Source organism: Meles meles, chromosome 2 (genome assembly GCF_922984935.1).
Source record: "Meles meles chromosome 2, mMelMel3.1 paternal haplotype, whole genome shotgun sequence".
NCBI classification, from domain to species: domain Eukaryota; kingdom Metazoa; phylum Chordata; class Mammalia; order Carnivora; family Mustelidae; genus Meles; species Meles meles.
The window spans coordinates 117,924,129-119,077,561 of NC_060067.1; the positions used below are offsets into that span (position 1 = coordinate 117,924,129).

The 1,153,433-nt window shown below is 35.6% G+C and overlaps 3 protein-coding genes, 2 non-coding genes and 1 pseudogene across 8 annotated transcripts; 1 reads left to right on the forward strand and 5 right to left on the reverse strand.

Annotated features, from left to right (window-relative positions):
* Positions 1-3,555: 3,555 nt before the first annotated feature.
* On the reverse strand, positions 3,556-881,127 carry CCSER1 (coiled-coil serine rich protein 1). 4 transcript variants are annotated; one of them, XM_045997843.1, is made up of 11 exons: positions 880,865-881,127; positions 840,805-840,908; positions 735,132-736,496; positions 729,736-729,923; positions 643,117-643,210; positions 581,524-581,644; positions 414,219-414,426; positions 322,791-322,868; positions 221,187-221,270; positions 128,774-128,851; positions 105,221-106,320 (listed from the first exon to the last, which is right to left on the reverse strand). In XM_045997843.1, the coding sequence occupies exons 3-11, from the start codon at positions 736,453-736,455 to the stop codon at positions 106,261-106,263; spliced, it is 2,235 nt and encodes a 744-aa protein (XP_045853799.1). In that variant the 5' UTR covers positions 736,456-736,496; positions 840,805-840,908; positions 880,865-881,127; the 3' UTR covers positions 105,221-106,260. The 4 variants fall into 4 exon arrangements, with proteins under 4 accessions (XP_045853800.1, XP_045853799.1, XP_045853797.1 ...); XM_045997844.1 differs by lacking the exons at positions 105,221-106,320; positions 840,805-840,908 and adding an exon at positions 3,556-3,673; XM_045997841.1 differs by lacking the exon at positions 840,805-840,908.
* LOC123937185 (COMM domain-containing protein 7-like) lies at positions 226,184-227,366 on the reverse strand. The gene has a single exon (XM_045997846.1). The coding sequence runs from the start codon at positions 227,335-227,337 to the stop codon at positions 226,801-226,803; it is 537 nt and encodes a 178-aa protein (XP_045853802.1). The 5' UTR covers positions 227,338-227,366; the 3' UTR covers positions 226,184-226,800.
* On the reverse strand, positions 259,102-261,682 carry LOC123932516 (annotated as a pseudogene).
* LOC123937738 lies at positions 529,814-529,920 on the forward strand. The gene has a single exon (XR_006817537.1). It is a non-coding gene; the product is annotated as a U6 spliceosomal RNA (small nuclear RNA).
* Positions 881,128-1,045,743: 164,616 nt separating the features above from the next.
* MMRN1 (multimerin 1) lies at positions 1,045,744-1,105,027 on the reverse strand. Its single transcript, XM_045984417.1, has 8 exons — positions 1,104,370-1,105,027; positions 1,083,684-1,083,803; positions 1,080,792-1,080,898; positions 1,070,718-1,070,822; positions 1,069,112-1,069,285; positions 1,062,038-1,064,026; positions 1,048,856-1,049,008; positions 1,045,744-1,047,421 (listed from the first exon to the last, which is right to left on the reverse strand). The coding sequence occupies exons 1-8, from the start codon at positions 1,104,942-1,104,944 to the stop codon at positions 1,047,000-1,047,002; spliced, it is 3,645 nt and encodes a 1,214-aa protein (XP_045840373.1). The 5' UTR covers positions 1,104,945-1,105,027; the 3' UTR covers positions 1,045,744-1,046,999.
* Positions 1,105,028-1,135,350: 30,323 nt separating this feature from the next.
* LOC123937754 lies at positions 1,135,351-1,135,457 on the reverse strand. Its single transcript, XR_006817552.1, has one exon. It is a non-coding gene; the product is annotated as a U6 spliceosomal RNA (small nuclear RNA).
* Between the last annotated feature and the right edge of the window lie 17,976 nt (positions 1,135,458-1,153,433).

Below are 1,153,433 nucleotides of genomic sequence, written 5' to 3' on the forward strand. Positions count from 1 at the left end.
GTCTTTAAAATAAATAAATCAATCAAAAGCAAAATGGTTGACCTCACTGAGAAAGGCATGTAGAAAGTTGATATAAGCCAAAAGCTAGGCTTCTTGTGCCAAATAGCTAAGTTGTGAATGCAGAAGAAAAGTACTTGAAGGAAATTAAAAGTGGTATGATGGAGAATACATGTATGATAAGAAAGTGAAACAGCTTTATTGCTGATACAAAGTTAAAGTGGTCTGGATAGATGATCAAAGCAGTCACAACATTCCCTTAACCTAAACCCAAATCTAGAGCAAGACCCTAGATTTCTTTAGTTCTATGAATTCCGAAAGAGATGAGGAAGCTAGAGAAAAAAGTTTGATGCTAACAGAAATTGGTTTATGATGTTTAAGCAAAGAAGCTGACTCCATAACATCAAAGTCCACGGTGAAGCTGCACATCCTGATTCAGAAGCTGCAGCAAGTGACCTGAAGAACGAGCTAAAATGATTAACAAAGGTGGCTGTGCTAAACAATAGTTTCCAGTGTAGATGACATAGTTTTATATTCGAAGAAGATGCCATCTAGGACTTTCATAGCTAGAGCAGAAAGGTCACTGCCTGCCTTCAAAGCTTCAGAGGACAGTCTGACTCTCTTATTAGGGGCTAATACAGCTGATGACTTTAAGTTGAAGCCAATGTTCATTTACCACTCCAAAAATCCTATGGCTTTTAAGGCATTGGTAAATCTACTTTGCTTGTGCCCTATAAATGGAACAATAAAGCCTGGATGGCAGCACATCTGTTAACAACATGGTTTACTGGATATTTCAAGCCCACTGTTGAGAACTATGCCCTGGTGTTGGGGAGGGGGATCCCTTTCAAAATCTAACTGCTCATTGACAATGCCCTTGTCACCTAAGAGTTCTGATAGAAATGTACATGAAGAATAATGCTGCTTTCATGGCTGCTAACACAGCATCCCTTCTGTAAACCATGGATCAAGGAGCAATTTCAACTTTCAAGTCTTGTTATTTTAAAAAAATATATTTCATTGGGGTGCTTGGGTGGCTCAGTGGGTTAAGCCTCTGACTTTGGCTCAGGTCATGATCTCAGGGTCGTGGGATCGAGCCCCGCATCGGGCTCTCTGCTCAGTGGGGAGCCTGCTTCCTCCTCTCTCTCTGCCTGTCCCTCTGCCTACTTGTGATCTCTGTCTGTCAAATAAATAAATAATATAAAAACCTTAAAAAAATATATTTCATAAGGCTCTAGCTACCATAGACAGCTATATCTGTCTATGATAGACAGAGACAAATTCAATTGAAAACCTTCTGGCAAGGTTCATCATCCTAGAAGCCATTACAAGCATTAATTGTTCCAAAAAGAGGTAAAAATATCATCATTAACAGGAATTTGGAAGAAGTGGATTCTAACCCTCGTGGATTGAGGGATCCAGGACCTGCAGTAGAGGAAGCACCTGAGAAATAGCAAGAGAACTAGGGATAGAAGTGGAGCCTGAAAATGTAATTCAATTTGCTGTAATTTCATGATAGAACTAATGGATAAGGAAAAGAAAAGAAAGAAAGCAAAGAAAGCAGTTTCTTGAGGTGGGATTTACTCCTGGTGAAGATGCTGCGAAGATTGCTGACAACAAAGGTTTGGAATATCACATACATTTAGGTGATAAAGCAGCAGCAGGATTTGCGGGGACTGATTCTAATTCTGAAAGTTCCACTGTGGGTAAAATGTTATCAAACAGCACCACCTGCTCCAGAGAAGTCATTTGTGAAAGGAAGAGTCTATCGGTGCACCAAAATTCAATGACATCTTATTTTAAGAAATTGCTATAGACACCCAACCTTAAGCAACAACCATCCTGATCAGTCAGCTGCCATCAAAATCAAGGTAAAACCCCCCATCAGGAAAAAAATGTATATATACATATACACACATATATATGTACACATATATATGTATACATGTATATGTGCATATATGTACATATAATTTCACATATATATGAAATTTTATACACACACACATATACACACATATTACTCATTGTAAACTCAGATGATGGTTAGCATTTTCTAGGAAAAAAGTATTTTTAATTAAGGTATGTGCATTGTTTAGAGATAAATCTATTGCACACTTACTAGACTACAATATGATGTGAACCTAATTTTATATGCACTGGGAAACTAAAAAATCCATATTTTATTCTGATATTTGCTTTATTGCAAATAAAGGCCTGAAACTGAACTCATATCTTCAAGGTATATCCAGAGTGTCTTTACTGATCTTTGAGTAATTAGAGCAAAGAAGCATTTAAACATGCCCTTTTTAGGGTGCCTGGTTGGTTCAATGGGTTAAAGCCTCTGCCTCTGGCTCATGTCATGATCCCAGGGTCCTGGGATCAAGCCCCACATCAAGCCCCGCAGCGAGACCTGCAGCAAGCCCCACAGAGAGCCCCGCATCAGGCTCTCTGATCAGCAGGGAGCCTGCTTCCTCCTCTCTCTCTGTCTGCCTTTCTGCCTACTTGTGATCTCTTTCAAATAAATAAATAAAATCTTTAAAAAAACAAAAAATAAACGAGCCCTTTTTTCCCTGAATATGCATGACCTATGATGGTATCTTGGAGATAATTTCTATTTTCTTAATGAAGAGAGTTGAAAATTAACTAAGCTAATTAGCTAGGTTCACTAGTCCTTTTGTGATTATCTTCCTTTTTTCCTCATTTAGGGTTATGGGGTTTATCAAATAAAAATCAAGGACATCCAGTTAAATCTGAATTTAAGATAAATACTTTTTTAGTATAATGAAATTTCATGCAATACTTGGAACATACTTACACTAAAAATTATTTTTTGTTAATCTGAAATGCAGATTCAATGAGATGTCCTCTATTTTATTCTAATCTTAGCACAGTTTTACATGGACAATTACTACTAGCATTTGTTTAGATACTTATCTTCTAGAAATAAACTAAGAGAAAGTGAGCACTCATAATTTTGTTCTAGAAATTGACAAAGTAATACACTATTTTAAATTTTATTTAAAACTATAATTTGCCCACAGGCTTCATGCCAACCCTGGAAGGCCTTTAGTTTTCATCCTTAATCCTACTAATAAGCCATATCTTTTATTAATACATTTCAGCTAACGATGTGCAAAAACATGGCTTCTTCCTTTAAACAAGATTGTTTAAATCTGCTTAATAGCTTTTTAAACTTTATACTAAGCTATTAACTCAGGAAGTACTTACAAAGTAAGTGATAAAATGGTACATAGTGAAGTTTAATTGATGAATAATCAAATTGGTTCAATCTAGGATTCTGTGGGTGTAACACTAAAGATTTTATTTTCTTGTCATAGAAAAAAAAAGTCTTCAAGGATTTGGAACATCCCATGATTTCTCATTACATATTTCAAAGTTAGTTTACTACAATGATGAACCATGAGACCATAAATATCACCAGGACAAGAAAATAGTTTCAAAGAATGCTACAAATTTTACTAGCACAGTGACAAATGCAGTAAAGTTAATTTTTAAAATGACATAACACATGATTTTCAATTTAGGCAATTTTAAAGCTTTAATTCAGGTCAAATACTTGAGCTTACTTTTTCTTAAGACAGAAGAAACCACAGCAGGATACTGAACAATGGTCATGTCATGGTGCTGGGTCAGAGTTAGAGGTGAGAGGACTCTACAGGGAAATAGATAGACAAAGGAGCAATGGCAAAATTTCTGATGACCTGTAACTTAGTGTGAAGTATAAAGCAAATTGAGATGTCACATACATCCCATTTAGCAAATGATTCTCTAAGAAATGCTTACTTAATGTAAAAATTTCATAATCCGTCTAATCTCTAAATGCCCTAAAATGCAGAATGCATTTGGTCTTCCAAGACCAGTTAAGGAGCCTTAAAAAGTAAACCATTAAAAGTCAAAGCACAGACTTGGATTGAAATTGCCCCAGCAAAGGATCCTGTCACAGTTGTCATTCAGATTGTTCCTATCTCTTCCCCTAGCCTTACCATCAATGAAACCTCGCTGGGTTCCTAGAAAGACAAAAGCAGGCAAACAATCAAAACTAAACACACACACACACACACACACACACACACACACACACACACACACAGTAAAATTAAAAACTTGATTAAAAACTGCCAGCAGCAGAAAATATAGTTTGGGGTCCACTGTAGCAACAATATGACAGGCCTGCTGGAGAAAAAGACTGGTCATTTTTAAATAAGAGTACTGGGTGTTTCTATCGTAATAATCAAGTCTGGAAATACCCTGCTGTTTTTGGCACAGTGTCCTAGTTCTGGCAGAGGACAGAAGTTTCCAAGAGACTCAGCTTTGCCACAGAATGACCAGCCAGCCAGTACTGACAGGACATCTGCCTGGCATCAGTCCCAGGGCAGCAGCAATAATGGAAAAGATCTGCACCTTCACAGGAATTCCTAGCTGTCCAGGGTTTCTGAAGCCTCAGCATCTAACATCATTTCAAAGTGTCAGAGCTGAAACCCGAAAATGAATGAATGAAGTGTAAATGAAAAATACCACATGTATTTCTAAGCATATACGAGATTCTCTCAGAAATAAGAAGGTGACTTTAAAAAGCTACGGATTCCTTAAGAGTAACTGAGGAACACACAGAAGAATATTGTTTCTTCAACTATTATTCTTTCTAATTTTTTTAACTTCCAGACTGGACACCATAGAAAACACAAATTATGTGAGACAAACTAGTTCTAAAAAATATTTGTGTCTATTAGATCAAGGCTTTAAGATTTCAAGAATGCATGTGTTCCTGCAAAGGCATTTTATAAAACTGCAAATGTTGCTAGACAGCAACATTTCATCTTAAAATTTGTATATACTCTTTAATATATAAATATATAGAATATTTAATATACTTATATATTAATTTATTTCTTCATAAAATATTACACTAACAAAAACAACAATTGTGCTCTTCTAACATAAGCTTCCTTATGTGACTGTGTGGTGATTTAGATAAAACAGAACTACTAATAAATCCTATTTTCAACTGTCTACAAGTTTGTATTATGTCTCCAACTGTAAATAGAAATAAGAAGTACAACTCTTACTTCTGTTATTTTGGATAACAGAATTGAAATATGTCAGGTATCTCATTTCATTTTTACTCTTGAGGGTTATCACTGGACAATGTTTAAGAATTAAGAAACATCCTTTGTGCAAATTTTGACAGGGTTTAACAAACAAAGGATTTTAGTATTTACAGATTTTACTGAGTCCAACTAATGAATGACAAAACTTCCTTTATCTTCTCACTAGAGTCCTTGTTTACAACTTAAATAAATCTATGATTCTCAGATCGTCTATAGTAAAGAATAATTTTTCATAAAACCTCCATCTGTCACACATCAATGTTTTGGAAAACACAATATAAATCAATTCTAGAAATAAAATTAAAAATAACAAAATGCAGGGGTGCCTGGGTGGCTCAGTGGGTAAAGCCTCTGCCTTCGGCTCAAGGTCATGATCTCGGGGTCCTGGGATTGAGCCCCGTGTCGGGCTCTCTGCTCAGCACGGAGCCTGCTTCCCAACCCCCCTCACCTGCCTCTCTGCCTACTTGTGGACCCTCTCTCTCTCTTTAAAAAAAAATAAAATAACAAAATACAAATGGAAGCCCCTTTTTCTGTTAGATTCAACAGATATGATTACTCCATCAAATATCTGCAAATGTTTCTAAATACCTTACTTTCAATTTCTATACTTACTTTGTACTAGCAATATAGATTTTGTGGATCACACTTTAAGAAGCATTGGATTAAATGACCCAATATATACTGACTTTGAGAGTTCTCACAATTATAAGATATAGAGAAATTTAACCATTTGAAATATCCTTACTTCCATATATTGTATTTCTCTTTGAGTCTGTGTGTGTGCTCACACATATTAACAGAAACCAAATGAATCAGTCATTCATATGAGATCTTTAAAAACCCAGTCAACTTGGAAGTTTGCCTCATGGAGTACTAGTACTGCTCCCACAACTTGAGACATTTCATTATATTGAATTTGTAGGTATAGAAGAGAATTATTATACATCATTTGCTGCTGTGTCTTCTATAATATATAGGATATAACCTGATGATCAGGGGTGCCTGGGTGGCTCAGTGTGTTAAAAAGCCTCTGCCTTCAACTCAGGTCATGATCTCAGGGTCCTGGGATCGAGCCCTGTATCAGGCTCTCTACTCAGCGGGGAGCCTGCTTCCTCCTCTCTCTCTGCCTGCCTCTCTCTGCCTACTTGTGATCTCTGTCTGTCACATAAATAAATAAAATATTTAAAAAAAAATAACCTGATGATCAATATCTAAGTGTCGAGTAACTGAAATAATCCAAATAATATTCATTAAGAAAAGTCATTAAGGAAATTATAAATTTTCTCTATTGAAAAAGATGACACAAAGATTTTTTTTTTATATTTATTTTTATTTGTTTATTTACAGCATAACAGTGTTCATTGTTTTGGCATCACACCCAGTGCTCCATGCAGTACGTGCCCTCCCTATTACCCACCACCTGGTTCCTCAACCTCCCACCCCCCCCACCCCCCTGCCGCCCCTTCATAACCCTCTGGTTGTTTTTCAGAGTCCATAGTCTCTCATGGTTCATCTCCCCTTCCAGTTTCCCTCGACTCCCTCTCCTCTCCATCTCCCCATGTCCTCCATGTTATTTGTTATGCTCCACAAATAAGTGAGACCATATGATACTTGACTCTCTCTGCTTGACTTATTTCGCTCAGCATAATTTCTTCCAGTCCCGTCCATGTTGCTACAAAAGTTGGGTATTCGTCCTTTCTGATGGAGGCATAATACTCCATTGTGTATATGGACCACATCTTCCTTATCCATTCATCCGTTGAAGGGCATCTTGGTTCTTTCCACAGTTTGGCGACTGTAGCCATTGCTGCAATAAACATTGGGGTACAAATGGCCCTTCTTTTCACTACATCTGTATCTTTGGGGTAAATACCCAGCAGTGCAATTGCAGGGTCATAGGGAAGCTCTATTCTTAATTTCTTCAGGAATCTCCACACTGTTCTCCAAAGTGGCTGCACTAACTTGCATTCCCACCAACAGTGTAAGAGGGTTCCCCTTTCTCCACATCCTCTCCAACACACGTTGTTTCCTGTCTTGCTAACTTTGGCCATTCTAACTGGTGTTAGGTGGTATCTCAATGTTGTTTTAATTTGAATCTCCCTGATGGCTAGTGATGATGAACATTTTTTCATGTGTCTGATAGCCATTTGTATGTCTTCATTGGAGAAGTGTCTGTTCATATCTTCTGCCCATTTTTTGATATGATTATCTGTTTTGTGTGTGTTGAGTTTAAGAAGTTCTTTATAGATCCTGGATATCAACCTTTTGTCTGTACTGTCATTTGCAAATATCTTCTCCCATTCCGTGGGTTGCCTCTTTGTTTTGTTGACTGTTTCCTTTGCTGTGCAGAAGTTTTTGATCTTGATGAAGTCCCAAAAGTTCATTTTTGCTTTTGTTTCCTTGGCCTTTGGAGACATATCTTGAAAGAAGTTGCTGTGGCTGATATCGAAGAGGTTACTGCCTATGTTCTCCTCTAGGATTCTGATAGATTCCTGTCTCACGTTGAGGTCTTTTATCCATTTCGAGTTTATCTTTGTGTACGGTGTAAGAGAATGGTCGAGTTTCATTCTTCTACATATCGCTGTCCAGTTTTCCCAGCACCATTTATTGAAGAGACTGTCTTTTTTCATTGAATATTTTTTCCTGTTTTGTCGAAGATTATTTGACCATAGAGTTGAGGGTCCATCTCTGGGCTCTCCACTCTGTTCCACTGGTCTATGTGTCTGTTTTTATGCCAGTACCACGCTGTCTTGGTGATCACAGCTTTGTAGTAAAGCTTGAAATCGGGTAGCGTGATGCCGCCAGTTTTGTTTTTGTTTTTCAACATTTCCTTAGCAATTTGGGGTCTCTTCTGATTCCATACAAATTTTAGGATTATTTGCTCCAGCTCTTTGAAAAATATCGGTGGAATTTTGATCGGAATGGCATTAAAAGTATAGATTGCTCTAGGCAGTATAGACATTTTAACAATGTTTATTCTTCCAATCCAAGAGCATGGAACAGTCTTCCATCTTTTTGTGTCTTCTTCAATTTCTTTCATGAGTGTTCTGTAGTTCCTCGAGTACAGGTCCTTTACTTCTTTGGTTAGGTTTATGCCCAGGTATCTTATGGTTCTTGGTGCTATAGTAAATGGAATCGATTCTCTAATTTCCCTTTCTGTATTTTCATTGTTGGTGTATAAGAAAGCCACTGATTTCTGTACATTGACTTTGTATCCTGCCACGTTACTGAATTGCTGTATGAGTTCTAGTAGACAAAGATGTTTTTGAATAAAAACAGAAGACCCACCTTGTTTTTCACAAAAAAATTTGCACACTAAACAATTAGATTGCAAATATATACCCTGTCATTGCAAATTAGTAAATTATTTTTTATTTAGTTACTGTCTAAAGATCAGTTTGAAATGTTTATGAATTGTATAATCAGTCTAAGACTGGTGATTATATTTTATCTCATTTCTAATATTGTCTATATAAAAATAATATGTAGGAATTTTTTTTTTTGCTTTTAATCATATGTACTATCTCATGGAAAGTAGATTTTCATGCTTTTGCACAGTGTGTGCTGTGATTTCTCTTCTGACTTAGAAGTCACCGAGGAAGAAAGAAACAAAGGAAAAGAAAAAAGAAGAAAGCAAAAATAGAAGTTGCCATAAAATATGACAAGATATTTAAAAGTTGTCTTATAAGTTTAAAAATAAAACTTGCCAATTCTTCCTTGTTCATATATATATTTAGTTTCAAAAGTCAGTTGTTTCTCATTGGCACATTTCCTAATGGAAAGGTGTTCCCTGTAGGAACATTTCTTTAAGACATTAACTTCAAAATATTTGATTTTTTTAAACAAAAAAGGCTGTAGCAAGAAGTCTGGGTTACTTAACTGGTTTAATCTTTCCATATGAAATAATATATAATGGATGACTTTTTAATATTTATTCATTTGAGAGAGAGAGTGTGTGAAAGTGGGGAGAGGGGCAGAGAAAGAGGGAGGAGAAAATCTCAAGCAGACTTCCCATTGAGCCGGGAGCCCACAACAGGGCTCAATCTCATGACCCTGAGATCATAATCTGAGCCAAAATCAAGTTCAAATGCTTAACTCGCTGAGCCACCCAGGCACCACTAGATTACATTTCTATAAGCCTCAAGGTACTTGAGTTTCAGTTTCCAAGTAGAAAAAAGAAGAAAAAAAAAATAATAAGGCAAAACAGAAACAAAATATAAGCACCTTAGGTATTTTTTCCCTAATGACAAATTGGGAAATAGCTATGATCTAAAGTCGAATATATTTGGTTAAACATACAAACTCCAAATTTCCTAGTATTTTCTTGCTCTTGTAAAGTTGCCAAGGTATATACTTACAATGAGTGACACGTTTATTGATGTTACTTAGGAAAAAGTTATCAACGCCTATAAATCCTTCAAGAAATAAGTACTTACAACTTTGCAAGGCTTGTGGGTCTATACCAACATCCATGCTACTGAGGTGATACGACTTCTAGTTTTATATTCAAATTTAAATTTGAATTCCAAGTATAGATATAACTATCTTAAGTAAGCATTTATTTCCAAAGTGATTTTTTTCTGGAAAGTTTTCATCTTGACTTTCTTATTCCTTTTTTTGCCTCAAAGAGACTGTAGGTACATTATATTTTTCATCCTTGATAAATAGTAGTTCTGTGAACTTTTCTTCAGTGAAAACTGATGCACAATTCTACTTCCAAAAGCTATCATCAGTTTGAAATTATATATTCTTTGCTTTTTGAAAATAATTAGGTGAATGTACCATATTTGTTCAAAGTTGTCCATAATTGGAGAGCAAACTTAAAGAAATAGCAGCGTGTAATGACAAAGATTTACTTATTTACTTATGGGCAAAACCATTATGCTCTCTAAAGGAGTCTGCCATGTACTATGCTCTAAGGATCCCATTCATCAATGACTTCTGTGGCATTTCAGGGGGGATTTTCATGTAAATCACTTCTAAAGTCCATGTAATATCCCTCTTCTGAGTGAGTTACATAACATTACTATTCATCATTATTGATTATTCTCTCTGGCTGTAAGCAATAGATGCAAATCTGCTTATGAAAAAGAAGAAAGGCTAGGTGTGTACATGATTACACATGACTAGAGGCACACGTTTGCCTTATTTGTCCTTTAATCATGATGTGGACTTTCAAAAACCAGTACAAAGCTGATAATACTGCTTTTCCATTCTCTTGACATTATCAAATTTTGCAACCACTAAGGTAAACTCCAATGAGGAATTCTCATAAAGTAAGCTAATCTCATAAAGTAAGCTAAATCATTTGTGTTTTTAAACTCAATATGGCATGATTGTGTCTTTTGTAATGTAAAACTAAGTAGTAACAAAAATAAATCTAAACAGTTTTACATAAAATCCATGAATATTGTTTCAAATCTGAAAGTAGCCAATGTAGAGCATTTTAGATAAGAGATTCAGGTCAAACTCTATATTTTATAAATCAATTTATAAATCAATTTATTTATAGAGGCAAAAAGCAAGGACCTTGTCCTAAAAATGGAAATGAATATTAAAATGAAGCATCATAAAATGACATATTTCATAAACTGAAATTTTGATTTGTAAAAATAAAATATCCATCATCATATAATTTTTGACCTTACAGTATTCTAGTAATTTACTAATAGCCATTTACTGAGAGCTTCTGTCAAACATTGTATTACCTAAGGGAGATGAAAGAGTTAGACATGATCTACACAGAACAGCATAAAAGGGAAAAGTCAATTAAACAGTCAAATAAGTCATGGTCACAGTAACATGGGGTGAGCATAATCATGCTCATAAATCAATTTTAACTGAAGGGGTAGTATGTTATATGAACGCACAGTATGACATCCAGCAAAGTCTCAGCAATCAAGATCTCCTGAAGTAACATTGAAATTTACAACTATAGGGTAAGTATCGGCCCATACAAAGATAAAGGATAGAAGATAATTACCAGACAAAGGTAAGGGCAAAATAAGTCAGAGGGCTGAAATACTATGGTATTAAACTTACAGCAACAAACAAAAATGGCAGAGCAACAATTTAGTGTACTATAGAGGTATGGCAAGAAATGATGCCAAAGAAATGGGCATAAGCGAGATTATGAAGGGCTTGTTAACATTATTAAAGAGAAAGATTCTTATCCTAAGAATAATGGAAAGTCATTAAGGATTTTAAACTGGGAAATAATCTGACTAAATGTATGTTTTAGTAAGATGATTCCATTTGTCAAAGAGGCTGGAGAATGGCATCAAGATTGAAGATAAAGAGATAATTTAAGAGAGCAATAGTCCAAATGAGAGATGAAAATGATCTATGTATTTAGATATTAATTCAATAGGATTTGATAATTTATTTCAAACAGGGAATAATGAAAGAGAACAACAGCTTTCTGGCTTCACTGATACATTTATTAAGAAAGGAAATATTAGAGAAAGTACAGTTTTCTTTTGGGCAGGATCAGTATAGTTTAAGATATACCAAACATGAAAAAAAAAACAAATCTGAAGTACATGGTAGAGTGCCAAGTTAAAGAAATAGATGAGAAAATGGTGAGAAATATTCACTTGTAACTAAAACCATAGTTGTCAATGGGATTGCCCAGGGGAAAAACAGAGTTGTATGATAACTCTATATATTTTAGGTATTAGGATTTCCTAAATGATACTAGTTATTTTATCTCCTTCTCATCTAAATCGAAAATCCAATTACCACAATAATGGAAAATGGTTATGAATAATGGTTAAAATGTTCCAATAAAATACTATATAATTCCTCAATTCTTAGTGACCTAGAATCTTAGGAAACCATAGAATAAAATTTCTTTATGGCTACATGAATCTACCTACGATCAAAATAAATATTTAAAAGATAGAGAAGTTAATAAGTTAACGGAATTAATAAGGCAAGGATGTGGCAAAAGGGAAACACTTATGCACTATTCATAGGAATGTAAATTGGTGTAGGTACTATGGAAAACAGTATGGAACTTCTTCAAAGAGTTAAAAATAGAACTATAAGTGATATAGCAGTTCCACTAACTGGATTTTTATCCAACAAAAATGAAAACACTAACTCAAAAACATATATGCGCCCCAATGTTCACTGAAGCATTATTTATAATAGCCAAGATATTAACAAAAGAAATATATCCATCAATGGATGAATGTATTAGAAAACTGATGTACACACACACACACACACACACACACACACACACACACACAGGAATATTACTCAGCCATCAAAAAGAATGAAATCTTGCCATTTGCAACAACATGGATGGAGTTAGGGTGTATTATGCTAAGTGAAATAAATCAGTCTTAAGAAGACAAATACCATATAATTTCACTCATATGTGGAATTTAAGAAACAATACAGGTGAACATAGGGGAAAGAGAAAACAAGAGAAAGGGAGGCAAATCAAGAAATAAACTCTTAATGATAGAGAACAAACAGGATTAATAGAGGGAGGTATGCAAGATGGTGGGTATTAAGGAGGGCACTTGCGATGAGCACTGGGTGTTGTATATAAGTGATGAATTACTAAATTCTACTTCTGAAACTAATATTACACTATATATTAACTAACTAGAATTTAAATAAAAACTTGAAACAAACAAAAGATAGAAGAAACTGAAAGCCATATTAGTGAAAGACTGGAGTCTAATGCAAAATTTCTTTACCAGTGTTTTCTAATCCCTTCACATGTCCTCATTTTATTATCTTTTCCTTCATCTTCCATTGCTATTGTTACAGAACTTGTTAATTTTCCTCAGGCCTCTATTTCTTCCTCATTAGGAGACAGAGGGAAGGAGTTAGATGTCTTTAAGAGCTGAATGTAATTAAGTCTGCTTTCACTAAGAAAATCAGGGCCCTTAGGCATAAGCTCCCTCTCTACTGCCCTTCTACTACTGACCACTCTTTGCTCCAATAATCTTATCATTCTCTTTATTCTTCTTACCCCCACCTGAGGTGCCCTTGGGAGGCAGGTACTTTCAGACTTAGACCAGCTCCTCTGCTCTGAGCTTTATTCCTTCCTGTCTCTTATAGCCTTTCCTTATCACGTCTCCTTGTATCCAAACTCCTCCTCCTTACTCCTTCAGTACCTTAACACAAAAATGCTTGAACTACTCACAGTTTGAAAACGAAACTGACTAATGAACTAACTTAAAGCAAATAACAACAAAAACAGCAACAAAATATCTTTCTAAAACCATATCCTCCCACTGTATGCAAGCAGGGAGTTACATCATTAAGGATACACCATTTCTATCATGAGAACTATTAATACTGGTACGTAATTAGAATAGGCAGAGATTAATTTTATTAATTTTACTACTCCTAGAATGTGCAGTACCTATCATGGTCATAATCATTCCAGAGATGATAGTAAAAATGATAAGGATGATGATGCTATTGATGACGATAAATACTGATGGTTATTTGGGTGGCTCAGTGGGCTAAGCCGCTGCCTTCGGCTCGGGTCATGATCTCAGGGTCCTGGGATCGAGTCCCGCATCGGGCTCTCTGCTCAGCGGGGAGCCTGCTTCCCTCTCTCTCTCTCTCTCTCTGCCTGCTTGTGGTCTCTCTCTGTCAAATAAATAAATAAAATCTTTAAAAAAAAAAAAAAAAAAAAGTATGTCAAAAGTATATAATATATTTAAAATATGCAAGGAATAATTTTCTTCTCGTTAACTCAAGTCAGAAAAAATCATATATAATTGTATTAATTCTGCAACTATATTAAAAATTAATTTCAGGAGACTTTAAAGACATAAAACAGCATGGGGCAACTGGGTGGCTCAGTAGGTTAAGCATCTGCCTTTGGCTCAGATCATGATCTCATAGGTCATGGGAACAAGCCCCATACTGGGTTCCCCATGCAATGGGGAGTCTGCTTGAGATTCTCTCCCCCCCCTTCTTATGCCCCTTCCCCACTTGCATAATGCACTCTCTCAAATACATAAACCTAAAAAAAAGACATAAAACAGTATAAAACTATATGTCATTTCACTGAAATGTTTTAACATTTTTGAAGGAAAATAAAATGTACATGTTTAAAACTAAGAGCTATTTAATATCATCCAACTACAAATGAAAATGAAGACACATTAAAACTATACTTATTGTTAATATATTTTAATAAACTTTGCCTACTACTTAAAGCATACAACTTGTGTAAATTACAAGAATGTAGATGGAAGAATCTTGATCCAAATAAGAAATCTGTTTAACAATAAATGGGAAATGAACATCAGCTGTTTTAAATGAAATCTTCTTAATATATATTATCAAGTACCAAGCCTATACATATTTTTTTCATGTTTACAGAAATGCTATTAAACTTAATCCTTCACATTTTATATTTGACCAGATCTAAGGTTTTTATGGATATAGAATTCAAAATATTTCAATAGTACAAAGGAGAGCAAATATATGAACTGAATAAGAACTTTTTCAGACACTAAAATTGAAGTTTATTCTCTAGTTATTACTGAATAGTCTTTAATACATTTGGTCTAAAACTAAAGGAGTATTATGTTTTTGCATTCAGGAAAGCAATCTTTTACATAGTAAATTAACTACTAATATTTGCATGGACTTTAGAATAGGCGTATATTAATAGAGATTTAAATATTATAGTCTCTCAAACATAAAAATCAATTTGGGTAATATTAAAGCAACTATATTAAAATAACACCTGAGAAACATTAACTCCTACAACTTAGAAGCTTTATTTGTATTAAAGATTAATAAAACTATTAGAAGTTCATACTCCCCCAAGCATCTGGTTTATGGATTCTTTAGACCCTTTGTTAAAATTAATTCTTTCCTCTCTTCTTTAGCCCTTTCTTTTTCCCTTCTCTCCTTCCTTCCATTTATATACTTAGGACTCTCACATTCATTCCACGCAATGAACAAAGACAGCAGCTAATCATGGTAGCAGATTACTTAAATTGGTGAGAAAGAAATATTTGAAAATCAATCCATCCAATTAAAAATCTGAATTGGCACTAATTTTTTTGATATTACCTATTTTTAAAAATATAACAGCAGAGACAGAATGTCGCTGGTATATATCCCAGCTCCTTTGAATGTAACAGTATTTTTCTAAAATTATAAACTTATGAAATAAACTCATAAAATAGGTTTGTAGTGAAGATATAAATTTTATGTAATATTATTATATTCAACTTACCTACAGGTGAGGTGAGTTATTAAATAATTAAATAGATGTATAGGATAGATCATTTAATATAGGATAGAATAAGTACAGATTATTAATATTCCTAAAAACAACAACAACAAATTTATTTTGAGCCAGTGAGCTACTCAGTGTGATTGCATTTATACTACACTTTTTTTTGTAAAAGAAACACAAAGCTTTGGAAAGTAATTGATCCTTACACTATTCACTGAGATAAACTATGGATTCAATTTTCTCTAAACTTGAAATTTTCTCTGTCAAATGCTGTCCCCTTCCAGTGCTACATGGATAGATTTTAATTATCTCTGGTATGGCCATCCAAACTTTGCAGAACGAGAAAAAAACAAAGAAAAAGCAAACAAACGAAAACAAAGTAAGCCATCATAATCAATAATATATCTTTATAGTATTTTATATTTTTAGCCTAAATCAAGCTTATCAAACTTAATTCCTAATCTCTCATCTAGGATTATGTGTGAAGTGGGTACCTACTGGTATTTTTAAATATATGTTTACATATTTTCTGAACTTCTCAAGAAATAAAACCCTGACTTTGTTTAAAAAACAAAACAAAATAAGAATTTGTATATTACAATGAGTGAGTAAACTGCTTCAGGTAAGAGTACTGTAACATCCTCAGTTATTCAGTACTCAGAAGAATTAATTACATAAGAAAATGCTTAAGGTTTATAGAATAAAACTTTTATAGAATATAAGTTTTAAAGAACATAGCAGCTTTTATACCACAAGTAGTGATAGTGAAAGAGCTGGTGTGGAAAAGTGGAGGCAGAAGAAATGACCAGAGGTGGTATTTGGATATAAGCAACAGTAAGTCAGTTATGGGCGGCGGGGGGGGGGGGGGTATATCACTAGTGTTTTTTAATTAAACTTATCAGAATTACTTCTCTAAGGTTTTTTTTAATTATTGTTTTTATATGCCAATGCTTGGCAACTTTTATCTACATAAAAGACAGATATAGATTTCTTTTTTAATTTAAAATCCTTTTTTTTAAGGTTTAATTTATTTATTTGACAGACAGAGATCACAAGTAGGCAGAGAGGAAGGCAGGCAGAGAGAGGAGGAAGCAGGCTCCCCACGGAGCAGAGAGCCCGATGTGGGACTCCATCCCAGCACTCTGGGATCATGACCGGAGTCAAAGGCAGAGGCTTTAACCCACTGAGCCACCCAGGCACCCCAGATATAGATTTTGAGACTTTAGAAATAGGTAAGCAATACTAAATAATGGCAGCAAAATCTATCCGTGTGTCCAGCAGGTATAAGAGGTGAAGAAAGTCTCCAGAAAATTAAAAGCCTGCCAAAGAGTTTGTCTTAAGATCTCATTCTCCTAAGTAACAAATGACACCCTGGTTTATATATTCATGAAAGCTATAACATGATAGACTGTTATGTGCTTGGTTTTTAAACTGGCAGCATAGATTGCAGATTGGGGTCATGACCTCTTACTCACAAAATTGCCAGAAAAGAGTTGGAAAAATAAAGAAGGAAAATAAGGAATGCCACAGGATACATAGGAAGGCTTGGTGAAAGAAAATACTTGGAAATAACAAAGATCAGAGCAGAAATAAATGATATAGAGACAAAAAAAAAAAGAAAATAGAAAAGATCAGTGAAAAAAAGAGATGCTTCTTGATAAAGAAAACCAACAAGTCTTAAGCTATAACGAAGACTCAAATAAATAAAATCATAAATGAAAGAGGAGACATTACAACTGATACCACAAAAATACAAAAGATCGTAAGATTAATATGAATAATTATATACCCACAGATTTAACAATACAGAAATATACAAATACAGAACATAACAAATACAGAAATATACAACCTACCAAGAATTGAATCACTGATGAAACAGAAAATCTGAACAGACCAGTTATTAGTAAGAGGATTGAATCAGTAATCAAAAACCTCCTAACACACCAAAGTCCAGGACCAGAAACCCTCACTGGTGAATTCTACCAAATATTCAAAGAATTAATAACAATCCTTCTCCAACTCCTTCAGAAAATAGAAGAGAAAGTGCTTCAAAACTCATTTTACAAGGCCAGCATTACTCTGATACCAGTATCAGATAAGAATGCAACAAGAAAATAATATTATAGGCCAATACCCCTAGTGAATATAAATGCAAAAATTCTTAATTAATATTAGCAAAACAAATTCACAATACTTTAAAATTATCATTCACTGTGACTTAGGGGGATTTATTCCAGGGATGCAAGGATAATTTGACATCTGCAAAAGAATCAATGTGATATACATCAACAAAATGAAGGATACAAATCATGTGATTATCTCAATAGTTGTAGAAAAAGCATTTGACAAAATTCAATATCCATTTGTGATTAAAAAACAAAATAAAACAAAACTCTCAAAAAGTATTGTGTAGAGGCAATGTACCTCAAACATAATAAAGGCCATATATGACAAGCCATAGCTAACATCATACTCAATGGTGAAAAGCTGAAAACTTTTCCTCTAACATCAGGAACAGCACATGGATTCATACTCTTTCCACTTTTATTCAACATAATATTGTGAGTTCTACACAGAGAAATTAGGCAGGGAAAAAGAAAAGGCATACACATTGAAAAGAAAAAAGTGAAACTCACTATTTGCAGATGACATCACATTATACATAAAAAACCCTAAAGACACCAGCATTTAAAAAAAAAATTAGAACTAGTAAATTCAGTAAAGTTGCAGGATATAAAATGAATATACAAAAATCTGTTACATTTTTATACACTAATAACAAAGTAGCAGAAAGAGAAAACAGTCTCATTTACAATGCATTGTGTGGAATAAAATACTTAGGAATAAATTTAACCAAGAAAGTAAAAGACCTACACATTGAATATTATAAGACATTAATAAAAGAAATTGAACAAGACACAAATAAATGAAAATATATTCTGTGCTCATTAATTGGAAAAATTAATATTGTTAAAATTTTCATACTCCCCCATGTAATTTACAGACTCAATGCAATCCCTATCAAAATACTAATGGCATTTTTGCTGGGGGGAGGTGGGATTGGGAGAGGGGGAGCGGGCCATTTTTCACAGAAATAAAAGAAACACCCTAATATTTTTATTTCTGGCTATGATCAAAAAGACAACAAATAACATAATTCTGAATTTATAATCTAGCAATTCCATTTCTGGGTATTTATTCAAAGGTAGGGGGAAGACTGATTGGAAAAGGTATATATATGCCTATGTTCACTGTAGCATTATTTATAATAGGCAAGACATGGAAACAATCTAAGTGTCCATCAATGGCTGAATGGATAATATTTTTACACACTGGAATATTATTCAGCCACAGAAGGAAATTGTGTAATTTGCAACAACATGGATGGACTTTAAGTACATCATGGTAATGAAATAAGCCATTCATAGGAATGCAAATACTATATGATCCCACTTTATGTGGAATCGAAAAGAGCAAAACCAAAACTAAGATCATAAATATAGAGAACAGACTGATGGTTGCCAAAGAGGGGTGGTGAGAGGGTAGATGAAGTGGGTGAATGAAGTCAAAAGATACCAAACTTCCATTTATAAAATAAATAAGTCATGGGGATATAATGTACAGCATGGTGATACAGTTAATAATTCTGTATTACACATTTGAAAGTTGTTTAAAAAGTAAATTGTAAAAATTCACATCACAAGAAAAATATTGTAATGTACAGTGATGGACATTGACTAAATTTATTGTGGTGATCATTTCACAGAACACCAATATCAAATCATTATGTTGTATAGCTGAAGCTAATTATAATGTTGTATGTCAATTATACTCAATAAAACAAAAAAAAAAAGAAAAGACTTGGATCTAGAAAATCATGTTGGTGACTTTAAGTGGTTCTGGAGTGGAGTGAAAGTCTGTGAATGTCAGATAATGTTTTATATGGATTTTTAAAATTCTACTTAATGTGACTCCATTTCTCCCCAATCTGATGTACTTGTGTGACCTTGAACAATTTATTCTCTTTGAGATAAACTCTTTTTACCTTTCAATAAAGAGACATTCAGTGAACTATGAGCAATTTCTTTAATTTGCAGTATTATCTTCTTTTGAAAAGACCCCAGACTGCAGGAAATCCTAAGGTGTGCCTTGGGTGTGTAACAACCTGAAAGTTAATCCCCATCTCACAGAATTATGAAAAATCAATTTTGATAAGAGTGTGTGTGTGTGTGTGTGTAAAAATGCTTTGTAATATGTAAAAAACAATAAAATGGGAAGTGACCCTAATATGTTGTCACGGAACAGTATTTTTCACTGAAGACAATATAGCCAAAACAATTTCACACAGTAACACTATCAGTATTTTATTTTCTCATCTGACAGAAGGACCTGTCCTTAGCAGTACCAGGGTAATTATTTGGTGGAAGGAAATCCTGTATTAACTCTACTGTCACAAGTTGAGACAGAGTGGCTTTCAGAGCTATTTACTTGAAAGGTGGATAAGGTGGACAAGAAATTATTCCCTAGGGCAATTCCAGAGTTAAAACATATCAAGATATTAGATGTAAAATGTTCAGACTGGATATGCAAAGAGGTACCCAGAACAACACTCTCCCTATTCAGTAAATGCTTCTCTCCTGACATCCTTCTACTTGGTGAAGAACAATATAAATGTACTCCCATTCAGTTCCATCTATGCTAATTCAGGGCAAGAGGCTGAGGTCTTGGAGGCCAAGACCTGAAATGGTATCTCTGTGACCTTGTTTCATCAACCAGAATAAAGCTGTAAGAACTTAGAAATAATACTCATTATGGGATAAATAAATTACTCAGAAATACATGAAATGTTAATATCAAAGACAAAGCCTTTTTATTCATGAGCAAGTGAGGCAGTGGTGAAACATTAAACTGTGAAGAATAGGGAAGCTCTTTTAAGTAGAGGTTTTGAGGGTTTGAAAACTCCCATTTAAGTTATTTTCATTAAGATTAAATTTGTATAATACATGTAAGTAAACCAGGCAGCTCAGTGTTAAACAGAAAATGGCACATTCAGATGCCCTTTTTGTAAGATTCCTAAGTCGAATACAGTACTATTTTTAATTTGCCAAGGCACAGATCTCGAGAAAGTAATTGTACTAACCAAAAGAATTTTGTGCATACATACTTGATTTCATTATTACTTGCTAATTTTTACCTTTTTGCTAAAGGGTTATTTTTAAATGGTAGTATAAAGTCAGAGTTGCTATATCATCACGTTAAGGCTGTGAAATGACTCCTATATTTGCCAATGGCAGAATTGTGTCCATAAAAACATGATAGAAGCTTTATAAAAATCACAGATTAGTGAACATAAGTATTTCTGCAGCTATGTATTTTGATTTTTTTTTAAAAAAGCATATTCAGAAATTAGTATTTCTGAGACCATCAGAAGAGATTCCTGGCGTTTACAGTTAACTTGAGTGTCACATGTACACTCTCCAAACATTCTGACCTTCTGCTTTATGGAAAGAAAGGGGAAAGGATTTTTAGATAGAGTACATCATTCTTTTCACTGGAAATTTTAAGAAACTGAAAAGATGTAACTCTCTGGGGCGCCTGGGTGGCTCAGCGGGTTAAAGTCTCTGCCTTCAGCTCAGGTCATGATCCCGGGGTGCTGGGATCGAGCCCCGCATCGGGCTCTTTGCTTAGCTGGGAGCCTGCTTCCTCCTCTCTCTCTGCCTGCCTCTCTGCCTACTTGTAATCTCTATCTGTCAAATAAATAAATCTTTAAAAAAAAAAAAAAAAAGATGTAACTCTCTTTAAGTTGGGAAGTAAATTTAAACAGAACAAAATTAAAAACAAAAGGATGAGCCACGTATATATTACATGTTTGCATCTTTATCGCTACAAGAAGGAAATAACCAATGACACTCCTGAATTTCTACTAATAAAATATTACTACCATATATTTTAAATGGGATTTCAAAAAACACAATTATCTATATCATTCTGATTATTCTCAAGATGTGATCTATGTTTCACCTGATAGTGGCAAAAAAAACTATTCTCTATTAAATCACACCTACCCTAAGCCATTGTCATTACAGTAACTGTACTATTATAGTATAATATTATATAATATAGTGACTGATACTATTTTTGAGATAATTTTCTGAGGTTAAAAGTACAGTTCTCTAAACATGAAAACTGATCAGAATTCATAAAACTCGGGATCTTAATCTCAGTACTGGCAATTTTCTAAAATTTGCAATGGCTCAAGCTACATTTCTTACTCAATGCAATTCTTAGCAGGATTCATAATCTCTGTTTCCTCTGTATTATCATGGAAATCACAAGCATTGGCTATCAGACAACTCAGCAGTATCAAATGCAAACATTCCACAAGAATTATTTGTTTTAATTAAAATCAAAAGAAAAAAAAAGATAGGTTAAGAATTCTGATTATGGACGCCAACTTTGAGGACAAAAGCACAAGGGCCAGTTCTTACGATTCAGGTTACATTCTTTTTTAGGATTATTTCACTGTGCCAGTGACCACTGCCTACCATTAATGTGGGCATTGCATTTCTCTGAAGCAAATCTCCCTGGAGCTGTGCAGCACACCAGTGCCACCAAATGCAATAACTGTGGGTAACTCTGAAGATAGTACAATAAATTTATCTACTTTCTAAGTGCCTACATAATTGCATCTGGAACCAATATTAAGAGTGATGTGGATGGTATTTGATTTGGAGAGGTATAACTAGCTAAAACCCATGGAAAGAGATTGAAAGTGAAGAAAACAGTGTTCCAGGAAAGCATTATTCCCTTATCTTCCTTTAATCATGGTTTGTACTGCCATGAGAAAGCAAGAAGGAATTGTAACTGATGCTATATAAACATCTCCAAATTTACTAATAATGATGACAGCATCCTTCAAAGAATTGAAAAAATCTGTTCCACAATACCACATGGTAACAATGAGCCAATTAATACTTTGCTGCCTATTTTATATTTAGACAAGAAAATAACTAAAGGAAGTCAAATAGTTCAGGTTGTTGTTCAATTCCACACCATGTCCTCTGTGAGGTCTTGTTCCCTTAACAAAGCTTATGTGCCTGTTGCAGGATTTATGACTCCATGTCATAGTAATTTGAACAGGTGTCTATCTCCATGAACAGAATGCAAATTCTTTTAAGTCACAGATTGGCTGTTATTCATCCCAATATGCCTCTAGCTATACTTTTAAAGAAAATTTAGGAATAAAATAAATATCTGGAGAATTCATAAGACATAAACTATAGCTGAGATTTTAAAGGATTTTTTAAGCTTCTTTTATTTTTCAATTAATACCAATGATAGTTGTCCTAACCATTTTTATCAGTGATAATTTTATTCATGTATGTTTTCAACAAATATGTATTGCTTGTATCTATGAGCCAGTCTCTAGGTTTGAACCCTGAGCTAGAGAGTAGAAGAAAATATATTGAATACCTGCCACTACAGAGCTTAAATCATACATGTAGAACAGATATTAAATACATCAGTAAAATAATAATATTTTAAGTTCTGGGATATTGGTAGTACAGAACATATAGCAGGAAGAACTAGTCTACAGTGGGAAGGAATCACAGAAGTAGTTATTTAAAGGCAGAAATGCAGATAAGAAGTAAGAATTAAAAGAAAAAGAAAGAACAAAAGAAAGAAAGAGGAAAAAAGAAAGAGGAAGATTTGGTATGCAAAACTAAATTATCCTTGGAAGCAAATTTATGACAAGTTGCCTTAAGCTGTCAAAATACAATGTATAAATAATAATATTGTTCATAAAAATTTAGGTTATTTTCAAAGCACTTAAGAATAGATTTTTATGGATTATATACTAATCATTTGTATCTTTATAAATCAGACTAACTGATATAAAACAAAACATAAATCCCCTTAGAAAAGTATACAACAGGGGTACCTGGGTGGCTTATTCAATGAAACAACCAACACTTGATTTTGGCTCAGGTCATACAAGTATATAACAAAAGTATAAATATAGTTTCTCACTTTTTGCTGATGATTTAAAGTAACTATGGGAAATAAATTGGTGTAAAATGCTTTTGCTTAAAAGAGAAAATTTCATGAAAAACAGAGTAACTCTTCATTAAAATATCAATTTATGCTTTTGTTATTCAATATCCAAGATTCTGATTCTGGAATAAGTGACTAATCTGAGTAAGTGAAAATTTTGTTACCAAAAGAATACAATTCTTCTTAATTCATCAGAAATGGCAAACATTAATATGAGATCCAAATGCACTAATCTATATTAAATTGAATTTTTCCTCTATCATGAGAAATAAGGAAAAATAGACTAGGTTTCTCTTCTGAATTAAATTTGAGTATTTTCTTAGACTTGATCCTTTTATAATATTATAAAATGACTTATATATGTAGAATTTTTTTGGTTTAATAATAGAGATCATAATCATACTTCAAGAAGGTCCTTCTATTTTACAAGATTGACAGAATTAGAACAAAGCCAATTGGGTTAAACAGCAAACTAAGTGGTCAATATTTCCCTTACCGTATGTACTACAAGGAATTATATAGGAACCTTCTAAACTTCCTAATCTTTATCAAAGAAAACATTCTAAAACATATTTTTTAGTGTCAGGACTTTAAGAATAAAACAAAAATGAAATCACCTAAGTTAGAATACAACTCTCAACTTAAATGGAATTATTTAAGATTATCCTTAGTTTAGGGGTGCCTGGGTGGCTCAGTGGGTTAAAGCCTCTGCCTTCAGCTCAGGTCATGATCTCAGGGTCCTGGGATCGAGCCTCACATCGGGCTCCCTGCTCAGCAGGGAGCCTTCTTCCTCCTCTCTCTCTGCCTGCCTCTCTGCCTACTTGTGATCTCTGTCTGTCAAATAAATAAATAAGATCTTAAAAAAAATTACTTTCAGAAGTAGTTTCATGAAATAATGCTGATCTTCAAACACTTTAATGTTCAGTCCAAGACAATTAAATCTTATAACATTTATCTCCAATATGCATTAAGAATGATCCCCCCAGGGGTGCCTGGGTGGCTCAGTGGGTTAGGCCTCTGCCTTCAGCTCAGGTTATGATCTTGGGGTCCTGGAATCGAGCTCCACATTGGGCTCTCTGCTCAGTGGGGAGCCTGCTTCCGCCTCTCTCTCTGCCTACTTGCGATCTCTCTCTGTCAAATAAGTAAATAAAATCTTTTTAAAAAAGGAAAAAAAATGGATGCTTTTGTGTGTGTGTGTGTGTGTGTGTTTTGACAGAGAGAGAGACAACACAAGCTGGGGAAGATGGAAAGGGAGAAGCAGGCTTCCTTCTGAGCAGGGAGCCTGCTGCAGGCTCAATCTCAGGACCCTGGGATCATGACCTGAGTGGAAGGACTTATATATGTAGTCATATATGGCTCAATGACTGAGCCACCCAGGTGCTCCCAGAAATTGAGTGTTTAAATAGAAGATGAAAGCACTTTTCATCCTTTTCTTAAATATTTTATTTATTTATTTGAAAAAGAGAGAGTGGGAGAAAGCAGGGGCGAGGGAAGGGGCAGAGGAAGGAGAAACAGACTGCCCACTGAGCAGAAAGCTAGATGTAGGGCTGGGGCTAGATCCCAGGATTCCAGTACCATGACCTGAGCCTAAGGCAGATGCTTAACCGACTAAACCACCCAGGTGCCCCAGCACATTTTTGTCCTTAATAAAAAAATATTTAATTGGGAAAATTATGGTGAGGGTATTATTTTCACCTGAACACTAAGAACACATGAGCAGAAATGCCTTTTCAGAGTTAAACTTTAATATTATACCGTCAGCTTTCATCAGGCATCATTGTAAGAAATACTCAAAATGAAAAATCACCTCTGCGTTTATTATAAAACTATAACTTTTTTTTTTTTCCAGTGTACCCTTCATAAAATTTCCAAGGGAGAAATTTCCTTAAGCAGTTTAGCAAGAGGGAAATCTTTGTTTCTCTTCAGGAACACAAATGCTTACCTCATTTGGGTAAGAATTACATAAGTTATATATACATTCTTCACATACATTCACTAGTGTTTGAGTGTGCTTGTGTGTATGTGAGGTGAATTTCAGAAAGCTAAAAGTCACAAAAGATAAATAACTCAAATTAACCAACCTCATGGTCTTTCCAAAAGCTTTGCTTTCTATTTCCATTTCATTCACTTTATTGCATATGTTTTCTTTATTGCAAACCATTGGTATGTACTTGGAAAGGATTGAATACATAGTTATACTGTCACAGAAAAAGAAATATCAGGCCTATGATGTTCTTTTATCACATACTGCTATTTTTCAGAGGCTCTTACACCATAATTCACTTGTTTTCTAAAGTTAACTATAATTATTTGATTGGGAAGGAAAAATCTAAAGAAAATATGTACATAGCCCATATTTTTTAGAAACCTGATCAATTCCGCAGTAAATCAAAGTGTTGTTTTTTATTTAATAAGAGAAATTATGGGGTGCCTGGGTGGTTCAGTGGGTTAAAGCCTCTGCCTTTGGCTCAGGTCATGATCTTAGGGTCTTGGGATGGAGCCCCGCATTGGGCTCTCTGCTCAGCAGGGAGCCTGTTTCCCCCTCTTTCTCAGCCTGCCTCTCTGCCTACTGGTGATCTCTATCTGTCAAATAAATAAATAAAATCTTAAAAAAAAGAGAGAGAGAGAGAAATTACATGGTGCCTCTAATATGTGACAAAATTGCAGAAAAATCTAGCAGTATAGTGCATGTAACAATGCGCAAGCGTAAAGTGATTAATATGTGGGATCTTATTTATTTGAATGCAGCTATTTATGAATATGATTAGTCAATTATTCTATAATTCCTTTAATAGTTTTCCTAACTGGAATTTAAAAATAAAATAAAGTAAAATAAATAAGAAGTTTTCCTGAAAAATATAAAGGCTTTAAGAATTGGCAAGAATAATTTAGTAAGTCATAAGCTTTATGGCTCTTCAAAATAAATAACTTTTGCTTTGTGAGAGTCCATATGAAGAGGTAAGAAGACAAGCTACAAACTGGAATAAAAAATTTGCAAACCACATAGCTGCCTAAACACTACTACCTAGAATATATAAAGAATACTCAAAACTGAACCATATAAAACCCAAACAATCCAGTCGACACAGGCAAAGGAGTGAACAGACATTTTGCAAGATATGCCAAAGGCAAAGAAACACATGATAAGTTCAACAGTAATCATCAGGGAAATGTAAATTAAAACCACAAAGAGATATCACTCTTGGTGTAAGCAGTGAGTTAGGCTTTAAAAAGATGCTTGGAGACAAACAAAGTGGGGAGTCAAAACCCACCATCAGGAAAGTTAGCAATCTGTCCTGGCAGCATTCCACAAAGGAGGCCTCAAGAAACCAGTTCAAACCAGAAAGTCCCAAGACAAAGAAGGTTGGAGACCTCAACCAAGTTAAGGAAGAAAAAGCATGAAACCCTGCTCCCAAAGAAATCCCCTTCCCAAATAATAAACATCCTATCCTTTATTTAACAACTACCAATAAAAGACAGACCCATACTCTGGACACAGCTTTTCCTTGAGTTCTGCTGCTCTCACGTTTTGAGAGAATACTCTCTCTAATAAACTCTTAACTTGCACCACTAAACCACTGTCTGCTCTATCCTTGAATTCTTTACTTGGGATGAGACTTAGGTCCTCTGGCTACCTCCCTGGAGCCTAGCTGGGCTGGGCAGAAGGCTTCGGGCTAGGTCTCCCCAGTCCACCTGCAAACATCACCACACACATATCAGTTCTCATGAAAATGAACATGTACTTACCATGTATGGTGGGTGGAATAATGCCAACTTGTTCTCCCCCCAGTAAGAGTTATCTGTATCCCAAACCTCAGAACCTGTGAATATGTTATTTTACTTGGCAAAAAGCACTTTGACGATGGGAATAAATTAAGGATTTTAAGATGGGAAGAGTCAACTGGATTATTCAGGTGACTCCAATGAGTTCAAAAGGTCCTCATAAGGAAAAAAAGAAAAAAGAAAAAAAAATAGCATGACAATCAGACTCTTTGGCAGAATGGTGGCTGGGAGAAAGAGATTTGAAGATGCTGTGCTGTTGCCTTTGAAGATGGAGGAAGGGGCCATGATCAAGGGAAGTGGACAGCCTTGAATCTGGAAAAGCTGGGAAGCAGACTGTTCTGTAAAGCCTTCAAAAGGACACAGCTCTGCAAAAGCTGGGAAGCAGACTGTTCTGTAGAGCCTTCAAAAGGACACAGCTCTGCAGTCACCTTGATCTTAGGCCAGTGAGATTTCTAACCTCCACAACTGTAAGATAACAAATTTTTCACTGTTTAAGCCACTAAGCCTATGGTGGTTTGTTAGAGTAGCAGAAGGAAACTAATATTCCATACAACCCAGGGATTATATATTCTTGGGATCTATTCCAGGGGAAAGAAACCAGTGGACACAAAAATCTATACATGAATTTCACAGAAGTTTTACTTATACGTAAAAGCCAGAGACAGCCCAAATGTCCCTCAACAAGTGAATGGTTAAATAAACTGTGGCACATAATTACCATAGAATACTATTCTGTAAAAAAGGAATAAACTATTGATATGTACAATTTGGATTATTCTTCATGGGAGAGTGAAGGCGGGAAAAAAGCCAATTTCAAAAGAGTATATAATACATAATTCCAAGAATGTAATATTTTGAAATGACAGAATTTTAGCAAATAAATATGTTTGTGTTTTTACTGATGGTTTAGGATAGTAGAGGAAAGGAAGAAGGTTGTGTTAAATCTGGTGTTAAGGACTTTGGTAAATGAGTAAGAGGATTGCTACCGGTAGAATGATTGAAGTTTTAGTCTAACTGATGAAAGTCATATAATTCTGCCTTGGCTATTTAATTAGAATCCAAAATAGTTACACTGCCAGTTGTACTGATTAAATCTGTTTTTATTTTCTTCCTTGAGACAAGGTCCTCTGGTACATGCAAATAAGTGAAAAGCCTTCAGAAATAGGAAATAAATTGAAGTATCATCTACTCACCTAACTATTAATGGAGCAGCTGTCTTAGGAAGTTAACATTTAAATTGTATAACCCAGCAAATTTGTTAAGATATTCTGAAATGGTTGCAACCAATTCTCTGTAGGAGCTTGTGAAACATAAAGTTGAAGAACCCCTGATTAAAAGCATTATTCATTACAAAGATTTATATTTAATGCCTACCTTTCTAAGACACACATCTGCAAAACAGATTATTTCATATCACCAAGAACTCTTCTATTAATGCATATGCTCAGTGATTGAAATGACGCACGCAAATGAAAATAAAATGCTATTTAACCTTAAACAAATTCTCTTTCATATGTTAATTTTTTTTTCTTGTTTATAACATCCTTGGACTTCCTGAAAGATCATTTCAGTCAAAATGATTTTGATTATGCATCTAAATTCATATTTAGACCTAATAAAATCTCAAAATCTGAACAAATTATATGCAGAGGTAATGCATTACATATGTATATTGTTCTTCAATCACTTTTACATTTTAAAAAACTAAGAATAAAAAAAGAAGCAGGGGGCACCTTGGTGGCTCAGTGGGTTAAGCCTCTGCCTTCGGCTCAGGTCATGATCCCAGGGTCCTGGGATTGAGCCCCACATTGGGTTCTCTGCTCAGCAGGGAGCCTGCTTCCCTTCCTCTCTCTCTCTGCTTGCTTCTCTGCCTACTTGTGATCTCTGTCTGCCAAATAAATAAATAAAATCTTTTTAAAAAGCAGAAAAATGTATTTTTTTAAGAGCCAGATGTAAGAGGTTACAGATCAACTAAGAATCTTTTATTATGAGTCTCAAAATCTACCACTGGCGAAATGGAGGACATATAGTTTTAATTTGGTTATTTGAATGGCAACACACTCAAATAATATAGTTTTTCTTAATTATGTTATTATGCTATGCATTTTGGTTTGAGTTCATATTCATAAATAGTAATGTAACTTTAAACAATTTTGTAATAATAACTCTGATTATGTTCTAAATGTTGGCTGTGAGTAGAAAGTAATCTCAGCTTAATTAGCTAGTTACTTCTATATGCTAAATTAGAGCTATATTACAAAATAAAAACCTTTAAATTATATAGTGAAGAAATCTCCAAACATAATTACCAGGATCTCTACAGGAAGATATAATTACTGAGGGCTAAATTCTTTCTTCAGCTTCATTTTTGCATCTCTCACAGAAGCCAATAGACACAAACGGCATACATATCTAAGGGCTAAATAACTTCCTGTGAATTCTTCTGGGAAATGTCCAAAAACTAATGGAGGATATATCATGAAAGTTGAGAATACGTATTTCCAACAATGTGTAGTGAAGCCAACTTAAGACACCATCCATTCTTGTTAGAAGGAAGAATCTGGAATGTTCAATCCTAACCTTGATTTTCTAATCAAGTCACACTCTGCCCTTGAAGAACTTACTTAATTAGTCTATGTCTAACTTTATGTACCTGTAAAATGGAGATAATAAATATTCATTTACCTCATGGGATGTTTGGGGAATTCATGATTGTAAAATGCAAAGAGAGTTGTGGTTAAAAGTTGTGGATCAAAATGCAGAATGGGGAGCATGTCAGAAGGTATGCTTCTGTTCTATGTCTAGAATATTCTGGTAAGTAGTACGTATTGCTTGATAATAACTGCATTTAGAATAATCATGACAGTCAGAAAATGGAATATGTAAGGATACTGAGCAAAATGAAAAAAAAAAACCACAAATATATTCTGGTGGCAATAGATGATCTATCTGATTTCTAATCCTACTACAGTGGATTAATAAATTACCACAGACAACATACCCAAAGTGATAACAATTTGAGCAGTAACATGTACAGCTGAAAGCATGCATACAAGACCATGCATACATTGGTCAAAACCATGAGCTTTACAGTTATACAGACCTGGTTTTAATCTCAGTTTTATTTTATATGTGACCTTGAGTAAATAACTTTGCCACACTGAACTAAGGAAGAGTAACAGAATTGAAAATAGACTGATAAGAGATTTGTAAGGATTCATGAAATAATGTATATAAAGCACTTATCATAATACTGACCTATAATAAGTAGTGTTTATAAGTAACTTATTGAATACTTATTTTATGTCAAAAATTGTTTTATACACTTATATGTCTCATATTCAGCAACTAGAGGTTGAAGAGATATAGTGGATATATATACATATATAAGAGATATAGTAATGAAGTTTCAAGTTTACAGCCTAAGAGAGAGAGAGAAGAAGAAGGCAATAAAGAAGCATAATAATTTCTGATGGTGACGCACATTATGGAGCAGATGAGACAGTAACGCTATAGATCATTAGTTACCAATCAGAGCTGCAAATTGGAATTATGTGAGAAACTTCTTTAAAATACTGATATTCGGGTTCCACCCAGAACAAATCAGTCAGTCTCAGGTTTGTGATCCACATGCACTCTATGTAGGTAGGATGTGTCATCATCTAAGATGGCAAAAGGAGGCAAGAACAATTTGGAGAGAAAGGAAAAAGACCGGTATTGTTTTCAACTAGAAATTTCTACATTCACATAAAAAAAATATCTAAGGAAGGATCTGACTATGTGGTTTGAGATCGTGGGAGAAATATTTCGGGAGGGAATATAGATTTTGGAACAAACAATATATAGCTAGCAGTTTCAAGCCATATATGAAGGGGAGATTACCTAAGCACAGTATAAGTTAGAGTAGGAAGACTGAATGTGAGAAGACAGAAGACATACGAGGTGGCTCCATGAAGCTCACCTTCTGGTGTTCATGCCTATGTGGGTTCTCACTTCTTCAGTGTGAAAGGGATCTAGGACTTGCTTCTAAACAATGAATGGAATGAACGTAATTGTCTACATATGATTATGTGATTATATAAGATTATAGCACTCATCTTGCTGGAGTTCTTTCTCTCACTGCCTCTGAAAAAGCAAGTGGTCATGTTGGGGAACATCACACAATTACAAGTGATCTCCAAGGGTGCCTGGCCAGCTCCGTCAGAGGAGTACACAACTCTTAATCTCAGGGTCATGAGTTTGAGCCTCATGCTAGGTGTAGATATTACCTAACTATAAACTTAAAACAACACAAACAAACAGACAAAACAAAACACATGGTATTTTGGAAGGTGGCTTCCAGCTAACAGCCGACAAGGAACTGAGAACTTCAGCCATGAAACTGCAAGGAATTGAATTCTGCCAACAATCTGAATTTGTAAGTGGATCCTTCCTCAGTTGAGCCTCATATGGAAACACATTTTTGATTACCGCATTGATCACATCCTTGCAAGTCTTGAAGAAGACACAGCTGAGTCATACCTTGACTCCTGATCCACAAAAACTGTGAGATAATAAATGCATATTGTTTTAAGCTACTAAGATAGTTGTAATGCCATTACTCAGCAATACATAACTAATATAATGAGTAAAAGGGTCATTGAAGGAAAAGGGCATTATTCTTACATGTAGAAAGAAAACAAGGTTACAGTAACACTATAATGTATTTATTATTTAATTTTAAATAGTATTATATAGGCAGTGTAATATGATACACGAGATTATGCAAAGTAATGCAATTCTGCCTTTTGGTGCATCTGCTTCATGTAAACCTAACATGCAAAGTGGTTGTTGGAGCACTGAAAGGACAAAGAGCAGTACGTTTCCCTAGTGAATGGCACACATTTCAGGAATTGTTTTGTGCTAGTGTTTCTAGCACAAAATTAAAATAACCTGCATGTGTGGCATAATATTATCTAAGATTTACTTTTATTATAGCTTCCTTCATGGCTATATTGATCAACCGAAGTGAAATCAGAAGTTGTCTGTAACTTGGTTGATTTATGCTTATTCAAATAGCAGGAGCCTTGGGAAAAGAATGTTCAATACTCTGGAGTATAGAAAAGATGCCAAAACAAGAACTAACAAGTGCCCTTCAGATTTGTCAGTTAAGAGTTCAAAATTACTCCAGCAAACACAATTTCAGTGGGCTAGTGGGGTTCAAAGCCAGATTATTGGTGGTGACAAAGAAGTGCTACCAATGAGTATAGAGTATTTGTTCCAGAATCTTAGCTAAAGAAAGGAGAGAGATGAGGGAAAAACTAGATTGCAACATACAGTTTCATTATGGGTTGAATTATGTCTCCCAAGAGATGAGTTCAAGGCCAATACTCCTAACCTGATTACATCTGCAAAGATCTTATTCCCAAATAAGGTCACATGCATACGCATGTGATGCATGTGCATAGCTAGCTGTTGAAATCATATATGAAGGTGAGATTCATATGTGAGTGACCTTATTTGGGAATAAAATCTTTGCAGATGTAATCGAGTTATGATGAAGTCATACTATATTAGGGTGGGCCCTAGTCCAGAATGCCTGGAAACGCAGAAAAGAGAATACAGATGCACGGGAAAATGGAACACAGGAACAATGGGAACACAGAAAAGAGGACACCATGTAAAGACACAGATACATGTAGACATAAAGGGAAGACAAGACAGACATCTGAAGACTGAGACAGATTGGAATCATGCTGAAAACCAAAAGATGCATGAGGCTACCAGAAGCTGGAAGAGGCAAGGAAAAATACTTCCCTAGAGGCTCCAGAAGAAGCACAGCCTACCAGTGTCTTGGTTTCAGACTTCTAGGCTCTGGAACTGTGAGAAAATAAATTTCTATGATTTTAAGCTGCCCAGTTTGTAGGTAATTTGTTATGGCAACTCTTGGAAACTAATACAAGTTTAAAAGGAAATAATCTTATGAGGCAGGTTTCTTAAATGTATTCATACTGAGAAGAAGCCAAGGCAATAGAGAAGTTCTAGATTCAATTAGAAAGGGAAAACCTGAAAGGAAGAATATCCTGGAAGAGACAAGAGGACGGAATCAAGAGAAATGTTCAGTGTATAGATCACTTCCTCCAAAACCACCTGAGTGATTGTTTAAAAATGTAGATTCCTGGAACCTTCAAAAACGTAAAAAAAAAAAAATGTGATTGAGTGTGGAGTCTGAGATTCTGCAATTGTGATCTGATCACAGCAAAGTTTAAGAAACACTGATCTATTATTCACTTATATGTGGAATCTAAAAAAAAATTAAAAATTAAAAATAATCTCCCCAAGCTCATAGATACAGAGAATAGATTGGGAGCTGCCAGAAGTGGGGAGTGAAATCTGTGAAGGGATTCAGAAGAGGCAAACTTCTAGTTATAAAATAGATGTCATGGGGTATAAGGAACAGAATGGTTAACTATTGCTAGTATACTATATTTAACAACTAAAAGTTACTTAGAGAGTGCATAATAAAAGTTCTTATCACAAGTATTGAATAATGTGTAGGATTGTTGCATCACTATATTGTACACCTGAAACTAATATAACCCTCTTAACTATACTGGAATTAAAATAACAAAATTAATAAATGTGAAAAAGTTATAAGAAAAATTAAGTATGAAAACAAACAACTAGATTTATTGTGATTGTTTTTATATATACAACTATTGATTCATTAAGTCATACTTCTGAAACTAATATAATATTTAATGTCAATTATAACTCAATAAAAATAATTTGTTTAAAAAGAAACTGATCTATACTGTAGATAAACTGTGAAAATTTATGATTCAAATTTTTAAAATAAATAGCTCTTGAATATGGGAATGGGGACTAATCCTAGATTTGTATTAGATTTGCAAAACATTAGGAGCAAGATTGGGCCCATGAATTACTGGAAATAATTGTCTTTGATCCTGTCTTTCTGTAGTAGCACAAAACAGCTGCAGTGCAGTTGCTATCTTAAAATAGTTCCCTGCTCTTCAGTATGACTTTCTAGTACTTCTTCTTTTTCTTTTCTATATGTCATGATACCTGCTTTATATTTGTTTTCCAAAGTGGATTGTTCTGGATCTAAATAAAGCTTCTCAATTTGTTATTTCTTTTGTTCTTTCCCGCCACAGTCCTTGCATTAACTAGTCTCAGACTCAACTACAGGTCTGTCTTTAATTAATTTTCTTATTGTTCCCCATAAATGTCAAATTCATCTCAAATCTATATAGCTATAGGTGGTAATAGCCCTTCCTTCTTTTCCAGTGGAACACAATAACTACTCTGAAACACAATACATTAGAATGACCTAAGGAGTGTATAGCACTTGCATATATTGAGCCCTACCCTCCAAGATTCTAATGTAGTATCTGAGTCCAAGAGTCTGAACCTGCAGATCTCACCTGATGCTGAAGTAGGAGCAACCCGATGTGCTTTCCGGAAACAATCCCCAAGGGGTTAGAAGTGTTCACTGCAAGCTCAAAATGACTGCAGAGCCTGACAAAGTGGCCAGAAATGTTAATGAAATCTTTGGCAGCATTAAGAGCTATATAATATCCAGATCAAGAAAGTTATGTTTCTATTCCCTGCAATGACCAAACTGAGCTTGATATATTGTGTTTGGTTACACACATCATATTTCAATAAGAATATGTGTTAACAGTGTGGCTCATTTTGACCCAGTGAGTGCAATTCATATCATAGATGCCTACGGGGTACAGAGTTCAGGTCCTTGTCTGGGTGGTGTTCCTGTATCTTGTAGTTGCAGTTGTTTCCCAGAAACTTGGAAAATACTCCACTGCAAGTACTCTTTGATCTACACTGTAGAGCTACTTAATTTTTTAAAAAGGACTAATTAATACACTCAGTCTGCAACAGGAGTAGTATGACAACTAAGGATCCATTTCATAATGTCCCACAATCTTTTCTTTTTAGATTTACGGAGGTATAACTCACAAATAAAATCATAAAATAGTTCATGTGTACAATGTGGTGATTTTATGTATGTCTACACAGGAAAAGGATTCCACACATCCCGTTAATTAATACATCAATCACCTCACATATTTACCTTTTTGGGGGGTGAGGACATTTAAATTCTATTCTTCTAGTAAAGTTCAATTACACAATGCAGTGTTAACTATATCACCATGTTATACATTATGTCCTCAGACGTTATTCATCTTATAACTGAAAGTTTGTACTTTTTGCCACCTTCTCCCTAATTCTCCTCACCCTCTTATGCTAGAAAACACTTTTCTTCTTTTCTTCTCTCGGTTTCTATGAGGTCAGCTTCCGTTTTTTTGTTTGTTTGTTTTGATTCCACATATAAGTGAACTACACAGTATTTGCCTTTCTCTGTTTGGCTTATTTCACTTAGCATAATGCCCTCTTTCATTCATGTGGTCAGAGATGTCAGGATTTCCTTCTTCTCAATGCTGAATAATATCCCACTGTAGATAGATATCACATTTTCTTGATCCGTTCATTCATTGACACTTAGGTTGTTTCCATACTTTGGTTATTGTGAACAATTTAATGCAGTGAGCATGGGAACACAGATATCTCTTTGAGATGGTTTCATCTGTCCCACAATCTTAAAGCCACTTCATGCTTCGAGATTTCATATGGGTCTAAAAATCTCAGGGACAAGACTTTTTTTCTGGGCATTCCAAGCCTTTTAAAGTTCTGAGGAGTCAATAACCAACTGCTAGAACCATAAGATTTCTAATATGATTGCTTCATATATTTCCAGATTATCCCCCTCCCAACAACCTCTTTCTTGCTCCTATTCTTTGCTTTCTCTATCTCCCTATCTCTTGCTCTCTTTCCTGGAAAATGGAAGACCTATTTTTTCCAGTTTAGTAGTTTTCAATATAGCTAGAGATTAGAATCACCCAGGGAGCTTCTAACACTTCAAACATCTGAGACTCAACATAGAGATTAAAAACAATTGCCATAAATTTAAGATAGGGAAACATCTCCATTTTTAGTCTTACGCATCTGAAACTGCTAATCATTCTTCCTGCTTCATCTCAAAAGGAACCTCACTCATCTTACTCTAAGACATTATTTCTTCATTGAATTTTGTATTTATTTTACTTTTAGATCAGAAATCTACTTAATAGTTCACAATTCAAAGTGAAACTACAGTTTTCACAATCATCCAGATACTGTAGCTTCTCCACCTTTTCAAATGTTCTGTCAGAGATAGAGTGTGTGTATTTTTTTTAAAGATTTCATTTATTTATTTGACAAAGATCACTAGTGGGCAGAGAGGTAGGCAGAGAGAGAGAGAGGAGGAAGCAGGCTCCCTGAGAGCAGAGAGCCCAATGTGGGGCTTGATCCCAAGACCGTGAGGTCAGGACCTGAGCCGAAGGCAGAGGCTTTAAACCACTAAGCCACCCAGGCACCCCTAGAGTGCATTTTGAATGGGGATAAATGGATCTCTTTTTTTCCTTTAAAACATTATACCCCAGAGCACTTCATCATTTTGACGAAGAACACATAAGTGGCAAACATTCACAAATATCCATATTGACTATATTTCCAAGCAATTAAGCCTGTTCCATACTGAAGAGTTCTAGGTTTACTTTTGCTAAAATATTCAAGAGACCGGACAATAACTGTTAAAGAGTGTGTATGGGTCCACACACACACGTGTTAACACTGGTCATAGAGATGATTTCATATTCTCAGAAATGCAGGATCTGCCAACAAACAGTAAACCTAAAAGTGTTAAAAAAAAAAAAAAAAACCCTTAGCAAACTGTAGGAACTTTTGAGTTCTGACCTCATGGATTGCTAAATGGAAGCCTTAGCAAATTTATAAGATCTGAATTTCATATTTCATCCCAGTGTTCAATATTTCATTTTTTAACTTTGAGATGCTGCGTCTAGCCACAGCTGTTGCTTTATTTGCTTTCAAGAAAACAAAACAAAACCAAGCTGTTGACTTATGCCAAATTTAGGAGTAGAATCTCATTAAGTTACTTATTTGTTATTATGTCTTCTAATTTCCCATTCTTTTTGAAAGCTTAAAATTTATAGTTAAAATATCAGCCTCAAATGGAAATATGCAAGAGTTGCAATGGTGGAAATGAAACAAATCAAAGCTATCACATAATATTATAAATATTTACAGTTTATATTTCTTAAAAACAAATATTAAGTATAAATATCACTGGTATTCCTCCAATAATACAGTGACAATTTTAGAAATATCACTGTCATTTTCTTCTATGAGGAAATATGATGATATATCAGTAATAATTTGTTTATTATAACATAATCAAAATTTTCTTTGGCATTGCTGGAAGATAAAACTCCTGAGCAAGGTAAACTGGCAGGACAAAGAAAAAAAAATGTCAATGACATGTCATACTAGCTAATGAAAATGTCAAGACAAAGACCTCTAAGTTTGTACTTATTTATTCCAACCTACCAAAGTGTGTGTTTTAGCTCTGATTTCATGCCAGATACCCCTTGTCTAATATGTCAAATAAAATATTGACTTGGTCTATGAAAACTAGGAAACTATGAATATTTCAAACATTAAAAAATATTAAGCCTGGGGCGCCTGGGTGACTCAGTGGGTTAAGCCTCTGCCTTCGGCTCAGGTCATTGGGCTCTCTGCTCAACAGGGAGCCTGTTTCCCCTTCTCTCCCTCTGCCTGCCTCTCTGCCTACTTGTGATCTCTCTCTGCCAGATAAATAAATAAAATATTTTAAAAAAAATAAAGAATAAATTAGATTCTATTTATTAATAATGATTCTGCTATAGCAGTACTTATCAAACTTCCCCTCTAGAGTCCAATTAACAGCAAAAGAAAATGAATTTGCATCCCCAAAGATCTATGGAACAAAGCACACTACTATAATCTAAACAAACATAATTTTAAGTCTAGTTCCAAAGATTTAAAAAAATGATAATTTTATGCAATAACAAATATGTACTTGATTTTAAAATAATAATTAAATTATTTTTATCCTAAATTATCTAGCACTTTTAATAGTCTTGAATATTAGTACCTTGGTATAAGAAGCATATATTTAAGAATCTGCCCAATATTTGAAAATCTCAAAATACCGAGGGAAGTTACATTCCAGAGGATTTAATCAGAATTTATACAATTATGTATATATATTTTTTAATATTTTATATTTATTTGACAGAGAGAAACCACAACTAGGCAGAGAGGCAGGCAGAGAGAGAGGAGGAAGCAGGCTCCCCGCGGAGCAGAGAGCCCGACACGGGGCTCGATCCCAGGACCCCGGGATCACGACCCGAGCCGAAGGCAGAGGCTTTAACCCACTGAGCCACCAAGTGAGAAGAGTGCTTATAGTTAAAGTCTATGGGTAAAGGAAGTCTAGAACAGACAAGAGTCACTAAGCAACTGCAATGGGGAATATAATGATCTATAAACATTTTTCCAAAGAAGACCTACAAATATCTATCAAGTGCATGAAAAATCACTCAACATCACTAATCATCAGGGAAATGCAAATCAAAACCACAATGCAAAATCACCTGTTAGAATAGTTATCATCAAAAGAAATAAGTGTTGGTGAGGATATGGAGAAAAGGGAAACTTTTTACACTGTTGGTAGGAATGTAAATTGGTACCACTATGGAAAACAGTATGGAGGTCCCTTATAAAACTAAAAATAAAACTACCTAATGATCCAGCAATCCCACTTCTGAATATATATCCAAAAGAAATTAAAACAGAATCTTAAAGAGATATCTGCACTCAGATGTTCACTGTAGCATTATTCAAAATAGCAAGATACGGAAATAAGCTAAGTGTCTGTCAAGGGTGAATGGATAAAGCAGATGTGATGTGTGTGTGTGTGTGTGTGTGTACATATACACATACACATGAATACATACATATACACATAAAAAATGGTATATTATTCAACTACAAGAAATAAAAAAATCCTGCCACTTGCAACATGGGTGGACTTTAAAGATATAATGCTAAGTGAAACAAGTCAGAGAAAGATAGATACTATATGATATGACCATATGACCTATATATGGAATCAATAGCAGCCTAACTCATAGAGAGTAGGATGATGGTTACCAGAGGCTAGGGTATGGTGAAAATGGGAAGATATTGCTCCATGGATACAAATGTCTATAAGTCCTGTAGATCTCATGTACATGGTTATGGTTACTAATACTACATTATTAACTTGAAAGATGCTAAGAGAGTAGATCGTAATCATTTCCACCACAAAAAAAGAAATGATAATTATGTGACAGGACGGACATGTTAGCTAACCCTACAATAATAAATATTTTGCAATACATGTGTATGAAATCAGCACCTCATATACCTTAAATTTACACCATGTTATATGTCAATTATATCTCAGTAAAACTGGGGGTAAAATAACGTAATAATTTAGGTTGACTTTTAGGTGAACTATAAAATATTTAAATCAAGAGATTAAAAATCTAGCCTAAATGCTATGAAAGGGCTGCAGATAAAGAGTAAATTGAAAAGGGAAGGTACTATTCTGCATATCAGATGAGAAATGAAAGACAAAGCAAAAAATTCTACTATGATTTGCAATGTGGATAAACTGTACAAACCATGTCCTGACAGAAAAAGTATCAAAAGCCTAAGCTGTTTTTCTGTTTTTTTAATTTAAATTCAATTAGCCAACATACAGTGTATCATTAGTTCAAGATGTAGAGTTCAATAATTCATCAGTGCTCATCACATCATGTGCCCTCCCCAATGCCCATCACCTAATAACCCCACTTCCCTACCCACATCCTCACTAGCAACCCTTAATTTGTTTTCTATAGTTAAGAGTCTTTCATGGGGGGTGCCTGGGTGGCTCAGTGGGTTAAAGCCTCTGCCTTCAGCTCAGGTCATGATCCCAGGGTCATGGGATCGAGCCCCACATCGGGCTCTCTGTTCCGCAGCGAGCCTGCTTCCTCCTCTCTCTCTGCCTCTCTGCCTACTTGTGATCTCTCTCTGTCAAATAAATAAATAAAATCTTTAAAAAAAAAAAGAGTCTTTCATGGTTTTTCGACTTCTCTGATGACTTATTCAGTTTTCCCTCCCTTCCCCTATGAGCCTCTGTGCTGTTTCTTATATTCTACATATGTCTGAAACCATATAATAACTGTCTTAATCTGAATGATTTATTTGGCTCAGCATAATACCCTCCAGTTCTATCCATGTTGATGTAAATGGCATGTATTCTTTCTGATGGCTGAGTAATATTCCATTGTGTGTGTGTGTGTGTGTGTGTGTGAGAGAGAGAGAGAGAGAGAGAGAGAGAGATCACATATTCTTTATCCATTCATCTGGTGATAGACATCTAGGCTCTTTCCACAGTTTGGCTATTGTAAACATCACTGCTATGAGCATTGGGTGTAGGTGCCCCTTTGGATCACTACATCTTTATCCCTGGAGTAAATACCTAGTAGTGTAATTGCTAGGTCATAGGGTAGCTCTATTTTTAACTCCTTGAGGAACCTCCATACTGTTTTTCAGAGTGGCTATAGCACATTGCATTCCCACCAAGAGTGTAAGACGTTCCCTTTTCTCTGCATCCTAGCCAACATTTATTTCCTGTCTTGTGAATTTTAGCCATTCTGACTGATGTGAGGTATCTCATTGTAGTTTTTATTTATATTTCCCTGATACCAAGCAATGCAGAACACTTTTTCATGTGTCTGTTTGCCATTTATATGTATTTGGAGAAATGACTATTCATGTCTTTTTTCCATTTCCTGACTGGATTATTTGTTTTTTGGGGTATAAGTTTTGATAAGTTTTTTAGATCTTGGATACAGGCCTTTACTTGGTTTGGAAATAGCTTCTCCCATTCCAAAGATTGCCTTTTGGTTTGTTGACTGTTTCCTTTTCTGTAAAGAAGCTTTTTATCTTGATGAAGTTCTAATAGTTCATTTTTGCCTTTGTTTCTCTTGCCTCTGGAGACATGTCTAGGAAGAAGCTATTGCAGCTGAGATCGAAGAGGTTGCTGCCCGTGTTCTCCTCAAGGATGTTGACAGATTCCTATCTCAAATTTAGGGCTTTTTATCCATTTTGAGTTTATCTTTGTGTATGGTATATGAAAATGGTCCAGTTTTCTTTTACATTTGGCAGTCCAATTTTCCCAACACCATTTGTTGAAGAAGCTATCCTTTCTACACTGGATATTCTTTCCTGTTTTGCCAAAGATTAGTTGATCATAGAATTGAGGTTCATCTCTAGGTTCTCTAGTCTGTTCCATTGATCTACGTGTCCGTTTCTGTGCCAGTACCACACTGCTTTGATGATTATAGTTTTGTAATAGAGTTTGAAGTCCAGTATTGTAATACCAACAGCTTTAGTTTTCTTTTTCAACATTCCTTTGGCTATTCGGGGTCTTTTATGGCTCCACACAAATTTTAAGATTGTTTCTTCCAGTTCTGTGAAATATGTCAATGGTATTTTGATAGGGATTGTACTGAATGTGTAGATTGCTCTGGGTAGCAGAGACATTTTAGCAATATTTATTCTTCCAATCCATGAGCATGGAATGTTTCTCCGTTTTGTTGTGTCTTCCTCAATTTCTTTCATTAAGCATTCTGTAGATTTTAGAGAACAGATCCTTTATCTCTTTGGTTAGGTTTATTCCTATGTATGTTATAGTTTGGGGTGCAATTTTAATTTTAGATTTTGTCACATTGCTGAATACCTGTAGGAGTTCTAGTAACTTTAGTGTGGAGTCTTTTGGGTTATCCACATAAAGTATTGTCATCTGCAAAGAGTGAGAGTTTGATTTCTTTTTTTGCCAATTTGAATGCCTTTTATTTATTTTTGTTGTTGTTGTTGTCTGATGGCTGAGGCTAGCACTTCTAGTACTATGTTGAATGACAGTGGTGAGGCTGGACATCCCTGTTGTGCTCCTGACCTTAGGAGAAAAGCTCTCAGTGTTTCCCATTGAGAATGTGGGTTTTTCCAATATGGCTTTTATGATGTTCGGGGATGTTTCCTCTGTCCCCACAATGTGAAGAGTTTAATCAAGAAAGAATACTGTATTTTGTCAAATGCTTTTTCTGCATCAATCGAGAGGATTATGTGGTTCTTGTCCTTTTTGTTTGTTTGTTTGTTTTTTGTTAATGTGATATACCACATTGATTGACTTGTGAGTTTTGAACCATCCCTGTAGTCCAGGAATAAATCCCACTTGGTCTTGGTGAGTAATCCTTTTAATGTTGGATTAAAGAATACTGTTGGACTCTATTGACTAATATATTCGTGAGAATTTCGGCATCTATATTCATCAGGGATATTGGTTTGTAATTCTTCTTTTTGGTGGGTCTGTGTCTGGTTTTGGGATCAAGGTAATGCTGGCCTCATAAAATGAATTTGGGAAGTTTCCTTTCATTTCTATTTTTTGAAATAGCTTCAGAATAATAGGTATTAGTCTTCTTTAAATGTTTGGTAGAATTCCCCTGGGAAGCCACCCAGCCATGGACTCTTGTTTGTTGGGAGATTGTTCATTACTGCTTCAATTTCCTTGCTGGTTTGCGTCTGTTCAGGTTTTCTGTTTTTTTCCTGTTTCGGTTTTGGTACATTATACATCTCCAGGAATGCATTCATTTCTTCCAGATTCCCTAACTTGTTGGCATATAGTTTCTTGGCATATAGTTTAACAGGTTCTTAAAACTGTATTTCCTTGGTGTTGATTGTGATAGCTCCTCTTTCATTCACGGTTGTATTAATTTGGGCCCCTTCTCTTTTGTTTTTGATAAGTCTGGTTAGGGCATTATTGATCTTATTAATTCTCAAAGAACCAGCTTTCAGTTTCATTAATCTGTTCTATTCTTCTTTTGGTCTCTATTTCATTGATTTCTGCTCTCTTTTTTTATTTATTTCTCCTCTCCTTCTTGGTTTATGCTTTATTTGTTCTTTCTCCAGCTCCTTTAGGCTTAAGGTTAGCTTTTGTATTTGAGACTTTTCTAACTTTTTGAGAAAGTCTTGTATTCCTATGTACTTCCCTCTTAGGACTGTGTTTGCTGCATCCCAAAGGTTTTGAACAGTTATGTTTTCATTTTCATTTGCTTCCATGAATTTTTTGATTCTTCTTTAATTTCCTGGTTGACCCATTCATTCTTTAGCAGGATGCTCTTTAATCTCCAAATATTTGATTTCCTTCCAAATTTCTCTTGTGATTGAGTTGAAGTTTCAAAGCACCATAGTCTGAAAATAAGCAAGTAATAATCCCAATCTTGTGGTACCAATTGAGACCTGATTTTGACTCAGGATGTGATCTATTCTGGTGAATGCTCCATGTACACCCAAGAAGAATGTTTTCTGTTGCTTTAGGATGGAATGCTCTGAATATATCTGTCAAATCCATCAGGTCCAGTGTGTCATGCAAAGCTCTCATTTTCTTGTTCATCTTCTGCTTAGATGATCTGCCCATTGCTGTGAATGGAGTGTTAACGCCCCTTACTATTACTGTCCTATTATCAATGTGTTTCTTCAATTTTGCTATTAATTGGTTTATAAAATTGGCTGCTCCGCATTAGAAGCATAAAGTTGAAAGCAGGGAGCCAATGTGGGTCTCTGTCTCATGACCCTGAGATCATGATCTGAGCCAAAATCAAGAATCAGATTCTCAATGGACTGAGCCACCCAGTTGCCCAGGGCTTCTACCATTTTCTGTCACTGCTGCTTAGACAAATAATTCTTTTTTTTCTTTTTTGTACATTTTATTCTCAATTAGCATCTTTCTAAAATACAAATTGGTGGGAATTTGTTCCCAGAGGAAAAATTAGTTAGTGAATAATAATTTTATTATTTAAATAGAGATGAATAGCAGGATAGAGAGACATGTCATTCAGAATAAAGTTGTATTGTAAAAATAAAATATATTTATTTCTAGTACTGATAGTCCCCTGGATACTCTTTTGTTAGCAGGAGACTTTAGAAGCACTTTTGTGATGTCAGAATGCAGAGTTAAAGACAGTAATAAATATTTAAGGGAGGTCATGTAATATATTGGTGTTGGAGACAGACTTGATTTTGAATTGCAGTTTTGCCAGTATTAGCTACATGATCTTGGGAAAATGACATAAACCCTTTGAGTCCTTGTTTCCTTGGCTTTAAAGCGGACATACCTGACATAGAGGTTTCCTTTTATCTGTAATCTAGTATCCATTTCTATGTTCTTTAAGGAGTGTACTTTTATATTCCTGTCAAGCCACACCCCGACCCCTGACATATACACTTTGTCTACATGATTCCAACTCATCTGACATCACTCCACTCCAGGAGATACTGATTACCTGAAATCAGTAACATATTCCACACTATTTTTTTTAAAAAGGAGATTATTTATTTATTTGACAGAGACACAGCGACAGAGAGAACACAAGCAGGGGGAGTACGAGAGGGAGAAGCAGGTCTCCCGCTGAGCAGGGAGCCCAATGCAGGGCTCAATTCCAGGACCCTGGGATCATGACATGAGCCAAAGGCAGTGGCTCAATGACTGAGCCACCCAGGCGCTCCCTCCACACTATTGTTTATAGTGATTAATTTAGGGTAGGAACATAGCTCATCTGAAAAGATGTTTGGTGAGACTTCTTAGAATGAAGGCTTCATACATTTCCAATGTTTTGAAGGTGTGAAGTTGTTTTTTCTGTAACTATAATCATCTTGCAACCAGTGGAGAGAATCTAAAGCTACTCAAAGCCCCTATAAGAAGCCTATCTAGGTAAGACAAAGCTAGGAGACTTATCCTTGACCATATGGTCCCAGAATGAAGTTACGCCATAACCCCTTTGTTGTTTAAACCAATTTTATTTGACTTTTCTCTCAGTTAAAATAAAGGATTTATTACAAATTATTCCGTTAGGGTTATTGTGAGGACTAAGTGAGATGATATAAGAAGAGCACTTAATAGTACTTGCCACCTTGCACTTTCTCAATGATATATATCTAAGGATAAATGGTATGTAAATGGCTTAGGCAACAACAATGCTTTAATTGATTTCTACCAGCAGTGTCTTCTCCAGCATGCATTTTATTTTATTTTATTTATTTTTTAAAAGATTATTTATTTATTTGACAGAGAGAGATCACAAGTAGGCAGAGAGACAGGCAGAGGGTGGGGGGGAAGCAGGCTCCCTGCTGAGCAAAGAGCACAATGCGGGGCTCGATACCAGGACCCTGAGATCATGACCTGAGCCAAATGTAGAGGCTTAACCCACTGAGCCACCCAGGAGCCCTTAGCATGCATTTTATTTTAATTCAAATCAGTCAGTACTTACTTATTTACCCATTAACTCAACCAATATTAGGGAATTTACTATGAACAGACATTGTACCCAGAACTATTGGTTAAAATGAGAAGAATAATAATGGTTGAATATTGTAGCTGAAAAAAAAAAATGAAACAAACAGAGAAAGGGTACTTTAGCAAATTTAATTACCTGTAATCTCCCAAGGAGACAGGCATTTAGAGAATCATATAAACAGAGTGTGATTATGTGACAAACTGTGTCATATCTAGGCAAATAAGTACCACAAATGATCCACTAAGGAAAAAGAGCAATAAATTATAAGATGAAATACACACTGGAGAAAAATATATGGGTGTTAAATTTTATTTAACTAACATATTAAAGACTATGTGATAAAAGAATGTCTAATAGCTCAAATACACAACCTCTATTTCCTTCCCTTTAGTGCTTATTTTGTTTTGTGATATTTGTAAGTTATCTCTTACTTTAAATTCTTCTGGATTGTTAGTCTTGCTTGAATACACTAAAGCCTGTGATACTAGAGTCCCTAGGGCTCAGCACTATCAGTAAACAGTGTTAAAACAAGACATTTCAGGTATTTCTAATAATGAGCAATTCTGAAGAGAGTTCAAAAAAGATTTAGGCAGAGGATCAGAATATTTCTGTGACAGAGAGATGTTTGAGGTCATATACTCAGTTTTCTATTGAAATTACTTAAATAAAGTTCACAAAATAAAAGCATTATAAAAACAATTTTTGTAGTACATAATGAGGAAAAACTAAGATTAGACTATGGAAATTGGAGTTACAGAAACATGTTTTTAGACAAAGAAATTGGTATGTAAATTTTTTTCTAATGACATGAGATGTCCTCTATAAAAACCTGATACCTTAACTGATATTATCCAAGGGCTCAAAAAAAAATCTCTATTTCTTCCTTGCTTTCCTTCCTTGCTTCCCCACTATTAAAATGTTATGACAGTGATTCATGAAAGAATGTGCCTGGGTCCCTGTGCTGGAGACAGGTGTAGAATGAAGATGCATAACATAAGTTGTGCTGCTGGCTGGCAAATGAGAGAGACTGAGGACAGAGCAGTTGTTTGAGGTCATACGAGACCTGAGGAGATGCACTTAGGTGCACTTCTGTAAGTATGAATTGTTTTCCCAGCCTAAGGATGCAAGTGCGTATGAGTCCATTGGTCTGCTTCTAAGGACTCTGCCCAGTTTTTTGTTTTTCTGTTCTTGTTTGTTTTATTTTGGCTCTAAGGTCTCAAGCCTCAGGTACTTTTATGAAGTCTTATTAAAGAAGACCATTTCTTGCTCTTTTCAATATCTTAGGTTCAAAGGAATAACCCAGCTTTTCTCTTTTGTGGAAACACCTGTTAGTTGAATTTTCCTTCTGTCTTGATAATAGTTTGTTTACTTCAGGCACTTTAAGTATGCTATAATTTTTCATATTTTGCAGGACTTTTTATGTGTTACCATTTATTTGTTAAAATATGAGGAAGTGGGGAACAACCAGGAAGATGGCAGAGTAGGAAGATCCTAAGCTCACCCTGTCCCACAAATTCACTCAGATAACACCCACATTAGTATAAATAAACTAGAAAGTAACCCAAAGACTGGCAGAACAGACTCTCTACAGCTAAACATAAGGCATAAGGAAGAGGCCACAGTAAAAATGGTAGGAAGGGCAAAGGCAATGGTTGGAAACCAAATTGACCTGCAAGACTATCTAGGAGGGAGATGCTCCACAAGTGTGGAGAAGGGAGAAAGGCAGACCCTACACCAGGTACCACAGACATGAGGAGCCTTCACTGGGGAGACAAATCCCTACAAAATTTGGCTTTGAAAACCCAAGAGGCTTAACTTTGTGAGTTCTTAAAATAAGTGGGTATCACCACCTGGAACTTCAAAAATCAGCAGGCCCACCTCTGGGAAAGCTTGTGGACTGAGTTCTCACCCTTAAAGAGACAGAATAAAAAAAACCACCCCATTGGGATACAGCATAGAATCAATGGTTTGAAAAAGGCCTGGGGTAGGGGTACCTGGGTGGCTCAGTTTGTTGACTGTCTGACTTAATTTCAGTTCAGGTGATGATCTCAGGGTCATGGGATCAAGCCCCACATTGGAATTTGCCTGAGATGCTCTCTCTCTCCCTCTGCTGCCCCTCCCACCCGCACTCATACACACTCTCTCTCTCAAATAGATAAATAAATAAATATTAAAAAAAAAAGAAAGAAAGAAAAAAAAGAAGGAAAAGAAAAGAAAAAGGCCTGGGTATACAAGATTTATTTACCAGTCTCGGAACATGCACGGGATGGGCAGGGATCTTTAGGGACTTCACCAAAATAAAAGAGCTAGCAGATGACCTTTTCCCTCTATCCCCAGCCTAGATACAGGGAGACCTGCAGGAAACAGTGCCAACATTCTCTGCCTGTCTTGCTAACAGTACACTCTGCCCCTGCATTCTCCAGCAGACCTCCCTGCTCCAACCCTGTCTCAGCAGTTTTCCAAAGTGGGTATAAGTCTCTGCCACAGTGGACAAGTACAAACATTGTGAACACAGTAGGTCCACACCCATATTCTCCTGAAGACCAGCCCTATCCGCCCATCTTCAGCAGGAATCCATCCAAAGCAGCACCACAAGCATGGCATTATACAAGCAGACCTGACAAGGCCTAACACTACCCCAAAGTGACTCCTGCCTTAGGGAGAAGGGAAGATAATCACACACACACACACACCAGCTCCACTATGGGTCCAGAAGTAGCCTAGGGGCAGACATCTGATCTAACTGCATGCCCCACTCACTCATAAAAGCCACTCACGTAACAACACAGGGAGAGCACTCTGCAGTTCAGTGCAACCAAAGTCCAGGAAAATGCCTGCTCTGACCCAAATCAAGCTCAAAGCAGCCCTGGACTGGCCAACTAACAACACAGGGACCAAACCCTACCCATAACAGGCAAACAGAACCTTTGCAGATGACTATACCAAGGGAAACACAAGTCAACCAAAATAGTAGGGCACATGTAACATACATAGGAGACACTGCTAAAGTGCTAGGTTCTCATGAATAGGGGACACTGCACTGTAGGCAGTACAGAACCTCTTCATAAAGTCGCTACTTTCAAGAGCAGGAGGCATAGCTGACTTTCCTAACACATAGGAGCAAACACAGAGAGCTAGGCAAAATTAGGAGACAGAAGAATATGTCCCAAATGAAAGAACGGGACAAAATCACAGCAAGAGAGCTAAATAAAATGCAGCTAAGCAATATGCCTGACAGAGAATTTAAAATAATGGTCAGAAAGATACTTGCTAAACTTGAGAAAAGAGTTGAAAATCTCAGTGAGTCCCTCAACTAGGGAATGGAAAACAAAACAACAACAAAAACTAAGCAGAGAGAACAAACTCAATGACTGATATTAAAAAAACTCACTGGGGTAATAAATAGTAGACTAAAGGGAGTAGAAGAATGAAACAATGACTCGGAGGACAGAATAATGAGAAGCAATCAATCTGAACAGGTGAGAGAAAACAATTAATAAAAAATGAGAACAGATATAAAGTAATTCAGTGACACCATCACATGTAATAACATTTGCATTATAGGGATCCCTAAAGGAGAAGAGAGAATGGGGACAGAAAATTTATTTGAAGATGTAATAGTTGAAAATTTCCTGAATCTGGGAAAGGAAACAGAAATCCAGATCCAGGAGTCACAAACAGCCCCCAACAAAACCCAAAATGCTCCACATAAAGACACTTGGTGATTAAAATAGCAAAACGAAGTGACAGAGACTCTTCAAAAGCAGCAATAGAAAGGAATATAGTTACATATAGGGGAAACTTCATAAGGCTATCAGCTGATTTTTCAACAGAAACTTTGCAGAGCAATAGAAAGTAGTATGATATAATCAAAGTACTGAAAGAAAAAATATCTGCAGCTATGAATATTATATCTAACAAAGCGATCATTCAAAATAGGAGAGATCATTTCCCAGCCTAAAGAAAGAAAGAAAAAAAAAAAAATTAAGGGAATTCATCAATATTAAACCAGCCCTACAAGAAATAGTAAAGGGGAGTATTTGAGTGGAAAGGAATTAAGTAAGAATTAAGTAAAAATAAGAAAAGTAGATAGTACAAAAGCAGTAAATACATATCATAAAAATCAAAGGATATAAAGTATGAAACCATATATCTAAAACATGACAGGAAAGCAGTAATGAATGGGTTCAAACTTAAGTGACCATCAAGTTAATACAGAGTATTATAGGCAGAAAATGTTACATACAAACCTAATGGTAACCACAACTATTCAAAAAGTAAAGAGAAAGGAAGCCAAGTGTATCACTAAAGAAAGGCAACTAATAAAGAGAGAAAAAGGAAGAGAAAAAAGAAACAGAGAAGGGCTACAAAAACAAAAAACAAGAAACAAAGTGGCAATGAATGATCACCTATCAACAATTACTTTGAATAAAAGTGGAGTTAACACTCCAATCAAAACACATAAGGTGACAGAATGTATACAAAACCAATACCCATCTATATGCTACCTACAAGAGACTTATTTCAGACTTAAACACACAGCAGATTGAAAGTGAAGGGATGGAGAAACATTTATCATGCAAATGGATGCAAAGAGAAAGCCAGGGTAGCAATACGTACATTGGACAAAATTGACTTTGAAACAGACTGTAATAAGAGACAAAGAAGGACTCTATATAATCATAAAGAGGACACTCAAAGAAGAATATATAACAATTGGAAATATTTTCTTTTTTAAAAGATTTTATTTATTTGACAGACAGAGATCACAAGTAGGCAGAGAGGCAGGAAGAGAGAGAGAAGGAAGCAGGCTCTCCACTGAGCAGAGAGCCCAATGCAGGGCTCCATCCCAGGACCCTGGGATCATGACCTGAGCCGAAGGCAGAGGCTTTAACCCACTGAGCCACCCAGGCGCCCAACAATTGTAAATATTTATGCACCCAACATGGGAGCTCCCAAATACATGAAGCAGCTAATAATAAACATAAAGGAAGTAATGGATAGTAATACAATAATACTAGGGAACTTTAACACCCCACTTACATCAATGAATAGACCATTCAAACGGAAAATCAACAAGAAAACAGTGGTTTTCAATGACACATTAGACTGGATGTAATTAACACATATATTTAGAACATTCCATCCTAAAGCAGAACATTCACACTCAAGTGCATATGGAACATTCTCCACATAACAGGCCACAAAACAAGTCTCAACAAATTCAAAGAGATCAAAGTCATTCCGAGCATCTTTTCAGATCTAAATACGGTAAAACTAGAAATTAACCACAAGGAAAAAAAAAAAACTGGAAAACACACAAATGCATGAAGGTTAAATAGCATGGTACTAAACAATAAATGGACCAACAAAGAAATTAGAGAGGAAACTAAAAAGTACATGAAGAGAAATGAAAATGAAAATGCCATAGTCCAAAATCTTTGGGATGCAGCAAAAGCTGTTCTAAGAGGGAAGTTTAGAGAATAGAGGCCTATCTCAAGAAGCAAGAAGACATTCTCAAATAAACAACCTAATCGTACACTTAAAAGAGCTAGGAAAAGAAGAACCAAAAAAACCCTAAACCACTAGAAAGAAAGAAATAATAAAGATTAGGGCAGAAATAAGTAAAATTCAAACAACAACAACAAAAACAAATAAACTAAAAACAATAGAAGAGATCAATGAAACAAGGAGCTGGTTCTTTGAAAAGATCAACAAAATTGATAAACCTTCAGCCATACTCATTAAAAAGAGAGAGGGAGAGAGAAAGAGAGAATAACAAACCCAAACAAAATTTTAAAAAAAATAAAAGAGGAGAAATAACAACTGAACTACAGATATACAAAGAATTAAAAGAAAATATGACAAATTATATGTCAAAATATTGAACAACAGAGAATAAATCAATAAATTTCTAGAAACATATAATCTCCCAAAACTGAATCAGGAAGAAATAGAAAAAATTTTTTTAAAGATTTTATTTATTTATTTGACAGAGAGAGATCACAAGTAGGCAGAGAGGCAGGCAGAGAGAGTGAGAGAGAAGCAGGCTCCCTTCAGAGCAGAGAGCCGGATGTGGGACTCGATCCCAGGACCCTGAGATCATGACCTGAGCCGAAGGCAGCGGCTTAAACCACTGAGCCACCCAGGCGCCCCAGAAATAGAAAATTTGAACAGACCAATCACCAGCAATGAAATTGAATCAGTAATCAAAAAATTCCCAAAAAACAAAAGTCCAGGACCAGATGGCGTCAACAGAGGAATGCTACTAAACATTTAAAGAAGAGTTATTGGGGCGCCTGGGTGGCTCGGTGGGTTAAAGCCTCTGCCTTCCGTTCAGGTCATGATCCCAGGGTCCAGGGATCGAGCCCTGCCTCGGGCTCTCTGCTCAGCGTGGAGCCTGCTTCACCCCTCCCTGCCTGCCTTTTTGCCTACTTGTGATCTCTGCCAAATAAATAAATAAAAAGAAAGAAAGAGAAGAATTAATACCTCTTCTCAAATTATTTCAAAAAATAGAAGATGAAAGAAAGATACCATATTCATTTCACAAGGGCAGCATTACCGGGACACCAAGATCAGATAAAGACACCACACACACACACACACACACACACTCACACACACTCACTCACACACACTCACACACACCCCTAAAGCCACTATCACTGATGAACAAAGATGTGAAAAAATCCTCAAGAAAATATTAGCAAACCTAGTCCAACAATGCATTAAAAAAATCTCCCACCATGATCAAGTGGGATTTATTTCTTAGATGTAAGAGGGGTTTGATACATCCCATCAATAAGAAAAAGGATAAAAACACTCGATCATTTCACTACATGCTGAAAAGCATTTAACAAAGTACAATATCCATTCATGATAAAAACCCTCAACAAAGTAGTGATAAAAGGAACATAGCTCAACATAATAAAGATCAAATATGAAAAACCATATATGTAAAACCATGAACATCATACTCAATGGTGAAAAACTGAAAGCTTTTTTCCTAAGGTCAAGAACAAGATAAGAATGTCTACTCTTAGCATTTTTATTCAATATAGTACTGGAAGTCCTAGACAAAGCAATCATACAAGAAAAAGAAATAAAAGGCATCCAAACTGGCAAGGAAGAACTAAAACTTGCACTATCTGCAGATGACATGATACCATATATAGAAAACCCTAAAGACTCCACCAAAATACTACTAGAATTGATATATGAATTCAGTAAGGTCACAGGATACCAAATCAATATATAGAAATCTGTTGCCTTTCCATACATTAATAATGAAGTAACAGAAAGAGAAATTAAGAAAATAATCCCATTATAATTGAACCAAAAATAATAAAATACCCAGGAATAAACTTAACTAAAGAGGTGAAAGACCAATAACTCTGAAAACTATAAAATACTGATGTACGAAATTGGAGATGACACAAATGGAAAGATCTACTGTGCTTGTGAATTGGGAGAACAAATATTGCTAAAATGTCCATATTACCCAAAGCAATGTATAGACTTAGTAATACAATCCCTATCAAAATACCAACAGAATTTTTCACAGAAGTAGAACAAATAATCCTAAAATGTGTATGGAATCACAAAAGACCTGGAATAACCAAAGCAATCTTAAGAAAGAAGAACAAAGCTGGAGGTATCACAATCCCAAATTTCAAAATATACTATAAAGCTATAGCAATCAAAATCATATGGTACTGACACAAAAATAGACATAATAGAGAGCCCAGAAGTAAACCCACAATGATATGACAAATCAATCTATGCCAAATGAGGCAAGAATATGAAATGGGGAAGATAGTCTCTTCAATAAATGTTGTTAAGAAAACCAGACAGCTACATGCAAAAGAGGAAAACTGGACCATTTTCTGACCCCATACACAAAAACAAACGCATAATGAATTAGAGACCTAAATGTGAGACCTGAAACCATAAAAATCCTTGAAGACAGTACAAGCAGTAATTTCTCTGACATCAGCCATAGCAACATTTTTCTAGACATGTTCCTAAAGCAAGGGAAGCAAAAGCAAAAATAAATGAATAAATAAATTGAGACTTCATCAAAGTAAAAAGCTTTTGCCCAGCAAAGGAAATAATCGACAAAACAAAAAGGCAGCCTACTGAAAGGGAGACGACACTGCAAATGATATATTTGATAAAGGGTTAGTATTCAAAAATATAAAGTACTTAAAACACTCAACACCTAAATAAATAATTTAAATAAAAAATTGGTCAAAAGACATGAACAGACATTTCTCCAAAGAAGACATACAGATGGCCAACAGTCACATGGAAAGATGATCAACATCACTTATTATCAAAGAAATGTAAATCAAAACCACAGTGAAGTACTACCTCACACCTGTCAGAAAGGCTAAGATCAAAAACACAAGAAACAAGTGTTAGCAACGATACAGAGAAAACGGAACCCTCATGCATTATTGGTGGGAATGCAACCTGATGTAGTCAATGTGGAAAAATGTATGGAGGTTTCTCAAAAACTTAAAAACAGAACATCATATCATTTAGTAACTCCACTACTGGGTATTTACCCAAAAAATATGAAAACACTAACTCAAAAAGATATATTCATGCCTATATTTATTACAGTATTTACGATAACCAAAATATGGAAACAACCCAAGTGTCCATTGATAGATGAATGGATAAAGATACATACATATACATACAACAGAATATTACTCAGTTATGAAAAAAAATGAAATCTTGCCATTTGCAACAACATGGAGGGATGTAGAGGACATAATGCTAAATGACATTAAGCCAGTCAGAGAAAGACGCATCTATATGATTTCATGCATATATGGAATTTAAAAACAAAACACATGAATAAAAGAAAAAGAGACAAACAAAAAAACCCACCAGACTGTTAAATACAGAGAACAAACTGGTGATTACCAGAGGGGAGGTGGGTGCTGGGATGTGTGAAAAAGGCGATGGGGCTTAAGGGGATATTTATTGTGATAAGCACTGAGTAATATATGGAATTGTTGAATCACTCTATTATATACCTGAAACATAACACTTTATGTTAATTACATCAGAATCTTTTAAAAATAAGTTAAAAATAAGTTGAAATAAGTTAAAACATCAGAATCTTTTAAAGATAAGTTAAAATAAATAAAATAAAAAAGGAAAAAATGTGAAAAAGGAACCAGCCATCCTCCTTCCACTTCTGCATTGGATCCAATCTAGCATTTCATAATATATTTCTCTTTCTGGTTCCATATTAAGGCTTGATTAAAATACCCAATTATGTCTATGAAGTAATATTGACACTATCCTGTGAATTTATTCCAAATGCTATAGACTTTTTTATGCCCTCCCACAAATTTATATATTGAAGTCCTAATCCCAATATGGTATTTGGAGGTGGGGCCTTTTGGAGGTAATTAGGTTTAGATGAGATCATGAGGCCCCCAAGATGGAATAAGTACCATTATAAGAGGAGCAAAAGACAAGAGCTCTTCCTTTTTCCTCCATGTAAAGATATAGTAAGAAAGTACCACCTATAAACCAGAAAGAGGGCTCTTCCCGACCTCCAGAATCATGAGAAGTAAATGTTTGTTGTTTGAGCCATCCGGTTTATGATATTTTACATAGCAGCCAGAACTGACTAAGGCACACATTTTTAAAAGTCTCTGTTTTTAAAAAAAACATGATCTTATATCCAGTCTCTCTGGAGACTAAATGCCTAACGTTGGCCCATTTTCAAGAGGTATTCAAGATTATACTAAAGGTGAAGAGAGACAGGGACAAGTGTGAGCTTGAATCTAGTCTCATTTATCAATATTGGGATGGTGAATAAATTGTTTTACCTCTCTGAGTCTTAGTTAATGTTTCTTTAAAGTAATATCCATAAAATCAAACTGACTTGTATGTGCTATCCCACTGACTGCTGGGGTTACTTCTGCTCTCTTAAAAGTTCCTTTCTCCTTATAGCTCAGGTAAATACCCTTTGAATCTGAGTTCACCATCAAAGCAACAACCTTACCAGATGGAGGTGAATTACTATTAATTTAATTTTTCCTTGAAAATACTCATTGCGTGCTTATATGTGACTCATCAATAAAGAAAACAAACAAACAACAACATTGCCCTCATCACATTTCAGTTATTTTTAAATAGTTATGTCCTCTTCTATCTGCTAGTAACTACCATCTTATATGGTTTTTTTGAGGACTCAGTTTGACAGTCTTTGCAATAGTGTACCTATGAACCATCAATGTTGACTCACTCTTACAATGTAAAACCCACAGATTTTATTTTAGAAAATACTTAATAATTTTTTTTTCTATGTATGAACTGACTTAATTTGAGCTTTACTAGAGGCAGATCTTGAGAAAAGGATTTGAGCACAATTGTTTATTTTGGAAGCTGATGATAGGAAATAACATCAGGGAATGGAGAGGTGAGGCAGGCAAGAAAAGGAAACTTATAGAGAGCATAGGATCAAACATGTTATCAGTCTGGACAATCAGAGCTTGATTCCACCAGGCAACTCTAGGTGCTGATGATGAACCTGTACCTCAGGCTTATTCTGCTCAAAGGGTTAGGAAACTGAGTTATTTACCACCAGCTTCTGTAAGTAATTGTTTGAGAGCTTCCCCTACAGGGAATCAGTTCCCTGGCACTTTGCGTTTACCTGTGATGCTCACAGGCAAAGGTGCTGACTGGTAGTTGGAGCTACAAACACAGCAATGGTAACTCACCGAGGGAATATGGGCAGTGTATCAGCAGTCTGCACTACAAGACTCTTACATAACGCTCATTGTAAAGAAAGGAAAACTGAAAGAGCGTTAGCCCTGTAATACAGATCACAGTCACATCTGCTCTGGAATTCAGAATGAGATTTGACTTCTCATTCTATTTGTTCCAGACATTCATCCTGGCATTCCTTCCTCTAATGCATGTATCCAGGACTTCTCCCTAATTGCTCCTTAGAACCAATCCTTCCCTTCTTGTTTCTCCCTGTCCCTGCCATACTCGTTCCATCTCATAACCACAGTGTCTGAGTAAATCCTGCTGGCTTTATCTCTAAGCATTTGTATTTTGACACTCTGTGTTGCCTTTCTCACAACTATCCAGTACTGCAAAACCAACCTCACTGCTTTCCCTGCTCCCACTCTTGCTCCTGTAGTTTTAACTTTTTGTCAGAAATTTTTGATTTAGTTTAACTTTTTGTCAAAAATTCAAACTGATCTCATAAATCATAAGTCATCATATTCTTTTGTTCAAAATTTTCTTCTCTTATTTATTATCAAGGTCTACTGGGACTTATTTGATCTGCGTACTCACACAACCTTTCAATATTCACTCCTCTAAGTCTCCCCTTTGCTCAGTCCTCTGCAGGTATGTTGGGCTCTATGCTGTTCACACAGAGCACTCTCAGGCCTCAGAAACTCCACAGCTCATTGTTTCTCCAGACATTTACAAGAGCTACTGACTGGTGGGCTCTGGTGTTTACCACACAGTTTGGTTTTAGAACCCAGGGTCTCTGCCTTTCGCGACACATTTGCTAACGCCTCTTGCCCTCTAAGTGAAGGCTCTGATCAAGTATCTCCTCTTCAGAAAAGACTTTTCTGAGCATTTTAGCTAAAAGAGCATCTACTGCCATTCTTTATCTCCTTACTAAGTTTTATTTTTATTGTACTTTTCATAGTACGTATCAAGTTATCATTATTATTTTTATAACGCATTTTACTGCTTAAACATAATCTCCATGTAGGCAGGGATTTTATTTGCTTTGCTCATTATTATATCTCCAGCAGCTAGAATGATGCTGTATCAGTCAGCATATATCATGTCTCATCAACAAAAACAACCTTAACATTTCATGATCTAATGCAGTAAAAATACCTTTCCCTTCATTCTATAGGCAATGTAAACCTGGAGGGCAGCTCTACTCAACGTGGTCACCTAGTCACACGAACTAAATGGAGGTCCCATCTGCTAGGTCTTTCAGGATCACTTTGACTTTTAAATCTACTAAGAAGTGACAGAAGTCACAACTCCTAGTATTTGTTAGCCAAATAAGTCGCATGGCAGAGGGCAGAAAAGTATAATCTCAAGTGTTCTTGTGAATAGCCTTAGCAACTACCACAAATACTTAGCTCTTATTTGATAATCAATATTTGCAGAATGAACAAATAAATAAACATATTGAATAGGCCATCTATCAAATGAACAAATTTGGAGACATTTTTCTTAACATCTATGAAGGCAGATAGAGAAATACATTGCACTTAAAATATAAAATATGAAAAAGACACAAACCAAGAAACAAATTCTTAACTGTAGGGAACAAACTGATGGTTAACAGGGGGCGGGGGGGGGGGGCAGACAGGTGATGGGGATTAAAGAACACACTTATCACCATGAGCACTGTAATGTAAGAATTGCTGAGTCACTACATTGTATACCTAAAACTAATATAACACTCTATATTAATAATATTGGAATTAAAATCTAAAAAATTTTAAAAGATGCCCCATAAGAAAAAAAATATATATATATATAAAATATGTTAGTGGATATATAAGCATCAGGAGACTAGGATCTTATCTGTTCTATTCATACCTAGCATCTAGAATGCTCAATATGCAATAAATCCTCAATAAATCTTTGATGAATAAATAAATAAAACACAGCATCGTTTTGTAAATGTACAGGTGTCTAATTTGGCTGTTTTCATATTTATGTGTACACACACAAGTATATACACATATATAAATAAAGCAATTTACAATTACTAATTTCACATTAGGAGTATAACTTAGGAATATAGCAAGAAAGAATTTGTTTTAGAATATCTTTAAAAGTAGTTGCTTGCTGTTTTATTCTTTTATGAATACATTCATAATTCTACTTAACATTTAATGTAATCATAGAAACAACCTCGTCTTTGATGTTTTTATTTATAGATTTTTTTTGGGGGGGAGCATAAGAAGGGGAGAGGCAGAGGGAGAGAGAGAAGCAGGCTCCCCTCTGAGCAGGAAGTCCAACACAGGGCTCAAACCCACAGTCCTTAGATCAGGACCTGAGCCGAAGGCAGACACTTAACTGAATGAAACACCCAGGTGCACCTGTAATAGTTAAATCATATTTTCTGACAGCAAAATTTCCTTATAAAATGGGAAACAGGATTCAGAGAGTTGTTTTTGAAGTGAAAGCTTTTAAGGACTGAAGTTTATCATACAAGCTTTCTAAAGGCTATCACATAAACTACTTCCATCAGTGGCTTCTATATAAATCATGCATTTAAAATATGTAAACTTCACATTTCCCCAGGGAAAATCATCTAACAACATAAACAGAAAGAAAAAAAAATGAATTACAGTTTATAGATTCTCGCCATCCAGCTAACTTGGAGATCAAAATTACAATCTCACTCTGACTCATTTTTCTTTAGTCTAAGGAATTATTATTTTTCCCATTGGGAAGTCATGTTAAGAGATTCAGCATTAAATGCTGAATCTAAATTGGATTATTGTAGCATAAGAATATTAATTAATTGCAGATTTAATGAAGCGATGAAAATGGAAGAAAAAAAAAGAATAGATATCTGGAAAGACAAATCCCTGAAAGGTATTTTTAAAGTGGTAGATTAGGATCTAATTATGCACATTTACTGCAAACCATTATTTATAGATACTGAGAACCTCCTAAACGCCCAATGTTGTTCTAAGTGCTTAAATTCTCACACAAAAAAAATAAATAAATAAGGAAATGCTTTATTATCTTTCTACTTTCAATGAGGAGTCTAAGATATAAATAGTTTAGTGACTTGCTTAATTTAAAGTGATTTCACAAAGCTAGTAACTGATGGGGCTCAGGTCCACACCCATACAGTTTGGTTTCAGAACTTGTGTGCCAGGACATTTGCAACACTGTTGCTAGTGCATTCCTCAAAAAGGCATCCTTTGTAAATATTTGAAAATATTCTCTCATACTTTGACTCTAGATTCTACAACAGGGAACATCAGGTCTACTGCCTCAGTTTACGAGGTAGGTTGTAGGTTGTAGATATCAGAAACCCTAATATATATTGCATATGTTCGTAGTTAATGAATGACATCACTGAATGCCTGTTTTGTAGATAATAGCACATGAGCGCTGGAATGGAACTGAGGACATTATCTAATTAAAGAAATACAGTCAAAATGAAAATAAAGTGAAGCATTAAAATTTTGAAATCTAACTACCATTTAGTGCGTCATGGAGCTCCTGGGTAGCACAATTGGTTGGGTGACCAACTTTTGGTTTCAGCTCCAGTCGTGACCTCAGGGTCGTGGGATGGAGCCCATGGGGCTCTGTCCTCTGCACAGAGTCTGCTTGGGCCTGTCTCTCCCTTGTCCTCTATTCCTCCCCATATAAAAAAAAAAAAAATTTTTTTTAATTTAAAAAATAAAGTACGCATCATGATGATTGAGAAAATATCTCTGTCCATCACCAATTGATAATCAAAGGTAGTTGACATGGAAAGACACATACATACACAAATTATTACAAGTTCACACATGTTATAATAAAGGTATATCCAAGTTGTAAGAAAGCAGAATGAGGATACTTCCTAGAGGAAATAACTTAGAGGTAAATCTTAAAGAATGACTAAGAGTACACTAGACAGAGAATTATATATAGAAATACCTGCATATATATATGTAAATGAGTATGTTGAACAGAGAAAAAATGCATATATACATGTGTGTATGTATATACACACATAAGAGAAAGAACTTCATACACATATATACGTATGAGTACATTCATTCATATGTATGCATCTATCTAGCTCTTGCTCTGTTCAATATATTCCTATTCATTTATATCTGCACATATATACACATACCTATTGCAAATATATATTATTTATGTGCATGTAATTTGCAGTTATACAGAAATAGTACCATCATTGTAAATACATACAGTTATATGAGATAATTAATATATGTATTTATATATGTAGCACATACATAAATGTGTCAGGGATTGCTTTTACCTGCAAGTATCAGAAAATGTAAATAAACAATGGCTTAAACAAATTAGGGGTTTAATTTTTTCCTTAAGAAGTCTGGAGGTAGGTAGCTCAGGGCTGAAAGAGTCTCCAAAATGGTATCAGAAATTCAGATGCATTCTGTCTTTCTGCTAAGCCTCTCTTAGCATGAATTTTGGCTTCCTATTTGTGGTCTTGGGGCCACAAGTTTGTTTCATCTCCAGTATTTCATTTTCATTCCAGGCATGAAAGGGGGAAGGACAGAGAACAAACAGTGGCTCCCATAAAAGACTAACCCATTTCAGAGAAATTTCTTGGAACACTCACGTAATCTCTTCTGCTTCTATTAGGTACAACTGTCTCATGACATCCTTATCCTCAGGGCATGCTATAAATTTATTTTTAGCTGAGTATAATGTCTGTCTAAAAAACTTGGTGTTTTTAAAGAAGAAATGAAAAATAGTTTTGGATAGGAAATTGTGTATGCCACAATTTCGTCATAGACTCATCACAGAAAACTTGAAAACCTTTAAAAGGTTCTGGAGAAGAGAATCACTCATTTTTATTACCCACAACTACTGATAAAATAATTATATAAAGTCCCCAACAATATTTCCTTGGTGCCTCTGCTTCACTTTATTTACAAAATGACCATAACATATTCTATTTCAATATTCAATTATTAGTGTGTCCTTGGATTAAAGCTTGTTTTTACTATTACAGATAATGCTATAAAAATTAATTTTAAAGTGTTATACTATTTTGGTTTATATTTGAGATAGATTTCCAGAAAATACAGTTAGTGGATTGAAAGCTGTGAATACTTCTTTCCTGATTCTTACTGCCCAATTACTTAACAAATTATTGCTAATTACTCTTAAAATAGCAATAAATGTTATATGATCTACAAATAAATTAGATGGCATAATTTTAAACCCTTTTGAGTTTTGTGTACAAAAAATGAAACCTTGTTTTATTTGCATTATGGTGACTGAACATTTTTTTGTTTTCATTTTTTAAAAATTTATCAGTTGTTTATTCATTTATTTTTAAAGATTTATTTACTTGAAAGAGAGAGAGACAGCTTCTGCGAGCAGGAGGAGTGGTAGAGGGAAAGAATCTCAAACAGACTACAGACTCCCCAATGAGCACAAAGCCCATAGGGCTCTCACAACCCTGAGATCACCACCTGAGCCAAAATCAAGTCAGATGGATAGTTGACTGACATGCTCCTCATCAGTTGTATTTAAATGTTTTTCTTAAACTGTATAATCCCTTCACTTTTCCAATTTATTAATTTTATTATCAATACCTTTCTTAATAATGTCTGTTGTATTTTAATATAAGCTAAGATATTAAGTCTACCTGCCCAAACCGGTAGCAAATATCTTCCTCAGGTTAACTGCCTTTTATATACTTAAATTTGTAATACTAAAAATAGAAAATTTTAGAGCAAAATAAACCAATTTCAGAGATAAACTTCTGACTTTTTAAAATGAAGTTACCAATACATGGGGAATTAAAGGAGAAATTTAAGGTCATACAGTTAATAAATGGCCTACATGAACTCTTTATCAAAAAAAAAGGAGGAGGAAAGGAAGAAAAATAAAATATTTGACAGTACTTCCTAGGTTTCTGAATCCCTCCTGCATAGATATTTTATTTGAATCTCTCTATATATGGCAAGATCTTGTATTAGTTTGCTAATGCTGCCACAACAAAATACCAGAGACTGGCAGCTTACATGATAAAAATTTACTTTCCAACAGTTCTGGAGGCTAGAAATCCAAGATCAAGGTGTTGGTTAGTTTCATTTCCCCTGAGGCAACCCTCTTTGGCTTGCAAATGACCACCTTCCTGCTACGCCCTCAATAACCTTTTCTCCATTCACAAACATCCCTGGTGTTTCTCCCCCTTCTTATGAGGACAGCAGTCACAACAAAGTGGACTCACCCTTATTTAAGAGACTTTGTTTAACCTTAATTACCTCCCAATAGCATCATGTTCTAAGGTACTGGGAGTTAGGACTCCCAACATATGCATAGCTGGGGCGGGGGCCGCGGGGAAGGTCCATAACAGATACAAAATACTGTATCTGTCTATGTCTATATTTACCTTTCTATCATCCATATGCCAATTTCCATAATCACAGACTGAAAATTCTGGTACTTCAGAGACCTAGTTTCAGTGTTCTGTTTGATCATGTCCTCAGAGATTCAAGATGATATTTAAAAGATTTAACAGATCTTTAGGTCAAATTTATTTTATAATATTAAAGTCAATGTTAGTTTCTACAAATGTCTTCAAACAGAACGATTTATGAAAATATATCGGTAAGAGCTTTTCAATAAAACTATAAATATCAGATAATGTTACTTATAACAATACATACTTTAAATGAAAACTATCTGATTAGCAAAATATTAAAATCTAATATGATTTATCATTTTATAAAGAAAGTATTCAGATTTAGGAGATGATTTTCTTCTTCTAAATAGAATAATATATAATTACCTAAATTCATGTTATAATTTGTTCCTTTCATGCTACTCTGGTTGAATTATCATTAATGCTAACAAACTGCCTTCAGTGACTAGTGGAATTTTTTATTACCCAAAAGCAAATAAATGAATTTTAAAATAGCCTATAATAAAAGCATGCACAATCTGCTTACAGTAAATAAGAAAAAACAATACTGTTATGCCCATAATACCATCTAGAAATTGAAGATATCTTGCCTTTTGCCATTACTTATTATTTTGTCATCTGTAATGTAGATTATGATACATTGCTTAGCTGGACATATTTCAAACGCCTATTACAAAGCCCTACATTTATCCCAGATATAACGTGGTTATATTTAGTTAAAAGTGTTACCTATATGGCCCACTAACGTGCATTCTGAGAAGCAAGTTTAAGGGCATATAAATATTCATAATTTCAACATCTCCTTTATTTTACTGTCAAATTAAATTTAGATTAAAAATATCCTTATTTAAATAGTAAGGCAATGCAGTCAAAATAGTATTCTTTCATTGCTTTGTTTAAATAGCACATTAAATGCAGAAGGAATAAGTAATAAGTTCTTATTCAGGCTTTTGCCCATGATTTGGCAAAAGCTATTTTTCCAGCTTTATAGCAAAGAGAAATCAATAGTTTTACTGTCTCTCATGTCTCATACTCACTTATGTCTTACTACTTTTTTTTTAAATCTTTTATCACGGGAAGAGATCTTTTTACACTGGCATCATAAATGAGAGATGGATGGAATGTAAATGGTGCAGAACGCCCAGTGGTTTTGAGACTTGGGGCTTAATCCTGGGTCGACTACTTACTGTCTGTGTTACCATGGACAAGTTACTGAACCACTCTAAATCCCAGCTTCTTCTCAAATAGGGAGAAAGTCCTTCTCATAGGATTGTGAGAAGCGACTGAAAATTTGCATTAGCAAAGACAAGTACTCAATCAACAAGGACTTTAAACAATTTTTTTCCTTAAATTAGATTATCTAATCATCACGATCATTGAGTCTTTTCTGATCTTATTTATTTTTCCTGTTAGTGCCATCACGTTAATGAAGAAAAAAGATCAAATCAAATTAATTAATTTCAGGACTCAATTGTGTGCTTTCAATTCAGACAAATGAACTATTTAAAATAATTCTACATTATATTGATACTAAAGCCCATTATAAATATTCTAATCTTCTATAATTGCAATATTTTTCTACCACACTGAGCAATAATTCAATGAATGCTCATATTTGATTTTTATATTATGATGGTAAATATTATGACTTACAATTTAATGAAAAATTTAATAAATGTGATTTTGAAGTCAAATTTGTATCATCTATCAATGATCTCTAACCCATTCTTAAGTTATCAGTATTTAAGGTAGAAAGCCTTTTTATTAATATTCAAATACTCGGTTGAAACAGATATTTTTCATTTGGACACAGTTTTCCATTTTCTATAGTTTGATATATACTTATTAACACATTTAATATAAGGATACACATGTACCTATATCTTCCATATGTAAGGGGAAAAGCTGGAAGATACATCAGATGTCATAATGGTTGATTTTTCTTGGGCACTGAATTGAGCCACAGTCATTTATCTCATGATACTTAATGTTTAAGAACATAGATACAAGGAAGAGAAAGGAGCCAACTAGCAGGTTTATACTGGAATTACTCATTATCATCTAACACATACTAGAATCAGAATGCAGCTACTGAGAAAGTGAACTCCAAATAGTGAGAATGATGGTAGGAAGCAATCTGAACATCAGATGTTCAGGAACAGAGCAATAGAAATGAGATAAAGTAGACCTAGAGGCAAGTACTGTTGAGCAATCTCAGAGTTTCTCAACATGTAAACAGAGTTGATAGCGTGGAGGGTGGAAAGTCAACAATGAGACTCCATTTCCTGTGAGGTCACAGGTACTAGGGATAATGTTAGAACCTGGGGAGCTGATAATGAAGGCACAGTGGTAAGTGGAAGGTACAATTTGGGAAGCAGGCTAGATGGTGGTTAAGTGCATGGGCTCTGAGCTAGACTGCCTGGGTTTCTGTACGTCACTATCCCTTAGTTTCCTCACCTGTAAAATGGGGAGAACACTAACGCCCTCACAGTATTTGTAAAGCACTTACAGCAGTGGCTAAATTACGTTAAAGTGCTAACTAAGTATTTTGCAACTTTATGGAAACCTCTAGACCCAATCTTGTCTAATAATGAAGAAGAAAAACATAGTCTGGTTCTTGTATCAAGGTCAAGAGTCAGAATTCTAGGGGCACCTAGCTGGCTTACTCAGTAAAGCCTGTGACTCTTGATCTCAGGGTCTTAAGTATTAAGCCCTATGTTGGGCATGGAGCCTACTTAAAAAAAAAAAAAAAAAGGATTCTAAATACAACAGCTCTATTGCCAAAATCAAGTGGAGTTTTGACACTGAATCAAAATGAAAGCTCGCTGATTAGCAATGATGAATTAGTGCAGAGAAAGATGGCAAAGGAGGAAGACAATATTAATTCACCTAGACTAAAAGTAGGTGAGAGAGGTTCCGATCACACAAATCTATCTACTTGAGTCTAAAGTGTTTTGAGTTAAGATGCAATTATGGTTTCAGTAGAGGGTATCACTGATCCTAATGAAACTGAGTAGAACAGAAATGAAGCTACAAATACTGACCAACAGGATACCAGAATGGAGATGAGGGATCAAATGTCTGTATATGGGAAAAGGAGGCATGCAAAGGCTAGAAACAAGGTGTTTGATTTTTACTCTAGTTTTTTTTTTTTTTAATATTTTATTTATTTGACAGAGAGAAATCACAACTAGGCAGAGAGGCAGGCAGAGAGAGGAGGAAGCAGGCCCCCCGCCGAGCAGAGAGCAGGATGCGGGGCTGGATCCCAGGACCCCGGGACCATGACCCAAGCCAAAGGCAGAGGCCTTAACCCACTGAGCCACCCAGGCGCCCCTTACTCTAGTTTTGCTAGGAGTATAATTTTCTTAATAGGTGAATTCATTTCAGAGTAATATCTACTTTTCATTTCCGAATTCCTGAACTATGGCTTCTCTGTATTCTGCATATAAAAGCATTAAATTAATTTTTTTAAAAGAATGAATGATTCATGAAATAATGTGAATAGACATGTCCTGTGAAATACAATTTCAGGTACCTTTCCATTCTAACTCACAGCATTAAATGTCCAATTATTACAAAGGAAAGCTATTTTCTTATCTTCAAGGAATGGGATTTAGGCCCTTTTTGCTGAGCTATCATGCTGGAGCACAGTTCAGAGACAAGCATAGGCAAATCTGATGCTGAAGTAAAAGGTATGACCAACAGTCTCAACTAGGTTATTAATGTGAAGCAGACAAAGCCCAGTGGAAGTGAGGTCCAGAGTACAAAAGGTTGGTAAACCGCAAAGTTAAGGTAAAGAGCTCAAAGATCACAGGCAAGAAGAGAGTCACTCTGATTTAAGGTTATGATGTGGATTGAACGAGAAGGCAAACAAAACTGATTGCTGTCAGAAACCAAAAGAGAAGCCTGAGACAAGGGAATTGAGGTCTACTCTTTTATCTAATCATGGATTATATATTGAAATCCTGGAAAATGGTGTCTAATTTATCTTTGGGCATGCTATTCAACCCTATTAAGTCCAGTTTTCTGGGCTTCTTAACAAGAGGGGGGTCCTTGCTATTTTTAAAATAATTAAAAGGTGCAAGAACTAGAAGTCATTTAGCACAGTGCCTGGCTTGAGTAGGTTATACATAAAAAAGACAAGTCATGTCTGCCACTAACAAATGGTGTGAACTATCAACAACTTACCCTTCCTGAGCCTCCATTTCTTTATCTATAAAAATTTACTTGGTGGATTATTTTTAGCATCAGAAGAAATGGATCCCAATATTTGACCAAGTGCCCATCATGTAATAAGAGCTGAAGAAATAGAACAATCATTACTGTTAACATCTGTGTATCCACCCAAAGCCTTAAACGATTTTTCTTCTTTGGTGCAATGTTCACCTTAGGGGATGCTTATCTTAGCTGAGACACACTACCTAGGAATTGGTATACTGGGAATATATGCCTTATAAAATGCAGGTCTGTGATAGTTTGGATTTTTGTTAATGAAATATTAATTTCCCTCTGTTCCCACTGCGGGCAAAGTATACTTCCTGCTCCTTGGGTATTGGGGTTGCTCTGCAAATTGCTTTGGCTAAAGGGATGTTATCAAACTTGATGCAGTTTGGCATAGGTATGCCCTTTCATAATCTAGTCTAAGACTATATCCCAGATGGCTGCCAGTCCAAGGAAACTGAGGAAACATACAGTATCAGCCTAGAATCAAATCCAGTAAATCCCAGTAGAACACAACACAGCCACAGCCACAGCCAAACCACAGCCCCGTGAGTGAAGAAATAAACCCTTTGACATTGGGTTTAGGGGAAGTTTATTATTCAGCATTATTATGGCAAGGAGATGAATAAAAGGCTTAGCAAACAGACAAAGTATCCAAGTAAGGGCAGATGTGGTACACTATATCTCTCAGAATCTCTCTGAGAACCTACTGTGTATCTGATGGAGGCCATCAGGGTTGGCCCTTTGGGTCTGAGGTATGTATTTATTACTGTCAGAATTAGCAACAAGGATACCTAGGAGATACTATCAGGAAATAAGCAAAATAACAGTAACAAAGTGGAGTTAACTCTAAACAAAGAGCTAAAAATTTAACAGTCCATATTCCTCAAAAATAATTTTAGGGGGGCGCCTGGGTGGCTCAGCGGGTTAAGGCCTCTGCCTTCGGCTCAGGTCATGATCCCAGGATCCTGGGATCGAGCCCCGCATCGGGCTCTCTGCTTGGCTGGGAGCCTGCTTCCTCCTCTCTCTCTTTCTGCCTGCCTCTCTGCCTACTTGTAATCTCTATCTGTCAAATAAATAAATCTTTAAAAAAAATAATAATAATTTTAGGGAACTGTTTGAAGACATAGCTTCAGAAATACAATGTAAATGCTGGAAATAAGATTACTGGGTGTTCTTTCACTGTACTGCTATGATACAGCACGATACACTCACTTCCTGTTGGTGAGGCTATTCTATAATTCAGTAGAAACAGATGTTACCCTATACAATTTACAGTAGAGATACAAATTTCTGCCTGATGAACAGACAACCCCACAATATCTTATTCTAACATCTTTGTTGAAACTTTTTTTTTTTTTTTTTTTGAGAGAGAGATGGAGAAGGGCAGAGGGAGAATAGAGAAAATCTTAAGCAGGTCCCCCCACCCCAGCACAGAGCCTGACAGGGGCTTGTTCTCATGACCCTGAGATCATGCCTGAGCCAAAAATCAAGACTCAGTTGCTTAACTGACTCAGCCACCCAGGTGTCACTTTTGAAACCCTTTTACCATCTCATTGACTATGTAACTCATTACCATGTTGAAAAAAAATCTTTGATAGGTATGCATTTCATATTTGTGTAAGAATCATGTTTTTATCTCTTTGAAAAGCATACTTTAATTAATCAAAACACAAATTGGGACAGAAGAAGGACAGAGGCCTGCCTCTAAGGTTGGCAAGAAGGCCACAAACACCAGACTAAACTGTACTGCAGAATCCCCTCCCACACAACTTAAACCCTGCCCACATGCCAATGCAGGAAATAAACAAACAAACAAATAAAGTTTTTAAAATTTTTTGTGTCTTTTCATCAGAGAGCTGGTTATTATAAGTCTTAACATAACAAGCTGGTACGGCAGACACTGACAGTTACTTTAATGAGCAGTTACTTTGCCCATGACTATTTGGAGTTTAAAGAATAACAACTTTCAGCGGTGGGGGAGGGTGGGGGTGGATATTATTTCTAAATCAGAGAAAATTCAGAGGCTTAAATAGTAAATAAAACCTGATGCCAACCATAAACACATTTTCAAAATATCTCCAAAAGAATTATACAAAAACATCCAACAGGTGCTCTTAATTAGGTATTGCTGGAGATTACAGGTCCCCTAGCTAATTTAGAAGCTCTCTCAAGTAACTGAAAGTGCCTTTTCCTACTGTAATACATTATTCTCTATTTTTCCCAACTGAATGAATATGACTTTTCAAACTCCCTGCAGGTGCAAGTTTAAATTAATTCATTATCTTCAGGACCCAAGGCAGAGAGGTCCTAGGCCTTGATCATTTTGGCTGTCAATATGTAATGTTCTGTTAGGTTGGGTGCTACCTAAAAAAGGGACACAAATGAGGCTTCTCCACCAGGGGACATTGTTAATCAAAAAGCCTAAACCTTAACTTTTTGGTCAACTCTACCAATAATTGCTCTAGTTATTCCAAAATTTTTGTCATTCTCCATGTTCTCTCCTCTGTGTCTTTGCTATTTCATGTGCCTGCAATTAACTCTCTCTCTTTTGTTCATCAGGCAAACTGCTATTCTTTTTTTAGATTTGCCCTCAATTTGCCTTCATCAGATGGAGTTCTAAATTCATTCTTCCCAGGAAATGCATGCATAAACCAACAGCATGGCACTTCTTATAATGTATGTTACTTGCTTATTTACATGTTTCTCTCCATAAGAAACGTAATGAAGATTGGTACAAATTAGTTTCTCTATATTCTCTCAGCCAGCTGTGCTGGGAGCTAAGTCCACCCACCAACACTGTTGAAGCAGTTATAGCCAGACCCCTCAGCTCACCATGCTGGGGCCAGCCCTGTCTGCCAAGATGACCATAGTACTCTGAGCCAGTCACTCTAGACAACTGGGCTGGGGTCCAACGCCTCCCAACAAAGGCCAGTCACAATAGGAGAAAGTATGTAGCCCACACAGAGGTCACCCCTGAGTATCTGATTGCAGTGATCAGAAGTGCCACAGGGCCCCACAAGATACCTCCTATACCACTACTTTCAAGATCTGGAAACATAGCTAATCTATCTAATACATAAGACCAAACACAAAGAGACAGACAAAATAAGAAGAAAATATATTCCAAACAAAACAGTAAGTTAAAAACTCAGAAAAAGAACTAAATAATAGAAAGATAAGCAATGTACCTGATAAGGAGCTCAAAGAAATGGTCATAAAGATGCTACCCAGAGTTGAGAGAAAAGTAGATGAACTTAGTGAAAACTTCAACAAAGAGAAAGAAAATATAAAAAAAGAACTAATCAGACCTGAAGAATATAACCACTGAAATGAAAAATACACTAAAAGGAATTCATAGCAGATTAGAGAATGCAAAAGAATAGATAAGTGACCTGCGAGATATGGTAGTAAAAATCACCCAAACTAAACAGCAAAAAGGAAAAAAAAAAAAAAAAGTATTTTAAAAAATGAGGATAGATTAAGGGACTTTTGGGACAAGATCAAGCATGCTAGCATTCACATTATAGGTGTCCTAGAAGAAGAGAGAGAGAGACAAAGCGTAGAAAATTTATCTGAGGAAATAAAAGCTAAAAACTTCCCTAACCTAGGGAGGGAAACAGATATCCAGATCTAGGAATCACAGAGAACCACACTAACACACAAGATAAAAATCTCAAAATTTGGGGCTCCTGGGAGGCTCAGTCAGTTAAGCATCCAACTCCTGGTTTCAGCTTAGGTCATGATCTCATGGGTTGTAAGAGTGAGCCCCATGTCAGGCTCCATGCTCAGTGGAGAGTTGACTCAAGATTCTCTCCTCCACCCCTCCTGGTACACTCATACACATTCTCTCTCTAAAATAAATACATACTTTAAAAAAATTAAAAATGAAAGAGAATCTTAAAAGTAGCAAGAGAAAAGCAAAAAGTTAGTAATAAGGGAAATCCCATAAGGCTTTTAGCTAATATCTCACCAGAAACTTTAAAGGCCAGAGGAGAGTGGCATATTATATTCAAAGTGCTAAAGAGAAAAAACCTACAACCAAGAATATACTCTGAAACCAAGAGTTGGATGCTTAAGTAACTGAGACACTGGGGTGCCACAATACACATTCTTTTCAAATGCATATGGAACATTCCCCAGGATACATCACACCTTAGGCCGCAAAAGCAAGTCTCAGTAAATTTAAGAAGACTTAAAATCATATTAAGCATCTTTTCCAGTCACAACGATATGAAACTAGAAATTACAATAAAAAAGAAACTAGAAAAAATAAAAATACATGGAGACAAATGAAAATGGAAACAAATGGTTCAAAATCTTTGAGAAACACAGCAAAAGCAGTTCTAAAGGAGATGTTTATAAAAATAAAGACCTAGCTTAAAATGAAAGAAAAATCTCTATCCGACATTACACCTAAAGAAACTACCAAAAAAAAAAAAAAAAAGGAAAAGAAAGAAAGAAAAAAAAAGAAACTAGCAAAGCTCAAAGTCAATGAAGGGGGGAAAATCAAAGCAAAAATTAAATAAAATAGATAGTAGAAAAATAATAGAAAAGATCAATGAAACTAAGAGTTGGTCCTCCGAAAACATAAATAAAATTAATAAACCTTTAGACAGATTCATCAAGGAAATAAGAAAAAGGACAGAAATAAATAAACTCAGAAATGAAAGAGAAGTTACAACTAATGCTACAGGAATATAAAGGATCACAAGGGACGGCTACTACTAAAAATTATATGCTGACAAACTATAAGAACAGAGTACATTTTTAGAAATACAAAATATTCTAAAACTGAATCAGGAAGAAATAAGAAATCTGAACAGACTCATTACCAGTAACAATACTTAATTGGAAATTGAAAAATAACAACATACAAAAATCCAGGACCAGAATTCACAGGTGAATTCTATCAAATATTCAAATGAGAGTTAATACCTATTCTCATACTATTCCAAAAAAATGGAAGAGAAAGAAATGCTGCTAAGTTCATTTTATGAACTCAGAATTACCAACACCAAAAGCAAAGACTTCAAAAAAACAAACAAACAAACAAAAAATGCTGCTGGTCAATATCCCTGATCAACATAGATGGAATATAATAGTAAAATAATAGCAAACCAAATCCAAAAGGATTATTTACCATGAACAAGTAAGACTTATTCCAGGGATGCAAGGGTATATAATTCAATATCCATACATCAAACAATGTGATACACCACATTAACAAAATGAAGGATAAAAATCATATGTTCATCTCAAGAGATGTAGAAAAAGTTTTTGGTAAAATTTAACATTCATTTACAATAAAAATACTCAACAAACTAAGTTAAGAAGGAACATGCCCCAACAAAATAAAGGCCATATATGATGAACCCACAGCTAACATCCTACTCAATGGTGAAGAGCTGAAATCATTTTCTTTAAGATCGGGAACAGGACAAGGATACCCACTCTTGCCACTGTCTTTCAACATAGTATTGGAAGTCCTATCCACAGCCATCACAAGAAAACAAATAAAAGTCATTCAAACTGGTAAAGAAGTTAAACTTTCATTATTTGCAGATAACATTATACTATATATATATATACACATATATATATAGTGTGTTATATATATAGTCTATATATATAGACTATATTATATATATATAATTATATATTATATATATTATATATATTATATATTATACATATATTATATATTATTTATATATATATTTATTATATATAGTAAATTATATATTTACTTTTTTTATATTTTATATATATATATATATAGTAAAGACTCCACCAAAAATCCCTATTAGAATAAATGAACTCATTAAAGTTGCAGGATATAAAATTAATACATAGAAATTTGTCACATTTTTATACACTAATAGAGAATCAGCAGAAAGAGAAATTAAGAAAACAATCCCACTTACAATGGCATTAAAAAGAATAAAATACCTAGGAATAAATTTAACCATGAAAGTGAAAGACCATACTTTGTCAACTACAAGACACTGGTAAAATAAGTGAAAGATGTCACAAATAAATGAAAAGATACACTGTGCACATGGACTGGAAGAATATTGTTAAAACACCCATACTGCCCAAAGCAATCTACAGATTCAATGCAATCTCTATCAAAATACCAATAGCAGTTTTGACAGAACTCAAACACAAAATTGTAAAATTTGTATGGACCACAAAAGACCATGAATAGCCAAAGCAAACTTAAGAAGAAAGAACAAAGTTACAGGTATCACAAATCCAGATTTCAAACTACTTCAAAGATACAATAATCAAATTAGTATCATATTGGCACAAAAACAGATGAATGGAACAGGACAGAAAACCAGAAATAAACCCACACTTATATTGTCAATTAATCTATGACAAAGAAAGCAAGAATATACAATGGGGAAAAGACAATCTCTTCATCAAATGGTCTTGGAAAAACTAGACTAACCACATTCAAAAGAATAAAACTGCATTTTTTTAACACTTAGAATTACCATATGAACCATTAATTTCATTTCTGGGTATTTCCCAAAGAAAGAAAAACCACTAATTTAAAAAGATATATGCACCCCTGTGTTTACTGCAGCATTATTTACATAGCCAAGATATGGAAGTAACCTAAGTTTCTACTAATATATCAACAGAGATGACACATATATATACATATACATACAACGGAATATTATTTGGACATAAAAAGGAAAATATCTTGCCATCTATTACAACATGAAAGGACCTAACAGGTATGATTAGCTGTGAACTAACTCAGAGAAAGACAAATAACATAGGATTTCACTTACAAATAGAATCTAAAAAACAAATAAATAAAAAGAAAACAAAAGAAACAGTGAAATAGAAAAAACTGGTGATTGGCAGATGGAAAGAGGGCTGACGGGTAAAATAAGTGAAAGGGATTAAGATGTACAAATGTTCAATTTTAAAATAAATAATTCACAGGGATGGAAAGTATACCATAGGGAATATAATTAATAACACTAATAAATTTTTTAAGGCAACTGATGGTAACTATACTGTGTGAGCATCTCATAATGTGTATAATTGTTAAATTGTATGTTATATACCTGAAACCAATGTAATATTGTATGTCAGCTATACCTTAATAAAAAAATAAAAGTGAGGTCATAATGAGAGCAAGAAGAATAAGGTCTGCTTTTGAAGTCGGAAAGGCAATCAGGAGTCATAAATTATACAAAAGAGTAAGGATTTTAGATTTTATTATTCATTCATTCATTCATTCATGCTGGTTAACATATAGTGTAGTACTGGTTTCAGGAGTAAAATTTAGTGATTCATCACTTACATGTAACACCCAGTGTTCACCCTCAACAAGTGCCATCCGTGTTTCTTATGGTTTGTCTCCCTGTTTTTACCTTATTTTATTTTTCCTTCCCCTTCCCTATATTTATCTGTTTTGTTTCTTACATTGCACATAGAAATGAAATCATACAATATTTGTCTTTCCCTGACTTATTTTGCTTAGCATAATATATTCTAGTTCCATCCATGTTGCTGTAAATAGCAAGATTCCATTCTTTTTGATGGCTGAGTAATATTCCACTGTGTGTGTTGTGTGTGTGTGTGTGTGCGTTCGCAATATACATACTACATCTCATCTGTTCATCTGTTGATGGACATTTGGGCTCTTTCCGTAATTTGGCTATTATTTATAGAGGATTTAATATTTATACATTTATATTTTATGTTTTATACAGTGTGATGAGATACCAGTAGGGTATTATGTCTTGGGGCAGTATCTTCTGGCTACAAATAGCTTGGTCCATTAACCTCAATATGCTATTCAAATATTTACCACAACATGAAAAGATTAGGAATCATTGTGACAGAGTGTTTACCATTGAGACTTTGATTTAATGTCATTTGGAGTTGCAGGATGTCTATATTTTTTGGCTTAAAGATTTTTTTATATTTATTTGAAAATGAGAGTGAGTGAGAGAGAAAGAGTACACAAGCTGGGGGAGAAGTAGAGGGAGAGAGAGAAACAGGTTTCCTGAGAGCAGGTAGCCGGATGCAGGGCTCAATCCCACAACCCAGGGATCATGACCTGAGCTGAAGGCAGACGCTTAACCAACTGAGCCACCCAGCACCCCTAAATTTGTTGGATTTCCTTCTGTCAGTTTGCCTTATTCTGTGGGGTAATGCTTGTCTGCTGAAATCTCTTAGGAGTGATTTTCCAGATTCTGTACCATGGATTCAAACTAACACAGATGTGGGGTGCCTGGGTAGCTTAGTTGGTTAAGTGTCGAACTCTTGGTTTTGGCTCAGGTTATGATCTCACAATCATGGGATCAAGCCCCACACAGGGCTCTATACTCAGCAATAGAGTCTGTTTGTTCTTCTCCTTCTGCTCCTCCCCTATTCGCTCTCTCTCTCTCTCTCACAAGTAATAAAATCTTACAAAAAACCAAACCAAAACAAAACCAAAAACACACAATTGTGACACTCCTAAAAAGTGACATCAGCTTTGTGCTTGCCAGTCCTTGGCATCCCTTATACATAGGAGACTTAGTGAACGTCAGCTTGTGACCAGCTAGTCTTCTAAATTCAAGGGTATAGCAAGGCAGGAGAAAAAAAAAAAAAAGATTAAAATCCCTATCTTCTTTGAGTTTACATTCAAATGGAGAGAAGGGGAATAAATACTTAAAATACTAACATATTAGATGGGGACTAGTGGTGAGGAGAAAAAATTAAGCAAGAAAAGGAAATACAAAATATGACCTGGATAGTTTCAGATTTAGGCCATGAGAAACCCTTAAAGGGGAAGTACTGAGCATGAAGGTCTCTGGTGAAAGAAAATTCCAGATAGGGGGATAAGAGAAGCAAAATCCTTGGGTTGTAAATAGGTGCACAAGAGAGAAATGAAGGTAGGAATCATAAAGTGGGTATACGTATAGAAGGAAATCAAAGAGGTCAGAGAAGTGGATGGGGTGGGGGTGGGGGTGGCAGGTGGGTCAAACTCTCTTATAGGACTTCACATTTCACTCATTGTGAAACTGGACATCATTGGAGGGGTCCTGAGTAGCAGCCTTCTAGCTGACCTACTGAGAATAAAGGTGACTTTATATTATATTATTTATATTATTATATATTTCATTTATCTTTCCGGACCTTTCTCTGTCTCTCACCCTATCTACTCCCTGTGTGCGTGTGTGTGTGTGTGTGTGTATGTGTGTGTCCTTACTCTTAAGCCCATACTAAAACTTCCTTCAAAGAAATGTTTGTTCTGATTGATTTTGCCACTTTAGTCACTGGTCAACTCTACAAAATAGTAGTTTCAACAAAAATCAATGATTTTATGACTTAGTAATCATTCTTCCTTGTTTTTAAATAAATGGACTATCTTCATTTATCTATAGTAACTAATCATAATAAATTACAAATGTCTTCACATTTCATTAGGTGAAACTTGCTTTGCTAGGGTTTACAAATATTCACATAGAGATTGAGACTACCTGTGCATTTTTTGTTTTTCGTTCAGCCCTACACTGAGGAAAAGGTGGAACCACTAACATGGAATAATATTAAACTAACATTACCAATGTTATGAGATACTTGGGATGAGAATTATGTTAAGAATTCATTCAACTTCTTGTGTTGCACATCATCTTTCATAAGATAAATACTCAGTGAAATATTATATAAACTCAAAGTATAAATTTAAAATTGTATAAATTATAAAATTGGCTAACTTACTGTTGAAATTCAAATAAAATTAAAATGTTTACTAAAACGTCCTAATTATGATAAAATGTGGTTTTGAGAGAAAGAACAAATATAGAAATGTTATTATCAGTGCTCTAAAATCTCATTTTGAAGCATGCAAAGCACATTTTACACTATAAATACGAGATAAATATTTTGTTTCAGGCAGTCACATAGGAAATAAATAAATAAATAAATAAATAAGTAAAATATTGTAGGAAATACATACTTTCAAATGGAGTCTATAAAATGTATCACTAAAGGGAAGTGTTAGAAAATTCATGACAGTGGAAGGATTTATCAATAACATTAACAAACTTTTCATTAATTGGCTAACTTTATAGGGGGTACATATGACTTTTCTGAGAAGCAGCATAAAATGCAATTAAATAAAAAAATTAAGAACCTCCCATGTTATGACAATTCTACAGAACTCTCATATTGCTAAGGAGATTACTGGAAAAGTAAAAGTTCTATGGATTTAGAGATGATAAGCGTTTTTTTTTGTTGTTGTTTTTTAGGGATTTTCCTTTTTATTTGAAGGTTTGTAGGTCCAAATAATTCACTGAAACCTCTACTATGATTTATTCAGTGAAGAACCAAAAAAAAAGTGAGCCAATACAAATCTATCTTTATAGGCATTTACCTACCAAAAAACTGGCATACTTAAGTGTAAATATAATACCTATCCATAAAAGAAAAAAATATTGATTTGTAACCATATTAAACATATATATATATCTATATACACGTGTGTGTGTGTGTGAGAATGTGTGTGTGTGTGTGTGTGTGTCAAAATGGTTGCAGGTGAAATGCAGTCTATTCCTTTCCTTATTTTCATATCTGTTTAACTTCAATTATTATTTAAATATGAGTATATTCTGAAATATTTCTAGGGTGGATAATTTGCAGTGCCATGTCAATAAATGCTCAATGAATATTACTGAATGATTATTACTAGTAGAAAAAAATTCACCAAAAAGAATAATTTTATAAATCAATCTTTTAAAATATTTTATTTATTTATTTGATAGACAGAGATCACAAGTAGGCAGAGAGGCAGGCAGAGAGAGAGAGGAGGAAGCAGGCTCCCCGCTGAGCAGAGAGCCCGATGCGGGGCTTGATCTGAGCCAAAGGCAGAGGCTTTAACCCACTGAGCCACTCAGGTGCCCCATATAAATCCATTTTTTAATTTAAAAAAGTACTGAAACACTATTTTAAGTGAGAATTGCATTCCTAAAATTAAACTGGAAAAAATATTTTCCCTGATTTTGTAAGATGATTAATTTTATTTCAAGTGTTTTAATTTTCTGCTTTATATAAAAAATTTAGCACTAATACTAATTTTTTTTACTTTAACTGTAACAACAAGAGTTAACTAGATGATAAAAATAATATATAACACATATGGATATCAATATGCAATATGAAGTTACACATGAAAGCCCTTTATACAGAAAAATAACATATAAAACAATATACTAAGGGATAGCTCTAAGAAGGAAAATATTAAAATAATATCATTCAAATAATTTCTTTCTATGGTTCCTTGAAATTAGAGTTTTGAAAAAATATTCAAAACAGAATTCTTATTAGATATCTGTGTGCATCTCAAGGGTGTTTCTAGAATGCAATATGTATATTATATTCTGGAGCCTAAAAGTGGCAGGTAGAAGCATATGTAAAAATAGTCTGTAATCAAAATTTACTTCCCTAGGGACCTTAACTCAAACACTGTCCTGAGGAAGTGATGGGCCGAGAAGAGAACTGTTCAGAGGTAACCTGGAGAATACAGTTTACTTTGCTAAGAGCCCCTCAATTCTGAGTCAGTTTTAAGAAGGGAAACTAGAGAAATGAAATGTCTAGGAATATGACTCCCCAGGTAGAAAGTGACACTATGAGAGAGTAAACAAATCCCTTTGTTATCTTCCTGAAAAGTGTTATAAAACATCTTAGTTACCAATAGATTTCAGTGTTAATAACTCACTAGAGCAAGGTTTCTCAGCCTTGGTTCTATTGACATGTAGGGCTGGATAATTCTTTGCTGTGGGGAGCTCTCCTGTGCACTGAGGGAATATTAAACAGCATCCTTGGCCTCAACCCACTAGATTACAGTAGTATCTCCCAGTTGTGGCAATCAAAAAATAACCTCCAGACATTGCCCAGTGTCCCTGGGATGGGTAGGGAATGTGGTGAGTGGGAAATTGCTTCTAATTGAGTATCACCGCTCTAAATATGGTAATAAAAATTAATATGGGTTACCTAGAGGTTTCTTTTTCTGGCTCTCCTCTCTTAGTTTGACTTAGTATTTTCTCTTCATGTATTTGCTCTGCCACTTTTATAAACACTTAAAAAATGCCTTCATACAGAATCAACAAAAATGAAATGCCTTTAATCATCTCTGATTATCTATGCATCCATGAAAATTTCTTTTACCAGTGAATTTTTCTGAAATGTGACTTAAGTGGTAGTTTTTCTTAATATCCCATGAAAAGGGACAGTTATATTTTATCCTTACTTATAACAGTAAGGTGAGAGGAGAAAGGAGTGTGTGTGTGTGTGTGTGTGTGTGTGTGTGTGTGTGTGTGTGTAAAATTAACATCCAGAGAATCCCTAGAGAATTATTCTACTATGACTAGAAAAGTTAGCTTAAACATCAGAGCTTGTGTGTAATAATAACTTCAGTATTTCCTCTTCAGAAAATCTAACATACTTGCAATATTAAAAACCAAAGTAACAAATTTAGAAAGCCTTCATAATAAAAATTACAATTATCCATGCTCACTAAAAGCCTCTAAATGTGGCTATAGGAAGCCAGTTATCAAATTCTGTTTCTCTTTCAGGATATGCCAATATTTAATAAAATGTGGCTTTTTATAATATTTCTTCATTAATATTTATAAAATATATTTCTTACTTTTTAAAATTGTATTTGATTTCTAAAAAATCTTGTGAACCTTCTATAGAATATGTTGACAGTAGATTTTATGACAAGTTACAGAGAAGAACAATTTACCCCCACCTTCAGTATTCTATTTTGTAAAAGGAAGAAAAATAACTAAAAATATCCTTTACTTTCTAAAACTTTCTCTATTGGAAAAAGGAAAATGCTCTTCATAGCATTTGAAGAGCATGCTTTTGGCCAAAAGCTCTCTCTTCTCAAAGGAATTCCTTGACAAACTTTTTAAGTACTGAGTACTTTTTACAAAAGTAAATTTTAGGGTGCCTGAGTGGCTCAGTTGGTTAAGCACCCAACTCTTGATTTCAGCTCAGGTCATGATCTCGGGTGGTGGAAATGAGCCTTGAGTAGGGCTCTGTGTTCAGCTGGGAGTCTGCTTGTCCCCCTCCTCCTCCCCACTGCTGCTTTCTCTCTCTCAAATAAATAAATAAAACATTTTTTTTATTTTAAAAAGTAAATTTTATTACCTCTTCTTTGACAAGAGTGATAGACCAGAAGCTAAGTCGTAAGGTCACACTGTCATTTCCTTTTCTACTTTACTAAAACAACCCTAGAACTATTGAGAGATGACACATTAGTTCATTAACACTTTGAAGTTAGGTGGTAAGCCATTAGGATTCATGAAGTCAATGTTCCTAAGAAATCCTACTCAGGGACTTACTAGTAAGATGACATTTATAATTCATCCCATTGATCTATTATCATCCTGAGTAAAATTTCTGGTTTTATACTCCAACTCTGCTTAGAGAAGTGCCTATCTTAGGTGCAGAGGAGATACCCAATAAATGATTACTGAATGAAAGTCAATGATAATGAGAGACCTCATACTTGTTTGTGATGAACAAAGCTAACCACATTTATGAAACTTGGAAATGTAACATATGGCTTCCTAAAAGAGTAGGGTAGAAGAGATCAGCAGAGCAGCATGTCAGCTCTGTTTCAATAACGTGTAGGATAAACAGAGACTCCACAGTGCAATCATACTGCTTTCAAGAGTACCCTGGAGTGAGCCAGAAGTGGTTATCTCCACACACAAGAACCAGCCTAGGGGGCGCCTGGGTGGCTCAGTGGGTTAAGCCGCTGCCTTCGGCTCAGGTCATGATCTCAGGGTCCTGGGATCAAGTCCCGCGTCGGGCTCCCTGCTCAGCAGCGAGCCTGCTTCCCTCCCTCTCTCTCTGCCTGCCTCTCTGTCTACTTGTGATCTCTCTCTGTCAAATAAATAAATAAAATCTTTGGAAAAAAAAAAAAAAAGAACCAGCCTAGGCAGGAAGAAACCTCGCTGTTTTTAATTACCATGCATGCTTGTTAAAGGGCTATAAATATGCCCCTTGCTCTACGGTTTTACAAAGGCTTGTACAAAGAACAGAGATGACTTCTACCTTGCCTTTCTGAATCAGATGGCTAAAGCTGTGTTAACATCCTTTCTTTTTTTAAATTTCTAGATTTAATTAGTAGGTTATGATATTAGAATGCAGCTCCATATAATTCAGTTTTGTTCATTAGGGTTGTTACCAGTAGATGTAGTTGATCATAAAAATACATTTTAGTCTCCATCAAGTTAAGTTAATCTCAGGAAAAAAAAAAAAAAATATATATATATATATATATATATATAAAGCTCAATGTGATTTCTTGGAAATGTAGATGCACTATGATAAAAGGAAATTCAAACTAAATCAATCTTTAAGGCCTTAATCCAGAACATAATACAACAAAATGTTATCAAAAGGGTTTATTGTCTTTTGCCTTTTTCACTTTTTTTTTATTAAAATATAGTGTTAGTGGGGACTAGCAAATGGTCTCTCAGTGAAACAAAAGCATCATCCCTGCCTTTTAGCACTTTTTAGGTAATTACTCTTCCAACATTCTACCTGTTGGAAAGGTGTGGTGTGATGATAATGGGCTTCATCTCTACTGTCAGACTAATATAAGGGGCATTGAGTACTTATTGGAAATCAGGTCAGTTATTTATCTTCTCTAAACCTCCATGGTTGTGTCTGTAGAGTAGGAACAATGATAGAGCCTGCTACTTAGTTATTATGGCTACTAAATGAGTTGAAAATGCTATACAGTGGAAATCACAGTTGTTATGTTTACTGCGTAAGCCCAACACCTACACAGGCAATTGGCATAGAACATAACTCATTACGTATTTTGTCAAATAAACAAATGTATGAAATGCATGGCATTTACTTTACTGCACCGTACTGATTTGTTTTTCTGAATATATCACATGAGGACTAAACATGTAATGCAGGAAGATAATTTAACTATCATTTGGGTACTGATAGTGCTGCCTCTGACCCCCTGTCACAATACTCATGACCATATCCTTTTGCTATTTACCACAGTGTCTTCTGATTTTATAGTAGTTACCATATTTTGCCAGTCTGGGAATATGATATTCCTTCAAGTTAAATATTTACTTATTTGTGTATTTTTTACTCATTCAGTCCTATTTTATGATTGCTTTATTCTTATTAAACTTGAAGTCATTTTTAAATACTTGATGGGACTAAAAGGGGTTAAGCTGGGTTCCTATGCAGGATAGTTGCTCAAATAAACAGACATAAAATATGTTTCTTGCATATAGAAATAAAAGAATATAGGAAAGTAAACAAAACATATCAAAAAGCACTAAGTGTGCCTGTGCCTGGTACTCAGAGGTACTACGTAAGTTAGCATTCCTTCTCTTCCTCTACAAAAATCAGTAAAATAATCCTAAAAATTAATAAGCCGATAGAAGATCTCAAATTATCTGAAATGATCATATATCACATTGGACATTTTTGTTATGGTAATTATGATAACACCAAAAGGCATTGTAACTATACCTATGTATTCTGACAGTAGCTACTTATTTGTGATTGATTGGTGTGTGGTGTTATATGGTTTTTCATCAAACTTATACTCAATCCAATATTCTAAGTATTTCACCTAACTCTACGTTTGTTTTTTTGTTTGTTTGTTTGTTTTTCAGTTAAAATTAAATAAAATGGAAACTAGACTTGAGAACTCCTGGAGCGGACAAAACCATTTTAAGCCACACAACCAGAACTAAATCTATCTTACTTCATAAACATGAGTGAAATTTAACCTAGGTTATTCCTTGTAAATGCCTCAGACAATTATAAAAGAAATGTAAGTCACCTTCCGAAAAATGGTATGAAATATACCACCAATCCCCTGCCATCTGGAAACCGCTATTGTAATAACTAATCCTTGTAAAATGTAAACAATTTTCACTTTTAAGCCATCCTATAACTCTGTGCCACTGAGCTACACAGCAGTCTTTGAATTTTGAGGCTCTCAGTGTGCAAACTGTTCTTATATGCACAATAAACTTGCTGAATACCGTTTATTGATTTGGTGGTTTTATTTTTGCTTTTTTTTGAGATTTCCAATGCATAAAAATTTCTTATGAATATAAAAATCTATGTTTTAAAACTTGCAAAAATAATTGATGAATAATGAGAATTAATATATTTTTAATTGGTATAGTTAAAATCCTATTATAAGATTTGAAAATGTGACAGTAAAACAGAGGCTGAAAGTACTTCTAGTATTTACAAATTTTTTCACCCTGTATAAACATTTAAAAAGTATAAATGTGAATAAAATGTTGAGAACAAAAACTGTTTTTCTAACATTTTGATTAATACTTTTTTCCAACTTACATAATTATTTTCTATATCCTGATAGCAAATTTTTAAAATATCAGCCTAAAAACATGAGAATCCCAACTAAATATATATACATATATACTGTAATTATACTTAGACTAAAGTAAAAGTAAGTGACAGCTTTGGTAAAGCAAACTATCATACTGATGTAATGAATGTTGACCTGTTTTACTTATAAGGCAAATTGTTTGAATCAATTAGTATAGTAGAATCAGCAAATACTGACCGGAAGTAATCAATGCTAAGGAAGTCACTTTATACTCGAGTAAAAAAATAAAGAAAGAAAGAAAGGTAAAGCTTGATTTGCTTACAAATTAAAATACCAGTAGACAATTTTCTCATTAAATACAAAAATGTAAATTGTGTACTGTGGGAATTGAATGTGACCATATTTTTATATCATAAAGGTTGAAAATATAATACATGATTTAGGAGATAATATGGGAAGACTTTAACATTAAATTAGAAGGGAGAAAAACTTACATGAAATCTATTTGTTTTGGTTGGTGCAGATTATCTATTTCTGGATCAAGCGTAACATATTGTTTGGGTACAAGAAAGTCATTTTGTTCACAAATTTAAAATGTTATACTTGTCACTTAAAATCTCTAGAGGTATTTATAGAAGAAAAATGTGCCTAATGACAAGTTATAAGGAGGTAAATGGCTAAAAAATGTTAGAATAACACTGTCACCATGAATTTTTCTGACAAATACAATAATACTACTTAGAAATATACTGTCAAGTACCTTAAATAAAAACTCTATTATAGGTAAGGGTATGATCATTTATCTTAAAAAAAGTTGAAGTAAGCTGAAATAAGACTAAGATAACATCAGCAAATCCTGGGCAATTCAGTAGACTTGATTATGAGCAGAAATACTTTTATAAAAATAGAAATGTTTGAAAAACTAGTAGAGTGACTGAAACATATCTGAAGAATGATGTACTATGTTTATAGTATATGTTAAAAATTGAGATAGCAGGGGCGCCTGGGTGGCTCAGTGGATTAAGCCGCTGCCTTCGGCTCAGGTCATGATCTCAGGGTCCTGGGATCGAGCCCCACATCAGGCTCTCTGCCCTGCAGGGAGCCTGCTTACTCCTCTCTCTCTGCCTGCCTCTCTGCCTACTTGTGATTTCTCTGTCAAATAAATAAATAAAATCTTTAAAAAAAAATTGAGATAGCATTATGTACATGACATTTTAAAGAGAAGGTACTCATAGGCTTACAAACTTTTAGTTTTTTTCTCAAAAACTGATGGAATCAAAAGATTTTTATGCCAGCATATTTACCAAATGACAATTTTTAAATTTTAATTAAAAGCAGATTAATTCAGAAAAAAATATGATAACTGGCATTGGTGTTGTTTGTCAGTTTTTCGTGGTTTTCCCACTTCTGGGCATATGGCTGGTAGGCCCTCGCTACCCCCTTACCTAGGAGCATATGACTCATTTTGTTTTGACCAATAAAATGTGACAAATGTTATGGGTCACTTCTGAATGGAAATTTAAGATCTAATGTGCAATTTGTGACTTACGTTCTTTCCCTCAAAGGCTGCAACATAATCTAAAAAGATAAAGAATATTCCATCAACCTGAGTGTTACAGGGAGGGCAGATGGATACCTACTGGCCAGCAATATATGTATAGCATAAAGGAGCAATCCATCCATCAATAAATGATGTTAAAGTTACTAAAATTTGGGAACTCGTTTCTGCAGCATAACCATGGATTCAGTCTATTCCTATTTGGGGGACCATACAGTATAGTGATTAAGGGTATAAATTCTGGCATCAAGACGGCTTGGTTTCATATCCCAGCTTCGTCACCATGTATTCAATATCAATGTGAGAATTTTATGTCAACTTTATGCCTTAATTTCCTCCTCTGTAAAATGAGAACTATAGAATCTATCTTGTTTTTGTTTAACACTATATGAATCAACACGCACATAGCACTTAAAAGTTTACTTAGCATGTAGTAGCATCTAATAAATATTAGCCATTATTCGTGCCACCTAGAGGAACTATAGGACTTTGCATTTGTTTATAAATGTAACACTAGGATTATTCATAACTATAAAAATCTAATGCAAAATCTACCTTATTAGAATTTTAATAGTTTTTTTTAGAAACATCATACCCCAGAATGATGAATATGTGCTATCTCCCTATTAAACAGAGTATTTGATTTATAGTATTATTTCTTCTAATTTTTAAAAAAATATTTTATTATTCATTTGACAGAGAGAGCGAGAACATGAATGGGGGGAGCAACAGAGGGAAAAGCAGACTCCCTGCTAAGCAAGGACCCCAACTCCAGCTGGATCCTAGGAGCCTGGGATCATGACCCAAGCAGAAGGCAGATGATTAACCGACTGACCCACACAGTTCCCCTATTTCTTCTAATTTTGATAAAGAGGGAATATAATATGAAAGCCGTGATACCAATACCATTAACGCTCATCATTTAGAAAATAGTTATTTTACCTTGGTGTGAGTGTACAGCACATTCCCAATGAGAGTAGCTTATGTAGAATTGGCATGAGTAATAGAAAGTATTGTGGATAAGATTCTGAAGACTAATACTGCAGCTGGGAGGCAGCTTTGTCCCCTTCAGATTTCAATCCTTGATACGGTTTCCAACACTTCTGCTACCTTGAAATTTACTGGGTTAAAGCTTACTGATGTCCAGCTCTCAAAAGTCTAGATACTTGTTCAGCCTTACAGAACAAAGAATATAAATACAATTCTCTTTAGTATTCTGTCTTACGTCCATGAGAATTTATATTTCAATTCTGAATGTAGGCTGGCCTGCCTTTGCTCTGTTAAAACAAAGTAACATGAAGCCCAAAACAAAAACAGTACAAACAAAATAGCACTTCAGTCTATGCCCCAATAAATTTTCTGTCATGATGTTGGGCAAGTAAGTAAACCTTTTGAATCCATTACTGTTAAATTACTTCAATAAATCTGTAAAGCAAGGAGGTTGAATTAAATTACTTCTAACCACTCCCCACCCCTCCACCATCTTTAAAGAGAATTGATCAACCCTATACAACATGTTCTTAATTTTAAAGAGCTAATATCTCAGTTGGGGTGGTAAGAGTAGCACACATGAAATAACCACAGATAAATTCAAGTATTCCAAGAATTACCTGCAAGTTTACAGAGAAGTGTGCTTTAAAGCGCAGGCTCTGGGTCCAGAGGATCTATGCTTAAACGCAGCCTAGCAGCTTTCTAGTAGTGTGGTTTGGACAAGTTACTTAATTTCCTATATTTCAGTTTTCTTGCTTGCAAAAGGGTACAAGAGTAGCTAGCTCAGAGACTGCTGTGAGGATTAAAATATTTAAAATATGTAAAGCTGTTAGAACAGCACTTGACATATAGTAAGAGCCAAAAATGTTAGCCATTATTCAACTACAGAGTGCTTTAAAGAAGACGGAGTTCAATTATACTTAAAGAAGCCAGGTAATATGTTGGGGTGGAATGGGGAATATGAAACCTGTTTTCCTCATCGTAAGAACAGGCAAGAGAGAAGAAATAGCTCCACTGTAAAGGGACTTATGTGAGTAAAGGCACTGAGACTTGAGGGTAGTAATGACAGACTGTGAGATGGCAGGAGAACATACAAATCAGGCTGAAAATGTTAGATTCAGTTTTTCTTATATGTGTTTTCTCTTATGGGAATTTTTCTACTGTACTTTTGATGACACTAAGTGGAGGAAATGAAGTATAAAAAGAACAGACATTTTACAGAAATAAACCTACATCCAAAATATCTTAAGACCAGGTATTTTATATTCAGTAAAATATGTAATAAAGTATATACAGTGTAACTAGAAAAAAAAGAAAGAATATACTCTATTCTAATCATTGCTCTAGTATGAGTAATTTTATATAAATAGCAAATGGAACCAAACAATAAAACAAGCAAATATTTATAATTTTAAATATGATATGTAAAGTTAAATATCTGGCTCTTTTCTTATATAGTGTATTATACCATAAATCCAGAAAAATTTTTTCAAAGGTATTTTAGTTTTTGTTTTTTTAGTCTAGTTGACAATGTTATCTTTCTAAAGGGATTTTTTTTCCTTCAATCATGAAATTCTTGACTTTCAAAAATTGTAATTCCTGAAAATTTGCCCTAAGTGAAAAATAAAAGGAAACAGATAACCTTCAAGAAAAGCAAAGCAATCTTCTATCTCTTCCCTCAAACTGTATTTGGGAACATTCCAAACACTGAAGAAAAAACACAAATAACTGCAATCTCAAGCAGATAAACTTTTTCTTAAAAAGCATTTTTTTTTTAACAATTAATGAGAAATGAAAAATCTGGGAGACTGGGTTTACCAGTCCATTCCAATAGAGTATCCTTCTCAGTAATGGTGGAAATAGAACAGGTGAGAAGGAGGAATTCAAGAAACTGACTTTTCTCCAGGGAAGGGGAAGAAGGGAGGTAACTCTGTCTGAGCTTACGGACATAAAAACCAAATCCCTAAGAAAATAAAATAATAATGCTTTCTAGGAGAAGGGCCCTTAACTATGGAAATTTTAATAGCTGTCCCTGATTAAGGATTGATTTGAAAAATAAACTTAAAAATCTTTGGACTTAAGCAGAGATAGTCAAGTATCATATGGTTTCACTTATTTGTGGAGCATAACAAATGACATGGAGGACATTGGGAGATGGAGAGGAGAAGGAAGTTGAGGGAAATTGGAAGGGGAGGAGAACCATAAGAGACTATGGACTCTGAAAAACAACCTGAGGGTTTTGAAGGGGCGGGGGTGGGAGGTTGGGGGAACCAGGTGGTGGGTAATAGGGAGGGCACATATTGCATGGAGCACTGGGTGTTGTGCAAAAACAATGAATACTGTTACGCTGAAAAAAAATTAATTAATTAGAATAAAAAAAATCTTTGGACTTGAGGAGTCAAGATGGCAGATAAGTAGCAGGCTGAGATTACATCAGGTAGCAGGAGATCAGCTAGATAGCTTATCAATCCACTGCAAACACCTACAAATCCAATAGGAGACCGAAGAGAAGAGCAAAAATTCCAGAAACAGAAAATCGACCACTTTCTGAATGGTAGGATGGTGGAGAAGTGAATCCAAAGCGATGGGAAGATAGACCATAGGGGGTGGGGCTAGCTCCCGGCAAGCGGCGGAGCAATGGAGCACAAAACCAGGACTTTTAAAAGTCTGCTCCACTAGGGACACCGCTCCAGAGGCTAAATCGGGGTGAAGCCCATGCGGGATCAGCATGGCCCCAGGTCCCGCAGGGTCACAGAAGGATTGGGGGTGTCTGAATGTCATAGAGCTCACAGGTATTAGAGTGGGAAAGCCAGCTACAGAGACAGAGCTGAGGAGTGAGCTCTCAGCTCGGGGTTACCTTTAATTGGTCACAGGCTGCGTGAGCTTGGAGTGCAGCCACAGACCACAGAAACGGGAGTGATTGAGCACTTTTCTCTGAGGGCGCATTGAGGAGTGGGGCCCCAAATTCTTGGCTCGACTGGGCCAGAGACTGGGAGGCCGCCATTTTCATTCCCGTCTTCTGGAACTCTAGGGAAAGCATTCAGGGTACAAAAGCTCCCGAAAGCAAACCCGAGCAGATTACTTAGCCCAGCCCCTGGAAAGGGCAGCGCAATTCTGCCAGAGCAAAGACACTTGAGAATCACTAAAACAGGCCCCTCCCCCAGAAGATCAACAAGAAATCCAGCCAAGACCAAATTCACTTACCAAGGAGAACAGCGGAGTTCTAGAGGAGGCGAAAGCAAAGCATGGAATTCATGGTTTTCTCCCCATGATTCTTTAGTCTGGCAGTTAATTTAATTTGTTTTTTATTTTATTTTTGTTTTCTTCTGCTAAATTTTTTTCAACTTTTACCCTTTCCTTTTTAATGTTTTTTAACTAGTTTATCTTAACAATACCTTTCATAAAAAAAAATAATAATCTTTTTTGAACCTTCATTATTATAGGTTTTATCCTATATTTTATCCTTCATTGTATCTAACTTTATTTTTTCTATACACATAGGGTTTTTTCTACTAAAAAATTTGGGGTAGAACTTCTAATAGATCAAAATATACCCTAAATCTAGCTCCAGGCCTGTTATAGTCTCAGTCCGAGCAAAATCTCTCTACTTTCTTTTTCTTTATTCTCCCAACCAACTTACTTTATCAACTCCTTTTTTAGACATCAAAAATTTTTTTTTCATCTTTATAGGCATATTCCATCCCTTCATTGTGTTTACCCTTATATATGTTTTTCATTCTTTAAAATTTTGGGAGATAGTTTCTTCTAAGAGACCAAAATACTCCCCAAATTAAGTGGGTGACCCTGTTCTAGTCATCCGTCTAATGTATATATTTTTTTCTTTTTTATATTTTTTAAAATTTGTTTTCTTTTTTTTAATCTTTTTTTCCCTGAACTTTTTATCCCCTTTCTCCCACCCATGATTTGGGGTCTCTTCTGATTTGGTTAAGGTATCTTTGCCACCCTTTTAGTATTTTATTTGCTCCTTCATATATTCTTATCTGGACAAAATGACAAGGCAGAAAAACTCACCACAAAAAAAAAAAAAAAAAAAAAAGAACAAGACGCAATACCAAAGGCTAGGGACCTAATCAGTATGGACATTGGTAATATGTCAGACCTAGAGTTCAGAATGACAATTTTCAAGGTTCTAGCCAGGCTCGAAAAAGGCATGGAAGATATTAGAGAAATCCTCTCTGGAGAGATAAAAGCCCCTTCTGGAGAAATTAAAGAACTAAAATCTAACCAAGTTGAAATCAAAAAAGCTATTAATGAGATGCAATAAAAAATGGAGGCTCTTACTGCTAGGTTAAATGAGGCAGAAAAAGAATTAGTGACATAGAAGACCAAATGACAGAGAAAAAAGAAGCTGAGCAAAAGAGGGACAAACAGCTACTGGACCACAAGGGGAGAAATCGAGATAAGTGACACCATAAGACGAAACAACATTAGAATAATTGGGATTCCAGAAGAAGAAGAAAGAGAGAGGGGAGCAGAAGGTCTATTGGAGAGAATTTCCCTAATATGGCAAAGGGAACAAGCATCAAAATCCAGGAAGTACAGAGAACCCCCCTCAAAATCAGTAAGGATAGGTCCACACCCTGTCACCTAATAGTAAAATTTACAAGTCTTAGCGACAAAGAGAAAATCCTGAAAGCAGCCCGAGAAAAGAAGTCTGTAACATACAATGGTAAAAATATTAGACTGGCAGCAGACTTATCCACAGAGACCTGGCGGGCCAGAAAGAACTGGCATGATATATTCAGAGCATTGAACGAGAAAAACATGCAGCCAAGAATACTATATTCAGCTAGGCTATCACTGAAAATAGAAGGAGAGATAAAAAGCTTCCAGGACAAACAAAAACTGAAAGAATTTGCAAACACCAAACCGGGTCTACAGGAAATATTGAAAGGAGTCCTCTAAGCAAAGAGAGACCCTAAAGTAATAGATTAGAAAGGAACAGATAATATACAGGAACAGTCACCTTATAGACAATACAATGGCACTAAACTCATATCTCTCAATAGTTACCCTGAATGTTAATGGGCTAAATGCTCCAATCAAAAGACACAGGATATCAGAATGGATAAAAAAACAAAACCCATCAATATGCTGCCTACAAGAAACTCATTTTAGACCTGAAGACACCTCCAGATTTAAAGTGAGGGGGTGGAAAACAATTTACCATGCTAATGGACATCAGAAGAAGGCTGGGGTGGCAATCCTTATATCAGATCAATTAGACTTTAAGCCAAAGACCATAACAAGAGATGAGGAAGGGCACTATATCATACTCAAAGGGTCTGTCCAACAAGAAGATCTAACAATTTTAAATATCTATGCCCCTAACATGGGAGCAGCCAACTATATAAACCAATTAATAACAAAATCAAAGAAACACATCAATAATAATACAATAATAGTAGGGGACTTTAACATTCCTCACTGATATGGACAGATCATCCAAGCAAAAGATCAACAAGGAAATAAAAGCCTTAAGTGACACACTGGACCAGATGGACATCACAGATATATTCAGAACATTTCATCCCAAGCAACAGAATACACATTCTTCTCTAGTACACATGGAGCATTCTCCAGAATAGATCACATCCTGGGTCACAAATCAGGTCTCAACCAGTATCAATAGATTGGGATCATTCCCTGCATATTTTCAGACCACAACGCTCTGAAGCTAGAACTCAACCACAAGAGGAAATTTGGAAAGAACCCAAATACATGGAGACTAAACAGCATCCTTCTAAAGAATGAATGGGTCAACCAAGAAATTAAAGAAGAATTGAAAAAATTCATGGAAACAAATGATAATGAAAACACAATGGTTCAAAATCTGTGGGACACAGCAAAGGCAGTCCTGAGAGGAAAATATATAGTGGGACAAGCCTTTCTCCAGAAACAAGAAAGTCTCAAATACACAACCTAACCCTACACCTAAAGGAGCTGGAGAAAGAACAACAAAGAAAGCCTAAACCCAGCAGGAGAAGAGAAATGAGTAAGATCAGAGCAGAAATCAATGAAATAGAAACCAAAAAAAAAAAAAAAAAAAAAAAAAAAAAAGAACAAATCAATGATACTAGGAGCTGGTTCTTTGAAAGAATTAATAAGATTGATAAACCCCTGGCCATACTTATCAAAAAGAAAAGAGAAAGAACCCAAATAAATAAAATCATGAATGAAAGAGGAGAGATCACAACCAACACCAAAGAAATACAAAGAATTATAAGAACATATTATGAACAACTCTATGCAAATTTGACAATCTGGAAGAAATGGATACATTCCTAGAGACAAATAAACTACCACAACTGAACCAGGAAGAAATAGAAAACCTGAACAGACCTATAACCAGTAATGAGATTGAAACAGTCATCAAAAATCTCCAAACAAGGGATGCCTGGGTGGCTCAGTTGGTTGAGCTGCTGCCTTCAGCTCAGGTCATGATCCCAGTCCTGGGATAGAGTCTTGCATCTGGCTCCTTGCTCGGCAGGGAGCCTGCTTCTCTCTCCACCTCTACCGGCTTGTGCGCTTGCTCTCTCTCTCTCGTGCTTTCTCTCTCTCTCTGACAAATAAATAAATAAATAACATAATAAAAAAAAATCTCCACTGCTATTCAATATAGTACTAGAAGTCCTAGCCTCAGCAATCAGACAACAAAAAGAAATTAACAGCATCCAAATCAGCAAAGAAGAAGTCAAACTATCACTCTTTGCAGATGATATGATACTATGTGGAAAACCCAAAAGACTCCACTCCAAAACTGCTAGAACTTGTACAGGAATTTAGTAAAGTGTCAGGATATAAAACTCAATGCACAGAAATCAGCTGCATTTATCTACACCAACAAGAATAAAGGGAAATTAAGGAGTCAATCCCATTTACAACTGCACCCAAAACTATAAGATACCTAGGAATAAACCTAACCAAAGAGGCAAAGAATCTATACTTAGAAAACTATAAAGTACTCATGAAAGAAATTGAGGAAGACACAAGGAAATGGAAAAATGTTCCATGCTCCTGGATTGGAAGAACAAATATTGTGAAAATGTCTATGCTATGTAAAGCAATCTACACATTAAATGCAATCCCTATCAAAATACAATCCATTTTTTTCAAAGAAATGGAACAAATAATCCTAAAAATTATGGAACCAGAAAAGCCCTTGAATAGCCAAAGGAGTATTGAAAAAGAAAGCCAAAGTTGGTGGCATCACAATTCTGGACTTCAAGCTCTATTACAAAACTGTCATCATTAAGACAGTATGGTACTGGCACAAAAACAGACACATAGATCAATGGAACAGAATAGAGAGCCCAGAAATAGACCCTCAACTCTACCGTCAACTAATCTTCAACAAAGCAGGAAAGAATGTCCAATGGAAAAAAGGCAGTCTGTTCAACAAATGATGTTGGGAAAATTGGACAGCCACATGCAGAAAAATGCAACTGAACCATTTCCTTACACCACACACGAAAATAGACTCAAAAATGGATGAAGGACCTCAATGTGAGAAAGGAATCCATCAAAATCCTTGAGGAGAACACAGGCAGCAACTTCTTTGACCTCAGCCACAGCAACTTCTTCCTGGGAACATCGGCAAAGGCAAGGGAAGCAAGGGCAAAAATGAACTATTGTGGTTTCATCAAGAACAAAACTTTTGCACAGCAAAGGAAACAGTTAACAAAACCAAAAGACAACTGACAGAATGGGAGAACATATTTGCAAACGACATATCAGATAAAGGGCTAGTATCCAAAATCTATAAGGAACTTAGCAAACTCAACACCCAAAGAACAAATAATCCAATCAAGAAATGGGCAGAAGACATGAACAGACATTTCTGCAAAGAAGACATCCAGATGGCCAACAGACACCTGAAAAAGTCCTCCACAACACTCAGCATCAGGGAAATACAAATCAAAACCACAATGAGATATCACCTCACACCAGTCAGAATGGCTAAAATTAACAAGTCAGGAAATGACACATGCTGGTGGGGTTGCGGAGAAAGGGGAACCCTCCTACTCTGTTGGTGGGAATGCAAGCTGGTGCAACCACTCTGGAAAACAGCATGGAGGTTCCTCAAAATGTTGAAAATAGAACTACCCTATGACCCAGCAATTGCACTACTGGGTATTTACCCTAAAGATACAAACATTGTCATCCAAAGGGGCATGTGCACCTGAATGTTTATAGCAGCAATGTCCACAATAGCCAAACTATGGAAAGAACCTAGATGTCCATCAACAGATGAATGGATATAGAAGATGTGATACACACACACACACACACACACACACACACACACACACACACTGGAATACTATGCAGGCATCAAAGGAAATGAAATCTTGCCATTTGCGACGACGTGGATGGAACTAGAGGGTATTATGCTTAGCGAAATAAGTCAATTGGAGAGAGACAACTGTCATATGATCTCCCTGATATGAGGAAGTGGAGATGCAACGTGGGGGGTTTGGGGGGTTGGAAAAGAATAAATGAAACAAGATGGGATTGGGAGGGAGACAAACCATAAATGACTCTTAATCTCACAAAACAAACTGAGGGTTGCTGGGGCGAGGGGGGTCAGGAGGGGGCGTGGGGTTATGGACATTGGGGAGGGTATGTGCTATGGTGAGTGCTGTGAAGTGTGTAAACCTGGTGATTCACAGACTTGTATCCCTGGGGATAGAAATACATTATATGTTTATTAAAAAATAAAAAATAAAAAAATAGTCAATATTAAAAAAAAATCTTTGGACTTATGAACATGGCTCCCTTTGAAAAATGTTGTTGTTGGAATATAAAATGAAGATGTTTCATGGGTGAAACATTCTTTCTGCTGTGTAACTCCACAAAACCTCACTTGGATATCCGATCTATACTATTCTGGACCAGAGAGTAGGTATTCAGTGCAGGATAAAAGAGTTTGAAGAGCTGCCCTCAGTATCCCAGGCGTGTTCCTCTTTTATCCGCACTTGATTGCCAAAGCCTTTGAAATTATCAGTAAAGCTTGATATTAGGTAAGATCTATAATTTGTGTGAGTCTATCTAGAGAATCTGATACTTTGTAGTAGCTTATCAGATATCAAATATTCTTTTTCATTAAAAATCAATGAAAAGCTTTCTCATGTATGAAATCTACGTGACATTCTACTTGATGCTTTTTTAATAACAAATTAATTAAAAAATTTCTTGTGTTTTCTAAAGCTTACATTCTGGTAACAAAGCATTAGAAAAATAATATTTAATATTTGTTTACATATATATCAGTGTTTACTTGTGTTGTATTTACATTACTGAAATGGATGGAGTAGTTTTCAAGAGACTCATCATTAATTTTCAGGGTCCTATTCTTAAAATTCATGTAGCTACAAACAAATGGCAGTCAGATGATAGAGATCCCAAACAACATAAATCATAAAATTATATAAAAACTGTATTAAAATTTAAATTGAACCCTAGATCTACAATAGCACAGTAACGTCTTAAAACATATACAAACCATGAGGTAAAGAAAATTAAAAGTTGTGTAGAAAATTTATTGCTAAGTGAAGTTACTTGTTCTTTCAAGTTTACTCTGCTAACCTTAGTGGAAAGGGTAGAAATAAATCTCTTTCCAGGTCAGAATTCTTGCCAGCTCGATGAAGAACAAAGTTCCATGAAGAATGTGAGTAGAACCTGACACAATATTTATTCACTCTCAATGATCACTATACTGAAACTGGTTAGTACACAAACCTTCCAGACTGTTTATCAAAGTTTAAGTTATTGGCTATTTTTCTTTATGGGGGGAAGAGAAGATTTCTTTCATCCCCCGAATCTTGAAAGAAAGAAAGAAGGAGAGAGAGAAAGAAAAAAAAGAAAGAAAGAAAAAGAAAAAATGAAAACTTTAAAAAAATTCTTAGAGAAATGATTTTACAATGATTTTACTATTGTTACAACAATTGCTTTCTTCCATCAGTATCCACTTAGCATTCATTCATCATTGATGTTCCCTGGACTCAAGAAGCACTTCTTCCTCAGGAATGTTTATGCAACCTACGAATTGCCTTCATCTTGTCAAGTTCCTTTTTGGAAAAGGTAACTTTAAAATTAGAGATTCCTCATTTCATATATGCATGTGTATATAAATGAACCATGATGTTTATAAAATAAACATTCAGTGACTATCTTTCAGACACTAAAAACAGTCACCAGAAAATATCATTTGAGCCTCCTGTTTATCATTTCCTATATGTGCAACAACATATAGTATTCATAGAGGAAAACTGACAAGCAGAGAAAAGTGTTCACAAAATAGAAGAGAATAGCCAATAAATATACTCAGGATGTTTGGTTTGAGGTAAAAAATAAGGAAGATGCTTATACCTTGGTCTTTTCCCCTTATTTATGGCCTATCCTACTCTTCTTCAGTGCGATTAATGTTACAAACATATTATACTAATTCAGATATCTAACAGACATCACCTGGAAGGCTTAGAACATTCTAACAGTTCTTAAGGTTTACTGTTATAAGAGCTGCTATAAAAAATAACAGCTCTTCTCATTAGAGGATATATATGTCAATCTACCATTGTTTCACCAAAGCAAATGAATTTTCATATGTTTGAAAATATGAGTTAGTTTGCTATTGTTTTTTTTTGTTACCACTGTATCATAATGGTGATTACTATTACCAAAAAAAAAAAAAAAAAAAGCACCAAGACAGATTTATTATTTTAGAAACAGTAATCATACATAAGGTGTTAAGAAGTATAAGATGGCAACACAGGAGATCCTGAACTCACCTTGTCCACAGATACACCAAATCTAGGCCCATTTATTGAGCAATTTCTCCAGAAGAACTGAGGGTTGACTGAACAGCTTGTGCACAACAGAAGACCACATAGAGAATGGCAGGAGAAAGACAGACATGGTAAGTAAGGAAACTCCCACCCTCAACCCTCTGAAATGCAGTGGGGAGGGTATTACTGAGGGTATTGGAACAGATTTGTCTGTCCTGGGGCACAGAAAAAAAGGCCATAGTTTAGAAGAGCAACTAGTATATAAAATATGCAGGCTCAGAACTCCAGCAAATAGAGGGGGAGCTGCTGGAACATTATGGCTTACATTCCTCCTATACCTTGATAGTGCAGATGGGAGCAGGGTCCAGGCACCATACTCAGCTGCCAGGTAGCAAGAGTGAGGGCCCTAGCCCACTAGCCCCACATACCCTGGGGCGCAGAAAAACAAACAAACAAACAAACAAACCACACAGTGTTAAAAACAAAACAAACAAACAAACAAAAACAGCTAGAATATATAGAGAGGTACTAACTCCAAAACCATGCCAAATGGAGGGGGAACTGTTGGAACTCTCTCTGGTTTGGGAGAGCTGGTAGGCATCACGGTTTATGTTCCACCTTGACAGTATGGACAGGAGTATGGTCTGGGCACTCTAGCTGGCCTCCCACCTCCGTGAGCCCAGGCCCTGAGACCACACCAGCTCCAGCTGTCCCACCAAGGCAGCCCCTGTTGGCAGACACAGGGATACATTCAGCACTCACTCCAGCCATTACATCAAGGTGACCCAGTTGCAGAGCACTGTGAACCACTCCAGGCCTACACCACTTTAGATCCAGATCCAGACAGCTTGCTAGGGCTCCCCCAGCATAGAGTGCCCTAGGACCTCTTGGTTCACACCTACTTTGGCTCCAGATGCCTCACCAATGTGTCCCCTGCACTGAGCATCCTTGGACACCCCATCTTGGAAATACTTCTGCTTCAGCTATCCCACCAGGCTCCCACTAAACTGAGAACCCAGGGACCATTTTCGTCCATACTTACCTCAACTTTGGCAGTCCTCTCAGGATACTTTTTACACAGAGATCCTAGAGACTGTCCCATCTCATGCCCACATCAGCTCTGGCCATGGAACCAGGGCAGCCCCAGCACAGAGTGCCTTGGGACACCAGCCCATGTCAATCACAACTCTGGCAGTTAGCCAAAGTCTAAAAGGCATACATCATCTTCATAAGGGACAACTACACATGGCGCTTTAACATCTGACTTATATCAATGCATATATAATCCAGACAGAAACTCAAAAAGGAAACAGTGTCTCTGAATGATACATTAAACCAGATGGACTTAACAGATATGTACAGATCATTCCATCCCCTAAAGCAGAATACACATTCTTTTCAAGTGCACATAGAACATTCTCCAAACAGATTACATGTTAGGCCACATAAAAAGTCTCAATAAATTTAAGAAAATTAAAGTCACATCACCCACCTTTTCCAGCCACAATGAAGTGAAACAAGAAATCAATCAGAAGAAAAAAAATTGGAAAAAACACAAACAACATAATACTGAACAACATAATACTGAAGCTAAACAACATAATACTGAACAACCAAGAGGTCAACAAAGAAACCAGGAAGAAATAAAAAGAATACATAGGAAAATCCCTTTTACGAAGATGGCGCCGAAAGCTAAGAAGGAAGCCCCTGCCCCTCCCAAAGCCGAAGCCAAAGCAAAGGCTTTGAAGGCCAAGAAAGCGGTGCTGAAAGGCGTCCACAGTCACCAAAAAAAAGAAGATCCGCACATCACCTACGTTCCGACGACCCAAGACTCTGCATCTCCGAAGGGAGCCCAAATACCCTCGAAAAAGTGCCCCCGGGAGAAACAAGCTTGATCACTATGCCATAATCAAGTTCCCCCTGACTACTGAGTCAGCCATAAAGAAAAGAGAAGACAACAACACACTTGTGTTCATTCTGGATGTCAAGGCCAACAAGCACCAGATCAAACAGGCTGTGAAGAAGCTCTAGGACACTCAGGTAGCCAAGGTCAACACTTTAATCAGGCCTGATGGAGTGAAGAAGGCATACATTCGACTGTCCCCTGACATGATTCTTTGGATGTTGCCAATAAAATTGGGATCATCTAAACTGAGTCCAGCTGGCTAAATCTAAATACAGTTTTTTCATGATTAAAAAAAAAAAAAAGAATACATAGAAACAAATGAAAATAAAATTACAATGGTCCAAAATCTTTGGAATTTAGCAAAAGCAGTTCAAAGAGTGATATTTATAATAATAGAGGTCTTCCGCAAAGAATGAGAAAAATTTCATATAAGTGACATAATCTGAAGGAACTAGAAGGAAAAAAAAAAGCCCAAGAACAGTAGAAGGAAGGGAATAATAAAGATCAGAGCAGAAATGAATGAAACAGAAATGAATGAGTGAATGAATGATCAATAAAACTAAGTGCTGGTTCTTTGAACAGATAAACAAAACAAACATTTAGCCAGACCCATTAAGGGGGGAAAAAAAGAGTTCAAATAAATAAAATCAGAAATAAATGAGAAGTAACAACTGACACCACTAGAAATATAAAGGATTTTAAGAGAATACAGGGAAACTTACACACCACAAAACTAAACAAATTAGAAAAAAATGGAAAAATTACTAGAAACACACAATCTTCCAAACTATATCAGGAAGAAATAGAAAATCTGAACAGACCAATTATTAGTAATGGAATTGATGTGGTCATCAAAAAACTACCAACAAATAGAAATCTAAGACCAGATGGATCCACAGGTGAATTCTATACCACACACTTAGAGAAGAATCACTAACAATTTCTACTCAAACTGTTCCAAAAACTGGAAGAAGGAAAGCTTCCAAATACATTCTATGAGGTCAGCATCACCCTCACACAAAACCACAGATGCAAAAATCCTCAACAAAATATTGGCAAAACACATTCAACAATACATTTAAAAACTCATTCACCATAATCAAATAGGATTTATTCCAGAAATCCAAGGATGATTTAATATTTATAAATCAATTAACATGATTCACCACATCACCAGAATGAAGGTTAAAAATAATATGATCATCTCAGTAGATGCAGAAAAAGCATTAGACAAAATTCAACATCTAGTGATGATTAAAAATTGGATTTAGAGGGAACACATGTCAACATAATGAAAGCCATATGTAAAACACACACAGCTAATCTCATACTTATTGGTGAGAAGCTGAGAAATTTTTCTCTCTAATCAGAAACAAGACAAGGATGTCCACTCTTACCATCTTTTATTTACATAGTATTAGAAGTCCTAGCCACAGCAATTAGACAACCAAAAGAACTAAAAGACATCCACGTTTGGGGCACCTGGGTGGCTCGGTGGGTTAAGCCTCTGCCTTCAGCTCAGGTCATGATCCCAGGGTCCTGGGATCAAGCCCTAAACTGGGCTCTCTGCTCAGCAGGGAGCCTGCTTCCTCCTCTCTCCCTGCCTGCCTCTCTGCCTGCTTGTGATCTCTGTCTGTCAAATAAATAAATAAAATCTAAGAAAATAAAATAAAATAAAAATAAAACATCCATGTTGATAAGAAAAAGTTGAACTAATTGTAGATGACATGATACTATTCATACAAAACTCTAAAGACTACACAAAAAATCTACTAGAAATAATAAATGAAATCAGTAAAGTTGAAGGACACAAATACACAGATATCAGCTGCATTTCTATATACTAACAACAAAGTAAAAGATAGCGAAATTAAGAAACTTACGAAAACAATTCCATTTAGAATTGCACCAAAAAGAATAAATTACCTTGAATAAACCCAACCAAGAAGGTGAAAGATCTATACTCTGAAAATATAAATTACTGAAGAAAGCAACTGAAGATCACATAAAAACAAAATAAAAAGATATACCATTCTCACAGATTGGAGGGATTACTATTGTTAGGATATCGATACTAACCAAACCGATCTTACAGTTCAATGTAATCAAATACCAACAGAATTTTTCACAGAAATAGAATAATCCTAATATTTGTATGAAACCACAAAGGACCTTGAATAACCAAAGTGATCCTGAAAAAGAAGAACAAAACTGCAGACATCACAATTCCAGATTTCAAGATATACACAGCTGTAATAATCAAAACAGTATGCCACTGGCACAAAAACAGTCACATTAATCAACAGAACAGATCAGAGAGCCCAGAAATAAAACCATGCTTAGATGGCCAATTAGTCTGTAATAGAGGAGGAAACAACAGGAAAAAGACAGTCTTTAAATAAATGATGCTGAAAAAAAATGGACAGCTCCATGTATGAAGAAACTGGACTTTCTTACATCACATACAAAAATAAACTGCAAATGGGGTTGCATGTCTGGCTCAGTCAGTAGAGCATGCAACACTTGATCTCAGGGTTGTGAGTTACAGCCCGACATTGGGTGTGAATATTATTTAAAAATAAAATCTTAAAATAAATAAAATAAACTCAAATCAATTAAAGACCTAAAATATGAGATGTGAAAACATGAAACACCTAGAAGAAACATAGGCAATTGTTTCCTGGACATCAGCCATTCAAACATTTTTCTGGATATGTTTCCTTAAGTAAGAGAAACAAAAGCAAAAATGAACTACTGGGACTATATAAAATAAACAGTTTTTGCACAGCAAAAGAAACTATCAACAAAATGAAAATGTAGCTTACTTAATGGTAGAAGATTTTCATAAATAATATATCCAATAAGAGGTTAATATCCACACTATACAAAGAACTTAAACAGCTCAACACCAAAAAACTCCCCCAAATAATCCAATTTAAAAAGAGGACTTGACATTTTTTCAAAGGAAACATACAGATGGGCATCAGACAGGGGGAAACAATGTCCAACATCATTAATCATCATGAAAATGCAAATCAAAACCACACTGAGATGGTTTGGCTACAATCTGCCAGAATGGCTACAATCGAAAAGACAAGAAATACCAAGTGTTGGTGAGGATGTGGAGGAAAAGGAACCCTTATGCATGTTGGTGGGAATAAAAGTTGGTGCAGCCACTGTGGAAAACAGTATGGAGGTCTCTCAAAATATTAAAAATAGAAGTTTATACCTGAAACTACTGTAACAGTATGTTATCTGTGCTAAAAATAAGATAAAATTAATAAAATAAAATAATAAAATAAGAGAAATACCTTGTGATCCAGTAATTCCACTATTGGGTATTTAACCAAAGAAAAGAAAAACATTAATTCAAAGAGATATATGCAACCCTATGTTTACTGCAGCATTGTTTACCATATCCATGATATGGAAGCAAGCCGGTATTTGTCAATAGATGCATGAAGAAAGATGTGTCCCACCCCCCACACAGGACTATTACTCATACATAAAAAAGAATGGGATATTGCTATTTGTGACATCATAGACAGACCTGGAACATATTATGGTAAATGAAATAGGTCAGACAAAGAAAATCAAAGACCGGGGGGAGGTGGGATTGGGAGAGGGGGAGGGGGCTATGGACACTGGGGAGGGGAGGCGAACCATAAGAGACTATGGACTCTGAAAAACAACCTGAGGGTTTTGAAGGGTCAGGGGTGGGAGGTTGGGGGAACAGGTGGTGGGTAATGGGGAGGGCACGTTTTGCATGGAGCACTGGGTGTTGTGCAAAAACAATGAATACTGTTATGCTGAAAAAAATAAATAAAATGGGATAAAAAAAGAAAAAAAAGGAAAAAAAAAGAAAATCAAAGACCATATAATTTCATTTATATGTGGAATCTAAAAAAACAAAACAAATGAATACACAAACACAAAGCAGAAACAGACCCAGAAATACAGAGAACTGATGACTACCAGAGGGGAGGGGTGTGGGGGAAGGACAAAATGGGGAAAGGGCAGGGGGAGATACAGTCTTTCAGTTTTAGAATGAATATGTTATTGGAATAAGGAACAGTCAATGGTATTATAATAGCACTGTATGTTGATGGACCATGACTGATGGTAGCTATAGTTGTGGTGAGCATAGCATAACATACAGAGTTGCTAAATCACAAAGCTGTATACCTGAAACAAATGTAACATTGTATATCAACTATATTTGTTGTTATGTTAAGACAGCACAGAACTATATTTGGATTTCCTCTAATGGCAAAAAGGCACAAAATACAGTAATATTACAAACATCTTTCTGTTAAATTTGGACATTCCCACCAGCAGCAGCAAGTTATATATGGAAAATACAGTATATTTTGTTTTCTAAATAAATAGCCATTTAAAATATCAAATTGATCAAATTTAGGAAATTTCAAAAAATTATACCATTTCAAAAACTTTAGCAAGGAAGTTACATGTGTTATAACAAAATCTTATATGTATAATAACATACACTTATTTTAGGCTTTTTAAAATTTTTTTAAAAATATTTTATTTATTCATGAGAGACAGAGAAAGGCAGAGGGAGAAATTCTATGCAGGGAGCCTGATGAGGGAGGGACTTGATCCCAGGACTCAGGGACCATGACCTGAGCCAAATGCAGACACTTAACCATCTGAGCCACCCAGGTGCCCTATTTTAGGCTTCTCATTAAAAAATAAAAACAACTGGGGCGCCTGGGTGGCTCAGTGGGTTAAAGCCTCTGCCTTCGGCTCGGGTCATGATCCCAGGGTCCTGGGATTGAGCCCCACATCGGGCTCTCTGCTCAGCGGGGAGCCTGCTTCCTCCTCTCTCTCTCTGCCTGCCTCTCTGACTAGTTGCGATCTCTGTCTATCAAATAAATAAATAAAATCTTTTAAAAAAATAAATAAATAAAAACAACTATATGTCAAAAATCTAGCTGGGAATAAGCTGCCTATATTTTTCAATATGAATAAATAAAGACATTTAACATGTATATCCTACAGAGCATGACAAATTAAATTTTTATGATTTAAACCATAGACGTGTGTTAATAATCATTACAATATCCAGCAAAAGTGGCCATCATTTCCCTTCCAAGCCCTTCTCTGTATTTGAATAAATAATTCTATTATAAAATTATTTCCTTGGCTCATAGGTTATACATCTTAGAGAATTAGGTATTCACATAGTAAATCTTTATCATCGTAATTATCCCTAATCCATAATACAGATTTCCGAGAAATTCAACGTTTAAAAACATGCTATGTATATACAATATACAATTATCTATATATGTGTATAATCCAGATTATCATTTGTATTGAGTCTTGCCATTGTGCAACCACTCTCTAAAATCAGAAAAATAAAACAAAATCCTGACTTTGATGTGGAACACTGACCACAATCTAGGACGCTGATACTGTTATAAAAGATGAACCTAGGGGCGCCTGGGTGCTTCAGTGGGTTAAAGCCTCTGCCTTTGGCTCAGGTCATGATCCCAGGGTGCAGGGAGCCTGCTTCCTCCTCTCTCTCTGCCTCCCTCTCTACCTACTTGTGATCTCTAGCTCTGTCAAATAAATGAATAAAATCTTTAAAAAAAAAAAAAAAAGATGAACCTAAAAAGGGCACTTAACCTCTTCAAATCCCACTATCCTTATTAGGAAAATAAGTATTCTCTTATTTGAGTTAGTGACTGTTAGAGTATTTCAGAGAAACACAAAGGAATCATAGTAAAACATAATGCTTCCTTTCAGCAATAAACACTGAAGTTGCATTATTTGCAACTGCCAGATATACTCTGATGCCTCCTGTCAACTATCAACCTTGCTTTGTAACACCCCAGAATACAGTACAGTAATTACAATGGTTCTTGCACATTTTTCTAAAAGCAATGACAATACCTCCTTTAATTTTTTTTAAATTCACTTTCAATGTAATCAAATAAATACATTTTAATAGTAAAATGGTCAAATTATTTAATAACATGTGAGAAAATCTGAACACATTTCCTCATGAAAGAAAATTATTAAACTGAAACATGTTCATTGATATATATATTCTGCCCACGTTCCTTTAAAAAAAAGAGTGAGAGAGAATGGTTTCTAAGGAAGCAGCACTGAACTGTCTCACTGATGTTAAAAAACAATCATGAAATTGTACCATTTTGAGGTAAGTAGGCTTTTTTGGTCTGTACTGACAGTTTCTGTTACATTGCTTTTAAGGAAAAAAGTGCCTTTCTTTATGGACTTAGTCCAATTCATAATACAAGTTTTTTTTTTCTTTGCATCTTAGTCAAAATATTGTTAATTAAATTCCTTCTTCTTCTTTAAAGTGATATTGACCATTCACATTGATAAGAATCTTTACCAGGTTAGTGCCTTATTGTAGGTGATGGAGTGTCTTACCTTATCTACATTTAAAGATTTCAAATATAAAATAAGACCATAAAAAGAAAGAGATAAGAATAGAAATAAACTATAGAAAACTGTTAGAGAAACAAAAAAGTTTTCTATCTTAGGATAAAAGGATGCATTGAAGGGCAAAGTCAACAAGGACACATACAATGTTTTCATATAAATAAATAGATTTATAATTTTATTTTAACACCATGGTTTAAACCCAGCACTTGATCATTCATATTGTATTACATAATGACTTGAATAATTTAAGAAATTTTATAACATAAATCTGAATGTTACTACAATTACAATTATTTCATTGCCTGTTTGCAAAATATAGAGAACTCCATAAAACCTGCTTTCTTCTCCTTAGCCTGTGACTCTTCTCTTGCCTGTGCACCCTGCCCACAACACTGACCCACTTCTGGGCTGCACACACCCTTGTAATACACTACAATATTCAAGAGTGCCTGGTTGCCACCCAGCCATTTAATAATTAAAGGGAGCTATTACAGAAAGGCAACAAATAGGGACATACAGAAATCACGCAGCGATGCCAAGTCCAGGAGACAAGTGTTCTTTCATGATTCAGCTCAAGAAACTTCCTTTCATAGGAGGCCAGTCAGTAGCCAATACACTTTCTTTACATGTTTAGAGATATAAATATACTTTCTTGACTTTCTGTAGTTGGAAGAAGACTCTTCATTACATATTTCATTTGAAGACATACCGCTTTCATCTTTTGATCTCAATACAAGAAAAACAGACCAAATTTAGTTCTTCAGAAGGAACTGTCCCCCTCAGATAGGAGAAACTAGTACTGTCTTCAAACTTACCTAATGTGCACAGAATATGTGGCGAAATTAAATGAAGACTATTACCACAGAGACAAAGGAGATGGATGACAAGGTTGAACAAAAAATGTGCACTGCCAAGTGGAATGTTACATTCAGAAATAGCTTGCATATAGAGATAATTTTTAAATAAGTCTTTTTTTGTTGTCAGAATACAATAACAAAAACGTGGGAATATTTGAGTTCAACCTTCATCTATCATTTTTTTGTGCAATTGTGTACAAATTGTGTGCAAATTGTGTACAAATTGTGCAGAAAGTGTGAAATATTTGGAATGGAAACATTTCTGTATTACATACTCTGAGAAATAGCTAACATATGGAATGATGGAAAGTTGATTTTATTTAATATTAAATATGTCACAGATTGGTGATACATTGCTTATGGTCAAACAATTTCACCTAGGTTGAAATATGTACTGGTTTAAATAAACCTTCAGTGCATGTAGGATTCCACAGGGCCTTGAAAAGAAGAAAACAAAAGTAAATAAACGAATGACATCAAATCAATGAAATGAAATGAAATTTCATATGAAGATTTAAAACATATAAAACACTTAAAAAACACAGACCAAGAACTTTTAAATTTGTGATTTTCTAAGTCAAAATTCCTATTAAAACTTATTGATATTTATTAGTAATGCTTACAGGTTTCCAATTAAATACATTTTATATGAGGTAAAAGAGGGAAGATTAATTGGAAAAATGTTATGATTTCCTTGGGTTTCGTGAGTTAAAAAAAAAGTTTTACAACAACTTTTTCTTTTATGTATCTCTCAACTGAAATGAGTTAAAGAAAACTAGGTAATTAAGTAATAGGTAAATCTCACATGTTTCTCCTGATATATTTCTAAAGCATAGTCACCACCCAAAGTCCTAAACACAAAACTCCAACCATTTCAAGTGCAGCAATTACTAGTTTTAACTTCTATGCTTTATTATAGTTTTAAGGGATGGAAATTAAAACATCTCATAATCGTTCACCTTCAAAAAAGAAAAAAATAACTTATTGTGCAGATAATATGTATAAAAAATAATCCAAGAAATGTAGAATACACCTGCCCCTAAGGAATATAGAATTTAGTTAGATATAAATGAATATAAAAAAGATAAGCCATGCTGTAAGATCGATATATGACAATATAGGTTAGATGAGAATTTATATTAACAACTACAAGACAGTAAGTTATACAGCGTTGATAATTGCTGACATAATTCTACAGAAAGAGAAATCACCCCTGACGAGGGAGCAGAAGGCTAGCTGAAGACAAAGCATAAACTGACACCCTGCAACTCCCCCTACACCACTCTTGGGTGGGACATGTGTGACCTTCTTCCAGGAATCTCCCAACTAACTGTTAATACCTTGCTAGATGGAAAAACAACCTTAACTTGACAATGGCAAGGCCTCCAGTATTGTGTAATTCAGTCGTCTTTAACAGACGGAAGTTCTTTTGAAGCTTCCCTTTTCCTTATTTCCCTCAAGTCAAGAGTATAAAATCACCACTCCTCAAGATGCCAGTGCAGCAGCTCTTTCTGCCCACGGGGATAAGCCACCATATTGCACCAAAGACAACCCAAGAATTCTTTCTTGGTCATCCGCTCTGGACTTCACCCCACCAAACCTATGCTATATTTTAAAACCCCATCAACCCCTGGCTGGGTAGTTAAATTAAGGGTATGAAATTGGAGCAAGGCTGGAAAAGAGATATATTACAGGGGAAGGGGTATTCCAGATAAAATGGTTAAAAACAGAACTCTAAACAACAGAGGCAAGAAATAACAATTTGCGTCGGCAGAGTTTATATGTAATAAAATGTTTATGTTTGCAACATAAACAGGAAACAGTGTAATTTCAGCAGCTTTGGGTGCTGGCTTGAGAAAGGGGAATTTCATCTTTTAAGTCTTAGTGAGTCATTAAGAGAGAGTTTTAAAGTAGAAATATAACACAATGTAAGGGGTGTGTGTGTGTGGCTTTTGTTTTGCAGATTTATTTGTGATGTTATATACACTAGAATGTGTAGAGCATGTAAGTAGGAAGACAAGAAGAAAACCAAACTGAGGAAGTGTCAGACCAGCAAGCAGCATTGGAAGTCTGACTATTTTTCAAATTCTGATTCCCCCCTGTCAAGATGCTTGTTTCAGTCTGGTGAACAGCTGACCTTCACTCAGATTATAGCTCATAGACAACACATTCAGAAAGAAAGGTCTTCCCTGATGAGTCTTTTCCAAACATAAACTCTCCTCTTCACTTGATTCATTGCCTAATCCTGTCTTTGCTTATTTACATCATGACCTTCATCACTGTGTGAAATTCTCTTATTTCTATAATTTCTAACGTATTGTCTATCTTATCACTAGAATATGAGATTTATGAAGAAATTTAACAGGCCCCCAAATGGAGTCACATTTCTGAAGTTCCACTAGAATTTAATAGCTAACCCAATTTCACCTCTCTGGACAGTGGAATTTTCAAAAGATCACTCTGGAATGTCCTGATCAGATCACTCTGGAATGTCCTGATCTGCATTAGTGAGGTAGTCTGCAAGATAAGACCCCATTCTATTCCCCTAAAGGAAGGTGACCTTGCCCAATACATTCTTTCTTTTCTTTAGCTAAAACTTCCTTGTCCACCACTTTCGGTTCCTCCTATAAAAGCCTTCTAGGGGCGCCTGGGTGGCTCAGTGGGTTGAGCCGCTGCCTTCGGCTGGGTCGTGGTCTCAGGGTCCTGGGATCGAGTCCCGCGTGGGGCTCTCTGCTCAGCGGCGAGCCTGCTTCCCTCTCTCTCTCTCTCTCTGCCTGCCTCTCTGTCTACTTGTGATCTCTCTCTGTTAAATAAATAAATAAAATCTTTAAAAAAAAAAAAGCCTTCTACTATTAGTACAGCTCATCAGAATTCCATTCTCTTTGGTAGATGGGATACTGCTTGATTAATGAATTACTGAATAAAGCCAATTAGATCTTCAGATTTACTATACTGAATTTTGTTTTTTAACATTTGTCCATCTCCTGGTCACTGCTACAATCTCAGTGCCTGGGATACCGCTTTTTATTTTTTATTTTTTTAATAACAGTATAAATGATAAAGAGTGAAGTAACTTGAAATGAAGTATCACAGGACTGTAAGTACATGTTGAACACAGAAGTAGATCTTTATCTGCCATCCAAACATGTTTAAAAAAGAAAAAAAATTTGCAGAATCACTAAGACTAACAAACATTTTAGAACTTGTTCCCCAAATGCTAGTTGAATGAATGTGAAAAGACAGAGCGAATATACAGTTATATTTTCGTGTTTTATAAACCTGGAATTCTGTTTTCCAGTGTATTTTAAGCCTCCTAACATTCACATTTTTAATAAAATTCTAACCTAGATTTACCTTCCAATTTCTAAAAAAGTTAGTAAAATGAAAGGAAAAATATTTTAATAGGTTGAACATGTTCAGAGACATAAATGTTGCTAAAATATATGATACTAACATTTCGCTTGCCATTAAAGTTTACAATATTGTTGTTCTCATCACGTGGCGAGGACAAAAAGCCCTAGTTCTTCTCTGTCATTTTTTGCCACTAGAAAATGGAGAGGACTGCAAGGAAATACAAAAGCTCAACTAATGAGGATAAATGTTTCCCCATGACTACACTGTAAGAAGAAAAGGAACTTGAAAGATACAATTCTTTTTTATGATTAACTACCCTGGAGATAATTGTAAATTAAGACAATCATTTACAAAACAGATTACCATCTTAGGTTTTAAAATACAATGAATTCAATATGCTTTCAAATTTGAGGAAAAAACCCTCCAATATTCAGTATTTTTTAATAATTATATTTAAGAACAAAGTATCTTACTGCTTTGTTTCCTCAAAAATTCCAATTTATTGAAATTTTGATTTTTCAAAATTCCCCTTGATAAGAAATTGTTCCATGTGAAACTGCTGTTCCTTAAAAGGAAAAAAAGAATTAAAAAGAAATGTAGGGGTGCCTGGGTGGCTCAGTGGATTAAGCCGTTGCCTTCGGCTCAGGTCATGATCTCAGGGTCCTGGGATCGAGCCCCGCATCGGGCTCTCTGCTCCGCAGGGAGCCTGCTTCCTCCTCTATCTCTGCCTGCCTCTCTGCCTACTTGTGATCTCTGCCTGTCAAATAAATAAATAAAATCTTCAAAAAAAAAAAAAAGAAATGTAAAAAATTTTTAAAATGTTCCTATGATAGAATGATATCGAGTACTTAAATTAGTAAAAAACATTAATTTATGAAACTCCTTCAGGCCCCTGGGCCAACTTAGTCATATTTAAAACTTCAGCATATACCCTTAGTTCATATGATTAACTTACCACTCTTTGTATATCAATAGATCATGCATTCTTTCCTAGAAAGAGCAGAGCACTTCTGCAAAATAGAAACCAGACCCCTTTGCACAACCTCTGAGCACTGAGATAACCTCTATACAAGGCACCATTGAGTCTTCACATAATTGAGAAATACTACAGATCATCACATCCCCTTCACTGATTAATGGCCCTAAATCCTTTTAAAAATTCCTGGCCCAGGCAGAAACCTTGAAGTTGGCCCTTCCCTTTCGATAAGAGTGTAACTTCTCCCCAGATGGTCAGCCTCCTAAATAAAGCTCATATTCCTCTCCAATCACACTTTTGAGTTTTGGCCTTTCCAGAGATGATGCTGAACTTGGGTTTTGATGACAAATTTTGGTGAGCCAGCATCCCTGTGGCAGAATCCCTAGGAATCCCAAGGCAGAGTGGTTTGCTGTGGCAGTGCCAGGGCTCATCTGTCATTGGGTGGATGAAGTTGTTGGCCACAGCAGCATGCCAGGGTTTACTAGTTTGTTTGTGGAGCTAGTACCCTGGATGACATGGATTAGCAGCTCAGGGCTAGTTGGCCTTGGAAGGAAGCCAGAGGGAAAGGGCCCATAGCTTCTGAGATTATTTCTGTCTTGGGGAAACTCTGGGCTGATTCCCAACTGCAGCTAACTGCCAGTTTTGCTTTTTGGTTTGACTGAAGAGAAAAGGAGCATTTGGGACAAGCTGATGAGCTTCTGGACTAGGTAAGTCCATTGGAGTACACACTGTTGCAAGTTTCTCATTTGTGAAGCACCGTGTGCTTTTGTTTCGTTGCCTATGCTTTTCCCATTAGGAAGGCACGGCTTTGGAGAGAAACTAAAAGGGATTTAATAACCATGAGTTTATTTGGATTTTGAACAAATCTGTTTTGGTATATATGTGTGGGTTGTATTGTCCTAAATTTGTGTATAATGGGAATTTCTCACCAAAGAGCCCACTGGGCTGAATTCTCAGTAAGTGGAAGGAATACAGCCAGAAATCCATGATTAAAAGATGATTTTTATTGTAACACCACCTTGCCATGTATGTTAAGCTTAGAGGAATGACGGCCACCAAATGGCTCTCTCGGTTTTTTATCTCCAATTTGGTTGTCTCTAGATAGGGGGTTTTGCTGCCTTAGCTTATCTAGGAAGCCATTTGGTTCTGTGAGTGAAGCCCCCACCTTTTGGGGAGGAACAAATGCTATCATTTAGTCATAGTTTTGTTTCTCCTGTCATCTTTCTGAACTTTTGCCCAGGAAGATGGGAGAGACTCCTACCATTTCTAAAGAAAGTCTATTAAGACCATAGTTTTGATAAATGGCACAGAGAGCTAAAAAGCAATCAGAAAGAAAACAAAAACAAAAAACTGGTTTTACAGAGAGAGGCAAAGCCAAGGGAATATTAGTCCAAATTCTGAATCTGCCTCCAGCCTTTCAGGCAACATTCTCGGCCTCTGCCTCCACCTCCTCTGGCTTCTGCACCACCATGGAAGTGACTCACATGGCTGGCTCCTATACCATCCTTAACGCCTCAGGTGCCATTGACTTCTGTTTCCCCTACCCTCATTATCGAGGAACAAAGAGCCCCCCAAACTACAACCTTATGAGGTTCAAATTGGAGTACCTCCAAAATCAAAATGAAGGGATCCAGGGGCTTCCCTGGGCTTAAACCACCCACTTCAGATTTTGCCACAGGTAAAAATTCCCAGTGCAGAACAAATTGATTGACTTTTTAGTCAACACAGGTACAACATATTTGATATTAAGGCTAATTCAAAGTTACTGGTTTAATTAAAAGAGACAGGTTACTGAGGTTATCAACACTGAATATGGTACAGCTAATCAGCTTTGTTGTACCTGTATTTATTAAATTCATGTTGTATCTGGTGTAGCTTGTCAACAAAGAGAGGACTTAAAATTATGGTTAATTTTCCCTGTCTCATACAGTTTTCTTGGATAATTGTTAAGAACAAGTAGGCTGAATAAGGCTTATAGTTTTCAAAATCTTTAAACCTGAAACATCAAAGTTTTCCTAAACTAAATGATAAATTTGGTTAAGTTCAGTAGATAACGAAGTCTTTTCCAAATAAGAATAATAAAACACTCATTACTGAATGTAGGTTTGTCTGGTTTGGGCTTCTTATTCCAGAGAAACAGGATACTTGGGTCTATCACTAAACATGCTTTATTAGTGCAGGTTGTACTCCGGGGGAAAAAAAGACAGCAACCATATTTCTAAAAATCTGAAAGTCTGAAAATGTATTCATAAATTTCTAGTCTAAAGAATTCTGCTATAACAGTTCACAATTGGTTACTGCTTAGCTTTCACTGGAGACTAAAGTTCCTAAGAGTTAAAATTCTGATAAATGTAACTGAGATTGCTAGAAATGATAAGGTAAGCAACACTATAGGCAAGAAAAGTAAGATGTGTTTTTGGTAAGATGTAAGGAATGGGAATACATTTTTGTTCAGGGGGAAATAATAAAGTAATTTTGTCCTAAAATGAGACTGATTATTTAGAGAGAATAGGCTTAAGACACAATCTGAATGTAAAAAGAAAGTCATAAAAAGTTTGTGAAAGGAAATATTTGGAAAAAAATTTTAAGTGTGTTCAGGACTAGGATTGGAATTAATGAGTTTTAAAGTACACTAGTATAAGATTGAAATTCTGCTTTTCTTTTTGTTAAAAAGGAAATCTTCTTGGACTGTTGGTCTACTCTTGATAAGAAATTATAAACAAAGATTGTTTTCTTTCCTTTATCTGCCCAGAAAACCCAAATTCTAAGTTTTTTTCTTTATCATGTCTTTGATTACTTAAGAGAACTGAAACTTCTCAATATTAAAGGAACTGACTTTTGTTAGCAACTATATAATCTTCTGCAGAATCTTACAACCACCTTAGTTAATCAGATAATATTGAATTTTAAAATGATCTGTAATCTTTTTTAGGCATGTACTTTATAACTTTCTGAGGTTTTCAACAAACTTTCCAAGATTTGAATTCTAAATAATTAAATTTTTCTGACAAATTAGGCTTGCTAAGTTGGTATGTTAAGTTACCTGGGAAGCGTTGTCAAACAAATGATGGTTAAGTCCTAGGTTATACTGTATGGCTAAATGCTATAACTGTTCCAGAAAATACAAAAATTCCTAAAGTTTTAATATGTCCTCATGTAAGGTCATCACTTGACATTCTAATTATTGAAATGTTGCATGTCACAAAACTAACTGAATTTGTCAACTGCATTAAATGAACTCTCATCAGATCCTTAACCATGTCCATTTTTAATCTTTTGTCATTTATAGTTATTGTTCTGGTGCTCTTGAAGAATGTGTTTTGTCTTCAAGGAGATTAATGAAAAAGGACTTTCAAAAAATATACATTTCTGGTATCTTCGAGATCATAAAACTAAACTGGGTAAGAATTTCCAGAACCTAAGGAAAAGCTGCACTCAAACAGAACAAAATTAGTAACTTGGAATTAAATGAACTGAGGAAGATGATTACAGCTTTTATGACTTGTTTGAAGCATTAGTGGTTCTTTAATGTTTGTTCTTCTAGATTAAGGAAACTTTCTCTTAAGATATCTATGGTTTACAGAATATATTTTATTTTCTCCCTACCTGAGCTCTCCAGAAATCAGAAACTCCCCATGAAGTACTCTTTCTTTCATGGCAATTATAATTACTTACATAAGTTCAATAAGATTCTTATTGAATTCTTATTATAGGACACCATTGGAAACATTGGTTATATTACCAAGGCTTTGACTGTAATGTCACATTTGAGAGAGACAAACACAGACTCAGATATGACCAGACAGCTTTAAGGAACAAAGGCTGACTTTATGGAGCCAACCTGGAGTGTACTATATCCATGGAGTTAGCTACAGACTTGTGGAAATGGCAGATGATTCCAGTTTCCTCATGAATGGGTAGAGGATGCACTTGGCGATGCCTATATCCCCAAACAAGTCTTCTCCCACTTGCCAGTGATTCCTCATAATTAGGATATTGTTAAATCTAGACATTAGGAAAAGAGGGCTTCTTGATATATTTTCCCCCCTTGGCATATTTGTCCCAGTAGCCACCTCTATTTTAGCCAAGAATTTAACCAAACCCAGCATGCAGCAATCTATAGATCTGAAAAGTGGTCTGCCAAAACTGAAGAGCCCTAGATGTTTGACAGCAGATCAAAGAGGGACATGTGTTTTCAGTAAGACAAAATGTTGCATATTCACATTACTCAAAAAATGTATTTGAAGCCATAGAAGATTTAAATAACCAAATCACTGCTACAGATGCCCTAGTTCTAGATCCTTTTGGCAGCTAGCTAACTTCAATTCCTTCCGAATGGAAATATATCCTATTAAGCATTACTATATTTGTTACTTTCTTTCCCCTTGGTTGTTGTTTGACTTTTTGTATCTGTCAAGGAGGAAACTGCACTAGTCATACTGGCTTAGAGATGCCCTTACTATTTCCTTAGTGGAAACACCAGAAACAAGATTCTCCCACACTGTGAAAATTTTCCACTCCAAAATCCCTAAATTATCCCTCATCAGCAGGGAGAAGCTACAGAAGAAGGACCTTTGCTTCTAATCCCATAGATATGAAATGATAAAACTGACAGTGAGGAACAGAAGCCACCTTGGCCCCTCTGGCAAACCTAGTAGTCTTTCAACTTTAACAAACACCCTTAGTTTGTGTGATTGATTAACAAATCTTTCTTTGTATGTCTATAGATCACGAATTTTTTTGTAGAAAGAACAGAACACTTCACATCATGAAACAGAAACCAGGCCACCTTGCACATGTGCCAGGCACAAAGGAACCAGACCCCTTTCTATAGTCCCTGAGCAGTGAGATAATGTATATAGCTGACATCATGTGTCTGCACAGAATCAAGAAATATTATAGACCACTGCATCTCCTTTTACTGATTAACTGCCCTAAATGCCTTTAAATTCCTAGGCAGGCAGAAATCTTGGAGCTGGACTTTGGACAAGAGATCACTTTCTCCCCAGCTGGCCAGCCTTCTGAATAAAGCTCATATTCCTTTCCAATCAACACTCTTTTTGAGTTTTGGCCTTTCCAGCCACAACAGTAAGCTGAACTTGGGTTTCAGTAACTAGAGTAGGGTAACGTCCATTATATTTGAAATGCCAAAATATATATGTTTATGTACATGTGGTATATTGATAGGTAATATAGAGAATTTATAGATAATGGCTCAGTGTTCATGTATTTATTTTAACATACTAGAAAATCAAAATGGAGGAAAGTTTTTAAAAGAGTAGAAAATACGTATACTCACACCAACTAATTTTTGTATATTTTTGTGATTCACATTAAGTTCCTTATAGGTTCATATTTCTTACAGCTAATGATGAGTCATAACTGATGCTCCCTCAAAGAAGAAAAGGTAATCCTTTCAGACTCAGAGTTTGTAGCAACTTTCCCATAAGTTCAAAAAGACTCTTAAGAGGCACTTTTGGGACAATACTGAATGTTTTTTGTACTGTAAAAGGTTGAAAAACACTATTTCCAATTCTATATTAGTCTTTTCTTAAGCTTAAAAAATTGAACAATTTATCAGTTTTTAGGTTATACTTTATAATGCAAGAAAATACTGAACCTGTTTAGAGTATTTTTCTTTCTGAAAATTATTCTTAATATCAGACTGTATCTTAAGTAAATTTTCCTTTAATTTTATGGATTAAATCCAAATCCATAATGAATTTATAAGCACAGAATTCATAAAATCATGACAAATCTGAAGTAATTCTGATATGTAAGAAAACCATGACTTTTAAGTACACTGAATTGTAAATTACACTCTTTTGTATAAATTGTCTCCACAGTGATTCAGCTTTATACATTTAAAATTCCAATTACCATTTTAACAATGTAGCATCACATGAGAACAATTCCTGGTACTCTTACCTCACAGAGCATAAGGTTAATGTCACATGTGGCTCTCTTTTAGGAAACTTTCTGTAATGCAATAATATCCTGAAAATTCCTATGCTTTGCTTCTTTGGTACAAAGTCAAACATTTATGGAACTGTTTTCTTTAGTTCTCTGCACTATAATTTTTTTTTAATTTATGTCTTTATTTTGAAAACTAATAATCTAATAGTTTAATACCTTTTCTCTCTGAAATCATTACCTAGTTCTTTCACTACAAGAAAATAAAAGCTAGTGAAAAGGAGAATTTTCAACCCCAAAATATGCCTCTTTGGCTTAAGGATTATCTTGACCTGGTTATTTTTAATAAACTACAAACATAGGAAGCGTTCTTGAAAGTGAAGTAAAAGTTACCCTTTGTTAGAGACATTTACTTTTATAGGCAAAATCTCCATTTGTAAGGGTGTGTCCCTCTCTATACTACAAAGAGGAAGATGACCAAATGTCTGGAAACTCAGCAGTGGAGAAGGCACAGACCTAAACCTGCATAACAACTTTACCCTTGTTTTTACTGTGTTCTTCCTGTAATCTCTTATAACCTCCCATGAGCCCCAACATCCTTCTTTTGTCTTTAGCTGGGGATGGTATGTAAGGTGGTGGCCTGGGCATTTGGGGAAATTAATCCATTTTCCTGGGTATCTCACATGTATACGGGAATTGTGTTATAAAACTTGTTTTCCTCCCATTAATCTTTTACTATAGGGGTGGTATCAGGCAAGAACCTGGGAGGTTAGAGGAGAAATTATTTTTCCTCTACAATTTGGTGACCCCTATAGGGATCTGTTGAGGCACCATACTTGATCTGGAGTCTGCAGATAGGATCCTGGAAAAATGGCAGAAGTTGGCAAAGGGTAAGAATTCTCACAAGTCAGCTCTCCCAGGTATCTGTCTCTCTCTCTGTAGTGCCTGGTCAAGAGAGGAAGATTAAAAATTCTTACCCCTTCTTTTTCTAATTTGGATTAAAAGGAGAAAATATTTGTATGAACTAGTTCCTTGCATATAGCGTCTTTGGTAAAGATTCTTGTTATGAATAATCTTGATTTCTATTGATCCTCATTTCTTCCAGAGATGGCCATTGTTTTTGCTTGTTTGTTTTTGGTGTCTGTCTTTGTGTCATTTGTCATAAAAAGAACACAGCCTAGATGAGATTTTCCTTTTGTCTTGTTCTAGGTCGTAAGATTTTTTGGCTTCGTGACCGGTGAGAACATTTTTTGGTCTTTGTCAGCTGGAAAATGAATGTGTCCACAGGCATCTGGCATACAACCCAAGAGGCTATGGATCCCAGAAGCAGTATTCTCTTTGTCCAACTATGCCAGCTCTTAGGAGAGTTTGTCATAAAGGATCCTGGTCCATAGTGGCCTTTGTAGTCTCAACCTTCATTGTCTCATTCGTTCTAGAAAAGTCCCATTCCAGTATCATCATCTTGGTGTCACAGATTTAGAGAGTCTATGACTGGAGGCATCCCACATTCTCATTCTTACCACCTATGACAATAACACAAGTCTTTGCTTTCCAAGGCTAACTTTGAAAGTAAACTCTCTGGATCTCTTAAGAGCTTCATCTTTGCATCTTCCTTTGGGATGCCTCTTGAAATCATTGTTAAACCATAAAAAGCCTTTATTGGTTTGAGCTGCTATGGAGATTAATATAAGATCTACTTGTCAATGATCAAATGATGGATACTCTGAACTAAAAACAAGCAAAGAACACACCAAAAAAACTTCTGTATTTGAAAAAAAAAATTAGAAAGTTCTTTTTCTACCAAATTGTCTTATTGGTTCCTATGGAAAAAACAAATTGAAAGGAAGACAAAAGAAGTATAATGGTTTGTATTATGGACTCCCTTCATTGATTTGTTTTTGTTTTTGTTTTTTAACCTGTGCTTTCATGATATTACCAAATTTAGAGAACAGAAAAATCAAAGGACATTCACAACACTGCCTGGTGACTGAGATTCTTCCTTCCTGTGACTATACTATATTTCTCAGACAAGCTGAAGGAATGTCACCCTGCCCATTTCAAGGACATGTCAGTGGGCTGTAAGTAGAAAGGAAATTTAATTTTTCTTTTGCCTTTGTTTCCCACATCACTCTGACTAGAAAGCAAAGTTTATGTTTTACCAAAACAATTTCTGTACTTTATTTGTCTTTATCAGATCTTTGCTTAAGAAAACTGAATCTTCTTAGTATTAAAAAGAGCTAAGCTTTGCTCACAACTATGTATCCTTCTGTATTTACCTTTAAAAATGTTTGTCACTTTGGTTAAATATTGTTTCATAATGATCCATGATCCTATTTAGTCATTCACCCAAACTTTTTTATATTTTTGACAAATTTCCCCAAATCAAATTCTAAATGAAGTCCTCTTGACCTTTGAGATATTTTAGAAGGTCCTTGGAACATGTTAAAGAATCATTCTTTTTGGAAAAAGAGATCTTAAGCTAGTCTTATTTATACTATGTTAAGTTACATAGGAAGCATTGCCAAATTAATGATCCTAAACCTTCCTAGCTTCTATCTGAATGGATATATGTTGTTAATATTAGTGTTCTTGAAGTTCTATAAAATGTCTAGAAATTTGGTATGTTCTGGTATAAAGTTTTCATTTGTAATTACAGTTATTATCTTGAAAAGCATGTCATGGGAATAACCACATTTCTTCGTCAATTATGTTGCCATGAACTCTCATCAGAACTTAACCCATAGCTATTTTTAAGTGTTTCTGTCATTTACAGATAATTATTGTTTTATTCTAATGCTTTTACAAACGTGCTTAATTCTTAAGAATTAAGAATCCTCAATCCTTTTGAAGAAAAGGACTCTGACAGGGGTGCCTGGATGGCTCAGTTGGTTAAGCATCTGCCTTTGGCTCAGGTCATGATCCTGGAGTCCTGGGATGGAGCCCCATGTCTGAGGGGAGTCTGCTTCTCTCTCCGCCCTTCCTCCTGCTAGTGCTCTAACAAAAAAATAAAATCTTAAAAAAAAAAAAAAGAAGACTAGAAAAGAGAAGGACTCTAACAGGTACTCTAGAATATAGATTTCTGATCATTTCAAGACCATAAAACTGAACTGGGTAGAACCAACAGAAAACCAAGCAGAACGAGAATAACTTGGAGCTGAATAAACTCATGAAACTTAAAATACTTATGACTTTGTTTGAAACATTGTGATTCTTTAATGTTTTGCTTTTTCTAGATTTAGGGAAAATTTTATCTTTTCCATTAAGCTAAGTATGAATTACAGCAATTTGGTAAAGTATGCTTTTGTGAACAAAGATGAAACAATTACTCTTTCTCCCTATCTGATCCCTCTAGAATTTGAAACTCTTAGTGATTATTCTTACTTTCATGGCAATGTATTTATAGGCATAATTTTAAGCAGAATCTGTTCTAAGAATGTGCTTCTATGACTGGACACATCAGTTATATTAGTAGAGCTTTGACTGGAATGTCATATTTGAGAATATGCATAGAATTAAACATAACCAGACAGCTTCAAGCAACTAAGTTTCACTTTATAGAGCCAATAAAACTCCTTGGAAAAGGAGGTTGGTACCTTGCTTACAGGGATCCCAGCAGTCTTACCAAAAACCTTAGGTTATCTTTGGGACCTCAAGAAGTGAGAAATTAACCAAATTAACCAAAGTCTCTAAGTACTGCACGCAAGGTCTGATGGTAAGTCTTTGGTTTGGCTTCATAACCTCAAGGCAGGCTTTTTAAAAGTTCAATCTAAAATTCCCTACAAAAGTTCCAGCAAAGCAGACCTAAAAAGAACTAATATATTCAATCACTATTCTTCCCACACTTATGTAAATCATCAAGTCAAGTTTAGTAGGACTAAACTTATTTTGCAAACAAGTTAGTCCTACTGTGATTATCTTTGGCAAAAATGAGGGTGATTATTAGAGAAAATTATGTTTCAGTAGTACACCTTTGTGGATATTAGAGGATGGCCTGGTTTACTGTCTTAGGAATTTTGTTTTCTACCTGTAAACTGGACTGGATCCTGAATTCTAACAGTTTCCTCAAATATCTCACTATAACTCTTCAAACTATTTTCCAGTTTTCCCCCACCATTCTAACGTGAAATGACTGAGAAGAAAAACTGCCCTTCTCCCAAAGCTGTGCAAACTGAATGTAAACAACTTAAGAGAAATCACCACAACAGCTCAAATAGACAACCTCTGTCCCTGCTGATACGTCAGCCACTCAAAGTTCACCAACACCTGACAACATCACAGACACTCAAACTTTGAAAGATGATTTGAACCGGACATATAGTAATCTCCATCGGCTGCCCTGGTCTCACACACTGGGTTTTAGTGTGTGCTACCTGTTAAACCTGGTTAATCTTTTTTATAGAAATGCGTCTTATTAAATACCTGACTGCTAGCACAATACAGGACTAACTTTCGGAGCCCATCTACAAGACCACCTCCTAAAATGAGACAGAGCAGTTTAATTGAAGTGACCTATTCTCAGGACCCAGACGTGGGTTCAGTGGAATCATGGAACAATCTATCAACTCAGGTTCTAGACTGTAAAACTTCTTGGGGAAGTTTCAAGGTGAAATTGAAGGGAAGTACAATATGCTTTGGTATAACTTGAACTGGTAATTCTTAAGAGGCTGCAGACACAAGGATAGCTCTCAAGTAGAAGCAGAAGTTAGTTACCCTTTTGTAGAGGTCATTTATACTTATAAGGGAAATCCCCATTTGAGAGGGTGTCTCTCTTTCTGTGCTAGGAAAAGATGACCCAAATCTCTAGAAACTCTAATCAAGAGAGAAGGCATAGACTTAAATTTGCATAATATCTTCACTCTTATTCACTGTGTTCTTCTTGATAATCTTCCACAGCTGGCCTCTCCAACCCCCAACATCTTTCTTTCATCTCTACCTGGAGATGGTATTTAAGGTGATGACATGGGCCATTTCAGAAGTCAGCTTAGTTTTCCTAGGTATCTCCTGCATATATAGGAGGTATACATATTACTGAACTTCTGTTTTTCTTCTGTTAATCTCTCTTTTATCACAGAGGTGTCAGTCAGGAAATTAGAAGGATGGAGGAAAAATTACTCCCTCCCCCCATCTCCAGCTTCCCCCAACCCCAACATACACACTAGGTATTCTCAAGTCCCAAAGCATGAGTCAAGTGCTTGAGAAGCTTTCTGATGGAGCAAGACCATTATGACGGCTAATGATCTTTACAGATATTATTCTTTTGTGCTGCTAAATCAAGTACAAGTAGGAGGGTTGTCAGAGAATAGTAAATCACACAAGAAAACTAAAGGAAAAAATAAATTAAATCTGATAGCCTAATGACACAAAGTCTCAACTGTATGAAAAAACAGAGTAGCCATCAGGTGCTATAGTGAAAAAAACACCCCAAAACCCAACACTGTCATACCTATGGAATGGCAAAATCTGTCATTACTGTTTCAGTTTAGAATACATAGTTATATGATTTCCGCATATTGAAAAAGTAATGTTTCTAGATAATCAAAGTGATTTTTACTTTTAAAAGAAAATACCTTAATATTAATTTATCGTAATAAAAGTTAGGTAACAAATAGTTATAGAAATATGATTTGATATTAAAATGCAAATAACCATTTTAAACACTGTATTAGTGTACAGGATTTCTGTAAATTATTATATATACACACAAGGTTAATACATCTGCATCTATCTTAACTTCTATAATAAGTACAAATAGTCAATAAAAGTAGATTCTGTTTTGCACCTATATCGTGCATTTGTGTCTGTGTTCAGAGACTATGTGTTTTGACGGATGTCTGTGTATGTGTGCATGTGTGTATAGTTTCAATACATTTGCATATATTTAAATAGTAAATAGTAAATTTGCTTATCCAGACTTTTCTTGAATGTAGACCGCATTAAAGGAAAGCACTGCTTTCCTTAGACATGAATTAATATAAATCAACAAAGATATATGTTGACCAAGTACCTGAGCAAAGTTTTAGAACTTGATAAAAATTACATTATCAAATGATCTATCACAACCCCTAACTTAGGAAATAAAGTTGGGGCCGAACCTGTTAAACCTCTAGGGCCTGCCTGGGCCTGCTTAGCCAGAGTGACTCCATGTTGCCTAGGTAGTCATTTTGTTGCCTAGGTAGCCACTTTGTTGTTGCCAAATTGCCTAGGTAGCATCATCTTTTATCTTTAGCTGGAGGTTGTATTTAAGATCGTGATGTAGACCATTTCAGGGAGTTATTTAGTTTTCCTGAATATTTCCCATTTGTACAGGAGGTATACATGTCACTAAGCTTGTTTTTCTCCTGTTTATTTGTTTTTACAGATAGGTCTCATCCAAGAACCTAGAAGAGTAGAGGGAAAGTTATTTTTCCTCCCCACATAAGATATATAAAATTTGTATTTCTGTGTGTTCTTTCACTGTTTCATTTTGATGAATATTTTTACAATTACAAGCACTTTTTTTTAAATACCTATCCTTGCTATTTTTCCCAAAGGATTTCAACTATGAATTCTCTTAACAAAAGGGTTATCAGTTAAGTCATACTGATTCTATGCAGTCAGAGCTGAAATAAAGATCTAGAGGCATTCCAGGAATGATCTACCTCCCAGATAAAAATTCAGGATTGTAGAAGGAATCATTTAATGTAATATTATAAAGAAAACTGCATGTTGGAACTCATGTTTTAGAATTACTCGTTATCTTTGCTGATTTTCATTTAATGCTTTGTTCTAAAAGGCACAAAGGGGCCAATTTGAAACATTTCTTAGATGTAACAAAATGATACAGAATAATGTAGAATAAAAATATGCACTTCTGTATTTGTTAATAAAACAATGTATACTGATTTGTTATAGGTCTTTAGGATTATAAAAATAACATGAGAGTCCTTTAGCTAACCTATTCATTTATCTTCTCACCAAGTAACTATTGAGTGCTTTTTACATTTGTTGGCTTTAGTGGCACACCTCTGATAAATGGAATGTGCTGATATACAATGAAATCTAATTAGACATTTAAAGTATCTAAATTCAACTCCGCCTGAGCTGAGAGAAGAGTGGTACAGGGAGAGAAGAAGGTAGACAGAGCCTATGCAAAAAAAAAAAAAAAAAGAGAGAGAAGAAAAGTGAATACAATTTACATGGTGTGGCTGATAGGACCTAGCTTTCTTCTCAGTGCTTCTACTAAGTGGGTACGACAGGAGGAGCCTGAGTAGGCTGTTTCCACAGGTGGTCTGTGTTCCCCTAGTGTGAATCTCTTGATGTCTAGGGTATAATGGTACAGAATGCATTTTTTCATACTACATGGCCTACAACTGAAGCCAACTACTGTCACCCAGCACTGCTGCAAAGATAAAGCAATTTTTATTATTGACTGAGGGTCTTTGAGGGGGATTCAAGGAGCATATCACAGAAATATTTCTGACTAAATGTGATTTTTACCTTGCCACCTTCAAGCCTCAAATCTCACCTTCCGACCAGCCTAGAACACCCTGTTTAAATTTTTTTTTATCATATCCTTGATCCTCACCCCTACATTCACAATTACTTCCCTGTGCAATTTTTCCTTTTTATATTGCACCTAGAACTTTCTGACATATTATACGCTTTCCTTATATTTATTATTTATTATAAGTATGCTGTCAAAAAATGTAGGCTCCATTAGGAAATAGCTGTGGTTTGATTAAAGGATGTATCCTAAGTACCTAGGACAGAGCCTGGCTTCCATGAGGCACTAAGTATTTGTTGAATAAATGTATGTATGGATTTTCAAAAGTGATGCCCTTAAAACCTCCCCACAGGATACACTGTGATTCTTCCACTAAGTACTAATAAGCACTTGTGGCAGCTGATCATGTATCTTGTGTTTTTGTCTGAAACTTATCCTTAATGTAATATGAAAAACTGTAGTTCAAAAGAAAACTTGGACTATATCAGTTTTTAAATTTGATTTTTTAAAATTTATAAAAACAAACAAATACTTGGTATAAGTAAATATAAACAAATAAAGTATATGGGGAGAAGGCACTCATCTGCTAAACGCTGGGGCACACTGACATGATCAGAAGTACCGAGATTATGAAAAATAACAGCAACAAATGGCTCAAAAATAGATAGCTTTAACAAACTATGGATTATTAGTTACTGAACTAGAAAGCCTAATAGATAATTATTCAATTCTTACAATTAGCCTTAACCCATAGGCTGACATAATATAGTTGCATAGCACAATATACTCTCTTGCTCTATCTAACAGCTAATAAAACAATTATGGTAAAAACTAATCATTCTTGGGGCACCTGGGTGGCTCAGTCAGTTAAGCATCTGCCTTTGGTTCAGGTCATATATCCACGGTCCTGGGATCAAGCACCAAGTCAGGCTCCCTGCTCATTGGTGAGCCTGCTTCTCCCTCACCTCTCCACTTGTCCTCCTTCTCTCTCAAATAAATAAAATCTTTAAAACCAAACCAAACCAAAACTAATCATTCTTACTCCTTACATGATGAACTACTCTCATATTTGTTAGAATTCCTGTACACTATTAACTGTATTAGGAGGGCCTCCAAAATTAAATCTAAGTAGTACAGATTGAAAATATTGAGATACCTGCATTGAGTTTTTCTTTCAAAATATGTATCCATAATGCAACTAGTATTATTTTCCTAGCATATAAATAGAAAACTTCATTTATAAAGCAAATTCCATCATTTGGAAACTATGTTAAAATCTGTAAAAAGTATATAGTGGTATGATCATACTTTTTCTAAAGTGCTTCACTCACACATGACTCAGAAAAAATATATGTGTGATGCCACAACCCAGTTTTAAGTAGCCAAGTAAAACCATTAATGATATTAAGACTAATGTGCTTAATAATATTTGATAAAATAATAACATCAAAACTCTTAAAGAAATATGAACAAAAACTGCAAGTTCAATACTAATAAACACTTATTAAACATAAGTATAAAATATATGCTGATTAGAGGAAGACTCCTCCAGAGACTCTGATTGTTCTAAGTCAAGTTCAGGCACTAACTGAAAATTGGCACTTAATGTAAATCAACTACATTTAAAAAGATAATGTTCTGTAGAACATCAAAAAGAAGTTAAACAAAACAAAACAAACCTCTCCATAGAGATGCCCAGTTTAAAAAAAGTACCTGAATTTTTACCCTGTTAGAATATAAATCTTCACTGTATTTTGGTTTTTCATTCCAAATGAAAAATTTAATGTCATTAAACCAAAAATGTTATTTGCAGAAGTTCTAGCTCCTCCAAATATTTTGAACTATTACATTCAAAAAATAATCACAGATAGCTTATATTCTGTACTGAAGTATTTATTTATATAATTAATGTAATCAGAAAATATTTACCTCTTAGTGTAATCTTGCAATTGGCAACATTGTTACTTGAGTATATCTATTCATCTTTTATCCTGTTTTAATAACACAAGTGCACCTAAGAAATTATTTTTGATCTTTCAATAAACTAAGCCAGTGTAGATAGAGGAAGTGAAAGCGGTTGAATTGCCGTTGATTACAGAAGATACATTCATCACTTATTTAACAATGTCCCTCATCATCACAGGAACCATTGTGTTTACAGGCCTTTGCTGAGACACTCTGAATTTATTTTTAAATTATTTTTGTCCTATGCATTAGAAATCAAAGCATGCTATACACTAACATTAGTTTCAAGTCTCCTGATATGTCTATTACAGGAAAGAAGTAGTTTCTTATATGAATCTTTGAACTTATTCACTGTAGTGGATTTTCAGAAATTTCTTTTAATATTTTTCATTATAATTCATGTCTTTCAATATTTCTTATTTTAAGGAAATTTAAAAACATTTCCTATGTTAAGCAAAATGTATAGTAACAACTATCTTCCCAGGAAAATTATATTAACAGATACTGGTAGTCTCTTCTATTCTGACATTTGTATCATTGAAACATGATCCATATTGATCTCTAAGGAACAATTTGTGGCTATTATTGACAGCTTTAGAAAGCAAGCAAGAGAGTATAAGTATCCTTCATAATGTACAAGATTTCTACAAGATTTTTCATATTTTCTCTGACAAATACTATTGCAAATTGTTAAGTTAGCTATTGTACATGTGTGAATATATATGAAAAAACAAAATGTCAGACTATTTCCTGTGAAAAATGTGAGCAAATATTTTAAGTCAAAGGATAATCAATTATTCTTAGTGCATATGAGAAAGTGAAAAATTTATAGATACTGAAAAGTATAGAAACTATATCCCAGTCATAGAAAATAAAAATACATTGTTGATGAGTCATATATTCCCAACAGTCACACAATTTATCACATTTAAAATGCTTCACCTATTTATAATTTGTTTTTCTTTAAATATTTCATTCCCCAATGTTTTCCGTACAAATGCCCCAAAGTCTGTAACAGTTATATCCAGTTAGTGCTATGAGGTTCTATATGCATATCTTTGGTAATTCCGTTCTGATTCTGATGATTATATCTTAGAATCTATCACCAGGAAATGTAAAATATGAAACCTTTAGAACAGATTATTACTGTATGTTAATGACTACCTAAGTCCTACCAAACACCTATGCAAAGGGATCCTGAACAGATTCGTGATCAAAACTAAATAAATAAATAAAAAAGAAAGGACTCACTATCAAGAAATTATTCCTAGCCTTAATTCAACCCATTAAAATACATTAAATTCTCACTGTCAGATATAAGAAGAAGCTAGAACAATGAAGATTTAATAAGGATTATCTATGTTCATGGGTCTATTTTATAAATTTTTACTTAAATGTTTAGAGAACTATGTAATACTAATAAAAGAAACCTCACAGAAACAAGAACATAATGGGGCATCGAGAGGCAAATACACAAGACAGAGTTTAGTTATTTCCCCACAGGTACCACTCATCTCTTAGCAACTATTTCTCACGTGCAGTCACTAATAATGCTATAGATCTCACATTCTATCTTTATATTCAGTCCTTTAGAAATCTGGAACTGGGTCTTCCAACCATCATTTACTTATTGAGTAAAGTGGAATATTTGAGTCCCAATACATATGTATTTTCCTCTTTCCTTGTTGAAGAATACATTACTTTTAATAATTAGACTTGCACAAATGCCATGTAGTAGTGAACAAGTGACTTCACTTTTCTGGAATTCAGTTAACTTATAATTTTGTTATGTTGGAATATGATTTAATGGAAACTATTAATTTATTAGTCTTATTGGGCAACTGGCTTGCAGATTTAAAAAGATATAGGTTGTTATTTGTAAAATACAGACAGTCTATAACCTAGGTACTGATACACAAATAATATATAACAAAAGACTTTAAACAGGGAAATACCTCCTTCAAAAGAGATAAATATTAAAATACTTGTGGTAAATCCCCTTTGAACTTAGAAATCATTTCTATTTTAAAATATGAAACATTAATACCATTTAAGTCATATATATAATACTGGTATTCAAGAAAGTACTACTGTAGTCACAATATTCATGTCTAGAATATTTAGATGTCTATAATAAATATAAAATGAATGTAGCAGAAAAATTCAAAAGAAAAGCAAGCTTTTAATGTTGTTTTTTAAATTAAAAAATATATAAATAGCTGAAAACAATTTGTGCTAGAATTCAAAACTTTAGTTTACTTCCTAATAGAGACAAGTAGTTTTATGTCAAATACAGCAACATAATTTACAAGGAAACACAAAAGTAACATTTTTATCTGTGTTATTTAATTTAGTGAGGACCTGCAGATAAACTTACATTTTATTATTATACACCTTCATAAAACAACTTAAAATCATCTCTTCTAATCTTAATAAAGTGCTAAAAATAATATTAATGTCTTTAAATAGAAGAGGGAGTTCTGACAAACGTTAGATGTAGGATGAAGAAGGTAATTCCTTTGTGTTTTCATCAAAAGAAAGCTTAAAGTCCTCAACTTAGGCAAAGTGAAAATCTCATAGCTTCATTTAAAAAAGATAGGAATTTAAATCAGTTATCCAAAATCATCCAGTGTTACTAGAAGCAATCTTGTATCAATACATGTTTTACAATCCTATTTTGACAATTCAACAAGTATTTCACACTAAGAAAAAAAAATGCTAACTTTCAATTACTTTCTGCAGCTTGTACTGAGGCCCAAAAGCTAAAATAGTATTGTAAATTTCTCTGCACAGTTGTGTTTCCTTTTATGTATCAGAATGTAAAAATGATGTGCCTGGCCCTTGGTGATTGTGAACATAACCTGATTAAACTGTTAATAAATAAATTAGTACTTTCTTAAAAATAAATTGTTCTAGTATTCTAATATGTATCTTCCACATGTCTGCAAATAAAAAGACTATATGAGGAATGTTAGTTTTAAAAAAAAAAGTAATAAGACATTGGTATGCTAGTCGGTGCCTGTAATTATCTTTTTCAGTTCCAGAAGGTATTTGGGGATTATTTAAGAGCAAAAGATGAATGGCGAGCCACTAAATCCTATTAAATCAATGCATGGACACAGCAGCAACAGAGGTAAATAAGCTGCGGAGGTCTGAATACCAATAAAGAAGATAAAAATGGTTTTATATAGCTACTTACATCATAGCCTAGAAGTTCAGTCTGTGTGGATTTATCTACTCTTGAAGCAAAAGCCTTCTGTAAATGCTGGACTTTTTCCTGCAGAATGGGAAAAAGAAAAAAAAAAAAAAAGGAAACAACATGTTGTTGGTAAGTCATGTGCTTCTACAATAATGTCTCTGCTTATTAAAATTTGATTACTATACAATTCATGATTATCTATGTGTATACTTTGCTCTGTTGGTACTTTGCATATCAGCTTAAATATTCATAACTTTAATTTTCTAGTCATAAGGACTCCACCTTTGGCATCTGTTAGTACAGAAACCACTGAGATCCAACCACAGTTGAACATTAGAGAGACCCAGGATTGCTTAAATCCAAGACGAAATCCCTATACTGCATTTCTTGTTGGCTTTTTTTGGTCTCTTTGTTTCGTAAAATGAATTGATAGGATTTCATTGATCTAGTCTCAGAACATTTCCCTTTAAAATAAAAAAAATAAATAAAATACAGAACACAATACTACTTAGTTGATTCCATTTAATTTTTAATTTCATTTTTTCCTTTTTAATCCTCTCTTGAAATCTCCACATTTAGGAATCTATATGAGATCTGACACTAATCAAATTCTGTCATAACTAGGTAAGGGAAGTAATACCTGAAGGAAGTGTGGGATTTCGTATCTCAAATGCAAATGCATTTCTTCTGGTCTACTAATTTCACTGAGCTTCTGGTTGGAGACTTCTATTTCATTCCTAGATGTCACTTAAAAGAGGATCTCGAACTTAGTTATCATGCAGTATGTTTACTGTGTGCCTGGCACATCTCAAAGTACTGTACTTACATGATTGTACCTCATCTTGGGATTTTTACTACCATTATCACCATTTTTAAGAAGAATAATTTAATTTAGAAATCTTGACAAATTTCCAAGTAAGTTCATGTGATTCTACTAGATTCTGCTTTTACCTTAACTTGCTTTCTGAGGGTTGCTGGAGGGAAGGGGGTCGGGGGTGGGGTAACTGGGTGCTGGATATTAAGGAGGGCATGTGATGTAATGAGTACTGGGTAATATGTAAGACTGATGAATCACAGGCTTGTACCTCTGAAACCAATAATATATGTTAATTAACTGATTTAAATAAATGTTAAAAAAAATCATTACAAGAAATTCTACACATCAATACAAAAAGAGCACTAATATAACTTTTTTAAAAAGGCTAATTTCTTTTAAGTTTGAATGCTCAATAAAATAGCTGCATAATATGTTAATGATAAAAGCTGATTTAATTCATCTTTTTTCCAAGAATGAATGGTGGTCACCAAAATCCTCCTAAGAAGAACACTTTCCTACCTTCCCCTCCTCTACCTTCCCTCCTGCCTCCTTCCCCTGCCCATCCCTCTCTCTTGCCCTTAATTCTGCCTGAGATTTGCAAGTAATCAGACCTGTTTAACAAACTACATACATAATTTAGGCAAACATATTTATAGGGTTTATTGAAATACAGAAAAAAAAACCTGTTATGGACTATTAATGTCTCATACCTTCTAACTTCCCTATCACACAACTTCTATTGCTGCTATTCAGACCAAAATGAAATGGAGATTAGGTAATTCAGAAAGATGTCATGCAAGTGAGGTAAGATCTTAACTGTTTGAAAAGGATAAGTGAAAATGTGGCCACATTTTGCAAACTCAGTTTAAAATGAGAAGTACAAGTTGTGTTTATTTAGACTTATATGAGGCTGAGGAATAAGAGCAGGGAGAAGTAGTAATAAGCAAAGGAAGCAATAAAGTTTGCTATCATTGAAGGGCTGTTTAGAAAAATTTATTTGTTTTTGAAATAGGTTGGAGTAATAAGTATTGGAAAAGCAAGTTTTGTTATAAATCTCTAGATATACGAACATTTGCACATGAATTAGAGACTATGCACTAATGTAAAAAGCAAGGAGGAAAGACAGCAAATGCTTACAGTGTTCTATTTTCAAGGGCTCCCATCCTGAAGATAGGAGTGGGAAGGATTGCTACACTCTGGTTCATTGGTCTGAGTTATAAGGCTTAGATAATTCAATTTATGATAAACAAAAAAATTCAAACAGCTTCAATAACCAACAGCCTAATCAAGGCAAAACAAACAAACCCTACATCAAGAATACTTTTAGGAGTTATTTTTTAAAAAGGCATTTCTGATGGAATTCATTACGACTTCCATTTTCAGACATTCTCACAGCAACAAATATGTCATATTTGAATTATCTGTTCCTTGTGCACTTGTATGCTATATTCAAATGTGGAGAGTAAAATATAAGTTTCTAATAGACTTAGGTATATATATTTAAGGATTAAATATTTTGTTTAGTGTAACAGTAGGAAGAAAATAAATGAAAGTTTATGATAAATTTCTGTAACATACAATTAGAAGATTAAATAAAGTCTCTACAACTTCTGGAAGATAATTCTCCATGGGTCTTTCACATTTCTGTAAAACTGATGGCTATTTATGAATTGATAATTTTTAAAAAAGATTTTATTTGCTTATTTGAGAGAGAGAAAGAGAGTGAGCACAAGCAGAGGGAGCGGCAGGCAGAGGGAGAGGCAGAAGCAGACTCCCTGCTGAGCAGGGAGCCCCCTCTGGGGCTCCATCCCAGGACCCTGAGATAATGACCTGGGCCAAAGGCAGACTAACTGACTGAGCCACTCAGGCACCTAGGTACCCCTCTTTATGAATTGATAAATTTAACATGAGATAAAAAGAATACTATAATCAAATAGAGAATACACCACAAAAATAGCTATTACTAGATAGTGAACTTGCTAATAATTGTTATTTATATAAAAATGACTATGTATTAGGTATATAAATATATATGTCAGAAGAACAGAAATAAAGCATCATATATTTTTAATTTCACACTGATTTGATATAATGAAAGTTTTTATTTATATTATTGATTTCAGTATAGAGAAACAGACATTTCACTTTCATAATGAAAATATTTATATTTCTTAGTTCAACCATAATTTTTATTAAATACATATGATAGGTATTGCTCAGGGTACAGGGGACAAAAAGGGGGGAAAATGTATACCACTTCTGATGTATAAGTTTGTCAAATCACTAAGTTGTAAGCCTGAGACTAATGTAATATTGTGTATCAACTATACTAGAAAAAAAAGTCCTATCTCAACTAAAAAAAAAGGTATAGCTTCTTTTATAAAGAAACTTCTACTGTGAAAGGCAGAGATATTAAAAACAAATTTAATATATAAAGTAAAGAGACTACAGAGATGCCTGGAGAGGTGTGTGTGTGGGGGGGTGTACTCTTGAGTTGCAGAAGAAACATACAGGAGAGTTAAATAGCTGAAATGCAGAAGCTACTGACACCCTAGCTAAGACTAGAAAAATGAATTATTATAAGTCACCTTGGAGTGGAAGAGATGAGGGCCCTTTCTTAGACAAGAACATTTACAAATATTTAGAAGACGGAGAGACCCTGACAAAGATAAACACAGCTACTAGTTCAAACCTGCCTAATGGGAGACTTTGAAAGGGACAATAGGGAGGAATAAGACTACAGTGCTGAATTAAGTCTGTTCCGGAAAGTATAGAATTTACACATATGATTTGTTTTAATGTGTCTCTCTTTTGATATTTTTCTATATTAACAAACATTGTAATATCTTCTTCTAACCTCTCCCAGAGGGATAGTTGCCAATCAGAATACTTCCCAATCAGAAGTTGAAACAACTCAACTTCTGATAGATAAATTTTATAAATAAATATATGCCTCTGACAAAATATTTATTTGTTTTTACATTTTTCATTCCAAGCAATGGCAGTATCAATACTTAACAAAACACACCCCATTTTTTTTCTCATTAAAATGAATAAAACCTACAATGCTTAGAATAAACACAAAGAAAAAAGACTAGGAGATTTTGTAAAAAACAAACAACTATATGTATACATATATATGACCAAATTATGGGATGAGAAAGAAATTTCATTATTTATATTTGTTGTTATTTTACATCTCTGCCAGATCTTGGTCCTGAATATGTGGAGGTTTAAATATTACATAACACTGCCATATGAAAAATAAATATATATGATAGTTTTTCTCCACAAGTTTCCAAATAATTTTATCTGACATTGGAGTAATTCAATAACATCTGTATAATATGTTAGCTACCATAAATAAATGCATATAAACCAAAGATAATACATATAATTTACAAACTTACAAATAATACTTAATTATATTCACATTCTCTCTCATTCTGTAATCTTTACTACAACTATTACTAACAATAATAGATGACATTTATAGAACGTAGTTATACGCCATGCACCATACCATGTAATATAGATGAATGCTCTCAAGAACATACAATGTCTATGTCCCTTTTTGAAGCAGGAAATTGATACTTAGTAAACTGAAATCAGTTACTAGAGGTCACACAAACTAGTAAGTAGAACACCCAAGACGAAAACCCTCCTTGTCTCCAAACCCTGATGTCCTTCCTTTATTCTATAAAGATACTCTGACTCTGAAAAAACCTACAAGCAGTATTGCTGCTTACGTATTGCGTATTACATACCAAATTATGATAGCATAACTGTTCTTTATGTTCATCCTGTGTATATTCTGAAGACTCTATTAAGTCATTTTTCTTTGCTGTGAAAACAATTTGAGATTTCTTAGGAATCTTTATTTTCTGTAAAAGCTGAAATTCCATAGAATATCCATACTAGAAATATGCAATTCCAGCACTGCATTCTGAAATATAAGTTAGGAATAAGATGATAAAGTTACTATAAGGTTATAACACAAAATTGGAAACAAAATGTGCAAAAGCAAACGAATAAAAACTAAATGTTGAAGGGCATGAAATCCTTATGAAAGCAAGGATATCATCAGTCAGTTCAAGCAGAGTAATTAAAAATAATTCTGCTTAAGCTGTTAAAATGTTTTCTGGCGTGTGTGTTTGTGTTTTGTGCACTGAGTAGTCGTAGATTCTGCCTCCACAATATATGTTGTTCATACAAAATGATTAGTTCCTAATTTCTTAAATAATTCTTAAATTTAATTTTTAGCAATCAAGAACATATTTATTAAATGCTTGAACATAAGAAATTCAACAGTTACCACTGATATATGTAAATTCTTGCACTTTCATGTGTGCACAAGTAAAGCACCTGTCCTTTCAGGATGCACTGAAGAGGAGGAAATGTAAAAAAAAAGGGGGGGGAGGGGCAGGGAAAGAGAGTGACAAAACCCTAAGAAAGTTACTGACTAGCTTTGAAAATGAAACCTCAAGTGACTAGAAGAGTTACAGTAATGGCAGTTACTGATCCTAATTTTAGAATATGGTTGTATTTAGTTACATTATTAGATATTCTTGATTAATATAATTATAAATATTTTAACATCTAGCAGTTTATTAATCTATATAATTTATTTCTACCTTGATTATTTTCATCTATTAGAGCTGTTAAAAAATGCACACATGTAAAACTAAGTTCAGTAAAGGTGAAAATAAAATATTCAATAATCTCCAGAAAAAACTCCAATTTATATTAAACTATAAGTTTAATTACCTACACAGAATATTGTGAGCTCAAGATGAAAAGGAAATTAATTTAAAAAAAAATGAGGGCCTACATGCAGTTTTAGTACTCTTATTAATAAAATTAAGAGCTGAAATACAAAATATATGTAACAGTGATAACAGTACTACTATATGAACATATACCTTGAGGTTAAAGGAAAAAACACAAAAGCATCTGTACTATCCAAAATTCATGCATGTGTGTGCGTACACACACACACACACACAAGAAATAATTTCAATTAGAAAAAGGAGTATCTTAAAAATTAAAAAAAATAAAAGAACACAAAGACTGCCTAAAATAGTATAATCCTGAAATTAAATCCTAAGTCATGGATCTATGGGTTCAGTTTATGAAAAGAGAAATAGAACTGAAATGAAAAGAAAAGCTAATTTCACCCAATGTGGAGCTTAAACTCATGACCCCCAAATCAAGAGTCGCATGCAGTATTGACCGAGCCTGCCAGGACCCCTGAGAGAAACTAACTTTTAAAATTGAAAAGTAAGGGGGCACCTGGCTGGCTCAGTCAGAAGAATGCATGACTCTTGATCTCAGGGTCGTGAATCTGAGCCCCATGTTGGGTGTAGAGATTATTTAAATAAAAAATAAAATAAATAAAATAAAATAGAAAAGTAATGTAATTCAACACAAGAAAACTGACAAAGAGTTGAGTACAGTTTAAACCAGAAATTAGGCAGATCAAAAGAATTTCAAGGGCGCCTGGGTGGTTCAGTGGGTTAAAGCCTCTGCCTTCAGCTCTGGTCATGATTCCAGGGTCCTGGGATCAAGCCCTGCATCAGGCTCTCTGCTTGGCAGGGAGCCTGCTTCCTCCTCACTCTCTCTGCCTGCCTCTCTGCCTACTTGTGAGCTCTGTCTGTCAAATACATAAATAAAATCTTAAAAAAAAAAAGAATTTCATCATCTTACAATGGACTTCAATGTCAATAATAAAAGATGATTTTAAATACAACAAAAGCAAAAAACTAAAGGGAAAATCATTGGGATTGCTTAGTAATGTCAAATCCAAAGATGAGCTCAGAAAAGCAAAGGCTATCTAATAGAGATCACACTGATTACTTTAACCCACCTTTAATGAGAGCATATCACTGAAGGCATCAGTAGAATTAGAAACAAGCACAATAGTGACCAAGCAAATCAAACCTCCTCACACAGAACATACTGTTTCTTGGAGCTATCAAGAGGGCATTAACTTGTATTAATATTATTTTTTTACTTTCTGTTATGGAAAATTGCTAACATATAACAAAAAGGGAGAATAATACAGAGTCTCTATGTACTCATTACCCAATTTCACTAACAGATATTGAAATTAAAAAAAAAAGTAAGAGTATTAGCTATGTACTTAAATAGCTCTATTGGTCAATATTTCCCTTCAAATTAGGTAAGAGATGTTTGCATTAGAGTACTGCTCTGGCTGTTCTCTCACCATGTTACTGCCTGTGAGGAGGGTATTCTGTGGGGATAAGGGAAGTGACACCATCAAAGGCCATATTTCCCTTTCCACCACATTCCAGAACCCTGGAATTCACTGCCCAGTTCAGGACATGACCAGGTCCTCCTGAGGGTCACCCAAGGTGTGGCCATGATACAGCTATTTGGTGTCACTGGGTCAATCACACATATGCACATAAGGCCATGAGGGATAGAACCCAGGGTAGGAAGGTGCTGGGTTAAGCTGGAGTTAGGGCTGGCTTCACACTTTGCCATGGTGCTGCACAGGATGCTAAGGAGTCCAAAAAATTATAATTGGAACATGAGTTTCCAAGTCTTTAGAAAAGTCTACTTGTCAAGATAGGAGGACCGAACATATTTTATTCAACAGTTTTTAAATTTGGTTTTAGAATTTTAATATTTAGACTTAACATTCTGTGAGCCCCCACATTTATGTTCTTGCCCAGAATCCCACAACTGCTAGCAACTTTCTTGTTGGTTTTTTGATTCTTTGGTTTTTTGATCACCACACCTCAGGAAAAACAAGGTCTGAAAAAGTTGCAGAAAAGGGTAAAAGGACAGGGGAATTATTTTGTGTTTATATAATTTAATAAATGGGCCAAAAATATAAAGCCAAACAGAAGGAGAATATATCCAGTAACATTAAAACAAATACCTAAATAACATTCATATTTATTCAGTTTCATGATACCTAAACTAGGAAACTGTCTGACATCCTCCACAAGCCACTACTTTGAGACTGAGTTGGAAGTGATTTTTTTTTTCAATAAGATTACATATCATTACACAGCATATTTTATATTTATAGAGTTCATTACCCATGAGAGATTATACAAACTAGAAATACACCCAAATTTAAGAGTTTAGGTTACTTCATTTAAGAAGAAGATATATCAAAAATGTAAATTGGGCATTTATATTTTTGGAGATTGAAATCATTGGAAACACTTGGCACCCCGATAACTATACTTAATATCCCAAATACAAAGCATATGGATTTTTTTTCTGAATAAGAACTAAATGATGCTTTGTTTCAATTCTAACAATACTCTTACGGTTTTCATATTGTTTTTTTCAAGAAGCATTTGTACTATACATAAATGCCAGTATAGTTTAAGTAATGGGGGATTAAACAAATATATATTCAATTTCTTTAATGCATATGAGAGGCTACTTCACTTCTACTTTAATACTCTTCTCACTAAGGTGGAGCTAATTAAGAAAGTCCTCATAAAAAGGGACTTGAAGGAGAGATCTTTCAGTCAGATGCCTATAAAGCTAGGAAAACAAATTTCCTGGGTTAAAAATAGTAGGCATTTAATGAATTATCAGGAAAGTTATGAAAGAAGTTGTGATTGAGAAAGATCAGACAGATTGTTTGGGGTTGGCCTCTCCACATTCAAGACATCTGCTAATTACATTTCTGAAATCTATTTCACAATCACTTCTTCCTTTTCTAGCTATTATCACTACTCTGGATCCACTACCTAAGCACAAGCAGGGAAATGGAGCATAGATCTGTGCCCAGCATGCAAAAGTTACCACTTTTACTCCATTAGCCTCTCTACTGGGTTGACCAGTGTCTCCCAAAATTCATGTCTACCTGAAACTTGCAAATGTGACCTTATTTGGAAATATGATCTCTGCAGATACCATCCAGTCAAAATTAGGTTATACTGGATTAGGATGAGTCATAACTGCAACATGACTGGGTACCTGGGTGGCTCAGCTGGTTAATCGTCTGCGTTCAGGTCCCAGGATGGCATCCTGCGTCAGCTTCCCTGCTCAGTGAGCAGCTTTCTTCTCCCTCTGCCTCCCCTACCCCCAACCCGTAGTGCCCTCTTCTTTCTCTCTCAAATAATTAAACGAATATTTAAAAAAATATATAGTATGACTGGTGAGCCTTATAAGAAGAGGGATATCTGGACACAGTGACACAGATCTACAGAAGGCTCCATGAAGACCGAGCAGAGATTAGAGTGATGCATCTATAGGTCAAGCAACAAGGACTGCCAGCAACCACTAGGAGTTAGAAGGGGCAATGAAGGATCCTTCCCCAGAGCTTTCAGAGGGAACAGGGTCCTGCTAACACCTTGACTCTTGACTTCTAGTCTCCAAAACAGAAGAAAATAAATTTCTGTTGTTTTTAAGTCAGCCAGTCTATCACACCTTGTTACAGGAACCAAAGGAAACTAACTGAGCCTCTTAACTGGTATTCCTGTCTTCACCATACTTTCTCCACTCTAAAGTGACTTGCTAATGCAATTCAGATCACACAGTTCTCCTGCTTAAAACCTATTAATATCCCATTCCAATATGGTAGCTACCAGCCTCATGTGGCAAATGAGCACTTGAAATGTGGCTAGTCCAAACTGAGACGTGTGGTAAGTATAATACACACCAGATTTTGAAGACTTAAGTACAAAAAAAACCCAAAAAACAAAAAAACACATTAATATCTCAGAAATAACTTTATGTCTATTACATCTTAAATTATCCTATTTTAGATATATTAAATTACATAAAATGTATTTGAACTATTAAATTATATAAATGACTCCAATTTATTGTTTCGCATTTCTATCAAGTAGTTCTAGACTTTATAATAAAAAGTAAACCTTTATCATGATGCACAGCTCCTGCCCCTCATTTATTATGCTAATTTTATCTCATACCAGTGTTCCCCTGGCAAAAATGACTGCTACTCATCTTCATGCAGTTGCTTGAGTGGAGCAAGGGTCTTTGCACTTGAACTTTCAACATGCTATTTCCTCCATCTGGAATGTTCTTCATATTAAGATGTTACTACCTTAGAGATACCTTTGAAGTAGATTCCCAGCTCCAGGTGATTCTCTTTTAAACTTTTTACTGAATGTCTCTTATTTCAACTGTCAGGTATTTCTTTTGACTGCTTGGCTATATTTTGTCTGTCTTCTGCATTAGCATGTAAGTTCCTCACAGCAAGGATTATGTCTATTAAGAGCCATATTGACTCCACACAACCTAATGTAATTTTTGGCATGTCCTAGGTGTTTGATACTTTTTTGAATAAATGAAGTAGGAGAATGAGAGATGATACATGAGGTTTGAGAGGACTCATCAGAAACCAGCCGGAGAAGCTGACATACTGCAAAAGCACTTGCTGTAGGGAATTTAGTATTGGTGACATGACAAGTCCAGTAACATTTCTGACATGTATATGGTTTATAAATTTAAGTAGGGACAGCTTGGAAGTGATATATGAACTAAGGGATTATTCTAATAATTCTAGGCTGTACAAAAGAAAAGAAAGGAAGCAGAGACACAAAAGTGAGAATTAAAAGAGTTTGTACAAATCTAATATATGTCTGAGGATTTGATGCTAAAATACCAAGTGTGAAATATTTTCATAAATGGATTAGGATTTTTAAAAAAGATTTATATATTTGAGGGACGCCTGGGTGGCTCAGTGGGTTAAAGCCTCTGCCTTTGATCAGGTCATATTCCCCGCATCAGGCTCTCTGCTCAGCAGGGAGCCTGTTTCCCCCTCTCTCTCTGCCTGCCTCTCTGCCTACTTGTGATCTTTGCCTGTCAAATAAATAAATAAAATCTTTAAAAAAAAAGATTTATTTGAGAGAGAGAGCACACATGTGTGAGCGTGTACAAGTGGGGGGAAGGGCAGAAAGAAAGGGAGAGAAAATCTCAAGCAGACTCCCCACTCAGTGGGGAGCCCAATGTAGGGCTCAATCCCATGACCCATGGGATCATGAACTGAGTGGAAATCACAAGTTGGACACAACTGACTGAGTCACCCAGGTGCCCCAGGATTTTTTTTTTTTTTTTTTTTTTGTCAAGAAAATCTTATGTACTCCATCCTCATTCTTGTCTGAATTGTATATTTTGAGTGAGAAATTAGTAAGGTGATTCTTCCAGTGAAGATAATTAGGGGGGAAAATAATGAATGTAGAAGTGTCTTCAGTAGGAAATAGGACCCAGGAGAATTTTTTGATATATTCCCCATTAACAGCATCCTGGTCTGTAACACACACCTTCTTTTTGTCAGGAGACCCTCCATTCCCTTGGCCCATGTTTGTAGAAGGGAACTTCTAGAGGAAGCGAATTCTTACTCACTCCTCTTCATTTATTAACTGGTAGGTTGTCTTGGAAACAAATAAACATGGCATCTTACTGGCATCGCCTGTCCATAAGATGAAATCTCAGCTTGTCCAAACACTTGTCCTGCACAGTCATAGAATCTGTAATTTTCCCATTTGTGCCAGCAACTCCAGTGGGTCACTTAAGTTCAGATAAGAATATACTGGAAACTTGCATGGGTCCATTTCAATACAGGTTTAGATGACATTATAAGTCAATTTCTCTGAATCTTCTATTTTGCAATTAGTTCTTAATTAGGAGACAAAGAAGTATGTTCCTTGTTGCCATTTTTAAGCCTCCAACACAACGCGTGCGCACACGCACACACACACACACACACACAAAATTTGGAAAAATGTAGTTTCAATATAGTTATTGGGAATTTCTAACAGAATCACAGTAGTGTTACCCACAGAACCTTAATTCAACCTTGAAAATTGTTACTAAAAACAAAACAAACGCAAGACTTATATCGTGAAAAACAGGAACTGCCTTCAATATTAAGACTGACATCTTGAATGTATGGAAAAGACTTTTCTAGCTTTTTCTTGCTTGATATTTTTATTCAGGAAGGTCAGGATATAATACCCTGCCCACTGTGTCATTATGGTTTAAAAATAAGATTCCTATTTTGAAGAAAAGATTTGCTTCAGGGGACTGTGAGCATTTTATTTTATGATATTAATTTAATTTTAATGTATATAAATTTTTTAAACAGAGAAGTGACATGAAAGTGTTCTAGGCAGTTGTTCATTAACAACAATATGCTGATGACAGCACCCAGGAAACACAAGCATAAGGGAGACAAGAAGATCACTAGACTTGCAGAATCAGCACAGCATTACAGGTCGACAATCAGCTAGAAAACAATAGAGGTTATGAATCAAACTTCACCAGACAAATTGTAGACACAGATCACACTTTACTGGCAAACTCAAGAAACTATGAACACCAGAAAATGCATAATCCTTCAGATTTCCTTCAGCATACTTATAAGCAAAAGTAAAATACATACATACATACATACATATATACATACAACCCCACAGATGTGTATCTAAACTGCAAAATCTAATAAAACAGAACCTGGAGGAGTCAAGATGGCGGAGAAGTAGCAGGCTGAGACTACATCAGGTTAACAGGAGATCAGCTCGATAGCTTATCTAAACATAGCAAACACCTACAAATCCAACGGGAGAGCGAAGAGAAGAAGAACAGCAACTCTAGAAACAGAAAATCAACCACTTTCTGAAAGGTAGGACTGGCGGAGAAGTGAATCTAAAATGACGGGAAGATAGACCGCGGGGGGAGGGGCCGGCTCCCGGCAAGCGGGGAGGAACGGAGCACAAAATCAGGACTTTTAAAAGTCTGTTCCACTGAGGGACATTGCTCCAGAGGCTAAACCAGGGTGAAGCCCACGCGGGGCCAGCGTGGCCCCAGGCCCCGCAGGGTCACAGAAGGATCGGGGGTGTCGGAGTGTCGGAGAGCTCGCAGGTATTAGAACGGAGAAGCCGGCTGCAGAGACAGAGCCGAGGGCTGAACTCTCAGCTCGGGGTTACCTTGAACTGGTCGCGGGCTGGGTGAGCTCGGAGCGCGGCTAGAGGCTGGGGATACGGGAGTGATTGGGTGCTGTCCTCTGGGGGCGCACTGAGGAGTGGGGCCCCGGGCTCTCGGCTCCTCCGGGCCGGAGACTGGGAGGCCGCCATTTTCATTCCTGTCCTCCGGAACTCTACGGAAAGCGTTCAGGGAACAGAAGCTCCCAAATGCGAACCCGAGCGATTACTTAGTCCGGCCGCCGGTAAGGGCGGTGCAATCCCGCCTCGGGCAAAGACACTTGAGAGTCACTACAACAGGCCCCTCCCCCAGAAGATCAACAAAATATCCAGCCAGGACGAAGTTCATCTATCAAGGAGAAAGCAGGTTCAATTCCTAAGACAGCAGAGCAATTCCAGAGGAGGAGAAAGCAAAGCACGGAACTCATGGCTTTCTCCCCATGATTCTTTAGTCTTGCGGCTACTTCAATTTTTTTTTCTTTTTTCAATTTTTTATTTTTTTTTCTTTTTTCAATTTTTTTTCTTTTTTCTTTTTTCTTCTTCTGCTAAATTTTTTTTAAAAACTTTTACCCTTTTCTTTTTTAACGTTTTTTGACTAGTTCATCTAAATATATATATTTTTTCTTTCTTTTTTATATTTTTTTATTTGTTTTATTTTTTAAATTTTTTTCTTTTTTTTTTTTTTCTTTTTTTTCAGAACCTGTTTTTTATCCCCTTCCCCCCCCCCCACAATTTGGGGTCTCTTCTGATTTGGTTACAGCGCATTTTTCCGGGGTCTTTGCCACCCTATTAGTAGTTTATTTGCTCCTTCATATCCTCTTATCTGGACAAAATGACAAGGCGGAAAAAATCACCACAAACAAAAGAACAAGAGACAGTACCGAAGGCTAGGGACCTAATCAACACAGACATTGGTACTATGTCAGATCAAGAGTTCAGAACGACGATTCTGAACATTCTAGCCAGGCTCGAAAAAGGCATGGAAGATATTAGAGAAACCCTCTCTGGAGATATTAAAGCCCTTTCTGGAGAAATTAAAGAACTAAAGTCTAACCAAGTTGAAATCAAAAAAGCAATTAATGAGGTGCAATCAAAAATGGAGGCTCTCACTGCTAGGATCAATGAGGCAGAAGAAAGAATTAGTGATATAGAAGACCAAATGACAGAGAATAAGGAAGCCGAGCAAAAGAGGGACAAACAGCTACTGGACCATGAGGGGAGAATTCGAGAGATAAGTGACACCATAAGACGAAACAACATTAGAATAATTGGGATTCCAGAAGAAGAAGAAACAGAGAGGGAAGCAGAGGGTCTATTGGAGAGAATCATTGGAGAGAATTTCCCTAATATGGCAAAGGGAACAAGCATTAAAATCCAGGAGATGCAGAGAACCCCCCTCAAAGTCAACAAGAATAGGTCCACACCCCGTCACCTAATAGTAAAATTTACAAGTCTTAGTGACAAAGAGAAAATCCTGAAAGCAGCCCGAGAAAAGAAATCAGTAACATACAATGGTAAAAATATTAGATTGGCGGCAGACTTATCCACAGAGACCTGGCAGGCCAGGAAGAGCTGGCATGATATATTCAGAGCACTCAACGAGAAAAACATGCAGCCAAGAATACTCTATCCAGCTAGGCTATCATTGAAAATAGAAGGAGAGATAAAAAGCTTCCAGGACAAACAAAAACTGAAAGAATTTGCAAACACCAAACCAGCTCTCCAGGAAATATTGAAAGGGGTCCTCTAAGCAAAGAGAGAGCCTAAAAGTAGTAGATCAGAAAGGTACAGAGACAATATACAGTAACAGTCACCTTACAGGCTACTAATGGCACTAAATTCATATCTCTCAATAGTTACCCTGAATGTTAATGGGCTAAATGCCCCAATCAAAAGACACAGGGTATCAGAATGGATAAAAAAACAAAACCCATCAGTATGTTGCCTACAAGAAACTCATTTTAGACGCGAAGACACCTCCAGATTTAAAGTGAGGGGGTGGAAAACAATTTACCATGCTAATGGGCATCAGAAGAAAGCTGGGGTGGCAATCCTTATATCAGATCAAGTAGATTTTAAGCCAAAGACTATAATAAGAGATGAGGAAGGACACTATATCCTACTCAAAGGGTCTGTCCAACAAGAAGATCTAACAATTTTAAATATCTATGCCCCTAACGTGGGAACAGCCAACTATATCAACCAATTAATAACAAAATCAAAGAAACACATCAATAATAATACAATAATAGTAGGGGACTTTAACACTCCCCTCACTGAAATGGACAGATCATCCAAGCAAAAGATCAACAAGGAAATAAAGGCCTTAAATGACACACTGGACCAGATGGACATCACAGATATATTCAGAACATTTCATCCCAAAGCAACAGAATACACATTCTTCTCTAGTGCACATGGAACCTTCTCCAGAATAGATCACATCCTGGGTCACAAATCAGGTCTCAACCGGTATCAAAAGATTAGGATCATTCCCTGCATATTTTCAGACCACAATGCTCTGAAGCTAGAACTCAATCACAAGAGGAAAGCTGGAAAGAACCCAAATACATGGAGACTAAACAGCATCCTTCTAAAGAATGAATGGGTCAACCAGGAAATTAAAGAAGAATTGAAAAAATTCATCGAAACAAATGATAATGAAAACACAACAGTTCAAAATCTGTGGGACACAGCAAAGGCAGTCCTGAGAGGAAAATATATAGCGGTACAAGCCTTTCTCAAGAAACAAGAAAGGTCTCAAGTACACAACCTAACCCTACGCGTAAAGGAGCTGGAGAAAGAACAAGAAAGAAACCCTAAACCCAGCAGGAGAAGAGAAATCATAAAGATCAGAGCAGAAATCAATGAAATAGAAACCAAAAAAACAATAGAAAAAATCAATGAAACTAGGAGCTGGTTCTTTGAAAGAATCAATAGGATTGATAAACCCCTGGCCAGACTCATCAAAAAGAAAAGAGAAAGGACCCAAATCAATAAAATCATGAATGAAAGAGGAGAGATCACAACTAACACCAAAGAAATACAGACAATTATAAGAACATACTATGAGCAACTCTACGCCAACAAATTGGCCAATCTGGAAGAAATGGATGCATTCCTAGAGACATATAAACTACCACAACTGAACCAGGAAGAAATAGAAAACCTGAACAGGCCCATAACCAGTAAGGAGATTGAAACAGTCATCAAAAATCTCCAAACAAACAAAAGCCCAGGGCCAGACGGCTTCCCAGGGGAATTCTACCAAACATTTAAAGAAGAACTCATTCCTATTCTCCTGAAACTGTTCCAAAAAATAGAAATGGAAGGAAAACTTCCAAACTCATTCTATGAGGCCAGCATCACCTTGATCCCAAAACCAGACAAGGATCCCACCAAAAAAGAGAACTACAGACCAATATCCTTGATGAACACAGACGCAAAAATTCTCGCCAAAATACTAGCCAATAGGATTCAACAGTACATTAAAAGGATTATTCACCACGATCAAGTGGGATTTATTCCAGGGCTGCAAGGTTGGTTCAACATCCGCAAATCAATCAATGTGATAGAACACATTAATAAAAGAAAGAACAAGAACCATATGATACTCTCAATAGATGCTAAAAAAGCATTTGACAAAGTACAGCATCCCTTCCTGATCAAAACTCTTCAAAGTGTAGGGATAGAGGGCACATACCTCAATATTATCAAAGCCATCTATGAAAAACCCACCGCAAATATCATTCTCAATGGAGAAAAACTGAAAGCTTTTCCATTAAGGTCAGGAACACGGCAGGGATGTCCATTATCACCACTGCTATTCAACATAGTATTAGAAGTCCTAGCCTCAGCAATCAGACAACAAAAAGAAATTAAAGGCATCCAAATTGGTAAAGAAGAAGTCAAACTATCACTCTTCGCAGATGATATGATACTATATGTGGAAAACCCAAAAGACTCCACTCCAAAACTGCTAGAACTTGTACAGGAATTCAGTAAAGTGTCAGGATATAAAATCAATGCACAGAAATCAGTTGCATTTCTGTACACCACCAACAAGACTGAAGAAAGAGAAATTAAGGAGTCAATCCCATTCACAATTGTACCCAAAACTATAAGATACCTAGGAATAAACCTAACCAAAGAGACTAAGAATCTATACACAGAAAATTATACAGTACTCATGAAAGAAATTGAGGAAGACACAAAAAAATGGAAAAATGTTCCATGCTCCTGGATTGGAAGAATAAATATTGTGAAAATGTCTATGCTACCTAAAGCAATCTACACATTTAATGCAATCCCTATCAAAATACCATCCATTTTTTTCAAAGAAATGGAACAAATAATCCTAAAATTTATATGGAACCAGAAAAGACCTCGAATAGCCAAAGGAATATTGAAAAAGAAAGCCAAAGTTGGTGGCATCACAATTCCGGACTTCAAGCTCTATTACAAAGCTGTCATCATCAAGACAGCATGGTACTGGCACAAAAACAGACACATAGACCAGTGGAACAGAATAGAGAACCCAGAAATCGACCCTCAACTCTATGGTCAACTAATCTTCGACAAAGCAGGAAAGAATGTCCAATGGAAAAAAGACAGCCTCTTCAATAAATGGTGCTGGGAAAATTGGACAGCCACATGCAGAAAAATGAAATTGGACCACTTCCTTACACCACACACGAAAATAGACTCCAAATGGATGAAGGACCTCAATGTGAGAAAGGAATCCATCAAAATCCTTGAGGAGAACGCAGGCAGCAACCTCTTCGACCTCAGCCGCAGCAACATCTTCCTAGGAACATCGGCAAAGGCAAGGGAAGCAAGGGCGAAAATGAACTATTGGGATTTCATCAAGATCAAAAGCTTTTGCACAGCAAAGGAAACAGTTAACAAAACCAAAAGACAGCTGACAGAATGGGAGAAGATATTTGCAAACGACATATCAAATAAAGGGCTAGTATCCAAAATCTATAAGGAACTTAGCAAACTCAACACCCAAAGAACAAACAATCCAATCAAGAAATGGGCAGAGGACATGAACAGACATTTCTGCAAAGAAGACATCCAGATGGCCAACAGACACATGAAAAAGTGCTCCACATCACTCGGCATCAGGGAAATACAAATCAAAACCACAATGAGATATCACCTCACACCAGTCAGAATGGCTAAAATTAACAAGTCAGGAAATGACAGATGCTGGAGAGGATGTGGAGAAAGGGGAACCCTCCTACACTGTTGGTGGGAATGCAAGCTGGTCCAACCACTCTGGAAAACAGCATGGAGGTTCCTCAAAATGTTGAAAATAGAACTACCCTATGACCCAGCAATTGCACTACTGGGTATTTACCCTAAAGATACAAACATAGTGATCCGAAGGGGCACGTGTACCCGAATGTTTATAGCACCAATGTCTACAATAGCCAGACTATGGAAAGAACCTAGATGTCCATCAACAGATGAATGGATCAAGAAGATGTGGTATATATACACAATGGAATACTATGCAGCCATCAAAAGAAATGAAATCTTGCCATTTGCGACGACGTGGATGGAACTAGAGCGTATCATGCTTAGTGAAATAAGTCAATCGGAGAAAGACAACTATCATATGATCTCCCTGATATGAGGACATGGAGAAGCAACATGGGGGGGTAGGGGATAGGAGAAGAATAAATGAAACAAGATGGGATTGGGAGGGAGACAAACCATAAATGACTCTTAATCTCACAAAACAAACTGGGGGTTGCTGGGGGGAGGTGGGATTGGGAGAGGGGGAGCGGGCTATGGACATTGGGGAGGGGAGGCGAACCATAAGAGACTATGGACTCTGAAAAACAACCTGAGGGTTTTGAAGGGTCAGGGGTGGGAGGTTGGGGGAACAGGTGGTGGGTGATGGGGAGGGCACGTTTTGCATGGAGCACTGGGTGTTGTGCAAAAAGAATGAATACTGTTACACTGAAAAAATTAATAAAAAGGGAAAACAAACAAACAAACAAACAAACAAAAACAGAACCTGAAGGCATTACATGTTGACTAGAGGACTTATTTAGTAGCTTTGGATGTCTGTTTATTCATCTTTTAAAAAGAAATAATAGGCGGGACACCTGGGTGGCTCAGTTGTTAAGTGGCTGCCTTTGGCTCAGGTCATTATCCTAGTGTCCTGGGATTAAGCCCCTCATGAGCCCTACATGGAGCTTCACCCTCTCCCACCCCCCCTGATTGTATTTCCTCTCCTGCTGTCTCACTCTCTGTCAGTTAAATAAATAAAATATTTTTTTTAAATTGGCAAAGGCATTTAAAGCTGGACTTAACTGATTCCAAATATGTAATGGCTATCTATAATTTATTAATTCACCCACCAGTAATTATAGTGCCTTTAACCACACAAATCAAACTATGAACTCACTCTTTTTCTCTGTAATTATAAATAATACTATATTTTGTTTTATATTCATTATTTTGTATATTTTATACTCACCAATGGAACTATTTCTATGAAATTTCTTGCAAATTGTTCATTGTGAGCCATTTCTGAACATAACCGTTGAATAAGACACAACTGTGCTAACTGTGTAACAAAAGAGGACAGTCTCTCTTAAGAGAGTTGTGTATGTGGAGTGCTAAACACCATCCTTTCCTCACATAGGAAGTATTAAGCAAAAAACATTGTTTCCTTGCTGTCTCCCTATGTAGAGCTCTTAGGGGAGAAAGGTTTCCAATAAGGAAACATGCCAATAGGTATAAAGTTACAAATCTTGCTAAGTAATATAAACAGAAGCAAGGAGCTGTTAAGAGAAAATAACAGGAGGGGCGCCTGGGTGGCTCAGTGGGTTAAGCCTCTGCCTCCAGCTCAGGTCATGGTCTTCAGGGTCCTGGGATCAAACCATGCATCGGGCCCTCTACTCAGTGGGGAGCCTGCTTCCCCCTCTCTCTCTGCCTGCCTGTCTACTTGTGCTCCTTCTGTCAAATAAATAAGTAAAACAAAACAAAACAAAACAAAACAAAAAAAAAGAGAGAGAGAGACTGAGGAAATTTAACATCAGGTTAAATCTATGGGATAAGGACACGTCCGGGAGTGAGCAGAGGATTATCTCAGAAAGAGACTGGGAGAAGCTCAGGGAGTTGGCGACAATGGGGAAATGCAGACATTTGTTCAAGAAACTGAAAAAAGTACACTGTGACCAAAACTGAGTGAGTAAGAGGTCTATATATTGGCATCAAATGATTGTAGGTCAGTTAAGCATTGACTTTTATATTGAGTTCAGTGGAAACCACAGAAATTTTAAGTATGATTCCACTGTATGTATGTATGTATGTATGTATGTATGTATGTATGTATGTATTTTCCATTGTATTTGTAGCCAACATCATTCTGGCTGCTAAATGGAGAAGAAAATAGAGGTAACGATGGTATGGGAAGATGGTGATTTGAAGGTAATGAAGTCATCTAGTAGAAATGCTTTTGGCAAGAGCAATAAAGCCCTATGTATTTTCCAGACTCAAGTAAGAGGTAAATTTAAAAATGAGTAATTTATTTTATAGGTAAAGGAAAAGGGAAAGGTCAAGGATGTCTCCAAGTTTCTGTTCTGAGCAAAATGGGAGGATGGTGGTGGCATTTCTGATATGGGAAGACTGCAGGAGAAGCAGGTTTGATTGGAAATGGGAGTGAATGGGAGAAAAAGCAAAATGACTTGAGAATAAGGATGAATCCGACATACTGAGCATATTAGAAAGTAAGATAACGGAGAAGCATCCAAGCATGTATGTGGCAATAGGAGTCATATAAAAGCGGTTGCTGAATGCCATAAAAAGTGCCAATAAGTAGGCTACGAACACAAAGAATCTTTACATGAATGCATTGATCTTTCAGATGGTAGCAGATGTCAGTCTTTTCTAACTGGAATTCCTCATTTCTCCCCTGACACATCCATTCTTTCCTGGGAACCTCATTTTCCTCCACTTCAGTGCACGCCTACAGCCAGAGCTGCTGGGGAATGCACTACGATCAATCTGTCACAGTTCACTGCTTTATAGAGTGAACTGTGTTCCCTTTCTCAAGTTGGGTTAGATAAGTTAATCTTTCTTGGATCAAAAGTTGTAAAGTTTGAGAGGTAGCAGTAGTTAAGTTTACAGTGGTGGAGTCAAGAGAGAAAATAAAAGAACAGCAGAGATGAATACAGAGAATGGAAGTTACTATTACACGAATTCTTAATTATAGCTACTCCTGGGGCCAAGCCTTGGGCTTGTCTTTGGTTTCATGAGTCAGTCTTTTACTAAATTCCCGTTTGAGTTTGAGGTAGAACCAAACTATCTTTTGACATATATAATCCAGAGACCCAGTCAAAGAATAGAGAAAGCCAAAACCAAATGCAAGGAGAAAACTAATTCCGAAGAAAATGTCTGCTTTCCAGAAATTCAATAAATGTGGTAGGATCATAAGTAGCAGTCTAGTTCTGTTCAGTTTTTTTAATGTTTAAAATTTCAGTTTAAATAAATCAGGAATAAGGTATCAAAAATGAAATTTTAATAATAAAATATATTTTACCACATTCTGTGTATTTGTATTACTTTCAGATTGACTACTATGCATATCTGTTTTATTTATCATCAATCATAATGCCTGTTTTGTATATTATTTTGTACTCAGACTCTTCTATAATAAACATTTCAATATCAAATATTAATAGCAACTTTTGATAATTTTTAAAATACATTATAGACATTGGTTTCAAATGTATCCGCATGAACCATATAAAAGTGCATAAAATTAAAAGTGAAAATTTGCTCCTCTCACCTTGATCCTATTTACAAATTTAAATACTTACTGTTTTTTATCTTTTTGAGGTTACAATAATTAATAAGTACTATATTTTAAATTCATCATGTTTGGACACCATTGACACCTCAATAAAAATTATGAGAGATTAGCATGCTTTATCCTCCACTTTCTCTAAACTTTAAATTTCCATTGGCTATATAATTATTAATATTTAAATCCTTTTAATTATCAGTCTTTTTTTGTTTTTTCTTTCTTTTATTTATTAACATATAATGTATTATTTGTTTCAGGGGTACAGGTCTGTGATTCATCAGTCTTACAAAATTCACTCACCATAGCACAAACCCTCCCCAATGTCCATGACCCAGCCACCTCATCCCTATGACCCAATATTTTAAGTTATATGTTTAAACCTCTATCTCTTGACATGGCAGATACTATCTAGTAGCCCTCAATCATAAAACATTATCTCCTTAGTGTGCGTATTCCTTTTTGTACCTCCCATGGTATTTTCAATTTTTGTTTATTATTAATTTTTACCTTGTTGGATACAGCTGCATTGTTCTACAATTACAGTATGTTTTCCATTCTTATTTACAAGTTTAATATAAATCAAAATGTTTTTGATTTGATATGTAAATATTATTTAGGGTCCAAAACAAGAAGTATAACTAGTTAGTGAAAAAGGAAATGAGGGGCGCCTCGGTGGCTCAGTCAGTTAAGCATCTGCCTTCCCCTCAGGTCATGATCCTGGAGTCCTGGGATTGAGTCCTATATCCCCATATCGGTCACTCTGCTCAATGAGGAGCCTGTTTCTCCCTCTCCCTCTGCTGCTCCTCCTGCTTGTGTGTGCTCTGTGTCAAATAAATAAATGTCTTTAAAAAATTGAAATGAAATTAATTAACAATTTTATCCATTTAAAAAAAATTCTTAGATTCAAGATCTAATGAAACTTTTAAGTTCATCCTACCTTCCTTATATGTGAATCTCTAATGGACATATATCATTGCAGTTTGCTGATACTAGATTTTTTTTGTTAAATCCTGAGGACATTTAGACTAAGTTTAGAAGTATATTAAACATTTTTGTATATACCTCTATTTTTAAAAATTATTTTGAATTATTCCTTAGGATAAATTGTGAGGATAAAGTTTTTTTAAAGATCGATTTATTTTAGAGAGCATGCACATGCACACATGTGCAGGAACAGGGGAGAGGGACAGGGAGAGGGAGAGAGAAAATATCCAGCAGATTCCCGCCTGCGCTAGGGGCTGGATGTCAAGGCCCTGAGATCATGACCTGAGTTGAAATCAAGAGTCAGATGTTCAGCCAACTAAGCCACATCGGTGCCTCAAGAATAAAATCAATCAAATAGTATGGACATGTTTACAGATCATGGTACGTATTGCTAAAGTGTGTTCTACAAGATCATTAAAAAAAAAAAAAAACCACGAGAAATGTATGTACCAGTTTTTCAGCAATGCTTCCAGCACTGAATTTATATTAAAAAAATATTGGCTAAATTAATGAACATAATGTTATTTCAGTAACTATTTGCTTACTAATAAAGGAGACTAATACCTGACATATACACACTAACCTTCCATTTTCTGCTTTGTCTCATATTTACTTCCCTTCATACCTATTAATGAAACATACTTAATCTTGAGGATATTCCATAAACCCTAATGATTCCAGGTCTTAAGAACAGAAGTTGACTTGAATTAAAACTATTAATATAAACTATGATATAATCAATCAAAATTATGAAAGATAATATAATATGTACCTTTTGCATTAATTTTATTCATAAAATCCATGTAACTTATATGAGCAATGTCTATCCCATATGTCAAACTGCCTGCTAGACAGATCCACTTGAATATCCCTCATGTACCACAGTTTTAGTATTTTCTAAATAAAGCTTGTCATCTACCATTTCCTTTTTTCCTTTTTGGATTTGCTGTACAGTAAAAGTTATCATTATCAAAGAATCTCTCACTAAAGACCGTAGGAGTCACCCTGGATGCTTAGCATCCCAATTTCATCCATCATGATGCAACTAATTATCTTCCTAAATCGACTTCAAATGCATCTCTATTTTAACTGCCAGTGTTTACTATAGGATCTCATCATTTTTCTCCAGAACCACTTCAGTAACCTTTTAACAGTACTCCCTCGTCCAGTTTTGTTTCACTTATATGCTCCACATTGTTGCCAAGCCGATCTTTCTAAAGTAAAATCAGATTATGATTAATTGGTTTTCTATAAATCCAAGTTAAGTTTAAAACTCTTTAGTATGATTTATTTGGTTCTTCATGATCTGGACTCTGGAACTTTGTCTGGTCTACCACTGCGCACAACACTATAAACTCCAGGAAAAACAAAGCAACAACAACAACAAAAAAAACCCTTTTTATTCAGAGAATCTGTTAAGTTCTCTAAAGTTTTTTCTTTTTTAACCCAAAGCCTAAAGTATGTTTACTTCACCTTCACTTGGCACAAGATTCTTGTGATGTAAAATGTAAATAATGTTACACATTTTACTTCTTTTTGGATCTATAAAGTGAAACTAATTTGATTCCTACAATTATAATGCAAATGTTTTTACTACATTATTTTTATCCTTTTGAAAGAGCTGAGCAAAGCAAACCTTGCAACTTCATGTATTCTTAGAGAGACCTAGCTAGTTTGGTTTCAGTCCAATGTTATCAATCTCTTGTGAAACAATTTAATACAGAATTTAATAATTCAAAAAGATAATTTTCACCCCTAAATGTCACTATTGTGTATGGTAACATCTAGTGAGTTAACTATGAAGGACCATCTGGTTTTTGGTTGGTGTTCCAATGCCAAGGAAAGAATACAGACAGAATATTTAAAGAATAACAATTCATTAAACAAATTTATCAACAATTTTAGTATTACTCCATTTTCAGTTCTCTTTTAAATACTTATTCCTGCTATATTGTATATTGGCCTCATTTTTAGCAAAACATCTAAATCAACATAGGAATAAAGTATGCACAGAGAGACTATTTATTCCAAGTTATACACACAGCTCTAGAACTTTTAAATCTACATGTATTAATATAAATTCATTAGTTCATTAATTTTAACCTAATTTCAAAGTTGATAGAGCACAGTTTTAATGGAAGCACATACAGATTTCTATCACACCTGTCTTACGCTGTTCAGGCTGCTATCATAAAACTAAATACCATAGACTGGGTGGCTTAGAAACAATAGCAATTTATCTCTCACAGTTTTGGAGGCTGGGAAATCTAAGATCAAGAAACCAGGAGATATGGTGTTTGATGAAGGCCCGACAGACGGCACTTGCTTGCTGCATCCTCAGATGATGGGAGGGTGGAGAGACCTCTCAGGGATCTCTTCTATAAAGGTACTAATCCCACTTATAAGGGCTCTTCCTTCATGACCTAACCACCCCCCAAAGGCTCTACCTCTTAATACGATCACCTTGGGGGAGTTAGAATTCAATATTTAAATTGGGGAGGGGAGCACAAACATTCAGACCATAGCAGGATCTCAAGGACTATCAACTCTAATTTTTCATACCCTAAAAAGCTAAGCACAATGTCCAGCACACAGAAAGCATAAATAAAGAATAAATATAACTATCATTGGTACTTGTAAGTATGAGTGGGAGAAATGACCCACTACCACTTGATAATGAAGGAAGAAGAGGAAAAAAAAAAAAAGGGAGGGGAAAGTATCAGAAAGGGGAAGGGAGTAAATGGTGAAAGAAATGGCAAAAACAAGTAGGAGAAGGAGGTTAAGAAGGAAGAGAAAAAAGAGGAAGTGGGTGGAAAAAGGGGACAGGGAGAGATGGAGCCCATGGACAACACAGCCGTATCTCTGGGAACAAAGCAAGTTGCTTTCTGAGCGGGAGCAATGTGGGGAATCAATATAATGAGCCACAGTTTAAACACGTACTAATTGTCTTAGAGTATTTGCTGCCTTGGCATTTCCAACATAAGGCCATATATTCCTACTGACAACATATGCCAAGTTTTTTCTTTTGACGGGGTACTATTATAGTTTGAAAAGGACAAGTGGTTTAATCCATTCAAATAATGTGTGGAGATTATTTAGGCTATAAAAGAGGCAATATTTGCAGTATTCAATTTTACTCATAGAAGAATAAGATTTTGGATGAAATTTAAGGAGTCTCATCCCACGTTATCTATTTACTTTAGGTTTTATATTCATGAGTTATCAATGCATTTAAAAATTGCATATAAACAGAAATCCTCACAAAGATTTATTAACCAATGCTTGGCATTTTCACACTCCATTTAAGTATCCTTTTAAAGGAGTATTTATAAGGTCAGCTTTTAGAATACCTATTTTTGTTGTAAATGGAGATTTTCTCATTGTAATATAAACAGATTTTCAACTCTACAATAATATTGTCTAGCTATGAAGTCTATATATGTAAATTCATGAAATCAAATAAAAAATGAAAAATTTAAAAAAGCAAAGTGAGTTATAGGAGAAATTGTAAACCACTAAATAGAAAATCTTTATATAAATAACGCATACTGAATACAGATACAAATTCACCATCCATGCATACAAAAATTCATGTGTTCAACAAGATGTCCAACTTGCAGGAGTTGCTGGTTACCACTTCTAAAAATAACACTAAGGACATAATAGGGAGACACAGAATCCAAAATCTAAGAGCAGCAGCACCACCAACAAAAGCAGTATTTTAAATTATTCTGTGTGAGGAATGGGGGGCCCACAGCCTAGGGTGGACAGAAGCTGGAGGCAGCAATGGAAGAACAATTTAAATTCTGTTTGTCTCTCCTCTCCCCCAACCTCCCACTGCCTTCCCTTTGGACAATCATTGCCTGTCCCCTTTCCTCAAACCACTGCTCTGGGTATCTAAGTGGGCAAGAACCTTTCTGCATGAAGTGAATTAGACGGGGGCTGACAGTCTTAGGGGCTTCAGTTCCTTACTTTCCTGGATCCCATCTCCAGGGTCTGAAAAATATAATCTTGTAAAACTCCTTTAGAAGTTGGATTTAGGGATGAAATCTTGTTAGAGTTGTTTCTTGCTGGGTTGTTGCAAAATAGAATGGCAACTCCAGTTGGTGGCCCCTGAATGCCTCATGCCTACCCTTTATTCACACAAATCTTGAACTAGCCTAGACTGACAAAGACAATGGTCTGGCCTATGGAGCTTCTCCAAGACCAAAGGGCCCACAGGTAATGTAAGCTCACAGGCCGAATGAATTACTAGACTCCTGAGGATTGCCTATACCGTAAACAATGAACTACACAAAATGTTTTCTAAAGTATATATACATAATGAAATTATTTTAACTAAATATAATACATAAATGAATAATGAGAGAGAGAGAAGAGAAAGTTTACCTATATTACCAGAAGTAATATTCCATTTATTAGTAATACAAGGGGAGGTGGAGAGAACAAAAGCCATGGGGGTGCACTGATGTGTTTCTTTTGTAAGATGGAAGTATAGTCACTGATATCTTCAAGATTTAGAGTTATCGCATATGTTTCTCAAAGTTAAGAAAAACAATAAAATTAGTTTATATAACTTTCAAAACACCAGAAAACAATTTTATAGAAGTTAATTAAAAGAACATATAAAATACAGGTGAAAATACTAAATAAGATGTCAGAATTAAATCCTGGATAAAAAGTCAAACAAAAAGATATACTGAACTGGGGCACCTGGGTGGCTCAGTTGGTTAAGCCGCTGCCTTAGGCTCAGGTCGTGATCCTGGGGTCCTGGGATCAAGCCCCGCATCGGGCTCTCTGCTCAGCAGGGAGCCCGCTTCCTCCTCTCTCTCTGCCTGCCTCTCTGTCTACTTGTGATCTCTGTCTGTCAAATAAATAAATAAAATCTTTAAAAAAAAAAGATATACTGAACTTACCATATAAAAGACAAAGACCCACAAATCGAAGAAATGAAAATAAGATTCAACAATATGTCATATGCAAAACAAAAAGACACAGAAAGATTGAAATAAAAAGAAAGGGGAACCCTCTTACACTGTTGGTGGGAATCCAAGCTGGTGCAGCCACTTTGGAAAACAGTGTGGAGATTTGTTAAGAAGTTAAAAATAGAGCTATTGTATGACCCTGCAATTGCACTACTGGGTATTTACCCCAAAGATACAGATGTAGTGAAAAGAAAGGCCACCTATACCCCAGTGTTCATAGCAGCAATGGCCACAGTCACCAAACTGTGGAAAGAACCAAGATGCCTTTCCATGGACGAATGGATAAAGAAGATATGGTCCATATATACAATGGAGTATTATGCCTCCATCAGAAAGGATGAATACCCAACTTTTGTATCGACATGGAAGAGATTATGCTAAGTGAAATAAGTCAAGCAGAGAGAGTCAATTATTATATGGTTTCACTTACTTATGGAACATAAGGGATAACATGGAGGACATTGAGAGATGGAGAGAAGTGAGCTGGGGGAAATCAGAGGGAGATACACACCATGAGAGACTGTGTACTCTGAGAGATAAACTGGGTTTTTTTTTGGCGGGGGGATTAGCCTGGTGGTGGGTATTGTGGAGGGCACGTATTGCATGGAGCACTGGTGTGGTACATAAACAATGAATTTTGGAAAACTGAAAAAAAATTTTTTAAAAGATTAAAAACATCTAACTGAAAAATATAAATCCAGAGAAAGTAGGACAAGCAATCTTAATTTCGGATGAGCAAAGCAAATATACAAACAAAATCCTTCTTTGGATGGCTTAAAGCTTTCTGTGACTTTACAGTACTTTGTACACATAGTCCTGATATAGTGAAAGAAGGAGAAGAAGAAGAAATAGTACAAGAGGTGGTGAGTATATAAAGAAAACAAGATGAGAAATTTATAATTAAAATTCTTCCGCTAGTGAAAATATACTAGTGGGACACTCATGCTTTCTTAGCCTGATTATAAAGGAAACCCTATCCTATATCAGTTCTCATCTTCAGATTACATGAGGCCCATAATGAAAAACATTTTTAGGACATTTTATTTAAAATCTGGCTGTGTTTAATAAGAAAAAAAAAACCCAGAAATTTTCATTTCTCTTTGCTAGGTGGTACACGTTAATAAAACAGGTTATATGGGATCAAGTGAAGAAGAGAACAATTTGCTGTTACAAGAATGAAGTTTGTGTAGCAGTATAATATAGATCTTGGTAATATCGCATGTCTAGGTAGCATTTAAGCTCCTCAAGGATCTGTCAAAATGATATATGCCAAATTACTGATAAGCAAATAAGAGTGAATATGCTGCTAAATTTAAACTATTTTTTCCACCAACAAATAAAAGCCATACTCTCAGGTTGAATTCAAGGCACATAATTGTGAAATATAGAAAGCATTAGGTGCTGTGAGTTTCTTATTTTACCTGTTAGGAGAAAAAAACAGTATTTTGATGTATTAACATATATTTAAGATTAAAGATTAAAACAATAAAATTAACATTAACAGAAATATTTCAGTCTTCAAAAGAACATTTGTCATTCAACAATGTGATTAAAATCACAATTAGGTTGTATCAGAGGTAATTTCTTTTGTCATTAATTCAAGTACTTTCACACACCAGTATCTTTTGAAACTTTGTAAATAACTTTCAAAAATTATGTATATATTATGTATTACAAGTACTACAAAAATGGTATTTTTAAAGTATTTTGATTTTTAAAACAAATGTAAATATAAAACAGAATCAATCTGAGTTTATTTGACTGTGATATCATATATGCATGCTTGACTGATCATTTACTAATACCCTTTTCTAAAATAAACCTTAATATAACATACTGTGTTAATTCTACATTTTTAAATGCATATATAAGATTGCCCCATTCACTTGGTTTTTACTTATTTTCATTTTTGTCTGAATCTTTATTTACATTTTTTTTTTTTTTTTTTTTTTGCTTTTTCCATTTCACTCTCAAAATAGATTCCATTTTTTTGGTAAGCTTTTAAATATACTTGGGAAATATCTGATTTATAGGACTGTTACTGGTTCACAGATGACAAGGACACTCCCAAATCTCCATGTTGTCATTGATAATATCAATGGTATCCTTAGTTTATTATATAAAGGAATTACCTTATAGGTCTTATTTATAACGATCTTTATTCTGACTTGTTTGAGGCACAAGTTGTGGTATAGTAGTTCTTGCAATATTTTCCTGAGATGATCTGCATTATTTAATGCCAGACATTAGACAGTGTTCACATAAATCAATGTCAAACGCCCCAAAATGAATCAGAATATTGTTGCTTATAATGTTACATTTCTATTATATCTCAATTTTAAAAGATTATTATTGTTTGGAGTATCCACAAATGTACTCTGAGCTGATAATTCCTGTAAAATTGATTTGTTAGGAAATGCTCCAGGGAAAACAACAGGAGAGTGAGAAAGTTGCACAGGGAAGGAGTTCATCGGAAATTCCAATTTGAAAATCTGTTGGTGGCTTTGGCTCCATCCTACAGGAAAACCCTTGAGAGGTAAGTCTCATTTCAAAATTGTCCTTATCTAAGGGCAAAGGAGTGAGTGATGTGGAGTGGTCTATTAATCCTGCCACACAAATCAGTCATTGATTAGAAAAGTAGCCTTAGGGTCCCAAAGATAAGGATGGCTTACTGATAAGACTACCTGCTGGTGGTTGTTGAGGGTAAACATTGATCTGGATCCTGAGCCTGCCCGACCTTGTGGGGGCACGCACGCGCCCCCCCCACCCCACCCCCCCCACACAGGCACCCAAATGATAAAAGAATTTAAGAGGTATGAGCAGAGTAGTGGCAGCACTTGCTACAGTTTATCCTGAAAAGACTTTAGAGTCTAATTCTTGAAGTAAGGTTGGGTGTCTGAAGCTCAGAGAGATAAAATACATTTCCCAGAGTCAAAAACCTAGTAAGTAGCAAACAGAAGATCAGAATTCAGATTCTTAGTCCTTTATGCCAGGTCACTTTCATTGCCCACACTTTATATTAATAATCTAACCTAATTTTTTTAGCAGCTCTATTTTTGTAGATTACTTAGCAGCATTTCTCCAGAGAATACTGACAGCCAATTTTGACTTGTTTTTTTAATTCTGAAGAGATTAGAAGTTTGCTATTGAGTGAAAAGGAAAATATTGTAATGGGTTTCTTCATGTTTCAATGTTTACTCTTGAGAATCATTAATAAATTTGTTTATATGTCCCCTTTGAGCTAATGTACTTTATTATTTTATTTATGCTATCTCAACTTTGAGCTACTCATTTTAAATAAGGAAGAGCTAATTTTGAGGATTTTTAAAGAAAACAAATTGTATCTGCACAAACATATATACTTATATAGCTTATTTAAATGTATGACGCCATGTAAATCATATTTAAATTAAATATTTCTAATATTTTATGTATAAAATTACTAATCAAATAAAAATAAAAATACTTATAAATTGTGATAACTACTGGCCCTGAAAAGGGGCTATATAATTTATCATATATATGTAATATATATGTATATATTATATATAATATATATGTATATATTATATATAATATGTATGTAATATATACATTATTTTTATAATATATAATTTATATTATATGGGGTTATAAATATTTATTAATGCTATAATAATATCAAGAGACTTTAAAGGTACTGAATAAAAAATTGAGTATATCTGTGTTCTCCTTAAAAACCATTCATTTCAAAATGACATTTTTTTTCACTAGGGAATCTCAAACTCCTTTTTGAAGGACTTAAGTCAATTTCGAATGAAAAGATATATAGAAACATTAAACCGTTCCTCAAGATTACAAGTGATTTTTTTCTAATTTAAGTAGTTAAAATATAATCATTAAGTTTTATTTCACTAGTTTAATATAGTACCAGATATTAATGCTTGTGATAAGAAATACAGATCATTAATGGTAAAATATAGAACAAAACTCTAAGTCAGAACTAAGTCTCCACTGTGTTTTTAGAAAATAGAAAGATCTTTGCTCTGAATTTGTTTTTATTGTCTTATTTATTGCTTTTTCTACCCTTGTCCTTTCAAAGTATTATCTAAATCAGAACAGGCACTTGATATAAAGTTTAAAGGGTATAATCAGTAACAAAATAATGTGATGAATTAGGGATAAAAAATTGTTTTTCTCTTTCATTTTTAAATATCACACAAGTAATGTATAGATAGTGGTTTTCGTTGCCATTAGAACTGAACATTCTCAAGTCAACTCTAATATAATAAGTATTACTTAATACACAGTTGGATTAATTAATACACAGTTGAAATTCTTTTTAAGAGAACAGTAAAGAAAATTGTAAATAAGATTGCTGCATATTTACTATCATCAATATAATTATGTTTCCTCCAAGGCCTGTAACTATGACCTCAATTTACTCTTAATTTATCTTCTTATCTGGTTTTTACATTGGCTCTTTCCAATTTGTCCTCCACTGCCCACAATATATTTCTACTTTTCTTATCATTGTAAAATCCAAATATCCCTTAAGGCTGTGTTAGCCTCTTGTCATTGTTGATTTCTAACTGGTATGCCTTTTTTTTTCCCTTCCAGATTAGACTTGATATCTTTTATGCATATTGTGGAAATCTGGAATATTTTAAGAGGTTCCTGAATGCATGAATTTGAATATATATATATATATTCAAATATATATTTCATATATATATTCATATATTCATATGAAAATATGAATATGAATTTCATTCATATGAAAATATATATTCATATATATATATATATTCCCCCCCCCCAAATAAGAGAAATGGTACAAGAATGGACTTTAAGCTGGCCTGATCTCTGGCCACAAAATGCCCAAGAAGTTAACATTCAATTTACCCAGTTATAAGAACGCACTGAAGTCATTCTGCACAACTTCTTGCATATGGCGAGAAAGTGGGCAAGAAACCGGGAACTCCAGAACAGTCAGGCAGGGGATTCAGAAGGATATAATCTCCCTCTCTCTCTCTCTCACCCTCCCCCTTCCCCTCCCTCTCCTTCTTGAGAATGAAAAAGGTGAGTTTCTGTTCCTTGTAGAATCATTTTTGTTGGCAGTATCCTCAACGATTACCGTTCTTGGCCTGCACCTGGGAAGGCCTAGCTCCAGCTGGGAGCATCTGCACCTTATCCTGCACTGTGTAACTATTTTGTAAGTTTTATATCCCTCATTATTAACGGATATTTATATCTGTATGGAACACCCCATTTATTAACATCCTTATTTAAATATTTTGATTTAATAAGATTATTGGTTTCATTTCTTCTAAGTTGTTTCAATGTCAGTGATAACTTGTTGGAGATCTACAAGCAGAAGCAATAATTCAAATGGAGAATGCCTGGAAATTTCTGACCCCTGAGCAATACAATGAGTCAGTTTTTCGGTTTCAACTGATTTAGTCCTGATTTTCTCGGTTTCAACTGAGTAGGCATAGTAACCTTTTTTTTTTTTTTTTGAGTAGGCATAGTACTTTTAAGGAATACTATTTATAATACTATTAAGGAATACTATTTATAAAGGTAGCTTCATTATAAATAAGAAAGCTTTGCAGCACTTCCATCTTTGGGCAAGTTCATAAAACCTCAAATTTCTGTAAGTAAAATGAGAATAATCATATGTTGCATCATGTACAAGATTTGAGGATTGAATGAGAAGACAATCTGATACATGATGAATTTTTAATATTATCATTCTTGCTAATAATTAGTGGTTACTGCCAATCTAAAGACTATAATTTAGAGATAAAGATCTTCTTACAAATTAACGGAAATAGGCAATTGTCTGTATCATTTCCGAAATAGCTAAAGTTCTGCCAAAAAAAAATTTTCTCCCCCAATGATGTCTAAAATTCTTCATGGAAGCTGACAGGTATTTTGGGGTAGGAGGGAGTCATGTGAGACTGGTAATTACTGTATTTCGAGAACATGAGATGAATTTCTCCCACAATAGATTGCAGGGAGGCTTACTTGGAAAACTGACACCTGGAAGATGGAATTAAGAGAGATGGAAAACAGGAAGAGACAGGAAATTAAAAGGAGCCACATCTGCCAGCTGGGAGGTACCATGAGTTATTTTGGCTTAGGTTATAATTCTCTCAAGGATAACTCCAGCTTAGGCTCTAAAAGGTTAAGGGAACACCTACCCTTGGAATTTGAATCCCAGTGCTGTGAGTACAGCAGCCAGCACTTTTAAAAACCCATCACCTGCCTAGGAAGGCTGTCTAGCTCAGACGTGAGACCTTGGCTAATGTGGAGGGGCAGAGGTCTTTGGGGGACTGCAATGGAGAGCTAGGGTCAAGAGGTGAAAGGGATTTCCAGGCAGCTTGCCCAAAAGGGGGAACTGACTTCAAGATGCCTCTCTGTGATAGGATTGAGAAAAGAAAAGAAAAGGATCAGGGGGAAGACAGGAATGTAAAGAATAAGGAGCAACGGATCTGTGGTAATGGGATTAGCACTAATGGCAGCTGGATTGTCCCTCATTTGGCAGATTTACCCTAACTTGATGATGTGTTTTAGGCATTCAAAAAATTTGGCCTTTCCTTAAGAGACTCTCTGTCGCTCAGGAGATGATTATAATCCTATCTTTACCAGTGACCATGATTTTTCCCAAGTACTATCTCCTAGCCTTGTCATCCTTTCTTCAACTCCATTATTCAACTCTAACACACTAAATAGTGCCCTGATAGCAGAAAATACTCCTCAGGAAAAATATTCCATATCTCTCTACAGAACAATTGGAAAAACATCTCCAAATGCGGAATGAATTTGGCAAAATTAAAAGGTACTTGCAACTAAAATGCTGCAAATCCTAAAAAAAACTTCTAACACAGAATCACAGTAGATGTTATATAGGGAAGGACAAAGGCAATTTACTTTACCTGGAATATTAATTCTTTTTTTTTTTCAAGATTTTATTTATTTATTTGACAGAGAGAAATCACAAGAGAGGCAGGCAGAGAGAGAGGAAGGGAAGCAGGCTCTCTGCCGAGCAGAGAGCCCGATGCGGGACTCCATCCCAGGATCCTGAGATCATGACCTGAGCTGAAGGCAGCGCTTAACCCACTGAGCCACCCAGGCGCCCTGGAATATTAATTCTTAACGTCAGTAAGAAATTCTATATTATAATACCATCCCGTGATATTTCTATTAACTTCAATTATATTTTCAACATCCCTCTATGTTAAGAAAAATAAAATTATACTCTGGCTAACACATTTTTCTTCCCTTTTCCTTCAGCAAGTGCTCTTTTCCAGGTTGTTTTGGTGATGATACTGTATTAGCGAGAGGACTGCAACCATGTGATGATGCTTTAAAATATAAATGTGTTACAATTTGTGAAAGAGTCTCATGGTCACCAATTTCCTCTGAGGGGAAAAAAAAGATTATGTGACTGTCTAACTATAATTTCTTGAATGATGTCATCTAAGAAGTACAACATTATCCCCTTAGTTCTTTATTATAATGCAGAACTAGGCAAAATGAGTTTATGCTTTAGTACGTTAAGGCAAATATTAAAAATAAAAAAGTTCTCACTCTATTGTAATGGAATTTGAAGGACAAACATCACACTAGGTAATAAGAATTTTCTCATTTTTGATTTCACAACTATAACGTTGAGACACCCTCTATATTTCAAAAACTCCATTTCAAAACCTGTCCTTCTCTGTCTGTCCTTTTCTTCAGTCTATAAAATGCTGCAGTCTCTCCTGTTTTTTAAAAAAACCTCCCATCTTGAGGCTACTCTAACTCCCTCTCATCTTTTTACCTTCAAGCTTAAGTTTTACAAAGTGTAGTTCATGTTTACTGATTCTGTTCCACATTTTCTAGTGACTCTTTAATAAAGGTTATCAGCAAGTATTTCAAGGATACACAAATGTATTAAAAGTAGCATGTATTATAGATTTACTAAGCAGCTTTGTCAAATTTTAGTATGTTTTCCTGCTTATTTCTATTAATAAATAAAACTAAGAGATACTGCTGAAGTCTTCTGTACAGCTGTCCCGTTTGCCTATCTAGAATTGAGCACTAATGTAATCTGCTGCTTGCTTTCCCTAGATTCTTTTATAAATTTAGGACATATGTTTATAGCCACAGACAAATTTAAATAAATTATATATATATCACTACTGCTCCGTGAGTGCTTCCTCTTGCCCCTAAATGGTGCTATTCCTTGATGTTCTTTTCTTGACTCATCACACCTTGCTTTCCTTTTTCAATAAATAACTTTGGAGGACTTCTACATGCCAAATCCTCCTGATGTCCTTTGCAGGGTTTCAGTACCACCAAGAGTTTATAGCGCTCAAGTCCATTGTACTGACCTCTCCCCTCAGTTTACAGGCATCTGTTTCTATCCATATTTAGATAGCTACTGGAGAGCGTTTAGACACTTAAACATGATGAGCACTTCAGCTTCCCTTCCCTTATTGGCTCTGCCTTATAATTTCTTTTTTTAAAATATTTTTTATTTATTTATTTGATAGAGAGAGATCACAAGTAGGCAGAGAGAGAGGAAGAGGAAGCAGGCTCCCTACCAAGCAGAGAGCCTGATGCGGGACTCGATCCCAGGACCCTGAGATCATGACCTGAGCTGAAGGCAGAGGCTTAACCCACTGAGCCACCCAGGCGCCCTGCCTTCTAATTTCTGATTATCACCCACTCACCTTCTATAGTATAGAGGTCACCTTATTATAGTCCTTTGTAATTAGTCACTAATCTGATGGTTTGAACTCCAAATAATTCCTAAATGCATCTCCTTCTCTCCAATTGTCCTTTGAAGGCCCTTGCTAGCTTTCTGTACTATTTCAATCTCTTTATGTTTAACTGCACCCTATAGCCTTCAGGTATAACCCACCAGAAAGAGGAAATGGCTTCAAATAGTTTCCAGAGCATGAAGCCAAGGCACTTCACCATGACAGGATGACAGAAGACTCTCTGCTAACTGGCACCTGCCTCTTCTCCCAGCTTCATCTCTGCCACTCTCCACCTCATGCTTCTCTCCATTAACATGACTTATTTTTAGTTCCCCATATATGTCTGGCTATTTTAGAACTATGTACACTTGCTGTTCATTCTGCCTGAAAAGTCTCTCAGACTTCCTTCTCTTGTCTATCTCTTATTCTTCCTTTTGTGATCTTTTTTTCTTAGGGCAGGCAGAATTCCTTTCTCCATCTTATCATTCTCTATGCATCCCAAGTACACTATTCCTGGCATACGGTAGGTGCTCAAATCAGTATTAGTGGCAACTGAACTAAATTTAAATGCATTGTCTTTAGTGAACATACATAATTTGGAAATAAAGTTTTATAGGTTTTTTTTTCCCCTAATACAAAGTTTGTTGTTTGTCATTGCTGATAAATAATATCATCTCTACTGACATATGGAAACAATTTATAGTTGTCTCCTTTACCTTACAGCTGTCACTGATTATACTGATAGATTTACTAAAAAAAAAAAAAACAAAAAACAATTCACAACTATCCTTGACTCTAACTAACATGGTAAGAAAACAAGAATGGTACTTCTTAAGGCCATGAGCCCAGGGTCCAATTGCAACGTTTCTAACTTTACTACTTACTAGATTTATGTGATAGGAAGGTTAATTTACCTCTCAAGCATTTATACATGCTTCAAATAATTCCTAATAATTTTTATTAAGGAGTAACTGTTATGGGAAAGTTATTTTATCTCATGGCTTCAATTTTCTCATCAATTTGGTATGATAATGGAAACTACATTATGGCATTATATAAAAAATGATATTATGTAATAAATACTTGATAAACATTGATTATTATCTGTGTGATTCTTTTTAATTCAAGGATAGACTTTGTTTTCACATACTTCCCTGAAAAAGCATTCTTGGTTATGTCTGGAAGGAAATGAAATGTCCATTTCAATTATAAGAAAATGCCAATACTAGCAGAAATGCATATGGTATTCTAAATGCTTCACAAGTACTAATTCACTGAATTCTCACAATTATGTATTATTCTAATTTTCACATTAGAAACCATAGATACAGAGGACTTTAATATCTTACTCAAAATCTCAGAACTAGTAAGTGGCATAGCCGCGATTCAAACCCAGAATATCTGTCTCCAGAGTACACATGCCTCTTCATCGAGGAAAGACCAATATCTTAAGAGAATCCTTAATTTGTGCAAAGGCATGGGACTAAGGGACCCCAAAAAACTAAATGCAAAGTTAGGAACGTGACCACATTTGGGTTTCTCTATACATAAACCCCATTTCTTTTCAATTGATTATACTCTTTCAGGTAACAGGCAAGGTGAGGTGAGGGAGATTATGACTGCAGTTGAAATCAACTGAAGAAATAATGGTTCACATTAGAGTTTGAAAAAGACAAGAGATAAGGAAGTCAAGACAGGTTTTGTTTTTTTTGTTCCTAAAAGCAATGAGGGCTGCACTTAGCAACTCAAAACCTGTAGTTCTAAGCTCTGACTTGTATCAGTAATTTTAAGGAGAAGACACTTCTCACCACTTTGTCATAAGGCACCTATGTAGGGTGAGCCAAAAATGATCCTAGAAATAATACTATTTTATTTTGTTTAGAAAACACAGTCTCGGGAGCCTGGGTGGCTCAATGGGTTAAAGCCTCTGCCTTCGGCTCAGGTCCTGATCTCAGGGTCCTGGGATGGAGCCCCGCCTCCGGCTCTCTGCTCAGCAGGGAGCCTGCTCTACCCCTCCCCCCCACCGTCTCTGCCTGCCTCTCTGCCTCCTTGTGATCTCTGTCTGTCAAATAAATAAAATCTTAAAAAAAACACAAAAAACAGTCTCTGGGGTGCCTGGGTGGCTCAGTCAGTTAAGTGGCCAACTCTTGATTTTGGTTCTGGTCGTGATCTCAGGTTTGGGCTCTGAGCTTGGTGAGGAGTCTGCTTCTCCCTCTCTTTCTGCCTCTCCCTCTGCCTCTCTGCCCTGCTCACACAGTCTCTCTCCCCCCATTAAAATAAATAAGTAAATCTTAAAAAAAAAAGAAAACACAATCTCTGAAACTCAATTTCCTCCATTATATATACACATATGTACACATATATTGACACAGACAGAGATAGATACAAACTTTATCTATCTCTCTGTATGTGTTAGATTAGAATGATGTAATTCACCTCAGTGTACATTAACTGGGCACACAGAGGAATGGAGAACTGAAGAAGAGAGGAATGATACATAAACCAAAGGAGTCTTATTCTTGCTGTTAAAATAATTAATATGAGACTAAAAGAATCACATAACTTAAATTCCTTAATAACATTTTGTGGTTACACCAATAAAGATTTTTGGTTGAAAGGATTTAGGATAACTCTAGGAGGAGATAATTGAGCTATGTTGAAAGGAAGAGGATTATTTTAAATACTGACTAACACACACACACACACACACACACACAATGGCTGTATCAGAGTACATAACTGAGTACAGTTTAATGACATGTGGATGGGATGGGATTGGGCTCCAAATGTCAGAACAGGAGAGTTACACGTTAGGGACAACTAATGTTTCTGAACAGAGAGATGATGATTAGATAGATGTTGAGAACTGAGAGATTGTTTGGTTCTCATTCAGCTTTAAAATACTATAATTTTATGATTAATAAGGAAGTAACTCAGTTCTTTTTTTCAAATCATACCCTGAAACACCGTAGTATTAACCTACTAATTTCTTTCATGTTTATTGTGTTACTGATACATAATTTGGGAGACTATTTTCTGATCATAAGTGATGAAATTATTTTACCTTATGAATTGCTTTAACAATAATATTTAGGGTCAATTACTGTGGGCTATAGAACATACTTAGAATTACAGCAACCTTAAAACTGGGTTTATGTTATATTGAATGATAATCTTAATGATATTATTATCAATCCTCTTAGCCAAAGAGTTTTGGATTGCAAATGGAATGAGTGAAAAATAGCTTTTCTAGTTTTTTAAGGGAGGGGTTTACCTGGGTAGAGGAGAAGGGGGACATTCTGGTCTTCCCCCCCAATCCCTGCCAACTGCCTTCCTTTGCAGATTTAGTGATGTTTTAAGTTTGAGAAAAGCAGCAAGACCTTATGGTGGAATAGGTAAACACTAGTCTCAAAGCACAATATTCATTATGAGGAAAAAAAAAAAAGATGCTGTTATAAACACTGTCATGAGACTAAGAATTTATAGTATTGCTTTACTTAAGTAAAACACCATTGCAATAGTTACTGTTTTATTTTGTTCCGTTACATTCCATTAAGCTATATTCTACAGAATAGTTTTTAATATGCCCAGAGAAAATTTGAAAATGACTAGGCTTCATGTGCACTGACCTTCGCTCTTCTTTAGAATCTGCAGTATGGCTCATTTTAGTCAAGCTGTTGAAACATTTGTGGCATAATGCATCAAATTAAAGCAACCAGCTGTGATGTTTAAATTAACCACAAAGTTTATGATCTACAACTACATAATACCTTAGGGAATAACTGATATTGTATGTAACTGCACTACAGTGACATGCAAGACATGTTACAAAATGCCTATAAAATACCATATATTTTATCGTATTAGCCATTTGGACTTCAGGTTTAAAAAGAACAGCATCATTTATCCAAAAATGTATATCAGAGGATAAATGAAGAGACTTCCACATTATTCTCTAAATATAGATGAGATGTGAAGTAATTTATTCTTGTGTGTCAGGAGAGAGGTTCTCTGTTTTATCTTCCATTGTTTATAATGAAGTTAGTTCATTATTTACAGACATTCTAGACTTTGGAAATGTCATTAACCATGACGCTCAAGTCTGTTTATCAAATTTCTCATTGTATGAAAGTGAAAGTACTTAATAACTACCAAAACAAAAGGGTATTCATTTATCATTCCCCCTCTTCTTTGTTTGACATGATGCACAATACAGTTGTACAAGTGGCCCAGTTGGAACAGCTGAGGCTGTTCCATGCCATAGATCATTAAAGAGCTCAAGATGTTGAAAAAACACTCTATATATCTATAGATCTATTGATAGAGGGTTTTTTTTGTTTGTTTTCAGTTAGACATTGGGTTTAGTAAGTGGCTAAGCAGGATGAGCAAAAAAAAAAAGAAAGAGATAAGGTATTTATTTTGGAAAACAACGACCTATGAATACTACCCAAAGTCAGCTATAAGCATTTATTTACTGAATTTATTTTTATGGCATTTTTAGATAAAGATGGCAATAGGTACTTAATAAAATTAAGTGACTTTCTCAAAGTCTGGAGTTGGGGAGGGCCCTGGTGTAGTGGGGGAAATGGTAGCAGCTGGTAAGATCTAGATCATTTGATGACCTGGCCAAATGCCCCATTCATAAGACTAGTATCAAAAATAGAAAAACCATGGTGGGACTACTTTATATAGGGATACACTCCTTCTAGCGTTGAAAGACATAAAATATTTTTACAAGAATAAGGATAAAAAGAAACATTTTAAATAAGTTTAGAGGTTTGCTACACAGCCACTAGCTTTATATGCTTATTTAAAAAAAAAAACAAAACTTCAAATACAAATCCCAGAATGATTTGTGTTTGTAGATAAAGGATTTATGTAATCATATCATAAAAACTACTTTTGTAACTTAAAATATTACCCAAAGCTGTGCCTAGAGATAACTGGAAGTGTATGAGGCAAAAATAGAAAAAAAAATGCTTCAACAGCAATTTTAAGTAGAAGGAAACATTATTCACAACCTCTGACTAGGTACATAGTTAATTTTTAAGTTGAAAATGGAAGGAAAGCCGAACATGAAGTAATCATTCACTTTTCACTACACCAGCATTCTTTTTCTTTTTCACCTTGAAAATAGATTAAAGAAGAAAAGTTTGAAAACTAAATTAACATATACTTAGTAGCACAGTGCTATCCATAATTGTTTGACTGCATTTTTGAAAACAGAATAAAGTCCATTATTAAATAATGCTTCTTGGTAAGTCTGAACTATGAGAACAGCCCACTGAGACTCAGACCCATGCCATCTGTTACTAATGAGGGGCACAGAAAATAATAGAACCAGCTTAAGCAAGTCAAGACACTCTAATTGCTAGTTTAGTATTTGCTGTTTGTTCCCGAATGTTTGCTCTAACAATTCCATTTCCATTTGTTTCTTTAAAAATGTACTCACTTATAAGTATACATTTCAGCAGGTATGTTCATTTCGCTTGCCATTTTTAGCACTTAAGGTTACATATGCATATTCAACATGCTTGTTGGTCCAAGGGCATATTGTCATTCAGGACCTAATAAAATTTTTAAAGATAATGACCCAAACAACAGAATATGAATCATTTACTATTAGAGGTCTGCCTGGGATGTTAAAAGTAAATATTTTAAAGGCTTTGGTTTAGCTATTAACAAGAACTGAACACCAAAAATGAAAATCAGAGACATCAGTTGAATGACGGCCTTTAAGGAAATTGAGTTCTAGTTAAAATTTTGGAAATCACAGTAAATATTTAACAATAGTTACCATTTTATTTTATTTTATTTTATTATTATTTTTTTAAGATTTTATTTATTTATTTGACAGAGAGAGATCACAAGTAGGCAGAGCAGCAGGCAGAGAGAGTGAGAGGGAAGCAGGCTCCCTGCTGAGCAGAGAGCCCGATGCGGGACTCGATCCCAGGACCCTGAGATCATGACCTGAGCCAAAGGCAGTGGCTTAAACCACTAAGCCACCCAGGCGCCCCGTTACCATTTTATTTTTTTAAGATTTCATTTATTTACTTATTTGAGAGAGAGAGAGATCAGCACAGAGGAGGGGTAGACGGAGAAGCAGACTCTGCATGGCAGGGAGCCTGATGTGGGACTTGATCCCAGAGTCCTGGGATCATGACCTGAGCCAAAGGCAGATGCTTAATTGGTCAAAATTTTAAACATTACTAATTATATTGCATTGAAGAACCACAATAAAGGTCTAGCAGAGAAGTTCACACTCAAGTACTGTTGTTTATAATTTGAAATAATAAATTATTGAAAATCTACTATACAGAGGATTTATTTAAGACCTGTCAGAAAAACAAAAGAATAAGTATATAGTCTCTGTATTCTAGTGGTACGCAACCTGCTAAAAGGTAAAAATAAGATGTGATACAATAATTATTAGGATAGCTATAGGACCATAAAATTGTTGATAAATTACAGGAGATGTATCAATGGATACATCTTATCACTTCAGGTTCTACAGACACAGGATCATATTGATCAAGTTTTTCATCTACTGATAAAACATAAAACCAAAGCAACTGATAAATGGTAATTTGATTCTTTTTCTTAATGAAGGTAATTCTCAATATCCACCTGAAAGTATATGTATATACCACGTTAATGTAACACTTCAGCCATTTCCAAATGAAGTGACATGCTCAGTTAAGCGTCTTCACCCATCCTGTAGTATCATGAAAATCTAAATGTAAAAATTTGCTAGGTCTAACTTTTTATTCTTTGCTATTAATTTATCAAATGAAGTTTAATATTTTTATTTGCTCATGAAAATTCAAAACACAAACTTTACTTTCCAATAAAGATAAACATTCATCTCATTGCTATAGGTAGTCCAGCGTCAGTCCTGCCAAAAACACCTCGAGCTTAGAAAAGGCTGAAGGTTACGGTAATTTACATGTGCCTTGCAGCCTTTCATCTAGAAGACATGAAGAACCTACTTGTAGAAATACTGATATCAATGTATATTTTTATAACCTTAAGGCTATTTTAAGAAATATTGAAGAGAAAAGAAGAAATATTAAGGAGTTACTATGCTTTTTTATCATTTCTAAAGCAGATTAGTCTTAATTTCCTCAACTACAAAATGGTACCAGTAATAGTACATGCTTTATAGAATGGCTGTAAATATTACAATTTTATGTACATTATGGAATTTTAGGAATATGGTTGGTACATGGTAAAACCACAATAAATATTAGCTACTACAAATATTATTGCTATGATTTCTTCCAAAGTGACTGTTAGTTCCATTCTTAGGAATATTTATATATATTATAAATAATAAAATAATCATCAATAATAACTGACATATATTGGGAATTAACTACATGCATCAACTCAACCTTTGCAACACATGACATAGTACATATTATTAACACCATTTTCCACGCATGATTCAAGGAATTTAACGAATATCAGAGTTATCCTGCTAGTATGTCTACGCCATGACTCAAATTCAGATGTATTCGGACAGATCTATTTGGAAGCACTGCCGTTCACCACTATGGTAATCTTTGCTCTACATCCCACCCAAATTTTCCCAGAAAAGATCAACTGAAAAACAGCACCTTATTAAATAACTCAAATATGAACAAATAGACTAAAAATGTCTGCAAATTAAGTCTTTCAGAAATTGAATATAAAAATTAATTTTGGAAAATTTAAAGAATTACAATATATGAATAAAATATAAAATATTAATAAAAACAAAAATTTTTAGTTTTCAAAAATTAAGGTAAGTAACTTTAATTAGTCATTTAGAATACCAATTATTTTGCATTCCTATGGGTTATAGTAAGAAAAGCCACATTTAATAGGTTTATTAAAAGTTAAATATTTACAAGTCTTTTAAAGATTATTAACTGTATACTTAATTCAGCTTCTTTGTTCTCAATTGTCAAGCTGTTGTGTGAGCGCATAGGGGTGTGTGGTAGGAGTTAATACTGCTAAGATATTCTGAGGTTTGGTTATGAATGGCGTGTTAGGTCTCTCACATGTTGGTAATAGTAAGCCATCAAAAGTCTTCTGGATTGGGGTATAGGATACTGAATAGAATACAGTGGAAGAGGAATGGTATATGGGCACAAGGAATGCAGCTAATTAAATATTTTAGGTCACAAAAATGGGGAAGTGAGAGTGGTGTTTATCTGATGTAAATTGTGATTAGTTCTATGGCATCTTAAGAAATTGTATCCCCACAGCCTTTTTGTCTATTAGAAAATTTCTTTTGCTCTAGATTTAACCTATAGTCTAACATTTAAGTCTAAATTTGGTGAGTTACCTTAACAGGAAAATTAAAGGTATTTGAAAAGGTGGTAAGGGGTTGACAGTTAGATTGCAAATTGTGGGTGCAGATTTTGACTAATGCTTGTACAATCTCACTGCTCTTCTACGTTCATTTTCTTCCATATGCAGACACCCTGTTCTGGGATGTGACTATAAAGACCTTTCGTAAAATAAGATTAATGCTTCTTTGTTTTTGTTATTTGCTTCATTACTTCAGCTTCTAACTCATTTATAACATGCTCAAATATTTTCTCAAAGCAAATTAGTCACATTAGTGAGTAATTTCTAATTATCTGTAGTTTTATAAGGAGCAGTACCAGCCATTGGCACGGAGAAGGAGGAGGGCTAAAGGAGAATGAAGGGGAAAGTAATAACTTAAGTCATGTGGGGCAATGAGAAAATAAAGGAGAATGAGAAGATAAAGTTGCACTGTTGTTGTTGTTAATTGCCCCCTAGAAATTTAATTAACTATATGGCCTCCAGTGTCTTTCGTACTGAAATATTATGAGAGGTGTATAGAAAGGCAAAACAAAGAGGTGGGTATGGTGCTAGAAAAAGATAACATAAATCTCTGTATTACTAATGTACCATGTGTGTACTAGCTGCCTAGATAACTGAGTAAGACACTAAGTCTTCACAAGAGTGTTTCCATAACCAATGGCAAACTGCCAGGAAAGGTATCAGATGCATCAAAGTCTGAAGGGACACATTTTTTTTTATTTATTTTTTTTATGATTTTATTTATTTATTTGACAGATAGAGATCACAAGTAGGGAGAGAGGCAGGCAGAGAAAGAGAGAGAAAGGAGGAAGCAGGCTCCCTGCCAAGCAGAGAGCCCAATGCGGGGCTCGATCCCAGGACCCTGGGATCATGACCTGAGCGAAAGGCAGAGGCTTTAACCCACTGAGCCACCCAGGCACCCCAGAAGGGACACATTTTAAAATCCTCTCAGATATGTCATGTTTGCTCAGCTGTTGTAGTCACATGACTTCCTAACATCTAATTAGTATGAATTAATGTTTCAATTGGAGGTGAAATTCTCTTTTCACTGCTCAAAGGTCAGCTCTGACAAAATAAAACTATGTCAAATTGAAATAACCTTAAAGAAAATTATAAAGAGATTTTTAAAATATAATCTTCTCCTTTTCTATCCTCAATCATAACTACAGCAAAAGCAGTCAGTTTTTGAGAGAGCATCAGAAGACAAAATCTAGCTTGTTTCTGTCAGTATACTTCTATGTCTTTGGGCAACTGAGTTGTCTATATTACAGTTAGTATATCTATAAAGTAACATTTATTTTTCATGATTTCACAAAGAATATATTGGATTCATCAAAATGAAAAATTGTTGCTTAGATTAAAAATTAAAAAGAAGGTAAAAAACCCCCAAGAGTCTTATAACTTTGAAATGTTTTGAGGCACACGGAAAAATTTACCTCTTAATATTTAATAGCACAAATATTTACACTTTCTAGTCTAGGTCATACAAAAGTCATTAATTGCAAGTCTTCTTTAACACAGTCTATATTAAGATACTGGTAATACTTGTAGTCAACAAGAATGTTGGACATGCCATAAACACGTATTCCATCTGACCTCCTACAGACTAGGTCCAAACATTTATTGGGCCAGATATTGTGCCTTGGTTTTGAGGACACCAGTAATTAGGAAAGAAGTATCACTGCTCTCATAGATTTTCAGGAACTGGTACTGCATCTATAGATCTATTATTACTTGAAACGTGAAAAAATTAATAAAGGAAAACCGCACTACAGTGAAGTCAGGAGGCCAGAAGGGGGAGCTCTCACACTGCACCACTTGAAGTCAATTACCGGGAAGAACTGTCCATTTACAGACCAGGAAGAAGAATCACCAACAGGAAAGAATCATCGATTATGGGCCTCAACAAGACGTACACAGCATCCCTACAAGAAACTAACTACCCCAGCAACTCTGCCAATGACATATTGTCCATTACCCTGAACTCTTGCTTTTCTTCAATATACTTCCCTTCAAAACAACCCCTTCCAACTTCTTCAGTCTACTCCATAAAATTCTATTGTTCTCCATTTTTTGTTAGACTAGCCTCCATCTTTTTTTGCCATACCTTTTAGTGTTCCAAATTTCAATCTCTGCCATTCCTAAATAAACCCATTTCCACTGATAAAATAACTCATTTTTAATATCAGCAAACCGAAATCAAACTTTTTCTAACAAAAATTGCTGAATAATGAAATCTGTTTATAACCGAGGCGCACAGGACGTACTGAGCACTAAGGTCTGGAAACAGAAGGGCAGCACTAAGCAAGCACACTGAAATCAAAGCTAAGTAGTAAATGTGGCAAGAAAAGAGGAGCTTGTGAAAATATAGAAGGAGGCAAGGAAGCCTGTCAGAACATTAGTGGGGTGAAACAGAAGCAAGCTCACAAGAGGAAAATGGGAACTAAGACCCCTGATACAAGACAGTGCACCACAGCACAGATCATCGTGGTGGTGAAAAACTCATTAAAAGATGACATGCAGAAGTAGATAAGACAGGAAGTCTGGTCCGGGGGAGATTCTCTTGGTCATCTAAATGCTAGAGGGCATTCACTGGTGCTTTAATGACAAAGTACCATTCCACGCAAATACAATTCTGGTACCCAGAGAAAAAAATGTATGTATCAAGTTTCAGGAAATGAAGACTGAGAAGAGTATTTTTCTTCCCCTTCCTCCCTCCCTCCTTTTTCTTTTTCCTTTTTCATTCCTTCTTTCCTTTTTGCTGACCGGGTATGCTACAACTTTCAAATGAATAGCACTATTTGGTATAGTCACAACAGCTAACACCTAAAAAAATTACAATTATACTGAATTGTTAAGAATGAGGAAAAACTTAGTTTCTTGTGGAAAAATGAGGGAAAAGGAAGGAAAAGGGATATATAACAGGAAAATGTATGATCATTTTTTTTAAGATTTTATTAATTTCTTTGACAGATAGAGAGACCTCAAGAGAGGGAACACAAGCAGAGGGAGTGGGGGAGGGAGTATACTGCAAGTTTCCCAAGGAGCAGGAAGTTTGATGCAGGGCTCCCTCCCAGGATCCTGGGATCATGACCTGAGCCGAAGGCAGCCATTTAACGACTGAGCCATATTTATTCTTATATTAGCATGTAATAAGATGCAAAAGTATGCAACAGTATAATCTGATAGGAAAGTAATTATTGAGCTGGTGAGGTAGAAGGAAATAATGATTTCTGTGAATGATAGGAAGGAAGATTTCAGGTACATTTCACTGTACCTCACAAGAATGAAATGTTAGTCATTTCAAAGGACAATAATATGAGGGCAAGTGTTACATCCAGGTAGTTTCTAAAAGGCAAAAATACCCTTATTTCTGGAGTATTCTGTCAAGTTTCTATCTCCTAAATCTACAGTTTTATAGTAAATAAAAGGGAGAAAAGACACAGTGATGTGCCTCAATTCCAAAACCAGGCCAGTCTATTGAGAGCATCCATGTGTTGAGTAATAACTGTGTCTTCCTGGAGCCCAACTAGGTAAGAGAAGGCGGCAGAGGCTCATCTCCATCCTGCAACTTTAGTCATGGAACAACAGCTTTTGCGTCCTCATATTCCAACTGTCCAACTTCTATCTTGAAGGTAGAAAACTGGGGAAAGCCTGTATGGTTGGAGTGACGTACAAGTGCCATTATATCATTTTTAGATGGTAAGGGATGAGACCATGCTTGGTAGAATCAAGAGCACTGCACCGTGACATTCTGTTGTCTTACAAGGCATCACACTAAGGCATCACAGGGGGACACCAAAAACCAGGGCCATCATTAGATTGTTACTCTAAAAAGAAATGAATTCAAATTTATTTGGGAAACAGCCAAAATGCTTTACTGAAATGCTTCATTAGAAATAACTGACTTTCATTTGGGAAGAGGAACCATATGGTATGTTGTTTCTAACTTACATAATTATTAGTCTTGAAAACACCACAGTAGCCCAGACACTTTTTAAGTACATATGGTAACGTGATCTACTTAATAACATATTTTTATGCTGAGAGCCTCTTGAATCTATTATAATATCTAAATCCTACTTAACAGAAATTTTATAAGGTAATAGACTTAGAAGTTATATCTAATTCTTCAATTATTTGTATTTTTATTTCTTTGCTTGTTAGTTTCTGAACTACCTGCTCCCAGTCTTTTTATAAAATCATTATTGAGGACAATAAGTCTCCCATCACCCTGTACTTCTCTCATCCCACCGACACCACTGTTCCATCAATATTATTCCAACAGATTGGAAAATTGATGGAGCATATTTAGGATATCTGTGCTTTCCATTATGGCTTTATAGTAAACATCCAACTACATGATATTACATTTAATATCATTTTATCTGTTTCCTCAATGGTAAAAATTGAGGAATGATAGCTATACATCCTATCTCGCAGATTTTGTGAGGGTCAACTGAGGTAAGATATTAAAAGATGTGTTAGAAATTTTTAAAAACTATTCAAATTAAAGATGGTCACTGGAAATTATAAGTTAATTGAATTATAATACCTCAAAAATGTTTTATGTTTTCTCCTGACAGTTAAATAACTTGCTGTAACTTCTGACTTCAACCAAAATTTATCAGCAGTACTAAACAACCTATTTTACTACAATGGTGTGCTTCTGAAATATAAAAATTACAAAGCCTCTTAAGTGTGTACCTAATAAGATTATGTTTTAGCCTAAAGTATAACCTCCCTGTTATTTAAATGAGTAATTCTCACCTGCATGTCTGTAGTGCATATCTCCATGTGAACATTAATCATTATACATGATAGTATTGTGTTACTGCTTTTGAAACCTATGCATTAGAATCAGAAGCTACAAATCTTCAGGGACTGATTTAAATACACTACATCCCTCAGTGTTTAGCCTTTGGATATCTGGTTTAGTTCAAATTTTGTAATTTTTAATATCATTAGTAGACAATTCTGTATTCCATAATAAATCTGAAAGTTCAAAGATTTGCATTTTTTCTGGTTCTGAAAAAACGTAATTTATTTCTAAATAATACTCCCCCAATTATATTCTTTGTATACTGTTTGTTTCCTGAATCTCATGACACATATTCCAATTAAAACAATAATAATTTTTTCACTCTTTTAAGTTATAATTCATCTATTACAAAACTCACCCTTATGAGTATATAGTCCATTGTTCTTAGGTAATCAGAGTTGTGCAACCATTACCACTATGTAATTCCAAAATGTTTTCTCCACCAAAAGAACACTCTGAACCCACTAGCTGTCATTCTCCATGCCCACTCCCACATTCTCTGTCAAACACTCATCTTTCTGTCTATGTGAGTTTGCCTTGTCTGCATATTTCATATAAGTGGAATCATAGAATATATGCTGTCTTTTGTCTGCCTTCTTTCACTTAGCTGTTTTCAAGTTTCATCCATGTTGTAGCATGTATCAGTACTTCATTCCTTTTTATGGCAGAGTAACATTCCTCTTTTTTTTTTTTTTAAAGACTTTACCTATTTATTTGACAGACAGAGATCACAAGTAGGCAGAGGCAGGCAGAGAGAGAGAGGGAAGCAGGATTCCCGCTGAGCAGAGAGCCCAATGCGGGGCTCAATCCCAGGACCCCGAGATTATGGCCCGAGCCCAAGGCAGACACTCAACCACTGAGCCATCCAGGCGCCCCAGTAACATTCCTCTTATATGGATGAATAGAGAAAGGATGGGCCTTTAGGTGAGAGGGGTCCCAACTGGGCTCTGAGGACATTTCAAGTATATACACACTGAGACAGGACAAAAATAGAGATAAGGCAGAAAAACCAGACCCCTTATCCCAACTGGTAGGGTTAAAATGTTTTTCTAATAATTACACTGTAACCACAGAAAAGAGAAACTAAACCCCACCCCAAGAAATGATCAGTCCAAAAAAGGAGAAGTTAGCTATAAAGGTTAACCAGACCCTACAAAACGTATCTATAGACCACAGATGTCACAAGAAATAAATACTCACACAAGTGTATAGCGCCATGTCTAGTTCCAGACCAGTGACCTAACTGCAAGTATGTCTACTTCCAGACCAGCGACCTAACCACCAGTAAGTTTCCTGGAAAAGTCCTAATAAAAGGCCAAAGATGAAAAGCCTCATTGGCAACCCATCTGGCTGCCCTGAGAGCTTTTTTCTGTGTTTTTGCTTAATAAAACTTTATCGCTCTGCTCACTCCCCTTTGTCCATGAGATTCATTCTTTAACTCAGTGAGAATCTCGCTCTCCTGATTCATGGATACACCATATTCATGGATACACCACTCATCAGTTAATGGACACATGGGTTATTTCCTCTTCTGGCTATTGTGGATAACACAACAATTATGGATGCTATCAACATCTTGATGAACATATATTTTCAATTGTCTTGAGTATATACCTAAGAGTAGATTAGTGGCTCAAAAATTAACTTTGTATACCTAGCGTTCTGGGGAATTGCCAGTTTTCCCAAACAGTTGTGTCATTTTACAATTCTACCAGCAATGTATGAAGAAACTACTTTCTCTACAATCTTGTCGATATTTGTCATTGTTCATCTTTTTTATTACAGCCATTCTAGTGGGTATCAAGTGAAATCACTGTGGTTTTGATTTGCATTTCCTTAGTGACTAATGGTACTGAGCATTGTTTTCATGTACATACTAGTCGTTTGTGTATCTTTTAGTGAGAAATGTGTATTCAAATCCTCTACCCATTTTAAAATTGGGCTTTTATTACTGAATTCTGAGAATTCTTTACGCATTCTGGATACAAGTACTTTATCAAATGTATGATTTGCAAATATCCACTCCCATTCTCTATGTTGTCTTTTCCATGTTTTTGACAGTACTCTTTTAAGCATTAAACTTTTACTTTTGATGCAAAGTTTCACATTTTATTGCCTCAAGTCTGTGGTAGCATTATTCAAATTCAACCCTACTTCATTACAAATATATCACATTTTTAAATATTAGTTACCTTATGAGTGCTGTGAAGTAAGACTGATGATTCACAGAACTGTACTCCTGAAGCAAACAATACATTATATGTTAACAAAATTAAAAAAAAACTTACAAAAATATCAACTACCTTAGCAAAGTCTTACTTATTTAAGAGCTAAACTACATTTGAAATAAATCTGCACTGATAAGATACAATCACTCATTTCAATAAGGACAAAGAATCAAAGTTAATTCTTTGTGCTAATCTGATAACAAGTCTAACATTTGTATAAACCCTAAAAAGGCAAAATATTAAACTAATAAAAGATTTGCACTGCTGAATTTTAGATTAAATATATTTATATCACATGATATGGAAGGAAAAATGATTTGAGAACTGCTGCAAAGAACAGTTATATGAATCATGGTATGAAGAAATTTAGAACTGAAATTCAAATTTTATGAGAAATACTTTTCTTGGCATAGCAGGAAAACAATCATATAAACAAGTATCTCAAGGAAAATAATACAAATTTTGATTATTTACATCAATCAAAAATTCATGAATGTTATCTCAGTGTTTAATGAATGATACAGATTCATTAGAGGAAAGAGCATTTCCCCCCGTAAAGAAAGTGGTAAAGATAAGCAAACAATATGCATTTTGAAGTGTGTACTTATACTGTATGCTATAACATTTTCTTCAAAATGTGAAAAGTAAAAAATATATATGTATTTTAAAATGACTAATTATGTTTTCACACATTTTTCCAAGAGACTGAAATTATACCTGAGAAGATTAAGGAAAAGAGTAATTAAATAAATTCCACAGAATCACAAAAATAGTGTGCCAGGTTGAAGCTATCACAATTCCAGATTTCAAGCCATACTACAATGCTTGGGTAGTCAAAACAGTATGGTGTTGGCACAAAAATAGATACACATATCAATGGAATAGAAAGCCCAGGAATAAACCCGTGCTTATATGGTCAACTAATCTATGACAAAGGAGGCAAGAATATACAATGAGGAAAAGACAGTCTCTTCAATAAATGGAAAAACTGGACAGCCACATGCAAAGAAATGGAACTGGACCACTTTCTTACACTATGGACAAAAATATACTCAAAATGAAGAACTAAATATAAGTCCTGAAACCATAAAACCCCTAAAAAAAGTAAGAAATAATCTTTTGGACATTGTTCCCAGCAACATTTTTCTGATTATGTCTCCTCAGGCAAGGGAAACGAAAGCAAAATAAACTACTGGGCTACATCAAACTGAGAAGTTTTTGTACAGCACAGGAGACCACTGATTTTATAAAGCACAGGCAATCAACAACAGAATGAAAAAGCAACCTACTGAATGAGAGAAGTGTGAACAGAAAATCTGAAATGAAGTTAGGAACATCAAGGAGCCCTAAAATGGAGCCAGGAGGCCTTTGGGAAGGTTGGTCTTATGAACAACCACATATGAGTCGTACATGAACTTTAGGTCATGCCAACCACAAATTGCTATATCCTGTTACAATTTTCAGAATGAGGCTAAATTCACTGAATTTCGAACTGGCAACTAGCAAGTAATCCATCCTCTGCCGACCAATGTTAATTATTTTTGCATATGACAATCATGATTCTTTCAAAACAACTTACATAAGCCCGTGGTTTGCCTTTATAAACTCTCTCTTCCCCAGCTTGGAACACATTTCAAGTTACTCCTGAATCTGTGTCTCCCAAATTCAAATTCCTAAAAGCTCCAAACAAACTTTTGGTTTGCTGTGTAGCCTCAGTTCCTTCTTGTTCAACAGAAGACATTTGCAAATGTTACACCCAATAAGGGATTCATATCCAAAATATATAAAGAACTCATACAATTCAACACCAAAAAATAATCCCATTAAAAAGGGGCAGAGGACCTGAATAGACATGTTTTCTCCCAAAGAAGACATACAAATTGTGAACAGACATATAAAAAGATGGTCAACATAACTAATTATCAGGGAAATACAAATAAAAACCACAATGAGCTATCAGCTCACACCAGTCAGAGATATCAAGTGTTGCTGAGGATGTGGAGAAAAGGTAACCTTTTTGCACTGCTGGTGGGAATGCAAATTGGTGTAGCCACTACAGGCAAGTGTGGATATTCCTCAAAAAATTAAAAATAGAAATATCAGACTATCCAATAATTGCATCACTGGTATTTAGTTAAGAAAATGAAAACACTAATTTGAAAAGATATATGCACCCTTAAATTTACTGCAGCATTGTTTAAGGTAGCCAAGAAATGGAAGGAACCTAAATGTACATGGATAGACGAATGGTTAAAGGAGAAGTAGTGTGTGTACACACACACACACACACACTGAAATGTCACTCAGCCATAAAAAAAGGAATAAAATCTTGCCATTTACAACAAGACGGATGGATCCAGATGGTATTATGCTAAGTGAAATAATTCAAAGAAACACAGGTGCTTTATGATTTCACTCATATCTAGAGTCTAAAAAACAAGTGAATAAAACAAACACCACCCCCACCAAACAGAAATAGACTCATTAATAGAGAAAACGAACTGGTGGTTGCCAGAGGGAAAGGGGTAGGAAAATGAGTGAATTAGGTGAACAGGATTAAGAGATATAAACATAAACTTTGAGTTATAAAAATAAATAAGTCACAGGGATGAAAAGTACAGCAAAGGGAATATAGTCAGTATTGTAATATTTGGCAATAAAAAAAAACTGTCAGGGATGGTACTGGATCTAGTCCTATATTCTTTGTGGTATATTACAGGAATTTTTCCTGGCTATAGGTCATTTCTGCCACTTTAAACATGAGACTAGTAAAATTAGACACTTACTTTTTCTTTTAGTTTAAGGCATCAATGTCAAGTGGGTGCCACAACTTTGTGAAGATCATGAACACACTTGGAAATTTCTTTTGATCTTTCAGTTATTTCTCAAGAACTGTATGCAGTTGCCTTTTACTCACAGTCTGATATAGCCACTATTTCTTATAGCGCATCCTCCTTCCCTTCCTTTCTCCCTTCATTCTATAGCAGGAAAGAAGGATAAGAAAACGTATGGGGCAGAATCATTTCCTAAAAACATACATATAAATATATATGTATTTATATAGATGATGTTTTTACATATATAAAATGCATATATATATAATGTGTCAGCTACATAAATTCTGTAGAGTACTTACACAGATCAAATGCCATAATAAAATACTTCTAATTTATATAGTGATATCAAATTATACTTTCTTGCCCCTGTGACTATAGATGTGCTCAAAGTATGAAATGTAACTTTTATGCATTACTTTCCTTTACAGATACACTGTATCTGTCACTTCACTGCATGAACAATTATTTTATACAATAACTGAAATGCTACTAAAATAACATTTATAAATACTAAGTATTTAGCGTACTTAAATAATTTCACTTTGTAGAAAACACAGGTTGAAACTGCTTATCTTTTATATATTACCACTGGAGTTGAAAAGTCTGTATGTACAATTACTCAATTTAAATAGCCTTTAGAGTCTGTGTCTCTGTATCTGGGAAACTGAGAAAGCCTGTATGTTTTATTATTTTAGGCATCCATTTTTATTTTAAGCATTTGTGAAAGGCCTTTCCCGAGGTGAGTACTTTCTTCAAATTTGTTCAAATCATACCGTGGACAGCTATGTTCAAGGAGACAACAGCCCTGTGAAGCATGTTGATGTAACATTGTTCCCATTTCACAAATGGAAAATGAGAGAAAGTGAATTACCTAGTCACAAGTTAATAAATTATTATGAGTTAGAAATAGTTAGATCTTAACACTCTGTTCCTTGTCTAGAATTCTACCCTATACTGCATTTAGATCTACGACATGTTTCTACTTTTCATAATTATATTATGTTATGAAACCTACCCTAAATACCTCTAAATACCCTAGAGGAATGGATACACTTATCAAACATACTTTATTCTCCACACAATTCATCTTAATTGCCATACTCACTTTTGAAATTTCAAAATCATTTTATACGTTAAGTGAACCTATCCATGGATATAAGCTAAAGATTTTAACATTTAACCATAATTTTAAAAATTTAAAAATACATTATTTTCTAGTGTTAAATTATCTTGTAAAATAGTCTTGCGAAGTACTAACTGCATAGAAATTAATATTAGTTCATCCGAACAAAACATAATAAGGAAGCTACCAGACATGTTGAGGCCAAGCAGCAAGGAGCAACATTTTAGAATTAGCACTGGAGAAAAATTTAAAAAGTGAGTGAGAGAGAGAATAACCAAATTTAGTTGAATGTGTACTGAATTAATATTTTGCACAGGTTATGTACTTTAATTGGAGAAGGAGCCCTGTGACTATCTTAAATGTAGTCGTCATGTTTAGTTTTTCCTCTGCATCCACTGTTATTTAACAGTTCCTACATAAACCATTTGCTGAAAAAATGTTGAGTGAATAAACATATTATTCACATCAAAGAGGAAGACATGGAGGCAAAATGTAGATAAATATTTGAAATACCACAGCTAATAAATGCTGAAGCTTTCATAACTCCAAAACATCGCCTCCTCCTTATATAAATTCCTCCCAAGTAGTTATCATTTTAAGATCTAGAGTTAATAAATGGAGATCTAATTGAAAGTGAAGCCACAACATAAAGATATTAATCAGCTAATAAATAGCACATATTTCCAAGAAAAAAAATAATTGCTCTCTAACATTATAAGGGTAGAAACCTGGCAGAAAAAAATAATTTTTAAGTAAAAATTATTGCAGAACCCTATTTATAATGATTATACTATGTAAAATTGGGGAAAAAATCTTGACAATGGAAATCAGTTATGAGACAATACAATAACTAAACTTGTTTTTCAGACTTTTCCTTTGGCCTTAATTCTTGCTAAAGTAAAACATAAACAAAATATTTAATAGCTCCACATTTATCACAGAAGCTAGACTTAGATCTAAATATTAAAATTAAAAGAATAAATTGATTTGCCAGATTGTAGTGGAGTTCCCAAACTATGCTTTGTCTATTACCTTCGCTAAGGATACAGTGAGGGGTAGTTGTGATAAAAAAGGCAAAGTGGCTCTGTGAGAGCACGGGAAAGAAAGCAAAAGTAATCATCCTAGAGATGACAGGAACAGGCCCATAATGAACATCAGTAATTTTTAAGTTAAAGAAGTTGTGAATGTGCTTTTTTTGGCCAGCAAGGAGAGAGGCAAGGTAAAGGGGCTGTATTCACCTACATAACTGAGTGTGGAAGAGGAAGCATCCCCAGAGAGGGCGGGCTTAAAGAACAGCAGAACACGTCTTCGTTGGGCCATCTTTTGCCAAGAAAAGTCAGGGAAGTGTTCTAGGCTGAGGTATTATAGTTTCCTGGTAATAGACAGCACATGCTTTCCTAAAATAAAACAGCAATGTAAGCAATGACCTTATACACATAATGGATAATTGTTCATAAGACATGATCTGAGTGACAGCAAAGCAACGGCCCCTCGAAATATTCCCTTTTAGAGTTTGAGTGAAGCAACCTTTCCTTCTAGCTCACTACCTTTATTCAGGCTTTGCATTCCAAGCTCATGTACTTCAGATTCTCTAACTTCCCTTTAGAACATGTAAGTCAGACTATTAACCAAATAGGAATCTGAGAATCATGTAACGAAAGACTACCCTTCCTAATTAAATCACAACATATCCACAAAATACTTTATAACCATCTTATTTTAAGTCAACCATTTCTCTTGGAATTTGGATCACTATCATATTCATTCTTTGTATCTCTAGCTCTTAAAGAGTGACTGGAATATACTCAGGAGTTCGCTGCACATTTCTTAAATTGAAGTAAATAACACTTCAAATTCAGTGAGGTCAGCAGCTACAGTATATACTCTTCTGGTCTCCCCTTTTGGAAGATGGTGCAAATAGTGAATACAAAAAAAATACCTCCTAGATGGGTTTACTGATTTGTATAAGTGGACTGCATCCCTTCCTTGCCATGGTTTACTGTTATACTTTTCCTTGGATTTCATGAGTAAATACATTTTTCCTAAGCCAGTATGAATTTGTTTTACCTCAACAACTGTTAACAGTCATACTAATGTTGAAAATTAGGTTTGTGAAATGTGAAGTAAAATACAAAAGTAATATTAGGTATTATTCCTCAGAACTATCCAAAGTGTATAGAGGCATGCTCTAAACTTAACCATTATGGTCAATTCCAGTGGCTTTCATTTTAATACATAAAATCTTTAATGAAATATCTTTATAGGTACTAGCTTAAATAGCTGAAAATGTGTTTTTCAGATATAAAGGTTAAAACAAACCATAAAGAAAACTCAAGGTGGCCCTGTGAAATGGATCAATACCTTATTGATCAGAAATAATTCATTCTTAGCTTAAATGTTAAATTGGATTTTTATTTATGATTTGTTTACACTTACATCATGTCTAATTTTCTTGGACATATTAATAAAACAAATTATAGCAGCACTGCTTAGGTTCATTGTGTTTCTTTTCTTTTTCCTAAGATTTTTTTATTTTCCTATCTCAACAATGAAGGCTATTAAAAAAAATGACCATCAGTGAGAGGTATGGTATTTTAGGAGAGTCATCCATTCTACGCATGAGCTTTCATTCTCTGTTACATCCATCAAAAAGTTAACCTTACAGAGAAGCCAGTTAAAGCTAGAATATGAATAGAGGCAGGATCTCAGGTTTTTGTTTTTGTTTGGTATCTGTTGCAATTGTTTTGATTCTGTGTATGATGAAACCTTGGACTTTATTTCATACCTTCTATCCCATTATCTCCTGCCTAAAGCCATCCAGGAGTCATAGTACAACTGCAGGTGTTTGATCTTGAAACCAGCTGAGGTCTCTCAAATCACTAGCCTTGGGGCAAATAACTACATTTGCCAGAATCAGCAGAGTTTTAAACCATCCTATCTATGAACTTCTCTACATTATCGGTTTCTTTTTTTGTACATAAAGTCTTTGTGGATTATTCTGAAAATTTCATCTAACCAAATTAAAGCAAAAACACAATTACTTATTCGTGACAAGGATTTTGTGTCAGCTGTCAATTGTCTCTCAGCTCCAAGTTTACCTTTCAATGCCTGTTGTGCAAAAATGAACTGGGGCAGGGACGCCTGAGTGGCTCAGTTGGTTAAGCGGTTGCCTTAGGCTCAGGTCATGATCCCAGAGTCCTGGGATCAAGTCCCATATCGGGCTCCTCGCTCGGCAGGGAGCCTGCCTCTCCCTCTGCCTCTGCCTACCTCTCTGCCTACTTGTGATCTTTCTCTCTCTGTCTCTCTCTGACAAATAAATAAAAATAAAATCTTAAAAAAAAATGAACTGGGGCACAAAACATGTTTCTTTTGCCAGCTAGCATGACATTAAGCTTTATCTACAGATGGTGCTACAGTGTCATAGAAGAAAGGAATTTCCTTCCAGTTGGAACATGCTGTTTCAGCAGGCATTTGTAATGCAAGCAGCTTCTCTGTGGTAGGCTCCTGGAGTTCAGGGTGCTTCTGAAGCATCTAGAGTCTGTAGCACCATGACCTCTCCACTACCCAGTGCCTAGAGTGAGTGCATGATGGCCAGTTGCACCCAGTGGCCAGAAGCTCTCCCTCGCCACCTGCTTAGGTCATGTCATAGAAGAGGCTCCACCAAGGTACTCTCCATGAAGAACATTTGCCGGTACACTAGAGGGTGGACTTCCAGAGAGAACCAGAGGGCAGACTTCCAGTAAACTGTAACAGGGCAGCACCAAAATGACTTCCTTGTCATTCAGTAAGTGACAGCTGTGTTCTCTTCCACAAAGTCCAGATCTCAGCTTGGGGGTGGGTGTACTCTCTGTGGTCCCTTTTTCTCAGTCTTAGGAATAGTGGCTATAATTTATATCTGTATTTCTATAATTTAGAGTTTTCTCCCATATACTATCTATTACTGCATTACCTGAATCTACTAATACAGTTAACAATTCTTTACATGAACTTCTGCTCAATCACTATATGGTTTCTATCTATTGACAGGATCATCACTGATACATTCTTCCACAAAGGATTTAAGAAAGTTTTTTTTTTTTAATTAACGTTGAAGGAAAATAAATTTCTGAATGTTTCAGAGAAAGGCATGGATGACCAAATCAAAGAGGGAGGAATGGTATTAGTGAACAGAAAGGTTGCCACATGGTGATGTAGAAGTACTAGATGGGTTGTACATATAAATTAGCAATCAAAATTTAAAAAGAAATATTTTTAAGATTCACAGTTCTCTGAAGATGATCAGCAATTTATCTCAACTGGGTAAATGGCATTATTATAAATGTCAAATCAGAGGAAAACAGTTCCATAACTAGCCCAGACAATGCAGTACAAGTACACAGATTTTTATGGGCTGAATTGTAGGTAAAGGACTGGAGAGACTACTGTGTATCTCAGGTATAATTAACACAAGAATTGGCCAGAAAAAAAAAATAAAGAAGGTCTTGTAAGAACCTAGAATTCTGATTCTATATTTAAGTAGGGGCAGCATCTTGAGGGTTAAAATAGGGACTTATAGAGGTCCTTATGTTTCACCTTTGTTCCTTAGTCTGGAGTTTTCTCCTCTGAGATGTTTTCCAAACACTCACAAATCTGCAAAAGTATATGAAGGAAAAGCCATGCCTAAGACCATAAAATATCATGATCTATGAATCATTATTAGGTCTTCTGCTAGTAGTTAATTCACAGTAGTAAGAATAAGTTGTGAGTAAATCAAAATACTTTAAATAACCTTGCAAATTAACATAAATAGAACGTTGAGTACATTATTTTAGAATTTTGAAACATTGTCAAACTTCGAGAAAAGGGATTTAGTGCATTGTATCTTTATGTTGGGGGAAGAAAGAAATTCACTTATATGTTAGACTACCCTTTTGTACTTTTCAAATGTATCTTCAATGCTAAATCTATATTTTAGGATCATTTTCCGTCCTTAGCTTCCAGCTATAATTTAAATTAAAATGACTTAATGTTTAAGTGCCATTTTTACATGGAATCGATGTATGTTTGCTTCATTCTTGCTATGCACTCACCTTTTGAGCCATCAGTTCCTACTACCTAATACAGTATTTATGCTTAACAAATATGCAATTGTTATTAATTCTTGTGACTGTATAAGAAAAACTACAAATGCAGCAAGCATAAGGAATAATTCTTAACAATCTCTATTAGAAAAACCTGCCTCATTATAATCAAAATGACAAATGATAATCCTATCATAAGTAGATTAGATAATCATATACTAAATTTTTATATTGTTTTATGGAATTCTCTCTACTTTTCCCCTTTCATCCTTATTATATACATAAGTATTAATATTTAAAATATGTCAAAAGGAAACTAAAGGAAACACTGATAATAAAGATTGAATCTGGTGAAGCAAATATGTATTATTCTTTAGTAGATGGGCTACAGAAATTTTCCAATATAAAAGATAGAGAGTATTCAATAAGAAAAAAAAATGGAGGGGGGCGCCTGGGTGGCTCAGTGGGTTAAAGCCTCTGCCTTCAGCTCGGGTCATGATCCTGGGGTCCTGGGATCGAGCCCCGCATCGGGCTCTCTGCTCGGCAGGGAGCTTGCTTCCTCCTCTCTCTCTGCCTGCCTCTCTGCCTACTTGTGATCTCTGTCTGTCGAATAAATTAAAAAAAAAAAAAAGAAAAAGAAAAAAAATGGAGAATTAAGAGCTATAAATAAGGGGCGCCTGGGTGGCTCAGTGGCTTAAAGCCTCTGCCTTCAGCTCAGGTCATGATCTCCAGGTCCTGGGATTGAGCCCCACATGGGGCTCTCTGTTCAGTGGGGAGCCTGCTTACCCTTCTTTCTCTCTACCTGCCTCTCTGCCTGTTTGTGATCTCTGTCAAATAAATAAATAAAATCTTTTTAAAAAGAGCTGTAAATAATAAAATCATTAAAATTTTGGATTTATCACAGAAAATCTGACTAGTATTAAAGAGTGCTGTGAACAAATATTTTGAGATGAAGGAAGAACCTGTAGTAAGATGGGCAGCCACCATCCAGAGGTAGATTTCTGAGATGTTAAGTGACAAAGGTCAAGGTCTCCCTATCAGAAGCAAAGGGACACTGTCACAGACTGTTCTAGGTACTCCACTAATGGCTTGTCCATATAGTCTCTCTCTCTCTATATATATATATATTTTTTTTTTTTCTGCCAGCATTCCTCACACTGAATTGAAATAAGCACACACACACACACACACACACACACACTTCCCCACAAGACTACTGTATTAGATATAGAAATAATATCTTCTCTTGATTTCCAGGTCCTGACATAAAGTAAACATTCATAAGTACAGGTAAATAATAAATGATTAAATAAACGAATAAATAAAACATCTCTTATAGCAGCTAAGAAAATATTAATAATCAATTAAGTCATAGGTTACAAATGTGGGAAAAAGTTTCAAAATAAAGATACCTTCTCAGAGAAGATTAAGCCAAAATAAAACTCATTATACTAAATACATCTTGTTGGAATTTATTTAAATGTAAATATAATAAAAGCCACATTTTTTGTCAAAGCAAACTATCTAATTTAATATCATATTATTCATGATAAAAGACTCCCTCCTACAACTACCTAAGAAAACAGAGCTAATAAACATTTCTTTTGTTGCTGGGGTAGAAAATAAACAATTCCTTCATCTCAGGTCTGATCATATTGAATTACTTCTGAACATTTTACTTGGTATTTTTTACCTATTTCTTTTTTTTTTTTTAAAGATTTTATTTATTTGACAGACAGAGATCACAAGTAGACAGAGAGGCAGGCAGAGAGAGAAGAAGGGAAGCAGGCTCCCTGTTGAGCAGAGAGCCCGATGCGGGGCTCAATCCCAGGACCCTGAGATCATGACCTGAGCTGAAGGCAGAGGCTTTAACCCACTGAGCCACCCAGGTGCCCCTTTTTTACCTATTTCTAAAACTTAAAACTTAATAGCTTTAGCAGGTCAAAAATGTACATGCTTTGATCAAGTATTCTGGATGATCCTATGAAGGCGACTGACTAAATGTTAGTCTGCATCTTGACATAATCTAGATGCCAAATTAACTTCTCTAACTGGAAAATCCCACTAACAATGTTAAAACAGGCTTCCATTAAAAAAATAAGTAATTCGGGGTGCCTGGGTGGCTCAGTGGATTAAGCCGCTGCCTTCGGCTCAGGTCATGATCTCAGGGTCCTGGGATCGAGCCCCGCATCGGGCTCTCTGCTCTGCAGGGAGTCTGCTTCCTCCTTTCTCTCTGCCTGCCTCTCTGCCTACTTGTGATCTGTCAAATAAATAAATAAAATATTTAAAAAAATAAGTAATTCTATTCCAAAATAGCAAATAGATCCTGTGAGGATGGGGAATATACCTTAATATTTCACACCTCCCCTGGGTATAATTGATATTTTTCTTTAAGATAGACAAATTCACTCTTGTTCTGAAGGGTTTATACACAAATACACAAACCCTATTCAGAATGAACACATATCACCTTAAAGCTCGTGGACAATAAAAAAAAAAGTCTGCTGAAGGTTATCAGAAACAATGATCCAATGAATTTCAAAAGACATTTATATATGAGATGATGAACTAATTCTCTTTTTTTGTGTGACTGAGTCACCTTCCAGTATGTTGTAGAACAAACTCATGGTGTTCTACTAAGATCAGACAAAGCTACTGCCCTTCATTTTTTTCATGTTGAACACTTATGATCAATAACACTCATAAATAACACCTTTAAATAGACTTACAGAACTACGACACTAACAATTCTAAATTGTGTGTTGTTCCTGAGAAATGTACTGCAGGGTGAGGAAATAACAGCTGCAAGTCTACTGGCACGATTTTAAATTTATCTCTAATTCAAGAAATTGGAAACGATCAGGGCGCCCGGGTGGCTCAGCTGGTTAAGCTCTGACTGGGGATTTCAGTTCAGGTCATGATCTCAGTGTTGTGGGATAGCACCCTGCATGGGGCTCAGCACTTAGCAGGGGGTCTGCTTGAGATTCTCTCTCTCCCTCTCCCCCACCTTACCATAGACTCTCTTTCTCCCAAACAAATATTTAAAAAAAAAGAAAAAAAATAGGAAACTCTTGCTTACACCAGTGAAATAAGAATATTACACACTATAGAAATTACAACCTTGCAAAATGTCAAAGAAATAATTCTGTTGTTTAGGAATGATATTAAACAAAAACTTGTTAGGTTATTTATATTCACATTTTAAAGATGTTCAGTTTTAGTGCGTCAGAACAAATACTTATTCAACAAATACTTATTATGCACTTACTATGGTGCCTGACATTACCAACCAACCATAGCCAAATCTGGCCTTGAGTCTGTTTTGGTAAATATCATTTATTGTAACATAGCCACACCCATCATTTACATATTATCTAGAGCTATGTACAGGTCACAGTGTAGTTAAGAAACATTCTATATAGCCCTAAATATTTATTATCTGCCCTTTAAAAGTTCATCTCCCAGAAAAAGTTTTTTGACCCCTTACCTAGAAAGTAGGTAGACACAGGTGAATGAAATAAATCTCTCTTTCCTGGCGCTTCCATTTTGGCAGGGGTAGGCAGAAAGTTACTACAAACATATAAATAGGTAAACTTATTGAATATTAGAAGGTAATGATGCAGTGGAAAAAGAGCAGAGTAATGGGAACATACCCCCTATGATATGGGGGTCAGATTGCAATTTTTAATAGGATAGAGTAGGGTAATTTAAGAAAGTAACATTTGAGTAAATTTTTGAAGGATTGAAGGTAGTAACCATATGAATTGGGGGAAGAATGTTTGAATTTTGAACAGGCTGCTAAGGCCAATAACCCAAAAAAAGGAATATGCTTTGTGAGTTCAAGGAAGAATAAGGAGGCTGATATGGAAGAATAAGTAGAGGAAAGTAGTTCTAACAATGAGGATGGTTGGTCTTCAGTGATACTGACAGGTGTTCCAGCCAATGACTGCTGTGAAAGGGGAGTCCAATGCTCTAGGTTTAAAATGTATTTTTTAACATGCATGGTTAAGCATCCTTTGAGAACTCTGAAGTATAATGTTAGTTTAGTAAAATCCAGTTGCTACATCTGTCTCTCTCTCCAAATACATAATATACTGAAAGGAGATTGGGATGGTGACATGTTGTATAACAATATCCTAGAGGACATCTAATATATAATAATATATGAGGTCATAGGATGCTTAAAAATTCACAAAATCTTTAAAGGGTTGGCTAGGCTTAGGAGTACTAAACACATTAAAGAATATATTTTATACCATTACCTTTAAGCTTTAAGAAACCAGACAATGCTATTAGACTCATCATATAGTTAAGCTTTCCTGATGGACTACAATAATTATTATAAGATTAAAAAATTTAAAACATATTTCTAGAGAGATGGATATAATGTGTACTCTCCTGAAATAAATTCATATTGTCAAGAAGTCATACACACAACAAAGGGCATATGGAAAAACTAGCAAAAGATGAAAAATATAGGTAAGATTGGGAAAAAATGGTTTTATACTGGGTATAATGAGAGAAGTTCCACATTATAAAAATAGTCCTCTAGAAAATATTTTGATGCCATGACAAAAAGATCATTAAGAATGGATAAATCTTAAATTTTAAATCATGTTCTATAATATCAAAAGCAAAATGATATTTAGAAAACCCTCAAAATATGAATGCAGGTTAATAAACTCCACATCTGAAGTATGCTTTAGATAGTTTTTAGACAACACTGGTAATAAACAAGTCAGGCTTTTTACCAATTAATCTTTCAATGTTTGGACAAACTTTAATCCAGCAGATCAAAGAACACCTGAGAATCTGTAGATAGCAGATATCCTAGAACCAGAGGTGGATCACTTTGCAGAAAATAATCACATGGTTTAAGCACTTTTTTTTTTTTTTAACTTACGTAATCTGCACCACAACTATATGAAGTAGGTACCATTTTTACCTCTAGACCACAGATAAGAAACTGAGGAAATAAGAGGTTGTATCAAACATGATATGCCCAAGGTCATACAAATAATAAATAGTGGAGAACTGGAGTTAAACTGTCTGGTACCGCTCCAAAGGACTCACAATTATAAACCTGTGCTCACTTGTTAAGGGATGCCATCTCCTTGAATTTAGGAAGACCAAAAATAGTCTTTAGATATTCGCCCAACCTAAAATCTTATTCTTACTTCAGGATATCATTTTTTTTTTTTTGAAGACACAAGTAATTTCATAGCTTATTAGGCAGATGGTACCACATCCACATTTCTTGGGCATTATAAAAAATGAGCATATAAGTTATTATGAAAACTCTTACATTTTTGAACATGGAAAAGGGTAGTAATAATAAAGATGGAATAATGACTTTGTGATCAGGTCTGTTTTAGGTAAACCAGAATGTAGTCACACACTACACATGGGGTTTCTCTGAATGACCCATTTTCTTTGAGCACTAATCCCGTAAGAATCCTCACCCTGTCAGCAGGCAGGGCCCCTCCTGTCTGTCTCTTTCCTGTAGGGGCCATTTTCCCCTTCCTATTTCCTGCTTCATTTCCTGATGGTTCCCTTTAACATTCAGAAACCTTGGACCAATTCCCACAGTCTCTTTTCTCTGTACATCCAAAACACACTGCAGTCAGAAGCCCATGCTCCTCCTCTTCCCCTTTCAGACTCTAATGCTCACCTAAGATAAACTGGTTTCCTATCTAATAATAATCCAGATGTTGGTTCATCCCAGATGATGGGTCATCGTTTTTGTTCCTACTTTGATCCCATGTTCCTGATAGTTTGCTATTTATTCCTCTTGCAAAGACCAGTTGAATCCCAATAAGCAAAGAGATGGCTCCACTTAGCCAAAGAGCCAATGGAATCAAGAAATAAGAATTTTGCAAATTCTAACTTCTACTAATTAGAATTTGCTAATTCAAAACGCCCTATACCTCTTGTCTAACTTGTTCCTGGAAGAGAAAAATACCAAGAGTTTTAATGATGTTATTAATCTTTGCATCCTTTTTGATAAACAAGATAAAATTTGGCTTTTAAAATATAGTTTAAAGATGTTTTAAAGAAGCAGCTGGGGAGGGCGCCTGGGTGGCTCAGTGGGTTAAGCCTCTGTCTTCGGCTCAGGTCATGATCTCAGGGTCCTGGGATCGAGCCTCACCTCGGGCTCTCCGCTCAGCAGGGAGCCTGCTTCCCCCCCTCTCTCTCTCTGCTTGCCTCTCTGCCTGCTTGTGATCTCTGTCTGTCAAATAAATAAATAGAACCTTAAAAAAAAAAAAAAGCAGCAGCTGGGGAGAAAAAATAAACTGTATTGACTAACAAAAATTAGTCCAATGAAGGCTAGTGCAGTGGAGTAATTACCACTTACTGATCAGTCGCTCATGCCAAGGTTTACCTTTTAATGGGGGGAAAAGAGAAACTATTAAATAAGCCAACATTCTGGAGAGAGGAAATACAAAACAAAAACAAAAAATAGCAGTCCTGTAGGTTACATACAGGAAGTTCCCATTTGTGAGTCCTGCCCAAATTCTCACTCACTGGGGTAGTCATAGGAAGGACCACAGGAAGGCTATATAATAAACCATATTCTTTCTACTTCAGAGTTTTTGTTATTGTGAAGACACATGAAAGCCAGACATATTTCTAGAGTACCAGGACAGCCCTCAAAATAGGGATAATACAGTTATTACTTCTGTTATATTAAAACTCAATCCATCTTTTAAAATTCTAAGGAGTAGCCAGACAGCTGGGTAAAGAATAAAATTTAGATCGTAAGTAGTTCTAATACAAAATGCATCCTGACTCAGTCTATGTCAGGGAATACAGGGAGAAATAGGTTCTTTGTTAAGCATTGATTTTGAGGTTGGTTCCCACCCTTGCCCCCAACCACATTCCTGATTTATGGTCTTAGGAAGCAGTTAACTAAATCACAAACATATATAATAAAGGTTATTTTTGAGAAGGCACATGCCATTAGCTACAGAGGTTTTTAGACACTGATCTTATCTTCCACAGAGGATGAAATACATCATTTAGTGACAATGGACTCTAGCTGCTGAACTAATGTCTCTAGAATACATGTAAAATGCTCAAACAGGACAGAGCTGAGGCATGGTGTTTTAGAGCCGTACGGAATCAGGTAATCCAACTTATGTACCAATTACGTGGTGTTTTGGTACTATTTGTCCATTTTAAATGCTTTTTTTTAAAGGGGTTGATTTTTTTTTTCTTATTGATTCCATTACCATTTCATCAACTGAAAGAAGAATTTGCTCTCTGATGAGAAATGCCACAACTTCCATGGAAATTCAGTGTCTTGCAGAGAGGTTGTAATTACTTAAAAACAAAAAACTAAACAAAACAAAAAAGCAACCCTGTGAGAGGCTTTATGGTTCTCATGGATGAGGATGAGCCTTTCTACAATATATTGATGTCACTTTGTGGAACTGGTTCAAGTTGTACACGTAGGCACTATAGTCAGTGAAAACATAAAATATATTAACTATGAAACACTTGGAATATTGACATTTTATTTTTTAAATATTGACATTTTAAATTATTATTTTTAATACTCATAAAACCTTACTCCTGAGTTTGCTGAAATTCGGAGCAGCCTACTTCAGTTCATCAGATACTAAGTGGGAGGATAAAATCACAAAGCTAGAAAAATGTCAAACACTTCAGGCTAGACATGTTAGCCTAATCACAGAAAAGTTCTTCAAAGATCTGAGTGCACAGCACTTCATAAATAGAACTGCTACCAATTAATTTCTCTAAAATGAAGATTACAGATTTCCCATGGTGAAAGTAATGTTACAGAGTCAACCTCTTTTATAATTGAAAATGGTTATTTTGTCTCCTAATTCTAAATTAAGATAGAACCTTTTCTCCTCATTCTTCTCCACCCACACACATTTTAAATATTAGGTATTTGTGGGATGAATTTAAATTTTTTCTCTCTAGTAAAATCAAGGATTCTCTCCTCTAATAAATAAATGATGCTCATTTTAATAGCACATTTAATAGAATAATAAATCTCAAGGTACTAAAGCAGCAGAGATCAAAAGGATGCTTTATAGGTCACATTTTATATGTATTACATAATATATAGTATTGCTATACTTCTACAACTAGCTATATTGTATTATATAATTAATTTATTAAAATTAATTTTAATTCAAGGCACCAACTCAAAGACCACAGTATTGACTAGTGACTGTAAGACACAAGAATAGAGACAATTCTTATATCAGTCTTTTACATATACTTTCTTTCTCTTCTAGTATTCCTGTCTTAAAGTGTGAATTTTCAACCTTTTGGGAGAATGGGAGAAGAGTTTTGAGTGCTTGTTCCATCCTCCTTACCCACGCTTCAACAACAGAAAAGAAATGTCTTACCTAATCAGTGAGATTAGGCAAAGGATGAAATAGGGGATAGCTCAGCCCTTCCAACAGTCTCTCTTTTGAAATAATGCAATTTATCATGTAACTTTCTCCTCTTCTTCCTACTCTATGTAAAGTTACTTGGACTATGGCTTAGGGTCTGCTTTTTTATAATCAGTCATCTCTCTTTGTGGTCCCACTTTTGGGCCTTGTTCTGTATGATGCAGCAATGAGCTTGCAGCAAGTTTAGTGATGGTATGGGGAGGGTACTTGGGAGGTAATTAAGTCATGTAGGGGGAACCCTCATGAATGGGATTAGTGCCTTATAGATGGAGGCCAGAGAGCTAGTTTCCTCTCTTTCAGTCATGTGCTGACATGATTAGAAGTCGGCAATCTACAACCTCAAGATAGCTCTTACCCAAACTGTACCATACAGGCTCCCCAGCCTCAGACTTCCAGCCTCCAGAAGTGTGAGAAATATATGGCTGCTGCTTGTAAGCCACCCAGTCTATGGTCTTTGGTTATAGAAGTCCAAACAAGATCTAAGGTATATAGAGGGCACAGGTCCATGCCCTACCCCATGTTTGGATTTCAGTAGTTTCAGAACCTGTAGTTGGAAGCTATATGAAAAGCTCACTCACGTTTGTTTGTTATAAGATGTGTTATAAGCTTAACCAATAATTCTAATGTAGGTGATATTAATTGCTTATATTTGCATTTTTAGAATCATCATCTACATTACAGACTTCTTAAACAAAGATAGTAACATTTTTCAAAGCACTCAGAAAATACAGAAGATACACAAGATACTTGGTGATTAACAGGATGAAAATCATTAAGCAGTTATATAAACTATATTTGAATATGTATTTAAAAATAGAAAATAGCTCATTTAATTTATATATTTCAATAATTTAATTATTGGGCAACTGAAAATTTTAATTATATCAGAAAGTTTACAGCATTCTATTCTAATAATTAAAATATTCCATGAGACCTCATTAACTATAAAATTGCTCATATTCTTAAATTTAAAAAAATATATTAGCTGATATTATTTTCCTATGTGTATATGCATACCCTATATAACATTACTACGTTAAAATGTAGAAATCCTTATTTAAATTTTGACAGACTAAAAGGATTAGACTTTCTGCCAGGAAATCTAGGAGTAAGTCAGAGAGGGCCATGAAGGGAAGACGACCCACACAGCAGGGTTTTCGAGTTGATTAGGCTTAGTGGAATATGTCTGCTTAGAGTTACAAACAACTTTTTTGCAGTTTCTGACATTCAACTAATAATTCTCCATCAGGATGACAGACTCAAAGGTTAGCTTGATCTAAATTTCTGTTCTGTGCGCTTACTGATCATGTTTCTGTTCATCAGTATCATAAAGGTAAGGAAATGAGGGGTGTGGATAAGGATGGATGAAATTTCATTTGTCAACTTTATACTGACCTTCTACGCAATAGTACCATAAAATCTGCACATATAACAATATCAGTAATCTCACTCCAGGTCAGAACAGATGTTTAATGATCTCCAAATGTTGGAAACACAACCAAAATGGGAATATTTGCCCTGAATCCTATAATATCCTTAAGTCACATAGGAGAGTACCAGTTTTAAAAGGCAAAATCTCTATTATTGCATTCTAGGCTTAATTCAGTAAAGTGGAGTTACTAGAAAATTAGGAAACACGCACCATTATGTCCCAGACCTCGTGTTGCCTGTAATAAGGCAAACATTTCACAATGGCGTAGGATTCTCTAGACTCCAGCAAAATTCTCCCAGATGTCTTGCATACAATTAAAACAATCTAGTATAATCTGTTTCAACTTGGCAAAATTAAAACAATATTCTAGTTGGATAGGTCTCTCTGGGAAAATCCAGTTTTCCTAAGCTGTCATCGCTGATGAGAGTTCCAGGTGCTGCTGACAAAGCATTAGATGTTATCAATGATGTATGGAGAAAGAAAAGAAAATCTCTTGCAAACAGATTTAAATAAAATATGCTCAGGGGACAAGTTTCATGTATCAACACACAGGATTCTAAGCATATCACTGAGCTGAGATTACAGTCTTGTGGGTAGTCTCGTGACTCCAAGATAATAAATACTTCACACAATAAAAGAGGCCTTAAACGTGAAGTGGCAAATATGTCTAATACCATTGCATTTAGAAGTTCAAATACAAAGCTGTAATTGATTGCATTAGCTTGGAAAAATGTAAAATTAAAATACTAAGAATATATGTTGGTAGGTAGAAATAAAAATGGTATATATATGTTTAACAGATATACAGTTTTTAATTTGCACTGAAGATAAATGCCTAAAAGCAATTCACTGATACTTCCAGAATGGAATTAACTTTTCTCTGCACTGTAATTAACTTAAGGCTCTAACAGTAAAATAAAGATCATACTGAAACTATTAATTCAAATAGCATCTAACATCAACATGATATTTAGTATTCAGAATTCAGCTTACTGAGGTACTAATATTCAACTTATACTTTGAAAATCCTATATGAAAGTTTGAGGACTTCAACATGTTGATGGCTAACAAGAAATAAATTATTCACTTTCAAGTTTACTCTGATTATTAATAATCACCCTGTGAATATTAGGAAGGGAAATAGGTATGTGACTTCCATGAGGACTGACTTACATGGATCCTAGAGAGGATGTCCTTTAAATTATGCAAATACATTAAAATTTATTTAGAGTTGCATATATAGCTTATTGAATGATTTATTTCAACTGAGGAATTAGGACTCAGTTGAGGTATTTTGTCTGCTTAGAATAATATATTCATTTATTCATTTAAAATATTTGACCAGTTATAGCTCATGCACTACTTCATGTACTGGTTTTTAATACTGGGCAGTGGATGAAATGTCTTTATAGGGATATATGAATTCTTTATCATTTTTTCTTATTGCCAAAAAAAAGAGTCCCAAGAAGTAGGCATAATGAACGGGATATTAGTAGTCTCCATAACTTCAGAGACTATACTGTCCTTGTGCTAAAGAGAGGGGAATTAAACCCTTGGGTTATTGAAAAAGCACTGAATAAAGCATTTGTTGTCTTCAAGGCTACAATAAGCACATAACATTTTCTTGTTTCCTCAATGAGGTAGTATGGATAGAATGAGATAAATTTAGTTTTATTAGTAGGTAGAGACCTTCCCATTCATAAACAGAAACTGTCTTATTTATAGAAAGTAAATTTAATATATTATCTATGGAATAACACAATAAATAAGTTACAGTCCTTTGTTCTATAATATTTCGCTCAGTTACACACTATTTTGTTCTCAAAGGACAAATCTATAAAGCATTGGAAAAGACTGGCCTTATCAGTGTCCTTTGGGGTAAATTTTTAGTAGTTAAATGTTTGAGTAAAATTAAAATAATGAAAATGTTTGCAGATTCTGGAACTGACAAGAGGAATACTGTTCATTTGCCTAATGACAGATATGACATGTTTCAGAAAGTAATTTTGTTCTTTATAGATCTCTAAGACAGTGCCCTCTAGTAGCCATATTAGTATATGCACTAAGAGAAGAAACAGTGAAAAAAAGAACTCAAAGCAATGAACATGTTTAGGTGATGTAGTTTTCTTTTCTTTCTTTTTTTTTTTTTTAAAGATTTTATTTATTTGACAGATAGAGATCACAAGTAGGGAGAGAGGCAGGCAGAGAGAGAGAGAGAGGAGAAAGCAGGCTCCCTGCCAAGCAGAGAGCCCGATGCGGGGCTCGATCCCAGGACCCTGGGATCATGATCTGAGCTGAAGGCAGAGGCTTTAACCCACTGAGCCACCCAGGTGCCCCGTGATGTAGTTTTCTAAGAATCAAATTATTATACATGACTGAACAGTGAAGCTTCACTTTTAAGAAATAAAGTTTGTTCATGTACTATGGCTCAGAAAAAAATTATCACAATTTTTATTATCAAATGTTTATCCATATCTATAGCTTTAGCTGAATACATGTTACTAAAATGAAGGACATTCTAGTCATTTGCACATTTCCATTTCACCTATATTTAAAAAAGCAGAGGGAGAAACACATGAATATATCCAAAAGAATTATGTTGAGGTAGTGGAATAATGGGTAACAGTTTTTTCCTCTTCTGCCACTAGATAATTTTTATTTAAAAAAAAAAAAAAGATTTCAAAAAATTTAGTCTAAAGTAAAGTTTACCTAATATTTAGTCAAGATTATAATTTTATGTAAAAAGTACCTCTACTACATAGGCAAGTAATAAGACTTACTTAAAAAGCAGAATTTGCTGTGATATAATGGCAGTTGTGTTCATGAAGTTTCAAGGATAAATTGAGTGTTATTCACTCAGCTTTAAGTTCAATTACATCAGATGGATGGCATTAAACTTTCCAAGTGTCTGCCTTTTGCAACATACTGGAGACAACTCAAATTATGTAGCCAGTCTTAAGCAATATAACAGACACAGTGTCATCTTTTTAGCAGCTTGACTATTTGTGCTAAAACAAATATGCCTATTGTGACAAAGTTCATGATGGGGAAAAAAATATATAGACACTCATCCATGGAAATTTATATAATGATGCAGTTTCTTTAAATGATGGATTGTATATAACAAGGTAGGCTATGTAGTTCAAGACTTTAGTGTACAAAATGACAAACCTACGAAGAGTGCCTATTTTAATTGAAAAGGTCAGATTAGCTAGGAAGTAAAAATCAATAAGCAAATATATTTCGGTTGATTCTATCCAGCCTCCCTTCTTCCAAAATTTGGCATCTCTTTGCATGTCCAGCCTGAAGAAGTCAGTCGTAAGCAAAGGCAGGACCCAAAGCATCCCTCAGTCTCTCTTCTGCTACTCATTAGGTGATAGGAAAGTTCATTAATTCGTGCTAAACCTTAGTTTTCCTGTTTGCAGTGCACTGAGAATGACAATAAAACCTACATAATTCACAGAGTAGTTGGGAATTATAAATGTAATACAAGATGAATAAATGAATAAAAACTAAACTAAAACAGAACAATGAGAGGAGGAGCTTATGTGGATAAGACATTTATTATGTTGATGTTAGGTGTGTTCTGTGCTACTGTGTTTCTTATTAAAATTCCCATCATTTTAATAGTTATTTAGTGTCGGTTGCTACCAAACCAGTTTGCTCACAGATCAAGGACAATTGATAAAAATTATGCAATTGGAAGAAAAGGAAAAGAAAGGGTAGTTACACCAGCCTTAAACCCTGGGAGCCTCTAAATACTGAATTAAGTTACTTTTGGCCAGCTGCTGAATGAATAAACAAAGAGCTGCAGAATGCACTGGGAACTGGGAATTTAATAAAAGGAGAACTGCCTATTGTGTCTGGGGAATTATAAGAACTTTAAGGGGTTCCCATTCCAAAACAACCCAGTTCCATGAACTCCAATAGCTCAGAAAGCCCTGTAATCCCTGGCTTGACATGGTTTCTTCGTTGTTCCTCTCAGCCTGACATTCCACCAGCATATGCATGCCACAGTGAGAATCATCAGATTTAAGAACATTACAGTGGCGTACTTTTTGCTTCTCTGTAACAAATGTATTCAAGTTTAATTTGCATACACATAGATATTTTAAATGACATCTTATAGTTCTGTAACTTTGATCAAAGTATTTATCATATTTAAGCATCAGCTTCAATTATATAAATATTTTTTAAAAAAGATGTAACTGAGTGTGATGTGAGACACATAAGCAAATTACCTAGCATTAATAATGACACATGATATGGATGCTTATTTGCCTTATACTTCTCTGTCTTTAGTACTTTCACAAATATAGGTCATAAATATATTTGTCATTTTAAAATTTTCCTCTTCCATTTATACATAAGTTGGCTGCAGTTCTTTTTCCATTATCTTAATTTTCTACCCATACCTAGTTTCTTTTACTAATTGTTCACATTACGGACCATTTTTCTAAAAAAATTAGCTTAAGACAACCATCTAATTGTACTGTTTCATCAAAAGGTTTTCTAGTGAAAATGAGAAGCAGATTACTTAAGGATGCCCTAAACTTGTAGAAAATTTTTGTTTTGCTGAATGCTGATTTTTTTTGGTTTCTTTGATTTTTAGAATATCTTAATTTTCTTTAAAAGATTTTATTTATAAAAAAAGAATAAAAGATTTTATTTATTTATTTGGCAGACAGAGATCACAAGTAGGCAGAGAGGCAGGCAGAGAGAGGGGGAAGCAGGCTCCCCGCGGAGCAGAGAGCCCGATGCAAGGTTCGATCCCAGAACCCTAGGCTCATGACCCGAGCCGAAGGCAGAGGCTTTAACCCACTGAGCCACCCAGGCGCCCCTAAAATATCTTAATTTAAAAAAAAATGATTTATTTATGAATTCATTGGGGGGGGAATATGTGCATGGAAGCAGGGGCAGAGAGAGGGAGAAGCAGACTCCACACTAAGTGTGGAGCCCCACACCACCTATGACCCAACACCATGACCCAAGCCAAAACCAAGAGTCCACACTCACCCAACTGAGCCACCCAGGCACCCCTAGAATATTTTAGATTATAATTTTGACTTTGTCCTTTCCTTATGTTTCTATAATTTACTTCAGTTCCTAGTCTGCAGATACTTCAACGGTTCTATTTTCTTCTGCCGCTTTATCTTCATCGTTTACTGTGGCATCTATCTTGTATTTCAATTCCCTGTTTCATGTTTCCACCACTGGCTTATTTGCTCCCTAGAACTCCCTCCATTAAATTATACAATAAAACCCGACACTACTCCTTCCCTCTTTTATTTCATTCTTTCCTCTCCCAAATTATATAACTTCGTAATGTGACGTTATCTTGTTTTATTCTCTAAAGGTTTCCTTAACAAATGTTGTAGCAGGAACTAGGATATAAATTTTATTCATTTCTTTGAACATTTACTGAATGCCCACTTGGCTGCATGCTGAGCACAGAAGGATGACAAGGCCTCATCATTATGGTGCTCATCAATGAGAGAGCAAAATGTACCAAGACAAGGTAAAGCTACACTTGAACGGAATAGGGAAACACACAGGAAGTATACTTAGGCTCAAGCTTCTTGTTGGAATGATGACCGTTTTAATTTTGAATTGATGGAGTTCAAGGCAGGCAGCCCCAGAATGTGTCACTTTGGCATGTGGATTGTTTGAGGTGAAGGAAATCAAGGTCTAACAGTCATGTAGAGCTTTTTACCTCTTCTTTAACTATCTGAAAGAATCGAGATAGAAAGCCTCTACCAGGAAGAAACCCAGTACCAAAGATAATTACAGTTTATCTCTCTATATAATTTTATATAGACAACGAAAAACTTCTCCACATGACATGACAAACAATTGTTTACCTAACATTTGCTCTTGGGATGCCTGGGTGGCTCAGTCAGCTAAATGTCTGCCTTCAGTTCAGGTCATGAACTGAAGTTCATGGGGTAGAGGCCAGCATTAGCCTGCTGGCTCAGTAGAGAGTCTGCTTCTCCCTCTCCCTCTCCCCTTGGCTTGTGTTCTCTCTCTCACTCTTTCTCTGTTTCTCAAATAAATAAATAAAATCTTTTAAAAAATTTTGATCTTTCATTCCTGTGAATGGTTTTCCAACCCTTCAAAGCCCTGTATCCCTCCCACTTTTCATTAGCTCATCATGGCATGTAAGCCTTTATTGACGGCCTTTGAGCTTCTAGTGTCTATGTGAGGCTCCACAACACAGGAAATTACATTTGCTTCTTATTAATCTGTTTTATATCAATTATTATGCCAGCCAAAGAACCTAGAAGGAAGAAGGGAAATGTTTTTCTCCCCTACAGAACTCTCCTTTCCCTTATAAAACTTAAAAATAGTCCTAGTTATAGCTCAAATAGTTGGGAATTGAGATGTTGCTAAATTATTAAAAAACAATTCTAGCCCATGCATTCATGTTTTGTTCAAATGAGTAAAACTGTCAGATGATATCAGATAGTTGCTGATGTTTGTCTGGATTACTGGGTTTCCTCACTTTTGACAATTCCTTCAGACTGTATTTGACAGAATGTGGTAGATTTATTTGCAATATGAAATACACATGTGTTTATATAGAGATACTGTATTCACATGTGGAATGAAGACAGATATTTAAGATCATCAAAAAACAATTATTTTCTTAGGTTTTAGTAAAATAGATTTTTCTCTCTTAATCTCTTCATCGCTCTGATAATGTTAGATCATGATTTTACAAGTACTTTTTAAAAATGGACTTCGATAGTGTCCTCACTCAGCTTCAAGAGGTGTGACATTAAATGTGCCTGTGATGTCCCGAGCCCTGAGGAAAGCCACTGTACTCATCTCTAAGGCTGTGAGAAGTTGCTTGCAGGTGACTGCTCTAATCTCAGTTTAGATTGTATCATCCAATCCGCTGCCCTGATCACCCAAGCCTGACTGGTACCACCAGACTAATCAATCAATAAACAGGAGTTACTGTTTTTATTATGACACTGATCTATAGCAAGGGAAAACTAACCTCACTGCTTTGTAATTTATAAATTTTGATGTGTTATGAGAAAAATATATATATGTTCATGGAGTCAGGCTGACTTTGCTACAAATCCTAACTCTATCACTTACTATGCAGACTTGAACAAATCAGTTAATCCCTCCAAATATCTGCTTGATTATAGATGAACCAGAAGTAATATGTATTTCTTGATTTTATTATAAAAAGTAAAATCAGTAATAAATGAAAAGCATTCACCAGAGCACTTGCCAAAGAATAAGAGCTTAGTAAATAATGGCTGTTATTAAAATGAACTATTTATTCCCGTCTCCTCATATGAATGAATGTTGGCTCCTTAACAGAGACTATTCAACTTGTTAACCCTTGCTTCGAAGTCTCTAGCTCAGCCTGGCTTTCAAATATTTAAAGATAATCTACCACGAGGCAGAACATTATGTTATAATGTTTTATATTTATACACACATATAAATGTGTACACACATACAACATATGTAGTCCTTTACATGTTAACTCCCCCAGTAATCCACGAATTGTAACCCCCCAACCTCCACCCATGCCCCTCTAAATTCTAAGTCTTTTCCCTAATTCTAAGTCTTTGGGTATCTTTATGTCCTGTTGATTACTTAAATAGTTTTATTTGGTAGGTTATTTTACACCCTGACATCTTGATTGGTATGATAAAAGAAATAAGAATGCAGAGAAACCACTAAATTATATGACATACCATATAAATAAAAAAACACACAAAATACCCAACTTTAGAGATGAATTAATTTCTGCTACGTGCCTAATTTGGCCATAATATGGCTGCCTGCCACGTTTAAAGCATATTTATGTCTTAAAGGAATAAAACACCTTCATACTAGCATTTAAATTATAGCACAATTATTTCCTTATATCCATGCCATACTACAATATGACAACACTTCATGATAAAGACTTAAAATATGTACTTTTGCCAAAGCAAGTGCAGTAGAATATTAAAGATTGTATCTTTCTGTCAGCTCTTCACCAGGGTACTGGAGTGTGTAAGGAACTTGAGGCTAATCCCCATTATGTATCACAGGATATTGCCTCATTCGTACTGCACATCTGTCTCACAGACCTGTGGAAGAATGTAATTACTGCTGCGATAAGCCTTTTCTGGATATATACAATTAATTCACCTAAAAAAAAAAAAAGAAAAAAAGGAAAGTAGCCTGACACTTTAATAATGTTTAAGGATACCCAATCTATTTCTTTTCTGTTCTTAATGTTTCCTAAATATGGGAAAGAAAGAGGATTTGAAAGTACTTACAGCTGTCTGTTCTTATGCAAATCATCCACGGGCCTGTAATATTCTATCTTAAAATGACTAGTATGAAATAATACCCTGAGTTATAATAGAATGTAGAGCAAGTGGGGAATTACTTTTAAGATGGATTCAGGATATGATTTTCATGCAAAAAGAATGTTTCTCTTATCAAGCAGGAGTTATTCTGTTATTAAAGCTTCAAGGACATACAATTTTATTCAATTTGAATTCTGAATATGTTTTAAACCAAATCAAAATTATTCTCTTCAGATTCTTGATAAAGTGCTGTTTAGCTGTATGTATTTCTTAGAGTCTTATTTTTAGCTCCCCCTTTATTATGCAGAGTAACCTGATTATACATAATGCTTTACTTTCAGTTCTTCAATTGCCTTCAATTTTTCAAAATTCATCAGTTCTACAAGTGCCTTTTATGCAGCTCCATACTTCGCTATTCAAATATTAACAAATGAGCTGAGAGCTTGGTTTACATTTAAATAAAGTAAATGGGATTTTAAAAGGCCGGAGAAAAATGATTGTTTATATGTTTACTTGCATTCAAGTAACAGTTTTCAATATTTGCTTTCAGTGAGAAAAGAGGTTTAATAACACACAAAGATATATATATATATTTATTTTAACTAGTATGTTATCTGTTGTTCAAGTTAGTCTTTACATGGCAGGAGGAAGAAGTGTTCAAAGCTCAGTTATGTACCTACCATATAGCATATCTAGAACAGAGATCATTTGTAAAACCCCGTTTCTAGAAGAAAAGCCAACTTTAAATAATCATAACATAAAATGAGATTTAGTGATGGTTAGAAAAGGAACACCGCTAGTTAAGAGGTTATTATATTCATCTTTGCAAATGTGATCAAACCAAGAAGTCGTAAGTTTTAATAAACATAATATCTGTTTGTCAAGATTCTGCAAAAGGTATAATTTAGGTAACCATTAAATCATGCCTCAAAGCAAATTTTGTGAGTGCATTAGTTTTAAAACATTAAAATGAAACACACAATTTAAAATTAAGAGGTTCAGAATTAGCTATTAAATTCAGCAAAATAATGCATGAACTAAAATCTATGTATTCCTCCCTAAAATATTTATTTTGCAGTTCTTACTCTATATGCTTATATCTTAAATAAAAATACTGCCAATGTTTACATCAAATGACAAAACTGAAGTAACTCAAGGTTCATTCTTTTATCTTTATAGCTATGCTTTATTTCATATTTATATTTTGAATTTGCTGAATATGTTAATATGTAGAACTACAGGGGTTAGAAACACAAATTGAATTTAAAGCTTGCTAGATGTTTCTCAAATGTTAATCTCTGTACAGAGTTCTCCTCAACTGGAACTTCTCCCAATTAACCTTCATTTAAAAATACAATGTTTAAGAGACGAGTAATAATGTGCTAACTGAAGTTGTAAAATGTGTAAAATGTAAACATCTGAACCTGAAGTTACTAAATTAGGATTCAGACCCACAAGAAAACAAACAAAATGACACATTTTTCAGAAAGGAGTTTTGCAACTGACATTTTTAGAATTGTTGACTTATGGGAAATGCAGATGGCTTTTAGTCAGTTTTATTATTTTTTTTAAATGCTTCACAGTCAGTGCATTCCTTTACTCTTTAGCTTAGAAACTTGTGGTGACTAAGATAACAAACAGCATTCACTACATTCTGACAAGTATCAATGTCATGTGGTAAACAGAATATGAAGAAACACATTGTAAGTATTTTTATTTGGTCTTACTTTTCTTCATTTTAATGAGGGATGTTTTTAAAGTATATTTATTTGCAGACAGTTTGTAAACTTTTTGGCTGAAATCTTATTTTGGGGTTATTCATTTAAAATATGACCTTTTAAGTACAACTATGCTTTAAAAGAAATATAGTGTAAAAAGCTGTATCTCATGCTTTTTTACTCAGATCAGCTACAAAATGAATCAAAGTTCCAAAGGGAAGAGTAAAAGAGTAGAAATTATAAAGTTTAGAATCATAAATTACTGATAATTTACCTTTTCTAAAGTGATTATCCATACACATTCATGTTGGACAAAGTAACATGCATTAAAATTACTGGTAAAACACAATAGTAAATGCAAAGTATGGTGTACTGATCCTAATTAGGGCAATTACAGTTTAGTATTTACAGTCTTAGGTCCAAAAAAGTTATTTTTACTTTTCAGCTAACTTCAACTTTAAAACTATCCTGAATCAATATATTAATAAATACCAAACCCATTTTCTTCAATTTCTGAAATCATACAGGGCAAACTTTTCATCCATATTGTGAAACCATTTATAAAATTTCTGTAGCCATTTATGAGATTAATAATCATTTACCAGAAAATACCTGTATACCCCTTACCCCCTACGAAAACACAAGGCTACACACTTCACCACAAATGTTTATGATAAATCTCTCAGATTTATTTTCGGATCAAGAAGGCAATATTTATAATGTCCCTCAGTTTTATACTAGCAATAAAATTACACTACAGTCTTCAACATGACCTTCACTTAATAGCTGAGAAAAAGAATCAAACTCTCTCATAAGTGGGAAAAATATTTCTCTGCTTTATGTCACAAATAGCCTAATTTAAAGTTAAAAATAACTTACTTTAAGTAACTTTTATATTGATTCTGATTGAGCATTCTTACTTTAAGCCATTATGTTTAAATTTTTGGTCTAAATCTATACCAATGCATTAAATATCTTGAAGTAAATTCATGAAATCCCTACATCTTCATTCTGATGGAAGAGTTCTATTTCTAATACACAAAAAGTTAAATATATTCTACATACACAATAAACACAAACTTATATTTAAAAATATATATCCAGAGGAGGAGTCAAGATGGCAGAGAAGTAGCAGGCTGAGACTATATCAGGTAGCAGGAGATCAACTCGATAGCTTATCTAAACATTGCAAACACCTACAAATCCAACGGGAGATCGAAGAGAAGAAGAACAGCAATTCTAGAAACAGAAAATCAACCACTTTCTGAAAGGTAGGACTGGCAGAGAAGTGGAAGGCAGCTATGCTACCACTATACAACCAACGCAGACCAAGACTGGCGGAGAAGTGAATCTAAAACGATGGGAAGATAGACCGCGAGGGGAGGGGCCGGCTCCCGGCAAGCGGCAGAGCAACGGAGCACAAAATCAGGACTTTTAAAAGTCTGTTCCACTGAGGGACATTGCTCCAGAGGCTAAACCGGGGTGAAGCCCACGTGGGTCAGCATGGCCCCAGGTCCTGCACGGTCACAGAAGGATCGGGGGTGTCTGAGTGTCGCAGAGCTCACAGGTGTTTGAACGGAGAAGCTGGCTATAGAGACAGAGCTGAGGACTGAACTCTCAGCTTGGGGTTACCTTGAACCGGTTACGGGCTGGGTGAGCTCGGAGCGCAGCTGGAGGCTAGGGATACGGGAGATATTGGGCGCTGTCCTCTGGGGGCGCACTGAGGAGTGGGGCCCCGGGCTCTCGGCTCCTCCGGGCCGGAGACTGGGAGGCCGCCACTTTCATTCCCGTCCTCCGGAACTCTACGGAAAGCGTTCAGGGAACAGAAGCTCCCAAAAGCGAACCCGAGCCGATTACTTAGTCCAGCCCCCGGTAAGGGCGGTGCAATTCCGCCTCAGGCAAAGACACTTGAGAGTCACTACAACAGGCCCCTCCCCCAGAAGATCAACAAAATATCCAACCAGAATGAAGTTCGTCTATCAAGGAAAGCAGGTTCAATACCTAAGAAAGAAGCGGAATTCCAGAGGAGGAGAAAGCAAAGCATGGAACTCATGGCTTTCTCCCCATGATTCTTTAGTCTTGCGGTTAATTCAGTTTTTTTTTTTCAATTTTTTCTCCTTTCATTTTCCTTCTTCTGCTAAATTTTTAAAAACTTTTACCCTTTTCTTTTTTAATGGTTTTTGACTAGTTTTTCTAAAATATATATTTTTTCTTTCTTTTTTATATTTTTTTCATTATTTGTTTTATTTTTAACTTTTTTTCTGAACCTCTTTTTATGCCCTATCTCCCCCCCACAATTTGGGGTCTCTTCAGATTTGGTTACAGCGCATTTTTCTGGGGTCTTTGCCACCCTTTTAGTATTTTATTTGATCCTTCATATCCTCTTATCTGGACAAAATGACAAGGTGGAAAAAATCACCACAAACAAAAGAACAAGAGGCAGTACCAAAGGCTAGGGACCTAATCAACACAGACATTGGTAATATGTCAGATCAAGAGTTCGGAATGACGATTCTGAACGTTCTAGCGGGGCTCGAAAAAGGCATGGAAGATATTAGAGAAACCCTCTCTGGAGATATAAAAGCCCTTTCTGGAGAAATTAAAGAACTAAAATCTAACCAAGTTGAAATCAAAAAAGCTATTAATGAGGTGCAATCAAAAATGGAGGCTCTCACTGCTAGGATAAATGAGGCAGAAGAAAGAATTAGTGATATAGAAGACCAAATGACAGAGAATAAAGAAGCCGAGCAGAAGAGGGACAAACAGCTACTGGACCATGAGGGGAGAATTCGAGAGATAAGTGACACCATAAGACAAAACAACATTAGAATAATTGGGATTCCAGAAGAAGAAGAAACAGAGAGGGGAGCAGAAGGTCTATTGCAGGGAATTATTGGAGAGAATTTCCCTAATATGGCAAAGGGAACAAGCATCAAAATCCAGGAGGTTCAGAGAACCCCCCTCAAAGTCAAAAAGAATAGGTCCACACCCCGTCACCTAATAGTAAAATTTACAAGTCTTAGTGACAAAGAGAAAATCCTGAAAGCAGCCCGAGACAAGAAGTCTGTAACATACAATGGTAAAAATATTAGACTGGCAGCAGACTTATCCACAGAGACCTGGCAGGACTGAAAGAGCTGGCATGATATATTCAGAGCACTAAACGAGAAAAAAATGCAGCCAAGAATACTCTATCCAGCTAGGCTATTATTGAAAATAGAAGGAGAGATAAAAAGCTTCCAGGACAAACAAAAACTGAAAGAATTTGCAAACACCAAACCAACTCTGCAGGAAATATTGAAAGGTGTCCTCTAAGCAAAGAGAGAGCCTAAAAGTAATAGATCAGAAAGGTACAGAGACAATATACAGTAACAGTCACCTTACAGGCTAATAATGGCACTAAATTCATATCTCTCAATAGTTACCCTGAATGTTAATGGGCTAAATGCCCCAATCAAAAGACACAGGGTATCAGAATGGATAAAAAACCAAAACCCATCAATATGTTGCCTACAAGAAACTCATTTTAGACGCGAAGACACCTCCAGATTTAAAGTGAGGGGGTGGAAAACAATTTACCATGCTAATGGGCATCAGAAGAAAGCTGGGGTGGCAATCCTTATATCAGATCAATTAGATTTTAAGCCAAAGACTATCATAAGAGATGAGGAATGACACTATATTATACTCAAAGGGTCTGTCCAACAAGAAGATCTAACAATTTTAAATATCTATGCCCCTAACGTGGGAGCAGCCAACTATATAAACCAATTAATAACAAAATCAAAGAAACACATCAATAATAATACAATAATAGTAGGGGACTTGAACACTCCCCTCACTGAAATGGACAGATCATCCAAGCAAAAGATCAACAAGGAAATAAAGGCCTTAAATGACACACTGGACCAGATGGACATCACAGATATATTCAGAACATTTCATCCCAAAGCAACAGAATACATTCTTCTCCAGTGCACATGGAACATTCTCCAGAATAGATCACATCCTGGGTCACAAATCAGGTCTCAACCAGTATCAAAAGATTGGGATCATTCCCTGCATATTTTCAGACCACAATGCTCTGAAGCTAGAACTCAACCACAAGAGGAAAGCTGGAATGAACCCAAATACATGGAGACTAAACAGCATCCTTCTAAAGAATGAATGGGTCTACCAGGAAATTAAAGAAGAATTGAAAAAATTCATCGAAACAAATGATAATGAAAACACAACAGTTCAAAATCTGTGGGACACAGCAAAGGCAGTCCTGAGAGGAAAATATATAGCGGTACAAGCTTTTCTCAAGAAACAAGAAAGGTCTCAAGTACACAACCTAACACTACACGTAAAGGAGCTGGAGAAAGAACAAGAAAGAAACCCTAAACCCAGCAGGAGAAGAGAAATCATAAAGATCAGAGCAGAAATCAATGAAATAGAAACCAAAAAAAACCAATAGAAAATATCAATGAAACTAGGAGGTGGTTCTTTGAAAGAATTAATAAGATTGATAAACCCCTGGCCAGACTTATCAAAAAGAAAAGAGAAAGGACCCAAATCAATAAAATCATGAATGCAAGAGGAGAGATCACAACTAACACCAAAGAAATACAGACCATTATAAGAACATACGATGAGCAAGCCTACGCCAACAAATTTGACAATCTGGAAGAAATGGATGCATTCCTAGAGACATATAAACTACCACAACTGAACCAGGAAGAAATAGAAAACCTGAACAGACCCATAACCACTAAGGAGATTGAAACAGTCGTCAAAAATCTCCAAACAAACAAAAGCCCAGGGCCAGATGGCTTCCCAGGGGAATTCTACCAAACATTTAAAGAAGAACTAATTCCGATTCTCCTGAAACTGTTCCAAAAAACTGAAATGGAAGGAAAACTTCCAAACTCATTTTATGAGGCCAGCATCACCTTAATCCCAAAACCAGACAAGGATCCCACCAAAAAAGAGAACTACAGACCAATATCCTTGATGAACACAGATGCAAAAATTCTCACCAAAATACTAGCCAATAGGATTCAACAGTACATTAAAAGGATTATTCACCATGATCCAGTGGGATTTATTCCAGGGCTGCAGGGTTGGTTCAACATCTTCAAATCAATCAATGTGATAGAACACATTAATAAAAGAAAGAACAAGAACCATATGATACTCTCAATAGATGATGAAAAGGCATTTGACAAAGTACAGCATCCCTTCCTGATCAAAACTCTTCAAAGTGTAGGGATAGAGGGCACATACCTTAATATTATCAAAACCATCTATGAAGAACCCACCACAAATATCATTCTGAATGGAGAAAACCTGAAAGCTTTTCCGTTAAGGTCAGGAACATGGCAGGGATGTCCATTATCACCACTGCTATTCAACATAGTACTAGAAGTCCTAGCCTCAGCAATCAGACAACAAAAAGAAATTAAAGGCATCCAAATCGGAAAGAAGAAGTCAAACTATCACTCTTTGCAGATGATATGATACTATATGTGGAAAACCAAAAAGACTCCACTCCTAAACTGCTAGAACTTGTACAGGAATTCAGTAAAGTGTCAGGATATAAAATCAATGCACAGAAATCAGTTGCATTTCTCTACTCCAACAACAAGACAGAAGAAAGAGAAATTAAGGAGTCCATCCCATTTACAATCGCACCCAAAACTATAAGATACCTAGGAATAAACCTAACCAAAGAGGCTAAGAATCTATATGCAGAAAACTATAAAGTACTCATGAAAGAAATTGAGGAAGACACAAAGAAATGGAAAAATGTTCCATGCTCCTGGATTGGAAGAATAAATATTGTGAAAATGTCTATGCTACCTAAAGCAATCTACACATTTAATACAATCCCTATCAAAATACCATCCATTTTTTTCAAAGAAATGGAACAAATAATCCTCAAATTTATATGGAACCAGAAAAGACCTCAAATAGCCAAAGGAATATTGAAAAAGAAAGCCAAAGTGGGTGGCATCACAATTCTGGACTTGAAGCTCTATTACAAAGCTGTCATCATCAAGACAGCATGGTACTGGCACAAAAATAGACACATAGATCAATGGAACAGAATAGAGAGCCCAGAAATAGACCCTCAACTCTATTGTCAACTAATCTTCGACAAAGCAGGAAAGAATGTCCAATGGAAAAAAGACAGCCTCTTCAATAAATGGTGCTGGGAAAGTTGGACAGCCACATGCAGAAAATTGAAATTGGACCACTTCCTTGCACCACACACGAAAATAGACTCAAAATGGATGAAGGACGTCAATGTGAGAAAGGAATCCATCAAAATCCTTGAGGAGAACACAGGCAGCAACCTCTTCGACCTCAGCCGCAGCAACATCTTCCTAGGAACATCGGCAAAGGCAAGGGAAGCAAGGGCAAAAATGAACTATTGGGATTTCATCAAGATCAAAAGCTTTTGCACAGCAAAGGAAACAGTTAACAAAACCAAAAGACAACTGACAGAATGGGAGAAGATATTTGCAAATGACATATCAGATAAAGGGCTAGTATCCAAAATCTGTAAGGAACTTAGCAAACTCAACACCCAAAGAACAAATAATCCAATCAAGAAATGGACAGAGGACATGAACAGACATTTTTGCAAAGAAGACATCCAGATGGCCAACAGACACATGAAAAAAGTGCTCTACATCACTCGGCATCAGGGAAATACAAATCAAAACCACAATGAGATATCACCTCACACCAGTCAGAATGGCTAAAATTAACAAGTCAGGAAATGACAGATGCTGGCGAGGATGCGGAGAAAGGGGTACCCTCCTACACTGTTGGTGGGAATGAAAGCTGGTGCAACCACTTTTGAAAACAGCATGGAGGTTCCTCAAAATGTTGAAAATAGAACTACCCTATGACCCAGCAATTGCACTACTGGGTATTTACCCTAAAGATAAAAACGTAGTGATCCGAAGGGGCACGTGTACCCGAATGTTTATAGCAGCAATGTCTACAATAGCCAAACTATGGAAAGAACCCAGATGTCCATCAACAGAAGAATCGATAAAGAAGAGGTGGTATATATACACAATGGAATACTATGCAGCCATCAAAAGAAATGAAATCTTGCCATTTGCGACGATGTGGATGGAACTAGAGGGTATGGTGCTTAGTGAAATAAGTCAATCGGAGAAAGACAACTATCATATGAACTCCCTGATATGAGGACGTGGAGATGCAACATGGGGGGTTAGAGGGATAGCAGAAGAATAAATGAAACAAGATGGGATTGGGATGGAGACAAACCATAAGTGACTCTTAATCTCACAAAACAAACTGGGGGTTGCTGGGGGGAGGTGGGGTTGGGAGGGGGTAGGGGGTATGGACATTGGGGAGGGTATGTGCTATCATGAGTGCTGTGAAGTGTGTAAACCTGTCGATTCATAGGCCTGTACCCCTGGGGATAAAAATACATTATATGTTTATTAAAAAAAAAAAAAAGAAAGAAAGAAAGGATGAATCCCAACTTTTGTAGCAACATGGACAGGACTGGAAGTGATTATGCTGAGTGAAATAAGTCAAGCAGAGTCAAGTATCATATGGTTTCACTTATTTGTGGAGCATAACAAATGACATGGAGGACATTGGGAGATGGAGAGGAGAAGGAAGTTGAGGGAAATTGGAAGGGGAGGCGAACCATAAGAGACTATGGACTCTGAAAAACAACCGTTTTGAAGGGGCGGGGGTGGGAGGATGGGGGTACCAGGTGGTGGGTAATAGGGAGGGCACATATTGCATGGAGCACTGGGTGTTGTGCAAAAGCAATGAATACTGTTATGCTGAAAAAATAAATTAAAAAAATTTAAAAAAAAACTAGGGAAAAAAATCAATGGCTAAAGGAAGGATTAAAATAATTTTAATTCACTTTATTATCATAAATAAATATTTAAATGTATATATAAAAATATATATATATCCAAATATTATTTATTAATAAGAAAAGACTTCTGTCATTTCTGAAAGTTTTCTTTTCCATGCATTCAGCTAACATCCTTATTAACAAGATGTTAAATACTTCTCAGTGAAGTCCATGTCACAGTTTTTCATTTTATTTCCTACTCTGAACCAGTAACTCCTAGCATTCTTTAGCAATAATCTTGACTAGGTTTTTTGTTTGATTTTTACTCTCAGGTGTGACTTTTTGTTAATTAGAATCTTACAGAGAAATGTGATATGCCAAAACAGTAAAGTCATAACCTCCATCATTAAGGGGTTGTAGTGAAGGGGTACAATTCTGTAAGACCTCTGAAACTCTCACTTCCCTTACAGACTAAATGATTGTGTCCCTTCAAATTCACATTGAAATCCTAAACCCCATGTGATGATGGTATTTTGGGGGTGGGGATGTGGGGAGGTAATTAGGAAGAGATGAGGTCATAAATGTAGGGCTTTATGGTGGGATTAGTGCCCTTATAAGAAGAGTAAGGGACAACAGAACCCCCCTCCCACCATGGGGGTTGGGTCTTCCACGTACTAACTTTTGGGAGGACACAATTCAGTCCATAGAAATATCTTTAATATTTCAAGGTAAATGGTGTTTTGTATGGCAGCATAGCAGCCTAAAATATCAAGCAAAGAACTATTTCTTTAATAGACAATAAAGAAGACCATCTATTCTACAGAACTTTTGTTTTGTTTTGTTTTTTAACTTCATTCACACTGGCTATCAACACATAGACACTCATCCTATAACATACAATTTTATTGGGGACCATAATCTAATAACACTAAAGCAATGGTTCTCAACTGGGGGAAATTTTGTCCTTGTGTGTAACTGGCAATGTGTAGAAGGTACTACTGGAGAGAGAACAGAGGGCAGGGATACTGTTATATATCCTACAGTGCTCAGAACCTACAACAAACAATAATCTGGTACCAAATGTCAAGAGCGCTGCTGTTGGAAAACCCTGCTCTAAAGATAATAACTCCTAACTTGCATTTAAAAACCTCTCTTCTGGGGCACCTGCGTGGCTCAGTGGGTTAAGCCTCTGCCTCCACCTCAGGTCATGGTATCAGGGTCCTGGGATCGAACCCCACATTGCGCTCCCTGCTCAGCGGGGAGCCTGCTCCCCCCCCCCGTCTCTCTGCCTACTTGTGATCTCTCTCTCTCTCTGTCAAATAAATAAATATAATCTTAAAAAAACAAAAAACAAACAAACAAAAAACCACACCTCTTTTTTGCACCAACCCCACACTGCCCCAACTAACTTAATACTCCTGAAACTACCAAAATGAGGCTGAATAAGTAAATAATTATACAAAAAATAAGTTCATTATTAAGTTGGAAATAAATCTTTTCTTGATCTAATTATATCTAATTTTGATTTGTAAGGTTTACAAAATTCTTATTTAATAGCAGTGGTTAAAATGAAACCCAAGATAAACAATAGAGAACTACCTCCAAATTACAGATCTATTATAATGTATTATAATAGAGTACAGCTAAATTGGTTTCTAAAATGTTTTAAAATTTTCAAATTTAGTAGGTAATGTATAAAGGTGAAGCTTAATGTTCATCTTGTCAAAATGTCACAAGTTATTTGTTATATGGATCAAAAGTGTCACAACTTAATTTTTAATGGATCCAAGTGGGTTATGTTGCTTTTATGGGGTTGTACCCCTCCTGTATGCTGCAAATCCAGTTTTAATGATGGCTTTTTCTTTTTAGCAACGTCCCTTCTTCCTTAAATCCCCAAATCACTTTTTCTTTAGCTATAGTCTTCTTTAATAAAACCAACTTTGTTTTCACAAGTTAACATTTTCCTGTTTAAATATCCAAGATGGTAATGCAAAGTACATAGCACAAAAAAATGAAAAAAAAAAAAATACTTCGATTGTTACCTGGTAAATTTTAGAGGCTAATTAGTCATTTTGGGTCATTCAAGTTGAAAAGAAAAAAATGAAATCAAGAAAAAAATAGAAACAAAATGCTTGAATGCCATTTTACTAAATCAGCTAACAAAAACCTTTCTTTCTTGGAGGGAGGGGTACTGAATTGCTTTAAGACTAGAACTATGTAACACTGCCTTTCAAAGTAATCATTGTCTTTCTAATTTCATTCAACAAATGAAGGTCTGATGTCTTGTATGTGTTATGTTTTAAATCTGATAGAACTAATGTTCAGGGGGAGAGAAATGAATGCTTCTTTCTGAGTTAATCCTCCAAAAATAAGCATTCCTGGCAAAGTGAATGGTAGATTTTCTATTTTGTTAAAATTGGTGATTCTATGCATCTTTACTATTAATCTACATGACTTTTATTCAACTCAGGTTTTTTGTATCCCACATAAACAAAGCTTGATCACATAAAATATATCTATAGTGTTATATTAAATACAGAAATATTTTCCTACTGTAACAAATAAAATTTATAATAAATCAATTACTTATTTATAGAAAGTTATTCCCAGAAATGTAAGACATGTTCCTTTTATCTGTAGTACTATTGCTATTTTAAATACTGGTTTATAGGGGCGCCTGGGTAGCTCAGCGGTTTAAGCCTCTGCCTTCGGCTCACGTCATGATCTCAGGATCCTGGGATTGAGCCCCACATCGGGCTCTCTGCTCAGTGGGGAACTGTTTCTCCCTCTCTCTCTGCCTGCCTCTCTGCTTACTGTGACCTCTCTCTGTCAAATAAATAAATAAAATATTTTAATAAATAAATAAATACTGGTTTATGAGTTTTCTAAAGCAACAATAATATGCTCATGAAGCCAATAATCAGCATCAATGCAATCATACCACAGTCTAAATAAAGGTCAAATTTCAGTAAAAACACTGTCCATTGCCAAGAACAAATAGAATATGCCCTAAATTTGTCTGCTCTCTCACTAATATGTTAAGAACTTTCAGAAGCTTGATGGTCTATAAAATCTGTTTTGTCATTTAATTGTATCAGATAATTATGTAATATATCATTGTTAATGTAGTCAACTCTGACATCATAAAGAACCATTGACTAGGATTTGTTTTTTTTAATCTTGATAATGAGTCAGGCTCTCTTACTATGTAACATTTCCTCATTTTATTGGCATTGTTAAGAACTCTTTAAAATTCCTTTCTCATTCCTCTTTTTCATTCTTATCTTACAGATCATTTTTTATTAAACTCTGTGAATTTTATTGCAAAATATTGTTGATATACAAGTTGAAAACACATACTTAGAAAAGTAATGCACATTGCTCTTCTTGTTATCTACCAAATATGTTTTCAGATTATAAAAGTTTAAGACTTTTATGATGTCACATTTTAAAACACCCTGAAAACACCAACTATAAAGATTTAATACTTTGTGTAATTTTTATATAGTATAGATATTACATAAATTAAAAATCTCATTAAGTTAATACCTTTTTGGTAGCTTTGTGAAAATAAAAAGTAAAATCTGTTTTTTGTTTAAGATTTTTGAGTACTTTCCCTACTTTCCCTCATATTACAGGATTATATCTCTAGGTAGTGTAGTCTGAAGTTAAATCACATGGTTTACAAAATAAAATATGGCCTTAGTCTTTCCAATTTTTAATAAATACAACTAGAACATCTAGCCTTGATTTAGGGATCTGTTTCTGGAATTATACAAAGTTCAATATAGATTATAGACCATCCTATTTTTCAGATTTTCAAATCATCATTGCTATAGGACTATAAAATTGATAATGAATCTGATTTAAGCACTAACAGTTTCTAACGAAGAAGTTGTTGGACGGTTTACAGCAAATAACCTTGCAAGGAAAGTATACTTATGGGTCAAGTATTTTTATCACTTACCAGCTCTTCCTGAAGTTGGGAAATGAGTTCATCCCGCTCTTTCAGCTGCAGCTTCAGCAGTGAGCATTCATCTTTCATTATATCCTATAAAAACATCAAAGAGACAGCGTCATAGGCTTAGCCCTTTCACTTTGCTCTTGATAGGGAAAGTCAGCTTCACACAGTGGGAGATAATTGCATATGACTAATGAAACTGAAATTTTCTCTACAGTGTGATATTTTTCATAATATATTCTAAGTTGCAAAATAAACAAGCTAATGTATCTGAAGATATTATTCTATATAATACACACACACTTTTTAAAAAAAAATCAGTCTTTCTCTTTGATATTCATTTGTCCATTTTGTTGCCAACAACAGAAACTAGGGAATTATCCTAAGTTCTTTCTTCCCATTCTTGTGCATACATAGTGAGTAGAAAAAGGACTATCCTTTAAAAGAGATACTTTTATCTACCATTTGTTCCCCTGCTATAATGAAATATTAATTCCCAAACCAGTTACCATGTTATAGTCTTTGTCTTTAATGACATCTCTCTGATATTTGTCCCTTCCCCTAGAGCTCTATCTTTGGGCATTTAATCTTCTACTGGTCAAGTACACTCAGGCACAGCCTCTGTGTACACAATACATCCATATCTAGGGCCTATATTACTATATGCTGGTAACTCTCAGATAAAATTACTTAATCAAGACTCCTCTATCTTCCAAGTGCCAGTCCACAAACAAAACTACTTATTGAGCATATACCCACATTGTCCCATAGATATTCCAGGACAACTATCATCTCATCATTTCTCTCTACCTGAAAACTTCACTTCTACTTACTTCTCACACCTTCCTAGTGACTAAAAATACCCAGGAAGCCATCCTATACTCTCAGTTTTACTCACTCTGAACCAAATCTGATACCTCTCTCATCTCTATTTCTTTATTATGTCTTAGACTCACTAACTCTTCTCTAAACTCATTAACTTATTCTAGGTACTCATTGCTTCTTTTCCTGGCTTAATGCAGTAAGTTTCTAAACTGGTTTTCTATCACATTCCCGATCTGCCAGAGATACTTGCATTAATGGGGATAAATTACATTCCTTCTTATTTAACAGCTAATCACCTCCTTCAGGAAAATAAAGAAGGCAACACTCTTTAGCACAGCATATAGTGGCTTTCGTTATCTGCTACTGGCTTATTTCTGGAGCTTCAAAGTTTTCATTTCCAACTTTCTTAAGAACCTTCACTCATTCCTATAGAACTGAAACACAAGGTGTTTTATGTATTCTTGCTTTACACATACACAAGTCTGGACTATACAGTCTTCTACCCACAGCACCCCTCTCTTCCCCACAACTGTACTTTTAGAGGCATTTCAAACATTGCTCCTTATTCCACTAGAGAGGTTCCCCTTGTTGGCTGAGTAAGATGTCCCTTGGGAGTAAGGGCATGCTCCACAGCATCTAAATCATATGTCATTTCATGCAATATTAATACTTCACGTGCTGTTTGCTTATTCCCCAGCTTCTTTGGACCTTTTTCCCCCTCCAACTCAGCAAATAGACTATTTCATTACCACCAAACACTGTAACTAATGTGTATATGCTCAAAGCCACATTTCCTTCCCATAAAATCACCAAATAAGTAATATAAACATTAGAATTCCCACTTTTTCTGAATCTGTTAACTGAACTGACAAGGAAAACAACAGCTAATGACTTAAAAACAACAACAACAGAATACTGGTTTATTTTGGTGTTTATTCATGGTGTTAATAATTTCTACTTCCTCTAAACTAAGCAACACCAAACATATGATTTGGATTTACTAATTTCTTTCAGTTGTTTACAACCAGCTTGACTGGGAGAGGCTAATTAGCCTCCTTTTGCAGTAGGCCTATTTCTTCCCTAAATCATGTTTTCATAGAGTTTACACTCATTGTTTTTAATATTTATTTTTGTAGATTTTAAATATTAATGCAAAGAACACTTAGCCTGCTCCACAATATAAAGGAAAAAAAAATAGCAAACTTAAGAGGTAGCTAAAAGAATAATCCTGCTTCTTAGAATCTGAGATCTAGGATCAAATTGTTGGGCTTTCAATTAACTAGTCCTGTGGTTCTGCGCTAGTAACTTTTGTGTGGAGGTTGAAGATAACAGCAGACCATAAACTACCTGATGGCAAATACCGCACCATACTAATATTTATATTCCCAAAGGCTTGCATAATATCTCACTTAAGAAAAATTAATTATTCTCATAAAATAAAATGCCACAGGTGAGTTCTTCAGGAAACAAATATTGAGGTGGAGTTAAGGATGCAAATGGTTTATTAGAGATTAAACCCATGTAAAAAGAAAAGAAAATCAGACTTGGGTAGGGAGATAGCTGGACCCAGATTCATACCTGATGACTCCTCTGTCAGCGAAACAAAGAGATCCAGCGCCAAGAGCGCCTGTTAAAGGAATCACACGTTGAGGCAAAGTGGGCAGGCCCTTATATCACTCCATGTTCAGTCATTGACTAGGGGCTGTCTCAAGAGCTAGATCTCAGCTGCTGTTATTTATTCTTTGTTTCAGATCACCCACAGATGAGACTGACTTCAGCTAGAAAGAAGAGGCAGGCCCTTAGGGCATGAGCTAAGAGTAAGAGGCAATCAGCCAACCACAGGACTTGGAGCTGGGCAGTGAGTCCTTTACTGAAAGAAGATCTGGTCATCTGTCTAAATCTACTACAACTGTTTTTTATAGATTAATTATCAACAATATTTTTGTATGTTAATTATTTTGTTGATTAATTTAAAATGGAAGATTCACCTATATTGTGACTAACAGGAATCATAAAAAAAATTGTTTTTTCCAAAATACACTCACTTTATATAATTCTCTCATTTTGTTACTGGGGAACTTCTTCAAGAAATTCATAATCTCAGGTATGTCATTTACATTTACTTATGGAATAATGCATTAATTATTTATGTCATCAGAAGCCAATTTTTACAAAAACATTTATGATGACTATGCAATGAATCTTATTTAGAGTTTCATTTTTAGTTGTTATATATACATGTGTCAATATTCACAGAAGTATTTGTCTAATACATAAAATAAAATCCCTTGAACAACATTCTTAGCTTAAGACTAAGAACAATATCCCCTCAAAATTCTCACTATGTTTGCAAATTTCTAGGATGTATTTGGCAGGATAATCTACTGAGTTAGAAATCATATTAATGTGTAGAATTAAGTCGATTTTAACATTCCTGATTTTTCAAATAACCAGGTGCCTGGGTGGCTCAGTCAGTTAAGCATCTGCCTTTGTCCCAGGTCATGATCTCAGGGTCCTGGGATCCAGTCCCGCATCTGGCTCCTTGCTCAGTGGGGAGTTTACTCCTCCCTCACCCTCTGATCCTACCCCCTGCTCATGCCTGCTCTTTCTCTTAAATAAACAAAAGCTTAAAAAAAATTATTCCATTCACATTGAGAGTGATTATTGAGAGATAGGTTTTTATTGACATCGTGTTGCCTTTGAAGTCTTTCTGTCTGTAGATTGTTTCTATATTTCTGTTCAATGATATTCTTAGGATTTTTTCTCTTTTATAGGACCCCCCTTAATATTTCCTGCAGTGTCGGCTTGGTGGTTGCATAGTCTTTTAAGCCTTGCTGGTCTTGGAAACTCTTTATCTCTCCATCCATTTTAAATGTCAGTCTTGCTGGATAGAGTATTCTTGGCTGCATGTTCTTCTCATTTAGTACTCTGAATATATTTTGCCAGCCCTTCCTGGCTTGCCAGGTCTCTGTGGAAAGGTCTGACGTTATTCTAATGGGCTTTCCTCTGTATGTAAGGAGCTTCTTTGTCCTAGCTGCTTTTAAGAGGGTCTCTCTTGAAACATAATTCCTCATTCTAACTATAAGGTGTCGTGAGGACTTTCGAGAATCTAAAATCTTGGGAGGAAATCTCTCTGCCTCTAGTACATGAACGTTGTTTCCATTCATGAGATTGGGAAAATTTTCATAGACAACTTCTTCCACTATATCTTCTAGACTTCTTTCTTTTTCTTCCCCTTCAGGGATTCCAATAATTCTGACGTTGGAACGTTTCATGGCATCGTTTATTTCCCTGATTCTGTTTTCGTGGCTTCTGAGCTGTTTGTTCCAGGCTTCCTCCTGATCCTTTCTCTCTGTTTGTCCTCCAGATCACTAATTCTATCTTCTGTATCAGTTACCCTAGCTTTTAGAGAATTTAGATTAGATTGGAACTCATTGAGATCATTTTGAACATCATCCCTTTCAATTCTGTGGCTTTCAGTTCTGCCCTAACATTGTGAACATCATCCCTGGTGGCTTTCAGTTCTGCCCTAATCAATTCTGTTTGATCATCCATGGCTTTCTCCAACCTAGCTATTGCCTGGATAATTGTTAGTCTGAATTCCTTTTCTGACAGATTGTCTATGTCGATAGCCATTGGCTCTGTTGCAGAAGGCCCATCCTCTGTATTTTTCTTCTGTTGGGTATTCCTCCTCCTAGTCATTTGGTAAGAGATGACTGAACAGATGCAGCTGGACTTATTGATTGTGGTGTAGTCAATGTGCACCCTGGAATGCTTCTGTGCAATCAGGATTCCCCACCCAAATGAGAGAAAAAAGAAAAAAAGAAAAAGAAATAGAGAAGAAGAAAGAAAAAAAAAAGGGAAAAGAAAAAAGGAAAAAAAAAAAAAGAGAGAGAGATAGGAAAAAAAGGGAAGATAAAAGAGAAGGCTCAGCCCAAATGGGCTACAAGGTAAGATTTGTGAAGTATACAAACAAAAACAGACAAACAAAAAGACTGCCACTGGCGTCTTCTGCTCCTGTAGAGATCCAGACATGTATAATTCTGATCTCAGGCTGATTTCATGGGTGGTTGGAGTTCTTTGGTAGGTAATCAGCTCACTTTAGAGTACAGGTTGAAACGGTGCCTCCTCCTACTTCCCCGCCATCTTGACTCCCCCCCCCTTTTTTTTTAAGAAGCTTTTTTTATTCATTGTCTAACCAACAGAGAAGGTCAGCTTGAACCAAAACAAGCTAAAATAGCCTCATTACAACACAACAGGGCACAACCCAAAATGAGGACAGAGGTTGGCCTCAGTTCTTTTCAGAGCAGACCAAGCAAGTATTTATACACAGGTGCCCCATTAAAAACTGATTAGCAATGCACCACCACCCCACAAATGCAGACTGCGTAGAGCAATCGCTGGGGGCTCCTCACATGTGTCAGCCATAAATAAGCCCTTGCTTTTTTGAGGAAAGGGTGACCAGCATGCACCTTGAGTGATGGCACCATCTGTTTACTCTGGAACTCTGATGGGGAGGTAACCATTTATTTCCTCCCCTGAATCTGAGATGCAATAATAGCCTTTGTGAATACCTAAAAAGTGTCCTGCAAGACAGGTGCTGGAGGTTCCCTTAACAAAGAATTCAGAGTAATCGTATAGGGCTCTTCAGTACTTAATCCTGTTGTTTTCCAGAAAACTTTGCAAATGGGCTCCCAAGAAGCAAGCAGGGCCCTTATCAGCACCCCACAGGCCTGTGAGTGAGGTGCCTCTCAGAGCAGCCACCCATGGAAGAGAAGAGGGAAGGGGCCAGAAATCAGCTCAAACACTCCATGCTGCTTCTGACTCTCTCCATCTCATGCAGAAAGCTGTAGAATTGTAAAAAAATACTTCCCACTTTCTCCAGTTCACTGCTCCCAGATGTCACTCCAAATTTCGACTCCATATCTATAAGCTGGTTAATCATCAGAGTCTGTCCTATGGCCCATCGAGCAAGGGTGGGGGCACTCTGCTTCCACTTTTCAGAAAAGTAAGTGGCTTTCTCCTCACTAAGACGAAGAGTTATGAGATCAGCCCGGACCTGATCTGCTGTGAGACTCTTCTTCAACGCACCGTTTGGAACCAGAAGGAGGCTTTTCACAATGCTTCTGAGAGGGCCAAGACTGATCTGATTGGTGGTGGCAAACTCAGAGAGCTGAGCCAGAAACCTTTCCACCTCTTTTGGCTCAGTTAGGAAGTGGAAAAGCACTTCTGTCAAGGCTGAGAACTGCTGCGCGCCCAGCTGATTCAGTTGCTGCATGTCACCGCCCACGGCCTTGGGCACGGGGTCCTGCGTGCAGTGCAGCTGGCCCATGGCGTCCCCTTGGCCCTGCAGGGCCCGCCGCCTCCTAGCTTCCTTGTCGCTGCCGCCGACCTCGCCGCGCTTCCGCAGCCGCACTTTCGCCACGGCGGCCGAAGGGGTGCAGATTGGATAAAACGACTTCCATATGTTGTCTACAAGAGACCCATTTTGAACCTAAGGATACACCCAGACTGAAAGTGAAGGGATAGAGAAGCATCTTTCATGCCAATGGGCCTCAAAAGAAGGCCAGGGTAGCGATTCTCATATCAGATAAATTAGATTTTAAACTAAAGACTGTAGTCAGAGATACAGAAGGACACTACATAATTCTTAAAGGGACTATCCACCAGGATGATCTAACAATTGTGAATATCTATGCCCCCAATATGGGAGCACCCAATTACATAAGAAAACTATTAATCAAGATAAAGAGTCATATTGATATGAATACAATAGTAGTAGGAGATCTTAATAAGCCTCTCTCAGAAATAGACAGATCATTGAAGCAGAAAATTAATAAAGAAATAAGAGCATTGAATGAAACATTGGACCAGATGGACCTCATAGACATATACAGAACGTTCCACCCTAAAACAACAGAATACTCATTCTTCTCAAGTGCACATGGAACCTTCTCCAGAATAGACCACATACTGGGTCACAAAGCAGGACTCAATCGATACCAAAAGAGTGACATTATTCCCTGCATATTCTCAGATCACAATGCTTTGAAACTGGAACTCAATCACAAGGAAAAGTTCAGAAGGAACTCAACACATGGAAGCTAAAGACCACTTTGCTTAAGAATGCTTAGATCAACCAGGAGATCAAAGATAAACTTAAACAATTCATGGAAACCAATGAGAATGAAGACACTTCGGCCCAAAACCTATGGGATACAGCAAAGGCGGTTCTAAGGGGGAAATATATAGCCATTCAAGCCTCCCTCAAAAAAAATTGAAAAATCCAGAATACACCAGCTGTCTCTACACCTTAAAGAACTGGAGAATCAACAACAAATCAAACCAACTCCACACGCAGAAGGGAAATAATCAAGATTAGAGCAGAGATCAATGAGGTAGAAACGAGAGATACAGTGGAATGTATCAATGAAACTAGAAGCTGGTTTTTTGAAAGAATCAATAAGATCGATAAACCATTGGCCACACTAATCCAAAAGAAAAGAGAGACAGCCCAAATTAATAAAATTATGAATGAAAAGGGAGAGATCACAACTAACACCAAGGAAATAGAAACAATCATCAGAAATTATTACCAACAGTTATATGCCAATAAGCTAAGCAACCTAGATGAAATGGATGCATTCCTGGAAAGCTACAAGCTCCCAAAATTGAACCAGGAAGAAATTGACAACCTGAATAGACCGATATCTAGTAACGAGATTGAAACAGTGATCAAAAATCTCCCAAAAAACAAGAGCCCAGGACCTGACGGATTCCCTGGGGAATTCTACCAAACTTTCAAAGAAGAAATAACACCAATTCTCCTGAAGCTGTTCCAAAAAATTGAAGCAGAAGGAAAACTTCCAGACTCTTTTTATGAAGCCAGCATTACCCTGATCCCCAAACCAGGCAAAGACCCTACCAAAAAGGAGAATTTCAGACCAATATCACTGATGAATATGGATGCAAAGATTCTCAACAAGATCCTTGCAAACAGGATCCAGCAGCACATTAAAAAGATTATCCACCATGACCAGGTGGGATTCATCCCTGGGTTGCAAGGTTGGCTCAACATTCGCAAATCAATCAGTGTGATAGAACACATCAATAAGAGAAGAGAGAAGAACCACATGGTCCTCTCAATTGATGCAGAAAAAGCATTTGACAAAATCCAGCATCCGTTCCTGATGAGAAAACTTCAAAGTATAGGGATAGAGGGAACATGCCTGAACTTCATAAAATCTATCTATGAAAGACCCACAGCAAATATCATCCTCAATGGGAAAAAGCTTGCAGCCTTCCCGTTGAGATCAGGAACACGACAAGGATGCCCACTCTCACCACTCTTGTTCAACATAGTATTAGAAGTTCTAGCAATGGCAATCAGACAACAAAGAGAAATAAAAGGTATCCAAATTGGCAAGGAAGAAGTCAAACTCTCTCTCTTCGCAGATGACATGATTCTTTATATGGAAAACCCCAAAGAATCCACCCCCAAACTACTAGAACTCATACAGCAATTCAGTAACGTGGCAGGATACAAAGTCAATGTACAGAAATCAGTGACTTTCTTATACACTAACAATGAAAATACAGAAAGGCAAATTAGAGAATCGATTCCATTTACTATAGCACCAAGAACCATAAGATACCTGGGCATAAACCTAACCAAAGAAGTAAAGGACCTGTACTCGAGGAACTACAGAACACTCATGAAAGAAATTGAAGAAGACACAAAAAGATGGAAGACTGTTCCATGCTCTTGGATTGGAAGAATAAACATTGTTAAAATGTCTATACTGCCTAGAGCAATCTATACTTTTAATGCCATTCCGATCAAAATTCCACCGATATTTTTCAAAGAGCTGGAGCAAATAATCCTAAAATTTGTATGGAATCAGAAGAGACCCCAAATTGCTAAGGAAATGTTGAAAAACAAAAACAAAACTGGCGGCATCACGCTACCCGATTTCAAGCTTTACTACAAAGCTGTGATCACCAAGACAGCGTGGTACTGGCATAAAAACAGACACATAGACCAGTGGAATAGAGTGGAGAGCCCAGATATGGACCCTCAACTCTATGGTGAAATAATCTTTGACAAAACAGGAAAAAATAATCAATGGAAAAAAGACAGTCTCTTCAATCAATGGTGCTGGGAAAACTGGACAGCGATATGTAGAAGAATGAAACTCGACCATTCTCTTACACTGTACAGAAAGATAAACTCAAAATGGATAAAAGACCTCAACGTGAGACAGGAATCTATCAGAATCCTAGAGGAGAACATAGGCAGTAACCTCTTCGATATCAGCCACAGCAACTTCTTTCAAGATATGTCTCCAAAGGCCAAGGAAACAAAAGCAAAAATGAACTTTTGGGACTTCATCAAGATCAAAAGCTTCTGCACAGCAAAGGAAACAGTCAACAAAACAAAAAGGCAACCCACGGAATGGGAGAAGATATTTGCAAATGACAGTACAGACAAAAGGTTGATATCCAGGATCTATAAAGAACTTCTCAAACTCAACACACACAAAACAGATAATCATATCAAAAAATGGGCAGAAGATATGAACAGACACTTCTCCAACGAAGACATACAAATGGCTATCAGACACATGAAAAAATGTTCATCATCACTAGCCATCAGGGAGATTCAAATTAAAACCACATTGAGATACCACCTGACACCAGTTAGAATGGCCAAAATTAGCAAGACAGGAAACAACGTGTGTTGGAGAGGATGTGGAGAAAGGGGAACCCTCTTACACTGTTGGTGGGAATGCAAGTTAGTGCAGCCACTTTGGAGAACAGTGTGGAGATTCCTGAAGAAATTAAGAATAGAGCTTCCCTATGACCCTGCAATTGCACTACTGGGTATTTACCCCAAAGATACAGATGTAGTGAAAAGAAGGGCCATCTGTACCCCAATGTTTACTGCAGCAATGGCTACGGTCACCAAACTGTGGAAAGAACCAAGATGCCCTTCAACGGATGAATGGATAAGGAAGATGTGGTTCATATACACAATGGAGTATTATGCCTCCATCAGAAAGGATGAATACCCAACTTTTGTAGCAACATGGATGGGACTGGAAGAGATTATGCTGAGCGAAATAAGTCAAGGAGAGAGAGTCAAGTATCATATGGTCTCACTTATTTGTGGAGCATAACAAATAACATGGAGGACATGGGGAGATGGAGAGGAGAGGGAGTTGAGGGAAACTGGAAGGGGAGATGAACCATGAGAGACTATGGACTCTGAAAAACAACCAGAGGGTTTTGAAGGGGCGGGGGGGGGGGGTGGGAGGTTGAGGAACCAGGTGGTGGGTAATAGGGAGGGCACGTACTGCATGGAGCACTGGGTGTGATGCCAAAACAATGAACACTGTTATGCTGTAAATAAACAAATTTAAAAAAATGAAAAAAAAAAAGAAAAAAAAATAAAGACAAAAAAAAAATTAATCCATTAACCTGTAGGCTTATGTAACCAATTTAACCTTGTACTTATTTAAAGATTTATTTATTTATATGAGAGAGAAAGACAGAGTGCAGCAGGGAGGGGCAGAAGGAGAGGGAGAGAGAGTCTTAAGCACATGCCCCACTCACTATGGAGCCTGACACGGGGCTCAATTTCACAACCCTGAGATCATGACCTGAGCTGAAACCAAGAGTTGGACTAAATAAGCTTCTGCTTATTTAAATGTATATTATTCATTGATAGGAAACTGCAGATTTTAATAATTATGACATTTTCTCATTCAAGCACAATTAATTTTCAGGACTAAAATTCAATTCTATTTTTTTAAATTAAATTATATTATTTCTAAATTCATAATTATTTATAAATATAGAATTCACAGTGTGGTAGATTAAAGACAGCTACAAATATTTTGTTACTATTCCTACTGAAAGAGGGAGGCCAATGCTCTGTCCTTGGATCTAGGCTGGTTTTATTGTTTGACCATGAGGATATGATGGACTTAACTCTACATGAATTCCAGGACTAGATAAGAAAAAGACTTTCAGATTCCACAACTGATCTCCTACAATGCTCCTTTTTCAGATTATTCCCTTGAAGAAGGAAGCCAACACCCATGCCAAAAAGTAAAACCACATGCACTTCTGTTGACAGCCCCCTATGAGTTCTGAGAGGATACCCAGCTACAATTGCTAGCCCTGAGAATGAGCCATTTTGCACATCTAGCCAAGTGGAGCTTTCAAGTGACCAAAGCCCACACCACTTATCTGACCATAACTGCCTAAGCTGAATTATGCCCAAATTCCTGACCTGCAAACAGTGAACAAATAAAATTATAATTTTATACAATTAATTTGGGGGATGATTTGTTACAAACACCATAGCAAATGTGGACAAACTCCAAATTATTATAATTAGAATTATAGTAGTAAAAAAATGTATGCAGCTAGTTTTAAATAGAATTTTTTGTGATTTATGATTTTTGTGATTTAAGTTATAGTTTAAATAGTGCAATTGTCAAATAGCTCATTTTATGCATGAAAGGAAGATTTATGACCTCATTGCATAAGTTATTAGAGAAGCAGACATACAGATATAAAAGTAGTTTACAAAGTATCTTATTCATGTACTTTTATTTGATAAATTTGGGAAGTTAGAGCCAGATACACAGATATTCAGGTAATTTGTCCGAAATTCACTTAGCTGACTTCAATCCCATATATTCCATAATTTATTTTTGCCTAGGATTAGAACCAAATCATTGTGTCAGACTGTTATATAAACAGAAATCAAATGCCAAAAAAAAAAGGCAAGGAGAATCCATAAATCATTTTGAAAATGATCTTATGCTGAAATTAGAAACATAGGTTTAAAAAAATCACATAATTTCTAACTCACACACCTCCAGATAATTCTGCAGGTAAAATTATTAATGTAATTCTGGGCTACTACTTACAAACAAATGTCATAATTGGTGTTAAATCATCATGATTCCATTTATAGACCTCTGGAGGGCTTTACTTATGATTTACAAGTTATTTCCTCATTCTTGTAAACAAAAAGGTCAAAAGATTTTTAAAAAATAAAGGAAAGAGACAACTCTATCAGAGAAAAGAAGGATAGAATGTTATGAACAAGTAGGAAAAAAAAAGAAATAGGGATATGGTAGGAAAGGACAGCAGGGCAGAGGTTACAAAACACAAAAATGTATAATAATAGACAATGTATTTTGCAGCTCTACCTAACTAACTGGCGTTCTATAATTCTCATGTTAACTGAGTTTTAAAGTAGCATGCTATCTGCAATACCTGAGCAGCTAGAGGAATAAAGCAGTGTAGGCATATAGTCATCTAAACAGGAGCATAAGAGGAACTGCTTTTTGAATATTGAAAACAAAGTCAAAGTGCTTGGGTGGCTCACTTGGTTAAGTGTCTGCCTTTGGCTTAGGTCATGATCCTGTTGTCCCAGGATCAAGCCCCACATCAGGCTCACCACTCAATGGGGAGTCTGCTTCTCCCTCTGACCCTCCCTGTTCTCATGCTTTTGCTTTCTCTTTCTCTCAAATAAGTAAATAAATCTTTTAAAAAGTGAGTAAAAACACCACTCTAATTCTTTATTATTTAGTTTGAAATAATTATAAAAAATTTAAAACATTCAGTATTAATGCTACATCATGAAAAATTATCTTTTTATATTTAATTAAAAATATTCTGGATATGACTTTGTACATTCCCTTATGAGATGAGCTAACATTTCATTGATTTACAGTGTATTTCCTAAATATTTTTATAGAAATATAAAAATTAAAAAGGCATAATAGGTGTTCAAAGTGAGTACTTTAGAAATACATATTTTTAGCATATAGATCAAATCAGGAAACAGCATTATCCCTTGATACAATGGCATATTGGTTTTGATTTTCCAAAAATCAAAGATCAGCATGATCTTTTCATTTGCAAGTTTTACTCTTAGGAAATATTAAGACTTCTTACTGATCTTTATCAGTCAAAAGATAATGATGACGATATCTGATATGTGTATAGGATAGGGGCTTTATAATCTGTAAAACACTTTTATGTACAGAATTTCTTTTTACAATAGAATATCTCTTGACCAGTTATTGGGCAAAATGGTACATTTCTAGGATAAGTAAAGGCTTGAGGCATAAAAATGAAGCAAAAAGGCAATTTCAGCAAAGGTCAAACAAAAGGAAATAATTAATAATAATACTAAGACCCTTAGAATGTTTTCCTTAACCTCTCAAAAAATTTATTGTATTCCTACATTTTTTGGAATCATTAAAAACATTAGCCTGGGGGCACCTGAGTGGCTCAGTGGGTTAAGCCTCTGCCTTCGGCTCAAGTCATGATCCCGGGGTCATGGGATCGAGCCCCGCATCGGGCTCTCTGCTTGGTGGGAAGCCTGCTTCCCTTCCTCTCTCTCTCTGCCTGCCTCTCTGCCTGCTTGTGATCTCTGTCTGTCAAATAAATAAATAAAATTTTTAAAAAAATTAGCCTCCCTGAGAAATCTGCGAGGATGTTAAAACAGTTCCGTGAGACCACGGGCTTGTCATTTCTACATTGTTAGACTGCTCTTAGATTCACTTTCTTACATCAGTAAGAAAAAGTTGGGTTGCATAACTCTTTTAATGTACTTTACCTTATTTTTTTTCTACAAGTAAGTGATGAGAACATGTTAATCTAAGTCATGATCCTTATAAAAAATATTTACTCAAAGTTTTCACTATTTTATTATTTGTTTCATCCAGGATTTTTTTTGGGGGGGGGAGTGGTTAAAAGTAAAATTAAAAAAGACCCCAAACTTTCTCCAGCAAGAGGGTAAAGTAGGAGACCTAATATCGTCGGTCCCAGGAGTTCAGCTAGAAAGTTATCAAACCATTCTGAACACCTACAAACTCAAGAGAAGATTGAAGAGAAGAAAAGCAGCAACTCTAGGAAAAGAAGAGTGACCACTTTCTGGAAAGTAGGATGTGTGGAGAAGTGAATCCAAGGTGATATATGGGAAGATAGACCATGGGAGAGGGCAAGCAGTAGTGCAGGGGAGCACAAAATCAGAACTTTTTGAAGTCTGTTCCACAGAGGGACATCACTCCAGAGGCTAAGAAGGGGGTTGCTGAGACAGTGTGGCCTCAGAACCCACAGGGTCACAAAAACACCACGGGTGCCTGAGTGTGGCAGAGCCCCAGGTGTCAGAGTGGGTAGCTGGTTGCAGAGATGGATCTGAGGAGTGGGCTCTCAGGCCAAGATTACCTTAAACCATGATCTGAAACTCAGTGGGGCCACTGCTCTTTGAGCAGGGACCCACAAGTGGCAGATCCAGGGAGACCCCCTCCTTCCTCCTCCACGAGGAGAAGCACTGCAGTGCACTGCAGGAATTTGCTCCATTTGGAGACTCCAAAGGGGGCCATGTGCCAGAAACAGAAGCGCTCAGTTACAGGCTGGGTGAGCTCAGAGTGTGGCTGGAGACCAGAGAGACGGGGCTGATTGACTGCCTTTCTCTGAGGACAACTGAGGAGTGGTGCCCCAAGCTCTTACCTCCTATGGGGCTGGAGATTGGGAGGCCACCTTCTTCATTCCCATCTTCCAAAGCTGTATGGAAAGCTTGCAGGGAACAAAAGCTCCTGAGACCAAAACCAAGCTGATTATTTAGCCTGGCCCCTGGCAAGGGCAGTGCAATTCTACCTTGGGTAAAGACATTTGAGAATCACAGCAACACACCCCTCCCCAAGAAGATCAGTAAGAACATCCAGCCAAGATCAAGTTCACCAATGAATGAGAACTGCAAAACTTCAGAACTACCGGAATACAGCACATGAAATTCATGGCTTACTTTCAATTATTCTTTAGTCTTTCAAAGTTAAATTTTTTTATTTTTTTCTTATTGTATTTAAAAACAATTTTCCCCTTTCCTATTTTAATTTTTTAAACTATTTTATCTTATCAATATCTTTTTAAAAGTCTTTTTAAATTTTCACTATTATAGTCATATTCCATCCCTTCATTGTATTTAGCCTTATTATTTATATACAGATAGGTTTTACTTTCTTTAAAATTTTGGGATATAGTTTCTTCTAACAGATCAAAATATACCCTAAATAATGCATGGTTTTGTTCTAGTCTCTAGCCTGATCACATTCTTTCCATTATTTTTTTCCAACCAACTTCTTATCAATTCCTTTTTTAGAATCATTTTTTAAAAATTTTCATCTTACAGTCATATTCCATCCCTTCATTGTGTTTCCCTTATTTTTTAATATATGTAAGGTTTTCTTTCTTTAAAATTTTGGGAGACAGTTTCTTCTAACAGACCAAAATACAGCCCAAGTCAAGTGTGTGGCTCTGTTCTATTCACCAGTCTAATATATATATATTTTTTAATTTTTTTCTGCATTCTTCTCTATCACCCCCACCCCAGTTTCAGGTCTCTTTTGATTTGGTTAGTGTATATTTGTCTGGGGATGTTGCTACCCTTTTAGTATTCTGTTCTTTCATTCATCTGTTCTTACCTGGATAAAGCAACAAGGTGGAAAAACTCATCTCAAAAAAAAAAAAAAAAAAAGAGAAAGAGAGACAGTACTGATGGCCAGGGACCTAATCAATATGGACATTAGTAAGATGTTCAAGCTGGGCTTGAAAAAAGAATGGAGGATACTAGAGAATTCCTTTCTGGAGAAATAAAAGAACTAAAATCTAACCAAGTTGAAATTTAAAGAAGCTATTAATAAGGTGCAATAAAAATTGGAGGCTCTTACTGCTAGGATAAATGAGGCAGAAGAGAGAATTAGTGATACAGAAGACCAAATCATGGAGAATAAAATAAAATAAGTAAATAAATAATAAAATAAATAAATAAAATAAAAGCTGAGGAAAAGAGAGATAAACAACTATTGGACCACGAAGAGAGAATTCAAGATAAAACTGATACCATAAATGAAAAAATATTAGAATAATTGGGATCCCAGAAGAAGAAAAAAGAGAGAGGGGTGCGGAAGGTATACTGGAGCAATTTCCCTAATTTGGTGAAGGGAGGAGGCACAGAGAACCCCCCTTCAAATCAATAAAAATAGGTCCACATCCCATCATCGAATAGTAACACTTACGACTTTCAGTGACAAAGGGAAAATCCTGAAAGCAGCTTGGCACAAGAGGTCTGTAACATACAATGGTAGAAATATTAAACTGGTAGCAGACCTATACACAGAGACTTGGCAGGCCAGAAAGGACAGGCATGATATATTAAGAGCACTAAACAAGAAAAATATGCAGCCAAGAATACTATATCTACCTAGGCTATCATTGAAAATAAAATGAGAAATAAAAATATTCCAGAACAAACAAAAAAATAAAAGAATTTGTAAACAACAAACCATCCCTACAGGAAGTATAGAAAGGGGGCCTCGAAGCAAAGAGAGAGCCTAAAAGTAACATAGACCAGAAAGGAACAGAGACAATATACAGTAACAGTCACCTTATAGGCAATACAATGACAAAAAACTGCCCCAATCAAAAGACATAGAGTATCAGAATGGATAAAAAATACAAGACCCATTGATATGCTATCTGCAAGAAACATATTTTAGACTCAAAGACACCTCCAGATTTACAGTGAGGGGGGGGAAAACAATTTACCATGCTAATGGACATCAAAAGAAAGCTGGGGTGGCAATCCATATATCAGATAAATTAGATTTTAAGCCAAAGACTATAATAAGGGGCGCCTGGGTGGCTCAGTGGATTAAGCTGCTGCCTTCGGCTCAGGTCATGAGCTCAGGGTCCTGGGATTGAGCCCCGCATCGGGCTCTCTGCTCCGCAGGGAGCCTGCTTCCTCCTCTCTCTCTGCCTGCCGCTCTGCCTACTTGTGATCTCTCTCTCTGTCAAATAAATAAATAAAATCTTAAAAAAAAGACTATAATAAGAGATGATGAAGTACACTATATCATACTTAAAGGGTCTATCCAACAGGAAGATCTAACAATTTTAAATATCTATGCCCCTAACATGGGAGAAGTCAATTATATAAACCAGTTAATAACAAAATCAAAGAAACACATCAACAATAACACAATAATAGTAGGGGACTTTAACACCCCCCCACACTGCAAAGGACAGATCATACAAGCAAAAGATCAACAAGAAAATAAAGGCTCTAAATGACACACGGGACCAGATGAACATCTCAGATATATTCAGAACATTCCATCCCAATGCAACAGAATACATTCTTCTCTAGTGCACATGGAACATTCTCCAGAATAGATCACATCTTGGGTCACAAATCAGGTCTCAACTGGTACCAAAAGACTGGCATCATTCCCTGCATATTTTCAGACCACAATGCTTTGAAAATAGAACTCAACCACAAGAGGAAAGTTGGAAAGAACTCAAATACATGGAGGCTAAAGAGCATCCTACTAAAGAATGAATGGGCCAACCAGGAAATTAAAGAAGAATTGGAAAAAATTCAGGGAAACAAATGAAAATGAAAGCATAACTCTTCAAAATGAGAGGAAAGTATATACTGATACAAGCCTTTCTCAAGAAACAAGAAAGGTCTCAAGTATACAACATAACCTAAAGGAACTGGAGAAAGAACAGCAAAGAAAGTCTAAACTCAGCAGCAGAAAATATATAATAAAGATCAGGACAGAAATCAATGAAATAGGAACCAAAAGAACAATAGAGCAAATCAATAAAACTAGGAGCTGATTCTCTGAAAGAATTAATAATATTGATAAACCCCTGGCAAGACTTATCAAAAAGAAAAGAGAAAGAACCCAAATTAATAAAATCATGAAAGAAAGAGGAGAGAGCACAATCAACACCAAAAAATACAAAATTATGAGCAAATATATGCCAGCAAATTTTACGACCTGGGAGAAATAGATGCATTCCTAGAGACATATAAACTACCAAAATTAAGCCAGAAAGAAGTAGAAAACTTGAGCAGATCCATAACCAGTAAGGAGATTGAAGCAGTCATCAAAATCTACCAACAAACAAGAGCCCAGGGCCAGAATGCTTCCCAGGGGAATTCTACCAAATACGTAAAGAAGAATGAATACCTATTCTCCTGAAACTGTTCAAAAATGAAAGAAAGAAAGAAAGAGAAGGAAAATGTCCAAATTCATATTGTGAGGCCAGCGTTACCTTAATCCCCAAACCAGACAAAGACCCCATCAAAAAGGAGAACTACAGAACAATATCCTTGATGAACACGTACGTATGAGAAAATTCTCACCAAAATACTAGCCAATAGGACCAGATCTATAACCAGTAAGGAGATTGAAGCAGTCATCAAACATCTACCAAAAAACAAAACCCCAGGGACAGATGGCTTCCCAGGGGAATTCTACCAAACACTTAAAGAAGCATTAATACCTATCTCCTGAATCTGTTAAAAAAAAAAAAAGAAAGAAAGAAAAGAAAGAAATAAAGACAGACAGAAATGGAAGGAAAAGGTCCAAATTAATTTTGTGAGGCCAGCACTACCTTGATCCCAAAACCAGACAAAGACCGCATCAAAAAGAAGAATTACAGAACAATATCCTTGATGAACACGTACGTATGAGAAAATTCTCACCAAAATACTAGACAACAGGATCCAACAGTACATTAAAGGATTATTCACCACAACCGAGTGGGATTTATTCCTGGGCTGCAAGGTTGGTTCAACATCTGCAAATCAATGTGACACAATACACTAATAAAAGAAAGAAGAACCATATGGTACTCTCAATAGATGCTGAAAAAGCATTTGACAAAGTACAGCATCCTTTCTTGATCAAAACTGTTCAAAGTGTAGGCACAGAGGGTACATACTTCAATATCATCAAAGCCATCTACGAAAAACCCACAGTGAATATCATTCTCAATGGGGAAAAACTGAGAGCTTTCCCCCTAAGGTCAGGAACATGGCAGGGATGTCCACTATCGCCACCGTTATTCAGCACAGCACTAGAAGTCCTAGCCTCAGCAATCAGACAACAAAAGTAAAAGGCATCTGAATCAGCAAAGAGGAAGTCAAACTATCACTCGTTGCAGATGATATGATACTTTATGTGGAAAACCCAAAAGACTCCACACCAAAACTGCTAGAACTCATATAGGAATTCAGTAAAATGTCAGGATATGAAATCAATGCACTGAAATCAGTTGCATTTCTATACACCAACAGCAAGACAGAAGAAAGAGAAACTAAGGAGTCAATTCCATTTACAACTGCACCCCAAACCATAACATACCTAGGAATAAACCTAGCCAAAGAGGCAAAAAGTCTGTACTCAGAAAACTATAAAGTACTCATGAAAGAAATTGAGGAAGACACAAAGAAATGGAAAAACATTCCCTGCTCATGGATTGCAAGAAAAAATATTGTGAAAATGTCTATGCTACCTACAGCAATCTACACATTTAATGCAATGCCTATCAATATACCATCAATTTTATCTAAAGAAATGGAACAAATAATCCTAAAATTTATATGGAACCAGAAAAGACCCCAAACAGCCAAAGGAATGTTGAAAAAGAAAATCAAAGTGGGTGGCATCACAATTCCAGACTTCAAGCTCTATTGCAAAGCTGTCATCATCAAGACGGTATGGTCCTGGCATAAAAACAGACACATAAATCAATGGAACAGAATAGAGAGCCCAGAAACAGACCCTCAACTTTATGGTCAACTAATCTTCAACAAAGCAGGAAAGAATGTCCAAAGGAAAGAAGACAGTCCCTTCAACTAATGGTGTTGGGAAAACTGGACAGCAAAAGAATGAAACTGGACCATCTCCTTACACACCACTTAAAAATAGACTCAAAAGGGATGAAAGACCTCCATGTGAGAAAGGAATCTATCAAAATCCTTGAGGAAAACACAGGCAGCAACCTCTTTGACCTCAACCATAGCAACTTCTTCCTAGAAACATTGCCAATGGCAAGGGAAACAAGGGCAAAAATGAACTTCTGGGACTTCATCAAGATAAGAAACTTTTACACAGCAAAGGAAATAGTCAACAAAACCAAAAGACTACTGACAGAATGGGAGAAGATATTTGCAAATGACATATCAGATAAAGGGCTAGTATCCAAAATTTATAAAAAACGTATCAAACTCAACACCCAAAGAACAAATAATCCAATCAAGAAATGGACAGAGGACATGAACAGACAATTCTGCAAAGAAGACATCCAGATGGCCAATAGACACATGAACAAGTGCTCCACATCACTCGGCATCAGGGAAATACAAATCAAAACCACAATGAGATACCACCTCACACCAGTCAGAATGGCTATAATTAACCAGTCAGGAAATGACAGATGCTGGCGAGGATGCAGAAAAAGAGGAACCCACCTACACTGTTCCTGGGAATGCAAGGTGGTATAGCCACTATGGCAAACATTATGGAGGTTCCTCCAAAAGTTGAAAATAGAGCTACCCTATGACCCAGCAATCACACTACTGGGTATTTAGCCTAAAGATACAAATGTAGTAATCTGAAGGGGCACATGCACCCAAAGCTTATGACAGCAATGTCCAAACAGCCAAACTATGGAAAGAACTAGATGCACATCAAGACATGAGTGGATTGGGGCGTCTGGGTGGCTCAGTGGGTTAAAGCCTCTGCCTTTGGCTCAGGTCATGATCCCAGGGTCCTGGGATCGAGTCCCGCATCGGGCTCTCTGCTTGGCAGGGAGCCTGCTTCCTCCTCTCTCTCTGCCTGTCTCTCTCCCTACTTGTGATCTCTATCTGTCAAATAAATAAAATCTTAAAAAAAAAGAGATGAGTGGATAAAGAAGATGTGTATATATATACAATGGAATACTATGCAGCCATCAAAAGAAATGAAATCTTGCCATTTGCAACAGCGTGGTGGAACTAGAGGGTATTATGCTGGGTAAAATAAGTCAATCAGAGAAAAGACAATTATCATATGATCTCTCTGATATGAAGAATTTGAGAGGCAGGGCAGAGGGTTGTGGGAGTTAGGGAAGGGAAAAAATGAAACAAGATAGGACCAGAGAGGGAGACAAACAATAAGAGACTCTTTTTTTTTTTTTTAACTTTTATTTATTTATTTGACAGACAGAGATCACAAGTAGGCAGAGAGAGACGGAGAAGCAGGCTCCCTGCTGAGCAGAGAGCCCGATGCGGGACTCGATCCCAGGACCCTGGGATCATGACCTGAGCTGAAGGCAGAGGCTTTAACCCACTGAGCCACCCAGGCACCCCAATAAGAGACTCTTAATCTCAGGAAACAAACTGAGGGTGGCTGGGTGGGGGGGATGTCTAGGGGGAAAGGACAGGGTGCCTGGCTCATGGACATTGGGGAGGATATGTGCTACGGTGAGTGCTGTAAATTTTGTAAGACTGATCATTCACAGACCAGTACACTTGAGGCAAATAATATATTACGTTTAATTTTTAAAAATAAAAAAAATAAGAGAGACCACAAATATCTGTATTTCTTTTCCCATAGTCTCCTTAAAATGATTTTATTTTGTAGGCATAAAGATAAAAACAAGTTTCCAGCGTCATAAAATGAGTTAGTAAGCAAGGCAAATTAGTTTTCTGATCTCCTACACCCATGGGTTTCATCAAAATCAATTATGAACTCCACTTAAGATATAAATGTCTTATAAACTCATCAACGATGAGCTTCTCAACAAAGAAAGTCAACAAGTGATAAAGTGATATTAATTCATTTTGTCCCACTGAACTTGCTTGATATAAAATTCTTGGGGAAAATTATTCTTAGGAGATCTTAAGATTCTCTGATACCAATATTTTTTTTTTCCTCAGAGAGGACAGACATAACTGTCACATTATACCTGTATTTTTTAAATAAGGTAAGTGATTATGACTTTTCCCACAGTATAGATTTTATAAGAAATAAAAATGAAATGGTTAGAAATACCCTGTTAAACATTTCTTTCTGTTATGAAATCATGCTTTCTTGCTTTTCATTTTTTATTTTATTTTTAAAATTATGATTATTTTTTAAGTAGGTTCCATGCCCAGCATGGGGCTTAAACTCATGAACTTGAGGTCAAGAAATGCATGCTCTACCAACTGAGGCAGCCAGGTACCCCATGCTTTTCATACTTTAAATAAGAAACAGGGAACCTCTTATCCCTCAACATCCCAAATGAAGTAAGAGAATTACATTTGAACATGACTTCAAGTTTAGTTCCTGAGGAAAGGACAGCAAACATATCCCATTCCCCACCCAGAAGTGTGTAACATAGTTTTTTTTACTTTTGTTTAAAATGCTATATTGACCCAGTTTTGAGGCCGTGGTCAGAGGCCAGTTAGATCCTCTTCTTGAACACCAAATTAAGTCTACATTCCAAATACTTCCCTTATTGGGCACTAACACTTTAGGGCCATTATTATGTACCAGCCTTACCAAACCAGGTACTAGGCAACTAGGGATAGTCCCCTGTACTCCCCAGAGCTCCTGAAATTATTAAAGTTAGTCAATCTTTAGGGAGCCCGGGAAATCTAGCTAATCCTATGCTGTTTGCCATTACATAAATTACCCCTACAGTTGGAGTTTACTGTTAACTCTGTAGCCCGAGAGCAACTTCCTGCATGGTCCTGCTTGCCAGCCAGCCTTCTCTCATTGGGAGGTGTAAGTAACAGAAATGCAGATCTTAGTGTCAGTGTGTTGTCTCTACATCAAAAATAATAATAATAATAATCTCATAAAAAATAGTGCTGGCAGGTCTGACTGCTGGTAGTGGGTGCCCTCCTGCTGTTTACCTGGGGCAAGGGAGCTGAGCCAGCTCTTGGGCCCTGGACATTTACGCAACGCTCGGACAGAGAGGAAGGGCAATGTGAATGATATTGGACATTGCTTGGCAGCACATTTGCAATTTTTTGCATGATTAAAGGAGAAAAAAAGCTTCTAGTTTTATATTTTAATACAGCAAAAATCAGAGAGGAAAAAATCCTTAATATTAGCAGATCCTAAAAAATGGTATAGTATCCTGTTTAATGAAGAATACAGATTAAGTCATGCATTAGGGATGTTTTTCGAGGACACTAGCCTAATTGTAGAATTCTGGGGAGGAGAAAAAGCAGAAAGCTCAACATTGTGCTATACAGAAATCATGGATAATATAACTCAACGTAAGCAGTAGTTTCAGGCAGTCTGGGAGGTCACAAAGTTAAGCTGCAAAAAAGCAATGAATATCAGCTGACGCGACAGATCACAGCTACAAAACATAAACCAGTAGTAGACAGTAAGGAAAGGAAAAAAGGTCATGCTTTGTTCTTTTTAGAGCACTAATGGATAGCAACAGCATACATAGTGGTAAATTCAAATACTAATTGTAAGTACATTGTAAAACAGGAGTCTTTTAAGATGGCATATACATGAATTTAGAATAACTTTTTCAACTTATAATACAGACACACTTTTCAATAGTTGCTTATGTAGCAAATGCCTGAATATTCTGCCCAACTATATAATTAACGTCCACTTAAAGATTCTATAAATTTAAGAGGACTGAGAAGTTTTAGATAATCATTAAATAACACTAAACTATCCTAAAAAGTATTAGGTAGTGAAGGAAAAAAAGCCTACAAATCTAGCGATGTTTTTCACTGCTGTCTCTCCTTTGGGATAGAAAAGATCGCATCTGAGTATTTTGTCACAGTTCAGCTGTGTGACTGTATACAAATCAATTATTAATAATGACAGTACAATTTATTGAAATTCTGAAATAATACATATTTTGCATACATTGTCAGTGTATATTCACATTTTTTACCAGGAACATGTTATTAACCACATTTTCAATATTTTAATAATTTTCCTATACCATACAACTAAAATACAATAACTGAAATAAACCCAAGTCTGCATTAACACAAAACCATGTCTCTCAGTAGTAGTCTGAACTACTTTGGAGAATCTCCATTTCCCTTATAAAATGGAGATCATGTATGTATTTTTTCCCACAATGATTCACTAATGTACATATAAGGGAAACAACCACAATTAGGCATGGCAGATAGAATGTCTAAAACAGCAACCCCAAACTTGTCCTGCCCTCATCTTCTCCATGGAAGGATATGATCAGATTGAAGTTTATGCAGCTGACTGTAGTTCAGCATGGACAATGGGCTAGTTGGGATAAAGGTCAGAGATAGGAGGCTGGTTTAATGATCCAGGTAAGAAATTATTAGTATTTAAACTAAAATGGGGCAATGGGAGTGGATTTGAAAGGTATTTAGAAGCAACATGGGGGGTTAGGGGGATAGGAGAAGAATAAATGAAACAAGATGGGATTGGGAGGGAGACAAACCATAAATGACTCTTAATCTCACAAAACAAACTGGGGTTGCTGGGGGGAGGTGGGATTGGGAGAGGGGGAGGGGGCTATGGACATTGGGGAGGGTATGTGCTATCGTGAGTGCTGTGAAGTGTGTAAACCTGGCGATTCACAGACCTGTACCCCTGGAGATAAAAATACATTATATGTTTATTTAAAAAGAAAAAAAATTTGGAAGGGGAGGCGAACCATAAGAGACTATGGACTCTGAAAAACAACCTGAGGGTTTTGAAGGGTCAGCGGTGGGAGGTTGGGGGAACAGGTGGTGGGTAATAGGGAGGGCACGTTTTGCATGGAGCACTGGGTGTTGTGCAAAAACAATGAATACTGTTACGCTGAAAAAATAAATAAAATGGAAAAAAAAAAAAGAAAGGTATTTAGAAGGTGGGTTCTTCCAGATATGGGTGGCACAGGAAGGAAAAGAGAAGGGAAGAGTCAAGGATGAAATAGAGTGTCTGGCAGATGTATGGGGTGAATGCAAGTGTTGCTCACTCTTGTTGATAGCAAATCTAGTTAGAGGTGGAGGAATTTAAGATGAAGAAAATGCAATGAGTTTAATTTCTGACTCTCTTAACATCCAGCTGAAGAAATATAATATGGACTGTCAATGTAGGAATGCGCTCAGAAGAGAGACATCTGGTCAGGGAGTGGAGATTTGGGAATTATTAGAATATTGATGTAGTGAAAAATCAAAAGCTGAAAGATGAGAAGTGACTATGGAAAAACAAAACAAAACAAAGCAAAAAGTAATTGAAAATGAACAGATTGAGAACAAGGAAAGCATGGTGTCATGATAGTCAAGGCAGGAAATAACTTCAAGAGAGTAAGATCAATGATGTTAGAGGCAACAAAGATAAAGAAAAGTAAGGCCTTATCAAAAAGTAAGTCATTGTTGACTTTAACAAAGCAGTTCCAGGTGGCATGTTACAAGCAGAATCCAAATTACATTGGTTCAGAAATAAACTGTAAGATATGAGAGAAGTATGGAGTTACCAACTACATAATTATCAAAATATAAGCTCCTTTTAGGATTTGTTAGGATTGAAATGGTGTGGGTGTGTTAGATGGAAAACCCTGAACAGGTTTAAAGATTGGTAACAATGACTCGGTAAGGAGGAAAAAGTTATAAATACAAGGGAAAGAAGAAATAAGTGAGGAAAGGAAATCCTTCAAGTGTTAGGAGATGAGAACCTCTACATGGAAGAGGTATGAGCTTCCAGTAGGCAAAGAAGCATTCATGAACATAACATAAGGAAATGAAATGCTATTTCGTTGATAGTGCTTTAGTGAGAAAAGATCCTCTTTCTAAATAACTTTATGTAAGAGACTGCTAAGGATTGAATGGGTTCCCTCAAAATTCATATGCTAAAGTATAAGCCCCTAGAACCTTAGAGCATGACCTTGTTTGGAAATGGGGTCACTGCAGATGTAATTGATTAAAATGAAGACAGTACTAGAATAGGGTAAGCCCCTAGTCCAATATGTTGATGTCTATAAAAAGGAGAAATTTGGACACAGAGAGTATATAAGGAAAACACCATGTAAAGACTGGAGTTAATGTCACAGACCAAGGAACTAACAGAAGCTAGGAGAGAGACCTGGGACAGATTCTTCCCTAGCACCCCCAAAGGCAGCACAGTCTTACTGACACTTTGGTCTCAGAATTCTATCTTTCAGAACTGAGACAACACATTTCTGTTGTTTAATGTGTTAATGTAGATGGTACTTTGTTATTAGTACCCCTAGGAAATCAATACATAGACATAATATAATTTTCAACTGCTACACCTTCTTCTAGATTATGTATAAGTAACTGAGTTTATATATAATTTTCAATAGTAAAGGAGCAAATAGAAAGAAGTAGAAAAGGATGGAAAAAAGAGTACATAAACCATGACCTTACTCTACTATGTCTTTTACCTTCAAAGCTCTCCAAATGCTCATTCTTATTTCTCATATAGGGTAATATTAAATAAAATGGAGGAGCTGTTAGCATATTTAATATAACAGTAGTTCTTTATTCCTTCAGGTTATAAACATAAAGTACTTCTATCTTTGCATATTTAGTCACTACTTGAATTCTTGAACAAGTAAGAGATGTAGTGTCTACTTAAGTCTGTCTCTGTAGCAGTAGTTTTGCCTTTAGTCACATTCAATCATTCAAGTGAACACCAGAGTTTATTGTTGTGGACTTTTGTGCATAATGTGAGGGCAGCCATCACCACATTCTTATAACTTGACACTCATCAAAATGATCAAAAGGTTTTAGACAAGTTAGTCTCATCAAAGCAAAATTTGCTTTGACCACTAACCAGTACGTGAAGTTCATAGAGATACAATTGTTCACATTCCTCTTCATGTATAATAAAATGGGGTAAGAATAATGTCACCTTCAGGCGTGGGGGGGAAATGTAAATAAACGCTCTGATACTCATACCCATCCTCATTCCATCTGAGCACTGTTGGTTGAAAAGGAAAAAAAAAACAAAAGGAAAGAAAAGAAACAAAACCTCTGATGACTGAAAATCAGTGGACAGACCATAGATATCCATGATTATAACATCAAAATACTAAAGACAAGCATAAGTATGCAGTAATTTAAAAAACTGGTATTAAATGATGGTAAATCTATCCAATGAAATACATAACTTTGAGAAAGCCTGGTTACAGAGTCTATATAGTAACCTGAAAAATACACTTTTAAATTTAAACCTAATTTTAAATTAAACCTAGGGGCACCTGGGTGGCTCAATGGGTTAAGCCTCTGCCTTTGGCTCAGGTCATGATCTCAGGGTCCTGGGATCAACCCTGCATTGGCCTGCATCGGGCTCTCTGCCTGGCGGAGAACCGGCTCCCCCTGCCCACTGCCTCCCGCCTCTCTGCCTACTTGCGATCTCTCTCTCTGTCAAATAAATAAATAAAATCTTTAAAAAAAATAAATTAAACCTAAATATTTATTCAAGATATTTAGCAAACATGTGACCTGCTAAATCTATGGCAACATGGTGGTACAGTCTCAGAATGACAGTATAATCAAACAAAAGTATTTGGAACCGGGGCGCCTGGGTGGCTCAGTGGGTTAAAGCCTCTGCCTTCGGCTCAGGTCATGATCTCAGGGTCCTGGGATCGAGCCCCGCATCTGGCTCTCTGCTCAGCAGGGAGACTGCTTCCCTTCCTCTCTCTCTGCCTGCCTCTCTGCCTACTTGTGATCTCTGTCAAATAAATAAATAAAATCTTAAAAAAAAATATTTGGAACCAAAAAAGAAATTCAAAACAACCAGAGATCTTCATTTGCATATCTTGATCATTATTTCTAGAACATAGAGTTCACAACAATAATTTTTACTATTATACTATTCTCTTCTATCAGTTTCCCAGAGACACTTCAGTGGTTCTCCTAAGTGTCCTATAGCCCTTGCATAGGTACTAGGGATCTTTCTTCCAGCTCAACTTCCCTTCTGATTTGGAATCATAAGAACTCTTGAGAATGTGTTTGATAAGGAAGTCCTCCATCAGAGGGTAAAGTGGAAAAGAACTTAAATAAAAACCCAAATTATTATTATCTTAGATTTTTGTTTTAAATTTACTCATTTGAGAGAGAGAGAGAGAGAGAACACTCATGTGTGCTCAGGAGGATGAGGGAGGGGGAGAGGAAGAGAAGAAACAGACTCCCCACTGAGCAGGGAGCCCTACCCAGGCCTGGATCCCAGGACCATGAGATTGTGACCTAAGCCCAAGGTGGACACTTAACTCTCTGAGCCACCCAAGTGCCCCCCAGACGTGAATTATTTTTAATGAATAGAGAAAAGGCAACTTAAAAAATTTTACATAAATACCCTCCCCCAGCACCACAAAATTAAAACTATGTAAATATTTACTAGATACCAAAAACACGGAGTAAAAAGGCTAAATTATAAAAACCTGTAGGGAAAGAATGGTATTTTTGAATCCTTTTGATACTAAGTACTCTTTACACATAAGAAAGTAATAAGTGTTCTGTTAATTAAGCTTAAGAAAGTATACAAAAACTGTTCAAAAAGAGGTTAGTGTAAATCTATTAAAATGTTAAGATTGTAAGGAAAATAAATGACAACTTATGAAAGTGTACAACTTGAACATACAGTTTTAAACGACATTGGACTGACATTTAGAAAGCAATATTTTTAAAGATGACTGGTACCTTATTTCTGTCAATAATTGTCAAGTTATTTTGCTTGAACACAGAACTGTAGTTGTAATTCTTGAGGTCTTTATTCTGAACGTGTCACAGGGGATTTGCACTTTTCTCATATTATATTATCTTGAAAGTAATAGACCTTTCTATTCACTTTGACTATGAACTCAAATATGATTTCTGTTCAACTGCTACTTTAATTTTGTCTACTGTGCAATACCTAACACCGTAAGTAAAAAGCCAGTCAAGTCATAGGATTATTACACAATAAGAAGAAAAGAAAAGAAAAGGCACAGGAAGAAAAAACAAACAAACAAACCTGTATTTTAAAGAAAGCCAATAGCAAGTACATGAGTAGCAAACTAACAGGTAGTTTTCAACTGCATGGGAAGACTTTACCTAAATCATCTGGGAGTATTTAAAAGATTTACAGTCTCTTCCTCCCCCAACTGCTAGGTTTATGAGACTCAGCTGCAGGTGTGAGTTGGAATCTATCTTCTTTTCATTTCTCTAATCTCACCCTTTGCAACACAGTGCTGTTGAAAATCAGTTGAAAAGGGAATGATTATTAGGATACGTAAAACAAACATATGCATTTATGATAACAGGTATAATTTTGCTTCTTATAATCACAATGTGCCATAAATTGGCTTTATATAGCAAACACTTTCCATTATCCAAGATGGTGGAGGAAAGGCTAGGTTTTCCACCAATTACTTAGAGCTAGTTTTATATAAAATCGTGAGTAGTACGGAAAAGATTAAACACTTGTTCACTAATATTCACAATACTGGTTTGAGGGAGAAGCCCCTAAATTGTAGTAACTTTTAGCACAGATCTTCTCTATTAGTTGTTAGTCCTTTAACTGGATTAACTTCCTAACTTTCCTAAAACAAACATAACAACAAACAACAACAATACTTTGTCTTTCCTAACTTCTATCCCTGACTTTCTCTTCCTTTGATTAAGGTACTTCTTGGAAGAGCAACTACACTTACAGAATGCATACCCTCATTTGCAGCTTAGCCATGAATAAATAATTGTTCAATCTTTTTGCCTATGAAAACTGGTTTCCACTCCAGTCACTTAGTTAAAATTGCTCTCATCAGTGTTAAGTGAAAACATTTTTTTCAGTCTAAAGCTGATCTAAGCTTTAGACTTGGCAATACAAAAATCCCTTTTTAAAAATATCCCTTCCTTCTGGATTTCTGCACATTTTGTCCTCAGAAACTTTTCAAACTCCTTAATATTTTTTGTTTCACTCTGTTCTTTAAAAGTTAAAACTTGGGAAGCCTGGGTGGCTCAGTGGGTTGAGTGGCTGCCTTCTGCTCAGGTCATGATCCCGGCGTCCTGGGATCAAGTCCCACATCCGGCTCCTTGCTCAGCAGGGAGCCTGCTTCTGCCTCTGCCTGGCATTCTGTCTGCCTGTTCTCTCTCTCTCTCTCTCTCTCTACAAATAAATAGATAAAAAATCTTTAAAAATAAAATAAAAGTTAAAACTTTTCAGGTTTCTATCTGAATACGCCACCCATCTCCCCTTAAAATGTTCTACCTCCACAACTTACTGTATTAAGCATTACCTATAAACTAATAGTTCCAGATTTATTATCAATCCCCATTCCCTGCTCCCCAGTCTTCTGAAATCTTGTGCCAAATTTCTAACTGCTTCCTGGAGATTTGCCACTCGTTATGTTCCAGGTGTGTCAGACTCAAGTTTTCACATCTAAAATCTTCACCCTGTACGATTTCTCCTATAACATATGATTTCTCCATTTAACTCTGGTCTCAGTTAATTACATCACTTCTCCTCTAAGTTGATCAAGAAACCTGATTCATCCTTGACTTCCTTAGCACTTAAATATTTCACTGTATATCTTGCTGGTGTGGTTTCTGATGATGAGATGTCCATTGTTATTTTTGCTCTCTTTTCTCTCTAGAGGTAAAGATATTTTTCTTTCTCTGGATTCTTTCAAGATTTTCTTTGTCTTTGTCTTTCTGCAGCTTCAATATGCTATGTATAGGCTTAGAGTTTTTATACTTCTTGCTTGGAATTCTCTGAGTTCAATGAACCTGTGGTTTGATGTCTGCCATTTATTTTGAAAAGGTTTTGGTCACTACTTAAAGACCTTTCTGCTTCATTCACTCTCTTTTCTTACAGTACTCCAACTGTGTCCATGTTATACTCTGAAATTATCACAGAGTTCTAGGGTATTCTGTTATTTTGTTTCTGTTCCTTTCTCTTACTATATTTCATTTGACATATCTTTAAGCTCAGTGAGTCCTTTCTTGGCAGTGTCTAATCTACTACTGAGTCCATCAAAGGCATTTTTCATTTATGTCAATTTCTAGTGTATCATTTTGATTTTTGGAGTTTCCACTTCTCTGCTTACACTGCTCATTCGTTCTTGCATGCTGTTTATTGTTTTCCATTAATGTCCTTCACATGATAATTAGAATTATTTTAAATTCCCTGTGTGATAATTTCAAAATCTGTGTTTATATGAATTTAGTTCTGCTGCTTATTTTGTTTCTTCTTCTTTTTCCCTGCCTTTTAGCATGCCTTGTAATTTTTTTTAAAGAAAGCTGGAGGTGATGTATTGAGTAATAACGGAAGTTAAATAGTGTGAGTTTTTATGTTAATCTTGCTAAAACTTGGCCTGTGTTTAATATTTGTTGTAACTGTAATTCCCAAAGGCCTCAAATTCCTTGACTGTCCTTGCTTTTGTCTCCTCTGCTGTCTCTTCTAAGAGCTACTCTAAGAACAGCTTCTAACAGAGTCTGTGCCTTGCACTTCTTTCAGCTATAATTCACTGTATACTGGAACACTGCTAATGTAATTGTAAGGATTTTTTGGGGGGTATTCTATAATCTTATGATTATCAGTCTTGTAGCAGGCCTGTGTTTCTGGGATGATTGTGACCTTCAGAAGTCTTCCTTAACTTTATTCTCCCTCCTCAGGTGAGACAGGAAGTGTAGAGAGGGCTGGAATTGGTTAAGTGCCTTTCCCACTTCCAGGTGACATTAAACTTTTGCCTAGAGAGCAGGCCTTCATTATGGAAAATGCCCTGGGCATATTTCAAAGAGTTATTTTTCTGCTTCTCAACAAAACACAAGGAGACTTTATTTGGGTTCTTTACCATGAGAACCTGGTGGGATTTCAGATGTAAGATTCATTTAAGTGTAGGTTCCCCCTTAAGAATATGGCCCCCAGGAGTTTCATACTGTCAAGCTAGTCTACACATAGGTTCCAGTAATTCATCAAAATTACAGTTTAAGTGTTCCTACCAGTGTATAGCTTTCGTGGCCTCTGTTCCATGTAGATTGATTTTGGCAGTGATTATCTATATTTGCCTGTGGTATTGATTTGCTCTGTGGCCTGATTTCTTTGATAAGCCCAAGAAAAGTTGTTGATATTCAGTATGTTCAGCTTTTGTTGTTGTAAAAAACAGAAGTGATGACTTCCAAGTTCCTTACCTACTGGAGTTGAAACCGTAAGTCCCTACCACAATTTATCTTTTCACATTCTAAAACCAACTGACAAACAATCCCTTTTCTGATTTCAAAATTCCCTTTACTCATTCCCTTTCTCCAATTCCCATCACCATTGCCTTAATGCAGGCCTTTCTATCTGGTTAGAATTCTTCATATGTCTTAGACTTGCTCTTCTTGCCTTTGTTGCAACACTAAGGAAGAGAACCTTAATTGAGTTATTTATATGTATTTCCCTAATACATGTAAGCTCTTTGAGGATAGAAACCACATTTTATCTTTGCACATCACAAATCATGTAGTCCAGTAGCTTTCACAGAGGAGTTCAGTAAATATCGATGAAATGAATGGATGGAGGGCAAATCATCTAGTATCCTATGCATGTTAGTACTTTAGTAGAAAAAGATTAAGTTGAAACTTGAAGTTAAAATTGATTTTGATTTCCTCAGAATTGTCCAGAAATTCTTTAAGAAAAGGTATTTTGCCCACAAATATATTCCATTAATGATGCCAGTAGCTGCCTCCGACAGGAAATGTGCTGTATCATCAGTACTCAGCAGATATATACATATATATATATACATATATATATGTGTGTGTATATATATATATATATTTTTTTTTTTTTAAATCCTGGACAACTCATGTCTTAATGCTCAAGAAAGTATTTATCAGGAAACAATTTTACTGCCTTTCACAGTATTAAAGTCATCTAGGAGAATGCTCTATAATAGAAATATTCTTTCTCTTATTCTTGTTGTCATATCTGGCATTTAACACACTGCTTTTGTTTTCATCATTGTCTCAATATGATTTTAAGTTTTTTGTAATGTACATCACAATCATTATTCTATCTTTCATAAGTAAATTGAAATAGAAAATAGAAATAGAAAAGATAAGTGACTTGCTCAAGGCAAACACAAGAGTCATCAAAAGAGCTAAAACAAAACACTGTCAAATATTTCAATAACAAAACCCATGATTTCATACTTACAGACAACAGCTATAGAAAACTGAGAAAAGCACAAGTCATTTTTATTTTTCCTGAGCGCTAAAGCCAAAATTGCCTAATACGTGTAAAGATAGTTCTTAATGAACACAGAATACTTTTTTACAAAATCTTTTATTGTTTTTAGCTTTATAAGGAAATCAAACAGTTTAACTAATTTTAATATTCCATATTTTATCCAGAAAAAATCTTCCAAGTTTAAAGGGAAGAGTGCCTACTTAGTTCCATGGGCATTATATCCATAATTTCATGAGATGTGATTTTACAGAAACCCTATGAATTAGGTGGTTATTACTGAGATTTTATAGAAGAGCAGAGTGGCTCAAGAGAAATCCCAGTAGCCAACATTCCACAGTCACACATACATTAAAAGGAGGTTTATAGACAGCATGTTTGCTGAATGACTAATTTGAGTTGAGGTCAATGTCTGGTTCTATATATAATAAACAGTGTTATAAGAAATACTCTTTCTATTCTAGATTCCAAGAGCCCAAGATTTCTTGAAGATCACACACATTTAGAAATGTATTACTTCAGTGAATTCAGGTTATCTTTACAAGTATATTAATGGTAAAAAGGGTGTATTCCTGGGGGAGGAACCTTCCTGATCATTAGTCTTGCTTATAGAGTAGTAGGCAAGGTAGGCTTCCCAACCCCAACAGGTGACAATTATTAACTACATAAGAGGGACTCAGGGCATCTTTATCAATTAAGGTGCTTTTGAGAATAAGAAAGATAGTCATCTAAAAGCTTCAACTTTTGTATCAACGTGGACGGGACTGGAGAAGATTATGCTGAGTGAAATAAGTCAAGCAGAGAGAGTCAATTATATGGTTTCGCTTATTTATGGAGCATAAGGCATAACACGGAGGGCATGGGGAGATGGAGAGGAGAAGGGAGTTGTGGGAAATCGGAGGGTGAAACAAACCGTCAGAGTCTGTGGACACTGAGAAACAAACTGAGGGTTTTGGAAGGGAGGAGTGTGGGGGTTTAGGTGAGCCTGGTGGTGGGTATTAAGAGGACACGTATTGCATGGAGCAGTGGGTGAGGTGCATAAACAATGCATTTTGGAACACACACAAAAAAGTAAAAATAAATTAAATTTAAAAAACAAAAGTACCTTAAACAGAAAAGATATTTATTACCTCATAAACAAGATTACCAGGGATAGGTGGTTCCAGACTCACTTAATTCAGCAGCATAAAAACATAATCAAAGACCATGATATTTCTATGTTAGTTTCACTCATTCTCAAAGGTTAGGCATTAGTTCTTGGGTTTGACCCTTTGTAGTTGTAGGCAGGGAAACACAAATCCAAAAAGCATGCTCTCAATCAACTGGATTTAATACTAAGAAGTACAGTTCTTCCTTTCACAAGTATTATTTTCATCAAAGGTGTACTTTTTCCTCTGGTCCACTGGCCAAGATTGGGCTACACAACCAAGACCCCAAGCTTCAAGGAAGTCATTACGCCTTTTTTTTTTTTTTTTCTTAAGCTGGCAGTTTCTGTATCAAGAAAGACTGTCTTCATGGGGAGAAGATCAGTGAAGTAAGAATCTGACATTGTAAAGCTATATACATAACCTGTAGGGAAAGTCTAGCATTAGTTTGCACTCTTAAACCTCATTACTTTCAATATCTTTCATTCAGTAGGGTATTTAGAAATAAGTGAGTATTAAATGTTTGCAATCGGACAAAGGTCTAAGAATATAGCAGCAAACAAGATGGAAAAAGAAAGCTTACACTCTTTAGTGCAAAAAACAGAATTCTAAGGTATGATGATGTTATGGAAGAGAATTACTAGGTTCTAGAGAAACCCACTCCAGTCATTTCCGATTAAGTAATGTTTAAACTGAGATCTGGGAAAGATGATTATAATTTTGCTGTGGGAAAAGAAAAATAAAATACAACTTGACTAAGATAAAAGGTAGCACAGAAAGTTCAACGAAATAAAAGATACCTAGTATAGATGAAGTATGAAACACAGAAGGACAGAATGACACTTGACTATGCTGTAAAATCAGCCATACCATGCATACTTCTTAGACTTTGGATTAAAAACAAGGGGAATGAAGGTTTTTAGATTTTATTTCAAGGACAAGGGACTTTATTAGGGATATGACATATCTGCATAAAGCTGGAAGAATGGGGAGTAAGGGGTAGAAGATAAAGTTATAAGAGGGGGAAGTGAGAATGCCAATTAGGTTATTACAATGCTAGAGGGAAGAGATAATAGCATTTCTGAGTTCCTGGTAGTGGACCTGAATTATAAATTTTGTCCCAAGTCTTCTAAGAAAATGCTCAACTACAGTCTGAAATAGCTTTACCAGGTATTATTGCATTTGATTTAAATATACATACATAATTGTAAATTAATTCACTGTGGTTTAATAAAGAGTTTTCAAAAGTTAACCAGGAACTTCTTTTTTTTTTTTCTCATTTTATTTATTTTTTCAGCGTAACAGTATTCATTCTTTTTGCACAACACCCAGTGCTCCATGCAAAACGTGCCCTCTCCATTACCCACCACCTGTTCCCCCAACCTCCCACCCCTGACCCTTCAAAACCCTCAGGTTGTTTTTCAGAGTCCATAGTGTACCCGAATGTTTATAGCAGCAATGTCTACAATAGCCAGACTATGGAAAGAACCTAGATGTCCATCAACAGATGAATGGATAAAGAAGATGTGGTATATATACACAATGGAATACTATGCAGCCATCAAAAGAAATGAAATCTTGCCATTTGCGACGACGTGGATGGAACTAGAGCGTATCATGCTTAGTGAAATAAGTCAATCGGAGAAAGACAACTATCATATGATCTCCCTGATATGAGGACATGGAGAAGCAACATGGGGGGGTAGGAGATAGGAGAAGAATAAATGAAACAAGATGGGATTGGGAGGGAGACAAACCATAAATGACTCTTAATCTCACAAAACAAACTGGGGGTTGCTGCGGGGAGGTGGGATTGGGGGAGGGGGAGCGGGCTATGGACATTGGGGAGGGGAAGCGAACCAGGAACTTCTAACCCCAGCTCTAAAGGAACTGGAATCTTGAGCAATGCAGGGGTCCCTATAGCTTATATGTGGTATCCCACATGAAGTTCACTGGTTTTAAAAAAAACCAGTGCAAAAAGCAAAAGAGTATTCCCTCCCCAAACTTAAGACAGAATATCGGAAACAATACATGATCTCTGGGGTGTTGGTTTTGTAAATAAAATAATTGGTTTATTTTTTTTTAATTTGTTTATGTGTTGGTTTGATTTCTTTTTTCTACAAGAATGTATTTCTAATAATATACTGTCCTTTAATGGAGAACTCGATTACAATAAATTCTGCTTCTTAGATATTTTTACAGCAAGGCTTATTTACAATCATCCAACAAGAGATACATACATCCATGCACTCATTCACATCCTACTTTCAAACTAATCTTCTCCAATGTATTTTTCAAATGCTTGAATTGTGTTTCTTTCTATTCAGGAACTTATGAATACAGAAATACAATATAAATCTTCTCCCTATCATAGTCATCCAATTGCCAGTGGTCTGTAAAATACAGACTCAACAAATTAACTTTTGTTAGACCTGAATTTTCTACTTCCCTACAATAGTAACTTTAAGCAGAATAGTGTTCAAGATAATATAATTTTGACTTATACTGTTATTAGGCAAAAATCAACGCTTATACTTTAGAGAAAACTATATGAAAATAGTCTAATAAATGTATTCAATCATCAGACAGTGTACTGTCTTCCTTTTTTCCCCCCAAGTTATTAAACCAACAGAATAAGAAAACATTTAAAGGAAAGGAGAATTATTACTAAAAGAAGCAGCTAATATTTATTTTGTTTTAATTGTATGCCAGGCACTCTGGCTACATTGTCTCATTTAATCCTTAAGATAATTCAGGATTAGGAACTTATATGTTGTGATTAACCATCAAACAATTAATGCTTTAAATATGTAAACAATGGACTCAACCTTCCAGAGCTACCCTGTAATAGTATTAGGTCTGTTTGGCTCCAATGTCTTGATATTTCAATATGATGCTATAAAACATCTACAACATGCCAAACTTTCCTAGGTGTTTCAAATACATTTAATTTAGTTAGAACAATATTTCTGATGAGTAGATATTAATATCTATGAAGAACAGATAAGAAAACTGAAACTCAGAGAGGCTTAAATAGATCTTTCAATGTCACACACTTAAGTTGTAGACAAAGATAAGTAATGCAGTTTTCATTTGAAGCTATACAAACTTTTTTTTTTAAAAAATGTATTTATTTGACAGAGAGAAAGCACAAGCAGAGGGAGCAGCAGAGGGAGAGGGAGAAGCAGGCTCCCCACTGAGCAGGAAGCCTGACACGGGGTTCTATCCCAGGACCCCTGGAACATGACCTGAGCTGAAGGCAGATGCTTAACCGACTGAACCACCCAGGCGCCCCCACAGCTGTACATTCTGATATAAGAGCAACTGTCCTGGTTCCAAATCACCCAAGATGAATAATAGAAATAGTGACAAATAATCAGGAGAAAACTCAGTAAGGGAGGGGGTAGGAAGTACTAGGAGTGAGGTCTTTGAGCCCAACAGGTTATGTGTAGAGACACTTTTTAAGTTGTCTATTATGGAAGAGATTTACTGATTAATTAATCCATTCACACATTTTTCAACAAATACTTTTTAAGTGCCTACCATGTGCCAGTCACTGGGAATATAGTGTTCAAAGAAATAAGCTTCCAGTTGAGAACTGAGAAGACCAAGTTAACTAAGTCTTACTGGGTGTGACATGAGGAAGAAAATAAAGAAACAGAAATACATGAAGTACAAAATTAAAAAACTTTACCATTTACTAGGTGTCTGACCTTTCTTTTTTTGTAATTTAATTACTTTGGATTTTTAATATTTCTACATAAGGTCTACATAATGACCTTTGACAATTTCTTGTTTTCTTTCTTTCCTGTTTGTCTCTCTAATAATGAATCAGAAACCATTAAAGTGGCCAAAACTGTTTTCCTAGCCCCTGGAAGACTCAGGGATGCTTCCACTTGCACTTTCCTTGAGGAATCATCAGCGTTTTGCAGCCATGAAGTTAGTATGTGGTTTCACAAGGGTAAACAGTGGAAAACCATGCTTGAAATTGGTCATGTTCTGAATCACTTCAGGTTGTGCTAAGGCTGGTGCTTGTGACAAATTTATTTATCACTTTGACATGGAAACTCTCCAACCACATGGTAAGAATACATTTCCCTGGCAAGAACATGAATGGATACCTTATGTCTCCTTGGGGAATCTATTGCCAACATTTCCTTGTAGAATTCGATGATATCATCCCTAGTAGGTGTGTTTAAATTACTCCTATATTATCTCTGTCAAGAGTATATTGCTGAAGATGATTTCCTCCAATATTTAGCACACTGTGCAGATAGTTTCTTTGGTTTGTCTAGTCAATGAATTGCTAATGCCTGATTGTGTTTTTGAAAAGCCTCTTCTGTCATGTCCTCTATGGACTTCTCCATGGTTAATAAGAAAGCTTGCACTCTAGTTTCTATTCTAGGTAGTGAGGTGGTTTTTCTGATTGGGTGATGAATTGCAAGCCCTGCATGCCAATGGCTTTACATGACCCACTGACGACGATAAGCCTAGCTGCTCCCTGGTGCATAGGTTGTTGAAGAAGCAAGGCTCACACCTGATCTAATAGAAGACCTCTAGAATATATTCTCTGAGACGCTCTGCATGTCTGTCTGGTGGTATATCTCGACGCCGCAGTTATTATGAACTTCATTCCTCTGCTGATAAACAAACCATCCTCTGTCAGGGAGCTGAACTTCTCCACACTGAACCAGCTGACTTGGAAGGAGAAGGTTCATATGAGTATGTTCAATAATGATGTCTTCAACCATCTACATAATTCCTAGTGCAGCCTGCTCTGTCATGTTTCCATGGAGAAGGGCTCCAGTGTGCAGCCATGGCAGGAGCTGAGATATGAAGGCCTTAAGGGTGACAATACCCAGAGCTGCTTTTAATTCATCTTTAGTCCAGGCCACTTCAGTCATCAGCAAGGTGTGGTGGTGAGTTGCTCAGCTTGGAAATTGTTAGGGGAGCACATATATGCCTCCTTGATAATTTCGAATCTTTTTACATCAATCTCAAAGGTAGCCATTTTTTCAATAATTTTCTTTCGCAAAATTGGCTGCTTGTCATCATCACTGTAACCTTTCACTGAGAAATACATCCCATAGATGGTATTTTGGATGTCAGAGCGCAAGCCTGTTAGCTCTGCTACATATGCATATTCACTGAGAGAGTCTTTGAGGATTTGAGGAACTCAAGGTACCAATACAAAGGGTCCACATAAGCAAATGGGCTGAAAAAGTCAAAGTTGAGACAAGCTTCCAGCATGAAAAACTTACCATCTTGTTTGAGCCAGAGTTTGCTTATAGCTGTATCCTTAATGAGAGAAGTATATGGTGCCATTTCCTTTTCTAATGATAAAAATCTCAAAATGTGTAGGAATAAATTCATTCCTAATTGGAAGTTTAAATTTCTCATTCAGGTCAGCATTTACCATTTCTTAATGACTTTATCCGGTACAGCTTACTTGTACTGGGTTCTATACTACTCTTCTGCACGATCAGTTTTTCCCCTCAAGGCTTGGAAACTATTGCAACCCACACATTTTCTGGTCTGAGTTTCTACAGATCCATCTATTTTAAGGCAGATCTAAATTCTTCCAGTAAATATTCAGCTGTGAGCACTTCTTCTAGGTGATAAGAATGCAATATTCCTGCAATCTAGCTTATGGTCTCTATATTTAAACCAAAAAAAAAAAACCCACCCAGCATTCAAGACTTTGCACTCTTGGAAAACCTACTCCTGAGGTCCTTCTGCACATAACTGAACCATGTGCAAAATTGTATCTTCAACATGTAATAATTCTTCCTCAGTCAAGTCCACATTAATGATAAAACTAAACAAAACAAAACATAAAACTGGAAGCTCTTTCCTTCTGCCCACCAACAAGAGTATTTACCCAGCTCTTTAAGATCTGATAACAGACTTCCAGGACCTTCATGCCCAATGAGATAACTAAGATTTGACCTGAAGGTCAGGTATGGGAAAAGTCACATAAAGATTCCTAAAATCCTTACTGGGTACTATTTTTTAAAGTTGTTTAAGATGTTCTTCTTGGAAAGGGTATTCAGGAAACGCTGGCAATGGTACATTTTTGTTCTCAACTTCAGGAAATAACTTTACCACCAAATTAGTCAAGTCATCTAAAGATTCACGCAGATAGCCATTACGTTGGATGAATAATAGGTAGAGTACAATTTCAGTAAGTTCTTGCCTTACATCAATGTCTTCTTGGTTTGGTTTAGTCTCTAAAATATATTTGTTACCTGTCCCAAATTTGCTGAAGGGATTCCCCGTAGCTTTTCCAAATGAAAGATTCTCCAGGCATCATTCATCACGGTCTTCTCATGTTTTGAATCAACTGCATTCATCTCTCTGTCTTTGCAATTCTCATCAAACAAGGGACACAGGAAAAATCGGGCAAACTAGACTACCAGTTTATTATAAAAGCCTCTAATTCAGGAACAGCCAGATGGAAAGGATGCACAGGGCAAGGCCACTCTTCCCAAACCTCCATGTTTTCACCAACCTGGTAGTTTTTGACATTTCTGAGATTCATTAATATCTAAGTACTTCAGTTTCCTCACACAAAAAATTAGAACAATATTGCTGCTTAATTTATATGGTTGTTGTAAACATTAAAATGAGTGATGAAGACTAATATGTGTTAGTACATGTAAATCATTTAGGACTGTCTGACTTCAAATCACTCCATAAATATTAGTATTAAGCATTTCATAAATGTTGGCTGTTATGATGATGAGTCATGTTTCCTATTAACATTAAAGCATATTACCAAAGTTTATTCAAGGTACAGCTAGCTCTTAACAGGTATTATTAATTAGATCTACTAACCGGAGCAAGTCTTTTTCAAACGGGTTTCTGTTCAAAACAAGGTCAACTGGAGCTCTCAAAATTTTCCTAACATTCTTATTTAATTTTCTGTTATCTTTGAGACAACTTTCAAGAAATCCACTTCTCTTAATAAGACTGACATGCTGCATTCTTCTGTTTAGCAGCATATCTCTTGTGTCTTAGAAACTACTAGGAGATCCACGAGTTCTGTCAAAAACATGAGTGCTAGAAAAATCCTAAGGACGTAGAGCAGAAAACTAATTTCTTGATTTCAGAATTGAACTGAAATTAAAAGGGGAAATTGTTTCACTTCATACAATATTTTAAATTATTATATTAAATTACTTGAGGAGCACCTAGGCGGCTCAGTCAGTCGTGTGACTGATTCCTGGCTTTGGCTCACACTGATCTCAGTGTGCTGAAATCAAGCCACAGGATCTCCGCCCTCAGTGTGGGGGCCCTGGCTCATGGGCTTTCACTCTCTGTCTCTCTCTAAAATAAGTAAATAAAGTCTTTTAAAAATTATTTGAAACACCACATTTACTATCAGTGGCACTTTTGACACTTCGGAATGCACTTCTCTAGCTTGCTCTTCATACCTTATACATGAATATACTTAACTAGATGATGTGTAAATTACTTTCTCAAGACCATACAGCTAGATAATGGAGGAATCTGTACCAAAAGCCCTTCTCCTGATTGTTGGTCAAGCATGGAACCAACTCATCATCACATATAGTGGCAACTGGCCACCACAGTTATAGCTGATGCCAGATTGGGAGACATTTTACTCAGGGACAGTTTCACTACACCTCTACCCACAAAGGTCAGACTTTAAAACATAAGTTTTATAAAAGAAAATCTTTGCACAGAATATCTAAAGTCATTTTCTCATAAAAATTCATGATATTTAAAATTCATAAATGAAAACAACAATTTTAAATGTTAATTCCATAAATTAAAATGTGCCTATTTGCAGCTAACCCACTACAAACATTCTGTATCAGTTTTAAGATGGACATGTTTATAATTACCTTCTTTAGGGAGAAATTCACATGTGTATCACAGTAGTAGTAAGCCTCAAGATGGAAACTGCTGCATTTTTAAAACACCAAATTATAATGAAGATAGAATAAATCCTACTATTTTGAAAAATGTATTTTCTTACTATTCACATTTGTAGTTCAGAAATTGTTTCTCCATTTGGAGAAATATTCTCCAATGATTCTCACATTTAACAACCTTATCTCCTTGACAGTAAAATTATCTCCAGAACAATAGTCTACATCACCAAACTATTTATAACAGAATGGAATAGTAATTCTTATGTTGTTTCATTGGGCACTCACAAATTTGAAGAAGTGTTGACCAAAAATAATTATTATAATGTTTTGACATTTTGAGCAGATACTCTAGCTCTCTCTGGAGAGAAAACAGGCTGTGTTTTTCACTTGATCTCAAGTACTCAATTCATCGTTCTCATATGATCTCCAAATAAAAATACAGAGTTGGTTCATTCAATTCTAGTCTTCAAGGTGCTGAAGAGTTATTATTATACAATGAATCATTTTTCTTTTATTAAATCAATTATAGGAGAACTCAAATAGAAAGAGATCCTGCCAATAAGTAATCTGGGCAGAGTTTAGAAGTTATACATTTCATTTAAAGCACTGATCAGCATAAATGAAGCAAATCGTACTTTTTAAAACTTAAATTCACAAAGTCCTCTTTGATTCTGTAACAGTTGTACATATATAAGGGTGAGGAATTTTACTCTTACATATAGGTCCTATCAATGGACTTTTTGGAACAAGAGTGGTTGAGATTAATGAGCTTATTATAATTCATTAGAAAGTGGTATGTGGATGACTGCCTACTTTAATTAGTTTTATTACTGTAGGAAATTGTTTCATATGCCAGGCTCATCACCAAGCACGCCTGGAAAACATTAGAGCAGTAATCAGACTTGATATGAGGTACCTTTCATTAGGCAGTATGGCTAATGGCACTTATAATGAACAAGGAGGGTATTAAAAAGACAGACATGACAGCATCCAGCAAAAAGGAATTTATCAGATCAACTATTTTTGTGAAACAGAATGCAAAGTACAGTACTTCAAAATACTGTTGTGGCATACAGGGTGCAAGATTCATAATTATGGAAAAAGACTTAAGTATCTCAGGTTCATCTAAAAATCTCAATACAAATTTTCTATGACTCATATGTTATTAGGAAATGTTAGCAATCAGATCTTTTAAAAAAGTAATCCTTCAAATGATATTTCTTTTTTTAATTTAATTTAATTTTTGCAGTGTTCCAACATTCATTGTTTATGCACCACACCCAGTGCTCCATACACTACGTGCCCTCCTTAATACCCACTACCAGGCTCACCCATTTCCCCCACCCTTCTCCCCTCCAAAACCCTCAGTTTGTTTCTCAGAGTCCACAGCCTCTCGTGCTTCGTCTCCCTTTCCAACTTCCCCCAATTCACTTTCCTTTCCTTCTCCTTATGTCCTCCATGTTGTTCCTTATGCTCCACAAGTAAATGAAATGTTATGATAATTGACTCTCTCTGCTTGACTTATTTCACTCAGCATAATCTCCTCCAGTCCCGCCCATGTTGATATAAAAGTTGAGTATACATCCTTTCTGATGGAGGCGTAATATTCCATTGTATATATGGACCATATCTTCTTAACCATCACCACCCCAAGAAATAATACACCTATGACTTTGATCAAATAAAAAAAAAGCAAGTCACAATCTGAAAGAACCAAATTCAATTATAAAACATTTCAGAATAGAGGTAAATGAGAAATTATTAACATATTCCCATAAGAACTGACTGGGTTCTTTTATAAGTTGAAAACATACAAATGGCTATCAGACACATGAAAAAATGTTCATCATCACTAGCCATCAGGGAGATTCACCTTACACCAGTTAGAATGGCCAAAATTAGCGATACAGGAAACGTGTGTTGGAGAGGATGTGGAGAAAGGCGAACCCTCTTACACTGTTGGTGGAAATGCAACTACTTTGGAGAACAGTGTGGAGATTCCTCAAGAAATTAAAAATAGAGCTTCCCTATGACCCTGCAATTGCACTACTGGGTATTTACTCCAAAGATACAGATGTAGTGAAAAGAAGGGCCATCCGTACCCCAATGTTTATAGCAGCAATGGCCACAGTCACCAAACTGTGGAAAGAACCAAGATGCCCTTCAGCGGACGAATGGATAAGGAAGATGTGGTCCATATACACGATGGAGTTTTATGCCTCCATCAGAAAGGATGAATACCCAACTTTTGTAGCAACATGGACGGGACTGGAAGAGATTATACTGAGCGAAATAAGTCAAGCAGAGAGTCAATTATCATATGGTTTCACTTATTTGCAGAGCATAATAACATGGAGGACATGGGGAGATGGAGAGGAGAAGGGAGTTGAGGGAAATTGGAGAGGGAGATGAACCATGAGAGACGATGGACTCTGAAAAACAACCTGAGGGTTTTGAAGGGGCGGAGGGTGGGAGGTTGTGGAACCAGGTGGTGGGTAATAGAGAGGGCACGTATTGCATGGAGCACTGGGTGTGGTGCAAAAACAATGAATACTGTTACGTTGAAAATAAAAAAAAATAAATAAAAATATTTTTAAATGTTCTTAATAATTTTAACCTACATTCAAAATTAAGCTTATAAACATTTCATATTTAATATCTTGGCCTTATATAAGTATTAGAAGTTACACCTCAAAAATTAAGTTGAAAATAAAGGAAATTCTATGTAACTCTGTCTCAGTCCCAAGACACAAATACCATCCATAACTTAGCAATTTTATTTTGCCATACCTTGTTAAGTACTGTTTAGGCAGCATAATTCTCATTTCACTGATCAAGAAATGAACATTATATTCTTTTTTACATATATTGAGAGCATGTTTCTGACTACCCAATCTAACCTTTACTTTTATGAGTACATTCTTCCAACATTTAGAATTATTCCTGAAAATATGTGAGCTATATACTCAAGACATTCTAATATATCTTCTCCTATTATAGAAAAGATGTTATCATAATTTCAGGCAGGTAACTGCAATTTCTGGCCCCTCTTCTACCATATTTTTTTTTTACTGGAAATATTCTAATTACAAAGCATTATAGTTCAATGAACTATCAATTAGCAATAAATGCAGAAATTATCAGAACTCCCTTTCCATTCAATACAGATATTATCTATGTCAGATAAAGTCTAACTTTAAAAACATTGTTAATAGGTGGAAAGGCATTTATCTGCATCCTTCTCTTCCTGAATAGTTTTGCTAAAATAACAACAAGCGGGGCGCCTGGGTGGCTCAGTGGGTTAAGCCTCTGCCTTTGGCACAGGTCATGATCTCAGGGTCTCAGGGTCCTGGGATCGAGCCCCGCATTGGGCTCTCTGCCCAGCGGGGAGCCTGCTTCCTCCTTTCTCTCTGCCTGCCTCTCTGCCTGCTTGTGATCTCTCTGTCAAATAAATAAATTTAAAACAACAACAACAAGCAAACCTAACCATCATCACTAATAATAACAGACACCACATACACCTCAGATCTAAATCTCAACAAGTACTTTTAGTATCCTAAAAAAAGTTGCTTGCCTATGGTTTACCAGTAGTTCTCAAAATTACAGTGTAAATATCCTGATTCCCTATACTGTGACAGATTCAGCATACAAGTCTGCCATCTATTGCTTTTACTAAAATCAAAAAGCATCATAAAATTAAACAACACATATGCTGCAAATTAAGATGACTGGTATTAGAAATGATGGCTGTTCTGTATTCATTTAAAAAAAAGATTACTCTTTTTGGATTTTGTTTGCAATACAGATTACTGATTAGTGAGTATAGTGAATATAAGAACTCAGGAGGAAAAAGAACATATTTCTTTTTGGGTCAAAAAAGAAAAGGATCTTCACAAGAAAAGACACTTAATAGATAAAATCATTTTTAACACAATAAGAAAAGCCTACTTTTCTTTAAGAGGAAATCAATTTTAACAGACAAGTCTCAGTAATTCTGCCAGGATGTTCCTGAGATTAGATTATGATTTGAGGCTTCATTTTATCTGCTACACCACAACTCAAAGGTTTGAAAACTACAATAACTTAAACCTAAGCATAGAAATATTTTTAAGTAAAAAAAAAAAAGCTGTCTGGTGATTGACTGATTGATCTCACACACACACACACACACACACACAGACACACAATTTGCTTCTCAATTTTCCAAAGACAGTGAAATATATTCATTTTGTTCCAGTAGTGAGTCTAGGTTATATCTGACATTTTATGTGAGAAATTTTGCTTTTTAGTATACATAAAAGTCATCAATAAATATTAAACAAGTATCTGGTGAGTCATCCATTGCCCATTAAAAACTGGTCTTAATTTTAATAATGAATAATAATTAACATGAAGTTTGCTATATGTTTACTCTCACATTTTTTTCTCTCACATTTTTATGAAACCACTGTGAACTTTAATAAATATATTGATTTGAAAACAAAACTCTAATAATAATCCTCATTTTCTCCCTAAAACAACATCTTTGAAAAATAAGGCTAGAAAATCTCTAAGAAATAATGGAATGTATTTGTAATTCGGTATTAATTATATGTTATATACTTTCTGAAGATAATTTTCTTTTTTTAATTACAAAAATGTTATCAACATTTTTGTTTTGAGACCAAATGTTCTGAGTGAAAAGACAATGTAAAATTACTGCTTATGAGCAGAAAAATTTAATTTTTTGTCTTAGTCTGATTGCACCTGGGATTTAGACAAATATCAAAACTTGGAGGTCCATATAGTCAAAATTTATACTGATTATATGTTTTAGCTCCTGTCAGCTGCCTGTGGTAATGACACCTAAGAATCACTTCATGATACTAATTCAAGTTATAACAATGTAGAAACAGGAAACCAGAGGATACATCAAACAAAGCTGTGTATAAAAAGAAAAACAAGTATTATCTGCTGAGGTTCCAAGGGAAATTCAATCCCATGCCAATATCAGGATCTACAAATTTGACACAATATTGAAAAACTTAAATTAAACCACCACATCCATTATGGCCCAACACAGCAGATTTGGAAGTTCCACATTTAAAATAGCACCTAAATTTTATGAAAAAGTCAATTTTATTCTACTTCTTTGTTTCCTTCTTTCCTTTCCTTTTTTTTTTTTTTTTGTTTTTCTTTGGGGGGGGTATAGTTGGCACACAATGTTACATCAGTTTCAGGTGTACAACACAGTGATTTCACGAGTTTATACATTATTCTATGTTCACCACAAGTGTAGATACCATCTAGCACCTACAACACTATTACAATATCATTGCCTATAGTCCTTATGCTGTGCCTTTTATTCCAGTAACTTATTCATCACATAACTGGAAAGCTGTGTGTCCCATGACTATTTAACCATATTGCCTATCTCCCTACCTCCCTCCCCTTTGACAACCATTAGTTTTCTGTATTCATGGTCTGATTATTTGTTTGTTTTTTAATTCCACATGAGTGAAATCATATGGTATTTATCTTTCTCAGTCTGTCTTATGTCACTTAGCATAATACACTCTAAGTCCATCCATGCTAACACAAATGGCAAGGTCTTATCCTTGTTTATGGCTACGTAACATTCTATTATATATACATATATATACACACATAGTGGAATACATATAGTGAATATATCCAATATTATATACATATCCAATATAGCCATATATATCCTATATATATATATGGCCATATATGTATCTCTCGTATCTTTATCCAACTGTCTATCGATAGATACTTAAGTTGCTTTCATATCTTGGCTACTGTAGATGATGCTGCAATAAACATAGGGGTTCATATATCTTTTCAAATTAGTGTCTTTGTTTCTTTGGATAAATAATAGCAGACAAAGGAGGGCATTACATAATGATAAAGGGATCAAGCCAACAAGACTAACAGCATAATCACAATGGTATGAATCTAGAAATAAATTACAAGAAAAAAAAAAAACAGGAAAAAGCACAAATATGTAGAGGCTAAACAACATGATGCAAAAAAAAAAAATCAATGGGTTAACAGAGCAATCAAAGAAGAAATAAAAAACAAACAAACATGGAGAAAATGAAAATGAAAACACAACCACCCAAAATCTTTGGGAACAAAGAAAGCAGTTCTAAGAGGGAGATATACAGTGATACAGGCCTATCTCAAGAAACAAGAAAAAGCTCAAATAAACATTTTAACCTTAGACCTAAAGGAACTAGAAAAGAACAAACAAAGCCCAAGGTGAGTAGAAGGAAGGAAATAATAAAGATCTGAGATGAAATAAATGAGATAGAGACTAAAAATCAATAGAAAAAAATCAATGATACCAAGGGCTGGTTCTTTGAAAAGATAAAGAAAATTGATAAACCCTTAGCCAGATTCATCAAGAAAAAAAAGAGAGAGAGAAGGAAAAAGCACCCAAATAAAATCAGAAACAAGAGAGAAGTAACAACTGACACCACAGAAATATAAAGGATCATAAGAGAATACTACAAAAAATTATATGTATAAATTGGACAACCTAGAACTAGAATAGATAAATTCCTAAAAACATACCATCTTCCAAAACTGAATTAAAAAGAAATAGGAAATCTAAAGAGACCAATTACTAGTAATAGAATTGAACTGGTCATCAAAAAACAACAAAAAAATTAAAGTCCAGAACCAGATGGATTCACAGGTGAATTCTACCATTTAAACAAGAGTTAATAATTATTCTCTACTTCTTTGGTTCTTATTGCTTGACATTTTCTAAAGACAATCATTTTATTTAGTAAAAAGGTGTTAACGCTCTCTCTCTAGTTAGGAGGAAAAGAATAGAATGAACAATTAATATATTTTAATTTCTACCAAATCAACTATAAATGTGTATGACATAAATGAGTTAATAAAGGTATTTTCATTTAAAAACACCCACTCCTGCATAAAATTTGTTCACTCAATGTTATTTGAAGGAAAATAAATGATTATCAAATCATTAGCAAGAAAAATAACAATTATATATAACAAATAATAAAAATTTTTTTTAATTCTTTGAACATTTGGATTATGTGCCTGGGTGGTTTAGTCAGTTAAGTGTCTGCCTTTGGCTCAGGTCACGATCCCAGGGTCCTGGGACAGAGTCCCACATCATGCTCCCTGCTTAGCGGGGAGTCTGCTTCTCCCCGCACCCGCCCCCCACTCATACTCTCTCCCTTGCATGCTCTATCTCCCTGAAATAAATAACTAAAATGTTACAAACAAAACAAAAACCCTTTTGGATTACAAATTTAATAAATCAAGCTAATAGTCTTACATATATTTTATAAACAAATATCATTTGAAATGAAGAATATCAAATGAATTGAAGAATAGCTCATACCTTAATTATAATTTGGAGATTTTACCTTAAAGATAAGAATGTTATGGTCCAGGGGCATCTGGGTATCTCAGTGGGTTAAGCCTCTGCCTTCAGCTCAGGTCATGATCTCAGGGTCCTGGGATCGAGCCCCACATCAGGCTCTCTCCTCAGTGGGGAGCCTGCTTCCCCCCTCTCTCTGTCTGCCTCTCTGCCTACTTGCAATCTCCCTCTCTCTGTCAAATAAATAAATACAATCTTAAAAAAAAAAAAAAAGAATGTTATGGTCCGAATGGTTGTATTCCCTCCACATTTACATGTTGAAGCCTTAATCACAAATGTGATGGTATTTGGAGGTGAAGCCATTGGGAGGTAATTAGTTAGATGAGATCATGAGGCTAGGGCTCTCATAATGACATTAGTGTCCTTCTAAGAAGCACCAGAAAAACCAACACACACACACAGAGACACACCCCACACACACATAGACTGCCTGGGTACACACAAGTGCTCATCATGCACGCTCTCTCTCCCTCCCTTACGCTCTCCCTTTCTCTCCCTCTGACCTGTGAGAATACAATGAGAAGGAGACATCTGCAAGCCAGGAAAAGACCCTCACAAGGAACCAGATTTGCTGGTACCTTGCTTGTGGACTTTCTAGCCTCCAAAACTGTGAGATATAGGTATCTGTTTGTTTAACCCATGCAGTTTGTGGTGTTTAGTTAAAGCAGCCAGAGCTAAGATAAAAAACAACGTGAGTAAATTAGGATAATTTATGTAAAAATTAGCAACATATAAATACTTAAAAATTATAGCTATATAAAAGGTTGAATAACCAATAATGCATTGAAAATTTCATTGCTATATTTATGATAGCAAAAGTAGTCCCACAAAAATAATTTCTGTATTTGCAGGATAATCATAAGCTTCTGGATTTTAAAAAAGGCAAACTCTTGCCTCTAGCATTTTTTTTTCTTTTGAAACAGATGAAAAACATCAAAACTGCTATCACCCTAACTCAAGTGGTAGATTTCATTTGCATTATTATTCAGATGACTTAATTCAGACTTTTAGTAAACTACTGAGCAAAACATTTCATTCCACTATGTCAAAACTCAATTTGTTTGTCACTGCATGTGGCTAATGCATTTTGAGTATGTGCATGTGTGAAAAAGAAAAAGCTTGTGAGAGAGAAAGAGTGAAACAATTGAGTAGGAGAGGAGAAGAGAAGGCACCAGTGAAAGAGATTTGGAGGAGAGGGGCTGTAGAGGAGGAGAGAATGAGAGAAAGAAAAAAGGAAGACAGTGGATGCTACAGTGGATGGTAACCACCCAGCACACTAAAGGATACACATAAATAATAGTTAATATAAGGAATGTAACTTGAATTGAGGTTTTCCCTTAATATTTGAGGGTAATAGTAAGACGCTGAAGATTCTGTTTGGTAAAGCATTCTTTGATAGATATCTTACTGTTGAAATATGGATCAAAATGACCCATGACCTAGTCTAAAAATGGTAATCCTTATGTGCCTTAATTTTTCTTTTTTTTTTAAATGCAGTTTTAAACTTTTCACTCCCATATTTAGTAGCAGACCTTTACTAAATGGCCTATAATTACCTGCAGCTGTGTAAAAAATTAAATGGAACAAATATCTGTCACCTCAGGAATCTGGGTGTTGCTCAGCTGGGTGTGGCTTAGGTCTCTTGAGGTTTAACGAATATGTAAGTCAGGGACTAGTCTTCTCCAGTAGAGACTGAAGGTAAGAGATCCTTTACCAAGCTCACTCATGTGGATGTCGTCATAGATCTGCCTCAGGACATGGAAGATTCTCCCTGCCCAAGTGATCCAAGGGGTCCAAGAAAGGTAAACCTGTATATGAATGATCTAATATATTATATAGCTTTATAAAAAGCATATTTTTTTACAGTAATGTAGTTAATCATATCCATTGAGACATTCACCAACTAGCAGCCTTTTGAGCTCACTAAGTTAGGACAATCATTTGGTTTAGTTCAGCATCAGAAAACTGGAAATCAACTGATTCCTAGGCAGGAAAGAGATCATAGATAATTTTCAAAGCAGAAGAACTCACTGTTCAAACCTATGGCATTACATAGATCAGCAAAGAAATGGCAAATTTAAAATTCACATACAATCATATCATGATGCCTTCCACCAGGCGGGTGGGGGGGAGGGGAAAGAAAAAAAGAAAGGAAGGAAGGAAGGGAGAGAGAGAGAGAGAAAGAAAGAACGAACCGAAAGATTTGTTCTGTATTTTTGCATTTTGCTTCTTCTGGATTGTGAATGATTCCACTATGGCTAAATTATTTTGAGATTAGTTTTTCATACTGATACACACACACACACACACACACACACACACACACACACACATGAAAAAGCAGAAAAGTCAATCTGTTGCATCACACCTTCCTCTAAATGTCCTTCTGTGGAATCAGTTCAGAAAGCTCTGTAGAGTAAATATGCTAATGTTAACATAATGACTATCATGTGCATTTTAAAAAATTTGAATGATGCCCAGAGCATCTATTAGGTAGCTGAACACCATTCTCTAGTCCTATGCACAGCATCAACTTGTTCAGTAGTACAGTTACATTTGACAGGTAATTTTTCTCCGGTTGAACTGAGTGCTAAGGTTGTGATAAATTGCTTTGACTCTCTTAAAGTACACAGGATAGATCACATCTCATATGAGCTCTAGTGTACAAAACTTAAGGGTACTAAGACCCCGTAAATGTTTTATGTCTTTAAACTGTCCCTATTTCTGTATCAGTGGAAAAGAAAATAAGTATGAGTTACTGTAAGAATTTGTGAACACAGAGAAGTAGTCCAGAAAAAAAAAAATCAACTCCATGAAAATATGTGTGTGTATAAAATTAAGTTTTAATACTAGGTGACATTTATCACATAGTGATAAGGCCATTTTGATTATGATTTGCTTCATATTCTTTGTATACCATTTATTATATATAAGTAATGTATTCAAATAAATAGATTAGTTTTTGTTTGAGCGTTGAGCTATTTCATTGCTCTTTACCTAGCTGTATCTAGTAATACTTAATGCCCATGATCCTAAAAATCTGAGTTGTAAATAAAAAATTTGCATAAAGAAAATTTTACATGTACTGAGAAAACCATGTAAACAAGACTTTTAGCGAATTATTTTCATAAATAGGTATCCATCTGCATTAGATTCATCTGCTATATTCAAATATGGGTAGACTGTTAGACTGAGATTGATGGATTTCATCTTTAGATTTTTGGCATACTACAAGGCCCCATTTTTTCCACAATTTTTATTCTAAAAGTTTCTGAATTATTTTATTAAAGTTTAATATATGTGTTCTCTTTTCTTCTTCCAGTGCTTTCAATGAACCTGTCTACCCCCTTGGCTTCAACCCCGCCTCTTAAAGGAAACCATACAGCTAACAGTCCTAATCTACCTACATGTCCTCAGACAGATCGTACTCCCCTCCAAATGTCAGCCTTCATTCTGCTCAGGACGGTCTTTCCCTACAGCACTACAGTCTGACTTATTCTTAAAAATTCCGCTCAGATACTCACTTATCTCTGGGAAATCTGGAATCTCTTGGTCTAAATAAGATACCCCATTTTTGTATTTTCTTAAAAATATATAGTAATCCTTATAAGTCTAGCTATAATTATAGTTTGGTTTTGTTTTTTCCTCCTCTATTCCTCATTAGACTGCAATTTTTGGGAGAAAAGAAACCATGGCATCCTTGAATTTGCAACTCTGACTATAGTGGAATGACTGACAAAGAGTAAATATTAGAGACCAAACCAAGCAAGCAAACAAAAATACTGTGTAAGTAGGAAAAAAGGAAAGAGGGGATAACGCTCCTTCAATCTCTGTATTCCAGATCCTAAGAGTACAGAGCAATCCTAAACAGGTCTTGCCAAAGTGCTGGAGTGAGAGATCCTTGGGTAAAATATCTCTATCAGGTGTTCATAGGTCAAGTATGGGTCAAAGGAAAATAATACTAGAATGCCCCTTAGGGAATGAGGTGAGAAATTTATCTCTCTCTCTGTTGAAAATCTGCATATGTATGCAATTGCTAATAGGTGTATTAGGATTTTATACAGTAATTAAATCCTTTAAGGAGACCAAAGGCTATTTAAGAAGCCATTTTTGTTAAAAACAGTTTTCCCAAAGGGCTTGTACAGGTTGTTAAATACTAAGCCAATTTAGCTTTGACATAGCAATGCCTCCAAGAACATAGAAGAGAGTTAATTAAGTGAGTGAGTGACCTGTTTGCTAAGAATTATGTTCCTGTTAGGAGGGAAACTTGGACAGAGGCATTTTATAGAAATTGTTGTAGCCACACTGAGTTGCCATGGTTTTTTTCCCCTCTTTTTTTCACTTGGGAAAAGAAAGGTGCATAGGCCACCAAAGGAGAATAAGAACAGTGAGATACTTTATGGAATAAAGAAAAATTATTTTGTATATACAAAATGGTTGGTTGGTTTATCAGGTAGTAAGGAATACATATTGGTTAACAGGACAATGTCTTCATTAAAGTATTTGGAAATGACACAGCCCAGCGGAAAAGAGACAATGAGCTGATACTAATATGCAAGTTATAAGTGACTTTGTAGGGAATCACAGGTTAGGGATTTTCAACTAATTCTCTACCTGAGAAAAAATTTTGCAAATGGCATAAATTACATTTTCTTTATCCTTCTTTTAAGTGACTTAATAATGGTTTCAGTTGTACAGTTAATATTAGAATATTTAAAATTTTAAACTTTCATTTTTATAAACAATTCTTAGAGAAAAAACATGGTCTGCTACTCTGCTTTGCTTTCTGTTAAAATAAGGCTTGCCATTATGCCCCCTACAGCCCATACTTTAGGTACTACCATCATTAAGTGAGAATTGATGTCTCTGTAGGCATAAGACACCTAAGAAAAATTAATTTTTTCATGTGTTCCATAAATGCAGCTTTATTAGTGATGATGATGTTTACAGTCAAAGACCAATACTGGTTCTTCTCCATAGCACATGAACAACTTTCTGGATTATAATTCTATTTATATTCTATTAATCGAAGTTAATCCTATTAAAAACAAACAAAGACATGCACCTTGTTTAGAGAGATTATCTCTTGAAATACTTCTCATTTGGCTATTAAATAAATGTGTATTAAGTTAAAGTCTGCTCTCATTGATTATTAGCATCTATCTGGAATGTTAGACTTCACACAAATCCTGGAAGTATGGTGGGTGCTCTGAAAAATAATGAGGTGGTAGAAGGAGCATATTATAGGAACACGTTATCTAGTGAGCTAGGATAAATTAATGCAATATTGAAATGACTGGTTTTTTTCTCCCTGCTGAGCAGAGAGCCCGATGCGGGACTCGATCCCAGGACCCTGAGATCATGACCTGAGCCGAAGGCAGCGGCTTAACCCACTGAGCCACCCAGGCACCCCACTCCTACTCTACTTCTAAGCAAGGAATTAGGCTTAATCTAAAGGAGAGTCTATGTGAAACAGAGGCTCTTTTTACTAAATCCTAAACATCCTGAAAGGATAATGCTAAGGATACTAGAAGGTACCAGGAAAGTGAGAAAACATCTGAGGAATCACAAGGAAGTGAAGGGAGATTCTGACAGTAGATAGAAAGAGAGTTATATTGGTCTCAGGAACAGGGGAGACTTAATTCTTATTTCTTGCACCCCTTGGGAAGGCAGCAAAGACTTAGGGAGGAAGGGCTATCCTGTTTAGTCTTAACCTAAGAGGATATGTTCTAGGTAAAGAAGTTCTTAATCTCTCCCAAGGTGCCACTGCTTTATCCCTGACTACCCATTAGACTGATACAACTTCAGATACCCAAGGAAAGTAACAATGCGACCTAGGGAACCCATTGTCAGAGAAAGGAATTAGAAGAGAAACAACCATAACTTGCAGCCTTTTGTCAAAATAAAACTGCTGGAGAAGTAGATGACAATTTGAACAACAGTAATAAAATTTAGCAGGCTGAGGCTCATCTACAATCTTTCTAGAACTAAATAAACATATTATAATGGAAAACCTTTTTTTTTCCCCCTGAGACTTGATTTAGTGACTAAAATATCAAGCAAAGGAAATAAGTCAAAGCACAGAAAGAAAAAAAAATAGAAATGAAAATCACTAGGGAAAAAAGATAAGAGATTTGGAAAATAAATCAAGGAGACATAACTAGCAAATAACAGAATTTCCATAATGAAGAAAAGGAAGAGATAGAAGAGAGAAAGTAACCATGGAATCACTTAAAAAAATAAGATGAAGAAAAAAACCCCTGTGCTGAAGAACGACTTAGGTCTGCAGATTGGAAGAGCTTGCTGAGTTCCAGATAGGGTTGATAAAATGGCACACATATCTAAGGATTCACACATCTAATGAAATTATGCATTAAGAGGCTTGCAACATTAATCACTAAATGTGTCAATAAATGTAGTTATATCAGAACAGAAATATTTTAGATTATTTGACTCCTCTTACTGGATGACATATATTACTCTATTTGTTTTACCAAAAAAAAAAAAAAAAAAAAAGTGTTTCCTAAGGCTACTGTCACAAATTAACTATAAACTTGATGGATTAAAACAGAAATTTATTCTTTCACAGTTCTGGAGTCCAGATGTCCCAAATCAGCATCACTGGTCTGAAAACAAGGTAGTGACAAGGCCATACTTTGTCTGGAGGCTCTAGGGAGAACCCATTGCTTGCTTCCTTCAGGTTCTAGTGGTTGCTGACATTACTTGGCTTATAGCTGATTCACCCCAATCTCTTCCTCTGTTGTCACACTGGCACTCTTTTGTTAGTGTCAAATCTTTTTCTGCCTCTCTCTCATAATTGTATTTGTAATTACACTTAGTATCCACCCAGATAAACTGGGATCATCTCCCCATCTCAAGAGCATTAATTTCATCACATCTGCAGAGAGTATTTTTTTCCAAATAAGATAACATTTAAAAGTTAGAATCAGGTTCCCTGGAGTCAAGATGGCGGGGAAGTAGGAGGAGGCACCATTTCAACCTGTACCCCAAAGTGAGCTGATTACCTACCAAAGAACTCCGACCACCCATGAAATCAGCCTGAGATCAGAATTATACACGTCTGGATCTCTACTGGAGCAGAAGACGCCAGTGGCAGGTAAAGCAGACTGGGAGCATCGGACTGATATCGGAAGATAAACAAAAGGGGGAGGGAGCCACCAGAGGTGACCGATTGGAAAGTAACACCCCAACACGAGAGTGCTCTACGTCTGGGGACCAGCATTAACTTGGAGTCTGGTTGAAAGCACTCAAAAAACAAACAGCAAAGGATCGCGGTGGGGGGTGGGGGTAATAGTGGGAACCTGGGCGGTTAGGGTCAGGGACCTAAGTCCCCGGACCCAGGACAGCCTCCCCTGGCGCGGAGCCAGAGAGAGTGCGGCGGAGAAATCAGGTCTCTGTCCCTGAGCCGCCAGTGCACCTGAATGCCAGCGCGCCCGAGAACGAGTGGGGTCTGGCTCCGGTGAGGGGCTGGGAACCTGGCCTGACGGCAATCCTGAAACGCGCGCGTCCCACACCCTCCCTTGGGATAGGTGCTCATAGGTGCTAGCCTGGAGCTCTGGCAGCTGGAAAAAACAGACATTCCCAGCCCCCCAGCCCGGGACAGCGGGAAAATCTCAGTGCGCGATCTCTGCTCCAAACCTCTCTGGCGGTCTGGAGCTGCCTAGACAGCCACCGCTGCCCTGGTTTTGGGCACAACGAGGAGCTCCTGCATCCCCAGGGACAGTGACTCAGAACCAACTCTGCCAGCAGCTTTTGCAAAACAGTCTGAGGCATCTCTTTGAGAGGGAGGTTGGGGTGCTGTTTGCTCTCCTCTAAACCTCCAAAAACCATCAAAAGCTGTCAAGGCGAGAGAAAGCAGATGAAAGAACATAAAAACCCCCAGAGAACAAAAGGCTGAAAAAAAAAACAGTTTCCTGAAAAAAAAAAGAGCTCACCCCCTTGAGGGGAGTGGGAGGACCTAACTCAGGGAACATCATTGAAAACCCAGGTGGCAGGCCCCTCCCCCAGAAAACCAACCAGGAAGGAAGGAAAAAAAAAAAAAAAAAAAGACTACAAGAGAACAACCACCACTACTTCATAAATACAACTTTTATTTTTAACTCTTTGCCAATATTCTGGTTCTTTTTTTTTTTTTATACATACACATAATTTTTTAACCTATTTACCATCACACTGAGATGTCCAGTACATCAAATTCTTTAATAACCTTCTAACCTGAACTTTTTGATACATACACCCGTGTTTTTCTTTTGTTTTTCTATTTTTTTAATTCTTTTTTAATTTTAACTTAGTTTAGTCTAGTTTATTCTTTTTTTAATTTTTATTTTCTACTATACATATAGAGTTAAACTTCAAGGTAATCCCCTTTCCCCAATCAATGCTACCCCTATAGGCAAACCAGTTTCTAATCCCCCTGTAACTTAGGAAAGTTGAGTCCCTTAACAAAAACATCAAGATACCTTCAGGAAGAATCAAAATAACCTTCCTCACCCACACTGAGAATCTATAACCATTCTCCCAATTTTTCCTTCTGTCAGTGTTTCTGTGAATTTGTGTCTGTCCTGAAAATATATAAATCTTATACTTGGGGTTCTTTCTGAGGAGGTTTTTCCCTTTTTTTTGCTTATATATACATATTTTTTTCTCTTGTCATATACTTTTATCACTCTTTTTGTCTGTCTGTTTTTGTTTGTATACTCCACAAATCTTACCTTGTGGCCCATTTGGGCTGAGCCTTCTCTTGTATCTTCCCTTTTTTTCCTATCTCTCTCTCTCTCTTTTTTTTTTTCCTTTTTTCTTTCCCCCTTTTTTTTCTTTCTTCTTCTCTATTTCTTTTTCTTTTCTTTTTTCTCTCATTTGGGTGGGGAATCCTGATTGCACAGAAGCGTTCCAGGGTGCACATTGACTGCACCACAATCGATAAGTCCAGTTGCATCTGTTTAGTCATCTCTTACCAAAATGACTAGGAGGAGGAATACCCAACAGAAGAAAAATACAGAGGATGGACCTTCTGCAACAGAACTAATGGCTATCGACATAGACAATATGTCAGAAAAGGAATTCAGACTAACAATTATCCAGGCAATAGCTAGGTTGGAGAAAGCCATGGATGACCAAACAGAATTGATTAGGGCAGAACTGAAAGCCACCAGGGATGATGTTCACAATGTTAGGACAGAACTGAAAGCCACCAGGGATGATGTTCAAAATGCTCTCAATGAGTTCCAATCCAATCTAAATTCTCTAAAAGCTAGGGTAACTGAGACAGAAGATAGAATTAGTGATCTGGAAGACAAACAGATAGAGAGAAAGGATCAGGAGGAAGCCTGGAACAAACAGCTCAGAAGCCACGAAAACAGAATCAGGGAAATAAATGATGCCATGAAACGTTCCAATGTCAGAATTATTGGAATCCCTGAAGGGGAAGAAAAAGAAAGAAGTCTAGAAGATATAGTGGAAGAAGTTGTCTATGAAAATTTTCCCAATCTCACGAATGGAAACAATGTTCATGTACTAGAGGCAGAAAGATTTCCTCCCAAGATTTTAGATTCTCGAAAGTCCTCACGACACCTTATAGTTACAATGAGGAATTATGTTTCAAGAGAGACCCTCTTAAAAGCAGCTAGGACAAAGAAGCTCCTTACATACAGAGGAAAGCCCATTAGAATGTCAGACCTTTCCACAGAGACCTGGCAAGCCAGGAAGGGCTGGCAAAATATATTCAGAGTACTAAATGAGAAGAACATGCAGCCAAGAATACTCTATCCAGCAAGACTGACATTTAAAATGGATGGAGAGATAAAGAGTTTCCAAGACCAGCAAGGCTTAAAAGACTATGCAACCACCAAGCCGACACTGCAGGAAATATTAAGGGGGGTCCTATAAAAGAGAAAAAATCCTAAGAATATCATTGAACAGAAATATAGAAACAATCCATAGACAGAAAGACTTCAAAGGCAACACGATGTCAATAAAAACCTATCTCTCAATAATCACTCTCAATGTGAATGGCCTAAATGCGCCCATAAAACGACACAGGGTTGCAGATTGGATAAAACGACAGGACCCATCCATATGTTGTCTACAAGAGACCCATTTTGAACCTAAGGATACACCCAGACTGAAAGTGAAGGGATGGAGAAGCATCTTTCATGCCAATGGGCCTCAAAAGAAGGCCGGAGTAGCAATTCTCATATCAGATAAATTAGATTTTAAACTAAAGACTGTAGTCAGAGATACAGAAGGACACTACATAATTCTTAAAGGTACTATCCACCAAGACGATCTAACAATTGTGAATATCTATGCCTCCAATATGGGAGCACCCAATTACGTAAGAAAACTATTAATCAAGATAAAGAGCCATATTGATATGAATACAATAATAGTAGGAGATCTTAATACGCCTCTCTCAGAAATAGACAGATCATCGAAGCAGAAAATTAATAAAGAAATAAGAGCATTGAATGAAACATTGGACCAGATGGACCTCATAGACATATACAGAACATTCCACCCTAAAACAACAGAATACTCATTCTTCTCAAGTGCACATGGAACCTTCTCCAGAATAGACCACATACTGGGTCACAAAGCAGGACTCAACCGATACCAAAAGACTGACATTATTCCCTGCATATTCTCCGATCACAATGCTTTGAAACTGGAGCTCAATCACAAGGAAAAGTTCAGAAGGAACTCAAACACCTGGAAGCTAAAGACCACCTTGCTTAAGAATGCTTGGATCAACCAGGAGATCAAAGATGAACTTAAACAATTCATGGAAACCAATGAGAATGAAGACACCTCGGTCCAAAATCTATGGGATACAGCAAAGGCGGTTCTAAGGGGGAAATACATAGCCATCCAAGCCTCCCTCAAAAACACTGAAAAATCCAGAATACACCAGCTGTCTCTACACCTTAAAGAACTGGAGAATCAACAACAAATCAAACCAACTCCACATGCAAGAAGGGAAATAATCAAGATTAGAGCAGAGATCAATGAGGTAGAAACGAGAGATACAGTAGAACATATCAATGAAACTAGAAGCTGGTTTTTTGAGAGAATCAATAAGATCGATAAACCATTGGCCACACTAATCCAAAAGAAAAGAGAGAAAGCCCAAATTAATAAAATTATGAATGAAAAGGGAGAGATCACAACGAACACCAAGGAAATAGAAACAATCATCAGAAATTATTACCAACAGTTATATGCCAATAAGCTAAGCAACCTAGATGAAATGGATGCATTCCTGGAAAGCTACAAACTCCCAAAATTGAACCAGGAAGAAATTGACAACCTGAATAGACCAATATCTAGTAATGAGATTGAAGCAGTGATCAAAAACCTCCCAAAAAACAAGAGCCCAGGACCTGACGGATTCCCTGGGGAATTCTACCAAACTTTCAAAGAAGAAATAACACCAATTCTCCTGAAGCTGTTCCAAAAAATTGAAGCAGAAGGAAAACTTCCAGACTCTTTTTATGAAGCCAGCATTACCCTGATCCCCAAACCAGGCAAAGACCCTACCAAAAAGGAGAATTTCAGACCAATATCACTGATGAATATGGATGCAAAGATTCTCAACAAGATCCTAGCAAACAGGATCCAGCAGCACATTAAAAAGATTATCCACCATGACCAGGTGGGATTCATCCCTGGGTTGCAAGGTTGGTTCAACATTCGCAAATCAATCAGTGTGATAGAACACATCAATAAGAGAAGAGAGAAGAACCACATGGTCCTCTCAATTGATGCAGAAAAAGCATTTGACAAAATCCAGCATCCGTTCCTGATGAGAAAACTTCAAAGTATAGGGATAGAGGGAACATGCCTGAACTTCATAAAATCTATCTATGAAAGACCCACAGCAAATATCATCCTCAATGGGAAAAAGCTTGCAGCCTTCCCGTTGAGATCAGGAACACGACAAGGATGCCCACTCTCACCACTCTTGTTCAACATAGTATTAGAAGTTCTAGCAATGGCAATCAGACAACAAAGAGAAATAAAAGGTATCCAAATTGGCAAGGAAGAAGTCAAACTCTCTCTCTTCGCAGATGACATGATTCTTTATATGGAAAACCCCAAAGACTCCACCCCCAAACTACTAGAACTCATACAGCAATTCAGTAACGTGGCAGGATACAAAGTCAATGTACAGAAATCAGTGGCTTTCTTATACACTAACAATGAAAATACAGAAAGGGAAATTAGAGAATCGATTCCATTTACTATAGCATCAAGAACCATAAGATACCTGGGCATAAACCTAACCAAAGAAGTAAAGGACCTGTACTCGAGGAACTACAGAACACTCATGAAAGAAATTGAAGAAGACACAAAAAGATGGAAGACTGTTCCATGCTCTTGGATTGGAAGAATAAACATTGTTAAAATGTCTATACTGCCTAGAGCAATCTATACTTTTAATGCCATTCCAATCAAAATTCCACCGGTATTTTTCAAAGAGCTGGAGCAAGTAATCCTAAAATTTGTATGGAGCCAGAAGAGACCCCGAATTGCTAAGGAAATGTTGAAAAACAAAAACAAAACTGGCGGCATCACGTTACCCGATTTCAAGCTTTACTACAAAGCTGTGATCACCAAGACAGCGTGGTACTGGCATAAAAACAGACACATAGACCAGTGGAATAGAGTGGAGAGCCCAGATATGGACCCTCAACTCTATTGTCAAATAATCTTCGACAAAACAGGAAAACATATTCAATGGAAAAAAGACAGTCTCTTCAATAAATGGTGCTGGGAAAACTGGACAGCGATATGTAGAAGAATGAAACTCGACCATTCTCTTACACCGTTCACAAAGATAAACTCGAAATGGATAAAAGACCTCAATGTGAGACAGGAATCTATCAGAATCCTAGAGGAGAACATAGGCAGTAACCTCTTCGATATCAGCCACAGCAATTTCTTTCAAGATATGTCTCCAAAGGCCAAGGAAACAAAAGCAAAAATGAACTTTTGGGACTTCATCAAGATCAAAAGCTTCTGCACAGCAAAGGAAACAGTCAACAAAACAAAGAGGCAACCCACAGAATGGGAGAAGATATTCGTAAATGACAGTACAGACAAAAGGTTGATATCCAGGATCTACAAAGAACTTCTCAAACTCAACACACACAAAACAGATAATCATATCAAAAAATGGGCAGAAGATATGAACAGACACTTCTCCAATGAAGACATACAAATGGCTATCAGACACATGAAAAAATGTTCATCATCACTAGCCATCAGGGAGATTCAAATTAAAACCACATTGAGATACCACCTGACACCAGTTAGAATGGCCAAATTAGCAAGACAGGAAACAACGTGTGTTGGAGAGGATGTGGAGAAAGGGGAACCCTCTTACACTGTTGGTGGGAATGCAAGTTAGTGCAGCCACTTTGGAGAACAGTGTGGAGATTCCTGAAGAAATTAAAAATAGAGCTTCCCTATGACCCTGCAATTGCACTGCTGGGTATTTACCCCAAAGATACAGATGTAGTGAAAAGAAGGGCCATTTGTACCCCAATGTTTATTGCAGCAATGGCTACGGTCGCCAAACTGTGGAAAGAACCAAGATGCCCTTCAACGGATGAATGGATAAGGAAGATGTGGTCCATATACACAATGGAGTATTATGCCTCCATCAGAAAGGACGAATACCCAACTTTTGTAGCAACATGGACAGGACTGGAAGAAATTATGCTGAGCGAAATAAGTCAAGCAGAGAGAGTCAAGTATCATATGGTCTCACTTATTTGTGGAGCATAACAAATAACATGGAGGACATGGGGAGATGGAGAGGAGAGGGAGTTGAGGGAAACTGGAAGGGGAGATGAACCATAAGAGACTATGGACTCTGAAAAACAACCAGAGGGTTATGAAGGGGCGGCAGGAGGGGGGTGGGTGGGAGGTTGAGGAACCAGGTGGTGGGTAATAGGGAGGGCATGTACTGCATGGAGCACTGGGTGTGATGCCAAAACAATGAACACTGTTATGCTGTAAATAAGCAAAAAAAAAAAAAAAAAAAAAAAAAAAAAGTTAGAATCAGGACTACGTGGGAGACATTTTTCAGCTTACTACAATATTTTTTACAATATAAAAAATGATATGGTAGGTTACTTTTAGTTTGAAATAACAGGATTTGGGTTTTTACATAGGCACTACTGTTAGATCCATTAAAATTGTTTACAAAGGTGAGAGACATAATAAAATTTTTATTTTTAAGTTATACCTATGGCCACATTGTAGTGAACTGTTTTTATTGGAAGTACACGTACAAGACTGTAATAGGTGGTCATGTAAGAGGCTACTGACTGCAGTCCTGGATGAGCAAAGAGAATGAGTCATACTGGGGAGAAACCACAAGTAAATTTCTCAAGTAATTAAAATTACCCCTTAAAACATTAAACATATGTAGGTAGTTTTTGAAATTACTCTTTATGTTTTTATATACCCTATCTGAAAGAGAACAGGGACTGGACTCAAGTTCCTTCAACCTTAACAGCAAAATACAGTGCTCCTTGATACATGAAACTCCATGCCTCTTGAGTAGCCAATCTTGTAGGAATGTGGAAACAAGGTGCTCACTGACCGGGAAGACCTCAGACGACTGAACCAAACCAGTTTGTGCCAAGGTGGACCCCAGTGTTGACCTTTCATTGACGTTTCCCTTCATTTTTCATACTAAAAACCATACCCAGGAGTGGAGATTTCACATGCTAATGAAACACGTGACACATGAAGAAGCATGCCCTCTAAGTGTACGGACACCAACAGATCCCAACTCTACATGCTTACATGTCACTCTCCCCCACTGCTTTTTTAAAGATTTTATTTATCCATTTGACAGACAGACAGAGATCACAAGCAGGCAGAGAGACAGGCATAGAGGGAGGGGGAAGCAGGCTCCCCACTGAGCAGAGAACCCTCATGTGGGGCTCAATCCCAGGACCCTGAGATCATTCCTGAGCTGAAGGCAGAGGCTTACCCACTGAGCCACCCAGGAGCCCCACTCCTCTTCCTCTTAAGTTTCTGTAAAGCACTCTATGACCTCTCCTTGGAGAGACAGCTGGAGGAATCTTTCCTTTGTGCTGTCTTCTCTGTGTTTGAACATAGATGCCTATAAAAGTCTTGCCTGGAATCCCCCTTTGGCCTCTAGTTTATTTCTATTGCTTAGAAAGCCCAAGAGCCCAGATCAGTAACATAGCCTTCTCGAAAAGTATTTGACTATAATTTGACCATTTCTTTTCCTTTCTTAAGTTAAATTTTGCTTCTTTGAATTGGCTTTATATATTTAGTTGCAGAGGATTTAAATTTTTACTATTTCTCTTCATAAAGAACATATGGTGTTTTCTATTCATATTTTTATCACATAATAGAGATTTTACATTTTTTTCTATAGAGGTCTTGTGCATTCTTTGCCAGGTTAATTCTTTTTTCCCCTTTTCTTAAAAACTGAAGTATAGATGACATATAATATGGTATTAGTTTCAGGTGTACAACATAGTGATTCAAGAATTGTATGTATTACTCATACATTCATTAATCATTATACCTTGGTAAGTGTAGTTACCATACACACTTATTACAGTATTATTGACTAAAAGAAATCAAACAAAAATGATATTGTTGACTATATTCACTATTCTGTAATTTTTTTTTAATCTCTATTGACTTGCTTACTTTATAACTGTAAGTTTGTACTTTTTAATCCCCGTCATCTATTTCACCACTCCCTCCTTTCCCTGGCAACTGTTCTTTGTACATATGAGTCTATTTCTGTTGGTTTGTTCATTTGTTGTGCTTGTTTTAGATTCCACATATAAGTGAAATCATATGGTATTTGTCCATTTCTTGATTGTTCTTGGTCATGTTGATCAGCCCTCTTACAAAATGGCTGATACGTTTGTGTCTTCTCTTGGTGCGAGCCATTTCTTCTCACTTTGTTTACAAGAGTGTAACGTTTACTTCCTCACTAATCTGATATTCTTACCAAGACCTGGAAGGAAAAATCAGTGAACCTGCAGTTTTAATTCTGCTATATAATGCTGCCCAAAGTCAAGGCACTGCTTTTAAGGATGCTCTGCATTAGACTCCTTCCAAATTCAGTTCCAATTTAGATAATGTTTATAGATACTGAGTCATAAAAATATCCTTCCTCAGATGCAACAGGCAAAAATCAGTGCATTATTGTCATCATTGTTTTAAATTATCTTTCTTGAAAGCACTGACATCTGGATAGTTGAATAATTAGTTGGAAATTATACATACTCATCTGATAACTACGGGGCCAGAAGACTGGAAGTAGTAGGTCATAATTATATTCATTCATCAGTTGATTCTTTTTCTAGTCATAAAATTTGACTTTCCCCTTGATGGCTAAAAGCTGGATTTTCTCCATTCATTTGTGTACTTACTTGTTAAAAAAATACTTATCAGGCATGTATTAAATCCTAAACAGTGTGATCAGATAAAGATACAAAGATGAGTAACATAAAATTGCTACTGACTTTATAATATTAATGTACAGACAATGATACCTAAACAGTAAAGGTGTAATTACCGAATTGCTGCTGTAGGTGAAATCATAGGATACTTTACAAGTGTGTACATGGAGAGTCTGAGCATGTACAGTCAGTAACAACAGCAGCACCTACCACTTATTCAACATCTACCATGTGACAGGGAATTGTGCTGGGAACTTTACATGTGTCATTTCAATTTATGTTACAGAATCTTATAAATTATGTATTATTATTTGTCATTTCATATATTCAGATCTATCCAGCTAATTTTCTTTTTCCTTCAAGTGTCAGCTTACACACCACTCTTTTTAGGCCTTTCTGATTTGGAAATGAGATTAAGCACCCACCACCCTTTACTTCTGTGGTTCTCTGTCCCTCTCTGCTGTCACACCATGAGTATTTGTTTACTGTTTGTATTAACCAAAAAAACAGAATGTTTCATGAGGGCAGAGTCCTTGTATGCCTTATTTAATTTTATAACTTCAGACATAGAACTCATTCACAAGTGAGTGAATACATAAACAAACTTACCCCCAGCCCATAACAAGAAACAGAACAAGGATTCAACCTAGATCTTCTTCTAAAACCTGTATTTTTAATCACCAGAATATTTTAATCCCTCATAGGTAGAATATTTCCATTTGTTTAGACTAAATATTTTTCATAAATTGAAAGGACACTAGTTTTTTTTTATGAGTTGGCTACTATCTATCAATAACTTGTTAATAACAAAGCAGACAAAATACATGCCCAATGTCTTAAATGAATTCAAAATAGTATTATCAAGTTAACTTTTTGCCATTCTTCAAATATGAATAGATAATAATATTTTAATTTTATAAATATGATAGTAAATGCTACAAAAGACCCAAAATGACAAGATAAAAATTCAAATTACTGAAGAGTGCACATTTTTTATGACAGGAAAACAGAAATGAGCTCATATCTGCCCCAACTAGATGTTAATGATAAGATCTTATTAATAGTAGCATTAATTCACATGTTAAAAAAGAATAAAATTATGTACAGTCACCATTCATATTGTAAGTGAACATAATATCTTAACTTGAATGTATTCTAAAACTAATTTATTGTTTGAAATTGTAGTTACTTTTCAACCCAGAGTGGCATATATTACCTCTTATGCTCATTTGTTCATTATACATCCTACATGGCTTATTCTAAGTAGCCAATAATGATTGTTAAAAGACTATTTGAAACTTGGAACTTTTTCTGTATAGGGAAACTAAAGAAATCCACATTTATAAAGTTTCTTAGTGAAAGATTTATACTCCATCTATAATCTTTTACAATACTAAAACATAATTTTAAAGAAAATTCATACCATATTTAAGTAATGTTATGACTATTTTAACTATGAGTGCACCTTTAAGTCAAACTTCTTATTTTTTTTTTAAAGATTTTTATTTATTTGACAGAGAGAGAAATCACAAGTAGGGAAGAGAGGCAGGCAGAGAGACAGGGGGAAGCAGGCTCCCCGCTGAGCAGAGAGCCCAATGCAGGGCTCGATCCCAGGACCCTGAGATCATGACCTGAGCCGAACTGAGCCACCCAGGCGCCCCAAACTTCTTATATTTTATAAATTTTATGAAATTAATAACTTTGCTCTTGATCTATTCATCATTGCTCTCTTTACTAATACACATTTGTGCTTATGTGTAGTGGTGGTAGGTAGACTTGAAATAATTAAATCTGTTTTCTATATACAGATATAGGTTTTCTATTTCTGAACAGATACAGGAATTCCTTTATACATATTTAATTCATTTATATATATGTAATACATATACACACTATTATATAAGATATATACACATTAAGAATATCAGTATTTAATGTTTAAAAATGCTTATATCTCATAGATGCACCTTCCTAAGGTGTTTCTAAAATCTATAAACTCAGGTTTTGTGTTTGACTTAAATTTAAAGGTAGTATCTAGACATTTTAGGAAAAAGCAACCACTAGTTATGATCATGAGATCGAGTTTACAGAAAAATTCTAATTTTTCTATAAAATTAGCTTATACCGACAGTATTTTGTGCATATGAAAACACTAACATCACAGGGATTTATAAATTGTGGCACATGCTCTCCTCTGTCCTGAGAAATCTATAGTCTACCCTATTGCCCTCTTTTCATAGGAAGCTATACACACAAAGCAAAACATCAGAGTACTTGCTACAGTTGTTAGTTGTTAGTTGTTGTATAGTCTATAGTTGTTTCTGAGAAATTTCTTATTTACAGGTTTTGTTTTATTGTGTCAGGTGATTCTGTGATGCTAGCCACAGCTGAATGTTGGTGGGTAGAAGAAACTTGGAGCCAAAGCTGACCTTGGGCAAAAACACGAGGAGAATCTGTTAATGGGGGCATTAACTCTGGCATGTTATACTAGACAGTAATTTGCCAAATCAATAAAAATTTCTCTGAACAGTTTGAATATCAACCATTCCAAATGTCTATAGAAGAGAAGTTAATACAGTGTATTATGTTTAAGTGAAATTAGTCAATCAGAGAAAAACAATTATCCTATGACCTTACTGACATGGAATTTGAGAAACAAGGCAGAGGATCACAGGGGAAGAGAGAAAAAATGAAAAGGGACAAAACCACAGAGAAAGACAAACCATAAGAGACTCTTAATCTCAGGAATCAAACTGGGGGTTGCTGGAGTGGAGGTGGGAAGGAGGGAAGGGATGGCTGGTTGATGGACACTGGGAGGGTATGTGCTATGGTGAATGCTGTGAATTGTGTAAGACTGATGAATCACAGACCTGTATCCCTGAAAAAAATAATATATTATATGTTAATAATTAAAAAAAAGAAATAAGATAATAGATATTAGATAGCAAAGAAGCACAGTGAACAGAAGACCTGACATGGTAGGAATTAATGTGACAACAAAAGCCCATCCTCAGTAGAAATTAGTGGCTAGAAACTAAGGAAAATTGGGAGAAATTAAGAAATAGCAGAGGAGAAAAGGCAGATCAAGAAAAACAGCACAGAAGAGGAGTAAGGAACATAGCAGACTAATCTGGTGGCTGTTCCACTATGTGACGATGAGAATCACAGCGAGTACTTAAAAAGGAGGATGATTTTCCATTTCACCATGAGTTCTCTGTTGGAGTTGTATTGTACCATTTTTTTTTTTAAGATTTTACTTATTTTATTTAACAGACAGAGATCACAAGTAGGCAGAGAGGCAGGCAGAGAGAGAGGAGGAAGCAGGCTCCCTGCTGAGCAGAGAGCCTGATGCGGGGCTCGATCCTAGGACCCTGGGACCATGACCCAAGCCGAAGGCAGAGGCTGTAACCACCTCTGAGCCACCCAGGCGCCCCGTATTGTACCATTTTCAAGAGCCGACTGTGCTCATCTTTTCCCAACTTCAAGCTCAGTGAATTGACTTGGTAGCTTGAAACTGGCATGCAGAATAATAATATCACAGAAATTGGCCAAAGCTACAAATCAGTTTTTTTTAAAGAGTTGATTATTACACACTTACTAGCATACCACTAATTCCAGTTATTTTGCTTCTGAAACTATTTCTTTTCCTCCTTGAACCCGTTTTATTTATAAAATAAACTCACTTTTGCTGAAGTAGCTTGAGTCATTTGTTTTTTCTCTTTCCCAACGCCCTGAAAAAACTGGATACAACTTTATAGTTATCCTTTCTATTCAGTGAGATTTATTGAAAGTCTGTTACTGATTAGACACTGTAGACAATGCATTATGCACAACTGATTCTGAGATAAATAAGACAACATACTTGCATCAGATCAATTACAGTCTAATGGAGAAATACATAAATTATTCTAATGAACTGTGGTAGGTACTATAATTAAGATTTTGAGAGGTCCTTTTGAAAGAATAAGCATGAAAGAAAGATACAGACCACTACTTAGGATTCCTCCTAAGTGTTGGTGTCTGGAAATATTACTAAGAGAATCTGATAGCTGGTCTTGGACTTAAAGGATGACTAAGCTTTGGTCATACAGATGGTTTAGGGAAAGGTAAAAGTTGTTTGAATATATATATTAAAAAAGATTTAAGAAAAAAGAGAGTAAGGGAAGATATATAATGGTAATAAGAGATCATGACAAAATGGGGAAAATTCAGATCCCATAGTCTGAAATATCATTAAGTTTCCATTCCCTCCAAGCATTAAGTATTCAATGTGATTCTCATGGTCACATAACCAAACAGCCACCAGATTAGTCTGTCTTGTTCCTTACTCCTCCTTACCATCACAATGAGACATGGGAACTACTCTCAATTCACTACCTTAGCATAAGCCAGTCTTTGGCCTATGTATCTGGAGTACCCCTTATAACTAGTTCCTTAATTAGCAACTTCATGTGGATTCTTTGCCAATTTTTAATCTGGTACTTCTTTGCCCCCTCGGTTCCATGGATCAAATGATCAAGATTCTGGAGCACAACCTCAGCTTTATTATTTCTTTCTCATCCCACTTTTTAAGAGTGAGAAAAAAATAGTAACAAACCATAGTAAATATTTTTATTAATGGAAGTGATTTTTTTAAATGATAGAGGAAAAAAGGTTACCCTCAATTTACTTAATTTTTAATCTGGGTTTGAATATGAACCTCTAAATTTATTTTTAGTTTAAATAATATATTAATATCAGTGGAAAAAACACATGTAAGCATCCTCTGTGTTCCTTATTTCAACATTTTAACCTAAGGTTCTGCTATACTTTCAAGAAGTACTTAATGAAATTTAAGTACTTTCATTCAGTAGGTACTTAATGAAAACCTAAAATATATAAGGCATTTTGCTAGGCATTTCAGAGGATGTTTTATGTATATTTCTTGTCCTTTACCAGTTCAAAATTTGATATGAGACCTGGGAACATACATAATTTTTGTATCTTTCTAATTCTTTTTTGTTGTAGTTGTTAAAGATTTATTTATTTATTTATTTATTTATTTGAGAGAGAGAGAGTATGGATGGGGTAGAGGGAGGAGCAGAGGGAGAAGGAGAGAGAGAATCCTCAAGCAGATTCCCCACTGATAGTGGAGTCCGATGCAGCCTAATACCAGGACCCTGAGATCATGACCTAAGTTGAAGTCAAGAGTAGACACTCAACTAACGGAGCCACCCAGGGACCCCATCTTTCCAATTTTTATAAAAAATTGTAAGAAAATTCATGTGAGTGTGTATCAGAAGAATCTCAAAATTTAAAATACTTGGCACACGACATAAAGCTATGAGTGATAGTTGGATAATATTACATAATGTCACAAAACAAATCTATCGAGTGCTCAGAAAATTAGACACTTAAAAATATCATATTAGCTGATACAGGAAACAGAGGCAAAATAAAAAAGTAAATTCTCTTACTACTTAGAGTCCACTGACAAGTCCTTGAGACAGGCAAAGTGACCTTCCTCTAAGAACTCAACTGCTTCAATGTTAATACTTTGCTAAAGGCAAAAGGCAATTTTAGTTTAACATTATCCTGAACTCCAGGGTTCTGTAAGTACTTAAACATACAAAAATTCCTTTGGAAACTTCCTTTATCTCTGCTCCCTTCGATATATAATAGCAGTGATCCTCCATGCCAACGGCCCACTGATAAACATCCGAAGGGTTTCACAACTAATAGACAATAATAAAGGACATTCTCCTAAGAGCAGCTAGCCCTCTCAAGGTCCTTGAAATCTCCCCTCCCAATTCCTTAGAGACTTAAGGTATCTCTAAACCCCTCCAACTTGAAAGGATATAATCAATCGCTCCTCACAAACTCAGTGCAGCAATTTCTGTCCATGGGTCCTGTCCTGTGGGTTCTGTCCCATGGGTCCTGTCCCCGTGCTTTAATAAAACCACCTTTTTTGCACTAAAGACATTGCAAGAATTCTTTTTTGGCCCTTTCCTCCAAACCTCAACATTTCCACATCATTAGCTAATTTCAATTAAGAAAATTTAAGTGGAAAAGCAAAACAAAACTCATGTTATTCTGATACATGTTATTTTTCAAGATTAATCCCTCAAAAACTGCTTGTTTTTTAACAAAAATAAAAATAAAATTTTTAAATAAGCTGCTTGTAGAGAAGTTGAACATAGAGACGAGTGCTCTGTTAATGATACCATTATGAAGTTATACAAACCATGGAGATGGCATTTGGCATTTGGAAAGAAAGGAAGCAATTTTATATTAAATATTACCTTAATGCATTTTAAAAGCTTGTTTTTAGGTAAAAGGAAAATATGTTCTGAATAAAATGTTAAATGTATTTTAGAAATGCAAATTTCACACTGCATAAGATTTAACCAAAAAACCAAATATTGTTGGATCTTCCCCCCCTGTGTTCACCTTCACTGAGGTAACTAATAGCTCTTTTATTTAAAAATTACTTTTGGAGGTTCAAGTTGTTGTTTGTTTTATTTCATACAAATCAGTTAATGGTGTTTACACTGCTAATACTTCTCTTCCAAAGTCTGTTGATATCTCAGTTGTGTTTTCTTTCAAATTTAAGTAGACAATTTGGCCATTTATGTGAGAACCCAGTACTAAACAGAATGTGTTCATTTTTCTTATTTTAAAGATATCTGTAGAAGTGCAGACAACATAAGAGACAAGGCTTCTCCGGCTTTTCCACATCTGCCAGAATAAGGTGCTAATGAAATCAAGCTAATAGGTTTGAGTCATGTGATCTATATTTAATAAGTATTTACTGACTAACTCTTGTGTAAAACACAGTGCTAGATGGGATGGCAAATTACTGAAAGAGCACAATAATGTGACATATGGGGGTGGGATTTATAAGGAAGATACGGAAAAATAAACATATGTCAATAACTGTAACAGTTCAGAACTGGGAAATACTTATACCCCAAGGCACAGCTGATTGCTAAAGATGGAATGGGTGTGGGGAAGTAATGAGAAGGATGAAGTATGGAATTCTATTCTTTTTCTTTCCTTTGTTTTCCTTGCCTCAACAATGAAGGAGTAAACAAAACTATTTATTGAAATTATGAAGGAAATACAGAGAACCAGAGAGGAATAGATTTAGCACAGTGACTTGGATAAAATGGTCTAAGAATAAAAAGTTCTGAATGGTTTTCTCTATATGGAGATCTGGATAGATATCAAAGTGGAGATAATCAGCAGGCATTTGTGTATATGAGTCTGGAACTCAGAGAGGTCTGCCATAGAGGTAAAATAATTTGGAAGCATTAGGTCAGATATGGTATGAAATCAATCAGGAGTGAGTGTCTAGAGCAAAGAAAGTCAGCAGGTGGGAGGACTGTGACCTAACACAATATAGTATTTCCATCCTCACATATTGGTGAATATCATTTGAGATCAATCTCTGAAGCTTTCTCGCTGAGGGTTAAAACTGCCCCTAATATCTGAAAAATGACTCCCTAGAAATTAGAGCATCTTTTTTTTTTAATTGTAACTATTACATATGCTGATCCAGATGTAGATTAACACATTACTTTAGGCACACATTTATCTGAACCCCTAAAGGCAATCTAGATAAAGTTAGAAGAAATAAACTCCTCTTCTGGGAATTCAGAAGATCTAGTTTCCTTAAATCCCAAGGTAAAATGAGTGATAAATTATTCCACAGAAACAGAGGAGTTAACTGCAGTTGAGAAAGAACTATAGGCTATCAGATGTATTTAAAAGTATTTTTCATAGTTTGTTAATAGAAATTATGATAACAAGCTCTTTTATGATACTGAATTATCTAGTCAAAACATCCCTTGAGTGGTCAGTCATAAAAGGTACTGTGATCTAGTCCCCATCTTCAGCCAATTAATATAGATGACAGACAACAGCATGTTCAGGGTACAATATTTAGTATAGCATAGTAGCTTCAAGCATGGGTTTTGAAATCAGTCTTGCTCTGCCATTTATTAGAGATGTATTAGAAATATGAAAGACTCTAGACTCAGTTTCTTCTTTTTTTTACATTTTAATAATATATAAATTTAATGCTTAAGTAAATTTATACAACTGCGTAACCATTACCACATTCTAGATTTAGAATTCTTCCATCACCCCAAAAATGTCTTCATATTAACTCTACAGTAGATCTCTAACTCTAAGCCCCAGGTAATCCCTATGTACATTTTACCTCTTTCGTCTTTTCTAAAATTTTTTTCATTTTAAATTTTTTTAAATTTTTTATTTTTTTATAAACATATAATGTATTATTAGCCCCAGGGGTACAGGTCTGTGAATCGCCAGATTTACACACTTCACAGCATTCCCATAGCACATACCCTCCCCAATGTCCATAACCCCACCACCCTCTCCCTCCCCCTCTCTCCTCCACCCCCCAGTAATTCTCAGTTTGTTTTGTGAGATTAAGATAGACTCAGTTTCTTCTTATAAAAAATGGACTAAAATGTCTAGGCTAATTTATGGAGTTTCTCCTGAGAAAAAATATGTAAGCATGTTAAAATCTGTTTAGCAGGGGTGCGTGGGTGACTCAGTGGGTTAAAGCCTCTGCCTTCTGCTCAGGTCATGATCCCAGGGTACTGGAATCGAGCCCTGTGTCAGGCTCTCTGCTCTCAGGGAGCCTGTTTCCTCCTCTCTCTCTCTGCCTACCTCTCTGCCTACTTGTGATCTCTGTCTGTCAAATAAATAAATAAAATCTTAAAAAAAAAATCTGTCTAGCACATTAAAGTACTCAAAAAATTAAAGTCTGTACTATAACTACCTTTCAGGTAAACCATGAGTTTAAAAGAGACTTTGTGGTTTAGCAGAACAACATTCTACACAGATAACTTCGGAGCAAACACTTGAGCATGCCCCATTTTTTTTTTTTTAATTTAATTTTATTTTTTCAGTGTTCCAAGATTCACTGTTTAGGCACCACACCCTTCTTGTGCTCCATGCACTATATGCCCTTCTTAATACCCACCACCAGGCTCACCCAACCACCCACCTCCCTCCCCTCCAAAACCCTCAGTTTGTTTCTCAGAGTCCACAGTCTCTCACGGTTTGTCTCACCCTCCACTTTCCCCTGACTCATTTCTCCTCTCCTTCTCCCAATGTCCTCCATGTTATTCCTTATGCTCTACAAGTAAGAGAAACCATATGATAATTGACTCTCTCTGCTTGACTTATTTTGCTCAGCATAATATCCTGCAGTCCCGTCCATGTTGATACAAAAGTTGGGTATTCATCCTTTCTGATAGAGGCATAATACTCCATTGTATATATGGACCATATCTTCTTTATCCATTCGTTTATTGAAGGGCATCTTGGCTCTTTCCACAGTTCAGCAACTGTGGCCATTGCTACTATGAATACTGGGGTACAGATGGCTCTTTTTTCACTATATCTGTATCTTTGGGGTAAATACCCAGTAGTGCAATTGAGCATGTCCCATTTTAAAATCACACCTAAATAACTAGGATTTTGACATGTTTATAACTTTCAATATTGTCCTAAACTTTATGTCTTATAATTTTTAATTAAAAAATATTGGGTTATCTGCCTCAAAAGTGTTGAACCCTAAAATATAAAAATAGACATAAAATAATAATAGACATAAATATAGACATAAATAATAAAATTCAGAAAGAGGAATACATGGCTTAAAATTCAACAACAGTAATAAAAAATATATATAACCTTAATTTAGAAAACATATTACTTGAAACGAATATATTATGTAAAAAATCAACACCTAGCAAAGAAATTGAAAATACAATCTCATAAGTCAATAATCCAATAAGACAAATTCAAACACTTTAACAACTATTTAATATCCTCCTAACTATCATTAATCTTTGTACATATTTTCATTGGTTCCTTGAATCGCTATTTATATTAATGTTTCTGTATTTTATTTTTCCCCTCAAGGAGCTCTTGAGAAGAATGTAAACACCATATGTTACACAGTGTTAGGACAAAATTATAATCACTTGCGCAAGTCAACAGGTAATTTAAATCTGAATAAGTGTAAAGTTATTTTAAAGGCAGCTGCTAACAGTTAAACTGTTTTTACCACATAAAAATATGTTAAATTATGAAGCTAATAACCTAATTATACAACATAAATACACAGAAAAACAGAATTTTGTGTACATTAATAAATCTCATTCTATATTTGTCACTAAAGCTTTAAAACTAACTTATTAGACTGCAAGTAATGATATTAAACCATGTGGCTTATGGAAATGTGTCTCACTTTTTTATATGTGTACTTTATACTCATCTCTCAGAGACAATTTTGAACAACATGTGAGTCCTTCTATATGCTTATCTGAGGTTATATACCCATATTTTTAAGAACTTCACTGAAGCTTTCATCAAATCTTTGCATGCACTAAATTAAGTAGTGCTAAAAACAAGTTAGTTCCAGAATATTTACCATTATATAGAAATGATTATTCATGAAGTTCCAATTCTTTCCTAATAGACTGCTTTATTAAGACATATTTCAAAGAAAAGACAATTCCAAATTTTTTTAGCTGGCTCTCCTAAGCATTAATGAATATAGTCTGTGTAAGATAGAAAGTTCAAACAAAATGCATAAAGCTAACTGCCATTTGGCCCCATCAAACTACATAAATATCAGCTCTTACCCTTTACCAATATTCACATAAAGTCAAATATTTATGATTTATTAGATTTTATAACCACACATATAGTATTCAGCTTGGCTTTAACACAGACTTCGAGTTCTTTTTTAAAAAATGAACATGAAAACTCTGTGTATGTTAATAAATATATATAACTAAATATATGTAACTCTCAATATTTTTTAAACAGAAAATAGAAAAAAATGTAAATTTTAAGGTAAGAAGTCCATTGTAAAACCCAAGCATATTGAGACAGGAAAGGGAAACTGGAAAGCAGACAAGAAACAAGAAATCTGAAACCTGAGCCAGTAGTGCCCAGTAGTGCCCATCCCCATCCCTAAACAATCCTTCTGTTATTGTGGGGCCATAGAAAAGCTATGTACCTGTAAAAATGGGAATGAAGACGGATCTGACAACCAGAGGATAGGCTGACAGTATTCTATGCAGCCAGGCAAATTCTCCTTCTCTCCCTAGCAAAAGGTACAAGTTTATTGTCTTCCAAAAGTATATTAGATGGATTAAAGTGACATCAGGTACAACTGCAGAAGGCAGCACCTTACTGAAAACAAGTAGATTAAAATGAATAGACGTTTTTCCAAAGAAGACATACAGATAACCAACAGGTTTGTGAAAAGATTTCACTATCAATAAGCATTAGGGATATGCAGCTCAAAACACAATGAGATATCACATCACATGTTAGAATGGCTATTATCAAAAAGTCAAAAAATAACAAGTGTTGATGAGAATGTAGGTAAAAGGGAGCCCTTGTACACTGTTGCTAGGTATGTAAATTGGTACAGTCACTGTGGAAAACAGCATGAAGCTTCCCTAACAAAATTAAAAACAGAGCTACCATTTGATCCAGCAATTCTACTTCTGGGTATTTATCCCCCAAATGAAAACACTAAGTCAAAAATATATACGCACTCCCATGTTCATTGCAGCACTATTTACAATAGCCAAGATAGAGAAATAACCAAAGTTCCTCAATGGATGAATGGATGAAAAAGATTTAATATTTATATGGATATAAATATATATACACATATGTTTGTATGTATACATGTCGTGGCCGGCGCGACAAATCTACCAGGAAATGTGAGGGTAAGAGGATGGTGAAAAGAAGGTAAAGAGACAAAGAGATGGGAGCAGAAGGAACACTGAGGAGGATGTCCAACAGTGCCGAGTTTATTAGGGGTATTATGGCCATATATATAGTAGTTTTACAATAAGAGAAGCAATACACCCGTGTCTAGTTAAACAACCACAAATTCCCGTAATCAGTTCCCCTAATCAGTCTTGTAAATGATCACACACAGACCTCACGACTCCAAAAGGCTGGAGCTAAGACATTGTTTCAAAATTGATTCAAGAAGTGACAACAATCTCGAGAGTAATCTACAAGTTTGTGCTGGGACAGCAAGGACCAGGTAAGGATTTACAACCCAGTCGGAATTGTATTCAAAGCTAACTGCATGTGGGAAGTCACGTGGGCGAGCGAGCGCACAACACATAGCACAGACCCTTTCTCAGTGCAACTCAACTCCATTATCTTCTGTCTTTAATCAGCCAGTTAGACAATAGAGGTGACACAAGTCAGGGCCTGGTTTGGTTCTCGTCTCCAGCCTTATCGCGGCCTCCCACATATACACACATATAATGGCGTATTATTCAGCCATAAAAAAGAATGAAATCTTTCATTTGTGACAACCGGGATGGACCCCAGGACCCCAAGGGTATTATGCTAAGTGAAAGAAGTCAGACAGAGAAAGGAAAATACTGTATTGTCTCTCTTGTATGTGGAATCTAAACAGACAAATAAAACAAAAGCAAAAACTCCAAAACTAAGCTCATAGATACAGAGGACAGATGGGTGGTTGCCAGATGCAGGAGATCATGGCTGAGAGGAATGGATAAAGGGGATCAAAAGGTTAAAAAAAATTAAAAATAAAAAAAAATAATGTATTCAATGTCAAAATTTTCTAAAAAAAATGTTTGGGAACACTAGAATAAACTTTGTCTTCATGATCTTATCTCACCCTTCTTGGATAACCTTGATCTCCCTAATGGTAAAATACCTCAAACCAAGCACACACTGCCAATACTCAAATTCTCATTTTCTTTCTCTTTCTTAAAAACAACAACAACAAAACAAAAAAAATGAAAACCAAAACAAACAAACAAACAAAAAAACCCACTACATATTAAATCCTGAAAACCCCATGTCCATTGTCTTTTCCTTTTCATGTTCTTGGTCTGGCAGCATACCCTATCCTTTCCAGAAAGGAATCTTTCCTGGCATTTTGTCTCTGTGTATACAAGAATAGTGTGCTGACCTTCCAAGGAATTTGAAAAAAATTATCAAATACCGTAAAATAAAATTCCTTCTGTTTAAATTATGTAAAGCAAATTATATTCCTGAATCTATGAAAACTGAAAAATATTCCATGTGGCGTTCAATCCAAAAGTAGTTCAAAATCATTTGGTCTATTAATAAAAGAAATATATACTCTTAGTAGGATTATAATTTCATTAGATGACAAACCTAAAGAATTGATGGATTCATTCTTACATCTTTTCTCCCTTCCATTCCGTTCCCTTTCTCTCTTCATTTTTCATCTTTCTCTCCTTTTCTCTGTATTTCTACCTCTATTTCTATTTTTTTTTAAGATTTTATTTATTTATTTGAGAGAGCCACAGAGAGAGGGCACAGAGGGACAGTGACAGGGAGAACTAGACTCCCAACACAGGGCTCCATCCCAGGACGCTAAGATCATGACCCAAGCCATGCGCCAAAGCTTAACTGACTAAGCCACCGAGGTGCCCCTCTAGTTCTATTTCTATTCCTCTTCGGTTATATAAAACCAATGAGCAATCAGAATCATGCTTAAAATAAAAGCACTGTAGACTTTCTGTAGTATAGTAGTTAAACCAGTCTTTAGAATTTCAAACAAACACACAAAACCTGAGTTAGAGTTCCAGCTGAGCTGTTTATCAACACTAGGTCCTCAAGTTAAGTTCTTAACTGCTCTAAGCTTCAACTTCTTTATCTGTAAGATGAGACGATGACCATGCTTACTGAGGATTAATACTCTAAAGAAGTAGACAGCATTCAAGATTTCCAATTTGGAGAAATTAATCTATACCTAAAATTTCCAGCATCTGGCCATGGAAAAATCTTGGGAAAAGTACTATTTAGAAATCCAAATAGGCAACTGGCAGGAATGCAGTTGCCTTTTACACACTGGCTATCAGATAAATACCAATCAGTGCAGAAGCCACATTTTTCAGAACACAAGATAAGAACCTAAATAACAAGGGCAATAGAATACTGAATTCTCTAGTACCAAGTTACTCTCACAAGGGATAATCTGTACCTAGGATTGGTCTAGCTATGCTTAGAGTTGTACGGAAAAAGAGGATAAGCTACTGAAAATTTAGTAGCCTGATGCTACATGTATAGCTTGATAGGCTTTGTTAGGTATTTCAGGTTATCAATGGTCAGTTTAATAAAATGATTAACTTATTTATTTTAACAGGATGAAAGACTTGAGAAGAAAATTTGGTCTTAATTAAAAGTTTGTGGGGTTTTTTTTACCATTCATTTAACAGTTCACTAATTTCATCTATTATTGTTTTATTATATACTAGTTCTACAGTAGGCACTGAAATAGGGAATATAAAGACTATAAATATGGTATCTGCATTTACAAACACCTTCTTCTATTGGAAAAGAGAGTAAATAAATTAGAGTGGTGCAGCATGAGAAAGATTTGACAGGCCATTGCTGGGTTTTAAGATGGAAGGAAGCAATGAGCCAAGAAATGCAGGCAAACTCTAGAATCTCAAATGAGCAAGTAAATGCCATCAGGCCCTAGAGCTTCTAGAAGAAACTCACATCTCTGACAACACTGACTTTAGTCCAGGGAGATCTAGTTCTGATTTCTGACTTTCAGAGCTATAACATACTAAATGTGAATTATTTTAAGCCATTAAATTTGTGGTAATTTGCTATAGCAGCAATAGGAAACTAACTACAACTTTTTAGGATACAACAATTAGATAAATGAATGGATCTCCTAGTATTTATTTTTGACAGCCTAGATCACCTGTAAACTCTATTATTTCAATATGAATATAAGTAATTTTCAACTTTTTAGGATACAACAATTAGATAAATGAATGGATCTCCTAGTATTTATTTTTGACAGCCTAGATCACCTGTAAACTCTATTATTTCAATATGAATATAAGTAATATGAATAATCAGGGCATGTATAGATGCACATAATCAGTGTACTGGATGATATGAAATTCTTATTTATTATAATTTATATTTGATTAGTACCAATTGATAGTCTAGGAATTGACAAATTTCAAATAAAGTTCAGAACCCATTCTTTGGAAATCCAGCTCAAGAAACACTATAGACATTATTTTGCATCTTACTATTTATTCAACTTGCTATGGTCTGATATTTGTTTCCCTCCAAACTTCATATATTGAAATCCTAACACACCAAATGTGACAGTAATAAGAGGTGGGATGTTTGGAAGATGATTAGGTCATGAGACCAGAGTCCTTGTGAATGCAAAGTATTTCCTGATAAAAGAGTTCTCAGAGAGATCACTTGTCATTTTTACCATGTAAGTTTATAGAGACATGGTAAATGAGACAAAAGATGGCTGCCTAAGAAGTGGGCCCTCATCAGACATTAAATCTGCTGGTGCTTTGATCTTTGACTTCCCGATCTCCAGAACTGTGAGAAATAAATTGTCATTTGTAAGTTTCCTAGTTTACAGTACATTATGACAGCAGCCCAAAAGACCAAGATACGACTCTTGCTTACTTCCTCTACCTCAGAGCCTACGGAATTAGTCTAAGTTCCTTATAAAGCACATACTATTCTTAACACCAAACAACTTAGTCACATGGGAAACACACAACTGAGTATTTACAATTTTAGACCCTCAGGGCCTAGCTTGGGACCCTGGTTCTTACTTCTCCTTTGGCTCAGATCTCATGACACTTCCCTTTCCTCAACTCCATCTTTACACTATTGAAATAATTCATACTTCTCCAAGCCACATCCCCAACAACCAGCATTATGATTTTCTGTAGCTTTTTATAGTCAGAGTAAAGTATTTCTGCTAATATACCTTTACATAAGCTTTTACATATAGCAGGAACTCAATGAATGTGAGTTAATTGTTCTGAATGACTCACCACATTCAATAATGTAACAAATAGTGATAGATGACAAAAATAGTGACAGATAATATCACCAAGTGACTAAGGCCCATCAGAAAGAACAAGAAAAGAGAAGGAGAGAAACGACTAATGTTAGTAAGAGGATAGACTACTGTCAGCTTTATTCCTGTGGGCATCATTGCCAGAAATTTTGACCAATCTCTCTTTATCATGGTGCAGCAACTGGCATAGCTCCATTTTTCTACTTGGCTTTGCTGCCGCAGGTTCTATTGCTTCACGGACAAGGGAGAAAAGTGAGCTTAATTCCTCTACCCCTAATTATGCCTTGACAATTCTGTTCAGCCTTTTGAAAACTTTCAGGCTCAAGCAATGCTGCCAAAGTCTCTGTTATTGAGCAGAACCTAACTACTCTAAATTAACCTTTGCTCTTAATAAGAAATACATGAATTAAAATTCTAATATAACAGGTTTAGCTGACTTCAAAAGTGTTTGTCACAACTCCTGACATGAAGTTTTCCTATCAGATTTACCACAGTAAAAGAGATTACCTGCAGAAAAGGACATGTCTAGTACAGACATAAGCTGACTATTGATAATATAATGCAGGAACTTAAAGGAAAGCAGACAATTTTCTTAGGTGAGACTCTGACATCAACAGTATTCAGAATATTCAAATTGCATCTATCTTCATAATTATTTGTATTAGGCTGTTAAGTAGAGTCTAATAGGGCGCCTGGGTGGCTCAGTGGTTTAAGCCGCTGCCTTCGGCTCAGGTCATGATCTCGGGGTCCTGGGATCGAGTCCCGCATCGGGCTCTCTGCTCTCTGCTCGGCAGGGAGCCTGCTTCCCTCTCACTCTCTCTGCCTGCCTCTCTGCCTACTTGTGATCTCTCTCTGTCAAATAAATAAATAAAATCTTTAAAAAAAAAAAAAAAAGTAGAGTCTAATATATCCATCTGGCAATTGTTTACCTTCTGACTTTCTGTTCTATGAGTCAGCCACTATTCAAGAGGATAAAAGTTTCTGTGCAAACACTTGCACCTTGCCTTACCTCTCTGGAATGCATTTAAAGTGATGTTCATTCATTTATCTACATTATTATCTTCACTATAGCAACAGTAAATAGAATTTTCTGATTTTTCATAATTATTATCCAACTTTAAATTTGTGCCACCAATATTTTTCCTGAACAATTGCTAGACATAATAGAATTTACGCAAAATTATTTATGTGTGGTATGAAAACTGCACTGAAGAAATGCTCAATTTGTGTTACAAAAAACTTCAGAACAGAGTATTTGCTTATTTTACTTATTTTATTTCATCTGTCAGCATGGCTATTTAATACTACATTATATGATTAAAGCAATGGATGACCAATATCTTTAAAAACATTTTAAGCCTAATATTTTCCAATCTCACATAGTTATCAAAGAAAATACAAAAATGTCTAAATTATCTGATATATGGTAAAATTCATTGTACTTAATTCTATGAACATTTTATTTTACAGTTGCAACTGCACATTGATATCATTCAACTTCTAAAACTGTTTGTTACAGAAGTAAGTAGATAATTCCAAGATAGACCAGATGAAAGTCACTGCCAGATAAACAAAATTCAGGTTGAGCCTACTTTCTAATAGCTTCTCATATTCATGGTCCATCTCAAATGGGAATATTAATAACAAATCATAGTCTTTGAACTGTACCTGGATTGCTAACTTCTTATTTAAAGAAAAATATGTTAGAGTACACGTTGCACTTACAGGTAAACTCTTAAGCAATGTTAGAGATTATATATATATTTTTAAAGATTTTATTTATTTATTTGACAGAGAGAGAGACCACAAGTAGGCAGAGAGGCAGGCAGAGAAAGAGGGAGAAGCAGGCTCCCTGCTGAGCAGAGAGCCCGATGCGGGGCTCGATCCCAGGACCCTGAGATCATGACCTGAGCTGAAGGCAGACGCTTAACCCACTGAGCCACCCAGGCGCCCCGAGATTATATTTAAAAACAACAAAAGTGGGTGTGTTTATGATCCAGAGTGTATATGAAACGGTAACACTTAAGAGTAAGAAATACACGCTGTATATGCTACATATGAGATCAGTTACCTAAATTATCATTGATAATGATGTCATTGTCTTAAATATAGTGTTTATTTTATGCCCATTCTGAGTCTGCTATCTGGAATAGATGTAAAAAGAGATCTTGTTAATACCGGTGTACACAGCAATGATTCCTACCTCTGCTATTATCCCATATCAAGATCTTCTACACATTCAGGACCAACAGTTGTTGAAGAACACAGCACCAACCACATGTTGACTTCAACTGCTTCTAAATAAAACTGTAATGGCACCTTGCTGGCAGATAGAATAAATGTTTCATCGATGCCAATCCACTCGGAGGTGGATCCCCAAACCAAAGTTGAAGTAATTAATGACTCAGCTTCTTAAAAGTTATTTTTTTGGTGGGAAATACAAAGTTGTTTTTATTTTTCAGATTTTCAAGGCTTTTATTGGCTTTAGGATTTTCTCACAGTAGTTCAACATCTTGTCTTTTATGTGCAAATGAACCCAGAAATATCTTCCCACTACAGGTATTCTGTACCTGAATTCTATCTATCCTTCCAAGTTCTGTACCTCTACTCTAAATTCAGGCTTTTCCTATACAATCCCTACTTTTGAAGATTATGAAAGACAATCCAAATCTGTGTATCTGGTAGTTTTCTGGGGTTCTGTTTAACTCAACCATAGAGAAAGTGGATCCCTGAGTTCAATTTTCCAAGGTCAAGTTTAACAAACGCTCATAAAACTTGTCCACTAAATATGTCATAGGGACTCTGACTACAGTAAGCAGACAGAGTATGACTCAATACTCTGAAGTAAGGCTGTAATAAGCCTTTTAACAAAGAGAGTCTTCTATCAGTTCCACTCGGAAAACTAAAAAAATCTAAGGTACCAACCTATGCAACAATAAAGAAACTCGGTGAGATTGAAATTCAAGAAATAAAATGGATATGTGAACTGGAGATGAGGTGGAAGGTATGACATAATTTTTAGCATGTATTAATATGGACAAGTTCTATATCTTGTACATGTCTTCCTGAAATCATCTGGGCAGTGTGTAAGAAGGATCTGGACAATAATATGAGGCTAGTATGCAACATAAAAGTATTTGCTTAATTTTCCCATTAAAATCTTTTCCCCTGAGGTTTAGTATGTCTAGCAGATAATGATTATCTTTTAACAGAAATTAGACCAAATTTGTCTTGGTTTTAATTTACATAAAATTATTTTATCAGAATATAAAATTACAATTTTTCTTAATATTAGACCATTCATCATATATCAATAATATGGTCTGCAAAAACCAAATGATAGGTATAGTAATCATTTAAAATGTATCCTGACAGAGCTAAAGGAAACTTTAAAATAATACGTGTTTAGTATATTTGTGTAACATAATATAGACAGCATTGTTTGGTAGTTGTTATTTCAATTTAAATTTTACTGTCAGTATTCATAATCAGGAATTTAGTAAGCTATTTTTTTAAAGCAGTAATTCTTTGATATCCTCAACCATAAGATTTTAAGGACTATAAGTTAATCCAAATACAGTGACATTTAAGTGAATTTGCCAAATTTAGTGGAAATTAAAACAGCATTGGAAAATACATTCAAGTAAGTACACTGATGAATATATATAAACATTTAAGGAAATCTATTTCCTTCTACATTCCCTCAAACCCAAACTCCTTACACCTGACTCAGAATTTGATAGAGCCTGAAACTGATTAATAAAAGACTACAACACATCATTTTTATTCAGTGTAGTTGATTAAAGATTGCTGCAAATTTTTATCATTCCCCCTCAAGAGATAGTTTATTTGTCTTTCACTTGAGTCAAGGTTGGCCTTATGTACAGAAGAGTTAACATAGCAGGCTTTAGTCTGTCTGTCTATTATGGCCTTAATTGTGTCCTTCCAAAATTCACATGTCATTTTTTTTTTTACATTTTTATTTATTTATTTGACAGAGAGAGAGAGAGAGCACACAAGCAGGGGGAGAGGCAGACAGAGGGAGAAGCAGGCTTCCCACTGAGCAGGGAGACCAACGGATGTGGGGCTTGATTCCAGGACCCTGTGATCATGACCTGAACCGAAGGCAGATGCTTAATCAACTGAGCCACCCCAGGCACCCTTCAAAGTTCATGTTAATGTTCCAATTCCTGATACCTCAGAATATAACCATATTTAGAAATAAGGTCTTTAAGGATGTGAATAAGTTAAAATGAGGCCATTTGGGTGAGACCTAGTTCAATATGATTAGTATCCCCATAAGAAAAGGAAGAGATAACAGGGAAGTGCATCCACAGACGAAAGCCATGTGAAAACAATGAGAAGGACATCTGCAAACCAAGGAGAGAGTTTCACTGGAAACCAATCCTACCAGTACTTTGAACTTAAAGTTCTAGCCTTTTACAACATCCCAAAACTAAATAATCCAAATAAAAATGGGCAGAAGACATGAACAGACAATTCTCCAAAGAAGATATGGATGGGTGCACCTGGGTGGCTCAGTGGGTTAAAGCCTCTGCCTTCAGCTCAGGTCATGATCTCGGGATCCTGGGATCAAGCCCCGCATCGGGCTCTCTGCTCTGTGGGGAGCCTGCTTCCTCCTCTCTCTCTGCCTGCCTCTCTGCCTACTTGTGATCTGTCTGTCAAATAAATAAATAAAATCTTTAAAAAAAAAAAAAAGATATGGATGGTCAAGAGACATGAAAAGATGTTCACTATCACTTACCATCAGGTAAGTCCAAATCAAAACTACAATGAAATATTACCTTACAACTGTCAGAATGACTAAAATCAATAAATACAAGAAACAACAGGTGTTGGCGAGGATGTGGAGAAAAAGGAACACTTGTGCACTATGGGACTGGTAACTAGTGGTGCAACCACTCTGGAAAACAGCACGGGGTTTCCTCTAGAAGTTAAAAAGAGAACTATCCTATGATCCAGCAAACACACTACTGGGTATTTACCCAAAGAATACAAAAACACTAATGCTATGTCTTTTCCATAATTGGCCTGGCAGTTTCCACATCTTGGAACGTTCACTATGTGTGAAGCCAGATGTCATGTAACAACCTTAACTACTCTAAAATACTGTGAGAAAATGCTGTTAGAAAACTCAAGGTAGTCTGTAAGGAGTTATCCTGTATCTACTCCAGTTGAGCCTTCAGATAACTCCATTCTCCACCCACTTGTAAGAACCCAAATAAGAACTGTCTAGATATGTTTACAACCTAGAGAATCATAAACAACAATAAGAAATTATTGTTTGGGCACCTGGAAGGCACAGTCGTTTGAGCACCCGACTCTTGGTTTTGGCTCAGGTCGTGGGTGATCTCAGGGTCATGAGATTGAGCCCTATGTAGGGCGCTCCATGCTCAGTGCAGAGTCTGCTTAAGATTTTCTCTCACTCTCCCTCTGCCCCTCCCAGCCATGCTCTCTCTCTTTCTCTCTCTAAAAAAAAACGAATAAATCTATAAATAGAAATTATTGTTTTAGGTTGCCAAGTTTTGAAATAGTTTATTACACAGAAACAATCATTTTATTTTTAATGTACACATTATTGATAATAGGTCCTTATTAAAATTTGTTGCCAATAGGAAAACATTTGGTGCCATTTTGTATTTAAAATTATTACCATATCATAAACACATTCCTTAAATATATAATCAAGTGTGGTAGAAAAAGAAACAAAAATAGGGGAATAAAAAGAGTATCAGAATCAGGAATAATCTTCAAACCTGATCTTTTTTGATATCCCATATATAATATATTAAAAAATCCTGCAGAGTCATATTTAAAATATATACAAAATCCCACCAACACTCACCCTACTCAACCTTTACCACTCCAATTTTGTCTGCGATCATGCTCACCTATAGGGGCCTTGATGTCCTCCTTCTACCATGTCTCCAAAGTCAGAGTAATAGTTTTAAAATAAAGTCTAACTTTCATAGAAACATCACCAAAGGCAAGGGAACAAGGGAAAAAATGAACTATTGGGACTTCATCAAGATCAAAATCTTTGGCACAGCAAAAGAAACAGTCAACAAAACCAAAACACAGCTGACAGAATGGGAGAAGATATTCGCAAATGACGTTATCAGATAAAGGGCTACTATCCAAAATCTATAAAAAAGTTATCAAACTCAACACCCAAAGAACAAATAATACAATCAAAAAAAGGGCAGAAGACATGAACAGACATTTCTGCAAAGAAGACATCCAAATGGCCAACAGACACATGAAAAAGTGCTCCACATCACTCGGCATCAGGGAAATAGAAATCAAAGCCGCAATGAGATACCACCTCATACCAGTGAGAATGGCTAAAATTAACAAGTCAGTAAATGACAGATGTTGGCAAGGATGCAGAGAAAGGGGAGCCCTCCTATACTGTTGGTGGGAATGCAAGCTGGTGCAGCCACTCTGGAAAACAGCATGGAGTTCCTCAAAACGGTGAAAATAGAGCTACCCTACAATCCAGCAATCACACTACTGGATATTTACCCTAAAGATACAAATGTATTGAGCTGAAGGGGCATGTGCACCCGAATGTTTATAGCAGCAATGTCCACAATACCGAAACTATGGAAAGAACCTAGATGTCCAACAACAGATGAACATCTTTATAACTGTCATGAACGTCTGGATAAAGAAGATGTGGTGTATATATATACAATGTAGTACTATGCAGCCATCAAAAGAAATTAAATCTTGCCATTTGCAACAACATGGTAGAGCTAAAGGGTATTACGCTGAGCAAAATAAGTCAATCAGAGAAAGACAATTATCATATGATCTCTTTATATGAGGAATTTGAGAGGCAGGGGGAAGGTTGGGGGGTAAGGAAGGAAAAAATGAAACAAGATGGGACTGGAGAGGGAGACAAACCTTAAGAGACTCTTAATCTCAGGAAACAAACTGAGGGTTTCTGGAGATTAGTGGGGGAAAACACAGGGTGGGTGGGTCATGGACATTGGGGAGGGTATGTGCTATGGTGAGTGCTATGAAATGTGTAAGTCTGATGATTCACAGACCTGTAATTCTGGGGCAAATAATACATTATATGTTAATAAAAAAGAATTATCTTAAAAAAAAAAAAGAATGATCTTCTCACCACCACCAAAAAAATAAACAAAAGTTGTATTTCATTTTTATCCCAGAAGGGTGAGCAGTCTTTATGAATATAAAAAGAGGATGCTTAAGTCATTTTTTCCTTAATAAAGAACTTTTATATAAAAAAAACAAAAGTCTACCTTCTTTTTCCCAAATACTCTAATGGTCTCACATCTCATGTAAAACAGGATCTCGAGCCTTTCTTTGGACTACAAGGCCCTTCATGACCTGGTTTCTCTCTGACCTGATATTACTTGCCCCCTCAGTCACTCTGCTCCAGCCACAGGGCAATCTATTGATCCTGAAAAGGCCTGGATGAGTGGCTTACTCCCTTTCTTCATTACCATCTCTGCTAAAATATCCCTTAATGAGAATGGCTTTCTTTGGCCATCTATTTGAACAATATCATACTTCAGAGTCACTTTCTGTCTTCCAAACCCCGCTTCATTCTACATCATAGCATTTACCATCCTTATCTGAGACATTATATATTTGTTTATTGACTCTCCCTTCTCACTAGAACCTAAATACCATGAAAGCAGGAATTTAGTCTGGGTTGTTTACACTGAAACACCAGGGCCTAGAATATTATCAAACACAACTCAGTAAGTTGATTCACTAAGATATGAATGAGCAAATGAATGAAAGAACATATGAATGAGTAAGTAGATGACACAGTAAAAATTACAGGACTATATATCACTTGGGGTTATTTTTGGGACATGAAAAAAGTGATTTCCAATAATAAGAGAGGCCATTAAATTCACTGAATGAGAAACAACAGCAATAAACACTCACACAAACTCCCACTCTCCTGGAGTCTCCAAATGTGCTCTTTTCTATTATATTGTCAGGCAAAATAAACTGACACTACTTAGTATGCTGACATTACAACATACAAAGAATAAACTATCAACAGTGCTTTGTTTACAATGTGAGTTTTTTCAGTATCTAATGTGATTGAACAATGTTGCTTCAGTGGAGCTTGCATTTAGGAGGTTATCAGGTTAATCTGTGGGGGAAGGTTTGGGAAATTAAAGAAAATATACAACAGTGTATTCCTGATAAAAAGATGCTATATGTCCTTATGCTTGCAGATCTATTAATTATGTATTTATTTTTCCAAGTAATGTTTTATTATATTCACCAGCTTTCCCTTAAGACAGATTCATTGTATTTACTCCTTCTACCTCATAATTAGTGAACATTTCCATTAATTATTTTTCATACAAGGAATCTGATATATGAGCTTATCTGAATACTCAGGGCAGGAAATAAATAGCATGCCTTCTAGAAATGAATATTAAATACTATTCTTCAGCAAAGTAAAGGATTTATGTTTAAAGTGAATTACTGCTCTCACATGTGGAAAGAAAGAACAAGGGATTAAGTGGAAATAATTCTGCTTCATGTTATTTATAACATACAGAACCTCTTGCCTTAAATTTAGAGATACTTGTTCTATGAAATCTAATAGTACATATACTGATACCATGTGCTATTTGAAGCACTTTCTATTTGTTAATTGTTTAATGTTATAAAAACCCAATGAACATATAGGAGTCAAGATGGTGGAGAAGTAGCAGGCTGAGACTACAGCAGGCAGCAGGAGATCAGCTCGATAGTTTATCTAAACATTGCAAACACCTACAAATCCAACGGGAGATCGAAGAGAAGAACAGCAATTCTAGAAACAGAAAATCAACCACTTTCTGAAAGGTAGGACTGGCGGAGAAGTAAATCTAAAACGACGGGAAGATAGACCGTGGGGGAAGGGGCCGGCTCACGGCAAGTGGCAGAGCAACGGAGCACATAATCAGGACTTTTAAAAGTCTGTTCCACTGAGGGACATTGCTCCAGAGGCTAAACCGGGGTGAAGCCCACGTGGGGTAGGCGTGGCCCCAGGTCCCGCAGGGTCACAGAAGGATCAGGGGTGTCTGAGTGTCGCAGAGCTCGCAGGTGTTAGAACGGAGAAGCCGGCTACAGAGACAGAGCCGAGGATGAGCTCTCAGCTCAGGGTTACCTTGAACTGGTCCCAGGCTGGGTGAGCTGGGAGTGCGGCTGGAGGCTGGGGATATGGGAGTGATTGGGTGCTGTCCTCTGGGGGCGCACTGAGGAGTGGGGCCCCAGGCTCTCGGCTCCTCCAGGCCAGAAACTAGGAGGCCGCCATTTTCATTCCCATCCTCCGGAACTCGACGGAAAGTGTTCAGGGAACAGAAACTCCCAAAAGCGAACCTGAGCGGATTACTCAGTCTGGCCCCCAGTAAGGGTGCGGCAATCCCGCCTCGGGCAAAGACACTTGAGAGTCACTACAACAGGCCCCTCCCCCAGAAGATCAACAAAATATCCAGCCAGGACGAAGTTCATCTATCAAGGAAAGCAGGTTCAATACCTAAGACAGCAGCAGAATTCCAGAGGAGGAGAAAGCAAAGCACGGAACTCATGGCTTTCTCCCCATGATTCCTTAGTCTTGCGGTTAATTCAATTTTTTTTTCAATGTTTTTTCTTTCTTTTTTCTTTTTCTGCTAAATTTTTTTAAAACTTTTACCCTTTTCTTTTTTAACGTTTTTTGACTAGTTTTTCTAAAATATATATTTTTTCTTTCTTTTTTATGTTTTTCTTCATTTGTTTTATTTTTTATTATTTTTTCTTTTTTTTCCTGAACCTCTTTTTATCCCCATTCTCCCCCCCACAATTTGGGGTCTCTTCTGATTTGGTTACAGCGCATTTTTCTGGGGTCTTTGCCACTCTTTTAGTATTTTATTTGACCCTTCATATCCTCTTATCTGGACAAAATGACAAGACGGAAAAAATCACCACAAGCAAAAGAACAAGAGGCAGTACCGAAGGCTAGGGACTTAATCAACACAGACATTGGTAGTATGTCAAATCAAGAGTTCAGAATGATGATTTTGAACGTTCTAGCCAGGCTCGAAAAAGGCATGGAAGATATTAGAGAAACCCTCTCTGGAGATATAAAAGCCCTATCTGGAGAAATTAAAGAACTAAAATCTAACCAAGTTGAAATCAAAAAAGCTATTAATGAGGTGCAATCAAAAATGGAGGCTCTCACTGCTAGGATAAATGAGGCAGAAGAAAGAATTAGTGATATAGAAGACCAAATGACAGAGAATAAAGAAGCCGAGCAAAAGAGGGAGAAACAGCTACTGGATCATGAGGGGAGAATTCGAGAGATAAGTGACAACATAAGACAAAACAACATTAGAATAATTGGGATTCCAGAAGAAGAAGAAAGAGAAAGGGGAGCAGAAGGTCTATTGGAGATAATTTCCCTAATATGGCAAAGAGAACAAGCATCAAAATCGAGGAGGTGCAGAGAACCCCCCTCAAAGTCAAAAAGAATAGGTCCACACCCCGTCACCTAATAGTAAAATTTACAAGTCTTAGTGACAAAGAGAAAATCCTGAAAGCAGCCCGGGACAAGAAGTCTGTAACATACAATGGTAAAAATATTAGATTGGCAGCAGACTTATCCACAGAGACCTGGCAGGCCAGAAAGAGCTGGCATGATATATTCAGAGCATTAAATGAGAAAAACATGCAGCCAAGAATACTCTATCCAGCTAGGCTATCATTGAAAATAGAAGGAGAGATAAAAAGCTTCCAGGACAAACAAAAACTGAAAGAATTTGCAAACACCAAACCAGCTCTACAGGAAATACTAAAAGGGTCCTCTAAGCAAAGAGAGAGCCTAAAAGTAGTAGATCAGAAAGGTACAGAGACAATATACAGTAACAGTCATCTTCCAGGCTAATAATGGCACTAAATTCATATCTCTCAATAGTTGAATATTAATGGGCTAAATGCCCCAATCAAAAGACACAGGATATCAGAATGGATAAAAAACCAAAACCCATCAATATGTTGCCTACAAGAAACTCATTTTAGACGCGAAGACACCTCCGGATTTAAAGTGAGGGGGTGGAAAACAATTACCATGCTAATGGGCATCAGAAGAAAGCTGGGGTGGCAATCCTTATATCAGATCAATTAGATTTTAAGCTAAAGACTATAATAAGAGATGAGGAAGGACACTATATCATATTCAAAGGGTCTGTCCAACAAGAAGATCTAACAATTTTAAGTATCTATGCCCCTAACGTGGGAGCAGCCAACTATATAAACCAATTAATAACAAAATCAAAGAAACACATCAATAATAATACAATAATAGTAGGGGACTTTAACTCTCCCCTCACTGAAATGGACAGATCATCCAAGCAAAAGATCAACAAGGAAATAAAGGCTTTAAATGACACACTGGACCAAATGGACATCACAGATATATTCTGAACATTTCATCCCAAAGCAACAGAATACACATTCCTCTCTAGTGTACATGGAACATTCTCCAGAATAGACCACATCCTGGGTCACAAATCAGGTCTCAACCGGTATCAAAAGATTGGGATCTCCCTTTCTGTATTTCATTGTTAGTGCATAAGAAAGCTACTGATTTCTGTACACTGACTTTGTATCCTGCCACGTTACTGAATTGCTGTATGAGTTCTAGTAGTTTGGGGGTGGAGTCTTTGGGGTTTTCCATATAAAGAATCATGTCATCTGCGAAGAGAGAGAGTTTGGCTTCTTCCTTGCCAATTTGGATACCTTTTATTTCTCTTGGTTGTCTGATTGCCTTTGAGAGAATCGATTCCATTTACTATAGCACCAAGAACCATAAGATACCTGGGAATAAACCTAACCAAAGAGGTAAAGGACCTGTACTCGAGGAACTACAGAACACTCATGAAAGAAATTGAAGAAGACACAAAAAGATGGAAGACTGTTCCATGCTCTTGGATTGGAAGAATAAACATTGTTAAAATGTCTATACTGCCTAGAGCAATCTATACTTTTAATGCCATTCCGATCAAAATTCCACCGGTATTCTTCAAAGAGCTGGGGCAAATAATCCTAAAATTTGTATGGAATCAGAAGAGACCCTGAATTGCTAAGGAAATGTTGAAAAACAAAAACAAAACTGGCGGCATCACGCTACCCGATTTCAAGCTTTACTACAAAGCTGTGATCACCAAGACAGCGTGGTACTGGCATAAAAACAGACACATAGACCAGTGGAATAGAGTGGAGAGCCCAGATATGGACCCTCAACTCTATTGTCAAATAATCTTTGACAAAGCAGGAAAAAATATTCAATGGAAAAGACAGTCTCTTCAATAAAAGGTGCTGGGAAAACTGGACAGCGATATGTAGAAGAATGAAACTCGACCGTTCTCTTACACCGTACACAAAGATAAACTCAAAATGGATAAAAGACCTCAACGTGAGACAGGAATCTATCAGAATCCTAGAGGAGAACATAGGCAGTAACCTCTTCGATATCAGCCACAGCAACTTCTTTCAAGATATGTCTCCAAAGGCAAAGGAAACAAAAGTGAAAATGAACTTTTGGGACTTCATCAAGATCAAAAGCTTCTGCACAGCAAAGGCAACAGTCAACAAAACAAAAAGGCAACCCACAGAATGGGAGAAGATATTTGCAAATGACAGTACAGACAAAAGGTTGATATCCAGGATCTACAAAGAACTTCTCAAACTCAACACACACAAAACAGATAATCATATCAAAAAATGGGCAGAAGATATGAACAGACACTTCTCCAATGAAGACATACAAATGGCTATCAGACACATGAAAAAATGTTCATCATCACTAGCCATCAGGGAGATTCAAATTAAAACCACATTGAGATACCACCTGACACCAGTTAGAATGGCCAAAATTAGCAAGACAGGAAACAACGTGTGTTGGAGAGATGTGGAGAAAGGGGAACCCTCTTACACTGTTGGTGGGAATGCAAGTTAGTGCAGCCACTTTGGAGAACAGTGTGGAGATTCCTGAAGAAATTAAGAATAGAGCTTCCCTATGACCCTGCAATTGCACTGCTGGGTATTTACCCCAAAGATACAGATGTAGTGAAAAGAAGGGCCATCTGTACCCCAATGTTTATTGCAGCAATGGCTACGGTCACCAAACTGTGGAAAGAACCAAGATGCCCTTCAACGGATGAATGGATAAGGAAGATGTGGTCCATATACCCAATGGAGTATTATGCCTCCATCAGAAAGGATGAATACCCAACTTTTGTAGCAACATGGACGGGACTGGAAGAGATTATGCTGAGCGAAATAAGTCAAGGAGAGAGAGTCAAGTATCATATGGTCTCACTTTTTTTGTGGAGCATAACACATAACATGGAGGACATGGGGAGATGGAGAGGAGAGGGAGTTGAGGGAAACTGGAAGGGGAGATGAACCATGAGAGACTATGGACTCTGAAAAACAACCAGAAGGTTTTGAAGGGGCGGGGGGGTGGGAGGTTGAGGAACCAGGTGGTGGGTAATAGGGAGGGCATGTACTGCATGGAGCACTGGGTGTGATGCCAAAACAATGAACACTGTTATGCTGTAAATAAACAAACAAACAAAAAAAAGATTGGGATCATTCCCTGCATATTTTCAGACCACAATGCTCTGAAGCTAGAACTCAATCACAAGAGGAAAGCTGGAAAGAACCCAAATACATGGAGACTAAACAGCATTCTTCTAAATAATGAATGGGTCAACCAGGAAATTTAAGAAGAATTGAAAAAATTCATGGAAACAAATGGTAATGAAAACACAATGGTTCAAAATCTGTGGGACACAGCAAAGGCAGTCCTGAGAGGAAAATATAAAGCGGTACAAGCCTTTCTCAAGAAACAAGAAAGGTCTCAAGTACACAACCTAACACTACACGTAAAGGAGCTGGAGAAAGAACAAGAAAGAAACCCTAAACCCAGCAGGAGAAGAGAAATAATAAAGATCAGAGCAGAAATCAATGAAATAGAAACCAAAAAAACAATAGAAAAAAATCAATGAAATAGGAGCTAGTTCTTTGAAAGAATCAATAAGATTGATAAACCCCTGGCCAGACTTATCAAAAAGAAAAGAGAAAGGACCCAAATCAATAAAATCATGAATGAAAGAGGAGAGATCACAACTAACACCAAAGAAATACAGACAATTATAAGAACATACTATGAGCAACCCTACGCCAACAAATTTGACAATCTGGAAGAAACGGATCCATTCCTAGAGACATATAAACTACCACAACTGAACCAGGAAGAAATAGAAAACCTGAACAGGCCCATAAGCAGTAAGGAGATTGAAACAGTCATCAAAAATCTCCAAACAGGGGCGCCTGGGTGGCTCAGTAGGTTAAAGCCTCTGCCTTCGGATCAGGTCATGATCCCAGGGTCCTGGGATCGAGCCCCGCATCGGGCTCTCTGCTCCGCAGGGAGCCTGCTTCCTCCTCTCTCTCTGCCTGCCTCTCTGCCTAGTTGTGATTTCTCTTTGTCAGATAAATAAAATATTAAAAAAAAAAATCTCCAAACAAACAAAAGCCCAGGGCCAGATGGTTTCCCAGGGGAATTCTACCAAACATTTAAAGAAGAACTAATTCTGATTCTCCTGAAACTGTTCCAAAAAATAGAAATGGAAGGAAAACTTCCAAACTCATTTTATGAGGCCAGCATCACCTTGATCCCAAAACCAGACAAGGATCCCACCAAAAAGAGAACTACAGACCAATATCCTTGATGAACACAGATGCAAAAATTCTCACCAAAATACTAGCCAATAGGATTCAACAGTACATTAAAAGGATTATTCACCACGATCAAGTGGGATTTATTCCAGGGCTGCAGGGTTGGTTCAACATCCACAAATCAATCAATGTGATACAACACATTAATAAAAGAAAGAAAAAGAACCATATGATACTCTCAATAGATGCTGAAAAAGTATTTGACAAAGTACAGCATCCCTTCCTGATCAAAACTCTTCAAAGTGTAGGGATAGAGGGCACATACCTCAATATTATCAAAGCCATCTATGAAAAACCCACCGCAAATATCATTCTCAATGGAGAAAAACTGAAAGCTTTTCCATTAAGGTCAGGAACACGGCAGGGGTGTATCACCACTGCTATTCAACATAGTAATGGAAGTCCTAGCCTCAGCAATCAGACAACAAAAAAAATTATAGGCATCCAAGTCGGCAAAGAAGAAGTCAAACTATCACTCTTCGTAGATGATATGATACTATATGTGGAAAACCCAAAAGACTCCACTCCAAAACTGCTAGAACTTGTACAGGAATTCAGTAAAGTGTCAGGATATAAAATCAATGCACAGAAATCAGTTGCATTTCTCTACTCCAACAACAAGACAGAAGAAAGAGAAATTAAGGAGTCCATCCCATTTACAATTGCACCCAAAACTATAAGATACCTAGGAATAAACCTAACCAAAGAGGCTAAGAATCTATATGCAGAAAACTATAAAGTACTCATGAAAGAAATTGAGGAAGACACAAAGAAATGGAAAAATGTTCCATGCTCCTGGATTGGAAGAATAAATATTGTGAAAATGTCTATGCTACCTAAAGCAATCTACACATTTAATGCAATCCCTATCAAAATACCATCCATTTTTTTCAAAGAAATGGAACAAATAATCCTAAAATTTATATGGAACCAGAAAAGACCTCGAATAGCCAAAGGAATATTGAAAAAGAAAGCCGAAGTTTGTGGCATCACAATTCCGGACTTGAAGCTCTATTACAAAGCTGTCATCATCAAGACAGCATGGTACTGGCACAAAAACAGACACATAGATCAATGGAACAGAATAGAGAGCCCAGAAATAGACCCTCAACTCTATGGTCAACTAATCTTCGACAAAGCAGGAAAGAATGTCCAATGGAAAAAAGACAGCCTCTTCAATAAATGGTGCTGGGAAATTGGACAGCCACATGCAGAAAAATGAAATTGGACTACTTCCTTGCACCACACATGAAAATAGACTCAAAATGGATGAAGGACGTCAATGTGAGAAAGGAATCCATCAAAATCCTTGAGGAGAACACAGGCAGCAACCTCTTCGACCTCAGCCGCAGCAACATCTTCCTAGGAACAACGGCAAAGGCAAGGGAAGCAAGGGCAAAAATGAACTATTGGGATTTCATCAAGATCAAAAGCTTTTGCAAAGCAAAGGAAACAGTTAACAAAACCAAAAGACAACTGACAGAATGGGAGAACATATTTGCAAACGACATGATCAGATAAAGGGCTAGTATCCTAAATCTGTAAGGAACTTAGCAAACTCAACACCCAAAGAACAAACAATCCAATCAAGAAATGGGCAGAGGACATGAACAGACATTTCTGCAAAGAAGACATCCAGATGGCCAACAGACACACGAAAAAGTGCTCCACATCACTCGGTATCAGGGAAATACAAATCAAAACCACAATGAGATATCACCTCACACCAGTCAGAATGGCTAAAATTAACAAGTCAGGAAATGACAGATGCTGGCGAGGATGCGGAGAAAGGGGAACCCTCCTACACTGTTGGTGGGAATGCAAGCTGGTGCAACCACTTTTGAAAACAGCATGGAGGTTCCTCAAAATGTTGAAAATAGAACTACCCTATGACCCAGCAATTGCACTACTGGGTATTTACCCTAAAGATACAAATGTAGTGATCCGAAGGGGCACGTGCACCTGAATGTTTATAGCAGCAATGTCTACAATAGCCAAACTATGGAAAGAACCCAGATGTCCATCAACAGAAGAATCGATAAAGAAGAGGTGGTATATATACACAATGGAATACTATGCAGCCATCAAAAGCCATTTGCGACGACGTGGATGGAACTAGAGGGTATCATGCTTAGTGAAATAAGTCAATCGGAGAAAGACAACTATCATATGATCTCCCTGATATGAGGATGTGGAGATGCAACATGGGGGTTTAGGGGGGTAGGAGAAGAATAAATGAAACAAGATGGGATTGGGAGGGAGACAAACCATAAATGACTCTTAATCTCACAAAACTGGCGGTTGCTGGGGGGAGGTGGGTTTGGGAGAGGGGGAGGGGGTTATGGACATTGGGGAGGGTATGTGCTATTGTGAGTGCTCTGAAGTGTGTAAACCTGGTGATTCATAGACCTGTACCCCTGGGGATAAAAATACATTATATGTTTATTAAAAGAAAAAAAAGGATGAATACCCAACTTTTGTAGCAACATGGACGAGATTAAAGTGATTATGCTGAGTGAAATAAGTCAAGCAGAGAGAGTCAAGTATCATATGGTTTCACTTATTTGTGGAGCATAACAAATGACATGGAGGACATTGGGAGATGGAGAGGAGAAGGAAGTTGAAGGAAATTGGAAGGGGAGGCGAACCATGAGAGACTATGGACTCTGAAAACAACCGTTTTGAAGGGGCGAGGGTGGGAGGTTGGTGGAACCAGGTGGTGGGTAATAGGGATGGCACGTATTGCATGGAGCACTGGGTGTTGTGCAAAAACAATGAATACTGTTACGCTGAAAAAATAAATAAAATGGAAAAAAAAACCTATTTTATAGATGGGAAAATTAAGATACCAAGTAACAAGTCAAGGTCATACAGATAGAAAGTGTCAGAATGGAAATTTGTCCTAGAAATCAGTGATCATTATAGAAACGATAGGCAAATTTATATCATTTATCCAAATAGTTAATGGTTGATAGGTATTATTTTCTGGGATTACTATTTTTTTCTACACACTATTTTTTGTAAGTGAGAGCAAACTATGTTTGCTACTAAATGCTGAGTTTGGATCTATGGCCAAGAGGAATTAGCATCATTTCTTTCTCTAATATTCCAGGAGTACATGACAAGATGAAATTTTGAGACATTAATTTATTTCCACCTCTTTATCCCTTGCTTTTAATAAGGTGGCACTGAGAAAAATCTTCAGACAGTTCAGACAATTCCTTTTCTCTATTCTGTTTCTAAAAAGTACATTGAGAAGATCCCCCCCCCACCCCCAGGTTCTGGTTGACTAAAGAAGAGAGGAATAATCTCCAAGGGAAATTAAAAAAAAAAAAAAAAAAGGAATTTCTTTAGTCTAGACTAAATGGTGATTTCTGGAGATGAGTAAAAGTAGTCTAAGAACTTTGGATTTCACAAGAAGAGAAAACTCTAGAAATATCCCTGGGTCTGGGTCAGCTCCTGGGGAAGGTAGCTGGGTCTCTAACAGGGTAGCTGCATTGTGAATTGTAGGCACTAGATGCCCAATTTCATTAGACACTCCACAAACCTATGTATCACAGAAAAGCAGCTGTCAATTAAGATCTTATTAAAGATATGATTTTTCATAAGATTTTGTCCCATATACCATAAGATGGAAACACTGAGTAACACTAAATTTTGAAATGTTACTATCTTCTTGTTATTGTAGAATAGATCAATAGATCAATGTTGTAGAATAGATCAATAGATCAATGTTGTAGAATAGATCAATAAATAATATAATCAGAATATTACTCAGTATTTAACAATTCTCTGATATAAAATAACCTTTTAACAATTATTATTGTCAATCATTTATTTCAGGATTTATTTATTTATTTGTGAGAGAGAGAGAGTGAGTGTGACAGGGGGAAGGGTTGAAGAAGAGGGAAAGAGCATCTCCAGCAGACTCCCTGCTGAGCATGGAGCTAGATTTAGGGCTCAGTCTCATGACCCTGAGATCATGACCTGAGCTGAAATCAAGAGTCAGCTGCTTACCTGACTGAGCCACCCAGTGCCCCTTGTCCACCATTAAGCAACAAAGCATCTTTAATTAGAAAACTAAAGACACACAATGTAATTCATAACTTTCTAATAACAATACAGCAAATACTGAGTACTTAGAAATCAATACCAGCCACTGTACTAGGTTTAAGCAGTATGAAGTTGAGTAGGTTATGCTCTTCATATAAAAAAGAAAAAAAACTCACAATAAAAACTAATTTTAGGATAAAATCTGAAAATCATGAAAACCATAATGAATCCCAAAATGCATAACTATCTGCCTTTAAACCAAATTACACTGAAATTATTGCATGTAAGTTAAGTGAGTCATCTCAACTTTCCAAGTTTTTTCTTCCCCCATGATCTCGAGGATTGCCTTTATTTACAACAATTTCAATGAAACTCAAACATCCCTGGTACAAATATAAAATAGCTGACCTCACGCTCTGGTTTAAAAAGATACATCTAATCTTAAACAGTAAAACAAGAAAATGACTTCTTACTTGTAATACATATAGTCTCCCAAGCTGAAGAAATCTACAAACCATACTCAATTCCTTATTTCCTTATTTCCTTAAATATTTTTAAGATATAATGTGTTTGGAGGAATGATTCCATATTTCAATTTTCATTATTTTATAAAGACCTCATAATCACTTAATTACAAGCTAGAGTCATCAATGAAAATTTAACCAACTAATGGAAATATAACCTACTCAATGAGGGCTAAATAATGGATCCTGAATTTATTACTTAAATTAAGATAAATAAGCGATTCAAAACCTCTAATTCATGTGAGATCAAACTATTGCAAAGAAATCACTGTTTCCTGCATGCAGGGCAAAACATGTAGTCTATAAAGTATTAACTTCTATTTCAAACCGTACTTTCATTTACCAACCAGAATGACAAGGAAATGACAAAGATTTTACCATTTGAAATTAGATCCTTACGTATTAAACCAGTTCACTTTACCATCTATATCATGCAATATTTTACTATAGCAAAGTAAGTATTTAAGTATCCTAAAAGTATCACAAGTAATTATTTTTTGTTTATTTTTTTACCTTGAAAGGCAATGGCTCTTCAGTAAGAGGACTAACAGGAAGTGAAGTGGTGCTACTTGCTGGGCTCATATCTGCACTCTGCAAGGAAAACATAACTGAATTAAACAGATATATTCTGGTAAAGATATATTCTGGTAGATATTTTTATTATTCCTAGTTTAGAATTAAATCCTTCTTTGTAATAAATAAATAACAAATGAAATATGGGTGTAAAAAAATTCACATTACGTTATATTCTGAATCATTCCTTATTTAGAAATAGTTAACTGAAAAATTTGCTTAATTATCACTTATTAATGTACATTTTAAGTGCATTTTATTAAATACCATGATTATCTTTGTGTCAGGACAGTATTTAAAATTTTATTTGCTTCCTTTAGATTTTTGTCCCCCTTTTTTTTGAAAGTTATACAGTATCTGCGACGATTTCCAATTCGCTTTCAGGCTGATTTTCAAACATATATTGAAAAGTTATTCACTTTTATTTAGTGAAAATTTAAGTAACTGTATCCAGTTTTCATTCATTATGAAAACTATGTTTGTCATCAATATGTAATTGGAAAATGAAGAAACATTAAAATTTTAAATTCCCATATCCATAGCCCCTAACACTTTATAATCTTTCTTACATTCTGCTAAACAAAACAAAACAAAAGTGTAAGAACAAAGGATTTACATAAAGAATTATTGGAATGTTTCTAATGCAGTTCTTCTAGTCCTGTAAAAATGTAATAAAGTAACACTTCTTAAAGAGATTAGCCTAAAAAAAAAAAAAAAGAAGAAGTATGGGTTAGAAGTTTACCATTACTTTTTCTAAAAGCAAGAAAAAAAATACTGATAGTAGGTAGCAACAAAAATTATGTTACTATATCCTTAATTCACTCTGTCAGAGTAATTCTTTCTTTTAAGTAGATAAGCAAATAAAACATTGAAAAGAATGAACAGCAACATATTCCAGCTTGGTTACCAACTGTGCATGCACTCAAATACAGAAAATTTTGCAATGAAGATTAAAGCAAAAGAATGGATTAATTTTGATTGTGATAAGGGAATAAGTAGGCAAGTTTGGCTGATTTAATGCCAAAAAAGAACACATTCAAAGAACAGATGCTACAACTGTTAAAATTCTTAGAGTCTCTTTCCATTCATGAGGTTATTTTCAATTCATTTGATTTAGGTGTACCGTAAATTGGACACATTTTAAATATCCATAAAGTGGGATTATTTCTGACACTATTTCAGCAACAATGCATAAGGACATATGCATAAGGACATAGTTTATACTCAGTATAATTTTTTTTACATTTTTTTTCCCATTTTATTTATTTTTTCAGCGTTAACAGTATTCATTCTTTTTGCACAACACCCAGTGCTCCATGCAAAACGTGCCCTCCCCATTACCCACCACCTGTATTTGCGACGATGTGGATGGAACTAGAGCGTATCATGCTTAGTGAAATAAGTCAATCGGAGAAAGACAACTCAGTATAATTTTTATATAACATGTACTGCACCTACTTCAGAAACTGATCTAAGACTGCACATTGACTTAAATTGTCTAAAAGAGGAAGTTAGGTAAAAACTGAACAGTAATTCTACTGAAGGAAGCAGAAAAATACATAATTGATAATTGAGTTGAATTAGCTACTGATGTAATTTCTTAATTTATTCAGAACTTCTTGTCCATTATTTGATCAAAATCAGGAAATATTCTGAACTGCTGCCTTTCACTATCTGATTATATGATATAATAGAAAAACAAAGGTCTTCTTAGGAATGAACTTACCACAGGATTCTAAAATTTTAAAAAATGGGTAAAACTTTTTTTTCCAGACTTGAAAAACAAGACTCCTGAGCTGTTTTTCTCATTGGATTTCTCATGAGAAATTAGGCAAATAATAGAATACAGTTCATATGTAGTTGAATTATCTGGTATTTTCCTTAAGAACTGATACTCTGCATAGCCTCGTAAAGTATCAGGCCCTTAAAAGTCATATGTTCAGAAGACAGAGATGACATCCAGTTATGAAAATTTAAAACCCTGTATCATATTCTCACAGATGAAGATTTTTGAACTTCCATAAGAACATGAACCAAAATCAAGTTTCATGGTTAACTTCTTTTAGGATTGAGGTCTCTCACAACTTCCCAGAAATAAATGTGTCATGCCTAAGCACTGTTAGAAAGCAGACTCCAAAACCTGCATCATCTAACCTTGATTCTTTGAATGTCATTCTTAGAGAAAACTGTGTTCCAGCTTTAACTTTCAAATCCATCTTATAGTATGACACTTTAATTCTACTGTTCCTAGTGAATCTTGAGAAAAATGTTTTTAAAAAACAAATCAATCTTATGTGACATCTGATACACTGCACTTAATTATCAAGTTGAAAAATACAAAGTAAAAATAGAAAAACTGTATCTTCATTTTTAGCTTATTGTTTTTCCATTTGCATTTCAGTGATCTGTAATTTAGGTGCCATTTCAATTTGCTTACACTTTTAGATATCTGATACTATAGAAAACTCTTCAGATATAAATCTTATCCATACTTCATACTTTAATTAGCTTACCCTTTCATTTAATGATAGCATTCCAATGCAGTTGCATATCTAAATACAAATTAACAAAGTACTTCATAACTTACATTTGAAGTTTTTAAAAGCTAAAAGTGTATATGTTCTTTCACGATATTCTTCCAAAAATATTTTGTTAGAATTATAGCTTCATCTGTTTTTGATATACTTCAGATACTTTGGAAATGGCCAGTTCTCAATAATGTAAAAGTGGCTGTCTTTGGGATACAGAATTATTCTGCAAAATAAGCAAATCATCTCAACAAAAGGAACCTCCTTAATTCTTATGTAACATACTTCAACTTTCTGACCCAACAGAGACTGCATAAATGTTCCTGACAGGTTAAGACTATCTTAATTACAACAGGTGTCCTAAAAACCTGATTTTCTGGTTCTAAGTCTAATAGATACCTGCTTTTTTTCCAACACTAGGGTGATTAAATAATATGAACAACATTTTCCCTATAGTTATGTTTTTTTCACCCAAATTGGTAGACTTTCCCCCTTCAATTTCTATTGCATATATGCTAAGTTCTCTTTTATTTTTCTCCAAATTGAGCTTAATGTTAAGCATGACCTTTAAGTTTAATAATAAAATCTAGACAGGTGCTTACTTTTTTTTAAAGATTTTATCCATTCACCTGACAGACAGAGATCACAAGCAGGCAGAGACAGGCAGAGAGAGAGAGAGGGAAGCAGGCTCCCCGCTGAGCAGAGAGCCTGATGAGGGGCTAGATGCAGGGCTCAATCCCAGGACGACCCGAGCCAAAAGCAGAGGCTTCAACCCACTGAGCCACCCAGGCGCCGCCCCGCAAGTACTTACTTTTGAACCTGTCAGAGATATTCTAGTGACTGTCACCTTCTTCTCATGCATATTGTTCTCCAGAATTCATTCCACTTATCTGTTTGAAGAAACTATTCATTTGTTGTTGCTGTTTCCATTACATAAATTTCCCTAAATTTACAAACTACCTCATGCCTCACCTCCAACCCATCCTCTTTAAATCAACTCTATTGAAGTATAATATACTATGCTAAAATGAGACTTTTAAAAGTATGTGGTTAGGTGCATTTCACCAATGTATACATGTGTAACTACCAACAAAATCAAAGTATAGAACAGTTTCATCGCCTCAAAATGTTCCCTCATGCTCCTCTGCATTCAAATGCCACCCCTTCCTGGTCCCAGGCAACAATGATATGCCATATTACTATAGGTTAGTTTTGCTCTCCCTAGAACTTCACGTAAATGGAAATATACTATATGAACTCTTTTGTACTCAGCTTGATTCATTTAACAAAATTATTTTGAAATTCATCATGTCATGTTGTGTTTTTCAAGATCCATCCTTCTAAATGTAGTGCAATATTTAAAGGCAAACTCAACTTGTTTATCTAATCACAATTTGTAATCTAATCCAGTCTGGGACTATTGCAAAGACACCCATGCTAAACGTTTGTGTATGTGTGTTGTTTGTTTTTTTTTTAAGATTTTATTTATTTATTTGACAGACAGAGATCACAAGTAGACAGAGCAGCAGGCAGAGAGAGAGAGGAGGAAGCAGGCTCCCCTCAGAGCAGAGAGCCCAATGCGGGGCTCGATCCCAGGACCCTGGGATCATGACCTGAACCGAATGCAGAGGCTTTAACCCACTGAGCTACCCAGGCGCCCCTTTGTATATGTTTTTGTGGACACATGTTTTCTTTTCTTTCTTTTTTTTTTTTTTTTTAAGAATTATTTCTCTGAGAGAGTGAGAGAGCACATGAGCAGGGCGAGGGGCAGAGGGAGAGAAAGTATCCTCAAGCAGATTCCCCACTGAGCATGGAGCCTCATGCTTGATCCCAGGACCCGGAGACCATGACTTGAGCCAAAATCAAGAGCTGGATGCTCAACTGACTGAGCCACCCAGGCACCCCTGTCTTCATTTTTCTTGGATTAATATCTCAGTGAAATTACCTGGGCCCTTGGTAAATCTGCATCCATTTTTATGCCAACTTCATAACAAACTGACAAAATGACAAAGGGGTTGTAATATATTGCACTTCAATTTGTATTGTATCTCAGCAATATTGGCATCATCTTTTTTCTTCTATTTTCTTTAATTTTAGCTATTCCAGGGATCTGTAATAGTAGCTCACTGTGGTTTTAACTTTAATTTCCATAGAAAACTAAGGATGTTGAGCATCTTTTCATGTGCCTGTTGACCATTAGTATAGCTTGTTTTGTAACGTGTCTGTTAAAATATTTTGCCTATTTTTCTTTCTGATGGGGTTATTTGGATATAAATCCTTTGTCATATATGTATATTATCAATGTTTTCACCCAGTTTGTGGTGTATTTGTTTCCTTAATACTGTCTTCAAAAGAATCAAAGCTTTCCACATTATTATTATTATTATTTATGGTTTATACTTTTGGTGATTGACCTAAGAACTCTTGTCCTACCTCAAGTTCACAAAGATTTTTTACTTATGTTTTCTGCTACCAACCTTTCAGCTCATACATCATGGCCAAAAAAACAGCATAGTTAGGTTTCTATTCTTTGAAAAAGCTTTGCAATTTTTTTGGTATAATACACACATTAAATAATACTAATATTTGTATTGTACACAATCTAGCATAAAATTTTCACAAAGATTAATTTGTATTTTAGCAAGTTACCTCAGATACTTTAGCCAGTCTCACTTATCTGATAGGAATCTGACAGTTACCAGTGACTTAACATACTTTAATTATAATAAACAAAAATGTGAAGATATTATCTGCTTGTGGGTTTGTCAAAGGAGGGGATGAAGTCTTTGCTATAATACTGAAAATTTTAAATTAATATAAGAGACTCTCATCAGACGGTGATTATGGAACTTCCTGGGCAGATGAATGGAAGAAGGAGAGAAAATTAAGTATTAGGTGGGAAGGAAAATAGAAATGGTAAGAAAAGCAATGTGTCTATCATCTTTTCTGTTGACTCATCTTTGAGAAAAAAAAGAGGGCAGAAGTAGAAATAGAAATAGCTATTTTAAATAAAATTCTATGAGATAAGATGATGAATATTACTCTCTTGTTCAAGTTTCTCAGTGGAATAAAAAAATGATTTAAGTACATAGAGAGGTTCTGCAAATACTATGCCACTGTGGCATATTAAGAGTGCCATATAAGAGGAAAACAGTGGCAGGAGGCTAAATAGAACTTTATTTGGCTCCTATGAGATGACTCCTAAAAATATATATGAATTATCAAGGATAACTTATCAAGAGGCTGGAAATAGCAAATAAACGACCTTGATGAAATCTTCAGACTCAAGTATTTGGTGGCAACTCTGACTACTAATCCAGTATCTACTTTGACTATCAACACTGATTGCTGAATCACTAGAAGTCATTCTTGATGAGAAAATAAATGTACAAAAATAAGTATATAAAATATAACTATATTAAAACAGCATTTCTATTAAAAAGAATCCAGAAAGTGAACAGTAGGATTTGCAAATCACAGTAGGTGTTCTTTCCCAAATAAATAATGAAAGAAACATTTTGTTGTAATAATAATCATGTTCTCCCAGGTTAAATTTCAGACCACAGTTTAGAGGAATGGTATATTATCTGTTATTATAAACAGTGTTCTAAAAGTCTGGCTAAAAAATCTAATCACTCTCAACCCACACTGCTCAACTGTTAACGAACAAAGTGTACAACTGAGGGATTTGACACTCAATATACTATCATTACAGAAATAGAGAAATTAAAGGGTAAGAGATGTCATTAATACTTGCTAAACCAGAACAGAATTTTGATACTTTGAATGACACATCTTCGCTAAGCTTCTACTATTTTTATTGTTCAAAAAATAAAACATGCATGCATTATAATAACCTTGACATAGTACTCTATTCTTTCTTTTGACATGAAGAAATCAACTCTTGACTGATTCACAATCTATACTTACTATAAATGGGTATAAATTGTCAAGGCAGCCATTTACATGATATAAAAATTAAAATTCAGTTTTGAAAGTCTTCATTAATTCATAAATTAGGGAGTAACTTTTTTTAGGAATGCATTCTATTTATTATTATTTTTTAAGTAATCTGTATACCCAACACGGGGTTCAAACTCATGCTGAAGAGTCATAGCTCTACCAACTGAACCAGCCAGGTACCCGAGGAGTTACTTTTTATCCATGAAAATGAGATAATTTTTAACATGTATTGATAATATTTTTATTATATAAGCCATATTGTATTTTTCTTCTGATTTGGGGAGGGAATGTGCTAATTTTATCAAATAAAATATTCTTTATTAATGCCCAATGCCTTTATACTCCTTTCTTCTTTTTTTAAATTTATTTTCAGCATAAAAGTATTCATTGTTTTTGCACCACACCCAGTGCTCCATGCAATACGTGCCCTCCGTATTACCCACCACCTGGTTCCACAACCTCCCACCCCCCGCCCCTTCAAAACCCTCAGGTTGTTTTTCAGAGTCCATCGTCTCTCATGGTTCATCTCCCCTTCCAATTTCCTACAACTCCCTTCTCCTCTCCATCTCCTCATGTCCTCCATGTTCTTTGTTATGCTCCACAAATAAGTGAAACCATATGATACTTGACTCTCTCTGCTTGACTTATTTCACTCAGCATAATCTCTTCCAGTCCCGTCCATGTTGCTACAAAAGTTGGGTATTCATTCTTTCTGATGGAGGCATAATACTCCATCGTGTATATGGACCATATCTTCCTTATCCATTTGTCCGTTGAAGGGCATCTTGGTTCTTTCCACAGTTTGGCGACCGTGGCCATTGCTGCTATAAACATTGGGGTACAAATGGCTCTTCTTTTCACTACATCTGTATCTTTGGAGTAAATACCCAGCAGTGCAATTACAGGGTCATAGGGAAGCTATACTCCTTTCTTCTAATAAAGGAACCATGGCTCCTTGGAGAAATCGTTGATCCCAGGGATGGGGCAAAGAATGTACTAGGTGATTCTAGACCATCTTGTTGTTCCAGAAAGTAAGAAAACGCTGAAAAGATGTAAGGATGGAGAATGCCAAAGAGATAAAGGAGCCAATGTGAAAGAGCTCCCAAATGCCAAAGTTGGAACAATTTGAGCAACAAAATAAATAACATCGTATTGGAGTTATAATTCAAAGGTTAAAACGAAATTTTAAAAATCATGAATTCATATATAAATAAGTAAGGAATGGAAGAAATAAATAATTGGAGAGAAAAGTCAAAGCTTTCTCACAGGAGAATTTCAAATAATTTATGCAGATACTCCCATTCTTCAAGATGTGGAATTTACACCCCACCCCACAACCAACTCCCAGACTGTGTTTAGTCAGTTAATTCCAAAGAGCAGAGTATGAAATGGAGAAAGGTAATATTACAGTGGAGAAACCCAGCAAATATTAACTTCATCAACATGATCAAGGTAAACACCATCTAGAGAGCATGACATAATATCATGAAGGATATTTCACCTTTGTGGTCTTTCTCCCACCTCAGTCTAATTATGAGAAAAATATCAGACAAACCCAAATTCTGGGCCGTTCTGCAGAAAATCTAACCAGTCAAAGTCAAGGTCATCAAGGACAAGGCAAGTCTAAGAACTATTACAGATCATGTCATTAGAGAGATGTGATGACTAAATGTAATGTGGCATCCTGGATAAAATAGCGCAGTAGCAAAAAGGATATTAGGGAAAACTGGTAACATTTTAATACACTGCTAAGTTTAGTTAATAGTACCTATATCAGTTCTCAGTTGTGACAAATGTACTCTGTTTAGGTTAAGATAATAACATTTGGGAAAACTGAATGGCGCGTGTATGGGAGCTCTCTGTATCACCTCTGCAAATTTCCTATGCAAATGAAACTTTTAAAATAAGAGGTTTATTTAAAAATATTCTTCATTTGCAATATAACCAGGCTTTTCAGGATTATAATACATGACTGTCACTGTACTCACAGCTTCTAAGCTTTCATTAGGGCTTTTTAAATTTTATAAAAATGAATTTTGACACACTATTTTATGGGGATGCGTAACAGCTCCACTAAAGAATCTTTAATCTTCTATGAAGAGCTCACTGAAAAGCTGATGCTAAATTGTTTTGCATGCTTTCATGTTCCGTACAGGTATGTTGAAGGAAAGCTTCAGCCATATGAAATGATCTATTTGTTTGGGTACTCTTAAGGTGCTTGGTAGAGTGAGTTTGCATTATTAATATTTACTGAATGCCATAATTCTATAGAACAGATCCATTAATTATACCTCCCCTGAAGAAATAATTAATGGATCTGCCCTATGGGATTAAAGTTTATTTATAAGAATTTCTTGAAGTGAAACATGATCAATTGGACTCAAATCTGTTGAGTACATAAACAGGTTTGAGCATAAGTGAAATGTTTTTTAAGCCATTAGGGTAAGTTGTATAAGGTAATTCTGGAGGCCTAGTAAAATTAAATGTTTACCTAAACATGTTAATTTGAACATTCATTCTTGTATTTCTAAAATTATTATTTATAAAATGTACCCCATGTTATAGTTTTTTGTTGTTTTAACAGTCAATAATGTTAAAATTATAATATAATATATATTATATATACATATATATAATATAATATAATAATATTGTATTGATAAAGCCCATAGGATAATTTAGATTTCTGTGGTATAAATAGGCTCCTTTTCTTGAAAATATTTTCCTCTTTCAGATGTGCCAAATTTCTGTGAAGATTCAGACATTTATTTGTTCAGCCATCCAATAAGTATTAAGGACACATTAGGCTTCCCTGACCATAGATTTTCATTTTTGCCATGACTCATCTCACTGCTAAGATGTGGTTGTCTCCAGGACTTAGTAAGAAAAGGAATGCAGAGTATCTAATTGTGGCACAGAAAGACAGTCTTCATATATTAGTGGACATAATCTGGAGAGTTAATCTGTGTCCCCAAGTATATCCTACAAATGGCAATGAGCTGACAGCTCTAAGCTCCTCCAGTCCAGGGTGCTGGCCACTGATTATCAGGCACACCTCTCTGAGGAACCAAGTCAGCCAGGGGAAGCTGATTCCACTCACTTCATTCTTAAAGTGATTATATATTCCTTATTTGTTTTTTTTTTTTTCATAGTAAGCCAAAATGAGAGCAATTAAATTCAATGTCCAAAACAGGACTAGCTCTTTGTACTTTGGCCAAGCTCACCAACCTTATCAATGTGAGTCTTTTATTGGTCTTATTTTCTCCAAATGAAAATGCAAGTTTTTTTCCCCTCCTTTGTAGTATCTTCTTAAGAGTAGGTGATATGTGAAGTTTTTTCCTTCCCAGCATCTAATCCATCTTACTGTGCTAACAACATTTTAATTTTTCTTTGGGGAAACTTTCAATCCATTTATTTTGAGTACTGCTGATTCAATATTCTTGAAATAGGAGTGAGCATATAACTAAGGCCTAGCCAAACTGTTCTATACAAAAAAGCAAGGCACATGAGCCAATTCATTTAAATGAGACTCAGATATGGGAATTATGTTGGAATTTTTAGAAAGAAATTCTCTCTTTCAGTTAATGTTGCTAAGGTCACAGAAAGTGTTTCTATATGAATTGCCAGAGGCCATCTAGTGGATGGTGTATTTCTAGGAAATGCAGGCAGAAAGCCTGTATCCAATACATGGAGAAAAAGCAATGGAGCCATAAGTACATAGCAAATATACTGATAATCCAGCTCTATGTGGCTAAATAATTTTCACAAAACTGTGTGTCAAACACTTAAGCATCCTTATTAAGTATTGTGGTTTGGAAGTTACATGCTATAGAATCTAAAATTTGGAACCAGCTGGTACAAGTGGTGTTGAGAATTAGGATACTACTCTATTCTAGGCTGGGAATTTAGCAATATTTATGTGATAGTAAAATAATTTATTTTTTTCCTAAATTTGGGGTGACTCAGAGCATGTATTTTTAAATTTGGAGCTTTGTAAGATTTAGTCAAAAAATGCCTATGTATAAATTCAGTGTGTGTGTGTGTGTGTGTGTGTGTGTGTAAAATTTACTTTTAACATGATGACCCATTTACATAGTCCAAATTTCAAATGGGGCAGCATCTTTTGCCAGGAAAAAGGTTTTATTCTACAGGTTTTATTCTACTCCCAGTCCTCAACCACCCAGAGGCCCCAAATTTTACCAATTTATTGCATAAAAAAACCTTCTACAGATGTTATATATAGAAATGTGACAGATGGATGGACAGACAGACAGGTAGATGATATATAGATAATAGGAACACACATAAGCATATATACATTATTCTTGACCCATAAACAACACAGGGGTTAGGGTGCTGACCTCTGTGCAGTCAAAAACCTGCACATGAATCTGCACATAACTTTGACACTGTCAAACCTTAATTACTAATAGACTGTTTTTGACTAGAAGCCTTATGGAATAGTTAACACATATTTCATGTATTACATGCATTATATACTTTATTCTTTAAATAATGTAAGCTAGAAAAAATATTTTATTAAAAGAATGATAAGAAAAATACATTTACAGTACTGTTCAGTAAAAAATCTACATACAAGTGGACCTGGGCACTTCAAACCCATGTTGCTCAAGGGTCAAATGCAAACACACACACAAACACAAACGCACAGAGATATCCAGTCATTCAGTTTTTTTTTCTTTTATATAAATAACATATTTTACAGAATAACATGTTTTACATACTGTTCTTCAACCTGCCTTTTTCAAATTACCATGTATCTGTATACAATGAGTATCCTCATTCTTTCACATAGCTGTATATTATTCCAATTTATGGGCCTCTCATAGTGTAGTTAAACACTGTTACATTCCTACCCTTCTAGTATATGTATTTTATCTATAAAATAATTTTTCAGATGTGGAATTACAAATCTAAAAGATACACTCAACTGTAATTTTTAATGATATTACCAAATTGACTTACATGGAGATGCTATCAGTTTCTATACCCACCTGAGGCTCACGAGTATTTTTCCACTGTCTCATGATGTGTATTCTCTGCTTCAAAGTGTTTTTAGTAAACACTTTGTGTTTAATAAGTGTTTAGTAAGTGAAAGCTCTGATTATAAGTTCACCTTCTTAAATTCACAGAGATTTTAAAAATCATGGCTTTTAAAAATATTCTTCTACATGGTATCAATAATCCAGGACAGTGGACAGAAACAATACCCTAACAGATGCCTGGCTATGTTCAGTTTGCTTTGCTCTTAGCTGCATTCTGATCTTGCAATCAACTCCAATTACTATAATCATTACTTTGTTGTTTTGTCACTAAATCAAAGTTATAACCAAACCCCCAATCCAAATTACTAGGATATAGCAAAAAAGTGAATCAAACATGGGAAATCAGGAACTATTTCTTAGTTTGGAAGGTCCAAAAATTAAATTATATTAACTCATGCAGGAATGAGTAGTGTTTGTGGGGATGATTCAGAATAACTAAGCGAATAAGAGACTATACCTTAGCAGATATTGGCCAAGATGTTAATTAATAATAAAAACTAAACTTGATATAAAAACAAAAGTGGTAACCTATTTGAGTTCTCATATTTCATTAAAAAGAACCACTCAAGAAAAGCAGAAGACTGTTTAGCATAAATTAGAAAAAATAGTAACTGTATGTTCTTAAAGAATGGGTCTGTTAAGCTATGGTAAACACATGAAGAAATACAAATCATTTAGAATCCAAGCACCTTTTTTCTTCTATCAACAGTGTTAGAGATTCACCACCTAAAAAACTTTGTGTTATCTCATTCATTAAAAAAAATTACAAATCAAATACGGAAAATACAATTACTTTATGCCAGACATACTGCAACATAACTGAGGAGAGAAATAGCTAATCTTATTAGCAGTATATTTTTAAACCAGCTTACTATTGTTGATGGTGGTATTGAGCTTTATAATTTTACTTTGCTTTTGGTTTGTTTCCATTTTAGAAAATTACAGTTTCTACTCTTATATCTAAATTCTGGGAGTGCATGGTATTTGAAATTTAAAGTTCCTACAGCATTCTCCCAAGTAATTGTACAGATAATATGAGACTGAATTCCTAGTTTAACCCACTATTTTTCACAGGGAGAGAAGTTCTGTTCCTGATCCCTAATCCATGAGGCTAGATGCCAACCAATTATTGCTGGCTATCCTTATGCCTTGGTCTATGACTTGAGTCTCTATTATCCCTCTCTCTGTTTATTTTCTTGAACATTCTTGTTATGTTCATCTGCTGCCAACTTCAAATTATGACCTCATTCTATCAGCATCATGTCAAAATAGTATTGAGAACCTATCACAAACAAAAAAAGATTTGTGATGTATGTTTAATAAAAAAGGTCCCTACCTGACTCCAATTATTTTAAGTTCATTAAGGCAGACAGGCAAGTGTTAAAAGTATAAGCTAAAAAAAAGGAATAACTAGACAGATAGATTAGACCAATAGAAAGATAGTACAATAAGATAGATAATCCAGGGGCACCTGGGTGGCTCAGTGGGTTAAAGCCTCTGCCTTTAGCTCAGGTCATGATCCCAGGGTCCTGGAATCGAGACCCAGGGAGCCTGCTTCCCTTCCTCTCTCTCTGCTCACCTCTCTGCCTACTTGTGATCTCTGTCTGTCAAATAAATAAAAATCTTTTTTTTTAAAAAAAGATACATGATCCAATCACCCAAAGACAATCACTGATAAAGCATCTATGTACTTTTCCTAGTCTTTTTCTGTGCAATGTAATTGATTGAAATTACTGCACATGATCCTAAACTCTGGATCCAAATTATATTCTTTTGATTCTTCTCACATCAAATATTTTCATTCAGGGAAGGAGGAAATAAGATGGCAGAGAAGTATGGCAGAGGAATAGGAGACTTAAATATCATTAGGTCCCAGGAATTCAGGTAGATAGCTATCAAACCATTCTAAACATCTACAAACTCAAGAGGAGATAGAAGAGAAGAAGAGCAGCAATTCTAGGAAGAGAAAATCAACCACTTTCAGGAAGGAAGGGTATGCGGAGAAGTGAATCCAAAGCAACAGGAAGCTAGACCGCAGGGGAAGGATCTGGCTCCCGGCAAGTGGTGGAGCAGCTGAGCAAAAAATCAGAACTTTTAGAAGTCTGCTCCACTGAGGGACATTGCTCCAGAGGCTAAGTGGAGGTGTAGCCCACACAGGGACAGTGTGGTCTCAGGACCCACTGGGCCCCAGAAAGACCAGGGGTGTCTGAGTGTGGCAGAGCTGCCAGGTATAGGAGTGGGGAAGACGGCTGCAGAGATGGAGCCAAGGAGTGAACTCTCAGCTCAGAGTAACATTAAACCATGATCCAAGGTGCATTTGGACCACTGCTCTTTGAGCAGGGACCCCACAAGTGGTAGATCTGGAGAGACCCCCCCCCCCCTTCCTTATCCAGCAGGAGTGGCGCGGGACCATGCAGCAGGAATCCAGTTTGGAGATTCCAAATGCGGCTGTGTGCCAGAGATAGAAATGCTTGGTCACAGGCTGGGTGAACACAGAGTGCAGCCGGAGACTGGGGAGAGAGGAGGGAATGACTGCTTTTCTCTGAGGGCACACTGGGGAGTGGAACCCCCGAGATCTCGGCACCTCCAAGACAGATATTGGGAGGCTGCCATTTTCATTCCTGTCCTCCAAAGCTCTGCAGAAAGCGTTCAGGGAACAAAGCTACCAAGAGTGAACCTGAGATTACTTAGCGGGGGTGCAATGTCGCCTTGGGCAAGGACATTTGAGAATCACTTCAACAGGCCCCTCCCCCAGAAGATCAGCAAGAACATCCAGCCAAGACAACGTTTATGGATCAACAAGAACTGCAGAACTCCAGAACTAGGGGAAAGCAATGCATAGAATGCCTGGCTTTCCACCCCGCCCCCCCATGATCCTTTAGTCTTGCAAAGTTAAATTTTTTTTATTTTATTTTTTCTTATTCTACCTTTTTAAACTTTTCTTCATTCTTCATTTAATGTTTTTTAAACTATTTTATCCTAACAGTACCTTTTTTAAAAATAATCTTTTAAAATTTTCATTGTTATAGTCATATATTATTCCTTCCTTGTATTCACCCTTATTTTTTGTACACAGGTAAGTTTTTTATTTTTTTCATTAAAATTTTGGTATACAATTTCATCTAATATATCAAAATACACCCTAAATCTAGAATATGGCTTTGTTCTAGTCTCCAACCTGATCATATTCTCTCTGCTTTTTTTCCCAACCAAATTACCAATTCCTTTTTTAGAAACTTTTTTAATATTCATCTTTACAGTCATATTTCATCCCTCCATCATGTTTACCCTTGTTTTTGTATATATATACTTTTTTCTTTAAAATTTTGGGAGGTAGTTTCTTCTTTTTTTTTTTTTTTAAAGATTTTTATTTTATTTATTTGACAGAGATCACAAGTAGGCAGAGAGGCAGGCAGAGAGAGAGGAGGAAGCAGGCTCTCTGCCAAGCAGAGAGCCCGATGCGGGGCTTGATCCCAGGACCCTGGGATCATGACCTGAGCGAAAGGCAGAGGCTTTAACCCACTGAGCCATCCAGGCGCCCCATGGGAGGTAGTTTCTTCTAAGAGACCAGAATACACCCAAAATCAAGTCAGTGTCTCTGTTCTATTCATCATTATAATATATATCTATATAATATATAAAGGAAATATCTATATAATATATATAATATATAAAGGAAATATCTATAAAATATATATAATATATAAAGGAAATAAAGGCTTTAAATGACAGGGTGGACCAAATGAACATCACAGATATATTCAGAACATTCCATCCCAATGTAACAGAATACATTCTTCTTTAGTGCACATGGAACATTCTCCAGAATAGATCACATCTTGGGTCACAAATCAGGCTCAACAGGTATCAAAAGATTGGGATCAATCCCTGCATATTTTCAGACCACAATGCTTCGAAAATAGAACTCAACCACAAGAGGAAAGTTGGAAAGAACTCAAATACATGGAGCTAAAGAGCATCCTACTAAAGAATGAATGGGTCAACCAGGAAATTAAAGAAGAATTGAAAAAATTCAGAGAAACAAATGAAAATGAAAGCATATCTGTTCAAAATCTTTGGGACATAGCAAAGGCAGTCCTGAGAGGAAAGTATACAGCAATATAAGCCTTTCTCAAGAAATAAGAAAGGTCTCAAGTATACAACCTAACTCAACACCTAAAGGAGCTAGAGAAAGAAAAGCAAAGAAAGTCTAAACCCAGTAGCAGAAGAGATATAATAAAGATCAGAGCAAAAATCAATGAATTGAAACCAAGAACAGTTGAACAAATCAATGAAACTAGGAGCTGGTTCTCTGAAGGAATTAATATGATTGATAAACCCCTGGCCACACTTACAAAAAGAAAAGAGAAAGGACCCAAATTAATAAAACCATGAACAAAAGAGGAGAGATCACAACCAACACCAAAAAATACAAAATTATGAGCAAATATATGCCAGCAAATTTTACAATCTGGGAGAAATGGATGCATTCCTAGAGACATATACACTACCAAAACTAAACCAGAAAGAAGCAGAAAACTTGACCAGATCCATAACCAGTAAGGAGATTGAAGCAGTCATCAAAAATCTACCAAAAACCAAAAGCCCAGGGCCAGATGGCTTCCCAGAGGAATTCTACCAAACACTTAAAGAAGAATTAATACCTATTCTCCTGAATCTGTTAAAAAAAAAAAGAAAGAAAGAAAGAAAAGAAAAGAAATAAAGGAAGAAAGACAGAAATGGAAGGAAAAGGTCCAAATTAATTTTGTGAGGCCAGCATTACCTTGATCCCAAAACCAGACAAAGACCGCATCAAAAAGAAGAATTACAGAACAATATCCTTGATGAACACGTACGTATGAGAAAATTCTCACCAAAATACTAGCCAATAGTATCCAACAGAACATTAAAAGGATTATTCACCACAACTGAATGGGATTTATTCCTGGGCTGCAAGGTTGGTTCAACATCTGCAAATCAATGTGACACAATACATTAAATAAAAGAAAGAAGAAGAACAATACGGTACTCTCAATAGATGCTGAAAAAGCATTTGACAAAGTACAGCATCCTTTCTTGATCAAAACTGTTCAAAGTGTAGGCACAGAGGGTACATACCTCAATATCATCAAAGCCATCTACGAAAAACCCACAGCGAATATCATTCTCAATGGGGAAAAACTGAGAGCTTTCCCCCTAAGGTCAGGAACATGGCAGGGATGTCCACTATCACCACTGTTATTCAGCACAGCACTAGAAGTCCTAGCCTCAGCAATCAGACAACAAAAGAAGTAAAAGGCATCCGAATCAGCAAAGAGGAAGTCAAACTATCAGTCGTTGCAGATGATATGATACTTTTATGTGGAAAACCCAAAAGACTCCACACCAAAACTGCTAGAACTCATACAGGAATTCAGTGAAATGTCAGGATATGAAATCAATGCACTGAAATCAGTTGCATTTCTATACACCAACAGCAAGACAGAAGAAAGAGAAACTAAGGAGTCAATTCCATTTACAACTGCACCCCAAACCATAACATACCTAGGAATAAACCTAGCCAAAGAGGCAAAAAGTCTGTACTCAGAAAACTATAAAATACTCATGAAAGAAATTGAGGAAGACACAAAGAAATGGAAAAACATTCCCTGCTCATGGATTGCAAGAAAAAATATTGTGAAAATGTCTATGCTACCTACAGCAATCTACACATTTAATGCAATGCCTATCAATATACCATCAATTTTATCCAAAGAAATGGAACAAATAATCCTAAAATTTATATGGAACCAGAAAAGACCCCAAACAGCCAAAGGAATGTTGAAAAAGAAAATCAAAGTGGGTGGCATCACAATTCCAGACTTCAAGCTCTATTGCAAAGCTGTCATCATCAAGACGGTATGGTCCTGGCATAAAATCAGACACATAAATCAATGGAACAGAATAGAGAGCCCAGAAATAGACCCTCAACTTTATGGTCAACTAATCTTTGACAAAGCAGGAAAGAATGTCCAAAGGAAAGAAGACAGTCCCTTCAATTAATGGTGTTGGGAAAACTGGACAGCAAAAGAATGAAACTGGACCATCTCCTTACACCCCACTTAAAAATAGACTCAAAAGGGATGAAAGACCTCCATGTGAGACAGGAATCTATCAAAATCCTTGAGGAGAATACAGGCTGCAACCTCTTAGACCTCAGCCATAGCAACTTCTTCCTAGAAACATTGCCAATGGCAAGGGAAGCAAGGGCAAAAATGAACTACTGGGACTTCATCAAGATAAGAAGCTTTTGCACAGCAAAGGAAATAGTCAACAAAACCAAAAGACAGCTTACAGAATGGGAGAAGATATTTGCAAGTGACATATCAGATAAAAAGGACTGGTATCCAAAATCTATAAAGAACTTAATCAAACTCAACACCCAAAGAACAAATAATCCATTCAAGAAATGGACAGAGGACATGAACAGACATTTCTGCAAAGAAGACATCCAGATGGCCAACAGACACATGAACAAGTGCTCCACATCACTTGGCATCAGGGAAATACAAATCAAAACCACAATGAGATACTACCTCACACCAGTCAGAATGGCTAAAATTAACCAGTCAAGAAATGACAGAGTTTGACGAGGATGCAGAGAAAGAGGAACCCTCCTATACTGTTGGTGGGGATGCAAGTTGGTACAGCTACTCTGGAAAACAGTATGGAGGTTCCTCCAAAAGTTGAAAATAGAGCTACCCTACAAGCCAGCAATTGCACTACTGGGTATTTACCCCAAAGATACAAATGTAGTGATCCGAAGGGCCACGTGTACCCAAAGTTTATAGCAGCAATGTCCACGATAGCCAAACCATGGAAAGAACTAGATGTCCATCAACAGATGAATGCATAAAGATGTGGAATATATATACAATGGAATATTATGCAGCCATCAAAAGAAGTGAAAATTTGCCATTTGCAACAACTTGGTGGAACTAGAGAGTATTATGGTGAGCGAAATAACTCAATCACAGAAAGACAACTATCATATGATCTCTCTGATATGAGAAATTTGAGAGGCAGGGCAGGGGGTCTTGGGGGTAGGGAAGGAAAAAATGAAATAAGGTAGGATCACGATGGAGACAAACCGTAAGAGACTCTTAATCTCACAAAACAAACTGAGGGTTGCTGAGGGGGATAGGGATAGGGTGGTTTGGTTATGGCCATTGGGAGGGTATGTGCTATGGTGAGTGCTGTGATTGTGTAAGCCTGATGATTCATGGACCTGTACTTCTGGGGCAAATAATACATTATATGTTAATAAAAATAATTATTAAAAATATTTTCTTTCAATGTACTTTATGAAGAAAGCATAACATTCCACCATCTAAGCATAACTTTATTCTTCTTGCTAGGCCTCTAATTTTAAATATTTCATATTGCCATTTTTTCTTTAAAATTAATGCTGTGATAAAATTCTCAAAACAGTTCTGTGATTATTTTTTTAAAAATTTATAGAATTATAAATTCTCAGTTAAAGGATATGCATGTATCCTTGGATATACTTTGTATTTACTATCAAATTTTCCTCCACAGATAATGTACTGGTTTTTACTTCTACTTCTTAGAAGGTGACTTCTAAATTTATTATACTTCCAATAGGCAAGGAAATATATCAGGTTATTTAATAGGTTGGAATTTACCAATTGGTTACTATTAGGGGAAAACATATGTCCTCAAATGTCATTCAAATAAACTCTAAATGGATTAAAGTATTAAATCATAGGGGGGAAAAAGGAAGTACTTAAAGACAATATAAGTAAACATTATCTACCAATTATCACAGAATGATGAGGGTTATTTAAATGTAATTAAATCATAAAATCAAAGACTGATATATGTGATTATTTTGAATTTTCTTAATAATAAAGAAAACAAAATAATAAAGCAAATAAAATATTTGAAAAAGTTAAAGTCTGAGGGAAACACTTGCTTCTCATTCCTGGTGTTTCTTTCTGGTGTTTCTTTTCATGTAGAAGGCATTCTGCTAGTGTTATACACTCAGCTTCTCTGACTACCAAAGAAAGGATTGCTTTTCTTGCTGATAAATTTGGATAGATGGACTCAGTGTGCTTGGCTCAGTTCATTCCTCTTTCTTTTGCTAGCAGGATCACATGCAGAGCACATGTGTTCTGTTCAATAGTTATGCAGTAGACTTTATATTGCTAAGTTTTAAGTAAGAGCTTAAGTCTCACATCATAAGGGTTTAAACTGAAAGGCTGTCTACAGCTTATGGAGGCCACAGGTAAGGAGTTATTTTTACATCCTTGTGAGTCTTAAGTGATGACCTGTGGGCTGAATGGGCCTTAGCAAAGCCACTGGATCCCAACAATCTCAGAAGGACAAGGTTATCTGTAGTCTTAGCCAAAACTCAAATGCAGGCCTCAGGAGTTGCATACTGATGCTAGTTGACATTAAACTATACAGAACAGCTTTTCATTACCAGATTAGTCTGGTCTAGTAGTGAACTGGAAGGAAAGAGCACCTTTCCTTTCTGGGACTTTTTAAGTGTTGGTAGGTATGACCCTGCTGGCAGCCTTTAAACTAAAAGACAGTTAAATTCTTTGTCTGCTACAAAGGGGTAGTGAGTTTCTGGCTTTAAATTCTAAGTACCAGGCTTAATACTTAAAATTGGATATGTTGGGGTACCTGGTGGCTTAGTGAGTAAAGCATCTGACTTCGGGTCAGGTCATGATCTCAGGTCCTGGGATCAAGCCCCATGATGGCTTCCATGCTCAGTGGGGAGAGTCTGCTTGTCCCTCTATGACCACCCCCGACTTGTGTTCTTTTGCTCTCTCTCAAAAAAAAAACAAATAAATAAAATCTTAAAAAAAAAAACACGCCAAAACTACATAAGTTGCCTGATACAGACACCTTCTAGAGTGGCCTCCAAAGATACCTGCTTTCTTGTATCTGAACTTTTGCATAAATCCCCTTCCTTTGAATTTGGACTGGTTTTGGTAACACTTAAAATGAATAAAATATAGCAAAAGCTAGGTTAACAGAGACTGCCAAATGGTAAGTGTGGAAAGTAAAAACCCCTTAGAAGGTGACTGTGATACGTTGAGTGATGACTGTGGTTTAAATAAGGTTTTTATCACTGGGTGGTGAAAACTGGCTGAAGAGTATATACATATTTTAAAGGTAGAATGATCGAATTCCCTGACTTTTTGGATATGGGCTACAAGACATACAGAGGAATCAGAGGTAACTTCTAAGGTTTTGCATGAGCAAACAAGAACTGAGTAGGAATTTATGGGCATAGAAAAAACCTGCATAAACACCATATGTGAGGTGAGGGGGAGCAGAATATGTGACCCTAAAATATGCCATGTTGGCATGTAGATTATTTTGAGCTGAAGGCAATCAAGACCCAGGAGACCTGCAAAAAATTTTTACCTCTCTCTGAACTACCTAAAATAATTGAGAAGGGGGCTAGCCCAAAAAGAGAGCTATTACTAGAGATAACTTTTTTCCTGAAAGACCTAACTGTATGGCAGGAAAAACATTTAATTATCAAACATCTGCTTTTCTTCTTGTCCTGTGAACTACCCATCTGTCCTTTGAAATCCAGGGTCTTACTACACTCCTTAACTCAGGATGGCATATAAGCCTCAAGTGACCTCCTTATTCTTGGGTCTCATCGTTAGGCTCTGATACATATAAAATTAAATTTGTGTTTTTGTTGTTAGTCTATCTGAGCTACTCAAAATGGATATGAAGTAACCACTAAAAAATCCCCTATCATTTAATAAAATTCTAATATTATAACCTATCACTGTACAGAATAAACTGCCTTCCCGCTATAAAAGTTCCTTGTACACCTGAGCTTCATTCCACATTCTGGTCTGAGTGGTCCTGGTTCACCAACTGTCTTTTTGGTGTATGTGCATAATAAACTTTCATTAATCACTACTTTGATAATTCAGTGGTTTTACTTCTGTTATTTCTGAACTTTTAACAGTATCAGCTCCTCTACCTATGCACACATCACAGCTACTAAGGGCAGCTTTAGGTTTTGATTCTTTTTTTCTTTCTTTTTTCTTCAAAAATTTAATGCAACACACTAATGAAGTCAGTTTTGAAGTGGGACATGTATAATTGTGTACAGGAACTACTTCACCAGGGCTTCTTACAGTCGATGGTGTTTTTTCTCTCTTCTTGAGAGGATTAACAGTCCACGAAGGTGATATAAATATTATTTTAAACTGGAGATTTCTAACAATCAGTTATCACAGAAAAACACATTACCTAAATGTGAGCAGAGTGTCCCCCCAAAAGAGCTGCCATTGATACCCCTCCCAGACAGCTCCTTGATCAAGAGAAAACTAATCCTTATTAGCAAAAGAAGTGCCAATCTAACTGTGGGCACCAAAAAGTCAATAAAACCTCCGATGCTTTTCCTTGGAAGCCCTAACCAGGGCTTCCTTTTCTGTTAACTTGGCACAGAAATCTTCACCTCTGACTATTCAGTAAGTTGTTCACAGCTGAATAGACCCGTGCATAATAAACTGTTGTTTATTGTCAATTTATTTGAAGGGAACAGGCCACCCAGTCCACAATTGGTAGAGGAAAAATCTTCCTCCAAAAACTTCCCAAATTCAAGTTCCATTACATCACAATCGGAGAGTTTGAAATTGGCCATGGAAGGATTATTTACACCACAGAAATGGGCAAATGGTAAAGATCAGGGCTTTTTTATTTGGAGAGCTGATTGTTAACCTGCACACCACTGGACACCTTTAATATACAGACATACATTACATACAATTAATTATACAAGAACCTGGAGGGGGCAAATGAAGCTTTAATTCCATTTACTTACTTATTACTTTATATTTTGAAGCAAATAATCACAAAATACATGAGAAAGATCAATTTCTAAATAGGCTTGTTTTGCAAACTCACTTCTCAAGTTTTCATCTCTATTATTGACTAAAGACCAGATTTAAAATATAATCCTTGTCTGTATCTTAAGGGTGCCCCAATTAGTCTCTCTCTCTGCAATTATTTCCACACTCATATCAGATTGATCTTTCTGAAACATGGTTCTCCACACTTCTCTCTTCCTCCTCCTCTTTCTCCTTCCCCTTCTGGTTTTGTTTGTTTCAAGTTTTTATTTAAATTCTATTTAGTTAACATATAGTGCGATATGAGTTTCAGGAGAGGAATTTAGCAATTCATCACTCACATATCAATACCTGGCTGTCATGCCTCTCTTTTGCTGAAACACTTTGAATATTTCACTTTGAATCATGAATGAATTCTACACTCTAAGCTGACATTTAGGCCCCTTAAATTGAGAACCTTCTCTTTTAATTATATTACCCTTACTTACTAAGTTTAGTCTAATTCTCATGACAAATTATCAGTTATTTTCCAACAATCTCTCATCCAACTTAACTTCTTTAAGTCACTTCTCCATCAAGACGTATGGAGATGTTCTTTTCTCTACTAACCCTAATATCAAAATCTCAACCATCATTTACAACCAAGCTCAACAGCCTACTCTTCCATGAAAACTTCCTTGATGACCAACAGAAAAGCAATACCGTAATTCTCTGAACTTCTATAGCACATTATATTGCATCTCTTTGTGGCTTTTATAAATTTTTTAACATATGGCAGTTTTTTGGTATATATCTTACTTCCTTTTCAGATTTCAAGCTCCCTGCAGGTAGTGAATTTATTTTACACCTGTATTCCACAAAGTACAGAGTAGAAAAACTTTCATACAGCAGATACTAGGGGAAAAAAAACAACTTATAAATAAACTGTTCTCTTTTCATACTCCTTTTATAAAAAGCTCCTTAGGCCATTCTTATTTGTCATGAAGACAGAATCATTAGGTTGAATGAATGAATAAATGAATGTTGAACTTGATTATCTCTTTTTAAATATTTATTTATGTATTTATTTGAGATACAGCAAGAGAGACAGCGAGAGAGAGAGAGAGAGAGAGAGAATAAGCACACAAGAGGGAGGGGCAGAGGGAAAGGGAGAGAGTCCCAAGCAGATTCCTCACTGAGCACTGAGCCCAACACAAGGCTCTGTCTCACCACCCTGAGATCGTGACCTGAGCCGTAACCAAGAGTAGGACACTTAACTGTGTCACCCAAGTGCCCTTCAGTCATGTCTTTTAAAAAAATTATTGAAGAGGGACAGATTTGTACAAGTAGCAAATAAATTAATTCTAGAAAAAGGGTGTGAAGGGCATGGGGGGAATTTGTATCTCAATAAAAGAGTAGGTAAGAATCAGTATTTTGAAAACTATGGAATGCTTACAAAAGAAATTGAAGAAGACATAAAGAAATGGAAAAACATTCCATGCTCTTGGATTAGAAGAACAAATATTGTTAAAATGACCATATTGCCCAAAGCAATCTATACATTCATGCAATCCCTATCAAATTACCAACAGTATTTTTCACAGAGCTAGAACAAACAATCCTAAAATTTATATGGAACCACCAAAGACCCCAAATAGCAAAAGTCATAATGAAAAAGAAAAGCAAACTTAGAGGCACCACAATTCCACACTTCAAGTTCTATTACAAAGCTATAATCATCAAGACAGTATGGTCATGCACAAAAATAGACACATAGATTGATGGAACAGAATAGACAACCTAGAATGGACCCACAACTGTATGGTCAACTAATCTTCAACAAAACAGGAAAGAATATCCAGTGGAAAAAAGACAGTGCCTTCGACAAATAATGTTGGGGAAAGTGGACAGTGACATGCAGGAGAATGAAACTGGGAAACTTTCTTACACCATACACAAAAATAAATTCAAAATGGGTAAGAGACCTAAATATAAGACAGGAAACCATCAAAATCTTGGAGGAAAACATAGGCAGCAAACTCTTTGATGTTGGCCACCGCAACTTCTTACTAGAAATGTCTTTGGAGGAAAGGGAAACAAAACAAAAGCAAAAATGAACTACTGGGACTTCGTCAAGATAAAAACTTCTGCACAATGAAGAAAATAGCCAATGAAACTAAAAGGCAACCAATGAAATGAGAGAAGATATTTGCAAATGATATATTTGATAAAGGGTTAGTATCCAAAATATGTAAAGAACTTATCAAACTCAAAACCTAAAAAACAAATAATCCAGTTAAGAAATGGGCAGAAGACATGAATAGACACTTTTCCAAAGAAGACATCCAAGTAGCTAGTATACACATGAAAAGATGCTCAACATCACTCATCAGGGAAATATAAATTAAAACCACAATGAGATACCACCTCATACCTGTCAGAATGGCTAAAATTAACAACACAGGAAACTCAGATGTTGGCGAGGATGCAGAGAAAGAGGAACCCTTTTGCACTGTTGGTGGGAATGCAGACGGGTGCAGCCACTCTGGAAAACAGTATGGAGCTTCCTCAAAAGTTAAAAATAGAACTACCCTTTGACCCAGCAACTGCACTACTAGATGTTTATCCAAAGAACACAAATATAGTTATCTGAACGGGTACTTCCACCCCAATGTTTACAGTAGCAATGTCCACAGGAGCCAAATTATGGAAAAAGCCAAATTATGGGGAAAAAAGTGTATATACACACATATATAGTATTCCATATACATGCTGCCATCAAAAAACAAAAATCTTGCCATTCTCAACAATGTGAATAAAACTAGAGGGTATTAGGCTAAGCAAAATAAGTCAATCAGAGAAGACAATTATCATATGGTCTCACTGATATGAGGAATTTGAGAAACAAGACCGAGGATCATAGGGGAAGGGAGGGAAAAATGAAACAAGATGAAAGCGGAGAGGGAGACAAACCATTAAGAAGCTCTCAATCTCAAGAAACAAGCTGAGGGTTGCTGGAGGGGAGGGGGTTGGGAAGGATGGGTGACTGGGTGATGGACACTGGGGAGGGTATGTGCTATGGGGAGTTTATTGTGTAAGAGTGATGAATCACAGATTTGTACCCCTGAAAAAATAATACATTATATGTTAATAAAAAAAGAAAAAAAAAAGATGTGAGATACAGATAGATATATAGATATATAGATATAATATACATATGGCCCTTATCTCCCTTATCTGGCTTAGTCTCCTCACACTTCTCATCTTGAACTTTACAGCCTTGTACAGGATTCTAGAAATTATTATACAGAACAGTTAATCATCTGACATGCTCTACTAAAATACTCTTTTTTGGTTCCACTGGAGAGATCTACGGTCTCATGCAGTAGCTCTATGACACACTCTGGGTATCTGTATATTCAATATGTATACAAGGATTTCTTTCTTCAGATGGTCTACAGACTCACCCTGGGAAATATGTTTGTGGTAACTGGAAACTGGAACCTGCTTTAGTTCCCCTCATACACTCACTGGTCTCCTAGCTTGTTGCCCTCACTAAATCTCTTTTCTTATCCCGGAAAACACTTTAAACGACAATCCCTCACCCTGACAACTTCCTTCTCCATCACTGTGCAGCCCTTAACTAGCACATTGTTTTTTATTTCTCAAGCTGTAACTCAGCATCATCTCTCTGCACAATTACAGCTCATGTATACCTCTTTTCTCTTGAGTGAGATTCAGGCTGCTTGGTTTCAATCTCAGCCCAGCAAGTTACTAATTATGTGACCTCAGGCAAGTTACATATGCTCTCTGGGCAGTGTTTTCTCTTCTGTAAAATGGAAATGGTAATAGAACCTACATTTAAGGGTCGTTGAGAGGAGTAAATGAGGTAAAACTAATAAAAGCAGGGCAGACACATATAAAGTGATAAATAAGTGCTGGGGTTTAACTATTATCAGGCCAAACTGAAATTACTTGTGTCTGTCTGCCAAAATGTGAGCTGCCTACAAGACAGGTTTATGCGTTTTTCATCTTTATATCACAGAAACTATCTTCACTATGCAATTAGGGTTTATTATAAGGTTTATTTTTATGAATTTAGATACTTAATAAAGTTCTGTAAATTTTAATATTTATAACATTATAAACAAAACAAAGTGTTTAAACTACTTTTGAAAACTCTTATTTTGGTAATAGGACCTGAGTAACTTTCTGCTCACAGCTTTAAAAAAAACTAGCAGTTTCTCAATTAAATTTAGCCACAATAAAATATGTATGTTACAATATCCATCTTTTTATCAAAACCGGTAAGTATATAACAAATACAATGAAGCATTTGTTGAATGTGGAACTGCAGGAGCTAAATTAGTTAATGCGAATATAAATAAATTCAGCCATAAAACATGGATACACGTATCTGTGAACATTATTTACTCTGACTGGCAGTACACTTTATTTTCAATTAAAATGAAATTTAAAAAATCAGTACAATGCCAATCCAACTTTAATGTTCACTGCCTATAAATTAAAATTGTTAGTTGCATATAAACTTTATATATTTGGAGAACATAGCTAATGAGTTTTTTAAAAGAGTAATTATTTCAATGAAGTATAGCATTTAATTAAAAATTCTAAACTGCATAAATTTAAGTAGCACTTAGCAATTTATGTACTGTCCTAGGTTATGTATATCTTTCATTTGATGTTTTTAAATAATCAATCAATACTATTTCATATAATACTAACAGTTCTTGCACTTAACAAAGTATGATGAAAATGCTACTAATATAATGAAAATTCTTTAAAAAAAAGAAATATCATTACCAGAAAAAATATAAATATTTGAATTAATAATATCACTAAATGAAGTAAAACAAGATACAATAATGTAAAGAGTACTTATTTTTCCATTTTTTCCTTCTCAAATTCATAAGCTATTGAGATTCAACTAAATAAGCTACTGAATGGTGTGTGAATACAAACAGATCTCACATGAACCTAGACAATCACAACTTGCTTTACCTTTACATTTTTTCCCATGTAAATAAGGGATTTTGTTCCATTCCTAAACTGCTTTCTAGATCTACTACTTTAAATGATATCTAACACACAGAATAAACTAATAAGGAGTAAATAATAAACTAGTAACAGTAAACTAATCCATTTTAATTTCAAGTTTTAAGATTCTCACATTGCAAGCATCCTATAATTGAAAATGTGCAGTAAAAGAGATGTTGTTACCCAATTTCTACAGGTTAGTAATTTAGTATGTAAATTAATTCCCTATAATATTTTCTTGAATTAGATGCATTTAAAAATTCTTTAGTCTCACAAGGAACAAAATTCCTTATTTACGTTAGATCGTTTATTTATAATTGATGACCTTATCAAGTTCACTTACCTGGTGCTTTGATTCAAAGAACTCTGTCCTTGAAGTTAAAATTTTAATTTCTTTTTTCAATTATGCCTCTTTTAGTTCCCTAATGGTTGTATATAAACAGTATATAAAGACCAAAAATTCCAGAGACCCCTTCCCCACCCAAAAAAAAGTGTTTTTCCAGTTTTGCCTTTCTTCCTGTGTTGCCCTCTGAAAGCAAAAGAAGGTAGCATTAATAATGAATGTATGCTATTGGTAAACTGTAGCTCACTGGCATTCAGATTTGGTAGTATTATAAATGATTTAAATTATTTCCAAACATTTTCTTCTTCTCTATAAAACTGAGGTTTATAGCCAGTTTTTTTAAGAATGCAGTGTTTAGTGCACACACACACACAGACCATGCCATGAGAAAGTGTTCAATATACAGGCTTAATGGAGCTTTTTATACTGAAGGGAGCATTTGGCAGAGGTTGCCACATTTAATAAGTGCTCTGACTCTTTGTAAGATTAAAACAAGATTTTAGAGTTAATCCCAGCTCTGGAAATTTACTTGAGGAAGTAAAAATCAAATATGAGGCTATTTTCCATGCCCCCCAAAGAACAGAACATTTTGAACCATTAGGTTTGTCTATGGCATAAAACATTCCACTGGCACCAAAAGCTAGTATGAACACAAAGGAACAATATTAAAACTTTCCTTCCTACTTTCTACTGAACTTTTCTCTCAATTAAGCAGGGGGAGCTAACCATCATACTGCATACTAAGTAAATAAGCAGTCTAGCCAACATTAAATGACTATTAACTTCTATAACTTCCTGAATATAAGAACTCATGAAAAAGCTCATGATATAAATAGAATTTTTCTACATGGAAAATCAGTAAGTTGTGCTTTTAATCACTAAAATCTGAAGGTTCCTACTTGGTACATGAGAGTTAAGGATAGTTAACATACATAAAGAAGTTAGCAAAATACCTTGTTTATGAGAGGTGCTCAATAATTACTATTTCCACTCAACAAGGACAGTATAGCAAAATAGGAATTTGTTTGAAATTTTCTGCATCCTGACCCAGAGTTCTTTACATACCACCATAGTTCTTACTCTCCTTCAGATCATTTATTATAGTAAACATAAATTTATAAATCACCATGGCACTTTCATTGCCATGAATGAACTGTTCACAGAGTTTTAAACATGTGTGTGCCTTTGTTCGGACAACTAAATTATAAACTGAAGAATAAGAATTTAACTTCCTTCCTCCCTTCCTCTGCCCTCTCTTCCTCCCTCCTCTCCTCTATTCTTTTTTCTATTCTTTTCTTTTCTTTCTTCCTTTGCTCCCCATAGTAGCTAGTATTGCTCAAGATACGCAAGACTTGGGAGAATGGACTGCCTTGATGTATCTTTGGTAACAAAACTTCAGAATATCACAATTACAGAACTTAGAAATCATTTAGACCTATATCTTATTTTTATAAGAAACTGAAGCTTGGAGTTTTCCAGAGCTCCACAATTAGTTGCAAAATATGACAAGAACAGATTCTTACACCTGCCTGTCAAATAAATGAACAGTGAAATATCACTAGGACACCTTTCCAAAGTCATGAAGCCTACCTCCCCTTTTCACCACTTGTTCAGTCTTCCTCTTATCAATTCAATGAAATTTTCTCTTGCCTGATTCCATTTTGTTAACAATTTTTTCCCCCAGATGAAACAAAAATAATTTTTTACAACTATTTTCCTTTCTTCACAACCTAGGAAATCCAACTCTAATTTGCAGCTGTGAAAGAGTAAATGGGAACATATGAATTTGGGGTGACAATTATCTTAAACCACTACTATAAGCCATTCCACATCTCTGAAATGGAAATAATAATTTTAACACTTGTTCTTACAGTTTTTGTAAAAATTAAATATTTTATACATATAAAGCACTTATCTTAGATCTGTAACTGCCACTAAGCAAACACTCATTAATGTTAGTTGTCTTTAATGAGAGAATTTGAAAACTCAGAAGTTTTGAGAAGTTGTGAGAAAACTCACAGCTTTGAGAAGCTGTGAAGCAGACTAAGATTCGATGAGCCCAACCTCATCATTAATCTCATCTTTTGAAGTCCAGCTGTATTGAGCTTTAACCCCAACATTATGAAACTATGTTCTTCCTTCTGGTATAGTACTGGTTTTTTTTTTTATATTAAAAAGATATTTATATATATTTTTTATATTTTATAGTTTCTTTAATTTCTTTCTACAAATAAAAAGACAAACATCTTTGAATCTTTGAAGAACATGCATATATAAGAAAAATACAGATATACTGTTGAGAGTCAGGAGACCATTTATTACATTTGAATGAGATTTTAGCAAAATAAATGATATAGTTTAATGCTGAGCTTAGTTTGATACTATTGTTTTTAATACTATTGTACCTTTGGTGATAAAGGGCTAAAAGAACAGAAAATAATATTGTGATTTATTATTGATAGTGTCAAAGACTGGACTTACCTATGGAAGGCCCTTTTCTAGTTACTTTAATGTGTTCATGGAACTAGAAATATTAGCTAGTAAGTAATGGTCCATTATAAAGTAGCAACCATACTTTTATTTTTTTTAAAGATTTTATTTATTTATTTGGCAGACAGAGAGAGATCACAAGTAGACAGAGAGGCAGGCAGAGAGAAAGGGGGAAGCAAGCTCCCTGCTGAGCAGAGAGCCTGATGCGGGGCTCAATTCCAGGACCCTGAGATCATGACCTGAGGTGAAGGCAGACGCTTAACCCACTGAGCCAACCAGGCACCCCACATCCATACTTTTAATTAACAAGTTATTTAACCAACATTATCAAATGAGGCATTTCACATTTTTCAAGATAAAAGATAACAGGGATTTTCACTTCAATGTCAAAATTTCCTTCAAATCTTCTGAGAGACAGATATTATCCTAAAATTCATTATATATACTCCTGCCTTACCAACTTGACTATTCTGAACCACAGTTCATTCTGCTGTATGATTTAGAAATATCATTATAAATATCAATTACTTTCCTGTGCTTTGTTATGCTGGGATGGCAGCTTGAATTACTGCCACTCCATCAAGTGCCCTTTCATGCTACTGCTGTCATTATGCCTCTAGCAAAACCCCTCCTAATTTGTTCCTCTTGATCCAGGGTTTTCCAAACTTATTTGACTATGTAACATTTTTTTATATTATAATGCATCAATAGAACATAATCAGGGGCGCCTGGGTGGCTCAGTCATTAAGCATCTGCCTTCGGTTCAGGTCATGATCCCAGGCTCCTGGGTTCGAGCCCCACATCAGGCTCCCTGCTCGGCAGGAAGCCTGCTTCTCCCTCTCCCACTCCCCCTGCTTGTGTTCCCTCTCTTGCTGTCTCTCAGTCAAATAAATAAATAAAATTTTAAAAAAAATTGTACATAATCAGCAAGTTAAGATAAAATATGCTCTGGGATTATAGTAGATGCAAAAATGTATGTCATCATTAGAAATGATCCGCATTTGATTATCATATTTAACATTTAGCAATATAACAAAGACATAAGATATAGTTTTAAGTTAAGGCATATAACACAGACCAGCTATTAGACAGACCAGCTATTTGTTTATTAATCAAAAAAATGTTAAACATAATTGTTTTATGCTTCATGTAACTTAGCTTTCAATTTTATGATAGGATTTGCAAATGAAAAATGCCTTCGTTTTAAAATTTTTATTGATTTTTATTTTTTTTTTCATTTTATTTATTTTTTCAGTGTAACAGTATTCATTCTTTTTGCACAACACCCAGTGCTCCATGCAAAACGTGCCCTCCCCATTACCCACCACCTGTTCCCCCAACCTCCCACCCCTGACCCTTCAAAACTCTCAGGTTGCCCCAACCTCCCACACCTGACCCTTCAAAACCCTCAGGTTGTTTTTCAGAGTCCATAGTCTCTTATGGTTCGCCTCCCCTCCCCATTCATTGTTTATGCACCACACCCAGTGCTCCATGCAATACGTGCTTTCCGTAATACCCACCACCAGGCTCACCAAACCTCCCAGCCCCCTCCCCTCCAAAAGAAAAATGCCTTCTTAAATCAGATTTTCCATAATTGCAAGAGCTCTATAAATGTGCTGGTATTTTTCACATATATCTTGAAAATAAATTATAAAACCATAATTATGCTAAATTAAAACCTGTTTAGTTATTTTATGGTGTATTCTCTCAGAACACCAGTTAACATTTCACTTATATAAGAGTTCTTTGGAACATGGCTTGAGAAATGTTAGTCTAATCTGTGATGGATTTCAGAATAAAATAACCAAGACTATTTAAATTGAAGGAGGCAAATGTATCTATTAGAGACTGAGAGACATATCTTTGAGTCAGACTTTCTGATAGAGAGATCTTCATAGAATAAAGATTTAATAGTAAGAGAAGTATTTCTACTTCATTGACAATTTTCAAGTAATATTCCTATATTATTGTTTTTATTTTTAATAGTTGTTATTATCTACTAAGGATCTATGATATCTCAGGCAATGTGCTGAGTATGTATTTAACACTCACAGCAAGTCTTGGAGATGTAGATGAGTATCACTACTATTTTCTAGATGAGGGGATTGAGACTTAGGAGATATATATATATATATATATATATATATATATATATATGATTTTATTTATGTATTTATTTTAGAGAGAGACAGCATAAGCTGGGGGAGGAACAGAGGAAGAGGGAGAGAGAGAGAATCTTTTATTTGACATAAAAGACACCAGGTTTCTGTAGAGGGAATTTTTAACAGGTCTTAAAGGACAATAATTAGTTCACACAGTGAGGCAATTTTGGATTTGAGAAGAGGACATGAGAAACTGCCTAAAACAAACCTTCTTTTTTTTTTTAAGATTATTTATTTATTTATTTGACAGAGAGAGAGAGAGAGAGATCACAAGGAGGCAGAGAGGCTGGCAGAGAGAGAGGGGGAAGCAGGCTCCCCCACTGAGCAGAGAGCCCGATGTGGGGCTTGATCCCAGGACCCTGAGATCATGACCTGAGGCGAAGGCAGAGGCTTTAACCCACTGAGCCACCCAGGTGCCCCTAAAACAAACCTTCCTTCTAAGGGTGGGTGAAAGATGATTAATTTTCCCAAAAAAACACTGATAATTAAACCATACTTACACTTTTAGATTTTATATATTCATTTACCAGAGAAAGAAAGAGAGAGGGAGAGAGTGCACAATCAGGGGGAGTGGCAGGCAGGAGGAGAAGGAGGCAGAGGGAGAGAAGGAGACTCCCTATGGAGCAGGAAGCCCAATGCTGGACTCAATCCCAGGACCCTAGGATCATGACATGAGTAAAAGGCAGATGCTTAGCCAACTGAGTCACCCAGGCATCTCCACATTTACACTTTTAATATTTAGTTTATAGTGACAAGCATATTAACATTTAGTTGTTCTCTTCGTCTTTCTCCTCAAGCATCCCTTGCTCATCCTTACCACCCCAAGACTTATCCAATCCCCTTCCGGAGTTATTACTTTGTTTTGAATGTCAATATATTATTGCATTATCATACTAATATTTTTAAGGATTAATACCTTTTCTAGAATATGAACTTCTGCTATTAAACATCATTTCTCGGGGCACCTGGAGGCTCAGTGGTTAAGCGTCTGCCTTCGGTTCAGGTCATGATCCCAGGGTTCTGAGATCGAGCCCCGCATCAGGCTCCCTGCTCTGCGGGAAGCCTGCTTCTCCCTCTCCCACTCCCTGTGCTTGTGTTCCCTCTTTCTCTCTCTCTCTCTGTCAAATAAATAAGTAAAATCTTAAAAAATAAATAAAAATTATTTCTGGTGCCCCACATATACTGCTTCCTATTCCATAAAACAGCTTTGGGCATGCTTGACAAGTTTTTGCGTGCTTTGTTTCCAAAGACTTATACCTGCAACCTTCAGAGAACTGTTTTAGTATATATCCTCACTTGTAGGAGTTGCTGGACATACCTGAAAGTTTTAAGTACTACTCGCATATTCCCAACACCTCCTACCCTAAGCAACAGGAGTATAAAGGCCCTACACCTTTACCTAAAGGCAGGGCAGTCTGAAGTGTAATTTAACCTCCAGATACTCTCATAGGATCAGGGTTGAGTCTAGAACTTCAACTGAAATATCTCTATATCCTGGCTTCTTTGTCTTCCCACCCAATTTTCCCCACTCCCTTGCTGTTTTCTCCTGGGAGTACTTCTCTTATATTAATCACTAATACCTGAACTTTAAGCTCAGGGCCTAATTATTAGAACATCCAACCTATGGAACTCCTTGAATCTAGGTAGCATGACTAATTATTTTTGACATACCAGCACCAAAGTCGGTCCCTGAAATTGAACAAAAACCTATAGTAAATACAGAAAAGCTAAAGAGAAAGGAATATAAACATACTTAAAAAAAGGCATCAAACCACAAAGAAGAGAACAAGACAAAGAGGAACTACAAAAATAGCCAGAAAACGATTAACAAAATGTCAATAGCCATACATTTATCAATAATTACTTTAAATAGAAATGGACTAAATTTCCCAATCAAAAGACACAGAGGGGCTAAATGAAAAGAAATAAACAAAACAAAAACCAAAAACCATCTATATGCTGCCTAGAAGAGACTTACTTTAAATGTAAGTGGTGTATAAACAATGAATCTTGGGACACTGAAAATATAAAGTTAAATTTAAAAAATAAATGTAAGAACACACACAGACTGAAGGAAAAGGGATGGAAAAAGATGATTCAGGCAGATAGAAATCAGAAGAAAGCTAAAGTAGCTATACTTATATCAGACAAAACCAAGACATAATAAAAGACAAAGAAGAGCATTATATGATGATAAAGAGCTCAATCTAACCAGAAGGCCGAACATTTGTAAATATTTATGCACCCAATACAGGAGCAAATCTAAGAGTCCACACACACAAACACAAACACACACACACAACACACACGTATGAAACATACATACCGATATATGGAGAATATATTAACAGATCTAAAGGGAGAAATAGACAGCAATATAGTAATAGAAGGGGAGCTTTAATACCCAATTGTATCAATTGGTAGATCACCCAGACAGAAAATCAATAAGAAAACACTGGCTTTAAGTGACACACATTAGGCCAGAAGGACTTAACAGATATTTACAGAACATTCCATCCCAAAGCAACAGGATACACAGTCTTCTCAAGTGCACATGGAACATCTTCCAAGATGGGTTATACGTTAGGCCCAAAACAAGTCTTAATAAATTTAAGAGGACTGAAATAATTTCAAGAATCCTTTCCAACCCCATTGGTATGAAACTAGAAATGAATTCCACAGAGAAAACTGGAAATTTCATAAATATGTGGAGATTAAACAACTGAACTGAACATCCAATGGGTAAAAGAAAAACTCAAAAGAGAAATAAAAAAATACATTGAGATAAACAAAAATGGAAAGGTAAGATACCTAAGTCTATATGATGCAGCAAAAGCAGTTCCAAAAGGAAAGTTCACGGCAATAAATGCCTACCTCGGAACCAACAGAAGTCTTAAAAAAACTAATTTCACACCTTATGGAACTAGGAAAAAAAAAAGCCCAAAGTTGGTAGAAGGAAGGAAATAACAAAGATCAGAGCAAAAATAAAATAGAGACTAAAATGATAGTAGAAAAAGTGAATAAAATTAAGAGGTAGTTCTCTGAAGAGGTAAACAAAATGGTCAAACCTTAAGCTAGACTCACCAAGGAAAGAACAGTGAGAATTCAAACAAATAAAATCAGAATGAAAGACGAGGTATTATAAATAATGCCACAGAAATACAAAGGATCATAAAAGAGTACTATTAGACAACCTAGAAGAAAAGGATAAATTCCTAGAAACACAAAACTTAACCAAAACTGAATCAAGTTGAAACAGAAAATATGTTTTTATCCTTCATTTTAAAATGAATATAATAAATATCCTTCATTTTTAATAATAATCTGTTTTTATATCCTTCACTTTAATAACTGTGTCTATAATCTAAGGTCTCTAAACAAACAAAAGTCCAGGATCAGACAGTTTCACTACGGAATTCTATCAAACTTTCAAAGAATTAATGCCTTCCTTCTCAAAGTCTTCCAAAACATGTAAGAGAAGGAAAGTCTTCCAAACTTATTTTGTAAGACCAGCATTACCCTAATACCAAAAACAGACAAGGATGACACTTTTAAGGAAAAATACAGGCCAATATCCCTGATGAGCATAGATGCAAAAAGTCCTCCACAATATATTAGCAAACCAAATTCAACACACAGCAAGAGGAACATACACCATGATCAAGTGGGATTTCTTTTGAGGATACAAAAATGGTTCAACCAATGCAAATCAGTCAATGTAATATACCATATTAAAATGAAGGATAATTGTCTTTCTCCGATTGACTTATTTCACTAAGCATGATATGCTCTAGAGCGTATCATGCTTAGTGAAATAAGTCAATCGGAGAAAGACAACTATCATATGATCTCCCTGATATGAGGACATGGAGAAGCAACATGGGGGGGTAGGGGGATAGGAGAAGAATAAATGAAACAAGATGGGATTGGGAGGGAGACAAACCATAAATGACTCTTAATCTCACAAAACAAACTGGGGGTTGCTGGGGGGAGGTGGGATTGGGAGACGGGGAGCGGGCTATGGACATTGGGGAGGGGAGGCGAACCATAAGAGACTATGGACTCTGAAAAACAACCTGAGGGTTTTGAAGGGTCAGGGGTGGGAGGTTGGGGGAACAGGTGGTGGGTAATGGGGAGGGCACGTTTTGCATGGAGCACTGGGTGTTGTGCAAAAAGAATGAATACTGTTACGCTGAAAAAATAAATAAAATGAAAAAAAATGAAGGATAAAAATTAATATGATCATCTCAATAGATGCAGAGGAAATCTGACCAAATTCAACATTCATTTATGATAAAAATTCTCACAAAGACTGCTGGAACAATCTTGAGAAAGAAAAACAAAGCTGGACAATAGATTGGCCAGTTGTCCCCTGATTTTGAACTGTATTACAAAGTTATGGTAATTAAAAGAATATGGTACTGACATAAAAACAGATCCATAGGCAAATGGAACAAAATAGAAAGTCCCAAATTAAACCCTTGCAAAAATGGTCAGTTTTAATTTACAGCAAAGGAGCCAAGAATATAAAATGAGGAAAGGATAATCTCTTCAATAAATGGTGTTGGGAAAAGTTGATAACCAATAGGAGAAAGAATGAAACTGGACCAGTATCTTATACCATACACACTAGAAATTAACTCAAAATGGCTTGAAGACTTAAAAACATAGAACTACTTAAGAGAAGACAGAGGAGGTAACTTCTTGCTAAAGGTCTTGGTAATGATTTTTTTAAAAATCTGAAACCAAAAACAAAAGCAATAAAAGAAAAGATAAACAAGTGGTACTACATCAAACTAAAAAGTTTTTTTTTTTTAATTTGTTTATTTACAGCATAACAGTGTTCATTGTTTTGGCATCACACCCAGTGCTCCATGCAGTACGTGCCCTCCCTATTGCCCACCACCTGGTTCCTCAACCTCCCACCCCCCCGCCCCTTCAAAACCCTCTGGTTGTTTTTCAGAGTCCATAGTCTCTCATGGTTCATCTCCCCTTCCAGTTTCCCTCAACTCCCTCTCCTCTCCATCTCCCCATGTCCTCCATGTTATTTGTTATGCTCCACAAATAAGTGAGACCATATGATACTTGACTCTCTCTGCTTGACTTATTTCGCTCAGCAAAATCTCTTCCAGTCCCGTCCATGTTGCTACAAAAGTTGGATATTCATCCTTTCTGATGGAGGCATAATACTCCATTGGGTATATGGACCACATCTTCCTTATCCATTCATCCGTTGAAGGGCATCTTGGTTCTTTCCACAGTTTGGCTACCGTAGCCATTGCTGCAATAAACATTGGGGTACAGATGGCCCTTCTTTTCACTACATCTGCATCTTTGGGGTAAATACCCAGCAGTGCAATTGCAGGGTCATAGGGAAGCTCTATTCTTAATTTCTTCAGGAATCTCCACACTGTTCTCCAAAGTGGCTGCACTAACTTGCATTCCCACCAACAGTGTAAGAGGGTTCCCCTTTCTCCACATCCTCTCCAACACACGTTGTTTCCTGTCTTGCTAATTTTGGCCATTCTAACTGGTGTCAGGTGGTATCTCAATGTGGTTTTAATTTGAATCTCCCTGATGGCTAAAATGTCTATACTGCCTAGAGCAATCTATACTTTTAATGCCATTCTGATCAAAATTCTGATTCCATACAAATTTTAGGATTATTTGCTCCAGCTCTTTATTTTTTCAAAGAGCTGGAGCAAATAATCCTAAAATTTGTATGGAATCAGAAGAGACCCTGAATTGCTAAGGAAATGTTGAAAAACAAAAACAAAACTGGCGGCATCACGTTACCCGATTTCAAGCTTTACTACAAAGCTGTGATCACCAAGACAGCATGGTACTGGCATAAAAACAGACACATAGACCAGTGGAACAGAGTGGAGAGCCCAGATATGGACCCTCAACTCTATTGTCAAATAATCTTTGACAAAACAGGAAAAAATATTCAATGGAAAAAAGACAGTCTCTTCAATCAATGGTGCTGGGAAAACTGGACAGCGATATGTAGAAGAATGAAACTCGACCATTCTCTTACACCGTACACAAAGATAAACTCGAAATGGATAAAAGACCTCAACGTGAGACAGGAATCTATCAGAATCCTAGAGGAGAACATAGGCAGTAACCTCTTCGATATCAGCCACAGCAACTTCTTTCAAGATATGTCTCCAAAGGCCAAGGAAACAAAAGAGAAAATGAACTTTTGGGACTTCATCAAGATCAAAAGCTTCTGCACAGCAAAGGAAACAGTCAACAAAACAAAAAGGCAACCCATGGAATGGGAGAAGATATTTGCAAATGACAGTACAGACAAAAGGTTGATATCCAGGATCTATAAAGAACTTCTCAAACTCAACACACACAAAACAGATAATCATATCAAAAAATGGGCAGAAGATATGAACAGACACTTCTCCAACGAAGACATACAAATGGCTATCAGACACATGAAAAAATTTTCCCAAACTACTAGAACTCATACAGCAATTCAGTAACGTGGCAGGATACAAAGTCAATGTACAGAAATCAGTGGCTTTCTTATACACTAACAATGAAAATACAGAAAGGGAAATTAGAGAATTGATTCCATTTACTATAGCACCAAGAACCATAAGATATCTGGGAATAAACCTAACCAAAGAGTTAAAGGACCTGTACTCGAGGAACTACAGAACACTCATGAAAGAAACTGAAGAAGACACAAAAAGATGGAAGACTGTTCCATGCTCTTGGATTGGAAACTAAAAAGTTTCTTAACAGCAAAGGAAACCGTCAAAATGAAAAGGCAGCCTACTGAATGGGAGAAAATATTCACAAATCGTATGTCTGATAAGGGGCTGGTACTCAAAATATAGAAAGATTTCATACACCTCAACAGCGAAACAAAAACAAAACAAAATCTGATTTTAAATGGGCAGAAAGATCCAGACATTTTTCTAAAGAAGATGTACAGATAACTAGTAGGTTCATGAAAATATGTTCTACATCTTTTTTTTTTAAGGATTTTATTTATTTATTTGACAGACAGAGATCACAAGTAGGCAGAGAAGCAAACAGAGAGAGAAAAGCAAGCAGGCTCCCTGCTGAGCAGAGAGCCCGATGTGGGACTTGATCCCAGAACCCTGGGATGATGACCTGAGCTGAAGGCAGAGGCTTTAACCCACTGAGCCACCCAAGTGCCCCCATGTTCTACACCATTAGTCAGGAAACTGAAAATCAAAACCACTGTGAGGTATCACCTCATACATGTTAGAGTGGCTATTCTCAAAATGACTAGGAATAACAAGTGCTGGCAAGGATAAGGAGAAAAGGGAACCCTTGTGCACTATTAGTGGGAATGTAAATTGGTGCAGCCACTATAGAAAAGTGGAGCTTCTTCAAAAAAATAAAAATATTGCTACCACATGATTCAGCAATTCCACTTTGGGGTATTTTTCTGAAGAAAACAAGAACATTAATTTGAAAAGATATATGCAACTCCATGTTCACTGCAGCATTATTTACAATAACCAAGATATGGAAACATCCGGATTATCAAATCTGTCACCAGAAATGAGCTGTCACAAGTAGCTGACTCTAAAAATGTTGAATTGATAAAAAGGTGATAAAGGAAGGGAAAGGATAATACATTTCACTCTTCAAAATTTAGTGGTTAAATGATCCTTCTTGTGTGAAACTGAAGCATTTGACTAAATGTTTGCTCCTCTGGGGAACTGACAGGAAATTCTCAGAATTTTGGTGTTCTGGCTTCTGGTGTTCTGAAACTTTTAGTTAAGTCCTCAAAAAAGAGTTATTTTTGGGCTAACATTTATGTATTGGTAAGCAGAGAAGGAATAAAATACAATTTTGCCTAAAGAGGTTCTTCATGTCTGTGGACCATAAATGACTTAGAGTCCAATAATGTGGAAGCTTGGGGAGTTTAAAAAGCCAAACTTTCTCCTCCAACCTGAAGTAAACAGAGAGTGGAATGAAGACTGAGTAGATCATTTGACTGGAGCAAAAGGCAAGCCTCTAGCCCCAGACTTCTAGTGAACACCTCCAGTTACACATTAGTCACCTAGTAAAGGAGACACACTCAAGTTTAAAATATAGATGAAAAGAACAAATTATGTATGGGATTTCCCACATCAGGCTATTCTTCTGAATTTCCTCACGGCAAAGGCCATTAAAGGATGATGATTGCAGATTTGGGGGAAGGGATGGAGGAGACTCGGATGTCTATGGCTGAGACTAGACTTCCTGGGGAAAATTCCTCGGTGAGCCAGCTTTCTGGCTAGATTGCCTGGCCATGGAAATGAATGCAAATGACTTAGAAGCCAATCGAACTGTTAAGAGAAATGCATTGCCAAAGTGACTGTAAACCTCACCAAGAGTGTATTCCCATAATTAAACCAATATTCTACTCACCAAACTCATTCAACAGGAAGTGGATTATTAAAGCTCTGTAGTTCCAAGGTAAGGCATTATTCCACATACCGACCCCCAAAATGCCCACAGTAGTTATGGACAAAGAAGTTGTCACTATCACCCCCTCTCCTAAACATGGAGCTGTCAGATTTGCATAACAAGGGATTTAGTCAACTTCCAGAATTGACTGTATTCACTCTTATTTTTAACAGAACATGAAGTAGCTATGAATCAGTACCACTGTTTTATTTTCCCCTTTTTTGAAAGAAGAGTTTTTATGTTAGAAGTATTTTCTATGCTCTGCTATCATAAGTTTTCAAACTTGAGCAGAGAATAAAGCATTTCTTTTCAGCTAGAGTATAAATTATTCGTTGGACTCTAACCTGGTGGAAAGGACTATACTTAACACGGAAATCCTGAATTTTAATTTGCTTTAGTAACTGTATGAGTCCTTGTGTTATCTTGTTTTGGGGGAAGGTATAAACGTTATTTCAGATAGGCATGGCCATTTCTGGAAGTGCCTATGCATGGGAAGAATGTGCATTTGTATGCAGGGTCGCTAAACATGTGGCTGTCAGTGATGTAACTGATTGTCATCCTGATATCCATTACATTCCTAAATGAGTGAAATTTTATTCCGCTTTCCAGTATGTTTTGTAGGAATGGGACAATACTGATCAATGGGGGATAACACTGATTTCTGGGGGAAAGCTTCTTCAATCTCAACAGTGAAACACAAAGAATAACAGATTTCTCTTATTAGGATGTGGCTGTGTCTGAAAGTATAATTTGGAAATGCTGCTGCCATCTTGGCATCAGCCTGAAGTTCATGCTATTACCAGTGACAAGGTAGAATGCTGGGAAGCACTCAGGAACTGAAGACATTACTGACCACTGCTTCTGAAGGTCATCCCACCTCTGATTACTGTTTATGAACACTGCCTGAACAGGCTCAAGATGAGGTTTTCTGTGATTTGCAGATCAAAAATTCTACACTACACAAAAGACTATCAGTGGGTACAACTGAATCCAAATTTCAAATACAACCATGAACACCTACTACTGTCTATAAAAGTAATAATATTAATGAATAAGTCTAGCCTGCCCATGTTATCGTTTTCCATTTTTCCTTGACTCCATAGTTCCAAACCAGGAAACATACATTTATCAAAACTAACAAAGAAACATAATTTAAGATATAAATTTTTTAAAAATAACCAGACTTTACATTTTTTTTCTAGCTCTAAGAATTTATAAACTTGAACACAGGCTAAAGCATTAAGAACAAAAATAATGGACAGAATGTTATATTTTTAAGTGGTATACCATCGTAGGCATCATGTCACTGACACCATTTGATCCTCAAAAGAGTTTATAATCTCATTCTGGAAACAAGAAAATTAAAGTTCAGTAAAGGGAAACAAATTTCAAGCCTTCTTTCCCAGACACAACACATTTTCTTGAAGAAAATGATTATATCCCAAAATAAAGAAAATGAAGCAACATAAATATAGTCCTGTGTTACACAAAATGGTAACTATGATCACTACTTTTCTAATCTGGCAATGTTGTAAGATTTTATTTTAAATTTTAGAAGATAATGTGAAGCTGTTAATTCAAAACATAATCACTGAATCAAGCAAACTCAGAGCATTCTTCTGAGTACAAACAAGACAAAACATGACAGGTTGGAAGGCTTTGGGAAAGCATCCTTTATATAACTGCTATCAACTACTGAAGGCTTAAAATATACCAGAGAAAAAGACTGAAAGAAGATAGCAATTATTTTGTTCTATCCACTTTTTCTGTCAAAGAAACATCCCTTATAAGACAATTTCCAACTTTTCAAACACATAATCTTTCATTAATTTATTACTTGAGACATTGTATTTTTAATTTTAGCAAGACCTAAAAAATTAGCATTATGTATATATTTTTAAATTTAGTTTCTCTAAGGATATGCTAAATTTTTCTTAGTTCAAATGGGTGTGCTATTTTCCTTTAGCAGCTTAAAAATAATTGACCATTATAATAGAAAATATTTTTAAATAAAAAGTGTTGATTCCAAAGAAATTTAATTAGATCTTATCTATTTTAAAACCATTTCCATTGCTAAAATTGTTACTTTTTCCTGCAAATTTTTTTCCATAATGAATTATTTAGGAACTGTCAGATTTTTAAAATTACAATTTAAAATCCAAACTGAAAGTCGACCAACATCTTTGCTATTTATTAAAAAACACTATGATGAATAGAGAATTGTGGAAAATGTGGATTACCTAAAGATAATATATATGATTGCCATTAGGCAATGCAGTCATTTATTGTGATCGAATATTCAAATATAACTTGAGAAGGATTATAATTGTCAAAGTATTAAAAAATGAAAATACATTCAAAATTTAATGATTAAAATTAATTCTGAATTTAGAAGTATTTAGTACTTAACAAAACAGGATTGTACATGAATACCCAGTATTACCAAGTTATGAGAATTTACACAAAGTGCTACATAGATTCAGGGCAAAATGACCCCTTAGTTGTCAGTAGACATTACTGGTGCTCACCAGGAACCACTTCTGCCTTACTTTCCTTGTTTAGGTGAGGCTTTGGGACAAGTTCCGGCTGGAAGGCTACAAACTGAAATTAAGTATGCCTCTTCTGGGATAAAGCACAAACTCACCATATATTCCCTTTTGCTGGTGTCATGACCAACAAGGTGCAGCTGCAAGATATATGGTGCCTTCCATAACCTGGGATCTTGAATGATTTTATGGAACAGAGCCTTGGATACATAACTGACAGGTAACAAAAGCAAGAAGTAAACCTCTGTGAGCTTAAATCACTGAAATTTTGTAATAATCTGTTACCAACACACAATTAGCTGATCCTAACTAACACAAATCTTTTGGAGAAAAAATTTTCTGCAATGTTAAGATATGGGAAAAGAAGAACACATTTAACAATCCATGTTATACATCTGGTTAAAAAAGCACCTGTTGTCATTCTAAACACAAAACAAAGTATTTTTTTTAATCTGAAAGGATCTAAGGATCTAATTAAGCTGATGATAAATTTTAAATCTAAAGACTGTCATTTTTAGCATAGGCACAATTTATGATAAAATCAATATAAACAGAATTATTAGCATTTAAAGTGTAAAGTAGATCTATTTCTAAAGCTATTCTGGGAAGCATTATATATATGTATAAATATATAATAATTCTATATATGCATATATACACACATATTTGTAGTCTCCAAGACTCTTTACCTACCCCCATGTGCTGAATTGGAGTAAGAATAGAATATCTGCAGGTCACCTAGTGCCTGTGTTGGGACGTCAGAAAGACACGGGAAAGCTTCCTTCACATTTGCTCAACAGTTTTTAGCACTGGTAGTTCAGGCAAATATAAAAATGTAAGAAATAATTTATTTTTATTCAGTCTAGTGTGAACAATATTGGACATGCAGACTTCTGCTTTCTTAAGGCAATACTTAAAAATCATGAACATTTTGACATTTCTTCCCTTTATTTTCCAACAGGATGACACCAGAAAAAAATTTCTAAAAATCCATTGTTTTCCTGAGTTCTGTGAAGTCTGTGCAGTTTTCATTTCTTAATTCAGTCCAAGGTTAATATGTGCTAACATGTGGGACAGAATATAAATATACATATTATAACATATCAGATTATATATATACTAACATGGAAGTCTTTAAACACATCATTAATATCAAAATGTGTGCACAAAAGCAGAAAAATTGGCTTAACTATATAATAAACACTAACATTCAAAATCAAAATTGAGTTCATGATAATTAAACTAAAAAGTACTGATATGATTTCTTGTTTGTGAGCTCCTTATTTTATTTATGCAAGTATAATTAACATACAGTTATTAAGTTTTAAGTATGCAATAAAATAATTCAAAAACTCTATGACTTCTCATATTTGGTGAATCTATAAAGTAAACCTGGCTACAATTAGCTGTATACTAAACACTGACAACGTATGATATTACATAACGTCTTATTTTTTCTTCTATATTAGAGAGCACACTCTCAACATGTGATTTAAAAATGTACTTTTGTTAGAAATTCTTCCAGAGGGACTCCTGGGTGGCTCAGATGATTAAGTAAATGATTCCCCTGGGGCCTAAGAACTTCACCATGAGCAGTGTAAGGACAAGTAAAAATTAAAAAGAAGTTTATCTCCCCCTACTGAAAATGACAGAAGGGATTTCTCTTCCTTCCATTTTCTTAGAGAATTTACTTTAGTAAACTTATAACTGTAAGCACTTTTTCCTGTTTCTGAAATCTACATAAATCTTTTTGTAACCTAGATAGGACTTTTGTCAGCTTTGAGACCCAGGGCCTTCTTTCTCAGAGACCTGGGAACCATCCCTTGAAGCGTAGACATCAAGGGAGATAGCACCCTATCCACTTTTTGGGCATCTTTCTCAAAGCTGTAAAACTACCTCATGCCATAAAAGATAGGAAAAGTTTGTTGCTCTCCTGGATAAAGCCAACTGATTAACATAGATGGTCACACCAATTACTGAGTAAATTCAGGATGAACCATGTGTGACAAATATGATGCTATCAAGTTTTCTTTACTGCAGGACTAGGTATGGCTTATTTTGAAAACATGTACATAATGGGTTGTACCCACTTGACTATAAAAAGAGTGAGATTTCTGTCTTTGTGCTTTGTGGATTGCCTATGATATGCTTCACATTCTGGTTTAATGCTTACTCAATAATAAAAGTGTTTTTCTTTCTCTGTTACCTCTGTAGAGAGGATCTCTGAGTTGGGAAAATATATATATTTTTTTTAGTATTTTGTTTTTAATTCTATTTTCCCAACAGCAGGGTATACGTGCTGAAGCCAGCAAGGCATTTTGTGCTCTTTAGTGGGACTCTCAGGAGTTCATGTGTTGTTTTCAAATAGTGATGATCCAGATTATGGTTTCATTATTTTAAGTTTGGAAATAAGTGGCAACTGGATAAATGAGATGTTACTACACATGTCATGTGATAGGCACAGCTATGCAGGCATATACAGTTTACATGGCATTTCATAGAAGTAAGATATTCCATACAGTTACATTTTCCAGAGAACTGAGGATTAAAGTTTTAAGTTAAAATTATTCATTTATTATTATTATTTGCTGAGTACACTTAAAAATATATAAATAACAAGTAGCAAGATTTGAGTCCTTCTTTGCCCTTCTATAATAGCTGAATATAGTACATTACTTTAACACATAACCTATTATATATAAATATGGATATACTTGACTACTGCCCCCAGAGATGTTGGTTCTTCTTGAAAAAGGAAGGAGTTTGTAGTTGTTCATGTGTTTTCTTTCTTTTTTTTAAACATATACCAGTTCAGTGTTCATCTTCAGTATTTAATAGGTACTTGCTAATTGTTTAATGACTAAATATTGTGTGTGTGTGTGTGTGATTGAATATAATAATAATGTATTCTGAACATTTTTGGTACTGTCTGCCCATACCCCTTTATTAGGTATAGCTACTGTAAGTGTTAGCTGAAAACGTTCATAGCTGCTTACTCCTCTACAGAGTTTCCATTAGCCTATGGGAAGCTGTTTTACTTATGAGATTACCAGCTCCCTACCCCAAAATCATAACTGATACATACAGGTACAAAACATTAGCCTCTGTGCCTGATGGTGGGAACAACTATATGGTAAAAGTACCCTACAGAGTGTCCTGCCCCCAACCAATCAGGCAGAATATAGACTCCAACAGATGCCCACTTTCATACTTACAGACGTCCTCCACCCTTCCTAATTGCCTTCACTCCCTTATCTTGAGGAAACAAAATATTCAGGATAAATAATGAACAATTTTGCTCTTAGACATTTTCCTCTAGTATTTTCTATTTGTATACATATATTTATAAAAAATTCCTTCTTAGAGTTTACTATATATGTGATTATATTATACATTCTATATCCTATTCTTCCACTTAGTATTTCTGTTGTCTATCTGCAATTTCAAAAGAGAGTTTTGGCTGGCAAATTTGTGATAACACCTCTCTCCTTATCCTCTATTCTGTTTTGCATTTCTGTATGGTCCTTACTATACCACACCTTTGACAATTGTTATGTATGCACATGGTTCACCCCTTCAGTTGTACTAGTACCTTAAGGCAGAAACTAAATCGAATACTTTTTACATCCTTTAAAATGGTTAATAAAGTGCCTTGTACACATCAATTTAAAAAAAAAACAACTGTGATACAATCAGAATATGTTGAAGTGAAGGCATTAATTTTATAGTTACGAACAGAAAAAGTTAATCTAAAAACACAATGACCAAAATCATGATTAACAATCAGTTGATATCTGACATCAATATTCTTTGGAAGTGTTTTACTCTACTGACATTATTTTAATCAACATGTATTTAAAAACACATTTCTTCTCACATTCACTCTAAATGATTTTTATATCCTTTTGAAATCACTTTTTTAAAAAATCAGATTGAGCACCTAATGCTCGAATGCATTTTAAATATTTTCTTTGTAAAATAATAAATTAGAATGAATTCTTAACATCCAACTCATGTGGCATAAAAATGGAGCATCTAAGAGGTTTCAAGTTGTCAGTTGTACAGTTGGAACTAATCCTAAATGGCAATAGGCTAGCATTTTAGAAAATGTCTCCTTATCTTAAAAACTTTTTACTCTGCTACAAATTGAGTTGTACAAGGGTAATTCTCCATGGAAGGGTGCTTGGAGGAGAAAGGTAGAAAAGAGATGGACAGTTTTCCAATAACAGAAGTGACAGCATATTTCTTCTGCTTCTATATAGGTGACAGTGGATATTTATTGTGACTACTATACCTAGAAAATCATTTGACCTCCTTTGTTTTTAATGACAAATACATTTCTCAAGAGTATTATGTCTAGAAGATCATGGTTCTTTTTATTAAAGAAAAAACAATCCTTCAGGCAACTTTACTTTACTTGGACTGGCATTTTTAAATCTACCAAAATCACTTAAAATGTAACCTAAAATAGGTTACAACTATCAACTATAATATCAACTATGTTGATACAGCTCCACCAAAACACACAAGCAGTAATACACGCTTCTTTAAGGTTAATATACTGTGTTTCTTAGGTAGCACAATTGAACCAAAATGACATAAAATTATTCAGTTTCGCATAGATCTGTAGTCTGAAATACAATTTATCTTGAATGCTCCATAATATTTAAATCTTATATAAGTAGGTTAAAAAAATTGTGTAAGTGGCCATTAAATAGCTATACCTAACAGCTACAAATGTGTACAATGGGTCATGTACTCATCTGATATTCAAAACTATCCAATTCCAACTGTTACTACTGTCTTCATTTCCACTTTGTGGATGAAATTCTTCCACTGAAGAATCTGAGGCACAAAGAGGGTAAGTACATGGGCAAGACTGAAACCCATACACAGCAGAGCCACAATTTGTATTCTTAACCTTATATACTGATTCTCGTAAGACATGACAAATAATGAGGGAAACAAATGACTGACTTGGATCATACATGCTCTAGACTTTGCAGTCCCTAAAATCTGCTTGGTACCAACTCTACCATCCACCATTGAAGACCATGAAGTTCTCAGCTACTGGACTTCCTTTGCTGGTCACTTAATAACTACCGAAAGAAATGTATCCCCTTTCAAGGGATCATTACATTTCTTATCTTCTTGGCAAATCTGCAGTCAACTCAATTCACTTTCCCTTCAGCCCTACTTTCTATTAATTCTCTCCAATGCTTCCATCCCCGTGATGAAATTCATGTTCTGTCTCCAGATCCATTCCCAATTGTGCTTCTCTCTCAAATTCTCTATTTTTTCCCTACAAACACTCTTCCATTGCATATGAACTCTTCACCATCATAAACTGTGAAAACACCCAGTTCAGTGTTTGACCTATCCGAAACCTGACTCTCTCCCAAGCACTTGGATTCTCCTGCAGCTCAGTTGGACCCTATCTCTCTTTTATCACTTGATAGGACACTCCAGTGCAACTTCCTGATTAACATCACTCCATAGTCTGCAACAATATTTCTCTAATCTGTGAGGCTTATGTTTCCCTCTACCCATCCTTGTGTCTATTAACTGCCAACCTCTAGGTTATCACTTTTCATTTACTGAGACTTTTGCATTTGACTTCAGTTTATCTCTCCACTATAAACCTGTCAACATTTGAGTGACTTCAAAGTCCAAATATATCTAAACAACAACCAAGCCACTAAGTTCTTTGATCTTTTTATCTGCCATGAAAGTCCCTTACCCTGCGGTAGGGAGAATTTTGACCCCCTAATCTATGCTTATGTGCCAAGCCTATGAAAGAGTACATCAAATGGCAAAGGGATTTGCCAATGCAATTAAAATTACTAACCAGAAAAAAAAAAAATTACTAATCAGTTGGTTTTAAGATAGAGAAATTTTCCTGAATAACCTCAGTAAACCCAATATAATCACACCGGCCTGGAAGAGCAGAGCTTTTTCCCAAATGAAAGCAGAAATGGAGATATGGCAGGAAGGAAGTCAGAAACTTAGAATGGATTAGAAAGACTCCTTGCACCGTTGGAGGCAGGATCTTTCAATATGACAAGGAATGCAGGAAGCCTTAAGCTAGCTGAGAATGGTTTCTGGCTGATAGCTGGCAAGGAAATGGGAACTTCAGCCCTGTAGCCACAAAAAAATGAATTCTTCCATCAACCTGAAGGAGCTTGGAAATGGATTTCTTTCCTCCATCCTCCTGACCCTCAGAACCTCCAGATAAGGGCCCCAGCTGCTGACACCTTGATTTTTGCTTTGTGAAACCTATACCAGAAGGACCCAAACACCTACCCCAGACTTCCGCCCTACAAAACTGTGACATAATAAATTTGTGTTCTTTTAAGATGCTGAGTTTATGGTAATTTGTTATAGCAGCAGCAGAAAATGAATATACCACTGCTTTCTAAACAACTTGCCTCAATGCCTTTAGAATGGTTTTTCCCTCATTCAGAAATACTCTTCTCTCACTGTTAAGTCTCAGCATGTTTCAGTCCTCAGAACCCCTCCCCCGGATTACTGCTAAATGTTCCAAAGCTCAGCAAATACACAACATACTTCATACTTACATGTATTTGTTTAATGTTTTTCTTCCCTGTATTTTGCTACTAGCCGTACTACAGATTGTAGCCATGCTATATGCCACCACCTAAAAGAGTACTTAAATTTAGTAGGCATTCAATAAAATCATATTGGATAATAATTTAATAAAAATATAAATGGAAAAATAAATTCACTGAACATGGACGTGAGATTTTACAAGATCTATTTTTAATGTAATAATCTCAGCAAAGATCTACTCTATCACAGCCTAAAATTCAGTAAAAGCAAGTTATTTTATGCAAAAAATGTAATTAATGTTTTAGTTTCTGAGGCAACTTTGTAAATAGACACTTATCAATCATCCAAGTGTATAAATTCATTGGATTATTTTATTGTTATAATAATAATGTAAATCACATGGTAGTATAAAAAGACATGAAACACAGTGCTAATAAATTCTATTAACAAAATTGCTTTAATGCTTTTAGCAAAAAAATTCCCTTTTCCATCTGTATATAATAAGAATGTATTCCATGTTTGTGCTGAGTGAGCATATTCCCAAATTAAAATATAACTATAATTGAAAGTTTAAAGGAAACACACTAATCACAAAATTACATTATTATATTAAATCCCATTTTGAATTCCTTCCATCTAGCTGGAAATTTGGAATTAAGTGAGAAATCATCATGTTATTTCATTAGTAAATAATGAAGTACATAGACAGCATTGTATTCATTTCATATTTCCTTTTTTTAAAATTATTTATTTATTTATTTGACAGAGAGAGAGATCACAAGTAGGCAGAGAGGCAGGCAGAGAGAGAGAGAGGGAAGCAGGCTCCCTGCCGAGCAGAGAGCCCGATGCGGGACTCGATCCCAGGACCCCGAGATCATGACCCGAGCCGATGGCAGCAGCTTAAACCACTGAGCCACCCAGGCGCCCCTCATTTCATATTTCTATTATATTCATAACATTGCTATTTTTAAAGTTAATTCTGTGATCCTATAAGTTAATCTCAAAAAGGAATGTCAGAAATCAGTTCTGTTCATAGAGTCCTTTATAAACTAAATTTTCATTTTTATTTATGTATACTTAATCTCTGAACCAGAAAACAAATTCCTATCTTTAAAATGGTAGTAGTGCAGGTCCCTGGGTGACTCAGTTAAGCATCTGCCTTGAGCTCAGGTCACAATCCCAGGATCGTGGGACTGAGTTCCACATCCGACTCCCTGCTTGGCAAGGAGTCTGCTTCTCCCTCTGCCTCTGCACCTCCCCCCTGCTTGCGTGCTCTCTCTCTCTCTAAATGAATAAATAGTTAAAAAATAAACAAAATAAGCAAAATAAAATGGTAGTAGTGCACAAGTAACATATTCTTAGGCATTAGTTTTGTTTTCAAACAACTAGAAAATAACATTAGAAATTTTGTAACAGAAATTAGAAATACTCATTCTTGACATTTGGATAAAAGTAATAATAACACACTATTATTTTATCTTCATCATACAAATATAACAGCTAAACATTTGCTCATCAACACTGTATTGCTATGGGGAATAAAATAATTGCAAGTTATGTTTTAGATTTGACTTATGTATCTTTAAAATGTTAAAATAAATATTTCAAAAAATTTTAAAAAATAGTAATTTTCAACTGATTCTGAACACTTAAATCATTGATATTTTAAAGGTTCACCAGGTGATTTTTATGCAGAGCCAGAATACCTATATGGTAGAAATATTTTGGCTTTGGAACCAAGCAGGCATGTTTTAATCCAGGATTTACCACCTATTGCCCAGGTATTTGGCTAAGACAATGAACTGGATTGGACCTCAATTTACTCATCTATAAAGTAAAGATAATGTGATCTACATTAAAAAAAAAAAAAAACTAAGGATTTTTAGAAAAAGTATACAAAGTTCCCAAGTATCTACTAAAACAGTATTTTTTTTTTCTTTCTCCTTTAGGTTTCAAATGGGGACACACTAATACACTAAAAAAGTACTGCATATGAAAAGGCACGGGGTATCTATTTCAGTTTCCTGGCAAAATTCAGAAAAATCAATGCACAATGATTATCCTAAATATCCTTTCTCAGGAACAAAAGAATGTCAAACTACTGCCAATTAGGAATCTCAATTTCTGAAATAAATACTCTATTCTTTAAGATATTAGAATATGATTTTGTTGCCTGGGAATTTCTGAATAATAATAATAATAATAATAATACTGCCAAAGAAAGAAACCATAATTCAAGAGACATCCTGGATCCTGAAATGCTACATCCTGAGTTAGATACAGTGATATCACTTCAATGCATAACTTGTAGCTTCAAGAGTACCAGGTACTCCTATACCTTTCTTATGCCAGGTAGGTATAAGAGAGTAATAGATTTAGTAAGACTACTACTGGCTGCCTTTAAAGTTCTTTTTCCTGGGGCACCTGCCTGATTCAGTACAAGATGTGACTCTTGATTTTGGGGTTGTGAGTTAGAGCCCAATGTTGTGGGTAGAGTTTACTTAAGAAAATTGTATTCCTAAAAATAGATTTTAATTATTTATAATTAATTCTCTTTCCTAGTTATATACACTAGCTACATGGAAATAAAATACAAATTTAGTTTGGATATTGTGCACTTTACAGGATTTTTCCAACTGAATAAATAATCCCATTGGAATGCATGTTAAACAATTTGGGAGAGTGCATTTAATATGCCTAATATAGTAGACTAAAAAACATTCATGCTTCTTTTTTTTAAATTTACTCACAGAATGATACAATTAGAAAATCTTGATCAATTAGAAAAATGAATAAGAAAGTCGATGCAAAAATAAAAATGACTTACCCAAGATAGCAGAGTCAGTAAGCAGCAGAGCCTTATACTGGAACATTAATGCTCTGACACCCACTTAAGCTATTTTGTTGTTGTTGTTTTTCCCATAAAAGGATAACTCAGGAGAAACAAATTAGCTCTTATAGCTGATCAACTGTTATTTAGGAAAGGCTATATATATATATATACATATATGTATGTATGTATATTTGCTTGGAATTGAAGCAAAGCTACCTTTTTCAGTTTACTCAACAAGGCAATATATTTCCTGATATATCCTGCATCGTGTTCAGTTAACATTTTTAAATTCCGTATTACTGAACTTACTTTATAAAGATCCTATTTATTTATTTTAGAGAGAGAGCTAGCACACGTGTGAGCAGGGGAAGAAGCAGTGGGAGAGGGAGGAAGAATCTCAAGCAGACTCCACACTGAGTGAGGAATCCAAAACGGCTCTCAATCTCAGGACCCTGAAATCATGACCTGAGCTAAAACCAAGGGTCAGATGCTTAACTGACGGAGCCACCCAAGTGTTCCAAAACCTATATTTTATAAAGAACAAAAAGCAGGCGCATAAAATTTCTGGGTTTTCATAATTTTCACTAAGACCAATCACAAAGATCACACAGGGACACACTGGTATTTTAGGAAATTCTTGAGTTAACACACAACCTTTCTCTAACCTTCGCCAGAATCTAATAACTATCATTTAGCACTGGGAAGGTCTCCATTATATCCAACATATTATCATAACATGCTATAGTTAGGTCCATTTCACTGAATATCATATTTCAACCTTCTTTCTTTTTGGTTAGACAATCTCTATTACTTCAATTTCTCCTCATAGGAAGCATTTCCATTGTGTCTTCTATTTTATTCTTCTATTACCTTTCTGGTAAATACCCACAAACATATTTTCTCATTCTCCCCTGGGAGCTGCTGCACAATAGCAACTGCATATTCTTGAAACACAGAAAGAAAAAAAAGAAGAAAAAAATAAGTTCTGCAAAACTGTTCCAACTGGGATTCTTGTGATTAAGAGGATAAAGGTATGACTGACTGCCAACTACTCTAAATGCTAAAGCAGCTTTAAAAACTCCCACAATAAAGGAACAAGGAAAAAAGATGAATAAACCATCAAAGTGCATTCTCTAGGTAAGTTACAATTTGTTTAGAATTAAGGAAAGGAAGTGATACAGGAATGAAAGCGGTCAGCACTCTATTTAAATAATATGAATAATTTTAAGAGATACAGTATATCAGAAATTAAGTGAATGTTGCTTCCTTCATTTTAATCATAGGAAGGGCTGTACTTATTTATTCCAAGGAAGTATCAACAATACCTGCTACCTTTATGGAACACTAACTGTCAAGTTTTTATATATAGTTATATTATTTACTCCCCATCTTAAACCTGAAGGCAATTATTAATACACTATTTTGCATCTAAAAGACTGGAAGGGTGTATTGTATGGATGGAGGTTTCGGTGTTCTGTCCTACAAGACCAACCACCCTGACCTGCATGTACCAGGCAGGCTAACGACTTGTGCTGCATATGCGACCTTGGGCAACTGAGTAGTTTACATTAGCTGGCCTCCAGGTCAGAACTGGTCCTTCTGCATAAATTTTGCCTTGCATCACCTCTGCCTCCAGACTGGGCTACCCCTGACTCCCCCAATGGAATCCAGGAGGGGAGGCAAGCACATATGGTCCAGGCTCCTTGAAGATGTAAAGACATGACAACACAGAAATGTAGTTTGCTCCAAGCTGCACGCAGACAAACAAATGTTTAACTTCAGACCCTGTCATTTGCCCTATAAATATGGCCCATATGGGGATGGTCAGCTGGAAGTCTCACCGCTTGCCCAGGCCTCTCAATTGGAATTCCAGTCAGGCTGTTTCAAGGGACTTCCCCAGATAATGAGGTTGGATGTTTTAAGTATCCAATTTGATGTAACTCTGTCATATTCTCCTTTACTGCTTACCATTGCCCTCATCTATATGTAGATTTCCCTTCTCTACTGTTTCTATTGGATTTTTGTAATATTAGCAAAGTGTTTTTTTTTCCCCCTTCAATACTGAGAGCATGGATGTTGTGAATCTTTTCTTCAGAACAAAGAGCTCTGAGATTACAGAGTCCTTTAAAAGGCTACACTGCACATCAGGTAGGATTGGACAGCAGCCCATTTGTACAGTGCAACAGGTTGCATCCATCATTTCTACTTCGGCTCAAAACTTTGGGGCTCTGTTTTGTAATTCATCTAAACTCCATTTTAGAAAGAAGTTAGAAATAACAAGTATTATTTTATCATAAATCCTATAAATTTATAACATAAATTCAAATTATAAATTTACTTATAAAATACAAATTTAGGTAAAAATATTAGCTAATGCTACCTTTATCTTCCTATTTTAATATGGCTAACAAAATTGGCATATATTATTTTATGACTTACATAGTTTGCATGACTTACATGACTACATGGTTATTAGATAAGACATAACCTACAGAATAGTATATATCAATTTGGTATGTTCCTATGGCATATTTTCCTTAGTATCTTCAGAAGTTTTATTATTTCTCCATTAAGGATGAAATTTTGATATGTTAAAATAGCCAATTTATTTTGTATAACTAAGGACTATTTGGATTCAAGCATGTTCAGTACATTTCCCCCAACAGTTTGTTATGAAAAATATAAAATATGAGTAAAAGGTAAAAGAATTATATGGTGAATACATACATATTTTCCCTAATTCTACAATTAAGATTCTGCTATAGCTGCTGCATGATACATAGAGAGTATGTATATGTATATATTCATCTCTCACTCTATTCAGCTATTAATCCATCTTTTCTGATATTATTTCTCAAAGTAAGTAATATATATTAGTACATGCTATATATCAGTATACTGAACTATTAAACACTTCAGAAGGCACATCATTAGAGTTCATTAACTGCTTACAATTTTTGAAGTTTACATGCAATGTCATATATGTGTCTTAAGTTGTACCAAGTGAACAGTTCTTTAACTATTCACTAAAAATCTGGACAGCAAGAATAAACAGTTAAAATTATGTTATTGGCAAAAATATACACTTAGAAAAGCAATTTTTTTAGAAGTTCAAATACTATATAAAGAGATAACGGGAACGTACTGACCATAGAAAAAAGGCTAGTTGCGTAATAAAATTCATTATACAGTGACAAAAAAAAATCCAGCTCACTACATGAATCATACTTATAGTTAAAATAATGAAAAAGTTATAACAATAATAATTTTTGAGCTCACAGTAAAAACTTTGGAAGCATTATAATACTGGTGGTGGTGATGATGGTCATAATGAAAAAAATCACAATTTTTTTCAGTGACTAATACATTCTTTGCATGTATCTCATTTAATTTGATCAAGTAGATACTATTCTAATCCACAGGGAGAAAGAAAAGTTACCTGCTCTGCATTACCCACTTTTTAACTGGTAGAAATGACATTCATATTTAGGGAGTCCCATCTAGAACTGAAACTCAACTGGCACTAGGAAGAGTATTTCATTTGCCTAATTATTTGTTGGCTTTTTCAGTGGACTGTGCTAACAAGGTAGAGTAAGAAGAGAATGCTCTTCCAGGAATTCATTACATTGGGTTCAGTTTAGAAACGTGCTGTGACTCAACCAGTCCAACCATAATGTTAATTCAGGAGTTGGGTCTTTACTATCACCTAAATTCTGAAAAAGGCCTATCATGTCTTTCATTATTTTGAGAGTCAAACTCACAACAGAAGGATTGTACATACTATCTTTTTCTCTATTACTGAAACTACATACAGAGGCAAGAACATAAGAAGGCAAATATCATGTTGATATTTGTATATATATACATATACACATACACATAAATATAATACACTAAGAACTTTTTAATATGGCTATTTGGTGTCTAATTACTTAAGACTATATAATTACAGATGGTACCACATATTCAAGATTTCTAATTTGTGAAGTGCTGTGAAGGATAAGATTTTGTAAAAAAAAAAAAAAAAAAAAAGGATAAGATTTTGTGGGGGCACTTGGGTGGCTCAAGTCATGATCCTTTGGCTCAGTTCATGATCCTGGCTCAGGTCCTGGGATCCAGCCCCCTGTCAGGCTCCCTGCTCAGCTGCTTGTACTCTCTCTCTCTTCTGTCAAATAAATAAATAAAATCTTTAAGAAAAAAAAAAAGATTTTGTGGTCCCATACTAAATTATATGCCTCATAAAGAAAATATCCACTGTCACTGCATTTAAATGTTTATTGCCTCTTTTAATGCACGGCTTTAATCTGAGTTGGCATGTCTTTTTTCAGTTATTCCTAGAGGGGAATTACAGAGAATTTACATAAATATGGTTGACAGTGGGAATAACCCGCTGCTAATTCAAGAATATTACTCCAAATTTCAGAAAGAGAAACACCAGTGGTTTGACAGTAATCTATGCACTAGTCAACTGAGGGTTCAAACAAATTCAGATAATGGCATGCCAGCTATTTAACTCTGTCCACATTTCTGTGACTTGGTTATAAGTTCTTGAAAAAAACTGGTTTTGCTTCGATTATATAAATAAGTAGTATAGTTTCAAGTTACAAGCAACATTTGTCTCCCGGCATTTCTTTCATTGCTAAACTATTCTCTGTTTTAAAATAATTTGCCCAAAATATGAAAAATAGATTTTGTCTGTAATAAACAAGAATATGATGGAATTTGGACAGTGGAAACAAAAACTACCACTAAATTTTGTTACATAAGAAAATAATTTATGTGTTTTTTTACAAAAAAAATTAAATCTAAGACAATGAGGCTATTTTCCCATAAGGAACAATATAAACAGATAAACATAAATAATTTTAGGTGTTTTTTTTTAATCTGGTTCTGTTGGACAAGAGCAGAAATTGGCAAGTTATATTCTGGAAAGGGTCAGGCAGTGAACACGTTAGGCTTTACAGGACATAAAATTTTTGTCACAACTATCCAACTCAGTCTCAAGTCGGTCTTTGTAGCAGGAAAGCAGCCATAAACAGTATGTAACCAATTCACTATGGCTGTGCTACAATAAAACTTTATTTATAAAAACAGATGACAGGATATATTTGACACACAGGTCATCATTCTCAAACCCCTGGATTAGATCAATACTTCTATTAAGAAAAACCAGAAAAGTCTGACCAAATAACAAATCTATTTGGAGACTTCACAAGGCTACTAAGGTAGCCTTGAAAATTCAACAACCTGAAAAGTCAAGATTCCAGGGAAACAAAGAAGCCCAGAGGAATTTAAAAAAGAAGACTTCAGGACCCAAATGCTGTCACTTAAATGGAGTTTCCATATTGGGGCTCAATACCCAAATCTAACTGAAGTTTCACAGACACTTAAGTACAAAGAATAAACTGATGGTTACCAGACGGGAGGTGGGCGGGGGAATGGGTTAAATAGGTAATAGGGAGCAAGGAGTGCACTTGTGATAAGCACTGGGTGTCTATGTTAATTGTTGAATCGCTAAATTGTACACCTGAAACTAGTATTATACTGTATATTAACCAAATGGAATTTAAATGAAAAAAATTTTAAAGATCACATTTTCAACCTGCCCAGAAAGGTGGCATTAACCTATCAGTCATGAATTTTTTCTTTCCATTAGCACCTATGAGTTTGTCAACTGGTTCCTCACCATCCTCCACAGAAAAATGAGGCAATCTGCAAGATAAGACACCTTGCTTTTTCCTTTAGCAAACAGCCTCTCTGGAACAATCCTTCTGTTCTGCTAATAACTTTCTTGTCCCTATTCCATCTATAAAAACCTTCCATTTTGTACAACTTCTCAGAGTGCCTTTCTACTTGTTAGACAGGGTGCTGATTCATGAATAATTTAATAAAGCCAATTAGATCTTCAAATTTGCTTAATTTAATTTTGCTATTTAACCAAAGTAAATGTGACCTTTGGTGCTACTTTTATCCTTGCAGTCTTTGACAATTTAATATATATTTGGTTTCTCTCCTGGTTTCCTGGAACTTGGCTCTTAAAACTCTTGAAATCTCCCAAGTGATAAGTAATTTTTTTGTATGCTAATAAAATGATTGGTGGTTGGGGACTTCTAGATAGCCTCAGTATGAAGGTTAGTTGCCAGTGGAGACAGCCAAGTGGAACTTCCACTCCTATACTCCAATCCTCAGGAAAGGAAATGTGGCTGGCAACTGACTTAATCACCAATCACTCCAATCACACCAATCACCAGTCACTCCTACTTAATTAAAAAAAAAAAAAAAAAAAGCTAAGGGGACTTGGAAACTTTCTAGGTTGGTGAACACATAGAGTGCTACGACGATGGCATGCCTGGAGCATTCCATACTCCTTCCCCTATGCATCTCTTTTGTCTGACTGTTCCTGAGCTATAACGTTCTATAATAAACCAACAATATTGTAAGTAAACCTTTTCATCAATTCTAAAAGCCATTCTAGCAAATTACCAAACACAAAGAGGAGGCTGTGGGAATCTCTAATTTATAGCTAGACAGAAAAATAGGGACTACCTGTACTTAAGACTGACATCTGAAATGCTCTAGTGAGACTCAGTTCTTAACCTATGAGATCTGACGCTAACTCCAGATACATTGTGTCAGAATCAAACTGAACTCTCAGTTGGTGTATGCAGAGAATTAGAGAACTGAAGAATTGGTAGGTCTGGAGAAAATCCCCATACCCCTGGTGCCATAAGTACTGGGTGTGGTGGTAGCAGAGAGCAGAGGAAGATATAAGAGTTTGTCCTTTCAGCATCACTTGCCAATTTGAAACCAAAATCTGAGAAGTTGAGTAGGAAGCAGTGTCTCAGAATAAGAGATCTTAAGTAGAGTCAACTAGAGTAAGAATGCATTAAGAAAATAACACTGGAATTCAGATTGTACAAAAGGTCGTGAGGAAACACCTGACTTCCCTTCCATTGGTAATCTCATTAAGTTCCCAAAGACTCACATTCTTCTTAGAATCACCCCAGCCCCTGACTGGATTGAAATTAAGTGCATTGATCTTAACTACCTGCAAAAGTAGAATCTTTCTGAAAGAAGTTAATAAAACCCAGGGCCTCAAACTACTCCTGTCATTTAATTAAACATTAACAACCAAGAGAGAACTAAAGAGGTAAGTAATAAGGAAAAAACCAGGTAAATAAACAGACCCAAAGGAGATCCAGATATAGACTTAAAACACATGAACTTTAACATAATTGTAATTAATATGTTCAAGAAATTACATGGCAAGATATAAAATTTCAGCAAAGAATTAAAGATTATGATACAAAATCAGTGGACTGAAAGGTATAGTAATTAAAATTTAATGTCACTAGATGAGCTCAACATTAGATTTAATAGAGAAGAGAAGATTAGTGATCTGGAATATGGGTCAGAAAAAATATTCAGAATAAAACACAGAGAGGATAAACAATGGCAATACAGACAAAAAGTATAAGAGACATACAGTATATGGTGAAGCATCAATATTTATATAATTGAAATCCTAAAATTAAAGAAAAAGAGAGAGATAGAGAAAAGAGAGGGAAGATACATATAAGCAATATTTAATCTAGCTGTAAGAACAAACAGAAAAAAAAAATACCATACAAAGATACTCAAACTACTAAAAGCCCAAGTAAAAGAAACAGAAAATGTGAACAGACCAATTACTAGTAAAGAAACTAAATTGGCAATCAAAAAATTAAAAACAAAAGTTCAGCAAGAAGTAGATTGATAAATGAATTCTACTAAACATTTAAAAAAGAGCTAACAGCTACCTTCTTCCAACTATGTTAAAAAACAGAAGTGGGGGCGCCTGGGTGGCTCAGTGGATTAAGCCGCTGTCTTCGGCTCAGGTCATGATCTTAGGGTCCTGGGATCGAGCCCCGCATCGGGCTCTCTGCTCAGCAGGGAGCCTGCTTCCTCCTCTCTCTCTGCCTGCCTCTCTGCCTACTTGTGATCTCTCTCTCTGTCAAATAAATAAATAAAATCTTTAAAAAAAAAAAAAAAAACAGAAGTGGAAGAAAAACTTCCAAATACATTCTATGAGGCCAGAATCACCCTGATACTAAAAATATCAAAAAAGTGGTTTAAGCTGCTGCCTTCGGCTCAGGTCATGATCTCAGGGTCCTGGGATCGAGTCCCACATCGGGCTCTCTGCTCCGCGGGGAGCCTGCTTCCCTCTCATTCTCTCTCTGCCTGCCTCTCTGCCTACTTGTGATCTCTGTCAAATAAATAAATAAATAAAATCTTTAAAAAAAAAAAAAAAGAGGAAAACTACAGACTAATATCCCTGATGAAAATATATGCAAAATCCTCAACCAAATATTAGCAAATCACATTCAAAAATACATTAAAAGGATCATTCACCACAATTAAGTGGTATTTATTCTGAGGATGCAAGGATACTAGAGTATTCTTAAATCAACCAGCATAAATAAATCAACCAACAAAATAAGGCAACTTACTGATGGGAAAAAAAAAATCTTTGCCCAAGTGATATATACAATAAAGTATTAATAACCAAAATATATAAAGAACGTATAGAACTCAATACAAAAAATAATAATAATCCAATTAAAAATGGGGCAGAGGACTGGAATAAATATTTTTCAAGAGAAGAAATTCAGATTTCCAACAGACACATGAAAAGATGCTCAACAGCATTAATTGTGAGGAAAATGCAAATCAAAACTGCAATGAAATATCACCTCCACCTGTCTGAATGGCTAGTATCAAAAACATTAGAAATAACACGTTGGAGAATGTTCCTGGAACTCTCATGCACTATTTTAGGACCATAAAGTGGTGTAGTCACTGCAGATAACAGTATAGAGTTTCGTGAAGAAGTGAAAATAGAAATATTTGATGATCCAGTAATTCTACTACTGGGTATTTACACAAAGACATTGAAAATGCTAACTAAAAAAGACAAACCATAAATGACTCTTAATCTCACAAAACAAACTGGGGGTTGCTGGGGGGAGGTGGGATTGGGAGAGGGGGAGGGGGCTATGGACATTGGGGAGGTGAGGCGAACCATAAGAGACTATGGACTCTGAAAAACAACCTGAGGGTTTTGAAGGGTCAGGGGTGGGAGGTTGGGGGAACAGGTGGTGGGTAATAGGGAGGGCACGTTTTGCATGGAGCACTGGGTGTTGTGCAAAAACAATGAATACTGTTATGCTGAAAAAAATAAATAAAATGGGGGGAAAAAAAAGGAAAAATCATTAAAAAAAAAGAAAGCAAAAAAAAAAAAAGATATATGCACCTCCATGTTTATTGGGGGCATTATTTACAATAGCCAAGATATGGAAGCAGCTTATATGTCCATTGATAGATATACAGATAAAGAATGTATAAAGGAATTATTACTCAGCCATAAAGAAAGAATAAGATCTTGCTATTTGCATGCAACAGCATGGACAGACATAGGAGATATTTTACTAAGTGAAATAAGTTAGACAGAGAGAGACAAATACCATATGATTCACTTATATGTGCAATCTAAACAAACCAACAAAAAGAAACAGACTCATAAATATAGAGGGTAAACTAATGGTTGACAGAGGACAGAGATGGGGGGGAATGGATAAAATGGTTGAAAGGTAGTGCGAATTCCAGGCTTCGTGTTATGGAATGAATAACATCACAGAGATGAAACATACAGCATAGGAAATATAATCAGTGGTACTGTAATAGCATTCTATGGTGGCAGATGATAGGTGTTTGCAGTGATCATAGCATAACATATAGAGTTTTCAAGTCACTATGCTGTATACCTGAAACCAATATAATGTTGTATGTTAACTACACTTTAATTAAAACAAAAAAGGGGAAAAAAAGAAAAGAAAAATAAAGTTCAAAAGACACTACAAGGGGCCTCTGAGTGGCTCAGTGGGTTAAAGCCTCTGCCTTCGGCTCAGGTTGTGATCACAGGGTCCTGGGATCAAGCCCGGCATCGGGCTCTCTGCTCGGTTGGGAGCCTGCTTCCCCCCCCCTGCCTGCCTCTCTGCCTACGTGTGATCTCTGTCTGTCAAGTAAATAAATAAAATGTTAAAAAAAAAAGACACTACAAAAAAAAAAGAGAATTAGAGGCCAATATCCCTGATGAACGTATATGCAAAAATCCTCAACAAAATATTTGCAAATTGAATCCAACAATACATTAAAAAAAAAATCATTCCCCATGATCAAGTGCAATTTATTCCCCACATGCATGCAAGGGTGGTTCAATACTAACAAATCGATCACTGCGATACATCACATCAATAAGACAAACAAAAAACATATGATCATTTCAACGGATGCAGAAAAAGCATTTGACAAAGTACAAGATGCATTTATGATAAAAACCCTCAACAAAGTAGCTCTGGAGAGAACATACCTCAACATAATAAAGGCCATAAATGAAAAACCCACAGCAAGCATCATACGTAATGGGGAAAAACTAAGAGCAGGGATGTAGACTCTTACTTCTTTCATTTAATACAGTGCTGGAAGTCCTAGCCACAGCAATGAGAAAAGAAAAAGGAATAAAAGCCATCGAAATTGGCAAGGAGGAAGTGAAACTTTCTCTATTTGCAGATGACATGACACTATATAAAGAAAACCCTAAGATTCCACCAAAAAACTACTAAAACCAGTAAGTGAATTCAGTAAGGTTGCAGGATAAAATATTAATATACAAAAATCCATTTCACTTTGATCCACTAGTAATGAGACAGCAGAAAGAGAAATAAACGGAACAGAATAGAGAGCCCAGAAATAAGCCCATGATGGGATGGTCAATTCATCTTTGACAAAGGAGGCAAGAATATGTAATGGAAAAAAAGTTATCTTCAAGAAATGGTGTTAGGAAAATTGAACAGCTACATGCAGAAGAATGGAACTGGACCACTTTCTTACACCTTACACAAAAATAAACTCAAAATGCATTAAGGACCTAACTGTGAGACTTGAAACCATAAAAATCCTAGAAGGTGGCACAGGTAGTAAATTCTGACATTAGCCTTAGCAACTTTTTTTCTAGATATGTCTCCTGAGATAAGAGAAGCAAAAGCAAACCTTAACTATTTTAACTACATCAAAATAAAAAAGCTTAGCAGCAAAGGAAATAACTAGCAAACTAAAAGACAACCTACTGAATGGGAGAAAATACTTGCAAATGACATAGCCATTACAGGGTTAGTATCCAGAATCTATAAAAAACTTATACAATGCAACACCAAAATAACAAAGAATTCAATTAAAAATGGCCAGAAGACATGGACAGACATTTCTCCAAAGACGACATACACATGCCAACAGTCACATGAAAAGATGCCCAACATCACTGTCAGGGAAATGCAAATCAAAACTACAATGAGGGGCGCCTGGGTGGCTCAGTGGTTTAAGCCGCTGCCTTAGGCTCAGGTCGTGATCTCGGGGTTTGGGATCGAGTCCCGCATCGGGCTCTCTGCTCGGCGGGGAGCCTGCTTCCCTCTCACTCTCTCTGCCTGCCTCTCTGCCTACTTGTGATCTCTCTCTGTCAAATAAATAAATAAAATCTTTAAAAAAAAAACTACAATGAGATATCCCCTTACGCCTGTCAGAATGGCTGAAATAAAAAACACAAGAAACAACAGGTGTTGGTGAAGATGTAAAGTCAAAGGAATCCTTCTGAACTGTTGATGGGAATGCAAACTGGTGCGGCTGCTGATGAAGACAGTATGGAGGTATCTCAAAATTTAAAAATAGACTACTCTATGATCCAGTAATTGTGCTACTGGGTATTTACTCAAAGAATACAAAAGCACCATTTCAAAAAGATATATGCACCCTTCTGTTTATTGCAGCATTACTTACAATAGCCAAATTATGGAAGCAACCCAAGGTCCATAGACTGAAAAATGGATAAAGATGATGTGGTATACATATACACATAAGAATATTACTCTGTCATAAATAAGAATGAAAGCTTGTCATTTGCAAAAACGTGGATGGAACTAGAGAGTATAATGCTAAGTGAAATAAGCCAGTCGGAGAAAGACAAGTACCATATGATTTCACTCATATGTGAAATTTAAGAAACAAAACAAATGAACAAAGGAGAAAAAAGAGAGAGAGAGGGAGAGAGAAACCAAGAAAGAGACTCTTAATATGGAGAATAAACAGTTATCAGAAGGGAGGTGGGTGGGGAGATGGGTTAAATAGGTGAAGGGGATTAAGAGTATACTTATTTTGATGAGCACTGGGAAATGCACAGAATTGTTCATCATTATATTGTGCACCTGAAATTAATATGACACTGTATGGTAACTACACTGAAATAAATTTTTTTAAAGTGCTTAATATCCTAACAATTAATATCCTAATAACTACAAAGAAAATTATACAGGTATTCATTTAAATCAAGTTTTCCTGAAGTCAAAGACATGTTGTAATCAGATGAGTTTTAAAACATTGTATAACTAGGGGGCCTGGGTGGCTCAGTGAGTTAAGCCGCTGCCTTTGGCTCAGGTCATGATCTCAGGGTCCTGGGATCGAGTCCCGCATTGGGCTCTCTGCTCAGCAGGGAGCCTGCTTCTCTCTCTCTCTCTCTGCCTACTTGTGATCTCTCTCTGCCAAATAAATAAATAAAATCTTTTAAAAAAATTGTGTAACTAAACTAACTAACAAAAAAGGAAATGGAACAATTTAAAAAACCCAAAGAGATATGAAAGCAAACACAGAACTGGGACCAATAGAAAAACAAATATTAAGATCATACATTTCAATTCAAATATTCAAGTAGTTACCTTAAAGGAAGAAAACACAAACTCAAATTAAAAGATAAGGATTTTTAAATCTGGAGTTTAGAAATAATAGCCAACTGTATATTGTTTACTAGGCATACATGTATAAGAATATGGAAATAATGAAAGTAAAGGAATGAAAAATACATACCAGGCAAAAGCTAACTAACCAAAACTCATACTGCAATGCTAATATTAGACTACATAGACCAAACACAGCTTTAATAGTGATAAAAATAAATATATTAAAATTACAAAAGGATTAATCTACCATTTAATATGGTTTCAAAACACAGAAAACAAAAACTGACAGAACAATAAAAGAAATCAGAAAAGGTTTTAACATAACACCCTCAGAAATTTATAGGAATATACAGAGGAAAACAACTGTCAAGGGCACAAAAATATTTTATTTGGGAGCATTTAGACATTCCAAGTAGTTTTTTTAAAAATCTGTATTGGATAAGAATAATTTAAAAACCCTTAAAATTAAGTATTTGAATACCAATATGTCAAACAACTGAATATCTTTTTTGGTAGTTAAAACAATTTGAGGGTATTGGAGAATGAAATATATTGAACCAAGTTTTTTCTAGATCTGATCATATTTATCCTTAGAGTTTCACATATATACTCCAAATACTAGAAAAAGAGAGAAATGTTTTGTCTACATAAGATGAACAAGAAAAACACAAACTTTGGAAAATGGAATGCTTTTCTTGAAGGTGAAAGAAAAGAGTAAAAAAACTTTCCAAAGTTCTTTTTCACTGTGTATCAAAATCCATGAAAACACTAGAGTGTCATTTTCATGCCCTAAAGTACATCACAAAATTGTGCTATAGAAATTTCTTCATAAAATGCATCTTTCACCTCATCAAACCAGGACTCTTTAGTTAAAAAGCAGCTGATACGAGAATCCTATTATAAAACTTTATTACGAATAACTATCCATAACTAAGATAAACAGAGAATCACTGTACTCTTTATTGAGTCAGCTAGATCTGACATGAGAAACACAAAACTAAAATTCATATAGTTATATTGTCACAAATCACCAGGCAAGAAGACCAAACACATTTTTTTCTGTAGTGTTATTAACGCCACCTATAGGCATAGAACAGAATGTATGAAATCTCTTATTTTAAAATGTAAGCAACTGCCAGAATAATATGTTTAAATACCCAAATTTATCAAATGATAAGATTTCATCATAAATATTGCTTTCTTTCCTTAAATTAATTGAAATTTCTGAAGACAAAAATCAATCTCAATTTTATCTTCCTCCTCTCCATCTGTACCAACCCCATAGAAATCTATGATGTGGCCAGCCCTGCATCCCTTCTAAATCTCTTTTTCTGGCAACAGCACCATTTACTTATTCTAGTAAGTATACACATATACTTATTCTTATACTTCATAGTATCATGTGGCAATAGATTCCCAAAGAAGTATAAGTTGCATGTGACCCCTTACAGCGATGTGACTAATAGATTTCAGGGAACTGAGACAGGTTCAGATATGTAATACTGGATAAATAAGTGGCCTTTGAATAAATGAATAAATGAATAGGAAAACTGTCTGGGAAGCTATCTTATATTAAAGAAAAGATATGTAAGCAGCAGATTTTTAAAAATTCACGATGCTGTACAAATGCCAATGCATATTTAGAAGCAATGCACATTTAGAATAGAAAATACGAACATGTTAATTTAAAATGTTTAATATTTATATATTCAAAATATGTAAAAATATAAGAAAAATCTAAAATAACCAAAAAATGTAAGAATTAGAAATAGCATATAAAATAATTTAAACTATAAAAAAATAAGTATTTAAGTATCTCAAGTAAATTCAAGGAAAAAGGATTCCCATGTTATAATATGGCTTATGAAAAATTAGTAAGTGCAAGTTATTTCACTGGATAAACTACTGTCAATATTAGCCTTTCCAAAATAAAATACTGTTAAATAGGTATCTCAAGGAATTAATATATCCTGATTTCAGTTTTATACCATAGCATAAATTTAACAGACCCCATAACTTTCATTATTCAAACTAATTTTTTTAAAATTACATATTTTCAAATAAATATAAAGTTATACCATCCTATACATTTTAAAATTAGAAAAAATTATTTGTGGAAAATGGAGCATTAAGATGCTTCAAGTTATATACAATACAAAACAGATACTGTGGTGGCTACATCATTGAGTGTGATGTTCATTTAGATGTTTCAATGTACCAGAAACATAAATGTCCAGAAGACAAGAATGCAATCCCTATCAAGATACCATCAACGTTTTTTAATGAAATGGAACAAATAATCCTAAAATTTGTATGGAACCAGGAAAGATCCCAAATAGCCAGAGGAACGTTGAAAAAGGAAAGCAAAGCTGGTGGCATCACAATTACAGACTTCAAGCTCTATTACAAAGCTGTAATCATCAAGATAGTGTGGTACAGGCCCAAAAACAGACACATAGATCAATGGAACAGAATAGAGAGCCCCAAAATAGACCCACAACTCTATGGTCAACTTCGACAAAGTTGGTTAATCTTGGACAAAGCAGGAAAGAATGTCCAATGAAAAAGAGATAGTCTCCTCAACAAATGGTGTTGGGAAAATTGGACAGCCACATGCAGAAGAATAAAACTGTACCATTTCCTTACACCACACTAAAATGTAGACTCAAAACAGATGAAAGACCTCAATGTGAGACAGAATTCCATCAAAATCCTTGAAGAGAATACAGGCAGCAACCTCTCTGACCTCAGCTGCACTCACTTCTTTATAGAAACATTGCCAATGGCAAGGGCAGCAAGGGCAAAAACGAACTACAGGAACTTGATCAAGATAAAAGGCTTTTGCATAGCAAAGGAAACAGTCACCAAAACCAAGACAACTGACAGAATGGGAGAAGATACTCACAAATGACATATCAGCTAAAAGGCTAGTATCCAAAATCTATAAAAATGTATCAAACTCAACATCCAAAGAACAAATAATCCAATCAAGAAATGGGCTGAAGGCATGAACAGACATTTCTGCAAAGAAGACATCCAGATGGCCAACAGACACATGAAAAAGTGCTCCACATCACTTGGCATCAGGAAAATACAAATCAAAACCACAATGAGATACCACACCAGTCAGAATGACTAAAATTAACCAGTCAGGAAATGACAGGTGTTGGCAAGGATGTGGAGAGAGGAGAAACTTTCTACACTGTTGGTGGGAATGCAAGTTGGTACAGCCACTCTGGAAAACAGTTTAGTAGTTCCCCAAAAAGTTTAAAATAGAGCTACCCTATTATCCATTAATTACACTGCTGGTATTTACCCTTAAGATACAAATGTAATGATCCAAAGGGACATGTGCACCCTAATGTTTATTGCAGTAATGCCCACAATAGCCAACTTATGGAAAGAGCCTAGATATCTATTGATTGATGATGAATGGATAAAGATGTAGTGTGTGTGTGTGTGTGTGTGTGTGTGTGTGTGTATACACAAAACAGTATTATGCAGCCATCAAAAAATGAAATCTTGCCATTTGTAACAACATGGATGGAACTAGAGGGTATTATGCTAAGTGAAATAAGCCAATCAGAGAAAGACAATTATCACATGATCTCCCTGATATATGGAATTTGAGAAACAAGGCAAAGGATCATCAGGGAAGGGAGGGAAAAATGAAATAGGATGAAACCAGAGAGGGAGACAAACCGTAAGAGCCACTCTTATTAATCACAGGAAAAAAAAAACTGAGGGTTGCTGGAATGGAGAGGGGTGGGAGGAATGGGGTGGCTGGGTGATGGACATTGGGGAGGGTATGTGCTATGGTGAGCGCTGTGAATTGTGAAAGACTGATGAATCACAGACCTATACTCTTGAAACAAATAATACACTGTATGCTAACAAAATTTAAAAAAAAATCAGAAACAAAAAACCCAAGTAGGTTGTTTAGTAAGAAATACGGCAGCTGAAAGACTTAGAATAGAATGCATGCAAAGATCACTAACTCTCTATCTTATTAGAAGTCATAACACACATTTTCATTGAAAAAGTCTTGAAGTTCATAGATGTGTTCTTTCAGTACAATTTCTACAATCATATGAAAAATTCTTATAAAGATGCTACAAAACTAGTGAGTCCTGATTCAAGTATTAACATGTGGCTACCCTGTTTACTACAGAAGTCATCCTGAAACATGGCAACTTCTTGAATTTGGTTTATTGGATTTGTTTGGTCAGGAAGTAAATTTACTTATACACTTAAAATTTTTAATTTCATTTATAAATTATTTCTAAAGGAAGAACCTTTTGTACACAAACTTTGAAAATAACTGTGGAGATGCCTGGGTGTTTCAGTCGGTTAAATGTCTGGCCCTTGGTTCAGTTCAGGTCATGATCTCAGAGTCCTGAGATCAAGCCCCCTTTTAGGCTTCTCAGTGTGGACTCAGCTTGTTCTCTCCCTACCCCTGCTTGTGCTCTCTTTTGTTCTCTCAAATAAATAAATAAAATCTTAAAAAAAAAAGAACTATGAAATTTTACTCAATAAATACAAGTAAATTATCATGCTGAAGTTTCACAGATACTTGCAGAAGACTTGAGACTCCTGGACCAGAGACACAGAGACTTTATTACTCAGGATACATCAGGCAGCTTGAACTTAATGTTTTTATCAGCTCCCCGTATCCACTCTGCCATCCAATATCCACTGAGGACTATGAGAAGCAACCTGGTGGGTGTGGCACGCACAATGTGTCACAACTAGAGAATCCCAAGCTTACGAGACTAGCATTTTCAAAGGTGCTGCTAGCAAACTGTCCAAACTTTGTCCTAGAGAGAGTCATTATCTCTTATTTTCATCTATGGGTTTCTCACTGAGTAGAATACATTAAGTTCAATTAGCATAATGGTTTGTATGAATGTTGGTTTAACCTACGTACATTTATATGTCAGTAAAACTCTTAAAGGCATAAAATTCAAAATTAATCTGGTATACCTTATCTAGTAAAATCTAGAAATCAGTAATCAATTTTATTTTTTTTTAAAGATTTATTTATTTATTTATTTGACAGAGAGAGATCACAAGTAGGCAGAGAGGCAGGCAGAGAGAGGAGGAAGCAGGCTCCCTGCGGAGCAGAGAGCCCGACGCGGGACTCGATCCCAGGACCCCGAGATCATGACCTGAGCCGAAGGCAGCGGCTTAATCCACTGAGCCACCCAGGCACCCCCAGTATTCAATTTTATATGGATCAACAAGAACTTAATAATTACCTGTGACATCTCCTCAGTTAAAATTTTTAAAAAAGAAGATTTAAGACATTTATTTAAACAATAAAGTTGTTTCCCTTCTCTTTGAAGTATTTGTATATTCTCTTAATACCCTGAAAAATGTCCAGTCAGTCCTCCTCTCTCCAACTGTGTTAGGTGCTCTGGGAAATACAAAGGAAACAAATATGTGGTCTTTAGCTGTACTGATCTTACCAACAACTAAATTATAGTGCAGGGTTGTGGATGATTAAATACACATATGAGGCAATAAGAACATCATGGAAGGTTTATTAAAGAGGTGAAATTTAAGGTTAAGAATTTGTACAGGCAAAGTAAGGAGAGAAGGGCATGCCAAGCCTTAGGGAATAAAATGTGCCAGAGTCTGCACTATGAAATCAGCATGGCATAGCTAGAGAATAATGAAAAGGGCATGTTGACTAGAGCAGAGCAGAGACATTAACTGGGAGATAAGGCTGGATAGCCAGGTTATGAAGAGCCTAGATAAAGGATGACGAGTTAGACTTTATTTTTTATGAACAGGGGACTGCTGGAATTTTCTGAAGAAAAATAGCATGATAAAATAGAAAATACTCTATTAGAGAAGAGAGAGGAGAATGATCTTTTCTCTCTCTCTTTTATGATATTGCAATAAATGTTACTTTTCTCACATATTATTTAAATCTTCATTCTACTGATGAGAAAACAAATTTGGAAACATTAAAGAACTTCCCCAAAGGTAACTAGTATGCAAATGTCAGAAATGGGATTTACTCCAAATTCTGTGCAACTTAATAGCTTATGCTTCTAAGCACTTTGCAATACTGCTTCTTGGTTATGAGACTAGTGTAACATTTCACACATTAAGGCAACCCATATTTGGACTAAAGCACTGGCTATAAAAATGAAGAGTAAATGAGGAGGTAGAGGGAAAAAAGGATTTTAGGGAGAGAAAAGGAATTTAGGCAGTTGTTTAGGCTAAGAAAAAATGCTGTGTCAAAGTGGGGGCCCTATTTTAGCTTTGGTATATTGGGAAAATGGTGGTGGAAATCACACATAGATATCTGGGGAAAGGGGACACTAATACTAAGAAGCACTATTCATGAGCATGCTCAGTGTGAACAGGGAGTAATGTATTAAGAAGAGAAATCAGCAGGGCGAAAGAGACTGTCCCAGACAGACAGTGTTTTCTTCTAATTCACCAATTATGTTCCCTCCATTTACTTTAAAATCAAGGTGCTTTGTTTCATTTTGTTTTAAGAATGATTTGTTTCTAATCATAACCTAACTTTTCTCATTCTAATCTTCATCCATTCTAGAAGTCTGGAATTCAATTTATCCTTCATTATCTTAATGTGTTCTTTTTTAAAATCAAAGACTTCGTTTTTAAAATAAGATTTTATTTATTTATTTATTTATTTACTTGCTCAAGAGAGTGGAAGTGCACAAGCAAGGGGAGAGACAAGCGGACTCTGTGCTGAACGTGGAGTCCGAGGTGGGGTTTGTTCTTACCACTCTTAAGATCATGACCTGAACATAAATCAAGAGCCGAACACTTAATGAACTGAGCCACCAGGAGCTCCTCTAGGACTTTATTTTTAATCTAGTCCCTCAAATTCTTTATCCTCCTTCTGCAAAACATTTGACTATGACAACCCTTTCCTTTTTCGTGTAGGAATATTTTCCTCTTTTTCCCATTCTTTTGGATTTCCCTTTATTTTCACCAAACCTACCTTTTTTGAGGGAGGGGGAGGAGACGCAGCATAAGATAATTATAAAAAGCGTGAATTCTGAAGCTAAGAGTGTCTTGGCTATTTAAACTCCTAGCTACAAAATACCTAACCACTCTGCAGCTCAGAGAACACGGTTATAATATAGCTGTTAGGAAGACTAAACGGGATAGTATTTAGAAATGATTATAATGCCTGGCACACTCTAAGCACTACATAAATGTTGGTTATTTTTTATTTTTTAATAATTCTGCTTCTTTGCGTACCTTGCCTTTGTTCTCTTCTTCAGACCCACTTGATTGTACTCTTCTCTCTTAACTTTCTCTAATCTTGCCCACTTCGCAAATCACAGTGATAATATAAATTATATCAACATTTAAGCATACCTAAGCAAATAAATTCACAATCATGTAACATTAAGCATGGCCTTTAATTCTAGCCTCTTCTGTATTGATGACTTATTCATCAAGTCATATGCTGAGCCCCTTGGACAAGCTACCACTACCTCAAATCCAACATAAATCAAATCAAGCTCATGATATTATTTCCAGAACTAGAATTTTGAACTTCCTTCTTAGTACTGGACTATCCCCACTTTTCCCACATCTCAGTTTTTTTTTTTTTTTAAGATAAAGATTTTATTTATTTATTTTACAGAGAGAGATCACAAGTAGGCAGAGAGGCAGGCAGAGAGAGGGGAAAGCCAGGCTCCCTGCTGAGCAGAGAGACCGATGCGGGGCTCAATCCCAGGACCCTGGGATCACAACCCGAGCTGAAGGCAGCCACTTAACGACTGAGCCACCCAGGCGCCCCCACATCTCAGTTTTTAATATCAGAACAATCTTCCATGTTTGTTTCCTCCTCAAACCCTATGCAAAATCATTATTCCCTTCATTTCAGTTTGATACGGCTTTGAGTTCCCTCTCTTTTCCTAAGTACCTATTAACACAGCTTTACTCCACACTCATTACCTCACACCTGGATCAGTCTAAGCTGAGTTTCATTCCCCCCAGCAATCTTTAATTTACTCCCATAAATCCTGCAAATTGCCACGAGATTAATTTCTGAACAGAACTGATGACCACAAAATGCTTCTGCACAAAATTAACATAAAATTAACTTAAACTGTTGGCCATTTTAACAGTGAAATCACAGAGAGCATTGCCCCTTTCTTATTACCAATAGAAAGCTGTCAAGGCTTCTTAACACATGCACAGATAAATGTATAAAAACAAGCAGCTGATTTCTGCTTTTTGATCAATATTTTAAGTCTGTGTCATTCCTTTGGTGGTCCTCTATGTACTAGTAAAACAGACAAAGTTCTCAGATTTCCTGTATAAAATCTGCTTGTGACTTGGTTTATCAGGGATGTTGACTTGTACATTAGTTTTCTAGAACTGCTATAACAAAATGGTGGTTTAAATTTCTTTTCTCATAGTCTGGATGCCAGAAGTCCAACACTAAGATGTTGAGAAGTTCAGTTTTTGCTGAGACCTCTGTCCTTGGCTTTCTAATGACCACTTTCCCTCTGTATTTTTACATGCTTTCTCACTATGCTGGTCTATGCCCCAATGCTCCATGTGGCTGTGTCTCTTAGTATAAGGACACCAGTCATATTGGATTAAGGCCCCATCTTTATGACCTCATTTAATTCCTTTAAGGTCCTATCTACAAATACAGTCACGATGGGGGCACCTGGGTGGCTCAGCGGTTTAAGCCTCTGCCTTCGGCTCAGGTCATGATCTCAGGGTCCTGGGATCGAGCCCCGCATCGGGCTCTCTGCTCGGGCTCTCTGCTTGGGCTCTCTGCTCGGGCTCTCTGCTCAGTGGGGAGCCTGTTTCTCCCTCTCTGCCTGCCTCTCTGCCTGCTTGTGATCTCTCTCTCTGTCAAATAAATAAATAAAATATTTTAAAAAAAAATACAGTCACGATGGAGGTTAGGGCTTCAGTATATCAATTTGTGGGGATCTATTTCTTGTACAATGCCCCACACAAATAGAAACTTTAGGCTTTAAACTTGACTTTATTTTCTAAATGTAAGAACTTTGTATTTCTCTTTCTTGAAAGCAAATACTGTCTTTCCTCTTTCCTTCTATCTTTCCTTTCTTCCTCTTCCATTCTTTCTTTTTGTGGCCTGAGAGACTGTTATGCAATGAATATCTGTGGAAAAACTAAACAGCAGAACATGAGTCTAAGTATAAACTGAATCATATAAGCTATAGTAAAGAGCCTATAAAATAAAATGCCACATAACCCAATATTAAACCTAAAAATAAACCACAAAGCTCAAGCAAAGAGTCAATTAAAAAAAAATAAATCACGAGAGAAATGGAGCAAAATTAAAATATATAAAATATCTTACTTTAAAAGTGGTTTACTGTGTCTAACTCTCTCCATTTAGCTTCTGCCTATAGGCATGACTGTGTCTTCTTTAGTGAAATAAGAAACATCAAAAGCCAAATAACAACAGTTATTGCTTATTGATTGATAAGAATATTTTTAAATCTACTATCTTGAATTTCTATAGTTCCTACCTAAACTCTTAGGACAAATGACTTCAGTCTATTTGAACTTATCCTTACCTAGTGTAAAGTAAACTATATCTGGATTTTCCTTTTCATCTGCCTATGCTGCATCCTACAATCAATGTTACTTTTTTTTTCATTTTATTTATTTTTTCAGCGTAACAGTATTCATTCTTTTTGCACAACACCCAGTGCTCCATGCAAAACGTGCCCTCCCCATTACCCACCACCTGTTCCCCCAACCTCCCACCCCTGACCCTTCAAAACCCTCAGGTTGTTTTTCAGAGTCCATAGTCTCTTATGGTTCGCCTCCCCTTCCAAATTTTTTTTTTTTTAATAAACATATAATGTATTTTTATCCCCAGGGATACAGGTCTGTGAATCGCCAGGTTTACACACTTCACAGCACTCACGATAGCACGTACCCTCCCCAATGTCCATAGCCCCCTCCCCCTCCCCAATCCCACCTCCCCCCAGCAACCCCCAGTTTGTTTTGTGAGATTAAGAGTCATTTATGGTTTGTCTCCCTCCCAATCCCATCTTGTTTCATTTATTCTTCTCCTATCCCCCTAACCCCCCATGTTGCTTCTCCATGTCCTCATATCAGGGAGATCATATGATAGTTGTCTTTCTCCGATTGACTTATTTCACTAAGCATGATACGCTCTAGTTCCATCCACGTCATCGCAAATGGCAAGATTTCATTTCTTTTGATGACTGCATAGTATTCCATTGTGTATATATACCACCTCTTCTTTATCCATTCACCTGTTGATGGACATCTAGTTTCTTTCCATAGTTTGGCTATTGTAGACATTGCTGCTATAAACATTCGGGTGCATGTGCCCCTTCGGATCACTAAGCTTGTACCTTTAGGGTAAATACCCAGTAGTGCAATGGCTGGGTCATCGGGTACTTCTATTTTCAACATTTTGAGGTACCTCCATGCTGTTTTCCAGAGTGGTTGCACCAGCTTGCATTCCCACCAACAGTGCAGGAGGGCTTCCCCTTTCTCTGCATCCTCTCCAGCATCTCTCATTTCCTGACTTGTTAATTTTAGCCATTCTGACTGGTGTGAGGTGATATCTCATTGTGGTTTTGATTTGTATTTTCAGATGCCCAGTGATGTGGAGCACTTGTTCGTGTGTCTGTTGGCCATCTGGAGTCTTCTTTGCAGAAATGTCTGTTCATGTCTTCTACCCATTTCTTGACTGGATTATTTGCTCTTTGGGTGTTCAGTTTGCTAAATTCCTTACAGATTTTGGATACTTGCCCTTTATCTGATAATGTCGTTTGCAAATATCTTCTCCCATTCTGTCAGTTGTCTTTTGGTTTTGTTAACTGTTTCCTTGGCTGTGCAAAAGCTTTTGATCTTGATGAAATCCCAATAGTTCATTTTTGCCCTTGCTTCCCTTGCCTTTGCTGATGTTCCTAGGAAGATGTTGCTGCGGCTGAGGTCGAAGAGGTTGCTGCCTGCGTTCTCCTCAAGGATTTTGATGGATTCCTTTCTCACATTCAGGTCCTTCATCCATTTGGAGTCTATTTTCGTGTGTGGTGTAAGGAAGTAGTCCAATTTCATTTTTCTGCATGTGGCTGTCCAATTTTCCCAGCACCATTTATTGAAGAGGCTGTCTTTTTTCCATTGGACATTCTTTCCTGCTTTGTCAAAGATTAGTTGACCGTAGAGTTGAGGGTCTATTTCTGGGCTCTCTATTCTGTTCCATTGATCTATGTGTCTGTTTTTCTGCCAGTACCATGCTGTCTTGATGATGAGAGCTTTGTAATAGAGCTTGAAGTCCGGAATTGTGATGCCGAGTTGTGGACTATCTTTCAACAATAAATTCTTATGTTTGCTGTATGCACAAAGAGGTAGGTGTTACCTATAGGATTTTTGCTCCCAAAATCAATGCCCACAGTTTTTTGACCTGTGGTCTACATAGTTATATGTATCCCTAACAATATTAAGTGCTTTTTTGACCGCTACTGCTTACCAAACTGTTTCCTTTTCTAAAGGTTTCTTGAAGAAAAAAAATATATATAGGGTTTTGGTAGGTATTAAGCAATTTGCCAGTAAGATAAATAGTCTTGGATGTCAACTTAATACAGAGAAATGTCCAGAAGAAACAATTCAAGAATACTTCCAGGTTGAAATTTTTTCTCCAGTACCAGTTAAATTTGACAAAGCCCCAGACAAGGAAATGTCTAAGGTTGCTAAATTTTCCCCCCCAAAACAGGTACAAAATGAGGAAGCTTTATAATATTAGAAAATCAGCCTTAGGTTTCAAAATAGCCTTAGGTTTGAAAAGCAACAAAGGTGTACTGGGACACAGAACTTTTAGCAGATACTGAATTAACGCACACCTTATCTACAACCATGAGTCCAAATCATGCTAGATATTCAAAGAGTTAAGTGAAACAAAACAATATGCTGACTGCAAACTTTTTGTAAAGCCCCAAATAAGAAATATTATACCATAATTTAATTCAGGTAACAGTGCATTAAAATTAAATTTCACCTTGGATTACCTAATTAAATGTTTTAAATCAGATGTGGTAAATCTAGACACAGTGCCACCTTCAGGGAAAGCAGAATTGTTGGGGGAAGATGAGGATGGAATTGCATGTTTGCTGAAACAGAAGCTAAGAATATCATTTCTGTAACAGAATTTCTTGCAAGAAAATGATTTAAAAGCAGACTTATATTTCAGCAAGCATTTATAAATATTTCTTAAAAACAAGATTTTTTTAAAAAACAGAATTTTTGAAAGATTTTAGAAAAAATAGGTACTATTTTTGGACATTATTTATCACTGACATCTGCTCAAAATTTACTATAAAATTGTTCAATTTGATCAGAGATTTAGAAAGGTGAACAAGCAGTATTTAGGACACTGTCTGCCACAAAAATGGGGCTCAAGGATTGTACTTCAGTTCTGGATCATGCGAGAAGTAGAAATACCAAAATCAAAGGCCAGTTCTAGAAGAAATAAGAATCATAAATGTGTTGCCAAACTGAGAATCAAAGCCCCATCTGGCTAACAAGTTTGAACTAGTGCTAGAGTAAGTTTTGTGTGTGTGTTTGTTTTTTTTTTAAGGAGGGTAGGAGAGGGGAGAGAAGGGAACTAACATTTACTTAGACCTCCTCACTGCCAGACAGAACTTAAATCTAAGCTTCATAATAAAATTTATATTAATTTTTATCCTTTTATTATATGTAAGAAAACCAAATGCTCCTCAAAACTGAATAAAATGGAACGAAATAATCTGTTAGATTATTATAAATCTAAGATTTGAATTCAAGGTTTCTCAATGGCAAATCCATGATCTTTATTTCAACAGTGGTCCTCAGACTTTGTAATGATAATAAAATGGAAACTAATACATACTGAGAATTTGCTATGTGTCCAATACTATTCCATGCATTTTAGAATAGAGGTTTGACTTATAGCCTCTTTTTTTTTTTTTTTTAGATTTTATTTATTTATTTGACAGAGAGAGACCACAAGTAGGCAGAGAGGCAGGCAGAGAGAGAGAGAGAGAGGGAAGCGGGCTCCCTGCCAAGCAGAGAGCCCGATGCGGGACTCAATCCCAGGTCCCTGAGATCATGACCTGAGCCAAAGGCAGCAGCTTAACCCACTGAGCCACCGAGGTGCCCCTATTCCATGCATTTTAAGCACATTAATGCACATTATATTCTCAAAAACCTAAGTGATACATTAACATTATCTCCAGGGTTTAACTTGCCTAGAAATATTCAGCTAGGGATGCCTGGGTGGCTCAGTGAGCATAGCATCACCTTTGGCTTAGGTCATGATCCCAGGGTCCTGGGATCAAGTCCTACATTAGGCTCCTTGCTGGGGCAGGGAGTGGGACAAGGAGCCTGCTTCTCCCTCAGCCTGTTGCTCTCCCTGCTTTTGTGCTCGCTCGCACTCTCTTTCTCTGACAAATAAATAAATAAAATCTTAGGGGGTAAAAAAAAAAAAAAAAAAAGAAAAGAAAGAAACATTCAGACAGTAAGCAGAGATGGGATTGAGACTCTATATTCTGGCTCCTAAAATGGAAGATCTTAACTACACACAATGCCTCCTCATGAAACTTCAATCATGTCTTTCTGAAGTAGTATAAAATGACAGGTTCAGGACAAAACCCAAATCTGCCTATTTTTGTAAATAAAGTTTTATAGGACTCCAGCTATGCTCATTTGTTATGTTTTATAGCTGCTTTCTTACTACTTCTAACTTGGTTGTATTGCAATGTAGACTTTATGGCCAGGACTTTACAAAAAAAAAAGTTAGCTGATCCCTAAGGAAGACCATGGATAACAAAACATTTGTATATTTTTGAGGGAAGTGAATCACATCTTTCTTAATAATTCATTTTTTTAAAATTCCTCTTCTCTTATTTACAAAGATGTCTAATAAAAGAGAAGACAAATAGATCTATTTGATCTCACACCTATTTGTCATAAAGATAATTTAAGTCATTTTGATTTTATTAACAGCTACTCCTCAAAGATGCAACAAAGATTCATCTATTTAAAACTATACATGAAGTAGGGGCGCCTGGGTGGCTCAGTGGGTTAAAGCCTCTGCCTTCAGCTCAGGTCATGATCCCAGGGTCCTGGGATCGAGCCCCGCATCAGGCTCTCTGCTGGACAGGGAGCCTGCTTCCCCCTCTTTCTCTGCCTGCTTCTCTGCCTACTTGTCATCTCCATCTATGAAATAAATAAATAAAATTAAAAAAAAAACTATACATGAAGTAGTAAACATCTGTATTTCTATTAGTAAATTTATACTAAGATACAGGCAATAGTTTTCTCAGGTTTTTATTTTCATTAAGGTTAAAATGAAATACTTAAGGAATAACTGCCCTCCATCTAAATGGGTCACTAGATGCTAAAACACTTTTGATCATCTGTAAAACTTTAAGGTTGGTATTTCTTCCAAGCGATTGCATTATGTTATCTAAATGTGTAACCCCATCTTTTATATACTCAGTGATTAAAAATAGGCATTTTCACTGTAATTAAATATGCCTTTGTTTCTGATTTTCAAACAGAAACAAAACACAATTTCAGTAAAAATGTGTCTCAGAGGAACACAATGGCAGGCTTTCCACAGTACCATTTGCTTAAGTGGCTCTCTGCTCTCTTCCCCCCGCCCCCAAGAAGTGTTGAACACTCTGAGCATCCCCTGGAGATTCTGGAGGGTGTTACCTGCTTGTGTATCTGCTATGTTGAAGCCTGAAATTCTTGATGCCAGATTTAGCCCATCAAATTACACAATAGTATGTGAGTTGTATTACAACTGAGACATTAATGCTGGATTCATGAAGAAAAAAGAAAGACATGCATAGCAAAACCGTATTAGTGGTTATTTGATTAATTACTCAATATGATTATAACACAACCACAGTGTTCAGGTATAATGAGGCTGGCATTTGTTGTTAAAACTGTGGGTTCCAACCTTTTGGGGTTTTGTTTGTTTTTAAATAAGCAACAAAATAGTACATATGATTAACAGATAATATAAGTACACATACCAGGAAAGAATTCCCTGGCTGGTGGGCTTTCTTGCCTTGATCCCACTTCATTTTGAAGCTGACATCAAATAAATATCACAAGATACACTGATCACAAAGAAGTAGCCAACATATTTCTGTAATTTTTACAGGCAGAGATATACATAGCTAAATAGTGTTGTAGAGGATGGGACTGGTGGACAGGGAGACATTCAGGGTATGAATAACTTGGAAAGACTGAGTTTTTTTAATGTAACATTAAATACATATAAGAAAATATTATGAATTTATAATGATTTCAAAAGAAACAATTAGGAAATATAGAGCTAATATAATGAATGATACCTACAAAGTCCTCTGTCATCCTCTCCTTAACTGTACACATTTACCCCTCTCCTACTCACTAACTCTACATAGGTAATCTATCTTGATTATGCTTAATATATCCATATTTCTTTTTGTGACTTTAGTATGTATTAGTATATTAGTATGATATATATACACACACACATATACATACACAAGTATAATGCATATATATGCATTCTTTAATAATATTTCACTTTGCATATTTTTGAACTCCATATTCTGCGTGAACTTATCTGTGATTTGTTTTTTGTGCTCAAAATACTCTTTGTGCAACATAATAATACATGAACATTAAGTATTTTATTACATGAATATATTATGCCCAGAGGGAGAGTAGTAATGTGCAAACATTCTGGAAAAAATGGTATTAAGGAGTGATTTTAAACATTCACTTACTTAGTAATTCCATTTTTGGAAAAGACCAGATTTTCACGAAGAGATTAGCATATTGCCCAAAGTCACACAAGAGAACCAATATTAAAATATGAGAAGTCTTTTCCTGTACAGACTAGTATACTGTCATCACTATGCTACACTGCCTCTGCAGTGTATTAACCTTAAGTAATATTGTAACTGTTTTTAAAAGAAAAATAATACCTCAATATGGAGAGTATTCAGGTAAAATAAAGTTTGTTTTGAATGGTTTATTGTTCACAAAAATGAACTGTTTATCATTCTTATTAGTCCAATAAAATTTACAATATCCTTCCAAAACTAAACATGCCTTACTTTTAAAAAATATATATATAGTTTAATAATATATATAATTATGGATCAACCTACATACTATCTATATCTATATATGTATCTATATATAGAGATCCATATACAGGGAGAAAGAGAGAGATTTTCAGGGTGGGTAGAGGTAGAGACAGAGAATCTTAAACAGGCTCTGTGCGCAGCATGGAGCCCAACCAGGGATTCCATCTCACAACCCTGAGATCATGACCTGAGCTGAAATCAAGAGTTGGATGCACAATCGACTGTGCTACCCAGGTTCCCCATTTTAAAATACATTTTGAAATTATCTCAGGACATGTATTATTCAAAGACCAATGCCTTGTAAATAAATGAACCAATAACTTAACAACTGAGACCCAGGTGGAAATGGTTACTATTTCTATTCTAGGTTGTTGTTTTATAAACGAACACTTTAAATAGGTCATTTTACATATCAAAATTATTAATGCTTATGTAATATGCTTTTGGAATTAATGGATTTCCAGAGTCCAATGATTGTTCATCTTTTCTTTTCTTATCATACTTACTTCTCAGCACCATTCCTCAGGCTGACATTCTTAAAGCCATGTTTTCTCTTGGCTTCTTGACATTACACTCTTAGTATTCTTTCCATCTTACTAGACACTCTTTTTCTTGATTCTTCTCATCATTAAATACTGGAGCACCATGCTCTGGTTTCAGTTACAAGTTCTCTTTTCAATAGTTTTAAACAGAATCTACGTAATCGTGAATATTCAATCTATACATGTCTAGCCCGAATCTTTCTGGGTTTGTAAATGTTAACTTGAATTTCTAGTTGACGCATGTCCTTGCCTGTCTAAATAAACATCTCAATCTTAACCTGGCCAAAACAGAACTCTTGTTTCCTTCCTTTTTCACACAGGTTACTCCTCTTCTACTAGTCCCAGTCTCAGAAGTGGCAAGAACAGGCCCATTACTCAAATTAAAACTGTCAGTTATCCTTGCTTTTCTCTTTCCGTCATCAACCAATTCCAATTCACAACAATTATTGTTGGCATTGCTTTCAGAACACATCACACACCTTTTCCCTTCTCACCACCTCAACTGCTACCACCAGGGTCTGTTACATCATTTCTTACTTGTAAAATCCTTTCTTATATATTGACCGAAAATAGGAAATTCAATTGACATGTGGTAGGTCTATTGCCAAAGAATATCAGTTCAAATGTACCACCTCAACTGAAAGACCAGAGAACCATAAATGACAATAATACTTCTACCTTTAGTTTCAGCAAGTATAACCTTTATTAAAACCAATTAATATTAAATTATTTTCAATAATGCAACACTTTGTCCTACTAAGAACATTCACCAGTACATTTCCAAGTGTTTAAGAAATCTTTCATATTTGTCACCTCATTTGACAGTCAATAATAATCACACAAGCAAAATAATTACAGTAGCTCTTGTTCATGGATACTTTCACTATACTCTGTGATAACCTATTAAATATATTTTATTGTTTAATTGTCCAAATAACCCTACGGGATGATTAGTTAAGTTACATGTGATGAAAGGGAGACTCAAAAACCTTAATCAACTTGTAGCAGCTATTAAGTGGCAGAAGTGAGAACAACCCCTAGATCTTCATGATTTCAGACAGCGGTGATTTTTACCAATCTAATATACTTTCTCCAGTGGGATTTTGTTAATGAAATGGAGCTGGGAATTAGGAAATAATTTTCCTTTCCCTACTCTAATCTCTCCTAAAGGGCTGTTGAAAGTTAAGGTTACTTAAATAACAGAAGAGCCATGAAATTATACTTTTTCCCCTTCTTATCTATTTTCCGTATCAGGTTTTATAGTCTCATTAAAAAGCCGGGCCTCACGAAAGCAGAACATTCTTATTCAGAAACCTATCCATTCTCAGTGAATCTAAGATATGCCATTATCTACGTTAGAGATTTCTTCAAGGAGTATAGAATGGATTCTTTGCTTTGTATGAATATTGTGTCATATCTTTTTTAATTTACATTACTCTAAAATGAGAAAATTAAGCTTTCATACAACTTGTAAGAATTGACACTAGTGCCCTAATTTCATCTTCATGATAAATGGTCACACCTCATTGACAGGTCTTGCAAAGGAAGGACAGAGATTGCACAAAATGGAACCACTGATGATGGAGTTATCGGTTATGTGATGACATTCCACATCTTGTCACAGTAAGTGTGTAATTTGATGAACTCTGAAACAAATATAAACCTATGCAACAACTATACCAATCCATATGTAAACAGTTTTTATTACTGTAGAAATTTATTTATTAGATGTAGAGCTATTCTGAAAGACAGAAAGGCAGTGCTGAAAAATACCCAGTTCAGCCAGACAAACAGTATCCTGTTGAAGGTTTTAGAGTATGTCTCACAGATCCTCTCAACCAAATAATTAAAATGTTAAAAGCTTAGAGGGGTTGTTCATCAACTACTTCAACTTAAAGAAGGGCTTATTTTGAAGATATCTGTAGATGTGGCTTTTGTCTAATGGAATGCCTAATGGAATGGATGAACCTCTAATAAGAACCACAAGAAATCTAAAAGTAATTTAAGAGAATTCTATTCATAGAAACACTCTGCGATTGGACATAAATGGACAGAAAGAGTGCAAAATGAAAAGAGGCCTCTGGAAATCTACATCTACAAGCACACATAAGAATAAGATAACTATTCAGAAGTAAACATGTGTTAACTTCATTTAAAAAAAAAAAGGGAAGAATGACTTGGAGGGAAGAACCAAGAGTACAAAAGACGAAACTAAAAGCTGTGAAGAACCATTTCCAGGCTTTAAGTCTGAAACAAGAAACTGCTAACCGATGCATTAGTTTACAGGTCTTTAAGCCGAGAACTGAACTTGGGTTGCTACACTTAAGCCTTATCTACAACTCTGCAAGCTTTACATGATGAGATTCTAATACTCTAACAGAATGATACTTTGGGTGGCCTTTGGAGGGGTAAGTGTACTTTTGCACTGTGAGGGATCCATCATTGGGGGGCCAAAAGGTATATTATGGTAGCTTGGATAGCAAAGGCCACAACATTTTTCACCTCCTGGTACCCAGACCTTTGTATAGTGCCTTCCCACACTAACAACAAGCCTATTATTTATTCCCAATAAATTTCAAAAAAGTGATGATATGTTACTTCAGAGACTAAGGTACAAAAGTCCTTGCTCAAAAAAAAAGGGGGGGGGCATTGCTCATTTTGTGTCATTCCCTTTATCTTGGATTGTACACTCCTGGGAAGCCATTTGCCATGTTGCCTACACAGTGAGAAACAGTCTCTGGCCACCAGCAGCGAAGAACTGAACCCTCTGAACAATAGGACACGAATGAGCTAGGAAGTGAATCCTCAAATACAGTCGAACTTCCATATGACTGCATCCATGGCTGACATTTTGAGTGCAACCTCATGACAGGCCTTCAGCCAGAAGGGGTAGATAAGCTGCCCTCAAAGTCCTGACCACAGAAACCATAACAAACCTTTGTTGTTTTCATGCACTATATAATTTTCTATGGAGCAACACATAATTTTATTGCAACCTTTTATTTTTGTATCCCTGAACCAGGCTAATCTCACATTTCATTATTCCTTCAAGGTTTATTACTAACTTCTTAATAGATTTCCTAGGGATGTAAATATAAACAACCATGTCATCTACTGGTAGAGGTAGTTTTACATTTTCTTTCTAATATTTAAGGTTTTTAATGCTTTTTCTTGCCTTATTTCTAGCTAGGGCTTTAACACAATGCTCATTAAAAGTGGTGAGAGTGGACATCTTACCTTGCTAATAATATCAGGGAGAAGTTTCACTTTGTACTATTTTTGTACTTCACTTCATACAATTAAATATGATTGTTAACTAGGAATAAAAGTTCCCTTCTATTACTAATGTACTTAGAATTTTATTTTTACCCATAAATTGGTGTTCAATGTTTTCCAAATGTGCTTTCTACATGTATTAATATAATCACATACTTTTTTCTTTTAGTTCATTAATATTGTGAACTACATTGATTAGTTTTAGAATGTTAAACCTTGTACTCCTGTAATAAAACCAACTAAGTCATTGTTTATTTATATGTTCCTCAATTTCATTTAATAATTTTTAAAATAATTGCACATCTATATTTATAAAGGGAATTTTTCTGTAATTTCCTTTTACTTGTAAAGATTTTGCCAGATTTTTGTAATGGGTTTATGCTGGCCATATCTAACATGCTGAGAAACATACTCTATTCCTGCATTTCTTCATTTTTTTTTTTTGGCATAACATTTTTCTTAAGATTTTCTTAAATATTTTATGGAATTCAGCACTGAAACTACCGGACTTAATTTTTTTTAAATAATAAAATATTTCTTTAATAGAAATTGGACTTTGCAGACTTTTACTTTCTTCTTATGTAACTTTGAAAAGCTAGATTTTTGCCAAGGAATTTGTGCTTTTCATCTATATTGTTACATTTATTGTCAAGCTGTTGTTAATAGTATTCCCTTGTCTTCTTTCAATGTCTTTAGAATTAGTACTGATTATTCCTGCCTCGATTCGTTGATGACATTAGAAATTTGTGTTTCTTATTTTTTTCTTTATTCTTCCTCAGCCTTTTTTTTAAAACTTCTCAAAAATAATTGGGTTTATAAATTTCCTATTTCTATTATCTCTTTTCAATTTTATTAAGTTTGTTCATGTTTCTTTCTATTTCTTCCTTTAGGTTTAATTTGCCCTTCAAGTTTCTTAAAGAAGAAACTTAAATTATCAATTATAGCACTTTCTTCCTTTAAGTATAACTTTTAAAACTATGAACTTCTTCTAAGCATGGTTTCAACTATATACCACAAATGTGTTATATTATCAAAATCATTATCATCTTACTTGAAACACTTTAAAATTCCTCTCAAGTTTTCAAATTGACCCATTAGGTATATAGTAATTTGTTGTTTAATTTTCAATATTTGATGTTTCTCTAGTTAGTTAATCATTTCTGACTCCTATTTAATTTCATTTTGCATATATTTATATATATATATGTATATAATCTACATTTCAAATTTATTGAGACTTTTTTATGACCTAGCATATACTCTGTCTTGGTGATGTTCCACATGGATTTGAAAAGATTGTATAATTCTATTATTAATTACAATAATCTATAAATCTCAGTGGGGTTAAAGAACTTGATGATGTTTAAATCTTCTGAAAATTTTCTGATTTTCATGTGTAGCTGTTTTATCAATTCTGAGAGAACACAGTTAAAATTATCTATGATGTGAATTTGTCTATTTCTTCATTTAGTTTTGTCAGATTTTTGTAACATATATTTATAAGCTACATAAATAGGCCATCCACATGTATAATTATATTTTCCTGATGAACTGACTCTTTCATCAATATGAAACACAGGCCTTTGATTCTGGTAATACATCTTATATTTATACCTATTTGACAGTGCTGCCATTCATTTTCTTGTGTTTGCAGTTTTAATGGCACATCTTTTTTCAATTTTTACTTTAAACACATTTTTTGAGCAAGCACAAATAAACATAAAGCAGACAGCAGAAACTTGTGATTTTGTTATTTTGAAAAAAATATAAAAAGAAGTCTAATTATTAGACTGCTATCTACATTTACATGGCTAACTGCTTGCTTTTGGTAAATATCCTTACTTTATGACTATTCACAGTTGCTTTCCTCCAATCTGTAATTGTCCATTGCTGGAGTTAGGATTCTATAGGCTTTTCATTTGCTCTTGATTTGTGCAGATAGAAAAAATGTCAGTTATAAAATCACTGAAATCATTTTACTGAAATGTGTCTTTTTAAAAAAAACTCTTGAATGTCCATTGAATAATGATGAATAGTGAAGTTCAAAATGCTCCATACTTCATCATATATTTGTGACTTATATTTAAAATTTAAAAAATTAGAAAAATACCTTTGAAAATTTTCCGTATTATTTTTGGAGATAATAAAATTCAATAGTATGAACTATTAGGTTGTTGTGACAAGAAAAAGGAAAATAGGTAAGAACTCTACCACCAATTACAAACCTAAATATTTATGGCTTCGTAAATTATATTGATTCTTAAATAAATGGTATTCTGATCTTCACTAATCTAGCTATATTATGAGAACAGACTCATCTCACAACATTAACTATTTTTTTTTTGTTATTTATCTAACTTTTTCCTTTTCTTTCTTTCTTTTTTTTAAAATGCCTTATAATTCAGGAAATTTGCTAGGGAATGTACCCAGTTCTTGTTTGTTAAATATAAACTAAAAAGGCATGGATAGTAGTGGGGGATTAAAAACAACCCTAGATAAATGTTCTTCTTAGCTGTTATCATTCTAGAAACTATACTACTCATCTTACCTGAAATCTCTTCCCAGTAGTCTTCTCAGTTAGTTACTACAGTATGAACAAACTTCATGAGAGAGTGACAAAAGAGAACAGAACAAACTAAAAGGAAAGAGAACAGAAACTTTCTCTGTAGACATTAGACATTCTCTTCTTACACTGTTAACAGAATTATGTGGAAAAAATAACAAAAAAGGAAGAAATAAAATGACATAGTTTTCCCCTTGCTACAGTGACTTTTATCACTAATGCTGAAGAATAAAGTGACAATAGAATTTCTAAGGGCCCAAAGTCATTTTTTTTTTTTTTTTTTTTTTTTTTCAAATAAAGAGTTAACGTTTTCGGAGCTGTTGGAAATATGCATATGCATTTTAATAATAGCAAATGATCTTCAAAAAGGGAGAACAAAATTAAAAGTATGAGATTCCACTCAAATTATCCACATTTAACCCACCTCAAAATTAAAATCTAATACAACAGAACACCACTGGGAAAAATCTTAAGTAGGAGAATCTTGTAATGTGATATATTAAACTCATTAATTCCTTTTCATTTTAAAAATCAAATAAATAATCAAATCCCAAAAACTGGGTCTTTCTTAAAGTTAAAAAATAATCTGTGTATAAAAGTGGGACTGCCATACAACATAAAAAAGTAACTGAGAAGTAAATTGAATTTGAAAATTCCTGGATTAGAGAACACTTTTTAATGTTTATTTATTTAAGTAATCTCTACATTTCACATGGAGCTCAAATCCCAACCCTGAGATCAAGAGTTGCATACTCCACTAACTGAGCCAGCCAGGTACCCCAAGAATATTTAAATAAGCAATTTTTTTAAAGGTATCTATTATAAAAACTAGAACAGTTGTCTATGCTAATCATATCATAATATAGCTTTTCTTGTTGACAATAAAGAATAAGACCCCCCACTCTCTGGATGGGCTTAGCAAACAAGTAATTATTACTCATTACACATCAGCTTTAAAAATCAATTGTCTTCAGATTCTTCAAATATTCTTTAATGAATAAAAACAGATGGAAGTATAAAAACAATCTCAATATATTCAGGACACGGACTCCATAGTGAATAACACTGAATATTTTTAAAATTATATTTAAATATTAAATATTTTTTAAATTAAGTACCCTAAGAAAGCCTTGACACTTCCTGTCTGTTCTTCCTACTTCCCTTTTACTTGTTGATTTTTAAATTAAAACTCAGAGCAAGGGAGCAGCTCTAGCTGACCAGTTGAACACTACAGACTTTGAGATTAGTATCTTTCAATATAACAGTTGTTATTAAGCTTGCTTTGTTCAAAGAGATTTGGGCTGCATGTTAAGCCAAAGGTCAGGGAGATTTGACAAGTGCAGCAAAACACTTACATTTCAGTATAGAATAGAAACCATATAGTCATAAATATAGTGCATTCTTAAATATTTAACAGGCTTACCAAAAGTTAAAGCCCTAATTTTGTAGTTTTTGTCAATTCCTATGGCATAAAACTCCTGTGTGGCTGATTTCAAGCTACCAAAATGACATATATGTATCTAAAATTGGAAAATTTACACAGCAGCCCTTATATAATATTTCCACATATAGATCCAATAGATGTAAATAGTTAATAGTAGAATACAGTAAAATAAATAGGACACAATGGGTTTTCAGTATTGACTACCCTTCTAAAAATATAATGTGTTTCATTATAAGTGTATATAATTTAGTTTTTATGTCTGACATAAAAACTATATAAAGACTACGTTAGTTTTATAACTGACAGCTAATAAAATTCCTGAAATTCTAACAGTGATCAAATATAAAAGCACTACTCCTGCATACCACTATTTAGATTCTAGACCCCAAACCACCCCAGCAATATAACTGGTATATAATGCAAATATCTCTTCCAGTTTTTACATTAACAGCTGATAAGAACACACGACTGAATGCTCCCAATAGTCTATGGTATATATTCTCTTAAATTCCCTTCTGTCTTCCTGACTCCATTCTGGCCTCTAGTGGTAGCTGCTAGCATTATTATTATTATCACTGAAGTGTTAGAAAAGCAAATTATTAGAGATCATCTTTGTAATGGAACCATAATACTACTCATTCTAAATATTTGTATTTTTCTGCTCTCACATTATTTATTATCATCTCCTATCAATTAACATGAATCAATTGAACAATAGTGGGATACAGTAAAAAGTCACTAACTTTGGAAGCAGAAATCCTAGGCTGTTGTCTTGAATTCACACAACTAGTAGAGGAAAGTCATTTAAAATTTCTGATCTCTCACTTTGTATGTTTGAAATAACATTAATATGTGCACTGCTTGTAGAAAACCCCAAAGAAAACAGTCGTAAATATAAAAATAAACTCACAGCACACTTAAATCCTAAAGAATGGCTGATTACTTGGCATAAAGAGGAAATAATCCATTCTGCATTCTCCTAACTCATCATCTGAGCACAGACTGTAGGAGGGCAGCTGTATTCAGTGGGCAAATCAGTCACTCACTCAGATTAGATCTCACTAGACTGATTGTTAACTGGGACAAAAATGAGAACACTACTTTTATGGTATCATATAAATAAAGGATCAATATCATTAAAATGAAATCCATTTAGGGTGGCTCAGTCAGCTGAGAATCAGAATCTTGATTTTTGGTTCCGGTCATAATCTCAGGGTCATGGGTCTGGGCCTGGCGCTGGGTGTGTTGACTGCTTAGGATGTTCTCTCTGCCTATTCCTGTGCCCCTCCTCCCTCCTCTCTCTCACTGTCTTTAAAAAAAAAAAGAAGAAAAAAGAAGTCCATTTAATACGTCTCTCAATAGCTTTGTACCAACATATAAAATAAACAAACATAGGTTAAAAGCTGATGCCCATTTCTCTTTAACCAACTTTGCCCAGATTTGGTGTCAATTTATTCTTTTTCAATTCCTTCACAGAATCTTGGAATTTTAGAGCTGAAGAGTACCTTATAAACTGGAGCTCCACATCCTTCATTTGACAAATGAGAAAATCTAAGCTGCAAGAGGATACTTGACCCCTGCCTAGTGCCATGCAGTTAATTATTAACAGAGGAGGGACTAACCAGTCTGAGGAATCCACTGTCTACCAGCACTGAAAGACATTAATCTTAGAGTAAACCATTACCTCTTGAAGAACTCTCTTCATCTTCAATAATAACGTCTTGACGGCTGTGCAGTCCTGTAACATCAGTCTGAAGGGCAAAGAATCGAGGCCTCCGTTTTCTTCCACACCCTGCAGGGGCCGGTCTGCAGATGGACTGCTGGGCATTCGGCTGATATGGGAGCACCTGACTTCCTGATCAATGTCTTTTGTTAATTTCAGGGAAAGATTCCTAACAAGAAAAGAAAATTACAATGTAGCATATTTAGAGAAGTATTTTCCAAACTGTTGCTCAATGCCAGGAGTGAGCTAGAAAAAATTCCTTGTGACTGGCATTTCCTCTTATTAGTCTTTGAAAATTCTGAGACTCTTTTGTCAAAATTATGAAATAAGTCAATTGTATTTTTAGTAGTAAGATTCAACGATAATCACTATTTTAGAATTTGATTTTCTTCCCTTTTAGGAATTTCATTTATACATGATAACAGTATGTTTATACTTTCTTAAATTAACTTTTTTAAAAATGTTGAAGTCAACAGAAATCACCAAAAGAGAAATTTCATATCTTTTCTAAAGATGTTTAAAAATTAATTGGAAATAAAGGATTAAGAAACCAAAAATTAAGATAAAATAATTTTGTTAATTATGTTAAATTACTAAGGCAATCAATAGCCATTTTTAGAGTTAAGAAAGACTTGTATACATAAGATTTTCTGTGAAAATAGTAAAATAAATGGAAGATGCATAACTTTATATGTAATAAGTCTGTTTATCAAACAATCATTAAATTTTTTAGCAGAGTAATGTGTGGAAAAACATACCCATATATTTACCCTGTTCTAGTTGATAATCAACAATTATTTGAAAATAATTGCATTTTGGAAATCCTCTAACATGGCTTATATTGATAATGTATGTAAAAGTAAAGATACTAAGGTTGACAGTTTTCCAAATGTGCAGATCAGGAATCGAAAAATAGTGCAAAAGAGGAGCTTATGGAAATAGTCTTTTTCATTGAGTTTTTCTGAATTTGTTTCCATTTCTTAAAGCCAAGGGGCCTATACAAGAAGACAATTAACATGATAGCATAGCTCAGGCTATTTATGAAAAAATAGTTTAGGACTTGTGCTCAATTTGAATAGCTTCTATGTGTATTATTTACTGAATTATATGACAAGGTCACTTAGCAACCTAAATTGAAAGGAAAAAAAAATAAAGTAGTCTTCTACCTTGCCACCAAGACTAAGAAAAGATACCAGTAAGAAATATACCCTCAGTTAGTTTTATTCAATTCTGATTATTCATAATAGATTCACTTTTTAAAGATTTTATTTATTTATTTGAGAGAGAGAGAGAGAGAGAGAGAATGTGTGAATAGTGGGGCATGGGTGGAGGGGCAGAGAATCCCATGGAGACTCTGTGCGGAGCCTGAGTCTGAGCTAGATATCCGGACCCATGAAATCATGGCATGACCAAAATTGCAAGTCTGATGCTTAACCAACTGAGTCACCCAGGTGCACCCACAACAGTATAATTAATTTTTAAAGTATCAGATAATTAGTAAGTAAAACACACTTCTTGATTACACTAAATTATTCACTTGATCTTCACAGATACATTCATTGATCACAACTGGGTAAGACAGTAATTACTGTCTTCATTTTTGTATTTATAATAAAATACTAAATAGTAATAGGGATGCTTGGGTGGCACAATCGGTTAAGCCACCGACTCTTGGTTTTGGCTCAGGTCATGATTTTAGGGTGGGAGACTGAGCCCTGCACTGGGCTCCATGCTCTGCTAAGAGTCCACTTCTTCTCTTCCTCTCCCTCCACACTCACTCATGCTCTCTCTCTAATATGAATGAATCAATCTTTAAAAAAACAGTAATAGCTAAAAATTTTTGAGGGCTGACTTATAGGCCAAATACTGTGTTAATCATTCCATGTGTGTAATTCACTGAAACTCTGCAAGTCCAAGAGGTGGATATAATAAATATCTTAATCTTACATGAGGAAACTGAGGTCCAGATAAGTAACTTATCTCAGAGTTTAAAAGCTAGTAAGAAGTAAACTTGGGATGAATCAATCTAGGCACTCTTGCAAAGCTTTTGTTTTCCTACTAAACACATTAATGAACCTATATATAATAACACTTAATTCATCTCAGGTGGTCTTATAAGGACTTTTACATGTTAAACCAGTTAATACAACTCTTTTAGGTAATATTATTATCATCCCCATTTCAAAGCTGAGAAAGTTTAACATGGAGAGGTTAAGTAACGTGCAGATGGTCATATAGCAAAGAAGGGACAGAGTTGAAATTTGAATACAGACAAGGCAAGCTCAAAGCCACTACATGAGTCTGTATGTCATGTGAAAAGAAACTAAAAACAAAAGGCCAAAAAGATAAAAACAAATGAAACACCCTACAATTACACAAAGAATCATTTATATTTTCACTTTTACAATGTATTTTATGTAATATGACACTCAGTTATGCACAACTTGTGAACTATGCAATCATTCATAAGGGTTTCCATTTTATTTTAGTGTCTTCTGTCCTATTTTCTCCAAGACTGATTAAGGATAAAATGGAATATAAAAATTAGATTTCACAGTATATGTAATAGTTTATTTAAGACAGAATTTTCAAAGATTTATCAGGTTTTAGTTCTGAACTACTATCAGGTTTTAGTTGTGTCTGGCTCATAATAGGTTGACTTGGTAAATTATACAACTGAAGTTGAAAAAATGAATATAATAATGAGTGAATGAATAAAACATTTTAATAATCAATGCACTATATCTCTCATTTGTATACATAAATTTTTATGCAAGGTAAATTGCTATGCATTGCAGGTCTGCTACCCACAGTTCAAAATTTCCTAGCACTCTTACAATAAAGTAATTAAGCTAATGTTTTTATAATTTCTTTTAGTTAGATTGCTACTTCTTTGGACCTGTTTGTCCAATCACAAATCTAAACATCAGTGAAGACTGACAAACGTTTCAGAAACCATAAAGGTGTGAAGTTCTATGACTAATTTCAGGGGTTTACTCAGGTTCTGTGGATTATAGTTTAACATTTACAAATCTAAGAAGCCCTGTAATTTTCAGATAGTTAAGAATGGACTATATACAGAAATGCTTGGAAGATAAATTAACCATTTGTTTTATAATTCAAAAAACTGAATGTATTTCTTAATTCCAACAAGGGAGAATGATGGCATGTTTTTCACAATTACAGAAAATATCCATACTGTATCCAGCAGAGGAATGGTGGCTGAAGTTGCCAAGCGCAAGAGGAAACAGTCACTGACCTCAAGAGGCTCACCACAGCTATTAACTTTTAATGAGTGGTACCAAAAAATATATTAGTTACAGTTGAACCTTGCACACCGTAGATTCGAACTCTGTGGATCCACTTATTTGTGGACTGTTTTCAATACTTACAGTACAATATATAAATGTTTTATCTCCTATGATTTTCTTCATAACATTTTCTTTTCCCCAACTTTATTATAAGAATACAGTATATAATATACATAACATACAAAGTATATATTAATTGACTGTTACTGGTAATGTTTCCATTCAATCTTAGGTAATTAGTAGTTAATTTTGGGGGGGAATCAAAAGTTATACACAGATTCTTGACTGTGCAGGGTGTCAGTGCCTGCAACTCCTGGGTTGTGTAAGGGTCAACTGTAACATTCTTTTGCACATGAAAAACGAATATTTTCACCTCAAAACATTTTATTTGTATGTGAAAAATAGTTATAAGACCACTGTAATCAAAACCATTCTTAATTAGGTTGAGGTAATTAGTGAAGTGGGCCATTAAAAAAGACTACTACTCAGTTGTGTAGGTTAGCACAGCCATCCTGCTGTATGTATGTGACCAATATATTTCGGACTGATAAGTCCCTGAGGCTTACAACTTTTAAATATTTTAAATATCAATCTTTTTAACAATAGACTTTCATTGGGCCAAAAATACCCAAGTGTCTCTGGGTAAATTCAACTTAAAAAAAAAAAAAAATCCCTGTAGTTGACAAAAAAAAAAAGAGAAAAATCTCTACTGTGAAGCCACAGTTTCCCCTCTCACAGGCCACTCATAAGGCCATGAGGAGAAAGCTAGGTTCAGGTACTCCCCTGTTCCTGCATCAGTAAGGATCACTAGACAATATAATCTATGCACTTTGGGACATATTCTCTGTCTGCCAATGCTCTGAATTATTTTAGTTTCAGAAAAGTGAGCAAATGGGCATTGTATCAAAAAAGTTAGACAGTTCCTTAACTTGGCCAAAAAAAACCGAGCAGAGGTTGGGGGTAGATACTGAGGCCGGATCCAGCGGTTCATTAATCACCATAACTAGTATAAACAAACAACAACATAGGAATCTCCACCAAACACACTTATTTACAGTTCACCCTGTCTGTGTCAACTTCATGAATCTTCAGTAGAACTCTCAGTAATTTTTACACATGCCTTGTTGCTCATGAATGTTGTTCATCTTTATAAATTAAAATTTAACACTCAGCTTTTCCACAGCAAAGGAAGCCATCAACAAAATGAAAGGCAATCTACTGAACAGGAGACTAGACTGCAAATGATATATCTAATAAGATATATCCTATCTAATAAGGAATTAATATCCAAAATAAAGAACTTAAAAAATTCAAGCCCCCAAAAAAATCCAATTAAAAAATGGGCAAAGGACCTAAATAGACATTTTTCTCCAAAAGACATACAGATGACAGACACATGAAAAAATACCCAATATCACACATCATCAGGGAAATGCAAATCAAAAGATGTCACCTTACACCTATCATAATGGCTAAAAGCAAAAAGACAAAAAATAACAAGTCTTGGCAAGATGCAGAGATAAAGGAGTGCTTATATATGGCTGTAAAGAATGTAAATTAGTGTAGCCACTGTAGGTAATAGTATGGTTGTGCCTCAAAATATCAGAAATAGAAATAGCATAGATGCAGTAATTCCACTACTGGATATTTACCCAAATAAAACAAAAACACTAATTCAAAAAGACATTTGTACTGTTATGTTTATTACAGCATTACTTACAATAGCCAAGACATGGAAGCAACCTAAGTGTCTATCAATAGATAAATGGATAAAAAAGATGTGGTATTTGTATATAATGGAATATTACCCAGGAATAAAAAAGAATGAAATCTTGTTATTTGTGACAACATGGATGGACCTAAAGGGTATTATGCTAAGTGAAAGAAGTCAGAAGGAGAAAGATAAATATCATGTGATTTCACTTACATGTGGAATTTTAAAAAATCAAACAAAACAAAAGAACATAAATAGCAGAAATAAATACTTAAATATAGAGAACTGGTGGTTTCCAGAGTAGGGGGATAATGGAGGAATGGGCAAAATGGGTGAAGGGGAATGGAAGATACAGGATCACAGTTACGGAATGAACAATGAGTAATGGGGATGAAATATACTACATTAGGAATATGGTCAGTGGTACTGTGATAGCATTGTAGGGTGAGAAGGTAGCTATACTTGTGGTGAGCACAGCATAATGCATAGAGTTGTCAAATTACTGTTGTACACCTGAAACTAATGTAGTATTGTGTGTCAACTATACTTCAATAATTAATCAGTTAATTAATTAATTTTTTAAAAATCACCTCAATAATAAAGCACTAGACTCTGTGTTCCAGACAAAATAAATAAAAAGAGAGAGGAAAAGAGAGAGAGAGAAATCAAATCATTTTATCAGCACAGGAATGAAAATTAAGCTATTCAGACAAAGAGAACATGGAATCATTCTGTATTTCTTACAACTGCACCAAATCTATAATCATCTCAAAATAAAAAGTTTATTTAAAAAATTACCAACATTTAGATAAAGTTGAAACTTATGGGCCTTTCTCAGTCTTGTAAGTACCAGGAAAATGAAGGTTTTGAGTAAGATTAACGGCACAGGTCATAAATGTTCTATTAAATGTATTCTTGAAAGTTTCAACTGGAGAAACTTGAGTTTCAACTGGCACTTTAAACATTGAACTAAAACTACTATAGAAATTCACTTTGTGGGGCGCCTGGGTGGCTCAGTGGGTTAAAGCCTCTGCCTTTCGCTTAGGTCATAATTCCAGGGTCCTGGGATCGAGCCCCGCATCGGGCTCTCTGCTTGGCAGGGAGCCTGCTTCCTCCTCTCTCTCTCTCTCTGCCTGCCTCTCTCCCTACTTGTGATCTCTATCTGTCAAATAAATAAATAAATAAAATCTTTAAAAAAAATTTTTTTAAATAAAAAAATAAAATAAAAAAGAAATTCACTTTGTACTTTTGTCACTGGAATTCTTTGTGTGAAAGGAATTTTCTATCAAGCTAGCTCAAAAGTTCTGTTGCAATTCTATTTTCACTATGACAGACAAGTTTAATAAGAAAATATATATCTTGACATAAACTTAAGTGTGATTAAAGGAGTTTTCTTCACCAGGGAGAGAAAATAAAAGATTATTTTCATGACTTTTTTTCTCATTTAGTTATAAGGAGCACTATCCGTTTGATAGTGAGAAATTTTACTTCCACCCACATTATTTGAAAACTTCCCAATATAATGTCCAAATGACTAACAAAATACAAAATCATGTCATTTGCAAAGAATTGATGCTCTTAGCTGTCATAGGAGCTATTCCTTATTTAGTGCACTGACACCCTTCATTATAGCAAATGTCTATGGCCATAAGGGATCTCAATGATTTACACTTTATAATGTGGCTGTGATTTCCATAGCCGATTTCCAAGGAATGGAAAATAAAAGTGATCTCTATTTGCCCACCATAATAAATAAGCATATGTATACATCTGCCTTCCAAATCTTCATTAAGTAGATCTGCAGAAAATAATACTTTCTAAAAACTTAACTTTTGGAAACTGATTTTTATTTAATTTGCATTTAAAAAACGGCTGGGTTATTTATGGTGAAATAAATTTCAGCTTGAATAATTCTAAGACAGGCACAAAGATACAAATCTACATTAACAGATTGGCATTTCAGAACTAAAAACTGTTTGAGAAACTAACTACGAAAGGGCTATTGCTGATAAATAAGCTATTCTTCTCAAATTTCCTTTCAAAATATATTGTTGATCTGAAAGTGTCATTTTAGGGGGGAAAAAACCTTGTATGTCAAGTTGTCTTATGGTTGGATATTTAGCTGTATTACTGGAAGGGATAGAACCAGCATCCATCCCTCCACAGGAGTAATAGTAAAGTGGTCATAATAACTTTTAATGCTTAACATTCAGATGTAAATTTACATTTGAGAAGGGCTTCACTACTACCTGAAATGATGGGTAGAAAAAAAGCAAGATATAGAAAAAGGCAAGCTAAAATACACATACCTTAACATGTCCTCCATAATGTAGCAACTGTCTGCCTCACCATACCTTATTTTATAACAACTTGTCTCCTTGTTTTTCAAGCTTCAATTACACTGGCCTTCATTTGGGCTCTGAAATGTGCCAGACTTCATCCTGCGTCAGAAACTTTGTATATGTTTTTCCATGGGCATGAAAGAGTGTTACTTATCCTTGTACCTTGAGATCTCCCTTTAACATTAACAGTTCTTAAGGAAACCACCTTTGCATCTCTCCAAATGGACACAGGTTCCTCGTCTCTATGCTAAGCCTTCTTTTGTAGCACTTACCACAATGCAGTTAAAACATTAACTTTAAGAGAACTCGGGAGAACACAGTAGATTGAGCTGAACTACACTCCACCTCTGTGTGAAATACGGAGATAGTGGATGAATTATGAGCACATTTATTTTTAAACATATTACAGTGCAGGAGGGAAAGACAGAAAAATTTCCAGATGCCAAAAGGGCAAAATTAAAACAGCAATAATTATATGAGTTACCACTGTAGTGGTTTCAGAAGGTTGAACTTGGATGCAGTCTGCAAAAACAGAAGCTGCAGTTTTGATGCTGGTGCAGATTTAAGGGAGTATCTGCCAGTAACAAAGAAGTCTTACAGTACTGGGAGACAAGAGAGTTCCAAACTTAAAAAAAAAAGAAGCACAAATATCAATCTGATCTACTTTAAAAATAACTCCCAGCTAGAACACTCTTCTTTCTTTAAAGGAAGATCATAAAATACAAATCCTCAGAAATAAGTAATCCATGATGTCTGGCAAATATTCAAATGAATAGACATGCAATGAAGAAAAACAGGAGACAAAAACAATTCACAGACATTATGAGATGACCCTTGGGTTACAGTTATCAGACATGGATTTTAAGCAGCGATGATCATACCTATGTTCAAAGCCTTTAAAGAAAAAGTTGACATAACAAATAAATACATGGTTGATCTCATCAGGGAAATGAAAACTATAAAAAAAGAATGAAAATGGAAATTCTAGAATCAACTGATGCAGTTTCTGAAAGGAAAAAAATTATTTTATGTATTTTATATATATTCTATATATTCATATATACATATGGCAGACATTGTAGGTTGTCTGCCCACTATTCATTCACACCTCCTTCCTTCTTTAAATTAGAAACAAGAAAAAAAAAAAAAACAACTCCCCAACTTATTTAAATGCTGGCTCTATTATGGCTTCAGGAAATGACAGAAAGACTGGTGGGGTGCTTCCTCTCTAGTAAAAAGAGACACAGGAAAATACAGCCTTCCTTCCTTTGGATATTATTTTGACTTGATCTACTTTTTAAAACTCCTGGTGGATTCTGCATAGGAAGAGACTCAACTGAAAAACTGAAGAGAAAAAATTGGGGGTAGACCTGGCTCCCTGATAATGTCATTGTTTCTTCAAATCAACCAACACTGAAGACTTGCTACCTGTAGATTTCTTGTTGGACAGGGTAACATATTTTTTGACTCTTTAATGAAACTGGAGTTAGGTTTTTCTTTTACTTGAAGCTGAAATCATTCTAACTAGTGTAACTATTAAAGGACAGATTGCTAAGAACATTAAACTTAGAAATAACAGTGAGATTACATAATCACTTGTGTAAGTTTCTGTTTAATGACTATAATTGGGGCTCACATGTTCCAAGGAAGTGGGAACAATACTTACCTTTCTCATTCTATCTACCAACTTTATTGTACAATTATATGTAATATTCATACCAAATAAATAATTACATCAATACTAGAAAAAGCATTATAGGACATCTAGTTTAACATTCACATTTAAGAAAGAAGTTCAAGCCTGAAGTAATTTTGTAAGTGCCACACATTGGAGGGTGGAGAACTTGGGTCTCCTGATTTCTAGTCCAGTGCTCTTTTCTTCATACAGCATCATATTTTTTTTTTATTTTTTAAGATTTTATTTATTTATTTGATAGACAGAGATTACAAGTAGTCAGAGAGGCAGGCAGAGAGAGAGGAGGAAGCAAGTTCCCCGCTGAGCAGAGAGCCCAATGTGAGGCTTGATCCCAGAACCCTGAGACCATGACCTGAGCCGAAGGCAGAGGCTTTAACCCACTGAGCCACCCAGACGCCCCTGCATCATCTTTTAATAGTATTAAAATTTCAGATATACCTACATTTATCTCTTCTAAGCTGTATTCTGGAATAGTGAAATACTAAGTTACAGTCTTAGGGAATGATATTAAATAGTAAAAACTCTACTTCCATAGAAAAATTTTCATTTCCTTCTCCAAAATTTTAGAGAAAGTAAATGTTTCATGAGTGCAAACCTGTTCATACAAAGTGTGAAAGTACATGTTTACAAAGAAAAGTCTGACTTGATTGTCTATGTTTAGTACCTTTCCTTCATGCCATTAATGTCATTCACACTTCTCCCTTTCATTATCTACTTGTTTTTACGTGTGATTTAAGATCCACCTTAAAAAGCATTTCACACTATTGAAAAAAATTTAATTAATGCATGTAAAGTAGAGACTTGCCTATTATGAGCTTCTTCCTTTTTAAAATAAACTTCTTTTCAACAATGAGTCATATTTTCAGTATGGTAGTATCAATAAGATGAGTATTATTTTTAGACATTGAAACCACATTATTGACAATAATTTAATTTCCAATGCTATTTGTTGCCTGCCCTATTTCCTTTAATATCAGGATAATAAGCCACAAAAATACAAAGTCTTGCTTCAGATCCATATCATGAAGGGATCTGATTAATCTTTTGGAACCAAACTAGCACCATAAAATGCATCTTATTTCATTATCACGGAAAACAGTTAGAACCTACTGTTATTGTTTTAAGAGCTTGTATTTTAAAATTCTCCATTTTTGACCATTTTAGGAGAGCATGTAATTCTTTTTTAAATATAGTTTAAAAGGAAATTTTAAAAATATGATATATTCGCTTTTGAAAATTTATGTCATATAAGAACTTCTTAAAAACAAAATTATAGAATGCCTCTAATTTATCTCTAGATACCTAAGCAACCTTTATAAAATGCAGTATTTTATAAATATAAGTAGCTGGGGTCGATTACAATGTATTAACATAGGCTATAAAGTTGTCTCTAAGTAAATTTTTATTGAATATCTAAAATTAATGATACGTTAAAAGTTATACAACCTACAGGCAACTATCTAGTTTTCAAAGATTGTTCTATGCCCTTCACCTTTTAAAAATGTTAGAGATCTGGCAATCTCAGTGTGATAAGTGACAGTCGTGAAAATATAATCTAGGAAGTCATGTTCTCAAACAGAAAATCAATTCTTGCTCTGTAGCTGGGCATAAAGGCAATACCTAAAATTACTGACATAAGACATACTGGTTAGGAAACTATAAAACTTCCAATACTTTCAAAGCTAACAGAGTCAGAGATAATGACTTTGAGTAAATTTTAGAGCCATAGAATGTTATCAATTTGAGAAAGATTAATAAAAACCTACACTAATCTTATCAGCTAAATTCTCCATATTCCATTCTTGAGGTAACAAAAGGCATTGTGATTATCTATACCCAATTTCAACTAGAAAAATAAGATTTCCTATATGATAAAAATCAAGTATTCTCAAATATCTTGACAGAACCACTCACACATACCCAGAAATCATGTGGTTACTTTTAAATACATTAATTCCAGGGATAAATCTCTAGCCCCCTGTTTCATAATCTCATTTTGCTGTGCCACCCATTTAGACTTTGCAAGACAAAACATGAAGCACAATAGCAGAATAAAAGTATCTTCTTATATTCACTGTCCATAATTTTTCCCAGTATATATATGACATTTGATATAGCAAGGCTAATTTATATCTCTCTTTTAATACTGGATTACGCCCACCCCTCTCCTAGAATGCCATCTTCAACCCTTCCTCCTACTTCAGGCTCTAGGGTTGCCTCTTTGCTAGTAACACTAAAGAAGGTGGAGACCCTCTTTTAGTAATCACTATTATTTCCAAATGCCTTGCGTCAAGCAGTGTCTCAATAGGCATTTGTTAAATTAACCAGTATTTGTTGAATGAATTAGTTAGTACATGGTCATCTTACATAAACTAAACACATGTACTAAGAATTCTACATTATTAACCCTAAGCAATAGGTTTATGCATCACAATTTCCCATGAAGTACTTTTCAGATTTATCTTTGGAACCTTCCCAAGGCAAACTGTTCAAGGTTGTAAAAATATTCTGGGCCAGTGGATTAGGGTTAGACAGAGACAGGAGAGATTAACATCAAGTAGAATGGAAACAGTAACAGTGAAGGAAGTACCACTACTAATAAAGAAAACTAGGATGGAATATGAGTACAGACCTCAAGTGGATGCACAAAGAGAAAGTGTAGGTGGGAACTGTCATGGCTTCTGGGTTTAAATCTAGCTCCTTCTGAGTTCTCAGTGTGAACTTTTTTGTGTTAAATAAAGTGGTAGTGGGGGCACAGTTGTTGGAGTGAGGATAACCTCATTTTGAATAATATAGAAAACAAGGTAGCTTCCCACTTATCTTGAAAATCTTTCCTACTAAACGAGAAGTGTATAATTTCACTCCAGCCAATAAGCTGTCCCCAAACTGTAATTCTAGATATGAAGTGGCTTTTGGAATCATGAGTATACTGGAATGAGTAATGACTTTCTGCCTGAAGTAAGATTCAGATAAATTAGAAGGCACCTGAAAAATCAAGAATAGGTTTATTTTCTTTAAATTTATTTTCTTTAAATATCAGTCCTAGTTGAATCTTAAATTATATCGATGTTTAAGATATTTTATTAGTTGGCTATGGTATCAGTAACACACTGTGAGCTGTAATTCAGTTAACCAAACCTACAGAAATCTTTCAATTTGGATTACAAATCTATAGTTCAATCTGTTGATGGCTGGCGCGAAGAGCAGTTGTATTATGTGAGAAATCGACATGACTGGGCCATCTGAAAACAGAGCTGGAGCAGTCACTGTAGTGAACTGCCTTGCCCATCTTTCTTTGAAGTGGTCCAAAACCTTTGGGCTGGGTAAAATGGCAATTGTTTTAAGCAACTGCTTGAGAAGTCAGTAGGAGAATGAATATCCTGATTATAAGAATTAGTAGTCGATCAATGTATAACCCATAGTAGCTTAGTTTATAATGGCCACAGAAAACTTAGTTTCTTTTCTTCAAATCATCTAATCCCCTTTCCTTTTTCCTCATGAAAGCCCTTGATTTCACCCTACAAGCAGGACATTATGAGTTTCAGCTTGAATCTCTGCTCCCCAAATCACAATTCTTTGATCCCAAATAAATGCAGATCCTAAATAAACACTGGCTTGTGTCTTTTTTTTTTTTTTTAAAGATTTTATTTATTTATTTGACAGAGAGAGAGATCACAAGTAGGCAGAGAGGCAGGCAGAAGAGAGGAGGAAGCAGGCCCCCCGCGGAGCAGAGAGCCCGATGCGGGGCTCGATCCCAGGACCCTGAGACCATGACCAGAGCTGAAGGCAGCAGCTTAATCCACTGAGCCACCCAGGCGCCCCTGGCTTGTGTCTTTTATTTTCAGGTTAACTCGTGGATAGTTTTTAGAATCTAACTTGCCCTGCAAACCCAACACTGTAATATAGATTGCTCCTAACAGAACACTCAGGTGTGGACTTGGAGAATAAAAATTCACAATTCTTTTATTTTTTAAAAAAATTAATGATTCAATATGTTTAAATCTTTAGGAATTCCTGGTGTAGCATTAACATGATAATAACTGAAAAATCCTGGCAAATAATCCTCTAACTTTGCTTAAACCTGTGTTTTCTAAGCTCAGTTGAATATTCATTCATTCATTCTTTCAATACATACTTATTAATAGTTGTTAATGTCCTAAGAAAGTAGGTATATAAAATATCATAATAAATAATTTCCTAGGAAGATGTCTGGATAGCTTCTTATAAAACTGCCACCAAAAAAGTGCTGAATTAATTTCAAATCTCAATGCTAGATGTATAATAATAAACAGTATGATTAGCAAAAAGATACTGGGAACACGAAGCATCACCAAATAGTGCTGATTCTAAAAATGTAGTTTTTGGTAGGGAGTAATAAATTTAACCATGGATGGGCAAAAAGATAAAGGATGTCAACCAAAATTTTTCCCTCTGAAATAGAGAAACTATTGGGCTTCATATTAATGACAGGTCAGATTATTGGTGTAAATGAAAAGCATATAACATGGTTTATACATAATTATACATCACAGAACTGTCAAAGTATAAATATCTGTTGCAAGGAACAAACAAAAAATCCTTGAGGCTAGTAAAAGAATATGAGCCCAGACCTTGAAAGGAATGACATGAAGTGAGAATGCCATTGCCAAAGTGATTTAAATGATTTAGTTTAAAGTAGCTGAATTACCTTTCCATTATTCATAGGAACAGCATCAGCACAGACAAATACTACAATCATACATATAAACATGATATGTGGCTATAAATCACAAGGTTAGATAAGTTAGAAGCTGCAAAATGTTTTAGGTTTCTGTTGATGAATCTTTTCCTAACCCCTGTCTTGAAGACACAGACACTTAGACTATCCGACTCTATCTTTGGCTCCAATATATTCCTCTTTGAATGTTATCTCAGATTCTTTCTCTCTATGCTGAAGTGTACTTGACATTTAAAACCAGATAACAGTGGTTGCTGGTGGTAGAGGATGGTTTCTCTTTTACACAAGCAGCAGAAACACAGATTGATATCAATGTCAGATTGCTTTTGAAACAGAGATGATGATGAAAAAGAAAACACACAGCCCTTTTATTTACGCAACTGAAGAACCACTGATAAAAGAACACCTCCATTTTACTCTTTCCTCTCCAGAGAAAACTATCCACTTAGAAAGGATAACAGGAAAACAAATTCCTCAGAAAGAAATGAAGTTCTATTCTAAAACACATCTTCCCAAAATGACAAGGTTAGGTTGATTGAATTACTTTTGGTGCCTAAAAAGAATAAAATTTGTTTGCTTTAATCATCAGCCCAAATTATACCTTAAATTATGTCACCTTTTAAGATATTTTAATAGTCTGGGTGCCTGCGTAGCTCAGCTAGTTGAGCAACTGCCTTCGGCTCAGGTCACAATCTGAGAATTCCAGGACCAAGTCTCACATCAGCTCCCTGCTCAGTGGGGAGTCGGCATCTTCCTCTGACCCTACAGCCTCTCATGCACTCTCTCTCTCACTCACTTTCTCTCTCTCAAATAAATAAAATCTTTTAAAAATATATTTTAATAGTCAATTATTGCATTAATAATTTACAGAGGAGGAATCTCAGGTACAGAGACTGGACAATGCAAATAGCAAAAGTGGTCTTTAAATCCAAAGATTCTGTTTCCACAGTCCATATCCTAACCCTCTGTTCCTTCTAGAGACAGCTTCTTGGAAAAAAATTCAAGGAACTCACTAAGTCAGATACTCAAAGTCATATATACATACTGATTGGAAAAATATAAGCTAATCTTACCTCAGAGTGATTTCTATGATTTTTTAAAATTTCCTTTGTCATCTAAAATATTTTTTCAACCCTATTCTTCAATAGTTTTAGGAAAGAGGAGATGATAGGCATTGCTATTGGGAAATTTAACTAAAACAATTTTGTTAAAAGAAAGACTCTTAGAATCATTGCAGTGAACAATTTGGGGATACTTAAAGCAGACTGTGTATGACCCATGGGAGGAGCTACTAGACAAGTGTTATAAATAAACTATTCATGTTCTTAGAGACAACCTCTTAGAAGCTGATAATCATAGTCTCAGAATTGATTCACTTTTTCTTCTTTCTTCTTATGTGAACATCTGTTTTGTTTTTTTTTCTTCCCCCTGAGCAGGAAGAAATTCTTCCCCTTTCTTTGATAATAATGCCTTTACTTCCCTTTACAAAAGTCCCCCCTCTCCTCACTGATTGCATGCTGTTTTGATGGGACTGCTTTGCAAAGTACCCGCCACCCCCAACCTTGTTCCATGTGGTATTGTGACTCAGACTTGGCCTACAAACTCTAGTTCTAGAAACAGGAATTTTGAGCAACACAGCACAGGGACAGAAAACCATTTTACAGTTAAAATTACTCACTCTAACAGTAGAGTCTTGAAGAGCTAATCTATTCATTCCCATAACTTTGGGCCAGATTCATGGCCTTGCATCCTGTCCAGTCACAGCATCTGGCTCTTAGAAGTGTCCTACCCTTGGTTTGATGGTCTGCTGTACCACCTTGAAATTCTCCACAATTTTTGAACAAGGAAACTTGCATTTTCATTTTTCACTGGCCCCTGCAAATTATATAGCTGCCGTGCTATATGACTTCCCTGAGATTACCATGTTTCTATTCTTTTTTTTTTAAGATTTTATTTATTTATTTGACAGACAGAGATCACAAGTAGTCAGAGAGGCAGGCAGAGAGAGAGGAGGAAGCAGGCTCCCTGCTGAGCAGAGAGCCCGATGCGGGGCCTGATCCCAGGACCCTGGGATCATGACCTGAGCGAAGGCTGGGGCTTTAACCCACTGAGCCACCCAGGCGTCCCTGTTTCTATTCTTCTTGAGGACTGTTTGGCTTTTCCTTAATTCTTCGAGGTACTGTATATCATATATATATATATGATATGATACATATATAATTATGCATATATTATTATATAATATTACATAAATATACATTTTTTCCTTAAATGAAAGTGAAAGAAGGTTTCTGGGGTTTGTATCAAAGATCCCTGTGTTTTACATTTGTCAGGCCCAAGACTAAACTGTAAAATGTGGTATAGTTTTTCCAATGCCCTCACACCCTTCGGTGCATTCCTGTCATGTCCCTTTTTGTGATCTTGAGGTTTGGTTTAGAGGATTACTGCTCCCTGGATACTGAGAATTCATTACTGGGATGCTGTAAGTCAGAGGCCATTTACTTTTTGTAACTCTTCTGTCAAACACACTGATGCTGTGTCCTGGCCCTCACCACCCTGACCCTTCTTAGGTAATTAATCCAGCATATGTGCTGATAGCTGATAAAGGACTAGTACAACATTTTTAACAGATCACTTCTTGTTCAGAAGGAATAACTCCACACACAGAAATTTAAGGCATACTGTCTGCTTAATACAGACATTTTGTGACTTTAGTTTTCTCAAATCTCACTAAGTAAGGAGCCACGTATTCTTCCAACTTCTCCTGCATTTAGGAGGGAAAATATATAAGTGGTTCTAAGACTAGTGTTTCCTGACCTTTCTCACCAAGGAAAATAAAGTGGCTAGAGGTTAGCACTAGAAATTATACAAGTTTGTTTTAATGTGGAATTTTCCTAAAATGAAGTTGCGTGTATTATAAATCTTTTAAGTTTTGTTACATGGCCTAAGTTTCTTTGCACTTGTTAACTTCAATAAATTGAACTTAACTCATCTTCCCTTTTTATTCATTAGAAAGGTAAAAATTGATGGTTGCTTTCTATGATTACCTTGTCTTTCAAATGATAGATAATCTCCTATTCTCCAAGTATATTGCCCAATTTAATTATCGACAGGAACTTTAGGATATGTTTCCAACCATTTTTTTAACATGATCTATTTGGTATGCCCCTCCCCCTTTTTTTTCTATATTCCTTCTAAAAACTTTCATATAAACTAAAATCTTACCTGGAGATAAATAAAAAAAATTATCAAATGCAATTATTTTTTTTGATTATTTTTTTTTTTATTTTTTATAAACATATAATGTATTTTTATCCCCATCAAGTGCAATTAATTTAAATTGCATTTTTATTGAGCTAGCAATAGAAATATCAGCCGTTGGTCTATATGTAACTATAATTGTTATCTAAAAAAAAAGAAAAGAAAAATTGACAAAGTGAAAGTAAAGAAGGAATATATCTAATCTAATACATATATAATATATACACATTATGTGTGTGTATATATATATATAGTGGGATTATATAAATATCCCTATCCCTATACACACACACGTAAGTGAAATATGCAAATGATACAAGAACTGAAATTATATTTTGGAAAATGTCTGTCTTTGGTTTTAAAACACCAGACAGACTAAGCATCGATCGGTGAGTGAGTATCTTCCACTCCCAGGATCATTTTGTTCTTTCTCTGCAACCAACTGAGATCTGAATAAATCCCACTGATCTTACAGGGATGTTAAAGCATCAAAGGGATAAAGCACTCTGCCTTCAACCTCTGGCTCATGTACTAAAAAAAAAATCTCCTGATTTACATCTCAGCTCCTTTAGGTCACAAGAAAGAAACTAGAAAACATTAGTCACCAAAATAGGGCAATCATTAAAGAAAGATGACATATCTTCATTTTTAAAAAATAACTTTATCATTATTGACTGTTTTTGTTTGTTAAAAATATTAATGGATGACATTATTTTGAGATAAAATTTTTCAGCTGCACAGAAATACAATTCAATCTATCATCTCTACTATACATGCTACTTTTATCCAGTTCATATTAATCAATATGATATTTGCCTGCATAAAGGGTGACCTCTTTCTTTAATCAACAACTAAAATGTTTAAAATAATTTATTTAAAGATTTATATATTTGAAAGAGACAGAGAACAGGGGGAGGATCTGAGGGAGAGAGAGAAATCCTCAAGCAGACTTCCTGCTGAGTATGAAGAGACTAAGGGCTGGATCCCAGGACCCTGAGATCATGACCTGAGCCAAATCAGGAGATGGACACTTAAATGACTGAGCTACCCAGGGGCTCCCACAATTTTGATAGACAAAGTTTATTGTTGTATTGTTTAGAGTAATTACTGGCTTGACATCTAGGTATTCTTACATTTTTAGAAGCAAATTATCCAAGAAGTACAATAAATAGGATAGAACTTGATCTGTTTTAGCAAATGAACTAGATCAATAGCATCACTATCAACTTGCTGGTCCTAAAGAACAAAAACACTTAAGTTGTTTGTATCATACTGCATTTATTAATTTATCTATACATGTACGATATGTATAAGCACAGGCTATAAAGTAGCTCTTTATACTTGTTTGGAAATATTCTTCCCAAATGTTTAAGATCCAATCATTAGACATGCCATCAGAAGAACAGCAAAATTTTTGACGCTCACAGACGGGTAGTTTCCTTGTAATCTTTTGTGATTAGTGTTTCTTGAAATCACATATTTAAATTGATATCTATATGTGTAAATATGACTTTTTCTTCTGTAAATAATACCGTTCCCAACCAAAACCACACGAGTCAATGTGAGTCATATGTGATACAAATGAGGACTAAAATAATTTGAAGAATAAGCTGAATATTTTAAAACCAATGACTCACTCTGTGCCCGTGGTTACTAAAGCACAAGTCCTACTGGACTGCATTTACCTAGGTTCGGTAGTCTCACCTACTTTTATTTGTAAATATTTTCTGAGTGTTCACCTATACAAAGTATTTCTAAGATAGCTACATAACTGGCTACCTAGGTATATATCTGTGTGTGTGTACACATAGATATATCTGATCTCTAATAGCTATCCTCATTGCACGATACATGAATGCTGTAAGGCATCAGATACCATATACTGATATAAAGTGCAGAAGTTATAAAATAGTTGTGCCAAGTGTCCCCTTTGCAATTTGAGGTTTGTTTTTAAATAGATTATTTATTTATTTTCCCAGAACATGTTCTCCTTTCTCTGTCAGGAGGAAAAGTATACAGAACTGCTCTTTTTTGGTGTGTCCCCTCCCTTTTTTTCTGACAAAGGAGCACCAGTATAGCCATCATATGACAGACTGGAAAATTTCACATTAGTATTTAAATATAACTAGCATATAATTCTTTTTAACAGCATGTCAAAATCATCTTAATTCTCTTATAGAGGAAATAAATAAACCAATCAGTATCCGTTACAGTGAAGAGAAAAATGAAACAATTTAACCTTTATTAATGCCTAGAGAAAGATTCATGGTCCCAATGCAGCCCGACTTCTATCCTCAATATTCTCATTAAATTAGCAAGGGAGGTGTTCGGAACACAATCTATGTGTAAATATATGGCAGAATAAGAAAAACTGATCACACTTCTACTATGACCAAGTACAGTACACATCCAAGATCCAGTTATTACAGGTAACTCCAGGAACTAGGATTCTGTCTTGGAAGCAGCAGCATTTGAGGCAGGTATAGGATGTCAGTATTATCAAAACAAATGGGGCAAAGTGGGGCAAGAATCCCATATAAGAGAGCACAAAATGAACAAAATCATGAAGTGAGGGTATGTGTATAGAGAGATAAGTTTAGAAAATTAAGACTGGAATGAAATCATGGCAGGCCATACATGCCCAGACAAAATTTGTTTGGTTTTAGAGCTAATGAAGCACTTTTTTAATTTTAGAAAAGAGGAGTTAGGGGTTTCAACTTTCTTTTAGGAAGATAAGTCTGGAGGTAATAAGAAGAAAGGCTTAGAGTGATGATGGTTATTTGTGAAAGATAATTTTTCAAATGTAACTGATGCAAAAACACTTTGAGATATATGAAGCACTTTCTAAATGTAAGGCAGTAAAAGTCAATAGAGAAATACATAACCCAATTTATGTCAAGGTTAACACCATTTCATATATTAAGGACACTCGTATCATTGCATCTAACTGATAGACCTATAGATAAGTGTTTTCCAAACTTACTTTCCAGCAAGAATCACCTGAGGTATTCGTTAAAAACATGAATATCAAAACCTACTGAAGCAGAGTCTTCTGGGTAGGCACCTGGTAAGCTGAATTTTTAACAAGTATTTCAAATGATTATTAACTAAGGAGAATAAGAGAAATACTGCCATCTAGGTTAGTGCTTCTCAACCTTGTCAAATGGAGATTCTGATGCAAAAGAATGTGTCATGGCCCTTCTGGGTTTCTAATAAACTCAGGTGATACAAATGCTGCTAATCACATAGCCCACACTTTGGGCAGCTAGGGACTACACTGTTATTTCTCTCTAAATGGGGAGCTTAAATGAGTTACTATCACTCACAGATAATCTAGCTCTGTCCAATAAGAATGCCTAGAAGTAATGATAAATAAAAAATAACAAACACATCTAACACCCAGATCTTGGTTTTCAAAACCATTTTCATACTCTCTGGAAAGTATTTCATGGCTCTTTGGAAAAGTGGTTGATTCTAGAATGGGACAGGGGAAGTACAGGATGAAGAATTCTGTGGGCCACAAAGTAAAGGAATGCTCAAAAATGGATGGTGATATGTCAAAAGGTAACAGAAGCTAACCTAAAAAAGTTCCCAGTGGCCAAACCTGAAATAATTTGAGCAACAAAAGAAACATCAAAATATTGGATTGTATCTACAAAATACAATAAATATCATGAACCCATACTAATAGAAATAATTGAGTAAATATGTAAATAGGGGAAAGGGACAGTCTCCCTTAAATTCCAATTTCCCCCATTTCCAATGAGGAAAATAGAAAATCACCAACAAAACACAATAAAACTATTGTGGGAGGAAAGGCCCACCCATGGATGCTAAAATAGTGGGGAAATTTGAAGAGAAATGGATATGCACATAGCTTAAAATATCTCTCCCAGGATATATAAGATTTAAAAAGACACAACAGTGATTTTATAATGGAGAAATCTGATAGACAACACCTTCACCAAATGATCAAGATTAAGATACCATTTACAGATGTAACAATATCATAGTTTATATTAGACTATTTTAATTCTTTTGCCAAAAATTAGTAACTTCAATATAATGAGAAAAAACATATAAGGCAATTTCAAACTAAGGAATGATTTATAAAATACCTGGCCAGTCCTTCTTAATAAGAGTATGAAGGCAAGGAAAGACTGAGAAATTGGCACAGAATGGAGAAGACTAAGAAGAATAGCAAAACTAAATGTGATGTGGGATCCTGGCTTGGATCATATAACAGAAAAAGAAAAAAACGGAGGTGATCCAAGTAAGGTCTGTGGTGTAATTCATATATTATGTCAATATTAATGTATTAATTTTGGTCACTTTACTATACAGTATGTAAGATGGTAACATTAAGTCAATCTGGATGAAGGATATATGAGAACACAAATACTCTTTTTTTTATAATTCTTCTACTTTTTTTCTTTTTATTAAAATATTTTTACAAAAATTATTTATTTATTTTAGAGAAGGAGTGTGTGTGCATGTTGGGGGAAGGGCAGAGGGAGAGAATCTGAGTGTGGAGTGCCATGAAGGGGCTCTATCTCAGGACCCATGAGATCACGACCTGAACTGAAACCAAGAGTGGGATGCTTCACCAACTAAACCCACCAGTGACCCCTAAGTACTTTTTTCTTTCAAAATAATGACATGGAGGACATTGGGAGATGGAGAGGAGGAGGAAGTTGAGGGAAATTGGAAGGGGAGGTGAACCATAAGAGACTATGGACTCTGAAAGACAACCTGAGGGTTTTGAAGGGGCGGGGGTGGGAGTTTGGGGGAACCAGGTGGTGGGTAGTAGGGAGGGCACGTATTGCATGGAGCACTGGGTGTTGTGCAAAAACAATGAATACTGTTACGCTGAATAAATAAATAAATAAATAAGTTTAAAAAAAAAAATGTTGCAAAGAGAGTTAAAAGTAATTAGTCATGTTATTAAACAAAGAAGTTCTCAAATGTCTTAGTTTTAAAGAATTCCTAAGAAACTGACTACTAATCAGTACAGTCAGGTTCATTTACTTCTTTCCCACACTTACACCTGATTATTATCAAAACTGTTAAGTCACTAAAGATGCTTAGAAGCATCTCTGAGTAAGTGAACCTCATACCATTTAAATTTGATCTGTGGAAAATTTTAGGCCTTCAATTAATGATGAAGAAGATTATTAGTGACATACATTTTCTTATTTGCTTCATAGGCATGTGAGAATTATTTCACACATTATAGTTATGTTTTCCTTTTCTTGTTATTTGGAAGATTTGTAAATGTGGATATGCTTTTAAAATGCAGTGAAAAGATAAACTTCTTTATAATAAAATTGATGTTTCTAAAGAAGGAGAAGGCTTATATTAAAAAACACTTCTGCAGGGGCACCTGGGTGGCTCAGTGGGTTAAAGCCTCTGCCTTTGGCTCAGGTCATGATCCCAGGGTCCTGGGATTGAGCCCCGAATCAGGTTCTCTGCTCAGCATTGAGCCTGCTTCCTCCTCTCTCTGTCTGCCTCTCTGCCTACTTGTGATCTCTGTCTGTCAAATAAATAAATAAAAATCTTTAAAAAAAAACCCTTCTACAAAGTAGAAAAATAGGGATCAAATAAAATAAAATAAAAAAGGAAATTGGAAAAGCTATATAGTGAGAACACATTTTTTATACCATAACTCTGTGCATATTAGGAGTTCAATGGGAATATGACATTTGTGTGGTTTTTAATTATATATCTCATTTTTATTATACTGACTATTAAAGTGTATATTTTATTGCTAACATATTTATTTGTTATCCTACTAGGCAGAACTCTTAGGTGGCCTCTAAGCTTCCATTTGCTGGTGTACATGCTCTGTATGTTCTCTTCCCTTTTGTGAGAAGAGTCTGTGAATATGATGGAATATCATGTGATCAGTTTGATAATGAGATGTCCCTCATACGATTATTAAAAAAACAAAAAAAACAAAAAACAAAAAAAAAAAACAGCTTATCCCGGTGGGCTTAACCTAATCAGAGGAACCTTTAATGGAAGACTTTAAAAGCATCAGTGACGTGGGCCCTTGCAGCCTTTGAAGTCAAAGTCACTACAAATTTTTCAGATACTGGGAAATCAGTTCTGCTAATGACCACCTGAGCTTGGAAGAGTAGCCTCAGATGAGACCCAAGCTGGCCAGCATCATGATTGCAGCCTTCTGAGTCCCTGAACAGTGGACCCAGCTAACCCCTGTCCAAACTCCTTACCCACAGGAACTGTGATCCTTCATCTGAATGTTTGGAAATAAAGTGTATGCCATGTAAATGTGATTCTTCCTATTAGTAATAGTAAGTAATGAAGCCTTTTGACTGTCCACATAAAATAAAAGCTTTTTTTTCCCCAGAATAAAGATGTGTCTTTCTGTCAATAATTCAAAAAGTCTTGGGGCTCCTAGTTGGCTCAGTCAGTTAAACAAGCAACTCTTTTTTTTTTTAATATTTTATTTATTTATTTGACAGAGAGAAATCAGAAGTAGGCAGAGAGGCAGGCAGAGAGAGAGAAAAGAGGAAGCAGGCTCCCTGCCGAGCAGAGAGCCCGATGCGGGACTCGATCCCAGGACCCTGAGATCATGACTTGAGCTGAAGGCAGAGGCTTTAACCCACTGAGCCACCCAAGCGCCCCAACAAGCAACTCTTGACCTTAGTTCAGGACTTGATCTCAGAGTCATGAGTTGAAGCCCAGGTTGGGTTCCACACTGGATGTGGAGACTACTTAAAAAAAAAAAAAAGTCTTCCTGTCATGATGCTCCATAATGAATTTAAGGAGTTTAGTATTTGTGTAACATACCACCATCTAGAATAGCACCTGCCTGGATTGAAAATGAACTTTCGTTACATGTTCTCTATTGTCTTAGAAAAAAAGTTAATATAACACAATAAAACAGGTACTTCTCTACCTGTGCCTATTTATTCATTTATCAAGTATTTGTTGAGTGCCTGAGTCCTGTTTGAACTGTCCTAGGTTTCACTATTAAATGTGTGAAAATTATCACAACAAATATGACTTTCTGAGTAAACATTCAGTGCTTGCTTCGGCAGCACATATACTGAGTAAACATTCATCTCTATAGTGAAAAAATTATATATATACATATATATACACACACATATATTATGTAATATAATGTATTACATATATATGTAAAAGTATTATTTTTCTCATAAAATTGTCATATGATATTAAAGAATTAAAATTGGGCTCAAGTTGTAATCTAATGTTTTAGATATAACTGATTCCAAATTTCAAGTTCAACAGTCATGGTACGAATTTTTTTTCTAGTACTGTAAACATTCTTAAAAGTGTGTTTTTATAAGTAAGTACATGACACAGATAATACAGTGGAAGTACATATTAGAATGTTAATAGAAATATATAGAAAAAAGATAAAGACTTTAAGTCTGTGCTGTCCAATATCACTAAACCATCACTAAACACAGGTGGCTACTTAAGTTTAAGTTAATTAAAATTAAATAAAATAAAAAATTTAGTTCCTCAGACACACTTGCCATATTTCAAGTAGTCTCTGTTTATAAGAAAAATGTCCCCCAAACTTTCCAAGTCAATTTCAGTTTCATATATATTTATATACAATCTCTCTATATGTATATTTCATATACATATTTGTAAACACAGCTGACTCTTGAACAACATGGACTTGAATTCCAGAGTCCATTTACACATGGATTTCTTTTTTCAATAAATACAGTAGCAGTACTGCAAATACATTTTTGTCCCTTATGATTTTCTTAACATTTTCTTTTCTTAGTTTATTTTACTGTAAGAATATAGTACATAATACATATAACATATAAAATGTATGTTAATTACTATTTTTGCTATTGGTACAGCTTCCATCCAGTAGTAGGTTAGAGTAGTTAACTTCTTGGGGAGTCAAGTAAAGCTCAAGATTTTTGACTATTCAGAGTATGTGTGTGTTGGTTTCTTCAACCCCCACATTGTTCAAGGATCACTGGAAATAACACACAAATATAGAACTTATTTTTCAGGTATTTTCTTTTGGAAAATGTTATGCTGGTATTACTTATTAAAATGTAAAAAACACTCCTGAAGATAAAAAAATCAAATTTTCAATGTTTGCAAAATATTTTATAAATAATATAGTAACAACTACCATTCTTTAATTCCTATTATGTGCTAGACCTTGTATTATTTACCTTTAATAAATATCTAATTTGATGATCTATATGTACTTCTAACTACCTAAAGAAGATCTTGATAATTTTGGACTCCTTGTATTTACAAAACATAGCTATTCACAGAAAAATGAATAATAAAAACTACAACCTTTAACCTGGAACAGTTCAGTAAGTAATCATGGCCTCAATATTTTAAACACATAAAACACACATTTAAAATAATATTTATTTTTAGGAGAGCAATTTAGAGCATGACTGTATAAACAAATCTCAGTTTTATTTTACTAAATGATGTCTCACTCAGATTTATTTGCTCTTTTAAAATGAAGAAAAGTAGAACTCTAAGACAATTTTTCCCCCAGAATACTTTATCCATGTCCTTAATGGTACAAATATAGAATCCATAGTAAAAGCTTAACTTCAATCTTCATGTTTTTACTTTATGAAATGAATATAAAACACCTAAACACTCACTTTATCCTTTGACATTAAATCTATCTGAGACGTGAGAAGTATAAAAGAAACACACTGTCTTTTCTTCTTGCAGGGAAACACAAAGAGTGATTCTTTATATTTTTCATGTATGTATTAATTAATTGGGATTATGTGTCAAAAGGAAAAGTCATGACAAGCACAGCAACATTTTAAATTTCAGTTGTAAGGACTATGACACTATTATGAATTATAAAAAAAAAGAAATAAGTAACAAAAAATGAAGTTAACATTCTTTGTTAAAAAAATGCAAGCCTTCAAAAAAATCACTCCCGTACTATGCAGCCATCAAAAGAAATGAAATCTTGCCATTTGCGACGACGTGGATGGAACTAGAGCGTATCATGCTTAGTGAAATAAGTCAATCGGAGAAAGACAACTATCATATGATCTCCCTGATATGAGGACATGGAGAAGCAACATGGGGGGGTAGGGGGATAGGAGAAGAATAAATGAAACAAGATGGGATTGGGAGGGAGACAAACCATAAATGACTCTTAATCTCACAAAACAAACTGGAGGTTGCTGGGGGGAGGTGGGATTGGGAGAGGGGGAGCGGGCTATGGACATTGGGGAGGGGAGGCGAACCATAAGAGACTATGGACTCTGAAAAACAACCTGAGGGTTTTGAAGGGTCAGGGGTGGGAGGTTGGGGGAACAGGTGGTGGGTGATGGGGAGGGCACGTTTTGCATGGAGCACTGGGTGTTGTGCAAAAAGAATGAATACTGTTACGCTGAAAAAAAAATAAATAAAAAGGGTAAAAAAAAAAAAAAATGCAAGCCTTCAGATTTGATCAAGAGTTCACGACTTTTTAAATTTAGGGGTCAAGTGAATAATATATTTTCAATTAAAAGACAGGTGTACATGTGGTATTGTAATAATTCTGTTTGGATATCCAATCAGGTTGAGTCCAAACATATTCATCATTCTGAACTTGAATATTAACAAAGAAAAGGAGAAATTAGGCCTTTTTTTTTTTTTTTTTCCACTTCAGACTTTCAAAGGGAGAAGGGAGAAAGGGAAAGCAGCCTAGACTGAATAATTGAAAATAAGATATTTTAGGCTTACTTCATTCATATTGAAAATCTTCAGAGGGCCCCTGGGTGGCTCAGTGGGTTAAAGCCTCTGCCTTCGCCCTAGGCCATGATCCCAGAATCCTGGGATTGAGGGCCTCATCAGGCTCTCTGCTTAGCCGGGAGCCTGCTTCCTCCTCTCTCTCTGCCTACTTGTGATCTCTGTCTGTCATATAAATAAATAAAATTTAAAAAAAAAAGAAAATCTTCAGATTTGCAGGGGAGCTGATAGGTCACTAAAGAGAGTCAGAAGAAAGAATCATTGAAAATTTGTCAGCAAACTGCATACAATGGGATATGAATACTAAAGCAGATGATCAGAGCTTTTCAATGAATTTATCAATTAAAATTTCTAATTTGGCTTAAACATTAAATAAATGGCCAATCAGACTGGCAAAAAATTCCACTTGTGTAGGGCCTTTCTTTGCTTAATCCTATCCTTACTTATTTTTGTTTCCCAAGATTCCAAAATAACATCAATTTGAAGAAAGTACTATGAAAAATAAACATGTTTAACAGCTTTAAAAGTACTTAAGAAACGTGGGGAGTCAACATTACTAAAAACAGCTTTGGAGTGAGCACTGGATATGGACTCTACCTTGACTTCAGAGTGCTCAAGTGTTCTTTTCTGTCTTGAAATTTGAAGGTTTTAAGTTCAGTCTTTCCTTCAAGTTCTGTCATGTTTTGAACTGACATTTAGTTCACAAGGAAGAAGAGATCAAGCTGAATTTCAAGATCCATCTTTAAGAAGGGGGTAATTACTAGTACTTAATATAATCTTAATTATGTTGAATTATTCCTCCTCAAAATTTATATTGAATTATTAATCTGCAGAACCTCAGACTATGACCTTATTCAGGAATTGGGTTTTTGCAAATGTTAAGATGAAGTCATAACAGAGTAGGGTGGGTTCCCATTCCAGTATAACTATTACTTTTACAAAAAGGGAAATTTGGATACGAACAGCACACAAGGAGAATGCCATGAAGACAGAGATCAGGCTGAAGCTTCTATAAGCCAAGGAAGGCCAAAGATTGCCTGCAAATCACCCAGAAGCTAGGGCAGAAGCTAGGACAGACTCTTCCTCACAGCCCTTAGAAGGAACCAACCCTGTTGACACATTAACCTTCAATTTTTTAGCATCCAAAACCGTGAGGTAATAAAATCTTACTTACACAACCCACTTTGTGGAACCTTGTTAGAGCAGCCTTAACAAATTAATGCATCCTCTTTCCCTAAGAGATTGTGATATTTATCATGTTTAAGAGTGACCAAATCTTATCACCAAGATTTAGTCTATTAAATATTAGGTACATACCAAAATATACACGAATGTCCAAAACATTCAACTATTTTCACACTGATTTTTAGATACCAAGTCAATTCTACTAGTGTGAAATATTCTAACCTTTTGGCTAAAGAGCAGTTATTTTTCAGAACATCAGAGGCACCCATAACTAAATGCATAACTAAAACTATATTTAACATCTTCCCTCCTTCCAAGATTGGGATCAATTATACTCCATACCCTTCCATTAGCATTGATTATTATGATTTACTAGAATCCTTTATTTCACCAACAACATATAAACAGAAAAGTCATGAAAATATCTTCAGGCCAAATTTTATCTATAACAGTATTTATCTGAAAAATAACTATCTGCTGTCTATAAATGCAAAAACTCAGCCTGAATCTGAATGCCAGTGCTAACATTTATACATTATGACCCGATTTATCTCTCTGAGTGTCACATTAACCCTCGTTGCTTGAGATGCCCCAATGTTATCTTAGAGCAGGACAGTACATACACCACTGAACATTATTACCTCTGAGAGACATAATAATTTCAGGAAATGAACCATTAAATTAGGTTTTTTTATCCATTTTGGCTGCATATCCATGCCATTGATTTTCTATGAAATGATGTATAGTTTAAGTAATAAAAAGTAATAAAAAGTTATTTATAGACATATAGAAAAATAGTTTGTTCATAATCATACAGTGAAAAAAGTGAGATACAAACTAGTCAGTGCAAGTAAAATAACTGGTAAAATATTACTTCTGGCAAAGCAGAGTTAAAGGTATAACTCATTGATAATAGGCTCTAAAAATATACATTTATTTTTCTATATTTGAAAAATTTAAAGAATTACATATTCATCAGGAAATTATACTTACTTCCTTTCAGTAACAAATTTCTAATGCAAAAAGAAATTCTGAGAAAATCATCTACATATTATAAGCTACAAAAATGTAGTACCCTTTTATAAGACTCCTTAGGATCCAGAAAATTATCAAAAGAAAAATGTATAAATGTAATTTAATCATTAAATTTAGCATAATATGTTAATTATAGTTGCATTCAGTTAAGTTTGAGTGCTATGAAACTAGAAATATATTGTTAAGATAAACTGTAGTAACCAAGTTAAATATTTTTCTTATCTCAATATTCTGAGAGAAAGAGAAAGAAAGAAACCCACAAAACTTGCACCAAAATTTTTGGCCAGTTTAAACACACTGGGTACTAATAAGTTTAGAAAATTCTACAAGTGCACTTACATTTTCAGCAAGCAGTCAAAGGTACACATTTTAATCTAATACCAATGCCACTAGCACATCACCAAGGTTTTCAAGGTGTTCCTGATTTCCTATCTCATCTGTATTAGGGCAAGACAGAGAAAGACATAATAAAGCACTACCAGCCAATTTTCCTTATTATAAAAGGAAAAAAGAATATAAATTAATTATATTTTAGACATAATTTGTAGCCTTGTATGCACACTCTATTATAGTCTATATATTTTTTTAAATTTTCAAATATTTTTCCATTTTTCTTCTCAGCTTGTATTGGTTTGCCAGGAGAGAAATATATTGGGTTTAATACACAGCTTTGAAGATTTAGAATTATCAACTCTAGTAGTCCATACTTGCACCACTGTATACATGGTTTACAGCAGCATGCACACTTTTGCGTCTGGTTGCACAATATCCAACATCTCCCTCTCGCCCCAAGATCACAGGCACACACAATTAATGCTCCTAAGCACCCTGCTTATGCTATCTCTAATCCTCACAACCACCTTGCCAGTTTTGCATGATTAGATCCGTTTTATAGATATTGGAACTAAACTTCAGAGAGCTCAAGTGAATTGCTCAAAAATCTAGCAGATAGTAAATGGTGGAGATGGGATTCAAAGTTTAATTTATATTCAAGTATTTGCACTGAACCCAGAGTCTTTCCAATACACACCGGCAGCCTTGAGAAGAGTAAAACAGCAGTAAAAACATAAAGCTCAAGGATGTTATCAGGAAGGAAAATGTCTGTGGCATACAGAAACAAACCAAAACAAACCAAAACAAAAAACAAAAAACAAAACACATAGGATTTGCAATCTTTCACAGCTGTTTTTGAATCTCATTCCTACCATTTTTAAATGGGTGATGAACACAAGTTATTTGGCTGTTAAGCCTCAATAGCTCATCAGGGGGGATGATGAGAATCATATACTTGTTCACAGAATTACAATGACAATTAAACTGAAAAGCCATGTGAAAGCTGCTGGCATAAATCTTATCAGAGAAGACACCCAATCATTTATTTCTTTTTTCCATCTCGATAGTTAAGGGATTGGTGTTAGATATTGGGTTTTTAATAAAGTGTCAAAGGGCCACAATACTTCCCTGTCATTGGCTCAGTTACCACCCAAAGGCACAGAATCAATGCCCAGGAAGGAGAGACCTGGGTACTAGCTTTTGCTCCTAAATCTTCCACAAACAGGCTTTTCCGTCCTCCATTCTCCTGTGGTTACTCCCTGGAAAGCAATTGCTTTTGGAGAGTAATTTAGTACCATCCATCAAAATGTAAGATAGGCACACACTGTGAGCCATTCCATTTCTAGGAATCAATCCAATGGAGATCCTTTTACATGTGCCAAAAGGGAGATGTACAAAATTATTTACTAACGTATTGTTTATAAGAGAAAAATGATCAGAATTTACATTAATAAAGACTTTGATGGATTATTTGCTGTCAATTCAGCATCACCTTCCCTCATCTAGACTCCCTCCTATCATACAGAGGAAGAGTCTAAGAGCTACCCTTCCCCAATTCCCAGAATGCAGGAAAGTTGTGCCAATGAAAATCACTTGAATGAGATTTGGGATGTGAAAGAGTAAGATAAGCCATTATTCTCTGGCGCTGTTGAGGACAGACACAAGGGCATTGGCAGCAGCAGGCTGAAGACTTGGGAGTTTTGCCAATAGCTTTCAGACATCCTCCTGAGAATTAAACACTTCTATCCTTTCCTACAGGAAAGAAGCACAGATCTATCTGCAGCATCAGGTCTCCTGCTCTGCTTGCACTTCTGATATCCTGATAGTGAATCTGGGGCCTCTCAAATATTTGCCGTCCTCGCACTTCTGATCATTGCATAAGCCTCTTATTTCTTACACTAAATCCTTTCTTACTTAAAATACTTAAAGTGCTTCCTATTTTTCTGACAGGACTCTGACTGATACATGTATATTTTAGTACATAATTCTCTGAGTCTCCATTTCTGCTTAACTTCTGAACAAAGAGCATTGACAACTTTGGTCAAGAATATTTGCAAAGCTACTCCAGGCCAGGAAATAAATTTGCATATGTTCCTCAGTAATAAAGCTAGAGTTTTTCTCCTACCCACAGGCATTCCAGGATAACAAAGTGAATGTCTCCCTCCAGACTAAAGGACAGGTTAGATTCCTGACCAGCGCAATACAGATATTTCTGAAGGTACTGTGCTAAGCTTGGGAAGATGGCAGAGAAGGAGGACCTTAAGCTATTTTTGTCCCATGTTTACAACTGGGTATCACTCACATCATGTAAATAAACCTGAGAGTGATCCCAAGACTGGCAGAACAAACTTCACGACTGAATAAATGAAGAGAAGAAGATGTATCTGAGAGGTTAGGAAGGGCAGAAATGAGGTTCGGAGCTGCCCACAGGAGGGAAAGAGCTGTGGGTACAAAGAGGGGAGAAAAACAGTTCCTTGCATGAGGGAAACCACACTGAGAAGACAAATCTCCATAATGTTTGGCTCTGAAAACCAGAGGAGCTGAATTCTGTGTTTGTATAAGCAGAGGAACCTGGAGCCTAAAGCTTTAAAAGTCAGTTGACTCAGCACTAGGCGAATGGGAAAAGTGAGTGAAAGCTGGGTTTCTACCCTTAAAGAGAACAGCACCCCATGGTAAGGCTACATTTCTATGGCAGTTTGCACAACATCCGGAGTAAACAAGATGGAGATCTATTTATATGAATTTCTGAGCCTGTTGGGGGACTTCTCTGGGAACAAAGAAGCTGGCAGGTGTCATTTTGCTCCCCTGCCCTCCAGCATAAACACAAGGCCACCTGTGGGAAGCAGCACTGTACAGGTACTTGCTACCTAACCTGCTAGCAGGGCTCCTTGCTTACAAGTCCTCCTGAGGACTCACTCATCCATTCCAAGCCTGCTGGCCTCAGCCCTGAGCTCAGGGAAAATAAAACGTCACATGTGTGCATTGTGCCCAGCCAGCACTTGCACAGCCACTTGGCACAATCAGTCACACCATGTGCTGTGCCCAGCTACCACCTTGAGCTGTACCCAGTCAGGGAGCTTTGAGATAGATCCAGCCTACGAACAATGGCTCAGCACAAATTTTGCTAACATCGCTGCCTTGCCCCAACTTCCCCTGGAGACATGTCGCCTGAGACCTGGCCTGCCTGGGTCCTGCAAACACCATAGAGGACTAGCACAGGCCCAAAACAGGCAGAGAGTCAGGGCAAAAGACTAGACTGAAAGGAAAAGCAAATCAGACACTACAGCAGGAAGCAAGCAACACACAGGACACTCCCTTGAAGTGCCAGGATCTGGTGACCAGGGACACTGCACTGCAGGGCACTACAGGACCTCTTCTTCATAAGGCCAGTACTTTCAAGAGCATAAGACATAGCTGACTTTCCTAACAAACAGAAACAGACATAGACAGATACACAAAATGAGGAGACAGAGGAATATGTCCCAAATGAAAGAACAGACCAAAATCACAGCAGGTTATCTGAGCAAAACAGAAATTAAGTAATATGCCTGCTGGAGGAATTAAAGCAATGATCATAAAGATACTCACTGGACTTGAAGAAAAGAGTGGAGGACAGCAGTGAGATCCTTAACAAAGAGATAAAAAAAATTACATATTGGAAATAAAGAAGTCAATGAATGAAATTAAAAATACAATAAAAGGAATACACAGTAGGCTAGAGGAAGCAAAGAAACGTATCACTGGCAGGATACAATAATGTAGGCTACAGTAGGGGAATACAGTGATGGGAAGCAATCAGGCTAAACAGGTGACAAGCAAATACTGCTCAATGAGAACAGACTTAGAACTCTGTAACACTGTCAAGCAGAATACATTTGCATTATAGGGATCAAAGACAGAGAAGAGAAAAAGGGGAGCAGAAAATGTAGTTGAAGAAATAATAGCTGAAACCTTACCAAATCTGGGGAGGGGAACAGAGATCCAGATTCTGGAAGCACAGAGATCTCCCAATAAATTCAACCCAAGGAGGCCCACATCAAGACATAAAATAAATTGGGGCACCTGGGTGGCTCAGTGGGTTAAGCCACTGCCTTCAGCTCAGGTCATGATCTCAGGGTCCTGGGATCGAGTCCCGCATCGGGCTCTCTGCTCAGCAGTGAGCCTGCTTCCCTCTCTCTCTCTCTGCCTGCCTCTCTGTCTACTTGTGATCTCTCTCTGTCAAATAAATAAATAAAATCTTTAAAGAAAAAAAAAAGACATAAAATAAATTAAAAATGGCAAAAATAGTGATAAAGAATTTTATAGATGACAACAGAAAGGAGATATGTAACTATCTATATGAAGATTCCTATTCCTATATGTAACTATAGGAAACCCCATAAGACTATCAGCTGATTTTTTAACATAAAGTTTGCAGGCCAGGAGAAAGTGGCTCAATATATTCAAAGTGCTGAAAGGGAAAAATCTACAGCCAAGAATACTCTATCCAGCAAGGGTATAACTGATAAAAGAAGGAGAGATAGTTTCCAGACAAACAAAAATTAAAAGAATTCATGAACATTAAACCAGCCCTTCAAGAAATGTTAAGGGGGATTCTGTAAATGGAAAGCAAAAACCGTAAGTAAGAGTAAGAAAAAGAGGAGGCACAAAAGCAAAATAAATAAATAAGTTTATCTGCAAAAATCAATCAAGAGAAACAAAAAATAAAATAAAAGGATGCTAAAACTGATACCAAATATCTGAAAAGTGGAGGGGAGTAAGGTAAAGAATGGGTTCAAAACTGAGCAACCATCAACTTAATATAGACTGCTATATGAAGATGTTATATATAAATCAATGGTAACCACAAATCAAAATAACAATAATAGATATTCAAAAAATAAACTCACTTAATCAAATATTATGCTAAGGAAAGCCAACTAATCATGATGGAAGGGACCAAGAGAAGAAAGGAAAGAGAGGAACTACAAGACAATCATAAAAGAAGTAAGAAATGGCAATAAATACACACATGTCAATAATTTCTCTGAATGTAAATGGAATAAACACTCCAACCAAAAGACACAGGGTGATAGAATCGATGAAAGACAAAAACAAAAAGAAAAACAAAAACAAAACACAGAAAACAAAAAACAGTTTTTAAAAAAGACCCATCTATACATCTATATGTTATCCACAGGAGACTTATTTTAGTATATGTGCTGCCGAAGCGAGCACAGGAGACTCATTTTAGACAGAAGACACATGCAGACTGGAAGTGAAGGGATGGGAAAACATTTATCATGCAAACAGATGTCAAAAGAAAGCCAGAGTAGCAATACTTACATTGGACAAAATAGAATTTAAAACAAAGGCGGTAAGAAGGAACAAATTAGGACACTATGTAATCATAAACAGTACAATCCAACAAGAAGATAATGATTGCAAATATTTATGTGCCCAACATGGGAATATCCAAATACACGAAGAAGGTAATAACAAACATAAAGGAAATAACCAATAGTAATACAGTAATAGTAGCGGACTTTAAAATCCTACTTAGACCAATGGACAGAAGAGAGCATTACCTGGATGATCTCATCCAACTAAAAAATGGACAAGGAAACAGTGACTTTGAATGACACACTGGGCCAATGAATCTAACAGATATATTGAGAACATTCCATTCTAAGACCCATTCTTTTCTTTTTTCTTTTTTTAAAGATTTTATTTATTTATTTGACAGAGATTACAAGTAGGCAGAGAGGCAGGCGAGGGGGGGGGTGCGGGGCAGAAGCAGACTTCCTGCTGAGCAGAGAACCTGATGTGGGACTCGATCCCAGGACCCCAATCTCATGACCCAAACCAAAGGCAGCAGCTTAACTGATTAAGCCACCCAGGTGCCCCTAAGACCCATTCTTTTCAAGTGCACATGGAACATTCTCCAGAACAGATTACATATTAGACCACAAAACAAATTTGAACAAATTTAAAAGGACTGAAGTCATACCATGCATCTTTTCTGACCACAATGCTATGAAACTAGGAATCAACCACAAGAAAACAACTGAAAAGCACACAAATAAATGGAGATTAAATAACATGCTACTTAACAATGAAAAGATCAACCAAGAGATCAAAGAAATAAAAAAAATACATGGAGACAAATGAAAATGGAAACACTACAATCCAAAATCTTTGGGATACAGCAAAAGCTGTTCTAAAAGGGAAGTTTATAGCAATACAGGCCTACCTTGAGAAGCAGGAAAAACTCCAAATTAGCAACCTTATCTTACATCTAAATGATCTAGAAAAATAACAGCAAACAAAAACCAAAAACAGTAGAAGGAAGTCATAAAGATTAGAGAAGGAAAAAAAAAAAGTAGAAACTAAAAAACAATAGAACAGATCAAAGAAAGTAGGAGCTAGTTCTTGGAAAAGATAAACAAAACCAAGAAAACTTCAGTCAGACTCATTAAAAAATAATAATAATAGAGAGAGGACACAAATAAATAAAATTAGAAATGAAAGGCAAAAACAAAACACAACAAAATGACTGACACCACAGAGATACAACATTGTAAGAGAATATTATGAAAAATTATATGCCAACAAACTGAACAACAAGGAAGAAATGGGCAAATTCTTATAAACATATAATCTTCCAAAACTGAATCAGGATGAAATAGAAAACTTGAACAGATTGATTATCAGCAATAAAACTGAATCAGTACAAAAATCCAGGGCTAGACAGTTCCTCAAGTAAATTCTACCAAACATTTAAAGAAGAATTAATATCCGTTCTTCTCAAACCATCCCCCAAAACAGAAGAGGTAGGAAAATTTCTTAATTTATTCTAAGAAGAGAGCATTATCTGGATAGCAAAACCAGATGAAGACACTGCAAAAAAAGAAAATATGGGCCCAAATATCTGATCAACATAGAGGCAAAATCCTCAACAAAATATTAGCAAACCAAATCCAATAATACATCAAAAAATCATTCATGGGGCGCCTGGGTGGCTCAGTGGGTTGAAGCCTCTGCCTTCGGCTCAGGTCACGGTCCCAGATTCCTGGGATCGAGCCCCGCATCGGGCTCTCTGCTCAGCGGGGAGCCTGCTTCCCTTCCTCTCTCTCTGCCTACCTGTGATATCTGTCTGTCAAATAAATAAATAAAATCTTAAAAAAAAATTATTCATTACAGTCAAGTGAGGTGTATCCCTGGGATGCAAGGATTATGCAATATTCACATGGCAATCAATGTGATACACCACATCAATAATAGAAGGGATAAAAACCGTATCATTTCAATAGTTGCAGTAAAAGGATTTGACAAAGTACCCTTACTAAAATAATAATAAAAACCTTTAATAAAGTATGATTAGAGAGAACATGCCTCAACATAATAAAGGCCAAATATAAAAACCCACAGCTAACATCATACTCAATAGTAGAAAACTGAGAGTGTTTCCCCCAAGGCCAGGAACAAGACAGGAATGACCATTCTCACCACTGTTGTTTAACACAGTACTGGAAGTTCTAACCAAAGCAATCAGACAAGAGGAAGGAATCAAATACATTTAAATTAGGGAAGAAATAAAACTTTCTCTATTTGCAGATGACAAGATATAATATACATAGAAAACCCTAGAAAATCCATTGAAAAAAATTACTAGAACTGATAAATTCAGTAAGGTTTCAAGATACAAAATCAAAATACAGAAATCTACTGCATTTTATATACCAATAATGAAGCAATAGAAAGAGAAATTAAGAAAGCAATCTCATTTACAATTGCACCAAAGATAATAAAATACCTAGGAATAAACGTAACCAAGGAGATAAAAGACTCATTCTCTGAAAACTATGAAACACTGATGAAAAGATAGTGAAGATGACACAAACAAGTAGAAAACATTTCATGCTCATGGATTATAAGAACACTGTTAAAATGTCTATAATATCCAAAGAAATGTACAGATTTGATGAAGTCCCTATCAAAATTCAAGTAACATTTTCACATAACTACAAGAAACAATATGAAAATTTGTATGGAACCACAGAAGACATTGAATAACCAAAGCAATATTGAAAAGGAAAAAGAAAAACAAAGCTAGAGGTACCACAATTACATATTTGCTACTTGGCAAAATAATAATCATGTATGCATTAAAATTAATAGAATCATATACTAAGAAACTGAGAAGCTAAGGTAGCCCAAATAAAATGCAGACATCAAACTGAATCAATCTGGAAGACTTAACTCTATACCACCTACAAAAACTAACTTCAAATATAAAAGCATAAATACACTTTAAAAGTGAAAAAAAAAAAAAGATGCTATGCCAACACTAGTGAAAAGAGAGGCTATCAGAGCAAAAAATATTACCACGTATAAAAAAGCATGTTTCCTATTCATAAAAGGAGCATTAGTTAAAAAGGAAAGAAAAATTCTAAATATTTTTGTATTAAAGAAAATTTCACAATATATAAAGCAAAAACTTACAATGAATATCCATAATTATAGTCAGAGATTTCAATCTCTCAATACTGACATAAAAAATAGACATGAGGGTGCCTGGGTGGCTCAGTGGGTTAAGCCGCTGCCTTCGGCTCAGGTCATGATCTCAGGGTCCTGGGATCGAGTCCCGCATCAGGCTCTCTACTCAGCAGCGAGCCTGCTTCCCTCTCTCTGCCTGCCTCTCTGTCTACTTGTGATCTCTGTCAAATAAATAAAATAAAATCTTTAAAAAAAAAAAAAACAGACACAAATTTAGTAACAATGTAGAAAACTGGAACAACATAATCAACCAAGTTGGCCCACTTGAAATTTATAGACCACTCCATCCAATAACAGCACAATACACATTATGTTCAAGTTCATACAGCAAACCAAGACAGACCATATTCAGGACTACAAAACAAATATTAATAACTTTAAAGGAATTCAGCTAATATAAAGTATGTCTCTGACCAAAATGGAATTAAAAAAGAAACTGTTAACTGAAAAATCCCCAAATGGTGGGAAAATAAATTGCACACTTTAAAATAACCTATGAGTCACATATGAAATTAAAAGAGAAATTAGAATTATTAGTTGAATTGGAATAAAAATGGACTATATAAAAATTTATTGGATTTTTCAAAAGTAATATTTAGTGGGAATTTAGAGCAATAAAGAACTATTTTGGAGAGTTAAAAAAAAATTCCAAATAAACATATCCAGCTTCCATTTTGTACTACTGAAAAAAGAAAAGCAAATAATACTCAATATAAGTGAAAGAAATAATGTAGAGAAAAATAAAAATAAATGTAATAAATAGCAGAGAACGATTAGAGAAAGTAAATATAACTAATGGAATGGAATATTACTCAGCCATAAAAAGAATAAGATCTTGCTATCTGTGGTAACATGGATGGATCTAGATAGTATTATGTTCACTGAGTAAGTGAAATAAGAAGGAGAAAGTCAAATACTATACGATTTCACTCGTATATGGTATCTAAAAACAAAACAATGCTGAAAAAAAAATAAATAAATAAAAAGGGAAAAAAAATAAAAAAATAAAAACAAAACAAATTAATAAACAGACAAAAAGCAGAATCATATATTTAAATATGAAGAAAAAACTGATGATTGCCAGAGGTGAGGGGCTTGGGGGATGGGCAAAATAAGTGAAGGAGAATGGGAGATAGCTTCCAGTTATTGATTGAATAAGTTATAGAAATAAAAAGTCAGAGCATAGGGAATATAGTCAGTGATATATTAATAGCATTGCATGGTGACTGATAGCAGGTAGCTTGTGGAAAAATTAGCATAATGTATAGAGATGTTGAAACAGTATGATGTACCTCTGAAACTAATGTAACATTGTGTGTCAACTATACTAAAAGAAGTGTATTTTTTAAATGGGCAATATTTAAATAGATACTCCAGCAAAGAAGATATATAGATAGGATAGCAGGGCACCTGGAAGGCTCACTCAGTTAAGCACATGACTCTTGGTTTTGGTTCAGGTCATGAACTCAGGCTTCTGAGATCAAGCCCTGCCTCGGAGTCTGTTTCTCTCTGTCTGCCCTGATCCCACCTCTCTTTCTCACTCTAAAATAAATAAATAAATCTTGCATGTAAAAGAAGATACACAGATGACAAATAAATGCAGAACAAAATGTTCAACAATAGGAAAATGCTAATGCAAACCACAATAAATATTTGTGTATGAAATATTTACATACTGATGAGAAAAGCTTGAATTAAAAAGACTGAGTGCATCGAGTATTAACTAAGTAATCTTATATATGCTGGTGGGAATTTAAACTGGGCAACCATTCTGAAAAACAGTTTAAGAGTTTCTTAAATATTTAAACTTACTCCTCTCATATAATTCCAGTCCTAAGTATTTATCCATACAATGGAACACTACTCAACACTGAAAATGAATCGACTAATGTATACACACTGCAGTATGGATGAACGTCAAAATAATCATGTTGAGTGAGAGTTATTCTATCTTTAGAAGACAGAATATACATTCTATAGAAATCATTTTATTTTTGAAAACTCCTGTGTTTGAAACTGATAAATTTCAAAGGGTGAAATTGTAGGTCAGTACTAACTCGTCATGTGAGTAAGAGTGATTGAATAAGTCATAAAATGCTGCAAACTTTTTAAGTTTTTAAGTGGCCTATGACAAATGACTTATTCTTTTCATTGTCTTTTGTTGATAATATCTGAGGTCCATTATTTAATGTTTGAGGATGTCACTTACACATTCTCTTACTTCAGTATCTTTGACGTATCTTAAAATCATGGTCTTTTCCAAAATTGTTATTTTCTCTGGAATAATCTTGTGATGGATTTTAATCATTTAATATGGTATATAAATTATTTTTCATACCAAGTCCATCTTTTTTAGTAGAGAAGAACATCTGGTTTAGCAATTACTTATATGGGGATATATTCTTGCACTTATCAGTAACCAGGGTTTTGAATCCCTTCTGTTATTTCTTCATATTGATTGTACTTGACTCTCACTAGGAACTCTTAAAGCAGTCAACTCTGTACTGAAGCTAGTTTATTAAACTGATACTTTGAATTTTCTAGGAAAAATCAAGTAGACTCATGGTCAGGGTGTGTTTTATAGCTATGTACTGTCAATACAGAAATTATCCTAAAATTATGTCAGTGTTGGTATTGATCCTATACTTAAGTCAGTGTATATAATATGTATATCCTTTATATTTCACCATAATATTAGAATTATATTATTCATATTACATATGAATAAACTGAAAAAATTTAATTACTGACAACTGAATGAGGGAAAATATTCTCTACTCTGTATAATTAATATAAATGCTTATATATATTTTTATATGTTTTTAACTTTTTATTTTTAATGTGCATATTTTAATTTGCTTCTTTTTAATTCTTGGAATTTGATTTCAAGAAGTTTTGCAAATTAGGTCTCCATACATACTATTCAAAAGATGCTCCATAGACCATCAGTATCACCTGAAAGTATGTCAAGAATGTAGAAGCTCAGGACCACATACCAAATCAGAACCCTTGGTCATGGGGTGCAATAATCAGTCAGTGATTTATCAAACTCTCTAGGTGACTTGTATGTTATTTATTTTCTTGATTAAAAAAGAAGACAAAACAAAACAAATAGAAACAGAAAACAAAACTTCAGACAATTAGCTTTCCATTTAGTCAACAAGCTGTCACGGGCAAATTGTATGGACACTAAAGTTTGTGAATATGTTCTATATGGCTGTTTAGAAGGTTTTTCTCTGTTTTCCTATAAAGTGTACTACATAATCTGTCCACAAATACATGGGAAATATGCATTGTCCAATATCACATGAGCAAGTAATAATGTCAAATTCCTTATTATTACTTATTTTTTGTGAAATGACTGTTTCAAAGAGAAAACACCTAGGTCCACGTGAAGGACACAAAGAAAATATATAGTATTAATACTCAAAACTGAAGTATATTGGTATATTTTACTACAGATGAAGGTCAGAACTAAGAAGGGCCTGGATTTCACAATCATAGTTACATTCTTAAGGCTGACATATGTTTACAGTTATTTTATTCTTTGGTGAAATTATCTGAATTATGTCTGAGAAGCCCAAAACAGGAATACTAACTTTTTTTTAAAGATTTTGTTTATTTATATGCGAGAGAGAGAACGGGAGCAGGGACAGGAGCAGAGGGAGAGGGAGAGGGAAAGAATCACAAGCAGACTCTGCTGCTCAGCACAGAGCCCAAAGTGGGGCTTGATCTCAGGACCCTGAGATCATGAACTGAGTCGAAACCAAAAGTCAGATGCTTAACGGACTGAGCCACCTAGATGCCCCTAGGAATACTAACTTTCTAAGGCCTATTAATTTCAAAGATACAAAATATATGATTAAGTTAACAGAAATCCTTCTAGTATTTAGAATAGGTATTTTATAAATGTGTTCAATCTTGTCTGAGTTGATATAACTATTAATACATAAATATTTCAAGAGACTATCATCATTTGCAAATACTAAGTGTTCCTTACTTCCATTTTACTTTTAGCATTAAAAAAGTCAGTTGTTGGGATGCCTGGGTGGCTCAGTTGGTTAAGCCGCTGCCTTTGGCTCAGGTCATGATCCCAGGGTCCTGGGATCGAGTCCCACATTGGATTCCTTGCTCAGTGGGGAGCCTGCTTCTCTCTCTGCGTCTGCCTGCCACTCTGCCTGCTTGTGCTCTCTCTATCTCTCTCTGACAAATAAATAAATAAAATCTAAAAAAAAAAAAAAAGTCAGTTGTTAAAATGACTGCTTGAACTGACTTTTTTTTTTTGGCCTTTACTTAAAAACCACTATAGGTTTTAATTTCATCTGACATCTGAAATATTTCAGCCAAGATATTCTATACTTCTGAAACTTCATTCTGAACTGAATTCTATCATATTAAAAATTACATGATCAGAATAAATGGATGGGATCAGGTTTAAGAATTTATAAGAAAAGGATAACATGGATAAAAGGTATAGTACATATGTCTTGTGAATAATTCTGTGATAAGTAACTAAATTGGTGCATCACTTTAAGGCATAAAATGCATTACTTATGATATTAAAATATAAGACATATGATGGGTACATAACCAATAAAATTGAGATTATCTAAAATCTAATGTTACCCTAAGAAAATAATTTCTTTTTTTTTTAAGGCATCTAATATGTAACTGTTACAGCTGCATATCTAATATATACTTAGACCAACATTTTAATTCTGGCAGGTCATTCGTCTCCTGTACGTTCAACCTTTGGACAGAAAAGTCATCTCATCCTATAGGATACCAGGCCCTAATTATTAAGCACCATTATTTTGATTCAATTCACCATTATTTGATTCAATGTTATATATTTTTACCAAATACTATAACATAAACAAAAGCAGATTACTTTGCTAAATTTTTACATAATCGAAACAATATTTCAAAAGAAAGATGAAATGCAAATAGCAATGGTGAACTTCATCCAGACTCTCCTGATGTTTTACTTGACATTTTCATTATTATTTTTTTTTAAAGATTTTTATTTATTTGACAGAGATCACAAGTAGGCAGAGAGGCAGGCAGAGAGAGAGGAGGAAGCAGGCTCTCTGCTGAGCAGAGAGCCCGATGTGGGGTAGATCGCAGGACCCTGAGATCATGACCTGAGCTGAAGACAGAGGCTTTAACCCACTGAGCCACCCAGGTTCCCCGACATTTTCATTATTTTTAAGCAGATTTCTAAAATGAAAAAATTTGCCATTCCATGTTCTGGTGGCAAAAGCCTATGTATTATCTCACAAGTTATAATGGCATAGATTAACACTACAGTGGAACACTTCTAATTAATTTCTTTGTTACATAAAGGCAAAATTAAGAAAGACAATGTGGGGGGGAAACACATTTTTCCTGTCTTTTCTGCCTTTCTTACAAAAATAACTCCTTTCTCAATTTATTTAGTCCTGTGAGACTGCCTGCCATAGTGATAGAATGTGATCAGAGTGTTTACTAACATTGCCCTATCCATACGTTTGATGTGGTAATTGGTCAAAGGATAGGCACTAGAATCAAACAGCTACTTAAATTCTTTCCTAAATATTTATATAAGTACCTTGGGAGAGAGGGCCAATCATCTAAATGAATTATGACTGAAAAGAAGCAAGTCTGGCTCTAAGAAAAGCCACAGTTTTCTCTTATGTGGAGAAAGCCTATCTAAGAACCCGAGCCAACACATGGAGAGAAATAGAGTAGACAAAGTCAGAGACAGAATCACATCACTTAAGCCATGTCATTCTCATTACTTGTTAGTTAAAAGAGTCAATAAAACACCTCTTTTTCTTAAGCTAGCTTGAGGTATTTTGCTTTTTGTTTTTTGTTTTGTTTTTTAAATGGAATCCTAGAAAAATTTGCCTACTGGATGGATGTCAATAGACACATTCCCAAAGAACAAGCTCCAAAGGTTTTATTTACATTTGCATTGTAAATATGTTTCTTCCTCTAAAGTAAAGCTATTTTAAAATAACAATTACATCTAATTGGGGTATAAATCTAAATTTATGTATATGACAATATATTACTAAGTCCCTACTATCGTGCTACACACTGAGCTAATCATTTTGGATTTATCAGTGAACAAGGTAGTATGATCCCTTCTCTCACAAAGCTTTTAGACTTGCAGACCAAATAATCAAGCACACACAAATATGAATACACTATAATATACAATATTATATATATATTATATTATATATATTATATTTTATATATTATATTGTATATTATAGTGTATTTATATATATATATATATATATATGTTGTTTTGGGACCACAGAAGAGAAGCATCTAAACTGAGTTTAAAAGTAAAGAAAGGGGGCGCCTGGGCGGCTCAATGGGTTAAGCCTCTGCCTTCAGCTCAGGTCATGATCCCAGGGTCCCGGAATAGATCCCCTCATCTGGCTCTCTGCTCAGCGGGGAGCCTGCTTCCCTTCCTCTCTCTCTGCCTGCCTCTCTGCCTGCTTGTGATCTCTGTCTGTCAAATAAATAAATAAAATCTTTAAAAAAAAATAAAAAATAAAATGTAAAAAAAAAAAAAGTAAAGAAAGGAGGGATGCCTGGGTGGCTCAGCATTTAAGCATCTGCCTTCAGGGTCCTGGGATCAAGTCCTAAATCTGGCTCTTTGCTCATCGGGGAGCCTGCTTCTCCTTCTGCTTGTGACTCCCCCTGCTTGTGCTCTCTTTGACAAATAAATAAATTAAATTAAATAATTTAAAAAGTAAAGAAAGGTGACATGAATAAAATACCCAGGGGGAATATAGAATAATATATACAATACAAAAGAATCAGTAATTTAGACAGAATTGAAAGAGCCTCTATAATTTAACTGGTGGCTCTAGATTCACAGGGCTTTATTTGTTTTCTATTTGTTTTTTAAGTTAGGACAACTAAATGTATTGAAAGCCCATTTAGTTATTCCGTGGTCTGATACAATACAATAAATCCAGAGTAAGTTTTATGGAGATAGCAACATTTTGCAAGCGCTAACAATATCTATATATTATTAGTTATTATACTCATTTAACATAAAAATTTTAATCTAATAATGAATTCTACAATATATATTGAAGCTCTTTGGAATTTATAAAATTATTTTTTGCAAATATTTTCATTTGATCTTAAGAGACTGCTATTGACCTTACCCTACCAACTTAATATTGTAGAAGAGGTAACTGGAGCTCAACAAGAATGAGATTTTTCCCATGTTCTGAGTTAACACAGAGAACCAGAATTTGAATTCAAATGTTCTGAACTTCAAACTACATTCCTTGATGATGTATCAAACAGCCCAGTATGCACATAATACTATATTGGGTACTTCAGAGAACTAAGATAAGCACTATAAGATATCATCATTTATAATAGCCAAGACAGATAAATAACCTAAGTGTCCACCAAAGGATGAAGAGATAAAGAAATGTTCACACACACACACACACACACACACACACACACTCCCTCTCTCTCGCGCTCTCTCTCTCTCACACACACAGAGGAATATTATTCAACTTAAAAAAGAACATGGATGGATCTTGAAGGCATTATGCTAAGTGAAGTAAGTCAAATCGAAAGGCAAATACTGCATGAGCTGTTTTATATACGGAAACTTAAAAAAACAAAACACAAATTTGCAGGTACAGAGAACAGGTTGCCCGAGACAGGGAATAGAGGGTGGGAAAATGTGTGAGGGGGATCAAAAGGTAAAACAAATAAATAAATAATCTATGAGGTTCAAGTTTTCATATTCTACTTTAATAGATGGGGGAAAATGGAAACTAAATAAAAATATAAACTATGGAAGCATGTGGAAAAAAGCATAATAATTAATCGTTATTGGTTATCTGTTAGAGAAGGAAAAGTACTGTAAGAGCTGGACAGCTAATTGTTGCTACTGGCTCTAAATAATAAGGTTAATAGAACAAATAAGTTTATGTATCATCAGAATATATCCTTCATTAATTACAAGGGAGGTAAGGTCACAAAATTAGACATAATTACTAGATGGTATTTCATATGCTCACCCACCCTCACACAAACGCACTGTAACAGTTTTTGTGTATCTTTATAAGCATTTTTGAACCTGTTAAATGAACACAGAAATACACAGAAAATAAATGAGTAAATACCATTTACTCAAATGACCCAAATTCTAATAACCCTCTTTAAGGTCTCTAATATAATCAAAGTTTCAAGCCTGCTATGCAGGAGACACAACGTGTGAGTTCAAATTCAATGTTTTCATCATAGAGTAAGAAATACTCTATAATACATGAAGTTCCAATAGGTCATATAATACAATTGACTAATACATAATAGAGCCATCCTCATAACCGGCTATATTTCAAATTAAGATAAATAAGAAAAAATCTAAACCATAGCCAGAAATCTACTCCATCCACTACACTTCCCTGATTCTTACAGGAACTTCTAGTCTAGATAGCGTATAATAATATATTTTAGAACACTGAAATAGGCTACACAACGTTATAAAAATAAAAAACTTTGACAAATTGTATTTCCTTATAGCTTGTCACTATTATTATTGGATACGTGGTGTAATGGGAAAAACTTGCCAGGGTTTTACATGATGAACTCGGGAATAGCAACATTGCAATTTTAAGTAATGTAAGAACAGATCAATATTTTCATCTTCATAATGTAATATATCTGAATGTTTTTGGAATTTAACAAATATGTCAATTTTTGCTATATTAGTGCTGTGCTTTAGATTTTTTATAAACTATTAAAATCTGTGTCTTCAAATAAAGTATCTGTCATATTTTAAATAATGTCTTAATTACCATCATTAACTTGTTCTTCATACATGGAACTGCTTTTCAATCTAACTCATCTATAGATTTAAAAAAAAAGAAGAAACAAACAAATACAATTTGATGACAGTAAAGCATATACTGTCTTTAAATTTTCAACATATGATAGAAAATATAGCAAAGAAACTTTTTTTAGAAGATTTTTATTTATTTATTTGAGAGAGAGAGATGGAGAGAGAGCATGAGCAGGTGGAAAGGCAGAGGGAGAAGCAGGCTTTCCATTGATCAGGTACCCTGACATGGGGCTCAATCCCAGGACTCCGGGGTCATGACTTGAGACAAAGGCAGATGCTTAACAGACTGAGCCACACAGGCACCCTATAGTAAAGAAACTCTTATGCAAATATAGGAATCCTGAAGATAAGTAAAGACTTAAACTGATTCTTTGAATTAATGTTTATTAAATACCTACAATGCGTAAGAAGCTACTTTAGTAGTAGGAATATATACACATATTGTAATCTTTCCCCTTTAGATATTACAACATAAAAAGATAAAAGATAAATGCTAGTGGCATTTGGGGATAATAGTAATTAGAGTGATTCAAAGCAATTACTTTTAGAAATTTAGAAAGAGCAATCACATTTGTTTTTTGTCTATGGATAGCAAAGGAGAATTAAATAAGAACACAGTACTTCATTCTGAACTTTGAGGACTCATTATTGACACCTAGAGAAAAATAGATTACAAAAAAATCCTCACTCAATTAAATATTAATACTCCATTCATTAGGGAGTTATTGAAATTTTGTGCTTAACAAAGCAATACAAATGAAGGTGTGTTCTAAGATGAGTAATCTGGCTGCGGAAAAGGGAATAAATATTTAAATCAAAGAATGCTAGTTAGGAGGCCATTGCAAGAGACCAGTTATGAGACTAAAGGGGGCTGACATTAGGCAGTATGAATGAATATGAAGGGATGAATGTGAAAGCCACTCTAAGAAGTGAATCAAAATCACCTGAATTGGAAAAATTCAGTCAGGTAAAATGATTCCCAAGTGTTGAGTCTGGATCAAAGATAAAAGAAGCTAGTTAAAACTAAATATGAAAAAGAGAGAACAGAAGTAATCGGGAAGGAAGATAACAAAGAACGGAGAAAAAGACAAGCCCAGAACTGGACAGCTTATTCTCAGCAAGAAAGATTTATCTTAGAGTTAGAAGCAAAGAATATGTGAAAAAGAAGCATGAAAAATGCAGAGTAAAGAAACATATTTGAAATGATGAGGAGAAAAATTTGGAACTACTTTCTGTTGGGTGACCTTGAAATTCGCACTAAAGCAGAAAATTAAGTCATTTTCTGCAGGTAGAGTACTATACTAGGATTATTCTCCTTAATCTTACCATCTATTCCTCCTCACTCACAAATTGCAACATATCCTTCAGACTTAATTGCCACTCTGACTTCTTTTCTAATTTTAATGAATGCTTTCTTTCCTAGTCTACTCAACTGAATAATTTCTCCCTGTGCTCTTGTACTTCTGTACATTCACTACTCTTTTGCACACTGTCCTTGTATTTTAGTTACTGGTATATTGGCCTTATTGCACCAATCCTTACTAGATTACAATCTACATCAAGGTTAAACTGTTCTAGTTCAACTGCTTTTAGAATACCATGATACAGATTCTGCTTTTCACAGACCAGTCATTTCTTTCTTACTAACGGTCAAACAGTGTACCCAGCTGCCTCCAACATCTCATTCTGAGTCTGACTGCAATCCAGAAAAGCATCATCATACTTCTTTATGAGTATTTTTCTTTACATTTATATGTATAGTGCTCGCTTCGGCAGCACATATACTTTACATTTATATGTATATGTATCAAAAAGTTTTATATTATCATTAACACTAAACCTTGCAAGTTGTTATTACACATGTTTATCCTTTGTTGATCTTTATTTTTTATAATAGACTACATATAAAAATAAGCATCTAAATATATATTTGATTTAATGTACTCAGAACTATTAATAAAAAAATTGCTAAAAATCAGAAAAAGGTCCCTTTTCATTTACTATATAATCCATGCATTTCAAAACATTTAATATTTACTATATATCAGCTAGTAAACTAGGAATAAAGGATGTCATCTTTCTTTTGAAGAACTTATATACCATGAGAAGAAAAAGAAAAAAAATATGATTTAGCGTTACAAATTAGCTCTTAATCCAGTTCAAGCTCACAAAGTCATGACCTTCAGGCAAGCTTTTATAAATTTCTTATCTTGATTTTCTGGAATTGATGTTCACATAGTTTTTTCTTTTTAATAAAAATTTCTAGTATTTTGCTAATTACACCATGTTTTAATATTATTTAGAGAATTATTAACAAATATACTCTAAAATAATTCAACTTTTAATTAAAGTAGTAGGTGGTGAAGAGAGGTTTTTTTAGGTACTTACTAGTTAAAAATGTGGTATTTTAGAATATCTAACACATTTGTGTATAAAATTCTAGAGCATGGTTTTAGTGTAAGAAAACAAAAAAATGTATAAATTTTATGTTTTCTTTAAAATCTATGCCATATTGTTCCAGATTGAAGGCTATGAAATTGAAAAAATAAAAATCCTTTTTCAAAGTAGAAAATTATTGGGAGAAAGAATCTTTAAAACATAAGGCACTAAAGTTCTCAGCCTCAGAATTTTATTTCAAAGTCTGAAACTAATTATTTTTTTTGAGAGAGAGAGAGAGAGACAAGGTGAGTGGGTGAGGAGGGACAGATGGAGAGGGAGAGAGAGAATCTTAGGCAGGCTCCACAGTCAGCACAGAGCCTAATGCAGGGCTCAGTCTCATCACTCTGAGATCATTATCTGAGCCTAAATCAAGAATTGGGGAGTGCCTGGGTGGCTTGGTTGTTAAGCATCTGCCTTCAGCTCAAGTCATAATCCCAGGGTCCTGGGATGGAGCCCTGCATTGGGCTCCCTGCTCAGCGGGAAGCCTGCTTCTCCCTCTCCAACGCCCCCTACTTGTGTTCCCTCTCTCACTGTCTTTGTCTCTGTCAAATGATAAATAAAATCTTAAAATAAAAAGGAGTTGGATGCTTAACTGACTAAGCCAGGCATTTCAAAATAGAATCTTTTTTTTTTTAAGGTTTTATTTATTTATTTGAGAGGAAGAGAATGAGACCAAGAGCAAGCACAAGACAAGGAAGTTCAGAAGGAGAAGCAGACTCCCTGCCAAGCAGGGAGCCCGATGTGGGATTCAATCCTGGGACTCCAGGATCATGACCTGAGCCCAAAGCAGTTGCCCAACCAACTGAGCCACTCAGGCACCCCCCAAAATAGAATTTTCTGATGTAGTAATTAAAACCCATCCTTGAAAATAGATGCATTATAGGATGGTAATAATGTCAATATCAGCATCATAAGCTTTCTACTTACAGTGATAAAAAGGAAACTCTAATTACAAAGCATTCTAAATAATTGTTTTTCTATTTTCTAAAAAATAAACAATGGACAATAATATTGACTACAAACCATTTGCTTACTAGAATGAAAGCCTAAGAATTTATGACCTTCTACATATTTGTATATGTTATTCTTCAGTAAAGAACAGTCTCGGGAAATAATTTAAAGAATACTATTATGACTACATAAGAAACTGAGAAACTTAATGGGTGAAACCACAGGTTGTGGGTGCAGGCCAAATGACCTTACAAAGGATCCATTACTTAGTAGCTGTGTGTCCTGAACAAGTTACATTTATTCAACCCTTGACTAGTTCATCTATTCAGTAAATAATTACTGAGCATGTACTCTTATGTTAGGAATTCCTATTAGTTTTCTATGGTTATTGTTAAATGACCACAAACTTAGTGACTTAAAATTATACAAACATATGATTTTAGAATTCTGGAATTCAAAGTGTTACATGGGTCTCACTGGGCTGAAATCAAGGTTTTAGCTGGGCTGTGTTCTTTTCTGGTGACAATGAGGAGAACACCTCGCCTTGCCTTTTCCAGCTTCGGGAAGCTCTCTGCATTTCACATTTCTTGGCTCATGGATCTTTCCATTTTCAAACCAGCAATGGAGGGCTGAGTCTTCCTCATACTGCTTCATTCTGGCACTGACTCTTCTTTTATGGCCCCATTCCATTTTTAAGAAACCTTTCAATTGCACCAGATAATTCAATAATACCAGATAATCTGGTATATCCATCCTAAATTCCTTAATCACATGTGCAAAAGTTCTTTTTGCTATATATGGTGACATAGTCATAGGTTCCAGGGATTAAGTCTGGACGTCATTGAGGGGACATTATTCTGCCTACCGAACCACTGTAGTAGCAATATTGATATGGTTCTAGGAAAGCTTCTTGATTCCATAAATTTATCCATAATTTATCCATAAATAACATGTGAAATTAACTGTGGAAAACTGTTAGCAAAACAAATGATTATTCTCTAAAAGCAATGTAAATTTTTACTGCATATAGCAACGTAAAGTAATGTTACCCATTATGGATATGATTTCTATCTCGTAGAAAGAATAATCCTAAAACTTACAGCTGTTGCATGCAGGATACTAAGTTGTTTTGCATCTATTAGGAAATTTATTTCAGTATTCCCTGGCTGATTACACAAATCCCTGTTCATCAAATTCTCCTATAAACCAGTTTCAGCATCTCCTGATTCTCTCATTAATTAACTAGTTGAATAAAATCACTGTTTATTTTATATTTATATGAGGGTCATGTTTCAACTTTTTGAAAATTATACCTTAGAAAACTGGAATAGAGTGTTAAAAATTATTATTTACAAATACTGATTTTCTGGACATTTATTTATTTTTATTTTTTTATTAACATATAATGTACTGTTCAGGGGTACAGGTCTGTGATTCATCAGTCTTACACAATTCATAGTGCTCACCATAGCATATACCCTCCCCAATGTCCATCACCCAGCCACCCTATCCCTACCTCTAAACCCCACAGCAACCCTCAGTTTGTTTCCTGAGATTAAGAGTCTCTTATGGATTATCTCCCTCTCTGGTTTCATCCTACTTCATTTTTCCCTCTCTTCCCCTATGATCCTCTGTCTTATTTCTCAAATTGCTCATATCAGTGAGATCATATGATAATTATCTTTCTCTGATTGACCTTATTTCACTTAGCATAATACCCTCTAGTTCCACCATGTCATTGCAAATGGAAAGATTTCATTTCTTTTGATGGCTGCATAGCACTCCATCGTATATAAATACCACATCTTCTTTATCCATTCATCTGTTTTTTTTAAATTAATTTATTTATTTTTTCAGCAAAACAGTATTCATTGTTTTTGCACAACACCCAGTGCTCCATGCAATACGTGCCCTCCCTACTACCCACCACCTGGTTCCCCCAACCTCCCACCCCCGTCCCTTCAAAACCCTCAGGTTGTTTTTCAGAGTTCATAGTCTCTTATGGTTTGCCTCCCCTTCCATTTCCCTCAACTTCCTTCTCCTCTCCATCTCCCAATGTCCTCCATGTCATTTGTTATGCTCCACAAATAAGTGAAACCATATGATACTTGACTCTCTCTGCTTGACTTATTTCACTCAGCATAATCACTTCCAGTCCCGTCCATGTTGCTACAAAAGTTGGGTATTCATCCTTTCTTTCTTTTTTTTTTTTTTTTTTTATAAACATATAATGTATTTTTATCCCCAGGGGTACAGGTCTGTGAATCACTAGGTTTACACACTTCACAGCACTCGCGATAGCACATACCTTCCCCAATGTCCATAACCCCCTCCCCCTCTCCCAACCCCACCTCCTCCCATCCATTCATCTGTTAATGGACATCTAGGTTCTTTCCACAGTTTGGCTATTGTGGACACTGCTGCAATAAACATTGGGGTGCATGTGCCCCTTCAGATCACTACATTTGTATCTTTGGGGTAAATACCCAGTAGCACGATTGCTGGGTCATAGGGTCACTCTATTTTCAACTCTTTAAGGAACCTCTATACTATTTTCCAGAGCTTGCATTCCCACCAACAGTGTAGGAGGGTTCCCGTTTCTCCTCATCCTCGCCAACAACTGTTATTTCCTGACTCGTTAATTTTAGTCATTCTGACTGGTGTGACATGGTATCTCATTGTGGTTTTGATTTGTACTTCCCTGATGCCGAGTGATGTGGAGTACTTTTTCACTTATCTGTTAACCATTTGGATGTCTTCTTTGCAGAAATTTCTGTTCATGTCTTCTGCCCATTTCCTGATTGAATGATTTGTTCTTTGGGTGTTGAGTTTGATACATTTTTATAGATTTTGTATACTAGCACTTTATCTGATATGTCATTTGTGAATATCTTCTCCCATTCTGTCAGTTGTCTTGGTTTTGGTGACTGTTTCCTTTGCTGTGCAAAAGCTTTTGATCTTGATGAAGTCCCAATTGTTCATTTTTGCCCTTGCTTCCCTTGCCTTTGGCGATGTGTCCAGGAAGAAGTTGCTGCAGCTGAGTTCAAAGCGACTGCTCATTGTGTTCTCTTCAGGATGTTGATGGACTTCTGTTTCACATTGAGGACTTTCATCCATTTTGAGTCTATTTTTAAGTGTGGTGTAAGGAAGTGGTCCAGTTTCATTCTTCTGTGTATGGCTGTCCAATTTTCCCAACACCGTTTGTTGAGGAGACTGTCTTTTTTCCATTGGACATTCTTTCCGCTTTGTCGAAGATTAGCTGACCACAGAGTTGACAACTCTCTATTCTGTTCCATTGATCTATGTGTCTGTTTTTGTGCCTGTACCACACTGTCTTGATGAGTACAGCTTTGTAATCATCATTTGTAATAGAGCTTGGAGTCTGGAATGGTGATGCCACCAGCTTTGCTTTCCTTTTGCAACATTTCTCTGGCTATTTGGGGTTTTCTCTGGTTCCATACAAATTTTAGGATTATTTGTTCCATTTCATTAAAAAAAAGTTGATGGTATTTTGATAGGGATTGCATTCCTATCTTCTGGACATTTATATTTTTGGTACATTGTAATATCGAAATGGACATCACATTCAATGAGTTTTTTAAATTTTTTTTTCTCTTTTGTAAAACGGGATAGTAAGAGAAAATAATTGACATGATTTTTTGTGAGACTGAAATAAGATAATGTATTTAGCACTGTGTCTGGCATGTAATGAAACTTAAATACATAAATGTTATTTTTATCATTAATATTAATACTCAGAATTACAGCTAGAAATTAATATGCTACTGGGATGTATGTAAACATAGCAATAGGGCTGAAGAACCATAGCTTTGACATTAATGTAATTAGTCAAACATCTTTACTGTTACTTTGACTACTATTTCTGAAACATATCTAAGCTTTATTAGTCAGCACTAAATGGAAGAAAAGTAATTCAATATAATAACAAAATTCTATATTGATAAGATATACTTTTTAAAATTCAAGTAATAGAGTTATGAAAGGCAGTTCTTAATATAACATTAACTTTTTAGGTTTACAAGAATCAAAAAGCATTGAAAGTATTGAAACATTTGTTTAAGTAAGTAATTAAAGAAACATACATGTTTTAAGAGTTTTTCTTGTCATTTTTGTTATTTTGGTTTTTACATCAAGGCAATCAATCCCACTCTGCATTTTACAGAAATAACTGATATATTAATCAAATTTCAATTATAATGCTGAACATATTATTAGGAGTTTTGCTACACAGAGGATTTTCTATTAGTTTAAAGAATCTTTTTGTAATCCATTTTATAATTTATATAAAAGTCAAACTAAAATATGGCTAAATACATATTTACTGCATTTAATTGCAATTAACTGGATGATTTTTAAGTTTTATATTGAAACCTATTATTAAATACTATGTTACATGGCATATTTCCTTGGATAAATTTACAGTAACTATATTAGCTTTCTAATACTGCAAACAAGTCACCACGAGTATAGGAACTTAAAACAACATTCATTTTTTTGGCAACAATTTCATTGGTTAAAAGTCTGTCATATACACTTGGCTTCTGCTCAGAATATCACAAAGCTGAAATTTAAGTGTTAGCTGGAAAAAAAAATCACTCCTAAGCATTGACACGCATATTCTGCAGCGAGAGAGAAATTCTTTGCGGTTGAAGTAACAAAGTCTTTATTTCCCTACTTACTCTCAATTGGAAATAGGCAATAGAGGCTACTGTCCATCATTCTCTCTCATAATGTCCCCCTTCTTCAAGCCAACAAAGGAAGGGCAAATCCTTCCCATGCGTGGTATCTCTGAGTTCATCCTTATCTAACCTTTAGACTAGAACTCAAAAGTCTCCCATGATTACATTAAAAAAAAAAAAAAAAAAAAACAAACCCTGGTGCCCTATTTAAATGTTAATAATTTAGAAGAGAGGAAGACAGCAGTGGAGTGGGAGGACCCTAGGCTTACCTGGTCCCAGGAACACAACTAGATAACTATTAAATCATTCTATATACCCCAGAAATAGATCTGAAGACTGACTGTGGTTCTCTTCACAACCAAAGGGAGAAAAGAGGCCACATTGAAGAAGATAGGAAGTACAGAGACGTGGTTTAGGGAAGAAACAGATTGTGGGTGCTGGGGAGGGGAGGGAATCATAGCTGCAGAAAAGGCGCATGGGAGAGAAAGAAAGAGAGAAAGAGAGAGAGAGAGGAGCATACAAGGAAATGGACAAGGAGAACGTTTCCGAAAGCCACTGGCATGGAAAATGAGAGGAGCTGAATTTTGTGAATTCTTGCAAACAGTGGAGCAAGAGTTCAAAGGTCTAGAGTTTAAAAAGCCTAGAGTTTAAAGGTCAGTGGGCTTGGCTGGGATAGATCCAAAAGGAACTGCATTGCTCTTGGAGAGAAGGCAGGCAATTGACCTGAGGTCAGACAGCATGTGAAACAGTGTGAAACAGCAATACAATGAGTGCCTGTGGCACACAATGGGGAGATTATTTGTTCTTTTCAGAGTGTATCCCTGAGAGGCAGCATTCATGAAGACAGCTCTTCAGGAACATCTCACTACTCCACTCCTGGGCATAACTCCTGGGAAACAGTTCAGCGTCTACACTGGCTGCCTAACTTGTATACACCAATCCTACCCTGATGTGATATCAGCATTATATACAATAGCCAAAATATGGAAACAGCCCAAATGTGCATCATTTGATGAATGGATAAGGAAGATATAGTGTATACACATGTGCGCACACACATCCACACACACACAATGGAACATTATTCACCCATAAAGAAGAATGAAATATTGCCATTTGCAAGAACGATAGAGCTAGAAAGTATTATGCTAAGCAAAATAAGTCAGTCAGGAAAGACAAATATGATATGATTTTACACACATGTGGAGTTTAAGAAACAAAACAAAGAAGCAAAGGGAAAAAAAATGAGAAAAATCCCATTAAGAAACAATCTCTTATTTATAGAAAACAAACTGATGACTACCAGAAGGGAGGTGGGTGGAGGATGGGGAAAATGGGTGATGGGGATTAAGGAGGAGGGTACTTGTGATGAGCACTGGGTGTTCATGAGCACTGGAACTGCTCAGTCACTATATAGTACATCTGAAAGTAATATTACACTGTATGTTAGCTAACTGGAATTTAAGTAAAAACTTAAAAAAGTCGACGACTTAGAATATTGATTACAAAATGCCTTTTTCCTTATGACTTACCCTTATCATACACAGTCCTAGGGATTTATAATGTATATATACAAGAAGTGAGAATCTTGGAGACCATTTTAGAATTCTGCATACCGGTAACATGTGGCTTAAATGGAATAATGAGAATATTGATACTTTTTTCTTTTCTGAAATTATATGTTTTGTATTATGGGGGCACTAATGATGAAAATAGTATGTTCCAATTAAAAGTAAATTGCTACATATTTCTAAGAGAACATGAGTTACATTTTATTTTAAAGATATTTTTATTCAATATTTGTAAGACTGTCCTTTGATAATTGAAAATCAAAATCTGACTTTTTCCTTGAATATTTTCATCCATGACTTACTTTTAATCTTTTGTATTTAGCTGAAACTAGAAACAGATGTGCTAGAAAACCATACATGCATGTGCACACCCGCACAGACACACCAAAGTGTTCTCATTTGAGAATTGTGACCTTTGAAATAGAGACAAGCTTAGCTGAAAATCAATACTCAGGATATTTCTCAACAAAAAACACAATTATTTAAAGGTTCAGTCTATCAGTAAAACATGGGTTAACATTTTACCACATTTGACAGAAAGTTTATTTTCCCTTTTTATAACAGCTATAAAAAAGTATTTTGTGCAAATAACATATTTGCAAATCTTAAAAATGTGAAAGAATGTAATATAATAAACTGAATAAAAAAATACTGAGTACAAGAGGTTTACTAGTTTGGGTTAATGTGAAGTACAAGAAAGAAAAATAAAATCTACTAACCATAATAGGAAATAAATCCATTACAAACAAAACAGTGTATTCAAGAACTAAAAAATGCAATTAATGATTCTTCAGAAGATTACTTATCAGCATATGAATCTAAGAAATTTCTTAAGAGTTAAAAGTAGTGAATTTGTAATATTAGTCAATTTTTCATAGACTATGCAGAAAGTTATAATTTGTCTCAAGCATGAATTAACCAGATAATTAGATCAATTTTCCACTTCACTCTTGATGTCTTAAAGTGTGAACTTTATCATCAACATAATAATACCTGAAAGAACTTATTTAAATAATACCTGAAAGAAAGTCTCCTAGGAACTATTGCCAAATTTTAATTACAGTTACTTGATCAGGTGGTCCATAGCTAAGAGAACAGAATGAGGGAAAATCCTGTCATTGAGAGTTTCCCTGACATATCTGATGGAAAGGTTCTTTGGTACAACATGTGTTCAATTGTATGTTCATATTAATCAACTGTAAATAACGGTAATTTTAAAATTACTTAACGTAAGTGTTTTTAGAGTCATAATCTAATTTGGCTTTTATATTAATCATGAAGAGTAGTAATTTTATTCTCATGTAACACATATTTTACCAACCACTGTGCTACCAACTAATACAGAAATACAGATGCAATGAATTTCTCCTCTTCCAAATTTTTAAGGTAATCTCTGGGACTCCTGTATACAGAAAAACAAAACACAACACGAAACAACAAAAAACTGCTCAGTGCAGGAAATTCATATACCAGCCCCTATATGGAAATATCCACCCAATTAGATAACTGCCAAAGTATGACCATACACATGCAGAATCACTGCCCCTTCTACCAAAACTTCACAAAGAATCACTAATTTCCCCCAAACACCAAGGCTTTACTGTCATGTGAAGCTTTTTTGCCTATTTTCATGAATGAGTTCTCATGTGTATCAATTAGTTCTCATGCAAATGTACTTTCTGTAGGCCTGCCTGCCCATTTGTCAGGAAGCAAAATATACCAAGGAATTTGTAAATTCCAAGATTGAATGCACTTTAGATCCAAGTCAGGGCATGACTTCCTCTACTTAAACTAAACTTCCTAAGGGCGACTGGGTGATTCACTTAAGCATCTGATTCTTGATGTCACTCACCTCAGGTCTTAATCTCAGGGTCTTGAGTTTGGGCCCTGCTTTTGGCTCCAGGCTGGGTGTGGAGCCTATTTAAACAAACAAACAAACAAACAAACAAACAAACAAAGCTTCCCAAACTCAACTCAAATTACAGATGAGGAAACTGAGGTCAAGAAGGAGGTAAATACTTTGATCAATGTCACACAGAAAGCAGGAAGCAGACATGGGACACATATTTTCTGTTACCAAAATCTAAGCCTTTTCCCTTAGTGGAACTTCCCCCAAAATAGTTCTTGACAATTATTTAGGTACTAATTATATGGAACCACATAACATATGTATTTCTCTCTCTCTCTCTCTCTCTCACACACACACACACACACACACACACAGTATGTTTGTCTTCCTTCTTAATAATACCTTTCCTTAATGAACTTAAGTCAAGTGGAACCAAATCAAACAGATCTGAACTGCGTCTTCACTCACTGTCTCACAATGATTCCCCATCTTCCAATTTTCCTTCAAATGTCCTAATTTTGCGGTGCCTGGGTGGCTCAGTGGGTTAAAACCTCTGCCTTCATCTCAGGTCATGATCCCAGTGTCCTGGGATCAAACCCCACATGGGGCTCTCTGCTCAGCAGGGAGCCTGCTTCCCTTCTCCTCTCTCTTCTTGCCTCTCTGCCTACTTGTGATCTCTGTCTGTCAAATAAATAAATAAAAATCTTTAAAAAAAAAAAGCCCTCATTTATTCCTTGAATGAAAGATTATAATTTATTTTCCACATGTGCTCCTACTAAATTGTTTAAAGAGTTGTTGTTTTTTTTTAAGATTTAATTTATTTATTTGACAGAGAGAGACACAGCAAGAGAGGGAACACAAGTGCGTGGGACAGGGAGAAGCAGGCCACTTTCTCTCTAGGTTAATGGTGATTCATCCATATATTCTATGATAGCAGGTGAGAGTGATTTTGAGGTGCTACAAATCTATAATACAGATTTACATATTAAGTTATATATGCTATATATATTCACTAATCCATTTTGTTTCATATTTTTCAGCTGTTTGAGTTAATCTTTATGGACAGAAAATATGGAATTTATTGTTAAAGATATTAAAGCAGATTTTTGCTAGTAAAAAATAATTCTAAAATATTTTAGAGTTCTTTTCAGTAAAGAGGTATGGTATAAATGAAAAGGTCTTTCTAGTTAACTCTTTGTAAATGAAGTATAGAATTAATAAGAACTTATTTTGGGATTCTGGATTTCAAGGATTCCACTAGGCAAAGTATCTTAGTTTTATTTGTTTGTTTTTGCTTTTGTTTTTTTGGTTGTTTTGTTTTAAGAGATAGATAGTGTGGCTGGGGAGGGAAGGGGCAGAGAGGGAGAGAGGGAATCTTAAGCAGGTTCCATGACCACTTTGGAGCCTAGGCAGGGCTCAATCTCATGACCCTGATGAGGTCATGATGTGAGAAGAAATCAGGAGTGAGACACTTAATGAATTGAACATCCCAGGTACCCCATTTTATGTTTTTCATTATTTTTTTTCAAGTTTTTATTTAAATTCTAGTTAGTTAACATTCACTGTAGTAGGTGAAGTTTCTTGTTTTAATCCTTAATTTCCTTTTTTAAATCAAATTCATTTTTCAAGTGAAAGAAATATACTTGGACAGTTTTCAACAGTAGAGGCTAAAATGTATTATATACAGTAATAGAAATTTAAATGTTTTTTACCCAGTATCTATGTCTTTGCTCTTGACTATTTTTGATAAAATTTTTAGCATAAAGAGTTGAAAAGTTTATTCAGGGGGTTTGTGAAGAAAAGTGTTAACTCAGCAAGTCTGTGTTCTTCAAACCCTGAACATTCCCCAAAAGAAGGCATATCATCAGGACTGGCACTTGGCCAGCCCCTCAGAGATGAATTCTGAGCCCTTAAAATATTCTGCCTGACAAGAGTATTTTTGTATGCCTGAAGTCTTGGGCTGCATAATACCAGTTTGGTCAGATATTTGAGCTAACAATGTCATTTATAGCAAATGCTTGTTTTGTGCTCCTGGCTGGGGTTTGGGGAGGGGTGTGGAGTCTGAGTAGCTGAAGTCAGTCACACAGGTGCTGCATAGTTAAGCATCAGACCTGCAATAAAAACTCTGGACATCAAGGTTTAGGTGATTTTTCTGGCTGACAACACTTCAACTTTTACACTTGAGGAAATCAAAGTGCATAAAGGTTAAATAATATCCCTCTGGTCACACAGTAAGCAAGAAAACCTGGAATTGACATGAATTGGTTCAGCTCCAGATAGAGTCCATTAACAACACAGATGATAGCATTTACAATATTCAGTGGCACAATTATGCATGTGTATTTATATTTATTTATATATTATGAAAAACAGTATAATTCCACATCCCCTGCATTCTAGCAAACAAGAAATGCAAGTGAGGCACAAACAAATCTGATTTTATTTGGTATGTAAAAATTATTTTTTTAAAAACTGCTGTGACTTTTTTCTTTGTTTTTATTCTCTATTACTATTAAATGTGCATTTTTGCTTTAGACTGACAAAAAGGGAAGAAGAAAGAAGATCTGTGTAATTCACTTTACAGAAACATGTAAGACTTAACCCATCTTTTTCTTTTAAATCTTTCATTCTTATGAATGAAGTTACCCTCCAGTCCCCACAAAAACTACTGATTTTCCAAATTGCCAAGAAGTTCAAGTATGGGAGGAAGTGAGTTGGGAAATGAATTATCTTAATACTATCCTTTAATATCTAAGTTTCAGCGATTTACAAAAAGATTTGCATGTAATTTTTCATTGCTGAAAGCCAATAACTTCCCCAGGTGCTATATATTAATATTTTATAACATCTAGTAATTATATATTGCTTTTAAAAATAGCTATGGGACATGAATGCAAGGAGGTATGGATAAGCCTTCTGAAAAATTATATATGAGCAGATGGATACCACATGAAGTAGATTAATATGTTAATTGTCTAAATGGAAAAGCCTGTCATGCAATTTTGAGCTATTAATGAGATCAAGAATCCCAACTCTGAAACAAAGAAGTGATTGTATGCTATTGGTAAGTAGATTTTTGCCCTTGCCACTCTGTCATTTTGTAGAATAATTGCTCCCATAGAAAAAAAATAAAATCGTTAGATCAGAAAACAGTAGAGCTGTTACCTCTGCATTGCTTAAAATGACCATGTTCATTGCAAGAATATTAGCAGACCGGCTAGGCCTGCATTAAACAAAGGCAAACTAAGCCCTTGAAAATATTATTTGAGTACCTCAGTTTCATTATTAAAAAGAGATAGTCTGAACAATGGTAAACTTTTAACTCTGCATGTGTAAAACAATTTTCTTTGCTAAAACTGAAAATAAGCATTACCAGTTTTTTCTTTACTTTTGGATTTTAAAAATATAGGTCATTTTTAGTAGTAAAGATGTTATTTTCTTTATAAGAAAACTTCAGTCAATTAGCTTTCTATTTAGTCAACAGTCATAGACAACATAATATTTATAACTTTTATAAGCACTTAATGTAAATAGAGAGGATGATGGTCTGCATTCCCCTATCACAAGCACCAGTGTCTTAAATCAATTTACAATCAGTATTGTACAGCTAGAGTAATACCTGCCTTGCCTACCTCCAGGATTCCTGTGAATTAGATAACATGAATATCTAGATAGCATATATGAAATTAGGATTTAATAAATATTTTGTTCAGTGACTAATAATAGATTCCACTTACTGATAGTCTATGTCAGGAATTTTCAGAGATACTTGCGGTCAGCAAACAATGCCCCCACCCCTCCAAAGATATCTATATCTTACCTAATACCTAGAACTTGGGAACACACTATGCTACAAAACAAAATAAATTTAAGGTTGTAGATGCAATTAAAGTTGGTAGTCAGCTGACCTTGAGATGGGAGATTAATCCTGGATTATCCAGATGGATCCTCTGTAATCCCATGAATTCTCAAATGTGGAGAAGGAACAAAGAAAAGACCAGGGTGGTATAACATGACAAGGACTCAATCCTGTTTGCTGGCTTTGAAGATGAAAGGAGAGGGCCATGAGCCAAAAAAATGTAGGTGGTCTCTAGAGGCTAGAAAAGGCCAGGAATGGATTTTTTCCCCTAAAGCCTCCAGGAAAGAGAACAACTCTGCTGACACCCTGATGTTAGCCAAGAGAGACCCATGTTGAAATTCTCACCCATAATAAATTTATATTGTTTTAAACCACTAACTTTGTGCTAATTCATTATAGAAGCAATAAAAAACAAACACAATAATATAAATATATTACCATTTAAGTCTTCAAAGTATTTTTCTTTTATTCATAAATTGTATTTAGTCTCAGATATTATGTTATTTGTAAAACTAACATTAAGTCTAACCTATATTTTGCCAAACTCAAAGTCAATTCTCTGTCTACCATACCACAGTACTTCCTTATTAAGTAAATATTAGATGAAAGAGTTTTGATAATACATGGCTTGACAGTAATAATATTTTTAGAGAAACAACCTCATTATATAACATGAAAGTATAAATCCTGAAATCTCAGATGTGCATCATAAAATGAAAGAAAAATTATTTGTTAAATAGTTAACACTTCTCATAATAGCATCAAGAAATCTCCACCAAATTGTCCTCAAACAAGTAGGATATTTTAGAAAAAATAAAACTCGATTTTTTAATCAAGTAGTCCTGGGAGATAAGACATTCCACTTTTTCTAAGATTTTTTTTTTTTTAATTTGACACAGAGAGAGAGAGAGCACAAGCAGGCAGAGAGGCAGGCAGAGAGGCAGGCAGAGAGAGTGGGAAGCAGGCTCCCTGTTGAGCAGAGAGCCTGATGTGGGGCTCGATCCCAGGACCCTGAGATAATGACCTGCGCCGAAGGCAGAGGCCCAACCCATGAGCCACGCAGGCACCCCGACATTCCTCTTTTTTGTGTGTGTGTGAAAATAGGTAACATCTTGCAGAGTTTCATTTTTGTTGTCTTCTCAATGAAAATATTGTCAATTAAAGCATAATTGGGACAAGTAAGTGAGATTATTGACAACTGAGTGAGTATAACGAGTTCTCTTAAAAGGCATAGATAAAGATGTCAATGACTAGAGGATATTATCATTGTCTTCAAAATTTACTCAAATCCATCCTACAGTATTTAAGTGACATAGAAAGGAGTTATGATAGGTGTGCCGATAATTTTAAAAAAACTAGCCTCTTTCTATTAAATAGGGAGCACTGACTAAATGCAAAACACCACTGAAATGATTGCAAAGACTAATAAAAAAAGATGTTAGCCATCAAGTTAAAAAGAAAGAAAAGAAATATAGGATAAAGAATTAAAAAGGAAAAACTGATGTAGGAGTGGGAACTGACAGCCTAGTAAAGAAAGTTATAAATCTATGGTCCTGCAGAACAGAATTACCACTAAGAATAGAGTGACATCAGCCTGCCCAATTCCCGGGAGGAGACTGGACAAGTCTCTCCAGAAAAATAATATTATATATCGTGCTGAACTATTCATTAAATGAGACAGTAGATGAAAGCATTTCTAAACATGTAACAATTAAGAATGAGAAGGAAAACAGTAGTGAATTCAAGAAGAGAGAATATTTGCATTATTATTTTAAGGTGAAACAGACAACAATAATTAGATAAAAAAGTCTTATGTAGCATTGAGGGTACATTTGGAGTTCAGATCAGGTATTTATTGCAATGATATAACCGCACATGTTAACAGAATGGGCTATCACTGACAACTGGTGGCTAAATTGAATCACAGATAGAATTTAGTAAGAGAGCAGGTCAAAAGTAAAAGAAGGAGAAACTGATGAACCGTGGAGCAGTAGATAGAGAAAAAGTTAAAGAAAGAAGATAGGTAACCATTTGGGAGAAAATGGTGCAATCAAGGATTTGAAATTCTAGATATAAAATATCTCAAAAGGTTACACGGAATACCTACAGTTCTTCTCTGTATGTTCCTGCATGAGAGGGAGGAAAACATTCATTAAACATTGCAAGTTTATGATATTAGGAGAGGGAAATTACATCATATTTTTATTTAAATAGTTATAGTTTGGGCAAATTAATTTGTTTAATATTATATCCTTGAAAACACTACAGATAGTATTCCTTTTTTTTTTTTTTTTCCATTTTTTTTGCGGGGGGAGAGGGAGAAAGAAAAAAGCAAGCACAAGCTGGGGTGGGACAGTGGTGGCGGTGGTGGTGGTGATGGTATGGGAAAGAGGTAGAGGGAGGAACAGAACCCTCAGCTAAGTGTGGAGCCTGATGCGGGCCTTCATCTCACAAACCTGAGATCAGGAACTGAGCCAAAATCAAGAGGAGGGCATTCAACGAACTGAATCAACTGGGCGCCCCAAGATGGTATTCTATTTTATTCAAAGATGCCTTACCATCAAGCTGTTTTTTTAACGTATTTAAGTGTTTATAATTCACATATTCATTGAGAATCTTTTGTGCATCACAAATTCTGCTAAATTCTAGTACATAGTAACGAACAAAACAGATATTCCTGTACTCACAGTGCTTCTAACACCTTACAGCTTTAGGAAAAATTTAACGTATTTCTCTGGTTTATATGATATCATATTAAACAATATTTATAGTTTATCATTTAAAAGTAGATTCAATCCATTTCCTGGCTTGTAATTTTGTATATTTATTATGGTATTATTAAAATTCATAGAGATAATGTTTCATATTAAGTCTCTAACACTAAATATATTAAGAACTCATCATAAACAAGCTAAATAACTGCAGCATTCATTTTAGACAAAAATCAAAATAAACAGACAATTTGCTTTAGAATGTATCAGTACGGATTTAAGGAATGAAACCATCAGGTTCTATGAAACTCTGTTCAGGTAATATTTCATTTTTGCTTTGTTAAACATATACTTCATTTTTCCATAGCCTTAAATGGTGTCAGCAAAAGGAAGATGCTTATTAAAAATCTTTATAATGAGGTAATTTCCAGGAGATACATGAAGACAAACAAACATGGAACAGAATTTGGTGTCTTTATGAACAATGAATTGATGTGGTATAAACTGTATTTTGGTGCCCAAAGAAATAAAAGCACCTGCTTTATTCTTTTGCTTGTTTATTAGGCGTAAGTTAATAATTTCTAACAAATATGAGAAATCACAAAATAACTATTAATGGAATATCTTTAAACATCACAACATACCCAAACTGATCAAGATTTTTTACAAATTGTAACACTTCAGAGAAAGTCAAAAAAGGGCATGGAGTTTAATGCTGGTCTTTACACTGTTAAATATGACTATCGTTTAAATACTATAAAAACTTCTCTTAGCCTTGCATTTTGTAGTAAATTTATCAATATCCCTTCAAACTTTAAAAATTACCTTTATGTCTTATTTCTTTAAAAAACGTGCATTTGGGGAGGAGGAGTCAAGATGCGGAGAAGTAGCAGGCTGAGACTACATCAGGTAGCAGGAGATCAGCTCGATAGCTTATCTAAACATTGCAAACACCTACAAATCCAACAGGAGATCGAAGAGAAGAAGAACAGCAATTCTAGAAACAGAAAATCAACCACTTTCTGAAAGGTAGGACTGGCGGAGAAGTGAATCTAAAACGACGGGAAGATAGACCCCCGGGGGAGGGGCCGGCTTCCAGCAAGCGGCGGAGCAACGGAGCACAAAATCAGGACTTTTAAAAGTCTGTTCCACTGAGGGATATTGCTCCAAAGGCTAAACGGGGGTGAAGCCCACGTGGGGTCAGCGTGGCCCCAGGTCCCGCAGGGTCACAGAAAGATCCGGGGTGTCAGAGTGTCGCAGAGCTCACAGGTGTTAGAATGGAGAAGCCGGCTACAGACACAGAGCTGAGGACTGAACTCTCAGCTCGGGGTTACCTTGAACAGGTAGCGGGCTGGGTGAGCTCGGAGCGCAGCTGGAGGCTGGGGATACGGGATTGATTGGGTGCTGTCCTCTGGGGGCACACTGAGGAGTGGGACCCCGGGCTCTCGGCTCCACCAGGCCGGAGACTAGGAGGCCGCCATTTTCATTCTCGTTCTCCGGAACTCTACGGAAAGCGTTCAGGGAACAGAAGCTTCGAAAAGCGAACCCGAGCAGATTACTTAATCCGGCCCCTGGTAATGGCAGTGCAATTCCGCCTCGGGCAAAGACAACAGGCCCCTCCCCCCAAAAGATCAACAAAATATCCAGCCAGGACGAAGTTCATCATTCAAGGAAAACAGGTTCAATACCTAAGACAGCAGCGGTATTCCAGAGGAAGAGAAAGCAAAGCACGGAACTCATGGCTTTCTCCCCATGATTCTTTAGTCTTGCAGTTAATTCAATGTTTTTTTAAATTTTTTTTCTTTTTTCTTCTTCTGCTAAATTTTTTAAAACTATTACCCTTTTCTTTTTTAACGTTTTTTGACTAGTTTATCTAAAATATATATTTTTCTTTCTTTTTTATATTTTTTCTTTATTTGTGTTATTTTTAAAATTTTTTTCTTTTTTTTTTCCTGAACCTCTTTTTATCCCTTCCCCCCCCCCCACAATTTGGGGTCTCTTCTGATTTGGTTACAGCTCACTTCTCTGGGGTCTTTGCCACCCTTTTAGTATTTTATTTGATACTTCATATCCTCTTATCTGGAAAAAATGACAAGGTGGAAAAAATCACCACAAACAAAAGAACAAGAGGCAGTACCGAAGTCTAGGGACCGAATCAACACAGACATTGGTAATATGTCAGATCAAGAGTTCGGAATGACAATTCTGAACATTCTAGCCGGGCTCGAAAAAGGCATGGAAGATATTAGAGAAACCCTCTCTGGAGATATAAAAGTCCTTTCTGGAGAAATTATAGAACTAAAATCTAACCAAGTTGAAATCAAAAAAGCTATTAATGAGGCGCAATCAAAAATGGAGGCTCTCACTGCTAGGATAAATGAGGCAGAAGAAAGAATTAGTGATATAGAAGACCAAATGACAGAGAATAAAGAAGCCGAGCACAAGAGGGACAAACAGCTACTGGATCACGAGGGGAGAATTCGAGAGATAAGAGACACCATAAGAAGAAACAACATTAGAATAATTGGGATTCCAGAAGAAGAAAGAGAGAGGGGAGCAGAAGGTCTATTGGAGAGAATTATTGGAGAGAATTTTCCTAATATGGCAAAGGGAACAAGCATCAAAATCCAGGAGGTGCAGAAAACCCCCCTCAAAGTCAACAAGAATAGGTCCACACCCGGTCACCTAATTGTAAAATTTAAAAGTCTTAGTGACAAAGAGAAAATCCTGAAAGCAGCCCGGGAAAAGAAGACTGTAACATACAATGGTAAAAATATTAGATTGACAGCAGACTTATCCACAGAGACCTGGCAGGCTAGAAAGAGCTGGCATGATATATTCAGAGCACTAAACGAGAAAAACATGCAACCAAGAATACTCTATCCAGCTAGGCTATCATTCAAAATAGAAGGAGAGATAAAAAGCTTCCAGGACAAACAAAAACGGAAAGAATTTGCAAACACCAAGCCAGCTCTATAGGAAATATTGAAAGGGGTCCTCTAATCAAAGAGAGAGCCTAAAAGTAGTAGATCAGAAAGGTACAGAGACAATATACAGTAACAGTCACCTTACAGGCTAATAATGGCACGAAATTCATATCTCTCAATAGTTACCCTGAATGTTAATGGGCTAAATGCCCCAATCAAAAGACACAGGGTATCAGAATGGATGAAAAAACAAAACCCATCAGTATGTTGCCTACAAGAAACTCATTTTAGAGGCGAAGACACCTCCGGATTTAAAGTGAGGTGGTGGAAAACAATTTACCATGCTAATGGGCATCAGAAGAAAGCTGGGGTGGCAATCCTTATATCAGATCAATTAGATTTTAAGCCAAAGACTATAATAAGAGATGAGGAAGGACACTATATCCTACTCAAAGGGTCTGTCCAACAAGAAGATCTAACAATTTTTAATATCTATGCCCCTAAGGTGGGAGCAGCCAACTATATAAACCAATTAATAACAAAATCAAAGAAACACATCAATAATAATACAATAATAGTAGGGGACTTGAACACTCCCCTCACTGAAATGCACAGATCATCCATGCAAAAGATCAACAAGGAAATAAAGGCCTTAAATGACATACTGGACCAGATGGACATCACAGATATATTCAGAACATTTCATCCCAAAGCAACAGAATACACATTCTTCTCTAGTGCACATGGAACCTTCTCCAGAATAGATCACATCCTGGGTTACAACTCAGGTCTCAAGTGGTATCAAAAGATTAGGATCATTCCCTGTATGTTTTCAGGCGACAACGCTCTGAAGCTAGAACTCAATCACAAGAGGAAAGCTGGAAAGAAGCCAAATACATGGAGACTAAACAGCATTCTTCTAAAGAATGAATGGGTCAACCAGGAAATTAAAGAAGAATTGAAAAAATTCATGGAAACAAACGATAATGAAAACACAACAGGTCAAAATCTGTGGGACACAGCAAAGGCAGTCCTGAGAGGAAAATATATAGTGGGACAAGCCTTTCTCCAGAAACAAGAAAGGTCTCAAGTACACAATCTAACCCTACACTTAAAGGAGCTGGAGAAAGAACAAGAAAGAAACCCTAAACCCAGCAGGAGAAGAGAAATCATAAAGATCAGAGCAGAAATCAATGAAATAGAAACTAAAAAAACAATAGAAAAAAATCAATGAAACTAGGAGCTAGTTCTTTGAAAGAATCAATAAGATTGATAAGCCCCTGGCCAGACTTATCAAAAAGAAAAGAGAAAGGACCCAAATCAATAAAATCATGAATGAAAGAGGAGAGATCACAACTAACACCAAAGAAATACAGACAATTATAAGAACATACTATGAGCAACCCTACGCCAACAAATTTGACAATCTGAAAGAAATGGATGCATTCCTAGAAACATATAAACTACCACAACTGAACCAGGAAGAAATAGAAAACATGAACAGGCCCATAACCAGTAAGGAGATTGAAACAATCATCAAAAATCTCCAGACAAACAAAAGCCCAGGGCCAGACGACTTCCCAGGGGAATTCTACCAAACATTTAAAGAAGAACTAATTCCTATTCTCCTGAAACTGCTCCAAAAAATAGAAATGGAAGGAAAACTTCCAAACTCATTTTATGAGGCCAGCATCACCTTGATCCCAAAACCAGACAAGGATCCCACCAAAAAAGAGAACTACAGACAATATCCTTGATGAAAACAGATGCAAAAATTCTCACCAAAATACTAGCCAATAGGATTCAACAGTACATTAAAAGGATTATTCACCACGATCAAGTGGGACTGGGCTACAAGGTTGGTTCAACATTCACAAATCAATCAATATGATAGAACACATTAATAAAAGAAAGAACAAGAACCATATGATACTCTCAATAGATGCTGAAAAAGCATTTGACAAAGTACAGCATCCCTTCCTGATCAAAACTCTTCAAAGTGTAGGGATAGAGGGCACATACCTCAATATTATCAAAGCCATCTATGAAAAACCCACTGCAAATATCATTCTCAATGGAGAAAAACTGAAAGCTTTTCTGCTAAGGTCAGGAACACGGCAGGGATGTCCATTATCACCACTGCTATTCAACATCGTACTAGAAGTCTTTGCCTCAGCAATCAGACAACAAAAAGAAATTAAAGGCATCCAAATCGGCAAAGAAGAAGTCAAACTATCAGTCTTCACAGATGATATGATACTATATGTGGAAAACCCAAAAGACTCCACTCCAAAACTGCTAGAACTTGTACAGGAATTCAGTAAAGTGTCAGGATATAAAATCAATGCACAGAAATCAGTTGCATTTCTGTACACCAACAAGACAGAAGGAAGAGAAAATAAGGAGTCAATCCCATTTACAATTGCACCCAAAACTATAAGATACCTAGGAATAAACCTAACCAAAGAGGCTAAGAATCTACATGCAGAAAACTATAAAGTACTCATGAAAGAAATTGAGGAAGACACAAAAAATGGGAAAATATTCCATGCGCCTGGATTGGAAGAATAAATATTGTGAAAATGTCGATGCTACCTAAAGCAATCTACACATTTAATGCAATCCCTATCAAAATATCATCCATTTTTTTCAAAGAAATGGAACAAATAATCCTCAAATTTATATGGAACCAGAAAAGACCTCGAATAGCCAAAGGAATATTGAAAAAGAAAGCCAACATTGGTGTCATCACAATTCCGGACTTCAAGCTCTATTAAAAAGCTGTCATCATCAAGACAGCATGGTACTGGCACAAAAACAGACACATAGATCAATGGAACAGAATAGAGATCCCAGAAATAGACCCTCAACTCTATGGTCAACTAATCTTTGACAAAGCAGGAAAGAATGTCCAATGGAAAAAAGACAGCCTCTTCAATAAATGGTGCTGGGAAAACTGGACAGCCACATGCAGAAAAATGAAATTGGACCACTTCCTTACACCACACACGAAAATAGACTCCAAATGGATGAAGGACCTCAATGTGAGAAAGGAATCCATCAAAATCCTTGAGGAGAACGCAGGCAGCAACCTCTTCGACCTCAGCTGCAGCAACATCTTCCTAGGAACATCGCCAAAGGCAAGGGAAGCAAGGGAAAAATGAACTATTGGGATTTCATCAAGATCAAAAGCTTTTGCAGAGCAAAGGAAACAGTTAACAAAACGAAGGACAACTGACAGAATGGGAGAAGATATTTGCAAATGACATATCAGATAAAGGGCTAGTATCCAAAATCTATAAGGAACTTAGTAAACTCAATACCCAAAAAACAAACAGTCCAATCAAGAAATGGGCAGAGGACATGAACAGACATTTCTGCAAAGAAGACATCCAGATGGCCAACAGACACATGAAAAAGTGCTCCACGTCACTCGGCATCAGGGAAATACAAATCAAAACCACAATGAGATATCACCTCACACCAGTCAGAATGGCTAAAATTAACAAGTCAGGAAATGACAGATGCTGGCGAGGATGCGGAGAAAGCGGAACCCTCCTACACTGTTGGTGGGAATGCAAGCTGGTGCATCCACTCTGGAAAACAGCATGGAGGTTCTTCAAAATGTTGAAAATAGAACTACTCTATGATCCAGCAATTGCACTACTGGGTATTTACCCTAAAGATACAAACATAGTGATCCGAAGGGGCACGTGTACCCGAATGTTTATAGCAGCAATGTCTACAATAGCCAAACTATGGAAAGAAACTAGATGTCCATCAACAGATGAATGGATAAAGAAGACGTGGTATATATACACAATGGAATACTATGCAGTCATCAAAAGAAATGAAATCTTGCCATTTGCGACGACGTGGATGGAACTAGAGGGTATCATGCTTAGTGAAATAAGTCAATCAGAGAAAGACAACTATCATATGGTCTCCCTGATATGAGGACGTGGAGATGCAACATGGGAGGTTAGGGGGATAGGAGAAGAATAAATGAAACAAGATGGGATTGGGAGGAGACAAACCATAAATGACTCTTAATCTCACAAAACAAACTGGGGGTTGCTGGGGGGAGGTGGGGTTTGGAGAGGGGGAGGGGGTTACAGACATTGGGGAGGGTATGTGCTATCATGAGTGCTGTGAAGTGTGTAAACCTGGTGATTCACAGACCTGTACCCCTGGGGATAAAAATACATTATTTGTTTATTAAAAAAGAAAAAAAACAAAAACAAAAAAAGTGCATTTGTCTTATTTTAACTTTCATTGTATTTTGAAAGTAAAGAAAGCATATGATGATTTTTAATGGAATTCGTAATATTAAAATATGCCTTACCAGGTGTTTTCCTTTTGATTTTTAATTCTGTTTAATATAAGGAACTTCAGAATGACTTCTGTTAAAGGAGGTAGATATTAGACCAGACCAAACTAATGAGTGAGAAGCAACTACAGAATGTGTCAGTCATTAGTAATTTTTTTTTAAAGATTTTATTTATTTATTTGACAGAGAGAGAGAGAGATCACAAGTAGGCAGAGAGGCAGGCAGGAAGAGAGAGAGAGGGACGTAGACTCCCTGCTGAGCGGAGAGCCCGACACAGGACTCGATCCCAGGACCCTGAGATCATGACCTGAGCCGAAGGCAAAGGCTTAACCCACTGAGCCACCCAGGTGCCCCAGTCATTAGTAATGTTAAACAGTAGGTCTTCAGCAAAAACCAGTGAAGACTATACCACATGTGATACATATTGTGATTCTGAATTCTTCACAGCAATCCCCACTCGCCATACATGGTGATCATTATCATTAATACTGGTTTTCAATCTTGGAATAATAAAGTAAAAATAAAGTCCCGTGATGAGTTGGATAAAATGGGTAAGTATTATTTATAAAGACAGATATATACTTAACTGCCCTCTTGTGGTCACAGAAGATTATTATTTTTTTTTTTAATTTTTTTTTTTTGTTGTTTATTTACAGCATAACAGTGTTCATTGTTTTGGCATCACAGATTATTTGATGAATTTACTTTAATGGCCACACCACTGAAAATAGCCAAGTAACCCAGAGAAGTCTAGATAGTTAAGATAATCTTTGTAAGAACAGGACTTGGCTCAAATAAGCCTACGGGGAAAAAATCAATTACTCTTTCATATTTTATAATCTGAGTATATAATTCAAAAATAAATTATTGGGCATAAATTATGATTGATATCTACTAGAAAAACATGTTTTAATCCCAACTTTGTGTTCAGTCAAGAGGGAGCTATTTGACTTTAAAATATTTTACACATCTTTCAGCTAAATTAAAGATACAAACATTAAAGCTAACACTTAGGACATCATTAAGATTTGTGATACTCTCCAGGGCATCATGCATCAACAAAAGCATCTGTAAATAAGCTTTTTCCTTCTTGGACTGAGTCTTGGTGAATGTCTTTTAAAATAATAATTTCAGAAGGCTACTAAGTGTTGTGTAGCATAGAAATTACAGAGGTGAAGTACGGGATAGAATGGATGTGAAAATAATGGGAATTGTTTTGTCTTCTTTCTGTTTCTGTTTTCATTGTATTTTATCTTGTGAAAATCCATTGCCAGGGATTTCTAAAGTAGACTTTCTGCTATTTTTATGTTAATGTGATAAAACTATAAATGAGAACAAATACCCAGTGAGGACAGATTAACACTAACTCAATTAACATGTTATGATAAAATGAACAACTAACCAATTCCTTATTACATGTTAAGTCACCCACCAAATGATTTAAGGTAAGAATCATTTCACTTTTCTTAAGGCTTTTTAAACAACCAGATATAAATTTAAACATCCAAAGACAAACTAAATTAACAACATATTCAGTCATTAAATAAGCTATAGTATTAAAGAGTCGTAAAAAGATTATCAATATATTTTTTAAATATTTAATTATGTATTTAAGAAAGAGAGAGCGAGATAGCATGTGCACACACTAGTGAGCAGGGGGAGGGGCAGAGGGGAAAAATTCTCAAGTAGACTCCTCACTAAGTGTGGAGCCAGATGCGGGGCTCAATCCCAGGACCCTGACCTAGCTGAAATCAAGAGTCAGATGCTTAACTGACTGAGCCCATCTAGGGGCCCCAAGGCTATCAACATGTTGATAAAGTAGCTAGAAATTTAGAATAGTGTTAATATTATTGTTCAAGATAAAGGTATTGAATAATTTAAAATCATATGAGAAAAGCATTTCTTATAATCAGGTGAATTCATGACAGATAATGTCTAATAAATCATACATTTAGAGTTTAAAATCCCTATAAAGTGCCTTTAGGGGTCCATGAAGATAACGTTCATGCAGATCAAGCACATCTTCTTTATAATGGGCACTGAGATAGCAATAACATGGAGAACAATTCCTATAAAACAAAATTTAAATATTAATAAACTGTGCACCTAGCCCATCAGCTTTCATCTTTGTCTAGACTGGGCAATTTAAAGCCACTTGGTCAAGTCATGAAGTCCAGCCTGATCACTGATTGGGCAAGTCCTATGTCTGGATGGCAATTTCAATACAGTGACTACAATTGCAGAAATCTCTGATTATTCATTATCCATTTCCCAGCCCAATCCAGGCTCTTTAGAGCTTTGAATTTAGAGAATATTTGGATTCAGAAATACACCTTGGTTTTCTGGCTTCTTGACAGAGGGTAGATTATTACTTTGTGCTTTTATGCTCTTGTGCGTTTTTTGTTCCCCCTCCTCTACACAAAACATCGCCAGTCCATTTGAGAATTACCAATTGTATTGTATCTCAAATCTCCTTAAGCTAGAAGTATGGAATTTACAGGCTTTTACTCTAACAGTGAATGTGCTTCAGCCAGCAGAAAACCTTCAGCTATCAGCCCTTTACAGAACCAGCTGAAGAGAGAGCCCCAGAGCAGCCAGATCCAACCACTGATCAATCCAAGTATATAAAGGCCCAAATCCCTCACCCCAGCTTGGGCCATCCTAGCTTCAGGCTAGCTGAAACCTTTGTTAAATGAAACTGCACCACAACTCAACTTGGCCCTCTGCCTACTCCTGCCTTCTTCCCTCCCATTCCAGAGATGGTGATGCCCAAATCACTCATTAATACATATCTTATGTATTATTCACTATCTTGGGGAGCAGAACCCATGAAAATATTGTTAAGTTAAGGAGTAATTAATCGAAGGGCAAGAGCTAACTTTGGACACATTCAGTTTGATTTTATTTAGAAATAATCTTATCTAGAAATGTTCAGCTGCCTAGAAATAGGAATTAGAAATCAGACAGTGGTGCTTACACAAGGTGGGAGCCCAGAAAGACAATCTGGATTAGAAGAAAGGAGAGCAGCAGACCCTGGCAGACCCGGGCTGGAATCGCTTTGCCACCTAATAGCTAGGGTACACCAAGGGTCTATAAAATTGCTCAGAGCAGACATTGAAAACTGCAACGTTGGGCTAAGTTTGGTTTTGTTTCACCCACAAGGCAGTCAAATACATGATCCAATTGCCAATATTAATATAGGACTATCTCAGATTCTCTTTTGCCTAGCCCCATGAATACATACATAACAATCACTGTAGCTAAACAGCAGCTGTCCCCTCCCCACTAAAGAAAAGTATGCTCTCACACTGACACCATGTCTTGTTTCACAGCTGTTTCCACCATTTATTTCACTTGACCAATTCTTCTGCATTTTGAGTTACATGAGGATCATGTTATTTAGCTTTTAGACAAAGATATTGGGAATAAAACACCCAGAACAGTTCCAGGTGTGTAGTGGATACTTGTTATGGCCCAAATTGTGCCCCTCTCACCCCAATTTACATACTAAAGCCTTAACCCCGGTGTAATAGCATTTGGAGATGGGTCCTTTGGGAGATAATTAGGCTTAGATGAGGTCATGAGGTAATGACCTCCTAAGAAGAGATACCAGAGAGACTAGGTTAGGTTTAAAAGTTAGGTAGGAAACAGGTGAGTCCAAGTAAGGCAATGTCCTGGAATTTATGAAAGATTAACGAATGAAACTCATATTCGGAAGAGGAAAATTTTTTTCAATGATTTCTATGGATTAAATGTTAATTTTATTACATGTTTACTTAATGTATCCATTACAAATTCAAGTTTAAATAATAAGAAGAACTGTTTTTTATAGAGAACATTTCAGAATCTCTGATTATTTTGATGATCATGATTCTTTCTCAGGCCAGAAAAAGGAACTGCTACCATATGGTAGCAACTACTCTAAATTGCTGGCAATTTTTTTTCCTGAAATAATCATTAGTCAATAGAAGATGTTCTTTGCCAATTCAAGCTTATCTCAGTGTCTGGGGAAAAACAGAAGTTACAACGTTCTTAGATGCATCCTTTGTCTGATATTTAATAGCAAATAAACTCTATATTACCATTGTTTTAAATAACACAATTGGAATTATGCTTGATAAGAAAAGAACTGTTTACAGAAATAAAGACATCTAAAATAATTTTTTTATTAAAATAAATTTTTAAAAAATACATATTTTAAATTAAAATCCACCCCTTCATACTTTCTCACACTCCATGACACAATAATCACATATTGAGAATATGGCAAAACTTTTAAAGTATTCACACTTGAAAATATGAGAAATGCTGCCAAGTCATGTCACATTAATACACTGCCACCTCTGTAGAAGTCCTTGCTGAGAAACATCTTCAGAGTTTGTTACAATATCTTTCCAAGAAAGAAAATAACGTCAAATTGATAATGCTACATAATGTTAGCTTTCTACCTATTCTTTTCTTCTTCATTGTTAATAGAATCCCATTTTGTCTGATTTTATACTGAGTGTCCAGTCCACACCTTGGGTCAAGAATCATGGTCAGTCTAGTCCACGTATAACCATTCTATGACCTGATTTTCTAGCTGCAGTTCTAAGTGGGGTTATCGTACGATTCTATTATTGTCAATAAAAACCCAAGTGTACGTAGTTGTAGTCAGTGATTTAAGGTACCTTGGAAAGCTTCCACCATCTCAATAAAGAGGATAGACGTAGCTGGTACAGTCCTTTTGCCTTTCCTCATCCTCTTGCTTTGATTTGGGTTATGATCTTTGCTGCTGAGGCAGTCTGCTGCCTAGTAAAACCAAATCATTCCAATTTTATAAAAATAACAGCCAATTCTTATAAACAACTTGGTATACATCGAACAGCATGCTATGTGCTTTATTTGCATTTTACCTTATGGAATCTCAATAACCCAAGCAGTAGATATAAATATTGCTTATTCTTGTATATAAGGACAGTGAAGCTCAGTGAGAAAAACATTGGTTTGCCTATGGTCACAAAGCTACTCAGTGGAAAAGCTGGGATGTGAACCCAAAATCATTTGATACTAATAAGATGATCTTATGCATCATCATGTCATGCTTCCTTGTATTTACACAGAAAATGCCCCCGCTCAAAAAACACATAAAGTCTCTGAATCATAAATAAATTAGTAGACTGCATTTCTGCTGGCAGCTTACATTCACTGTAATTTTGTATGAGTGACTAGCATCCTCATTAAGAATGACTAGTAAATCTAAACAGTTGTTTTCCTCTAGTTTGAGAAATTTCTGATGATCACCAGTTGCAGCCAATGCCCAAAATACATCCCAGAAACCAGGCCTTTTCTTGGGGATCAGTTTGGATTCCATTTTAAGTGTGGTTCTGGAAGAATGCAAGACCCCACATGACCTTAGGTACACCCCCCAAGGGCACCCTATTGAAATGCTTTGTTAATATGAGTTGAGAATTTTTCCTCAGTTAAGCCAGCAAAAACAGGGAATGTTTATCAGGAGGCATGAAAATGCACAGAAGTGGCCACAGCTATTACTGTTCCTATACTTTGTTTCCATCTGCCCTTCCAGATCCACCCCCACATTTCATAGTCATTCTCTGCCTTGATGGATGCACCTATATAGGCCATAGTATAAAGCTCCTTTTCCCACTGGAATCCTGTTATGTTTAACCAATGGGGATAGTCAACAGAAATGAGAAGGAAGGAAGACGCAAGGTTTTATTTCCCCGGCTCCTTTAACATGCATTGTCTCTGATTAGATACATACAGAACACTAAAATTCCTATCAAGTTCACTTTCTGTACAAGCCTTCCTTCTTCCTAATGAAGGTAATTTCTTCTCTTACTTGTCTATTCAGACCTAATAAGGGTAACAGCTCTAATATGGTCCAAAACCTTGTGATTCTCTTCATTTCACCCATACCTCTGAAATTAGTCTGTGTTAAACCCTTCTTGACTTATCAAAATTGTGTGGCTGCCCCCCCTTCCCCCACCGCAGGGTCTCTAATTGACACGGCTACTGACACTATATTCATAGTTCGAAAAGCAGAAAAGAAACAATTAAAGGATGCTGAGATGTTGAAGAATGAGTACCAAGAATAAATGTCAGTGTGTAAATGTGTCGCTTTCTTTCTTTCTTCCTTTTTTTTTTTTTAATATAATTGCAGCCATCAGAAAAGGGTTGGAACAGTTTACACATTTTGAATTACCTCAGTATTAGGAAAATATTAGAAGAAAAAGTCCGTAAAGATACTACAGAAAAATACAGTAGCATTTCTTTGTTGCATTTCATTTTGTATGCATGGACTCTGAAAAACAACCTGAGGGTTTTGAAGGGTCAGGGGTGGGAGGTTGGGGGAACAGGTGGTGGGTAATGGGGAGGGCACGTTTTGCATGGAGCACTGGGTGTTGTGCAAAATCAGTGAATACTATTACGCTGAAAAAATAAATAAAAAGGGAAAAAAAAAAGAAATTCCAATAAAATATTTTATATTAAATTAAATTATATTGTTGAAATGGAGGTATGATGTCTTCAGAAAATGTCTACATTTTCAGAAAACGTCCACAAAATTGTGCTATTTACAGCAGAGTAGATGCCTCTGACCCTACCTTCAACTATAATATCTACTAAAATAGGTATTTATTTAAAGTTAAACACTTAAAAATATTCTTTTGGGAGGCTATTGAGTATTAGTGATGACAAAATGCATTCATCAGTCTAATATTCTTAAACAACTTGCAAAAATAAAGATAAATAGGGCTAACTGTTCTACTAATAATATGACTGGTAGCAGACTATAATCATCCTTAGTATGATATATTTAGAAACTCAAAATTTTATAACTCTCCATTCTCTAAAACTTCCTGATAAATATAAAATTTTTGCTATATGCCTCAATTATTGTGCTTGTCAGATAATGATTAACAAGCAATTATGGGTGATGAATGAATACCAAATCTAAAATCGGTATTATTTACTGAGAATTGTTTCAATTTCAATTTCAATTTGCTATTCTAATTCAAACTCCAGGAATAATACAATAATAAGTAATAGTTTAGTAAAGTGGAATAATTTCATTAGCAGACTGAAAATATTAAATATAAATGACACTCAAATGCCTCCAGTAAACTCTAGAAGTCCTTGGTATAAAACAAGAATTTCACAATTAAGGAAATAAGAAATTTTATTTATGTAAGCTCATGTTTTAAAAAATGCATCTTTTATACATGTGATTTTCCAATTAAAACTTTATGCTCGGGGTGCCTGAGTGGCTCAGTGGGTTAAGCCTCTGCCTTTGGCTCAGGTATGATCTCAGGGTCCTGGGATCAAGCCCCGCATCAGGCTCTCTGTTCAGCAGGGAGCCTGCTTCCCCACTCTCTCTGCCTGCCTCTCTGCCTACTTGTGCTCTCTATCTCTCTGTCAAATAAATAACTAAAATATTTTTTTAAAAAAACCTGTATCCTAGAGTGCTGTTATCTACATATTTTCCCTATCACAGTTCATTATGTTATATACACATTAATACCTCTAGCACATAGCCTAAAACAACCTACAATAGGCATTATACAAACTTCTCTCATGATGACAGGTTTGCTTTCCTTACCCTGAATAGTCTTTTGTTTTGACTTATAATTAGTTCATCGAAATTCTTCAATATATATACATTTATATATGCATATATATACACTCATATAGATTTATCTTTACACACGCTAAACATGGTTTTTTGAATTATGTATCTTCAGTTATTTCTACAATTTATATTTGCATTGTACTTATTCTTCTACATATGTATTTAGTAAATATTTTATTTATCATGTATGAGCCAAAAAAGTTGTGTGAAAGTATAAACTCTCATTGGCTTTTTACTTAAGAAGTGAAAGCTGCCTTTTAGCTGGAATGGCCATCTCCCAATAATTGGCCAAAATGATTATCACAAAGGAAAGAGGAGAAGCACCTGCTGCTGTATGTTCTCTAGGCTTTTAGGAAACAAGGAGTCATTCTTTAGGCCACATATATGCAAATATACAAGAAAGATGATTTTGTAGACATCAGGGAATGGGCTCTAGTAAAAAAGAAATGCAAAACAAAAACAAACAAAACAACAAAAAAGAAAAAAAAATGCCCCCAAATATTACCATGGCAAAACTGGCAGAGTTTACCACTCAGCGTGTCACTAACATCGTTGTGAACAAACCAGTCAAGAACAAGATCCTTTAAGAACAAGAAAATTAATGTACATATTAAGCATAGTAAGCACTCCAAGAGAGGAGACAGTTTCCTGAAGCCTGTAAAGGAAACTGATCAGAAAAAAAAGGAAGAAGTCAAGAGAAATAAAAAAAATCTGCAGTTACAGAAATATAAGTTCTCCTCAAACACTAGAGAAAGGTACTTGAGTTCAATTGAACCACCATCCTGCCCCACCCAGAGAAGTACATTTTGTGAGAACCAAAGAAAAGGAACTTGAGCTGTTGAAACTATTCCCTAAAAATTCGTGGCATGATAGGGGTGTGTGGCGCGGGGGGAGAAGTTAACGTTTTCTTTCTATCATTTAGTTAAACTAGCTTATTTGGTGGTTTCACAGCATGTGGTTTTTCATCTGACCTTCAGAGGAGTACTTTACTAAATGTAGCAAAATACCTTTTTTTATTTCCTCCCTAAGAATGGCTTAATATGCTGGCACATTAGATGCTTTTAGTTATATTTTTCCTGTTTCTCTTTAATTGTATAGGTGATACTAAAAAGATCTTGAGCTCCCTACTGTGCACATTATAAATGCCAACTGGCAACATATTAGTAAATAAATTAAGATGTCTAATTTTATTATAATATATAATAATTTGCTGCCTTAAGTAAAATGCTGGTAAGCTATGTTCTCTGTTGTGAAATCTAAGATATGTGATATTCATGGCTTTGAACATAAATCATTTCCTTTTTACTGATCTGTATCAATACACTTTTAAAACAATATCTTGCCTAAGGAGTGACTATTATTATTATCAATTCAAGTATAAACGGAACACTAATTCGTAAATTAATGACTACAAATTTCTTTAGGCAAGAGTTAGCATTTACTACTTGCAAAAACAAAGATACACCATATCTATTTTTTTCTATGTATGCCCTTATTTTTTTTCTTATATTCAAATCATTCTGACATTTACAAAAGTGAAATTAAAACTGAACAGTTATTTGAAACTGGGAAGAGTACAATCTCATAACAAGCACATTCTCATGGGAAGTTAATCACAAATACCAAAAACTGCTGGTAAAAATAATGAGCTTTAAATACTCACTTGCAGACAATGAGGGAAGCAGATGCCTGTATATTTTAATATTCTAGAAATATTAACTAAATAAATAACAAATAAAAGTAACTAAATAATTTAATAGTGGATAAACAGAAGTCAATGGCTGCAAAAACATGTGTCTGAGTAACTTTATATTAGTCTGGAGTAAGCCTACATATTTTTGATGCTTTACCTACTATGTTATCTAAGATGAAAACCATCAGGATATGTCTTCTCATGGCAAGTCTCTGGGCTCTGTATCTGTATTATATCAAAAAGCCTTCCCATGTAAATGATACTATGTGAAGCTTTAAAAAATGCTTCATACATTTTTCACGTTTGTAAAAATGAAAAACTCAAGAGGGGGAAAATGGATTTTTTGGTTAGCATATTTTTGAGCAAAGAATAGATTTCAGCACATTTCCTACTGGGAAAACAGTAATTACTTAAGTTGGCAGCACACATCTGGCATAATAAAGATGGGAATATAAAAGTCCTTGATGTAACCCAAGTGTTTATCAGTTTTTAGAACATTCCTGTTCTTGTCAGACCCAAGGAAATATTTAATTAGGAATTGGCTCTCTTCTCATCTTCACCAACTCAAAGGGGCTGTCCTCTTTACCCTCCTGGGTGCTAAAGAGCTCAGTAGCATAAATAGCATCAAATTCTATTTCCCAAATATCTCCATTAGTAACTAGATAGGATGATAAGTCAAATCCTTTAGTTTTGGGATAAGAAAAATAAAATCTGCATTACAGAAATGTAAGTTCTCCTCAAATACTAGTGTGCTTTCAAGAATTTGGAAATTCTCCATAATGTTTTGGCTCCTGTCGTTTTGGGAGGGCTTTTAGCTGGCTGATACATAGCAATATAATAGCAATATAATTCCATATGGATCTGCCCCCCATACACAAACCAGGGAAACAATGCAGATCTCTAGATGTGCCCATATATTACTGATATCCCCAGATTATTATAGTGTTTTTAAGTTCATTAAATATATTTACTATTTAAGAGTGAATTGAATCTTTATTGCCAAAGTAATCCAATTTTATTATTTAAAAAATCCAAACAGTGCATACATGGAAAAAATTGAAACTCCTCCTGAAATACTCCCCACCCACTCTCAAGGAAGAGATAATTGTTACAACTGAAATTTAATTTTAATCTTCGCTTCAAAGCTTACAAGTCTACTTTTAATTGCACAATATGTCATGGACATCTTCCTACGGTAATAAATATAAATCCTCCTTATTTGTTTTAATGGAAACACACTACCACACTCTTTGGATGTATCTTAACTTATGTGAAAAATTATTTATTACTGATATTTGTTCTCTCCAATTTTCTGCTTTTACCTATAATGCTATGTTGAACTATTATGATATGCAGAAGAGAAGAAACGTATTTGGTAATAATACATAGCACACATTGAGCTCATTGGTTTTAAAATGTTTTAAATTATGTTATTTTATTTGATGAGTTGGTGTGTGGACCTCTTTTTGAGGCAGTAGTTTTATTATCTTACAGATGAGAAAATGCACTTCAGAGAGTATAAGCGAATTAAGTAATAGTAAGTTTCTAACTGGGAATCCGACCCTTCGCACTATAGGGTAACTTTCTCTTGACTAGATATTCCATTAACTGATAGGCAAAGTGAGCATCAAGTAAAGACACTGAAAAAATAAAGTGATAAAGGATTTTTTTTAATCTGTTCAAATGAATGAGTTAACCATTTCCCAGATTTATAAATAAATTGCTCTTCCTTCGTTAGTAAATGCAATTGAGTACTGGATTATTAGCAAGACACAGTCCCTGCCACTTTGTGTACTTTGTTAATAGTTCTAATGCAGGATAGCCATAATACATATTTTCTATTAAAAATGAGAACCAGGACTAGTTAAAAAAAATGAGAACCAGAAAACATATATAACAGGAAATAATAAGTAATTCCATCAAATTTGCACGTACCATTTTCTTCTTAAAGTTAATATTTATTTGCTTCTTTTGGTATTATAAGAATGTTTGAAATGTACAAATCTTTTGTGATTAGAAACACAATTCAATTAATATTTATAAAAAGAACTTTGTCATTTTTTAAAGGTTAATGTATTTGCTTGAGAAAAAGAGCATGTAGGAGTGGAGGGGGAGGGGCAGAGAGAGTCTTAAGCAGACTCCACCCTGAGCGCCCTACCTGAGGCAGGGCTCCATTTCTCTGGGCGGAGATCACAACCTGAGCCAAAACCAAGACTGGGATGCTTAACTGACTGGGCCACCCAGGCACCCCTCATAAAAAGAACTTTAGCACAAAGCTAATACAATATTTGATTAAAGCTATATTTGAAAAAAAAATGTGTTAACTTAAAGATCACTCAGGTATCACTGAGTTAATTAACACTCTGCTTCAGAGATTATTGCCCTTTAAATTAAATACAAAGAGAGCTCCTGTCAATTATCTCAATGTTAAAGGTGAAGGATAAGCTCAATAGTATACTTCGATATTATCAATAAATCAGAGGTCTCAGATAATTTCCACATGGCTAGCATGCAAAGAAGTATAAAAATGTAGTCATACAGCACAGTAAAAAACACACTGCTTGCTGAAAATCTGTTTAAAAGTTAATATTTAAATTAATATCTTAGTTTTATGCTTATTATTCTTTTTTTCTAAAGATTTTATTTCTTCATTTGATAGAGATCACAAGTAGGCAGAGAGAGAGAGAGAAGGAAGCAAGCTCCCGGCTGAGCAGAGAGCCCAATGTGGGGCTTGATCCCAGGAGGCTGGGATCTTGAGCCGAAGGCAGAGGCTCTAACCCACTGAGCCACCCAGGCACCCCTATGCTTATTATTCTTATATCTTAATCTTTATGAAATGTTTGTGTCGGGGTACAAACCTTCTATTTGCCATAGTAGCTAAGTATAATAAAATAATACACCAATCAATTCATTTAACATTCAGCATTTCACATGTACCTGCATTGTGCTTAGATGCTGACGGTGTGAGAGTGAATCAGATATAGTCATTATCTTTATAATGCTTAAAGTCTAATGATGATGAGATATAAGGAAATATGCAATTTATATATTACAAGTAGACATTGAAAGGAAGTACATGATATCCTGGGTGTCCAGGTGAGGAGAACCTAATACACTTCGGTGATATTCATAAAGCTCTCCAAGAGGAAGTGAAACCTGAAGGAAGCACTGGAGATTTGCTGAGGCAAAGAAATGCTTAGAGGAGAGAGACTGGGTAGAGAAGAAAGTACTGTGGCTAAAAGAAAAGTGAAAAAAGTCATCTTCAGGAAACAGAGGATCAGTAAAGCTGGAGTACAAAAAATGAATAGAAGTGAAAAATGATGCTTAAGTGGAAAGCTAAGACCAAATCTTCCTGGCTCTTGCAAGCCACGTAAAGTGCTTTGGACTTTGCAATGAGAATAAGAGCAAGACACTGATAAATATACCATGCGTTCCAGCATCACACCTCTTCGTGAGAAACCGCATTTCCAGAATTTGATATATATATATATATATATATATATATATATATATATATACACACACACACACACACACACACACACACACACATATATGTGGATATATATGTGGATATATGTATATATGTATATATATTTATGGCAGGTGTGTGTGTGTATATATATGTGTATATATATATATGGCAAGTGGTTAAAGTTGTATGCTATTAAATATTAAATGCCTATGTATATCTGATATATATAAAATATATATCACATATATTTTAATTATAAAATTTCATTTAATTAGTAACCAAAATAATGTAAAATATACTAAAACACCACATACACTTCCTAGAAGAACGATTCTACGTAGAATATAAGGAAATGGGATGACCTGCCTTACGATGATCACAAGATTACTACTCTCCATGAAAGAAATAAACCACATCTTTAAAAGCAAAAGTGAAAGTTTCCTAGAGAAGAGGATATTCTGCTTCAAGAACATAACACAGAAATCCTGCTTGAGTTTTCAGCCCGCCAGCAATGCCCTATGGATTATGACAGCCCCCAGTATTGTGTGAGCCAAATCCTTAAAACAGATAACAGAAATACCTATAAATACCTATAAATTTATATTTTATAAATAAATTATAAATACCTATATATAATAAATTATAAATACCTATAATAAATTATAAATACCTATACTTAATTAGTAGTTCTTAATTAGTAGCTCTTCCTGATGAATAAATAGTCCTTCCTCTCTTTAACTCCTCACTGGCTACTCCTCCCCTGGTATCCAACCTACATTTTTCAAATTAAAAACTGGAATGATTAAGCTCTAAAAAAAGGTAAAAGTAAAATACAAATACATACCAAGGATCTAGATCATTTTGTTAATGATATAGCAACTTTTGTTAAGTGTCCCCACTACTCTTCATCAGCAGCTCTGAAATTCTGGGGAGGGCTGCTAGCCCCCCTCCTCCGCCTGCCACGTCTGGGGAGTTGCCAAGATTTACTGAATCTACCTGTGTAAAGCCTCTTCATACTATTTTTCTTTTATTCTTCATTCAAATTTGGGTACATTTTTTCCTTATCTCAGTGGTCTCCAAACACCAATCTCCTTTTCAATCCTTTGCATACTTACCTGGAACATTATCTGAAGTATTGCCTCCATCCCTAACCCTTTCTTATGCAATGATTATTGTATTGTAACCTTACCGATACAATGATTATTTATCATGCAATAATTATTTATCAATGGTATTTGTCATTCAAATATTATTATATTATTATTCTCTCCCAGGTCTTTTACCTGGGCTGCCTTACCTGGTTCTCTTACTTTCTTTTCAATCATACTCTATGCAATATCCAAAATGGTTCTATAGACACATGCAGTACAGAGTCCTATGTGTATACCCTACACACTCCCATCACTTGCCAATGCTGCTTCTCCTAGCCTAGGTATATTAAATTCTCTGTTTCATGGCCTAACTTGAATTCAAATAGTTCGATGAATGCTTTCCTGAAACACCCCGTTTTTCATGTCTACCCCAAGCTGAAAGCAATCTCCTTTCAGGAAATTCCTTTTATTCTGATTTCTTTTACGGCACTTATTTCTGCATTGTATTGTGATCATTCCTGTATGTGACAATCTTCTGAGCAGACAAAGTTAGTGGAAGGAGAAGTTTCACTTCTGTTTTTTCCATATTACAGACATTTACTAAACATTTAGAGAATGAAGTGTTTTACTAAAATGCAGGTAGCTGGTCAGTAGAGACCATGTCTTGCTAAATCGCTGTCTGATTAATATTTATTGAAAGAAGCATTACAAGTGAAAATGCAGTGAAGGTGACACCAGTGTGTGGTCTGTGAAAAATGTCCATGGTATGCAACACATAACACACACTGTAGAACAGATATCCATAGGACTATGTATCCCAAAGTGTGCTGCAAAGGCTGTTGGAATTGGATCCAGTGTGGGCATTTATTTGGCAAACAAATTTTGGGTTTAAACCAGATAAATTAAATTTTGATTCAGAAGCCAAGAACATGGCTCAGAAAACGGCCCATTATAGATTCTTGCTCATTCTCCTCTCTCAAGAATTCTTCTGAACATTACAAGGGTAGCACTTATTGAAGGAGAACATACCAGTATATACCTTTAAATGATATTAAAGATTGTTAAAAAAGTATTACTATGACTGCATTTCTTTTCTAAATTTATTCTGTTTACCATGACAAAAACATTAATGGGGGTTTCCAAGCTCCCACTACTCACTAGAGGACAAGTCACATTAAGTTGTTACGCTAAAACCCAAGGACCTAGAGTCTCAGAATTTGTGGAACCATTTATAATACTTGGTATTCAGCTTGCTAGCTACTTACAGTCATCGGTCCCAGGGCTCCAACCTGTGCCAACTTCCATTCTCTGCCTGTCCTTCGAAATTGTTAGTGAAAATAACAGTTCTGTGTGTTTTTACCATGTGGGACACCTGTGTGTTTGTGCTGTTGTTGTATAGGTTCACAAATGACAGACATGTAGGCCGTGAAAAATGAGCGATGCACAGATAACAGCTGCTTTCAAGAGTTGACGGAGATAGACTATAGAGCCTGAGCGTGGAGTGGAGCGTTCAGCTGCTAATCGCACAAACTACCTTCCTTTGCCCTTAGCGGCAGGAGAGTCTTGTGCACTACCAGTTCTGTCCTATAGGAGATTCAGACTTAGGCTTCTTCAAAGTCTTCTTCATGACCATTATGAGATGCTTTCTAGCCTGCAAATGATAACCCAGAGTGACTATCCTTGTCTTTTCCTTATTTCCAGAAATATGGGAATGCACATCACATGCCAACTTGAGCCTTGTTCATTAGTTCATTTCAGCTTGGTCTTAGCTAAAACATAAATTATAAGTTTTCTAAGAAATGGCCTTATTTACTTGAAGATTCATTTAACAAAGAACAGTCAGTAAACGTATCCTTTTTTAAAAAAGATTTTATTTATTTATTTGACAGAGAGAGATCACAAGTAGGCAGAGAGGCAGGCAGAGAGAAAGAGAGGGGGAAGCAGGTTCCCCGCTGAGCAGAAAGCCCGATGTGGGGCTTAGTCTCAGGACCCTGAGATCATGACCTGAGCCAAAGGCAAAGGCTTAGCCCACTGAACCACCCAGGTGCCCCTACACAGATCTTTTTAAATAACATGCTAGTGAGGTACATTTTTGTCTGCTTAGAAATCAAATGGCACAGAGTGGACCTTTCACAAATCCTTTTTCCTCTGAATTAAGATCAATTTGTAAAGCCACATGGAATTTAGAATCAAATTATCTTATACCTAGAAGTCATCTTTAGTTTGGAATCATTCTCTAAATTAAGATCAGTGAGAGTATATCTGATAATGTTTATCAGATATGTACCTTAGAAAGAGAACTAAGATATTTTCCTTTCATTGACTTTATTTTCTGAATAGTTTTTCTATTCAGAATTCTAAGTTCTAGAGTTTTTATAAGTCTGGACACAAGTTTATGTTCATTTTTTCCCTATTTCTCACAAATGATACATGCTTGAGTTTCATTAGTTCATAAGACAATGCAAGTAGAAGAAACTGGACCAAGAGACTAGAAAAAATGTCATATGAACATGAAAGTGAAAAGGTAGGAACATGTTCAAGCAACATTATTTCTCTTTGGCAATGGCTAGTAAGAGTGCTGTCTTCTTTAATACAAATTATGATGAAATAAGCATTTTATTCTAAAATATAGAATAAACGATCCTATGAAGAACATTTCCAAAATAGTACACCAATAATTAAATAAACTTTATCAAACACACATCTATCTTTTGCTAATAAAATGGTGTCGTATAGTAGACCTCTACTAGCAATGCTGAACAACAGGAGTAGACAAATGTCACCCAAATAAGCCATAAATACCATGAAATTAATTTCTCTGAAACTTATATGAATTTATTTCCAAATGTATGTTTTATCTTTCTGACCTTTCAAGTATGAAATGTAGATCAAATGTTTTAATAATTCTTCCTGCAAATCTATTAAAGCTCATGCTCAATTCTGACACCCTTAACTAAGCGATATACATATAAGCATGGGGTTTATAAATTGGGTTTTAGGAAGCCTTTTGAAAATTAAATCCAGTGTGCTCCAGCTAAAAAAAGAGTAAAAAGTAGCTTCAAAAATTAATTAAAAATCAAAGTAAACCTGAACAAGAATGGCTATAATATAGTTGACACAAGGTAATATATTTACAAGCACCTTTAAGTCTCAGAAATTTCAGGTGCCTCAAGTAGATGACTCTTGTAGTTGGGGGATACTAGGCTCTCAAAGAAAGGACAAAATGCTGAAAAGTACTGTTTCCACTAAAAACAAACTATATTCTTTATAGGAAAATATATGCATATATACATATTTAATGTCATTCATTTACTAAGTAAAAATATGTAACAGATTTTGTAGGAAGTAAAGAATTAAAATGATTTTCCACTATATTCTCTTGCTTCAACATTAATTTTTTTTTTTACATATAACATTAATATACTAAGGCACAGCTAGCGATACTAAGGCATATCTAAAAAGGAAACAATTGATTTAGACATTATTCAGGGTAGAAAAATCCCCTGATCCTTGAGGTATACTTAGAAGCTGTATCTAAGAAATATTAATGAAATGAGAACTTTGATGTCTCCACCATCTCACCCCTGTTCTAATTATTATATTTTATGAAGAATTATAAAGGCATTGTGTTACATTGAATTTGGCATCCTTTTGAAATCAGTGAGCAAAATCACAGTCTGAGGATGGACTTACTCTTCCTTAATAAGCCCAATCATACCAGTATCTGAAGGAAAGGGTAAGAACTTAGAAAGTCTTAAGCAGGAGAGAAAATAAGCTCTGTGTGCTTCACTTTCTTACATCTGGATCTTAAGAAGGCAAACTAGTTCAGCCAATGCCCCAGGCGTTAAAGTTAAGATAGAAGTCTTCCACATGAAAAGCAGCCCTTGAAACTCAGATCCAATGTTATAGGGTGCAAATCATATCTTTTAAGAAAACATGTTGGTTGCATGCTGTACTCTGTATTTATTTACCTATTATTATTCTCCTGTCTAGATTTTGCTGCAGGATTTTGTTACAGCCATTTATGCATAATGTGTACTTTAAAATTCCCTAGAGGAAAATACTGTTTACAACACTTTCCAAATGTATTTGACAGTGAAATTCTTTTTTTAAGGGAGTCATGTTTCAGTAAAAATAGCTTGGAAAAAGCTGCCATAGCTTTGAGAAAATCTTCTTAATGTTCCAGTCCTTACTATGGAATATCAAGGAAAGGTATCCACGTTTGAACCAAATAAATAAAAAGGAGCAACAGATGTTTTCCCCTTTGGATCAGTGGGAGTATCTAAAGGGAAAATGAATTTTGTAGAGCAAGAGTCACAGCTGAAAATATAAGCATGTTCATAGGAATGGTGGGTAGTGGTTGACAGACACTGACATCTGAAGGCAAAGAGGAGTACTCATCATCCAGTACCCTACCGGATGGTGGGAGCAAAGAAGAGACTGTTATTTTAAGCAATGGGATAGCATTTTAAGGAACACATGAAATTAGCTCCTTAAATTCTAAATCATAAGTGTTTTGCTAATTCTATACCCACTGGTGAATTGCACTGTTTTTATGAGGGGAAAAAAAAGAAGAAACAAATCTCAACAACACCATCTCATAAAAAGTCCAATCACTATGACCTCCAGATAATCTGTGATTTATTTTCTCATTGAAAGCCTCAAAAAATCTGCTCAAGCTATGACTATGTCTAAACAATGTAAAAGGCTCTCCCAATGAAAGACTTCCTTTGTTATGAACCGCAGAATTTAAAGCTAAAGTAGAAGTTACTTTAACAGAAGTTAAAGTAGTCAGTTATTTTCTGCAGATCTAATGAACATAACAAGGAGAAAAGGACTGCAGCCCACATGAAGGGCAAGAAATCAGGGAATGGGAATCTGAAAAGACTGAGTTTTAGCAATGAAAAGCGAAATCTAGGCATTCAGACTATTCTCCATGACTACTGGGGTCTGGCAGACGATCCTACATATCTATGCAGCGATAGCCAATTTACTCCAGGACTAGTTTGTTAGAAATATTTGTATACTCAGACAGCTCTGGAAAGATGCAGATAAAGAAAACTTCTTCTACTAAGTGAAATTTCCTTCATTTCCAAAGTAAATAGTAAGGAATTGACCAATGCCTAAATTTAACTTTTCCTTTGGCTTCTGCAAGGTAATAGAAATGTTTTTGTTTGCCTAGGGTTCTTGGGTCACATTGGATAGTCTAACAATGGAATTTGGGTAGGAGCGGACCATACCAGATGTAATTTGTAGGAGCACTGGGTCACAGAATATCAACTTGCCCTCTGGAGAGGCTGGAAACAAAAGCTGGCCATGTGGGCAATTACCTTTAAGTAACTGAGTCAATTATGCTTAAGTAACTGAGCCTCAATAAAACTTTGGACACCAAGGCTCAAGCGTGTCTTCCTCGTTTGATAATTTTCTGCCCATATTGTCACGCAGAACTGCGGGGAAAAAAAAAACAATATCTACGACTCTGCTGTGAGAGGACAATTAGTAGCTCCATGCATGGAACTTTCCTAGACTCTGCCATATGCATCTCTTCTCTTGGCTGATATTAATTTGTATTTCTTCATCACAATAAACCATAGCCTGGAGAATAACAGCTTGCAGTGGGTTCTATGATTCCCTGCAGTGCAGTATCAAAACCAAAGGTGGTTTTGGTGGTACTCAGACTTATAATTGATGTCAGAAATAAGGGATGATCTTGTGGATTGCACCCTACTTTTGCAGAGGATAACTAAGAAAAAAAATTTTTTTTTTTCAGGACAGAAAATGAGTACTTTTACCAAAAGCTTCCATAAAAGACAGTGTTCTAAACACACAGTTCTTCTGAAATATATCCTTACTACATGTATGGCCCTTATCATGTTGACCTGTGAGAACTTCACACTCAGGGAACAATAGTTACTGCAGTGTTACTCTGGATGATACTTTGTCTCTGACCCAGAATGTCTCGTATCTGTCTGTCAATACCTAGTAAGCCATGACAGGTAAACTCATTAGTTCAGGATTAAATTTCAGACATTTTCACAACTTCGGACTTGATGATTGAATATTAGCTAACACATCTAACTTATTATCCGTCACCCACCTTCAGAAAGATTTATTAACAGACAAACAAACAAACAAACAAACAAAAAATACGTTCTAAGAGTGAGGTAGTGGCCAGTTTGGAAATGGTTTCAGTTACAGGAGATATTATTGTTAAAATGCAATGAAGAGTCCTACAGCTAGAATTAAGTAAGTATATATTAGACGGTCTTGTGAGACATAGAAATATTTCACTCCATGACTGATAAGCAAACTCATTTTGTAGAGTGAAGGTCTATAGCACTTTTAGCCATAGACTCTGTCATGGGGTTATCAGCTAATTTAAGGTGACAGCACATTTTTACTGTGTGACATCCTGTGCACTCTCTTCAGACTTAATTAAAGAACAACAACAAACCCATAATCACCATGAGGTTTTGAAATGCTTATCTCCACTAGTTGTTAAATTTTCCAAATCTAATTTCCATCTAGAAACATTTATGACTACAATCTAGCAGAGTAGGATGCTTTAGAAATTCAGACTTTAGTGCCCATCTACATATTTATAATCTCTTCCTATACAGGAAAGATCCATTCTCAAATTGCACCTAGCAGTGAAGACTGAAAACTTAGATACACATGGCTAATATTTTTATAGTAACTCAGTATGTTTTAGGCTGCTTTCTATTCTTTCAGCTCCCGGGAAGATCTCTATCTATACAGGCACTACAGTTTCTATTCAACAACCACAGAGGGGAGTATGAACAAATGACACAAAAATATGAAACACTGGTAATTGCATTTCAACTCCTAGTATGAAATCTATTTGGTTTCTAATTCTTCAGGCTGACAGACATGCATTACCAGCAAATGTAAACCAGGTAAACATAAGGGCCTCGTATGTCAATGTTTCCATGAAATTTTAAAATAAAAGCACTTTGAGGTAAATGTGATTATGTGCAAGGTGTAAACATAATTTTTTTTAAAATAGCAAATAATTTTAATAAATTCCTTTTTCTCCTCTCCAGACCAATGTTAATGCTACAAACAAAGGGGCAGAAAAAGAAAGCTATCTTCAGGGATTCATTTATACTTCCTGGAAAAAATATATTGCCCCCAACATGGTAACAAAAAAAGGTTCACCGACCTCATAATATATTTTAACAAAAACTTCATTTAGACTTCTGTGATACTGAAAACTGGCTTTAAAAAAATATTGGCAACAACATTCATACTTTATTATGGTAAATACGTTAACAGTCTTTTTTAGATACAGGAATAACCATTGAGCCTACTAAAAGATAAAATCTTACCCCCTCTCATATCTAGCATCTACACTTGCAATTCAGTTCTGATTTGATTTATAGAGCTTGTTACCACAGTTTGCCACAACTGAGAACCCTAAGCGACTAAGACTTATTTGCATCAAAACAACTTTATTATGGTGCATGCAGCTTAGTTTGATGGCTTTCTCATTACTGATGCCACTGTTATTCCATAGCAACAACAGAAAAAGAATAACATCTCTGAGCCTGAGTAGAATGAGTGCACTTCTCACTCTACTCCTGCTGAGTGAAAACTCTGTTTTCATCTAAACTACAGAATATATCAGTGAACCTAATGGGATTTGACAGTCTATCTTAAATAGTGTCATTAGGTAACAAAGAGAAATCTAAAGCTATATAACCCTTTGTCATTTTGATGACTGCTTCTTTTTTCTTTCAATTTGAACCCATAACTGGAACTCCCCATCAAAGGCTTTCTGCAATTTTGTGCTTTTTAATTTGGGTTTCTGTCTGGATAGTTCTTTTATGATAAATCAACCTTTTAGGTATAAATGCTTGCAAAATATGACTAGTGAGATACTGAGACATAGGAGAGTATCACTAATGAAGCACTATTTCCGTACTATTACTTGTAGATTTTGCAACCTAACAAAATCATACAAACCAAATAGTAAACGGAGAAATATATGATGCCCACATTTGCTTTAAACAAATGGTACTGGATGAAAAACTTATCTGCAAGTTTCAGAATATGCATATTAGATAAATAATGTTACTGTTGAATATATAATAAACCACTTACAGGAAAAAGATTTATGGTACTTGGAGAGCACTAGAACATTCATTTCTACCTAACGAAGTAAAGGGCAGGGCCAATTTTGAAAATAATTTGTATTTGTTTAACCGCACAGCATATATAAGCCAAATATATATATAATCCTTTGGAATTAGATACTACTATCACCATGTTACAGGCTGATAAATTTATGTTTGTCATTGTTAAGTAATTTGCTTCAGATCAGACAATTAATGGGGTTTGAGATAGGATTTGAAACTAAGCAATCTAAATTTTTACCTCGTGTTCTCCATAAGCTCTCAGTATCCTATGAAAAAAGCAAAGATAAGCTGACTTTAAGGATAAGAAAGCTGACTCAACCTAAGCTGTAATTTTAGTAAGTAGCAGCAAGAAGGCACTCTTCACTTCCACTCTCATTCTCAGATGTCCTTCCATTTCCTTGTTTTATGCTGTTCTCCAGTTTCCTGCTTTGATACTCAGCAGTTCTGAAGTCCCTTTCTTCAAGTTCATTCTGTTTCACCCTTTCCATTTCCCTCCTCACTTCCCTAACCAGAGGTTGATGAAAGAAGTGGATGGCCAATATCTGTACTTTCCATAGTTATAGCAGCAAAGAGATTTTTCTGACCCAATGAATCGATAAATAGTGGAATTTCAAGTAATAGGTTTGGTGAAAAACTGAAGTGCAGGATTTTAGAAAATATGGGAGGAAAGTGTTTCGTACCTAGATTCTCTATCATGATCATTATTTCTTAATCATGAAACAACACATTTATTGATTGCTAACTAAAATGTTGGCTATGTTGTTAGGTACCCATTATGTCCAGTAATTCTTACAACAATCCCATTATTGTCATTTCTGTTTTATGTTATGGAAACTAAGTCTGCAGATAATTATGCAACTTGTCCAAGGTTCAAGCACTGGGAAGCAGCAGAGCAGGTGTTGGGATCAGGTCTGTCTGAAAGTCCATACACTTTGAAAGCTTCTAAACTCCTTGGTATATGCTGTGTCATCTCATTTACATTTATGCTAGAGCCAGTAATTAACGCAAATACATCAATTTTAAAAAATATTTGGTGGTGGCATATAAGGGATTATAACCACACTGTGTTCTATTTGGGATGAAAAAATACTGATGCTCCCATAATAATACTGTCATATTGCATTCTTATGTATTCATTGCTTTCAAAGGATTTTAAGGAATATTTAAATATTGATTTCCTTCGTTTTGAGGGTCTGTAATATTGTAGATGTATGCCCATGAGGACAGTGAATGAAAAATAATAGCATTAACTAACGCTTGTGAAAATGTCTTTCTTTGGTTTTCTCACCATGGTGGTATCGTGACTTTAGCTACATAAAAATGAAATAATTTGCAAGCATGGCCTCTGTTGTTGTGTATTATGTCCCTTGAAATAATGGTATTGAATGGGTACACTGACCTTTCTTTGGAGATAAATTGAACATTAATCTCATTATCCACTCTGTATGAACAACAATGAGACCTTTCCTTCTAGAGGTTAAAAAAAAAAAAGAAAAGAAAAATCAGTCTTACCTATTTTATGTTCCTATGCCATTATAAAATTTGGGGGATATTTTGATTAGGAACCTTATGAAGCCAACTGCTTTGGGCTAAGACCAAGTAAACAATCTTAAGAATCTGCAAAATGTGTCTTATACGTATCAAGTAAACTATTTATTTTTTACATTAAGTTGGATCTTTCCATTGCTTACCTTTGAATATTTCACTGTTCAAAACTGTCAATGGAGCAGCACTGCCTACCAAATCAACATTAAATCTAAAACCTTATCTAGGATTCAGGTTTATTCTGAATATTGTCAAAAGCTATCCATATGAATGAATTCATTCCATCCTTATAGATAACCTATCGCTGATATCTGAAACTGCCCTATTTCTCACCACTTCCATGCTTTTTGTTGTCCTTCCCTTTTCCTAGAATACAAGAGTCTCTATCTATAAATGCCTCAGCTGTTTTACCTCTTCTCCAAAATTTAGGTAAATTACCACTCTTACATAAACCACATATGGACCTCTACACCAATACCTTTCTCATAACTGCTCCGGAACCTAAATATAATCTAATATTTCTGAGTCTTTGATTCAAATAAAATCTCAAATCCTAGTCGATAATCTATTGTAAGTCTTTTAGCCATTTAGTTTCCCCTGGGGAAAAAAATCACAGCACTGTATTTTTCTTCTAGTTACTTAATCTCACATCCTTGTAAATATTACATAAGATATCTTTAAACTTATTCTTTTGTCATATTTTCCTTTGTGTTCTTTTTTTTTTTAAGATTTTATTTATTTATTTGACAGAGAGAGATCACAAGTAGGCAGAGAGGCAGGCAAAGCAAGAGAGGAGGAAGCAGGCTTCCTGCTGAGCAGAGAGCCCGATGAGGGGCTCAATCCCAGGACCCTGAGATCATGACCTGAACCGAAGGCAGCGGCTTAACCCACTGAGCCACCCAGGCACCCCTCCTTTGTGTGTTCTTAAAGTATTTAGAAAATTTCTGAGATTTCAAATTTGATCTGGTTAATCTATTGGTATAGTTGGCATTACCTAGCAAGTTTGACTTACTATTACAATATTTAATTTGCAGAAATACTAAAAACTTATTAAGTATCAATATCCAAATAGAATCCAAATAGAATCCAAATCTGAGCTTATACTTTTCTGAAATTATTTAATGTATGAAATTAAGTGAAAAAAATAAAGCTACTATAGAAATTATGCTGCATTTTGTATTCTTTTATGGACTTTGTCAGATACAAATAAAACACTTGGCAACTTTGTGGACAGAACATTTTGTTCTGTTTTATTAATATTTACAAAAATATCAGAAGTCAAATAATTGATGTACTACAAAAACAGAAAAAGTTTAAAAATTAAAAATATTTTATACCTGAGTAATTCATTCCACAAGGCCCTCACCATATTTCACATTGTAATTACTCTATCATTTCACTATTTCTGATGAATAATGAACTACTCTACAGAGACACTTTAGAGACTTTGTAAGATAAATATTTCAAATATTTCAATTAGAGAACAAGTGAGTAATCCATCAATGAATGAATTTGTTTCACAAGCAGGCTAAAATATGATTTAAAATGAGCCAGTGGTTAAACTGTTACAAAACACAGTATATCATGCTGCAAAATATGCTCTCAATGCTAAAGTAGACAATGTTCTCCAGCTAGAGTTTATGAAAGAAGCAAATCTGAGCAAAAGCAAATCAAAACTGCCAAGCAGTCAAACAATGTAACTCTATTTCTATAATTACAAACTTTTATAGAAGACTTGCAGGGAAGCTGGGGACTATGATGGCAATGTAGCCATTCATCTTGTACAGCATTCCTCTCAAATAAGGAAAAATGAAAAGGTAAATTAAATTTTATGTAAAAAAAAAAAAAGTAGGGAAATTGAATTCTATGCAAATTCTTCAGGCATAACTTAAAGATAGAGAATGGCAAAACTGCATGTTTCTCATACTACAACCTACTTGCTGCTCATAAGCAAGCCAACATAGATTGAAAAAAAATTGTGGGAAACACAAAAGAGAGCATGCTTTGCAATAACCACTTGGAAAACAAATTGCACCCTTTATCTGAAAATGTCTGAAAAATCAGAACAGGACTATAGAGAAAGGTTATCAGAGTAGGTACAATTCAAAAGGTCAGAGGCCAGAGGCCGTTTAAAGGGATAGGCATAATTTAAAAGGCAGACATGATTTTTAAAGAGATAGATACAATTTAAAGCGGAACTCTTTGAAAAGCATAACCCACTGTAAAGAAAAATGACAGGGGCGCCTGGGTGGCTCAGTGGGTTAAAGCCTCTGCCTTCAGCTCAGGTCATGATCCCAGGGTCCTGGGATCGAGCCCCGCATCGGGCTCTCTGCCCAGCAGGGAGCCTGCTTCCTCCTCTCTCTCTCTCTGCCTGCCTCTCTGCCTACTTGAAATCTCTGTCAAATAAATAAATAAAATATTAAAAAAAAAGAAAAAGAAAAATGACAAAAAAAAATACTCTTCAGTAATTTGATGATGAAAAAAAAAGGAAGGGGTGCCTGAGTGGCTCAGTCAGTTAAGCCTTGTTAGGCATCTGCCTTCTACTTAGGTCAAGATCCCAGAGTCCTTCATCTGGAATCTCTGTTCAGTGAGACCCTGCTTCTCCCTCTCTAGCTCCTTCTGCTTGTGCTGTCTCTCTCCCTCCCCCCATCAAATAAAAAAAAAAAAAAATCTTTAAGAAAAAGAAAAGAGGGGTGCCTGGGTGGCTCTGTGGGTTAAGCCTCTGCCTTCCGCTCGGGTCATGATCTCAAGAGTCCTGGGATCAAGCCCCACATCAGGCTCTCTGCTCAGTGGGGAGCCTGCTTCTCCCTCTCTCTCTGCCTGCCTCTCTGTCGACTTGTGAAATCTCTCTCTGTGAAATAAATAAAATCTTTAAAAAAAAATAGAAAAGTAAAGAAAGAGCAAATTTAGGGTCATGCAAGACAGAAAGTGAAGAAATTGGAGGATTCATAAACTGCCCCCAACCAAGACAAACAAAAATCCTATAAAGTACCTGAATCTGCTGTACTAGAAGAGACAACTACTAAACTAGGGATATGGTACAAAATCCCTATACCATAAAGATGAATAAGAGAATGGTGAAGTCTTTCCAGAGCTACTGCAGAAAATCAGCAAAGTTCCACACATATTAACTGAAGAGAATTCCCTCATGCAGCATTAAATACACTCAAACAAGAGTTTGATGACATGTATTTAAAAAAAAAAAAAGCATCTTTAGTCAGAAATTCAGAATCTAAAAACAAAGTGTAAAAAATAAATGGCTGAATGGGGGGAAAAGTTGATTGATTTCCAGAAAGAAAAAGAAGAAAAAGACAAAACAACCTCTGAAATAGAGAATACATTACAAAATGCCCAAGGCAGGGAGAAAAATAAACAAATGAAAATTCACTAAAGTTCACTAAAGAAAAACAGGAAAATAACTAAAGGAATGAAAAGGTTGTAAGAAAAGTAAAAAGAGTCAGAAAGAATGTAGTGAAAATGGAAGACAGGCAATTTGGATTACCAACTTGATTGAAAACTTTTATAGAAAAAACACAATGGAACAGAGCTAATAATTAAAGCTACAAACCAAGAAAACTTTCCAGAGAAAGAAAAACATCTGAATCAGCACAGTAGAAAAGCTCAACTGGGAAAACTGACCCAGAATAATTTTGAAGAGAAAGACGAAGTCCTCAAGGCCTCCAAGGCAAAAGTGGCAAATAATTTATAAAGCAAAATAATTAGAGGAACACCAGACTTTTTGAAACTATTATGCAAAGGCAGGCAACAAACAAACAAGAAAATTCAATGAACATTGAGAACAGAGAAAAATAGTTTTCAACAGACAGAAACACGGCAACAGGGAATTCTACTCTCATTGGTTCTCCTTTAAGGATCCACTGTAAATGATTTTGACATAAATCTGATGATAGTGATAGTCATATAAAGGAAACAGTGGTAAGAAAGTTTAAAAGAGAAGACGAAATTCAAAGTAGTATCAGAAACAGAACTGGAAATTAACCTACATCTACAATTATCAGGTCAGTGTGCTTTCAATTCAGTCACTGCTTTCTCCTCATTCTAGATGCATCAAGGTCAAGCTAGAGACTCTAGACACACACTGGAGTTAGCAAATGCTACACAATCCAATACCTGGTTGCCTCCAGAGTGTGGTAATCAGAGAGGAAATAATTACAAGTAAGGGCAAGTTACAGGACATATAGTTAATCCTGCCAGTTCTGCTGCAAATAGGCACAGATATTTCTAACTATCAAACCCTTACTACTAAAAAGTGGGAAATGTAAAGCATTTCTAAAAAATGGAATATTAGTGTCAACATACAATAGCTCACATGCTGTGGTGTATTACTAGCATTATATATATTAAATATTCTAATCAAGACATTATAATCAAGACATATTATAGTCCAGGCAAATATAGTCAAGACATTTAACTGTAGCCTTCATCTCCTCATCCATGAAAATGTGATTAATGCCACTTATAGGATTCTTATAAAGAATAAATTAAATTCTCAAGTGAAGTCAAATGTCTAAATATTAAACATGTAATTTACCAAAAGTATTTTTCCCACTGATTTACTTTTGAAAATGTGTGCTGTCTTCCATTATCATCCTATAGTGTTATCTGTGACTCTGCACATTCACTAAGGTAAGTTTTTCAATATTTATGGAAATCCTACCATTTGCTTGGGTATTATTCCATATGTCCATGTATAAAGAGAAAACAGAGCTCTAGTCTTATGCTACTTACATTCTAGCTATGAGCCACTGTAAATGCAGATGTGGCAGAATGGTACACAGCCCCTTGGTACAGGACCTTATTTAGTATTGCTCTGTGCTAATTCATAATGAATAGTTTTTTAAAATTCTCATGAAAATAATCTTTGCTACCATTAAAGTTTATAAAATTATCTCTGCTACCATTAAAGTTTATTAAATGATCTCTAATGTTCAGACCTACTATAAACCCCTCCCAAAAAACCTGAACTAGCTGCTAATTATTAGACAGGCTTTTTAGATTTTTAAGTAAAAAATGTCATATATTTCATCTGTTCAAATACTATTTATAATTTAAAAATTACCCTTTAAGAAGTTATTCAGAATTTAGTAGTTAACATTATCTATCCCTTTCACAGACTCAGTAAATCTAAGAACATTAGAAAAGTGCTTCTCAAAACCTAATGCATAAGAATAACTTGGGGATCTTGTTAAAATGAAGATTCTGATTCAGTAGAGCCCAGATTCCCCATTTTTAGCTTCCAAGTGATGAGGAAACTGCTGGCCCTTAAACCACATTTTGAGTAGTAAGGCATTAGTAAACAATTAACACAGACCCTATATCAATGAGAAGAAATCTATGCAAGTTAAAATAAATGATAATTTTATTAGGTATTAAATATGATAAAAATGCTCTACAAAAATAATGACAGGTGATTTTATAAATGCAGAAATATGGGCTTTTCTTTAGGCATTTCTACATGTGTGCTCTTATAAAATAAGAGCTTATTATAAAATAAGAGCACACATGTAGAAATGCCTAAAGAAAAGCATATGTTTTGTATGAGCACACATGTAGAAATGCCTAAAGAAAAACCTATGATATTTCTATCTAGTTAATCTGGCCTAGACACAAAAGAAAATGATATACCTCACATGATCAGCTAAGCATAAAGTAATACAGTAATTATGTCTGTGTTAGAGAACAGTTAACATTTCTTCCTTGTCGTGAAACCTGACTTGAATTCCTATCTTGATGGCTTAAAAGGACTAATGCTAAAACAGTATTATGTCAACTATCTTTTTTTTTTAATATGTCTGTCTATGTCAGTGTAAACGTTACTATTTTTCTTCATTTTAGCCCTCCACTACCTCCTTAAATTCCTACTAAAACTAATAATGAAACCCTTTTTTTTAATACAAAGAACAACCAAATATGGTGATAAAAGCAGGCACATTATCCTATCTGCACAGCAGAGTGGCAACTATAAGCAGTAAACTATTGTTTAAACTGTGTATTTCATCCAAATGTACAATAAACTCAAAGAACCAGTACTGAAGCTATCTATAACCTTTAGTAACATAATTGCTCCCAGTGTCTTATACAGAAAATGAAAACTGTGTTGTTCTACAGGATAAATGGAGTATTAGTTCTTAAAGCATCCTACATATCTTGAACACTGTTTCCTGAATTATAAACATTTAGCCTAGTTCCTGAAATATAGTAGATACTCAACAAATGAATGCCATTTGTGAAAAAATAAAAGAATCAATCAATGAAAAAATTGATAAACAGTAATACCCTTAAATACTAGAACCCAGAACCCTAATTTGAAAAATAAATACATCAAATGAATTCTATGAGATTACTGGGAAACAGAGAAATGAAACAGTTTTCAAATCTTCCCAAGTCCTCCCCTAAAACAGGATGGCAAAACCAAAAATCTTTGGACATCTATGACAAATTCCAGTTATAAGCCATTCTATGAACTCCAAAACACTAATTTCTATTAGTGAAGCCCCGGTAGCTAAAAAATCTGTGTGGTATCAGTAATTGTGTAGAAGGAAGCATAGGTAAGGCATCCAATCTCCTCGTGGCCCTGAGAACCCAGCTCATTTACAGATAATTCAAAAGCACAATTAACCAATCAGAGAATAGTAGCTACAACAGGGAGAAAATACTGTTGACTCAATCTGCAGATGAATACTAAGGGACCATGGTAAGGTCAGAAAGGTAGTGGGGTAATCTGGATCATATGAAGCTTTAAAACTAAAATAAATAAAACAAAACAAAAACTAAAGAAACAAACCTAAGCTCCTTTCCGAGACAAAGTCTCACACTAGAAAGGAACTCCTGGGAATATAATTTAAATTGACCTGAACAGAAACAGTAGGGAAAAAATAGGGAAAGGTGAGACAGACACCAGGATGGGAGGGGGGAGATATAGAGGAGGTAGATAGTCAAAAGTACAGACTAATCTTCCTGATCATTTTGTGAAAATAACAAAACCAGAAGATCTATAGCTATCAGGCTGAAAAGTCATCTTAGCCATCTGTGAGAAGGAGAAGAGAATTTTGGTAAAATCTCCTAAGATTCTTTCCAGAAAAAGGAAATAGAAGCAAAGCAACATATCTAGAATCACAGCTTTGCTCAATCATATGCTGTACATAGTTGCTTTCAATCCAAGATGGCAAAGTTGAATAACTGTGACAGAAACCATATATTCCTCGAAGTCTGGAGGTATGTTCTGCATATTACTATTTGGCCCTTTACAGAAAAGTTTTTGCCTTCTCTGGACTAGAAGAAGTCTCTGGACTAGAAGCTCTAACTTTTAAAGACTGAGCAGAAAAGGCTAGCAGGGTAGAAATGAGTATAAAAGCAGACAGAAAAAGTAGGGGAAAAAGCAAGAAAAAGAGGAAAATACTATCATGGAAGAAAGAGATGTTTTAGGATAGCAGATAGGACTAATTGGTTCAAAACATGCCAAGTCTGTATAAAAGGAAGACTGAAATGTACCTGCTGGATTTAAAGATACGAAAATCAAATAGCTGTGGAAAAAAAAAATCCTGTGAGAAAATGGAAAGTGTGAATTCTAACAAAAAGTTTAGCTTTGAAGGATTTTAGATATACAGGGCAATAATTGGAGGGGTAAGCGGTCACATAAGACAAGTAAGCAAACTTTTGATTAATTGTTACATTCTCATAGGAATATGTTTTGTCTTTTCTTTAAGAAATATATATATATATATGTACATATATATACACACATCCTTTTTAAGGAATTTTCTTTTTTTTTTAAGATTTTATTTATTCATTTGACAGAGAGAGATCACAAGTAGACAGAGAGGCAGGCAGAGAGAGAGAGAGGGAAGCAGGCTCGCTGCTGAGCAGAGATCCCGATGCGGGATCCCTCGATCCCAGGACTCTGAGATCATGACCTGAGCCGAAGGCAGCAGCTTAACCCACTGAGCCACCCAGGCGCCCACACACATCCTTTTAAAAACAGATTCTAAGAAGTCAGTTTTTATGTCTTATTGTAAAGGCTTATACTGTCTTATTGTAACCATGACTTCAGTGTAATGTTTTCTGATTCCTATGATACACACTGTTGAAAGCATGCATTCATACTGGGCATGCTGACAGAGTCCTTATTTACTTATTTGAGTAAAATTTAATAAGAAAGAAACTAGACAGCTGATTGTTGAAAGACTCAACTAGAAAAATGATGTCCAGACTGGTTTTTCTTAGAATTTTCAGTGATACTATACAAATACATCATACATTTGAGTACAAAGTAGCTCTCTATTTTTAACTTATTCTCAGCTCCATACCCACAAAGACATCTGCACTATTCTATCTAAATGAATCAAGCATCTAATTATCCTTTAAATAAATTGACATTCAAAGGTACAATGGAAGGTATTTCCTCTCTTCTTACTGGTTAAAAAAGCTCAACAAGTCTGTTGAATGGACTTGTAAATTAAATATGTAGACTCAGAACCACGCAAACTAATAACAAGAAACCTGGTCAATAAGAGTTTCTAATCTCAAAATTAGAAAAGTTTACCAAAAAAAAAAGAAAAAAGAAAAAGAAAAAAGAAAAAAGAAAAAAGAAAAAAAAAAAGGAAGGAAGGAGGAAACCTGCAACCTGCCACATTTGAAACCTACTAAGGATTTTATTAAGTTCAATGAAGAAATCTCCAGGGAAATAAACTACAAGGCAAAACAATTAACAAATTAATAATGAATGTTTATGCGGGAAGACAAAAGGAGAAAATGGCATTTCCTTTGTAGATCTGTTTTTCATTTTCTACTACAACTCTTTGGAAGAAAGAAAAATAATAAAACATAAAACAAAAACTACATTTTTTGGTAGGAATGCAACTCACATAAGACTAATTCATAGAGTTAATCTTTTTAGCAGAATTACAGAGAATAGAAGGCTTGATTAAATTCCCTTCCCTGGGCACCAAGGTGGCTCAGTTGTTAAGCATCTGCCTTCAGCTCAGGTCCTGGGATCCAGCCCCAGAGAGGACTCCCTGCTCAGCAGGAAGCCTGCTTCTCCCTCTCCAACTCCCCTGCTAGTATTCCCTTTCTTGTTCTCTATGTCAAATAAATAAATTAAATCTTTTAAAAATAAATAAATAAATAAATTCCCTTCTCTATGTCCCTACTGTTATAGAGATAATTCTACACAGGAAATTCTAACTATGTATATGTGAGAGGCAAAGTTATAATATCTTATATATATCTATACAATATATGTATTTATTATACACACATATATATACATATATATACACATACATATACACATATATATATGAGAGAGAGTGTGTGTGTGTGTGTGTGTGTGTGTATATATATTTCCCCCCCGCCAAGTATGGCTCTGAGAGTTCCCTGCAGATGAAAACTCTTAAATGGATTAAGGAAAAATACCCTTTCCCTGTTCTGGATACAGCAATATTTCCTAAAAGAAAAAAATGGATCATCATATGGTAGCTTTTAGTATTTTGCTAGTATCGAAAGAACTGTCTTATCTCTACTGAGTCTTAGGGAAGTTTGATAACATAAAGTACAGCTAGCATGAATATTATGAGACCAGAACTCTTAGAAGAGCAGAAACATAACTGACATTTATGTCATATATAAGTCAAATAGCCCCAGAAACATAAACTACAGATACATATATTACAGCCTAAAATCTGGCATTTACTAGACTGTAAAATATTTAAAAGAAAAAAGTTTATATGTATTATGTCTGTTTTTCATCATACCTGAGAGTGACTTACACAAGGCACTTGCTACATATTAATCTACATGAAAAACTGATCACAGATTTAAGAATCAAATGTCTATCTATCAATCTAAATAATAAATAAAAATAAATGTCTATCTATTAAATGCTACAATGTCTATCTGTCCAGTACACAAATCATTATGTTGAGAACAAAAGTACAACACAAAAAGACTGAAAAATCCTTTCTCAACCATTAGCCAATATGAAACTAGGCATGATACATATACCAGTTTCTATTATTGACTGTAATATAAGTAAAATCTTGCCTAAATATTGAAAAAAATGTTATAAGAAATGCAAATTCGACATTTTAAAACACTGCAGAAGTATGCAGAAAAGGAGAGGTAGTTTAAATGCATTCAAAAATTTGGATGAGGACACCTGGATGGCTCAGTGGGTTAAGCCTCTGCCTTCTGAATATTTAGAGAAGGCATGCTGGAGCAGGAGTAAGCAAAGGAATCCATACGCTAGCACTAAGCTAGCACTTTTATGTAAGTTATCCCCTCTGATTATAATTACTTTATGAAGTATTATAATACTATGAATGGGGATCTGAAAATCAGATTAGTTGACTTGGTTATTTTTTTTCCTCTCTCTAAAACTAATGCTTTCCTATGACAAAGGGTGGTTGTTTCTAAGTAATAAATGCTTACTAAAATGAAGTCAGCATCTGTGTAGAAGTGATAGAAAAAAAGCGGTGGAAATATGAATGAGAGTCACTTTAAATGCATCTTAATTCATACATCACCTCTGTTATAATAAACTACCTTGTTTTCCCTGATGATATGGTTTTCAATCTTTTAAATGGGGCTAACCCATGCAACTAAAACCTTCTTTAAAATGGATTTTGTCATGCAGTTACCACAAATACGGTTTTACTACCTAATGGGAAGAAAATTAATTCAATCCCCAAACTACATCTATGAAGAGTTTTGGTAGTTATTTCCAACAACTCATTCCTTATAACAGAGCATTTAATTTATTAACAGAGACTAGAGAGTAGGTGTTTGAAATGTACAGTTGAAAACAAGCCTTGACATTTAAATCGCATCACATAAAAATATGAAATCCATTATTTTCTATTAGGATATTAACAATAGCACTTTAAACTTCTTTGGCAATGATTATACTTTCATAATCAGTCCATTAACCACAAGATAACTGTTATGAACTCAAATATGTGTCCATAATGACCTAGAAGTACTTCCATTGAGGCACCTGTCTATACTTGGGAGGAGGAAGTACCTTTCAATTTGTAATAACACCATGACTATAATAAGTCCTGAGTAGGAAATATTGATGAACACATAATTTTGTCATGATTTGAGGTGTTAGGATAGAAAACTCTGTAATCTTACCATTCCATAGTCTGCAAGCAGTTCTGGATACAGCATTTTTGCCATTTGAAAATCAATTATACATTCTTTTTTTTTTTTTTAAAGATTTTATTTATTTATTTATTTGACAGAAATCACAAGCAGGCAGAGAGGCAAGCAGAGAGAGAGGAAGGGAAGCAGGCTCCCCGCTGAGCAGAGAACCTGATGTGGGGCTCGATCCCAGGACCCTGAGATTATGACCTGAGCCGAAGGCAGAGGTTTAACCCACTGAGCCACCCAGGCACCCCTCAATTATACATTCTTAATACCATATTTACATTGTAAACTTATAAAGACTAAAAATGTATATTAAGAAATATAAGTAGGGTGTCTTTCTATTTGTCTGCATACTTTATGACATTAGGTCAGACACGTTTACATAGACAGTATTTGAATCATTTTTTACCATTAAATACCACATATACGTACTAAGGGAGGATAAGCAGTAGAATTATTTTTTGAAATATTTGCTCAGAGGCAAGGATAGAGTTTGTATTTTAGATTTGTGGTTAAACCACTTTAATCTACTCATTTTTAAGTTTATAATAGATTTTTTTCTTTCCTTTTTTTTTCCTTTTTTGATTGAAGTTACACTTCAGAAATAACTTTTAAATTCTCTATAGTCATTCTACTGTCTATGTGCCAGCCACTCTTCTAGATCTTGATGATAATAGCTTTAAAGAAAACAGTCTTCAATTTCATGATGCCTTACAGCAAATCAAGCATGGAATATAACACAAGTATATAAATACATTTTAAAATAGCTTTTTTGTTCTAATGTTGTTGTTAACAAAACTATTATCTAGGGGCACCTGAGTGGCTCAGTCAGTTAAACATCTGCCTTTAACTCAGGTCATGATCCCAGGGTTCTGGGATCGAGTCCTGCATCTGGCTCTCTGCTCGGTGGGGGTGTGCTTCTCCCTCTCCTTTCACCACTCCCCCCTGGCTTGTGCTCTCTCTTTCTCTTACTCACTCTCTCTCTCTCTCAAATAAATAAATAAAATCTTAAAAATATATAAACAAAACTGTTATCTAGCAAAAAATCCAAGATGGTATAGTTGATTAACAGTAAGTTAACAGTCTAATAATTTAGAACTTCTTAGAATTTGATCATGTTGATACAAGTTAAAACTTGACATTTATAATGTATTATCCCCAAAACAAGTATTACAGATGAAAGGATAAAATACAATATGATGTTTACAAAGTGGCATCAATTAATTAATGAGATATTTTCAAAGTGTTGTTAATACATTATACTCTGAAGTTTATTGCAAATTCTTAATTTCTAAATAAGCTTATTTTACCATATAACATTGAGTAAAATAATCTGACTCCACTAGTGATACTTGATGCTAGTTTTTGGCTTTGCCAGAATCAGACTTAAACATTAGTTTTGATAGTGTGATGCTTCTGATAGCACTTTTATAAACCATAGCATACATTGAGGAGTTACTACTCCTCAATTAATGCTTTAGGATTAATGCTTTAGGAGTAAAAGAAATTTACATTTCATTAATGTTAAATTATTTCAGAACATCTTTGTTCTGCCAATAATAGATCCAAGAAAGTTAAAATCATCCTAACTCAGCTGTTTAAAAACTAAATTTTCTTTGAAGTGAAGACTGTACATTGATTTGTTTTAAAATGTATGGTGCAGTGGTTATGGCATAAACTCTAAAATTATATCCTTTTTGGTATGAATTTCTGTTCAGGTTTGAGCATCTGAAAGCTCCATTTTCCTCTAATGTCAGATGAGATGTTAATACTGCTTATGTCATAGGTTAAGCTAATATTACATGAGAGAACCTATGGTAACCTTGTGATAACAGTGCTGGGCACAAAATTAGCCTTTAATAAATTCTATTATTTTTAAGTTGTTTTTTATTATCCTATAATATTAACATTAATATTTAGTTGTTTTAATTATATGATAATTATTTGAAAAAATATTGTGAAAATAGGTATCATTTTTCCATATGAAATTTACATAAATAAATCAGTTTCAGATTATATTATGCAGATAGCATGGAATCTTCTGTCGCCTAAAAGGGCTTATGTGTGTTAATGTCTTCATAACCTTAGTAGGTTCTCAGTTGGTTTTACTGATATTTTCATTGTATATTATATTTCCAGCTTCTGGCTCACTTCCTTACTAAACATCAAGATCCTTCAGGACCATGTCTTGTTTATGATAGAATTCCCAACACCTAGCATATTTCCTCTTACATATGAATGAATTAATAAGAGACTCCTCATTAAAACATTAAAAGAAAGCCTTTTTCCTTAATGGTGGATCAGATGTGTCATGGTCTTTTATGAAGGATACTGATCACTGTATCTTAACACTTGAGAACAAAAGAAGTAAGACACAAATGGTCTAAAGGTAATATTTATTAAAATAGGTGAGTAAAAATGTGTGATTTTTACCTTATGGGAAGAGGAATATGAAGCATGAAAGCTAGTTTTAGCATAATAATTTGTAATCATTGCCATCATTTAAAAATCTGAAAAGCACTATTTCATTTAATAGACTTAACTCAGGTGAAAAACAAAAGTTCAGTTTCCTCTCTGATTCTCTTTGCTTTTAAAAGAAAATAAATTGTTCTTCTGTAGTTTCCAATGTGTTGCTATCAATATCTAACATATATGAATGTATACTTGTATCAATAACAGACTTAAGAACCATCTTTACTGAAAAAAAAAAATGACCTATACTACTACTAATGAAAAAGGAAAGATTGATGAAAGGACCAGTTGAGAAGAATATGGTTATGATAATGCTTGTCTTTGCTAGTAAGAGCACTGAGGAATATTATGAGTTTACAAAATAAGCCTAGTGAAAAGGGAATTTGGCACAATTCGTGCGATGGGAAAGTACATACTTACCTTAATTTTCACTCTTGTTCACCACCCATAAACTTTTTGCCCTCAAGAACAGGATGAGCCCTCTGAAACATTAACTGTCTACTGGAGAGCACATGTATGAATAGCTTATTGCAGCAAGGGAAATGAAATGGTAACTATAAAACTAAATTGTAGTCATGAAAAGCAAGTAGATGGAAACTCATTCCTCTCTGCAGGTTAGAGATAGAAGCACTGCAGGATTCATTTTTTAGACCAAACAGTCTTTTCTTTCTTTGAGTACAGTGGGGGGAAACAAACAAACAAACAACTCATGGACTTATTTTCTGTATGTTCTCTTTTGCAAATATTATTTTTCTCTTCACATATGAATTTTGGCCTTTCTGAAACAGGAGTCGTTAACTTAAGCCTAAGAGAATGTTGGCCAAACAGTATTTGAAGTAGAAATCACTCCTTATTTCTTGAAATTTTCTTCTATTCAGAATATCAGGCCAACCTGATTGGTTACTCCTTTTCAGTCATTTTCATTGACCCCTTTTCTCGTTTCCTTCCTTCAGTGTTAATTCTCTATAATGGAACTTTATTTTTTTTTTTTTAACTCTACTTTCTGAATGTTCTTCCTGTTGACTCATCATTTTTCTTTTTTTTTTTTTTTAGTTTAAATCCTCTAGTGAAAACCCCAAATGGTTCCATTTTCTATCATTGATGATCAGAACCTTATTTCTAGTTTTCTACACATACAAACCTGCACTGATTTTTGCTTACTTTCTTACACTTCGTCTTGCTTCTATATTCCCAGTTGTGGTAAATAACATCATCATCTAACCAATCTCCCAAACTAAAAATTCTTGTTATGCAGGTCTCTTTGTTACTCCCACATCTTAGTCTATACATTACCAACTCCTGTAGATTCTAATACAGAATTTCCTTTCTAGTCAGAGCTTATGTGTCAGAGCTTCAGGTCATGCATTCATCATTTTCCTCCCATGTTATTGATCTGTCTCTTAACTGAGCTTTTTTCTCCACTAGTACAGATTTTGTTTTTCTCCACTAGTACAGATAATGAGTCCGGTATCAGTTATCTACTGAAATCCAGTTTGGTTCTGTTACTCTTTGCTACGCTCTCTCCACGTGGTTCTATTAACCATAGTCCTAAGTCTAAACCCCACCATACTTCTAAGTCTAGACCTGAACTTTGTCCCCAGCCTCAGTTATAACCGTTTCCCTCCAAGGATGCCATAGCCTATGCTTCTATATAGGAATTTCTCCCCCATTTTCTTAGCCTGCCATCTCAGTCTTTACCATTACTTTTTCTTCTGTATGAAATGTTTTTCTTTCTGAGATGCCTGGTAAACTCCTATACATTCTTTAAGACTCAGCATAAATATCACCCCTTTGTGAAGACTTTCCTCACTTCCCAATTCATGCTCCATTATAGAATGTAACACCATATTATATTTTTTGTTTATAAATATTCCCTTATAAGAAAATAACTTTTCTGATTATGGGAATTATATTTTTATGTTTTCTGTATATGATATAACACAGTGTAATATAATTTTAAAGTCGGCATCACTTAAATATGAATTGAGGGGTTATGTTCTATTACTACCTTAAACAAAGTCTGTTAGTTGGAGTGGGTTTACAATCTCTATGATATTATTGGCTGCCTGTTTTAATATACTCTAATTTTAAATCCTGTAATAAGTTAGCCCTCACCTTTAGCTTTATTCCTGCCCTATGCTTGATAGTCAACCTGTCGTTAGATTAGGAACATTATAAGGATCTCGGAGTCAAAATATATTGGTTTGGAGTTGACAATGGCAGACTCTAATAATTATTACTGCTATTGTAATCCAAGTACTTTATTAAATAGTTTAAGTATTTACCCAGTAATTCTTTAAATAGTACTATGAAATGACCAATATACTCATTTTATTAATTAAGAAAATGAGAATTGAATAAATGGTTTAAGTTTATGTGTTAGTAACTGACAGAGCTGGGAACCAGACTCATATATCACTCTGACAACAAATTCATCACCACTTTCAAACTGTTTCTGCTTCTGTTGTGACTCAATACATACTTAAATTAATGGGGCTCATGCTTTCTTTTTCTTTTCCAGTTTTATTATATTTTTAGTCATCCTCTTATAATTATAGTTGATTTGCTGTCCAATAAAGGATGATATTTTCACATCTCTGACATGCAATCAATGTTACAACATATATACAGTTGTTTGTGTGTGTGTGTATGTATGTGGATATATATATAAATTTAAGAAATAGTATAGGACTCAAGAATATTTTTATTGCTTTTATTTTTTGGATTTTTTTTGGATATTTATGTTTTGGATGTGTTTTGAATATTTATTTTTTGGATGATATTTAGAGGTAAAATAGGAAGATTACTGAATTCTGGGATTAAGGAACTTTAAGTTCCAGGTTTGGTTCTACTTCTGCTAGCAGTTTAACCTTGGACAAGTAAGTTTCATCATCTGGATGAAAGAGGACAATTTTCATAATTCCCCAAATCCTAAATTATAATGGATCAGCAAAGTCTAAAGGCCTTTCAAAATATTTGTAGAAGAATCAGGAAAAAAAGGGGGGTCAAGATGGCGGGGAAGTAGGAGGAGGCGCCGTTTCAACCTGTACCCTAAAGTGAGCTGATTACCTACCAAAGAACTCTGAGCACCCATGAAATCAGCCTGAGATCAGAATTATACACGTCTGGATCTCTACAGGAGCAAAAGACGCCAGTGGCAGGTAAAGCAGAGTGGGAACGACGGACTGATATTGGAAGATAAACAAAAGGGGGAGGGAGCCACCAGAGATGACCGATTGGAAAGTAATACCGCAATACGAGAGTGCCCTGTGTCTGGGGACCAGCATTAGCTTGGAGTCTGGTTGAAAGCACTCAAAAAAAAAAAAAAAAAAAAAGCGAAAGATCGAAGATCGTGGGGGGATATTGTGGGAATCAGGGCGGTTAGGGACAGGGGACCCAGAACAGCCTCCCCAGGTGCTGAGCCAGAGAGAGTGCGACGGAGAAACCAGGTCTTGGTCCCTGAGCCGCCAGTGCACCTGAGAATGCATGGGGTCCGGCTCCCGAGAGGGGCTGGGAGCCTGACCAGACGGCATTCCCGAAATGCGCATGTCCCACACCCTCTCCTGGGAGAGGTGCTCACAGGTGCTACCCTGGAGCTCTGGTATCCTGAAAAACCAGGCATTCCCAGCCTGGGCCAGCGGGAAAATCTCAGTGTGTGATCGCTGTCTGGAACCTCTCTGGTGGTCTGGAGCTGCCCACACAGCCGCCGCTGCCGTGGTTTTGGGTACAAGGAGGAGATCCTGCATCCCCAGGGACCGTGACTCAGAACCGACTCTGCCAGCAGCTCTGCAGAGCATTCTGAGGCTTCTCTCTGAGAGGAAGGTCTGGGTGCAGTTTGCTCTCCTCTAAACCTCCAAAAACCATCAAAAGCTGTCAAGATGAGAGAAAACAGATGCAAGAACATAAAAACCTCCAGAGAACAAAAGCCTGAAAAAATAAAATGGTTTCCTCAGAGCCCACCCCCTTGAGGGGGGCAGGAGGACCTAACTCAGGGAACATCATTGTCTGAAAACCCACGTGGCAGGCCCCTCCCCCAGAAAACCAACCAGGAAGGAAGGAAAAAAAAGAAAAAGATGACAAGAGAACAACCATCACTACTTCATAAACACAACTTTTATTTTTAACTCTTTACCAATATTTTGGTTCTTTTTTTTATACATATAATTTTTTTAACCTATTTACCATCACAGTGAGATGTCCAGTACATCAAATTCCTTAATAACCTTCTAACCTGAACTTTTTGTTACTACACCCATGTTTCTCTTTTGCTTTTCTATTTTTTTAATTTTTTTAAATCTTAATTTAGTTTAGTCTAGTTTATTCTTTTTTAATTTTTATTTTCTAATATACATATAGAGTTAAACTTCAAGGTAATCCCCTTTCCCCAATCAATGCTACCCCTATAGGTAAACCGATTTTTAATCCCCCTTTATCTTAGGAAAGTTGAGTCCCTTAACAAAGACATCAAGATACATCCAGGAAGAATCAAAATAACCTTCCTCGCCCACACTGAGGTTCTTCCTTTTTTATTTTACTTTTTTGCTTTTATATATATATATTTTTTTTCTCTTCTCATATACTTTTATCAGTCTTTTTGTTTGTCTGTTTTTGTTTGTATACTTCATAAATCTTATCTTGGGGCCCATTTGGGCTGAGCCTTCTCTTTTATCTTCCCTTTTTTTCCTGTCTCTCTCTCTCTCTCTTTTTTTTTTCTTTTTTCTTTTCTTTTCTTTCTTTCTTTTTTTTTTTTTTTGTCTCTTTCTTCTCTATTTTTTTTTTCTTTTCTTTTTTCTCTCATTTGGGTGGGGAATCCTGATTGCACAGAAGCGTTCCAGGGTGCACCTTGACTGCACCACAATGGATACATCCAGCTGCATCTGTTCAGTCATCTCTTACCAAAATGACTAGGAGGAGGAATGCCCAACAGAAGAAAAATACAGAGGATGGACCTTCTGCAACAGAGCTAATGGCTATCGACACAGACAATATGTCGGAAAAGGAATTCAGGCTAACAATTATCCAGGCAATAGTTAGGTTGGAGAAAGCCACGGATGACCAAACAGAATTGATTAGGGCAGAACTGAAAGCCACCAGGGATGATGTTCACAATGTTAGGGCAGAACTGAAAGCCACCAGGGATGATGTTCAAAATGCTCTCAATGAGTTCCAATCTAATCTAAATTCTCTCAAAGCTAGGGTAACTGAGACAGAAGATAGAATTAGTGATCTGGAGGACAAACAGATAGAGAGAAAGGATCAGGAGGAAGCCTGGAACAAACAGCTCAGAAGCCACGAAAACAGAATCAGGGAAATAAATGATGCCATGAAATGTTCCAACGTCAGAATTATTGGAATCCCTGAAGGGGAGGAAAAAGAAAGAAGTCTAGAAGATATAGTGGAACAAGTTGTCTATGAAAATTTTCCCAATCTCACGAATGGAAACAACGTTCATGTACTAGACGCAGAGCGGTTTCCTCACAAGATCTGAGATTCTCGAAAGTCCTCATGACACCTAATAGTTAGAATGAAGAATTATGCTTCTAGACAGACCCTCTTAAAAGCAGTTAGGACAAAGAGGCTCCTTACATACAGAGGAAAGCCCATTAGAATAACGTCAGACCTGTCCACAGAGACCTGGCAAGCCAGGAAGGGCTGGCAAAATATATTCAGAGTACTAAATGAGAAGAACATGCAGCCAAGAATACTTTATCCTGCAAGACTGATATTCAAAATGGATGGAGAGATAAAGAGTTTCCAAGACCGGCAAGGCTTAAAAGACTATGCAACCACCAAGCCTACACTGCAAGAAATATTAAGAGGGGCCCTATAAATGAGAAAAAAATCCTAAGAATATCATTGAACAGAAATATAGAGACAATCTACAGACAGAAAGACTTCAAAGGTAACAAGATGTCAATCACAACCTATCTATCAATAATCACTCTCAATGTGAACGGCCTAAATGCGCCCATAAAATGACACAGGGTTGCAGATTGGATAAAAAGACAGGACCCATCCATATATTGTCTACAAGAGACCCATTTTGAACCTAAGGATACACACAGACTGAAAGTGAAGGGATGGAGAAGCATCTTTCACGCCAATGGGCCTCAGAAGAAGGCCAGGGTAGCGATTCTCTTATCAGATAAATTAGATTTTAAACTAAAGACTGTAGTCAGAGATGCAGAAGGATACTACATAATTCTTAAAGGGACTATCCACCAAGTGCTCGCTTCGGCAGCACATATACTAAAATTGGAACGATACAGAGAAGATTAGCATGGCCCCTGCGCAAGGATGACATGCAAATTCATGAAGCGTTCCCTATTTTTCATGATCTCAGGGTCCTGGGATCAAGCCCTGTGTCAGGCTCTCTGCTCAGTGGAGCCTACTTGTGATCTCTATCTGTCGAATAAATAAAATCTTAAAAAAAAAAAAGGGACTATACACCAAGATGATCTAACAATTGTAAATATCTGTGCCCCCAATATGGGAGCAGCCAATTATATAAGAAAACTATTAATCAAGATAAGGAGTCACACTGATATGAATGCATTGATAGTAGGAGATCTTAATACGCCTCTCTCAGTAATAGACAGATCATCGAAGCAGAAAATTAATAAAGAAATAAGAGCATTGAATGAAACATTGGACCAGATGGACCTCATAGACATATACAGAACATTGCACCCTAAAACAACAGAATACTCATTCTTCTCAAGTGCACATGGAACCTTCTCCAGAATAGACCACATACTGGGTCACAAAGCAGGACTCAACCGATACCAAAAGACTGACATTATTCCCTGCATATTGTCAGATCAAAATGCTTTGAAACTGGAGCTCAATCACAAGGAAAAGTTCGGAAGGAACTCAAACACCTGGAAGGTAAAGACCGCCTTGCTTAAGAATGCTTGGATGAACCAGCAGATCAAAGAAGAACTTAAACAATTCATGGAAACCAATGAGAATGAAGACACTTTGGTCCAAAACCTATGGGATACAGCAAAGGTGTTTCTAAGGGGAAAATACATAGCCATCCAAGCCTCCCTCAAAAAAATTGAAAAATCCGGAATACACCAGCTGTCTCTACACCTTAAAGAACTGGAGAATCAACAATAAATCAAACCAACTCCACATGCAAGAAGGGAAATAGTCAAGATTAGAGCAGAGATCAATGAGGTAGACACCAGAGATACAGTAGAACGTATCAATGAAACTAGAAGCTAGTTTTCTGAAAGAATCAATAAGATCGATAAACCATTGGCCACACTAATCCAAAAGAAAAGAGGGACAGCCCAAATTAATAAAATTATGAATGAAAAGGGAGAGATCACAACTAACACCAAGGAAATAGAAACAATCATCAGAAATTATTACCAACAGTTAAATGCCAATAAACTAAGCAACCTAGATGAAATGGATGCATTCCTGGAAAACTATAAACTCCCAAAATTGAACCAGGAAGAAATTGACAACCTGAATAGACCGATATCTAGTAACGAGATTGAAGCAGTGATCAAAAACCTCCCAAAAAACAAGAGCCCAGGACCTGATGGATTCCCTGGGGAATTCTACCAAACTTTCAAAGAAGAAATAACACCAATTCTCCTGAAGCTGTTTCAAAAAAATTGAAGCAGAAGGAGAAGCCTGCATTACCCTGATCCCCAAACCAGGCAAAGACCCTACCAAAAAGGAGAATTTCAGACCAGTATGACTGATGAATATGGATGCTAAGATTCTCAACAAGATCCTAGCAAACAAGATCCAGCAACACATTAAAAAGATTATCCACCATGACCAGGTGGGATTCATCCCTGGGTTGCAAGGATGGTTCAACATTTGCAAATCAATCAATGTGATAGAACAAATCAATAAGAGAAGAGAGAAGAACCACATGGTACTCTCAATTGGTGCAGAAAAAGCATTTGACAACATCCAGGATCCGTTCCTGATTAAATCACTTCAAAGTATCGGTAGAGAGGGAACATTCCTGAACTTCGTAAAATCTATCTATGAAAGACCCACAGCAAATATCATCCTCAATGGGAAAAAGCTTGCAGCCTTCCCGTTGAGATCAGGAACACAAGGATGCCCACTCTCACCACTCTTGTTCAACAGAGTATTAGAAGTCCTAGCAACAGCAATCAGACAACAAAGAGAAATAAAAGGTATCCAAATTGGCAATGAAGAAGTCAAACTCTCTCTCTTCGCAGATGACATGATTCTTTATATGGAAAACCCCAAAGAATCCACCCCCAAACTACTAGGACTCATACAGCAATTCAGTAACGTGGCAGGATACAAAGTCAATGTACAGAAATAAGTGGCTTTCTTATACACTAACAATGAAAATACAGAAAGGCAAATTAGAGAATCGATTCCATTTACTATAGCACCAAGAACCATAAGATACCTGGGAATAAACCTAACCAAAGAGGTAAAGGATCCGTACTCGAGGAACTACAGAACACTCATGAAAGAAATTGAACAAGACACAAAAAGATGGAAGACCATTCCACGCTCTTGGATCAGAAGAATAAACATTGTTAAAATGTCTATACTGCCTAGAGCAATCTATTCTTTTAATGCCGTTCTGATCAAAATTCCACTGGTATTTTTCAAAGAGCTGGAGCAAATAATCCTAAAATTTGTATGGAATCAGAAGAGACCCCGAATTGCTAAGGAAATGTTGAAAAACAAAAACAAAACTAGCGGCATCACATCTGACTTCAAGCTTTACTACAAAGCTGTGATCACCAAGACAGCGTGGTACTGGCATAAAAGCAGACACATAGACCAGTGGAACAGAGTAGAGAGCCCAGATATGGACCCTCAACTATATGGTCAAATAACCTTCGATAAAACAGGAAAAAATATACAATGGAAAAAAGACAGTCTCTTCAATAAGTGGTGCTGGGAAAACTGAACAGCTATATGTAGAAGAATGAAACTCGACCATTCTCTTACACCGTACACAAAGATAAACTCAAAATGGATAAAAGACCTCAATGTGAGACAGGAATCCATCAGAATCCTAGAGGAGAACATAGGCAGTAACCTCTTCGATATTAGCCACAGCAACTTCTTTCAAGATATGTCCCCAAAGGCCAAGGAAACAAAAGCAAAAATGAACTTTTGGGACTTCATCAAGATCAAAAGCTTCTGCACAGCAAAGGAAATAGTCAACAAAACAAAAAGGCAACCCACGGAATGGGGGAAGATATTTGCAAATGACAGTACAGACAAAAGATTGATATCCAGGATCTATAAAGAACTTCTCAAACTCAACACACACAAAACAGATAATCATATCAAAAAATGGGCAGAAGATATGAACAGACACTTCTCCAATGAGGACATACAAATGGCTATCAGACACATGAAAAAATGCTCATCACCACTAGCCATCAGGGAGATTCAAATTAAAACCTCATTGAGATATCACCTTACACCAGTTAGAATGGCCAAAATTAGCAAGACAGGAAACAACGTGTGTTGGAGAGGTTGTGGAGAAAGGGGAACCCTCTTATACTGTTGGTGGGAATGCAAGTTAGTGCAGCCACTTTGGAGAACAGTGTGGAGATTCCTGAAGAAATTAAAAATAGAGCTTCCCTATGACCCTGCAATTGCACTGTTGGGTATTTACCCCAAAGATACAGATGTAGGGAAAAGAAGAGCCATCTGTACCCCAACGTTTACAGCAGCAATGGCCACAGTCACCAAACTATGGAAAGAACCAAGATGCCCTTCAACGGACGAATGGATAAGGAAGATGTGGTCCATATACACAATGGAGTATTATGCCTCCATCAGAAAGGATGAATAGCCAACTTTTGTAGCAATATGGACGGGACTGGAAGAGATTATGCTGAGCAAAATAAGTCAAGCCGAAAGAATCAAGTATCATATGGTTTTACTTATTTGTGGAGCATAACAAAGAATATGGAGGACACGGGGAAATGGAGAGGAGAAGGGAGTTGAGGGAAACTGGAAGGGGAGGTGAACCATGAGAGACTATGGACTCTGAAAAACAACATGAGGGTTTTGAAGGGGTGGGGGGTGAGAGGTTGGGGAACCAGGTGGAGGGTAATAGAGAGGGTACGTATTGCATGGAGCACTGGGTGTGTTGCAAAAACAATAATTACTGTTACGCTGAAAATAAATAAATAAATTTAATTAAAAAAAAGAAGAATCAGGAAAAAAAGGAAGTATCTCAAAAATCACTATAAAATGCTAGGGGTAATCATTACATACCTGTAATCACAAAATCATAATGTATACAGTGTTAAGCTAAAGCTGTCACTATCTGAATAGCATGGTCCATGCTTATGAAGCTGAAAATCTACCTGGAGGTATGGGACAGATTTTTAAGATATACTTAGGAATTTGAAACATTATATATAATGTTCCAAAAGATAAGAGCTCAACAGGACCAGATTAAAAAAAATTATTTATGAGAATAGAGGAAGAAAACTTCAGTCTGGGCCAAAGCTAGGAAAAAATTATGAAAATGAATAAACAAATTATTATCTTTTTCCCTAAAGTCTTTAAAAGTGGGACTCTTTCTTTATAAAGTGAGATATTTTAGGAACTTGATTAGAATTATGCTTCATTGAGGGAAACAGCAAATCTTTCAACTGATAAGGAAAACTTCAGGCCTTCTTACAGGAAGATAAGGCTTAATTCTCACCAGAGCAAGCTGCCCTGTTAGTGTCTAGTCTAGTGGTTAGCCTATGGGAAGACAGTTGGAGCAGAGCAAGCTGATAGAGTGGGGTGTAGTTTACAGAACACAAGCGCTTTGTGTCTCATTCTTCTGTTTTTTCATGTGAAGCTCAAATTTCTTACTACAGAAATCAGATGAATGAAATTCAGGTTCCTTTTTTGCCCTCATGTGTTCTTACTGTTCCTATAACTTTTTTTTTAATATTTTATTTATTTGACAGAGAGAAATCACAACTAGGCAGAGAGGCAGGCAGACAGAGAGGAGGAAGCAGGCTCCCTGCAGAGCAGAGAGCCGGACGTGGGGCTCGATCGGGATCATGACCTGAGCTGAATGTAGGGGCTTTAACCCACTGAGCCACCCAGGTGCCCCTCCTATAACTCTTTTATTCCTTAATTTTGTTGCTCTTCTTTTTTTAAAAAAAAGATGTTATTTATATATTTATTGGAGAAAGAGAACATGTGAGCAAAGAGAGGGGCAGGAGGGGAGGGAGAGGGAGAGAGTCTCAAGTAGATTCTGCACTGAGAGAGGAGCCAGATGAAGGGGCCTTATCTCATGATCCTAAGATCATGACCTGAGCAGAAATCAAGAGTTGGTACTTAATTAACTGAGTCACCCAGATTCTCCTTTTTACTCTTTTTTTTTTAATCTACCAAACTATAACATGAATATTAGACTATCTAACTGTAGTGACAGAAAGGAGATTTGAAAGAAAAAAAAAAAGATATTAAGTAGTGCAAAGGATTGAAAATTTCTACAATAATATTCCTATTTAAAATGCTGGACAGTTAAAACCTATGTTTTTAATGTTTTAACTTAATTTAAAAATTTGAGTATAGTTGACACAGTGTTTTATTACTTTCAGGTGTACAACATAAGGATTTAACAGCTGTAGACTCACTGCAAGTGTAGTTACCATCTGCTACCATACAGCACTACTGCAGTGCTTTATGGTATATCTTTGATCATATTCCCTATGCTGTGCCTTTTCTTCCTCTGACTTATTCAAGTCAGACTAAGAAGGACAGATACCGTATGGTATCACTCATATGTGGAATCTAAAAAAACGAATGAACAACCAAACAGTGGGCAGAATCAGATATATAAATACAGAGAACAAACTGATGGTTGCCAGAGGGAAGAGGGGGGTGAAGGGATGGACCCTGAAGGGATGGACAAAATAGATGAAGGGGAGTGCAGATACAGGCCTCCAGTTATGGAATGAAAAAGTCATGGGAATAAAAGGTAGAAGCGTAAGGAATACAATCAGTGGTATTGTGATAGCAGTGTAAATGCTACAAGTGGTAGCTACACTTGTGGTGAGCATAATGTATAAACTTGTCAAATCCCTGAGTTGTATACCTGAAACTAAATGAAAATGCTAATTCAAAAAGACATATAGCTCCTATGGAGCTATGTAAACTTGTGCATCCACTCGACACACTACATGAAACTAATGTAAACTTGTGTGTCCACTCGACAACAACAACAACAAAACAAAACTAAAAAAAAAAAAGTACAGGGTGAATCTGGGAAGTAGTCAAAGCAGGATATATAGCATTTTCTCCTTGTGTTAATGCAAATTATATTATGTGTACTTTCTCAGTATATAAAGGGATATTATACTTCTAATTATGGGCAGCTATCAGAAAACTTTAAAGAAGTGACAAAACTATAGCTATTAATCTGAAAACTGTTAAATGACTATTTTAAAATACTAACTAGGCATCTTAACTAAAATACTGAAAGTATTAAACTACATCTAATTATATTTGGCTATACGATAATATAGGTGCCATGAACATGAAAAGTAAATTTTATTTGATGGTGATTTAATCATTAAGAGACAAGAATAAAAGATTTGAAAATGATAGGCATGTAAAATTTGGAATGAAGACACAATTTAGATTGTTGCTAGAAAAACATACAAAACATTCACTTTAGTTAAAGACAGAAGTACAGCAAGATGATATATACTTTTTCTTTATCCATTTATCTATTGATGAATGTTTAAATTTCTGCTATATTTTGGCCATTGTAAATAATACTACAATAACCATAGGAGCTATATGTCTTTTTGAATTAGCATTTTCATTTTCCTTGGTAAATACCAGTAGTGAAATTACTGGTACATATGGCATTTCAATTTTAACTTGTCAAGGAAAATCCATACTGTTTTCCATCATGGAAGCAATGTACCAATTTACCTTCCCACCAGCAGTGCATAAGGGTCCCTTTTTCTCCATATCCTTGCCAATACATGTTATTTCTTGCCATTTTTATTTTAGCCATTCTAACTGGTATTGGATGATATCTTGTCATAACTTTCATTTCTCTGATGATTAGTGATGTTGAGTGTCTTTTCATATGTCTGTAGGCTTTCTGCATTTCTTCTCTGGAGAAATGTCTATTCAGATCCTCTGCCCATTTTTCAGTTGGATACCCCCTCTCCCCCGTGTTGAGTTGTATAAGTTCTTTATGTATTTTGGAAATTAACCCCTTACTAGAAATATTACTTGCAAATATCTTCTTTCATTCAGTAGGTTGTCTTTTTGTTTTGTTGATGGTTTCTTTTGCTCTGCAAAAGCTTTTTATTTTGATGTACTTTCAGTAGTTTATTTCTGCTTTTGTTTCCCTTGACTCAGGGGACATGTCCTAGAAAAATGTTGTTATGGCTGATGTCAAAAAAATTACTGCCTGTGCTTTCTTCTATTTTTTTTTTTTTATTGTTTCAGATGTCACATTTAGGTCTTTAATCCACTTTGTGTTTATTTTGAATATGGTGTTAGAAAATGATCCAGTTTCATACTTTTACATGTAGCTGTCCAATTTTCCCAATACCATTTATTGAAGAGACTGTCTTTTCCTCATTGTATATTCTTCCTTTCTTCATTGTAGATTAGTTAATCATATAATCTCCCTGATGAACATGGATGCAAAATCCTCAATAAAATATTAGCAAACTACATAGAACAAGACATTTCAAAGATCATTCACCACTAACAGGTGGGATTTACTCCAGGAATGCAAGGATGGTTTAATATTTGCAAATCAATCAACATCAGATATTATATTGATGAAGGATAAAAACCATATGACCATCTCATGGAGACAGAAAAAGCATTTGACAAGATTCCACATCCATTCATGATTAAAACTATCAATAAGGTTGATTTAGAGGGAACATACCTCAACATTATAAAGGCCATCTATGAAACACCCACAGCTACTCTCATATCAGTGGTGAAAAACTGAAAGCATTCCCTCTAAGGTCAGGTACAAGACAAGAATGTCCACTTTTCCACTTTTATTCAACATAATATTGAAAGTCCTAGTCACAGCAATCAGAAAAGAAAAAGAAATAAGAGCATCCATATTGGTAAAGAAGACATGATACTATATATCAAAAATTCGTTTTTTACTTTTAATTTATGCTCTGATCCTATTGTATTGGGTTTGGTTAGTCAAGCAAAATAGATGCCTTAACCCATTTTGGTGCATTATTTAGGATAAAAAAAACAATAATAAAGAAACCAAATGGGTTTTGAAGTAAACTGAATTTGAATCACAGCTCTCACTTAATAGCTCAAAGGCCTAAAGTGATTTTTCAACTGCCATATGCCTCAGTTTTTCCAATCATAATTTGTAAGTAACATTATAAGGCTCTTTCTGAGAATTAAATTAGACAATTAATCCAGAAATAGCATACCAATATACTTTATATATATAATTCTTATTAAATGTGAGGTGTTATCAATTATAATAATATTTGTCAATTGTTTTCATAAGTGGACAATTTCTTACCAGCACAGTTTTTCCCCATAGAAATAAGGACTCATTGGACTTTCAGTATAATAGAATTTATATTAGCTAAAATTAAATCACAGCTAGACTGATGAAAACAATTTCCAAAAAGTATATAATTTAAGCTAGTAACACAAAATATTTGAGAAAATTTTTTTATTTATATATTCTTGATATCTGATACATCCTAAATTCCAGTTTGCATAAAGTACTGAATTTTAAATTTTGTTTGATGGGTAATATTTTAATAAATCGATGGTATTATTTAAGTACATATATTGAAAGTCTATAATAGTTTTTAAAGCTTTTCATAAAATATACAAATCTTGGAAGGAATGCATACTATTTTCCATTTATTTCTTTATCACCATATTAAATCTCTTTGCTGACAGCATAGGGGAAATTATAATGATTTAAAGAGTGAATCTTTATCAGTATTTGGCAGAACAGTTATTTATAACAAAATTTAACTTGAAAGTGACAGTTGCTCAGTATTTGATTTATACATTCATTCCAGGCAGTAGAGCAGACCTCCACAGTCCATTGGATATCCTTTAAGTTGGCTTTTGATATATAAAAATATACATTTTGGGTGTAAAAGGACTATAGCAATGCTGATGAGGAAATAATTATGTCACCTTCTTCCTTCTGCCCTCACTTACTTGGAAGGTAGTCCATGATTTTCAGTATTGACTTACTAAATTGTAATTTGACCTTTTTGTATTCAGTAATTGACACCAACAGTTTCTCTTCTGCTCTACGTCCTACCAAAAGGGGAAAAAAGTCTACACTATTAGAAATCCAAATAAAACACAAACAAATATGATCCAGATACCCAAACAATAAAGAGAATTCTTGACTTTTTGTTGCCAGGCTTTGATGGAGTCAGTTTGTTTCATAACTTTGTCTTTAGCAGTACAGTATTAGAAATATTATTCTTTTCTTGGATATTTCTTGGATGGGGATTAATTTACTCCTAGTGAAACTGAAAGTAACTCATAATATCACTTCATTTATGTTCAATAAATCTACCTGAGATGCCTTGTAGTTCTGCTATATGCTATCCACTGTAAATGTTTTTGAACAAACCATTATGTTCTGTTGTTCATTGATTTTTTTTTTCAGTCACCTGAGAAAGTAAATTTGCTTGAAATTTCATCTATGCATCTAGACATGAAATGAAGTGAAATGAAGCTCACTTATTCTAAATATAGTGTAGGGGGAATTTTAAAGTTATATTATGTCACCTTGTCTCTGCAATTGTTTTTTATGTTATATTTCCCATTGCTTTGCTAAATGACTGGTGAAATGGGATTTTAACATATCCCTTGAAGAAGTACTTAAGGAAGTGAGAGATAAAATGAGTATAATTCTGTTTATAAGAGTAAAATCAAATATTCCTCTTTTGAAATTTAAATAATTACATCTAGTTACTCTGAAAGAGCTTACTACCAAAATAATTTGTTTTATATTTGCCTATCATCCAAATTTTTTTATTATCATTATTTTTTATTAACATATAATGTATTATTTGTTTCAGGGTACGGGTCTGTGATTCATTAATCTTAAACAATTCACAGTGCTCACCATACATAGCACATACCCTCCCCAGTGTCTATCACCCAGCCACCTATCCCTCTCACTCCCTTCCACTGCAGCAACCTTCAATTTGATATCATCCAAATTTTTTTTAAAGATTTTATTTATTTATTTGACAGAGAGAGATCACAAGTAGGCAGAGAGGCAGGTGGGGGGGAGGGCGGGGAGCAGGCTTCCCGCTGAGCGGAGAGCCCGATGCAGGGCTCAATCCCAGGACCCTGGGATCATGATCTGAGCCTAAGACAGAGGTTTAACCCACTGAGCTACCCAGGCATCCCGTAACTTTCAGTCTTAACACCCAACCTCCAGGGAGGGTAAGAGGCTGAAGATTGAGTTCAATGACCAATGGCAAATGGCTTAGCCAAGTGTGGCTATGTAGTATGCCTCCATAAAAAATCCTGAAGGACTGGGTTGGGAGAGCTTCCAGGTTGGTGAACATGTGGATATTTGGGGAGAGTGCTACATTCAGAGAGTGTATAGAGGCTCCACCTTCTTTCCCCATACCTCTCCCTAAGCAACTCTTTCATTTGGCTCTTCCTGATGTATATTCTAATAACAAACTGATGATCTAATAAGTAAAATGTTTCTCTAAGTTCTGTGAGCCACTCTGGCAAATTAATTGGACCCAACCCAGAAGTTCAATGTAACTTCTGATTTGCAGCTGTTTGGTCAGAAGCATAGATAACATCCTGGACTTGTAGCAGATATCTGACATGGAGGCAGGGACAGCCTTGTAGGATTGAGACCTTAACCTGTAGGATATGATGCAATCTATACAGGCAGACAGTGTCAGAATTGAGTTGAATTGCAGGACATCCAACTGGTACCCAACTGACTGATGTGGGGAAACCCCCCAGTCCCCACGTTGGAAACTGATGCCAGAATCTTTAACAACAATTTCTCTGGCACTCCATTTCAAAGCAAAAGCCATTTCAACAGCTCACAATTTTTCCTGAAATAAGAGACAAATTCATAACATGACCTAAATACATGGGTTGATCAAGTAGTTGCCAAAAAATCTAGTAGATATCCAGGTGCTCTCTCCTGCATCTTCACTGTGCTTTCTGCCTCCAGAGGCTTAACTGAATAGGAATAATCAGTGGACTCCCACATATTTCCCTTCGATAGTATGCAGACAATGGAGAGCCAGCCCCATTAGTAGTTTGGAAAGTCGGTGATAAAATGTTATCCACCATTTATTTTCCTTTCTCTTTTTCTTTGGGATTGCTCTGGCTGGCTGTATCACTTAACTGAAGATCACTGCTCTGACAAGGAGGTTCACCCTACATGATCCTCTCTTTCCCAATTCCAGCAAGCTGTTTCCCCCTTTTGGTCTTGGGATAGTAAAAGCTCCATTATTGCTTACTTCAAGTTCTGGCATCATTCTATAAGTAACCCCTAGTTCAGCCTACACCTTTCTAATCAGTCTCTTTATAAATAACCCACCACTGAAATAACCTAAGATTTAACATGCTGTTTCCTGTTTAGAACTAAGTGATACACAAAATAAAAGTACTTTCTTTCTTAGTTCCAGGAATCCTGGCCTTCTCATGTACTAGTTCTTCTACCTGGAACTCTCCCCCTCACTAATCACCCGGCTGGCTCCTCACTGTGATTCAAGCCTCAGCTTGACCCTATCTAGAGTCCAATTAAGAGCCCATCATAATACCTTTCTTTTTGTTCTTGGCATTTAAAATTCTGCAACCATAGGAGCAAATTATATTTGTATTTTTATCACTGGATTCTAGGCTCCATGAGGGGAGGAACCATTTAAGTTTTATTAACTGGAAACCAGAGTGCTTAGCACTATAGGCATTTATTAAATATTTGCTGAGAGAAAAAAATCAATAAATTGCTTTTTCTGTTACCACTGTTGATTACAAACTATCTATCAGCTCTGCACTTCATAGAGGCAGATTAGTATGTTATTAAAAGTATAGCTTCTGAAGCTTGACCATCTGGATTTGAATTCTAACTCTGCCGTATTTGGGGATCTGAACCAAGTTATTCAACGTCATTATGTCTCGGGGTTTTTTTCCCCATTTGTTAAAAAATAAAATAAAATAACAGAGCCCATCACATACACTTGTGAGAGGGGAAGTTAGTATCTGTAAAGTGTTTAGGTTTATGGTCTAGAATTGATACGTGTGGTATAAGTATTATTGCAATTGTATGAACAGTACAGAAGACAAAGGAGACACAATAAAAATGTAAGAGTTCTCAGTTGAGTGAGAGAAGAAAGGTATACATAAAAATAATTTTAATCACTGGCTCATCACTAGCCCAGTGGTGGTTTGGTAATGCATAAAAAATATAGGTATACAGAAGCCTTGAAAATATTCAAATGAAAATCTTCATGACTCATTGTATGAGGTGTGCAAAAATAACGAGGGATCACAAACCAGGCCAGACAAAATTTATATGACAGAAAATCTATGATCTCAGGGTCCTGGGATCGAGCCCCACATCTGGCTCTCTGCTCAGCAGGGAGCTTGCTTTGCCCTCTCTCTCTGCCTTCCTCTCTGCCTGCTTGTGATCTCTCTGTCAAATATTAAAAAAATAAAATATAAATAATAAAATAAATTTAAAAAAAGAAAATCTAAAACTACGGTATCACTAAATAATATAATCAACAAAGATTTATAAATATCACTGCATACACCTCAATTAAAAAAAAAATTACACTGGGGCACCTGGGTGGCTCAGTGGGTTAAGCCTCTGCTTTTGGCTTGGGTCATGATCTTGAGGTCCTGAGATCCAGCCCCACATCCAGCTCTCTGCTCAGTACGGAGCTTGCTTCCCACTATCTCTCTCTGCCTGCCTGTATGCCTACTTGTGATCTCTCTGTCAAATAAATAAATAAAATCTTTAAAAAAATTACACTATGTTCCTCTTTCTTGTATGGATATATAAATATCATTGCATAAACCTCAAATTTTTAAAAAAATGTACTTTTGTCTATATTCTCGTATGGATGTACTGATGACTACAGAAATTAACAATGAATTATATAGTAGTACAACTGTAATATATAATATTATCATATATTTGTGTATGTGTATGTATATATATTACACAAGTTTAAAGAGTTTTAAAAGATTTTTTGGATGTTTTGAAGATTTAGTTTCCCGATTTATTCAAATTCTCTTCTATGCCACTCTAGTTCTTTACCCATTATCCTTGAGCGATCTTTTTATCCACCCAATCTCAGTCATTCTTTCCTGTGGTTATGCACTTTACATTCCTCCATCCAACAATAATTTATTGTTTGGCTTATTTGAATCCATAAGGTAATGTTACAGGCACTAAGAGTAGAGTAGATGGGGAGAGAGCACCAATAAAATAAAATAATGAATTAAAAAAATAAAAAGTCCTGCCCTAATGGAGCCTGAGTTCTAGTGGGGAAAAAATAATATAAAATCATAACCTTGTCTTGGATAATAACTGCAATCCATCCAGTACTGCAATTTCAGACATTCCAATCTTCAAACACTCATTATATGAGAGTCCCAGATTGCAACAATTTTTCCACCCTGAAGAGACCTACCATCCTTTGACAAAATCAGTTTTTTCAGTATTCCCCACCCACTTCTATACTCCACAAAAACTCCACACTGTTCACTCATTATATCACTTTATTGCACGTATCTTCAAATCCTTGGTCAAACAGCCCTGGTAAAATACAGTGCTATTTCTATTCCATCTTGGTTCTCTATGGAATTGAATATGATGGGAAAACACACATACACAGGCACACATGCACGCACACATACACACACAATTGTGCAAAATCTTTAAAAAAGTTACTAAGGACTTTATTTTTATCTTACTCTATTGCTCAATATTTGACACAGTTGATTACTCTCTTATGCTAAGAACACCTTCCTGCATCACTTCCATAATGTCGCTCTCCTGGTTGTTCTTCTTCCTCATGGGCTACTCCTTCCCACTCTCTTTGCTGGTTTATCCTCATCTCTTTGACTTCTTCATGGCAGAATGCTTTAGGTTTTGGTCCTCAGACTCCAGCAGGTCCCAGCCTCCCCTCCCTGCATCAATTTCACGTTGCCTGTTAGGTCACTGCCGGTCTGGGCCAACATCCTGCTCCTGAGGGGGCCATGACTCATTGTCTATTCTCCTGCAGCAGCATCAGGACACAGATGGCCAAAAGGTGCATGAAAAGATGCTAAGTATTACTAATTGCCAGGGAAATGGAAATCAAATCTCCCAACTGCTAGAATGGCTATTATAAAGAGACAAGAAATATCAATACCAAAGAAACAAACACTGGAAAGGATGTGAAGAAAAGGGAGCCCCTGTGCACTGCTGATGGGAATGTAAATTGGTGCAGCCACAGTATGGAGCAAACAGTATGGAGGCTTTTCAAAAAATTGAAATAGAGCCATCATATAATCCAGCAATTCTACTTCTGGGTATCTATCCAAAGAAAACAAATAAACTAACTTGCAAAGATATATGTACCCCTATGATCACTGTAACATTATTTACAGTAGCCAAGATATGGAAATAAGTGTCCATCAACGGATGAATGGATAAAGAAATTCATATATATAATTCAGCCAAAAAGAGAGTAAAATCTTGATATTTGAGATTACCTGGGCTAGTGAAAAAAGCCATACAGAGATAGACAAATACCATATTATCGGTCTTACATGCATAATCTAAAACATAAATAAATGAATGAATAAGCTCATAAGGAGAACAGATTCATAGCTGTCAGAGGTGGAGGATGGGGAAGGGGAAAATGGATGAATTTTTGTTTGTTTTTTAGTTTAAATTTAATTTAAATAAATTGGTTAAAATAATTTCACCTTAGGGGAGCCTGGGTGGCTTAGTTGGTTAAACATTTGCCTTTGGTTCAGGTCATAATCCCAGGGTCCTGAGATTGAGTCCCACATTGGGCTCTCTGCTCAGCAAGGAGTCTGCTTCTCCCACTCTCTCTCTGCCACCCCCCTGCTCCCACTCTGTCTCTTCCTCTCAAATAAATAAATAAAATCTAAAAAAAAAAAATTTTTTTTTCACTTTAGAACTTTCATATATTTTGCCTACTTAAAGACTATTATTTTTACTGATCTTAACCTCATTTCAGGGAAGGCTAAATAGCAACAAATACCTAAGATAATGGAATAAGCATAAAGATGTAAAATGTATATTACTGGTAATGGAATATTTTGCTGCATATCCTAGGATATGTTTATTACATTTCATTTATTTTTGCCTGCATTTGTCCTTTAAGAACTCCTTCAAAATCATATTTTATGTTCCAGTGTGAATGAGCACATCTAAAGGAGAAATGTTTAAATTCTAGCACACTGTGAGATTAATAAACCATGAAAATCTTCGTTACTACAGATACAGGGCATTAATTGTCTTTAGATACAGATTTAATCTCTATGTCCCATAAAAATTTAGTTATGATTTTTAAGATGGTAAGACAGTTGGTAAGACAAAACTGTTTTTATACTCAACGTATATATCAAAGTCATAAAATTAATACTTACTTCTACAAAGCATTTATTTTAAATATGTAAGTATGTTAATCAATGTTAGGCTACCACATCAGCTTTCAGTAATGCAGGTATCATAACTGCCCCCATTACATCACTAGTCACCATCTTGCTGTAATTTAGGATAGAAATAGAAAGAATAAATGAAGAAAAAGAAAAATAATCAGGAGATAATTGTGGTAATGATGCTCAAGTACAATCAACAAGAAATCAGTTGCCAGGAAGAAGACAAAAATAAAAATGGTAATCTCTAAAATTGTTCTTAATCAAAGGCTTACTCTTTATGCTTAACAATGGTACTGGACTTGAGACAAATCAAGTTACACACAGTTATTAAAATAATAATAAAAAAAGCTTGCAGTTGTAGTTGGGGTAAAGATTATTCAATCTGTCATTTTACTCAGTGGAACTTTCTTATGTCTGGCTTATATAGATGAATGAGTTGGCAAACTTCAGACAGTTATTTTTAAAGAATATATAATAATGCATTATTCTCATTATAATCTGATGTTTACTCCTCCACTCAGCTGCTATAGGGACTTAAGTTCTCCTGGAATATTGTTAATTAACAGAAGAATCTCTGCCCTTCATATATCTAAATCTTCCACAGAGACAATGTGGAGCAAAATTCGACCTTTTGTTTACATGTTAGAGGAAACAACTAGCTGCTTTAGGTCACAACAAAAGTGTATCATTATTACACCTCTTTTCACACACACATGCACACTCACATATTCACGCACATACATATACACAAACACACAATGACAAAACTGTGTAACTGCCAAATTCATCTATAATTTGGATTCCTAGCCGAAGTTTAATCCTTTGAATTTAGTAAACACATATATGTACACACACATACTTGTGTATATATATGCACACATACATAAAAACACATATACATGATAAATCTTTTAAAATTAAACTTCCTTTAAAAAACAATATATTAAAATATATGCCAATAATGCTTTAATAACATTGTTCAGTATCATGAAATCATATACTTCAAAATTACTTATGGAATTTGACAGAAGACCATCAACTGTTACGATAAAAGTTATTTCTACAGTCAATAAACATGTGTTTAATTATGTTAAAATTCTCTGTTTTAAAAATATGATAATATTAATTATAATTAAGTTAGATCACCCAGCAATCAATAATGAAAGTGTGAAATTATCTCCATTACATCTGATACTATAGTGGAACTAATTCATGAGGGAAGCAATCAAGAAATAATTGACAACAGTATCCAATCACCATCCCTTAGAAGTCTCCCCAGTACATGGAAGCTCAGAATAAATAATTTTCAAAAGAAAATTATAAGGAATTATAAGAAATTATAAGGAAAATTATAAGGAATTATAAAGAAACATTCAGCATATGCACCTTTCTTAAACAAGGCTAGACCCAAGAATATATTGCAAAGAAAGTTGAGAGATTTCCTATGTAGAGAAAGCATCTAAATAATTCTGAATGTAAGGGAAAGGGAGCTAAAATGAGGAAGATGGCACAGTGAGTTTCATCCAGTGTTAAAAAAATATTGTGTGACATTTAAAGAAAAAGAAATTCAGAAAAAGAATTAACTTCAATTTTAATAAAAAAGATTGATGAATAACATTTATAAGGTATAGACTATAAGGCACAGATGAGAAAAGATGGATAGACAGATAGATAGATAGACAGATACACACAGATACACAGACCAAATCTTGTCCCTCCTATTCTAAATATTATCAGTCAACCTTTGGATAACTTCATTCTTATATTCATGGCTTGTTCTTTCCATGTATCATTACGATTGCTTTTTTGAGAGGCAATTTCAACGTCTTCCATTATAATAAATTTTCCTTAAATTTAAAAAATTCTTTTGTATCCATTAATTTCTTAGTCACCCAATCCAAAAAATTATATTAAACACTAATACTACAAAATGAAACTAAATTTATACATGAATTGACACATAAGCCCTAATTTGTTTCTATACAGACACACTATATTACCTATTCCACTTAACTCATTATTTATTTTCAAAGTTCTTTTTTATGTTTAAGCTTAAGAAAGTTATCTTATACCTGTATAAAATAAAACTGGGCACCTTTTTTTTTTTTTCTCAATGAGTTGTCCGTTTGTTTTTAAAAGGAGAAAGCATATTTTAAAAGTAGGTTTTCCTTGGAAGCAAAGTCAGCATAACTAAGGATAATCCAAATTAATCACTGAAACTTAGCCTTTAGATCAGCTCCTGGCTTCCACAGTTAGAGGACCTAAAGACAAGTGGCCAGATGGGGGAACAGTTATACTTTAATTAGGAAAAGATGGTAATAGATATGTACAAAAGTATGTCTTTTCTCACTTTCTCTTTTCTGTTTCCGGGGAACAGAAATATGTTGTGATTCTCCATTTAGGTGAAGTAAACTAAAACTCTCAGAGATTAGTTATCACAGCTTGAAATTAGGTAAAAAATCTTTCTTCAAATAATGTTTGAGCAATGTAAAGCCCTCTATCATTCTTAGTTGCCCATTTCTTTCCTTTATGTCTTTTATTCTTTCTTTTCTATCTTCAAGGAACAAATGAAGGAGTAAGGAATAACAGTACAATTTATAATATGTCTTGTTTTTTTCAGCTTTGTTCTAAGCCATTATGTTTTTATTGCTCTGTATAGAGAAAGAGATAATCCCTACTGTTTTAGCAGACAGCAATCAGTGTAAAGAACAAAACTAGCGTGTGCTTTCATGTCTAGATTTTATTTCGATGTTCAAATCCACATTCCTTCATGCTTCATTTAATTCTTCATTTTCCTTGTTAAATGTCAAAATTGTGCATAAAATATATGCATTAAGTCATAAAATAACTACTTGAAGATTTTACTTAAAAGAACTGAAAAGAGTGTTATCAACGAAACCTCTCCATCTACCTGTTAGGAACAAAATCAAATTGTTGGTATACAAGCTACAAAAGAATATCTGGAAGTCCAAAAGGAGGCAACTTGAGTGAAATACACAATGCAGACTATAAAGAGAATTTAACAGTGCTCATTATTTTTCAATGTTCTAATTTAAATGTTGAGCAATATTTAATTTACATGAATTAAAGAAAAAGTGGGTTAAAATGTAATCCAAGCACAACAATTCTTAATAAAGCTCTATAAACACAAATAAGAAAAACATAAATAGTTTTCATTTTACTTATGTTTTTTCACTGGAATTTTATGACATGAAAAAAAATATTTTCTAAATTCACTTTCTTCTAACCACAAAACAACTAACCAGAAGAATACTCTAACAAATGATATTTTCTAATGATCATTGGCTTGCTTTAGAATGGTGCTGTCTTTTTAGAAATAACCACTTTCTATGTACAGATAACCTGCTGACTCATAGAGAACACTAGAAAGTTTAGGACTTTGCTTTATGTATCCAGACACTAACTAAACAAACGTACTAAACAACTACATGTGCTTGGTCTGAGCAAGGCATAGAGTAGAAGCTGAAGGAAACAGCACTTTGTTCCTAAAGAGACACACAAGTAGAATTAATTACGCAACGAAGTTCTGAGTGTTATTAGGGAGATAAGATCAAAGTGCTAAGGAAAAACAGAAGGAAAGCAATCCTACCCAGAGAGTAAAGAAAGACTAAAAAACACGAACGGGAGTCTCAACAAAATAGTTTTTGAAAGTCTACCACTTGCACGAAACCCTCTGTCACCATTTTAGATAAATGAAACTGAGAGATGTTAAAGAATTTGTAAGGATTTCAATTCACTTCATCATTTCATGGTGATGAAAACAGCATATACCTTTGCAGTGTTACCATGAAGATTTTTAAAAGGCCTATAACTGCAAAAATAAATAAATAAACAAATACAAGGACATTTGGCAAACATTAATTACCATCTGTGTATCTTAATTATTCGTTATAGTCAATATTGGATGACTGCTGCACAGATTAAATTGACTATACTAGACTATAAAAGCTATAGAACGTGTTATGTTTTTTGTCCTTTTGCCACCTCCATATTTAAGAGCTATATGTCTATTATTATCTCTGTATATATCATCTTTATACACACATGTATATATACAACCTTCATTTTTAAAGATATATAGATATAAACTACCCTAATATACCACTGGGTATATGAATACATGAATGTACCATTCAATAATAATTCAATTAAAAATTTTCTAAGTAAAGGCTTGAAGCAAGTGAGATAGATAATGATAATAGTAGTGAGGGACACTTTATTTGATATAAATGATATAATTTTACAACAGATAAAGAAGAATAAAAATTTTAAAAATTAATGAGTACAAGAAGGGAAAATGCAAATTAAGGAAGCCTTGTCTAAAACTAGAAAACTCTCTCAACAATCTCATGGCAAACAGTAAAATGCCCATAGCTAAATTTGCAAAACTTAATCCACAGAAAACCAGAGACTCATTAAATTATGACATCAGTAGCAATTCAAAGAATTTAAAAAGAATCTTGAAATGTTTTCTAGTCACCCACACAGAGATACATGGCTATTATAAGAATATAGCCGGTTATGGGAGGTCTCCTTCAAAATGAACTGAAATATATTTGCATTAACAGGGACATGTATCATTTGACTATGACGACAAGATCAAAAAGCCTTTCATAGTGAAATATAAAAATTATATTATTTAATTTTACTATTTATAGAATTGAGAATTGATACAATTTAGAAAACAAATTTTTAAACTCTTGGAAGACATAAATACCAATTTCCAGAAGTATGTGAGAATTTTTTCCCTTATAACAAAGCTCCAAGATAAAGAATTCATGGGGGAGAAAAAAGAAAACACACATAAAAAAACTGATACTTTCAAAACACTAATCTCATATTGAACAGGCATTTAAATATAACTCTGCAATGTTTAAGCACAAAATAACATTTCATGGGAGTATTCTAAAAATGTTAGGCTTCATACTAATCTTAGAGTATTGACACAACTATGGAAGAGAATTAATTTTATAAAACAATAAAATCTAAATCAAACTTGGAAAGCTATGTACAGCTTGTATTTCCTATAGGCAATTACATTTTAATCTAAAAATTATTTGACAAAAAGAAATTTGAGGATGAAAATTATCATTTTTAAAAAACTTTTAGATCATTTTGTGCAGCGTTTAAGAATAAAAATTGAGGGTGCCTGGGTGGCTCAGTGGGTTAAAGCCTCTGCCTTCGGCTCAGGTCATGATCCGAGGGTCCTGGGATCGAGCCCCGCATCGGGCTCTCTGCTCAGCAGGGAGCCTGCTTCCCCCTCTCTCTCTGTCTGCCTCTGCCTACTTGTGATCTCTGTCTGTCAAATAAATAAATAAAATCTTAAAAAAAAAGAATAAAAATTGATGAGAACTATTGTTCTCTACATCGTCTGAGAACCAAGTAATTCAAATTAATTTCAGCAGAGTATTTATTCAGTTTCTAATATGTGAAGTGCTATGCTACTTAGAGAACACAGACTTTTAAAAGCTCTAAAATTATTAGTTTTTAGCTTTTTAAACAGCTCACTTTCTTTTATAATTTAATATGTTGTGAAGCATTCTGCTTAAAATACATGCTAGATTCTTCTTTCTGAGATTGTTCAAAATAACCTGAGAAATTTCCTAAGATAAATATGTAGTTCTTTCATTGGCTTCTACCAGTCATTATATTAATCTTTGGAAAGTTGATAAAATTTGGTAATTGTTTCACTTTATTTCTATAAAGTTATTTAAATTTTTTAAGTTTGCGGGGTGCCTGGTTGGCTTAATCTGTAGAGTGTGCAACTCTTGGTATATCATGAGTTCAAGCCTCACACTGGGCATAAAGATTACACAGAAAAAGTAAATAATCTATAAATAAAAATACTTTTTAATTAGTCTGTTTTTGAGTAAATTAGTAAAGTATTATTTTATAAACATAGACAAAAATATAACTGGAGGGCATCTATATCTCATTTAAAAGGACAACAATATATTTATAAAAAAGTATTCTTAATTGTGTTTCCTCTATTTGCTATGTTATTGAAAAAAAGGAAAAAAAAAACAGAAGAAGATTTGGAGCATTCCTAAAGAACACATTATAGCTTAGAAGCCTATGCCAAATAGGTGTGTACCTTGTATTTCTGAAATATTTGCATCTTCCAAAGTGATATTTAGAGCAATATTTTCCATTGGCATTTTCCCACTATAAACATAGAGAATAGTAGTTCAGCTGTCATAGAAAATATTAAAATGTCTCTAAAGGGCAACCTGGTAGCTATCAATAGTCCAAAGCAAAAAGGAAAGAGTGGAGACAAATGAGAAGCAGTTATTCTTAAGTGAAAGGATGCAATTTATTTGCTGAAACATAATCCTCTAAATGTGACAGTAACCCCTGATTTAAGTCTCATTTTATATCAACAGATATTACTATCATTAATTACCAAGATCTAGGATTTTTATGTCATTTTAAAGACCAAAATTTAAGTATGCAGTAACTATCTACTTAGCCGACATTCTATTATTATGAAATCTTTTAGCTTTCCAAATGAAACTTCTATGAATATCAAATGCACTTATCATCATTAAGAATAAAGTGTTTCAAAACTGAACTTTTTTTTTTTAAAGATTTTATTTATTTATTTGACAGAGAGAGATCACAAGTAGATAGAGAGGCAGGCAGAGAGAGAGAGAGGGAAGCAGGCTCCCTGCTGAGCCGAGAGCCCGACGTGGGACTCGATCCCAGGACTCTGCTATCATGACCTGAGCCGAAGGCAGCGGCTCAACCCACTGAGCCACCCAGGCGCCCCTCAAAACTGAACTTTTAACAAGGGTCAGAAAAGGTACAAAAAAGTAAATTTCCGCTCAATTTGTTTTTTTCTTTTTATATTAGTGTCTATGAGGAAAGAATTATTTTATCTATTAAAATTTTAAAAGGTGAAAACACTTCATAAAATTACATACTATACTTCTTTGTTCCATATATTCTTTTTTTAATTGGGCTATTAAATGACCTGTACCATTAGTGTACAACATAATGATTTGATATGTACACAAACTGTGAAAATGATCACCATAACAAGTCTAATTAACACCTATCATCATACATAGTTTCACACACATTCTTTTCTACTTCCCATATTCCACTACTAACATAATTTTTTATTTGTTTGCTATTTTTTTATTTTTGAATATTTTTTTTTATTTATTTGACAGAGAGAGAGATCACAAGTAGCTTGAGAGGCAGGCAGATAGAGGATGAAACAGGCTCCCTATTGAGCAGAGAGCCCAATGCGGGACTCGATCCCAGGACACTGGGATCATGACCTGAGCCGAAGGCAGAGGCTTTAACCCACTGAGCCACCCAGGCACCCTGTTTGTTTGCTCTTAGGAAGATTTTGATACCCTTTACCTTTGTTTCCCCATTGTTGTCATTATATATATTTACTTATAAATTCAAAAACCCTGAAATAATGCAGAATTGCTGTTAATGTACCACAATTAGTCTGATTTTAGAAGTCATAAACTCTCTTTAAAATGTTCTCTTATTTTAGGGAAGCAAGGGCAAAAATGAACTACTGGGATTTCATCAAGATCAAAAGCTTTTGCACAGCAAAGGAAACAGTTAACAAAACCAAAAGACAACTGACAGAATGGGAGAGGGTATTTGCAAACGACATATCAGATAAAGGCTAGTGTCCAAAATCTATAAAGAACTTAGCAAACTCAACACCCAAAGAACAATCCAATCAAGAAACGGGCAGAGGACATGAACAGACATTTCTGCAAAGAAGACATCCAGATGGCCAACAGACATATGAAAAAGTGCTCCACATCACTCGGCATCAGGGAAATACAAATCAAAACCACAATGAGGTACCACCTCACACCAGTCAGAATGGCTAAAATTAACAAGTCAGGAAATGACAGATGCTGGCAAGGATGCAGAGAAAGGGGAACCCTCCTACACTGTTGGTGGGAATGCAAGCTGGTGCAACCACTCTGGAAAACAGCATGGAGGTTCCTCAAAATGTTGAAAATAGACCTACCCTATGACCCAGCAATTGCACTACTGGGTATTTACCCTAAAGATACAAACGCAGTGACCCGAAGGGGCACATGTACCTGAATGTTTATAGCAGCAATGTCTATAATAGCCAAACTATGGAAAGAACCTAGATGTCCATCAACAGATGAATGGATAAAGAAGATGTGGTATATATACACAATGGAATACTATGCAGCTATCAAAAGAAATGAAATCTTCCCATTTGCGATGACGTGGATGGAACTAGAGGGTATCATGCTTAGTGAAATAAGTCTATGGGAGAAAGACAACTATCATATGATTTCCCTGATATGAGGATGTGGAGATGCAACATGGGGGGTTAGGGGGGTAGGAGAAGAATAAATGAAACAAGATGGGATTGGGAGGGAGCCAAACCATAAGTGACTCTTAATCTCACAAAACAAACTGAGGGTTGCTGGGAGGAGAGGGGTTGGGAGAGGGGGAGGGGGTTATGGCCATTGGGGAGGGTATGTGCTATGGTGAGTGCTGTGAAGTGTGTAAACCTGGCGATTCACAGACCTGTACCCTTGGTGTTAAAAATACATTATACGTTTATAAAAAATACAAAAAAAATTAAAAAATGTTTTCATATTTTATGATAAAAACATTGATTTATTTGTTTCCCTGCTTGCTTGTTTGGTTTCCTGGGGTTTTTTCCCCCTTAATCTGTATTTATCTGTGTTCTAACACTATTTCCAGGTAAACGGACACCAGCATTGATTACACCAAAAGTAATGGACAACTGCACAGACTTTTTTTTTACTCTATTTTCTCCTTAATATACAAATCATACATATGTGTCCATTTTAGAACATGTTGTAATAATTCAAACAAACCAACTATCTGGGACTTTAAAACAACACTAGACAGCAACAATTCAGAATTAATCTACCAGACAATGAAAGAGATGTTGTCTAGATGAATGAAAAGAGAGGGAAGACTAATGTGGCCTCTAAACACCTGTATCTTTGTTGATTACAAACTGAAAAAGGACAAAACAGTAAAGGAATAGAAGAAATATTAATAGTAAAGAAATGTTACATGCCGTACTTTTAAATTTCTTTATTTTTTTGTATTTTGTGACATTGCAATTTTAAATGTAATTGTTCTTACAAATGACACATCTGGTCCCTCCATGCTTCTGTTTTCTATGAAATAAACCTCTCCCTAGCTGCTTTCTGAATTAACCCCAAAGGAGGTACAACTGATTGCTTGGTCGTAGCAAAATAATCCAAATATTTCTTTTAGAGAATGCCCTAAGACATCAAGATATTATGGAACAAGAAAAGTCATAGTTTTATTAACCCTTTGCCTTGTTTATAGCTATCATTAAGATCTGACAAGAATGCTTCTGTTGTTGGACTTAGAATACCATTTTGTTTAGTTAGAAAAAGGACTGCAACAACTTCAGCAGGGGCGGTACTGGCTATCAAGACATCGAACTTGAATAAGCAGATGGTGTGAAAAAAATAAAGGCAAGACCACTGCATAATCAGCATATATCATTATGAATCCAGAGCCCTATTCAAAACCAAGAGATAAGCCAGTGAATGGAAATGAGGAGCTTGATGCAAGCACTGTTTACTGTATGTCCCACATTTCACCACACATGCCTGCTCGTTGCTAAGTAAACAAACATATTTAAATAGGGGGAAATAGGAGTAGTCTGAGCTGTAGGGAAGGCATCATTTCATGTTTAGAGATAGAAAGTAAATTCTCTTATAGTTCATGAGTAGGAAGCAGGTGCTTTTTCACTAGGGAATTCAGTGGACATACATTTAATATGTACCTTGCACACAGTGGGCACTTAACACACAGTATCAAATTAATGTTCCCTTTTTAGGATTTTATTTATTCATTTGAGAAAGAGAGAGCGAGAGAGCATGAGAGCTAAGAAGGTCAGAAGGAGAAGTAGACACCCCATGGAGCTGCGAGCCTGATGCAGGACTCGATCCCGGAACTCTGAGATCATGACCTGAGCCGAAGGCAGCCGCCCAACCAACTGAGCCACCCAGGTGCCCATCAAATTAATGTTCTGTAACAAGAGCACTGGTTCACACATGGGGTAATAAGAGGTCTTAAAATGTGACACCAACATACAAATTTCATAGGTAACTTTATTTTTAGAAAAATAGGATCTATATATTGACAAAGGAGTTCCTAATAAAAAATTGGTTCTCAGTTACAGAATCATTAATTCATCACTTGCTGAAAGGCTCTTTTTTTGAAAGACTCTTGAAAACTTATCATTACAGTTATATGAAATATAAAATGTAAACAATATTTTAAAAATAAAATTTTAGGAGAAAATGATGACTAATTTGAGTGCTTGTCTTGATTTGTGCCTCTATTTAATGAACTTAAATGACATGACTATTTAATGTGAACTACAAAACAAAATAAGACTGGTAAAATATTTAAAACATATACAGTCAATTTTTGTCTATTTGACTATTTTGTGATGTGAATATGAAGATTTCAGGAATATGAGGTATGGCATCATTGTTTTGTGGAAAACATTAATCCTTTGTTATAGAAAAGACTAAGAATTTATATCATCTAAAATTTACTGAACTTGTATACACTACTAAAATAATATTACACCAGATAACAGTTGGTGGAATAATCACATCAAGCCACTGATTTGAAATGAAGGCAGTAGGCTTCGTAATTTTTACTTCAAACCTATGCTATATATCAGGTTTTCTGAGTATCTTCCTAAAATAAACCTTATCAAAAATGTTAATACTCTGCATATAACAACTTTGTAAATGGCTGTGTTTCTGGTTTGTTGTTTGTTTCTACTTTTAGTATAATCAAAATACACATTAGGACTAAATTACAGCAAGTATATTAAAACCCATGGCCAGTGTATGTGCTAGCTTGTATCAATGGCTCACAGGCACTATCTCTTTTTTTTTTCTTCCCTCCCCAATTCTCTATCTGCAGCTTTCCCATGAATGGAGTATATTTTTTGACACAACTGGGTTTGCATTTATCCATGAGACATGCAGTAAGCAGTGGAACAAGGGTAGAGGTGCCAGAACGCTAATTTTCAATTAATCCTTTAAGACACAGTTCATCATTTTTTTAAAAGATTTTATTCATTTATTTGAGAGACAGAGAGAGAGATAGACTAAGCACACACAGAGGGAGAGTGAGAGGGAGAAGCAGACACCCTGCTGATCAGGGAACCTGATGTGGCACTCAATCCCACGACCCTGAGATCATAACCCCGGCTGAAAGCAGTCGCTTGACCAACTGAGCCATCAGGCACCCCACATTTCATCATTCTAACTCATCCTCTTATCTGACTGCACTCCACCTTAAGAAGAGAATTTCTGAGTAGCAGCTGATGCCAGAATGTGCAGATGGGTAAAGCACACCTGACCCGCACCCTTAGCCAAAGCCAAGTTAAGCTGCTTTTGCTGGTTTCAGAAAACGAGGGAGAATCACAGTCAATGAGCTCGGAGATGCACCATGCAGCTGTTTGTTCTGCAGCATTAGTGCAGAAAACCTACTATAGTCATTTATATTTCTCTACTTCATACTTACTTTATTTAAAATTATTGTAAAATTATACATGTTTATGCTGTAGTACTTTTAATCACTTGTGGAATGCAACAAAGTTAAAAAAATCAAACTACCTAATTAAGCACTGACTACATTTCATGATTAAACAATCTAGTGCCACAAAAATGCTACAAAAAGTTCTCCAAAATGTTTGTAAAAGAAAATTATTTAAGATAGCATCCGAAAAATTCTATTTCTAGCGTAGATTAGTAGTATGTTTTTATTCTTAGTTATGAGGAGAACATAGTAAGAAACAACTCTTCCTGTGTCATACCGATATATAGATCGATGACTATTTGCTTTGCTTTTGTAGTGTAATATAGGAACTGTCTCACAGTTAAATAAAAACAGTCCTGTCTGCATAGCACCATGTTAACTGAAATGGATAAACATACCAGAACCGTGGCCTCACTTCTGCACGGTTCTGTGGTAACTGAAATTTGATCAAAGCAAAGGCATGGTTCCAATATGCACAGATTTCAGCAACATGGTACCATGCAAAATGAGGAGTGCTGGCATTGTTGGGCATTGTTGAGCATTGTTCAGTTAGCAAAAAAAAAGTTTGCAGAATTACTTTTATTTTTAGCACTTTAATATTATTGCCTTAGAAATCATAATAAATGATTCATATTGGTCTTTCTTCCATTCTGTGTTATTTGATGACTTTTACTTTCTTCAGGATTTCTGTAGTTTCAATTTATTTCAAGGAAAATATTGGTTGAATTAATCATGGCTGACTAAACTTAGTAATGTTTGAATAAATGACCAATACATTCAATTTAAAGGTTAATCAGAGGATCTCATAAAAATTTGGAAAAATGGAAATTAGTTTCACCTCAGAACTGAGTACAAATCAATTACAAAAAAATAAACCTACTTGCCTTTTATAAATAGCAAAATGTAGGAACTCTATTGATAAATTTACTGCTTTCAATTCTATTTTAATCTGTGGGTCAGTGCTCCATATGTAATGCATTTGATTTAAATTTCAACTCGTCCATACAAATATTATTGAGTGAAATAATTTCAAGAATGAATTTTCTATTTACCACTTTTAAATAAATCTGTCAGAACTCATTTACTGAACAGAACACAATGATTCTTTGATGCTTTTCAAACTGTCCCTCACTAGCTCTGTAACTATCACCATAGAAACTGAGGCCATTCTTATAAAGCCTCTTTAATTGTTATGTCTTCAAGTAGAATCTGTCATACTTTCATTGAGTCACTCTGGACCTTTGTTATCTAAATTATGTTCCAGCAATATTGTTAAAGTTACATCATGAAATAGGTCCCACTTAATCTTTGAGAGGTTTCTGTTTATTTTTAAACTCTGAGCAGATACCACACAAAGACATTTTTACAAAATATATTAGAATGAACTCCTTTCCTGAGGAAAATAAAAACATGAATTGACCTTAATTAATTTTAATGTCAGACTGTTTTGCAGCAGTAAAAGAAAAAAAGGTTTGAATTGTCCTGTCTCCCCATTCTATTCCACTGCAGGGACCTGGTAACTATAGAAATATTTATTTATAATCTAGAACCCCACACTGAGTAACTGTAAAACTTTTACTTAATGTCTTGGATTCTCAACCTCTACATCTGTAAAATGATGATCTCTCCCTTTTATTTAGCACTGCCATTAAAAATAAATGATAATATGGAATAAGCTATAAATCATTATTCATTTATTATTATAATTGCATGCTGTTTCTGTTTACTTTTTAAAGTACCCATATAAAAATGAGTGGGCATCATCTAGCTCAAACATTATTAATTCTGTAGGGTATTATTTATTTGGGGAAATGATTTATATATTTTGCTGGCATTAAATACATTGTCATCTGCTATTTCAGGCTCTCAGTTGCCCTTAATAAAGTGAAGTAAGTGTCAATGAAGCTAAGCTGCAGTTACCTAGTAGACTGATAAATGTCCATTTCCAAAGTAAGTAGCCAAGGAGCACCTCAGTGGCTCAGTCAGTTAAATGTCTGTCTCTGGCTCAGATCATGATCTCAAGATCCTGGGATCTAGCCCCGCATCAGGCTTCCTGCTCAGTTGGGAGTAGGCTTCTCTCTCTCTCCTTCTGCCCCTCTGCACTGCTTGTCCCTCCCCACTCAAATAAATAAAATCATAAAAAACAAAAAACAAAATAAGTAGGCAAGTCTTAATAAGCTAATGGCAAAAGGAGCAAGTTTTAATAAGCTAACCAGTTTAGAAGATCAGCATCAAGTTGATATTTAAAGTGGTCATGAAGTCCTAGTCATATTCCTAACAATAGTAAGCCTTTGAAATGTTCCTTATAATTTTTAAAGCACTGTTATTTAATTATACAACCTTTGGTTAGATTACTGGATATTAACCATTTCAACAAGAGGTGACAAAGTGTCAAAACCTTAAGTGACTTTTCCAATGTAGAATCCAATTATCTAAAATTGGAGTAGAAGGTTATACACTACATGAGTGTACATAAAAACAGTTACTTCACAGCTTTGTAGTAAAGCTTGAAATCGGGTAACGTGATGCTGCCAGTTTTGTTTTTGTTTTTCAACATTTCCTTAGCAATTCGGGGTCTCTTCTGATTCCATACAAATTTTAGGATTATTTGCTCCAGCTCTTTGAAAAATATCGGTGGAATTTTGATTGGAATGGCATTAAAAGTATAGATTGCTCTAGGCAGTATAGACATTTTAACAATGTTTATTCTTCCAATCCAAGAGCATGGAACAGTCTTCCATCTTTGTGTGTCTTCTTCAATTTCTTTCATGAGTGTTCTGTAGTTCCTCAAGTACAGGTCCTTTACCTCTTTGGTTAGGTTTATTCCCAGGTATCTTATGGTTCTTGGTGCTATAGTAAATGGAATTGATTCTCTAATTTCCCTTTCTGTATTTTCATTGTTAGTGTGTAAGAAAGCCACTGATTTCTGTACATTGACTTTGTATCCTGCCACGTTACTGAATTGCTGTGTGAGTTCTAATAGTTTGCGGGTGGATTCTTTGGGGTTTTCCATATAAAGAATCATTTCATCTGTGAAGAGAGAGAGTTTGACTTCTTCCTTGCCAATTTGGATACCTTTTATTCCTCTTTGTTGTCTGAGTGCCGTTGCTAGAACTTCTAATACTATGTTGAACAAGAGTGGTGAGAGTGGGCATCCTTGTCGTGTTCCTGATCTCAACGGGAAGGCTGCAAGCTTTTTCCCATTGAGGATGATATTTGCTGTGGGTCTTTCATAGATAGATTTTACGAAGTTCAGGAATGTTCCCTCTATCCCTATACTTTGAAGCGTTTTCAGTGATCACCAAGACAGCATGGTACTGGCATAAAAACAGACACATAGACCAGTGGAACAGAGTGGAGAGCCCAGATATGGACCCTCAACTCTATGGTGAAATAATCTTCGACAAAACAGGAAAAAATATTCAATGGAAAAAAGACAGTCTCTTCAATAAATGGTGCTGGGAAAACTGGACAGCGATATGTAGAAGAATGAAACTCAACCATTCTCTTACACCGTACACAAAGATAAACTCGAAATGGATAAAAGACCTCAATGTGAGACAGGAAATCTATCAGAATCCTAGAGGAGAACATAGGCAGTAACCTCTTCGATATCAGCCACAGCAACTTCTTTCAAGATATGTCTCCAGGGGCGCCTGGGTGGCTCAGTGGGTTAAAGCCTCTGCCTTTTGCTCAGGTCATGATCCCAGGGTCCTGGGATCGAGCCCCGCATCGGGCTCTCTGCTTGGCAGGGAGCCTGCTTCCTCCTCTCTCTCTCTCTCTGCCTACCTCTCTCCCTACTTGTGATCTTTATCTGTCAAATAAATAAATAAAATCTTAAAAAAAAAAAAAAAGATATGTCTCCAAAGGCCAAGGAAACAAAAGCAAAAATGAACTTTTGGGACTTCATCAAGATCAAAAGCTTCTGCACAGCGAAGGAAACAGTCAACAAAACAAAAAGGCAACCCACGGAATGGGAGAAGATATTTGCAAATGACAGTACAGACAAAAGGTTGATATCCAGGATCTATAAAGAACTTCTCAAACTCAACACATACAAAACAGATAATCATATCAAAAAATGGGCAGAAGATATGAACAGACACTTCTCCAACGAAGACATACAAATGGCTATCAGACACATGAAAAAATGTTCATCATCACTAGCCATCAGGGAGATTCAAATTAAAACCACATTGAGATACCACCTGACACCAGTTAGAATGGCCAAAATTAGCAAGACAGGAAACAACGTGTGTTGGAGAAGATGTGGAGAAAGGGGAACCCTCTTATACTGTTGGTGGGAATGCAAGTTAGTGCAGCCACTTTGGAGAACAGTGTGGAGATTCCTGAAGAAATTAAGAATAGAGCTTCCCTATGACCCTGCAATTGCACGGCTAGGCATTTACCCCAAAGATACAGATGTAGTGAAAAGAAGGGCCATCTGTACCCCAATGTTTATTGCAGCAATGGCTACGGTCACCAAACTGTGGAAAAGAACCAAGATGCCCTTCAACGGATGAATGGATAAGGAAGATGTGGTCCATATACACAATGGAGTATTATGCCTCCATCAGAAAGGATGAATAGCCAACTTTTGTAGCAATATGGACGGGACTGGAAGAGATTATGCTGAGCGAAATAAGTCAAGCAGAGAGAGTCAAGTATCATATGGTCTCACTTATTTGTGGAGCATAACAAATAACATGGAGGACAAGGGGAGATAGAGAGGAGAGGGAGTTGAGGGAAACTGGAAGGGGAGATGAACCATGAGAGACTATGGACTCTGAAAAACAACCAGAGGGTTTTGAAGGGGTGGGGGGGGTGGGAGGTTGAGGAACCAGGTGGTGGGTAATAGGGAGGGCACGTACTGCATGGAGCACTGGGTGTGATGCCAAAACAATGAACACTGTTATGCTGTAAATAAACAAACAAACAAACAAATAAATAAATAAATTTTAAAAAAATAAATAAATAAAATCTTTTAAAAAAACAAAACAAAACAGTTACTTCAGATTACAACTGAACCGAGACTGTGAGAGTAGAGAAGAACCAAGTCATTTCAATGTTTAGATTTTTAGGCAGGTAATGCTGAAACCAGATTAATATCAGGAATTAGAAATTATGACAGCAACTGAAAAAAAAATGCCAAATGAGAACAAAGAGAATCTACAGAAATCAGGCACCCAAGCAAGGAATACCAGGGCCAGAAATCAGGTACCCAAGCAAGGAATACCAGGGCCAGAAATCAAGGTAAGGCATACAGGCAGCAACAATGCTGTACTAGGAGCTGGAAAATAATATTATTTTGAGTCAATGGTTATTTAACCCAGGAGACCCATTTTTTGTCTACGGCAAGAAGTATTCTAAAGTATGGTGGACGGTGAGTTGGGACCGTGAGTTTTAACGTATAGGGAGTTGATTAAATGGCAGAATTTTATTTTAATTGTTATCTGAGAAAAGCAGGTGTACTCAGAGAGGTTATGTAGTTGGCTCAAGGTGAGCAAACTTTCAAGACACAAAACAAGAATTTAGAAGTCCAAATTCCCAACAATTTCCCACTTCGCCCCAGATTTGTGAAATCTCAGTCGCTATTACAAGAATGTTGACTCTAAGACTGAGCTCTTTAACATTGCCCTGTGTATTTCCTAAGTAAGTCTTAAAAATTAGAAACCTTAAAATAGCATACTAGTTCTCTCTACCTCACAGGTCAAAATAAGAGGATTTTCACTTAAAATATTGAAATATAAGATACTGAGATCCATTTTTAACACTTGAGATCATATTCCATTTCTCCATGTAGAAATATTTTCTCTTCATCCTTCCTCAGTATACTGGTGTTAATGACCCTGTATAATATACTGAAACCTGAATCAAGAGAGTATGTTCTTTGAAAGAAATAAAAGTTGAAAAGTGGTTTTAGTTAACAGAGAAAACTTAATCATGGATTTGGAAAATTATCTACCCACATCATTAATTATTAATCCCAGAACTCCATAAAGTACAGGGCATTCTCATTATCCTAGTATTTATTACCCAAGTCCTCATATTTATGATTCTGTATAGAGAAGTAAAATCTGCCATACAGTAAAACATTCACAAGTGAGCTAACTACTTATAAAATGAATCCTCTTTAAAATACTCTCTTCCATTCCTGTCCCCATTCTCAATGCACTGTACTTGAAAGATGATTTTTACATTAATCTAAAAATTTAACAGGCTTTGGAAAGGTCAATATAATCCTGATGTTTTCTTGTGAGTGTGATACACTTCAACAGAATTATATACAATTGAAGTAAGTAATGTCATAGCTCAAAAGATATCATTCTATACCATCCTATATCACTCAAAATACATACCTTTCCCAAAGTTGTAATTATCAACTTAATGTTTTTTTTAAAGATTTTATTTATTTATTTGATAGACAGAGATCACAAGTAGGCAGCGAGGCAGGCAGAGAGAGAAGAGGAAGCAGGCTCCCCTCTGAGCAGAGAGCCCGATGTGTGGCTCGATCCCAGGACCCTGGGATCATGACCTGAGCCAAAGGCAGAGGCTTCAACCCACTGAGCCACCCAGGCGTTCTGATCACCTTAATGTTGTAAAATATTAGGTAAGCACATTATCTTCTTATTCTTTCAGTTCACAGCCACTTAAATCTTTTCCTGTTACTTCTTACAAAATTTCTGTCTCCATGTTTACTGGACTCACATTTATACACATTATATTTGGATAGTGCAACTTTCTTTACATATAGATCTTGGACTACATGGGGGGTTTAAATGATCCTGAAGTCTAATCACTCATCTTAAATTTCCTCACAAATGGTGGTTCAGGGACAGGAAATGTGTTGACATCTCAACTACAACCCATATCGACAAATATTCATTGTTTCAACCATTTATTATTAGGATTTAACCATGCTGTAGCTCAGACTCTGAATCTGGTGCTACGCTAACACCAAGTGCAATGGTGAGTAAGAGAAAGCCTCCCTGCGTTCACCAAATTACAAAAGAGAATTCATAAATACTCAGCAAACAAGTATATAATGTAAGAGAATATTCTTTTACATATATATGTATATACATATACTTCAAAAAGTACATACATACATATACATAATCTCCTAGGACAGTCTCATGGAATCTGTGTGTTTAACCATTACTTTAGTGAACACTATCAGCTTGGCAGTAATTTTTGATAGACGGCATTTGGGATCTGCCGTACCAACAAATAAACTGTATTTCTCAGAGTCTTCCACATTTGTGTCTGTGTGTGTATGTGTTAACATATATAAAATGTAAAATTTACAGTTTTAATCATATTAAAATATGTACTTGAGTGCATTATGTACAGTCACACTGTTGTACCACTATCACCATTATCCATCTCCAGAACTTTTTCATCTTCCCAAACTGAAGCTGCACACACATTAAACAGTAATTCCCCACTCTGTCTTCCCCAGCCCCTGGAAACCAGCTTCCACTCTCTGTCTCAATGAATTTGACTACTCAAAGCACTTCATAGAAGGAAAACCAGATAGCACTTGTCCATTGGAGACTGGCTTCTATCATTTAACATAATGTCTTCAAGGCCCACCCATGTTACAGCATGTGTCTGCATTTGCTCCCTTTTTAAGAATGAATCTTATTCCATTACAAGTATATATCACATTTTGTTTATCCACTCATCTGTCAGTGGACACCGAGGTTGCTTCAACCTATTGCTTCAACCTATTGGCTGTTGGAACAAATACTGCTATGAACACGGTGTACAAATATCTGTTGCAGTCCCTTTGTTCCATTACTTTGGGTGTACACACAGGAGTGGAATTGTTGGATCATACAGTTATTCTGTCTGATTTTGTGAGGAAACACTGTACTGTTTTTTACACCAGCTGCATCACTTTCCCATACTTTTAAAAAAGAATTTCAGATATCATTGCACACATAGTAAAATGTTGATGGGTTCTGGCGTGAAGTGGCAGTCTTGCAGCTGACCAACAAACCTCCCTTTAAAGACGGCCACTTCACGCCAGAACCCATCAACATTTTTATTATGTGTGCAATGATATCTGAAACTCTTTTTTAAAAAGTATTGGACACTCATTAGGCATCTGCCTTCGGCTCAGGTCGTGATCCCAGGGTCCTGAGATCAAGCCCTGCACTGGGCTCCCTGATGGACAGGAAGCCTGCTTCTTCCTCTCCCACTCCCTCGTTTGTGTTCCTTCTCTGACTGTGTTTCTTCCTATCAAATAAAAAAATAAATTAAAAAAAATAAAGTAAGGGTGTGAGCAGTACAGAAAACAGCACATCTGTGATCCACTTCTACTCATGACTTCCATGAGCTTTTATTTTAAAGACAGCGAAACCATAACCTATTCCACAAATTTTTGATGTATAAAACATAGACACGATTGTATGGTTTCACATGAATGATTAGTGTACGTTTGTTATTATTCTGTCATTTTAATGGCTCAGAAGTAATATTCTCACTTAATAAATTCGTGGTTTTGGATTAACTTACATATTTCATTGGGTGGTTTTGATATTGTTTTTAAAAAGTTGTACTGGGGCATCTGGGTGGCTCAGTCAGTTAAGCAACAGCCTTTGGCTCTGGTCATGATCCCAGCGTCCTGGCACCAAGCCCTAAATCCAGTTCCCTGCTCAGGGAGTCTGCTTTTCCCTCTCCCTCTCTGTATGCATAAGCTCTCTCCCCCTGTCTCTCTAATAAACAAACTTTAAAAAAAAGTTGTGCTATTGTATTATAAGGTAACAGTGCTACATGCCAAGAAGTAGGAATATTTATTTGTAACATAAAGCACAATAACATTTATAAATTTATTTTTATAAATTTGTGTATATTTATGTAAATTTATATTTTGTGAAATATTTTAATAATTTATAAATTTATTTTTATCATTATTGATATATAATTATGGGACTTTAATACAAAATTTTAATTGAGGTTTCTGATGATATTTTTATTTTGGGACAAGAGCAATGATCGATGCTTAACATCTATAAATTTAACAAACCCAGTAATATCTCTGAACCTAGAAATTGAAACAATGAGTTACTTTTGAGCCAAAAAAAACATTAGATTTACAAAGTATACGCAGTGGCTATTTTGACAACAGCATTCTTCCTATGAGCGCAAAATGATCATATAAATAAAATATGCACAGGAGAAAAATATGAAATAATTCCCCTGAAGAAACTTATATTCTAACTACCTGAGCCTCAATTTTTTTTTTTTTTTGCTTTTGTCTATAGGACCTTTTGAATTGAGTATCTCTCATTTATAATCTAAAGGAGTACTGATATATATCTATATCTGTATCTATATATAGATACAGATATAGATATAAATAAAAGTGCCTCTGTCCTCTTGAAACTTCAGCAATTTCTCCAGGCATTAGAGATCATCCACTTTGTTAACAGTGGGATGGAGAATCAGTAAAATTAGAACCAAACTTTGTCTTTACTGGTATAGACAAATTTCAATGAATTTGTCCTTTAACTAAACTAGATTGCTGAAGACAAATGGTGAGAAAGCAGTGTGTTCAATATCACCTGGCAATTCATTTTGTTTGCTTCTTAACTTCCATTTTGCTCTCAGCTCAGTTTGTATGGTACACCAAAAAGTAGATACAGATCTCCTTCCAGGGCCTCTGGGTCATCAGAGGACAACCTCAGGCCAAACATGTTAGCCTTGTTAAGAAGATAAAAACTATAAAAGATGTTGTAATATTGTTATAATATTACCAACCCCATCCCAGTGATGGGTGAAATACAATCATTTCCAATTTCTTTCTGGGCCTTATGTAGCCCCTAATAATTTATTTTCCCCTCCAGGTCAACGCCTGGTGTAGGAGAAAATGTGATCAATGATTAGGATAACACTATAGTATATTTAACAAGTCACTCCATGTTGTTGTTATTTTTTCTTTCTAAGGTAAAGAGAAAAACACTTCTTTGTGGCATATTAATCTTATAACCACGAAACTGAATCAAGTATTTAGTTTTAAATTCCAATGGTAGCCATTCACCCTGGGAAAAAAAAACCCAAACTGCCCAGTAATTAATGATGTGAAAGATATGGAAACTCTATTAAATTTAAATCATAAAACTATTGTCTTTAATATCAACCAGCTGCTTCCCATTATATTTTTTGACATTATCAATGTTCAGAGAGTAAACTTTCATTCATTTTAAAAATGCTTTCTAATTTGTTTCTTATTTCAATTAAATGATAAAGCAGTGCTCAGTTCAATTTAATGCAGTAATTTTCAGGTTTTTTGTTTTAACTGTGAGTATATTTCTCTTGAAAAATGTGAGTTTTAAATGGAAAAATAGAAAGAAAAAAGAGATTACTTCTCTAGCTTTACTATATTATCCCATTTCAAGTGGACAATCAAGCACTGGATTATTTTCATAGTTGTTTAAAACGAGACAGAAATAATACACTTAGGACAAAAAGTGTATAAGCCTACCATTCTGAGAATTTCATTGGTCTAATATTGGCTTTTGGCATTTATACACTTAACTTAGTCCTTGACATTATTCAGTCAATCAGCTCATGATGGGATAAAAGAAGAAAATTAGAACATACATTGATATTTTACTAAATTACCATCCTGAAAGTGACAGGTTTTAGGTTAGAAGTTTTATATATATATACACACACACACATATATATATATAGTTTATAGTTATAGTTTGATGTCAATGTAATGGACTAGTTTCTAAATGACAAAAATGTTTAAAAATAGAAATTATAAATTCACTAATTAGTTCTTACTGCTTATTTTAACTTTTTGAAATTACATAGTACACATGTTGTGATAAGCACGGATGTTATACACAAGTAATGAATTGCTGAATACTACATAAAAAACTAATGATGTACTTACTATATATGGCTAACTGAAAAGAAAGAAAGAGAAAGGAGGGAGGGAGGGAGGAAGGAAGTAAAAGAGAGAGAAAGAGAAGGGGAGGGAGGGAGGAAGAGGAAAGAAAGGAAAGGGAAGGGAAGGGAAGGGAAAGGAAGTGAATGGAAGGAAAGGAAAGAAAAGGAAGAGGAAGGGAGGGAAGGAGGGGGGGAGGAAGAAAAGAAGGAAAGAAAGAAAAAAAGGAAAGAAAGGTAGAAAGAAATTACATAGCACAAAGAAATGTTAAAATGGTAACTTAGAATGTCAGAGTAAGAGATTATAGGATCTTAGAAAATATTTATTTTAAATGCTTCATTGTAAAAAGGAGATAGGAACATAGAAATTTTAATATTTACTTAAGGTAAGACACTCAGGTTATGAGAGAACTGGGGTTATAATTTCACTTTGTATATTTTAGTATATTTTCTTTCTACTATATAGTATGGCTCTTTCTGTCAATTTTAAGATGTCAAATCCTTGACACTTTAGAACTTGGCTAACAACCCACATAAAAAGGGATTACAAATAAGTTCAATTTAATAAAGTGTAATGAACTACTAGTAAGAAGTACAACATGGCATTTTTCAGAACATGTTTTTAAAAATCTGCCACCATCTTAATTGTGCAGAAATCCCAAAAGTACAACAATAATTTTCAACCATCTCAATACAGATTAAAAACAAAATCAAATGAAATGAAAAATCTCCTTCCAATAAAAGTAGCAAAAAACAAAACAAACAGTTCTACAGTGAAATTTTAACTGCTATAGACTAATGAAACACAAAGAAAATATAAATAAAAAGAACTAATGTAAAAGCACCTTTTAAAAATCCCTTTTATACCTTAGTTTCGTTTAAAATATAACAATCACAGTCATGTAATTGACAAAGTTATGTTATGTCTTAATTGTTTCAAGCTAAGCATAACATTTTTAAATTAAAGAACTATAAAATACTTTGATTTTAATAATAATAGGAAAATGCAGCTGACATTGTTTGGAATGGATTCTCTAGACTGGATGAAATTTTAAAGATCACTGAGTCTCGTCAAATCTATAATGCTAAATCCACTTCCATCATTCATACCAGATAGTCACATAAAAATTTCAGTGGTAGGGGTGCCTGGGTGGCTCAGTGGGTTAAAGTCTCTGCCTTTGGCTCAGGTCATGATCCCAGGGTTCTGGGATCAAGCCCCACATCGGGCTCTCTGTTCAGTGTGGAGCCTGCTTCCTCCTCTTTCTCTCTCTGCCTGCCTCTCTGCCTACTTGCGATCTCTGTCTGTCAAATAAATAAATAAAATCTTAAAAAAAATTTTTCAGCGATAAGAAGTCAGTTACATCCATTGACTGTTATAAAACCCATCCTTCTAGCCTCATCTATTTTTATATATGTTTTCCTTGTAGGTCCTTCATTATGCCTTTTAGACCCAGGCAGAACCATTTAACATGACCTTATTTCTGGTCCCAATTACAGAGCAAATATTAAGCTGGCTTCTGTGAAAAAGTAAAAACCATTCAAAATTCAGTTTTTAAGAGTTTCTAAATGTATAAATTCTTTTAATAATATTTTGATGTGCTATATTATGTTTATCTCTTAAAGTGTGTGATACATTCAATGGATACACTGGTAGTCCACCGTATTCTATTTCTCTAAATCCATGTTACTCTTTACTCTTCGACAAAATATGGAATTTTAACCTTATTAATAGGAACTTAGTAAAAGTTATTTTTCCAAGGAAAGGGAAAAAAAAAGATGCTAACACAAAAAAGTGTTAACCAATAGCTAGTAAAATTAATGACACTCACTAAGTAGGACAGAAGCGTTAACAAAGTTTTCTTTTCTTCTTGGTTCATTTTCTTCTTGGTTCAGTGTATATGCACATGAAAAGGTACTGACTGTGTTAATAAGCAGTGAAAAATTTTGTTACTTAAGTTCTTCTGTTTATTCTGTTGATCTGCAAATGCTAATCTTTTGCATTAGTGGTTTATAATGACATCCATATTTTTTGGGTTGTAATAGCCTATACAAAGAACTGAATATGAAAAGAAAAAGAATAATGACTGCCTAGTTGTCAGGTTCAACACTGAGTAATTAAGGCAACTGAAAAGAAAGTATAATTTATTTCTTTTTTAAGGGGTCACCTTGGATAACTTACTTAATCTTCGTGTGCCTTGGTTTCCTCAGTTGTAACCTGGAGGTAATAATGGCACATGGGGGTGAATTAAATGAGTTAGTATTTCTACATCTATGAATAGTACAGGATCCTTAATACCTTAATATGAACTATACAAGTGCTATTAAATTAATACATACGTTATTTTAAACATTATATTTATAAATTCAACAAATAATATTCCAGTGCCTACCATGTATAAAAATTTGTGTTAAGAACAGGATACTGAAAAACAAAAACAAAACCAGAAAATATTGATAGAAAATATCTATCTTCAAAAAATACCAGTCTTTGAGAGACAGCACAAAATACAGGCAATTAAATTTTTGTCAACTAAGTACCACTAAACCGGTGTTCAAATATTACAGGAGTGCATGGGAAGTCTATTGTTCTACAAATACCTTGATGTTTCCATCAATTATAGGGATTCTTTAATTCAAAGAGATTTGAGAATATTCATGAATGTTTATTATAGACACCTCTAAAAAACAAAGAAGAAAACTAGGCTCCTTCACATTTTACAACATGGTTTCATAGAATTTTACTCCTAAAACTTCTCAGTGAAGTTTGCATTGCCAATGTTTGTTTTACAGAAAACTATGATTTAGAAATACCAACATCCTTTCCCTGTCCCAGACATGGGAGTCAGGTTTCCAGACTCATAGGTCAAAGATCTTTCTTTTCAATCTGTATGATAAAATTACATTGAATTTGAATTTCATGTGATATCTTCAAAAATTACCATTATTCAAATATTTACTATATTAATATTAACAGTGGCTATGCATTAATCAAACCTCACTGTATTTTCAATCTGACAGTGTCAAACAACTCCAATGGTTGGCTTTACATTCTAAATCAGACAATGTTTTTACCTCAAACACAAACAAAAATTTATCAAATTCTCCAGTATTTTTGAATACCTATTCTTAATATCCTACATATTACAGAAGATTTTAAAAAGGCATTATTTGTTGTAAGAGAGACTTAAATATAACCATGAAAAAGTGTATCACTTCCTTTAAAAAATAAGCAGATAATCAAGTTATGAGTTGGTAAACTTTAGGAAATCTTTAAAATCATAAATTCCATACAACATCAGGTATTTTTTATAGGCCCTCTGCCCTATTTTCATCCCCAACTTTTTCATACACGAGATGTTAGATTAGAGCTTTTTATTGTTTCTTCTTCTTTGTGCCCAGGATTATTACACTGAAATACTGAGTACTTAGAACAACCTTACAGAGCAGGTGCCACTACTGTGTTTATGTTTTCTGTGAGAACACTTGACTTCAATAAAATTAGTAACTTGCACTCTGTTATCTGGCTACTAAATAGAAATATGTTAGATTTCAAACCTTTTCATTTTTCTGCTAGCCTATCTCCCCTGGGAGGGGAAAAAATGGTAGATTAATACTGAATTGCTTATAGCATTATCAAGTAATTGATGCTCTCATCTACACTACAGAACAAATTCAAATGAAGTATTTCATTTATCTGAAAACTGAATGTTTCCATGGGGTGATGTTAGCAGGTGCAGTTGGAAGTTGTGGAAGGGGGAGTTGCACAACAATGGTGATGTGCCCGCCGTCTTTGCCAGCCATCTGATAAATTGTATTTACATTGCACGATGAGGACTACAATGGGACGGTTACCGCACTGGTGAACAGAAACACTTCAGTCATCTTATCAGGCTGTCCCTATTTATCTGAATAATAGCAATTGTGTGTTCAGTGTATAAAGGAGGATTGTCAAACCAGATGCCAATGTTATAATACGATTTCTTGACGTGACAAATTGTCTGCACAAGCGACCGGATATTATGGCTCACTAAGGAGCAATAAACAGCAGAAAAATGAAATAACAACACTCAGTTGGGGGGAGTGGTTTCTCTGGGGATTTTTATTTATTTACTTGGTATTAAAACCCATGGGTTCTTGACTAAGACATGAAATCTGAAAACAATCAACTTTCCTGAATCTTTTTTTAAATTTATTTCATAAACCAGTGACTGATGCAAGCACATCTTCCAATAAGGTAAACAGAGACTATGAAACACAGAAGTATCCTCTCACAGGTAGATCAATCAATACAGCTTAATTCATCAAACACCTAGCCTGCCCCTCCTTCCTTCCCACCTTGGGCTTCTGCCCGCATATTCAGGGTCTCACAGGCCAGAGAGAGAATGCCCCCTTACCACCTCTCCAAGCCCTGTCCACCACTGCCAGTAATCAGCTGCTACCTGCAGCCTCCCAGGCCATGGGTATTACACCCTTGAGGGGAGGACTCAGGGCTATTCGAGCAAGGAATTCTGAACATAGCGGGTGATGGAAGTACAGGCCCCTTGTGAGCGGCAACCCTGGGCTCTTAGGAACTTGTGCCTTACAGAAAGAGGCAGAGCCAGAGAAGGGACATAATCCTCTCAGGTGTAGAACCCAAGGCAAGTATCCTGACTGCCTCAATTGAAGAGCAATAGTACGAAGGGACAGATTCAGGTTTTGTGAGTCCTGGAGATTACAAAATCTGAAGGGGATCTATTTGGAAAATAACACATAAGAGGAAGAAGGGGGGGGATCTCAGGATCTCTTCTAGGGCTTTGTGAAGAGCCCCAGTGCAAGTGAGGCCCCTAAAGCATTAAGTTTCCTCAGCTGCACAGTGTCCTCCTGCCACCGAGTAAGAGGTGGAAAGGGGTACTCAATAGGCCAGAGGAGTTTTAAGGAGATTTTGCTTGGTTCCAGGGCCTAGTGATGGGCATACAAGTGGTCTCCTCAGAGGACTTCAGAGGTTTCTTCACAAGGAGTTTTGGGCCACTCTCCTACAGTTCCCTTACCCAGGATGGATGGGTGTCCTCTGCCTCTACTTCCTAGGTTAACCTGACACTCCAGACAAGTCACAAAAACCTGCGCTCCTGACCAGCTCTGGGATTTCAAGAAGGTGCTGCTTTCCCAGCGGCCCAGGCCATGTTCACCCTCCAGTAGATCTGGTCAAATGTCAGATTCCAGTCCACAGCTGGCGTCAGTTTTCTCAGGCATAAATCAGCCAACTGCCCTTTGTGTTTCGAACTGCAGAAAACATATGTCAAATTCTCTGAACAATTCTTCTGGAGACCCTTCATTAGGCTTGGGATTAGAAGGTTACTCCTCCCAACTCCAAATCCCCCAAAAGCTACAGGGGAGACTCACATTCAGGCAACAGCACTCTCCCTCAAAACTCTTTTCACTTATCTTTTCTAACAGCTATTTCTACCCTGGAACTGGCCAAAATCACAAAACTGGTGCCAAATCTTTTGAAAACCGCACAGGAAGAGGGCTGTTTTATATAGCATTCTGATACTTTTAAAAGTCTCAACTTAGAGGCACCTGAGCGGCTCAGTCAGATAAGAAGCTGCCTCCTGCTCAGGTCATGATCCCAGGATCCTGGGATCGAGTCCCACATGGGACTCCCTGCTAAGCGGGGAGCCTGCTTCTCCCTCTCCCTCTCCCTCTGCCTGCTGCTGTGCCTACTTGTGTTCTCTTTTCATCTCTCTAATAGATAAATAAAGTCTTAAAAAAAATAAAGTCACAACTTATTAAAAGACATCCCACAAACTGAAATAATGATCTGTAATGCATACAGCAATTCAACTTTGTAAATCATGCTATAAAAGAACTTCTCTAAATAAATACAAGAGAAATACAAATCCCCCCAATAAAAAAACGGACAAAAGACAGGCAATTTACAGGACACATAACACAAATGCCCAACAGATCCTTGAAAAGACGCTCAAGTTTGCAAGGGTCAATGTAAATAAATCAAGAAGTCAATAAGGACCTAAGTCAATGTAAATCAAAACCACATGAGATGCCAGTTCACACTCACAAGCCTTGTAAGGCTTTACACTTTTGCCTATCTAAGTGTGGGCAAGGATGTATATCACAGGGGCCACCTAGAGGATGATTTAGCACTGTCTCTGCCATCCTACTTCCAGAGAAAGTTCATACCAATTCCAAGAGCCCATCAATATTCATAGCAGAACAGTTATTAAGCAAACATTGTAAGCCAGATGTGTGTGTGTGTGTGTGTGTGTGTGTGTGTGTGTATGGATATAAAGGAGATATATATATATATATATATATATATATATATCCTTTAACAAAAGACTGGCTACATTTTGATATATTTATATAATGGAATATTATACACCAACAAAAAGAACTAAACTGCCCTATAAGTTAAACATTATCAGCACACTACTGAGTAGAGGTTTTGCCTTCTGGATCCCTAAGGCCTATGTTGGGGAGGAGGGAGTGGACTCTCAATGGTCCCAGGATGAGAACTAGGACCTCTGTATGAATGATTCAGGGAGGTAGATTTGAGATAAAAATGAAGAAGAGTTTTCTAACAGGCCAGGCTGGCCACGGACAGAAAAAGCTACCCTCTAAGGGAATGAGCTACCCGTCACTGGAAGTGTGCAAGCAGGGGTTGGGAAATATCTTCATGGGCAGTGAAACAAGCTCTGGATATGAGTAGTATAAGAGTGGGGCTGGATAAAGATGGTCATTATGATCCCCATATACATACCCAGAGGTCCTGCAGTTTCGTGATTCAGTGAATTTGCAAAGTGTGGTCAAAAGAAAACAGAGCTGGAAGTGCCTGGTGGCACAGTCAATTAAGCATCTGACTCTTGATTGCCACTCAGGTCGTGATCTCAGGGTGGTGAGTTCAAGCCCCGTGTGAGGCTCTGCAGTCATGGTAGTCTACTTAAGACTCTCTCTCCCTCTCTCTCTCAATAAATAAATCTTGAGAGAGAGAGAACAAAGCTTAATGAATATTCAGACTGTGCCACATGCATCCCATGCCAACACTGCTCACTAATAAAAGGGCACTGACCATGGCACCTGCAACAATGGGAATGAATCTCAAAAACATGCTGAATAACAGAGACCTGACACAAAAGACCACAAATTATGTGCTTTCATTTATACCATGCCTCGGTTTCTGGTTTTCTTTTTTGAAATCAGAGAGATTTAAGGAACCAAAATGGTAAATAAAAGCTAGAGAACAAACACAGGAGGAAAAGTATTACTAAGGAATCATACTATTTACATAAGGACCTAAGTGACACTTACTCATGTTTATGAGCATTTTCAGTGAGAATCAGTGAGAAGGAGTCACAAAAGAATTTTGTGCAAAACACATTTATACATACATGTTTCCCATTTATATAGTGCCATTGATAACACTCAATAGAAATTAAAAGAATATCCAAACTCCTCCTTGATTAAAGTATTACCAATTCAAAATAACATGGCAGGATTGTCACAATATTACATGATCATAATTACAATTAGCAGTACAGATATTTCTTCTTTATCCTTACTGGAAGTGATTAATAATACACTGTAAGTTTTAGTTTAATAATTTTATTAAATTTGCCTAGGTTCCAGGATATATATTGGCTCAGTTCTCTTTTCACATTTCACCATCCCAGTGCCAGCACCCTAGTCCAAGCTACCGTCAGCCATCACTATTAGCCTCCCTAACAGACTCTCAACCTGTTCTTGATGAGTGGTGTGCTAGTAAATAGTGAACCAACTCTCTGGGGACGGGAAAAGCCCTTTTTAGGTAGGCTTTGCCAATTACTAGGGTGTAAACACATCTGCTTTAGCTGATTTCAGCTTTCTAATATGAGACCACTGAGTCTGGAGCTGGGAAGAAACAAACTTGCTTCCCAAGCCAGCTCTATCACACCACTGTCCCCACAGTCTCTGCTTAAAAAAACAAACAGGTTTTTAGCTTGCTTTTATTCCATCTTCTTTCAAATCTTCCCTCTTCCCAGACATCAGACAATGTTTGAACAAGCTTTTCCCTCTGCTGGTAAAGTCCTTCTTTGCTTTCTCACTTATCGAACTAATATCCTTCAGATCTTAGCTTGGGTCACTTCCTCAGGGAAGTTTTCCCTGACCTTCTTGGCTAAGTTAAAGCTCATTACATGATACACCTCTACATTACAGCCATTGTCACACCACAGTCTTGAATTTCTTGTTGTAATTAATCAATTAACGTGCATCTCCCTGACTACACTCTAAATTTTCTAGAAAGATAGCACCTGCTTTTTAACCTAGAAACCCCAGCCCTCAGCATACTGTGAAGTTCAAAGCAAATATTCAAGAATTACCTATTTTTGCTGCATTAAATTAATGAACAAATGTCTCTACCTGAAAACATAAATAAATTTATCCCCCTGAAATTTGTAAAAGAAAGCTGGGGAGTAGCCAAAATCGGATTTTTTTGATGTTGTCTCTAGTACAACTACAGAGTTTGTGTAATAACCTTATAGATGACATCAGAGACTACTTAAATTTTTCCAAATTTAGCATATATATATTATTCATTCAGATAAAAGTAAATAAAAAGAGCTGATAAAACTTTAAATCTGTGTCAAGTACTCTCTGAGAATAAAATAGGTTAGCTTTAGCCATTCTTAAAAAAAACAACATGCTGTACTAAATGATAGCATCCGTGCCCTTTCAGAAGTAGCTCAAAGAACCTTCATCACATCAACGACATGAAGCATTATCACGAGGAAGCCTTGAAACTTTTAGTGAATGACAACATGTTTACATAATACTTCATTTTCACAAATTGAAACAATAAATCAAATATCTTAGGAAGTTTAGATTTCTCTATATAAAATAAAATAAAAACATGGAAATGAACAAAAAATAAGAGAATTATTTCTCCTCCTCCTTTATTGCTTTATTTCTCTCCTCTTTATTTCTAAATTTACAATGAGCATAAAATCTCTTCACTTCAGATACTGAGCCATGGTATGTACAAAGTACATGAATTTCAACATTTCTAATGCAAGGACAAAATAAAATGCATAACATATCATGAAAGCAGTACTCTTTTATTCTCTTCAGAATCTGAATTTTATATACAGCTCACAAAGTTGTGATTTGAGAAATATACAGGTTTGAGCAACATGCTCAGTGGCTAGATATGTGGATTTATCTTTAATATTTAATCTTTAATATTATCATTTTATTAATAAAGCTTCACACAGCTTTAATCTCAACACTACATTTATGATCAAATTATTTGAAAATTGTATAGACTCTTTTTGGATCATATAGATTTTTCTGTTTTTCTAGCAAAGTTATTCTTTCCATGGTATTTAGCTACCTATCAGACTAAACTAAAAAACAAAATCCATACCTTTATTTTCCAAATTAAGGCGAATTTTAGATATATCAATATGAGAAAAGCTCTGATTCTTTCCCACCACAGAGCTCAGAATATAGTTTTCTTCCCTTCCTAAAATATTAAATATTTTCTCCCTATCACTTGCTTTGCTGACAAATTAATACTGTATCTCTAATAGAAATTCCTAATTCTTATTTTTTCCTTGCTAAATGTGCCTAAAAACTGGTAAATACATAACAATTTTTAAAATATAAGTCTTTCAGTCATAAAATGTTTCTTACATTCTAAAGTGACATATCAATACAACGGCATAATTATGACCAATATTTTGGCTTTATTTTTTATGTTTATACTGATAAATCAATAAGCCTGACCTAACTTTAGACAATCACATGCCCAACCAAAATGTCTATCCATTGATAAAGAGCACCTACTGCTTTTATACTGAGTTTTATCTTTTCAGGTATGTTTTACCTCTTCACCTGGATTATAACAACCTCAAAAATACATTGTCATATATCTTATGTCTCCTGTGCAATCGTATGTGTTTTGAAGCCCATATATTAAGATTGTTACAGTTCTTCTTAGCAAGACATTTGCTGCTTCTGAATTACATGCCACTTCTGAGTCCTATGTTTCAAAAGATACAATAGTTTATGAATTTATCATGTGAAGCTTGTATAATTAGAGGGGAAATTTAACTTGTAGAAATCATTCCATCCTGAATTTAAAGAAAATACTAGGCATCTAAAGACAATGTCTCAATTTATAACATTCTAATATCTCAGTATTACACTGGTGGATTATTACATTTCCTAATGGGAAATCCAAAAACATAAAACTATTACCATACAGACCTTTGGTACCTTCATTTATAAAAATGTGATATAGTTATTTCCCAAATATATTTGTTTTAAACTTTTTTATTTTGGGGTGGGGGGGCACCTGGGTAGCTCAGTCATTAAGCATCTGCCTTCAGCTCAGGTCATTATCACAGGGTTCTGGGATGGAGCCCTGCCTTGGGCCCACTGCTCAGCGGGAAGCCTGCCTCTCCCTCTCTCACTCTCCCTGCTTGCGTTCCCTCTCTCACTGTCTCTGTCAAATAAATAAATAAAATCTTTTTTAAAAAGTATAAACTTTTTTTTATATCATTTCCTTTATATTGTGTTTCAGGCATTTCACTCTAAGTAGATAAAATAACTTCCACATTGAAAAGAAACAAAGTGTTGTCAAGGTCAGAAAGTTTCAAAAACAAATCTCCCCAAGGCCTGAATTCCTAACCACCAAGTTATAATCCCTCCCAATAGCACAGCTAGATCAGATAATATGAAGTAAAATTAAGTGAAAACATTTGAAACAAGAAATAAAGATATGCATAATTATACTTTAATGTCTATGGTTTGAATAGAATAAAGAATTCTGACTTTTAAAAAAAATAAAATAAAACTAATGGTGATAATATTACTGCCTATATTGGTCATCTGTTGTTTTGACTTCTTATCATCTACCCATGCCTTCTTTTATCAACATCAGCCATATGTCAAGTATAGACTCACCCTTCGCCTCTCACCTTCACACTCTGCTTCAGAATTTGCCCTGTAACCTAGTTCTAGTCAATCATATCATCATATACTCCTTTTCACACAGAAATTGCTTCAGCGTAGTCATGTCAAAGAAGCCAAGCCTGTCAAAGCCAGTGACAATCAGATCTCGGTTTTTGTTTTGTTTTGATTAAATCCACTGGATTTACTGAAAAAGTAAAAATCTGTACCAGTAGCTACAGAAGGCAGTAACAACACCTTTAGAGGCTCCTCCTGGAAAATGAAAACTACAGAGAGGAAAGGCGAGCAAAGAGAGGCAGATGGAAAGAATGAGCCAACATGACACCATTTGAGTACTAGACCCAACCATACTTGAGGAAATTTCTATCTCTATACTTGGTAATTACACGAACCAATAAGAACTGCTACCCTTGATTTTCTGAAACCAATTTACACTGTAGCTTCTCTCATTAGCAAATGGAAGTTTTGAATTAATCACTATGCCTTTGCATTTATATTGTATTCTTGCCATATATTTACATCTAACAATTAATCCTCAGAATAGTAGTGTAAGATACAAAGGGCATATGAAATCTCCATTTGATACAATGTCCATTATTTGAACAGTTTCATTAAGTTCACAGTTACTATTAGGAAATATTTAAAAATATTAGATGTGTTTGCCTTCAGATTGGCTGAAATGGTTAGAATATAATAGAGACCTTAATCAAGTAATCAATAAGTAACTGAATGTGAAATGTGAAAGAGAAAATTTATTGAGATTTTAAGAAAAGAAAAACAATGGTAGTTTTACAGGAATATAGAAGTCAGAAACAATCAATGTTTAAGGGGGCTACTGGAGTCATTAATTTGGTTTTAGGCAAACCTAGTATAAGATTCTGGTAGGATATCTAGTTAGACCAGTCAGACCAGCAACTTTAAATATTAGACTTGCATTCAGAAAAGCCTTCAGGAGAAGAATATATATCTGTAAGTCATTGCTAATATTGATAACTGAAGCTATGGAAGGCACAACATAACTAATACTTCTATAGATTCTTAGATTTCAGATCCTTTACCGATAACACTTCATTTAGTACAATGACTGTAAAAGGTGGTGATATCACCCCAATTAACAGATGAAGAAAGGAAAGCACAAAGAGCTTAAGTAAAAGGTCCCCAATTTCCGTGTGTGTGTGTGTGTGTGTGTGTGTGTGTGTGTGTGTGGTCAGAATTGGGATTTTAACCAAGGTCTCTCAGACTCAAAAACAAAACAAAACAAAACAAAAAACAAAAAAAAACCCTCTATGAATGAATGAGTGAGTGAATGATATTGTTAAGGAGAATGCTTAGTAAGAAAGTAGATTCAGAGAATACAGAGAAACAGAGTATATGTAGGGTAAGAGAAAAAAAAAAAAGAACAGTCCATTAATAGTCAGGTTTGATATACATCTCAGAATAAAGAAGAATGAGTATTTATGAAGTAGCTAAGAACTGAAAAAAAGTATTCTGTGCAAGAAAATAACACTGTTTCCAGTTTTAAGCAGAATCACTAAAAGATAATGAAAATAATTTAAGATCCTATTTATAAATATATAGGTAACTTATGTAAACTCATGCACGTACTGAAGAAAATGCATTTGAGTTTTCTAATATAATTCAATTGGCATATATGAGATGTAATTTTCCTCGTATTAGACAAAAAAATTGGAGCCTAAAAATTAAGACTATATTAAGAGCTGCTAAATTGTTTTCACTTTTAAATTGTATTAAAACTGAATTACAATCATTACTTTCTGAATTGGTTAGTACTTCTTTTCACTATATGAGAATATTAATACTATCTTCATGCTATCAAATATATACATTGCTCCATTTGAATTCAACATTATTGAATGTAACAATAAGGGATTTTCTAATTGATTTCACAAAGAGTATCAGGCACTATCATATTCCAGGAAACTCTGTCCTTGGGAGCTTAGCCGATAAAATACATTGGAAACAAACAAGTATGATACAGTGTAAACCAATGGGGAAAAGTACTATGTGCTTCAAGGTAACTACCACCTGGCTCAGATGGTGGTTAGCCAGCAATCATTGGCAACACCATACATCACTTAGCCTCCAATGTAAGACCTTAGAGTGGGAATGGCACTAACTTCACTGGAAAATATGAGTAAAGTTTCCCTTTGCCTTTATATAATGCATACCTAGAAATATCCTAATTATTTGATATTTCAGGTTCATGTAGCTTACATTTGTTACCATGAATTTCTTTGTAAGAAAAAAATCTATCATTTATTCAATGTAAGATCAAATCTAAATTTACATGAAACTTAATCTGTTTAAATAGCAAAAATACAGAAATATTAAATACTGTGAAGTTTTAATTAGAGTGATTTATTTAAAATAGTTACAAATAACAACTTTTATTCCTTGTAAAATGCAAGCCAACTTCAAGCTAAGAAGCTTATATTAAAAACATTATATTTTAGATGATTAAAGCTTATGACTATAAAATAAGCCATCCAAGAACAGTGCACCCACAATCAGTATTAAAGAAATAAAGTGCTTCGCGTCGCCAAGATAAGGTAACACAATGAAACTCGAATGGTATATAGTTCAAGCACATCAAGGTAGAAGGTGCAGAAGTTACTCACTGAGACGGTGAAGGACAGACTGATTTTCAAATACTGTACAAAATTATCTGTCCTTTTAATATACTAGTATTCACACATTCATTATAAATCATCATTTCTGAGCAATCTAATTCTGATCAGTTATCTAACTAGTTTACAAAGTTCTGAAATATCAGACAAATAACTTACTGTTTGGCAGGTTCAGGAAATTTTAGTTCTTCTCTTTTCTTCATTTCTATCGTTGGTTCCATAGGACTAAGAACCACAGCAGCACATGAAACTACGGAGTGGTATGAATCCTCCCGGCACACTGTTTTATTAAAAAAAATTAATTGTAAATGTCAAAATTACTTATTGACTAGCCTCACTTTCCCTTTTTCTCTTTTTTAAATTTTCAAACGAAAGAGATAATTCAGCTAAGACATTAATTACCATTAAATTATCCTTAATTATCAGTTTCCACTCTGTCTTTCCACTCGCTAGCTGAATGACCCTAGGCAATTTTTCTTTATTTAAGCCACACAGTGGAAAAGGTGTTGGCAATACTTTATAGTCCTTCATTTAAAAAAAGAGCTCTTCATTGAAGATATAAAGTGCATAAATCATATACAGTTAAATGAATCTTTGCAAAATGAACACACCTGTTTCATCAGCATTATGATCAATAAGCATTACCAGCACCCTAAAATTCCCTGTGGTACCCCTTCCCAATTACTTGTAGCCTCCAAACTTAACCATTATTATTACTTAAATAACCAAAGATTGGGTTGGATTATTTCTGACCTTTGTAGGAAGGAAATGATGCTCTCCTGTGTGTACACTGTTTTCTGTGTGGCTTACTTCATTCAATACACATTCGTAAGACTCCTTCATGTGCAGCAGCACTCTGTTCATTCTCAGAGCTGTGTAACAGTCCACTGAATAAATATACCACAATTTACTTGTCCATTTTATGGGTGCTGGACACAGACTGTGCTGGTCTGAGGCTATTTTGAAATATCTATGAACATATCTGTACATTTTTTTTTTGGTGTGTAAGTAAATTTGTACGGGAAAAATATCTAGGAACTGCTCTTATGTCCATATTTTTCACCTTCAGCTTTAGTAGATATTGCTAAATAGGTTTCTGAACTGATTGCATTAATTTGCATTTCCCAAAGCAAAAGAAGAGTTTCAGTTGTTCCACATCTGTAGCGACACTTAGTTTGGCCGGTTTTTAAAATTTCAGTATTATATGAATTTTTTATTACTGCATGACAAATTAACAGCACCCACATTGTGATCTCATAGTTCTATAGGTAAGAAGTCTAGTGAGCTCAGCTGAGTTCTCTAATTAGGGTCCCACAAGGCCAATGTCAGGTTAGCAGCCAGGCTGTGCTCTTATCTAGAGTCTCTGGGGTGGGGCGGGAGTGGGGGGAATCCACTTTTAAGCTCATTGAGGTTGCTAGCAAAATTTAGTTTCTTGGAGTAGTAGGAATCAGGTCTTCTTTTTTTCTTACTGGCTATTGGCCATTGATCACTCTGAGACTCGAAGCTCCTCACGGGTCAGTGGTCAATGGCCTCTCTATCTCAGCAATGAAGAATATCCTTCACAATGAAACCCTCTCATGCTTCAAATTTCATATTCTGATTTCTGCTGCTGCTAACAACAATGAAGTTAAGGCCCATCAGATGATCTCCTATTTGACTGGCTCAAAGTCAAGTGAATAGTAATCTTAACTACATCTACAGAGTCCCTTTTGCCACGGAGCATTACGTAATTACAGAAGCGATGTCCTATCTTCCCAGGGGAAGAAATTATACAATGGTTAGATTTGTGTGTCAGCTTAGAGTTCTGCCTACCACAGCTATTCCTGTAAGTGTATAGTGGTATCACATTGTGGCTTTAATATTTATCTTACTGGTATCTAATACAGTCACTGTAAATTCTTGTTTCACATGATTCTGATAAGCACAAATTTTAGTTACATGTTTAGTTCAATAATACAAGGAACTCCCAAAAATATGACTCACATTTCAATTCACATGGTACATCTACTATGTGTAATTATATAAATTATGTACTTCTCCAGTAGCCCTTCAGTCCACAAATCACTACACAAATAAGAAATGTGGATCATGATTAGTAACACAGACACATTGCTTCTTTCAAAGTCTGTCAGTGACTTGTCACCATGCATCTGCTACTGAGATTAAGAAGAGAACTCGAAGTATGTGGTCACATAACTTCCTTGTTTACCAGTGATAAACTCATGTGACATTTTACAAAAATAGACACTCTAAGGAAGGAATCTGAGAGTGGAAATGAAAATGTAGTGAAGAAATGAAAACTGCTAGTGATGTGATATATGAATTGATTATAAATTAAAGGTCGATCATTGCTCATCTGTGTACTCATTTCAAGAACTAAGAGGTGAACAATAAGTTAACACCCTCCCCAATACAGAAAGAGGCAAATACTAAAGATGGTAACCACATTAATGAAAGAAAAGGCATAAATACAATTAAGGTTATGCAAATCATCCGAGAAGTATAGGACTATGATCTCAAAGTGAAAGATGCGTAAGAAAAAATCTTAAGGTTCTTCACCTTTCCCCTAAAAATATTTGCTGCATTATTAATCTGCTCAGAGTCTGAGATCTAAAAGGTGACCACTAAAAACAGAGGTGAACTTAAAGCAATCAAGTGGCACTCAAGAGACAAACATTAGTGTCTAGTATGTGTCAAAGGTGACATGCTAGTTTCTTCTTTGTCTCTCCAATGCCATCAAATAGATTGTTTCCTCTTCCTCTTTCTCTTCCTCCCCCCCACTTCTTCTTCTTCTTCTTCTTCTTCTAAATTTAGTTTTCTCTACATTTTCTTAGAATGAACTGTGAGTCCACATCAAACAACTCCATCATAGTTGGGAGAAAAAACTGTATTACATTTTAAATTTCCACTGTTGCCTTAAATGCTGCTAATGAAGAGAGAGACTAAGAATAATATTATATTTCATTCCTCTGGGAAACCACTCACATATTTGACAAATATTTAGTGAACTAATTGGTATGTTCCAAGAAATATGTTTAAAGGTAGGATTCTACTGTGGGCAAGAAAGAAATAGCCTCTTCCTCCCATGTTTTAGCAAAGTTTCAATTTCTTCTCTAGGAAGTATTTCTCGTGTGTTAGTACATTAAGCTGCTTACTAGATTAAGTGAAAGAATTTATCTAGATCTCTGTGAGGGAAAATAGAGTTATCTTTTAAAAGGAAAAGAGAGAGTAAAAGGCTATATATTAAAAAGTAAAAGAGAGGAAAAAGGTTATAGGTGAATAAGAACAATTTTCAAAAATAGGAAGCATTTGCTTACTTAAGGTAATATTGCTATCAATAGTTAGTTTTTATTATCTAGAAGCTGGAACAAGTGGCACTGCTCTCAAAGATACTAACGTTAAAAAACAATGAATAAGTCAATAAAAATAAGCCTCATTAATTATTACAGAATGGAAAATAATAATACACTGATCTAAAAATACCTGGTTAAGAGCTTCATGTAAATGACAGAGCTCTTGGGGTGCCTGGGTGGCTCAGTGGGTAAAGCCTCTGCCTTCTGCTCAGGTCATGATCTCAGGGTCCTGGGATCGAGCCTCACATCAGGCTCTCTGCTCAGCAGGGAGCCTGCTTCCCTCTCTCTGCCTGCCTCTCTGCTCACTTGTGATCTCTCTCTGTTAAATAAATAAATAAAGTCTTTTTAAAAAATGACAGAGCTCTTATATTTAGCTGAAATTAAATTGCACTCAAGTTTTAGTATCTTTAAATTTCATAAAGAGTTAGTGTAATAAATGCAAGTTAGGCCAATAACTAATAGAGAAATTGTAACTTCAAAAAAAGTGAATGGAGAAGATATTTGAAAATGATAAATCCAGGGGCACCTGGGGGGCTCAGTGGGTTAAAGCCTCTGCCTTCGGCCCAGGTTATGATCTCAGAGTCCTGGGATCAAGCCCCGCATCGGGCTCTCTGCTCAGCAGGGAGCCTTCTTCCTCCCTTCTCTGCCTGCCTCTCTGCCTACTTGTGATCTCTGTCTATCAAATAAATAAATAAATAAATAAAATCTTAAAAAAAAAAAGAAAGAAAATGATATATCCAATAAGGAGTTAGTATCCAAAATACAGACAGAACTTATACAACTCAACACCGTAAAAACCCAATCCAATTTAAAAAATGGGCCAGAGGACCTAAATGGACATTTTTCCAAGGAAGACATACCAGATGGCCAACAGACACGTGAAAAGATGCTCCACATCACTATTCATCAGGGATATCACCTTACACCAGTCAGACTGACTAGTATCAAAAAGACAAGAAATAACAAGTGTTGGTGAGAATGTTGGGAAAACAGAATCCTCCTGTACTGCTGTTGGAAACATAAATTGTTGCAACCACTGTGGAAAACAGTATGGAGATTCTTGAAAAAAAAATCAAAATTGACACACTGTATGATCCAAAAAACTCTACTACTGGGTATTTATTCAAAGAAAGAAAGAGCAGTAATTCAAAAAGATAAATGCACACCTACTGCAGCATTATTTATTTTCTCAAAGATTTATTTATTTATTTTAGAGACAGAGACTGCACAAGCAGGGGGAGGACAATGGGAGAGGAAGAGAGAGAATCCCAAGCAGACTCTCAGCTGAGCAGGGAGCCTGATGTGGGACCGTACCTCATGACCCTGAAATCATGACCTAAGCCAAAATCAAGAGTTAAGACACTTAACTGAATGAGCCACCCAATTGCCCCTGCAGCATTATTTATGATAGCCAAGATATGGAATCAACTCAAGTATCAATCAGTAGATAAGTGGATAAAAAAAGATGGGAAATACACACACACACACACACACACACACACACACACACACACACACTGGTCTATTACTCAGCCATAAAAAAATGAGATTTTGCCATGTGGGAGAACACAGATGGAACTTGAGGGTATTATGCTAAATGAAATAAGTCAGGTAGAGAAAGATAAATACCATATGACTTCACTTATATCTGGAATCTAAAAAAACAAAACATATAACCAAACAAACAAAAACAAAAGAACAAACAAAAAGCAAAACAGTCTCATAGATAAAGAGAATAAACGTACTGCCAGAAGGGAGGTCGGTGGGGGATGGGGCAAAATAGATACAGGGAATTAAGAGGTACAAACTTCCAATTATAAAGTAAGTAAGTCCTAGAGATGAGAACTACAGCAGAAGGAATATGGTTAATAATATTGTGATAAAGTTCTATGGTGAAGGATGTTGTATAATGTGTGCTGAGAACTGAGTAAAGTACAGAATTGCTGAATCATTATGTTACCTGGCTGAAACTAATATAATATTGTATGTCAGTTACTTTCCAATACACTTTTTAAAAAATCAGCTAAGGTCTAAGAACAGTGAATGGAATAATAAAAGGGAAGTAAAGATTTCCCAAACAATGAATATGCCTCAGCTGTCCTTCATTCTGAGGCAGATAGGAAAAAAAAAAAAAAAAAAAAGGAAACCTTAGCATTAAGTCACAGAGAAGAGAAACAATTTCTGCAAATCAATAGAATAATGAATATTTATGTGATCATTATGTTCACACAAAAAATTTTCTTCAAAATTATGGTCTCTACTAAAAAGTAAATCAGAAACATATCACAATGGTCATGATCATAATGTGAACTACTCTGTATAATTATTTAGCTAGGATATAAGTTCCTGGATATTATTTTCATATTTTACTATGCCATGAATGCATAAATTAATTTTGAAGAATGATATGAATATAACTAACTAAAGGAGAAAACATTATATTTGCCTTTAAAATAAACCTGATGATACAAAATAAAAGGAAGTTTCAAATTTTAAAAAGACCTTCAAAGTTGTTGGGATTTTTTTTTTCATTTTATTTATTTTTTCAGTGTAACAGTATTCATTCTTTTTGCACAACACCCAGTGCTCCATGCAAAACGTGCCCTCCCCATTACCCACCACCTGTTCCCCCAACCTCCCACCCCTGACCCTTCAAAACCCTCAGGTTGCCCCAACCTCCCACCCCTGACCCTTCAAAACCCTCAGGTTGTTTTTCAGAGTACATAGTCTCTTATGGTTCGCCTCCCCTCCCCAATGTCCATAGCCCGTTCCCCCTCTCCCAATCCCACCTCCCCCCAGCAACCCCCAGTTTGTTTTGTGAGATTAAGAGTCATTTATGGTTTGTCTCCCTCCCAATCCCATCTTGTTTCATTTACTCTTCTCCTATCCCCCTAACCCCCCATGTTGCTTCTCCATGTCCTCATATCAGGGAGATCATATGATAGTTGTCTTTCTCCGATTGACTTATTTCACTAAGCATGATACGCTCTAGTTCCATCCACGTCGTCGCAAATGGCAAGATTTCATTTCTTTTGATGGCTGCATAGTATTCCATTGTGTATATATACCACGTCTTCTTTATCCATTCATCTGTTGATGGACATCTAGTTTCTTTCCATAGTTTGGCTATTGTAGACATTGCTGCTATAAACATTCGGGTACACGTGCCCCTTCGGATCACTATGTTTGTATCTTTAGGGTAAATACCCAGTAGTACAATTGCTGGGTCATAGGGTAGTTCTATTTTCAACATTTTGAGGAACCTCCATGCTGTTTTCCAGAGTGGTTGCACCAGCTTGCATTCCTACCAACAGTGGAGGAGGGTTCCCCTTTCTCCACATCCTCGCCAGCATCTGTCATTTCCTGACTTGTTAATTTTAGCCATTCTGACTGGTGTGAGGTGATATCTCATTGTGGTTTTGATTTGTATTTCCCTGATGCTGAGTGACGTGGAGCACTTTTTCATGTGTCTGTTGGCCATCTGGATGTCTTCTTTGCAGAAATGTCTGTTCATGTCCTCTGCCCATTTCTTGATTGGATTGTTTGTTCTTTGGGTGTTGAGTTTGCTAAGTTCCTTATAGATTTTGGATACTAGCCCTTTATCTGATATGTCGTTTGCAAATATCTTCTCCCATTCTGTCAGTTGTCTTTTGGTTTTGTTAACTGTTTCCTTTGCTGTGCAAAAGCTTTTGATCTTGATGAAATCCCAATAGTTCATTTTTGCCCTTGCTTCCCTTGCCTTTGCCGTTGTTCCTAGGAAGATGTTGCTACGGCTGAGGTCGAAGAGGTTGCTGCCTGCGTTCTCCTCAAGGATTTTGATGGATTCCTTTCTCACATTGAGGTCCTTCATCCATTTGGAGTCTATTTTCGTGTGTGGTGTAAGGAAGTGGTCCAATTTCATTTTTCTGCATGTGGCTGTCCAATTTTCCCAGCACCATTTATTGAAGAGGCTGTCTTTTTTCCATTGGACATTCTTTCCTGCTTTGTCGAAGATTAGTTGACCATAGAGTTGAGGGTCGATTTCTGGGCTCTCTATTCTGTTCCACTGATCTATGTGTCTGTTTTTGTGCCAGTACCATGCTGTCTTGATGATGACAGCTTTGTACGACAAGGATCCCACCAAAAAAGAGAACTACAGACCAATATCCTTGATGAACACAGATGCAAAAATTCTCGCCAAAATACTAGCCAATAGGATTCAACAGTACATTAAAAGGATTATTCACCACGATCAAGTGGGATTTATTCCAGGGCTGCAGGGTTGGTTCAACATCCGCAAATCAATCAATGTGATAGAACACATTAATAAAAGAAAGAACAAGAACCATATGATACTCTCAATAGATGCTGAAAAAGCATTTGACAAAGTACAGCATCCCTTCCTGATCAAAACTCTTCAAAGTGTGGGGATAGAGGGCACATACCTCAATATTATCAAAGCCATCTATGAAAAACCCACCGCAAATATCATTCTCAATGGAGAAAAACTGAAAGCTTTTCCGTTAAGGTCAGGAACACGGCAGGGATGTCCATTATCACCACTGCTATTCAACATAGTACTAGAAGTCCTAGCCTCAGCAATCAGACAACAAAAAGAAATTAAAGGCATCCAAATTGGTAAAGAAGTAGTCAAACTATCACTCTTCGCAGATGATATGATACTATATGTGGAAAACCCAAAAGACTCCACTCCAAAACTGCTAGAACTTGTACAGGAATTCAGTAAAGTATCAGGATATAAAATCAATGCACAGAAATCAGTTGCATTTCTGTACACCAACAACAAGACTGAAGAAAGAGAAATTAAGGAGTCAATCCCATTTACAACTGTACCCAAAACTATAAGATACCTAGGAATAAACCTAACCAAAGAGACTAAGAATCTATACACAGAAAATTATAAAGTACTCATGAAAGAAATTGAGGAAGACACAAAAAAATGGAAAAATGTTCCATGCTCCTGGATTGGAAGAATAAATATTGTGAAAATGTCCATGCTACCTAAAGCAATCTACACATTTAATGCAATCCCTATTAAAATACCATCCATTTTTTTCAAAGAAATGGAACAAATAATCCTAAAATTTATATGGAACCAGAAAAGACCTCGAATAGCCAAAGGAATATTGAAGAACAAAGCCAAAGTTGGTGGCATCACAATTCCGGACTTCAAGCTCTATTACAAAGTTGTTGGGATTTAAACATTTGTCTTTTTTAGGAAAACTCATAACTGTTTTATTGCCCTAAAACATTTTACAAAAGAATATGGGTATCAGGGAAAAGGGGGAAATCTATATTTTAAAATGACATTTATTTAATATATCTGATAAAACAGCTTACAAATTCCTATTTAGGTAAAAAAAACTTCAGATATTTCTGACACAAATGTTAAATTATTGCTGTGCTTTGAAAGGAAATTATACTGTAAGATCAATGTAAATAAAGTGAGAGTCATAATTGTTAGCCAACATAAGTCTCTACCACACTAGTTCATTAATAGGGTAATGAATACCTTTTTAAACATTTTAGAAATACAAGAACACAATACACACTTTTTATGGGACAACATAGTTCCTATTCACATTTGTAAGATTAAGTAGACAATTTTTTAAGTAATTAAAGTAAGTCATTGAATGTGGTTTGCTAATTATATTGATCTTTGTGAAATAAAAATGTAAGTTTTTCTCTTAATGGGCACAGAATGCTTACATACTATACCATAATTAAAGGTGAGTGTATAAAAATTACTATAGAAATTAAAGTTTGGGTTATTTGACAACAGGTAATTCCACTTTCTTCTTTCTGGTGTTTATTTATTTATTTTTTTTTAGTACTTCCCAAATTTCCTATAATGACACTCTTCTTAGTTTTAAAAACAGAAAAAATAAAACATTAAGATGTAGTCATGAAAAAAAAGATGTAGTCATGAAAATTGAGTAGATAAACAGATGTGTGGAATACTGATATGACTTCAAAACAATGGGATTTTTTGAAATTCCTTCAGGCAAACAATACATATGATTTAATCAGATTAAATTTAATTTCATTTTCTAAATGCTGCCCCTTTCCCCAAAGGAAAAACAAAAATCACTTTTTCAGAAGCTATTGTAAGTTGCTGATCCAGTAAATTGTTCTCAAATTGTTAAATGGATGATTCTCATTTCATGGATTCCCTTCAAATTAATGCATTTTCATACCACCAGAGGCTTTAATTTTTTTTTAAGATTTTATTTATTTATTTGACAGAGAGAGATACAAGTAGGCAGAGAGGCAGGCAGAGAGAGTGAGAGAGAAGCAGGCTCCCCGCCAAGCAGACAGCCCGATGCGGGACTCGATCCCAGGACCCTGAGATCATGACCCGAGCCGAAGGCAGCGGCTTAAACCACTGAGCCACCCAGGCGCCATTTAATCTAAGTAATTGAACCACTGTGACAAGTTTAGATACTACAAAACTGTAGGAATCCTGGTTTGAGGTAAGAATGATCTCTGTACTTCCCAAACTGCATCAAAAGCAAATGGTTCACTAACCAGGATGAACTCTCATATGGGGAAAAACTGGCTTTGCGAGAAAGCAGAGTGTGAAATGAACAAACTCCTAATTTTTTATTACTCACATTATGTAATTATACTTATAAAGACAGTTTTAATCAATGGAAAATATTATTTACTTCTAAATTTCAAAGAAAGTTAAATTTATGGAACAGCAGATAGTTATTTCATGATAGAACTTAAAAAACATGAGATATGACAAGGCATCACATCTTCAAGTAAGTTTCTAGCATCCATGAGTTGAAAAATTGATATGTTTTCCACTCTTACTTCCAACCATAGACACAGATAATAATTTGAGGCACCAACCTATAAATTTATATGCTGAATTTGTTCTTTTTTTTTTTAAGATTTTATTTATTTATCTGACAGAAAGAGATCACAAGTAGGCGGAGAGGGAGGAAGAGAGAGGGGGGAAGCAGGCTCCTTGCTGAGCAGAGAGCCCGATGTAGGGCTCCCTCCCAGGACCCTGAGATAATGACCTGAGCCAAATGCAGAGGCTTAACCCACTGAACCACCCAGGCGCCCTGAATTTGTTCTTTTGTGAAAAGAATCTTTGTTTAACTGTATTCCATGAATTGCAAAACATTCCATCATAGGCTTGTGTTGCTTGGAATTGTCAGAGCCAGGCTGACTAAAAAATTAAAGTCCCATTTCTTTCTAGACAGATGGAATCTTTTGATTAAGGTTAAGGTCACCAATCAGGGCATTCTGAGAGGGTCTCCTGGAAAGATGCAGTAACTGCATGAAGAAGTCAGTTGTACAACTACCGGTTAATATAAAAACAATGACTCAGACAGAAGAAACTGACATTTGATTATGAGTTATACCAATCGAAGTTTTAAAATGAGAGAAAGTGTTTGAAAGTCACAAGAACTACTTATGCTAAGATTTGGTTCTAAGCACTACTCTCATTTATTCCTGGGTAGTTAAAAGTATATGAACACCCAAAATGATCCACACTACTGGGACCTCTGCATCAGAAATCTGCAAATCTTAGGGCAGAGTGGAAATCATTTCTGGGTTTAAAATTGAGCAGTCTGACTATATCATGTAACCTTTTATTACACCAGAGAAAATACACTATTATACGAAATGATTCTTCATTTAACTATATTATATAAAGTGTTTCTTTCAGCCTCATAATAAACTGAGATCCACGACCTAAATATTGAAATTGTGTTACACTATTTTTTTCCAGCCTTATATATCAAAATTGTTTCATTTAGTTACTGAACTTCTATCTTTGTTTTGTCTTCTCTTTTATAAAATCAATATTAAAATGTTCATTAAAATGCCAAAGATTTATTAGGAAGACATTTTTCTCTTTCATGCAAAAGTAGAACATAAAAATTACTGATTATGCCTACAGCATAATTAACTTATAGGCATCATGCGTAACTACATTTGAAGTCACCACTCCAATTCACCAGAATATTTTACTATCAATGAGCAATTTGTTGGTGAGAAGAGAAGAATTTGTTTTTAACTTGAAAAGGTATTCACCTTCCCCTTTCCTGTCCAAACACCCAGGGTCCATGTATTTACCACAGAACAATCCACTGGTAAAGTTTAACCCCATAAAACAGTAACATTTACTTACAAAAGCTTGACTATCATTATGTAGCAGGTGTAAGTCTATGTACTAACTATGCATTTAGCATTATAGTATCATCCCTATCTCTCAGAAAAATTCTATGAGGTAAGTATTACCCCAATTCTACAGTGTTCGAGGTGAGGCAGCTTAGGAGTAGCAAAACCAGAATTTAATCCATTTGCCTGTACCCACTATGCTACTACCAATACTTCATGTTGACCCTTATTTACATATAATGCATCAAGTGTTCTGAAGAGTAAGTTTAAGAGTTTATCTTTTTCAGTTATATTTATATTCAGTAATATTCTTTTTTTTTAAGATTTATTTATTCACTTGACAGAGAGAGAGAGAGAGAGTGCACAAGTAGGCAGAGAGGCAGGCAGAGAGAGAGGGGGAAGCAGGCTCCCCATTGAATAGAGAGCCCGATGCGGGACTCGATCTGGACCCCGAGAGCATGACCAAGCTGAAGGCAGAGGCTTAACCCACTGAGCCACCCAGGCGCCCCGATTCAGTAATATTCTTATATCTAAATTATTTATCCTAGAAAAATTGTGTAATCATTAGGCAATTTACCCTGGAACACAGCACAGCTTTGACTCATTATACAGATGCTTTGAGTTCCAAGCTCAGTATTTCAAATTGATTTACAACTATTTTCTTATTGCTCCACAGAATGAGTGTCAAGTGCCAGGATTAAACCCATACATATATACGGTTGTCTATGGCAAAGGAAATTATATAATTTAGAAAAATATTATTTTTTTCAAATTTATCTGTAATCAATTGCTGTTGATCCATCTTGCCCAGCCCTATTATAGATGATTGAGATGTATCAGTGAATAAAAATGACAAAAATACATGTTTTGTGGAATGTATGTATCTTCTAATGGAATAGATTCTCAGATCAAATTTGCCTTTCTTCATAGTTTTTCTCATCAGTAAAACATGAATAATAATAACAATATCTTCTTGGGTTGTTTTGAGGATTAAGTGAATTACTGTATATGAAGTGCTTAGGATAATGCTGGAGAAATTATAAGAAGTTTTAAAACTTAACATTAAATTTTATTTAAAAAATAATAGTATTTATAACTAGTTTTGATATTTTTGATACATCAGATTCCAGTTATTCAATCAAATACTAATCTAAATGTGCTGTGAACATATTTTGTAGATATGATTATAGCTTATTACAGTTGACTTTAAGTAAAGGAACTGTCAATAGATAATCTAGGTGGGCCTGATTCAATCAGTTGAAAACCATTAAAAGTAGCTGGGGTTTCTTGATAAAGACAAAATTCTTCCCATGTGGAAGTTCTAGCCTGCCCTTCCTTACGTAGTTAGTGTCCATGATCACATAAAGTTCTCCTCTGCCAGTTGATAAATAATATCAGTCTGTTGGTATGAATGTGGAGAAAGGGGAACACTTACACTGTTAGTGGGAATGCAAACTGGTGCAGCCACTCTGGAGAACAGTGTGGAGATTCCTTAAAAAGCTAAATATAGAACTACCCTACCATCCAGCAACTGCACCACTAGGTATTTACCCAAAGGATAGAAAAATACTGATTTGAAGGGGCACACGCACTCCAGTGTTTACAGCAGCATTTTTAACAATAGCCAAACTATGGAAAGAGCCCCAAATGTCCAACAACTGATGAATCATGTGTACACACACACACACACACACACAAACCCCTTCTTTATCTACAGATAGATAGATAGATAGATAGAATATCAACCATAAAAAAGAATGGAATCTAGCCATTTGTAACCACGTGGATGGAGCTAGAGTGTATTATGCTAAGTGAAATAAGCTAGAACCATATGATTTCACTCATATCTGAAGGAACTGAAGAAACAAAACAAATGAACATAAGGTGGGGAGGGGGGAGAGAAACCATAAAATAGAGCCTTAACTATAGAGGACAATCTGAGGGTTGATAGAGGGAGGGTTGATGGAGAGCAGGTTGGTGGGGGGCTGGGCTAAATGGGTGATGGGTACTAAGAAGCACACTTGTGATGAGCACTGAGTGTTTTAAGTAAGTGATGAATCACTGAATTCTACTCCTGAAACTAATATACACTGTATATTACTAACTGGAACTTAAGTTAAAAACTTGGAACTAATATATGCTTTTGTGTGAGAGAGAGAGAGAGAGAGTGTGTGTGTGTGTGTGTGTATTAACAATGACATTTAGGTATTACTAGTTTTAGCGAATCTCTAAATACGTCTTTCAAATTAACATCCTTAATACGGTGCTTATAAAAGGCTCTTCTGATGAAACAGTGTTAGTCCAGAATTGAAAGAGGAACTGAAAATAAGCAGATAAAACACAAGCCATTGCATCCTAACTACAAATAAACACACACTGAGCAAAAGCAGGCACACATACTGACTCCATTAGTGGCCTTCACTGAACTATACCACATCTAGGTACTGTGACAGGTACTGGCCTGATGGAAATAAAAGACAAAGTACTTGCATGAATGTAACTTAGTGTAGCAAAGAAATAATACCATATAAAAAGTACTATCAAAGTACTTTCAAAAGTACTATCAAAGAAGTGGCCAGAAGAAGTAATTCACACAACTTGAAGAGCAGGAGCACGGCTCCCTTGTTCCCTCCCTGTTTCTTAGCACAGTGCCAGACACAAAAGAACTCCATAATCTTGGTCTAATGAATGAGAGGCTGAAGAAAAATTGAAGGGAGGCACTGAGGAAAAGTAGCCAAGCATAGGAAAGAATGTGCTAAAAGGCAATGCAATGTAAGAAAATGTCATATATCTTGAGAAATCCAAATAATTCAGCATGGCTGGGCCTAGAGTTGAAGAAAGGAGATACAGGTTTTATCAACACACCTTAAGTATCCTCTAAGCAAAGCTAAAACATTAGTATTTAATTTTGAAGTTCATGAGGATCTGCTATCAATCACTTAACTAAGAAGTGACATAATCAGCTTTGTATTTTCTGAACATAGCCTGGCAGCACTGACGTACAGGAATGAGATCCAAGAGGATCACCAGTGGCTCTGCGGCGATAAACGGAAGCTGGGAAATGGGGAGGGCTTCCTGTCACTGGGAGTGGCGGCGTCAGGAAAGGAGGGAACGAGGTAAGAGGGCAGAGCATTCGGAAATGTGAACACTTCAATTTCAAATACATACACTCTATGTTTACTTGCTTCCTTTATTAAAATGAAACACAATTCTCAGTACATTACAAAACAGCAAATAGAGTAAAAGAGAGAACTCAAAAGAAATCAACCCTACAGACACCTTGAACTTAAACTTCTAGCCTCCAGACTATGAAAAAATAAATTTTGTGGTACTTTGTTATGGCAGCCTGAGCAAATTAATACAATGGCTAGTTTAGGAAAAGGGCTAAAGAATTACTTTCATGAACACTAATAATTAAATAAATAAAAGGATCCTAGAGTTTCCGTCCAAACTCCAACCTAATGACTGAGACTATACTGCTATGACTATCCTCTTCCATTGACAGCTGTCTGCTTAGGCTATTCAGCCTCAGTAATTACCCTCAGTAATTCTAATTATGGGAAGTTTATTATACCTTGTCATTCTGGTTGCCTTCTTCCAAATGTGGTCTAGAATGTATAACATAATACCTTTATTATATGTGCATATATTATATATTATGTATACACATCATAGATGTAATACATATACTACGTATGTATATACATTTTACACACAGACCCAAATAACACAGAGAGAACACCAGGAGGAACAGAGTCATAAACAACTATTATTGCTTTCTGATAACTTAGTAATAAAAAGTGATCAGCATTTCTTCATGTGCACAGATACAATTTAGCATATAGGACCCTAGGTACATGTTTTCTAGGCTTCCACAGAAGGCTATATATAGGAACAATATTAGCACTACAGATCTGTAAAGTCTATCAATATTGGCATACATTCCAGATGTAATATTAGAATGACACCATCATTGGTGACATGACACCACTATTCTGAGTAGTTCAGGTAGAAGGTACATACTCTGTTCATGAAACTTTCCATGTTAAATTTTGCAGGACTGCTATTACCCATTGTGACACAATGTATTTTCCAAAGATGGCCACACCCAATATATATTCCATCCCGATTGTTTTTGGTATTTTGCTTGAGTGGTGGTATCTCAATTCCCTGACTCTGAAACTGTATGACTTTTGTGACTGCCTTGCCTAAAAGAATGTGGTGGTAGTGACACCATATAACTTTCAAGGCTAGGTCATAGAAGGCACCATGCCTTCTGTCTGGCTCTCTCGGGGTATTTGCTGCTGAAACCCAGCCACTGTGTTGTGAGGAAGCCAAGCCCACACACATAGTCTGGTTGAGAATCCCATCAAGTCCCTCAGTTGACAGCCATTAACAACCACTTGATGTGAGTAAAAGGATTTTGTATTCCAGCAAAGGCCTTAAATATCACAGCAAAAGAAAACTCTCTCACTACACTCTGTCTCAACTTCTGACCCACAAAAAATCTTGCATGATGAATAATTTTTGCCATTCTAAGCCATTATGTTTTAGGAAAATTTGTTACACTGCAATAGACTAAATATTCATAACCAGCATTTATGATTAATGTCAAAAATAGATGTTGATGCCTCCTGGACAGGTTTTCATTAAAATTGTTACCTAATGATAAAAGAAAAAAAAAATTCTTGACATAAGTGCCACAAAGATTTGCCAACATGTTATATGTGTCAGTCATATGAATGACAGTTGCAAGGGACTAATATTTAAAATTCTCATTCAGTAGTTGTCTACAGCACAGTACTATGGAAATAAAAAAATAATATAAACAGCAAAGTGTATATATATACATATGTATACACACACACACACACACATACACATACACATATGTATTCAATTCACCTAGAGAAAAAAAACCAGTCTGGTAAACATTCTGACCTTCCCACTTAGGGTTCTCATTTCAAACTTAGAAAGAGCCTTGGAGCTATCCTTGCAGAAAGGTTGCTATAGCAAGTACAGACAAATAAGTATCTGCTCCACCACTCAAAACAACACTTTATGAATTTTCCAAGAATAAGATCAAATCGTAGTTGTTATCCCCTCTAAGAAAATGTGCTCAACAAGGGAATCAATTTAAATAAAGCCTAACCTAAAATTTACGTAATCTGATATCACAGACTCTAATCCCAGAAAAAGAAATATTAAAGGGAGGAGAAAGAATGTGCTTGGTATGGCAGAATATAAAGAATTTGCAAAGCATTTCATATAGGCAATAGACAATATCCTAAGGGAAAGGGTAGTTAAACCAAAATGCATGCATTTTACTGTCATTCTTTCTAGATAACATTATAAATTGTTAGGAAACATATTCTACTTGGATTTGTCAAAGAACCAAGAATAATGCCACTAATAAGTTAACATTGTCATTTTTTTTTATAATTTTTTTAAGATTTTATTTATTTATTTGACAGAGAGAGATCACAAGTAGACGGAGAGGCAGACAGAGAGAGAGAGAGAGAGGGAAGCAGGCTCCCTGCTGAGCAGAGAGCCCGATGCGGGACTCGATCCCAGGACCCTAAGATCATGCCCTGAGCCGAAGGCAGAGGCCTAACCCACTGAGCCACCCAAGCACCCAACATTGTCATCTTTTAAAAGAAATATTTTAAAACTTGTGGCACAGGAAATATTCCATTAATTATGTATAAATAAAACCATGCTGAATATAATTTTCCTATAGATGTTGCCATTTATTAGACCAAAAAAAATCCAATTTACATGTGTGTCAGCTTTTATGATAACCTCACATTTCTTCTCTATCAGCCCAATCAAAGATGCTTTGCCTTGGGAACTTTGTCAGTTAGACGTCTGCTTATTTTTAATACTGATGATTATTACATACAAGACAATTATGAGTCAAGGCAAGTTTTAGTTTTAATCTCCATGGAATTATAATATAATACAAATTAAAAGAGTCATTGATTCACTAGTCACTTTGCATATTTATCCCACATGATTTACCTAAATCAACAATACATTAAAAAAAACAAACAACTTATTAAGTCCATACTTGGTCCAGCCATATTCTAGGTTCTGAAGATGTAATAGAGAACACAACAGATAAAAACTCTGTCCCTTTAGGGGATTATTGCCATTTGATTTCAACACTGTCAGACATATAGTAGTTGTACTACTTAGGTCCTAATTAGAAGAAATATTCTTGGTAACTTCTTTTTCTTTTCTTCTTGTCTTGTCTTTTTTTTTCTTTTTTTTCCCCTTCCTTTCCCCTTCACTTTCCCTTTTCCATTCCAGAAAGATCCCATTAAATTCTCTTTCACATCTCCTAGTCTTTAATTTTTGAACTAGGTTAAATATCATCAATTATTACACATATAATATCAACTAGTTATTGAATAAATACGCTTTTTGTCTAAATGTTATATCTTTCTATCTTTTCCTTATCTATCTCTTTTGACTTCAAGCATAATGTAGTCAGTGTTATATATAATGAATAAATCTCCCTCTCTCCTCGTTCACACCCTTCTTCCTCCTTCTCCAGGCCCTCCCTCCTCCTCTTCCTTTCCCCTCTCTTCTTCCCTTTTCTCTGCTCCTCTTTTGCAATACCTTTTTGGCTGACCAGAATGAAAGAACAAGTATCATATGAATCTTTGTTGAAAAAATTACATTAGATATATGAAGATATATGATATATGAAGACTCTCTCCCAGGTTACGAGACATAATTGATTAGTCTTTAGTTCTGTAGTAATGATGGTTATTTAATGGGCTTCACTTCGCAAAAGTATGAGAAGTAATATAATCTACATAATGTTCATCCCCACTTTTAAGAAGTTAAATAAATTATTCAATTATCTCCTTAAAAAAAACCCACTCTTCAGAATTTTACATATGAATTACAAATCACAAATGTGTAAAGGTATATAATTTCAATGGATGACTTAAATAACACAAAGAACTCAAATATACTACAGTTAATGGTTTTAGGCTGTTCACCTCTTGCTATCATTAGGACAGATTCTGAATTGCCGAGGTGAAAAAAAAAGTCTTCACTTTGCTTTCTTTTACTCTTCTTCATATGAATTATTTGTTTAATTTTAGGAACTATTTATTCTATATCTGAATTTCCATCTGGACAAGAAAGTGACATTATCAACTAATTTGAGTATGATTCAGTTAGATGAAAAGGAGGTGGGTAGTCCAAATCAGTAAACATATAGAAACCAGAAAAAGGACAGCCTTTGAAGAAATTAGCAGAGCTACAAACTACTGAGCTGGTGAAAGGGTCTAAGTAAAAATTGCATAGGGGCCAAGTTACACAAAGCCGTGAATATCAAGTGAAGTTGTGGTATTTCATCCACTAGGACCAAAGTTCTTGATTCATAAACAAATGTTAAATTTCCCCAGTAATGAATCTTGAATAATATACAGTTGACCCTTAAATAACACAGGTTTGAACTGTATAGGGCCACTTATATGCAGATTTTTTTACCAATAAATGCAGTATAGTTCTGGAAATGTAATTTCTCTTCCTTATGATTTTCGTAACATTTTATTTTCTCTGGCTTACTTTCTTGTAAAAATAAAGTGTATAATACATATAATATTAAAATGTGTTAACTGTTTATGTTATCAGTAAGGCTTCTAGTTATGTGTATGCTATTAGTAGTTAAGTTTCGAGGGAGTTAAATGTTATAATCAGATTTTCAATTTCAGTGGCCCTAATCTCTGTGTTATTTAAGGATCAACTGTATACTGCTAGTCCATTGAGTAAAATAAAAGGCTCTAGAAATACATAATCAAGTAAGGATCAAGGATATATAGCAACATTCTGTGCTTTTGACCAAATATGACAAGTTACTGTAACGGCCCAATATTCCCATAAGAGCACCAGGCATTTTAATAGGGAAGAGGAAGGAAACAACAACAGCAATATCAAACTTCTCTTAATTTCCTCTGGGTCTCTCCCTAAAGGATTAATTATGTGAAAGGATCTAACTTTTCCTAGCTTACCACCAACTCTTTCAGTTCTGAAGCATCACTTTCTTTGTTACAACATTAGCTTCAAGCCCCATTAGCCTTCCTGGATGAATGGAAGTCGTGTTTACATTTTATATGACTGGAATTGCCATAAATTATGTACATCTAAATAAGTTACAAGCAGATTCCAGGGCGAAATGAAGATTCCCAGTCTACAAGATCTTGAGATAACCACTGCTATCTCAAATTTCCCTTTAGATATTCACTGGTACACCATTTCTGAAAGGCTGCTGATCTCTGCACAGAGAAAGTATCACTCTGAAAAGCTTTTGAGTGTGACTGGTTAATAGTCAAGTCTTTTGACGTGAGAAATAATCTGTACAGATGTATGAATAATTTTTCATCCTTTTGATAGGGTATTTCTCAAACAGTATTTTTAAATTTAAGTTTTTAATAACCAACTTTATACATATATATGTATATATATTTTTTTCTTAAATTATCAGTGCTACATTTGTGATAGCATAAAATAAAGCATGACTACATTAGTATCAGAAAATGTCATGAATAATACTGACCCAATCTGCTGTCATAGACCATGATATCACAATAAGGGCAGTTTTGTCATTTACCACGGGGAGCACAAATATTAGCAAACAGAAGCAAAAATTAGTGTCTTTATTAAATAATGGATGATAAAGATGTTAAAGGAATTTGATAGATGTGACTTTTTTGATAAGCCGGCAAAAACCCAAAATAGCTATGAGGAACAAAATGCCAGCTTTGTAAAATTCTTAGAGAGGTAGCCCAGGGTCAATGTTTCAAACGGCTACACTTTAGCTTCACCCTCACTTATCTTCCCCTTTCTTTGTCATGCTGAAAAAGAACAAATGGCAGCTAGACACTATTAGAGCATGAAGAATGCTCTCTCTGACCATAGTACTAAATTCTGTCAGAGATTGATCCTGGCTTTTAGGGATCTTTTGATTATCTGATCAGATTTAAAAATTTATACTTGGTAGAAATCTGTCTTGTTACTAAAAATATTGCTGGTCTTCCTGACTGCTCTCATCTTTTTCTTTGGTGAGTATATAGAGGTTAAAACATAAGGCAGAGGACGGACATAAGTTCAACAGGACTGACATTTGAGGCAGCCCAAAGAACTAACAAATAAAATTTTTTGTTTATTCAACAGCTGAATAGGACAGACGTGGTTCCAGCATCTATCAGAAACATATGAGAACTTTCCTTGGCTTGTCTTGTTTTCTCCATGACAGCTTAGTTACAGATAGGTTTAATCTCCAAACACTCACCCGTCAGAGATTAAAGATTTCTTGTGTCTGCTATTAGACACAACCAGTTATTATGTTTGAGAATACAGTTACAAGGTACAAAAAAGGACCTAGATCTTCAGAGATCTCTTAAATGCATTCTCAAAGTAAGTCTAATTTGAATGCTATCTTTCTAAATGGAATGATTTTGACATAGGTCATTGCTATGAACCTATTGTGCCCCCTCTCCTCAATTCACATACTGAACCTCTAATCCCCAATGCGATTACTTTTGGAGACAGAATCTTTCAGAGGTAATTAAGTTCAGATGAGCTCATGAGTGTGGGGTTAGTGCCCTCATATATGTGATTAGTGCCCTGATAAGAAGAGACACCAGGTCTCTCTCTCCCCCACACCCTTTCCCTGTTCTTCTCCCCTACTCCCCTCCCCCTTTTCCTCCTTCCTTCCTCAGAGAACACAGCTGTCTACATGTCAGGCCAAGAGCTCTCACTAACAACTGATCATGCTAGCACCTTGATTTTGGAATTCTAGCTTTCAGAACAGTGAGAAAATACAGTTCTGTTGTTTAAACCACCCAATCTATGGTAGTGTGCTATGGCAGCCAGACCTAAGGCAATAATACAGGTGAACTGGGGAATTTGCAATATAAATAAAATTGCTTATATAAAAGAGGCCTTAAATCAAAAGAGAACAAAGTCCCAAATATTCAGTTGTCTGGGGTTTTGTTTGTGTTACCTTTTCCGGATTGAGGAAACAGCCAAAAGAAACTCAGATTGTGGCCCAAAATCACACTCTTAAAGGATTCCCTGGCTAAAGCGAAAAATTTGAAACCCGTTTAGTGCCTTGAAAACATAACTTGTACCTGACTGCCTTTATCCTATTGTTCTTTCTTCCTATGTTCCATTATTATCTTTTGTTGCTATTTTCCTAACTTACTGCCCTTTTCCTCTAGCCACAAGAAAACCCTCCAAGCTAAATTGCCTCTTAAAGTTAAAGCTCCTTGAGAATAGGTCAAGTCGCTTGTTTTAAGGGACTTAAATGATAAGCCCTGATCTCAGAATAAACTAAGAATACAGACATACCTCATTTTATTGTGCCTCGCAGATACTATGATTTTTACAAACTGAAGGTTAGTGGCAACCCTGGGTCAAGCAAGTCTACTGGCACCATTTTTCAACAGCATTTGCTCAACTTTGTGTCTCTGTGTCACATTTTGGTAATTCTCACAGTATTTTAACTTTTTCATTATTATTACATTTGTTATGGTGATCTGTGATCAGTCATCTTTGATGTTATTATTGTAATCATTTTGGGGCACCACAAAACATGCCCAAATCAGAAAGTGAACTTAATCAATAAATGTTGTGTATGCTCTAGCTATTCCAACAACTGGCCATTCCTCATCTCTCTCCTTCTCCTTGGGCCTCCCCATTCCTTGAGACACAACAATATTGAAATTAGGTGAAATTATAATCCTACCATAGCGTCTAAATATTCAAGTGAACAGAAGTTCTGTTTCTCACTTTAAATCAAAAGCTACAAATGATTAAAGCTTAGTGAGAAAGACATATTGAAAGTCAAGAAAGGTTAAAAGCTTAAACATCTTGTGCCAAACAGCTATTCAAGTTGTAAATGCAATGGAAAAGTTCTACTCTAGTAAAGAGACGAATGATAGAAAGCAAAACACTTTTACTGTTGTTACAGAGAAAGTTTTGGTGGTCTGGATAGAAGATTAAACCAGACACAACATTCCCTTAAGCCAAAGCCTGATCCAGAGCAAGGACCTAACTCTCTTTAATTCTATAAAGACTGAGAGAGATGAGGAGCTGTGGAAGAAAAGTTGGAAGCTATCAGAGCTTGGTTCATGTAAGGGAAGAAGTCATCTCCATAAGAGAAGTGCAAGGCCAACCAGCAAGTGTTGACACAGAAGCTACAGCAAGTTATCCAGAAGGTTTAGCTAAGATCATTAGTGAAGCTGGCTGCCATGAACAAAAACTTTTCAATGTAAATGAAACAACCTTCTACTGGAAGAAGATGTCCATCTAGGACCTTCATAGGTAGACAGAAGTCAGTGTCTGGCTTCAGCACTCCAAATGACAGGGGACTCTCTTGTTAGGGGCTAATGCAGCTGGTGACTTAAGGTAAAACCAATATTCATTTTCTACCGTTCTCAAAATCCTAGGGCCCTAATAATTATGCTAAATCTACTCTTCCTATATTCAATAAAGGAACAACAAAGATGACAGCACATGTTTACAACATGGCTTACTAAATATTTCAAGTCCACTGTAGAGAACTGATGCTTAGAAAAAAAGATTCCTTTCAAAATATGACAGACTGGGCAAAGAACATTCAAAATATACTGACTGGACAAAGAAACTGAAAACCTTCTGGAAAGGATTCATCCTTCTAAATGCTACTAAGAGCATTCATGACTCATGAGATGAGGTGAAAACATCAACATGGATAAGAGTACAGAAGGTGATTTCAACCCTCATGGATAACTTTGAAGGGTTCAAGAATTCAGTGGGGGAAAGAATGGCAGATGTGGTAGAAATAGTAAGAGAACTAAAATCAGAAATGGAACCTGAAGATGTGACTGGATTACTGCAACCTCATGATAAAGCTTGAATGGATAAGGAATTGCTTTTTAAGGATTAGAGGGGAAAAAAAGTGGTTTCTTCAGATGGAATTTACTGCTGGTGAAGATTGTTAAAATGACAACAAAGGATTCAGAATGTTGCATAAACGACTGATAAATGGTTAATAAAGTAGCAGCAGAGTTTGAGAAACTCCAATTTTGAGAAAGTTTTGTGAACCTCTACTATCAAACAGCATCACATGCTGCAGAGAAATCATTCATGACAGGAAGAGTCAGTTAGTGTGACAAAATTCACTGTTGTCTTATTTTAAGGAATTACCACAGTCACCTCAACCACCATCCTGGTTAGCAGGCAGCCAGCAACATCGAGGTAAGACCATCCACTAGCAAAAATATTTCAATTCCCTGAAAGTTCAGATGGTGCTTAGCATTTTTTAGCAATAAAGTATTTTTAAATTAAGGTATATACACTCTCTTGGACATAATACTATTACACACTTAATAGACTACAGTATAATGTAAACTTTTATATGCACTGGGAACCCAAAATTATTTTGACTTGCTTTACTGCAATATCTGCTTCATCGTGGTGATGTGTAACCAAACACACAATATCTCAGAGGTATGTCTGTAAATATTTAAAACTTTTCACAGCCTAGACAGAAGAGAAAGATATTCAGAGAGAAATTTAAAATAGTTCTATGAACATATAATCCAAGACTCCCAGGTCCCTATCAGTTGGTGCACAGGTTAGTAATTATCTCAGGAAAATAAAGAAGAATGGGAATAACAAAGAAAAAAGATTGAAGATGACACAAAACATCCCAAACTGTATGAAGAAAGAAAAAAAGAGAGCAAGAAGAAAGGGAGAAAGGAAGGAAGGGAGAGAAAGAGGGAGAGAGGAAGGGAGGGAGGGAGGGAGGGGAAAAAGAAAGGAAAAAGGGAGGGAGGAAGAAGGAAGATTTGGAAAATCTGTACTGTGGAACAAGATCTTTTGGAAACTATCCCTGAAGTCATTCTTCCAAACAGATTGCAGTCAAATCCAGTATAGCAATCAAAGAAAGGATAAGTTCAAGGCTTTAGGGATAGACACTATTTTAGACAGTATTCAGAAGGCGATCCTGAAGCTGAAGTCACCATAGATCTCCCTGCACTTTACTTAGTAAATGGCCTTAATCCAAAATTAGGAGATACAGAATAGTCTCTAAGAGGACATTTTGAAAGAGCCCTGGAACAGAGCAGATTAAGACTCGAAATCAATAGACGTCCCACTCGAATCAATAAGTATTAGGGGAGGGATATATTAGAAGTATATCCTTTCACAAATAAGTTAAAAGAATATGACAGTGTTTTAATTACTTCAGAAAGTATTTTCAAGTACATTCTTTTTAAAAGTTCTGTTATAATGATGAAAATCAAAATGATATGGAAATGAAATCAGAACTGCATGTTTTGCCATCACATCTTCTCAAAATTTTTAACATACTATTATCATGTTAAAATCATATTTTTCATAATCAAATATGCTTATATTGATTATTTCATTATCTATATTGTGTCAAGTAAGAAAATATAATTTTCACGTTGACTTAGGACCAGAGGGCAATCACCACTCTCTGACAGTAAAGTAGATAGGTGATAAAAGGTAGATGGTAGATAAGGAGACAGATACACAACAGACAAATGGATAGTGGAATCTGTAACTGTCTTCTTTAATGATAATATCAATCTTCATTAATGTCAAGGATGTTGATCTATCATAAGATTTCATGTTTTCCTTCAATAAATCTTTGTGCATCTATTTACTGAGTTATCTTCATAATTTTTTTATATTACACTTTACAACTTAGCCAGTAAAATAAACTAGTTTCACGAATATGTTATCCAGGTGCATGAAGTAGCCCTTCCTTTTCTTTTCTTACAATCACCTTTCATTATTGCTCTATTACAGTACTAATCAGTTTTTTCAGTGAATTACCTTAACAATGTTAGTGTCTAGAATTAATGTTTGGCAGCATAAGAACAAAAACGAAGCTATAAAATAATGGGTGGCTTAGACTTTAAAATGATCCTAACTAATCAAAATGTGATGATACTTAAAATAAATGACTCCATGTACTGTCTCCCCATCTTAATACCAATAGATCACTGGTTATGTATCCTTCTCCAAAAACATTGCTGCCTATCCTGTTACCATAAATTTAGCATTTTGAAATTGTGGGAAGATTAAGTTTGGTTTCTGAAGAAGATAAAAAAGTACCACTACATAAGTAATAACAATGATAATGACTACAATAATAGAGTAGCTAATACTGAGTTTTCCGTATCAAACACTGTAATAAGGTTTTTAAATGTGCAATTTCCTTTAATCTTCACAATAACTTTCCTGGTAAAGTTTTATTATAATTATATTTTTCTTACACAAATGTGTAGATGTAAATAGATTGTTCATATAGCTACAGCTAATTCATGGCTTTAACAAAGTCTCTCCAATTGCAAAGTCCATGTTTTTACTTTCATTGATAAAAATTCAAATCACAATTATCCAAATAAATAAAGATTAATGGACATTAAATCACAACTAGTTATTTGATTCCCAAGGATTATTTCGTGTATGCTAACATAAGAATTCCACTTCTGGTAATTATGTACCAAAGTGATCAGCAGTATCATATTTTTTGGATTTAAATCATGTTAGCATATTAGAAATACTATGCTGAGACATAAACAAAGAGTTCACTGGCCTCAATGTTCTGATGTGTGTCACAGTATAAATTGAACAACATGAAATGATACTGCTGACCACATTATATGCATTATCCCTAACCTTCCCTACAACCAGCAAATTTGGTTTCATTATCCCCATTTTACAGAAAAGAAAGCAAAATGGATTCAAGGATATTAACCAATTTTCCAAAGACAGCCATCAGTAAGTAAAAAGAGAAATTTTAATTTAAATGTTCTGCTTCCTATCTCTTTATTCCTATCTCATCATACTATCTCTGTCCATGATGAATGATGATTATCATTTAAGAGATGAATATATATATGTGTGTATATATACTTAAATACAAATGCACATAAAAATATATACATCTTCACATATATATGTGTATGTGTGCTGAATATAAATTATATTTCCAAATCTAACAGAATATAAAAATGAGAACTTCTCTTCCCGTTTCTGATTTTGTCTTTTCATTGTATAAATTGTATAACATTTTCCTTAATTATAAGGCTACTATATATTTGCTAGTATGTATATAGCTTATATATATATATATATATATACACACACACATATATATTACATAATTTTATAGGTATGTATGGTATGCCATAAGTGCCAGATGAATCAAATTTTTATGATATAAACATACTAAGTTAGAGTCAAGAAAATTTGATTATTATAAATAGATCTGATTCTAACTGTTTATATGACGTTAGGTCTCAATTTCTTCATTGAATGCACTGAAGACTAAAATTTAGATGACTTCTAATTTCCTTCTAGCTGTAAGCTCATATTCTGGCTCCTTTTTTTTGTTTCAAAACTTAAAATGTGCCTTGCATTCACAATAGTCACATCGTTACTAAGCTAATTGTGTTTTCTAGCTTGATCCATACTTAGTTTTCTGCTGAAGATTTATAGCAACAAATTTATTATTATCTGTATTTTATTTGGGATGTCATCTGTTAGACTCTCCTTAAAAGGAAACACAAATTAAGTTGCAGAAAAGGACATTTTTGTTTATTTACAATCAAAATGCCACTAATAAAGGCATGGCATCTCCTTTTATATAACTGACAGTGCTAGTATACATAGGTAAAAATATAATCCTGTTTGTAAGGACTGCTGTACATTTTTGGTTATGAGTTTCACCTGAATTAATCTTGATTTCTTTTTTTTTCCATTTTATTTATTTTTTCAGCGTAATAGTATTCACTGATTTTGCACAACACCCAGTGCTCCATGCAAAACGTGCCCTCCCCATTACCCACCACCTGTTCCCCCAACCTCCCACCCCGACCCTTCAAAACCCTCAGGTTGTTTTTCAGAGTCCATAGTCTCTTATGGTTCGCCTCCCCTTCCAAATTTTTTTTTTAATAAACATATAATGTATTTTTATCCCCAGGGGTACAGGTCTGTGAATCGCCAGGTTTACACACTTCACAGCACTCACGATAGCACATACCCTCCCCAATGTCCATAGCCCCCTCCCCCTCTCACAATCCCACCTCCCCCCAGCAACCCCCAGTTTGTTTTGTGAGATTAAGAGTCACTTATGGTTTGTCTAATCTTGATTTCTGTCAAGCGTATCTTAAATGTAAGTGAAAATGTGATTTTCTATTCATCTATGATATCACGGATATTGAAGTATATCTTTTTTCTTTGGTTTTGCATTTTGACTTAAGTTGGAAACCTTATAATCCATTTAAATTGAATGAAGCACTTAAAACTAAACAGATTAACAAATATTAACATAACCCTTGTATTTGACTAGTGGTATAGCTCCTAATATCTTACATAGCATGTATAGATTAAAAATAAAAATTTATGCTTTTTAAAAGATGGTATCAAGAGGGAATATTTTATATATACAATGAGTCTCCATCATTCACTGTCTAGGAGTCCAGGAGAAATATTTCATGTCGACTGAAATTTTAAGGAGCATTACCTACGGAAGCCATATACTACAGAGTTTAGGTGAAAAACAGTTAACAACTTAAAATATATCATACCAATGAAATACATAAATCAATACAAAACAGTTAATTTGCCATCGTTCAATGTTCCCCGCCCTTTCACAAAGATTCAGACATAATTACAAGCCAAAGGAATAATTTTTAATGGCCTAGTGGTAAATTAGAAGACTAGTGCAATCCTATTTTTCCATTATGCTTTTATTCAAGTGATAAACATTCCACATAATATGCCAACGAAGGAGCACTATATTGGTGTTAATTTGATTAATGTCTTCCTAACTGAATAACTGTCATGGGATATAAATTTTTAGAGGTGAGATCCCTCCACAAATACAGCTTTTCTAGGAGAAACACAGCTTCTGGTTCCTTTACCTTATATTTTCATTTCTCTAAGAAGTAAACTAATTTAGAATTGAATGCCTCAATATTAATATTAAATATTAATATATTTTTTAAATCTCCACTTAAGTTATTACTAAATGAGCAGAGGCCTACAAAAGTTGGCAGAAAATTATCTGACAAAAGTTTTCAGTAAATTTGGATTTCTTCCTGTTCTTTATGAAAATAAACTTGCTACTCTCCTTGCCTCTTTACAATAACGAACCTGCAGTTAGTGAAGTTGAGTAAGGCGCGCTACTGTTTGCTTGTTCAGACATTTTTTGTTGTTGTTCGGACATTTTTAATGCTGTTTTATTTTAGATTCAAATGTCAAAAATCATTTTTGTGTCTAGTGAAAGAACAAAATGAAAACAAAGAAGAGGAAGAAAAGAGAATGCTCATGATCCAGACATGAGACTAACAGACACTATTCACAATCACACAGAGGCCACTGTCAACCACACGGGTGTCTGATAAGGGAACAAGAATAAAAGAAGGAAGCAGGAGTTGGGAGGTTTCAGTGAAAAAGATAACCTAGTGGACTGAACTCCTTCAAAACACAACTTTGATCATAGTACTCCCTTGTACAGAAAAATCTTAACCAAATGCTCAAGTACCCAAGAAATAAAGCCTAAACTCCTAGGCCAGAATATGAGCTTCCTCAAATCAAGTGCCACGAGCTCATCTCCCATCCTCCTTACACATCCCAGCAGATGACTTGCTGCAGCTCTTTCGCATCGGCTCCTTCTTCCAAACTATTCTCTTGCCTTTAATGTGGTGCTTCTTTTCCTCTCCTTCTCACCCCAAAGTACTCCTCCTTATCCATTGATACTGATGTCAAATATTATATTTTTGAACTTCCTTTATTTGGCTGAGTTTTCGTAGTTGCCATGGTTCATAATGGAGTCACAACACACTCTGAAGACTTGGAGATTTTACATTCTAGTGGGGCTGTGAGCCTAGTAAATATCGTGTCCACATTTCCCAGTGCCTAAGTATACCTAGACATAGGAAATGGTTACAAATCCAGCTTGCAAGTAAAAATAGAGAAGTGCAGAATTATTTAAGTATGAGAAGCTAGTAGTAAATTATTTTACCATTGTCTCATTTAACCATCTATAATAATATTTTCATATAAAAATCAAATGTCAAACTTACTTTGCTTAATTTCTAAGAGCAAAATACAAGAACAGAAAGGTATGGGAAAGCTCGTGCATGATCTGAAATCCCTAGAGAACAAGTAAGTCTAGTAAGAATAACCTTACAGATAAAAAAGACAAATAAAACTCAAAAAAGAAAACATGAGACAAATGAAAGACTAAGAAGCTGATTCAACTACAGCTGCGAGTGAGAAGTTGTAAATTCAAGTAATATAAAACTTTGTAATTATTGAAATACCAAAAACTTGAAAATAGTTATAATCCTAAAGAAGAGATGATAAAATAGTTCCTCATAAATGGCTACTGACCTATAATTTTACCTAATTCTCTTGACATCGCTTCTCGGCCTTTTGGCTAAGATCAAGTCTCTTGACAGACAATTTGCCAGCATATATGAAAGAATCAAAATATGAACACTCTTTCATTCCCAAATTCCATTATCTGCCCTCTCCCATAAAATTAAGAGTGCATCTTTATGTAAAAGGGTACAAATTAAGACGTTATAAGAAGAAATAATAGAAAACTGTCAGAAGTCCAGCATTAAGCAAATGTCCCAGGAAATTATTGTGCTTATCTTTGAGACTATAAGCATTATGATGAAGAGCCTGGTTCTGGATATCAGGACACCTAACTTTCTATGTAGCCCACTAATTCTTTTCATTAGCTTTAACATATTCAGTAATATTTTAATAAATTACTCAACAAAACTTATTGCGTATACTGTGTGAGACACAATGCTAAGATTGGGTACTATTATTGTTATCATTCCACGGATAAGAAAATGTCAAAAATTTTAATGCCTTGGTGTTAATCTGAACATAGTTTTGACATCATGGATCCCAGAAAAGGTTTTGGGGGATATTTAAGAGTCCACTGACCTTAAGAATTGTTTGTCTAAGAAGGTAATAATGGGGGGCACCTGGTGGCTCAATCAGTTAAGCATCCAAATCTTGGTCTCCGCCCAGGTAATGATCTCAGGTCCTGATATCAAGCCCTGCATTGGGCTCTGCACTCAGCCGAGAATTTGCTTGAGGACTCTCTCTCTCTCTCTCTCTCACCTTCTGCCTCTCCCCTGAACTCTCTCTCTAAAATAAATAAATAAATCTAAAAAAAAAAAAAAAGGGAAGGTAATATGGGTCATGCCATCTCCTTGGTATATGAGCCAATGATGAGCAATTTCATCCCTGCTGCCAGGGCCTACAGGATTTATCAAGGGACTACATGTTTAAGATAGAGTGAGGAGAAAAGGGCAACAAGTTTTTAACCTTTGGCAAATGAAAGAATGGACTTAGTAGTTGCTGAGATGAATAAGCAAATTTTGGGAGGCTAAGGAGTAAAATAATCAGGAGATTTGTTTAAGACATATTTCAGCAGTCTAATAAATATCCAAGAGAAGATCTCAGGTAGATAATTAACCTATGTGCCTGGAGTAGAGGACAGATTTATGTGCTAGAGGTAGAAACCTGGGGTTTTTATAAAGCTAGGTGATTGGATGAAATAATCAAAGGTACAGGTATAAGCAGAAGTTTTTACAAGTCTGAGAATTGAGCCTAAGAACACACCAAATATTTAAATAATATGGAAATGAGAAGTATCCAGCAGAGAAGACTTCAAGGTAAACAGAAAAACAGACAAAAGAAACTACTTTCCTGAAAATCAAACAAAAAATTCAAGGAAAAAGAAGCAATAACTCACATTTACTGAATGCTAAATATTTTAATATTAATATTGTTTGTCATTAGAAATATGATTTAGACATATATTATGCTCATTTTACTGAATAACACAAAATTACACTGTGCTAGTTACTAACTAGTTAACTAGTAACTAGTTAAGTTCACTGAGTTTGTGTCAGAAGCAGGTTTCAAAAACAGCTGGCTGATTTCAGAATCTGAGCCTTCAATCCTAGACAGAAAACACTATGGGAGACTGTGCAGAATAAAAGCTAAGCCTCTCTCTCATTTATTAAAACCAAAAACATAATTTTCATAACAATCTCTGATTAAGACCTTATTATATTTAATAGTAAGATCCTTACCATAAATATTATATCATTATTTTAAAAGTTTAATGCCACAAACACTGGATAATTACACTATCATGTAACAATTCAGATATTATTCATTCATTTCTTTATTTTTTAAAGATTTTATTTATTTGTCAGAGAGAGAGAAAGCACAAGCAGGGGAACAGCAGACAGAGGGAGAACCAGACTCCCCACTGAGCAATAAGCCTGATGTGGGGCTTGACCCAGGACCCCGGAATCATGACCTGAGCCAAAGGCAGATATTTAACCGGCTGAGCCACCCTGGCATGCCTCATTCATTTCTTTAAAATACAATTTTTCAGGACATACTATGTGCCAGAACAAATTTGTTCTCCAGTAATATCCACAGTTGCCAGACTCCCAGGGAGCTCTGGGGGTTTCAGAATGAGAAAGTTGAACTGGCATGCAGAAGAACCATCAAGGATGCCAGGGGGTCCAACGTTAAGTGTTCATGGGCATAGGGTCTGCAGAGGGTCTACTGGGAAACCACATACATCCAGCTTCCTGAAGCCAGTAGTAGGATTCATAACATTCAGATTTTAGAGGGAGGAGAAGGGATTTATGAAAGCTTTCTTTGAGGAAAAAGCAAATGCTTTTTTTTTTTTTTTTTTTTTCAATTAAATCATCAAGGCTGAGACAGGGCACCCACTGACAAAACAACATTACCTAAACTAACCTGGAAGATGGGTAAAGAAGAGTAAATATGGGTATTCTGCTAATAAAAAGCAACAGACCACTATCATTTTAACTCCGGCATACTCTCTGGGTACAGAAAGAAGCATTTCTTAATTTCCATCTTCATCCAATTATCACTAACCTGGTGGGGGATTTAAAAACCTCAAAGAGGGGCACCTGGGTGGCTCAGTGGTTAAGCATGTGACTCTTGGTTTCAGCTCACTTCATGAGCTCTGGGTGGTGGGACTGCGTCACAGGTCCATCTCCAAGCTCAGCGTGGAGTGAGCCTGACCACACCCTTCCCACTCCTTACTCTCCCCCAATTCATGCACAATCTCTCTCTCTCTCTAAATAAATCTTTTAAGAAATACAAATAAGAACTTCAAACACCATGTCAGTGGGTAGGAAACTGACATAGGATTTCATTACTTTTTTACTTACTTATTTACTTATTTATTTTTGAGAGGAGAGGAGCAGAGAGAAAATTTCGAGCAGGCTCCATGCCCAGCATGGAGACCATCAGGGGGCTCGGTCTCACAACCCTGAGATCATAACCTGAGCCAAAATGAAGAGTCAGGATGCTTAACTGACTGGGCCACCAGGCACCTGCCCCATTACTTTATTACTTTATTATTTCTTGAGCTATCAGTAACAGGAGATCTTCCCCCACACTAAGACTCTCCACTGTAGCCATTCCTATAATAGCCAGGCACTTGGGGAGTTTTCCTAGAGATGGAGAGAATGCATTCTAAAGATGAGTCTCATGGCTTTGTTTTATGCATCCTTTTCAACCATATTAATCCTTTTACAGAGTTAGTAGGTACAGTAACTTTAATTTCAATTAACAGCTGAAATTTCAAGTGAAATATGACGTTTCTTCCCAAACTGAGGTGTTAGCAAACACCTGTTTTTATGTCACAGTGACAGGACTCTGTCACCACTGAGTTTAAGGTCCTGTCATCAGATTTCCATATGTGAACATAGAAGTAAGTTAACTTGAAAGGTTCCTGAAAGGAAGGGTTTAGTTTGTTGTTTGTTTGTTTGTTTTTATAAAATTCATCAAATGACTCGCTAACATCAAGTCATACAACACTTACTTGGGAGTGGCAATGCAGAGACTCACTATCTCACTTTTTTGGGCAATAATGCTTTGCTCATGACTTTCTTATGCTCTCCAGCTAGTTATATCTACTCATTTAGACATCTCAGATTCTTATCATTGCATTCCATTTTGTTTCTAGGTTTGTATATTTACTTCACTGGAGAGCAGACGGAGATATTCAAGTGAATTCAGATAATAAAGTGAGCACATTCTAGGAAATCATTACTTCCCTTGGGCTATGAAAAGATCTAAAAAGAAACAAACCATTCATCTCTGTAAGCTGAAACTCCTGTGAAATTAAAAACAAGGCATTAATTTTATCCTTAAAAAAAAAAAAAATTCAGTGTTTAACCTGAGAAAAATCAGCTCCAAGGGTTCTTTCTTTCAGCGTCACATTTCTTTATGTCAACCCTCCCTCTGTTACGCCCTCACAAAATTTAAGCTATTAAAATGTGAGCATTTAGGAAATCCTTCTTCCTTTAAACTAGCATTACAAAGATAAAATTCACGGTCCATCAGTGTAATTCCTTAATATTAAAACAAATTCCATGAGTTCTATTTTTTTAATTACTAGTTATAATTTTCTCTCAAAATGTTCTTCTCCCTTTTTTCTAGAAAAGATAATTTCTTTTAACAATTTACTTGACATAAATTTAGATTTATGCATGTAATAATGCATGAAAAATATTATTTCCATTTCTAATGTTTTATAATGCTCACGTGGATTACTGCTATCGGTGAAACTTGTTTTCATTATCACAGAGGTATTAAAAATATCTCCAAATCCTTTACAAGCTCAGGCAATACTGAAAATGTTGTCATAATAAAATTTCCTAAAACCAATGTGTCAACTACAAAAGATCATCTTGCTATTCACTCGTCAGTAATCACACACACACACACACACACAATTTATTATAGGGATAATTCAATCCTTTGAGGGAAAAAAATGGGGTGCGAATACATAAACACAGGAACCACATACTTACTGAAAAAAAAAAAAACTCGAAAAAAGTTTGCTGCATGGCTTTCACACCTGGTGAATTTTGCCATACTTCTGAAGAATGACATTCCTGAAAAGGAACCAGTAAGGCTGTTAAAATATTTAAATATTCAAATCCCTATGAAGCAGTAAGATCTGTCAATAAAATTGGAATTATCTATGTGATGTATTTCAATTTACATATGCTTTTAGAGTACTGAGATAATGTGGATTGATTTCCTTTTTGATGAATTTCACTCAGAGTTAGCATTAGAGGTTTGAATGCATACAGACTGCACTCACAAAGGCAGAAATCTCCTTGAAAATGAATTCTGACATTGTCACAAGTGATTTTTTAGCTCCTTCTTATACTTTTCATCTTTCTGTATGGCTGGGATCATTTTTTCCCCTAGTGAGAATACATCAGAAATAGAAATTCAAATGTTAGATATAACTTGATATGTAAATACTCATTTTCACAATTTATCAGAAATTCATTCAATGTATAAAATGAGTCCACATTGTAACTGCAATCTCATTAATTTTTACAAATAAGAAAGTACGAATTGAGGGGCACCTGGGTGGCTCAGTGGGTTAAAGCCTCTGCCTTCGGCCCAGGTCATGATCCCAGGGTCTTGGGATCGAGCCCCACATGGGGCTCTCTGCTCAGCGGCGAGCCTGCTTCCTCCTCTCTCTCTGCCTGCCTCTCTGCCTACTTGTGATCTCTCTGTCAAATAAATAAAATCTTTAAAAAAAAAAAAAAGTACGAACTGAAACCCTTTTTAGAAGTACACCAGGTAAAAAGTACAATTCAGTAACTACCACCAATATTTACATTTTTCCTACAATTTCTTGAGCATCGGTACTGTCTGGAAGACATCTGGCACAAACATCGCATCCGCCTTCTTGCCTCATGGATATCTCATTTGATTTTCCAGACTTGGTCCATAAAGACTGGAGATTTCTCTAATACTTCCCATTCCTGGACATTAGAATTGATCATTCCATCTTTATGCTTTCACACAATGTTGTTTGGCTTTCATTTAATGAATGATTCATTCTCCTCTCTTACCTATTGGGTCATTTTAAGAATTATGTATGAAAGTACAGATATTTGCTAAACACATAGTGTCTCTTAAAATGATGTGAAATATTAAGCAATAATTCTAACATAATACAGTTTATTACCTCCGACTCCTATGACCTTCATTCCAACTAAAGAATTAAAAATTGAAAATCAATTCACAAATTTGAAAATCACACATTTGCCAAGCATAAGCATAATCACATTGCTTAAATTGTGACAAGCCACATAACCTACATGAACATAAACATGTTGATGTTATTTTTATTGTAGGAATAATTTTCACCCTAAAGTTTTTGAGTTGTAAGTCACTATATGCTTTTGTCATTTAAAATATAGTCTGACATAATTCCTTTCTCTTAAATCAAGTCACCAAAAGCAGTCTGACACCATTTCCGCAGTCTTCTGACAATATTTTCCAAATCCCAGGTGTTACTTCAAACTCTGTTCATAAACATTGTTTTACAACCTTGGGAATAAAAGAAGTAAGATAAAATAGCATCATAATTCCCTGAATTATAAATAGACATACTCTTACTCCCTTTAATTATATACTATATATAATTATAAAGATTACATGGGAAAACTCACTTTTTATGCATACAGTTAGTTTACTAATGCAAATGCTTATCTTCTGACGGACTGCCAACAGACCTGTGCCATTAAAACAGCTCTTCATGTAAACCAATGATCTTTTGTCCTTACAATGTAAGCATTCCATAATGATAATGTGCTTCTATCTTTTTTCATCAACACTTTATTCTACCCATAATTCCTCTGAAAGTGAACACTAAACAAATAATTTTAAAGTAATATATTTTTTTAAAGATTATTTATTTATTTGACAGAGAAAGATCACAAGTAGGCAGAGAGGCAGGCAGAGAGAGGGGAAGGAAGCAGGCTCCCTGCTGAGCATAGAGCCCGATGCGGGGCTGGATCCCAGGACCCTGAGATCATGACCTGAGCGGAAGGCAGCGGCTTAACCACTGAGCCACCCAGGTGCCCCAGTAATATTTTCTTTTTGTTAATAGACACTTTTTAAAACAGTTTTAAACTTACAGAAAAATAAGCAGATAGTACAGAGTTCCTATATCCCCCCATACAAAATGTATACTATCACTAACATGTTATAATAGTACAATACATTTGTTACAAAATGAAATAATATGGTTACATTATAAATTGAATAATATGGTTTATGCAGCTTCCCTTAGTTTTTACCAATGTCCTTTTTCTGTTCCGAGATACCACATTACATTTAGCTGTCATGTTTCACATGGCTACTCTTAGCTGTGACAATATTGCAGAACTCCTTGTTTTGACGACTTTGTCAATTTTGAAGACTACTGTTCAGGTGTACTGTAGAAGTCTCCTTCACTGAAATTTCTCTGAAATTTTTGCCATATTAGCTTGGGGTTATGGCTTTCCAGGGAAGATTGTGGGGGTAAAGTACCACGCTCACAACATCATATCAACCACACAGTGTTTTTGGTTTTTTTTTTTTCCCACACTTAACCATACTGTGCTTTTTGGAAGGAAGGCATTATTCACAGCCCACACTTAAGGGATGGAAAGTTATGCTCCCTCCTTTTAGGTAGAGTATCTATATAACTTATTTGGATAAAATGGTAATTTTTAATAAAGACATTTACTTCCAATAAAAGAAAACAAGAATTTGCAGTCAACTTAATCCTGAATGTTGATTTATTCCATACCACTTACTCTATTTTCAATGTGACTTTTACTTCTCTAAAGCAACTGAGTAAATGAGCATGAGTACATTATTTTTCTTCATCCAAAAGCACTCTGACAAAATGATAATTCTCTAGAAAGTATCTAATAAATGAAATTTGCTTTGTAACAAACATGCATGGTTAAAGGGAAGCATATATATATATAGTTATAATTTGTTTTCCTCATAAAATGTACTTGAAATGCCTCAGGATCTAAAACTGTTCTCAGAGACTTCCAATCAACATTCCATGGGTCACTGAATGTATCTTCATCTTTTTATAAGGACAGTATTTTTTAAGGCTACCTCTTTTTTTTTTTTTTTTTTTATTTTTTCAGCGTAACAGTATTCATTCTTTTTGCACAACACCCAGTGCTCCATGCAAAACGTGCCCTCCCCATCACCCACCACCTGTTCCCCCAACCTCCCACCCCTGACCCTTCAAAACCCTCAGGTTGTTTTTCAGAGTCCATAGTCTCTTATGGTTCATCTTTTTTATCATTATATTTTCATAATGAGTTTACATGTTCATTTATTATTTAATCCCTTCTTTCTTTCTCCCCGTTTCTCCCGACTCCAAGATAAAACATACACACACACACACACTCTCTCTCTCTCTCTCTCTCACTCACTCACTCACTCAGCTCCTCCTATTGTAAACAAAAAAGCACAGAGCAGGTCTATAGGGATAGGGTATATGCCTTTTTCTTTACTACAGCTTATAAGTAGATTTTAAAACTATTCATTGAACTCAATGTACAAAACAAAATATTGACTTACAATAGAAACCAAACAGAGTTCAGTTTGACTTGTTTTAGTAACACACAAATTAACTTCACTGTAAATGTTTCTAAAAGATATTTACCTAGTTTTTAAAAAATTTTTCCATAGCCACAGAATTTTAAATGTATAATGTTTGTTACTAATTCTCTATCTGTCATGAAATAAGCAGTTTTCTGACAGCTTTAGTATTAGGAGAACACTTTAAATCACATTTAGCATCTGTTTAATTTTGGAAACACTAAGCTAAACAGCACCTACCATAGAATGAGCAGCATTACCATGCAGACAACCAAGCCTACACTTATTATTAATAAGCAATCAAATATATGAGAATAAATTCAAAGGCCTAAGGTAAGACCATCTAAGTGTGTAACAGACAAACGAGGTAAACAAGAAGGATCTCCTAAAGTAAATAATATGAGGCCTGTGTCATAAAGTATTTCCCCTAGAAGAGGGCATTCTCTGGCTGCAGACTTGGTTCACTATTACCAATGTGCTTCAAGTAAGGCATCACTTTGCCATTCTGATTTTCACATTTTTTTTACTTAATTTTTTATTACATGAAAAATAAATATATTTTCCCATAAAATTCTGTTACTAAATGTATCAAAGAATTTTGTCGTTTTTGTTGGAAAGAGAGAAAGACATGGGTCAGAGAAAGATGGTAATGAAGACAGGGGTGGGGGGAAGGACAGATTCAACTGTAAAATTCTGCATAATAAAACAAGTCTGCATTCCTCATTATAGGATAAAGCTTTTGTACTCTTAGAAAGTATACTCATCTCCTGAGAGGTATTGTAAATATAAAGCGAAAAGGAAAAATTAAAGTTAGATTAGCAAATCCATCTGTAACAGCTGTTTGACTTAAACCTATGGGCATCAAATCTGCAAATTGTGTCAGGCAGGACCAGTCAGTAGTAAAAGATCTAGCTAATAAAACAAAACCACAGGTATGCTTCTTACAGAAATGAGTTTCTGTTCCTGGTGGCTATAATAAAAGCTAGATTGCAAAATGGGGCTGATTAACACTGTATTCTAATCATTAAGAGTATAGTTTGCTTTATTCTAGAATAACAAAAATCTCATCATGCCTCTAAGCTCAAAATTAGCACACATAAATATATATTACCGAATATAATTAAAATCTAATTTAAACTACACTTGGAATTTCATATCTACATTTGGTTATGTGTCTGTACACTCAAGATCATAGCGTTGCTAAAGAAATGACCCTGCTTAAATTTTTTGTTCAAATTGTAGTCTTCTTTTCACTGGGTATTTAAAGATGTTTCATAAAAATAATCACTCCAGCTCTGAACTATAGCTGTCGGGGGGAAGTCAACCACAAGATTTTTTAGAGATTTGTTCATTTTTAGAGAGAGAATGAGAGAACGCCAAAGCCCGTGAGTGAGGCAAGGGGCAGAGGGAAAGGGAGAAGAAGAGAAATGGACTCCCCAAGAGCATGGAGCCCCACTCAGGGCTCAATCTCAGGACTCTGAAATCAGGACCTCAGCCAAAATCAAGAGTTGTGCATTTAACTAATTGAGGGACACAGGCACCCCTACAGTCAACCACAATTTTTAAAAGGTGTCATAAAAGGGCTTGCAGTACACTACCTAAACTCAGTCACTTAACAAAGCTTTCACTTATATTTTAATATATTCATTAATTTTATTAAAATGTATATCCAAAAATATAATTCAAATCCTTCCATCCTATATCCTTTTTTTTTTTTTGCAAGTTAGATAATACAAAGTCATGTTATTCATGGTTTGAATTTCCTCGTTTGTAAAGATTATTGGGATAGAACATATCTAAGCTCTCTTCCTTTCCTAAAATACGATCTTTTAAAAAAAATCTTTAATAATCTTTGTCCTAATTCCCAGTGTTAGAGAAGAGTGCTCAAAAAACTAAGCAACTGAACTAGAAAAAAAGTGCCTGTATTAGTTTCTACCAGGGTAAAAAATATGAATACAGATTTGGCTACTAGAAGCCCAAAATGGTCTTTCACATTAACAAGCTAGCTACTGCCTGGTTAGAAAGAAAGCTGCCTTTGATAACTACTTTTAAAGATTTCCCTTTAACGATTATTATTTTTCTGTAAATATATCACTTTCTTGTCCCATAAAACACATTTTAAAAGGTATTTTTTAGACATTTTCATAGAGAAGTTTGTTCAGAACGTGAAAGCCATTCTGCTAAAAATAGAAGTAAAGCATTATTTAGAAAAGTATTATTGCCAAGTCCCGAGTCATAGAACTATTATTCCTGGTTAATACCTTATGATGATTTTTTTTTCTTATGATGATTTTTATTGATATATATCAGCAGAGTCATAAAAAGAACAAGTTATCTTTTAATTCAAATATTTATACATTTACTATTCTATAGCAAATCAAAAACAAAGTCTTATTTTATTTTAGACTACTTAAAAACATGTGAGAAAAAAATAACAGGATTTAAAACTGCAGGTATAATACCCAAGTAATCTTTGCTTTTGGAAGGCTGGTTTAACCTTATTTTTTAGATATACTTAAATATTTATTTCTATAATCTCTTTATACTGATTCCTGCTTATGGAATGCCTCCCCATCCCAGCCTTTATTAAATTTTACTTAAGTACAGTTCAAGTACAACCTCTCCTAAAGCTTCTCCCACCTACAGCAGCCTGCATAAATATCCCTTCCCCTTGAATATAATATCTTAGATTTACTTAGCCCTTATCATCATTGCCTAGTATTACCTTTTTTTTTTTTTTATCATGAGCACATATTCACTCTTCCAATAAATCAGGAGTTTTCAGACTTTTTTTTTTTTTAGCAGTTGAACTTTGATAGTTAATAAGAGTATGTCAAGCAGCACTGAAACATCACCGAGGTGAGTGAGACTAGTGCATTTAAGTCACTCATCTAGCACGACTGTCTCCCATTCTGTCAATGCATGCTCCACTTCCGTGAAGTTCTCCGGTCTGTCACATAATCTGCTAAACCATTTCCCCCTACTTACTGCACCCAACACCTCGTCATCCTTCATGGGAAAACTTAAATGTAACCACCTCAGGAAATCGCCCCTCACCAATAAAACTGTTACATCCTTCCACTGCACACTGCTTTTTTTTCCTTAACAATCGTTTAAAAGACTTTTCAATTAGACAAAGGCTACATGGCCTGTTGGCTACCATAATCCTAAGTGGAAAGTACACCTTTAGTAAATATTTGCTGGGAGTCCATCTTAGTATGTTAAAAACAAAAACAAAAACAAAATCAACCGGTGAGAGTTGAAGCCTGGGCATCTGTAAGCTGGAATTTATAATGAAAGTAGTAGAGAATACTGAGAGATTTTTTTTTTTTAAAGATTTATTTATTTGACAGAGATTACAAGTAGGCAGAGAGGCAGGCAGAGAGAGAGAGAGGAGGAAGCAGGCTCCCAGCTAAGCAGAGAGCCCGATGCGGGGCTCAATCCCAGGACCCCAGGACCATGACCTGAGCTGAAGGCAGAGGCTTTAACCCGCTGAGCCACCCAGGCGCCCCTACTGAGAGATTTTTAAATATGTCAGTGATCAAGATCAGGTTGATGTGCTACACACCTTGTGGGCAATCAGAGGAGGTCAAACTTACAAGATACAATAGGAGACAAGCATTTGTAAGGAAACAGAGGAGATTAATCCTCTAGCCACAGTTCTGAGTATCCAGCTGGGAGAGAACCCTGCTTTATTTGGGAAAATGGTTTGCCAAAACATTTCTGAGAACCTTTGGGCCAACTGACTCCTGGGCCTGAGAGTTACCCTGATTATCTGCTTTGCCTGAGTTAAACGAAGGAAAAGAACTAATGGGTCAAAATTTGGAGAAGAATGTGGCCCTTGGAAAGAAATGGAGGAAACTCAGGAAGAGAGAGCAAACAGGACTCTCGAATACTCTATCCTCTTTCCCCTGGTGTACTTTAAATTGCGGTGCTCTCACCTGCAATAGATGATTATTCCCTGTGACTCCAAGATCTGAAATGAAGTCAACCTTCATCATGAAAGTTTTCATTTGATGGAAAATTTTTGTGAAGTGAGATAAGAAATGCAAAACTGAAAGAGACCCCGAGTGCTGAATCAAAGCTGGCACGGAAAGAAAAAAACATGGCACTAACGTATGCTGGAGACAGAGAAGAGAACTCAAAAACCAACTGTGTCACACAGAGTTGGGGGAAAATAATGCTGGCCTGAATTAAGGCTGAAATAGGAACTGTGGAGAGAAAGGTGTAGAATTTTAAATAGCTGAAAAGTACAATCAATTAATGCTAGTGACACTGGGTTTCAAATTTTGTAGTCTGCACGATTACTGTCATTCACCAAGAAAAAAAAAATAGGACAAGAACAAATCAAGAGGCAGGAAGAATAGGTTAATCTTGAATCTATTAAATATAAAGCATGTAACTGACATCAGATGAAACTGCTAGCAGACTGTTAAATACACGTATCTGTACATCGTGAAAGAGGCTTGAGCAGAAGGTAGAGACTTTGGAGTCAGTATTTCTAAGTGATGGTTGAAGTTGACCTCTCTTAGTTTCACAGTGTGATAAAAATGTAGAATATGATAGAAAAAAGTAATTCTTAGTAGCGGAAATCTCTTCTTCACAGGTAGTATATCTTATATGTAAGGATAATGAAGATCATAGTAAGTACGGGCAGAGAGAAACATGAACATGTAAATATATAAATAAGCACAAAACAATAAACTATGCTATATATTCCATGTACGCAGTAGATAAGTTTAAGTACTGCAGGTAGTAACACTATACTAAAGATAATAAATGCCTTTTCTGGGGCACCTGGGTGGCTCAGTGGGTTAAGCCTCTGCCTTCGGCTCAGGTCCCGATCCCAGGGTCTTGGGATCGAACCCTGCATTGGGCTCTCTGCTCATCAGGGAGCCTGCTTCCCTTCCTCTCTCTCTGCCTGCCTCTCTACCTACTGGTGATCTCTGTCTGTTAAATAAATAAATAAAATATTTTTAAAAATAAATGTTTCTTCTTTGCAAATAATAAGACAATGTAAAACCAAACATGATTCTGTTAAGTAGACCAATTGGAACTGGGAGCTATTCTGGGTCTTTTAAATAGAAGAGATCTGTCTGAAATCGTAGACATACAGGTTAATATTTCACCCCATGGGTCTCTTAGATTCCTACTTCTCTTATCTAACATATAGTTTTTAAAATCTAAGACACCGGGGCGCCTGGGTGGCTCAGTGGTTTAAGCCGCTGCCTTCGGCTCAGGTTATGATCTCAGGGTCCTGGGATCGAGTCCCACGTCCGGCTCTCTGCTCAGTGGGGAGCCTGCTTCCCTCTCACTCTCTCTGCCTGCCTCTGCCTGCTTGTGATCTCTCTCTGTCAAATAAATACATAAAATCTTAAAAAAAAAAAAAATCTAAGACACCATTGATGGCAAGACACATTTTATGTACCCCTTTAAAAGAAAAGCAAAGTTAGTGTCAATCTAAGACCTAATGGTAAAAATATCTTCATTATGAACACACCAGCAGAGATATTAAAATGTACAATAATGTGAATCTTCAAGTCAATGAAACATGTTACTAAGAAGAACCTCCATTTCTATTTTCCTTTGAATATTTTTTTTACTATGATTTTCCCCCTGATCTATGAAGACTATAATTGAGGGAGCAGACCCAAGTTACTCCTAATGCCAGATTTCCCCCTCAAAAAGCCCAGATCTTTCAGTTTCTATGAGCAATATTTAAGTAGCATACAAAATTTTACAGGAAGACAATAAAACAGTCTGTTCTGGTTTCTTAGTCTTCTTCATTTTTTTTTAAAGATTTTATTTATTTATTTGACAGAGATCACAAGTAAGTAGAGAGGCAGGCAGAGAGAGGAAGGGAAGCAGGCTCCCTGCTGAGCAGAGAGTTCAATGCAGGGTTCAATCCCAAGACCCTGGGATCATGGCCTGAATGGAAGGCAGAGGCTTTAACCTACTGAGCCACCAAGGCACCCCCTTAGTCTTCTTTAAATATGGACAAATTTATAACGATAAGCTGGTTTAATTGATCACTCAGATAAATGGTCTTATATATCCTTTTATTTTTAGGATGTTGAGACTAGGTCACACTTGTAAGAAAGTTTTAAAGTATTTTAGTTTGGGAAAGATTGCTCCTTCCTATCTAGTTGAGCCTTGGGCTGAAAACACCATTACCCAAAATATCCTGCCTAAAACAAAGGTATCAGAAAATTAGGTAGTTTGGTTAACAACCCCGTATCTGGTTCGGAGGGCAGTTCAGAATGGGGATGGAATCAATATTCTTGTTTAATCTGGGCACTCTTGACTCCTGGCTGAGAGTGGACAACAAACCCGTATCAGAATCTTTCTTCTTCTCTTTTGTGCTGCAGACTTCAGATGTGTCATCTCTAGAATCTTAAGTGATGATACACTCTGCTGCTCCATCAAATGATCCAGCAAAGAAAAGGTCACCCAGCGGGGAAAAAAAAGAAAAAAGGAAAATCTGACTTTCATGGATGATGAGATGATGACTTGATATGTGATTGTGACATCTCAAAACAATCATCAAAATCTGGATTGATCATGCCTCCGGTTAAAAATAGTCTGTCCTTCTGTTTCCCTCAGCGGGGAGACTGAAACCCCAAACAGGTGACTGCCTACCAGAACATCATTATACTATTTCTTTGTCTTTATTGGAATAACTTAACTATTCCAAATAATGTTATTGTTCATTATACGGATTTCCCAAAAGCCCCATCAATTCTTCAATAGAAAGCATCAACAGACATGAGGCCCTAAGAATCGTTAAACCTTTCACCTTAAAATCGTTGTCGTGCTGCTTCCACCAATTCTACACTAAGCTAGCATACCATGATTTTTACCCCATCCCGATCAAATCCCTAAATTGAAAGATTTGCCTTAAATCAATTTAAAAAACCTCAATAAATCCTCATCTGTTCATCCTCTTCCAAAAAACAAACAACGTTGAGTGGAGGTGCTACATTTTTCCCTCACCACAGTGAGGAATAAATTGAGTAAAGTCTTGTCAAATGACTAGGGAGGCAGCATGTGAAACGAGTATCACAGTATCACTCAAATCTACTAATTACTTAGATAAATCTTGGTCTTACTTAAATCATCCAAGCACACTAAGGTGTCTGGTTATAGAAAAGGTGGTTCTCGTAAGAATAAGAGTTCCCCAACTCCACTGTAATCTTGGAAATTTGATTAATAAGATGGGAATCAGAATATAAATAAAAGGAGTATGATGCAATAGAATACCTGATAAAATGATGCTATTAAAATTTTATATCCAACAAACAGAAACTCTGTAATTGTTTTTAGTGTGTACAATCACAATTTAATTTGTCGTAACAGTGTGAGTGTTCGTTATTTCTCTCTTTTCTGCCTCAGGCACTGTAGAAAATTATGTTTCATGTCAGTGGTTATTTTTCTTATTGGTGAACAATTCTAAATACATAAATATTCTACTTCTTCAGAAGAAAGACCAGCATTTGCTTTCTTAATTACTTGTTCGTTTTGACAGTGACAGCTGATGTTGTTGGCATTATTCAAGCAATTGTATGGAGATGTCACCACATAATTGTAAGAGGCCATGAAATTTTATATTGAGACACATATTTTCTTTCTAATTGCTACAGGAAAACCATGCTGAATGAAAGAAATATTTTCTTTTGACTGTATCCTCTAATGAACTTGGACCACTGAGTGCCCTTTTGCACTGCTGAAGACAGTTTATAACAGTATGAAACACTACAATAGCAGGTTACAACTAAATTCTATGACTTCATTAAAATTGTTGTCATTTAATATTAAATTAGGTCAGAATGTGTAAACATTTTACAGCTACAGTTGATTAGAGTTTGAAAACTGTTTCATCTGAAAGCTCTTAGTAGCCAAAGTAATCCGCCTGAAGTATAGGATAGTATGAAAGGCAAAACAGCCAGAGGCACTTTTAAATCCACAAATACAAATGATTTACTCTGTTGGCAGCTAGAATAAGAAATAAAATAATTAATTGCAATTGTGTGTATGGAGCTGGTCAACTGCTTAACAACAGACCTGTTTCTACTACAAACTAACTGAATGACCTTGAATAAGACCTTTACAACTCTGAACATTCATGGGAAGCAGAAGCAGGAGGAGCTCTACTTTTTAATAACTATTTTTACATAAAGATTTTATTTATTTATTTATTTATTTATTACAGAGAAAGAGAGTATGTGCCCATGCACACATCAAAGGGGGAACGGCAGAAGGAGAAGCAGAGTCCCTCTTGAGCACAGAGCCCAGTGCAGTACTCAATCCCAGGACTCTGAGATCATAACCTGAGCCAAAGGCAGACGCTTAACCGACTGAGCCACCCGGGTGTCCTCGATTGCATAATATCTGACATGCTCTTCTAGTTAGGACCATTCTTCTGCCATTTAAGTACCCCATTTAACATAGTAAACTGAATATGGGAAATAATGCACCAGGTGGATGTAGTATTTTGAATAAGTTGATATTTGAAAAATGGAATTGAAAACTATCCAATTAATGAATTAATCAATTGGTAGATTAATGAACTGATCAAAACAAGTAAACAAAAACTATTAAATTATTGAATAGCTGAACTAATAAAACTATTAAATAATAAAACTATTAAAATATTGAAATGTCTATCCTGAAAATAAGGGTTACTGTTAACTGAACAGTCTATGTTAATGTAATATCATGATCTCTATATCCTATTGACAGACCATAAATTATTACATTTTCAATGATGACAATTAACAAACCTTTTCATACAACTCTCTTTATATCTAGTTAGTCATTTACAAGAATTTGGGGAAGGAATACGGGGAAAATATAAAAATTACATAAGAAGTATTATAAAATATATTCAAAATTTTAGAATATTCAATCTTTATGAAATAGTATTTCCAGATAGTAAAAAGTTTATGAAGAACTGAGGAAATCTTCCTCTTAACATTTTAAAGGTTAGAAAGAAACAATTCAGGTAGATAAAATTCCAAAGTGAACTATATAGTTGTCCATCTTACCAGAGTATGCAGAATACACGTTTTTCTTGACTATTCAGGGCTAATGTTAATTTTTAAAAATGTAGTGAAGTAATAAGACTGTAATACAGTAATGCCTTATGACCTACTGAAACAGATGGAGATGTGTGTTCCTACATTAAACGGACCCACACTGTTATGTTTTACAACTGTCTACTTTTGAAAGCTCTTTGCCTCCTCTCTTGTTTTTTGGATAGCAGTCCTTATTTTTCACCACATTCAGCATGTTTGGTTGAAACAATACTCTTACTCCTCTTCTAAGATATTACTAAGATTTTCAGTGGCTTTGGAAAGTATGTAACTGAAAATACTGAAATTGTATGTAAAATTAGAAGCAGCGAAATCTAGGAAGATAGTGAAAAGAACCTGTCATTTAAGATTAAGATCTGGATTAATACTGGCTGCGTGAACTTCCGTAAGTTTTTAAGTACAGAGTATTTCCTTCTTCCACCGTACTTGGGATATATTAACACCTATTTCAGAGTGTTATTGTGATAATTTGATGAGATAACATATTTGAAATCCCTTGTAAACTGTAAAGCTGAATACAAATTGTATGACAGGGCTCCTATCATCATTATCAGAACAAGATTGCCATCTAATGGCCACTAAGCAGAAAACAGATACTTAACCTCTAAAGCGTGTATGTAAAGTGCAATAGCTCCAGCATATGAAACCCTGCGTGAAATAACAACTAATGTCAAAGTTGCATCCTTACTACAGTATTACCCCAACAGTGTATTCCGAGAAAACATTTAGCACCTTCGTTAGAACTTCTCTTTCTGAAAACTAAACAGCATTGAGAGCTTTGTAGAGTGAAAGTGTAGGAAGGCATCAAGTCACAACAGTGTAATTTAAACCCTAGTTCTGCCACTTACTCGTTCTCTAACCTTGGATCAAAAACAATACACTTTGGGAGGGAGACAAACCATAAATGACTCTTAATCTCACAAAACAAACTGGGGGTTGCTGGGGGGAGGTGGGGTTGGGAGAGGGGGAGGGGGTTATGGACATTGGGGAGGGTATGTGCTATGGTGAGTGCTGTGAAGTGTGTAAACCTGGCGATTCACAGACCTGTACCCCTGGGGATAAAAATACATTGTATGTTTATTAAAAAAAAAAAAATTGGAAGGGGAGGCGAACCATAAGAGACTATGGACTCTGAAAAACAACCTGAGGGTTTTGAAGGGTCAGGGGTGGGAGGTTGGGGGAAAAGGTGGTGGGTAATAGGGAGGGCACGTTTTGCATGGAGCACTGGTTGTTGTGCAAAAACAATGAATACTGTTACGCTGAAAAAAAAAATTAAAAAATTAAAAAAAAAAAAAACACAATACACTTCTGGGTCTCCGCTCCTTCATTTATTAAGTGAAAATGGTAATACTTTCCAGAGGATTGTTAGGATTGAAAGTGATAACCCAAAGAGTTTACAAATTAGAGCTTAAAAGCAGAGCAAAACAAGAAAACAGCTAAGTTCTCAACCAATGCTTGAAACAATGCCGCTTCCGTAAATAAATACAAGTTAATTTCGGTTTCTTGCGTGAAGTCAAAGTCAAATCTATACAAGTGGTGCTAACAACTAGAAAAGTTAACAAAAAGACAGCCAGTTTGTTTGTTTTTTATAAGATGGGGGAACACAGCAGGAGGAACTTAGGGTCATTTTGTCCCACTAACACAACTAGGTAACTATGAAATCATCCTAAATACCCAAGAAACCAATCTGAAGACAGACAGAACAAACTCCACAACTAAAGGGAGAAAAGAGGCCACACTGAGGAAGGTAGGAGTGCAGAGATGTGCTTCAGGGGAGAAAGAGAGTATGGGATGCTGCAGAGGGGAGGGAGCCATGGCCATGGACAAGGATGAGAGAAAGAGGCACACACAAGGGAATGCACAAGGAAAATATTCCCCCATGGCCATTGGCTTGGAAAATAAAAAAGGGCTGAATTTCATGAGTTCTTGCAACCATCAGGACTTAAAGTATGGAGCTTTAAAGGTCAGCAGGCTTGGCTGGAAGGCCGACAGAAAACCTGGGGCAGACACTGAAGTATTTCTGGAGCACACAGGTGGGAGATTATTCACTGAGATGCCTCTCTGGGAACAAAGGATTTGCCCAGCACTACTGTCCTCCCACACCCTTCAGCATGAACACAGAGCCACCTGAGGGGAGCAGTGCAGCACCAACAGTGAATGCCTGACTTACTTACACCAAGCCCCAACTATCTCTGCTCCCAAGGCACTGCCCTTCTCAGTCACGCTTGCATCAGTCCCAGTGTAATGGGCCCCCTCCCCCAGAAGACCAGCACAAACCTCTGTCTATACCTTGTCTCTGACCAGAGAGTTCTGCAGGGCATCAGTTCTGGTGGAATTGGCATCAGGTCTCATTGCACAAGCGTATCAGAGCACACATAATTTAAACTCACCATATTCAGGCCAGAGAACAAACACTGCTCACAGCAGGCAAGGAGAACCTCTACAGAAAACTAGCCCAAAGGACAGAGCAGCCAAAACACAACAGCACAGCACATGCAGCACACACTGGAGACACTCCCTGAAGTGCCAGACCCTGGGCATGACATGACCTCTTCTTCACAAGGCCACTACTTTCAGGGTCAGGGAATATAACCGGTTTTTCTTTTTTTTTTTTAAGATTTTTTTAATTTATGCATTTGACAGAGAGAGAGCACAAAAGCAAGGGGAGAAGCAAAGGGAAGAGGTAGAGCAGGCTCTGGGCTGAGCAGAGAGCCCAATGTGGAACTGGATCCCAGGACCCCAGGATCATGACCTGAGCCAAAGGCAGACGCTTGAATGACTGAGCCATCCGGGCACCCCATAACTGGCTTTTCTAACACACAGAGAAGGCTGAGACTTAGACAAAATGCCAAGGTGGAGGAATTCATCCCCAACAACAGAACAAAATAAGGCTACCGGCAGAGATCTAAGCAAGAGATATATAAGTAGCATGCCTGATGGAGAATTTAAAGCAACAATCATAAGGATACTCACTGGGCTTGAGAAAAGAAGACATCATGGAGACCCTTACCACAGAAATGAAAGAGTTAAAGAAGAATCAATCAAAGATGAAGAATGCAATGAATAAGACCAAAAAAGGCTTGATGCAAAAAACACAAGGCGAGAAGAAGCAGAGGAATGAATTTGTTGCCTACAAGACAAAATAATGGAAAATATTAAAGCTGAAGAACAGAGAGAAAGAAGAATTATGCAACATGAGAACAGAATTAGGGAACTCAGTGACTCCGTCATATGTAACAACATTCATATAATAGGAGTCCCAGAAGAAAAAGTAAGAGTAAAGAGGGCAGAAAAATTATGTGGAGAAGTAAGAGCTGAAAGAATCCCCTAATCTGGGGAAGGAAACAGACATCCAGACCCAGGTAGCACAGAGAACTACCATCAAAATCAACAAAAGCTGGCTAACACCAAGACATATTATAATTAAATTTGCAAAATATAGTGATAAAGAAAAAAAATCTTAAAAGCAGCAAGACAAAAGAAGTCCTTAACTTATAAGAAAAAAACCCACAAGTCTAGCTGGAGATTTCTCAACAGAAACTTGGCAAGCCAGAAGGGAGTTCCATGATATATATTCAGAATGCTGAATGGGAAAAATGGGCAGTCAAGAACACTCTATCCAGCAAGGCTACCACTCAGAAGAGGAGAGATAGAGTTTTCCAGAAAAACAAAAATTAAAGAAGTTCATGACCACCAAACGAGCCCTGCAAGAAATATTAAAGGGGACTCTCTGAGTGGAAAGGAGAGACCAAAAGTGACAAAGACAAGAAAGAATCAGAGAAAATTTTCAGAAACAATGACAGAACAGTAAAAACATGGCAATAAACACCTATCTATCAATAATTACTTTGAATGTAAATGTACTAAATGCTCCAATCAAAAGACAGAGGTGTCAGAATGGATAAAAAAAGAAGAAAAGACATTTATATACTACCTACAACAGACTCATTTCTGACCTAATGACATCTGCAGATTGAAAGTGAGAGGGTGGAGAAATCTTTATCATGCAAATAGATGTCAAAAAAAAAAAAAAAAAAACCAGACTGGCCAATACTTTATTGGACAAACTAGACTTTTTGTTCTTATATTCTTTTTATCCTGCTTTGGTATCAGGGTAATAAAAGCCTCACAGAATGATTTTGAATATGTTCCCTCCCTCTATTCCATTATTTGAACGGTTTTGATAAAAGACTGTCATTAATTATTTTTTAAAATGTTTGGTAGAATTCATCAATGAAATGATACAGTCTTGGGCTTTTCTGAGCTGGGAAATTTTTTTTTAAGATTTTATTTATTTATTTGACAGAGAGAGAGATCACAAGTAGGCCAAGAGGCAGGCAGAGAGAGAGGAAGGGAAGCAGGCTCCCTGCTGAGCAGAGAACCCAATGCAGGTCTGGATCCCAGGACCCTGAGATCATGACCTGAGCCAAAGCAGAGGCTTAACACACTGAGCCACTCAGGCACCCCAAGCTGGAGATTTTTAATTTCTAATTCAACTTGCATTCTTGTTATTGGTCTAAGAAGACTTCCTATCTCTTGGAATCAAGATTCATGATTGAATCTTAGTGACTTGTACATTTTTAGGAATTATCTGGTTATTATTTTCTATTTTATCTGATTTATTATATAATTGTTTATAGTGATCTGTTATCATACTATGTATTTCTATGGTCTCTGTTGCACTGTTTTCTCTTCCATTTCTCATTTTGGTTTTTGAGCCATTTAGTTTTTTTTTTTTCCTTAGTTACTGTAGTTAAACCATTGCCAATTTTATTTATTTATTATTTATTTATTTACTTTTTGAAAAACTTGGTCATTACTTTCAGTGTTATGTTATTATTTATTCTGGTCTCTATTTATTTATTTCTGATTTTTCTTTGTTATTTTCTTCCTCTACTAAGTTTCAGATAAATCTTTTTCTAGTTCCAGTGGTGTCACACTATTTAACTTTTCTTCTTAATACTTATAGCATAAATTTCACCATAAATTTCACGCTGCATCCTATAGGTTTAAGAATATTGAGTTTTCTCTTTTTATTGTTGTTTTGAGACATATTTTGATTTTTCATTTATTTGGCCCATTGCTTAGGTAGCAGTGCATTGTTCAAAATTTACATATTAAATATTTAATATTTACATTGCAGAAAGAGTGTGATATAACCACAAGATGAAATACTAATAAGATCATAAAGAAGGAATGAAGTACTGATACACACACACACACACACACACACACACACACACACAGGCTACATCATGAATAAGCCTTGAAAAACATTATGCTCAGCAAAGGAAACCCATCACAGAAGACCAATATTGTATGATTCTGTGGATATAAAATGTCCCAAAGAGACAAATCTTCCCAGACAGAAAGTGGCTTAGTGATTACCTGGAGTTAGAAGTATGTTGAGTGATGAGTCACTGCTAATGGGTACAGCTCCTTTTCAGCATAACGAAAATGTTCTAACCTTATATTGAGATGATAGAGGCACAACGCTGCAAATATATTAAAAGCCAGTGAACTGCATAAATGGTATGTTAACTACATCTCAATTTTTTTTTTTTATTTTCAAAAAGAACTGGTCAACTACAATGGGAAAGAAATGAAAAAATGTCAAATTAAATATTTTGGGGGAATACTAAAAAAAAAGAGAGCCAGTTTTAAACAAAAATTTGTGTACTTGTGTTTTTAAAACTGTGTATGAATTAACTTTATTAGTCAAAATTATTAACACAGGGGTCACATGGGTAGCTCAATCAGTTAAGCTTCTGCCTTCAGCTCAGGTAATGATCCCAGGGTTCCGGAATTGAGCACAACATCAGGCTCTTTGCTCAGCCAAGAGCCTGCCTCTGTCTCTCCCTCTGCCACTCCCTCTGCTTGTGCTCTTTCTCACTTGTGTTCTCTCTCAAATAAATAAATAAAATCTTTTTAAAAGATTATTAACACAGAGCAGTCAGTTACACAAACTTTGGGACCAGATGAGACATCTACTTGCCTGCAGTATTTTATTATTCAAAGCTTCAATTTTCTTCAATGTGGAAGAATTATTTACCTCACTGAACTGGCACACAAACTCAGTAAATATTATTTATTATTCTCTTATTTAATATGATTGTGTAAGTTTGGAAATACACGATAATCACAAAATCAACTGCATGTGGTGTGGCATTCTGCACTTAAAATCTGAGAAATACTTTACTTGAAAATATGGTTGAGAACTTCTACTAATAGAGACTGGAAAAAAAATAACCAAAATCAGCAAGCTTGGGTTTCTATTAATCCTCAGGAATATCTTGTTTTATCAAGCATACTGTAAAAAATAGTATTAGCTACAGTTATTAAAAAATATTATATGCCAGATGTGATACAGACATTCTACTACACTTTAATTTACTATTCCTCACAACAAACTTATGAGGTAGATACTTTTATTGCCCCATTTTAAGATGAAAAAAGCAAAACTGAGATTAAATAATTTGTTCAAGTTTAGACAGCCTGGTTGGTAGCTGAGATTTGCCTAACTCCAGAGTTTAGATTTGTAGTGACTATGTTATACTTCCAAAATTAAGTGTCTCTTATTTCTCAGCTTCATAAAATGACACTGAAGATAACTTACACATATTTTCTGACCCAGACATATCAAAGCTTGTAAAAACTTATAGTTAATTTTTATAATTTTCCCTGTGTGAATGTTGTTGCAATTTGTACATTACCATTCATATTAACAACGCCACTAGGGTTTCATCTCAGTTCTGCTGTGCTAGTATCCATTAAAAATTAATAACAAAAATTACCTCCTTAATTAATAGGCACAGGAGGAGTTCCTAACTCACTGCAGAATTTTATATTGCTTGTTCATCAAACTCAAAATAATTTAGCAACTACCTAATTAATTCCTAATTGATATCATTGGGCCATTACTTCTCCATTTGCATCTGGACATATACCAAGAGATACTGCCCTAGGTGTTTTTATATATAACGTCCAAAATAACCAGCAAAAACAAAATAAAATATCCTCACCTGATCATCCAAATGACCATTGCATTGTTTTTATCAAACAGTGATAAAATAAAGAAAATATATTTTCAACTGAGTAACTTATTTGCAAACTACAGAGACCAAATTTAATACAAAGTAACAACCTGGTTTTCTCTCTGAACATTACAGATTTGGGTTAATAAGTTTTAAAATATTTAACATAAGAAATTTATTATTTCTGTTAGAATTACTATTTGAAATATGTTGTGGTATTTTAGAAACATGACTACTGTCTGGGAATAAAATGTTCCCATGCACTTAAATGTATTGGTTTTAACACCAGGAAATGTACCACCTGTTTATAAGCAAAGTGCCTTAATTAATTTTTGAATAATTAGTACTAAGAAAACATCACTTATTTTTTAAAGATTTATTTTAGAAAGAGAGAGGGGGAGCATATGCATGAGCAGTGGGGGAGGAGCAGAGGGAGAGAGAGAAGGAAAGAGCCTCTTTAGCAGACTCCCTGCTAAGTGTGGAGCCTGAAGCAGGGCTTCATGTCAGGACCCTGAGATCATGATCTGGGTGAGATCAAGAGTCAAACGCTTAACTGACGGAGCCACCCAGGCATCCCTAACAAAACACCACTTAAAATGATACACAGAATTTAGATTATAAAAATTAAAATCACAAAGTATATGTTAAAACAATAGATAATCATGATGAAGCCTTAAGAAATTGAGGACTATAAAAAATACCAATGATTGGGAAAACTCTATGACGAGGAATTTAAGATGTCAGGAGGAATAACTAACTTCTACTGGGCTCCTATTTTATTCTAGGCAACTATGAAAGTCACTTTGCATATAAATATCGTCTCCTACTTAGGATGATATTTGAGATAGTTTTATTGTCATTTTACGAATTTAAAAAAATGCTTTAAAAAATCCGGTCATTTGCACAAGGTCACTGTGGTACAGCTGGAATGCTAACTTGGATATATGTCTGTCTCCTAAGTGCCTATTCTCTTTGATATTAATTTGTCATTTCTTTAATTAGAATGGATCTTTAAGATGCAATTTCCTCTCAGAGGGTTATTGTGAGCATTAACTTGAGACAGCTTAGGAAAAAAGCATAGCTCATTATAGGCCTTTAGTTTTCCTTTCCATCAACTTGGATACCCAGCTACTACTTGCTAAAACTGATGCACCGCCAACTTCTAGTAGCCAAGAAAAGAACTAGGAAAATGGCATTTTAATGAGTACGTTCCAAACAGGTAACACCAGAATGTGTTTTAACTTTAATTATGATGCTTCACTGTCAAATTAGTCAGGTGCATGTTTCGCATCATTTTTTGAAGATAATACTACAAACAGTCTAAACAGAAATATGACCTTGTTCTAGTTTACCATGGAAAAGAATAGCTAAAGATGAAATGTTCCGAAAGCAAAACTCAAATTCTTATTCTTATTTCTTTATCAAACACTATGCACTGTCCAATATTTAATTGGCATTATGGTAACAACTATTTGTAGGAAAGTTACCTTATTTAGTCACATAAGGGTAACATTTTGCCAACAGTTCATTTTGGTGGACTCATCAAGCAGTAACATTACTTAACATTAGATATTCTATTAGGTTTTATGACAATTACCTTAAAGTAAGATGGGGAAAATAATTGACAACATCTACTTCAACTATTTCCAATGTTAAAATTACCCAAAGAATGTTAATATGTACAAGGAACTGAATTTTATTTTTGGACAAAGCAAGATCCTCATAAAATTCCTAGTTTTTGTTACACTGTTATGTCAATATTTAGAACTGCTTCTACTGAATTGGTAGCCAGATGCCACCAGCTTGTACTAAAAGGAATTGCTGAAGAATTGTTCTTGATATCAATCATTTATACTTTATAAAAGATGTGAGCAAAATAACTTTCAGTTCTTAGTAACAAAAATTCTTTATTTAATAAAATGCATTGACTGGCTGACTGAATGATTGATGGCATATATTTTTAATCACGCAACTGGTTGAGTTTCCTTCTCACATATGTTAGGAGAGCACTCCAAGTAACACTTCCTAATCACTATAGTGATACTAGTGTATGTTTTGTGTGCCAACCTCACTGTAGTATCATCTTACTTTTCGTATGTTTTTTACCATTATTTTATTTTCCTTGAGTGATTAATACTGTGCAAGATGCTTAAATGAATAGAAAAAAAAAATCCTCCACACAAACATGTAAAACCACATAAAGAAAAATAAGGAAAAATACTACTGCTGGTATTTTTTGCCTCACAGAATGCACAGTTCATAGCACATATTTCACTGTAAGGAAATTTTTTTAGGATTTTTATTTATTTATTTGAGAGAGAGAGAGAGAGAGAGCACAAGTTGGGGGAGCACGGGCAAAGGGAGAAGGAGAAGCAGATTCCCCACTGAGCAGGAAGCCTGATGCAGGGCTCGATCCCAGAACTTGGGGATCATGACCAGAGCTGAAGGTAGACATTTAACTGATTGAATTACCCAGGTGACCCTGTAAGGAAAATTTTAAGGTCATTTATTTGAGTCTTTGAGATATTAAAAGCTAGTAAATTTTGTTTGTACTTTTTTTTCCCCCAAAAAATACTACTGAGGTATATCTAACTAACATCACTACTAAAATCTTAAGTGATTCAATTTGTGGCAAAAACAACACCATACCAATGAATAAGAGAGTGAAGAGAAATATAAAAAGTGAGAAGAGTCACAAATACATATTTTTAATTTATCAAGGTATTAAAAAATAGCATCTCATTTTTTTAATCAAAACTGTGTTTGATCATGTATGCATTATAAATGATTTACTAAGTAAAGAAGCAATAAATATAATATTTTACCACAGGGGAAATGAATGTCTAGCATTAAACAAATTGATAATCCTGTATTTGAAACATGATGCATATCAATTATTTATTAAAAATATTATCCAGAAAAGTAATTTAATCATTTATTCAAGAAAAACATGATTAAAGACACCGTAAGGGCTTATCCATAGGATTTTTAATCTAAAAGCTTTGCTTTTATATTAGAATTTACAAAGATAAAATTAGATAATGCCAAGATAAAAGTAAATTATTCAGAATAGTTGTTTTTATTTTCTTCTCCCTAAGGCAGAACTTTTTGAGAACTCACTTCGAATTCATAAAACTTTCCCTCATTGAAATTGTCCTTTCTTACTTTCAATAATAATAATAATAATAATATTCACTTACTGCACTATAAAACAGATAATCATCTGTACTATTATTTATACTACCTCTCCCTTTAGAAAAGGAGTGTGTTAATTTAGGATTCCATAGAAACATTTATATATTAAAAGGATTTGTGGAACTTTACTCAAATTGTCTACAGCACTGGTCAAGAACAAAGTTTAAAATCTATCTGTAAACTTACAATTCACTTTTAAAAGGAAATACAGATAGCAAAGAATGGAAAAAAAGCATATTAAAAGATGTCCACAATTATTGTGACCACACTAATGAATAGTCATCTTTACCAAGGTAGGTACAGTCATAAGTGTGTAATTTTCAACATGATGAAACACCTAGATACACATTTAATTGTGCAAGTATGTGGGCATTTCTATGACAAAGACCTTGAGTCACACAACTCAAATTCTATTTTTTTCTACTTTGTTTGTGCTATACTGATATTTTAATTCCCTAGTTGATATATTTTAGCTCATATCCCTTAACTGCAAGTAGCACTGACAATGATTCATACTATATGAATATTAACTATCTACACTTACTATGCATTCTATTTCCATTAGAATATCTTTTGTATGTTAAATCACTCAATATGAGCAATGTCCAATGTATACATTTGAAAGAAGTATCTTTTTATAAAAATCACCTTGGCCATTATATTAAGACTTTCTGTAAATTGCTATAAATCTTTGCCCTAACAAGACTCTAGAACCAAAAATTGAAAATGCTTTACCTAAAAAACTTTTTTAAACCCCCCACTGATTTTCAGTAATATAAGTAATAGAATTTAATGGTATCATTATTTCAGTTTTCAGACTTTAAAAAATAACTTTTATTTAAACCATCATTTAAAAATGGTTAGCATTAATGAGCTTTTTATCAATATCAATTATCAATGAGCTTCTTATATTTTGAGAAGACCTTTAATTATGTTGCTTAATAAAAATATAAATTGCATAAAACCTATTCAATCAGAAATTCTTTTTTTTTTTCCTAAGATTTTATTTATTTATTTATTTGACAGAGAGAGAGAGAGAGATCACAAGTAGGCAGAGAGGCAGGCAGAGAGAGGGGGGAAGGAATCAGGCTCCCTGCTAAGCAGAGAGCTCAATGCAAGGTTCGATCCCAGGACCCTGGGATCATGACCTGAGCTGAAGGCAGAGGCTTTAACCCACTGAGCCACCCAGGTGTCCAAGAAATTCTTCTTTCTGAGCTAACATGCATGAACAGATAGTTGTGGCTTTTTTCAAAACCCATAATGTGCTATCCACTGTGAAACAGGTTTTCAAAACACATTTTCTTAAGTAACATTAAAGAAACCAAAGTCACTCTAAGGAATATTTCATATATCAGAATTGTACTTCAGGTAGGCAAAGGGAGGTCATTTATCTAATGAAAAATTAAGTTAACTCAGTTGATTCAAGAGGTATTCCAGTTTGGGCTTCAACCAAGATACCTACATCCTGAAATAGACTTGGGAGATGTACAGTTTTTGGTATATCATATCATCTTTTTCCTTACAATAAACTAATGAAGTACATAGCACCCATTACTTTATAAAAAATGAAATTAAAGTTTAAAAATGCTTCCGTTTGCTCCCAAATAAATTGAACTAAGTCTCTGTATTTTTTTTTTAAATATTTTATTTATTTGACAGAGAGAAATCACAACTAGGCAGAGAGGCAGGCAGAGAGAGAGGAGGAAGCAGGCTCCCCGCAGAGCAGAGAGCCCGAGGCGGGGCTCGATCCCAGGACCCTGGGATCATGACCTGAGCCGAAGGCAGAGGCTTTAGCCACTGAGCCACCCCGGCGCCCCAAGTCTTTGTATTTTTAAGTCACCCTCTGCTCTTTATCATGAGTGCCTACCAAACATAACTGAGATTGCTACATCATCTGTAATTCTTTTAAATTAATACCTGGTTTTATTTTTTTTTTATTGTGAAAATCTTTAAAAATCTGAAAACAAGAAAATATTACAATTAATGCATGAACCTCTCACCCCGAACACCTACTGCTCAGCTTTGAAAATTTTCAACAACTTTCCAATTTTGTTTCATCTGTTCCCTCTTCCATACTTGTTGGTAAAGTAAATCTCATATACCATACTGTTTCAACCACATGCCTCTCTCTAAATTTTTCTTTAAAAAAACAAAACAAAAATATTCAATACCCAACAAAATAAATAATTCTGTAATAATTTAGTCATTTCTCAAATTTCTCTGACTGATCCAGAAATATATTTTTATAGTGTTTTAAGTTATTCAGGTGTGCCAACAAAGATGTCATACAGCATTTGCCTCTTTTAATCTACAATATCCCTCCCCATTTTATCATGCCATTTATTTCCTTAAGGAACCAGGCCATTATCCTGTAAAATTCCTCACATTCTATATTTGGTTGCCAGATTCCCTCTCTCCTCATCCAAATATTTCCTGTAAAATCACAATTTAGTCAAGAGAACTGAACAGATATAAGTACATGTAGGCAGGAGTGGCGGTGCTGTGTACTTCTCCAGGCACTGCATTGAGAGGGAAAAATGTCTAGCCGTTACAATTTTGGTGATGTTAGTGATCACTGGATTTAGGTATTGCCAGTCTAACCCAAAATTGCAAAGTTCTCCATCAACAACATACACTTACAGCCACGCCAGAGCACACAGAGACATCTTCTTATCCTTTTAATAGCTGCTTAGTATACCATTGTACATTCAACAAATGTCCGGTTGAAGAACATTTGAGTGTTTCCAATATTTTTAATTATAAATATCTTGCAATGAATAGATATTTGGATGCATTATTTTGTATATTTCCAGTGTTTTTGATTAAATTTCCAGAAGTTGGATAGTTGAATCTAAAGGTAAATGCATATATAGTCTTGTTAAATATTGACAAATTCCCTCAAAAAGTGTGTAAATCATCACTATATGTAATTCTTCTAAGATAAATACGCATGAATGACAAAACTGTATAATGTATCTGTACAAAAATGAGAAAAAAACTCCATTTCTAAAAGACTATCTGTCAAATCAAATACAGCAAGAGTGTTTTTAAAAATGATAATCCTAAATTTGTATTTAACTGGAAAAAAATTTAAAGTAACTTCTTTGGATATCAGCCTATAGTACAGAGTAATAAAATATAAACATTGTGAAATGTAAAATATAAACACTGGCTTCTTTTGACTATTCTTAATGTGATATTATCTATAACAGAAAAATACTGCATAAACAAAAAAATCATTATAAAATATTAGAACTGGAAATAACCTTAGAGATTGTCTAATTCTTAGAAGTTAATATTATATATATATATTATATAATATATATTGAATAATATATAAAATCCAGCAGGCTGATTTTCTCAAATATATGCAGGAAGGCCAAGATTTTAAAGTTTCAATTTAATATTTTTTGAGAGAGAGAGAGGAGAGACAGAGAGAGAGGCAGAGGAGGGGCAGAGAGAAAAGGAGAGAGAGAATCTAAAACGGGCTCCACACCCATCATGGAGACTGATGTGCAGCTTGACCCCACGACGCTGAGATCATGACAAGAGCCAAAATCAAGAGTCAGATACTTAACCAACTGAGACTTGTACGCACCCTAATATTATTTCTACTTCAATTTGAAAATGACTATGTTATTAAAAATGTTATAAGCAAAAAACAAAAAAGTAAACAAAAGCTTGTCCTGTACCCAAACATCCAACCATGAATAAACAATCCCTATCATCGACTTTAACAGGAGTAATTTTGGGATTTGGAGATATAACAATTTATACTTTACTATAGATTTACACTATTACAAATATAATGAGCTCCCTTCTTAATTCCTTCAACAATAATTTATTTATCTCACACTACAACTCAGTGTTTCTGTGTGTTTGTGGTCATTATTGACAGTTATTAATTATTAAAAATTAATTGAGTTATTAATTTTGCAACCTTCTTGCATCAGCATTAGCCTATGCAGTTATTACGGAAGCAGTTAAGATTCTGAAGAGTAAACCTTGATCTACAAAACCTCCATTTGGTTATATAAAATAAATAAATAATGGGATCATAACGGTTTTCTTCTTCCTTCAAAAAGAGAAATATTAAATTCTCCATTACGTATTAAATTGCAATTTCTTTCTTTGAAATGCCTTTGTATGTATTTTTTTCCTATTTTATAATGGTCTTCCACTGGATTTGTATTTCCATAATAGATTATAAGATCACCAGAATCATATGTCAATGGTACCTAGCATGTGCCTTGCACATATGATATACAAACTGGAAATGGAAAAGACTGAATGCATCCTAAACAATATAAAGTTTATCAATGAACTGATAAATGATTAGGATCAGAGTTGCATGAGCTCATGTATTTACTTAACACTTACCTGAAGGATGAAGATTCTGTTCCTCTAAAAATTCTAGATCAAGCATTAGGTCATCTTCATCCAGTTCACAAGATCCCAAATTATTCAAAACATCCTAAAGAAAAAGCACAATCAATAGTTAGAGACCAAACCACTGAGAAATTGAGGCAATAACCCACATACAGATGCCATGAACTTTAACATTATCTGCCCAATAAAATATTCCAAACATTATTATAAAAATCTTAACTTCCACTAAAACTGCTAAAGATTTAAAGGTTTTTTCAAATGTATAGAAGTCTGTAAACTGAAGCTTTATTTTTTTATATTTATCTTTATAATCTGGAAATTCTTCTGACACATTTAATGAATTATCAAACAAATTCTGTGTACAATCCCAACTGTGAGATATTAATTTAGACCATACTTGGAAGCAAAGATCCAGTTACCATTTGCCAATCATTTGCTTAAGATTAGGAAAGACGAGCAGAAGAAATAAACAATAATCAGATTAAAAATTAATTAATTGACTTTCATAATGCCATAAACATCAGAGCTAGATTATGTTTTTTTCCTTCTCCTCCCCTCCCTCACCTTCCCTTTCTTTAAGAGGGCAAACAGAAAAATAAACCAGAAGAGTATACTGAGAAGTCTTGAGGGGAAACAGTGATGTGCAGAGGTAGGAATTTTTGAGGGAGAAATAAGGACCTAATTTGTGTATACAGATAGGTGATGACTATATTAAGAAAAAGCACTAATTCAACAGTTAGAGACTACATTGAAGTAACAAAAGTACATCTTTTGTACTTTTGTACAAATGTACATGATGCTACATGTAGTAAATGACACTTATCTCAGACCACTTTTCCTATTGATGTGAACATTACCATAATTATTTATGTTTAAAGAACCAAATTTTCATTTTAAAAGGCTCAGTGATATTATCAAATGGAAGCTGAACACCTTAATTCTAGGGATTGAAAGTAAGGACACAGGGCAGAGGGGGAGTAAGGACGCTGACATTTAAATAAATTATTCTCACTTTAAAGAAAAAAAAGGAATTAAACATTATTGAACTTTAGAATCATGTGGTATCTGTGAATAGAACAGAAAGGTGAAAATACCCCCCAAATCTAAGGGATTATCTCTACCAATGAAAGCCACAGTAGTCCTTATCTTACTGTATTATATTGTATCTGTATTAATTACAAGGTAACTAGTACTTTATAAAAAAATCAACTGTTTGCTGGCAATTTTATGATATACTGTGGCAGGAAAAACCTACTGAGAATAAGATGTGTATTTATATAGTATCAAAAGATGTTATAAAATATAGGCAACAAAAGATAAGCTGCCATCCTCAAAAATGCAAGAAAAGAAGCATAATTCAAGTTGAACATGGAAAAGAAAGAGTTTAGAAAAGGGCAATTTGCTAAAGACACTATTATTGGTGTTTATTAAGCACTATCCAAATGAGAGAATCTTAATCTGGAGGTCAAGAATATTTTGGTAAAGAAAAAAATGTTTTATAGTGAAAATGTATACTTTATCCAGCTTCAAATTAGTCTAAGTAATTTTAATCTTATATTTAGAATTTCACTGACCAGTATTATATTCTTGTTTTCATCCAAAATTCATTATGTTGAAGTACTAACTCCCAGTACCTTAGAATGTAATGTGTCTGGAGAGAAGTCCTTTAAGGAACAAATAATATTTAAATAAAGTTGCAGGGGTGGATCCCAATCCAATATAACTAGTGTTTTTTTCTTTTGTTTTTGCTGTTGTTGTTTTTAAGAAGAGGATATTAGGACACTGACAGCAGGAACAGAGGGATAATGATGTGAGGACACAGCAAGCAGGCAGCCATTTGCAAGCCAAGGAGAGAGGATTCAGGAGAAATCAAACCTGCCTACACTGTAATCTTGGACTTCCAGCCTTTAGAACTATAAGAAATTAAATTTCTATTGTTTAAACCTCCCACTATGTGGTATTTTGTATGACAACCCAGAAAACTAATACAGTCAACAACATTTAGAAAGCAATGAAGGTTGGAACAAAAGAAGAATGGAAATAAATGAGTACCTGGAAAATGACTTTCACCTTTTTCTTTTGTTATGCCCACTAAGGACATCGTTTTCATTATAGGATTCTATGGTTTTCAACACAGCATTTCCCTCTTCTATTTGAAACCACCCTGCCCAATCCACGTCTCTACTCTACTGGAAAAACATGAGCCAAACCCCGTCTTGGTAGATGATCCAAGATGGGTATCTTAACCAAATTTGCTAATCACAACCTTCTGCACACATGAGACGAGTTTCTTTTTGGTGACAGATATTATAAGATATAAAATGCCATCATCACAGAGGCCTTGGATTTCATTATACAGTTAAGACAAGTCTAAGTCTACTTGAAAAATGAAATGTCAAAGTAGCAGATCTTCTGGTTCCTGGTTCTAACAATTCTAGAGGTCCAAAGGTTTCATAATCTTTTCAAGGTTGCATTTTTAATTTCTACATTAATACATCCAACAAAAGCTTGAAAAAATAAATTTAAAAAAAGATTAATTTTTAAGAAGAAAAAATTTTTTAAAACACTGCCACCAATATACCTACATTAAATTTAAATTAATTAAATTTAAGAAAATTACACCAAGAAAAAGAACAAATTAAATTTGGAAAACTTACCCCTGGCCAAACTTATCAAAAAGAAAAGAGAAGGGACGCCTGGGTGGCTCAGTGGGTTAAGCCGCTGCCTTCGGCTCAGGTCATGATCTTGGGGTCCTGGGATCGAGTCCCGCATCGGGCTCTCTGCTCAGCAGGGAACCTGCTTCCCTCTCTCTCTCTCTCTCTCTCTCTGCCTGCCTCTCTATCTACTTGTGATCTCTCTCTGTCAAATAAATAAATAAAATATTAAAAAAAAAAGAAAGAAAAGAGAAAGGACCCAAATAAATAAAATCATGAATGAAAGAGGAGAGATCACAACTAACACCAAGGAAATACAGACAATTATAAGAACATACTATGAGCAACACTACGCCAACAAATTTGACAATCTGGAAGAAATGGATGCATTCCTAGAGACATATAAACTACCACAACTGAACCAGGAAGAAATAGAAAACCTGAACAGGCCCATAACCAGTAAGGAGATTGAAACAGTCATCAAAAATCTCCAAACAAACAAAAGCCCAGGGCCAGACGGCTTCCCAGAGGAATTCTACCAAAACATTTAAAGAAGAACTAATTCCGATTCTCCTGAAACTGTTCCAAAAAATTGAAATGGAAGGACAACTTCCAAACTCATTTTATGAGGCCAGCATCACTTTGATCCCAAAACCAGACAAGGATCCCACCAAAAAAGAGAACTACAGACCAATATCCTTGATGAACACAGATGCAAAAATTCTCGCCAAAATACTAGCCAATAGGATTCAACAGTACATTAAAAGGATTATTCACCATGACCAAGTGGGATTTATTCCAGGGCTGCAGGGTTGGTTCAACATCCGCAAATCAATCAAGGTGATACAACACATTAATAAAAGAAAGAACAAGAACCGTATGATACTCTCCATAGATGCTGAAAAAGCATTTGACAAAGTACAGCATCCCTTCCTGATCAAAACTCTTCAAAGTGTAGGGATAGAGGGCACATACCTCAATATTATCAAAGCCATCTATGAAAAACCCACCACAAATATCATTCTCAATGGAGAAAAACTGAAAGCTTTTCTGCTAAAGTCAGGAACATGGCAGGGATGTCCATTATCACCACTGCTATTCAACATAGTACTAGAAGTCCTAGCCTCAGCAATCAGACAACAAAAAGAAATTAAAGGCATCCAAATCGGCAAAGAAGTCGTCAAACTATCACTCTTCGCAGATGATATGATACTATATGTGGAAAACCCAAAAGACTCCACTCCAAAACTGCTAGAACTTGTACAGGAATTCAGTAAAGTGTCAGGATATAAAATCAATGCACAGAAATCAGTTGCATTTCTGTACACCAACAACAAGACAGAAGGAAGAGAAATTAAGGAGTCAATCCCATTTACAATTGCACCCAAAACTATAAGATACCTAGGAATAAACCTAACCAAAGACGCTAAGAATCTATATGCAGAAAACTATAAAGTACTCATGAAAGAAATTGAGGTAGACACAAAGAAATGGAAAAATGTTCCATGCTCCTGGATTGGAAGAATAAATATTGTGAAAATGTCTATGCTACCTAAAGCAATCTACACATTTAATGCAATCCCTATCAAAATACCATCCATTTTTTTCAAAGAAATGGAACAAATAATCCTAAAATTTATATAGAACCAGAAAAGACCTCGAATAGCCGAAGGAATATTGAAAAAGAAAGACAAAGTTGGTGGCATCACAATTCTAGACTTGAAGCTCTATTACAAAGCTGTCATCATCAAGACAGCATGGTACTGGCACAAAAACAGACACATAGATCAATGGAACAGAATAGAGAGCCCAGAAATAGACCCTCAACTCTACAGTCAACTAATCTTCGACAAAGCAGGAAAGAATGTCCAATGGAAAAAAGACAGCCTCTTCAATAAATGGTGCTGGGAAAATTGGACAGCCACATGCAGAAAAATGAAATTGGACTACTTCCTTACACCACACACGAAAATAGACTCCAAATGGATGAAGGACGTCAATGTGAGAAAGGAATCCATCAAAATCCTTGAGGAGAACGCAGGCAGCAACCTCTTCGACCTCAGCCGCAGCAACATCTTCCTAGGAACATCAGCAAAGGCAAGGGAAGCAAGGGCAAAAATGAACTATTGGGACTTCATCAAGATCAAAAGCTTTTGCACAGCAAAGGAAACAGTTAACAAAACCAAAAGACAACTCACAGAATGGGAGAAGATATTTGCAAACGACATATCAGATAAAGGGCTAGTATCCAAAAATCTATAAGGAACTTAGCAAACTCAACACCCAAAGAACAAACAATCCAATCAAGAAATGGGCAGAGGACATGAACAGACATTTCTGCAAAGAAGACATCCAGATGGCCAACAGACACATGAAAAAGTGCTCCACATCACTCGGCATCAGGGAAATACAAATCAAAACCACAATGAGATATCACCTCACACCAGTCAGAATGGCTAAAATTAACAAGTCAGGAAATGACAGATGCTGGCGAGGATGCGAAAGGGGAACCCTCCTACACTGTTGATGGGAATGCAAGCTGGTGCAACCACTATGGAAAACAGCATGGAGGTTCCTCAAAATGTTGAAAATAGAACTATCCTATGACCCAGCAATTGCACTACTGGGTATTTACCCTAAAGATAAAAACATAGTGATCCGAAGGGGCACGTGTACCCGAATGTTTATAGCAGCAATGTCTACAACAGCCAAACTATGGAAAGAACCTAGATGTCCATCAACAGATGAATGGATAAAGAAGATGTAGTATATATACACAATGGAGTACTATGCAGCCATCAAAAGAAATGAAATCTTGCCATTTGCGACGACATGGATGGAACTAGAGGGTATCATGCTTAGTGAAATAAGTCAATCGGAGAAAGACAACTATCATATGATCTCCCTGATATGAGGACATGGAGATGCAACATGAGGGGTTAGGGGGGTAGGAGAAGAATAAATGAAACAAGAGGGGATTGGGAGGGAGACAAACCATAAGTGACTCTTAATCTCACAAAACAAACTGGGGGTTGCTGGGGGAGGTGGGCTTGGGAGAGGGGGAGGGGGTTATGGATCTTGGGGAGGGTATGTGCCATGGTGAATGCTGTGAAGTGTGTAAACCTGGCGATTCACAGACCTGTACCCCTGGGGATAAAAATACATTATATGTTTATTAAAAAAAAAAAAAAAAAAATGAAAAGAAAGGATGAACACCCAACTTTTGTAGCAACATGGACGGGACTGGAAGTGATTATGCTGAGTGAAATAAGTCAAGTAGAGAGAGTCAAGTATCATATGGTTTCACTTATTTGTGAGCATAACAAATGACATGGAGGACATTGGGAGATGGAGAGAAGGGAGTTGAAGGAAATTGGAAGGGGAGGCAAACCGTAAGAGACTATGGACTCTGAAAAACAACCTGAGGGTTTTGAAGGGGCAGGGGGTGGGAGGTTGGGGAACCAGGTGGTGGGTAATAGGGAGGGCACGTGTTGCATGGAGCACTGGGTGTTGTGCAAAAACAATGAATACTGTTATGCTGAGAAAATAAATAAATAAAAAATTTAAAAAAAATTTGGAAAACTTACTGCACTGCACAGCTTACATTTTGCAGGTTACCCTTGACATTTGGATTAGGATGGGTCCATTAACCACCAATCTAAATGAATTGCTCCTAAATCTACTAATTCTAATTGTTTTGATATCTTGCTTACAAAGCACTTTCCTGTCAGTGTAGTGGAGTCTTCAAATCTGGTAAAACCTCATAGTAAAAAGAGAGAAGATGCAGCAACATATGTTATAGAAGAAGATCAATACGAACCTAAAAATAGTTTACCTCTTCCACATCTCTCCTTAAAAGAGACCAATAGCAGTAACAATACTTTTGGCCTCAGCGAGCATGTATGGGCAATCCAGATACTTGCTGCCCAATATCCATCCACCAGCAAAAAACAAAAAACAGGGCTCCTTGGGGAAAGGGGAAAAATAACAAGAAAAAACAAACAAAGAAACAAACAAACAAGCACTGATTCTGTGTCATCCATTTGTTGCCAGAAAACAAGTTTCATCTTTAAAAAAAAAACAAAAAACTCAGAGGTGGTTTTGAAAAGCTAAGGAAACCCGAATGGCTTCACCCTGGCTAATCTCTGACATATGAACATGAAAAAGAAAAAGTATGGCTAGAGTAACAGCTTGAGTCTGTTGAAGGCTAAGAGTTCATAATACTCAAATAGAAATGCTGACATAAAGGATATAAGAGGTGCTCATACTGGGTGTCATACATAAGTGATGTATCACTAAATTCCACTACTGAAACTAGTATTACTGTATGTTAACTGGAATTTAAACAGAAACTTGAAACAAAAAAATAAAGAGGGGCTCATACACAAAAAAGCACATAAAGGGTAAAATTCCTTTAATTTCTATTGTTTTCCAATAATAGTGAATATATGGGTATTTTATTATTTTATTTTTCTATGTATATGTATGTATATAATATGACTTATATTTCTTTCCGTTTGTGTAAGGAGAGATCTGTAAACATCAAAGTAGCAGCATCAAAAGTAATTCTGTACCAGGAATAGAAAATATTGATCAGCTCTGATGGGTCACACATAATAACCAAATGGAAAAGGAGTCCAGCAGTTAATTAACACTAATGATCACACCATGTGTCTAACAGGGCACAACTATGTGTTTCACACATTTGATAAATTAGTGGAATTTCTAGAAGTGGTAACTAAGCAGAAATAGTCTCTCACCTCCTAGAAGATAAAAAGGTAGATAGCTCTACATTATAAAGATGTAATAATGAAAGTGCATGAATTTTTAATAATGTTCATACACCAGACCTATATATCATAGTAACAGGGAAACTGTTTTGTAACACAAACAATTTGGACTTAAAAAACAAATCATTTTGTAAGAAAACATCAGTATTTCACAAAATTAAAAGCTAGGCTTGAACTTAAATAAGTAAAGGCATAAAAGCATTTAACAATTAGATTTTAATTGTAAAAAGGAAGTCCGACCTGAAGGAGAGTATCCTCAATTTCAATTTTCTCTGAATGTATAGCAAATTCCAATGACTACACAAAAAATTTTCTAATTAAAAACCCAGAATGTGCAAGTATAAGAGATGACTTTCCTTTTCTTTTAATTCTAGCATGGTTATTAAATCTTAGGAAACTCTCAGAAAGCTTTGAAATAGTCTCAGATATCTTTGAATTCCTAGGGAAATATGAAAATCTCCATGTCAGCAAAGTGTAAGAAGAAAAAAGATAAAAAGAAAGTAAATTCCTAGTATCAGCATATTATTAACCAGTTTTAAGGTAAGCATATGATAGGCTTTCGGATTACTATATGCTTTTTCTTTAAAAGTGCCTAAAGCATTTAAGATAAATTGTCATGTTAGATTTGGTATTTTAATACTACCTTAGGAAGAATTTGATTATATAAAATTTGAATCAAGGTTTAAAGGCCATGGAAAATTTAATTTAATCCATATTCCTATTTATGGATATGTAACATTTGTATGGATATTTTGAAGAGTTGGTTAATTATAATGAAATGCTAATTATTTACTAAATTCATAATATTGATAAATTGGATATTAAATCAAGTACAATTACTACTAAGTATTCTCTAAATAGACATTTAAAAATCTATCAGTAACACTGATTACTCATGTAATCTCCCAAATGACTTAGACCCATTAAAAGTAAACTAAAAAGTTATTAATGTAGTAATTCCAAAATTAATCTTCTAAACCCTAGGGATATAACAATGAACCTAATAGAGCATGCTTTCTTCCTTCACAGATGTCACAGATAACTGTATTCTAATAAAGAAACAACATTTTTACAAATATATTATTTTTTTAAATAATCAATTGCCTGTATTTGGTTAAGTGCGAAGCAATTCTCCAGAGCCTGGTTGCTATTGGCTGAAATAATAAAAATGAATTTCTGAAGCTACTAAATTGAAAAAACAAATTCTGATCATTCCATTAATATGTAGTCATTCCATAAGACCCATTCTAAAATAATCCTTTAGCATTGCTTATTGCAATGAAGATAGTAATTATGATCCTGCTAAAAATAAAGCTGAGACATGTCATCATAAAAGGAAGCATTGTTTAAAAAAGAAAGAATTCCATCAAAGGATATTATTAAATTATTAAAACATTTTTTAATTGTGACATTATAAAGATGTTATTAATTGCATATTTATACTGCTCTATTTTAGTCAAAAGATTATCCACATAGGCTTACCTTATCTAAAAGGCAACATATGCCATCCTAATCTGGACTTACATATTTGTTTATGAAATATTTAATTGACATAGTGGGAATTCTATGATCATTACTTGATCTAAAAGTGAAGAACCAAAGGAAAAAAAGAAAAGTAAAGAGATGACTACTCAAATTAATAAGAGGTAGTCAATCTGGTCTGCATTCTTCTTTTAGTCATTCTACATAATCAGGGACTGCTAGGATATACAGATCATTCTCCAATATTCTTGGTTTTTTTTTTTTCTAATCATAGGTGTCTCCAAAGAATAACCCAAAATATTATTTTTGAAAATATTATTTATTATCAAAAATGCATGATGTAGCTATTATAGAAGACCTTTAGTCAAATTTTCCAGTGTGATCCTAAAAATACATTCTGAGATTTGCCTTACAATTAATTATACTTGCCTCTACTTGGTAAAAATGATTAGACCTGGCAAGAGTCTTAAAATAATTCGTATTACCCCAAAAAGATAAATCACAAATTATAAAAAAAAGAGAAGTATAAAAGTGGCAAGTTACATACATCATCCAAAGCAGGCATCAGAATAAGCTGGATACATATAATTATTGATGAGTTGAGTACCTATATATGCAGTGGAGAAAAAAAGGAAAACACACCAATACATGGATATATTTTTTAATGATATGATTTCACTGCTATTTTTTGGAAAGAGAAATTAACACAACAATATTTCATAACTACCGCTCTGAGGACAGTTATTTGATTTTGATTTCCTGATTGTGTAAAGAAAGCATACTCCATCATTCTGATAGAATTACCTTCACCTTTCAACATGGCAGCTGTGAAATATTTCCGAACACACCGTGCTCTTTGCTAGGTGCTGATTTACTGTATGGATTTATGTAGTGCAAAATATATTTTTAATAAATATTTTCAGAAATATGTCTTAATTCTATCACCACCTATTCATAAGACTTCCCACAAGTCCAAAAACATACATTTTGCAAATATGAATGGTGGTCTTATGTTGTTCATTAAAATAATATATTATCGTTATAAATATGTGCAAAGGAGAATACTGTAGTTTAATTATCATGTGTCTCCTGTTGGTGGGAATACAAGCTGGTGCAGCCTCTCTGGAAAACAGTTTGGAGGTTCTTCAAAAAGTTGAAAATAGAGCTACCCTACAACCTAGCAACTGCACTGCTGGTATTTACCTCAAAGATACAAATGTACAGATCTGAAGGGGCACCTGTACCCCAATGTTTATAGAAGCAATGTCCACAACAGCCAAACTATGGAAAGAGCCAAGCTGTCCATCAACAGATGAATGGATAAAGATGTGAAGATACATACATATATACGTACATACATACATATAATGGGATATTATGCAGCCATCAGAAAATTGAAATCTTACCATTTGCTATGACCTGGATGGAACTTAGAGGGCATTATGTAAGCAAAATAAGTCAATCAGAGAAAGAAAATTATCATATGATCTCACTCATATGTAGAATTTAAGAAATAAAACAGAGGATTACAGGGCAAGGGAGGGAAAAATAAAACAAGACGAAACCAGAGAGGGAGCTAAACTGTAAGAAACTCTTAATCATGGGGAACAAATGGAGGGTTGCTGGAGGGAAAGGGGTGAGGGGATGACATAAATGGGTGATGGACATTAAAGAAGGCACGTGATATAACGAGCACAGGGTATTATATAAGACTGACGAATGACTAAGCTCTAGCTCTGAAACTAATAATACATCATATATGTTAATTAACTGAATTTAAATTTTAAAATTATGTGTCTCCTTGTATTTAAATATGAAATATTCAGCAAAATGAAGTTCTGAAAGCTATGCCCAGAGCTGCTATTTTGTCCCTTTATACTAATAAAAGGTAAACAATTCTGTAAGTACTATAATAACAAAACAAGTATCATGCTATAATATTCTGTATTTCAATACTTTTTTTTAATATTTTATTTATTTGACAGAGAGAAATCACTAGGCAGAGAGGCAGGCAGAGAGAGAGGAGGAAGCAGGCTCCCTGCGGAGCAGAGAGCCCTATTTCAATACTTTTTAGGAAACCTAACATTTGTATGGATTCAACCAACCACAAATTTTATGGCTCTTAAACAAATATCTGAATTCACATAAAATTTAATATTAAATTCTAAACATTCTTATTTTATCTATGCAAGGAAATAAATTAATAATAAATAATAAATAATAATAAATAAATAAATAAATAAATAATAAATTAATTTTTTGTACTATTGGATCCTATTAGATAGGACCTTTATTTTTAATTTTTTATATTTTTTTATAAACATATAATGTATTATTAGCCCCAGGGGTACAGGTCTGTGAATCACTAGGTTTAAACAAAAAGTTATTTTTTTATTAAATAAACAGGAAACTAGGAAGTGTGACTATATTACATAACTAGCAAACTTCAGAAATAAAAATTAAAATATAATTGTTGTTAGTTTAAAAATGCATATTTTTGTAAAGAACAAGCTGATGGTTGCCAGAGGAAAGAGGGTAGGGGGATGGCTAAAATGGGTGAAGGACAGTGGGAGATAAAGGCTTCCCGTTATGGAAAGAGTAAGTCACAGAAATAAAAGGTACAGAATAGGGAATATAGTCAATGAATGACACTGTAATAGCATTGTATGGTGATAGGTAGTGGCTACACTTGTGGTGAGAGCAGCATAATGCATAGAGAATTTGAATCACTATGTTGTACACCTGAAACTAATGTAACATTGTGTACCAACTATACTTAATAGAAAAATTAAAAAATATTAAATTTAAAATGCTTACTTTTTCTTAGCATCATTTAAAATAAGAAGAAAAAATGGTATCAATCTATTTTCATGAACAAGCAGAACCAAATGTCACAGATGACATCTCTTTGATTCTAAACCTGACATCTCCTTGATTTCTATGCCACTGTCAATAAAGCAACACAAATTATTTTTGTCAAATAGTCTTATCTCCAATGAAAGCAACATTTGTTCAATAAAATCCTATAGTTACACTATGTGCAACTGGCTAGAGATGAACATGGTTATGTGAAAAAGAATGATCTAACAACTAGAATATTTGAAATTTTCTAATATTTTAAAATACATATTATAGAGAGAGATTATTATTTCTAGGATTCATTCTTATTTGTGTACTAGTAAGAACTCCAAAGTCACGACATGTACTCTATCATCTCCTAGTTGGTGTCCCTGTCAACTTTTTGCCAAGAATCATACTAATTCTTCAATTTTCTCTACACACTTTTTTAAGATTATTCTTATGAAAATATCGATTTGTATATATTCCTTCATTACCTAACACACAAAAAGCTATCAATAGTGTGTTTCTACAGAATAAATAGTAATTATTGTCATTCAAAAATCCTAAAATATGCTCTCCATCTATCTCTCCAAAATTGCTTCCTACAAATTACAACAACCAAACATATCCACTGGTTTCTGAAAATGCCATTTGCATTTCTTTCACTGCACTGGTATATCCCCCTGCCTCAAATGCTGAAAGAGAATATATAAGATAACATATTTATACTTTATTAAATCACAGACATTTTTTACAACATTACTTATAATAGTGCTAAAAAATGTTTCTTGATAGGAAAACAATGATAAAGTTTAAAAACCTTTCTTTAAATTTTCTTCCTTTATGTGCAATATGCACTGGTTCTCATGAACCATAAGACTACCAACTGCACCCACACTAAGCAGAATGCATTTGCCTAGGAAATCATACGGACTACTCATTGTACTTCTTGCTAGAGAAAAAATGTCTGACTGCCTCATTCTTTGTGCTACCTCTGAGCAGAGAGCGCCTGTACTCTCAGAATCTTTAGTGTTCAATCACTACAGAGAATAGAAAATAATGACTCCTTTACTTAATAATATCTTACTTATCATATTGTAATAACATCTCAGTTAATAAGAAGTATCTTATTGCCAAAATATTTTGATGAAGAATAATTGTGTCCTTTTTAGGACACCATTTTTTTAAACTATTAGATGTTTTAAGGAAAATACATTATCCAGAAAAGATATTCATGTATAATACAAAGGAATGTTTAAGGACTCTAAATTACTAGGCCTACACTAGTTTAGTAGTCTTAGAATTTCTAAGGGAGGGCGTGTGTGTGTGTATGTGTGTGTCTGTGTGTGTGTGTGTGTGGTGTCTTGGTAGTTTAAAGGAATTCCGCTCAAATACCAAGAACTAATTGTTTGTTTGTTTAAGGCTACTAGCATTTTACTAGATGTTTGGACACACTACATGTTTGGAAGTAAGTGAGCAAAAAGAGGTCTAGACTGGTTTCCTTAAAACTTCCCAAACAATTATGCTCCTATTTTTTTCTAACTTCTATGGTCTCTCAAACAGTTTAGCTAATCTCTTTGGGCTGCAATTCACACTTTCCCTTAAAATCAGAACAAATCATCCCTGATAATCTACTTTCTCTATCTGTAATTCCTTTCCCACACAAATAATCCTTCACTATGCTGTTTGAACATGTTAAAAAAAAAAAATCTGACCTTTCAAATTTTGCTTGACATTTTATTTCTTTTTCACAGTTACGAATTGAACCAAATGCCTTTTTTTGTTTACATTTTCACCAAGGTCACATCAATGTTCCATTCCCTTTTTAAAGATTCCCTCATCTTCATAATTTCTGTTAGCTAAAAAAATAACTAATATTAGAATGGGGATTAAGGAGTGTACTTGTGGTAAACACCAGGTGTTGTACAGAAGTGCTGAATAACTATTTTATACACCTGAAACTAACATTACACTGTATGTTATCTAACTGGAATTTAAATAAAAAATTAAAAAATTACTAACATTAATTTTTTCAATGTAGCTTATATTATTCTTACTTATATTGTTTTGAAAGTAAAGATGGTGTATTGTCCTCCCTTTGTAGCTCCTACAGCATGTAGCATATACATTAATAATTTAATTTAATCAATTAATATTTATTCAGAACTTTCTATATGTCAGGTTCTGGACAAATAACACACAGTCCTGAATTTTGAGCTTGTTGACTAAAACAGTATAAGATATAAATTAGAGAATTATTTGACTTGATGAGAAATCCATAGCTATATAATCTTTGTATTTCATTTGTTAAAAGTATCATATTGGAACTAGTTGGAAAGCAAAACAATCCCATTTACTGAAGTATTTTCATATTAATATACTTTGTATTAAAGTACAAAGAATACAATCTCACAAGCAGAAGTAGCATACCAGAAGCAATTGCAGAGTATCTTTTTTTCCCTCACAAAATTAGAACTTCCTATCTATTTGAAAGACTGAATTTATATTGCTTATAAAGGGAAAGGATTGTATTTCAATAACTAAAATAAAAATAGTGTTACATCATCCAAGAGAAAGACAAACAAACATTTCACCAACATTAATGTATGGACGTAACTAGTTTAGAGTGCTTTATCATCAGAGCAATGTCTTCAGTCCTTAAATATCTGTAGTGATCTATAAAGGTAGAAAGTCCGATTTCGTCTTGGAAGGATTAGTTTAAAACACACAATGTTGGGGTGCTTGGGTGGCTCAGTGGGTTAAAGCCTCTGCCTTCGGCTCAGGTCATGATCCCAGGGTCCTGGGATCGAGCCCCGCATCAGGCTCTCTGCTCAGCAGGGAGCCTGCTTCCTCCTCTCTCTCTCTCTGCCTACCTCTCTGCCTACTTGTGATGTCTGTCAAATAAATAAATAAAATCTTTAAAAAAAAAAAACACAGTGTTGACATATACTCTATAATAAAAATATGTGCACTCATAAAATAAACATTCATAAATATCACATACATGTCAATATTAGTTGCATCTAAAATGTAGAAGACAATATCATCAGGATGCATATCAGAGAAAACTGTCCTAGATGAGCATCACACCAAAATAGAATTGGTTCATTTCTTTAGTTTGGCATGTTTGCTAACTTATTTAGTTAATATAAGATTTTCAAATGAATTTACCCCTCTCCTTAGATCAATATAAAATTTAGATAAATATTTTTATTTTATCTAAATCACTTGTAAAGTTAAAGACAAAATTGGAATATTTTATCCTGTCCAACTATTGACATCAGTTTTTACTACATACAACTACTATTAAGAAATCTAATCAAGAACTGCCTAATTAACAGAAATCTAATTCAATACCTAAAACCCATCAATGCAAACCAATCAATTCAACTTATTAATATATAAATTAATGGAATTTATAGTATAATGACTAAGGATATATAAATAATGAAGATTAAAGAAAAATGTAGGTTTGGAGAAACATCAGTTAAACAAATTTTTATAAAATGTAATTATAGTTGTTTTGCAATATTACTATAAATCTTTTTTTTAGCTCTGGAAACTCACTTTTCTTTCATTCTTATAATTACAGATTAAGACTTATTTTTATGATCAAAAATAATTAATAATTTATTAATAATAAATAATTTTGTACCCCAAAATGCATTAAGCACATTTCCCCCTTCTTTTTTTGCTTCATAGAAACAGTATCATCACATTTGTGAAATAAAATAATTTTTTAAATTATTTATTTTTATTTATTTTATTTTTATATTTAAAATAAAATAAAGTTTGTGAAATAAAATAATCATTATTAATTCCCTGTACACGATGATATTTGTTGGTGTGAAAGTATTAAAAAGCAAACAAAAACTTGATACAGTTACATATTAATTTATTTGCATTTTATATATAATACACACATATATATAAAGCAAATAAAGATGAAATCAGGCCTTTTATTTTTATGAGGCTATTGTTTTTATCATTTTACTCTAAAATGCACCATTGTTTCTAAAAGACAGACTTTGCAAATGTGCTTCATAAATTTGAGGAAAATCTTGAAGAATAATGAAATAAAATACATTTTGTATCTTAAAATGATAACTCAAAATAATTCAGAATGTCAAAAATCCTACCTGGTTGTTCCCTTCTGTGCTAATTATCCCAAATACTAATTATCACATGGGTGTATAGTCGTGGCTGGATAAGACTGGTTTCCCAGATTTGCATTCCTGCTAGAGCTACTGTGCCCTCCTGTAATAATCCTTGACCACAGGAGGCATTGTTTTTTCATTTTTAGTTCCTCTGCTCCTGCTGCATTCTTTGAAGACTTTGGCCCTGGGCTGTCCAACAGTCCTGACTGCCACCAACATCCAACTGTCTGGGCTGAGCTAATCATCTTCCTTTGTGTTTTCACATCATTTAGACTTACTACTATTTTATCACTTTTTACTGCATCACCATCAGTTCCTGAATTATTTCTTGTGCCTACTGGACTTTAAACTTTTGGGGTGCATGAAGAGAGTGCACAATACCTCACATTTCTTGAATGAATTGGCTCTTTATTAAATACCTGTTCCTAAGAATGTCACGCCATCATAAATGAAACTATTTCTCACCTCGAAAATGGAGATTGAAAATGGTTGTCAACCAAAAGCTTTAAAGATAGGAACAATGACAACGTCTCATATGGCTAGATCCAGGTAACAGAAACTTAGAAGAGAGGCACCTGGGTGGCTTAGTCCGTTAAGTCTATCTTTGTTTCAGGTCATGATCCCAGGGTCCTGGGATGGAGTCCCACACCAGGCTCCCTGCTCAGTGGGGAGCTTGTTTCTCCCTCTCCCTTTGCCCTCTCTCTCTAATAAATAAAAAATATTTAAAAAAAACTTAGAATGAGTTGAAATATTTTCAGAAAATAGAACACATTTCTAAAGCAATTATAAAAATAAAACAGTAGAATAATCAAATTGAAAAATAATGAAAATCAAAGAATATAAAGGAACTCTGAGAGGCAAGACAATTACAATTGAAGTTAAAGGTGTCATCTTTATATTTATTATATACATATAATTTTATTATATACATATAATAAAAAAGCAAACATTCAAAAATTAATATTACTCTAGGTGAAGACACAAATAATAAAGTAATAATATATCAAATGTCTTGAACATAAAGGTCATTACCAACTTAATATAATTGTATGTAATGCAGTATTACTGTTTAAAATTTATCAAAATTAGTGCCAGAAGATTTATTTAATCTACATGCATTTTTATAAGAAGAATCCATTTTTATCATTTTCTTACTTCACCTTCATCATCCATTCACCCCATGAAGTATTTCTTTTTTGTTAACCACTTTCTGAGACATTCAGAATGCTTATCACAATGACTGGTGCTTTAATATAATTCTGAGAATCTCTCTCATTCTTAACCATGTAATACATACCCCAATTTCCATAAAAAGTTAAACTGCCATTTCTTTATTTCAAAGGTTTCCATCACACCATCTTAACTCTATTATCATCAGTCCTCCTCATCATATCAAGCAAATGGTTCCTCTGATACACTATTTCCCCCCTTCCCTAATAGTCAAAGCATTTTATCTACTTCATGACCACTAATCATGTGGGAAAACAGTTCAGTCACTGATGCCCAAGAGACTTGAACTTTACATGGTTATCTCACATTGAGGAAAGATTCTTTTTTGTTTCATAACTCCAGATTTTTAACTTTTTCTTGTAGATGGACATTAACCTACATATTAGAGTCCCTCGGAGTGATCTTAGAGCCATGTGACCAGGTTTTGACCATAAAACCATTTGACATAAACCTTCAACATTATCTCTCCCTTCCCAAATACTCCAGAAATTCATACATTAAGATGGCAATACAAAAAGAAGAAAGCTTCTGAGTCATAACACGAAGGAAAGCTCCTCTAGTGAGTTGCCAGACCCACAGTGGATTTTGTGTGAGCAAGGAACCAATTTGTATTGTATTTAAGCAATTAAGAGTTTTCTTTGTTAACTTTTTGGCACCACCTAGCCCAGTCTATCCTAACTAATAATTTCTCATTCTGTGTTTTTTACTCTTACTTCATATGCTCCTTATCCTTTAAATCCATTTAAATCCTGTGATCTCCTAATTGTCCTCTACCATAGACTTTAAATAGTCCTGTGTTCCTATCTTTTAGCAGGTCTCTATTTCTTTTTATCATTGGCATCACCAGCCCTCATATTGGGTATATATTTTGTATACAAGTTCCCTAAGGGAATTTTATAATGTGTTTCAAGTCTTATGGATTCTACTTTTTTTAATTTGCACATTTTAAATGATGTCCATAAACACTATGATATGTGGCAAGAAATGAGTTACTTTATATTTAAATTATATAATATATTACTCTTCCATGTAGAGAGACTTTAAGAATATAAATTCATTGCACAAGAATTTATGTCTTAATTGCATTACAATCAAATGTGTTCTGCAAATTTATGATGTGCTATTTTGGTAATAACAATAACTTAGACAACTATGTCTGAAAGCAGGTCCAAATTTGCCATACTAAAATATTAATTTGCCTTGCCATTCTAAGCTATAGAATCAAGGTACACTATCTTAAGCATATTCAGTATATGGAAGAGCCGAGAATTAAATGAGCTTATGTCCTCAATGATGTTTTACCCAGATCCAGTCTTAACTTTAATTTTCAAAAGCAATTTGATACATAAGGAACGATCCCATATTGCAATTAGATTTATTTTAACCCACTCTGTCATCTGCCAAAAATACATCAAGTATAGTGAGAGGACACACATTTTTGTAAATGAAACTATCTGACTGTGCAGCCTAGCTTTAGACCGCGTCCTCTTAAAGACTTAGTTTCTTTGTAAAATGGAAACAATCAGTCTTGCTTAAGTAGCTCACACTGGTTGTTAGGATAAAGTTGTGAAAGAATATGGTACAATGTTTTACAAATATTACTTATTAATTCTAGCTACCAAATCAAGTATATGTTTTAGTTCTACCAGACCTAAAATTAACTGGCCCATTCACAAACATTGTCTATTGTTAGGAAGAGGTCAGTTCAGTTCAGACCTGGGATTTTCTAGAAACATGAAATTATTAAATTCTAAGTAACACCATAAATACCTGAACAGTGTTGCTATGAATGACAGATGTCTATTAAATACCTGTCAAATGAATTAATGAGTGAATAACATAATTACAGTATATGTATATATTATATATAATATAATAACGTAATTTATTGATAGGGAAGAAGTAAGAGCTAAATGGCAAGGATAATTTAGAGATGAAGCAAAAAAGTGTGACAGAAAAAAGGTAATGTTATTTCTATTATTTACCCTATTTGAAAAATTTAGTTTTAAAAAATTACAAATGTTTTCTATGGAAATTTTCCATCCACAGTAAACTTACCTAATTATTATTTATTTCAAATCATATTTATCTGATCAGTAAAAACACTCATCTCAGTTACTATCATCTCTAAGGAAATGTTACACTGAGTTCCACTGGGTTTCCTACACCTAAGTAGAACATGATATTCACAAAATGTTTAATGTAAGTCCAAGCATTAAATTTTTAGCAAATACTTACTTCTTATGTATTTTCTAATTATTTGGTTTAATCTCATCTCTCAGATATTATTTTTTCCAACAAATTGACAGCTTTTGATGTGTTACTGGTATTTTCTTTGGAGACCATGGCTCTTTTCTATTTATATGTTGTTGATACAATCCATTTGTTATTAGAATGATTCAGGATTCTGCCACCCAGATTACATATAATTATCTAGCACTTTCACCTAATTATACCAGTGCTGTACAGTATTAATTTATAGTTTGGCACATGTTCAGATTTTGGATAGCAAAAGCATTTTATGGAACTAAATTTCAGTACAAGTGAGATTTTATTACCTAGTCATAAATGTTGGTGGAATATAACCCCCTCTCTGAAAATTAGCTTCAACAACACATTAATATTGTTTTATCACTTCAAATATAACATATCTATGAAGAAGTGTGTATGAAGTATCTATTTTACCCCATCTTCAAGCTTTAGCCTACCACAATTTTATGTTTGCTAAAAGAAGACACAGACTTTGAGTCAGGCACAAAGAACTTTATTACCCACACCAGTAACAATAGCGAGGGTCAGCATTTTCTGTGTGTGTGATAACTTCCTAAGTACCCATTCCCACAAGTCAACACAAAGAGAGCCATGTGATATGTGTACATGAACTTAGTAATATTACAGAAGATGAAGCTGGTTGGAGGGGTGCCAGTAATATGCAAATCTTTGATAATGTGCCTAAGTATACCTGCCATTTGTTTTAGAATAAGGCACTGTACCTTCCAAGTCTGTCCACAATTAAACATTCTTGAAAAATATTCTGGCATAAAGGCAGTGAGTGCTTCTGCTTACAGGAGGTACCAAAGTATGAGAGATACACAGAGAATATAGTGGGTTTTTTTGTTTAACAATACCCAACTCTTTTCTAGAGCATCTTAACTTTTGAAGAATTTCCCCATCATGTTAACACCCTTTTGGCTGCTCTGATTAATCTGAGTGGCAAAGGCTGGAATCCAATCCATCCAGTTCATCCTACAGAGCATTTAATTAGGCTAACAACAAGACTCTGAACAACAACATAAGCTGACTTGAACTCAACCAAGTCTCCCCCTGGGTCCCAGATCCAGATGGCTGAACAAATCCTGTAAGTCATTAAGGGACTGACTCTACAAAAACAAGTGGCTTTCTGTACTGACCTTTCCACACGACCCAAGATATTAACCAAGGTAAAGCAATAAGTATTAAACATTGCATAGACTCAGCCTTGGCAGACAAGGAAAAAGTCTAGAGCAAATCTATTACCCATGATGACCCTGGTCAGCGAGTTGAGGCTAACCTGAATGTGAATGCCTTCAAGAGCCAATGTCATATTGTTGATCACTGCATCTAAAGGCAGGAAGAAATATTGTACCATTTTTTTGAACTGGTTATTCCCATTGTTGGGATAACTACACACTGAATGCACATTAATAATGAGCCACTTATTCCTCTGCGAAAACCCACCAGTATCACAGACAACCTAGTTTTGAAGAGATCTCTACAGTCATCTGATAGCTATATGATCTACTGGCAGTATTTCCTTAAATACTTGAAGGTCAATACTTGATTGGTCAAATACTTGAAGGTCAATACTTGATTGGTCAAATACCTGAAAGACCACCTCAATAATGGATGTGTTTCAAAAAGGGAGGCAAGTTAATTCCTGGTTTTATACCAATAATATAGTATCAGGGCCATATATGGTGCTCTAGGGAACATAAGGGTTTTTAACAATTTTTACTCTTTCCCAAATGGGGAGCACAAATTGACAATGCCTCCAACATGGCACTTTCTTTGGCTGCCTTGGGCTTGGCTCTTACAGCAGCAAATATTCTACGGAGTCCATATTAATCCATATCACTTACTGCCCCACTGCCATAACATCTCTCAAGTTCTCACCTGGTTTCATCATAAGCACTAGGGAAGTTATCCTGGGTAGCAGAAATGAGAGCAAGAATTTATCTAAAATTTTGGGGGTTAGTGTCTCCTTCTCCAGTAGGTCACCTTCATCAGCATTATAAATCCAATCCATGGCAGTATGAGCCTGAATACTAGTCAATACATCATCTATAGTTTACCATGGCAGTTTATCTCAGAAATTTCACCAAGTCAAAGCTCCTTATAGCCTCTAGAACCCACTAAAAAAATTACTCTGAGACCTTCTACTGTCACGTCTGCATACATTTAAGGTTGGTAGACTGCAAGAGGGATTGGGCCATAAAACAACCAAGGGTTGCCATTATTCTGTAATAAGTGTTTTATTCCCAGGGCCCTCATTTCCCAAGTAAACCAGCCAGTGTTGTTATGATTTGCCTAGTTTCTGTCTATAGCAGTCACAAATTCTACCTTCACCTTCAGTGTTTGTGTGCAAGATTCTGTAACTGTTTTCTCAAAGGGGGTGAAATTCTGTCCATCTAGCAAAAATCTTGGTTCTAGTTGTTTTAGCCTGACAACCAGAATGGCTAGGAAATCCTCCTCCTCTCCCTGTGAAGAGGAAGGCCTGCAACAAACCCCGCACTGTCAAGATCTCTTTACATCTACTTCCTAGTATTCTATCTGCAACCACCATTTCAATACCTTCTTTTAAAAGGCAATGAAGTCAAGAACCACTTATTTCCTGGTTGACCATATACTCTGGTCAGCAGGTTTGCTACCAATTCCTGTAGACTTTCCTCAAATCCTGTTAATCAACCTTTATCCATCCTCTTTCAGAAATAAAATATCTGTCAGCATCTTAGCCTCATCACCAAAACTGTCAAATGAAAAGTCTAAGACTTTACCTTACATAGAAGCTGACAAATTCCCAAGCCCAGTTTCATGGATGCTAAAAGAAGCCATAAGACTCCTGGGTGAGAAACAAAGGACTTTATCACTCACAGCTATAGCCAAGTCTAGAGTATGAGCATTTTCTAATGCCATTTCTGAGCCTAAATTCCCACAGGGAAATGCAAAGGGAGACAGGTGACATCTGTACATGCAGTGGGTTGCATTACAGGAGAGAAGTGTAAACTTAAACACTCAAATATCTCACAATGGGTAGTAACCACACCTTCCCTTAGTTCCAAAGGGAGACACTATCTCTCTTAAGGCCATTCTCTATACAAATATTCTTGAAAATACAGTCTGTAACAAAGACAGTACCTTTGCTCACAGGACATGGAAAAATACTACAGACCCATGGAGAATTATCTTCCATTAAAGTGCTAGAATGAATGTTCTCAATAAAACACACTTCATTTGTACTGTTATTTCACATTTTTTTCTAATACAGACCTGATTACATTTCTTAAAGCCACTAATCACAAAATAAATGACCTAATTAAAAAGAAAAATAAGAGTTATATTTCTGATAGAATACTATGTGGAGCAGTATCTTGGTTGATTATACTTCTTAAGGAATAAACCTGTTTCCAATGTCATGACTTAAAATTTCACTGACTATGGACTTTATTCCAACCACATTGTACCATATGTAGTTTTCCAAATGTGCACTACTCTCCAGTATTGTATTTTGTACATGCTAATATTGCTGCTTCCAATATTTCTGTCAACCAGGGTGATTTTTTTTTTTTTTGTCCTTCAAGCATCATTTCTAGAAACTCCTTCCTAATGACAGTGAGTTATGGGTCTTTATTCCTAAACATAATTCTATCATAGAATTTATAGCATTATCTGATAATGTTCACCATACACTACCCATAACACATACACACTACACCAGTGAGTACTGTTTGATCTGGTATACTACTTATAAATCAGTAAATTTTCAACACATTATGTATTAAAAAAATAGATAGGTGAAAAAAATAGTGTATTTTAATAAAGATTGGGTCCTTATTATCTCATGTCTTAGCTAGTGTAATAGTTTGCTATCTCCTCTATTCTTTTATTTCTTTTTTGATTGACTTTTTCAAATTTATTTATATATTTGTTTCATTTAATTGTAATTGTGGTAAAATCCACAGAGCATAAAATTTACCATCTTAACCATTTTTAAGTGTTTAGTTCAGCACTATATTGACACTGTTACACAGTCATCACCATCATCCATTTGCAAAACCCTTTCCATCTTGCAAAACCAACACCCTGTTGCATTGAACAACTTCTCATTGATCCCTCTCCCTAGACTGTGTTCCCAATAACACTATTCTCAAAAGCCAAAGTTAGAAACAACTCAGTGTCCACCCCCAGATGAATGGATAAACCAAAAGTTGTGGGGGGGTGTGTATGCACACACACACACACACACTTATGTGTGTATATATAATGAAATATTATTCAGTCTTAAAGGTAAGGAAATTCTGACACATAAATGAACCTTAAAGACATTATGCCAAGTGAAATCACCCAGTCAAAAAGAGACAAATACTGTACGACTGCACTCATATGAGGTACTTAGGGTAGTCAAATTCATACAGACAGGAAGCATTCTTCCATTTCTTTAGTGAGCTTCACATACTATTATCAGATTAATGCATTTTAAACATCAGATTCATCATATCACTTCTTAATTCAAAAAAACTGTAATAACGGGTGCCTGGGTGGCTCAGTTAGTTAAGCCACTGCCTTCAGCTCAGGTCATGATCCCAGAGTCCTGAGATTGAGTCCTGCATTGGGCTCCCAGCTCTGTGGGAGCTCTTTGACCTTCTCCTCTCTCATGCTTTCTCTCACTCTCTCTCTCATATAAATAAATAAAATCTTTTTTTAAAACTGTAATGTCTTTTTTAAAATATGAAGAATTAATTCTGAGACTATTAATAGAATATTCACAATGCTATAAAATATAATCTTGAATAGCTTTTTATTAATGACTTATGAAACACATCCCAATATGCTCTATTATCACTTAGACATTTCCCTTCTGTATCCCCACTCATATCATCCTTCTCACAAGATAGCTTTCTTCTCCCATTACCCACTATATCATTGCTACTCAAATTTTAAACTTTTTCTTATTGCTCCATTCAAAGCAAGTTACACCATTTTCAAATTTTTATTGAACAAATTACATAGACTAGGACATAGAACTATGTGGTCATATAAGCCTCAGGTTGTGAAGTTTTTATTTTAGATTTAAGCACCTTTTTCTCAGGAAGACTTTCAGCTCCCTGATGGCAGAAACTAGGTCCTCTAGTCCTTTGTACCCCAAGAAAACAAATGGCAATTAAAGAGGGCAGGTGTATTCAAAGAGTTCAAGAATGACTGACTAACAGGGGCGCCTGGGTGGCTCAGTGGGTTAAAGCCTCTGCCTTCGGCTCAGGTCATGATCTCAGGGTCCTGGGATCAAGCCCCAAGTTGGGCTCTCTGCTCAGCAGGGAGCCTGCTTCCCCTCCTTTCTCTCTGCCTACTTGTGATCTCTGTCAAATGAATAAATAAAACCTTAAAAAAAAAAAAAAAGAATGACTAACAGTTGTACAAGATGTCAGCTTTCAGAGGCCTATTGTGTGGCTTTGTATGTCAAAGCATTCTTAGACTGATTTCTGTAGTTTATTTTTGTGTTTTGTTTCTTTAGATACATGCTTTAGGGTGAATAGTTCATTCATTAGTGTTCTAAATTAATTTGTCATGTTCATTTATTTCCTAGGTCATCCACAATTAGTTTACAGTAAATTAGCAGAAGTAATCATCTAAGAATGGTTTTTCACATGGTTCTCACCAAATTATTAGCGGCAAAAAAAATTCTTAGTATCATTTGACTTGTCATATAATGCTGATCCTAACACTGGTTTCAGTTTGTAGTACTATTAACTTAACTCCATCTGTTCATCCATAATAAAAACAGGTTGAACTAGAGGATCTTTAAGACCCCTTGTAGAGTACCTGGGTAGCTCAGCTGGTAATGTCTGCCTTTGCCTCAGGCCAAGATCCCTGTGTCCTGGGGTCAAGCACTGCCTCAGGTTCCCTGCTCATTGGGGAGTCTGCTTCTCCCTCTCCCTCTGCTCCTCTCCCCCAACACCCCCACCCACTCACGCTCTCTCGCTCTCTCTCTCTGAAATAAATAAGTCTTTAAAAAAAAGACCTCTTGTAACTCCAAATTATTCTCAATCATAATAATGAAAATAAAGACAACAGTATTTTTGCTGCGATGCTCCTTTTACAGGAACTTTTATATTTTCTTCTCTGGTTAATTACTACTCATTATTTGTTTTTAATTTTTTTTTATTTATTTATTTGACAGAGAGAAATCCCAAGAGAGGCAGGCAGAGAGAGAGGAAGGGAAGCAGGCTCCCCGCTGAGCAGAGAGCCCGATGTGGGACTCGATCCCAGGACCCTGAGACCACGACCCGAGCTGAAGGCAGCGGCTCAACCCACTGAGCCACCCAGGCGCCCTCGTTATTTGTTTTTAAATAGTTATCTCACTGTTAATGGCTAAGTAAAATGTATAAAACATCATGTGTTGTGTTAAGGCATACAAATTATTTATAAACAACTGTTATTTACATATTCAATTACTGATATTAAGATAATGGAGAAATATAAAATTTAAAGGGTTAATTACTGAAGGGCATATTATCTCTATACTTCACAATTTTGTGATTAAAAAAGACCATATAGGGATTAATTTCTGGTAGAGTAAAGGATTTCTTAGAGCAGGGATGTTTTAAGGAGATTAATTGAATTCATTTGCTCCTACCATCTCCCCAAAATACAGACAAGATGATCACATACCCTATAAAACTATATGCAGATGTACCTTATATGATGCTAGAAAATCAGATTAAAATTAGACAGTTATTTATAGGCAAGTTCTGGGTTTATTTCCTGCAATAGCTTGTAGCTGTTAATTCATCAAGCTTTGTACCATAAGAAATGTAGCTTTATGAGTTGCATTAGAAAATCTAAGAACCACTAAAGGAAAATGTTAAACCATTTAAACTAATGTTAATTTTAAAAAACAAATCTGAATAATTCATGGTCAAAATTAAATATTCCACCTCCTGCAATTTCACATGCTTCAAAGGGAAGAGAAATATATAATAAAAATAACAATAAAAAAAAAAACAGCAGGGGCTTTAAATTTGCAGAATCCTTTGCAACCATGATTAAAATGCTGTGTGCATAAGGTAAAGCTTTTGAGTGTCTTTCAAACAAGAAAAAAATCCGAAAAGCTTTTATCCTTTAAAAAGGATTGTTTAAAATGGGTTTTCTTAAAGGAATGTGTAATATGTTAGAAAATAAAATGCAAACTATGTGATTTTTATAAGTAAATTTCCCACAGAAGACATACAAAACATATTAAATTATGAATAATGTTCAAATTTACTCTGAGAAATCTAGATAGCTAAAAGCATATGAAGTATGTGAATGCTTTTATTTTTAATTCAAGATCATTTTACCCTCTTCTTGATGCTTTGGTTATACAATGTGAAAACAATCTACCACTGATAGTTAATATTTCCAGAAAAAAATGAAAATCAACATACTTTTTGGGCTCTGAGACCCAGAGCTCTAAAGAGCCACCTTTTTATTCCCATAACCTTAATTTAAAAACATCCCCCCCTTTATGTGGGAAGAGTGACATCTTAACAGAAAGTTAACAGAAACTGCAGATGTGGACAGATCAACTTGGAAGATGTGATGAAAGATGTAGGCACCTGTATGCCAGGCACAGGTGCCAAGACAACCTAGAGGTCCATGTGGTAGCAGATGTCTATGCCAGGTGAATCTAATAACCAACATGTTTCCTTGCATACTGTTTAAATTGGTTTTTTTTTTGGAAAATACACAAAAAATAAACAAGAACACAAACACCTGTGCTTCTCTGATTAAGGTTTTATAAATAATTCTGTGAGGTAAAATTCCTAAAATTAAGTTTAAAAATTAAGCAAAAAAATTAAATGATGTTGTTGTATTTCTTTTATTTGTATCAAATGTTTTATTATACGAGATTATCTTCAAGTTTTTAAAACACTGTGGTCATGTTAAGTTTAAACAGGCTACTAAGAAAATAAACACATACTTAGGTATTCCCAATATCTCAAAGAAATAACAACTAAATATTTCTAAATTGTAATGAATTTACAAATACACATGTATACATTTTTTTTTCCTGTAATATAAGGGGTTAGTAACTACAGCCAGATAAGAATTCTAAATACATTATTTGTCCAACTATTACTTTACTATAACCTTAAATTTTAAATGGCTCTGCTCCCCCATGATCCCAGACTGAGGGCTTTCAAAGATACCTCTGAAGTTGAGCCTTCACTGAAATCTCCATATTCTAAAACAACTCTTTCTCCTAACTGAATAATAATGAATGCACAAATTATTCAAATTTATCACAAAGGTATTAAGAGGAAAATTTATGGTTATATAGTAAAACAATTCATCCTAATAAATTAAATTCATCTATCATATATTTATAGTTTGAAAGTGGCAGCTTTGGAACAACGTCAAAGGCCAAGCAAGTGATAGCCAATGAGATACATATACTGTTCCTTTGCTCAAAAAATAACCCTCCATAAGCACAAAAAGCCTGAAATTACAACATTAGAGACTCATTTTCCTGTTACAGTTAAGGGAAAAGCTAAGACTTTCAACATTATCAGTTTTCAGAAAGGTAAGGCTAAAAGAATGGAGACAGACTTTGCCAACTCTAGAGAGTTTTGTTTAAAACTGGTATTTTCTTTCTTTCCTTTTTTTTTTTTTGCCTCCCACTGTAAAAATGGTACTTTTTCTTCTACGCAGGAAAATACTTCAGTAGCTTCTTATTCACTGAAATATATAATTCCTTGAGTCTTTTTTAAATTTTTATTTTTTTCCAGGTTTATGGAGGTATAATTGAAAATAAAAATTTTACCTACTTAAGGTACACAACATGTTTTAATATATGTTTACATTGTGCAATGACTACCATTCTCAAGCTAATTAATATATCATCACCTCACATATCTACCTTTTGTGTGTATGTGATAAGAACACTTAAAATCTACTGTCTTAGCAAATTTCAAATGTATAATACAGTATTATTACCTATAATCACCTTCAAGTCTTTTAAATCTTTGTCTTGGAAGAGAAAATTATGAAGGTTATTTTTTAATTCAATATTTAGGTGAGGGGACTACAGAACACAGTTAAAACACTCAAATAGCAATGTTTAGCTCATTGTTACTTCAGTTATCTTCCTTAAAATGATCATGTAATTAAGAAATGCACCTCAATATAATAAAAGCCATATGTAACAAGCCCACAGCTAACATTATACTCAACAATGAAAAGCTGAAAGCTTTTTACGTAAGATCATGAACAAAATAGGAGTACCCATTTTCACCATTTCTGTTTAACAGCACTAAAAGTCCTAGAGTAACGAATCAAGAAAAAGAAATAAAAGTCATCGAAATTGGAAAATAAGTAAAATTTTCTATTTGCTGAGACATGATCTTATACACAGAAAACTCCAACATTACTTAAAAACTATTAAAACAAATAAAAGAATTCAGTAAAGTACCAAGACACAAAATCAACATACAAAAATCAGCTGCATTGCTATACATTAACAGCAAGCTATCCGAAGAATTAAAGAAAGGACAATCCATTTACAATAGCATCAAAAACAAAAATGCTTAGGAATACAAGGAGGTGAATGATCTCTACTGAAAACTGTGAGTCATAATGAAAGAAACTGAAGAAGAAGACGTGCTTATGAACTGGAAGAAATAATACCGCTAAAATGTCCACAGTACCCGAAGTGATCAACAGATTCAATGCAACCTCTACCAAAATTCCAATGACATTTTTCACAGAAATAGAAATCAATCCTAAAGTTCATTGAACAACAAAAGACACTGAATAGCTAAAGCAATCTTCAGAAAGAAGAAAGCTGGAGTCATCACACTTCCCGATTTCAAACTATGTTACAAAGCAATAGTAATCAAAGCATTATGGCACTGGTATAATAACAGATACAAACTTCAAATTTTGATAGTGTATTTTTTTTTATTTTTCTGGTCCTTTAGAAATTTACATAATTCATGTTGTTATTTTTGAAATTTTATCAAATTTAAGTAGTATGTAATGACTTCAAACTACAAAAGATGAAAAAACAGTTTATTTATATCCCTTTTGGTTTCTCCCCCAACTCATAATTTTGAATTTATTATTATATTATTATTATTGCTCTTGTTATTGTTACATTGTGCAAGCTTATAACATTTGCCCTCTGTTTCACCTTCTGATAAAGTCCTGTCAATCATATATGAAGGGATAGGTTTTGTTTAAAAAAAAGTTTATCTATAAACATACACACACACCCCATATATATATTTAATCTGATCCACTCCCTTTTATTTATTTATTATTTTTAAGATTTTATTTATTTATTTGACAGAGAGAGAGAGAGAGATCACAAGTAGGCAAAGCAGCAGAGGGAGAAGGAGAAGCAGGCTTCCCGCTGAATAGAGAGCCCAATGTGGGGCTCGTTCCCAAGACCCTGGAATCATGACCTGAGCTGAAGGCAGCTGCTCAACCGAATGAGCCACCCAGGGGCCCCTCCACTCCCCCTTTTTAACAAAATCTTATTCATTCATATCCTGGTAGTCAGGATTTCATTTGGTTTTGGTTTCTCTCATAAGGTGTCATCTTAACTGAGCTTCTAACTGTCTCAACACTCTGACTTCCTCTAGTTGAGAGAAAACTATGTATAAACTCTCAGATTACACTTGTTCCTCAGAACTTTGTATCTATTAATTCATTATCTTATAGCATTAGATATTCTTCTGTAGAAGTCTGAGGACTGTTTCCCCTTCGAAAGGAATGTGAGCTTAATGTCTAAAAACTTACAAAATTCTTTATTTCTGAATTTCAGAAATTTTATAAGCAATCTCTGTTAATCAGCTTCTATCAAATTTCCTGAGATACTGTGTAACCTTTCTAACCCATACTATTGTTTTTTTTTTTAATTTCAGTAGTTTTCTTATTAGTAAGTACTTGAGGAATTTTTTTTCCCTATCCATTTCTGTTAACTTTTTACTTCACAGACCCCATCATGTTCCTTTGAAATGTTGTTGTCCACTGAGTTTGTCTTTTCCAAGTATTTTAATGGCAGATATTTCCCACTGTGTTCACTTGGATTATTTTCTGGAAGCTTCATCTCTGTTGCCAACTGAGTTGCAGCCATAACTTCCATATTCTTTGTTATGTTTAATAAATTAATCCTGTAAAGGTATTGGTGTTTTGTTCTGGTGTATTTTTGTTCTTGTTTTTTTGTTTTTGTTTTTGTTTTTGTTTTGCTCATTTTCTATTCTTAGCTCCACAAAATCCATTTTTTTTCATGTTGATATGCTATTTTATTTTTGATGCCTTATTTTTAAATTAATTTATCCACTGCATTTCTCTTCTAGTTCTTTCTTTCTTAAGCATTTCTAAAGACAAAATATGATTCACTAAAACTTAATAAGCACTGATGATCTTCCAGGCACTTTGTAACATGTTTCATTTTCCTACAGAAATCTTAGAGGAGGGGCGCCTGGATGGCTCAGTGGGTTAAAACCTCTGCCTTCAGCTCAGGTCATGATCCTGGAGTCCTGGGATCGAGCCCTGCATTGGGCTCTCTGCTCAGCGGGGAGCCTGCTTCCCCCTCTCTCTGATGCCTCTCTGCCTACTTGTGATCTTTCTCTGTGTCAAATAAATAAATAAAATCTTCAAAAAATAATTAAAAAAATAAAAATCTTAGAGGAAAATTTTATTATCATCCTCATATTAGACATGAGAAAAGTACAAAACAAAAATAATTAAGCGATTTGTCTAAGATCACACTGGAGTTGGCATTCATCTGTCTGGCTTATGAGGCCTGGATACTTATTCACTACACTTAAATGCATGGTACTGCTTGTGTGTAATTTTCCTCCACTTGTTACTATTGCCGTTGCTGGTATTTTCCAGAATGAAATACTTACCGTATTTCCAGAATGTATTTTTGGAAGCTCATTTGTTTATTCCATTCTTTGTCCCTTTCCTTCCTCTTTTTGCTTTGGCAGTAGTAGATAATTACTATTATTCTCATTTACTTTTTTATCACACAATTTTTTTAATGTTGACAATTATATCAACATTATATAATTGTTATAATGTAGTGTCCATGAGTTTTCATTGCCTTTTCCTAATAACTACTTGCCCTTCCCTAAGAGCTTCATTTTAAAGATACAGTTTTGTATGCTCATATGTTAACAAAATGTGTTGTTTTGATCTTACTGACTTGTACACACCTTTTTCAAATGTGTAGTAGAAGAATTCTGTGATCTCTCTTCCTTCAGCCATCTTAGCACAGAACATTCCTAGTTGTCTGTTTGTGGCTTCTAAGAATATCCATTTATTTTAGTACAGTTAGTAAAATTTTTACATATAGAATATAGAAACTACCCTGGATCATGTAAATTTGTTTCACACTGGGCAAAATAAAAACCTAACTAATTAAAACCTTACGTCATATGTATTGTTTAAAATGCACAATAATTGATTCCAAAGTGATTAAAAATACTGGCATCTTTATATTCAGTTGTATAAAGGAACCTGAATATAAAGTACCTTTTTCTTTTTAATTCGGAAATAGAATTCAATTTTATAAAAGAAATGGCCAATGACGTATAACAGAAACACTGTGAGTATAATGGCATGATAGATACACCACCGCCATCATTTTAAATCTTATGGTTACCACGACTATGAATACTGAACAGCTTCGCTGGTAACCAAGGTTTAAATCATTCTTTGATTATGCCTTTTACAGAAAAACTGGGCTTTATGGTTTTTTGCTTTGAAATTTAATTTTTAGCCAAGACTACTAAAGAAAAAAATTAAATAAAATTGCTGTAGTATGCAAGAAACTATTATCTACATACTGTCATAATAATAGCCTAAAAAGAGAACTAATGTAAAGATAATCTCACAGCAGTAATTGAGGATATCAAGGCCCTTGTACATGGCAGGCAGTTACTAACTTATCAGTTATGATTATCTAGCAAGAATATTTAAATATGTATTTAAACAATTAAAAATAAACAGATTTTTAAAACTTCGATCCTTAAGTCTGTATGTTCTTGACTAATTCAAGTAGAAAGTGAAAGATAAATGGAAGAAAATTAGTGAGAAATGTATACGTGCACATATATACACAAATACATACATAGTACATGCATAAACACACATACATATGTAAGATGCATGCACACGCATGCACGCACACACACACACACATATATTCCTTTGCTTAGAGCCAGGCTACTGGCCTCACCTGTGATCTGCATACTTAAGGTTATCTCTGGCGCGCAGAAGCCTTCAAAGAAATCTTTCCCCTGTCCTGCCCATCTAATACATTTCAGATGCAGCCACAGCAAACTAAACTTTGGGACAAGAGGCAAAAGCAATCTATCTGTTGTTAGTGTTTATTCTAATTATGTTTGTGTTCCAACGTCACCCTCATTTTAACACCAATCTTTTCTTATTTTGCTTGTTCTATCTTTTTACCTTTCTCTCTTCTTCCTCCAGTCTGCTTTCCAATTTCCCCTTTTAAAACCTATTTTAACACTATGCTTCATTTCCCATGAAAATGAAGAGAAAGGGAAATCATGAGCAAAATTTATATGTATATTTTTCTATGCGTGTATTTGTAAATACCTTAATCTTTTCCTTTTTTTTTAACCTTTTTGTTTGATATTTTCAAATTTTCATTCTGACCTTTAAAAAGGGTTTTTTTTTTCTGCAATGTCAACTTCAAGTTGGAGATTGTCTCCTTTTTAGCCATAATGCATTTTAAGATTCACATCCTCACACCAACTGTTTTCTATACAACAATCAATCTGATAGACACAAAATATTAATACCTACCAAACCATGAGGTAGGGCTTATTTGATAGGAGAAAAAAAAAAAAGTGCAATTAACATAGAATAGCTGGTCATTTTTAAACATAAAATATTGCTTAAATATAAAACTTTTTTTAATCAGATAATAAATTTGTTTATTTTTTCAGCGTAACAGTATTCATTGTTTTTGCACAACACCCAGTGCTCCATGCAACATGTGTCCTCCCTATTACCCACCACCTGGTTCCCCCAACCTCCCACCCCGCCCCTTCAAAACTCCCAGGTTGTTTCTCAGAGTCCATAGTCTCTCATGGTTCGCCTCCCCTTCCAATTTCCCCCAACTTCCTTCTCCTCTCCATCTCCCAATGTCCTCCATGTCATTTGTTATGCTCCACAAATAAGTGAAACCATATGATACTTGACTCTCTCTGCTTAACTTATTTCACTCAGCAGAATGATCTTTACTTTATAATCTCTGTATAAAGTTTGAGCCAATTTTTGGTAAAAACTTAATTTTACTCCATAGCTTGTATTTTCACCAAGAAGTCGTACGGCAAGTTTCACAAACTGCAATTCTCTTGTGTCTTTTAATACCAAAACAGCATCTATTTTAGTGGTCCTCAACCTTTCATTTCATACCATCTTCAAATCTCTCACTAAAGATAGTAAACTTCATCCTTAGTAATAAAGAGGACTGGGGTTTATGCGAAAAATGTGAACAGAGGGAGATACAGGATAACCTGAATTTAGAAGAAAACATAGATAATTTCAAAAGGCTTACATCTGCTACTCTCTATTACCCCCTTCTATCCCCAGGAGTCAATTTTATCATCTCTTTTTTTTTTTTTAATTTTATTCATTTATTTGAAAGACAGAAATTACAAGTAGGCAGAGAGAGAGAGGAGGAAGCAGGCTCCCTGCGGAGCAGAGAGCCCGATGCGGGGCTCTATCCCAGGACTCTGGGATCATGACCTGAGCCGAAGGCAGAGGCTTTAACCCACTGAGCCACCCAGGCGCCCCTCAATTTTATCATCTCTTAAAAGGTAAAAATGGGTGCACCTGGATGGCTCAGTAGGTTAAGCACCTGCCTTCAGCTCAGGTCTGATCCAGGGTTCTGAGATTAAGCTAGGTGTCTGGCTCTCTGCTCAGCGGAGAGCTTGCTTCTCCCTCTCCCTCTGCCATGCCCCCATGCTTGCTCTGTCTCTCTCTTGCTCTCTCTCAAATAAATAAAATCTTTTTTAAAAAGGTAAAAATGTAAGTGTCACAGAAAGATTATTTTTAATTTGATTATAAAGGTCTTGTCTCCCGTAAGAGAAAAAAAGGAGACTTTTATTAACCCAATTTACTCTAAAGCATGATCATTTTCTGTATTTGTTCTTTCATTTGCTTGCCAACATGGAAACAAACTTACAAAGAGCAAACTTTAAAATAACAAATACTAATTTTGAAAAAGTAACAAACCGAAGTGTATCCCTAGACAGTTTTTCCAAATGATACCATAACAGTAAAAATATGATGTGACACAGAAATTATCTTATATCAAAAAATATTACCCTATCTTATTGTAGAATAAAACATGTTTTTAAAAGAGAAGTCTTCCACATTCTAGCTGTTAACATTAGACCCCTGCAGAAAACCTCTAGTATAACAACATTGGTTGGGAAAACGGATTAGAAGTAATTACCAAAAATTCAAATCATAATATAATTTAAGTTTAAAATTGGATATTATATAAAAATATAGTAATTTTTTGAACCTTGTACTAAATAACCTTGAATTTTTTTCCTTCACTTAAAAAGTTGTATCTGTCAAATCACAATAGGTAAGCTAAGCATTTGACTAAGCAGTTTTTTTCTCTTGTTTTGTTTTATGTATTTGAATAAAACTCTAAAACACATGATCACACTGCTGGTCAGGGAAAGTAAATTAAGGAGAAATCCCATAAAAATCTGGTAAACCTTAGGAACTAAGGTGATATTGACTAATAAGAATTTTTGGAGCACCTATTATGTGCCAAAAAGTGGATCAATATCCCTTCAGGACTTGCAATGCAAAAATGAAACACACACAACTTAATATAGAAGTAAAAGATATTCCCACTCTCAGGGTGCTTACTGTCTACTGAGAGAGATAATAAAATCAAATGATTACAAAATACGGTGGTAATGCTTGATCAGAAACTGGCAAGGAGAGAAGTAATCTAAAATTTGTCAATCTAAACTTTAACAAGGACTAAGGCCATTTCAACTTTACATTCCTTGACTCATACTGAGTCCCAGCTTTGCCATAAATTAGCTGTGCAATTTGGGGCAAGCTATGTAGATTCTTATTGCCTCTGTTGTCTCATATGTAAAACAAGGATAACAGAATTACCACGGGGATTAATGAATCAATAGTTGTACACTGGGTCAACAGTCAGTGGAATATTAATTGAGAAGTAAATGAATATTTGAATTCCGCTCTCTTTAAGTGACAGTGTGTGCCAAATTTGCAATTTTACTAGGGCAAATCTGCAAATCCACTGACAAAATTAAATTACACAACTGAGAAGGCATTCCCTGTACACAACTATTGATGGCATATTGTATTTATTGGAAAGGAAAACAGGTGGTTCACCTCAATCAGACTAGAGCCCATGGAGTGATACTCTGCTTTATGCAAGCCCCTGGCAAGTTAAAGATGAGTTGATGGAGGACCAAAAACATAGAGGGATGCCTGTGGCTGTGGTACCTCCTTACAGAGTCAAGGCAGGAAAGAAGGTAACTGGGACTCCTCTAAATAATGTGGTCCCATTCTAATATGCTGAAGAAGAGATTTTATATAAAAACTAGAGAGTAGTATGTGATCATTTTCAATAATTGATAGCCTCTGGGATCTCCAAATCAAGCAATTAATGTACCAATTGATGCTTGGAAACCATTTTTATCATCATTTTCACATTTTTGGTGGTATCTGAAAAACACAAAATGTTTTCTTACTTTGTGGATATCTGAGCTGTTTTTCATTCACTCAATTCCCCCAATCCCTGTCAGAAACCGTGAAAGATCTGAGACTACTATATGCCCTGGTATTATCTGGCCAAAATTTGTTTCATTAATGTTGACATAAGACACATAAGGCTGTATCAGAAACAAAAGACTTTATTACTCATGGCAACAGTAGCAACCGAAAGTGTAGGCATCTGCATGTGTTCTGTGAGCACTAACTCTCAGGGAGCATCACAAACAGAGCCAGATGATAACTTGCACATGCAATGGGATATAGCCCCAGAAAGGAACACTGAGTTCAGGGAACCTGACTCTCTTAAAGAAGTCAGCTTGGGGCACCTGGGTGACTCAGTGGGTTAAAGCCTCTGCCTTTGGCTCAGGTTATGATCCCAAGGTCCTGGGATCGAGCCCCGTATCAGGATCTCTGCTCAGTGGGGAGCCTGCTTCCTCCTCTCTCTCTGCCTGCCTCTCCACCTACTTGAGATCTCTGTCAAATAAATAAATAAAATCTTTGGAAGAAGAAGACAGCTTGCCTAAACTCTGCCCCAGAGGGAAACATTATTATGGCGGAGAGTAAAAAAATCTGTTTTGTTCAGGAGAGATATGTTAAATATAGTCTTCCAAAACGAACTGTTCACTATACAAGTATCTCTGAAAAGGCTCTGAAATCAAAGGCAGATGAGTGATCCATGGAGAAGTGTCCCCCAGTATCCTCTGAGCTTACCATAATACTGATTAAGAATTTACACTAAATTGAGGCGCCTGGGTGGCTCAGCGGGTTAAAGCCTCTGCCTTCAGCTCAGGTCATGATCCCAGGGTCCTGGGATCGAGCCCCGCATTGGGCTCTCTGCTTGGCTGGGAGCCTGCTTCCTCCTCTCTCTCTCTGCCTGCCTCTCTGCCTACTTGTAATCTCTGTCAAATAAATAAATCTTAAAAAAAAAAAAAGAATTTACACTAAATTTATTATGAGGTATAAACTGTCTTTTCCTATCTGGAGGTAATCCAAAGTTCCCAGAGAAACAACCAAAGAAGCAAATAGAAGGAAAAGGTATAATTTATTTAAGATAGATACTAAAGAGCAAATAGAAAAAGAGAGGGACAGATGAAGCATAAGGAAATCATGGAGAATAATGGAACCCAACCAACTGACTATTGTTGTTCTTTTTTTTTTTTATTTAAGATTTTATTTATTTACTTGACAGAGAGAGACACCAGTAAGAGAGAAACACAAGCAGGGGGAGTGGGAGAGGGAGAAGCAGGCTCTCTTTTGAGCACGGAGCCTGATGCAGGGTTCCATCCTAGGACCCTAGAATCATGACCTGAGCCAAAGTCAGACACTTAAGGACGGAGCCACCCAGGCCCCCCCATCACTCACTACTGTTGTTAATAACCACTGAGTATTGTCTGCTGAGTCCTGAAGTACTATTAGAAGTATTGACAATTACTATCTCATTTAATCCATACAAGTATACACACATATTTTTTCACATACACATTTATGTCAGTTTTGCTTTGTGGATGAAGAAACTGACACTGTGGGTATATCACACAACTGTAAAACCAGAATTTAAAACCAAAAATTTAATACTTTATGTTTTAACTACTGTTATAAAATAGATCTCAACTATTATAGAAAACACTGGATATATTAGTAGAGTGTCTGTCTTTGAAAATGAAAGACTTAACATGTTTTAGAAAAACTTCATTTACGAAAACTTCATTTGATTTATTCTGAGAAACTCAGATTCCAAATATGTTGACATAAAGTCATTGCTATGTTCTTAAAAGATGTCATCTTCATAAAATGAAGTATGGATATACCAACATGTTAAAGTTATGTAAATTAATAGAGTAGAAATCATTCTATTTTGTTTTTCTTGATTATGATCTCAGAGTAAATGAAAATATTATGATGAAAGTAGAGCACTGTAAACAAACTTAATCAACTCTTAATGTTGAGTATGGCATTGAAAATGTACGTAATTTATATCCGAATGAACACACTCTTGCCTGAGTGGCAATTCACTTGCATTAAGTTGACCATTATTAGGCAGGTAAGTGATACTGACAGAAACATGGACAGGAAGAGCTCCTTTCTACTGAATGAACTCATGGACTACCCCAGTCAAAAGACCAAAAAAGAATGATGTACATTTCCAAGATCTGTGCTTTACAAACAAACACATCCTGTGTACGTGGGTGCTTTTTCACTTATGTAAGTGCAGATTATTGCTCTGCTACACAACTGAATTGATTAAAACACAATTTGCTGCCATAAAACTATAGTTGAAGCCTAATCCTAACCTACAAACCATCATATTTCCATATTCTCTCTGTTATGTGCTCAATAAACTACTGGTTCTAGGAAATAAGTAAGTACATAATTTTCTGCATAATTTAATGATGCTTTTTGAAAGTACACAGTGATAACTAATTTTACAGTGGCTTACAATTTTTAAAGATTCTTAGACATTATAATTGTACTCAAAATTGCTTTATTAGCATTACTCCCCCTTTCTGAGCATTGTAAACTAATGATTTCTTATTCTATTTCCTCGCCACAGATGGTCTTTTCTTTCTGTTATTCCTATTCAAATCTTACTCACCCCTCAAGGCTAAATTAAAATATAATCTCTTCCATTAATCATTTTCAGCGGTAGTCAGGCACACTATCTCTCCTCTCAATGCACAATCTATCTTGCCTTATCATGTTCATTTGGCAACTGAATATATGATGCCATGTGACACCAAATTTTAACCCTCTTTGCATGAATTTTAAAGAATATACTCCCCAACTGTTTTTTTAGTATCTTATGAAGTGATCATTTATAATTCCTAGCAAGTGCTATGATGATCTAGTTGGCTTGTAAAGTAATCAATAAATATTTGTTGATTATCATTTTTGATTAAGCACATATAACCTGCATCCCAACCAATAAAAAATAATAGGATAATGCCTCTTTAACTAGTTCTCAATTCATTAACTGAAATTATAGACATTTTCCTAAAATTTTATTTTTGCTATTATAAAACTCATGTAACTTTTCTTCCAAAATAAATTTCTCCATAAAATACCCTATATTTTAATAATATAATTCACAGCGGTGTCTGGGTGACTCAGTGGGCTAAGCCTCTGCCTTCGGCTTGGGTCATGGTCTCATGGTCTCGGTTTCCTGGGATTGAGCCCCACATCGGGCTCTCTGCTCAGTGGGAAGCCTGCTTCCTCCCCACCCCCGCCTGCCTCTCTGACTGCTTGTGATCTCTGTCTGTCAAATAAATAAATAAATTCTTTAAAAATAATAATATAATTCACAGAATGTAAATACGATGAAGTATGCAATAAAAATCAATGTAAAACACCAATTTTATCTTTTTTTATGCTAGAATTTAGGATATATTCTTATATGCAGTAGTCCACAAATAATTCCCAAGTATGGGACACCGTTAATTCTATTCAAATCATTATTAAGAAAGAAAAAATAACTAGCACTTATTGAAAACTGTTTGGTACCATTTACTTTTATGTAAGAACTTTCCATGTATCCAATAACACCAATAATTTCAAACTTCAGGGGATGAACTGTGGTTAAATCATCTGGCCAAAGTCATATAGCTAGTTAGTGGTGGTAGAGGGGGGCCTGACTCAGACAGAAATACTTTGAGTACACAGAATATGTCCCTTCATTTTTTAAAATCTGAAGTACTAAAGCCCAAGTTGAGGTAATATAAATGTTTACTGGATAAAAATATAATATTTGGGAGAAAATTACCATATTCAGGTGACTATTTGACATATTGTATTATTTATTCTGATTCTCAAAACATCTGTTGTCAAAATGTTCTCACTTTACAAAAAGTGTTTTGTTTTTTTTTTCTTTCTTATACTTAAGGTCCACCTAAGAATTGAGGTATCATACCAAGGTTCTGTAGACTAGGTTTTAAAATCAGATGATTCCCAAGGACTCCATTTTTTTTTTTTTTTTGGAATCATTTTATAGAAGGTTGATTTAATTGTTGGGATAATCTTTTTTTAACGGTAAAAAATGAGGTAATTTCTATCTCTGATTATTTTTTTCTACTTGTAATAAGCATCATTATTCAAGACTTACTTTCAATGGTTTTTTTAGAAGTTGAGAAGCAGGACGTGCCATTTTACTATTTATTGCTGGTGAGGGAGCTGATACCAAAGCAGAAACATCTTATCCTGCCATTTGTGGTCAGTTCTTATGGTGAAATATGCCATGATTCTCAAACGTTAAGCTTGTTAGTTGACTCTACACCACTAAACATATGTTTTTGTTTTGTTCTGTTTTGTTTTTTAATTCATCCCTAGTTACCTTTTCCTACAAGTGAAAATACTATTAAGAAAAAAAAAAAAAGAATGATGAACACTGACAATCTTTCAGAGCCATGGATTTTAAATTCTGGCAAAATTCAGTTTCTTCCTTTCTCAGGAGTACATCTTCTCTGACATGCAACAGTTTTACTCTGTTCAGTTTCTGAATTGTAACCACTCAGGTATTAGCAGAAAATAAGCCTCACATAATTTATGTTTTAATGGAAAGGCTTACTTTATACTATTACACAAGAAACCAAATATAAAAATCCCCCAGAATTGTGACTTTACCCAGTGTAATACTGCCATCAAGTGGACCACAGTAAGATTAGCTGTACAGAATACGGAAGCCAAATCCCTTCAATAGGTGCCCTATACCTGATATTGAGAACTGTAATAAGAATACATAAAATAACTTTTTAAAAAATCTCAGGTGATTAAGTAATATTTTACATGTTTTTAATATAGCACTGAAATTCTGCAAATGAATAAATTTATTCAGCAAATGAATGAAGCTGGATAATAAAAAGAAAAAAAATTAATCCTCCAGTCATTCACTATTAATTTAAAAAGCGGGAGACATCACCATTTTTATTAGATGCTGATAAAGTAGTTTTATGCTTGAAACTTGAATCTTCCAAATAGAACTGATTAATCAGAATGTATTCTGTAGGTCTATTTCTGTATGAACTTATTTAAACAAGCTCACTTTATTTCTGCCTTAGATTCCCTAAATTTTCAAACTCCCGTAATATAGAAAAGCTCTGAAAGTTACAGTGAAAGTATTATAGATTCTTTTTTTTTTTTTTTTTGGTCTGGCATATTAAATACTACTTGATTTCTCTTCTGAAACAGTACCAGAAATTATTAAAGAAATGAAAAAATATAGATTAAATGCATGGGTTTATATGGTATCCATATTGGATAAACAGATGCATTAATAATATTCAAATCCAACAAAAAATACCTAAAATTTATTTTCTCACTATGGGTTTTAAATTATCTCATTCAATTCTCACTTCAGGTCCATGAGGTTGGTATTATCATCCTCATTTTGTAGACTGAGAAACTGAGGCTTGGACATTTTAACTTAGATTTTCCAAAGTCATAAAGCTAACAAATCTCTTAATTCAGCGGAATTGTGCCCTCTCTAGGTTTACTGTGCAGACCCTTGCCTTTGTTTTGGGGTAGTACCAGTGACAATTTCATTTTCTGAGCCTTTTCAGTGTTATTGGGTCTTCTTGGTTTATTTGGTGCTGCTAATCGTTGTGACTGGTGCCTGAGAAGGCAATTAATTAACTAATTAATTAATAACATTTCCCATCACTGGGTGCCTCTTGGTGACAGGTTTCAGGCCAGCAGGCATGAAGAGGCTTCCTTGACCAAAACTTGTAGCAGAACTTCCCTGACTGTTTAGGACAGAAAGAACGTCACAGAATATGGGTGCCTCAGGTGTCCACTACTTGTCTGAGGTGGGGCAGGAGGTCTCAGGCCCATGATGTCTCTTTTGAGACTTCTCCCACCTACTGCTGGGAGAAGTCTCAAACCTCAGGGGCAAAGAGGCTTCTATGGTTGGGCTCCTGATGTGGTGCAGTCCTTCTGAGAGGTGTCATCCGGCTGCCCTGTACACATCTATTAGAGAAGAGAGTCTCAAGTGCTGTGGAGAAGAGTGCTTCCTCTGCAGTGGTGCAGACATGTCATGTGTTCTCAGAGGGACTCGGATCCAAAGGAGGCATGCACCTGCCAGGGTTGCCTTCTGTTGCTGGCCTGGGGTCAAGGGAAATTCAGGTCCAGATCACATCTTTCTGTTGGGTGAGGGGATATAAGATGCCGTCCTCTATGCTGCCTCTCCAGGTCTGGGATCTCGAATCAATTTTCTTTCTCCTTTTAATCTTTCAGAATTTTCCTTTGGTTGCCTCCTACATAATTTCCAGTGTTTATAAATGTACTTAGTAGGGAGGAGTAGAGAGAAATAGGTCCACGTCACCTTGTCCAAAATAACCATCTCTCTGAATGACTTTTAATGTCCAAACCTAACAATGTAGTTCTTTTTCAAAAGAACTTAATCTCTTTAAACTTAATCTCATCAGCACGGCATACAACAGTATGTGTGGTCCCATAATTTTTAAACCTCAATTCACACCACACTTCTGTATGCATGGATCAGTCCAGCCCGGTGCTGTGCTACTTGAAATCTCAGATTCCTGCAAGTCCCATTCCTCATTTCCTTTAAGATATACTCCAGCTTTAAGATACAGCTTCAGCTGTCCACTCCCCAGTGAAGTATCTCCTGAACTCCCATAACTAAATCAGGCACCCAATTCTATGCCCGTCTTCTTTACTTTCTCAACGCCCTCTCTGGTATCACCTACCAGGATGTCTGATGACAGTTAATATCTCCTCAGTTCCTAGAATAGGTCTGCATATTGTAGACTATCCGTAACTGTGAAACAATCACAGATGGTGTTAGCTAAGCATCAAAAATGGCTCTGCAGGAATGGTAAGCTGAACAGAAATCAAGTATTAGTAAAGAAATGCAAGGATGTTCAAAATTGTATACTAAGTATCTTACCAATACTGCTTTCCTTAATTCTCAAGGTATATAGTATTACCTCTTTACAGATTAAAAAAGTGATTCAATGGTCCTTTTCCGAGTTCATGCTGACTACTATTATCACCAAATTATTTAATTAAAAACTAGATTTAGAACTATAAGTCACCCCTTATTAACTAAAATATTGGGGAGACAGGGATATCTTGAAACTATTCTTAAAAAATTAGTAAATGGACTTTTTCTATTAAAAAAGACCAAATAAAAGCACAACGTATAAATGAAAACTATCCATCAATCAGATCTGTCACAAGGATACACACTGTTAACATTTGCATGTATTACAATTAAGTAGTCTCTATGCATTATTTCTTATGCAAACATAAAATACAAAGCATCTAACTCAGAATGTACAAAAGGACATATATATATATATATATACATGGAGACAGGAAGAGAAAAGATATTTCATTTCTCCTCTTGCCTCTAAACAACCCATTTTTTCCCTCCAGAGTCAACCTTTATTTCTCTAGATATTTGGATATATGGATACTGAATTTCTCTATATATTTGGATCTGTTAGTTTTTATCTTGTTTTATTGACCTGTCTGTACTTGCACCAGTAGCAAATTTTTACTTCTGTAGCTTTACAATATATTTTAATATCAGAGCAGCAGTTATTCCTTTTAATTACTGTACCTTTGTATATTTTAATATGTGATAGGACTAACACTCTCATATCATTCTTTTAAAAGTTACCTGACCTATCTTATTTGGTCATTTTCTCCTAAGTACTATATATCATATATTATAATTCTTTTCAAAATCCATTGATATTTATTAAAATTTAATTAATTTATAAATTAACTGGAGAAAACAACATTTTTATGAAACTGATTCTTCTTCCTTTTTTTTTAAGATTGTATGTATTTATTTATGTATTTTTCACAAGTAGGCAGAGAGGCAGGCAGGGAGAGGGAGGAAGCAAGCTCCCTGCAGAGAGCCTGATGTGGGGCTCATCCCAGGACCCTGAGATCATGACCTAAGCCAAAGGCAGAGCCTTTGAGCCACCCAGGTGCCCAAAACTGATTCTTCTTATCCAAGACTAAAGACTACCATTCCATTTCTTCATTTTTTTTTTTGCATACCACAAAATCTTGCAAAATTTTCTTTGAAATCAGCTTTTATATTTCATGTCGAGTTTAAGTATTTTATTATTCTTGATGCTATTTTAAACAGAATATTTACTTCCATTGTAACTTCCAAATAGTTTTTATTGGAATATAAGAAAGCAGTTAAATTATTTCTATATATTAATATTTTACATTGCCATAGTAATTTAATTCTTCTTTGTTTTTAAGATTTATTTATTTGAGAGAGACAAAGAACATGCACAAGTGTGAGTAGGGGGAGGCGCAAAGGGAGAGAATCTCCAGCAGACTCCCCAATGTGGAGCTTCCAGGACCCTGAGATCGTGACCTGAGCCAAAATCAAGAGTCAGACACTTAACCAACTAAGTCACCTATGCCCCTCTCTTTTGCTTTTTATTTTGTTGTTTTTCAAATACCTATCTTCAGTTTTCTATGTAAACAATTTGATCATTAGCAAATAATGATGATTTTACCTTTTCCTTTTAAAATTTTATCTTATTGAATTACATTGGCACCTATCTTTAGAACAATATTACTTAATAATCATGATCAAGATTATACTTGCCTTGTTCCTTATTGTTTTTTTTTTAAGATTTTATTTATTTATTTGACAGAGAGAGATCACAAGTAGGCAGAGAGGCAGGCAGAGAGAGAGGAAGGGAAGCAGGCTCCCTGCTGAGCAGAGAGCCCGATGTGGGGCTCGATCCCAGGACCCCAAGATCATGAACCGAGCCGAAGGCAGAGGCCTTAACCCCCTGAGCCACCCAGGCGCCCCAGCCTTGTTCCTTATTGTAATGGGGAAACTTTCTCAAGGGTTCCAAGAATTTGCCCTGATTCTATTATTACCATACCAGATAATCTGCTGGGTTTAGTCCTTCTTTTTCCATGCATGTATTTCAATGCTCAGTTTACTCTCATCTTCCCAATAAGCTTTCTTCAGTTCCTCCAACCTGCAAATTCACCCTGTAGTGATCATGTTAGCATATATTCTTTGATAAGTTACTTATTCATTAATTCAATATTGATTGATTATCTAATACATGGAGGACCCTGAATGAGTAGTTTAGTTTTAAAACTTGAAATAGCATAGTATCTGTCTTTGAGGGGCTAAAAGTAAAATAAGAGAAGGGAATTGCTTGCTTGTTATTTGTGTATTTTTGGAGAAAATATGGAATAGTGTTTGTGATTGTGGACTTTGAATTGAGACAGTTTAGGGCTTTTAATCTTTACCGTCTATGAAACCTTGACAAATTACTTAACCTCACTAAGCCTCATTCACCTCATGTAAAAATATGTGTTTCATAAAGGTTTTTATGGTTATATATGATGATGCTTGAATAGTTCTGAGCCCAGGACCAGAACACAGAGCTCAATGAATGTTAGTCATTGTTCTAACTATAAGCACTGTTGCAATTAACAGACTCCAAAGCTATTAGAGGTTCACACAATGTGTCACAGGACAAAAGAAGTCTTTCAGAAAGCACAGAGAAATGGTCTGAAACAAGAAAATGAGATTTTCTGACAGAAAAGGGTAGAATTTTAAGGAAAGAAGTGTAACAGAGGAAGAACAAGTATATATAAAGTGATTGGGGAGAAATAAGAGGATGGCATGTTGAGAAAGAAAAGGTTATCAGTAAAGTTCAAGAGACAGTGGGAAAGGGGTTCTCTGCAATCATACACTATAGTTTCTGTTATATTTCTTAAGCAATCCCATACACTTTTGTATAATTACTTAACTATTTCATTATTTCCAACACCTTCTGATTGCTAAGATTATATGATTAGATTTCTAAAAAGTCGATTTTCTATATTCTGCATTTACTTGGCCAAATATTTAGCTTAGCGCTTTGTATGTATTGATATCTACTGAAGAAATGAACATAGAGTATATAATTCAAAAGAATAATTTTACACCTACTAAATAAGTGATTATCTAAAACTAGAAAGTCACTTAAATTTCACCTTCCACTCCATCCCCCAAATTCATATAGACTGATTTTCTAACTCTTAGACATATACAAGGGAATTCTTCACAGCTTGTCCTCAATTTTATGTTAGAGGGAAAGCATGATGATTTTATGCAACTGCAGCGTATCCTTTAAAAGCCATTACCTCACATTCGCTAAACTTAAGATACAATACTGGCCATATAGATAAATGAAACATGGTTTCTACTTTGTATAAGCTTAGAGATTATTAGGGGGAAAAAAAGAGATTTTTTTTTTTAATTTTTTATTTATTTGACAGAGAGAGATCACAAGTAGACAGAGAGGCAGGCAGAGAGAGAGGGAGGGAAGCAGGCTCACTGCCGAGCAGAGAGCCCGATGCGGGACTCGATCCCAGGACCCTGAGATCATGACCTGAGCCGAAGGCAGCGGCTTAACCCACTGAGCCACCCAGGCGCCCCAAAAAAGAGATTTTTAAAAGATATGTATAAAGTCTTATTCCAGATAGTGAAAATGTAGCAGAATACTCTGATGAGCACAGTGGTTAGGAAGACTTGTATGGCAGTGATATGCACAGTTTGCAGAGAAAAAGACTTGAACAAAGGGACAAAGGCTAGAAAATTAATGCAATAATTTTAACATCCCTCTATGGGACACTAAAAAGCTCACTCTATTCTACCCATGAAGATATATTTAGAAAAAGATGTCTATACTTATCACTGCTATTTTTTTTAAATTGTACAGTATTCAGTCTCTCAAAAAAAAATTCTCCTAAGTTTGTAGCCTAATATGAAAAACTCTAGAAAAGTATGCTCTACAATTAATGCTTTTGCTTATTCCAATTATCCTTTTTAATGTTTCTATAAGGTGTTTAATCTTAAGTCAAAAAAATACTAAACAAATAAAAACTAAGTGATAAACACACAAACAAAATTAAATCCTTCCTTTACCTTAAAACAAGATCTTGAGAGAAAATAAAGAGCGTGGATATGGGGTAGGGAGGGGAAGAGGGAGAGAAAGAATCTTAAGCAGACTCACACCCAGAGCAAAGCTGGATGTGGGACTCGATCTCATGACCTGAGCTGAAATCAGGAGTTGGATGCTTAAACAACTGAGCTACCCAGGCACCCCAAAACAATATCTTTCGGAATTATCAGAGCTACAGTATTCTTGGAGGAAAAAAATTTTTTTTTCAACTACCTACAGAACAAAATAGCTTGATATTCACTTTTATAAGGCATACAAACATTCCTATAAAATCTGATAAATGTTAAAACATTTACTGTTCCTTTTTTTAAAGTAACTATATTGCACACTGTAGCCTGAATTAAAGGCTACTCAGAAAGAACTTAAGCAATTTTCTTCAGAGTTGCTACTCATATACATTATTGCTTTTTATAAATAAGATGCAATGCTATAAATATAAATATGAAAATTACAACATTCTTTGTATTTTCATTACCAGGTCAAGCCAGAGAGAAGATCAATATGCTTTCTAACATAACTTGTATTTAGATGCATGAAAGCATGATAATGCATTATTTATGAGGTATGCCACAAACACAGACACATACACACGCAACACACATTTTTGAGTAACACTAAGTCATGGTCATATCAATGCTTGCATATAAAATTTTATCAAGTACTTCAAAGCTCTTTTCAAATTTAGACAAATTAAAAATGAAACATTATTTGATAATGGCAGACATTTGATGTTAAAAAGCTTTCAGGTTTAGTATTCAAATTAAATCTTGATTTTAAGTGGAATTATGTTGAATGTAATCTAAGCTTTCACAGACACTTAACCTGACTACTATTGATATATCACATAATTATATAAAATGCCTCAAAACAAAATGAATATAAATTTTCGTAATTTTATCATTGTAGATAAAGAGGAGACATCTGCATCCTGATATGAAAGATAAAACTGACTAAACTGTATAAAATCTGGATTAAATTTTAGCCACATGCACATGGTTTTAAACATAATTTATGATCACATTGTGCTTATTTATATTTATGCATAAAATTCCTCTGTTAAAGCATAACATTTCTATAAATTTTATGGAGCATTCCTTATATAACATTCTATAACAATCGGTCTAAGCGGTGTTTGTTCTTTGGGCTGTTTTCAACCTCATTATGAGCATTTCATACAGAAAGAGCAGCATGTACAAAGTCTTACAGCAGAAGATAGTGGAATATTCAAAGAAATTAAGGAAGGAAGTGTGGTGAGACAACAGGAAGAAAGAAAGAGAGTAGTATGGCACAAGATGACAAAAACAAGGAGAGATTTTTTTTTTTAAGTGCCAAAGATTTTTTTTTTTAAGTGCCAAAAATTTTAAGGCAGAGAACATTTTTTTTTTTCCGTCTCCCCCTATCCCTTGCATCTTTGGCAAATATTCATACTATTTCAGGGGGGAATCATGGATTCTCTGACTGGAATTTGTCAAATGAATATTATGAGGAGACCAAATTTATAAATATTCAATATTTTATATACATAGTGAGAAAGTGTCTCATTGAATATAAACTCTTTAAAAATAAATCAGCATATCTAATACACACAAGTTCTCTTTTGAAGTTATTTTGTTCTTATTTGGTTATATCTATTAGAATGTTCATATATACATTCATTCACATATTTATTAAGTATTTATGAAGCACAAGTTACTGGGCTGGGATGAGGGCAAATAGAAAAATAAAATATAGTGTCTACATATATGCTATAGAGAGAACCATATTTAAAAAAAAGTTGTATAAATAAATGCAAATAAGCACCATAAGAATTATGAAAGGAACATGTACAGAACTCAATACCTTGGGAGAAGGCCCATGAGTTAAATCCTGAAATATGTTATAAAATGGACAAATTGTTTTTATGTAAGAATATTTTAGGCAGAAGAAGGTTAAATGAATACACAGCAAAATGGCTTCAAATAATTTGGCTGGGTATGATTTTCATACATGTTGTAAAAGGGCAAATAAATATTTAGAGGTGAGGACAGAGATGAACACAACCACCCTAAAGGGTCTAATAAACAATCTGAATTTTATCTTGAATGCCTTTAAATTGTAAAAAAGTAATTGACTTTTTGTTAAAAAAAAAATCTTCTTATGATAACAGTATGAGAATATACTAGAGCAGATCAAAACTAAAGAATAGTTGAAGGGCTACTACAGTTACTTAGATGATAAATAACGGGTAATAATTATTGCATTATCTGAAATTAGGTAATGATAGTGACAATGGAAAGAAGACAGTTTCAAGTGCTAATTAAGAACTGTATTAATAAAACCTCAAACAGTATGGAAAAATGACTTTGATAAGTGAACTAATAAGGGCCTCAAGAATATAGGAAAAGAGAAAGTCTGCAATAAAATGAAGGTGCTCCATTTTGAACATATTAAAAATGATATGTCTGTGGGTCATCCAGTTAAAGAAGCTAACCCGAAGACAGATATTTTATTGTCATCAACTAAGAGTTAATAGAGCACATCATTCAGGGGGAAATGCACTGAAAGAAAATAAATGCCCAGACTAATTATCCCAAGAACACCACTATTTAAGGAAAACGCATTAATAAATCATGGGGGGGGGGGGGGGGGGACTAGGGAAAGAAGAAAGAATACAATGGTCTAGAGCCCCTAAAGTGTGTTTTAAGAATAAGGAGATAATCAACAATATAAAATAACAAAAAAGAGGAGGAGGATGATGTCCACTGATGACAACAATGTGGAAATTTGGGGCATTCTTAGCAATAGCAGTTTTCACAAAGTTAAAGATTTCAGGGTCATTGGCTATGAAAGGAAAAGGAGAAGTAGAGTGACAGAGGGATATTCAATGCTGTGCTGTTCCATGGTGAACAACATTCTTAATTAATGAACTTTTCCTTTCAGGAGTGGAATGACATTGAATGTAACCACATATAGATTTATATATAGGAAGTAGTGTGGCAAATTGAATGAGCTGCACTCCCAGAGTCTCCATTTTTGGTGTGTGGAAAGAAAGATAGGCACGGTTACCTTGTGACAATAGAGGATGATGGGTGGGGTAAAGGGGGCAGTAATAATACATGCTGGAAATTTACAAGAAGGTATAGAGAGCAAGATGGTGGGAGATGGGACAACTAAGCCGGGTGGCAATAAGAAAAGGACAAGTATGGAGGCCTCATATATGCCGTGATATCAAGCCTCTCTGTTTGCACAAAAGTACTAGATTCCTGAATCACTTAAAATTGTTTAACCCATTCTCCACTCAATGTGAACCTTTCTTGGTCTAAAAAAACAGAAAACAAAATGTTCTTTCTGGTTAACCTCCTCTTTCACTCATCTGTTATCTTAAATTCAGATCTTACACTATCTGCATTTAAAAGAAAATAATTTGCTGTCTTACTTTGCTAGTCAATAATTCATCTTGGAACTAAAGATGAACCAGATTTTTTTATATTTTGAGGGGAGGTAATCATGAGAAGAACAGATCAGCACCAGCTCATTACAATTCTACCAAAACCTTGGGTTTTAAAATTATAGCTAGATAATTGATGTAGAAGTGTTTTTTATTGCTTTCTCTATGCATATAAGTTAGGCATTCTATAATAAAATATTCTGTAAGATACTCTATGCTTCTTTCATATCCATTAATTCTCAGTCTTATTTGATCTCCATGATTAAAGCATATTCAGGTCAAATAAATTATTCTCAAATGATAGAGTATTTGTTAACTTTATTTAGTATAATAATAAGTCCGTTTTAGCCTAAGAAAAAAGAAACTCAATTCTGTGTCTAAACATCCTGACAGTCATCATAAAATGAAAAGTTTTTTTACCCAGGCCATTAAATGCTAAAAGTTTACATGTGAAGAAACAGGTATTTCAGATGATCATTAAAATGAAGTGATCTCCTCCTCTTCTTCAAAAGGGCATAAAATTGTCAATCCTATATGACAGCAACAGTTCTCAAAATTATATTCTATTGGGAAATATGCAAAATTTCTCTTTTGATACATTGTAACTCTTTACAGTAAAAACCCATTACTGAGGGGAGCCTGGGTGGCTCAGCGGGTTAAAGCCTCTGCCTTCAGCTCCGGTCATGATCCCAGGGTCCTGGGATCGAGCCCCGCATCGGGCTCTCTGCTTAGCTGGGAGCCTGCTTCCTCCTCTCTCTCTGCCTGCCTCTCTGCCTACTTGTGATCTCTAGCTGTCAAATAAATAAATCTTTAAAGAAAAACAAAAAAACCCATTACTGATATGAGTATCAGCATTTTTTCAAGTCATATGCTAAAATGTGTATTAAACACATATTGTAAATTTGTTCAAAACTTCTTTAGCATTAAATATGTCCAATCATTTGGTTAAATTTTCAATGTTCCAAGATAAATCGAATGCTCATTTTTTTTTCCATTTTATTTATTTTTTCAGCGTAACAGTATTCATTCTTTTTGCACAACACCCAGTGCTCCATGCAAAACGTGCCCTCCCCATTACCCACCACCTGTTCCCCCAACCTCCCACCCCTGACCCTTCAAAACCCTCAGGTTGTTTTTCAGAGTCCATAGTCTCTTATGGTTCGCCTCCCCTCCGTGGGATTGGGAGAGGGGGAGCGGGCGAATGCTCATTTTGAGAAATGTCACTGGGCTGTAATGGATGAATACTACAGTTCATAATGAAATTTCAAATTAATGGAAAGTATACTCTGAATGATATTAGTATTTCCGAGACATCCATGAATCTTATGGGAATGGTTAGAAATAAAAAAGAAGAAACCTATTAAAGTGCTCGAAATTGCCAAGTTGTAAAGTACAGAAAAGTTGGCATGTTAAATTAGTTGAATTACTGGGAGTCCAAAATTACAAATTATGCAATACGCACCCGAGCCGATTTGACAGCTTTTAATTTTTTTCATTGCTTCATAACTGCCGTAATTATAATTTCCTCTGAATCTGTAAACTATGCCAAAACGTCTGATTTCTGAATGTTTTAAACTACCACAAATTCACAAATGAAATTCAATTTGACAGAAACAATTTGAGTAATAGCGCAGCTTTCTCTGAGGACCTTTTTTTTCTTTCCTTTTCTTTTTTTTAACAAAAGCCTCTTTTGTTACACAGGAAATTTACTAGGAAAGAATAAAGAAGTAAAATTCCCCTTGCTTTTTGAGTGCTTGAGGATGAATGTAAATGGACGTTTTAGAATAAGCAAATACAGTTGGAGCCTCACGTATTAGGATGTATATTTTGAACCACCTGCAGTAACTCTCCTTTTGTGTGGCCACCAGAGAAATTAATACTTAATTTGCTGATTCAGAAAAAGTCTATTTTAGCATATTCTTATTCTAGTGGCATAAAACCACTGAAAGGGGGAGGAGGAGTTACTACAAACTCATAAATCTTCATCTCCTCAATTATTCATTTCTTCTTTCTTCCATTAATTTAACACGTATTCCATGACTTCTTGGTCTTAGACTCCGTACTACTGCCTTAGAGATGTTTCATTTTAAAAAAAAAAAAAAAAAAAAAAAAGCAGTCCATGCCCTCAAGGGTATTTTATTTAAGTATGGGGTGAGGCCAACAATAAACAAGTAAACAAATACATAACATGTAAAATGGTAATAAATGATACAGAGAAAAAAAATTAAGCAGGGTAAAGAGGATCCAGAGGGTAAGAAAAGTGTTCTACACAGAACGGTCAGGGATGACCCAAGATAAGGTGATATTTGAGCAGAAATCCAAAAGAAATAATTAAGGAGGGTGATGGGCAAAAATCTGGAGCAAAGGTGTTCCAGGCAGCAGGAATTACAAGTACAAAAAAACTGAAATGAGAAATTCCTTGACAAGCTAGAGAAAAATCAGGGAGGCTAGAGTGGCTAGCAGAGTAAGTAAAAGGCACATTAGCAAAAAATAATTATAAAGTGAAAGCAAGGAACAGGGTCATTTAGGGAAACTTAGGCCATTGTAAGTCCTTGGCTTTTTCTTTAGGTAAGTGGGAAACCAGGAGAAAATGTTATGAATACACGTAACACAATTTAATTTAGTTACAGAGGATCACTCTAGCAACATGAAGAAAACAGACTACAGGTGAGCAAGAAGAGAACAGACAGAAGGAGAATGGTTGGGAGGTTATTGCAATAATCTAGCCAAAAAGGTGAGCTAGAAATGTGGTAGTGTTTCCAAACATGTAAATGACGAAAACTGGTCAGATTCTGGATGTCATATAAAAAATTTTAAAAAAGAATTTGTGAAGGAAATTTCTCACAAGAGGAATATGGACAAGGATGACTTCAAGATTTTTGTCATGGATAACAGGAGAAAAGTAGGCAATAGGGTATACTAGTCCGGAGCTCTAGAGAAGGAAAAAGATTCTTCTCTCCCAAAGGATTATGTTATAAACTATGTAAATATATAAATCATGTATTATGAAAAGTTACAACAAACATTTTTTTAAAGATTTATTTATTTTAGAAGAGAGAGAGAGTGTGCAGGGGGTAGGGGCAGAGGAGACAGAATTTCAAGCAGACTGAGCATGGAGCCTGATGCAGGGCTGTATCTCGTGACCCTGAGATCAATACCTGAACTGAAACCAAGAGTCTGGCGCTTAACTGACTACGCCACCCAGGAGCCCCAGCAAACATTTTAAATCTAGGAAGCACATGGGTGCACATGGTTTATTTATTCAATAGACACTGCTTTTACTCAGGACTCCTGCGGAAACTATACTACATACCAGGAATATATAGTCTACAAACTGAAAATCACGAAACTATCTTATTTTATTATTTTATGTGGTTAGACCTAAAGCATGTTATGATGTGAATACAATAGTAAGATGTATACCTCATGTGGAATATCTGCTTATCAACGAACATAGGTATAATAGAGCCTTTGCCACTGTCATAGTTCACTGTATTTCATTGTAAATGGAGTACAGAACTAGAAAGTAGTCAATTAAGTTAAATTCAACAAACATTCCTTGACTCAATACTATGCTTTAAAGATAAAACAATAAACAAGGATCAAGTCCTCAGAAGGTAACTGGAATGAAATATTTTTATTTCCTTACAAAAGATGGCATATTTTTATATTTTGCTTGCTTTTCCTGTGTAAGGTATAACAGAATGAAAAATAGAAAGTTGGTGTTTAAAACAAGACAGTAGTGGGGTATCTGGGTGGCTCAGTCAGTTGAGCGTCTGCCTTCAGCTTCGGTCATGATCCTGGGGTCAAGTCCTATACTGGGCTCCCTGCTCAGCGGGCAGTCTGCTTCTCCTCCCTCTGTCATTCCCCCAGCTCGTACTCACTCTCTCTCTGTCTCCTCAAGCAAATAAATTAATTAAAAAAACCAAGATGCTGGTACACTTGTAGACTTTTTAAAAGCAGGAAGAAAAGAACATAAGGTAGATAAAAAGCAATGAAAAGAAAAAAAAGAAAAAGCAATCAGAAAATAACTTGAAAAGCATAGGTAAAATCTTCTTAAATTGATTAGCTTACATTCCTGATAACTGGAAGCATACTCTGGCTTTTGCTATGTTCATTATTATAAGAACCTTGTATGATCTTATAAGAGTAGAGAAAACTCAATGCATCATAAACAAGGGTTAATGCTGAAAACTTCTAAAAATAGAGTGTAACAGCATCTCTATTAAGGAGTAAGTAGCATTTTTAAAAGAAAGTATACACATATTTTGAGATATTTTAATATGATGTTAAAAAGGAAAGCTAAAGGTTCCATTAAGACTAAGTTATTCAATCATTACATACTTGTTGAATATACCATAAATGCCAGGCACTATTATTCTTGCTGAGGACACAGTGGTGATCATGAAATGAAATCATTATTTTCACCAGGTCCAGTGTGGGAGAATACTGTCAATCAAATAATACCACTAATAAATGTATAATCATAAACTGAGATAAGGGTACTAAAGAAAAGGAATAAAGTTCTATAGAAGTCTGTCAGATAGTAATTACAAAATAAGATGATATAGCTTATAGCTAAAACCTAATGGAGAGTTTTCTTGTGTAACTGATTATCATGAGAAGGGTATGCTATTCAGAGTGAACCTTGGAGTTTTAATGCTTAAAATACCTGAAGAATTCTAAGTAATGCTTAATCAGCTAATCTAGATATACAGTATCAGTGAATAATCAGTGCTTTCGGAAGTTCACAGTGTCAGGTTTGAAAAGAATTCAACTACCAAAAACTCAACCTCTAAAATGAAGAGCATTCATTTCCTCTTCCTTTAAAATAGGGACTAAAAGCATGGACTCCAGTGGTGCCTGGGTGCCTCAGTCTGATAAGTACATGGCTCTTGACTTTGGCTCAGGTCATGATCTCTGGGTTGTGAGATGGAGCTCCAAGGCTGGCATCACGCTCAGCGGGGAGTCTGCTCTCTCTCCCCTAATGAAGGATAGTCAGAAGAAAGTAGGCAGGGACAAGAGACCCTGCCCAAAGAGGAAACCAAACTTAAAAGAATTCTACACCAACCTGAAAGGAGCCCTCCACCCTTCCTCATTGTATAGGTAGATGAGTTGGTGGACAAAAAATCCTGATTGGGTGTCAGGCCCATGGAGAGTTAATCAGATTAAAATGGCCTACCAACAAGCCAATAAAAACCCCTAGGTTTAGAAACTCTGGTGACAACTCTCCCAGGTGCCTTCCCTCTTTGGGACCTTTGTACTATTGCTCAATAAACTTTGCTTTGCTGCCCACCACACTTTGTCTGGTCTGCCTCTTCATTTTTCCAAGCAGCATGACCAAGACCACAGGCACTGAAGGAAATGAAATCCTACAGCACCTCTCTCTCTCCCCCTCCCCTTGCACCTAAGCTCTCTTTCTCTAAAATATATAAATAAATCTTTAAAAATAAACAGATACACAAACAAACAAATAAATTGCTAGCATGGACCCTGGAGTCAGGTTTTCCAGGCTCGTTCTTACAGTTACTACTTTATGACTTGTTACTTAATGTTACTCACTGTTTCTGTACTTCACTTCCATATTTGTAAAACTGTGAAGTTATTTTTACCAAATCTCATAGGATATGAGTAAATGAGCGATACAGCATAAACTACCAGTGTAATAGAAAATCAAAGTAGGAGTTTAAATCAGTAAAGGTTACAATGTCCAAAGAGAGTTTTACAAGGGAAAGAAGACTTAAATCAGACATGTATTAAGAAGTAAGAAGGACTTAAGTGAAGAGGAAGGTATCAGACACCTGTAAGGGAGGCTAACAAGATGGGCCAAATTCCAGAACTGGAAGTGAACATGACATGTTTGAAGAATAATGAGAGGAGAGGAGCTTCACAAAAGTTAAGTATGAATATCCGCAGAATCATTTATCTGGAGTATGGGAAGTTCACTGAGATTATTTCAGATACCACATCTAACTAAACCTTAAGGAAATACCCTTTTCCAGCCACTTGTCTCTGGGATGCTCACTGTACTTACAAAGCAAAATACTGTAATAGATCGGATGTAGATCTGTATCTCAGAGCCCACTGGGTTTCTATTAAACCAGACAATGCAGACATTTTGGAAAAATATAAGAACATGCCCCTGTCTTTGCTATTTTTTTTTTAATTTGGGGAAAAATAGTTATTTTTCATAAAATTATTTAACATATAATAGCTTTAATGCTATTATATTTTCAAATATCTGTTTCAATTACTAATAAAGTAAGTAATAACTGATACAATGCACAAAAACAAAAGCTCTTCCAGGTCCTTAACAATTTTTAAGAGATCCCCCCAGCTGCTGGGTTTGGGCAACAGACAGCTTTCAACTGAATCCCTCTTCAGAGCTTGGCCTCAACTCTCAGCCTTTGCTGCTTTGCCAAAGGGGGTCATAACCCCTTCTTAGAGCAGCCTGCATCAATCGGTCAATGTGAAAGTAGAGAGATTGCTTCCAATTGCATCAATTTCAGACAAATAGGAAGGACCACCTCAGCCTGAGAGGTCATTATAGGGTCAGCTAAGGCTCTGCTGTAGTGCATCACACTGCAACTTATCCTTACACCCTATCCTGCTTCCTTCATTCTGCACCCCTGTGTTGTATGAATGGAGATTTCTGTGATTTGTCCTGCAAACTGACCACCCCGACCTGCACATACCCGGCAGGCTAAAGAATGTTATTGGTGAGACTTGTCCTGCGTAAGTGGTCTTGGGAGCCTGATTAGGTGACACTGGCTGGCCTTCAAGTCAGAACTGGCCCTTCTGTTCTAGAGACCAAGAGCTATAAATCTTGCTTTCCATCCCCTCCAGCTCCAGGCTGGGCTGGCCCCCCAAAATGGAATCTGGGAGGGAAGGCACGCACACCTAACCCAGGCTCCTTGAAGGTGTAGACAAGGTAACATAATGTGGCTCACTCCAAACTGCACATAGGCAAACAAATGTTTAACTTCAGACCCCGTCATCTGCCCTATAAAGATGGCCCTTATGGGGATGGTCAGCTGGAAGTCTCAGCTGAAGGGAGGACACTCCATCCAGATCTCTCAGTAGGGACTCCAGCTGGGCTGTCTCCACGGGGCTTCCCCAGGTAATGAGGTTGGATGTTGTTAAGTATCTGATTTGACGTAACTTTTGTCTTTTGCTCCTTTAGTGCTTACCGCTGCCCTCATCTGTGTGCAGATTTCCCCCTTTCTTCTTTCTGTTTCTATTACATTTTTATAATATCAAAAAAGTAGTTTTTACCCCCTTCAAAACTGAGAGTATGGCTGCCATGAATCTCTTCTTCAGAATACCCCTCATAGGTACAATCCATGAGAGAGCCATTGGTAACTGGAATGATTAGAATGCTACAAACAAAATCAGTCAAGAGATGGGTTCCTTGTGAAAGCCAGACAAGACCATCTCAGTATCACAGTTCGAACTGAAAGACCACGTTTTCCAGGTATAGGGTCTTCTGGTAGGAAGAGTCTCAAGGAACCTCCTTGTTTTTAGTATTTCAACTTCACATCTTTCAGTTTAAAGCTCTGAACAACCAATGGGGTGATTTTATTACTATACTAGAAAACCCTGGCTCACAGTCTTGGCTGCTGGGTTGGCTTCTGGGAGGCCCACTGCTGCTCAAGGCTGCTGGCCTTGAATGTTTCTGCTAACAACGCTGATTTGAAGTGATGCTTTGAGATCTGGAAAGCGGCCTTCACTGTGATGGTCTTCCTCTCAAATTCACAAACACCAGAGCTTCATTTGGCAGGTAATGGTTTCTTGACAAATACCCCAACTTTCATTTAAACTCCATTTTAATTTTCACAACCACTCTGTGAAATAGGCACTAAAAGCGTAGGGTTTTAGCTTAGAGATGTCAAAATACAAGAGAGTAAGCATCCCCTAAATCCAGATCTTTTAATTCCAAGTTCTATTTTCTTTCCGCTTTCTCTCATTTCCTGAGCCAAGCATTACATGTCTAACATTTTACAACATTATATCAATAAACACTCTATAACTTGCTTACTTTTGATTTTAGCCTTGGAGCCGCAATAAATATCAGTTATAGCTGTTGATGATGAATACAAAGTTGGAATTATTATTGAGGGTATTTACAATAAATCTTTTACAAAAAAATAATAACCTCTAAATTCACTTGTTTTATCCATGTGTATTTCCACTCACTGGACCGACTTCAGCAAAGTGCACACAAACATATAATCAGAAATGACTACTTTCCTGACAATCTGAGCAAAGTAAACTCCTCTGCTCAATATCTCTGCTCAAAGACATGAATCTAGGGAACATATCCTCAAGGATAGGAACCAGAATGATGTCATTCTTCTTGCATAATGATACGGGCAATAAGAAATTTACGGATTTTTTTCAAAGTCTTTAACAGGCTATTGTAATTCTTACTTAAAACCAACTATTTAAAATTAACTCCAAGAACTGAGATAAACACTGGCTGAGATTAGCCATATTGTACCAATGAAAGCAGAATCGTTAGTTTAATTTGGTCGTAAGTGTTTTTAACTCATTTTATATTTTCTTATATGACACGCATGGAATCCTAAATTTGTAATCTGGAATATCACTCCCCGTATCAGTTATCGTAAGGAGAAATCTTTAACCAGATCTACACAACTAAAATAAATAATTTTACTTTTGACTCTCAGGCCCTCGAACTCAGTAACACCTCTCAGTGAAATTAATCAAGCCAACAGACAAAATAGTCATTTAGTGAAAGGTCTATGGTTGGAGCCAAAAATCTCTTAGAAGGAAACCAAATACGTAATTTTCAACTTAAAGAAATTCCAGAATCTAGTATCCAAGAATATATTAATATCACTCTACTCAGTGTGCAGATTATGTGTGATTTATGCCATTTGTCAGTGGGTATTTTCCCTAAAAAAGACTACAAATAGCATAGAGAAAATAGTAAGGGTTCTGCATATTGAAAGAACTTATAGGTTTTATGCCTCATTATTTTTTTAAATGCCATAAATACTTCTAAAAAGCTTTAAATGTCTGACAGACTAGAATTGTGTGTAGCATCAGAGAACTAGATATAAACTTGAAGAAGACAGAATTTAGTTCAATAAGGAAAAGCGAATTTTAAGGACAACAGCCGTTTAATAAAAGTGCAAATACTCTCTGGAAAACTTCTTGAGTTTCCTCAAGAAGTTAAAAATAGAACTACCCTAAGACATGGCAATTGCACTACCAAGTATTTACCCAAAGGATTCAGAAATACTGATTTGAAGGGATACATGCATTCCTATGTTTACAGCAGCATTATCAACAACAGCCAAATTATGGAAAGAGTCCAAATGTCCACTGACTGATGAATGGATAAAGCAGATTTGGGGTGTGTGTGTGTGTGTGTGTGTATAAACTCAGTCATAAAAATGACTTGCCATTTGCAACAATGTGGGTGAAGCTAAAAATGTATTATGCATGTATTATGTATGTATTATGCTAAGTGAGATAAATCAGTCAGAGAAAGACAAATACCCTATGATATCACTCATACTCAGAATTTAAGAAACAAAACAGATGAACGTAGGGGAAAAAAAGAAACAGAGAGGGGCAAACCATAAAGCCGAAACTCAACTATAGAGAACAAACAAAAGGGAGTGGAGCGCAGGGAGGTGGGTGGGGGGATGGGTAAATAAGTGATGGGTATTAAGGCGGGCACTTGCGATGAGCACTGGATGTATGTAATTGATGAATCATTAAATTCTACACACTGAAGCTAATATTATACTGTATGCTAACTGGAATTAAAAAAAAAAAACTTGGAAGAAAAAAATCAACCAATCAATAAAAGTACAGAGAGCTCTTATAGAATCTTCTTCTTAGAGTTGTAAACATGAAATAATAGTTCTCAAATGAAAAGTGATCATGTAAACCATGATACATAATAAAGTCCCAATAAACATAAACTTTCCAATTTCCCTATCCCTGAATATGAACTAATTTATGGAATAAATTTATGGAATAAATTGATAGGGTTGAAAAAAAGAGAACGGAAAAGTTATGAAATGTTTAATTATGAAAATTATAGGTAAAATAGTCATAAAAAGCATTCCTCATGCTTAAAAAAATTTCCTGATGTTTTAAGGCGTCAGGAAAAAAGTGTGAACATACCCTAACAATAAATATTTGAAAATAATAATGATCTGCAAGCTTATACATAATCATTACATCCTCCTTATTTTCAGACATGATTGCCTGTATTTTTCATTTCTAACCCACCCATCATTAATTACCTCGTTTGGTGTCTCTAAGTTCACTCTCTGAACTGGTTTAGAAAATAATTCAGAAAAAGTGTGGCACTTCCTTTTCTATCAATTAAGAAGCCTAGGTGACAGTTAATTTTCCTTTCTTAATCATGGCACATCACTTTGATTAAAGGAGAATCATGCAATCAGCTCAAATAGATTGCATCTCTGATCCCTTGTTCCTTCATGTCTACCACATTTATTAGAATAAAAAAATACTCTGAAGAAGGTAGCAGATTCCAGAATGAGACACAGAAAAAACAAAACAACACTGTTCATTTCAATGCAAAAGGAGTATCAATCCCTATAATCACAAGGACCACTTACCAATGACCACTTGCTGTAAGTAAGATTTTCTGTTTCTATAAATTGCTCATATTACCTTATGCCACTTTTCACACTACCCCGTGCACAAAGTTACATGGATATTATACAAGTTGACAGTTTGGATAGCAATTATGAAAAAATTGGCTTGCTTAGGAAATGGATTGTTCATAAATTAGGCTGTGTGACTTCAATAGCTAATAAATTATGGTACTTTATGACTGAGTATAATTATGTACTTTATAATGTGAGAAAGGTAAACCAATTGCCAAATAAAGAAAAATAGCTAAAATTAGCATAACTCAGTGCTTTGCTTTCTCCTGGGAATATCTTTATCGTTATTCCCCATAAAAGATTTAATTGGTAAGTTAGTAATTATTCAGTAATCATTGACTAATGGAAATATTTTAATTATACAATTTTAAGCAACAAGCAAAAGTAAAACTTAATACCTAACTGGATGAATATAACAGAAGTAGTGACGAAATGCTGAGAATTTTAATTTAGTAAATCTCTCAACCAAACTGGAATATAAAAAGTTTACCTCAAAAAAAAAAAAAAAGTTTACCTCAAATATCAAAAAAAAAGTAATATTCTATTTTGCATTCACACAATAATAAAAAAGTTCATTTTTTCATGTAAGGTATTTATCATTATAACCTACAGCCACTTACTGAATTCAATTAATCCATTTAAAATTACATGAATAATAATACTAAAAAGCACACATTTTCATTGCACTATCCTACTTAAAACTTCCTACAAAATTCTGTTATACAATACATAACTCTGACTAGCTCTGCCTTATTTCTCTCCCCCTATCAGATTCCACCTTCATTTCAAAATTCCTGGCCTCACACATATGCTTTATGCACTGATGGAATTACTCATGAATTGCTCTAAGTCTAAATTTTTGTTCTCTTGCGCTCACTTAATGGATGTGTTAAGTACCATTATCCAAAACTTAGAAACAAGGCCAAAAAGATGACTACACACTAAACTATTTTTAAAATGCTCTGCCAAGAATTACTGAATTCTGTAGAACATTATAGCATTATTTGATTTTGCTATTTACTATTACTATTAATTAAGGGTTGAGGCTAAGTGAAGTCACATGGTAACTTGTAGATCTGCATCCAATAAATACAAATGCTCTTGCTGATAATGGATTATTGCCCTGTAGAACATTAACCAGTCTTCTATTCGATTTTTTTTTTTAAAGATTTTATTTATTTATTTGACAGAGAGAGAGAGATCACAAGTAGGCAGAGAGGCAGCCAGAGAGAGAGGAGGAAGCAGGCTCCCTGTGGAGCAGAGAGCCTGATGCGGGGCTCGATCCCAGGACCCTGAGATCACGACCCGAGCCGAAGGCAGCGGCTTAATCCACTGAGCCATCCAGGCGCCCCTTCTATTCGATTTTGTAATCTTATTCTAACATTATCTTATTAAATTTCTATAAATACCCAGTTTCTCTTAATTAGTTGAGTAAATCTTTGATTCTTGCCCAATCTATATTTGTATAAACTTTTTTAAACTTTTAAACTTTTTGAAATGTTTTAAACTTTTGGAAAATTATACCCTTAGACAACCCACTGAGATATCCAAGTGGACTCACATGCCAGAATCGATTAAACTGCATTGTTAGAGAATTCACTTCACGGTCTGAGGCCAAGCATGTCCCATCTTGGATACCAAAGTGATTCCCAAGTGACAACAGTATTTTACCTTTGCTGACTTTCTGTTTTTCTATGTTTTTTTCTATCTCCTGGTTTTATAATGTATTTGTTTAGTTTGGTTGGTCGGTTTGGTTCCTTTTGTTTGTTTTTGCTTCTAACAAATTCTGTTTTTCTTTCTTATCTACTCCTGCTGAGTCTGTCTGGTCTCAAACCACTAAGCCAGATACAACTATATAATTGAGAAAGCACCCTATGTTAAGTCATGGCTTCAGCTATGCTCCTTTCTACACCCAAGTGAGGAACTAGTAACCAATGGACCTAAGCCAGTTTCAACCACATGGTCTAGGAAGTCCCTGTGTATATGTAAGTAAAGTTTTACATGATCAATAAATCCTTATTTGTGAGGCATCTAATTTAATGGTCTGACCATTTACTATCTCCACTGTGTTGATGCTGGAGATCTAGTCTCTCCTGAAAAGAGACAACAAAAAATCTGATTTATTAAGAGTTTTTGTCATTGTTGTCTGTCGAGTTAAGAGCTCAAATTAATTAAAATTGTGTGCCCACTGAAAAGGAGAGCAACTTTTTGAGATCTGGATAAGGATAAATCAGAAGTCAGGTTCTCAAAAAATAGGGCCTCAGAGTCTCATGGAAAGAACTGCACTGTTAAATATAGTTAATTTCTGGAAGGACAGGGACCTTAACAAATTTTGGAGACCTCAGAAGAAAGGAATTCACCAAATTTATAGTTACTATAAGTGAAATCTAATGGAGAGGCAGGTTTGAATTTCTAGCCTCAGAATAGAAAGCAAGTAAAAGCTTTAAAAGATTTAGTCCTACATTTTTTTTTTATTTATTTGACAGATAGAGATCATAAGTAGGGAGAGAGGCAGGCAGAGAGAGAGAGAGGAGGAAGCAGGCTCCCTGCCAAGCAGAGAGCCCGACGCGGGGCTCGATCCTAGGACCCTGGGATCATGACCTGAGCGAAAGACAGAGGCTTTAACGCACTGAGCCACCCAGGCACCCCTAGTCCTACATTTTTAATGACGGTTCTAGATAGCAGTTACTCTGTACCCTAAGCTCAAGGAGGAACACACAATTAACTAACATCTCCTACTGCACGAATGTAAATAGTAAGTCCATAATAAAAAAAAATCAGCCTTTTTACTGAGATCAATAATCTCAATACTTATATCATAAATATGATATAGTAATATGTTTATGATATGATAGCATACAATATTAATGTTACAGTACTCTTTGGAAAACACTTGAGATCTAAGAGAACAATGTTAAGAAAAAAATATCCAAATATTAGGAATAAGGCCAAGAGGATGATTGCATGTCTTGTCAATGTCATATTGGAAGATTAAATAATTCTCAAGGGGACTGTCCTGCTTTTGACTTTGTTATTTGCTGTTAATCAAGGGCACAGACTCTGTGAAGTTACATGTTCATAAGCAGATTTGTGCCCAATAGAGATACAAATGTTTTTGTAAAAAAGATAATCTGAAATATGAGTTTATTGCACTATAAGACATTAATCAGGTTTATAATCACACAGTCTTATTCTAGCATTTCTTTATTAAATTTCCTATAAATAACCTATTCCTCAGATATTATTTGAACAACTCTAATTTTCACTGGTTCCCTGACAGATTAATTAGAACAAATCTTTGACCTGTGCATAAAAGTCATATTTTTAAAAATTATCGTTTTATAGCAACTGTTTTTTAAGACACTACCTATTCTATGAAACCTTTTGTGAACACTCAAGAATTTATCTACTCATTTGTGCCACTATTCTACTGTAATAATTTACTTATTGTCTATTTTGTTTTGCTATACCTAAGAGCCCTGGTGACCTAGACCCTGTTGATATTTTTGCCGAATCTCCAGAGCTTCAAAAAATCAATTACATAAATATCAATTAATAAATGATAACTAAATACATGAATAAGGTAATAAATCAATAAACTTAAAGCTGAATTTTATTTATTTCTTCATTGCAAAATAATCTGGATTCCTCTTACTTGAATCTTTGTGCTACCTTACCAATAATTAAGAGCCAATTATACCCCTCACTTCTATTTTTCCAAGTTGTTAATGGACTGATCACTATTTGATACATTACTTAGATCTATAATAGTCAGATCCCAGAACCAGTAATTTCTGTCCTATTCCAGTTAGGTGTCTTTGCAAGTAAGGAACCTATATTTTTTAAATATAAGAACTCCAACACCCTCACAGAAGATCTAGATTGTTTTTAAGCAAAATTTTCTTGTTCTTAAATATCACATAATTCAGCCTCCATAAATAAAGAGACCTCCTCTTCCTGCTCACCATGACATCTGCAAGCCTTTCAAACAGTATCTAACATTTGTTGGACGAACAGCTGGCACTGAGTTCAACTGAGAATTCATATTGCTCAGCTAGTAAGTCCATTTAACAGAATTATCTTCTGAATTTTTTTTCAGGGCTGCTGTACTATAAGCAACTTGATTGTGATTTTATTATGCAATTCTGTGGGTTTTTCAAGTATTTTTTAAAAGTATTTTTTAATGAAGATTTTGTCTATTGCTTTACTGAAACAGACTTGCTTATTGAACCAGAATAATTTGCTATTTTATCTTGAAAGAATTATTATTTTTACAAAAATATAGGAACTTTTAGAAAAGACACTGTGTCAAAATGGGGAAATCATTTTATTTTATGTTGTTCTTTTGTAAGAACAAAAACCAATTTCTGTAAAAATCATTTGTACAGGTCAGTGTGCTGATTTCCTTAAAATTATCTAATGGTCTACTTACAACAACTAGGAAAGAATCATGAAACGCTGGAGATTTTAGCACTTTTATGTTCAACCCCACTGCACTGAATCAAAACACAGAAAACAAAACTATATACTGAACAACGGAGGTTTATCTTTGAACTTCTTTACTTAACAGACCTTACAGGCTTCCAACTGTGTAACAGTAAGTTCCCTTCAAGAAATCGTAGTATCACTTCATAAAAGTTAATGGTGTCCCAACTCCCCTTTGTTATGCAGGACTTCCTAGAGAGATGAATGCTACTGGGAAAAAGCATGCATTAATAGTTCCTTTCTCTTTCTCTAAATGTAAACCCAGCACCTCTGCTTCAGTTCTTTTTTCTCAGCTACAGCAACTTCCAGTGGACTGCCGGGTCAAGTTAAATCTTTAAGATCAGGGTACTTGCATACCCACTTGGTTCAATGATAATTTCTATATACTGTTATTATTATTAAAAAAATAAAAGAGAATCACTGTGATTCATGAACCATAGCTAAGTGGCTGATCTTCTTTTCACTGAAAATCACTATTTATATTAATGTATCTGCATTTCTTTGGAACATAAATCTACTGAAGGGAACAGCATGCTGAGATACACTGTCTCACCCCAACTAGCTCCTAATACATGATATGAATTATCTGACACCTGCTTGCCTCCCATTCAAATCCATAGAGTCTAAACATTCAAGCTAAAAACCCTACTGGTGGGTGTATTCTTCCAAAAGAATGAAGAAGTAAAACAGACAAGAGCAAAAACTTCAGTGCATTACAGTTTTCTCACAGAAGTTTAAAAATCTTAAATTATGACCAGACAAGTACTATTACTAAATACACTACAGTTCAAAATTTGTTTTGAAGTAAATAAGGCACTCTATAAATAACTATTTTTTAACGTAACTTTTAAATCTTTGATATCTTTTGACATCTTTGATGTCAGTGCATATTACCATTTTGGATAACGTTATCTTGCAATTTATCAGAAGGTACTTTTAAAGTAGTAATTATCAAATTATAATGTGATTAATTATATGTGTCCACATGGATGTTCACAACAGTTAAACTTTTTATTTATAAAAACAAAGGATACAAATTAAATTTCTTTGTAAATAGCCAGGACAGCATCTTTAGGACAGATGCTTTTTTCTTAATTTCATCATCAAGAAATAACTAGATTGAGTAAACTTTCTAATTAAAGTGTAACATAAATGTAGTAAAATATGCAAATCTTAAATGTACCTCTCTATTATTTTTTTCTAAGCAACATAAATTGATTTTGAAAAATGTATCCATTTCCAAAAACTAACCAAATGAGAAACCAGGTAAAAAGATTATGCTAATAAATCAATTAACATATAAAGAACTTTTTAAGGGCTGTTTTTGTTGTAGCTTAAAAAGCCAACTCAACTTCCATAGTAAGATATATTTTAAATGTGAGTTTGGCTTTTAAAATATTTTTTTTCTTTCTAAATGACTATTTTAAAAGGCTTTTTTTTTTTTTTTTTGGTTTCTGGCTTGATCTTTGTTTTTAATAAAAATGCATTATCATTCACATCGGTATAGTACCTTAAAATTTGCAGAAACTTTTCAGATAAAATATATTATCTGATTTTTTTTTAAAGATTTTAATTATTTATTTGACAGAGAGAGATCACAAGTAGGCAGAGAGGCAGGCAGAGAGAGTGAGAGGGAAGCAGGCTCCCTGCCGAGCAGAGAGCCAGATGCGGGACTCGATCCCAGGACCCTGAGATCATGACCTGAGCCAAAGGCAGCGGCTTAAACCACTGAGCCACCCAGGCGCCCCTATTATCTGATTTTTATAACTCTATAGGTAGAGTATTATTATGAAGTGAAAGGAATGACTAGAATTTTGTATCTTTTTCCAAATCATTTTTCCTTTCATCATACCCTACTTGCTTAAAATGAAAAGTTAAAATCATGTATGACATAAAAGAATTCCTATTTTGTAAATTTATTTTGATCATTTTTTTATGTTAGGAGAAATAGTTTGTCTTTGATTTTTAAGCAATGTATTATGTTCTAGACAAGGTTCACAAAGAGAAAAAAATGCATATCCTTATAAGATATTAAAGATTAGAAGGCACTTAAAGGTGTCTGGGGAAAAAATAATTATCATAAAGTTGTTTGTTTATTTCCTACATTTTAAGAATTATTACCTTTTTTTATAGTTTTAGTAACTAAAGAGATTTTATAGGTTTTCTTCCCTTCTAAAGTATACAGTACTCTCCATTCCACCTGGCACACACTTACTATCATACCTCAAATTTCTCTTCTGGACCAGAACTAGCCTGAGGCACAATCACAGGAAGCTCTGAAGGAGACAAAGCAGAAACAGCAGGTGCAGAGGCCACAAAGCAGGACAGAGGCGGTCAATGTGTGATTCTCTGAGAGTTGTCAAGTTTCTTGGAGAATCAAATACATGCTTCTTGCATAATATTAGCCCACAATTTTTGCTCAACTTAAGCTTCTGTCATATGGAAAACATGATACTATATATTAAAAGAAAACCAGAAGAATCCACTGAAACACTGTTAGAACTGATAAATAAATTCAGTAAATTCACAAGACATAAAATCAATGTACAGAAATCTGTTGCATTTCTATACACCAATAATGAAGCAGCAGAAATTAAGAAAACAATCCCATTTACAAATGCACCAAAAATCATCGGACACCAAAGAACAAACCCAATTAAAGAGGTGAAAGATCTGTACTCTGAAACCTATACAACACTGATGAAAGAAATTGGAGACAACACAAAAAAATGGAAAGACATTCCATGCTCATGGGTTAGAAGAACAAACACTGTTAAAATATCTATCCAAAGCAATCTATACCTTTAAAGCAATCCCTATCGAAATACCAATAGCATTTTTCACAGAACTAGAACAAATAATCCTAAAATTTGTATGGAACCACAAAAGACCACAAATAGCCAAAGGAAGCTTGAAAAAGAAAAGCAAAGCTGGAGGTATCAAAATTCCGGACTTCAAGTCATATTACAGACCTACAGTAATCAAAACAGCATGGTACTGACATAAGAAAATAGGCACATAAATCAACGGAACAGAAAACCCATATATAAACCCACAACTCTACAGTCAATTAGTCTTTGATAAAACAGGAAAGTCTACCCAATGAGAAAAGAAGTCTTTCAACAATTGGTTTTGGGAGAACTGGACAGAAATAGGCAAAGGAATGAAACTGGACTATTTCTTACACCATACATAAAAATAAATTCAAAATGGATGAAAGACCTAAATGTGAGACAGTAAACCATCAAAATCCTAGAAAAGAACATGGGCAGTAACCTTCTTGATAGCAGTTGTAGCAATGTTTTTCTAGGTATGTCTCCTGGGGCGAGGGAAACAAGAGCAAAAATAAAATATTGGAACCACATCAAAATAAAAAGCTTCTGCACAGCAAAAGAATCAAGAAAACGAAAAGGCAACAGATGGAATGAGAGAAGACATTTGCAAATGATATATCCAATAAAGGGTTATTATCCAAAACATATAAAGAACTTTAAAAACCCAACACGCAAAAAACAAATAATTCAATTAAAAAATGGGCAGTAGGCCTGAAGGGACATTTCTCCAAAGATAACATACAGATGGCCAAAAGACACATGAAAAGATGTTCATTATCACTTACCATCAGGGAAATATAAATCAAAACTACAATGAGGTATCACGTCACACCTGTCAGAATGGCTAAAATTAACAACCCAAAAAACAAGAGGTGTTGACAGGATGTGAGAGAAAAGGGAACCCTTGTGCACTGCTGGTGGGAATGCAAAGTGGTACAGTCACTCTGGAGGACAGTAACTCTTTGAGGAGGTTCCTCAAAGAGTTAAAATAGAACTACCCTACGATTCAGGATCTAACAATTGCACTACTGGGTGTTTACCCAAAAAAATACAAGAACACTAAGTCACCCCAATGTTTATAGCAACACTACTTAATAGCCAAGATACAGAAGCAGCCCAAGTGTCCATCAATCGATGGATGGAAAAAGAAGATGTGGTATGTACATATATATTAAATAATGTATAATGATGTGTGTGTGTGTAGGGGTTATTTATATGTATATAATGGAAACTTATTCAGCTATAAGAAATAATGAAATCTTGCCACTTACAACAACATGGAGAGAGCTACAGAGTATAATGCTAAGTGAAATAAGTCAGTCAGGGAAAGACAAGTACCATATGATTTCACCATACGTGGACTTTAATAAGCAAAACAAATCAGCAAAGGGATAAAAAAAAGAGAGGGAGAGAAATCAAGAAATGGACCCTTAATTAAAGTGAACAAACTGATGGTTACCAGAGGGAAGGGGGGTAGGAGAATGGGTTAAAGAGGTGATAGGGATTAAGGACGTCACCGGTTGTGATGAGCACTGGATGTATGGAATTGTTGAATCACTACACTGTATACCGGAAACTAATACAACACAGTATGTTAATGAACTGGCATTAAAATACTTTTTAAAAATATGAAAAATAAAAAAGCATAGTGCTGAGTAATAGCCATGAAGGTAGAATTTATTACTGCAGTATATTACACAGACTCTAATGAGGAGGTCCTATTTTAAGTGATGTAATTGCTGCTTCCCCAATGTGACTTCAGAAACAGAGGAGGCAATCAAAAATATTGGAATATCTTAAAAGGAGGCTGACATATATGTGCATAAAAACAGGATAGTACTATAAATGGTAGAAAACAAAGGAAGAGGAGCCATTAACTAATAGGGCAAATAGCAATTCACTGAATATTTCTCTGCATATTTCTCTATATCTGCTCTAAAGTTTCAGTCCTTGGAGTTTCTGCTATTCTCCTTATGCAAATAGATCTTTCATAAACCCTCGTTCTATTTCCATCAATCCAAGATATAATGTTCTTCAATGATTATTGATGTTGTCAGATTTCTGATTATTATAGAGATTCCCAGCATTTCATGTGGAATCCACAAATGACTTCACCTATATGTGACGTTTTCAGATAAGACAGGAGAAAAATAAAGGCAAGAGTGTCATGGACCAAATGCAAGTAATAGCTGTGTCTAAAACGTAGATATGAAGAAGCCCATTAAGGAGTCTGTAAGGAGAAAAAGAATGAGAGGAGCAGTAACACTGCAAAAAGTGGAAGTGGTAAGTATACAAAATCAAGTCCCTCAACAGTGTTAGAAAATGAAGAGAAGTTAAGAAAGGTGAAGACTTAAAAAAATAAAAAAAGAATATGAAAATTGGTAAAGTCACCGATGACTTTATTTTTTAAAAGATTTTGTTTGTCAGAGAGAGAGAGAGCACAAGCTAGTAGAAAAGATTACTTTGAAAGAATGCAAGCGGGGCACACCTGGGTGGCTCAGTGGTTAGGGCCTCTGGCTTCGGCTCAGGTCATGATCCCACGGTCCTGGGATCGAGCCCTGCATCAGGCTCTCTGCTCAGCGGGGAGCCTGCTTCCTTCTCTCTCTCTGCCTGCCTCTCTGCCTACTTGTGATCTCTGTCTGTCAAATAAATAAATAAAATCTTAAAAAAAAAAAAAAGAATGCAAGCACACAATTACACCTAAGGTCAGAGGAAATGGGATGACTGATGGGTAAAAATACAAACATTTTGGGAGTGCATGTCAAAGACAGGATGGGTAATTTAAGAAGAGCATTTGAAGTTTATACTCAGTGTCTGAGTTATGCAGCTGGTCTGTGATCCACTTCTCTGTTGTAGGGGAGATGGAGTATGCCTTCTGGAAACTAAGAAGGTAAGAGACCTGGCATAATCTCATTGTAAATATACTAATGAAAGACCTCCTAGCAAACAAACTGCCCAACTCAGTGGTTTTCACTAGTAGGAGAGCTTATCTATGGACTGCTTTTAACAGAATGTGTCTAATTATCTAGGCTTGCTTGTGAAAAATAAAACTGTAATACAGAAAGGTATGGGATATGGTCTCATGGAAAATGTTCCTGTATGCTACGTAACTGAGTATGAAATGAAGATGTTTCATGTGGCCAAATGGTAATAAAATAAGTAAGTTCTGGGGATGTAATGTACAGCATGGTGACTACAATCGAAAAGAAAAAAAAAAATGGATTGATGGTACTGAGATGGTTCCTTCTGTGTAAAAAACATGATTATACACAACCACCAGTTCAAATCTCTCCAACAATCTGAGCCAGGGCCCATCATGTAAAGAAAGAGAGGACCTGAGGAGCTGGGAAGGTATTCCATATCTCTGTCTGCTTCACCTGTGCCTCTCGATGTCTGTTAAAGCTCTGATTCATGTGAGTCTCTCTTGACAAAAAACTTCTTTGTGTTTCGCACTGCCACACACACAAAGCACAGGATACTTTTAAAAACAACTAGTTTAATACTAAAATCATAATTTTATAAGGTCATTATAAATGTATATAATAAAGAGCCTAAGAGACAAAAGTAAAAGAAAAAAAAAAAGATTGTTTCAGGTTGGATATAACAAGCTAAGAACAATACAATACAAAAAAATAAAATAAAAAAGTATTTTAGAGCAAACTTTTAGCAGTAAAGTGAAATGATCATTGTATTAAATTATAAAAGTGGGGGCCCCTGGGTGGCTCTGTGGGTTAAAGCCTCTGCCTTCCGCTAGCATCATGATCCCAGGGTCCTGGGATGAGCCCTCAGCAGGGGGCCTGCTTCCCTTCCTCTCTTTATGCCTCTCTTTATTCCTCTCTTTATTCCTCTCTGCCTATTTGAGATCTCTGTCAAATAAATAAATAAAAATCTTAAACTATAAAAGTGATAATAACAGCTACTCTAATTTAGGAATGATGAATTTAAAGAAAGATATCATCACATAGCAAACATGTGAAGTATGTATGCACAATTCATTTGAAAATCACACTTCTCACCCTGGCATGGCAAATATGATGGCTTCTGAGATAATTATACAAGTTTGTCTCAATTTTTAAAGTATTTTAAGAATAATATTATTTTTATTTTTTCTATTTGACCATAATGCCTAATATTAGGCACAAATCTATTGTAACTGTCTGTTTCTTAAACTTAGGAGTCAAAATTTGTTTTAATTTTCTAAAATTAATAGGGTTTTTTAATGTATTTTTAAGTATTTATTTTACGTATTTTTATATATTTATTTATTTTAAATATTTTATTTATTTATGTCACAGAGAGAGCTAGAGAGCACAAGCAGTGGGAGAGGGAGAAGTAGGCTCCCTGCTGAGCAAAGAGCTCAACTTGGAGTTCCATACTAGGACCTTGGGACCATGACCTAAGCCAAAAGCAGATGCTTAACTGACTGAGCCGCCCAGGCATCCCTAAAATTAACAGGTATTTTCATTTAAATTTAAATTTCAAAATAATACGACTTTAAGAAAAATAAATTTTTCTTTATTGTTTAGAGTAATGCAAAAGCTTCAAATTCCTGTGACCTCAGAAACAGAGGATGCAATCAAAAATATTGGAATATCTTAAAAGGAGGCTGACTCCCTCAGAAAAAGGAGTTATTTTACTCAAGGTCAATTCTGTGTTATACATTGATTGTGCAGCTGCTGAGATGGTCAGAAATTTGTCATGGATTCTAAATCAATAAATATTCTTTTTCATGCCTATGAAAACTAGCCTGCCCATGGGGTTACCTAAATAAGGCATAAAATAGTTTTCATCTCACAGAAAATTATGATAACTTGATCCAATTAAACATAAAATTGTCATTTTGGGATTCTGACCCCAAGAATAAAAGGTAAATTAACTTTATTTTCCAATTTCTTATTTTTAGAAGGGATACAAATGATTTTTTTCAAAGATTTTATTTATTTATTTATTTGACAGAGAGAGAGAGAGAGCACAAGTAGTCAGAGCAGCAGGCAGAGGGAGAAGGAGAAGCAGGCTCTCCACCGCACAGGGACCCCGATGTGGAGCTTGATCCCAGGACCCTGGGATCATGACCTGCCTGAGCCAAAGGCAGCCGCTTAACTGAGTGAGCCACCCAGGCACTCCATAAACGATCTTATGGTTACCTAGATGTTGTATGGTTAAAGAAAAGAATTTTAAATTGCCTTCTACTACTGTCCTTCTCAATCATTTTCTTGATAAACAGCAATAAACAGAACTATGTACGGTTCTTAATAAAGCTTTTAATATACATAGTTTAATATCGCTAACAATAAGATTGTTCAGTGCTGTGCTCTGAATATTTGTGTTCCCCTAAAACTCGTTATGTTGAAATGTTGATGTGATGGTATTACGACATGGGGACTTTGGGACGTGCTTAGGTCACCAGAGTGGAGCCCTCCTGAGTATGATCACTGCCTGTAGAAAAGACTCTAGAGAGCTCCGGAACCCCTTCTGCCCGCCATGTGAGACACATCAAGAGAGTGCTGGTTATAAACCAGAAAAAAAAATGCTGGCACCTTTATACTAGACTTCAAAGTCTCCAAAACTGTGAGAAATAAATTTCTGGCATATATAAGCTCCCTAGTTTGGCAACACTGGCATTCAGGAAAAAAATCATAAAGGAAAAAATTAAGCGCTAGGCACATCTCCTGTGAACTTTATGAAGAGAAGTGGTAATACTTATGATACTGTAACTTTATTTATTTACTCAAACTGGTCTTCAAGTCATTTTAGATGAAGTGAGTTAACTCTATGGGTAGGATACTCATAATGCTGTGCACCAAACATACAAATCGTGACAGCTTATAAATGAAAATGACTCCTCTCCAAAACTGGGGGGAAAACTGAATGGAATATTTTATCCAACTATGCTTTTTTAAAGGGAATTCTGAATCTACAAGTTTATAAGAACTGAAGTGAATTAGACTAGATGAAATAAGCAGGGGAGTTTTAAAACATCACCTTAGACATATTTGACCAAGAACTTATATTTTTTAACAGGTTTTCCAAAAAATATTACAAATAATTGACTATTCCTTGTCCTCTCTGTATGGTGTGTCCAGAACGATGGTACTGATATGATCCTGGAAACCACTCCATAAGGCTGACTATCCTAAAATGAATTATGTTTCTACCAGAACAATGGTATAATTGGTATGATCTTGATCAGAGACTTAGGATCAAAAATCAGAGCTGTACCAAACAGTATCATAAAAACGTGTACATTTGTATAACAAATTAAAATGTCAAAAAATGTGGATAAGCACACCACATACAACGATTCTACTAAAGGCTTTAAATCATATCTATATGAGTATATGTCACAACCTGATCAACAATTATACCTTTAATTCACCCATATTTACTATATATCAGGCACTATACCAAACACTATAAGAAATGCTAATATGTATGAAACTTCTTCCATTTAAATGAATGAGATCTAATAGGTAAAATGAAACCTATTCATTCAAATAACTAAGTAGTGGGTGCGACGTGATATGTGATACAACTTAGGACATTGATGGGAAAACATCGTTAGTAACTGGAAAAATCAATAAAGGCATTATGGATTACGGCTATTGATCTAAATTAATATACTAGTTATCAACAAATGTAATTCAATGTTTAATGAGTGATACTTGTGATTTTCCTTCTGAAAATTTATGAGGATTGAAAAGAACGATTTGTGTGCCTCCATTTCCTTACAAATATTAATGGCTCCTTTTTCTCATTAAATGTACTTGTAGCTTGCAATAACTACCTTTAATTCTGTTGACAATGAGATGAACCAAAAGCTAAGATCATTATTTTAACTCTCAAAAAGCCAGTAACAGGGGCACCTGGGTGGCTCAGTGTTAGGTTATGCCTCTGCCTTTGGCTCACGTCTGATCTCAGGATCCTGGGATCGAGCCCCACATCAGGCTCTCTGCTCAGCCGGGAACCTGCTTCCCTGTCTCTCTCTGCTTACCTGTCTGCCTGCTTGTGATCTCTCTCTGTCAAATAAATAAAAATCTTGAAAAAAAAAAAAAAGCCAGTAACATTTTTACATACTTGAAAGTCTCATTTAGGATTTCAGAATTAGGAGGAAATATTTATTGAATTATATCTTCTAATTATCATCTTTCCTTTCCTCTTAATAATTTCGAGCTCCAAAAACCACATGTAAGTGTGAAATGTAATGCCACAATTTAAGTGTGAAAGTACATATACTAAAAGATCAGCAGAGTTCATTTGACTGGTAGATGGTAAAGGTGAAGTATTTTCAAACAGATTCTTTGAACATGAATGTACTTTCTTCTTCTCTTGCTGCCTCTTAGAGTACCTGCTCAACATTAGCAGCTGGGCCTCCATGGTAGAAATTTGCAAAAGATATAAGTTACATATATATACAATAATGTCAGTTAAGCACACAAGCTAGACTCCATATAAAATTAGGGGCACAGAAATTCACGTATCCTGAATGTGGTTCAGGATCAAACATTCAAATGCTTGATTTGGATTGTGGCCAGTGATATCAAATGGCCACAATCTAAATCAAACATCCTCCTCACATTGTGAGTTTTAAAATAGTGAGAATTATTAAACCTAAATTATTAAATCTAAATTATTAAATTATTAAACAATGACAAGATCACATTAATGTCTCCCAACCTAGAACTCTAATATTTTACAGGCCTGTGTCTTCTTTGTATCTTCAGAGCAGGTTCTTAATAAATATTTATTTAACAGTGTTTTTTTTTTTAAGATTTTATTTACTTATTTGACAGACAAGGAGGCAGATAGGCAGGCAGAGACAAAGGAGGAAGCAGGCTCCCCGCTGAGCGGAGAGCCCGATGTGGGGCTCGATCCCAGGACCGTGGGATCATGACCTGAGCTGAAGGCAGAGGCCTTAACCCACTGAGCCACCCAGGTGCCCCAATAAATATTTATTTAAAGAAACTACAAATAGAGATGCCTAGGTGGCTCAGCTGGTTAAGCATCTGCCTTTGGCTCAGATCAGGATTCCCAAATCCTGGGAATGAGTCCCACATCAGGCACCCTGCCTGCAACTTCTCCTGCTTGCTCTCTCTCTCTCTTTCTCTCTCTCTCTCCTCTGACAAATAAATAATTGAATAAATAAAATCTTAAAAAAAAAACTGTGAATAAATAAGATAAATAAATGAATAAAGGATAAGCTAATAAAGGAGAGAATAGTAGGCCCCAGAAGAAAAGTGAATGCACAGTTTAGTGCTTGACTATTTAATATAAGTCTTAGTCTTAAGATTACCTAACTATTGTCAGTAATATCTTAAATTCTGGATCTCAACATACCAAGAATTAAAATAGGACATGAGAAGCTAATAATCTGCAAGTAACTTTTTGTTCCCCTCAAATATATATCTGGTCTGTTCTTCTTCCAAAGAAGTCCTACAGGTTACTTAGTGTTGGTTTTTTGTTTGTTTGTCTGTTTGTTTTTACTATGCCATTCACAGTTCCTACAAAAAGGCAGCAGGATGCCAAACTGAAAATAAGAGAAAGTATGCTATCAGATTAAAACTAGCCATAAATGAAAGCTGTCAGAATCTCTTAGTACAAACGGATCAGGGCAATTTTGTGCATGCATTTGCTGAGTAATCTAGAGATAACGCAACTTTCCAAATCAGCATTTTAATGTAATAAAAATAAATATTTTCAAATTCAGTTAGGTTGCCAGGAACGTAATCACATAAAATTAATTTAGATATAGACAGCTCAAGGACTTTAGGTCAAGAAGAGTGCACATCCCCAAAACAAAACCTGTAATTATAAATGAATCTTTACATTTCAAAGATGTCTTAATCTTTTTCAACCACCATGACCAGCACAAGGTGAGGCATGTATCACAGTCCAGGGAAGGAGAAGACAAGCAGAAAGTTTTAGTTAACTAAAAGAAATGAGATACACTAAATTTTTTTAGAATAAGATAGTCATTAGTGCCCATTAAATATATCTGGTCTACACCTTCCAGACACAAGGAAGAGAATGTATTTCCTGGAGCTCTCTGTGGCTAGTTTGGGCCAAGTGACTAGAACTAGTCAATAAATTGTAAGAGAAAGTGAAATGAGTCTCTCACAGGTCAAAGCATTATTACTAGGATGAGGACCTCCTGAGATCTCTTTTTGCAATGGTAAAAGGCAATATTCACATTGGTAGCTGGTTGAACAGCTTGGACACAGAATGAGACATTAAACGGAACTCCCAGAACCTTCCACAACAAACATGCAGCCTGAGTGAGAAATAAATCCATACTATGAAAGTGACTAAGATTCAGAGGTTATTTGCTATCACATATCCTAGCTTATCCTCGTTCATACATCCAAGCATTTCCTTGCTGTAAGGATGCCAGAGTCTCTGTATTATCCATTACATAGGAATGTCCATTACATCTGAATATATCCTCATATTAATAATTTTTTTAGAGCAAGGTGATCTTGCAAATACATATGGAGTTAAATGTCACTGTGTAAAACTGTTCAAGAAACCATAACATTTCCTTAAATGTATTCATTTATATACCACAGTCTGAAGGGAAAGTTCCTAGAAAGAATGAGCCTATTTTTGGAAAAGCTCTTTAAGATATTTTTTAACCTTTTTTTTAATTTATTTATTTTTTCAGCATAACAGTATTCATTGTTTTTGCACAACACCCAGTGCTCCATGCAAAACGTGCCCTCCCTATTACCCACCACCTGTTCCCCCAACCTCCCACCCCCGCCCCTTCAAAACCCTCAGGTTGTTTTTCAGAGTCCATAGTCTCTTATGGTTCGCCTCCCCTTCCAATTTTTTGACCATACTATTTTATTAAGAAAGTAACTCAACAGAGGAAAATGAAGAAAAATCTTTACTTAAAGAAGCTTGAAAATATATAATAAATGTGAATGCTTATCAAATTTTTCCAGATATATTTTGATTTCCTATAATAAATTTAAGCCAACTCCAATTTCTTCTGAGCCACTGATGTTCAAAGAGTTAATGCATCCTCCCCTCTCCCTTCAAAGTGAAATATCCCCATCCAAATATACAAAAACCACTAGCATTGTGATCTATCTAGCCTGTTAGAGTATATCTTTGGTTATTCAGAAACCTTCAGCATCTTAATAAATACAACTATATTCCATGGGTAAACTTAAATCCGCATAAACTAGATAAAATACTCCAGTTCCTTCTAAATATGAATATCTTTTTTTTCTGTGACAAAGTTCCTTTCTAGATGAGATATCCTTCAGTAAATACATTGATACGTTCATTAACATATCAGTAAATACTACTACATTTTTTTTTCCATTTTATTTATTTTTTCAGTGTAACAGTATTCATTCTTTTTGCACAACACCCAGTGCTCCATGCAAAACGTGCCCTCCCCATTACCCACCACCTGTTCCCCCAACCTCCCACCCCTGACCCTTCAAAACCCTCAGGTTGCCCCAACCTCCCACCCCTGACCCTTCAAAAATACTACTACATTTTAAATTCAGAATCAGCACTAAATTTTGTTTCATTTTTGTATCCCTTACAGAGGGTTGTAGCCTATACCTAGAGCAAGTATAGGCTGCCTTAACTGTGTTAACTTCATTATACAGAAATAATGCAAAAAAAATAATTTTAAATCTATTTTATTCTTCACAAAGCATCTAGGGTTTAAAGTTAGGTAGGATCCAAATCTAAATCCTATCTCTACCTATATCTGTATTTTGGGGTAAGATGTTTATCTTCTCTGTGCTTTATTGTCCTCTTTTATGAATGTGAGTAATAATAGCATCACTTGGTTCATAGTATAGTAAAGGACTTTATGTGAAAATACACATGAAGCATTAAGAGCAGTCCCTTGGTCCAAGTAAGTATTGAAAATACATGTTCCTATTATTATTGCTCTAAAAGGAAAGAATAACTGAACATGTTTTCTTTTTTTTTTTTAATATTTTATTTATTTGACAGAGAGGTCACAAGTAGGCAGAGAGGCAGGCAGAGAGAGAGGGAGAAACAGGCTCCCCACTGAGCAGAGAGCCCGATGCGGGGCTTGATTCCAGGACCCTGAGATCATGACCCGAGCTGAAGGCAGAGGCTTAAACCACTGAGCCACCCAGGCGCCCCTGAACATGTTTTCTTAAATACATACAGTTTCTTGAATTATTTTCAAAGAGGAATATAGAAAATGTGTGTCACTGTTCACAAATAAAGCTATAATTTCTTAAATATATGTTACTTTTTCACATAAAACTAAAACTACTTCCCAGCATGACTCTAAGTCCTAACATTTGTTCCTTATATTGCTATGAACACAGAAATATAAGGAATATATTTCAAGGATATATTTTATCTTTAAAAATATTTAAAGATATATTTTAATAATATATAATACACATTTTAATTTTATATATAATATATCTAAGAATATATTTTACCCATTTTAAATTCATGATTACACTGAATGAAAAGGATGAGGTATTAGTTGTGAAATCCAAAAGAAAAAAGTAAAGTCATAAAATAATCTTTGATAGGTTTCATATGGAAATTCAAACATCAGTATTTATTTCAAAGAGTATGACCTATAAATTCAATGAAATGAAATTTCATTGAAATGAAATGAATATGTACAATATTTCAACCAAGTTTCTAATAATGAAAGCCTTTCCCTAACCATGACAATGATGTAACCCTGCCATCTAGTGGCAGATCCATAACACTGCAGGGACACTTTTTGAAAACTCTAAAAAGCCTCAAATAAAAGAACAAACTCGCATTTTTGTGTTCTGACATTTTAAATTTTAAATCCTAAAAGTGGATCTGGGAAGAAGAGAAATTTTAGATGTTACAAGGAGAATTATTTAAATATATTATGGAAAACATGAGATAGAGTATGTTAAAGGCCCAACTTTGGGCAAGTCTAATACACAGTGTACAATTATTAATATAAATATATCTCTATGAAGGAAAGATGAGAATTTTGTGAAGAGAAATGTTTCATGAAAAGTCATTAGCCATAACTTTTAAGGTTGCATCAACCAGAAATCTTTTTTTTTTTTTTTAAGATTTTATTTGAGAGAGAATGAATGAGAGAGAGCATGAGAGAGGAGAAGGTCAGAGAGAGAAGCAGACTCCCCAAGGAGCTGGGAGCCCAATGCGGGACTCGATCCTGTAAGTCCGGGATCACGAAGGCTCAACCAAGCCACCTAGGTGCCCCAACGAGAAATCTTTTTTAACGTGTTCTTGCACTTAAAAAATATCACTGGGGCATCAGTTGGTTAATAATCTGACTCTTGATTTAGGCTCAAGCCATATCTCAGGGTCATAGGACTGAGCCCCCTGTTGGTCTCCATTCTGGGTGCGGAGCCTGCTTAAGATTCTGTCTCTCCCTCTGGCTCCCTCCTCTTCTTCCCCACCAGTCCACACACAAGCACTCTCTTTCTCTCTCTCTATTATAAGAAATAAAAGCGGGGAGGAGTCAAGATGGCGGAGAAGTAGCAGGCTGAGACTGACATCAGGTAGCAGGAGATCAGCTAGTTAGCTTATCAAACCATTCTGAACACCTACAAATCCACCTACAAATCCAACAGGAGATCGAAGAGAAGAAGAGCAGCAACTCTAGAAACAGAAAATCGACCACTTTCTGAAAGGTAGGACCGGCTGGAAAGTGAATCCAAAGCAACAGGAAGATAGACCACAGTGGGAGGGGCCGGCTCCCGGCAAGCAGCGGAGCAACGGAGCACAAAATCAGGACTTTTAAAAGTCTGTTCCACTGAGGGACATCGCTCCAGAGGCTAAACTGGGGTGAAGCCCACGTGGGGACAGCGTGGTCTCAGGTCCCATGGGGTCACAGAAGGATCAGGGCTATCTGAGTGTCGCAGAGCTCACAGGTATTAGAGCAGGGAAGCCCACTACAAAGACGGAGCCAAGGAGTGAGCTCTCAACTAGGGATTACCTCATCATGATCCATGGCACAAGCCACTGCTCTGTAAGCGGGGACCCCACAAGATCTGTGGAGACACCCCCTGGGGGAGCTCAGGGATCTGCGGGGTTCAGAGACTCCAGGCAGAGCTGTGTGCCAGAGACAGAGAAGCTTGGTCACAGGCTGGGTGAGCTTGGGGCGCAGCCAGAGACTAGGGAGATGGGATTGATTGAGAACTTTTCTCCGAGGGCGCACTGAGGAGTGGGGCCCTGAGCTCTTGGCTCCTCCAGACTGGAGATCCGGAGGCCACCATTTTCATTCCGTCCTCCAGAACTCTACACAAAGTGTTCAGGTAACAAAAGCTCCAGAAAGCGAACCCTAGTGGATTACTTAGCCTGGCCCCTGGTAAGCATGGTGCAATTCTGCCTCAGGCAAAGATACTTGAGAATCACTACAACAGGCCCCTCCCCCAGAAGATCAACAGAAATCCAGCCAAGACCACATTCACTTACCAAGAACAGTGGAATTCCAGAGGCGGAGAAAGCAAAGCATGGAATTCATGGCTTTCTCCCCATGATTCTTTAGTCTTGCAAAGTTAATTGATTTTTTTTAATTTAATTTTTTTCTGCTAATTTTTTAACTTTTACCCATTCTTCTTTTAACTAGTTTATCTTAATACATTTCATTAAAAAAATCCTTCTTGAATCTTTATTATTATAGTCATATTTTGTCCTTCATTGTATCTAACTTTATTCTTTGTATACACATAGGGTTTTTTTTCTTCTAAAAACATTTGGGGTACAACTTCTAATAGATCAAAATACACCCTAAATCTAGCACGGGCTTTGTTCTAGTCTCCAGCCTGAGAAAATTCTCTCCACTTTCTTTTTCTTTATTCTCCCAACCAACTTATCAACTCCTTTTTTAGAATTTTTTTAAAAATTTTCATCTTTATGGTCATATTCCATCCATTCATTGTGCTTACCCTTTTATATGTTTTTCATTCTTTAAAATTTTGGGAGGTAGTTTCTTTTAAGATACCAAGATACTCCCAAATTAAGGGGGTGACGCTGTTCTAGTCACCAGTCTAATATATATATTTATTAATTTTTTATATTTTTTTATTTGTTTTCTTTTTTTAATTTTTTTTTTCTGAACTTCTTTTTGCTCCCTTTTTTCCCCCCGTGACTTGGGGCCTCTTCTGATTTGGTTTAAGCACATTTTCCTGGGATCTTTGTAACCCTTTTAGTATTTTATTTCCTACTTCATATACTCTTATCTGGATAAAATGACAAAGTGGAAAACCCCCCACAAAAAAAAGTACAAGAGGCAATACCAAAGGCTAGGGACTTAATCAATACAGACATTGGTAATATGTCAGATCTAGAGTTCAGAATGATGATTCTCAGGATGCTAGCCAGGATTGAAAAAGGCATGGAAGATATTAGAAAAACCCTGTTTGGAGAAATAAAAGCTCTTTCTGGAGAAATGAAAGAACTAAAATCTAACCAAGTTGAAATCAAAAAAGCTAGTAATGAGGTGCAATCAAAAATGGAGGCTCTTACTGCTAGAATAAATGAAGCAGAAGAGAGAATTAGGATATAGAAGACCAAATGACAGAGAATAAAGAAGCTGAGCAAAAGAGAGACAAACAACTACTGGACCACGAGGGGAGAATTCAAGAGATAAGTGATACCATAAGACGAAACAACATTAGAATAATTAGGATTCCAGAAGAAGAAGAAAGAGAGAGGGGAGCGAAGGTATATTGGAGAGAATTATAATAGAGAATTTCCCTAATATGGCAAAGGGAACAAGCACCAAAATCCAAGAGGCGCAGCGAATCCTCCTCAAAATCAGTAAGAACAGGTCCACACCCTGTCATCTAATAGTAAAATTTACAAGTCTTAGCGATAGAGAGAAAATCCTAAAAGCAGCCCGGGACAAGAAGTCTGTAACATACAATGGTAAAAATATTAGATTGGCAGCAAACTTATCCACAGACACCTGGCACCAGAGAGAACTGGCATGATATATTCAGAGCACTAAACGAGAAAAGCAGCCAAGAATGCTATATCCAGCTAGGCTATCATTGAAAATAGAAGGAGAGATAAAAAGCTTCCAGAACAAACAGAAACTAAAAGAATTTGTAAACACCAAACCAGCTCTTCACCTTACAGGCAATACAAGAGCACTAAATTCATAAATAGCCAGAGGAATGTTGAAAAAGAAAAGCAAAGCTGGTGGCATCACCATTCCGGACTTCAAGCTCTATTACAAAGCTGTCATCATCAAGACAGCATGGTCCTGGCACAAAAACAGACACATAGATCAGTGGAACAGAATAGAGAGCCCAGAAATAGACCCTCAACTCTATGGTCAACTAATCTTCGACAAAGCAGGAAAGAATGTCCGATGGAAAAAAAGACAGCCTCTTCAATAAATGGTGCTGGGAAAATTGGACAGCCACATGCAGAAAAATGAAATTGGACCACTTCCTTACACCACACGAAAACAGACTCAAAATGGATGAAGGACCTCAATGTGAGACAGGAATCCATCAAAATCTTTGAGGAGAACACAGGCAGCAACCTCTTCAACCTCAGCCACAGCAACTTCCTCCTAGGAACATCACCAAAGGCAAGGGAAGCAAGGGCAAAAATGAACTATTGGGACTTCATCAAGATCAAAAGCTTTTGCACAGCAAAGGAAACAGTTAACAAAACCAAAAGACAACTCACAGAATGGGAGAAGATATTTGCAAATAACATATCAGAGAAAGGGCTAGTGTCCAAAATCTATAAAGAGCTTATCAAACTCAACACCCAAAGAACAAATAATCCAATCAAGAAATGGGCAGAGGACATGAACAGACATTTCTGCAAAGAAGACATCCAAATGGCCAACAGACACATGAACAAGTCCTCCACATCACTCGGCATCAGGGAAATACAAATCAAAACCACAATGAGATACCACCTCACACCAGTCAGAATGGCTAAAATTAACAAGTCAGGAAATGACAGATGCTGGCGAGGATGCAGAGAAAGGGGAACCCTCCTACACTGTTGGTGGGAATGCAAGCTGGTGCAACCACTCTGGAAAACAGCATGAAGGTTCCTCAAAAAGTTGAAAATAGAGTTACCCTATGACCCAGCAACAGCACTACTGGGTTTTTACTCTAGAGAGGGGCACGCGCACCCGAATGTTTATAGCAGCAATGTCCACAATAGGCAAACTATGGAAAGAACCTAGATGTCCATCAACAGATGAATAAATAAAGAAGATGAGGTATATATAGATATACAATGGAATACTGTGCAGCCATAAAAGAAATGAAATCTTGCCACTTACGACGACGTGGATGGAACTAGACAGTATTATGCTTAGCCAAATAAGTCAATCGGAAAAAGATAACTATCATACGATCTCCCTGAGATGAGGAAGTGGAGATGCAACGTGGGTGGTTTGGAGGGTCGGAAAAGAATAAAGGAAACAAGATGAGATTGGGAGGGAGACAAACCATAAGAGACTCTTAATCTCACACAACAAACAGAGGTTTGCGGGGAGGAGGGGGGTAGGGAGAGGGTGGTGGAGTTATGGATATTGGGGAGGGTATGTGCTATGGTGAGTGCTGTGAACTGTGTAAACCTGGCAATTCACAGACCTGTACCCCTGGGGCTAATAATAATTTTATATATATATATACACACACACACACACACACACACACACACACACATATATATATTTATATATGTTTATAAAAATTAAAAAATTAAAAAAATTAAAAGCAACAGTAATAATAATAAAACATCACCCCCCAAAAAAAGATGAAATATAATACTGGATCTTTCTCTCTATAAATATAAACATAAACACACAATCATTTTTTAGTATAATGGAAACAAAAGTCAACTATCATTTGTTGTTTTGTAGTTACTGATTTGCCCAAGAGTAAGATCTGTCCAAACCTGACCTAATTGTTAGAACTTTTAACTTCAAGTACAGTGGTTTTGCTCTCACTCAGTGTTGCCTCAGTAACTTAAGACTTCTTCACAATACAATTGTTAAAATTGGATGAACTATTTTCATTTGAAACCAAATCACGTAAAATACACAGAGATAAAATATACAAGTAATTTAGTTTTGAGTATTTTTCACACATACCCATGAATAGGAAGGAAGGAAGGTAGGTAGTTAGGTAGACAGGTAGATAGATCATTTTTAGAAAACACTGTTAAATATCAAGAATCAAAAACACTGCTAAAAACGGAAACATTTGTGAGAAAGCAAAGAGAACTCCAAAAATCAAGCCCAGCCCAATATTTATGTGATGGAAGGCCTTCTGGACCTCCTGGGCTATAGTCTACTCATCACCTCTTCCCACCTGGTTTTATCTCTCACTCTGAAGGAGCGTCATACACATGCCTCTAGACACCACAGTCCCCAAGTGCAAGCTCAGACCCGGCTCCCCTATACGCACGCTACCTTCACCCTCACCTGAAGGTTCCTGCAGTTTAGACAAGGAATCTGGAATCCTGGTTACCTAGAATGTGTCAAAGCTTTGGATGGGCATTTTGTCCTGACCCCAAAGGCTCCTCATTCTGTGTGGACAGGCCACTGTAAAAGGACAGGCAGGGCAGGATCCACCAAGGGGTCAATGGGTGGTAGTGACAAGTGTGGCTTATAACTGGACGTTTTTAGAGAGGCTATAGGGTAGAGAGATGGTGTGAAAGAATGGTTACTGAAGGGTACCCTCACGATGATCAGCATTTTTTCTTAGTTTGTGTATCCCAGGGTCTTGTTCTAGAAGAGAGAATATCAAACCTTCTATGGAAGCAAGGAAGATAGGAATTAAGGATAACCGTCAGGTGTACTACTCTCTGTCACGACACGTAAGAATCTCAAGTGAAAACACAGCCTCTCTAACTTGGGACGTCAACTAAGGAGACCAATTTTCCCTTCAAACATGAAGTATCTATTCTTTAGTCTGTCTATTTTTTGTCAGTCTGTTTTCATTTTGCAAGAGGCATAAATACCTCAGGCACATACGTAATTATCTTAATTAATGTAAGTATACACATACACTTACCATGCTGTTCATTTTTGAAGATGATGAACCTGCTCTTTGCTTTCTTAGACTACTACTCACTTCTTCTACATTTCCATCTTTTGGTTTCAAAATCATCCTGCTGCTCCCTGCAGTTCCTTCAGAAGAGGATCGCAGTCGCCTTTCTATAAATCTTCCTTCACGATATGGACTGAAGCTACTGGCAAGAACTGTGAAAATAGATAAATAAATAAAAATGAATACAAATGCTTAAATGTAGTTTTTACAAATGTTCCATTGAAAAAAATGAGAAACTCTTAGCGTCATTCAAAAACTCTCTATCATACAAAAAATTTTTAATTAGTAATGGTAAATTTAGTCTACTTAATCATGTAATCACTTCAAAGCTCAAAACCTTCATAGTCATCCTTGGCTTCTCCATATCTCACAAAAATCGCATAATCAAATCCTGTCCTAATTACCTTTAAATTGTATACAGAATCTGATCACTTCTTACTACCTTCCCCACCAATGCATCCTGGACCAAACTCTACCAACCCTAGCTTGGGTTACTATAATACTTAAACGGTCTCCTGCTTTTGCCCATTCTCACTTACCTCTCTCTCTTCAAAAAACACAGCCTGCTTTCCACATGGTAACCAGAATGATACACTGAAGACATAAGTGACATTGGTCATGATCACTCTTCTAGTCACAGAGTTGATATTTTCCCAACATAAGTTGCCTTGTGATCTGACCCTATTCTGTCCCTCCATTAAGGGCCTCCCTATGTTCACCTGTTTACCTCTCTAGCATCACCTTCTGCTGTGCCCTCCTCCACACCCTCTAGCAGTTGCTAGAACACTGCAGGCACACTGCAGTCCCATGAATTTTATCTCATAGGCTTTGCACAGTTATATTTCTCTTAAATATTTGTGTATCCCTCATCACCTTCAACTCTTCGCTAATATGCTACCCTGATTGATACCCTGCTCACCATACTTAAAAGGGTCTTTGTGAGACCTGAGGCCAAGCTATAAACAATGATCAGAAAGTGAAATTAAGAAAACAATCCCATTTGTAGTATCAACAAGAAGGATAAAATGCTTAGAAACAAATTTAACCAAGGAAGGGAAATATCACTACACGGGAAACTATAAGACACTGATGAAAGAAAGAAGTTGAAGAATACATAAATAAATGGAAAGATATTCTGTGTTCATAGACTGGAGGAATTAATATTGTTAGAATGTCCTTACTTCTTCAAGCAATCTACAGATTCAGTGCAATCCCTATCAAAATTATAATGCTGTTTCTCACGGAAATACAAAAGCAATTCTACAAAAGAACTGCAAAAGACCTCAGACAGCCAAAGCAATCCTGAGAAAGAACACAGCTGAAGGTGTCACACTGCTGTCACTCTATACTACCAAGCTATAGTAATCGAACAGTACAGTATTGGCATAAAAACAGATACATGGATCAATGGGACAGAATAAAGACCCCAGAAATAAAACCACACATATGAGCAATTAATTTTTGTCAAAGGACCCAAGAATATGCAATGCAGGAAGGAGAGTCTCTTCAGTAAATGGTGTTGGAAAAACTGAAGAGCCATATGTAAATGAATGAACCTAGAACCCCATCTTATAGCATACAAAAAAAAAAATCTCAAAATGAATTAAAGATTTGAACATAAGGCCTGAAATTATAAAACTCCTAGAAAAAAAAGTAGAGGTAAGCTCCGTGACATTGGTCTTGACAATGACTTCTTGGGTTTCACACCAAAAGCAAAAGCAAAAGCAACAAAAGCAAAAATAAACAACTGGGACTATTTCAAAGTGAAAAGCTTCTGCAAGCGAAGTAAACAATCAACAAAATGAAAAGACAGATTATAGAATGGGAGAAAATAAATTTTCAAATAGCATATCCTATAAGGGATTAACATCCAAAATATACAAGGAACTCATACTAACTCAACAGGTATATGAAAAGGTGTTCTGCATCACTGTTCACTACGGAAAGGTAAATCAAAACCACGAGATATCACATCACACCAGTTAGGATGGCTAGTAGTAAAAAGTCAAAAGAGAACACGCATTGTCAATGCTGTTAAGAAAAGGGAACCTTTAAACACTGATGGTGGGGATGCAAAGTGGTACAGCCACTATGGAGAAAAGTATGGAGTTTATTCAAGAAATTAAAAATAAAGTTACCACATGATGCAGGAATTCCATTTCTGGGTATATATCCAAAGGAAATGAAATCATTAGCTCAAAGAGATAGCCATACTCCATGTTTATAGAAGCATCATGTATAATATCTAAGTATGTAAACAATCTAAATGTTCATCAACAATGAATAGAAAAATAAAGAGCTCAACTTTATATTATTTTTTATATGACTATATACCCCAGACATTCAGGTATGTATTAAATACTAGCTTAAACATCTTCCATAATAAACACAGAATAAATTCAGTATTATGGAATTTAGTGTACACAGCAATTCTTTCTTGCATAAAATACATTTATTTACTTAACAGGTTTTAAAATGTTTAACTTCCAAATTATAGGATCTTTATGAATGGCACAAGAACCTCTCCACATACTGAAGGACAGAATACTATTATCTTTTCCTTGTTGACATTACCAGCTTATTTGTCTATCCCTTTCTTTTTTACAAGTTGCAGATAACACAAATAAACAGCTAATGTCCCAAGAACCAGGAACACATTATCAAATTCATCAAAATCATTTTAATGTGTTAAATGGCTCACAATTAGGATCTTAGTCAACAGATTAATAGTCAGCAAGATATTCCCACAGAGATAAGTATATATAGCATTCAATTTGGCATCGAGGCAAATGATTGTTTCTAAATAAGAATTAGAGATAACCAGGATAAGTACATTTCTACTCTTTTTTTGGTGCTATTTCTTTTAAAAACTGCCTAAATTCCAATTTGAGATCCACCATTTGCTAACAGTGTGATTTCATAGTTGTTTAACTTAACCCTTAATTATTAATAATTGCCATATAAAACTTTCATTATGATTAAACGATACTGGGGCACCTGGGTGGCTCAGTGGGTTAAGCCTCTGCCTTCGGCTCAGGTCATGATCTCAGGGTCCTAGGATTCAGTCCCATATGAGGCTCTCTCCTCAGCGGGAAGCCTGCTTCCCTCCTTCTCTCTGCCTGCCTCTCTGCCTGCTTGTGATCTCTGTCACATAAATAATAAAACCTTAAAAAAAAAAAGATTAAACGATACTTATCTTGGGGCGCCTGGGGGGCTCAGTGGGTTAAAGCCTCTGCCTTTGGCACAGATCATGATCCCAGGGTCCTGGGATCAAGCCCTGCATGGGGCTCTCTGCTAGGCAAAGAGAGAGCTCGGCTCCCCTCTTTCTCTGCCTGCCTCTCTGCCTACTTGTGATCTCTGCCTGTCAAATAAATAAATAAAATCTTTAAAAAAAAAAAAAAGATACTTATCTTGATGAGTACTGAGTAAGATGAGGGATTGATGAATCACTATATTGTATACCCAAAACTAATAGAACCTGTATGTTAAGTACACTATAATTAAATTTTTAAAAATAAGTTAAAAATAAATGTTAAAAGAAGATTAAATGAAACAATGCAAATAAATTGCATACATTAAGTGTACAAAAAGGCTGACCATCATCAATCAGCATTGTTCTTATTATTACTATACTATAATTAAAGAATTAACTAAAGGTATAATTAAAGCCATAAGTACAAACAAGACTACCAAGATCAAAAAATTTTAAAAGTAGGCAGATGCATAAAAATGATCTTGTATCAAATGTGAAAAATATTGGGCTGCACAATTATACAGCTAGAGAATTCACTCATGCATTTAAAACTTTAAAATTGGGCACCTGGGTGCCTCAGTCGGTTAAGCAGCTGCCCTTGATTCGGGTCATGATCTCAGGGTCCTGGAATTGGACTCCCTGCTCAGTGGGAAGTCTGCTTCTCCCTCTGTCCCTCCCTGTGCCTGTGCTCTCTCATTCCCTTGCTCTCTCACAAAAATAAATAAATAAAATCTTTAAGAAAACAAAACTTTTAAATTGTTATATTCATGGAGGGACTAATTGGATTAATCATATAATCTTAAGATTCTTGACACTCTGATATATAATTTGGCTTACTATAAATTTTATGTAATACTTTAGTATTATTCTTAATGTTTTAGAAAGAGCTGGGATCATGACATCACGAAGCCAGGTCACTAAGAGCCTGAGTTTTGAACTGAGATAGTTGTAATTTGACCTTTGCCACTTAACAGCTATATGACCCCTTGGTCTCAGTTTACATATTTGTAAAGTGGAGAACACTAATGCCTGTCTCATAGGGTTTGTATCCCAAACAATTATCTACTAATGTTGTGACTTCAGACACATTACTTAATGTATCTGTGTTCCAATTATTTTATCTGTAAAATGGGTGGTCATGATTGTAGTGACTACAATCATGTGAAAATTTGATGAATTAATGTATCCAAAGTCCACAGAATTGGAAATAATAATGATAAGACATAAGAAGCATTCAATGTTGGGAGAACTGGTTGCCAGTAGTAGTAGTAGCAGTAATAGGAATAGTAGGAGTAGCAACAGCAGCAGCAGAGGTAGTAGGAATCACAGCAGAGAAAAAAAAAATGATAAAAATAATGTCAAATACAGCCCAGTAGGTGGCATACATTCAACAGTTTTCTTAAATGAAATTTAAATAATGAAGTTTTCTGTTAAAAGACATACTGGAATAATTCAGCCACCCATCCCGCCCCCCTTTTTTTAATCAAAGAGAAAGTACCCAGTGTTACACAGGTATTTAATGACAGAGGCAGGTTAGAACCAGTCTCCAGGATCCAGGACAGTATTTTTAAATCTTACAAGCCTATTATATTTAAAGATTTATATTTATTAGTGCTGAAACATAGATCCTACTTAATAATTCAAGTTTTGTTAAAAAAGGAAGTAGAATTTAAATTATGCAAATTTCTTTTATAGTGATTTTGGCTGGAATATATCCATTTCATTGACTAAGAAATAAAATTAATTTCATTGACTAAAAAACACGAGCACTCTACCATTTCCTTTAAAAAAGGAAATTCTTATTTTAGATAAAGCCACATTCCAAATAAAATTAATTTCTTTCCTCTCTCTTCTGAGGGCCAGGATCTGGACAAGACAACTAAGAAAAATGAGTAATATTGCTGAATTACATTTTAGCATAATACAAGTAAAATAAGTTTAAAATCAAGTACAGAAAAGATTTAAGACAAATTATAAATAAGAAAAAAGACTAGAGAGTGGAAAATAAGGAAAAGGTGGTTTCTATTCATAAGCTGGAATAAGAAAATTAAATAAATTAGAATGAAATTTATATTTCATATTTACAATACAAAGAAACTGACCATACCTTTGGCAGGGTTTGATTCATATCCATAGGATGTTTTGTTAAAAATATGATGATCACCAGAAGAGGGTATTATCCTTGAATCTGAAACAGGATGAATCCCTTTAACACGGTCCGCTATCGCTTTATGTTGCTCATAAAATCCAAGTTTCCTTGGGGAGCTTGTCGCCAACATTGTTTCACCATTTTGTACTACCATATGTTCTTCTCTTTGCATATCTCCTGATAGGTGAGTCTCTGAGTTGTTCCCATTCATAACAGGTAGTTCGGTGATTTGCAATAACACTTCCTTCTGATTAGCAGCAGAGGTTTCTAATAAGGAATTAGATTCAGTGCTACACCGGCCTTCTAACCTGTATTTTCCAGGAGACATAATTGCACAGGGAACAGTTCCCGTAAGGTCTATTGTTGTCTTTGTAACAGCAGCAGGATTGGAAGAGATCTGAGAGGTAGAATCATTGTGGCCAAAGTTGTCACAGTGGGATGCCATGCTTCCACTTTTAGGAAATGCATCCACTTCAGACACAGAATCTTCAGTCAAGGCTAAGAACTCTGAAGGTGTCTGAGCTGTTGTAAGATCAGCAGAAAGCAATGGAGACTGTAAAGAACTTCCTGCCCGTTCTGTTACATCCACAGAACAAGATGGAGAAGCTCTTACTAATACAGGTTCTCTCTCTTGGTACTGTGTGATTTCCAATGAGAATCCGGACTGTTGTACCAGTGAAATGGATTGACTCTGTGGAACTGCTTTCGAAAACTTATAGTGAGATGAAAAGGATTTAGTAAGTAGCTTCTTTGTTGACTGCCTAACAGAACGGCGAGTTTGTTCCTCCGTGAATCCAGAATCATCCCCCTCACTTTTGCCGGAACTTAGGCAATTTATAAAAACATTCTTACTAGTTGAGTGCTCCTTTTCCCTTTCAAAATCTTCTGTTAAAGATCTTGTTATCTTCTTATTCCGTGAACTGCTAAAACCAACAGAATGTCTTCCCCTGGTTTTAATATGTTCCTCCAAACTCAGTTTTGGCATACTGCTATGACCAGATTGAGCACCATTTGAAATACTAAGGTTCTGGTTGGTAGAGTCTTGCTTAGGTTCACTCCCCTTCTTATGGTGGAAACTAATGGAAGGAGTACGGAATATGCTCCTGCGTTTACCTGTGCTACCTGAGCTTGAGTTAGTGCTGGAAGGAGAGGAACTGTGGACACCAACTGTATTACTGGAGGAGGGTGAGGAAGGAAGAGAATCATGTCTTCTGCTAATACTTCTTCTGAATATTGGCAACCGGGAGACCAGGGTAGATCGTCTTGATCCTGAGTCCCCCATTGGGACTCCAAGGCTTGCACTGTGAGAGCCAACTTAGCAGCCTAAAGAAAAGTTAAAACAAAAAGAACAAGTCAGTAGCATTCAATTATAAATTATAAAAATCAAGACGTTTTAAAACAAAACACTGTTTTTCAGGACATGGAACAGAATTCAGTTTATACTAAAATAATAAATAATAAAATTCTGATACTTAAGGATTTTTTTGAAATTTTAAGTAGCACGATTATCCAATAATTTGCACAGCAATTTTATAATGGCTCAAATATTTCAAGATTACCAAGAATGCTTAGTCTGTTGAAAAGATCATTGGGTCGGGAGATACAAGATCACTATTCAAGACCCAGCTTTACTCCTCCCACTAGTTCTATAATTTGGTAAGTTGTTTGATCCTAACTTTCTATGTCTACTGTTTTAGATGTAGTAGGCATGAGACTGCCATAATCACTGCTTTCTGGGTAAAAAGCCCCACCTCTACCTCTATTGCCAGTAGCAGATACATCACAGGACTCAACAGGTTACTGATCTGAACTTAACAATCACAGACAAGACCAAGGGATGATCTGACACTAGAATCTTCAGTCAAAGAAAAACAAAATTTTAGGAAGTATTCTCCTTGGAGTTTGATTTGGGGGCAGTTAGAGATAATCAGGCCTCTGGCAGAGGAAACTAAACCACAAAGGACACAGTACAGGGTTATAAACAAGGTAAGGTTATGAGGAAACTGTGACTTTGAGTTGAAGACAAGACCTGAATGACAACTAATTAAACTGGTAATGTTGAGACAAGTAAGAATACGTACTGACAAAAGCAGAAGCACTGAAAATTTATGAACCGTATTAATGTCAGGGTGCTGATGATGACGAAAAGGAAGAGAAGGTGAAGGTGGCAGTTGTACAGCTCATTAACTGTGATGTACCAAGTACTTTTCTGACTCAGATTATCTCTTGTAATGCTTCTAACTGCAGAAGCAGATAATATTACCATCGTCATTTTACAGCAGAAAGGTAACTTTCTGTCATTCAGCTAATAAGTGGTAAAGCAGGAATAAGAAACTAATCTTTATGTAACCACAGGATCCGCTCAGAATCAGCATAGTAATTCTGCCTTCAATAGTTGAAAGAGCCAAGCCTTGTGCTGCTGAAGGTCCCACTATGCTCCCATTTCAGAGATGCCTACTTGTATCTTATATGGTCAGTCTTGCCATTCTGATGACTGCCATGTTTCACTGATTTTCATAAAGTGCTGTGATTGGTTCCTGTTTTGCTTTGTTTTGTTTTGTTTCTATATTTCACATAATTCCTTAACTGTAATGTATACACCCCCTGCATCAACTTGAATCAGACTTTCATTTTTTGTTTTTTGCAACCAAAACTACCTAACTGAACAGTAGCAAATACTACATAAAATGACCAGCCCTCCATTTTATCATTCTTACAGAAAGATTATGAGATTGAACAAGTGAAATATCTTCATGGTCTTAAAGAAGTATGTTAGAAAAATGAAAAACATTCCCTTTCACATTCACGTTAGAAAATATTTAGTATTTTGTTTAATAATATAAAATCTAACAGATTTGCATTAGATCATTTTTATTAAATGATTTCTACTTGCATCACTAAATTTGAATTTAAATCAAACTATGTGTAAAACACTCCCAAAATATCTACATATTCTTGAAAGCCTTTGGGAGAATAAAGTTTAAAATATAAACAAAGACACTTGGGCTCTTAAAAATCTCAAAAATTAAAAATACCTAATTTGCCTCCAAGGTTAAATCTAAGTTAACCAATTTCCAATTTCCAAGGTGGATACAAAAAAAATAAAATAAATAAATGCTGACACAAGAGCAAGAAATGTTTAAAAAAAAAGTCAAGAAATATTTCAATATACACAAGTACTGAAAATATCCAGTAATAATGGTAAATATCTTGAAATTAATGCATTTATAACTATAGATTCACCACCAGCTAAAAATCATAATGGTTAGTAATGCTCCAATTATGACAAAATTCTTCACTAGGCACTGACTGGAAACAAATCATGCACATTAATGAAAAATCACAATTGAGAATGATGTTAACTAAAGCATCGGTAAGAGTGAAATCATGAAAAAAATGTATTATTATTTTTTTAAGATTTTATTTATTTGGGAGAGATTGAACACTAGGGCATCTTTGCTTTGCTTTGAGACCCAAGTGTCTAATATAATACATAATTAGTACCTGTAGAGTAAACAGATTTCAGGAGATAAAGTTTTAACTTCAATACATTGGTATTTCAAACCTAAATAAACCTATTTTCTGCCTCACTACCATAAACAAATGCTGCAATTTTGAGGTTAATTATATTAAATAACAACTTTTAGAGATTCATATGTTAACTGAAAGCCTTTCCAACTGTAAAATCATTCAACAATCTAAAATTTGCTAACATCTGAAAATGCTCTAGAAAACAATGCTGAACAAGTGGAATAAAACAATATATCATCATATTAACTATTAATGAAAGACTGCAACATGTTAATTTTATTATAATTTTATAGTGACAATCACCTTTTAATTTCTTAATAAACCTTGTGTATATTTTCATATATTTTTATAAATTTCCAAGTCAGAGAGAATAAACATATTTTCTCAGTTCCCCTCTAATATTTCTTGGTTCAGAAGAATATTTATATTTTATATAATATTTCTTGGTTCATATCACCTCAATTATAACAGATCCTAAAAAAATATAGGTTGAACTAGACCTGCCCATCTTCCAGGGGCCTTTATTACTATGAACATTATTTTCTCAAGGAAAACAAATTTGTTATATAAGAAGAGTGTCTTCTAACTATACCTTTAAAGCAATATGAAAAAAACAAAAATTAGACTATTGTAGACAATACCACTACACAGATGCACAACTTGACCCTACTGAAAGTGATGTGAAATTCAGTTTGATCTCAACTGAATGGTAACCTTAGCTCTTTAACACCAGAATTTAACAACAACAACAACAAAAAAAAACCCAGAAGTACTTTATTCAGTGATCTCTGTAACTTTAGCAAACACTGTCATTACCCTTGAGAGTGCAACATCATACAGTAGATCTATTCTGAATAAAATGAGAGGTGAATCTTATTTGACATGGTTCAGAAAAATACAAATTCTAGCTAAAGGGGCTATATGCATTGCTAATGTTACCTATTTAAAATAGAGTAAATGTAAAATAAATGCTGAAAGACACATGCACACACATACACACACACTTTCTTTTATGATTTCAAAGGCATTATATGAAGGCATACAAAGACCTTGCAGGGTTTCAAACCAATCACCTTGGAAACTGAATACCACATACACAGAGAGCTATGTCTATCTGTGCAAGTAAGAGAACAAAACAAAACCCCCTTCATCTTTTTCTTTCCCAACATTTCTTCAAATATTTTCCTAGAATTTGAATACCCCTCGTATTTTGTCACCATAAGCCAAAGATGAGGTCACCTGACAGCCCACATCTGAGACAGTCCTAAGTATCATTTGTCTTTCTCTCCAAACTCGTGATGTTTAGTTTATGAAACTAAACAAACAGAAAACACTCACACACACATGCAATAAGCAATAAGCAAAAACAAAAACCAAAAAAAAAAAAGGATTTCAAATCCAAGCTCTACCATTTACCAGTAGCATGAGCTAGAATATAGTTAATAATTATTTTAAGTATAAGAAGGTGCAACATCAGAAATAAACTTAGCACTATTCCTGATACTGAATATATTTCCAGTTTCTTCCTTTTCTGATGCAATGCATTCAAGCAAGTGGGGCGTAAAGTGATTACAAAAATGAGCTACTTATCAAAATCTGCCCGAATTACTCCATTTTAAAAGTCTCCTAATAATATTGGGGGGGGGCATAAATAAATCAAGATCAGTATTCCAATCCCTTATGATGAACCTCCCCAAAGTATACATTTTAATTGCAACTTAAAAACAATGATCAATATCTGAAAGGTTTGTGCAGAATGTTGCATGAAGTAAATCTGACCTCAGCTAGATCCAAGCCAGATAGAGCCTAAATGATCATGCTGAAAAGAAAATCTACAACATGGGATGCAAGAAGAAGGAAACTCACAGAAACCAAATATTCTCTCGGTAACAATTTTTCAACATTAAGAACCTGATGGCAGAAAATAAATTATATGTAAATATATCAAAGGGCATTGATGAACTTTTATCAAAATTAAATAAAATAAAAGCTTGAAGAAGTTTCCAAAACAATCTTATCTGATTATGTCATTTAGCCACAGATTTAAATGAGGCTCAATGGAAAGCCTTCCTGTCCAGACTATTCCCATTACAAAGCCATGCAATTTATACCTCAACGTTCTTTAACTTTATGGTGTAAATTATTCTTATGTGAATTTCTAAAATGTTTTACTGTTTTTCCCTTAAATGAACGGGGAACTAATGGAAGCATTTTTAACAGATAAATCACTATCACAACATGAACAGGGCCACTTCAGCCACAGGGTTAATGAGGGCAACCTGAGATAAATTCAAAAACTGACGGATCAGGACCACGTGGGTGATCACAGGAAAGAAGATGAGATTGCCAGCTGATGTCAGAAAGAGTCAGAAACCATATAATTGATCGGGGATGCTTAATTTGCAAATTATTAAATTTGCAAATAATGTAGCCACACTGAATACATGAAGGTCTTTTCAACAAATGAACAAAAAAATAATCCAAACAAATGCTTATATCAGAAATACCTACCTTTAGAGAAGGTAACTATTAAAAATTATTTGACTCTAAAGATGATACGTAAACAGAGATAGATTGCCCCTGATGAGATCTGTATGAATCAATCTCCTTGGAAAAAAGAGAAGGAGTGATGCCAAATTAGCATGATAATGAGAACTGTTACAACAGGAAAGGAGAATACATTTCAAAGAGATTATTACAGCAGGATGTAGGGAAGCACAGGAGTTCCCTGTCTAAATTGGTGGAAGAGAAGGGGTCCTGATGCATATTTAGTAAGACTGGTAATCTTGAGACCCAGCCCTATATGATCTTAGTTATTTAGTGACCAGAAGAGACAACGGAAAGTAAAAAGACATACAAAAAGGATGGATTTGGGCCAGAAATTAGATAGAATTTAACACGTGAAAGAAGTCCAAAGTTGTATCTACATGTAACCAGGCTTAGGTAAATGAGACTACATTTACATTTAAAGAACACTGTAATTTACTTGCTGGGATTTACACCCAATGAATGTATAACTGTTAAGAATGCAGACTCTGACTCAAGAAAATCTAGACTTGAATTTGGCATTACACGTGAGCTGTGTGACTTGAGAGTGGCTTAAACAGATTATGTAAGGTATCCCTGCACCTGAGTTTCTTCATGAAGATAAACAGTTGCCCCTATCTGAAGGAATTTTCATCAGGATCTAGTAAACACACACACCAAAAGGGTTTACTATAGGGTCTAACATATGATAAATGATTTAATAACTGTAATTTATTTACCAAGAACAATTAACTATGTTTGTACTGTTTCACAGCAAGTGTTTTTTAATTCAACTTAGAACATTCCAAAACACTGTCACCTGGAAGTTCTAATTCTGTCTACTCATAGACTAATACTGTCATTTCGTGAATCAATCCTCAACAGGACAGAGTGATTATTAGAAGCTACAATACCCACATGTCAACCGGGCTTAGAATTAGTACTGATACATGTGAATAAATAGTGATGTGGCCACGGTTGCATTTTTTAACTTGTCTCTTACAAATAATTCCATTCAACTGTCTTGCCTTTGACCCAAAATATTATTGATCATGCTGATCTCCTTCCTGACAACTTCAGTTCAATTTTTCATTAAGTATATATTGAGTTCAATTATTCAGTCTTAGTTTTTTATCTTTAACAGAATAATTTAGACTTTAAGAAGCAAATAACTAACAACTGAATGTATGAATATTCAAAGACCGTGTCTTGGGCTCAAAACATAATTCCCAAAAGATGAATCTGATAAATTTTTTGAGCAATGCCAATGTCAGTGTAACAAATACACAACTTTAAAGAGGATAGCACACATCTAAAAGTATGTATGTGGGGTACCTGGGTGGCTCAGTGGGTTAAAGCCTCTGCCTTCCACTCAGTCATGATCCCAGGGTCCTAGGATCGAGCCCCGCATCAGGCTCTCTGCTCGGCGAGGAGCCTGCTTCCCTTCCTCTCTCTCTGCCTGCCTCTCTGCCTACTTGGGATCTCTGTCTGTCAAATAAATAAATAAAATCTTTAAAAATAAATAAATAAAAGTATGTATGTATTTTTTAATAAAGAAAACCATCATTTTGTATAATCATATCTCATATTGAAGAAATTTATGTTCGTTACAAAATATTATTTTGGAAAAAAAATCTTCACAGCATCCTAGGTAAGGTTTCTTAGAAGCAGGGCCTGAGCAAGGGATTCTTATTCAAGCAATTTATTAGAGAATTACTCTCAGGAAAAGGTTAAGAAAGGAGCTATGACAGGACAGAGGGAAAAGCTAATCAGATATGTGGTCACCAATGAAGACTAACTTCAGACTGATCCCACGGGATCTGGAGCACTAAATGACGTCTGGAGATACGGCTGATCTTTTGTATTCTCATGCCAGTCAACCATTTGCAGACTCCTCTAAGGAATGAGAGAAAAAAATTTTGAGGCACATATGGCAGCCAATGAATTGATTATCTGGAATATATAAATTATTCTTATAAATTAATTTTTAAAAAACCAAATAAATGAGTAAAGTATATGAACAGCAATTCCCAGAAGAAATGTATGTCACCAATGAATTTATGAAAAGATATTCAAACCTATTAGTAATTGGGGAACATAGAAAGAACTCCCATAAGCCTATCAGAAACACACCCCCCCCCCAAAAAGTAGCAAGGAATACAGATGGAAATTGAGGAAACGCAAATCTTTAATCAATGTATGAACAAATATTCCAACTCCACTATTAATCAGGAAAAATGGCAAGATCCAATTTTTTACCACTAACAGTTTAAAACTAAATGATATCAAGTTTGGGTGAGTGAAGTGGTACTTACAGACACTTACAAAGGAGCCCAAATTATTAAGGTCATTTTAGAAAATTATGTATCAAAATACCAAGTTAAGGGATTTCACTTCTCAGCATTTACCCTAGAATAATGTTCACATATCTGCACAAAGAAACATGTATAGGGATATTCAGAGTTGGTTTATATTATTAGTTAAATTAAAAGTAATATAAATGTCCAATAATAGAATTTTTTTTTAAAAAGATTTTATTTATTTATTTGACAGAAAGAGATCACAAGTAGGCAGAGAGGCAGGCAGAGAGAGTGAGAGGGAAGCAGGCTCCCTGCGGAGCAGAGAGCCCGACGCGGGACTCGATCCCAGGACCCTGAGATCATGACCTGAGCCGAAAGCAGCGGCTTAAACCACTGAGCCACCCAGGCGCCCCCAATAATAGAATTTTTAAATGAAATATTATTTATCTATTCTATAGCATAATATGTAAGAGCTAAATATATAAGGTAAAAGATATAAACTGAAATAGAAAACAACTTCCAAAGCATTTAATTAATAAAATAAAGGGCACTTGGGTGGCTCAGTTGGTTAAGTGTCTGCCTTCAGCTCAGGTCCTGTTCCCAGGGTCCTGGAATCTAGTTCCGCATCAGACTCCCTGCTCAATGGGCATCAGATTCCCTGCTCAATGGGGAGACTGATTCTCCCTCTCTCTTTGTCCCTCCCCACTGCTCGCGCTCTCTCTCAAATAAGTAAACACAACCTTTAAAAAAATAAAATAAAATAGCTAAAAGATATGTCCTATAAATCACAAATATATTGTGAAATTTTAAAAATAATAAATATTCTATAGATTTACAAATATATGCATAGGAAAAAATTCTGCAGTGATGTACATCAGCGTGTGAACAGGGTTTACCTTTGAACAGGTCCTTTGTATTGAGGGCTGTGATCAATGAGGACATTAGTATTATATGTAATATGATGAATTTTTAACAATAAGAATGAATTAATGAATTACTTTTATAAATAAACCTTTAAAAATTCAAATTAAGGTAGTATAACTATATAACTTATCAAGATTATATAACGTCGAAGGATACAGGCATGTAAATAGGTTAAAAGTAACTTGGAAGGTACCTCAAAATTAGTAATAGTAGTTGCTCCTGGAAGAAGGAGAATGAACACCTGGGAAAATGGTTACTTGAAAATAAATAATAATTCATCCAATAGGACAAAATATAAATACCAATAATCTCTTCAAACATTTTATACATTTTATTTTCTTTACTAAAAAGTAAAGGTACAACTTTTTAATAAATAACCTGCAGTTGTGCTTTCATATCAGCAGAGGGTGCAAGAGATCTCCCTTTTTAACAATAAGGTTGATTTTCCTACAACTTTCAAAACCAATTTAAGATTTATTGCAGTTAATTCTCAAGTCCTTTATGTAAATGAAAAGTGAAAGTCTCCAAATACATTTGCATAGTCTAACTTTTTTTTTTTATTAAGTGGTACCTTATAAAAATAAATTCCCTTTTGAATTGAAGGAAGACTAATTCTTAACTTGGAAGTTAGAATGTAAAAATATGAGATTTTTTCAGTTATCCACTTATAACTATGTATAGAACTTGTATTTTATTTTTTAATATTTTTTATTTATTTGTCAGAAAGAGAGAGAGAGATAACAAGCAAAGGAAGCTTCAGGCAGAGGGAGAAGCAGGCTCCTCACTGAGTAAGGAGTTGGATGTAATACTTGACCCCAGAACCCTGGGAGCATGACCTGAGCTGAAGGCAGATGCTTAACTGACTGAGTCACCCAGGCATCCCTAGAATTTGTATTTTAAAGATAATTCAGATTCAAATACATCAATTCAAATTTATTATTTATTTTCCAACATTTTTCATTTTTTTCTAAAGAGTATAACATATGTACTGCTTTGTAAAAAACTTCAGTATAAAACATTTACAAGGATAGTAGCCTATTTTGTTTATGATATGTTGTAAATATCTATACTTTAATTTTTAAAATTTTATTTACAATGTTACATTAAACAGCTCATGCTCACAAACACAAATATAAATAAGAAAAGGAAAATACTATCATAGGTCACTATAAGATGACTCAAAACCAGAGGGAAATAATTTTTTAAATACAAATTAGAATACCTATTAGGAGATTGCATTTAAAGATGGCTACGCTCAACACTTACAAATATGTTGTATCTGTGTCTGTGTATATATGATCAGTAATACAGATACCTGACCATACAAATCAGCATAGACAGTAATATGGAATTCAACATCTTCAATGTCTGTTCCAATATAAATATAAATGCAGATCAATATAACTAGAAGTCAGCACTGGTCTGATTAGATGGAAAAAAAGAAATGAGCATACCCACATATCATTACTGCCTTTCCTTTCTTACAAATACTGTTATAGTTGTATCCTTTATAATGTGAATGGCAGCATGTTACAGAATATACTCATTTCCATTCAGTTATGTGTTGGCATGGTGTACAAATTCTGTCAGAATCATTTTAAAAACAGAATCCTGGATTTGTTGTGACTTTTTAAAAAGTGTTTTCTTTGAATTCAACATGCAATGATCACATTTGTCAATGACACTGTTTCACAATGTATCTGTGGATATAATTTCTCCTGGACTCTGTTTCTCCATTCATAAAATTAGAAAACTGAGTAGATGAATTCTGTGAGTCCCTCTAATTTATTAAAACACATGCATACCATCTGTGAAATTTAGGATACACACTCACATGTGCACACATACACATACATACAGAGCTAATAATAAAATGATATTCTGAATATCACTTTTTCCATTTCGAAGTCAGTAATAAGTGAGATTCGATACTGCTTCATAGTTAAGTGAAAGTAAGGCTCTAGAGAGCACTGCTCTCACAGTACTGTATCTCACAGATACAGTAATATTTTATAAAAAGAATGGGCGCCTGGGTGGCTCAGTGGGTTAAGCCTCTGCCTTTGGCCCAGGTCATGATCTCAGGGTCCTGGGATGGAGCCCCACATCTGGCTCTCTGCTCAGAACGGAGCCTGTGTCTCTCTCTCTCTGCCTACTTGTGACCTCTCTCTCTGTCAAATAAACAAATAAAATCTTTTTAAAAAATAAAATAAAAAGAGAGCAAGAGGACATTTGGGGATGCAGTCTATTTGTTACATGGTAAAATCAGAAATGTGGTAACAAGGTTCTTTCTTCCCCTTATATTGTATTTGCTTAAATAACTGTTGAATTTGACCAAATCATATACATATATTCTTACTTTTCTCTTTTTATTTAAAACTGTAATTTGTAATACATGAATTATAACACAGGCGGTAGAGTTTTTAGAATTTAGGAAGGAAGGCATGGCTGATATTTAACTCATTTTAGTATTAAATTCTCTGATACAGTATCAGATTGAAATTAGTTCAGACTGTATCAGACACATTTTAAACTGGTAGAAAAGGCCAATGATAAACCAACAATTAATAGAGTTATTCTAGATCCATAAAATATAATTAAAACAAGATTTTACCAAATACTTATTAAAGTTTATTTTATTACCTACATTGTCCTTTTACTTAAAATTTCATTTTGAGAGGAACTACGTAATATATATTACAATAAAGGGAACACAGTAAATTCGGCTCATTTCTTTCTTTGTTAAAACACACATCAGGTTGCCTCAGTGGCTCAGTTGTTAAGCGTCTGCGTGGCTCAGTTAAGCGTCTGCCTTTGGCTCAAGTCAGGATCCCAGGGTCCTGGGATCAAGCCCTGTGCACCGGAAGCGTGCTTCTCCCTCTCCCATTCCCCCTGCTTGTATTCCCTCTCTTGTTGTCTGTGTCAAATAAATAAAATCTTAAAACATACATAGAGACACACACACACACCTTAAACTTTGTAAATAAATTCACTAAGTTATCTTCTAATGAGACTATCATCCTGCATCAAACACCACTATAAGGAATGACTGACTACTTTTGAGTGTATATGGAGTCATATACTGTTAACTTGATAGAAAAAATTAGTAAGAGTGAACTCATGAGAGAAGGACTTATGTTTATGTGAAATGGGCTGTGTTAGCTGTATTTGCTATCAAGAATAATGTACCTGACTTGGACTGCCACTAGATGGAGATTTTGTATCTTGGAACATTAAAGGAGTTCCAACTTGGTGTTCATCTGGCAGGTGAACTTCTTTTTGTGGATAAAGAAATAAAAATCCCCAGATGGTTAAGTACTTCATTCAAAGACATACAGATAGGTAGCTAACATAACACTTATAGAGCTCAGAGTTCCTGATAATGGAATTAACTCTAATTGAATCAAACAAGAGACTGTCGTTTCCAGAAACATGTTCTATCTGAAACAAACAAAAGGATCCTTGTTTTATATACATCTAATATATCTATACAATTAAATATTGTTCCCACTTTTGTATACCTTTAAAACAAAATTTATTTTTCAAGAAGCTACATTAAGGGGCACCTGGGTGGCTCAGTTGGTTAAGCATCTGGGTTCGGCTCAGGTCATGATTCTAGAGTCCAGGGATCAAGCCCCACACTGGGCTCCCTGCTCAGTAGGGAGTCTGCTTCTCCTTCTCCCACTCTTCCTGCTCATGGTCTCTCTCTCTCAAATAAATAAACAAAATCTTAAAAAAAAAAAAAAAAGCTACATTAACATAATTCATTTTCTTTTTTTTTTGCCTTTGTGGCTTTTTTTTTTTAACTTAGTCACAAGTTCACTGGAAAGAGGTGCGCTCATATTTAATGAGTACATAAGTTCTCTCATTTTAATCCTCCTAACAACTTTATTAGATAATTGTAAATTTTCGTTGTCAAATAAATTTGGAGACAGAGAGATAAAGTCGAGATTTGAATCCTGGTATTTCTGATGCTAAAGATAAATTCCGAAATTATATCAGTCTGCCTGAATGCAAAAAATAGAGGGATAATAATATTATACAATATTAAATACTAATATTCCTAAGGCTGTTGCTGCCCTAAGAATGTGTAACTGGGAATGGCTTAGTATTCCAAGTTGTATTCCAATGACAGATCCATTAGAAAGTAATCAAGAAGACTTTTAAATGACCCTCCAATCACAAATCACAAATCACAGGGAATGCTAATTCTGCAGGAAAAAAAAAATGCACCCACTAGCAAAGAATGTGCAGAGTTTTGAGTTCAACAGTGAGAAACAGAGAGAGAGAGAGCTGTTCCATTGTTGCATGTACAGGACTAAATATTAAGTAAGGGCATAAGCAGGATCTAAGAATATTTTGTAATTCATAAGGAAATCTTAAAAGAAAGAAGCCTGCAGGTCGCCTGGGTGGCTTAGGAGGATAAGGGGCTGACTTTGGTTCAGGTCATGATCTCAGGGTCCTGGGATCAAATCCCACACTGGGCTCCCTGCTCAGGGAGGAATCTGCCTCTCCCTCTGCCCCTCCCCCCACCATGAGCTCTACCTCTCTCTCAAAAGACAGACAGACAGACATGCATGCATCCAAGCTTCAAAAGAATGGACGAAAATCTATCATACAAGAAACAGAAGGTTACCAGAAACTGAAAGAACCTACAGGGCATCCTGCTTGCTTTGTCTATGGAGAAACAACAGGATGGACAAAACAGTATGTGTATATACCCAGTGCTCTGTCCATCTATTAAACATATAGTATACAGTTCTATAATCTTATAGTATAAACTATATATATATACTTCAACAATATAACAAAATAATTAAAGAACAAGAGTCACAGTCCTCTCAAAATAATTTTTTACGCTTTCTTCTGAGCATCTTAATATCTCATTCTGGTTTTCTCCTACATAAACTTAAGGGATACATTTCTGGATCCACATTTTCTGGGTTTGAATTCTTTTTTTTTTTTTTAAGATTTTATTTATTTATTTGACAGAGAGAGATCACAAGTAGATAGAGAGGCAGGCAGAGAGAGAGAGAGAGAAGCAGGCCCCTGCTGAGCAGAGAGCCCGATGCGGAACTCGATCCCAGGACCCTGAGACCATGACCTGAGCCGAAGGCAATGGCTTAACCCACTGAGCCACCCAGGCGCCCCCTGGGTTTGAATTCTGATTTGTGCACTCATTAATACTGAGTAAACTGCTTAACGCCCCTCTCACCCTCAGTTTCCCTATGTGTGAAATGAAGGAAGTAAGAGCACTTCCCATGGTAACTCTTATGAGGATGAAATGAGCTATGGTGTGTTAAGTGCTTCGACCGGGGCCCAACACAGAGGAAGCATTAGCTATTGTTTATTATTACAAAATTATGTAAAGTGTGTCTGACTTTTCTATTTTAAGAATTTGAAACAGAAATCTATCTCAATAATTTGATGTCTCAGATGGGAATACTATTGAAGCAGCACCCTTTGCACAATTTTCCCTTAAGAAGGTTTATTTGCTTCTCTGTGGGCTATAAGTTAAGGTAGTGTAAATGTGGACAGAGTGGGGTAATAGGTAATATTCTCCACAAACCCTTAAGGTAAAGATTTGTACTGGAGCCCACAAATAACAAAAGATAGAGGTCATAAACCTGAACATTCTACATGAAAGATGAACTTCCTTTTTAGTTCTCTCTGATTCAAGTATATTTTATGCTGATATCTTGGATAATTTTGTGCTGTTCGCACTGTCTAGCACAATAATTTCAAAAGTTTTATTAAAATAACTGAAAAGCTCTATAATCCTAGCACACTTTGACAGGTAACCACTAACAATTTTTCTGTTACTTTAAATATGGCAAAGGATATATTTTTCTGGCAGTTTTATGCTCTGTATGTGCTTTAAATATATTTTCATTAATACTGTCAATCAGCATATTTTGCCTATTTAAGGAAAAGATATGTAAACATATGTCATTATACTCTAATTGTAAAAAGCAATCCTCATTGTCAAACCAACCAGCCAATGAACATCCTTCTTCAGAAGAAAAGGTTTCAATCATCAAATAAATCTGTTAATACCCTCAAGTCAACATTCTCACTTAGTCATGTTTGACCTCTAACAGGAAAAGGAGGAGGGAAGGTGGAGAAAGGAAGGGGAGAGTGACTTGGAGTATCATTTCTATGAATAAGGTACCATCCAATATTTTTTAAGGAGTACTCAAGGGACATCCTGAAGAATACAACCTTTGCCTGATTCCTTGGAGATCTTCAGAGACTGGAAAATGCATCTTAGAAAGATTCAGAAGAGGACAGAAGTTTCTTTTTTTTTTCTTAAGTGGAAGATCATAAAAGGCAAAGTAAGGAAGATGAACCTGACAAACCTCAGAAGATTTTCAAACAAGGAAAAGTATGGAAAATCACAACTGGAAGTTGAGGATTCAGAAACTGATTCTCTTAAAAGCATCCAGGCCTACTACACAGGCCACAGTGAATCCTCGAGACCCTGGGTCTGAATACCGCAACTCTAGCACACACACAAAATGCACAGTGGATTCTCTCAGATAATAAAACATAGGAGAAATTCTTTTAGGCACAGAGGATGTAAAAGAGAATAAGAGACACTAGGTTCCTTTTCTGGTGGAGTATCTATTCCAGTGAGGAGATAAAATATAAACAAGACATCAAATGAACTTGACAGATAGTATCAGACAGTGTATATGCCATGTAAAAAAAAATCATGGTGATGAGATAAGGGAAGGGGGCTAGTGTGGAGGTACGAATATTTGAGGTGAATGAAGTATCAGTGGGAGGAACATTTCTGACAGAGGCAACATCAAGTACAAATTCCCTGGGGCAGGCCTGAGTTTGGTGTGTCCAAGTATAGTGTGAGTAAAGGGAATGCATGTATGAGATGAGCTGGGTGGGGAAGGTGGAGGGCCAGATCCTGTAGGGCCTCAAAGACTATAGTGCTATGCTTGGATTGTATTCCAACTGCTAGAAAAAGCCATCAGTGAGCAAACTTAAAAAAGAAATCTTCTTTGTAAAGGATGGATAGTAGGACTATCCAGCCAGTTAGGAAATTACTGCAATAGCCCAAAGGAAGAGATGATGCTGATCTGGTTTGGCTAGTCATAGTACAGACACACAAGGAACAGTTATCTTGGGGTGTGCGGAGTACCCACAAGAACTGCAGATGGATAGGGTGTGAGGGGTGAGAGAAAGAGAGAAATTTAAAAAAAAAAAAAATGCCCAGGTGTTTTTTTGTATCATCTGTTTTAATACGGTTGTTGGGTTTCTTTGTTGTTTGTTCTAAATGTGGGAAGAGGGGCGCCTGGGTGGCTCAGTGGGTTAAGCCTCTGCCTTCGGCTCAGGTCATGATCTCAGGGTCCTGGGATAGAGTCCCGCATCTGGCTCTCTGCTTGGCAGGGAGCCTGCTTCCTCCTCTCTCTCTCTGACTGTTTCTCTGCCTACTTGTGATCTCTGTCTGTCAAATAAATAAATAAATAAATAAATAAAAATCTTAAATGTGGGAAGAAGTGCTACTCAAAATGGCCATCATAATGGTAAAGTTAATATGGAATATAGATAAATGAAAAACAGACACCTAAAGTATTAAATATTATTAAATATTCACATGAATAATAAATCGTTTTTCATACTGAAAGGAAAGTAGCCTACAACACAGCTTTTAAACAGAAACTCATTTCTGACCTTAGAAAATTGGAGAAATATGGAAAATGTAAAAGATGGAAGCATCCAATCCCATCAGTGGTACTCTGTGTATTATTAAATGCAGGGAGTGTTCACTTCACGTGGCACAACGCTAACTGAAGCATGTGCATATGAAAACTGCATCCTTACTTTGCACAACTCTGTACTACTTAACTGTCATGACTCCCAGTTAACACAAATCATGCATTTCATGCAAAGCAAAGAGAAGCATATTTTTTGGTAATTTTTACATCATTGAGATCAAGTAAAAACATAATGTATTCTTCTAAGTAATTTTTCACATATTTTTTTCAATTTTTCACATATTATCAACACTTCATAGGTTCTAAAAGTTGGGTAATATTTCTTATATGGATTTACCATAATTTACTTAAGGTAAAGTATCTAGGTAGTTTCAAAGATTTCTGTTAAAAATGTCAATCTTACACTATACTATCATAAAACTAACTAATCCATTTCACCTAAATAGTCACTTGATGGCATTAAATGTCTCCATTTTTAGCTGGACCAGTGTTGGGAGTTTTTATTAATGAAAGAACCCTAAGTGATGTTTTGGATTGTAGCCCAATGGCAGTATTGCTTCTATTATCAGTGCAGCTGAACCAAAGTCCTATGTGTAAATCTCTACTTGGTAATAAATGAAGCTGTTCTGAAACCTACAAACTCTTTCATGCCAGTAGGGTACCATTTAGTAAATTACCAGAGCAACACTCTATGGCTGCAGCCACCAGAGGCAAAAACGTCTAATCGCACTGTTTATTTGTCCTCAAGATGTCTCTCTCCCATTCTGCAAATGATTAATTCACTTGGGGCCATGCAGGCACAGTAAAAGCACCTCTCCACGGCACTTTGAGAAATCAAGTCCAGAAAGCAGGAAGCAAGGTGAAGGATACTGATATAGAGATCGGATATTTCCAAAGACTATAAATCTGTTTACAGGTAAGTAATTCAGCCTGCTTTATGAAATCTCCTACAAAGTGGAAGATCTGTGTTAGGCATAAAGGAAAATGTGAAACAAATATAGATTCACTTTCTCCTGCCCTGAAGAGGTTTATAAGCTAATTAACTAAATGAATACAAAAGGAAACCGAGGCAGAATCTGAGTGATACTGTGATACAGATGATAAATGAAATTATAGTTCTGAGAAGAGAAGAAAATGATGCAGACTAGAAAAGGAAACTATTAAGAAGGGAGCAAACTAAGACATGAAAATCTGAGACTAAATAGTTTTCATAATGTTTTGAGATTTAAGAAATTGAATTCATTTATTCAAAAAACATTCATTGAAAAGTATATTCTGTTTCAGGCAGGAAAGCGAGGGTGCTCTTCTCTTTTCTCGCTCCCTCCAAATACTGTCTTTAGGCCACAGAATACACGCGGTACAGAGCACCTAAGTGAGGATCACTGACGCCAGCAGTTCTCAAGGTGTAATTCCCAGCCCAGCAACATCAGCATTACCTGGGAAATAATCAGAAAATGTATACTGTTGAGCTACGGCCCCATAAATGGTCAGTCAGAACCTGTGGGTGTCTCACCTAGCACTCTCTGTATTACCAAGACCCTCAGATGATTCTGATGCATGCCAGAGACTGAACATCACTGATGCAAGCGAACCACAGAAGAACCTGGAGGCGATCATGAGGTCATTACTTGACAGTTAACAGCAGAACTAGAAACATGATGTCTAACTTACAAGAGAGCTTCTTTTTTTCTTTTAGTCTAATATAAAAATAAGTGCAAATTTTCAGTAACTTCTTTGTTTTTCCCCTCTCCAAACATGAAGCTTGGAAAATTTAAAATTTTTCTGCTTATATTATGTGCTTTGCGAAAAAAATGTATTCCCTTTCCACATGGTGATGAACTGAGCAAACTAAGAATGTAGATGTAGAATTTCTTTCATTATTTTTATTAATTAAAATTCTGGGATTTTGTTTTTTTTTAATTTTTTTAGTTTTTTAAATTTTAATAACATTTTTATTCTCATTATAAAATACAATGATTAATTATAGTCAGGGATTATAAAACACTCAGGAAGAAAAGAATCTTCTCAGGTTTTGCCTCTTTCACATCCTTTTTTTTTTAATTTAAATTCAATTAATTAACATGTAATGTATTATTGGTTTCAGAGGTAAAGGTCAGTGATTCATCAGTCTTATGTAATAACCAGTGCTCACTACATCATGTGCCCTCCTTAATGTCCATCACCCAGTTACCTCATTCCCCACCCCCACCCCTCTAGCAACCCTCAATTTGTTTCCTATGGTTAGTCTCTTACAAGGTTTGATTCCCTATCTGGTTTCCTTTTGTTTTATATTTTCTTCTCTTCCCCCTTAAATTCCACATATCAGTGAGATCATATGATAACTGTCTTTCTCTGATTAACTTATTTCACTTAGCATAATACCCTCTAGTTCTATCCACATCGTTGCAAAAGGCAAGGTATCACTTTTTGATGGCTGAGTAGTATTCCATTGCATATATATACCACATCTTCTTTATCCATTCATCTGTCAATGGCCATCTGAGCTCTTTCCATAGGTTAGCTATTGTGGACATTGCTGCTATAAACACTGGGGAGCACATGTCCTTTCAGATCACTACATTTGTATCTTTGAGATAAATACCCAGTCGTGCAAATGCTGGGCCCTAGGGTAGCTCTATTTTCAACTTTTAGAGGAATCTCCGTACTGTTTTCCAGAGTGGCTGTACCAGCTTGCATTTCCACCAACAGTGAAGGAAGGTTCCCATTTCTCCACATCCTTGCGAACATGGCATTTCCTTACTTGTTAATTTTAGCCATTCTGACTGGTGTGAGGTGGTATCTCTTTGTGGCTTTGATTTGTTTTTCCCTGATGCTGAGTGATGCTGAGCATTTTTTTTTTTTTTTAAGTGTCTGTTGGCCATTTGGATGTCTTCTTTGCAGAAGTGTCTGTTCATATCTTCTGCCCATTCCTGATTGGATCATTTGTTCTTTGGGTGTTTAGTTTGGTAAGTTCTTTATAGATTGTGGATACTAGTCCTTTACCTGATATGTCATTTGCAAATATCTTCTCCCATTCTGTCAGTTATCTTTTGGTTTTGTTGATTGTATCCTCTGCTGTGCAAAAAAGCTTTTTATCTTGATGAAGTCCCAACAGTTCATTTTTGCCTTTGCTTCCTTTGCCTTTGGAGATGTGTCTAGCAAAAAGATGCTGCAGCTGAGATCAAAAGATTGCTACCTGTGTTCTCTTCTAGGATTTTGAGGGATTCCTGGCTCACATTTAGGTCTTTCATCCATTTTGAGTCTATTTTTTTTGCCTGGTGTAAGGAAATGGTCCAGTTTCATTCTTCTGCATGTGGCTGTCCAATTTTCCCAACACCATTTGTTGAAAAGACTTTTTCCATTGGATATTCTTTCCTGCTTTGTTGAAGATTAGATGACCATAGAGTTGAGGGTCCATTTCTGGATTTTTTATCCTGTTTCATTGATCTATGTGTCTGTTTTTGTGCCAGTACCATACTGTCTTGGTGATTACAGATTTGAAATAAAGCTTGAAGTCGGCAATTTTGATGCCACCAATTTTGGTTTTCTTTTTCAACATTCCTTTGGCTATTCAGGGTCTTTTCTATTTCCATAAAAATTTTAGGACTATTTGTTTCAACTCTGTGAAAAAAGTTGGTGGTATTTTGATAGGGACTGCAATGAATGTGTAGATTGTTCTAGGTAGCATACATTTTAACAATCTGTTCTTCAAATCTATGAACATGAAACATTTTTCCATTTCTTTGTATCTTCCTCATTTCTTTCATGAGTGTTCTATAGTTTTCTGACTACAGATCCTTTGTCTCTGGTTAGGCTTATTCCTAGGTATCTTATGGTTTGGGGTGCAGCTATAAATGGGATGACTCCTTAATATCTCTTTCTTCTCACTGTTAGTGTACAGAAATGCAACTTATTTCTGTGCACTGATTTTATATATCCTGCCACTTTGCTGAACTCCTGTATGAGTTCTAACAATTTTGGGGTGGACTCTTTTGGATTTTCCACAGAGTATTATGTCCTCTGCAAAGAGTGAGAGCTTGAGAGTTTGACTTCTTCTTTGCTGATTCAGATGTCTTTTATTACTTATTGTTGTCTGATCGTTGAGGCCCAGGACTTCTAGTACTATGTTGAACAACAGTGGTGAAAGTGGGCATCCCTGTCATGTTCCTGACCTTAGTGGGGAAGCTCTCAGTTTTTCCCCATTGAGAATGATATTTGCTGTGGGCTTTTCATAGTTGGCTTTTATGATATTGAGGTATGTTCCCTCTATCCCTACACTGTGAAGAGTTTTCATCAAGAAAGGTCGCTGTATTTGTCAAATGCTTTTTCAGCATCTATTGAGAGATCATATGGTTCTTGTCCTTTCTTTTATTGATGTCATGTATCACACTGATTGATTTGTGGATGTTGAACCAACCTTGCAGCCCAGGAATAAATTCCAGTTGGTCACAGTGAATAATCTTTTTAATATGCTTTTGGATCCTATTGCTAGTACTTTGGTGAGAATTTTTGCATTCATGTTTATCAGGGATATTGTTCTATAATTCTTTTTGGTGGGTTTTGTCTGGTCTGGGGATCAAGGTAATGTTGGTCTCATAGAAAGATTTTAGAACTTTTCCTTCCACTTCTATTTTTTGAAACAGCTTCAGAAGAATAGATATTAATTCTTCTTTAAATGTTTGGGAGAATTCCCCTGGAAAGCCATCTGGCCCTGCACTCTTGTTTGTTTGGAGATTTTATCATAATTAAAGGGTCTATCTAACAAGAAGATCTAACAATTGTAAATATTTATGTCCTTAACATAGGAGCAGCCAATTATATAAGCCAATTAATAACAAAATTAAAGAAACACATTGATAATAATAAAACAATAGTAGGGGACTTTAACACCCCACTCACTGCAATGGACAGATCATCTAAGCAGAAGATGAACAAGGAAGCAAGGGCTTTGAATAACACACTGGACCAAATGGGTTTCATAGATATATTCAGAACATTACATCCTAAAACAAAAGAATACACATTCTTCTTGAGTGCACATGGTTCATTCTCCAGATTATTCCCTGCATATTTTCAGACCACAATGCTTTGAAACTGGAACTCAATCACAAGAGGAAAGTTCGAAAGAACTCAAATACATGGAGGCTAAAGTGCATCCTACTAAAGAATGGATGGGTCAACCAGGAAATTAAAAAAGAATTTTAAAAGTTTGTGGAAATAAATGTGAAAACAGAACCGTTCAAAACCTCTGGGAGGCAGCAAAAGTGGCCCTAAGAGGGATATATATAGCAATACAAGCCTATCTCAAGAAACAAGAAAGGTCTCAAATATACAACCTAACCTTACACCTAAAGGAGTTGGAGAATGAACAGCAAATAAAGCCTAAACCCAGCAGGAGACAAGAAATAATAAAGATTAAAATCAATGAAATAGAAACCAAAAGAACAGGAGAACAGATCAACAAAACTAGGAGCTGGTTCTTTGAAAGAATTAATACGACTGATAAACCCCTGGCCAGACTTATTAAAAGAAAATAGAAAGGACCCAAATAAATCATGAATGAAAGAGGAGAGACCACAACCAACACTGATACAATGATAAGAACATTATGAGAAACTATATACTAACAAATTAGGCAATCTAGAAGAAATGGATGCATTACTAGAGATATATAAACTACCAAAACTGAAACAGGAAGAAATAGAAAACCTGAAAAGACATATAACCAGCAAGGAAATTGAAGCAGTAAACAAAAAATCTCCTAATTTGTGATTCTAATGTAAAATAGAACTAATTTTTAAAAATACACAGTACAGAACCCTATAAAAAAGGAAACTTTTAATGTTTTTATTTTTATTCCTTATTGATGTTAGTTCTCTTTATGTAAGAAGGATATAGCTCTTTATTATATTTATTTTAAATATTTTTCTATTTCATTTTTGAAATTTTAACATTTTTGTGTTTGTGTAATCCAAAACATTCAAGTCTTTCATTATTTTTCAGTGTTTTATGCTTTGAAAAGTTTTGTCTTTTATAAAAGAAGGTAAAAATTCACCTATTATGTCTCTTCAAGTATTTGTGGGCCCATTTTTATCTTTAACTCTTTAATTCACCTATATTTTTAAGTGTTAGTTCCAAATTTCAGTGTTTATGAGAATCACTTGGAGACCTTGTTATATATTATTTCATCTCATTCCCCCAGTTTCTGAAATAGTAGATCTGATATAGTAAGTTTAGCATTTCTAACAAACTCCCAGATGTTGATGATGCTGCTGGTCCTAGATACTTTGATAACTGCTGGGTAAAGAAACTGATCAACAAAGAAAACATTCTGTGTGCATGCAGGATTTGGGTACTGTGTACTGTACTAACTTAGTGACTAAATGTGCAAAGGAGTGAGATCAGAATGAGATAAAGATTTGGGACTAGAGTGCAAATATCTTTGAATGTTATGAGTATGAATTTTTCTGTAAGGCAAACAGCTCTGGACAAAATTGAAGAAATGTATCTAAAATAAATGCTCACTGAATCTAAATTAAGCTTAAAAATTTCACCATCTGAAAAATAATATGCTTTTTAATTGTAAGCTAATGACTGTTCTTTAATTGCGCTATGTTAACCTTCACCACTGGGGGGATGGCGGAAGTGTTTATTAAGAAGGCACCTATCAAGACATTTGTGTGACAAAATTTTTCAAAGAATTCTACAAATTATTTTTAATGAGCCAAACTAATCATTCTTCTGCTTTACTGAAGTTTAATGATCAACTTAACTGAAATCATAAATTCTGTCTTATTTCCTTTTCCAAACAATGAAACTGTAAAATATAAGAAAAGTACAAATCAAAAGTAAAATAAATTTGACCTGAAATCATAAATTCTACTTAATAGAGAGTATTTAGTAGTATGTAATATAACATAATCATTCAAAACAATGCTATGGAGTCTGACTTAAAGTCACAGCAATGATGGGATACTTTTAAATCACAAAATTCCATGAAGTATGAGAGTTTCTATGACAAAGATGATTCACTAAGAAGTTTACTTAAATATAATGTCAGTAGAATACCCTGTTATCACCAGATAATGGTCTCCCACTGTTACATAATAAATTGCCCTGAAAATATATATGGGAAATAAATACCCAAGTAAAGCAAAGCCGTTTATTTTCAAAGCAGGAGAAAGCAACTCTACACTAATGTTGTATAACAATCACTTTACCTTCCTTACATCAAATACTCTGATGTAACTGTGATCACTTAGAACTCACCTAACTCTTTTTTTTTCCTGGATGAAAACTCTCATCAGCATCAATAGGACCTACGAATGAACTGAATAAAGTAATAGACTTTAATCCGACTCTTACGAGATACAGAGACCCAAGAGATCTTTTCCATGAACTATACAACTTCTTTTACATATTCCTCTCCAAGATCTCATAAAGAGAGCAGCCTCTGAAGTAACCTAAGGGGGGGACAAGTATATAGGTTAGATATAGGTTTGCTGAGCTATAATATTTTGGGATTTGTAACAGAGCTCTACTGATACAGTAATTTGGATAAGCTGAGATGAGCATCTGGAACATCAATTATTTCAATATGGATAAATCTCAAAACTCATTTCTTGATTTGTACTTATATTTACAAAACCAACTAAAATATATTAAAAAACCTAGTCTGACATTAAATATCCATTAATATTCTAGACTCCAACTATTAGCAACAATAAAAAATTATATGCAATGTATGTATAAATGTGTTTATATGTAATTTAACCTTGTTTGTAGAAGTATTGTCCACTTTTTAATATCATTTTGACATTAATAACCACTCAGAAAAACACACACAAAGAACAATGCTCTTACTGGCATAAAAATAAATAATATAGCATATGACATATATTAATATAAAGTGATAACCCACTTAGTACAGTTAAAAATGCTTTCATTGAAACTGGAGAAGCTTTATAGCAAAATATCAACAACTAAAAAGCACTCAAACATTTATTCAAGTCTAATCAGCATGTACATGCAATTAAGCTGATTCAGGAAGTATAAAACCAAGATACCATATGGTTCTTAGTTCTTTAAAACTACAGACATAAATGTGGAATTCATACACTGGCTTCTGAGCACAGTACTACTGATAACAGAATGCTTTGCCCAGTCATCCTTAGTGCCTTCTGAAAATTCATTTTAGAAAATATAGTGTTTTTATTCCATCAAAATATGTGAGAATGAAACGCAGCCAAACAGGCACGTCAATCATGGGTATCCCTGTAGTGACTCAAGTTGGAATTTTTTCAGTGAATACACTAATGCTATCTCAGTTACACATTCTGCTTATGTTCAAGTTTAAACAAACTTCAGAATTATGAAGTAATTATAAATGGTGTGCATTTATCTATCTATACATGTCTTTTGAATGGGTTGGTTACTATTCATAGTTTTCAAACTTTACAACACTGTAACGAAAAAAGCTAACAGATAAAAACAGACTTGAGAATGTCAGTGATTCATTCCTATGAATTGCTTTACTAAGCATAATTCTGTCCTGTTTTGTTTTTTTTCTCTACTTTCTCTTTAAGAGGCAAGTTAAAAAAAAAAAAAAAAAAAAAAAAGATTACCTGGGCAGGGGTTGGGAGAGAGAGGGAAACTATGTAACCCAAATCAGCAATAGACAAAATATTCTTAACATCTATACTACCACATAGCTGTAATGGTTGAATAAACAAAATGAGACTACTGTGTTTAAAATACCTTGGAAAATAGCAGATATATGTAAATATCAGTATGATTTCAAAAGTTTTGAGCCTATTTAATTTCAAATAACTTTATGTATGAGCAAATACTGAGCAGTGTAATATGACCATGTGATTTGCACAGCACCAGGAATGGAATTGCTAAGATAATGATCAATGCTGAAACATGACTCTAGAGCTTTCTCTCTACTTTACTGGAACAGTTCCAATGGTTCTTCAACAAATGTGATAAAATATTTAAATTAATGGATTAAAGACATTCTCATATGTCAGGAGAGTATGGCTTTCCTACTCTAATTTTCTAATTTGGCAAGGAGACACTCTGGTAACTCACTGAAGGAGAAAAGAGGATAGTTGGGTAATTTATAGGCACATGTAAATGAAATGAATGCCTAGGTTAGGTCTGATTTATAGGCTCTAGACTTCAATTTTTTGGGGTTATGCTGTGAGTCCATAGACCTCAACCCTTAAAAGAGAGGCCCATTTATTTGGCAGGGGGGAGGGGTTCCTGCAGTTACATAAGAGTTCAAACAGTCCCTATGATCTTTAAAAAAAAAAAAAAAGGAGGTGGCGGGGGAGGGGAAGAGAAGGAGGAAATAAAGGAGAAGAAAGAGCGTGTGATATGACCTCATTACTTGTTCAGAGAAATATTTCTGCAGGCCAAAAGATTCATCATCACAATTTGTCTACCATATTTGGAACAGTGGCTTTACTCCTTCAGTCCTCAGATTCTTGAAATAAAATAGGGAAAACACTTTAATAAGACTGATGTGTTTGTACTCTTCCTCTTAGCAACTCTTTGGAATTTGCTTTTTTTCTTCACATTGTTTAGCAAATCCGTTTTTATTTCATGTTTTATTAACATGGGCTTTTGAAAAGTATTTGTCCCCCTCTCCAGGACAAATCTCATTTTCTATGGCATGAGATTTTAAGACTCTTTACTTACACTGTCTTGGCAGGAAAAGTGTCAAAGACTAATTTCACTATAAGCTCTTAGTTAATATTTGACTAGCATTCACAGGCCACATACCCAAATTATGAAACATGATCTATTCTCACTCACAGCTCACATTAATACAGCCGCAGCTACTTCAAAGAGCAAGTTTTATCTAGAGCCTGGGTTCCTAAAACACTTCATCCTATTACAGCCTATGGATTGCACTAATCATTATAAGCAGCAGACAGACAGGTATGGCTGTCTGTATAAGATGTTTCAATAAGGAACTATTTCTGCTAGCTGGTTTGTCCTGATATGATCCAGTTACTTCTACATAATGCAGGGGGGAAAAAAACAATACAGCAAGAACAAGATTTGTTTTCATCATGGAAATGTCAAGGTACTGTGCTAGCTCTTGATTCAATTTTTATTCCATTGCTTTACCTCCCCTTGGAGATTCCATTATCTTCCTAGGAAATATTCTGTTCTTCACTTCACTAAGAATTATGTGCCTAATTCTTCCCGTATATGATGGATATTATAAACCCTCAGCTTTCAGTCCCCGTACTTTAGCTTCCACAGTGGATTGGTATATGATCCCCACTCTTTTCATTATATCCTTCTCTGATTCTAACACCATGCTGACAGAACTAATTGCATACAGTCCACCTATTTTTTCATTCCAGAAAATTTCAGAATATAGGCATCCATTAAAATATAAATATCTTTAAACCTTTATATTCACCAAAATTTTACACATTCCAGTAATGACTAGATTATACTACACTGGAAGAGGGAAACAGGTTTCATCTCAAGCCCAACTTAAACACTGAGAGTTGGAGTGAAGTACTGATGAGAATAGTTGGGAGGTCTACCCAAGATCAGCAGGAAAAAGTGCCCTCATAGAATATGATGTGTGACACAGGGAATGGTGGAAAAGATGGCAGCCTCTGTGCTATTTTCCACCTTAACCTGCACTCTCCTGGGTATAACTTTCTTTTATGGCAATACCCTAAGGTCATTAAAGAGATTAAATACGTGAATTGCTAGTCACCAAAGACATCAAAATTTTTACTTCCTTGACTTACATCCTATCACCACCTCTCTCCTTCAGTAACAGCTGTAATTCTTTCCTCTTTCTCCTTTTTCTCAGTTCTATGAAAGAGAATTCCTCAGTGCAATTTGAATTAGCAACATTTCTAAAGATATTTCCTACTAAAGTATCAAAGATGAAGAGACACAGAGAAAAAAAATCAATAACAATAAAAAATATTAGATTATTCTAAATTATGGGCTAGGATGTTACTGAACTACTAAAGATATGGTCTTACATTTAAGATGTTCAAATCACATTTTTGTCCTAAATTCTTGATGTTTTCTATAATTCTATGATATTAGACAAATGGATAATGACACACACACATCATTATGGTGTCACACAATGTGTTTTCACTGTCCTGAAAGTCCTCTGTGCTTTGCCTATTCATCCCTCCCTTCCTCCACTACTTTATCTTGTCAAATCCTAGCTTTGTCCATGACCAAAGAGATGTGATAGCATGTGTTCAAGCAAAGATTGTGATAAAGTAATGAAAAAAGATATACACAGAATGTAAGTGATTTTTCAATGTCTTTAATGAACTATTTTTTTTAAGTTCAGTAACCTACAAATCCTTTACGTTTTCTCTTTTTTTTCCTACTATGACTTCCATAACTGATGACATGAACCTACCAAACTAAACAGAAGTTTCATGTGTCTTCCTCAGTATCATTCCTTGGAGTTTTGATAATGATCTACTTCAAGATAAACATTCTCATTCAAAGTCAAATGGGGTGATTATTAGGGATAGCAGGAAAGTGAGATACAAAATGATGTTGAAGACTTAAATTCACTGGATTCAGTGTCTTAAAAACATGTATGAAGGGGCGCCTGGGTGGCTCAGCTGGTTAAAGCCTCTGCCTTCAGCTCGGAGTCATGATCTCAGGGTCCTGGGATCAGCAGGCTCGCTGCTCAGTGGGGAGCCTGCTTCCCTGCCTCTGCCTACTTGTGAACTCTGTCTGTCAAATAAATAAGATTAAAAAAAAATGTATGAATAGTATCCACCTATGAATGATTAATTTACATACTTGAAAATGAAGAGAGGGCTTTCAAATGCCTGGGCTGCTTTATCTGATCCCATCACACACAGTTGATAAGACCCAACAACCTGAAAGAATGCCGGGATGCACTGCCTCATTCCCTTCTTCCCCTCTAGGTGTTTCTTGTCCCTAGAAGTTTTGTTGCTTTAAAACAGTGCAGAAGAGGAAATCACTACTCCCCTTAAATTGAACTGTGGAATAGGGAGAATTTCCCTACGTTTTGAGCTTGACTTCAGAATGTGTTTTTCAATGGGGGTGAAGTTATATATATATGGGAGATAATGCAATATGTTGCTTTGTTATATTAACATAAATTTGTTTTGTGAGTTAGCATACAAATTCATTACCATAAAATAAAATTTCTGGGGGCACCTAGTGGCTCAGTTGGTTAGCTGTTTGACTCTTGTTTTCGGCTCAAATCATGATCTCTGGGGTCATGAGATGGAGCCCTGCAACCAGCCTGGAGTCTGCTTAAGATTTGTCTCTCTCCGTCTCCCTCTGCCCCTTCTCCCCTCTCCCCGCTCTCACGTTCTTACTTCTTCTCTCCAAAAAAAAAAAAAAAAAAAAAGAAAGAAAAAAGAAAAGAAATCAAAATAGCATACCTTGAGAAAATATTTTATCAGATTAAGAACCCCAATTAAAAAATCTGCTCTAGGGGCACCTGGGTGGTTCAGTGGGTTAAGCCTCTGCCTTCAGCTCAGGTCATGATGTCAGGGTCCTGGGATCCAGTCCCGCATAGAGCTCTCTGGTCAACGGGGAGCCTGCTTCCCCCCTCACTCTCTGACTGCCTGCCTCTCTGCCTACCTGTGATCTTTCTCTGTCAAATAAATAAATAAAATCTTTAAAAATCTATTCTAGGAATATAAAGATGAAAATACTTTACATACTTGAAATCAATAATGATGTACAAACAATGCAGAGAAAATAATATGAGTTCTTTAAGTCGCATGACAATTTCAGTTTTATAATGACAATTATCAACATCAAGTTCTCTAACAACAATTATGAAGGAAGGAAGCAAGGGAGGGCTGATTTTAAAACTTTTAAAATTCTCTTCTAATAATTTTATACTGAATCATGTAACCTAAAATTCTAATATTAGAATTTTAAAAATGAATGATGCTGGTCTTTGTCAGTTCCATTAGGATAATAATCACTACATTTATCAGAGTTCTGTTTTATCAGGTGATTGCAGTTTTAAATATTTATAGCTAGGCTCTTAAGTGAAACAATATAAAGCTAAGTGTTAAAATCTCGGGGTGTTCATATCTAGAGCTGCTAAACAGCCAATGAAGTTAAGTACATTGAAACAAAATATCTAAAGGTTACAGCAAAACGAGATCTGTATTGAAAGACTAAAAGTACTGTAAGATGCAAGTATATAATCAGAGCCTCAGGATGTGATTGTCAGAAGATGGCAACACATTTTATTCTATATATTTACTCAATCAAGAAAATGAAATACAATGATGATCAAATTATTTCTCTCACAGAAGAACTATAAAAGAGACTCTTATCCTTAAAATCATGTAATTAATATTTCATAGAGTAAAACAGCTGGATTCAGCACTAAGTATTAAATATTCTCTCCCCACTACACTCAGAGAAACATCTGATTTTGAACTAGCCCTAGATATAATATCATAGTAGAATATAGACCATCTGCTTTTAATTTCTTATAGCTTCTTTCACTGGCATTTTTTAAAATACAGCAATTTGAACAAAAATATTTAAATTATTTGATGTAATCACCTAATAACACATTTTAATTTCTGTATTATTATATTTTAAAAAATTAACCAAACCTAGTATCATACAGGTGAAATTTAAATATTTGCCACAAATACACCAGGTTTTTTTTTTTTTAAAGATTTTATTTATTTATTTGACAGACAGAGATTACAAGTAGGCAGAGAGGCAGGCAGAGAGAGAGAGGAGGAAGCAGGCTCCCTGTTGAGCAGAGAGCCCAACGCGGGGCTTGATCCCAGGACCCTGGGATCATGACCCGAGCCGAAGGCAGCGGCTTAATCCACTGAGCCACCCAGGCGCCCCCAGGTTATTTTTTTTAAATACTTGGTGAGCTACGATTATCATTAACTCTGATATGCATATATATAAATATATACATATATAAAATATGTGTAATTTAAATGTTAAAATAACCTTTCTTCAGTGTATGTTATGCCAATATCCATCTTAAAATCCATTTAAAAGGATAAAGTTTGAAAGATAAAATTAATTATACTACATTGCCCTGGCAGTAGAAACAAGTATAATTATTTTGGTATAATTACTATATATCAATTATATAAATTTTGGCATAATTACTTTAAGAAGTTAAAAATGGTCAAGTAAGAGATTATAAGTAGTTCATGTTCTTTTCTTTTCAACAAAAACCCCAAATAGACCTGAAAGTCTATTTGTTCACAAAGTTATAGATTATAATACACAAACTATCTGAAATACAGAATATTTTTTACTATATATTATTTTTAAAGTACTGTTATACTTTGTGGAGATGAAAGAAAAATATCCTTTCTTTAAAATAACACTGATAAACAACAGGTATCAGAAAAAGAAAATGGGTTATGTTTAATGGGAATATGTAATTCGGAATTTGTTAAGAGGACTTCTTTTTGTGAAGGTATTCCTTCACAAAATTCAAAATTAATGTATCAACTAAGGTGATTAAAAAAAAAGAAAAAGCTTCAATTAATAATGGTCAAGATAACCTTACTATTCCACCAAAAAATACTAAATGCTGAGACACAGGTAGAAATGTTCCATCACTTAAGAAATACTCCAGCAAACCTAATCATCCGGAACACCAACATAACTGTGAAGCAAAGAAAAAGTAATAATAATAAAGAGTGTTAGACAGCTATATATACATTTAGTTGGGCAGTGTATTTGTTAAGTAACACCAGATGGAGAAAAGAAAGTTTATAAACATTTGTGTGTGTGTGTACATATACATATACATATATATGCATTACAAAATGCATTACAGTAAATAGGAAAGTATTATAATATTAAGAATATTCTTGCTCTAATCTTTTTAGCTGATGTTGTATGGGGTGTATGATATGACAAAAATGATCCTACCATGAATTTTTTTTTTTTTTAAAGATTTTATTTATTTATTTGACAGAGAGAGAGAGATCACAAGTAGGCAGAGAGTCAGGCAGAAATTGAGGGGGAAGCAGGCTCTCCGCTGAGCAGAGAGCCCGATGCGGGGCTCGATCCCAGGACCCCGAGACCACGACCTGAGCTGAAGGCAGCAGCCCAATCCACTGAGCCACCCAGGCGCCCCACCATGAAAATTTTTTATAATATTAATAGTCAATACAATTTCTCATCCCAGTTAATACTAGTAACTCCCCAGAAATCATGTCAACATTTCCAGGAGTTCACTTTTATTGTAAATAACCAAAAATGTAATGCCATAAAATTGCAATAAATTCCAAAATGATATTGCAGAGCATGCAAAAACTGCAAAATTTCACTAAACTGATGAAGGTGAAGTAGACACCTGCTCAGCACATGCACACACACACACAGAGATACTGACAAATCAGAACTATAGGACAGACTTATGCAAGAAGAACAAATTGAAAAGAATAATTACAGACTTTGTGCAACAGAAAAACATTTTTGAGTAGCATAGATTATGGCCTTGAAGAAACTGACATAGCCCTCAAATATTTTATTTTTACATGAAATCCTCTTTATGGCAGTGCTTCAAAAGTCACGGGTGAAGTGAAAGCTGCTGCATAATTCTACTGTATCATTATGTCTGCAAAATTTCTCCAAATCAACACTGGATCATTCTTTACTCATTCCTAATATCAAAGTCATCATTGCAATCATCACCTAAAACAACTTTTATTTTAGTTATTTTTACTTTAGTTCAGTTTAGTCTAGTTTAGTTATTTGGTTACTTTTTTTCAAACTTTTGTTTTTCCTCCGAAAATGAATTACTGGGTCTCCATTTTGGATGTATTTTTCCTATGAGCTTTTGTTTTTTTATTTTCTGAATCAACCATCTATACTGGAACCAGTTATAACATTCAATGTTTCCTTAAAGAGATACAGTTTAGTGAATTTATAAGAAGAATCACTAATAGCATTAGAATACCTCATTTTCCTACAAAACAATCTCGCAGCTTATGGTCAAACCCTCTCTAACCATCATCTCTTGCCAGGACACTCAAGTCTACAACTGGACTCTGCTTCCATCCCTCAATTATCTCTTCTGAATATTTAGGACAGGGTTTTTGTTGTTGGTTGTTTTTAGTTATGTTTATCATCTTTAAAAGAGCTACTATTATACTTAGATTTAAATACAAATAAGTTACATACATTCAACAAAGTTCTACCTCTTTTACCTTATAGCAGGTTACCATCCGCCCCTTGCTTGCTCAGTTTCAACTACATGTTCCCCATTTTTCCTTTTGTTGGCATACCAAGATACTAGCACCTGAAGACCTATTTACTCTTGCTTATTCCAGGGCAAGAAATTCATACAAAAACGAAGAAATCATGAGTCTGTAATTTGGAAATTCTTAAGAGTTCATCTTATCCTATCCATGTAATTAAAGACCCAGGGAATCAAATTATACTAAAATTACAAAAAGCTTCTTCATAAAAAATATATTTATCTGACACAGAGAGAGAGAGAGAAAGAGAAACAGCACACAAGTAAGCAGAGCAGTAGGTAGAGGGAGAGCCTGATGCAGGGCTTGAACCAAGAACCTTGAGATCAACCTGAGCCAAAGGCTGATGCATAAGGGACTGAGCCACACGGGTGCCCCAATCAAAGGCTTTTTACATGCAAATCTGTTAAAAGCTCTGAATAATTACCAGAAACTTGCTATTGCTTCAGAAATACTCAATATAATTCTATTCTTTCATATGTGTATCAAGAAACAGAATTATTCAGACATCTTTAATATGTTAAAGGTGTACAAAAAATAAAATGAAATCCATCTAGCTAAAAAAGTTACCACCTCCAATAGTTTTTATCCTATAAAATTAAACTGCAATAGATTCTTCTTTAAACAAGTACTAATAAGTATTTCAGGGAATAAGATTCTGTGAAAGCATTACACACCTGTCCAGGCATGTCAGGATTTCACTGTATCTTATAAATTTGAGAGATGCACTGGATGTGTATGACTGAGAACATTTAATGATAAAATATATGACTACTCTATGATTTAAGAAGCACCTCATGAATCAAGTACCAAATATTATAATACCCTATCAGTTTATGCAGTGGATATAAAATACTTCTCAATTAAGTAATTCAGATATTGGATTGATTGAATAAATCTCACTAGAAACACATGAGTGAATACTATTTGACATCTAGAAAGATTATGGAAGTATTTCATAATAAATTTTCTAATGCCAAAAACACATTATATAAATATACACTATATTGAGTAAAACACAGTATATATGGGGCAGCCAAACAGGTGCTCCATTCAAATCTTTCCTTTAAGAAAACCAACTGTGAGGAAACTGACTGACTGACAGCCTTTAACTGCCTCCTCTTTGGATCCATCATAGTGTTCATCTCGAAGCCACACTTCCCCTAGTCTGTTCCCAGCCAACAACTGAGCAACAGGGAGCTCCTAGAATCAGACATTCCTTCCCAGACTTGGGATTCCTATTAGGGGCAACTTTCACTTGAGGAATACCCACTGGACTGTCTGAGACTTAACTCAATAGTTATGCTACACGAAGTTCTTCCGACCCAATTCTCCCTCCTCTCTTCCCTCACACAGATGTCAGATCTCCATTATAGTCTCAAGATTCCAAGATTACTCTTCCTCTCTCTCGGCTTTATCCTCCATTAAATCTCTTGCACATCTAATCACATTTTGCTGTCTGCTTCTTGTCGGATCCAAACAAATACAGTATATGTAATTTTATTCATATAGAAAAAAGACTAGAGAGATATATCAAACCATTATGACTACTTTCCTTTGAGGAATGTAACTACAAGAAACTGTATTTTTTGAAACACAATCTTTTTTAAAAATTCTCTGAATTCTTCATAAGTATTCACTTTTTTTAAAAAATTGTATTTATTTGACAGACAGAGATCATAAGCAGGCAGAACAGCAGGCGGGGATGGGGGAGGGGGGAGCAGGCTCCCCACTGAGCAGAGAGCCCAATGCATGAACTGAGTGGAAGGCTGAGGCTTTAACCCTGCCCCAGGTGCCCCCATAAGTATTCACTTTGATAATTTTTTTTCCTTTTTTTCAAAGGTGTCCCCAAACGTATGGTCTCCTCCTCCAGCATTCTCAATAGACACTAAGTTAAAAGAACGGAGAGAACTCCAGTTGGATCTGGAAGAGTATCAATAAACATGTTTTTCAAATCTGTGGAACTTAAGGAAATAAACTATAGAAGATGAAGAAAAAATCTTTACAAACTCTTGACTGCAATGTGGCAGAGTAAAGAGTGAGAACTTTGGAGTTAGACTGTGAGGATGAATGCCACAGTTTCATCATCAATTAGCTGTGCAAACTTAGATGAATTACATACACATCCAGAGCTTCAGGTTCCTCTTCTATAAACAAAAAATAAACAACAAATTCCTAGCTATTGTCACAGATGGATGACATCATACAAGTAAAATGAACACTATCTGAAACACAAAAAGCAAATGTCAGATATTATCATACATGTACTCTGGCTATTGGTGATCTATTTTCTAAAAATTTCTGTTGCTTAAATTGTGCTCTTTTACTCTTCTTTACATGATTGACAGCAGCTATGATTTCAGTATAATATATTCCATTTAAAATCTGGACATGTAGTCTGTAATCAGTAGATTCTAAAAAGCTTACTCTAGAAACAGAGATCTGAAATTGTTAGAAAGTCCAAATGCTGAGGTTGCAAAATATGTCTATAAATGTCAAAATTTTACATTTGCCTTTGTTAATTTGTAAATTTTTAGAATTACTATCCTTATGTTTGTTTGAGATGTCCTAATTTTTATAGCTTATAGTCCTATAAATTGATTCATATTTACTGACTATAGAGAAGAGGGTAAAGATTCCAAAAGATAGGCAAAACAAAATAGACTGATACTATGAATCTTTCCAATAATCAAAGATGAACTATTGTTCAAATTTCATGGTTACCAAGTAACTTTCTAACTGTGATGTTGCTTCCTGTGTGGGTCTCTCTAATGAGAAAAATATATGATGATCATCCTAATTCAAGTAGTTCCACGTAATTGTTACAACTGTCTTTGTAAATTAATAAAATGGAATTCTGGTCGTATTTCCAAAAGGACTGGAAGATAGTGTTTATTAAACTATTGTTACTTGCAAATGAAAAGCACTGAAATAAATTTCCCAGGATAAATGCTTTGAAAAAATCTATTATTTCACTGAAAAAGAGGGCATTTACTGGTAGAGGCAGAATAAATACAGGTAGAAAAAATTTGTTCATTATAAAGGAATATATGTATCAATATAGGCCTTTTTACAAGCATATATAAATTTTTATAAATGAAAATAAATGTTAAGAACAGTACAGGGAGAATCCACTTAAAATAACTATTTGGGGATTTCTTATTTTAAAATAAAAGAGTACCTCCAAAATGAAGGTATAAAAACTCTATGGACCCTCTCCCAGTGAAACAATTGTAACAGGTAAAAACTGCCTAAAGCAACCACTTAAAATATCAGGAAATTTTTCTCAGGACATGCAACCTGAGAAACACTTATTCAACTAAACCTAATAAAGCTTAATAAAAACAGCACTGAGCTACCCACTTACAGTCTCCCCAGTGGAAGCTCTACCACAGGCACATGTAGTTAAGAGCACAGGACTCTCTCTCCCCCACAGCCTCTCCCCCATAGCCTCATCTAGCGCTATCATTTCTCCCCTGGAGAAGTTCACCAGCACTGCTCATCCTGCCCAGCTCTGTGCTGCAAAAGCTCTATTCCAAGCAAGAACATAGGGTAAACAACAACCGCACGCATGGCTGGTTGGTGATACTGGGCCCTTATCACTCTTGCATAATCAAGCTCCTAAAGTACCGGTTGAAGGTCAAGATAAGAACAAAGACTACCACCTCTGCCAAGTTCTCTACTTATTAGAGCAAGGGTGTCCCTCCTAGAGAAGTGAGCCACCATCTGCATCACCAGTTCTGGAGCACTGTTCAAGGGGTCCTTCCCAGAGAGGAAAGACAAACGATAAGAGCAGGAGACTCCAGAAGTCTTAAGGAGACTGACTTGATTTGGAACAGAGCATGGGTATTATAAGTCTAATAACAATGTTGAAAAGAATAAAGATTTTTATGGTAAGAAATTAAAAGGAGACTGGTAGCTCCAAGAAAGCAAGAAGGATGAGAGTATTCCTAGGGTAGGAGTAAGTCTCAAAGCCTGATGTCAAAGAATGCCTTTGCAAAAGGGCCCAAATTTAATTGGATTCAACTATACACAATCCATGTCCCTAAATATTGTTGAAAATAAGGGAGCAATCAGCTGGTGATTAATAGAGGCCAATAGATGAGGATGATACCAGATGGAACAGCTACAAATTTAGCAGAAAAGTCAGAATAAAAGACAGTGAAATGAGACTGACTGAAGCCACTGTTACCTCTTGAGAGGTTGAGAGAAAACTGAGATCAGAGTGACAGCGGACGTGCCCAAGGCTATGCCCCTGAGGAACAGCATCTGGAGGCTACACACTGGGGAGGAAATGGAATTTATTAAAATAGTCAAGCAAAGTTACTAAACAAACAAGCAAACAACCACAATGAGCACAAGAATAACGTGAAAGCAGCAAGAGAAAAACAATTTGTCATATATAAGGGAACCCCAATAAGAGTAACACCTGTTATGGTACATTTTTTCATCAAAAACAATGGAAAATATAAGGCAGTGTGAGAAAATATTCAGTGTTGAAAGGAAAAAAATGTCAGTCAAGAATCATATTCAACAAAATAATCTTTCAAAAGTGAAGACAAAGATATTCCCAGATCAATAAAGACTGAAAGAATTTATTGCAAACATACCTGTCTTCCAAGAAATATTAAAGTTCTTAGGACTGAAAGCAAGTGACACCCAATGGTAATTTGAATTCACACTAAAAAACAAAGTGTGTTAGTCAAAGTAATTATTACTAAATTGTAAAAGACAATATAATTACATCTTCTCTTTTCTTCTCTTAACTGATTTTTAAAGTAATTATATAAAATAGTATGTATAATTATATTGTTGGGCCTCTAACACAGAGAAATGTAATACATTTATAAGAACACAAGGAAAGTGAGTGGGAACAATGCTTTGCTGGAGTAAGAAAATGACACTAGATGGTATAGTGAATCCACAAGAAGAAAGAAGTAGAATGGTAATGAAAAAGCTTAGCAAAACTCTATAAACATATACATAAACATATACCTGCTCTCCTGTATTCTTATAGCTTCCTTAAAAGACATAAATTATCTAAATTAATAATTGTAATAATGTCTTGTTTCGTTTGTTAACAGAGACTGTTTCTTTCTCCGCTTGCCTCTCTGTCTCAGTCTCTGCCTCTGTCTCTCTCTCTCTCTCGTACACAAACAATAATATATCAAAAGTGGAGCTACATAGGAGTAATATTTCTATAATTCATTGGAATTAAGTTAGAGTAAACCTGAGGTAGAGTCTAATAAATTATGTATACTGTAAGCCGGAGAACAACCACTAAGAAAATAACTAATATATACCAGTGTGTGTGCCTGTAAAACAAAAGGTTAAATGGCAGCCATAAATCCAACCACATCAACGATAAGATTCGATATGAATATATTAAACAATCCAATCAAAAAGAGATTGTTAGACTGGATAAAAACAGCAAGAACATCCAAAAATATGCTATTGATGGGAGACATACTTCAGATTCAAAGATACAAACTGGACGGAAGTAAAAATATGCCATAAAAACAGCATGCAGGAAAGGAAAGCAAGGTACAGTTAACATCCAAAAATCAATGGAACACACCTTATCAACAGAATTTAGAGCAAAACCACACAATTATCTCATGGATGCCCCCAAAACATGTGACAAATCCCAACATACTTTCATGATAAAAACTCTAAATAAACTAAAAATAGAAGGAAACTTCCTCAATCTCATAAATGACATGTACAAATAATACATTGTTATCATTGTACTTAGTGGTGAAAGCCTGAATGCTTTCCCTCTAAAATTAGGAACAAATAGGGATGCCCACTCTCACCACATTTATTCAACACTATTGGAAAGTCTAGCACGAACAAGGAGGCAAAAATAAAACTAAGAAACTAAACAACAAAAAGCATCCAGATTGTAAAAGAAGTTATCTTATTTGCAGATGACATGCCCTTGCACATAGAAAAGCCTAGTAATGACAGACACACACACACACACACACACCTATTTGTGGTGTGTTTTCCTTATTGAGCAGGACAAGTAATAAGGGTAAATTGTTACAACGATCAACTTTCCCACTATGCTTTTCTCTGCTTCTCAAATTCCCCTGATCGGTTATGTGACTAGCTACGGACTACAGACTATATTATTATGAGGAGTTTTAAAAAAGTACACTGCATCTTTGCCATAGAATAATGCTTTTATTTTCCTATAGTTATTATTTAGATATTTGCCACCACAGTCAAGTTCAAGAAAAGTAATAATAACAAGGGATTTAATGGTAAAGAAAGAGTTAATACGAATCTACTCAGCTGGATCCAGATAGAACGTAAGAAGCTGGAGAAGAGTGGGACTTGGGAGTCACTGGGTATTTAATGGCAACACATACCCAAGAGTAACTAAGCACCTGAGTAGAAGATTAGTGTTAAGTGCCTAAAGTCTTTTTAATTTTTTTTTATTTGAGCATAGCTGATATACAAAGCTATATTAATTTCAGGTAGATGACATAATGATTCAACGAGTTTATCCATTATGTCATGCTCACAGCACCTATCACTACACAAGACTCTTTGAGTGTCACTGACTATATTCCTTATGTTGTATTCTTTTATTCTGGTGTCTTATTCATTACATAATTGGAAGACTGTATTTCTCACTCCGTTTCACCCATTTTGCCCATTCCCCAGCCCCTTCCCTTGCCAACCATCATTTTGTTCTCTGTATTTATAGGTCTGATACTGCCTTCTGTTTGTTTATTCATTTCTTTCTTTAGATTCCGCCTATGAGTGAAATCATGTTTTTGTCTTTCTCAGTTTGACTTATTTTACTGAGTATAACACCCTCTCAGTCTATCCATGTTGTTGCAAATGGCACAATCTCATCCTTTTTTATGGAAACATAATATTCCACTATATAAGTACATGTAATCATGTGCATGTAAATATATATATACACATATATATGTGTGTATATATATTTTTATTTTCCCTCCACACTAAGTGCCTAAGGTTTTTAGGCTCTCTGCTTACTGATTAGTAAATTACCAAATGTGATTCTGAGGTAGAATTTGTAGTGTAGAACCAGAAAGGCAAAACTCAATTAAGAATCAGGAAGCAAGGAGTAGTCACGGTAAGATGAAGAATCCACACATAAAGCTACCCCAAGAATTGTTTATTTAAGTCCAGATTTTCATCTTTAACCCTTGTAATTTAATACATTCATTCATATGATACATTTACTGATTTATTATGTGACAGACCCTAGGAACCTAACGGTACACAAGAGATAAGGTCTTTCTACAGGGTGTTACACATGCCTGTTTCTAAAGGCCAATCACCAACTTATCATATTTTCCACTTTCAAAACCTATAGATGGAAGAATTCTGAAACCTATAAACCAAATCATCAATTGAACAACTAAATGTATCTGCTCAATTTTTTTTCAATCTAAGTTATAATATGAAACTTCTGTTAGTATTTTATTTGGCAAATGGGCAAATGTAGACAACCAAAATAATATTGTTTGTTTTCTTTATTATATATGGCATGATGAGAAACTGCTTCATTCTAAAAATCAGATCAAGAATGCTTTCCTTTAAAGCAAGTAAAATGAAATGAAAGAAGCAGCAAAGATTTCATATATATGAAACATTTATGAAAATGAAATATATATGTGAAAATAACTGTACAATCAATTTAGTATCCCAGATATCTCCCTATAAATATGTGATACATTTATTATATATTCCTATTTTCACAAGTTTAATCTAGATTCACACTATGCTAAGGTCACTTTTATTTTTTTCTTCATATAAAAACAGATCTTTTCAAAATTCACCACAAATCTGAAGTAGTGGTAATGCCAACTGTAAATTCACTATGTATTTTTTCAGTTACTTTTCAGACTAAAATCCCATTTTTACAACAGAATTAGTTTAACTATATGCAAAATCACACTTGAAAATAAAATCGGATGGGGGCACTTGGGTTGGTCAGTTAGAGCATGTGATTCTTTTTTTTTTTTTTTAAAGATTTAATTTATTTATTTGACAGACAGAGATCACAAGTAGGCAGGCAGGGGGGTGGGGGGAAGCAGGCTCCCTGCTGAGCAGAGCCCGATGCGGGGTTCGATGCGGGGCTCGATCCCAGGACCTCGGGACCATGACCTGAGCCGAAGGCAGAGGCTTTAACTCACTGAGCCACCCAGGCACCCCTAGAGCATGTGACTCTTGATCTCAAGGTTGTAAGTTTGAGCCCCATGTTGGGTTTAGAGATGACTTAAAAGTAAATTCTTTAAAATAAAATCTGATAGTGTGAAAAGTATTGGTCATTTCCATATTCAGAGCACTCCATTTCTCACTGCAAGTTTTTCTTCAATACTTTTCCAGTTATATTTTCCATTCATACTTTTCCTAATATTATTTTGAATTATTATTCAGATAGTAATCAGTACGTATCCACAACTACAAATTCCCATTTACATGTCCTCAACTTTGTACTACTTCAGGATTTGATAGCACTTTCCTGCCCAATGTTTGTTAAGGTACACCCTAATTTTGATAATTAAATCTATTATTATACAGTTCAAACATTTATATGTAAACTGAACCTATCAGCTCATAAAAATGTTTTGCATTTTATACATATCCAGTTTTTGGTTTTTTTTTTAGTTTCTAGTCCTAATTAATACATAAATACTTTTAAAAATTCCCCCAAATATACTATTTGTTTGGTAGGGGAAAATCAGAAGTTTATTGAATCCTAAGTCCAAGTTTTTGGTGATTTGTGCATATGTATATATGTATATGCATGTTGAGAACAAGTTGGAAAGCTATATTCTTGCCAAAAAAAAAAAAAAGAGCAACAGAGAAGAACCATGTTGGCTATGAACGTTTTATTTATCAGCTCCACCATCTGTCTATCCCTCAGGCTCTATTCTACCCATATGGGTCTTATTTTAAAATTAAAAAAAAAAAAATTAAGAAAAAACCCTTCAAACTAGCCCAAAGCTCCCTTAACCTCTAAGATGGAAAATATGTAAGCAGATAAAATGTTACCTTTCACATTCAGATTCCAATAGAAATACACACAAGTAACAAAGGTCAGATAATAGCAAAGAGGCAAAGAAAATGAGCTCATTAGTAACTTTCCACATCTCGCCAGCCTGTACAATTCATCTCACCTCCACTTTGGATAACTCTGTTCTTTGCTCATCTATGTGCTCCTTTTATTAATCTCATCAGCGCCCATGGTGATGACTCGCAAATCGATGTATTCATCCCACAGTGCTCCCGGTACTTAAGACTTACATGTGCAATGGTTTATTTCATATCTCCCTAAGGATGTCCAGTAGGTATTACATTGTACTACACTGTATGTTGTATATGAAATTACCATTCTTAATTGTCAAAAATTGAATATAAGCAATTTCACATAATCCAAACTAATATTTAAACTTAACTTGGCTCTAAAAAGACCCTGAATTTTTCACTCCCACCATCAAATCTGTTCTACCTCCTGTTCCTCCTTCTCAATAAATTGCATCATCATCCATCAGCATACCCAACAAAATCAAGGAGCAATCCATGATTCCTGTTTTCATTCACCATCCACATCTTACCCACTGCAGAGGAAGCCACATGGTTTTGCCTGACTTGGCCAACAGCACACCTCTCGGCTCTGGGATCACTGCTTCCCTTCTTGCCTCCACAATACATACTCCACAGAGCTACAAGAGTTAGTATCATGTAAAGTAAACCAAAAGTTACCTTCTGATTGATCCCATATAATGGCTTCTAGCTGATGTAACCTGATGCAGGTGTGACTTACAACCTCACTACCTAGCACTCCGGCTACTGGTCCTTGGTCCAAAGGTCCTTTGCAGAGGGTTACTCTCCTCCCCAACTTGCAGTTGTCACTAAACTTACTTTTTTTGGCCAATAAAAGCACAGTTTAAAATATGACCTCCATAGGGAAATCTTGCCTAACTGTCCAATTCAAAGAGGCCACTTTGTCCCTTTCGATTATATTACCTCATTTTAACTTTCTCCGTAATCCTTATCACTACCTGGTATTTTTATTCCTTGTTTTTCCCCAGTGATTATTAGTGTTTTTCACAACTGAAAATAAGCTTCGTGAGAGCAAGGATTGTACCCATCTTGTTCACTGCTGTATCCCCAGTGACTAGAACACTAAGTACCAGTAGAAACTCAGTAAATATTCCAGGAATTAATGAATTTTTTACGAAAACAAGAGACAAACATATTCATTTGTTTATCAGTCAGCAAGGCACTTAAAATTAGAATGATGTACAGAAACAAAGGCAGATGGAAACAAAGATCAGGACTTGAAATCAGACTGAACTGAGTTGAAATTCCATTTTTTTAATAATTTTAAACTGTGTGATCTTGAAAAAGTTTGATTTGTCTGAGCCTTAATTTCCTCATGTGCAAAATGAAGATACATAAACACACACATTATTTCTAAGCACAAAAAGTGTTGAAATCAAAATGGTTATGTATGAAAAGCACTATAAAACTGCAATGCTTAATAAAGGTTTTTGGTGTGTTTTCTTTTTGTTTTGTTTTGTTTTCATTTCCCTACCAATCCACAATCAGGCAAAGGATGTCAGTTCATTAATCCTACTGAACAGTAATGTCCTCTCATGTAAGAAGGATAACTATTTCAGGACAGCTAAATATTTAGAAAACAGTATTAATTATCCTATCATTTCTATTTATATTTATCCCCGAGGGAGAAAAAAAGAAAGCAGTTTATTCTGCCCAACTTTCCTACGCTACTAGAGTTCTTGTGGTTACAGTATTTTATAATGTGTTCTGGGATATCTTAATTAGATAGATAAGCCCAGCATTTCAAAGCTGAACATCATCATTGCCATGGATCATTTTACAAATACCAGAAGGGGAAGGAGAGTGTATTATGAAACTGATTCAGTATTAGGGTCAAAATCAGTATTTCTGAACAACTTATTTCAACTAAAAATTCTTCACATATAGATGATATAATCACTTGGACATGGAGCACATTGTACCTTAATGTACAATGCTCATTTTTTTTTGCACAGTTGCTCTTATTTTTACAATATATATAAATAAAACTCTACAGTTAATTCTCAACCAACAATGGACTCTTATAAGAGCATGTAATAAACACAACCTACCAAAATGTGTTTTTCCCAACTCTGACTTCTGAGAAGGAAGCTAAAGGAAACAGATTAAAGACCCCCACACACTCTTAAGTTCAGAGGAAAGGGTCAGCCACCAGCTTTACTCTTATAGATGAGCAGATCAGCTACATCATGGAAAAGCCAAAAACAATATCACACTAAGTTTACTCAAGAATGAACTCACCGCATACATATTTACTCAAAAGGCAAAATTTTAAATATCTTAAAACCATTATCCACAGTTTTAAAGAGTCAAATAAGGGAATACGTAGTCCTTTTGTGATATTTAGAATCCCCTTGATTTTTCTCCCCACAATAATCAGGATATTCATAATCTTCAGTACATCAAATAATCTGCATCAAACAGACTTTGGAATTTAAAAATAAAAGTAGCAACAATTGTTAAGCATCTTCTTTGTGATAGATACTTTTTCATTCATTGTTCTAGTTAATCGTCACAAAAATCTTACATGAGACATGCTATTGCTTTTATTTTGTAGGCGAAGAAACATGGCTTAGTGAGATCACTCAATGTGGCTACATTCACAGATCGAATGCTAGAGCTGGAATTCACTCAAAAGCTTATTCTTTGTTCACCTGGTCATGATACCTCCATTAATATTTCTAAGCAATTTTTAGAACTTAGACTTGTTTCTGGATCTTTCTGGCAAAGCATCTGACCTCAGTCCCACGGTCTCATACCATCTCGTTGCAAAAAATTTGATGAATTCTTTTTTAAATTTATTTTCAGCGTAACAGTATTCATTGTTTTTGCACCACACCCAGTGCTCCATGCAATGATGAATTCTTCTAACGCTAGACCATTTATCAGGGCTTTTACTAATCAGAATATAATATGGCTTATTCTAAATTTGTAAAATATGTATATTATCATAATATACTCAAGAGAAAATGGTGATACAATCTTTAAGAAGCTTACTTTTTCTAACACGAAAGGTAAAAGACAAACCTGAAAATATTTAACATATTTATTGGTACAATGGATTATAGAAAACAAAAAGGATATTTAATAATTCACTATTTTGATAATTATTTTCATTACTGTAATATTTAAAAAAAGTACTATTACATAAATAAGAATCTGTAAATAAGCCACAAAGATGAAAGACACAGTTAGTTTTCATTATGTGAGCCAAGAGGGAAACATGGAATACCAGTGAAAGCCTCAATAGCAAAAAGAAGATTCTCCAGTGTAGGAAATAAATTATTTTTTTAAAATTCTGACATATTTGCCTGCTCACTCATATTTCATCTGTGTTTATATTTGAAGAGAAGCAGAAGTATAAACTGAGTGATAATATCTTAGATAATCCTACATCCACTATAGTATGTAATGCTTTGTTATATTCATGGTAGATGGCGATGAATTCATTCATAGACCTTATTATCATGCACTAAATTCAGGGTTAGTAGATTTTACCTTAATGTTAGAAGATTTAAGAAAAGCATTTCATGCCAAAGCATATTTCTTGTCCTATAATCATTTCGTCACTTATTTTATGAATGTGGATCTTAATGGTTTTTATAACATCACCTATTTTCCACACTACAAATAAATCATTTGTACCTGGTTTCTCAATTCTCATGTTCCCACAACACTCTTTTAAAAATGTAATTGCAAGCAATTTATCTGTTGGATTTATTCATGCTGGAATTTTTTTAACATGTATAATAAGATACCACCCTCTCTTTTCTTTTACCTACAGAGGAGAAGGGAGTACCCTGAGCAAAAATTATAAATCCAAAGCTAATTGCCAAAGCAATTATAGTCTTTCCACTGACTATTTTTTTTCTCCTTTAACATAAGAAAGAATAAACGATTTACAACAAAACTGTTCCATGGCCTAGGTGCTAGAAAAATTTGCTTGCCAATGGTAAATCCCATATTAAAGCAACAACAGAAATAAATATTTTAATCAACTTAGCACATTGCTTTTATTTGGTACCAGGTTTTTCTAGGAATTATTAATTAGTATATATCTTTTTGAACAGTATATTTGATATCTGTACCCGTGTATAACTATCTCCACATATACACAGTATGTAATAGTTGATAACTCACTGATATATGATTACAACAGTATATGAATATGAATGCAAATTATAGCATCTATAGAACATCAGGAAGCAATCACTAAGAATAACTTCTTTTCGTGTAAACCACAATAATGGTTGTACTAATAGCAAAGGAAAAAAAAGAATGACTGAATAGTAACAAATTGATCTATCTATGCACTAGCATGTTCCTCAGTGCCTCAAAATCAATATTGCTCTTTAGCTTTGCCAAATGAACTGTGTGCTATTTCTAGTGCAGACTCTAGGGGTAAATAGTTTCCTCACTTCTTATAAAAGAGATCCAAATGGCTCTAATTAGAATAGAGTTTACTGACACTCCCTGAATTCCTTCCATTGAGATCGTTCAAATACTTAATCTAAAGGATCTGGGCATATATATAGTGGCACACACAGACAAGCTTCCCATCCCGCAGCAGAGAGCTAGAGGTCATGTGTATGAAAGACAGTGAAAAATAAGCACAGTCCTAAACCCAGCTATTGAAAGCAAGGACAATGCAACTCATCAGGAGAGACAAGTAAAAGGGCTAAAAGTAGGGCACCTGTAAACAACATGATATTCTCAGGGCAATAAGAATTGTCAGTTTTCCTGTAACATTAGCTACAACTAGCATCCAAATGGGAAGCAATGTGTGCCAGCTAAGAATTAATTGCCTCCCAGCTCCGAATGCACCCTTCCATAAATGTACGCTTTGTGATCACTGATGGGATTCCTTTAAGCATTTCTCCTTTACAATGAACAGGATGTTGAGCTTCCCTGATACAGAGCACTGGAGGGATGCTGAACATAGGGTCTATCCCACGATTTCGTCTCCAGGAAGATACTCAGTGGGGCTCTGCCCCATCCACATGTGGAGGCCAGATCATGTAGCTCCTCACCAATCTTGCAGCCTCAGAAAGACCCACTTTCTTTCTGAGACGCACTCCAAGGGAAATCCACAATAGTGCCAAAAAGGAATTGCCTCTGTATGCCTGGGTGCCTCCTCCCTGGATATCCTCCAGTCCCTCCACAGGGTTGGCAGTGGGGGGCCCAAGCCCTCTGATATTCAATCATAGCTTTGATTGCTGGTGCTCCACCTGCTCTCCCTGCCACCAGGTTATCAAGGGACATGGACCACCTCCGGAAGCATGTCCAAACTCAAAACTTTTCTGCTACCCAATAAGATGATTTACACCTTTTCTCAAAAGGTCTAAACCCCTTCCAAGTTTGTCCTTCCCTGGTGCACTCCGTCAGCTGTAGAGGATCTCATAGGTTTCTCTAGCTATCACAATTACTCTGTTATCATAGTTAATAAATTTTTATATTAAACTTGTTTGACCCACGATGGGTTTCCACCTCCTGACCAGACTGACTGATACACAATTCCACTAAGACCTAGTATCATATCAATGTGATAGTGATTTGCATTTTGAAACAATTAGAAGCTACATCTAAGAATAAATAAAAATATAAAATTGATCGATTTGTTGTTAGAAATTGACTACACATAATACCAAGTAAATGAGTGATTTTGAATATGAGCAAATAGTATGGCTTAAGTTTCAAATATGTAGCAGCAATCAATTTTTTACATTAATGTACCCATTTTTCTATGTCAAAGATCAATGCATAAAGTGCAGTCAGTATACGTCTCACTACCACCGAAATGATCAATATTCCTGGCTGCAGTCTTCAAAAGATTGTTATTTAGGAAAATTAACTCCTATGGGATGTAGGTGCATTGTTTCCTAATTAATGTCCAAAGTGTGCTTTTTATTGTGTGAAACAATTCCTAAAAATATGTTTTTATTATTGAATGTCCTGATTCTAGAGGAAAATCCACCAACATAATAATTAAAATGAACTCTTTACAGAAGACATCATTCCTCAGAAAGTACCACTAGAGACAAAACAAGCAAAATACAAATATTCTTAGTATTATAAGGTATTATATTATAGGGACCACATTTTTCAAACAATGTATCCTTGACTAATTCTTAGAGACAGAGAGAGAGAATGTGTATGTGCGTAAGTGGTAGGAAATACCTTTGGCAAAGAAAGTCACATCCAGCCATATAGTTCTGTGTCCATGGCAGTACACTCAGCAACAGAAAGTAATTTGAAGTTAAAAGCAAAAGCAATTGCAAATCCTGCATCTTAGGCACAGTAGTTCATGGAAAATGTTAGCTGTTGCCTTAGTTTTCTTTTGGCAAAGCTTGTTTTCCCCACATGACCTTTCAATACCATTTGTAGAACGCCACACTGAGCTGCCTAATGCCCCCCAAGCTTTACTTCATTAAGAACTTTCTGTAATCTAAAGGAAACATGTTGTGAAGAACCTTAATCAGCCTCCAACAGAAGAAATGATTAATAAACCTCAGACTATTTGATCACTAGCATGCCATTCCTGGAGTTTATAGTAGGATATCACCATACTCCTGACACCCATTAGCCTAGATAAACAATTGAAGTTATATAAAGTACAAGGGCTTCAAAGAATGGTTTGACTTTTTGAGCTATAGTAATTATTATTATTATTTTTTTTTTTTACAAATGATATTATTTTGACAGCATTTTACATTTCTTATCAGCACCCTGGGATAATATAGGTTCTCATTACCAGTACTTGTCCAGGAATACTCTGTTTCTGCTGTTGAAGGCTCTGATAAACATACAATCACTTCAACAAACACTCTAGGGAGCAGGACACACAATTCTGATTAAGAAAACTATTGAATATTAACTAGCAGTACTCACTGAGACAATAGCTGAGCAACTTGTCCTTGAAAAACACTACACTAAACCTATTCTCAGGGAAAAATGTTAGTGTTTGACAGCTACCTCAGCGCTGGAAACCTAGAATGCATCTTATTACTGCAGTAGTAGGCTTTCAATAAAATCACCATAATTAAGGTGCTGTCATTGTTTTCAATTTAAAAGTTCTCCTTTCACAGGTTAGTAAATTCAGACATAAGAAAAAAATCTGCTCTGTAGTAGCATTCTGTGGCATTTTCATTTTTGAAGACTCCCTAAATAATTTATGGTTTTCACTGATTATTTTGCTTTGTTTTACTCTTCTAAGGACTTATGAACTGAAGTTTTCTATGGCTGTGTAAAATTAAATGATTTTAACCTATTTACAATAAAGAACTTAATGAAGTACTTGAAAAGGCTATTGAGAGATAATCCCATCAGTCTGCTCAAAATATGGACTCTGAATTCAACTACTTTCAAACATTACCTGCCTAAAAGACCTGGAGCAAAACAAAAAGAAAAAGAAACAGCACAACAACAACAACAAAAAAACTACTACCTAGGAAATTATCTCTATGCACTGCACAACAATTTCTTACACATTCTGTTAAAATGAAATTAAAACATTAAGTGAAGATGATAAGACATCAAATACTCATAAACACTAATATTTATAAATGCCATTCATCATCTCTACAAATTTTTGTCATCCCTACAAAGCTCTTCCCCTAAAGTTTTTCCCTCACTAGAAGAACATCAGCAGCTCCATACAAGATGTATGAATTCCCACTACAAACTAACAAATGAAGATCAGAAATGTAAAGCAACTGTATTTTATTTCTCTCTGCACTATTTTGTGATCTTTATTCTATCCACAGATAAAGTTCTTTACAATATATTCTGGCATGTAGCTCAGAAAATAACAAAATACATACCTATGTATGATCTTTAAACTCAGTAACATCATTAGGCTGTTCTTTATGCATCACACACTAACATATTTTGCTTTCACTCCAACTTTAAAATTAAGAAAAAAAAACTAAAAAGAAGAAACATTAACCATATACATACAAAAAGAACATCCTAACAGGCTTGTGTCAGAATATTAAAAATATAAATACACCCCAAAATTCACATATTTATATTTGTTAAATAAAATTATATTCCTCATCCAATTTACTGGAAAAAAAAAATGAGTCCTGGATGCAAATTCATTCTATAAATCTATATATTTGACACACTAAGAAGCTCACCCTGTCTGAAATGCATGTTTTTAAGTATTATTTACCAATCCTCATTTTCTTAATTAGAAGTAAAACCGGAGAAGAAACTCCCAATTGCTATTGTAGGCAAATGAAATACAAACTTGCATTGTATTCAAACAAGAAAATTGACTGCTTTATCCTTAAATTTAAAAAAAAAGTAATCCTTCACAAAGATCTTGATCATAATCTTAATACAACTATTTTTTTCTCATTAGACTACTTGTAAACAATAAAAGAACAAAAAGAGGAAAAGAGAAAAGAAGAGAAGGGAGAGCAGAGAAGAGGAGAGGAGAAGAGAGGAAAGGAGAGCTAAGCTTATGGCTTAGCACTAAAAGCTCCTCCCCCCTCCCCATATGCTTTTTTCAATTAAAACAAGCAAGCAGGCCTTTGCTTTCAGTTAAGATAATAAAGAATTCAGCAATGTGCCATTCTTTTCCTCCAATTAAACTTCCTTATTTTGCATGTCCTTAATGAGTAGAGGTTTGTAAATTTTCATGCTATTTCCTTATTTTCCAGTTAAAGACAACATTGCCTCCTTCTTAGTGAGGGAAGCAAAGTAAGAAGGAGAAGGAGGGAGGGAGGGAAGAAGGGAGGGAGAATGGGGGAGGGAAGGAGAGAGAGGGGAAGGGAGAAAGAAAGAAAGAACAGAGAGAGAAAGAAAGAAAATCACTCCTACCAACATAATTACCTTGTCCCCGTAAGTCTTTTGACATGAAGTATATGAATTATTGATAGGGCTTCAAAGAAAAATTTGGCTTTTGAGCTCTAGTAATTATTTTTTTAACAAATAATGTAAATCACACTGAAACCATACACGCTAAATAGCAAAGTTATTTATAATTACAAAGTAATTCTTTAAAAATTAGCATGATTCAATTCTTGCACAGATAAGTGTGTACTTACGATTATAAAATTTCAGTGCTTTTTATTATTTTTTCAGACTAAAATATCTCATGTAATGAGTGGTTCACATTAAGACTAGATTATGTTCATTCTAAGATTCAAGTGTTTATACTCATGTTTCCAGAGCTAGTGGGGCATTCCAAGAAGGAGGAAAGAGCCTCTGAGGGAAAGAAGTCCCTGAGAAAGAAAGAATTATTTGGTTCAAGGCCAGTTGTCCCAGATGCTAGGGAAGATAAAACATACCTCCAACATCTTCCATCCCAGGCTCTGTGGCCTTAAGCCTGAGTCCTAAGGCAAAGGATCTACAGGTAATGAGCGAGTGAAATCTAAAAAGCAGCTGCCTGTCTCCAGCATCACCCTGGGACAGAGAGCCCAGGGCGTCCGCAGCACTGGCCCCAGCACCAGCAGAGCCGACAGTGTTGGCAGCAGCACTGACGGCAGCGGCAGTGCGGGTAGTGATAACAGCAAGTCTGGCAGCAGCAGGAGTTCCTTCAGCCCGCGGCACATCAGCTCCCTGCTCCTTGAGCATCCACAGCCTGGTCTAGGTGGCAGCAGAGGTGGCCAACAGTAGCAGCAGCAGCAGCCGCCTCCACACCTCCTTACCCTGACGTGACACTTCTGGCTCCCAGGGTTTGACAGCAAGCAAAGCCAGGAGAACGGCGAAGTCTACATAACACAGCTGATGACAACATGGACCTTGCAGTCAGCCATAGCTGGGCTAAAACCCAAGCACTACCGTTTACGAGCTACAGTGACATAGGTCAAGTTACTTCACCTTTATAAATCTAAGATTTATTACGTGTAAGATGGAAATACTAATAGTCCCAGCTAAAATGACTACTCTGATAATTAATGAGATAATTTACATAGAGAACTTAGCATAGTAGTTGGCAGATGACAGAAGCTCAATAAAGGTGGCTTTAAAAATAAAGGACAGGAGCACCTGAGTGGCTCAGTTGGTTTAGCACCTGCCTTCGGCTCAGGTCATAATCCCAGGGTCCAGGGACTGAGCCCAGGTCAGGCTCTTTGTTCAGTGGGGAGCCTGCTTCTCCCTCTGACAGCTATTCCTCCTGCTTGTACATGCTCTCTCTGTGTCAAATAAATAAAACATCTTAAAAAAATAATAATAAAAATAATGGGGCACCTGGCTGGCTCAGCTGAAGAGCATACAACTCTTAATCTTGGGGTTATGAGATCCAGCCCCATGCTGGGTGCAGAATTACTTAATAAAACTTAAAAAAAAAAAAAGAAAAGAAAAATAAAAGACAAATCAAAACCCCCATGCACTACAAGGGCTATGTCTTATCACCAGGTTTCATGCAAAAAATACAGCAGAAATTGGGACGCCTGGGTGGCTCAGTTGGTTGAGCGGCTGCCTTCGGCTCGGGTCATGATCCTAGCATCCTGGGATCGAGTCCCATATCGGGCTCCTTGCTCGGCAGAGAGCCTGCTTCTCCCTCTCCCTCTGCCTACCTCTCTGCCTACTTGTGATCTTTCTCTCTCTGTCTCTCTCTGACAGATAAATAAATAAAATCTTTAAAAAAAAAAATACAGCAGAAATTCCAGAAGTTATCTCAAAAGAACATGAAAGAGGGGGCGCCTGGGTGGCTCAGTGGGTTAAAGCCTCTGCCTTCGGCTCAGGTCATGATCCCAGGGTCCTGGGATCGAGCCCCACGTCGGGCTCTCTGCTCCGCGGGGAGCCTGCTTCCTCCTCTCTCTCTGCCTGCCTCTCTGCCTAGTTGTGATTTCTCTCTGTCAAATAAATAAAATATTAAAAAAAAAAAAAAAGAACATGAAAGAGTTCATTTGGAATATGCATGGCCCCAGCAAATGTTATATTTTGGCTGTTATTTTTGCCCCAATTTTGTTTTTTGTTTTGTTTTGTTTTTTGTTTTTTTGTTTGTCTGTTTTTACCATCTAGGTAATTTGTGTTATTCCAGGTCCAGAATTACAGGTGGCCTAATAACCGTATTTTCTGACTGTAATTCCAAACCTTTAGTCATCATTTGTTTTTCACTCACACGACATTAGCACCACGTTAAAAACAAAACAAAAACAAAACTTTATGGGGAGACTAGGTGGCCCTGTTAGTTAAGCATCTGCCTTTGGCTCAGGTCATAATTCCAGGATCCTGGGATCTAGAGGCCCCAGTCAGGTTCCCTGCTCAGCCTGCTTCTCCCTCTCCCTCTGCCTGCAGGTCCCCCTGCTTGTGCTCGCTCTCTCTCTCTCTCTCTCTCTAATAGATAAGTAAAATCTTTAAAAAAAAAAAAAACTTTAAAGAACTTTATTCCAACTCAAAATTAGTAAGTTAATTTCAGTACATTTGATTTCTTCTAGAATTCCTAGAATTCTACATATATCTTCAGAGATGCATAATGTAAGTGTCCATATTTCAAAACTGATTGTTATTTGTCATGTGCTAATTATGCAAGATATATGTACACTCTTCATATTAATAAGATACATATTAAGAAGAGCAAAATAGAATTTTACTTTCCAAATTATAATAAAGAGCACCAGGACTTGTAGTTTTTCTACCCTTCCTTCTTTAATCATCTTCACTGTTAGTGTTATCTCCCCAGAAAACATGTGTGTTGCAAAAGGCTTAATTTAAATAGATACATTTTACTAGACACTGATGTATTTCCATCTTTTGTAGTAATTTCAGTAGATTCAAATCACTCCATAATTACAAGTATTAGCAAATGAATTACACTTTACGGCCCACAATATAAATGAATGCACCTTTGCAATTTTGAAGAAAATACAGACTTTGCAAAATATAAAGTCTGTAATTTAGAAAGGTGTTCTCTTTTACCCCAAAAGACTCATGTCTTAGTTCTTAGAATTGTTGTAATTATCCAACCCTTCCTAGGAGGAATTAGGCTACAGAGCATAACATTCTAGAACTGTAGAGTTATAAGACAGCTTAAAATTCTCAACTGACCAATCTGTCTGTTTAGTTCTGCCAGCTGCATCTTGCTCAGGACCCAACAGAACCAGATGGTGAACCAGAATCGGGAGCACAATGTTCACTGGGGAGTAACACCCATGAAAGTTAAAAAGGGAAGAAATAGGATTTATGCAATGACACCTTCAGACCACAAAGAGATTTTATACTTGTGAAAGGAAAGAGGGTAGGAAGAACAATATAGGGAATGCAATGTCGATCACATGAAGTCTTGACCGATCCCATGGGGAGCTCCAGAGCAGAGGGCCTGTCAGAAGAGTCCTGCACTGACAGAAACGCCCTGGCTGCTCCACCCCATCATGCTCAGCCACTGGCTGCGAGATGACCTGTACGTGCAGGGCCTTCATTGGAAAGCTGCAGAGTATTCTAAAGGTTCTGCAGCTAAACCTGCTGGCTAACTATACTTCTCATAGCTGAAGAACAAGTACTTTCTTGAAAGGACATGACTCCAGGACTGCCACACATCTCAACAATGTGGTAAGCCAAAGCCGCCTGACTCTCCAGCCATGGAGAGTAGACTACCTTCACTGGTGCCTAGGCCGTTTTTGACAGGCCGCTGCACACGAAAGTTCCATGTTTATTTTCAATGTGAGAAAAGCTTCATTGTTTCGAAGTTAAATGTATTCATTCACATGTGGCTTTCCAATCACGTTTTCTTTCTACTCCTTGAATTTTCAAGACCAGCTGTATTCCTTTAGCAAAGCAGCCTTCAGATAGTTGAAAATTATTTTCTCATTCCACCTGAATTTTCACTTGTCCAGTTTTAACACTCCAAATTCCTTTAATTTCTCCAAACTGCCTTTCCTGGAGGAATTACAACCTTATCCTGGCCGAGGTCTCAGTGTCTTGGGATAGGCCTAGAGATGACAGAAAATAATACTGTCTTTGGTATATGGAGACAAATTTCGAAGGCAGTAAATATTGCATATATCTACTTTTACTTAACACCCCAAAACTTAGTGACCTAAAACAACAAGTGTTTATTTGCTTATGATTCTCCAATCTGAGATAGGCACAAGTGGCTGATTTGTTCGTTTGTTTGGCTGGTCTCACTTTGTTTGGCTTTTTCTCACTCATGCATGAAGAAGTGTCCCTCTGGAGGCTCACATGGGGATAAAGTCTAAAATGGCTTCACTGTAGTACCCAGTGCTTCAGCAGGGATGGTCAAAACAATTGCTGGTTGACCATGTAGCTCTCTTGGTGCCTGGCTGGGTCAGTTGGTTAAGCATCTGTCTTTAGCTCAGGTCATGATCTCAGGGTCCTGAGATCAAGCAAGCCCCCTTCAGGGGTCCCAGCTCAATGGGGAACCTGCTCTCCCTCTGTCCCCAACTCATGCTCTCTCGGTCTCTCTCTCTCTCTTCCAAGTAAATAAATAAGTAAATTTAAAAAAATTAAAAAAAAAAAAAAAACATTTATCTTTCTCTCTCCCTCATTCCTCACAAGGTTTCTGGTAGGGTAGTCAACCACATTACATGGTGGTACAGGAGTCCAAGAAAGGAAAAGTGCTAATTGTCAGACATCTTAAAGTTTAGGCCTTTAATCAGCATAGCATTTTTAAACCACACAAGTCCAAAGCTATCTCCTGGATTCAAGAGGAGGAGGGCACAGATTCCATCCCTTGATGCAAGGAGTAGCAAAGCATTTGTGGCCAAGTTTAACCCACCACTGGGGCAATGCTATTATTAAGCCAATAGTACGCTTGAAGCATCAATCTTCAGTGACAGAGGTGAGACAGAAATTAGGGGGGATAACAGGAAAAAAAAAGTGGGGATGGCCATGACAAAGCAAGTAGGTTCTATACCAAAGACAGGAAGGAGCAAAGGAAAAAACTATTTTAGTGTTGCAAACTAATCCAGCAATAACCTACAACAGCCTTAGAGTTTCACTGAAATAAAACCAAAGACCAGTTCCAGCATTATTAGATGCATGATAGCCAAGTTTCACAGCCTTTATGAGTCTCGTTTTTTTCAATTGTCAAATAGAGAACACAGTGTCTACCTCTTCAGGTTTATATGAGTATCAAATAAGGTAATGGAGCTATAGAAATCTGCCTTTCTCCTGAGTGGGGCTTCTAACTACAAGTTTTCTTTTCCTTTCTGTCTTTGAAGGCCACTTTGGACTCAGGAAAGATTAGCTCTTCAAAGGGTAGGAGCAGCGTAAGTTGAACCAAATCTGGCAGAGACCATGGGCTTGTCTTATGACTGGAAAGTTATGTGTCTGTGAGAGTTTTGAGAGCCTGCAATATTGAACCATCAAGGGCTTCCTAAATATACAAATCAGAGACTAGAAGCCCCTGGTGTTCTTGGAAAATTCAGAGACCAGAAATATACAAATATACAAATCAGAGACTAGAAGCCCCTGGTGTTCTTGGAAAATTCAGTCATCTGGAAGTATACTAATAAGGGTTGGCCTTATTATGGTCTCATTACCTGCTTTTGTACCTCTGAGCCTCTTGACTACCAAAACTGGCAACAGCCCTCTGCAACATTTATTTTTTAAAGATTTTATTTATTTATTCAACACACAGAGATCACAAGTAGGCAGAGAGGCAGGCAGAGAGAGAGAGGAGGAAGCAGGCTCCCTGCTGAGCAGGGAGCCCAATGTGGGGCTCCATCCCAGGACCCTGGGATCATGACCCTAGCCAAAGGCAGAGGCTTTAACCCACTGAGCCACCCAGGCGCCCCTGCAACATTTTTAAACATACAAATTACAAATACTATCACTTGTCTATTTAAAAAATTCTGCGTTGAGGGGCTATTACTTGCGAAGCATTACACACAGCTGTGAAAAAGACAAAAAGCCCCTCCTCATGAATATATAAACACATTAGGCATTTTATTCAATTATCATTGTAGTGCTGTACATTGTAATCATCTTTTTATAAATAAAATTTTTAGGAAATTTAAAAAAAAAACCTGTTATGGTAGGCTAGAAGAGCAAATGATAAAACACAGATGACAATGAAACTATGAAAACTTCCTCCCACAAAAACCCCTTTCAGTGGAGTCAGAGGTTTTTAAACTTAAGCCTATTTTCACTGAACAATGCAGCACCCTGAACAGTCCATTACAACCACCGTTTTAATACTATTGTCTTTAAAATCACTTGAGATATTTGTTAGGTGATGCTTACATCCCACAAAGCAATGTAAACTAAAAAGAAATGGTTAAAAAAAATTTAACAAAATGCAAATCCTCATGATCCCATTGTAATATATCGACCTCAGGAGTCAGCCTTTTTTCTCCATCTTCTGGTGAATGCTGGAAATCTAACTAGGAACTCAATCTGTTTAGCTGAGTTGGGTACGCAGCTGAATACAGTATGCCTTATCAATACGATTTTAACGATGCTGCCACCCAGAAATTCTAACCTATCTCAAATAAATAAATAAATAAATAAATAAGCAATGATTTTTTTAAATGCCAGGATAATATCACAAAAAGCTTTCCAATTTAATTATTCAACACATTTACTGAACATGTTTTATCTAACTAAGCACCAAGAATACAAAGAGGAGCAAAACATTATCTAACTTCATAAAGTCATCAAAATCTCATTGCCAAGAATATCAATTCTGGATTATCTCTGGTTTTTTTTTTTTTTTTTTTTTTTTTGCTTTTTTTCCAGCTTTACTTATGGTAAAATTGTCATCTACTGTCATGTAAGTGTAAAATCTCCACATCACTATGTGATCATTCGAGACACATATGTATTATAATATGATTACTGTAGTAAGGTTAGGTAACACCTTCATCACCTCATATAACTGACATTTTTTGTAAAACATCTAAAATTTACTCTTAGCAACTGACAAGTACGTAATACAGTATTGTTAACTATAATCACCATTCTGTGCATTATATCCCTGTGCCTCTTCCTCTTAGACTGGAAGTTTATCCCCTTTGACCAGTATCTCTGTATATCTCCCATCCCAGGCCCTGGCTACCATCATTTTACTCTGTTTCTGAGAGTTCAACCTTATTAGATTTCACATATATGTGAGATCATACAGTATTTGTCTTTTTCTGATTTACTTCACTCGGCACAATGCCCTCAAGGTCCATCGTGTTGTCACAAATGGGATTTTCTTCTTTTCCGTAGCCAGATAACACTCTCTTGCATATGTACATACACCACACCTTCATCTAGGCATCTACCAATGGACATTTCAGTCTTTTCCTTATCTTGGCTATTGTGACTAATGTTGCAATAAAAATGGGGATGCAGATTATGTCTTTGAAATAATGATTCCATTTCCTTCAGATACTCACTCAGAAGTGAGATCACCAGATCATTTCATAATTCTACTTTTAACTTCTTTGAGGAGCCTCCATACTGCTTTCTATAGTGGCTGTATCAATCTACAGTCCCTTTAACAGTGCACAAGAGTTCACTTTTCTCTACATGTTTTATCTCTTAACTTTTTGGTAATAGTCAAGGAATATTAATTTTATTTCCTTTCTCATAAGACAAATAAGCTGAGAAGCCATATATAATACAGTCTATGATTTGGGGCCTACAACTGCACAAACATCTTCTATTTATGCCATATTCAGTGCAATACAGAGATTTTTTTAGTTATATGGGTTCTTCTAGATCCAAAATAATGTCACTAAAATCACTGGACTAATTGTATTCACATTTCACATACTCCCTGCAGTATGAGTCCTTCAAGGTCATAAAACAGGTGTTCTGACTCTAAATCCACCTCTTTCTCGCTACTTGTGACATCCCTGAGAATACCTAGTCCATATTACACTCCAGTCATCAATGGCCACATGAATCTCTCATGTTAAAAATCAATGCAATCGGTATTTTTGTGACCCACATTCACATATATTTTGTTTGTAATCTATAGTATTCTTAACCACTTAATTGGCTTTTGGTTCCCACCATTAACACAAATAATGAAGAGTTAGTTATTTCCACAAACGCTAAACTACGGAGAAATACTACTTCATCCTGCATCTCTAATAAACACTTTGAAATAAACATGGTCTCTTACCACATTCTTGACCAAAACTATATAGTGAAAAAATAAATACGAATTGTTTTAAACACAGAGAAAGTTGATCCAAAAAGGCTACATACTGTATTATTCCATTAATATAACATTTCTGAAATGACAAGTTTGAAAATGAATTATGTATTAGTGGTTTCCCCAGGTTAAGGATGGGGTAGGTGGACAGAAGGGAGATAGATATGGATCTATGAGGGCAATTTATGTATCTTGTGGTGATGAAACTATTCAGTATCTTGACCAACCTACATGAAAAAATTATGTATAACTAAACACACTCATACATACACACAAATGAATATAAAACTGGTGAAATCTGAATAAGATTGGTAGATTATATCAAAGAAAATGCCCTAGGTGCATTACTGAATTCAAATTTTGCAAGATGTTAGCACCGTGGGAGAAACTGGGCAAAGAATTCATGGAATTTCTGTATCAATTGCATATGAATCTACAATTAGCTCAACAAAAACTTCAATTAAAAAAAATAAAGAGAGCATGTTTTCATAAGAGTACCAACATGAAATGACATAAAATAAAAGGTATTCATATAAAGTATATAAACATGAAACATATTACAAATACATAAGGAGGGGTGCCTGGGTGGCTCAGTGGGTTAAGCCTCTGCCTTCAGCTCTGGTCATGATCTCAGCGTCCTGGGATTGAGCCCAGCATTAGGCTCTCTGCTCAGCAGGGAGCCTGCTTCCCCCCTCTCTGCCTGCCTCTCTGCCTACTTATGATCTCTATCTCTGTCAAATAAATAAATATAATCTTTTAAAAAATACATGAGGAAAACCAACTTAAATATTTTTAAAATGTTGCAGTAACAAAGGGACAAAGAGCACTTTGAAAGTAAATACCAATATAAATAGCATTTTTAAGCTGTACGATCTGTTTTCTTATTCCAATACCCATATTTTCTTTTGGAAACAATATGCTAAGCCAAATTTTCAGAGCAACTCCTAAATCCAGCCAAGCCCAAACTTGCCTTTAAGAACAGAAGCAATGCTGTTAAAACAATTCATCCCCTGAACTAAACACATAACTCCTACTACCAACAATGAGGCATGTTTAAATGTGGTTGCATGAATTATGAGGTGAGAAAGAAGTCAGGGAAAATAATTACAGGAGCACAAAAGATTGGAATGGATCAAAGTATATTTTAAATTCTAAATCTTTTACAGCGGTCTCTCTCTTTTTTAATATGCTAATCAAGACAAGACAAAGAAGGTCCTAAGACGATCCCACTTAAACATGTACCTGTCCAAATACAGGACATGTCTGCCTAATCCAGTGCCTTTAAACCAAGATTGCCTATTCATTTACCTTGCCATCAACTCTCTACAATGAAACCTCAATCATCTAGCATTAGTCTTAATAACTACATTAATTCTATTATTAGTGTAACCTTATGTCCCAGTTCACTTAAGACATTCCTAGAAGTTTACACATGTTGTTCCAGCACTCTTACATAAACAATGCACCCTTTCACTGTCAAATTGTTCCTGTTTGAACAATATTTTGTAAAGTTACATTATCTATTATGGTGGCCCTGCTTTTTCATGCTGACCTGTATTACCCAAGTTTGGCATTCACCTATTTGCTGGGCAAGTACTGAGTTAAAAGAAATCAAACTAGGCTGATAACATGGTAGACCAATTCATTTATTAAAATAAACTAAAACTGTATTATTTTAAATAAAATTCTATATATATACTATATACACTATACTATATATATATATATACTATTCTATACATATACTATACTACATACTTGTTAGCACTAGCATCTACCCCATTCCCAAGCCTATGGACCTAAATAATTAAAGGTGATGAATGTTCAAGCTCTCTTGGAGAACCTTTGGAGAGACTATTTACAAAATTAGAGAGGGAGGTTTCTTTAACTTGACAGGAAAAGTCACGATTGAAATTTCATAGACAATGCTTAGAGTATGTTTTGTAAATACTCTTTAAGGAGTGCCAAAAACCTACTGAATACAAACAATGTCCTTTTCTAGGTTGGTGAATCAGGTGTGTTACCTTTCCTTGGCCAAAAATACCAGTTTCCACACTGGCACAGAGAGATGTGACAGAAAATGTGAAAATACACAAAAATACTGGCAAGAATAAGACTTCTCTGATCTAGGGTTTCACAAAGCCGCTCACATCTTTCTCAGTTAATTCAGGATTATTTCTCATGAACATACCTGGCTCCGAAAGCATTCCTACAGACTCACTTGCTTTATTACACTAGCCTGTGAAATCCTTTCTTTGCTCTCTTGACGTGCTTACATTACTACTATAAAGAGTAAACATAGGAGTCATTCTTAGAATACTTAGAATACTACAGAAGGGAAAAAAAAGAATGACTGAAGCCTTTTGATATGGATTTCACATAGTTATGTTTTATTAAATTAACCGTAACATAAGCAGTCAGGATCAGTCCTACTTGATATGCAATGTAGGTGAAACAAATAACTCTACCATTTGGCTTTTCTTGTCCTCTATTAGCTTAGTTCAAATAGTCAAGGCTTCTAAAATCATTTCTACTTCCTCTGTCAAAGCCTACCTGCAGAAGAAGTTATAATCATTCATACCATACCACAGATATTTAAGAAGACTTAAGGAATAACTCCTCCCAGGAATTTAATTATATATATTCTAATAGTGATAGAGTTTTGAGTTTTTATCAGTAGAATTTTAGAGATCAAAGTGACAATAAAAAACATTCAGTGGACCTCAGATGCTTCTATGTTTTGTAATATGCTGTCCACTGCACTGTTTACAGTAAATTCTCTGATACAGGTCTTGGCATATGGTAAGTACTGTATAAATATGCTGAATTTTTAAAATTCTGTAAGATTACCACATAATCATGACAAGATACCTAGTTCACTTAAATATAAATTAGCTCTGAATGCATTTCAGAAGTACGTAACTTCCACACATGCTAAGCATCAAAAAAAAAAAATCACTTCTGCATCTTATATGTAGTTAACTTCTCTCTCCACAGTATTCCCAAGATTATCTTTTCTTGTATTACTATTGGGTATATCCTCACTAAAATTCTGCAATACTTTGAGAAATCACACATTTTATTTTCTGTTCCTCAACCTAAGATCTGAACTATTTAAATGAAAAATTAATGATATAACTTGCTATTGCCAATATAATGATTTACTTTAAAGCATATAAAATGGCATAAAGATAATACTGTTTTCTAAAAATCAATTCCATAGTATATAAATTTAATTTCAAAATTATCCTCAATACTTTAAAAAGCCAAACTGCACCACAACTAATTTTACCAAATAACTAAGTTAGCATGTATTTAGATAAATAGGTATTGATTTTTTTTCCATAAAAAGAGAGGAAGAAATGAGAGAAAAATAAAAATCAAGAGGATGCTAAAATAATGTATTTTATATATATATATATATATATATATATATATATATATCTGTGGTGTAAGGATACATCTAAATTGCTTCTGATCACTTATATTTTTTTGAAACAATACATATATCTATAACAATCAGGACCAGCTCTAGCTGGTTCTTACAGATAGTCTCTGCAAACTGTCCATTGCCTGGTAAATTAAAGTGATTCATCAATGTCACCGCTGCTGGAAAGACACAAGATCAGCTAGTCGAGATGGATACAAAGTACAGAAAAGGTGCCAGCTGTATTGGAGGCTTGAATTTTTTTTTCCATACAGGATATACACTTCATACATGATGAAGTCTATCAAATCTGATTTCTGTTTTGTTATATTGTCAGAAATCCTTTTTATTAAAATTTTCTAAGAACGATAGCTGAAGTCCCTGAAAAAGACACAGCACATTAAATATCCTCAACAGTTATCTGTATTTTCTTCCAAAGTCAAAAGTAAATCAATTAAAAATATAAACAGATATTCATGTGCAGAGGGAAATGACAAGAGGTGATAAATTCAAAACAGGGAAAAAGAGATCATGGGAGAAAATGTACCAGAGAAGTTTAGTCTTACATTTAATTTTTTACATATATAAGTGGCAAATGGATGAAATCAAATGTTTTGAACTATCTGGTTTTAGCAATCTCCAGACCAGGAAATAATAGCATCAAAGAAATATTTAATAACATTTGTCTTATTTATCCATCATTATTATGGTGATTTTTCACAGATCCACTTTCTGAATTAGATTCAGATTTCTAATGCTTAATTCAGTAAGTTTTGGAACATGGGGCTTTTCAAAGGTGTTGTTTTAAATACAAAAGTAACACTAAAACGGGTCCCATCATAATCCTGGCCCCAAAATAATTTTATTTCTCAGTATCCCAAGTATTTGAATAACATTTCGTATGTCATATACAAATAATAGGACCTAAAAAATCCTCACTTGTATTTCAAGTGAATAGCAAGGCATAATTTTTATTGAAAATAATTTAAACTCTCAAGTATAACTGTGACTGGAGTTTGGGTGAGTTACCCAGACTAATGATGTAGACTTGAAGGCATCTACGTATTTGTAATAGCTATAATAATGAGAAAAAATGATTCAGAAAGTGTGATTATCTCAAGCCAGTAAAAAAGTAACATCTAAAAGAGTAACTTGAGGGGCGCCTGGGTGGCTTAGCCATTAAGCATCAGACTCTTGATTTTGACTCAGGTCATGATCTCAGGGTGATGAGATCGAGCCTTTGCACGGGGTTCCACACTTAGCAGATGTGGCTTCTCTCCCTCTCCTTCTGTCCCTCTCTGCACACTGTTTGTCTGTCTCTCTCTCTCAAAGAAATAAATCTTAAAATAAAAAAAAAATTTTAATTAAAAAGTAACTTGATAAAAACAGAATCAATCAAGTCCTGCCAAACCTACTCCTTCTATATTTCTAATTATGTTTTTAAGGCCCCAAACACAGGAACTAACCACAACATCTTCTTTCTCATCAACCCCCAACAATCAGTCAGTGCATCCTATAGATTTTCCTCCTAAATTGTTCATCATTCCCCATCCCTATGTGTGCATCTCTAGTTCACATTACCATCATTCAGCCTATGTTATTCAGATAGTTTCTACCTTGTCTCTCTGTCTGTGGTCTTGCTGACTCAGGTTGAAGTCAGAATTAGTCTTATAAAGTGCCAACTTCAACACCTTTTCCTGAACTCTTCAATAACCTCTTTTGGCCTCAGGCTAAATTCCAAACCTTTCCGTTAGGCATAAAACCGTTGATCGCCAACCACATACCTCACCACTGTGACTCCCTTTTCCATCACTAGCAGTATACAAACACATTTATAGACACCCTATAGTCTAAACATATTACTCAGTTTTTATTTATTTAAAAGTGTTCTAGCCCATGCATAGTAAACTACTCCTGAAGAAATCAAGACCCTGTGAGGTTATCACTTGCCTTTATTATATAGCTAGTTAGCTATGTAATTAAAGCCAGAGCTCCTCACTTTATATTTAATATGTTATCCCTATTTTATTGTTAAAACCATTTTTTTAATTTAGCAGCAGAAATCTCTTTTATAAATGCTATTTTAGGTGGAAAAGATAAACTTTTCATCTGAAAAATGAGATGATCTGTCTGTTGCAGTTTTGTGGCTGAACAATGTTAAAACAACTCCTTACCCTGGCATCTCTTGGACTATTTCAAAAACCAAACACATGATAATAAAATAGTATGAACTCCAACCATATGTAGAAATCCTTCTACTCTTTCCTTCTTTATGTCTTAGCTCCAAAAAGAAGGAATATATAGGAACACATCTAGCATCCGACAAAGTACTTCTAAAGTTTAACTGACAAACAAGCCACTTGATAGCGGAGAAGGATCTGCTAAAAAAGCACATTTTGATTTAGTAGGTCAGAGATGGAGCCTGAGAGTCTGCATTTCTAACAGGTTTCCAAGTGATGCAGCTGCTATGTATCCAAGGGCCACCTCACATCTGAGTAGCAAGGGTCTGTGTAGGGAAAAAGTTCTCCTTTCTACCAACTTATTCATATCTCTTCAGGAAATAAAGGTAACAAATTTTATCCATCAGAATTTTTTCACAAATGGGTGGATATCATTCATTAAATATTATCCATACACATACAACACACACATATCTACACACATTGCAAAGTCTGTCTTCTGAACCTTCAGCACCCTAATTCTTGGCAGGCTCCCATCTCTGCACCTGCCTTCTCGCTTCCTTCACTTCCATGCAGTTAAAGCACTTGGACAGTGTTCCCATAATAGGGGGATCTCAAAGATTAGATCTGGGGCAAGAGTTACAGACTTTCACATTAACCTCCATGCTTGTGAACTGCACAACCTGAGCCTGACTGTAATCTATTGGATTTGTTTCACTAAAAAAGATGTACTTCTTAAAAAAAGAATGCTTTCCCGAATACTGTTACGCTGAAAAAATTAATAAAAAGGGGGAAAAAAAAATAAAATCATTTTAAAAAAAGTCCTGCATAAGTTATTGAGAACAATAAAGTATATTTGCCGATCACTAAAAAAAAAAAAAAAAAAAAAAAAAAAAAAGAATGCTTTCCATAGTGCTTCTTCCAGAAAGTTCTATATTTGGGGAATTAATTGGAAGGTGCCCAGCCTATTATTAAAGTAGATTCTTTGATCCCCATTTGACCACCAGTATCTTGCATCTATTTCCCACTGTCAAACAGTGCACAGAAGAGTTAAGAGTTTACAGTCTCCCTAACCATCTCCCTAACTACTAAACTTAGTCGTTAGGAACACCTGGCATATTCTACTCTATAAACATACTTTCAAAATGTGTATTTGCTATCCAAGAGCCAATAACATTGATTTTTAAAAGTGGACATGCACCAAAAATAAATAAATAAAAGTAGGCATGCACAAGTATTACTGCATATTTTTCAACTGAGATCAACTTTTTTTTTTTCCTGAACTACAGGAAAGTCAGCTTATGTTGAAGTCTGTATAGTAACTGCTTACTCACCCATCATTGAACTTGCTACTATGCTAAAGGTAGAATGTAACTAGTTGTACTTGGTATAAACAAGCAGGCCAAGAGCATCCTTTTCCCAGTCAGTATGCTTAAGAAATACACTTACAATGAGAGAACTTTCATTTACTAAATTGCTCACCCAAGTGAAAGACACTGAAAATGCTTTAAAAAGAAAACATTTTTTATAACTAGCTTTGTAAAGAAGGGCTACAATGTAATATGGTATTGTTAATGATAATGCTTCACTAGCTGAGTGTTACATTCAATCTATTTCTTGGGAACAATGCACTTGCTTCGAAGAATTTTTATATAACTCCTATCTAATCATTTTTAAGTAACCTATTTCCTTTGATAGAATTCTATTCATCCAGAAGAAATAATGTAAAAAGAAAAATATAGCACTCAAAACATTAATTCACGACATTTCTTTAAAATTAATGAGCTTTTTAAACTGGAATTCTTACTCATCTTTCTTCCCTTAATAATAAATCTGTCAAAAAAAATTTGCATAACTGTGCAATCAAACACAAATTGAAAAAGCAAGCACAGGAATGCCCTATTAGAAAGAGTAAAATTAGAATAAAACATTAACATTCCTGGAGAGGATGCTTACTACAATATTCAAAACTCTCTGTAAAAGGTAAGGTAAGATTCACAGAAGATAAGGGATTCTTTTAATCTCTCTGGACCTCAGTTTCTTCCTTTGTAAAATTAGGAAAAGGTTCTAAAGATTCTCTCTAAAGCCAGATAGTTCAAATCTAAGAGTTTACTTTACCCAAGACTGAATTAGCAAGAGCTCTGATACTGTCTTTGTTGCTTATCAAATCCAGTGACTTAGCTTGATCTTCTAATGTAATGTTCTTCTTTAGGAAATACAGACACTTTCCATTGTAATGATCTAGCAACTATAAGGCTAGATTCTGTTAGAAGAACTGGGAAATCCACAAGGCACTCATTTTTTTGAACGAATATTTATTAACTGCTAATGCTAACTGATTCTATCTTAAACTCACTGGCTTTATTGTCCAGTGTGTTCTTGGGTGCTCACCAGTGATCCCATTAGTCCATCCCTCTCCAAATCACCTAGATGATAGACTGATACCTTTTCCTCTCCCATCAAACCTCTAATACCTTCCACATCCTCACTCTCAGATTTCTCTCTCACTAAAAGCAGAAGCATTTTGAAAACAACGTCCCTGACTTCCAGCCCCATATCTGCAACGCACTCGCCCTTATGCCCTCATAGTTCTCCTTCCCACTACTAGCATAAGCCTTCATGGGCATATCGAAGGGCAATTCTTCCACTTTTGTACTGTGTTCCCTCCCCTCTCAGCTATTCAGTGGCCTCACTCCAGAAATAATTGTGCCCTTTCTTCACTAAATGGTTAATTTCATCTCCTTTTCTGGACTGTTCCATCAAATTATTCCCTGCATGCATAATGTATTCAGTCTTACAAACAAATGAAAAATCCCTTAATCCCTGCCTCTATCTAGCTATGGCCTTATATTCTCGCCTCTTTTTGTAACAAAACTTCTCAAAGGAGTTGCTCATACTTGCCGTCTCCAATTGTGCTTCTCTCATTTTCTCTTAAACATACACCAATCAGTTTGTTTTTTTTACCACCACCATTTCAAAGCTGCTTTTGTCAACAGAACGAATGATCTCTGTATTTTTTTTTAAGATTTTATTTATTTATTTAACAGACAGAGATTACAAGTAGGCAGAGAGGCAGGCAGATAGAGAAGAGGAAAGCAGGCTCTCGGCCGAGCAGAGAGCCCGATGCGGGGCCTGATCCCGGGTCTCCGGGATCATGACCTGAGCTGAAGGCGGAGGCTCCAACCCACTGAGCCATCCAGGTGCCCCACGAATGATCTCTGTATTAGTAGGACTACTGTTAAATTTAGTTCTCATCTTCTTTAAGACCTATCAGCAGCATCTGTCTGAGTTGACTAATCTCTTTCCTGACTAATTTCTTTCTTTACTTGGCTTCTGGTCCAACATGCTACTGGTTCCCCTGCTCCTTCCTTGGCTGCTTCTTCCTCATCTCTTCCACAATCTCTACATGTGCACACTCCTTAGACTTTTGTTCTTGAACCGCTCCTCTTTCTTATGCATACCCCTTGCCAGGTGAGCTCACCTAGTTCCAACCTTTAAATATCAGTTATATATCTCATGCTCTAAAATCTACATTTGCAGCCTGCACTTAGATTCTGAAATCCAGATTCACGTGGATCCTACTCAATATTTCCATTTGGACGTTTAATAGGCATCTCAGCCTAAACGCATTCCTAAGTAAACACCTGGTTTTCCCCAAATACCTGCTCAGCTCACAAAGCTCTCCATCTCAGTAAATGTCAATTCCAGCTTTGCCACCCAGCATATAAAGCAGTCATCCTGAGGTCCCTTTCTCTCATACCTCACATCAATCCTTCAGCAATTCAATATGATTCTACTACCACTGCTACCACTCATCAAAGCCACCAACTGCATTCTCTTGATCACCCTGCTACAAAGTTACTTCCTACACTGAAGCCAGGGTGTACCTGCTAAATACTAAGTTAGATCTTCCCACTCCTGTTTAAGAACATTCAAGTCCTTTCCTATATCCCACAGAATAAAAGCCAAAGCCCTTACAAAGGCCTTCATAATCTAATTTCCCCTATACTCATATTGGGCCTCTTCTCTGCCTGCCAAGAGGATATTTCACTTTAAATTTTCTTTGCCTGAACTATCTTCCCACAAATTTGCTGCCCAAAGATCTCTTCTCAAATGTCTGTCACCTTGTCAGAAAGACCTTCCCTGAACATCTTATATAAAAATACAACCACTACTGCACTCCCATTTCTCCTTATGCCGCTCTACTTTTCTCCTTAGCACTTGTCACTGCCAGACATACAATATATTTTACCCTCTTTGGAGTTAAGAATTCAAAAACTCTCCAACATCATTAATTTGCAGTGAAGTCAGGTATGGAGTATTTTGGTAAACAACTTTCTAATAAGATTAAATATTTAATATACTTTATTCAGGATTAAAGCCACTTTCACTTTGTTTTTGTGTTCTTATAAAACCTTAAAAAGTCAATCCTCCACATTCATTTAACTATATAAAGTCTCTCCCTTTTTTTAGTGATACAACATAAAAACAACAAATGACATAAACAAAGTAAAAAGTGTAAAGTCCCTTAAGATGGATTTATCAACTTTTTAAACATTCAGCAGTATTAAAAATATTTCGAAGTGAGGGGCGCCTGGGTGGCTCAGTGGGTTAAAGCCTCTGCCTTAGGCTCAGGTCATGATCCCAGGGTCCTGGGATTGCTCTCTGCTCCGTGGGGAGCCTGCTTCCTCCTCTCTCTCTACCTGCCTCTCTGCCTAGTTGTGATTTCTCTCTGTCAAATAAAATATTTTTAAAAAATAAAAAATAAAAATAAAAAAATAAAAATATTTCGAAGTGAAAATAGTTTATTAGACACTCAAATGCATTTACTTCCATCATATATTTAAATAAACATGACTAAATGAAATAAATTCAAAGTGACAGGATACAAAATTAATATAGATATCCGTTGCATTTCTATACACCAATAAATAGCAAACAGAGAAATTAAGAAAACATCCCATTTACAAATGCATCAAAAAATAAATAAATAAAATACCTAGGAATAAATCCTAACCACCAAGGTAAACTATAAAACAGATTAAAGAAATTGAAGATGACACAAACAAATGGGAAGATATTCCAAGCTCACGGATTGGAAGAATCAATATAGTTAAAATGTTCATGACTGCCCAAAGGAATCTACAGATTTAATGTAATCCTATCAAAATATCGACACTTTTCACAGAACCAGAACAAAGAGTCCTCAAATGTGTATAAAACCACAGAAGACCTCAGATAGCCAAAGCAATCCTGAGAAAGAACACAGCTACAGATATCACAACCCCAGATTTCAAGATACACTGCAAAGCTATGATAATCAAAACAGTATGGTATTTGTGCAAAAATAAATACATAGATCAACAGAATAGGATAGGCAGCCCAAAATAAACCCATACTTACATGGTCAATTACTCTGCTACAAAGGAGCAAGAATACATAACAGGGAAAAGACAGCCTCTTCAAATGGTGCTGGCAAAACTAAACATAGAAAAGAGTGAAATTGGGCCACTCTCTTCCACCGTGCGCAAAAATAAACTCAAAATGGATTAAAGACCTAACTGTGAGACCTGAAGCCATTAAATTCCTAAAAGAAAACTTAGGCAGTAATTTCTTTGACGTTGGCTGCAGAATCATTTTTCTAGATATGTATCCTCAGACAAGAAAAACCAAAGCAAAATAAAAAGCTTTTAACAGCAAAGGAAACTATCAACAAGACAAAAAGGCAACCTACTGAATGGGAGAAGATATTTGCAAATGATATATCCAGCAGGTGATTAATATCCAAAATATATAAAGAACTTATACAACTCAACACCAAAAAAAACCAAACCAAACAAACCAATTAAAACATGGGCAGAGGACCAGAACAGACATTTTTCCAAAGAAGACATACAAAAGGCCAACATGCAAATGAAAAGATACTCAACTTCGCTAATTGTCAGGGAAATGGAAATCAAAACCACAATGAGGCATCACTTCACACCAGACACAATAGCTAGTATCAAAAAGACAAGAAGTAATAATTATTGGCAAGGATGTGTAGAAAAAGGTATTATTAGTGGGAATATAAATTGGTGCAACTACTATGGAAAACAGTATAGAGGTTCCTCAAAAAAAAAATAAATAAATAAAAATAGTATTACCATATTATACAGTAATTACACTAGTGGGTATTTACCCAAAGAAAACAAAAAACACTAATTTGGAAAAATATATGTACCCCGAAGTTAACTGAGGCACTATTTACAACAGCCAATGTATGGAAGCAAGCCATCCAGATGAATGGATAAAAAATACATGTCATACACACACACACACACACACACACACACACACACACACACACACTGGACTATTACTCAGCCATATAAAAGGATGAGCTCTAGCCATTTGCAGCAACATGGATAGACCTAGAGGGTATAATGCTAAATGAAGTAAGTCAATCAGAGAAAAACAAATACCATATGACATTATTCATATATATAATTTAAGAAACAAAACAAAAACACAAAGAAAGTAAGAGACAGACAAAAAACAACGGACTCTTAAACAGAGAAAACAAACTAGTGGTTGCCAGAAGGAGGGTGGAAGCGTTAATATAGATAAAGGGAATCAAGAATACGCATTATAATCTTGGTAAGTACGGACTAATGTATAGATTTGTTGAAATAATGTATCATACACCTGAAACTAATGTGACAATGTGTATTAATTATACTTCGATTTAAAAGAACATAAACAAACAACTAATTTGTATATGGACACATCTGACAACCCAAAAAATTCAGCTGCTTTTTGACTAATACTTGGCACGTGGGCACTTTGCAGTGAATATTTAGGATTTCAAAATGACAGGGTACCTGGCTGGCTCAGTTGGTAGAGCATGTGACTCTTGGTCTCAGGGTTCTGAGTTCAAGCCCCATATACGGCATGGAGGCAACATTTAAAAAAAAAGACAGTATCTTGTGGTAAGTTTTAAGTCCCTGGACCATATATAAGATCCTTTGTTTAAAGTTTTATCAACAAATCAAAGCATCTCCAGAAAAAATACCCAAACTGCTGATACATCTTGAAATTTTTTTATTTATCAAAGGCAGATATTTGATGAGAAGTGTATTCAAATAGCCAAAGAACTGACATGTGGTTGATACCTGAATTTAAATGTGGCATTCCATCAAGATAAATTAGGACTGGAAGGAGTCTACCTCAATAAAGAAGTATTCTGTGTCTCCCTCCACTTAATATTTTTTTTTTAAGATTTTATTTATTTATTTGACAGAGAGAGATCACAAGTAGGCAGAGAGGCAAGCAGAGAGAGTGAGAGGGAAGCAGGCTCCCTGCCGAGCAGAGAGCCCGATGCGGGACTCGATCCCAGGACCCCGAGATCACGACCCGAGCCGAAGGCAGTGGCCCAAACCACTGAGCCACCCAGGCTCCACTTAATATTATTCAACAATTCTCAATCACCTAAGAGACAAAATTCAAGATTCTTAGAGTAGCACATTATGGCAGATTACATTTTCTAATGATGGCTTTAAGAATATTCCGACCCCACCATTGCTTCTAATATGATTTGGCCACTTTCCCCATTTGGAGGCAGAGTCAACCTGCCCTCTTAAATCTGGCCTAGCCTGGCCTAAGTGATTTTCTTTCTTCCTCAAACTTTAAGAATTCAATTTAAGAAACCATATGCTATATGCACAATTTTAAAGCATCAACAGTATCCAACAGAATACAGAAGATTTACATGAGGATGCCATAGTCAAAACAGTAGCTCTTGGAGCAATAATCAAGAATCCACATTCTTGGAGCACCTGGGTGGCTCAGTGGGTTAAGCCTCCGCCTTCCGTTCAGGTCATGATCTCAGGGTCCTGGGATTGAGCCCTGCATCGGGCTCTCTGCTCAGTGGGGAGTCTGCTTTCCCCTCTCTGCCTGTTCTCTGCCTACTTGTGATCTCTCTGTCAAAAAAATAAATAGAATCTTAAAAAAAAAAAAAAAAAAAAGAATCTGCATTCTTACTCACTTTAAATGTAAGTGTACCACTTATTCAATCATCCGCCCTCCCTGGTACTGCAGTGAAACCAATGATTTTGGAATGGTGCAGGGCTAATCTGGCATGGCTCAACCAAAAAGCATCAACAATAGAAGTATGATTCATAAATGGTTAAAAGTTCAAGAGGGATTTGAGAAACTCACAAATTTCTAGGCTTACAGGACTGAAAGAATTGATCTGTTCATCTTGCAGCACACAGAGATTTCAAACGCTCTTATTCTTTCTAGGAGCAATTTAAAAGAATTCTTAAAGAAGTTTATTTTTATTCCACGGATGTACAGAAAAGGTACTAAATTCCTAGCCATTCTTGTATTGTTACACAAAAGAAAATGTCTATGAAACTGACTGGTTTTTTAACAATTAGTCACCATTTAAGGGAAGTGTAAAATGTTCAATGTATGAGAATACATACAAAACAATTTAAATTAAAAAGAAATCTCTCTAGGTGCGCCTGGGTGGCTCAGTGGATTAAGCCGCTGCCTTCGGCTCAGGTCATGATCTCAGGGTCCTGGGATCCAGCCCCGCATCGGGCTCTCTGCTCCGCAGGGAGCCTGCTTCCTCCTCTCTCTCTGCCTGCCTCTCTGCCTACTTGTGATCTCTCTCTCTGTCAAATAAATAAATAAAATCTTTAAAAAAAAAAAATCTCTCTAACAAGACAATGTAATTACCATAATGCTAATGAAGTCATATAATTCATATAGTAGCATGACTGAAAAACAATTATTTTAACAACCATCAATGACAGATTTAAAAATTAAAGTAAAATATTTCAGTTCTACAACATATTATTTAGATAATTATGTTTATTTAGTCCCTGAATTTATAAAAAAGAAAACTGAGAAAGGGAAGCTATACAATTGTTAATAGGTGTCTGTGTATATTTCTCATTATTTATGAAGAACATGAAAGGTTCTGGAAGGCTTATTTAAATATTGTTTACATGAAACCAAATGATTTACTTCCACAGCATCCACGGAATTTGAATATAACTTCTTTGCTAAATTTAATTCTTAGTATGCAAGTGATCTCCACAAAAGCAACTTTAGTAATTTTACATCCTTTACCTTTTGACCATTAACTAAAGCTTAGTATAAATAATGAAATGTTTTACATAATACTCTGTATTGGTCAAAACTACGCCCAATGAAATTAAACAATCCTTGAGATTGTTTATATACTATTTATTTATACACTACTTAATTTCTTTGAAGATTTCATTTATTTATTTGAGAGAGAGAGAGAACAAGCAGTAGGGAGTGGTGGGGGGGAGAGAGAGAGAAGCAGACTCCCTGCTTAACAGGGAGTCTGATGTGGGGCTCAATCCCAAGAGCCTGGAGATCGTGACCTGAACCAAACGCAGACACATAAGACACCCAGGCGCCCCATACTATTTAATTTTACTAGCAATGACAGCAGAATACCTGAAACTACATACACAAATGAGCTGTAAGCAATGCAGATGAAGGCAACTGTTCAAATTTTACAAATTCAATTCAAGAAAGCACACACATTATATGCACAATTTTAAAGCATTAATTTTTCATTATTTTTGTGTAGATTTTTCAAAAAGGTAAATTCACTAAAAAAAAAACTGATTCATTTAAAACAATGTAATCAGGAAAGAGTAAAGCACAGACCACTTGCTTGCAGGTGCAGGTCAAAGAAGGAAATGGAAAATGGCTGCTTAATTTCCTTCGCTTTAACAAAAGACCTTTCACCTACATAGCTGTTTCTTGGGCTATTGAAAACAGAGTGCAAACAGCATGGAAGGACAAAGAAGGAATTCCCAGGTTAGTAGCAAGAGGAAGTCTAATTTTTTTACTTCGTTTAGATTAGGGCAAAAAAACTCCAGCAAGGCTACAGCAATTTTAATATCAGACAAACCAATGAGCAGAAATTAAAACCAAGTCAAGTACTGTGCAAACAAACACAAACAAAATAAAAACAAATACTATAGAAAGAGATGGTTTTAATCACTCTTAGAAGGAAAAAAATTTAAAAAAACAAAAACGTGGCAGACCTTTAACAATAATTGATAAAGATTAGTTCTCGGGGCAGCTGTGTGAATCAGTCATTCAAGAGACCAACTCTTGGTTTCTGCTCAGGTCATGATTTTAGAGTCTTGAGATCAAGACCCATAGTTGGGCTCTGTGCTCAGCAGGGAGTCTGCTTCCCCTCTCCCTCTTCCTTTATCCCTCCCCCTGCTCACATGCTCTCTCTTTCTCTGTCTCTCACTCAAATGAATACATCTTTTTTAAAAAGATTAATTCTCAAAGTATATACCAAAAAAATTTCTTTAAATACTAGTAAACAAATACAATGAAATTAATCATTTGGAGAAACTTAGTTTGGAGGGGAAGTCCTCAGGTTTCAATCTGCCCCAAACTAAAGGAAAAGTGAACTTCAAAGTATAGTATCATACCCACTGAAAATATAAGTGATTATACATTCCATTATTCTTAAATAAAATCAGAAATATTTTAAAGTCCCAATGTCTAGATGAATAGAAAAGCCAGTATTATACCATTGTGTTATATTATATTATATTCTTTTTTATTATATTCTTATATATTATGTTATATCCTTAAATGTCGGGGATTTTTTGCATCATGAACCCCACAGGTAGTCAGGACATACGCAGTTCAAAGAGAGGCATAGCCAGACTTCCATTCCATGCAAGAGAAGGTGACGTGATTTGGCTACTGCCTATCCTCCTTAACCTTAGAGCTGGACACTACTGGATTCTGCCCCTCCACTCTCTGCCCCACTCTGCTGCTCACTGCTGAAATTAGGTATCTTTTGTCCAGATCCCTACCTACTTGCTCCCTTGTGCTAGATTTGGCTCTGAGTTTCTCTCATTTCAGCCACCTAGTAGTGTTTGCTCCTTTCTGTACCCACACAGCTACCTGTTTCAGTAGATCATCCTTTACAACTTTTTTATAAGGTGAAGGGAGGCAATAAGGAATAGAAGACTCTTTTCAAATGGTCACTCTACTAATCCCCATTTCTTACGTACAAGCAGTTCTCTAGGAATCTTTTGGAAGGACAAAAAAATAGTAATAATAAAGACCTGAAATTTGTCAAGCAAATATTCTCATTTAATGTTAATACAAAGCCTAACAAAAACAACACAAAAGAAAGAAAAAGCAACTCCTTTGTCATAAATGATTAAATAATGTGGCAAATAATTTTACCCTCTGTATGTGTAAGAGAGTATCTATAGATATCAGAGGTTTTTTGGAGACAAACTGCAGGTATATACTTTGACAGTGTTAAGTAATTAAGCACTTTAAAAAAACCAATAATGAAAAATTTAGAGTCCCTATAGTTTTTTCAAAATCAGTTAAAAATCAGTGGATAATCAAACACAGATTGCAAGTATTCCTGGGCCTTTTAACAGCTGAATATTTAATGAGATACCAAGAAAGTATTGTGCCTATCATTTATCAATTTACATGAGTCATTAGAAATCACATAAGCAGCTGTGGTTCACGAAAAATCCATTTCCATACATGAGAAGGTAGGTAGTAATTTCAGTGAATAAATGAATAAATGTCATCATCTAACTAAATGTGACAAACTGACTATGTAATCAGAAAGGTATCATTAAGGTATTCCTAAATTCCAGAAGTAATAATAAAATACTCTTCAGACACATCTCACAGAGACTTGTGAAAATAGAAAATACATTATAGCAAGTGCTCCCAAGCATATGTTCCATGAGACACCAGAACCATAGATATTAATAGTGGTGCCATGAAAATAGGACTCCTTTAAGTCCAGCAAGTTTAGGAAGACTGAATAAAGCAAAATTAAAAAGGCTCATTTGTAAGTTCACTGTGAATCACCAAACAGGGTTATTTCATTTTTGACATGTACTTACACCAAAAAATTCTATTTCTACATAGTATCTTTTTAAAATTACTATTAAACTGAATACTGTTTTGTAAATATTTTGCTTAATGTTTCTTAGAAAACACAATAAAATAATAAATTGACCATTACACTCCTTAAATTGTATATTGATCTCCCTGAATAGTAATATGAAGATTATAAAATGGTAATCTGCTCCACAGCTGGAACTACTATGATAATTTTCAGTACGTTATGATTCAAAATTTAGCATTCCTCCTTGTTAGATATTCTTTCCTCCTATCTACACAAATTTTGCTTAATTTTCACAACTCAAAAAAAGTTTTACATATTCTATACACCTTTACCCTTGTTTGAGCTAAACTTTCTTTGAACAACTGGAATGTCAATCTTATCCAGCAATGTCCAATACAGTAGCCAATGGCCATGTATGGCTATTGGCACTTTAAATGTTACTAGTTCAAGTTGAGATGTGTGTAACTGTAAACACACAATGATTCCAAAGTTTTGTGTTTTTTTCTTTTTTAAAAAGATTTTATTTATTTATTTGACAGACACAGATCACAAGTAGGCAGAGAAGCAGGCAGAGAGAGAGAGAGGAAGCAGTCTCCCTGCTGAGCAGAGAGCCACATGCGGGGCTCATTCCTAGGACCCTGAGATCATGACCTGAGCAGAAGGCAGAGGCCCCAATCCACTGAGCCACCCAGGTGCCCCACCAAAAGTTTCATTTTAAAAAGTGTATGTCTCGGGGCGCCTGGGTCGCTCAGTGGGTTAAGCCTCTGCCTTCGGCTCAGGTCATGATCCCAGCGTCCTGGGATCGAGCCCCACATCGGGCTCTCCGCTCAACAGGGCGACTGCTTCCTCCTCTCTCCCTTCCTGCCTCCCTGCCTACTTGTGATCTCTCTCTCTGTCAAATAAATAAATAAAATCTTTTAAATAAATAAATAAAAATAAAAAGTGTATGTCTCATTAATAATTTTTATATTGACCACCTGTAGAAATAACACTTCAGATATATTAAGTTAAATAATTTATTATTGAAGTTAATTCCACCTGCTTCTTTTTTAAATATGGCTACTAGAAAATTTGAAATCACATACAGAGTTTGCATTATACTTCTACTGAACAACTCAAATCTGTACCACCATTCTTTCAATTATATAATATTCAATGTTAATTATATAATAACTTCAGCTGATTTCTTTTCCTTATCTCTACAGCATGCTTCTTTGGAGCAGGTGCCTACAATCTATACAGAACCTAAAAAAGTTTAATATGAATACAAAGAAATTTGCGTTGATTTATTACATCACCTACATATTGAAGTATTTATTTTAATTAGTTAAGTTAGTTCTGAAACTAACTAAATGAATACTGTACACTGAAATGACTTTGTACATTTACTTAAGAATCGTTAAGTGAGGGGCGCCTGGGTGGCTCAGTGGATTAAGCCGCTGCCTTCGGCTCAGGTCATGATCTCAGGGTCCTGGGATCGAGCCCCACATAGGGCTCTCTGCTCCTCAGGGAGCCTGCTTCCTCCTCTCTCGCTGCCTGCCTCTCTGCCTACTTGTGATCTCTCTCTCTGTCAAATAAATAAATAAAATCTTTAAAAAAAAAAAAAAAAAGAATCGTTAAGTGAATGGCACAGCCAAAGCTGTTGCTGCAACTCTCATATGTATCATGTACCCAAGAACTGACATGTTGAGACAAATTGAGGGATTTTTGTGGAATCTCTTTCTCACATTCCCAGACAGGGTATAGAGAGAGTTACAGACTTTTTGTTTCAAAACCTTTTCACTCATGTGAAGTAAATATATTTTACTGTAATAAATGTTAAATAAAAATTGCTGGTTTTCCCAGTAGACTGTGAAATTCTTGAGAACAGAAAGTATTTATTTCTATGTCTATAGAGAACACAAGCATACATGGCATGCAGTAGGAGCTACATAAATAGTGAAATAATCATCCTCAAAGAAGTAAAGTCAACTTTACTTAAGGATGTTAGATAAGTAAATTCATTTTATATGGTCTCTTGGTAATATAGTACCACGTTAAAAAAAAAAAAATCCTTCCAAGTCACTTTTTATTAACACACTTAGCAATATTTAAACTAAGGATAAACTGCAACCATACTTGTTTCCTAAGGAATTACCGTAACTTCGTAGTAGTAAGTTTTTGTTTGTAAGCAAAGTGGGCTTCCCTACTGTTCATATGATTTTCTAGTTGCTGAAAGAATCCCGAAACTTTTAAGACCTCAGATAAGTACCAAGACATTTGTACACCCAGTTATTCTGGTTTAAAGTAATGCAAGTTCCTTTGTAAATAGTGATATGATATCTAGAAAAAAATAGTATGGTTAGCCATTATCAATTATATAATCCTCCACAGAATTTAGGGGGCAGTGTTAGAAGGAATTAAATCTGGGGTAAAGAGGTTCTGTTTACTTTGAGAAAATATTTTAGGTGTGGGACGGTTCTAGACAGGGACTATGGAGAGGAGATACCACAATATTCAGCATGGCCTCAGCTCTGAGGGGACTAAGTACTGGGAATCAGGCTATACCAGCAATAGTGTATGTGAGTGAGTGAGTGAGTGAGTGAGTGTGTCAAGGTGGGGATACAGGGAAAGAATTAAGAACATAATGGGAAGAATTCTGCATTAAAGACAGACACCATAAATTTGAACCCTACCTCTTCCACTTACTTACTATGTGATATTGGGCAAATTACTTAAGTGAAGCTAAGATTGTTTTCCTGTGAGAAGCAAATTTCACATCAAGATTTATAAGCATTAGAAATAATATATGCAAGGAGACTGTTACATCAAGATTTTCAACATAGGGTAATTATTATGACTGCTATAAACAAACATGGAAAAAAACAAACAAACATAAAAATCAACTGCAATCCAAGTTCACCAACTTTACAAATACTATGACTTGATAACCCTATGGTTCTGAAAACATTCCGCCTTGCTTGCTTTTAATTTCTTAAAAATAAAACTCAAAACAATTACATCCCATTATATGAGAAAGAGAAACCTGTAGCAACATTATGAGTGACTACTCTGTGACTAATAACACACACATACAAATTCAAAAAGTGCAGTGCTCCAAAACCATCACTGTTTTTAAAAACAAGAACGAACAATTCTAACAGTTTGCAAAAGCAAAGCAACTTGGGTATGGGAAAAACAAAAGGGACTTTCATTTATATAGGAGGAGCCAAAGGCTATTCCAAAACTAAACAAAATTTAGTGTCTTATACCAACTCAATCTTTATGTTTGACAAAGAATAGATATTAGTAATTAAGATTCTTGGAAACCAAAGCCTTGTCTACTATCAATTAGCATATTTGAAATTAGCATATTTGAAATTATTCAGTGTTTAAGAGAAACTATTGTACCAAAAGAATTAAGAACTGATTCCCCGAAGTCTCCCTCACACATTTTATTGGTCGGGCTTCAATCAGTTTTACTTTTCTTCAGAAAAGAGGGAAAGGAGAGGGCTGGAAAAGCTAGTCATGCACAGTTGGAATTGCATAATTTTTTTACTTATAAGTTATTCTATTGGGACACCTGGGTGGTTCAGTTGGTTAAGCATCCTACACTTGATTTTAGCACAGGTCATGATCTCACAGTCACAAAATCAAGCCCTGCTGGGCATGGAGTCTACTTAAGATTCTCTCTGCCCCTCTGACTCCTCCCCACACTCCCCTCTCATTTAAAGAAAAAAAAAAAAAAGCTATTACATAGTTAGAAAAATTGTTTCATTTCAACAAATTATTATCATGGCAGCAATTATAGTGACTTTTATCAGACCAAGGTTAGAGAATACTTTGGGGAAAAACATAAGGAATAACTGAATGATTAAATAGGATTTTCAGCGAATATTACCATAGCTTTTAGATGTTCTTTATTTGAGGAAATGGAAAATAACAAGCAGAAGCCTAGTACAGTCTCTCGATTAATTCCTCTGCTCTAATATTAACAAAATGTTAAAATATTTATGGATTTGGCTCATGATATTTTAATTAGGTTTTCTGCCACAATGTTCTTTTGTAAGTATTTTAAGTTTAGAAATCTCAGAACAGAGAAAATCAAAATTACAAATATATTTCAGAATCAATATTTATAAACTTAAAGACTGCAGATTTCAGAAGACACAGCAAAGGGTTCCTTACAAAAGCTCAAGACTACCTCTGAATGTCTGTGTATGAGATACTCTTAGAAAACTTAAAGGTAGATAAAGAGATCAGTAAAAAGACCAACAATTTGCTCTTTCACAAGTGAAAGAAGTCTTGAAAACAATTAAAGTCGTAACCAAACTAAAGATAACCTAAAGATAGTCACAATATGTGGAAAAATCAGAATAATCTAAAAGATTCAAGGCATTCACGCTAGTAAAACTATCCTGTTCATGCAAAGCACTGTGTACAGATATTTCTGAAAAGAATCTATTGATTCTTCATTTTTTCCAAAGAAGTCCCTTTTGGACTGATGGGTTTGTACATTACCATCAAAAGGTGTCTTACATGATTGATTTGAAAAAGCTCTTTTGAGATTTAAAGGTCACTGAGCATCTCTTTCAGCACTGACTGTGGATGGTGAATTGAAGTTTTCTGCAAAAGCTGAATCCTAGAGTTGAAATTCACCAAGATCAAGTTCACTGAAATTTCATGCTAGACTCAATACAAGGTCTTGATTTGCAACAGCAAAGGCCAAAAATATTTTGTGGTATAGAGTTGTTTGTTTTTTAAATGTTTCTCTTTATGACATATATACTACAAAATGCTCACCACAGTAAGTGTTGTTACTGTCTGTCACCATACAAAGTTATTTTAATATCACTAACTATATTCCCTATACTGCACTTTTTCATCCTGGTGACTTAACTATTTTATAACTGTAAGTTCATACCTCTAATCTCCCTCACCCACTGTGCCCTCCCTCCATCCCTCCACCCCCTCTAGCAACCAACAGCCCATTCTCTGTATTTATGAGTGTGTTTCTGGGCTGCTGTTTGTTCATTTGTTTTGTTTTCTTACTTTCCACATGTAAGTGAAATCATATGACATTTGTCTTCTCTGATTTATTTCACTAACGATAATACCCTCTAATGTAATGACAATCCATATTGTCACAAATGGCAAGACTTCATTCTTTTTTATGGCTAAATTATAGTCCATTGTGTATATACCACATCTTCATCCATTCACCTATTGATGGCCTCTTCAGCTGCTTCTGTATCTTGGCTATTACTGCAACAAACACAGGGGTGCATGTATCTTTTCTAATTAGTTCTCATTTTCTTCAGGTAAATATCCCATAATAGTGGAATTACTGGATATTCTGGTATTTCTACTTTTGTTTTTTTCAGGAACTTCCAGTGTTTTCCAAAGTGGCTGCACCACAATTATCTTTCCACCAACAGTGCACAAGAGTTCCCTTTACTCCACATCCTCAACAATGAGTGTCATTTTTATCTTTTTCATACTCAACATTTTAATTGGTGTGAAGTGGTATCTCACTCTGGGTTCGATTTTCGTTTCCCCAATGATTAGTAATGTATCAACTTTCCATGTATCTGTTGGTCATCTGTATGTCCTCTTTGGAAAAATATCTATTCAGTTCCTCAGCCCATTTAATCAGATTATTTGTGGGAGTTTTTGATGCTGAGTCCTTTACATATTTTGAATACTAATCCCTTATGAGATATAGCATTTGCAAATATCTTCTCCCATTCAGTAAGCTGCCTTTCATTTTATTGATAACTTCTATTGCTGTGCAAAAGCTTTTTAGTTTGATGTATTCCCAAACGTTTATTTTTACTCTTCCTTTCCTTGCCTGGAGAGACAAAAAAATACTGCTAAGGCTGACGCCAAGAGTTTACTGCTGATGTATTCTAGAAGTTTTATGATTCCAGGTCTTTATTTAGGTCTTTAATCCATTTTAAGTTTATATTTGTGTATGCTCTAAGAAAGTGGTCCAGTTTTTTTTTTTTCTTTTGCATGTAGCTGTCCAGTTTTCCCATCACCATTTCTCTCTAGGAAGAAAAATTGTTTTTGTTCTGTCTTTTCCCTACTGTTATATTCTTGCCTCCTTTGTCAGATTGACCATATAAGCATTGATTTTTCCTGCATTTTATGTGGAAACCTTTCCTGTGTTCTTAAAACCCACAGAAGAATACAGTATACTTCCAAAAACTATTTCTAGATTTTCTTCAGAAGAGTGACCAAGTTACTAAGATTATCCTAAGATTATAGGAATTATTACCTCTTATGTTATATATACGTGTTTTTCTGCTCTGTTCTTGGATTAGCTAATAAGGTCAGAGCTTCCAAATTTTGTTTTGTTTTATTTTTAGTTTCTGGAAAACAAAGTGTGCTTCATTTAAACAATTAAACTTCGACTTTCTAGTTATCTACAGGGATTGACAGGTCATTAAGCAATAGCTCAATTAAGACCACAAAGATGAGATCAAATATTCTACAGTTCAATAAATTCCGTATTTACATGGTTAACTTCATATAGGCACAGGTCAAGCTGTTTATCAGAATGCAGACTTTAATGAATCATGGGTTTTAAAGCTGGGGGAAATTCAAAACACCATGAAGTCCAAACCTCTCATTATTTAAAGTATGATAAATAAGATGTAGTATACATAACTGATGTACTTACATAGTTAACTACCACCAGTAAAGTTCAGACTATCAAGTACATTAATAACAAGAACTGCCAGCCATTGAGCATGATTTATATGCTGGACACTGTAATAACTAACCACCAATCTTCATTTTCCCTGATTTTCATAATAGTAGTATGGCATAGATAATCACATGCCCACTTTATAGATGAAACAAATAAGGCCTAGGTTAAATAAATTGAACAAAATCGCATTACTGATAGGTAAATGGGCTAGAATCTTGATTGAGGCTATTTGTTCTGAACTGTAATCACTTTTTTTTATTTTGTGCTTTTTTTTGTTTGTTTTTTAAATAACCTCTATACCCAATAAGGGGCTCAAATTCACAACCCAAAGATCAAGTCACATGCTCTAACCATTGAGCTAGGCAGGTACCTCCAAAATTATAATCTTCTAACCAAAATATCACAGTTCTAGAACAAAAGCCATGGAGCTCTTGTTTCACTAAGGCATCCTACTGCAATGATTGATCCATCGCACCTACAACAATAAACCAAATTAATACACAAACATACTCCAAAAGGATCAAATTTTAGCTGAATGAATAACTGCTTACTACGTCTACAGTTGATGCAGTTTATTTAAATGTATAAATATTTAAAATGCCTATCAGAACCTTTTAATAAATTATACAGAGAATCAAATCAAAGTCCCTGATTTCAAAGAAAGTGTATATTTTTAACTTTGGCTTCCCTATTGTAGGGAATTCAATTTATTGAATACATCAATAGACATCTTCCTCATCTATTTTTTTCTCTGGGTTTTTTTATCCTTTTTAGTAGATAATGTCATGTTAAAAATACACAAATCTCTTCCTGCAGTTAGAAGTGTTCTAAGCTTTTTAATGTCCTGTATTTAAAACTAACTGGAATATTAGTGTTACTGAGAAAAAATAAATAATGTTAAGTGCTTTCTCAGTTGCATTCAAGGGACTATAGGGACAGATGACATTAAAGAAACTAGGTAGTAGGTAAAACTATATAATTAGGTAATCAAATGAAGTAATAACTTTCAAAAATACATACCTTACAGTTCACCAAAGGATTGTCTCTTATTAGCTTACTTCATCTACAAAACAACTTCATATCCAGAAAACTGTCTCCAAGATCCCATCTCTCCTTTTCATACTTAGCTCTTCAATTTCAAATTCAATGTCTTTACCCCACTAAACTAAGAAATGCACCCCCCCCAGGTCATCCACTATATGAGTTACGATCATAAATTTCTCACTCCCTTAGCAACTTATAGTTTCACTGAACATCAACTATGTGCCAGAAACAGGGTATACACCTGAGATTTGTCTCTAACTAAAACACCTGGTCCTATCTTCAGTGTGCCTACAGATTAGGTTCTTTATAAGACTCTTCAAAATCAGGTTTATTACTCAGAATTATGCATCCATGGTTCCTTCACACTCAGCATAAGAATATCAGATTTTACTTTTTTCAGAAGTAAACTAATCATGGACATTAGAAAACAGTGACAGGTCGCTGCCCTCCATACATAGGAGTCACTCCTGAGATTCTCAGTGGGAAATCATTTGTATGCTGAAGTGATAACAGGCATCCTAATAAAATTTATTTAAAGATTTAGTTATCTGTGGTGCACAAGCTGCTCTCTGGAAAGAAAAATTGTTTTTGTTCTGCTTTTATTTTATAAATGTACTATGTCTACATACCTTCATGACACAAGGGAAAATATTACTGGTTTCATTAAATTGTTCCTATTGCTTTCTATTCAGATCTGATTCTCTAGAAGTAAGTGTTTTGTTGTTGGTTTTTGTTTGTTTGTTTGTTGTTTTACTAACTTCCTTGTGTTGCAAACCACCTCCCAATCAAAAGAGGGATTCTATTTTTACCCATTATGTTCCATCTAATACAACACTGACAATATAAATTATCTTCACTATTAACTCTTATGAGCCATGAACCTGCACTGGGCACTTTGCCTATTTTTTCCACAACTGTCTTAATAGATAAGTACTATCATTATGCCCATTTGTCATATAAGAGAATAGTCTTAGCGAGGTTAGGAATGTTTTCTAAGGTCATATAACAACTGTGTGGCAGTTGTGGAATTCAAACCCAAGACTTCAAGGACCCAAAGCTGACATTCTCAACCTCTGATGCAGTACAGCTTCTCAAAATAAAAACTGAATAGATGTATATTAAATAAATTAAAGAGATGTGCTGGTTATTTTTATTTCACATTCTCTCCATTCTATTATTTTTATTCCCTTATAACAGGGAGAAAGAGGCCTCAGCTAATCTTCAACTCTAATCAGTATCTGGCAATAGTTTCCTGAGAGCCCTGCATTGGGAGGGCTTGCCAACCATGCCCGATACCTTTCCTATAAATCCTACAACCACTAAGTTATGAACATAAAAAAAATTGTTCAATAAGCATAGTTCAAAAAGAAACAAGAAATTAGAGGCAAAGTTCTTTAAATATTTTTAAATAAGATACTCGATTCTCATTAGATTTTGATTTTTTTAAGAACATGGCATAAACTTTGGTGCTTTTTTTTTTTTCAGTTTATATTAGCTATATAAACATAAAAATTTATTCCCAGTCATATTTTTCTATGTCATATTAGCAGAGTTTCAAATTTTCTATTTTCAAGTTGCTGCTGCTAATAATCATTTTGTTGCAAGCACCAGGAAAAAAAATCCTTGGTTCCACCAACAGCTGCACCTAGCATCCTGCCCAAAAAAGTGTTCTTTCCTAATCACATAAGATAGCCGATAAGGGATAACAGAGTAACCAGATGGCAATCTGGCAAAAGTTAACAAATGAAGGCCAAAACAGGGTTTGGGGTAAGTGAAATGCTACCACACTTATCTGGGAGTAAGTGGCCGAGAACTACCTGTTCTTTATAATCTATGAACTTGTTATCAAACACACATACACACATACACAAACACAAATGTGCACAAATCTATGAATAGCTCCTGTGGTCTTAAAATGTGAAGAAGAGTATTTGAGACCTGAGAAATAAAATAACCTTTTCCTTTAGTGTAAGTAGAAACAGCAAAGATGTAGAAGCAATTCCCTGAATTCTGATGAAATCTCTGTATTCTGACCATGACCAGCTCCTTGTGGATAATGCCATTATTGAGAAACTGCTACTGAGGTGGTTTATGACACAACAATGTACACGGCTTTGAACTTTCCCCCACATTGACTGTCACAGGAGATATAATGGAGCAGACTGCTTTTCCTCATGACTACAAATATAGTTAAAAATGTTCATATTTACTTTTTGGGAAGAGTCCTTCCTGTAGATACTGTCTGATCCACAGCTGGGTGGTTTTATTCATTGTTCTAGATGTGGTTGCTAAGCCACATATCATTGTTGTACCTCAGCTTCTTGACCAACTACAGTGATTAAGCATTAAAGTCAAATAATAACACATAAACGTTTAATCTTTCACAGTCTCATGACTCTATCGGAAACACATATACATATACAGGCTGGCTTATATATACACACTAAACATACTTGCACACATTTATATGCTCAGTGCACTTCATAAGCCAACTATCTCGGACTTGAAATGACAGATAATGACAAATAAGGAGCACTGAGAGGTCATTTCAGGAGATCCTTTCCTTTAGGCAGTTTAGTGCTTAAACCATCCAAAGACCCGGCTATCTATTCTATTTTTAGAGCTCTCCAGGGATGGAGATTCATTATAGACTACACTGTATTGTACTTGTAATAGACTCACAGGTGCCTCTCTTGACAAAACCACATTTCACAGATCTGCGGTCCGACAGGCTTTCGTGGGCACCTTCTAAATACGCATGTCCTTCCTTACTGTGACAGCACGGCAGCTAAAGAATTTAGTTTCATGTGAAAATGCAGTCCCAGAGTTCAAAAGGTACAGATGTATATGCAAAAATCATGTTAATTTCTGCACCACCCTTGTCAGCCACAGGCCAGCCATTCATTTCCAAGGCCCTCGGGCTAACCCTGGGCAAAAATATAAAGAAGGTGAAATTTGTTTTCTGAATTCACACCCTCTCAGATCTTCTTTATTTGCTCGCAGCAATCTCCTCTTGCCATTAGTTCTCAATGATGCATCAGGTTCATCAGGTTTTGCCTACACTCATAGTAACGGTCTCCTGTCCTATTTCTTACTTTCTCAGGCCACTTCTCTTTGAAACTGCTAATCTTAAAAACACTAATCCGCTCATGGATTAATATTCACATTTCACAGTTACTAGAGATTGTAATTTTTACTAAGTGCCATACATATATAATAAAATAGGTCTCAGTATTTTCAAAGTTCATCATTTCCTCTGCAACCTACAAAGCATACTCCTAACAGTTGTCCTATAAACCCAACCCTGCTTATATCTGGAAAGCTGTATTTAAGCCAATGGTGACAGAAGTTAAATTAAAACCCTGTTTATTTACAAGGAATTATATATATATAGAGAGAGAGAGAGAGAGAGAAAGAGAGAGAGAGAATGAGTGTGTGTAAACGTACATATATATGTATTGTCACACACTCATTGTCAATAGTGAAAATATATGACTGGAATTGTACTTTTTTAAAAACTCCTAAGCTCCACTATTTCAGTTTTGAACTTACAAGGAAATAAAAAGACAGTCTAGAGGAACACACATTATTCCCCTCATAACCTATGTATGTAAAGTTGGTGGCAGGATGGGCAATGGAATGGAGTGGGAAGGGGGGAGAATAAATAAACAGAATTTGCAAAGAATTATTTATATAAATGTTCGTCTCGTCAAGAAATTCTACTACTTAACTCCTTCAAAAAAGTAAACCAATCTAAAAGGAGGCAATGGATTTGCATGGTAGGAAACGGGAGAGGTTTTCTCAGATACAGCTTTCGGTCTCAAGTACACAAAGAGCTGAATTTTAGCCAATGTTCCGACTGATTTTTTTTGTTGTTGATGAGCTTGCTTTTTATTCTGCAATTGTTTCTAATGTCTTCCAAGAAGAAAGAATGACACGAACTCTTTTATTTGAAATTGTGTATCACATGATCAGTAATTACAGATACAAAGCCTTTTCATTTTTAAAAGGATAGCCAGTCCTTCAAGACACTATATTCATCTGCGGTATTTACTCGTATTTATCGCTTCTCTCTCAAAGCGAAGTGAGACAGAATAAAAAGAATCAAAGTATTATCTGTGACTTTTTTTTAGTAGCAAATAGATGTTATAAATAAAAGATCATTTCCAGTGCAGATTTCTTACAAATGTTTATAAGCCAAGTCTGGAGAGCTTCTTTAATATGGTGCAAAAAATAAATATACTTTACTTAAAGTTTCCACAGCAGCCAACTGGGGAATGTCAATGATCCACTGGTGTCAAGGTATGACTTTATCTGTATGTGTAGTAGTGAGTTTGTGTATGTGTGTGTGTGGATAAGGAGTGAGAAAGAAGGTAGTTACCACTGACCACAAGGCATGGTTTCAAGGGTGGCAAAACACAACTACTGTATTTCACTAAATCTAAGATTGTCATTGATTTTAAGACAGTTTTATTTGACTCATCACTAAGAATGAAAAAAAATGTTGTCCAATTAAACTATGACACAATGTTTTATTATCACCAATTTTTAAGAATGTATCCTTTTTCTCAGAAATGTTAAAATGTGAAAAAAAAATCTAACATGGTATTTGTCCCTAGTGATTTGAAAACAGAGTTTAGATTCTCACACTGAGTTATCTCTTTAAATAAGGTTATAATTCTAAAAAGCCCCTTTAAAATGCAAAATATCTTACCCAGGAGGTGTAGCAGATTAAGCCATTAAGTCATTAAGATGCATTAATCTATTAGCAGTCATTAAAATGGAAAGGAATATTAATTTATCAAATTATCAGAGCAAAGAAGAGAGGAAAAAAGGATGCAGAAAGTGATATGAAGAATTGGTACTCAGTTTGTAGAGTTTAGCCTACTACACAAAAGAGGCTCCTGATACACTTGAGGAGGAAAATGAAGGAATTCTGTGCCACAAAGTTGAGGGTCTGAGGATACAAAGCACAGAGTAGAAGAGAAGGAAAAAAAGCAAAAACAGAAAATAAACAAAAAAGCAAACTTCACAGTTTTGCCTATTACCTAACATGAGGACAAATTTGAGCTGCTTAGGAACAGAAGAGACAGCTCTAAAGAAACCATATTTCCATTAAGGCTTCCAGGAACATTCAAAATGTGGATTTCCTATGTATATGTATGATGTTTGTATTACTAAATGATAAAAGCTTCAACTGTTCTCAAGACTAGGAAGCAGTTTACTCACTTGTTTCTACTTCATATTTTATGATCTGTGACATACTTTCTCTCTCTAAACCTTCCTAAAAGACACTGATTTATACTAAAATGAGTCACAGTGTTTGCTTTTGATACTAAGAGTAGAGTTCAAAGTCACCCAGGGTCAAACATCATAGGTTTTATACACAGCTGTACCACTGACTTTCCGTAAGACAAGTAGAAACAATTTAACCTTCCCACACATGGGTATAACTACAGAACATATATCCCTTGAGGAAGACAGTAAGCATTTTTAGTTTATGATAGAAAGGCAATATAAAAATATGAAATGTGCTATAGGACCCTGAGCAAGTCCCTTAACCTTTTAGTTGCCTCATCTCTAAAGTATAGATAATATCGGCCTAAAGATAGTGTCCTAAGCAGACCAAGATCCAAGATTCATTAGTCTGTTCTAGACTCAGATATGTAAAAAAGTGGAGACTGCATGCTCTTTACTGAATGCATATATTCCTTGAAAATGGATAATTCTGCAGTTCTATGTAAAAATGCCTAATAGGGGGGAACCTAACAAGGCACAAGATGAGCTGCAATTCAACTCAGCAAACACAGGGAGCACTTGCCATCAAAAAAGCACCATGTCATCTCTATTACACTTGTCCCTACAAGGAGAAATGCAGAAATCCTTTGTAAAAACGGAATTTCTTTCGTCAATAATAATGTCTCAGTTCCTTCTAATTCTATAAGCATAAATAAATTTTTTAAATTTAATTACACATTAACTTGCCAAAAAAATTATTTTAAACATTTTCTAGGGAGATTTATGTATTATATGCATGTGCAGTCCATTGAATAAAACTAAAATTTTGGTTGATGACTGAGGGACATTATTTAACATCTTCCTCCTTGAGCTTTACTGAATATCTCACAATGGAAGGTAGGACAAACAACAGTGGAATCTGTTTTCCTGCCAGCACTTCACCTCAGTCCTTTATAATCAGCACCCCTACTTTACTTAGGTCTCAAATGTCCTATGCTCTGAGATGCTCTCCCTAATCAAAAGGCAAACTTACCCCCTGGTTTGTGTATCCACACTGTACATTTATTTTTCCAGGGGTATATCAAAATCAACATTTAAAAATTTATATAATATTTTTTTGTCTGCCTTCCCAGTGCTCATCTAGGGAAAATATGATGAGACCATGTTCACTGTTTTATCTTAAGCAGCTATTGCAGACGTTATGTCTATGACAGCAAGTTGTCAGGAAAAAAAAGTCTTCATTATTATGTAGCAGAGTCACTCACTATGATAAGCTGGGATTTATCCCAGGGATGCAAAGATGATTTGACACATCAAATCAATAAATGTGATAAACCACATTAACAGAATGAAAGATAAAAATCATAATGATCATCTCAAATAGATGCAGAAAAAGCAAATGACAAAATACATCCACTCACAATAAAAGTGCTCACCAAATTTGGTATAGAAAGAAAGTTTATCAGCATAATACAGGGTACATATAATAAGCCCATTGCTAACATTAAACTTAATGGTGAAGCATTAAGATCATTATCTTTAGATCAGAAATAAGAAAGAGATACCCACCCTCACTATTTCTATTCAAATAGTACTACAAGTCCTACCCCCAAGAGATTAGGCCAGAAAAAGAAATAAAAGGCATCCATATTGGAAAGGATAAATTTTTTTTCCATCTCTATTTGCAGATGACAAGATCTTATATATGTAGAGAACACTGAAGATTCCACTAAAAAGTAGCATAAATGATTTCATTAAAGTAGCAGGATACAAAATCAACATACAGAAATCAGTTGCATTTCTAAGAAATTTTTTTTTTAGATTTTTATTTATTTATTTGACAGACAGAGATCACAAGTAGGCAGAGAGGCAGGCAGAGAGAGAGGAGGAAGCAGGATCCCTGCTGAGCAGAGAGCCCCATGCGGGGCTCAATCCCAGGACCCTGAGATCATGACCTGAGCCGAAGGCAGAGGCTTTAACCCACTGAGCCACCCAGGCGTCCCCAGTTGCATTTCTATACACTAAAAATGAACCACCTCAAACAGAAATGAAGAAGCAATTCCACTTACAACAGCCTCTAAATCAACATGATACTTAGGAAAAAACTTAACTAAGGAGACGAAAGATCTGGACAATGGAAACTAAAGACAGGGATGAAAGAGTAAAGACACAAGTAAGTGGAACGACATCCCACACTAGAACAATTAATACTGTGAAAATGTCCATACCACCCAGAAAGATCTACAGGTACAATGTAATCCCAAGCAAAATCGCAATGGCATTTTTCACATTTCCACAGAAAAAGAAAAATCTATCCCAAAATTTGTTTGGAGCCACAAAAGACCCTAAATAGTCAAAGCAATCCTGAGAAAGGAGAACAAAGCTAGAGGCATCACACTAACTGATTTCAAGCTGTATTACAAGTGAGGGTGACCAAAACCAGTAAGGTATTGACATAAAAATGGGCACATAAACTAGTATAATGCAACAGAGAACCCACACACATAAACCCACACATACTTGGCCAACTAATTTTTTTTTTAAGATTTTATTTATTTGGCAGACAGAGATCACAAGTAGGCAGAGAGGCAGGCAGAGAGAGAGAGAGAGAGGAGGAAGCAGGCTTCCTGCTGAGCAGAGAGCCCAATGTGGGGCTCAATCCCAGGACCCTGGGATCATGACCTAAGCTGAAGGCAGAGGCTTTAACCCACTGAGCCACCCAGGTGCCCCTGGTCAACTAATTTTTGACAAAGGTGCCAAGAATATATAATGGGGAAAGGACAGTCTCTTCACTACATGGTGTTGGGAAAACTGTATATCCACATACAAAGGAATGAAACTGGACCCTTAAGCTATACCACTCACAAAATTTAACTCAAAATAGATGAAAGACATAAACATAAGAAAGGAAACCATAAAACTCCTAGAAGAAAAAAACAGGGGAAAATATCTCTGACACTGATGTTGGTAATAATTTCTTAGTAAAGACACCAAAAGCACTGGCAACAAGAACCAAAATAAAGAAACAGTACTACATTAAACTAAAGAGCTTCTGTATAACAAAGGAAATAATCAATAAATTGAAAACACAACCTATGGAGTGGGAGAAAATATTCACAAAACACACATCCAATATAAAGAAATCATACAACTCAATAGCAAAAAAAAAAAAAAAAGGCAAATAATCCAATTAAGAAACAGGCAAAGGGTATGAGGAGACATTTTTCAAAAGAAGATACACAAATGGCCAACAGGTATAAGAAAAGCTGTTCAACATCACTAATTAGGGAAATGCAAATCAAAACCACAATGGGGGGCACTTGGGAGGCTCAGTTGGTAAAGGGACTGCCTTCAGCTCAGGCCATGATCCTGGAGTTCTGGGATGGAGTCTGGTATCTATCCAGCTCTCTGCTCAGTGGGGAGTCCACTTCTCCCTCTGACCCTTCCCCTTCTGGTGCTCGCTCTCTCTCATTCTCTCTCTCAAATAAATAAATAAAATCTTAAAAAAAAAAACCCACAATGCGGTATCACTTCATACCTGCTAGATGGCTACTATCAAAAAACAATCAATCAATCAAAAAAAAAAAAAAAAAAGGGGGGGTGGCACCTGGGTGGATCAGTGGGTTGGTCGACTGCCTCCAGCTCAGGTCATGATCCCAGAGTGTCGGGATAGAGTCCTGCATCGGGCTCCCAGCTCCATGGAGAGTCAGCTTCTCCCTCTGACCTTCTCTCCTCTCATGCTCTCTTTCATTCTCTCTCAAGTAAATAAATAAAATCTTTGAAAAAAAAAATATAACAAATGATGGCAGGTATATGGAGAAATGAAGAGTCCTTAAACACTGATGGCGGGTATATAAAATAATCCAGCCATTATGGAAAACAGTATGGGGGTTCCTCACAAAAATTAAAATTAATCTTCCACATGATCCAACATTCTCACTCATGGGTACATATCCAAAGGAACAGAAATCACTTATCTCAAAGAGAGAGCTCCGCCACCATCTTCAACTGGAACATTATTCACAATAGTCAAGATAAGTGAACAATTTAAGTGTCCATCAATAAGCAAGCAGATAAAGAAGATGTGGTACATACACACACTGAAGTATCAGCCATGAGAAAGATGAAATTTGCAATAACATGGATAACCTTGAGGGCATTACGCTAAGTGAGATAAATTAGACAGAGAAAGACAAATACTGTATATCACCTATATATGTAATCCAAAAAAACTGAACTCATAAAATGCAGAGTAGAATGGTGGGGTAATTGGGGAGATGCTGTTTAAGGATATAAACCTGCAACTAGTAGATAAATAAGTTCTGAAGATCTAATGTACAGCCTAGTATAATACCATACATATAATACATAGCATATATAATACTCCATTATAACTTCAAAGTTGACAAGGAACTAGATCTTCATTGTCCTCACCACAAAACAGAAATGCTAAGTATGTGAGGTGATACAGGAGTTAGTTAATGCTACGGTGGTAATCATATTGCAATATATTAATATAAAAGACCAACACATTGTCCATCTTAAACTTACACAATGTTATAAGTCAATTATAGCTCAATAAAAAAAAATGCACAGGAGGTCCTCATAAAAATATTCAATGAACACATATTGAAGGTTCAATGAATACAAGCTGAAATCAAAGTTTCAGAAAATAAAAAGCAGTTTCTCCCCCACAAAAGGTTGGGGATTCCTTATCCAAAGAAACTATGATGGTGTGAAGGTGTTCTCTCACTCCCTTTCCATCAGTCTTTCACTCAATATTGCTGACTGCAAACCTTGTGCCGGACACTTCGAATGGTGTTGGAGATCCAACAGTGAATGACAGTCATATAAGTACTGTCTTCAGATGGTTAACGATGCTGATTATCCTCACTCCCACTCCCTAGGTCAAAGAACCTCAAATTCTCATCAAACCACAGAGAATAAGAATTTTGTGGCACAGACAGGAGCGGCTGTTTTCTTCGTCCCAAGCAAACTATGTGGAAAATCCAGAACTGCAGCAGTACCTAAAGTATCATTTCTATCTGATACGTAAGCACATCTTTCTTTTCATAATCTAAAGTTGCTTTTCTACTGCCCGTCCCTGCTTCCTTCCCTCCCATGACCCCCACACTGTCCTTACCCAACTTTGCTAAAAAGCGAAATCATCACACTGTGACTCCTTTTCAGTGTTTACACTTTTCATCCCAGGAGTCCAGAAACTATCAGATATGTCAACCCCTTGACAGGCTGAATAAGAATTTTAGTTGCTTAAGTTCAGAACCATTTTAACAGCTTTGACTTCTCCAGCAGTTAATTAGACCTGGGTGTTAAAGGTGCTTCACTTTTGCTTAATTTAAAAAAAAAAAATTAAAATTTAAAAAAAAATCAATAAAATGGTCCTGTATCTTCAGTCTATTGAACTATCTCCTCAGAGTATTATTTGCCACCGAGTTCTATTGCCAGTTCCTCTACTTTCTGTGCTTCCATATTATCTTAAAAAATAAAATAGACATCTGGGTAAAAAGAGTACTCACTCTCCAAAGAAAAATTTTAAGAAGTCAAAGTCAGATCTTGAGGCATCCCTACAGACCATTTTGGTACCACCTGGAAATCTGTTCCTTGCAGCTAAATCTTTTTGTCAACTCCCAACAGGGGTTCGTGACATAGATCAATATGCCCTTGGATTGGCCAGTACTGTATTTTGTTTCAAGTGACAGTCTAATGCCTTGTGTCTTATTTCCTCAGTGTTCTGCTGCCTGCTTTCTAAAGTAGCAATCAACAAATGTAATAATCAAATATGTTCAAGTATGTTATGCTATAGCCACGGCATGTCTCACTAGTTTCAGGAAATATATTCACAATTTAACAAAATCTCCTCCCTGATATGCTATTTCTAGACCAGTGTTGAATATTTCAGGCACACAGCAGCCACTGGGGAGATATTTCCATTCAGATGTGCTTTATGATGCTCCTCGAAACACAGTTTTCTTTTTTCTAGAGGGAGGCACAGACAACATACACCTACGACTTTACAGTATTATTTGCTGATTTGCTGACCGTTACAAAGCAACTTGGTATCATATAAATAAAATCTGAATGAACTACCTCAAATTAATAAACAGTTACCCTAAAAAGGAAACTTTCATTCAAATTTTTGTGAAAACAGTCTTCAAGTATATTATTTGCCGTAAAATGAAATTGTCCTTGACACTGCCCCATTGTGACAATAGAAGAGAATTTAATTTACATTAATTTCTAGTGTTGTCCTTATGAAAACATTTAAAATCTGGCAGACTGCCTTTGAGGGTTAAAAATCTAGTAGTGGAAAAGCCCAAGTCAGAATAGCTGTATAGCAAAGTACCTTTTCAGAGGTATTATAAGTTCATTATTCATATCCATTCCACTGTCATGGACCCCTGTGACAGTGTGTATGTGTGTATTGTAGGAAAATGGCACTGATACCCCTTGGGAGGAAGGTAAGTAATTTTAACAGGTCTCCACCCAGAGGTAACTTCACTATCAGATTACCATTCCAATCTTGTCTTTGCATCTCCCAACCTTTTACCTTTTATAAAATGCAAATAAATCATCATGGACTTTCCTGACGGAGAGTCTTTACTCTGTCAAACTTTAAGTCAGGCTCCTGAACCTTCTCCTTAGGCTCATCTGTGGATTTTCTTGTAAAATCCAGTTTCAGCAAAAACTCTGCTAAATCAGTTAAACCCGCAACCCCTCCCGAATATCTGATCACTCTCAATATCTAATTGGGTTCCTCATCCTCAATCATTCCCCACACCCAGTGTTGTTGGATCATTCAGGCTTGCCTTCAATAAGAATCCTGTTGGGTTGGTGTAGACAGGTGTAACCCCCTTACTACTGATGTTTCCTTTTAGTTATTTATGTCTACTGACTGTCACCCTGCTTCTTGGTTGTAAGTTCCAATTGCCCATGCTATATTTGGAATTGAACCCAGTACTGTATTCCAAATATAGCATGGGCTTCCAAATTTATAGGTCTCCTCCCTTACCACAATAGTTCTAAGCAAATCTGGTTTTACTGTTTTAATTTCTGTTTGGCTCTGGTTTTTGACAGCACCTAACCATTATCAGTTTACATCTGTAGTAAGAGATTAGTTATTAGCATTACCAGATATTTAGAGCAGAATACAATGTAGATTGTGGTGTGTACGTGTGTATGCACACATGCACACGTTTGGAGGTCATAGGAGATACAGGAATCAAACAACTGGGGAATAAATCTAACAAAGAAAATTAAGACAAACTACCTACATGCTTTGTAATTTTGCTTATAAAAAATACTGAATATTTGATTCAGGATCATAGAGATGTCATAATTTAAATATTTCCTCAAGATCCACCAATGATCTTTCAGAAGTTTCCTATTTTAGATGGATAATAAGTAGAAAAATCAAATTTTATGTTTTCTTTATATTACTATAACAATCAAGAAAATTTAGGATATAACACTTGGAGAAAGCAGGATGAAGTAGTGAAAAAAATCATTTTCCTCTGTTTAATTATAAACGGGCTTCCTTCATTTCAGCAAGACATTTAAAAACAAGTACAATTTAATTAAATATAATTTTATTAAAGCAAACAGCAGTAAAAAAGCTAATACTTTGTTATTAAAATCATTTTTTTAGAACTTGTTTTTCAATTCATATATCAGCGATGAACGCAATTTTCTTTCAGGATAAAGGTATTAGATACATATTTCATCAAAGCGTTAGATGTATACCCACTTTTTCAAAAGTCAATCTTTCTATTACTAAGTGAAAGAAACCAATCTGAGACGACTACATACTTCATGATTCTAACAATGTAACATTCTGGGAAACACAAAGCTACAGAGACAATAAAAAGATCAGTAGTTTCAGGAAAGGGGTGAGGGATGAAGAGGCAGAACACAGAGGATTTTTATGACATGATACTGATGGTCATGTGTCATTATACATTTGTCTAAACCCACTGGATATACAACACCAAGAGTTAACACTGAAGTAAACTGGATTTTAGGTGATTATGATGTGTCAGTGTAGATTCATCCTTAGTAAAAAAATGTACCATTCTGGTTTTATGTTGACAATGAGGGAGGCCATGCATGGGTGGGGGCTGAGGGTACGTAAGAAATCTCTATACCTTCTTCTCAATTTTACTGTAAACCTAAATCTGCCCCCACCAAGCCAAAGCCTTTAAAAAATTTTTAATAAATCCATCTTTCCTCTGAGTTTCTAATGTTTCCTCAAATCTTCCTTCCCAAAATAGAAGTGAGCAAGTTTTATCAGAATTATTCAATGAAAATCATATGCAATTGCCTAAATAAGAGAAGCCTAAATAGTTAATTCTTTTCCTGAAAAATTAACCTCAGACATTGCAATTTTTACCAAAGACTCTCATCATTATCCACATGTAATTTTCTGATAGTATAACAATTTAGCCTGAATCGCCTCCTTCACCTCTGGGTAAGGCAAATTGACTATAATATCTGAGAGATGTCAGTAAAGAATAGCAGAAAGACCGGTTCTACTTCTTCTGGACTAACAACAGTGAAAAACAATAATTGCTCTGATTGAACCAATTTTGCTTCCAAGAAAATGTCATTCATCATAATCATAGATAATCTGATTTCTAGTTCTTTTAGGTCAAGGAAAGTGAACCAAATCACAGGCAAATATATTCTTAGTATTTTAAAACCATAACCTTATTTTTTAAGTGCATGAAATCATATTTTATAATAATTTGACAAAAGCAATTCCACCCTACCCCAAATTTGAAGGTTAAAATATACATATATATGAAGCTTAAAACAATCTATTGCTAAGTACATAATTAAAGTTACCTTTAAAATTTTTTCTAACATTAATATAAAAGGGGTGCCTGGGTGGCTCAGTGAGTGTCTGCCTTTGACTCAGGTCATGATCCCCGGGTTCTGGGATGGAGCCCTACATCGGACTCCCTGCTCTGCAGGAAGCCTGCTTTTCCTTCTCCCAGTCCCCCTGCTTGTATTCCCTCTCTTGCTGTGTCTCTCTCTGTCAAATAAATAAATAAGATCTCTAAAAAAATTAATACAAAAAAGGCTTTTTAATCTCCAAAATATGTGAGCATCGAATCATCATACTTTATTTCTTCTAGGCAAATTAACAGATTTAAGATATACTGTGCCCATAGATTCCAATTATAAGTATCTAGTTAATGTCATATGACCTCATATTTTATCCCAAATCCTGTGAGTCAAACCCTCATTCTTTCACAACCCAACCTTTAGATGTTCACCAAGTGGAATTCAGAATTCATAGAATGCTCCTTTCTTTCACTCCCAGAAGCCTGGGAGAAGTAGAGAAAGACAGATAAAGGAAGTCAGCAGACTGCCTCACCATCTCTGTTTGCTGTTATCAATTCAAAATTTCTTTTGTCAGTAAATCTGAAAGCTGTCATAGAGTGAAAATTCATACTAGTAAGCGCAGAAATTACTGGGAAATCTAACTTTTTAATACAAATGTTGTCCTTTCAAGTTTCAATAAGGAAAGTAAAACTTAAGAGTTCACTGAACCCATGGGGGGGAAAGAAGATTGTGCCCCTCTCTTGCAACTCTCAATTTCCCTACTTTGCTTCTTTCTCTTGCATCTTTCTTAAATATTCTCCCTACCCTTTTCTTTCCATTGTTTTATCCTGAGGAGGATTGCAGTGGGGAGTACAAAGCAAAGAGTGAAGAAGATACACAAAGAGATACTGAAGTATTTTGTATCTGGCTTATTTCCCTTAGAATAATGTCTTTGAGTTTCATCCATGTTGTAGCAAGCATCAAACTTTATTCATTTCTGTATGTCACTGTCCACACCTTTTCCTTTAATGAGAAACTAATTATATTTTTCACAAATTACTATTACTACCACCACTAGTTAATTATTATTAACTGCTTGCTTTGTGCCAGGAAATTTTCTTTTTCTTGCCTTTTTTTTTATTTTTAAGTAATCTTTACACCCAATATGGGGCTCAAACTTACAACCCCAAGATCAAAAGTCACACATTCTACAGATTGCGCCAGCAAGGTGCCCCTTGTACCAGGAAATTTTCCAAGTGCTTTGTTATGTATTAATTCACTTGATTCCCATAACACACAAAGTAGGCATTATTCTTATACTTATCATATAGATAACTAATTGGAGGCAAAGAGAAGTTAAATAACTTGCACTAGAGTAGTTAGCTTGCATAATGGTACAGTATTCAAACTCCTGTAATTCAGGCCTTAACCTACAGTCTTAGCCACATTTCACTTATATGATGATGTTCATTTTTAAATTTGTTACCAAATCCATGACATACTGAATACCTATATATCCTCTTTATCAATTCCTCAATTCTTAATGGTAGTGATGCTAGTGCATCACTGCAAAACAGAATGTCCTTTCAGTGATTCAAAGAAGGACTTTTAAGAAAATAGCTGTCTGATAAACGATTAATATCCAAAATATATAAGGAATTCCTAAAATTCAACAGAAAAAAAAAACTCTAATAATCCAATTTTAAATGTGCTAAGGACTTTACACATTTCTCCAAAGAAGGCATACAAAAAAACCAACAGATACACATATTTAAAAAAAAAAAAAAAAACACTCAGTGTCATTAATCATCAAGGAAATACAAATCAAAAGCACAATGATCTATCACCTCACAACTGCCAGGCTGGCTATCATCAAAAGAAGACAACAAATGTTGGTAAGGATATGAAAAAAATAAGATCCATTATTCACTACTGATGACAATGCAAAATGGTGCAGCTGCTATTAAATACAGTGTGAAGACGGGGCAGCCACATGCAGAAGAATGATACTGGACCATTCTTTTACATAATACACAAAGATGAACTCAAAATGGATGAAAGACCTCAATGTGAGACAAGAATCCATCAAAATCCTAGAGGAGAACACAGGCAGTTAACATCTTCGACATTGGTCACAGCAACTTCTTATAAGACACATCTCTAAAGGCAAGGGAAACAAAAGCAAAAATGAACTATTAGGACTTCATCAATTAAAAAGCTTCTGCACTCAAAAAAAACATCAACAAAACCAAAAGGCAACCTATGGAATGGGAAAAGATATTTGCGAATGGCATATCAGATAAAGGGCTGGTATCCAAGATCAATAAAGAATTTAACAAACTCAACACCCAAAAAACAAATAATCCAGTCAATAAATGGGCAGAAGATAGGAACAGACACTTCTCCAAAGAAAACACACAAATGGCTAACAGACACAGGATCCACATCATTAGCCATCAGGGAAATACAAATCAAAACCACAATGAGATACCACCTTACACCAGTCAGAATGGCTAAAATTAACAAAACAGGGAACAACAAATGTTGGTGAGGATGTGGAGAAAGGGGAACCCTCCTGCACTGTTGGTCGGAAGGCAAGCTGGTATAGCCACTCTGGAAAACAGTATGGAGGTTCCTCAAGATGTTAAAAATAGATTTACCCTACAACTCAGAAATTGCATTACTAGGTATTTATCTAAAGATACAGATGTTGTGAAAAGAAGGGGTGCATGCACCCCAATGTTCATAGCAGCAAAGTTCAGGATAGTCAAACTGTGGAGGGAGCTGAGATGCCCTTCATCAGATGAATAAATAAGGAAGATGTCAGGTGTGTGTGGGGGTGTGGGGGTGTGTGTATACACATGTATACACACACACACACACTGGAATACTATGCAGCCATCAAAAGAAATGAAATGTTGCCATTTGCGACCAGGTAGATGGAACTAGAGGGTATTATGCTGAGTGAAGTAAGTGAATCAGAGAAAGACAATTATCATATGATCTCCCTGATATGAGGAATCTGAGAGGCAAAGTGGGGTGTTTGGGGGATAGGGAAGGAAAAATAATGGAACAAAATGGGATCAGGAGGGAGACAAACCATAAGAGGCTCTTAATCTCAAAAAACAAACTGAGGGTTGCTTGGGGGACGGGGGTATGGAGAGGGTGGTTGGGTTATGGGCATTGGGGAGAGTATGTGCTACGGTGACTGCTGTAAAATGTGTAAGCCTGACAATTCACAGACCTGTACCCCTGTGGCAAATAATGCATTATATGTTAATAAAAAAATTTTAAAATAAATGCCAAAGGTACCAGACAATAAAAGTTTTAAGTCAGTGGATAAACAAAACCATGAAAGATTTGTTAGTATGCTTATAATTATACCAGCTAGAAATAATGGGAGTTTAACTGGATAAAGAAAAATGGGGTTAAACATTAGGAAATAATTTCTAATAAAAACAGCAATTAAAACCATGTAAGAACAATTCAAAAAAAGTTACTGGACATCCATGAAACTATTAAAATACTATCATTTATACTTCAGAAAATATACATGTTGGGGACATGCAAGTAGACAAATTTCCACTCTTGTCAAATTACCTATTTACTCCAAATGCTACTTTTAGTGTATCTCTCAGCTCTATTCTATTTTAAACTTGTTTTTTTCTCTTAAACATAGCATGTTTTCACTCAGATATTTTCTTCAAGGAAAGAAAACAGATTACTTGCTCTGACTGTTCCTGTCATGTACTATATTCCTTTTAACACAAAGCAATAGCTGTGTAATCTAACAAGAATAACTGCTTACACAAGCATCACCAGAAATCTGATAATTTACAGAAACTAAAAAACAATCTCCCTGAGGGTGTGTGTATGTGTTGTGTGTGCCTGCACGTGCGCTTGTGTGTCAAAGTTTCTCTGTCAGGGTAAATGGTGAGGAAAACAACCCAGAGCATTCGACACTTATTTAGCCATTTCCAGAGATTACTATTTATCCATATATCAAAAGAATTTCACATTTGGGGAACATATCACACAGAATTTCATTTAAAACTACAAGCACTCTTAAAATTATATGCATAATTTAATCACCCAAACTTCTCTCCTTAGGAGCAAAATGATCATTCCGTAAGTCTTGGAAACATTACAATTGTCTTTCAAGGATGTATTACTGTGCCTTAGTTTTGTCATTTCGTAAGTCCAGCATGTTCGTTTGGTACAGTTTATCACACTTTGCTCCCACATTTTCTCACCTATTGAGTGGGAATGAATTATTCTTTACAGGATACCCAGGACACTCATTAACACTTATTTATATTCAATTTTCCTCAGTAAGGACACATAATACTATAATAAATGTCACATTTTGAACTCATAGTTTACTATAGCAAAGACTTCACTACTTCAAACAAAAATTAATATCAAATATTTGATCTTTCAAAAAAGCCAATATAAAATGTCTGATTAGAATATTGTCCTAAAAATAGTAGGGGGTAGCAGAAATAGAAAAAACAAATTCCATCAGAGACAAATTTTTTCCATTTATTAAGCCATCTAGTTTTCCTGCCAATTACTATATTTTTATATAATCTTAATAAGCTTTATTTTTAAAAGATCCAGAAATGCCAATTTTGCAAAAATTCTAGAAATACTTTCCTATTTATGTTCTAAATTCATTTGGTTATACTACATTGCTGCATTTTAGGTTCAAACACACCACAACATTTTTTTTACTTTCAAAATAAAATAATGCATTCCCAAAAATGTAGTATCTCTACATTCCGATTTAGGAAATCAGTGCTACTTGCCATGCCTGCCTTGCTATGTAAATAAAACATGGTCAGAATAACCAGAACTGTGCATCCTCCCTAAAATATAACATATTTTATGACACGCTATGAGAGACCTTATGGTTTCTACAGAGTTTATAATGGAAAACACACAAAAAGATCTAGACTTGTAAAGAAAAGCAGTCATAGCTCCCTTGATACTAGGCTTACCAATGCAAAGATAAATTTAGCCTCCATCCAAGTGGTATTTTTGGGAGGTGTAGAGGGTAATGCTTTGAGGTGGTTTGTGGGAAGTGATACATGAGGAATAAAAGAGTGGATGTGTCTCAGCAACCACTTTGGTAAGACACCATGTTCACAGAAGAGCCATCTCTAAGTCTATGGGAACAACACTATTCTCCACATCTGAACTGATGATTACTGACTCCTCCTCAAGCAGGGGCTACCCACCCGACTAGGGATCCAAAGACGAAATTGAAAGCCTACCACATTTAGCCTATGGTAAAATCAGCGTAAATGTCCACGGAGCCTTTCAAATCAAAAGGGAAATTGCTAAGTTTGTTGCCACTGCTGCAGCAGTCCTGCTTTCACTTAGACTGAAAACATCAACTGTCAGAGATCAACATCTTCATCCTCTTTATAAACTGTTTCCACTTCTTACCCTGCAACTACAGGAAAACATGGCTTATTTTAAAATGAACTGCTCTTTGATAGCTGAGCATACATCTATCCTGCCTTTCATATTCAGAGATGATGTTCCCAATCTTGTCATTATCCATGTGTCCTGGATGTACCGTTTATCTGAAAATATCATGGTAAATTTTACCAGAAGACGCTTTTTATATGCTGCTGGTAAAGTCTGTCATTTTAGCTCTGTATCTTTGCTTCATGTACAAAGGCAACTTTGCAACCCCTCTCTCATGTTTTGCTCAGAATGTAATGCTAACTCATTTATCAACAGCAGGTTGTTCTATTATGAAATAAGGGAATGTGACTTATAGCAGCCCGACTAACTTGTATCCAGAGAACAGCACAGTGACCTAAGCTATTAATCTGATTTATCATACTCTTGAGAACTGCCTGGTTCCCATTCAACCCCCAAAGAGAAATGGTAGGCCTCCCCAGGAGGTCCCTTCTAATTTTAAGGTTTTCAAAGTATTCCTCATTCAAAGTTTAAAGAGGACAAAATAAAAGTAAATAAATACATAAATAAACAAATACATAAGCTAAAATAATTTGGACCTAATACAGCGTTAACTGTACTCAGGATGGTACTTCAGTCCTGGGAGTCCTCCGTTTCTGGATACCCACAGAAGGGCATAAGCCAAATTCATGGAGGAAAAAATGTATCAGGCAAAATTTGCCTTCCAGAAATCACCCCTCAGGAAATCACCAACTTCAATAGGGGAATCCTTTCTCTGTGTGCTCTGACAGAAGACCTCTGGATAATGTTTAACACAGTTCACAGTAGAGACACATGCACTGTATTTAATTTAAAAAGTAGCTTCTTCTCACTGATGGCCCTTTCATTTTTTCTCCTCTCCAGGACTTCTCTTCTGAACTTTTAAAAACCATATCCTTGTTTCTGAAGCTCTTTTACCAATCGATCTCTTTGATATTATGGCTGCACACACCTCAACATCCATTCCTTTTTCTTCCTTAAAACTCTACTTCCTGAATTCACTTAACCTACGTGCTTCTGAAGGCTCAGTTTGGTGCCCATTGCCCATTGTTACTGGTCAGAATTAAGAGTAATTCTTGCTTATGTCATTTTATACAAGTATGGATCCATAACTAGGGTTAAAAAAAACTGGTTCTTTATGACAAACAGTTTGAGAAGCATATCTTTGGATGGTGATATTTCTCATTTGTAATGACTGGTCATTATCAAGGTCACTTAGACCACTGAGACAATTTCCAGCATTTCAGGATCAAGCTCAACTGAATTCCCTTATTCACTTTTGTCTGTTCCAATGTCTTCTTCCTGATAAGTAGGGGCCTCGGTCACTAACCTTGTCCTGAAGTGCAATGTCCTAAGAGTCTCAGACAAATACTGGGCCAGAGCACTGCTCTTCGGTGATATGTAATTAAAGTGAACAGTCCAAAAGGTAGAATCCTGTAATGGAACCAAAGACAATACAAACCATCTCACTGTATCATCAATACAAAAAAGTCTAGGCATGTGGTTAAAGGTAAAAAAAGAAAATGAATAGGAAAGAAAGCTATCATTTTTCTCTTGCTTGACAAAATAACCAAGGTCATTTTCATAGGTCACTAATTCTTTTTCTATTTAGTGATTCATCACTTACATATCACACTCAGTGCTCATCAAAACAAGTGCCCTCCTTAACACCCATCACCCCTTTAGCCCATTCCCCACCTACCTCCCTCCATCAACCCTCAGTTTGTCCCCTATAGTCTCTTCTGGTTTGCTTCCTTCTCTCCTTCTGTTCCCCTCCCACCCCTTTCCATAGGTCCATATGTTTTGTTTCTTAAATTCCACATACATGTGAAATCAGGTGGCATATTTCTTTCTCTGACTGATTTATTCTGCTTAACGTAATACACTCTAGCTCCATCCTTATCATTGCAAATGGCAAGATTTCATTCTTTTTGATGGCTAAGTAATTTTTCATCATACCATTTATACACACACACACATCTTTCTTCATCAACTGACTGACATTTGAGCTCTTTCCATAGTTTGGCTATTGTTGATAATGCTGTTATAATCATCAGGGTACATGAACCCCTCCTAATCTGTATTTTTGTATCCTTTGGGTAAATAACCTGCAATTGCTGGGTGGTAGGGCAGCTCTATTTTTAACTTTTTGAGGAAGCTCTGTACTGTCTTCCAGAGTGGCTGCACCAGTTTATATTCCCACCAACAGTGTGAGAGGTTTCCCCTTTCTCCGAATCCTCACCGACATCTGTTGTTTCCTATGTTATTAATTTTAACCATTCATAGGTCACATATTATAGGTTGCTACAGTCAGGTTTTGATTCTTTAAGAGCATTCATTAATCCTTTGCAATTACAATCTGGCAGGATGGAGAATCAATGTCAACATGAAAACGGCTTGCTTTATTTTTCTTAAGTTGTACCTGAACCATTGCTATGCTTCCTAAGAATTCTCAGACTAATATGTAGGATTTTCTGAGGACTGTCTCAGCCCACCAGCCACTGGGGTGGGGGATGGCATGCATTATTTGAGGCAACTGCAGAGCAGGATTTCTTCCAATAAAAGTGGATGGACATTATCTCACTTCGGTCTCCCCCCAACCCAAATGAATGGTAGGAAGACAAATTCTTATCTCTGATGAACTTGTAAGTTTTGGGGCCCTCAGTGTCTGAGACAACACACTCCTTTGGGGTCAGCCTATTTGCATTTGCATGCCTTTGTACCAATTCTTTCTCATATATTTCAACTTTTTCCTTGTGTATCTTTATCCCACTTCCTTTCAAAATACAACTCAATTCTGGGGCACTTGGGTGGCTTAGTGGGTTAAAGCCTCTGCCTTCGGCTCAGGTCATGATCCCAGGGTCCTGGGATGGAGTCCCACATTGGGCTCTCTGCTCAGCGGGGAGCCTGCTTCCCCTCCTCTCTCTGCCTGCCTCTCTGCCTACTTGTGATCTCTGTCTGTCAAATAAATAAATTAAAAAAAAAAAATACAACTCAATTCTCATCTCTCCATTAAGTCTTTTTAGGTCACTTTAACTCTCCCTGAGTTCTTCTAGAGCAACATCGATCATACTTACAACTGAAGTTATCAACATGTAAGAATTTAGTGCTGGGGCGGCTGGGTGGCTCAAGCAGTTAAGCATTTATTTTCAGCTCAGTTCATGATCCCAGGGCCCTGGGATGGAGCCCCATGTCAGGCTCCCAGCTTAGTGAGGAGTCCACTTTTCCCTCTCACTCTCCCTCTATGCTCTACCCCAAATACATTTCTTTTAAGTATTTTTTAAAAAGAACTGAATGTAAATTTCACATGCTATCATCTCTTTTCTTATTCAGTTGATTTAACATGAGGGAAGAACACGACCTTTTCACCCAGGCAGACTAATATGAATTCCAACTTGGTCGCTCTCCACCTGTACCACCTTTGGCAACTTTTCGACTTCTTTGACTCTCAATTTCTCCACCTTTATTATCAAATAATGCTACTGACAATTCTATAAAATACCTACAGCAATATGAACACTTCCCTGCCTCAAACTGTTTACAGAACTCTTGAGAATGAAAATCATGCCTTATTTTTTTCTATACTTTCTATCCCTTATATAAAATGGTATAATGAAGTACTCAGTAAAAATTAGTGAGTTTAAAGTTGTGTTTTAAAGAGGGTGTTGTTTATCCAGAATTCTTCTAATTGTACAACTCCAACATTCACTGCTCTGTAGTCTCATGGTACATCCTCTCTCACTGTGCTGCTAAGTAAAGAAGTCTAGTAATCTCCTTACAATATACTAATCCCCACAGACTGTAGTAATTATAATGACTTCAAGGGACTTACACTGTGGAATTTGCTTCTAAGTGAAGAAAAACTTCTGAAGTGTTTTTAACTTAAAACATCTTTATTATTTGGAAGCTACACTGGCAGATTACCAAAAGCAACCCAAATTAATAGGGGTATTATTAAAAAGCCTTTTAAGAAAAGAATGTATCTTAGTCAAGAGAAAGCGGAGTATTTAATAGTAGTAAATGGTCACTTTAAATTATAAATATTCTGTTCTCATGAGAGCAGATTGGCACATCAAGGTTTTAGGTAAGTTTTAACAATGTTTTTAACACTTTAACAAATGCTCAACGGAAACTATTTTCTTAAGCCAAGTATTTTTTTAAATATTTTTAAATTGTTGAGTGCTAGGCAGATGGTAAAAGATGATAAAGGAATGTTAGCTTTTATTAAGTCAGGTATGTATGGGGTTAAAAAATAGAAAGGTATTTCAGCAATGGTCACATATCAGTAAGTTAGTTTGTAAGGTTAAAACATTATCCAAATCTCATCCATGATATAACATTAGGTACTGAATCTTTCAGATGCCCAAGCATAATTTCTACATAAATCTAATTTCTGAAATAGAAACACTAGCATGAAGCAACTGTTTGTAGATATAAGACCTATCTCCCAGAGGAGAAGGTCTAGCCACCTCTGACTAGAAACCAACACAGTCCAGTGGAGTGAAATGTGCAGGTGATTAGGTACATGCAAAGTTTCTGAGAATATGAGAAAATCTGGAGAATTTTAGAGGAACCAGGAAACAAATGAATCAAATGGAATCTTGGATGATCTGAATCAGAACAGAGGCTAGAGGGTTATCTTTCTAGGGTAAATAAAAACATCAAAGGGACGGAAAAACAGGGAGGGTAGGAGAGAAAAGCAAAGGGTATAGAGTGCAGGGTAAGTGGATTGTCATGTAGGACTCAGCCTTGAAATTTTCTAAAAAACCTAAGACTAAGACTAAGACATAAAAGAAAGATTAGATAAGGATATATAGTAACCCAGTGATTCACACCCACAGAAACCAAGTAAAGAAACACAAAGTAAAGAAACACAAAGAAAAACTAATAAGGACGCAAGAAATGCTGAGTATATACTGAGACTGGAAGAAGCTATTCTCAAGCTCCACATTAAAATTTTTGTTGCAGGGCAGAGAGACCTTTAAAATAAATGCATTTGGCAACATGATAGTTTATAGCAGCTCCGCAATTTTCAAATGATATCCTTCTTCTTCTGAGAGTAACCTCGTTTTCTCATATCTCAAACTGGTCCCAAACGATCTCATATTCTTCCATAAATAACTACTCATTATTGTGTGAATAGCCATTGATAAAATGACCATTTGCAACCTTATTGACAATATTCTTGTAAATATATTAAATTCACTATGTATTCTTACCTCTGTAATAATATCCTCAAAATTCATAAAATTCTAATGGTTGTAATTGAAAAACATATTTATTAAGTAACTACATGCTTACAGTAATTTTCAATGATTACTTTTGTTGTTTATGCTTTAATATTTAGCAACTTTTTTTTTTAAAGATTTTATTTATTTATTTGAAAGACAGAAATTACAAGTAGGCGGAGAGGCAGGCAGAGAGACAGAGGAGGAAGCAGGCTCCCCGCCGAGCAGAGAGCCCGATGCGGGGCTCGATCCCAGGACCCTGGGATCATGACCCGAGCCGAAGGCAGAGGCCTTAACCCACTTTGGGGCACCTGGGTGGCTCAGTCCTTAAGTGTCTGCCTTCAGCTCAGGTCATGATCCCAGTATTCTAGGATCCAGCCCTGCAAGCCCTGCAGTGGGCACCTGGCTCAGCGGGAAACTTACTTCTCCCTCTCCTACTCCCCCTGCTTGTGTTCCCTTTCTCACTGTGTCTCCCTCTGTCAAATAAATAGATAAAAATCTTTTTTAAAAAAATATTTAGCAACTTTGTAATTCTTCAAATTTCTAAGTATTTTTTTTTAATTTTATTTATTTGACGGAGATCACAAGCAGGCAGAGACGCAGGCAGAGAGAGGAGGAAGCAGGCTCCCCGCTGAGCAGAAAGCCCAATGTGGGGCTTGATTCCAGGACCCTGAGATCATGACCCGAGCCGAAGGCAGAGGGTTTAACCCACTGAGTCACCCAGGTGCCCCTCTGTGCCCCTCTAAGTATTTTTAACATAGAAACATGTAAATTCCAAAATCACACCAAATTTTATTTTGCTGGTTTTAAGATGCAATGTGAAGTCATTTATGTGACTACCCATTATAATAAAAATATACATAAGACAATAATATAAGGTTATGTTTGGTTAATCAAACATAGGCTAAGAACTTTACTAAATTGATGTTTTCAACAAGCAATTATCTCAAAAATTTAAAATATAACAAAAAAGAAAAAGCCTACCCCCAAAATTATATGGCCTCTCTCCAAGAATACCATCATCCTAAATTGCTTAAACATCAGTAAATTAATTATACTGTCTATATAGGTTAATTATAAAGTACTTAAATCAAGTTGGTATATCATAACCTTAAAATTAGTTTTAAAAACTAATACTTAAAACTATTTAAACATGTGCAAGAAATATATGCAATTTGACTGCACTAATGTAATTAGGTACTTCTTTAGACCTATTTTTACTGAAATTAATTATTACTACAAAAATTATTTTTAAAACACAGAAGGAAGGCTTAACTGAATTATATTCTTTAAACATATGTCCACATTTCACTTATACTGATCTTAGCAAAAGAGCTAAAAATTTGAGAATATTTTCCCTTTAATTGATAAAAAAATTAATTTTAAAAATGCCATAAACTTTTAATGACCTACAGAAAATGCTTCTTGAAGGTGTCATTTCCAAAAATTGTTGTGGCAAGGTTCTAAATATATGGTATACTGTTTTATAATCCAGGATTGTATATTTACATTTTCCTATATGTTGCTATTTTAATTTTCCTATTATTTGCAATATGAGTTAAACTTGTAAAACTTGTAACTCCATTCTTAAATTCTGGAAATGAACATCTCTAGCTTTATCTTGGTTTTCCCTAGAGATTTCAATACTGAACTAATGACCCTCTGGTAACACTCATTCACAGTTTATCGTCTCAATTATACTTCTACTTCTTGAACTCCCCTTCCTTCTCCTCCACTACAAAATTTTTATCCCCAACAACCCTCACTACTCAGATTCCCTCCCCTATGACAACCAGGCCTTTAATGTGAAAACAACTCTCAGATACCTATCTGTGCTTCACTCTACTTTAACATTTACCATCTTTGTATGCCATTATAATGGAATCCTATATTTGCAATCTATTTACATATCTGTCCTCTCCAACAGACAATAGGACTCATGAGGTCAAAAAGAGTACTTATTTATTGCTTTATCTCTATAACTAATAGAGTAACTGATAGAATGACTGTTCACTGAATGAATAAATGAAAGCGGACACAGTATCTTTCCTTTCAAGACAGTTTAGTTCTAAAGCCATCCTCAAAGGAGTGAGTCAACAATAGGGTAATCCTAGCACAGTTTCAGGAATTCCAATTCAAACACATTTCCCAAACTAAACATCTGGGGCACAACCATAACCAAACAATTAGATTAAAATCCTTTTTAAGAACAGGAGTCATTTTTTTTTTTTTTTTCCTATCCTTACAGGGCTTAGAATAGTTTTAGGCACATTTTAAACAAATAGCCTTTAGCAACTTCAAGTGTAGGTACAGCCCTGGCTAACCAGGTTTACGGAAACTTAATATTTGGCACAGCTGGTATCAGAGAATATCTGTCAACTGTAAGACATAGCATTACCAAGGTCAAGAGTCTAGCTCCTCATAAACAGTGCCTAGTATACAATGGACTCATCTTTGAAGCTGATGATTAGAACTAGAAGAAAAAAAAGAGAGAATAAGAGAGAGATACTTGGTAATTTTTCAAAATGTTCAAATTGTGAAACACCTATACATCTTTGTAGTTTTGGCAAAAAACATGATCAAATAATATTTCATTCATCATCACTCTGACTGATGGTCTGTCTCTGCATGTTATCATATTCACAGAACACCAATCGGAGTCCAAAAGACTCAAAAAAGATAATACAGGACCAGGCCAATTTCCAAGAGGCAGCAAAGGATAACTGGGGGAAATGGGATATGGGGTGGTGGGTGAGAGAATCTGGATTTCTATATAACAAAGAGTAAAATACCCCCAAAACCCTCTTGAGATAAAGTCATATTCCACACAGTAACTGCTTCCATTTCCCTCTTCTCTCTTCTTTTTCCATTTCTTGAAGAATTCTAGGCTACCTTCATTTTCTTCTTTCTATTTCTAGAACTGTTAATTGGTATTATTTTACTGGGTCTATTCTTTTAAGTCTGCTTTTAAAAATACCCAGTTATCCGCATGTCCTTTCTTATGTATCTCAATCTACCATAATTGCTACTTCACCTCTCCTATCCATTACCTTGATTATCAAAAAGAAGATCTCAAGAGCCAACAATACAAGCATAGATTCTTTAGCCAAAACCACTGAAGAAGAAATTACAACTATTCCTTAAGTTTTTTCATGACTGTCATCATATCTTAAGTAACTAGTTGTAAGTTTTTGTGTTAAAATAAAAGTGTTGACCACTAGAATGGATTCTGCTATATACAAATAATAGTAGGAGTCAAAATTTGAAGAAAGAGTTTTAAAACCTTAAAATTTTAATAAATTGAAGCAATTATTTTCCTTCATGATTTGAAAAAGAAAAAGCCCTTATTCAATTTGTGCTACAGAATATCTTTACGTAGTTCCTGAAATGTTACTAAGCCACAGGGGTTTTAGAACTTTTAGGTTAAGAGAAGGTAGTAGTAATTCAGGAAGCAGTCACAACTGCCAGAAAGTTTTGTTGTTGACCTAAAGATGTGACAGCTTAAAGGTGCATGTCAGCCCCTGACAAATATGAACCAGGGAAGCAGCAGACACTTTTTCCTAACTAACACCTAGTTAGGAAAGCTGGAAAAAAAAAGTGTATCCAAATTCAACACTTTGCCAAAAGAGATGTTCAGTAACAATGGCTAGAAAATCCCAAAAAATTTCAAAAGAATGTTCTTTTCTTCTGTATGTCAAGGACAACAACGCATTACTAGTGAATATACTTTCCGCCCCTCCCCCCATTTCATTCCTACTTTGTTGTTCACAAATCTAGATATCAAGTGGTATGAAAAGAGTCTCAAGCACCCATTAACTTATTAGTCCTAACCTTCTTTGAAGGACAAATCTAGAAAAACAAAGTTAGGGAATGTATAATAATCTAGGCCTACCTCCCTTACCATCTACATGACCTTGATAAAGTTACTTAACCTTTCTCTATCTTAGATCTCTCATTTTTAAACAAGAGTGATAACAGAAAATACTTCTTTATCATTGTGAATTAAATTACATAATACATGTAAAGTATCTAGAAAAGCTTCAGGCAGAAAGCAAGTATGTAATCAATGTGAATTGAAACAGGTAGGGTTGCCTGGATAGCTTCGTCTGTTGAGTATTCAACTTTTAATTTCAGCTCAGGTCATAATCTCAGGGTCATGAGATCAAACCCCATGTTGGGCTCCACACTGGGCATGGAGCCTAGGAAAGATTCTCTCTCTCTTTCTCCCTCTGTCCCTCCCCACCTATGTGTGCACACTTTCACTCTTTCTCTAAAAAAAACAAAAAACAAAAACAAACAAACATGTAGAAAAAGAACAGGTTTATAAACTCAAAACTGAAATTCTCTTTATTCCTCTCTGCACTAACAGAAGCAACTATCTAATTCCTTGATTAAAAGTAAAAATATAATTTCCCCCATATTTTCATCACTATTGTAAAGACTTAATTATAGCAGATAAATGAAGAAAGTAAACCAAATCCAAGGCCTAAGAAACAAAAATATATAAATTCTAAATCAATTAAGAATTTTGCATAGCTATTTGCTCTCCTGCTAAATATAATTGAGAAATATTTTATATTATCTATATTTACATTAAAAACTACTTATCACATTTACCTATCTTTATCAATTCAATGATTAAATTTTGCTTCATAAACAAAAATACCAGAAAACTGTTCAATACTAACATATGAGAAATTACAAATAAATTTAAAGATGATGTTGTGAGTAAACAGTCATCACTAAACTAAATGGCAAAAAATTTTAAAAGTAATCATGTTTCTCCTCTTATAAAATACATAAAAACACAATAAATCCAAACAAACACATAAATAAAAAATAATCTCAAACTGTGACATGTCTGAATAATTTCCTTGGTTTCTTACTCCCTGGGTAAAGATATAAGCTGTTTTAGACTATTCAATTAAGCAGTTCTTTAGTGACCTGAAATATTAACATTCTTATCTAAACTATGTCCCTGACACTCTCTAATCCACCATTTTTTAAGAACATGTTTCTTCTTATTTTTATATTCAAATACTGATTTATTGTAAATTCAGTGAGTAAAATTCTCAGGAGGCTATCCTTATAAACTATGGAAGAACAAAAGGAATTGTTTTTTGTCATAGATCAAAAGGTAGCAACACATCTTTGCAGCACCCTGCTGCTTCTGAATTAATTTAGCTTATTTATGACTCATTGGACTCTCTTCTTGTCACTGCTTAAGTCACATCCTACCACGGTGAGGGTTTTGATGTCTTAACTTTGTTTTGTTGTTGTTGTTGTTTTTCAGATTACTAGAATCCTGTTTAGGATATTGGCACTCTCATTTAAATAAAAAATAAGCTTTAGAAGTTCTTTTCCAAACGTAATATACAATCCATTGGTGTTAACTTTTTTTTTTTTTAAAGATTTTATTTAATTTTTTGACAGACTGTGAGAGAGGAAACACAAGCAGGGGGAGTGGGAGAGGGAGAAGGAGGCTTCCCGCTGAGCAGGGAGCCCGATGTGGGGCTCGATCCCAGGACCCTGGAATCATGACCTGAGCCGAAGGCAGATGCTTAATGACCGAACCACCCAGGCGCCCCTGGTGTTAACTTTTACATAGAGAAGGATAAATGCTAGCCTTAAGAATTAAAAAAAAATTTTGTATTACTTATGTGTCTACAATGTCATTATGAGATGCAGAAATGAAGAAAGGACGAATATATAATGCTATCTGCAATAATTAAATATTAATGGAACATGAAAATTTATTGTGCCAGAACACATAAAATACATAAATACATAAAATACCAATCTTTCAAATTGGGAAAAGAAAAAAGGAAAAGCACATTAATGAAGGAAAGACCTTCTGTTTTACACTCAAGAGAAAATAAGTAAGGCAGTTTGTCAAACGATACTCCAGTGAGAGGGTAAAAGTCAAAGTGAGCTTGCCATCAAAAAGAAGGTCAGCCTGAGAGGACCTACAACTTTCCATACCCACAAATTTCACAAACTTATATCATTCCCACTTTACCACACTCCACCTTCTAAGACAACATCAGGGTTTGTTTGTTTGTTTTTATTATTATTATTATTATTACTTATCACCCTCTAAATCAGGAGAAAAGACCTCATATTCTTTCTATCCAATGCAAAATTTCTCTTATTGCTTGAAAAACTGTATTGTACAGAAAGGGGCCCTTTAGTTTCACACAGTTAAAAGTTTTAAAGTGATTATGTTTGAATTAATTACAGCAAAATGCAAATAGTTAATACAGCAACAAGTATGCAAATTCTGTATTTCTGTTACCTCATTTATAACACTTGAATAAAAAATGTCGCTAAGAGTTGATGACAGTAATAAATGATTTATTACCTCTAAGCCACTAGAACAGTGCTGGGGAGATAGTAAGTGCTGAACAAATGTTAACTGTTAATAAAATCCAACTAAAATAAAATCAGCGAACCCTAAAGAATGCATATGCATATCTGTTCTGATTCTACAGGGAGGAAAGGTATAAAGAGCAGGAAGCAAGCTTACAGTAACTCAAATATAGATCATCGGTGAGAAAGAAAAGCACACAGGATGAACGAATGAAAGGAAACTTATTAATCCTTCACAAGTTTACATAGAGCAAATTAACTTTTGTCTTTATATTCATTTATGATAAAACATCAGAAGCTGTGAATTTTTATCAAGCACATTCATGGGCAGGCAATTTTATTTTTGCATGATTCATATCTTTGGTGGCGTATCTTTCTGGCAGCTGAATTTGTATTTCTAAAGTCTTAGTTTCTAGTCTTAATTGTGGTATATTTGGCATCAGGCAAAAACATCACACCAAAGCACACCGATGGTGTAGTCACATGGCTGACTGAGAGACCTAGGATCATCAATAGATTGTTCCCAATTTCACTTTACTTCAGAATGTTTTAGGGGCGGGGTGTCTAAATCTTCATCAGTTTCCTTTCTCTCTGGTCTTCCTTTGCAGTTATTTTTTCCCCCAGTGCTTTCCATTCTATTTCTTCTAGTAGCCTCCAATATCAAGCTTCATTACCTATTTTATCTTCCTTGTGATTCTTCCAGATTTCCCTGTCCACTGGAATCTCTCTCCAACTATAAACAGCCATTACACGCATTCATTAACCCTATTTCCAGTGCCTTTTGTAACTGCCACTTGATAAAAACTGGTGTCCCAAGGGGCTTCCAATGATCTCTTACTCATCAACCCTAATAGGCTTTCTCTTACAGCACTAGAGAATTTGGTCATCTTTGTTTAGAAAAATCTCACCTTTATTGCATTTGTTCTCACTGAACTCTCCTAATGGTCCTCCTAGTGTTTTTTTTTTTTTTTTTTTTTTTTTGCTCAGTCTTATTCCTTGGTTATAGATTCTGACTAATGGCCTTTTCTCTTTCTCTAATCTCTCCTTTGTAAACTCAACCCACAATCATAGATTCAACTGCCATTGATTCAACTGCCGTCTTACTGTGCATTACTGTGATATCTATAGCATCAGCCCCATTAGGTCTGACCTCTAAATAAATTTTTAGTCTCAAATTTCTAATTTCCAAATGCAACTGTCTCCAGTCTACCCTCACTCCTTCAGCAAGCTACAGTATTTTAAGGATTTACTATTTGGTGACAATGTGCGCTGGTCTGAGTACAACAATTTTATGGACTCGAATCCTATTGTCCTCTTTCAGGTTGTGTGATTTTAAGTATGTTACGTAAGCTCTTCAAGTGTAAATTTCCCAATCTGTAAAATGAGAATAACAACACTGCCTATGGTTAAGATGGCTATTAAAAGCACAGCATATAACATATGCAAATTGTTTGACACAGTGAACGGTCATGTTGTTTCAGTAACATTAGACATTAAGATTTTAATTATCACTCTTATCAAGTAGGTTTCATCAATAATAGTAAAAATGGCTTCAAACAATGTCTGAAACAAAGTGATTCTCAATATATGTTAAGCATTAGTTATTACTCTGGCAAAACGTATCAATCTGTAGATCAAGCCTGGAGGTAGCTATGTTAAAACAGAGTACTGAGATTACAGTGAAGAGAACTGGGCGTAAAAACTAGCTCCAAAATGTAAAGCAATGTAAACTGGCTAAGTCACTATATTCTATGAACATTAAACTATTAACTATTGAAAAACTGAATTCCTAGGGCCCTCACTTTCAGTGGCTCTCTGAGTAGCTAACTCAGTGTACCCAAATATTAACTCTCCACCAACTCCCCTCTTAAATTTCCTATTGTGTTCTTTCTAGTAGAGAAACAATAATCTTCCTAGACATCTATACTAGACATGCCCAAACTGCCTCACGTTTTCTTCCCCACGTCAGACTATGACATCATCATTCAACCAGGAGCTAAAGCCAAAAACCATGATCCACTTGAATTAATGTTTTCAAAAACCTAGCACTAACAAGTTTAAAATCCTAATAGCAACTCTTAGCTTATTAATCTACTGCACAAAATATAAAATATTTAGTCCTTTACATCATCTACAGAATAAATCCCAAATTTCACTGCCTTACTTTTAAGGTATTTCACCATCTGATCCCACTTTACCCTTCTGCTGTCATTTCCTACAACTTCCCTTCAGGCACTGTCTACCCAATCAAATAGAACTACAGCCGTGTTCTGCTACACAGACATGGTATTTTCTTTCCTTCATATGTTCATATAATCCACTGTGCCTGAATGCCCTTCCTGATGTCTGAATGTCTAAATCACACTCTACCAGACATTGTGGACTGCCTACTCAGGATCCCTTCTCCCTTTTCCCCTCCAACAATACATGCATTCTTAGCGCAGTAACCCAAAACTCTGCCCATGCAGCTAAATACTCAGAAAAAATCAAGTCCCATTTACAACTCCAGGGATAAACTTTGGCTCACTTAGGCCAGTATGCACACTCCTCCATCCTGGCCACAGGATAACAGTGAGCATGTATCCTAGGCATTCCAATCAAGGTAGTTTTAATGTTTTAATGCACAGAACACTTCCTTAAAATACCAGGACAGTCTTTCTTCTTCTAGGCATTGTTATGCACAGTTATGAGTCTCAGAATTCACTCCTGCCACCTTCCTACCAGTCAAGGGAAAGAGCAGAGCTGATAGCATCAGAGAGAAACAGAGCAGAAACTCTGAACAAACTGTACCTCTTCACTGTTCTCTGTGTGAATTCTCTTCAATTACAAGAATCAATCAATTCCCTGTGTTATTTAGGATACTTCAACTACCCACTTGTAGTTTTAAATTCATATACATACATATACTTCATGACCAAATTAAAATATAACATACAACTGGAGTTTAACTCTCCTTAAAAATCATAGTTTAGGGGCGCCTGGGTGGCTCAGTGGTTTGAGCCGCTGCCTTCGGCTCGGGTCGTGATCTCGGGGTCCTGGGATCGAGTCCCGCGTCTGGCTCTCTGCTCTGGGGGGAGCCTGCTTCCCTCTCACTCTCTCTGCCTACCTGTGATCTCTCTCTGTCAAATGAATAGATAAAATCTTTAAAAAAAAAAAAAAAAAAAAAAAAAAAAAAAATCATAGTTTATATGAATTTTTATGATGTTTACATTCTATCTAATTAGTGCATTACAGTATATGGTGGATCCGTCATAACTACTCCCTTGGAACACAAACCCATCAATGATAGACTCATGTCTATTTCATCTGGGAATCTTTCACAATGCTTTGTACATTGTAAGAATAGGATAAATAACTTTAATATCGAACACCTAAACAAACAGAAAAAAATTAGTTGATGTAATGATCTCCTAGAATTATTTTTAATAAAAATATAAAATTACTATCTTAGTTTTCTCCCGAGTTGTATTCTTTGCAATATGCGTCTTCTTAACCAAACAAAATATCATGAAACTTTACCGATGTATTGTTGAGTCTTAAGATTTATCTTTTTTTTTTTCTTTTTTTTTTTTTTTTAAGATTTATTTATTTGACAGATAGAGATTACAAGTAGGCAGAGAGGCAGGCAGAGAGAGAGAGAGAGAGAGGAGGAAGCAGGCTCCCCGCTAAGCAGAGAGCCCGATGCGGGGCTTGATCCCAGGACCCTGGGATCATGACCTGAGCTGAAGGCAGAGGCTTTAACCCGCTGAGCCACCCAGGCGCCCCCGAGTCTTAAGATTTAAAAGCATTAATAGAGGGTGCCTGGGTGGCTCAGTCAGTTAAGTGTCTGACATCAGCTCTGGTCATGATCCCATGGTCCTGGGATCAAGTCCCACGTCAGGCTCAGCAGGGAGTTTGGGAGTTTGCTTCTTCCTCTACCTTTACCTCTCCCCCTGATCATCCTTTCTCTCTCTCAGACTCTCTCTCAAATAAATAAAATCTTTATTAAAAAAATTTTTTAAAATCTGTATATTAAATAATAAATGCCTGTTAATCTCTTTTGTAGCTTCAATATCAGTATTCTATTCTAAATGACTAGTTTAAAATTTAAATCACAAAGAAAACACACCAGATTGTAGATTTTTATAAATCCTACAGAATCACTTAAAATTAAACATCTTCAAACAATTATGTATTATATCTAATTCCTAAGCTGAACATTATATACTTTTTGCAGAAACCCTGTATCATCACGTTTCTTGATAAATCTAAAATTTAGTAATGACAATATATTAAAATGCTATCCAGACAATTTCACCTGTGTTGGCTTCTATTATTCCATTTCTTTTATTCATTATCATTTCATTTTACACAGGTACAATTTTACCTAGGTATATCTGAAAGTGTTTCAGGCACAAATTTTCATTATTCAGCAAAAGGACTTCAGTTATAATTGCTTTGACAGCTTTGCTTTAAATCTTTCATATTCTCATTCATGTTAATCAACCAAGCAAGTCTTTGTCAACCCAGAGCACGATTGTGGCATCTTTTATTGAATCAAATGCTTTATTTTTGTGGAGGGAGAAAAAAATATTATAATCCATTCAGTAAGATTTTAATGATGATACTTTAAATAAATTTCAACCACAAAATAAAAGAACACCAACATGATGAGAAATATTGGCTAAATGTTTGTTCATTAAATTAATAACTATTTAGATTCCTAAATAGACCAGTTATTAAAGTCATCTATACATAAAAACTAAACCTAGGCACTACTTCAAATATATTTCCCATAAATAGATATTTAGATCTACTACAGCTGGATTACTTATTAAGATAATTGGTTTTTCTTTTTAATAATTACAGAGTCATAAACATGAAAAGATCATGGTTGTCAGCATTGGTTTTAACAATGTATTGTGTATTACATTCAGGACAATGACAGGGGCGATGAAGACGAACAGAGTACAAGGACGAATAAATGTTTTTATGTTCAGAATGTTTCACATGCTAGTAATAACCTTTTAAAAAAGGTGAATTTCTATACATACACAACTGGTCACATATCATGCATCTCTTCTATTTAAAGGGGCAAGAGGCAGGATTGATGACATGTGTCCCCACTAATGACAAGGCAAGAACTTATCAGAAATCTCTGAAACCCCACATTTTTCTCATATCAGCAACTGACATTACTGCGGGATCCCTATTCAAAAGAACAGAAAAATACATTTTAAACAGAGACTAACTGATTAAAAATCCTTCGAAAAAACAAATACAGCTCAGGAAGTGAGCATAAACACTGATGATTTCAGACTTTTTTATTGCATTGTCCCATCTGTAAAGTTTCTCTTTTACACTGGAAAACATAAAGTGATTGATTTTAAATATAATACAGACAACTGAGAAAAAAATGTTGGCCTGCTTTCCCATTTATTAGATGTTTCTATTTTTCCTGTATCACTAAATATTTTAGTGAAGTTTTAAATAATTTCAAGATCAATAGGTTGTGATAATAAAAATTTCAGCTAAGAACAAGCCTATTTCTGATTTTTAAAAATTATGTGAACAAGTTTTTTTATTATTTAAAGAAGTTCATTATAAACAGCATTTCCAAAGTTGTCATATAGGGGACAAAGTTATTCATGAGTTATTTATAAATTTCAATTAGTTACTTTTCTTTCCCAAGGATGAACACATTTTCCAGGAATCACTATATATTAGGCTTGACTAAAAGGGACATCTTACATTTGGCTACTAACCCGCCTACACTAAGTTATTTCCCAGTTGATGTTGGGTTAACAGCACTACCTCCAAAACGAAGGTCAAGTGTACTCCTTAATTACTAAGGACAAAAGTAGTACACAATTTCACCACTATCAGATTCCCACTTTATTTTTTTCGAAAGGGGCATCAAATGGCATGGCCTTCCAACAACAAAAATATGCAAATATTTAGGAAGAAAAACTACAATTGGCATCCATCTCTACATAGTGAAGTGATTAAGAGCATGGATTCTGCCCCCACCTCATGGAGGAGGCCCGCTCTACTACTTTCCGCATGAACTTGGGTATTTACTTAACATCTCTAACCCTCAGTGTCCTCATCTTGGAGCAGGTGATACTCTACTCCATCAGGTTATTGTGGGGACTGCCTTAAAAATGTGCAAAAGTCTCCAAACTGGCTGGTAAATCCTAGAAGTGGTATCTATACTGGTTATTACCTGCATTTATAATTATCACTGGATTTCTAAAACAGATGCCATAAGGAGCATTAAGTTCTTACAAAATCAAAATACCCTTCACATTCTAAAATACACTTCATTACTTACATACTTTATTAAGGATATGATCCATGTAAAAAACAAAACATCTAGACAAATGGCTCAAGGAATCAAAAGACAATATTCCTATTCCTATGCCCTAATGGAGGAAAGCAGACATACAGAGGAGTTTGTGTTAAGGATTCTGCTTGATAGCATGACAGAATGAGACAGAGGAAAGAACAGTTTATCTAAAGCCAGAAGCACTCATTAACAGTGAGATCCCAGGAAATATATTTAATTTCTAATCTCAAGCTTGTCCACTGTAAAGCCAAAATCGAAACCAAAATAACTGTCCAGTGAGGGTCAAGTGAGATGGAGTTTTTATAAGTAGTGTACAGTCTACATCTTCTCCTGAGGAGTGTTGGAGTTTGGGTTATTTACTGCAGGTGGACAGATCCCTTACGTTCTGATGAAAAAGCCCTTTACTCCATGACCATGAGCACATCTGTGTCAACACTGCATTACAAAATACACATTTTATAGAGAATAAGAACTCCTTTGTGCATTTTTTTACGCTGCAGTCAACCCAGGTATAGTAACCACGTAAAACATTTGTATCTAATTTTCTTTTTTTTTTATTCTGACTGAATATTTTCAAGACACTATTACTGGGTTTTTTCCAAAGTAAATCCGTGGACACTCCAGGAGATGAATAAACTACTGGGACTTACAAACACTATTTTTTTTGTTTATGAACACATGCTTATTTGGGAGAAAAATGAAGGACCATTAATTTTCGCAACTCCCAAAAAGTGCCTGTGAACTTAAATTACTAAGGTTTAACTAAAAAGTTAAAAACAATCTTCTAACAAATTATCTTGCTCAAAATTAATCACATTCTAACATGTAAGTTCAGTCTTAAAAAGTTTTATTTTTCTCCTTTAATAAAGTCGCAGTATAACCAACAGAATGGCATTTCTGTTTTCTAATATAATTGCAAAAAATATTTTAAATGTTTGTGTTTACTGATTATTCTTACTTTCAAGTGTGAAATAATTTGGTCTAGTAGATTTTCCAGGATTTTAACACTCTTGGTTCCACTATACTGAATTCTTCAAATACTAATAGTTCGAGGTACGTATTTAAGAATTTTTTTTTTTAAAGATTTCATTTATTTATTTGACAAGATCACAAGCAGGCAGAGAAGCAGGCAGAGAGAGAGGAGGAAGCAAGCTCCCCGCTGAGCAGAGAGCCTGATGTGGGGCTAGATCCCAGGACCCTGGGATCATGACCCAAGCCGAAGGCAGAGGCGTTAACCCACTGAGCCACCCAGGCGCCCCCGAGGTACGTATTTAATAAAATCATTTTCCAGAAAATTTATGGTAGACTTTTGGGTGCTTGTATATTGCCAAAATTACTTTTTTTCTTTTATTATTTTTAAACTTAAGTATAACTGACACACAATATTAAACTAGTTTCAGGTAGCCAATATTATTTATCTGTGGGTATCAGATGCCTAGATATGAGATATAGAATATTATTTTAATAAACCAGAAATAATTTCTGGCTTGTGACATTCCTTTTTCATTGAAACACTTTGATATAAGCAGTTAAATAAGATAAAATGAAATTACAACTTATTCCAGCACACACAAGCTAAGCAATCATTGACACATTGATTAATGTGTCATTTATCAATTGATTGATTTTTCTGTGCCTCCATTTTTATAAATAGATATAGGAATTAAAAATAACCTAATTCAGGGGTGCCTGGGTGGCTCAGTAGGTTAAGCCTCTGCCTTCGGCTCCGGTCATGGTCTCAGGGTCCTGGGATCGAGCCCCACATCTGGCTCTCTGCTCGGCAGGGAACCTGCTTCCCCTTCTCTCTCTGCCTGTCTCTCACCTACTTGTGATCTCTCTCTCTCTCTGTTAAATAAATAAATGAAGGCTTTAAAAATGAAATAAAATAACCTAATTCACAACACTGTTCTGAGAATAAAGCAAGAGCATGAAAATTGAGCATTCAGCACTGTGCCTTGCATATAAAAAGTACTCAATAACTGTTAAGTTTTTTAAGTTTTTAAACAAAGTTTGAAAATGAAGTAGCAAATAAATCACTACATAAATAGAAATAAGTTAATAAATAAATAAAATGACCAAAATAGAGGTAGCAACCTAAAGATAATCAAAAGAAACACTATTTTAACCTTGAGGTCATTAAATTATTGAGATCATGAAAATGAATATTAAATCTTATACATTACTTTTATAAGGATATCTTAGTGTCTTAAAAGGAAATAATTCATGTGTTTTTAGAGATAAATAGCATTAATGCTGATCTGACAAAAGTCAAATACATAAGAGCCTGGGCAAAGCAATGTCATATCCCAAAGTTAAGGAAAACTGTTCATTTCTAGTGAAATATTTTCAAAAGCATGCTCTTCTAATAGACATATTATTCTTTGGATAAATAGTCATCAACTATGAAGAGACTCATGAACATCTAGTCACATCAAAATTGGTAATATAAAGTTATACCGACTTAGACAACTTCAATAACAATTAAAAGCTGACAAATTACCAATACTCGACTAAATTTTTCAACTCCCTACTTCCTTTTTTATTTTTTTCATTGTTTAACTCACATCTTTCTTCTGATCTATTCTTTGAACCAAGTACAAACTGCTAAACCAAACTTGCCAGGAATCAGAATGATGGTAACTGTTTTTCCAGGAGAAATCAGAGGTAACAAGTACTGCTGGACAAAAGACTTCAACAACAACAACAAAAAATCTATAGATCATATCCTTTACATTTATTAAATTTAGACATAAGAAAAAACAATATAGGAAAAGTATTATTTTTTAAAAAGTATTTTACACTCTGTAAAAATTTAAAGATACTTTATATATCAAAATATTTTTCTGACCTAATCTTACACTGTAGATTAAAATTCTACATCTGTGCTTTATAAATTTGGTTCTACTTTTCAAAAAACTAGAAGCATAAGAATATAAAAAATAAGGAGGTTATAGACTCATACATCAAAAGAGTAGTATTGGGCACCTGGGTGGCTCAGTGGGTTAAGCCTCTGCCTTCAGCTCAGGTCTTGGTCCCAGGGTCCTGGGATCGAGCCCCGCATCAGGGTCTCTGCACTATGGGGAGCCTGCTTCCTCCTCTCTCTGTCTGTCTCTCGCCTACTTGTGATTTCTGTCTGTCAAATAAATAAATAAAATCTTAAAAAAAAAAAAAGAGTAGTATTTATCTCACTTGTTCACTACTTTACCTGGATATTTTACTTTGAAACGTTTTTCCCATTCAAAGTTTATTTTCTGTTTAAGTCTTGGGAAGGTAAGAATGTTACTTCCTAGATACCTAATAGCAGTTAGCTTTCAGCAAATGCCAACTACAAAGCTATATAATAGTGGTTCACAGATTAGTTAAAAAAAAATCTCACTTCTTTCATCATCTGCCAATATGACCTGAAAAAAAAAAAAACTGCTTCCTAAGAAAATGCTTATGATTGCATATATCATCCTAATATGAAAACTCCAGTCCTATTTTTTCATTTTTGTAATCTGAAGAACTTTATTTTTGTTTTTATTGCACATATTAACCAAGAATACTCAAACCAAGTTTGAACTCCAGACTTAAAAAATTTCCAAAGGGTCACCTGGGTGGCTCAGTCAGTTAAGCATCTTTCTCTGGCTCAGGTCATAATCCTAGGGTCCTGAGACTGAGCCTCAGGTCAGGCTCCCAGCTTCTTCCCCTTCCTTTACCCCTCCCCCACTTGTTCTCTCTCCCTCTCTCTCTCTCTCCCTCTGTGAAATAAACAAATATATAAAATCTTTTTTAAAAAATTCCAAAGGATGATAACATAGTAAAAGGAAAAAAAGTTTTTGATTATGAGACACTTTGCAGATTGAAAACATACTAACATAGTCAAAACAGTAACAAAACATCTATAACATCTTTAAACCAGTGATTGCATAAAGATCATATTCCTCTAAAAATTTAGACAATTGTAGTCAGTTCCTCCTATACCCACAGATTGTGAATTTAAAAAACAAAATCACTTTTAGCTTAACATATATTGAAATCCTTAACAGAGTCAGCCCAAGTCTATGGACAATGTGAATTTAAAAATGCTGTACTAGAGAAACAGGACAGCAGTGAACTTTTATTTTAAAGGCAAGAGCATATAATGCAAAAGGCAAGAAGAACCACAGTTAGTTGTTTCTTTTACCCTTTCTAATTTTATTTTATTATGTAACTCTTTAATTATTTAAGTGTTATTTTGATTATGTGGCCTTCTACATTCACTTAGATGGGGTTACCCTATGCATAAAAAAATGATGTGTTTTGTTTGTTAAATTGGAAAGGTGCTCAACTCTCAGATTTTGATTTGAAATCTAATTGGGGCCTACGAGATGAGAATATTTTAAAGGTAGAAGGTAACAGAAGAATAGGATTAGCATTTCAAATGTCATCTAGAAAACAAAATTAATTTTTTAAACATTTTTTGTCATATTACCTGGTATCTGGAAGTTTACTGGCCATCTGACTTCTCTTCTCAAAGTTGTATGTAGCCAGAAAACAGATTTTGTTTACTAGAAGAAATATAATAATGGTCCCAAACTTTGCAGAAATATACTCCAGTAGTAATTAATTTGGATGAGCTGATCCCTTTGGTTGATTTTTATTATGTTAGATAATAAGAGTTTAATTACTGGATGAATCAAAAAAGTATATAACTGATCGAAATGAATTAATGGAACATTTGAATTCACAAAGGGAAACTAAGCCTTAGAATAAAATACTTTAAATGAAATTTTTCCACAGGCATATTATCTAGTGATTACAATAGTCTGAATTTCCGAAATTGGTTCTATTTAATTGTGGTGTACAGAAAGTATAAAAATCCTATGTGACAATACTGTATTCTCTAAGCAAGCTAAACAGCCAAGGTCACCTAAGAATCCAGTTGTCATTTCATGCCTGAAATGAGGACTAGATATGCACGCTGTAATTATATTCTACTGCTTATCACTTCTTTTTCCTCAGCACTTAAGGGTTGACTCAGCTGCTTCACTACATGCATTGACTACATCAGAGTCCGCGTTCACAAAAACTTCTAACTTACATCCAGGGCAGTGGCAGGGAAGCAATTATTAATAGTTGGTGGTGGAATGAATGTCACCAGAGGTATAAAGTGATCCTATATGTATCTGACATAATGATGTTTCACTTAAAATATACAGTGGCTAACTGAACATAAAAACAAACAAAAAAACCGTAGTCACCTGCAAGTCATATTAAATGGGAAACAACAAAGATATCATCCATAAGGCTTGAAATTATAATAATCCCATGAATAATACAGGTAGCCGTCCACAACAGGGTTGCCACAGCAGGAATGTGAACATCTCCTAGCTATAACCTGACCAGGCAAAGTGTGGGAGAAAGCTCAGGGAAGCTGTGAGCTAACTAACGTAAAATGTCAAGAAACAAATTCAAACTGTCAAGTTCTGGCAGTAAAAATAATAGATGGAACAACAAGGTAAGTATTTTCTTTCACTTAAAAAAATTATCTTATAGGGTGCCTGGGTGGCTCAGTAGGTTGAGCGTCTGCCTTCAGCTCAGGTCATGATCCCAGGGTACAAGGATGGAGGCCCACATCGGGCTCCCTGCTCAGTGGGGAGCCTGCTTCTCCCTCTGCTTGTACTCTCTCTCTCCCTCTGTCAAATTATTAGATAAATAAAATCTTTAAAAAATATATATATAGCTTGGCTGCTGAAGTAATCTTACAAGCAATGGGTATACAAATAAGTTTGAGAGGATTCATTATGAAAATAATTTACAGTTCTCTCACATGTATTAAGGATGTCAGCTAGTCGGGCGCCTGGGTGGCTCAGTGGGTTAAGCCGCTGCCTTCGGCTCAGGTCATGATCTCGGGGTTCTGGGATCGAGTCCCGCATCAGGCTCTCTGCTCAGCAGGGAGCCTGCTTCCCTCTCTCTCTCTCTCTCTCTGCCTGCCTCTCTATCTACTTGTGATCTCTCTCTGTCAAATAAATAAATAAAATATTAAAAAAAAAAAAAGGATGTCAGCAAGTCAACAGCAAACATGGGATCTAGGGCACAGCTCAGGCTGAGTGACTATGGGCAATTCACAACCTCTCTGAGCATAGTTTATTTCCCTATAAAATGAACAAATACTCTTTTATTCTATATTAAATTTGGCAGCTAATAAAACTCCTTTCTAATCTTTTTTTTTCTTTCTCCCTCCCCAAAAGAAATTACCACCCAAATTTGGTACACAACATCCATTTTTTTTTTAAAGATTTTATTTATTTGACGGAGATCACAAGTAGCAGAGAGGCAGGCAGAGAGAGAGAGGAGGAAGCAGGCTCCCTGCTGAGCAGAGAGCCCCACAACATCCATTTTTATACATATTGCATATCTATACACAGTATGTCATTTTGATTTGTATGCTTAAGAGTAATATAAGCGGTTTTAAATTCTAACAAATGTATTTCTGTGAAATCATTAAGATTGTCATTAGTTATTTACTATTGTAAGAAAAGCTGCATTGAGGTTTTGTTAATGTATTTAATGTATTTTAATGTACTGTGAAGCACAAGTGCAAAAATTTCCTTAGTGTAAACCTAGGACAAGAACTGCCTGACCCCTGACTCCTCATAACTTCAACTTTATATGGGGCGCCTGGGTGGCTCACTGGGGTTAAGCCTCTGCCTTCGGCTCAGATCATGGTCTCAGGGTCCTGGGATCCAGCACTGCGGGCTTAGTGAGTTAAGCCTCTGCCTTTTGATCAGGTCATAGTCTTAGGGTCCTAGGATTGAGCCCCGCATCAGCAAGGAGCCTGCTTGCCCCTCTCTCTCTGCCTGCCTCTCTGCCTACTTGTCATTTCTCTCTTTTAAATTAAAAACAACAACAACACAATAACCATCTTTAACTTCAACTTTACTACCTTACCAAAGGGGTCTTCAAAGTGTTTATAATAAATTACAATCTCACAAGAAATGCATATACTCCAAATATAACAATACTCCACATTCCCACCAAAACTGAGCATTCCAAACTTTTTCTTTTTTCACTCATTATGAGCACTATGACATTCCACTCTTTAAATGTGCATCTACCTATTAATAAGATTGAGTATATTTTCATGTTTATTTGCCAGTGAGTTTCCTCTGTTATAAGCTTCCAGTCATATCTTTTAATACATTTTTTTTTTCTATTGGGCAGTTGGTCATACAATCATTGGGCTATTGGCTTTCCCTGTATATTCTGGTACCTAACTAGTTATGTTTCTTGTAAATATTTTCTTTTTATCTGTGGTTTACTTTTGATGTTCAGACATTCCTAATTTTAAATTTTTTAAATAGGGGCAACAGGACCAATGGGGTATCTGGATGGCTCAGTTGAAAATAAAATAAAATAAAAGTAATATGTATATATAGTATACATATACTACATATTTAATATATAATATATATGTCAATAGTTTCCTCCAAAATTAGCAATTACTTCTCTTAGGTTTTTGCTTTTAGGGCCTTGTTCAAGTTATCCTCCTCTACACAAAGGTAATGAAAATACTATTCTATGCATTCTTCTCTACCTTTTTAGGTTTTATGCATTTTTTTTAATTTTGTGATTTCCAGGGGACATAAATACAAAGTCTAGAGCTAGTACAGTTAGCTTTCTAGAATATATTTAGTAAAAATCTATAAAACAAATATACAAGCCACAAACTTCAACAGATTCACACACTATCCAGAAGTGTGAGGCTAATAAAAGTGATACGGATAGGAAAAACAAACAACTGACTTGTTCCAGGAAGAAGAGTCAAAGTTGTTAAAAAATAAAGGAAAAATTAATTTATCTTTTCATTCATCCATACAGCTAAAACTTACCAAAAGCCTACCTGCTAAATAAATAAATACATATACATATATACATATCAGAGATTACAGACTAAATTTACAATAAAGATTAATGCCTGCTGTGGGTATGTGTTTGCATGTGTACATGCTTGCCAGGAAATGAGAACACAATGATGGGGAAAAAAACAATCTCTATTCTCATGGAACTTATCATCTAAGGAAAAGAAAAATATTATCTAAATAACCTCACAAATAATTGTAAAGTTAGAGCTACCTTAAGTGCTATGAAAGAAAAGTATATGGCTCTCCAAGAGCTTAGAATAGTATAAAGAAGTGATGTTTGAGTTGAGACATGAAGTTTAGGAAGAAACTAGGTAAATAAAGCAGGAATGGAAGTGCATTCCAGGCAAAGGGAGGAACATGCACAAAGGTCTTCATCCTCATCTACTGAATTAAGCAACACAAACACCATTATACAGGGTTTGTGTTTAGTCTTCTTCGTATTCAAAGCAAGCCCTGTTCGTTGTTCATATATCCAACACTGCTACTGGTGTCTGGCACACAGTGGATGTTCAATACATACCAAGTGATTTGAAGCAAAACTGTTCAATTTTGCAATATATGTGCAATTTTATAATTTGCTAAGGCAAAATATGTGTTCTTTCATTCTGAAAAACCAGACAGAGCTTGTATCCCCAAAACTAGGGCTTGGCAGAAACACTCAAACTCTATGCAGCTTACAACACAAAGTTCTAAACAAAAGCATAGAAATATTTTTATAAAAATCTTATTTGCCTAAAAGAACATGTAAAATTCCTAGTTAAAAAAAAAAAAATACCAAAAATAAAAGGGGAAGGGGCGCCTGGGTGGCTCAGTGGTTTAAGCCGCTGCCTTCGGCTCAGGTCATGATCTCAGGGTCCTGGGACCGAGTCCCACATCGGGCTCTCTGCTCGGCAGGGAGCCTGCTTCCCTCTCACTCTCTCTGCCTGCCTCTCTGCCTACTTGTGATCTCTGTCAAATAAATAAATAAAATCTTTAAAAAAAAAAAAAAAAAAAAGACTCTGCCTTTGGCTCAGGTCATGATCTCAGGGTCCCAGGATGGAGCCCCGTGGTGGGCTCTCTGTTCAGCAGGGAGCCTGTTCCCTGCCCTCTCTCTGCCTGCCTCTCCACCTACTTGTGATCTCTCTCTCTGTCAAATAAATAAATAAAATCTTTATAGGAAATGCATAAACTTTTTCCTTTTAAAAAAAAGATGAAAGATTTGTGAAAAGATTATCCATTATATTTTGCATGTGTCTGCATTAGTATACTTTGAATTCACCTATAATTACTTGTTTTAAAGCTAAATATGAATATGCTATGGAAAAAATCACATATGAACCAACTTCAGTATTTTACAAACTTAATTCCCAGATTTACCAGTTTAGAAGCTAATTTATACTACAGAAAAATGCATTGTAGCAGAACAACCTTTACTTAATTATCTAGAGCCAACTAGGTACTGCTCAGACCTCAGAGTATAGCAAAGGAAACTCCCCAGGCGGATGAAAGTCGTCACGGAAGGTTTCATGGAGTTAGGCCAGTAATGACAGATGAGATTTGCATAAACAGAAAGGATTAAATGCATATGCTGTGTGTGTGAGGGTATTCTAAGTTATATGACCTTAACAAAGCGGAAGATCTATGTTTGGATTAGCAAGGTGTGGTTGAGTTCACAGTGGGCCTCAAAGACCAGGCAGACAAGTTCATATTCACTGAATAAGGAAACAGAAACAAAATGCAGTTTTGAAATGAAAAAGTGCCAGGAGAAACACCCATTTGGAGTCAATAAAAAAAATGTTTGTTGCTCTATGCTATATGAAGAGCAGGATGACACTCCACTTCTCAGACTGTTTCAGTATATACTGAATCACCTTTGCACAGCTGAATACAAATACAAATCCTTTACTGTGCTAAAATGAATGTATGTATAGCCAATACTGTCTAAATGAAACTGACCTGAAAGTGGGCAAGCATACCTTTCATAATCCAATTTTGCATATGAGTTATCCTTAAGTTAATAAGCATAATAACTTGGCATATTAACCCTGGACATGATTTTTTTTTTTTTTTTGGTTGTTCATGGGGAAAAATGGCATTTAATTGACAAGGTTGAAAAGCACACAGTTTCACTCTTCAAATTTACTTATCACACAGGCATCTACTATACCTGTGGCTCTTCCACTAGAATTAACAGACTTAAAATATATAACCTCCATCACTTATTTTCTTTACATTTTTCAACTGCCTAGCATCATCTCTTGCATGTAAGAAGACATCCTTAATAAATCACTACAAAATAAATAAGGAACAAATGAATGATGACCTCTGTTTACAAAGGCCAATAACTGATCAATGATAAGGTATCTCTGGCCAAAGGAAAAACATGTATACATCAACTTATTGTGTAAATCAAAAAGGGCTTTTTAGCATAATATCCTTTACCCACTGTGATGTTTAAATTGTTATGTGTCATTTTGGCTTAGCTTTGGTGCCCAGTTGTTTCATCAAATGCTAGTCTAGATGTTGCTGTTAAAGTATTTTTTAGATGTGATTAATATCTACAATCCTTTGACTTTGAGTAAAACAAATTACCTTTAATAACGTGCATGGGCCTCATCTAATCAGTCAAAGGGCTTAATAGCAACAACTGAACTTTCGTAGAGAAGAAAAGAGATTCTACCTCAAACTGTAACACAGAAATGTTACTTGAGTTTGTAGCCTGCTGGCCTACCCTACAGATCTCAGATATGCCAGCCTCCACAATCACATCAGCCAATCCCTTCAAATAAATCATCTTACAGATAAATGATACAGATAATATATATACACTAAGGGTTCTGTTTTTTTTTTTTTTTGAAAAGCACTAACTGATTAACCTCTTCATTTAAAAAGAACAAAAAGACTAAAATCACCTCCATTATTAAAAAACTTATACAAGACAGATCCCATTATAAGACATTATATTAATGTATACATGTGTATGTTTGTCCGCACATGTACTTAACAAAGACTGATCCAAGTATTTTGATTTAATATCAAATAAATTTTCTAGTCAAAAAAATTTTTAATTCAGTAATATTTGTACAGACTCTTAAACTAGTTTTGATGGGGGTGTGAACTGCCTTACCTTCTCTTATTGAAGAAGAAGAATGTAATCAGAGCTTCTTTTCCTGACCACATTCTAAATCAGAAGCAATCATCACTTTTGGTCCCCAAGGAGTTCTAGCCTTGACAGAAGGCTGAGGATTCCTGGAGTTGGGCTTACATAACACAAATGTGTTACATGATTACAAAAATTTATCCCTTTCTCCTAACAATTTCATTATAAACCACAAAAACTGTGACCACACATCATACTCACTCTTCAGTTTTAAGGCAACTTTTTAGTAGGTTGAAATACTACTTATAGGAATATTTTATCTCTAGTATTACTTAAAAAATGGCTGTAGTGGTCTTTAATTCATAAAATTAATAATGACCATATGTTATTTAGCAAAGAAATTTCTAGTTTTCCAAACTGTGAGTTTAAGACGGTTACAGAAAACTGCTTTATTCATCTTTTAATTTTAACACTTTTAAATCCTTTCTTTTAAATCTAAGTTATTTTGAATTATAGTATTTCTGTGAGTTCTATAACTAGGTTCCCAAATGGGGGAGAAATTACTAAGAAATATAGCTTTTCTGTTTCTGCTTCGTAACTGAAACATTGCCACTGACATCAGATGGAAAATAAAAACAGGAAAGAGAAATACATGATGTCCAGGATAGATAGTATATATACTCCAAAAACATGAAAGGTAGAACTATAAAGTGAAACAATTCTCCATGAAAATGCCACACAGCCATTTCCTGTAGCTCATGGCCCTGAAATATATGGAATTTCTGACCAAAAACAGAAACAAAAAACAAAAAAACAAACTAGTACCTAAGCTATTTTTGAAATATTCTTATAAGGGAATTATAAAGGCACATACTTCACCAATATCATGTAAAAGTGATCAGCAAGTCATTATAAAACTAGTGACCTGGGCGCCTGGGTGGCTCAGTGGGTTAAACCGCTGCCTTCGGCTCAGGTCATGATCTCAGGGTCCTGGGATCGAGTCCCACATCGGGCTCTCTGCTCTCTGCTCGGCAGGGAGCCTGCTTCCCTCTCTCTCTCTGCCTGCCTCTCTGCCTACTTGTGATCTCTCTCTCTCTCGCTGTCAAATAAATAAATAAAATAAAATCTTTAAAAAAAAAAAAGCTTTAAAACTAGTGACCTACGTAAATAAAGCTTTTCTACGATGATACAGTCACTTACTGCCACACTGGACACTCTGAGCAATGCTGTGTGCAGGGGTGGAGTACTGGAAATGAGCACACTTACTCTTTATGGCAGTTCAGGAGGCCAGGAGGGTGGCTACAAGAGAGAGAAAAGAAGGCCACCAACTCCCATTCTCAGCAAGGACCAAGGATATGTGAGTCCTGCAACTGGGAACTAAGCTTCAGGAGGCGGGGAACAATACATGTCTCATTAACCAATATATACACAGGGCCTAGTAGCATTTGCTTACTGAATTTAAAGAATTCTGTCAGCCTCATGAGGCCTCCAAAATGGGGATTTAGGCTATGGGATTTGAGAGGAGATCCCATATTCTAAAGGCCTTAGAAAGTCCTGTTTCGGGTTCTGTTTTCAGGAAGTGATAAACCAGACTCTTTGACCCTATCCTCTGTACCAGCCTGTACTACCACTTCTTACTTCCTTAAACCTTACTAATCCCCTAACACCTGCAGCATATATGCCCATACTTCCTGGTCCTTTCATTTTTTTTCAAGACTTTTAGCCATTTTAAGTTACTCGGTTTCAAGTTAAGAACAAATTTTCAGTCTGTGAAAAAGCCATGAAGAGCAATATTCAAAGTGAGCCTGGATGTGATTTAGGATAGTGGCTAGAACAGGGAATAGTTCGCAGAGATGGACAAAATTCAAGTCACTCTTAAGCAGTATTCACTCATTAATCAATTCCTGAGGATCTTCATATCACTGATTTAGACCAGCTGCTTGAAAACAGAGTAAAACACAAAATCCTTGTCCTCACAGAGCTCATGATCTAATGGGCATAAAGCACAACCAAGCAGTGAATTGTGATACTTTAAATGGAGACTTGACACCCAGAATAGGCTTCTTGAATAGGATTGCAGTAGGTGTATTTGAACTTACACTTGAACTGGGCTTTGAAGGGCCCACTAGAATAAACCAAATGATGACAGGTTAGTCATTCCAAGTGAATGATGTAGTGTCTCCAAAGATAGGCTCTAGGATTAGCAAAAACAAAAATAATTTGCACAATTTTGCAAGAGGGTTTCAGCAGAAGCCTAGTACCCTGGATAGCTCCCCTGCCACGGAGGTGACTGGAGACAGGAGCACAGCATACTGGAACAGGGCTGGAGGACCTCCAGAATTTCAGAATGTCCTATATTGAAATTAAAACTCTTCAGCTTTTAAAATACCTCATTCATTCATGTCTTACATAGACCTCTGGGGCTTTGTGCTTTCTGTATCATCATCCAATGAGCTCAGGTTCACTACTCCTCAGAAATATCCTAGGTGGCAATTCCTTCCTTCTCTTACTAAAGAGTTAGCGCATAGTGACTTTACCCTTTATCCCTTCAGTACCTGGACCTGGGACATTCGAAATTCCCTTAGGAATGCTTCGCAATACACTGTTCCTATAATCAACTTAGACTATTCCACTGTGGAGCCCTTTATCCTTTCAGAAGCTGAACTGTGTTGATGAAGTATGTCCTCAATACCCCCATATTTACATATTGTGTAATACTGTAGGAAATAACTCTCAAAGTTCATTTTAGCAATAATGTTGCTATAAGTTTATATGCTTGTTATGCACAAATTTCTAATGACTTTCTTAATGGCCCAATTTAGTGATCTATATTTTTAATAATACTCCTTTAGGAAGTACATTCTAACTTTAGTAACTCGTTTATTAACAAATACTTTTAGTGTTCCTGGGTCTTGTGCATATGGATAAAACAGCAAAAATCAAAGTAACTATCCTTGAGCTGTCTTGCCAGTAGTTAACATCCTTTTTTAAATTTAGGAATACTGAAGTAGAGACCTATCAGTTTGGTTATCCATAAAATATCTCGAAACTTTACCTAAAATAAATGACACTTATCTACATTTCTAATATTGAATTGGAACTACTTTTTCCTTTCCCCAACTGTCTCATCTGATGTTTCTGTATATGCTGTATGATTTTCCCCTTTCAAGCCTTTCTTGAATATTCTGGAGAGTACTATGTATTAGGAAGCATTACTCACTAAACATATTTCATACATTCAGACTTAATGCTCTGGTAATTTGTATAACTATAAATAAACAAAAGCAAATAAACACAAGAATAGTTTCTAAAGGAAGAACTGCCTAAAATGGTAAAGCCTACATTTGCTTTACTTTTGCCATACCTTTATTCATGTTCATTTGTTTGGTTTGTGATCATATGCTGCTGACATCCAAAAGAAACCAAAACACCCAAAACAAACAAACAAACAAACACAAAAGCCGTACATACGACAATAACAACTCATTAACAGAATCAGAGTATTTAACTACTTCCAGGCAATAGTTATTTGCAGGGAATGGGTACATAAGAAACATGACATGTTAGTATGAGTTTGGTTGATAGAGAAGGTATATCACTAAGACTCCGAGGAGAGTTGAATAGGGGTGTTCAGCAGTATGTTAACACAGGGATACTGCTAGTTTTTATTAACAAGTACGGAAAATCAGAGAATGTATCACACTATCCACAGTATGCTTCTTTAGGGGTCCTATATTCCAAACATATCATATTCAAGTAAGTTTATGAAGAATGGAGAAGAGGCAGATCATACTGAAATTAACATTTGACTAGAAAAGGAAAATCAGCAAACCCTAAAGAATGCATATGCACATTCCACACATCTTTGTATACATGTATCACATTTGGGTACCAAAGAAAACATGGGAGAACATGTATTTCATTTATTATGGATTAAGCTATTCAGGAACTTTAGGAACCCCAGGAGGTATTCTTTTTGAAATAGGCTGACTTATACATAATAAGCATTTACAAAATGTTTCTTGTCAATGATGATGAATGAGGGAGCTCTATCTTGTGACACAGCTGGGTAAAGGAAGATTACGTATAGCAAAGTAAGTCTCGTGATGGTCAGAAGCTGGTAAGAGACTTGCACTAGAGTCTGGGAACTGCTCTAGAAACCCAGCTATAAATACTTCCAAGAAGTCCAACCAGCCTGAGTACCTGGAAACATGGCAATGTGCCATAAGTAGTTGGCAACATGGTGGTCCAAGAGTGAATATTGGAAATGAAGCATACTTCTAAGAGCTGGTGATATTTAGAGACCAAGAAGAGTGATATTTTGGGGAGAGTCTGCCTGGCTCATAAAAGGACACAGGAAATGAAGTGGTTTTAGACATAGGATCCCAGTCTTTAAAGTAATAAAGTAGGCTCTGTCAAAAGAAAGTCTTTGCTCAAATACGAGGAGAAATAGTGACAATTGGGCAATTTATCAAGATGCACAAAAAAAACATTAGGTAAGAACTCAGTTTATGCTATAAGAAAGAAGCATTACTATAAATGTTATAATATTGGGCTGGACATCAAGGGTGGCTGATGCTTACTCTAGAAGTGCTGAGTTAGAAACCAGTCAGTCTTCCTACTACAGAAAAGGATTAATCCTGAATCAGGGGCAAGGCTGAGGCTCCAGTTAATGATTAAATGATTCCACCAACAGAAGCAAGTTCTGGTAAAAGCTATAAAACAGGCCATAAGTAAAATACCCAGTTAAACTACTGATTTTTTTTTCTTCTTGTTGATATGCATCTATATTTACTCATGTTACTTATTGATTTAAACACATTATAAAATATGTAACTTTGTATAGTCAGTCTAGTAAGAGGGCTTCAGAATAACGAAACTCTTTAATTATCCATGGACTTCTACAGAATCAGCCTTTAAATACTTCCTTTGCTACAAACATTTGAACACTGATTAAACCCACATTTAAATAAATAATCTGAAGATTAAAAGCCAAAAGAAACTAAGTTGATACTACCCTGTGATCATATATTCCCTTGCTTGAACAAGGTACCCAAAGCTGTGTCAACCTTTCCAGAAGATAAGCTGTATATCTCCAAATATGGAGAATATCTAATGTTCGAACTTTCTCTGCATAAAGGCACTCAATCTGCAAATTATACTTGTTTACATATTAAATTTTTGTTAACTAATTGGGAGATTCTGACCAGATGGGGGTAAGAGAATTATGACTGAATGGCAGGGAGGGCACATAATAACTGTATTGAAAAGCAAATTAAGAAGAGACCTTCAGCTCTGCAAGATCTCCATCACTTATTCAATCACTGGAAAAGCAACAACAGTATCACCGAAGAAGGTAGCATCAGCATAAGCAATGCACAGATAGTGCTGAGCCCTGAGTTAAATCAGGAATAAAGAGAAGATACACTCCTTCACATTCTCTGTCTACTGGTTTCAAAATTTCTGCATCAGCGTGATTTAAAAAAAAAAAAAAAAAGTTTGGCTTAGCTTGGCAGACCACAGAACACAACCTCAGTTTCCTCATTTCTACTAAAACATATACACAAAAACTTTATAATCTTAGAAGAAATACATGGCATCATACATATAGAGTGCTTATCATGTAAGACCCGATCAGCACATTAGAGCCATTGCTGTTGTTAATGAAATGTATCTCATCATTTGCAAAACAGAAAGGAAAGCAGTGCCTGTATATATATATATGTCCTAGGACTCCCTGGGTTTTAAAATGTCTTCTACAGTATCTTTCTTTGGAAAAACATAAAATATCTTTATCATGATGGCGCACACTTACTCAACCAACATTTACTGGGCACCAATTGTGTGTTAATCTCTGATGACATAATATTGAACCAATCACATAAATACACATAAAATTAATATTGCAGTAAGTACTGCAAGGTAGAGGAATACAGAATTAAAACAATGTATCATGGGGCAAATGATGTAACAGAGGAGGTCAAGGAAAGCTTCCTTAGGGAGGGAATGATTGACTCCATTAACTGAAAAAGAGAAAAGGGTTGAGGGAGAGAAAGAGAGAGAGGCAGGAAGGAGGGAGAGAAGGAGAGAAAGAGGGCTACTGAAAGAGTTACAGGTTATCTTACATCGTGAAAGATGTACAGATGTGGTCTAAAATTTATTTCAGCACTAACACCTTGAGAACATTCCACACATGTGATGCTATTGTTGCACAGCTGTCATATTACAGAGAAAGATGATTATTCCGTTCCCAGTCCAAAATTATCACATAAGAGTCAACAAGACTAAACAGAAAATGGTCAAGCTTTGTACACTGTGCATATTTTTATAACTACCGGTAAGGCCTAGCCTGGGGTGTTTAGGGTCCAGCGAATTCTACACTTTTTAAATTATTTCCCCAATCAATAGCACATATATACACAAGAATTAGGAACTCATCTAATTCCTTTCTTAAATATACTTACAATCTGTATATACAGTTAAAATGAAAATCTTCTGATGGAGAGTGTCATACTTTCCAGACCTAGTTAAACCTTAGTCATCTCCAAGAGCTAAAGAAAGTACTTAGCTCCAAAACAGGTGGAAGACACAGCCTTCAAGTAGGTCAGTAGTTCTCAAACTTGAGAGTGCAAAAGAATCACATAGAGGACCCCAACCTAGAATTTCTAATTCAGTTTGTCGTGGAATTAGAATTTTAAGGAGTTCACTGCTGCTGCTGGTCAGGGAACCACATTTTGAGAACCACTGGTCTTGTTTAAAAATTTGTCATTAAACAAAAATGTGGAGAAAGGAGAACCCTCTTACACTGTTGGTAGGAATGTAAGCTGGTACAGACACCCTGGAAAACAGTACAGAGGTTCCTCAAGAAGTTAAAAATAGAACTACCCTACCATCCAGCAACTGTACTATTAAGTATTTATCCACAAGATACAAAACTGTGATTCAAAGGGGGGACCTGCATCCTAATGTTTATAGCAGCAATGTCCACAGAAAGAGCCCAGATGTCCACTGACAGATGAATGGATAAAGAAGATGTAGTATATATATCCAATGGATTACTATTCAGCCATCAAAAGAAATGAAACCTTGTCATTTGCAACGACGTGGATTAAATTAGAGGGTATTATGCTCAGCAACATAAGTCAGACAAAGACAAATACATATGATTTCACCCATATGTGGAATTTAAGAAACAAAACAGATGAACATAGGAAGAGGAAAAATAAAATAAGATAAAAACAGAGAGGGAGACAAACCATAAAAGACTCTTAATCACAGAAAACAAACAGGGTTGTTGGAGGGGAGGTGGGTAGGGGGCTGGAGCAACTGGGTGATGGGCATTAAGGAGAGCTCTTGATGTAAGGAGCACTAAGTGTTATACGTAACTGATGAACCACTAAATTCTACCCGTGAAACTAATAATACACTATATGTTAACTAAATTGAATTTAAATAAGAAATTTTTAAAAATCTAATCTGTACTAATACTGAATTAAAACAAAACAAAACAAAACAATCCATGGTCTATACTGACCTGAGAGGGAAAGCTTTCTGTCAGAGAAGAATGCCAGCCCATTAAGTGTAAAAAAAGAATTACAAAATCACCACTTTCTAACCCTAATGTTCTATTTCAGGTCAGAATCAATAGATCCCAAAACCATTCAGTCAAAAGTTGCTGGTAAACAGGATATTCACATAACTTTTAAAAAAATAACTATTATACAGTCTGCACTTGTGGCAAGCACCAGGTATTGTGTGTAAGTGCTACAACACTAAACTGTACACCTGAAACCAATATTGCATCATATGTTAACAAGAATTTAAATAAAAACTTTAAAAAAGACTTTGCCATAAGATAATGTTTCCTTTAAATTTTATACTGGTATCAGAACATAGTTACAGTGTTCAAAAATTTTAATCAGCTTAATTAAAATTTTAAAAGTGTTTAATGCCGTTTAAATATGAAAAACCAAAAGCCATGTTTTAAGTTAATCCAGGTAGAAGGCTAGGCATTTGGTCAAACAAACTGTATCTGTCAACGATCAAAGCAGAAATCCCTCTTAAAAAAATTTAACATCATACCACAGATACTAGTGAACAGTTTCAACCACCATTTTTCTTTCTTTCTTTCTCCTTTTTCTTTTCTTTTTTTTTCTTTCTTTCGTCCATTTTATTTAGCTCACATGACAACAGCTTAAAATGCAATATGGTCCTTTAAAAATAAGAACTGGTAACAATCTCTTGGTACTGTATCAACTGCAGTTTAGATTGGTCAGCTTTATATTTTTATATTACATTTAGTTTAAACTACTTACTGAAGTACTTAATGAACCAGCATTAGGGTGTTTTGTATCTATTTCCCCATCCTTTTTCACAGCTTCCCCCACCTCAGACTTCATGTTTTATTGTTAACTGACACTCTTGCATAGTGAAGATAGTATTTCTGATAGAAGTGTATGTCTTCAATATAAAGCAAACAGATTTTGTCACTATCCAACAGGGAAATAATGCAGAAGCTGTCAGTCATACACCAGGAGAGATTACATTATCAAAGTGATACACCTGTGACATATAGTCTAAAACCAAACTCAAAAGAGACCAATTAACAGACAGCCTGGTTTCTACTGTTACTATGTTGGAAATGATCCCACTTCTACATGAATATGAAACTGGTGATTTAATAGGCTTTTCGCTTTTGCAGTAATTCTTATCTATTCACTATCAACAGAATATATATATGAAAATCTTTTAATCCACATAATCTGAAAGTAATTCTATTCTGTTATCTATTGAAAGTCATATCTAGTATTTGTACTATTTCTTTACTGTCACCATAACATACTTCTAGGATATCATATTGAAAAGACAGGCTGAAAGTCAACTCAGATGTTTCCTCCTATGTTCTTAAAATCAAGAAATTCATTTTAAATGGTTTTATGTTTCCACAAAAACAAACATATATACAAAAAAAATAACTAAGTTCGGAATGCTTAGAGACAGGACATGCTCTTATTGTTGATACCATTTATGTATCAGAAGATAGTCTAAAAAAATCTTTAAAATCACTACAATTCTAAAATTATTCACCATGAGCCCTGCTTCCTAACTCTATATTCATGAAAAAAATAATGTAAAGATATATTAACCACTGTGTGAGTGCGTTCTAGTAACTTTAAAATAAAAATATTACAGAAAATGTTATTTAATGGATTATACATTTTATATAAAGAATAAATATTAAGCATTCAATGAACGGTGGCTATTAAAATAGCTATTCTTTTACATATCTCATTCTATTTTCCTTTAGAGCAAATCTAAGGAGAGTTGGTTAAGGATGTACCTCAAACATCTCAATTTAAAGAGGTTTATACCTGCCGTCTTGATACTAATACCACGTTCAACACTTTTGTGTGATGAGGTACATCTAAACATTTAAAGTATCCTACGCAAATATATGTTGAGCATTCTGTTCACTAAAAGGCAATATAAAATCAAAGATTTGTATTCTTAGGTACAGAAATTCAATTAATTTCAAAAATGGAATATACAGAATGTTTGTACATCAAAAACCAACTCACCCTGCCCTTTCCACAACAAGTTGAACTGCTCTGCAATATCTAAATGTATTTCAAACAAACTTATTTCCCCTTATATCTTTCATTCTTTTCTATAATTCCAGGAGACTTGCAACTTACACTTCATATTTTCATCCACAAGCCATTAATCCCATTTATACTTTAAGATCAAGACCAACCAAGTCTTGCCTAAGCCTGAAGCCTTTCAGACAAAACTCAGTATGAAATGTAATTGTTATGCTCTGAATTCCTGCAGTCCTTGATAGGCAGGCAGTCTATTACTATGATGGGTTAACATGCATCAGCTTTGTCCTAGTTGGAGGGTAAGCTCGTGAAGGGAAGGGAGCAAGGAAGTCTTATGCTCCTCCACAATTCCTAGATAGTTCCTGGCAAGACAAACCCTTTATTAATGAGTACTATGTTGAGTAATGAAATGCAATGAAGAGTTGAGTAACAATAAAATATAATAAAAAGTTTTTCATTTTCTATTTCATGAGTTTGATGTAAATTAATATTCTGTAGTATAAATAATATATATTTTAAAGTAGTAAACAGTTACTGGTTCTCTAACAGCGTCAAAAAAATTATTTGTAGATATGACTTCTTAATGATGGCAGTAATACAATTCATCAAGTACACTTTTAAATTCCTCATTTTATCTACATTCCAATGATTCAGGAAAGTTAAGGTAGCAAACCTCAAAGTGGGGCTCTCAGTCCAAGTCCTAACGTAAAATATAAAACTGCACATGCTCCAATGTTGAAAGTGTATCTTATTTATGTTATTTCCTTCAGTAATCTCTACACCCAACATGGGGCTGGAACTCACAACCCAATAACAAAAGTCACATGCTATACTGACTGAGCCAGCCAGGCGCTAGGAAGCTGTATTTTTAACCAATATGAATTTAACTAAATCAAAAGAACAAATTCTTAACTCTGTCTTCAAAATAAACAGGACTGTTAAGGAAAGCTACTTTCACACTGAAAACAAAAACCATCACCAACAATTGGCATGTTCTGATCAAAGTACTGAGATCCTTAATTAATATGAAATGAAGACAAATCACTCTGACAATAGGTTGACCACTTTACTTCTCTTTCTTCTCCGTGAAATTAATGAAGGGGTGGTTGGAATTTCAATGTTTTAAAAACACTATGCTTGGCAGGCACTTAGAGACATTCCAATTTAAAATAATAAAGATACTGTCCTACTCTCTGTGTCACAACCCAGTCCTAGGTTCTATAAAAGCACAGGTTACTACTTCTAAGAACAAATTTGCTAAAGCTAATTGGTAGACACTGTCCCATGTCATCTCTAAGCTTCATGCCTTTGGAATTTGTACCTGTTTTAAAGTAAACAGAAAAAGAAACCAAAAGAAATTGTGTTGCAACCTAGATTAATAGTATTTTAGGTATTTCCTTAATAGTTCGTAATCAGTAGTAATCGATATAAACTCACCTAGGTGTCTTGTTCTCTTTCCTCCCCAGGGCTTTTAATAAAACCAGGCTTACAGTAAAACAAGTGTGCATTATTTTTAATAGCCTTTCTTAGGGGTACAGATGGGAGAATATGTGTTACATTTCATTGGAAGGTATTCAACTGTAAAATATGAAAAACGAGAGCTATTGAAACCAAGTAGGTACTCTGCCTCTTCTGAGTCCTACTGATGGCCCTAAGAGGTAAGAGAAGTGGAGAACAAGTATATAAAAACATTAAAGGGCAAGAGATCAGTGCCTTCTAAGAAACATTTTTTTCTACTGTAAAAAGACGAGTGCTTTCTGACTTCACTGCATATTCCAGATCCCACGAGAGAGGGGGAAAAAGCAAAATTGCTTCTAATTCTGAGAAAAGAAGAGGAGAAATGGGAGAGAGGAAGAGAGAAACGAAAGAGGGAGGACGAGGAGAGAGCAGCTCAGTATACACTGAAGGAAACCCCGAGAAATTTCACAACTCTTTGCCATAAATAGCCTTTCTTCTCACTCTGGATACCTCCTCCTTTACATCAGCAAGCTCAGCCTCCACGCGCAGAGAAGCACCATTCACAAATCCCTCCGTCACCCCTTCGTGCAACCCTACCCCTTGATGGCACCGCCTGTACGAGTCCCTGGGACACAAGCCAAAAAGCTGAGGGGGCCCCGGGGTTTCACCTCAAGGCTGATTATCTCTTCAGGTGAGCCAAAGCATTGATTAGTCATGAGCGCGAATGCACACGAATGAGCGTGCACACACAGACATACACACACACCCCTCCCAGGAGCCCTTGACGCGCCACCACAAAGCAATTTGTTCACACTAAGTCGCTGCTGTTCCTGCCGCCGCTGGGGAGGGTCTCGCCTTCAATCCAGGAAGCTAGCGCCTGAGGACACGCAGGCGGAGGCAAAAGGCGGTCCCGGCTCCGGCACTGCGGCTCCAACCAGAGCCCCGGGCTCCCCGCCCCCCCTTCCTCCTCCTCGCCGCCACCCCCGCCCCGGCGCCCGCACAGCGGGGCGCCAGCGCTGGCCGACCGCCCCTACCTGCGGGACGCGAGCCGCGAAGGAGGGGAGCGGCCCGGAACCTGCGCCAACTCTTGCCCCCGGCCGGCCACGCTCCGCATCGCCCTGGAGCGGCAGCCGCGGCCACTCGGAGCAGAGCGCTCAGGAGCGCGGAGGAAAAGGCCACGCAGCGCTCAAGGAGTCGCGGGCCGACAGCGAGCAAGCCCGTCCGCCCCCCACCCACCCAGCCTGCAAGGCCAGGTCTCCGCGCCGCGCACCGCCGGGCCCGCTGCCGGCGCCCCGGGCCTGGGCGGGGGCTGCTGCCGGGCGGCCCCGGCTCGGCGCGGTCACCTGCCCGGCAATAACTCCGCGTCCGCCGGGGTCTGGCCCCAGCGCAACGGCGACGCAACGCGCGACCCTGCGGGCGCGGGGGCACCGGGGGCGTTACTACCTTGAAGGGCTCCGCGCCGCTTGTTAAGGCTCCTCCCGGGCACTCAGAAATGTATGTCTTCGGGGCACAGGGGTGTCCTTCCTGGTCCCCTCCTCTGCCCTCCCTCCCCTTCTCAGCTGTTGGGCTCCTTTTCTCCACTCCCAGTTGCACAGAGTCGAGCTGCGTTTTTTAATAATCCTTCTCCTCCTCCTGCCTGCGCCAGCAGAGCTGCTCTGCCTGAGCCACCGCTTCCCAGTCAGGCATGTTGTTGAGAGAGAGAGAGACACGGATTGGCAGTCGGTCGGCGACTATTTGTGGTGAGAGAGAGGAGAGGAGAGCAGAGCAAGAGGAGGGCAGGGGAGGGACGTGGGGAGGCGCTTCCAAGTATGTGAGTGCGCGGAGTGTGACTGTGCGAGGAGCGCCGAGGCCACCACCGCGGCAGGCCGCGCTCCCCGACTGTGAAGAGGGCGGCGGCGAGTGGGGCCTTTATAGGGAAGGGGGGGTTATTGAGCGGGGGGAGGGGGGAGGCTTCGAGGGCGGCGCCCAGCCAACTGCGTCTGCTGGTTACCACACACGCATACTCATACATTAACGCGCGCACACCCAGGGCTGGCCGGTTGCTGAGTTTTCATTTTAAGGGAAGTCGTTTCCGACTGCGCTGACTTGGCTTTCCCCTTAGCCCATCCTTAGTTGTGTGTGGAGTCCAAATGCTTCGGTAGTTCAAAACAGAAGAGGGGGAGTGTAAAGCTGTACGAAGGGACCTCGAGGATGCTGAAAATGCACTATATCTTTCCTCTCCAAACCGCCAATGTTACCATCTTTCTATTCCACCTGTAAGGGAGGAAATTGTGAGGTTCTTTCCCCCTTTTACCTTTTCACCCAACTTATTCATATACGACACGTCTCTTCCCTCCATGGCAGCAAGGAAAGAAACCTGGCTTCTTTCCTCCAAGCAGGTCACACATCCCAGGAACCATTTACAGCTCTCGATTCTTCTGTGGGATAATAGAAGCACTAGGACTGTGACCTGGAGTGGAACTTGTGTTCCTACACCTAAGGTCCTCCACCGCATGGTAATTACAATCAGAACCAGCTACCATTTTGCTATCATTTGAGTGATGGCCCCTGGAGAAAATTTTCCAGTTTAGAGATGGGGAAGACTTCAGATGCAGGTGCTGTTGCTTACCTGATTTGTCCTCATTCTCTCTCCCATTGTATTGCCCCATTTCCTTTCAGGTTTGCACCGGGTCCTGAACTCTTTCCCATCCATCCTCGTATTTATATCCACTCCAGTATGTCTAGCAGGCAATACAGCAGATGGAGTGCACTTAACTGTGTGTGTGTGTGTGTGTGTGTGTGTGTTTAAAAAACTTTTTAATAACTGTGTTTTTAACCCATTCTGGTGCCATGTAAGACCATTTCTAGATAGATAACTCATCTCCACTGTTAAGTTCATACAGCTGACATCACCTGCCTAACTCGCCTCCTGTCCACTTTGTGATCTGTCACACTATTGTGTTGAGAAACAGTTTCAAGGACTCTAAATGAACTAACTGGCCACAATCTGATGAAATATGAATATAGCGGGTGTAAAAGCAAGGTGTGCTTTTTGAATATTAGTGGTTGATGTGTATTTTGGCATGGATACAGCCCTGATTTGGGGTGACAGCTATGAAAAATTATTTTTTTCATAAATGTGACAAAAGAAAGTTAAGAACCTTTCAGAACCTGGGGAGTAAGGGGAGAAGGTTGACAACTCAGTCTCTCCTTATTAGTAGTTCATGGCCATTGCTATGTCCTCAGGTTTGGTGTTTTTTTTTTCCAAATACCCGTTAAGTATTCTCCATTTTACTATTTTCACTGATTTTCCTTTCCCCTAGTTTCTTCATGCCTCATACAAAGACTTTAGAGTCTGTTAAAGTACATTAAAAGTGGCTTAAGCATATAATCAAGAAAAGGCAGCAAGGCTGGGACCAGTGGACAAATATATCAACATGTAAATACAAGCTATTTTAGCTCTTTTGATTAAGCATTGAAAAATAGGTGTACTAACAAAGGATGTTGGGATTTAATGTGGGCATGCCCCATGAAAGAAGCTATTATAATTTCTTCAGTTTTACAGACCAGGTAAGTCAGGTTTGGGGAGAGTAGATAGTTAATGTTAGGACACATACAGGTTAATATATGCAATTGGAGCTCAACCTACTCTACTCCATTCAGAACACCTGGTTTAGTCAAAAGTGTTAACAGTATCTTTAGCTTTTAGATAATTATGAAATAAGCTGACCTACAAATTTGTGGCATTTTCCTTCTATCTCCCTTTTACTTTTTCCGGTGCAACAAAGGATTACAAGATATTTATTTTTTAGAGGTAGGCAAAGATTTAAAAATCTTAAGTATTTGGACTTACAGATGAAAATGTTAGGAAACTTTTCTCCAAAGTCCTTACTAAAGGAATCCCACTCTCACTGCAAAAGAAAATTCTATAGAAGAGCTATTCCTGATCTGAAAATTTGCACTCTGCCAGTAAATATGTAGGTTTGGTAAAGAATCCAAATAGACATTAAAAAAAAATTATATCCCCCTTTAAGAACAATGTTCAGTCATATTGGGCAAGTTTTTGGTGCTTTTTTGTCCCAGGTCTCTATTTAATAAGGTGTCATCAATAATGATAATTTAATAATGACCCCAAAGTGCTTACTTTAAAATTATACATTAGACCAGTTATTTCAAGGGCATTTCTGGTAACCACAACTGATTGTAATTTTCACACTCTCAATTGCATTCATAATTAGTGAGAACCATGACAATCTGTCAATTGCCTTTATTCATTAAGGTATTAAATAAGCCAACATTTCTTGCTTAATTTTCTAACAATTTCGCTTTTGACATAAAGTCTAGAATTCGTACACACTACACCAGAAAGACATATGAAAATATACAACCTAAAACACTTCCAAAAAGTTGATTCATTTTAACTTCTTTGTATTTTTTGTTGAAAAAAATCTGTACTAGAAACCACATTTATAAATTCTAATGAACAACATTTCAGAAGTAAGTGAATTATTCTCTTTCAAGATGATTTAATGTTTCAAGCAGAATTTCCCACTTTTCTACACTTTCAATGATACAATTTTTGTTGTGATAGGAAAACAGAAAGTTAATGACTCTTTCCAATTTGTTCATTTTCATCTCTTATGCTTGCTGCTATTTGGTTCCCAAGTGCATATAACTGGCAAGTTCAATGAAGATTTGGCATTGCACCATTTGATGAAAGCAGAAAAATTAGGTTGCCAATTACATATGTGCCCCTTATGTGCACTGAATTCCCACTGAATGCAGTGATGAGCCAAATTAGAAACCCTTCAGTAGTGGTACCTAAAAAGTGAAATTAGCATCTAGGGAAGGCAAGGAGATGATTTTTCTTTACAATGCTATTACTATAATGAAATATATAAGATGTTTTAAAGAGTAACTTTAAAATATTTACAAATAATATGGAGATGAAGTATCAGAAAATAAATTTAAAACTTGCATTTCTTTTTTCCTGTCCTAGCCATTTTATTCATACTTGATTTACTGAATAACCGACCATGATTACCCAATCTTTATGAAGAAAGTTAGGTAAAGGTCACTTCAGCTTGCTTTAGCCTAATAAGATAAATGAAAAAAGAATTAAGTGTAAATTTGTTGTTAACATTCAGAATTTGGGGGCAACTGGGTGGCTCAGCGGGTTAAAGCCTTGGCCTTTGGCTCAGGTCCTGATCCCAGGGTCCTGGGATTGAGCCCCACGTTGGGCTCTCTGCTCAGCCAGGAGCCTGCTTCCTCCTCTCTCTCTGCCTGCCTCTTTGCCTACCTGTGATCTCTGTCTGTCAAATAAATAAATAAAAATCTTTTAAAAATTCAGAATTTCTCTCATATTACTAAGAGGTAAATTATCCTTTTGTGACACTGTTGTAATATGAAAGTGGCATTATAAGTACTATAGAACAAGAAGCTTTTAGTGGAGATTGAGGCTGAAACTTGCACTCAAGATCAAGGACTGATGAGAAGTGTAAGATAGAAGACAGGAAAATTGACCCAACTGTAGTTCAGGGTCCAGAAAGCACAGGAAAAACTCAGTTTTATTATGGTATTAATTGGGGCAACCTCCAGATAGATAGAGCACAGTAGAAAATTTAGATAGAATTATCTTTCAGAAATGGTAATAATAATGATGCATACCTGGTAAATTGTCTTTTTGCAACAGAAATCCTGCCCGGTACCAGAACCGCAAGGTCTGCTCATGTTCTTACTTTATGAAGGAAACTAAAAGGCCAGCCAGGTCAGCTGACCAGGATTTCAGAGAAGAATCCCTGGCTGAAGCTAAGGCCAGATGAATGGGTCATAATACCCACTGGTTGAGCTGTCTTTGGTCTCGGAACCATATAGACACCAAAGATCCATCCCATAGGCAAACGTGATAACAAGACTATTCAGGTGAATGTATGCTACCCACTCTCCTTGCCACTGGGCTACCAAGTTCCAGTTTACAAAGTGAACCGATTCTAAGCCCATTTAATGGTCTGAAAGATGGTAAGTGCTGTGGAGAGGCATCACTTACCCAGCCACCGATGTAGTCCTGACTTTCCAGGGGAGACTGTCTAGTTAGAAAGCTGAAAAAAAGTTGAAGTGTTGAAGGAGGCAAGAACTGACATCAACATTAATGTTCTCTGAATTTATGCCTCTATTTTTTAAAAAAGGGTGGTAAACTATATTTAAAATAGTGTGTATAAACATAAAACCAAACGAATTTTTTTTTAAGATTTTATTTATTTATTTGACAGACAGAAATCACAAGCAGGCAGAGAGGCAGGCAGAGAGGCAGGCAGAGCGAGAGGAGGAAGCAGGCTCCCCGCTGAACAGAGAGCCAGATGTGGGGCTGGATCACAGGACCCTGGGATCATGACCTGAGCAGAAGGCAGAGGCTTTAACCCACTGAGCCACCCAGGCGCCCCAAAACCAAACGAATTTTTATAAGCAAATTTACAAGTAGGAACTTTTCCTTTCATAACAATTTCCTTCTTTTTGTTTATATATCCAGATGTGATCAATAAGGTCTTTTGGGAAATGACCTTGGGATTTCTCACCTTCACATGAGGTAATTTTCATGTTCAAATACTTTTTTTTTTCCTGACTGCAATATTACAAAAAAAAAACACTAAATGTTTTAATTGGTTAAATACCCAATTAATTGGTTCATTTCTTGATGTCTCTCTGGGTTACAACTATCAAAGTGATTTTTTTCTTGAACTTTTGAATTGTTTTACTATGATTATCCCCACGCATCTGTTTGTTGGCATTTCACTGAAAGAAATAGAACCTGACACATTTTTTAGAAAAATAATCAGTTAAATCATCTCTAAAAATAGTGTGTTGATAAAATTTGAAACTATAACAATAAATCTATAAATCATATAAATAGACCTACTACTACTAATAATAGAGAACTATAACAAATGTGTAATAGTACTTTTGTACTACTTAGGTATATAGTAAAAACAGATAATGCAAATAAAATAATCTAAACCATATTAAACCAGTACTTAAGCAGGTTGGAAACTGGTCTTACCATCTGTCAGTTTCTATACTGGCAGTTTCACAAATGAGATCTCTTTTTAACAAAACATCACAGCAGGAGATACAGACATGTGAATTGTAATTAAAATGTGAAAAATGCATTTCCTAGTTTTTGTCATTTGTATAAAGCTCCTCTTATACTTTGAAGTTCTAGACATATGAAATTATACAAAATGAAAGTCATTTTTATTTTGCCAAATCTATACATTGTTTGACCAAAATTTTTACTTCCGTAATAACTGCACATGCTGTCATGAATTAAAGTGTGTTTTTTTTTCCTTATGTCTGGTTCACTCAATAATGAGATTCAATTATTTTTAATCATCCAAATGTAGAAGATGAAGAGAAATAATTTGTATATTTTTGTGCAGTCTAGATCTGCTGAGGACTGATTTTATTGCTTTGTAATACCGTTATATTATGTAAATAAAAACAATATTGAATTTTATTCACTTTCTGGAAAAAATAAACCAAATGAGATCAGTTTGCAGTCCCCATCTTCCATATCTTGGATTTTTTCTAGAAATTTAAGTTAATGTTAAAGATAGCAAGTATTCTTGACCTTTGTCATTATGGGATTTATTATGTGCATGTGTATTGTGTATCCAAACCCATTCACATCCTAAACCTGCTACTGGGAGTATAACAATGCTTTATTTTGTACTGTCTTCACTTCCAACTTTTCCTCCAAATGTTAACATTTAACCTACAAGATGGGTATTGAGATAGGAGTGAGTTATTAAATCACCATATAATTGTTTGTTTCAAGTACAGCTGTCACAAAATATCCTATCCCATATGTACTTTTTAAAACGAGATGTTGAAACCATTCTGAGTGGTAAGGATTATGTTTTTTCTGCTTGACCTGAGTAGACCTTTGTGACTGCCTCCACCAATAGAGTATGGTGAAAATAATGTTATGTAATTTCCTAGGGTAAGTCATAAAATTGCCATTCACTTTCTGCTTGTTCTCTTGAGACAATTGCTCTTGGAACCTGGTCACTTGCTATAGAGACTATGTAAAGGACCACATGGAAAAGAACTGTTGCCTTCAGCCCTCAGCACCATCTGACAGACTCCACAGGCACTAATTTGTAAGCCACATAAGTAAACCATTTTGGAAGTAGACCCTCCAGCTCCAAATCTAACCACTCCAGCCAGCCATGTGGAGCAAAGACAAGCTGTAGTCTTTTTTTTTTTTTTTTTTTAACTGCTGCATAATGAACTTGCTACAAGCATAGTGGCTTAAAATAAAATTCAGTTTATTAGATCACAGTTCTGTAGGTCAGATTCTTGCAGGATGGGGCTAATTCTCTGTTCAGTATCACTAGCCTGAAATCGAGGTGTTAGCCAGGCTGAGTTCTCATCTGGAGGATCTGGGGTACAAATCGGCTTCCAAGCTCTTTCCGGTTGTTGGCAAAATTCAGATCTTACAGTCATAGTACAAAGGTCTCTGTTTCCTTGACACATGACTGCTTCCCCCTTCAAGCCAATAACAGCAGCTTCGAATCTTTCTCATGCTTCATATCTTTAACTTTGTCTTCTTCTCCCAGGCAGAGAAAACTCTCCCACAGACTATAAGCCAATGGTGGGTTCGTGACTGATTCACTCCTCATTATATTCCCAGTGCCCAGTTGAACAAAATAATGTATGCTCAAGAGAGAAAAGGGGTGGTGTGTATGACTGATGATTTACTTTTTTTTTTTTTTAAGGTTTTTATTTATTTATTTGACAGAGAGAGACATAGCCAAGCAGGGGGATTGGGAGAGGGAGAAGCAGGCTCCCTGCTGGGCAGGCAGCCCAATGCAGGACTCGATCCCAGGACCCCAGGATCATGACCTGAGCCAAAGGCAGATGCTTAACTACTGAGCCACCAGGCATCTCTGATGATTTATTATCATTTCTTGGAAAGTATATGTAATGGAGAAGGATTCTTGTTTATTATTTCTTCAAGAGCCTTTATTTTCCTCCAAACTATTGGAAGTCTTTTGTCTTTGAACATCTTTTGTAAGTTGTCTTTTGAACTGACTTTCAAAGTCCCACATAGGGCTCTCTGCTCAGTGAGAGCCCTATTTCTCCCTCTCCCTCTCCCTCTGCCTGCTGCTTCCCCTGATTGTGCTCTCTCTCTCTGTGTCAAATAAATAAATAAAATCTTTTTTAAAATACCAGAGGTACTGGCTTATAAAGGTAAATTTATTTCTTTATAAGTTTTGGAGGCTGAGAAGTCTAGATCAGGGCACCAGCAGGGTAGGGTTCTGTTGATAGTCCTATTCCTTGTTCATGGCCAGTGCCATCTCACTGTATCTTCACCTGGTAGAAGAGGCAAGGGATCTCTGTGGGACCTCGTTTTATTAGAACCGTAATCCCATTTATAAGGGTGGGCCCTCACGACCTAAGCACCTCCTAAAAGTTCCACCTTCTAATACCATCCTATTGGGTTTTATCATTTCAACATATGAATGGGGGTGGGAGGACACAGACTTTCAGACTATAGAATAGGTCAAGGCAAGAAGAGATATAAAACCTCAGAATAAACTCACCTGTTTCCAAGAGGTTTAACTGATAATTGGAAATAAGATATGATATTTTGTATTGCTATTCACATTTTTTACTCATTAATAAATAAATAGTTATAATTAGTCATCTTCTCCTTCATATGTCATGATAATGTTTATGAGTGAAAATTCCAGCTAATAGAAGGTCACATTTCTGAAAAATGGCATGAGATTTCGGTGTATCAAATGTTCCTGATACAAGGCTGAATCATAGGAAGTAAATACTGAATAGGAATCTGAAATGATAAAAATTAAAGAGGTGAGGAAAAGAAGACAGTTCATCATGAAATAGCTCCACGAGTGGTCCTGGTGGGAGAATTCATAGCTAAAACTAAGCATAATCATTCATGTAGTCATGCAACAAAGGCAACAGAGTTAAACACAAATGATATATTAATTAGTCTTTTCCTGGAAAACTAAGATGAAAGTGACAGTCAGACTAAGCATACTGGAAGAACATACTTGCTAGCATGATACTTAAGAATTATCTTGAGATCTATATTAACTGCTTATATTAATTTCTCACCAATCACGTGTTTTTATTATCTATAAGACATCTTCATTGGAATCATTAAAAAGTAGAATTTGAAGGAGTCTTAGTCATACAACAAATTTATATTGAAGTTGTTAAACATGCTAAATATTATTGGTAACCAAAATGGGGGGGGGGGGGCGGAATTCTCACCATAGAGATAGTCATGGAAACAAATGATTAGAATACTATGTAAAGTACAATAGAAAAGGTATATAAGCAGTTACTCTTCATCTTCAAGGAAATCATAATGCATTAATAGATATACTACAACAAATGATTGTAATAGTTAACTCTCAGTCTTCATTTTACTTTAGTAGATTCTGGATTGGAGTGACTTTGTACTGTGTTGATCAAGCTAAACTGGAACTCTGTTTCCCAGAACTCCCTTTCTTGCATTCGAGTTGTCAGGGAAAAAAAAAAGTCTTCATAAGATCTGGGAGGAAGAAATGAAGCAGCAACTTTACTATATGCAGAAGATTAGTGAAGGGAACCAGATGTTGTGTTAGCTCACACTTCTTGTTATGATCTACTAGCTCACGTTTTTGGTTTGGGGCAGTGGCTGTCTCTGCAGTTCCCGTAGCTCCTGCCAGACCTCCTTTTTAACCTCTCTTGATTGTACATCTAGAAGGGTATAGGAAGCTCCATTGTGGAGGTCCTTCTGCATGTCACTATCTGCTCATCACATGTAATGTTGAGGTTGAGGTAGTGACAGACCGATGTAAATAGAGATTGTCTTTTGGAATTCTAATTTATCCTGAGGATTCCACTTTGTCCCAGCCAACCCTCTATCCACACAGCTTTTCCTCCCAAATGCCAGTTCAGTTGCTCTCAGTGATTTAAAACCCATCATTAAATGCAGTGGCAATGGACTTCCTTAGTCTTCTCAGCTCCCACAACTACATAAGATCTAACCCCATTAATAAATCCCTTAGTCCATATTACTCATATTATTTATGCTTCTCTGACAAAACACAAACTTATATGGATATATGTTATAGAAAGAATCAAAAGACTACTGAGGATTAGATGTGGATGGTGAGGAAAGAAAAGAGTCAAAGATGACTAAATCATAAATTAACATAATTTTAGTCATTTCCTCCCATTTAAAACATTTCTTTCATTTGGCTTCTGGGACACCACAGTCCCCTGTTTTTAGTCCAGACTCTTTCCCTATACATTTTCAGTCTCCTCTGCTGGATTCAGCTCACCTCCATGACCTCTGTTTTTGGAGTACTCCAACACTCAAGACTTCTGTCTTCTATTTATACCCACTCTTTTGGTGAGCTCATTTAGACCTGGAGTCTGGTGCCATCTGAATGCTGATGACATCCAAGTTTCTGTCTCTATCCCTGAACTCCTAATTCATGTCTACTTGCCCACTTGGCATTCCTGCTTCTATATAGAAGCATCTCAAGCTTAACATACACAAAGCCTTTTGGATTCCTCGCAACATCTCGACACCTCAGTATGTGGCCTTCTCTATCTCAATGTCCACTCTATTCTTCTGGTTGTTTATGTTACAGACCTTTGGGTCATTCTTAGTTTCTCTTTTTCTTTTATAATGTACGGCTAATGTGTCAGCAAATCCTGTTTGTGTTATCTTCACATTATATAGAGTATTCAACCATTTCTCCAAACTTCCACTGCTATGACCTAGTTTAAGCTACCATCATCTTTCACCTGGGTTATCGTAGTAGCATTCTAACTGATCTCTACATCAACCTTTGTCCCTCACAGTAATATTATCAACACAGTAGACAGCATTATCATGATAAAATCTAAGTAGGATCATGCCAATGTTCTGTTCAAAATTCTCCAATGGCATTTTACCCCATTGAGAGTAAATGTTGTTAGAAAGGTCTATAGGCCCTGCGTTTCATAATTCCTCTCCTACATCACCATCACTATTTGCTGTTACATTTCCCTCTCTGAATTTAATTCCTAGATATGTGCAGGAGTCCCTTCTTACTTTCTTTCCGGCTTTGTTCAAATGTCAATTCAGTGAAGCCATCGCTGGCTGTTGTATCTAAAATCACAAGTCCACCACACACACACACACACATGTTCACATCCACTTCTGAGCCCCCGTACCTGTTTTATTTTTCCTTAGCACTTACCTCTATCTAAAACAGTATATAGGGATGCCTGGGTGTCTCAGTCGGTTAAGCATCTGCCTTCAGCTCATGTTATGATCCCGAGGTCCTAGGATCAAGTCCCACATTGGGCTCCCTGTTCAGCAGGGAGCCTGCTTCTCCTTCTACCCACCCCCCCATTCGTGCTTGTGCATGCTCTCTCTCTTGTGCTCTCTCTATCTCTCTCAAAAATAAATAAATAAAATATATTAAAAATAAAATCATGTATATTGTACCTATTTATTCTCGTTTATTGTCTGTTTTCCCCACTAACATAAAAGATAAAGAGGACAGGGATAATGGAATATTTCTGTACCCACCCCTGTGCCTAGAGTGGTGTCTTCCACATAGTGATCCTCAATAATATCTGTTAAATGAATAATGAATCACTGAATAAAAGCACAAGACCATATATTCAATGATAGAGGCACATACAAGAAGTGCAACAAGGGGAAAAGAAGTTTTCAACATTATCACTGACTTTCTTGACAAACAAAAGCAAATTCTTGCCATTTTGCATAAACTTTTTAAAAAAGTTTTTATGTACTTTTTTCTGATTTCAGTATTTATGAGGCATGTGGTAATTGATAAATGTGTCTTCATAGTGATTCTAAAACAGATGATATTCATTCATTTATTCATTCAGTCCCCAAATGTTTATTGAGTGTCTACTGTGTGCTGGGAGTTAGATACAAAGGTGAAAAATAAATCTTCACAAATTTTAATTAAGCATTGACATTATGCTAGGCTGATTATTAAACTATGGAGATAAAAAAGTAAAAAAGTCCAGACAGCTGATAATCTAACAAGAAAGATGAACAAATAAATAAATAATTACTAAGCTGTGTGATGAAGGCTACAATAAATGCAAAACAGAATTTTGAAAATTATATAGTACAGGTATAAATAACCCAAACTTAAGGGATAACTTGTCAGGGAAGGATTCCTATTAGATGTCGTATCTGGCTTGAGTTCTAAAATATATATCTTGCTTGACTATATAAATTTGTTAGAGAAGTGGTAAAAAAATATTATTCCATTCTTTGAGTTTAATAAATATTTGTTGATTTTTTTAGTATTCAGATAATCTTGGGCTAGGGAATATTATTTTACAAACATTAAATTTATAAAACTACTTTTATTCAATTATAATTAACATGATATGTTAATTTCAATATAATGATTCAGTAATTCTATACATGAAACTATTTTTAATGTACACATTTTTTTATTTTTATAGCTGAAATAAGATGAGATTGCTAACTCATAAGTCTTAAATGTTTTTCCAGATTCACATGGACATAATGGAAAATACTTATGACACCTATATATTTGAGAATCTCTGTCTGTGAAGAATAACACAATGGACACATATTCCTGAGAACCATAAAAATGAAAAATTAGAATTCAGTAATTTCACTTTTTTTCTTGAGCCTCAGTAGATGAAAAAAATTACCTAATTTTCTACTCAACTTCTAATTTATTGATTTTTTTAATTTAGTTAACATCAAAACATTTGTTTTGTTTCATTTTGAAATCCTATACTCAACTAAAATGCCTCAATAAAGAAGATAATGCATTGTTTTGCAAGAGCATTTTGTATTGGAAGATTTGTTTAAGTTCTGTGTTTGGTGCGTACCCTGTGGCTACTACTTACGGAAGACATCAATTAGAAATAGACTGGAAGAACAATCACAAGTTTAAATTGAATCAAAGGAGTCTTCCTGAACTCAAATGGTTATAGTAATGTGCATATTTCACTCAATATTTTTATATGTCATAAATTTTTTGAGGCAGTTCTATTTTTACCCATATTCTGCATAAATGACAGCCTCAAAATATAGGTCAGGGTGTTACTAACTGTTTAGAGCAAGTACACACTCAGGAAATTTCTTTTCCTAACGATCCTGCTAATGACAGATGGATGATTGGGCTTTCTGAGATTTAAATGCAAAGTTAGAAAATTTCTAAAGGTCTGTATCTTATATATGTAAACACATATAAGCTTTGACTGTAAACAATGAGGATCTGCCTAAAGATGATTCATAGCTAAAATTTTAAGGATTATACATTAACTTAGATCTTTCAGAAATACCACCCCTTGATAAAATCAGATCGTATAGCTATAGGATTAGATTATCTATAAAAAGTCACGTTTTCCTTGTAATTATAATGTCCAGATTAATACTGCATTATTTGCAATAACATGACTCACCTTTTCCAAGTCAATGCATAAGAATGTGATTTTTATGTTATCCATTCAATTTGGTATTTTCCTGCTAATGAAGGCACATCTGTCATTCACTGTGTTAATGTTCAATGTTCTAGAAAAAATATGCCTAGAGCCTCACTGATTAACTACTTGAAAAAAAAATTATGGGAAACATAAGTGCTGAAGCATATAGAATGTGCTACCATATTAAATATATGTTCATTAACAAAAATAAATTTAAAAAAAGAGTAGCAACAGCAAGTTATGCCTCAACAATCTGCATGAATTTATGTCCCTAAACATTCTTCCACTCAATACTCTGTAAAATTCACAGTGTAGTATTTGTACCCTTACATTTCTGAGAGACAGAGCTCACCCAATTTATTTTCTTAACTGTTAAAAATGTAAAGGTGTTTATAGCTGTTTAATTCAGATAACTGCAGGTATTTAAATTTTTTGCAGAAAATATAGCAGTACACAAATATCTCTATATAATACTTTTGAGAAGAAAGGGCTCCTTGCTTTAAAAAAAATAATAACAAATGTCTTTAAAACCTCTCCTTTGTTTTCTATACCTTCAATAATTTCTTCTCTTTCTTCCTCTCTTCTTGCTACTCCTTTCTTTTCTTTTCCTTGTTACCATCCCTCCCACTCCTATTTCTTTTTCTTCTTTATTATAATCACAATGGATATCTTCCACAGAGACCTTACTCACATAGTCAATTCTGTGTTATCTCTTCAAATGTCTTAATCAAAATGGATACATTTTGAGATAAAACCAAGCACTAGATGGGCTATACTCTTACTAATTCCTTGTTGGAGTTAGGCATGCAACTTCATTTTTAAGAATTAAGCTACCAGTTGAATACATTATACCCAGCATCTGGAAGCCTGCCTCCAAATCTTTAGACCAGTGTTCCATTGGATGGTATCTGGCAGAGTTTTGGGGGGAATATATATGCTGGTTAGGCAGTGTGCTAATGGCATCCCAGAAGTAGGGTCACTATTGAATTCTTTTCCTTCACATTTTTCTATATTTGTAGACCAGCCTTGCTTGAAAGAGAAAAAGTACGATTAGATGGTACACATCTCTACTTCAAAAAAAAGAAAGAAAAACTGAAAACTAGAAGGAAAAATCATACAACAAACTGTTGCTTAAATAGTAGATATATCTTATAAAAAAGAAAAATATGGAAATAAAAACATATATGGACATAAAAACTTATCCAGTAAGAGGCCATAAAATGTAATGATTAAGATTACTGGCTTTGCAGGCTGCGCAGAACTGACATCAGTCCTTGCTCCACATATTTCTAGCAGAGCAACTTTGGGTTAGTTACTTGACTTTAGTTACTTGACTTAGTTAATTAATTCTTAATTCCCACATATATGAAATGATGGTAGTAATAGTATTTACTGTCATTGGGTACTTAAGGGATTTAAATAAGAGAGCATGGAAATGGTCAGCACAGTACCTGCACACAAGTAGTCAGTATTTGTTATTAATTTGCACCAAAGCCATATTGCCAAATCAACGAATATATAAATTCTTCCAACTTTCTGTGCAGCTAAATACATATAAAAAAACCAAAATTACCCTCCATAACTGAAATAAGTGTCAAAAACATGAATTACATTTTTTGGGGGATTGGCCAGAATATAACTAACTTCATTTTCTAAACATAACATCTACTAAGAAGTAACATGTTTCCAAGTGGTCAGCAAATATTTATGGAACACTCAAGATTTGTCAGTCGCTATCCTAAGACCAGGCTAGATACAAAACAGTGGACAAGGAAGGTGGGGTTCTTGCTTTCTTGGAGTTTATTTTTTAGAAGACAGAAGAATGCTATAGAGCTGAAAAGCAGAAAGATAACAAATACATAAGATAATGTCATGGAATGATAAATGCCATGAGGACAAGAAATCAAAATGATACTCTGTACATAGCTGGCTGACTGCCTAGGTTTGGGTGTGTCAGGAGAGGACTCTCTTTGAAAGTGTATTTAAATTGAGGTCTGAATAACAAGGAGGAGCTGGCTCAAAGACCCTGAAATGGGAACAAGTTTGCTAGGTTCCTGTGCAAGAGGAACAAAAACAAGGCCAATGTGTTTGGACCTTAGTAGGGGAAAAATAATGCTCAATTTATTTTATGCTTCCATTTGTTTTTACTTTTCTGGATCATTGACCACTTTCCATTTAATTGACATATTCATACTTGATGTTAGAACAAAAACTTTTTTTTCAATCCAAGATATTTACAATATCCCAGGATATGCCCATGGTGTACTCTGACATCATTAGCAAAACTGAAAATTCCACCCAATGTATACGTTAGAGGAAAGGAGGGGATTACTCTCCGGTTTTTATAAAGAAAGGAAAATATCGTTCCATAAAACTTAAAGAGTTTATTGAAAACTAATAATTCTCTATTTCAGTTTTAGGTTTCAGTGAGCCTATTTCCATCTGTAGTAACTGAGGTGGGAAGTGGGGAAAAGAACACAGGGCTGTAGTATCCTGGGCCCACCAGCATGCAAATCATTTAGCATTGCACCACTGTCATTTCCATTACTAGTCTGTTCTAATAACCCCTTTGCTGATTCAGCTACCTGAATGTAAATATCATAGAAATGACTGGGAAATAAAAGCCAATTTGAAACAGTGAAAAGGGATCTAAAAGAAAATGCTTCCTACATATGCCTTCATTTTCATAACTCTTTATTTAAAGATCTGCTTATCATAGATAAAGGCTTTTGACTCTATTTGAAGCCAATAGGAAAAGAAAAAAAAAAAAATTCCTCTTGCACAATGACTATACGTTGCTTTTAAAGCTCCCTATCTTAAATGACAGCTGTTTCACCCATACTAACACAGTACATATAGAAAGGCTTCTAATTCTTTATACATGTATATATATTTACTCCAAATAAAATTGCCACAAATATTAAAATAGTCACCGTGAATTCCACAGCATTACAGTTAAAGTCCTTCATTGTCTATTCAATAAAGGTCTTAGCAGCTTGTCTTGAGGTACAAATGAGATCATGCACTGTTAGTTATACACAGGAGGTGTTTTTCTCTCTGCCTGAGCTTCTGTTCAGTCCAATATTCTCTCTATATATCTGGTCCTCCCTCCAACCCCCAATGGCGTTTTAATACCACTAGCTGTTGAATTTAAGGCTGGCCTCCAGGAAAGAAAAAAAAAAATTCTTTGTGTGATCTGTATGATGACTATATTAAAATAAAAAAGTGAATGAGTAATGTATCTTTTTGAAATTCAACATAAATAATATTAGTGATGTAATTTGATTGTTAATACATTCCTATCTAAAATATAAGATTATTTTAGAAATATGATCATTACAAAGGAATTTTAAGCTGCATGACTGTATATTTCAAAGCTGATCTGAGCAGGTTTAAAAGGCGATAAATTGCAGATAAGTAAGCAGCTGCCTTCAAAAAGAATTTGTAATTAACAGATTATCATAGTATTGAGTTGAAATTGCATCAAAATCTAAACTAAGATATTAAAATACATTTCAAAATATAAAGGCTTAAGGCAGAGACATTCACGATGAAAACAGACTGAATTTGTGGCTATTACGATAAATTAGGACTGCTGAATCATGCCACAATAAATGTATCACAGAGTACAAGTGGAATCTTAACTGGTTTCGAGTTTTTTTTCCAATACAGATACAATGTCAGTTCATCTTTCCCCAGTCTGGTAAAAATATGTGCACATTTTGAAGAAGCAGAAAGTTCCTTTTAATATCAAGGATTCCAAAACTCTTTTTGCATTAGAGCTCCTTGTTTCAGTGGAACTTAAATAAGACCTGTTTAACAATCAACAACATCTTGTTTGTTTCCTAGAAGGTAAAGGAGAGCAGATGTTGCCACTTCAAAATACGTCTCTTTGGCATATAGCTTATTCTAAACTGATTATTTTTAAGAAACAGGAGACACTGGGGGAGCTCTGACAACCGACAAGAAGTTACTCTTTTTTTTGATATTACTCTTTTATAAGAGAAAATATTTATAAGGGTTCTCGCTCACTATAAGTGAAAGAGGAGGTTGACTTGATATCTAGAAACTCTTATCAAAGGGAAGGCAGGAACTTAAGTCTGTGCAACAACGTTATCCTTATTTACTGTGTTTTCCTGGCAATCTCCCATAACTGACTCCCCACCCACAACATCTTTTGTCTTTAGACGAAATCAGTATTAAAGGTGATGGTTTTGGCCCTTTTGGAGAGTTTCCCAGTTTTCTGAGTCTTTCTTCTGTATTTAAGAGGTATGTTATTAAAGTTTCTGTTTATCTGTCTGGTATCAATTTAATTATTAGACCAGCCAAAGGACCTAGAAGGGGATATGAAAAGCTTTTCCTCCCTTGCAATTTCAGCGACCCAGATGGGACCTTGTTTTGGGGCTGCCTCAGCTGAGATTCTGGGACCTCTGACAAAAAACTAGCAGAAGGTAAGAATTCTTACCATGGATTTCTGCCTGCAGAGCCCAGTGGAAGTGAGAGTCCCTTTATTCCTCTGTAAAATTTAGATGAGCAGAAAATTATTTGTGTGAACTAGCTCCTTAGATACAGTGACCTTGGTAAGAATTTGTTCTATATTGATCCCTTTCTTCCCAGAGATGAGCACTATTCTCTTCTGTCTCTTTCATTTCATTCAGGGCCTTGAGATCTTCGCTTTGTAATTAATGAGAATATTCTCTCTGGCCTCTGACATCCAGAAGGTGCACACACATGTAATGGTGTGCATCTAGTGGCCAGTTGAATAGACTGGGGTTCCGAGACCCAAAGTCACAAGTGCCATTCTCTTCAGTGCCCTGTGCTAGCTCTCAGGGGAGTTTGTCTTAAGGGGTCCCAGTCCATAAAGGGTTTTTGTTGTCTCAACTTGTGTTGTCTTGTTAGCATTGGAAAAGTCCTACTCCTGTTAGCACCTGCTCAGTATCACACATTAGCAGGTCTGTGACTGGAGGTATCTCCTGTTCTTATGGAAAATCATGGACTGTGTTTGCATTATACTATTCTTACCACCAGTGACAACGGAGGCCTTTGCTTTCTTAGGCTGAAACCTAACCAGCATAAATTCACTCCTTGGTGAGTCACAGAAACTGTACTAGGTAGAATTTTTGCAAAAAGGAACTTACACTGCAGCAGATGAAGAGATCACAGGGAAAACTTCCGAAGTCGTGAGTCCCTAACAAGGATGGTTAGGTTCCTTCTGTTTAAGGTTAGGATGAATATTTACAAAGGAACAAGCATAAGGCTGAACACGCACCTTAAGAAAACATGCCCACACATACATACTTTATGTAAATGAGACTTGTGCTCCTCCTCAGCAGAGATTTTTGTATTACACTGAGATAAAGGTAGTCATCGGTCATTTTGGAGGTCACTTCTTGGTCCATCTTCATAGGTGTGTGTGGTGGTGCTTACACTCAAACTGGTCTGGGTGGTCTGAGCCAGTTGGAGTTCTTATCAGGGCTGTTGCTATTGCTTGAGGGGTGGTTTCGCTTTCCTTTTGTCTCAGTTAAGAGATAAGCTAGAGAGAAGAGCTTAAGGAAAAATGTGGGACAAAGGTCAGTGAGTACAAGCAGGTGAGCAGTAAAGGTCAGGTATTGGTGACTAGGCAAACTCTGGGAGTGAACTTTCTAGATCTTGGGAGATGCATCTTTTGCACCCTCTTTTGGAACCTTTCTTGGGTCTGTGGTTAAGGAATAAAAGGGTTTATTGGTTTGAGTTGCTACTGAGGTTGATACAAGATCCTACTTGGGGCACTTGGGTGGCTCAGATGGTTAAGCGTCTGCCTTTGGCTCCTGTTCATGATCTCCAGGTCCTGGGATTGAGCCCCATTTAGGGCTCCCAGCTCAGCAAGGAGTCTGCTTCTCCCTCTCCCTCTGCCTCTCTCTCTCCCCTTGCTTGTGCTCTCTCTCTCAAATGAATAAATAAAATCTTCAAAAAAAAAAAAAAAATTAAGGTCTTACTTCTCAATGGCCAGATGCATCCTTTGAATTGATTGCATGTAAAAGAAAAAAAAAATCTTTTTTTAGACCTTTCTTATCCTAAGCAATTGTCATCTTAGTACCTATGGAAAAACCAAGCGCAGAAGTGTGGATACAAAGCACTATAATGGTTAGCCTTAGGGGTTGACTTAATAAGATGAAAGAGTGGAAAGTAGAACAACAATTTATGTCCACAGTCAACATAAATTCCCCTTCTCAAAATCTCTCTCTATCTGCCTGTTTTAGCTTCCTTTTCCCTACAGGGTTTTCAGAGAGCACTCCAACCTAATCTCTAGGCTCAGGATACACAGATTACTCATGTAAATGCTAAAAGCCAGGAAGTACATTTAGCAAAAAGTACCAGGGTAGACAATAAGGCTCATTTTGCTGGATACCGTTAATCAGGCTCTGCTAGTTTCAGACCTTCCTATGCAGATATATCCTAGACCTCCACCCAAAGAATTTATGTGCCCTGGACAGCAGAACAAGACATCTTTTGGTTTCTATCTTAGCTGGAAAATTTCTCCCTGATATTAAAAGGTAAATTTAAAATAGTGGGGTAACTGGGCAAATTAGTATCTTAGTCTTATAATGGAAAAGGATACTCAGTTCTTTGAAGATACTTTATAGAAATGCAGATAAAATAAGTAACAATTCTCGATTTTCAACAATTTAGAAAACAAAAGTGTAACTCTGAAAGCAGCTCGGTCCCCTCACACCCTTTCCTATTTGCCTTTAGACATTTGTACATAGTGTAAAAAATCGGGATATTGAAAGCACAATTGTACTGCAGTTAAGAAAAAGGAGGAAGACTGTCAATCGTTATCCTAGACATTTTAAGCTAAAGCACCAGAAAACTCCTTGAAGAAAACTTAGATAATTCCTCTGTGTCTTTGTGATACAGATTTTTTTTTTAAAGATTTTATTTACTTATTTGACAGAGAGAGATCACAAGTAGACAGAGAGGCAGGCAGAGAGAAACAGAGAGGGAAGCAGGCTCCCTTCTGAGCAGAAAGCCCGATGTGGGACTTGATCCCAGGACCCTGAGATCATGACCTGAGCCGAAGGCAGCAGCTTAACCCACTGAGCCACCCAGGTGCCCCAGATTTTTTTTTTTTTTTAAACCTTCAACTCTAGGACTGAAGACCCATTTTTGAAATGCAAACTTAAGGGAGAAGTTTTTCATCAGAAAAAAAAAAAAAGAAAAACAGGTTGGGATAATAAAGAGGACTTTCTAAAATAGAAATGCTGGGAAGGTTCTCTTTGGAAAACTCTACAGCACAACTTCCTTAAGATAACCTATCAAGAACAAATACAAATCTTAAATGTCTTCCCCACAAATATTAGTAACTATCTGTTCTCTCTGTTTGTCTGTATGTTTATGTGTGTCTGTATATGTATGTTACAGATGTGTGTTGTTTTTCTACCTCCAAAATTAATTTGTAAAGAGCCTTTTAATTGGCTTAAATGCTCAAGTGCTTGTATAAATTTAGTATTCATAAAAAAATCTCAAAAATATAATAGAAACTAACCCAAGTGCCTTTCAGGTTCATGTGATCTGGGATGTTATTTGGTATTGAAACTAGTTTAAGTTTGTAAGTTTAATTAAAATAGGCATGTCTTTAGAGTTCTCATAATTAAATACAGTACTTTTATTCTACCTAGACTTACTAAAGATCATTTAAGTCCATGTTAAATCTCTTAAAGAAATTGGTCAGCAAGAAAAATAGCTTAGTACGGTGGCTGACTTTCAAAAATGTCTCACAAAATCTTATGAGTAATCTAAATATAATTGCTGGGAACAAAGGATTATGATAGAGATAAGTGGGATAAGAATTTTTAGAACAACTTTTTAAGCAATAATTATATTTTATGGTATGTATACTTAAAAATTGCTTCCAACTTCTTTCTGGTAACTTGAAACTTAAGAGTTTTGCTAAGTTGACTCAGCAAATGGAAATTTATTGAATGTCTAGATTATTTCCAAGTAAGATAAAATAGTGAAACATTAATTACTGAATTTAGATTTATCTGCTTTTGGAACATCTCAAAATATTTGTAGTATCTTCCCATGAAAAGAGAGATGTCACACTAATTAGACTTATGGTAAATTACATGGGAAGCATTGTCTAATAAGTGACAATAAATTTTCTTAGGTGATATTTTATGGGTGAAATGTTATTAATAGTGTTCTAGAACTTGTGAAATTCCTAGAAATCTGGTATGTCCTGATAAAACATTTTCACATGTAATTCTAGTTATTTCTTGAAGAGGTGTATCACAGAAAAAAGCAGATTTCATGGTCAGTTGCATTATAATGAATTCTCATGAGATCTTTAACCATGCTCATTTTAAGTCTTTTGCCCTTTACATTTATTGTTTTACTTTAATGCCTTGCAAAAATGCTTCCTTTTTAGTGAGACTCAAGGAAAGAACACAGAGTACATTTTTCTGATAACTTTTAAGATCAGACCATTAAACTGGGTAAGAATTTACAGAACTGCTAACAAGAGACCAAGATTGAGGCACCTGGGTGGTTCAGTTGGTTAAGCAGCTGCCTTTGGCTCAGGTCATGATCCCAGAGACCTAGGATCCAGTCCAAGGTCTGGCTCCCTGCTCAGTGGGGAGTCTGTGTCTCTTTCTACCCTCTCCCCCTTTCTTAATCCCTCTCTCTCACTCCCTCAAATAAATAAATAAAATCTATTTTAAAAAAGAGAGAGATCAAGATCAACAAGAACTAACTACATGGGACTAAATGAGCTAATGATGATTATAATTGTTACTACCTTTTTGTTTGAAACATTGCTGATATTTTAAATGTTTTGTTTTTCCACATTTAGAAGGCAATCTTTTTTTTCTTAAGTTACCTATGACTTAGAGCAATTTGGTAAAATATACCTTTGTGAGCAAGGATGAAACGTTTATCTTTTTCTCCCTACTGCTCCGCCCAGAATTCAGAAACTCATTTTGGCCTCCTATTACAAAGGAACTAAAGATAAATTTGGGTCTGTTAGTAGACATGATTTGTGCCACACTGAAATATACTATTTAAAAGGGTACATGTGGGGCGCCTGGATGGCTCAGTGGGTTAAGCTTCTGCCTCTGGTTCAGGTCATGATCTCAGGGTCCTGGGATTGAGCCCCGAAACGGGCTTCCTGCTTTGTGGAAAGTCTGTTTCTTCCTCTCCCACTCCCCCTGCTTGTGTTCCCTTTCTCACTGTGTCTCTCTCTGTCAAAAATATAAATAAAATCTTTTTAAAAAAGAAGGTACATGTTTCTAGAAATCATAATATGTATTAATAAATTTGCTGATCTAAAGAATGCTGGTGTAATGGATAACTCACTATTGCTTTCTTTTTCTTCTTACCAGGAAAGGCACAGGAAATAAGGATAATGTTGTTATGCAGATAGAAGTCCTTGCCTTCTTCACTGATAAGAGTTTCCAGAGATTTGGTCAACCCCCTCTTTCTGGGACAGTATAGGGACACTCTTAAAAATGGAGATTTCCCTGATCAAAAAGGTAATTGCTACTCAGTTTTTAGAGCTTCACCAATGTTTTCTGTTTCTTAAAAGTTACCACATTAAAATAATCAATATGCCAAAGAGGCATATTTTGAGGTGGCAAGATCTGATCCCTTTCGTTTCCTCCTTTGGAATTTCAAGTAAGTTTCACAATCTAGAAGCTAAGTTGATAGCAGTATAGTTACAATCATAAGTTTAATAAAAATCTGGTTTTGTAATGGGACAGAAACTGCTTATATTATCAAGGCTTTGACTGGAGTGTCAGATTTGAGAATGTGCCTAATATCAGATATGCCAGACAGCTTTAAGGAACTATGTTTAACTTTATGGAGCCAATAAAGCCCGTTGGAAATGCAGCCAGGCACCTTGCTTACCGGGTTCCCAGTGGCCTTACCAGGTGAGTAAGTAAGATTGCTTCCTGGCAGATGCAGGAACCTTAGGGTATTTTATAGACCTTGAGAAGAGAGGAAGTCACTGCAGTCTATCAAGTGTCTTCTGAAATGAGACACAATGGTTTAACTAAACTGACCAATTCTCAGGACTAAGAAGAGACTGTTTCAATGGATATGGAGCAGTCCACCACCTTAGCTTCTGGATTGTGAAACTTCTTACTTGAAATTCCAAAGGAGGAACTGAAAGGCAGCAGATTGTGCCACCTCAAAATATGCCTCTTTGGCATACTGATTATTTTATTTCTATTTTTATTTTTATTTAATTATTTATTTATTTTAAAGATTTTATTTATTTGACAGACAGAGATCACAAGTAGGCAGAGAGAGAGAGAGGGGTAAGCAGGCTCCCTGCAGAGTGGAGAGCCCAATGCAGGGCTCAATCCCAGGACCTTGAAATCATGACTTGAGCTGAAGGCAGAGACTTTAACCCACTGAGCCACCCAGGTGCCCCATATTGATTATTTTAAAGTGGTAATTTTTAAGAAACAGAAAACACTGGTGAAACTCTAAAAACTGAGTAGCAGTTACCCTTTGATAAGGGAAATCTCCATTATAAGAGTGTTCCTAGGGATGCCTGGGTGGCTCAGTGGGTTAAGCCTTTGCTTTGGCTCAGGTCATGGTCTCGGGGTCCTGGGATCGAGCCCGGTATTGGGCTCTCTGCTCAGCAGGGAGCCTGCTTGCCCCTTTTTCTCTGCCTGCCTCGCTGCCTACTCGTGATCTCTCTCTGTCAAATGAATAAGTAAAATCTTAAAAAAAAAAAAAAAAAGAGTGTGCCTAATACTATACCAGAAAGAGGAGGTTGACCAAATCTCTAGAAACTCTTATCAGAGAAGAAAGCAAGGACTTCTATCTGCGTAACAACATAATCCTTATTTCCTATGCTATTCCTGGTAACCTCCCATAACTGACCACCCCCCAACACCTGCATCTTCTTTTGTCTTTAGATGAAGATAATATTTAAGGTGATGGCTTTAGACGTTTTGGGGAGTTATTCTGTTCTTTTGGGTCTTTCCCTTGTATACCTCCTGTATGTTCGTAAAATTTTGTTTGTTGTTCTTATGTGAATCTGTCCTATATAATTTTAATTATTAGACCAACCAAAGAAGCTAGAAGGAGAGAAATAAATGTTTTCTGCCCCTGCGAAGGCTGAAGTTGAGGTCACCTTGTGAAGACAGCTCAATATGTTTGTATGTGGGTGTGTGTAGAGGAAGAGCGGATTATTTGCATTGGAGTCACTTTTTGCCTTCAGCAGAAGATAATTACAGCTATTAATAATGATAGGAATATTAATAGTTTCTATAAATATCTTTGTGCATTTATTTCTTCCTAAATTGTATATTTATAGTGTTTTTCTGTTTTATGTCAGTTGGAATTTGCTGTACAGAATTTATAATCTAGCATAAGCATTCAAAAGCCAAATAATCATATTTTTTCCTACAAGTTTTTTGCCTCCTTTTCCCAGGCTTCATGGAAGATACTAGAGGCAAAGTTGAGAAGCTTAAGTTGAGTATGCTTTAGTTAAGACAGGGTGCTTAATTCAGAAAAGGGGCCGGCATATGTTATTCCCTTAAGATTTCACAGCAGCCAGGTGTAATAGATACATTTTGCCTGTGGAAACATGAAGTTCAAAGAGGTTAAGAAATCTACAGAAGCAAGATTCAAATGCAGAAAACGTAGACCCCTCTAAACCTGGATGGGGCTTGAGTAAGGTTAAGTTAGGTAAGGTAAGCAGAGATGAAGAGGAAAACATTTGAGGTGAGACAGAGGTTTGTTCCTAGCATTGCTGATTGATAATATTTATTAAAGTTTTTTAAAAAATGCAAAGGCTGATTATGTAAGTAATTTCATTAGGCCAGTTATATACATAATGTGACTGTTAACAGCTAAGAGTTTATTATGAAGAATTTATTAACCCTAGACCAAAAATAATGTGTTTCTAGGGTTTTTTGTTCTAGCCTAGTGAGTGTTCATGGTATTATGAATGGTTTGTTATGAAGCTTTTTTGATTCTGTAGTGTTTCCGTTTATGAAAGATGTATGCGTAGCATAAATATTAAGTGGGGAAGTAATCTAAATATACATTTTTAAAAAATCCTGCTTTTCCATTCAATGACAGTCTTCCTTTAAATTAGAAATGATAAACTTAAAGATAACCTCTTTTCACTGGTCTGAACATCAGAAAACTAGGGCTTTATTAGAGAGAATGGTAATTGTAGACCGTTAGTATTGTAGACCTTTAGTCAATCCTGGAAACTGCTCTATTCTGTTATCAGCATTCTAGCTCAATTCAGCAGTCAGAATAGAGCATGGGAAAAGTGACCTTGAATACTGTATCTGCTTATCCTTATATGGAATATTTGTCAAACTTGACACATTTGGCAAAACTCTAAGGCTGTGCATATTGAATGGAAAATTTTGAGAAGTCCAAACAGATAAAAGTGCTTTTCAGATCTCAATCAGTTTCCCTATTCCTCCCTGCCAGGCCCATTCACTATCACCTGATCTTTCCCTCTTTTCTTGGTCTTACTGACATTCTCTCTTCCTTTTCTCTCCCCCTCTATCCTTTCCCTGTTACCCTCTGCCCCCCTCTCCATTTCTGTCCCCCACCCCGCCCGTCTCCTGCCCTCCCTCCTCTCTCTCTCTATCCCCCTTTCTCCAGCACTATCAAGACATCTCTTTTTATAAGGCCCTGTAATACATCAACAGTTTCCCACTGTCCTACTTTGAACTCCATTTTATTTCCTCTTGCTTTTTCCTGAATGGTATATGAACATAAATATTGAAGAAGAACTAAATTGTAAGGCAATAAGATCTACCCTAAAACAACAAAAGCAAAAGAAATTTATGACTCACCTGAGTCAAGCACAGAGCAAATTAGGCATCCTGGTCAAAGGAACAGGAGAATTTGAAGCTAGTTATTTTCTAGAGGTCTTATAACCAAGAACCTAGAACATATAATACCTCCCTTACTACTATTCACTGATGTGTTTCATAGTAGGAAAGTCACAGACTAGCCTTGATGTTAATCACACTTTCAGGTCCTCTATTGGTCCTACATTATGCTCTAACCTAGTTTTCCTTCTTTTTTTTAAAATATTTTATTTATTTATTTGACAGACAGAGATCATAAGTAGACTGAGAGGCAGGCAGAGAGAGGAGGAAGCAGGCTCCCTGCTGAGCAGAGAGCCAGATGCGGGCAGGGCTTGATCCCAGGATCCTGGGATCATGACCTGAGCCGAAGGCAGAGGCTCTAAACCACTGAGCCACCCAGGCGCCCCCTAATTTTCCTTCTAATAAGACTCCAAATTATCACTTTGGGGGGGGGGGGAGTAATCTAGATTTGTGAAGAATCCTATCTGTTCATTACAGGTACTCCTGAACTTTTTTAGATGAATCCTGGGAATAGAGAATCTACAGCAATACCCTCTGAAATCATACTAAGAAGTTGAAATCCCTTATGAAAATTCTGGGTGTTTCACACAAATATAATTCTCTAGCTGGCTCTACAGGAATTATGAGATCTTTGGGAAAACCTAGAGGAAAGAGTTTATCTGCTATGCTCCCTGTTGAATCAGTGGTGCTTCCAGTAGGGTAAATCCTTTCAAACTACGTAGACCTAGTGGGAGCTCGATGCATTTGGTGAGTTGATAAAACTGAATAAATGACTGAAAAAAATATGCATAGTTTGAGAAGTTAAATAAATGACATTGCATAATGTGTTTGCAATGTTTTTCCTGAGTGAGAAATATTGTTTCACCTCTTTTCTAGTCCTGGCTTCTTTATGATCTGATGTGCTATGGCATTTGTGGTGAATGGACAGAAAAACCACTTTGGCTTTACTCCGTCTCAGGAGACCAACATACCACCTTGATAGTCCTTCCACACACTTGCTCTGAGCTTTCCAGTTCTTGTGATTCCCTGCCTTTGACTTGTGCTATCTGTCAAATTTCAGTACTTACTGGTCTACTGCCACAACTTAGGCATCAATGTTCCAAGTCAAGGTATAATTCCCACTATTTGCCCTCCGGTCACCAGAATCACACCACCGTGAAGAGGAATGTTCACTTCCTCACTTCAGATATTATAATGGAATTGAAAAATTGGGCCTGCTCTGCTTCTGGGGGTTGTAATGTGAGGAGGATCTAATCAGTCCTTACTCCTAAATGAAAACATTGCCTGGGCAAATCAAGACCAGCAGTCAATACTGAGGATTGCCAAGGGCAACATCCATAAAAATATGAAAGACAAGATTTATTTCTACATTTTTGTGATATTGTATCAACTATAACCATATTTTCCTCCTTTACATTTTAGTCTGAATATACCTTTTAGAACTACTGAACAGGTACAATTAAATGAATCAAGGTACTTAGTAAACATAAGGAACCCTATTTGAAAACCTTAATTTGGAGGTCTTAAAATACAGAATATGCCATATTGAATAATCTGAATTTTTATATTATGCATTTTTTTTCTATTGAATTGGCTATTGTTTGGGGAGAAAACACTGCTTGTACCAGACCTTTCCATTTTCTCTGTAACATTGATTTATGGTTCATTTGAAGTTTGTAACAAGAAGGTCATTACATTAATTATATCTTCCTCACACCTTTTCTAAGTGAAATTTTACCTTCCACTATAGAGCATATACGTCAATTGATTATTGTTTTATTTCTATATTTCTGAACTCATTATAAATTATCTGTACAGTACGTATAACAACGAAACACTTCTTTTTAAAAAAATAATTTCATTCCCACTTTTTTTTTATTCAGTGGTTTAGGCAAAGATTATATTTAAGAAAACTGAGGAAAATGTATCCCATTTCAAACTTTAATAAGGTCAGGTCTACATTAAAGCAGAAGCCATTCCTTAACAGGAATATAAATAATCCCTGAGACTTCAATATGAAGTTAACTTACTCCTAACTCTAAACCCATCAAGCCTTTGTTTTGCCATCAAAAATTCCCACCTTAGAAACTGAGGTTAGTAAAAGCAAAATACATTTATTATATGTATTTTGCGAGTATCCAGTGCTAAGTGTTTATTTCTATTCCATATATAGATTTATATAACTAATTTTTACGTAATAAAAATAGCTAGTACTGAGAGCTTACTATTTGAGAAGCACGGTGGAAAGTAATTTATAGGCATTGCTTTATTTAGTCAGAACATAAAGTTATCGAAGCACATATGATATGTCTATCTTATGACTGAGAAAACAATTTAAATAACTTGCTCAAGGCCCACAGCTAGTAAATGAAACTAAATACAAATCTGATTTCAAAGTTCATTCTCTAAATCATTGCACTGTATGGTCTATTTGTGAAAAGCATTAAATTTAGATTTTTTTTTTTAAATTCAAGGATTTATTTTTTAGAATTGATTTAAGAAGATGCCATGTAAAGGAAAAACTGTTGATCATACAATGAGCATCTTGTTTTTATCTATAATTAATGTGAACATTTTAAATTTGAGATAGATTTGAAAACTGAATAATCTAAGCATTCATTTTAAATGACATACAAACAAATCAGTGTTCAGCTCATAATTAAGAAAATTTGTGCAGTGGTAAAATGTTGTTTCAAGAAACGAACTTGTCTCCATGAGAATGGTTTTACTGTATGATAGAGGTTTGAATTTCTAAGCATTTGCGATAAGCATTTTTCTCCCTATCCAGACAGTGAAGTCCTCGCACAGAGTTGTCTAGGAAGCAGGTAAAATTGACAGAGTGATAAGGGGAGGGGGGGAGCAAATCAGCAGGAGGCAGAAGAAAACCTTGAAAGAGTTCCTGTCGCCAGGCAAGTGAGGCATTGTGGCTTTGGGAGTCTACCTTTCTCTGCCGTTATTCCAGGTATGGTTGGCATTGGGTCAGAAGCAGGGGCAAAGGAAGCATGCTTTATAATCCCTTTGCATGCTTAAATTTGTCTTCTTTCCCCTATGGTAACTGAAATGTAAAACTGAATGTAAGTCTTATAAAATGGTTCAGTGGAAGCCAGGTTTCTGATATTATACTCCATATATTGATTGAGGAAAAGCCTAGATGAATGTAGACCTAAAAGGCCTTGTGAATTCAGATGCAGTGTCTGAATAGGCAACCACACAAGTTGTCATTGCCCTAATGTCTTAACGTTGGCTTCCTTGTGATGGTGCAAGTGGAACACAGGATCAGAGGGTGTAAAAGAGAACATCTATTTGCAGACCCGACTAAGAATCCTGATTCACCAGAGCAAGTGACCAGAGTGACATTTGCATTAAGATGCAGTAAGCCTATTGAAAAAACCATAACTTTAATGCTCAGTTGACTAGGACTGATTTGCTCACCATGCAGTGGTTTTCAACTGGATCAGTGTTGCATCCCAGGGGATGTTTGGCAATATCTGGGGACCATTTTGGTTGTTAGACTCAAAGCATGCTTCTAGCAGCTCTGGTAAAAGGTAAGGGATGCTGCTAAACATCATACATTGCAGAAGACTGCCCACCATCACAACAAAGAATTAGCCAGCCCCAGATGATGAGAAACCCTGCTCCAGAAAAATTCCAAAGAAGTTGAAAATAAAATTGAACAAGATAGGTTAAAACTTGTTCCCATTCTCTATGGGAAGTACCTGAGTAAGCAGGGAGCATACTCTAAGATGAAAAGTAAAGATACTGAATTTTGTTCAAGATGGTCATCTTATTGGGGCCCCTGGGTGCCTCAGTCCTTAAGCACCTGCCTTCGGTTCAGGTCATGATCCCAGCGTCCTGGGATAGAGTCCCTCATCGGCTTCCCTGCTTGGCAGGAGCCTGCTTCTCTCTCTCCCGGTCCCTCTGCCTGTGTTCCCTCTCCCGCTGTGTCTCTCTCTGTCAAATAAATAAGTAAAATCTTCAAAAAAAAAAAGGGGGGGGCGCTTGGGTGGCTCAGGGGTTAAGCCTCTGCCTTCAGCTCAGGTCATGATCTCAGGGACCTGGCATAAAGCCCCGCATCGGGTTCTCTGCTCAGCAGGGAGCCTGCTTCCCCCCTTTCTCTGGGGCGCCTGGGTGGCTCTGTGGGTTAAGCCGCTGCCTTTGGCTCAGGTCATGATCTCAGGGTCCTGGGATCGAGCCCCGCATCAGGCTCTCTGCTTAGCAGGGAGCCTGCTTCCCTTCCTCTCTCTCTGCCTGCCTCTCTGCCTCCTTGTGATTTCTGTCTGTCAAATAAATAAATAAAATCTTAAAAAAAAAAAAGATGGTCATTTTCTTGGCTAGAGCAATGATGCTGATCTACAGAAGATGGACTGCTCTGTGAAAGGAGCAGGTATGACCCTGAGGTGATCTGTTTGGAGCTTCTTAGTACCACCTTGCCCAACTGTAACTATAGATGGGCAAGGGAAGCAATCCCAGCCTTGCAACCTGAGTTAAGAGGGTGCAAAATGTCTACCAATCTCAGAAAAGTACAATTTGAAGAAGGGAGAGGTTGTGACTACCCATTTTGTCATTGTCTCCCTTGGATGTAAAATGCCACTAGTAATTATTAAGAGACTGGCCCACTTTCTTTCTGAGTCAGCTCCCCTAGGTGTCCATCTTCTCTTAGTTTCAACCCCACACAGCTCTGTTCTTTATATATGTGTGTACATGTATATGTGTGTGTGTGTGTGGACACACACACACACATATATCAGTATCAAGAATTGCATGCTCTACCAGCTGAGCCAGCCAGGCACCATCACATAGCTCTGTTCTTATCCCTAGCCCATCCTTGCACTGTTTTGTTTTTTCTCCCTACAAGCCTTTGTGTGTGTTTTTCTACAGTTAGCTAATTCCCCAGTGTGCTAAGTCTCTTTTAGCATACTTTCCTCCTATCTTGGCTAAAACTGGACTCTTCTCTGAAGGCGTTCTCTCCCCTGATTATCAGTCTTGCATGCTCTACATACCTCAGTGTTGGGAGCAGAAGTCTTATTCTCTTCATTCACTGTATGGTTTCCAGATAATTTGCCTTCTTCCCTATGCCAAACCCACTGTGCCACTGATAATTCTTCCTCTCCACCTTTGTAATCCTATATCCCTCACACGTTGTCAGCCTGCCTCTAGTCACCTGCTTTTATTCACTGCTGTTGTGAACTCGACATCAGCTTTCTCCTCCTGGCTAAGTCCTAGCCATCTTTCTCAGTGAGTTCAAATAATACTTCAACATTTCAAGGACATCTGGGACTATTTGGAAACGAGTACTGGATTAAAACAGCCGCCCTACCTAATAGTGGTGATAGTGAGGTACCTGCCTATGTAGAAGTCATTGACAGGAGGGAGACAAAGTAGGAGTGACCAACAAGGGAATATGCCACACAGTTATGGGAGCTAAAAGATACAAGTACTTGAAAGAGACCTTCCAAAGCCTGTATTCCCAAAGGTATTTCCAGATTCCAACAAGAGGAGAAAACATGGTTTCATTGCTGTCTCTATTTCTTTTGCCAGGTGTGATGTTGGGGGACATGTTAGTTACATATACTTGATTTCTCAGTAGGATTCAAAACATTTTATAGAGACTGTACCATGGGTGAGGAATTATTCTATGTGCTTTAGAAATATTAACTCATTCATAATAAATTATAATTTTATATGAGTCATTCTTTGAAATCCTTGGCTTCTTTTCTGTCATAATCTGACTTATATTTACCTCTCTGGCTCATCTGATTCAGTCTCAGTATAAGCTTATGTCTTGCTTTATCCTAAAATACTTTCCAAGGTGTTACTTTCAGCCTTTTTCTTATCGTTTTTCTAGCTCAGCCAGGATGATTTAATTCATTTCTGTAGATTTAATTTTCACCCCACATCATTTCTTCATTCCAGACCCAGATTTATAATTTGCTAGAGGAGGTCTCTACTTGTCTGTCAGGAATTTCACACTGAATATTCCTGAAACTAAATTTGTGACTCCTCCCCTTCACACTCCAAATACATTTTTCCTGATTGGCAAGTTCGGTGTAGTCTATTCATTTGTCCAAGTCTGAAGCCCTGAGACCATTCTAACAAATCCTTCCTGATTAAAAGTTAATTACTTTCTTTTTAATGTATTTTCTCAAAATAGTGTCATTTATATTTAATATCTCTTTAATATATTTTGTTGCTTTTAACTTCTCTACCAATTACCCCAGTTGAGACCACCATCACTGCTAACATAAATTTCCATACCCTCATAACTACTCTCTCATACCAGTCTGCCCCATTCCAATCTATCCTCCACTCTTAGCTAATTTAGTTTTCAATGCAAATCTGATTATCTCATTCCCTGATTAAAACCCTCAAAAGGCTTCACATCAGATAAAATTTAAAGTCCAAACTTCTTAGGATGGCAAAGAAGGCATTCAGAGTTGGCCCCTGATTATTTCCATGTACTCTAACATTATTATTCATCACTGCCCCAGTGGTCTCTACTCCATCCTCATAGTCCTACTGAGAATCCTACCCATTATTTCTAGTCCTCCTCTTTTTTTCCAAGCCTTGGCACATTCTGCTCACTCAAACTTTAAACCTCTTCACCACCTCTCCCCATCCTTTATCTGACTTTACCCTACACTGTACCACACACACACACACACACCACCACCACCACCCCCACCACCGCCATGTTCTGACTAGTTCCTAATTTTGTTTCAGATCATATATATCCAGAAGCATCCATCTGATTCGTCTAAGCTTGGTTAAATGTCTCTTTTAAGTACTTGCCGTGCATACCATATACTATCCTTAAATAAACTCTTGACATCTCCTGGTTATCATTTTTTATGTTCTCCATTAGACAGTTAGACCTGTGCTTTCTCTCCTTTGAATTCTGGAGTTCGGCTTGTTCTCAGAATATCATAAGTGTTCAATAAAATATGTATTAAATGAATATCTAATGTTGATGTCTATATGTTCCTGAGAAAGAGGTTCAGCATGGAGCAACTGGAACTCTCTTCTGACCAACTTTCTGGCCATTCCTGGTAATGTGTTTCTGGATTCTGGTTGAACTTGACTAGAATACCTAGTTACCAGGGATGTTATAACCTTGTCTCTTGTGACTTTTCTGAAGAATTTCCATGAGAAATCAGAAAGAGTAAATGAGGAACTGCTAGTTGTTTCAGCTTAGAAATCCTATTATCTCCTTTTCCCATTGATTGTAAATATAAGTTTACAACTTATTTCTACAGAACTTCCCTGTTGTTCCAAACTATCAAGATTACTTTGGCCATAGATGCTTTAGAGAAGATTTTCTCCTAGTTTTGTATCATTTTTAATTTGATGATGTTTTCCATATCTTTGTGCATTATTGAACAGTTGTATATGTGGCAGGTATTTTGAAATAGATACTTTTAAATATTACTTATAAGAATGAAGAAGCCAAATAAAGTCAAATTCAAATTTTTGTGGCATAGAATTAAGACTACTGCCCTCCAAATTGATGTTATCTGATTAACACAGTTGGATACAATTGTCAAACCAGATTCATATGGAATATCTGTCAAACACCATGTTGAAAAAAACCTCATTATGTCTGTGGCATTTCTCTAACAGAGACAAAGAAACTATGTTAGTCCTGTGTTTCTTCTTCTTTTTTGGTGAATCAGTACACCTCTACTAATAAGTGATGTTGCATCCATCATTTCTTTCTTCTAATACACTGCATGATATTCTAGTTCTCATAGATTTTCTTAAGTGACATAAGAATCGGCTGTGGTTATCACAATGTGAGGAAGCAGTAAACTGGTATTTTAAAGACAAATTTGGATGATTTCCAGAGATAAATTGATAGATGGATGTACACAGCCTTTAGTGAAAATTTTTGTGTTTTTTTTTAAGATTTTATTTATTTATTTGACAGAGAGAAATTACAAGTAGGCAGAGAGGCAGGCAGAGAGAGAGAGGAGGAAGCAGGCTCCCTGCCGAGCAGAGAGCCCGATGCGGGACTCGATCCCAGGACCCTGAGATCATGACCTGAGCCGAAGGCAGAGGCTTAACCCACTGAGCCACCCAGGCGCCCCAAATTTTTCAGTTTTATAAGGTACTAAGGACATGAGAGCAAGAAGAAAAAAATGAAAGTGAATATATATGATTCGAGATTTTGAAGTGTGTTCATATGTTTAAAACATTGTAAGATGAATATTGGGTATCTAAGAGAAAATTCAATTCTCTTCATCCTCTGAAAACTATTTCCTAGATGTATGGCTTGATTTATATCCAAAAATGTGAGGATCTGAGTTTGAGAGAAAAAGTTTACTTGGAACAATACTCAGAAACTTTTTCCTGATTTCCAAGACTAAATTATGTATCCTGACTCTCTCTGTAGTTACTCTGTGCTTCAGTCATGCCCTGGACATATCTCTGGCATTGTGCTTCTTAAATGTATTACATATATCTTTTTGCATTTCTGTTTTGCACATGAAACTGTGAGAAATTAAAAAAAAGAAGAAGAAGACTACTTGTTATTCATCCTTATATCTGTAGTGACTATCTTTATTCCTGGAACATATTGATGCTCTATGCATTTTTATTAAAATAAGAAATGAATGAACCTTTTTTGTAAAGTTGGAGATACTTTTTTCCTTGTTGCTATAGAGTGAGGTACAAGAGAAGTTGTAGGCTTAGGGAAAGGAAAAAAAAAGTATGAAACAACTTTGGTAGTGCTGGGCAAACCATTAAAGATGATTGAAAGGATTATTATGTAGCAGAATGATTACATCCTTCTTTGCATTATTTTCTATTAAATTTATGTGTGTAAATCTTATATCCTAAAAAATATTATTAATTATTACAATAATTTAACTGGCTTCCCTGCTCTGTGACAGTTTACTCACACTAAAGCACATAGGACAGTTATATTAAATGTAGGTCAAGTAATATTACCATTCTGCTCAAGACCTGTCAATGGTTTCCTGATGATGAATGAGGTTTGCCACATATCTGGGCCCTCTAACTTCTCTGACCTCATCTGTCCTGGCTCTCCTTCTAGCTCACTCTGTTCCACCCTGCTGATGCCAGGTGCAGTCCTGCCTCAGGGCATTTGTCCTTGGAGTGTCCCTCTGACTAGAAGGCTTCACTTCTAAAAGTCACAAGCCTTGTGCCCTCACCTCCTCCATGTCTTTACTTAAATTCCACCCTTTCAGTGAGGACTTCTGTACATTTTGTTTGAATCACCACCCCCCCCCCGATATCCTTACCTATACAGATGCACTTTCCTTACCCTCTTGCCTCTGATTTTTCTGATCATTTATCACCATCTAACATAATTATTTATTTTATTTATCTTTCTTATTGTTGTCTCATCAGGAATCAGGAGGGAAGGGACTTCAGCTTTTTTTTTTTTTCTTTTTGTTTTCCACTGATTACCAACACCTAGAGCAATGTCTGGAATTTGGTACACATTCAAAAAAATGTTGAATTGATGAAAAAATGAACACTTGATAGAAGATACATTTTGTTTTGATATACTATATTTTCTGATGACATTTTTTTCTTTATATTAAAACATATCTTCAAAATAATGACAACCATATTTGGCACACAGAGGAAATTTATTTTATGTACGACTCCTAAATACCGAAATTAAAACTTCTACGGCAAGGCAGATAGGAAGAAAATATTCAACACCAAATGAGGAATAAAACATTTATTTAGACCCCAGACTACTAATTGGTCTTTTGAAAGAAATAATTTTCTTTTTTTATAGCGCTGATCCTAAAAAGTGTCTCTGTCTAATACTTACATTTCCTTTATAAAGCACATTTTTCCAATGTAGATCACCAGGGGATCAAGACCATTAATAAAGATCTATCTTCAGAACTACTCATAGAGTATAGGGTGCACTGAAGAACTTTACCAAAAGAGCACCAGCATTGTCAATTTTTGGTTTTAACTGATAAACAGTGTATCATGCTAAACACTAAAATGTAAGTGAATGTCAAGGCAATGATGAATGCCTTTGAAAATTTAATCTGTTCCCCAAGACACTAAATGATTTTCCAGCTTATCATAGACTTCACGTGTGACATGAGAATCAGCTGTGACCACCACATCTTTAGATAAAGGGCCACAAACTGGCAGCTGACAAACCAGTTTGGATGACTTCCAAAAACTCAGGAAAGAAATCCTTAACTCACACTGGCTCAGCCACCCTCTGGCCAGAAGGTGAACACAAAAAGATTATAATTGAAAAAAGCATCATGACACGTCCTGAGGTAGTCCAGAAACTTTGTTTTGAAAATGAATGGGTAAAGGAAAACCTGTAGGTAGTAAGGGTCAAAGTCAAGCTAGCTGTTTGCAGTCTTCAAGTCTTTTTTAAAGCTTGTTATTTTATACCCTTTTGATAATGGAAACAAGATGTCCATTCTTTCCAAATGCCTAACCTTACCCTGTGACCTCAACCTGGTCAGCAACCAAACCCTCTACCTTCTACCAAATAAATGCGAACCCTTCCAAAACAAATACGCCTCTCACGTTATTGTGCAGTTACTGGATGCCTGTGCCGCTGAGTATTCGTCAGCAGTGCAGTCGAGATTAACACTTTTCCTGCTCCTTCAGATAATGGCAACGTTCAAGTAATTTGTTCCAACACTGTGATAATCCCCTTGGTTTAGCTTAACCCCTCAGATGGTCAGAATATTGCTTGGATCACATATATAGTTAATATTGGAGCTGTTTTCCAGGCCTAGGGATAACACAGGTCAGAAAAAATGAAACAGCATGTCAAGTGTTGTACTTAACTGCACTGAGCTTTTTTGCGTGTGGTCTATGACAGTGATTTTTTCTATATTCATATCATATATAACGATATCTCATGGAGAATTTTAACTTCTTTAAATAATAAGCTCTCATTTTTATTGAAGCTTTTATTTTATTTCCTTTATGTCTATTGGTTACCTTTTTGTTGTGTTTTGTTTTGTTTTGGAGAGTCTAAAGCTAGTACTCTGGTATCTACCTGAATTTCAGAAATATTACAGAAACTGAAATTTGATGAGCCATCAGAAAGTCATATTTATATAGAGGAAACACCTTCTAAATATAAAATCATTTTCAGTTAACAAAGTATCATTTTTTGAGAGGTGGAAGGAGTATTTCTTTATTCTGTTTCTAGACATAACAGTTACGAATAATCACCATCCTCATATACCATCCATCTCCTTCTCTCCATCCCAGTTCAGATTATGAGTGGGACTAGATGTCATTCTGAATAAAATAAAATCCACAACCATGCTGAGCTGCCTGAGAAAATATTCTCTCAATTAAAAGCACCATAAAATAAAAATGTCTGGTAGTTGGTGTATTCAGGAAAAATGTACATATTACTGGGTGAATTCTTGGGTATATCTGGAGGCGGTGGCAATAGGCCAGAATGGGTTGACCTGCACTCCTATTAGTTGATAGAGAATGAGGAAAGTACTTTTGGAGAAGTAAAACATTGAAGGTAATAGTTTGCTTGTCATCTAAGGATCAACTTTCAGTGAATTGTAGAAAGAAAGAATAAAGATTCCTATGTATTTTTTTTAAAGATTTTATTTATTTATTTGATGGACTGAGACCACAAGTAGGCAGAGAGGCAGGCAGAGAGAGAGGGAGGGAAGCAGGTTCCCTGCTGAGCAGAGAGCCTGATGCTGGGCTCCATCCCAGGACCCTGGGATCATGACCTGAGCAAAAGGCAGAGGCTTGAACCCACTGAGCCACCCAGGTGCCCCCTTATGTATTTACTTTTAATCTAACTTTCTTTACTGAGATTGCATGCATTCAAGGATCAAAGAGGGAACCCCACAAAATATTTTCTTTTGTTCCATCCAACTATGTATATAAACTGAAATTGATTTAAGTTTATTTATTATTATAATTTTGGGGGGCTAATTTCTACATTTAACTTGGGTCTTGAACTCACGACCCTGAGATCAAGAGTTAAATGCTTTTCCAACTAAGCCAGCCAGGCACCCAGAAATTGATGGCTTTTAAAAATAAATAAAAGATGGCCCTGCTTCTCCTGCCATTCAAGTTCCACATTTCAGCATTATTGCCTGTATCAAATGTTATATTTGGTATTTACCTCTGCTAGGATGACTATCAGTAAAATCAAATTTTTTTTCTCGTTGAAACATCAATTCTTGTCACGTGCTCTAATTTTGTTGGTAAAAACTTATGAATCTATATCCCCCCCCATCTCTTGTTTGAACTGATTTACTTTTTTGTTGGTGGTTTCTAACCCTCTTAATACAAATTCTGGCAAACAAGAGCAGCGTAACATTTTCCAGATGGCTTTCTAAGCAGGTACTTTTGAGTATGTAAATATGAAGGTCATTCAGCTATAACAGATGGGTGACTTTTGCATTGTTTATGAGGGTGAGTTCAGCTTATTTCAGATTCTTTCTTCAGGAATTTAGAGCTCTCTTTAGAGCACAAAAGGAGGCTTTAACACTCTTGGAAGATAGCTTTGGCTAAACCATCATACTCATAGCAGTGATACAGAATAATCTTCATGATTCATCTCTATTATTCATTTAAGAACAAGACATATTGGTTTTATGTCAATATTTGCTTCTGTGAAATGATTATTTTGTAGCCTAGTTTTCTCAGAATTTTATCCTTAGTATTCATAAAAGCTTCTAAATAGTGATGTCCATTTCCTGACCCTCCATGAAATCTGTAAATCATTTCTGACACCTCTTACCCTCAAATTAATGTCTTTTCTTCATGTGGATTTAGATCAATAGCAATATAAAGAAAGCAGCTCTCCCATCTAAATACTTTGTATTTGTGATGCACAATTAACCTGTAAATCACGCTGAGATTTGAGAAGAAAGATGAGGTATTTGCCAATTTTCCCCACCAGTAATAAAATCAGTCTTTTTTCGTGTATTGCTACAAAGAAACGAGGCACTACAGCATTTCATGAATATCATAAAAATATTATTTTTTGAGTTTTCAGTGGGAAGAAAGAATTTGTCTTTTTTGTTTGGGATAGTATAATGACAATTTTAGGCATAGTCTCTATTAGTGATTTTTATAGTTTTAATAATGATTGTATATGCAGTAACAAAAATATATTTAGCTAAGTTTCAGTGATTTTTCTCCATCTCTTTTTTTGAAAGTGAAAGATAATAAATAATACTGCAAAAGCTAATTCGGCATTGTTCTGGTTTCTGTTTATTGTTTTCTTGCTTTAAAAAGTAGGCTGACAATGATTTCTTGGATATGACATCAAAAGCACAGGCAACAACAGAACAAATAGATCAAATGGACATTAATAAAATTAAAATATTTGTGCATCAAAGGGCACTATGAAAAGAGTGAGAAGAGAATCTGCAAAATGAGGGAAAATATTTGCAAATCACATAACTGATAAGGAATGGTATTCAGACTATAAAAAGAACTCCTTTAACTCAACAAAAAATCCAAACAACCCAATTCAAAAATAGGCAAGGAATATGAATAGTCATTTTTCCAAGGAACACAGACAAATAGCCAGTAAGCATGTGAAAAAATGCTCTGTAGCAATGTTAGTCATTATGGAAATGCAAATCAAAATCATAATGAGCTACCACTTCCCATCCATTAGACTGGTTATACCTAATAAAAGAATAAGCAAACAGAAAGAGAAAATAACAAGTGTTAGTGAGGATGTGGAGAAATTGGAGTGCTCATGCATTCCTAATGGGAATGCAGAGAGGTGCAGCTGTGGTGGAAAACAGGTTGGTGGTTTCCCTGAAAATTAAACATAGAGTTGCTGTCCACTTCTGAGTGTATACCCAAAAGAATGAAATCAAGGGCTTAACAGATATTTATATACAGATATATCTTTTTTTTTTTTTTAAAGATTTCACCCATTTATTTGACAGACAGAGATCACAAGTAGGCAGAGAGGCAGGCAGAAAGAGAGGAGGAAGCAGGCAGGCTTCCTGCCAAGCAGAGAGCCCGAAGTGGGACTTGATTCCTGGACCCTGGGATCACGACCTGAGCCGAAAGCAGAGGCTTTAACCCACTGAGCCAGCCAGGTGCCCCCTATACAGATATATCTTAACAGATATTTGTATATGAACCAGCGTTCATAGCAGAAGCATTTACAATAACCAAAAGGTGGAAACAGCCCAAATGTCTGTCAACAGATGAGTATGGGCTTTTTGTTTTTTTTAGTGATATACACATACAATGGAATATTATTCAACCTTAAAAAAGAATGAAATTCTGAACCCTGCTACAAGGAGGATGAACATCAAAAATACTACAAGTGAAATATGCCAAACACAAAAATTATGATTCTATTATGCTAGGTATTTAGAATAGATAAACTCATAGAGACAAAGTAGGATAGAAGTAACTAGGGGCTGAAGGAAGGGAAGAACAGGGAATTATTATTTAACAGGTATAGACTTCCTGTTTGGGATAATGAAAAAGTTCTAAAAATGAATAGTGGTAATTGTACATCATGAGTGTACTTAATGTTACTAAATTGTACTCTTTAAAATGGTTAAAGTGGTAAACTTCATGTTATGTATATTTTATCACACTTTTAAAAAATAAGATAATTTTGCAAAAAGGCAATGGAGTACTTTCAGCTGCCTGCATAAGACAACTCTCCGTTTAGGAACTGAGACGGATTAGACTATCTCAGTTCAAGAAGTTAACCTTCTTCTGTGTAAATGTGTAGTTTCTGTATTTGTGTGTGTGTGTGTGTGTGTGTGATTTTTAATCCCTGTTTGTTTTTGACCCTGGACTCCAGCACAGATTTTTCCTTTTGCATTTTTGAAGCTCTCATTGTACTGAGAACAATCTCTTGCTTTGGCTTTTATCTTAGATGACAATCCAATTCTATAAGCTCGCTGATCTTGTGACATGCTCCCTAGTTTTTCACAATATACAGCCTGATGTTGATAAGTCCAATGTTACCACCATATGACATGACCCAGATAGTACAGTGTTTGGCTTCATCGAATTTATGTTCATATAAATGTCAGAGGAACAAAGTAAGTATAGAAAGAAAGCCAAGGGCATAAACTTCGCTGCTCTTTATTCCAGATTCATGTGATCTACATTAAAACTTATAACTTATATATTCCCATGAGCTTTTAATGGATGAGACGCCAATGCACCCATAAATACTCAGGATAGCTCTCATTTCCAACCTTTTCCCTGAAATGATCTGTTTATGTTTTTCTTTGTTTCTTGAGACTCAGTGGCAGAGACAGTATCTTATTCATCTTTACATCTCCAAGCTTAGCACACTGCTTAATAGCTCTTGATTAACATAACCATTTAATAACAAAATGTTTTCTATTTTCCCAGTTTCATACTTTCACATTCATTATTTGTTTTAACTTTTAAAATAACCTTAAAATTTAGATATGTTATTATTAATTTACAAATGAGAAAACTGGAGTTGGGATAGTTTCTTTTTTTAATTATTATGTTCAGTTAGCCAACATATAGTACATCATTAGTTTCTGATGTAGTGTTCAATGATTCATTAGTTGTGTATAGCACCCAGTGCTCATCAGATCACATGCCCTCCTTAATGCCCACCACCCAGTCACCCCATCCCCCCAACCCCCCTCCCTTCTGCAACCCTCAATTTGTTTCGTGAAGATAAAACAGCCTCTCAATGGTTAGAACCAAAATCTCACCAGGGTCTCTTGATTCAAAAGTTGATGTATGTCCAATGACATCACAGTTGCCTCCAAGAATATCATTCAAGTAACTTTGTTAGGGGAGAATACTTCATCCATAATCTTCCTATCTCTTTCCACATTGAGGAAACTGAATTCATTCTGTCCCAAAGGAAAGAATGAGATTCACTTGACTGGGCAATCTGAGAAAACCAAATTGAGTATGCTCTGCTTAAATCAGCTCAGCCCTTTTTTCCTTTGGGAGATAGAAGTCTGACGTAGATAGCACAGATTTTCCTCGGTACTTCCAACCTGTAGTCTTATTCAGAACGAGATGCTTGGGTCTATTCAAATTTGGGGTTTAGTTAGGGAGCTCATTCAGCCTTTATGTTGAATATATTCTCCAACTTATAGTAAAGTAATAAATATAGTAAGAAAGATCATTCTTTCTTCTCCATCTGCCTCCCCGTTTCTTATTGATTTGTTCAGATTCCATTTAAGTTGTAATTAGATGTCCCACAAAGGTCTCAACAACCTTCCTGGAATAATTCAGACCATTTAAAGTATAGAGGAGAGAGTGTAAGTTGTGTGAGAGTATCGGTCCAGAGAATTTTTTGCTTACTGAGACTCAGTGATAGCACCTGGAGGTAGTTACTATCTAAAAGACATCTAATGGAGGCACTGGGTGGCTCAGTGGGTTAAGCCTCTGCCTTTGGCTCAGGTCATGATTTCAGGGTCCTGGGGTCAAGCCCCGCATTGCATCCCCCCCACCCCTCTCTCTGCCTGCCTCTCTGCCTACTTGTGATCTCTGTCTGTCAAATTAAAAAAAAAAGAAAGAAAGAAAAGACATCTAATATCCTCATAAAAACAAGTTTTGATTTTCATCTTATTCTTAGTTGCAGAATCAAATTCAAGCATAGGTAGCACTCCATCACTGGCATAGATATTAAGTGAATTCTCAAAATATTGTTACCTAAATATGACCTTTATTTGTTCTAATAGAACTGAGACTAATGCAATTACTTCTTACTTTTTAAGTGAAAATGAGCTTCTGACACATTTTTTAATGAAAAGTACATAGAAACAACCTAAATAATATTTAGTATATCTTTTCTTTTCTGTAGGAAGTTATAACAGATTGCTTGAACTTTTTTTTTTTTAAAGATTTTATTTATTTGACAGAGAGAGACACAGCAAGAGAGGGAACACAAAAAGGGGGAGTGGGAGAAAGAGAAGCAGGCTTCCCATGGAGCAAGGAGCCTGGTGCGGGGCTCGATTCCAGGACTCTGGGATCATGCATGACCTGAGCCGAAGGCAGAGCTTAATGACTGAGCCACCCAGGCACCCCCCTGAACAACTTTATGATCAAGTCCTTTTTATCTGACCTTAACATTATTTTATACAATCCCTTCTTTTCTTATAAAGCCTATTCCACAATATTACTAGTATAGTATATCAATAAACCAAGTCACTTAAAAAATAAATTTCAGACACTAAATTGGTTATCCAAATTCAAAGTATTACTGGTTTAAATTTTACCTGTTTTCTGTTAAGAATATAAAAACACAGATATTTCAATTTATATAATGGAGCAAATTTCTTAAATTTTTTATTGTAGTACAGAAAATTTCTTAAATTTTTATGCTAGTAGTATCCTAAATTACTCAGTATATTTAATCTTGAACTCAATGATATGTAACTTAGTTTTTCAGCACCAGGTCCTTCATTTCTTTAATATACTTGACATATAACAATTAAAGGAATAAATTTAGAAATACTGTCAACTGAATGAAATCTTGCCAGGGACTTAATATTCCTCACCCTGAAGTTTAGTACAGGTGGCAATATATTCAAGCAAATATTTACATATTCTGATATGAAATCCAAACACATTTTGTCACTTTCTGTGAAATTTCCAGGTTGTACTCCACAGAGGTTAAGAGCGTTCTAAATATAAAATGTAATTTCTAAATCAGGGCTTTAAAATATTTGAGTGAATACATTAATCAAATTTATTCACGGCAGGACTGTTCACAGTGATCTATAGATTGATGTATGGTGTTATTCTCTAGGAAATAATTGTGGAGGATTCTCCAAGCTTTAAAAAAAAAAAAAAAAACTTATTTGTTTGAGAGAGAAAGAGTGAGAGAGAGAGAGCATGAGAAGGCAGAGGGTACGAGGGAGAAACAGACTCCCCACTGAGCAAGGAGTCCAATGTGGGACTTGATTCTGGGACTCCAGGATCATGCCTTGACCGAAGGCAGTCACTTAACCAACTGAGCCACCCAGGCACCCTCTCCAAACTTTTTTGGCCAAGCATCTGAAGTGACAAAGTTTAAAAAAAAAAAACTATTTTAGTAGATACTGTTCCAAATCATGAAGGAGTGAGAAGTATTAACATATAAGCCATGTTTTTTTTTTATCAATTTCAAAAGAAGCTATGATTAGAAGTTAAGTATTTCAATTTGTATTGTATACACTTGATAATACCTTTAAATTATTGTGAAATATGTTACTTATAGTTTCAATATGTTGAGGAATTCTTGGAGAATTTCAGCTATATCTATCTTTATTCCAGTTTTCAAGCAACCAAAGCACAGTCAGGTAGACATATTATGGCTGAAAAAAAAAAGACAAATAACATAACAAGAAATTTTCATTAAAGAAACTGATATATATAGATAGATTATCTATATATAGATATATATACATAGATCTATCTATCTATGTATAGATATATATACATCTTAGGCTAGTCCTACATTCCATGTTTTCTCATGGAATTAGAGGACAAATAGGAAAAAGCTGGTGTTATGACTACCAAAATGCTTATACCAGAATGATTTACTTGACAGATATTTTATCAGATATATGAATATGCTATGATGAAAACAACACAGAATTCCCTTTAGGAAATTTCACACTTTAAAGTAGTTAAATTAATTTTTAAAGGTAAATATGAGGTTCCTAAATATAAAGTCAGGGGTCTATTAGTTTGCTAAATATAAGAAAGGGTAGTAATTCAGAGCATGATCTTTGAGGCAAGTAATTCTAGTTGCCAAACCTCATTGTGTTCCTGTAGATCTTTATGACCTTAGGGAAGTTATTAACCTGTCTGAGCCCCAGTTTTTCCATTTAGTAAATTTAGCATAAAAATATATACTTCGTCTTCAGGGGTAACTGTATGGTGTCAATGCGATAATAATGGTAAATATCAGTCAAATATTAATTTGTAATAACTATCAGCAGTTATCTAAGTTCTGGTAGATATAAGGTACTTAGACTGGCATATATTCAATATAAAAAAGTAAATTCATTAAATGAATATGACTTTGTATACAAAAAGACGTATCACAACAGTAGGCATTTTGAATAAAACAAATATTACATATTGCTATAATTTAAAATATGGCTATTAGCTTAGAATTTCCACTTTTGGCTATATAACCAAAAGAATTAAAAACAGAGACTCAAACCAGTATTTGTACACTAATGTTCATAGAAGCATTATTCACAATAGTCAAAATATGGAAACGGCTCAAATGTCCACCAACAGATGAATGGATAAATATATATATAATGTATATATAATATTTATTTATATATACATATATATGGGTAAATATATAAAATAATATTAAATATATGTCATATATAAATATATTTAAAACATATATTTATAATATATAAATATTTCAGCCTTTAAAAGGAATAAAATTCTGATACATGCTATAAAATGGGTGAACCTTGAAAACATTAGGCCAAGTGAAATAAACCAGACACAAAAAAACAAATATTGTATGATTCCACTTATATGAGGTACCTAGAGTAGGCAAATTCACAGGGACAGAAAATAAAATGCTTGTTTCCACAGGCTGGGTAGGTCGGAACGGGGAATTATTACTTAATGGGCACAAAAGTTCTATTCGGGGCAATAAAAAAGTTCTGGAAATGTTGAGTGATAGAAGTTACACAACATTGTGAATGTACTTCATCGCACTGAATTATACACTTAAAATGGTTAAACGGGTAAGTTTTATGTTACATATATTTTAGCACAATTTTGAAAGTAGAAAACAAAACATAGAGAAGAGCAAAAGCCCATGGATAGCAAACAGTTCAGAGCCAGTATTTTGAAGGTGACTTTTTATATTCTCTGTTTATGATTTTGAGTGTCTGGTATATTTCTAGCACCATCATTTCCCCGCAGTTGGAAAATAGATTCAGGGCCCATTGTGATGTGCCACAGGGATCCATCTTCAGAGATGAAAATTTTCTTCAGGTACTCTGAGTGTGGGTAAGGGGGCAATTCTCAGTTCTCAGCCCTCTCAGGAAATTACCTTCAGCTGAAAAACTCCTTGTTCAAGGTCAAATCCCTTTCCCAAGGAGGGCCGCCATATGATGAATGGTTGAAGGAGGAATATAAAGCCCTGTCTCTTCACCATAATGTGGACAACTTGAAGGGACTACCCTCAGAGCTCCACCAAGGAACAATTGAAGTCAACCTCTCCCTCTATTCAGTCTTGCTTTATTAAGCACTATGCAAGGAGACTATCAAATATTTGCTCAAATTAAATGCAAAAACAGTTGGGCACATTTCCCCCTCTACTACCCAGAAAGTCAGGGCATGTAAGTTCAGACTGTTAGTGCACAAAATAAAGAAACTACATTTTTGCCTTACGTTTAAGCTGTGCTATGCGTAAATCTGTGGCACTGCTTTGAATATAAGCAAGTAACTTCTTAAGTTAGAGGGAATAGAGGAGATGCAATGCTCAAATTAATGTCCATCTTCACCATGATAGTCTCGGGAAAATTATTAATAAGAAGTAAAGCTTATTGGGTATTATATAATGAACAGAAAAATCTTATAGATGATGAAAATAAATTTATTACTTCATTTTGCTACAGAAAAATAGGAACTAAGATGCAGAAGAGGATAGAAATGGAATCAATTTAGGAAATTTAACATAAAATGTTAAGCGATCAAATACTTTTTAAGGAGAAATAGCATAAATACTATGATATGCTTAACAAATTTGCTTATAACTAAAAAGCTTTATTTGTGTACTCTGATAGTGTGTGTGTATAAATAAATGCTCAGAGTGGAGAACCATCTGGTTTGGTAACGTATTTATACATCTATTATATACACATATGATATGCATACCAATTTAAATGGCTACAAATCTTCAAATATGTTCAATGCACGTTTGTATGCATGCAAGTTTTACAAAGCTAAGCAAGAGTGTTAAAAGCAAGTACATTCTAGGAATATGCTGGAGAAACTATTATAGAATGGATGAATGAATGCCAGTTTACAAAATTTAAGGGATTACTTATTGCCTGAGAAAAATCTAGCATATTAAAATCTAAAATCATAACCTTAAAGAAAAAGATGCTTCTGCATCAGAACAGAGTATTTGTCTTTAAGGGTAAGCATGTATTCTTTGAAACCATAAGAATGGGAGTGTAGGTAACATTTCATATACAACTTGACCACCATTTGTTTTCCAACCCCTTCCTTCACTTCAAATCAATTTGCTACATTTGATTTTTTTTTTATCAGCTTCGATGAATATATAATACATTTATAATTGCTTTGGCAATATAATGGTTTGGAGGAATTCTGATAATGGAAAAGTTATGCTATCTAAAGGAGACAATAAAATTAAATGTTGGTAATGAGAACTGGGTTTTACTTGTACCATTTTGTACCCTGCTGCAAACTTGCATCAAGTCCCTTTGAACTACACATGCAACTCCTGTTACCACTAATTGCAGTCTCACTACACAGGCACATCAAAAGAAAAGACACAGACCTCCTTTGTGCTGTGGGTTCTGTAATCCTTTTCCTATTATATAATGAGATCCAATTGTACTTTCACATTTTAGGTACTGGATGTTCTTATTCCAACATTTACCTATTTCTAGCTTTCCTTCCTCAGTCTTTGAAATTCTTGGGAATATTCAGATAGGTGTATTAAAATGAAAATATCTAATTATATTGGGGGGATATTATTCTTAATTCTAAAATGAAAAGAAAAGAGGCACCTGGGTGGCTTAGTCGCTTAAGCATCTGCCTTCAGCTCAGGTCATGATTCCAGGGTCCCAGGATCAAGCCCCACATTGGGCCCAACGTCAGGCTCCCTACTCAGTGGGGAGTCTGATTCTCCCTCTCCCTCTGCTCCTGACCCCTGCTCGTGCTCTCTCTGCCTCAAACAAATAAAACCTTAAAAAAAAAAAAAAAAGAAAAGAAAAAAATTTCATGAGGGTGTATTTTTTTCTCTTCAAGATTAGTTAAAAATACAATATGGAATTTGAAATCTGTGTAGGAATTTACTTAATAACATAAAAATATTCAGAAATTAGTTCAAGATTTATAGTCATATGACTGTAATGTTTTCTAGTTCAAAACAATAGTTATTTTAAATAAGCAATATGATGGTTCATGTGCAGGGAGGACAAAATCAAGGTGCCTGGTTTCTGTTGTGGGCTCTGTCCTTAGTTTCTGGAAACCCTCAGGCTTTTAAACATAAATAATGTCTATCCTCTACCAAACCTTTTAAGACGGAGGAGATGCCTGATGTAAAGGGAAGTAGAGGTATGTGCCATCCCCAGCCTGCTTCTCTGCTGTGCCCCCGTAGGAGATGACATCCCTGTCCACTCTACTGCACAGGCCAGATGCCTGTAGCCAGTGCGTCCATCTTCATCCTCTCTGCCCTTTATTTCCCCTCTACCGCAGGCTCTGCATAGTTTTCTCTTCTAAGGAGCTCGTGATTTCAACAACTTTTCTTATTACCATCATTAAAGGTCATCCAACTCCTTCAACCTAATTTCTAGACTATCGCAGAGACTCCGGACTGGGATCTCTGCCTCCAGTCTTTCTCACTTCACTTGCACACATCATTATACTTCCTTTTTAGTGAAAAATGCTTCAATGGCTCTTCATTGCGCTTCAAAGTCAAAATTGCTACAAGGCTCTTGGCCCAACCTACGTCTCCTGCCACATGCTGCTTTTAAGTTGCCCCCTTGGCCTACTTTCCCGTCTTATATTTGGCACATTCTGTCCTACTAAAGGCCTTTGCATACTCTACCCACCTCTGCTTGAAACTCCCTGCTGCCCCCTGCTCCAACACACACACACATACACACACTCTCTCTCTCTACTCCTTTAGAACCTCATTCATTCTTCAGATTTGCAATTCAAGTATACCGTCTCAAATATTTCTGATTTCTCCTGTCAGATAAAATATATTCTTCTAATACTGTGCTTCTCCTCAGGAGCCCTTCTTTCTTCTTCTCTTAACAAGCATTTAATGGATAACTAAATTTTAAAAGAGGCAGGCATGATTCCAGGCACTGGGGAACAACAGTCAATTAGATAGGATCCTCACCATCAAGAGCTTCTATTCTAGTGGGATATATGCAATAAACAAACACAGTCAACAAACAAGTAAGTGCTATGAGGAAATTCTAACAGTGCTGGATTTTAACAGTGTCTCCATTAGTGCAGATGGGGAGTGTTCTCTAGGGAGATATTTTTTCAAAACTTGAATGATGTCAATTACATTTTCTTGTTTGATTACTCGATAAATTTCTGTTTTTCCTACTCAACTGTAAACCCCACAATACCAGTGACTCTGGCAATTTTGTTCAGAAATTTTTTATCTTAGAGGGTCCTCTGGAAAAATTTTGAATAAATAAATGACTGGAAATACTGTAAGTTTTAGTTGAAGCCTATCTGGACTCAATTCTTGGTTTTCATCTTCAACTTGGACAAATTATTAAAACTCCAACTTTGAATTTTCTCATCTACTGATGAGGATAATAACACCTACATATTGATTAAATTCTTAACACTTATCTCAACCATCAGCTTGTGGTTTTGACTATCATAAATCCAAAGATGTATATCCTGCATGTGGTGTTTCTGTTCTCGTGTCTAAATCAAGACTATGATTATTAAAAATTTAATAAAAGCCTCTGGCATTTAATTTTCTCATTTGTTAATTAAGATAATGATACCTGTGTCTCACGGTTATTTTGAGAAATAAATGAGACACTAACCTATTAAAGACCTTAGTTCAGTTTGTGGAATGTTACATATTTAATTTAATTTTACTGTAAAAATGTGCAGAGTGCATAAAAAGACAGTGTACAAGTTTACAAAATTATTATCAGGCAACAGTTTTTAAAAATGATTTTGCTGCGAAGAGAAGGTATTGATTTAGATTCTTATTATGTGTGTATGCATATGTAAGTGTGTATATATATATGTATGTACATACACACACATAAGTGTATATACCTATACACATGTATTTTTATGGCCTTTCCAAGACAGTATTATACATAACTTTTAAATAAATGATTGTTTACAAAACACTTCTGTGAATATTCTGTTAGATTCTCAGTAGCAAACCAGTGAGGCAGGTCTTACAAGTCGTAAGGTACCCCTCACGTTGAAAGCGCTAACTAGCTGTGGCCAGGCTCTTAGGTTACATGCTTTATCCTGTTACTAACAGTGAGCAGTGCCCTGATTTGTCAGTAGGTGTTGGTAGAGAGGGCTCCAATTCTCAGTTCTAAGGAGGCAGAGAGAGAAAAAGATAACCTCACTGCTCTTTCCAGAGTACGGCACTGGTGACACAACCGGCCCGTGAGAGAAGATCGATTATTTTACTTCAGCATTCCGTTAGTATTTTACAGTTCATTGCCTAAGCCTGCTTGGAACTCTACATTTATTAATCCTTCCAGCGGAGAATAATCACTGTGAGTTCCCCCACTGACATACTTTTATTTGCTGAAAGTTCATTCTTTGCAGGTTGAGCATGTAAGAATTTGAAGATGGTATTAAAACCGATATAAATCATCCCCCCCCCCCGCAGAAAAATAAAGCATCCCACTTTGAGAATGGTTGAAAAGTGTTTCCAGGAAATATATTCTACCTAGTATGCAAACACTTCAAAAAAATAAAATAAAATAAAGAGCTAAACTTGCATTTTCACAGATCAAAATGGTCATTCAAGTAGTTTTTGCAAAAAAATAAAAAATAAAAGAAATAACTGAGTGTCTGTGACCCGAATGATGCTACATTTATCAAATTATCTTCAGATCTGAAAAAAGAGGTTGTGATAGGAGTAAAATTGTTTAGTTGACCTGATGTTTTTTGAGTTTCTGTGATAATGTCAGTAAGGCTCAAATAATCTCTAGTTTCAAGCATTTGTAAATATTTCCACTTAATGCTGAATGATTGTACTTCTGAAAAAATTATTTGGACAATGGAGAAAAAGTTGTATTTGTAGATGGGAGGAATTGGGGTCATGTATTTTTTTACTCACTCTCTCATATTCAATGATTCTGTGATACCTGGTCATATGATTAAAATTTTAAATGTTTTATGTTTGTGACATCTCAATTTAGATAAAAGACTATAAATGATAATAATACTGTATTATTGGGTGCCTGGGTGGCTCAGTGGGTTAAAGCCTCTGCCTTCGGCTCAGGTCATGATCTCAGGGTCCTGGGATTGAGAGTCCGGCATCTGGCTCTCTGCTCAGCAGGGAGTCTGCTTCCTCCTCTCTCTCTCTGCCTGTCTCTCTGCCTACTTGTGATCTGTCTGTCAAATAAATAAATAAAATCTTAAAAAAAAATAAAGTGCTCTTTAAAAAAATACTGTATTATTTTCTACAAGTTGACATCAGAGAGGAACTTTGGACAATTGATTTTTCCTCAGACTAGGATGAAATTCTAAAATGTCACAATGAGAATATGACAAAGGTGAAGGGATTTTATAGATGTAATTATGGTCCCAAATTGGTTGATTTTGGGTTAATCAAAAGGGTGATTATCCTAAGCAAGCATGACTTAATCAGACAACAGCCTTAAAGAAAAATTATCCTGAGAGCCTTGAGGAAATAAATTACCATGTTATGGAAGAGCCCACAGGCATCCTCTAGGAGATGAGAAGGGATGCCAACTGACAAGAAGAAAACAAGGACCTCAGTCCTACACCCACAAGGAACTGAATTCTGCCTACAGCCACCTGGACTTGGAAGAAGACCCTGAGCACTGGCAAAGAATGCAGTCCACTCATAACTCATCTCTCACCTTATGACACTCCCAGCAAAGGACCGGGCTAAGCCATGCCTGGACTCTGACCCACAGAAACTACGAGAAAATAAATGTATGTTGTTCTAATAGACTAAAAAACCCCAAATCCAAAATAACAGCAAAATCCTATGAACTGTGGCTCCTATTAGTTGTACCCACATTAAATCCTGGATTTAATGGATTTAATTACCAGGCATTTACTAAGTGACCACTGCTACAGGTAGTGTGCAGGCACTGAAGACCACATTTCTGAGTGTGAGTGAACCTATTAAAAACAATGAGCATGGGGCACCTGGGTGGCTCAGTGGGTTAAGCCTCTGTCTTCAGCTCAGGTCATGATCTCAGCGTCCTGGGATCGAGCCCCACATCGGTCTCTCTGCTCAGCAGGGAGCCTGCTTTCCCCTCTCTCTCTATTTGCCTCTCTGTCTACTTGTGATCTCTCTATATATATCAAATAAATAAAATCTAAAAAACAAAACAAAACAAAAAAAAAACAATGAGCATTTGCTTTCTGATTCAAACAAATACGGTATAAGCATAGCACTATTACATAATAAGAGAGATCTATATTTGATCTCTGTACCCAGTTTTGTAATTTCCTGCATGATAGGGGAGCTAGGAGCCTCTTTTGTTCAATATTTGGTCTTTGGCCGTGATTCAATTCCTGACACAGGGCTCTTAAATACTTTGGAATTTCCTGGATGATGGGAATATCTTTTGTTCTAATGAAGTGACTGTTGGTGGGCTCCTGGATGGGGGCTGGTCACCAGAAGGACAAAACCATGATTAGAAGTTGATAATTTTCAGCCTCACTCCGCTAAACCCACCAGTCCTTTGAGAAAGGTACAGAAGTGGGAGATAGAGTTAATAATCTGTCATGCTTGCATAATGAAGTCTCCATAAAAATCCCTGAATGACAGGGTTCAGAGAGCTTCCAGGTTGGTGAACACATCCACGTACTGGGTGAGTTTCTGCATTCCAGCTGCACAGGAACAGAAGCTTTTGTGGTTGGACCTCACCCAACATACCTCTTCATCTACGTATTCATCTATCCTTTATAACTAATCATTTAAACACAAGTAAAGGTTGCCCTGAGTTTCTGAATCATTTTGTGAGCAAATTATTAAAGAAGAGGGGTTCTTGGGATCACATAATTTGTAGACAGAAGTATGGGTAATCTCGGGACCCACTATTCAAATTTGTTTGAAGTAGGGAGCCGTTTTGTGGGACTAAGCCTTTAATGTGTGGAGTCTGTGCTAACTCTAGGTAGTGTCAGGATGAATTAAATTGTAGAATACCCAGTTCGGGTTTACAGAGAGGGAATTTTTTGATGTGGAAAACACTCATTTGGTGTCAAAAGTGCTGTGAGTAGAAAAATAGCTTCTCTTTAATTAGCCTCTCCCTGATCTCTGCTTTTCCACCCCAGCTTCACCCACAACACATCTGAATTTTCTTTCCTGGAATGATGAATGCCAGCTTCTGCAGCTTTCTTACTCTGACTCAATTTTATTGAATAGGGAATATTTTTATCAAGAAGCAGAACTGGTGTCCTGGATCACAACACAGACTTTTTTACTACCTCCTTATATTTTAACCAAATTCTTCAAGTTCTACATGTTACAAATTCCTCATGTTTAGAGCTGGGGTACTTGCTTTTATCCTAATATAAGCTACTTCCCTGACTTAAAAACTTGCTTCCTCAAACTAACAGTCCCAGTCTTCCCCATGAAGAACTTGCTTCCTCAAACTAAGGGTCCCAGTCTCCCCCATGAAGACCAGTTGGTCTCCCTAGACAGGAAATCTTACTGGCTGAATCCCTCTGAAGCCAACTTGCCAGTTCTGGGACTGCCTTGCCTTGTTAAACCTGTCCTGTTGCTGCTTATCCGTTGAAGGCTATTAGTATCACTCATTCATTCCTCAGTCCTCAGGCCTTGTCATTAGAAATTGCTCAGCATCTCTAGGAGATGGAAACCACACTTATCTTTGTAATATCAGAAATTCTGATACTAAAACTAACTTTGAAACAAGTTTTAATTCCAGTATAGTTACAGTGTTATATTAGTTTCAGGTGTACAATATAGTGACAATACATCACCTAGTGCTCATCACATGTCCCCTCCTTAATCCATATCACCTATTTCACACATCCCCCCCCACCCCCCCGGTAACCATCAGTTTGTTCTTTAGAGTTGAGTCTGTTTCTCGATATCTCTCTGTCTTTCCCCTTTGCTCATTTGTTTCTTAATTTCCACATATGAGTGAGATCATATGATATTTGTCTTTCTCTTGATGACTTTTTATTTAGCATTGTACTCTTTAGCTTTATCTATATTGTTGCAAATGGCAACATTTCATTCTTTTTGTGCTGAATAATATTGCATTATATATATCCCATATATATTATACACCTATATATATGTATATAGGTATATATATATACCACATCTTGTTCATTCATCTATTGATGGACACTTGGGGTGCTTCCATAGTTTGGCTATTATAAATAATGTGGCTATAATAATGTGGCTATAATGTGGCTATATATAATGTGGCTATTATAAATAATGTGGCTAGGGGTGCATATATCCCTTTGATTTAGTGTTTTTGTATATTTTGGGCAAATACCCAGTAGTGTGATTACTGGATTATAAGGTAGTTCTATTTTTAATTTTTTGAGGAACTGTCTTGCATAGTGGCTACACCAGTTTGCATTTCTACCAATAGTGCAAGAGGGTCTCTTTTTCTCCACATTCTCCACAACAACACTTGTTTCTTATGTTTTTGATATAAACTATTCTGACCGATGTGAGGTGGTATCTTATTGTGGTTTTGATTTGCATTTCCCTGACGATGAGTGATGTCGAGCATTTTTCAATGTGTCTTTTGGCCATCTGTATGTCTGTTTTGAAGAAATGTCTGTTCATGTCATCTGCCCATTTTTTAATTGGATTATTTGTTTTTTGGGCATTGAGTTTTATCACTTCTTTAGATATTTTGGATATACTAACCCTTTATTGGATACGTCATTTGCAAGTATCTTTTCTCATTCAGCAGTTTTCCTTTTAGTTTTGTTGAATATTTCTTTCAAGGTGCATAAACTTTTTATTTTGATGTAGATCCAACAGTTTATTTCTGCTTTTATTTCCCTTGCCTCAGGAGACATATCTAGAAAAATATTGCTACTATTGATGTCAAAGAGGTTACTGCCTGCCTTCTTTTCTAGGATTTTTATAGTTTCAGGTCTCACATTTAGGTCTTTAATCCTTTTTGAGTTTGTTTCTGTATATGTCGGAAGAAAGCATCCAATTTCATTCTTTCGCATGTTGCCATCCAGTTTTCCCAGCACCATTTTTGAAGAAACTGTCCTTTTCCCTTTGTATATACATATCCCCTTTGTTGAAGATTACTTGACCACATAGTGAGGATTTGTTTCTGTTTTTTCTATTCTATTCTTTCGATCTGTGTGCCTATTTTTGGGCTGGTACCATATGGTTTCAATTACATCTGCTTTGTAATATAACTTGAAGTCTGGAATTATGCTGCCTCTAGCTTTGTTTTATTTTTCAGGATTCTTTTGGCTATTAAATGTCTTTTGTGGTTTCATACAAATTTTAAGGTTGTTCTACTTCTGTGAAAAATGCTATTGGTATTTTCATAGAGATTGTTAAATGTGTAGATTAAACGTGTATCAAATTGCTTTTGATAGTATAGACATTTTAACAATATTTGTTCTTCCAACCAATGAACGTGGACTGTCTTTCCATCACTTTGCATAACCTTGAATTTCTTTCATCAGTAGTTTGTATTTTGCAGAGCACATGCTCTTCACATCTTTGGTAAATTCATTCCTAGATATTTTGTTATTTCCCTTTTGCTGGGCTCAGTTTTCGTTCATTTCTCTTTTTCTAGCTCCTTTAGATGTAAGATTAGGTTGTGCATTTAGGTTTTGAAATATTGGCTGAAGTTGTGCTTTAATTTTCTCCCTGTGTCTCCCTTTCTTTCTTTTATTTTCACACACTCCATATATGGAGATCCCAGCTTGTCTTTGCCTTCCAGTGCTTTGAGCCAGGCTAGGGGAGGGGGACGGGGGAAAAGACATTTACTTCTCCGTTCAGCATTTTTTCTCTGCTGAAAGTTTTAGCTCATGTTAGAATTCTGGAGCTTAGTAGTATGAAGTAAAAAGTCTTTGCCTAAATCAGGAAGATATTTCTCAGGGCTGAAATAAAGAGAGCTGAGAGGGCAAAGTCCGTAAGTCCTGAGAGCAGAGCAGATGGGTGTTGCTGCCCTGAAATGCCACCAGGAAATTGTCAAAATCCCAATGAGAAATGTGGGCAAATGCATTTCCCAGATGGGACCAAATATAGCCTCACAAACTGCCTGCACTCTAAGATCTAGGTGTACAACACGCAAGTTTGCCTTTCACATAATCTTTGACCACGCTCCTTCACCTGCCTTGACTGCCCTTCCCTTTATTTGACCATATCTTACTCCTTTTCAAGTCCCTTAGAACCCACTAAGCCTTTCTCTTAACCTCATGCCCTGGTCTATGATCACTCTATTGAATATTCCCCAATTTTATCTATGTCACTCATTCAGCACTTAACCTACTGCTTTCTAGCCTGCCATCCATTGCCTTGTATTCTTTAACTTTTCATCAATTCACTTATTAATTAATTTGAATTAAAATACCAATTCTTTGAGTTAAGGACAAGGTCTTAAATTCTTACTTTCTTATAGTAGTATCCACAAAAAATTTATAGAAATGATATATAGTGAAAAAATGTCAACGATGTCTTAGGAAGAAAAATCACACTATTCTAGCTACTAAATTGATCTTGGAACACCTATAAAATAGAATTTTATGGTTAAAATACAATCATATTAGGATTTCATACATATAAATACAATATTACAGGATCTTATCTAGAGGTAGGGGTGGAGCACAGGGGAATTTTAAGGCAATGAAAGTATTCTGTATAATACTGTAATGGCAGATATACAACATTGTGCATTTGTCAAAATTCATAGAATTGTACAACACAGAGAAAACATTAATGTAAACTATGAACCTTAATTAACAATTGTATCAATATTGGTTCATCAATTGTAATAAATATAACACTAATGGGAGAGTATATGAGAACTCCACACTTTTTGTTCAATTTTTCTGTTAATTTAAAACTGTCTAAAAAGTAAAGTATATTATAAAAAATAAAAAGCACAATATTATGGAAATCACTCTTCTAGAGAGTGATTTTTTTATTATTTTTTAAAGTACCATCATTTTTTAATATTTAAAAAATATTTTTTAAAGTACCATAATTTGAAAATTTCATATCTTGAATCTTTTCCTTTTTTTGATATCCCCTTCTCTACATACTGAAATGGGTCTTTTATTACAAAAATGAGATAGCAGCAGTTGTTCCCTCATGGCTAGCCAGATGTGTACTACAGCCAGATCATCATATCTTATTTCTACTTAAAAATCATGCTTATTACCTGCTAATTGCCATGTATTGATTTACTTAAGCATCCATGGTTGCTGTATGAGAAAGATAACACTTGGCTCTGGGGGGCCTGGAAATTCTTTACACTGTCAGTGACCTTGACTGAAAGGGTAATTAATCTGAACCTCCGGATGGAATTAAGAGACTTAGACCTTTCATTCTTTATGAAAAGCTTCATCTTTAGTGATGTGAGCACACACAGTTCTATTTACTGAGAAAACATCTTATATTAACTTATCTCCTTCTCTTTTATGATCAGCTGCCAGAATTGCAGGTTTTCTACTTCCAAGGAAGGGAAGAGGAGACAAAAAAGACTTAGTATATTGCAAGGAATTTGCTTTTCTATGGGTCTGTGTAAACTTATCCGTTGAGCAGCCCCATGGCAATGGCCAAGCCACTTTATTTTCCTGCCTAGTTTTTTTCACAGTGAAATTTTGCACCACGAATTAGTAAAAGTTTACATCTGTAAGAGATTAAATGAAATAATAAATGTAAACATCTTTAAACTTTGTTACAAATCCAGGGTGGGTTGTTTTTTTTTGTTTGTTTGTTTCTTTGCTTTTGCTGGTACAGAGCCACCTGAGAGTCAAAATATAGATTATAGATACAGTCCCTCACTTTTTATTCTTCATTATTTTTTATTCTTCATTTTTTTGGCTTTTTTTGCAAGAGATAAATGTGAAAAAAATTTCAAAGTAATAAAAAATCAAATAACATTTCTAAATTTATAAAAAAGGTAGAGATGTTTTGAGCTATGTGTTCTTTAATGTGTTCTACGTGTTAGCGATACCAAATAGGAAAATGCAAAACAAAATTTTAAAAATGAATATTTTGTATATGACTTTGGTTTGAATAATACCTGTAAATCACCAAATGACATTTGTTTTCAATATAGAATTACTGATTGCAATTATTCAAACCAGGCAAAGAAAGTGTAAAGAATATCACAACGTGTTACCCAACAGGAAACTTCTTGACTTCCAGATTCTCTCAGGAAATCTGTTTTAGTCAAACTCAAGTGCGTTTCTAGTTATTTTCTTCAATGATCAGCAAACCACCAAGCTAACTGAGGATGTCGTGACTTTAAGAATTCTGAAATAAGCCATCTTCCTCCCTACTGAGTATTTTACTTTGTAGAGCTGACACTTCACTTTCTTTATCAAATGCTACTTCTAGGATTGCCCTGGTTTCTCCTACTTTTTTTTTTTTTTTAATTGCCCTCAGAGTTTCCACAAGGGTGCATCTCTGCCTGTTTATATGTGTCTGTATCATTTTTCTCTTCAGTAAAAGTAAATAGCTACCAGTGGATAGTAGGCTAATTTACCACGGAATAACAGAACACATTCTGCGCCTCTAGGAACACACCGACATTTATGTTGAATTGCCTGACTGAACAGTGAGCAACAAACAGAGAATAAAGTTGTGGGGAATGGGAGAAGAAGCAGTAGGCTACTGCCAGTCACAGCAGTTTTTAAATGAAGCACATGGTCAGCAGGCTAGAATGCAGAGTCCCTCTGAATGTGGCTACAGGAGCTAATGACTGCAGAGCAGCAGCGAGCCATGCCTTTTCCATCTGTGGTTCATACAAGTGAGCGGAGAGCTGGAGGAAGGGAGGGGAGGGTGGAGCCAGAGGAGGGGGCAGCCACATGACAAAAGAGTACAGAGGCAACACCATTAGGCAGCCCTCAAAGGAGGCCTCTGTTCCGAGTTTTAGCCCCCTCGGTTTCAGTGTGCAGAGTTTTGGTTAGCTTCCTCTGCAGAGAGGGCTAGTAGAAACAAGTCAATGTCTATGCAGAGAAGCCGAGGTAGTGTAAGCAGAGTTCTGCCTCTCCCCACTTCCTGGAGTTCTTCTATCATTCAAAGAGAGTGATGACAGAAGTTATTTGCTTGACCATACCATGTTAAAGGGGTGTAATCACTAATACTAACAGAATTTTAAAATGAATTTGAAAATCACAATTCAGTTAAATCCCTGGTTGACACATACCTCAGGTGCCTCAGATTAGAGGATAAGAGAAAATCCCTTAGAATGGATGAAGAGATGACTTGGGCCATGATGAAGTGCCCACAATATGTGAGCCGGCAACTTCTACTAAATAGTTTTTGTACTCATAACATAGTGAAACATGTAAAAATTGTAGAAGTCTCCTAAAATGTGAAAAATACGATGGTCTTTCTCACCGTCTTTCTCCAAAGAGTTTCAACAGGTTCCATCTCTCTGTGGTAGAATACCTGCACAAACAGCATTGTCTCCACAGTTCTTCAGAGCTCCTCTGTGCTTAACACTATCTCACAATTTACTGGCAGTATCTTGATTTTCTAATGCAGATGGCTAATCATAACAGGAGGTTTTGTTTCTGTTTTTGGTTTTGAGGAACTGAACTCTCCTGAGGGCAATCTTACTTAGAAATTTTGGGAGCATCTCACCATAACCTCTATTATCCTAATAGCAATGTAAATGGGCAGAAAGTTATTTTAAATTGCAAATGTCAACAAAAGTATAGAAATAAATAAACATATACTGTGGTATTAAAAATTGTACTCAACTTCCAGAAAGTAGGTGGTAGCACGGGCTTTGGCATCTGACAGAAATTTTTATTCTTCCTCCAACAGTTATGAACTCTGTGACCTTCAGCAGGCTATTTATACTCTCTCCATTTCTTCATTTCCAAAATTGGGGGTAGTGGCAGTGATAGTTACGCCATAAAGTTATTAGGATTAAATGCAGCTAATGTTTCTTGACAAAGTAGTGGGCAGACAGTATTTCTAGCCAATTATAAATACAGTGGCTATAATGCAAACTGATTTATGTCTCTAAAGATAAAAAAAAAGTTTGCTTTTTTAAAAGAAAACGTGTTTTTAGATCTCTAGCCATATATTCTAGAGCCTTATTTCCATTCCTCGATTTCGAGATGTTTTTCAAAGATGTGGTAATATAATGAGGAGGCTAGGATCCCAAATGATTTCATTCCTTTCTTATAAGAAAAAGGGTTTTATCTGGAAATAACAAGTGTTCTAGAAGATAGCAATTATCTGGCATTCTCCAAATTTTTGATCAAAATTATAACTTTATTTCCTTGACTCTCTGAACCAATCGGGATTATTGCAAAGGGAAGATAATAGAGAAGGTACACATTATCAATGTTATTCCTGAAACTTTGCACAGTACTTCCTTCCCAGGGAATGTGGTTTCTAGATTCATTATTTGGAAGCTTCCAATTGATACAGTTATTTCCTCCTCAATCTAAGCGATATTCTGCCCAATGAATCAAATTAAAGGCTTTAGAACCTTTATGACCTTAACTCTAGGGAGAATAGCCCCATAGCAGTCATAGTTCACAGAGCTTCATAGTTCATGGGACCAGAAAGGACCTTAATTCTAACATTACGGACAAAGAGACTTGATTCTGCATTTCCCCAAGGTCTCAGGTTTAATGTAAATGGCAGAGAAGAGCCAAAACCCAGATCTTCATATTCCTTACCCAGAGCTCTTTGCTTGCCCTATGCCTGAGGTGCCATCTCATCTAGATGGATAGATTATACATAAATTTCATTTTCTGGGTGAGTGTTCTTGTTCATTGGTATGGAAAATTGAACAATCGATTTTTATTAAGAGAAAGTTTATGGTAGCTTTGCCAGTGATGACCGTGGTGAAGTTTTGGATGCTGATGGTACTCTATTGCTTCTAACAACTCTGTCAGCAAAGGAAGACAAAACCCACATCTATTGTGAGAAGAAGAAAAACTAAGAATTGATGGATTTCATTACTATATTTAAGCTGTTATCACCTCCTGGGAAGAAAGATAAATTCAAAGTTTGAGAAACTGTTTACCATTTCAAATTTAATCTCAGAGTATCTGAAATCTAACAACTTTTGAAATACTTGTTCAAATTTTTAAGTTATCTTCAACAATCCCCCAACCCATTGGTAAATAAGGGACATAAATGTCTTAGGGCTATTATAATGAAATGAGTAAGGGAATTTGCAATACTTGAATCAAGCAGATTTTTTTTTTGAAATGTGAAGACATGTTTTCTTTACTCAGTACTCTTACTCACTCCATATGGGTCCCTGGCCACAGCCTCCTTCTGGATATCCTCTTCAATGGTTGACACTATGTGAAATAAGCTAGAATTCCTATTGAGGCATTAATGTACTTAAGCTCAACTCTTTAAACATACCTGCATGGCCTGTAGACTGGTATGCAGACACACTCTATTCTCCGCCAACTGTTTTCTCAGGGTAGAATAAAAATTCTACTCAGGCTGGCTGAGGCTTTCTCCAGAGCAAAGCTTTCAGAAATTTTGCCTTTTATAATCTTGTTCTATGAGCCTCTGCCCCTTAATGGAACATTTATATAAACCGTAAGCATTTTTTAAAAAGTGCTACCACACCAGTTTATGGACTTGTTTCCTCTTCCTCCTGACCATACCCTAGAGGATCTCTAATATTCTGAGGATTTTTGGTCTATCAGCCTCAAGGGATACATGATATCACAGGTGTTAAAGGCCTGACTTTTTAAAAAATCTAATTAATCAGCCATACTGAAGAGACCTTCATAGCTGGGAAAAGGAACATATGGCGCATATCAGAGTTGCATATTCTTATAGCTTGTTCTGGTTGAGATTAGGAAAAACCTATTCTTTACCACCTAAAACCTGAAAGTATCCGCTATTCCTTTTCTGATTCCTAAGAAAGAAGTGTGGGGACAGGACTTTCCTTCAGTTCCTACAGTATACATCTCTAAAATGAATAAAATCTTTCTTACTCCCTTCAGATAGAAACGCTTCCTACTCGGTACATATGTATACACAGGTAACTGATGGCACAGAGCAATTAAATTGAAGTCTTTTGAGTAGTTTTTTAATTGTGCAAGGCTATACTCTAAATTCTATGAGGAAATGCAGGTATTTAAATGGGCTGTGTGTGTAATTCATATTTACCACAAAAATCTGGTGAATGAGATACCAGTTTATTTTGAGTCTTAAATTTATATTCAAATTGAGATAGTTTATAGAAGTAACACTTAAAAAATAAGGCTGGCCAATAACAAAAACTAAAATTGTCTTTGAAGGGAAAAATGTTAAAGTGGTTCACTTAAGAGAGCTTACATTTAATAACCTCATTTATTCCTCATTTCCATTGTGATGAAAGTCACACATGCAGGTTTTGTGATTCACACCTGGCTCAGATGTGAAGACAGTGAGAGATTTGCTTACAGAAGTGGCACTGTATTTCTACAAACATTTAAAAGATTCTCTCGGAAGACAAAAGGCAGAAGCATTTCCTTTGAACGCTAAGTCTTAAGCATCTATTTTTGCAAAATTTATATGATATTGATAGCATGATAAATTGTTAAGGAATGCCCAGGATTCATTATATGGTGGTTTTGCTTTTTTTCTTTTTTATAGTAAGCACATTATACTTTTCTTACTCATCTTACTACTCTGTTCTAATCAGAAACTATTTACTAGTTTGCAGGAATTAGGATTCACAGAAATGCAGAGTTTCTGTAAATATTAGTTGTTCCAGTAAATATTATAAAATGAGCTTCCTCAATTTTACTGCAGTAGACTGATTTCTATACTTCTAATTTCAAGAAAATGCATTGCTTCATTTTGGGAGGACTATTTAACCAACATTTGTAATGGTTTTTCCACAACTGTTTAATGAAGAAACTATTCAAAATATGCATTATTTGCTAGTAGTTCCCTCCTACACAAAATCAGTGACTATGTACCTTTACTACATGTAAGGATCCTAGTTCTGTAATTAAGGTCCTCAGTGGTCATGGCTTTCATCCTAATGGAAGATGTTTCTCTGTTAGTTAATATAACTTCCTATTATAGGATCTGGTCTATTGACTTTTTGACTGCACGTGGCTTAGGACTTTTGGGCATTCACAGTGCTTATGATGATTTTGTGGGAGAGTGTTGGAGGCAAAGAAAGAACAAATTACACCATATCCAAGTATCTAAGTCTTGGCTCGACCATTAACTAGCAAACCATTGTAACCATTCTTAACATCAATTATTAAATTCATAAACAGTAGCAATAATAACATACTGTCATGTTTTTTAAGAGGACTATTTTATAAAATAAGTAAGGTAATACATGTAAAAATACTTTTTAAATTGTTAAAGAATATATGAACATAAAGCATTAACATATAATTAGATGAAACATTCACATTTTATAGAAAAGTTAGGTCTTAAAATTATGAAATTGTTGAAGTGGTTAGATACATTAATCAGGTTGGACTATGTTATGCTGCATAATAAACTCAAAATCACAATGGCTGAAAACAAAAGACTTACTTTTCTTTCAAAGTACGTGTCCTTTGAGAATTGTCTGGGAGAGGCAGAGCAGGGAAGCCACCTTCTGGAACATTATATTACCATGTCAAAAGGAAAGTGGACAACAGAGGGCCTTTTATGCTGTGACATAAAAGTGGCACACATTATTTCCATTCATATTCCTTGGCTAGAACTAGACAGAATTCACCCAACTATTACGGCCACAGAAAATTTTATCCTGCAAGGAGCCTGGATGATGGAGAGCAGGAAATGTTTACCTCTAACAACATCTCAGATCCCCAACTGACAGAACTTAGTCCCACATCCTAGTTTCAGCTATTTAACCTGCACATCTTTTTCTTTTTTTTTTTTACAATTTAAATATTTGTTAATAGGATTCAGCATTATAATAATGTATATACCCACATACAGAACTAGAGAAGATGAAGATACTTTATTTCCTCAAAGTCATTTCCATTTTAACAAATGGCTTTTAAACAGTAAAAAAACAAAGTCTGCAGAAATCCATCAGTGAATCCTTACATCTATTTCTATTTTTTAGAACCTTAGAACTTTATTTGCTACTCCTGAAAGAGAAATTTTTAAGCAAGTGAGTCTCCCCTTCACAGTTCGGGTCACAACAAATAGTTTGCCCTCCTTTATGAAACACAAAGTTGGATTAGAACTACTTAATTCCCCTCATCATTTATGGTACCTTCACCATCACTGGGAAGTGTGAGGGCATCATTCTACCACTCGGAGCTCAGAGGCTGATATTTCAGGGAGTCAACTCAAATACGGATTTATCATAATGGAATGAGCAGGTAAAAGAGAACGAAGTTATTGTTCTCATTTCCCCTCTGCTGTTCCAGCTATTATTTAACCGCATGGTTCATAGAAAATGGAAGATTTTTTTCTGGTTTAAGATAAACTTTCTTTTCTTCTTTCACTGTTTTTTAAAAAATATTGTTCATTTGACAGTCTTTTTCAAAAAGGAAAAAAGCATTTAACAGTCTGCTCCATAATAATAATCCTCTTTCACACTTTTTAAAATTCTGTGAATTTTCAAAGGCCAACATAAAATAAACCAGGCTAACCAAAAACATTTGTGGAAAGTTGTTTGAGATAAAGGTTGACCATTGTTTCCCCCCATCACCAAGAATGTATAATATGACCAAAGTCTCCTACTTCCGTGAAAGCAATGGCAGGTGATTAGTAGCCAGGACAGTGGTCTCAAGCCCTCTAATAGCCTATCACGTAGTAAGTTAAGAGTCCACGGGAACTTAGTACAAGTTAGGTGAAAGTTAACAAGTTATATAACAATATGTGACATATGGATGGTTAAATTTTGTGTGTGTGAGAGAGAGACAAATATTTTGGCTGAATGAACATATATAAGAGAAAAGAAAAATCTTATAAAACTGTCTCTCTGTTTCTGAACTGCAAAGTAAACAAGAGTCATAGGTATCCACTTTTAGCTTCTTTTTCAAAGTCTAGCTTTACCCATAGCTAATAGTTTGGGCAAAAAACAAAAATACATCTCTATCTCTATCTATCTATCTATCTACACACACTTAATAAAACATTAAAAAAGATATTGAGTGTTTTAAAATTAATAAAATTGCCCTTCTAATCAAGATACATCCCTGGGGGGTATAGCTCAGTTGTTGAGCATTGGACTGCAAGATACATCTCTGTTTAATTATTTATAACCAAATTTCAAATTTCGAATCTCTTAACTGTCTTCCTAAATTAACATAATACACAAAAGTTTGTAAAAAGTAAAACCCTCATGTACTTACCCAAAGTGAAAACACTAATTTGAAAGATATATTCACCCCTTTGTTTATTGTGGCATTATTGGCAATAGTCAAGGTATGGAAGCAACCCAAGTGTCCATTGATAGATGAATGGATAAAGAAGATGTGGTATAAATACATAATGGACTATTACTCAGCCATTAAGAATGAAATGTTGCCATTTGCAATAACATGGATGAACCTAGAGAATGTAATTCTAAGTGACATAAGTCAGAGAAAGACAAATACCGTATGGTTTCACTCATATGTAGAATTTAAGAAACATAACCAATGAACAAAGGAAAAAGAGACAAAAAAGAAAACAGACTTTTAAATATAGAGAAAAAAACCTGCTGGTTGTCCGAGGGGAAGTGGCTAGGGGGATGAGTGAAATAGATGAAGGGACTAAGAGTACACTTAAGGTGAGGAGCTCTGAGTAACGTATAGAAAGGTTAAATCATTATATTGTACTCCCCAAACTACTATGTCAATATGAATGTTAATTATGCTCTAATAAAAAATTTAAAAAACTAACAAAGGAAAAAACCCTAGCTTAACAGTACATTACTTATTTTATTTGTACCACCATTGAGTATTGCAATACTTAAACTCAGGTTTATAGATCCCTAGGAACTATACACCAACCTGAAGTTATTTTTTTTTTTTAAAGATTTTATTTATTTATTGGACAGAGAGAGAGATCACAAGTAGGCAGAGAGGCAGGCAGAGAGAGAGGAGGAAGCAGGCTCCTTGCGGAGCAGAGAGCCCGATGCGGGGCTCGATCCCAGGACCCTGAGATCATGACCTGAGCCGAAGGCAGCGGCTCAATCCACTGAGCCACCCAGGCACCCCCTGAAGTTATTTTTTAAATACTTCTGTTTGCTTCTTGATAGATAATCTAAAAGTTAACATAAGCATATTCTTCATCATGTGGGAAGACACCTAATGACAAAATTCATGTTTATTTTTTTGAGAAGTTAAATTTTAATTATTGACTAACATAGAAATGATTCACTTTTTATGAATAATTAGGCAGACAGAAGTAAAGTCAATGGATGCTTCCTTGAGAAAGAAAAAGAGTGGTGGAAGTGGGTGGACAGCATACCCAGTTTCTCATTTCAGTCTCCTGATTAAATTACATCACTGCTTACATAGGCAAAGAGTTAATGTGAGTGTAGAGATAGCTTAGCAAAGTTACTCTGGTAGTTCCCGCCTTGTGAAAGAAAAGAAAAAGAAGAAAAAGAACAGATATAGGGAAAAGGCATTAACCACCACCACACCCAGATTTAATATTAAAAAGGAACAAACAAACAAACATCAATTTGAGCAACTTGCCCTACTAAGTGAAAATAACTTCATAAGAGCTATGATTCCAGGTGAGGGAATATAGCACCTGGATTAAGCAGAGAAGTAAGAAGAAACTCATTGATGAGGGTAGGAAAGCGATACACATTACCCCCATCATCCTTCTTTCAAGCACAGGCAGCCCAGGACAGAGAAAGACATTTTTCTGGTAGGAGAGTGAAATGGGCACCCAACCTCACCGCAGACCGCAGTGGTGGCCCACTCCTGCACCAACTGACTTTTGTGGAAAACAGTGTGGAGTTTCCTCAAAAAAATTAAAAATAGAACTGTGATATGATGGGTGCCTGGGTGGCTCAGAAGGTTAAACCTCTGCTTTTCACTCAGCTCATGATCTCAGGGTCCTGGTATCAAGCCCCCCATCGGGCTAGAGCTCTGCTCAGCAGGGAGCCTGCTTCCCCCTCTCTCTCTGCCTGCCTCTCTGCCTACTTGTGATCTCTCTCTCTGTGTCAAATAAATAAATAAAATATTTTAAAAAAGAAAAAACAACTGTGATATGATCCCACAGTCCACTTCTGGTTGTACAGCAGAAGCAAGTGAAATCACTGTCTTGAAGAGATATATGCACCCCCTTGCTCATTGCAGAATTATTCACAATATTTAATGTAAGGAGACAATATAAATGCCCATCTATGGATGAATGGATAAAGAAGATATGGTAGTATGCCAGGTAAGAGAGATTTATAGTTAAAATTAGAACTAAAATTAGGGTAAAGTTTGGGAATGATCGAGGAAATCTGGACAGAGAGAAAAGACATAACAGTACCAAACCAAATGGTGGTATGAAATACGAACAAAGGTTTAAGTGAAAGGGCAAGATGATCACAAAGTATTCCTAAAACCCATCCCACTGACTACCGATCATCTCCCTGCCATTTTTCTCATGCTTTATTTTTTCCTTCATAGCATTATAACAATGCAGTTATGTATTTTTTGTTGCAAATTGATTAGTATCCGTCTCTTCCATTTAGCTCCAGGTATCATGAGGATGAGGACAGTGTCCATTTTGAATTGTGTACTCAGCAGCTAGCTCCATGCCTGGCATAAAGCAGGCTTTCATTAAATCTTAATTAAAATAATGGATAAGGGACACCAGGGTGCATAGTTGATTAAGTGACCAACTCTTGGTTTTAGCCCAGGTCTTGATCTCAGGGTTTTACAGGCCCCACATGAAGCTCCACACTCAGCATGGAGTCTGCCTGCAAGTCTCTCTCCCTCTCTCTCTGCCCCTCCAACTTATGTACTTTATCTCTCTTTCTGAAATAAATAAATCTTTCTTTTTTTTTTTTTAAGATTTTATTTATTTATTTGACAGAGAAAAATGGCGAGAGAGGGAACACAAGCAGGTGGACTGGGAGAAAGAGAAGCAGGCTTCCTGCTGGGCAGGGGGCCTGATGTGGGATTTGATCCCAGGAGCCTCGGATCATGACCTGAGCCAAAGGCAGATGCTTAACCACTGAGCCACCCAGGCACCCCAAATAAATAAATCTTAAACAAACAAACAAACAAACAAAGAGTGAATGAATGCATCTTTCTTACCCAAGTCTTAGGAAGAAAATATGTGATAAGCAGTGTTAAGCCTTATAATAGGCCTCCTTGTGTCAATCTCAAAATTCTAAGGAAAGATTAAAAAAAAATGGATCTATTAAGTGTTAAGTCAGATGTCATTTATATATTCTAGGCAATATTTAAATTAACCACAATAACGTTCCTAGGATTTGACTAGAAATTGTACATATTACCTAAATTATAGCTTTTACCTATATCAAGTATATACCTTTTAAGCTCCTGACTTCAGTTGCCAGAAAATTTCTTTTATTCCTAGGGAAGCAAGAATAATATGTTCTCATTTATGCTGTCAGAAGATGCTGGTTTTGAGAGTGGAATTTAAAGGGTCTATTTTTCTTCCCTTGGAACTTATTTCTAACCTCTGGCAACACAGCTAGCTTTAAAAAAAGAAAAGAAAAGCCTTGATAATAGTGTTAGCAAGAAGTGCATCTAACCTGTTTAAGAGAATAAAATCTAAAGATAGTATTAACAATACTAAGCAATGATAAATTGGATATTGTATAAATCATTCTCTTATCTGTTAAGTGAGATTTTCTCAGGAATTTATTTGATATCACTTTGTTAACCCACCTTCGATATCCATGTGAACACGATAAAACCGTAATTCTTTAAAATATTCTTATGATACAGAATTCCATCAATTTACTGTTCTTCCCCTTTCACTGTAATTTTATTATTAACTAAGGGTAAAACAATAATGATTGATTTATGTATTTCTTAGATCATGGCATTATTAAAGATAACAATAAATATTAAGAAAGGAAATTATTTTCTATGATCAGATTATTGAAAAATCGTTGCATTTAAACAGAGGCTTGATAAAGGATTTTCTATGAGAACACTTCTTTGAAGATTAAATTCAATAAACCAGTTATATTTGGCTTTTAGAATTAAATTATTTATAACAAATTATAATGAGTAAACTGGTATTTTTTTCATAGCATTTGCTATTACCCAACATTCTAATTTGACATATATGTATATATGATACACTGATTTAATGTTAATTAAAATATCAGTGGGTTATATGTCACATTAAAAATTTGCTAGTAATACTTTTACTCCTTTCTGTGTCAGATAATTAAAAAAGACATTTTCAATTTTGCATGTCTGTATAAAATAAATGAGGTTCACACTAATTTGTTCTGTGTAGTCAATTAGCCTAGTTAAATTTCTCACGGATAATAACATGAAATTCATTGCAATATTCTAAAAAATGCAGAAAGAGTTGCACATATATGAAAGCATTGTTATTTTTGACCCACCACATGATCATGCCCATGACAGATAAAACAGCTTAGGAGCCACAGCTTTGTGGGGAAAAAAAAAACAGAAACAAAAACCAAGACTATATATTATAATCTAGTTGAAATAGTAAAATTGCCAGTTTCTTCTGATTAAAAAATTGCAAGCTCCTCTCAGTTCTGGAGAGGTAAATGCTGTTCAACTCAAGAGTGGCAGTGCATGGAAGTATAATAAATTGTCTCGATGCAAATAAATAAATTATCCTTATTAGGCAACTCGTTTGTTTCATTTTTCTTTTTATTATTCCACTTAGTAATGAATATTGTAATCAATGTGCAAAGTAATAAGCAGTTTTATAATAGTAGTGAAAATCATATGGCTACAATTTTTAAAAAATACCATTTTGCATAGTATCTTTTGTCATCTAGAAATAAACAAATTTCCAGTTCCAGTATTTCTTAGAACTAGGCTCCTTAGAAATTTTGCCCTTTGCCACGTTTCAAAATACCTGTGCAAAAGTCTGCATCTTGTTAATATTATTGTATTAAACCATCTGCAATATTTGCAAGGTACATTGTCTCATGGTAAAACATTAATGCTGAGTAAATACACAGAAGCATGAAAGCACTGAGTCATTGAATTATGGTTGTAAATATGCCTTTAGCAGGAGTACAGTCCAAAAAGCTGCTTGGATTGAACGTGTTCTTGTCCCATCTATTTGCAATAAAAAATGAACACTATTATTGTTTTAGCTTGGGCTATGTCTAGGTCCTTTTGGACTGCTATAACAAAATACCAAAGACTGGGAGACTTATGAACAAAATCGTTTATTTTTCACATTTCTGGAGTTTGGAAGTCCAAGATCAGGGTGTCAGCATGGTTAGCATCTGGTGAGAACTCTTCCTGGCTTGCAAACTGCTCCTCACATGGCAAACAGTGTGGGCCTGAGGAGTGTGGGGGACGAAACACGGCTTTCTTGTGCCTTACTCATAAAGGCATTAATTCCATCATGAAGGCCCCGCCCTCATGACCTCAATCTAACTCTAATTACCTCCCAAAGGCCCTATTTCCAAATACCATCCCATAGGGGTTAGGGTTTCAATATATAAATTTTGGGAGGCATGTTCAGTCCATAACAGTGATATATTCCAAGGAAATTGGTTGAGTAGAAGACAGAGAGAGAGAGAGAGAGAAAAAGAGAGAGAGACGGAGAGATGGATATTTGCCTTTTTATAATGGAGAATAATTCTATTTGCGAATAGTTGGTACTTATCAGTACCAGTGTAATGGCAGGTGATGCTAGTTTTATATACATATATACATTATATATATAAATATAACATATATATGTTATATTTGGCAGAAAAGGTGGTAAGATGATTTAGTAAATAGGAGATTCAGAAAATTCAATCAGCTGTATCATGTAAAGAGCACTCATTAATATTTTGAAATATCTAAGTTTGCTTTTTAATTTTTCTAAACAATATTTCTCAGTGGATTATCTATCTACTACATGCATTACTGGTAGCAGTCTTTAACAAGTTCTTAAGGCCTGTCTATTCATGCCTTTGAATTGAGTAAAAATTAACATAATAACGTTTATTTATAGAACTTTGTAGCAAGAATGCCTTTATTATCTAACAGGAAACTAAGACTTTTACATCCACTTGAAGATATTAGTTGTTGTTTCTAGGAGCCTTTTCCTATTAAGAAGTAGAAAAATAGGACAGTGAAAGAATAGCTTATGGAAGTAAAGAGATAAAGTGAGAATAAAGAAGGGAAGAGACAAATGCCAAGAGAAATAACTTTTCTATGAATTAAATACTTTTCTTTTCCTGGAAGGTAAATAAAACCAACTTTTCTGTCTGGATTCTTTGTTATAATTCCTCAGAAGAAAGAATTGGGAAGAGGTCTCTGATCAAGTGTATTTGACAAAAATTATTATAAATCAGCTTATTATTTAATAAAAAGACTTTATTTAGTGTTTGTAAAATTTTTCTATATGTCAAAAAGTAGCAAAGCTATATACTGTTTTATTAAATGTGTTTGTCTTATAATTTCCACCTACCTTTTGTTTTTTCAGGTTCAGAATAAATTCTATTAGTGTATAGCTTTGCCGTACTGGAGACAATATGTGGTAACCTATAGATTCCCTTTGCCAGCATTATTGTATTCTGGTTTACAACATAGTGGACTTATCTGACTGGAGATCAACTAAATGAATTAAATAAATTTAAAAGAAAGGTAGAATTCCCATAGTTTGTATGTTGCAGAATTAATAATAATCATTAGTAATAGCAAAACTATAATGCAACTTCTTGGGTTTTCATTTAAAAGTGTAGAAAAATAGGAAATGTTAGATGGTTTTCCTAGAGAACTAGCATGGTCATATTTTCATGTTTGAGCATTATATTGTGAGATAAAATATTTACAGCTAGACAAAGAAGAGCAATATATTCCAGCTGTGATTTTATGTCTCATGCAGCTGTGGCTCACCCACCCCAAAACATCAATGGGCTGGACACTGGGCATTTGTCTCAGTAATACACTTGTTGCAAAATGTTAAAGCAATTAGCAGAGGCAATCTCAAATGAGAAGACCCAAGAGAATCATGTCAGTGAGGCTGTTGAATAAAACATATCATCTTAAAATCTTTGCTTACTTCTTCTGTATAATATTAGCACAATTAAAAGAACATGCTGGATTTTGCCTGGAATTAGGTTTCTTTAGTCCCTCAATTAAGCTCTATTCCAATAGTTATCATTAGTTAGCATTTCCATAGCAATATATACATTTTAGCACAAGTGCTTTGTAGCAATTTTTAGAAGTTTCTCTCCTCTGTGGTTTTATGAGATAAAGTTAATCTACTTTAGATTTACAGAAAAATACAACAAATGATATGGATCCTATATCTCATGTTGAAACCACCAGCACTTATCTTTGCCACAAGCCAACATCTCTACAGTTCTTGCTGAATCAGAGGAGAAGTAATTTATGCAAGTTTACATCTGGAGTGAGCCCAAGATCCAGGCATAAACCTCGGTCCCCATTATCCATGGTCTTGAGCTCCCCAGTAATATCATAATGATTCTGAAGCTAATTGGCAATAAAACCCTAATGTGAACATATACAATTCAACATAGCATTGGAACAGCCAGATACCACTAGCTTTGCATAATGCATGGTGACCATGAACACAACGGAAAATGAGATCTGATCCCTAAAGCCATGGAAACCTCAGCCTCAGCCTCAGGATTGGATAATGCCCTGCTGAGGGGTTGACTTTACCTGAATTAGCTTAGATTGTTACAAGCTTCACATTGATTCTCTGGTAGGATTCCTAATACAAAATTAAAATAGAAACCATATATATATATACACACAAAATTAAAATAGAAACAATTATATATATATATATATACACATACACAGACACACACATGCATATATATATAAACACACACAATGGCTCTTTAAAAGTCCATCTCATTCCTTAGGAAAAAAGTCTCAAAACTCTGATAAATATGACTTCTATAAAAATCAGAAAGCAAGTCATTCCCACACTCAGCTTTTCAGTCTTCCCTATCAACTCATCTCTTTTATTTTTACTTTTCAGAAGCAGCCAAAATGCTCAATGTTTCCTGAATCAGAGGCTTTCCCCAAAGGCCTGCTTTGGCTGTCTCCTTTCTCTCACTTTATACTAGTAGTAAAAATTTGCCTATGTAAATATGATAAATCTTTCATCTCTTTCCTCTGTGTTTTTACTTTAATGAGAGAGGAACATTAGAGGGGAGGAATTGTACAGTGGCATTCTAGCTGCTATTTCCTCACTGAAAATGTCATCTTTTGAAAATCACTTTGTTTCTCTTTGTTTTCATGCAAAATGCTCCATTTCTTGGGAGAAGAGGATATATTTCCTCTATTTAGGAAGCAAAATGTGCTGAGGACAAAAGGTAAGATATCTGGGCTTGACCCATCATATCACCCTCTTGTGCAATTCAGTGAAGATTAAAAGCATTTAAAGATCCCAACCATCCTAGTAATTTTCTCTCCAATGGATTATTATAAAAAATATTAATATAATCCATATTAAAATGGAAAAAAAGGAAGGAAAATAAGTTAATATAATATATTTAAACCCATAACATCTTAAAGAATGCCAACTAATTGCTATTGGCCCATGTGACATGGATCTGTTTCCAAAAATGTCTTCAGTGCTCCAAAACTTAAATTCTCAGCTTCCATTACAATCTGACATGTTGTTTTACTAATTTTTATATCTTTTATCTAAAATATGGAGAATATCTTGCAGTTTGACAGAGAATCACCAAATCTGCATAGAATATAATCAGGGACTGTGAAGTTCTGTGAGTTCATGGCCTCCTGACACAATCTCCAGCCCTTTTCTGCTTTAGAACCCTGTGGCAGGTGTTTGGGTATGAGCTTCTATTGCTCCTAAACAGACATGGTTTCTAGTGGCCCTTTGATGACCACTGTTCTCCTCAGGTTTTCCCCCAAGTCTCCTTGGTCCCGGTGAGACCGAACACCCAGAGCTACCCTGTGTGTTCCCCTAAACTTCAGTGTACCTCTTCTTTTTACTACTGTAGGGTTGAATTCTACCACTCCTTTGACTTTGGTCTCCATTTCCAGGTTCTCAGAAGTTTCACTCATGGTGCCTCAGTTCTGCTTGAGGGACTAGAACTCTATTCTGATTTAATGATTGGGAGCCATGCTGTCTGTTCCTCACCAGGTCTGGACACTTAGTTGCTACTAAATCTCTTGCCTGGAACTTTGTAAGTGGAAAGATTTTCTGAATGTAAAGTGCCTACTATTGAAGTTCTGCTGCCTGAGATTCTTGTTATTATTTAGTATCACTATTAACATTTTCTTATCAGTGGTATACAGTGGCTCTCTCTAATTCCCTCATCTACTTCTACACAATCTAGATGGTATTATCCTTGAAATAAGTAACTACAAAATTATTTTTTTTTCATTTTATTTATTTTTTTTCAGCGCAACAGTATTCATTGTTTTTGCACAACACCCAGTGCTCCATGCAAAACGTGCCCTCCCTATTACACTCCAGACCCTGGTACAGTTAATTTTATAGCTGAAGGTATGAATGAATTAATTCCTCCATGTAGTAGGCTAAATTATGGCTCTCCAATGTTGTCCAGGCCCTAATCCCTGGAACATGTGAATATATTACATTACATGGCAAAAAAGACTTGGCAGATGTATTTAAAGTTATGGACCTTAAAGAGATTAACCTAGATTATCTAGGTGGTACCCATCTAATCATATCATCCCTTAAGAGCAGAGAATTTCCTCTGGCTAGAGTCCGATAGAGTGGAAGAGGAAGGCAGAATAAGAACATCAATAAGAGAAGGCAGAGAGTTCAAGAGTGAGAAGGATTTGATGTAGGTGGCTGTATGCATGGACTAGAGGGAGTCCTCTAGGAGGAAGGGTGGCCTACTGCTGACAACTAACCAGGAAGTGAAGATCTCAGTCCTACCACCTCAAGGAAATGAATTTAGTCAACAACATGAATGACCTTGGAAGTAAATTCCTGTCTAGAGCCCTCAGTAAGGAACGCTGCCCTACTAACATCTTGATTTTAGCATGGGGAGACCCACATCAGAATTCAGATTTACAGAAACTGTGAGATAATAAAGCCATACCCTAAGCTTGTGGTTATTTTTTACAGCAACCAAAGAAGACTAATACATCCCATTTCTGGGGTTTCTTTAGTGTAATTTCCTAGTATGGGTCATGTCTTAAATCTATTCTCTATATCTTCTTGGACATCATGCCTAGGAAGAATCATCACTAGAGGGACCAATTATATCAATTGCTAGCCAATTTCATATAAAATGTTTTTCTCCTTTGATCACACTCATTGCAGTTGAAAACTCAAATTCCCTAAATATGCCAAACTTTTACAACATTCACTCTTTGATGTTTTTATTCTAGCAGTTGTCAAAATTTGGAGTATATCAAAATCACCTAGAAGACTTGTGATTATACAAATTGCTGGTTCCTAACCCAGAATTTCCGATTCAGTAGGTCTGGGGCCAGAGATTTTTATTTCTATCAAGTTCCTAGGTGACGCTATGCTGCTGGTAAGGGTACCTAACATATTTTGAGGAACACTATTTGGTAGAATCAAATGATTCTTTTCTTCATAAAATGTTAATCCTGTTCACCCATGCTCCCTTTTTTAAAACCTATTTCCATAATAGCATTCATCTGGGAAAAACAAACAAACAAACAAACAAACAAACAAACAAAACCATTCATCCAGGTACATACCCTTTCATATGAGAGTAGAAAAAACCAAAATAGATGAATTCGAATCAGGAAATTTTTCTGATAATGTACACTACTGAAATTACTTGGAGACTACCTATGCCTATATTCCTGAAGAAGGAGGCCACTGGCACTTAGGATAGGATAATTCTTTATTATGTCAAATTTTATGACGTGTTCTATGTACTACTTCTAGCCACTGTTCACCAAATGCCCATAGCATTCTCCAGTCATTGTGATAACCAATAATGTTCCCATACATTCCCAAATGACCCTGTAGAGAATGTAAAACACTAATTGAGAACTATAAATCCATGTTATTCAAGTTTACATGCTATTCTTCCGCAATATTAGTAAGGATTTTCAAATTTTATTCTCATGTTTTATCCATAAGTGCTGGTTATTCTAATATTTTAATTAATAGAATATATTACTCTACTAACTCCCTGAGGCCACAATCACAAAAAACATGTGGCTGGTACCATGAATTGACTCATGCAGTATTCCATCCACCTTTAAGAGGGCAGAGGCTGGAAAGTTAAGGGTACCCTTATCATCTCTCTGAGGTTTTCCTATATGTTTAATTTCTACCAATAGACCTATCCTTAAGACATGGAATTGGAAGAAAGACTATGAAGGGGAACTGAGCAGTAGGCATCCATTTTATTCATAGATATTATAGTAACAGGGATATATTTTGGAGCCAGAAACTAACAACAATAGCTGCCTTGTTTACTCACTGACTTTCTGTTTCCACAGGTTCTCTTTTCAAGGTCACTAGTCTCCTGTATGGTTCAGTTCTACTGTACAGCCTCAGGATACTATCCTGGAAGCTGAATGACTTTATGACTTGTTCCTCAATGTTCAGCCTTGAGTCAGTTTCTTTAGCCTTCCCCCAGATTCTGTAGGCCACTTAGAGCCAAGAATAAATCCCCTTATGTTCAAACTAGCTAGCAAGGAGTCTGCACTCTGCAATGAAATTCCCCTCAATTCAGAATACAATTAGAACTAATAATCAAGACAAAACCCATGGTATTTTTTATGTTTGTTTGTTTGTTTTTAAATGTAGAATCAAGTTAACTCAAAAGTAATTATTCTCATATCCATGCACAGAACACAGAAACTGTTAACAGTGCTTAATATTTTTCTCGATAGAAACCTAGTGACCATTCAGGCAAAATAAAAAGAATTATTTGCTTATCAGTGGTGTTGGAATTATAGGTAAATTAGTTTTCATCTTGGTAACTTCCCGATTCTCTTTATTCTGTCTCTACTTCAAGCTGTCAAAGAAATCCTGTCATTAAGGAATGATCTATTTGGCTTTTCTCAGGCCTGTCAAAATGCATTTCTAATTAGAAACTACCCAGATAGAATTGACCACTTTTTATTCATACTGCATAGTAAAAATATAGAAGAAAAGAGCTATATTCCATTTCTGGATCTAAAGAGATCTGAACTAAATCACTGAAAGTGAACTATGGTACCAAAATTAGCTATAGAATTCATTTAACCTCACCTGCCTCAACCTAAAACAGATGCACACACACATACATAGGCACAACCCCTGGTTTTGAGGAATGCAGAAAAATTCTGGTGAAATTATGGAGCATTCTAAACATGATAAAACTCACTTATCAGCCAACCTTATTTAGTGTTTAGTGGGCAAGTTTACACTAGGATAGTATCTAGTTTTCCCCTTATGAATCAAAACCCAAAATCTAATGCTGGTTTTTTTCCATAAGGGACCAGCACTAGGAATGCATTAAATTATATATTTATCACTTTGTTCAATATCTTAGAGTTCTTCTTATTTTTTTTAAGAGATTTTATTTATTTATTTGACAGAGATCACAAGTAGGCAGAGAGGCAGGCAGAGAGAGAGAGGGAAGCTGTGTCCCTGCTGAGCAGAGAGCCTGATGTGGGGCTGAATCCCAGGACCCTGAGATCATGACCTGAGCAGAAGGCAGAGGCTTTAATCCACTGAGCCACCTGGGCACCCAGTGTTCTTATTTTTAATAATATTCTAAAATCATCATCCAAAGTACATATATCCATTTCTAACGATCTCTTTTTCTTATTTACACACATATGTGTGTAAATAAATGCTTGCACAGGTACACACGTGGGAAGCCTTTGTGTGTATAACAGACCACTGCGATTTTGGGGCTTGGAAATCTACATTACCACATTACAAACTAAATTGAATATGAGATATCATTTCTTAAAATCGCCTTAGATATTCTCAAAACTTGTGCTGTAGCCTTCCACCATTCTGTTCGGTACCCTCCTGTACTCTCTTGCTATTTTACTAGTTCTCTTCCCATCTTTTTCTCTCCCTTGTCTTATTCATATATATTTTTCCTACCTCTTTTCTTCAGCATTCCTTCCTTTTTTTCTCTGTCTCAGAGTCCCCCCACAAAGAAACAAGAAAAACGACCAAGAAAAATCCCACTAACAAATAAATCCTTCATTTTCTTACATATTCATTTATCCTTGATTCCTACCCCCCAGATTTCAGCAGACCGTTCACGTATTCTAACAACTTATCTAGGGAATTCCAAACTCTCCATCTTATATTCTTTGATAGTTGGTGGGAGGACTGGGATTGGGTTCTGAGGATGGTATAAAAAGATTCAAAAAAGATATCATAGCTTTCAATTACATAAAGGTACATCTATCTCCCAGTTACTTTTTAAAAAAAGATTTCATTTATTTATTTGACATAGAGAGAGAGAGAGAGCACATAAGCATGGGGAGCAGGAGAAGCAGGTTCTCCACTGAGCTGGAAGCACGACGTGGAGCTCTATCCCAGTATGCCCTGGTCATGACCTGAGCTGAAGGCAGATGCTTAACAGACTAAGCCATCCAGGCACCCCATCTCCCAGTTATTGATATTGAAATAACACAAATTAATTATAATTGTGTGGTGACATAGCAGATATTTCAAATTCAAGAATTAAGGGGAAAATATGTAACGATAGGTTTATATTACTGGAAGCATCATATTAATTTTAGTTAATATTGGTTGATAAAGAGTGACTTTTTCCAACATATATCTTTCCTTAAGCAGCTCAAATCAAATCTTCATATATATCTGTGTAAACATTTTCAAGACATTTTTATATTAAGCAAGTTCTAAAGAGGTATTTATACCTTAATTTATTATTCTAATGCTCTAATGCTTTTTTGCTTTATAAAGTTTAGGTTTTTTTTGCCCCCTAGCTTCTTACTTTGGTTATCTATTGCTGTCCTGCAATCTCTCATGAGTTAATGTTGTTGCCAAAATCATTTTCTGTTTTCTAATCAGACAGCATGACGGTGTGTCATTTCTCTTCATTTCAATACCTCATTCCAACTGCATTTGGAATCCTCACAGATAATGAACATACACTTAATAGACATGTTCTTCAAGTCTGGTAATGAGAAAAAAAAATTAAACTATCTCATTCATGAGTTGAAATTATTAACTGTGAACTTCCTCATTTGTCTCATTTAATGAGGTAATTCATGTGCCAGCACATTCAAAACTATGCAGTGTTATGTAAATGTTGGTTATTATTTACAATAATAATAATAGTAGCAACACTCTCTCTTCTCTATTACCATACCCTCCAGAAGCTAATACAAAGCATAAATGTCATGAACTATGACTTATCCACTAAAGTCTAGTCAGAACAGCCTACTCGAAGCCTAGTTTTGATGGAAAAATGAAGTAGAGTAGGTATGTTGGATGGTAGCCATTTAAAAGGGATTTCTAGATCTAGGAAGATACTCTTATGTAAAGATATAAGCATAAACAAATCATAAAATGGCTATTCCAACAATAAGAAGGTTTACTTCAAGCTTCTATTGAATAACTAGTTGTCATAATTCATTTAAACCAAGTTATTTCACAGAATTTACAGTGGCAGACACATTTTTTTTACATTTTCAAAAAAAAAAACTTATTATCTTTAAAATAAAGAAGGGGTGGGGCATCTGGGTGGATCGGTCCCTTAAGCCTCGGACTCTTTATTTCAGCTCGGGTCATAATCTCAGAGTCATGAAATCCAGCCTGGAATTGGATACACTCAGTGTGGAGTCTGCTTGAGATTCTCTCCTTCTCTGCTTTTCACCCCATTCCTGCTTTTGCTCTCTCTCTTGCTCACTCTAAAACAAACAAACTTTTTAAAAAATGAAATAAAGGAGAGGGAAAATAAGTGGGTGTGGAAAATGAGCAAATATTTATTCCCAAACCTTCAAATCTGTCCTAAACCTAGAGATAACTATTTGGTAGGGTAACTGGCAAGAGGTTGATAGGAAAGATAGTTTAGGAGTTGACGTTGTCAAGAAATTCACAGAAGTGTCAGGAAGAAGGATTGTCAACGCAGTCTTCCATCTGTTGGCAATGTCCAGAAGTCAAGGTATATGGCTAAGGATGGTGGAACTGTCCTAAGGACTGATGTCAATGATCTTTTATTTTTCTAAACAATCAACTGTTTCATAAGAAAGCACAGGAATAAGTTCCTTGGGGTGGATCTTGGTAATGATTATTTGAATATGACATCTAAAGCCCAAGCAACAAAATAGAAAAAAAAAAATAAATGAAATACATTAAACTAAGAAGCTGCTGCATAACAAAAGGAACCATCAATAAAGGAAAAGACAACCTATGGAATGGGAAGAAAAAGATTCGTAAACCATATATCTGATAAGGGGTTAGTATACAAAAAAGATTCGTAAACCATATATCTGATAAGGGGTTAGTATACAAATATAAACAATTCATACAACTCAATAGCAAAAAACTAACTCAATTAAAAAATGGTCAAAGAGCCTGACTAGACATTTCTCTGAAGGAGAAATACAAAATGTCAACAGATGCATGAAGGTTGCTCAACATCACTATTTATTAGGGAAACACAAATTAAAATCACAATGAGATATCACCTCAAGCCTATTAGGATGGACTTCGTCAAAAAGATAAGAGACAACCAATACTGATATGGGTATGAAGAAAAGGGAACTTTTTGCACTGTTGGTAGGATTGTAAATTGGTGTGCCACAATGGAAATAGTATGGAAAATCCTCAATAAAAAAAATGGAACTACTATGATCTAGAATTCCCACTTCCAGGAAAATACGGAAAGGAAATGAAAAACTAACTTGAAAAGACACCTGCATTCCCATGTTTATAGCAGCCTTATTTACAACAGTCAAGGCCTGGAAATAGCTTAGGTGTCCATGGATGGATGAATGGATAAAGAATATTCCACACAACAGAATATTATTCAGCCATAAAAACAAGGAAATCCTACCATTTGTGACAAAATGGATGGACCTTGAAGACGTGCTAAGTGAAATAAATTAGAGAAAGACAAATATGGTATACTCTCACTTATATGTGGAAGCTAAAGACAAAAACAGAAACAAAAAACAAACTTACAGAAAAATAGATCAGACTTGTGGTTACCAGAGGCAGAATTGGATTAGGGGGACAAAATGTATCATTTCTCTAGGTGGGCTTTCTCTTCATTTTTGGTACATGTCATGAAAGTAGGGCCAAGTCCTATAGACAATGCAACAACAACAACAAAAATCTGGTTGAAAGGAAAATATCTGGTTCATATTCTAGCTGGAAGGTCTTCATAACCCTGTATAGACAGTTTATTATCTATTTTTCCTCTCCTGATGATTTTTCTCTCTTGTTGTCTTGTCCACATGTTATTTCCTTTCCATCTGAATTTAGGTACATGTCATCTTCTAAAATCTTTCTTTTTACTTCCCACCATTCTTAAATCCCCTTTGGAATTTTATGGATGCCATTTAATATGATTACTCCAGATGTAAACACCTGCAGCATACAAGATTTTTATGATATATTTAGGTAAAGATATACCCAGTTCTTTTAAAAATTAATAGATTTTAGTTGCATAAAAGTATAAGATAAAAGGATGAAGGCAGTAAGGAATAAACTTAATTAGATCAGGGGAAAAAATCAAGAAAAGGGAGGTCCATAAATAAATGCAAGAAGTAATCAAATTAACAAGGATTTTTATAATGGTATAATTAATGAACTGCAATTTTAACATTAGTCTCCAACAAAAAAGAAATATGGAGAAGGAGTAAGGGCAATTATGCATTAATGAGGACTATGATAATAGAGTAGCAATGTTAGAGAGCAGTAATGGAATTAAGTTTTGTAAAGGAAAATTACAGAAAGACAGCAGATAAAACAACATAATGATATGAACTAGTCAATTGTTTGCAGGAAATTGCACCTAATAACATCACTGCAGTACTAAAACTTCAATTTTATTTATAAAAAAATACAAAGGTAAGAAGAGAACTTATTTATCATGAATAAATAAATTAGTAATTTGTATTTCCACAGGTACAATTTTCAAGACTTTTTTTTTAATATATGGAAGTATTATCCCCAAACAACTCTGATTAGAGATTTACAGAAGGGGACACTAAAGGCTGAGAGGGATTAAATAATTTTGCAAAGGTACACATGCCTATTAAACAGAACCAGAGCCATAAATCCCAGCTTGAGTTCTTCCTCTCCTGATGCTCATTTTACCTCCTTCATGACCACCTAAACTCCATCTTGGTGTGTTAACCCAGAACGATTTCTTTCTTTCTTTTTTCTTTTTAATTGTATTTAAGAGGAATTTATTCTAACATTATCAGAAGTTCTCATGCTATGCCATGTTGAAAAATCACTTTCAAATCCAATTTATTTGTTATTAGAAGTGGAGTCAATAAAGATGATTTACTCTAGCACTGTCTTTGGAGTTTCTCCTTTTCTATTTCTAGAAGGCAATAAGTCATCATTTTTTGTAAGAGGTAAATTATAATTGTAAGGAAGCCAGCAATATGTAATTGGTTCTTTCAGTAACATAGTAGTTGCTTTTCACATACATTATAACAGCAAAATTATTCATTCTTTTATGGATAATTTTTCTTTCTCTATAGATAAGAATTGTAAAATGCAATTTGTTGGCTTTTGCGGGATCTAGAGAAAAAGATAATTTGGTAAAATAAAAATATAGAATATAAATATATAAGTGTAGAACATGAGGTATAGATAGCTAAGCACATCAGTCCACTTGCTGTTTTAATTATCAGTAGTTTCCCAAATAAAATCATATTTAAAAAAATTTTTTTGTGTGTGTGTACTTTTCTTTCCCTTAATGCCTGTCACCCATTACCTAATCCCCACCATGACCCCTCTAGCAACCCGTGGTTTCTTTTTCATAGTTAATTGTCTCTCATGTGGTGCTTGGGTGGCTCAGTCCATTAAGCATCTGCCATCAGCTTGGGTCATGAAGTTCTGGAGTTCTGGAATCAAGTCCTGCATTGGGCTCCTTGCTCAGCAGGGATACTGCTTCTCCCTCTGCTTCTCTCTCTGATTCCCTCCCTGTTTGTGTTCTATCTCTCTGTGTCAAATAAATAAATAAAACCTTTAAAAAGAAAAAAAAAAGGACTCTCTCATGGTTTGTCTCCCTCTCTGATTATTTCCCATTCTCTTTTCCTCTTCCTTCCCCTATGATCCTCTGCACTGTTTCTTATATTCCTAATAAGAGAGAAACATATGATAATTGTATTTCTGTAATTGACTTATTGTATTTTAAAATGAGCTAATAATATAACTTGTATTTATAATCATTTTCTTGATTAAGATTTCCTAGTATGTCATAAAGTGAGAAAATTCAAGAATATGAGAATATGATATATTTTTATTGAAACATAGGAATTAGAATTTGAAGTGAGGGTTTAATAAATGATTAAGTATATTTCATCACACAGATACCTTGAGATAAGTGGTTTATATCCTAAACTAGAAAGGCAATGGAAAATAAAGCCACTGTTTTCCTCACGTAATGCATTTCACATCAGAAAGAAAGGAAATTTAACATATAAACTTTACTTTCAGGTGCTTACAATGAAAGACCTTGACTGTCAAAAATGTCATTATCATTGAAAGGAAGACATTGGCCAAAAGAAACAATATTTGAGCAAATCATTCCCTTGCCTCTGTTGCTATATTAATTTCTTTGTGAGATTTTGAATTACCTCTTCTCCAAAGAATTTAAGACAACACATGTATGAAAGTAAGTAAACCTTAACCATTTTAAAATTTAAAATATTAAAACCAAAAAGAGAAAGGAGGAAGGAAAGTAAGAAAAAACATCCAGTATGGGACACAATATCTGTGAACCCTACTAAGTTGGTAAATATCAGCAAATAAAACGGTACTATTTCCTGAATGAGTAACTTTAATATGAATAGTGGGTTCAAGCTCTTCTCAGACACAAGAGTGAATGAGAGACAGGAAGAGGACACTACATGAGAATTGATTGCTTAATGCCTTTATAAGTTTCTTTGAAAATGAACTGGTCAATAAAATCCCCTTTGTTTACTAGGGAGTAGGGAGGCAGTCAAGCCTTTGGGAAGAAAAAAATAACAGATGCTAAGGAGTAAACAATTCTTCTTCCCCTCATTTAAGGAAGACTTAAATTGGTAAGATAAGGAAAATATGAGGTCTCTTGATTTCAATAGCTTCTATACTAGAAGCTGGTGTTAAAGACCCTCCCAAATGTTAACAGGTGTTTGCGTTCAAACGCAATCACGCAGTTGCTGGCTGTCTTGGGATGGACATCAACCTCAGAAGTCCCGTGTCACAGATTTTCCCATGCTGTACAGCCATAGTGGCTAAGATTTTACATTTTTTCCCCGTGGATATGAATATCTCTCGGCTCATGTCCATGATTATCACGTTGCTGCTTAAATCAATTTAAAACTGAAAAAAATAAACGTCATCAGAAACTGCATTACTATGAATAAGACTTGTCCTACTGGATACAAGGAGATAACCAGAGTCTGATCAGGTCTATTTCCACGGGCTTAATCTCCTCCGAATTTGGGGCTTCCAAGTCCACTCAAACAGTTCTGTCCAAGAGCAACATAAGGGAAGCCCTGTGTCTGCCTTAATCCAGACAATCTTTATGCTAAGTATTTCTTCAGCAAAAACACAATGTGGAAGAGATTATTACTGCCCACCTCTCGCTGATCCCAGAATGAAAAGCTGACTGCTCTCTTACTGCCCTGCATCTTCCTCTGGATTTTTCTCACATCATTTGGGCTGCTGCTCCAAGAAAATATGTATTGCAAAATATATAAAATATCCAACAGTACATCTTGAATTCCATGTTGAAATATTTAGGTAGGGGAGGGACTGATACTTCCTGGGCTCACATGTGCACTCTTATTAATTCTAATAACAACCAGATGGGGTACCTATTATTAGCTATATTTTTGAGGTGAGATTGTCACAGGGTTAGAAAATGGAAAAGCTAAGCTTGAGACCACATTATCCGACTATAAAGCTGTGCTGTTTCCCGTAATTAGGTTACCATGAAAAATTTGTGTTAAGGTTTCCATAAGCACTGGATTATAAAAACCTAATAACTAGATAAAGATTGGGAAAGAGAATTTAAGGAAATATGGTTAGGTTGTGTTCATGAATTTAAATTCAAATCAGTTGTCAGGATTGTATGTATCCATGGAAACCATCTCACAAACAAAATTACATGCATTTGATATCTCATAATACCTGCTTGGGGAAAAAGGGAACTTAGTAGCTGCTTAATAAATGCATTATAATAGGCATGACCTTAATATTTTAATTGTATACCTACTATACAAGGTGTCACTTATTTGTGTTTCATTTCCCCCATCTGTATAGACATGTTATCTGTCCATATTCACCTCTTATAACCTCATTCAGGAATTTCTCTCTGTTCCTTCATACAACTACTTCCTCTCTGAAGTAGTTGCAAAACCTAGAATTTATATGGCAATACAAAACTTGCTTGACTGTTCCATTTCCTGGCTCAGAGGAGATACTCAACACACAGTTGTTGGATGGTTTACAAGCTACAGGTATCTCACCTCAACCAGACTGCTGGGCAAGACAAGATGAGCTAATTTGGAAATTAAAGGTCATTTTTTTTTCTCATATCCAGATAATCATGTTAAAGAAAAATTATTTGGGTGCATTAATTCTTTTGTTACCAGCATTAACAGAGAAAAGAAAAAAAAATATGGGCAAAAGAGACGATATAACAAAACCCAGCACATAAAAATTGAGATACTGTACAGTCCTGGGTGGCTCAGTCAGTTAAGCATTTGACTCTTGGTTCAGCTCACATCATGATTTCAGGTCATGAGATTGAGTCCTGTGTTGGACTCTCAGCTCAGCGGGGAGTCTGCTTGAGATTCTCTCCCTCTCCCTCCGCTGCTCCCCTTTCTTTCTCTCAAATAAATAAATAAAATCTAAAAGAAAATTGAGATGCTATATTTACTGAAAACTGACCAAACTGGTATATTATAGTCAGTAATAGAGGCAGCTCAAAATCAACTTGTCAGAGTAACAGAGCAGTATTTGTAATTATAAGGCAAATATTTTTGTATGCTGTAATGATGTCAGTATAATTGCTTCCTTTTTCTATAATATAGATTTATAATTTATAATATTTGGGGGAGTTTACAAATTATAAAATAATATGTTTAGTTTTTAAACTGTTCCTCAAAGTTCTAGCATCCAGAAGAATGGAACACCTACAAGAAGGCAGTTTGGGGGAGGGATATCAAGCTCTATGCCATAATTTTCAAATATTTTCCACATAGAAATCTATCCAAAAAAGGTTTGTAGGAAATGATTTTGCTGCAAGTATTTTAATCCAACCACTGAGGTTATTTTTTCTGTAAAAGTGTTATTCATATCTTGTCATATATTAAATAAATTGTAATTCTTTTACATATGTGAAGATATTTGGAATTATTCAGTTTGTAAGTCTATAATAAAATATTTAATAACATTTTAAATAATATTTAATGGACACCAAACTGAGCCTGATATTTCTGAAAATATTATGTAGTTCACGTATTATTAATGTTTTTCTAAATTTGCATGTTTAACATTTGTTAAATCATAGAAATTAATAAATTATATTAAGATGCTGAATCAAACTATATGCTCTACATGCCAAAGGCAGTTGAACATGAGAGTTAAGAGCCCAGACTTCATAAAAAGATTACCTGGGTTCAAATCTTAGTTCTGCCAGTTATTTGGGAAACTTTGGTTGTGATGATTAATTTTATACGTCAATTTGACTGGCCACCGGATACTAAGATTAAATGTTATTTCTGGGTGTGTCTGTGATGGTGTTTCCAGATGACATTAGGACTTGAATCCGTGGACTTAGTAAATTGCTCTCCCCAGTGTGGCTGGGCAACATCCAATCGGTTGAGGGCCTGAAAAAGAACAAAACGTGAAGGAAGAAGGAATTTGCCCCTTTTTTTTTGCCTCACAGATGAGCAGGCATCCCATGTCATCTTCTCTTGGCCTCAGATGGTACTTATACCATTGGTTTCCTTGGTTCTCAGGTCTTTGGACTTGAAGTGAGTTGTTATCATCAACTTTCCTAGGTCTCCAGCTTGCAGGCAGCAGACTGTGGGACTTCTTAGCCTCCATAATCACATGATCCAATTCCTCAGAATAAATCTCTCTCTCTCCATGCGTTTTCTATTGGTTCTGTTACTCTGAAGAACCCTAATACACTGATGAAGCTACTTGAGCTCCTTAACACTTTCCAAATAGAATGATTGGAAGATTCAATAAGAGAGTATATATAAATATTTCTTAGAATTTAACAGATTTTTCAGAACAGTTCCTTGCAAGTATTATAGCCATCACTTTAAGAGTGCTTGCTTTGTGCCAGGTAAGTGTTAGAGTTTTACATTATTCATTTATTTATTTGTTTTACTTAGTCAAAAGAAAGTGATGCATTATGGTTATTTACTTGTCAGTAACCACTGGCTGTGGTGTATTAAGTGGTATTAGAGCAGGGAGCCTGGGTGGCTCAGTGGGTTAAAGACTCTGCCTTTGGCTCAGGTCATGATCCCAGGGTCCTGGGATCAAGCCCTGCATTGGGCTCTCTGCTCAGTGGGAGCCTGCTTCCTTTCCTCTCTCTCTCTCTGCCTACCTCTCTGCCTACGTGTGATCTCTCTCTGTCAAATAAATAAAATCTCTAAATAAATAAATAAATAAATGGTATTAGAGCAATTAGGCACACATGAGACTACAAGTAATATAATACTGTCTTCTGTGATGAGAAATGCTTAGTTGAAGGTATGTGGTTATTACTCATTAAACAGCTCTGCATGTGCTTTAGTTCTAATTTACTTTATCTTTTAAGAAAATGAAATAAATTATACAGGGAATTTTTCTTAAAAAATAACAATTCCACGCTTGTATGAGACTGGGGAAATTTTTAGAGGATAGGTCAGTGGTTTTTCATTCAGTTGAGCAAAGGTGATTTGCTTCCTTTATAGGACTAGCATTTTGTTCCTCATTATATTAAGTAATGTGACATTTTTCTGACATCTATCTCAACCTTAGAATCAGGATTATTATCTCATTAATTTTCATATTTTCTGCAAGAAAGTCAATATTATCAACTTTCCTAATGAAGAAATTGTATGGCCAAAAGTGTTAGTAATTTGTCCATTGTTCCAAATCAAAGAGAGAAGCAGAGACTTTGTAATTCCAGCAAGGGATTATGCTATTAGTATCATCACTTTATAGGTATTGAAAACCAATAATTACTTTTCTTCTTGGAAATCTAACAGAATGTATGTTTAGGGCATCAATAAGAAATACTACATTGTTTAGACTTCAATTCCTACATTGTTCTTTTATCATTGGAGGATATTTAGCTATGACTGACCATGCTGGCTGCCTCGCTGTCTCTCTCTCTCTTTCTCTCTTTCTCACTCTCTCTCTCTCTCTCGCTATCTATCATCTATCCATCTATCTCATCTTTTATCCTTCTATTAACTATATATATTTATTTTTCTTGCTCAAAATTATAAATCTGAATATGTCAAAAACCTGGCTTTTTAATTTACATTTGCCTGCCAAATTGTGTTTCTTCACCGTTTCCAAAAATAAACACTTTGGGATCTATTTTTCTTTGCTTACTGCCATTATTCAACTCATCCTGAAACCATTCCAGGCAGTAATTTTCTAAATAATTCAAAGTACATTGAAATTTCTGCCTTAAAATACATTGTATAAAATTTCCTTGTCAATAAGGAGTTTTCAGCTTCCCTTTACAAATTGTTTTGCTCCTTTCACATATAAAAATATTTTCTTATGTAAGTTTTTTGTGTGTGTGTGTGTACTTATCAGTAGAGGCTTCGGTTGGTTGGATGTTAAAATGAGGATTATGTTTGAAGTGTGCCTAATTAAGACTATCAGGGAGATTTAGAGCTTTTGTGGATGCAAATGAAGCCAAGGACAAAGTTATAAATGCATTATCATGAACAACCTGAAAGATCAGTGTGGGGTGGACAAAAGACCCATGTATTTTTATAACTCTTTCGCCATCTTACCCTTCCCCCCACTCTTCAGAAGCTGAAAATGATTGAGTAAAGGATAAAACAAAGCACAATGTTCTACTTAATTTAGACAGGATTTTCCCAGATAATGGAATTATAGTTTTCTCGTTATTTCACATGAGCCTTTAAGAGCCATCAGACATACTTGAATTTGTATTAAGAATTCCAAATCACCCATCAAGGATGTTTCTAAAGCGCAGCCTCTGTTATTTACTTCTATGTTGCTAGAGAATAAGAACTTTGCCTTTCTCACATTTTATAGACTCATTACTGCCGTTCAAAGAGGTTTTTCATGACGGCGATGACACATCTCTTCTTTATGTGTTTCATGCTTGTTCTCTCAGTTGTGTGTATTCCTTCTCTTCAAACAAGGGAAGGAATGTGTTGTTGAAAACTATTACTGAAAATACATAAACCTCCTTGAACCAACCCTCTTAATATAAAAAATATTCTTCAATGAAGGCCAAGTATTTAATGATAAGTAAATATAGAAAACAGAAAACACAGCTGCTTTATTGGCTATATGTATTTATGTGCATAATTACATATGAACAAGGGCAGGAGATGGTCTGGTCTTCTTTTTGATAAAACAAGAGAAAAGATCCTTACCATTGCTGTCTCCTGCAAGCACTTTTTTTCCACTTTTTTTTCTGGTTCCCCAGATGGGGGATAAAGGACAGGGACAGTGTAACATACCCTTGCTGTGTACAAGTTACTCCAATTTTTAAAATTTTGTTTTATGTAATTATAAGGCTATACTTTTTAAAGTTGAATATAAATTCAAGTAAAAACCTGAACAGACTGAAAAATTAACATCTCTTCTTAGATGTGTCAGAGAAGTGATATCACAGAGCAAACCACTGCCCCCAAAATTAAAGAAACAGACAGACTGGATATGGAGAATCACAACTTAGTGAAGCCAAAATCCCTGTATAAAATCCTTTGTGGAAATCAATGTTGTGGTAGGAAAAACTAAAGTGTCATTGAGGAATTGCTAGAAGATCAGAGTGGAGAAGTCTTTGAGTTAAAAACTCCAGGGGGACCCAGTCATAGGAGGGTTCACACACTTGAGTTTTAGCTACCATAGCTCTCTCTGGTTCTCATAGTCAAGATTAGAGAAAAATCCCCTTATCCTTTTGGCAAGGGAAGGGGAAAGACAAAATTTTGAAATACAGCAAAGCATTATGTTCTTCTTAGCATAGCCTTTCCTCAAGACACTATTTTACAAGAACCTAACTTGCTGGGATTTTATCAGAAACCAACCGACCTGAAATATGGAAAATATCCAACACCAGCCACTTCTAGACATCCTGGCTTATCTGAGGGGGTGAAAAATACTGAAAGTACTTGTGAAGCTCATAGAAAATAGTTTCAGAGACGCAAGATCACTAAAATACTGCAAACGAATCATAAGATTAAAGAATATTCATTCTCCCCCACTCCCGACCACCACATCACTAAAGTCTAATTCCCCCAGTTCTTTTTATCTGGTATATCATGTCCAACTAGCAAAAAAAAAAAAAAAAAAAAAGAAAGAAAGAAAGAAAGAAAAAGTACGTACTAAAAGATAAAACCACAGTTTGAAGAAATGAAGAAACATCAGAACGAAAGCCAGATGTGGCAGAAATGTTAGAATTATCAGACCAATAATTTTGTAGAAATCTGATGAATATTCTCAGACTTTTCATAGACAAAGTAGACAACATGCAAGAACAGGTAGGAAATGTAAACAGAAAGATGGAAATTCTAAGAAAGAGCCAAAAAGAAACGCTTGAGATAAAAACATGGTAACAGAAAAGAAGATCTTTGATGGGCTCATTAGAATCTCTGAGTTTTTGTTTTAAGGTTTTATTTATTTATTTGAGAGAGAGAGACCATGAGGGAGAGGCATTGAAGAAGCAGACTCTTTGCTGAGTAGTGAGCCTGATGCGGGGTTTGATCTCAGAACTGATCATGACCTGAGCTGAAGGCAGCCACTTAACCAACTGAGCCACCCAGGCACCTCAGAAATCTCTGAGCTTAAGAATACTTAAATAGAAACTTCCCAAGCTGAAAAGTAAGAGGAGAAATGATGGAAAAAATTGAAGAGAATGTTCAATTACTGAGAAATACCTATAGAAGGTACAAAACACATATAATGGGAATGCCAAAAAGGGAAATGAGTGATAAGAACAGAAGAATTATTTGAAGCAATAATAACTGACAATTTCTACAAGTTAATGTCAGACACGAAACCACAGATGCAGAAATTCCAGAACATGCCAAGTAGGATAAATGCAAAATAAATTACACCTGAGTATATCATATTCAAAGTGGAGAAAAATCAAGATAGAAAAAAAAAATTGAAATTAGCCACAACTTCCAGCTCCCACCACCTTACCTATAAAGGAGCAAAAATAAGAAAACATCTGACTTATCGTAAAAAATCATGCAAGCATGAGAAGAGTGGAGTGAAATATTTAAAGTGTTATGAATTTTATATCTTGCAAAATTCTTTTGAAAGTGAAAGAGAATAGGCCTTAAATGTTCTCCACACACACACACACACACACATGGCAAGTAACCATATGAGATGATGGATATGTTAACTAACCCTAACATGGTAATCACTTTACTATATATATGGGTGTGAAATCATCATGTTGTAAATTTTACACAATGTTACTTGTCAATTATATCCTAACAAAGCTAGAGGGGATATAAAGTGGAAGAGAAATAAAAATTTCTCAAAGAAAAATTGACAGAATTTGTTGCCAGTAGGACTATATTGAAAGAGATATTAAAAGGAGCTCATCAGAGAAGAGGAAAATGACATAGGTTACAAACTCAGATCTACATAAGAAAAGGAGCATTGAAGATGTTATAAATGAAGATAAAAGAAAAGCTTCTATTTTTCTTATTCATAATTAACCTAACAGATATTGGTCTGTCAAAGTAAAAAATAGCAAAATATATTGTTATATATATAACTGTATATATATTTATTTGATTATTTATGTGTTTATTTATGTGTATGTGCACACCTTATTTAAAATATATGTTATGTATGCTTACTATAAGTGAAATGAATGACAACAATGATTTAAAGGACAGGAATGAGGTATTAGAATTATTTTGTTATTTTAAAGTATATGCACTACCTGTGAAGCAGTATAGTGATATATAAAAGTAAACCTAGATTTTGGGTGTATTCTGGTCTCTTAGGAGAAACTACCTCCGAAAATTTTAAGGAAAGAAAAACTTATAGATATACAAAAATAAGGGTAAACATGATGAAGGGATGGAATATGACTGTAAAGATGAAAATTAAAAAAAAATTATAAAAAAGGAATTGATAAGTTGGTTGGAAAAAGAAAAAAATAAAAATGAGAGAATGTGCTCAGGCTGGAGACTAGAACAAAGCCATGTACTAGATTTAAATCTGGAGGGAGACCCTTAATCTCACAAAACAAACTGAGGGTTACTGGGAGGAGAGGGAGTATGGAAAGGGTGGTTGGGTTATGAACACTGGGGAGGGTATGTGATATGGTGGGTGCTGTGAAATGTGTAAGACTGATGATTCACAGACCTGTACCCTGGGGCAAATAATACATTATGTGTTAATAAAAATAATTAATAAAAAATTTAAAAAGTAAACTTGCAAATGTATATTGCAAATTCTAGGGCAACCACTGGAAAAAAGTAAGAAAGCAGTATAGAAAGTTAAAAAGTAAGTAAGCAAGGTAAAAAAGTTAAAGTAAAGTAAAGTAAAAAAGCAAAGAAAAAGTAAAAAAGTAAGAAACCAATGTGGAAAGAAAAAAGTAAGAAAGCAGTAAGAAAGCAGTATAACTGACATGCTAGGAAGGGTGAGAAAATAGAATCATAGAATGCTCAGTTAAAACAAAAACACGCAGAAAAAGAGTGGAAGACAAACATTGGAACAAAGAATTAGGGCAATGAATAGAAAACAGTAAGAAATATGGTAGGATATTAATCAAACTGTTTCAATAATTACTTTAAATATCAAGGATCTAAATACATCAATTAAAAGACAGATTGTCGGACATTTTAAGTGTATCGGGTGAGTGGGCTGGAGCCCTGGTCTGGGCCGGGGGTGGGGGGGTGAAAAAAAAAAAAAGACAGATTGTCGGAGTTGAGCAGAAAACAAGACCTGGCTATATGTTGTTTACAAGGAATTCACTTTAAATATATAGACACATATACATTACAAACATAAGGGATGGAGAAAGGTATACATTGACAATACTAATCAAAAGAAAGCTGAAGTGGTTATATTAATTTCAGAGGGAACAAACTTCAGACTAAGGAAAATTTTTCAGGAAAAAGAGGGGCATCACATAAGGCTAATGGGGTCAATTCTCCGAGAAGATGTGACAGTCTTCAATGTGTATGCACCTAACAAGAGAATATTAAAATGTGTGAGGCAAAAACATAAAATTACAAGGGGAAATAAATGAATCCACTATTACAGTTGGAGAGTTCAACACCCCTCTGACATAAATGGATAGATCTGGCAGGTAGATATTCAATAACAACATAATCAAACTCAACAACACCATCATTCAACTGGATGTAATTGATATCTATAGACTACTTTATTCAACAATAACAAAATACACATTCTTTTCAAACTGACATGGGGCATTCATCAAAATAGACTACATTTTGGGACATAAACACATTTTTATAAATTTAAAGGAATAGAAATCATACAATGTCTGCTCTAAGACCATAGTAGAATTAAAATAGAAGTCAATTGCATAGATAGCTAGAAAATCCTGAAATACTTAGAGACAAATATCATATTTCTAAGTAACACATGAATCAAAGAGGAACTCTTAAGAAAAGTTAAAAATTATTTTGAGTTAAATAAAAACTAAAACATGAATTTTCAAAATTTGTGGGATGGAGCAAGAACAGTTCTTAGAAGGAAATATATAGCATTGTATGCTATATTAGAAAAGAAGAAAGATCTAAGTCAATAATCTAAGTTTTCTCCTAGGAAACTAGAAAAGAAGAGTAAATTAAAGTAAGCAAACAAAATAGATACTAAAAATTAGAGCAGAAATCAATGAAACTGAAAACAGGAAATGAGTAAAAAAAAAAATCGACAAACCAAAAGCTGTTTCTTTGAAAAGAAAGATCACTAAAATCAATAAACATCTAGCCATGCTAAGAAAAAAAAGGAAGAGGGCACACATTATTAATATGAGAAACGAAAGAGAGGACATCACTACAGATCCCAAGGACATAATAAATACTACAAGCAAGCTATGCTCACAAATTTGAAAACCGAGACTAAAAGGACCAATTTCTTGAAAGAGACAATCTGTCAAAACTCAGACAAAAAGAAATAAACAATTTGAATAGGTCTATATTTATTAAAAAGAGATTGAATCAATAACTAATAACCTAAGGCTGAAAGCAACAAACTCATTTCACTGGTGAATTCTACCACATATTTAAGGCAGAAATTATACCAATTTTCTACACTATCTTTCAGAAGATGGAAACACAGAAGGAATATTTCCTAACTCAAAACCAGACAAAGACATTGCATGCAAAGAAAAACATAGACCAATGTCTTCCATGAACACAGATGCAAAAATCCTCAACAAAATGTGAGCCAATCATATCCAAAATGCATAAAAAAATTATCAACCAAACCAAGTGGGATTTATCCCAGTTATGTAAGGCTAGTTCTATATTCAAAAATCAATAAATGTGATTTATCACATCAACTGGTTAAAGAAGAATAATCACAATTATATCAATAGATGTAGAAAGTACTTAACAAAACCTAATACCCATTCATGATAAACACTCTCAGAAAGTAGGAATACAGGAGAGCTTTCTCAACTTTATAAAAAATATCTATAAAAACTCTGCAGCTCACATCATACTTAATAGTAAGAAATTTGAAGCTTTATTAAGATCAGGAAAAAGGCAAGGATATCTCCTTTCACCACTGCTTTTTAACATTGTAATGGAAATTCTAGCTTAGTGCAATAAGCAAGAAAATTAAAGATGTATAGATTGGGAAGGAAAAAAAATGCTCATCTGTGAAGAAAATTCAAAAGAATTAACCAAAAACTCCTGGAGATAATAAGCAATTATTGAAAGATTGCATATACAAGGTTAAAAAAACAATCATCCTATATATACATTTGAAATTAAAGATTAAAAATGCAGTATTGTTTACATTAACACCAAAAAGTAAAATACTTATGTATAAATCTAATGAAATACACATAAGATCTATAGGAGGAAATCTACAAAATTCTGATAAATGAAATGAAAAACCTAAATAAATGAAGGGATATTCTATATTCATGGATAAGAAGATTGGTATTGTTAAGATGTTTGTTTTCCCCCACTTGTTCTGTAGGTTCAATAAGAATAAGAATAAGTCAAAACCATAGCAAAGTTATTTTGTGGGTATTGATAAACTGATTCTAAAGTTTATATGAAGAGTCAAAAGACCCAGAACAGCCACACAATATTTAAGGAGAAGAATGAATATGGAGACTGATGTTACCAGACTTCAAGACGTATAATATAAAACTACAGTATTCAATCATGACTTACTATAAAATTAGTATGGTATGGGGAAAGAATAAACAAATCAGTGGATCAGTGATCTGATCAGTGGAACAGACCAGAGATCCAAGAAACAGATCCACAGAAATTTAGTCAATTGGTAGTGGATAAAGGAGCAAAGGCAATGCAAAAGAGAAAAGATAGTCTTTAATAAATGGCGCTGGAACAACTGGACATTCACAGGCAGGAGATGAATCTAGACACTCAGGAACATACTCAACTCTCAGTGCAGTATTTGCAGCTATATAATAGTTTTTCTCAGTGGCCATGTCTTATATACACTGTATTCAAGAAGATTTTCACTGATAGAAAAACAGGCGAATACAACTAACATTTTATCTTATTTTCAATATACTTAATGGATATAACATGGATGGCCAATTATGAATTTGCAAATAAAGTTTTATTGGAACACAGGTGTGTCCATTCATTTACGTACTGCAGTTTTTGAAATAAAATGACAGAGTTAACAGTGACCATATGGCTGGCAAAGACATATTTACTATTTGGCCCTTTTAAGAAAGTTTATAATTCATTTTTATTTGAAAACCATGTCATCTTCCACGTGAAAAGTAATCAAGTCATGAATAGTTCAAGTAATGTAGTATTTTTTCCTCCTTAATTTTCTTCATAATTATGACATTAGAAATTTTACCACTTATCTTGGGAATATATTTGTGATAAATTTGAAGAGTAATCTCAATAGGCAAAAATATAAGCTAAATTTTGCGAACTGGGTAACCTAGACTGAAGAGTGAGGAAGGGAGAGATATAAGAAACCCATTCTTGCTACATTTAATAAATAAAATATTATCCTACGGTTAAAGATAAACACACTGAGACCTAGGGAGGACATATAACATAAAAATGCAAAATACCATGCAGCTGATCAGTTAGAGAGCCAGGATTCAGACCCAGGTCTAATGGCAAAGCTTGCATCTCACCCCACCCAACCAAGCCATGTCACACAGCCTCCTACATCTAACACATGTATGCAGGCAGCCCAGTACTTGTTGGTGCCAAGTAACTCGGGTTTAGGTCCATGCAAACTATCCTAATTTCAATGAAAAATTGACTGTTTAAACCGTGGTATAGCAGGAAATGAGAGGAAAGGGTATGCTCTTGTGTGTTTTCCCAGAATTCCTGTAAACTAATGAGATAGGAGCTCTGTCCTTTTGGAATAATTAGAATGTCATTCTCCTCCTCTCCCCATCCTTCTTTATTTTCCCAGGGAAAACAAGAGCCCTCTCAGCCCTTCCTAGTTTCCGTGTTTCAGATCAGCTCCTCTGCAGGAAGCACAAATCTTGCTTTGCTTCTTTTCCCTAAGGTGCCCTGTGAGGAAAGCAGCATTTGTTCACCTGCCCTGGGTATGACTGATGGTGTTGGTTTAGTTGGGAGTGGGAAGGATGAATAGCAGGTCAAGGCACATTTACTATTTTGCCAGCAATGAACATATTTTTATCTCCATCTTTTTGTCCCTAATTTGGAGGAAACTGGGATGTAATCACCTGCCCACTCACATTCTAGAATCAAGGACATTACTGAGTACTCGACATCTTTTTGTCACAGGAGTGTTGTTCTCAGTTCTTATATCAGACAGATAACATTCTACTGTTAGAGGCACAGACTCTTATGACTGTAGTGGGGATCTTAGAAGTCATTTAGTTTAGTTTTCCCAGAGATGCATAATTCAACAAATACCATCTTATCTGTTTTAATTAGCTTACTGTGTATGTTATACACAAAACTGCTATATAAAAGAAAAGCTGAAACACATTTGCTGCTTATAAAGTCACAGTCCTTGAAGTTTGGCAAAATTCTGATTCTAGCCATGCTATTAGAAACCAACTTTTGGGGCGCCTGGGTGGCTCAGTGGGTTAAGCTGCTGCCTTCGGCTCAGGTCATGATCTCAGGGTCCTGGGATCGAGTCCCGCATCGGGCTCTCTGCTCAGCAGCGAGCCTGCTTCCCTCTCTCTCTCTCTGCCTGCCTCTCTGTCTACTTGTGATCTCTCTCTGTCAAATAAATAAATTAAATCTTTAAAAAAAAAAAAAGAAACCAACTTTTGATGGGGAGGGGGCAGGAAGGGGTTAGTACAAGATAAAAGGTTTAGTGTTGATAGTAGTTTTACTGCCCTTGGAAAACCCTATTTTCATGTAAATTTTTGAAGCAAACACATGTAAACAAAAAGAAGAAAGAAAGAAAATGAAGGTTATTTGGAGTGGCAAAATCTTAAAAGGCTTTCTTTACATCTCTTTTGTATCTCCAAGGAATCTCTTTTGGCTCATAGGTCATTCTACTATTAGAAGGAAATTCAAATGTAAATAATGCAACACAAGGTGTTCAATGATCAATGCTGGTTTTTTGCCAGGATTGGCTTCACTGAGCATATTACCTAGGCAGTCTCATTTGCCTTACTACTCAGCTGTTTCTATCTTCAAATTTTTAATAATTTTTGGATAAGGAATCCCATAGTTTGTTTTCGTTTTGCACTGGGTACCACAAATTAATGGAGCCAGTTCTGGTTCTTGCTAGTGCAGACTTCTGCTCTGTATCCCATTACCCAAATAACATGAAAAGTGTATGCGCTTTGTTGCTGTTGTTTGTTTTTAGAACAAGTAAATGACTTTTTAAGCTATTTACCAAAGACAGCATAAAAACAAGTTAGGCCATCAGTGAATATATTTCAAGTTTTCTGTTTGTTTTGGTTTGGTTTGGTTTTGGTTTATTACAGTTCCATATCTTTTATTTATTTATTTATTTTCATTATGTTCAGTTAGCCAGCATATCTTTTTAAGAAAAAATAGAAAAAAAAAATAGAAAATAGGAATAGAAATAGGAATAGAAAGACTTTTCCACTAGATAGATAAAGGACTGGAGTAGACTTTTTTTTTTAAAGATTTTATTTATTTATTTATTTATTTATTTATTTAGAGAGAGCATGCACACTTGCTCAGGCAAATTGGGGGAGGGGCTGAAGAAGGGGCAGAGTCTCAGGGACCTGACTCAGGTCTCTCAGTCTCACCACCCTGAGATCCTGGCCTGAGAGGAAATCAGGAGTGGGATGCTCAACCGACTGAGACCCCGGCACCCCCGAGTGGATTCTTTTTTAAAACTAAGAAGAGTAAAGCCTCTAGAAACCCTTTACACTTCTGTTCAAATCTGGGGTAAATCATTTGTAAACTCTGTGATTTTCTAAATTAGGTAACTTCTCTGTTTCAATTTTCCCATCAAGAAATAGAGATAATAGTAATACTTCTCTTGTGGGATTATTTGAAGAAAAATGAGATATATGTAAAATGTGGAGGTCGAGAAAATTAAGGCCATCCTACCTCAAGCTTAGCTGATGTGGGAAACAGAGGCAGAAGAAAATCATTAAAATTCCTTACCTACTGACAATCCCTTGAAACAGACAGAGTGGTTCTCCCCTGGGGACTCAATTGCCCTCACCTTGAGGTTTTGCTAAAGACAATCCTAGCCTGACTGACCCCCTGCTCCAACAGGTCCAACCAGGATCCTGTAAGTCTACTTTAGGAAACTTTATCTCTAAACCTCCAAGATAGTGTCGAGAATCATTCCCAAGTGTATGGCCCACTGATATACATGTAAAGGGCCTCACGAGAAGATTTTTACTACTGGTAATAAATAACCTTTCTCCCAATAATAGCTAGCCCCTCAAGGTCCTGGAGACCTTGCTTCCAAAAATCCTTGGAGACTTACATCATCTATAATCCCCTTTGTCTTCACCCACCGCCGAGTCCACCCTTACTCTGCCTTTAAAAACTCTGACTGTAATCTGGTTCCGGGTCCAAGTCCCTACTCCACTGCATCAGGTATACTTGGGCCCAAGCTTAAATATGTCCCTACTCCACTGTGTCGGGTATACTTGAGCCCAAGCTTAAGCTTGTCAAATAAACCCTCACATGATTACATCGGTGCTTGGCTCCTTGGTGCCAAGCACCAGTGTTCTCTCTGACGCGAAAACTCGGGCATAACAAAAACACTTAGCACAATGTGACCAATACTGAGATATTAGTATTTCCAAATGCTTATATTCACTAACACATTGTTGTATAGGTGCTAAAATATATATTAATTTAAATTGTTAAATTTAAAAAAGACCTAAAAAGATATTGAGACTTATCCAAGAAAAACTTTTTACTGACAAAAACTATTATACATTTTCCTATATACTTCATTTGACACATTATTTTTTTCAGTATTGATTCAGCAAATAGGGACCTTAGAATACTGACATTTTTATTGCCTATAAACCACTTGGATTTCCTTAAAAAAGAATATACATGAATTCTTGGACACCAGACAATATTATCCATCTTCTTTAAATAATTTCCAACAGTTTTTAAAATTTAAGCAAATCAGGAGGATATAAAAAATGACCAACAATCTTGAACACTGAGTCATTTTTAGATATCAAATTTATAAGGTTGACTCAAATGTAAAATTAAACATTGAAATATGTTTTATGTGTGGCCTGCATCTACTCTGTCTAGAATAAAAACAAGCACTGATAAGAAATAGCAAAAATTTCCTCAGAATCCACTTGATAAAGGGTGCTGGAGAACTGGTGATGAGTGGACCTTTTACATGAGGATGAGATTTGCTATAGAGGCTTTGAAAGCACAAAGCCTCCAAGGCAAATGAGAATAATAATCATAATCCCAACCATAAGCCTAATAACACAGGGAGTGATTAAATATCACTCTCTGGGGAAGAAATAGATTGATTCTGTTTCATTAAGGGGAAAACCCCACATCTTCCTCAAATATGGCATTAACTATATGGCTAAAGTTGGGTTTCAAGTGGAGGCTGGTAAATTGAGGCGAGATAATTAACTGCTTCTCTGAGGCATAAGCACTTACCACATGTAGAGGTGGTTATATTGACTAAGCATCTAATTTGGTATTAGCACATTTTAGCTGCAGAGTAGATATGGTCTTTTGTTTCCAACCTGCTAGCAACCACGTAATTAGATTCTCTCATCACACCTACTATCCACCACTATAACAGCACCCTTCTGTCAAGATACACACTCTATCTTTTAAAGAGCAGACCTCCATGAACCTGGTGGCCATCAGAAAGCTCATGTATAGCTGGTGACCTCCAGTATGCCTGTCTCTGCCTTCAGCCAGTTCCGTTTCTTAAACTATAAAAAACTCTTTGGTTTTTTTTTTTTTTTTTAACAAAAATTCTTGTCAACAGGTCTAGCACTTCCTCTTCCATGTGTTTGGAATGTACTCTGAAAGTCATTAAATGTGACTGACTCGAAGGGAAGGAATTTGTATTTATTCACCTGTTTATCACAATCCCATTCTCACCCACATTTTTCTTATTTGACCATTGTTTAGGAAGGAAGGTAATAACCTGATCTCATTTATTCATGTCATCTCTTGTAAAGATTTTTATCACATTGTACTTATAACATATATTGTACTGTTTAATCATGAGCACAAAATCGTCCCATAAAGGCTACCAATTAAGCATCTCAGTACAGCAGGCTTAGTTTGCACTAAGGAAGATTTGACATAGGACAAAATAAATATATCCCATTTTGTCCACTCCCTTCAAAGATGAGCAATACTTCAAAATAATATGTTTAATAGAAAAGTTACCCAGGCAACTAAAGAAAGTATTCCTTTTTTCAAGCTCTTTCAGGTACAGGTACTAATTGACTTGATTTATCCACTTAAATTGTTGGTTCACACAACCTGAGAGGTCAAAAAGAAAATGTGAAAAATAATCATTAAAAAATAAATTTAATGGTTAAAATGATAAATGCATTCATTTAATTGGTGCAGTAATCAATGTTTATGTTCTAGTTCCCTTTCTCTATTTCAGGATGAATCACATGATGGAAAAACCCCTTTAAGTTCATACCTTAAAGAACCACAAGTTTCTTTCTACTTCCTTATTACTAAGGGAGAAGTCAATTGCTGCATGGTTAAAAATATCTGTAGAAGCCAGAGTAGTAAAAATTACAAAAGAAAAATGTTATACAATCAATTTAAATTAGACCATATAAATAAGAGCAAGGTTTTTTTGTTTGTTTGTTTGTTTGTTTGGAATTGAAGTAAACTGAGACTAGAAAAAGGGTGATTGTTGGGACACCTGGGTGGCTCAGTCAGTTGAGTGACAGCTCTTGATTTGGGCTCAGGTCAAGATCTCAGGGTCCTGAGATTGAGCCCTGTATTGGGCTCCCCACCACTTAGTGCAGAGTTTGCTTAAGATCCTTTCTTTCTCCATCTGCCCCTCCTCCTGTTCATAAGGATGTGCCCTCTCTCTCTCTCAAATAAATAAATAAAATCTTTAAAAAAAGATGATTGCTTTATCCAGTTTTGTAATATAAATTTCCAAAAACTAGGAGCACTGAGTTCTAATCCTGTATCTCCTCCTTTAGACCTTGCTGCTCAATGCATGCTGTAGGGCTATCATATTAATATTCAGTGATAGTGATCAGGTTTTAGAGTAAAATAAAATATGACTAAGCTATTAGATATAAATTCAGCAAACTGTGATACTAAAATCCAGTTTAGCAAAGAAAGATGAAAATAAGAAGGAGAAAGAGAAAAGGAGAAAGGAGAAAGAAAAAGAAGAAAGAGAGGAAGTCTAAGACAGAAAGAGCAAGCTTTGGTATCAGATAAACATTGTTTGAGCCTGATGTTCGTCAGTTAAGTAGGAAACAATGCATGACATGTGTACTCGGTGCACAATCTGTTTCTTTGTGAGGTACTCAACCTTCCTGATCACTTGGTGTTCTTAAAATTTCTCTCTCTTTTCTACTCAGGATCCTGGATGTAAGACAGAGTCAATGTTTTAAGACTGTTTAAAGTCTCTGTCTTATCAATGTCTTTTCATTCAAGAGAAAGACAAAAGCATTAAAATACTAAGGGCTTCCGGGCACTAAGTCTTTTTAAAAATCAATAGTTAATAATGATTACCTATAATTATATATGTAGATGTTAGCTAAAGCGATACGTAAATATGTAAATTTAAAAACTGTCAAAAATTTTAATTGCTTGGGGCACCTGGGTGGCTCAGTGGGTCAAAGCCTCTGCCTTCAGCTCAGGTCATGATCCCAGTATCCTGGGATCGAGCCCCACAGGGCTCTCTGCTCAGCAGGGAGCCTGCTTCCTCCTCTCTCTCTGCCTGCCTCTCTGCCTAGTTGTGATTTCTCTCTGTCAAATAAATAAAATATTTAAAAAAATGTTTAATTGCTTAAGATTTTTAGACTCAATAAAATGTTTGTTATTATCAATTGTAATTTCAGTGGTTTTACCATTAGGGTTGCAATCACGATTGGGCTTAACTGGAAAAGAACTTATGTGTGAAAAAACAAACAAATAAACAAAAAGCCAATTCCTTATAGAAGGAGTTTTTTCCCAGTTGAAAAAGACCATTTGGGGAAAAAAGTAAACAAACAAACCTCCTTATGAACTGAAATACTCTCATATTCTCAGAGTGCTTTTACTTCTTTTGTCTGGAACTTTTTCTCTCTGCTTTCTATAATTACTTTAATTATCTTATGCCAAAATATTTTTAATATGGCAGAATTTAGCCTTGAACTGAACCTTGTGCTTACATTATTATTATTTTTCCATATTTAAGGTTCAAATAATTTTTTAAAATAAGTCCCAAAGTGTACTGATTTACACATCTCAATAATAAAATATCCTGGTGACTCTTTTTCTTTTTCTTCTCCAAATTTTTACTTAAATTTTAATTAGTTAACATGTAGTATGATACTGGTTCCTGGTGTAGAACTTAGCGATTCATCACTTAAAACACTCAGTGCTCATCACAGGTGCCCTCCTTAATCCCCACCACCCAACTAACTTATCCTTCAGCCCACCTCCCTTTCAGCAACCATCAGTTTGTTATTTATAGTTAAGAGTCTGTTTCTTGGTTTGCCTCTTTTTTTTTTCTCCCTATGTTCATTTGTTTTGTTTCTTAAATTCCACATATAAGTGATATCATATGGTCTTTGTCTATCATGGTAACTCTTGTTCTACACACTAACATTTGGAAAAACCTGTAAATATTATCAATCATCTTGACCTCAGTCATTAAAATCTTTTAAAAGCTGATATGACATTTGAGCTTCCATTTGTGAGTTCTTTGGCTTGCTTTTAGTATAAGTCAGGCTGTACAGTGGCTTATACAAAATACTTAAAGTTTATGCTGCTGGAGATAGATATTAGTATATGAGTCTTTGACTTCTGCTTTTCAACAGCTTTTTTCCACTTTAAAAGCATAACCTTTTGATATGTGCAGGCACAACATATCTGCAATTATATAATTACATGATGCACATGCATAATATTGAAATTATACATGCTCCTCTGTGCTCAATTAGCTGACAGTGTAAAAAATCCTATCATTCTATCAGCTCATTGAAAGCAGCCAGAAGATTAAAATGTTCACAAGTATTCTTAAGTCATTTACCGAAATGGTCAACAGACTAATTTTTTTATGACTCCGCTCCAATTTATTTTTCTTTAAAAATGTTCTCTCAGAAATATTTAATTAGATGTCCAATTAAATTCAATATTCTGCAAATGTATTTATATTAACTTCAGGCTAACACATAGATTATTAGTTGTTAGAATTTTTGCTAATTCTACAAATAAATAAACATGTAAATAAATATTAGTTGACTACCTCTTTGCTAATTCTAAGACCAGAATTGAATACCAAAAACAGAAAGGCCAGACCAAAATATCATCAGAAAAAAAAGGAGTAGTCAAATTCCCAGCCAAATTTTATAAAGCAGGAATAGATATATTAAACTGTTGTCCTATTTCCGTGACAGCAGTATTTGAGTGTCTTTTGGTTTTCATTCAAGCATTAGACTTTTAAGACAAAAATCTTAATGTTGTAGTGGTGATGTTTTGTTTTTAAATTAGACCCAGTTCAAATAAACTGGATATTAGAGAACCTCAAATGTGGCTTCTTTTTTTTTTTTCTTTTCTTTTTTTTTTAATTTCCTTTTTGTAGATTAGAAGAAACAAAGAAGGATATGTGTATGTGCCCTCTGCTGGCAAAGTTAAGATCATAGTCTCTTTCTAGAGACAATAGAAACAGAATCCCGGAAGCAGAACAGCACATTTTATTCAAAGACATTTTACAGAAGGAACAACACAGATTTGAATTAATTAAGGAAATGTTTTGAAAGGACTGGAGGCAAGTGTGGTATTGTAGTCTATAGCAAGGCTAAATGAAGTTATTGGAAAATAACAATGTTTATTTGTAGAAAAATAATGAAGCTTAAACATCTAGTTTGTTTAATTCTATTAAGGTTCTAGAAGACAAAATAAAACTCAATTACTTTATGAGATTAATTCAAGCTTTGTAAACCTCTGACAATAATTATAATTCATTTGTCTCTGAATCTTAAATACTAGATAAATTTGGTGTTCTTAGAATTAATAGAATATTGATCTTTTTAACAATTGAACTAACCTAACATTTCTATCTTTTTAAAGTCTCAAAAAATAATGTATAAAATGAATTTGTATGACCTCATTGATTTGAAGAAGCAAGATTTTAATGAGTAAAAATACAGAAAATAAAATTAATCTGCCTCAGAAATTTTGTAAAACAAATCAACAAATGTTCCCCAAATTAAAAACACTTGCAGAGAAAATAAATGAGCAATAGGGATGCAGTCAATGCGTTAGTGTCAACTCAGGAGAATGTGACAAATGGTGTCCTGGAGAAGTTGATCTGGGGCCTGGTATTGGTGTATCTTCTCATCAAGTGTCTGGATGATAAAATACAGAATATATTCTTTAAACCTGAAAGTGGCATTAAGGAGTCAGAGATTGATTTAGTACCAACTTGGAAAGGAGTGTTTTGGAAGTAAAGAGTGCCTCAGGAGTTAATCCACCCAAAGCTCCTTAATCTGCAAATGAGGAAACTGAGGCCCAGAAAGATTGAGTAAGGTAAAAAGATTAGAAGAAACTATAGTTGAATAACAAGATACAGATACAGAATCAGAAACGGAATATAGTTCAACAGAGACAATTGTGGAGCTCTACATTGGAGAGGAAAACAAAAATATCCCATACAGCTGGCAGAAAATGGCTTGGGGTCATAGTTCACAAGCAGATCATGAATCATTACTCTGAGAGTAGAGTAGGAACACTTTCTTTAAAAAAAATTGACCTAACAATAGTAACAAATTAAAGATGATTCTAAAGGAGGAAAGATGTATAGCAAAAAATGTAATAAATGTATATAAAAGGTCAGGGACTCTATTCTCTATGCTGTCAACAATTAGTTAAAAACTATGATCAGTTGCTTAATGAATCTGACTTCCACCTTCTAGATATATAAACAGGTTAGTTACGGGATCATCATCTATTAAGGGTTTTTTTTTTGAACAATACAATGTAAGTGTCACACATACTGAAAGTCAGTTTCCTCTACCAATGAGGGGCACACACAACAATACATTACTTTTAATTTAAAATTATAAAACTTTTGTAACTTGGAGAATAGTCATAAAGCTAATAATGAGTTGGAAAGAATTTGAGATATTTAGAGAATTAAGGTTAGGGAAGAAGAAATGGAAAAGGTGAATGAAGTGAAGTCATGTCATCACAGAGTTTTATGACTGGAACATGAAATACTCGAATTCTTTCATCTTAAATATGCACAAGACGGGAACGGGAAAGTTAAACTGTGTGATTGAGAGTTAGGAAATGGCAGGGAAGTGGAAGCCAATGTCTGAGTTATTTCCATTCACCTTAATAAAGTAGCAAGCTTTCCTCCATTACTGTGGCCAGAGCAATACGATTGAGGAACAGGGGACCCAATTCCAAAGCATTCTCTCTACCTTTTTTAAAGAGAAAAACAAAAACAAAAATCCTCAACAACTCAATATCCAGAATCCAACAGTCTGAAAAATCAGGGAAATTAGTTGCTGATCCATTTCCCATATTTTAATTAAATTTTTTTTTCATTTTCACTTCACTTTCATAATTTCTTTTTTTAAAAATATTTTATTTATTTATTTGACACAGAGACAGAGATCACAAGTGGGCAGAGAGGCAGGCAGAGAGAAGGGGAAGCTGGCTCCCTGCTGAGCAGAGAACTGAATGCGGGGCTCCATCCCAGGACCCTGAGATCATGACCTGAGCTGAAGGCAGAGGCTCAACCCACTGAGCCACCCAGGCACTCCTCACTTGCATATTTTCTTAATGGCTTTGGGTACTTGTGATGGGGTCCGTGATCAAAGGAGCAAGACTGATACAAAGCGAAGGTCAAGCAAAGCTTTATTTCGAGCCAGCACTGAGAACCAAACCTACTGGCCGGGACCATCTCTTACAGAGAGAGCGACCACCCCCAGGTTCACAGACTAGCTTTTATAGAGCAAAGGCCATGTGGTTGAGCCTGGCCAATGAGATTGTTTCCACCTGTCCTGACTCGTCCTTGCATTCTGGGCTCTCTTATCTCCACCTGACCTGACCGGTCCTTGTATTTGGGCTCTGTTATTTCTACCTGACCTGACCCATCCTTGTATTTGGGCTCTGTTATCAGGAACTGATTGACCATATTTTACTGGTTTCCCATATTTGCTTTTAAGTAAGTTCCTCTGGCGGGGGGGTGGGGGGCAGGGTCAGTTTATGTTTTACTGCACAAACAACAAAATGGCTGTTTAACAGAGATGGAGTTGCTCTGGCTCAGTAGGCCCCTACAGTTGTCCTTGTCAGCTATAGCTGTAGTTGAATTTTGAACTTTAGATGAAATTTTCTGAGAGAAAATAATGGAGTCTATTTTACAGAAATACATTAAGTTTAATATATTGCCATATTAATAGTCAATGAATCAGGGTGTAGGAGACAGTACAGTGATGTTCAACAGTGGGTCTGTTTCTTACTGGCCTACCACCTTTCTTTTTTCTTTTTCCTTTTTTTTTTTTTTTTTAGAGGGAGAGAAAGAGTGGGAAGGGGCAGAGGGAGAGGGAGAGAATCCCAAGCAGCCTCCATACCAAAGCATGGAGTCTGACATGGGGCTCAGTCTCAGGACTTTGAGATCATGACCTGAGCTGAAATCAAGAGTCAGAGGCTTAATGGATTGAGCTACCAGACGTCCCTAGCTTAGCACCTTTAAGAGACAACCAACCTAGTCAGGTTTATGTTTCTATTTCCTTAAAAAAAAAAAAAAGAAAAGAAAAGAAAAGAAAAAAGAATTGTCCTCCAAAAAGTAATGTTAAAGAAATTTGCAATTATTTTAATATTTGTGGAAAATGCACACATAATAAAAAAAATCTGCAGAACAAAGGAGCATGTCATTACTGATAAGTATAAAATAATAAAGGACCATTTGCCAGATGAAAGGGTACTACTACAAGATATAATAATGTCTTGAGATAAGGGAGTACAGCAAGGGTAAGACACAATTGGATCGGAAAATAGACCATGCGGATGGAGTCTGAGCTCTGATAAATATAACAAAGTATGGTCAAGATGTAAACCAAATAAAAGGAATGGGAGCTTGAGGGGTGACAGCTTAGTGTTATGTGATAAAAGCATAGAAAAAGACAATTACAGATGTAACTCTTGGTATTCAGTCTTTGTGAAGATAATGGAAAGGCTGAAAGTCAAATGTGAAACAATGTATGAAACCTACTAACAGCAGAAGTGCCTAACTGAAACATGATCAGATCTTCCCACGCTATCCATGCTATTTGCAATGAATTGTAAAGTGTGGTAAAAATCTAAATAATACTAAGTAAAGGGAATTAGTGGCTAATATTTGGAACTGAAAAACAAAAACACAGGTATAAGCTTTCCACTTAATAACATAGACAGGGCTGAAGTTTCTAGATCATAAATAGGCTTTTTCTCGGGACAGTCATTTCTTCAGGAAGCATTTGGATGGGGAGGCATGCTCTGTAGTATCATATTTTCAGAAGGAGAAAACTGACAAGTCTTACCTCCAGTGAAAATGTTGCCAATGGTGAGTGCCTTTTCCAGTTTGCTGTATGAAGACATGTGACTGCTTTTTAATCTCACTTCCGAATTAATTCTCAATACCGAAGAAGTACCCTAGGAACCACAGCTGGCCAATGGAATATTGGAATATTACAGATAGTTTCATGCTTTATTAAGATTAAGATTCTGGGGGCGCCTGGGTGGCTCAGTGGGTTAAAGCCTCTGCCTTCAGCTCAGGTCATGATCCCAGAGTCCTGGGATCGAGCCCCACATCCGGCTCTCTGCTCAGCGGGGAGTCTGCTTCCTCCTCTCTCTGCCTGCCTCTCTGCCTACTTGTGATCTCTGTCTGTTAAATAAAAAAATAAAATCTTAAAAAAAAAAGATTAAGGATTCTGAATTTATTTTCATTTTCTTTTCATTATCTAGGTTTTTGTGGTTTCCTGTGAAATTCAGTAGTCCAGAGTAGCTAGTTACCATAATACTCATTGTTAGTGGATTTCCATGTTTCTTAAAAATTAAATGATAATATTTACATGGTGTAAGCCTTTATAGTCAGAGTTGATTTTTAATTTTTAAAAATTAATTTTAGGGGTATCTGGGTGGCTTAGTCTGTTAGGCATCTGCTTCGGCTTAGGTCATGATTCCAGGATCCTGGGATTGAGTTCCCCAGGCTCCCTGCTCAGCGGAAAGCCTGCTTCTCTCTCTCCTTCTGCCTGCTGCTCCCCCTGCTTCTGCTCTCTCTCTTTCTCTCTCTGTCAAATCAGTAAATAAAATCTTCAAAAGAAAATAAAAAAATTAATTTTACCAAGCAGCCACATATAATGGGAAAAAAATCATAGTCTGTGTATTCAGGCACGTGTATTTTTATAATATACTTCTCCTTGGTAGAGAAATACGCTAGTATTAAAGAACTTTAGAACCCAAGTTCTGTAGATTTTGATGAACAGCACCAGTTCTTTCTAAAAGCCAACAATTTGTTCCTGCTTTGTTCCCTACAATATTTCTTTGACAGTTTTCAAACAGTGATTTGATCACACTCTCTCCCAGTTTAGCTCTATCTTTATCCCTGCACTCGCCACCTTGTTCCCTAACAGCTGCTCCTGCCTCTCTTCATCTCATGTGGACAGCTGTGGGTAGGAGGATGGGCTCCAGAGGATGGAACTGGCTGCCGGTTGGGGCAAGTGCTGAAGGTGCTCCCAAACTTTCTGTTCTTAATTTGAGGCTCCATTTCCCCACAATTCAAGAAAATCTTTACTCCCTTGAGAAGAAACAAAGTAAAGTTCATACTGTACTACATTCTCATCCATAATACTCTATTCAGGTATGTAATGAATTCTACAATTAAAATTAACCTGCCTATCCCAGTCTGTTTAGGCTACTAAAACAAAAATATCATAGGCTGGGTGGCTTAAGCAACAAATATTTCTCACAGTTCTGGAGGCTAGGAAGTCCAAGATCACAATGTTGGCAGATTTTATGCCTAGTGAGGGCATCCTTCCTGGTACATAGGGGACTACCTTCTCACGACATACTCACATGTCTGCAGGTGCAAGGGTCTCTCTCTCTCTCTCTTTTTTAGATTTTATTTATTTATTTGACAGAGAGAGAGAGAGAGACAGACAGACAGACAGAACACAAACAAAGGGAGTGCAGGCAGAAAGAGAGGAAGAAGCAGGCTCTCCGATGAGAAGAGAGCCCAAGGTGGGGTTCGATCCCAGAACACTGGCTGGGAACATGACCTGGGTCCAAGGCAGATGCTTAACTAACTGAGACACCCAGGCACCTCTCAAGGACCACTTAAGGGTACTAATTGCTTTTAACATCTCTACCCTCATGACTTATCACTTCCCAAAGGTCCCACTTCCCAATACCAACACACTGAGATTAGGTTTCCATATATGAATTTCAGGGCAATACGTTCAGTCTATGGTACTAGCACTACTCTTTACTTCTTTTTACAGTATCTAGATTACAAAATATGTCTTCCTGTCTGTTCTTGAGGTTTTCCTCTCAATATTTAATGGCTGGAGATATTCCACAAACTAGCAGACAGTCTGATTCACCAACTTGGGTTAAGTGTCCATGCTTTGGCTTGATTTAAAGTCTTACCAAGATCATACACAATTCAGTTGTGTCAAAGTCCAGAAATGAAACTTAGCTGCTCGTACTAGAAAAAGAGAGAAAAGATGTTGGGAAAACCTAAAACGAAACAAAACAGAACAGAACAAAACAAAAACCCCATAAATGCCTTCCCTTTCAGTTTCTGACTGCTAAACTTGAGTCAGTCCAATCATTTTCTTCTTTATCTCTTGGGTGGTTGAAAACGTCCTCCATCTTCAGTGCATATAATTAATTCTTTTCTAGTTGGAAAACCATGAATTTTGCTTTCTTTTTTGTATGAAAGGGACCTGGCCACAATCAAAGCTTTTTTAAAGTGACAAAGAGTAAGTGTATCCGAAGGATAAACCTGGATAAAATACTCTTCCCTCAAGATCAATATGCAATCTAGGATATCATAATAGTTTTGAGTTAAATGAATATGAATTGTTGCTCTAAAGAGATATTAATCTGTCACAAGTATAGCAATAACATATTTCCACTGGCTAATGAAATTAATCTTCCATGTAAGTGTGTGTTTTTTAGTAATGTCACTATTACGCACAAAGATGATACAAATTAGAAATATTTTGACTTTTATGATATCCTTAGAAATACAATATGATTACAATATATTTAAGTGTATTTTAGAAATAGGCACTGTATTTTCAGTAAGATAAGAGATGAGTGGCAAAAACTAGTTTTCCTAGTACCTAACCTTGAGGAGGGATCCTGATGTCAGTTTACCCACTGCTCAGGGACTATTCTAAAGAGTAATAATGAAAACTATACCTTTATAAAACATAAAACCGGATATAGGTTAATAACGACTCCATGCAGTTGCCAGACAGTTCAGCCCAAACACATTCCAAATCCTCTCAGAGAGTTGAGAAAAAGTGATCATTTCCTTTTAAATAAAGGCTATTATTAATGTGCTAACAATTAGTGATATTGGTAAAATCTGTAATTTTAATCATAAATAGATCAACATAGTTTGTATATAGATTCTTAGTCAGTAGTCAGATATGGAAATAAAACAAATGTTTTAAACTGTCTCCAAAACAAATAATTTCTAATCACATTTAATGTCAATAAAAACTTAGTTTATCCATAATAATCTGTGTATGAAATATAACTCAGAAAAAACTACATTTCATTTTAGAGCTGAAAATAATTCACATTACTCAATATTTTCAGATGAGAATACAAAATAGGAATAGTGATTGTGAAAGAGTAATGTACAATGCATTTTGAACAAATTTGACTGTTAAGATATTTCCAACTATAAGAGAAATTCAAAATACAAGATTTAAATTATTTCAGACAAACAGAATTGTTACAAATTTCATTGCAGAGGATTATTGCTGGATTCATAAAGAGAATGGAATCCTACCTTTGTATTACCTCATACTGAGGATATTAAAAATATAAAATGATTATAGCTGCATTTGAACTTCTTTTTATTTCTCTTAAGTTTCTTGCACAAAATGTATTTATAAAGCGTTAAGGACCTCTGAACTTACTCTTCCAAAGATTGTCCACTAGAGTCATGAGATTGGACAGTTCACCTGGCCAGTGGTAATGCACAGAGAAATCTGGCTGACTCAGAAGTCTTTGGAAAACCACAAATTTTGCTGGTTTCATTTCCCCCACTGGTAGAACACTGGTTCTCTAAAAGATCTTTTTTTAGAACAAGGGTATGGCAAATGAAGATCACAGGTCACTGTAAATCACAAGTGAGGGTAAATATACTTTAAGAAAACATTTTTTTAAGTAGGCTCCACAACCATGAGCTCATGATCTTGAGATCAAGAGTCCCACTCTTTGCTGAATGAGCCAGCCAGGCACTCCATAACGAAACATTTTTTAAAGTGCATATAAGTTTGCTAGCATAAAAATGCCACTGACTGGATGACTTAAACAGCAGAAATTTATTTTCTCACAGTTCTGGAGGCCAGAAGTCTCAGAGGAAAATACCGGCAGGATTGGTTTCTTCTGAGGCCTTTTTCCTTGGCTTGTAAGTGGCAGCCTTTTTGCGGGGCATTCACATGGTCATCCTTTGATCTGTATTGCCTGTGTCTTAATCTCTTCTTTTTACAAGGACACTAGTCATATTAGATTAGGCTTCACCCATATTACCTCATTTTACCTTAATTAGCTCTTTAAGACTCTCCAAATATAGTCACATTCTAGGTACTGGCGGTTAGGACTTCAACATACGAATTTTAGAAGGGACACAACTCAACTCATAACAAAGTGTATTTATAAGTAATATCTCTTTGTAAGTGCATTAGAACAAGTAGCAATATATTAAATCTTTAATATATTAGAAGGCAATAAAATAAATCTTATATATCCTCACATGACCTTGGAGAGAACTCAGTCCATCTGTCCATTTAACGTGGAAGTAAGGAAGACCTGGCACATGAAAGTTCAAATTCACTCTGCTATGTCATGCCATAATAGGTGCTTAGTATGTTAAGCATTTACTGATTATCTCAGTGTAATTTATTGTACATATAGCAGGTTTTTAATAGTGTGTTCTGTACTATGGAGATTGTGGCAGGCACAAACAGAAATAGCTCTAGTCCTCACAGAGCGTACAGCTTTGTAGAAGGTCAAAACGTTACAAAATAAAGATGCCAAAAATGTAAAACAAAACTGCAATACAAAAATAAGAGAAATATACAGTGCTATAAGAACCTACAGAAGACTGACTTACCTGAATTAATCAAGATGATTGTCCAGTGGAAGTCAACTTGAACTGAGAGCTCACGGGAGTAGAAACTAACCACATAAGGGCCTGGTCTGCAGCCCCCATTATCCCTCTGACCTTTCTTAACCAGTTTCCTCCTCACCCACATGGTGTCAATCCCAGTCTGACCTCTGCCATTCTCTGTACATGCCGGGCTTGCTACCTCTGCAGCCCTTCAGCTGCCTTCCATCAGATACCTCCTTAGCCAGTTCCTTCACATACGTCAGATCTCCATTCTCAGGAGGTCTTTTTCCATAAAGCTATATCCTGTTCTAATCCATCTTCCAGTACTGCTCTATCTGGCTTTAGTACTCTTTTTTCTTTTCCCTATAAGACATCACTTTTCCACATTATTTATAATGTAGTTAAATAGAATGCTTCTTGTGTATCAGTTGACTCTTCAGCTAGAACCCAAGCTCTGTGGATGGCAGCAGTTTTTGTCTGTTTGGTTTGCTGATGTGTACTAAATCCCATGGACAGACACATAATAGTCATTCTAAAAATGTTTATTGGTTGAATTGACTGATTTATTGATTGCTGAAGGAAGGCTTGTGTCTGGAACACAAAGGTTAGAGAAGTAGTACGTAGGAGCCAGACCCTGCAGAGTCTTGTGACATTTTTGTAACAAAGATACAGTGAAAGAGAGAGGGATGCAGATGCAATTAAAGAATTGTAAGAAAGGGAACATGAGAAGATTTAAATTTGAAAAAGTGCCTCTGGTATTCCTTGCTGTAATAATCCAGGTGAAAGATATCAGCTTGGGCTAAGGAGCTAGTGGGCAAGATGGATAGTAGAGGAATGAGTCTAGAGAAATTTAGGAGGTAAAATATGGATTACGTGAAGAAAATGCATCTAGTTGCTAGCTTTCTAGCCCAAACTCCTTCCACTACAGAGGGAGAGATAAGGAAAATAAGACAGGCTTTATATTCAGTAGGTCCTTGGTTTACATCCAAATTTTATAACATAACTATGTGACTTTGGACAAGTAACTTAACCCCCTCACTCTCAAATTACTTTCAATGCAAAAGTAGTAATAATTGCTACATAGCAGACTTTCTGTAAATATGAAATTAGAAAATGTATGTCAAGCCCCTGGTAGCCAATAAATAGAAGCTATTCTTAGCAGCATGTTTATCTGAAAAATATCATTCTTTTATTAAAAAAAGCTGTTTTATAAGGTTTAATTTTCAAAATGTCACTCATGGATATTATAATATCAGATGTCTAGTTGCTACTACTCTGAGAGAGTCTACTGTAATTTTCACCTTTGATAATGCACATCATTAATGGTGGGCTATTTCAGCAATGGCCCCCAATGATCACTTTTCACCCTGACTCTGGACTTGGCCATCTGGTTTGTGTTGGCCAATACAGGAGCAAATAAGACTTAAGATGAGGCTTGAAAAATACTTTCACTGTGGAATTTCCTTTCTTTGCTGGTCCCGGAATCACTGTGATTGGTCCTTGTAAAGAAGTTCAGGCTAGCCTTCTTGAGAATGTGACCACAAAGAACTAAAAGGAATTTTTTCAGATGTGGTTCCCAAGGCCAAGCACACTGCCAGTGACCAGATATGTTCATGAGGTCATCCTAGACCAAAGAACCCTAGTAGATACATTACTTGACCACAGAGATCAACCAAGCTGGTTCATATAAGAAGAACTGCCCAATGAATCCACAGATTCATGAGAAAAAATAAAGGTTTCTTGTTTTAGGCCATTAAGTTTTGTGTAGTTTATTATGCAGCGAAATCTTATTGACATATCATTGTATCTTCAAGTCCCTAGTAAGATACCTAGAACATAGTAAATGAATAATAAATACTTGAAGAAGTTTGAAATCTTTATTTAATGGTTGTATAATCTATGTGGTCGGATTAATTGCTGAAAATTAATGTTTTCTGTAAGAAACAACTTTTCTTCCATTGTACTAGAACCTGAGTTATCTGCTATGATTCCTTTTTACCTTGGTAACAGTATGAAAAACATATTTTCTTAAATGTATATATGATTTATAAGCTATAAAAATAAAATATTACTTTGGCACATGTTAACTTGGAAATTTTAGTTTGCATGAGCTAATTACTAATTATGAATGTCAGAAAAATATTTTTATATACATATCTACATATTCACTTAAAAATGTATATATATGTGCATATCTATGTAACAAAGGTATGTATCTGTATATATATAAAGCATATGTCTATATGTATGTATATATGTAAGCAGTTAAACTTTATACTGTGAATATTAAATAAAATTATGTTCTGTGGTTTGGAGAGTAGTTAAAGAAAAAAATTTGGTTAAAACCAGACTGTGGAGAGTATAGCTGAATATACTTGAAGGCTGACATTTCACTAGAATAAACATCAAGGTACTTATTATGACTTACAAGACCCCATATATCTAATCAGGTGTTAGCCTCTGACTTTGTTTGTAACTCCTCACCTCCTCATTCTTCCCATTACAGCTCTGATCGTCTTTCTTTCTGCTTCGACATTGCCAAGCATGCTTACTTGAGGGCCTCTGAACTTACAAATTTCAATGCATGTGTACTATTACCCAATAGTCCTAAGAACTGCTCACTCACTTCCTTCAGGTTTCGCTCAAAAACTTTCTCAGTGAGGGCTTCCCTGGTTAAGCTATTCAATTTCACATCTGCCCTTCAGCATTTTATATCCCAGCTCTCGGATCCCTATTTCCTCCTTAGCACCCATCACAGTCTTGCATACGTTTACTTGCTTATCTTCTTTACTGTCCAGAGCATAAGCCGAATGAGGGTAGGAATTTTTAACTGTTTACTATTTTATAGTTAGCACCTAGAACAGGGACTGACATGTAGTGAAAGACCACTAATATTTGTGGAATGAATGAAAGACAGGGGTTCTTATTCCTGGGTGTTTCAGAGCATCTGTGAATTAGCTGCACGTTATATAGAACTTTGGTGTAGATATAAATATAATTGCAGATTTGTTGGGAGAGGGTCCGTACCTTTCAGTGGATTCACAGGTTTATTGGTGCAGGAACCCAAAATGCTAGAAATAACTGATCTAAAGGAATTTAAAATATTTTTTTAGGTAAAGAGTTGAGAGTTCTTGAAGCTTTTTGAGAGGAGTAGTGATGAGAATAGAATGGTACTAACAGAAGATTAATCACGAAGAATGACGGATTCAAGTCGGGTGAGATTAAAGGCAAAGAGACCAGTCAGGAGGTTATTGTAGTAAGTAAGACAAGAATTAATGAGGTCCTGAACTGGAAGCATGGCTTGGGAATGAAAAGACACGTTCCATCTCATTATGTGTGAATACTGTCAGTACTGCTGCTGTGTTAGTGGGATAACATTGCTGAAAATGGAAATCAAGTATCATACTCAGAAAAGTATATTCTTATTTTAAACCAAACAAAACTTAAAATAACGGGATGTTGTGAGCTGAGATAACCTCACTGCATTAAAGAGAGAAAGCTTTCCCCAACAATTTCAATCTTAATCGAAAGGTATCTTTTTCTTCTGCCTACCAACACCACCATGAGTAGATTCATTTATGAGAAAGATGAGGGGGCATGATTTGCTGAGTCCTGTTAGAGACACCGGAATAAGACAAAATAGCACATTATTTACCAGTTTCACGCTTTTGATTTGATTCGCTGTACATATATTCAAATATTTTCATTTTCAGCTAGAAACCTAAAATAACATTTGGAAAATATCTTCATGGAAATTATTTGAAATATTTCACAGAAGAGATCCCTGCAGCAGAGAGGGCATATGACCTTGGGAATTGGCTTCTCACATTTAATTAATCCCATGTCCTATGTTTTATGTGCATTTTGTGTTCTCATCACTAATTTATCTGTGTAATTTTGACAGAAAATAATACTTAAAATTATTCATTGGCTAAAATCTGATGGAAAAATTGCTTAAGAATACTGACGCTTCTCTTATAAACCCCCAGCACAATGCTACATACTCATTTTGGGGGAAAAAATGGTCTTTGTAAGAATGATTTTCCTTTTTTTCAAACTGTTGTAAAAGGGCCACAAGAAGGTGAACAATGAGCTGTTAGAGTTAAAAATTAAAAATTAAATAATAAAAATGTTATTATCTGACAAATCTTCTTTTACATGAGAAATTCTTAGTTCAGCAATACAATTGTGCAATTGGGAAACAGATGCTCCTCACACTGGATTTCTTTGCACCTTGTTGTGCGTTTGATACCTTTGCTGCTTTGTTCCTGCAAGCTCAAGTCAGGTGTCTCTTTCCTTCCTTGAGAAAGTCTAGATTACGATCTTACCCATAAACTTACCTGTCCAACTGCTATAGTTCTTCAATTTCTGCAATTTGATAGGTAACTGATCCAATGCATGTGTCCCTCATACTATGTCATGGATGTCCTTCAAAAGAAAATTCTCGTCCTAAATTAACGTGTATTCCTCCTGTGATATTGTGATTTATAAGAAGAAATGTATGTTTGATCTTATTCCTTATTGCTAGCATAGAGCTCCTAAAACTTGCGATTTCTTAAGTGATAAGAGTGATAAAATTGTTTTGATATTCATAACAAACCTCTTCCAACCACACCTGAATTTGTGTTAATGAGGTGACTTTTGGACACCTAAGAACAGGACTGATTGGTAGGAGAACTGACCTTGAGATGAGAGAGTTGGAGCTTTCTGCCCCACCTCCTTGATCTTTGGGGAAGGAGCAAGGAGCTGAAGACTGAACTGGCCACCAATGGCCAATGATTTGATCAATCATGTCGATGTAATGAAACGTCCATAAAACCCCGAGATGATAGGGTTCAGAGTGCACCCAGAGGTTGCTATGTCAGGCCCCAATCTCTATGGAGACAGAAGTTCCTAGTTTGGACCATATCCTACGTATCTCTTCATCTCACTGTTGGTTTACATTTTCCAATATACTTTGTAATAAACCAGTAATCTACTGAGTGGACTGATTTCTTGAGTTCTGTGAAATACTTTAGCAAATTAATCAAACTCAGGAAGTGGGTTGTGGGAACCTCTGATTTATAGCCAGTTGGTCAGAAACACAGGTTACAACCTGGACTTGTATTTGGTACCTGAAGCCGGGGAGTCTTATGGGTCTGAGCCTTTAATTTGTAAACTCTGATGCTATCTCCAGGTAGACAGTGTCAGAATTGAGTTGAACTGTAGGACCCCCAACTGGATCAGAGAATTGCTTGGTGTTTTGTTAAAAACACACTTATTAGAGTTGGGTAAGAATTGTGTCTTCCTAAATACCTCTTATTCATGGCCCTTCTTCTCCACGTTCATTGGCATTTGTCTATCTCAGCCAGTTCTTTACATCAGTCTCCTAACTGCTGTCTCAGCCCTCAGCATTCAGATCTATCTTCTGTGTTGCTGGAAATCACACTATTCATTTAATTAAAATCCATCAGCAGATTCTCAAAACCACAGGATATGCTTTAGATTATTTATGCAGTCATACACACCTCTCTGTGTTCTGGCTTTGCCTTCTACTCTTGTCTCATCTTCTTTTTCATAGGCTGTGTATTTTCATTCCTTTTTGTGAAACACCATGTTGCTCTCCCATGTGCTAAATGAACTAATTCCTCAAGTCTTAGTTTCACTGACTCCCTTCTCTTGCCTAGGCAAAGCCATCATTTTTCATTTCTCAGTACTTTGTATATTTCTTTTTTTAATACTATCCTCTCAACTTTGTATCTTTTTTATTTTAATTCCAATATAATTAACATACAGTGTCATATCCATTTCACTTGTTTAATACTGTGATTCAATAATTCGATACATTGCTCAGTGTTGAGCACAATAAGTATACTCTTAATCCCCTCCACTTAATTCACTCATTCCCTACTCACCTCCCCTCTGGTAACTAGCAGTTTGTTCTCTATATTTAAGAGTTTGTTTCTCCATCTGACTCCTTTTTTTCTCATTTGTTTTATTTCTTATTTTTCACATTTGAGTGAAATCATATGGTATTTGTCTTTCTCTGTCTGACTTATTTTGCTCAGGATTATGCCCTCTAGATCCATCCATGTTGTTGCAAATGGCAAGATTTCATTCTTTTTTATGGGAATAACATTCCATTGTATAAATACAGCACAGCTTCTTTATCCATTCATCTCTCATGAACACTTGGGTTGCTTCCATATATTGGCTATTATAAATGATGCAAACAATAAACATAGAGGTGAATGTATCTTTTTGTTTTCCTGTTTCTGTATCCTTTGGGTAAATACTCGGTAGTGCGATTACTGGATCATAGGATAGTTCTATTTAAAGGGTAGTTCTAATTTTAATTTTTTGAGGAACCTCCATGGTATTTTCCACAATGGTTGCACCAGTTTGCATTGCCAACAAGAGTACACAAGTGTTCATTTTTCTCCACATTCTAGTCAATACTTGTCATTGCTTGGGCTTTTTATTTTAGCCATTCTGACAGGTGTGAAGTGATATCTCATTGTGTGTTTTTTTTTAAAGATTTAATTTATTTATTTGAGAGAGAGAGAGAGCACAGAAGGAGAGGGAGAAGTAGAGTCTCTGCTGAGTGGGGAGTCTGGTGTGGGACTTGATTCCAGGATGCTGAGATCATGATCTGAGCCAAAGGCAGACGCTTAACCAACTGAGCCACCCAGGTGGTTTTGAAAACCCTCATTGTGGTTTTGATTTGTACTTCCCTGATGGTGAGTGATGTTGAGCATCCTTTCATGTGTCTGTTGGCCATCTGTATGTCTTCTTTGGAGAAATGTCTGTTCATGTTTTCTGCCATTGTTAAATTGAATTATTTGTTTTTTGTGAGTCTTGGCTTATATAAGTTCCTTATGTATTTTAGATACTGACACTTTATCAGATATATCATTTGCAAATATTTTCACCCATTCCATGGGTTGCCTTTTAGTTTTGTTGATTGTTTCCTTCACTGTGCAGAAGCTTTTTATTTTGGTGTATTCCTAATAGTCTGTTTTTTCTTTTGTTTCCTTTGCCTCAGGAGACATATCTAGAAGGATATTGCTTTGATCAATGCCGCAGAAATTACTACCAGTGCTTTCTTCTAGGATTTTTGCGCTTTCAGGTCTCACATTTAGATATTTAATCCATTCTGAGTTTATTTTTGTGTATGGCATAAGAAAGTGGCCCAGTTTTATTCTTTTGCATGTAGCTTTCTGGTTTTCCCAGCACCGTTGTTAAAGAGACTATCTTTTTTTCAGTACCTGTGTATTTCTACTAAAGCATTATGGTCATCATACACCCACCATGGTTGGACAATTCCTTAGTCATTTTTTACTACCAATCCTAGAATAGTGATTAGTGCATAATTTATTTTTGCAGAGGTAATACCGTCAAGCAAATAATGGTTTTAATAGTTGAAATTCCAGGTTACACTCAAGGTGGGCAGGAAAATAAATATTTTTCAACTGCTCACTTGTGTTTAAAGCAGTCTTAATTGTTGCTATTCACCTGCCACATTTGGGAAACCTCAATCCAGCTTTGGCTGATTCATTTTCTGGGTTCTGGCTCCCTTAATGGGCTGTGTGGATATCTAAGAATGTAAGAGGATAGAAGGAAAAGTTTTCAGGGAAGAACTGAGGAAATTGCTACTTGGCTTCTATAACCTCGTGTATAATGACTTCTGGAACTACAGACAGCTGGGCAGGGAAAGTGCTGGCTCTCAAAGGAGATAAACAAATGCCAACCATTTTAATCCTTGCTGTGACTATGCAGGTAAAAAAATACATTAGCAACAACAACAAAAACCGCACCTCTCGACAAAGAAGTGACATTGTTTCCTCTGTACCAAGGAAATTTCAGCAGCCATGACAGCTACCTTTTTCCAGTCAGTTTTTCCTAAGCGCAAATATTAGACCATCCCAGGAATGCTTGGCAGCCTGACAAGAGAGGCATCTAATCTCACTGTCTACTCAAGCTAACCATCTGGAAATGGAATCTGCTTGCTAAGATGAGCCACCTTGTGTGTATGACATCCAGACAGACTGGCACAGTAGCTTTGGCCCAAAACCAGGGTCCCCATACAGTAGGTCCAACTGCTAGAGCTAGAGAAAGTGTTCCAAGTTTCTGGACTGTAGCCCTTATACCTGTGAACTGATTATCAGACTGAATTTTTGTTAAAGGGTTGAGTTTAATTTACAAAACGAAACAATGATTGTTATTTTAAAAGGACATTCAATGATGTTCAGACCATTAATATCAATTATATTTGCTTTTTAGCTTTTAAACATATTCCTTATATTTTTGCATAAAACCAAACTTAAAACATATTATCCACAATAAATCTGCTTTTTAAAAACATAATTCCACCTTACTAGTTTTCTTTTTATTACTATTTTTATATGTAGCATAGTAATATACTTGCAATATTATCAATATTTCCATATCTTATAGTAAAGAAGCAATGAGACTATTCCAATAAGAGTTCTATTAAAATCACTCTTATATTCATCTTCCCCTGCCTCGTGAGGATTTGAGGGAACTATGTGGAAAAAGACAAAGCACGTACTAGATTCAGTGATTCCCTCTTTCTTTTCCCTTCCAGTATTCTAATTGGCAACATTTGAAAATAATGCTTCATACAAGATTTGAGAAAATAAGAGGAGTTTGAATATAATTCATATACATAAACCTAATAGTATACTATTTGATCTTTAAATTTCGCCTAGCATGTATTTTATTATGCTGCCATCTGTTCATTATACCCTCTAGTTCCATCCATGCCCTTGCAATGGTAAGGTTTCATTTTTGATGGCTGTATAATATTCTACTGTGTATATATCTCCCACTGATATGTGGAATTTGAGAAACAAGGCAGAGAATGATAGGGGAAGAGAGGAAAAAATAAAACAAGATGAAACCATAAGAGACTCTTAATCTCTGAAAACAAACTGAGGGTTGCTGGAGTAGAGAAGGGTAGGAGGGATAGGGTGGCTGGGTGGTGATGGACATTAGGGAGGGTATGTGTTATGGTGAGCACTGTGAATTGTGTAAGAGTTATGAATCACAGATCTGTACCCCTGAAACAAATAATACATTATATTTTAATATAATTAATTAATTAAAAATAAATAAATAGCATCTATACATATTAGTTGAGCAACACATTTCTTAATAAAGAAGGAAGGAAAGAAGAGTTTTGTCTGAGGCAAATTATACTCAGACAGAGACTGCCTCTGCCAATAATTTATTTAATACACATTTGCTGTGGGCATTATAATTTAAAATAACAATATTTTGCAAGCCAATAGCAGAAAGAATAATATCTCTTATAAGCCAATAAAGAAATAACATACTCCAAACAAATGATAGGTTAATTACACTATTGCTCCAGGCAAAGGGGAGACGAAAGATCTAAAATCCAACCTTAGTTGAGGCATACCTTTGTACTAGCTGATTCTCAGTAGAGTTGGCCCTTCCAACTAAGAGCTGGGGATTTGCTGCTGGTGTAGTTCCCCCACTGCTGGGGTGCATGGGTAGCAGAGGATGGCACTGGAGAGGCAGGCAAAGTGGGCTGCTCAGAAGGTTGTTACCATCACAGAGGTTGTACCACTACCTACGAAGAGTAGCCTCACAGATACAGGAACGGTATCCGTTCTCCTCCTGAGACTACCGCATGGTTTAACACCACTGTTGACCAAGAGTGCCTATTCGCCACAGAAGAGAGAGTTGCAAGATCTTTGGAGAGCTGTTTAGGTCAACAAAGACTGGCCCAGACTGAACACTGCTGGTTAGTCCTCACAAATTCTTGGCATTTAAAGCTTAAGTGTCCATTACATCATAGAAGCTCTTCCATGTGTTGTCAATAAGTCTTTCGTGGTCCTCACTAAATCAACGTTGAGCTACTGATTGCTTATCAACAACAGATGTTGATGACAGCATCTAGACACAGCTTCTTCAATGTAAGCAAATTCATCCTTAGATCAAAGCAATTTTGCTTAAGTCATAAACAAGGGGATTTCAAATCATAACAAAGGGACACCTGGGTAACTCAGTCACTTAAACGTCTGTCTTCAGCTCAGTTCATGATCTCAGGGTCTTGGAATCGAGTCCCGCATTGGGCTCCCAGCTCAGAGGGGAAACCACTCTTTCCTCTGCCTGCCTCTCCTCCTGCTCGTGCGCAGTCTCTCTCTCTCTCTGACAAATAAATAAACAAAGTCTTAAAAAAAAAAAAGGAAATCATAACAAAACAATAGACAACAGGGAGAGAAGAGGGGAGGAAAAGAAGAAGGAAGGAAGGAAAGAAATCTAAATCTGAAACCAGGGAAGGCATTTTGCCATTGTGCTCCAATGCTAAAACCACAAGAGTTTCAATGGGCAATGACAGGTCTAGCGCCGGCATTTGTGATTTTTGTTGGTACCAGTCATTTCAGCAGTGGCAAGCAGTGGGGACAGAGGTGGTAGTAAAGGTGGGCAGTGGGCAGTGGTGCTGGTAGAGTTGATGAAGAAACTTCTTGTGGGTTACTGAGCAACGGAGTTCTCAGAAGAGAAGACGTACGTACACAAGGGCATACAGGAAAGACTTCTCGAGGAGTCTGCCTAACAGCCACAGAAGTCTTTGAAGAAGTTGAAGATAACTATATGACGTTTCTAATGAAAACGTTTTCCTTACACTGACTATGGTACCATTTTTATACCTGGACCAGAGTAGCTAAAAGAAATGGAAGTTACATTTATGAATTCATTTTTCTTTTCTTTTTTTTTTTTTTAAGATTTTATTTATTTATTTGACAGAGAGAGACCACAAGTAGATAGAGAGGCAGGCAGAGAGAGAGAGAGAGAGAGAGGGAAGCAGGCTCGCCGCTGAGCAGAGAGACCGATGTGGGACTCGATCCCAGGATCCTGAGATCATGACCTGAGCCGAAGGCAGTGGCTTAACCCACTCAGCCACCCAGGTGCCCCATGAATTCATTTTTCTAAAGAAAATTAAGTTGATAAAAATGAGACATAATTCCAGAAGCGACTCCTTGGAAAAGTATTTACATTCATGGAGGCCACAAAGTCCAAAGCCAAAAGAACTAATCTCTAATTTGAGATCTCATTCCTTAGTAATCAATATAAGATACTTGTGAGAGAGACTCCTTGAGTACTCCTAAAATCACAGTCTAAGTTTTTCCTTGCCCTAAACCCCTTAATAAATAAGTCACATAAAGTCTACTAGAAAGGCATTGTCTTTCCAACTGATGATTTGTTATAGACATTTTTCTGACAGAACACATATTCATTCTTCTCCTTTTTGACAAATTTATTAAGTAGGGGTGCTTGGGTGGCTCAGTCATGAAGCATTTGCCTTTGGCTCAGGCAATGATGCCAGGGTCCTGGGATTGAGCCCCTTGTAGGGCTCCCTGCTCAGCAGGAAGCCTGCTTCTCCCTAACACACTCCCCCAGCTCATATTCCCCCTCTCGCTGTCTCTTTCTCTCTCTCTGTCAAAGAAATAAAATCTTTAAAACAAAATTTTAAAGGTTTATACGTTGTTGCAAGTTTATTAAAAGAAAATAAAATTCTTTCTTGGGAAATATGATGGCTGCTGATTAGGACTAAACTTCACCCTTAGAAAGGATAAGAGCAGATGGAAACATTTTACCTTCTGTGTACTCATTTAAACTCAGGTGAGTTTTACAGCAACTAAAAGCAATTTCATTTGAACTTCTCAGTGACCTTTATGAGATTAGGTATTGGCAGCTTGAGGCTACCTCCTAGAGGACCTGGCCATATTTCCAAAGCACCAACATAATTGGCACTCCTTCCAATAACCTTTTTGAGGGTCACAAGGTTAAGTGGAAACAGGGACCAAACCAAACATTCACAGTGGCCTTTCTTGGACAAGGTTAAAGTCTTTTTTGTCTGTTTTTGTTTAGTTTTTGTTTGTTTTGTGGTTGCTTTTCATTACAGAGTGGTTTGTCCACAATTCTGCCAATCTAGAAACTTTTATAAATATGGAGATAGAATAAAGTCAATTAAGCGTTATATTTATTGCCTGTACTATTTACAGACACTGCAAGAGACACACAGAGAAATATTAGTCAAAATCCGATCACAAAAATGCCCATTTATTATGTCCCTTCATAGTCCAAGTACCATAAGACGGTATACTTAAGTGCTGAATGTGAGAAGAATCCGAAAAGCTTTTCTCTTTTCTCTTTTTCTGTGCTGGAAAATTGTACACATGGTAGGAAAGCCATAGGGTTGACAGTGTATCGTTCTGTTCCACCACAATTCGATAATTAGTGGAATATGCCACCAAAAAATTAAGTGGAAGTTTTTTGTTTTTTATTTTCTGTTTTAATCCTAGGCATAACGAAAGTTAAATTGCTCCTGCTTCTGGCCCAATGTGGTTTGCCATCTGGACTGCCACTAACTGCTGGAAGTGCCCCCTTCCTCCCAAAGAAAAAAATAAAAGAGAAATGCTTTTGAACACTGTCCTATGCCTGTTTAAACATCAATTTCTGACGACACACGGTAGCTCCCTCTATCCCTCCCCCTCATTCTCTTCATTTTCCTCCCTCCGACTATCCTGACAAGGAGAAAGAAAGAGGGAAATCTTACACATAGAACATTTCCATTACGATCCTCAGTGTGGTGCCATTAAATAGAACCCTTTCTGAGTGGGTCTAATTGGCCAATATATGGGGCTTCCTACTGATGCTTTTTAGCCACTAAGGAGTTCGATATACTTACATGTATATAATTCATCACGTGAAGGTCACTTTCTTCACTCTCCTTGTTCTGCTGTTTAAATTGTTATTCTACGTGAATTTCCATGTAATTAACTGGTTTGGTCGCAATTTCAGGCGCTTCAGAAAGACAAAGGGAAAACTGAAAAGAAGCCACATTTGTGAATGGTTTACATTCAGAAGCATTACTTGTCATTTCCCTAGACCACCAGATGTCAGCCTAAATTGAAGAATGGAAAAGAAACCGAGGATCACGCTAGTGTCTAGTGTGCCAGATGGAGTTTTACACAGCCGTGCAGGAAGAGTTAGCCAGCAGCAGTGAAAATTCAGTGTCAGAAAGAGCACAAGAGACATTGCGTGCTCTGTAGCATTTTTTGATTATGGGGCTTAATTGTATCATAGATCACTGATAGCTTAATTTATGAGGATTGATTTTGTTAATTCAAGCAGTTCAAAAGTCACTGTTAAAGCTTCAGTCCATTTAATTGTATCTGACTGAAGCTTTACTCCTGCTATCAGAAGACAAATGGCTGTAGAGAGGTAATACTTTTTTATTTTTCCTGCTGTTTGTCCGTTCTTTCTACAAGTATCATGACTGTGCTTTACATTTTAGTGAACGGTATTAGATTCAGGAATCAGACTTTTCTTTTTGCTCTTCATTGAGCTAAAAAAAAAAAAAAGCAAATGTTTAACGATCTTCAAAATGTGTCACTTTGATTTCACTACCAAAGGAGTGCCCACAAATGTAGAAAGTTAAGGTTTTCCTCTTTAATATTACCATCCATTTCAAACTGGGAGATTATAGATGTGTCTTCTTAGGACCAAACTGTGCTTTGGGCTAATCTAAAAGAAAGGGTCTGCTGTATTTTTTAGTAATATATGCAACATTAAACATGTAGGGAAATTCTATTAACGTATGCGCTAAGAAAAGCAGTCAGGAATACATTTAGAATGATATTACTTATCTTCTGAATTTAACACAGAAGGATGAGTAATATATTAAATTGAATAACAGAGGAGTGAATTTAAAAGATTGAGCCTGAAAGAGAAAAAAGAGAGTGAGAGAGAATATGTATAATTTGCCCTGATAGTTTATTTAGGATTCAATCTTGCTCAAGCTAGCTCTCATCACTGATGTATCAATGAAATGAGGCTTTTCTTCCTGTCTCTTCACCTTCCCCTTGAATTTTTAACCCTGATGTTTATTTGAACACCAGCAGCCAAGCTCTTATCTTTTTCACCCCACCGAGCTATGAAAGCCAAATTCCCTTTGAAGCCAATGGTAATGATGATGATAATAAAACCTCACATTTGCTTAACATTCTGCAAATAAAGGAGCTTAAAATACTCTACAGACATGATCTTATTAACCTCATAATAAAGTCCTTTTTGACATAGTAAATGCGAATTTCAAAAAGGTTAAAGGCCTCTTCCGTGGTTCCACAGTGTATCGATGGCAGAATCAAGTCAAACTTCCTACTTTATCTCAACAGTAGCTTTGACATGTGAACTTCATTTTAAAATCAGATCAGCAGGAAAGAAGAACAAAACAAGATGCTGGATTTTTATTCAATTTTACCTAATCCTTAGTAAAACGGTCTTTTATAGTAACTTTGTAGAATATAAAATCTGAAGATTTAGGTTTGATTATATCCTACACATTATGTTTATATATTTTGAATCTCAAGCATCTGATCTACATGTCTTCCATTTTTAGCAAATATCGCAATAACCTGGAGGCTTATTAATCTCTAGCACATTACAAACAGCCTAAGATGCAGATTTTGTATTATTTCCGAAACTGGTAATCTTCAAACGGTAGAGATACTGATACCCTAAAGAAGAGAGAATATTCTACTTTCCCAACATATCTACAGCACATGTTAAGGAAAAGTATAGATTTGATTTGATATTTGTAATTGCAGAAAGAAATTACAAAGAAAACCGAATACAGAATGCCCAGTACAAGCCTATCCAAATTACCTACACCAATAGATGTGCAAGTGACGTGACGTGCCGTATCACCAGGACTGTGCTCAGAGACTTGAGTTTGAACTCGGGCTTCTGGGCACATAAATGTAACAGTACCACCATACACAGGGGTTTTGGTTCTGGTTTTGATTTTGTGTTTCTTGTCCGAAGTGGTACAAGAAGTTTTTGTTTGTCTTTTTGTTTGGTGGTTTTTTGCTTTTTGTGTTTTTTTCCCTTTGCCTGTCTGTGCTCCCAAAAGTCTCATGTTATAAATAAATAAATAAATAAATAAATAACTAGCTTGCTTTGTAGAATCCACAAGAGTTGACAGTAGCAGTTGAACTTTTCCACGTTACACCTAGTAATTGCTCATTGTTTAGGTCACAGAAAGGTTTGAGAATTTCCACTAGGACCTGTTCATTCTTCTAACCCACACAGCCTTGATGCAAATGTAAACCGAGACGGTGGGGCCCCTTCTATCCCTTTGTACTCAGAGCCTCACAGCCACAGTCCACCACAGATAGGAAATGAGCAACGATTTCCTTCCCTGTCAATACTGCATAATAGTCAACGCTCTTTTTCTTCCAACTCTGTCGAGTCTGTCAGTCAGGCAAAATACTTCTCAGAATGACATTCATCCCTTTTGTTCTCTGCTCCCGCACCTTCCCCATTATGCATCTTTGAATATATAATCTGCAACTTTCTTTTTCCCTGTTCCATACTCAGAGCTATTTCGTAAACATGTGCTATCAGGCACCGCAGAAGGGATTCAAGGGGAGTTCCTCTTCCTGGAGTGTACAGTCCGGCAAGGACAGTGGATACGATGAAGTTACTGCTTTAGCAGTATAATAAACTATGCTAGAGGCGCCTGGTGCATGGAACAATCCATTCTTGCCTGAATGAGAAAGAGGTGTTAGGAAAGATCCAGCAAAGCGGCCTTGAAACATGGCTCGGATGTTTCCATGTGAATGGTTTGGGAGACATTATTCTAGATAGCAAAGGCACATGTACGTAAAAATGAGGAGGATGTTTGAAAAAAGGTGTGTGTGGGGCACCTGGGTGGCTCAGTGGGTTAAAGCCTCTGCCTTTGGCTCAGGTCATGATCCCAGAGTCCTGGGATCTAGTCCCACATTGGGCTCTCTGCTCAGCAGGGAACCTGCTTCCTCCTCTCTCTCTCTGCCTGCCTCTCGCCTACTTGTGATCTCTCTCTGTCAAATAAATAAAATCTAAAAAAAGAAAAAAGGTGTGTGTAGAGTGTCTTGGAGGAATGATAGCTCTCAATACTGACTTTATCTAATAATTTTGCTTCAGCTCACAAACCTTCCTTTAAAATGCATTTATTTATTACAATTCCTATTTAACACCTACAGCGCATTAGACTCTGGGGGGATACAAACATCTCAGATATTTGAACATTATAATTCAATCTTTCCCCATTTTTTATAAACTTTACTTCTCATTAGGGTAAGCAAAACAGATTTTTAAAGATACTCATACCCAGGAGCACCTGGGTGGCTCAGTCACTCAAGCATTCCGCTTATGGTTTTGGCTCAGGTCATGATCTCAGGGTCATGATCTCAGGGCCATGAGATGGAGCCCCATGCTGGGCTCCTTGCTCAGCACAGTTTGCTTGAGGTTCTTTCCCTCCTCTTCTGTGCCCCCGCACTTTCCCTTGCACATAAATAAATAAATGAATAAATAAATAAAATCAATCTAAAAAAAAAAAAAAGATACCCATGCCCAGAGAACTCTTTGGACAAATTAAAGCACATGTTTAGGTGATTCTCATTGAGAACCTCTGGTGTAGGTGATCTTAGGAGGTCTGGCCTTTTGTGCTGTTTAGAACCAGAGCCGCTGAGGGAACTATGAGTACAGACCCCTAATACTGCCCCAGGGCTCTATGTATGGAACAGATTAACCTCCATCAGTCCCTTAAAGCCATAGCTGCTTCTGTCTTTCCTGAATAACATTCCTGGAATAGATTTCTTTGGCTCTCCATTGGCTTTAGAATAAAGTCAAAATTCTTTTTTTAAAAGATTTTCTTTATTTATTTGAGAGAGAGCATGAGAAGAGAGAGGTCAGCGGGAGAAGCAGACTCCCTGCCAAGTAGAGAGCCCGATGTGGGACTTGATTCTGGGACTCCAGGATCATGACCGGAGCTGAAGGCAGTCGCTTAACCAACTGAGCCACCCAGGCGTCCCTAAAGTTAAAATTCTTAACAGAGCATATGAGATCCTTCATTAATTTCTCATGAGATGCATGTTCATTCTTATCTGTTGCCGTGTGCACACAGGTACACACGCATGTCCAGTGATGTACACACTTAACATTCGCAGAATATACCAGGATCTCTCACAACTTACAGGCTTGAATGTATATTTCCTTCTTATCCCAGGGTTATTCCCTCATTTACCTCACACCTGTGCAAGACTAATAGCAAGTGTTCCTTATCCATGGCCCCTTCATCAGGATGGATTAGTCCTTTCTTCTCTCTACTCTCCATACAGGGATCTATCGCAGTACTTCTTTTCACTATTATCATAATTGCTAACTATTCTTTAGTCTCCTTGCTAGAAGATGAGCTTCTGCTGAGTAGGCAGGAGGTAGGCTAACTTCTGAAAACGTTTTTTGTTTTTTTTTAAGATTTTTAAATTTATTATTTATTTGACAGACAGAGATCACAAGTAGGCAGAGCCAGAGGAGGAAGCAGTCTCCCGCTGAGCAGAGAGCCAGATGTGGGGCTCAATCCCAGGACCCTGGGATCATGACTTGAGCTGAAGGCAGAGGCTTTAACCCACTGAGCCCCTTCTGAAGGGGGCACCCAGGTGCCCCTTCTGAAAATCTTTGTATGTATGCTTGACACATAACAGAGGCTCAAGTGGGTATTGGGAAAAAAGAATTAAATGACTTCATTGAGGCACGTTTCTATTCCAAAATATTTCCAAATCCCTGCATTGTCACTGAATGGTTTTTAACCTCTTGGCACATTGAAGAACCAAATTTTTGTGGCATATTTTAGCAATTGCTAGACATATGCTATCTTTCTGTGTATAAAACTCCTTAATTTATGATGATGTGATCTGAAAATTATTCTATATATTTAAAAAAAACTGAAAATGCAGACTTAAGAATGGCTAAATAGTGTAGCGATTTCTTCTTTATGTGAATAGCAATTACCTGGATAACTTTTTCTTTATTTGGAAGAAAATTGCAAGATCAGAAGCAAAGTCCTTTTCTTTGCACTCCATTCACTGTTTTTATTTCATTCTTAATAGGGTAAAGGGAAATGTGAAAAATAAATTTATGTAAATTGGATAAGCAATTAACAGATCAGTAAAAAAGAACATAGCTGTTCTTTGAAGATTCCTTTCCTTCAGGCTTTCCTCCATTAAAAGGGTAAAAGAGCATTGAAATTGCATAAATAATGCTAATTAATATTTAATGAGTGATTGACCAAAAGCCAGATGGAAACCTACCGTGACCAAACCCAGAGAAATATCTTTCAGTGGTTTTCACGGCCAATGTCTTTTGGGAATCATTTTTGAAATAGGTTGTTAAAATATTCCTAGTTTTCATAATTAGGCATTTAACCTCTGCTTCTATATTTCGGAGAGAAGTAAGAATCTTTGGACTTGTGTCAATGAACCAAAAATTGGGTCTCATGGAAGTATAATGTTGTGTACTTCAAAACTGCTGGAAACATGAGATGATTTAAATCCCACTGTGCCATTTTGACTGCCATAGTGAAATATTCCTCTAGTGTAATGACACTTCAGTATATGTGCTGCCAAAGCGAGCACAATGTAATGACACTTTAATTTAGAGCATTTCCTTTCTATTTCATCTCCATCAAGTGCTACTTGCTCTCCTAGTACCAGACCGATACTGTCAAGATGTTACAACTAAAATATTCTTTCTTAGGTGTTGAAAACCTTGGTTATTCCCCTTTATACTTCTTTTCTTATCCTAAATTATTTTTTAGGATTTTAGGATTTTTAGGATTTTATCTCCACACTTGTATTTTTCCCATCTCTCCCTTTCAAACATCTTTATTTTGCTTACTACATTTTCCTAACAAGGGACTCTTGCCTTATTGTCTGGGAAGCTACTTTGAAGATAAAAATTCCATTTAGAAAGTTGATTAGAGAGTGATCTTCGGAATAACAACCTTGGAAGGAGAAGCCGGAAAGCTGAATTGAGCACAGGGAGGGGTTGAGAAGCAACACAGTCAAAGCAAAGAAGACTTTAGCTCAGTTAGGTAGCTGGTCCCAAAGGGAGCACCGGGGCTGAGGTGACCAGTTATAATCTGAGTGTAAGTTTGCAGCCAGGCCGTTAAATGCCCATACAGACCATTTAGTAGTTGTGAGCTGTCCCTAGAATGGCAGCATCACCCTGGCCAAGGATATTCTCTTCACCCTAGCCGATTCCAGGACTCCCAGAGACATCACCAGTAACTGGGGAAGAAGTCCTTCCTGAGGGGGAAAGTTGGTGGCACACCACAGAGCTCAAATTGGCTCAACTATGTCTTTTGCCCAAGAACGCTAAACCAAAATTTTAACTAAAGGAATTTAATGACTTTTGCTTTGATAAAGCTACGACGTATGACGTTAGAGGCTTCCTTTACAAACATTTACAAACATAGTCCCTCCAAACATTTTGAGGGACTAAAATAAGGGGGGGAAAGGCAACAATAGCGGGGAAAATGGGGTGGAATGAGAAGAACTGAGTAGGGTAATTTATGTATAAGCATTCTATGGAGTAAAGTGTCAGTGAGAGAGTAGCATGGTAGCCAGAAGAATCTTAGAGAACATGATTGTCAATGTTTGGAAATAGTCGGTGTTGCCACGGTGTAAAGCTCCCACAATTCTACCACTCCCACCGAAGTCTTTAAGTTTACTTCATGCATGTCCTGAAAGAATCACGGAATTTTAGTGAAGATTAAGATATAAGCTTGAGATTCACAAATGGGTTGACATAGTATGTGTGCAAATAAAACCCTGGAGTTAGAATTGACCCTTTAAATATAAGCTCTTGAGAATTTTCTTAGCTCTGAGCAAATATTCTCAAACAAGTCTTCATCAATCTTAGAAAATTATACATGTGCATTGAATGGGGTTCAAGTTTATCTTAATAGGTTTCGAGGGCTGAGGAAACTCCAGGTGAGACACGGATTATACTTGTGAAAACATATCTGGTAGATTTCATAGAGTTAATGAAGTATCGATAATTCAGAATTTAGCGAAGAAACAGCTTTTGAATTCATCTGCCTCTGAGATAGTGTAGACACACTAAATATGTTAGTAAAGGACATTTTTATTAATAGCATGTTCAAGCCACACTCAGCCTAGAAGATTTTCTTTTCCCTTGTAAGTTAATACTGCGAAAACCCCGACTGCGGCTACAGTAGAAGTTATTTTGTGGGAGAAATACACACACAGTCTTCTCAATTGTATGTACACACCTGACAGACCCTTGCTGCCTGAATTCCTTTTCTTATATAGATGTTATAAGATGTTTCTTATATAGATGTTAGTAGCAACAACTTATTTAAGAAAGAGCACAATACAAATTGGGTTAGTAAGATTTGTTTGAGAAAGAAAATTGTTGGAGTTTTGAGATTGAACCTAGAATAACTGGAGGGAGAAAAAAAATGAGCCCAAATAAATCTGCCACTTCTCAAATACCTACTCTGCACCAGGCCCTGAGCAAGGTGTCACAAATCCTCACAGGACTGTGAATGGTACAGTCCCATTTTGCTACTGGGGTCCAAGGGTTAGAGGGGTTATGTCACTTGGTGGAATTTCTAGAATTAGAGGATATCCTTTTTAAAATTCTTATGGCATTATCTCTCTAAGAGGCAGAATAAGTAGCTATTTTGACACTCTGTATGCAAATTTCTTTATTTTATTTTTATTTTTTAAAGATTTTACTTTTGAGTAATGGCTACACCCAGCGTAGGGCTAGAACTCACAATCCCGAGACCCAGAGTCGCATGTTCCACTGATGGAGCCAGCCAGGAGTCCGCAAACATCTTTTGACTGCAGTATTAACCACCACCCCCACTTCAGTGCAACTCTGGGCTACTTTTCCATCCTCTCTTCAAAGAACTATTTAGTCATTTTTTTTTTCTGTGTCCCTGGACTTTCTGTCTTTGTGACTTTATCTTGTTCCATTCTGCAACTCATAAACATTAGGTGGACAAGTGTAACCCTAGACTAGCTTCCTCCCACAAAGCCAGCTTCAGTGTCTTCACCAAAAGAAGATATTACCACACAGTTTAAAGAGAGCAGTTATTTACCAATCAAATCAGGGCTGTCCCCTGTAGGTTCTAGTTCACAAAAGCTTGAATCTCCAGTTACCCAGGGTCTGGTCTCAAATATGTTTTCCTTTGAGGCAGGTTTTCAGTAACAGATCCTGTGCCCACAAGACTCTCCCTTGGGCAGAAGCAGGCACAAAGGCACCATTGTCTTCCTCTTGAACAGGATTCAAGGCAACAGTCTCTGTTTCTTTGCTTGTGGTTTCTCCAGGCTGTTGAAAGTGACAGGAGGAAGCAGAGCGTATCTGTGGTCCTCCCACCAGCCACACCACTCACAGTCAAACGGGAACAAATCTTTGTGTGTCCACGTCATGCAAAGTCCAGCCTACAGCTCTTAACGGGAATCTTAAAGAAACAATCTTTCTTTTGGTTACATTTATACGATTTACCTAGTGCTATTTCTTGGTAAATACATCATAGAGTAAAGACATATTATTCTGTCTCAGAGGAAGGATGTATTTAAGAAATATCAAGAAATATTGAGAAGTATCAATAATACAAATTAACATATTTCCACATGTCAGAAGAAGAAAATATGTGCTTTTTTCTTCATGTTTTGCATATGTAAAAAAGTTCTACATAGCATACCTTTCTTTCTTACAGACCCAAAAAATATTGACTGAGCTCCCACAAGTGCACGTAAATGGGTGGTGATGGGATGGAAACCCCAAGCTTCACACAGGGAAAGTATATGTATGTTCTTTTTTTTTTTTTTTTTTTTAAAGATTTTATTTATTTATTTGACAGAGAGAGAGATCACAAGTAGGCAGAGAGTCAGGCAGAGAGAGAGGAGGAAGCAGGCTCCCCGCGGAGCAGAGAGCCCGATGCGGGGCTCGATTCCAGGACCCTGAGATCATGACCCGAGCCGAAGGCAGCGGCTTAATCCACTGAGCCACCCAGGTGCCCCAAAGTATATGTATGTTCTGTCAGTGAACTATAATCTTTAGGATTATCGCTTTGTTTGTGTGCAACGTGAGTTTCCTTGCTTATTTCTACTAAGCTCAGCTTTATGTCCTCTCTCCTTCCAACTTCTTTGGCAAAAATTGCCAGATGCTACATTTTCCCCATTGCCATTTTCTGCATTTCTGTGTGTCTTAAAGTAAATTTGCATTGTTCATCATGTTATGTAGTCTTTTTCATTTCTTTCTAATTCTGAGGCCAAATGATAATCTGTTTCTCTCTGGTGTTCGTGTTTATATAATCTTTCAACACTTTTAGTTTTTAAAGGTTTTTACCTGCGCTGAGTCATCTTCAGTCTTCTTTCCCTCTTTTGTCATCCTTGCTTTTGGTTTAGCATTCCTAGGCTGCAGTCCCGCTGGGCTACCGCCTGTTACAAAACAGCACAGGAATCCCCTGGGAGCAGCCTGTCAAAATTGTCTGCTTGGTGATCGTTTACAGTGCTTGGCAGGTGGTGTGTGACTGATCACTGCTTGAGCAGAAATGTATTAAACCGTTATGTGGCCACATTAGAGTCACCTAAACAACCGATTCTAGATGATAAAGGAGCCATGGAGCAGAAAAATAAAATTGGAATAAAAAGTGAAATTACCAGCAAAACCAAACAAAATAATGGTAAAATGTCAAAGGATGGGCCAAAGTATCCGTGTTCCTATTGTTCTGGGATTTCTGTTTTCTCATGCCATGAAATAATTTTGTACATGTGAAACAGCATATAGTATGGGTATAACTGTAAATAGTGATTTTTCAGAATATATTCTAACTTGCATCTTTGTGTTTCTGTTCCCTGTTCTTTCCCAACATTCACTGTAACGGACTTGGATACTCTACACCAGAAGTATTTAATAGAAAAGAAAACATATGGTCTTATGGGAACGAATGGGGAAGGGATTAAAAACTAATGGGACTGTTATCTGAGCTCTTTATGAGCCCTGGCATTCTGTTTCAAGAAAGCAAGTCCCCACAGTTTAATGATACGGTGTTCTACATTTGGGCCTTAATAAATGAATGAAGAAGAGTAAGAGCTCCATTTTGGAACAATAGCAAAGCAACTATATGAAAAAGGAAATTCATTTTGAATAAGTTCTTCTCCTATAAAACCAGTCATTATATTTAATAACAGAAATGTTTGATTTAAAGACAGCCAAATGGAAAATGGCAGGTGTTGGTGAGGATATGGAGAAATCGGAACCCTCATACTCTCCTGGGGGGAATGAAAAATGGTGCAGCAGCCACCCTAATACACAGTTTGGTGGTTCCTCAAAAAATTAAAAAAATACCATGACCCAGCAAGTCCATTGTAGAGGTATACTCTGGAAAATTAAAAACAGTTTTTCAATAAAATATTTGTACATGAAGATTCAGAGTAATACTGTTTACAATAGCCCAAAAGTGGACACAGTCCAAATATTTCGATCAATGAATGGATAAACACAGTGTGGGGTACACACACAATGGCATATTTTTAGGGAAAAAAAGGAATGAAGTATTGATATACGCTACAACAAGGATGTAGCATATCAAAAACATTATAGTGAATGAAATAAGTCACATGCAAAACGTCACATATCGCATGATCTCGTTTATATGAAATATCCAGAACATATAAATCCACAGAAACAGAAAACAAATTAGTGGTTGCCAGGGACTGAGGAGAGAGGGGAACAGAGCATGACTGCTTAGTTGGTACGGGTTTTCTTTCAGGATGATGAAAATGTTTTGGAATTGAATACAGATAGGGGTTACACAACATTGTCAATCCAGTGATAAATCCTACTGAACTGTTCACTTCAAAATATTATGTTTTGTGAATTTCACCTTAATTAAAAAAAGAGAGAACGACATAAGTGATTTTCTTGAGAACCAAGAGAAAGGTAAAATATTTTCCCGACAATATGTGGAAAACATATTTTCACAAAATTTCTATAATCATTTTATATTTGAATGAATAAATGAAATGATAGCTTTGTATCTTTTCTTGAGACTTTATTCATCATTTGTTTATTTTGTAAATGTTCATAAGGTGCCAGTATGTTCTGGTCAATTTTAGTATCACTTGATTCCTCCTTCTGGAGAAACTTTATTTTTTTTAAAACAATGCTTTATAAGCTTTATGAATAAAAAGAAATAATCACATGTCTAGTTAAAATCTGTTTTCATGTAGTCATAGAACTTAAGAATTGCCCATCAGTCTTTTACCTTAAGGTAAAGGAATAAAGGAATAAATTTGAGACTGGAATCCAGCCCAATCTATCTTCCTCCCTCCCTCTCACTTTTTGTTTCTTACTTCCTTTTTGTTTTAAAATTACTAAATTAGATATATAAAAATTGTTTTTAAATGGTAGCTACAGAAATTGAAAATATATGTTATATAGCAGAATATGTTATATAGCATTTGAACATGGCTGTGTGGTGTATTTTAAAGATGTTCCATCTTTTCTATCTTTAGAATAGCAATGATTTCCTAATTTACTGTAGAGCAGAATCCTGTTTTTAAATTTAATCCCATGTAGAAGCTCGATATAAAAAACAGATAAAAATGGAGCTGATCTATTTGAAGCTGCCTCGGTTCTGCCCTTCTGAAAGGGGCCTCTGATCTTGGAACATAATTTGAAAACCACTACTTTAATCAGTTCAATATATTTAATGACATTTCTTCTTCCCCTATTTCTATATAATTTGTTGGGCCTGTTACTACAAGAAAGGAACAAATTGCTCATTTTCAGTGATACGTGGACTCAGGGATTCCTCCAGAATACATTTAGTAAATTACTTCTAGTGAACTCAATTGTACTTTAGTGGCCTGAAAGGTATCATGAAATTTAGAAGGAAAAGAAATCTATGTCTCATTCAATTCTTTCTCTGAGGTTCTGGACATTCTGGACAGCTTGGGTCTCTTAAGTTGTTTCGTTGGTGTAGTTTGTTTGTTTTTTTCCCATTAGGATAGGTAAAGGATCATTCTTGGAATCTCTCTGTTTTTTCACTGTTAACCTCACAGATCATCTGCCCACTATGTCTTCATCTAAGCACATGTGACTTCAAAACTCATCCTTGGGAAATACCAGATATAGTTAATTGTAGCAGGAAAACACAGGGACTGCATTCATTGATTTAATTGTAGCCGCCAGGCAGATTTCATTCTCGCAAGATGCATCTCCATAGGGGTTGGAGGAAGACAAAAATGGAACTTATCAAACCCACTTACATAATAAAGTTTTAAGGTATTCTACCAAGATACTTATATACTAACTGGAATTCAGAAGCTGACCAATGTTTACTCCTACAGAGTCCTAAGGCATCTGTCTTCTGCAAGTATCAGAGACTGTTACTCTCTCCAAAACTTAGAGTTCAGGAAATCACAAGTGACATTCTTTGCTGGCCACCCGTGTTAGAGCTTAGCCATAAATCCAGTTATTCAGTAGAGAATATGTAATTTCAGAGAGGTCTAAGACCTGTTGTTTTCTATTCTCTTCCCCCTCAGCCGCACCAGCAGCATCTTGCCTTGACTAATAATTCTGGAGAACTTATAGCCACATCATCCTCCATGCTTTGCATCCCCCTCTTCTGCTGCCCAGCTTTTTCTTGACAATATTTATAATAGTCCAACCCTATTATTTTTTTTGTTGTAACCTTTGGCAAAATAACAATCTTAGATCAATGTAACTCCACCTTTCTCTGGAAGATACTGAATTCTCACATATCTGGACCTATGTGAGCAGCAGTATTGACAATCATAGTATAGGATTTTAATCTATTAGGATGAGAAATCTATTCATCAGTACTGTTGCAATGTAGCTTGAAGATTTTTATGTCTGGCCCATGCTCAAAGTTGATTTGCACTCTGGAACACTTCTTTGAAGACTTGCATAATATACATTTCAATTATATGGGAGATACCTATCTATCTATATCTATATCTATATCTATATCTATATCTATATCTATATCTATATCTACATCTATCTGGCTGAGCTCCTGTTGCATCTCCTCCCCCCTTGGTTGGCCATCCTCTTGAGAAAGTTTCCTTCAAGATGCCACTGACTCAGGAAAAATATTTATCATAAGCCGTCCCCAAATTCTGCATGCCTGCACATGTAGTTTTTTGCTTTTGTTTTTCAAAAGAGCCACCTCAACTTACACTGAGCTCAGAGTAGCTAGCCATCCATAATATCTCACTTTTAAACTTTCCAGGTGTTAGTGGCATTGACTTAATATCTCCTAAAAGCTCTGAGCGATACAAGTTAAACTCACTGAGTAGTCTTGAGTGCTCATATTTCATGTTCATGGTAAAAGACCACAACATGATCTTTTCCTTTCAGAGAAAGGGGGAAGGAAAGATGAAATGCTACAGCACATCACCAGCTTCCCTCAAATAAATTTTCTCTCCTATTCATTCAGCATCAAACTTTTAGAACTCAAAAGGGGTGATAGTGTTGGGGAAGGTTTTTGGGCTGTATGATAGAAAGCTGATTTTTGATCACCCGTTTCACAAGTTCTGTGTAGATGCTTAGCATATCACTAGGAAATGTGAAAACACTTGACACTTACCTGTTTGTCCTTAAACTAGCAACAGGTTCTTGAATTTTGGGCTCTCAGCTAAACTCAAGTTCCAGAGTTCCATTTTCTTATTTAGGGATAAGAATAAACTTGGCTAATAAGAACTCCTTATTATTCTCCACAATAGACCTGAAAAACTTTCTTTTTTTATATATTGTTTAAGATTTTATTTATTTATTTATGAGAGAGCAAGCTAGAGAGAGAGAAAACATGAGTAGGGAGAAGGTCTTGGGGCTCAATCTCAGGATAGGACACTGGGGTCATGGTCCGAGCTGAAAGAAGACGCTTAATTGCCTGAGTCACTCAGGTACCCTGACCTGAAAAACTTTCCAAAAATTTTATGAGGGGCTCAGAAGATCTGACCTTATTCGAAAAATAAAACCCACCAGAAATTACCTCAATTTTGCCAAATCAGGTACAAATACACCTGTTCCCACTTTCATTCTTCCCTTCTTTTCAAGGAGTGCTCAAACTAATGGATAAATCCACACCTAGATACGAGGTGAATAATCAGAATACTATGGACAAAGAGAAACTTCTATAAGCTTAGAAAGAGAAAAGGAAAACAAAAAGAGGAAGGACACTAACAAAGGATAAAGAGTCAAAATGACTTTGAATGTCTCCGTAGTCTCACTGGAAGCTAATAAGGTAATGGGTAATATGCTAAGATTGCTGAAGAAAAATTATTTGAAGTTGAGAATTTTGAAAAAAATCTGTACTCAATCAAGAATGAAGATAGAGTAAAGATATTTTAGTCATGCAGGGTAACAAAGAGCTATGTCTCTTGTACTCTTTCTAAGAAGGCTGGATAAGGTGACCCATTAAAATGAAGGACTACTCCTATCCCCCTAAACCCCCATGTTGCTTCTCCATGTCCTCATATCAGGGAGATCATATGATAGTTGTCTTTCTCCGATTGACTTATTTCACTAAGCATGATACGCTCTAGTTCCATCCACGTCGTCGCAAATGGCAAGATTTCATTTCTTTTGATGGCTGCATAGTATTCCATTGTGTATATATACCACCTCTTCTTTATCCATTCATCCGTTGATGGACATCTAGGTTCTTTCCATAGTTTGGCTATTGTAGACATTGCTGCTATAAACATTCGGGTACACGTGCCCCTTCAGATCACTATGTTTGTATCTTTAGGGTAAATAAAAAAAAAATTTTGGAAGGGGAGGCGAACCATAAGAGACTATGGACTCTGAAAAACAACCTGAGGGTTTTGAAGGGTCAGGGGTGGGAGGTTGGGGGAACAGGTGGTGGGTAATAAAGAGGGCACGTTTTGCATGGAGCACTGGGTGTTGTGCAAAAACAATGAATACTGTTACGCTAAAAAAATAAATAAAATGGTAAATACCAAGAGAAAAAAAAAATGAAGGACTAAACCTTGAAAGAGGAAAACATGGAACAGTTTCAATTTGGAAAGACATGAAGGGAATCCCCACTATGAGAGTAAAAAGAGTCCCTGCTGACAGCTGTGCCATCAGGTTGAGAAGGCAATGAGAGTAGATTAGAGTCAAAAAGTGAAATTGATGAATAACTCATGGATCCAATCATTTAGAGGAAGATTTAGACAATTGGCAAAGGGTTTCGGATTGAATTAGTGATGAGTATAAAGAAAAATCAGAACATAAAGATGATTATTAACTCCGGAGAAAACTCATCTGTGTTTGCAAAACATCATAATATACACACAAAATATTAACCTAACTATCAAATGACATAGCTATATTGGGAGACTTGGCCATGTGATGGGTGTGTGTCTGTGGGACTTGAGGAAAGGAAGTTAAATGCTCGTTTTCCACAGTAACAAGTAATCAGATGATTCCTAAAACTGAATTTTCAAGAAGTAGGAATACAAACACGAAATTAAGTACCACAGTCATCAGTTAAAAGAGAACATTTTTTTCATGATGAAGAAAGGGATCAATTCTGTCCGGTGTTGCTGGGGTGAGTGGGGGTAAAGTTAAAGAGAACAGAAATGTGTCCCTTGCGCATCGCAGTATGGAGAATATTAATGACCTTAAGAAAAATCATTTTGTCCAAATTGTGGAGGCAACAGACAGACCTGAGCAGACTGAAAAGCAAGAAAGAGGGAGAAATTAAAGACAGCAATGGAAGACAAAGAGTGAGTCCTGAGAAGTAGTTGTTGAGAATTGGGTATCCAACCAACAGGTCCCTCAGTAAATGTGAAATGTTGAGCAAGCCACAGGATGAACTGTGGGATTGGAAATGACAAAGGTCAGGAAGGGCCCATATCATAGGGGATGAGAATGTAGCTATCATAAATTAGACATTAGGTCAGTTCCAGACTATCAACAAATGACTGGTTTTATTTTTCAAGTAAAAAGCATTCATGTAGAGTTAACAAAATTCAATTTCTCCACTTATAAGGGTCATGGATGTCAAAAAAGCTCTTAGCTTCCAATTATACTTTAGAATTTTAGTTAGCAAAAGCAAGTTACTCTGAATGCCTACTGATTTCCACATCTTCAATTTGTTTTTGTTGGTCACACAATTTTAAAGGATCCCCTATTAGCAGAAGGATCCTGTATTAGTTTCTTATGACTGTTGGAACCGGTGATCACAAACTTGGTGGCTTTATTTATTTATTTATTTAAAGATTATTTATTTATTTATCTATCAGGGAGAGAGAGAGAGCATACAAGCAGGGGGATGGGAGAGGGAGAAGCAGACTCCCTGTTGAACAGGTAGTCCGATTATTTTTATTTTTTAAAGATTTTATTTCCTTATTTGACAGAGAGAGAAAGAGCACAAGCAGGGAGAGGGGGAGAGGGAGAAGTAGGCTCTGCACTGAGCAGGGAGCCCAGATGCGGGGCTCGATCCCAGGACCCTGAGATCATGACCTGAGCTGAAGGCAGATGCTTAACTGATGGAGCCACCCAGGCGCCCCAAACTTGATGGCCTTAAACAACAGAAATTTATTCTCTCACAGTTCTGGAGATCAGAGGTCTGGAATCAGTATCACTGGTCGAAATAAGGGGCCAGTAGCAGGGCCATACTCCCTCCAGAGAGAGGCTCTAGGGAAGAATCTGTTCTTGCCTCTTCCAGCTTCATGTCACTCTGACCAAATGTTGGCTGTGGTTGCCTCACTCCCTAGTCCCACTGCCTTTTCCTCTTTATCAAATATCCCTCTTCTCCCTCCTATAAAGAACTGTGGCTGCTTTTAGGGCCCGCCAGACAATGCAGAATTATCCCCACATCTTAGGATGCTTACCTTCCATATGAGGTAAATTTTATAGGTTCCAGGAATTAAGTTTGGAAGAGAGAGGCATTATTTGGCTTACGCAAGTCCTCAGAGATCACTAAGTGTAACATTTTTGCTGAAGGAAAAAGATGCAGAGTTGAGGCGACCTATTCAGGCACACACTTAATAACAGAGGGGACTGAAGCCAGATGCCAACCTCCTCGCTGCAGAAGCCTCACATTAAATGAGAAGCAGGTGATGCGTTTTCCTGTTTCCTGAAACTGGTTGTTTATAGGCAAACTATACATGAAAACTAGGGATCAAAATCTTAGAAAGAAATCATAAATCGTGTGGTTCTATTTCAATGATAATCCTGGAGACTATTTTTCCACAGTTACACAGATGAAACTTCTCACTTATAGCACCAATTCATAATTTATAATGTTTTGTTAGATTAAGAGTTTAATGTCTTCAATTAATGTTTATCAACCAGGATTTGGACACAATTTTCCTGAGGGTTCTGGAAAATTTTCGTCTAAAGAAAGCGTTTGGGGGGTGCCTGGATGGGTTAAAGTGTGGGTTAAAGCCTCTGCCTTCGGCTCAGGTCATGATCCCAGGGTCCTGGGCTGGAGCCCTGCATTGGGCTCTCTGCTCAGCAGGGAGCCTGCTTCCCCCTCCTCTCTCTGCCTGCCTCTCTGCCTACTTGTGATCTCTGTCTGTCAAGTAAATAAATAAAAATCTTAAAAAAAAAAAAAGGAAGGAAGAAAGAGCGTTTGGAAGCCATGGTGTAGACCTCCATTTCAGTGTATTAGTTATTCAGCTAGTTGATTATTTCCCGTCAATTACCTGGAGAGACAGAGTTACGCGTTTTGTGGCCAAGATCCTCCCTCGTGGGGATGCAGGGAAGGCCAGAAGGGTTTTCCTGCTTCCCGAATCATTTTTTTACAGCCAGATCAGCACACTTTCACCCACTTTATTTGTTTACACTCCACACATCAGGTTTCCTAGCCAAAGGGAGAGAAAAAAAAAAAAGCTAAAAAAATCTTCTTAGATGATTCCATTACACCACGAGGGTGTTGGTAGGGTAAAATTGCTGTTGTCAGTTGTCACTGCAAACCTTTCTAGCTTTCGCATCAGTCCTATTAGCTGAAAAACCACACGATATAAGAAAAAAAATTCAAATTTAAGCTGAATATTCCACAGTCACTCAAAGCTGTCAGAGGGAGGGATGAAGAGATAAAATTGGCATATCCTGGAAATAATTGGGTCAGGCCTAATGCTGCTAGAAACTGTCATATGTGAGTATCTATTGAGAAAGCTCTTCCAAATATGAATGAATGTGTTCAGCCCCATCACACTGTGTTTGAAAGATGAGCTTTGACAAATCCTATGTTCTGATTGTTGTTTCCTGATCTCACTGATATGAGGACATGGAGAAGCAACATGGGGGGTTAGGGGGATAGGAGAAGAATAAATGAAACAAGATGGGATTGGGAGGGAGACAAACCATAAATGACTCTTAATCTCACAAAACAAACTGGGGGTTGCTGGGGGGAGGTGGGATTGGGAGAGGGGGAGGGGGCTATGGACATTGGGGAGGGTATGTGCTATCGTGAGTGCTGTGAAGTGTGTAAACCTGGCGATTCACAGACCTGTACCCCTGGGGATAAAAATACATTATACTCAGGAAAATTCTTAATTTCATTCCTCTACATTCTAACCGGTTCTTGTTCTATTCAATTGTTTTATTTTTAGCAATTCGGTGGTGTGTACACTTATTTTGTTGAGGTTCTACTTTGCATTTCTTGATGTTGTGCATCCTCTTAAATGTTCTGTGTCCATTTGAATATCCCTTTTTGTCAAGTTCCTGAAGAAGACTTATGCCCATTCCTCTTTTAAGCTGTATTTTGCTTGTTGATTTATAGGAGCTCTTTGTATGTTCCAAATATAAATCCTTAGTTGGATAAGTGTATTGAAAATAATCTCTTCCACTCTGTAAGTTGCTTTTTACTTTCTTAGTGTCATTTTTGTACATGGACCAATTATTAATTTTAGTGTCAAACAAAATATCTAATTTTTCCTATTATTATTAAAAAGATTTTATTTGTCAGAGAGAGAGCACAACCAGGGGGAGTGGCACACAGAGTAGGCAGAGGGAGAAGCAGACTCTGTGGCCAAGAAGAGAGCCGGACGTGGAACCCCATCCCAGGTGTCTAAAATCATGACCTGATCCAAAGGCAGATGCTTAACCAACTGAGTCACCCAAGCACCCTAATTATTTTTCTATTATGACAGCGCTTACACAACCATTTTTAATGTTTGTAATTAATTGTGTGATCAACGAGCTGCATGAATTTAAATAACTATTTTGAAGCACCTGGTTTATGGAATAACATCAGCTGTAAATCTTCAGGTGCAGATCCCAATTAGATTTCATTCCCAACTATTTTAAAGGGACTTGTGTGTCAGTGTAGCAAAATAGGGAAGAGAGTGGATTTTGGCACGAGACATGGTTCATATCCTTCCTCTGATATCCAGTTCAGAGTAGTGGATAGTCTAAAGTTTGTGAGTGTCTCAGTAACTTCTTACATAAAATAGGGATAACAATGTCTACCTGGTAGACTCATTTTCAGTTTTAAATTGTTATATATAAGATGTCTTAATATAATGTTATTCTAAGACACTTTTGGAAGCACTTAAAGGAAGGAAAATACCAAAATGTTTTCTACCTGAACTATAGTAGGATCCAGGAAAGTGCTTGCTGTCACTAAATATACAAATCAAAATGTCCCTATAGCTGTGGAATAAATACAAGTCATATGAAAGTGAGAATTATAAAGCAACATTCAGGTGATGGATGGGTGCTCACAATTTTACTTTACAAATGACACTCAGGCACTTAATCTATTTGTAAATTGCTTTCTGAGAGATGAAAAATAAACTCATATATCATAAACATAACAATGTCAACTGAAACTGTACTTCAGAATGATGGCCTTAAAAGGAGAATATAACTTAGATTCAACCATTCCAGAGCCACCTTTATTCAATAACTAAATCCCACGGGTCTTAATGGTGTGTTTGAAACAAATGGGAAGACGTTCAGCCATATTAGCAATAAGGTGCTGTATATACTGCATGCGTAAAGAAAAGCCTTATGTAAGGCAGTAACATCTGCTATAGAGGAATGTGTGGACCCATGATCAAGTATGTCAAATACAGTACACAGGCCCAACAATGTGGAAGCTGACAGCATGCTGTTATCAGCATACCTGAGCAAATGATTGGTACAATACTCTGAAAGAGGCAGCCATCATGCTGTGGAAAGATCAAAACACAGATAGAAACTTCTCATTAAGGTTGTTAGGTTGGAGGCAATTGTGTAAGTGTGTTGTCAGCGCTTTTTAAAATGCTCTTGGCACGAGAAGGCAAATTGCTTGGTAGCAAGTAGAATTAAATATCCCCTATAAGCTATCTATGAGAAATGATCTCTGCATTCTCTTGTTATTTTTTTAATTCACAGCCACTGTTTTCCACTATGGCAAATACTTCTAAAAATTTGCTTGTTGACATAAATAAGCTGTATAGAACTCAACATCTCCTCTAAGCGAATTCACCGAATTGGACCATTTATAGGTATAGATGACACAGACATAGATATAATGTTATCAATTTATATTAATATATAAATTAATATTATATCCTTAATATGTAATAGATATGTAATATATTAATTTATGTATCACTGTATATATTGTGTATAGCTAATACATGTATATATGAGATTGTATATAAAATATATGTATTCATTTCTAGGGCTGTCATAATAAGATTCCACAGACTAAACTTAAACAACAGAAATTTATTTTATCTGGAAGCAAGAAATCCAAGAAGAAGATGTTAGCAGGTTGGCTTTCTTCTGAGGCCTCTCTCTCTGGTTTACAGATGGCTACCTTTTTTTTTTTAAAGATTTTATTTATTTATTTGACAGACAGAGATCACAAGTAGGCAGAGAGGCAGGCAGAGAGAGAGGGGGAAGCAGGCTCCCTGCCAAGCAGAGAGCCTGATGCGGGGCTCGATGCGGGGCTCGATCCCAGGACCCTGGGATCATGACCCAAGCTGAAAGCAGAGGCTTTAACCCACTGAGCCACCCAGGTGCCCCCAGATGGCTACCTTTTCAATGTGCCTTCCCGGTGTTCTTTCCCCTAGACCATGCCCCTCTAATTACAAGGACATATAGGTCAAAGGATTAGGCCTACCCTAAAGACCTCATTTTAACTTAGTGACCTGTTAAATACAGTCCCATTCTGAAGCACTGGGGCTTAGGATTTCAACATATGAATTTCTGGGGGGCATGCACAGTTCAACCCACCACAATATATTTTATTGAATTATGTGTATTGTCATATGGTTAATCGAGTTTGCTTATAGTTGCTAAATTTTACCATTAAGTTCAGTGTTGCATTTTCATTTCTAGAAATGTCTTAAATAATGTGAAATAGGCTCTAAATTTTAGATCTCAGCTGTTATGAAAGTGGGGAAAGAGGTCTATAGTCTTATCTCAAGTGATCCTTGAGTGACACTTCCAGGAAAACCGCAAGTGTTGAGGGGTTGAATTGACAATCTTAGTGTCAAGAGCCTGACAACCCTGACAATTCCTTTTCTGAGATTTTTCCCACATGACATTTGAATTATCCTTGGAATACAGCATTCCCTTCTGGGTGGGACCCTAGGAAAGAGGCATTGAGGAGAAATAGCTAGGCCATAGAAATTATCTTCTTTGTGACTCTATGTAACTGAACTAAACTCACTTATGAGAATAACGGAAATATATTCACCTTAATACTGAGAACAAGATATGTGCCTTAAAATAGAATGGACTTTTCATTATGTAATAACCCCCACCAACCAATAAAGTATTCCGAGGCAGGATAGTCCCTAGACCACCTTCCATGAAATACTCTTCTCTTTTAATTTCTACTGTTAATGTAACTGGATTATTTGCATATCATCTAAATTCTGCATGTAATTACTGATTTGTCACCACCCAGAGAAAAGAACCTTGTGGATATGTACAAAGCTGCATACCCTTTTAAAATCTGAAAGGATTCAGGGTTTTTGGAAGGTCAAAGGCTGTGAAATACAATAGGATAGTTACCATATTATTCTCCTTAATTTAATAATTTCTAATTCCATTTATTACTAAATTATTATTTAAAATAATTTATTATTGCATTTGTTATTAATTTATGGCTATTATTAATTTCATAATTTAAAAATCAGCATAAGAACTTTTTAGTGACTTCTTTTTGTATTAAGCAGTTGCGCTCTCCTCAATATAAAAGCCACTACATATCGATTCATCCTTTTTTTGTTTTAGTTTTGGTTTTGTTTTTTTTTTTCAGAGAATGAACTGTGCAACCCATTGTGTGGCTAAGAACTATGATAGCTTTCCATACTATGCAAATGGATTTTTTGGAATAATTTCAAAAATGTTGCCCCAATCCGATTGTATCTCTACTCTTTGTATTGTCTCCTAATTCATGACAGATCAAATGACTAGACGAAATGAAGAAATTTTTATTCTCAGTGATATAGAAAGGCCTGTGTGAGGGAGCTGTTCTCCAAGAGAGAAGTAGGAGTAAGAGGAAAGAAGATGGGAATAAGTGTTGAGAAGTGTGGCCAAATTAGATTCCTCTGGGTATTGTGTTACCTGCATGGGATCACGAAGTCAGGAGTCAGGTTTCACCTGGAGCGGAGCCAGTCCTAGGAAAAAGGGAAACAGATTTGACCCTGGTGTTCGTGACAGGTTGATACCATTACACCTGACAAGTAACTTAGTAATTGAATATTAAGTTGTTGAATGTTAAGTTGAATTTTTTTCCCAGTATTTTATTACGGTCAAGAGAACACGTCATGGGGCACCTGGGTGGCTCAGTGGGTTAAAGCCTCTGCCTTCGACTCGGGTCATGATCCCAGGGTCCTGGGATCGAGCCCCACATCAGGCTCTCTGCTCCGCGGGGAGCCTGCTTCCTCCTCTCTCTCTGCCTGCCTCTCTGCCTAGTTGTGATTTCTCTCTGTCAAATAAATAAAATATTTAAAAAAAAAAAAAGAGAACACGTCATTAAACAATAATAAAATATTAGCATGGTGGTTATTCTCAAAATCAGGCATTTTTATACAATAAAAATAGTTTTAATCTATAATCATATTATAATTCATGTCAATGTTATTATTCTCACCTCTAAATGGAACAAAATATTTACTTACCTTATGCTATTGCATAAGTGGAATTCTGGATTTCAGAAAATAATTTCCTATTACATTTTCCCTTGTCTACGCTCTCATTTTAAATATCCAGCTTCTTCCTCCCAGACTGACTGTTTTACTAGAGGGGAATGACACACTTACATTTCAGAAGTGGATGGAAAATCCCGAGAACAAGACCATTTTCAATTGGTGCTTCCCCTCCCCCCTCTCTCCCTACTTCAGTTTTCCAGATGTATATGTATATGTGACCAAAAAAACAAAACAAACAAAAAAAAGCCCATAGTATGTTGTGTTAATTCATTGTCAATTTTCATTTTGTTGCTTTTCTTTCTCTCTGCCAAATCAGTAATCTGACAGCACGATTGAGTCAGTCTTAACCTAGTTAATTCTAGCCCCATCTTGCTCTACCTAATTGCATTCTTTGTCATTGGATGTTGGGTTGTTTTAATATGCTACTTCTTTCAACAATACTCCTTTACTCAGAATACCTTTCTATAGTGGTCTACTAGTCTGATCTGTTTTTTTATCAATACATAACACTTCCGACACCAAATGTTTGGGTTTTTCACATCAAGCAATTCTGTAGTCTCTGTGGACACCAACTGGGTGTCCTACAATTTAATTCAATTCTGACACTAACTACTCAGGGTTAGTGCAGACCTGCAGGTTAAGGGCTCAGTCCGTTAGACTGCCTCCCCACCTTTAAATGTCAATCACAAGTAAATAGGTCCCCAGATTACCCAGATTTCTGTCCAACTTAGCTACAAACCGGGGGTCCCCATGACCTCCTCCTCAGGCTTGGTAATTTGCTATTGTAGCTCACAGAACTCAAGAGAAAAACTCTACTTACTATTATTATACCAGTTTAGTATAAAGGGTACAGATTCTGAGGTACATAGGGTGAGGAGTGGACGGGTCCCATGTACAAAAGCTTCTGTTTCCATAAAGTTTGGGGTATACCGCACTCCCACATGCAGATGCGTCCATCACCCCCGAAGATCTTTGAACCCCTTGGTTTAAGGTTTTAATGGAGGTTTTCATTATCTAGATGTGATTGATTTAATCATTGATCTTTAATGATTAACTCAATCCTCAGCCCATCATCCTTTCCGGAAGTCTGGGGGTAGAGCTGAAAGTGTCAACCCTTGCATTATATGGTGGTTCCTCTGGCAACCAGCCCTCATCCTGACGCTTTGTAGGGTTCCAGCCATCAGTCATCTAATTAATATAAACTCAGGTGTGGTTGAACGGGGCTTATGAATAACAAAAGACACTCTGCTCAACCATATCACTCAAGAGATTACAAGAGTTTTAGGAACTCTGTGCCTTGAACCTGGGATAAAGACCAAATACGTATTTCTTACTATATCACCCACATCACAAGGGGATTGAACCACTCTGTGAAATAGCTAATCAGAACATGTCTGACCCTCTGCTTGAGTCACAGATAACTAAATCCATGCAGGAATCTACATGGATTAAGTTTGAAATCTGTGATTTACCTGTACCATAGGCGAGGAACTTCATGTAAAAAAGCTTTGGCAAGGCAACAGAAATAGAAGGAAATCATGAGTGGGAAATTCATTTTCGTATCTGAATGTTTCTGTTCTATGTTGGCTTGCTCAAGAGATTCCTTTTAAAATATTTTCTATGGCTTTGTCCTTACACTTGGTTCAGGAAAGATTTGGAGAATCTCAAAATATTTGTTTCAAGTGAAATCTCTTTGAAATTAGGAACAAATATTTTGTTGGATAATAAATTGAGGTGGATAGCCCTGAGCAACACTATACGGACACCCAAGAAGTTTGTATCACATTTTCTGAGCTTCGAGGTTGTTATTTGTTGCCATCAATTCTTTTTTTTTTTCATCTTTTAAAAAAAATTTATTTATTTATTTATTTTTTTAAACATATAATGTATTTTTATCCCCAGGGGTACAGGTCTGTGAATCGCCAGGTTCACAGCACTCACCATAGCACATACCCTCCCCAATGCCCATAACTCCACTCCCACCCCCCCACCCCCCCCACCCCCCTACCCCCCGCCCAGCAACCCTCAGTTTGTTTTGTGAGATTAAGAGTCACTTATGGTTTGTTTCCCTCCCCATCCCATCTTGTTTCATTTATTCTTCTCCTACCCCCCTAACCCCCCATGTTGCATCTCCATGTCCTCATATCACGGAGATCATATGATAGTTGTCTTTCCCCGATTGACTTATTTCACTAAGCATGATACCCTCGAGTTCCATCCACGTCGTTGCAAATTGTTGCCATCAATTCTTAAGTGAAGAATTCCAGAAACACTACTAGTGAATACTTGAAGAGTACTGATTATGTAACAATTACTATTCTAAATGTTGCATATTAATTAATTCAGTCCCTGCACCAACCCTATGAGTTACTTATTATTATTATTACTTTTTTTAACAGAAGATAAAACTGAGACTCAGAGAGACTCAGTTACTAATGAAAGGTCACACAGCAAGTAAGTGGCAGAGCCAGGTTTTGAGCTAAGCAACCTTGCTTGTGACCATTTATGCAGTCTGCCTCTTAAATAAAACCTTTTAGTTAATCTGCTTTCCTTTTTTGTCTTTTCCAGTGTGCTAGAGAGGGGGATGAATATTTTTATCCAATATTTGAAAATTCCTACTTTAGATAATTCAGTCAAGAAAGTTTAGTGAAGGGGCGCCTGTGTGGTTCAGTTGTTAAGCGTCTGCCTTCGGCTCAGGTCATGATCTCAGGGTCCTGGGATCGAATTCCACATTGGGCTCCTTGCTCAGTGGAGATACTGCTTCTCCCTCTCCCACTCTCCCTGTTTGTGTTACCTCTCTCACTGTCTTTCTCTCTCTCTGTCAAATAAATAAGTATAATCTTTAAAAAAAAAAAGAAAGTTTAGTGAAACACTTTACCAATACTGAACCAAGCAATTTTTAGCAATATAAAATGATTTCCTTAATTTTCATGCAATTTTGATGCATTAGAACAGACTGCAAAGTTCCATAGTTTTAACTTTTACCTGTTCTCTGTGATTTGTTATTTTGGCATTTATGATTCATATAACACCTAAAATAAAATATGCTTATGTGGAAAATTCTTTTTTATCTTGGTAATGATTTTTTTTCATATTCGTTTGTAACTAACCTTTTTTTTCATATACTTGCAAGGTTAAAACATCTTACTAAATATAAAGAAAAATGGTGAATTAATATAGTATCTGAAGTCCAACGAATAATTTTCTTCTCCATATGCCTTCATTTCCTATGTCTTTCCCTAAACAATGATGTGTTAGTTCAGGCTGAGGTAACAGGCTCTTTCATTTCAGAATTGTAATTGGGGCCCCAGAGTGCAGGAACACCTGGCTCCGGGAGTCCCAAACAGATCATGCTCAGCCACTCACTGCGACAAAACCCAAAAGCAAAGAGAGGATTGGCAGTAAAACAAGAAAGGAATTTAGTTCAGTGAGACCAGCACCAGAAGACAGCTGACGAAGGTCTCAAAGACAGTCTCCAAAGTGCTGCAAATACTTCTTGGTTTATATAAAGAAAATATGGGACAAAGGGTTATGGGTGCGTGCACGTGGGCAGTGAAAGTCAACTTGCTCCTTGTCTTGGGGTCAATCCCGTGGGGGCTTGCTGATGTCACGTCAGTCCCTTTTGCTTGAGGGGGTAATTTCAGTTTCGGTCACAGGATGCCTTGCCTGCCGGGTCTTTTGCCAGAGTTAAGAGATTAGCTGAAAAGAAGTACTTAATCAATTAGAAAGTACAGACTAACGTCATAATGGAGAAAAAGTCTGCTTTCAGATGTTTGCAATCCAGGATGCCGGACTATCTTTTAATCCATTTTGCCCTTCAGTGTTTCAGTCTGTCACACATGTTTGTGCAAGTTTTTTTTCTGGTGACATGGTATCTTTTGCTGTATTCATTTTCATGAGGTTTCTCACTTGACTAATTCTATTGATTTTGTTGCTTTTCTTTTTCTTTGTTAAAACTTGGATCCCACAATAGGCACTTATTGAGAGCTTGCTAATCATCTCTTCTGTGTGTCCCTCTTTCCCCTTCACAATCTTCTTTCCAGCATGACAGTGCCAGCCGGCCATAGATTTACTAAGTGAGAGCCATTGTGTTTAATGTTTTACATGCATTGTCATCCACTTAAGAATCCTAATAATAAGTAGGAACTAATTTTTATGTCTATTTACAGATAAAGAAAATAAGGCATGGGAAAGATAGTCAAATGTCAAATGGCCTAAGACCGGAGTTTGAACACAGTCAGTCCTTGCCCGTCAGATCCCCCATCCTTCCTAGACTGCTTCTCACATAAACTATGGTTTGACCACCTGACAGCTGATTTTTGTGCAGGCAGGCCAGCTCTGAGGACTCAGAGTAGCGACGGCATGACCAGCCTAGAGGGTCCATGGCTTTCTGCAGGATGGAAATCAAACACGACTTGAGAGGAAGTGGGGGTAGAGTTCATTAAAAAATGTAGAGAGAGTGTAGAAACAGAGTATCTGGGAGACTCGGAAAGGAAAGAAGGGTGAGTCTCCTTTTTGCTTGGGACCTGGGTTTTTTTTTTTTTTAAAAGAAGGGCAGTGGTCTGGTGCACCTGTCTTCTCAGGCATCCAGGAACACAGCCAAGTGTTTAGGTGTTCTTAAGCCACTTATGCCCTGGAGCCAGGGGTCCTGGTGAGTCAGTGGTCTTGGGAAACGTTCATGCTGACTCTGCCCAGTCACTCTTTAGATGTTATCTGTTGTTGTGGAAACCTCCAAAGAAATGATTAAATCTCTGACCTTTACTAGGAGAACATAGATTATTTATTGTATAAGATGTGTGTGAGGCATCGGTTTAGGATCTAGCAAGAATAGAGGCAGGGAAAGGAGGAAAAAAAAGTGGAATTTCAGGAGGTCCCTTTAGTTTCCCTGTCCCAGTTTCTGACCTTGTTAAGAAAGGAACACCTGATGATCTTGGCACCTCAATCTGTATAAATTCTGGTCAGAACATTTGATGTGAGGAAAAAATAACGAAATAAAAAGTTTTAGCAACAGGCAGACAGTCAAACTGTAGTTTATAAATGATTCTTATAAGCTTCTATTTGAATCTGATCCAGTTCCACAGATTTAATTTAATTGTTATAATGAACAGACGGATGATTACAGGCAACTGCAGGTATAGGGAAAAGATAGTTTTTTATAAACAATATGACTTTTACTATTTCACACACCTGTGTATAAAAATTGAGCAATTTTTATGGCATCCTTCTGTTGTAGTTACTTTTTAGGCAACATGATATATTTGTGAACAACGAAAACATATGTCTTATGAACACTTCATTTATACATTTATTTCTCAAATCAAACATTCAGTAAACAAATACTAAATAAATGCCTGTTATATGTTGGTCATTGGACTGGACCTTGTGAATATTGCAAAGATCAAGAAAAAAACAATGTTAAAGCCTTGTGGAGTGGCTTTAATAAAAATAATAAGTAGGTATTGCAGATTTCTGATTCTAGGATTCTTTTTCTCCCCCTCTTTCTTTAAATTTCTGCAGTAGCTATGCTGAATATAAATACTAAGTACCAGTGTTTCTTTGTCATGAAAAGCAATATGTATAGGGTTTCAGAAATCTTTTTTTTTTTTTAAATTTCAGTCACTTGCAAAGTAGGTTTGATTATTTAGAGAGGTCTATAAATTATCCTTTATTCAAAATGTCTATAATTTTAATCATGTTATTTTAATTGCAATAAGTTGTAAATTTGCAATAAAATAACAAGAAGGGAGGCTGTAACAGATGTTCTGTCAGCACATGTGATTTCGTCGGAGACAATCAAGCATTCATCATGCTTAATCTTCATCAATTGAAATGTAGTGATTTTCAATAATGTGAGTGCTGTATACTCAAAAGGTTTCTGATACTTAGGAACAAATTTTTTGACTGGGACCTTTTTTCTGTATGGTGGGTAATTTACCCCAAGGATTTCTTCATCCATTATTATAAATAATTTTGTTCAGGGGCTCCTGCGTGTCTCAGTTGGTGAAGTGTCAGACATTTGGTTTCCTGGTCAGATCATGATCTCAGGGTCCTGAGATCCAGCACCAAGTCAAGTGGGGCTCACTGCTCAGTGGGGAGTCTGCTTCTTCTCTCTCCTCCGCCCTTCCCCCCACGTGTGCACTCTCTCTCTCTAACATAAATAAATAAATCTTTAAAAATAAATAAATAGATAATTTTATTTAGTTGTGTATTATGTTCATATTACTCAATTACAAAGGTAGCTATTGCTTTCTATGGAGACAGTTTTTTTTTTTTATGGTCATTCTATATTTTTTGCACATGGCAAATATTTCACCTAGTAAGTAAAATATCATCTATGTTTAAACCGGATGCAATCTGTAAATAATGATGTTAAATTATTTCTTTGGAATATACTGCTCAGATGACAGTTTAATTTATCTAGATAGCTATAGAATTCTATGAGCAGCACATTCACAGTAATATTTTCATAAAGAAAATACAGTTAGGGTCTGCTTCACTACTGTACACAATGAAAATAAATATCATTGAAAACATAATACTGCTAGGGAGTATTTTGAATTATTCTTGGACCTTAGAAAATATGGGGTAAAAATAAACTTGACAAAATGATCACCAGGGTTTTATAATCTGTCCATTCTTTAGATGATGCTTTACGGGAAATTGTGTAAGAAATGCAAAGTGGGAAGGAAAAAGGACAGGAGGGAGTAGAAGAGGAATAGGGAGATAAGCAGAGAAAACACACGCAGTTAGATCAACACCAACAACAAAAAAAACTAAGGAAACCTGGGAGGCAGAGGGGTGGGGGAAGGGTAAGGGGGGAGGAGAAAGAGGAGACCAGAGTTACAAAAGCAACAGGATCATGAAATTTAAAGACCAAAGCTTTTCCTTTCACTAGCAAGGCCAGACATTCTCTGTGGCCTTTCAGAGGCTCACATAGAGAATCAAGTTGAAGTTCCTACCATTGAGACCTGGGGAGAGGCAATTAGGTCTTGGCTAGTTCTCAGGTACTGCAAATGCCATTTGTCTGCACCTGAAGCATCCGGGTCACTGGGTAAATGACAGTGTTTGAGAGGCTCCTGAGGAGATGTGGGGACAGGGAGAGTGAATGTAGAGGTCAAAGTAATATGTAAAGTGGGCAGAAAAGGAAAAGAATTACTCTTATTTCTTTACCTTTTCCAACTAAAGCCTTGGAAAACAAAATAGGGTAACTTCCGGAGTATCTTTGCATTCATTCTGAAAAACCGTCGTTTTAATCTTGGATGGTGTTCTACCTCAGGAAGGGAAAATTAGAAGAATGTGCCCCTGATATCTGTTCTGAGATTTTATAAAAATCTCCCCCAGGCTCCACAGTTATTTTTTTTTATATATTTGTTTACCAGCATTCTTTGCTTTTCCGAAAGAGATGTAGGTGAAATCGATGAAATTTTATCTCAGGTGGAAATTTTCTTTTATCTTTTAGAAGCTGTTTTGGAGAAAGAGAAGTATTAGTACTACAATCGTTTTCTGATCAATTTTTATGCAGAACCTACTTTATATTAAGGGGAATCTGAATTCAGTGCAGATTCATTTCAAAGCCACTACTCTAAGACATTTAAAAAAAAAATCTGTAGTGGGGCACCTGGGTGGTTCAGTGGGTTAAGCCTTTGCCTTCGGCTCAGATCATGATCTCAGGGTCCTGGGATGGAGCCCCGCATCGCATTGCATCCGGCTTTCTGCTCAGAGGGGAGACTGCTTCCCCCGCCCCCCACCTGCCTCTCTGCCTACTTGTGATCTCTTTCTCTGTTAAATAAATAAATAAATAAATAAAATCTTTAAAAAAATTTTAAAAATCTATACCATTTTTTTCACTTTCAGAGCTCCGAAAACACAGAAAGTCTAAATTTGCTAACTTCTTACATTTACTCAGCAGCAATGCCTGTGTAGAAACTTAGCAATCCCATTACTGGAGCTTAAGCTCCTTTTATTAAAAAAAATGTGCCCACTTTCCGCATCCATGACTTTTATTATAATTTACAGAGCTGCTTCATAGGACTTCAAGATGTATGCTGAACAACACACTGGTCATCATGTTATTAGGAAAAATCATGGGATTCTACTAAAAGAAAATGTGTGGGGTGTTAAGTTCCTCTCTTGTTAGACAATTTGACAATTTGCCATGTTTTAAGAAACAAGAGAAGAAAAAGAACACATTAACCACAAAGAATTTTGGGAGATAGGGAGTAATTTTGTTTATAATTTTTTAAAATAATTTTAAAATGTTTTTATTAACATATAACGTATTGTTTGCCCCAGGGGTACAGGTCTGTGAATCGTCAGGCTTACACAGCACTCACCATAGCACATACCTTCCCCAATGTCCATAACCCAGCCACCCTCTCCCTAGTCCCCTCCGCCCCGGCAACCCTCAGTTTGTTTCGTGAGATTAAGAACCTCTTATGGTTTGTCTCCCTCCCGATCCCATCTTGTTTCATTTATTCTTTTCCTACCTCCCAAACCCCCCACGTTGCCTCTCAGCTTCCACATATCAGGGAGATCATATGACAATTGTCTTTCTCTGATTGACTTAGTTCGCTAAGCATAATACCCTCTAGTTCCATCCTAGTGGAATACCCTCTAGTTCCATAGTCACAAATGGCAAGATTTCATTTCTTTTGATGGCTACATAGTATTCCACTGTATATATATATATATATATACCACATCTTCTTAATCCATTCATCTGTTGATGGACATCTATATTCTTTCCATAGTTTGGCTATTGTGGACATTGCTCCTATAAACATTCGGGTGCACATGCCCCTTCGGATCAGTACATTTGTATCTTTAGGGTAAATACCCAGTAGTGCAATTGCTGGGACATAGGGTAGCTCTCTTTTCAACTTTTAAGGAACCTCCATGCTGTTTTCCAGAGTGGTTGCACCAGCTTGCTTTCCCACCAACAGTGTAGGAGTGTTCCCCTTTCTCCACATCCTTGCCAGCATCTGTCATTTCCTGACTTGTTAATTTTAGCCATTCTGATTGGTGTGAGGTGGTATCTCATTGTGGTTTTGATTTGTATTTCCCTGAATCTGAGTGATGTGGAGCACTTTTTCATGTGTCTGTTGGCCATCTGGATGTCTTCTTTGCAAAATGTCTGTTCATGTCTTCTGCCCATTTCTTGATTGGATTATTTGTTCTTTGGGTGTCCAGTTTGATAAGTTCTTTATAGATTTTGGATACTAATCTTTTATCTGATATGTCGTTTGCAAATATCTTCTCCCATTCTGTCAGTTGTCTTGGTTTTGGTGACTGTTTCCTTTGCTGTGCAAAAGCTTTTGATCTTAATGAAGTCCCAATCGTTCATTTTTGCCCTTGCTTGTTAGGGAGTAATTTGTGTTCCTCTTCCTTCCTAGTTTGTGAGGCTAGTGTTACAATTATTCAGAGAATAGCATTCCACAAAGTCCAAAGGGCAGTATGTATGTTAACACTTTTTCAAGACAAATTCACAGGTTTTCAAAATGGCAGCTGGGGTAAGTATAAACAGTAATTTCCCTGTCATAAATTTCCTCTGGGGGAGCCTGGATGGCTTAGTGGTTGAGTATCAGACTCTTGGTTTCAGCTCATGAATTGTGGACGGAGCTTCATGCCAGTCTCGAAGCTCTGCAGGGAATGTGATTGAGAGTTTCTCCCTCTGCCTCTACCCCCAATCATGCACTCACTCTCTCTGTAGAGAATGATGTAAGTGATAAAACTGTAGTGATATAAGGGAGATTAGTAACTGGGGGTCTTGTGCACTTCAAAAAGAGAATGGCAGAACAAATTCTGCCAAATTCTTTACTCTTGAAAGTGGTCATTTTCCCTGAGGTGGTTACTGGCCCTACTGCAGACAGTTTTCTCACAAGGTCACTTGCCAAGATAATGTTTCTACTGGTGTGAAAAAGATGTATCTTGTTGACAAAACTGCATGAATATATTAAGGTTATATCTAGGGCATGTAGTAGCTATTTGTCACAGCCCAGAATGAGAGCATTTTAGGAAAATTTGATGTCTTCATCCTAGACCTAAAACCTCTAATAAAAATAAAATTAGCCAAATACAGATGTCACTTTTTAATTTTCTAGATTTAAAAAAACCGAAATATTGAAATAGTTTAGGATTGATGATTACAAATTCAAGTACGTCTCCATTAGTTTGCATAAAATGATTTTTCCAAGAAAATTTTCTAAATTTCTAAAATTTAATTAATGAATTTAAGACATTTAATTCTTTTCCATTCTCCTAGCATATTCTGTGCATTTACTAGTATCAGTGAGCTTCCATTAGCTGCAGTGCCAAGAACCTTAACAGTGGGCCTCATGGAATTCTCAGATGCTGTATAGACATCTTAGAGTCTTTCCATTTTTCAGAATAGACTACAGAATCAGTTTTCAGATATCAATATTGCTTCATGATATCTACAGTGTATTTCTTAATTTTTTAATGATACTCAAGAAAGTCTTTAGGGTAGATAGGTGTATTGTTTTCTCAAGCATGTTCTACTTTGAGTATACACATGGGGAAAGAGAAGCCAAAACGATACAGAAATGCCATGATCATCTTTGGTTATTGCTTCTATTCATTATGGGGGGGGGTGCTCAGAGTTCAGAGTTTGCTGTGAATGTAGAGAAAGCTGTGTAATACACTAAAATTCACTGATGACCTCTCAGTGTGCTGACCATTTAAAGGAAATAGAATTAGAGTGTATGAAATAGAATTCTGATTCAAAAGATTTAATGACAAGATTCAGAAAGGGCAATGAAAGTTGCATTAAAAAGACATGCGATCTCTGGAAGGTCTTTTAAATTTCACCTACAGGATAATTTCCACACTATTTAGCTGGCTCCTCAGCAGGATTAAAGAGATCTAAACATGTTCATTAAATAGCAAATCTGCAATGATGGGAGAGGGAGTAAGGGAGAGTAAGGAATTGAAAGAGGACTTGAGACTGTGGGAGGCATCTCTGTGGGATATTCTCTGTTAACAGCAAGATAATTCTGTGATAAATCATGAAAATCAGTGCATGTGAATATATCTAAGAAATTAGAATTGAAAAGTATGTGATATTGACATATATTTGGTATATAAGTAGCCACTTATCTTTGTCAAAATTTGGTATCTCTCTTATATATTATCCATCTAGCAACCTCAAGTCATTTTTGGAAATGGCTAGGTAATATAAATAAATGAATTTTTCCTGCATGTTTTCTGATGAATTACTGTCATCCTAATCTACAGATTTCATAGAGATAAAGGAATACATATTAGCTTCCACTTTATACAAATTATGCACAATCAAATGCTTTAGTGGTAATGATGGTGGTGGCAAAGATAAATGAGGGGAAATAAGTTACAAAAAAAAAGTTTAGAAACTATTTGTAATTGTATCCTGGTAAGAAAAATCTAGTGAGTCGCTTTTTCATTAGTGGCTGAATTAAGCATAGTATAGTAGTACTTATAAAAAATACCCACCCTTTGGGTTGTGTCATGTAGTATTCTTACTCTTAACTTGAATGAATTTGATGTAGTATTTATTTAATCTAAAAAATAAGAAATTTAAATAAATGTTTGAATCCATGTTTTTTCAGATACCCTGAAAAGACACTAAAAATTAAAAACAAACAAGCAAACAAACAAACAAAATGCACCAACTCCTAGATTGTGTCATGGAGCATTTTTTCCCTGTGATTGTCAGTGAGCTCGATGATATAACTATTTGTTTGATGGTAATAGGAAATCACATTTCAACCAGGAGCCGCTATAGATTGATATTTTTTAGACTAAGGAAATAACATCTTAAAATATTCTAAATATTACTACATTCAACACTTGGTAACTGTAAAATGTCTTGACTAAAGCCTTTATCAATTCATGAAGCAATCCATGAAAAAAAAGTAATGAAAACTCCAAAATTTGGACTTTTTCCAGAGTTTGGGATTGTTTAATTAGGATGTCAGCCCAGAGAAGTGAACACTACTTTGTTGTTGTTTTCCCTAAACACAAACACAATATAGCTCATTGAAGATTCTCACTGAGCTGTGGTGAAAGCTCTCAAGGGAAGTAGCTTGAGAACACTCCTCAGCTTGTTGATGAAACCCTGGATTTGCAACGACTGGGACAACAAACATCTTTGCCTCTGACAGTGGAAATCTACCCAACTAAACGTACAATCTAAGAAGGGCAGGCTAGTCATTCTTACTTTAATGGGTCTTGCATGTGCCTTGGGATAGAGGATAGAGGAATAGGTTTGAATAATAAGGAAAATTTTATTAAATTAAAGATTGCCTTTGATGAAGATGAAGAAGATGAAGAATACTACTCAACTAGTTTTTAATATGGAAAGTTGACAGTAATAGCAATTAAAAAAAAGTACCAGGTGGTCTATACATTTACAAAATACATATACATATACAAAAAAAAAGTCCCAGGTTGTCTATACATTTTCTATAGACTTGAATGAGAAGTAAGTGATTAAACCTTGTTTTATAAATATATACATTATAATTTAGATATTAGATAAATATATACATTTATATTAGATATATTAGATCAATGAAAATTTTAAGTTATATAACTGAATACATATATAATATTAATAGAAATATATAACCTATAAATACCATTTATATATAATGTAGCTGAAATTCTACAAATTAGAAATTCAGTTAATTCAGTAAATTTAAATTTTGAAACAGATGAACAACAACACAACAATCCCCTCTAAGGAGATAAAATAGACTAGTCAACTGAAAATCAACATAGCTTATTTTAATAAATTTAAATTGTCATTTCTTAATGCTCAAATAATATTAGCTCATTCTTCCAAAGTAACAGTTCTGACTGATGAAAAAGAGTAAGGAAGAGCAACTTAGTTCTACCTGGCTTTGAATATGAACTTCTTTAATTCCTGGAGTGATACAAAGGAGGTAATGGAAGCTTGATCAGAGACACAGAAAAAGGAGGGTATGGTTATTAAAGATACATTTTCCATCCTTACAGAGCTACTCATGATTTCAGTGGTAATAAATGTCAGCATGAGTCTGGATAATGTATTTCAAATGCAGCATCTGTCTGTACTGATTTATTTGATATTTATTTTTATATTATTTAAAAAATGTGATTTATCCTGCCTGTCACAAAGTAGGTATTTATTCAATAATTGATGAATGAATGGGTATGAGATTGTCATCAGTAACTAGGGTCCTACTGTACTTTAGGAGCTTGCTGGGCAGGAAGGTCTGGCAACAGAGAAGAGCTCTGGAATTCAACTACAAAATAATATCCATGAAAATCTCTATCTCTGTAGGAGAAATCGAGAAAACCTTAGTGCTGCATTTTTTTTACACATGGGTAAGTTTGGTTATGACAAGTAGAAATATATTATTAAATTAGTTGTTTTACATTGTTTTGGGTGGATTAAAAAAAGAAATTGCCAAACAAATCACAGCAACTTAAAAGTTGCTACAATGGTTCTTTGCTATTGGTAGTAATCTGTCATTTGTGTATTTCTAAAATATGTACAAAAATAAAAAAAGTATTAATAATTAAAATTCCAAACACCAAAGTATCATTCATGCTAAATGTTCTTAATTATCTAATTATGAAATCAAATAACTAAATTGTGCATGGCAATGACAAATATTGTCAAGAGGTTAACTTCCTTCTGTTCTAATATTTTAAGATTTTATTTATTTATTTGAGAGAGAGAGAGAGAGAGTGCGAGTGTGGGGAGGGGCAAAGGGTGAAAATCTTCAAGCCGACTCCCTAGTGAGCACGGAGCCCCGTGCAGGGCCTGACTTCAGTACCCTGAGATCATGACATGAGCTGAAACCAAGAGTCAGATGCTGAACTAACTGAGCCACTCAGGCACCCCTGTTCTGCTAATATTAAAGCACACTGATATCACTGGAATCTATGTTGAAAGTATATTTGTAAGACAAAAGTTCTGTTTAATCTATGAGTACTTTAAAAAATAGAAACATTTTAGAATGTGATATAATTTTAGGCAGGGACTAAAGAAACTATCAAAACTTTCCAAATATTTTTTAAAATAACATTTACAAATAACAGAATAGAAGTTTTGAGTCACCAAGCCTCCACTTGTAACCCGAGTCTATTACTCTGTGAGGCTCTGTGAGCTAATTTGGCTCAACATGAGACATTCGGATGGGCAGTACTAAAGTTAATGATACTAAATTGTATATTTGAAAGTTGTTAAAAGAGTAATTCTTAACAGTTCTCATCACTAGTTTTTGATGTATTCTACTGTACGGTGACTAACATAAGGGGAAAAAATTCTCATCATTAAAGAAACAATGTATTATAACTATGTGAGGTCATGAATGTTAGGTAAACTTTCAATTATATCTCAATTAGAAAACAAAACAAAACAAAACACCTCACTCCATACTTTTCTGCAGGGTTGGCCAAGTTTTATCAGGCTATAATTTGAAATCTTCTCCTACATAATTATCATGAGTTTCATACATGTTGTTGCACGTCGATTCCTTTTTATTGCTTGGCAGTCTACATATGCATATACTAGGGTTTGCTTAACCGTTCATCTGTTGCTGGACATGTAAGGGGTACCTAGTTTTTGGCTATCACAAGTAAAGCTCCCATGGACATTCACGTACAAGTCTTTGTATGGACATATGTTTTCAAGTTTTGGCAAATCTGAAATCTTTCCAAGCTTCTGCCATAAGAAAATACCATTTTCACAAGATTGGCCATTATTTAAGAAAGCTGTGAATTTTGATGAAAGTGTATAGGGGATAAAGAACACTCTTCCACATGAGCAAAATGGAACTGTGGATCAGCACAAACTTTTCAAGGGTGTTTTGACAGTACTTATCAAAATGAAAAAAAATGTGCTTATCCCAGAATTTGCTGGAATTACCCTCTGTGTGCCTCAGTTTCCCAGCAGTGGAAAGGTGATGATATTACTTAATGCATATCTCATAGGTTTAATATGTGATTCATAGGATTATAGTGAACCTTCAAAAAAATTAATTCATATAAATTAAAAAAAATTAGTTCATGAAAAATGTTTGCCATGCCAAAATTCTTTTTTTTTTAAGATTTTATTTATTTATTTGAAAGAGATCACAAGTAGGCAGAGAGGCAGGCAGAGAGAGAGAGAGGAGGAAGCAGGCACCCCCCTGAGTAGAGAGCCCGATGTGGGGCTCGATCCCAGGACCCTGAGATCATGACCTGAGCCGAAGGCAGAGGTTTAACCCACTGAGCCACCCAGGTGCCCCCCAAATTCTTTTTCATTATTATTTTCATTCCTACTTATAGGAACCTATTCTTCAGAAATACTTTATCAAATATGTAAGAAATGTACATTTAAGTGTATTCGCTGCAATGTTGTTGTAATAAAACACTATAAACAATCTAAAGAAATTTTTACATAAATTGTGGTAGGTCTGTTGGAGGCAATATGGACAAGGTGTGACAGCTGCCGAGGAGGAGACCTGGCCTCGTTCTAAATCCTGCCTCACTCTTTGCTAGTCATGGAGCGTGGTCCATTCCTTAATCTCTCTGTGTTTCAGTTTCTTCAGCTGTAAAAATGAAAATACTAATACCCATTTTGTAAGAGTTCTTGTGCAGAATCAGTGAGATGTTACAGGTAAGTTCCTTAGAAGAGAATCAGGACATAGTGAACATTCCATAAATCGTAGTATTACTTTGGAAGGTTATGTGCCCTTTGTAAGAAGATGAGCAGGCCCGCATGTGCTGCTGAAGAAGGATACTCTCTAGAGGAAGCCTTTATTTTCCCTGTAGATATTCTATAATGGGCACAGGTAAAAGATTCACTTATATATGCTCAGACATAGACTTAAATGTTCAACAATTTGTCAGTTATTACTTTAACCTCTTATTACAGGCAGAGAAAATAGTTAAGTGTATTTCAAGTTTCAAATGCAACTTTCTTAATTTCTCAAATGAAAATTTTAACACATAAAATTGATCAACCCAATAGAGAAGAGTTAAAATCAAAGTTAAAAAACAGCAACACTTCTTGGTCTTTGAGTAATTTATTTGAATCGTGAATTTAGGAAATATAAGCTATATATTTATATACATAGTGAATAACAAGAGGTAAGCATTTCATTGGAAGGACTACTGTAACTGACAAAATTGAATGATTGCCATTTAATCAGATTACCTTAGGTTAAATGACTTAACATCAGAGAATAAGAACCGTTATGTTAAAATATTTGTTAAAAAGCTCTTTGTTTTCTCTGCCACTAAATCTCATTAGGAGCAAGAACGTCTTTGTATACAGGTTATCCAAAAGATATTCAAATAACCTTATGACAGACAAACTTACAGCCTTACTCAGATTAAAAAAGAAGCTGATATTCATTTCATGTAGAAAAGCCAAAAACAGAGCAGATGTGCAGGCAAAGATAAATAAAACACTGGCTCCTTCTTAAGAAAGGTGATAGTCTGTCTTTCTTACTAATTTATGTACGGTATAACAAGTAACCACTAAATGTCGTAGCAGGGGGAAATTTGGCGGGAATCGTTCCTTTTACAAGTCGTAACCACACTTCCTGCCCATAATTTAACTCTAATAAAGCATCCCCAGTTAAAACCCTGTCACAGCGTATTTCACTGTTAATATTCTCAGACTCAAAAGCAAGCTTGTCTCTTCCATCAACCACTAAAAATCCAGAGATATGGGCACTAAATGACTCAATGGTATACTTAAACACATACACCCCAAGATAAGGAATTCTGAATTTTCCAGTTCTTGGTGTATATGAAGATCCATAATTGACATCCAAATTATTAAATAGGATAGGACCAGGAGTCGACATTCCGTATGTGTGAGATGCAAAAAAGGCCACCATCGGTGCATATCTATAAGATCCTTTGGAAAAATCTGTTATAAGAAGAAAAGGGAGTCAGTTTTCATGTTTTTTTTTTTTTAATCATGCTTTGTCTTTCCTCATTTCTTTATCATTTTATCACAGTTACAAAAAGGGGTAGCAGAAGGAACCAAGGTCATTCATCAAATTTTTAAAAAGGGTATAGGTGTCTGGATGCTTGCTTCTTCTCTTGGCTGAATTACCTGCAATCATTTGCTCTCTGTGAGCCTCAGTTTCTCCATTCAGATCAAGATAGAATGATAATAGCGCTTGATATATCCCTCATAGAAATGCCTCAAAGATTAATTTGCATGTTGCTTTGATCTCTCCAGAGATAAAGGAATTCAAAGCACTCTATGATTATTATGGTATGCCAGAATGTTTTAAAGCCCCTTGTAGGAATTGAAGCTGACATGATGTAGAAACAATTTTTCCAGCATCTTGTCAAACAGTTTCTAGAGGCTAAAATGGAAACCAAACGCAATCATATGCAGTACGGAGAAGTAGACAAAAGCAATTTTCTGTGTAATTAATGCCAAATGTACTTACAAAGGCTGAGATTCAAATAATAGATGAAAAAATTTACTCTTTGCTATGCAGCATATTATTAAGAAAAGCCTGTTTTGAAATATGTTTTTGTGGTCATTAAAGAAAATATATTTTAAATACTGCACAAATTTTTAATGAAAAACTCAGAAATAGTACACTCTTGAAGTTAATTTATAACAAACAATACTTATGAAGGTAAATGGGCCAAAAAAAAAAAAAAAGGCTTTTTGTTTTACTCAGTACATTTGAGCATGTAACAGTCCTCACCCAGTCAAAATGACACTATTAGCTTAACCTTCATGGAAGACGCGCTGCTAATTACTTTTTAAAGCTTCATTTAAATCATATGTGATATGAATCAAAGATATATTTCTTTTTTTTTTTTTAAAGATTTTATTTACTTGACAGAAAGAGATCACAAGTAGGCAGAGAGGCAGGCAGAGAGAGAGGGAAGCAGGCCCCCTGTTGAGCAGAGAGCCGGATGCGGGACTTGATGCCAGGACCCTGAGATCATGACCTGAGCCGAAGGCAGCGGCTTAACCCACTGAGCCACCCAGGCGCCCCAAAGATATATTTCTTTATCAGCTTGTTTGAGGAGAAGGAGTTTGTACCCATCACATATTGCATCTCTACTTTCTTTTAAGATGCCCGGGAAAAGAAAGACTGCCTCTGTCCTATCAATATTGAAAATGTCAACAAGTGTACATCAATATGGATTTACCTGGCCGACATTTCCACTTATGAATCACGTATGTTACTCAGTAAATTTCAGAGGCAAATGGAATTAATCCTCACATGAGTCCAGATTAATCCGGTTTAAATATTCTTTGGTAAACGTTTTCAAGAAGCGTTTTTGTTTACTATAGCGAGCAAATCCAAGGACGCATGGGCTTTCGTACCTGGCGCTAAAGCGTTTTCTTGCACCAGCTTGACGGTGCAGTTGTCCCCCGTGAAAGGATGTCGGCAGGCGCAGACAGAGCTCCCTCTTCCATTTATACACGTGCCCCCGTTCTGGCATGGGGACCTGCTACAGTCTGAATACTCCTCTGTTACTGAAAAAGAATCAAGATAAAAGAGGGTGAAGGTGACCTATTTTCTCGTTGATCTTACAGTTTGAGACAGAATGGGAAAAGCGCTGAAGGAGAAATAAGAAAAATGGGTCCCCGGGCGCAGGCTGGCCGCGCGTGTAGTCACAGGACTTCATACAAACCTCTCAAGTCTCTGAGCTCCTTTTACTATGTCTTCGAAGTGGAGATCATCCTGTGATAGTCTAAGTGGGGACAACCCACTGTACTTCTTTGTGTGAAAATGTTAAGATTTTGGTCAACTGCAGAACAGAATAGGGTAACTGGACACAGATTTGTATCTATTTGGAAGTGATACATGATAAAGGTAATATCACAAATCGTTGGAGAAGAAAAGTGTCTATTGAATACACGGCGCTAACAAAACTGAGTATTCCTAAAAACATACTTTCACATGTTCAAAAATACTAAAGGTAAAAAAAAAAAAACCACCACTGATATGATTGTATTACAATCAAGTAAAAGGGATATCTTTGTAGGGCTTTAAAATTTTGGAGAACTCAAAGCAAAACAAAACAAAACAAAAAATCCAAAAGCCATAAGAGAAAAATCCTGACATCTGACCACCTAACAATTAAAACACATTTGCAACCAAAGTTGCAGGCTCAAAAGTTCAGTTTCGGGGCGCCTGGGTGGCTCAGTGGGTTGGAGCCTCTGCCTTCGGCTCAGGTCATGATCCCAGCGTCCTGGGATCGAGCCCCACATAGGGCTCTCTGCTTGGCGGGGAGCCTGCTTCCTCCTCTCTCTCTGCCTGCCTCTCTGTCTACTTGTGATCTCTGTCTGTCAAATAAATAAATAAAATCTTTAAAAAAAAAAAAGTTCCGTTTCAAAGATAAGGTTCAAAAATCAGGTTCAAAGATAAGTGACAGATTAAGAGAAAAATGTTTTGACAGAAACAAAGATTTAATGGATAGTATCCATAACATGAAAAGTTCTGACCAATCTAAAAGATTGTGGGAAAAAAAAACTGAAAAAATGGGCAAATGATATGAACTGGCCAATTACTGAAAGAAAAATGCAAAAGTTCATTAACATTTTTAAAGCTTATTCAATCTCACTACTAACTAAGGAATAATAAATTTTCACCACCAACACTTTATCAGGTGTCAACATTCAAAAAGATACAAGATATTCAGTGATGAAGAAAACATATAATGTTGGTTAGAGCTTAAATTGTTAGACGCTCAGAATGAACAATTTAACCATATTTATCAGAATTAAAAAGGTTCATTTGCTCAAAGTCAGAAATTTTTCCTGGTAGAATATATACTCCAGAGATACTTGCCTATGTATACAAAGAAAACTGTTAAAAATGTTCTTTATGGCATCATTGCATTAGTGAAACACTGTAAGACACCTAAATGACTATTTCATTGTTAAATAAATTATAGGTATCTTTTCCCTAAGGAATATTAGACAGTAGTTAAAGAATGAGATAGGTCCCCGGACACATTTGATTTACTGAAGGCAGCAAGATCCAGTTCACACATTAGATATAGAATAATTTCAATTATTTAGAAAACCTGAAATTATGAATATAGTTATAAACATCATACATAATTATGTAAACACAGAGAAAATGTTGGGGAAGAATAGGTTGCTGGTCACAGTTACCGCTATGGCGCCACCTTGTGACAAGTTTGAACAGCTTACAATTCACTCATTTCAAAATACGGGTTGTTGATCACTTTTAAATTTAGGGTTGTCTGGTTTAACATTTTTCTCAAGAAGTGAGATCTGTAAATGTTTTATATACGTTATGCCTCATGTTTAAGTAATTCAAATTCACATAGATTGTGACCAAACTACATGCCGGTATTAGAAATTTTTTTCAAAGAAAATATATGTTACTTAGTAATTAGAGAATAGTTTACATTATATTGATATACTTTTGCAACATTCCATACACTATTTTGCTCACTAAGACACATATGGAAAACATTACATATATGCAATAGCTTTTCAAAATGTTTTAAACTGGCCTACATTTTCTTTAACATCTTTTCTCAACCAAGTGAATAGGTTCTTTTTTTTTTTTTTTAAAGATTTTATTTATTTATTTGACAGACACAGATCACAAGTAGGCAGAGAGGCAGGCAGAGAGAGAGAGGGAAGCAGGCTCCCTGCTGAGCAGAGAGCCCGATGCGGGACTCGATCCCAGGACCCCGAGATCATGACCTGAGCCGAAGGCAGCGGCTTAACCCACTGAGCCACCCAGGCACCCCAAGTGAATAGGTTCTTAAACCCTTCTATTCACTATTAGCTATCATTCTAAAACCTAGCCCACTTCTTCCTCACTTTAAAAACTTCAGTGATTCTCTAATACCTATAGAAATGTGAATTCTTGATGTCAAAGCACTGGCTTCATTTGTTTTCACATTTTCTGAATCTAGCACAGTGATTGAATCTATTAGCTATCATTCTAAAACCTAGCCCATTTCTTCCTCACTTTAAAAACTTCAGTGATTCTCTAATACCTATAGAAATGTGAATTCTTGATGTCAAAGCACTGGCTTCATTTGTTTTCACATTTTCTGAATCTAGCACAGTGATTGAATCACAGGGTGGCATTCAATTACTGGGTTTCACTAGGAATGAATCAACTGTGCAGGGGAGCTGGGGCACACAAATTATTTATGCAATCTGATTAGCTCTATAATTCTTATTTTCCCATTTTCTTATAAATGCACTCTCACCTGGAGACTGCCCCATGCATGAATCAGGGATCAAACAGATGTACTTTTTTTGTATTGTTACTGACTCTACGGTGATTCTATACAACCAGGGCCTTTGCCTTTTATTTAACATCTAGGATGCACTTTTCATTGTTCTCCCCTGTCTATTCCATTACCTCTAGGAATGGGGTGTTGCCTTGTTCTCTTTGAGTCATTTTAGGGGATGCCATTTTGCCCTTTATTCCAACTTCTTTGCAGGGTCATTCACCTGGAGGAAGGGTTCACTTGAGTTGGCTTGGGGCCTGCTGTCTCCTATCACTGTAGTAGCTCAAACTTGCTGAGAATACACCTGGTTTGCCTGCTGGGGCATCTCTCATGCACCCACCGAATTCCTGCTCAGGGTGCTTCGCACACTGGTCTGCACCTTCTTCTGTCACATGTGTTTTAAGTTCCTTTCTTGCCTTCTTTGATATTTTAGATATCTCTGCTCTCCAAGTCCCTGCCTAAATAATTCGCATTATGACACATAAAATTAGGCCTATGGCTCCCAGAACTGGATGTATCAGGAATAGACTCTGATTAGAGCGGGCTACAGTAACAACCGCCAGTTATGACCTTATACTGAAATGAAATGACCTTATACTTCTGTTAACATTATATAAACATGAAGTGTTCATTGTCTATTTTTGCATCTGTATTACATTGCATCATAGCAGGTCTTCTATGCCTTGATGTCAATGAAATTATCTAAAATCTCATATTTATTTAAGTCATTTTAGCATGAACTTGCAATTATTACCAAGAATTACATTTATCTTATTGGACTTATCATCTGTCCATAGAAACTGTTCTTTGTTTTAATTCTGTATACGATGTTTTAATGAACTTCATCATTTCCAAATTTACTTTTTATGTGTTCATCCAAATCACTGATAAAAATATTTAATGGATCAGTGTCAAGCACAGAGCTTTATAACAACCAAGACTGATTGGCATTGACTTATCAACTTGAAACTATTTACATTTTAATATACAATCGGCTAAAATCTACTTTGGTACATCATCCACCTTACATTTTTTTTTTTTAAAGATTTATTTATTTGACAGATAGAGATTACAAGTAGGCAGAGAGGCAGGCAGAGAGAGAGAGGAGGAAGCAGGCTCCCAGCCAAGCAGAGAGCCCGATGCGGGGCTCGATCCCAGGACCCTGGGATCATGACCTGAGCTGAAGGCAGAGGCTTTAACCCGCTGAGCCACCCAGGCGCCCCCACCTTACATTTTTTACTTTATTACTAAAATACTTAAAAAAATGGTTAGGTGCCTTTGTAAGTTCCTGCACATATTTGTCTCAAAAGGCAATTTTTTCTTGAATTAACAACAAAGATCAGACCCCCAAAGAGCATCATTTTCTTTTCGCAATCTTCTCTCATCCCCGTCAATAGAATTAATTATGTTAATTCTCTTAATTGTTGTCAGATGCACAGAAGTTCTCTTGTTGAACTTATCGCACTCCACTGTAATTGCTCCCATGTCCTGACTTCCAATTAGATTGTGAGCTTTCTCGAAGTCAGGGCTCGGGTCCTCTACTACACGGCGTGTCACTGCTAATTAGCACAGTGCCTGACATACCGAGTGCAAAAATGTCTTTTCAAAGATGAATAAACCAGCACAGGGTCATGTAAGGAACTGCTGAGTTGCCATACTGTACATCTGAAACTCAAATAATACTGAATGTTAACTACCCGGAGTGAAAATAAAAACTTAAAAAAAATAAAGGTGAATAAACAAATCATTGGAAGATTGAGTAGATGATGATATAATCCAACACTCTATCCCTTCTCACAGTTCTCAAAGACCAGGTAGAATTTGATGCTATGAAGTCATTGGCATGTTCTTCTAGAGACATGGAATCATCTCAAGCAAACTTTTCACAGCTTCTCTTCTACCTTGGGCTTCAGGAATTCTTAAACTCTTTCCAGTCCATTTATTTTCTTTGGTAGAGGTCAGTGCAATTAGTTGAACAGTTCTGCTAACTCAACATTCTACTATTTTGTGCAAATGGCATAACTAATCCTTCAATATTCATTTCCCTGCTCTGAACATGAGTAAAATTCCTTTGCCATTGTCTTGGAATGTTTCATAAGCTTCAATTTGTCGTGGTCTGTTCTTTCTGGACCCTAATATGTGCTCGAGTTACACCTTCCTATTAATCCTACTTCTTTATTTCATAAATGTTCATGTTAAATTTGAACTGATTGGAGAGCTCCCTACATTTTCAAAAGCACCCTGGCTTTGCCAATATTTGCCGTTCTTTATTATAATAATTTGCGTAATGTATGAGGTCCGTGAGAAGAGGAAGTGTGTTGATTTTACCACTCTGTCCACTCAGTCTTTCTCAGGGCTCATTCAACACTTACTCAATAGATAGTCAAAGGATAAAATAAAGCAGTATATTATATTGATGTTTTCTCCTTCGTTCTTATTTTTATGTATGTTTTACATATGTTTTTAATTTTATTTGGTATTTTCATTGTTTAGTCCTATTTCATCATTAAGATCTTATTTTTTTCTTTCTTTATTTTAATAATAACATTGCAGAGGGCAGATCTCTGCTTGGAGCAGAATGGAGTTTCCAACAGATTACTGAGGAAACCTAGCATTGCCTTTGGGCCAGTTTGTCATACACAGAGAAATACATTATGTACAAATCCACTACACAGCTTTGCTCAAGGTAACATGTCCACACAACATTAGGACTTTATTTTTCATCCCAATTCCAATGCTCTCTAAAATGATTCCTTCCACTTATGGACACATTAACTTTCAGCACTATGCTGTGTCCCCATTTATCAAAATTGTTCCTATCAAATAAGGTTTATCCTTCTGTTGTTCTAAAAATACTCTGTATGTTCCTTTCCAACAACTTTAAGAAATGTGGGTATTTATTTGCTTATATGACATTTCCAAACTCCTTGTTCGAAGTACTCATATTTTGTCCATTGGTGTATGGATGGATGGATGGAAATATTGTTTCCAACTGTCTTTACCACTTTTCCTTCATAGTGTTTTTATTTTTGTTCTTTATAAGTCATATCTGTTGCTCTTGATACTGTTTCTGAGATCTTTTTTTCTCAGTCCTTCAAATATAATTTTAAAGCTCATTTAATCCTAACAGCAATCCTTACCAAATGTATTATCCCTGTCCCAGAAGATTTACTCTAACCTTTGTCATTAAATTATCATTTATTTAAGTCATGACCCAGGAAATCAAATGTTTTTATTTGATATTATCAACTCTATTCACCTTTTTCTTAAAAGTCATAACCTTTAATCAAAAGCACTATTTAAAAAATGGCAAACATATTAAAATATGTACAAATCATTAGTCATTAGGAAAATGCAAAAGAAAACTACAGATACAACAAAATGTTATTCAACATAAACATAGTTGAATAGTTCCAATTAAACTTATAATAAAATATGTATTATTTCTTTTCAGAGTCACTTTAAGCTGTGTATACTAAAATTGGCAACTAAAACCTTAAAGCATGTTTCTCAAACTTCATGTTCAATAAAAATTTGGCACAGCTATTATTTTTATGCTTCAATTTTTTTGTCAAGATGCAACTCAGATCACTGTGCAGTAAGTTCACAATATGTGATTTAATAATCCCTACACTTTCCCTTTCATGTTTGATAATTAATATGACACAAAATAATACCACATGGGCAATTTTGAATTCACAGTATTTTTGATGACCAGTAGAAGGACATCCATTCATTGTATTTAATTATAGACCAGCTAATAATCAAATTTGGTTTCAACTCTCGGATGCCAAAGAAATAGTCCAGTGTTGAGCAAGAGCTCCTGTGATTCTTGATAGAGAAAGAACCCAAACATTGCAGTGTCTGTGTAAATGGGACCTGGTATTCTGTCCAATTTCCTTTTTTTGTCAGACCATGTGTTACACATTTTGGTTCAGATGCAGGAATCAAACACATGGGCTTCTGTCTGCTCACCTAAGATATCATAGCCACTTTATTGCACGGCAAGGTGCAGGAAGTGGCTGTCAATTTTGTCAGCATCATCTCCTCAACTGTCATCCTTCCATCGGAAGGAGAATTATGTAGAAAGCTGGAGAGTCGAATCTTCTCCCAGGGAACCGTAAACGAAAATAGTTCACTTAATATTCTCTTCAACACTGGTATGTTTTATTGACAACAACTAGGGAGACTATCCCCGTGGGTAGGCTTGCTAATCAATTGTGACACAAAGAATACCTTTAAAATCATGAGCAGAAAGGAATTCATTAAGCAGGCCTGAGACTGCTATCTTTAGAAAGGGCTGCCTGCCAGGTTTTGCCCTTAGCCCACATCTGGGCTCCTGGCTTCTTGTCATCTCCTAACTGTAAGTGTCATCCACTGTACAAACAATATGTTTAGGCTGAACATCTGACTTCTTTCTGAGAGTCCAGAGTTTTGGTATGGACTAGGCAGAGGGTGCCTATGTGACCAGTCCTGTTATGGACTGAGTATTTGTGTCCACTCAAAATTCACATGTTAAAATCCTGACCCCCAATCTTATAATATTGGTAGGTAGGGACTTTGAGGGGTGACTAGGTCATGAGGGTGGAGTCCTCACGAATGGGAGTAGTGCCTTTTTTCAACAGACCCCAGAGAGGTCTCTCACTATTTCCCTTTCTGCCACATGAGAATACAAGGAGTTAGCAGTCTGCAGCCTGCAAGAGGGTTCTCACCAGAATCCAGCCATGATGCCTGATGTGAGACTTCTAGCCTCCAGAACTGTGAGAAATAAATTTCTATAGTTTATAAGCGATCCAATCTATGGTACTTTGTTATAGTAGTCTGAATTGACTAAGATAAGCCCCAGTAAAACCCTTGGGTGCTATTTGATGGACTTCCTTGGACAGAAATATTGCACATTTGCACGTGCTCGTGTATGTGTGTGTGACTAGAGAAAAGAGCACACACAAGCATGTCCCATTCCAGGACAGAGTGAGTATAAGGAAATTTACACATGGATTTCTCCAGACTCGGACTGTATCATTTCCCCCCACGGATCCTATCATGTATCTTTTCACCATAGTAAAGTTCAGCTATGTGTATCACTCTGTGCTGAGTTCCAGAAGTTGATGCTAACAGATCACCAAACTTGTGTGTGGTTTTTGGAGACCCTATAAAACACACCAGAAATTCTAAATTCAAGCAGTTATCCTTCAAAATTTAATAGCTTTTAGTTCACCATTTTGGAGAGAAGTCAACTTATTGATATCTCAAGTTATCTTGAAAATGTTATTTTTTTAATAATATGGGAAGACATCTAAAGAGTAGAAAATACCTTAGAAAAGACCATTATTAAAATTTTTGCAGCTATTTTTCAGCATTTATTGATACACATTCATTTTTGTGCAGCTAAGCCTTTATATTTTCTATGTTATTTTTTTGAGTTATTATTATATGATAGGCATAAGTTATAAACACATGTTGAATTTAAAATGCAATGACTTATAAAGTAAAGATAGGGAATGATGGAATACCTAAGTCTGTAAATTATGTTGATACATGTAAATAATATATATCAAATAGTAAGTGAAAATATTAGAGAAAACCCAAAAATGTTGGGTATAGCTAAAAAAAAAAGCATCAGATAATTATAACTAATTTAATAATATACTATTTGCAAGTTAGTTCACGATCCTCAAAATAAACTTTTGAGGTGGATATATTATTCTATATTTTACAAATGAGGAAAGTGAGTTTTAGGAAAATGAATGACTTGCTACAAACAAAAACATTGCCAGGCAAGACCTGAACGTTTGTTTCCTGACTCCAAAATCAGTGCTCCTTAGTCATCATAACTGCCTCAATGCAGAGTCACAAAAATTAAAAGTGGGTTTAAAACAGAATAAAACAGTGAAATATCCAGGCTCTTATTTTTTCTCTGTTAAATCGCTTATATCTTCAGCGATGATAATTTTAAAAAGTTGTATTTGGTACACTACCAAATCTCTGTGGAAGATAATCTTTCTTAAGAGGAGTGGTTAAAGGAGTAATTATGAATAAAAGAGGTTTATTATGAGAGTTAAGTATACCTGGCCAACACTGGGAAGAGTGTTGCAATAAAAAGTCAGTGGTCTCACGAGCATCAGGTGCCCGTCCTCCGTGATGTTGTTGTCAATATGGATGTGTTACGGCAGGACTGAGCTCCTCTTAGGAGGCAAGAAGCCAAACCCTCCTGCAGGGACGAGTCTGCCAATTGCTGTACAAACAAATCTTCAAAGATGAAATAAAACCCTCTTGGTGTCTATGGGAATATTGTTTAGACACAAATCAAATATTTAGTGATTCAACCGGAATAGCTTATCAGCACTGGCCTGGGAGGAATCATAATTAACATAACTGAATGTGGGGCTGCCTCAACAAGAAGTGAGAGGGATAGCACTCTGCATTTTGCCCTTCCACCACATTAGTCAAGGAGAGATATTGTGAATAGTTGATGGTCACTTCCAATGACAACTGCCCATCAGTCATATCACAGAAAAATCCAAACCGAAAAGTAGCACCTTTACCTCCTGGTAAGCACAGAAGTGAATGGCAGTATTTGGATCCTCAAGAAGGAAAACTCCTGGGGCGCCTGGGTGGCTCAGTGGGTTAAAGCCTCTGCCTTCGGCTCAGGTCATGATCCTAGGGTCCTGGGATCGAGCCCCGAATTAGGCTCTCTTGTCAGCGGGGAGCCTGCTTCCTCCTCTCTCTCTCTGCCTGCCTCTCTGCTGCCTTGTGATCTGTCTGTCAAATAAATAAATAAAATCTTTTTTTTTTTTTAAAAAAAGAAGGAAAACTCCTTCGAGTATTGATTCTGGCCATCTGGAATATTCAGATACAGCCATACTCAGATCTGATGCACTGAACAGAAGCGGAAGGAAGAGAAAGGCAGGTGAACATACTCCACAATCTCTTTGAATAGAGTGGAGTGGTTGAGGACTGAGTCCTGAGCCCAACAGACCAGGAGTCAGGCTCTATCATTAACTAGTTGCATGACCTTAAGCAGAAGAGGTCAGTTCATCTCTCCGAGGGTTAGTTTACTTATCTTCAAAATAACAATAATGACAGCTACTTCCTCAGTATTGTTAAGTGAGCTAACATCTATAGTATAATTTGTATAGCACCTGTGATATAGTTATTAATAAGTAGTATCCAATGTTATTTTATTATAATATTACTATTATTAGACTTCAAAGGAAGTTATCAGTATTAAAATTAAGTTTTAAAAACTAAATTCATAGGGTTTTTCATTCTATTAATGGCACTTAACTTCTGCAAGTGATAGTGACCCTAATCTGAATAATATTACTGTGAGATTCATAAGATGATGATAAATTATCTTCTGATGTTAATCTGGCTACATGGTTATTTATAATATAATAGTAAATGTCAAAGGAAATAACCAAATTTTAGCCAGTGTGCCAGTGTGTCCCACCCTTGGTATGAAACAGGGTCTCAAACAAACTGGTTAATTGCAATTGGTTTATTCTTTACTTTTTTCTTTTCCTTTTTCTGAGAGAGAGAGAAAGACAGCAAGCACGAGCAGGGGGAGGGGCAGAAGGAGAGGGAGAGAGAGAAACTTAAGCAGTGTCCATGCCCAGCATGGAGCCCAAAGGGGCTTGATCTCATCACCCTGAGATCATGACCTGAGCAGAAACCAAGAGTCAGGGACTTAACTGATCGACCCACACAGGTGCCCCACAGCTGGTTTGTTCTTACAGGAGAACTTAGCCTGAGTCCACTGGTTTTATCACCATGCACAGACTTCACCAGCTCAGCTGTCCAATGAATACCATTAGTTTTATGGCCCATGGAAGCTGGCTTAATAATATGCATATCTACACACCTACTAAAGAGTCCTACACATTATGCTGCTGGTCTTACATAAAGTGTAATTATTTAATTTATAAAGTATAAATAATTTAATTACATAAAATATAATTAATTACTAATTTTGGTAGACAGGTCTTTAAAAAAATTCTACTTCCAGTAAATAAAGGAACAGGAAGCAATTTTATCACGACATCATTGGAAAAAAGAGAATGAGAACTAAGTTAATTATTAGCCCATTAAGTTCAATATTGAGTCACCTGCCATATAAATATCTAAACACAATTTTTATAAACTAACAGGCATTCTTTATATTATAAAAATTTATAAGTTCTTATGTTGTATTAAACCTTTCACCTCAATTAATTTTGAAGCTATTTAAATTTTATATTTACTATATAGGTCCAGGCATCTTTTGGTTTAAGAAAAAAGGAAATAACATGGTTTGCCTGGTGTATGACCACATGTGCTGGAGTAGAGCTTAACTGAAACTCATGTGCAATGTCCACAGAAGACCAAGGATTGAGATAAAATGGAAAAAGAACAGCTTATCATTTTTCCTGAATTAGTGTAAGAACATCTCCTATCGAACTACTACCATCTTTCTCTAGGAAACATGTACGTCTGTATTGTTTGTTCTGTGATTCCACGGACAAGATTAGTCTTCCTGAGTCAGACGAATTGCAAGGAAGCCATAAATAAATACAATAATTTAAGTAGTCAAGAAGCAATTCAGCTTTGTATTGTTCTGTGATTTTTAATGTTATCAAAACATTCAGAGATTAAAGATGGAGTCATATTATGTCAGGACAATGATCACTCTTCTGTAATTAGAAAGCAATAAAATAAAAAATTCATCTGACTAGCAGACTCCTATGAGAGGAACACTGCCATTTCTTTTAGTAAGAATCAGCAGCTATTCTCATTGTGAAAAGTTCAAACATATTCATGAGATACTTCTTTCATGAGAGACTTCTGTATGTTTATATGCTGCATTGAATTCTTCCTTCCTCCAGATTTATGCCTCTCTTCTGGTGTTTACAACATCTATTAATTATCCTGCTACCCTATCATTTCCCAAATTCAAAACTTCAGAGTATTCTAGGTCTGCTCCCTCCCCAGGTGCCATGCATTCAGGCTGTGAACAGCTCACGTTTTTTATACAGTAATGCGCTCTGCACATATTCCTACTAATGAGCTCAGCAAAATACCTACCCCACTCCCATCACTTCAAACGAAGAAACAGAGACCCAGAGAGGTGGACTTGCTTAAAGTTACAGAGAAATCCCTAAAACAACTAGGACCCAAATCCTGATTTGTTGTTCCTTGGATCATCTGTTTTTCCACTCCCCTGCTGTTTATGTTAATTTTACCTTCACAACAAGTTTCACATTTGTCCCCTCTGTTTCAACTTCCTCTTCCTCAGATCTGGCTCTTACCACTCTGCTAATACTGTCCTAACTGGTATCTCTAATTTCATTCTTTTCGGTCTTGCTCTATACTACTGCTAGCTTCATGCCTCTGAGATACGTTTCTTCCCATACCCAACCTTCTCCTCCAAATTTTCAAAGACCATTCTTACAAAACTGTGTCTAAAGGCCTTAGTGTTATAATCTACATGTGTCTACCCAAAATTTATATGTTGAAGTTCTAAACCCCAAAGTTGGTGATATTAGGAGGTGGGCCTTTGGGACATGGAGCCCTCATGAACAGGATCCGTGTTCTTTTAAGAGATACCCAGAGAGATGGCTCACAGCACAGCAAGAAGTCACCAGCTGTGGCCCAGGAAGAGGGCCCTCACCAGAGTGCAACCATGCTGACACAGGGATCTTGGACTTTCTAGCCCCCAAAACTGCAAGAAATACATTTCTGTTATTTGGAGACTCCCCCAGTCTTTGGTATTTTGTTATTGCAGCCCGAATGGACTAAGACACTTAGCTTGGCATTTGTAGCTTGCTGTGACCTACCCAAATTAAATTCCTGTTCATGTATGCATTCATTCATTTAGTCATTCAACATATATTTACTGAGTTCCTATAGTATACCAGACATTTCGTCAGATAATGCCAAAATGAGTAAGACTCAGTCTGGTCATTTTCATTCAGAAGCTCATTATCTAATAGTTTTTCTTAATTATACATAAAAGCAAAAATGTTCTACAGGGAGAAATCTGATTGTATTACAGAGGTCTTGTCAGAAAAAAAGAAACATGTAGACAAATATTTACATGATAAACACTTAATCCTAATTTACATAGGATGGAATCAGCTTCAAATGGTATATCAGTGATCTCTGAATTACTTAACTATTTACTCAAGTTCAAGAAAGTGCCTTTTATTTCTTATGGTATTGATAAACCCCACAGATCTACTAAACATCTTTTAAATGAAAAGAGAGATTAAATGTTATTATTTTAGCAATAGCTTACCAGGAACTAGAAGGTTGTCTGTGTTTCTTTGGGACCGGCCTATCAGGACAGTGGTGAGATTCACTGTTGGTTTTTTAAGTGAACTGGGTTTCTTCAGCACTGGTTTTATTTGCTTCTGAGACTTGGCAACATTGGCAAGACTACCAGACAGTGTTTGATTTATATACCAAGTTAAATTAGATATGGCGATTTGAGATTTTATTTCAATTACTGATTCCACAAATTCCGTCAGACCTTTCTGAAGAAGCTGAAGATCAGGTTGGGAACCTTCTATCCGCTTAGGTATGCTTGCATTCAGTTCTGAGATACGTGTAGAAGCATTATGACACATGATTAAGACTTCAGACAGAGTTTTGTTAAGTGAAGTGAGGTGAACCGAGAGGTGAATGGATTTTGCTTCCAACGCCTTAAATCTGGAACTCAGTACCTGCAGTTGAAGAGCCTGGTCTCTTTCATTTGTGGTCACACTGCCTTTTTTAAGTAAAACATAATAAGGTATGAGTGTCTTGGTCACTTTAGTCTCAATATCTTGCAACCTAGTTTCAAAATTTTTGGAAATATTTGTGGCCGAAAGCATTTTTTCCTCCAAAAGACTCATATTTTGCTGGTATTTTATCACTTGGGAAGTGGTTTCATTGAACATTTGATAAATCTTTTGAAAGCTGGACTGACTTAGTTTTTCATCCTTAGGCATATTTGCAAGGACCTTGGCAACTTGCAAAACAAAGTTGTATCTCTGATCGTCATTGACCAACATCTGAATGGAATCATTCAAGTGTTGGAATTGAGAAATAAATGTCAAAATGGTTTCCATATTTTGGGTACATTGATGATGGACTTCGGGATTATACTTTATTGAATTTAAAGTCTCTTTTAGCATGTAGTTATCCTGAATGAAATCAATGGCATTATTTATAATAATCATTGTCTTATTTAAGCCATCTTCCATTTCTGAGGCATATTCATTGATGCGCCTGTCCAAGGCATCACTACGACTCTGTACTTCATTCCTAAGTGAGTTGTGTCTTTTTGAAAGTTCTTTGATAAGAATATTTAGACTGTTGACAGCACTCATTAGGTTTTCCACTTTCTTCCTTGTAGCTATTGCTTCCTTTGGTGGTTCTTGCACCATTGTCTCTCTAAAAGGTGTTGCCTGCTCAAGCAAGGGTTGAAGGATCTCCATATCATAAGTCAAATCATTTAGCTGCTCATTCATTTTATCCATCTTATTGTCCATTGGAAAGAGAACTTCAGCCAGTGTTTGGTTTAAAACTTGTAAATTCTCTTCTGTGTCCTTAATTTGAAATTTAAAATCATTTCTGCACTTAGATAACATGTCTTCACATTCACCCCTGATAGATTCCTTCTCCATCTCCAGAGCAATGGTGAGATTGTTAATCTTGCTGTCTTGGATGTGCAAATCATCAAACATATGCAGCATCATTAAACCCTGCTTCTTTATGATCTCTTGTAGGGCAGACATGTACTCAGTGACATTACTGTGAACTGACTCAGCAGTTGGAACACCCCTCTGATCTGATACTTGTTCCGTTGATAAAAGCTGCTCGTGTACTTCCTTCATTTTAGACAGAGTCTTGTTGAGGGATTCATAGTACAAAATGCTCCGTGAATGTTCCTGCTCTAAAGCACCTTCTAAGTGAGCTTGCTTTGCTTCTAGTTCTTTAATAGGCTTCTCACAAGTGACAGTAATTTCTTGCCTTATGTTCACAATGCGATTTTTTAGATCTAGCACATCAGTCAAAGTGGGCCTGTTTTCTTGCATTAAAACAGACTTTTGCTGGACTGCTATTAAAACCACAGATTCATTAACCTGTTGAATTATTTGTCTGGTGTTTTCAAGGTCCTCTGATAAGCTTGATACAGTCTTAAAGAGCTGTGCTATTGTCTCTTGCATGTCATTTTGAAAAATTTTAAATTGCTCTCTTACTATGTTCTTTACCAGATCATTAATGCTTTTGGATTTTAGGCCTAGAGAAAAAATATTAAACAACAATAAATGATATATGATTTTAATTAGGTAAACTTCAGATATCTCTAAAAAGGTAAAAAATTTGAGCTAAGCACCAGCAACATGTAATAATAAAAATATTTCTTCACTACACTTACTTACGAAATTCCAAAAATTACTATAGCTCGTAGAAGGTGAAAGCCTTCTTAACTGGCAAGTCTGAGGAGAGAAATCAATTGTGGTGTAGAACATATCACAGTCATAAACAAAAGACATGAAGGAACTGCTACTGATTTCAGTTAATAGAGCCTCATATGTTGTGATTCTAAACCTAGTCTTACTCTGGTATGAAAATAAATGGCTTTGGGCTCTCTGGCTCAGTAAATAATACCTGGTGTTATCTCATGACTATGCTATTAGGCTGCTAGTAATTAGGTTTTGGGGCTTGTGCTTTGAGCTCCTAAAAACTAATAAATTGACTGCAGAGAAGAAATTTAATGAAATTCCCAAATAAGGAAAATTATGAAGTAATAGTCACAAGATTCGACAATAGTTTATATCAACAATAAAATAATAATGAGAAATTTGGGGATCACAAAACAAAGACAAGTGAAAATAAGAATTCACGATATATATTGGTTAACATAATATGACATTAATTCTTCATAAAAATAAGAGGAAACTTGCTGCTAATGAAACATATATTAGTATTTCCAGTATTAGAAAGCATGGACTGATAAAAAGTCAGAATTATGGACAGTTCTAAAAGTAGTATTTAAAAAAAAAAAAAAGGAAAAGGATCCCGAAGAACTCAAGACTCAGAGCTATTCAGAAGAGGAAATTAATATTTAAAAATGGAAAAAAACCAACCTATCAAACCTGTTACATGCAAAAACAGAAAATGGGAAAAAAATAAAACATATGCTTGAGGTGTATTTATAGTACATAGCTATGAAGCGTATATAAATGGAAGATATTTCCACTCAAATCCAAATGGTAGCTAGTGACTGTAATGTAAAACACGGCCAATGTCCTGCAAAGCATTTTGAACAGGAAGGTCTGCACAACTGTGAAATGACTTATGGCTGTCATAAAACTTATTTAAGAAAGATAATTGTAGAATAAAAATATATAGTCTCTACATGTCTCTATTTCGTAAGCACGCTTTAAAGAGTATCTGAGACACATGAGAGATTTACATAAAAAGTATGTGAAAGATCAATTATAGCAAATAGAATGATGGACTGCTTGAGCATCTTGATATTAATCTGGTACAAAGACAAAGCTGTAAATGTTGTTTACATGAATAAAGATTTCCCTGGAAATCTTATACTCTATAGTTCAATATTGCTGGTTGATCCTTAGAGAACAGTATTTCCAGAGTAAAAAAATATATATATATTTTACATTTCTAAGCATATTGAAGATTGAAATATATTTAACAGGCCAAAAAATATAAGTAAGTGGAAATCAATCTGTATATAATGGAAAAAATCATAGTAAAAATGTTACGTATGGGAACAATAATGACACTGCACCAAAGTACTAAGGAAAGGCTACATTAATTAGAAAGTTTAAGCAGTCACAGTTAAGATAAAGTATACTGAAACAGTCCTAGCTTTCATATGTGATACCATGAATAAACACACTGCAGGTTTTTAAAGTATTTTTATTTTCTAAATTTTACTTAGCATTTAACTGGTTACTCATTTGCACAACAAATCTTCACTGGGTGTATTTTATATGTTACACAGAAAGTAAAATTTGGAAAATTAGACTTCAAATACTTAAAAATAGAATATGTTAGCTTCCCTGGGTATAAGGTGCTACTCAATAGCAAAGTTCTTTTTTTTATTGCACTTCTCACAAGATCATTTAGTCATTTCCTGTTAGTTAAAATTGTCTTAAATTTTCATGACAACTTGATGAAATACAATAAAATATTTAAGGTTAGGGATTAGACCTTCTTGGAATTTATATAATTTTGGCCTTAAAATGTTTTTCAAGATTGAAAAGGTAAACTAAAACTTAAGCATAATTGAATTAATTCATTGTGGCAATAAAAATAGCTGTTTAAATTCAGCCAACAAAAAGTATGGGATCTGGAGCACCTGGGTGACTCATGCAGTTAAGTATCTCTTAGTTTTGGCTGGGGTTAGGATCTGAGGGTCATGAGATTGGCCCAGTGTTGGGCTTCGTGGTCAGTACAGATTCTGCTTGAAATTCTCTCTCTCTCTCTCCTTCTGTCCCTTACCCCCCCTAATTTTGCATGAGCAAGCATGTTATCAATCAATCAATCAATAAATAAAAATTTTATTTTTATTTTTTAAAGATTTTCTTTATTTATTTGAGAAAGAGAGTAAGAGAGAGAATGAGAGGGGAGAAGGTTAGAGAAAGAAGCAGACTCCCTGTGGAGCTGGGATCCTGATGTGGGACTCGATCCTGGGACTTTGGGATCTTGACCCGAGTTAAAGGCAGTCGCTTAACCAACTGAGTCACCCAGTCACCCAAATAAATAAAATTTTTAAAGAAAAAACACTATGATCTGAAAGTGAGAATAATAATGACAGGTAAAAACACTACAAATAGGTAAAATTTATTTCAGAGTCATTAATCAAAGTAACTAGGAAAAAAGTAAATAGCAAAAATGGAAATTAGGAGGTGCTTCAGTTATCATATTTTAAATCTTTAATGGAAAAATACACTGGGTACGGGGTAAAAATCACAGCCGTGTCTGAAAAGAAATCAAACAGACTATTAGCTTTAAAAACAGATTATTGTTTCTGGAAAAGGAGTTTTTCACATAACATTTCGATAATTTGTTGCTAAAAATTGTGCAAAATCCGATTTTGCAAAAACATATCAAAGTGCTTTATATCAATATCTGTATGACCCATGCATAACATTCAGGTATCTCTTATGGAACTGGGACATTTGATGTTGAACAGTTTCTGTGGCTACTGGTAGATAAGCATGTTCCTCATCCTGGATGTAGAGTAAGCAAGAGAAGGGGCTGTGGTTTTGTTAGGCAAGTACACTAATGTGGGGTGAGTTTAGTTTTTGTTTCCTGAATGAACGTTCATTAACTACAAGCTCTCTAGTTTTCATAATTGATTATGCTTATCACACAACTAACATCTCACACTGAGGGGAGAATTTTGTTGTTGTTGTTGTTATGAGTGTATGCTTTTTTCCTGTGTCACTGCCTTTGTCTTTGTTAGTAGTTTCACAAAAAGCTGTTGACAGGTCTAATTCTCTCTAATTCTCTTTGGTAATGATAACCGAATTTTGCTAAACAAATTTCATTATGGTGGTTATAGTCAATTATATACTGTTTCTATTTGACTTCTTTCTCATGTTATCGCTTCGGGAAAATATATTCCTTTCTCATGCTTGCCATTGGTAGGTTTGGTCATAGGGACATGCCAGAAATGTAGGGCAGGGTCTTTCCTTCAGGAGTTTAACAATACCAATTACCTACATAATTAAAAATAAAATCATGGTTGCTGCCATACTGGTAGATGATATAAAACCTCTACCTTATCTTTTACCTGTGAACCACAGGTGAAAAATAAAGAAAAAATAATGTGATAGATATGGGATTGTACAATACGTGTATTTTTATGTGTAAAACAAAGTGAAAGGGATCACTAATCTAAAATTGGGAAACATCAATTAACCCAGAGAACTGAGCTATTCCTAGTGACCAAATTCCTGCCTAGAAAATCCATGCCTTCCTTGAAACCCATTTGCCTAATTAATTCCTCCTGATTTATAGCTTATTAGTTGAGATGGCTTCTTTTTGTAGAAAGCTTCCCTGGCGCCCTTAGATTGGATTTATTGAAACCATCGTGTGGTTCCAGGGTACCCTGTATATAACACTACCATAGCAATTGCTCACTATCTACAGATTCCTGTGGTAGGCAGAATAATGCTGCTCCACTCAAGATGTCCACACCCTAATTTCCTGAACCTGTGAATATGTTACCTCTCCTGGCAAAAGGACCTTGGCGGATGTGATTAAGGTTAAAGACCCTGAGATGAGGGAATTATCCCGGATTATTCAGGTCAGTCCAATGCAATCACTGAGTCCTTAAGAGGAAAAGGAAGGTAAAAGAGTTGGGTTTGAGACCTACCATTAGGACCCAACAGAGTTGCTTGTTTTCGAAGATGGAGGAAAAAGGCCATGAGCCAAGAAGTGCAGTGGCCTCAGGAAGCTGTGAAAGAGCCTCAGTTTATAGCTATCAAGAAAATAGGACCACAGTCCCACAACTGCAAGAAAATGAATTTTGACAACAACTGGAATTAACAGGAAACTGATTATCCAGTACAACCTTCAGAAAGGAATACAGCCTGCTGTTTTAAGAGCACAAAAGTTGAGCAAAGCTGATTCATATTTATTATTATTTCTGTTACCTGAGATGTCTTAGGATATATTTTATTGATTATACTCCATAAACTAAATAATTTCTGTGGTAACAGCACACTTTTGATTTATCCTCAGTATCTTCATCAATATTATTGAGACAACCATATATTTGTGCCTTGATAATCCCTTTTTTAAAAAAAAAGATTTTATTTATTTATTTGTCAGAGAGAGAGAGAGAAAGAGAGAGAGAGTATGTGCGCGCACAGGCAGGCAGAGGCAGAGCGGGAAGCAGGCTCCCTTCGGAGCAAGGAGCCGGATGTGGGACTCTATCCCGGGACACTGGGATCATAACCCAAGCTAAAGGCAGCCCCTTAACCGACTGAGCCATCCAGGTGTCCCTTGATAATCCTTTCTTAACCTCATCTTTATCTTGAACTGGAGACCACAATGGAAGTAAACCAAGTACAGCTCATTTTAACTATAAAGAAATACAAGTTAAGCTTTAACTAGTACTTAATGAAAATAAATCAGATGAAACATTGAGTAAAAGATTTGACAATACAGAAAAAAAGTTAGATATTTGAAATAATAATTTACAAATATCTTATTCCAAAAATATAGTCTTGGACTTTTATACCACTCAATCTAAAGTGAAGATTCCAAAATGATACGAGAAAAGATAAATGAGTCATTTACCTTTTGTCTAAACTGAATGAATATTTTACTTTACTTTTACCTTTTAGAAAAGATTGAAATTCTCTGTTTTTATCTTCATTGATTTTCCCCTCTAGGGAGGAGTATGTGTTTCTTACATCACTCACAGCTGAAGAAATATTGTCAATCTTCTTCTGAAGAAGGGTCAGTTTCATTGCCTGGTAGTTCATCTGCTCAGTCATCTTTTGTGTCACTGCTGCATGGAAAAGAAAAGAATATGTGTGTATGTATATATATAATGCTATTCAAATATATTATTCAAATATCATGACAGGCTTAAAGGTATTTCAAATAAATCATGTTTGTACTCTCTATTTGAAAATATAGACTACTGTATATGCACTCAGCAAATGGCAGCCTGAATTTTACATTAAGGGCAAAAATTTATAATATATAATAATATATTTATATAACAATCCGTACAATATAATAAACATAAAGATATATATTTATAATATTTTAATAAATATATTTATAATATTATAATAAATACACTGTAATAAATAATAAATATATAAGTAAATGATATATAAATATAAAAGACATATAGATATACCTTTATAATAGATTTTTAAAATGTTTTAACTTTGCTCAGAATCTTCAGTCCTTTTTTTTTTTTTTTAACTTTAAAGTGTTATTGTTGCATTCTTAAGAGATGAAGAAACTAAGGGACAGAAAACCAAAGTAACTGGTTTGAGGTTGCAGAGCGGATGCCTCATCTTCTGCTTTCAAATCCAATGTTACAGAATTAAATATGTGTGGCTCTATAGACGTGTGTAGTCATATCTATAGTCAGGATTTTATTCTTGACTGAGATGTTCTTTAATGAGTGATAATGATTCAGATTTAGTCTGAATCATTTAACATAGCAATGATACTTCCCCTGCTTTTTTGCACACACTTCAGTAATTCAAGGAGGATTTTATACTATTTTATGAAGATACTGAATTCCAATCCCTTAAAAAAAACACACACACTAGGTGTTTTCTAGGATATATTCACGTTTATCCCCCCTAAGTCCCATTTCTCAATTTGGGAATGAGTGTCTCATTTAGTAGGACTGAATGTTTCTAAGAAATAAAGTCAGGCTTAAAAGAAGTGGTAAAATACTTAGAATTAGAACGATGAGAAAAATATGTGGCTTGCCAACTTTGGATCACCATGAAGTTCTTGTCGATTCTTAGCCACAATTCTTTTCCCTAGTCAGTGATCCACACACCCTTGGAGATCTCTCCTCAGTCAGTGGAAGGGAGCCTTCTTAGCTCCTTCAAAGGATCACATCATTCCTTCCACCTCAAGATTCTTCCATGATTGCCCTTTTTGAAGGATAAAAGCTTGACCTTACTTTGGAAACCTGTGATTTCCTTACAACTAGGATAACAGCATTTTTAACCGTCTCCTGTGTTTGCACACAGAGCTTCACAATCATACGTGATCCCTCAAGGCTGGGAACCTTCAGCTCCTCCACGGTTTTTCCCAACAGGGCGCACCAGTAGAAAAGGATTGAAGGGTATGCTAAATGTGTCCCCATCAAGCATTTGACAGCCAAGTGTTTTCTTGTTTGGAAGTTGTTACAAATAGTGTTGATGAAAATTGGGTTAGGGATGTTAGCAATTACAATCTGCGACCTGGGTCACCGCAGTCTTGCCTCTGCGGCTGCTCAGGGCTCTCTCTGCCCACAGCGGTGTGACTCTCAGCCTGGTTGCCGTGTATCAGGTGCTGCTGTTCCTGGGCTAGACGGACACAAAAAGAGAAGAGAGAGAGTTAAGCATTGGGACTGCCTCATTTCTTCCAATCCTTCAGGCACGTCGCTGCCATTCGTTTTCCCTGTCCAGAAGCACGACAGTCCGCCAGGATTGCAGAGGCAGCTGCTCTGCCCCAATCCGGAGGGCAATGTGCTACCACCTTGTGTTGGAAGTCTGGGACTCTAATTCCGCTTGGAAAAAATAAAGTTATTCAGGCCCCCTTTTAGGCGAGAATGGATGGTAGCGTGTGGCCGCTGTGCAAACTGGAGGACATGGACTGCCTGCATCATCAAGGGGACTTTAAAATCAGCTGTGTTAAAGTCTATCGTGGCTCTGTAAGTGGACTGCCACAAAGGCTGCTTGTTTAACAATGCGATTTCCAGCTGGTGTCTCCTTGGAACTAAGGGAGAGCTACAGGTTCCTGACTGAGAGGGTATCTGCTTAACTAAATGGGTTGTTCCCAGATTTTTAGGAAAAACCTAGACTCAAAACGCAAGGACCACCAGTAAAAGTAAACTACTACATGGCAAGTTGCAAGGGGATCAACCGGTAAAATCAGGGAAATTTCAGAAAAATAGAAATTCTTATAAAATAAGTCTAACTCTGTTAAAGAATCGATTCCCCTTTCCCATGAATCAAGTTAATATTTAGATGGAAATTTAGTTTTTCATTGGAGAAAACAATTTAGAGTGAAAATTATTAAAAACATTAACACATCAAGTAAGGTAGGCCTGTAATTTGCAGACTTTTAATAAATGTATTCATTATTGAGAAAATAATTATATGAGAAAATAAGTGTTTGGTGTCTAACTGTGCTTCTTCCCACGTGAAATTATGTACCAATGAAACTTTCCCTTTATCCCATGTTAATTATGCGCCCTAAGGCATATGTGACTGTGACAGTAATACTAAAGGATTTATACTCCATAGAAAGAATAATATATTTAGTATTAATGTGAGTTAGTCTCTATTGTTAGATTGAATTTTGCATTGCTTTTCTTCAGGGCATTGAGCTAAACTAACGAATTTCCATTCATGTTCAAGGTTTTTCTTTTTTTTTTTGATAGTTTCTTTTTTTTCTCTCCACTGTATTACAGAAAGTCCTGTATAATTGTTGATTTATTTGGAAGAAAACAATCTGCAACTTGGGGAAATTATACTTATTTTGGGGCTGCAAAAGTGGCAAAAAATGTTAAATTTCCCTTAGGTCCTAGTAATAAGGTTCCTTTAGGCTAAATTCAAATTAATTCATATAAATATATCTATTAAATAATTGCATAGATTTTTATCAAGTTTCCTCTTTAGATGATGTAGAAAGCATTTTTCTAACAGCTAAAATCTAAGCATACCCAAGAGAGTAACTAGAAAGTGAAGTGATGTTTCTTAAACCAGGGTTCCTAGATCAGCAGTATCAGTATCATCTGGAAACTTTTCTTTCTTTTTTTTTTTAACCACTTGCAAACTTTTGAAAATACATCTTCTAGGCCCCATCTCAGACCTTCTAACTTAGAAAAGTCTGGGGATGCCTGGGTAGGTCAGGCGTTAAGTATCTGCCTTTGGCTCCGAACATGATCCCAGGGTCCTGGGACAGAGCTTGTGTTCCCTCTCTCGCTGTGTCTCTCTCTGTCAAACAAACAAATAAAATCTTTAAAAAATAATAAAGTCTGGAGTGGGGCAGTAATTCGTGTTTTAACAAGCTCTTCTGATGTTTCCAATGCACACTGAAGTTTGAGAATCACTGGAATAAATCATCAAAATAAATCTTCCCTAGCAACTACCTATCTCACGGCCTCCCCTATTTCTCTTAGCAGTGGAAGAGGGTTCAGGATATGAGCAAGTATTTATAGCAAAAGGAACATGTGATGTTCATCAACAGGATGAACAAATGACGTTTACATTTTCTTACTGCTTACCTTTTTCATCAGATCACAGGAAAACAAAACCAAAAAATCATAGGAAAACAAAAAAAGCTGGTACATTTAGGCATTTCCATAACATGGTAGACAGAGGGTACTTTGTTAGTAAGCAATGCGCAATTATAGTAACAACAAAATTATCTTGTTTTGTGGCAACAAACAAGTTACAATTGCAATTTCCTTTTCTATCTGTTATTAACTTTAAATACATTGTTTTTTTTTCTTCCTCTTTAATGATTTTTCGTCATGGATGAGAAACAAAAGCACCTGTAAGTTCTGAAACACTGAAAGTGTCATTGCCTTTTCCATTATCTCACCCAGAGATTCTGATTTAGAAGATCTGTTCTGGGAATTGAGCATGTGTATATATGTATATGTATATATACACACATATATGTATTTATATATTTTATTATCTTTTTTATTATATACAAATAATTTTAAACTCTACAAGTGATTTTTGATGCATAACCTTAGTTAAGAAGTATTGATTTAGAAAAAATTGCAAAAAATTCTAATTCTAATTGTTACAAGGCAGATTAAAACAAAGTTTTAATCCAGAATTTGATCTTCATAGACTTTTAAATAACCACACCTGCCTGTTGATAAGAACATGTTATAGACATGATCTATTTAAACTTTAATAAATGACAAACTTGAGTCTCCTGTCATTCCAAAGAGAAATGGGCCTTTATAAGGAGGAAGTAATTTTGATAAACATAATTAAATAATTTATAATAAATTATTAAAAACACTGGAAAAGAGACAAAAGCTTAAATTTTAGAAGCACTTTTTAGGAGTGTGATTTTTTTGTAAAAAGAAAAACCATAGAAATTTTATCAGTAATAGGGATACCTGGGTGGCTCAGTCAGGTAAGTACCCAACTCTTGATTTCAGTTCAGGTCAAGATCATGAGAGGAACCTTGCATCCAGCTTTGCGCTGAGCATGGAGCCTGCTTAAGATTCTCTCTCTCCTTCTCCCTCTGCCCCTTCCCCTACTTCTCTCTCTCTCTTAAAAAAATCACTCTGGAGCATCTTTTGATATGAAAACATTAAATTGATATAAAAATCAATTAAATATAAAAATGTGTATTTCTGGAATGAAAATCAATTCAATTTTATTTTCAACAAAAATTAGTGGATTTTTACATGCTATATAAACTTTGACTCAAATAATGTTCTAAACTTTTGTCATTTAAAATTGAAATCAGTAGATTTGTTTTTCATAATGACAATCAATTTCCATTAAAGTTCTTTTGAAATCAAGAGGAAAATGTTAAAGAACTTTATGAAATTAATCTCATGAAATAAGATTTGAAATAAAAATTTGCAAGTAAAGCAAAATTTTTGAAATAATAAAAAAATTGAACAAATTATCAAATAGTGTTAATAGAGATCAATAAAGAAAGGAAAATGTTTATGAAATAAAATTAGAATTTTAACGTCACATAATTTAAACAATAGATAATTTTTAGAAAAGAAAATGTTATAGAACTTATCTAATATAATTCCTATATAGGAATATCATTACTAGTGTTTTATGTTTAGCATTCGGAAAACAAGCCATGTTTTAAAAAAGTGGAGAACTGCTTTTCAGAAATGACGTTCTTTTTTTTTTTTTTTTTAGTATTTTATTTATTTATTTGAGAGAGAGAGTAGAGCGGGGGTGGGAAAGGAGTAGAGAGAGGGAGAGAGAGAATCTCAAGCTGACTCCATGCTGAGCAGGTTCAGGTCTCGATCTCATAACCCCGAGATTATGACCAGAGCTGAAATCAAGAGTCAGACGCTTAGCCAACTGAGCCACCAAGGCACCCTCAGAAATAACATTCTAATAGAGATGTCAATTCTTTTTTAACCTAGGATTAGAAGACATTTCAGATATGAAAAATATGCATATTTCATTTGAAACAAAAATTAATAAGCGATTACATGAGAAAACATCAATTTTTCTAATTATATGAAAATAATATTTATATGACAGAACTAAAAAATATAATAAGTATTTACATTCCTTGATTTATGGTGCCACAAATTTGGCCAAATGACATTTGCAAAGCTCTATGAATTAATTAAATAGGACATTCTACAATTTTTATGATTTAGTTTGTAATAAATATATTGAATATTTTAAAATGCCCATAGTATTTAAGAGCTGGAAAAAATATGAATGCAGTCATTGTTAATTCAGTAAAGACTACCAGATAATTTGGCAGGATGGCACTACCATGCATGTTAATAGAAATGATCAATTTGCCAATTCTTGGTATCACCCATTGACTCTAAATCTGATGGATAATTCTTTAAAGGAGGTTGAGATAGTACTCTACATGAAATCATCTGTGTGACAGAAACATCATTTAGCTGGAATCATCCATGTCAAAAAAAAACCATGTCAAAAAGTTTTATAAATTGGGGCGCCTGGGTGGCTCAGTGGGTTGAAGCCTCTGCCTTCGGCTTGAGTCATGATCCCAGGGACCTGGGATGGAGCCCCACATCGGGCTCTCTGCTCAGCAGGGAGCCTGCTTCCCCTCCTCTCTCTCTGCCTGCATCTCTGCCTACTTCTGATCTCTGTCTGTCAAATAAATAAATAAAATCTTTAAAAAAAAGTTTTATAAATTATTAAAAAAAACCCCTTTAGAATCATTGACAAATGGAAGAGAAAGCAAACAAAACTGTCAGAGAAAAAAAGAAAGCTATTGAAAGGGACAAAGAATAACACATAGAAGTATCAAGTGAAAATCTTTAGTTTTCTGCCTACTAATATTCAGTAATTCTCTCCTCATTTTATGAAAACATAATATATGTGAAGTAAGAAAAATGAAATTTACTCCTGACTGATTTGAAAGAAAGTGGAATGGGGAAAATACCTTAAATATTAAGTGACAAAAACCAATGTGATTGTGTGTGTGTGTGTGTGTGTGTGTGTACACATTTAAAACTTTACATTTGCTCTTAGCTATAATTATTTTTTAATTTATTGTTTTAAGAGGAACCAGGTGAGGAAATTGTACTCCTAAGTGGAAGAAACAGCTATTAACCATCACACAAAGATCCTTGAGAGCCATTTGTCATATGAATCTCTTTTCTCTGGAATTCTTTGGATCCAGTCCCTGCCAAGGCTGTAAAAACTTGAAATGCCTGTTTAACAGATTCAATAGTTTATGTTATCTTTTCCCAGCTCTACTTGTTGACTGGAGTTCAATACTTGTATTCATCCCAGTTTATTGCATGGGATTTAGCCGGTGGAGAAGTGCTGATAGGATCTCTGACAGTGGAGTCAGTTACTCTCCTGTGATAAAGTTCTTGGATGATCGATACTCTTTTATTTTTTCATTTAACAATCTTTCTGTCTTCCCAAATGTATTCCCTACCACAAGAGCTACTACAAATTCTAGGTTTCCCAGGCAATCTTATCTTATCTTGCACTTCAGCACAGACCTTTGCTTTGTTCTCTAGAACGGATTTCTCAGTCCCTTTTTCTTGGTTCTTTCTGAGACATGGGTGCTGGGACAGAAGGACATTTATTTAAGTCAAATAACTTTTAAAGATCTTTATGCACTTCAGATTTTTTAAAAATGCAATATATTTGAAAAATCAGATGATTATTATTTTTTTCTATTCCCTCAATACAATTCCTCTTTTTTCCTGCGTGGAAACACTGTCGTTGGTGGATCAAGGACTTAGAGAAGCAAGGTCAGCAGCAAGGTCAGCAGCTCTTGTGTCAAGAGCAACAATTTGTTTATTAGGTGCCCCTTCCTTCCTTCCTTCCCTCTCTTTACTTTCGCCTCCTCCTATTCCTTCTCTTCTTCTTCCTCCTCCTTTTATTAGGCAGGTATTAATTATGAGTGTTTTGGGTTTTTTTTTCCTTCCAGACCTTTGAGGCATATAGAGGAAGCCATTAACGGCAACTCAGTAATGAGGAAGCTTGTTCTTAGAACCAAAAACCCTCCTGTGTTACAAGACCCCTTTCCTGCTGATCTGCAATACCAGGTGAATGCTTACTTGATGATGGTCAGTACATATGTAAAGATTTACTGACATTTGGTAGTCAAATAAAAAAAAGCAATTTGGTGCAACAAAGACCGAAGATACATGATGACTTTTTTTTTTTTGAAAGATTTTATTCATGTATTTGACAGAGAGATCACAAGTAGGCAGAGAGGCCGGCAGAGAGAGCTGTGGGTCGGGGAGCAGGGTGGGGGGAGCAGGCTCCCTGCTGAGCAGAGACCCTGATTCGGGGCTTGATCCCAGGACCCTGGACTATAACCTGGGTCAAAGGCAGAGACTTAACCCACTGAGCCACCCAGGTCCCCCTATATGGTGACTTTTGACTAAATGTATCGTAATTGAGCAAGATGCTTATAGGTAGTAATGTTCTTTCTTAAAGGAGAAAGCATTAAATGCCACTGGGATGAATTAGATATGCAAATATATAAGAAATACAGGGACTTTTTTCTGTTTTAAATATTTATATCAATAGAAGTCATATTTTAAAACAATTTTACTGGAGAAGTCCCATATTTAAAATGCTACAATAGCTTATAAAATTTATTGAATTATTCCACATTTGAAAAATGAAACATTTTTATATATTCATAACATATGACAGGATCGATTTATTTCCACAATTGCGTGATTGTATTTTCTGCATTCATAATATCTGTGATACATTTCATAAAACATAATTTTCTTATAGAGAGGATCTGAGTAAAGCTGACTGGATTTTTAAAACAGATTTACCAAGAAGCTTTTCTTTCCTCCTCTCTAATTGAACATTTTTTGAACTGAAATTCCTGTCTTTGTGTCATTACAGCAAGCCACAATTTCCTTGTTCTACTTCAGAACATTTTAGAGACATCTACTGGAAAAGCACATTATTGCAAATTTTATAAAATTGGTTTAAAAAGTATATTGTTGCTGACATTTAAAAAAATGTCTTGGAGTCCACATCACAAAATTAGGTCCCTTTCTGAAGATAAACTCTTTGATCCTCAAAAAGATATACCAAATGTAAAATACATCAAAACTATTACTTTGCTATTGGACTTAATGCTTCTTCCTTTTTTTAATCAACAAAACTCTATTCACTTAAAAAGTTGGTTTGCTCTTAATAGTATGACTAATATTTTAATAAGCTAATCTAGAACATTTAACCAGAATTTTGATTATCTAAATTGTAGCAAAATGAAGGCTCAGTGATATTACAAACAGCATATTGTAGAGTAAGGCAACAGGACGAATTGCCTTATGGATTTTGAATTACAATATCCCTTTCTAACAGATTGGAGATGGAGCTGTAGAGGAGTTGGGGGGAGAAAGAAAAAGAAATAGGTAGAGAAGTGGAGGAGGAGAAATAAGAGAGAGTACAGTGGCTAACTGTTCTATTTTATTCCTGTTCTATGAATCTTCCCTGTATATTTAAAAAGACTACTCTACTGCAATCTAAATGAAAAAGAAATTGTTACTTTGTATTATGACATTTATTTTATTTGTGGGGATGGAACTTTAGGGGAGAGTAGGAATTTGTAAAATGTATGCAGTATTTTACAAATTTTCTACGTATAAAATGATCTCCTGATATGTAGGCCTGACACTGAAATAATTATCACAGTAGCTACATGACCAGGTTATTCCAAACCCTTCAGGGTTCTGAAGAAGCTTAAAGAATGGATGAGCCACACTGATTATTCCTCTCATATTTGGGGCCGCCTGTCATATGAGACAGTGTGAAGAGTGTTGTCAAAGGAAACCTGACAATTTTCCCTTCCGTATAAGAATGAGAATGTTGGCACATATATAAAGTGTGATGGTTGTGGAGGGGGGACTTGGACTGTAGGAAGGAGGAATCAGAAGGGGAAAAAGTGTAAAGAAAGAAAGAATGAAATAAAGAAAGGAAGGAAGGAAAAGAAGCCCAGGACAGATGAAATAATTGAAGACTGATTCAAGGGACAAAGGGACACACATCAACTGCACTAATAAAAAATTCAACAGCTTTTAGGTATTGCAATAAAAGTGAAGAGTAGCATGGTCAGAATATCGTAGGGAGCAGTAGGGCGTTTTGTTTTTGTTTTTTGTTTTTTTTTGAATCACAGTGATACTGAGTTGATTATATGAAATGACACAATGGGTATTAGCTGCCATCAGAAAGTTATTTGTACTGCAGATTTCAATAGAAAGATGACTTTTACACAGCAGCTTAATCAGCAGATGCCTGAATTACGAGTAATTCTAATTATTGTACTGTGACAGAAGGTCATAGGTCTGTTCTGGAACATTGTTGTTAATGGGATTCAAGATGACGATTTGTAAATCTAATATTAAAAATATCCACAGGTTGCTTCCAAACACAACATGAAATGTCAGTAAATAATCAAAGCTAAGCTATTTGAATTTAATTTAAATATTTCACGTGATGCTTTGAAAAAAAGGGGGGGATGACAATATATAGTAGATATTCAAAACTGTCAACTAGCCTTGTTTCTTGTGTGTACATTTATGATGGAATTCTATGATTTTTCCTCATGGATGTTTAAAGTCCACCTTAGTGATTAATAATCGATTAGTAGGTAAGAAGGACAAAGCATGAAGTAATGGTAGTTCATAATCGGCTGCAGCATATGACATTCCTTGACATAAAGATTTTGCTTCTTGCCACACATCAACGCTCAGTTCTGTAGGTGCAACAGGCTGTGTAATGACATTCTAAATTTCTAGAAAGGTATTCTGTGAACAAATGCTTGAATTTTTAAGAATAATAATGGAATTAATACTCCTAAGATAGCCTTCATGGAATTAGTACTCCTCAAATCTTCTGCATGAGAGAAGAAAAATATAGAAACTAGTCTTAGACTTAGAAATACAGTTCTAAATACTATTCATAACTTTTATCATCTGCTATAAACAGATTATAAACAAATATGTTTTACCAGGGAATAGAATTGTGCACCTCACAGAAATTAGGAATCTTGTGAAAGCAGAATCATATATGGACTTTTTTGACTATGCTAAATATCTTGTTTCTGAATACTTTTGGCATAGATGAAATTTTATTTAAAAGTTTATTTTACGTGATTATAAATGAAGTGCATATTCATTTATACCCTGAAAATATAAATTTTTATGACATCTCCGAAATTCAGGCCAAACCCAGAACAAATAGCATTACAGTTGAATTTGCCTACAGATTCTCACTGAATGGGCTAGAAAAACCATATATAACATCCCTAAGGAAACTGCAAGTTTCCTAGAGCTTTTGTACTACAACTTTCTTTTTTTAAATGTGAATCATAATGGTTTCTCCACACTTACATTAATTTTTAATCACAGTCTCTCATGCTGCTGATTGAATTCCTCACCACTGTTAATGGTTTTTCTTGTAATATTCATTCGTTTAAAATATGTATGCTGATGCCATATCTTATTTTTCAAAGGAAACTTGTTTAAAGCCAAGAGCAACATAATAGCCACACAGATGTTAGGCCACAGCAGGTTACTATGTGTTTGATTAGCCTTGCCACCAGAAAATCCTTAAAATCACAGTTGATAAAATGTCTCTATTAGGATTTAAGAAGAAAAGCACAATTATTCATGCCACATTTGTATATTCTTTAAAACTGAATTTCATCCACATACATAATATTATTTCAAATAATTGAACTGGAACAAAACTAGAAGGTAGTTTATTTTCATATAGGGTCACTTCTAATGATTATTTAAAATATAAAATTAGGATTTCTGATATTTTAATAAGGCATGCTTCCATAGCATACAGTTAAGAAAAAATGTGATAGATCTCCACTTACTCATCCTCTAAAACTAACATAACAATATAGGAATATATAAGATATCTCATTATGAGATTTGGGGTGCTAAACTAGCTAAGTTGGAAAGCTCTAGAGATGTAAGAGTTTTAATGATTTGGCTACATGTTCATTAACTTTGGTGTAAAAGGGAAAATACAACTCTTCACTGGAATCAATTACTTATTATCCAAAACTTTTATGCTTCTAAATGTTATTATAAAATTACTATTAAAATGTACCTTTTAGCTGACATTTTGCTCCACTGAATCCAGGACAACACTTCCACTCCAATGAGGTAACGATTTTATGTTGCATCCTGTAGACAGGGTTTGATATCTTCTGAGATCTGGAGAGGAGAGCAATTATTTGTCTCATATTAAATTATCAGTTGGGATAATTAAAGTTTTGGAAACAATATCTAAAATATAAGAAACACTCAATAAATGTTATCTGTTATTATTACATTCTTCATTATTATTATTATATATATGTACATATATACATATACATATATATATATATATATATATATTTTTTTTTTTTTTTTTGGAGAGAGAGACAGCACATGAGAGGGCAAGGTAGGGCAGAGGGAGAGAGAGAGAGAGAAAATCTTAAGCAGGCTCCATGCTCAGCACAGAGCCAGTGTGGGGATCCTTCTCACAACCTTGAGTCATGACCTAAGCTGAAATCAAGTCAGATGTTTAACCAACTGAGCATTCCTGATGCCCCTCATCGATATTATTGTTAAACTTACATTTCTTTAAATAAATTACAAAAAGCATTAAGATCTATGCTATTTGTTATTTTAAGTTTATACCTATCATTACATTTTCTAAACATAGCATAGCTTTTCCCTTGATAATATTTTTTTACAAAACCAATGTTAAAACTTCTTTTAATTTTTTAAAAATAGCTTATGAGGACAATTTCCTTTATTTCAATTCTTAGTATTTCTTATATCGTTAGAGTTAAAAGATGTTTCCCCCTAGATCAATATCAAATAACTTAAATTGTGTAATGGCGATCTAATTGAAATTACAATGACCACTATGATTTTTAACCTGCAGTGTTCCCTTTCTCAAATTTTAAAATTTTAATTTTTAATATTATTTCTCTCATATGGTATTTATCTCTGATAGAAAGAGACAGAGAAGAGAGGGAGAGAGGAAGAGATCTATTATGAGAAAATATTTCTGAGAAGAAACCATGGAAGGGAAATGAAATTATAGCATTTTAACATAGCAATCAATATAAATGGTGAATGGTACTAAATGTAGGCCCTATATATGTAAATGTAAATCTATAAATACAATTTGGCCATATTATCCTTACCCCTATGACTTCAATATTTAGCTAATATTTATCAAGTGAGGCAATCAAATGGGTATATATTACATTGTTAATTTTTGTATTGGTTCTATATGGAAAATATTATTATTACCATGATATGCTGATGAGGAACATGAGGAACAGAGAGATGAAATAATGTGCTCAAAGTTTCAAATCTAAAAGTGATTGGGGTGGAATTTTAATACACACTACGTGGGTTAGCCTCCCTTTAATTATCTAGCTTGTCCCCTACAACTATGTGGGGCCAACAATAGTCAAGTTCATGGATAAACCCTGATCATGTGGAGGGAATGTATTGGAGCCAGCTGGGCTTTAGGAGACTTGGGTTTTAGTTTCTACTGTTACCTGAAGGGTGATTCAATATGTGTGAGGTTATTCCTCAGTTTTAAGATGAGCTACAAGTTCTTCCCATCTCTCAAAGTAGGCTGGTCATTTACCTGTGTTTATTTCAGTAAATTATATTCAGTAAGTAACTCTGTCCAGTGAAATAGCTCCAGTCCAGTAGCTAAAGCTAAATAGAAAGTAAGGCTGTTTGGAAAAGGACCCTTAAGAGTTTCCTAGGATGAACTCAAGCAGATAGTTGCATTATTATTAGAGTCAATGTCCCTGCTTTAGCAAACAGGATCCCTGCTAGATGTAGCTCTGGCATAATAAAAGAGAAAGCGACAGACACTGCATAGGTACTGAAATAATGAATGAATGGAGAGACACATTCAAAGATAGAGAAAGATAAGAGATGAGAATAAAGATCCATATTTCTGGTTTGTTTAAAGAGTGAGAGAGAGAAAGAGAGAGAAAACTCACCTTGAACTCAGAAGGGCAGTATAATGGGGTTGCTGTGGTAATATTTTCATTACTGAAGAATTAACAATGCATTCTGTGTATCATGTCGACAAGGAAATTGCCACAAAGGGAGTAAATGCTGAAAGCAGCACTGGAGCTCGGCTCTCCCAAATCCCTAAGATGTGCTGAGCTCTCTGGACCATGAACCTCGGCTATTCCTCCAGGGCTTAAGAAACACCTTGATTTTTATATATCTTTCCTGTGCACTGTTCCAGACTGCCAATGTGTCAGATTCATTGCCTCACTTATTTGTATGACAATTTGCATAACATGAGCCATCATGGCCTGAATAATAATTTTAGTTCTTATTTCAGGGTCTTCTGAAACACCTTCAGATAAGCTGCTGTGACTATATGAATTCAGAGAACTTATCAATGACTCGGTCCCACATTTGAACAATTTTTAAATGTCCTAAATAGGTTTTTTAAAAAATGAAAATTAAATAACATGAAACATTATAGTGGACATAGAAAGAAAGGCCCCACTTAGCTATTTAATCATGCACAATTGCAATTAAGTTATGGACTTCTTTCTGACCTGGTATGAAGCAGAAATTATCAATAAAATTTTAAAACTACATATGAATGCATAAGAATTAAAGGACAGGATTATTGATCAGGTCATAGAATAAAGGTAATAGTAATAGTAAAAATGGAAATAAGCATGAAAGTTAACATTTACTGAAGACTCACAAAGTATCTGTCCCTAGGCTAAGCATATTACTGCATTATCTCACATATTCTAAAAATTCCCATATGAAGCATGTATTATTGGTAACTGTGTTTTAGCTTACCCCAAATCACGCATCTAATTTACTGTGATGACCCTACCCTGGCCCTATTATACACATATATACTTGGGATGATTAACTTTGTATATTCCAAAACATACAACAATATACTATAAGCAGTGGCTATTTTCAAAAAAATGTCACATACCTCTGAGGACAGGATCCACTGGCCCAGCCACAGGACCCTCTCCCACTTGGAATATAAGTGACTTGGTTGTCTAGTATCACTGTGGGAGATAATCTGGTATGTACATAAGCACACCAATTCCTAAGGAAGAGATAAATTTTGTTAAAAAAATCATTGTCCAAAACAATTCTTTCCATTAAAATAATTTTCATAGGCCTCTATCTATTGCTGTTGGTATTGTGAAGTAGGTATTTTAAAAAATTGGTCTCTATCTTTAAAATATCTGGAGATGAGAGAAAACACACTTGTTACTGTATTGCTGTACACATGAAAAGTAAAGAAACACTATAAGATCAAAGCAAGTTAAGAATAAATAAGATTTAAAACTGGAACTTGTATTGTTCAGCTATAAGTTAAGTAAAAATCCAGACTGCCTTTATGGCAAATGTCAGTATTAGTACTTAGATTGTAGACTCAAACATAGGCCCATTACTTCTAATGAACAATGTGCAATAAGACAAAAACAAATAAGTAAATGCTGTAAGAATCAAATGAGAGGAAAAAATAACTATTATTAGTAGCAGATGATATGACTGTGAATAAAAAATATGAAATAGTCCAGATGCAAATGATTAAAAGAATTCAGCATCTAGTTAAGATCAATACAAATTTTTTATAATGAATAAAAATGTATGGCCACAACATTAAGATCAGTTATGGTTCGGTGTACCAACAATAAATTTTAAAAAAGCAGTACTTACAATATCAAACATAACATTATTCTTTTTAAATCTAACAAAAGTAGTGTAAGATAAAACATATAATTTTTAAGCTTTATTGAAAGGCCCAAAAGAAAATCCAATAAATCCTGTTAATAGATGGGAATAGCCAATGTAAATATGTCCATTCTCCTCAAATTAATCTACAGATTTAGAGCCTTTTTAAGTCAAACTTTAATTTGATATAAGTTGAATAAGCTTATTCTATTTTTTTCTGTAATAAAATAAAAACACAAATTTCAGAAATTTCTGGCTCTGGCCATTACAGAGTATCAGATTTACTTTCCTTTGGTAAATTCTTTAAAGCTGGACAAGATATATAAAGGAATCATTTTCAGATACTGAACAACAGACAATACAGTGAAATGATTTTTTGAGAGAAGGGAACAGCATGATGTGAATTCCATATTGAATCTAGTTTTCTGCCTTCAAACAGTTTTCAAACTACATTGCAAAGGAATGGGTCCAAAGAGAGAGAGCACTGGGTGAAGGAAATATATATGAGTTTGGGGCTGCTGAGGTGGTTAGAAAATGTAGATAAAGTTCGTAAAGTGAGGGGGGTAGCAGAGATGTCATCTTAAGTCAACATAGAGTTTCCTTAAATGAAACAAGATGGGATCGGGAGGGAGACGTATCATAAGAGACTCTTAATGTCACAAAACAAACTGAGGGGGGTTGGCTGGAGGGGGTGAGGGAGACGGTGGTGGAGTTATGGACATTAGGGAGGGTATGTGCTATGGTGAGTGCTGTGAAGTGTGTAAACCTGGCTATCACAGACCTGTACCCCTGGGGATAATAATACATTATATGTTTATAAAAAAATAAAAAATTAAAACAAAACATAGGGTTTCTTATAAACCTTGGGTTAAATACCATGGAGAGCTTGCAAATAATCTTTTCAAGGCCACCAGAGAACAAATATTGTGAAGCTGTGTGAGCTGAACAGATTCCAGATTTTACCCCATCAGGGAGAATTCTGACCAGCCAAAGAGGAGAGGCTCATTAAACATCTGAGTGTTCTCCTGAACCTAACAATATCTGTATCCAGTAAGGTAAGTCTAATTTACACATACTCCAACAAAGCCCTAACAAAAATCCCATCCTTGATATAACTAACTCTATCCCAGAACAAAAGTCAATGCTCTTTAAGAGAAGACTACAAAATCTGTTCAGAACGTAGCAGCCCAGCATAAAAAACAAAAAATAATAAGAACTGGATATGTGAAGAAGGTGGAATATAGGACCAATATATGAATAAACATCCAATAAACAGAGACAAAACAAAACAGAGATGACATAGATGTTGAATTGGCAGGCAACCAAAGACTAAACTAGTTATTGTAAACCTGTTCAAAATTATTAAGGAAAAAATTAGCATAATGAATAAACTCATGGCAAATCTAAAAAAAAATAACCATTAAATAGAACCAAAACATACAAGATATGAATAAAAGTTGCCTGGACTGGGCTTAACAGAGTGTGGATCCTGGACATTAAAATCAATGAACTTGGAGGTAGGGCAAAAGAAACTACCCAATCTGAAGTACTGAGGAAAAGATATTAAAACAAATGAACAGAAACTCAAGTCGTCTAAAATATATTAGAGTTCTAGAAGAGTAGGAGAAAAAGATCAAGAAAGAGCAAATAGTTGAAGAAATAAGGGCTGAAATTTTTCTAAAGAATATCAGTCTTCAGATCTAAGAAGCTCAATGAATCCAGGAAGATAAACACAAAGTAAAACTTCCCTTAAGTACGTTATAGATAAATTCCAGATAAAAAACATAAAGAGAGAAAGGAAGGCAGACATTGATTCAGAAAAGAAGGGAACTACCTCAACTTAATAAAGGGCATTTATTTTTTTTTTAAAGATTTTTTTTTTTTTAAGATTTTTATTTATTTATGACAGAGAGAGATCACAAATAGGCAGAGAGGCAGGCAGAGAGAGTGAGAGGGAAGCAGGCTCCCTGCCGAGCAGAGAGCCCGATGCGGGACTCGATCCCAGGACCCTGAGATCATGACCTGAGCTGAAGGCAGTGGCTTAAACCACTGAGCCACCCAGGCGCATTTATGAAAAACCTACAGCTAACATCATACTAAACGTTTAAAGAATGAAAGCTTCCATTTGAGATCAGGAATAAAACAAGAATGTCTGCTCTTGTAACTTCTATTTAATATTTTACTATAAGTTCTAGTCAAGCAATCATATATATATATACATATTTATATATATATGATTGAAAACATATCATAGAAACATATGTTTCCTATGTAGAAAGTTATTTAAAATCCACAAAAATGTTACTGGAACTTATATGCATGTATAGCAAGGTTTCAATATACAAAAAGCAATTGTATTTTCACACACTAGCAATGGGCTACTCAAAGATGAAATTAAGAAAACAATTCCACTTACAATAGCATCAAAAATAAGCACATGCTCAGGAACATATTTAACAAAGGAAGTGTCATTACAAAATATCATTGAAAGAAAGACAACCTAAATAAATGGAAAGAGTCCTTGAAATTGTTAGAATGGCAATACTCCCTAAATTGATCTACATCTTCAACACAATCCCAGTCAAAATCCCCCCTGCCTTTTTTTGCAGAATTTAAAGCTGTTTTTAAAATTCATGTGGAAATGCAAGAAACTCAGAATAGCTAAAACAATATTGAAAAATAAATGGAAGGGAGTGCCTGGGTGGCTCAGTGGGTTAAAGCCTCTGCCTTCGGCTCAGGTCATGGTCCTAGGGTCCTTGGATCGAGCCCCGCATTGGGCTCTCTGCTCAGCAGGGAGTCTGCCTCTCCTCCTCCCCTGCTTGTCTCTCTGCCTACTTGTGATCTCTGTCAAATAAATAAATAAAATCTTTAAAAAAATAAGAAAAAGGAAAAAATGGAGGGCTCAGTCCTCACATTATCCAATATCAAAGTTTATTATAAACTACAGTAAGTGAGACTGTATTTGACCAGCCTAAGAATAGTGCTAAAGATCACTGGGAGATAATTTAGAGTTTAGAAAATAAACCTTAATTTACCGTCAACTAATTTTTGACAACAGTGCCAAACAATTCAATGGGGAAAGATTATTCTTTTCAACAAATGATGGTAAGTTAAATGGATAGCCACAGACAAACAGATAAAGTCAGACCCCTATATTCATACCAGATATAAAAATCAACTCAAAAATTGATCAAAGACTTAAAAGTAAGAGCTAAAACTGTAAGACAATTAGAAGAAAGCAAAGGCATATATCCACATGACCTGAGATTGTAATAAGGCAAGAAAGAGAATTGAAGTCACCCAGTGACTTCAAACATAAAAGTATGTTTACTTGCAGAAAACTTGGGTTTTATGTAGAAGATCATGATGAATCTACAAAAAAAAAAAAAAAGCTATTGGAGATCATTAGTGAACTTAGCAAGATCTAAAGCAAATATACAGAAAAATTAATTTTTTTAATGTAGTAACTAAAATATTTAACTGTATAAAGTTTAAGAATTTTTGTTCACGTAAAGACACCAGAAGTGATTGAAAAAGAGGGGCATGGGGCACCTGGGTAGCTCAGTCAGTTGAACGTACGACTCTTGGTTTCAGTTCTGGTCAAGATCTCAGGGTGGTGAGATCGAGCTTTGTAATGGCTCTGCACTCAGCTTGGGGTCTCCTTAAGATTGTCCCCTCTGCCCCTGGCCCAAACCCCCTCTCTGTCTAAAAAAAAAAAAAAAAAAAAAAAAAGAGAGAGAGAGAGAGAAAGAGAGGCTATGAATCAGAAGATTAATATTCATAATATATAACAAATTCCCACCAATAAGTAAGACAAGGGCAGGATAAAAATAGAACAATAGAAAAATTGACAAACTACTTGAACAAACATTTTATACAAGGAAATACCAATGGCCATTAAGCATATAAAAAGAAGGTCAATTTTGTTGGTGTCAAGAAAATGCAAATTAAGATCACAATGTAATAATATTTGATACTCCAGAATAAGCAAACATTCAACTTCACTTCACTTCAATTCAATTCACTTCAATTCAATTGAGAATTCAACAATCTCACATAGAGAGGATATAGAGAATAGGAGGAATCTCTTAAAATACTGTTGACAGAGTATATACTGGTACAACCACTTTGAAAAACAATTTGTTAATATTATGTGAAAATGAACATGCAAATATCCTCTGACCCAGTGGCTATGCTTCTTGATATATATTTTAGAGAAACAATTGCACAGGTACACCAGGAATCATATATCTGAATATCTGAATAGGCATTATTTATAATTACCAAAAACTGAAAGTGGCTCAAATGTCCATTTAACATAGAATACAGAAATACATTTACACAATGTATATTTACACAATGAACATTATTCACCTTTTAAAAAATGAACTATAATATCTAATAGCTCAAATTTAACTTATATAACAAACCTGTGTGATACAAGTAAGTTAGAGAAGAAATATAGTATGATGCATTTTTCTTATGTAAAGCTAAAAAATAAAAGTGAACAATACATTCTTTAGGGATAGCTGTATATATGGTAAAACTATAATAATGCATCTATTTTGTATGGATCAAATATAGCATAATTAAAAATATTATGATTAAGAATAACATAAATAAATCCCATCTTATAGCCTTAGCTGACTTACTGTTCTAATACTCATGTCTTATCAATGAGACCATACTGCATCCACAACTTTTCTCAAACCAGTTTCTAAAAAACTGCCTTTATATCCATCCATGTGTGCTTATTCTCTTCAACACGTAAAATAGTATAGAAATAGCTGGGAAGGGGCGCCTGGGTGGCTCAGTGGGTTAAAGCCTCTGCTTTCGGCTCATGTCGTGATCCTAGGGTCCTGGGATCGAGCCCCCGCATCGGGCTCTCTGCTCAGCAGGTAGCCTGCTTCCGCCTCTCTGCCTACTTGTGATCTCTATCTGTCAAATAAATAAATAAAAATCTTAAAAAAGAAAAGAAATAGCTGGGAAACTTCCACGGCATCAGAATCATTTGCCACAAAAATGTCATGATCAGACAAAAATGGCTCTAATTAAAGTACATATTTCTAGATGACATTCAAACATTAGAAGCCACCCAAAATGATAAAGATATTTAAAGATATTCCCTACCTCAAGGAATTTTAAATTGTCAATATACATTAGTGATAAAAATGGAGTTATAGGACATAGAGAGAGAATTAAATGTTAACTATTAAATTAATGCAGACACAAAACATCAATTATTTGCAATTGCATAAAAATAAGTTACTAAACAAATTACGAGAAAGTAAGTTAACTAATACAGGTGGGTGAGACCTAGTTGCTATAGGTAGAAGTCTGGAAAGTGTTTTTATTGTGCTTGTAATATGTTACATAAATTATTTTTTTGATTTTTAAAGATTGGTAGCAGAATATATATATAAAAAGGGAAAGAAGGCTCAGCTTCACTCCTGGTTGTAATACCAAGTCATTTTATCATAAAGACAATACACCATACTATGGAAAAGTATGGTAGGTTAATTGAATGATTAAATTATAACATGAGTTTTTTTACTTTTTTTCCCTATTGTAAATATGCATCTGGTTACATTTAATTTAGATTCTTCCTTCTCATTTATAATGAGGTTTTTTGGGGGGGCAAGAGGCAGGGATGATTTACAAAATATGGTGTTAAAAGAAATGTTATATGACAGTATAATCTAATCACTACAAGTTCAAATCAGTATGGGATGTATGCCTCTAAATCAGTAGATTGTTTAAAATTTATTTTGCCTAAAAATACAAATAATAACTAAAATAATACAAACATCAAACTGGGGCACCTGGGTGGTTCAGTTGGTTAAGTATCTGCCTTCTGCTCGGGTCATGATCTCAGGGTCTTGGAATGGAACCCCGGCTCAGGCTCCCTGCTCAGGGTGAGTCTGCTTCTCCCTTTGCCTCCCCACTGGCTTGTGCTCTCTCTCTCTGTCAAATAAATAAATAAAATCTTTTTAAATATCAATCTAAATGTTAAAGACCAAAGGGCGAACACAGTTATTCCCCAGAGTAGAGACACTGAAGTTAATAAACATCTGCTTTGGAATATTTAGGCTTCTTAGGACCAAATGCTTTTTCTGCAAATAAAGCGGACTCCGTCATTCAGCAAATACAGTGAGAACCATAGAGCTTATTGTGCAAGGATCTTTTGAAGGAGAAGTTTGAATGGTTAGTTCCGTAAGAAATAAAAAGACATTTTGGCACAGTTTGTAATAGCATGGTGAGACTTGCAAAACTACTGTGAAACAAAGAACTGGCAAAAGCAAGAAATAGAAATACGGAAGATTGCAAATTGAGAGGACCACAAAAAGGGAGACTTTAAAATGTGAATTAGATTTCTTATGCAAATTCGCTGATCATCCTAATTTTAGAGAATGAGCAGCTTCAACAGAAGCAGTTAAATAGTCTGTCACCTGAATTGGCTGCATGAGTGTTGAGGGAGGTGTACAAGGCAGGACAGAAAAAAAAGTATCACCATCCCTACATACCCTGGGCTTTGGAAAAAGAGATGACAGCTGGATGGATGGTGGATTGACTGATCGATAGATGATAGATACAGGTATCTGTCGTGAGACTGAATCACAGTGTCACCTGCAGAGATCTTTCAAATTCCTAAATATTAAGGCAATCTCATGACTGAAAGGGTCGAGTAGGCAAAAAGTAGACCAGCAGATTGCTCATGGCCCAGCAATCTTTGATCCAGTGCAAATTGGAAGAACTACCCACAGCCCAAGAACTCCTGGTGTGACTCGTAATTAGGTGTATGCTACTGATGAAATGAGCTCATTAAGGGATGTTAAAAATGTAAATAGAAATTTTAAAACAAAATTATTGGAAAATATAAGTTTAAAAATAGAAAATTAAGCATGGTAAGATGGTGACAGGCAGTATAAAGGCAAATGTAATGATCCCAGACAAGAATTTTGCTGAAATCTAAAAATCCTTTGTACCTTTCTAGACGGATTATGGTGGACGGAGAGCAGCTACTTTGAAGTGTTCAGCTTTCCATGGGGTTGTCTCCCTCCAAACAGCAGACTGCATTTGGGATTCTCTTTAAGGGTAATAACACTGTCTCTTTTGTGCTGCAGCATGTACGGAAAAAAGCTTGTATTGATTCTTTGGATTTTCCAAGTTAATATGTAAAAGGTTTGTTCTAGGGGAAAACCAGGCAGCTTTGGTTACTTATGAAGATCAGCCCATTGCAGACCATGCAAAATAGAAGGAAGAAAAAGGATTCTAGCTGGACTTAAATAACTCGAAGTCTTGTGGATAATGAACTAAGAGAAGCATCGTAAATAAACAGTCTACTCTATACTGTAATTTTGACTGAAATGTTTTAGAAACCCGGTCTCCCAGGGATCTAGTAAAAAGACCAAATTAAAAAAAATGTTCCATTAATTAGTGATTTGCCATTTGAAGCATAACCTGACCAGTCTGTGACCCATTCATATACATTCTTGTCCTGAGCCGAGAGTAGACTGAGCAACAAAGGAGTCATTTAAATAATGACCAGAACAAATATTTTCTTTAAGAAATAAAAGACAAAAAAAGACAAAAAATAAAAAATAAAAGACAACAATCGACCAATGAACAGCGTCCATTTATATTAGTCCTTAAAACTCATATTGATAAATTGCTTGCCATCTTATCGTAAAAGGCAGAATGTTCAAACTTGTATACTGATAACCTGTGGCTTGAATTGACATAATAACATGAAAATAATAGGAACTGTGGATATTCACTGGACTTCAAATTAAGCAAAGTCTCCACCATAAATTAGCCAATGGTGAATAATTTTTCCCTAGGAAGTTGGAGAAGATTTTGTGTTTGGGAGACTTTATGAAGTGAAGGGACTTTATGATTTTGTTTCCTGCCATCTCCTATTTAGAGGATTTAGGGATTCAAAGAGGAACAAGAGGAAAATGAAACACAGACACGGCTACCTCTGAAAAAACATTCTCAGAGAAAGGGATTATTTTGCAACTTTCCTATCAGTTCCCACACCTCACCTAACAAACACCTATGTCTCCTTGACTTGAGAATCATTCTTTACCTTGTACCTAAAGGTGTCTACAAACAAATGATAAAAATATATACATGTATTAATGAATTCATAAATGCCTCAAGGAAAGGACTGTTTCCCATGGGATTTAATTTGTAGATAAGAATATTTGTTGATCCTTCACAAAAGAATAGTTCGTTCATGTTGCCACTCATTTATCTTATGAGGAACACTTTTGTTCTAATTACAAGGCAATGATTGCATGGAAATATATTCCAATAAAACCACCTGAGCTAAGTTTGTCCATCACTTACAGCAAAATTATGAAATTATGGTATAGCACACCATCATACACTAAACCCCTAAAACACATAGCAATTAAATCCCCACCAAATTCAATGATGATTAGTAATATAAACATATCCTAAATATATCAAAAGTAGTCATGTGTTTTTAATGACAAGTGTTTACTACTTTTGTAAATCCAACCTGATCATTTCTTAACTCAGTAACGTATGTGGTCAATTTCTTCTCTCTCTTTCTGCCCCTCTCTCTCCTACAAATTAGTAAAAAGTAATTCTTTTTAAAAGCAAAATAAATATCAAAAGCAAGAATATATCCTAACAAGCCTAATTTTGTTGATGTCAGTAATAATGAAATAAAGCCTTACGTGGTTCAGTAGTTCAATTACTAAGTTCCTGAGGATAAATATGTGCTCTAAGTTTGTAAACAAACAAATAAACAAAACAAAACACCAGTTTTCAGATAACACCACCAACCAGAGTCAATGTTCTCCCTAGCACACTATCCTAATTTAACAACATCATTAAAATTTCATGGACAACAATAGCCAAAAGGTGGAAACAATCAAAGTGCCTATGGACAGATGAATGGATAAACAAAATGTGACATATACTGGGGCGCGTGGGCGGCTCAGTCCTATAAGTGGCTGCCTTAGGCTCAGATCATGAACCTAACTAAGGTCCTGAGATCAAGCCCCACATTGGTCTCCCTGCTCAGTGGGGGGGCCTGCTTCTCCCTCTTCCTCTCCCTCTCCCTCTGCCTGCCATTCCCTTGCTTGTGCTCTCTCTCTCACTATCTCTCTCTCTCACTCTATAATAAATATCTCTATAATCAATTTATTATATTTATTATATTTATCTCTATATATTTATTATAGATAAATTTATAATAAATAAATTTATTATGGATAAATAAATTTATCTATAATAAATCTCTCTCTCACTCTATAATAAATAAATAAAATAAATAAATAAATAAATAAAATCTTTTAAAAATGTGATATATAGGTATCTATCATCTATCTATCTACAATGGAATATTATTCTGACTTAAAAAGGAAAGGAATTCTGCCACATGCTACAGTATGAATGGTGAAAAGAGAGAAAGACAGAAAGGGAAGAATAGGGAAAGGAGGGGTTTCTCTCAGTTTCACGACCATCATAAACACAGTTTTGCCCCCCTCTGTAAGTCAGACTTAGAAGGTCATTTCTGATGATGAAGGGCTGCCTCCTGAACAAGGTTTTCATTCTCCTTCTACTCCACACATGCTGGCAAATGAAGAAGAGATTGCATTTCTGTGTCTGGAGTTTTTGTTTCTGTTTTTTCCCTGAATGAAGCAGAAGAGGAGGAGCAGAGACTGGGATACTTATATAAGCCAAACAAAATAATAAGGAAAAGTTTCCTTGACTAGAGGGGCAGGTAACATAGTTGTTGACTTATGCTTGAGCCAGACTGTCTACTTTGAGATTTTGACTCTACTGTTTTCAGCCATTAGCTTGTTCATTACATGTGGCTTCCCTTCTATATAGTAAGTATAATAATATAACCTATCTCACAGGGCTGTTGTGAGACCAAATGAATTAATATAAATCACTGCTGCTGCTGATTACATGATTCAGAGAGTTAGTAGGAATTTTTACCGAGAGACTAGGTAACTGTGTATCTACTAATATATTTATATATCTCCCGATTTTTGTCATACATGCAAATAGAGACACACGACTCCTTTTTCACTTCTCTAATGACCTGATAAATTTATCTTAACCGTAATTGCTTATATAGATATACATTATGTGTGTGTGTATGTGTGTATATATGTATACATTTTCTCCTTCCCCTCTGCCTCCCACACTGCTCCTCCCTCACTGCTCATACTCTCTCAAATAAATAAATAAAATCTTTAAAATAATAATAATAAAAATAATTTCCAGAAAACCATTACAGAACATCATCATCATCCTTTATGTTCAGATCACATGATGATCTTAGCTCATAGAATATATATATACACATATATATGGATATATATGCTTTTTCCATATATATGGATATAGATATTTTATATATATATGGATATATATAAATAAAAAAGATTTATTTATTTATTTGTTTATTTATTTATTTATTTAAGGGAGAGAGAAACGGACGGTATAAGCAGGAAGAGGGGCTGAGGGAGAGAATCTTCAAGCAGAGTCCCTGCTGAGTGTGGAGCCCCACATAGGGTTTGATCTTACCACCCTGAGTTCCTGAACTGAGCAGAAACCAAGAGTTGGACACTTAACAACTGTGCCAGCCAGACACCCCAAAATGTTTCTATAGTCTTAAAAAATTATGAACATAAATACTTCCCAAATGTTATGAAATCTTTATTTTATACAAGTCCTTATTTTTTAATCGAACTATAATAAGAACACCTTTATCAAATTATTAATTTGAGAGACTAGAATTTACATGAGTTCACCAGTCATGAATGAGAAAGTACTCCAAAGGAAATAGACATATACACAATATGAAAGAAGAAATAATAGAAATTGAAAGTAAGTACTTAGATTTAGTAACGATTCTTAATGTAAATCACACATGAGTAAAACATTAGACTTTTTTTATACCATCTCTTTATTTTTTTTTCACAGTTCTCTCTCTTTTTTTTTAATTAATTTATTTTCAGCATAACAGTACTCATTGTTTTTGCACCACACCCAGTGCTCCATGCAATACGTGCCCTCTCTATTACCCACCACCTGGTTCCCCCAACCTCCCACCCCCGCCCCTTCAAAACCCTCAGGTTGTTTTTCAGAGTCCATAGTCTCTCATGGTTCATCTCCCCTTCCAATTTCCCTCAACTCCCTTCTCCTCTCCATCTCCCCATGTCCTCCATGTTCTTTGTTATGCTCCACAAAACAGTGAAACCATAAAACAGACTTTTTATATTTAGTTTGGCTAGTAGTCCAAAAGTAAGTTTGTCTAGATATTAATCTCCTTAAGAAAACAACTTATTTTCAAACAAAATTTTATTTGTAATTCATTAATATTTTAGTTTAAGTACCTTTTTATATAATCCATGTTTTTCAAAATTCTACATAATATTTAACTTGGATAGAAGTATTAGTTTTATAAAAGAATCATGTAAAAATGTATTTAGAAGTGGGACACCTGCGTGGCTCAGTCAGTTAATCATCTGCTTTTGGCTCGGGTCCTGATGAGATGGAGCCCCATGTAGGGCTTCCTGCTCAGCGGGGAGCCTGTTTCTCCCTCTGCCTGCCTCTCCTCCTGCTTGTACACTCTTTCTCTCTGGCAAATAAACTTAAAAAATAAATAAGGAAATAAAACTTTTTTTAAAAAATATTTTATTTACTTATTAAACACAGAGAAAGATCACAGGTAGGCAGAGAGGCAGGCGGGGGCGGGGAGGGGGGTGGTAAGCAGACTTCTTTCTGAGCAGAGAGCCCGATGTGGGGCTCGATCCCAGCAGCCTGAGATCATGACCTGAGCCGAAGGCAGAGGCTTAACCCACTGAGCCACCCCGGCGCCCCGGAAATAAAACATTTTTAAAAACAAATTTTGAAAGGCAATCACACAATGCTCAGATCATGGGGAATTTCTAATATTCTGATACTTTGACTTTCTGGTTAATTTAGGTTTTAAGAATAAACTTTTTTTTTTACATACCAACTTTTGCAATTAAAGTCTTTTGTCAGACATCATTAATTTGCCTTCCATCGTGGGCAGTGTATGGTAAATGTAATTGAATTTTTGATGATAGAGGATTATACAGTGTTCAGAGTCACAAATTATTGTGTATATATAATATTTTCAGTGCAAAATTTTAGGAGAATGAGCTGAATGTGTCCCCATTCCTTAGAGTTTGAGCAATTTAGTCCAACCTATTTTTTTTTAATTTTAAAGCTAATGATAGTATATTTTTAAGAGACAGATTGATTTAGAAATGTAGAACATATTATATATACAATATATATTTATATATTTATAAGTAATAATTCTTAAAGTTATTTAAATATAATAGTTTTTTCATAAATTTGTTTTATTTTACCTAATTTTATTTTATTTTTTGTTTCTTTTCCTCACAATCTGACTTCAGCCTATTCGGGAACATTGTAAACTGCTTCTATTCCAGTAGGTGTCAGGCTCTCCCAGTGTGCAGACCAGAAAGCCTCAGAAAAGGCACGCTAACAGATGCTATGATGCTTAATTCTATACTTACTCCAGTTATTCCTGTAAACTGACTCTTTTAGCATTTTGTCTTAAATAATAAATGTTTAAAATAATATTTTCATATTGAAAAAGCCAAAAGGAAATACAAAAATTTCTCATTTAATCACCTAGGATTATATAAGCACTCATTAAATTCTAGCATGTGTAATACAGTATGTATTTATATATCCAGTAGTAATTTAGGGAGGAGAAATATCAAAGGAATGAAATAAAAGGAAATGATTAATGAGACAAAATTAAGACACAGAATATTGTCCACTGAGTATTGGTTTTCACTGGCAGTAATCTGGTAGATGCATTTATTTCCCAAGGAAATTTAAGAACATACTCTTTAACATAATGGTATGTTTCTCTTAAGAATATTACAGCTTATGAGAGTAATCCCCTTCGGATGCTATTAGATTTGATAATAACTTTGCAAAATCACATGACATAGATTGAATGTTTGTGTCCTCCCAATATTTATATGTTGAAATCCAAATGCCCAGTATAAAAATATTGGGACTGGGGCCATTGGGAGACAGCAGTGCCCACTTGATGGGATTAGTGTTCTTGTTGTTGGTTTTTTTTTTTAAGATTTTATTTATTTGTTTGTTATAGGGAGAGAAAGAAAGAAGGCACAAGCAGAGGAAGTGGCAGGCAGAGGGAGAAGCAGGCTCCCCGCTGAGCAGGGAGTCTAATGTGGGACTCAATCCCAGGACCCTGGGATCATGGCCTGAGCTAAAGGCAGACACTTAACTGACTGAGCCACCCAGGCATCTCTGGGATTAGTGCTCTTATTAAAGAGGCCCTAGAGAGATTCTCTCATACCTTCTTTTATGTTTGAAATCTGGAAACCCAGAAAAGGGTTGTCCCCTGCCCATGCTAATCTTAGACATCCAGTTTTCAAAACTGTGAGAAGTAAATTTCTGTTGTTTATAATCCAGTCTGTGTTATTTTGGTATAGCAGTCTCAAGGAACTGAGACAATACATAAATTTAGTTGATCAGATTTTTACACCCAAAACTACAATTCACAGAAATAAGTAGAAAAATGCATATTACAATAGTAGAATTAATGTAATGGTTAGTTTTTGTAATTTTAAATATATTTTTAATGTGTTCAAAATTTTTACTTAAAGCGATCTAGTGAAAGATTTAGAGCACTTGCCATTTTAAACATTATTTTAGAAGTCATAATTCATTTAAAGTAAGCTACCTATTTGTACACAAAACAAGTTTTGTAGCTTATAGAAAAAGAGTAAATAAATAAAGTTCTAAAAGAAAGGTCATTAAACTTACCAAATAAGATGGTCGTCTTAATCGGTATTCAACTTTTATTTCGTTTCTGGCATGTTTCATTAATATTTTACCATATTTATGACAATTATGTATTCAAAATAAAATAAAAACAAAAAAGTAGAAAAATCTCTCACTAACCCTGGTTTCTATTCTATTCTCTCCTCCCTTTCATTAAAACAAACCAATCAACCAACCACAAAAGCAAACAAATAAAAACAAACAAAAAGCTCTCCTTAGCCAAGTGTCAATATTTTCATATTTTCCAGTTTTATATCTATAGTCTTGATCTCTTCCCTGAACTCCAAATCCACCCAAAGAACAAAACTAAAAGCACTCTATAGAATGGGTGAAGATATTTGCACACAACATATCTGATAAATGGCTAATGTCCAAAATCTATAAAGAATTTACCAAATTTGGGCACCTGGGTGGCTCAGTTGGCTAAGCAACTGCGTTTGGCTCAGGTTATGATCCTGGAGTCCCAGGATCGAGTCCCACGAGTCTGCTTCTCCCATTGACTTCTCTCCTCTCATGCTCGCTCTCTCCCTCTCAAATAAATAAATAAAATCTTAAAAAAATTTTTTTACCAAATTCAACACCCAAAAAATAAATAACCCAGTTAAGAAAGGAGCAGAAGATATGAGCAGACCTTTTTCCAAAGAAGATGTAAAAATGGCTAACAGACATATGAAAAGATGCTCAACATCACTCATCATCAAGGAAATACAAATCAAACCACAAAGAGATACCACCTCACATCTGTCAGAATGGTTAAAATGAACAACACAGGAAAGGGCAGATATTGGCTAGGATGTGGAGAAACGGGAAACCTCTTACATTGTTGGTGGGAATGCAAACTGGTGTAGCCACTGTGGAAAACAATATGGAGATTCCTTGAAAAGTTAAGAATAGAACTTCCTTCTGACCCAGTTATTGCACTACTAGGCATTTACCCAAAGGAAATAAAAATATTGATTTGAAGAGATACATGCACCCCAATATGTGTAGCAGCATTATCAACAATAGCCAAACTATGGAAAGAACCCAAGCATCCACCACGTGATGAATGGATAAAGAAGTGGTATATATATACAATGAAATATTACTCAGCCATCAAAAGAATGAAATCTTTTTTTTTTTTAAAGAATGAAATCTTGTCATTTGCAACAACATGGATGGAGCCACAATGTATTATGCTGAGTGAAATAAGTGAGTTAAAGACAAACATTGTATGATTTCACTCATATATAGAATGTAAGAAACAAAACAGATGAACATAGGGGAAGGAAAAAAGAGAGAGAGAGAGGGAAGTGAACCATAAGAGACTCTTAACTATAAAGAAACCTGAGGGTTGCCAGAAGGGAAGTGGGGGTAGATTGGCTATATCCATGGTGGGTATTAAGGAGGCCACTAGTGATGAACACTGGGTGTTATAGGTAAGTGATGGATCACTAAATCCTACTCTTAAAACAAACAAACAAAAAAAGAAAGGCAAGGTTCTCATTTTCATGGGAAGTATGTTTTATCACAGAAAGACTGAAAAGACACAGCTGTCTCCATAAATAAACTTAATAATTTCACATCAGTGCCATGAAGAAAAAATAAGGGTGATACAATAAGAATGCAAATTTACACCAGTTAGAGTTTTCATTGACAAGGGACATTAAAGATGAAGACACATGAGGAAAAGAATTCTCTCTTTCTGTACACTGAAAGAAAAGCATTCTAGCAAGAGCAAACAAGAAGTTTCCTTGAGATGCATATAAACTGGACAAGGTCAGTACCAAGAGAGGTCAGTGTGGCCAGAGGAAAAGAAGTTGAATGAACTTCGGAGTGTGATGAAGATGAGATCATAGAGAAAGTCAGGAGTCATATCAAGCAAGACCCTATGGGCCAGGGTGAGAATTTAGTATTTCATTCTAAATGAAAAGAAAAGCTACTGAGAGATTTTTAGCATGTGAGCAAAATGTTAAATTCCACAAATTTTAAGGCAAATCAAGAATATTGAAATCAAGAATATATTTTAAAATCAATGACATATTTCAGTCACTCTTATCAAACAGTAGTTATTGCCATTGCCTTAGAGACACCTTAACCAGTTTCATTTACATTTTCATTTTAAGTCACAAAAGAGTGACATGTGTATATGTATATACATGTATGTATATATACATATATATAAAATAATCTCTAAGAGATAAGTAAGTCTAAAAATTCTAAGAAATAATGTCATACTTTTCTTTCTTATAGTATATGAAATAATGTATCACAAAAGTTGAAGTCTTATATCAAATGAAATTCATTAATCTGATTTAAAAGTTTTAACACCTTATATTTACACAATGATATATGTCAAATTTATTTAAAAAAAATTTGAAAGGATCTCTCGCTTGTATGGAACATGAATTACAAGGGGCAAGAGTGGTAATATGTGGACAAGCTAGGAGTCTGGTGGTAGATAATGGTGACTAGGAAAGGATGGTATAGTGAGGGTAGAGAGGGATTTGAGATATACTGGAAGGAGTACCAAGAAGAAGTCTTGATATGTTAGATAAAAGTTAGGAGGGAAAGAAAAATGTCATGGATATATCAAGGGTTTCTTGTTAGGGAGCTAGACATTACCTGAGATGATGAAGATTCACATAGGTGTGTACAGGGTTGGGATTGTGGGAGAAGTTAATTAGGCAATTGATATCTATCTATACCTCATTTAACCTAGTATCTTCTCAGGGAAGGTCTACTCACCTTCAAGGTAGGTCATTCACTCTGTCACATACTCTCATAAGCGTCATTCAGAATGATTACCACCATTCGGTTTCAATATCAGCCTTTGTGAGTCACTGTTTTTCCTCCTCATGTCCTTCCCATTGGAATATAGACTCCATGAGGGCAGAAGAGGTGGCCGTTTTGTTCACTATTTTACCCTTGAAACGAACACAATGCTTGGGAAAGATTAGGTCCTCCACAAATAATAATAGGTTAATTCTAATGTCTTTTTTAAAATCCTGCCTATTTCAGAGTCCATTCGCTGATCAACAACCTCTCTACCAGATAGTAAACCACAGCTCTGGGGTAGCCAAGAGATTCTGCCGCACTAAGACCAAGAGAGTACGAGATGAGACAAGAATATGCCAGCAAAATTCTATAGACAGAGGATTCCTTTTACCTAGAATCACTATAAAATTCCAAGAGCAGTAATGAAAAATGAAACAAAACAAAACAAGCCCAACAAGGAAAACCTAAAACGAATCATCTAGATTTTATCATAGAGAAACAAGAGTATTTCTTTGGGAAAGATTCTTCTTTATATTCAAATATTAATCCATAAATTTTACATTCAGCTTGTTAAATATTTATTGTATACCTATTATAACCCAGAGACCTTGTTAGCATTCAAATATGTCTCTATAAGAAAGGAGATCACAAAGTTCACTGTAATTATAATACACTATTGTAAGTGCAGTGATAAAAGAATTCAAGGAAAGCTCTATGAAAGTTAGAAGGGGCACCTCACAGCCTGAGAAGGCTTTCTGGAGCTATTATTATTGGGTGTAAAGGAAGAGGATGATGGGAAAAGGCCATGTTAGCCAGAAGGATGAACAGGAAACAAAGACAGGTTTAATAACATATTGTGGACCAGAGACCTACAAATTTTACTGGCCAGAATGTCAAAGACAAGGCTCGGGAGGTAGGCAGAAGACAGATCAAAGATGGCATTGTATGGTTAACTGTGTAAGGATCTGAGCTTTGTTATGGAAGCAAAGAATAGCCTCTGAGGGCTCATAAGCAGGGGCATAAACTAGTCACTCTCATTTACCCACTTGGGAGAGCAGATTGCATTTGCTGAAGGAGTATAACGTAGGGGTTGAAAGGAGTATAACGTAGGGCTACATCACTGAAGCCTGCCAGCTGGGTTTGAATCTCTGCCCTGAGATTTACTTTTAAGTGACCTTAGTTAAATTACTTAGTCTCTCTGAAAGAAATAATAACAGAATCTTCTTCATGAAGTTACAGTAGTGATCAAATGATTGAAGAAAAATATATGTGTATTTTCTTTGGAAAATCCATGGGATGACGTTGTTTGGCAGGTTACAACGTTAACATCTTGTTTCCTCCTAACACATATTGAGTTTTTAGAAATCTGACAGATATGTTATTGCTCGGTTTTTATAAGACATATCCCTGCAGGCAGAATCATTCTTATTTTAAAAATTCTATGTGTCCTTAGAAACTAGAACAGTGTTAGGCACATAATAAAACAACTAGCATTTATTTAAAAGTGAGTATTTCTCAAATGATCAATTACTAGTTCTAATTATGAAATGATACTATATAAAATGTGACATTTTAATGTGAATTTTCCTGCTTGTTTTCATTATATTTCATATTCTATTGAAAAATATCTTGATGACAGCATCTTTGAAAAATTCGTAATCATTTTCAATGAGTACTAAGAGTTCTATATAATTGGTTTAAAAAATAAAATCATACAGTCTAATAAAATATGACTAATAGAAATGATCATGTAAGTGACATGGCATTTGCTATCATCATTTAATAGACCACACATTCTGTTGTCCCTCAACGTGAAAAAGTTTAATTTATATGTTAAAATGTCTGTTATAGGCATAGTTTACCCAACCTAAGTTGAACATTTTGTAATCTGTAACATTAGTTTTATAGTACATTGCTATTGTTCTAAATTCCACTAAGTAAATAAATATTTAGTTAGAATCATATTTACTTTTATATTTTTAAAAATTCCATAACCTTTGAAATATAATGAAATAATGGGATTTAAATAATAAAGAATACATAGATATGAATCTATTGGCTTATGTTCTTCCCAGTGTCTCCTCATCATATCAATACCAATAACAGTATCAATATCAATATCTGATATTGTTATCAGTATCAAGAACACTGATACTCTTATCAGTATCAATAAGAGCTTTGACATGATGCCTCTCACAGAGCAGGTGTAATCTACTATCATTACCTTAAACTATGTTATATATTAGTGAGATGTTTAATTCAACTAAGATCCCAAGGCATTATTTGATGTCTTGAAATTATTTTGTTGTAGGTAAAAGGTATTTGAAAGTTTAGTTTCATAACACTAAACTACTAGTATTCCAAACAGATTGCTCTTAACATTAAACAAATAAAAACATTGGCCTGCATTTTTCACAGCTATTTTGTTTGTTTGTTTATTTTAGTATTTTGGGGGCCCTTTGGAAAGTCTTCCCTAACAGTACTTTTAAAAGTTTTTTTATTTTTTTACTTCAACAATTCACATAGACTTTGCTTGAATTTTAAATCAAAATCCATTTGAAAAATGGGCTTTTCTACTCATCACATTCATGATAATGGCATAACTCAATATAAGAGTACTAGTAAAATATGTTTCTTAGCACCTGTTCTGTGAGAAGCATGCATCTAAGTATGTTCGATTAATACGAACCTTGCAGGATCACTCTGTGAACTTGGTATTTTTATCCGTACCCCCATACCATCTCTGTATTTTACGTAGGAAAAAAGGCAGTATCAGGGAGCCCCATTAACTTGCTCAAAGTCACCAACCGAGACATTACTGGATCCGGGATTCCACCCCAGCTCTGCTTGGTTTGATCTTGAGAGTTATACCTTCAACAGCACCAGGCTCTGTCAATTTTTAAATCTGTTCACGTCTCGCTGTATTGTCATCTTTTCTTTCATATTGTGGGTGTCCTTCTGAGGCCCACCAACATACCCTTGAGTTGAATAAGCAACTAACAATCACTGTAGTATTACAGTGTTTGTTAGTGAGCATCTCAAGTAAAAGCTCCATTATAAATGACTATGATCAGTTCAATTAAAACAAAATTGCTGCATTTTTTTGGTTCATCTTTTCTACATTAGATAAAGTAACGCTTAAATACCTTATCTAACTGAAATGTGATCCAATTTCATCCTGAACATGAAAACATTTTCTGAGAGTGAGAAACTGTTAGCTTGCAATCTCACAGACTTTATAGTTAAGGAGAGAAAGAAAGAAAAGAAAAGAAAAGAAAAGAAAAGAAAAGAATCTTTCTTACTTTCCTCTAGTTGTTTCAAAACTTGATTTTTGGTAGTTGGTTTTCTGGTTTCCACTGCTGTCACCTCTGCTGAGGTATGTTTCCCGTGGGGACCGCTTTCCCAGGCCGCCTGCATCTGCGTTGGGAGAGATGGCTTGTTGATTTGACTTTCTGGCAAAGCTCTGAAGAAATTTCATTGTAGAGTTGGAAAGGACCACTGACTCTGCTCTTGGGCTGAACTTGAGGCTAGGTTTGGTTGGGAGGGCAAGAGGCTGTAACTTCAGTACCCCTTCTGTCTTCTCTGGGGGTGTGAGAGTTTGGTTTCCCACACCCTCAGCAGGTGTGCCTGTTTCTGAGGGAGGCGGTGTTGATTTTAGAAGACTCTCTTCAAAGGTTCTTGCCTCAGGAATTGCGGCTATCTCAGCTGACATGATCTGAGGAGTTGGCAGCATTTCATTTAGAGAAACCGTAGCAGAGGCCATGTTCTCCTGGGAGCTTGCATCCTCAGGGGTAGTCCAAGTATGCGTGGTGTTGATAAGCCCAAAGCCCCCATTCCATAAACTAGAAAGCAGAATAAATAGCTTTGCTCTCTTCATCTTAGTAGTTTGTAGCAAGAAAGCTCATGTGAAATTGGGAGATACAGTCCTTCTAGTCTTTTCAACAGCTGCTTCCACACTGACTCCGCTAAGACAGAGCTTTGCCAATTTGAGATGTGCAGAGGAAATAGGTTTCTGTGTTTTGTAGTGGACTCAGGAAGTTTGATTTCCTGTTTCTGTAGGTTTTGTGTGATCTGTGACCTCGGGTGGGATGGATCTATGGAGGTGGTGAAGGGTGTCTGACAAAGCTAAGGGTAAATGGGAAAACACAGGCAATTATTATCAGGGAAATCCATGAGAAAAACATGAAGTAACTTTTCTTTCCTATGTCTGCTCATGTTTCATTGGTTGCTGATTTGAAGAGAAATTTCACATTGATGATAGAGAGTATGGAATTTTGTTTGGATGAACTGGATCAAGGAGTTTAACATTTTGTTCTACTACACAGGGAAGCTGAGAAAAAGAAATTATGATGTTTCTTTTCCACTGTGCCCCATCCAGAAAATCACATTTTGTTCAAATGCTTATATGCATGCACAACAAACAAAAGCTCATTGACAGAGTCCCTAACCTTTTACACATCACAGGCTGAACTATGAAAAAAAAAATATATATATATATATATATATCTCCCTATTTTTATAAATATGCTTCTGCCAAAGTATTACTTGAAGTTAAGCTCAGTGATGATAAGTAATACAAAAAAAGAGAAGTATAAATTATTGAATTATACAGGTATATATGGAACTTACTTTAAATTTTGCTGTTAGAACTTCTCAAAACCAGTTTATGGAATGAATAGTAAGAATTTTGGATAATAACAGATGAAGAAAAATGAAGTCATGTGAAAATAGATTAAAATGGACTCATATATAATGCTTTTGTACTTCTACTGTGGTGCAAAAGGATATTAGCTCTAGGTAATAGAGAACTAAATTGATTAAAGACTTTTCTATGGTTGTTTTCCTAGTAGAGATTCTTCATAGGATTTATGATTTCACTACTATAGCAAATCTCTGATTTTCAGGCTTCAATTAAGCTCTCTCATCTGTAAAAAAATTCCACAGCAGACTCTTTGGACATATAAATAACACATTATAACAGTTCATCCACTCTTTCATTCTTTCAGTAATTACCCAAACACTCAGTCAGCTTCAGCTAGGTACTCTCTTAGGTGCTGAGATTACAAAGCAAGAATATTCTTGGCTCTCTACCTTCTTATGGTCTGTTATGTTATCTGAAGCTCAGATCTATGTGTAATTAATCTTTCCGCCAATTTTGTGCCAAGCATTAGGCTTTTGCTGAATATTCAGCCATAGAATTTTTTCTTTCAGAATTGGATAACCAAAAAAAAGAAAAAAATAAATAAGAAGAAACCTTATGTCTGTTGCATTATGTATTACAATAGATACATACTCTTGTCCTTAATCCTATATACAGAGCACCAGGATTCGAAACAAGGCCCACTTTTTCTCTGAACTACTAACTACTTGGTCATAATACTTTTTTCCTCCCTTTAATTTTTACCATTTATTTCTACAAGTATATTGTTGACAAATTAGAGATATATAATAAGAAGTTATTTAAACCAAGACACATATTAATCAGTAGCAACCCTAATTAACTTTAATATGAATTAAAAAGCATCTGTTTCTTGGATATATACCCCAGAACAATCCAACAAACCTTGCATTAGTAAAAGAGCAAATAGGTCCAGCACAGACAATCCAGGCAGTAATTCATCACTAAAAAGAGCAATGAAACTGCATAATTTTCACAGCACAAACTTCTTCTTTTTTTTTTTTTTACTACTAAGAAAAAGGCATTACAGCATCTTTATCTGTAAAAGACACGAACAGCTAGCTTTGGCTTAGAGCAAACCAGTAATTCAGGAAAACCCAAGTAAAAATTTTCTATTTAGTGTACAATTTTAAATCCATTTTCTTACATGTAGTAAAAGCAGAGGAATAGGCTGCCTTGAAAGCTTAAGAAACAACCAGAATGATAGCACACAATTTTTTTTTTTTTTTTTTGGCTTCCATGGTTTGTAAAATACATCTTAATCCTGTTCAGGACAAGTGAACTTTAGTGGTAAAGGGTCATTTATTGGATTTATAACTGGTAACAAATAGCTCTCAAGTGGAAATAAAAACTGAACTGAGCTAAGCAATTCATTTTGCTCTTGCAAGGTATTGACCAATAATGACTTTTGGTTACCCTTTTCCTAGCTTACAAATGACCTTGTGATCAAAAGGCTAAAGGTTCTGTATCTCATTATCAGTCCATCAAGCCATCTTTCCATGTAACTCTCCAGAGAATCCCCAGCACATTTGGAGGTTTTAGATGTATAGATCACCCTGTAATTGGAGACATAAAATATCTTCTCCAGAAACTGTCAGAGGCCTAATCTCAAATTCTGCTTCCTCAGACTCACCAAATACAAATACTCACCAAATAACAATTAAGAAAAATAGTATTTCTAGGATTATTGCCTAAAGGTACTCAATCCATTCTTCTAACTGCTTTAAATACTATCTGTGGACGAAACTCTATCATTAGAGTTTCATATACATGTATCCCATCATTTTGCTATACCCCACATTGCCCATTAGGTTGTTTATAGTTTGTTTTACCCTATTGCCATTTATTAATTTTGAGTAATTTTAAAAGAAAGGAATTATGAAACTCATTATATTATGATATATGATATATAATATGATACATTATCATTATATTATGTACTATCAGGAGGTTTTTTTAGTCATTTTTCATTTATCACAAATATAGCATTGAATACATATTGCAAATTGGGTTCTCTCTAAGTAATGAGATAATGTGTTCACTGTATTTTTCTTTTTTCCCTTATAATACGCATGAATCAATTTTCTAATCACTAGAAAAAATGTTTATTAAGTTGAAATAGAAATATAAATGAGTTAAAAGAGAATCTTAGATTAAGGATTTCATTGTTTGCAGATGATGGTATGTATTATTTAAAGCAATTTTTATGGCTGTAAGAATATTATCCCTTATAGAATGTTTGGGTATAGAATAACTTCTAATAGCTTAATAGGATTTCTGTGCAGCTTCATTCTTTTTTCACATGAGAAATTCTTGTTTTTAAAAATAGTTTGAAATATTTATTTATCAAAATATTTTATTTATTTATTCTGAAAGAGAGAGAGAGCATGAGTAGATGGAGGGCAAAAGGTAAAGGAGAAGCAGACTCCCTGTTGAGCAGGGAGCTTGATGGATCCCAGGACCCTGGGATCATGACCTGGAGTCCCAGGACCCTGCATTCATGACATGAGCCCAAAGCATATATGCTTAACAGAGTGAGCCACCTAGGTGCCCTAACCTCTTATAACCCTCTTCCATAAATTGTCACTGTCTAAAAAATAATCACAGAAAACAAAGTTCTAAGCCTTTTTCAATTTTGTCTTGCTTGAAAATATTGAAAACCTTTTGAATGTATATATAGACAAAGGCTGTTGCAAGCATGCAGTCAAAGGGTTGGGGGAGGGAAAGAAACAGATTTAAGGGAGATTTTCATGAGCCATAAAACGTGCTAGATAAGTTAAATTTGGCATATTATTTAATTCTCCCAGTAATGGTGGGTAAGTATTCTACTTTCATTTTTGCTGATAAAAATATTAAGTTTAAAGAAGTTAAATAATGTCCTAGAGTAACACAATGGTAATTGATAGAACAGATATTTATGTCCTATTCTGATTCTTTCCACATCTAAAAATATATCCCATAAAAGAAGTAGTAAACTTCTAAATTTATAGAAGTTTGAGGAAAATAATTGACAAGTTGTCTTAAATTCATTTTCTCAATGGTTTTTAAAAACTTCTTTATTTTTTGCTTTTACCTCACAGCTAAAATATATATTGAGATACACTAATAATTTAATGACTAAAATAGAGTTTATGGAATTAGTGGGGAAAGTTTGTGTTTTTATAATTTTGCCTTTAGTCTAAACTTTTGTTTTTTGTTTTTTGTTTCCTCTTTGGTTGGGTGCCTTTTTCAATTTCTGTACAGTACTGTAAAAGATGACATTGCTTTATTTTTGACAGCACAATAATATGCTTCTTCATTTGCTAGAATGGAACCTCCAGGACAGCAGAAGACTGTGGCATTCCCAGCATCTAGAACAGTGCTTCATTGGCATTCAGTAAATATTTGTTAAATAAATGAATGAATGGATGAAACTGTGAATGTACTTCAGTAATAGCACCTATCAGAGGGTTAAAAAGGGGATCTATTTTTCCAACTTATAGCCACACAAAAGAAACAAAAAACAATCTAAATAAACACAATATACTTACTTTATGAATAAACTTCAAAAATCTCCTATAATATCCCTTCAACCAGATTGCCTCTTGTCAATCTTCCCTAAATAAAATTTCAAAAGCCCATTGTTTCTACCTCACCTGTTTTTAAAACGTGCTTTTTTTTTTAATTTATTTTTATTAGAAAGGCAGAGATCACAAGTAGGCAGAGAGGCAGGCAGAGAAAGAGGAAGGGAAGCAGGCTCCCTGCTGAGCAGAGAGCCCGATGCGGAGCTTGATCCCACGACCCTGAGATCATGACCTGAACTGAAGGCAGAGGCTTAACCCACTGAGCCACCCAGGTGTCCCTAAAACGTGTTTTAAATACGTTATTTTGAAACCAGGCCCGCATATGAGAATCAAAGCAAAGACTAAGAGTTGTGTAGTAAAGGATAATGAGGAAGTCGTAATGCCAGGAAAAAATCTAAGGTGTGCAAATTAAAATTAAGAACAAAATTTAGGTCTTAGTGGGTTGTAGGAAAGGAAATATGGAAGTAAAATAAATTATATTATTCTTAATATTAAGTGAGAGAAGCATATTATTAGTTTGTCAGGAAAGAAAACACAGCATAGTTGGTCTTAATATCAAATTTTTAACTTTATGATTAAGAACATAAAGAACACATTGATAACACAAGACCAAATATCCCTCATAAGCAAAAGTCTATATTGATAGCTTGCAACATTATCTTAGTGCTTAATTTATATTTTCTATTTAAGGAAAACAGTACACTTGAAATGAAATTAAGAATAATTTCTTTTAAAAATATAAAAAATAACAATATTTCATTTCCCAATTTATGTCTAGCCATTGAGTGACTCTTCCTGAAAATATGGAACAGATATAATTTTTCCTTTTTCCTCCTGCTAAGTACATCTGAAAATCCTTGACAGTATATATCAAACAAACATAAGAAGACCCTGAAAGGTAGAGAAAAAACAGCCATACTGCTAGGAGGACCCAAGAAATACCACAGCATTGAGTTTTCTGAATTTTCTTTCTGTCTCATATCCCAGTGCTGCAGAACTGGGCAAACAGGGAACACAATGGCACAATAAAAGTTTCAAAAAAGGCCAAAAAGGAATAAAAAATGGCCAGCTCACAAAGACAAGAATCTAGTCAGACAATCTCTGCACTATCCCCACCAAATCTACAGAAAACATGTGATCCCACCCCCGCCTTTGCAGCAAAGGCTGAATGGAGGACCTCAGATTTCACCTTCGTAAGGTTGCAGCAAGTTGTCAGCCCCCATCCCTGCCCTGGCTGTCAGAAAAAGGCCAATAGAGAAGCTAGAAATTTCACTATCAAGGGAGCTCCACTGAGTCACTGCTCTAACCCTCCAATGGCTGGGTAAAGGGAAGAGAACTAGAAAATAAAAATAGCTTTGAAGCATGCCAGGTCTTCACTGGCTACAGTCCAATGGTCCCCAAAAGGCTGGCAAGGAGACAAAAGTTCAGAGAGATATCTTCATGGTGTAGAAAGTCACAGGTGGATCTGGAAAAATAAGAGAACTCACCAGCGTTGTTTTAAAAAATGCTTTCTTACTGTAAAGTAGGAGGTCTTCCCCTGTGTTTTGATCACCTCTTCTTCACCCCACTGATGAGGAGGAATTCCCAGCCTGGGGTTATGGGGGTGGCTGAACACATGACACCTGACACTGGATGGGTGAAACTGGCAGCAGTTTTTACATACACTCACGCTGAGGAGGACACCATCACATACTATACAGGGTCACACAGAGGTAGCGCTGAGGACCAGGATAAACAGCTAGGGGGCTACATGAAGAAGACTTTATCATAATGAGAGTGTGGGCTGCCTCCTGGCTCCCCTGGGAGGATGCACTAGGCTTGTTTAAATAATTCTACAGACTGGCAGGGAATTAAAAGCCATGACTTAGAGGCAAGCAGGAAGTGTGCCTGGTCCCTTTGATAAAGAGGATTGTTTGACAGAGGACCTTATCCACCAGGGCAAAGTGGGGAAGACGACTTGTGGTTAGGCCATCTACGGCCTTCCGGGTTCCCATGTCAAGGCAGCACAGGATACTGCACCTTAATTTTAGATCTTATACCGTACAAAGTTCAGAGCCTTTCTTCTGTGTTGTGAATGGTTAGAACTCTCTGGAGTTTTTGTCTGTGCTCAGAGAGTTTAGTTGGCAAGAAAATCCTAATCATGCTGTCAAAGTATTTAAAGACTGTGTTGAGTTAAAACCAATAAAAGGCGAAACAACTATAGTTTATTTTTTAAAATTTGAGAGAGACGGAGAAAGAGGGAGAGCACACAAGCAGGAGGAGCGGCAGAGGGAGAGGGAGAAGCAGGTTCTCCACTGAGCAGGGAGCCAATGCGGGGCTCGATCCCAAGACCCTGGGATCATGGTCTGAGCTGAAGGCAGACCTAGGGGCGCCTGGGTGGCTCAGTGGGTTAAAGCCTCTGCCTTCGGCTCAGGTCATGATCTCAGGGTCTTGGGATCGAGCCCTGTTGGGCTCTCTGCTCAGCAGGGAGCCTGCTTCCTCCTCTCTTTCTGCCTGCCTCTCTGCCTACTTGTGATCTCTGTCTGTCAAATAAATAAATAAAAAATCTTAAAAAAAAAAATGTAACCTATAGTTAAGAAAGAAAACATCAGGGGCGCCTGGGTGGCTCAGTCATTAAGGGTCTGCCTTCAGCTCAGGTCATGATCTCAGGGTCCTGGAATGGAGCCCCACATCAGGCTCCCTGCTCAGTGGGAAGCCTGCTTCTCTCCCACTCCCCCTGCTTGTGTTCCCTCTCTTGCATGTTTCTCTCTATCAAATAAATAGATAAAATCTTAAAAAAAAAAAAAAAGAAAGAAAACATCAATAGGAAAAGATTCAGGAAAGACTGAGTTATTAGATATATTAGAAAGCCAATTTAACATAACTATGATTGAAGGTGGTAGAAAATCCAGGCAACATTTCTCACCACAAAGAGAATTTCAGCAGAGATAAAACTGTTAAAAAATTAAATGGAAATGCTAGATATAAAAAATATGATATCAACAATAAAGAACTCATTTGATAAGCTTAATAGCACCATGGAAATATCGAAGAAAGCAATCAACTAATTTAAAGACAGGTCAAAAAAGAAATTACTCAAACTGAAAGACAAAAAGGATACATGTGTAGACAAAAGGAACAGTGTCTGAGATCTGTGGAACACTTTCATACAGTACAACATATATCTAATTGAAGTATATAAAGATAAAAATAAAGGAGAAAAGAGAGATTGGGACAAAGATAAATTTTGAAAGATAATAGATGAATACTTTTCACTATTTTTCCAAAATCAACTCAAACACGTAAGAAGTTCAGAAACCCCTAAGAAGGAAATTATGCCTGGGCACATTGCAGGTTGAATCCTGAAACACCAAAATCAAAAAGCAAAAGAAAATATTGAAAGCACTCAATAATTAAAAAAAAATCATATTACATAAGGGGTAAAACAATTATGGCCGACTTTTCATTAAATATAGTTAATGCAAGATGAAGCCAAAAGACATCTTTAAACTATTCCAAAGAAAAATGAACCTGTTAATTTAGAATTATATTTCTAGTAAAAATATTCTTCAAAGTAAATGGGAAATAAAGACATCTTCATTAAGCAAAACCTGAAAGAATTTTGTCTCCAGAAAACCTGCATATCAATATAGTGACAATTTAAATGACATGAATATATTTCTTTAAAAAACACCTTATTAAAAGTGATAAAAAATACATAAAAGCAAAAATCTAAAAGGCCCCATTCATGATAAAAACTTTCCAACAAAGAAAACTGCAGACCCGAATGACTTCCTCAGTAAATTCTATCAAAAATTTAAGGAAGAAATATGACAAGTCTTCATGAAGTTTTATCAAAAATAGAAGAAGAAATAATATATCCCAGCTCAATCTATGAGGTCAAAAAAAACCAAATATCAAATATTACAATACCAAATATATTAAGAAAAATAAAGCCAGAGACTAATATCCTTCATAGACATGAAAACAAAATATTGTAAAAGGCTAATATATCATGACCACATGAGGATTATTCCTAGAATTCAAGGTTGGTTTACATTTAGAAATCAAGCAGAAAATAAATTAATTTTTTGTATGAGTTTAAACAAGTACAGCAAAAGCACTGAACAGAATTAAATACTGGTTTATATTAAAATATCTCTGCACATTAGAAATACAAAAGTATCAACAAAGCATGTGCTGATAACATCTTTACCAATCACGAAACTTTAAAAGCTTCCCCCCCCCATATAAAAAAATCAGCAAAAATGTTTGCTCTTACAACTTCTGCTCACAATTGTGTTGGAAGTCTTGGCCATCACAAGGTAAACAAAAGAAACAAGAAGCAGAGTGACTGGAAAGGAAAAAGCGAAATGCTCTTTTATAGAGATCATATAATTATGCATATAGAAATTCCATGAAATCCTCAAAAAAAAAAAAAAAAAAGAACCCTCCTAATCAGTGAATTTAGGCCAGTTCACAATCTAATGGGTGGAAAATAGTCAAGCAATTTTTAAAAGAACTAAACTGGATTGCTCACACTATCAAATTTTAAGTTTTAATCTACACCTGTCAGAACAGTATAATACCGGTTTAAAATAACGTAAGAGCGAGCATTTTCTCCAAAAATAGAACACCTGAAGAAAAGTGTTGGCCCAGAAATCAATCCACATTGATTTTGGGTAAAAGCACTGTCAATTCAATGATAATAGTAATAAAAAAATCTTATTAGATTTTAGATTTATTTTATTTATTTATTATAGATTTATTTTTAAAAGATACTGGAGCAAATAAATTCATAAATTTTTATTTTATTTTAAAAGATTTTATTTATTTACTTAACAGAGAGAGAGAGAGAGAGATCGCAAGTAGGCAGAGAGGCAGGCAGAGAGAGAGGGGGAAGCAGGCTCCCCACTGAGCAGAGAGCCCTATGCGGGGTTCGATCCCAGGACCCTGAGATCATAACCCGAGCCGAAGGCAGAGGCTTAACCCACTGAGCCACCCAGGCGCCCCAATACATAAATTTTTAAAATGTAATTTCACCTCTAATACACTCTAAACTTAAGATTAATTTAAGATGGATCATGCAGTAGATACTTAATAAAAACTAAATCATAACCTTCAAGTAGCAAACAGAGGATAGCTTCATGATCTTAAAAAAGATTTCTTTGATGGTACACAGAAAGCATGCACCGTAAACAAGGTGATACATTGAACCTCTTCAAAATTAAAAACTTCAGCTTTTTTTTTTAAGTTTTTATTTATTAAGTTGAGAGAGAGAAAGAGAATGAGAGAAAGAGAGCATGAAAAGGGGGAGGGTCAGAGGGAGAAGCAGACTCTCTGCCAAGCAAGGAGATCGATGTGGGACTCCAGGACTATGACCTGAGCATAAGGTCAGAGTCACTTAACCAACTGAGCCAAACAGGGGTCCAAAGCTTCAGCTTTTTAAGGACACAATTAAGAAAAGGAATAGCAAAGCCTGCACTGGATAAAAATAACAGGAATTTAGATATTTGAACAAATTACCCACCAGAATATAAAATGAGTGCCTGTAAATCAATTATAAAAAGACAAATAATCCGGTTAATAACTTGGTGAAAGCCCCTTGAATAGACACATAACAAAGAGATACAAATGGCCAACATACACATGAAAGGTGTCCTACATATTTCGTTACCAGAGCAAAGCAAAGCAATTAAAACCATAATTAGATATTATTTCTCAGACATTAGAAGAACTAGAAATAAAACAACAACAACAAAAACAACACTAAGTGCTGGAAAGGAGTAAGGCAATCAGAACTCTCACATACTTCCAGTAGAAATGTAAAATGGTACCACCACTTTGGAGAACTGTGTGGCAATTATGAAGCTGCAAGTGATGTGGGAAGCAAAGGCAAAAGAAATGAAGCTTCAGTTAAAATCTCCTTACAGCTTGCAGCCCCCGGTAGGCACCTGAAACATGCAGAGTGTGACCTTTCTTAAGGAACTCAGGGCTGCCTTAGTGCCTTAATGTTTAAAAGCAAACTTATCTTGGCAGCAGCTGGCCCCTCAAGGTCCTGAAAGCCTTGCTTCCAGATTCCTTGGAGACTTGCACTATTCCTAACCCCCACTAATTTAAAAGTATACAGTCAGTCACTCCTCAAAATCTAAGTGCTCTTTCTGCCCACAGGTCCTGTCCCATGAATAGGGAAGGAGTTAAGGTCTAGGCAGGAGAGATAGGAGGCCCCTGACTCCATGACTGGGCATCCGAAACAATTCCCTGGCAGGTGTAAACACTGAAACAGAGCAGAACAAGGGATAAGGGAACAAACCAAGAATAAACCAAGAATAAAAAAGAATAAAATGCTGATATATGTAATAACATGAATGAATCTCAAATCAATCTGTTGAGTGAGAGATATGAAACAGAAAAGAGTACCTATGTTATAGTTCTGTGTATATGAAGTCCAAGAACAGGAAATACTAATTTGTGGTAGACATCAGAAACTAGCTTCCTCTGGAAGTATGAGAATTTATTAGTAATGGACATGAAAGATCTTTCTGAGATGATGGAAATATTTTACACTTTGCTTTGGGTTCTGGGTACTAAACATATACAATTATCAACATCAGTGAATTGAACATTTAAGAACTGAGCATTTTGTTGTATGTAATTTACACATCAATTTTTTAAGTGTAAGAAAAAGAACTTAATAAACTTGCAATAAGAATGTTTGCCCCCTGGGGCACCTGGGTGGCTCAGTGGGTTAAGACTCTGCCTGCGGCTCAGGTCATGATCCCAGCTTCCTGGGATCGAGCCCCATATCAGGCTCACTGGTTGGCAGGAAGCCTGCTTGTCCCTCTCCTACTCCCCCTGTTTGTGTTCCCTCTCTCACTGTGTCTCTCTCTGTCAAATAAATAAATAAAATCTTTAAAAAAAAAAAAAGAATGTTTGCCCCCTTTTAGCAGTGAGTTGATTTTTCTTAAATCAAGTATACAATCTTTCCTTTTCAAAATAGAACAAATCTAATTCTTATATTCATCTGTGGAGCAGAGATGATCTCTAGGATAGAAAGTCAGCTTAGTTCGGCTTGATATTTACCAAAAATTTCATATGCCTGGAACATGAAACAGATGATAAGAATACAGTGGCACACTAAGAAAACTTCACTGTTAGAATCAGGACTAAAATTTAGGTTTTCTAAAACCAAGTCAGTAATCTTTCTATACTTAACTCTGTCTTCATAATACATTCTCTTAAAACCACCTACACCCAATTAAATTTAGAGCTTAAATTTGTTCTAATTTTATTAATGGGGGAGAATGTTAAAGTACTGTTTCAACAATAGATATATTTACACACACATACACATATATAGGTAATTGCATATATCCATATATATATTTACTGTTAAGCCAAAATATTGATAAAAATGGTTAAATATGAAGAACATGAATTTATAAAAAAACAGCAACAACAAAAACCTAACACTAAGTAGCCGAAGAGCAATCCAACAATTATTATTATTTTATCATGACAAAACCCACTTATTGTAGAAAAATGAAAAGCGAATAATATTTCCCCCATCTTGTAGAATTAAAGAAGAGTGCTTATTCTACTGAAATGCTGTAACATATAGATATCATCAAAATATGACAGTATTCTTTCTGCAAGATTTACTTTTCTTAAGCAGCAGGAAATGGTTCATGTAATAACAGCCCAAATTAAATATATAGCTTAAATTTAGAGATATATCAGCTGCTGACAAACTCTCATTAGTAATAAATTTAGGAAATGGCCAGATGTCGTAAACAAGTGTTATCATCAGAACAAAAATAGCTCACAAAACACTCCGTTTTTGTCTGAAGTATTCTTAGTAACTTTGATGCATAACTTATTACACCCAATTCCTTCATTAGTTCTATCATTATTGTTCAGTTCTCAAAAGTTAAATCATAAATTGAAAGATAACCCTATGGAAATGGATTTAATATATAATTTGTAATAATAAATCAATAGATTGAAGAAGGTGTACAATACTTGACTGGGTAGGACTATGAATCAAAGCTAGATACACCATTGCTAAAGTTGTAGTAAGAGTACTGATTAGAATGACATTTTACATTTGTCCTGGGCAACTCTGACAAACACAAAACCACCTTTCATTAATTTTCTTTACTCAGACCTTCATTTAAAAAAAAAAAGGAAAGAAAAGACATATGATTTATTCACATATTATCATTCACACAAAATGAGAACATTTGCCTTTATAGTTAGAAGAACACCCCATGTTAATTCTCAAATTTTAGAAATTTTGTATGCCATGACTTAGAGCCACATTCCCTTGGAGTCCTTTAATACTTTATAGTAAGCAGTTCTTAAATTTAAGAAATATGTTATAAATGTGTTTGCTTCAAATTTACAAGTGAAATTTTAGTTTTAAAGTATGTATTTGCTAGATTAGAATTTATAATTAATTTTAAATTTAACCAGATGCTAGCAACACACCAATAAAATTAAGAAATTACCTCCATTGGTAGTTACAGTTTGTTACTGATCTTACTGTATGCAAATCTGTGTATCACTGGCTAAATTAAAGAAGCAGAAGAGGAAATTACTGCTTGAAGCATTCCTATGAATATATGCAAAGAAATTCTCCAGATTTTCATTGAAAAAGTCAATAAATAACCTTTCTTTAATTTTATCAGTGCTTCTGCTTTCAAATCCCAAGAGATAATAATCTCTCTCCCAAATACATCTAGCCTAGTGAACACAGTTTCTATCATATTTTCATGGACCACTTTCTTCTGAATCCGATTTAACTATTCCTTTGAGAACCATAGGCAGGGTAGTGTAAAAAGAGGGGAGTTTGTCCAATGGCTGCAGATTTGAACCTGAGATTTTTTTTCTCATCCTGTTCTGTCATGTACCACTCATATGGTTTTAGACATGTCTTTTGATCTCACCAAGCTTCTGTTACCTCCTCTGTATTCCTCCTCTGTATTCTTCCTCCAATGATTGTGTAACTCAGGGCCTATGGGACCACTTTATACAATGGAAAGTCACATATTGGTAAAAACTGGAATATTATTATCTCAAGAAACCAGAACTATTCTTTACCAATCCTATGCTTAATTCCCATTTTCTCTTCCCAAGGCAAAAGCCTGGACCCACGTATTCTTGCATGTCTTTAATCCTTACTCTTACTCTATGTACTAGAAAGCCTATTGTGTGGCTTCTCTGTCTAGAAACTCTCAGGGGACAGAGCTTAGGGCAAAAGAACAGATTAACGATGATTTGCCTTCTCCAGACAATTATAATGATTGTTAGTTCATTATGCACGGATTCTGTGCTAAGCATAGCATTGAGTGGCACATAACTATATTAATCCTATTTAAGTTCTCGAACAACCTGTGACATTGTGATTCATGATCCCCATTTTACCAGGAAATCAAGTAACTGGCCAAGGTATGTCACTGAAAGCTGACAGATGCCATTTGAATCCAGATCCTTTAAGTCTACAGCTAAACCCTTTCCCCCAGGATAACCGATCTCATCTAGTTAGATTCTTAATTTTTGTTAACAACAGAAGTCAGCTTCTGTGACATTAGGAAACTAGTAGAAACAGCCAACACAGAGCTTGGTTTCAAAAGAAAGCAGCCATATTTGCAAATGCACAGCTTGTCTTTCCCTGTGGCTTCTATACATGGAGCAATCAGAGTATCTGTAAAGTTTAAGCAGCAATATACTACTTTCAAAAAAGTAACAGTTTCACAAAACAAAGTCTGTTGATTTAGTAGACGATTTAGTTTATCAACTAAAAGAATAGCTTAACAATTGACTGCACCATGAGGAATAATAACATTACAACAGTTTCCAATATAATGCTTTTCTTCAGGCTATTTTCGTAAACGTGGTTAAATTCTGCCAGAAGATTTTCCCCACACACATTCCTACTGGGTTATGATGTGTCACGCATTTTAAAGGAAAGTACAAGGTTTAAAATTCTTTTTCATTGTATGTTACACAAAGTGCTAACACTATTAATACTCAAAATAGACTGTAATCTCATTAGAAGCAACAATAGCAAACTCCTCTATCTTTACTTTTTTTTTTTCTCTCAAGCAGAATGTTAATTAACAAAAAATAAGTCATGGGTCGCTCTTACCTTAATATCCTTTGCACATGATGTATACTAGACGCTAACATGTGGAAACCTCTGTGGGCTTCTTTTTAGGCTGTCTCCAAATATTCACTTATTTGCAGAAGCAGAGAAACGGGAGCTTAAGAGGGGCAGAGGGAAAAAGCACCCTTACAATGGCCCTGCCATTATTCTCTCTGTGAATGCCTAGCAACAGAAGCCCAGAGACCAAGAAACTAAGATGCCTGAGGGCACTGACCCCAGCCCGCCTCCTGTCCTTTCAGTGTTGCATTTGATCCTAGATTCTTACTAAAAAGTGTTATCTAAGCTGAAGGTTTAGTCACCACCGGTGATTAACATCTTCCAAATAATGCAAGGCTAAAACTTTTCTCAAAATTCTTGATGGCAATATATTTTGTTAATTAGTAATATTTAAGCCTGTATTGAAATGGGCATAATCTATAAACATAGTTATTAAGATTTAGACTTTTAATTTGATCCCTTTTAGAAACAAGAAAAACAGTAATGGAAACCAGAGTAAACTGCTCGAGTTTTTTGGTTCACACCATTATTGCAGCCCTGGGTTGCATTCCTGAGAGCATTTCATAGCCACACCTCAACGATAAGTCTATTCTAATTCTTTGCTAGGGCATTCTATAGTTTCTTGTACAGCTCCTGTAAGTGGGTAGAAAATGAGTTCTTGGAAGTCTGCGTCTCAGACAGAATTTTTCTAGAACATAGATTTGAGTCAGCTGAATCCCTTCACTCAGTTTCTGCCTGTTTTAGCATTTGTCACCTTTCTTTTGAGTAAACAACTCTTCTGCAAGCCAGTGGGAAGACCTCTGCTTTGTTGTCTTTTAAATTCTTCAGGACTTGTCTTGCATAGGATAGGTGATCAATAAATATATGGTGCCCGCCTCTGTAGCTAAAAGTAGTAGCAGCTTTGACGTAAGTTTGAGTTCTTCTTCATACATAATTTGCTCCCTTAGAGATTTTTTTGCTCCAGTCAGCCAAGACCCCCCAACGTAACACATTGTTCATTGTTGAAAAACAGTCTCCAGATTTTAGGGCATTTACATATGTCTGTGCGAAACATTTTTGAAAGTTTAGATGCATGTGGGTGGAAATGTCATTGTAACTAAATTTCAGTGGGTTTTTAGTGTCTGCTTTTGAGGCACGTATTCCATTAGCTACCTAGCTTTTAGGAAGTAGGTAGAACCATAATATACTGTCATTAATCTCTCACATGAAGCAATTAAAAATTCTATCACAAAATTCTATAAAAATATGTCATGAAGAGTATTGCACCCAGCTCTCCCCTATGCTTCACTAGCCTGTATTATTTAAAGTCTGGGTAGAAAACTCCTGAATTACCTTATAAATATATTATCTCATCACAAGTAGAATGAATTAAATCGTGAATCATAAGTAAATAAAAATATTCCTGCTTTGACACTAATGTCTGACTTAATTACATTGTAAACTAAAAAATTATGCTTGGATGAATATAATTCCACATAAAATTTAAAAAGAGGCAAAGGCATTTGAAACAATTGTTCACTCTAAGAAAAATATAAAAATTATTTTCATATAAATATATAAACAGAAGTATGGGAATTCAACAAAAATATTGTGTGAACATGATGCACAATATTGAGCATGACAAAACTGAGGTTTGACTGTTCAAATTATTCTAGTAAAGTTAGTATCTTATTGAAATTTAAAAAAAATGAAAACACAATATTTCAACATAATTTAGTATATAGCATATTATATGTAGTGTCTATGTATTGTTATGTATATACTATATCATATCTATACATAATATTTACATGCATACATGCATAAGCTAATATGTAACATATAGAATATATAAATAATTGTGTGTGTGTGTGTATATTTGTAATGAGAGAGCAGAGTGTATGTGTGTGTGTGTGTGTTCTAAAAAACTGTAATATAAGGTAAAGGAATAAGCCTTTCATTAAAAATATATATATATATATATTTGAAAGAGAAAGAGAGAGAACATGAGCAGTGGGAGGGGTAGAGCGAGAGGGAAAGAGAGAAGCAAACTCTTGGCTGAGTGCAGAGTTTGACAGGTGACAAGGCCGGGAGAGATCCCAGGTGGCAAGACTGTGACCTTAGCCTAAATCAGACACTTAACTGATTTAGCCACCCAGGCACCCCAAGGAATAAGCATTTTAATGAGCCAAAAGAAAGTAAAGTGACATGGGACTCATTTAGATGCTACTTTTCTTACATATTCATTTTCATAAATTTATGTGCGTGTGTGTGTATGTATGGAGACAGAGAATCTCCTTGTGGAAAATTAACCTCATGAGTCAAAATTTTTCTCTTTTTATCTCATCACTGTATCTCTAGAATAATTGTGAAAGCAATTTTCAAAAGTAATGTCAAGTTAGGATGCCTGGGTGGCTCAGTGGGTTAAGTATCAGCCTTCTGCTTGCATCATGATCTTGGGGTCCTGGGATCAAGCCCTGCATTGGGCTCCCTGCTCAGCAGGGAGTCTGCTTCGCCCTTTCCCTCTGTTCCTACCCTTCTCTGCACACCCTCTCCTGCTCATGCTCTCTCTCTCTCTCAAAAAAAAAAAAAAAAAAGGTAATGTCAAGTTTACTAAAGCCTTCTCAACCCCTAAATACCACTTTGTCTACTGCAGCTAGGGGTAATTTATATAAAATGCTAATCAGATTATGTGTGTTCTTCCATTTGTTAAATTCTGTTCTTTGCCATTGAGCCTAAAATGCAAACCAGATTCTCAGACCCTAATGATCGTATTTCAGTCTCACCTGACACCACTCCCTTCTTTGCTCACTATGTCCCAGTCATGCTGATGTTCCTCCAGTTCACAAATTTGTTACTTTATCATTAAAAAGTAATGGCAAAGTACTTTGTCATTTGGGGCCCCTTGGCTAGAAAGGAGGCTCCTTGTCTAGAAATCTGTCTTCCTGTCTTCCCAAGGTTGTTTTCTTCTTATGATTAATTCTCAACTCATATAGTTCCTTCTCCCCTACAAGTATCTCCTTCAAATACTTATTTCACAATTAGTCGTCCATTTACTGTTCATTTCCTTCCTACCACGTATTACAATTAGCTGTTATTTCATTTATGTTTTCCATCATTCTCCCCCAAACGAGCCACTGAATTCCATGATGGCAAATTGCCTAGCATGGTATCTAACATATGGTAGGTTTTTAATAAGAATTGCAATTGAGTGGATGAAAAGTAACCTCCACATACCCATAGTTCTTCATATGTATTTCTCTTTAAAGGTTTAATACTTTCTACCCGTGTTAGAGCTATCTGGAACGTAACTGGAACATAAAGTCCTCAAGTGTCCAGGGCAAGATGTCCTCTTTTCCATTTCCATAGCACAGATCTGCGGTGTGCTGTGGAAGACTCTGTGATATGCTATGGAGGGGTTCCCCTTCAGGAATGAAGACTTCATTCCCCCAACTGGGAGAAGACAGGCACAACCTTCCTCTGGGAATTCTCTCAGCTGAAAAGAACTGTCTTGCTTAGTGACATACCTCCTTCCAGCGCTAGCCTGCAACAAGTGACCAAAGTTGAAATACAGAGATGCAGCTTCCTCATGCTGATGAGGGATAATTCTGAATGGGGTTGACCTAGGTCTTCACCAGGATTAAAGAACAGCTCAACTTGTCCCACAGCCCACAGCAACTCCCTCAACCTTCTGTAAGTCAGGAAAACTCTCTAATAAACTTCTTTGGAAGTAATCTCCATCTTAAAATCCGTTTCCCAGAGATGTTGAACTGTAAATCTGCAAATATTTATTTCCCCTTTTCCATAGCAATAGAACCCCTTATTTTTAGGTGAAAGAAGGCCACATGTCCTAGTATTCCCTGCAGGCAGTTGTGGCCATGTGACTACATTTAGCAGGTGGTAAGCAGAAACTGTGTGTCCATCTGCCAGAAAATGTTCTTAAAATAATGTATTTGCATCTCTCTTTGCTCCTTCCTCCTTACTGGGTGGAATACCTGGAGTTCTGGTAATCACCCTGAATCATGAGAATAACTTGGAGACAAAATTCGTGTGGGGCAAAGCTTTAGCATGGAAAAACCTGGGTCGCGGACATTGTGATAGATCACTCCAGTGCTGGACAGATCATGTCCAGACTTTCTGAATAGAGAGAAGATTAAAATTAAACTTCTATCCAGTTTAAGCCACAGTTAATGGGGAATTCCAGTGGTTGGCATCCAGCCCAAATGCTAACTAACAGATTAAGTGACATAGAGCTTCAGATGTTGTTTCGAAAGTTAAATGAATGAATAATTACAAGAAAGTTACCATTTTTAGGCAAATTTTCACGTGTATATGATTAAGAGACAATGGGAGAACAGAAGGAGGCAAAGATACTTTAACAATAGGACTATTCCATGAATGGCACCTTAACAATTTATATCTGAAGGCAGAAAAAGAAAGCAATAGAAAATGTTATGCTTTGATTTAAATGACCTTGAATAGGACTATTAAAAAAATGTATTCTCTTCCCAATTCTCTAATTCCTCTCCTTGCTTGAATCTCTACCATTAGCATGATTTTATACCTTCTAAGATATGTTTGGTAAGGCCTAAAAAACAGGGGTATTTTATACAATCCTCTAAAAGGAGTACTATTAAAATGTTCAACTTTGAAAAGAATAAATCATGCTAAAAAAGTTGACATTTCTCTCTGCACTTGGTGAAAAACAATAGATTCCTAAGAAACTAGTGTGCTAGTTAAATAGAACTCAAATATAACTTTTCATCTGACAATAGAAGAAAAAGAAAATTTGATACTGCAGCATGATTTTATTTATATTAGAAATTTCATTGTGATAAAATATGTCATTATACAAGGGGAGAAAAAATAGTCCTGGGTGTTGACTCTGGAGCTGGAACTCAGTCAAATCGGAGTTCAAATACCGCCTGTAGCACCTATTTGCTGTATGATCTTGGTGAGCTTCTTCAAGTACCTATATCTGAATTCTTTTACCTCTTAAATGGGATGCACATGATAGTGCTTTCTTTACTTATCAACCCTATAATAAATTGACTTGGATCTTTCGGCTTTTCCTAATTCTTGAGATCATACTACTTATTTTAAAAAATAATGAGGTTGGCATAACCCAACTTTTCAAATTTGTGTCCCCAAACCCCAGTGAAAACACACATGATATTTTATATTTAAAGCATATATGTGAAGGTGGAAAACTAATTCCAGTTGTGGGGAATTGATGTTATGACACTCAATGTCAGTCAGAGATCAATCTATATTAAGAAAAGTTTACACGTGTGACTTGAATACATTGGAATTTTTAAATCACCTCTTCCTCAAACTTGAAGGACATAGGAAAGTTTGCCATCAGTCAGCATATGATTTTTGGAAAGGAGAGGAGGGTTAATTAAAGTTGTCTCCTTTGTTCAGTTCAGTTTCAATAATGTACACTGGAAGGAGACATAAAATCATATTTTTCTGGTGTTTGATAAATGGGGCCATCAGCATCAAATCATTTTCTGCATTTTCTACACCAAGCGGTTTGCTATTGAAGAATATTTAATAAAGGAAGGCCAAACTCAACACATACATGAGGCAAAAGAGAGATGCTATCATTGATTTGGAATTAAAAAGGGAGAGAAAATTTTAATTTTTATAAAAATGCGTGTGTAAGCTTGAGGGAAATACATTAAGGAAAAATCAAAGGCTTTGTAAAAATCCGGCTAAGTGTTCCTGTGACCTAAATCAAATGCTGTTTTGTAATCGCATTACAATAATGTTGGAACTAAGACTAACATTCCTAATTGTAATATGTGAAATAAATGGTTATTTGAAAGGACACTGGGTCTCCACTTATGCCTGCTGGGACCATTTTCATTTTTTATGTTGTTATCACCTGGACTGCTTTTCCTATTTTTTTTTTTCTGAAGCAATTTCACATAAAGTTTAAATGTGTCTAAGCTATACGTATATAAGTTAAACCCTCTATGATAACAAAAAATAGTAAAACAACAGATCTTTGATTTAGGTGATACTATAATGAATTAGTTATATTAGTAATAACAACAATGAAAATAATACTAATGCAATAATTTGGGGCACCTTCATTTAAAGTCACATAGAGTATAGAATTTAATATGCTTGTAATTCTCTAATTTAGTATTCAAGAAGATGAAAATGTTTTAATAATAAGACGATTCAAGGCATGGGTGTCTGGGTGCTTCAGTCAGTTAAGCATCTGCCTTCAGCTCAGGTCATCATTCCAGGGTTCTGGGATTGAGCCCCTCATCGGGTTCCTTGCTCAGCAAGGAGCCTGCTTCTCCCTTTATCTGTTACTCCCCCGCTTGTACTCTCTCTCTGTCAAATAAATAAATAAAATCTTGAAAAAAAAAAAGATTCAAGGGGAGAGTACATGGACAGTAAAATTGTTATTACTCTTTAAGAAATGCCATTGAGTTTAAGTATTGGTGCAAATAAATGGCAAGTATCTCAGAAATGTACCACACCATAAGATTACATTTGGGTCAAAAGTTATGTTTTAAAATAACCTCTTTGGACAGTTAAATCTTTTATTTTTTCATACTTTATGATGAATTTCTTAAGTAAGATCTCTGTGACAATCAAGAAATGACCAATATTTTCATGTGAAAGGGGTGAATGATGAAGACATTTTGGGGAATATACCAGACAGGATGGAGCACTTTAGGCCTGTGGGAAACAGAGAGTACAAAATGGAAGTAGGCATCCAAGTATTTAAAATACTGGCATATTAATTAATTTTATTTTATCTATAAATATAACCTATAAATATAAAATATATCCATAAGTATAACATATAAGTACATGTTATGTATGTTACATAGACTATAATAATATATTAATTATTAAATAAAATAATGTAAATATAATATTTATAAATATTAATATATAAATTTTGGTAACAAAATTCTATGGATATGAAATTGAGACCATAAAAGATATATCTAAAATCTGAAACCAAATCAACAAAGTTAAAGGCAACCTATGGAATGGGAGATGATATTTGCAAATGACATCTCCAATAAAAGATGAGTATCTGAAATACGTAAAGAACCTATCAAACTCAACACCAAAAAACCCCAAATAATCCAATTAAAAAATGAGCAGAAGACATGAATGGATATTTCATCAAAGAAGGCATCCAGATGACCAACAGACACATGAAAAGATGGTCAAAGTCACCTATCATCAGGGAAATGCAAATAGCTAAAATTGACAATGCAAGTAAGAACAGATGTTGGCAAGGATGTGCACTGTTGGTGGGCTTGCAAATTAGTGCAGACACTATGGAAAAGAGTATGGTGTTTTCTCAAAAGGTTAAAAACAGAATTTCCCCATGATCCAGCAATCACACTATTGGGTACTCACCCAAACAATACAAAAACATTAATTCGAAAGGATACATGCATCCCTATATTTATAGTAGCATTATCTACAACAGGCTAGAAATGGAAGCAGCCCAAGTTTTCCAACAACTGATGAATGAATAAAGAATAAGTGGTATATACATACACAATGGAACATTCAGCCATAAAAAATGAAATTTTGCCATTTGCAATGAGATGGATGGAGCTAAAGAGTATGATACTTAATGAAATAAGTCAGTAAGAGAAAGACAAATACCATATGCTTTCATTCATATGAGGAATTTAAGAAACTAAACAAACAAAAGGGAAGACGGAGAGAGAGATAAATCAAAAAATATTAAAAAAATAGAATTGTAACTATTGAGAACAAACTGATGGTTATCAGAGCAGGGGGAGGGAGGATGGGTGAAATAAATGATGCAGATAAGGAGTGCACTTGTGATGAGCACGAGGTAATATATGGAATTATTGAATCACTATAAAAAAAAGGAGGAGTAAAAAAATCTGAATCCAGGGGCACCTGGGTGGCTCAGTGGGTTAATGCCTCTGCCTTCAGCTCAGGTCATGATCTCAGGGTCCTGAGATCGAGCCCCGCATCGGGCTCTCTGCTCAGCAGGGAGCGTGATTCCCCCTCTCTCTCTTTGCCTGCCTATCTGCCTCCTTGTGATTTGTCTGTCAAATAAATAAATTAAAAAAAAAAATCTGAATCCAGAATCTTTATCCCATTTTTAAAGTGTGATTGGATATATTTAGTAAATGTATGATCTTATACTTCTCAGAAATATTCTTTGAAATATCCTTATTTCTTTATGATTTTTCATATTTTCTGAAGTTTCACCTGAATATATGTTTGAACTGTCTTTCACCTAACTGCTGAGACAAGATTTTCATCGTGTGTAATATTACATCATCTTGTCAGGTACCCATTTCAACACATATCAGAGCCAGAAACAGGTACTAAATAAGAGAAGTTTAACATCAAAAGAGTATAGTGGAGAAAGGGAGAAAGCAAAAAGATAAGGAAAAATTGATAAGATGAACACAATGATAATCATTTAAGGGATTCTCTTATTTTTTATTATTTTTTAAAGATTTATTTATTTATTTGAGAGAGCAAGAGAGCAAGAGCATGAGTAGGGGGAGGGGCAGAGGAAGAAGGAGAAAAAGAGAATCTCCAGCAGACTCCCCTGCTGAGCATGGAGCCTGATGAGGGGCTCCATCCCATAACCCCGAGATCATGACCTGAGCTGAAATCAAGAGTCCTTTGCTCAACTGAATGAGCCATTTTGATTTTGATTTTCTCATTTTGATTTTCTAAACCATTTTTGCACTCCTTAGGAGTATGTTTTCTGTAAGTTATTGGTCTCAGTTTCATTAAGTGTAAACTAAAGGGTCCAACTAATGATCCCTAAAGTTAGTGATGGTCAAATGTTTAACCACTGGTTCTTTCCAGGGTGAGGTGGAGGCTGGCCAGTTTCTGTCGTTTAAACACTCCTGCCAAATCTATGTTGGTGTAAGTATCAGGATGTCAATTTGAAGTCACTGAATGTAAATTTGCTTTGATAAACTGATGTGAGCTGGTTCTAGCACACCACTGGTGTTCTCTGCAAATCCAAATCATGTGACTCCAATCTACAAGAGCATGGATATATTCCCAAACATCACCCATACCTCAACTTTCTGATTCATTGATTCCCTTAATGGCACATTTTCCTTTGAACTCCTTAAATAAATACTGAATATAGTCAAAGTATTTGAGACTCATTTGTACAAAAATTTTTCTGCATGTATAGGTCTGCTCTCCGTTTGTTTTGCTCATACTGAGAGTTAATTTTCTTGAGGTAGAACATAGAGTATGCTTACATATCTATGAATGGAGAAATATTCTTGAGAACTCCAGGGTATGGAGTTGAAGTGATTTTAATAACAAGAAAAAAATGGCAAATTCAATTTATTTGCTTTCACTTTTTAATTGGGACATAATCACCTATCACAAATTGCACATGCTTGAGACACTAAAATTTGGAAGTTTTACATATGTGTACAGAACATGAAACCATCACTTTAATCAAGATGATGAACATGTCTATCACCCCCAAAACTTTCTACATACTCTTCAGTTGTTTTCTCCCACTCTCCCCATACAACATCTTCATGCGAACACTGATAGTATGTATTTTTGACACTGCAGATAACTGCATTTTCTGGAATTTTATGAGTGAAATTGTACTACAGACACCTTATTACATCTGGCTGTTTTAGCTTGGCATAATTATAATTATCATTAGTATTTGTAATAGTATTTTTTTGAGGGAGAGTGAGCACAAGCTAGGGAGGAGAGGGATACATGGAGACTGAGGGAGAAGCAGACTCCCTGCTGAGCATACGGTAGCTTGAGGTGGGTTCGATCCCAGAACCCTGGGATCATGACCTGAGCCAAAGACAGGGGCTTAAGTGACTGATCCACCCAGGCATCCCATGATCTGATTTCTTCTTGAGTGGGATCTGGCAATTTGTGTCTTTCTAGCAATTTTTTAATTTAATCCAAGTTTTTGAAATTATAGGCAGGAAGTTGCTCAAAGTACTTTCTTATTACCCTTCTTATACCTATAGATTCTGTAGTAATGTCATCCCTTTTATTCCTGAAATTTATTCTTCTATTTTCTACTCCATTGATTTCACTCTGATCTTTATTATATCCTTTCCTTTTGCTTATTCTTGGTTTTACTTGCACTTATTTTCCTGATTTTATTTCTTTTCTAACATAAGTATTTAGTGCTGGAAATGTCCTCATTTTATCTGTATCTCCCAAGTTTGTATGTGTTGTGGGTTCATTTTCATTCATTAAAGAAATGCTAAATGTCCCTTTTTGTTTCATCTTTGGCTCACGTGCTGTTGAGAAGTATACTATTTAATTTCCCAATATTTAGGGATTTTCTGGGGAAGCTTTTTGTCATTGATCTATATTTTAATTTCATTATGTTCAGAGAACATGCTTTGTATGAGTTTAATTGTTTAAAAATGTATTGAGACTTGCTTTATGGCTCAGGATATGGTCTGTCTTGTTAGATGTTCACACTTGAAAATAGTGTATTTGCAGATGATTTTTGATGGAATGTTCTAAAAATATCAATTAGGTCAAGTTTATTGGTAATGTTAAGTCCTTCATATCCTTAACTGAATTTCTGTCTACTTATTTTATTATTATTGACAAAAGAGTGTTGAGGTCTATAACTATAGTTACGGATTTGTCTATTAAGAGCCCAGATCTTGCCCCATGATGTATTACCTATATAAAATCTTTGAAGTTTTTCATCTGTGAAACTCACATAACCAGGTGAGCCTTTAAAAGGGACAAGGATCCAAGTGAGAGGGAATTGAAGTATGAGAGGAATTCTGTGTGAAGGAGACTCTCTGTTCCTGGTTTTGAAGATGGTGCGGTCCACATGGCAAGGAATACAGGAGCTGAGAGAGACCTCTGACTAACAGCCAGTAAGGAAATGGGGACCTTAGTCTTGTGGCCACAAGAAAGTGATTTCTACCACAACCATGTCAGCTTGGAATAGGACTCTGACCTCCAGATTAGAACACAGCCCAGCTGACACCTTGATTTCAAAATGAACAGAGAACCCTGTACCCAGACTTTGACCTACAGAACTGTGACCTAATATATAGGTGTTTTAAGGTCATTAATTAGTGGTAATTTGTTATGCAGCAGCAGAAAGCAGAAATACTATATAAGCCATTAAGATTTCTATGTCCTCATAATTAATGGAAAACTTTATTATGAAATAAACTTCTTTGCCATTGGTGATAATCTTGGATCTGGAGTCTACTTTGTCTGATGTTAATACAACCACTCTACATTTTTTTCGATAAATGTTAGCATAGAGTATCTTTTACCATCCTTTACTTATAACCTGTTTGTGTTGTATATTTAATTCGGATTTACCATACCCAGCATGTTGTTACCGTTTAATCTGACATTGTCTGCCTTTTAACTGGGATGTGTAGACTCATCATTGTATTTGATTATTACATATTTGGATTTAAATTTATCATCTTACTGTTTGTCTTCTATCCATTCCATCTGTTCCTTGCTACCACTGCCCCCACTTCCAGCTTTTTTCCTTACTCTGCTTTCTTTTGAATTAATCAGGCATGTTTATGATACAATTTATGATTTTTGTTTGTTGGTTTATTAGCAATAACTCTTTCTATTATCATTTTAGTTTCTGTAGTGCTAATAGTATCCATCCTTAACTTATCGCTGCTTACCTTTGAGGGTTATTATACTACTTCTTGTAGAGCATAAGAACCTTACAAAAGTATTCTGCCTTTTCTGCTCTTCAAGATTTTGTGCCATTTTTTGTATATATTTTTCTTCTACGTATGTTAGAAACCACACAATATGTCATCATTAATTTTTGAATTAATTATTCTCTTTTAACAAGATTTAAATAGTAGGACAGAGAAGCTTTACATTTATTCATGCAGTTACCTTCTCTGGTGCTCTTCATTCCTTTGCATAGGAATGCATATTCATCTGGTATTTTCCTTCTGCTTAAAGAACTTCCTTTAACATTTTCTACCTCGCACGTTTGCTGATGACTTCATTCAGTTTTTATGTCTGACAAAGCCTTATTTTACTATTATTATTATTATTATTACTATTTTGTAGCTTAGTGATCCATTCACTATTAATTTTGAAAGATATTTTGGCTGAGTGAAGAATTCTAAGTAATAATCTTTTTCTTTTCTTTTCTTTTCTTTTTTTAAGATTTTGTTTATTTATTTGACAGAGACCACAAGTAGGGAGAAAGGCAGGCAGAAAGAGGAAGGGGAGCGGGCTCCCTGCCGCTGGATCCCAGGACCCCGGGATCACGACCTGAGCTGAAGGCAGAGGCTTTAACCCACTGAGCCACCCAGGTGCCCCAGTAATAGTCTTTTTCACTCAGTACTATAAAGATGCTACTCCAATGTCTTCTAGCTTGCATTGTTTCTGGGGAAAAAAAAAAAAAAAAGCACTGCCATCCTTATCTTTGTTCTTTGTTCCCCTCTACACAATGTATCTTTTTTCTCTGGCTGCTTTTATCAGTTTTTCTTTATTACTAGTCTTTAGCAGTTTGATAGCAACGTGCCCTGGTGTGTTTTTCATATTCCCTATACTTGTGGCTCTTGAATCTGTGAGTTTAAAGTTTTCACCAAAATCTGGGGGGCAATGACCATTATTTCTTCAACTGTGTATATATATATTTTTTTCTTCCTTCACCTTTGAGGGTTCCAGTTACATATATATTTGGCCACTTAAAGCTATCCCACAGTTCACTATTAATTTGTTTTTTTGTTTGTTTGTTTTGTTTTTTGGGTTTTTGTTGTTGTTGTTATTTTTCATTTTAGGTTTCAGCACGGATAATTTCTATTACTGGGTCTTTGGGTGAATAGTCTTCTTTTGCAATGTTTTACCTGCCATTAAAACCCCACCCAGGGTATTCTCCATCTTAGATATTGTTTGTTTTTTTATATCTCCTCTGTCTCACGTACCATGTTTAATCTTACATCTACTTATTTACCATGTGGAATACAGTTGAAAGTGTTCAGTATCCTTGTCTACTAAATCTATCTTCTGTGTCATTTCAGGGTCACTTTTAATTGATTTGTTTTGCTTCTCATTATGAGTTGTATTTTCCTTCATCTTTGCACGCCTGGTAAATTTCAATACTATGCCAGACATTGAGAATGTTTCCTGTTGAGTGTTATATATATTTGTATTTCTTTAAATATTAAGAGTTGTTCTGGGGTACGGTTAAATTACTTGGAAATAAGTACGCTTATTTCAAGTTTTGCTTTTAATCTTTGTCAGGCAGAACCAGAGAAGCATTTAGTTAAGAGCAAGTTTTTCTTGACTGTTGAGGCAAGACAATTCCTCTTATTCCGATGCCTTGTGAAATATGTGGTTTTCTACTCTGGATATGAGGAACAGGCACTATCCCTGGGCCTGTGTGACCTCAGAAGTTTGTCCCCCTATATCTTCTCCATGGTCTTTTTCCTGGCCTCAATTTTTTTCCTCACATGTTTTACTCAGCAGTACCCAACTAAATAGTTGAGGATGGCCCTCTGCACAACTCTGAAGTTTTCTTTCTGTATAATGAATGCTTTTTCCTCCAGCATTCTGCCCTATGAACTCTAAGCACCTTTGGTTTCCCAATTTCCCAATTCCATCCACTAAACTCAAAGAGAATGCACAGCTCTGTTTAGGGTCCTCTCCCCTGTGCAGTGGCCTGGGCACGTTCTCTAGGCAGTAATCTGGGCAACCACGAGGCTCCCCTCAGTTGCTGCTCTTGCATCAGCAATCACTGCTGACTGATTTCCAATGCCCAGAAAGCTACTGTTTCATATATTTTTCTGCTTTTTGTTTGTTTGTTTGTTTTTGTAGTTGTATCAAGTAAGAGGATAGAGTCAATCCCTCTTACTCCATCTTGGCTGGAAAGCAGAAGTTTGCTAATTCAATTTCCTTGGGGGCTTTATCTGCTGGAGAGATGTAAGACTGAAAGCTTTTTTAAACATTTGGATTCATATACCTGTCTGTTAAGTTATACTTAAAATACTCTAAAATCAGCTTATTCTTCTGACTACATTATTACTAATGAATCTCATACACAGTTAAACATAAGAAAATAATCTTTATGAAATATTTCTTTATGTAAGCTCACAGTAATGTCAAGGACATGAATGTGTTCCTTCATTCTGGAAAAAAATTGGGAATTTTTTTCCCCCTACCATTCTAGAGTACTCTCAGAATAAGTATTAAAGAGAATCTAATTCTAAAAAGTAGTTTTGCAACCCCACTTGGAAATTTAATAACATTAGAAAAAACACTGACTCAAACTAAGTTGAAATGACCTAGCATGGAAATATTAAACTACCTCTGTGAGCAACATAAAGTAATCTGAAATGTAGCCCAGACTAATGATCCTTTTGTAATATCACGAACTTAAATTGCTGAGAACTTTCCTGGACTTCTTTTTAACTAGTAGTATGTTGCCAAATTCATCATATTAACAAATCTTTTTGACTAAATGGAGAGATGAATGTGACAAGGTTTAAGCAATAGATAATTTACATATATAGAATATTGGCTAATTATGAAAGAGAAAATGAAACAGAATTTATTTTTTAAATTTTATTTTATTTTTTAAAAAGATTATTTATTTATTTATTTGACAGACAGAGATCACAAGTAGGCAGAGAGGCAGGCAGAGAGAGAGAGGGGGAAACAGAATCACTGCTGAGCAGAGAACCTGATGTGGGGATTGATCCCAGGACCCTGGGATCATGACTTGAGCCGAAAGCAGAGGCTTTAACCCACTGAGCCATCCAGGTGCCCCATGAAACAGAATTTAATACGTTTCATTGGGATTTTGCTTCTATTTATCAAAAATATAGACCTTATCTTAGAATCATTCTATTTTTTAACATATTGGATAAACTCAGGATTTTTAGTAACAAATAATCACAGTTAGTAATCATGTATGATTTGCTTTTTTTCTCCTGAATAGCAACACTTATTTAATTAGTTGATTTGCTATTACCAATACTTAAGATCATCTGGCAAAGTAAAAACAAAAGCTGTAGCAATTAAAGATAATCAAATAAAAATATTTTTGTATCATTCAAATAACAAAGAATATATTTATATATTTCTTATAAAATTATTTTACATTAAAATCTCCAAACAAATACTTTTAGTGAATCTGTAGAGGCATTCTTAGTTTCATGTGAATCCACAAGATTAATTCCATAAAGAATTTGAAGATTTCTTTTTTTAAGTTTTTTAATTTTAATTCCAGTTAGTTAACACAATATTATATCAGTTTCAGGCATATAATATAGTAATTCATCACTTCCATACATCGCCTGGTGCTCATCACCTATTTGACCCACCCCCTATCCCCCCATCTCCCTCTCCTCTGGTAATCATTTATTCTCTATAGTTAAGAGTCTGTTTCTTGATTTGTCTCTCTCTCTTTTTACCTCTTATTTTTTTCTCTTTGCTCTTTTGTTTTCTTCTTAAATTCCACATATGAGAGAAATCATATGGTAGTTGTCTTTCTCTGAGTGTCTTATTTCACTTAGCATTACACTCTCTAACTCTGTGTCATTGCAAATGGAACGATTTCATTCTTTTTTTTTTTTTTTTTTTTTTAAATTTATTTGACACAGAGAGAGAGAGCACAGGCAGGGGGAGCAGGCAGAGGGAGAGGGAGAAGCAGTCTTCCCGCTGAGCAGGGAGCCCAAGGTGGGACTCAATCGTGGAATGCTGGGATCATGACCTGAGCCAAAGGCAGCCATTTAACTGAGCCACCAAGGAACCTCTTCACTTTTTTGTAGGGATATATATCCCTACAAAAAAATATTTTGGGAAATATATTTAGGGATATATATATCCCTAAAAAATATTTTGTAGAAGATATATATATATCTCACCAGAAAATATGGAATACAAAATTATGAAACAACAAAATATGGAAGAATTCATAAATTTGTGTGTCATCCTTGTGCAGGGACCATACTCATCTTCTCTGTATCATTCCAATTCTAGTATATGTGTTGCTGAAGTGACCACAATTATTTGAAGATTTCTAAGGCATTTGTCTTTAAGTAATACAATTCCCATTATTAAACAAGTTTGATATTTAAAAATATTTGTTCTTCTATGTCTAACATATACATATGTTGCCATAGCTACCTGATTGTCTTCATTGCTCCGAACAAAAAGCCATTCTGATCTTTAACATTTGTGTACAAATTTAGATCCGTTGTCTTTTGAAAATGAAAGTATTCTTATTGTCTCCTATATCTGCTATTTTACTTTTCATTTTTGAGCACAATCTGAACTATGCATCTTTTTAAATACTTGCTAACTTTTAAGTAGATATTTATGTAATATTTATATTTACAAAATTTCAAAGCTATGATACATGTTATACAATATAAAAGAAATTATACAACCCAAAGTTATAAAAACCCTATGAATAAAACACCATATCTTTCTCTCTTTTTAATGTATTGATAGCACAGGATAAATTAGTCTAATACTATTTTTTTTCTTGAAAACTAACAGAAATTGTAGCTTTAACATGCATGTAATTTTGTTTCTAAGCAGCAGATGGCAGTATCAAATTCTAGTTTCACTTTTCAATTTTTTCTTTTTTTTTTTTCTGAAAAAAAAAAAAATTTTTTTTTTAAACTCACAGTGCAATACTTGGCTTAACCTCAGAAACACAATTAGCTTTAATTCAGGAAATACAGTTTTACTGGCTTTAATTCCTGAGGAAAAATGTTTGCAATATCTAGAACAAAACACTGTTGTTGTTGTTTTTTTCACTGTTTGTTTATATCTGATAGTAGTTGGAAAGCCAATTACTCAAATATTAGAGGCATTAACATCCAAACAAATGAAATTAAACTCTTAATCCAGTTGATTACACTAATAACCTTGGAACACTCCACTTTAAAACTAAGATAAGGTAGGGGTGTCTGAGGGGCTCAGTCTTTTAAACAATGGACTCTTGATTTTGGCTGGAGTCATAGTCTCAAGGTCATGGGATGGAGCCCAGATTGGGTTGGCTGGGTGTGGAACCTGCATAACGATTCTCTCTCTGCCTCTTCTTCTGTCCCTCCCTGCCACCTCCTCTCTTAAAACAAAAATAAAAACAAAAAAACCCCTACAATAATCTCCTCTGAGCATCAGCAGAAATTAGGATGGTTTGTGATGGAAAAGGTTAAACCGAAGTACATTAGAACAATTAGTAGCCATAGGGAAGCCATTGGGAAGCCCAAGCCATGATGTCCACATAGATTCTAAAGGTAAAATAAAAACTAAAGGGCACCTGGGTGGCTCAGTGGTTTAAGCTGCTGCCTTCAGCTCAGGTCATGATCTCAGGGTCCTGGGATCCAGTCCCACATCGGGCTCTCTGCTCGGCAAGGAGCCTGCTTCCCTCTCACTCTCTCTGACTGCCTCTCTGCCTACTTATGATCTCTCTCTGTCAAATAAATAAAATCTTTAAAAAAAAATAAAAAAAATAAAAACTAAAAATTAAAATAAAATAAAACAACAAAATTTGCTAAACTATTCTTTTCTTTCCCTCAAGAAAGAACATATGGGGAAAGAGCTGAGGAGAAGGAAGAAAGATGGAAAAAAAAAGGTTCATTCTCACAGAAGAGAGACATTCCAGTCTGGTATAGGAAGAACAGATTTATTTATTGTGGAATTATGCTGTAAACACAAATTCTTTGGTAGAAGAATTTAGTCAGCAACTTTATCCTGATGACTCCTTTATTCTTATTCTGGTCCATCCCAAGCTGCCAAGTAGGGACAGAGGTAGAGTTGCCAACTTCAAGTGCTCATCTGTTTATGTGTTCTATTTTGTCCCCACGTTCAGCAATGCCAATGATATATCATTCTGTTGTGCCAAGTGGTTTTCTTAGAACAACATTTTGGAAATTTAGCCTGAAATGTTCTCTTGATCTATCATTATCCCATTTCTCTTGTTTATATCTTTTTTTTTTAAACATAATTTTTCTCTCTTTTCTTTGTCACCCAAAGGTGAATTATGTATCTTTTTGTCATCACTTAACAAGTATTAAAGATTTAGCTTTTTCCATGTTTTTTACCTCATTCTTATCAACTTCTTATTATACTTGAAAAAATATATTTTGAATGTAACTGTTTTAATCCCATTTAATATGTGCTTTTTTCTGTTTCAGAATATCCCTCATGTGTAACTTAGAAGACACCACCTCTGTGGCTTATGCATTCACTATTGTCACTTCTCTACTGAATTTTTATAAATGGCTTGTTCAATTATTTCTACTATAAAACCATAAGCAGTGTACATTTGCTCTACTGATTTAGTAACATCAAGAGTTAAGATTTAATTGTCTTTATTTCCCCAGGATTTAAAAACAAAGGGCCTTAAGTAAATCACTCTCCATTCCTGGTTGTGCAGAATTCCAGAGTGTTATTACCTTGGGATGTCATGATGTTTAAAAAAAAAAAAAATACGAATTAACCAAGACAAAACTCAGTGATGTCTGAAGTTCAGTGAGGGTAGGACTGATATTATTGATCCATCCTGGGGTCCTTTTCACAGTCTGGATTCTACCAAGAGAATAAAAGGGGGAGCAGGAGTAGCAAGCTCAAGTATTCACAGGTGATAAATATGCACATCAATGAAGGAAGATTCATTTTTATTGAAAAATGTATAGTGCTGTCTTTCTTATTTCCACTTTTCCTAGAGATGTGGCACATAAGGATTAGTTTCAATTGCAAAAATCCAGAAAAATGAAAAATAATCATTTAAATAAATAAAAGTAATATCTCTCTTGTGGAGAAATTCAGAGATAGGCAGGTGCTGGGATGGCAACTCTGTTCCAGAAGGTTTTCAAAGACCAAAGCTACATCTAACCAACTAATCTGTCATCCCCAGTATATGTCCCATGTCCTTGGGTCAAAAATGGCAGTAAGAGCTTTCCCCATCATCTCTGTATTTCAGGAAGGAGAATGAAATTTTATATGAGATGAAAGGGGAAAAAAGCTGTGGAGCAGGTGCCTTTAAAGGAAGGTTCCAGTAAGTGTCATATGACACTTATAATAACATTTAATTGGCCAGAAATTAATCTCATATCCCACCAAGCTGTAAGAGATTATAGAAAATGTGCTATTCTCCATTCTACATGGATGGTATCCCTGAATATTTCTTAAGACAGAAATCTATGTAACCAATATCAAAAAGTCGGTGTAGACACAAACCTAGTCCTTTAACTTTGAGTAGAAGTATAAATGCTGTATCGATTGTGTCTCTCATTTTTATTGTGACAATCAAATCCAAGTTATTTTGATTAAAACTAAAATAAAAGAAAATGTATTATACTGTGCTGTTATGGTAACTAGAATAGTTGAAATGTGCTCATTGTTTTCACAGCATAAATGATACATTTCTAACTATGTATTTTAAAACAAATTGCTGCAGAGTATAAAGTAATATATGTTTCTTAGTTGGCAAAAATCACAGTTTTGACTAATATGACACATTTTTAGCAGTTCTGTAATGTACTTGATTTAATTAAATTGTCATCTTGTTTTAGCAATGAGTAATAGAAAAAAATTAAATGATCTAAACAAAAGAAAATTAAATTTGAATTTATTGGTTGAACCACTTAAAATTTTCATTTGCAATTTACTAATAGAAGAAATAAGTAATTTTACTGGATATGAACCATCTCAAAGAAAACATGGCCAATTGCAATGTCACTAGGGATTTAAAGCAAACTGCAGAGGGGGAAGAGAAAGATGCCAGAGTAGGAGACCTAAATTTCTTCTGGTCCTAGGAATTCAGCTACATACTTATCAAACCATTCTGAATACCTACAAACTCAACAGGAGATTGAAGAAAAGATTAGTAGCAATTCTATGAAAAGAAAAGCAACCACCTTCTGAAAGGTCTTTTCTGGTTTGTTTAGTGTATATTTTCCTGGGGTCATTGGTATTCTTTTAGTATTTTGTTTTCTCATTCATCTATTCTTATCTGGATAAAATGATAAGGCAGAAAAACTCACCTCAAAAGAAAAAAAAAAGAACAAGAGGCAGTACTGATGGCTAGGGACCTAATCAATACAGACATTAGTAAGATGTCAGATATAGAGTTCAGAATGATGATTATCAAGGTGCTAGCTGGATTCAAAAAAAGTATGGAAGACACTAGAGAATCCCTTTCTGGAGAAATAAAAGAACTAAGATCTAGCCAAGTTGAAATTTAAAAAAGCTATTAATGAGGTGCAATCAAAAATGGAAGATCTTACTGCTAATATAAATGAGGCAGAAGAGAGAATTAGTGATATAGAAGACCAAATGATGGAGAATAAAGAAGCTGAGAAAAAGAGAGATAAACAACTAATGGACCACGAGGGGAGCATTCAAGAGATAAGTGATGAGATAATATTAGAATAATGGAGATCCTAGAAGAAGAAGAAAGAGAAAGAGTAGCAGAGGATATATTGGAGCAAATTATAGCAGATAACTTCCCTAATTTGGGGAAGGAAACAAGCATCAAAATCCAGTGGGCACAGAGAACCCCCACATCAAAATCATTAAAAACGTCAATACCCCATCATCTAATAGTAAAACTTACAAGTCTCAAAGACAAAGACAAAATCCTGAAAGCAGCTTGGGATAAGAGGTCTGTAACCTACAACAGTAGAAATATTAGATTGGCAGCAGACCTATTCACAGAGACCTGGCAGGCTTGAAAGGACTGGCGTGATATATTCAGAGCACTAAATGAGAAAAACACACAACCAAGAATACTATATCTAGCTAGGCTGTTATTGAAAATAGAAGGAGAAATAAAAATCATCCAGGACAAACAAAAACTGAAAGAATTTGCAAACACCAAGCCAGCCCTACAGGAAATATTGAAAGGGATCCTCTAAGCAAAGAGAGAGCTTAAAAGTGACATAGACCAGAAAGGAACAGAGACAATGTATGGTAATAGTCTCCTTACAGGTAATACAATGGCACTCAAGTCATACCTTTCAAGAGTTACCCTGAAAGTAAATGGGCTAAATGCCCTAATCACAAGGCACATGGTATCAGAATGGATAAAAAAAAAACAAGACCCATTGATATGCTGTCTGCAAGAGACTCATTTTAGACCCAAAGACACCTCCAGATTTAAAGTAAGGGTGTGGGAATCAATTTACCATGCTAATGGACATCAAAAGAAAGCTGGGTGGCAATCTTTATATCAGACAAACAAGATTTTGAGATAAAGACTATAATAAGAGACGAGGAAGGACACTACATCACACTAAAATGGCCTATCTGACAAGAAGATCTAACAATTTTAAATATCTATGCCTTAACATGGGAGCAGTCAATTATATAAACCAATTAATAACAAAATCAAAGAAGCACATTGGCAATAATACAGTAATAGTAAGGGACTTTAATAACACCCTCTCTGAAGTGGACAGATCATTTAAGAAAAAGATCAACAAGGAAATAAAGGCTTTAAATGGCACACTAGACCAATGGACATCACAGGTATGTTCAGAACATTCCATACCAAAGCAACAAAATACATATTCTTCTCTACTGCACATGGAACATTCTCCAGAATAGATCACATCCTGGGTCACAAAACATGTCTCAGCCAGTACCAAAAGATTGGGATCATTCCCTGCATATTTTCAGACCACAATGCTCTGAAGGTAGAACTCAACCACAAGAGGAAAGTTGGAATGAACTCAAATACATGGAGGCTAAAGAGCATCCTACTAAAGAATGAATGCATCAACCAGGAAATTAAAGAAGAATTAAAAAAAAAAAAACTCATGGAAACAAAATGAAAATGAAAACACAATTGTTCAAAATCTTTGGGATGCAGCAAAAGTGGTTCTGAGAGGAAAATATATTGTGATACAAGCGTTTTTCAAGAAACAAGAAAGGTCTCAAATATACAACCTAACCATACACCTAAAGGTGCTGGAGAAAGAACAGCAAATACACCTAAACCCAGCAGGAGAAGAGAAATAATAAAGAGCGGGGCAGGAATCAATGAAATAGAAACAAAAAGAACAGCAGAATGGATCAATGAAACTAGGAGCTGGTTCTTTGAAGAATTAATAAGATTGATAACCCCCTGGCCAGACTTCTCAAAAAGAAAAGAGAAAGGACCTAAATTAATAAAATCAAGAATGAAAGAGGAGAGATCACAACCAACACCAAAGAAATACAAACAATTACAAGAACATGTTGCAAGCAACTATAAACCAGCAAATTTGACAATCTGGAAGAAATGGATGCATTCCTAGAGACAGATAAACTACCAAAACTGAACCAGGAAGAAATATAAAACCTGAACAGACCCATAACCAGTAAGGTGATTGAAGAAGTCATCAAAAATCTCCCAACAAACAAGAGTCCAAGGCCCAATGTCTTCGCTGGGGAATCTACCAAACATTTAAAGAAGAATTAATACCTATTCTCCTGAAACTGTTCCAAAAAATAGAAATAGAAGGAAAACTTCCAAACTCATTTTATGAGGCCAGGACTACTTTGATCTCCAAACCAGACAAAGACCTCATCAAAAAGGAGAATTACAGGCCAATACCCCTGATGAACATGGATGCAAAATTCTCACTAAAATACTAGCCAATAGAATCCAACAATACATTAAGACCACGACAAGACAGTGTATTATTCACCACGACCAAGTGGGATTTATTCCTGGGCTGCAAGGTTGGTTCAACATCTCCAAAGAAATCAATGTGATACAATACATTAGTAAAAAAAAAGAACAAGAACCATATGATACTCTCAATGGATGCTGAAAAAACAGTTGACAAAGTACAGCATCCTTTCTTGATCAAACTCGCACAGTGTAGGGATAGAAAGTAAATACCTCAATATCATCAAAGCCATCTATGAAAAACCCACAGTGAATATCATTCCAATGGAGAAAAACTGAGACCTTTTCCCCTAAGGTCAGGAACATGGCAGGGAGGTCCACTATCACCACTCTATTCAACACGGTACTAGAAGCCCTTGTCTCCTCAGCAGTCAGAACAAAAAATAAATCAAAGACATCTGAATTGGCAAAGAAGTCAAGCTCTTACTCTTTGCAGATGATATGATATTTTATGTGGAAACCAAAAGACTCCACTCCAAAACTTCTAGAACTTATACAGGAATTCTGTAGGGTCAGGATATTAAAATCAAAGCACAGAAATCAGTTGCATTTCTATACGCCAACAAGACAGAAAAAAGAGAAATTAAGGAGTTGATCCCACTTACAATTGCACCCCAAACTGTGAGATACCTAGAAATAAATCTAACCAAAAAGGCAAAGAATCATACTCAGAAAACTATGGAATACTCATGAAGGAAATTGAGGAAGACATAAATGGAAAAGCATTCCATACTCATGGATTGGAAAATGTCTTTGCTACCTAGAGCAATCTTACATTTAACGCAATCCCTATCAAAATACCATCAATTTTTTCCAAAGAAATAGAACGAATAATCCTAAAGTTTATATGGAACTAGAAAAGACCCTGAATAGCCAGAGGAATCTTGAAAAAGAAAACCAAAGTTAGCAGTATCAGAATTCCAGACTTCAAGCTCTATTACAAAGCTTGTAATCTTCAAGACAGTATGGTACTGGCACAAAAACAGACGCATAGATCAATGGGACAGACTAGGGAGCCCAGAAATGGACCCTCAGCTCTATGGTCAACTAATCTTCGACAAAGCAGGAAAGACTGTCCAATGGAAAAAGGAAAGTCTCTTCAATAAATAGTCTGGGGAAAATTGGACAGCCACATGCAGAAGAATGAAACTGGGCCATTTCCTTATACCACACACAAAAATAGACTCAGAATGGATGAAAAACCTCAATGTGAGAAAGGAATCCATCAAAATCCTTGAGGAGAACACAGGAAGTAACCTTTTCCATCTCAACCACAGCAACATCTTCCTAGGAACATTGCCAAAGGCAAGGGAAGCAAGGGCAAAATGAACTATTGGAACTTCATCAAGATCAAAAGCTTTTGCACAGCCAAGGAAACAGTCAAAAAAACAAAAGACAACCAATAGAATGGGAAAGGATATTTGCAAATGACATATCAGATAAAGGGCTAATAACTAAAATCTATAAAGATTATACCAACTCAACACCCAAAGAACAAATAATCCAATCAAGAAATGGGCAGAAGACATGAACAGACATTTCTGCAAAGAAGACATCCAGATGGCCAACAGACATGTGAAAAAGTGCTCAACATCTCTCAGCATCAGGGAAATACAAATCAAAACCACATGTGATACCACCTCACAGAAGTCAGAATTACTAAAATTAAGTCAGGAAATGACAGGTGTTGGTGAGGATGTGGAGACAGGGGACCCTTACTACCCTGTTGGTGGGAATGCAAACTGGTGCAGCAACTCTGGAAAACAGCATGGAGGTTCCTCAAAAAGTTGAAAATAGAGCTACCCCACGACCCAGCAATTGCACTACTGGGTATTTACCCTAAAGATACAAACGTAGTGCTCCAAAGGGGCACATGCACCCGAATGTTTATAGCAGCAATGTCCACAATAGCCAAACTATGGAAATAACCTAGATGTCCATCAACAGATGAATGGATAAAGAAGAGTGGTATATATATATATATATATATATATATATATATGAATATTATGCAGTCATCAAAAAACCCATAAAATCTTGCCATTTGCAATTACATGAGTCAAACTAGAGGCTATTATGCTAAACAAAATAAGTCAATCAGAGAAAGACAATTATTGTATGATCTCACTGATATGAGGAATTTGAGAAACAAAGCAGAGGATCACAAGGGAAGGTGGGAAAATTGAAACAAGATGAAATCAGAGAAGGAGGCAAACCATAAGAGACTCTGAGGAAGCAAACTGAAGGTTGGTGGAGGGGAGGGGGGTGGAAGGGTTGGAGTGGCTGGGTGATAGCCATTGGGGAGGGTATATGCTATGGTGAGTTCCTGAATTGTGTAACACTGATGAATCACAGACCTGTACCCCTGAAACAAATACATTATATGCTAATTTAAAAAATGAAGTAACCTGCAGATCATATTATTAGAGTCCATAAATATTATAGCCCAATATTTGGAAAATCAACGTTTTACTTATGACATATGCATGTATGAGATGTCCCTATGGATAGGTGCATATGAAGTAGTAAAAGATAAGGCAAGTTTTAAACTTCTGACCAGAGTGGATACTTTCATATTTCAAAAACTTTCAAGTATTCAGTTTTTTGATCTGTGTACCGTGGTTATATAAAATGTTAACATTTGAGTGAAAGATATACAGGAATTCTCTGTACTTGGGAGACTTATAAATCTCACAATATTTCAAAATAAAACATGTTCTAAAATCATTTAGTCTCAAAATACATTAGAAACATTTATTTGAAGTTTTATTGGTGTTATACCTAATATATTAATATTATATATAGAAAGAGAGTAAAAAAGTTAGTTTGAATATGACTATTGGTTTAAGCCATTTATATCCAGGCTTACCAACTTTACTTCTAGTTGGTCCATATCACCTCCTAACCTAGAAACACGGTTAGGTTACAGTAAACATTTAAAGTAAATAGCAGAAGCATTGAGATATCAAGGATTCAGGAAATGTATCAGGAAATGGTAAAGTTCCACAACCTTTTAGCACCTCTGCCAGGCTGCCTTAGAGAAAGCATATACCGCATTCAACGACAGTGGTCTACAGCTTTGCAAGGCAAGTGTGAAAGGAAGTATTGACCCTAGTGATTCATTAAAATGTTGAAAAAAAAAAAAAGAAAAAACCTCATTCAGCTTTCCTCATAATGCAAGTTTTTTTCTACCTTCTTTTTCGCAATTAAAGCTATCACCATTTTTCCAGATGTCCAAGAGAAAAAATTAAACTGACATAGAAATGTAAGATTTTTGTTGCTGATTTTAGGTTTGTGCTTATATTCAAGCCGTCCTTTCCATCAAACCTTCTAATCCAGCATGCTCTTGATCTGAACTGCCTGGTGCCTGCTTCCCCATATTCTCTACCTTTTATTATTATATAATTCATTCCATGAAATACCAACAGTTTTTTCTAGTGCACATCAATATCTCTGGACCTGTCCTGATGCACTCCTCTCACTCCATATATTCAAAGATTTTAAGGTTTAACACTGAGCTCCAGTATTCATTCTATTCAGCTCAGTAAATCAAAAGTACATTTTACTCCAGGCTGTGGACTAGAAATTATTACTCACAAAGAATTAAGGCCAAATGCCTGCACTTGTCAAAACAGTGGGGGAATTGGCCACCCAGCATTGTATTCATTTCTACTGTCCAAATTTAATCTATTTTAAGAAAAATGGACTCTGAGCTCTCTAGATGTGCTCTCCACACTTCTTCTCTCTTCACTTAAAATACCTACCCTTTCCCCATTTCTGTCTTTCCAGTTATCCATAAAGATCTATTTGAAGGACCTTTATTGCAACTTTTTTTCTAAACCATACGGCAACAAATGATCTCCCCATTTGCTTTTAAAGAATACTTATTTATACAAGTTGAAGGATAGGAAGCATTTAAAAAATGAAGAGATTTAATTATATAACAATTTCAATTTCTATAGATCAAAGGCTGCAGAAACAAGTTTAGTAAGTTTTGGAATTGTTTGGACTTGGAGAAGCCTCCGGTACATGTTTAGCACATTCTATTTAATATTGATATAATCTTCATACATGTTCTTTATCCTCTACTGGTTTGTAAGTTTCTTGAGAAAACAAGAATATCCTTTAATTTTTTTTCATAATAATTTCTATTATACCCAACAAAGCTGTATGATGAATCTTATTTGCTGAATGTATCATAATCTACTTACCAAACCCAATAATAGATTAAAGGTATGCAACATGCTGACAGATAATTCTCCACAGGCCTCTTACCTTTCTGCATATCTTTTTTTTTTTTTTTAAAGATTTTATTCATTTATTTGACAGAGAGAGAGATCACAAGTAGGCAGAGAGGCAGGCAGAGAGAGAGGAGGAAGCAGGCTCCCCGCGGAGCAGAGAGCCCGATGTGGGGCTCGATCCCAGGACCCTGAGATCATGACCTGAGCCAAAGGCAGCGGCTTAATCCACTGAGCCACCCAGGCGCCCCCCTGTCTGCATATCTTAGAAGCAGATGCCCTCACTGCCTTTGTTCCAGAATGTATTTCCAGGGATTTTGGCATGGGGAATGGCCTTAGACTATGTTGATAGGGTCTTCCTCCAGAACAAGGGAAGGTTTTATGACAGTTTTGGAAAATAGTCACAGTGTTTTATCCTAGGGCAAAGCGCAGTCATGTATATTCTCCATTATAAAATATTTGGGTGTCTTTTTTAAAGATTTTGTTTATTTATTTGATAGAGAGAGACACAGCAAGAGTAGGAACACAAGCAGGGGAAGTGGGAGGGGGAGAAGCAGGTTTCTTGCCAAGCAGGTAGCCCAACATGAGGCTCCATCCCAGGACCCCGGGGTCATGTCCCGAGGAGAAGGCAGATGCCTAATGACTGAGCCACCCAAGCACCCCTGGGTATCTTAATATAAAGCTTTTTCTCTTGTATGCAAGTCTCTGCATGCACAGGCAACATTGTATTGTCCTGTGGGGATTTGGGTAGGTAGTCTGGCTCCTGCTATTACTATGAGTAAGAAACTCTCTTTCAGCTCTGACCCAGGAATCTTGAGTCTTTTGCTGCATTTATGAACCGTGGCAGGTTAACTTATTGGTTGAAAGCAGGGTAAAATCTCAGACCCTTCATTGTTCTTAACTCAGCATTTTGAAAAATATAGAAAATTGGAATTAGGAGAACTGAGGTACACATCATGTTCCTCTTCTTCAGCCAAGAAGGACAAAAATATCAAGTATTGACAATTCATCCACAGTTGCTGAGTGCAATTTGGTATCACCACTTTGAAAAACCAGCAATATCTACTAAATCCAAACACATGCATACCTATGATCAACAATTCCATCCCAGAATAAGGGCTGCTGAAGATGCTCATTTCCTCTCCTTGAGACATATTATTCATCTTACCTTGGGGGGCAAAAGGGAATTATAGATATGATTAAGGGAAAAGATCTTGAGACATGGAGACTATTTTGGATTATCCGGGTGGGCCTAATATAATTGCACAAGTCTTCAATAATGTTGAGTGTTTCTTGGCTGTGGTGAGAGTGAGGTGTACCTATATGGAATCATGATCAGAGTGATGCAGCATTGCTATCCTTGAGGATGGAGAATGAGGCCATAAGCCAAGGACTGTAGTGGCAGAATATGCAAGAGGCAAGAAAACAGATTCTCCTCTAGAGCCTCCAGAAGGGAATGCAACCAACTGACCCCTAATTTTTGCTCAGTGAGATCTGCACTGGACTCCTGACCTGCAGAACTGTAACATACAAATTTGTGTTAACTGAATTATCTTGTTATATCAGCAATAAAATTGATATAATACTCTAAAGAAATGTATATGGGGATGTGTGTGTGCATGCCATCAAATTTATATAATAAATAAAACAGAAATGGTAAAAGGAATCTGTGCTCTTGGAAGTCAGGAAAGTAACTGCCCTTGGGGTTGATAACTAAAAGGACACATGGTAGGGTTTTTGGGGTCATGATAATCATCTCTTGATCTCAGTGCTGATCTCACAGTGCGTTAGGTTTGTGAAAATCTATCAAGGGGCGCACTTATGATATGTCCACTTTTTCTATATGTATATTAGGCTTCATATAAAAAGTACAAAATGCAGCAATACACAAAAGCCTGAATGACTTACATTCATTTTGAGCCTCAGATCTCCTAATTATGAAAGGATGGTGATAGTAAAAATAATGTACTGAATTGAACAGTGTCTCACCAAATTCACATCTACCCAGGACCTCAGAATATGACCTTATTTGGAAATTGGGTTTTTGCAGATGCAATCAGGCTATGATAAAGTCATGCTGTATTGGAGTGGGCACTAAATCCAATAACTTGTGTCTTCACCAAAGAAAGGGCAGGACGATTTGGATGCAAAGATATAGACACACACTGAGGGAAAATGACCATGGGAAGACAGCAGCAGTAACTGGAGTGAGGTGTCCGCAAGCTGGGGAGTGCCAAGGGTGGCAGACCACCACCAGAAGGTAGGAGAGCACAAGAAATAATTCTTCCCAGAGCCTTCAAAGGGAGCACCTTGGTCAGAGTTTTGCTCTTCTGGAATTGTGAGAGAACAAATTTCCATTGCTTTAAGCCACCCAGTTTGTGATACTTCGTTATGGAGGCCCTAATAAATCAATCTAACTACTTTTCTCATGGGTTTCTGAGATAGGTTGATGACATAATGTATTTATTTATTTGTTTGTTTGTTTATTTAAGATTTATTTGTTTGAGAGAAAGAGAGCAAGAAAGAGTGAGAGAGAGGGCATGAGCAAGCTAGAGAGGGGCAGAGAGAGCAAGGGAGAAACAAGCTCCCCACTGGGCAACGAGCCCAAAGTGATGTGGGGCTCCATCCCAGAACCCTTGAGATTAGGACTTGAGCCAAAGGCAGATGCTTAACAGACTGAGCCACCCAGGCATCCCTTGATGACATAATTTATATGACAGTGTTTGCAAAGTATTGTATTTGTTTTCTCTTAACATTTTTATTGGAATTGGTCTCGAGGTAAGACCTATTTCTTCAAGATAAACATCTAAATAATGGATTAATCCTCCTGATCGGGGGGAAGGAATGAGGTGGATGGGAAGGGAAATACATCAAAAAAAACCCAAGCTGATTGGAAGTTTTTTGTATTTCTTTAGCTTTCAGCTTTTTTTTTTTTAATCTTCACATATAAAAAGAATGCATATCAAGGTAGGTTTTAATGCCTAAGTGGGCCCAATATATAGCAATGCTTTTCTTTATCTAGATTATAAACCTACTGAGAATACAACAAAAGAAAAGAAGGCTGAGAATAAAGAAAAAATATTACCTGTATTAGTACTGAAACTAAGTTAGAAAATGTAGCTTAATTTAAGAGAAAAAAAGACCAACTAACTGAATCAAAGAACTGGCAAATTTACTCCATCATTTCTCAGCAGCACTAAACTGAAACACTCCTCATGGGGCCTGCACAGGTAAGATTTAGGGCAGGGCCCTAGGATGTGCTGGGTTTCTGTCTGTAGAAAAATTCCTTTGGAAATGTATTACACAATCCATGGGGCTATGTGGGTATAGTGATTCATTGATAAGGTTTAGGACAGAGAAAAGACATACGATTTTTTTCTTATTATATATTTAGTACAGGTGAAGTTTCTTCATGGTTTCAGACATCATTTTTCCTGTTCAGATCTAGGAACTATCTCTATGTTTATTGTCAAAAGCATGGTTCCTGGCAAATTTTATAACTCCCACCTTGAGTAAAAGGTAATAGTGTATTATTCACAAGGTATTGTCTCTTCAGAATCTGTTTATAGTGAAATGATATGGGTTGTCTAGCCTCTGCAGTTACCTAATAGTACTTATTTAATGCTGTTTATGGGATTATGCATGATGCTGAGTCGGACAACTTGCTGTCTGTGAGCACTGGCTTCTAAAGACTTCTCAAGAATTATTCCTGTGTTTTGTTAATGAGGACCACACACACGAGACTTAGAGTATGTAGGAAAATGTGAACAATTGTCCCCCCCCCCCACTATTAAATTCACTGTTGGGAATTTTGTGTTGTAAACCTAAAAGAGATCATTTGGGGGAGGAGTCAAGATGGCGGAGAAGTAGCAGCCTGAGACTACATCAGGTAACAGGAGATCAGCTCGATAGCTTATCTAAACATAGCAAACACCTACAAATCCAACGGGAGAGCGAAGAGAAGAAGAACAGCAACTCTAGAAACAGAAAATCAACCACTTTCTGAAAGGTAGGACTGGCGGAGAAGTGAATCTAAAACGACGGGAAGATAGACCGCGGGGGAAGGGCCGGCTCCCGGCAAGCGGCGGAGGAACGGAGCACAAAATCAGGACTTTTAAAAGTCTGTTCCACTGAGGGACATTGCTCCAGGGGCTAAACCGGGGTGAAGCCCACGCGGGGCCAGCGTGGCCCCAGGCCCCGCAAGGTCACAGAAGGATCGGGGGTATCAGAGTGTCGGAGAGTTCGCAGGTATTAGAACGGAGAAACCGGCTGCAAAGACAGAGCCGAGGACTGAACTCTCAGCTCGGGGTTACCTTGAACTGGTCGCGGGCTGGGTGAGCTCGGAGCGCGGCTAGAGGCTGGGGATACGGGAGTGATTGGGTGCTGTCCTCTGGGGGCGCACTGAGGAGTGGGGCCCCAGGCTCTCGGCTCCTCCGGGCCGGAGACTGGGAGGCCGCCATTTTCATTCCCGTCCTCCGGAACTCTACGGAAAGCGTTCAGGGAACAGAAGCTCCCAAAAGCGAACCCGAGCCGATTACTTAGTCCGGCCGCCGGTAAGGGCGGTGCAATCCCGCCTCGGGCAAAGACACTTGAGAGTCACTACAACAGGCCCCTCCCCCAGAAGATCAACAAAATATCCAGCCAGGACGAAGTTCATCTATCAAGGAGAAAGCAGATTCAATTCCTAAGACAGCAGAGCAATTCCAGAGGAGGAGAAAGCAAAGCACGGAACTCATGGCTTTCTCCCCATGATTCTTTAGTCTTGCGGCTACTTCAATTTTTTTTTCTTTTTTCAATTTTTTATTTTTTTTTCTTTTTTCAATTTTTTTTTCTTTTTTCTTTTTTCTTCTTCTGCTAAATTTTTTTAAAAACTTTTACCCTTTTCTTTTTTAACGTTTTTTGACTAGTTCATCTAAATATATATATTTTTTCTTTCTTTTTTATATTTTTTTATTTGTTTTATTTTTTAAATTTTTTTCTTTTTTTTTTTTTCTTTTTTTTTCAGAACCTGTTTTTTATCCCCTTCCCCCCCCCCACAATTTGGGGTCTCTTCTGATTTGGTTACAGCGCATTTTTCCGGGGTCTTTGCCACCCTATTAGTAGTTTATTTGCTCCTTCATATCCTCTTATCTGGACAAAATGACAAGGCGGAAAAAATCACCACAAACAAAAGAACAAGAGACAGTACTGAAGGCTAGGGACCTAATCAACACAGACATTGGTACTATGTCAGATCAAGAGTTCAGAATGACGATTCTGAACATTCTAGCCGGGCTCGAAAAAGGCATGGAAGATATTAGAGAAACCCTCTCTGGAGATATTAAAGCCCTTTCTGGAGAAATTAAAGAACTAAAGTCTAACCAAGTTGAAATCAAAAAAGCTATTAATGAGGTGCAATCAAAAATGGAGGCTCTCACTGCTAGGATCAATGAGGCAGAAGAAAGAATTAGTGATATAGAAGACCAAATGACAGAGAATAAGGAAGCCGAGCAAAAGAGGGACAAACAGCTACTGGACCATGAGGGGAGAATTCGAGAGATAAGTGACACCATAAGATGAAACAACATTAGAATAATTGGGATTCCAGAAGAAGAAGAAACAGAGAGGGGAGCAGAGGGTCTATTGGAGAGAATCATTGGAGAGAATTTCCCTAATATGGCAAAGGGAACAAGCATTAAAATCCAGGAGATGCAGAGAACCCCCCTCAAAGTCAACAAGAATAGGTCCACACCCTGTCACCTAATAGTAAAATTTACAAATCTTAGTGACAAAGAGAAAATCCTGAAAGCAGCCCGAGAAAAGAAATCAGTAACATACAATGGTAAAAATATTAGATTGGCGGCAGACTTATCCACAGAGACCTGGCAGGCCAGAAAGAGCTGGCATGATATATTCAGAGCACTCAACGAGAAAAACATGCAGCCAAGAATACTCTATCCAGCTAGGCTATCATTGAAAATAGAAGGAGAGATAAAAAGCTTCCAGGACAAACAAAAACTGAAAGAATTTGCAAACACCAAACCAGCTCTACAGGAAATATTGAAAGGGGTCCTCTAAGCAAAGAGAGAGCCTAAAAGTAGTAGATCAGAAAGGTACAGAGACAATATACAGTAACAGTCACCTTACAGGCTACTAATGGCACTAAATTCATATCTCTCAATAGTTACCCTGAATGTTAATGGGCTAAATGCCCCAATCAAAAGACACAGGGTATCAGAATGGATAAAAAAACAAAACCCATCAGTATGTTGCCTACAAGAAACTCATTTTAGACGCGAAGACACCTCCAGATTTAAAGTGAGGGGGTGGAAAACAATTTACCATGCTAATGGGCATCAGAAGAAAGCTGGGGTGGCAATCCTTATATCAGATCAATTAGATTTTAAGCCAAAGACTATAATAATAGATGAGAAAGGACACTATATCCTACTCAAAGGGTCTGTCCAACAAGAAGATCTAACAATTTTAAATATCTATGCCCCTAACGTGGGAGCAGCCAACTATATCAGCCAATTAATAACAAAATCAAAGAAACACATCAATAATAATACAATAATAGTAGGGGACTTTAACACTCCCCTCACTGAAATGGACAGATCATCCAAGCAAAAGATCAACAAGGAAATAAAGGCCTTAAATGACACACTGGACCAGATGGACATCATAGATATATTCAGAACATTTCATCCCAAAGCAACAGAATACACATTCTTCTCTAGTGCACATGGAACCTTCTCCAGAATAGATCACATCCTGGGTCACAAATCAGGTCTCAACCGGTATCAAAAGATTAGGATTATTCCCTGCATATTTTCAGACCACAATGCTCTGAAGCTAGAACTCAGTTACAAGAGGAAATTTGGAAAGAACCCAAATACATGGAGACTAAACAGCATCCTTCTAAAGAATGAATGGGTCAACCAGGAAATTAAAGAAGAATTGAAAAAATTCATGGAAACAAATGATAATGAAAACACAACAGTTCAAAATCTGTGGGACACAGCAAAGGCAGTCCTGAGAGGAAAATATATAGCGGTACAAGCCTTTCTCAAGAAACAAGAAAGGTCTCAAGTACACAACCTAACCCTACGCGTAAAGGAGCTGGAGAAA

What these genes read in the sequence shown, in the direction of transcription:
- LOC123937185 (XM_045997846.1), bottom strand. Translation starts at nt 227,337, where the DNA reads ATGGGCCAGCTGCACTGCACGCAGGACCCCGTGCCCAAGGCCGTGGGC.
- CCSER1 (XM_045997841.1), bottom strand. Translation starts at nt 736,455, where the DNA reads ATGGGGGACTCAGGATCAAGACGATCTACCCTGGTCTCCCGGTTGCCA. An exon ending in TGAATCAAACCCTGCCAAAG is followed by an intron (nt 729,924 to 735,131) that starts GTATGGTCAGTT and finishes CTATTTTCACAG; the next exon opens with TTCTTGCCAGTAGCTTCAGT. An exon ending in ACAGAATCTTCATCCTTCAG is followed by an intron (nt 581,645 to 643,116) that starts GTAAGTGTTAAG and finishes TTAATAAAACAG; the next exon opens with TGTGCCGGGAGGATTCATAC.
- MMRN1 (XM_045984417.1), bottom strand. Translation starts at nt 1,104,944, where the DNA reads ATGAAGAGAGCAAAGCTATTTATTCTGCTTTCTAGTTTATGGAATGGG. An exon ending in AGACAACCTTCTAGTTCCTG is followed by an intron (nt 1,049,009 to 1,062,037) that starts GTAAGCTATTGC and finishes ATTCTTTTTCAG; the next exon opens with TAACAGAGGAGTATTCAGAC. An exon ending in AGAAAACGCTTTAGCGCCAG is followed by an intron (nt 1,047,422 to 1,048,855) that starts GTACGAAAGCCC and finishes TTCTTATAACAG; the next exon opens with ATTTTTCCAAAGGATCTTAT.